The following is an 895,000-nucleotide window of genomic DNA, read 5'->3' as shown; positions in this document are numbered from 1 at the left end:
TTTTGCTGTCCCCAGCCTCCAGACCCTCTCTAGAAGTCTCTGGAGGCTGGTGACAGCAAAAAAGTCACTTCCTGTCCAACTGGAAGTTGGGAAACGGGCCATTTTGGGCCTCTAGAGGTCCTGGGGAAGGCTGTTTTCGCCCTCTCTAGATGCATAGAGAGGATCTGGAGCCAGGTGAGAAAGAAAAACGGGCCTTCCCCACCCCCCTCAGGCCCTCTGGAGGCAGGAAACAGCCTGTTTCCCTACTTCTTGTGGGCCCAGAAGGCCCAAAAATCAGCTGGCTGGTGTGCACATGCACATCGGAGCTGAGCTGGTGTGCCCACTGATATGGCTACACGTGCCACCTGTGGCACACGTGCCATAGGTTCGCCATCACAGGAATAGGACATACTTGGGGAATGTAAGCAGCATGTTCTTGTCATTTTTACATCTTCATATGTGCTAAATTTGAGAGCCAGTATTATGGAGCCAAAGACTGAAGAGGTAAGATTCAAATTCACTTTCAGTCATGGAAGCCTATAGGGTGATTTGGGACCATTTATCCTATATCAGCTGAATTGGTGAGCAAAGATCACTAGAAAAAGTCTTGATCTTTTTTTCTCTATTTCATTTTTGTTACATCCCCTTTATAATGAAATATTTATTAATTTATCAGAGTGTTACACGGCAAAGAACACAAAAGGCACAGATGGATTGTGACAGATAGAAAATCATGTACTTTTACTTGATGACTTTGATTTCATCTTGCTTATGGCAAGTCTAGACCTGATTATGAATTTCAGTTGAAAAGTAAAAATAATCTTACTCATGCATGACTAACACATGTTGTATAAGGCACAGAGAACATGGAACTGAGTCCTTCTGTTCCTTCTTTATATCACAAGCTCCATATATTGAGTGGGAGATTTGAACTCTATAGAGCTATAGTGAAAGCATTTTTTCCATACATTGCATTCCCCATGTCAGGGAAAACATCAGCAGGGCCAATACTCAGAAATGGAAATTGAGGCTACATTTGCCTCAAAGAACTAAGTGATGTTAGTTTACAGTGTAAACACCTGCATGTGATACCATCCATTCAAAATACTTGAAAATGTTTGTTTGTTTGTTTGTTTAATTTATTTGCTGCCTATCTCACGGTAAGGCTACTCCAGGCAGCTTACAATAATAAAAAGGAAGAAAAATGAAAGGCATGTTTAGAACAGAAGTAAAATAACAATAAAATAATGACGAACACAATGAGAATAAATGCATCAATATGATAACTGAGGAATGGTTGGTGAGCTGTAGTTTGCCATCAATCTAGCAGCTACCTGCTGTGTGAAACTCCCATAGCATAAACTAGTTCATATGACTTGGGTCTTACCATTTTGTGAAATTCTTTACTGAACTTAACAGAATCATTCTAATCTTTCCAAATCAGGGAATTGCAAAGTGTATCCAGCATAATCTAATGCTTCACATGTATTCTAGGTTCCTACTTAAAGGTGAAGCGAGGGGAAGAAGTGTGATTAGATTGACCTCAATCCCTAGTGCCTATGAATTCCCATTAATCCAGCTGTAATTACATCCAAAGTTTCATTTCTTTCATCATAGCTACTCTTTCTTACTCATTTTATTTGGAAATGGGATGCCCTTTTATTTGGAAATGGTTTATGCACTAGGATAGACTCAAGTTCATATACTCTCATTCCTTGGTTATTCCCATTTGCTGGAAACAGAAACAAGAACAAGCTTTTATCAACAGGCAGTGATTTCTTATTTTTACATAACAGTTGTCCCTATAAATATTTATTTTAATCTAAGTTTACACATATCTATCTGGTAACCATCGGAAAGCACACAATTATTGAAAGCAAAAATATCAGCGAATACATGCTGAAGCAAAAAGTCTAGAATTTCTTAAAAGTTAATGTGAAGGGAACATTTTGAATTTTTGATTCTTGAAAAAACAAGGGAGGCTCTTTGAAAGGCTACTTCAAAGAAAAAATATTTATTTTAGAAGAAAATGTGATTTCCCTGGTTCTACTGCCATCAATGGAGATGCTGGGCAAGGATTTAGATGACTGACTTGTCTGGAAAGCTTGCATTATATTACTTAATTTTAGTCACCTTAATTTAGTGTAAAATGTTAGTAGTTATATTCTCTTAGTTCAGTACATCATCTTATGGATGTTCAGAATGAATTTGCCTTACTTTGATCATAAATTATTAGCAGTTTAAAATAATACTGGGATGAACCACAATTACCAAGTGACATTTGATTGACAACAGGAGCAAAGAAGGCCATGCAATTTGGCATGTGTGTTTCTGTCAAAGTGTATATTTCATTTTTCAATAATGTTGTTGTGGCTCCAGCCTCCCGGGCCTGGCCCCCTGCCAGAAAGTGACTCAGTGAGGGGGAAGGGCCGTCGGGGCTCCCCTCTTCAGGGCCGGCCTCTCTGGCTCAGCTCCAGGAGCCAGAGGCAGGCCAGGTGGAGGAGGTGATGAGGCCTCTGTCTCCTGTATCTCCCCCCACCCAGGCAACACTTCCAGACCCAGCTGTGGACAATCAGTCCTGGTTAGATCCCAGGTTTCGTAGACAAGAGAGGCGGGAACAACAAAAAAGGGGTGGGGCAGGCCTAGAGAGTGCTGAGTCATGGAGCCACACCCCACAGGGTATAAAAGCAGGAGGGGTTGCTCTACTACGTGACTGACAAAAGAAACTGACTGGAGAAAACTTGAGCTGAACTATTTGACTGAGCATTTGGCCTGGATTGCTTTTTGTTCCTGACTTCCTGGTTGCTCTGGTAACGAGCTTCTGTGACGCCGGCATCAGGGAAGATAAAGAAAACCTTGGCAGACGTTCGCTGGTCTGCTGCCAGAGCTGATAGCTGCCGTGGACTAAATTGCTGGCTAATTGAGTCAGTTCACGTGTCTCCTGGACCGAGGTGGGGGGGGACAGAACAAATGTATTGCTGAAAGTGGATGGACTGAAGACAAAAATTCATTTAACTTTTAAAGTATAAACAACGTATTTCATTAAATTACTCATTATTTAATAATATACTCAACCACATTCAAAATTCCAATTCAGACTTTTTACAGTGTCTGGAAGATTCAGCTATAATGTTCTGTGAAGGTTTGTTCTCTGAATTAAATGGACCTTGGGTGTTTTACGTTATTCTGCACAGTCAATGTTCTGTTCTGTTTTGTTTTGTTTTTAGAAAAATACTGATTAACATTGTTCAATATTGATTGAATATCCCAGTTTTCACATGCACTGGGAGTACCTTCTTTTTCATGTGCCTTTTTATTTAAATTCTATTTTGATTCTTTTGATATGTCAAATTTGGAAACTGTCCATCTTATTCACAGAGTGACTTTGGATTCTATTACTGAATAATGACATTTTATTTTATTTATTTATTTTATTTTGTTTGTTTGTCGAACATGTACAAGGTAGCAAGTATAAGTATGAACATAAGCATGAAAAAAAGGAAGTAAATACAGATAAATGGGGCCAGTAAGACAGGGACAGTAGGCACGCCCCTTTTAGGGACCTCTTAGGAATGGGATGAGGTCCATAGTAGACCGTTTGTGAGGGTTTGAGGATGTAACAACGCATTCAGGTAGAGCATTCCAGGCATTGACCACTCTGTTGCTGAAGTCTGTTTTCTACAATCAAGTTTGAAGAGGTTTACCTTGAGTTTGTATTGATTGTTTGCCCATGTATTATTAAGGTTGAAGCTGAAGAAGTCATTGACAGCTAAGATGTTGTAGCAGACAATTTTGTGTACTATGCTTAGATCGGACTGCAGGCGGCACAGTTCCAGATTGTCCAAGCCCAAAATTTTGAGCCTGGTGGCATAAGGGATTCTATTGTCAATAAAGGAGTAGAGTACTCTTCTCGTGAAATATCTCTGGATCCGGTCAATCGTATTAATGTCCGGTACATAGTGTGGATTTCAGGCAGACAAGCTGTATTCAAAAATTAGTCTGGCAAAGATTAGGTTAACAATTCTTAAAGCTTAATTCTTTCTGACAATGCTGTTACAGTGAGCTCTGGTGTTTAGATCAGTAGTGGGTTGCTACCGGTTCTCCCCAGTTCGCAAGAACCGGTAGTAAACATTTTGAGTAGTTTGGAGAATTGGTAGTAAAAATTCTGCCTGGCCCCGCCCCCAATCTATTGCTGCCTCCCAACTCCCAGCTGATCAGCTAGAAGGAAAAAAGCAAGATTCACTTGTCGAAGAAGAGAAAAAAAACAAGACACCGACCCTTTAAATTGATCAGCTGCTTCTCAGCCGGGAGATCGCTTGGCAAAGAAGAAGGAGGGGGAACGCTGTCGTTTTAAAGTGACAGAGCGGCTAGAAGCTCCGTTCTGAGTCAGCTGAACAACAAATTGGATAAGTGGAGGAATTCTTATATGGTTCAATGTTTTTGAAGTTTTGGGGTTTGTGCAACATGGGCTTTGTGTTTCTAAAAAGGTTTGGGCGATTTCCATTGTGAAGTATCCTGTCTTGAATGAGTTTTCTGCCTGCTTGTAAATGGAGCCGAACTTCCGGTAGCTGTTTTCTGCTTACAAAGTTTCCTTTATGCAGCTGGCAGGAATGTGGAATTCCAGGCAGGTTCCTTGCTAGCAGCTTGATTATTCCTTAAATATCTGGGATATTTTATTTGGGAAATGAAGAGGGGGGAATTTGATTCCTTCCCAGAACAGATTAGTGGGGTGGGGAGGAAATGGGGATTTTGAAGTAACCTTCCCCTGGCGTGGAGAGGGAATGGGGATTTTAGGCTTGCTGTCAAACATCAGCCATAATACTAATGATTGTTTTGAACAATATGCAGGTTGTTACATGAATGGCTATTTTATATGTGAAATTATGACTGAAACCTATATAGGTTCACACTGTCAGGAAGTTTGTCCTTAGTTTTAGGTTGCTTCTCTCTTTGTTGAGTTTCCATCCATTGCTTCTTGTTTTGCCTTCTGGTGCTTTGGAAAATACTTCCTCCCCCCTTCTTTCTAGCAGCGCCTTAAAAGCCTGTTGCCTATCACACTTGGGCAAAGCATGTGAGCCATTTCCTCCTTTCAGTGGTCCATGAAAGTGCACCTATAGCAGAGGTCTCTAACCTTGGCCACTTTAAGACTTTAAGACAGCAAAGCTGGCTGAGGAATTCTGGGAGTTGAAGTGGCCAAGTTTGGAGAGCCCTGATCTATAGTATGTAGATAATAAAGTTGCAAAAAGGTGAACAACATTTTTGCAAACTATAAAATACTTTGAGGAAACAAATGCATGTAAATTGACAAAAGAAGAGAAAGAAATATTAAACTGACCAATCTATGAAACAGAATTCGGAATTGCAATAAAAAGACAAAAAAGCAATAAAACGCCGGGCCCAGATGGAATACCAGTGGAATTATATAGGAGTATCCAAGAACAAATAGGAGAATTAATGTTGGAAATATTTAATGAAGCATTACAGAATACAAACATACACCAAACATGGACAGAAGCTTTAATTACACTTATACCTAAGGAGGATTCAGATCAGCAATCAGTACAAAACTATAGGCCCATCTCTTTATTGAATTCCGACTATAAAATATACATGTCAATTATTGTGGAAAGGTTAAAAACAATTTTAGATAAGTATATACACCCGGATCAAAATGGTTTCCTCCCCGGTCAACAAATTAAAAACAATACTCAGACCATAATCGATTTATTTCACTGGTTTTCCTTGATGCACAAAAAGCTTTCGACAATTTGAATTGGAGATTTATGATACAACAAAATTTAAAAAATGGAATTTGGATCCAAATTTGAAAAAATGATTGAAAAAATATATTCAAAGCAAGCTGCAAGAGTAATTATTAACCAAGACACAACAGATAAATTTGAAATAACAAAAGGTGTAAGACAGGGGTGTCCACGTTCCCCACTTCTTTTTATACTATCATTGGAGCCACTCTTAAAAAAAATTTGGGAAGATCGGGAGATAAAAGGATTGAGAATGAAAAATGAGGAGTACAAATTGCAAGCCTTTGCTGATGATATGGTTTTTATTATTGAGGAACCCTTAAAATCAGGCCCCAAATTGATCAAAAAATTAGAAGAATTTGGCATAGTAGCAGGTTTAAAAATTAATAGGAAGAAATATAAATTATTAACAAAAAATCTTACAAAAAAACAGGAGATAGAATTAGAAAATAACATGAACATTCAGATAACAAAAAAAAAAATACAATATCTAGGGATTTGGTTAACAGCAAGAGGCTCCTCAGTTAAAAAAGATAATTATGATAAATTAATACAGCAAATTGGGAAAGATTTGGAAAATTGGAAAAACTTACAAATTTCATGGATGGGAAGAGTGGCAGCAATAAAAATGAATATCTTGCCCAAAATCCTGTTCCTCTTCCAGGTTATACCGATAAGAATAGAAAAAAGGTTCTTTGATTCATTAAACAGATTGACTTCAAAATTTATATGGCAAGGACGAAAACCTAGGATTAGATTGAAAACGCTACAGGATGCTAAGGATAGAGGAGGAGTAGCCCTACCAGACTGGGAAATTTATTATCAAGCAGCATGCCTGACATGATTAAAAGAATGGATGGAGCTGGGAAACAAAAGAATCCTAACAGTAGAAGGCCATGATCTTCAGGTAGGATAGCATGCATTCCTGTGGGGTGAAAAATACAAAACACATGGGTATTTTAAAAGACATATAATTAGGAATTCATTACTATTAATCTGGAATAAAATAAAAAAACAACACTATATGAATATACCATTTTGGGCCTCCCCCAATGAGATACTAACACATCCAAATTTAATAGATGGGACTAAAATAACTAGATATAAGGATATGCTAAATGAATTGGGAAAATTAAAAACGAAACAAGAATTGGAGCAGGATTTGAATAGACAAGTCGAATGGTGGATGTATCTCCAAATTAAATCAAAATATTTAGAAGACTCTAAGACTAAGCAGATACAAGTGGAACAAAATGAATTGGAAAAAATAATATATGGGAAGGACCAAAAACTAATTAGTAAAACATATAATTTCTTGTTACAGTATAAAATGGAAGAGGAAATTGTGAAAGATACCATGATTAAATGGGCGAGAAATTTTAACCATACAATAGAATTAGAGAAGTGGGAAAAGATGTGGAAAACAAACATGAAATTGACAATATCGACAGCATATAAGGAAAACCATATGAAAATGTTCCATAGATGGCACCTTCCACCAGCTAGAATAGCAAAGATGTTCCCCAACAACTCATCAAAGTGTTGGAAATGTAAGAGCAACTACGGAACATATCATCTCTGGTGAACCTGCCCAGTGGCGAAACAATTCTGGGCCAAAATCAAAAAGTGGTTACAGGAAATAATACAGGAACCAATAAAAGGAAAGCCAGAACAATTCTTATTAGGGATCTCGACAGAAAATCATACAAAAGATACGCAATACTTAATACTCCATATACTTACAGCAGCACGCATAGCTTACGCTCAAAACTGGAAAAAAGAAAACCCACCAACAGAGGAAGAATTAATCAAAAAAATACTAGAATGTGCTGAGATGGACAAACTTACAAAAGAAATTCAGGAGAAAGAAGAAAGAGATTACTATAAGATTTGATGCAAACGGTACGAATGGTTAAAAAATAGGCAAGATAAGAAAACTGAACAACAAAGTAAAATGTAGATGAAATAAAGAACAATAGATGAATAAGAGTAAAATAAGATAGAATTAAAATATGTATAAATAATAGGAATGGACTGCCTTGAAATAGCTGATAAATAGTGATATGTATATGTTAATGTTGTATGTCTTGTCTTTTGTCTTTAATGTGTATAAAATAAAAAAACTTTATTAAAAAAAAAAGAATAGAATAGAATAGGTTTTTTTATTGGCCAAGTTTGATTGGACATACAAGGAAATTGTCTTGGTGCATATGCTCTCAGTGTACGTAAAAGAAAAGATACGTTCATCAAGAATTCTAAGGTACAATACTTAATGATAGTCATAGGGTACAAATAAGCAATCAGGAAACAATATCAATATAAATCATAAGGAAGCAACAAAGTTACAATCATAAGTGGAAGGAGATGGGAATGAGAAGATTAATAGTAGTGCAGATTTAATTTGACAATGTTGAGCGTTCGGGAAGAAACTGTTCTTGTGTCTAGTTGTTCTGGTGTGCAGTGCTCTGTAACGTCGTTTTGATGGTAAGAGTTGAAACAGTTTATGTCCAGGATGCGAGGGGTCTATAAATATTTTCACAGCCCTCTTTTTGACTCGTATAGTATACAGGTCCTCAATGGAAGGCAGATTGATAGCAATTGTTTTTTCTGTAGTTCTAATTATCCCCTGAAGTCTGTGTCTGTCTTGTTGGGTTGCAGAACCAAACCAGACAATTATAGAGGTGCAGATGACAGACTCAATAATTCCTCTGTAGAACTGGATCAGCAGCTCCTTGGGCAGTTTGAGCTTTCTGAGTTGGTGCAGAAAGAACATTCTTTCTTGTGCTTTTTTAATGATGTTTTTGATGTTAGCTATTTATTTTAGATCTTGCGATATGGTAGAACCTAGAAATTTGAAGGTCTCTACTGTTGATACTGTGTTGTTTAGTATTCTAAGAGGTGGAAATATGGAAGGGTTTCTCCTAAAGTCCACCACCATTTCTACTGTTTTGAGTGTGTTCAGTTCCAGATTGTTCCGATCGCACCACGAGGCTAGTTGTTTAACCTCTCGTCTGTATGTGGATTCATCATTGTCTCGAATGAGACCAATCACTGTTGTGTCATTTGCAAACTTCAGTAGTTTAGCAGATGGATCATTAGAGATGCAGTCATCGGTATACAGAAGTGGGAAGAACACACACCTTGGGGGTGGGCTGTGCTAATTGTACAGGTATTTGATGTGATTCTGTTTAGCTTCACCTGCTGCTTCCTGTTTGTTAGGAAGCTTATGATCCACTTACAAGTGTGTTCAGGTACCTGTAGCTGGTTTAGCTTAGTTAGAAGAGTGTTTGGAATGATAGTATTGAATGCTGAACTAAAGTCTACAAAGAGGACCCTTGCGTAGATCTTTGGAGATTAAAGATGTTGTAGGATGTAGTGCAGAGTAACAGCATCATCTGTTGATCTATGCAACTGGTATGCAAATTGCAAGGGGTCTAACAGCGGATCCGTGATGGTTTTTAGCACTAGCCTTTCAAAGGTTTTCATGACTACAGATGTTAGAGCAACTGATCTGTAGTCATTCAGTTCCTTAATGACACTTCTTTGACACTGGGATGATAGTTGAGTATTTGAAGCAAGAAGGAACATAGCACATCTCTAGTGATTTATTGAAGATACAGGTGAATATGGGGGCTAATTGGTCAGCACAGGAGCAAGAAGGAGTTATCTTGTCTGGCCCTGGAGCTTTTCCTGGCTTTTGTCTGTGAAATAGGTCTTGCACTTCCTTTTCTGTGATCACTAGGTGTTGTGAACCCAATGGGATGGGGTCAGTTGTAGGAGGCTTAGCTGTTGTTGGTGTGTCTGAGATGGGGGTTGTGGAGATAGGTAGCTGTAGTTTCCTTTCAAACCTGCAGTAAAATACGTTCAGGTCATCTGCCAGTTGATTATTTCCTTCAGCCTGGGAAGGAGGTTTGCCGTAGCCGGTGATATTTTTAAGAGTTTTCCACAGGTTTGCTGGTTCATTTGTTGAGAACTGATTCTTTAGCTTTTCAGAGTAGCTTCTTTTTGTTGCTCTTATCTCCCTTATTAATACATTTCTGGTCTGATTGTACAGCATTTTATTACCTTTTCTGTAGGCTTCCTCTTTGGAACAATATAGCTGCTTATGTTTAGCTGTGAACCAAAGTTGGTTGTTACTGTATATTCGCAAGTTCCTGGTGAGTACACATAGGTCTTCACAGAAGCTGACATATGATGTTACAGTCTCTGTGAGTTCATCTAAGTCTGCAGAGGTACTTTCAAAAACATTACAAACAGTGCAGTCAAAGCAGGCCTGTAGCTTTAACTTTGCCTCCTCCGTCCAGGTCTTCACTCATTTAATTGTTGGTTTTGTGGTTTTAAGTTTTTGCCCGTAAGCAGGTACAAGGTGAATCATGCAATGATCAGAGTGTCCCACAGCTGCTCGTGGTAAGGACCGATAAGCATTTTTTAGTGTTGTGTAGCAATGGTCTAAAGTATTCTTTCCTCTAGTGGGACAATTGACATGCTAAAAGTATTTTGTTAGCTCTTTCCTTAAGTTTGCCGTGTTTAAATCTCCCAAAATAATGGCCAATGAATCGGGGTATTTGGCTTCAGCCTCCATAAAGCAGAAAGAGTGTGGGTTCTAAGGCACTGCCTTGGGGGACACTATTAACTGGTGCTGGATTTGATAGGGCCCTCCCTATTTTGACCATTTGCTGCCTGTTTGACAGGAACATGGCTATCCACTTGTGCAGGTGTCCAGAGATGTCATAAGAACTAAGTTTCAGCAATAGTTTGTCATACACCACTGAATCAAAGGCTTTGCAGAAGTCTATGTAAATTTCATCTATTGCTTCACCCTGGTCAAGATGTGTGATCCAAGTGTTTCTGCAGTGTAGGAATTGCAGATTACAGGACAGATTTTTTCTGAAACCAAACTGCTTGTTAGAAAGCAGGTTGTTTGTTTCTAAGTGGAGGGTGATGGATTGGTTTATAATCGATTCCATGACTTACAGGTGACGCAACACAGAGAGATTGGTCTGTAATTTTCTACTAGACTAGGGCCTCCCTTTTTAAAAATAGGTAATACTGTGGCTAATGACCATAAGTTAGGCAGGGAGTTGGTTCTGAAAGATGCCTCATAGATTGTGCTTAGAGGTTCAGCTAAGGCAGTGGCAAATGTGTATTTTAGCTAAGGCAGTGGCAAATGTGTATACATTGACAGTGTATTTTAGTTAATTGACCATAATTTTAGAGCTAGACAGATGCATTTTTCCAGCTTATAATAAACAACAAATATGCTTGTTTTAAAATTCATTATCCAGAGAAAAGCTTTGAGGCATCAGATTCTGAAATATTCTCATTTCCAGTTCAACAGCCAAGATGTTCAACCATGGTGCATAAGTATCAGTGTATAGATATGCATCCAGATGCAGTTCCACACTGACATTTTCTTGTTGAAAGTGAGCAGTAGCTTCCTCCACCCCCAGCCCATTCCATTTTATCATACATCCATTCATGGAACGTCTTCAGAACCTGGCCAGTTTGGGGATTATAAAGCCCAGAATCTAAAACAGCATCTTTAGGGAAGTCATTCCATCACAGATGAGCAGATCAAGGTTCCCAATAGAAGTTACATACGGTCAATAGCTACTTAGCATGGCAGATTAATTTCATTTATCTATAAACCATCTTTTCATAGGATAGGTATGTAATAAACTGTTCATTAAATCCTTGCAAAGTACAAAACAAATAACAAAAAATATAAACAAAAATAATATAAAGCAGCTCACCTTTAAAAAGGCCACTTTTCCAGCTACAAGAATTTAATATTCTAGATGATTTTGAATGTCTTTTTTAAAAAATAAACATAGTCAAGCAAAGCAAAATGCCAAGAGAACAAAGTAATAAGATAATTGATAGTAATTCATTTTCAAAATATTCTTTATGTGGTTGCATCCATTTTTGAGTTTTAATTATAGAATGGACAAAAATTTCAACAGACTACAGTAGGTGATAATATTGCTAGTCCGCATCTCTGTTTTAAAGATCATATTGATCAAGTTGTCATTGAGATGTTTCAATATAGGCTGTTGCACTGCATTTATTGCTACATCTTTCTTTAGACTTGATATTTTGAGGGTTATATTTTATCCATAAGTGCTACTTTAATACTAGTAGATTTTTTTTTTAGAAAGATTTGCATTAGAATTTTAAATCTCTCGCCCGTTCCAGATCTTATTAACTTAAGAAATTGCATTTGCACTTCTCCAAGGCTAGAAATCAAGTTTCTTTACTCCTATTGTCTTTTCTTACATTTTCATTGTTTTAAACAAAGGAATTAGATTATAAAATACTGTATACATTGCAATTCTTTAACAGGCTTATCATGCTGAAGAATCCCCCCCCCCCCGACATTGCTAATTGTTTTGTTTTGCAACCTTCAATAATATCATTTATTTTTATTTATTGATATGTTTATTTCAATAATTTCTGCCTTACCGATGAAAAACACAGTTTGGCGAATTGTTTATCAGAAATGAAAACAAAACCAAATTGCTAGAAGTCTTCAGAAGTCTACAGCTGTAGGGTTTTTTCATTAAATTTCAACATATTTTATTTCAAACTTCTTATAATGTCTTCATTTATGCTTCCGAATCAGACTTATTAAAATAGGATAAATACATTTTATAGAAAATTAATTTCTTTTGGGAGTAGATGAAATATATAATATAAATATATAATATAAATATATAATTCAGAGTAATTCTTTAGCAGCACTTCTTGACATTTTCTGCACACGGTGTTCTGTTCTAGATTTCCTCTCACATATGCTGGTCTGCACTTTACAGCCTGCAGCTATTTTAGTCTCTTTTCTCAATAAAACATCCAGTCCCGTACTCTTGAATCTAGGAAGGAAACATTTTCTGGCAATGCTCAGAAAATGGGAATCTGTTGCTTGATATTGGCAAAGCAAACCTTGCATCTTGAAGAAACAATGTCTTGCATTGAAAGAAACCCATGTCTTGCATTACGTATCTAATTAGGAATGGTCATCTTACTTCAAACATAGGTGCAGCCTATATTTGCCTCAAGCAATTTACAATTTGTACATAGAATTATGTACAAATTATTTACATAGAATTAAGGAGCCATGGTTGTGCAGTTATTAGAATGCAGTATTACAGGCTACTTCTGCCTACTGCCAACAGTTCTATCTTGACTGGCTGGAGGTTCACTCAGCCTTCCATCCTTCCAAGGTTGGTAAATGAGGACCCAGATTCTTGGGGGCAATATGCAGATTCTGTAAAGCACTATGAAGCAATATAGTCTAAGTGTTATTGCTATTATTGCTATTTTTCTATAACATAATCAGTTGGGTTCATTTATTCTTTTCAGTTTTTTAATGGTTTGGAAGCTTTTTTTATTTTAATGGAAGCACTACAAATGATAACATAATAGCTGCAAAAAATCACACTTTTGTATAAAATACTATGTTAGGAAAGTATATATTGGGAAATTTTTGAATCGGTGATTAAGGATACATTGATCCAGTCACAAAACATGGGGTGGGGAGCTTGGCAGCCAAATTAAATTCAAATAGTCTTTTACTTATGACCACAATTGAGCCCAAGATTTCTGTTGCTAAGCAAGACATTTGAGTTTTGTTCCATTTTACAACTTTTCTTGCTACAGTTGTTAAATAATCTCTACGGTTATTAAGTGAATCTGGTTTCCCTGTTGACTTTGCTTGTCAGAAGGTTGCAAAAGGTGATTACATGATCCGGGGACATTGCAACCATCATAAATACATGCCAGTTGCCAAGCGTCCTAATTTTGATCCAATGACCATGGGGATGCTACAACAGTTGTTAATGTGAAAAACCATCATTACTCATTTTTTTCAGTGCCATTGTAACTTTAAACAGTCATTAAACAAAGATTGTAAGTTGAGGATTACCTGTATCTGTAAATTTATTCAGTAACTATCAGAATAAAACCATTTGGTTGGAAAAAAATCTGTTTTGTATAAAATACTAAGTTTAGGAAAGTAAATAATGGGAAATTTTTGAATTGGTGATTAAGGTTACATTGTTCCAGTCACAAAACTTGGAGTGAGGGCAGTCTTGGCAGCCAAATTAAGTATCTGTAAATTTAATCAATAACTACCAGAAACATTAATTAAAACTTTTGCTGATTACATATTTATATTTATTCAAAATCCTCACAGGTTTACATCTATTGAGCTTTGATATTCAGACAAGCATGACTGTCCACAATTCAGGCATTTACTTGGAGGTCTGGATCCAGCCCTCAAAGTACCCCGAATAATCTGCATACTGGACAAAATGCATATGGACTCCATTTGTTTAACAGGGCAAAATTAATTCACAAACAAGAAAGGAAGTATCTCCAATTATCCAATAAAATAACTTGTAAAGCATACAAAACTGAACTCAGATATTGTTGTATACTTACAATCTATTGTTTCACTTTCACACAAGTTTACAGTAAAACCAAGCTGAAAAATGCCAACATGCAACATACAAACCAAAACTTCACTGTGAAGCACAATTAATTCAAATGTATTTGTCTGTATATATCCCTGCAATTCACCTTTCCTGGAAATTGGAAGTAGAAAGATTGTGTGTACAGACAGACACACACACACACTTTGTTAGAATATACATTTCTATGTGATAGTCTGCCCCCAAAGGGTAAAATTTCTGGATCAGATTCCTCACTAAAGTACACATAGGATTGCATTTTACCTCTATACTGTATAACAAAGGAAAAAAGGCAATATTTAACAGAAGAGAGATAAAAAATTATCCTTAACACGAAATCAACAGTGTTTGTGCCAGAAAACATCATTTTTGTTAATACTATTGAAAATTTGGTGACAACATATTATGCTTCTTCTTTTCCAGTGTTGTTCTTTTCTCGAATGTTCATGTATTCATACAAAATAAAATCATATCTTTCATTCTTGACCCAGCTTAATAAAACACGACTTCTTACCTACATAACATAATTAAGGCTCCTGATTTTAAGGCTGTAACACTAGCAGCTTTTTTGGATATATGTATTTAAGAATGGAGAGTTTTTGTTACTACTGTACAGTAATGATCTTCTCTCTTACTTATATTTCAGATTATAGCTAAAAATAGATTTTTCAAAAATCATTTCCCGAGCTGGCCAAATCTCCTTGACTAGAAATTGCAGTCTATTTAAATACCTGTGAAATATCATAAAGGTTGAATTTGAATATGATTAAATGACTACAGACCAGTTGCTCTAACCTCTATAGTCATGAAAACCTTTGAAAGGCTAGTGCTATCCCACTTGAAAATCATCACAGATCTGCTGTTAGACCCCTTGCAATTTGCATACTGAGCAAACAGATCAACAGATGATGCTGTTAATATGGCTCTGCACTAGAACTTTCAACATCTTGAATCTCCAAAGACCTATGCAAGGGTCCTCTTTGTAGACTTTAGTTCAGCATTTAACACCATCATTCCAGACATTCTTCTAACTAAGCTAAACCAGCTAGCGGTACCAGAACACACTTGTAAGTAGATTATAAGCTTCCTAACAAACAGGAAGCAGCAGGTGAAGCTAAACAGAATCACATCAGACACCTGTACAATTAGCACAGCCCCCCCCCAAGGTGTGTGCTCTCCCCATTTCTCTCTGTATACCAATGACTGCATCTCTTAACGATCCATCTGTTAAACTACTGAAGTTTGCAGATGAGACAACAGTGATTGGTCTCATTCGAGACAATGATGAATCCACATACAGACAGGAGGTTGAACAACTAGCCTCGTGGTGTGATCAGAACAATCTGGAACACACTCAAAACAGTAGAAATGGTGGTGGACTTTAGGAGAAATCCTTCCATATTTCCACCTCTTACAATACTAGGCAACACAGTATCAAGAGTAGAGACCTTCACATTTCTAGGTTCTACCATATCTCAAGACCTAAAATGGACACCTAACATCAAAAATGTCATCAAAAAAGGACAACAAAGACTGTTCTTTCTGCACCAACTCAGAAAGCTCAAACTGCCCAAGGAGCTTCTGATACAGTTCTACAGAGAAACTATTGAGTCTGTCATCTCAATAATTGAGGTCCATTATGGGATCCATTAATTCCAAAATACTTATTGAATTTCAGGCTTTTACTGATGTTCAGTATGCAACTCAAAATATCCAGGCTGGTGGTAGTGTTGGAAACCTGTGAAGGATGTCAGTGCTGAATGTTGTCATCTCTGGGTATAGCAAAAGATTTAACACTTACGTATCAAGCATCGTAAGAATAGACCAAAAGCCAGATTTGGATTTTCTGATAGACCTTTAGATGATTTGCAGAACATCAGCATGAATTTCCAAAACTACAATAAACTGTATAATAAAAGCAATAGTATAATTTATCTGCTATCTTAAAACTATGGTTCTGAATTATTTTTCTAAAACTTACCACAGTGACTATGAGATCCAATAAATGTTGGCATGGGTGGTGCTCCAAATCGTATCCCTTGCCTTCTTATTCACTGTCTAGTTGCTCCAACTAATTTCCCACCCTTCTTTATTTTTTAATTTACAAATCTCAATCTGAGCCAGGTATTTTTGGTTGGAAAAAGAGGGTGAGAAAAGTACCACTGAGGCAGATGAGCAAAAATTAGTGGGAAAACCAGATAAATATAGAGAGGATGGCCACAGCTTTGATCTCAATCTCTGTCCTCTGCTCCTTGCCCAAAATCATGTCAACTTCCTAATGACAGGCTTAACCCTTTTATTTTATTTTAAAAAATAATTCAAGTAATTTCAGTGGGAATTTTTCTTGTGGTTATAAGGGAAATGTTTGCTCTGTGCTGCTGCTGCTATGACTGGCAGCTATGACATTAATGTCACACAAGGAACTATATAAAAATAAGCACCCTTCATTAGGTAAAGGTAGTCCTCATAACTTTTTGTTTAGCAACATTTGAAACTGTAATGCACTGAATGGTATTTATGATTGGTCTTTGGAATTCCCTTCCCTCTTAAACACTCTTGCTTTATAACTGTATCTCTTAGCAACAGAAATTCTGGTCTCAATTGCCATTGTAAATTGAGGATTGCCTATATTCTAGAATTGTGATGGTGAACCTAAGGCACATGTGCCACAGGTGGCACACAGTGCCCTCTCTCTGGGCACGCGAGCTATCACCTCAGTTCAGCTCCATCGTACATGCATGCATGCCTCCCACCAGCCAGCTGGTCATTGGGTTTCTGCCGTGCATGCGTGGGGGGTGGGATGCATCCGGGGGGGGGGGTTGTACATGCATGGCAGAGACCCAACGACCAGCTGGCTGGTGGGAGGTGTGCGCGCATGCATGACAGAGCTGAACTGGGGCGATGGCTCACGTGCCCCCACAGGGGCACAGGTGGGGTATGTGCAGGGGTGTCGCGTGTGCATGCACAGGGCAAGGCACATACAGGTGGGCCATGTGCGCATTGTATTTTGGGCACTCAGTTCGGAAAAGGTTAGCCATCACTGTTCTAGAAAGTTGGTTTAGTGAAACCCTACTAAACCATAAACCATCTATTGCAAGAAATCACTTCTGTTCAGTTAAGATAATTAAAAGCAGTTAAGATAATTAAAAGCATTCGGTCACAATGAATGGTCAGGGTGGTCCTCATTGTAACTTTCTATGCTATCAATATGGACATGGAACTCAGCTGAGCAGCAAAGGCACATACACCTCTAGGTTCAAAACGAGGATAAATTCAGTGAATTGGTCTATTTAAAAAAATCCTAACCTAATTACGGTGTTAACAATGGAGACATGATTGTTGATTTAAAGCATAGCTATTTGAAAAGGTAATAAAAACTGGAGAGAAGAATTAGAATTACTTTTATTTAAATCTACATTGCTTCTATAGTAAATTATAAAAAAATAAATTTACTGTAATTTTATGGCTAATCCAACATAAAAAAAGAACATCTGCTCAGTAAAATTAGCTTTGTCTTTATTAAATTGAATGATCTTACATTTAAGAGTTCAATAATTATGACTAATAATTATTAATAATCATTTAAATACCTCTGTATATCTATGTAACATTTATTTCACCAAACTCCTGTAGGATAATTTTTGCTTACAATGCCACTCACTGAATTTGTTACATAAACACAAATCTAAATGCATAATTTTAGATTTGTAAATTGGAATGTCTAAAAAAAACTAAAGAAATTAAAAGAAAAATATAGTATTATTGACATTAGCTATATGACATGGTGACTCATATGATACTCACATAATATCTAACTCATTAGCAGCCAGAATATTTATTTATTACTAGAAGAATACCATACTTCTACCAATATTTTATGAAATCTAGGACATTCTAGTCATACATAATTTAATACAAATATGAAAGGAAGTGTAACAGAGTATAAAGATTAAAATGCTTCTAATAAATTATAGTTAATGTTTTCCTATAATCTGATTGAACTTAAATGAATATGCAATACAGAATTGCAGAAAGCCTAGGTCCATATTCTATAGCATTACTTTCAAGGTTGGAAGAGATACAGAAATGTGTATGTGTGTGCGTTCGTACGTGCATGTATGTGTATTTATTGGATTTTCTCTTAAAATTGGTTTTAACAGATTGTTTTGATAAGAAAAATATTCAAAGAAGGAAAATGCAACCTTTAGGAAAAGGTTAACACACGTTAAGGTCTTCACTTGGTTGGTTTATCCAATCATAGAAATAAGATTCTCCAAACAGTATGATTTTTTTTACTGTAGGGACTTCAGGGAAGCATTCCTCCTTGGGCAACAAGTGGCCATATAAGATGAAAGTTTGGAATTTGTAAAATGCACACATTTAAAGATTCCCAGGTTAGATAAAACTACACAGGTAGTCCTCATATAGTGAGTACCTCATTTACCAACCATTCGCAGTTGGAAAAATGATTAAAAAGTAACTTTATGGCCAATCCTCATAGTTACAACCTTTGCAGTCTGTAAAGCAAAGGAAAGCTGAAGCAAAATCGTAAGAGCAGTTTTGGTTCCACTTAATTACTGTTTTGAATAATGATTGAGTTTCCAGTCCCAGTTGTGATCACTAAATCAGGACTACTGGCAGTATAGCACAGCAATAAAATGCTACCCCAGTTCCTCATATAAGAATGGAATGATGATCTACATTGGTCAGTCTCATTTTTGTTCCTCTATATTTGGAAAATTGTAACATAATGGGGAATGTCTTCAGAGAATGCACACTAAAGCTCTGAAGAACGTATATTGTATAATGTCTACCAGAACCTACAAAAGCATTGAGTTGGAAACTTGTAAGAAATCTATATTTCAATTTGTAGAAGCCATTTTTTATGTGACCTGAAATATACGGCTTTCCTTTTACTGAGGGGTAAGATCCTGGATTCAGAAATGTAATACAGGTTCCAATTTATTCCATCTTGATTTATTTTATTAAAATACAGAATTATATTAGCTTCCTGAAGCTGCAGAGAATATAAGTCACAGGAGGTATTGGATAAGGTGTATAATTTTAATAGACACTGAACTCATAGTCAGTGAATTTATTTGTTGCATTAAGATCTTTGTTTTTAAAAAACTGTTTCTTCACAGATGACTCTGAAGTTTAAGCACATTTATTCATGCATTCCAGCAGCTCCATCCTGATAGCAATGCGCACATGCCAGCCAAGGGGTATCAACTTTATGTAACGAGAAACAATGGGTGGGCGCAAAAGGTTCTGCACAGATGATGATCTGTCTGAATTTCCATAGAAAATCTGGAGAAAATGAAGTAGAAGAGCAAGGGAAAAAAAGAGAGCTTAAGACTTAACATTCTTCTTATAAATCCTTACAATTTATATTGATATTGATTGTTTCCTGATTGCTTATTTGTACCCTATGACTATCATTAAGTGTTGTACCTTAGAATTCTTGATGAACATATCTTTTCTTTTATGTACACTGAGAGCATATGCACCAAGACAAATTCCTTGTGTGTCCAATCACACTTGGCCAATAAAAAATTCTATTCTATTCTATTCTATTCTATTCTATTCTATTCTATTCTATTCTATTCTATTCTATTCTAATAATAACAACAGAGGTGGAAGGGACCTTGGAGGTCTTCTAGTCCAACCCCCTGCCCAGGCATTAGAATTCTAATCTAGATAGATAGATTCTAGATAGAATTCTATTCTATTCTATTCTATTCTATTCTATTCTATTCTATTCTATTCTATTCTATTCTTCTAATTTTGCACCCAAAAATTTGGAAACAATTTTACTGCCTTAAATGACTGTGTAGTTGACTTGCCCAGTAAGTTTGCTGATAGTTTGTGCCTAGAAGCAACTAACTTAGAAACAATCACTAAATTCTGCTTGGGGAAAAGAACCTAACTCTCCCTGACTAAAATATGTTTATATACTGTATTAGTACTGTACTCATTATCTTCACTCATCCCGTATACAGCTTGTTAAAGAGTTTAAAAAATGCTAATATAAAGGTCATAAGTGACTGACATTGTGCTTGGCTTAAAATAGTTCACAAATGAAGGCAAATATACATGTCCCAGGATCCAATCTGGGTCGGTCACCGGGACCAGAGTTTTTGTCTTCTGAAGTTTCAGACTTGTGCTGGAGCCCATCTTCAGGGAACTTCTCTCTAGCAGTGTTATGTTCTTTGGGCTATTCTGTGTGTGGTATTTATATGGTGTATGTGGCTTTTTAGATGTTGATTGGGGTGCTGGTGGCTGGCTATTAAGTCGGCTGTTGTTTGCTTCTGCTGCCAAGCTCTTGCCTCCTAAGTAATTGATAAGCTGGTGGTAAATCAGCACTCCTGTTGATTGATGAGGGGCCTGTTTCCCAGGCTTCAATCTCTTTCCTGTCAGTTTTTGTATCTGCTCATCCAACAATCTTAGAAGCTGCAAAATTGAATATATGTCCTTGTTCGTTGCAGTGTGAAGCTACCAATGAGTTCAGGTCTCCTTGTCTGACCACTCACTTGTGTTCTTGCAATCTGGTGATTAGCTTTCCCCCTCCCCCATGTCTTTTTAAACCATGTAAATACCACACACAGAACAACCCAAAGTACACACTCTGCTAGAGAGAAGTTCCCTGAAGAGTCCAAAAGCCAGGAAGATAAAACCTCTGGTCCTGGTGACTGACCCAGATTGGATCCTAAAATATTTCACTTGATTCCATATTATTACATGGCCTCAACCCTAGCACCTGTGAACCTTTATTGAGCTATTTTCAAATACAGGTTAAGTGCTCTTCTAGAAGTGCACTAAACCTGTTTTCAGGCTTCTTTTGAATACCTGCCAGCTGTTGTTAGATTATTTTAAACACAATTTAATAATCTTCTGAAAGAATACTAAATGTGTGTTCAAAAGGAGCCCATGTTGCATAGTATGGTGGGAATTTCTTCATTCTCCAATATGCAGCTACTACCCACCCACCCCACTCTGCGCCTGCCACCTTTTAGTCAAGCTGGTCCTTCTTTCCAAACCAGTTCTCAATAGATACAAGATGGGCATTTTCTTGAAGGACTGGAAAGTGTGGGGCAGGAGGAAATCAAATTTGAATGGCCTGGAAGGGCAATGACCAGAGATTGGAGAGGAGAATGCATATCTGCATCAATTTACGGTGGCCAACAGTTGTAGGTTGAATATTGACTAAATGGTTGATGAAGTATGCCAGATTGTACCCATAATAAAACTTCCATAGTTTCTTGCCTGTTTAAGTAGCAAACTATCTTTAAATACTTAACTACTTTAAGGTTGACTGAAGTATTGGTTGGGGGTGAGATGAAGATAACAACATAAAGACACAGCAAAAAAGAGAGAGCGAGAGAGAGAGACTGCAAAACCATATTCTTACCATAGATAAGTATACTCTGGGAAAGGCCCTAAGTGATTTGGGTTAATGGAAATGCATTAATTAATTAATTAATAATTAATAATTAATAAAATTAAGAGATAGAAAGGAGTGAATATAGGCATAATATATTCAGCTGATAATCTAAGGTGTTCAAAAGAGGTCTGCTTTTATACATTTATATCCCAGATTTGGTAGGTTGTCCAAAATGTAATTATAGTCTCAAATTTAAGTCAATGGAAAGGATTTAATGGCATTCTTTATTCACCTTGAAGCTGAAATATATGCTATTGGAACAGATACAAATATTGGGACTTCTTCAGAAAAGAGGAAGGGATCTTATACTGACCCGATTGTTTCCTGTTTGGTCCTTGTAATAAACCCAGTTCAGATTCTCATCAGTCCTGTATTGCACACTATATTTTGTCATCCATTCATCTGCATCACATCTTCCCTGTGTAATTATTCCTGAAATAACTTTAATTTCCTTCAAGTCAATCTGCAGCCACTGGTTTGTATCTTGGTATTTGGAGAGCCAGGCACACCTAGAAGAGTTATGGAAGGAAGGCATTGATGGTCAAGTATATATCTTTATAAGGCATACATTTTACTCAGCATCCATAAACAACTCATTTTTAGAGGATTAGTCAAGAGATGAATCTGAAGCCAGCAGAATGGCCAGAACCTGGATCAAAATAAGCAGAAAAAAATTTCAGGTCCAATGATCCAGATAATGATCCTGATAAAGACACCTCCAAACCAATAGGGTAGGGTGGAGCTCTTGGAGTCAGCCATTGCATTTTGTTTGATCTCTGGATGTTTGGAAGCCTCATGCTAGCTCTCCTGAATCCTGGAAACAATTATTTCATGTAAACAATTACTTTCCTTCATCCTATGACCACTTGTTGTCCTGTTGAAGCTACAAGTTTCAACTGCCTTGCATATTCAGATTTTTTGTGTGAAATAGGACATATTTAACAGTAAATGAGAAAATTCATCACATGATGCTATGAAAACTGAGTTACTTCTGGAACACATGTCCTTTGAGGACAGTTTTGAGAGTGCAATATGATGGATTTTGCTCCCTATCTCTGTGTTATGCAGTTTTTTGAATGATGAATTTATTTCTAGCAAACTTTGGGAATATCCTTGCCCTCTATGTCTTTTTTTAATCATTTTTTAAAATTTTATATTACATATACATATCAGTACGTGAACAGTGTGACACCTGGGTGCCATACATTTCAGTGGAGATAAAATAATATTATTGATCATAATTATCACAATCATCCAGCTTATATATTTCTAGTAGTAATAAACATTTATATCAAATTATAATCTTTCATTATTTGATATTGTTTAAACTTACATAATACTACCGCTGTTCAGTTTCTAAACCTCCCTCTTATCATTGCACTTGTCTTATTTTATAAAAATGTGTATACTAATATTCCCCCTTTCTCTTATTTCTGTCTTTATTCTAACTTTTATTCATGTCATCACTATATTAAAAGTCGTTCCCTTTGTAGTACAATACTATCCTTCATTATTTCATTGTTCAATATTTAAATATATAATTTTAATACCAATCACAATATTATTTAAACATACAAATTAATTCTATTCATATTCTTTACATTCTTCCAATCTATGATTCCATTATTAATACACCTATTTGTATTAAAACATATTCTTTCATCATTTTATTACTCATTATTTCACTTTTGTATTCATTATTCCACTGCAAATCGTATTAAACAAACTCAATAATACCATTGTTCAATCTCTAATTTTCCCATTTTTAATACTTAGTTTTTATTCATATTTCCCATATTTCCCTCTTCAAATCTATTTATATTAAAATACTATCCTTCATTTTTTCATTATTCAACGTTTTAATATACTATTCTAATGCCAATCACGATATTATTTAAACAGATTAACAGAGTTGAAAGGGACCTTATAGGTTATCTAGTCCAACCCCCTGCTCAAGCAGGAGACCCTACACAATTTCTGACAAATGGCAGTCCAATCTTTTCTTGAAAGTCTCAACTTCTGAAGGCAAGCTGTTCCATTGGTTGATTGTTCTCACTGTCAGAAAGTTGCTCCTCATTTCTAGGTTGAATCTTTCCTTGGTCAATTTCCATCCATTATTCCTTGTCTGGCCTTCAGGTGCTTTGGAAAATAGTTTGATCCCCTCCTCTCTGTGGCATCTCCTCAAATATTGGAACACTGCTATCATGTCTCCCCTGGTTCTTCTCTTCATAGACTAGCCATTCTCAGTTCCTGTAACTGTTTTTCATATGTTTTACTCTCCAGTCCCCTAACCATCCTGGTTGCTCTCCTCTGCACTTTTTCTAGAGTCTCAACATCTTTTTTTATAGTGTGGTGAGCAAAACTGGATGCAGTACTCTAGGTGTGGTCTTATTATGGCTTTATAGAGTGGTATTAGTGCATACAAAATAAAATAAACATACAAAATAACACTTCATATTCTTTACTTTCATCCAATCCATATAATTCTTGTAATGTATTTAAACTTTAGGAGGGAAGTTTGGGCGGGAACAAAGCACGTTGCTGATTGGTTGAAGCCTCAGCCAAAATAGTATTTAAAGAGGGGTTTCTGCCTGTTGTTCTTGCTGGGATCACTATAAACTAAAGAGCTGTTGTCACTCACTGGTCTCCTGCCTCTTCATTGCCCAAATTTAACATTGGCGACGAAGGTGGGATGTTGAGGCAGTGAGATTGGGAAAAGAGCTGAAGGAATTCGCGAACCCAGCCAGTTTCAAAGGGCGGATATTAGCGATGTCAAGCTACACGCCGCCAGCGCCATTTGACCCAGCCAAGGAGAAATGGGGGTCGTACATGGCTTGCTTCGAGTGTTTCCTCGAAGCAAACGAACTGCAGGGCGTCTCGGATAATCGGAAGCGAGCGTACTTCCTGAGCCACTGCGGACCAGAGGTTTTCGATACCGCAGAGTCACTGTCGGAACCAACGCCGGTACAATCGGTACCATGGCAAACACTACAAACAACACTATGAGCACACTACGCACCGGTACCCTCAAAATTCGTCCAACGGTTCGAGTTGAGGCAACGGGTACAGCGAGAGGGCGAATCGATAAGCGTGTACATGGCCGCGCTAAGGAAAGCCGCAAACCACTGTGAGTACAGAGATTTGGAGGACTCCTTACTCGAACAACTCATTTGTGGGGTCAGGGACATCCGACTACAGAGGCGGTTGCTGTCCAAAAGCAACCTGACTCTGGCCATAGCCTTGGACGAGGCCAGGGCTCACGAAATGTCCACCAAAGCGGCGGAGACCTTGCAAAAGCTGAACGCGCAGGGTGCCGGAGCGAAAACAACACCGGTCCACAGCGAGGAAGTCCAGGCCAAATCGGAAGGTGAGGAAGAGGAAGAGGTTTTCCACACCGGGAGTGTTGTGACCCAGGTTCCTGGACCCAGACTCCTGGACTCGGATGATTCAGAAAATGAGGGAGAAGACCTGGCAAGCCCTGCTTCTCTTGAGCCCTCTCCCTCCCTGGCACCCACTCAAAGGGAGGGGCCGGCAAGGCCTGATTCTCCCGGGCCTTCTTCTGATTTGGCAACGCCCCAAGAACAGTTTTGGAGGGACGCAAGATTACGAAGGCTTGATCGGCGTGCGCAGCAGCGGAAGAGTTGGGACAAAGCCAAGTCATAATTGTCATGCAGTGACATCTGCAGAGACTATAAATAGGAGGCGGGACTTCCTGGTTTTTTGTCTTGGACAAAGCAATGAATTTGGCGCGAGCTAATTCATGGAGGGAAGAATCTATTCGTGAGTAATTCTGGCCTTATCTATAATTTCCTCGTTATCTCCAGAAACTTGGCAGGCCCGTGGGTAGACGTGGCCAGGACATGTATCTATGTAAATAAAAGGACGGACTCTTTGCTGGGAGTATTGGGGGAAGGGAAACAGAACAGGGAGGCTGGAGAGAGGTGACCGGGACGAATGCGTGAGTTGCGGGGGCCAACACCAATGACAAAACTGCCGGTTCAAAGACGCGGTTTGTCGACGGTGTGAAAAGAAAGGACATATAGCTCAGGCCTGTCGAGCCCCCCAACCTTCCCGCCAAAAATTCAAACCGACCAATCAGGGCACCGGAGCAGCGAAGCGGCCCGGGATTGGTCCTTTCAAAAAGGGCGCGAAGCTGAATCAAACCACTGTGAGAGTGGGCCACGCATCGACACGACTAGAAAAAAAGATTTTTACCAAAACATACATTGAAGGAGTGCCGTGCAAAATGGAGGTGGACACCAGCTCATCAATCACAATTATGTCTTGGGACACCATCGCGAGGGACCTGCCAGACATCGCAAAATGCCAACTACCAACCCAGAAACTGAGAGTGCAAGACTATCAAGGAAATCGGATCCCTGTTCGAGGAGTCACGTCTGTCAGAGTAAAGTACGGACAGTTCAAGAAGACCCTGCCTATCACCGTCTTAGACGGAGCTCTACCGAGTCTGCTAGGGCTGGACTGGTTCCGGGCCTTGGGCATGGGAGTGACTGGGGTCTACAGAAACGAAGTCAACCTTAAAGATGAACTGCTGAAGGAGTTCGAGGACGTCTTCGAGGATTGCCTGGGCAAGTACGTGGGGACCCCTATTTCGTTCAACCTAGACCCACAAGTTGCCCCCATTAGGTTAAAGGCCAGGAGGGTCCCATTCGCCCTAAAGCCCAAAATTGACAGGGAGTTAGACAAACTAGTAAGCCAGGGGATGCTAGTCCCCGTCGACCATGCCAAATGGGAGACACCCATAGTGACCCCAGTCAAACCGGATGGATCAGTCCGAATTTGCGCTGATTACAAGGCAATGCTTAACAAAGCATTGCAGAAGAGCGCATACCCCGTCCCAGTAGTGCAACATTTGCTGCACTCGTTAGGACAAGGACAGGTTTTCGCCAAACTCGATTTGGCTCAAGCCTACCAACAACTACCCGTAGATAACAGCACAGTCGAGGCACAGACAATTGTCACACATCGAGGCGCTTTCAAATGCACTCGACTCCAGTTTGGAGTCAGTGTGGCTCCAGGGTTATTCCAAAACCTAATGGAACGGCTGTTACAGGGTCTACCCGGGGTGGTCCCATATTTTGACGATGTATTGGTATCAGCAGAGAACTTAGACGAGTTAGGGGTAAAACTGAGGAAAGTATTGGGCATTTTCAGGTCTGCTGGCCTTAAGGTTAAGCTCAACAAATGCCAAATAGGGGTAGAATCTGTAGAGTTCCTGGGATACCGAATAGATAGGGAAGGGATCCACCCCACTGAGAGCAAAGTATGAGCCATTAGAAAGGCTCCAGCTCCAAAAATTAAAACGGAATTACAGGCATTCTTAGGGCTTGTTAACTTCTATGCAGTATTCTTAAGGAATAAGGCAACAGTAGCCGAACCGCTACATAAATTACTAGCGAAAAAAGCTACTTGGGCCTGGGGCAGGGTTGAGGCTAGGGCATTTGAGGGGGTAAAAAACTTCTTGTCCAGCGATAGCCTCCTCATCCAGTACATGTTGTGTCTCGCCCAATCTCACCACAGCCGGGGCCTTCTTATCTGCTTCCGAACACGGAGGAATGGTCTAGTATGCCTCCCGGCCCCAGCCCTGGCTCCATGCCCAGACAGGCTGAAGAGGAGGAAATATCTCCAGCTCCCAGCTCTGGCTCCATGCCCAGGCAAACGGAGCAACTAGACCCCTCCCCCTCCTCCACAGCATGTGAGCCTGAGGGAGGTCAATTGCCAACAGCTGCCGACTGGAGTGACCCTCACATCAGAAGACTTGATAGGCGGAGGCAACAGAAGGAAGGGAGGGGCAGGCCTGGATAAGTGCTGAGTCATGGAGCCACACCCCATGGCCTATATAAAGGATCTGCTTTCTGGCATCCTCTGAGTCAGGCAAAGTCTAAACATATCTTGCTGAAGTCACTTTCTGGTCTCCTGCCTGCCCTGAGGACTTTGCTAGGACTTTGGCAGAGCTGCAGAGGCACGCCTGATTCGGATTTCCCTGACCCGGCCGTCAGCGGAGGAGTGGGACACGACAAGATGGATCAGCAACAGCTGGCGCTGATTGTGCAGCAGCTACAAGCAGATAACCAGCAACTGCAACAGCAAGTCGCCCAGCTGACTGCTCAACTGGCTGCTGGGAATGCCCCAGCAGTCCAACCTCCTCCTCCTCCTCCTCCTCCTCAGCGCCACAGCCCGGTACCGGTGCCGGAGAAGTTCTCAGGACGGATGGAGATGTTTCCGGCCTTCATGGCCCAGTGCCAGACCTACATGGCAATGCGGCCGGGGGACTTTCCAGATGACCGGGCCAGGGTGGCCTTCGTGATGAACCTGTTGTCTGGCCAGGCTGCTCAGTGGGCCACGCCTTTGGTGCTCAGGGACAGCCCCTTGCTGGCGGACTACCAGGGGTTCTGGGGGCAACTGCGCTTAAGGTATGAGGACCCCGTGCGGGCCCAGACGGCCGCTTGGCACCTAGGAGAGATTCAATAAGGGCCCCGCCCCCTCCGGGAGTACATTGCTGAATTCCGGTTGCTGTGCCACGATTCGGACTGGAACGACACGGCAGTGGCGGACGCGTTCAAGAGGGGCCTTTCGGAAGAGCTCCAGGACGAGCTGGCTAGGGTGGAGGCGCCACGGACCCTCGTTGACCTGGTGCCCCTCTGCCTGCGCCTCGACACCCGTCTCCAGCAACGCCCGTCCTGTCACCGCCAGCAACCGTCAAAGACCGTTGCACTCCCTCGACCCGTGCCGCCCCCGTCCCATGCCGCCCCACGCTTCGTGGCCGCCGCTGAGGAGCCCATGGAGTTAGGAGCGGCCAGGCCTCGCCTGACGGCCCAGAAGTGGAGCCAGAGGCGCCAAGGGGGGCTGTGTTTGTACTGTGGGGAGCCCGGCCATTTCACCGCCGCATGACCCAGGAAGCGCGGCGGAGCACGTGCACCCGTCCTCGAATCCCAGCCTGGCCAGTCGGGAAACGGGGCAGGCCCAGCCTTGGGGAAAGCTTAGGCCGGAAATGGATCAAGCCCCCGCCAGACATGGCCGACGTGGACCTCGGGCCCCCTCGGCACCTGATTTTGGACACCCGGGTGTGGGTGGGTGACCGGCTGGAGGGGATCCCGGCGCACGCGCTGGTGGATTCGGGGGCCACCATGAACTTTATGGACCGGGCCTTCGTGGACCATTTTGGGGTCCCCTTGGTACCGGTGGACCCTCCGATGAGCGTCGAAACCATCGACGGGAGGGAGCTGGTGGCCGGACCCATTAACTTCGCCACGCAGCCCTTGCGCCTCGCCATCGGGGACCACGAGGAGGCGATTCGCTTCTACGTGACGGCGGACCTCCACTTCCCGGTGATCCTCGGACTGGCCTGGCTGCGGACTCATGACCCTCAGGTGGCCTGGTCGCGGAACGCCATCTTGTTTCCCAGCCTGCAGTGTGTCGCTCACATCCGCCACACCTGCGCCGGCCAGGACGTTTTCACCCCGGCCGTCGCCGTGCCCCCTGAGCTGCAGGACTTCGCTGACGTCTTCAGCGAAAAGGAGGCGGACCGCTTGCCCCTGCACCGGCCCTACGACTGCCCCGTGGACCTGCAGCCCGGCGCCCCGCTGCCAACGGGATGCCTGTATTCCATGTCCGAGCCCGAGTTGGCCGCCCTCAGGGACTTTCTGGACAAAAATCTGGCCCGAGGGTTCATCCGGCCTTCCAAGTCACCTCTGTCGGCCCCGGTCCTCTTCGAGGAAAAGAAAACGGGGGATTTGCGCTTGTGTTGCGACTACCGCCAGCTGAACGCCATCACGGTGCGGAATCGCTACCCCCTGCCGCTCATCCCAGAGCTGATGGACCGGCTGCGGGAGGCCTCCATCTTTACCAAGCTCGATCTTCGGGGGGCCTACAACCTGGTGCGGATGCGTGAAGGGGACAAGTGGAAGACGGCATTCGCCACCCGGTACGGACACTACAAGTACATGGTCATGCCGTTCGGGCTGACCAACGCCCCTGCCGTCTTCCAACATTTTATGAACGATGTGTTCCGGGACATGTTGGATCAGTTCGTGGTGATCTACCTGTACGACATCCTGGTCTACTCCTGGTCCAGGGAAAGTCACCTCCAGCACCTCTGCCTGGTCCTGCAGCGCCTGCGGGAGCACCAGCTCTACGCCAAGCTGGAGAAGTGCTTTTTCCTCCAGACGTCCATCGAGTTCCTCGGGCACATCCTCTCACCCGAGGGGATCGCCATGGACCTGCGCAAGGTGGAGGCCCTGAGCAGCTGGGAAGCCCCGCGTCGGGTGAAGGATTTCCAGCGGCTGCTGGGCTTTGCCAATTACTATCGGACCTTCATCCCGGGCTTCGCCACGCTGACGGCTCCGCTCACCCAGCTCCTCCAGAAGAAGGTCCCGTTCCAGTGGGGTCCCCTGCAGGAGGAAGCCTTCACAGCTCTCAAAAAGGCTTTTGTCACGGAGCCCATCCTGCGACATCCCGACCCGCACCGACCTTTCGTGATGGAGACGGACGCCTCCAACGTCGCCCTCGGAGCGGTGCTGCTACAGGCCCCGGCAGATGGCGGCACTCTTTTTCCCTGCGTGTACTACTCGTGCAAGCTCAACCCTTCCGAGCGCAACTATACCATCTGGGAAAAGGAGTTGCTGGCTATCAAGGCCGCGTTCGAGGCGTGGCGGCACCACCTGGAGGGGGCCCGGCATCAGGTGGAGGTCTGAACGGACCATCGGAACCTCGAACATCTCACCATGACTCGGAAGTTGAACCAGCGGCAGATCCGGTGGTCGCTGTTCTTTGCCCGGTTCAACTTCCGCGTAACCTATATCCCCAGCGGCCACAACTGGAGGGCGGACGCCCTGTCCCGTAAGCCGGAGTACCTGACCACCCAAGACCCTCTTCCTCCACGGACAGTACTCTCGGCGGAAGCCTTGGCCGCCGCCCGGGAACCGGTGGACTTACGGGCCCGGGTGCGAGAGGCGCAGCGCCAAGACGCCTGGTCTAAGCAGCGGCGAGCGGAGGCGGGCCCCATATCTCCGTGGACATTGGAAGATGACGTACTCAAGTTCCGGGGGTGGTTGTATGTGCCCACGGGACCGCTCCGGTCCCTTGTCCTGGCCCAGTGCCACGACAACCCTGCCGCGGGCCATTTCAGGTTTTTCAAGACTCTCAACCTGGTGACGCGGACCTTCTGGTGGCCCCGGGTGCGGCATGACGTCCATGCCTACGTGACATCCTGCGTGCCGTGCCGGCAAGCCAAGGCCGCCACGGGGGCCCCTCCCGGTCTCCTCCAGCCCTTGCCGACTCCTGACAGACCCTGGGGGGTGATTTCCATGGACTTCCTGACGGACCTGCCGCCGTCCTCGGGGTTCACCACGGTGCTGGTGATGGTGGACATGCTCACCAAGATGGCACACTTCATCCCGTGCCGCGGGCTGCCCACTGCCACCAAGACAGCCCGTCTCTTCTTGCAGCACGTCTTCCGCCTCCACGGTCTGCCGGACAGGGTGGTGTCGGACCGTGGGGCGCAGTTCACAGCTCGCTTTTTGAAGAGCTTGATGGCCGCATTGGAGGTGCAGGTGTGCCTGTCGTCGGCACATCATCCGGAGACTGACGGCGGGACGGAGAAGGTCATCGGCGTCCTGGAGCAGTACCTCCGGTGCTTCGTGAACCAACAGCAGGACAACTGGGCTGATTACCTGTCCCTGGCGGAGTTCGCCTTCAACAACTCCCAACACACCTCCACCCAGACCACCCCGTTCCTGGCCAACTTGGGGTATCATCTGCGGCTCTTCCCTCTGGCGCTCCCGGACTCCCCGGTTCCCGAGACACAGTCCTTTATCTCTGAGTTGCACGCGGTCCAGCAGATGGTGCGTCGGCAGCTGAATCGGGCGAAGGAGGACTACAAGCGGGTCACCAATCGTTCCCGACGGGCAACACCCCCACTGGTGGTCAGAGACTGCGTGTGGCTCTCCACAAAGCATCTTCCGTCCGACCGGCCGGCGAAGAAACTGGACCACCGGTTCATTGGTCCGTTCCCCGTCGAGGCGGTCATCAATCCGGTGGCCTACCGGCTGACCCTGCCGCATTCCATGCGGATCCATCCCATATTCCACCGGTCCTTGCTGGTCCCTGAGGCCCCGCCGTCTCCCCTCTGGCGCCCGGTGCCGCCCGGCGCTGTCAACGAGGACGGGGCAGAGGAGTACGAGGTGCACAGCATACGTGACTCCCGCTGGCTAAAGGGGCGCTTGAAATACTTGGTTGCGTGGCAAGGGTAAGGGACCGAGTTCACCTGGGTCGACGCCTCCGACGTCCATGCCCCGGACCTGGTGCGGGCCTTCCACGAGCAGAACCCGGCCCGACCGCATCCCGATCGTCAGCCACGGGGGAAGGGCTCTGCGGTGAGGGATAGTGTTGTGTCTTGCCCAATCTCACCACAGCCGGGGCCTTCTTATCTGCTTCCGAACACGGAGGAATGGTCTAGTATGCCTCCCCGCCCCAGCCCTGGCTCCATGCCCAGACAGGCTGAAGAGGAGGAAATATCTCCAGCCCCCAGCTCTGGCTCAATGCCCAGGCAAATGGAGCAACTAGACCCCTCCCCCTCCTCCACAGCATGTGAGCCTGAGGGAGGTCAATTGCCAACAGCTGCCGACTGGAGTGACCCTCGCGTCAGAAGACTTGATAGGTGGAGGCAACAGAAGGAAGGGAGGGGCAGGCCTGGATAAGTGCTGAGTCATGGAGCCACACCCCATGGCCTATATAAAGGATCTGCTTTCTGGCATCCTCTGAGTCAGGCAAAGTCTAAACATATCTTGCTGAAGTCACTTTCTGGTCTCCTGCCTGCCCTGAGGACTTTGCTAGGACTTTGGTAGAGCTGCAGAGACACGCCTGATTCGGATTTCCCTGACCCGGCCGTCAGTGGAGGAGTGGGATACGACAGTACAATGGCACGTTGCCCCTAGTACTAGTTTGCGATGCATCACCATATGGGGTGGGGGCTGTGCTCAGCCATAGGTTACCGAACGGAACAGAAGCCCCTATAGCGTATTACTCCCGAACAATGTCCTCAGCAGAAAGGAACTACAGCCAACTAGACAGAGAGGCATTGGCCATAGTCTCCGGGGTTAAGAAATTCCACGAATACTTATTTGGGTGAGATTTCGAGATAGTCACGGACCATAGACCCCTATTGGGACTCCTAGTGGACGACCGCCCAACACCCATCGCACTGTCACCCAGGCTGACCCGATGGACAATTTTCCTAGCAGCATACTCTTACAAATTGCTCCATCGCCCAGGAAAAGACTTAGGGCATGCGGACGCTCTTAGTAGATGCCCTTTACCAGAGACTATCGAAGACCCGACCCCGGGGACACCCGTCTTACTAATTGACTCTTTGGACTCTGGCCCAGTCACATCTAAGGAAGTGGCTAGGGCATCTTACAGGGATATTATCATACGGACTGTAATCGGTTGGGTACAAAGGGGATGGCCCGCTGTGCCAGGCGAGCGTTTCAAAGACTTTGTGAAAAAACGATCGGAACTGTCGGTTCAAGGGGAGTGTCTGTTATGGGGGGATAGGGTGGTTATTCCGGAAAAGTTACGCGGAAATGTGTTGGAATTGTTGCATGTGGGCCACCCGGGGATTGTGAGGATGAAGAGTTTAGCGAGGAGCTATGTGTGGTGGCCCCTAATGGATAACGACATTAGCGACAGGGTAGGGAAATGCCAATCCTGCCAAGAGTCAAGGCCACTACCCCCTACGGCCCCAATTAGAGAGTGGGAGAAACCCCAGGACCCATGGTCCAGGATTCACATAGATTTTGCCGGGCCGTTCCATGGGCAGACCTTTTTAATTGTAGTAGATGCCTACTCAAAATGGTTAGAAATCATAATTATGAAAACTACAACGGCCGAAGCAGTTATCACAGTCCTGAGGCATCTATTCATAACACACGGCCTACCAGACACCCTAGTCTCCGACAACGGCCCACAATTCACAGCAACCCAGTTTGAGGGGTACTTAGCGGAAGAGGGCATCCGACATGTCCTCTCGGCGCCTTTCCACCCGGCGACGAACGGACTTGCAGAACGTTTCGTTCGGAGCGCCAAGGAAGCGCTATCTAGAATAAGTCCAGGCGATTGGCAAACCAAAATTGATACCTTCTTGGCAGTCCAACATAGAACCCCCTGTGTGACAACGGGCCATAGCCCATCAGAGCTATTGACGGGTAGAAAACTCAGGTGCCCGTTAGACCGATTAAACCCAACATACACCCCAGATGGGTACAAGGGTAGCAAAGAAAAAACCAGGGAAATGTCAGTAGGTGACCCAGTATGGGCATACAACTATAGCAAAGGCCCAACATGGTTAAAAGGGACCATTCTAGGCATAACCGGGCCGAAATCATATATAGTGGACATGGAGGATGGCCGGGTATGGAGACGCCACATAGACCAATTAAGAAAAAGAGTGCAAGGCAATCCAGAAACCAAACAGCCAGGCCCTGACTACCAAATGTTTGAATCTACAGCTGACTCAAACCCGAGGCGAGCGGAGGACTTATCTGACTCCGAAGAAGTCCAGCGACGCCAACCGGCTCCTCCTGAAGACAGCAGGGACGACTCTGCCAATAATCCGGGGCCGGACGGCCCAGAGGAGGACCTGGGAGGAACAAACAGTCCCTCCGACCAGCTCGACTCACTCCCAGAGAATGAATTGCGCAGGTCAGAAAGAGTTAGGAGACGCCCTGTCTACCTGCGTGACTACGTGGAAAAATAACTTGCAAATTTTATGTAAATACGGGTACAAAGCGTTCTGGGAGGGAAGGAGTGTAATGTATTTAAACTTTAGGAGGGAAGTTTGGGCGGGAACAAAGCACGTTGCTGATTGGTTGAAGCCTCAGCCAAAATAGTATTTAAAGAGGGGTTTCTGCCTGTTATTCTTGCTGGGATCACTATAAACTAAAGAGCTATTGTCACTCACTGGTCTCCTGCCTCTTCATTGCCCAAACTTAACAATTCTAGTGTTAATACACATGTTTATATTAAAATATGTTCATTTCGTTATTTAATTGCTCACTGTTTATCAATCACAATGTTATTTAAGCTTACTTAATAATACCATCATTCAATCTTTAATTTTCCCATTTTATTACTACTTTTGTTTCCTCATGTAAAGATATATATGCAAGTAATACCTCAATGTCTTATTGAACACATTCCTATCTCTGTTCTAATTTCTCCTGCTGCCTCCATTATAAAAAAAAGCAAGAAAAGGGGGAAAAAATATTTTTTCTTTCTTCTTTTTCCTATCCGCCTTCTATCCATCATCTCTTGTCCACATCAATACTTTAATTCTTATCCTTTTTTTGACTTGACCCCCATATTCTTCTCTTAAATCTTTATTTCTGTCTATATCTGTTTCTAACATTCTGCCTAGTCAATCTAATTGTTTCTCCTATCCCTATCCTCTTCCACTGTTTAGCTTTGAAGTTATCAGCCTGGACCCCTGTCTCCCTTTACCAAGTATCTTCCAGCTCCTCCCGTTCTCTTTTCAGATTTCTTAGAATGTTTTCTCCCTGGTTTGATTCATTAAACATTATTAATTTTAATGATGACTCCTTGTTATCTTCTTTTCATTGACTCCTTAATTCTGTTTTTTCTTCTATTCCTTCTGGTAGCTCCTTCCTTTCCTGGGCATCTTGGTCATTGGTCATTGTCCTTTGTATACCGGTAATATTTTCCAATTTTTGATCTATGCCATCCATTAATTCCATAATCACCTTATGTTCTTCTGTATCATAACCTTTATGCTTGAAACATCCAGTCCATCTCATTCAAAGTTTCCTCCTTATGTTGCATCTTACCTTGTTTTAAAAAGTTTCACTTTTGGCCAATAGCCCAAGAACTATTTGCTCAAACCTGAGGTTGCTCTTCAAAGTATACACTAATCACAGTTCTTTATGTTCCATAAGTAATCAGTCAGTTCCATCTATGTAGTCCAGGGAGTTATCCAAACCTCTTTAAGTCACCTTTATAGATTCGGTCATATATGACTTATAAATCTCGGTGACTAGGTTCAGATAAAATGCCATATAAGAAAATCACATTAAGCTTTATCATGTTTTACAAAATGGTCTCAATTTAAGAGTATTGTATTTATCGGGTGCAAATGCCACTGACCCTGTTAATTTCTTATGAAAAGTTCTTGAGAACTTTTTGCGTGCTGCTTCATAACACTTCATCTGGCCTAACAAAGTTATCATTTCAATATAGATTTTGATTTTAGTTCCTCTTCTTCCTGTTTCATATGCAGCAAAGCTGCTGTTATTTTTTTCATTATTCATGTAAGAGAATAATGTCAGGAAAAGGAGGAATATCTCAGGGATAAAGAAAGAGCTTGAAAAACAGCCATCACAACATGATTCAACACAACACAAAACCTTATTTAATGCAACATTTTGTTCTGACAGTATCTAAATATCTCTCAGAAGCTCACAATGACAGCAACAGTAACCTCCACACGTTTTACCAGCAACTGTTAATGGAAGTAAATATTTATTGTTCTGGGATCATAAATATATATTTTAAAAGTCATTGTTAGTCTCCATATATTATGTAACAAAGATTTAGAGGTTAAAACGTCTTTTGTATAGTTTATTGGTAGAAAACATGTTTTGTAATGCAGTTTACCCAAATCCTTGTCCGTTAAGTCGGGCCTTGTTTGCAGTCCATGAAGCATACCACCCAGTGTACTGCTCTGGATTGGAACAGCTTATCTGATCTGTAGTGACAGCTGTTGATTCAAAACCAAGAGGCTTATGATAGGGGCACTCTGTAAAGGAAGACAAAGAAGACATGGAGAGGAATCAGTGCAGATTGGAGTAAAAAGATTTAATTTTTGCTACAATCATCTCCAGAAAGTGCTACACTTACTTTTATCAACAGGATGAGACATTGAAGAATGATTGAAGGTTTATTTCTTATTTTCTTTTGGATTTGGAGAAGTTTGGGGATTTAATTTTGCACACTTTCAAGCAGGGAAGTAGAAGTTGTATCATTAGAAAATCACCAAGGCCCACAGTACTACAAACCAGTATTTTCAAGTAGGACACTTACAGCTTCACATGAGTACAATTTGCTATTTTGTCTTGAAAAGGATATAGACTGGCAAAGTCTATAAAATCTAGAACTTTATATAAGGAGGTATTTTAGTTATCATTTGACAACTTGGAAGAACAGCCTTCTAAAGTACATTCTAAATCCAAAGTCTTTACAAATGAACCACCGTCAATTTACTTTTCTTGTTTAATTCACAGAATTAATATCAATAGAATTTAAATGAATGTTTCCTCTCATTTCACAAGAGCTCCTGTACTGGATGTAACATTCTGGTTTTCTGTTTTGTCTTTTTTTTTTTAAATGCAGCCCCTGTTTGAATATTGTACCTACAATTGTGGTGGTTTCTGTAATAAAGGCATTTTCTGAAGCCATCTGGATAATAGAGGTTGCACTAAATTTGCAAAAATCGCATGTTATAGAAGTATTAAAACAACAAAGACTAAAATGAGTTAAAACACATCCAGTGTGGCAGGCTGCAATATTTGCAAGTAAAGCAAGTTTAATTTTAGTAACTCTAATCTTTAGATAACTCAGCTGTAATATACTTAAGAGGTAGCCTTCTGTTGTAGAAAATTGCAGTAGACTAAAAGAATTATCAAACAGATGTCTGGGGACTTTCAAATCAAGTACATTAATTATTTAATGCTGCTACTATTTACTTTAAAGTCAATTCAGCATGAGAAGGGTTTTCTCCTCTTATTAAGCTTTTCCCCCCCTATATTACAGCTTTTTTTGTTTTGAGTTATATATAATTGACACTTTAAGAATCCCTACTGCATTTAATGGCGGAAATACCGTATTTTTCAAAGTATAAGATGTACATTCCCTCCCCTAAAAAAGGCTGAAAATTTGGGTGCATCTTATACTCCCAATGTAGCCTTTTTGAAGTTTTTTGAAGTTTTTTTCCAGCCCTAGAAATGCGCTAGTGAGTGAAGCAATCTCCCTGTTTTGCCTGCAACCCTCCGACTCTCAGCTGTGCTTTAGAAGCTTTTTTTTATCCCCAACTAGGGGATAAAAAGCATGTGTGCATGCTCAAAACCTGCAGACTAATATGCTGAAACTGACCAGACTAAGGATGCTAGCCAGATGAATACCAGGTAGGCAGGGTTTTTCCCCCCTATTTTTCTCTCCAAAAATTAAGCTGCCTCTTATACTACGGTGTGTCTTATACTCTGAAAAATATGGTAATATGGTACTTTGCAAATAGTGACATTAAAGAACTGTAATTAGTTTAAGGATATATTTTCATTTGCTACAGGTCTTTGGGAATGTGCAGCTTGACCCAATCTAACCAATGATACAAGTCACATAAAATTTTCAAGAAGATCCTTATTGATAATTATGCGTACTGTATCCCAATATGAACAATATTAAACTGAATAGGCTGATTTTGAGTTATAATAATAAAAAGATGGTACTTACCTGGCATGCAGTCTAGACTGTCTGTTTCAATGGACCACACTGAGTTTGGATTTCTTTGACAATCACATTTACAGGCTTTGCTATGCCAGTGCTCTAGATTGTCATCCTAAAATAGTGCAGAATAGTGTATCAACTTTGCATATACAGAGAATAAGCAGATTCTTTCTTACTTCCTAAATTCCCATTGGACTATATCAACTCTACTCAAATGGCACCTTTCAGATGTATAATCAAAAACATTTTGAGAGTACCAGTTTGCAGAGGGTAGTGTTGCACTCTTCATGTTGATCAATGCCATGTATCACTATATGCAGAGTGAATCATGCTTGAGTACAACAGAGAGAATATGAGGCATTCTAAGTCCTGGTCACACCAAAAGGATGGCTAATTCAACTTAAGAGTATATTTTGTTCTTGTTTCACATCTCATTTGAGTCAAAAACACATTAAACTGTTTTAGTTGAGCCAGTATGGTATACTATATCTTAGTATATAAAAAAGGAAAGGATGATTATAAAAATAGCTGAAATCACAAACATATACACTTGAGAGAAAGAGAGACAGCTTAACAGACAGACAATGGTATGTGGACATGATCTTGGGAGACAGGGTGAAGAGACACAGCCAAGAAATGGAATGGGACAACTTGCCGCAGCCAATTCACCACAGTCAATTCACCACAGCTAACTCACCATGGCCAACTTGCCACAGGACAACTCACTGTGGGACAATTCAACAATTCAATTTAATTATTTAAAATAATTAAAGCATTATTTTATTTTTTGTCATTCACATTTCATTTTGTCCCTCCTTTGGCATCCTTTCTTTAATGATTCTATTCCATTATTTCTTGATATTAGTGTAACTCTTGTCCCATGGTGAGTTGTCATAGACCCACCAAGAAAATGGTCAGATAGCAATAGCAATAGCGCTTAGATTTATATATCACTTTAGTGCTTTACAGCCCTCTCTAAGCAGTTTTACAGAGTCAACATATTGCCCCCAATAATCTGGGTTTCATTTTACTGACCTTGGAAGGATGGAAGGCTGAGTCAACCTTCAGATAAAAGGCAACTAGCCCGCAGCTGGAATGTAATGGGCCAAGAGGCTCAGAAGACACATACACATAGAGTTTCTTAGGCTGTAAAGGAGACTGAGTAAGAGATGAACTTTCAGACTTGCAAAACTAATGTCAGCCTTATGAGGTAAACTAGACAGGAAACAGTGTTGGATGAACTAATTCTACTTTCTTGTAAGGCTACATTAAAAGACTCATGCAAGTCTGAGAGAACATCTCTCCTTTCCATCACCTTTAAGCCAAACTTAGCAAGGGTCTCTTCTGAGCCTCTTGTTCTGCTCAAATTCTAAGCTGCCTTTTATCTGACTGTTCCCATGGCTATGTCTCTTTGCCCTGTTCCCAAGGTTATGCCCATTTATCTTTACAATAGGAATATTACACCTTTCATTAATTCCAACTCTACTAAGCCATTTACATTGCATAGAGGTGATATCAGTATAACAGTGCTGAGGTCTGAGAATAAATTGAAGAGCAGTGGCTAAACAAATGGTACATTATCTGCATTCCCATACCAATTTAGTGAACTCTATATCCAATTATGTATTATATTATGTATGTCTTTGTATGTCTGTTAGTGTATGTGTTCAAGTGTTAAATTATGTATTAAATAATTTAGATTATTAGGATGAGGAATATTCGGGTGTAATAGAAGAAAGGTAATATAGTAGTGCTACAGTTTTGTCCTTCTGGAAAATTTAAATTCAGTCCTTATGCTTAATACCTACCTTCTTCAATTATCTTTGTATCTACTTTACAGTTCAGGGGTTTTGTTTTGTTTTTTGAAATGCAGTTATGCTATGAAGTACAAATAGTGGAAAGAATGAATGCTTGTGTCAATCATCCCACTATGTTAGATAGCCAAAAGGAACTCCTGGCACATTTTTTTTACCAGGTGTATAACTTTACTACCTTTTATTTCCCCAAAAATAAGACCTAGTTTTATTTTCTTTTGGGCCCCAAAATAAGCATTAGGACTTGTTTTCATTGAATCATGATTTCAGGGTGATCAGCCTGGCTGGCTGCCCTGCCCCCTGGTGCACACACAAGAGCTAGCAAGTGCACAGGGACCGACAGTATCCAGCAGCAGCTGCAACCTGCCAGTCACTGAGTCAGCGCACTCGGGGGCTGTGCAGAGCGGAAGACACAGAGCGGAAGGCAGGTAATCCCGATGCACCGTGCGGGCTACAGGCAAGCTGAGAGATGCCAAGATAAGATTCCCATGGCCAGCCACTGCTCCAGATCATCTATCTCCAACTCGGCAGTGGACTAGTCCACGTGGGGCATCTGAATCACCTCCCTCTCTCCCTGCACCTCTGCCTCTTCTGCTGCTGGTGTTGCTGCATGAAGATGAGCCTCTGTAGCCAATCACCATTCTGGCCCACCTCCGGTCAGCTTTCCCGCAGCCCGTATGGCACGTCTAGGTTGCCTGCCTCCCCCCACCATGCCTCTGCCTCTGCCTGCTGGTGGTGTCACTGTGTGAAAATGAGTCCCCCGTGGCTGGCCACTGTTCCAGCCCACTGATGCTCAGCTTTTCCAAGGGGCCGGTCTGGATCACTTGCCTCCCCCCACCTCTGTTTCCGGCTGCTACTTGCACAGGTACTCAACTCTGGTCACTCCCACCCCCCTTCACTAGGGTTTATTTTTGAGGTAGAGCTTATATTAGGCACATGCATAAAAAAATCAGGCTGGGGCTTATTTTCAGGGTAGATCGTATTTTTGGGAAAACATCTCAACCAACAAATGCTCTGTCTTACACATTGGCAAAAAGAATCAGAACACAAAATACAAGCTGAGTGGACACAACCTTGTAGATGACCCTCACTCTGTCAAGGACCTTGAAGTACTCATATCTAATGATCTAAGTGTCAAAGCCTACTGTATCAACATCGCCAAAAAGCATTAAGAGTTATAAACCAATCTTGCATAGCTTCTTCTCTGATAATATTACACTACAAACTAGAGCATACAAAACATTTGCTAGACCAATTCTCGAATACAGCTTATCTGTCTGGAATATCGGACATTAATACAATTGAGCATGTCCAGAAATATTTCACAAGAAGAGTCCTCCACTCCTCTGCTCAAAACAGAATACCTTATGCCACCAGACTTGAAATTCTGAGCTTAGAAAACTTTCACCACTTGATGAACTGCACCATCTTTGGTATGACCTAAGCATTACTCATAAAATTATCTGCTACAATGTCCTACCTGTCAATGACTACTTCAGCTTTAACCACAGCAATCCAGGAGCACACAATAGATACAAACTAAAAGTGAACCACTCCAAACTCAATTGCAGAAAATATGATTGCAGAAAATATGACTTCAGCAACAGAGTGTTCAATGCCTGGAATGCACTCTGACTCTGTGGTTTCATCCCAAAACCCCCAAAATTTTAACCTAAGACTGTCTACTGTTGACCTCGCCCCATTCCTAAGAGGTCTGTAAGGGGCATGCATAAGAACACCAGCGTGCCTACTGTCCCTGTCCTAATGTTCCCTTTATTTGTATTTAATTCATGCTTGTACTGATATATATTATCTAATACGTACTTGACAAAATAAAGAAATTTTAAAAAATTAAAAAATAACAAAGTGGGCTTGTTTAGAGAATAAGTTCTTTCCTTTTTTAACCATAGGTGCATGGAGGCTTCTTAGCCTTTAACTAACTCTGGTGGTTGGTTACTTTCCTTCTCAGCCACCACTTGTCTCTATCCTAATCAATAGATTGCCTCCATTTTTTCCCCCATGCCAGGCCTAAGACTATGGGCACTATTATCCCAGGGACCATAATAAATTGAATAATCTCCATGTGGGTTCAGGCTTTCAGATTCACAGGCTCAGTTAGGCAGGTTAGTGACACCCACCCATTACTGAACCATCTAGCTGGGAAAATGCTATAGGCTTCTTTAGCTTCCTTAGTCTCAGCTTTAGCTTCTCTACCAATTGGGGGCTGACCAGGCATCTGGTGTATCCTGAGTCCAACAGGGCCATAAGAACTTCCTTTACACCCAATTAGGATTCCGAGATCTCCACCCTAGCAGTCATAGGGGTGATGGGCCCACATACCATTGGATCATCTTCTCCTTTGCTGTTGCTCTTGTAGAAGACTGGTCCCATCTCAGCAGGGGTCAGGGTTCCCTCTCCCTTACTGGATGGAAAGGAAAGCTCTACAACTTTTTGCCCTGCACAAGTTTTCTCCCTTGACTTCAGTGGAGTCATTTTCTTCTTCAGCTGGCTCAGAGGCAGCGGAGCAGTGATTGGTTGCAGCGTGAGACACTCAACAGCTCAGTGTCCCTCCTTCCCACAACAAAAGCAGCAACCAAGGTTTTGGTGGGGTCTCCCTCCTCTGGCTGCAGGCGTGCCTTCTCTGCTCCTTCTAGGGGCTGCTCACTTTTCTGTGGGGTGATGAGACTCTCAGTGTGCTCATGGAACTCCAACAGGTAAATCTCTACCTTAGTGGCCACATGGTACTACACTCACAGGTTGTGCAGCACTCCCCTGGAGTAGGCAATTCTGGTACAGTTCCTTATTCAGTCCCTCTCAGAAATGGTAGATCAGCAAGCATTCAGGCCAGTCTCCCAAGTGGCTGGCCAGGTGGCAGAAATCTTGATGATGATGATGATGATGATGATGATTTACTATATTCATTAAAAATGAAACTCAGTCAACTGAACATTCAAAAATACATCATAAATAGCATTGACTGGTGTTAATGGTTGATACGGGTTGCTGCCAGTGTTCTAGGTATCAACCAAGTACCTTCTTAAGATGTACGATGTTCCAAGTAGTGCAGTTTTTTGCAGTTCTGCTGGTGTTATTACAGGAAGCTGCAATTTGTTGATGTATTTTATAAAATTCTTGGACATGGTACCAAGTGCCCCGATGACAATGGGTGTCGTGTCCCACTCCTCCGCTGACGGCTGGGTCGGGGAAGTCCGTATCAGGCGTGCCTCTGCAGCTCTGCCAAAGTCCTAGCAAAGTTCTCAAGGCAGCCAGGAGACCAGGAAGTGACTTCAGCAATCCAAGGTAGACTTTGCCTGACTCAGAGAATGCCAGAAAGCAGATCCTTTATATAGGCCATGGGGTGTGGCTCCATGACTCAGCACTTATCCAGGCCTGCCCCTCCCTTCCTTTTGCTGACGCCGCCTATCAATTCTCCTGAAGCGAGGATCTCTCCAGGCTCCAGCTGTTGGTAATTCACATTCCTCAGGCTCACATGCTGTGGGGGAGGGGAAGGGGTCTAGTTGCTCCATTTGCCTGGGCATGGAGCCAGGGCTGGGGGCTGGAGGCACGTCAGACCCTTCATCTTGCTCTGCCTGTCTGGGCATGGTGCCAGGGCTGGGGCCTGGAGGCATGCCAGGACATTCCTCAGCATTCGGCAGGAGATAAGAGGGGCCCGGCTGCGGGGAAAACGAGCGAGACACAACAATGGGTATCACTGTTACATGTTTCATCCATAGCCGTGTGGCCAGGTCGTGATATTTCATGACTTTTTCCAGTTCTTTTTCTTCGACTCTGGCATCTCCTGGTACCACGATGTCAATAAATTGCACGTTTTGGTTTTCCACAACTGTGGTATCTGGTGTGTTGTGTTTCAAGTGACAATCCGTCTCTATTCTAAAGTCCCACAAGATCTTCACCTTCTCATTTTCTATAACTTTTTCCACTTTATGTTCCCATGACTTTTTAGATTACAGGCAAGTTATATTTTTTACATAATGACCAGTGGATTAATTTAGCAACTCGGTTATGTCTAGCTTTGTAATCAGTTTGTGCGATTTTGCTGCATTCACATATTAAATGTGAAACAGTTTCGTCTTTGTTGTTGCAAAGTCGGCAGTTTGGATTGTCAGTGGATTTTCGTATCTTTGCTTTCATGGCATTAGTTTATTGCTTATTCTTGAGCAGCGATATTAAACCTTCTGTTCAGGGGTGAAATGCTCCCGGTTTGGACCGGCTCGCCCGATCCAGTAGCGATGGTGGCTGGTGGTTTGGAAAACCGGTAGCAAAAATCCCTGCCCCCTGCCCCTGCTGAGCCGCGCCATCATCAGAGGTTTTTTTTTTTTTACTTTTAAAAGCAGTTTTTCTCCAGCCGAAAACATGCCTTTAAAAGTAAAGAAAAAGCCTTTGATGATCCCGCGGCTCGGCTGGGATCATCAGAACCCTTTAAACACTTTTTTTAACAACCTCTTCGGTCAAAGAGGTTGTAAAAAAAAGGTTTTAAAAGGCTCCTCTGGCGATCCCAGCTGAGTTCCTCATCACCAGAATCTTAAAAAACATGTTTTCTACAAGCTCTTTGGCCGAAGAGCTTGTTAAAACAATTATTTTAAGAGGTTCTGGGGTGCGATGAAGGAACTTCAGCTGGGATCGTCTGACAGATAACTGTCTGGTTTGGTTCTGCAACCCAACAAGACAGACACAGACTTCAGAGGATAATTAGAACTGCAGAAAAAATAATTGCTACCAACCTGCCTTCCATTGAGGACCTGTATACTGCACGAATCAAGAAGAGGGCCGTGAAAATATTTGCAGATCCCTCGCATCCTGGACATAAACTGTTTCAACTCCTACCCTCAAAACGACGCTATAGAGCACTGCACACCAGAACAACTAGACGCAAGAACAGTTTTTTCCCGAAGGCCATCACTCTGCTAAACAAATAATTCCCTCAACACTGTCAGACTATTTACTGAATCTGCACTACTATTAATCGTTTCATAGTTCCCATCACCAATCTCTTTCCACTTATGACTGTATGACTATAACTTGTTGCTGGCAATCCTTATGATTTATATTGATATATTGATCATCAATTGTGTTGTAAATGTTGTACCTTGATGAACGTATCTTTTCTTTTATGTACACTGAGAGCATATGCACCAAGACAAATTCCTTGTGTGTGTCCAATCACACTTGGCCAATAAAATTCTATTCTATTCTATTCTATTCTAAAATCTTTTTTTCCTCTGGCAATCCCAGATGAGTTGCCTGATCATCACAGGCTTTTAAAATCATTTTTAACAACCTCTTACAACAGTCCCCAACCATGCCCACCCAATGCCCCATGCCCACTTGCCTTATTGCTGCTCCTTTCGGACTCCCAAAGCCATGCTTTACATCAGTTGCATCAGCTAGCAATGAATCTGTCTGCCTGCAACCCATTTCCTCAGTGAGCAACTCAATCTGCCTGCTTTGCTGGCTGAGGAACTCTTGGAATTGAAGTCCACAAACCTTAAAGTTACTAAGGTTGGAGACCCCTGATCTAAAAAATATAAATAAAATAAAATAATAAAATAAAATATTTTTGCAGTTGAGATTTGGTGTTTCTGTAGTGTTTCACTCTAACTACACAAACACCCAAAATCTCACAAAGCTGTATGTGGCATTTTGTGTGTGTATATGTGTGTGAGTCAGTTGTGTTGTGTTGTGTGTGTGTAAAGTGTCAAAGTTGGTTTTTGAGCTGTATGAGGTTCCTGCATGTTGCAGGGGTCATTTTGGGTGACGTGCAGCTGCTTTTACATTGTGTGTGAGTCAATTGTGTTGTGTTGTGTTGTGTGTGTGTAAAGTTGGTTTTTGAGCTTTTTGTGGCTGTGTGAGGCCATTTTGGGTGAAGTGCAGCTGCTCTTACATTGTGTGTGAGTCGTGTTGTGTTGTGTGTGTGTAAAGTATGAAAGTTGGTTTTTGGTACCTCTTATTGTTTTGTATACTTTATTATTTTTATTATTTATTTTTATTGGCCATGCCCACCCAATCATCTGACCACCAAGCCACACCCACCAATTAAGCCATGCCCACAGAACCGGTAGGGAAAATTTTTAGATTTCACCCCTGCTTCCGTTTCTTTCTTGATGGTCTCCATCTTAAGCCATGCCCATGTCAAGTTGTCATCACATTTTCCTTCAATGTTTTTCAAGTGCTGTCCATGCAAAGCTTTGGTTTTCCATCTGATTAATCTGTCATCCAGCTGTTTTTCCTTATATTCTGCCTTTGTTTCTGTTGTTTTTATAATGTTCTCTGTTTTTACAGCCTGCAGCCATTTTTCTGTACTTTGATTCACATAATCATTCAAACTTCGTTTTTCTTCTTCCACAGTTTGATGGATTTGCAATAGCCCTCTGCCCCCTATTTTTCTTGGCAGGTACAACCTGTCAATCTCACTTCATGGATGTAAAGCGTGGTACATATTCAAAAGTTTGGGTGTTTTCCGGTCCAAGTTTTCTAGTTCAGCCAAAGTTTGTTGATGATTCCAGCTGAGTAACATATCACTGGAACTGCCCATGTATTAATGCCTTTAATTATGTTTCCAGCATTTAGCTTTGATTTTAATATTTTGCGGATCCTCTTGATGTATTCCTTTTGCGTTGACTCTTTGACTTTTCCATACAAGATGTTATCTGCTTTCAATACGCCTAGGTATCTGTAGCCATCATCCTTTGCTAATGCTTTTACTGTTTCCATTTCCCAGTTCTATTCCTTCTGTTTTTTTCATTTTTCCTCGCTGCGTGGATAATATAGCACATTTTTCAAGTCCAAAGTTCATTTTGATGTAGCTGCTGAACAGTTGAATTGTGTTGAGTATTGATTTAAGTTCAGTGGGGCTTTTTGCATACATTTTTAAGTCATCCATGTATAGTAGATGGTTTATCTTGCCATGTTGGCTTGAGGTATGGTATCCCAGTTTTGTGTTTCATTGGATTATTGTCAGTGGAATTAATGCGATGTTGAACAGTAGTGGTGAAAGTGAGTCCCCCTGGAAGATTCCTCGTCTGATGTTGACTTCACCAATGTTCTCCCCATTTGCTGCTAGAACTGATTTCCATTTTTGCATATTTGCTTTCAAAAATGTACAAATATTTTTGCTGATTCCAAAGTTTTCCAGACAGGTGTTAATCCAGCTGTGGGGTAATGAATCAAATGCCTTCTTGTAATCAATCCATGCCATATTTAAATTTGCTTTTCTTCGTTTTGCATTTTTTAATACCATTTTGTCAATGAGCAGCTGATCTTTTGTTCCTCTGGATTTTTTATAATTTCCTTTTTGTTCTACTGGATACAAATTATTTTCCATCAGATGATTGAATACTGAATTTGACAGTATTGTAAAAAGTTTGAATGTTGTTGGCAGACAAGTAATTGGGTGATGCTCTGTGCCCTTTTCTGGATCTTTTATTGTCAAGTATGTTCGACCAGCTGTTAACCATTCTTCGCTTGTTGCATTTTGAAGCATTTGATCAAATTGAGTGGCCATGAGATGATGGAGGCTGGCCAGGTGTTTTAGCCAGTATCCATGCAGTTTGTCCAGGCCAGGTGCACTCCAGTTCTTGACTTTCTTTGCTTGTTTTGCAACCATGTCAGTTGTTATTACAATATTTTCCATTTTGTTTCGTATTATTTGTTGTTGAATATCTTTGATCCAGGAGGCAGTTTTGTTGTGTTCCGCTGGATTTTCCCACAGTTCTTTCCAAAAGTTCAGAGTTTTTTCTTTACATGGGTGAACATTAGTTTGGATTCAATTTTCATCAAGAGACTGGTAGAAGAGGTGTTGGTTTCTTCTGAACTGGACATTTTCACGATATTGTTTAATTTGTCCTTTGTATCTTTCAATTTTCTTTGCTGTTGTTATTACACATTGTTTTAGTTCTTCCATGATTTCCGTTATTGTTTTTTCCTCCAGGTTGTATTTATTGTGTAAACTATTTTTCAGCTTTTTGTTATTTAGTTTTCCTTCTTTCCAGTACTTCAGATTGCTGACATCTCCTCATAATTTTTTTATTTTACTTTCAAGTTGTTGTTGTTTTAAATTTACATTTATATCCCACCCTTCTCCGAAGACTCAGGGCGGCTTACAGTGTATAAGGCAATAGTCTCATTCTATTTGTATATTTACAAAGTCAACTTATTGGCCCCCCAACAATCTGGGTCCTCATTTTACCTACCTTATAAAGGATGGAAGGCTGAGTCAACCTTGGGCTGGGCTTGAACCTGCAGTAATTGCAGGCTGCTGTGTTTTAATAACAGGCTTCTTTACAGCCTGAGCTACCACGGCCCTTGTTGAATTTTCCACTTTGGTGTTCCAGTGGGTTCCTTTTTTGACATTTTATAACCAGTTCTGCAGTTATAATGGCGGCTGTGCTATACATTAGTTGGTTAGTTTCATATGTTGTGCTGGATGGGATGGACGTTAAAATGCTGTTCACGGCAGTTAGTAGATCTTTCACTTGTTTGCTATGTACTTCACGAATGGTAGGTAGTATTTTTCTTTCTGTTTTCTTTGATGTGGTTTTCAATCTTTTCTTTCAGCATTTTTGCTAGACCACTTAGCTCTACACTTTCAAGTTGCTGCACAGGAGGATTTTCATCCTGTATGTTGGTTTCTTCTACATGTTGGTCAATTTGTTCAGGTGTTGGAACAGTTTTTTCAGCCTGTTCTTCATTACCTGTTGTTTTCTTTTTAGCCAATCTTTCTAGATGTTGCATTTCCACATCTGTGAAACTTTATTACAGATGATGAAGCATCTTTGATCCATTAATCTTTGTTCAGTTATGTCACTTTCTGGGTGTTTTTCCTTTCACAGTTGCATCATTCTTTTTTGAAATCGCCTGGCTGTTGGTTTTGCCTGTTCTGCCTATTTGACGATTTCTCGATTTTCTTCAGTTGTCCAAGCTTCGCGCTTTTGTTTTAGTTGCTTTGCAATTGCATGCCCTGGTTCTCTAGCAGTAACAACTGAGCCCTGTAGCCCCTTTTTTGACAGATGTCCAGGAGCCATAGCATCTGACATGGTCCTTATTGACCCGGGCGATGACCGATCCAGTGTGGAATTTCATTGATTCCTTCTCATCATTAGTGATGGTAGGTTCCTAGGTTGGTTCACAATGGCTAAGCCACTACTGATCCAAAAATGATAATCCCATAACAGAAGGAACTGCACTGAATAGCTGTCTAGGCCCAGCCACGGCAGCCTAACTGCTTGTTTAGTGACAGAAAGGCAGGATAAGGAATAGGGGGGAGGAAAATGGCCTAACTGCCTGTTGGATGGCAGAATCAGGAATGTGGGGGGGAGGAAAATTGCCTAACTGCCTGTTTTTTTTTATAATAATAATAATAATAATATTCATCAACAAAAATACATGAACAGTGTGACACCTGGGTATTGTTCATTTTGATACAAATAACAGTAATAACTAATTATATTTATTACATTAGCCAAACTTTTGTAATCTTAGTGTTAATACACGTTTATATTAAAATACAATCCTTCATTATTTAGTTGTTCAGAATTTCAATGTGCCATAATAATGCCAATCACAATATTATTTAAGCATATATAGTAATATCATCTTTCAACCTCTAATCTTTCCATCTGGTTATTGCTTTTGTTCTATTATATAAAAATGTGTATATTAATATTCCCCCTATTTCTTATTTTTACCTTTATTCAAGCTTCTAGCCAGGTCACCATTACTAGTCCTACTATTGATACATGTGTCTATATTGAAATATAGTCCTTCATTGTTTAGTTGTTCAATGTTTCAATAACATTCTAATGCCAGTCACCATATTATTTAAACATACATGATAATACATCTTTCAACCTCTAATCTTTCCATCTAGCTATTGCTTTTATTCTATTCTATTATATAAAAATGTGTGTTCTTATTTCTACCTCTGTTCTAGCTTTTAGTCAAGCCACCATTATATTAAAAGGCATTTCCTTTCTATCCATCATCTCTTGACCATTTTAATACTTCAATTCTTATTCATTTTTTAGCTTGCCTCTTGGATCTTTGTCTCTATCTACATCTACTTCTTTACTATTTAGTCTAAATATTTCTCCCATCCCATCTTATGCTGCCAGGCCTCCAGAGTATCTGCCCAAGCCCTTATCTCCCTTTCAAAAATATCTTCCTGCTTTTCCAATTCTATTTTTACATCTCTTAAAATACTTTTTCCTTGATTTGTTTCATTAGATATTATTTAGTGTCTTCTCCTTGTCTCCTTGTCTTCTTGCTTTATTTGCTGATTTGTCTGTTTTATCTTTTCCTCCATTCTTTCTGTTGTCTCCTCCCTTTCCTAGACATTTTGATCTTTATTCATTGTCCCTTGTAGAATATTTTCCATTTTCCCATCTATGCTATGCATTAGGTTCTTTATCTCCATGTAGTTTTTTGTCACAGTGTCATTGATACTTTGGAACATCAATGCAATTTCTTTTAAAATTCCACTCAATTTCCCCTGGTTGAGCATCTCGGCTTATTTTAGTAAGTCTCACTCTTGCTCAGTAGTCCAAAAACCATATATTCAAGCCTAACATTGCTCCTCAGAGAGTACAATAATCATAGTTCTTTATATCCCAGGATTATTCAATCAGTTCCATTTAGATAGTCCAGGAAACTTTCCAAATATCTCCTTACATCCACTCTAAAGGTTTAGTCATATATCTTAACATTCAGAATGAACTTTACTTAGGTATCTTGCTTGTTCTCATAGTTGAACCTCCAGTTGTCATAAAATAGATAAATATACCATGTTTCCCCGAAAATAAGACAGGGTCTTATTTTTTTTGACCCCCCCCCCCAAATAAGGGCTTGGCCTTATTTTTGGGGAGGTGTAATTATTTTTGAGTTGCAGGATACAGCAAGCCCACTGGCCCCACCCACTCTGTCATACTACCTGCTTGCCTGTGGCCACAATGACCCAAATTCTCTGCACAAACCAGAAATTCAGACCTTCCAACTTCCTGCAAAAAAAAAAAAAAATCTCGCGAAGTTGAAAGTAGTCCCACAGACTACTTTTCTTGCCCTGCATATGGCAGTGGAGAATGGAGCAGGAAAGCAGGTTAGTTTGAGGGCTGTGGCTGCCTTGGGAGGGATGGTGGCGTAGGGATTTCTCTCTCACACACACCGTCTTTTCCTTCAGAAGAGGATGAGAGGCAGGAAAATCCCCTCCTCATTTTCAAGCTGTTCGCAAAAATAGCTTGAAAATGGGGAGGGGTGTTTTTGCCTCTTATTCTGTTCTGTCTGTGCTAAACTTCAGAACAGGGAGAGAGGCAGAAAAATTCCCCCTCCCCATTTTCAAGCTTTTTGCAAAAATGCCCCATTTGGAGCCTTCAATGTTGCAATCCTGGAATATGCTGAAGGCTCAGAATGGGGTGTTTTTTGTGAATGGCTTGAAAATGGGGGGGGGGATTTTCCTGCCTTTCACCTTGTTCTGAAGCTCAGCACAGACTATGAACAGGATAAGAGGCAAAATCCCCCCTCCCCATTTTCAAGCAGTTTGCAAAAACACCCCATTCCAAGCCTTAAATGGGAATATGCAGGTGCGAAGCAACCTCCCATGAAGGAAGGCATGGAAATCCTTATACCTGGGACATCGGAAGAAGCCCTGCAAGGAGACACCACTGCCGATGTGCAGGAAATGTGCAGGAATTTTCCTGCACATTGGCAATGGCATCTCCTTGCAGGGCTTCTTCCAATGTCCCAGGTGTATGGATTTCCATGCCTTTCTTTCCTGTTCCATGGACAGAATTGCCTGCTGTGACTGTCACCATTAGTTAAGGAGTGTGCGAGGCGTGTGGGGTGCATCGCTTGGCCTCCGGCTTCTTTTGCAGCCACAATTGGCAGCAAAAGTGGCCGTGCTTGCTGGAGGCGGGGGCCTGAACAGCACCCATGAATCAGCTGTTTCTTAAATGGTGGCGGGAGCACCTCAGCTGATCCCATTAAGGGGCTGAGAAGCCCTGAGATGATGGGGGAAAGGAAGGGCTGCCTCCTGTGCTGGTCACACCCACCCCTTCACTAGAGCTTATTTTTGGGGGAGGGCGTATATTTACGCCCACCCCAAAAATCAGGCTTGTTCATATTTTTGGGGAAACACCACCGCAGTCCTCCAGATAAAACATGTTTATTTCTCTTATCAGGAATTTTCCCAGATTTGTAGGGGTAAGATATATTTTTCATTCATCAGTAAGTAGTGCCCTCAGTTTAGGTTTCAGCATAGTCTCTGATCTCACAAGTATTTAATCCAATTTTAATTTGATTTATGTTAGCAAAGTAAGTAAGTTATTAAGTAAATAGTTCCAGCACTTTAAAATACCTTTCCAAAAATTATGCCTACCCAGTTTAAAAGTCCAATTTTCTCTGTTTTAAAAGTTTTTTATTTTTCTCCCCTTAATTCCTTTCTTTTGGATCTGGGATTTTTCTCTAAGTAATTATTCACCACTTCAACAAATAGTTATGAGTCTCTTTTCCTGATTTTTTTTTCCTTTTAGGGTTAGGTTCTAGTAAAAGAAGGAATAATCTCACCCAATTCCAATCACTGTCCATCTACACCGCTCCTGAACTTTCTTTATTGCCTAGGCTGTCCCAGCTTCATGCCAGCCATGATGTCTGCCTCTTCTCATCATGGATGAGAGGGAAAAGAGCCCTGTATCAAGTGGGAGAGATGTGACTCTCCGCAACCTACAGGGCGCCCCACTTTTCTTCACCAGGATGATTTTAGCTCCATTTTGGAGCCCTCCAACAGGGAGAACTCAGCGTGGGAGCACAGAGACCCTCTCCTCACATCCAATCTCGCCGTGATGTCAGCCAGAAGTCCAGGTGGTGGAACTCTTGAATGTACTCCGTTACCAGTCTTCCCCTGCTTCAGAGCATTGATGTGGGCTTCTGTGTGCTGGGCCACCATTGGGTCTTCTAATCACTCTTGCAGGACTTGCATGAAGGTGCAATGTTGTTCAGCTCTGGAGCATTTTCATCGTGCAGTGACACCAATCACTCCAAAGTGCTCTCTTCCAGGCTAACCGTGATAACATGGACACAGGACAAATCATCTGGGTACATCACTCCATAATGCTCCATGTAATGTCAGGCTTGAGCCAGGAAATGGGCTAGGCAGTTTGGACGCCCATTGAAACAGAGCACCATGTGGGTGGCTGAAGCTTCTTCCACACCAAGATGAACCTCTGGAGCAGAATAGTGGCCGCCGCCACCACCAGTGCCAGTGCTGGAATTCCAACCCAGCTGATTGTGCTGGAACTCTAACTGTGGATTCAATCCCCAGCATTTGTGGATGCAACAGAGGAGGGAGAGTGGTGAAGCCTGCTGCTGCTATTGCCTATGCTGGGGGCCCAGGTATTGCTGTGGCTGCCGGACAGAAGGGAGAAGAGAGTCTTTGGCCTTTGCTGCCTTCCTCACACTTGTTGCCCATCAGGTCTTTGGCCCCTGATATGGGGTGTCCCTCGCTCGCTCCTTTGTGGCTGCAGCCAGTTGCTCAGATTTCTCAGTCTTTGGTATCGGACATGTGTCAGCTGGCTGTGCTCCTGCTAAACCTGGGGTGGGGCTGGCTCTTCCCAAGCTGGGCCTCTCCCAGCTTCTTCTTCACTTTTGACTCTTTGCTCATAGCCAACATCTTAGGGTTGACCTCCTGGTGGGATCCAGGTAGGCTATTTTTATGAGAACTGGCTTAATGTCAGCCATGGTTAGACAGCAAAAGGAACTCCTGGGATATTTTTTTTACCAAGAATATACTAAAGATTCCAGGTGGTTACAGAATTAGAAAAGCTAGTTCTAACGATTTTGCAGGAAAACAGCATAGGAAAACTATCCCTTTTCTCCATGGATCTCCCATTGTCCGTTGTCCACCAATCATTTGTTTTATTTTTTAAATTTTATTTTATTTGTCATAACAGCATACATAAGCATAAGCATGAAGCAACAGTAGGACAGAAACGGTAGGCACGTTTGTGCTCTTATGCACACCCCTTATAGACCTCTTAGGAAAGGGGTGAGGTCAATAGTAGACAGTTTTTGGTTGAAGCTTTGGGGACTTTGAGAAGAGACCACAGAGTCAGGTAGTGTATTCCAAGCATTAACAAGTCTGTTACTGAAGTCATATTTTCTGCAATCAAGATTGGAGCGGTTAACATTAAGTTTAAATCTATTGTTTGCTCTTGTATTGTTGTGATTGAAGCTGAAGTAGTCTTCAACAGGAAGGACATTGCAATAGATGATTCCATGAGTTAAACACAGGTCCTGTCGAAGGTGGCGGAGTTCTAAGTTTTCTAAACCCAGAATTTCAACTCTGGTGGCATAAGGTATTTTGTTGTATTCAGAGGAGTGGAGAACTCTTTATGTAAAATATTTCTGGACACGTTCAATTGATGTCTGAAATGTGGTATGGGTTCCAGACAGTTGAGCTGTATTCAAGAATTGGTCTAGCAAATGTTTTGTAAGCTCTGGTTAGTAGTATAGTGTTTCTGGAGAAGAAGCTACATAAGATTAGGTTTACAACTCTTAATGCCTTTTTTCGATATAGTTGCAGTGGGCTTTGGCACTTAGGTCATTGGATATGAAGACTCCAAGGACTTTGACAGGGTGGGGGTCATCTGTAAGATAATGTCCGTTGAGTTTGTATTTCGTGTTTAGATTCTTTTTTCCAATGTGTAAGACAGAGCGTTTGCTGGTTGAGATTTGGAGTTGCCAGATTTTAGACCATTCTGACACAAAGTCAAGGTCTTTTTGAAGGGTAGCTGTATTGTTGGTAGTGTTAAATAGTTTAACATCATCAGCAAAGAGAACACAATTACTTTTAATATGGTTGCAGAGATCATAAATGTAAAATATGAAGAGTGTTGGGCTAAGAACACTGCCTTGGGGAACGCCACTATTGACAGGAACAGGATTTGATAGGGCACTGCCTATTTTGACCATTTGTTGTCTGTTTGACAGAAACACTTTTATCCAATTGTGGAGTGGTCCGGAGATGCCGTAGGATTTTAGTTTGAGGAAAAGTTTGTCGTGTACCACTGAATCAAAAACTTTACAGAAGTCTATGTAAATTGCATCTATTGTTTTGCCTTGATCAAGATTAGTAGTCCATATATTTTTGCAGTGAAGAAGTTGTAAGTTACATGATAATTTTTTTCTGAAACCAAATTGTTTATTAGAGAGTAGGTTGTTTGTTTCTAGGTGGAGGGTAATGTATTGGTTGATGATGGATTCCATAACTTTACAGGTAACGCAGCATAGAGAGATTGGTCTGTAATTTTCAACTAAGCTGGGGTCTCCTATTTTGAAGACAGGGATGACCGTGGCTAGTGACCAAAGTTTGGGAAGGGAACCGGTCGTGAAGGCTTTTTCAAAGATTATGCATAGGGGTTCTGCTATATAAGTGGAAAGCTTTTTTAAGAAGTATGCACATAGTCCATCGGGTCCTATAGATAAGGATGGTTTTAAATTGCGAAGAGCTTTTTCAACATTTTCTTCAGTGAAATCTATATGAGTTAGGTCGCTGGTGCGTTGGTGAGGTTGGGAAATTTCGGGTTTGAGCCATTGCTGTTGACAAAGATTGAGCCGAAGAATGTGTTAAAGAGGTTTGCTTTAACTGTTTCGTCATTATTTTCTTTGCCGTTAGATTCTTTTAGTGGTGGGATGGATCTCGAGACATTAAGTTTGTTATTCACAAAATTATAAAAAGCACGATTGAAATTTGTGCGCAGAAGGTCTTCTTCTTACTTGGTGTGGTAATTTGTGCATTCAATTTTTATTTGATTGCATATATCTCTGTAGTGGTTTTTGAAATTTGCACTCTCTTTATTTTGGGAACAATTTGTCTGCTTCGGACTTCCCCAGCTAGCAATCATGAGGTGTTGGGTCTGTCTCAGGCTTCCAGTCAGCACATTTGCATTCCAAATTAACCCCCAAACCTCCCTTACATTCCAGTGCTTTCCCTTCCCACTTCTGTTATAGTTGTCTTGTTGCAAGTGGGGCTGCATAGCGAATCAACCATGAAATGCTGTCTGCTTAACATCTAACTTTGTGCTGCTTTCATTTTGTTCAGAAAGGGTTAATCACAAAGAAACTTGAGGTAGTAAAGTTCAAAGTAGTGCAAAAACAATAGACCTTGCTTAATTTTTTCACTTATTTGTTATCCTACTATTCATCTAATGTGGCCAGTCAGAGTACTGAGAAGCTTATAAAGGTAGTCCCTGTTTAGCAACAGTTTAGTGACTGTTATGATGTTATGATGGCAATAAAGAATTTTATTGTTTCCTTTACTAACTTTACTACCAATTCTTGCATTTACAACCTTCACAGGTCTGTAAAGCAAAGGATAAGAACGCAGGGTCACTTAGCAACTATTATTCTTAAAGACAGAATTGCTGGCCTCAACTGTGGTTGCTAAATGAGAAATATCCAAATTTGAAACGAAAAGTTATCTTAATTACTAAAGCAGTCAGAGGTTGCTGAAATTAGAGATCTCCAAACACTTTTCCCTTACTCTTGGTGTACATAGAGCAGTCTATTTTACCTATTTAATTTTGGACACTAAACTAAGAAGTCTTTCTTACAAAATCCAAAGTAAAAAGGAATCAAAATGTATTCAGTGTTGCCCTATTTCAGTTCAGCTTCATATTGCCAACCACTCAATTAAGGTAGAAAGAATGCAGACTATCTGGCAAAAGAAATGAAAACCTAAGAAAGGACCCCAGAATGACACAACCAGATAAAACTAATCAGCTGGTTTTCCTTGAATGCTGCTGACATTGTCATTTTTATATTTCTTTTCCACATTTTTCCCATTTCTTCAATTCTATATTGTATCCGAAGGTTTTTGCCCATTTGATCATTGTTTCTTTAACCACCTTGTCTTCTATTTTATATCGCAGTAGGTATTCATATATTTTACTGATTAATTTTAGCTCTGTTCCATGTACAATTTTATCCAATTCTTGCTGCTCTCTTTGTATTTCATATGATTTTTTATCCTCTGTGTATCTTGATTGTATTTGTGTGTATGTCCACCAATCTACCTCCTGTCTATTGCTTTTTCCAATTCATGTTTTGTTCTCAAATTTCCTTGTACATTTATTAATTTCTCGTATCTAATTATCTTGTCTACATCTAATAAATTTGGGTATTTCATTATTTCTGTTGGTGATAGCCACATTGGGATTCTTGTATAGCAGCAGTTCTCAACCTGTGGGTCGGGACCCCATTGGGGGTCGAATGACGATTTGCCAGGGGTCGCCTAAGACCATCGGAAATATGGGAAGTATACTTGTGAGTCGAAGAATCGTGTTCCAATGGTTGACTTCACAAGCTAGCTGCAGGCTCTTCAAATCGCTAGCCGAATTCGACTTCAGGCGCGATGAATTAAAAAAGAGAGAAATCTTTGCTCTGATGTCTCCCTCGCAAGCCAGCTGCAATCACTCCCAATCGCTAGCCTTATCTGGCTTCAGGTGCGATAAACTTAATAGGGGAGGAGTCTCTGCTTTAATGCCTCCATCCTCAAGGCAATCGCAAGCAGTTCAGATCGCTAGCCAATACAGCTTCAGGCGCGATAAATTCAAAACGAAAATAATTTTATGGTTGGGGTCGCCACATCGTGGGGAATTGTATTAAAGGGGTCACCACATCATGGGGAATTGTATTAAAGTGGTCGCAGCACTATAAAGGTTGAGAACCACTGTTGTATAGTGTTTTGGTTTTATTCTTTTCCAAATCTGTATCAATGCATTCCTAATTATGTGTGTTTGAAAATATTTATGTGTTTTGTATTTGTCGTCCCAAAGGAAGCATGCCACCCTACTTGCAAATCGTGGCCTTCTATTACTAGAATTCTTTTATTTTCCAATTCCATCCAGTCTTTTAGCCACGTGATAATTGATGCTTTGTAGTATAATTCCCAGTCTGGTAAAGCCAAACCCCCTTTGGTGGTCGTGTCTTGCAATAGTTTTAATTTAATCCTAGCTTTTTTCCCTTGCCATATAAATTTAGTGATCAATTTATTCAACTCTTGAAAGAATGTTTTCCCTACTTTTATTGGAATGATTTGGAACAGAAATAAAATTTTCGGCAAAATATTCATTTTGATCGTAGCAGCTCTGCCCAATAGTGAAATTTGTAGGTTTTTCCAATTATCCAAATCTTCTTTTTATATTATTTAGTATTTTATCATAATTATCCTCCTTAATTGATGAGCACCTCGCTGTGAGCCAAATCCCTAAATATTTTATTTTCTTGGTTATATTCATTTTGATTTTGTCTTCCAATTCATTTTTTTGACTTTGGGTGAGATTTTTTGTTATTAATTTAGATTTATTTTTGTTTATCTTGAGTCTCCCTACTTCACCAAATTCCTCAATTTTTTGAATCAATTTGGGGCCGGTTTCTAGTGGATCTTCCAAAATGAATACCATGTCATCAGTGAAAGCTTGAACCTTATATTCTTCTTTTTTGGTTTTTAAGCCTTTTATCTCCCGATCTTCTCTGATTTTTGTCAAGAATATTTCTAATGCTAAAATAAATAGAAGTGGAGAAAGTGGACATCCTTGTCTAACTACTTTGGTTATCTCAATACTTTCTGTCATTTCATCGTTTATAATTACTCTGTTTGTTTTGTATATATTATATTTACCATTTTTTCAAATTTAGTCCCGAGATCCATATATTTCATTTGTGTTTTGATAAATTTCCAATTCATATCATCAAATGCCTTCTGGGCATCAAGGAAAACCAGTGACGGTTTGTTTTTCTGGGTGGGCTTCATAGTATTCCAGGGTGTTCATTATGATCCTCATGTTGTTTTTTATCTGTCTTCCTGTGAGGAAACCATTCTGGTCTGAGTGTATATATTTATTCAATTTTTTTTAAATCTTTTCTGCTATTATTGTTGCAAATATTTTGTAGTCCGTATTCAATAAAGATATTGGTCTGTAATTTTGAATTTGTTGTAAATCAGTATCTTCCTTGGGGATGAGGGTAATGATTACTTCTGTCCATGTTGTTGATATCTTGGCCTCCTCCAAGGCCTAATTGAAGATCTCCAATAATATCCGTTGTAACAACTCTTTCATATTTTTGTGTAGTTCAATCGGCAGTCCATCCGGTCCTGGTGATTTATTATTTTTTTGTTTCTTCACTCCTGCTTCCAATTCTATTGCAGTTATCGGGCTATTTAGCATTACTTTTGTTCTTTCATGATTTCATCCATTTTTGTTGCCTCTATGTATCGTCTAATGTTATTTTCTGCTATATATTCCTGATTGTATGATTTTGAAAAAAACTTTTGTACTATTTTCTTTTTTTCTTCCCATCTATACTATATTGTTCCATGTTCATCCTGGAGTTGCTGTATTGTTCTTTTTTCTTTTTCTTTTTTTAATTTGTACGCTAACCATCGACCAGTTTTGTTTGCATTTTCAAAATAATTTTGTTTTGCCATCCTAATCTTCCGTGCCAATTCTTTTTGTATTATCAAATTGCAAATATAAATTTATCAAAAAAGACAGCTCAAACCTTCAACAAATTTAAAAAAAATAGACGCGGATGTGATGTATTTACAGGAGGTCCACATTAAAAAGGATTACAGAAAATTGTTAGAAAATGTAAAATTAGGGACATTGTATACAACACTAGCACAGAAAAAGAAAGCAGGAATCAAATATATGTCAAATATAGAATAAAATCAAAGCTAATATATTCAGATGAAGAAGGTAGAATATTAATGCTAGAATTAGAATTGGAACACAAACAAATTTTACTCACAGCAATATATGCCCCAAATAGAAATCAGCATGAATACTTTCAAAAGGTACACAATAAATTAATAGAGTTGGATTATGAAAACATTTGTCTGATTGGAGATTTTAATGCAATTGTGGAAGTCGAGAATGACTATAAAAGTAGCAAAAAATAAAAAATAAAAAAAGAACATATTACCAAAATCATTTTTAAGTATGACGGCAGATTTAAGGCTTCAAGACATTTGGAGACAGACACACAAGCTAGAGAAACAGTATACATTTTATTCATATCCACATCAATCCTGGTCAAGGATTGATATGGCCTAGATGACGCCAGAGCTAGAATATGGCATAGAAGAAATTGAAATTGGAATTAGTGATTGGGCAGACCATAATCCAATAATAATAAAATGGAAAGGGCAAAAACAGAAAAAAAGATGGACAATGAACCAAAAAATATGTAATGACACAGAATATAGAACAATGTTGGAGAAGGAATTGACAGTATTTTTTCACATAAACAAAAAAGAAGACACCTCAACACAAAATTTATGGGATACAACAAAAGCCTATATCCGGGGACTAACGATTGCCTATAATTCTAGGAAAAATAAAGAAAGGAAAATACAACATCAAAAAAATGCAAGAAGAATTGCAGAAAGTAAAATATGAATTACAGAAGGATGCACAAAATGAAAGAACAAAAGAAAAATGGAACATTCACCATTTTGTTTAGAATGTTTAGATCAGTGTTTTTCAAACTTGGCAACTTTAAGATGAGTGGACTTCAACTCCTAGCATGTTGGCTGGAGAATTCTGGAAGTTAAAGTTCACCCATCTTAAAGTGGCCAGGTTTAAAAAGCACTGATTTAGATATAAAGATTTCCTACAGAGAAGGGCCAACCAAATCACTGCTTCCTAGAAAAATATACATTAGAAAATTAAGATTATGTTAGTTGTCCAGACTGATCAATAATGAAAAGAAAATATTGACAAAATTGTGTAGCTAATTTCATGACTCAGAGTAATTCCTTACGTTAATTTCTTAACCTGGGTTGACCTCTGCACCTGGTTGCAATTATCTTTCTGAAACATTCTTGGATATGCTATTCAAATGGATTGATGATTGTTGTTTAACATTTTTTATTAGCTGTGCTGGATAGGAAGTGGTGAAGTTCCCTCAAAGCCTCTCCTTGCTGCATTTTAAGTAGAAAACCACTGAAAGCAGCAGAATACACAGCAATTAGTGTGAGTAGGTGAGCAGATTCGAAACACAAGGAAAAGCTCAAAACATGAAAGCCAAGGATGTCATTTTATAAAAGTTAGCCTTGTGGAGTTAGCGCCTGCACCCTGATGGCATTGTAACAAAGAACAGGGAAAGGCAGAAAGTCACTGTAGCAAAAAAACAGTCCCTAAATTATGGCAGGAATGGAAGGGAATATGAAGAAGTGGCAGCTTGCTATGATTTTTTTGTGGGGGGGAAGCCCCCTGAAAATCACTTTTGTAAATATAGCCTTTCCAAAAAAATAAACTCTTTTTAAAAAAGATATGCTGCTGTAAGGCTGAATTAAATTGAATCAAAATTATAAATCAGAATACAAGGGAATTTTGATTTAAGACTGATTGGGTGAAGGATGGTGTTATATCATGTTTTCAGTTTGCATGATGACATCATTAGACAGATGATACAAATTGATCACTCGGACTATGATGTCACTACATGAATAATATCATCACCCAAAGGATATTGATTAGTTCATTTCCATCATTTCTTTAGAAATAAAATTATGCAAATAACCTCAATCACACTGCAATTTGATCCATCCCATATGAAATTCACTGCATTAAAATCCAGAATACTACATGTTTTTCTGTGGGGTGGAAAAATCCACACAGAATAAAATTCCAAAGATGCTTATATAGCAGGCAAAAAATGCAAAAGACTTACCTCTGCAAGTGACAATGGCAGCATGACTAATAGATGCGATTTTGCCCCAGAAGTGAAAAAACAGCAAAACAAAAAACAAAACACAGTCAAAGCACTGGATAGGAAGGGATGGAAATTGGGAACAAATACAAGGATAAATCATATGGTCACTCATTTGGCACTAAGTATTCTGCCAAATACTTTCTCAAAAAGCTGTTTCCAAAAGGGAACATGAATCAGGCCGTCATTGTTTGTTGACAATGCAACTCATAAGGCACTTAAAAGATAGTTGCTAGAATAATAAAATATAATTAACCCAAACAGCAGGATAAGCTGTTTAAAATAATGGTTAGAGCAGGACCTCTGTTTTATATCATTAAAAGGCTGAGGTATAATCTAAACTTTGAAAAGTTCTATAAAGAGTACATTTTTTCTGCCCTGGCTTGAGTTCTGGCTTGCTCCCCTTCCTTTTCTTCAAATGCTAAGGACAGCAATTCTTAAGAACAATTACAGCTCTAATAAAACACATATAACTTTCCTGTAGCAAAGAAAGACCTGTGTATTTAGGTTAACACCTACAAACAAGGCAACCGAAAGAGGGGAAGGTGTCAAAAAGTCAGAATAGAATAGAATTTTTTATTGGCCAAGTGTGATTGGACACATAAGGAATTTGTCTTGGTGCATATGCTCTCAGTGTACATAAAATAAAAGATACGTTCATCAAGAATCATAATGTACAACACTTAATGATAGTCATAGGGTACAAATAAGCAATAAGGAAACAATCAATATCAATATAAATCGTAAAGATACAAGCAACAAAGTTACAGTCAAGATGATGATAATCACTGCTCTATTGAAAGCCCCACCTTTTTACGAGAAATATTACCAGTAATATCAATTTATGAAGGCTTAGTAAGACCACACCTGGAATACTGCATCCAGTTTTGGTCACCACGCTATAAAAAAGATTTTGAGACTTTAGAAAAAGTGAAAAGAAGAGCAGCTAGGATGATTAAGGGCTTGGAGACAAAATACTACCTTGAAGAATGGTTGCAGGAATTGGGTATGGCCAATCTGGAAAAAAGAAGGACTAGTGGGGACATGATAGCAGTATTCCATTATTTGAGGGGCTACCACAAAGAAGAGAGGGTCAACTTATTTTCCAAAGCACCAGAAGGCAAGACAAGAAACAATGGATAGAAACTAATCAAGGAAGGAGCAACCTGAAATTAAGCAACCTCCTAACAATGAGGACAATTAGCCAGTGAAACAGCTTGCCTTCAGACATTGTAGATGCTTCATTACTGGGGGGTTTTAAGAAGACACCAGACAGCCACTTGTCTGAAATGGTATAGGATATGCTGTTTGAGCAAGGGGCTGGACTAGAAGACCTCCAAGGTCCCTTCCAGCTCTATTCTCTTCTATGTGCATTGTATGTGCAACACATATAAAACTAAACCATTGATTGTGTGGTCACAGTCACCATCATAACATTTTGACACTGCCCTCCAGCAAATGCCCTTACTTGTTGAAGTTCTGTCTATTCCAGACAAAGAACATGTGCTCTTTGTTCTGTGAAGTAAGCAGAAAATGCTGCTACACAGAAACAAGCATGGCAAATACACAGAATTTTAGATCATACATTCTTAGAATGTGTAAGATCAAGAAATACATTTTTGACAGCATTTTATATGCGTATTTCAGCCAGATGCATTAATGCTCCTGGAATGTACATAAACAAACAAGCCACATTAAATAAAGCAAGATGGAGATTTAACTCATGTAGGCCCAGCTTTGTATCTGAAATTAGACCATGGGTTAAACTATGATTAAAGCAGATCACCACAATCTTTCTAAGGCATGCATGGGAATTTCCCTTCTAGTTCTAGTTTCTAGTTCCAAGCTCCCTTCCAGATACATTGTTCTCTGATTTATGAAGATGCTTTATAATTGGTTGTATAAGTCCAAGTAATATTGGTTAATAAATTAACATTATACATTTTCTATACAGATACTATCATTTCTGAATTTTAACAGGTCAGAACTGGTATCCCTAGTTAAACAGCCAAAGAAAGAATTTCTGCTAAACAGTAGTGCCAAATAATAGATGGAAAGGGGAAACCCAATAGGAAAAAACAGTCTTGAAATAAATCACATTGTATGATGATGTAGTCTTCAACGAGCAGATGTGGCAGCTGCAAGTTGCAGAGAAAATAAAAGGATTTGTGATCCACAGTTACAGTATGAATGTTAATTGAAAGGGCAGAGCTTCTGCTTCAAATTTAACCTCTGTAAACTATCAAACCTGGATACATGGGAGCAAGAATCATGTTGTATACTATATTAAGAATTACTGATCTATTTGTAAACCATAGGTAAACTACACTAACTAGAGAATCGTGCAACCAGAATATTAATACCAATATATCATGGTTATTATATGTTGGCTTGTGGGCCTTTTTCTTGGTCTTTCTTTTATGGCAGACTAGACAAGTTGTGATCCTTGCATCATTATTTCAGATATGTTTCCTTGTTAGATTCCTGAATGCCTTCAACAATAGCAGCATTTCCCAGAACCTATGGGATACTATGAAAGCTGTGATACGGGGAGTTATAATATCCTTTGCTGCAAAAAAGATAAAGAAAAATATGCCCAACAAAAAAAACTACTTCAAACAATCAAAAAATTAGAGACTAATCTACAGAATAACCCATTAAACTCCCAATTACAAGAACAACTGATTCTCTATAAACACAAACTCAATTTAGTTGAGCAGGAAGAACCAGTCAGAAACTTGAAAGCAACCAAACAAATACACTTTGAACAAGCAAATAAACCAGGAAGATGGCTCTCTTATAAACTCAAAAAAGAGAGAGAGAAAAGACCCATTTACAAGATGAAAATGGAGAAAACCAACATACAATAGAAAAGAAAAAAGAGATTGCACCGTGTTGCTCCCATATAACACCCATCCTGCGCAGCCTACACTGGCTGCCGGTAGCCTTCCGGGTGCAATTCAAGGTTTTGGTCAACCATCTTTAAAGCACTCCATGGCTTAGGACCGGGATATCTACGAGACCGCCTTCTGCTGCCGATTGCCTTCCAACGACCCGTGCGCTCCCACAGAGTGGGCCTCCTCAGGGTGCCGTCGACCAAACAATGTAGGTTGGCGACCCCCAGGGGGAGGGCCTTCTCTGTGGCGGCACCAGCCCTGTGGAACGAGCTTCCTCCGGGGTTACAACAACTCCCTGACCTCCGGACCTTCAGACGTGAACTGAAGACTATTATTTCAGCGAGCTGGACTAGCCTAAGAATAAAATATTTTAGTTAAATTTTAATCGGTTTTTAATTGGTTTTTACCATTTTAGTGATTTGGCTACTATAATATTTAGTTTTAATTGGGTTTTATATTGCTTATTTATTATATTGTTTATTTTAATATGCCTGTGAACTGCCCTGAGTCCTACGGGAGATGGTGCGGTATAAAAGTATAATAAATAAATAAATAAATATTTTGAAGATCTCTATAAGAAAGAAAAAATAGATGAGGATCAGATTAGGGACTATCTAAGGGAAAAAAGAACTCGAGAAATAAAAGACGAATTGAAAGAAATGCTAAGGATATAACTATGATGGAACTAAATCATGCAATTAGATCCCAGAAAAGTAATAAAACACCAGGCCCCGATGGTTTTCCATCAGAATTCTATAAGGCAATAGAAGAACAAATAGGACCAACAATGGTTGATTTATTTAATGAGATATTAACATCAGCTAAAATGCCGTATACGTGGAGGGAAACACTAATTTCGCTAATCCCGAAGGGGGATACGGATCCCAGACTGATACAAAACTATAGACCAATCTCTCTGTTAAATGTAGATTATAAAATATTTGCTACTATCATTGCCAACAGACTAAAGAAAATTTTGAATGATTATATACACTCAGACCAAAATGGATTCCTCCCAGACAGACAAATTAGAAATAATTTAAGAATAATAATGGATAGTTTAGAATACTATGAAGCTCACCTGGAAAAACAAGTAGCCCTTATTTTCTTGGACGCCCAAAAAGCAATTGACAATCTCAATTGGCAATTTATGATTCAACAAGTGTATGATATGAATTTTGGCACCAAATTTGAGAATATCTTAACTGCAATATATTCAATACATAAAGCAAAAATTATAATCAATGGAGAAAATACCCAAACTTTAAATATAGAGAAAGGAGTTTGACAAGGCTGTCCCCTATCTCAGCTGCTCTTTATACTTTTATTAGCAGTATTATTAGAACGAATTAGACAAAACCCAGAAATAAAAGGATTGAAAACCAGAAGTGAAGAATATAAACTGCAAGCATTTGCAGATGATTTGGCTTTTATCATTGAAGAACCACTAGAGTGAGGACAAGCACTAATTAAGGAATTAGAAAGATATGAAACTGTAGCAGGACTGAAAATTAATAGACAGAAAACGAAACTTCTACCGAAAAATTTAACAGAACCACAAAAAATAGAACTGGAAAGTTCACTTGGACTCCAAACAACAAGAAAAATCAAATACTTAGGGATAAGGTTGACAGCGCATTGCAAAGCGATAAAGGAGAATAATTACAATAAATTATTACAAGAAACAAAAAAAAAATTTAGAATTGTGGATGAAGATGCAGCTGTCACTATTAGGAAGAATAGCAGCCGTAAAGATGTCTATACTACCAAAATTCCTATATTTGTTTCAGACTATCCCAGTCAAATTAGAAAAGACCTTTTTTTAACAACCTTAATAAAACAATTGCAAAATTTATTTGGCAGGGAGAAAAATGTAGAATAAAAATGAAATCTCTACAAGATATGAAGAGCAGAGGAGGATTTGGATTGCCAAATTGGGAACTATATTACAGTGCAGTAACACTAGTTTGGTTAAAAGATTGGATCAATTTAAAGAATAAAAGAATACTAGCCATAGAAGGCCACGACCTACAGAGAGGATGGCATGCCTTCCTGTGGGAAATAGGCCACACGAAACAACCATATTTCCACAGACATCTGATTAGAGATTCCCTAATAAACAATTGGATTAAAGTTAAAAAGAAACACTATATAAAAATCCCAATTTGGCTATTCACAATGGAAGCGATGACCCAAATAATTTAGATTTGAATAAAATGCTAAAATACAAAGATTTATTAGATATTCATGGAAAATTAAAAACATTACAGGACCTCCAAGATCAAGGACTATGAGATGACTGGTGGGCTTACCTTCAATTACAAAATCGATACAAACAAGACATAAAAGAATATGGAATATATCTTAAACTACAAAAATTAGATAAAATTTTACTAGGGCCAGACAAAAAAAATATTACCCAAATTTATAAATATTTGCTGGAAGTAGAATTGGAAGAAGAAGTAGTGAAAGGATGTATGATTGCATGGGGTCAAAATATTGGACATAATATAAATTTATCAGACTGGGAGAACATATGGAACAGAAATTATAAATTAACAAAATCAGCAGCATATAAAGAAAATGCTTATAAAATGGTCTACAGGTGGCACCTACCCCCTTTGAGATTAGTGAAAATGTATCCCAAAATGAGCCCCATATGCTGAAAATGTAAAAATAAAGAGGGAACATATTAGCATATGTGGTGGTCCTGCCCTGAATCCAGTAAATATTGGTTAAAAATTAAAAAGTGGCTACAGGAAATCACGAATGAACAATTGGATCTAGAACCGGAACTCTTTTTACTGGGGATTTTCAAAAAAAATATATGTGAAGAGTATTAAATATTTAATACTACACATATTAACTGCTGCTAGGATGCCCTTCGCTCAATGTTGGAAACAGCCATGTATATCTACAGAGAAACTTGCTATACAAAAGGTCATGAACTGCGCAGAAATAGACAAACTAACGCTGAGTTTAAAAGATAAAGAGACATCAGTATTTCATAATATATGGGAACAGTGGTATAAATGGATAGAAAGAAGATAGACAAGGATAGTTACTAAGTATAAACAATAGATAAAACAAGAACACAAATATATACAATTTAATGTTTGTAATCATTGCATGGATTATTGTTATAAGAAAAACATCACAAATAGCTGTTAAGTGATATAACCTTTTCTTTTTTTCCCAATGTTTTTAATGTACAAAAAGTTTAATAACATATATTTTTTTAAAAAAACAATAGCAGCATTTCCACTGTACTTGAAAAGTTCTTAAAGATTCAAGGAGATATTCAGATGTTAAGATTGAAAGTAGTTCATGTTGAACCGTATAGTACAGTCAAACATCAGAAGATGACCAGAGGAAATATTTTATAACATTTTGTATTATGTCATAAAATGTTTTATAAAACTTGCCAAATTTAAATTCCATGGGAGTTATGGATCCTGGATTTTGGATATATTCTGTAAATTAGCCCATTTGAGGTATCTTACTTCAAAAGATTTTGCCCTATGTTACACTGTTTCATCCAGTTAAAGGTTACAAACACAAGAATTTTAGTATTATATAGATAAACTTCCCTGGAAACATACCCTCAGTCTAAGGAATGGCCATAATTGTCCAAGTAGGTCCTGAACAGAACAAGTTTTAGTTCTACATCATCTGATAGAGATATTGATAGGTATACACCTTTCCTGTATGAGATATTTGTGGATTTTAAACGTTTGACTTAATTTTGAGACCTCTTTTATGGGAAAATATTGAGCAGTGCCTATTTTCCTTATTTAAAACTATACAAAGATTCCAGAATCTTTCAGAATCCAGAAATTCAAATCTGTATATATAGGAGTGTCTGTATTTTAGCTTCTTTCCTGTGCCACCGAAATATGAGCCCCTTTGCAAAGAGATCCTCAAATTTGAACCTCCAGCCTCTCAAAATAGCAGATGCCAAAATTTGCTATATGCAAATGATACAGTTATTATTTTAAAACTCCAGTTGATTTTAGATAAGTCTTCAGAAGCACAGTGCATTATTGTAGAGAAAATTAGCTGCTAATTATTTTCAAAAGTTGAAAGTGATTATTTTTGCCATCCCCAGATATACTAAGCTAGCTTAGATAAAATAGGGACAAGTGATTGAGCAAGAGAGGAATTTTAAATACTTGGAGTGGTTCAAGATTTGGACTTGTGGAAAGCACACATGAACTTTAGCAATTCTAAAATAACTGATAGAAGACAATATTGGTAGCTCAAGTTTGAACTCACAATTCCAAAATTCTTTAACATTAATGACAGGATATATATTTCTGCAACTATTCAGTGCCAGACCAAATGGTCTCAAGTAGACTGATGAAAATTTTCAACAAGCAGTCTCTGTAGATTTTCAACATCTTTTTGGATTCATCGAGGCTAAGAAAATAAAAGACTCTTAGCAGAATTCTACAATGAGACATGTCGGAGACCAAGTGAACAATCCTAGATGGCCACTGGTTAGTTATATTATATCACTTACTTTGCTATTTCAACCTATTTTTAGAGCCATGCTTAATAATTTTCCTTTTATTTAAGAAAATGAATAAAGTCTCTAAAGGTTTCTGGTGTTGATAACGTCATCCTTCAGGTGTTCCTATATTGTTCTCATACAGTCTTTAGATTTATTGATTGCTAATCATAAAGAGGTCTAAAAAACACATTTCTCGAGACTATAATAGAAGGATGAACTGAATTTTTCTTATGAGAAATGAAAGGAAAGATGCTTTCAATCCTCTTTGTATTTACCTCTTGATATTTATTTAATAGCATTATTCTTCAGAGAAGAATGTTCCATTTTACAAAGCCATCTGAAATTATGGAACTTTATTTCAAAATTGGCACTATTCCCCAATCTACCATTCAGGTTTTAACCATAAAAGAAAAAATATTAATATTAATTTAATATTAGTGATAGCACAAATTGAAGTGCACAGCAATATTTGGAATATGTTTTATTCTCAATATTCTGGAAATGAAGGAGAAACATATAAATGAAGATACATCTAGTCAAAACTAAAGCAACAAAAAAATGACCACTTTACAAGTACCATAATTGTTTGTCTAATATTGGAAGCTCTTTGTTGTTTTATAAAATGCTATATGTGTAATTTGATTTTCTCAAACAGGCATTTTTAATGCATAGAATTGAAAAGCAGCATTTATTTTCCTTGAAAACGGAGTTACAAGCTGCCGAATTAGAGTAAATGAAATGTAAAAGGTTTCCTGTTTAGGAGAAATAATTGAGTCAAAAACAGAAGAAATTCCCAATATTGTTGAAAACAGAAGAAATTCCCAATATTGTAACAATACAAAATACATTCTGGACTTTTATTTCAATTATATCAAAAAGATTCCAAAATCACAAGTTTTCAGGGGAAAAAAAACTAGAAAAGGGAAAGAAAAAAAAGGCTCAAAATATATTTTAACACAAAATATTTTTGTTATAATAATTTATATGCCAGCTACTCATAGACTCTTGGTAGCTGAAAGCATTACCATGCTGAAAGCATTAAAACCATGTGACATATAAGATTAACACATGAAAATCTATTTAACTGCATTCTATTTTACATACCTTCTTCTCCAAAAGCCCTGAAAAAGGACTGTCTTCTAAAGAACATCAGTGAGGGCTAATCAGAAGCAAACTACTCCATATTGAGGGAATTAGTATTGAAAAGACCACCTGCTGGGCCCCAACACCCTGATTTTCTAGAAAGTGATACTTCTCCCTAGTTGAATCATGTAAATTCCATCTGGAATAGACCACGCCAAAGACAATGAATACTTGAAAAATGTAAGGTTTCACAAGAAATGAGTCTTTTGATCATGAGTGGATACCTTGAAAAGCAAGAGATGTTGCAGAAATCTGTGTGTCTCACCAATGCATAGAGTGGATTGATTGAATGCAATGAGCCACTATCTAAATCAGGGGTGTCAAACTCAATTTCATTGAGGGCCACATCACCATTATAGTTGCCCTGGGTAGGCATGACTGGGTGGGCATGGCTGGCTCGATGTGGCCGGTTCGACATCACTCACTATGGGGGGCTAGGTAAGGCTGGAGAAGGATCTGGAGATCTCCAGTGGAGGAAGGCGAGACCAGGGTGAGCCAAAAGCCTCATTCACCAGAGGAGCCTCGCTATCCCCAGGATAAGAGGCCAAAAGCGGGGGGGAGGGCATCGATCGGGCAGCAGAAGGGACCTGGCCCGTGGGACGAAGTGTGCAAGTGTGGTAGGGGTGAAATCTAAAAATTTTCCCTATCGGTTCTGTGGGTGTGGCTTGGTGGGTGTGGCTTGGTGGGCATGTGACTGGGTGGGCATGGCCAACTCAATTTTACTCACAACAAGGGGTGCCTCGCCTGGCCCCTCACCTCCCAGCCATTCCTTGTCATATCCAGCCTCAACGTATCTATAGTTCTGTAAAAATGTTGTTCACCTTTTTTCAACTTTATTACCTACATATTATAGATGTACTTTCATGAAACACTGAAAGGAGTAAATGGCTCACATGCTTTTCCCAAGAGTGTGATAGGCAACAGGCTTTTAAGGGCTGCCCAAAAGAAGGGGGGGCAATGTATTTTCCAAAGCACCAGAAGACAAAACAAGAAGCAATGGATGGAAACTGAAGAAACAGAGAAGCAACCTAAAACTAAGAAGAAACTTTCTGAGAGTGAGAACAATTAAACAGTGGAACTGCTTCACTAGAAAAGGCTTTCTTTTGCTCCAGAAGAAAATCAGAATAAAGAACTGAAAAAATCTTCACAGGAAGAGGCTTTTTTGTTCTGCTGTGGAAGAAAAATAGAAGACAGAGAAATCTTCCCTGGAAGAGGCTCTCTGCTTTTCCTCTGGAGGAAGCAAAAGGCAGTTTCTTTTGAGGCAGTTTCTCAATTCAGACAAGATGGTTTGCAGCTTTGCAACATTTTAAGGAGGTGATAATTGCTGCATCTCATTAAAGCTAGTATTCCTTTCCCTGCTTGTGGGGTGGGGGGAGAAAAAAAGCTTCAGAAAGTTTCCCTTTATTATTTTAGTTGAGGGCAAATGAGACTAAGACTCATTTGCTGTTTCTTAGCTCAGCTGAGGCGGCAATCGCTCTGCTGCATGAATCAACTGAGCTAATAATCAATAGAATATAGGAGAGGCGAGAGGAGGGGGAGGGCAGGTGGGTGGGGCCAATAAAAATTTTCCTTATCTCTGAACCAGTCAAAATTTTCCCTACCTGGATGGCAGAAGTGGTCCGAACCGGTAGCATTTCACCCTGAAGTGTGGTGCACATGGGGCGGGGCTGAGAGTGACTTATTGGACATCCTGGCTCACATCCAGCTGGCCATTGCTGGCAGTCAATGAGCAGCCAAGGCGCCAATGAGCTGCAGCTCCTACCAGGCATTGCTAATCCCTGTGCACTCACTGCCTCCTGTGTGCATGCCCAGGAGGCACATCCAGCTGGGCTGGGGTGGGCCAGGGCCAAAGTGGCAGGGCTGGCCCCTCGCCAACTTTAGGGCAGCCCTACAGGCCAGATCTAAACCCATAATAATTATTATTATTTACTTTATTCATTAAGCATGAAACTCAGTCAACTGAACTTTCAAAAATGCATCACAAATATCATTGACTGGTGCTAATAGTTGATACGGGTTGCTGCCAGCATCCTAGGTATCAACCAAGTACCTTCTTAACATACATGATGTTCCAAGTAGCACAGTTTTTTGTAGTTCCGCTGGTGTTATTGCAGGAAGCTGCAATTTCTTGAATTTGATGATTTCTCAATTTTCTTCAGTTGTCCAAGTTTTGCACTTTTGTCCCAGTGGCTTTACAGTTGCACGCCCTGGTTCCCCAGCAGTAGCAACTGAGCCCTGTAGCCCATTTTTCAACAGATGTCCAGGAGCCATAGCATCTGACGCAGTCCTTGTTTACCCGGGCGAAGACCGATCTGGTATGGAATTTTGTTGATTTATTCTCATCATTGGTAATGGTATAATAATAATAATAATAATAATAATAATAATAATAATAATAATAATAATAATAATAATAATAATATAACAATAATAATAATAATAATAATGCATTTGGGATCATCAGCAAATTTTTCTATTCTGGCTTTGATTACATTTGTTCTAATAGCTTGTTCATGGGCTGCAAGAATCAGGCCCTCTGTTTCTTTCTTCAATGTTCTGTTGGTCAGCCATAACCAGGTCTTTTCCTTATCTACTTTTCCTTGGATCTTTTCAAGGAACTGTCCATGCAGTGCTTTGTTACACCAGCTGTCAGCTTGAGCTTGCATCGCTGTTTTCCTATATTGATACTTGATTTGCTGTACTTTTAGCAGCTTCCTCTTGTTGACCTCCATCAAAGCTGGTTCAACACTGTCTTTCACATAATCTACCAGAGCATGTTTCTCTTCTTCGACTGTCTGCTTCACTTGCAAAAGTCCTCTGCTGCTTACCTTTCTGGGCAAATATAGCCTGTCAACGTCACTACGCAGGTGCAGCACATACAGACTGATAAAGTTTTGGAACACAATACCCCGGATATCACGATTGTGGAAAAGAAAAAAGTGCAGATAGTTGACATTGCTATACCTGGTGACAGCAGAATTAATGAGAAACAACTTGAAAAAGTCACCAGATATTAAGATTTGAGAATTGAATTGCAGAGACTCTGGTATAAACCAGTGCAGGTGGTTCCAGTGGTACTCGGCACACTGGGAGCTGTGTCTAAAGACCTAGGCAAGCACTTAAAAACAATTGGCACTAACAAGATCACCATTGGTCAGCTGCAGAAGTCCACCTTACTGGGATCTGCTTGCATAATTCGCCGATACATCACGCAGTCCTAAACACTTGGGAAGTGTTTGACTAGTGATCTGTGATACGAAATAGTTATCTCGTTTGCTGTATATACTGTCATTTTGTGTAAATAATAATAATAATAATAATAATAATAATAATAATAATAATAATAATAATAATAATAATAATAATAATAATATTTTAAAAAATAGTTTGCCTGGAGAAAGCATGAAATGAAATATTTGTATATGGAATTTTTTTAATGCAAGCAGTTTGGATGGAGAATAAATGTGTGAGCATGCTGTTGTGTAAGTGTCTCTGTATGTTGACTCCCAACCCCTAGACTGTGAAAGGGGCTACTTATTTTGATTCCCTTTTTCTTACAAAGAAGCAGCAAGTTGAAGATATTTTATTCTGAAATAAGTGGTAGGGCAATAGCAAGTATTTGCAAGGAAATGGGAGAAAGAAATGAGAAAGGTCCCATGGAAGATGTGGGAGAGGAATTCATGGAACAATGCATGTGATATACTGAAAAGACAGGAAGAAAAAGAGAGACAACTATTTTGTTAAAAGAATGCTGAGTAGAAAAAAGCAGGGGTGTGTGAGAGAGATTTTTGTGTAGTCTTTTAAACATTGTTTTTTCCTGTCTCCTCTTTCACTGATTGTTACTTTTCTATCTTTTACTCAAGGGTTTTTGCCTTGGAAGAGAGAAAAAGAAGCAGGAAAGGGATGTGTGGTTTTTTGTTCCTTTTAACCGTTTTTTTCTGCTTAGTTAAAACATTGAGCTCTTACTTGAAAAAGGTGGGTAAATGTGTCATCTGATATCTACTTCTGCAGTTTAGGTTTGCACTGTTTTTGGTCTGCATACTTCTGTTCTGGTCACTGCAATATCAATTAGAAAATCAGCTGGGATGCTACCTCCCAGTGAATGAAACCTACTTACAAAAAGCTTAAGGAAAGTCAGTTTTGCAATATGGCAGTTGGAAAAAGTAGGCAAGTATTTCAACTTGGAATAGGGGGTGAGGAGGCAGTAGAGATAATGCTTATACTAATATAAGTATTAATAGACAAAAGGAAATAAGAAAGAAATCCAGAAGGCTCACTGAAATGGAATCTTCCTAGCAGATACCCTTAGGCAGGGAAAGGAAGAAGGAAGGGGCTACAATCCAGAAGAGACAGAGGAGTAGTTCAGGGAATCGGAAGTAGTAGAGATCGTGGAAGATGAAAGGTTCCCTTGGGACCCAACCAGTGTGCTATATACAGAAAGAAAGGACATTGGAAGACTGAATGCCCAGTGGCTATAACCATGCGAGCAAAAGAAGAGTGAAAAGGCGAGGGGCAATGAGCTTCCCCAATAATCCCAAATCCCTGGTGGAAGTCCAACTCTAAACACAAGATGTTAATAGATACAGGAACAAGTGGATTAATCCTTAACAGACTACTGATAAGATACCTATTGTTGGGGCCTAAGGCTATAAGGTGTCTGAAACAACAAAAGGCCAAATTGCACAGCAGGTTAAATACTTAGGGTATGGCATCTCTGTGGGACAGCAAGAACTGTTAGCCTCAAGAAGGAAACAATCTGTCAATTAAAGCCCCCTATTAACAGAAAACAATTAAGAGGATTCTTGGGGATGCCTGGTTTTTGTAGAATTGTGAGTCTTAATTTTGGATTAATTTGCCAAGCCCCTTTATAAAGCTGTTAAAGAGGGAGACAGGGAAATATTTGAATGGACTAGAGCTGTGATCACAAACCTATGGCACGTGTTCTGGAAGTGGCACAAAGAGCCATGTCACCTGGCATGTGCAGCATTGCCCATTCCTCTTCCGGGTTTTCAGCGCACACATGCGCACCAGCCAGCTAGTCTTCTGGTTACTAGCATGCATGCACGCACAATGATCAGCTGGCCTTCATGCATGTGGCAGTGCCTGAAACCAGAAGATCAGCCAGCCAGCTGATCATCGCGTACACATCCATGCCAGTAACCAGAAGACTAGCTGGCCAGTGCGCATGTGCGCTGGAAACCAGAAGTTCATTCCCTGGCGTGTGCATGCCCATGGGCAGCTTGACTTAGTGCGTGTATGCACCAGCCACGCTGTTGATGCTCACATGCAGCCCTGGGACATCCTTCCCCTTGCCAACCAGGAGTGCTACTGCCAGTTGCTCCCCTGAGCCTGCCTCATCACTGCCATCAGGAAAGGCCCCAAAGCTGCACTGCCCAGGATCCATGTTGGAGGCCATTTACGCCAGCAAAGTGATGCTGCCGCTTTGCCAGCGCTGCTGCGTCTTTGCAGAGGCGGCTCCTCCAGCTCCTCCTGTCAGCCTCACTGTCAAACCTTGGGGTTTGCTTTACTGGGGGAGGGAGAAAGGTCCTGGTGGGGGGGGGAACATCTGTGGTGCCAGCAGCTGCAGCCACACTCTGGAGAAGCCCCGCTGGAGTGCCAATCAGCTATGTGCATGGCGGCGACCAGCACAAGAGAAGTGGGACACCCAACGCTCAACTGTGCAGCCCCGCAAGCCAGCTGGGTGATTTCCGGCATGGCCTGCACCAGCGGGGCACATGGCTTGCCTATATAACTTTGCCAGCACCACTGCCTCTCTAGCATTCTCTAATCCAGTGATGGCTAACCTTTTCATCACCATGTGCCAAAGTGTGTGCGTGCTGGTACCCATAATGCAATATGCCCCCCTATGCATGCACACATGCCCCCTCATGCCCTGGTGCATGCACCCGCGCACATGCACCCCCTCCACACATGCAAAAAAAAGCCCCAAGTGGCAAACTCTTCCAAGTGCACAAGCCAGGAGTGGCTGATACATTGAGGTTTCCCTTCCCCACATCTAAAGGCAAAAAAAAAGTAGGGCTGAATTTTTCAAACACCTCCTGTGAGCTGCAACTTCCCCTCCTCCCTTCTTTCCCCTTTCCCCCACAACAATCCAGAGGGAGATCACAAACAATGCCCTATGACTTGAAACCCAAGCAATGGAGGACAACAAAGAATGGCTCTAAGCACAGATGCAAAGCCAAAGTTTTTGAAGGCATTCCCATCTTGGGAATGGGTTGGATTCCCAACTTGGGCTCCGCCTCCCTTTTTTGTCTGTCCCCCGCACATACGCCCCAGCCCCTCGCACACACGCCTTCCCTCAGACCCCGTTTTGGGCCTGGAAAGCCTGTTGCACCAACCTGGAACCTAAAACACAGCAGGCAGCTAGTTCCTGCCAGTCACTCCCCTATGCCTGCCTGCCTCGCCATCACCATCAGGAAAGGCCCCGAAGCTGCGCTGCCCAGGATCCACTTTAGAGACTGTTCATGCCAGCAAAGTGATGCTGCCACTTTGCCGGTTAAAGGTTAGCCATCACTGGACTAGAGAATGCCAACATGCCAACATTGGACTAGAGAATGCCAACAATCACACAAATAAAGAGTGAGCTTATCAGGGCATTGGCACTGGGGCTTCCAGACCCCACTAGACCATTTATTCTCTTTGTACATGAGTGGAAAAGTATTGCAGTGGGAGTTCTCACCCAGAAACTAGGCTCATGGCAAAGACCTGTGGCATATTTCTGTAAGCAGATAGATGGGATGGCATTGGAATGGGCTGCGAGCATAGTTGAAGAAGCTCAAATGTTAACACTGGGACAACATATCATATTAAAAGTCCCACATGGGGTTCAAGAGATTATGGTAATAAAGGGAATATTTTGGATGACTGGGTGGCTGCCAAGCAAAATATCAGACCCTTTTGCTTGACTCTGCAGTCATACAATTAGAGATATGCAATATACTCAATTCAGCTATACTCTGCCCCAGGTGGATTCTGAACTGCATCTTGATTGTGTACAGGTGTTGGATTCAGTCTATGCCAGTAGACCCCATCTTAGTGATCAGCTTATCCCAAATGCTGACTGCAAATGGTTTACAAATGGTAGTAGCTTTATGGTAGAAAGCAAGAGAATGGCAAGATATGCAGTGGTCACACCATGGGAAGTTGTAGAAGCCAACCCATTACCAGAAAACATTTCTGCCCAACTGGCTGAACTGGTCACTTTTAACTAGAGCCTTACAGTTGGATGTGGGAGAAACAGTAAATAGTTACACAGATAGCAAATATGTTTTTGGAGTTTTGTATGCCTATGGAGCCTTATGGAAGGAAAGAAGATTATTAAGTGCAAAAGGATCAACTGTTAAGTATGGCCCACAAATATTAGAATTATTGGAGGCAGTTTGGCAAACAAAACAAGTAGCAGTCATACATGTCAAGGGACATTCTAAGAAAGACATCCTTTACACAAAAGGGAACTGGGATGTAGATAGGGCTACTAAGGAAGCCACCCTAAAACACTCAGAATTAACAGCTTCCCTAATTCCAATTTCTCCATACCCACTTCTCCACCCTCTTATACACCCAAAGACATAACATGGCCACATCAATTGGAGGCAGGGAGGGGAATGATGGGTGATGAAAGGTAGAGGACAAACTTATTCTAGTGGTATTAAATACACCCCTAAGGATTCTTTTATTGCAAATACATGCTAGCACATATTGGGGGGCAACAGCCCTGGTAGACTGTGACACACTATGCAGTAGATAAAGGTCTCTATTCCACTGCCTCCCAACTTGTAGCAGCTTCCCTGATCTATGCCAGAACTAATTCAAAAGTAGCCAGGCACCCACCACTAGGAGTCCAACTTAAAGGCAACTACCCAGGGGCCATTTGGGAAATTAACATCACTGAATTAAGTATGTTTTGGTAGTAGTATGTACCTTCACAGGGTGGCCTGAGGCTTTTGCTTGCAGGAACAATAAAGCCTACGAAGTAGCAAAAGTCCTACTGAAAGAAATTATTCCTAGGTTTGGGCTGCCAAATAGTACATCGTCTGATTGTGGCCCATATTTCACAGCTAAGGTTGTGCAACAATTGTGTTAACCTTGAAAGTATACAGGCTTGAGACCCTTTGAGGCCCTTTTTGGGTGACCATATCCCTTCCTAGGAGAGGTCCATCCTACAGGTGGGTGAACTGACCTTATACCAATATGTAAGACAACTCACTGGAGTTATGAATTCTCTTTCCTGTTATCTGCAGGAAAACTGGTACTCCAGATTTGATTATCTGATTATCTGATTTGATTATGTATCCATTTCAGCCTGGAGACTGGGTGCTCGAAAAGATGTAGGGACCAACTACCTCTCTGGATGAGAAGTGGAAGGGACCATTTCAAGTGCTTCTGACTACCCATAAGGCACTAACAGTGGAAGGCCTGGCATCTTGGATTGTCAGGGTAATGATTTAAGCATTTACCAGCTGCTAGAATAATGGGAGGAGGTTTCGTGGTGTCTCAGAGACAAATTACCTCTCCTGCAGTGTAAAGATGGAGATGTACCTCTGAAGGGAGGAGTTGTGAACGATAGTTACTAATCTACCAGCAGTCCTGGAAGATGGGGACCGGAGCAGAAATGAAAAGGCATTAGCCAACATAATTCTGGCTTAAGAGGACAGTCAGCTGATACACATGAGGGGTCTCCAGTCTGTGAAAGAGTGCTGGGAGGTGTTACACAGTGTGTATGTTAGAGAAACTGTGGGCAGTAAAGTGTTATTGACAAGGAGACTGTATAAATCCTGGGGAGAGCTTTTCTACACATCTGCAGGTTATGAGAAAGACATTCCTGGAGTTAGTGGAAAGAGGAATGACATTTACTGAGGCACACAAGGTATATGTGGTGTGTCATTAGACACTTCATGGGACGTTTTCATGACTAGCCTAGAGTCTATGCAAGAGAGGGACTTAACCATGGTGTATTTGACTGGCCAATTGTTGGAGGAAGAACAAAAATGGCTTGAAAGGACGAATAGGCGACTAGGAAAGGAAGGAGATAAAGCTCAGCACAGGCCAACATCTGCAACATCTTAAGATGCAAACAGAGCAGCTGAGACTGTTTACACAGTGAAACATTGTTTCACATGTGGTTCTACAGAGCATCTCCAGAGACACTGCCCTGAGAGAAGTGTTAAGTCTGGGCAGTAACGAGGCAGGAGACCAGGGTAGTGACAACAGCTCTTTAATATATGATGAACCCAGCAACCGGGCTGGGGAAAAACCTCTCCTTAAATACAGTTTAGCCGGCGGCTTCAACCAATCAGCAACGTGCTTGTTTCCCGCCAAAACATTTAAAGATACATTACACTCCTTCCCTCCCAGAAAACACTTTACCAATATTTACATGATATTTACATATTATTTTTCAACGTAATCACGCAAATAGACTGGGCGTCTCCTGACTCTTTCGGACCTGCGCAATTCATTCCCTGGGAGTGGGTCGAGCTGACCGGAGGGGCTGTTTGCTCCTCTCAGCTCCTCCTCTAGGCCATCCGGCCCTGGATTATTTGCCGAGTCGTTCCTGCTGTTTTCTAATGGGACCTGTTGGCGTCGCTGGACCTCCTGGAACTCAGATAAGTCCTGCGATTTTCCCGGGTTTGAGTCAGCTATGGATTCAAACATTGTATAGTCAGGGCCTGTTTCGTCTAATTCGGATTGTTCGGCTATGCGTTTTCTTATTTGGTCTATGTGGCGCCTCCATACCCGGCCGTCTTTTATCTCCACCAAGTATGATTTTGGACCTGTTATGTTTAGGATTTTTCCTGCTACCCAGGTCGGGCCTTCACCATAGTTGTGTGCCCACACTCGGTCGCCTATGTCCATCCCTCTTGTTTTTCGAGTCCCCTTGTAACCCTCCGTGTATAGTTTGGATTTAAGCGGTCTAGTGGGCACCTGAGCTTCGGCCCATTAATAATTCTGCTGGGCTTCTGCGGTTGTGACACAGGGGTTCTGTGTTGGGCCAGGAAGACATCGATTTTTGTTTGCCAGTCGCCTGGCTTGAGTCTGGACAATGCCTCTTTTGCGCTCCGGACGAAACGCTCTGCAAGGCCATTCGTCGCAGGGTGGAAAGGCGCCGAGAGGGCATGCCGGATGCCCTCTTCTGCCAAGTATTCCTCAAACTGGGTTGCCGTGAATTGCGGGCCGTTATCGGATACTAACGTGTCGGGCGACCCATGGGTTACAAATAGGTGTCGTAGGACTGAGATCACGGCCTCGGCTGTCACGGATCTCATGAGAATGATTTCCAGCCATTTGGAGTAGGCATCGACTACTACCAGAAAGGTTTGGCCGTGGAAGGGGCCGGCAAAGTCAATGTGGATTCTAGACCAGGGCCCTTGGGGTCTCTCCCATTCCCGAACCGGGGCCGTTGGGGGTAGCGGTCTGGACTCCTGGCAGGCCTGGCATTTCCCTACCCTTTCAGCAATTTCTGAGTCCATTAAAGGCCACCACACATAGCTTCTCGCTAGACCCTTCATCCTCACGATCCCTGGGTGACCCTCGTGGAGGAGATCCAACACCCTTTTCCTCAATTTCTCTGGGATCACCACTCGATCCCCCCATAGCAGGCACCCCCCTTGAGCCGAAAGTTCCCCACGTTTCTTTACAAACTCTTTAAAACGCTCGCCCGGCGTGGCCACCCTCTTTGTACCCAACCAAGTACAGTTCTCAAAATAATGTCCGGTATGACGCCCGAGCCACCTCCTTAGGCGTGACTGGGCCAGAGTCAGAGAGTCAATTAACAGTATGGGCGTCCCGAGTGGGGTCCTCGATCGCCCTGGGGTGGGCATCTGCTTAACGCGTCCGCATGCCCCAACTCTTTTCCTGGCCGATGCCGCAGTTTATAGGAGTAGGCGGCTAAGAAGATAGTCCATCGGGTCAATCGGGGCGAAAGCGCCACGGGCGTTAGTGTCGCCAGCCAGTAACCCTAACAGTGGTCTGTGGTCTGTAACAATTTCAAAGTCTCTACCAAAAACGTATTCGTGAAACTTTTTGACCCCTGATACTATAGCTAGAGCTTCCTTATCCAACTGACTGTAGTTCCTCTCTGTCAAGGACATCGTTCTGGAGTAGAAGGCTATTGGGGCTTCTGTGCCATTTGGAAGCCTGTGACTGGGCACAGCACCCACCCGTAAGGGAAAAGCATAAACTAATACCAATGGCATTGTGTTATGATACTGAATCAGTAAGCTATCGCTCGAGAGTAGGTTTTTTACTGCTTCGAAAGCCCTAGCTTCCGTCTTTCCCCAAGACCAACCAGTATTCTTTCCCAGTAACTTATGTAGCGGCTCGGCAACGGTTGCCTTATTTTTCAAAAAGACCGCGTAAAAATTCACTAGACCCAGGAATGCCTGTAGCTCTGTTTTGTTTTGGGCGCTGGAGCCTTTCTTATTGCCTTGACCTTGCTCTCAGTGGGGTGGATTCCTTCCTTGTCTATTCTGTAGCCCAAGAACTCTACAGATTCTACCCCTATTTGGCATTTGTTCACTTTAACCTTTAGACCGGCTGACCGGAAAATGCCCAAAACTTTTCTCAAACGCTCCCCCAATTCTTCTAAATTTTCGGCTGATACCAATACATCATCAAAATAGGGGACTACCCCCGGGAGCCCTTGCAGAAGTCGCTCCATTAAATTTTGAAATAGACCAGGTGCCACACTCACCCCAAACTGTAACCGGGTACACTTGAAAGCACCTCTGTGAGTCACAATTGTCTGGGCTTCGGCTGTGTTGGCGTCTACAGGCAGTTGTTGATAGGCTTGGGCCAAATCTAATTTGGCAAAAACGTGTCCTTGCCCCAGCGAGTGCAGCAAGTGTTGCACCACGGGGACCGGGTAAGCGCTTTTTTGCAAGGCTTTGTTTAACGTTGCCTTGTAGTCAGCGCAGATTCTAACTGACCCATCTGGTTTCACTGGGGTGACGATTGGCGTCTCCCACTTTGCGTGATCGACTGGCACTAGTATCCCCTGACTGATGAGTTTGTCTATCTCCCTGTCAATCTTGGGTTTAAGGGCAAAAGGGACCCTCCTTGCTTTTAACCGTATGGGGGCTACCTGGGGGTCTAAATTGAAAGAAATAGGGGTCCCCTTGTACTTGCCCAGGCAGTCCTTGAAAACATCTTCGAATTCGTCCATGAGTGTGTCCTTTGGGTTAAAGTCATTTCTGTAGATGCCAGTCACTCCCATTCCCAATGCTCGGAACCAGTCTAGTCCCAACAAACTTGGCAGGTTCCCTTCGACTATCGTGATGGGCAGGGTTTTCTTGTGTGGTCCGTACTCGACGCGGACGGATGTCGTCCCTCGAACAGGGATACGATTCCCTTGGTAGTCTTGGACTTTTAGCCGCTGTGTTTGCAGTTTGCGTTTGGCGATGTTCGGCAGTGCTTTCGCAAAAGTGTCCCAGTCACAAAATTGTGATCGCTGACCCTGTGTCCATCTCCAGCCGGCACGGTACTTTTTCAATTTTTGGTTTTGTGAATATTTTCTTTTCTAGACGGGTCGCCGCACGACCCACTATTATGGTCGTTCGGTTTGACTTCGCGCCCTTTTTTTCCTCACCAATCGCGGGTCGCCTTGCCGATCCCGCGCTCTGATTGGTTGGTTTGAATTTTCGGCGGGACGGTTGAGGTGCTCGACAAACTTGAGCCAGGTGCCCCCTCTTCTCGCACCGCCGACATGTAGTGTCCTTGAACTTGCATTGATGACGCTGGTGTTGCCCTCCGCAACTTCCGCATTCATCCCGGTCTTCTTTTCTCGGTCTCCCGGTGTGAAAAACTCCTTCCTCATCCTCGCCGTCTGATTCGGTCTGGGCTTCTTCGTAGTGGACCGGAGTTGATTTCGCGCTCGCCGTTGGCGTGAGCGGCTTTTGTAGGGTTTCCGCCGCTTGGGTGGACATCTCATGAGCTCTGGCTTCGTCCAGAGCGTTTGCCAGCGTTAGATTGCTTTTTGATAGCAGCCGCCTCCGCAAACGAATGTCTCTAACCCCACGGATGAGTTGCTCTAACAGTTCCTCATCCAAATCTCGGTACCCACAATCCTTGGAGGCTTTCCTCAGGGCGGCCATGTAATCGCTGATGGATTCGCCCTCTTGCTGTCTGCGCTCTCCAAATTCAAAACGCCGTACATATTTGGACGGTGTTGGCGCGAAATGGTTCTTCAATAGATTCTGCAGCGTTTGCCACGATACCGATTGTACCGGCGTTGGCTCTGCCAGGGCTTCCGCGATGTCGATGACCTCGGGACCGCAGTGGCTCAAGAAATACGCTCTTTTTCGGTTGTCTGGAACTCCTTGCAGTTCGTTCGCCTCGAGGAAACTCTCGAAACGGGTCATGTATGTCCCCCATTTCTCCTTGGACGGGTCAAATGGCGCGGGCGGTGTGTAGCTGGCCATTGCTGTGTTCCGCCCTGAATTTTGCTGGGTTCTGTCCTCGTAGTGCGTTCAGCTCTTTCCTGGTGCTTTTAGCCTCAGGATCCCACCTTCGTCGCCAGTGTTAAGTCTGGGCAGTAACGAGGCAGGAGACCAGGGTAGTGACAACAGCTCTTTAATATATGATGAACCCAGCAACCGGGCTGGGGAAAAATCTCTCCTTAAATACAGTTTAGCCGGCGGCTTCAACCAATCAGCAACGTGCTTGTTTCCCGCCAAAACATTTAAAGATACATTACAAGAAGAAACAAAGGAGCAGTGAGAAAAGGGTATAGGGCTACTCAACACATGAGTAGTGGTTCTTCATCGTCATTTTACATACAGAGCTCACTGTAACAGCATTGCCAAAAAGGCATTAAGAGTTGTTAACCTAATTTTGCAAAGCTTCTTCTCTGGTAACATTGTACTGCAAACGGGGGCATACAAAACCTCGTATACAGCTTGTCTGCCCAGAATGCACACTGTATATCAGACATTAATACAATTGAGCAGGTTCAGAGGTATTTCACAAGAAGAGAACTCCACTCCTCTGCTCACAATAGAATCCTTTATGCCACCAGGCTCGGAATTTTGGGCTTGGACAACCTGGAACTATGCCGCCTATGGTCTGACCTAAGCATAGTATACAAAATTGTCTGCTACAATGTCCTACCTGTCAATGACTACTTCAGCTTCAACCTCAATAATACATGGACAAACAATAAATACAAATTCAAGGTAAACCACTCCAAACTCGATTGCAGAAAATACAACTTCAGCAACAGAGTGGTCAACGTCTGGAATGCTTTACCTGACTTCATTGTTACATCCTCGAACCCCCACAGCTTCAAACTTAAACTGTCGTCCATGGACCTCACACCATTCCTAAGAGGTCTGTAAAGGGGGCGTGCATAAGTGCACCAGGGTGCTTACCGTCTCTGTCCTACTGTCCCCATTTATTTGTACTCATTTCCTATGTTTATGTCTATGTTTATACTTATACCTGTTATCTTATACATGTTTGACAAATAAATAAATAAATAAATAAATAAATAAATAAATAAATAAATATCTCCCCGCTCCCGCCCCCGGCAGCAACAGTGCCTGAAAACACTAGAAACACGTGGTTGTTTGGACAGTGGGGCAAGTCAGCATATTGCAAATGGCTCACAAACGTTTTCTGGCTTGAGATCAGCTAAACAAACATTTGTTAGTTTAGCTAATGGACAACAATATGCTGTTAAAGGAAAAGGTAAAGTCTGTGTACCTGAGATAGGGGAAATATTAGGCAATGTACTGTGTACCTGAATTAGATCATAATCTGTTGAATATTTCCAGTTTAGATAACCATGGGTATGAAATACTGTTTGCTGGAGGACAATACTCCATAAGGAAAGGTGGAAAAATTCAAGCACGAGGGGTTAAGCAGGATGGTTTGTACATACTAGGAAGGCAAGAGAATAGTTGTGCACAAACACTTACAAACAGTCCCACACATGACAATTGTGTACACTTATTGCACAGGAGACTGAGGCATACAAGTTTTAGAGTACTGCAGAAGATGCCAGAACTAGCTGAAGGACTTAAACTAAAGCAATGCAAGATGTACTTATTTACACTATTTATAAAGAGTCAAACTCCAGGGTGTATCCTGTGAGTAAGAAAAGCTCAAGGCAAACAAACAGAGTCTTGCAGTTAGTCTTGCATGCTGACTTGATTGTCCCTATGGCACCCGCTTTAGGAGGAGCTAAGTATACCTTAGTCATAGTGGATGACTACACGAGATATGGGTTTTGTTATCTGCTAAAAAGCAAGACAGAGGTATTGCAACAATTCAAGCAATGGATAAGACTTTTAGAGTGGTTGTAAAGTATGCCAATTGCAAACAGTCAGGGGAACAGAATTCATGTCTGATAATTTCCAAAGATGGTTAAGGAGTTTAGGCATAAGGCATAGACATATGAATCTGTACTCGCCAGCTGAAAACTGAGTGGTTGAAAGACGGAATGGCATATTGGAAATCATGAAAGACTCACTGCTAGCTGATGCAGGAATGAGTAGAGTATACAGGGGCTGGGGGGGGGGGAAGCCATGAACACAGTGAATTATAAACAGGATATGGAGTGTTGCTATGAATGAAACTCCATATTTCCTATTATACAGAAGAAAACCTTCAATGGCTCACCTAAGAACATTTGGTAGTTATGCCTGGGTATATAGTCCCAAAGAGACCAGGAGAAAAGGACTGAAAAAGGCCAGGAAGCTTAGGTTTGTTGGTTATGAACCAGGTTCAAAAGCGTATAGGTTCACAGATGGAATCAGAAAAGTGGTAATTTCATGGTCTAGTTGCAGAACAAAATAATTGGAATAGGTTGCATGCTAATTCTGAGGTGTTCATGCCAATGCATAACATGAGTTGCACAGGAGAAGCATAGCTTCTCCTTGGACTTCATCCAAGTCCAATGAAGGAGAGACAGGAAAGCAGGTCAGAAGTAGACTTAGAAGAGAATAAACCTGAGATAAAAAGTGAAGGCACAGAAATGCAGAAACAGATGATACCAAGGGGATCTGAAAGGAGTAATAAAGGTATACCTCCTGATTGATTCACTGCAAGTGGGGTTAGAATATGTAGTGTTTGTTATGAACCCCGTAATTGCCAAGAGATGGTGAACAGGATGGCAATGGAAAGTAATGCGACAGAGTGTACAGAGTTATTAGAAAATGAAACTAGGAGCACTTCCAGCAGCAGTAGTAGCAATGGTACTAGTAGTGTTTGTAGCAGTGAGAGTAGAAGCCAAAGCAGGAAGTGAGGACATAATAGAGAGAGACAGCATCATGAATATTGCAAAGTATTAACTTTAAAGTTCAGCTTTAAATGGGAGGAGTGTCAGGGTAATGATTTAAGTGCTGACCAGCAGCTACAATGATATAATGCTAGGAATGAGTCAGCAAGGTTTTTAGGCTGATATCACTTTAAGAACCTGTAATAAGAGGGGCATATCTCTCTCTCCATTTGTGCTTCCATGTTGTAACTGCTGATTGCTGTTTGTTTGAGGTCTGACTAAAGTATGTGTATGTATATATTTGTTATATTAAACCACTATTTAAATACAAATCTCTGTTTACTGTATTTGCTTCTGGGTTGTCTTACATAGTCACACTGTGCACACTCTGACATGGATACATCACTCCAGAGTAAAAAAAAATACCCATGATCTGCCACTCCTGATTTTTGGACTGTGTAGCCTGTGACTTCCTCTGAAGATAATTTGGAACTTAAATTATTGTTCTGGAAACAAAAGCCTCCAGAACCATAGTTGCATGGGAGGACAAACACTACCTCCCATAGTTGTTTTCTCAATTAAAAATTTTCCCCAAAAGGTATTATGATAGTATACTAGAATTAGGAGAGTTACCCAATTATTACCACTAGCAGATTCTGAGGTGGAGGCTAAGATATTATGAGAAATAGAGCAACTGTCAGGATAAGACCATATGATTTGTTACGTTGCTATGTTCCTCCCACCCACCTATAATTACACCCACTTTATCTGAAGGGAAGATTAGAAAACATAGGGACCTTGAACAATCCAAAAAGTACCTGAAGGACTACTAACCCTTACCTGGTTTGATGGGCTCCAGTCCCTCAATAATGCCATGTATCGTATACAGGCAGTGATGGATCCTAGCTAGAGACTGGGGAGCTTTTTATTGCTGCAGCAAAAGAACAAGAAGTCATACGACAAATGATAGTTCAGAATAGAATGGCTCTAGACAAGGTATTGTTATCCAAAGGAGGTATTGGTATCCAACGGAGGTGTGTGTGTGTGTGTGTGTGTGTGTGTGTTAATTGGACATATTCCAGACAAATTAGAGAAATTCCAAAACCAAGCTGAACATATAGCAAAGATAGCTGCAAACCCCGCCCCCACCCCCATGAAAGAATGGGAAGGCTGGTGGCATTGGCTGGAAGGATGGTTACCTGATTTCAGCTGGTTAAAAACCGATAATAATGACCCTGGTAGGTATAATCATTATTCTCATAATCACCTTTTGTGGATTACAATGCCTTCTGCTTTGCCTTTCTGCCTGTAAGCAAACTACAGGGTCTCTCTGTACACAGATATTGATGTTGGGTGAATCTTGGAAAATTAAATCATTTTCAGATTCAAGTGGGGGTGGTGGTCTGTCTGCTAAAACAAAACAAGGTTATGGCATACACTCAAAAGGAGACCAGGAAACCTGTAATTGTGGAGTCTGTCTGGCAAGATCAAAGAATGCTTATTCACAGGGAATATGCATGTGTAAAGCTTATAACAATCTGGGTGGTTAAAAAGCTGATAAAAGAAACAAAGAGTTAGGCATCTTGCAGACCTCAGCTAGAAGTTATGAACAGAGATGGCCTGGAGAACTAGAACCATGATGGTGAACCTATGGCACGCGTGCCACAAGTGGCATGTATAGCTATATCAGTGGGCACATGAGCTCTGGCGCTCTCCAGATGATTTTCAGGCCTTCTGGACCCACCAGAAGTAGGGAAACAGGCTGTTTCTTGCCTCTGGAGGGTCTTGAAGTGGTAGTGGTGGGGAAGGCCCATTTTTTGATGTCCCCAGCCTCCAGAGCCTCTCTAGGAGTCTGGAGAGGGCAAAAACGGCCTTCCCCAGCCCCCTGGAGGCCTTCCGGAGGCCAGAAACAGCCCGTTTGCCAACTTCCAGTGGGATTGGAAGGCCCGTTTTTTGCTGTCCCAGCCTCCAGTGCCTCTCTAGGTTTGATGGGTTCTTCCAGACCAGGAGTTGGCAAATGAGCTGTTTTTGGCCTCCGGAGGGCCTCCAGGGGGTGGGGAAGGCCCTCCCCAGACTCCTAGAAAAGTTCTGGAACCAGGTGAGAGAGAAAAATGGGCCTACCGGGCCATCGAGTGCCAGGAGCAGGGGGAGCGGGGGGGGGGGGTTCGTGCGCACATGCGGGGGGCAGGACACATAGAATTATGGGTGTGGGCATGTGCATACGCGACACCCCCTGCCCCCCCTCCTGGCACGTGATGGCAAAATGGTTAGCCATCACTGAACTAGAATGTGTATTAGATAACTCCTGAAGCATTCATTAGCTAAACCTTAGGAATAGGGATGCCTAGAGACTAATAGAATAATTGTTAGATCACTACCAAAATGTTTATTAGATGATATTTCTTATATATCCTGCCTTACCCCACCTGCTGCTTGAGTGAAAATGTATAAAGCTTTTTGAATTCTATTGTTTGAGGTTCCTTGGCATTTTGGCTAGGACCCCTTTTCTTGGAGTTTTTCAATAAAAGGAAATAAAACCTGCTCCTTGTGTCTGGTATTCTTCATTAGCCTTGGCACCAGACTCAGATCCAAATTGGGGACAACAGTATCTTGACTTGGACCTGAAAGCCTATTATCAACCATTTAGATTTCCATTTAGGGATTAATTTCCTAAACCAGTTGATGACTAATTTAGGACTCTCATTTAGAACCTGATCCAGGACCGGAGTGAAATCTAAAAATTTTCCCTACCGGTTCTGTGGGCGTGGCTTAATTGGTGGGCGTGGCTTGGTGGTCAGATGGGTGGGCGTGGCCAATAACAATAAATAATAAAAATAATAAACAAAGTATACAAAACAATAAGAGGTACCAAAACCCAACTTTCACACTTTACATACACACAATAGAACACAACTGACACACAATGTAAAAACAGCTGCACTTCACCCAAAATGGCCCCTGCAACAAGCAGGAACCTCACACAGCCACAAAAAGCTCAAAAATCAACTTTCACACTTTACACACACACAACACAACACAACTGACTCACACACACACACACACACAAAATACCACATACAGCTTTGTGAGATTTTGCGTGTTTGTGTAGTTAGAGTGAAACACTACAGAAACACACCAAATCTCAGCTGCACAAATATTTTATTTTATTATTTTATTTTATTAATATTTTTTAGATCAGGGGTCTCCAACCTTAGTAACTTTAAGGTTTGTGGACTTCAACTCCCAGAGTTCCTCAGCCAGCAAAGCAAAACTGGCTGAGGAACTCTGGGAGTTGAAGTCCAAAAGCCTTAAAGTTACTAAGATTGTAGACCCCTGTTTTAGATAAAAGCGGCTAAGTTTAAAACTTCCTTAACTTTAAATTGCTGTCTAAAAAAAAACTCCTTAAAAAAACCCAATTAACTATTTTTAAAGCTCCCCCTCCCTATTTACTTACTCAATTTTTATTTTTATTTTTTTTATTTGCATTTATATCCCGCCCTTCTCTGAAGACTCAGGGCGGCTTACATTGTGTTAAGCAATAGTCTTCATCCATTTGTATATTATATACAAAGTCAACTTATTGCCCCCAACAATCTGGGTCCTCATTTTACCTACCTTATAAAGGATGGAAGGCTGAGTCAACCTTGGGCCTGGTGGAACTTGAACCTGCAGTAATTGCAAGCAGTTGTGTTAATAACAGACTGTCTTAGCAGTCTGAGCCACCAGAGGCAGGCAGATTGAGTTGCTCACCGAGGAGATGGATTGCAGGCAGGCAGATTCAGTTGCTAACTGATGCAATTGATTGCAGCAGCCGAAGCAAAGCAAGGCTTAGTGAGCCCAAAACAAGCAGCAATTAGGTAAGTGGGGACGGGGCGATTGGGTGGACGTGGGCGAGGGATGTTGTAAGGTTGTTTAAAAATGATTTTAAAAGCTGTGATGATCAGGCAACTCAGCTGGGATCGCCAGAGGAGCCTTTTAAAAACTTTTTTTTAAACAACCTCTTCGGCCGACCGATCCCAGCTGAGCCGCCAATCATCAAAGGCTTTTTTTTACTTTTAAAAGCATTTTTTTGGCTCAGCAGGGGCAGGAGGCGGGGCCAGGGATTTTTGCTACCAGTTCTCCGAATCACCAGCCACCATCGCTACCAGATCAGGCTATTCAGTCTGAACTGGGAGCATTTCACCCCTGTCCAGGACCCTCTGTAGTTGCAGTACTATTACCTTCTCAAGAACCTTACTAATAAACCCAATTATTAAACATCTAGGACTGTGGGGGCACATGATGGTTTTTTGAGGATGGGATCAGAAACATTTCTTCCTCTCTGAAGGATGCATTCACTACCTTCTGTACCCATGATGTCTCTGGCCACACATACAACCAGGAGGCACATAGATTCAGTAGACATTAGCCATTCCAATGTTTGCAGCTTGGTGGCCCAGCTGGGGGGAGAAAGGGGATCCAGGCCATGTGAGCAGCAGGCTGGTGAACATACACACAGCTCCACTTGTATGAGTGACAAGCCAATGTGCATGTTTGTGTTTGCCAGTCCGCTGCTCACACAAGTGGAGCTGTGTGCACACCAGCCCACCTCTCACACAACCTGGTTCTGAATAGGCCACAGCCTGGACCTAGGCTGTGGCCCAGGGGTTGGGGACCCCTGCTTTACATCATCATCATCATACAGAGGACTCTGATTGTCCTCTTGAAAGAAACCAATGTCATCTCATAAAATGTCATCTGTGCCATTGCATTATGCCCTACCCATCAAGCATTGAATTCAGAGTAAATTTCAATGACTTTGTTCTCCAAGGGCGTGGCAAATTACCCGAGGTGGCCAGAAAAATCTTCCAGATCCATAAAAATGGGTCATTTTAAGCATTAAAACATAGCTTTAAAATACTATTAGAGTTCTTTATTTTTTTGTTACACTATTTACAAGTACCTATGAAAACTGCATTCATCTTTCTCTTCCTTTTACATATCAATTTATTTATTGTTTTGATATTATTATTATTATTATTATTATTATTATTATTATTATTATTATTATTATTATTATTATTATTATTATTATTAATTCGATTTTTATACCGCCCTTCTCCCGAAGGACTCAGGGCGGTGTACAGCCAAGGTAAAACAGACAATACAATATACAATTAAAATACAAATTAAAAAACTTATTTTATGATTGGTCTAAAAACTTTAAAATATATAAAACTAAAAACCCCTTAAAATTAATAATGGAAAATTTAAAACCAATAAAATTTAAGCCAGCCCCGCGCGAATGAAAAGATGTGTCTTCAGTTCGCAGTGGAAGGTCCGAAGGTCAGGTATTTGGCGTAAACCCGGGGGAAGTTCGTTCCAGAGTGTGGGAGCCCCCACAGAGAAGGACCTTCCCCTGGGGGCCGCCAGCCGACATTGCTTGGCGTACGGCACCCTGAGAAGTCCCTCTCTGTGAGAGCGTACGGCATGAGGTAACAGCAGGCGGTCCCGTAAGTACCCAGGCCCTAAGCCATGGAGCGCTTTAAAGGTAGTGACCAAAACCTTAAAGTGCACCCGAAAGGCCACAGGTAGCCAGTGCAGTCTGCGCAGGAGCGGTGTTACGTGGAAGCTACACGAAGCTCCCTCTATCACCCGCGCAGCTGCATTCTGGACTAACTGAAGCCTCCGAGTGCACCTCAAGGGGAGCCCCATGTAGAGAGCATTACAATAATCCAAGCGAGAGGTAATGAGCGCATGAGTGACTGTGCACAAGGCATCCCGATCAAGGAAGGGGCGCAACTGCCGAACCAGGCGAACCTGATGGAAGGCCCTCCTGGAGACGGCCGTCAAATGATCTTCAAACGACAGCCGTTCATCCAGGAGGACACCTAAGTTGCGCATCCTATCCTTTGGGGCCAATAACTCACCTCCAACAGTCAGCTGCGGCTGCAGCTGACTGAATCGGGGTGCCGGCATCCACAGCCACTCCATCTTGGAGGGATTAAGCTTGAGCCTGTTTCTCCCCATCCAGACCCGTACGGCTTCCAGACACCGGGACAGCACTTCAACAGCTTCATTGGGGTGGCCCGGGGTGGAAAAGTACAGCTGAGTGTCATCAGCGTACAGCTGGTATCTCGCCCCAAAGCCACTGATGATCTCACCCAACTGCTTCATATAGATGTTGAACAGAAGGGGCAAGAGGATCGACCCCTGCGGCACCCCACAAGTGAGGCACCTCGCGGTCGACCTCTGCCCCCCTGTCAACACTGTCTGCGACCGGTCAGAGAGATAGGAGGAGAACCACCGATACACGGTGCCTCCCACTCCCAATCCCCCCAACCGGCGCAGCAAGATACCATGGTCAATGGTATCAAAAGCCACTGAGAGGTCTAATAGGACCAGGGCAGAGGAGTAACCCCTGTCCCTGGCCCTCCAGAGATCATCCACCAATGCGACCAAAGCTGTCTCCGTGCTGTATCCGGGTCGGAAGCCGGACTGGAACAGGTCTAGATAGATATGAGGGAAGAAGTCTGCCATTTTTATGTTTTTTATGCCTGAGAGGTCCTATGCAAAATATATAGATGTCATAGAAATGTATATTTTGGGTGATGATTTTTAAATACCATTTTAAAAAATCATATAAGGCTACAAGCCAGTATCCACCTTATTTTCCAACTCTGATTAATAAGAAATTTGCACTTAAAAATTATCTGCATGAAAAGAAAAAATACCCACCAATAATAACCAGACTTATTGTCTTTCTTTAGCTTTATTTTAATCTTTCTTGATGTCTTTTCCTAAAGGAACACTGCTATGTATTATGATAAAAAGAAACAACTGAAATGACCATGGTGGAGAAATTATCTGCGTGATTATTACACTGATCAATGGTGAATCCTCAGAAAGTGGTTGTCAGCCCTCTCAAGTAAACCAGACAGGAAAGGCAACACAAAGCACTAATTCTACTTTATTGTAAGGTTACATTAACAGAATCTTGCAAGTCTGAAAGTACAAATTTCCCACTACCACTTTTTTTAAAATTTTCAAAAAATCTTTATTAACATTTAAAATATTAAAATACAAATAAAAGTAAAAATACATCTATAACGCAAATACATCTGTAATAATTCTACAATTCAACGTCAATCGACAATACACAATTCTTTAAATTTGTTCATATGTTCCCAAATATTCCTGTTTAATCAAACATATGTAAATACAATTTATGTCTTATTTTATTCTATACATTTCCTATTTTTAATTTCTATCCATTGATACCAATTTTCCCAAGTTGAGTAGTATTCCGAGTCTTCCTTATTATTTAATTCTATACTAAGTTTGTCCATTTCTGCACATTCAAAAATTTTCCGGATTATTGCACAATCTGCTGGTATAGTGGACATTTTCCAAACTTGTGTGAGTATGATTCTCACTGCTGTAATAATATGAATAATCAGCTATTTAATCCTTTTGGGATATTTTCCTTTAATGATCCCCAGAAGAAACAATTCAGGTTTCAATTCTATTTGACAATGCATAATTTCTTTTAACCATTTTTGTATTTTGATCCAGTGTTTTTTGACTTCTGAACAAAGCCACCATACATGGAAGTAGGTCCCTTGTGCTTGTTTATATTTTCAGCAATTAGGTTTTAGATTGGGATACATCTTTCCAAGTCTTGCTGGGGCTAGATGCCACCTATAGAACATCTTATACTGATTTTCTTTATATGCGGCGGATTTTGTTATATATTAATTTTTCTCCCATTTCCCCCCCCAATCTTCTAACTCAATGTTATGTCCAATATTTTTAGCCCATGCTATCATTGGTCCCTTTATAATTTCTTCTTCCAAATCAAAATTTAATAAAAAATTATATATTTTAGATAGTAATTTCTCTTCCGGGCCTGTTAATAATTTATCTAATTGTGTTAAATTCAGTTCAAATCCAAATTCCTCTAGATCAGTGATTCCCAAACTGTGAGCCGCGGCTCCCCAGGGAGCCGCGCCACCCCCTAGGGAGCAGCGAAGCAGCGTCGCTCCACAGCGCAGGCAGGAAGGCGGCAGGCGCCGGCGGCGGACCAAAGGAGAAGCGAGCTCCGGCCCGCCCGCCCGCCTGAACCACAGCGCCCGCCCAGACCCGCCGCCTGGCGAAACAGCGCACCTCCCTTCCAGTCTGCCCGCGGCGCCACTGGCCTCCCAGACCACCCGACACGCTGCCCAACACGGCCGCGGCCACCACGCTCGGCGGCATCGGGAAAGAGGGCTGCGCGAAAATAACAAAACCACCCGTTAGTTCCTCCCAGGTGAGCCAGGCTGGGCGAGAACAGCCACCTCCTCCACAAGGCGGAGACCCGAGGAACAAGGGGATCGCGAGGCCAAACTCGAGACCGAAGCAGGGACCCCACGCCTGGGAAAGTTCCACAGAGGCGCTCCCATCAAAGGAGGCAGCGTCCATCAACAAAACATGAGTATGCCAAACACTTTGTAGAAACAGACTTTTTGATTAAACTCACATACCTATGTGATATCTTTGAAAAGTTGAATGTGTTGAATCTCTCTTTACAAGGAGGCAATATGCACATTTTAAAGTTAACAGAAAAGATTTCAGCTTTCAGAAAAAAATTCAGAAAAAAAGACAAAAATTTAAAAAAAAATCGGATGTACCTATTAAGGGAGCCGCGGAAAAAATCCGAAGTGTTATGGGAGCCGCAAACCGAAAAAGATTGGGAACCTCTGCTCTAGATCTTTTTTGTATCTTGATTGTAATTGGAGATACGGCCACCAGTCTATAATTATTCCCTGTTCCTTTAGTTCTTGGTTGGATTTTACTCTTCCCCCATTGTTCAGAATTTTGTTGTATTTTACCATTTTACCAATGCCTAATGTGTTGGGGTAGATCAATGCCTCCCTAGTGGATAGCCAGCATGGTATTTTGAGGTAGTGTTTCTTCCTAATTCCCTCCCAAGTCTGTATCAGCAAGTCTTGCAGTGTATGTCTATAGAAATATAGAAGTTTCTTGTTCCTGGCGGTTCCATATGAAGGCATGCCACCCCATCTGGAGATCATGTCCTTCCAATGCTAAAATTCTCCTGTTCTTTAGATTTATCCATTCCCTAACCTTAACCAAACTTGCTGCTTTATAATAAGTTTCCCACGCAGGGAGTCCAAAGCCACCTCTACTTCTTCTATCTTGAAGTGAGACTAATTTTATCCTCACCTTTTCCCCTGCCTATATGAACTTCATAATCATCTTATTTAATTCTTTAAAGAAATTATTATCTAATTTTAAAGGAATCGTTTGGAATAAATGGAACAATTTTGGCAAAGTATTCATTTTAATTGTTGCAATTTTCCCTAATAGTGACAGCTGTAGTTTTCCCCATCTTTCCACATCTTTCCCTATTTGTTGTATTAATTTCATATAGTTGTCCTTTTTTAAGGACTTGCTCTTAGCCAAACATCTAGATATTTCACTTTTTTTACAATTTGAAGTCCCATTCTTTCTTGAAGTTCTCCTTTCTGTTCCTCCATTAAGTTCTTAACTAACATTTTAGTTTTTTTCTTTGTTAATTTTAAGGCCTACAACCTCCCCATATTTCTCTATTTCTTGTAATATTGGTCCTGATACCAATGGGTCTTCTATAACAAATACCATATCATCTGCGAATGCCTGCACTTTAAATTCTTCCTGTTTAATTTTGATTCCTTTTATTTCCGCCTTCTGTCTAATTTTTTGTAATAATGTCTCAAGGGTCAGAATAAAGAGCAGAGGTGACAGAGGACAGCCCTGCCTAACTCCTTTCATTATGTTAAATAAATTTGTAGTCACCCGTTGCTTTTTGCTTGGAATAAATTGACTCAATCATCTTTTCAAATTTATCTCTGAATTTCATGGCTTTAATTTGTTGTATCATAAATTCCCAATTTACAGCATCCAGGAAGACAGGGGCTGTTTGTTTCTCTGGATGTGCCTCATAATATTCCAGTATATTAATTACTATTCTGGTATTATATCTAATTTGTCTCATAGGGAGAAATCCATTTTGATCTGTATTATTCAGTATTTTTTTTAACTGTTCTGCCATAATGTTCATAAATATTTTATAATCTGAATTTAACAGTGAGATTGGTCTATAATTCTTAATTTGTTTATTGTCTACCTTCTTTTAGCGATCCAAGTAATATATGCCTCTTTCCATGATTCTGGTAGTTTTGCTTCCTTCAAGATTTCATTACATATTTCCAATAATAGTAATTATATTGAATCTCCTAAGTATTTATAAATCTGCCCTGGCAACCCATCTGGTCCTGGGGTCTTGTTACTTTTTTGTTTCCAAATTGCTTCTTTAATTTCTAATAATGTTATTTCCTCGTTCAATAATTCCCTTTCTTCTTCTATCAATGCGAGCACAGTTTCTTCCTTCAAATACTCACTTATTTTTCCCTGAACTGTCTCTTCCTGTCTATAAAGCCTCTCAAAAAATTCTTGTGTAATTTCTTTTTTTCCTCCATATTACTTTCCACAGATCCTTTTTCATCCTGTAGTTAGTGTATTGTTCTTTTTTCTCTTTCCTTTTTTAGTTGATAGGCCAGCCACCTCCCTGGCTTATTAGCATGTTCAAAGTAATTTTGTTTTGCAAATTTTAAGTTTCTTGCCAATTGTTTTTGATCCAAAATATTTAATTTATGTTTAACTAAGGCCATTTTATTTTTAGTTTGTTCATCCCTTGGATCTACTTGTAATTGATTTTCTAATTTTTTAATTTCGTCAGACAGCATGTTATAATCTCGCTACTTATCTTTATTTCTTTTTGCAATATATGCTATTGTAATCTCCTTTAAGTATGCTTTTGTAGTGTCCCAGAGATTTTGTAATGAAATATGGTGTTTTTTGTTGTCTTTAAAAAATAATTCCAATTCTTTTAATATCTTTTGAATATATTCTTTCTCTTTTAAAATTTGTGGATTGAGTGTATATCTACATTTCTTCCTTTTTTGTCCTTTTCATATTGAGAGGATTATGATCAGCCAAGGTGTTTGGCATAATCTCTACATTTATCACATCTTTGACTAAGTTTCCATATATCCAGGCCATGTTGATTCTCAGCCAGGATCTATGGGGATTGGAATAGAAAGAGCATTTTGTTTCTTCTGAGTTACGAATTCTCCAGATATCTAATAGGTTTAATTTTTCTACCATTTCAAAAAAAACTTTTGGTAAAGTGTTCTTTTTTATTTTTGTTTTTTGGTTATTTGCATAGTCTTTTTAATGTCCACTATTGCATTATAATCACCAATCAAGCACACACTGTCATTCCCTATTTCTATTATCTTATCATACACGTTTTTGTAAAAGTTGCCTTGATTCTTATTGGGCACATATATAACAACTAGCAAAATATTTTTTTGACTCACTACTATTTCAATTATCAACATTCTACCTCTTATGTTTGTATATATTTGTTTAGCTATTAACCCCTCTTTAATGTATACTGCCACTCCTCCTTTTTTTTCTTCTGCTAATGTTGAATAGAGTTTCCCCAATTTGTTATATTGTAAATATTTTTCATCTTGTTTTTTGATGTGGACCTCCTGGAAGCACACAATATCTACTTTTTGTTTAACTAATTTGGAAAATATCTGTCTTCTTTTGGATGGTGAATTTAAACCATTCACATTTAATGATATTAATTTCAGTTCCTCTTCCATTCTTAATTTTGTGTCACTCGCTGCCTTCTTTGTATCCTTGTTCTTACTCCCTCTTCTCCTTGATGGTCTTTCTCCTCTTTACTTCTATCCTCTTGGTCTTTCTCTTGTGTCTCTTGCCGTTGTTTGTCTTGGCTGGCCAATTCCAATTCCTCCCTGCTGCTATATTCTTCCTCTGAGCCAGCTAGCTGGTCATACAGTTCTTGAGCCTTCCCCATACTATCAACTTTGATCTTTTTGTCGTTCCTGGAGATTAACATTCCCTCCGGAGTAATCCATTGGAACCGTATGTTCCTTTTATTTAATTGGGTCACTAAAAAGCGATAGTCCTTCCGTTGTTCGCAGACCTTCCTAGGGATTTGTTTTAACATGATTTCTTTTCCTTTGTACATCATCAGTTCCTCTCTTGTGATCTTATATATCATGTCTCTCACCTTCTTGAGGGCAAATCTTATATGAACTTCCCTAGGGAACTTGTGGCATCTAGCATAACTTGTATGGACCCTATACACATCATCCAATTCATTTATAATCCCTTTGCATGGCATCTGCAATTAAGCTTGCCATCAGTTTCCCTAGATCCTCTTCTTTTGTCTCTATAACATTTTGAAACCTCAGAAAGAAGGAAGCCCGATCCATTTCTAAATGTATGAACAATTCTTCTAATTTCTTATTCATCCCAATCATTTTCCGATCTACCATTTCTAACTTTTTCTCAGTTTGCTCTGTTCTATTTTCAATAGTTTTTATTCTCTCCTCATTTTTCTGGATCGCTTCTTGAATTGCACCCATTCTATTGTCCAATTTGTGTATCTCGGTCTTCATCTCTCCCATTTCTAATTTTAAATCTAATTTAATTTCTCCATGGTTTTTTGTCATATTTTCCTGAGTTTTGCCATTGTTTCTTGTATTGTCAACAAGGTAGATTGCATTGCCTGCATATTTGGAATGGCGCTCGGATTTTTTGTTGTTAACATTCTTTCGATTGATCTTTGGTTCAATGGAGATGCAGTCGATGTTAGGTCTAATGGTGTAGCCTTCTTTCCAGTTTTTAAGGTTGTAATGGTGGTCATCTCTTTTATAATTTTCTGCTGCTCACCTAGAATTTTATATATACTCTGCCAAATTACCATCCAGTTTTAATCTAGTTTGTATTATATACATTCCTATAAATTAAATTAATTTCTAACAGATGTAATTCTATATAAATGAATATTAATAATACTGCTATGTATCTATGAGTAGTATTAGTAATAGATAATAAAGAACAATAAATATTAGGTATTAGATACGATAAATACAATAGCTAAACTAGATACAATAAATATTTTTTAATCTAATTGAAAAAATCAAATTATTAATTAATCTAATTAATGAGATTAATAAAATTAATAAGAACAATAAATACAATTGGTATTGGGTACAAAGAATATAAATATATATATTTTTTTAAAAAAAGTTTTTTATTTTATAGACAAACATACATTTAAAACATCAGTAATTCCTTTCGTGTGACGTCTCGGTGATTTCTTCCTGGCTCCATCTTTTTTTTTTTTCTGCTAATGTTGAATAGAGTTTCCCCAATTTGTTATATTGTAAATATTTTTCATCTTGTTTTTTGATGTGGACCTCCTGGAAGCACACAATATCTACTTTTTGTTTAACTAATTTGGAAAATATCTGTCTTCTTTTGGATGGTGAATTTAAACCATTCACATTTAATGATATTAATTTCAGTTCCTCTTCCATTCTTAATTTTGTGTCACTCGCTGCCTTCTTTGTATCCTTGTTCTTACTCCCTCTTCTCCTTGATGGTCTTTCTCCTCTTTACTTCTATCCTCTTGGTCTTTCTCTTGTGTCTCTTGCCGTTGTTTGTCTTGGCTGGCCAATTCCAATTCCTCCCTGCTGCTATATTCTTCCTCTGAGCCAGCTAGCTGGTCATACAGTTCTTGAGCCTTCCCCATACTATCAACTTTGATCTTTTTGTCGTTCCTGGAGATTAACATTCCCTCCGGAGTAATCCATTGGAACCGTATGTTCCTTTTATTTAATTGGGTCACTAAAAAGCGATAGTCCTTCCGTTGTTCGCAGACCTTCCTAGGGATTTGTTTTAACATGATTTCTTTTCCTTTGTACATCATCAGTTCCTCTCTTGTGATCTTATATATCATGTCTCTCACCTTCTTGAGGGCAAATCTTATATGAACTTCCCTAGGGAACTTGTGGCATCTAGCATAACTTGTATGGACCCTATACACATCATCCAATTCATTTATAATCCCTTTGCATGGCATCTGCAATTAAGCTTGCCATCAGTTTCCCTAGATCCTCTTCTTTTGTCTCTATAACATTTTGAAACCTCAGAAAGAAGGAAGCCCGATCCATTTCTAAATGTATGAACAATTCTTCTAATTTCTTATTCATCCCAATCATTTTCCGATCTACCATTTCTAACTTTTTCTCAGTTTGCTCTGTTCTATTTTCAATAGTTTTTATTCTCTCCTCATTTTTCTGGATCGCTTCTTGAATTGCACCCATTCTATTGTCCAATTTGTGTATCTCGGTCTTCATCTCTCCCATTTCTAATTTTAAATCTAATTTAATTTCTCCATGGTTTTTTGTCATATTTTCCTGGAGTTTTGCCATTGTTTCTTGTATTGTCAACAAGGTAGATTGCATTGCCTGCATATTTGGAATGGCGCTCGGATTTTTTGTTGTTAACATTCTTTCGATTGATCTTTGGTTCAATGGAGATGCAGTCGATGTTAGGTCTAATGGTGTAGCCTTCTTTCCAGTTTTTAAGGTTGTAATGGTGGTCATCTCTTTTATAATTTTCTGCTGCTCACCTAGAATTTTATATATACTCTGCCAAATTACCATCCAGTTTTAATCTAGTTTGTATTATATACATTCCTATAAATTAAATTAATTTCTAACAGATGTAATTCTATATAAATGAATATTAATAATACTGCTATGTATCTATGAGTAGTATTAGTAATAGATAATAAAGAACAATAAATATTAGGTATTAGATACGATAAATACAATAGCTAAACTAGATACAATAAATATTTTTTAATCTAATTGAAAAAATCAAATTATTAATTAATCTAATTAATGAGATTAATAAAATTAATAAGAACAATAAATACAATTGGTATTGGGTACAAAGAATATAAATATATATATTTTTTTTAAAAAAGTTTTTTATTTTATAGACAAACATACATTTAAAACATCAGTAATTCCTTTCGTGTGACGTCTCGGTGATTTCTTCCTGGCTCCATCTTTTTTTTTTTTTCTTTCTTCACTTCAATTTAAACTATTACCATTTTTCCACTAATACATTATTATTGTTTTCTTACATAATTATCTATTGCTTATCTGTACCTTTCTTCTAACCAATTGTAAAATTTATCCTATATCTTAAAATATTCTGAATCCTCTCTTTCTTTAATCATCAAAGTTAATCTGTTCATTTCTGCACAATCTAAAATTTTTCTAATAATTTCTCCTTCTAGGGGTATTTTCTCTGCTTTTCAATTTTATGCAAAAATAATTCTTGCTGCTCTAATTACCTGTATAATCAAATAAATATTTTATTTACTGATTTTCTCTGGTAGAATCCCCAAAAAGAACAACTCCAGTTTTGGGTCAATGTGTTGTTGGGTCATTTCTTCTAACCAACCCTTTATTTTCTTTCAATAGTTTTTGGCTTCTGGGCATGTCCACCACATATGATAATACGATCCTGGTAACTGATGACATTTCCAAAATTCAGCTGATTTATCTTTAAACATTTTTGCCAGTTTCTCAAGTGGCATATGCCATCTATAAAACATTTTGTATTGATTTTCTTTATATGCAGTGAACATTGTTAATTTATCATTCCTCTCCTATAGCTATTGCCATTTGTTTAGATCTATTGAATATCTAAAATTTTTAGCCCAAGCTATCATAGTTTCCTTAACTTGTTCCTCTTCTAACTCAATCCCCAACAAAAAGTTATATATTTTTTGATTAATTTGTCCTCTGTTCCTGTGAGAATCCTATCCAGCTCAGTCTTTTCTAAATACAAACCATAAAGTTTAACATCTTTCTGATATCTTGTTTGTATTTGCATGTACATATACCAATCTAACTCAATCCCCTGTTCTTCCAAATTTTGTTTCTGCTTCAATTCCCCCATCTGTTAACAAGTCCTTATATCTAACAATATTTCTAAAATTAAAAGTATTTGGATATATTAAAGCCTCCATTGTTGATAACTATGTCGGAATTTTCATATAATATTTATCTCTGACCTTCTCCCATGCCAATAGTAGTGCATATCTTATATAATGTCTATGAAAATATGTATGTATCTTACTTCTTCCATACCATAAAAAGGCATGCCATCCTAGTTGCAAATCATGTCCTTCCAAAGTCAGTAATCTTGTATTCCTTAATTCTACCCATTCCTTCATCCAAGTCAGTGCTGTGCCTGGTAATATGGCAAACCAAATCCTCCCCTTAACCTTGTATCCTGTAACATCTTTTAACTTATTCTAGCTTTTTTCCTTTGCCATATAGATCTTGTTACCTTGTTAAGATGTTGAAAATAAGTTTTTTCAAGTTTTATCAGTACTGTCTGGAATAGATATAGTAGTCTTTGTAATATATTCATCTTTATAATTGCTATTCTGCCCATGAGTGAGAGTTGCAAGTTTTTCCATTTCTCCAAATCTTTCTCAATTTGATCTTTTAGTTTATAATAATTATCTTCTTTTATCATTACACATCTTGATATTAAATATATTCCTAAGTATTTCATTTTTTTCACCATTTGAATATCCAGTCTCTCTTTTATGATATATATTTATTTAACTAACACTACAACTCTATATTGTCTATTTACTAAGTTTCTTATAAAATATAATCTTTATCAGGATGATTAACTACATATTTTTCTTATGTTGGAAGAAAACGTCCATCTGGGTTCAGTTCCAAGTGGGGATAAAGACACTGGAAATATGGAGAGTGCTTGGAAAGATGGTTAATGGTGGTCAGGTTCACATGGCTTGAGTTCCTGAACAGAAAAGGGCGAAGTGCTTTGTGCGCCCTGGCTTTATGCTCTCTCTAAGCTTTGAACTTCCTCGGGCACAGGAAGAGTGTCCTGATTGGTTGTCAGACTCCCAGGGGGTGGGGGTCTTAGCTAGCCTTGCTGGCTGATGTAATCTTCCCAGGTGTCATGTGGTGAGTTTCTGTTGCTAGATGGGTCCTATTGTGTTGCAGATGATGGCCCATTGACAAAGGTGGGGGGAATGAGTGAGCTTGGCTGAGGCCTTAATGGCCCATTGACCATTAAGTACCGGGGGGGGGAGGCAGGAAGCTGCAGGGAGCTGCTTTGTCCTTAAAACATGTTTCGCCATTTCTCATCCAGGGAAATATATTCTGCCTTTTTAATATTTTCTAAAATATTTCATTCTTCTAGGAGGGGGGTGGGTGCTAACTTCCTACAATCCCTACTTTTCCCCCCCCAAAGCATGACTTTTGAAACATGTTTTTGGCAAAAGATTAAAATTGATCAGATCAGGGAGGCTTGAGGCTTTAATTTTTTCTGATGCAAAGGAAGACATTGATAGAGACAACAGAAAAGGATTCCTTCAGTGGCTCCCAAAAGCTTTCAACCATGAAGGTCTAGCAGCCCTGGATTATCTCGAACTATTTCCCATCAGGACAGACTGGTCATGGTCATTTTATCATCTGTTATGACTTTTGTTGCCAACTTGACTAGCCCAGGATGGGCCTTGCCCGGACCGTCTCAGTGATGCGAACATTTACACGGCTGACCTTCTTGCCCTGCGAGATGCCCCTCTCGCTGGGTCTGGCCTCCAGATTATCGAGGCCCACCTTGAGGACGGGCTTTGGAGTCCCAGAGGTGGTATGAAAACAGGAGGCTTAGGGTTTTAATTGGCTGTTTTAATAGATTTTTAAGGGAATTTTAAAGGGATTTTAAGGGGAGGGAAACCGACGGGCTTGGGTCGGGGCTGGGAGGAAAGGGTGGTGTTGGGGTAACCGTCGGGGAGTCCAGTTCCTGCACTTGCTCGTGGCGGGGTGGGTCCGAGGGTCATGGGGAGTCGGTGTTCCATTGGTCGAGGGTGGTGCTATTTCCACGGTAAGGGGAGGGTGATATGGCGGAAGTGGGGCTCATGCATCGTTAGGGGTGCGCCGATGCTTACAGGCGACCGCGCTCGAGCCTCAAACTTCTCCCTGCCTCGGATGGTCAGGATCCTCAGGGCCCTGGCCTTCGGCTGATGCAATGCACGGTCCGTGGCAATAAGGCCCCTAATTCACGATCTCATTCAGGGGTGCCGCGACCTTATGGGCGCGCATGGAGACCTGGTTGGGCCCAGAAAGGCGTGCCCTTGTTCAGATGTGCCCACCGGTTTCCGAGCATTTCATCAGCCGAGGGCCAGGGTAGGGGTGGTGGGGTGGCCAGATTAGAGAGAGTCTAGAGCCGAGGGAGACCACTGTACCTCAGATTGCCGGGTGCGAATCCTCTTTGTGAGATGGGGTCATAGATGTCAGATGGGCTTGCTAGTCGCGTACCTGGCTCCTTGCTACGTGACAGCTGCCCTGCCCGAGCTCCTGGAGGTGCTTGCTGGGTGGTAGTTGAGACCCCAGACTTTTAGTCGTGGGGACTTTAACTTGCCATCGTCCGCTCGCCTCGACGGTAGCTCGGGAGTTCATGGCTTCCATGACGGCCTTGGACCTGACCCAAGTAATTGATGGCCCTACCACGCTAGTGGCACTCTGGACCTGATTTTTGTCTCTGGTCAGTGGTTGAGAGATCTGGACTTAAAGGAAATAGTCATTGAACCTTTGTCATGGTCAGATCACTCTTCTTCGCCTGGACTTTCTGACCGCCATTCACCACCGCGGGAGACGGAGCCGACACGCTGGTTCCGTCCCAGGCGCCTGATGGACCCGGAGGGGTTCCGGACGGAGCTTGGGCCATTTCTGAGGGTCTGGCACACGGCTCGGCTGAGGAACTTGTTGCGCCTGGGAACGGCCGCGGCGGGGCCTTAGACCGGTCGTGCCTTTGCGAGCTGACCCGCACAGGTCCCAACCAGCTCCTTGGTTCTCCGAGGAGCTGAGAGGATGAAGCGCCGAGAAGACGCCCAGAGAGCTCTTGAGAGGTCTAGCCGTTCAGAAGCTGATCGGACACTAGTGAAGTCCCATACTAGGGCTTACCTAGTGGCAATGAGGGAAGCGAGGCGACTCGCCTCCTCCTCATTGCATCGGCAGATAATCGCCCAGCCGCCCCAGCCAGGGTGACCCGCCCCTTCTACACCAAGGGAGCGGGATGACCCGCTGCAGGGACGCTGAGGAGTTTAACGGTTATCTATACGATAAAATCGCTCAGCTCGGGATGGTTTGGACCAAGATTGCGGTGATACGGTGAGACGGCTGAGGTGGTCTTGGTGACATTGTATGGGATGAGTTTGACCCTGTCGCCCCGAGGACATGGACAGGTTGTTGGGGAGGCTGAATGCCACCACATGTTTACTGGACCTGCGTCCCTCCTGGTTGGTGCTGGCCACGCAGGAGGTGACACGAGGCTGGCTCCAGGCGATTACGAGCGCCTCTTTGGTGGAGGTGTCTTTCCGGCCGCCTTGAAAGAGGCGGTGGTGAGGCCCTCCTCAAGAAGCCTTCCTGGACCCGGCTGTTTTAGGTAATTATCGTCGGTCTCCAACCCGCCATGCGAAGGTTGTAGAGAGTATGGTGGCATATCAGTTTCTTGCACCTGGATGAAACTGTCTATCTAGACCTGCTCCAGTCCGGTTTCGCCCGGTTACAGCACGGAGACGGCTTTGGTCACGCAGGATGATCTCTGGAGGCCAGGATAGGGGTTGTTCCTCTGCCCTGGTCCTATTAGACCTCTCAGCGGCTTTCGATACCATCGACTATGGTATCCTGCTGCGGTTGGGGGTTGGGAGTGAGGCACCGCTTATCGGTGGTTCTCCTCTATCTCTCCGACCGGTCGCAGTCGGTGTTGACAGGGGCAGAGGTCGGCCCGAGGCGCCTCACTTGTGGGTGCCGCGAGGTCGATTCTCTCGCCTTCTGTTTAACATCTACATGAAGCCGCTGGGTGAGATCATCAGTGGTTTCGTGTGAAGTACCAGCTGTATGCGGATGACACCCAGCTGTACTTATCTACACCGACCACCCCAACGGCTATCAAGTGCTGTCCCGGTGTCTGGAGGTCAGACGTGGTCTGGATGGGGAGAAACAGGCTCAAGCTCAATCCTCCAAGACAGAGTGGCTGTGGATGCCGGCATCCCGGCACAGTCAGCTAAACTGCGCTGACCATCGGTGGCGAGTCACTGGCCCGATGGAGAGGGTGCGCAACTTAGCGCCCTCCTGGATGAACGGCTGTCTCTAGAAGATCATTTGACGCCGCCTCCAGGAGAGCGTTCACCAGGTTCGCCTGCGCGCCAGTTGCGCCCCTTTCTGGACCGGGAGGCCCTATGCACGGTCACTCACGCCTCGTGACGCCCTCGCCTGGATTACTGCAACGCCTCTACATGGGGCTCCTTGAAGGGCATCCGAGGCTACAGTTAGTCCAGAATGCGGCTGCGCTGGTGATAGATGGAGCCTCGTGGCTCCCATAACACCCATCCCGCAGGCTGCACTGGCTACCTGTGGCCTTCCGGTGCGCTCAAGGTTTTGTGACCACCTTAAAGCGCTCCATGGCATAGGGCCGGGTTATCTACGGGACCGCCTACTGCGCAGATACCTCTCACCGACCCGTGCGCCTCACAGAGAGGGACTCCTCAGGTGCCGCCAGCTAGGCAGTGCCGTCTGGCGGCGCCCAGGAAGGGCCTCTCTGTGGGGCTCCCGCCTCTGGAACGTAGCTCCCCAGGACTCCGTCAACTTCGGACCTTCAACGTTTCGTCGCGAGCTCAAGACACATCTATTCATCTGTGCAGGACTGGCTTAGATTTTAAATTTTATAGGGGTTTTAAATTGATTTTAATATTTATATTTCTATTTTAAATGATAGGGCACTGGAATAAGTTTTTTAAAGATGATTTTAATTTTGTATACTGATGTTTTATATGCCTGTAAACCGCCCTGAGTCCTTTTGGGAGATAGGGCGGTATATAAATTTAAATAATAAATAAATAAATAAATAAAATCTGCGGGGGCCAAATTGTTGGAAGAAAACGTCCATCTGGGTTCAGTTCCAAGTGGGGATAAAGACACTGGAAGCATGGAGAGTGCTTGGAAAGATGGTTTAATGGTGGTCAGGTTCGCATGGCTTGAATTCCTGAACAGAAAAGGGCGAGATGCTGTGCGCACCCTGGCTTTATGCTCTCTCTAAGCTTTGAACTTCCTGGGGCACAGGAAGAGTGTCCTGATGGGTTGTCAGACTCCCAGGGGGTGGGGTCTTAGCTTGCCTTGCTGGCTGATGTAATCTTCCCAGGTGTCATGTGGTGAGTTTCTGTTGCTAAATGGGTCCTATTGTGTTGCAGATGATGGCCCATTGACAAAGGTGGGGGGAATGAGTGAGCTTGGCTGAGGCCTTAATGGCCCATTGACAAAGGTAGGGTGGGGGAAGGAAGCTGCAGGGAGCTGCTTTGTCATAACATAACATAACATAACATAACATAACATAACATAACATAACATAACATAACATAACATAACATAACATAACATAACATAACATAACATAACATAACATAACATAACATAACATAACATAACATAACAACAGAGTTGGAAGGGACCTTGGAGGCCTTCTAGTCCAATCCCCTGCCCAGGCAGAAAACCCTACACCATCTCAGTCAGATGGTTATCCAACATTTTCTTAAAAATTTCCAGTGTTGGAGCATTCACAACTTCTGCAGGCAAGTCGTTCCACTTATTAATTGTTCTAACTGTCAGTAAATTTCTCCTTAGTTCTAAGTTGCTTCTTTCTTTGATCAGTTTCCACCCATTGCTTCTTGTTCTACCCTCAGGTCCTTTGGAGAACAGCCCGACTCCCTCTTCTTTGTGGCAACCCCTGAGATATTGGAACACAGCTATCATGTCTCCCCTAGTCCTTCTTTTTATTAAACTAGACATACCCAGTTCCTGCAACCGTTCTTCATATGTTTTAGCCTCCAGTCCCCTAATCATCTTTGTTGCTCTTCTCTGCACTCTTCTAGAGTCTCAACATCTTTTTACATCGTGGCGACCAAAACTGGATGCAATATTCCAAGTGTGGCCTTACCAAGGCATTATAAAGTGGTACTAACACTTCACGTGATCTTGATTCTATCCTCTGTTTATGCAGCCCAGAACTGTGTTGGCTTTTTAGCAGCTGCTGCACACTGCTGGCTCATATCTAAATGGTTATCCACTAGGACTCCAAGATCCCTCTCACAGGTACTACTATTGAGCAAGGTACCACATATACGGTACCGTGCATTTTGTTTTTTGGCCTAAATGTAGAACCTTACTTTTTCACTGTTGAATTTCATTTTGTTAGATAGCGCCCAATGTTCAAGTCTGTCAAGATCTTTCTGTAACTTGAGCCTATCTTCTGGAGTGTTGGCTATTCCTGCCAGCTTGGTGTCATCTGCAAATTTGTTGAGTTCCCCATCTATCCCCTCGTCCAAGTCATTGATGAAGATGTTGTAGAGTACTGGGCCTAAAACAGAGCCTTGGGGTACTCCACTGCATACTTCCCTCCATGTGGATGTAGTTCCGTTGAGGACTACACGTTGAGTGCGGTTGGTCAGCCAGTTACGAATCCATCTGGTGGTGGTGCTGTCTAACCCACATTTTTCTACTTTATCTAGTAGTAGGTTATGGTCTACTTTATCAAATGCTTTACTGAAGTCCAAGTAAATTATATCGACAGAATTCCTCTGGTCTACTAATTTTGTCATTTTGTCAAAGAATGCGATAAGATTAGTCTGGCATGATCTGTTTTTGACAAACCCATGTTGGCTTTTGGTTATTACTTTGTTTGCTTCTAGGTGTCCTTAAAACATGTTTCTCCATTTCTCATTCAGGGAAATATATTCTGCCTTTTTAATATTTTCTAAAATATTTCATTCTTCTAGGAGGGTGGTGGTGGTGCTAACTTCCTACACTTAATAAATAAATCTATATTCTATAGCCAGTTCTAAAAATACCAAAAAGTATAATGGAAGTATAAATATGGGAGAATGTTAAACTTTAAAAATTATGATAAACTTTAAAAATTAACAGAGGGTATTTGAATATTGGTAGTCCTGTTGTTCTCACTGTTGCTTAAGCTTCTGTCTTCTGCTACAGTCACTCTCTCGCAATCTTTCCTGCCCAACTATCAGCCTTTTGTTTTTCCATTAGAGCTCAAGTTTCTAAGTTTCGAGACATAGTCTTCTTTCACCCTTTCACTGTTTACTGTTCTCTTCTACTCATTATTCTGCTCTCAATGCCAGAATGCTGCCAGTTATTTAAGATTATCCTTCTCTATTTGGAGAATCACTCTGTGTCTTTAGTCCCTCCTCCAGTTGTTTCTTTGCCAGTGTTCTAAACTTGGCTAAATCCACTGCTTGGGTTACAGCTGTTGTACTGTCTTCACTCCTCGCTTCCTTCTTCTTTGGCCGATGCGTCATCCTTCAGTTCTGCCATTAAGGCAGGCTTCTTCCACGTCGGGTTGGAGGTTCTCTTCCTAGCACCGTGGGAAACCACACCTTTCCTTGCTGCCTCTGAGACTTCCACCTTCAATTGTCTGTCCCTCCAGGACAAAACTTCGCCTCTCACGGCCCCCGATTGCTAGAAACCCGGCACAGGGAACAGAGCTCTGTCCCTCTGAACTGCCATGGCACAAGGTCATCACCCAGATTATCCCCACTACCACTTTTAACTGCTTGGTCCATGTAAGAAACTGATGGAGGTAGTGTTGTTTTTGCAAAGAAAGCAATTTTTGAGAGACTTGTGTTTAAAAGTTCAGGAGGACATTGGGACATTAAAGGTAAAAAGGTCACAATTAGAAAACAGGAAGTGTCTGTAATTCTAATAAGCAAGTCAGCCTGGGCAAGCAGAATAGTTAACAATTTTAACCACACAGTTATATAGTGGAAAAATTAACCGCTTGCCTCAGTTTATTATGCATGTGCTGCAAGGATTGTAAGGAAACAAGAAATATAGGTTAAGAAATAAAAAAGGAACAAAAGGTAGCCAGAAAAAGGGGAACTGGGCAAAAGGTGGGGAAATAGATTAAGCATGGGGAAATTCATGGAGAAACAGGCATTCCGGTAGGTTGCAACCTTGTGGTCTTCCTCAAAGGGGCTGCAGGGAGGTGTTGGAAGAAATATCCATCTGGGTTCAGTTCCAAGTGGGGACAAAGACACTGGAAACATGGAGGCTGCTTGGAAAGATGGTTTAATGGTGGTCAGGATCACATGGCTTGAGATCCTGAACAGAAAAAGGCCTGAGATCCTGTGTGCTCCCTGGTTTTATGATTTTTCTGAGCTTTGACCTTTCTGGGGCACAGGAAGAGTATCCTGATTGGTTGTCAGACTCCCAGGGGGTGGGGGTCTTAGCTAGCCTTGCTGGCTGTCTCTCAAGCTTGCTTGAGCCTTGCCATGTGGTGAGTTTCAGTTGTATTGTGTTGCAAATCATGGGGGGATTGAGTGAGCTTGGTTGAAGCCTTAATTGCCCATTGACAAAGGTGGGGAGAATGAGTGAGCTTAGCTTTTAATGGCCCATTGACAAAGGTGGGGGGGGAGTCAGGAAGTTGCAGGGAGCTCCTTTGTCTTTAAAATATGTTTCTCCATTTCTCATCCAGGAAGGTATAATATTCTGCTTTTTAAAATATTTCCTAGAATATTTCATTCTTCTAGGAGGGTGCTAAATTCTACAATCCCTACTTTTTTTTTTTCAAAACATGAGTTTTGAAGCATGCTCTTGGCAAAAATTAAAATTGATCAAATCAGTGGGTGCTTTTAATTTTCCTGATGCAAAGGAAGCCATTGATAGAGACAACAGAAAAAAAGATTCCTTCAGTGGCTCCCAAAAGCTTTCAACCATGAAGGTCTAGCAGCCAGGGGAAAAGTTCTGGTAAGAATTTTACAGTATCCAATTTTCTATGCCAATTAATTTCAGCTGTTAGATATCACTTTCTGAGAGCTTCCAGTCAGGTCAAGCAAGCACACATCCCAAAATTTTCACAGCCATGGTTTTCCTTTAAATTACAGGCTGTCCATTTCCAAGGATTGGTTACTGAACCTGCCCTAGCTCTTACTTAAGTCTATCCAAGATTTTTTTTTCCAGTCCAAATTGAGGTTAATCAGTGTGCAATCCAGGCTTTTTCCTTTCTTAACAAAATAAATTACACAATGAGCCCTGGGACTTCTACTCATGAGACCACCAGTGCAACATATCTTGCTTTACTGGGCAACTGGGCAGCATCATTTGTGAGTCATTCAGGGCTTGGGTTTTGGATATCACTTTTTCTGCAATCTCTTCAAGAGAGGAATTGCCTGAGGGAATGCCCTCCCCATGGAATTAGCAGGGAGATCTGACTCCTTGGGCTTTTAGTGCCACAGAGCAAAATCAACTTAAAAGTCTTGTGTGGAGGTAAGTGAAGGGAATAGACTAATTCTGAATGGTGTGTCTCTCTGTGTGTGCCTGTGTATGCAGCTACTTTTACAATACAGGCAATACAAACAATACAAACATGCTGGAAGAATTTCCTACCATCAGACAGAAATCTAAGGTGTTCAGAACTTGTGATAGCCACTCAAATACAATCCTTACATGAGTACTTTAGACTGATTACAATGTAAATGAGACAAGAAAGAAAACATTACAATGAATTTCCACCTTCCCCATAGTCTTTCCAGTTGTCTTCTGGGAATTGAAAAGAGTCTTTAGTCTTTACTTATACATCTCAGGGTCCTTTCTTTCATGTCTTTTGAGTGGCATGTTGTTGGTCAGTCAGGTTTGGAAAGGTCTGCTCCAATCTGGTTGCTGTGATGACTTTCAGTGGGGCTGGATTCAAACTCAATTCCTGGCTCCAACAAATGGAAGGTCTCCTCTGGGGCAGCATCTGAACCATGTGCTCTGCTTCCACAGTTGCAGAGTCATCTTTTCAGGGCTGAAAGACATTAGAACAGGATCTCCTCCCACTTTTGTGGGTAATCTTCTCAGGAAAGGCATTGTAACAGGATTAAAGGGGGTAGATATCTTGCAGGCAGAGTTTGAAAAGAAACAACACATCAATATTGCAGTTACTAAAAGATAATGCAGTTTCAACAAAATGGAGACACAACTGATGAGAAAGAAAAACTTCACATACTTCAGGAAGAGGATGAACAGGTAAAATCATTTAAATACAGTAAATGCAAGACTGAATTTTTTTTCTCTCTTGTAAGTGAACTTAAAACATTTCCTCATAAACTTATCTTGTAAGTGAACTTAAAATGTTTCCTTATAAACTTGAGTTGTTACTTTAAGATAGAGAGGAGGAAAAAAAACAGAAATAGGATGAAAAGTCCTTTTACTATTTTGTTGGCCACAAAGACAGGAAAAAGGCTCTTTCCTTTTTTTTCTCTCTCTCTTCCCCATTTTCATTGCTTCAACCTTTTGTTTTTCTTTTCCTAACAATTTAAAATTCTTGTCTCTAGAGATCAGATACATTTTACAGTTACAATTACTTCAAGGGCCCACAAAGACAGACATACACACATAAAAACAAGGAGGACAGAGAGGAAAACAAAACTCTGAGATTTACACACACACTGATCATTCCCGCCATAAATCTCAGTTAAATTAGGGAAGGCACAAATCTTAACAGACAGACCACGTGGTTCCATAGAAGACAGAGAAAGAGACAAACAAGCAAACAAAACAAAAACCCAAACATTCCTATTTATATATTTCCCTTTTCTTTTAAGTACCTTTATTTAGCCAAATTTGTTTCCTATTCTCATCTTTATTACACAATTTCCTCAATTTCTTTTTCCATACCAGGTAAAACTGGCAGCCTCCGGGCCCCAGGCCCCAAGCATGTCTCCTAGGGATTTCTCCACCCTCGAGCTACTGCTTCCATGTTTCCCTCTCCGATGTGAGGTTTTATTTTCACTTTGACTTAGCCGGGTGGTCCCTCCTCCTACAGTTTTCAGAAAAAGGTTCTGGGAAGGACTTGACTCCTTCTGTCAAAGTATGGGCCCCTTCCTGTTAAGGGAGCTCTTTTGGATCAAAAGGTGATCCCAGAGGACCTACTGCCCTCCAGCAGGTACGAGCACCTCCTTCACCTAGGCTTTGCTTTCTAGATACACCAATAGTTCCTATATTTTCTTTGTCCCTTCACGCTCATTTTCCTTTTACTTGGCTCCGTTCCTGATAAACACAAAGTTCCACATTTGGCTTCCCCCCCTTGCTTTCTCTAGCCTACCGGTCACGGCTCGGTGGAGCTAGCAGTAGGCAGAGGTGCGGCTAGAGGTTGCTCAAAGAGGTGGAATCAGACTGTTTCCTTAGGTGGAATCCCCACACACACTTCTTCCTTCCCTTACAGAAGGTCCTGTGCTCTGGCAAACCCCATGCTCTCCAGACTTTTGGTCTTTCTGGTTAGGAAATGCACAGAGGATGCAAGATCCAGCTGTGATTGGGAGAAGGGCTCTCTCATTCACACACATGCAGGCATACACATATTTCCCATGCTTTTCCATGCTTAAAATTAAAATTTAGAGGTACTCACCTTCTTTCCAAGCAGTCTTTGAGCTCAACACTCAAAACCCCTTTAAAACCTAGTTCCAAATGGCCAAGGTCCAGGAAAACTTACCCACAGACTCAATGGGTCTGTTGCTAGCAAGGGAGGCTTACCTGGGCCAGGTCCATTGGTTAGGTTAGCTTGGAGTCCCATCTGGGGTGCCAATTGTTGGAAGAAATATCCATCTGGGTTCAGTTCCAAGTGGGGACAAAGACACTGGAAACATGGAGGCTGCTTGGAAAGATGGTTTAATGGTGGCCAGGATCACATGGCTTGAGTTCCTGAACAGAAAAAAAGGGCCGAGATCCTGTGTGCTCCCTGGTTTTATGATTTTTCTGAGCTTTGACCTTTCTGGGGCACAGGAAGAGTATCCTGATTGGTTGTCAGACTCCCAGGGGGTGGGGGTCTTAGCTAGCCTTGCTGGCTGTCTCTCAAGCTTGCTTGAGCCTTGCCATGTGGTGAGTTTCAGTTGTATTGTGTTGCAAATCATGGGGGGATTGAGTGAGCTTGGTTGAAGCCTTAATTGCCCATTGACAAAGGTGGGGAGAATGAGTGAGCTTAGCTGAGGCTTTTAATGGCCCATTGACAAAGGTGGGGGGGGAGTCAGGAAGTTGCAGGGAGCTCCTTTGTCTTTAAAATATGTTTCTCCATTTCTCATCCAGGAAGGTATAATATTCTGCTTTTTAAAATATTTCCTAGAATATTTCATTCTTCTAGGAGGGGGGTGGGTGCTAAATTCCTACAGAGGGATTTGTGGTTTCGGTGGAGGGAATAAAAATTTGAAGAAATGTATTCCTCTGTGTGTCTCCCTACTAGCCACCCATTCTTGCAAGAACGTATTTTACATGCAATAAACTGCTTGCTGCTTCATTTCATGATTCTGTAAAATTTCTGACTGGTGAGTTTGTTTCTCAAAGTCCATTAGAGTAGATCCATTCTAAATTTCCTTCTCTGACAATTAACTACAGGGGCCTCCTGTCTCTCTTGTTTGATTATTTCCTAGGCAGCATTTCTTCTCTATCCCCAAGGTCATTCATATATCAAAAAGCCTCTGACGATCAGGCAACTCAGCTGGGATTGTCAGAGCGTTTTAAAAGCATTTTTTAAACAACCTCTTCAACTGAAGAGGTTGTAGAAAAAATGCTTTTAAAAGTAAAAAAAAAGGCTCTGATGATCACATGGCTCAGCTGTGATCATCAAAACCTTTTTTTACTTTTTAAAAGCATTTTTACAACCTATTTGGCCGAATAGGTTGTAAAAAATGCTTTTAAAAGGTAAAAAAAGGCTCTGATGATCACATGGCTCAGCTGGGCATGGGCGGTGGGGGGCAGGGATTTTTGCTACTGGTTCTCCGAACCACCCACCGCCATCACTACTGGATCAGCCGATCCAGTCCGAACTGGGAGCATTTCACCCCTAGCCTATTCCCTCATTATGTAGGTAATGATAGCAGTTGATCCAACACATTTCAAATGAACAAACATTAGTGTGCAGGCTTGGCATTTGGGCACACAACAGCAACAACACACAATATTGCATTCCATGGTATTGTGACCTTGGTTTTAAATTACTTCAGATCCAAGTTTTTGAGTTGAGTATGTAATATCTACTATTCTTCCATATAGCACAGTAAGATTGTAAGCATGCAAGAATTATATTAAGGGGGATAATTAGGACTCCTCCTCCCTGAATTGCATGCCAAATTGAACTGAAAGTATAATCAGGTAACTACAAAGAATAAGAGAATATAAATGTACTGAAAAACTTCCTGGGACACAAAGTTAATAAAGGAAGTGATGGGAATATAGAAAATTATTGTATTGGTATAATAAAAGAATAGTATGCCAATAAGCTGTCAACAAAAGTGCATATAGTCAAGGCTATGATTTTCCCAGTTGCAATGTTTGGTTGTGATAGTTGGACCATAAGAAAGGCTGAGTGTCAAAGAATTGAGGCCTTTCAAATATGGCGCTGGAGAAGACTCCTGCGAGTCCCTTGGACTGCAAGACGATCAAACTTTCAATTATATGACATCTATTTTTAGAGCCCCTGTATTGGTGCTGCTCAGGACAAGTAGCCTTGGGACAAGATATATAAAATATTTTGGTAAATGTCACTATTGCACAAAAGGGTAAATTAAGGTCAGGAAATGCTTCCAAAATTGAAATGTAACATCTTTCATGAGGATTTTAAAAAATTAAATTCTACTTTCTAATATGTACATGATTTTTTTAAAAAATGTCTGGAAGATGTCTGAAATCAGCCTTAAAAATATAAAACAGAATGCTATTAGTTTAGGGATTCCAGCCAGCCCTCTGTGAATGATAAATGTATAATTTAGTCTGATATCTGAAAATGCAAATGATCTGAAAGCTATCAGAGTAAATTATACATTTATCATTCACAGAGGGCTAGCTGGGAACCCTAAACTAATAGCATTCTGTTTTATATTTTTAAGCCTTATTTCAGACATAATAAAAATCAATGAGCACATTAAAAATGGGACTAAGATTAAATATAAAGTAGAAAGAGCAAAGTAATGTCAATAGCTACAACAACCAACTTTTGAACTTACAATAAAAATACTTAAGTATAGATAGCTTCATCCCTTTAGGATTATCAAAAATAAAGAATCTAGCAAGTAAGAAAATACACCACAAATAAGCACATGGTAGGATACCAATGAAGGGCTTGGAAAAAAAATATTCTGACGCTGTGACTTGTTAATCGCTAGAAAGATCAGAACTGTGATGGCATTTCTTCTTTTCCTGTGACACTCAATGGAAATGAAAGTTGAGCTTTGAAGAATAAGATAGAAAGTATTTTGACATTTTTGAACACTGATTCAAAGTCTTTGGGAAGACTTCCCAAAGTCTTTGGGAAGACGTCTGAGAATACCATTGACAGCTATGAATACATATAAATGGATCATTGAACAAAACAATCCAGAATTCTCATTCAGGCACAGACAACCAGCTCATATTATGGTATTTTGGACATATGATGCAAAGACCTAGATATCCTGGGAAATCTATAATGCTGAAAATGTAGAAAATATGATAATCAGCAGTTAGGTGGATGGGCTTAATTTCAATAATGGATGCATTAGTGGAAGACCTAAAGGGTCAGATTGAGAACCAATTATCCTGCAGAAGGTTTACCTTGGTGGTAACTAACAATCAACACTGACTTGATGACACATAATCTGTCACTAGCCTTTTGATAGATTCTATATATAATCTTAAATCAGTGATATTCTTCAAGAGGTTACATATTGCTTTCAAAGCTAAGCAGTTCTGACGAGATGAAAACATATTACTGTAAAGATACACCTTGAAAATATAAGATTTTTATTCAATCTCAGCAGTTCTTTTAATCATATGTTTTGCCAACATCCTCATCTTTCCATCATTTCCATTTTTAAAAAAACACCTGGTCATATATGGTTACTTTACAAAACACACTTAAAAATTAGAATTCTAAGGTCTAAGAAAAAGTCTTCTGGTCCAGCAATGAAAAATGTAAAACTTTTTGTCTAATCTAGGAACTGAAAAAGATCATGGATTAGAAGCAGTATAAATTACAATCAATGACAAGTAAAAATAACACTATATAATAGAATACATTCTGTACTGCTTACCTTCAAAACAGAAAAGAAACAGAGCCACATTTCTTAGCTGGAAATACATCTTTGCTTGATTTCACCTACCAGCAGTACCTGCTCAGTGAATGGTATAGCTTTCTGAACAGGAGGAAGATTAACTTAAACATAGCCCCATTAAGCACCTTACCCATGTTATCTCTTAGAGATTTAATTGACTATGGTAAGCCAAGTTCATTTTTGAAGGAATCTCCAAGGGCAATGCTCTTTAAAATGATCTAAACATAGACATGCATGTATTGTATTCATCTATTGCAAAAAGAAAAAATACCCACCAATAATAACCAGATTTATTATTTTTCTTTAGCTTTATTTTAATCTTTCTTGATGTCTTTTCCTAAATAAACACTGCTATGTATATGATAAAAAGAAACAACTGAAATGACCACCGTGGAGAAATCCAGTTGATTCATATAAAAATACATGAAAGACTGATACCATCTGGAACAGGTTAGCAGTTAATATACTTTAAGAAAAGATGTGTCTTCAAATGGCAACAGCATCCATTTGATGTGACAATAGCTACACCAAGACAAAGCAACTAGTACTTGAATGGGAAATCACTAGGAAATCTAAGGTTAGAATTTAGAATGGAAGCTAGAGTGGAAGTTGTAAAAAAATTCCAAAAGAAAGCACTACTTTGGTGGTGTTACCAAATCACTATATGGACACTTAAATCAAGTTAAGGGCATTCTTGCCCTAACCTTTTATTCAGACACTATGTATCAGCTCTCCATCAGGCTAAACAAGAGTATATATAAAAATACAACTGCTACTGTATATAGCTAATATTTTCCTACCAATAATTTGTTTCATTAAACTATGATCCATGTTATGCCCAAAGAGCATGGTGTTATTCTGCATATCACTTCAGTCCTTTCAGTCAATTATCCTGTACTGAGCACCTTATTCATGTTAAGGCTGTAACCATATACTTCACACTCACAAGGTGATTCCTACAATCCTCTAGCACTGAACCAGAAATCCAAGAGACAATGGTCTTAGGAATCTTCCATTACAAAATGTAATTACCTCTGGTTTGAACAGAATGGAGCTCCATGTCATTTCTACTGTATGGTGAGTCAACCACCTAATAAGTTTGCCCTTGCTTGAAACAAACTTATTTTGGGCCACCACCACCCCCCAAAAAAACTCCTTGGAATGGTATGAGTCAAGTTGCAAATATTTATTTTTCATAAAAATAGAATAATTTATTTAATACTGTTTTTATTATAAATTGCAATTGACACATATTAAGACATGATTTACAAGTCACAGAGGCTATGTACATCTTAAACCAAGCCAAAAACAAATATTTAAGAAGATTTTAGCATCTGAATATAAATTTATTGGGGTATCCAATTTCATCATTATTTACATACACATTTTTTTGATGTAAATATTTCAGGGAGCAAGAAGTGATTGAAATTAAAGTGAATCAAGGTAACCAAGCAATTGGATCTGCTGATTCAAAAGCTCTGTTTATCACAGTAATGCATGCTTACTAAAGAAACAGCTTCAGGATGCCAAGAAGAATGAGTCAGTCAATTCCCAGGTCCATGATAGTTAATTGCTCCCTTGCAATAATTACCTACAAGGAGAAGCTCGGGCACAGGAGGCAAACAAGAGATGGATTAGGAGAAAAAAATTATAATCCCTGCTTGGCAAATCTGAGAGATGAATAGAGATGAGAGATGAACAAGGGATCAGGTGGATAAAAAGGATCAGAGATCACCAGAATGTCCTTTAGGGAATCGCGAGCTATTGCCAGGGATCAGGAAACCTAGCAACTTTGTCCACTTGGTCAGCACTCGACTGGATGACCCCCAAACTTCTCTACAACAGAGGGCATCTTTCCAATAGAAGAGACTATCTGCAGTTCGGGGTTGAACTGTGGAGTCTTTGGTGTTCTCTGAACCTGGTTGCTTGCTTGCAAACATTTCGTTACCCAACCAGGTAGCATTATCAATGCACTGTTGCATATTTTTATGGCACTGATGATACTACTACCTAAAGCAAGCGACCAGGCTCAGAGAGCGCCAAGGCTTCCACTGGGAGGTCTCTATCCCCTCCTGTAAAGCATAGAACTGTACCCTCTTTCAGCGTCATATAAGCGACTTGCAAAATATAGCGCATATAGCGACTTGCAGAAATCTGTTCCCCGCCTCCACCCCCGCATTTGAAATATTGCATTCCTTGTGGAAAGCCCTATTTTCGTGCCAGCGCACAGGGTCGCCTTCTTTCCACAGAGGAATGAATTGAGAAGCCGCGAAAGCGACGCAGCGCGCACCTTCTCCATCCCGCCCAGCACCGCCTCCTTGCACTTTCTGGAGCCTGAGCGGAGCACGTGGCCGGCTGCGCTTGTGGGTGGGCGCATAAGGAAGCCATCGCAGTCCTCGCTCCCGCGTGGCAAACTGCAGCTTATTTCTCGCACGCTCGTGGGGGTGGGGGGGAGCGCATGCTTATGCCGCACCCAACTGACCCGTTTGTCAGCAGATACTGTCCGGTTCTGCCATGGTTCGCGCAAGCATTAAGCTACCCTCGACACCTCCTTCCATTCTGCAATAAGCATAGAACGATGAGTTGGTGTATTAAAAATTCGCGTGTTAGAATTGCGATACATTTGCATATTCCCAGAGGCAAACCCTGGAAGGAAAGCGGGAATACGACAGCCGTTCAATGCAGGACTTGTTCCGCCATCAGCCCTTCTCAACCCTATTTTCCCCTGCAATCTTTGTAAAAACCCGCCTGAAACGCGACTTGTGATGGAAAGATCTTACATTTTTTATTACCTCGGCTCTTCGTGGGAGCAGAAGCTGAGAATGAGCGCTTTGGCTATAAATCAGCAACCCTCGAACTTCGATGCAACGAGTCAGCCGGAATAAAAAGGCAATAGTACTAGTTAAATTTGTTGGTGAGCATGTGTAGAACTCCTACTACTGCTTTAGTGCTCTGACTGGTTTGTGCATAAATTTTGAGATCGATTATTCGCTGCTTCGATCGCAAATATTTAAGGAAAGGCGCTGCTGGATTACAAGATTTCTATAGGGATAACCCCGTGTTGACTCGTTGCCGTAACCGTTTTACTAATAAGATTTCAGGATCCAGGAAAATTGTCGACGATGCTGAACAACATCTGAAGATTGATAAATATTAAATCCCGATGGGTGGCGCTATGAGCAGACCGTGATCGCTTATGCAGAAAATGTGAGATGGTGCTATGCTTATTTAGAAATGGAATTTGTGTAGATTGTGAACTGCAATATTAGCTTTATTTAGAAGTAAAGTGTACTGTAACTTAAAAAAGTAAGGTGGTTCCACTGGGGCTCGAACCCAGGACCTTCTGCGTGTAAAGCAGACGTGATAACCACTACACTATGGAATCCACATAGAAAATAATCTTAATGTAAGTGCCTTAATGTAAAGGCTTTCAAATTTGATATTGATGCAGTGTACACAGCGTTTTTAACAGTTCCTGAACTTATCTGAGACAATACTATTCTTAAATAGTAGTCGAAAACTACACCAGCAGCCTCTATAGTTTGAGGCTTTCAGAGGTTGTGCAGACCGTACTTTAGTTGTCAATAAATTTATTGGTCCGATTTAAGTTGCCCTTAATTAGAAATCTTTTATTGGCCAAGTGTAATTGGACACACAAGGAATTTGTCTTCAATGCATAAGCTCCCGATCATCATAATAAAATAAAATCATTTTTTTTTTACTGATAAAGCATTTTATGACCTGACAACCACATGATTGCTATTCCAGTCAGTAGGGCCTGACTGGTAAGACCTATCAGGGCTCCTGGTGGCTCATCAGGCTAATGCAGCCTGTTATTAACAGCAACTGCCTGCAATATTGCAGGTTCAAGTCCCACCAGGCCCAAGGTTGACTCAGCCTTCCATCCTTTATAAGGTAGGTAAAATGAGGACCCAGATTGTTGGGGGGCAATAAATTGACTTTGTATATAGTATACAATTGGATGAAGACTATTGCCTGACATAGTGTAAGCCGCCCTGAGTCTTCGGAGAAGGGCGGGATATAAATGCAAATTAAAAAAAAAAAACTACAACAAATCCCACACTTTGGGGAGATTCTGGGGCAGATCTTGATATAGGATCACTCTTTCTATAGCAATGCCAACACAATGGAAAAGACTCCCAGTGTTGAAAAGACTAGTTCTATTGATTTTCAAAAACTTTGAAGAATGAGCTACTGTGGATATCGTTCCTTAATTTGATGTCATTGTATTTATTAATAATAATAATAATAATAATAATATTTTAATTTGTATACCGCCCTTCTCCCGAAGGACTCAGGGCGGTGAACAGGCAGATAAAATATACATACATACAATAATTAAAAACATCCCTTAAAAAACTAATTTAAATGCCCAAAATATTAAAAACGTACTTCCCCATAAAATCACAGAATGTTTAAAACCCATCCAATAAAATAAAATCAGGCTAGTCCAGCCATACGGAATAAATAAGTTTTAAGTTCATGAAAGGTCCTAAGGTCAGGTAATTGTCGAAGTCCGAGGGAAGTTCGTTCCACAGGGTGAGCCCCAAAGAGAAGGCCCTCCCCCTGGGGGCCGCCAGTCGACACTGTTTGGCTGACGGCACCCTGAGGAGTCCCTCTCTGTGGGAACGTACCGGACGATGGGAGATAGAAGCCGGCAGTAGACGGTCCCGTAGATTGTTGTTGTTTGTTGTTGATTGTTATTGTTGTTTGTTGTTGATTGTTATTGTTGTTGTTTGCACTGTAAACTGTTGAATGTTTATTTTTTTAGAACAAATATTTTAAATTGTATTTTCAACAAAAAGCTGGTGAGAATCTTTGATTGTGGCAGCACAGAAATATGTTTAATAAAGTACAAAATACTTTATGTAAAGAATAAAAATCAAAATTGCTTTAGATCTGTATTTGGTAATGTTATACAAGCTGTAGCTTTGCTTTTCTACCCTAATTAGTTGTCTGACTAAAGAGGTTTATACATTCATAAATATAGTAAATAATTAATTTCTCAAGTGCAGAACAGTTGGTTCAAAAGGTGATTTGCTCATTCTAATTTCCTTTGAAGTGAGAGTACATCTATATATATTAGTTGAATTCCATTTGCTTAGCTATCTGATTGAAATAAACAAGCTTTCAGTGAAACTAATACCCTTCTTATCCTCATAGGGGCAAATTGGAATAGTTTGGGGAAAAGAAGTGTGTGCTACATTTTGACTGATCAGTCCTGAGACTGTCATTACACTGTCATCTTATTTTTGTTTTTGTGTCCCCCCCCCATCATGACTTTATAAAATAGTATCTGCTGCTTCTTTGAGTTATATTGGAAGCAAGATAAATTTGGACTATTGCAATATGTTGCACAGGAGGAAGTCCACGAAGATCATTTCAGAAGCTATAGTTGCCCAGAATGCAATAGTCTGATAAAGTAACAGGTAAATTTCATTTTAAAATTTTAGATTTAGGTTTTTAAAAACCCACCTTTGTTACTATATATAACAAGATGGCAAACATACATAATATGCCTTCCTCCCCGTTTTCCCCATAACAACGATCCTGCAAGGTGAGTTGGGCTGAGAGAGTGATTAACCCAAACTCAGCCATTTTGCCCAATTAACACCTTTACTTTGGGAATTGCACTAATGAGTAATTAGATCATATTTATAATTTATGGTGCTGATTGGCATGATTACAACCTACATAGCTGAGGATCTGGATATCGGGGGTTTTCAACATGCCTTCCATCCATCTAATTAGAGAGTTCAGTTTGTGTCCCTATTCTAAAATGGTTCTATTGCTTCCCCTTCCCAGGAACATCATCTCCTTAAAATCAGATGATTGCTAAGGCTTTTTGGGATAGGATTGAGATTTCCTCTCTGCTGTAAGCAAAGTAGCAAATTATTGACTCAAAAATACTTAAATACAAGCTAGTTACTGTTTAAAATCAAACCAATATTGTGGCAAAGATACAGCAAAATGGGGTACTTCATAGCTCTTTCATTACTATACCAAACTGGAGCAATCCTAATTATTTTCATTCTAGAGCTAAAGCTTTACAAAGCTATGGTTCCAAATATATTTTCTCTCTCTGTTAGTCTTTTAAAGGGCTTTGAGATACTTTGCTATTCTTACTTGCGTCAAGGAAAGATAGCATTATCTCTCCCCTAGAAAATACACTTTCTCTGTTCTTTACTTTTGTAAAGTGTTTCTTTCCATAATTAAGTCTCATCTCATACTTCAGTCTACTATGAAGTAGACCTTTCTCTCTTAAGATTCAGGAAGCTTGGTAACAACAGAGGTACATTAGTGGGCCTGGCTGTTTGAACTGTTTTTCCTATCCGTAGTAGAGCCCTTTTTTTCCAGACTGGATGAGAGAGAGGAGTTGTTTACCTATTCACTTCTACTATGCGAAATCTGGATGTGAGATCTATATATATAAATGCAAAAGAGGTAAACTCCTGAGGAGGCAATTGAAGGGTCTATTGATTTCATGCAGTATTCCATGCACTCTGTCTGGAAACAAGAATTGTTTACAAAACCTCTTGATGCATTGAAAGAAAGCAGGTAATTTTTGGGTGATTTGTGGGGGAGGGCAACTATCTGTTAATTTTGCCTGGAGATGGATTAGTTTTATTTGTCAAAACAAATCCGCCTATGTTGAGAAAAGAAATACACAGTCCAACAAACTATGATGCTACACACCAGTTTTAATTCTATTGGTGCAGCTGGAATTTGTCTAAATAAATGTTTCTGAAATATGATTTGGATCAAGAGAAATTGTGATAGAAGATGATATTGGTGGAATGAAAGGTAATTGGGAGCACGTGTTCGATGTCTGAAAGCGATCACGTGCTCCGGCCCCTCAGTCCCTACCCGTTCCTCGGGCGGCTATGATCCTCAGAGCTTGGATCTTCGGCTGATGTTATGTAATGCCCGGTCCGTGGCTAATAAAGCTCCCCTGATTTGCGATCTTATTCAGGGGGAGTCCGCGGACCTTATGGGCATTACGGAGACCTGGTTGGGTCCAGAAGGGGGGGTTCCCCTTGTTGAACTGTGCCCTCCAGGTTTCCGAGCATTTCATCAGCCGAGGGCCCAAGGTAGGGGTGGGGGGGTGGCGGTTGTCATTAAGGAAGATCTAGAGCCGAGGGAGGCCACTGTTCCTCAGATTGCCGGCTGTGAATCCTTTTATGTACGGTGGGGCCATAGGAATCAGTTGGGCTTGTTGATCGCGTACCTGGCTCCTTGCTGCGTGACCACAGCCCTGCCTGAGCTGTTGGAGGTACTTGCCGCTGTGGCGGTTGAGACCCCCAGACTTATAGTCATGGGGGATTTCAACCTACCATCAGCTGGCTTGCTATCGACTGCAGCTCGGGAGTTCCAGGCTTCCATGACGGCCTTGGACTTGATTCGAGTAAATGATGGCCCTACGCACATGGGGGGAGGCACGCTGGATCTGATTTATATCTCTGGACATATGATGATCTGGAATTAGATGCTTTAGTAACAGAACCAATGTCATGGTCCGATCATTTTCTCCTTCGCCTAGACTTCCGAACCGCCACTCACCATCGCAGGGAGATGGAACCTATACGTTGGTTCCGTCCCAGGCGCCTGATGGACCCCGAGAGGTTCCTGATGGAGCTTGGGCCATTCCCTGAGGATCTGGCCCATGGCACGACTGAGGAACTAGTCGTGGCCTGGGAACAGGCCACGGCTGGGGCCTTGGACTGTGTCGCGCCTTTGCGGCCTCTGACCCGGCGCAAATCTCGTCCGGCCCCTTGGTTCTCCGAGGGGCTGAGGGAGATGAAATGTCGGAGAAGACGCCTAGAGAGCACCTGGAGGTCCAGTCGCTCCGAAGCTGATCGGACACTAGTTAGGTCCTATTCTAGGACCTACCTAGTGGCAATGAGGGAGGCGAGGCGTTCTTACGCCTCCACCCTCATTGCGTCGGCAGATAACCGCCCGGCCGCCCTGTTTCGGGTGACCCGCTCCCTCCTTCATCAGGAGGTGCGGGATGACCCTTTGCAGGGACGAGCTGAGGAGTTTAGTGGTTATCTATACGATAAAATCGCTCAGCTGAGGGACGGTCTGGACAGAATTTGGGATGATCCAAGTGAGGGAGAGGAGACACGTCTTGTTGAGCCGGTTTGGGATGAGTTTGACCCTGTGGCTCCCTAGGACGTGGACAGGTTGTTGGGGAGGCTTCACGCCACGACATGTTTACTGGACCCGTGTCCTTCCAGGCTGGTACTGGCCACTCAGGAGGTGACACGAGGCTGGCTCCAGAGGATTATCAACGCTTCTCTGTTGGAAGGGGTTTTCCCTGCCGCCTTGAAAGATGCGGTGGTGAGACCCCTCCTCAAGAAGCCCTCCCTGGACCCAGCTATTTTGGGTAATTTATTTATTTATTATTTATTTATTTATTTATTTTATTTGATTTTTATACCGCCCTTCTCCCGAAGGACTCAGGGTGTTGTACAGGCATAATAAAACCGACAATACAATATACAAGTTTAAAATACGATTTAAAAAACGTATTTAAATTAGCCCAGTGATTAAAATTTACCATACTAAAAAAACCCGTTTAAAATTAATAAATTTAACATTAAAATCCCAATTTAAGCCAGCCCCGCGCGGATAAAAAGATGAGTCTTGAGTTCGCGACGAAATGTCCGAAGGTCAGGTATTTGGCGTAAACCCGGGGGAAGCTCGTTCCAGAGTGTGGGAGCCCCCACAGAAGGCCCTTCCCTGGGGCCGCCAGCCGACATTGTTTGGCGGACGGCACCTGAGAAGTCCCTCTCTATGGGAGCGACGGGTCGGTGGGAGGCATGTGGTAACAGCAGGCGGTCCCGTAAGTACCCAGGTCCTAAGCCATGGGCGCTTTAAAGGTCATAACCAACACCTTAAAGTGCACCCGAAGGCCACAGGCAGCCAGTGCAGTCTGCGCAGGAGCGGTGTTACATGGGAGCTACGCGTAGCTCCTCTATAACCCGCAGCTGCATTCTGGACTAACTGAAGCCTCCGGCGCACTTCAAGGGAGCCCCATGTGAGAGCATTACAGTAATCCAAGCGAGAGGTAGCAGGCGCATGAGTGACTGTGCATAAGGCATCCCGATCAAGGAAGGCGCAACTGCGAACCAGGCGAACCTGGTGGAAGGCCCTCCTGGAGACGGCCGTCAAATGGTCTTCAAACGACAGCCGATCATCCAGGAGGACACCTAAGTTGCGCACCCTATCCTTTGGGGCCAGTAACTCGCCTCCAACAGCCAGCCGCGGCTGCAGCTGACTGAATCGGGGTGCCGGCATCCACAGCCACTCCGTCTTGGAGGGATTAAGCTTGAGCCTGTTTCTCCCCATCCAGACCCGTACGGCTTCCAAACACCGGGACAGCACTTCAACAACTTCATTGGGGTGGTCCGGGGTGGAAAAGTACAGCTGGATGTCGTCAGCGTACTGCTGATATCTCACCCCGAAACCACTGATGATCTCACCCAACGGCTTCATGTAGATGTTGAACAGCAGGGGCGAGAGAATCGACCCCTGTGGGACCCCACAAGTGAGGCACCTCGCGGTCGACCTCTGCCCCCCTGTCAACACCGTCTGTGACCGGTCGGAGAGATAGGAGGAGAACCACCGATATACGGTGCCTCCCACTCCCAATCCCCCCAACCGGCGCAGCAGGATACCATGATCGATGGTATCGAACGCCGCTGAGAGGTCTAATAGGACCAGGGCAGAGGAATATCCCCTGTCCCTGGCCCTCCAGAGATCATCCACCAATGCGACCAAAGCTGTCTCCGTGCTGTATCCGGGTCGGAAGCTGGACTGGAACGGGTCTAGATAGACATCTTCATCCAGGTGTTGGGGCAGCTGTCGCGCCACGGCACTCTCTACAACCTTCGCAACAAAGCGAAGGTTGGAGACTGGACGATAATTACCTAAAATAGCTGGGTCCAAAGAGGGCTTCTTAAGGAGGGGTCTCACCACCGCCTCTTTCAAGGCGGCAGGGAAAACCCCGTCCAACAAAGAAGCGTTGATAATCCTCTGGAGCCAGCCTCGTGTCACCGCCTGAGTGGCCAGTACCAGCCAGGAAGGGCACGGGTCCAGTAAACATGTCGTGCCGTGAAGCCTCCCCAACAACCTGTCCACGTCCTCGGGAGCCACAGGGTCAAACTCATCCCAAACCGGCTCAACAAGACGTGCCTCCTCTCCCTCGCTTGGATCATCCCAAATTCTGTCCAGACCGTCCCTCAGCTGAGCGATTTTATCGTATAGATAACCACTAAACTCCTCGGCTCGTCCCTGCAAAGGGTCATCACCTCCTGATGTAGGAGAGAGCGGGTCACCCGAAACAGGGCGGCCGGGCGGTTATCTGCCGACGCAATGAGGGTGGAGGCGTAGGAGCGCCTCGCTTCCCTCATTGCCACTAGGTAGGTCCTAGAATAGGTCCTAACTAGTGTCCGATCAGCTTCGGAGCGACTGGACCTCCAGGTGCTCTCTAGGCGTCTTCTCCGACATTTCATCTCCCTCAGCCCCTCGGAGAACCAAGGGGCTGGACGAGATCTACGCCGGGTCAGAGGCCGCAAAGGCGCGACACGGTCCAGGGCCCCGGCCGCGGCCTGCTCCCAGGCCACGACCAGTTCCTCAGTCGTGCCGTGGGCCAGATCCTCAGGGAATGGCCCAAGCTCCATCTGGAACCTCTCAGGGTCCGTCAGGCGCCTGGGACAGAACCACCGTATAGGTTCCGTCTCCCTGCGGTGGTGAATGGCGGTTCGGAAGTCTAGGCGAAGGAGAAAATGATCCGACCATGACATTGGTTCTGTTACTAAATCATCTAATACCAGATCATTTAACCACTGTCCAGAGATATAAATCAGATCCAGCATGCCTCCCCCTGTATGCGTAGGGCCATCATTTACTCGAATCAGGTCCAAGGCAGTCATGGAAGCCTGGAACTCCCGAGCTGCCGTCGATAACAAGCCAACTGATGGCAAGTTGAAATCCCCCATGACTATAAGTTTGGGGGTCTCAACCGCCACAGCAGCCAGTACCTCCAACAGCTCGGGCAGGGCTGTGGTCACGTAGCAAGGAGCCAGGTACGCGATCACCAAGCCCAACTGATTCCTATAGCCCCAACGCACACAGAGGGATTCGCAGCCGGCAATCTGAGGAACAGTGGTCTCCCTCGGCTCTAGATCTTCCTTAATAACAACCGCCACCCCCACCCCTACCTTGGACCTCGGCTGATGAAATGCTCGGAAGCCTGGAGGCACATCTCAACAAGGGGACCCCTCAGGGCCCAACTAGGTCTCCGTATGCCCATGAGGTCCATGACCCCCTGAATAAGATCACAAATCAGAGCCTTATTAACCACGGACCGGCATTACATAACATCAGCCAAGATCCAAGCTCTGAGGATCATGGCCACCGAGGAACGGTAGGACTGAGGGCGAGCACGTGATCGCTCTCAGACATCGAACACGTGCTCCCACAACTCGAGCACGGCCCTCCCCGCCATATCTGCCTCTCCCACTTACTACAGATCGAACAGCCCTCTAAACCTGGAACGCCCTCCCCTGCCTTCAGACAAGATGGCGTGATGTCACGAACTAGCACAGGGCTGGATCCTCTCACGGGTCCTCCCCCACCCACCAAATCCCTCCCCTTAAAAACCCTTATTTAAAAACTATAAAAACCCCACAAATTCTTCTTGGCAATGCCACCTCTCTGGGTCCCAAGACCCTTCATGTAAGCCCTCGATAGCTTGAGGGATTCCCGAGGCGGGGAACCTCGCAGTCGTAGTAGTTCGGCAAATGAATATCTCATGGAGAAGTTGTCCATACAATTGCGGAAAAGTGTCCATCCTTAGCCGTCGGAGATGTTATCGTCGTATCCAAAAAAATCGCCGGGACCCACCCTTAGATAGATAACCATGTGGGTCCTAGTCCGTAGGAGTCCGTGGGACCACAAGCTAAAAAGGTCTCCCTCGAATTCCCGGTTACGCATCCTTAATTGAAACGACTCCGCCGGTGCCCTCATGCCATCCATGCCTCCCCCACTAAGCCGGCAGATCAAACCTCCGTGGGGGAAACGCGATGTTCCAGTCCATGCAGGGAGGGGGCGATGTTCCTACCCCCCCATTTCGACAGGCCAAGGAAAAAGTCAGCAATGGGGGAGACGCGGTGTTCCAGTCCAAGCAGGGAGGGAGGGAGGGGGGGGGCGATGTTCCTACCCCTCCAAGTTCTTACCCCTCCAGGTTCCGTCCCAGCAAGCACAATTAGCAGCAATCCGAATCACCCGGTATCCAGCATACCACCTTCAATGCCCTCCGTCGGTGTTCGGAATGCTCCTTTGTTGATATCCTTCCACGGCCCGAACAGCCGAAAAATCAGCTGAATCATGCCAGGCGTCTCTTCAAACCCCCCCCCAACATGGCCGCCGCCATTCGCTGCTCCAAAACCTCTCCGGCTCCGTACTCGGCAGCCGAGAGTTCAATGAGGCCCCGGGACCTCACTCTCGGCAGCCGAGATGATCGTAAATGCGGGACCAGAGCGCAGGCAGCTAGGCAAGCGGCTAAACGGCATCACGGCCCAAGGACTTTCTGACCGCCGTCTCCATGAGTTTCAAAACGCCGCCATAACGCACATGCGCAGAAGACTAAATTATCATCCAGTCTCCAACCTTCGCTTCGTTGCGAAGGTTGTAGAGAGTGCAGTGGCGCGACAGCTACCCCAATACCTGGATGAAGCTGTCTATCTAGACCCGTTCCAGTCCGGCTTCCGACCCGGATACAGCACGGAGACAGCTTTGGTCGCATTGGTGGATGATCTCTGGAGGGCCAGGGACAGGGGTTACTCCTGGTCCTATTAGATCTCTCAGCGGCTTTTGATACCATCGACCATGGTATCTTGCTGCGCCGGTTGGGGGGATTGGGAGTGGGAGGCACCGTGTATCGGTGGTTCTCCTCCTATCTCTCCGACCGGTCGCAGACGGTGTTGACAGGGGGGCAGAGGTCGACCGCGAGATGCCTCACTTGTGGGGTGCCGCAGGGGTTGATTCTCTCGCCCCTTCTGTTCAACATCTATATGAAGCCATTGGGTGAGATCATCAGTGGCTTTGGGGTGAGATACCAGCTGTACGCTGATGACACCCAGCTGTACTTTTCCACCCCGGGCCACCCCAATGAAGTTGTTGAAGTGCTGTCCCGGTGTTTGGAAGCCGTACGGGTCTAGATGGGGAGAAACAGGCTCAAGCTTAATCCCTCCAAGACGGAGTGGCTGTGGATGCCGGCACCCCGATTCAGTCAGCTGCAGCCGCAGCTGATTGTTGGAGGCGAGTTACTGGCCCCAAAGGATAGGGTGCGCAACTTAGGTGTCCTCCTGGATGAACGGCTGTCGTTTGAAGATCATTTGATGGCCGTCTCCAGGAGGGCCTTCCACCAGGTTCGCCTGGTTCGGCAGTTGCGCCCCTTCCTTGATCGGGATGCCTTGTGCACAGTCACTCATGCGCTCGTTACCTCTCGCTTGGATTATTGTAATGCTCTCTACATGGGCTCCCTTGAGGTGCACTCGGAGGCTTCAGTTAGTCCAGAATGCAGCTCCCACGTTACGCGTAGCTCCCACGTAACACCGCTCCTGCGCAGACTGCACTGGCTACCTGTGGCCTTTCGAGTGCACTTTAAGGTTTTGGTTACGACCTTTAAAGCGCTCCATGGCTTAGGGCCTGGGTACTTACGGGACCGCCTGCTGTTACCACATGCCTCCCACCGACCAGACGCTCTCACAGAGGGACTTCTCAGGTGCCGTCTGCCAAGCAATGTCGGCTGGCGGCCCCAGAAGGTCCTTCTGGGGGCTCCCACACTCTGGAACGAGCTTCCCCCGGGTTTACGCCATATACCTGACCTTCGGACCTTCCGTCGCGAACTGAAGACACATCTTTTCATTCGCGCGGGGCTGGCTTAAATTTTATTGATTTTAAATTTTCTATTAATAATTATAAATGGGGTTTTAGTTTATTATATATTTTAAATTTTTAGGCTAATTATAAAATAAGTTTTTTAATTTGCATTTTAAATTGTATATTGTATTGCCTGTTTTTACTTTGCCTGTACACCGCCCTGAGTCCTTCGGGAGAAGGGCGGTATAAAAATCAAATAAATAATAATAATAATAATAATAATTAATTATTGTTGCATTTAATAGGATCTTAAAATGCACTTGTTAATCATCCCAAAATTGAGATTCCTTTGTATTTCTGGGTGCTGTTAGCTTATATATTCAGCTGCATATGCAGGGATTTACCTGCCCACTTGGGCCCACAGAATGCTGTATATTTCATGGCTGTGTTTTGTGGAAGAAGGAATGGTAACAGATCAGGGGTGGGTTCCAAATTTGTTTACTATTGGTTCTGTGCGCATGGCTTGTTTGGTGGGCATGGCTTGGTGGTCATGTGACTGGGTGGGCTTGGCTTGGTGGTCATGTGACTGGGTGGGCGTGGCTAACTTGATGTCACTCATGTCAAGGGTTAGGGTGCCTGGCCTTGTGGACTTCAACTCCCAGAGTTCCTCAGCCAGCGAAGCTCCCAAAGTTCCTCAGCCAGCAAAGCAAAGCTGGCTGAGAAACTCTGGTAGTTGAAGTCCACAAATCTTAAAGTTGCCAAGGTTGGAGACCCCTGCCCTAGGGGAACAATCCATGTTGCTAAAACAAACAAACAAACAACCCATCTATTACATCTGTTTTAGGGGAGGAGGTTCAATTCATCGCCCAGTTAAAGACTGAAATGAAATGCTCCAGGCTGACAGCATTGCTTCTATTGACATTCGGTTCTAGATCAGATCAGGCTTTTTTTTTTTTCTGCATGAAGGAGGAACACGGAGCGAATGAAAATAAAGAGCCTTCAGCCTCTGACTGAAGTGGCCATCTCCGGTGCTGGATGCTGGATATGCCTCTTATTTTCGTCTGACTGCTCCCTCTTTGGAGCAAGGGTTGCTTTTTACAGCATGGTGAGGAACAACAAATAGCATCTGTTGCCTTGGCGGCGGCTGCTGCTGCTACTGCAGAGGTCCAGCAAAGCCTCTTCGAAACGTCATGTTCACTCAGGGATGCTTTCTCTTTCCCCTCCCCAAGCCTGTGGAGGAAAAGGCTGCAAAGCCCTCCAGGCGGCAGCAGGAGGGGCAAAAGAAAAAAAAATGGCTCAGCCTCTGAAGCCTCTCGAGGGAGACATCCGTGTGTGTGGGGGGGCGGGGGGGCGGAGGCGAAGGCGAAGGCGAAGGGAGCCTGGCAGGTAACCATGGCAGCTGCGAAACGAACAGCCCCTTCTACTGCTGTTGCCTCTGTCTCTTCCTTCTCTCTGCTAATAGAAGTTGGAGAGAAAAAGGCAGTTGCTTCGCTGGGCGTTTCTCCATGTTTTCATCCCAAGACAGCAGCAGCTGCCACCCCCCATCTGCCACAAGCATCACCTTCCCAACAGCTCCAGGCAACGGCAGGTGGGGGGGGGGGCAGCCCTCGGTGCCCTGGGAAAGCACAGGCTTTCCAAACGGGACTTAAAGAAGTCTGACTAAAGCGCAGTGCTCTGAAAGACTTTCTCTCCCAGGCAAGAAACAGCAGCTGCTGACCTGGAGAGCACATGATGGCATCCTCTACGTGTTCTCCGGCAACCGGTTTTCTCTCCCCTGCTCTCTTGCTGGGAGAGAGAAAGAGTTTTTTGCAGCACTGTGCTTTGGGGACCCATCCAGAAAGCCTGGCACAAAGAAACAGCCAGGTTGAAGACTGGTACTTTCAGCGCCCACGAGGAACCGCTCCTTAGCCCCAGTCATGCATTTTTAAGCTTGGGCTGCTTGGAATAAAAAGCTATTGCATGAAAACACATGGCTGGGGCTGAGGAACCGTTCCTCATGGGCGCTGACTTGCCTTCCCTTCTACCACCAGTCATGGGAGGAAGAAGGTAAGGTTGTGAGCCCGGTGGGGATGTGGGGGTGCGGCAAGCTAGGCCACAGGCAGCTCAGCCTGGAATGGAGCCGGGCTGAGCTGTGGCAGTTTAGCCAGCCACACGAGCCCAGCGGAGACGGTGGGTGGAGCCACGGCAAGGTAGGCCATAGGCAGCATGGACTGGAATGGAGCCATGCTGGGCCATGGCAGCTTAGCCAGCCACACGAGCCCGGTGGAGACAGGAAGGGCCATGGCAGGCCACGGGGACGGGGGGCTAGTGCAACTGGCATGCTTACCTGAAGGTAGGAGGAGGCAGCTCAGTTGGGGCGCAGGTCAGGCAGACTGTGCGCATGCGCAAGTACCACACAGTGTGCTCTGCCACCCGGAAGGTGAAGAGTGACTGGGCAGGGTGAGTGGGCGGGTCGAGCAGCGATTGGGTGACCGGTTCAGGAGCATGGCCAGCCAGCCATCCTTACTGGTTCGGCAGCCGACGGCAAATTATCGCTACCGGATTGCCCAAACCAGTACGAACCGGTAGGAACCAACCACTGTAACAGATGCTGCAACTAATAGCACAGAGCAGAAAGGAAGTACACCTGTCACAATGCCCTCGTTTGCCATCATAAAAAGACACACCTTTTTCTCTGTTGCATCTGATTGTGCTACTCAGAGGAGATCTGGATTGGAATATAGTAGTGCCTCTTTCATTTTCTTTGTTTGAAATCTGACAGTTTTGATTCACTTTTTAATTTTTTTTTTATTATTTACATATAAGTATATCAAACACAGTGTGACTGTCCTGGCGTTTCATCCGCCATAGAAACCAAAGTGAAAGACAAATAAAATAACATATATAAACTTACACAGTGCTAGTCTTATACAATTATTTTTGACCAACGTTTTCATTCTAATATATATATATAATATCTCATTTCAGGTCTACTTAGCCTAATTTTTCCTTGTTCAGACTCCCACCTCATATTTCCAGTCATAGATAAAATCTATTCCACTTGTCATAATATTCTATCTCTCCTTTGTTTTTTGCTTTGTTGGTGGGTATATTCTTCCCTCCATTGATACAGTTTGGCCGCGCAAATTCATTGCTTTGTCCAAGACAAAAAACCAGGAAGTCCCACCTCCTCTTTATAGTCTCTGCAGATGTCACTGCATGACAATCATTACTTGGCTTTATCCCAATGCTGCTTCTGCTGCGCGCGCCGGTCACGTCTGCGCAGTCTTGCATCACTCCAAAACTGTTCTTGGGGCGTTGCCAAATCAGAAGAAGGCTCAAGAGAATCAGGCCTTGCCGGCCCCTCCTCCTCCCTTTGAGTGGGTGCCAGGGAGGGAGAGGGCCCAAGAGAAGCATGGCTTGCCAGGTCTTCTCCCTCACTTTCTGAATCATCCGAGTCCAGGAGTCCGGGTCCAGGAACCTGGGTCACAACACTATCCCTCACCGCAGGGCCCTTCCCCCGGGGCTGACGATCGGGATGCGGTCGGGCTGGGTTCTGCTCATGGAAGGCCTGCACCAGGTCAGGGGCATGAACGTCGGAGGCATCTACCCAGGAGAAATCAGTCCCGTATCCCTTCCACGCGATCAAATATTGGAAACGACCCTTCAGCCAGCGGGAGTCTCGTACGCTGTCGACTTCTTATTCCTCCGACCCGTCCTCGGCGACAGTGACGGGTGCTGTTGGGCACCGAAGGGGACTCGGTGTGGCCTCAGGAACCAGAACGGACCGGTGAAAGACGGGGTGTATCCGCATGGATCGTGGCAGGGTCAGTCGGTAGGCTACTGGGTTGATGACTGCCTCGACAGGGAACGGGCCAATGAATCGGTGGTCCAACTTCTTTACTGGGCGGTCGGATGAGAGTGTTTGGTGGAGAGCCACACCCGGTCTCCAACCGCTAGCGGGGGCGTTGCCCGTCGGGAGCGGTCGGCGGACCGTTTGTAGTCCTCCTTTGCCCGATCCAGCTGCTGACGTACCAACTGTTGGACCGCATGCAATTCCGTCAGGAAGGTCTGCGTTTCAGGAACAGGAGAGTCCGGTGGTGCCAGAGGGAAGAGCCGCGGATGGTACCCCACATTGGCAAAGAACGGGGTCATCTGAGTAGAGGTGTGCTGAGAGTTGTTAAAAGCAAACTCCGCCAGGGACAGATAATCGGCCCAGTTTTCCTGTTGCTGGTTGATTAAGCAACGGAGATACTGTTCCAGGGTACCGATGACCTTCTCTGTACCCCCGTCGGTCTCCGGATGGTGCGATGACGACAGACACACCTGCACCTCCAACGCGGCCATCAGGCTCTTCCAGAAGCGAGCTGTGAACTGACCTCCGCGGTCCAAAACCACCCTGTCCGGTAGACCATGGAGGCGGAAGATGTGCTGCAGAAAGAGACGGGCCGTTTTTGCGGCTGTGGGCATTCCGTGGCATGGGATGAAGTGTGCCGTCTTGGTGAGCATGTCCACCACCACCAGCACCGTGGTGAACCCAGAGGACGGTGACAGGTCCGTCAGGAAGTCCATGGAGATCACCCCCCAGGGTCTGTCGGGTGTCGGCAAGGGCTGGAGGAGCCTGGGAGGGGCCCCCGTGGCGGCCTTGGCTTGCCGGCACGGTACGCAGGATGTCACGTAGGCATGTACATCATGTCACACTCGAGGCCACCAAAAGGTCCGTGTCACCAGGTGGAGGGTCTTGAAGAACCCAAAATGTCCTGCTGCAGGGTTGTCGTGGCACTGGGTCATGACGAGGGCTCGGAGTAGTCCTGTGGGCACATATAATCGCCCCCCGAAACTTGAGTAAGTCCTCCTCCAAGGTCCAAGGAGACGTGGGGCCCACCTCCGCTCTCCTTTGCTGCGACCAGGCGTCCTGGCGCTGCGCCTCTCACACCTGGGCCCGCAAGTCCACTGGTTTCCATGCTTCGGCCAAGGCTTCTGCCGGCAGCACCGTCCGTGGAGGAAGGGGGTCCTTGGCGCAGAGGTACTCTGGCTTGCGGGACAGGGCATCTGCCCTCCGGTTGTGACTGCTGGGAATGTAGGTCACGCGGAAGTTGAACTGGGCAAAAAACAACGACCACCGGATCTGCCGCTGGTTCAACTTCCAAGCTGTGGTGAGGTGCTCGAGATTCCGATGGTCTGTTCGGATCTCCACCTGATGTCGGGCCCCCTCCAGAAGGTGTCGCCAAGCCTCAAATGCAGCCTTGATAGCCAGCAACTCTTTTTCCCAGATGGTGTAGTTGCGCTCGGAAGGATTGAGTTTCCAGGAGTAGTAAGCGCAGGGAAAAAGTGTGCCACCATTCGTCGGAGCCTGTAGCAGCACCGCTCCCAGAGCCACATTGGACGCGTCCGTTTCCACCACAAAAGGCCGAAGCGGGTCGGGATGCCTCAGGAAGGGTTCCGTGACGAAGGCTTTCTTGAGGGCTGTGAATGCTTCTTGCTGCGGGGGACCCCACCGGAACGCAACCTTCTTCCTGAGGAGCTGGGTAAGTGGAGCCGTCAGTGTGGCGAAGCCCGGGATGAAGGTCCGGTAGTAGTTGGCGAAGCCCAGCAGGTTCTGAACATCCTTCACCCAACGAGGGGCTTCCCAGCTAACAAAGCTTCTATTTTGCATGGGCCCATGGCTATGCCCTCGGGCGAGATGATATGCCCGAGGAATTCTATGGAAGTCCGGAAGAAGATGCATTTCTCCAGCTTCGCATTGAGTTGTTGCTCCCGCAAGCGTTGCAGAACCAGACCGACGTCTCGAAGGTGGCTTTCCCTGGACCGGGAGTAAATCAGGATGTCATACAGGTAGATAACCACGAACCGATCCAACATGTCTCGGAACACGTCGTTTATGAAGTGCTGGAAAACGGCGGGAGCATTGGTCAACCCAAATGGCATGACAGTGTATTCGTAGTGTCTGTATTGGGTGCCGAATGCCGTCTTTCATTCGTCTCCTTCTCGCATCCGCACCAGGTTGTAGGCCCCCCGGAGATCGAGCTTGGTGAAGATCATGGCCTCCCGCAACCTCTCCAGCAGCTCCGGGATGAGCGGCAGGGGGTAGTGATTCCGCACCGTAATGGCGTTTAGCAGGCGGTAATCACAGCACAGGCACAAGTCTCCTGTCTTCTTCTTCACAAAGAGGACCGGGGCCGAGAGAGGGGACTTTGAAGGCCGGATGAACCCTCGGGCCAGATTTCTGTCCAGGAAGTCCCTGAGAGCGGCCAACTCGGGCTCCGACATGGAATACAGGCGTCCCACAGGCAGTGGTGCGTTGGGCAGAAGGTCCACGGGGCAATCGTAGGGCCGATGCGGGGGTAGTCGGTCCGCCTCCTTCTCGCTGAATACGTCGGCGAAGTCCATCAGCTCAGGAGGCAAGGTGATGGCAGTGGTGGGGACGTTCTGGCCGGCACAGGTGTGGCGGATGTGGTCGACGCACTGCAGACTCGGGAAAGAGATGGCGTTCCGTGACCAGGCCACCTGAGGATCGTGGGTCCGAAGCCAGGCCAACCCAAGGACCAAGGGAAAATGAAGGTCCGCCGTGACATAAAACTGAATCGCCTCCTCATGGTCCCCAATAGTCAGGCGCAAAGGCTGGGTGGCGAATTTAATGGGGCCGGACACCAGTTCTCGTCCATCAATTGTCTCTACCTGCATTGGAGGGTCCACCGGAACCACGGGGACCGCAAACTGGGTCAAAAAGGCCTGGTCCATAAAGTTTGTTGTGGCCCCTGAGTCCACCAGTGCATGCGCCTGGAGCCCATCTGACTGGTTCCCCAACCATATCCGTGTGTCCAGAATCAGATGCCGAGGGGGCCCAGAGTCTACTTCCGCAATGTCCAGTGGGGGCTTAGTACGTGCCCGACCTAGGGTTTCCCCGAGGTCAGGCCTGCTCCGTTTCCTAATTGGTCACGCTGTGATTCGGGGACCGGCGTGCGTGCCCCATTTCGCTTTCTGGGGCAAGAAGCGGCGAAGTGGCCGGGCTCCCCACAGTACAGGCACAATCCCCCTTGGCGCCTCCGGTTCCGCTCCTGGGCTGTCAGGCGAGGTCTGGCCGCTCCCAACTCCATGGGCTCTTCTGCAGTGGTTACAAAACGTGGGGCGACCCAGGGTGCTGGTGGTGCAGGAAGTGGGGGTGCAGATGTCGACGGCAGGTCCCGGGGGGGTGCGACGGGACGGTCGCCATTGCAGACAGGCGTCGAGGCAGAAACAAAGGGGCACCAAGTTGTCGAGGGTCCGTGGCGCCTCCACCCGGGCCAGCTCGTCTTGCAATTCCTCTGAGAGTCCTTCCTGGAACGCGTCCACCAGCGCTGCATCATTCCAATCAGAGTCCTGGCACAAAAGACGAAATTCGGATATGTACTCCTGCAGGGGGTGTTTCCCTTGACGGAGTTCCTTAAGGTGCCTGGTTGCTGTCAGCATTCGAACGGGGTCCTCGTACATGATGCGCAGGTGCTGCCAAAAACGCTGTTGGTCTGCCAGCAGGGGGCTGTCCTGGAGCAAGAGGGACGTGGCCCATCGAGCAGCCGAGCTGGAAAGAAGGTTAATCACAAAGGTCACCTTAGCCCGGTCGTCTGGGAAATCCTCTGGCCGCATAGCCATGTAGAGCTGGCACTGTCCCAAGAAGGTCGGGAACATCTCAGGCTGCCCAGAAAACTTATCCGGCACAGTTATCGGGCACTTGCGACGAGGAGGAGGAGTGGGAGGGCGGGAGGGGGCTGCAGGCACATTCCCGGCAGCAAGTTGGCCTGCCAAGTGAGCCACTTGCTGCTGGAGCTGTTGATTAGCCGCTTGTAGCTGCTGTAACTGCTGCTGTACCTGCTGCTGGTCCATCTTTGGTGGAAGATGTTTTAGTCGGGGTCTTGGACAAAATGTTCTGTTTCCCTCCCCCCAATACTCCCAGCAAAGAGTCAGTCACAGGCCTCCTTTTCTCGTTTTATTTACATAGATAAATGTCTACCCACGGGCCTGCCAAGTTTCTGGAGATAACGAGGCAATTATAGATAACGAGGCAATTATAGATAAGGCCAGAATTACTCACGAATATATTCTTCCCTCCATTGATACAGTTTGCCCGCGCAAATTCATTGCTTTGTCCAAGACAAAAAACCAGGAAGTCCCGCCTCCTCTTTATAGTCTCTGCAGATGTCACTGCATGACAATCATTACTTGGCTTTATCCCAACGCTGCTTCTGCTGCGCGCGCCGATCACATCTGCGCAGTCTTGCATCACTCCAAAACTGTTCTTGGGGCATTGCCAAATCAGAAGAAGGCTCCAGAGAATCAGGCCTTGCCGGCCCCTCCTCCTCCCTTTGAGTGGGTGCCAGGGAGGGAGAGAGCCCAAGAGAAGCATGGCTTGCCCGGTCTTCTCCCTCACTTTCTGAATCATCCGAGTCCAGGAGTCCGGGTCCAGGAACCTGGGTCACAACACATATAGAGAAAGATTTTTTTTCCATTTTCCTGTTTCCTGTATTGTCTCAAGTATAAAGATATGTACATCAGAACACCTCGTTGTTCAGTGGGTTATATTTGCACAAAACCACTGATCCTGCGCATGGTGGCTGTACACCGCCCTGAGTCTTCGGAGAAAATATGAATAAATAAATGATTAAACCTTTTCTGTTTGATCCTGGAATTCCTTGTCAATCCTTTGAATTCCATAACACCATGGCAGATGCAGATTAGATGGCAGCAAAGGATATTAAAGCAGCTAAGCTAGTAAAGAGGTTTTGTTCCAGATACCCAAAACGACCAAAGAAAGACATATATTTTTTTAAAAGGAGGAGTTGTTCACACTTACATATGTTTGTATTTATTCCAGATGTATCCTTCTTTTAGGGGGTCAGCATGTCAAGAGTGATTCATTCTTTCACCTAGTTATTTTTTCGTTCTCAGTTTGACAACAATCAGGATAGGGGCGTTTAGCATGTCTGGGGTGGGAATGGAATTCCAAGACTCCGTCTGCAGATCGTGAGACCCTGCTGCTTTCACCCAAGGTCACGCCGTGTAGGTGTTTGAACAATGCATGCAGTTCCCATAACAAAAGGATTCAATTGGACAATGCAATAAACTGAGGGGGTTGGTCAATAGGGGAAACTTAAGTTTAACTATGTGAGCTTTTGCATAGCAAATTCAGAACTGGTTTCACTTCTTCTGTGCCAATGAAGTGTATTCAATAAAGTTTTACTTTTTAGGAGAAACAATGTCCCAGGAGTTCCTTTTTTGGATTCACTAGCTGGACAGTTGACACAAAAGTAACATCATGGCAGTTTTAAAACAGTTGTGCTGGATGAGTTCTATTCCAATTCAGAATCCTAAAGGCTTGGAGGCTGCTCTTCTACATAAGCCCATCTAAACATTTTTAAAGGATCTTCTTCAGGTGCTTCTCCTGAATGTGTATAAGGAGGTAGTCTGTTGAGATGCTCTTTAGAACATTCTACTAGATAAATTTGCATTAATTGACTGATGTTATGGGCAGAGACCAAGACAAATATACTGAAAGTCAGTAACAACAAACATTGTAGATAAATGAATGTTTCTGCTTACATCAGCTGGTTATCAAAGTTACCAAAACCACTAAAACAAGGACAATGGGAATTGTAAGAAATTTAGACTTTTCTGGAGATATCTTTTGTTCTGACCTAGTGTGAGAATGGGTTCAGAAAAGTGTTACTAGATCAACTCACCACAAAGAGATGGAATAATCAGGAGCATAAAATATACTTTTTCATCTGGCAAGGAGGGGTATCAATTGTATCAGGTGAAAGTTAATAGTCCATATTTTAAATCTCCGATGGTGCTAGTCTTTCATGGGACATAAAACTGTCCTACAACACAGGGAGAGGTTCTAAAATTTTTTACCACCAGTTCTGTGGGCGTGGCTTATTTTGTGAGCATGGCTTGATGGTCATGTGACACTGGGCATGGATTGGCGGTCATGTGACTGGGTGGGTGTGGCTAGGTGGTCATGATCCTAGTTCCCCCTATGAGATTTCCTCCATCCGGACCCTTTGCAATCCCCCAAAGGGTCAAAGGAAACCAGATTCCATACAGCTCTGAACCCTTAAGGCAAACCAAATACAAGTGGTCCTCACTTATTGGCTGGTTGCTTAGCAAGTGTTCTAATTTATGACTGACCTCCCCAGAGCTATTTGACCTGCTTTTGGAGTTTCGACAGCCATGCACACACACATACACACACACACACACACACACACACACACACACACACACACACACACTTATGACCAGTTACAACATCCCACACAGTCATGTGACTGAGGTTTTCTATGTTTTTTGCCAGTTTCCAACAATTCCTTCTGGTTTCGGGTTAAAAATGCCCATTGGGGAAAATGGACTTGTTTAACAACCACAGTGTTCACTTAATGACCACAAGGTTCACTTATCGACCATGGTGTTTGCCTAACCCAGGGGTCTGCAACTTTAAACACTCAAAGAACCATTTTTCTATTTTCTTTTAAACAGGTATCTCTCTCTCTGTCTCTCTCTTTCCTCCCTTTCTGTTTGTGTGCGTCTCTTGTCTCTCTATTTCCCTCCGTCCCTCTCTCTCTTTGTGGTGGAGGGGAAAGGAACACTGAACTGGTGCTGGGTGGTGGAAATCTGACATCCAGAGGCCGATGAGCCATGTACTGAAGACCAGATGGGGGCAATCCCGCAAAAATATCACAGCTCTTGTCACTTGAACATACTCCAAAAAGCAAAAGAACCTGGTTTTGCTTAACATTTTGCACAAAATTTTAGTATGAACCACCAAAACTAAATCATTGTTTTAATAAATGGGGAACTTCTATTTTTATGCAATATTCAAGATATTAGAGCAGACAAGGCAAGAAATCCTAGGCATGCTCTGGCTTGGGGAAAGGCAGGGAAAGAGTTCTTTTGCCATGATCTCCCATGCCTTCCCACGCAAGCAATGCTGCTGGCTTGGGGAAAGGCAGGGAAAGAGCTCTTTTGCCACGATCTCCCGTGCGCTTCCCTCCCTCCCCGCGCGAAGCGGTCCACCCGTCGCTGGTATCACCCTTCTGCCAGCTCTCCCTCCCCCGCCTTCCTGCCTGCCTGCTTACCTTCTGTGGCTGATCCAGAGTCCAGAAGGCAAGCTGACTGGAGTTTTCAGTGGCCTCAAGCCAGCCGCTGCTGCTGGAAAGTGGCTGGCAAAGCAGCCTCTGAAAAGGCTTCTTTGCCAACCACTTTCTCCGCAGGCCACTGAAAAATACTGAAAAAGCTGCTGCCATCGTCGCCATATTCTTCCCGCATATGCATCCCACTGGACTTGGAAGGCAATGGAATGCGCGTGCGTGAAGAACATGGCGGTGGTGAACATGGCAGGCAGGGCGAGCGAGCAGCAAACAGGGAACCAGTTTGGGGGCGTGGCCAGCTGGGCATCGTTACCGGTTCTGCAAACTTGGCCAGATTTTTGCTAACAGTTCTCGCGAACTAATCTGAACTGGTAGCAACCCATCACTGCTACAACCATAGAGTAGCTACAAATAATTTAATATTTCAAGTGGTAAAGCTCTGTGGGTCCTGTGGAAACTAGAACAGGTTCTGGTTCTGGTTTCAAAAGGAATTCAGTAGGCAGCAGGGCATTGAAGCTTCCCAATTTAGTTTGGATCACCACTACAAAGCATTTTGAATGTTGGGATGATAATAAATTTGCTCATAGGGTTTTTAAGGTACTAGACAATGATTATCGCAAAATATAATTTGAATTGGTGTTCTTGCTGAGGCTTATTTAATTTTGTTTTGGAGGAGATGAGATTTTTTTTGTCAATACATTTTTAGTCACTTTAGCATTTGAGAACTCATAAGAGCATTGGTCTGGTATTTCTGATATTTTATATATGCTTTATATAACTTACATAATTATTTAAAATAAATTTAAAAGTACTTTGTTTTGTATACCTTGGATTGGCATTGCATTAAATTAAACGGGGCACCTAAATACTTAAAACAAATAAATAATACATGTTTAATTATTATTTACTAGCAGGTTTGCAGACATAAATATAATGATGGACAATATCTGGGAAACAAATACAATCAATTTATTTTATCATTTTACAGTCAAATATCACAAAATGCTAGGTAACATATTGAGTCTTGCTGTGCTAATGACAGGCCAGAGAATAATAAAGCATTGCTTATTAGTCTCCTTCTTTCAGAATTATCTGTTTATATAATTGCAACCTAGGTGGATTTATTTGAAAGCACAGTTGTGTCCATATGAATTCTTGTTGTAGCATTTACAAAGTGTTACTGTCAAAGAAAAGATAATTGATAGGGCCTCAATTATTTCATCTCATCCTCCAGATTCATTGTCTATCTAGGACCAGTTTTCATTGTTCCCACTTATTGCAAACAGTGAGGATAGATAGATAAAATCAACAGTTTTAATTAGGTAGAGTGACCAGTCAAATATCTGAAAGAAGAGTTTCTACCACACTTTTGACTGTGTCAGGGGGTTGCCTCATATAAACATCTAGCCCAGAAACTGCCCCAGTTGGTTAACCCTGAGTAGGCTAATTTAAACAGTCCTAATAACTGTTCTTATTGATTGGTTAAGTCTCTAACCCTTTGGTGTTTCAAGAAAAATATTCTAAAAGGGTCTCACAAAAATGGAGCTGCTCTGGACACTCTCTATTGCCATTTCAGTTTTATTCCTATGGCCATTCAAAACTGGAAATGAAGAATAAGCAGAAATACGTGGTCTATGAGACATCATTCATTGGGGATTGTTCCCAATGGAGAACTTATGGGAAACAACAATGAAGTAATAATATCTCAACTTCCTTTGCAATTTCTAGAACAACAACAAAAAAATCACTAAATGATTGATCCAGTTAATCTACAACAGTAGTCTCCAGCCTTTTTGGCACCAGGGTCTGATTTTGTGGAAGACAATTTTTCCATGGACTGGGGTATGGTTTCAGTTTTGCTCAGTCGCTTGTTGGAAGAAAAATCCAAGTCCAGTTCCAGTCTTGGAATAAAAAGAAGGCTGCTTAAGAAAAGGAAATCTATTTATTGATGAACAGAACCAACACATACACAGCATGCTGTTCTGGGACAGCTGACAAATTGGTTTGCTTTTATATGGGCTTTTGTATAATTTTTTTAACAGCATTTTGTAATCTGGAGGCTTGCTCTGTGTGTTATTGGTTTTTTTTTAGTTTTTATTTTTATAAACATAATAAAAAAAATCATTGTGAACAGATTATCAGTCAGGTACATCCTTAAACATTATTTCAAATTTCACCCCCCCATCATGATCTAATACAATATGTTTTCTTCTCCTTTTTAAAATTTCATTGTTAATTGCACATATCTAATAATTATTTTATTTATTTATTTATTTATTAGATTTTTATACCGCCCTTCTCCCGAAGGACTCAGGGCGGTGCACAGCCAAGTAAAAACAACATACACATAGACAAAATTAAAAAGCATATTAAAAAACTGATTATAAAATGGCCAATTAAAATTAAAACTAAAGTAAAACAATCCTAAAACCCCACTTAAAATTTCCTCAAGCTAGTCCCGCACGGTGGAATAAGAAAGTCTTGAGCTCGCGTTTAAAGGACCGGAGGTCGGGGAGTTAACGCAACCCCGGAGGCAACTCATTCCATAGGGCTGGAGCCCCCACAGAGAAGGCCCTCCCCCTGGGGGCCGCCAGTTGGCATTGTTTGACTGACGGCACCCTGTGGAGGCCCTCCCTATGGGAGCGCATAGGCCGATGAGAGGCTATAGGTGGCAGTAGGTGGTCCCGTAAGTAACCCGGTTGTTCTTTTTCCCTCCCCCAATACTCCCAACAAAGAGTCAGTCAAAGGCCTTCTTTTCTAGTTTATTTACATAGATAAATGTTCTGGCCACGTCTACCCACGGGCCTGCCAAGTCTCTGGAGATAACTAGGAAATTATAGATAAGACCAGAATTATTCACGAATATATTCTTTCCTCCATTGATACAGTTTGCCCGTGCAAATTCACTGCTTTGTCCAAGACAAAAAGCCAGGAAGTTCCGCCTCCTGCTTTTATAGCCTCTGTGAGTGTCACTCCATGACTCATTATTCTTTGACTTTGTCCCAACACCTCCTCTGCTGCGCGCGCCAGTCACGTCTGCGCAGTCTTGCATCAAGCCAAAATTGTTCTTGAGGCGTTGCCAAATCAGAAGAAGGCCCTGGGGAATCAGGCCTTGCCGGCCCCTCCTCCTCCCCTTGGGTGGGTGCCAGGGAGGGAGAGGGCCCAGGAGAAGCAGGCCTTGCCAGGTCTTCTTCCTCACTTTCTGAATCATCTGAGTCCAGGAGTCCGAGTCCAGGAATCTAGGTCACAACAGCCTTGATACACTTGCAAACCACAAATAACAAGTAGCCATTTTAGGTGACAGATACCTTCTTATTCTTAGATGTATTAGATCCTGGAGGTCAATTTTCCAACATGTCTTCTTGAATGCTTCATGAATTCACATTTATAGGTATCTTAAACTTGGAGAAACAATTTCTTTCTTTCATTTTTCCTCTATCTTTAAGTATCTTCTTTTAAATTACTCTTAGTTGGCACAGTGTCCATTTTATTTCTGTAGTAATAAACCACACCTTCCCTTTGTCTCAGCTTGTTTGTCTTCATTCCAAATCTTGTCCTCTTTTAGTAATTTCTTTAAATTTCTTCTAGTCCCAAATTAGAGGATAGAGGGATTTGAAATATTCCATTAAAGTCAATACAGTATTCCCTTTAACTCTTTTTTCTTGCTTCTTTTATATCCTAAATAGTCCATCAGAAACTTCCAGGGATCTCAAAACAATTGCTTAGTTAAAAAATATTAACTTTCCTTCTTGTTAAGGCTCTTAACTTCTATTCCAAGCCCTCACTTTCCACTTTCCAGAATTTGTGTATTCTTTAAATTGATTCCTTCCACTTTCACTTTCCAGTACATTTAGCTGCTAGTTTAGAGCTTTTCAAAGCTTGTGCCACTTTTTTTTTTAAAAAAAGATTTCTTAGTGAGTTGGTGATAACTCACCCGACTTCAATGATCTGTTTCTTTTGTGCTTCAGCCTCCTGCCCAACCTTGTGGCCCCCGCGGCTTTGTTGCAGCTGATGGCAGCTGCTTTCCTCCCCGCTGGGTCGGGGGAAAAGAATCCGGAGCTGCAGGGAGTTTGAAATCTCCCCGTTTGCTCCGGTGGCTCCCCCATTCTTTACTGCCCCTTCGAGGCAGCTATGGTCCGAACCAGAAAGTGGACGGACCCCCATAATGGGGGGGGGATATCGGTGCATACTCTGGAGACACCGGGATGTGCGACCGTCTCGCCCATGACGCTGGCCACACCTCTCTCTGTGTTTTTATTATTTGATTGGTTTTACTTGTTTTGCAAAGACTCATGATGGGTTTTAATTATCACTTCCTTAGTCCTAATCTTGTCAGGCATGTGTAATTGATTTTATCCTGTTATCTATTGCCTCTCCCCTGCCTTTCTTAATGAACAGGTATTGTTTCCACTTTTCTCAATGAATGGGGTTAAGGTCATGTCCTGTCCTGGAGGTGAAGATGTTTTGTTTGTGAATAGGCACATTAAGAAAGACTGGGACTGCTTTCTACCTCTAAGAACATATTTCTCCATTTCTCCTTTGGGGAAATATAATATTCTGCCTCTTTTAATATTCCCCAAAATATTTCATTCTTCTGAGGGGGACTTCCAACATCCTCATTGCTAACCTCCAGCTATGCAGCCTGGTTTCTTACAGGCCCCATACTGGTACCAATCTGTGGTCTAGATCAGGGGTGTCAAACTCAAGGCCTATGGGCAACATCTGGCCCACAGGGTGCTTAAATCTGGCCCATGGGGCCAGCCTGGAAATCACAAAAGACCAGCCTGCAGTGCCTCTGCTGGCCAAAACAGCAGTCTGGCAGGCAAAATTGGGCTGAGGGGGCATTTTTGGCACATTTTTGGTCCACACGGTCTCCTAGAGCAGTCTGGTGGCCAATAATGAGGTGCTTAAATCTGGCCTGTGGAGCTGGGCTGGAAATAGCAAAGGACCATCCTAAGATGCCTGTGTGGCTAAAACGGGCTGTGGAGGCATTTTCAGCTAGTTTTCAGCCCCCACACCCTCCTACAGCAGTCTGGTGGTCAAAAACAGGCTGTGGGGGGCTGTTTTTGGCCTGTTCTCACCCTCACAGCCTCCTACAGCAGTCTGGTGGCCGAAAACGGGCCACAGGGGGGCATTTTTGGCCTGTTTTGGCCCTCATGGCCTCCTACAACAGTCTGGTGTCTAAAACCGGGCTGCTGGGGGAGCATTTTTGGCCCATTTTCAACCCCAATATCTGCCTACAGCAGTCTAGTATCTGAAAATGGGCTGCCGGGGAAGCGTTTTCAGCCCGTTTTTGGCCTGCATGGTCTACAGCAGTCTGGTGGCCAAAAATGGGCTGCAGGGGGCACATTTTATATGTTTCTTTCTCAGCCCCATGCACTCTATCTTCCTTCCTGTTGGCTGTTTTACACATTTTAGATATTAATAGGTTGACGCAAGGAACCAATCAGGAGGCTAGAATAGGAGTGGGAAGAATAAACTTGTGTCACTGACTGAAGCTGCGGACAACTCCCATTTAAAAGGGGCTGCCAGGGCTCGGGTTCTTCCTTGCTGTACTGGAGCTGAATAAAGCTGTTTGACCTGATGGAATCTCTGTGCCTTGTGTCTTCGCCCACGACTCAACACTGGTGACAAAGGTGGGATCTAACCAAGGACAATAGACCAGTGGTGGGATTCAGCCAGTTCGCACCACTTCGGGAGAACCGGTTATTAACTTTCTGAGCAGTTTAGTGAACTGGTTGTTGGAAGAAATCATTAGGGCAGAGAACCGGTTGTTAAATTATTTGAATCCCACCACTGCAATAGACCCTAGGTTCGAACAGAAATGCCACGTGGAAGCAACAGCCATTGAAATCGCAAACAGACAGCCGAGATGTCATCCATCATACCGCCTAGCCCATTCAACCCTGTAGGAGAAGACTGGGACTCCTACATGGAACACTTCCATATGTTTTTGGAAGCCAACGATCTACTAAGCCTGTCCAAGCAAAGGAAATCATTCCTAGGAATCATTGCAGGGGACCAACCAACACCACCTATGCTTTCACCAAGAATGCTATGATGGATGGAATTCCTCGCCACCTACAGCTACCAGCTGAAATACAGACCCAGAAAATCAATTGACCACATAGATGCTCTCAGCAGTTGCCCACTACCAGAGCCAGTAGAGGACCCCGCACCAGCAACAACCACCCTGCTCATAGAGACTCTCGCAAGCACGATAATCATAGCCGCTGACATCGCAAGAGCAACAGCAAAAGACAGAACCTTGGCGCGAGTTTTGAATTGGGTTTTAAAGGGCTGGCCAGAGACTATAGAGAATGAAGAAGTCAAGCCTTTTAAAACCTGGCAGACCGAACTGTCTGGGCTGAGGGGGTGTTTGTTGTGGGGGGACAGGGTCATCATCCCCAAGGTATTACAAAGTGACATTTTGGAGATGTTGCATGAGGGGCACCCAGCGATAGTAAAAATTAAAGCGTTAGCCAGGAGCTATGTGTGGTGGACAGGGATGGACAAAGAAATAGAAACATGGGTAGCCACATGTACATCCTGCTAGGAATCTCGCCCAACACCACACGCCGTACCCAGACTGGGAAAGCCTGAAGACCCCATGGTCCCGCATACATATTGATTTTGCAGGATCCTGCCAGGGGAATACATTCCTGATCACAGTTGACGCCTACTCAAAATGGCTGGAGGTAAACCTCATGCCATCAACTACCACCGAGGCAGTCATAAGAGCCCTGCGGAAACTATTTGCAATGCCCAGGCTGCCCAATGTAGTCATCTCCGACAACGGGCCCCAATTCACAGCAAACCAATTCGAGCTGTTCCTAGCTAACCAAGGGATCAGACAAGCATTGTCCACACCGGGACATCTGGCCGTGAGTGGGCAAGCAGAAAAAATGGTCAGAACGACCAAAGAAACCTTAGCTAGAATGGACCCCAGAGAAATCCAAGCCAAACTAGACAAACTACTAACAATACAACACATACTACAACACAAACTACTAACAATACAACTGAATGCAACCACACACAGAAGCCCCGTGGAACTATTAATGGGAAGAAAGCTGAGATCACAGTTAGATAGACTACACCCACAATATAACCCAGAAACACCAGTAGACTTCACTAGCAAATACAGATCCTTTAAGGTGGGGGACAAGGTATATGCAAAAAACTGTAGTGGAGAACCATTGTGGATACTGGCTCAAATAACACAAATCATGGGCCCATTATCCTACAGAACAGAAACAGAGGATGTGTTCTGTTTCCCTCCCCCCAATATTCCCAGCAAAGAGTCAGTCAGAGGCCTTCTTTTCTCCTTTTATTTACATAGATACATGTCCTGGCCACGTCTACCCACGGGCCTGCCAAGTTTCTGGAGATAACGAGGAAATTATAGATAAGGCCAGAATTACTCACGAATATATTCTTCCCTCCATTGAGACAGTTAGCCCGCACCAATTCATTACTTTGTCCAAGACAAAAAACCAGGAAGTCCCGCCTCCTATTTATAGTCTCTGCAGATGTCACTGCATGACAATTATGACTTGGCTTTCCCCCAACACTCCTTCTGCTGCGCACGCCGATCACGCCTCCGCAGCCTTGCATCACTCCAAAACTGTTCTTGGGGCGTTGCCAAATCAGAAGAAGGCTCCAGGGAATCAGGTCTTGCCGGCCGCTCCTCCTCCCTTTGAGTGGGTGCCAGGGAGGGAAAGGGCTCACGAGAAGCAGGGCTGGCCAGGTCTTCTCCCTCACTTTCTGAATCATCCGAGTCCAGGAGTCCGGGTCCAGGAACCTGGGTCACAACACTATCCCTCACCGCAGGGCCCTTCCCCCAGGGCTGACGATCGGGATGCGGTCGGGCTGGGTTCTGCTCATGGAAGGCCTGCACCAGGTCAGGGGCATGAACATCGGAGGCATCTACCCAGGAAAAATCAGTCCCGTATCCCTTCCACGCGATCAAATATTGGAAACGACCCTTCAGCCAGCGGGAGTCTCGTACGCTGTGGACTTCGTATTCCTCCGACCCGTCCTCGGCGACAGTGACGGGTGCTGTTGGGCACCGAAGGGGACTCAGTGTGGCCTCAGGAACCAGAAGGGACCGGTGAAAGACGGGGTGGATCCGCATGGATCGTGGCAGGGTCAGTCGGTAGGCTACCGGGTTGATGACTGCCTCGACAGGGAACGGGCCGATGAATCGGTGGTCCAACTTCTTTACTGGGAGGTCAGACGGGAGGTGTTTGGTGGAGAGCCACACCCGGTCTCCAACTGCCAGCGGGGGCGTTGCCCGTCGGGAACGGTCGGCGGATCGTTTGTAGTCCTCCTTTGCCCGATCCAGCTGCTGACATACCAACTGTTGGACCGCATGCAATTCCGTCAGGAAGGTCTGCGTTTCGGGAACAGGAGAATCCGGTGGTGCCAGAGGGAAGAGCCGCGGATGGTACCCCACATTGGAAAAGAACGAGGTCATCTGAGTAGAGGTGTGCTGAGAGTTGTTAAAAGCAAACTCCGCCAGGGACAGGTAATCGGCCCAGTTGTCCTGTGGCTGGTTGATGAAGCAACGGAGATACTGTTCCAGGATACCGATGACCTTCTCTGTACCCCCGTCGGTCTCCGGATGGTGCGATGACGACAGACACACCTGCACCTCCAACACGGCCATCAGGCTCTTCCAGAAGCAAGCTGTGAACTGAACTCCACGGTCCGAAACCACCCTGTCCGGTAGACCATGGAGGCGGAAGATGTGCTGCAGAAAGAGATGGGCCGTTTTTGCGGCTGTGGGCAGTCTGCGGCATGGGATGAAGTGTGCCATCTTGGTGAGCATGTCCACCACCACCAGCACCATGGTGAACCCAGAGGACGGCGACAGGTCCGTCAGGAAGTCCATGGAGATCGCCCCCAGGGTCTGTCGGGTGTCGGCAAGGGCTGGAGGAGCCCGGGAGGGGCCCCCGTGGCGGCCTTGGCTTGTCGGCACGGTACGCAGGATGTCACGTAGGCATGTACATCATGCTGCACTCGGGGCCACCAAAAGGTCCGTGTCACCAGGTGGAGGGTCTTGAAGAACCCAAAATGTCCTGCTGCAGGGTTGTCATGGCACTGGGTCATGACGAGGGCTCGGAGTGGTCCTGTGGGCACATATAATCACCCCCGAAACTTGAGTAAGTCCTCCTCCAAGGTCCAAGGAGACGTGGGGCCCACCTCCGCTCTCCTTTGCTGCGACCAGGCGTCCTGGCGCTGCGCCTCTCGCACCTGGGCCCGCAAGTCCACTGGTTCCCGTGCTGCGGCCAAGGCTTCTGCCGGCAGCACTGTCCGTGGAGGAAGGGGGTCCTTGGCGCAGAGGTACTCTGGCTTGCGGGACAGGGCATCCGCCCTCCGGTTGTGACCGCTGGGAATGTAGGTCACGCGGAAGTTGAACCGGGCAAAAAACAACGACCACTGGATCTGCCGCTGGTTCAACTTCCGAGCTGTGGTGAGGTGCTCGAGATTCCGATGGTCCGTTCGGACCTCCACCTGATGTCGGGCCCCCTCCAGATGGTGTCGCCAAGCCTCAAATGCAGCCTTGATAGCCAGCAACTGTTTTTCCCAGATGGTGTAGTTGCGCTCAGAAGGATTGAGTTTCCAGGAGTAGTAAGCGCAGGGAAAAAGTGTGCCGCCATTCGTCGGAGCCTGTAGCAGCACCGCTCCCAGAGCTACATTGGACGCATCCGTTTCCACCACAAAAGGCCGGAGCGGGTCGGAATGCCTCAGGACGGGTTCCGTGACGAAGGCTTTCTTGAGGGCGTTTCCCTTGACGGAGTTCCTTAAGGCGCCTGGTTGCTGTCAGCATTCGAACGGGGTCCTCGTACATGGTGCGCAGGTGCTGCCAAAAACGCTGTTGGTCCGCCAGCAAGGGGCTGTCCTGGAGCAAGAGGGGCGTGGCCCATCGAGCAGCTGAGCCAGAAAGAAGGTTAATCACGAAGGCCACCTTAGCCCGGTCATCTGGGAAATCCTCTGGCCTCATAGCCATGTAGAGCTGGCACTGTCCCAAGAAGGTCGGGAACATCTCAGGCTGCCCAGAAAACTTATCCGGCACGGTTATCGGGCACTTGCGACGAGGAGGAGGAGTGGGAGGATGGGGGGGGGGCTGCAGGCACATTCCCAGCAGCAAGTTGGCCTGCCAAGTGAGCCACTTGCTGCTGGAGCTGTTGATTAGCCGCTTGTAGCTGCTGTAACTGCTGCTGTACCTGCTGCTGGTCCATCTTTGGTGGAAGATGTTTTAGTCAGGTCTTGGACAAAATGTTCTGTTTCCCTCCCCCCAATACTCCCAGCAAAGAGTCAGTCAGAGGCCTTCTTTTCTCCTTTTATTTACATAGATACATGTCCTGGCCACGTCTACCCACGGGCCTGCCAAGTTTCTGGAGATAACGAGGAAATTATAGATAAGGCCAGAATTACTCACGAATATATTCTTCCCTCCATTGAGACAGTTAGCCTGCGCCAATTCATTGCTTTGTCCAAGACAAAAAACCAGGAAGTCCCGCCTCCTATTTATAGTCTCTGCAGATGTCACTGCATGACAATTATGACTTGGCTTTCCCCCAACACTCCTTCTGCTGCGCACGCCGATCACGCCTCCGCAGCCTTGCATCACTCCAAAACTGTTCTTGGGGCGTTGCCAAATCAGAAGAAGGCTCCAAGGAATCAGGTCTTGCCGGCCCCTCCTCCTCCCTTTGAGTGGGTGCCAGGGAGGGAAAGGGCTCAAGAGAAACAGGGCTGGCCAGGTCTTCTCCCTCACTTTCTGAATCATCCGAGTCCAGGAGTCCGGGTCCAGGAACCTGGGTCACAACAGGATGGCCAGGGTGGAAGAGACACATTGACCAACTCTGAGGGCGAATAGTTAGAAAAGAACCCTAGGAGGAAGGAAGGAAACACCAGACAGAAACTGCAGAAATAGATCAGGCCCTACACCACACATAAAAACAACTCTCAAGCCCGGAGGATCTTAGCAGCCACTTAGCTGAAATCCAGCGGTGGGGTCCTGAAGCCAGGGGAAGTCCATTAGATTATCCGGGGAATGAGGCAGATAATATCCAAAAAGAACCAACCAGGCCAGCAACCAGGTTCGAGAGTATTCCACAGGCAGCCAGCGGAGAGACACAGAATCCAACCTCTCCGGCTGATGCTGCTGAAAGTATTGAACTGCACAGGTCAAGTCGCACTCAGAAAAGACCCGCCTACTTGCAGGACTATGTAGCTTAGACACACCAGATTGGTCAGCTTCAGCCTGGAGGGGAGGGGTGTTAGGTATTGATAGGCTGACGCAAGGAACCAATCAGGAGGCTAGAATAGGAGGGAAAAGAATGAACGTGTGTCACGGGCTGAAGCTGCGGACAGCTCCCGTTTAAAAGGGGCTGCCGGGGCTCGGGTTCTTCCTTGTTGTACTGGAGCCGAAATAAAGCTGTTTGAACTGATGGAGTCTCTGTGCCATGTGTCTTTGCCCACGACTCAACACACATGATCCCTGGTTTCATCCAGTTTAAAAATATGGAACAGGCCTAAACCAAAGAGTTTGCTCACTTATCTGTGACTGTAATGTAATTTGCTTGGTTTTGACTTACAACTGGATTGTGTTATCTCCCCCATAATGGTTTGTAAACAATATAGTAAGCCTAAAAACTTAAAATACAGAACATGATTGGATGTAGGATATGGTAGTATGCACAAGCTATAAGATCTTTTTTTAGAATAGAATAGAATAGAATAGAATAGAATAGAATAGAATAGAATAGAATAGAATAGAATTTTTATTGGCCAAGTGTGATTGGACCCACAAGGAATTTGTCTTGGTGCATATGCTCTCAGTGTACATAAAAGAAAAGATACGTTCATCAAGGTACAACATTTACAACACAATTGATGGTCAATATATCAATATAAATCATAAGGATTGCCATATATATATATATAAATATAAATCATAAGGATTTTAATGTAGTATGTCATGTGAAAATGTCTGGTGGTTATTTCTAGATTGTCATTTACTGTGTAAAGCACAAATGATTGAATTTACAAAACACACAGAATCAAAATCAAATTATATTATGATTGGATAGTAAATCTGGCAGACAGAAGACAGCTTTTATCAGGTATGCATAAAACTCAGTGAAGTCAGTGAGATTTAATTGTGTATCCAGTTGTAGTCCAAATGAATCTGGAAATGTTTCCACATAGCATGCATATTTTCTGAATCTTTCTAGACATTTAGCAATATATTATAATGATTTTGTTATGTTGTACAGTTCTTCTTTATAATGGATATCTGAAATAAAATTTTAATGTTTTCAAATAACTCTATTAAAAATGAAAAATGGGAGGGTCAGCTAAAGTATTCTACGTAGACTTAGTTAATATTTCAAAGGACAGATTCAATAGGGAAGAGGAAAACCTGAGCTGATATTGCAATAACAAAGAGTGTACAATTTTATTATTTGGGGATGGGGAAATGCCATAAATAAGGCAGACTGATTAATACATGAAGAAGACAAAAAAGGAGATATGGATCAGGGGTGAAATTCAGCCAGTTCTATCCGGCTCAGGAGAACCTGTAGCGGCACTGTGGGAGGCGCCGCTCACCCGCATGGATGTCATGACATCGCTTTTTTGCAACAATTTTAAGCCATTGCGCATGCACACATTTGCAAACTGGTAGGGAAGGTAAGTGAATTTCACCCCTGATGCGGATGAATTAAAGATAAATGAATTATTTTGTTTAAAATTATTTAAAGGTTCTAAATGTTAATTTATCATTCAACCCAGTAAGTATAAATATAATACCCTGGATGTTGTTTAGGTTGTCTTAACTCACATTAGGCTTTTGAACATCTCTGATCTGACAATATTATGCACATGTTCAGATCTGCTCCTATACAAAAGAGTCAAGCCTCATAGCAACTGGGCACTCTACATGTCTTTAATCTGTACATTATGGAATTGAGACTATGCCAGAAAGTAAATCTCCCTTTGTCTGGAATAGCTGTTTTGAATGCAAAAGGGGGGGGGGGAAAAGCATCTTGAACCTGTTTCAAACGCCCACCATGGCCGTGCCCACCCCTGCCATGCCCACCCCAGCCCTCTGAGGCCAAACACAACCCTGAGGTGGCCCTCAGTGAAATCGAGTTTGACATCCCTGATCTAGATCATGCACCGTATATGCATGGAGGAAAATCAGTTGCCCAAAAGAGTTGACAGAACCAGTCACAGCTAGGGAGCAGCTCCTATTGTCCATAAAGCTCTTCTTAATGCTTCATGTTAAATGTAGAGAATTGGAAGTTTTTATAACCAAAAGGTTGCATGATTTTCATTTAAGGAATAGGTTTTTATAGGTTGAACAATAATAAACTTATTAGCTATATTAGGTCTAATTGATCTAATTGATTAGGTCTAATTCTAATAGTACTGATTTGGTTCTGTCATCAGTGCAGCAAGAATATATTTCACATTAGAATTAAGTGAATTAAAAAAAAACTTATCACAGTCACATTAATTCTAGCAAGATTTGTTTATTGCAGCTTATTGATTATCACAGAAAAGCATCAATTAAGCTTCCCCAGCTTTAGGAGCTGAGGAATTCTGTAGGCCTCTTGAGTTCTGGAGTATACAAACACCACCTTTGATGAAGCTGTAAACATTGTAGTATATGGTGACTGCTTTCCAATCCATTATTAATTCCTTCTTTCTGAATCCATTTGGCCTACTGCTTATTATGTTTGTTAAGTTTTGGTAGCATAGCAAACAAATACGACCTAAACTCTGTTAGGTGAAATCTTTTTTTAAAATTTATTTACATTGTGATGTAATAAATACATATATCTAACATGACAGATAATCATTATGAAGATTTTTGAGGAACATAGAAGCTTTGGGAAGGAAACAGTTGATCTTATGTAATTTTGCGGATTGTGGAAGTTGGAAAAATGTTTTTGTGCTTTAGAAGTGAAAGAAAACAATTGTTGGGAGGAAAATCCATCTGGTTCAGTTCCAAGCTGGGAGAAAGTTTTTATTTCCAGTAAGCCACCTTGAGTCGCCATGTGCAAGTAGGCGGCAATATAAATTCCAAATAAATAAATTAAAATTCAAGGTGAGCAGTAAAACAGAAACTTCCTCCCAATGAAATTACAGACTGTGTAATTTCTTTTTAATGGTTTCCATCTCAAGTGGCTTCTGCATATGGTAGAGTGGAGCTTATAGAGTATATTAGAAGGGAAGTGATTGTAACAACTCAACTGAGAAATGAAATATCTGAGTTGAGCACAGATAAGACAGGAAAGCTTTAGGAAAATATAATATTCTGTCTTTTTAATATTCCCCAAAATATTTCATTCTTCTGGGGGGAGGTGCTGACTTTCTACACAATGTAATTGAGGACTCAAAGAAAATTAAAAAAAAAAATTTTTTTTGACTCGACCTCAAAGCAGCAACTAACTATTTTCAGAATTAGTGTGAAAGCCAATGTGCTTACATTGTGCTATGGTAAAAGTAGCTTTAAAAATACTAGACTTGTTAGATCCGATAATGGAAGAGACGGACACAGCTCTTTCAGTAACTACAGTTCTTTATTAGTAGACCAGTACAACCCAACAGAGGGACGCGGTGGCTCAGGGGCTAGGACGTTGAGCTTGTCGATCGAAAGGTTGGCAGCTCAACGGTTTGAATCCCTAGTGCTGCCGTGTAACAGGGTGAGCTCCCGTTACTTGTCCCAGCTTCTGCCAACCTAGCAGTTTCGAAAGCACATAAAAATGCAAGTAGAAAAAATAGGGACCACCTTGGTGGGAAGATAACAGCATTCCGTGCGCCTTTGGCATTGAGTCATGCTGGCCACATGACCACAGAGATGTCTTCGGACTGTGCTCACTCTTCGGCTTTGAAAGGGAGATGAGCACCACCCCCTAGAGTCGGCAACGACTAGCACATATGTGCGAGGGGAACCTCTACCTTTACCTTTACAACCCAACAGAGTGCTAGTCTGGCAGTGTCCTCTTTTATAGAGGGTTGCCAGATGGCTTAACCAATGAGCTTTAAGTATTTTCTCGCCTTTTTGGAGGACCTGAATGAAAACTATAGCACACTCCTTTTATGGGACATAACACCCCTCCCCTTCTAGAATAAATTTACTGAGATAATATATGTACATATTTACAGATGTAATCATGCAGGTAGGGGGGGCTGGTGCGAGCCCTAGTAGAACTGCACAGTTCAGTTCACTCCTGGGCGTCGACTTGAGCGGGTAGATTAGTTGCACTCTCTGAACCCACCAATGGAATCTCCTGGAACAAGTCACTGGGCGTGGTAGGAGGTGGAAGGCCCAACCCTTCTGGAAGTCTGTGCTGGAGTCTTGGTTCCACAGGTGGGCAATCAAACTGCACAATCGGGTTTGAGTTAGTGTTATACATTGGATTTAACAGTTTTGGATATCAGGGTCTGGCCGCTTTTCGGATTGAGCTTGGTCTGGTGTGGGAAGCAGAGAGTTTGAAATGCGGCCCCGGAGTTGGTCCATATGCCAACGCCACAGTCTCCCATCCTCCAGTTCAACTTTGTAGGATCGAGGACCAGATACTTCCATGACCATGCCAGGAATCCATAGGGTGCCTCCAGCATAATTATGGGCATAGACCCTGTCCCCAATTTCAAATTTCTGAATTTTCCCCGTGGAATTGGGGCAGGGGGTGTCAGCAATATAATTTGGATGCAATATAATTTGGAGGCAGCTTTTCTGAGTGCCACTACATAGTGGTTCACAGATTCGCCTTCCTCTTGCACTCTGTGGTGGAACTCGCATCTCCAGATGAACTTTGACTGCACTGGGGCATAATGTGCCTGAAGTGTGTTTTGTAGTGTGCCCACAGTACCACTTGAACCGTGACTGGTTCAACGAGTGCCTTGACCATATCAAACACATCCATACCGCAATAACTGAGGAACAGTGTTCGCTTGCGGTTGTCGGACAGTCCCAGGAGATCGTTTCCCTCTTGAAGCATTCAAAGTGATTCACGTAGGAGTCCCAGTTGTCAATGGCTGGGTTGAACAGAGCTGGTGGAGCATAAGAGGTCATCATGCTGGCAGATGGTGATTCTGCAGACAGCGAACGATGCCGGTTGCTTCCTACTCCGTTGGGACTCTGATCTACTTGTCCTTAATCTTCTGATCCCACCTTCGTCACCACTGTTAGATCCGATGATGGAAGAGATGGACACAGCTCTTTCAGTAACAACAGCTCTTTATTAGTAGACCAGTACAACCCAACAGAGTGCTAGTCTGGCAGTGTCCTCTTTTATAGAGGGCTGCCAGATGGCTTAACCAACGAGCTTTAAGTATTTTCCTGCCTTTTTGGAGGACCTGAGTGAAAATTATAGCACACTCCTTTTATGGTATATAACAAGACTGTTAAGCAGTGATTTAGTTGAAGGTAGATTCTTACTTTTGCAAAGTAACCAACTAACTCCTCATTGCAGCACTCTTAAATAGACAGGAACTCTCAAGACAACATTATAAGGGAAACTGAGTTTCAGAAGTAGGCCAAAAATGCGCTTTGAAATTGCTTCCATGGTCCATGGGTAATTACTAAATTATGATGTTGTCTGTTCCTGCTACTGGTCTGATCTGGCACTAGGGTAGCCAGGTTATGTCTATAAGCCCTAAATCTGATATTGGGGAAGGGTTTCTTTCCAGCTGTGAGAAAAGCTTAATATTGGGGAGAGGATATGAGGCTTATAAAACAGATGGCAAATAGTATCAGCAAATAGTATGGGCCTATCTGACATTTCTGGAGTTTTTTTAAAAAATTGTGAAATGCCTGCATTACAAAATGATAGGAAACTGCTATCAAATTCTCTGAGGGCAGAAAAATAGGACTCAGAAGCCCATATGACTCTGGGACCACAGGTTGCTCATTCCTGCTTTTATGTGCCTTGGTCACATTTATTCATTAATGATTCTACTAAAAAGCTTCATTTTACAGATAGATGAAAAAAATAATTAAGAAAACAATCCATTGCCCCTCAATAATTACATGACAATTCTCCGCCTGACTCTGATCCTGGGATGTAAAGAGAGTCATCCGCATTAAGCTGACAGGACAATAGCTACAGAAGAGTGAACCTTCCTACTTTCACTGATGTACAGATGACTCAGGTAATTACGTTGTATTGTGTCTTAGCAGCTGACAATAGAAAATCAATGTTCATTGCATTCTTTTTTATTAGGGAAAATAAAGAACTGATTCATTACAGCATATTGTGATTAATATAAAGAGGTGCAGTTGGATCACTACCAGCTAAAGAATTCATCCAGAATAAGGACAATTTAAACCAGCAATCCTGCCTTTACTGAGTCATGAGATGTGGCACTTCTGGTACAAAAAGCCAAGCAAATAAATAAAAAAAAGGTAAAATGTGCTTGTGCAATGCAATTATTCTATGGCAACAAGAAATCCTATTGCACTATTTCTTAATCTATAAATTTGTGGTTGTACGATTTGCATGTGCTTTGTCATTTATTTTATATTCTGTTTGTGCATGTATGGGGGTAAATATATAACTATCTAGGTAGACCAACGTCTCTCTTTTCATACCTTATTGTTTTGAGTGTGATCCAGCATTTTTACAAAGTAATTGGTGAGATGCAAGATATAAAAGGTTGAGAATCATTGGCATGGAAGGCACATTAAGATCAAGAATCAGGAGCTTTTACTTGAAGTTTGTTTAAAACTTCACCCCTATTAGGACGGATTTTAGGACTGAGCTTTTCGCAGAACCACAATCATTTTTTACTACCAGACTGCATCTGCGACTTATACCATCTTGTATCAGCTTTAAGCCAGCCACCATCTGAAGACATTTGGCAGATGGGTATCCACTCGGACTTGGCTTTACACCTTGCCACCCCAGACATTACTTTGCTACTTCACGTCGTCTGCTCTCTCCTGTGTATGCTTTTAACTTATTTATTTATGCGATATTCTGCCTTGGAACTCTTGCGCCTGCGAGGTGCCCCCGCCTCGCAGGAATGGCCCGCCGCATTATCAAGGGCCGGCCTCAATGACGGGTCTTGGGACCCACAGAGGTGGCATGCGAAAAAAAGGAGCCTGTGGGGGTTTTTAGATAGGGCTTTTTTAAGGGGTGGGAGGGTTAAGGCGGGCGTTGGGGGTAGCCCGTCGGGAGGGGAGCCAGTCCTTGCGCCTGCTCGTGACGGTTTTTTAATAGGTTCGGAGGTTAGGGGGGGAGATTGCGTTCCTGTTGGTGAGGGCGGCCTGATTCCCACGGTAAGTGAGAGGCAGATATGGCGGAAGGGAGGATCATATCGTTTTGGGGGCGCGCACCCGATGTTTGCAAGCGTCGCGCCCGATCCCCGCCCTTTCCCGTTCCCAGGATGGTCATGACCTCCAGAGCCTGGGCCTTCGGCTGATGTTATGCAACGCACGGTCCGTAGTTAATAAGGCCCCCCTAGTATACGACCTTATTCAGGGGGGCGCTGCGGACCTTATAGGCGTTACGGAAACCTGGCTGGGCACTGAAGGGGGTGTGCCCCTTGTTGAGATGTGCCCGCCGGGTTTCCGTGCATTCCATCAGCCGAGGCCCAGGGTAGGGGTGGGGGTGGCGGTTGTGATTAGAGAAAGTCTAGAGCCGAGGAGACCACTGTACCTCAGATTGCCGGGTGCGAATCCTCTTGTGAGATGGGGCCATAGGTGCCAGATGGGTTTGCTGATCACGTACCTGGCTCCTTGCTGCGTGACAGCTGCCCTGCCCGAGCTCCTGGAGGTGCTGGCCGGGTGGTAGTTGAGACCCCAGACTTTTAGTCATGGGGACTTTAACTGCCATCGTCCGGCTCGTCATCGACGGCAGCTCGGGAGTTCATGGCTTCCATGACGGCCTTGGACCTGACCCAAGTAATTGATGGCCCTACTCACATTGGGGGTGGCACCCTGGACCTGATTTTTGTCTCTGGTCAGTGGTTGAGAGATCTGGACTTAAAGGAAATAGTCATTGAACCTTTGTCATGGTCAGATCACTCTCTTCTTCGTCTGGACTTTCTGACCGCCATTCACCGCCGCAGGGAGACGGAGCCGACACGTTGGTTCCGTCCCAGGCGCCTGATGGACCCGGAGGGGTTCCGGACGGAGCTTGGGCCATTTCCTGAGGGTCTGGCTCACGGCTCGGCTGAGGAACTTGTTGCGGCCTGGGAACGGGCCGCGGCGAGGGCCTTAGACCGGGTCGTGCCTTGGCGCCCCCTGCCCCGGCCCGGGCCCCAACCGCCCCTTTGGTCCTCTGAGGAGCTGAGAGGGATGAAGCGCCGGAGAAGACGCCTAGAGAGTTCCTGGAGGTCTAGCCGTTCAGAAGCTGATCGGACACTAGTGAAGTCCTATACTAGGGCTTACCTAGTGGCAATGAGGGAGGCGAGGCGTAGCTACGCCTCCTCCCTCATTGCATCGGCAGATAACCGCCCAGCCGCCCTGTTTCGGGTGACCCGCTCCCTCCTACACCAGGGGGAGCGGGATGACCCGTTACAGGGACGTGCTGAGGAGTTTAACGGTTATCTATACGATAAAATCGTTCAGCTTCGGGATGGTTTGGACCAAGATTGCGGTGATACGGGTGAGACGGCTGAGGGTGGTCTTGGTGACATTTTATGGGATGAGTTTGACCCTGTCGCCCCCGAGGACATGGACAGGTTGTTGGGGAGGCTGAATGCCACCACGTGTTTACTGGACCCGTGCCCTCCTGGTTGGTGCTGGCCACGCAGGAGGTGACACGAGGCTGGCTCCAGGCGATTACGAGCGCTTCTTTGGTGGAGGTGTCTTCCGGCCGCCTTGAAAGAGGCGGTGGTGAGGCCCTCCTCAAGAAGCCTTCCTGGACCCGGCTGTTTTAGGTAATTATCGTCGGTCTCCAACCTTCGCCACGGCGAAGGTTGTAGAGAGTATGGTGGCATATCAGTTTCCTTGCACCTGGATGAAACTGTCTATCTAGACCCGTTCCAGTCCGGTTTCCGACCCGGTTACAGCACGGAGACGGCTTTGGTCGCGTTGGTGGATGATCTCTGGAGGGCCAGGGATAGGGGTTGTTCCTCTGCCCTGGTCCTATTAGACCTCTCAGCGGCTTTCGATACCATCGACCATGGTATCCTGCTGCGCGGTTAGAGGGATTGGGAGTGGAGGCACCGTTTATCGGTGGTTCTCCTCCTATCTCTGACCGTCGCAGGCGGTGTTGACAGGGGGGCAGAGGTCGGCCCCGAGGCGCCTCACTTGTGGGGTGCTGCAGGGATCGATCCTCTCGCCCCTTCTGTTCAACATCTATATGAAGCCGCTGGGTGAGATCATCAGTGGGTTCGGTGTGAGGTACCAGCTGTACGCGGATGACACCCAGCTGTACTTTTCCACGGACCACCCCAACGAAGCCATCAAGTGCTGTCCCGGTGTCTGGAGGCCGTACGGGTCTGGATGGGGAGAAACAGGCTCAAGCTCAATCCCTCCAAGACAGAGTGGCTGTGGATGCCGGCGTCCCGGTACAGTCAGCTAAATCCGCAGCTGACCATCGGTGGCGAGTCATTGGCCCCGATGGAGAGGGTGCGCAACTTAGGCGTCCTCCTGGGTGGACGGCTGTCTCTAGAAGATCATTTGGCAGCCGTCTCCAGGGGGGCGGTCTACCAGGTTCGCCTGGTGCGCCAGTTGCGCCCCTTTCTGGACCGGGAGGCCCTATGCACGGTCACTCACGCCCTCGTGACGTCTCGCCTGGATTACTGTAACGCTCTCTACATGGGGCTCCCCTTGAAGGGCATCCGGAGGCTACAGTTAGTCCAGAACGCGGCTGCGCGGGTGATAGATGGAGCCCCTCGTGGCTCCCGTATAACACCTATCCTGCGCGGTCTGCACTGGCTACCTGTGGCTTTCCGGGTGCGCTTCAAGGTTTTGGTGACCACCTTTAAAGCGCTCCATGGCATAGGGCCGGGTTATCTACGGGACCGCCTACTGCGACCAGATACCTCTCACCGACCGTGCGCCTCACAGAGAGGGACTCCTCAGGTGCCGCCAGCTAGGCAGTGTTGCCTGGCGACGCCCAGGAAGGGCCTTCTCTGTGGGGCTCCCGCCTCTGGAACGAACTCCCCCCAGGACTCCGTCAACTTCCGGACCTTCGAACCTTCCGTCGCGAGCTCAAGACACATTTATTCATCTGTGCAGGACTGGCTTAGTTTTTTAGATTTTAAATTTAGAGGGGTTTTAAATTGATTTTAATATCTATATTTTTACTTCTAATTAATTGGGCAGTAGAATAAGTTTTTTAATGATTGTTTTAATTTGTATATTGATGTTTTTATATGCCTGTGAACCGCCCTGAGTCCTTTGGGAGATAGGGCGGTATATAAATTCAAACAATAAATAAATAAATAAATAAAGGTGTTACTATTATATTATATCAATCTTCCTCAACATGGTTCCTTCATACCTGGGAGTAAGTTTTTAGTTATATTATACACACACACACACACACACACACACACACATATATATATATATGTTTTCTGATATATATGTATGTATATATATGTAGGTCTTTGGTTATTCGGGTTTTCTCCCACGTAAAATTGGAAGTGTCAGAAAACATATATATATATATTTGTTTTCTGAGGTTTTCACGGGTGTTTGTATGTAGATCTTTGGTTGTTCGGGTTTTCTCCCGTGTAAAATTGGAAGTGTCTTGGCGACGTTTCGATGAAGTCTCATTCGTCATCTTCAGGCTTCAGCTTCGTGCTTCTGGGAGCAATGTGTGACTGCAGCTGTTTCTTCCTTTTTAACTGCTAGTGGGGGTTTGAACTGATTGGGTGGGAGCTTGGCTGTGCTCTGATTGGATGGGGGGTTTATATATATATAAAAGGAAGAAACAGCTGCAGTCACACATTGCTCCCAGAAGCACGAAGCTGAAGCCTGAAGATGACGAATGAGACTTCGTCGAAACGTCGCCAAGACACTTCCAAATTTACGTGGGAGAAAAACCAATAACTAAAGACCTACATACAACACTGAAAACCTCAGAAAACAAATATATATATATATATATATATATATATATATATGTTTTATGCAGGTTTTGGTATGTTCGGGTCTTTTCCTGTGTAAGATTGAAAATATTTAGGCAACGTTTTGATGAGATCTCACTCATCATCTTCAGGCTGGAGTTTTTTTGGCTTTGTTTTTATGTGAGCAAAGTGTGGATTTTAACTGCTGTTTTCTCTATAAATACTGGTGTGGGGGGGTGTTTTTTGAATTGCTGGCCTAGCTGTTGCAAGCTGATTGGTTGGCTGTGTTGCTAATTGTTTAATGGGGTTAATGTTTGTGTGGGAAGTAGCATTTTGGGCTCTGGTCTGGTTCTGAGTTCGAGGTCCTGTTATGTGTTGATGTTTGTGTGGGAAATAGCATTTTGGGCCCTGGTCTGGTTCTGAGTTCGAGGTCTAGTCATGTGTTGGTGTCAATTTTTGTAGCTGGGATTTGTTTCTTGACTAAGAAATTCCTTAAGTCAATTTAATATGATTTAAATTGCAAGGTCAGAAGTTAACAGCTTGAAACCTGTTATGTCCTGCACCGGCAGTGGCGGCCCCTAGTGGTGGAGATGGTTTCTTGTTCTGTTCTGATTGGCTCCCGCTTTGACAGCCGAGTATAAAAGGGCTGTCAAAGCAGGCGCGCTGTTCTTGTGTTGTTGCTGGTCTCTGTGAATTAAAAATAAACATTATGTGTGAACATCTTGGAGCCTCAATTATTATGGAACCCACAGAATATAATACTGGCGACGAGGACTGAGGAAAGTACGTGAGTTGCTGAGCTGCTGAGCGAGCCAAAGTGTGAATTCTCCTCAGAGCTATTCAGATCCCTGTCCTACAGAGCAAACCATGGCATCGCCTCAGAACTTTGTGCCTTTTAACCCAGCGACCGAATCGTGGGAGGCGTTTGTAGCTCATTTTGAATGCTTTCTTATTGCCAATGAGTATACAAACCTATCTAGTGAAAGGAAGCGTGCTTATTTCCTGGGTTTCTGTGGGGCAGAAATGTTCGAGACAGCCATGACATTGATGGCCCCCCAGTCAATTAATGCAGGGACTTGGGATGACTTCATAGCTAAATTAAAAAGACATTATGCCCCGACACCCTCCAGAATCGCCCGGCGGCAGCTGTTTTACCATAGGGATCAGGCTGTCGTGTCCCACTCCTCCGCTGACGGCCAGATCAGGGAAATCCGAATCAGGCGTGCCTCTGCAGCTCTGCCAAAGTCCTAGCAAAGTCCTCAGGGCAGGCAGGAGACCAGAAAGTGACTTCAGCAAGATATGTTTAGACTTTGCCTGATTCAGAGAATGCCAGAAAGCAGGTCCTTTATATAGGCCATGGGGTGTGGCTCCATGACTCAGCACTTATCCAGGCCTGCCCCTCCCTTCCTTCTGTTGCCTCCGCCTATCAAGTCTTCTGATGCGAGGGTCACTCCAGTCGGCAGCTGTTGGCAATTGACCTCCCTCAGGCTCACATGCTGTGGAGGAGGGGGAGGGGTCTAGTTGCTCCATTTGCCTGGGCATGGAGCCAGAGCTGGGGGCTGGAGATACTTCCTCCTCTTCAGCCTGTCTGGGCATGGAGCCAGGGCTGGGGCCGGGAGGCATACTAGGACATTCCTCCGTGTTCGGAAGCAGATAAGAAGGCCCCGGCTGTGGTGAGATCGGACGAGACACAACACAGGCTGAGGGGGAATCGATAAACCAGTATGTAGCCGCTTTACGGAAAGTGACGCGCCATTGCGAATTTGTTGATCTGGATGATTACCTTTTGGACCGGCTCGTCAGCGGTGTCCGGGATGAACGCCTCAAGCGGCATCTCATCGCTAAGCAGGACCTCACATTTCAGATGGCATTAGATGAGGCATGTGCCTCAGAGCTGGCCACCCTCTCATTAGCTGATATGCCTCGAGGGCAGAGCCCGCAGATAGCAAAAGGAGCAACAATTCATTTCAGCGAAGCTGATCCACTATATGAGGAGGAGAAGGAGGAGGAAGACGCTGTCCATCGCCTTAAAGAGGTTAAGAAACCAAATACTCATGCGGGAGATAGCCTCCCTCTGACTGGCTGTTTTGGGTGTGGGGGAAATCATATGCGAGCTGCCTGTAATTTCAAAGACAGAATTTGCCGCCGTTGCGGCCGACGGGGCCATATTGCCCGGGTTTGCCGATCGGTCCAGCCTGAGAGGGTTCCACAAAAGGGTCCATCAGCCGGCCCTTCTCTTGGAAGATGACCTCACCTGAAATCCAGGAGGCTGCAGGATGACTGCTATGCCATTTTCCGTGATGAGATGGGAGGAACAGGGATCAGGTGGCGATCTGAGGAGTCCCATGTTTTTCTGATTGACAGTTCCTCCTTTCCCGTTACTGCTTGTGACATTGCTAGAATGTCTGGCTTGGACAGAGTCATCTCAAAAGTTCTTGATTGGGTTCTCCGTGGATGGCCCCAGGGTCCTGTCAGCCCTGAATTGCAGCCTTATAAGCGAAGGCAGCACGAGCTCTCTACCCAACAGGGTTGCCTCCTCTGGGGGCATAGGGTTGTAGTTCCGCCCCCCCTCCGACAGTCCATTCTAGGGACACTTCACCGGGGTCACCCGGGCATTGTTAGGATGAAGGCCCTGGGTAGGAGCTACCTGTGGTGGCCAGGACTAGATAAAGACATAGAGGCCTGTGTGTCGGCCGGTGTCAGGAGACAAGACCGCTGCCGCCTGGACTTCCGGTGGCTTCCGTCTTCCCCGGAGGATGTCTAGAATGGCATCCCGAACTGAGATTCTGTAAAAGCTGGTGAAACAGTGGAGAACAGCTGTTAGCCAGCTTCAAAGCTTTTCTCTGGGTGAAAGAGAATAGCGAAGAGTGGCTGGATAGCAGAAGATTGCCCCAGGGGCTCTGCTTTCTTATGCAGAGTCTCGGAGGGGTGCCTGCTTAATCCAGCCCTACTCCAGACTCGGCTCGATCCTGCTAATTAGGCAGGACAAGAGGAAGACGCCACCTCTGCTCAATTGATTCCGTTTTGAATAACTAAAAGCAGATGGGACAAATACAAGTGATCGATTACTGGGGAAGCAAGAAGAGAGCTGACTTCTACTTCTTTTTAAAAAGGGGAAAACCTTTTTCTCTTTAACTTAGTGAAGGAAGAAATGGTGACTGAGAGGAAGTGGATTGGAGGCTGATTGTGAGAGAAAGCGAAGTTCATCTTTGTGGATTTTGGCTGAATAGAAGCTTTCCATAGGAGGCAAGGTGAAAGTTTTTATTTTACAACTTTAATTTGAGACTTTTTGAGACTTTGAGATTGAAAGTGGATGTAGAAACAGTGGATAAAAGTCTTCAAAAGAAACAGAGTGGGGAAGTTGAAACTGCACCTGTGATGTCAGTACCTCAAGAACAATCTCAAGAACAAAGAGTGACAAGGGGAGCTATTAGGCGTAAGGAGATAGAGGAACGACTTCAAGAGTGAGAGTCTTCAGCTAATTGCTCAGAAGCTTCAAGAGGCCAATGATGGCAAATAAATTTTGACATGGAATGTTAATGGTTTAAATTCAGCACAGAAAAGAAGAAAAATATTCCATTATTTGAAACAATTTAAAAATGATGTGATATGTTTGCAACAGACACATATAAAATTATCAGATCAGAAATATTTGATTAATTCGAAATTAGGTAAACGTTTTGTTTCTTCTGCTCCGAATAAGAAAAATGGATATATATTTGAAGAAAAATATATCAGCTAAATTAATTGAAATGGACATTCAAGGAAGATATATTGCTATTGAATTGATTTTAGAAGGAAAAAAGACACTTGTGATTGGCATATATGCACCTAATCAACAAGAAGAAAATTTTTATAAACTGTTACATGAAAAATTGACTCTTTGGGACTATAAAACATTTATTATATTAGGGGATTGGAATGGTGTAATGGATATTAGAAAAGATAAAAGAACTCTTTCTAAGAAAATTCCTATGCATGCAAAACTGCCTAAATCTTTTTTTGATTTGATGGAAGATTTTGAGTTGAAAGATATATGGAGAAGGCAGAATTTTGATGATAGAGACTATACTTATTTTTCGGATAGACATCAATCTTTTTCACGTATTGATTTTATATTAATTACCAATGACTTGCTTTCTAGGGTTAGGAAAACAAAGATATTTCCAAGGTGTTTAACTGATCATAGTCTGGTATGGATGGAGTTGCAATATGAAGGTGGAAGAAGATCATGGAGAATAAATGAAAATTTGTTTAGATATGAGGATAATGTAAATCAATGTAAAAAACAAATGAAATAATTTTTTGATTATAATTTGGGTAAGGGAACTTGGATAGAAATGGTGTGGGACGCTAGCAAGGCCTTTATGAGAGGAAATTTGATATATATTAATAGTAGACAGAGGAGAAAATTACAAAAACAGCGTAGGGATTTAGAAGAGGAAATTCAGAGGAAACAACAATTATTGGTATATAATCCACATGATTAAAAAACTACTGAGGCGATAAAGATATTACAGAGTCAATTTAATATGTTAATGGCAGATCAGGTGGCAACCAATATACAATATGCTAAACATAATACTTTTTGTAATGCCAATAAATCAGGGAGGTGGTTGGCTTATATGTTAAGGAAAAGACAGAAAGCACGTACTATTGAAATAATTGAATACAAGGGTAAAATGAGATTTCAACAGGATAAAATTAAAAAAGCTTTCTTGGAGTATTATACAAATTTATATGCCAGAGATACAATATTGAATATGGATATTGATAAATATTTGAAAGAATATAAGGTTAAAGGTTTAACTAATGAACAAAGGGAAGAGTTGAATCGGCCTATAACTTCTGAGGAAATTACTTTGGTAATAAAGCAATTAAAAATAGGGATATCCCTGGGCACAGATGGACTTACAGCAATATATTATAAAAAGTTACAGGATGAGATAGTTGGTCCACTTATGGAGTTATTTAATCATATACTGATGGGAGGAGGAGTGCCACCATCATGGAGGACTACTTTTATTTCATTGATACCAAAAGAGGATCAGGATTGTACTAAGCCTGGGAATTATAGACCGATTTCACTCTTGAATAATGATTATAAGATTTTTGCGAAAATAATGGCAAATAGGTTAATGGAAATTGTACAACAAAGGATTCACACTGACCAGTCTGGTTTTATAAAAGGGAGACAAATGAGGAATAACGTTAGGCAGATAGTGAATTTATTGGAATATTTGGAAAAGAAAAATCAGATTCCGGCAGCGTTTATATTTTTGGATGCAGAGAAAGCTTTTGATCGTTTGCATTGGGAATTTTTATTTAAATTAACAGACAAAATACAATTTGGAAATGGTTTTATACGAATACTTAGGGCAATTTATGGAGAGCAAACAACTCAGGTAATAATTAATGGTAGTTTGACAGATAGTTTTAAAATTGCGAAAGGAACAAGGCAGGGGTGTCTTTTATCACCTTTATTGTTTATTTTGTCTTTGGAACCTTTATTGGATAAGATAAGAGAGTTAAGGGAGATAGAGGGTATTAGAATTAGAAGACATGAATACAAAGTCAGAGCATTTGCAGATGATTTGTTTGTTATGTTGACTCAGCCTATAAATTTGAGTGTATATTTGTTGGAAGTAATTAATCAATATGGAAGGGTCTCAGGGTTTAAAGTGAATCAAAATAAAACAAAAGTGTTAACCAAAAATATGATTAAGAACCAGAAAGAAAAACTAGAGGAAATAACAGGATTTGAAATTGTAAAAAAGGTTAAATATTTAGGAGTCTTTCTTACTTCATCAAATGTAAAATTGTATAAGAATAATTATGATGTGTTATGGAAAAAAATTCAGAAGGAAATGAATACTTGGAAAAATTACAATTATCTTTGTTGGGAGAATAGCAGCTATAAAAATGAATGTTTTGCCTAAATTCTTGTTCTTGTTTCAGATGATACCAATAATTAAGAAAGACAAAAATTTGGAAGAATGGCAGATTGGAATTAATAAATTTATATGGGAAGGGAAAAAAGCGAGAGTCAAAATGAAAATAATGCAAGATACACGGGAAAGAGGAGGATTAAAAATGCCTAATTTAAAACTATATTATGAAGCAGTTGTTCTTTCGGTAATAAGTGATTGGTTTAATTTGACGGAGGAAAGGATTTTGAATAAAGAAGGTTATGATTTATTATATGGTTGGCGTGCATATTTATTGTATGATAAGAAAGTAGATAAAGCTTTTAAGAATCATGTGTTGAGAATTTCTCTTCTGCATGTCTGGAAAAAATATTATTATAAGTTAAATTATAAAATTCCTATATGGGCAAGTCCTCGGCACGCAGTAGAGAATATAAATATAGAACATGAACAAGAAATGATTACTTATAAAGATCTTTTATACAATGAGAGGGGAAATCTACAACTAAAATCTTTGGATACATTAAAAGAAGAAGGGAGGAATTATACTTGGTTTCAATATGGACAGTTAAAGGCTAGATGGAAAGAAGATCAGAAAATTGGTATTATTCAAAATGAAGAAAATTTGGTTAAACAAATTAGAAATCAAACCCAGGGGCATATAAAGAGATTGTATACTGTGTTGATAGAAATAGATTCTGAAAGAGATTTAATAAAGGAATGTATGATAAAATGGGCACAGAATATTCAAGAACCAATAATGTTGGAAACATGGGAAAAAATTTGGGTTAGAAATGTTAAATTTACGGAAGCGCAGAATTTAAGGGAAAATTTTTATAAGATGTTTTATAGATGGCATTTAGATCCTAAGAAATTATCATGTATGTATCCAGATATGCAAGCGAAATGTTGGAGATGTAATTGTGATGATGCTACATATTTTCATGTATGGTGGACTTGTAAGAAAATTAAGTCTTTCTGGATAAGAATCTGGTGGATTATGCAGAATGTTCTGAAGAAGAAGATAAAGTTCCTACCGCAACTTTTTCTTTTGGGAATAACAACGGACTGTACAGTGATTGAGACTAAGTTGAACTTAATAACAGCAGCAAGACTGTTGATTGGACAATATTGGAAGAAAAAAGAATTACCCACAATAGAAGAATGGATATTGAAAGTTTCCAATTTGGCTGAGATGGCTAAAATCTCAGCCTTCTTGAAAGACAGTACTCAAGAAAAATATTTAAATGAATGGAAGAACTGGATTGATTATATTCAAAATAGATATCAGATTAAGAAATTTCAGATTGCCTTTGAATGAAGGATGTTGTTTTTGATTTTAATAGAAGAAGTCAGGTTATGTGAGAGAGAAGGATTATAATTGTGTTAGATTTTAAAAATTTAATGTATGACTGTTTGCTCCGGGAGGTCGGGGGGGAGGGGGGTTTTGGAGGGAGGGGGGAAGGTGGGGGAGGGGGAAAAATTTAATTGTTGTAAAACTTTTTCAATTAAAAAAAAAAAAGACCGCTGCCGCCTAAGTCTCCCCCTAGAGAGTGGGAGGAGCCTAGGGGTCCTTGGCCCCGCATCCATATAGATTTTGCGGGGCCGTACCAGGGGCAAGTATTCTTAGTGGTCGTTGATGCTTTCTCGAAGTGGGTGGAAATCGCACTAATGCATTCCACCACTTCAGAAGCCGTCATTAGAACTTTGCGACGGTTGTTTGTAACCCATGGGTTGCCCAACCTTGTGGTCTCGGACAACGGGCCACAGCTAACATCCGCCCAGTTTAAGTCGTTCTTAGCGGGCCTAGGAATACGCCATGCTCTCATTTCCCCGTTTCATCCGGCCAGTAATGGCCAGGCAGAACGAGCAGTCCGGTCAGTGAAAGAGGCATTGGCCAGGTCAGGCCCAGGGGGCTGGCAGGAGAGGTTGGATGAGTACCTCCTGGGGCAGCATTCCACGCCGTGCTCACTTACGAATAAGAGCCCAGCAGAGTTACTCATGGGCAGGCGTTTGAGGACCACACTTGATAGATTGCACCCCCAATACTCATCTAGTCAGCCATTGGACTCCATGGGGGCAAACAGAAGATTTGATTTGAGGGAGGCGGTGTATGCCTGGAATTACAGCGGCCACCCCCTATGATTCCCAGGAAAGGTCGTGGGAATCACCGGCCCGTGTTCATACAGGGTCGAGTTGGATGAGGGTAGAGAGTGGCGCAGACATTGTGACCAGCTCAGGGCCCGGCATCAGGTCGGGGACTGGCAGCTGCCAGAGTGGGGCACTCAGGAAGAGCCAGGAGGTAGCCCAACCCAATCATCCTGGGCAGAGGAGCTAAGCTCCAAGGGAATAAGACGCCCAGCCCCTGTACCTGATAACCGAGAGGAAGCCCTGTCTGCTCTGCCGGTGGAGGGGCTAGGGGTCCCTGGGCCGGAGAAGTCCCCCACAGAAGAGGCTGAGGAGTTGGGCCAGCCAGTGACCATGGCTACAACGGAGCCACGAAGGTCCAGCCGAATCAAGCGGCGCCCAGCGTATCTCCAGGATTACGATTGCGCAAGCTAGGGGGAAAGAAGTGTTATGTCCTGCACTGGCAGTGACGACCCCTAGTGGTGGAGATGGTTTCTTGTTCTGTTCTGATTGGCTCCCGCTTTGACAGCCGAGTATAAAAGGGCTGTCAAAGCAGGCACGCTGTTCTTGTGTTGTTGCTGGTCTCTGTGAGTTAAAAATAAACGTTATGTGTGAACATCTGTGGAGCCTCAATTATTACGGAACCCACAGAATATAATAAAACCCAAGTAGTTAATTATCATAAGGAAGGACAGGTGGAAATTGCTCTCCTACTCCAAAAAGGAAACTTCAACTGAAGTGAATTGGTCTGCCTCCTGCTCGCTGAAAACATCCACAAAGTCTTCGAGGTCGGAAGGCAAGGACACCCCAGCTGGACCTCGCAGCAGGCCTGCACAGACTTGGCTAGTGTGGTCCACACATTGCAGGCTCAGAAAAGCGATGAAGTTCTGGGACCAATAGTTCTGCTGGTCATGTGTCTGGAACCAAGCCAAGCCCAAAACCATGGGGAAAATGCAGGCCAGAGGTAATATAAAACTGAATGGCCTACTCACGAGACCCGATGGTCAGGTGCAAGGTTGTGTGGTGGCCATAATAGTCCCAGACAGAAGCATCTGGCCATCTATGGTCTCCACAAGCATGGGAGGATCCACTGGACACTGAGGGACTGAATATTTGGCTGCAAACGCCATGTCCATAAAGTTAGTTGTAGCTCCAGAGTCCACCAAGGCGTGAGCAGGAATCCCCTTCTGACTATTGGACAAGAAGACTTTTGCTGTCAAAATCAGGTTCTGGAGGGGTCTGGGCTCCACATCCAGTGGGCGTTCCTTGGTATTGGTGCACACCCGACCCAGGGTCTCCCCTAGATTGGGCTCAGGGCATTTCCCAAAAAGGTTTTCTGTGGCTTTGGGCAGGCCCAGGAGCTGGCTCCCCTCGTTGCTTCTTTGGGCAAGAGGTGGCCATGTGCCCGGAAATACAAGCACAACCCCCTGATCGTCATCTATTTTTCTCAGCCACTGACAGACAGGGTCTGGCTGCGCCTATTTCCATGGGCTCCTCCCATGGAGCCAGGGTCTCACGCCTGACTGGAACCACATGGGTCTCCTGGCGGGCACGGCGACTTGTCCGAGTCTGAGTCTGAGATGCTACAACCCCCCCCCCAAATCATCCAACAGATGACTAGCCTGGATCAGCAGGGGGATGGTCCAGCAAGCTGCAGAGCATGAGAGCAGACTGAGTACAAACACCACTTTATCCTGGTCAGTGGAGAAGTCCTCCATTCTCAAGCTGATAAAAAGCTGGCATTGTCCCATAAAAGCAGGAAACATGGCTTGAGTACCATCAAACTTGTCTGGCACAGCAATATGACCTCTTCTATGGGGAGGGGGAGAAGCTGGAGCTTGGAGCTGAGCCATCTGTGCAGATAACAAAGCTACTTGCAGCTGAAGCTGCGCGTTCATGGCATGGAGCTCCTCCATTGAGAGGTTTGTTGATAATTATCCTCGTGGGCTGGAAAACAAACTGTTGTGACCCAGGCCCAAGTAGGTAGTAGGAAACTCAGTCAGTGAAAAAACAAACAAACTTTATTCAAACAGCTGAGAATTACTTCATTCCCAGCGTAGTTCAACTAAATTAAAGAAATTCCTCCCAACATAAATTCCTCAGTCCTATCGCAAACCTTGGTCTAATTAGGCAAACTGCCAAATGCCTTTTTTGGCAAACGTTCAGAAGTCACAGATACAAAAATAAATGCAAGACGAAGACAAAGAAGAAGATGAAGCTACCAACATTGTTTTCCGGCAAAGCCCAAATGCCGTTGCTGGTCTGTTTTAAGCTTTATGGGAGGGACCAATCATCTCTTGGCCCTACTCCTGAGTTGTCCTCTTTGCTTGAGCTGCTCTTGCCTTCTGGCAGCTCTTCTTATGCATGTATTAGGAACAGGCTCCTCCTGTTCCTCTGCCTCACTACTATTAGTCTCTGGAGGCTCTGGAGTCTGCACCTCACTTCCCGATGGCCCTGGTCCCACCTCAGCCTCATCGCTGTCCGACTCCATTGCCAGCTCTGCAGGCTGCTGGTGGACCACAACAGTATCCAAACGACCAAAAAAATAAAATATTTAGGAATATGGTTAACAAATAAAGGCTCATCGATTAAAGAAGATAACTATGATAAATATTACAGATAAAGAAGGATTTGGAAATTTGGAAAAAATTACAATTATCGCTCTTAGGAAAAATAGTATCAATTAAAATGAACATATTACCTCGAATATTATTCTTGTTCCAAGTAGTACCCATAAAACTAGGGGGGAAATTCTTTAAAGACCTAAATAAATTAATAGCAAACTTTATTTGGCAGGAAAATAAATCAAGAATTAAAATACAATCATTACAAGATAGTAGGGAAAGTGAGGTTTTGGACTCCCAGGTTGGGAAATTTATTATAAAGCTACAGCACTTATTTGGATTAAAGACTGGATGGAATTAAGAAATAAAAGAATTCTAACCTTAGAGGGGCACGATTTACAGAGAGGGTGGGAAGGAAAGAATAGACAATACAGATGCTTTCAGAGACACCTAATTAGAGATGCATTACTACAAACATGGCAAGGGATAAAAAAGAATCATTATGATAAAATCCCAGAATGGATATCTACAATGGAGGCGCAAATTTATTTGATATTCTGGACATTAGCAAAATTAAAAGATACAAGGATTTATTAAATAGTCAAGGCGAATTGAAATCACAGCAAGAATTAAAAGAACAGGGTACAGACATTGATTAGTGGCCTTACATGCAAATACAATCAAGTCATAAGACAGATTTAACACAATACGGATTCCAAAGAGAAACACACAAATTAGATAAAATTCTTCAAGGCACAGAAGATAAATTGATTTTAAAAAATTATAATTATTTATTAAGATAGAAATTAGAAGAGGAGGTAGTCAAAGAAAATATGATAATCTGGGCAAATTTTTTTGGATATAACATTGAATTAGATAAATGGGAGAAAATATGCAATAAACACTACAAACTGACAATGTCTATACCCTATAAAGAAAATATATATAAAATGTTCTATAGGTGGCATTTGCCACCAGCAAGACTGGCTAAGATGTTTCCCAATACCTCATCAACATGTTGGAAATGCACAGAAATGCAAACAACGAAGGGGAATATACTACCACATGTGGTGGACATGCCCCAAAGCAAAACAGTATTGGAGTAAGATTAAATTACAATTAGAAGAAATAACATATTGAGATAAAACCGGAAACATTTTTATTAGGAATACTCCCAGGGTCTTATGAAAAAAAAATACAATATTTAATCATCCATATTATCACAGTAGCAAGAATAATATACACACAGAAATGGAAAAACAGTAACATAATGACCGAAGATAATTTGATTAGAAAAGTCTTGTAATGTGCAGAAATGGATAAACTTACAAAGGAGATACAAGAAAAAGAGGAAACAGAATATTATATAGTGTGGGAAAAATGGTACAAATGGCTAGAGGAGAGAGGAGAGGCAAGGAAAGATCAAATAAAGAAGATATAGAAGTAGAAATGTAACAACAAATAAGAGGAAGCAGAAAAAATGTAGTTTATAAAAATGAAATTGGGTACGCTGTTATTTATATGTATATATGTACATAAATTAATATTAGACTTGTATGTATAAAGGATACATTGAAATAAGGGAGAAAAAATGGACACATTTTCACTACCGGTTCTGTGAGTGTGGCTTAATTGGTGGACGTGATTTGATAACTGGGTGGGCATGGCTTTGTGGTCAGATGACTGGGTGGGCGTGGCCAAGTCGACGTCACTTCTTTGCCCTTTTTTGACCTACAAAAAGAAGATATACCAATTATTTCATGCAATCAATACTTAAATAATAATACACAAAAGAGTAACAGGTACACAAATACTTACAGAAGAGCAATAAAAGTTTTGTCTTCAATGACACTTTTTGCACCAATGATAATAATGACCTGCAAGGAGATATAACATGATATACAAATTTAACCATTTAATAGGTAAATAAGAATAACAGAGGTACACAAAACAATAAAAAACAATAAAAGAGGTACTTAAATACTTACATAAAACTGTTAGTCGTCTTTAGCTTTGAGATGTTTCCACATAGCTATTTCAGTGGCACTCTCCTCACTTCTACTTTTCTTGCACTTGACGCACGGGTCGTTGGCTGAGCGATGGTGTTCTCTGAATCATTTTTTCACTGCAGGAATAGGGTCCCATTTTGAAAGAGGTAGTCCAGTAACGCTGATGGTCATGAAGTTGGTTAGATTGGAAATGGCTAGGCAACTTTTGCTTTCTGAACATATCAGGTTCATTTTCAAAAAAACCCTTTCCGCTTCTGCAGAACTCACTGCAATTGTTCTGACAATATCTTTTGCTTTTTTGATACTGTCAGGAATTGCATACCTCTTCGAATCTTTCAAGACATTCTCCACAAAATCTCTATAGTTGTTGATGTCAATTTTTTAGTTAAAAATGTCACTAAATGTGCACTGTTGTTCTTCAGCTGCTGCCCATGGAATGACTATTTCCTCAAAATCTCAGTTCTCTGGCACCAAAAACTGTAGAAACTGTAGTCTATTTGTGGTGTCTTGCAGTTGGTTCCCAGTTTTTAAATGCTCACAGTCCATCAGTCGTTTCTGCAAATTTTTGTTGATACTTTGTAAAAGACTTTCTCGATGAAGACCAACAAATCAATCGTTTTCTATGAATTTTATATTCCTGAAGGTTTCTGAGGTAATTAGTCCTTCAACTTTTCTTTCGTATGGGCCCTTTCCCATATGATCAATAAATGCCTTTATTGATCTTCTCACCAGTTTTTTAGCTTTTATTATGTCCCTATTGTTTGCTTGCAGTATATTTGAAAGAAGTGAAATTTATTCCAAAATATCTATCATCAACACCAAATCATTTAAGAAATGTTTATTTTCTAGACGAGCAGCCATACCTGAGTATTTTGCATTCGCATGAAAATATTGATGTAGCACAGGATAAGCACGCCACACAGCTATGGTTGCCCTTAAACTACAGGCAGCCCATCTTGGCCCAAAAACTCGACCAATCCTTATGATGTTAATTTCAAGTTCTTTTTTTTATTGAAAAAGTTTTTGAAAACAAACAAACATTTTTCCCCCTTTTTCCCCCCTCCCCTCCCTCAGAACCCCCATCTCCCCCCCCCCGGCTTCTCGGTCAATCACAAGGTATTATTACACATAAACCAAACATAGACTAAGATTTTCCCTTCCAATCCAATTAGCCTCATCCGTGTCTTTTCATTTCCTAACCTCCCCCATAACATTCTAAAATAATACATCCTAATTATTCAAAGGCAAGCTGATATCTCTTAATCTGATACCTATTTTGTAAATAATCAATCCATTTTTTCCATTCAATTAAATATCTTTCCTGCGTATTGTCTTTCAAAAAGGCTGAGATTTTTGCCACCTCAGCCAAGTTGATAACTTTCAATATCCATTCTTCTATTGTAGGTAATTCTTTTTTCTTCCAATATTGTCCAATCAGCAGCCTTGCTGTTATTAAGTTCAAGATCAATTTAGTCTCAGTTACTGTACAATCCGTTATAATTCCCAAAAGGAAAAATTGCGGCAGGAACTTTATCTTCTTCTTCAAGACATTTTGAATAATTCACCAAATTCTTATCCAAAAGGCCTTAATTTTCTTCCAAGTCCAAATCTACCAAATATGAAAATATGTAGCATCATCACACTCACATCTCCAACATTTTGCTTGGATATCAGGATACATACATGATAATTTTTTGGGATCTAAATGCCATCTATAAAACATCTTATAAAAATTTTCCCTTAGATTCTGTGCTTGTGTAAACTTAACATTTCTAACCCAGATTTTCTCCCATGTTGCCAACATTATTGGTTGCTGAATATTCTGTGCTCATTTTATCATACAGTCCTTTACCAAATTCTTTTCCAAATCTATTTCAAGCAACACATTATACAATCTCTTTATGTGCTCCTGGGTCTGATTTCTAATTTGCTTTATTAAATTTTCCTCCTTTTGCATTATACCAATTTTTTGATCTTCTTTCCATCTAGCGCTTAGTTGCCCATATTGAAACCAAGTATATTTCCTCCCTTCTTCATTTAATACCTGTAAAGATTTTAATTGCAAGCTACCTCTTTCAGCATACAAGAATTCTTTATAAGTAATCATTTCCTGTTTCTGTTCAATATTTATATTCTCTATTGCGTGTCTCGGGCTTGCCCATATAGGAATCTTATAGTCTAGTTTGTAAGAATATTTTTTCCAGACACGTAAAAGAGCACTTCTCAACACATGATTCTTAAAAGCCCTATCCACTTTTTTTTTCATAAAATAAATATGCATGCCATCCATATAATAAGTCATAACCTTCTATATTCAAAATTCTTTCCTCTGTTAAATTAAACCAATCACTTATTACTGAAAGGGCTACTGCTTCATAATATAATTTAAAATTAGGCATTTTTAGGCCTCCTCTTTCCCGTGAGTCCTGAATTATTTTCATTTTAACCCTTGCCTTTTTACCTTGCCATATAAATTTATTAATCCCAATCTGCCATTCTTCCAAATTTCTATCTTTCTTGATTATTGATATCATCTGGAACAGAAACAAAAATCTAGGTAACACATTCATTTTAATAGCTGCTATCCTCCCCAATAATGATAGCTGCAATTTTTTCCAAGCATTCATGTCTTTCTGAACTTTTTGCCATAGCAAGTCATAATTGTTCTTATACAGTTTCCTGTTCGATGAGCTAATATAAACCCCTAAGTATTTAACCTTTTTTACCATCTCAAATCCTGTTATTTTCTCTAGTTTTTGTTTCTGTTGTTTAGACATATTTTTAATTATCACTTTTGTTTTATTCTGATTTATTTTGAATCCTGATACCTTTCCGTATTTATCAATTGTTTCCAACAGAGATATACTTGAATGTATAGGATTTGTTAAAGTAACCACTAAGTCGTCTGTAAAAGCTCTAACTTTATACTCATATTGTCTAATTTTAATTCCCTCTATCTTCTTTAATTCTCATATTTTATCCAATAATGGTTCCAAAGTTAAAACAAACAGTAGTGGTGATAAAGGACATCCCTGTCTCGTTCCTTTCGCAATCTTAATAACTTCTGTCAAACTACCATTTATTATAATCTGAGCTGTTTGCTCTCCATAAATCGCTTTAATTATTCTAACAAAGCAGTCTCCAAATTACATTTTCTCTATTAATTTAAATAAAAAATCCCAATACAATCGATCAAAGGCCTTCTCCGCATCCAAAAAAATAAGTGCTGCTGAACTATTCTTCTTTTCCAAATATTCCAATATATTAATAATCTGTCTAACATTATTCCTCATCTGCCTCCCTTTTATAAATCCAGATTAATCAGTATGAATTCTTTGTTGTAAAACTAACATTAATCTATTCACTATTATTTTAACAAAAATCTTGTAGTCATTATTTAAAAGTGAGATCGGCTTATAATTCCCGGGTTTAGAACAATCTTGTTCCTCTTTTGGTATCAGTGAAATAAAGGATGTTTTCCACGATGGGGATATTCCCCCTCCTAATTGTATCTGATTACATAATTCTTTAAGTGGACCTAGTATTTCATCCTGTAACTTTTTGTAATAACTTGCTGTAAGTCCATCTGTACCGGGGTTTTTACCCATTTTTTTTTTTATTGAAAGAGTTTTAAAAAAACAAAAACATTTTCCCCCCTTTTTTCCCCCTCCCTCCCAAAAAAAAACAAAACACCCCCCTCCCTCCCCCACCCCCCGGCTTCCCGGGTCAATCACAAGGTAAAGTTATACATAAACCAAACATAGAATAAAATTTTCCCTTCCAATCCAAATAACCACATCCAAAGCTTTTCGTCTCCCAACCCCCTCCCCATTACATAAAATAACTTTCTAATTATTCAAAGGCAATCTGATATTTCTTAATCTGATATCTGTTTTGTAGATAATCAATCCATTTCTCCCATTCAATTAAATATCTTTCCTGCGTATTGTCTTTTAAAAACGCTGAGATTTTAGCCATCTCAGCCAAATTAATAACTTTCAATATCCATTCTTCTATTGTAGGTATCTCTTCTTTCTTCCAGTATTGTCCAATCAACAGTCTTGCTGCTGTTATTAAGTTCAAAATCAATTTAGTCTCAATCCCTGTACAATCCATTATAATTCCCAAAAGGAAAAATTGTGGCAGGAACTTTATCTTCTTCTTCAGTACATTTTGAATAATCCACCAAATTCTTATCCAAAAGACCTTAATTTTCTTGCAGGTCCACCAAATATGAAAATATGTAGCATCATCACAATCACACCTCCAACATTTCGCTTGGATATTAGGATACATACATGATAATTTTTTGGGATCTAAATGCCATCTATAAAACATCTTATAAAATTTTCCTTAAATTCTGTGCTTGTGTAAACTTAACATTTCTAACCCAGATTTTCTCCCATGTTTCCAACATTATTGGTTCCTGAATATTCTGTGCCCATTTTATCATACAATCCTTTACCAAATCCTTTTCCGAATCTATTTCAAGCAACACATTATACAATCTCTTTATATGCTCCTGGGTCTGATTTCTAATTTGCTTTATTAAATTTTCCTCCTTTGCATTATACCAATTTTTGATCTTCTTTCCATCTAGCACTTATTTGCCCATATTGAAACCAAGTATAATTCCTCCTTCTTCATTTAATACCTGTAATGATTTTAATTGCAATCTACCTCCTTCAGCATACAAAAGTTCTTTATATGTAATCATTTCCTGTTTCTGTTCTATATTTATATTCTCTATTGCATGTCTAGGGCTCGCCATATAGGAATCTTGTAATCTAATTTATAGGAATATTTATTCCAGACCATAAAGGGCACTTCTCAACACATGATTCTTAAAAGCCCTATCCACTTTTTTCCATAAAATAAATCGCATGCCATCCATATAACAAGTCATAACCTTCTATATTCAAAATTCTTTCCTCTGTTAAGTTAAACCAGTCACTTATTACTGAAAGGGTTACTGCTTCATAATATAGTTTAAAGTTAGGCATTCTTAAACCACCTCTTTCCTTAAATTCTGTGCTTGTGTAAACTTAACATTTCTAACCCAGATTTTCTCCCATGTTTCCAACATTATTGGTTCCTGAATATTCTGTGCCCATTTTATCATACAATCCTTTACCAAATCCTTTTCCGAATCTATTTCAAGCAACACATTATACAATCTCTTTATATGCTCCTGGGTCTGATTTCTAATTTGCTTTATTAAATTTTCCTCCTTTGCATTATACCAATTTTTGATCTTCTTTCCATCTAGCACTTATTTGCCCATATTGAAACCAAGTATAATTCCTCCTTCTTCATTTTAATACCTGTAATGATTTTAATTGCAATCTACCTCCTTCAGCATACAAAAGTTCTTTATATGTAATCATTTCCTGTTTCTGTTCTATATTTATATTCTCTATTGCATGTCTAGGGCTCGCCCATATAGGAATCTTGTAATCTAATTTATAGGAATATTTATTCCAGACCATAAAGGGCACTTCTCAACACATGATTCTTAAAAGCCCTATCCACTTTTTTCCATAAAATAAATCGCATGCCAACCATATAACAAGTCATAACCTTCTATATTCAAAATTCTTTCCTCTGTTAAGTTAAACCAGTCACTTATTACTGAAAGGGTTACTGCTTCATAATATAGTTTAAAGTTAGGCATTCTTAAACCACCTCTTTCCCGTGAATCCTGTATTATTTTCATTTTAACCTCGCCTTTTACCCTGCCATATAAATTTATTAATCCCACTCTGCCAATCTTCCAAATTTTTATCCTTTTAATTATAGGTATCATCTGGAACAGAAACAAAATCTAGGTAACACATTCATTTTAATAGCCGCAATCCTTCCCAATAGGGATAACTGCAATTTCTTCCAGCCACTCATATCATTCTGAACTTTTTGCCATAGCAAGTCATAATTATTCTTATAAAGTTTCTTGTTCGATGAGCTAATATAGACCCCTAAATATTTAACCTTTTACTACCTCAAATCCTGTCATTTCCTCTAGTTTTTGTTTCTGTTGTATAGACATATTTTTAATTATCACTTTTGTTTTATTCTGATTTATTTTAAATCCTGATACCTTTCCATATTTATCAATTACTTCCAACAAAAATCTACTTGAATTTATAGGATTCGTTAACGTAACCATTACATCATCTGCAAAAGCTCTAACTTTGTACTCATATTGTCTAATCTTAATTCCCTCTATTTTCATTAATTCTCGTATTTTATCTAATAATGGTTCCAGAGTCAAAACAAACAATAATGGTGATAAGGGACATCCCTGTCTTGTTCCTTTCGCAATCTTAATAACTTGTCAAACTACCATTTACTATAATCTGTGCTGTTTGCTCTCCATAAATCGCTTTAATTATTCTAATAAAACAGTCTCCAAATTGCATTTTCTCTATTAATTTAAATAAAAAATCCCAATGCAATCGATCAAAGGCTTTCTCTGCATCCAAAAAAATAAGTGCAGCTTGAAGTATTCTTCTTTTCCAAATATTCCAATATATTAATAATCTGTCTAACATTATTCCTCATCTGCCTCCCTTTTATAAAACCAGATTGATCAGTATGAATTCTTTGTTGTAAAACTAACATTAATCTATTTGCTATTATTTTTACAAAAATCTTATAATCATTATTTAAAAGTGAAATCGGCCTATAGTTACCAGGTTTAGAGCAGTCTTGCTCCTCTTTTGGTATCAGTGAAATAAAAGATGTTTTCCATGACGGGGGTATTCCCACTCCTAATTGTATCTGATTAAATAATTCTTTAAGTGGGCCTAATATTTCATCCTGTGTTTTTTTATAATAAGTTGCTGTAAGACCATCTGTACCAGGGGTTTTCCCCATTTTTAATTGTTTAATTGCCTCCACTATTTCTCCAGTAGCTATCGCGGTTCAGCTCCTCCTCTGTTCTAATGTTAGAATATTAACCTTATAATCTTTCAAATAATCATAAATGTCCCTATTCAATATTTTGTCTTTGTATAGTGCAGTATAAAATTCTGAGAATGCCTTTTAATTTTATCCTGTTGGTATATCTCTTTACCTTTATATTCTATTTTTGTATGACACGTGCTTTCTGTTTCTTCCTTAAATTATATGCCAACCATCTCCCAGGTTTATTTTGCATTACAAAAGGTATTATGTTTAGCATATTGTATATTGCCACCTGGTCTGCCATTAACATATTAAATTGACTCTGTATTTTTATAGCCTCTTAAGTTTATGATCTTGTGGGTTTTGAATTAATAACTGTTGCTTCCTTTGAATTTCTTCTTCCAAATATTGCCTTTGTTTATTATTCCTTTGCCTGTTGTCCAAGTAAATCAATATCCTCTAATAAACGCTTTGCTCGCTCACAGTTCCTATAGGTGTCCCTTTGTACATATTAAAATCAAAAATTCTTTTAACTGTTTCTTACAATAAGTTACATTATCCTCATATCTAAACAGATTTTCATTCAACCTCCATGTTCTACCACCTTTTTTCCCTTGTAATAATTCCATCCATACTGGGCTATGGTCAGTTAAACACCTCGGAAATATCTTCGTTTTCTTCACCCTAGAAAGCAAGTCATTAGAAATTAAAATAAAATCAATGCGTGAAAAAGATTGATGCCTATCAGAAAAAAAAGTAAAATCTCTCTCATCTGGATTCCGTAACCTCCATATATCTCTAAACTCAAAGTCTTCCATCATTTCAAAAGGATTTTAATTTTGCATGTATAGGTATCTTCTTGGAGGTTCTCTTATCCCTTCTTGTATCAATTACTCCATTCCAGTCTCCTAATAAAATAAACGAACTATAATCCCAGAGGGTCAACCTCTCATGTAACATTTTGTAAAACTTTTCTTGTTGCTGATTAGGTGCATAAATACCTATCAACAAAGTCTTTTTTGCATCTATCACCAGTTCAATAGCAATAAATCTTCCTTGAATATCTGCCTCAATTAGCTTAGCTGGTATATCCTTCCTGATATATACAATTCCATGCTTCTTTTCCAAAGCTGATGCAACAAAATGGTTACCCAATTTTGAATTAATTAAATATTTTGGTCTGATAATTTTATATGTGTCTTGCAAACAAATCACATCATTTTAATTGTTTCAAGTAGTGAAATATTTTCCTTCTTTTCTGAGCTGAATTCAAGCCATTAACATTCCATGACAAGATTCTATTTGCCATTACTTGGCCTCCTGAAGCTTTGAAGCAGACAACGGAAGCTCCTCCTCTTCCTAGCTCCTCCCACAGCTATAATGGGATCCTGACTTTACTTTGAGACTGTTGCTCTCACGCTTAAGGGCCCTCTCACCCTTTGCTCTTGTGGTTCCTCTAATACTGGCAGCAATAAAGGCTCTTGGATCACCACACCTTCTTGAGTCTCTTGAAGTTTTTCTATCACTTCTATTTCGACTTTCAAAACTGTAGAAAGAAAATCCTTTGCCTTTAAAACAGTGTCAATTCTATATCTCCTTCCTTGATAGAAGGTGTCCAACTGGCACCTCCCATCTGAATTGAATCTGATGTTTTTTAAGTTCTTGTGTAAAAAAAGCAAATTCCTTCCTGTCTCTTAACATCTTTGAAGGAATCTCTTTCAACACCTTCAACTCCTGTTCTCCAATTTTTAAAGTTGTCTGATATGAAACTTGCAGAATCTGATTTCTCATAGTCCTTTTCACAAAATAAACCACAATGTCCCGAGGAAGCTTTCTCTGTCTTGCAATCCAGGAATTAACTCTATATATTTTATCAATTTGGTAAGCTACCTCTTGGGGGTCCACTTCAATAAATTCAGCCAATGCTTCTGATATAATTTTTCTTAAGTCTTCTCCACGCCTTCTGCATACCACAATTCTAAGAGCTCCTTCCATAAGTTTATATTGTAATATCACAACCTGATCTTCATTTTCATCCACTTTTTTCTGAACACCTTTGATTTTGTCTTCTAAATGCTTATTTGACTGAGAGATCTGTTGCATTTCCACTTCCAATCCTTCAATTTTTTTACTCAGTCCTTGAACTGCCATAAGAATATCTTCTCTATTTTTGCATTAAAATTCTCCATCATCTCTTTTGCCTATCTTCAGAAAGTTTTAATTGTTCTTTCAATATTTCCTCAAGACTTGGTTCAGATCCCTTCTTCCAGAAGGCTTTAAAGGTTTAGCTGCCATTCTGTCTTCAAAAGAATCAGGAATTCAAACTTAATAACTCTCCTTCCTCCTTTCAGTATAAAAACTCCGCTTGTAACAATCCACAAGTAACGCTGCTTCATCGTACTAAAAATTTTACTTTCACTTTTAGACGCCATTTTAAAAGTCAATTAATCAAAGACAAAGAAAGGTTTCAAGTTTCAAAAGGAGTCGGTACTTGCTGATTCTGCATCAAAGATCGAACGCTTGTGAAATTCCCGTCTGCTTGGAATATCAATCAATTTAATAAGTCCTCTAGAGCAGAAGCGACATTCCTCTCCTTTTCCCTGATAAAAACAGGGGCGTGCTGAAGTTGGAAGGAGTGGAATTCGGTGGGGTCATAAATCCAGGAAAATTCGCTCTTGAGAGCAAACCCCATGTCAGACCTGCCACTCTTCCACAATTCTGATAACCTCTTTCACCCAGAGATTATGCTAAGCTCAGTGAACAGTGATTTATTTTCTGTTTCACTGACTTTTACAATCTTCTAACACTGAGTGCTCTGTTAGAGCACCCAGCAGGAGGGTGACGTCACTGGAGCCTCCGGGTTTTTACCCATTTTTAATTGTTTAATTGCCTCCACTATTTCTCCAGTAGCTATCGGCTGATTCAACTCTTCCCTTTGTTCTAATGTTAGAGTATTAACCTTATAATCTTTCAAATAATCATAAATGTCCCTATTCAGTATTTTATCTTTAGCATATAAAGTAGTGTAAAATTCTGAGAAGGCCTTTTTAATTTTGTCCTGTTGATATATCTCTTTACCTTTATATTCTATTTTTTCTATGATGCGTGCTTTCTGTTTTTTCCTTAAGTTATATGCCAGCCACCTCCCAGGTTTATTTGCATTACAAAAGGTATTATGTTTAGCATATTGTATATTTGTTGCCACCTGGTCTGCCATTAACATATTAAATTGACTCTGTAATATCCTTATAGCCTCTTTAAGTTTCTGGTCTTGTGGGTTTTGTATTAATAATTGTTATTTCTTTTGAATTTCTTCTTCCAAGTACCTACACTGCCTTTGTTTATTATTCCTCTGCCTATTGTCCAAATATATCAATATACCTCTAATAAAAGCTTTACTCGCATCCCAAACAGTTCCTATCGGTGTCCCCCCTTTATAAAGGTGTCCCCTTTAATTTCAAGTTCTTTATTTCATCAAGTTCAATTCGGTTTTTATTGGATTGCTGGAAAATGGAGCATATCTTATCAATAAAATTTTTTAAATGATTTACTTGCTTTATTTCCTTTATGGCAAAACAAGTTGGAGGCAATGGTTCAAGCAGTGCCATATGATGATATTTGGAATTCTTTTGCTATTCTGGTGCTCACTCCAGATTTTCTCCCAAGCATAATGCTGGCACCATCAGAGCAGAACGCTATTAAATTTTTTGATAGTAATCCCGGATAAATCCAACCTTATGTAAACTTTCAAAAACTGCAGAACCTATCGTCTCTGCATCTTGTTTCTTCAATTCAACCAGCTCAACAAAAATTGGGTCTTCTGAGTCCTCAACTTTTTAGAAAAGTATCAGAACTAGTTTGCAGGATACTGTTGAGGCTTCATCAATGATCAGACATATTTTCAGATTCCGTGCAATGATGCTGGAAAACATTTGGGTTTTAATTTCATTTGCAACGCATTCAACTATTTTGACAACTGTTGGTCTTGAATGCAATCCTACTCCCAGATCTACTCCATTTTCAATTTTCAATTCTATCAATTCCTCTATGTTTGAAATTGGTCTGCATGCTTTTGCCAGGCTGTAAACAGTTTTGAACATTTTAGAAGTGGTGGCAAATTGCCTTTCAGAAATCTTGTCCATTGCTTTTGTTTATGGCTTCCTGCTCAGCTTGTTTCACATTGTCTCTACAAATGGTGTGTGATTTCACTACAAAATGTTCTCTCTTTTTCTTCCGTAGAGACTCCTGGTGCACTTCCTTGTTTTTCCCAGCTGGTTCAATCTTGAAAAGCTTCCACTCTTTGGACACATGAATACCGCTTTCCATTGTGAAGCCATGTTTCGCACAGTATTTACAACCTAGTTTCTTGTTTGAAACTTCCAACCTGACATACTTCTCTTGGAAGTAGCTGTACTGTTGCATGGTCCAGCAGTCTGGAAGAATACTTCCAATTTCAGGTGCGGTGGGTGACTCTTATACTTGATTTGCTGCTTTTCTCAGGTGGTGGCGCTTGTGGCACTGAGGATGGTTTTTGTTCCACTTCTGCTGGTTGTTGTTCAAGTCTGTTGCCTTTTCATCCTTCCTGTTAAATGCAGCAGCTACTGCAAAAAGAAAAAAACAAGCAGGAAACTCACACAGCCACAAAAAGCCCAAAAACTAACTTTCACACTTTACCCACACAAAATGCCACACACAGTTTTGTGAGATTGTGTGTGTTTGTGTAGTTAGAGTGAAATACTAAAGAAACATACCAAATCTCAGAAAGCTGCACAAATATTTTATTTTATTATTTTATTTTTAGATAAAATCAGCTATATTTAAAACCTCCTAAGCTATAAATGAAAAAAAAAAACCTCTAAAAACACCCCCAATTAACTATTTTTTTAAAGCTCCACCCAAAATAAAAAAAACTTACCCAGTTAAAGGGACAGGGCTGACAGATTCAGTTGCTCACCAATGAGATTGATTGCAGGCAGGCAGATTCAGTTACTAGCAGATACAATTGATTGCAGGGATTGCAGCAAGTAAAGGAAGGCAGGCGTTGCAACCAGCAGCTCGGGATTCAGTCCGAAGAATGAAGATAAGCAAGCCGGAGGCTGGGTGGGGGAAGGAAGGTGGGAGGTTAGGTAGGCCAGGCAGGCAAGCACAGGTACCCGGGGTTTGGCGGGGTAGCACGTGGCCTGCAAATGATCCCCGGCGGTTGTGTGAACTACACGAGCCCAATGGATTGGGGGGGGTGGCATGCTAGGCTGCAACCGGTGATGCTTACCTTTTTCAGCGAGTAGCAGTCGGTGAGGCATCCGAGCAAGGCGAGGCAAGGCAAGGTCTGAGCAGCCAGGCGTTGGCGAACGTCTGGGCGAAGTAGCTAGGCCATGTAGAATGGGAAACTTATATAGGCCAGGGGTGGGGTGGGTGGGCCGGAAGCACCAAGTTATGGGAAAAGTGACTGGTGGAAGTCTAAGTGCCGAGTGACAGGAAAAAGCCAGAAAGAAGCAACAAATGGCCAAACAGGCAAGCAGGTAACTGGGTGATTGGGGGAGCATGAGCGGGGGGGTAGGGATTTTTGCTATCGGTTCTCTGAACCACCCACCGCAATCGCTACCGTATTGGCTGATCCAGTCCGAACTGGGAGCATTTCATCCCTGGTTTAAAAGCTCTAACCTATTGCAGGGCTAGCCTGACAACTGGCCATGTTGTGACCCAGGTTCCCGGACTCGGACTCCTGGAGGAGGAGGATTCAGAGAGTGAGGAGGAGGAACTGCTAAGGCCTGCTTCCCCTGGGCCCTCTCCCTCCCTGGCACCCACCCAGGAGGAGGAGGAGGGGCTGGCAAGGCCTGATTCCCCCGGGCCTTCTTCTGATTTGGCAACGCCCAAGAACAATCTTGGCTTGATGCAAGACTGCACAGACGTGACAGGCGCGCGCAGCAGAGGAGGTGTTGGGACAAGGTCAAAGAATGATGAGTCACGGAGTGACACCCACAGGGGCTATAAAGCAGGAGGCGGAACTTCCTGGCTTTTTATCTTGGACAAAGCAGTTAATTTGCGCGGGCAAACTGTTTCAATGGAGGGAAGAATATATTTGTGAGTGACTCTTGCCTTATCTATAATTTCCTAGTTATCTCCAGAGACTTGGCAGGCGTGTGGGTAGACGTGGCCAGAACATCTCTGTGCCCGAAGGAATCCAGCCAAATGTAAATAAACTTGAAAAGAAGGCCTTTGACTGACTTTTTGTTGGGAGTATTGGGAGAGGGAAACAGAACAGGCCATGTGGTTTGTAAATATTTCATCTACTCCTTGAGGGAGGGGATGTTAGGCTTCTGTGTGGGTAGTTCTAGCTTGGAGGTGAATTCTTGCCCTTGAGCCAGCTGGAAAGGGGTGACCCCTGTGCTGCTGTGTACAGAGTTATTGTAAGCTACTTCAGCAAATGATAAGAGGTCAGTCCAATTGTTTTGTTGTTAGTTTATAAAACATCTTAAATATTGTTCTAATACCCCATTCATGTGTTCAACCCCGTCATTCATCTGGGGGTGATGAGGTGCTTAATCACTGGGCGGTGCCTAATAGATTTTAAAAAGCCCACCAAAATTTGGAAGTGAATTCAAAACCCCTGTCAGAAACAATCCTTTGGGGAGCACCATGAAGGCGATAAATGTGCACTAGAAATATTTTGGCTAGTGCTTTAGCTGTTGGGATCTTTTGGCAAGGTATAAAATGGACTTGTTTTGAAAAAAGGTCTGTGACAACCCAAATAACCATGTTTCCCATGCTTTCAGGAAGTTCCACAATAAAATCCATGGAAATCTCTCTCAAGGGTGCTGAAGGTTCTGCTACAGTTTGTAAGAGTCCCCTGGATTTCCACTAGTGTCTCTTAGCAGTTGCACACGTAAGGCAACTAGCAACATAGCTCTCAATGTCTTTTTTAAGAGTTGGCCACCAAAATTGTCTTTTGATGAGATGTAGGGTTTTGACAAATCCAAAATGTCTGGCTAGTTTGGAAACATGGCATTGTTTCATTAGGTCCAGTCTCAGGCTGGCAGGGACATAAAGTTTGTCTCCTACCCAGGCTAAATTTAAGCAAGCAGTTGTTTTTGTGTGCTTGGAACCAGTTCTTAAGGAGTGCCTCCTTAAATCCTTGAGCCATTGTGTTGTCGGCAGGCGGTTTCCCTTTTGCCTGTGCTCAGGTGATTACTTTTGCTGCTAGCTAGGGTGTTTGGAGCAAAGGTTTAACGACCTTAAACTTTTTGCTGTTGTATTGGGGTTTTCTGGATAGGGTGTTGGCTAGGAGGTTCCCCACCCCACCCCCAGGAGATATCTGAATGTAAATCAAAATATTTAAAATATTGTGCCCAACGTACTTGTTTGGGGAAAAGTTTTCTGGTGGAAGTTTTTGAATGGCACTCTGCCGTGTGATGCCCCTCCTTTCCACACTTAAAGCAACTTGGTGCCCTCAGTGCTAAAGTGGATTGGGGCTTGAACAGCTCCCTTTTTTCCTGGGGTGGGGATCTGCTCCAAACTCTGCCTGTGTGGTGCTGGTTTCAGATCATGTTGATTCAGTTTCTCCAGGGCCTCCATCATGAGCCGTTTGACCACTCATGCAGGCAGTTAGGGGCCCACCGGCTGGACAGGCAGTGTATAAATCATCATTTAGTCCATCTTTGAACCAGCACACTAATATGTCTTCTGGCCAGTCCACTCAGCCAGCCAAGTCATGGAATTCCTTGGTGTATTCAGCAACCTTACTTTACAACTGTAATGCTGTCACAGGCTTTGTGGTCAGTGAGGGGTCTCCAAATCAGTGCCACAGGGCTGTCATGAATCGATTGAAGTTTCGTAGCTCTGGGGCATTGGGGTTGTGGAGGGTTACTATCCATCTGGCAGCTGCCCCTTCCAGGGCTAGGGTGACAACTCAAACTCGCGATCCCTGGGTTGGAAAGTTTCGCCCGTACTCCTGCATGTAGGTGAGGACTTGGGCCAGGAAGAAGCCCAACTTCTGGGGGTCTCCATTGAATTTCACCCCTGGGGGGGGTTCCTCTCCAACTGGAGTTCCCTCGGCTGGCCGGGGGTGACTGTCTGGGCTGGGGCAGTGAGTGGCTGGATCCCTGGTGTGGCTATTGCTCCAGTGGCGGTGGCTTCATTGGCTGCAGCTGGGTCCAGGGTGACAGTTCGGGTGCCATCCACAGCTGGTGGTTTGCCCACTCTCCTCCATTGGCAGCCTGGGTCATCTCGGATGTTAAGTTTCTCCAGGGCCTCCATCATGAGCTAATTGACTGTCATCTCAGTCGGTCATCCCCCAGTGGTTCCTCAATCAGCTTGTTCTGTTTGCCTCTCCCAATACTCCCAACAAAGAGTCAGTTAAAGGCCTCCTTTTCAAATTTATTTACATAAATGGCTGGATTAGGCTGGATTCCTCTGGCACAGAGTTGTTCTGCCCACGTATACCCACGCGCCTGCAAAGTCTCTGGAGATAACTATGAAATTATAGATAAGGACAGAGTTACTTACGAATATATTCTTTCCTCCATTGAAACAATTTGCCCACACAAATTCACTACTTTGTCCAAGACAAAAAGCCAGGAAATTCCGCCTCCTGCTTTATAGTCCCTGTGACTCATCCGTGACTCATCATTCTTTGACTTTGTCCCAACGCCTCCTCTGCTGCGCACGCCGGTCACGTCTGCGCAGTCTTGCATCAAGCCAAGATTGTTCTTGGGGCGTTGCCAAATCAGAAGAAGGCCCGGGAAATCAGGCCTTATCGGCCCCTCCTCCTCCTCCTCCTCCTCTTGGGTGGGTGCCAGGGAGGGAGAGAGACAAGGGGAAGCAGGCCTTACCAGTTCCTCCTCACTTTCTGAATCATCGTCCTCCAGGAGTCCGAGTCCGGGAACCTGGGTCACAACAAAGCTCTTTCTGGTCAGATAGGGACTCCAGTTCCATTTTCCATCCTGGTTTCAGCTACCATGGATGAGGGTGATTCCCCTGGTTCTTCCATCCCAGCTGTCCCTTTTCTCCACACCAATCGACCATCGGGGCTTCCTGGAGCTCTCTAGGACAGTTTCGATGTCCTCAATGGGGCATATGGAGCCAGTGTCAGGCTGGGCAGTGATAGTAGTTTCTCCCCAGCATTTGGCCTCCCCCTGCTCACTGCTCTGTTTGGACATGGTTTGCAGGGTCCCCTCGGTAGAGTAGAAAAGTTTTTCCTCTCCAGGTTGACCACATTTGTAGAGCCTGCTTTATGTAAGGTCCAGCCTCTCCCCCTTATTCAAGAAAGTGAAGACTCTTGAAACTTGGCATTTCAAAAGGAACCTTCTATTGAAAAAGGGTAATACCAGGATAGAATCAAAGCAGGCTCTGAGGTTCCTCAGGCCATACAACTAGGATAAAGGAAATTAGGAACCCTTCCCAACAGTCCAATGTGGATTCAGCCAATCCGCAGATGTGGAGATGTTATTGTACTGGCCACTCTGAGAAAGAGATAAGACGACTTTCTCATGGCCATCTTCCAGCATTGCAGTCCACATGGCCCACCCTCCCCTTACATTCCCCAAGAGGTGTGTAATTGCCAGTCACAAGAATGCAAGGCAGGATATAGGATACATAGAAAGGAAAATAGAAAGCAAATGTTTCAAGAACCAAAGTCCCCACTTCCTCTGAAGAATGGCAGATACACGGATCTGACACATGTCTTTGTTCATCCTGAGCCTTTGCTTTCCTGACTTCATCTTTGCAGATTCTGGCTATCTGCTGATATTCTGCCTTAGTTAAGAGAGAAATCTCTGTGGTTCTTTCTTTACTAACAAACTACGGGTAATCCTGAACTTACAACAATGACTGTTTGAAGTTGCAGAGGCACTAAAAAATGTCTTAAAATTGTTCTTCACACTTACAATCATGGGACCAAAGTATGGCAACCAGCATGCATTTATGACAGTTGCAGCATCCCCGGCTCATTGACCACCATTTTCAATCTTTCCAGCTGTTTTCCCCCATGCAAAATCAATGGGGAAAGCCATTTTAACTTAAAAACCAAATGATTCACTTGACAACTGCAACAACTGTGGCAAAAAAAGGTCATTCAATTGGGCATGATTCACTTAACAATCATCTTACTTAACAATGGAAATTCTGGGAAATTTCCTAGTTTAGTAAATGGGCACCTTGTCAGTCAACAAGAGTGCTAGTTTACCACTAGCTTATCAGTATTTAGGAGCTGAGGACTTGGCAGCACAAGGAAACAATAACCAATGGCCATCAACACACCAATCAATCAGTAGGAAGGCACCACGTAAGTAGGCCTCACAGAATCGCCCAAAGCACATATTCTGGTAGACAGAAGTTCCCTGAAGATGGGCTCCGGCATGAGTCCGAAAGTTTGGAAGTGTAAACCTCTGGTCCTGGTGTCTGACCCAAATTGAATCTTGCAATATATTTGCCTTGATTCATAATGGAAATTCTGGTCCCAGTTGTGATTATAAGTTGAGAATTGCATGTATATTAGATAAGTTTTATTTTTTTATTTTTTTTTCATAAAAAAGTTTTATTTTTACAATCATATCAAACAGCTCATCCAATGTACAGTTATATACAATTAGTCGGGCTTGCCCAGTCACCCCCCCCTTTTTAACACTCTTCCCTCTTCTACCTTCTTCTACTTTCCAGACCTTCGTCTCCTTCTCTTATCTACATCCTCTCCTCCCTCCACCCTCCACCTTCCTTCTCCCTCTTCTACCCCTCTTCCTTCCTCTTCTCCTCTTTCCTACCTCCTACTCTCTCCTCTTTTCTCCCTCCCCATTGTTCTAAAATGGTAACTGGGCAGACCCGACCCTACATTAATTATATTTATACATCTTCAATAATCCCTGTACATTAACCATCACTCCATCCTTTACCCTCAACCCCCCAATTCCCCTCTCCCTTACCCCCCACCCCCCACCCCGACTTCCCAGAACAAAATGCAGGGTATCAAAACTAACAATCATAATCCAAAATAATTCCTAAATTATAATCTCTAGTCACCCCACACATAATCACACTCTCAAGGGCCGCACTACAACTGATCAGTGCTGTAGGCAGCGAGTAGACCGGTGCACCAGTGCCTCTATTTTTAAAGAAGGTAGACCGGTGCCTCCCAAGTTTTGTATAATTTATTATTTTTATTATTTATTATTATTGACCATGCCCAGTCACCTGACCACCAAGCCACACCCACCAATTAAGCCACGCCCACAGAACCAGTAGGGAAAATGTTTAGATTTCACCCCTGGACTGGGGGATCAAAAGACAGAAACTCATTAACAATGTCCTGTTGTAGCAGGGTTGGACTAGATGACCTCCAGGTCCCTTCCGGCCCTGGATTATCCTCTGAAGCTGCATCTAGTGCCAGGTTTGTGGTCCTTCCTTCCTCCCCTTTTTCCTCCCTCCCTCCCTTTCTTTCTTTCTTTCTTTCTTTCTTTCTTTTTCTTTCTTTCTCTCTCTCTCTCTCTCTCTCCCTCTCCCGCTCTCCCTCTCCCTCCCTCCCTCCCTCCCTCTCTCTCTCTCTCTCTCTTTCTCTCTCAATTGAACCTCCCACCCACCCCCATTTTTTGCCTAGCAGGCTTCAGCTTTTTTACCTTTTAAAAAATGCTTTTTAAAGTAAAAAAAAAGCCTCTGATGATCAGGCACCTCAGCTGGAATCATCAGAGCCTTGTTTTAACTCTTTAAAAGCATTTTTACAACCTCTTTGGCCAAAGAGGTTGTTTAAAAAATGCTTTTAAAAGTAAAAAAACAAACAAAAAGGCTCTGACGATCGTGTGGCTCAACTGGGCATAGGGTGGGGAGGGATTTTTGCTACCAGTTCTCTGAACCACCTGCCGCCATTACTACCAGATCGGCCAATCCTGTACGAGCTGGGAGCATTTCACCCCTGATCTGCTTCCTTTCCACAAAACTAGCTATTGATCAGCTCTAGCAGTACAAACGTAAAATACGGTTTCTAAGACTAAAACTGAAATGAAGGATAGTAATGCTAAAAACCATCAAACTCAATTTGTACTTAATCCCGTATGGCCATTACTTATTTATGCTTTTTTATCCTTATTGTACTGTGTGTATGTAAATGTGGTAAGCATCTCTCTGTTGGATGTACATACTTTCTACATACTACACTTTGCTTAGATTTCCTCACTTTTTCACCTTTTTTTTAGTTTAAAAACCTAAATTGATGATATAAAACTCTGACTACATGAACTATGAGATTATATTGCTACTCATGTAGTTGTTTTCCTAAATGCAAGTTTTTTTCAATTTTTCTAACTAAATACAGTATGCAGCATTATTCGTTTACCATTATGTTTAAGTATTTTTTTTAGTTCTTCATATAGGAATTTCAGAACTCCTAAAATTCTGTACTCTGACATGGACCTGTAAAGAGATTTTGTTGTTCTAATTGCCTAGTTTAATTATTTTCTTTGTAGAGTGACTGCTATTGAGTTTTCTGCTTTAAAGGGTTTGCGAGAGAAACTTTGTACCCACAAATCAGACCTCATTGCAGCTTTTACCCAGTATGATCCAATTTGCACAGGTAATGTGATTTGAAAAAGTGTTTCGTTTGTCAGGATTGTGTTTTTATGTACAAGTAATTTTCTATGTTGCATATTACAGGAAGAAAATGTGATGAGGAGCTGTAAAAGTAGCAAATTATATACCAGAAGAACAGACGCAATAGATTCTAGATTTGTACGGGACAGATGCTATTATGAATCATTCATAAATGAGCTGAACTGAGTAAAGATGCAATTTATGGGAGATATCAAATTGTTTAGAATAATGGACATTGCTGGCCCAAAAATAGTACATGAGCTTGTAGGCTGATCAAAATGACTCGTAATCTTTTCTAACTCTGTAATTCTTGTTTTTTAAGAATTCCAATGACAATGTTTCTAGTGTGAGACGTTTACCTAGCGGTAAAACTTAGTATCTCATTAGTTGTATTTACATACAGTAAGTATATTTACCAAACCAAGGGAAGTAATTTATTCTGACAGTCCTGAGGAATCACCCTTTAAGAGGGGTGCAGAGACATTGGAACATATTCAAAGAATGATAGCAAGGAAATCAAGGGACTGAAAACCAAGTCCTATGAAAAGGGATTGAAGGATATTTAGTTATGAAAAAGGGTAACTGAATATAATAGTAGTTTTCAAACACTTGAAATACTATCATAGAGAACTTTAAGGCCTGTTCTCTCTTGTCCCAGAGTGCAGAATATGAAATAATGGATGTAAGTTACAGAAAGTCAGATTTCAATTGAACATTAGAAAAAACTCCCTAGCAGTAAGAGCAATTCAATAGCATGAAAGCAGCTCTGGAAAAGCAGTGGTCTTCTATTCATTGAATGTATTTAGGGCAGGACTAGAAAGAGACCTGTCTGCCTGGGCAGCTTTAATTTGGATCCCTGAGTAGAGGGCTCTGTCTAATGGCTTAAATCAGCCGTTCTCAACCTGTGGGTCGGGACCCGGTTGGGGGTCGAATGACGATTTGCCAGGGGTCGCCTAAGACCATCGGAAATATGGGAAGTATACTTGCGAGTCGAAGAATCACGCTCCAGTGGTTGACTCCATAAGCCAGCTGCAGGCTCTTCAAATTGCTAGCCAAATTCGGCTTCAGGCGCGATGAATTAAAAAAGAGAGAAATCTTTGCTCTGATGTCTCCCTCTCAAGCCAGCTGCAATCATTCCTGGCCTTTTACCAAGTTCACTTGGTCCGCCAGTTGCATCCCTTCCTTGACCGGGATGCCTTATGCACGGTCACTCACGCTCTGGTTACATCTAGGTTGGATTACTGCAATGCTCTCTACATGGGGCTGCCCTTGAGGTGCACCCGGAGGCTACAGTTAGTCCAGAATGCGGCTGCGCGAGTGGTAACGGGAGCCGCTCGTGGCTCCCACGTAACACCACTACTCCGTAGCCTGCACTGGCTTAATGTGGTTTTTCGGGTGCGCTTCAAGATTTTGGTTACCACCTTTAAAGCGCTCCATGGCTTAGGACCATGGCTTAGGACCCGGGTACTTACGAGACCGCCTGCTGTTACCTTATGCCTCCCACCGACCCGTACGCTCTCACAGAGAGGGTCTCCTCAGGGTGCCGTCCGCCAAACAGTGTCGGCTGGCGGCCCCCAGGAGTAGGGCCTTCTCTGTGGGGGCACCGACGCTCTGGAACGAACTTCCCCCTGGCTTACGTCAAGTGCCTGATCTTCGGACCTTCCGTCGTGAGCTAAAAACACACCTATTTATTCAAGCGGGACTGGCATAATAGTGTTAAATTTTAATTTGGGGTTTTATTAATATTTCTAAAATTTTAAAACTAAATTTTAATTATCAGCCTTTTTGTAATTTGCTAGGTTTTAAATGTTTTAATTTGTATATATTTTGTGTTTTATCTTGGCTGTACACCGCCCTGAGTCCTTCGGGAGAAGGGCGGTATAAAAATTTATAAAAATTTAATAAAATAAATAAATAAATAAATAAATTCCCAATCGCTAGCCTAATCTGGCTTCAGGCGCGATAAACTTAATAGGGGAGGAGTCTCCGCTTTAATGCCTCCGTCCTCAAGGCAATCACAAGCAGTTCAGATCGCTAGCCAATATGGCTTCATGCGCGATAAATTCAAAACAAAAATAATGTTATGGTTAGGGTCACCACATCATGGGGAATTGTATTAAAGGGGTCGCAGCACTATAAAGGTTGAGAACCACTGGCTTAAATGGTCATTTCCAGCCTTGTGTTTCTATTAACAATCTGTATAAAATCAGATAAGAGATAGAGACTCTCCTTCAAAAGTACTAGAAAATATTTTAGGGCCAAGATATACTGACAAAATAGCTATTGTGGAAGAGTTACCCAATCAAAAGTTGATGCGTTGTAGACAAATACTATTTCTATGGATGAATTTGTCTGGGGAAGGACTGACCTTGCAGGACAGGAAGAAGAGCCATTACAGAGGCAATAGTCAGACAAGAGGGAACTAAGCTTGGACCAAGAAAGAAAATTGAGAAAAACTCTCAGACAAGCCTCTCTTTAGTTTTCATGAAGATAAAGGGGAGGGGAGAAAAGCATATTCAGATTTGCAAGATCCTGTTACAGTAAAAGTAGTACTGACTTACATGACACTGGTACTGATACCTTAGTCTGATTTCCTTGTAGGGAGCAACGCATATCCAGTCCCAAACAGCCATTGAAATAATCCTCCCACCACTAAAAGATTCTAACAACAAAGAATGCAATGACGAAACAGTTAAAGCAAACCTCTTCAACATTTTCTTTGGCTCAGTTTTTGTTAACTCCGATAACACATATCCGACATTCCACAAACGTACAGCAATGATTATGATGACTTAACTCATATAGATTTCACAGAAGATAACATTGGAAAAGCTCTTCATAACCTAAAACCATCACTATCTATTGGCCCCGATGGACTATGTGCATACGTCTTAAAAAAACTTTCCATTAATATAGCAGAACCCCTAAGTATTATCTTTGATAAAGCTTTCACTACCAGTTCCCTTCCCAAACTTTGGTCACTAGCCACAGTCATCCCTATCTTCAAAAAAGGAGACCCCAGTTTAGTCGAAAATTACAGACCGATCTCTCTTTGCTGCGTCACCTGCAAAGTCATGGAATCAATCATCAACCAATCCATTACCTCATACTTAGAAACTAACAACCTACTCTCCAATAAACAATTTGGTTTCAGGAAAAAATTATCATGTAACTTAGAACTTCTCCACTGTAAGAACATATGGACTACAAATCTTGATCAAGGCAAATCAATAGATGCAATCTACATAGACTTCTGCAAAGCTTTTGACTCAGTAGTACACGATAAACTTCTCCTAAAACTATTATCCTACGGCATCTCAGGACCCCTTCACAAATGGATATCTGCGTTTCTGTCTAACAGACAACAAGTGGTCAAAATTGGCAATGCTTTATCAAATCCTGTTCCTGTCAAGAGTGGCGTTCCTCAAGGCAGCGTCCTTGGACCAACACTCTTTTTTTTTTTTTTTTTTAATTCAAAAAGTTTTACAAAATTTTTTTCCCCCTTTCCCCCCCTCCTCCCCCCTCCCTTCGCAACCCCCCTCCCCCCCCCCGACTTCCCGGAACAAGCACAAGGTATAGTTAAAAGTAAAACAAACATATGCTAAAAAAATTTCGTCCCAACTTAATTATACCCCTACAATCATCAATTCCTAACTTCCCCAAAGCAATCAAACATAATACATCATAATCATTCAAAACAGTCTGATAACTCTTAGTCTGATATCTACGTTGAATATAGTCAATCCATTTTTCCATTCCTTTAAGTATCTTTCTTGTATTGTCTTTCAAAAGGCTGATATCTTCGCCATCTCAGCCAAATTGGCAACTTTCAATATCCATTCTTGTATTGTTGGTACTTCTTTTTCTTCCAATATTGTCCTATTAGTAATCTTGCTGCAGTTATTAGATTTAAAATCAATTTAGTCTCAATTACTGTACAATCCGTAATAATTCCCAACAAGAAAAATTGCGGCAGGAACTTTATCTTCTTTTTCAGAACATTTTGTAAAATCCACCAAATTTTTATCCAAAAGGCCTTTATGTCCTTACAAGTCCACCAAATGTGAAAATATGTAGCGTCATCACAATTACATCTCCAACATTTTGCTTGCATTTCTGGATACATACACGATAATTTTTTAGGATCTAGATGCCATCTATAAAACATTTTATAAAAATTTTCCCTCAGATTCTGTGCCTGCGTGAATTTAACATTTCTAACCCAAATTCTTTCCCACGCTCTTATCTTCCCCCTTTCATCCAGGGAAAAAGATTAAAGCCGGCTTTTCCTGGCTTTTACGATATTCAGTGCGGAGCCCCTTTAATTAGGGCTCAGCGAAGAGGTGGAGCCACCCGGAAGTCCGGACCAACACTCTTTATACTATACATTAATGATCTTTGTGACCATATCTCAAGTAATTGTGTTCTCTTTGCTGACGATGTCAAACTATTTAACACCACAGACAATACTTCTATCATTCAAAACGACCTTGATCATCTAACCGCTTGGTCTAAAAATTGGCAGCTCCAAATTTCAACCAGCAAATGCTCAGTCTTACATATAGGAAAAAAGAACCCAAATACTAAGTACATACTAGATGGACATTACCTTACAGACGACCCCCATCCTGTTAAAGACCTTGGAGTTTTCATGTCAAATGATCTAAGTGCCAAAGCCCACTGCAACTACATAGCAAAAAAAGCTCTAAGAGTTGTAAACCTAATCTTGCGTAGCTTCTTTTCCAAAAACACCACACTACAAACCGGAGCATATAAAACATTTGCTAGACCAATTCTAGAATACAGCTCGCCTGTTTGGAACCCTCACCACATCTCTGACATCAATACAATTGAACGTGTCCAGAAATACTTTACAAGAAGAGTTCTCCATTCTTCTGAAAACAATAAAATACCTTATCCCACCAGACTTGAAATCCTAGGCTTGGAAAACTTGAAACTCCATCGCCTTCGACAAGACCTAAGTTTAACTCACAGAATCATCTATTGTAATGTCCTTCCTGTCAAAGACTACTTCAGCTTTAATTGCAATAATACTAGAGCAACTAATAGATTTAAACTTAATGTCAACCGCTTTAATCTAGATTGCAGAAAATATGACTTCTGTAACAGAATCATCAGTGCTTGGAATACTTTACCTGACTCTGTGGTCTCTTCTCATAATCCTAAAAGCTTTAACCAAAAACTTTCTACTATTGACCTCACCCCATTCCTAAGAGGACCATAAGGGGCGTGCATAAGCACACAAACGTGCCTACCGTTCCTGTCCTATTGTTTTTCTTTTCTTCTTCCTATATATATATATGCTTATACCTCCTATATTTACTCATATATGTGTTTATATACTATATAATCTTTTTGTATGATACCTACATATATTGTTGTGACAAAATAAATAAAATAAAAATAAATTGCGCTCTCCCACCCAAGCAAGATCTTTCTGGGGCTTCAAAGTACTGCTGCAAATACCTATGATTTTAGAATCTAGACTTTGCTTTAGAGCCTGCCTGCCTTTTTAAAAAGGAATCAGGAAGCTTAGTAAGTACCATACTAAGAGACTCAAAGTGAACTTGAAATAATAGATTCTCCTAGAAAATTATGAGAAATCAATAAATTACAGGTATTTCCTTCCATCTTCTGTCCGAATTTTGTAGATTGACTTATACCAGTGATGGTTAACCCTTTTGGTGCTGAGTGCCCAAAGCCCACACATGCACATGCAAATGCACATGTGCATACCCGAACCCCCCAAATGCAATGCGAGCACCCCCCATGCATGCACCCCACTCCCACGCATGCATGCTCACTCCCCATATGTGCCCCCCCACATGCACCCCGGCCCTCTGTGCATGCACCCCCCCCCGTGCCCCACTTTGGCTTCCAGGTTGGTGAGGAGGCTTTCCAGGCCAAAAACTGGGTGCAGGGGCTTGCATGCCCTGTTTTGCCCTTTTTTGGCTTCCAGATTGGTGCGGACAGCAGAAATGGAGTAGAAAGGTAGGGCACGCTGGGGGGAACCTGCAGAGATCAGGGAAGGCCCTGCCCCCATGCATGCACAGCAGAAACCCAAAAACCAGCTGGTCAGTGGGAGGCAGGCACACATATGCAGTGAAGGTGGACTGGGCTGACAGCTAGCATGCTGCAGAGAGCATGCCATAGGTTCACCATCACAGACTTATACCATAAAGTAAAAATGACTTGAAATCTTAGGTAATTTAGGTAGGTTGAAGATCCTCAAAACTCAGAAGTGTGGGGCACACTTGAATTAATGATGCTTGTCCCACTAAGGAGAAAGATCTTGCTGCACAAATGAGATACCAGTTTACCTTCCTTCATTTTCACAGTCATGGTGAGGGATATCGTTGGAAGGGAGCACAAAGAATAAGACATTGCCCATGACTGCAAGATTCATGCTGTGCCCATTTTTAACATATAATGATGCATGTAAAAGGGAGACAGAGAGAAAAGGATGGGGCTGCCACCTTGACCTTTCAAATCCTGTTCTTGGCTGCTCCTGGCACGGTACTACCAAAGGAAAGTTGCTTCATCCTACTTTGTGACTGATGGGGGCGGGGGGAGATCAAAGATAAATTCATTATCTCCATATGAACAAAAAAAGAAAAAGCATATGCTGCAGCCTCTTGAGACTGCCAATTGCTACATAGGGGAAAAAACCTCTGATAATTAACAGCTGCAGTTGAAGTCTAATTCTTCTATAAAGAAGGAATGTTGATCGTGCAAAAGAGGCATTCTGGAAGCATGGTATTGCCAAATGTATTTGCAGGAAGAGTTACCATATTTCTATTGAGCATATAGATTCTTCTTTTATGCTGCAATTTTGGTGCCATTCTACCTTCAGATAAGTTTTTGTTCAAACATTTGCTTCTTCCTGGTTTTAAATGAAGATTGCTGTTGTATTAGTATCTAAAAGAATCCACATGTGTCAGTATTGGATAATTAGGAAAGCATGCAGATACCATCATACAGATTGTCCACTAAGTGGGTGATTATTTGCAAAGCCCAATTATGTGAACATACTAATGAATTTAGTAAACTTACTAATGAACTCACAGATGTACAGAACACCAATTGGTATCCAAGAAAAATAGCAATATTTGCAGGGAGCAGGGCTCTCTGCTGGTTTCACAGTCCAAAGCAATAGAGAAGACAATGGTATATGAAATAATATTGCTTTTTCAATGCTTCAGATTATGAAATTATATAGCCACATTTATTTATTTTTAAGTGCTGTTTTCCTGCCATGGTTGCATTTGTTACCTTCAATATATAGAATCCCATCAATTACAAATTATTTACATCTAGAATACATGAGTTGGAATTGATTCTGTTATTATTCCCAGGCTCACATTTCAAAAGCAGAAGAGGTTAAGGCTTTGCCTATGGCAAGGTTTGTTTCCTCTCTTTCTTCTGTAGCCTCCAAAGTTTCCCAATTAGCAGTTGGAGGACCAATAGAGGATGGAGAAAAGCAGACAGACAATAAGCTAAAAATGAACTGATTCTAAGAAGAATAATTGCGAGCTCATAACTAGCAAAGTGTCTAATTTTCCTTCTCATTCCTCATAAAATACCAGGAACAGGTAACATTTGAGAAAAATTGCGGTAGGAACTTTATCTTCTTTTTCAAAACATTTTGTATAATCCACCAGATCCTTATCCAAAAAGCCTTAATCTTCTTACAAGTCCACCAAATATGAAAATATGTAGCATCATTACAATTACATCTCCAACATTTCGCTTGCATATCTGGATACATACATGATAATTTCTTAGGATCTAAGTGCCACCTATAAAACATTTTATAAAAATTTTCCCTCTAGTTCTGTGCTTGCGTAAATTTAACATTTCTAACCCAAATTTTTCCCAAGTTTCCAAAAATATTAGTTCTTGAATATTTTGTGCCCATTTTATCATACAATCCTTTATTAGATCCCTTTCAGAGTCTATTTCTATCAGCACATCATACAATCTCTTTATATGCGCCTGAGTTTGATTTATAATTTGTTTTATCAAGTTTTCTTCATTCTCGATCTGTGCATGCGCAAGATGGCGCCACGTTTCTGCTGAACGGAGAATGGGGCGGCGACCCTCCCCAGCTGGCCTGGGTCAGGGGGACCTTTTTCGACACCTTTTGTCCCCGACCCGTCTGGGGGAATGTCTTTGCAGCCGGGGGGTGTATTGCCGGCTTTGGAAGGCTTTGAACGAGGCCGGTGATGAGCGGCGGCCTCCAGCCGTCTGGCTGGCAGCCTGATCGGCCTGGTCAGCTTAGTTGGCCGGCCGGGCGGCCAGGGGGATGGCGGCGGTGGCCAGGGGGATGGCAGCGGCCTGGTCGGCTGGGTCTGGCGGCCGGGCGGCCAGGCAGCCGGGCGGCTGGGCAGATGGCGGCGGTGGTGACGAAGGCGGCGGTGGCATCGATGAGGAAATGGCGGCGGGGCGGTGTCCTCGGCGGCGGCAACGCTGTGCTCCGTTGCGGTGGTGCTGCATTGTTCTTCATTGTTGGCAGTGCCGCCGCCGGCGGTGGGGGTGCCCTCCTCCTGGATGACTGGCCTGGCTGGGTGAATAACATCGATGGTGGTACCGGCGGTGGTGGCGGCGGGGAGTAGTGGCGGCGGTGGCGGTGGCCATGGGGGGTTGTTATCCCTGGCGGCGGTAGCATTGCCTTCAGCCGCTGCTGGTCCTCGGTTGACGGCGGCGATGATGGCGTTGACGGGACCACCTTTGCTGAGCCCATGGATTTCTCAGGCTCCCCGCGCCACGGACCACCCATGGACCACCCATGGACCTCCCACGGAGCCCCACAGAACCTCAGGTTGTTTCCACCAGCGGCGGGCTGACGTTTGCGGTTTTCTGAGGCAACAGTGGTGGTGCTGGTGATGGCTGTGGCTGTGGTGAACGGCTGGATTGGTTGATGGCTGCTGCGACTGCAGCGACAACGTCTATTGGGCACCGGCATCGTTTATGCAGTGGTGGCAGCAATGGCGACGCCGATGACGTCTTTCCCTCCTTTGGGGCCCTCTCCAGGGCCGAACGGTTGTGGCTCGGCAACTGAGGGGGGGGTGACACTGTTGAGGGATTGACTAGACACCGGCGAACAGTGCTACATTGATAACATCATTTTACATCCAAGACTCTTTTCCATCAAAATGTTCCTAGCCGGAGATCTGGCGATTATCATCTGGACCGGCTGGGATGGGACTATCTGCCACTCTCCGTAATGCACATATACTCGGCGGCGGCTCTTCTTGGTCTGCGAGACTCCCCCCTCTTGCAGATTTGGCCCTTCACGTTATCGAGGGCCTACCTTGATGACGGATTTTGGAATCCCAAGAGGTGGCATGCGGCAAAGAAAGATCGTAGGGGTTTTTTAAAATTGCGTTTTAATAGGCTTTTAAGGGGAGGGAGGGTCAGATTGGGTCTGGGGGAAAAACCACCAGGGGGAGGGATAGGGATTGAGATATGGCCAGATCCTGCGAGGGCTCGCGCCGTTGCCATTATAGGTTCGGGGACGAGGGTGGAGGCGGGTGCTCGGTTCCATGAGGGTCATTCCATTAGCATGGTAATTGGGAGGGGCAGATATGGCGGAAGCGGGGGACCATATCATGTTCGGGGAGTGCGTGAGCGTTATTTACGAACGATCTCACACTGCGGTCCCTCTGACTTTTCCTGTTCCCCGGGTCGTCGGGATCCTCAGAGCTTGGACCTTCGGCTGATGTTGTATAATGCCAGGTCTGTTATGAATAAAGCCCCCCTTATTTACGATCTTATACAAGAGGGAGGCATGGACCTGTTGGGCATCTCAGAGACCTGGTTGGGCACGGAAAGGGGGGTGCCCCTGGTTGAAATGTGCCCACTAGGTTTCCATGCATTTCATCAGCCGAGGGCCCAGGGTAGGGGTGGTGGGGTGGCGGTTATTATTAATGAGGGTCTGCGACCGAGGGAGGTCACTGTACCACAGATAGCCGGATGTGAGTCCCTCTTTGTGAGGTGGGGTCAGGGGATACAGGTGGGTCTGCTGATTACGTACCTGGCTCCCTGCGGCGTGACAGCAGCCCTGCCCAAACTGCTGGAGGTGATAGCCGAGCTGGCGGTTGATACCCCCAGACTTAGGGTTATGGGGGATTTCAACCTGCCATCACTCGGTGAATCATCTGCTGCAGCTCGGGAGTTCATGGCTTCCATGATGGCCTTGGACCTGACCCAGTTAGTTGATGGTCCCACTCACATTGGGGGAAACACTCTGGACTTAATCTTCGTCTCTGGACAGTGGCTGAATGATCTAGAATTAAGGGATTTAGTCACTCTACCCTTGTCATGGTCGGATCATTCGCTCCTTAGGTTGGACGCTCGAACCGCCAACCCTCACCGCAGGGAGACGGAAACGATGCGTTGGTTCTGTCCCAGTCACCTGATGGACCCAGAGAGGTTTCTGACGGAGCTTGGGCCACTTCCTGAGGACCTAGCCCACGACTCGGCCTCTGACCCGGCGCCTTGGTATTCCAAGGAGCTGAGAGAGATGAAGCACCAGAAAAGATGCCTAGAGAGTGGTTGGAGGGCCAGCCGTTCTGAACCTGATTGAACACTAGTAAGGTCTCATATTGAGACCTATTTAGTGGCGATAAGAGCGGCGAAGCGTGAGTATTTCTCCGCTCTTATTGCGTCGGCAGATAACCACCCAGCAGCCTTATTTAGGGTGACCAGCTCCCTTCTTACCCAGGGAGCTAGGGAAGATCCCTTGCAAGGTCGTGCTGAGGATTTTGGACAATATCTGCATGATAAAATCGCTCAGATTCGGGATGGGCTTGACACAGATTGGGTAGTTTCGGATGGGATGATGGGGTGGATCTTGAGGCTGTCATCTGGGAGGAGTTTGACACTGTGGCTCCTGAGGACATGGACAGGATACTGAGGAGGCTGAATGCTACCACATGTTTATTGGACCCGTGTCTTTCCTGGTTGGTACTGGCCACACAGGAGGTTACACGAGGCTGGCTTCAGGGAATTGTTAACACTTCTCTGAGGGAGGGTGTCTTCCCTACTGCCTTGAAAGAGGCTGTGGTGAGATCACTCCTCAAGAAGCCCTGCCTGGATCCAGCTGTTTTATCGAACTATCGTCCGGTCTCCAACCTTTGTTTTGTGGTGAAGGTTGTTGAGAGTGTGGTAGTGCATCAGCTCCCTCAGTACCTGGATGAAACTGTCTATCTGGACCCATTCCAGTCCAGTTTCCGGCCTGGGTACAGCACAGAGATGGCGTTGGTTGCGTTGGTGGATGATCTCTGGAGGGCCCGGGATGATCTCTCTGCCCTAGTCCTATTAGATCTCTCAGCGGCTTTTGATACCATCGACCATGGTATCTTGCTGCGACGGCTGGAGGGGTTAGGAGTGGGGGGCACCGTTTTTCAGTGGTTCTCCTCCTTCCTCTCTGACCAGTCGCAGACAGTGTTGGCAGGGGGGGCAGAGATTGACCGTGAGGCGCCTCTTGTGTGGGGTGCCTCAGGGGTCGGTTCTCTCGCCTCTCCTGTTCAACATCTATATGAAGCCGCTGGGCGAGATCATCCATGGTTTTGGGGTGTGGTGTCATCTGTACGCTGATGATACACAGCTGTACATTTCCACCCCTAACCACCCCAGCGAAGCCGTTGAAGTGATGTCCCGGTGTCTGGAGGCCGTGCGGGTCTGGATGGGGAAAAACAGGCTCCGACTCAACCCTGCCAAGACCGAGTGGCTGTGGATGCCGGCATCCCGATATAATCAGCTGATGCCATCGCTGACTGTGGGGGATGAGTTATTGGCCCCCCCAGAGAGGGTCCACAATCTGGGCGTCCTTCTGGATGCACGGCTGTCGTTGGAAGATCATATGATGGCCGTCGCCAGAGGAGCTTTTTATCAGAAGACCAGGGTTCCTTATGCATAGTCACTCACGACCTCGTCACTTCCCATCTGGACTACTGCAATGCTCTCTACATGGGGCTCCCCTTGAAGAGCACCCGAAGACTCCAACTGGTTCAGAATGCAGCCGCGCGGGTGATAGAGGGAGCGACCCGTTGCTCCCATATAACACCCCTCCTGCGCAGGCTGCACTGGCTTCCGGTGGTCTTTCGGGTGCAATTCAAGGTGTTGGTTACCACCTTTAAAGCGCTCCATGGCATAGGACCGGGTTATTTATGGTACCGCCTGCTGCTACCGGTGGCCTCTCATCGACCAGTGTGCTCCCATAGGGAGGGTTTCCTCAGGGTGCCATCGGCCAGACAATGTCGGCTGGCGACCCCCAGGGGCAGGGCCTTCTCTGTGGGAGCACCAACCCTCTGGAACGAGCTACCACCAGGTATCCGCCAACTCCCTGATCTCCGGACCTTTCGACACGAGCTGAAAACATTTCTGTTCCATCGCACAGGACTGGCCTAATGGTTTTTAAATGGGGTTTTTATTGGTTTTATAGTGTCCAGCCAACTTTGAATTTTCGCTTTTAAATTAAAATTTTCGGTTTTAATTTTTGTATCAATTGTTTTATTCTGGCTGTAAACCGCCCTGAGTCCTTTGGGAGAAGGGCGGTATAGAAATTTAAATAATAAATAAATAAATAATAAATTCTGCATTATACCAATTTTCTGGTCTTCTTTCCACCTAGGTCGTAATTGCCCATATTGGAACCAAGTATAGTTTCTCCCTTCTTCTTTTAATTGTTGCAAGGATTTTAATTGTAAATTACCTCTCTCAAAATATAAAAGTTCTTTATAAGTAATCATTTCCTGTTTCTGTTCTATATTTATATTCTCTATTGCATGCCTGGGGTTTGCCCAAGTAGGAATTTTATAATTCAACTTGTAATAGTATTTCTTCCAGACATGCAGAAGAGCAATTCTTAACACATGATTCTTAAAGGCTCTATCCAGTTTTTTATCATACAATAAATATACATGCCAGCCATATAGTAAATCATAACCTTCTATATTCAAAATCCTTTCCTCCTGTGACTGTGATGACACTACATATTTTCATATTTTGTGGACTTGCAAGAAAATTAAGGCCTTTTGGATAAGAATTTGGTGGATTATTCAAAATGTCTTGAAGAAGAAGATAAAGTTCCTACCGCAATTTTTCCTGTTGGGAATTATAACGGATTGTACAGTGACTGAGATTAAATTGATTTTGAATTTAATAAGCAGCAAGGCTCCTGATTGGACAATATTGGGGGGGAAAAAGAATTACCTACAATAGAAGAATGGATATTGAAAATTACTAACTTGGCTGAGATGGCTAAAATCTCAGCCTTTTTGAAAGGCAATACTCAGGAAAGATATTTAATTGAATGGAAAAAATGGACTGATTATTTACAAAACAGATATCAGATTAAGAGATATCAGACTGCCTTTTAATAATTAGGATGTATCATTTTAGAATGTAATGGAGGAGGTTAGGAAATGAAAAGACTCGGATGAGTTTAATTGGATTAGAAGGGAAAATTTTATTCTATGTATAACAATATGTATATGTTTATGTATAACAATACCTTGTGATTGACCCGGGAAGCTGGGGGAAGGAGGGGAAGGGGTTTTGAGGGGAGGGAAAAGGGGGAAAAATATTTTTGTTTATTAAAACTTTTTCAATTAAAAAAAAAATCCTTTCCTCCGTTAGGTTAAACCAATCACTTATTACTGAAAGAGCAACTGCTTCATAATATAATTTAAAATTGGGCATTTTTAAACCTCTCCTTTCCCATATGTCTTGAATTATTTTCATTTTAACTCTCGCTTTTTTACCTTCCCATATAAATTTATTAATTCCAATCTGCCATTCTTCCAAATTTTTATCTTTCTTAATTATTGGTATCATCTGAAACAAAAATAAAAATCTAGGTAAAACATTCATTTTAATGGCTGCTATTCTCCCCAATAATGATAATTGTAATTTTTTCCAACTGAACATTTCCTTCTGAACTTTTTGCCATAATACCTCAAAGTTATTCTTATACAATTTCACATATATATTTTTTTACAATTTCACATTTGAAGAAATAATATAAACCCCTAGTATTTAACCTTTTTTACAATTTCAAATCCTGTTGTTTCCTCTAATTTTTCTTTCTGTTGTCTAGTCATATTTTTTGTTATCACTTTTGTTTTATTCTGATTTACTTTAAACCCTGAAACTTTTCCATATTGATCAATTATTTCCAACAAGCATACACTTGAGTTTATAGGATTTCACAAAATAATCACCAAATCATCAGCAAATGCTCTCACTTTATACTCATGTTGTCTAATTTTAATTCCCTCTATCTCCTTTACCTCTCTTATTTTATCCAGTAATGGCTCCAGAGTTAGAATAAACAATGGTGATAGGGGGCACCCCTGTCTTGTTCCTTTCGCAATCTTAAAAACTTCTGTCAAACTACCATTAACTATTATCTGTGCTGTTTGCTCTCCATAAATCGTTTTAATTATTCTCATAAAACAATCTCCAAATTGCATTTTATCTATTAATTTGAATAAAAATTCCCAATGCAGGCGATCAAAGGCTTTCTCTGCATCCAAAAAAATAAATGCTGCAGAAATCTGATTGTTCTTTTCTAAATATTCCAATAAATTTACAATCTGTCTAACATTATTCCTCATCTGCCTCCCCTTTATAAATCCAGATTGATCAGTATGAATTCTTTGTTGCAGAACTAACATTAATCTATTCGCTATTATTTTATCAAAAATCTTATAATCATTACTCAAAAGTGAAATCGGCCTATAATTCCCAGATTTTGGGCAATCCTGTTCTTTTGGTGTCAATGAAATGAAAGTAGTTCTCCATGATGAGAGTATTCCCCCTGCTAATTGTATCTGATTAAATAATTCCTTAAGTGGACCTACTATTTCATTCTGTAAATTTTTATAATAAATTGCTGTAAGTCCATCTGTACTGGGGTTTTTTCCCATTTTTAATTGTTTTATTGTCAAAATAATTTCTTCAGAAGTTATATTTAACCTTGTACTCTTTCAAATATTTATCAATATCCATGTTCAAGATTGTATCTTTAGCTTATAAATTTGTATAATATCCTAAAAAAGCTTTTTTAATTTTATCCTGTTGATATCTCTCTTTACCTTTATATTCTATTTTTTCTATAATACGTGCTTTTTGTTTCTTCCTTGATATATGCTAACCACCTACCAGGTCTATTTGCATTACAAAAAGTATTATGTTTAGCATAGTGTATGTTTGTTGCCACCTCGTCTGCCATTATCATATTAAATTGACTCTGTAGTATCTTTATTGCATCTTTAAGTTTTTGATCATGTGGATTATGTATTAATAATTGTTGTTTCCTTTGGATTTCCTCTTCTAAATACCTACACTGTTTTTGTTGTTTACTTCTCTGTTTATTATTCATATATATCAAGACTCCTCTCATAAAGGCCTTACTCGCGTCAAAAACCATTTCTATCGATGTTCCCCTATTCAAATTATCATCAAAAAATTCTTTCATTTGTTTTTTACATTGATTTATATTATCTTCATATCTAAACAAATTTTCATTTATTCTCCAGGATTTTCTACCATCTTTTTCTTGTTGCAATTCCAACCATATTGGACTATGGTCAGATATGGTCAGTACCTTGATGAACGTATCTTTTCTTTTATGTACACTGAGAGCATATGCACCAAGACAAATTCCTTGTGTGTCCAATCACACTTGGCCAATAAAATAAAAAAAATCTATTCTATTCTATAAACACCTTGGAAATATCTTCGTTTTCTTCACCCTAAGAAGCAAATCATTAGTGATTAATATAAAATTAATACATGAAAAAGATTGATGCCTACCAGAAAAAAAAGTAAAATCTCCATACATCTCTCAACTCAAAATCTTCCATCATCTCAAAAAAAGATTTGGGCAGCTTTGCATGTGTAGGAATTTTCTTAGAGAGAATTCTCTTATCTTTTCTGGTATCTATTACACCATTCCAATCCCCTAGTATAATAAACGATTTATAATCCCAAAGAGTCAGTTTATCATGCAACATCCTATAGAATTTTTCTTGTTGCTGATTAGGTGCATATATACCAATCAAGAGTGTCTTTTTTCCTTCTAACACAAGTTCAATAGCGATATATCTCCCTTGGATATCTACTTCAATTAGTTTGGCTGGTATATCTTTTCTCAAATATACCACTATACCATTTTTCTTATTCAAAGCTGAAGCAACAAAGTGTTTACCTAATTTTGAGTTTATTAGGCATTTTTGATCTGATAGTTTAATATGTGTCTCTTGTAAACAAATCACATCATTTTTAAATTGTCTCAAATAATGAAATATTTTTCTTCTTTTCTGCACTGAATTCAAACCATTAAATTTTAAATTAAAATCCTTTAGAATTTGGATTCTGGATGTTGGATTTCCATGGAATAAATTATATTTTAAAATATATATTTTAGAAGATATAAAATAATTTGCAGTACAGGTAATCCTGGGGTTACGAGCTTTCACTTAGCGAATGTTTGAAGTTACATGATCAGCGTGGGTCTAGGACTTTTCGGCACCTACCTTTGACCATGCCTGCTTCTCTCCTTTTTTGATGACGTTTTTGATGTTAGCTGTCCATTTTAGATTTTGCGATATGGTAGAACCTAGAAATTTGAAGGTTTTTACTATTGAAACTGTGTTGTCTAGTATTGTGAGAGGTGGAAGTATGAAAGGGTTTCTCCTAAAGTCTACCACTATTTCTACGGTTTTGAGTGTGTTCAGTTCCAGATTGTTTCGGTCTTATCACAAGGCTAGTCGTTCGACCTCCCATCTGTATGTGGATGCATCATTGTCTCGAATGAGACCGATCACTGTTGTGTCATCTGCGAACTTCAGTAGTTTAACAGATGGATCATTGGAGATGCAGTCATTGGTATACAGAGAGAAGAGAAGTGGAGAGAACACACAGCCTTGGGGTGGGGGCTTTGCTAATTGTACAGGTATCTGATGTGATTCTGCTTAGCTTCACCTGCTGCTTCCTGTTTGTTAGGAAGCTTGTGATCCACGTAAGTATGTTCAGGTACCTGTAGCTGGTTTAGCTTAGTTAGAAGCATATCTGGAATGATGGTATTGAATGCTGAACTGAACTCTACAAAGAGGACTCTTGCATAAGTCTTTGGAGATTCAAGATGTCGTAGGATGTAGTGCAGAGCCATATTAACAGCATCATCTGTTGATCTATTTGCTCGGTATGCAAATTGCAAGGGGTCTAACAGTGGATCCGTGATGGTTTTCAAGTGGGACTGCACTAGCTTTTCAAAGGTTTTCATGACTACAGATGTTAGAGCAACTAATGGTGGGCTTCTTCGGCACTGGGATGATAGTAGAGCGTTTGAAGCAAGAAGGAACATAGCACATCTCTAGTAATTTATTGAAGATATGGGTGAAGATGGGAACCAATTGGTCAGCACAGACTTTTAAGTAAGAAGGAGAAAAGCTAGTGGTTAATGTGCAGCCAAGGGTAGGAGCCGAAATGTCCCATTCCAATCAGAGCCCCCTAAGCATTTCTAAACAAGGCCTAAAATTGCGAAACTTGCAGCACTATGGCAGTTGATCACCCTTATGAACAAATGCAGAGGTTTTTCAACGTTCATCCTGCAGGTTGGATGGAACTTCTGAGGGATGAATCTGCCACTCAAAAGCCCCATTTGGCCATCCAGAGACCTTGCCTGGCATCAAAAGGGATGTCCCATTCAGCATCCGCACCTCAGAAGCCCCATTCAGCCATCCAGAGGTCTTGCCTGGAATCTTGCCAGCCAAAATGGAGCTTCTGAGGGGCAGATCTGCCCCTCAGAAGCTCCATTCAGCCACCCAGAGGCTTCGCTCAGCTGCCAAAGGCCTTGCCCAGCTGTTAAGAGGCCTCACCCAGCCATCTAGAGGCCTTGCCTGGCCCGCAAGCTGAAATGGAGCTTCTGAGAGGCGCATCCATCCCTCAGAAGCCCTGTTTGGCCACCCAGAGGCCTTGCCTGGAACCTTGCCAACCAAAATGGAGCCTCTGAGGGGCACATTTGGCCAGCAAGGTGCTGGGCAAGGTCTCTCAATGGCCCTCAGAAGCTCCATTTCAGCCAGCAAGGGGCACACGAGGCTGGAGAGGAGACTGCTTGCTAGATCTTCACAAGGTAAGTGACCCACCATGGCAGGTTGGGTGGGGAAAGACATTTGAGAGCATGAGGTTTTTCCGTGGGTCAGGGATGCCTTGGGTGGTCTTAGGCAGGTGGCCTGTTTTATCAGTAGCCCCCCTATGGCCTTCCCAACCCTGAAATACTTCATGTGCACTTAACAAACCTCACATTCAATTAGCGAATGCATGGGCAAAAGGAGGGAGTGATTTCATTCAAGGTACGAGATTCACTCCCACAAATCCTTGGGTTATGAATCAAATGGGCAGCTCCATTCCATTCGTAACTCGAGCACTACCTGTATTGTGATTTCAACCACAGACCTAGTATTGTATAATTTCTATTCTGTCTCATTCTCCCACTCTCTCTTAATCTCTATCATATTTTAGGTTCAACCATATTTGGTGGAAACTCTGTGTAGATACAAAGCTGATTTGGAGATTATTTTTAATATGATTGACCAAGACCATTCTGGTATATTAAAACTTTAGCTTCCCAAAAAAATGCCATAGGATCAGAATCAGAATAGAGCTGGAAGGGGCCTTGGAGGTCTTCCAGCCCAGCCCCCTACTCAAGCATATCATTTCAAACAAAGGACTGTCCAGTCCTTTGTCCTCGCTGTTAGGAAGCTTCTCCTTATTCCAGGTTGCTTCTCTCCTTGATTAGTTTCCATCAATTGTTTTGGTCCTGGCCTCTGGTGCTTTGGAAAATAAATTGGACCCCTCGTCTTTGTGGCAGTCTCTCAAATACTAGAATACTGTTATCAACCTCATACTACTATGAGCCTCAGTGGCGCAGTAGTTAGAGTGCAGTACTGCAGGCTAGTTCTGCTGACTGCCGGCTCCCTGCAATTTGGCAATTCAAATCTCACTAGGCTCAAGGTTGACTCAGCCTTCCAGCCTTCCAAGGTGGGTAAAATGAAGACCCAAATTGTTCTGAGTGAGTAACTCTTATGCCTATGATGAAACATACTTCCTCGAAGCGTTAACTACAAACCACCAACCAATCATCCCGCAACATGGACAACAGCAAGACAGAATGGTAAATACATGATCTGACTGATGATAACAGATGCTCACAATCATCTCAACAAATACACAAAATGCCTCGCTGAGCAAAAGCTCTTATGCAATAATACCATTGGACCACAACTTATGCAAAGTTGGAACACAGCAGTCAAGCACAAAACAACAAATGCAAGAGAAAAGAAGCAAGAGAAGTGCAAAGCAAGCTATCCACTTACAACCTTGCAAAAAAAATGTGGACATGCATAAAATACCTAACTAATTCCCAATACCTAAATATTGGGAATTGATTATTCCCAATATTCCATAAATAATGCCATGCAATTCCTGGACAAGCTCGAACACCTCCATATTGATGAAGACAAAACAATGATATCATTTGATGTTACAGCATTTTCACATCTGTAGATCTGAATCTAGCAATCAACCTAATCAAATAATTACTGGACAATCCACAGCCACCTAGAGAACCATTCACAACAGAAAGCATATGCAAACTCCTCCAACAATCCCTAACCACCTACTTCAGATTTGATGGAGAGCTCTATGAGCAACTGAAGGGATCCCCAATGGAATCTTCTATATCTGGCCTAATAACAAAAGTTATCATGCAAAAGATTGAGGAAATTGTACTTCAACAAATAAATCCCAAGCTATGGGTAATCAAGCATAATCAGGTTAATCAAACCTACCAAGTGTTCAACAACATCTTCATGGATATCTGATTTACAATAGAAACTGAGAATGATAACGAACTGCCATTCCTTGACATCCTTGTAACCAGAACCATGAACTTTTGTAACACTGCGGAGGCCAGATCAGCAGAACAGAAACACTTATACAAAGCTTTCAAGAGAAACTGATACCCATAAAACTTCATCCGGAGATGTGTACATACAAAACAATATAAACACTCAAAATAATATAACAACTACAACAAGAACAACCAGGTGAATCACAATCCCCTACGTACAGGATATTTAAGAAATGACAGCAAGATTACTGCATCAACATGATCTCATAGTAGCCTACAAACCAATCTCAATTCTCAGACAGACCCTGTTAAAACCAAAAGGGCAGAAAGAAACTAACCAAAGATCAGGCATCATATATCAGTTCCAGTTCAGCAACTGTGAAAAAGAACTATGTTAGCCAAACAGGAAGAAAGCTATCAACCAGACTGCATGAACACTTCCTGGCTATCAAAAGACATGAGCCACTATCCCTCATGTCCATCCACTAAGACAAAGGACAAATTTGATCACCCCATTCCTAAGAGGTCTATAAGGGGCGTGCATAAGAGCACAAAATGTGCCTACTGTTCCTGTCCTATTGATTCCTTTCATTATATCCAATTAATATAGTTATTACATACTTATGCTCATTTATATGCTTATATATTATATAGTTATTTTCATGCTTATGCTTATATGTGACAAAACAAATAAATAAATAAAAAATAAAAAAAACCAAGGAGAGAAAGAGCCAAAAGCCAAAATACTATATAAATAGGGCTGTTTGCCAGTTGCTTTTGCTGGTTTCTCACAATAAACTTAAGAGGTGTTGTCACCAATGACTGTCTCCTGCCTCCTCATTGCCCAAACTTAACATTGGCGACAAAGGTGGGATGACGTGGGCAGTGAGACCAAGAAAGAGCTGAAGCGGAGAAATAGTTTAGAACCCAGCCAGTTTTAGGGCAGCCACGTAGAAACGATTGGAAATGCTTAACTACATGCCGCCAGCGCCATTTGACCCAGCCAAAGAGAAGTGGGGGTCATACATGGCTCGTTTCGAGTGCTTCCTTGACGCTAACGAATTGCAAGGGGTATCGGACAATCGGAAGCACGCATACTTCCTGAGCCATTGCGGGCCAGAAGTATTTGCTACCGCCGAATCGTTATCGGAACCGACACCCGTTCAGTCAGTACCCTGGCCAGTACTACAGACAACGCTCAGAGCGCACTACGCCCCAGTGCCATCGAAGTTCATGCAGAGATATGAACTCCGACAGAGAGTCCAACACGAGGGCGAATCAATCAGCTTCTATATGGCTGCATTGAAAAAAGCCGCAACCCACTGCGAATATAGGGATTTAGAGGATTCCCTCTTAGAGCAGCTTATCTGTGGAGTTCGGGACATTCGGCTGCAGAGGTGACTACTCGCTAAAAATAATTTGACCCTCACGATCGCCCTAGAGGAAGCTAGGGCACATGAACTTTCCACCAAAGCTGCTGAAACATTGCAAAAGCCAACATCACTGAATTCCTCAGCTAAAGCGACACCAGTCCACAGTGAGGAAATCCAGTCTGAGTGTGAGGGTGAGAGTGAAGAAGAGGTTTTCCAAACGGGGAAACTGGAAAGAAATGACCACAATGAGTGCGTGAGTTGCGGAGGCCAGCACCAGCGACAGAACTGCCGTTTTAAAGAAGCCATCTGCCGCAGGTGTGACAAAAAAGGCCACCTAGTGCGGGTGTGTCGAGCTCTTCAGCCATGCCTCCAAAAATTCCGAACTGAATTTAAACCAGCCTATCAGCAAACCCCCAGCTCTGTGAGACAGCCACCTATTGGCTCAATCAAAAAAGGCGCAAAGTCCAACCACACAACAGTACAAGTGGGCCAAGCCTCAACGAAACCGGAGAAAAAGATTTTTACAAGAGCCTGCATAGAAGGGGTGTTGTGTAAGATGGAAGTCAATACCAGATCATCGATCACAATCATGTCCTGGGATACGATCACCAAGAACTTCCCAAGCATTGCGAAGTCTCAATTGCAGCCTCAGAGACTGAGAGTCCAAGACTACCAGGGAAACCGGATCCCTGTCCGAGGCATCACCACAGTTCGAGTAAAGTATGGACAATATATAAAATCTCTACCGATCACCATCATAGATGGAAGCCTGCCCAGCTTGTTAGGTCTCGATTGGTTCCGAGCCTGAGGAATGGGCATCACCAGAGTCTACAGCGTCAGAGGCAACCTGAGGGAGGAACTGCTACAGGAATTTGAAGACGTGTCCCAGGACAGCCTGGGCAAGTATGTGGGGACTCCCATTTCATTTAATTTAGATCCACAAATAGCCCCGATTTGGCTTAAGGCTAGGAGGGTTCCTTTTGCCCTGAAACCCAAAATTGACAAAGAACTAGACAAACTAGTTAAACAGGGCATCTTAATTCCAGTTAACCACGCTAAGTGGGAGACACCAATAGTGACACCTGTTAAACCAGATGGATCTGTCCGTATTTGCGCCGATTACAAGGCAACACTCAATAAGGCATTGCAGAAAAGTGCATACCCTGTCCCCATAGTGCAACATTTGCTGCATTCGTTAGGACCAGGACAAATCTTTGCCAAACTTGATTTGACTCAGGCATATCAGCAGTTGCCTGTTGATAATGAAACAGCTGAGGCACAAACGATAGTTACGCACAGGGGTGCATTTAAGTGCACCAGACTCCAGTTTGGGGTCAGTGTTGCCCCTGGACTGTTCCAGAATCTCATGGAATGCTTATTGCAGAGTCTACCAGGGGTAGTTCCCTATTTTGACGACGTATTGGTGTCAGCTAGTGACATGAAAGAGCTACGAGACAAATTGCAAAGGGTGTTGCCCATTTTTAGAGCTGCTGGACTTAAGGTCAAGCTCAATAAGTGTCAAATTGGAGTGCCCTCAGTTGAATTTTTGGGATATCGAATAGATAAGGAGAGCCTTCATCCAACCGAGAGCAAGGTACGAGCAATTCGGAAAGTTCCCCCACCAAAAAAACAAAGCAGAGTTACAAGCCTTTTTAGGACTTTTGAACTTTTATGCAGTCTTTTTAAAAGATAAGGCAACCGTGGCTGAACCACTACACAGACTGCTAGCAAAAAACTCCCCGTGGACTTGGGGCAGGACTGAAGCAGCAGCTTTCGAAGCTGTCAAAAAGCTGCTGTCTAGTGACAGTCTGTTGATTCAATATAATGGAACTTTGCCTCTCATCCTGGTTTGTGATGCTTCACCCTATGGAGTAGGAGCTGTTCTCAGCCACAAGTTGCCTAATGGGGCAGAAACCCCAATTGCATATTTCTCCCGCACTTTATCGGGAGCAGAGAGGATTAGACAGAGAAGCGTTAGCAATAGTCTCGGGTGTTAAAAAATTTCATGAATACTTGTTTGGGCAGTAATTTGAAATTGTCATGGACCATCGGCCATTGTTGGGTTTGTTGGCGGGAGACCACCCTACACCTATTGCCCTGTCTCCCAGACTGACCCATTGGACCATATTCCTGGCAGCATATTCATACCACCTGACCCACCGACCAGGCAAAGAATTGGGACATACGGACGCTTTGAGCAGGTGTCCATTACCGGACATGATTCAAGACCCGACTCCGGGAACGTCAAGTCTACTAATTGACTCTTTGGACACAGGCCCTGTCACTTCTGCCAAAGTAGCTAAGGCATCATCTAAGGACATTATTATCCGCACTGTAATTGGCTAGCTGGAGAGAGGATGGCCCGTTGCAACGGACAAGGAATTTAAACAGTTTGCAACCAAACGTTCTGAATTCTCTGTGCAAGGAGGATGTTTATTATGGGGTGATAGAGTGGTTATCAGTTAAGGGAAAATGTCTTGGATTTGTTGCATGTGGGGCATCCGGGCATTGTACGTATGAACAGTCTAGCACGGAGTTATGTGTGGTGGCCCTAGATGGATAAAGACATCAGTGACTGGGTAAGCAGATGCCAAGCTTGCCAGGATTCTAGGCCATTACCCACCACAGCCCCGGTGAGGGAATGGGAGAAACCCCAGGGACCGTGGTCTAGAATTAACATAGACTTCGTGGGCCCTTTTCATGAGCAAACGTTCTTAATTGTAGTAGATGCTTATTCCAAGTGGTTGGAAATAATATTAATGAAAACCACGACAGCTGAAGCAGTTATAAGGGTTTTGCGGCGACTATTTGTAATGCATGGGTTGCCGGACACACTAGTATCGGATAATGGCCTGCAATTCACTGCCACTCAATTCGAAGGGTACTTGGCCGAAATGGGCATCCACCATGCCCTCTTGGCGCCATTCCATCCGGCTAGTAATGGCCTTGCAGAATGTTGTGTAAGAAGTGCCAAGGAGGCACTATCAAGAATTAGCCCGGGGGACTGGCAAGCCAAAATGGACACCTTCCTGGCCATACAGCATGGGACACCTTGCGTGGCCACCGGCCGCATCCCAGTGGACTTATTAATGGGAAGGAGACTCCGATGCCCATTAGATAGACTAAATCCAACTTATTCCCCTGATGGGTATCCAACAACGAGAGATAAAACAAGGGTATTTATAACAGGTGATCCTGTATTCATCAGAAATTACAGTGAAGGTTCCCTTTGGTTGGAAGGGACAATTCTAGAGGTGACAGGTCCCAAATCGTATTTAGTGGATATGGGAGATGGAAGGGTCTGGAAAAGGCACATAGATCAGCTACGAAAAAGACTAGAAGCCAAAACAGATACCGAACAACCAGGCCCTGACTACCAAATGTTTACGCCAACAGCTAGCTCAAGCCCGAGGTGGTCAGAGGACTTATCTGAAAGTGGGGAAGTCCAGTGACGCCCCATGATCCCTCCAGAAACCAGCAGGGATGACTCTGCTACTAATCCAGGGCCGGAGGGCCAATTGGAGGAGCTGGGAGGAACTGAGAGTCCCTCTGACAAGCTCGACTCCCCACCAGGGAATGAATTGCGCAGGTCAGCCAGGATTAGGAGACGCCCCGGCTACCTGCATGATTACGTTTGTAAATAACATGTAAATAGTAGACTAAGTGTTTTCTGGGAGGGGAGGAGTATTATGTATTTGAATTTTTGGAGGGAAATTTGGGTGGGAGAAAGCACGTTTCTGATTGGCTGATGCCTCAGCCAAAATACTATATAAAGAGAGCTGTTGCCAGTTGCTTTCTCTGGGTTCTCACAATAAACTTAAGAGCGGTTGTCACCAATGACTGTCTCCTGCCTCCTCATTGCCCGAACTTAACAAAGAGAATTCCTTGAAGCCTGGTTTTCCACCAATAAGTTAATAAACAGACACATAGACCTCGATCCAGTCTACCAATCGCTGAGAACGAAAGAACTGAATCAACCACAATCCTGAAAATAGCATTTAAAACAAACAAACAGGCATCCCACTGTGCAGCAACAAAATTATAGCCTATCAGTTGCCAAGAAATCAGACTACATTTCAATAACAACAGCCAACCAGTCAAACAGTCTGAAACCAGACCATGACACAGAAGTATCCAAACAAACAACACCCATACTAATTTGCATCAGATAAAAAGGTATTTAAAGGCCAGAGTTCTAACAGATGAGCACAATTCTAAGTGCACTGATGGTGTCTCCTCGAATGTTGATGAAACGTTTGCAACCAAATTGCAAAGCTTGGAGGGTCAAACCAACAGCCAACTACCAACCCGAGTCACTAACATTCAAATACATTTCAATCTTTGGTTTTTCATGCTGAGGTGTAAAAACCTTGCTTTTCTCCATATTAAATTTCTTTTTGTTGGATAGGGCCCAATGTTCAAGTCTGTCAAGATCTTTTTGGATCCTGAACTTATCTTCTGGGGTTTTGGCTATTCCTGCCAGCTTAGTGTCATCTGTAAATTCGATGAGTTCCCCTGTAAATTCGATGAGTTTATGAAGATCTTGAAGTCTACTAGGTCTAAGACAGAACCATTATGGTACCCCACCATTTACTCCCCTCCATGTAGATGTAGCACCATTAAGGACTACTCATTTAGTATGGTTTGTAAGCCATACCATTTGGTGGTGATGCTGTCTATCCCACATTTTTCTAGTTTACCAAGAAATAGGTCTACTTTGTCGAATGCCATGCTGAAATCTAAGTATACCATGTCCACAGCATTTCACTAGTCTACTAATTTAGTCACTTTGTCAAAGAATGAAATAAGATTGGTTTGGCATGATCTGTTTTTAACAAACCCATGCTGACTTCTAGTTATTAGTTTACTTGTTTCTAGATGTTTGCAGATCTGTTTTTTGATTATCTTTTTCCAGTATCTTCCCAAGTATTGATATTAGGCTGATTGGTCTGTAGTGTCCTACATCTGTTTTTTTCTTTTTCTTTTTTGAAGATGGGAACCATCTGATAGATTTTTAAAGATATGATACAATTGTTCTGAGATAACATCTGTCAGCTCATTCAGAACTCTGGGATGTAATAAATAAGGCCCCAGTGATTCATATTCATCAAGGTCAGATAGGTCAGGTAGGTGTTTTCTTACCATTTTCTTGCTTATTTTAATTTTTTTTAGTCTGTCTTTTACAGTTGTTTTTGGTAGGTTGTGTGAGGACTGATGCAAAGAATGAGCTAAGCTGCTCTGCTTTTTCTCTACTGCCTGTTACTTCTTTGCATCTTCTCTCTTCAGTGGACTGACTATTTGCTTGACTTTTTTCTTGCTATTTATCTTTTTAAAATAATCTTTTACTTTTGTTGCAAGTATCTGTTCATTCTGAGCCTTTGCTTTCCTTCATCTTTGCAGATTCAGGCTATCTGAGGGGCGAAATGCTCCCGGTTTGGACTGGATCGCCCAATCCAGTAGCTTTGACTGAAGAGGTTGTAGAAAAAATGCTTTTAAAAGTTAAAAAAAAAAAGTTGGCCACGCCCACCCAGTCACATTACCACCCCACCAAGCCACGACCACAGAACTGGTAGTAACAAATTTTACATTTCACCCTTGGGCTATCTGCTGATATTCTGTTTTAGTTATATGTCCCTCTTTCCATATTGCTAGACCAATTCTAGAATACAGCTCGCCTGTTTGGAACCCTCACCACATCTCTGACATCAATACAATTGAGCGAGTCTAGAAATATTTTACAAGAAGAGTTCTCCATTCCTCTGAAAGCAACAAAATACCTTATCCCACCAGACTTGAAATCCTAGGCCTAGAAAACTTGGAACTCCGTCGCCTTCGACAAGACCCAAGTTTAACTCATAGAATCATCTATTGTAATGTCCTTCCTGTTAAAGACTACTTCAGCTTTAATTGCAACAATACAAGAGCAACCAACAGATTTAAACTTAATGTTAACCGCTTTAATCTAGATTGCAGAAAATATGACTTCTGTAACAGAATCATCAGTGCTTGGAATACTTTACCTGACTCTGTGGTTTCTTCCCACAATCCTAAAAGCTTCAACCAAAAACTTTCTACTATTGACCTCACCCCATTCTTAAGAGGACCATAAGGGGCGTGCATAAGCGCACAAACGTGCCTACCGTTCCTGTCCTATTGTTTTTTCTTTTTTCTTTTTTTCTTTCTTTTGTTTTCTTCTTCCTATATATATATTGATGCTTATACCTCCTAATATTTACTCATATATATGCTTATATACTATATAATCCTTTTTATATGATGTTGTGACAAAATAAATAAATAAATAAATAAATAAATATTTAGTACTGATCCTTTTTCTCTTTCAGTTTATCAGAGAGATCTTTGTGCAACCATGCAGGTTTTTTCTTGGATTTCATGTTTTTCTTTTCAGTGGTATTGTATGAGACTGGGCTTTTAAGATCATATTTTTAAGTGTTTTCCATTCTTCTTGAATTATTTTCCCCTTTAGGATTTTTATCCATGAAATTTTGCTTAGGCTCTCTCTGAGTTTATTAAAATCAACTCTTTTAAAGGTTAAGACACAGGTTGGATTATATTCTATTGCTTATGTTTGCATTATATTATAATAATAACAGAGTTGGAAGGGACCTTGGAGGCCTTCTAGTCCAACCCCCTGCCCAGGTAGGAGACCCTACAGCATTTCAGACAAATGGTTAGCCAACATTTTCTTAAAAATTTCCAGTGTTGGAGCATTCACAACTTCTGCAGGCAAGTTGTTCCACTTATTAATGGTTCTAACTGTCAGGAAATTTTTCCTTAGTTCTAAGTTGCTTCTCTCCTTGATTAGTTTCCATCCATTGCTTCTTGTTCTACCCTCAGATGCTTTGGAGAATAGTTTGACTCCCTCTTCTTTGTGGCAACCCCTGAGATATTGGAACACTGCTAACATATCTCCCCTAGTCCTTCTTTTCATTAAACTAGACATACCGAGTTCCTGCAACTGTTCCTCATATGTTTTAGCCTCCAGTCCCCTAATCATCTTTGTTGTTCTTCTCTGCACTCTTTCTAGAGTCTCAACATCTTTTTTACATCGTGGCGACCAAAACTGGATGCAATATTCCAAGTGTGACCTTACCAAGGCATTATAAAGTGGTATTAACACCACGTGATCTTGATTCTATCCCTCTGTTTATACAGCCCAGAACTGTGTTGGCTTTTTTGGCAGCTGCTGCACACTGCTGGCTCATATCTAAATGGTTATCCACTAGGACTCCGAGATCCCTCTCACAGTTACTACTATTGAGCAAGGTACCACATATACGGTACCTGTGCATTTTGGTTTTTTTGCCTAAATGTAGAATCTTACTTTTTTCACTGTTGAATTTCATTTTGTTAGATAGTGCCCAATATTCAAGTCTATCAAGATCCTTCTGTATCTTGAGCCTATCTTCTGGAGTGTTGGCTATTCCTGCCAGCTTGGTGTCATCTGCAAATTTGATGAGTTCTCCATCTATCCCCTTGTCCAAGTCGTTGATGAAGATGTTGAAGAGTACTGGGCCTAAAACAGAGCCTTGGGATACTCCACTGCATACTTCCCTCCATGCGGATGTAGTTCCATTGAGAAGTACAAATTGAGTGCGGTTGGCCAGACAGTTACAAATCCATCTAGTGGTGGTGCTGTCTAACCCACATTTTTCTACTTTATTTAGTAGTAGGTTATGGTCTACTTTATCAAATGCTTTACTGAAGTCCAAGTAAATTATATCGACAGCATTCCTCTGGTCCACTAATTTTGTCACTTTGTTAAAGAATGCAATAAGATTAGTCTGGCAAACCCATGTTGGCTTTTGGTTATTACTTTGTTTGCTTCTAGGTGTTTGGTGATTCGTTGCTTGATTAACTTTTCCAGAATCTTCCCTGGTATTGAAGTCAAGCTGATAGGTCTGTAGTTTCCTGGATCTGTTTTTTTTCTTTTTTGAAGCTGGGAACTACATCAGGTCTTTTCCAGTCCTCTGGCAGTTCCCCTGTGCTCCAGGATCTTTGAAAGATATAGTTCAATGGTTCTGAGAGCTCGTCTGCCAGTTCCTTCAGAACCTTTGGGCATAATTCATCCGGTCCTGGTGATTTGAACTCATCTAGGGTAGACAGGTGTTCACTTATCATTCTCTTCTCTATTTTAACTTGTGTTCCTAATCTGTTTTTTGTGATGCTGTTTTTGATAGGTTGGATTGTTTTTTCCTTTTGTGTAAAGACAGATGCAAAACATGAGTTGAGTAGAACTGCTTTCACCCTGTTGCTTGTCACCTTCTTGCCACTTTCTCCCAGCAATGGGCCAATTGTTTCCTTGACTTTTTTCTTGTTTTTAACATGTTGGAAGAAGCTTTTTTTGTTATTTTTTACTTTTGTTGCTAGTCTTTGTTCATTGTGAACCTTAGCTTTCCTCACTTCATCTTTACAGGCTCGAGCTATTTGCTGATATTCTGCCTTAGTTATTTGCCCCTCTTTCCACTTTTTATACTTGTCCTTTTTGTCTTTCAATTTGTCAGATAGTTCTTTATGCATCCATGCTGGTTTCTTTTGAGATCTATTATTTTTCTTCTTCATTGGTATTGTGCTAAACTGGGCTTTTATAATCTCACTTTTCAAAATTTCCCAAGCTTCTTGAGTTGTTTTCCCCTTGAGGATTCTCATCCATGGAATCCTTCTCAAGCTCTCTCTAAGTTTATTGAAATTAGCTCTCTTAAAGTCCAAGACTCTAGTTTGACTTTGTTCTACTACTTGTGTTTGCATAATGTTGAATTCCAATATTGCATGATCACTTGCCCCCAAGGTTCCTGTAGCTTCAACACCTTCTATCATTTCATCTCTGTTAGTGAGAATTAAGTTGAATATAGCTGATCCCCTTGTTCCCTTCTCTACTTTTTGGGAAACAAAGTTGTCTGCTAGGTTTGTTAGGAACCTGTTGGATCTTCCACTTGGTGCAGAGTTTGTCTCCCAATTGATGTAAGGGTAGTTAAAATCCCCCATTACTACTGTAATGTGCTTCCTATATACCTTAGTTAGCTAATTAGCAAAAAGTTCATCTACTTCCTCTGTTTGGTTGGGTGGCCTATAGTATAGACCAATGGCAATATCATTTTCCCTCCCTTTAATATTGACCCAAATGCATTCAAGATAATTTTCATCATTGTTGTGCTCTATTTCTGTAGAGATGTAGTTATTTCTTATATATAGTGCAACTCCACCTTCTCTTTTATTTGGTCTATTTATTTAAATAGTTTATATCCCTCTAGCTGTATGTTCCATTTGTGGGTTTCATCCCACCAAGTTTCCGTAATGGCAACAATATCATATCTGCCCTCACTTACTTGAATTTCTAATTCAGCCTGTATAATAATCCTCATACTTTGTGCATTGGTGTATAGACACTTGAGTCCATTTTGATTGACCTTGTGTTTACTGTCTACATATCCTGTGTTGTGCCTGACTGCCCCTACTTTCTTGCCACCTGTTTGATTAGTGCACATGGTATGGCACTCACTATTAATTGCTTGGTTTTGCTTGACAGCAGAGCTGATAATCTTACCCACACAGACATCTATGTTACATGCACTGATAACCCTATTAATTTTGGATTGCTGGGGACAGAAATGTTCTGTATCAATTAATTCTGTCCCCACTGTTCAGTTTAAATGTTTATCCAGAAAATCTGTGAATGTATTGCTAAGTAACTCAGTCCCTTTCTTTGATGAATGCAATCCATCTCTTTTGTACAGTTTTTCATTGGACCAGTTGCAGACATCATGACTAATAAAACCAAAGCCTTCCCTTTTACACCACTCCTTTAGCCACACATTAAACTCCACTACACGCTGGCCTTTACCTTTTTGTTCCTCATATACTGGTAAAACCTCTGAAAAGATAAGCCTACAACCTATACTACTAAGTTCATACCCCAAGCTCTGGAAATCATTCTGCACAGAAAGTACATCCTTTTGGGACTTCCGGGTGGCTCCACCTCTTCGCTGAGCCCCTAATTAAAGGGGCTCCGCACTGAACATCGTAAAAGCCAGGAAAAGCCGGCTTTAATCTTTTTCCCTGGATGAAAGGGGAAAGATAAGAGCAGCAGGAAATGTTGGTAGACCTCCCCAGAGGCTTTGTTTTAATTAAGCAGAGCCTCGAAGGGTCGACGGGTCCCATAAATATTCCTGCCCTCCGACTTCAGTGCGTGCCTGCAAAAGCAGGAAAAGAAGAAAGTGTCCATCTCTGCTAATTGTCTTATCTTTATGGATCTCTTTAAGCAGACGGAATGAGTGCCAGCGGACAATTATTGGATTGCAAGTATTTTTGATTTCCTGACTTCTACCTTTTAAAAAAGAGAATTTTTTTTTCCTTTGTTTTAATTGACTCTTAAAGATGGCGCCTGAACGGGAGTGAAAGTGACGAATGGAATTTCAAACAGTCTGTGCAACTAAGAAGATAAGAAATGTTATGTGGATTTTAATGAAGTGAACTGAGCTCTCCTATATTTAAAGGTAAAAGACAAGTTTCTAGACTTATATTTTGTGAATTTTAAAAACTGAAATGGCTACTAAACCACCTAAGACTGGGGGCAGAAGGGGTTCTGAACCAGCTTTAGAAGATCTGATTAAAGAGCAAGGGAAAGTGTCTGAAGAAAGGTTTAAGGAGATTATGGATAATAATGAGAAAATAAGAGAAGAAATAAAGAGAATAATAAAAAATAAGAGAAGATATCTTGATGGCTTTTCAAGGTTTGGCAAAAGACTGGAGGTGGTGGAGGAGGAGGTGCAAGAAATTGTTCAGTCAAATCAACAAATAGAAAATAGAATGGGGAATGCAAATCAAATTGGATAAAAATGAAGATCAAGTGGTGGTGATGCAGTATAGAATGATGGAAGGAGCTCTGAGAATTAGGGGTTTGAATGAGGAGAAAGGGAAGATTTAAAAAATTTTATCAGAAGCTCTGGCTGAATTTATTGAACTTGATCCACAAGAGGTTGCTTATCAAATTGACAAAATTTATAGAGTTAATTCTTGGATTGCTAGGCAAAAGAAACTTCCTAGAGACATTGTGGTTTATTTTTTGAAAAGAACAGTGAGGAATCAAATTTTGCAAGTTGCTTTTCAGAAAAACTTGAAAATAGGGGAACAGGAGTTGAAGGTTTTGAAAGAGATTCCTCCCAAGATGTTAAGGGATAGAAAGGATTTTACATTTTTCACACAAGAACTTAAGAAATACCAGATTCAATTTAGATGGGAGGTTCCAGTTGGCTTGACAGTGTATTATCAAGGAAGGAGATATCGTATTGACACAGTGCTTAAGGCCAAAGATTTTCTTTCTACAGTGCTGAAATTTGAAATAGAAATAATAGAAAAAAGAATTCAAGAGACTCAAATGGGTGTGGAAGCTGAGGTGATTCCAGTGATGTTACCATCAGAGGAACAACCACAAGAACAAAGACTGACGAGGGGAGCCCTTAAGCGTAAAGAAAAGGAGCAACAAACTCAAAGTAAAGTTCAGGATTCTGCTACAGAAGCGGTGGGAGGAGCACGGCCGAATATACGGGAGGACGATCTTCAGTTGATTGTTCAAAGGCTTCAGCAGCCCAGTAATGGCAAATAAAATCTTGACTTGGAATGTCAATGGTTTGAACTCAGCTCAGAAGAAAAATATTTCATTATTTGAAACAATTTAAAAATGATGTTATTTGCTTACAAGAAACGCATATTAAATTATCAGATCAAAAGTACCTAATAAACTCAAAGTTAGGTAAACATTTTGTTGCTTCAGCTTTGGAGAAAAAACATGGCATAGTGGTTTATTTGAGAAAAGATATACCAGCCAAGTTAATAGAGGCAGATATTCACGGAAGATATATTGCTATTGAACTTACAATAGAAACAAAAAGGACTCTCTTGCTTGGTATATATGCACCCAATCAGCAACAAGAAAAATTTTATAGAATGTTATATGATAAGTTGAATCTATGGGATTATAAATCGTGCATTATATTGGGAGATTGGAATGGAGTAATAGATACACGAAAGGACAAGAGAATTTCTTCCAAGAAGATACCTGCACATGCAAAGCTGCCTAAATCCTTTTTTGATATGATAGAAGATTTTGAGTTAAGAGATGTATGGAGACTGGAATTTGGAGGAAAGAGACTATACTTTTTCTCTGATAGGCATCAATCCTTCTCACGTATTGATTTTATTTTAATTTCTAATGATTTGCTTTTTAGGGTGAAGAAAACTAAGATATTTCCAAGATGTTTGTCTGATCATAGTCCTGTTTGGATGGAATTGCAATATGGAAAAGAGGTAGAAGAACTTGGAGATTAAATGAAAATTTGTTTAGATATCAGAATAATGTAAATCAATGTAAAAAGCAGATGAAAGAATTTTTTGATTATAATTTGAATAATGAAACATCGATAGAAATGGTTTGGGACGCCAGTAAAGCTTTATGAGAGGTGTATTAATATATCTTAATAATAGACAGAGAAATAAGCAACAAAGACAGCGTAGGTATTTAGAAGAGGAAATTTATAAGAAACAACAATTATTAATACATAATCCACATGATCAAAAACTTAAAGATGCAATAAAGTTACTACAGAATCAATTTAATATGATAATGGCTGATCAGGTGGCAACAAATATACAATATGCCAAACATAATACTTTTTGTAACGCAAATAGACCTGGTAGGTGGTTAGCATACACTTTAAGGAAAAGACAAAAACAACGTACTATAGAAAAAATAGAATATAAAGGTAAAGAGAGATATCAACAGGATAAAATTAAAAAAGCTTTTTTAGAATATTATACAAATTTATATCTTAAAGATAATATATTGAATAGGGATATTGATAATTATTTGAAGGAATATAAGGTTAGAAATTTAACTTTAGAACAAACGGATGAACTGAATCGGCCTATAACCTCGGAAGAAATTATTTTGGTAATTAAACAATTAAAAATGGGGAAAACTCCTGGTACGGATGGGCTCACAGTTAGTTATTATAGGAATTTACAGGATGAGATGTTAGGTCCACTTAAGGAATTATTTAATCAGATACAACTAGGAGGGGGAATTCCCCCCTCATGGAGAACCTCTTTTATTTCATTGATACCAAAAGAGGAACAGGATTGTTCTAAACCTGGGAATTATAGGCCAATCTCACTTTTAAATAATGATTATAAGATTTTTGTTAAAATAATAGCTAATAGATTAATGTTGATTCTGCAGCGAAGAATTCATAATGATCAATCTGGATTTATAAAAGGGAGACAGATGAGGAATAATGTTAGGCAGATTGTTAGTTTACTGGAGTACTTAGAAAAGAAAAATTTTATTCCAGCAGCATTTATTTTTCTCGATGCAGAGAAAGCTTTTGATCGATTGCATTGGGATTTTTTATTTAAATTAATAGAAAAGATGCAATTTGGAGATGGTTTTTTAAGAATAATTAGGGCAATTTATGGAGAGCAAACAGCACAGATTATAATCAATGGTAGCTTAACAGAACCTTTTAAGATTGCGAAAGGAACAAGACAGGGATGTCCTTTATCACCATTATTGTTTATTTTAACTCTAGAACCATTATTGGATAAAATAGAAGTAAAGGAGATAGAGGAATTAGAGTTAGACAATATGAATATAAGTTAAGAGCTTTTGCAGATGATTTGGTGATTACTTTAACAAACCCTATAAATTCTAGTAAATCTTTGTTGGAAATAATTGATCAATATGGGAATGTCTCAGGGTTTAAGGTAAATCAGAAAAGACAAAAGTGATAATAAAAATATGGCCAGACAACAGAAAGAAAAACTAGAGGAAGTAACAGGATTTGAAATTGTAAAGAAGGTTAAGTACTTAGGGTTTATATTACGTCATCAAATGTGAAATTGTATAAGAATAACTATGAGGTTTTATGGCAAAAGTTCAGAAGGAGTTGATTGTTTGGAAAAATTGCAATTATCTTTGCTGGGGAGAATTGCTGCTATTAAAATGAATGTTTTACCTAGATTTTTATTCCTCTTTCAGATGATACCAATAATTAAGAAAGATAAGAATCTTGAGGAATGGCAGAAGGAATTAACAAATTTATATGGGAAGGTAAAAAGCTAGGGTTAAAATGAAAATAATTCAAGATTCTCGGAAAGGGAGGTTTAAAAATGCCTAATTTTAAATTATATTATGAAGCAGCTGCTCTCTCTGCAATAAGTGATTGGTTTAATTTAACAGAGGACAGAATTTTGAATATAGAAGGTTATGATTTGCTATATGGATGGCATGCATATTTAATTTATGACAAAAAAGTGGATAAGGCCTTTAAAAATCATGTGCTAAGAAATGCCCTTCTGCATGTTTGGAAAAAATACTCTTATAAATTAAATTATAAGGTTCCTATATGGGCAAGTCCTAGACATACAGTAGAAAATATAAACATAGAACAGAATCAGGAAATGATTACATATAAAGATCTTTTTGTATACTGAAAGAGGTAATTTGCAGTTAAAATCTCTGCAAGTATTAAAAGAGGAAGGGAAAAATTATACTTGGTTTCAATATGAGCAACTACGTGCTAGATGGAAGGGAGATCAGAAAATTGGTATAGAGCAGAATGAGGGAAATTTGGTAAAGCAAATTAGAAATCAGTCTCAGGAGCATATAAAGAGATTGTATAATGTGTTACTTGAAATAGATTCTGAAAGGGACTTGGTAAAGGACTGTATGATAAAGTGGGCACAAAATTTTCAGGAGCCAATATTATTGGAAACGTGGGGAAAAATTTGGGTTAGAAATGTTAAATTCACGCAGGCACAGAATCTGAGGGAAAATTTTTATAAAATGTTTTATAGATGGCATCTAGATCCTAAAAAATTATCGTGTATGTATCCAGAAATGCAAGCAAAATGTTGGAGATGTAATTGTGATGACGCTACATATTTTCACATTTGGTGGACTTGTAAGGACATAAAGGCCTTTTGGATAAAAATTTGGTGGATTTTACAAAATGTTTTGAAAAAGAAGATAAAGTTCCTGCCGCAATTTTTCTTGTTGGGAATTATTAAGGATTGTACAGTAATTGAGACTAAATTGATTTTAAATCTAATAACTGCAGCAAGATTACTAATAGGACAATATTGGAAGAAAAAAGAAGTACCAACAATAGAAGAATGGATATTGAAAGTTGCCAATTTGGCTGAGATGGCGAAGATATCAGCCTTTTGAAAGACAATACAAGAAAGATACTTAAAGGAATGGAAAAATGGATTGACTATATTCAACGAGATATCAGACTAAGAGTTATCAGACTGTTTTGAATGATTATGATGTATTATTTTGATTGCTTTTGGGGAAGTTAGGAATTGATGATTGTAGGGTATAATTAAGTTGGGCGAAAATTTTTAGCATATGTTTGTTTTATTTTAACTATACCTTGTGCTCGTTCCGGGAAGTCGGGGGGAGGGTTGCGAAGGGAGGGGGAGGAGGGGGAAATTTTGTAAAACTTTTTGAATAAAAAAAAAAAAAGTACATCCTTTTGGGACAGATCATTTATGCCAAGATGTATAATAGCATCAACATCAGAATCCTTACTGGCATTCTTGACTATTTTAAGAATACGCCTCTTGTCTCTGCTGGCAGTAGCACCTGGCAGACACCTCACCTCTTTGAAACCCTCCATATCCTATACTAAATTTACATCCCTTACAATTGAATCACCTGTTGTGACACAGGTTCCCGGACTCGGACTCCTGGAGGAGGATGATTCAGAGAGTGAGGAGGAGGAACAGGCAAGGCCTGCTTCCCCGGGCCCTCTCCCTCCCTGCCACCCACCCAGGAGGAGGAGGAGGGGCTGGCAAGACCTGATTCCCCCGGGCCTTCTTCTGATTTGGCAACGCCCCAAGAACAATCTTGGCTTGATGCAAGACTGCGCAGACGTGACCGGCGCGTGCAGCAGAGGAGGCATTGGGACAAAGTCAAAGAATGATGAGTCACGGAGTGACACCCACAGGGGCTATAAAGCAGGAGGCGGAACTTCCTGGCTTTTTGTCTTGGACAAAGCAATGAATTTGCACGGGCAAATTGTGTCATGGATAGAAGAATCTGTTTGTGAGTGAATCGTGCTTTATCTATAATTTTCTGGTTATCTCCAGGGATTTTGGCAGGCGTGTGGGGAGACATCTCTGTGCCAGAAGGAATCCAGCCAATAAACTGGATATAAACTGGGAAAAGGCCTTTGACTGACTTTTTGTGGGGAGTGGTGGGAGGGGGAAACAGAACATTTTGTCCAAGACCCTGACTAAACCATCTTCCACCAAAGAGGGACCAGCAGCAGGTACAGCAGCAGTTACAGCAGCTACAAGCGGCTAATCATCAGCTACAGCAGCAAGTGGCTCACTTGGCAGGCCAACTTGCTGCCGGGAATGTGCCTGCAGCCCCCCCCCCCCCGTCCTCCCATTCCTCCTCCTCATCGCAAGTGCCCAATAACTGTGCCGGATAAGTTTTCTGGGCAGCCTGAGATGTTCCCAACCTTCTTGGGACAGTGCCAGCTCTACATGGCTATGCGGCCATAGGACTTCCCAGATGACCGGGCTAAGGTGGCCTTCGTGATTAACCTTCTTTCCAACTCGGCTGCCCGATGGGCCACACCCCTCTTGCTCCAGGACAGCCCCCTCCTGGCGGACCACCAACATTTTTGGCAGCACCTGTGCATCATGTACAAGGACCTTGTTCGGACGCTGACGGCAACCAGGTGCCTTAAGGAACTCCGTCAAGGGAAGCGCCCCCTGCAGGAGTACATCACCGAATTTTGTCTTTTGTGCCAGGACTCTGACTGGAATGACGCAGCGCTGGTGGACGTGTTCCAGGAGGGACTCTCAGAGGAGCTGCAAGACGAATTGGCCCGGGTGGAGGCGCCGCGGACCCTTGACAACTTGGTGCCCCTTTGTCTCCACCTCGACGCCCATCTGCAACGGCAACTGTCCCGTTGCGCCCCCGGGACCTGCTGTCAATGTCTGCATCCCCTCTTCCTGCGCCACCAACACCCCGGGTTGCCCCACATTTTGTAACCACTGCGGAGAAGCCCATGGAGTTGGGAGTGGCCAGACCTCGCCTGACAGCCCAGGAGCAGAACTGGAGTTGCCAAGAGGGATTGTGCCTGTACTGCGGGGAGCCCAGTCACTTCGCCGCTTCTTGCCCCAAAAAGCAAAGTGGGGCACGCACGCCAGTCCCCGAATCACAACGTGACCAATCGGGAAACAGAGCAGGCTCGACCTCGGGGAAACCCTAGGTCGGGCACATACTAAGCCCCCACTGGACGTTGCGGAAGTAGAGTCTGGGCCCCCTCGGCATCTGATTCTGGACACACGGGTATGGTTGGGGAACCGGTCGGATGGGCTCCAGGCGCATGTGCTGGTGGACTCAGGGGCCACAACAAACTTTATGGACCAGGCCTTTGTGACCCAGTTTGCGTTCCCCATGGTTCCGGTGGACCCTCCGATGTGGGTAGAGACAATTGATGGACGAGAATTGGTGTCTGGCCCCATTAAATTCGCCACCCAGCCTTTGCGCCTGGCTATTGGGGACCATGAGGAGGGGATCCAGTTTTATGTCACGGCGGACCTTCATTTTCCCTTGGTCCTTGGGTTGGCCTGGCTTCAGACCCACGATCCTCAGTGGCCTGGTCGCAGAACGCCATCTCTTTCCCGAGTCTGCAGTGCGTCGACCACATCCACCATACCTGTGCCGGCCAGAACGTCCCCACCCCTGCCATCACCTTGCCTCCTGAGCTGACGGACTTCGCCGATGTGTTCAGCGAGAAGGAGGCAAACCGATTACCCCCGCATCGGCCCTACGATTGCCCCGTGGACCTTCTGCCCAATGCACCGCTGCCTGTGGGACACCTGTATTCCATGTCGGAGCCCGAGTTGGCCGCCCTCAGGGACTTCCTGGACAAAAATCTGGCCCGAGGGTTCATCCGGCCTTCAAAGTCCCCTCTCTCGGCCCCGGTCCTCTTCGTGAAGAAGAAGACAAGGGACTTGTGCCTGTGCTGCAATTACCGCTGGCTAAACACCATTACGGTGCGGAATCGCTACCCCCTGCCGCTCATCCCGGAGCTGCTGGAGAGGTTGCGGGAGACCACGATCTTCACCAAGCTTGATCTCCAGAGGGCCTACAACCTGGTGCGGATGCGAGAGGGAGACGAATGGAAGATGGCATTCGGCACCCGTGTTCTGTTTCCCTCCCCCCAATACTCCCAGCAAAGAGTCAGTCAGAGGCCTCCTTTTCTCTTTTAATTTACATAGATATATGTCCTGGCCACGTCTACCCACGGGCCTGCCAAGTTTCTGGAGATAACGAGGAAATTATAGATAAGGCCAGAATTACTCACGAATATATTCTTCCCTCCATTGATACAGTTTGCCCGCGCAAATTCATTGCTTTGTCCAAGACAAAAAACCAGGAAGTCCCGCCTCCTATTTATAGTCTCTGCAGATGTCACTGCATGACAATTATGACTTGGCTTTATCCCAACGCTGCTTCTGCTGCGCGCGCCGGTCACGCCTGCGCAGCCTTGCATCACTCCAAAACTGTTCTTGGGGCATTGCCAAATCAGAAGAAGGCTCCAGAGAATCAGGTCTTGCCGGCCCCTCCTCCTCTCTTTGAGTGGGTGCCAGGGAGGGAAAGGGCTCAAGAGAAGCAGGCCTTGCCAGGTCTTCTCCCTCACTTTCTGAATCATCTGAGTCCAGGAGTCCGGGTCCAGGAACCTGGGTCACAACAACCCGATAGGGACACTAGGAATACATCGTCATGCCATTCGGGTTGACAAACGCCCCCGCCGTCTTCTAGCACTTCATGAACGATGTGTTCCGAGACATGTTGGATTGGTTCGTTGTGATCTACATCCTGATTTACTCCCGGTCCAGGGAATGCCACCTTCGGCACATCGGTCTTGTTCTGCAACGCTTGCAGGAGCAACAATTCAATGCGAAGCTGGAGAAATGCATCTTCTGGACTTCCATAGAATTCCTCGGGCATATCATCTCACTCGAGGGCATAGCCATGGACCCACACAAAGTAGAGGCTTTGTTTACCTGGGAAGCCCCTCGTCGGGTGAAGGATGTTCAGCGCCTGCTGGGTTTCGCCAACTACTACCGGACCTTCATCCCGGTCTTTGCCACACTGACGGCTCCACTTACTCAGCTCCTCAGGAAGAAGGTCACGTTCCGGTGAGGTCCCCCGCAGCAAGAAGCATTCACAGCCCTCAAGAAAGCTGTCATCACGGAACCCGTCCTGAGGCATCCCGACCTGCTCCGGCCTTTCGTGGTGGAGACGGACGCGTCCAATGTGGCTCTTGGAGAGGTTCCGCTACAGGCTCTGGCAAATGATGGCACACCTTTTCTCTGCGCTTATTACTCCCGGAAACTCAATCCTTCCGAGCGCAACTATACCATCTGGGAAAAAGAGTTGCTGGCTATCAAGGCTGCATTCGAGGCTTGGCAACACCATCTGGAGGGGGCCCGACATCAGGTGGAGGTCCGAACGGACCATCGGAATCTCGAGCACCTCAGCACAGCTTGGAAGTTGAACCAGCAGCAGATCACATAGTCGTTGTTTTTTGCCCAGTTCAACTTCCGTGTGACCTACATTTTTTTTTTGTTTGTTTACATTTATACCCCAATAGTCTCATTCTATTTGTATATTTTTACAAAGTCAACTTATTGCCCCCCCCAACAGTCACAACTGGAGAGCAGACGCCCTGTCCCGCAAGCCGGAGTACCTCTCCACCATGGACACCCTTCCTCCACGGACAGTGCTGCTGGCAGAAACCTTGGCCGCAGCATGGGAACCGGTGGACTTGCGGGCCCAAGTGCGAGAGGCGCAATGCCAGGACACCTGGTTGCAGCAAAGGAGAGCAGAGGTGGGCCCCATGTCTCCTTGGACCTTAGAGGAGGACTTAAATTTCGGGGGCGATTATACGTGCCCACAGGACCACTCCGAGCCCTTGTCATGACCCAGTGCCACGACAACCCTGCAGCAGGACATTTTGAGTACTTCAAGACCCTCCACCTGGTGACACGGACCTTTTGGTGGCCCCAAGTGTGGCATGATGCACATGCATACGTGACGTCCTGCGTACCATGCCAGCAAGCCAAGGCCACCATGGGGGCCCCTCCCAGGCTCCTCCATCCCTTGTCGACACCTGACAGACCCTGGGGGGTGATCTCCATGGACTTCCTGACAGACCTGCCATCATCCTCTGGGTTCACCACGGTGGTGGTGGTGGTGGACATGCTCACCAAGATGGCACACTTCATCCCATGCCGCGGACTGCCCACAGCCGCTAAAACGGCCCGTCTCTTCCTGCAGCACATCTTCCGCCTCCACGGTCTGCCAGACAGGGTGATTTCAGACCAAGGAGTTCAGTTCTCAGCTTGCTTCTGGAAGAGCCTGATGGCCGTGTTGGAGGTGCAGGTGTGTCTGTCATCATCGCACCATCCGGAGACTGACGGGGGTACAGAGAAGGTCATCGGTATCCTGGAACAGTATCTCCATTGCTTCATCAACCAGCAGCAGGACAACTGGGCCGATTACCTGTCCCTGGCGGAGTTTGCTTTTAACAACTCCCAGCACACCTCTACCCCGATGACCCCGTTCTTTGCCAACGTGGGGTACCATCCGCGGCTCTTCCCTCTGGCACCATCGGACTCTCCTGTTCCCGAAACGCAGACCTTCCTGATGGAATTGCATGCGGTCCAACAGTTGGTACATTGACAGCTGGATCAGGAGAAGGAGGACTACAAACGGTCCCCCGACCGCTCCCGATGGGCGACGCCCCCGCTGGTGGTCGGAGACCGGGTGTGGTTCTCCACCAAACACCTCCTGTCCAACCGCCCGGTAAAGAAGTTGGACCACCGATTCATTGGCCCGTTCCCTGTCAAGGTGGTCATCAACCCGATAGCCTACCGACTGACCCTGCCACGATCCATGCGGATCCACCCCGTCTTTCACCGGTCCCTTCTGGTTCCTGAGGCCACACCGAGTCCCCTTCGGTGCCCAACAGCGCCCGTCACCATCGCCAAGGACGGGTCGGAGGAATACAAAGTCCACAGTGTACGAGACTCCCGCTGGCTGAAGAGTTGTTTCCAATATTTGATCGCATGGAAGGGATACAGGACTGATTTCTCCTGGGTAGATTCCTCTGACATTCATGCCCCTGACCTGGTGCAGGCCTTCCATGAGCAGAACCCAGCCTGACCACATCCCAACCATCAGCTCCGGGGAAGGGCCCTGCGGTGAGGGATAGTGTTGTGACCCAGGTTCCCAGACTCGGACTCCTGGAGGAGGATGATTCAGAGAGTGAGGAGGAGGAACAGGCAAGGCCTGCTTCCCCGGGCCCTCTCCCTCCCTGGCACCCACCCAGGAGGAGGAAGAGGGGCTGGCAAGACCTGATTCCCCCCGGCCTTCTTCTGATTTGGCAACGCTCCAAGAACAATCTTGGCTTGATGCAAGACTGCGCAGACGTGACCGGCGCGTGCAGCAGAGGAGGCGTTGGGACAAAGTCAAAGAATGTTGAGTCACGGAGTGACACCCACAGGGGCTATGAAGCAGGAGGCGGAACTTCCTGGCTTTTTGTCTTGGACAAAGCAATGAATTTGCACGGGCAAATTGTGTCATGGATAGAAGAATCTGTTTGTGAGTGAATCGTGCTTTATCTATAATTTTCTGGTTATCTCCAGGGATTTTGGCAGGCGTGTGGGGAGACATCTCTGTGCCAGAAGGAATCCAGCCAAGTGTAAATAAACTGGGAAAAGGCCTTTGACTGACTTTTTGTGGGGAGTGGTGGGAGGGGGAAACAGAACATCACCGATCAGAAGGTGGCTTCTCTTTTTGGATAGCGTGCTCTTCTTGTGTGACCAATGTGTAATAACTGATTCACATTTTCCCCCTTCCAAAGTAAGTTCTTCATCTCGGACCATGATCCCTGCTTGTTTGAGTTATCAGTATCACAACTACCTTGACCTGTCACTTTAGTGTCCCTATTAAGGTCAGCAAGGACACTATATCTGTTATACTGGGACACTGCAAAAGCTTTGTGTTTATGGTTCACAGCTCTCACCCTGCCCTTCTCCTGCAGGATCTTTGTGGTAGAGGGGATTGATGGCACGGCAGCTCAATAGAGTGGAATGGCTGAATTGAGCACCTAATTTCTTCTTGGAGAGCACAGATTTGAGATTCTAGATAAGTAATTTGTCCACATAGACTACTAATTTGTTTACAAAGAGGACAGTACCCAAATTTGAAAAGAGTACTGCGAAAGACAGCTGCAAAACAAGTATTACACTGAACTAAGCCAGTCATTTTGAAATAGAATAAAATCACAATCTCAAGTGGGCTAACCAGTAGTGGGATTCAGCCAGTTCGCACCACTTCGGGAGAACTGGTTGTTGACTTTCTGAACAGTTTGGCAAACTGGTTGTTGAAAGAAATCGTTAGGGCAGAGAACCGGTTGTTAAATTACTTGAATCCCACCACTGGAGCTAACCCTGAATATATTATTGCTATTTTTTCTTATAGTTATATGATTCACACGCCGTTAGGTACGCGGGCCACTTTTTCTCTGTACTCACCCTCACTCCCCCTCACAGCCATCAGCTCCACCCACCAGCCTCAGTGAAGTGAAAATGTAGTGGAGGCAGTTTCAGTCGGCTTTTTCTCTGTACTCCCCCTCACTTCCCCCTCAAAGCCAGCAGTTCCACCCACCAGCCTCAGTGAAGTGAAAATGTAATGGAGGCAGTTTCAGTCGGCTTTTTCTCTGTACTCACCCTCATAGCAGCCCACCATATATTGAATTCCAGTATAACGTGGTGACTCTTTCCCATGGTTCTGGCAACTTCAACTCCCTCTATCACTTCTTCTATATTAGTAGGAATTAGGTCCTACTAGGTATTTTTCCTCTAATTCCCTCCTTTCCCTCCTTTTGAGTGACAAAGTTGTCAGCTGATTAGAAATCTGTTCAATCTCCCACTTGCTGAAAAATTTGTCTCCCAGTTCATATCAGGGTAGTTAAAATCTCCCATTACTACTGTGGTATGTTTCCTACATACATTTGTTAATTAATTAGCAAAGAGTTCATCTATTTCTTCTGCTTGGTTGAGTAGCCTGTAGCATATGCCTATAGCAATGTCATTTTTCCCCTTTTATATTGACCATATGGATTCTGGGAGGTTTTCATCCTTGGTTTTATATATTTCTGTAGAGATGCAGTCAGTGGTGGGCTGCTGAGGGTTCGGACTGGTTCAGGCAAATTGGTAATTCTGACCAGGGTTGGCCACACCCATCTGCCCTGATGCTATCGTGTCCTATATATTCACCGGGTTTTCGATGCTGTGCACATGCATGCTCACATTTACAAACCGGTTGTTACAACTGGCAGCAGCCCACCCCTGGATGTAGTGATCTTTGATATGTATAATGCAACTCCACCTCCTCTTTTGTTAGGTCTGTTTCTTTTTGAATAGTTTGTATCCTTCCATTAGTACATTCCAGTCATGAGTTTCATTCCATCAAGTTTTAGTAATGGCAACTACATCATATCTGCCTTCATGTACTAATGAAGTGTGTAGTGTTTCTAAACCCAGAAAAGAGAGTTACCGATACCATAGTAGGATGAATTAGGGGAAGAGGGGCTTGTATTTATTAAGTTATCTTAAAATACTTTAAGTTGGCTTTTCTTAATTAATTACCTATAGGGAAAGGACCTATAAATTTGGGACCAAATTTTTTGCTAGGCAACCTCAATCTTAGGTATTTAGTTGACAAATACACTCTCTCCTACCCGGAAAGGGGGTTGAAGAGATTGGCGTTTGTCGGCTTGGACTTTATATTTTTCTGCCGATTCAGCAAAAGCTTTCTTAGTGTCCTCCCACCCTTTTATCAATGAATTCATCCATTCCGTCAGGGATATGGAAGTGGGAGGTTCTATAGGGAGCTCAGGCATCGGCACAAAATCCATGCCCGTGGTTATCTGAAACGGAGTTAACCCCGTGCTACTGTGTATTGCATTATTATATGCCACTTTTCCAAACGGTAACAACTCCGCCCAGTTCTCTTGCTGGTAGCTTACATAACACCTAATGTACTGTTCCACCACCGCATTCAATTATTCAGCGGCCTTATTAGTGGCTAGATGGAAGGCAGAGCTAAGTCCTTGGGATGACCCAATGAACCACAGAAACTCCCTCCAGAACTTAGCAGTAAATTGGACTCCGCGATCTGATATTATTCTTTTTGGAACTCCATGTAGTCTGTAACTATGCCTCACGAACAGTTTCGCCAACTTCCTAGCCAAAGGTAACCCACTACAGGCGGTGAAGAGGCCTGTTTGGAATATTAATCAATGACCGTCCAAATCACTCTATTCCCTCCACTGATAGGGAGCTCAATGATGAAATCCATAGCAATCTCCTCCCAGGGCCTCGTGGGTTCAGCCATGGTTTCGAGAAGCCCAGGGGCCTTCCCTGGTCTGGATTTCATGGTGGCGCAGGTGGCGTAGGTGGTGCAGCTTTTTACATAGTCTTCTATATCTGCTTTCATCTTTGGCCACCAGAATTGTGTCCTAGTCAAATGGAGGGTTTTCAATAACCCGAAGTGGCCTCCAAGCCAAGAATCATGACTCCGCTGCAGTACCGTGCGTTGCATACTGGCTGGTACATAAATCTTATTCCCCTTCCAAGACAGTCCTTCTCTTAGGGTCAAGTTCGTTAGGTTCTCTTTGAACCAGGCATCTGCTGTGAGGGCTGATTTTAGTTCTGTCATTAACCTGCCCTCTGGGAGGTTGGAACCATGGCGTGGTTGTGCCCAAGCACGAGTTTGCCTGCTGGTTGGGTTTTGGAGATCATAGCATGAACTATTTCTTCCCGCCAGCTGTCAAATTGGGACTTTCTCAATAGGGCGTCAGCTAGTAGGTTTTCCCCCCCTAGGATGTAGTTGAGGTTGAAGTTAAACCACTTGAAGTACTGAGCCCATCGAACCTGCTTGGGGGAAAGCTTCTGAGGGGTCTTTAGGGCCTTGAGGTTCTTGTGGTTCGTCCACACTTCGAACATTTTTTTCACCCCCTCCAGGAAGTGTCTCCAGGATAGGAGAGCACATCGTACCGCAACAGCTTCTTTTTCCCACACCACCCACCTGCGTTCTGTGTCTGTCAATTTTTTCAAGACGTAAGCACATGGCATTAGTTCATTTTGGGCATTCATTTGCATTAGAACAGCCACTACCGCCATATCACTCTCATCTGCCTGGACCACAAATGGCTTATTTGGGTCTGGTGCTGGAGAATCAGTTCCATTGTGAATAGGCGTTTTAGCGGCTCAAAGGATTTCTGACAGTTCATCGTCCAAGCTAGGGGTTGGCTAGGTTTCGGCTTGCCAGGAGATGGACCAGTCTTTAGCAATTCCGTCAAGGGGAGAGCAACCTCCGTGAAAGAGGGGATGAATTTTCTGTAAAAATTTGCAAATCTCAGGAAACTTTGAAGCTGTTTATGTGTTTGTGGGGGTTGCCAGTTTAGCCTTCACCTTTCCTGGGTCCATTTCAATCCCCTGGTTCAACACCCGGTAGCCCAGGTAGTCCTAGGACTCCTTATGGAACTCGCATTTTGACAGCTTCACATATAGTTTGGCGGCTAGGAGTTTTTTCAGCATTTGTCTGACTAATTTGATATGCTCCGAAGAACCCCATTATATAGGTGGCTATGCAGGGTTTCATTGATTAGCTGCATAAAGACTGCCGGGACCCCCTGGAGTCCAAAGGGCATGATCCAGAACTGGAAACTTCCCAGGGGGGCAGTTAAAAGCAGTTTTCCATTCATCTCCTTCACGTATGTGGAGCCAGTAATAGGCTTCCCTCAAATCCAACTTGGTGAAAACCTTGCCTCTCACCAGGTGGTTTAGTAAGTCCTTCATTAGCGGTAATGGGTAGGTGTTTTCTATGCAAATAGCATTCATATTCCGAAAATCAACACATAATCTCAAAGACCCATCTTTCTTTTCTTTTCTTTTTTTTCCAAAAAGTTTTTTATTTTTTATAAACATAACAGTAAAAAAAATCATTGTGAACAGATTTTAGTCAGGTACATCCTTAAGCGTATTTCAAATTCCATCCCCCATTGTATTCTATACAGTATATTTTCTTCTCCTTCTTAAAATTAATAATTGTTTGCACATATCTAATAAAAAATGTATTCCATCCCATTAATATTTAAGTGAAGTCTAGTCCCCATATTTTAATTCCCCAAAACATCATTAATAATTCTTCTGTTAACTTTTTAAATTTCACAAATTGAAACATATTTCTGTGTTGCTTTTATTCAGAGGTCAGACCATCTAAAAACCCTTTCTTAAAGCTGCCCTGCATCACATAGACATTTCCATCTTAGGAGTAGTCCTGAAATCACAAAGACTATTCCCTCTTATCAACTTCCTCTGCCTCTACATAACATATGCTTAAAAAAATTCCATATCGGCTCCAGTGACGTCACCCTCCTGCTGGGTGCTCTAACAGAGCACTCCATGTTAGAAGATTGTAAAAGTCAGTGAAACAGAAAAAAAATCACTGTTCACTGAGCTTAGCATAACCTCTGGGCGAAAGAGGTTATCAGAGTTGTGGGAAAGTGGCAGGTCTGACAGGGGGTTTGCTCTCAAGAGCGAATTTTCCTGGATTTATGACCCCACCGAATTCCACTCCCTCCAACTTCAACACGCTCCTGTTTTTATCAGGAAAAAGGAGTGGGAATGTCGCTTCTGCTCTAAAGGACTTATTAAATTGATTGATTTTCTAAGCAGACGGGAATTTCACAAGCGTTCGATCTTTGATGTAGAATCAGCACGGCAAGTACCGACTCCCTTTTTGAAACTTGAAACCTTTCTTTGTCTTTGATTAATTGACTTTTAAAATGGCGTCTGAAAGTGAAAGTAAAAATTTTTAGTACGATGAGGCAGCGTTATTTGTGGATTGTTACAAACGGAGTTTTTTTATACTGAAAGGACGGAAGGAGAGTTATTAAGTTTGAATTCCTGATTCTTTTGAAGACAGAATGGCAGCTAAACCTTTAAAGCCTTCTGGAAGAAGGGGATCTGAACCAAGTCTTGAGGAAATATTGAAAGAACAATTAAAACTTTCTGAAGATAGGCAAAAAGAGATGATGGAGAATTTTAATGCAAAAATAAGAGAAGATATTCTTATGGCAGTTCAAGGACTGAGTAAAAAAATTGAAGGATTGGAAGTGGAAATGCAACAGATCTCTCAGTCAAATAAGCATTTAGAAGACAAAATGAAAGGTGTTCAGAAAAAAGTGGATCAAAATGAAGATCAGGTTGTGATATTACAATATAAACTTATGGAAGGAGCTCTTAGAATTCGTGGTATGCAAGAAGAGCGAGGAGAAGACTTAAGAAAAATTATATCAGAAGCATTGGCTGAATTTATTGAAGTGGACCCCCAAGAGGTAGCTTACCAAATTGATAAAATATATAGAGTTAATTCTGGATTGCAAGACAGAGAAAGCTTCCTCGGGACATTGTGGTTTATTTTGTGAAAAGGACTATGAGAAATCAGATTCTGCAAGTTTCATATCAGACAACTTTAAAAATTGGAGAACAGGAGTTGAAGGTGTTGAAAGAGATTCCTTCAAAGATGTTAAGAGACAGGAAGGAATTTGCTTTTTTTACACAAGAACTTAAAAAACATCAGATTCAATTCAGATGGGAGGTGCCAGTTGGACTGACACTATTCTATCAAGGAAGGAGATATAGAATTGACACTGTTTTAAAGGCAAAGGATTTTCTTTCTACAGTTTTGAAAGTCGAAATAGAAGTGATAGAAAAACTTCAAGAGACTCAAGAAGGCGTGGTGATCCAAGAGCCTTTATTGCTGCCAGTATTAGAGGAACCACAAGAGCAAAGGGTGACAAGAGGAGCCCTTAAGCGTAAAGAAGAGCAACAGTCTCAAAGTAAAAGTCAGGATCCCATTATGGAAGCTGTGGGAGGAGCTAGACGGAAGATACCGGAGGAGGAGCTTCGTTGTCTGCCTCAAAGCTCCAGGAGGCCAGTAATGGCAAATAGAATCTTGTCATGGAATGTTAATGGCTTGAATTCAGCTCAGAAAAGAAGGAAAATATTTCACTACTTGAAACAATTTAAAAATGATGTGATTTGTTTGCAAGAGACACATATAAAATTATCAGACCAAAAATATTTAATTAATTCAAAATTGGGTAACCATTTTGTTGCATCAGCTTTGGAAAAGAAGCATGGAATTGTTGTATATATCAGGAAGGATATACCAGCTAAGTTAATTGAGGCAGATATTCAAGGAAGATTTATTGCTATTGAACTGGTGATAGATGCAAAAGACTTTGTTGATAGGTATTTATGCACCTAATCAGCAACAAGAAAAGTTTTACAAAATGTTACATGAGAGGTTGACCCTCTGGGATTATAGTTCGTTTATTTTATTAGGAGACTGGAATGGAGTAATTGATACAAGAAGGATAAGAGAACCTCCTCCAAGAAGATACCTATACATGCAAAATTACCAAAATCCTTTTTGAAATGATGGAAGACTTTGAGTTTAGAGATATATGGAGGTTACGGAATCCAGATGAGAGAGATTTTACTTTTTTTTCTGATAGGCATCAATCTTTTTCACGCATTGATTTTATTTTAATTTCTAATGACTTGCTTTCTAGGGTGAAGAAAACGAAGATATTTCCGAGGTGTTTAACTGACCATAGCCCAGTATGGATGGAATTATTACAAGGGAAAAAAGGTGGTAGAACATGGAGGTTGAATGAAAATCTGTTTAGATATGAGGATAATGTAACTTATTGTAAGAAACAGTTAAAAGAATTTTTTGATTTTAATATGTACAAAGGGACACCTATAGGAACTGTGTGGGAGGCGAGCAAAGCGTTTATTAGAGGGATATTGATTTACTTGGACAACAGGCAAAGGAATAATAAACAAAGGCAGCGTAGATATTTGGAAGAAGAAATTCAAAGGAAGCAACAGTTATTAATTCAAAACCCACAAGATCACAAACTTAAAGAGGCTATAAAAATATTACAGAGTCAATTTAATATGTTAATGGCAGACCAGGTGGCAACGAATATACAATATGCTAAACATAATACCTTTTGTAATGCAAATAAACCTGGGAGATGGTTGGCATATAATTTAAGGAAGAAACAGAAAGCACGTGTCATACAAAAAATAGAATATAAAGGTAAAGAGATATACCAACAGGATAAAATTAAAAGGCATTCTCAGAATTTTATACTGCACTATATGCAAAAGACAAAATATTGAATAGGGACATTTATGATTATTTGAAAGATTATAAGGTTAATATTCTAACATTAGAACAGAGGAGGAGCTGAATCGGCCGATAGCTACTGGAGAAATAGTGGAGGCAATTAAACAATTAAAATGGGAAAACCCTGGTACAGATGGTCTTACAGCAACTTATTATAAAAACACAGGATGAAATATTAGGCCCACTTAAAGAATTATTTAATCAGATACAATTAGGAGTGGAATACCCCGTCATGGAAAACATCTTTTATTTCACTGATACCAAAAGAGGAGCAAGACTGCTCTAAACCTGGTAACTACAGGCCGATTTCACTTTTAAATAATGATTATAAGATTTTGTAAAAATAATAGCAAATAGATTAATGTTAGTTTTACAACAAAGAATTCATACTGATCAATCTCATTTTATAAAAGGGAGGCAGATGAGGAATAATGTTAGACAGATTATTAATATATTGGAATATTTGGAAAAGAAGAATACTTCAGCCACTTATTTTTTTGGATGCAGAGAAAGCCTTTGATCGATTGCATTGGGATTTTTTATTTAAATTAATAGAGAAAATGCAATTTGGAGACTGTTTTATTAGAATAATTAAAGCGATTTATGGAGAGCAAACAGCACAGATTATAGTAAATGGTAGTTTGACAGAAGTTATTAAGATTATGAAAGGAACGAGACAGGGATGTCCCTTATCACCATTATTGTTTGTTTTGACTCTGGAACCATTATTAGATAAAATACGAGAATTAATGAAAATAGAGAGAATTAAGATTAGACAATATGAGTATAAAGTTAGAGCTTTTGCAGATGATGTAGTGGTTACGTTAACGAATCCTATAAATTCAAGTAGATTTTTGTTGGAAGTAATTGATAAATATGGAAAGGTATCAGGATTTAAAATAAATCAGAATAAAACAAAAGTGATAATTAAAAATATGTCTATACAACAGAAACAAAAACTAGAGGAAATGACAGGATTTGAGGTAGTAAAAAAGGTTAAATATTTAGGGGTCTATATTAGCTCATCGAACAAGAAACTTTATAAGAATAATTATGACTTGCTATGGCAAAAAGTTCAGAATGATATGAGTGGCTGGAAGAAATTGCAGTTATCCCTATTGGGAAGGATTGCGGCTATTAAAATGAATGTGTTACCTAGATTTTTGTTTCTGTTCCAGATGATACCAATAATTAAAAAGGATAAAAATTTGGAAGATTGGCAGATTGGGATTAATAAATTTATATGGCAGGGTAAAAAGGCGAGGTTAAAATGAAAATAATACAGGACTCACGGGAAAGAGGTGGTTTATGAATGCCTAACTTTAAACATTATTATGAAGCAGTAGCCCTTTCAGTAATAAGTGACTGGTTTAACTTAACAGAGGAAAGAATTTTGAATATAGAAGGTTATGACTTGTTATATGGATGGCATGCGTACTTATTTTATGAAAAAAGTGGATAGGGCTTTTAAGAATCATGTGTTGAGAAGTGCTCTTTATGGTCTGGAAAAATATTCCTATAAATTAGATTACAAGATTCCTATATGGGCGAGCCCTAGACATGCAATAGAGAATATAAATATAGAACAGAAACAGGAAATGATTACTTACAAAGAACTTTTGTATGCTGAAGGAGGTAGATTGCAATTAAAATCATTACAGGTATTAAATGAAGAAGGAGGAATTATACTTGGTTTCAATATGGGCAAATAAGTGCTAGATGGAAAGAAGATCAAAAATTGGTATAATGCAAAGGGAGGAAAATTTAATAAAGCAAATTAGAAATCAGACCCAGGAGCATATAAAGAGATTGTATAATGTGTTGCTTGAAATAGATTCGAAAAGGATTTGGTAAAGGATTGTATGATAAAATGGGCACAGAATATTCAGGAACCAATAATGTTGGAAACATGGGAGAAAATTTGGGTTAGAAATGTTAAGTTTACACAAGCACAGAATTTAAGGGAAAATTTTTATAAGATGTTTTATAGATGGCACTTAGATCCCAAAAAATTATCATGTATGTATCCTAATATCCAAGCGAAATGTTGGAGGTGTGATTGTGATGATGCTACATATTTTCATATTTGGTGGACTTGCAAGAAAATTAAGGTCTTTTGGATAAGAATTTGGTGGATTATTCAAAATGTACTGAAGAAGAAGATAAAGTTCCTGCCACAATTTTTCCTTTTGGGAATTATAACAGATTGTACAGGGATTGAGACTAAATTGATTCTGAATTTAATAACAGCAGCAAGACTGTTGATTGGACAATACTGGAAGAAAGAAGAGATACCTACAATAGAAGAATGGATATTGAAAGTTATTAATTTGGCTGAGATGGCTAAAATCTCAGCGTTTTTAAAAGACAATACGCAGGAAAGATATTTAATTGAATGGAAAAAATGGATTATCTACAAAACAGATATCAGATTAAGAAATATCAGATTGCCTTTGAATAATTAGAAAGTTATTTTATGTAATGGGGAGGGGGTTGGGAGATGAAAAGCTTTGGATGTGGTTATTTGGATTGGAAGGGAAAATTTTATTCTATGTTTGGTTTATGTATAACAATACCTTGTGATTGACCCGGGAAGCCGGGGGGGGGGGAGGGAGGGGGGAAGGGTTTCTTTTTTTTTTTGGGAGGGAGGGGGAAAAAAGGGGGGAAAATGTTTTTGTTTTTTAAAACTCTTTCAATAAAAAATAAATAAATAAATAAAATTCCATATCATCAATTCTCAATTTAAAAAAAACTTAGAATTAAAAGGGGTAGGTGCTTCTTGTTTCTCCCAATAATTCCCTTATTGTGTTCGACTATTCACTTGGAAGTTTTATTACTAATCATTTTAGATCCCTTACATATTCTTTAAAAAAAAAGAAAAGAATAGCCTATTCCTCGATATAAATTCTTTAACACTCATTTCCCTCTTTCCCCATTTTAATCTATAGTCTTTCCCTCATTCCCCAAAACATCAAAACGCTGGCTAAATTTAATGGAAATTAAATTAAATGGAAATTAAATTAAATTGCATATTTTAAAAGCATTATTTCTCCGTGAGCTGATGACAACTCACCCAACTTCAACATTCTGCTCTGTAAAAGTGCTTCTTCCTTCTGCCTGATTCTTTTTTTTTAATTCAAAAAGTTTTACAAAAACAAATTTCCCCCCCTTTCTCCCCACCCCCCTCCCTTCACAAACCCCCCTCCACCCACCGACTTCCCAGAACAAACACAAGGTATAGTTAAAAATAAAACAAACCTATGCTAAAAAATTTTCCCTCCCAACTCAATTATACTCCTACAATTCTTATCAGTTCCTAACCTCCCCCAAAACAATCAGAAGTAATACATCCTAATCATTCATTCATTCATTCATTCATTCTGCCTGATTCTTGTGGCCGTCTCTGATTTTGTAGCAGCTTATGGAAGCTGCCATTCCTCCCCGATGGGTCGGAAAAGACCAGGGCTGCAGGGAGTTTGCTGCCTCCCTGGTTGCTCCGGTGGCTCTCCCATTCTTCGCTGCCACTACAAGGCAGCTATGGTCTGCAATGGACCCCCATTTTGGGGGGGGATTTCGGCACTCGCCCCAGAGCTATTGGGGTGAGCGACCGTTTCATTGCGATGCTGGCCACACCTCCTCATCTTTCTTTTCTTTAAACAAAACAGAGGCGGCCACCCAGAATTTTGCAGGCTCGACGAACCCTCTGGCTAGGTTGGTGTCAATGTACCTCTTTAGCTCAGTAATTTCAGCAGGTGTCATTGAGTACATTCTGGGTTTTGGTAGTTTAGCTCCAGGCTCTAACTCGATCGCACAGTTAGTGGGCCAATGTGGGGGAAGGATGTTACATTCCTCTTCGCTAAAGGCTTCTGCCAAATCCGCATATGCCTTAGGAATGCACGGAGGTGGGTCTGATCCAGTGGCTGCTGGCTCCCGCTGGTGGCTTTCATGGATCGGTTGTTTCTCGGGAGGGGGGACAGGGGGCAAGGGCCAACATCCAATATGATTTCCCAGAACCCATCTTCCCACTTGAGGGGGGACCATTTGTCCAGCCAGGCCAGGCCTAGTATTATAGATTCTGACATCTTTGATATTACTATGAATCTTATAAGCTCATGATGCTTTCCAATTTCTAGCCCAATTTGTTCTGTAATCTGGGTGGCTGGGACTCCCCCAATTAACGTTCCATTCACTTGGTGGAATTTAATCAGATGTTTTAAGGTTAGTGTTTTGATTCCTAATTGGTTCACAATTGACATCCCAATTAGACATTTGGTACAGCCGGTATCTATAATGGCTGGGAACTCTCTCCGCTCGCCCCTCACTGGAATTACTAAGTTGATTTTGATAGTAAAGGGGGGGGTGCACTCACCATCGGGTCATCCTGTCCGCTAGGGTCATCTGGAGGGGCTTCATCAGACAGAGGTCCCTTGCTCTCTTCAGTGGGCAGGGGAACATCCACGGCTTGTCTGGCAAATCGACTGGGGTCTGGGTTTTTCCTTGGAGGCTTTTTTCCTCAGGCAGCAGTGGCTGGACGCTGTTGTGGGACGGGCGCTGGAGCCAGGCATTCAGAAGCCTGGTGTCCCATCTGGCCGCAACAGTAGCATTTCATCAATCTTGTTGGTTGAGGGGGAAGGTGAGCCATCAAAGGTTGCCCTGAAGCGGGGGGGGGGGTTGGTGGGAGGGGTGCAGTTCTCCTGTAGGCAGCTGGGGAGGAATTTGAGGCACAGCTGCTGCGGGTTGCTGGAGGGGCCCCTGCTGAGGAGGAGGGGCTTGAGATGCCAGAGCTGTTTGCTTGGCTGTAGAGGGGGGTGGAATCCCAGCCGGCTGGTGGATCAAACCCCCTTGTGCTGCTGGGATCGATGGGCCATACAGAGGCCAGGGAGATCCCTGGAAAATGGGAGCAGAGGAAGCTGGCTGCCACTGGCATTGGACCCATCCTTGTCTGGGGTAGAATCCCCAGCCTGGGAGGATGGAATCAGCAGGGGGTAGCGCATCAGCTGGCAGGCAGAAGGGCTCCATAAGGAGGGGTTGCATTCCCCAAGACAGCTGCGTTGGAGGCATCCCAGCTGTGTTACTTTCCTGCTGCGCTTGGGTGCTGATCGGATTGCCTCTGGGCTTGTTGGAAAGGGCTTGAGCCCCCTAATTTCCCCCTTTCTATGAGGGGGAAAGGTGAACATTGGCTGGGCTAAGTTCCATTTTGCTTGAGGGGGATGGGAGGGGGGTACATAGCTTCCCATGTCCAAGCGTTCAAAACTTTCCGGGAGCCCTGTTAGGGACTGGGATCTCCTGGGGGGTGGGAGACTCCATTCCCTTGAATCCCCAGATCCCACAGCTTTTCCTGCTCTCCACTGGGGCTGGAAGGTAGGGGGTGGAGACTTCGCTAGGCTGGGATTGGCACGCTCCTCCGGAGATCTCACCTCTGGTTTCCTTTCAGGAGTTGGGTTAGACTGGCAACTTCTCCAGGAATCTGATCCCTTGGGCCGTGCTCCTAAATCTCGAGCCGGTTCTGCAGCCTCGATGCCACATACCACTTCTTTCAACGGAGAGAAACTGATGTCGATAAGTCCCTGAGCCTCCATGCCCACTGCCCCTTCTGGGACTTCTCCCTTCCTTTCCATCTTCGCTGAGTCTTTGCACTATCAAGGCTTTTGGTGGATGCTGGGGCCCAGCACCCCTGACAGCCCCACTTGGGGAGTGCCACTATGCTCTAAAGGAGATTCGGATTAATGTCAGCATTCCAGAAAACCCCTCCTGCAGAAAAGACTCCGAAGCAAACATCTTTCAAAGTTCTTTTACTAGCATAGGTAAACTGGCACAGTTGGATGAAATCCGAATCTGGGGATCTGGGTTTCTCCCTCAGTAATACAAACTCCAAAATCCCCTCCCTCATGACCCCTCTAATGATCACATGCTCCAATCTCCAACTGTCCCATCTTGAGACATCACTCCAGCCACTCCTTCTCCAGATGTGGGCTCAGCCGGACCTTGACCGGCAGGAAGAATGTTATTATGTTATTATGTACCAACCCCCCTTCTCCTACTTTCCCACACAGGAGAAAGTGGCAGCGTGTGGAAGCCTTCAGCCTAGTATGGCTTCCAAAGCTGACATATAGATTATTTCGATATTTAATTCTGTCGTATCTATCATAACAAATTAGCATAAAAACTTTCAAACATTTTACTCATCAATGGTCCTATATCCCAGCATTTCTCCTCCTTTCCAGCCAATAATAAAATTTGTTCCAGATTTCATAATACTCTGATTCATTCTTATCTTTAAGTTCTAAGGTCAGTCTATCTATTTACATGCAACTTAATATTTTAGCTAACACTTCTTCTCTGGGGGTCTCTTTGTTTTTCCATTTTTGTGCAAAAGCTGCTTGCTGCTGTTAGAATGTGTAACATTAGGTAAATTGTACTCTTCTTGTATTTGCCCTCTATAATACCCAGTAGAAAGAATTCAGGTTTTGCTTCTATATTTTGCATTAGTATCTCCTCTATCCATTGTCTTATCTGGTGCCAAAATTTTGTAGCTTTTGGGCATTCTCACCATTCTGATAAAAGATCCCTGGCACCGCCTCACACTTCGACAGATCGACAAATGTCTTTTGCTTATTTTTGCTAATTTTGTGGGTGGGAGGTGCCACCTATAAAACACCTTGTATAAATTTTCTTTGTATGTAGTAGCTAAGGTAATTTTTATGTTTCTTTTGCAAAGATCCTGCCACTTGTCTAGATCGATACTGTAGCCAAAATATTTGCTCCAAATTAACATAGTTTCTTTTACCTGTTCTTCTAACATATTTTGTTCCAATAGATGATATAGTTTCCTTATTGCCTTCTCCTCTGTTCTTAATAAGATTTTATCTAGTTCTGTTAACTCTGTATTTATGCACCAATCTTTTTTATCCTTCATATATTTTGATTGTACTTGGAGATATACCCATCATTCAAGTTCAATTCCTTCCTCTTTTAAATTTTCTCTAGATTTCAACTCTCCCCTCTCATTTAACAAATCTTTATATGCAATAACTCTTCCTGACTTGATGAAATTTGGGTAAACATCTCCAATGTCGATATCCAATTCAGAATTTCCATATAAGTACATTACTTAATTTTGATCCAAACATCCAAGAGTGCCTGTCTGATGAAGTGCTTCTGGAAGTACTTGTGAACTTTGTACTTCTCTTCCCAGAGAATAGCATGCCACCCTATCTGCATATCGTGGCCTTCCAGTGCTAACAACCTCCTATTTTTTAAATGTATCCAATCACTCATCCATACAAGAGTTGCTGCTTGATAATATTTTTCCCAGTCTGGAAGGCCCAATCCCCCTCTTTCCTTACCATCCTGTAATAATTTTAGTTTAATTCTCAGTTTTTTACCTTGCCAAATGACTTTCGATGTGATTTTATTCAAATTTGTAAAAAAAAATCCTTTTTTAATCTAATTGGGATGCATTGAAATAAAAAAGTAATTTAGGTAGAACGTTCATCTTAACTCTTGCAATTCTTCCCATGAATGAAAGTTGCAAGTTTTTCCACCTAAATAAATCCATTTTAATTTGTTCTATTAATTTGTCATAATTATCCCCTTTGAGTGTACTGCATCTTGCAGACATTTGGATTCCTAGATACCTTATTTTTTTTGTTATCTGAATATTTATTTTCTCAGCCAATTCCTTTTCTTGCAATTTAGTCATTTTTTTGTTAACATTTTCATTTTATCCTTATTTATCTTCAGGCCTGCTACTTCCCCATATTCCCCCAGTACTTCCATTAGCCTTACTCCAGACTGTAGGGGTTCTTCTATGATAGAGACAAGGTCATCTGCGAAAGCCTGTACCTTAAAAATTCATTTAATTTTTAACCCTTTAATTTGTTTGTCTTCTCGAATTATTCTGGTCAACATTTCTAGTGATAGTATAAACAATAAAGGCGACTGTGGACAACCTTGCCTTGTGCCTTTTTGAATTTGGAAGTTTTTAGTTAATTCACCATTAATTAGTACTTTAGCTTCCTGTTTAAAATAAATTTCTCTATGAATGTTTATAAAATTTACACCGAAATCCATATGACATAGCTAATTCAGCATAAACTCCCATTTAACATTATTGAATGCTTTTTATGGCAAATATTAATACCATTTGCTTCTCATTATGTACCTCATAATGCTCTAAAATATCTAAAATGGTCCTGACATTGTTTCTTATTTGGCTTTTAGGCAAAATCCATTCTGGTCAGAATGAATAAATTCTTCCAAAAATTTCTTAAGTCTTTCAGCCATTATTGTCATAAAATTTTTGTAATCTGAATTCAATAGTGATATAGGCCTATAATTTTTAATCAGTGTCAGGTCGGAGTTTTACTTGGGAATCAATGTAATTGTTGCTTCTCTCCATGAAGCTGGGATCTTTGCATCGTGCAATACTTCATTAAATATTTCTAACAATATGGGGCCTAATATCTCTTGATATGTTTTTGTATATTTCTGATGGTAGTCCATCAGGGCCTGGAGCTTTATTAATTTTTTGTTTTCTGATTGCCCCTGTTAGTTCTAAGGGTGTTATGTCCTTATTCCGCAAATCTTTAAAATCTTCCAAAACTTTGGGCAGTCCTGCTTTCTGAGGGTTATATATAACCTTCTTCACCTATATAAGTCTTCACCTATATATTCCTCTTCTTTGTACAATTTTTTAAAGAACTCATATGTCACATTTCTCTTCCCTTCATTCTGGTGTATTATCTTTCCCTCATCATTACATAATTTGCTAATCCTCTCTATCTTTCTGTTTTTTCAGTCTGTATGCCAACCAACGCCCCGGTTTGTTTGCATTTTCAAAAAAAAAATGTTTAGTACTTTTTATTTGCTGTGCCAGACTTTCCTGCTCAATAATATTCAATTTATGTTTAATTACATCTATTTCTTGTTTCAGATCCTGTCTTTGTGTTTCCTTTTGAAAGTCTATCTCAGATTTACTAAATTCTTCTTCTACTAAGCTTTTCAATTGTTGCCCTTTTTGTTTATTATCTTTGGCCATATAGGCTATTGCAATCCCTCTCATAACGGCTTTTGCCATGTCCCATAAGTTCTGGTTGCTTGTATCTTCTTTCTTGTTGTCCTGCAAAAACAGGTGCATTTGTTCTTCCTTCTTTAATTTAAATTCTTTATGATTCAGAATTGAACTTTTTAAAGTCCACCTCTTTGTTTTCTTCTGTCCTTTCCATTTAATTTTGATAGGATTGTGGTCCACCCAAGAGTTTGTATCAACTATAATTTCCTCGACTTCCAAATTTATTGACAACCAGACCATGTCAATTGTAGACCATGATAGATGTTAACCCGAATAGTATGCGTATTGTTCTTTTTTACAGATTTCTATCTTGAATGCTCAGTTCTCTTGCCATTTTAAAGAAGGTATTAGGTAGTATTCTTCTAATTATTTTCCTTTTTTTATCACTTCTGTGGTCTAAATCTCTGTCTACTATTGCATTAAAATCGCCCAATATGCAAATATTATCACTTTCAATTTCTCCAATAATATTGTGTAGCTTCTTATAAAATTGCTTTTGTCCCTCATTTGGAATATATATTCCCACTAGAATTACTTTTAGTAATTAGTTCAGAACTACTTCCATTATTCATATCCTACCCTCCTCATCTCTGTAGATTTGTTTTGCCAAATTTCCTCCTTAATACATATCACAATTCCCCCTCTCTTCTGTTGAACTAGTGATACAAACATATTCCCTAACTTGAGGTAATTTAATAAATCTTGATGCTGCCTCTTTATATGTGTTTCTTGTAGTATTATTATGTCCAAATTCATCTTGTTAAGTTTGTTAAAAAATCTTTTCCTCTTTGCTGGGAAGTTTAAACCTTGATATTTAGAGATAGAATTGCTATTTCTTCCCCTGGGCCTCTATCTATATCTTGTCGCCCTTGCTAGTCTAGCCTCTTTATATTCTTTGAGTCTATCTTCATCATGCTTTCCATTATCTACTTTTTCTCCTCTCTCACCTTCCTTCTCTCTAATTTGGGATTCTTTTGTTTCTATTGCTTGTATTCTTGTTTCACCTTCTTCTCTTATCTCTCTTTCTTCAAACTCATCCTCACTGCCAAAGTTTTGCCTATAGAACTCTTCTGCTTTCTCTATCATGTCCAATCTGATTCTTTTTTCTTGCCATGACACCATAATTCCTTCTGACCTGAAATTAATGTTTTGTCTGGTCAGTTTGGAAGTTAAGTATTAATAGGGTCTTCTTAACTCTCTCACTCTTCTGGGCATGTAGAAGGGTGAGAGAAGGCAAGTATTACCAATTGCCTTCCTCTATATTCTAATAGATTGTCTCTAGTTCTGTGTAGTATCTCATCCCGAATTGATTTCTTGACAAATCTAATGTGAACTTCTTTGGGAAAATTGTGCCTTCTCACGTAGGTAGTGTGAATCCTGTAAATTTCATCCATCTCGTTAATCTTCTTTTCTGATTCCTAAGGCTCTTGCTAGTAGGTCTGCCATCATTTCCGGCAGATACTTGCCTTTATCTTCTCTCACATTTTGAAAGCGTAGATAGTGAGCTGCCTTTTCTGTTTCGAGGAAGATGACCGTCATTTCTAACTCTTAATTTGCTTGTATCAATCTTTTATTCATTTCATCTACTCCCTTTTCCTCTTTTCCCATTCTCTCCTGCATCTCTTGTAGTTTTTGTTCATTCTTCATAATTTGTTGTTGAAAACATTCAGATTTCCCATCCATCGATTTCATCTTCTCTTTAAATTCTCCAGTGTCACTTCTCACTTCTCCTATTTCTTACTTCAGTTCTTCGTGGTTTTTCAACATTACATCCTGCATTAATTGTAACATTAGTTGCAAGTCCTTGAATGAATTTGATCTTTCTCATTGCATCATCTTTTCTATAGACCTTTGCCCTGCTGGGATCAATTCAACTGTTGAGACTTGGGATGCCTGCCTCCTTCCTGTACCAATTATCATCAAATTGGGAATAGTTGTCATCCTGAACACTGTTTGATTCCAAAACGAGCCCCCAAAAATGGTGTTTAATCTTGATGCAAAACAAAATACCTGTGTTTTATGTCCCTATCTTGCACACCAAGTTGGCGCCACCAAAGGCTGCCTTGGTGAAATGCTGTCTAATGGTTTCTTTATTTTTTATTATTCTCTGTGACTCACTATGAATTTCATACTCATGAGACCATCTGCTAAGAATTAAGCAACACTTCTTTAAGGAGCAGCTTTCTGTGATCTCACCCCCCCCCCCAGTCTTTACAAATGCAGAGAAGATTCTAACATAGGAAGAAGCAATTTCCCTGGAGCCACCATAAAAACCAAAGGAAACAGAGGAAACAGAGATGAAGAGGTAAAAGAGTGGGAAGGGGCACAGGCTAAGGAATAGGGGAAATAGAACTGCTCTGCCTTCAATTTTCCTAACCAACATATGTTCACTTGCTAATAAGATGGACAAAATACTCCTTTTAAGCAGATGCAACTCTGATTTTCACAGCGCAGCTATCCTATGCTTTATTGAAACCTGGTTACATGATGATATTGATGACAACAGAATGCAAATTCCAGGGTTTCAGATACATAGAGCAGACAGAATTGCAGAACCATCAGGTAAAAAGAAGGGATGAGGCTTATGCTTATATATCAACAGCTGGTCTCAGAATATAACTATAATATATAAATTCTGTGATGAAAACTTAAGACTCTTTACTTATCAACGATAAACCATTTTACTGTCCACGTGAGTTCTCATTTCTACTAATTGCTGCTTATGTCCCACCACAAACCCGTGTAAACAAGGCATTACAAACTCTAGCTGACTAGATTATGGAGGCTGAAGCCAATACCCCGATTCACTGGCCATTATTTTGTGAGATCTAAACAAAACAAACTTAAGGAAAGAGCTACCAAAATACTTTCAGCATGTCAATTGCTCCACTAGAGGCAAGAATACTTTAGACCATTGCTACACAACACTAAAAGATGCCTATTGGTCTTTATGACAATCAGCTGCAGGACACTATGATCATTGCATGATTCACCTTGTACCTGCTTACAGGCAAAAACTTAAAACCACAAAACCAACAATTAAATCAGTGAGGACCTGGACTGAGGAGGAAAAGTTAAAGCTACAGGCCTGCCTTGACTGAACTGATTGGAATGTTTTTGTAAGTACCTCTGCAGACTTAGATGAACTCACAGATACTGCAACTTCATAGGTCAGCTTCTGTGAAGACTTATGTGTACCTACCAGGAACTTGTGAAAATACAGTAACAACAAACCTTGGTTCATAGCTAAACTTAAACAGATACGTCGTTCCAAAGGGGACGCCTACAGAAAAGGTGATAAAATGCTGTACAATCAGGCCAGAAATGTATTAACAAGGGAGATCAGAGCAGCAAAAAGAAGCTACTCTGAAAAGCTAAAGAATCAGTTCTCAACAAATGAACCAGCAAACATATGGAAAACTCTTAAAAATATCACCGGTTACGGCAAACCTCCTTCCCAGGATGAAGGAAATCAGCAACTGGCAGATGACCTGAATGTGTTTTACTGCAGGTTTGAAAGGAAACAAAAGCCACCTATCTCCACAATTCCCATTTCAGACACACCAACAACAACCAAACCTCCTACAACTGACCCCATTTCATTGGGTTCACAACCCCTAGTGATGACAGAAAAGGAAGTGCAAGACCTATTTCACAGACAAAAGCCAGGAAAAGCTCCAGGCTCAGACAAGATAATTCCTTGCTTAAAAGTCTGTGCTGACCAATTGGCCCCCATCTTCACCTGTATTTTCAAAAAATCACTAGAGATGTGCTATGTTCCTTCTTGCTTCGAACCCTCTACTATCATCCCAGTGCCAAAGAAGCTCACCATCAAGGAACTGAACGACCACAGACCAGTTGCTCTAACATCTGTAGTTATGAAAACCTTTGAAAGCTTAGTGCTGTCCCACTTGAAAACCATCACGGATCTGCTGTTAGACCCCCACAATTTGCATACCGAGCAAATAGATCAACAGATGATGCTATTAATATGGCTCTGCACTACATCCTACAACATCTTGAAACTCCAAAGACCTACGCAAGAGTCCTCTTTTTACACTTTAGTTCAGCATTCAACACCATCATTCCAGACACTCTTCTAACTAAGCTAAACCAGCTAGCGGTACCTGAACACACTTGTAAGTGGATCATAAGCTTCCTAACAAACACGAAGCAGCAGGTGAAGCTAAGCAGAATCACATCAGATACCTATAAAATTAGCACAGGGCCCCCATAAGGCTGTGTGCTCTCTCCACTACTCTTCTGTCTATATACCAATGACTGCATCTCAAACAATCCATCTGTTAAACTATTGAAGTTCGCAGATGACACAACAGTGATCAGTCTCATTCGAGACAATGATGAATCCGCATACAGATGGGAGGTTGAACAACTAGTCTCGTGGTGCGACCAGAACAATCTGTAACTGAACACACTCAAAAGGGTAGAAATGGTGAGGGAGGCGGAGCTGACATTGCGACAGGATGGCGGGCGATCTTGGTGCTCCAGGATCACTGTCGATATCTCCACAGCTGGATGGTCCATTTTGGACCCCACTGTCCTCTAGAGACGGTGATAGAGGAGGGCACATCCTGTTGATCCCAGGGACATCACAAAGTCCCTGGTTGATCCAGGAGAAGCCATTTTTTCCAGCGGTGAAAAAGGCAGCCATTAAAAGCTGCTGAAGTTGGGACAGCTTCCGAACTGCAGAGAGTGAAAGAAAGCATGTAGGTTTGGTGAGAGAAATTTTTCTAAAACAGACTATTAGAGAGAACACCCTGAGATTAAAAGAAAGTTAAATTGAAGACAGAAGAAATTAAGCGGTGGAATTAAGCCTGGATCCAAGATAGTTTTTCCCTGCTTTTTAAATTTATACTTTTATGTAGATGTCTATTGAGGATTTTACTTCTTAACTGGACTGGACTGCAAATTTCTATTTTACTTTTTTAATTTTTTAACTTTAGTATCTTTTTAGAACAATTTTTCTCTAGTCCTACTTTTTGTTTAATTTTCTTTTTTTTCCTATTCTTATTCTTTTGTGTATTGTGTATTGGATTTGAAAAGGAGGGAAAGTGGAGAAAAATTAAGCAACACTGCCACCTAGTGGTCTGGAGATGTTGTTTCTTTTTTCTCCTATTTTGACCTTAAGAAAGAAACATTGTGTACTTCTCAAGGACTCTGAGCTCATTCTAGATAAGATAATGGGGAGAGCATCAAAGATGATCTGCAAGATTGTTGATTCAGGTGCTCTTCTGGGAATTATCAGTGGCGGAGTCTGAAATTGAAGAGGAGAAGACTGTAGTGACTCTTGAAAGACAGCTGTAAATATTATTTGAGAGTTAACAAAAGAAACTTTATCCTTTATCCTTTCCCTCCTTGGGTTTTTTTTTCTTTCTCTTTTTTTTATTGGAAACTGGCAATGCGGTTGACACTTTTCTGATTAACTGGATTAAGACATACAAGAGTCTGAAGATTTCTTTTTCTTTCTCTTCTGGTTTTTTTTTTTATTGTCATTTGGGAGAACTTTTGCTCTACACATAAGTGGATTAAGGTATAGAAGAACCTGAAGATTACATTAAAATGAGTAGAAAGGTAACAACTTTTGGTTCTGCCACAACAACTCCCTTTTTTTCACCATCTGGGAGACAACATTCAATACAGACGATGTTACAACAGAAAAAGGAAAAGGAACGAGAAAAGGAAAAGGAGGTGACACTCCGGATGATTTGGCAAGGAATTCAACAAATTCAAACAAGAGTGGAGAATATTGAACAGAGAACAGAAAAAATTGAACAAAGAACAGAAAAAACAGTGGAAAAGGTGGAAAATATACATCAAATGATGCAAAAATATGAGAACAGACTCCAAAAAATTGAGGAAAAAGAAGAACAAAGAGACAAAAAAAAATAGAGATATTGACAGTAGATTAAATGAGGTTGAATGAGATAAGAGTGGAATGTTGAGATGGGAGATGGATAGATCAGAGTTTTACCTCAGATTCCAAAATATAGAAGAAGAAAAGGAAGAAAACTTGGCAGAAAAAAATGGTAGAAATTTTAGCAGAAGCATTAGAAAGCAGAATATTACAAGACACTATAGGAGTCATTGAGTCTCCTATTGTTAGAAGTCATGAATGAACTCATGTTAAAGATGATTTTAAACCAGAGGTTTTTTATTAGGGCTCATACCTGAAACTTACAATAGAAAAATGAGATATCTGATTGTGAATGTATTAACAGCGGCTAGAATTGTGTTTGGTAAAAATTGGAAAAATGAGAAAATAACAATGTAAGATGAAATGATTAAGAAAATAATGGAATGTGCTGAAATGAGCAAATTGACATTTGAAATTAGGAACAGGAAGTTAAACAATATTACAAGATATGGGACTTATTTTATCAATGGTTACATAAAAATATGTTAACTCAAGTTTGATAGAGGTTTTTCTAATGTAAGAATTGCTGAAATATATAAAATAAAATGTAATATCAGCGGTTTGATTTAAGATGGTGAAACAAATGATGTAATACAATTAATTCAAAATTTAGAACATTTTGTATGAAGTGAGGGAAGAAATACTTATAGTTAAACAAATGAATAATGGACTAAAATAATTCGATATATATTAGATTGGTAAAATGTAAAATTAGATAAATCAAAAGATACGAATTTGGTAAAACTGCACAAAAGATTTGTAATCAACCAACCGACACACTGCTTATATTTGTATTGAAGATGTTTTTATGTATGTTTGTCTAAAAAATAAAAAAAATCAAACAAAAAAACCCCATAGAAATGGTGATGGACTTTAGGAGAAACCCTCCCATACTACCACCTCTTACAATACTAGACAACACAGTATCAAGAGTAGAGACCTTCAAATTTCTAGGTTCTACCATATCTCAAGACCTAAAATGGACACCTAACATCAAATATGTCATCAAAAAAGCACAACAAAGAATGTTATTTCTGCACTAATTCAGAAAGCTCAAATGCCCAAGGAGCTGCTGATACAGTTCTACAAAGGAATTATTGAGTCTGTCATCTGCACCTCTATAAGGGTGTGGTTTGGTTCTGCAACCCAACAAGACAGACACAGACTTCAGAGGATAATTAGAACTGCAGAAAAAGCTATTGCTACCAACTTGCCTTCCACTGAGGACCTGTATACTGCACGAATCAAAAAGAGGACTGTGAAAATATTTACAGACTCCTCGCATCCTGGACATAAACTGTTTCAACTCCTACCCTCAAAACAATGCTATAGAGCACTAGACACAAGAACAGTTTTTCCCCAAATGGCATCACTCTGCTAAACAAATAATTCCCTCAACACTGTCAAACTAGTTATTAAGTCTGCATTACTATTAATTTTCTCATCATTCCTACCACCCATCTCTGCCCACTTATGACTGTATGACTGTAACCTCGTTGCTGGTATTCTTACGGTTTATACTGACTGTTTCCTAATATGATTTGATTGCTTATTTATTCCTTATGACTATCATTGTGTTGTACCTTATGATTCTTGACAAATGTATCTTTTGTTTTATATACACTGAGCGTATGCACCAAGATAAATTCCTTGTGTGTCTAATCAGACTTGGCCAATAAAGTATTCTTTTCTATTTAGTTTTAGTTTAGTTTAGTTTTATTAGATTTTTATACCGCCCTTCTGCCGAAGGACTCAGGGCGGTGTACAGCCGAACTAAAATACAGAGTATATACAATTAAAAGAAATTAAAAGAAACTATTAATAAATGGCCGATAATTTAAAAATTTAAAAAATTTACAAATGTTTAAAATCTCTAAAACCCCAATTTAAAATCACTATTTATGCCAGTCCTGCTTGAATAAATAAGTATGTTTTTAGCTCACGACGGAAGGTTTGATTCAATTTGAAAAAAAGTATTTGATTCAATTCTATTCGATTCGATTCTAATACCCATACATTTCTTTACTAGATGTCTCCCTCCCCACTTTTTCTATACTATGTACCATATTTTTCGGACTATAAGACGACTCCCCAAAGTGGGTGGAAATTTCTGTGCATCTTATAGAGCAAATATTGCAGCCGGGGGAGGGGGGTTGGTGCAGTGCCGATCAGCAGTTCTAGGCAGCGGGAATTGCCGCCACCGCCAATTGCCGCCACCCACTCACAGCGATCAGCAGTGAAGGGCCGCAATGGTGTGGTGAATGGGCCACAGTGATGGTAGCAAATGGGCAGCGCCAAACTGGCCGCAGAACTATTCAGTGAGGAACTGCTTCCATGTCTACATCTGTTTTCTTAATTCAGAAAAAAAGACATACTAAAAATGATAAGATGTACTGTATTTTTTGGACTATAAGACGCTCCGGACTATAAGATGCTCATTAGCTTTAGAGGAGGAAAACAAGGGAAAAAATCTGCCTCTGCCTTCACTGCCCATTTACTGCCACCACAGCCCATTCACCACCACCGTTCGCCACCACTACCACCCATTCGCTGCTGCCCATTTACCACTGCTGTGGCCCATTCACCACAAATATAGACATGGCAGCAGTTCCTCACTGAACAGTTTATCCAACCCTTGCAAGATACTGAGATGAACTCACTAAAGAGAGATCTACACATCCCAATTATCTTGGCACTTTAATTGTACTCAGCAGTAGAATCAATGCATTGTTCAATTTGGCTTCTCTTAAATACTGTTTTTCCTTGGCTGTTTTATGTTTTTAAAAATTACTGTGGTTTTCATACCACAAGTAAAATATATTTTGCTCTTGAACTGTTATAATTCTTCCTGAAAGAAGTAACTTCCAAAATTGCCTAAATGACTGAATGGAGGAAAGTGCTATAGAGAAGGTGGACCCTACTACAAAGAAGAGGGGAGAGGAGGGGAGGAGAGGAGAATAATTTCTGAAGGCATGTGGGTGGGGCAAGGGTCACTTTCAGATCATCAGGGAACAAATCCTGTGAATACTATAGTTACTAGGAATGTAGGGACTATAAGATTCCTACCCTAAAAACATGGATAATTATTTTTCATCTTCAGCTCCGAAGATAGTCAAAGAGCTAATTTTTAAAAAAAGCTAATATATATAGCCTGCAATCCTTTATTTTCTTTTGGCATTTCTCTAACCCCTTTTAAAATAATTCATTTTAAAAACACCATTTGTTGTATGTAGGTGCTGTCAACCCTGAAGCTGAAATATGTGTAGCCATTTTTAATTGTAGTTATTTCTTATGCATATTCTTTCCTACTTCTTTCAATATGCTGTATGGGGATTAACAGTACTTCAAGCTCACCACATCTGATAGCAAGAATGGGGGTAGGAGAGATAAGGGGATTGTTATGGCTAGGTGGCATTCTTTCCCATAAGAACAATGAAAGTGCCTGCAGATGGTGGAAGGTGGAGTTTGGAGTCACCAGACTAATGGACTGTGAACTGATTGGAGAATGTGACTCTGGAGAAGATGTTTCTAACTTTCAATATATATATTGGGTGTAATTCTGGAGGATGGCCAGACCTGGAATTACCCTGAAACCTTGCCAATTTGATATGTTCCTAATAAAAAGACTGTTGGAATATGGCTGCCTTGGACTGTTCTTATTGGGGACATGTTACTTGAAGGCTTGACATTATTCTGGATCTGCTTTAAAAGAAATAATCCATGAACCCTGGATGGGGAATGCTATCCAGGGTCTTAAGCCCTGGCTGCTTACTTGGTCTACTCAACCAGTCAGTAGATGAGACTCAGGAAAACAGAAACAGAAAGCTGAAGAGCCCACCCGTGAGTGCAAGCTTTGTGGAGGGCCTTGCCAGAAGCTACCGATCCCTATGGAAACCCTGAAGTGACTGCTATGGTAGAGGACATCACATGCCAGATGGGTACACGTCCCAAGACCCTGGTCAACTGGGCAACCGGAGGGGTATCCAGCTAATGGAGAGGGACCTGCTTGGGCAAGCAGTGTTCCTGACCTGCTGATTAACTGCTTTTAACCACTTCCCAGGAATCATGAGCAATGATCCTAGAGTGGACATTGACTGGTTCCATTAACCTGAACGAAGCCAGAGTGGCAGTACCAGGGTAATGTGCAGCCAAATATTTGAGGGGCTGCCTAACCAACTGGGACAAATTAACATCAGCTGTGAAGCTTGCAATCAACTAGCATGGCAAATACCACCCAGAAGGGACCGAGCTATTCGAGCTTCTATCCATTAACCTTGACACAACTACTGGGTGAAATAAGTCCCCCAAGGAGGGACCAATCTACTGCTATAGGAGAATGGCTGGTTAGCCATTTGCCACCACCTCCAAACCACAGGGAGACCGGCAGGTGAAGGAGCCTACAGAGGCATGATTGTGGAACAAGTCTTCCTCCCCAACCATGTCTCCTTCAGGTTGATCAGAAACTCCCCAGCTAGGCGTTGAACCCTGCCGCAGCTGGGTTCAGGAGCACATCCAGGTGGCTCCAGCCACAGGTTTGCTGCTGCAGCAGCAGCCAGCCTGAGCCCATGTCCTGACACCATTCAAAACTATGTTTGATGGGACCTCAGGAAAATGTGTTTTCTTCCTGAATTGAGTTTGATCCTACATCGATCAGTATGGGGATGAATTCCATGACGACAGGGACATTGTGTCTGTCCTAGGAGACAACCTGGAAGAAGAGGCATCTGAGTGATTCACCCAACTCCATGATGAGCCCCAGAATTGGAGAACGTCGATGACTTCCTAAGAGAACTCCGGGCCGATTCGAGGATTCCACCCAAACCCAAGAGGTGAAAGTAGAAATCAAATTGATCAGGCAAAAAGATGCCCAGCAAAAGAAGTTGTGCAAGAATTCTGCTGCTAAGCTAGTAAACTGAGAAACTGGACTGAAAGGATCCAAGTGCATTACTTCAAGGAATGCATCAGTGAGAACTACTAAAAATATGCCTTGCCAGATCAAATCCTTGAATGGTATAGAATGGCAATCACAATGGAGTTGAGACAGCATCACAGAGCCACACCAAAGAAACAGCCCCAGAGGCAACTTGAACACTGCACGGTCCCGACAGATCGAGGAATGTCCCAAGGTGACCACAACCAACCCCATCAATCGTCCTTTGTAGGCAACAGGGCCATCAAGCCTCTGACCGCCTCTGACTGCCTCGCGCCAGGCCCGGTTCCTCAAGTGAGAGTGCCTGCCTCAGCCAAGCAGAGGAGAGAATATACATCAAATGATGCAAAAATATGAGAACAGACTCCAAAAAATTGAGGAAAAAGAAGAACAAAGAGACAAAAAAAAATAGAGATATTGACAGTAGATTAAATGAGGTTGAATGAGATAAGAGTGGAATGTTGAGATGGGAGATGGATAGATCAGAGTTTTACCTCAGATTCCAAAATATAGAAGAAGAAAAGGAAGAAAACTTGGCAGAAAAAAATGGTAGAAATTTTAGCAGAAGCATTAGAAAGCAGAATATTACAAGACACTATAGGAGTCATTGAGTCTCCTATTGTTAGAAGTCATGAATGAACTCATGTTAAAGATGATTTTAAACCAGAGGTTTTTTATTAGGGCTCATACCTGAAACTTACAATAGAAAAATGAGATATCTGATTGTGAATGTATTAACAGCGGCTAGAATTGTGTTTGGTAAAAATTGGAAAAATGAGAAAATAACAATGTAAGATGAAATGATTAAGAAAATAATGGAATGTGCTGAAATGAGCAAATTGACATTTGAAATTAGGGAACAGGAAGTTAAACAATATTACAAGATATGGGACTTATTTTATCAATGGTTACATAAAAATATGTTAACTCAAGTTTGATAGAGGTTTTTCTAATGTAAGAATTGCTGAAATATATAAAATAAAATGTAATATCAGCGGTTTGATTTAAGATGGTGAAACAAATGATGTAATACAATTAATTCAAAATTTAGAACATTTTGTATGAAGTGAGGGAAGAAATACTTATAGTTAAACAAATGAATAATGGACTAAAATAATTCGATATATATTAGATTGGTAAAATGTAAAATTAGATAAATCAAAAGATACGAATTTGGTAAAACTGCACAAAAGATTTGTAATCAACCAACCGACACACTGCTTATATTTGTATTGAAGATGTTTTTATGTATGTTTGTCTAAAAAATAAAAAAAATCAAACAAAAAAACCCCATAGAAATGGTGATGGACTTTAGGAGAAACCCTCCCATACTACCACCTCTTACAATACTAGACAACACAGTATCAAGAGTAGAGACCTTCAAATTTCTAGGTTCTACCATATCTCAAGACCTAAAATGGACACCTAACATCAAATATGTCATCAAAAAAGCACAACAAAGAATGTTATTTCTGCACTAATTCAGAAAGCTCAAATGCCCAAGGAGCTGCTGATACAGTTCTACAAAGGAATTATTGAGTCTGTCATCTGCACCTCTATAAGGGTGTGGTTTGGTTCTGCAACCCAACAAGACAGACACAGACTTCAGAGGATAATTAGAACTGCAGAAAAAGCTATTGCTACCAACTTGCCTTCCACTGAGGACCTGTATACTGCACGAATCAAAAAGAGGACTGTGAAAATATTTACAGACTCCTCGCATCCTGGACATAAACTGTTTCAACTCCTACCCTCAAAACAATGCTATAGAGCACTAGACACAAGAACAGTTTTTCCCCAAATGGCATCACTCTGCTAAACAAATAATTCCCTCAACACTGTCAAACTAGTTATTAAGTCTGCATTACTATTAATTTTCTCATCATTCCTACCACCCATCTCTGCCCACTTATGACTGTATGACTGTAACCTCGTTGCTGGTATTCTTACGGTTTATACTGACTGTTTCCTAATATGATTTGATTGCTTATTTATTCCTTATGACTATCATTGTGTTGTACCTTATGATTCTTGACAAATGTATCTTTTGTTTTATATACACTGAGAGCGTATGCACCAAGATAAATTCCTTGTGTGTCTAATCAGACTTGGCCAATAAAGTATTCTTTTCTATTTAGTTTTAGTTTAGTTTAGTTTTATTAGATTTTTATACCGCCCTTCTCCCGAAGGACTCAGGGCGGTGTACAGCCGAACTAAAATACAGAGTATATACAATTAAAAGAAATTAAAAGAAACTATTAATAAATGGCCGATAATTTAAAAATTTAAAAAATTTACAAATGTTTAAAATCTCTAAAACCCCAATTTAAAATCACTATTTATGCCAGTCCTGCTTGAATAAATAAGTATGTTTTTAGCTCACGACGGAAGGTTTGATTCAATTTGAAAAAAAGTATTTGATTCAATTCTATTCGATTCGATTCTAATACCCATACATTTCTTTACTAGATGTCTCCCTCCCCACTTTTTCTATACTATGTACCATATTTTTCGGACTATAAGACGCACTCCCCCCCAAAGTGGGTGGAAATTTCTGTGCATCTTATAGAGCAAATATTGCAGCCGGGGGAGGGGGGTTGGTGCAGTGCCGATCAGCAGTTCTAGGCAGCGGGAATTGCCGCCACCGCCAATTGCCGCCACCCACTCACAGCGATCAGCAGTGAAGGGCCGCAATGGTGTGGTGAATGGGCCACAGTGATGGTAGCAAATGGGCAGCGCCAAACTGGCCGCAGAACTATTCAGTGAGGAACTGCTTCCATGTCTACATCTGTTTTCTTAATTCAGAAAAAAAGACATACTAAAAATGATAAGATGTACTGTATTTTTTGGACTATAAGACGCTCCGGACTATAAGATGCTCATTAGCTTTAGAGGAGGAAAACAAGGGAAAAAATCTGCCTCTGCCTTCACTGCCCATTTACTGCCACCACAGCCCATTCACCACCACCCGTTCGCCACCACTACCACCCATTCGCTGCTGCCCATTTACCACTGCTGTGGCCCATTCACCACAAATATAGACATGGCAGCAGTTCCTCACTGAACAGTTTATCCAACCCTTGCAAGATACTGAGATGAACTCACTAAAGAGAGATCTACACATCCCAATTATCTTGGCACTTTAATTGTACTCAGCAGTAGAATCAATGCATTGTTCAATTTGGCTTCTCTTAAATACTGTTTTTCCTTGGCTGTTTTTATGTTTTTAAAAATTACTGTGGTTTTCATGCACCACAAGTAAAATATATTTTGCTCTTGAACTGTTATAATTCTTCCTGAAAGAAGTAACTTCCAAAAATTGGCTAAATGACTGAATGGAGGAAAGTGCTATAGAGAAGGTGGACCCTACTACAAAGAAGAGGGGAGAGGAGGGGAGGAGAGGAGAATAATTTCTGAAGGCATGTGGGTGGGGCAAGGGTCACTTTCAGATCATCAGGGAACAAATCCTGTGAATACTATAGTTACTAGGAATGTAGGGACTATAAGATTCCTACCCTAAAAACATGGATAATTATTTTTCATCTTCAGCTCCGAAGATAGTCAAAGAGCTAATTTTTAAAAAAAGCTAATATATATAGCCTGCAATCCTTTATTTTCTTTTGGCATTTCTCTAACCCCTTTTAAAATAATTCATTTTAAAAACACCATTTGTTGTATGTAGGTGCTGTCAACCCTGAAGCTGAAATATGTGTAGCCATTTTTAATTGTAGTTATTTCTTATGCATATTCTTTCCTACTTCTTTCAATATGCTGTATGGGGATTAACAGTACTTCAAGCTCACCACATCTGATAGCAAGAATGGGGGTAGGAGAGATAAGGGGATTGTTATGGCTAGGTGGCATTCTTTCCCATAAGAACAATGAAAGTGCCTGCAGATGGTGGAAGGTGGAGTTTGGAGTCACCAGACTAATGGACTGTGAACTGATTGGAGAATGTGACTCTGGAGAAGATGTTTCTAACTTTCAATATATATATTGGGTGTAATTCTGGAGGATGGCCAGACCTGGAATTACCCTGAAACCTTGCCAATTTGATATGTTCCTAATAAAAAGACTGTTGGAATATGGCTGCCTTGGACTGTTCTTATTGGGGACATGTTACTTGAAGGCTTGACATTATTCTGGATCTGCTTTAAAAAGAAATAATCCATGAACCCTGGATGGGGAATGCTATCCAGGGTCTTAAGCCCTGGCTGCTTACTTGGTCTACTCAACCAGTCAGTAGATGAGACTCAGGAAAACAGAAACAGAAAGCTGAAGAGCCCACCCGTGAGTGCAAGCTTTGTGGAGGGCCTTGCCAGAAGCTACCGATCCCTATGGAAACCCTGAAGTGACTGCTATGGTAGAGGACATCACATGCCAGATGGGTACACGTCCCAAGACCCTGGTCAACTGGGCAACCGGAGGGGGTATCCAGCTAATGGAGAGGGACCTGCTTGGGCAAGCAGTGTTCCCTGACCTGCTGATTAACTGCTTTTTAACCACTTCCCAGGAATCATGAGCAATGATCCTAGAGTGGACATTGACTGGTTCCATTAACCTGAACGAAGCCAGAGTGGCAGTACCAGACGGTAATGTGCAGCCAAATATTTGAGGGGCTGCCTAACCAACTGGGACAAATTAACATCAGCTGTGAAGCTTGCAATCAACTAGCATGGCAAATACCACCCAGAAGGGACCGAGCTATTCGAGCTTCTATCCATTAACCTTGACACAACTACTGGGTGAAATAAGTCCCCCAAGGAGGGACCAATCTACTGCTATAGGAGAATGGCTGGTTAGCCATTTGCCACCACCTCCAAACCACAGGGAGACCAGCAGGTGAAGGAGCCTACAGAGGCATGATTGTGGAACAAGTCTTCCTCCCCAACCATGTCTCCTTCAGGTTGATCAGAAACTCCCCAGCTAGGCGTTGAACCCTGCCGCAGCTGGGTTCAGGAGCACATCCAGGTGGCTCCAGCCACAGGTTTGCTGCTGCAGCAGCAGCCAGCCTGAGCCCATGTCCTGACACCATTCAAAACTATGTTTGATGGGACCTCAGGAAAATGTGTTTTCTTCCTGAATTGAGTTTGATCCTACATCGATCAGTATGGGGATGAATTCCATGACGACAGGGACATTGTGTCTGTCCTAGGAGACAACCTGGAAGAAGAGGCATCTGAGTGATTCACCCAACTCCATGATGAGCCCCAGAATTGGAGAACGTCGATGACTTCCTAAGAGAACTCCGGGCCCGATTCGAGGATTCCTCCCAAACCCAAGAGGTGAAAGTAGAAATCAAATTGATCAGGCAAAAAAGATGCCCAGCAAAAGAAGTTGTGCAAGAATTCTGCTGCTAAGCTAGTAAACTGAGAAACTGGACTGAAAGGATCCAAGTGCATTACTTCAAGGAATGCATCAGTGAGGAACTACTAAAAATATGCCTTGCCAGATCAAATCCTTGAATGGTATAGAATGGCAATCACAATGGAGTTGAGACAGCATCACAGAGCCACACCAAAGAAACAGCCCCAGAGGCAACTTGAACACTGCACCGGTCCCCGACAGATCGAGGAATGTCCCAAGGTGACCACAACCAACCCCATCAAGTACGTCCTTTGTAGGCAACAGGGCCATCAAGCCTCTGACCGCCTCTGACTGCCTCGCGCCAGGCCCGGTTCCTCAAGTGAGAGTGCCTGCCTCAGCCAAGCAGAGGAGAGCCCCAGGGAAGCTAGTCAAGAAAGAGAAATTTGTCTGCCAAGCCATGTAGGTCCCCTCCTCCCATCCCATGGGTGAAGACAGACAGCCAATAATAACAAGATGCAGACAGCAGGGATGAGGATCTGATGGTAAGTAAAGCCATCCAACCTTTCCTAATTAAAGCAAAGATAACTATGCCCCAGACAGGGGCCCAGGGGGACATAGAGATTATAATAGACACTGGCTGCACATGCTGCCTCATCAGCCCAGCCATGGTGGACAAGTTAACCATTAAAACTAAACCACTGAGAGTCTCCATTCAGTTCAAGCAAGTTGATCGGTCAATGATAGGGGAACGCCCAGCCTCAAAGGTTACCAAAGAGTTGAAATTTGGGATGGGACAGCATTGGAAGCTAATACATTTTATAGTGGTGCCAAAAATGATTGAACCAGTCCTATTGGGCCTTGTCTGGCTAGACAAGTGGTGTCCCTCAATCACTGAAAAATTAAGCTAGCTCTCAGCCCCAAGCCACTTCCAAACTCACCAAATGAGCCGAGTAATCCACAACAATCAAACGCTAGCAGAGAGGAGGCATAGGCGGCGTTATCCGAACAGCCCCCAGGAACCCCTCTGATCCCCAGGGACTATAGAGACCATGCTAAGATATTCAGTGAGAAGGATTGCAATGTCCTACTGACCCACTGACTGTGCGATAGAAATAGTGGAGGGGGCAAAACTGCCTAAACCAGTGTCATGGTCGGATCATTTTCTCCTTCACCTAGACTTTCAGACCGCCGCTCACCACCGCAGGGAGTCGGAGCCAATGCGTTGGTTCCATCCCAGGCGCCTGATGGACCCTGAGAGGTTCCGGACGGAGCTTGGGCCGTTCCCTGAGGATCTTGCCCACGGCACGACTGAAGAACTAGTTGCGGCCTGGGAACGGGCCACGGCTGGGGCTTTGGACCATGTCGTGCCTTTGCGGCCTCTGACCCGGCGTAGATCTCAATTGGCTCCCTGGTTTTCTGAGGAGCTGAGAGAGATGAAACGCCGGAGAAGATGCCTAGAGAGCTCTTGGAGGTCCAGCCGTTCCGAAGCTGATCGGACACTAGTGAGGTCTTTCACTAAGACCTACCTAGTGGCATTGAGGGAGGTGAAACGTTCTTACGTTTCCACCCTCATTGCATCGGCAGATAACCGCCCGGCCGCCCTGTTTCGGGTGACCCGTTCCCTCCTTCATCAGGAGGGATGGGATGACCCTTTACAGGGACGAGCTGAGGAGTTTAACGGTTATCTATACGATAAAATCGTTCAGCTTCGGGATAGTTTGGACCAAGATTGTTATGATCCGACCGAGATGACTGAGACACGTCTTGTTGAGGTTATTTGGGATGAGTTTGATTCTGTGGCTCCCGAGGACGTGGACAGGCTGCTGGGGAGGTTACATGCAACTACATGTTTACTGGACCCGTGCCCTTCCTGGCTAGTGCTGGCTGCTCAGGAAGTGACATGAGGCTGGCTCCAGGGGATTATAAATGCTTCTTTGGTGGAAGGGGTTTTCCCCGCCGCCTTGAAAGAGGCGGTGGTGAGACCTCTCCTTAAGAAGCCTTCCCTGGACCCAGCTATTTTGGGGAATTACCGTCCAGTCTCCAACCTTCGCTTTGTGGCGAAGGTTGTAGAGAGTGTGGTTGCATGGCAGCTTCCCCGGCACCTGGATGAAGCTGTCTATCTAAACCCGTTCCAGTCCGGCTTCCGACCCGGTTATAGCACAGAGACGGCTTTGGTCGCATTGGTGGATGACCTCTGGAGGGCCAGGGACAGGGGTTGCTTCTCTGCCCTGGTCCTATTAGATCTCTCAGCGGCTTTCGAGACCATCGACCATGGTATCCTGCTGCACCGGTTGGAGGGATTGGAAGTGGGAGGCACTGTTTATAGGTGGTTCTCCTCCTATCTCTCTGACCGGTTGCAGATGGTGTTGACAGGGGGGCAGAGGTCGTCCGTGAGGCGCCTCACTTGTGGGGTGCCGCAGGGGTCAATTCTCTCGCCCCTTCTGTTCAACATGCCGGCACCCCAGTACAGTCAGCTGCAGCCGCAGCTGACTGTTGGGGGCGAGTTAGTGGCCCCAAAGGAGGTGGTTTGCAACTTGGGTGTCCTCCTGGACGGACGGCTGTCCTTTGATGAACATCTGGCAGCTGTCTCCAGGAGGGCTTTCTACCAAGTTCGCTTGGTCCGCCAGTTGCGTCCCTTCCTTGACCGGGATGCCTTATGCACAGTCACTCATGCTCTGGTCACGTCTTGGTTGGATTACTGCAATGTTCTCTACATGGGGCTGCCCTTGTGGTGCACCCGGAGGCTACAGTTAGTCCAGAATGCGGCTGCTGGTAATGGAGCCGCTCATGCTCCCATGTAACATCACTGCTGCATAGTCTGCACTGGCTTCCTGTGGTCTTTCGGGTGCGCTTCAAGATTCTGGTTACTACCTTTAAAGCGCTCCATGGCTTAGGACCCGGGTACTTACGAGACCGCCTGCTGTTACCCTATGCCTCCCACCGACCCGTACGCTCTCACAGAGAAGGTCTACTCAGGGTGCCGTCCGCCAAACAGTGTCGGCTGGCGGCCCCCAGGAGTAGGGCCTTCTCTGTTGGAGCATCGACGCTCTGGAATGAACTTCCCCCTGGCCTACGTCAAGTGCCTGATCTTCGGACCTTCCGTCGTGAGCTAAAAACATATTTATTTATTCAAGCGGGACTGGCATAATGTTTTAATAGTTTTAATCTTAAACTGGGTTTTTATTGGGTTTTTAAAATCTTTTATAATTTTAAATTTAAACTTTTAATTATCAGCCTTTTGTAATTTGCTAGGTTTTAATTGTTGGTTTTAATTGTATTTGTACTGTGTTTTATTTTTGGCTGTACACCGCCCTGAGTCCTTCGGGAGAAGGGCGGTATAAAAATTCAATAAATAATAATAATAATAAACCAAAAATGTATTCCATGACACCCAAAGAAATGAAAGAACTGAGGGAATACATTGACTCTTACCTAGCTAGAGGCTTCATACAAAATCCAGAGTGGCTGCCCCAGTACTCTTCAAAGAAAAGAAAGATGGGGGGGATGAGACTTTGCATGGACTTTAAAGGAATAAATGCAGTGTGCGTACAAAATACCCCACATGAAAGACATGCTGGATCACCTAGCTAAAGGAAAGGTGTTTACAAAACTCGACCCCTGAGAAGTGTACTACCAAGTCCATATCAAAGAGGGAGACAAGTGGAGAACTGCTTTTAACTGGGCAATTAAAATTTAGGCAGCTTCCAATTTAAAGTAATTGTCAGCTCTGGCATGCCACCTGGCCCAGAGCTGCCATTTGGCAGGAAGCCGCCGCCCTGAGACCTCTGGCCAGCCACTACCCTGGGAACAGCCAGGAAGCTGCCTGGACCCTGGAAGCTGCCAGCCTTGCCACCATATTGAAGCCCACCTTTCCAAGCAGTGGAGCTGTAATGGAGGCACCTGGAGAAACTGCCATGCTGGGAGAAAGCTGTATGGCTGCTGGAAAGCTGAGAGGTGGTCGCACAGTGATGATATCATCAAGGACATTGTGGCAACACAGGAAAGCAGCTACCACTCTCCCTGACATCCTGTATCTCTAGGGAGGACTGGCCACTCCAGTGAGGACCAATCCCTAAGGCCAATGATCACCACCCCGTCCAGCCAGCCACATCCCAGCAGCCAGGCCTTCCCCCGCTCAGGTGCCTCCTGTGGCAGCCATGGAGAGGGCTATGTCCACAACACCGGCTATGATGTGCTTTTGTTGTGGGTGACCAGGACACTGCACTGACGACCAGGATGACTGCACCGACTATGGTCCCAAGGCATCCCTAAGTCCTACTAGCATGAAATGGAGGTCCACCTGAAAAACCATCCAAGCCACACCAGAGAGGTCCTGTGGGATGTGCCAGAAGGTCCAGGCCCAGTCAACTCTGGTGGATAAAGTCTCCATTCCCATCGACAGCACTGACACCAGCAAGAGTGACAGGGAGGCTGATCCGATGGTTTGTATGCCCATAAAACCCTTTGTAGTACCAGTGGTATTAGAGGCCAGCTGACACCGGAAATGTAACACCTGGGTGTACCTGGTGCCTCATGAGTGCAGCAGTCACCTCTGACCTGGGGGTGGGACTACATAGGTTAGCTCAGCCAATTCAGTTTGAGCAGATGAACAGGTCATTGTTGGGAGGCCAACCAGCCATGCACGTCACTGAGAAAGTGGTATTGGAGCTAGGCTAGCATAGGGAAGCTTTACGGTTCGCAATGGTCCCTTGGATAACTGAGGAGATTGTCCTGGGGTTAGCCTGGTTGGACAAATGGGGCCTTACTATATGGTGTTACCTAAGGATAGGAATAGGACCCGATCCACCACTCCACAAGAGCCTATCCCATGCTCCGGAGATCGAATGCGACAAGGGGAGCACAAGGGGGGCGGGTGGGTCGCGTGCGTGCATGCCCACACCCATAATTATATGTACCCCGCTCCCACTGAAGAGAACGAGGATCCTCCGTCTGATGAAGCCCTTCCTGAAGAGCCTAGCAGAGAAGATGACCCAATGGTAAGTGCACTCATCCCCCCCTTTTCTATTAAAGTGAAGCTGGTGGTGCCACAGACGGGGAAGCAAAAAGAATTACCAGCCATAATAGATACAGGCTGTACCAGATGTCTAATTGGGATTCCAATTGTGAAACAATTGGGGATCAAAACAAGAGCCTTAAAGCATCCAATTAAATTTCACCAGGTGAATGGGACTTTAATTGGGGGGATCCCAGCCACCCAGATTACAGAACCAATTGGGTTAGAAATTGGGAGACATCATGAATTTATACGATTTATAGTAATTCCAAAGATGTCAGAATCTATCATACTAGGCCTGGCTTGGTTGGACAAATGGGGCCCCACCTTTAAGTGGGAAGATGGGTATTGGAAAATCGTATTGGATATCGGCCCCTTGCCTGCGGTCTCTCCTCCCAAAGAATGGCCCACCCATGAAGGTCAGCAGGCGGAACCAGCAGCTGCTGGATCAGACAGACCTCCAGGCGAACCCCAGATTCCTAAAGCATATACAGACTTGGCAGAAGCGTTTAGCGAGGAGGAATGTAACATCCTCCCCCCTCATTGGCCCAGAGACTGCGCCATCAAGTTAGAGCCAGGACCCAAGTTACCAAAACCCAGGATGTACTCCATGATGCCTGCTGAAATGGCTGAGTTGAGGAAGTACATTGACACCAACCTAGCCAGAGGGTTCATCGAGTCTGCAAAATCCAGGGTGGTCGCCCTGTATTGTTTAAGGAGAAGAAAGATGGGACTAAGATTATGCATTGATTTTTGGAACATTAATGGTGTTTGCATACAAAACACCTACCCTCTACCACTAATGAAGGATTTGCTGAACCACCTAGTGAAAGGCAAGATTTTCACCAAGCTAGATCTAAGGGAAGCCTACTACTGGGTCCACATATGGGAGGGAGAGGAGTGGAAAACTGCTTTTAACTGCCCTCTGGGCAGTTTCCAATTCCGAGTCATGCCATTTATTTATTTATTTATTTATTTATTAAATTTGTATACCGCCCTTCTCCCGAAGGACTCAGGGCGGTTCACAGCCAAGTAAAATAGACAATATATAAATACAATTTAAAATACACTTAAAAAACTTATTAAAATTGGCCATAATTAAAATTTAAAACTAAAACCCATTTAAAAACCCATAAATTTAAAAAACTAACCCAGGCCAGCGCAAATAAATAGGTAAGTTTTAAGCTCGCGGCGAAAGGTTGAGGTCCGGAAGTTGGCGAAGTCCTGGGGAGGTCATTCCAGAGGCGGGAGCCCCACAGAAGGCCCTTCCTGGGCGTGCCAGGCGACACTGTCGCGCCGACGGCACCCTGAGAGTCCCTCTCTGTGAGGCGCGGGTCGGTGAGAGGTATTCGGTAGCAGCAGGCGGTCCCGTAAATAGCCCGGCCCTATGCCATGGGCGCTTTAAAGGCGTTCACCAAAACCTTGAAGCGCACCGGAAAGCCACAGGCAGCCAGTGCAGCCTGCGCGGGATAGGTGTCATTCGGGAGCCCCGAGGCTCCTCTATCACCAGCGCAGCTGCATTCTGGACTAACTGTAGCCTCCGGATGCCCCTCAAGGGAGCCCCATGTAGAGAGCATTGCAGTAATCCAGGCGAGGCGTCACAAGGCGTGGTGACCGTGCATAGGGCATCCCGGTCTAGAAAGGCGCAACTGGCGCACCAAGCGAACCTGGTGGAAAGCTCTCCTGGAGGCGGCCGTCAGGTGTTCATCAAAAGACAGCCGTTCATCCAGGAGAACGCCCAAATTGCGCACCCTCTCCATCGGGGCCAATGACTCGCTCCGACAGTCAGCCGTGGACTCAGCTGACTGTACCGGGATGCCGGCATCCACAGCCACTCTGTCTTGGAGGATTGAGCTTGAGCCTGTTTCTCCCCATCCAGACCCGTCTGGCTTCCAAACACCGGGACAGCACTTGATAGCTTCATTGGGGTGGCCGGTGTGGAAAAGTACAGCTGAGTGTCATCAGCGTACAGCTGGTACCTCACACGAAACCACTGATGATCTCACCCAGCGGCTTCATATAGATGTTGAACAGAAGGCGAGAGGATCGACCCTGCGGCACCCACAAGTGAGGCGCGCGGGGTGACCTCTGCCCCGTCAACACCGTCTGCGACGGTCGGAGAGATAGGAGGAGAACCACCGATGCGGTGCCTCCACTCCCAATCCCCCAACCGGCGCAGCAGGATACCATGGTCGATGGTATCAAAGCCGCTGAGAGGTCTAATAGGACCAGGGCAGAGGAACAACCCCTATCCCTGGCCCTCCAGAGATCATCCTGCGACCAAAGCCGTCTCAGTGCTGTAACCGGGCCGGAAACCGGACTGGAGCAGGTCTAGATAGACAGTTTCCTCCAGGTGCAGGGGAAACTGATATGCCACCATACTCTCTACAACCTTCGCATGAGCGGGTTGGAGACGGGCGATAATTACCTAAAACAGCGGGTCAGGAAGGCTTCTTGAGGAGGGCCTCACCACCGCCTCTTTCAAGGCGGCGGAAGACTCCTCCAACAAGGAAGCACTCGTAATCCCTGGAGCCAGCCTCGTGTCACCTCCCGAGTGGCCAGCACCAGCCAGGAGGGCACGGGTCCAGTAAACACGTGGTGGCATTCAGTCTACCCAGCAACCTGTCCATGTCCTCGGGAGTCACAGGGTCAAACTCATCCCAGACAACATCACCAAGACCGCCCTCGGACGCCCCATCCGAATCGCCACAATTTTGGTCCAGACCGTCCTTAAGCTGAACGATTTTATCGTATAGATAACCGTTAAACTCCTCAGCACGTCCCTGCAACGGGTCATCCCGCTCCCCCTGGTGAAGGAGGGAGCGGGTCACCCGAAACAGGGCAGCTGGGCGGTTATCTGCCGGCGCAATGAGGGGGGGGGCGTAGCAACGCCTCGCTTCCCTCAGTGCCACTAGGTAGGTCCTAGTATAGGATCTAACTAGTGTCCGATCAGCCTCTGAACGGCTGGACCTCCAGGAACTCTCTAGGCGTCTTCTCCGGCGTTTCATCCCCCTCAGCTCCTCGGAGAACCAAGGAGCCGGTTGGGATCTGCGCCGGGTCAGAGGCCGCAAAGGCACGACACGGTCTAAGGCCCCAGCCGCAGCCCGTTCCCAGGCTGCAGCTAGTTCCTCTGCCGTGCCGTGAGCCAGACCCTCAGGAAGTGGCCCAAGCTCCGTCTGAAACCTCTCTGGGTCCATTAGACGCCTGGGGCGGTACCAGCGTAATGGTTCCGTCTCCCTGCGGTGTTGGGTAGCGGTCAGAAAGTCCAGGCGAAGGAGAGTGATCTGACCATGACAAAGGTTCAATGACTATTTCCTTTAAGTCCAGATCTCTCAACCACTGACCAGAGACAAAATCAGGTCCAGTGTGCCTCCCCGATGTGAGTGGGGCCATCCACTACTTGAGTCAGGTCCAAGGCCGTCATGGAAGCCAAGAACTCCCGAGCTACCGTCGATGGCGAGCCAGCAGATGGCAGATTAAAGTCCCCATGACTAAAAGTCTGGGGTCTCCACTGCCACCCGGCAAGCACCTCTAGAAGCTCGGGCAGGGCAGCTGTCACGCAGCAAGGAGCCAGTGCTGCGACCAGCAAGCCCAACTGACATCTCGACCCCACCTCACAAGAGGATTCACACCCGGCAATCTGAGGTACAGTGGTCTCCTCGGCTCTAGACTCTCTTTAATAACAACCGCCACCCTCCACCCCTACCCTGGGCCCTCGGCTGATGGAATGCACGGAAACCCGGTGGGCACATCTCGACCAGGGCACGCCCCTTCAGTACCCAACCAGGTCTCCGTGCGCCTATAATATCCGTGGCACCCCTGAATCAGATCATATATTAGGGGGCCTTATTGGCCACGGACCGTGCGTTGCATAACATCAGGCGAAGGCCCAGGCTCTGAAGTCTTGACCATCCGGAAGCGGGTGAAGTCAGGGGATCGGGCACGCGATCGCCTGCATACATCGAACGCGTGACCCCTTGCATCGTCGATCCCCCTTCCGCCATATCTGCCTCCACTTACCGTGCAAATAGACTCACCCTCACACAAAGGAACACACTCCCCCATAACCTCCGAACCCATTTGACAGTCGCCACGAGCATGCGCTGGAACTGGTTTCCCTCGACGGGCTACCCCATCACCCGCCCTACCCCTCCCACCCCTTAAAATTGCCCTGTCTAAAAACCCCCAAAGGCTCTTTCTTCTCGCATGCCACCTCTGTGGGTCCCAAGACCCGTCATTGAGGCCGGCCCTTGGTAGCGATATGGGCCATTCCTGCGAGGCGGGGGCACCTCGCAGGCGCAGAGTTCATGTACAGTGTGGCGCATAGAAAAAGTGCGAATCGGCGAGGATGCTAAGATGGTAAAATCCCAAAGAGATAAAATGGTAAGTCTTCCAGCGGAGTCCAGTTGGTAAAGGACAGATGGAGCAGGAACCGGATAGCGATGACAGAGCAGGAACAGACAGGCGGCAATCTCCATAGTGTGCCTATGGGGAATAGTTCTACAAGGTCTTAGTCAGGTAGAAATGGCTATCGGTCTGTCCGGGTCCATAGACCAGTCCAAGCTATTCCAATCCAGTCAATCCTCTCCATAACCCGCAGATGGACATGCATGACCGACCAGTTTAGGTGATCCAAAGTCCGGTATGGGAGGGAAGGGAGGTAGAAATACGATGGAGCAAGCCAGGCCTCCAAGGGCCACTTGATGACACGCAAAACAGGCCACAAGAGGACAAACCTCAGCCATGAATCCGGCCTCCTCTCCCACGAGGCCTCGCCACACCCATCCATTGGTGGGACTGCCAAACACAGGCGCCGTTGGGCAGGCGCCTCGCAGTCCACAAGGCCTCGCCGGGCCCAACCAGCACCGAAGAAACTGGCGCCGATGGAGCTGGCGCCAGCGGGCTGGCAGGCCCACTGACAGCCAAAAACGGGTCGGGATTGAATCCACAACCCGAGCTGTCGGAGCCAGGCGGGACCGCCGCCCGGCGATCTCCCGCCGCTGGAAATTGGCCAGGATCGCTGGGTCGCCGCTGGAATCGCCTCTGGGATCGCCGCTGGGGCAGGGCTGAAATCACCGCTGGGGCAGGGCCGGAGCCAAGGCCGGAGCCCGCAACAAGCCGCAGGCCTCCCTCGCCTCTCTCACGTCCTCGCCGCCTCCAAAATGGCCGCCCCTTCCGGACCGCCTCTCCGTCCCTCGGCCCGTTCTCGGCTGCCGTATGTCCCGAGAGGCCACAAACCTCTCCAACGGCAGCCGGATAGATCATACCCCACACCGAGGGACCGGAGAAGCCTGGTGAGTCAGTCGAAGTCTCCATTTCCTGGGAAAGCCCCCATCGCCGAATTCGGACTCTTCTAAACCGCCACCATTCTCGCGCATGCGCAGAGCCTAGGACTCCAAGGGGCCCCAGCAGTCTTCATGCAGCTGATCAATGAAATTCTGCATGACCACCTATATAAGAGTGTTCTTGTCTACTTGAACGATATTCTTATATTCAGTGAAAATATGGAAGACCATATCAAATTAGTCAGGCAAGTGCTGAAAAAACTCCTAGCAGCCAATCTTTACACAAAACTGTCAAAATGCGAGTTCCATAAGGAGTCCTTGGACTACCTGGGCTACAGGGTATTGAATCAAGGAATCAAAATGGACCCAGGGAAGGTGAAGGCCGTGCTAGACTGGCAACCTCCACGAACATGTAAGCAGCTTCAAAGTTTCCTGGGATTTGCAAATTTTTACAGGCAATTCATCCCTTCCTTCGCTGAGGTTGCTCTCCCCTTGACAGAATTGCTAAAAACCAGTCCATCACCCAGCAAGCCAAAACCTAGCCAACCCTTAGCTTGGACAATGGACTGTCAAAAATCCTTTGAGCAACTAAAGTGCCTATTCATAAACTGTTTCAATTCCTACCCTCAAAACAACGCTATAGAGCACTGCACACCAGAACAACTAGACACAAGAACAGTTTTTTCCTGAAGGCTATCACTCTGCTAAACAAATAATTCCCTCAACACTGTCAAACTATTTACTGAATCTGCACTACTATTAATCTTCTCATAGTTCCCATCACCAATCTCTTTCCACTTATGATTGTATGACTGTAACTTTGTTGCTGGCAATCCTTATGATTTATATTGATATATTGACCATCAATTGTGTTGTAAATGTTGTACCTTGATGAACGTATCTTTTCTTTTATGTACACTGAGAGCATATGCACCAAGACAAATTCCTTGTGTGTCCAATCACACTTGGCCAATAAAAAATTCTATTCTATTCTATTCTATTCTATTCTATTCTATTCTATTCTATTCTATTCTATTCTATTCTATTCTATTCTATTCTATTCTATTCTATTCGCAGTAGAACCGATCCTCCAGCACCCAGATCTAAACAAACCATTTGTGGTCCAGGCTGATGCTAGTGATGTGAGGGTAGCGGCTGTTCTAATGCAACAGAATGCCCAAAACGAACTAATGCCATGTGCTTACGAATCGAAAAATTAATGGACACAGAGCGCAGATGGGCGGTATGGGAAAAAGAGGCTTTTGAGGTACGGTGGGCTGTCCTATCCTGGAGACACTTCTTAGAGGTGGTGAAGGAACCTTTAGAAGTGTGGATGGACCACAAAAACCTGAAGACCCCTTGGAAGCTTTCCCCCAAGCAAATTCAATGGGCTCAGTATTTCAAATGTTTTAATTTCAACCTGAAGTACATCCCAGGGGGGAAGAACCTACTAGCTGACGCCTTATCAAGAAAGCCCCAGTTTGACAACCGATGGGAAGAGGTAGTTCACGCCATGATCTCTGAGACCCAACCAGCAGCCCAGGCTCACATTCGAATGCTGTGGTTCCAATTTCCCTGGAGATAAGTTGACAGCAGAGCTAAAGTTTGTTTTTTTTTAATTTGCATTTATATCCCGCCCTTCTCCGAAGACTCAGGGCGGCTTACACTATGTTAGCAATAGTCTTCATCCTATTTGTATATTTATATACAAAGTCAACTTATTGCCCCCAACAATCTGGGTCCTCATTTTACCTACCTTATAAAGGATGGAAGGCTGAGTCAACCTTGGGCCTGGTGGGACTAGAACCTGCAGTAATTGCAAGCAGCTGTGTTAATAACAGACTGTCTTAGCAGTCTGAGCCACAGAGACACTCTCAGCTGATAACTTGTTCAAGGAGAACCTAACGAACCTGATCCTAAGAGAGGGATTAGCTTGGATGGGGAGTAAGATTTATGTGCCCAGCAGTATGCGACTCACAGTGCTACAGCGAAGTCACAATTCCTATCTAGGGGGCCACTTTGGGTTTTTAAAAACCCTCCATTTAGCTAGAAGACAATTCTGGTGGCCAAGAATGAAAGCCGATATAGAGGACTATGTTAAAAGTTGCGCTACCTGCGCCACCATGAAGTCCAGACCAGGGAAGCCCCCAGGGCTTCTCCAGACCGTGGCTGAACCCATGAAGCTCTGGGAGGAGATTGCTATGGACTTCATAGTCGAGCTCTCTGACAGTGGAGGGAATAGGGTGATTTGGACAGTGGTTGATTAATTTTCCAAATAAGCACATTTCACTGCCTGCAGCGGGCTACCCTTGGCCAAGAAGCTGGCAAAACTGTTCGTGAGGCATATCTACAGATTACATGGGGTTCCACGAAGAATAATATCAGATCATGGGGTCCAGTTTACTGCTAAGTTCTGGAAGGAGTTCCTGCGGTCCATTGGGTCATCCCAGGGGCTTAGCTCAGCTTTCCATCCGTTGACTAATGGAAGCGCTGAAGAATTGAACGCCATGGTGGAACAATATATTAGATGTTATGTAAACTACCAACAAGAAAACTGGGCGGAGTTGTTACCATTTGCAGAAGTGACTTATAATAATGCAGTACACAGTAACATTGGGTTGACTCCTTTTCAAATAACTACGGGCATGGATTTTGTACTGATGCGTGAGCTGCCAAGAGAGCCACCCACTTCCATATCCCTTACGGAATGGATGAACTCATTAAAAAGGGGTTGGGAGAACACTAAGGAGGCTTTGGCTGAGTCGGCAGAAACATATAGATCCCAGGCCGGCAAGCACAGGTCTCTCCAACCACTTTTCTGAGTAGGAGATAGAGTGTATTTGTCATTCTAAGTATTGCCAAATACTTAAGATTGATATTACCTAGCAGGAAGTTTGGACCCAAGTTCATAGGTCCCTTTCCTATAGTGAAGATGATTAACCCAGTGACTGTCCAACTTAGCTTCCCGCGAATATTAGGGAAAGTACACCCAGTGTTTCATAGTAGCTTATTGAAACCAGCAAGAGGATCTAATTTAAGGCCCTTACCAGCTGCTCCCCCCCTCCTTTGATAGTTGAAGGAGAGCCTCATTATGAAATTAAGAAGATCCTTGACTCTAGGCTATACAGGGCTTGTTTACAATATTTGGTCCACTGGAAGGGATACCCATTGTCTGACGCTACGTGGGTGAGGAGTTGGAATGTGAATGCTGATACGTTAGTAAAACAATTTCATGATAAATTCCCTGAGAAGCCTAAGGGTCCTCCTGGAGTGGGAAAGGGGGTTAGGAGAGGGTGTACTGGGTGTTAACCAGGGCTGAAATCTAAAAAAAATTGCTACCTGTTTTGTGGGTGTGGCTTGGTGGGTGGGTATGTCCTGTGACTGAGTGGGCGTGGCCAACTCAATGTCCCTCACAGCCATGCCCACTCAGTCACAACCCCCCCACCAAGCCACGCCCACAGAACCCAGAAGGAAATTTTTTAAAATTTCTATTCTGCCTTTTCCCTTTTTGCGAGATGCCTGCAGATGCAGCCTCTCCGCCTGCTTGCCACCCACTCGCCACCTGTTCTCCCTTCACCTTGGGTTAGGGGCCGGGGCCCAGGGATGTGCCATTCCCCGAGGCCCCTGAGCCGCCACCTGCCTCAACAGGGTCGGGGAATGCACCATTCCCCAACTTCGGCCTTTCTCTGGAGCTGCCGCCCACTCATTGCCCGCTCGCCACCTGATCACCCTTCACCTTTGGTCAGGGGCGGGGCCCAGGGATTTCCCATTCCCTGAGGCCCCAGAGTCGCCACCTACTTGCTGCCTGCCTCAACTGGGTCGGGGAATGCACCATTTATCATTTCCTGACACCAGCCTTATCCCTGAGCCACCGCCCGCTCTTCCTTTGCCACGCGGCATATACTTACTTTCCTTCAGCGGCTGGCTGCCAGGAAAGGCAAGCGTCCAAAAGTTACCAAAGTTGCTCTCCTTGAATATGCCACCTTGTTCTATGCGCCGGCTGCGCAAGCACACACCCAACCTGCCGCTGATAAATAAATGAAATAAACAGTATGCGCTTGTGCAGCCAGTGCATGGAACAACCAGCAATGGCGGCATATTCAAGGAGAGTGACTCCAGTAACTTGGATGCTTGCCGTTTCTGGCAGCCAGCCACTGGAGTTTCCTCCAGCGTATACGCCGCGTGGCGAAGGAAGTATACGCCGTATACATAAGTATACGCCGCGTGGCGAAGGAAGAGCAGGCGGCGGCTCCGGGGCAAGACTAGTGTTGGGGAATGGTGCAGGTGGCGAGCAGGTGGTGGCTTCAGGGTCTCAGGGGAATGAGACATCCCTGGGCCCTGGGCGAACGGCGAAGGGCGAACGGTCGGCGAGCGGGCAGCGAGTGGGCAGCAGCTCTGGGGAAAGGCAGGAGTCAGGGAATGGTGCATTCCCTGACCTGTTGGGGCAGGCGGTGGCTCCGGGGCCTTGGGGAATGGGCCCCGGCCCCTGACCGAAGGGCGAGCAGATGGCGAGCTGCCTTCCCGGTGTCCTGGTGTCCAGCTTGCAAAGGCTGGACTGTGGGCCGTGGACTGGTTCGGGGGCGTGGCCAGCCAGCGATTGCTACCGGATCGGCGAACCAGACCCAATCTCCGCTACCTAATCTCCCGATCCGGTCCAATCCGGTAGCATTTCACCCCTGGTGTTAACCCTATCATTTGTATTTTGTCTGTCTTCTTTTTCAGGGTGTGTTTTTTTCTGCAGTGGGGGGACATCTGTCAACTTTGGAAGCCATACTAGGCCGGAAGCTTCCCTGCTGCCACTTTCTCATGTGTGGGAAAGTAGGAGGGGGGATTTAGTAGAGGGGCCCATTAGACACAATAACATTCTTACTGCTGGTCAAGATCTGGCCAGTCCTGCAGTTGGAGAAGGAGTGGTTGGAGTGATGTATCGAGATGGGACGGTTGGCAATTGGAGCATGTGATCGGCAGAGGAATTAGGGGTTGGGTTTGAAGTTTTGTTTACTGAGGGAAAACCCGGATCTCTTCAGATTTGGATTTTCCCAGATATGCCAGTTTACCTATCCTACTAAAAGAACTTTGAAAGATGCCTGCTTTGGAGTTTTTACTTGGGGAGGGGGTTTTCTGGAACACTGACACTCAGACACACTCACTATAGCCATCCCACCGAGCTGCCTCATCATGATTAGCCAAACATGGCTAATGCAGAGGGAGAGCTTTGCATGGAAGGGTTTCAAGCTGTATGTGCCCAGTACTGTGCAGTTAACCATGCTACGGCATTGCCACAACGTCTGTCCAGCCAGTCATTTCGGATTCCTAAAGACTATATTTGATGAACTGACCGTTCTGGTGGCCGCACATGCAGAAGGACATAGAGGAGTATGTGCATAGCTGTGTGGTGTGCAGCACCATGAAAGCCCAGCCTGGGAAACCTCCCTGTCTCTATGGCAGATCCGGCCCAACCATGACAACAGATAGCCATGGACTTCATCGTCAATTTGCTGAACAGTCAGGGGAATACCGTCATATGGACGGTTATCTATCTGTTCTCGAAGCAGGAACACTTCATTGCCTGCTCCGGCCTACTGTCCACTAGGAAGTTAGTAAAGCTATTCATAGTGCACATTGATCGGCTCCATGGTATTCCCCAAAGGATAATCTCAGACAGGGGGGTACAATTCAGCACCAAGTTCTGACAGAAACCTTTTGCTATGGAAAGGATATTTCTTCTCTGAATCCTCGTGGGTATCTGAGAGGCATGTATGAGCCCCATGGTTGATTGCTAGGTTTCACCGGAAACATCCTGGGAAGCCGGAGGTGGAGGGACGAATGCGTCCCAACCATCCTCTACAGACCATGTCCTTTCCATTTCAGAGGACATCTCTGGGGTAGAGGAGGCCACATGTCAGCTCTGGCATGCCGGCCAGCCTGGTGCTGCCATTCGGTAGGGAGCCACCATCCCAGGAACAGCCAGGAAGCTATCTGGACCCTGGGAGCTGCCAGCCCCATCACCATGCCGAAACTCACCTTTCCAGGTGGTGGAGCAGTAATGGAGGCACTTGGAGAAACCACCATGCTGGGAGAAGGCCGCTGAACAGCTGAGAGGCAATCAAACAGCGATGATGTCATCAAGGATGGCGCAGCAACACAGGGAGGCAGTCACCACTCTCCCTGGCCATCCTGGATCTTCAGGGACGACTGGCCACTCTGGTGAGGACCAGTCCTCCCTTAAGGACCACAGAGCTGAGCTAGAGCTGAGGAATAAGCAGGCTGATTATGGACTGGAAGGCAGGCGGATTATGGACTGGAAGGCAGTGGGTGCTGGCTTCATCTCATCTCCAGATCACGTGGGAAGGAGCTGTACACGTGATTGGGTGGGTGCTGCCTAGAGTTTAAAAAGTGGTGGGGAGCATGGGCAATTAGCCCTAGCAAAATATTCCTTTTGTGATTGTCAGCGCGGGCCAGAAGAGAAGCAAAGCAGGCAGTAAGCAAACCAGATTTGTATTTGACTGTGTACCTTTCTTTTTCTTTTCTTTTGGAACTTGACAGTAATGCCATTTGGGGTCTAAGGCACCCTTGGGATGTTCATGCAATTAATAAATGAGTTCCTGCATGAGCATCTATATAAAGGAGTTCTAGTCTACTCAGATGACATTCTCATCTACAATGAAACCATAGAAGAACATGTGAAACTTGTGCGACAAGTGTTAAGGAAATTACTCACAAACAAAGCTATATGTAAAACCATCAAAATGTAAATTCCACAAAAGCGCACCTCGGTTACCACATATCAAACCAGGGAATAGAGATGGATTCAGGAAAAGTGCAAGCGTTCTTAGATTGGCAACCCCCATGCACTCACAAACAATTACAGAGCGTCTTAGGATTTGCAAACTTTTTTTTTTTGAAAGAGTTTTTAAAAAAACAAAGACATTTCCTTTTCCCCCTCCTCCCAAAAACCCTTCCCCTCCTTCCCCCGGCTTCCCGGGTCAATCACAAGGTATTGTTATACATAAACCAAACATAGAATAAAATTTTCCCTTCCAATCCAATTAACCACATCCAAAGCTTTTCATCTCCCAACCCCCTCCCCATTACATAAAATAACTTTCTAATTATTCAAAGGCAATCTGATATTTCTTAATCTGATATCTATTTTGTAGATAATCAATCCATTTTTTCCATTCAATTAAATATCTTTCCTGCGTATTGTCTTTTAAAAAAGCTGAGATTTTAGCCATCTCAGCCAAATTAATGACTTTCAGTATCCATTCTTCTATTGTAGGTACCTCTTCTTTCTTCCAGATTTGCAAACTTTTACTGCCAATTCATTCCTGCATTTGCGGAACTTGCATTGCCTATTACTGAGTTGCTAAAAACAGGGGGAGGGAAAGCTAAATCCCAGCCAGGACAACCCCTAAATTGGACATTGGATTGCCAATGTGCTTTTGAGGCACTAAAAAGGCGCTTTGCCAAGGAACTGGTGTTAAGGCATCCGGATCCCAAGTGATCTTTTGTAGTCCAAGCGGATGCAACTGATTAGCCATGGCAACTGTCTTCTTCCAAAAGAACGACAATGGAGATCTGCAGCCATGCACCTACGCCTCCAAAAAACTCATTGACACCGAGAGGAGGTGGGCAGTATGGGAAAAGGAGGCTTATGCAGTGCATTGGGCACTACTAACTTGGAGGCAGGTTTTAGAAGGGAACCTGCAGCCATTTGAGGTCTGGACTGATCATAAAAATTTAGAAGTACTAAAAACATCAAGGAAGCTCTAGCCTAAACAAGTACACTGGGCACAATATTTCAAAAAAATTAACTTCTCGCTTAAGTATATCCTGGCTGATGCTTTGTCAAGGAAACCACAATTTAACAGCAACCGGGAGGAATTAATTCATGCAACTATTCCCTCCCCATAACCAGTGTCACAAGCCATCACCTGAGCGCAATCCAAATGGTCCAGTCCCACAGACAAAGACAGAATGGTCAAAGAACTGAAAGACGAGCTAGCTACCGACACTTGGTACCTGGCCAATAAAGTGACATTGACCCTGAGAGATGAAATAGCATGGAATGGCTCTAAATTATATGTCACCAGTTCCCTGCAAATCCAAGTGCTACAAAAGAGCCATGACTCTAAGCAGGGGGAACATTTTGGCTACCTAAAAACATTGCATCTAGACAGAAGACAGTTCTGGTAACCAAAAATGAAAAGAGACTTTGGGGTCTATGTAAAAAGCTGTGCTATATGTGCAACTATGAAAACTACCAGAACTCCTCCAAATGGTGGCAGAATCTTCCCAACCCTGAGAAGAAATAGGGATGGACTTTATAGTAGCGCTTCTGGAGAGTGGTGGGAACATGGTCATTTGAATCATGGTTGACTTGTTTTTCAAGCAGGCCCATTTCATTGCTTGCCCTGGACTCCCAAGGCTCAGCCAAGAGGCTGGCTAGACTGTTTGTCAAACATATTTATAGGCTTCATGGAGTGCCCAGTGGGATTATATCTGATCAGGGGGTTCAATTCACTGCAAAATTCTGGAGGCAGTTCATCAAAGCAATTGGGTCATCTCAAGGCTTAAGTTTGGCTTTTCATCTGAGAACAAATGGGGTGGCAGAATGTACAAACGCAATGATTGGCCAATACTTAAGAGGCTATGTAAATTACCAGCAATCCAATTGGACTGATTTATTGCCATTTGCTGAGGTTGCTTACAATAATGTGGTACATAGCAGCATGGGTTTGACTCCATTCCAAATAAACATGGGGATGGAGTTCATTCCTATGCTGAATTACCAAGAGATCCCCCCTCATCCATGTCAGTAAAAAGAATGGATGGATTCCTTGAAAGAATTGTGGGAAAACACCAAGCACACTATAGCTGAAGCTGTGAAAACTTATAAAGTGCAGGCAGACAAACATCGCACCATGCAACCACAATTGAAGTTGTGGGACAAAGTTTACTTGTCTACAAAATACTTAAAACTGCAGTTACCATCAAGGAAGTTGGGTCCCAAGCGTCTAGGTCCTTTTGAAATTATTTTTTTTATTTTGTCATATCAGTATATATAGGCATTAACATGAAATGAAATAGCTATATAATATATAAGCATATATATGCGCATAAGTATGTAATAACTATATTAATTGGATATAATGAAAAGAAACAATAGGACAGGAATGGTAGGCACTTTTTGCTCTTGTTGGCACTGAGGGAAGCGAGACGTGGCTACGTCTCGTCCCTCATTGCGTCGGCAGATAACCGCCCGGCCGCCCTGTTTTGGGTGACTCGTTCCCTCCTTCACCAGGGGGAGCGGGATGACCCGTTGCAGGGACGCGCTGAGGAGTTTAACGGTTATCTATACGATAAAATCGTTCAGCTTCGGGACGGTCTGGACCAAAATCGCGGGGATCCAGATGGGGCGTCCGAGGGCGGTCTTGGTGAGATTTTGTGGGATGAGTTTGACCCTGTGGCTCCCGAGGACATGGACAGGTTGCTGAGTAGGCTGAATGCCACCACGTGTTTACTGGACCCGTGCCCCTCCTGGTTGGTACTGGCCACTCAGGAGGTGACACGAGGCTGGCTCCAGGAGATTACGAATGCTTCCTTGTTGGAGGGAGTCTTTCCGGCCGCCTTGAAAGAGGCGGTGGTGAGACCCCTCCTCAAGAAGCCTTCCCTGGACCCAGCTGTTTTAGGTAATTATCGTCCAGTCTCCAACCTTCGCTTTGCGGCGAAGGTTGTAGAGAGTGTGGTGGCATGTCAGTTCCCTCGGCACCTGGAGGAAACTGTCTATCTGGACCCGTTCCAGTCCGGTTTCCGGCCCGGATACAGCACTGAGACGGCTTTGGTCGCGTTGGTGGATGATCTCTGGAGGGCCAGGGATAGGGGTTGTTCCTCTGCCCTGGTCCTATTAGACCTCTCAGCGGCTTTCGAGACCATCGACCATGGTATCCTGCTGCACCGGTTGGAGGGATTGGAAGTGGGAGGCACTGTTTATCGGTGGTTCTCCTCCTATCTCTCCGATCGGTCGCAGACGGTGTTGACAGGAGGGCAGAGGTCGGCCCCGCGGTGCCTCACTTGTGGGGTGCCGCAGGGGTCGATTCTCTCGCCCCTTCTGTTCAACATCTATATGAAGCCGCTGGGTGAGATCATCAGTGGCTTCGGTGTGAGGTACCAGCTGCACGCTGATGATACTCAGCTGTACTTTTCCACACCGGGCCACCCCAACGAAGCTATCGAGGTGCTGTCCCGGTGTCTGGAAGCCGTATGGGTCTGGATGGGGAGAAACAGGCTCAAGCTCAATCCCTCCAAGACAGAGTGGCTGTGGATGCCGGCATCCCGGTACAGTCAGCTGAGTCCGCGGCTGACTGTTGGAGGCGAGTCACTGGCCCCGGTGGAGAGGGTGCGCAACTTGGGCGTTCTCCTGGATGAACGGCTGTCTTTCGAAGATCATTTGGCGGCCGTCTCCAGGAGAGCTTTTTACCAGGTTCGCCTGGTTCGCCAGTTGCGCCCCTTTCTAGACCGTGATGCCCTATGCATGGTCACTCACGCCCTCGTGACGTCTCGTCTGGATTACTGCAATGCTCTCTACATGGGGCTCCCCTTGAGGGGCACCCGGAGGCTTCAGTTAGTCCAGAATGCGGCTGCGCGGGTGATAGAGGGAGCCCCTCGGGGTGCCCATGTAACACCTCTCCTGCGCAGACTGCACTGGCTGCCTGTGGCCTTCCGGGTGCGCTTCAAGGTTTTGGTAACGATCTTCAAAGCGCTCCATGGCATAGGGCCGGGCTACCTACGGGACCGCCTGCTGCTACCGAATACCTCTCACCGACCCGTGCGCTCTCACAGAGAGGGACTCCTCAGGGTGCCGTCAGCCAGACAGTGCCGTCTGGCGACACCCAGGGGAAGGGCCTTCTCTGTGGGGGCACCCACCCTCTGGAACGAACTCCCCCCAGGACTTCGTCAACTTCCGGACCTCCGAACCTTCCGCCGCGAGCTTAAAACATATTTATTCATCTGCGCAGGACTGGACTAGGTTTTAAATTTATATGGGTTTTAACTGGGTTTTATTGTGTATATTGTTATTTTTAACTATTGGGCTATGTTGAATAAGTTTTTTAATCTGATGTTTTATTTTGTATCCTATATGTATTTTTATTTTGCCTGTGAACCGCCCTGAGTCCTTAGGGAGATAGGGCGGTATATAAATATGAATAAATAAATAAATAAATTATGTACATTATCAAAATTATCAAGTTAATTAACCCAGTCACGGTACAACTTGGACACTTTAACTGACCAAAATATGGAGGCTGAAGCCAAATACTTGCCATTAATTTGGGAGATCTAAACAAGGCAAACTTAAGGAAAGAGCTACCAAAATACTTAGTATTTCCAATACACTGATTGGAATGTTTTCAAAAGTACCTCTGCAGACTTAGATGAACTCAGAGATACTGTAACATCATATGTCAGCTTCTGTGAAGACCTATGTGTACCTACCAGGAACAGTAACAACAAACCTTGGTTCACAGCTAAACTTAAGCAGATACGTCATTCCAAAGAGAAAGCCTACAGAAAAGGTGATAAAATGCTATACTATCAGGCCAGAAATGTATTAACAACGGAGATCAGAGCAGCAAAAAGAAGCTTCTCTGCAAAGCTAAAGAATCATGTCTCAACAAATGAATCAGCAAACATGTGGAAAACTCTTAAAAATATCACCGGCTACGGCAAACCTCCTTCCCAGGCTGAAGGAAATCAACAACTGGCAGATGACCTGAATATGTTTTACTGCAGGTTTGAAAGAAAACTACAGCTACCTGTCTCCCCAACCCCCATCTCAGGCACACCAACAACAGCCAAGCCTCCTACAACTGACCCCATCCCATTGGGTTCACAACTCCTAGTGATCACAGAAAAGGAAGTGCAGGACCTATTTCACAGACAAAAGCCAGGAAAAGCTCCAGGCCCAGACAAGATAACTCCTTCTTGCTTAAAAGTCTGTGCTGACCAGTTGGCCCCCATCTTCACCCATATCTTCAAAAAATTACTAGAGATGTGCTATGTTCCTTCTTGCTTCAAACGCTCTACTATCATCCCAGTGCCGAAGAAGCCCACCATCAAGGAACTGAATGACTACAGATCAGTTGCTCTAACATCTGTAGTCATGAAAACCTTTGAAAGGCTAGTGCTGTCCCACTTGAAAACCATCACAGATCCGCTGTTAGACCCCTTGCAATTTGCATACCGAGCAAATAGATCAACAGATGATGCTGTTAATATGGCTCTGCACTACATCCTACAACATCTTGAATCTCCAAAGACTTATGCAAGAATCCTCTTCATAGACTTTAGTTCAGCATTCAACACCATCATTGCAGACATGCTTCTAAGTAAGCTAAACCAGCTACAGGTACCTGAACAGACTTGTAAGTGGATCACAAGCTTCCTAGCAAACAGGAAGCAGCAGGTGAGGCTAAGCAGAATCACATCAAATAACTGTACAATTAGCACAGGGGGCCCCCACAGCTGTGTGCTCTCTCCACTTCTCTTCTCTCTATATACCAATGACTACATCTTTAACGATCCATCTGTTAAACTACTGAAGTTCGTAGGTGACACAACAATGATCGGTCTCATTCAAGACAATGATGAATCTGCATACAGACGGGAGGTTGAGCGACTGACAGTTGGAACAGAGTTCTTTTCAGGTGGGGAGAGGGAGTAGAATGCCTGGCCCCTTAGCATCAGAGTATGTGAATATAATACTGTATATGAAATACTAATGATCTGATGGTCATTTTGAAAAATACTTTCTTAGTGAGCACCTAGAAGCCAAGAGGAACATATGTGCCAAATTTCAAGTTTGTGAAATATGCATGTGAATTTGAAGTATCACTATCCAGTAGTCCATTGGATCTGAGTATGCAAGCTCAAGGCCAGTAAAATTGAGGTAAAACGGTTTGTTCAATATTCATGCTAGTTTTTCATTCTGGAATTATTATGATAAAGATGTACATCCTTTTACTACAAATCATTATGTTGAAATCGTGAATCTATGTCACCTTTCTCTCAAAATTAATTTACCCCTCCTCCCACAATACCCAATATATGCTTTTTTAAAATTATTTTTTATTTTTTTTTATTTTATAGACAAACATACATTTAAAACATCAGCAATTCCTTCCATGTGACATCTCGGTGTTTTCTTCCTGGCTCCATCATTTTATTGTTTCTTATTTCTTCATTTCAATTTAAACTATTACCATTTTTCCACAAATACATTATTATCATTTTTTACATAATTATCCATTGAAGCATTTATAATCCCCTGGAGCCAGCCTCGTGTTACCTCCTGAGTGGCCAGCACCAACCAGGAGGGGCACGGGTCCAATAAACATGTGGTGGCATTCAACCGCCCCAACAACCTGTCCATGTCCTCGGGAGTCACAGGGTCAAATCCATCCCAAATAATCTCAACAAGACGTGTCTCCAGCCCCTCATCTGGATCTACCCACTGTTGATCCAATCCGTCCCGAAGCTGAACGATTTTATCGTATAGATAACCACTAAACTCCTCGGCACGGCCCTGTAAGGGGTCATCCCGCACCTCCTGATGAAGGAGGGAGCGGGTCACCCGAAACAGGGCCGCCGGGCGGTTATCTGCCGACGCAATGAGGGAGGAAACGTAAGAACGCTTCGCTTCCCTCAGTGCCACTAGGTAAGTCCTACTATAGGACCTAACTAGTGTCCGGTCAGCCTCGGAACGGCTGGATCTCCAGGTACTCTCTAGGCGTCTTCTCCGGCGTTTCATCTCCCTCAGCCCCTCAGAGAACCAAGGGGCTGGTTGAGATCTGCGCCGGGTCAGAGGCCGCAAAGGCGCGACACGGTCTAAAGCGCCAGTCGCGGACCGTTCCCAGGCCACAACTAACTCCTCAGCCGTGCTGTGGGCCAGATCCTCAGGAAGTGGCCCAAGCTCCATCAGGAACCTCTCCGGGTCCATCAGGCGCCTGGGACGGAACCAGCGTATTGGTCCTGGTAATATAGTAATATAGGTTCTGGTAATATAGTTCCCAATTTGGCAGTCCAAATCCCTCCCTTAACCTCATATCCTGTAACATCTTTAGACTAATTCTAGCTTTTTTTCCTTTGCCATATAAATCTTCTTGTTAGCTTGTTAAGATGTTGAAAATAGGTTTTTTCAAGTTTATTGGTACTGTCTGAAATAAATATAATAGTCTTGGTAATATGTTCATCTTTATAATTGCTATTCTCCCCATGAGTGAGAGTTGCAGGTTTTTCCATTTCTCCAAATCCTTCTCAATTTGATTTTTTAGTTTATAATAATTATCTTCTTTTATTGTTACACATCTTGATGTTAAATATATTTCTAAGTATTTCACTTTTTTCACCACTTGAATATCCAACCTAATCTCTTTTCTTTTTTTGTCATATTTTTCACCAGTATTTTAGTTTTTTCCTTATTTTTAAGCCAGACACTTTCCCATAAGCCTCTATTTGTTCTAATAGTTTAGAACCCGATGTAAGTGGTTTTTCCAGAATAAATACTAGATCATCAGCAAAGCTTGCAGTTTATATTCTTCTTTTTAAATTTTCATTCCTTTTATGTTATCATTTCTTCTGATATTCCTGTTCAAAACTTCTAATATCAAAATAAATAGCAGTGGGGATAGTGGGCAACTTTGCCTTGTGCCTTTCCTGATTTTAACATTTCCTGTCATTTCTCCATTTATCATTATCTTAGCTGACTGTTTCTCATAAATTGTTTTTATAGTATTTACGAATCTCTCCCCATAGTCCATTGTCTCCAATTGTTTTATCATAAATTGACAATTCACGTTGTCAAAAGCTTTTTGTGCACCTAAAAATATCATTGCCATTTGTTTCTCTGGATGTGATTCATAGTATTCCAATGTGTTTAATATTATCCTCGTTTATCTCTAATTTGTCTCTTAGGCAAGAAACCATTTTGATCTATATGAATAAATTCATTTAACAGTCTTTTTAAACCAATATATGCTTTTAAAGTAAATTGAGAATGAAACTTATCTTATTTGAATTATTACAATGACAGTCTATGGTTTTGCACTGGCAAATTTATTTATTTATTTATTTATTTATTATTTACATTTGTATACCGCCCTTCTCCCGAAGGACTCAGGGCGGTTCACAGCCAAATAAAAATACAATACTATAAATACAGATTAAAAAATACAATTAAAAAACTTATTAAAATTGGCCAGAATTAAAATTTGGAACTAAAAACCCATTAAAACCCATTAAAACACATTAAAACACTACCCCAGTCCAGCGCAGATGAATAAATAGGTTTTAAGCTCGCGGCGAAAGGTTCGGAGGTCCGGAAGTTGACGAAGTCCTGGGGGGAGTTCGTTCCAGAGGGCGGGAGCCCCCACAGAGAAGGCCCTTCCCCTGGGTGTCGCCAGACGACACTGTCGCGCCGATGGCACCCTGAGGAGCCCCTCTCTGTGAGAGCGCACGGGTCGGTGAGAGGTATTCGGTAGCAGCAGGCGGTCCCGTAAGTATCCCGGCCCTATGCCATGGAGCGCTTTAAAGACATTCACCAACACCTTGAAGCGCACCCGGAAGGCCACAGGTAGCCAGTGCAGCCGGCGCAGGATAGGTGTCACTGGGAGCCACGAGGCTCCTCAATCACCCGCCGCTGCATTCTGACTAACTGTAGCCTCCGGATGCCCCTCAAGGGAGCCCCATGTAGAGAGCATTGCAGTAGTCCAGACGAGACGTCACAAGGGCGTGAGTGACTGTGCACAAGGCATCCCGGTTCAGAAAGGCGCACTGGCGCACCAGGCGAACCTGGTGGAAAGCTCTCCTGGAGACGGCCGTCAAATGGTCTTCAAAAGACAGCCGCTCATCCAGGAGAACGCCCAAATTGCGCACCCTCTCCATCGGGGCCAATGACTCGCTCCCGACAGTCAGCCGCGGACTCAGCTGGCTGTACCGGGATGCCGGCATCCACAGCCACTCCGTCTTGGAGGGATTGAGCCTGAGCCTGTTCCTCCCCATCCAGACCCGTACGGCCTCCAGACACCGGGACAGCACTTCGACGGGTTCATTGGGGTGGCCCGTGTGGAAAAGTACAGCTGGGTGTCATCAGCGTACAGCTGGTACCTCACACGAAGCCATTGATGATCTCACCCAGCGGCTTCATATAGATGTTGAACAGAAGGCGAGAGAATCGACCCCGCGGCACCCCACAAGTGAGGCGCGCGGGTGACCTCTGCCCCCCCGTCAACACCGTCTGCGACCGGTCGGAGAGATAGGAGGAGAACCACCGATAAACGGTGCCTCCCACTCCCAATCCCCCCAACCGGCGCAGCAGGATACCATGGTCGATGGTATCAAAAGCCGCTGAGAGGTCTAATAGGACCAGGGCAGAGGAGTAACCCCTATCCCTGGCCCTCCAGAGATCATCCACCAACGCGACCAAAGCCGCCTCAGTGCTGTAACCGGCCGAAGCCGGACTGAACGGGTCCAGATAGACAGTTTCCTCCAGGTGAAGGGGAACTGATATGCCACCATATTTCTACAACCTTCGCCGCGGCGGGTTGGAGACTGGACGATAATTACCTAAAACAGCCGGGTCCAGGGAAGGCTTCTTGAGGAGGGGCCTCACCACCGCCTCTTTCAAGGCGGCCGGAAAGACTCCCTCCAACAAGGAAGCACTCGTAATCCCCTGGAGCCAGCCTCGTGTCACCTCCTGAGTGGCCAGCACCAGCCAGGAGGGGCACGGGTCCAGTAAACATGTGGTGGCATTCAATCTACCCAGCAACCTGTCCATGTCCTCGGGAGCAAAGACATTTATGGTTAATTTTCACATGCATAGAGAACAAATGACTGATGAATTTTTCATTGTATTTTGTGATAGATGTCAGAAACTGAAGTGATGGTAGAAATGATGGGAAAAACAAATACCATTCAGAGATAATCAAGGAAATTAAACTTAAGTGCCATAAAGTTAAGTATGCTATACTGTACTCAATATAGGCAAGTATGCTATACTGTACTCAATATAGGCAAAATAAAGTATATTTTTCTATTTCTATTTAGGTGAGGCAAGGTTTACATGTAAATTAAAGATGTTTCCACAAAATGATAATTAACATTAACATATTTCATCATATTTCTTTCATTACATATTATCTTTGCTATAAAACCAGGCTTAAATGCTCAATGACAATACATTATTAATCATGACAAGTTTTTCCCCCTCCATTCAAGTTTTAGAATGTTAGAAACTCAAACATGGAAGAATCTGACACGGTTGAGTTTGATAGGATGTTTTATTATAAATACCGAAAAAACATATAACGAAAAGAAAAACATCCAACTGCATTTCCAGCTTTCACTATAATGCTGACCCATTATTTCTATGAATAACCTTTTTCTCAGAGATATATTTTCTGACTTTAAACAAATAAATAATCTTAGCACAAACATATTGATACAGTATTCAGTATTTAACACAAATGCAAAAACATGCCTGAGCTACTATTACAGTTGTAGGTCATTCAAGATACCACTTGCTATGATGCCTTTAGCATTAATTTTTTTGCCCTCAATGCTTAGTGCAATGCTAAAATAGTAGCAAAACAAGTATAACAAAGCACTTATTCAGAGACTAAAATTCTTTGTCAGTCCTATAATAGGATTTTGCATTTCAGACATTTGCTCCAGTGTTTTTTTCTTTTAAAATGTAGGATAAAATAAATATGAATGTGTGTCAATGTTCTGTTACCTCTGGAAACTAAATTCCAGCTGACCCTTAATATGTTGGTGTAGATTTCAGGCGTTTTCTCTTTCATTATGCTCCGAGTAAGTCTATAGCTAATCATTAAGAAAATGTTGGATAACCATCTGACTGAGATGGTGTAGGGTTTCCTGCCTGGGCAGGGGGTTGGACTAGAAGGCCTCCAAGGTCCCTTCCAACTCTGATGTTATGTTATGTTATGTTATGTTATGTTATGTTATGTTATGTTATGTTATGTTATGTTATGTTATGTTATGTTATGTTAATTTCTTGTGGAACAATTTTACTTATTTTTCAGTCTATGCAGGTGTCTGACAACCAGACAAGCCGGTTGCCTAAACCATATTAGAAATAAAAGAATTGACTGACAGCATTTTAAAAATACAAATTCATTATAGACAGATCCTTCCTATGATGATGGTGGAGTAGCTGCATGCTCTCAAATAGCTTGAGGATAGATGTACTCATCTTGAAAATCAGCCTTCACTTCTCCTAAGCATAGTTAGTATTTATCTTTAAAGTTAGACTCCTATATGATGAGGAAAGCAAAATACTGCCTAATTTATTGGCAAGTGCTGTACACTTCATTCCAAACACCAGATCTGACTCTGAAATTGAAATGATGGAGGTCAGAGCTATGGATGAGTATGGTTCTCCTCAACATGTGTAGGAAAATGGCTTAAGCCAGTCCTGCTAAACACTTGCAGACAAATCCTAAATTATGAAAATGATCAAGGTCCATCTAACCTGACCTTGGTCTGGTCAAGGATGTATGCTGTTTCCAAACTCTTTATACAAGAACAAGTGTATTTTCTTTTTCTCATATAAGTGAGGCTATGAAACATTATCAAGGACATTCACAGCCTGGTTTAATGGTATGTGCCACTCTCTTGGCAAGCTACATCCTTATTTGACTTTTCTATTGACCTACCTTTGTTCCATAGGCAGATCTCCTGAAACTTGAAGGCAGCAGTGATTAGTTCTTCTCTTATGTCATTTCAGCCAGTATATTTTAACAAATGTAGTACCATTATTTGATGATACAAAAACATTGACATTAATCAGTTAAACTAAAGAACAAAGATTAGTAAGCCACTGGCTGAAAACAAGTATCTTCATATAAATTGTCCAAGACAAATGATTATTCTGAGATAAGCTTAAAAGTAAAATAAATCAGGATATGTGCTATATTAAATATTTCAATATTCTTGAAAGAGAACATAATTATGAGAAGTATAGCTTTCCGCTTTTAAAAGGAGCAGATTGCAGGACAGCAGGAAAGAACAGTAATTTGGCATTTATTTCATTGTAATTTGAGCCAAGGAGATTGATGTTGCTAATGTCAGGATTATCTCATATTGAGAGGTGGGAGCATGTCAAGATACACAATTTAATTATAAACAATCAAATATTCAAAATATGAAAAGCTTTTGCTACCTCCAAATTGTATAGATATTATTTTACTCATTTAATAAATGTAAGTTTTTTATAGTATGGAATAATAAAATGCTGCTAATTCTTACTTGTGATGCTCTTGTATAGGAAATCTAAGGTAGAAGAGTTCAACTGTAAATGTTCAACACAATCCAATTGGATTACTGTAATGAGCTTTACATGGGACTGCCCTTGAAGAGTATCCAGAAACTTCCACTGGTACAGCATGCAGTACAATACTGTTATGTTTGCTCCCAGAAGAGTACATATTACTTCATAAATGCATTGGTTGCCAGTCTGTTCTGGGTCCAGTTCAAAGTGCTAGTTTTAACTGCCCCTTCATTGCAGAGTGCTGAATTCTGAGGGACCACCTCTTCCCAATTATGTCAGTCTGTCTCATTAGGCATATTGCAGGGACCTACATTTTTTGGATCCCAGGAAGTGGGCCTTCTCTACCATGGTGCTCTCCTTATGGAACTTTCTTCCCTTTCAACCTCAGGTTAGCTCCATCCCTTTTATTTTGCACAACCTCAAGAACTGTTTATGTCACCAGGCACTGGGGTCCCAGGCAGAGTTGGGATTCAGGCAGTTCACACCGGTTCATTAGAACAGATTAACTACTTGCTCAGTTCGGCGAATTAACTGAAGGCTCACCCTTCCTTCCCAGCCTCTCTCCACCAGGTGGTTCATCTCGCTGCCCAGCCACTTGCCTGAGCTTACTAGAGCCACTTTGTGCTGTGACATCACCCGAGGTGAGTGGGAGCAGGGAGGTTCACTCACTCCCTTTCTCTGCCCCTGTACTATTCAGACTTTGCTTTCCATTTTTGGTATCCGAGCCATGTGACTGACACCATGCGCCACCAGCAGCTTTACTGGAGCCACCCCAGGAACTTCAGGCAGGGCTTATTCTCCTGGTAAGTCTCCGACCCTGCCTGTCTTCCTCTTTTCAGCCTCTGCCAAGGCCAGTGATAATGCCATCTGGCGCACACTGGACTCTGCAACTGGGCCTGGCAGTTGGTCCGAGAAGCACCAACCTTGCATTCACCCCTCTCAGCTAGTGGCCGCCCCCTTCTCCCACTCCCTCTTCACTGCCGGGCAATCCCATGTGAAGAAGCCAGCCTTCTCTGCTTCTCTTGCTTCCACTCTCTGACCCTCCCCGACTCCCTCTTTTCGGCCTCTGCCAGGCCCAGTGCCAATGCCGTCTGGCACACACAGCCTCTGCAACGGGCCTGGAAGCAGCAGGGAACACAAGATCACTGGGCAGCTACTCATGGAGCTACAAGAGGAAGAGAGGCTGAGTGAGCTGAACCCGGACACTTCCCAGCTCCTCTTGTCCCAGAAGCACAAATTTCACACTTTCCCATCTCTGCTGGCGGCCACCCCCTTCTCCTGCTACCTCACTGCTGGGCAATCCCATGTGAAGAAACTAGCCCTCTCCACTTCTCTCACCTCCATGGGTTCAGGTGGATGGTTGGAGGCTGGAGTGGGGAAAAGCCTAAGTGCATAGAGAACAAGCGGCTTCCAGCCATTTTCCATGCCTGGCTGCAGTTCACACCACTGCATGTTGCAGTGGAAAGAAAGCCCCTACTGAGTTTTAGCCTGAACCCATGGAGGTGAGAGAAGCTTTTTGGCTAGCTGTCAGGGGGAAAATGGATGGGAGCCTGGGGCACATGGAGAACAAGAGGCTTGTTTCCAGCCACTTTCCTTGCCTGGCTGCAGCTTATGCTGCTGCATGTCGCCACTGAGTTTTAGCCAGTGGGCACTCTGAACTCTTTCCTGAAGAGACTTTGGGATCGGCATGTAGGGTGGGTGGGAAGGTGTTTTGCATTGCTATCCACTGCCCTCCTTGCAGTGAAATCCAAGCTGGAGTGAAGGCAAGAGAACTGCAGTTTTGCAGGTCCTGATGTCTCTTCTCCACTGGCGGGGACCTTCTGCTACCTCCCGCCACGTCCTGCATTTAACTTTGGAGCCATCCGAGTGAGGGCAACCAGCTACATCTAGGCTTGCATTCCCCGAGTGGTGAGCCCAGCCCCGGCCACCATGGCCACCTTGTGAGTCAGGCAGCAGATTTACAAAGAAAGGGCTGGGAACTTTAAGCCAGGTGTGCCCTGCAGCCCCCTCCTCACTCACCCCCACCAGCAGCTCTGGGCTGGGCAGTAGTTTGGCTTTCTCAGCTCGCCGCAACCTGCATCTCATAATTTCACTGACTTTCTGCAGCTGCTGGGCCTCGCTTGCCAAGGCTTCCAGTGGGTGGAGGTGGTCAGGGACTGTGAGGCTGCACCACCCGCATTGCCACAGTCAGGGTGAAATGTGGGAGTGCCTGGCCTCCCTGCCACCTGCTTGCCTTGAGAGGAGGTGCCAGGTTCTGGATTCATAGTAAAGAACTGCAGAGGGGTTGGATGTAAACATTAGACAATAGCAATAGACTTATATACTACTTCATAGTGCTTTTACAACACTCTCTAAGCAGTTTACAGAGTCAGCATATTGCCCCCAACAATCTGGGTCCCGATTTTACCCACCTAGAAAGGATGGGAGTCAACTTGGAGCCAGTGAGATTTGAACTGCTGAACTTCAGATAGCAGTCAGCTGAAGTAGCCTGCAGTACTGCCACCTTGGCTCTAGGGTAAGCAGGGAGAGCTTTGGTACTGGGTTGTTCCGAGCCATCTTTTGTGCACAGTGGCAGGTGGGGCGGCAAAGCACCTCCTAGGTTTTCTAGGCTTCAGCCCCAGCCTTTCTTAAGTTGCTTCTTGTTAAATGGGCAGCCATATAAATATGATGAATAAATATAGATATTGACTACACTCAATATATACTCAATATTGACTATACAATATTGTATTTTGTAAAGCACAAAAATTCATTTTAGTCTTTTTTATTACATAATCCATTAACAAAATAACTTAATATACACTGTCAAATCATACATATTAATAATAAAATAGACATATGGTCCTTTCATAAGCACTATTATGACCTATTGACTGGCTTTTGTTGTTAAAGTAGCTTCCGTTCTTTAAGCAGAATTTCTTCTTGTTTAGACATACTGTATAGCTTCTGGAGATAATTGTTGATTTTTGTTTATTGCTTTTGTCTGGAGTTGCAATATTTAAGTTTGGTTGGTTAATAATTGTTGCTTATGATCATATTAAAAGAACAAGACCATTGCTCCAAATAGCCAAGTCTGGCTGCTGAGGAATCTTCCTCTTCCCCTGTAGTTTCATATATCTTTTGAATGATTATTCAGGAGACCAAAGAGCTTACCTGGACAGGAAGACAAGCACCACAAACAAGGCATGCAGGGGAAAGTAATCATTATGTCCTCTAATGAGAAACCACATGTTCCCTGTGACTTCTATGCTCAGAAACAAAATAGTGTAGCTGTGCTTGTTAAGGGCCAGTTAAGTTCTTGATCTTCTAGCACACTTTATCAGCAGTACATTCTACCCAATTGTCTGTCCTTTAGATCAGCGGTCACCACCGGTGGTCCGCGAGAAAATTTTGGTTGTCCACAGAAAAATTATTTGCTTTTTTTATATTGCACTAAATCAGGGGTCCTCAAACTATGGCCCCTGGGACAGATACGTGCAATGAACGTTTGCGTTGCTGAAATGAGTCTCCTCCTTTGGGGTCTTTTTAAGTGGCTCTGAAGGGAGCAGAAATTCCATCTTGGGGTCTGCTTCAGCCTCCTGGTGCGGGGCTTTGGGCAATGGCTGGAGGGAAGTGCCGCTGGTGGTGAAGAGCCATAGGGCCAGTGGTGGGATTCAAATAATTTAACAACCGGTTCTCTACCCTAATGATTTCTTCCAACAACCAGTTCACCAAACTGCTCAGAAAGTTAACAAGCGGTTCTCCCGAAGTGGTGCGAACTGTCTGAATCCCACCACTGCGTAGGACCTTGTTCCAGTGGGACAGCATCATGGCCTGGAACTGGCTAACCATCTCAGCCCATTGAGCTCCAGGTGCTGGTACCTGGCTTTGCCCTCCTGCAGGTCTTCCCTCTGCTTGAAAAGCCTATGCATGTAGTCCTTAGTAAGGTGCTTCTACTGAGCCTCCTTGGTCAGATCCAATTTGAGCAGAGCTGTTTTGCCAACTCTTTCTCATGGTGGGTGCTTAGCTCCAACAACTGCTTCCTGTTGGGGCCCTAAGAAGCCTGGGCAGGGAGGGGAGGAGTGGCAGTGAGGGGAGGGGCGAGTAGTGAGTGACATCGAGTTGGCCACGCCACTCAGTCACATAACCACCTAGCCACACCCACCCAGCTGGTCATTAGGCAGATCATATTAGTGGTCCGCAGGATTTAAAATTATGAATTTAGTGGTCCCTGAGGTCTGAAAGGTTGATGACCCCTGCTTTAGATAGTAAAATCCATTCCTGAGTGTTATAGATATTAAGAAATGACATCAATTGTTTTTCTTATCTCTTTTCCAATACATTCTGAAGAAGAGATTATTTCACTTGAGAACTTCTAGCATTTGCGGGTACATTATACTGAAACATCAAAAAGAAATAAATCTATTTTGTGAATATCTAAGATGTACAAACAATATTCTTTCTAATAAAAAATATCCTTACAGATTAATTTCTCTTATCCTCCTATGGCAGGATTTATGATAATTCTTTTCCTCTTAATTATTAAATAGCCTTTTTTCAATTTATCTGCGTCATTTTATTTTTGAATTATCACACAATTAAGTTACATGGATATAATTCTACAGCAAATTACACTTGTATATACACAATAATGCATTTGCAAACTCCCTGTATTCTGCCTCTGGATCAAACATCCTTTGGGAAGATACTGGAAAAATAATCAAACAGATCTGTGAACATCTAGAAACAAATACAGTTATAACTAGTAGCCAGCACGGGTTTGTTAAAAACATATCCGGCTCAGGCTGTTACGAAGCCTGTTATTAGAACACAGTAGCCTGCAATTACTGCAGGTTCAAGCCCGGCCCAAGGTTGACTCAGCCTTCCATCCTTTATAAGGTAGGTAAAATGAGGACCCAGATTGTTGGGGGGACAATAAGTTGACTTTGTAAAAAATATACAAATAGAATGAGACTATTGCCTTATACACTGTAAGCCGCCCTGAGTCTTCGGAGAAGGGCGGGATATAAATGTAAACAAACAAAAAAATATATCATGCTAATCAATCTTATTTCATTCTTTGACAAAGTGACTAAATTAGTAGGCCAGCGAAATGCTGTGCACATAATATACTTAGATTTCAGCAACGCATTTGACAATGTAGACCACAACCTACTTCTGGATAAACTAGAAAAATGTGTAATAGACAGTATCACCACCAGATGTTGACCCTGAAGATGGCATATGTGTAGCCATATTTTATTGAAGACTATGTATGTTTTTTTATTAGCTTTTAGGTTTGTAAGTAAATAAATTTAATAATACTTCAAGCTCGCCACTTGCTAACTGTTGGAAGGAGGGTTGTAAAGATAAAGGGGAAATGTTATGTCTAGGTGGCATTCCTTTCCCGCAGAGTTGGAATTACACCAAGCCCTTGCCAATTTAATGTGTACCTAATAAATAGACTTTGAAAGAAGATGGATACCTTGGAATTTATTTTTTGGGATATGTTACTTGGAGGTTTGACACCAGATAGATTTGTAACTGGCTGACAAACTGCATTCAACGAGTAATCCTTAATGGCACTACATCGATATGGAGGGAAGTAGTGGGGTACCACAAGGTTCCATTTTAGGCCCAATACTCTTCTACATCTTCATAAGTGACTTAGATGAGGGAATAGAAGGGGAACTCATCAAATTTGCAGATGACACTAAGCTGGCAGGAATAGCCAAAACCCCAGAAGACAAGCTCAGAATCCAAAAAGATCTTGACAGACTTGAATAATGGAGCCTATCCAACAAAATGGAATTTAATCTGGAGAAAACCAAGGTTTTACACCTGGGCAGGAAAACCCAAAGGTACAAGTACAGATTAGGTAAAACCTGGCTCAAAAACAGTAACTGTGAGAGGGATCCTAGTGGATGATCTGTCAGCTTTGGAAGCCATACTAGACCGAAGGCTTCCACACGCTGCCACTTTCTTCGGTGTGGGAAAGTAGGAGAGGGGGGTGAGGGTACAAGGGGTTATTAGACATAACAACATTTTTCCCATCGGTCAAGGTCAGACTGGGCTCACATCTGGAGAAAGAGTGGCCGGAGTGATTCTTCGACATGGGACGGTTGAGGATTGGAGCATGTGACCAGTAGAGGGGTCATGAGGGTGGAGATTTCAGAGTTTATATTACTGAGGAAGGAACTCGAATCCCCAGTTTCGGTTTTCATCCAACTGTGCCAGTTTACCTATGCTAGTAAAAGAACTTTGAGAGATGTTGGCTTTGGAGTCTTTTCTGCAGGAGGGGTTTTCTGGAATGCTGACATGATCACTTAAATATGAGCCAGCAGTGTGTGGTAGCAGCCAAAAAGCTAATACAATCCTTGGTTGTTTAAACAGAAGCATAGAATCAAAATCACGTGAAGTATTAGTACCATTTTATAAAGCTTTAGTAAAACCACACCTGGAATACTGCCTGGAAAACACCTGGAGTTTTGTCACCATATTACAAAAAAGATGTTGAGACTTTGGAAAAAGTGCAAAGAAGAGCAACTAAGCAACTAAGGGCCAGGAGAAAAAAACATGGAGAATGTTTACAGGAATTGGGTATGGCCAGTCTAGAGAAAGAAAGGACTAGAGTTGACATGATAACAGTATTCCAGTATTTGAGGGGCTGCCACAAAGAAGAGCAAGTCAACTTATTTTCCAAACACCAGAGGGCAGGACAAGAAACAATTGATGGAAATTAATCTAGGAGAGAAGCAATCTGGAATAAGGAGAAACTTCCTAACAGTGAGGACAATTAACTAGTAGAACAATTTGCCTTCAGAAGCTGCAAGTGCTTCATCACTGGATGTCTTTAAGAAAAGACTGGCCAACCACTTATCTGAAATGGTATAACAGGGGGTTGGACTAGAAGACTTCCAAGGTCCCTTCCAGCTGTATTCTGATTGAACTTGAAAACAATTTCAGTGGGTTCCATTCAGTTGGCTTCAGTTTTGTTTACAACTTCAACGTAAATAAAAATAGCAAAACATTTCATTCTGAGTTATGAATAGCACTCTAAATATTGCTTATGCCAGCTTGCTTTAAAGTATAACTTTATTACATGAGACACTATTTAAAAATACACAACTAACAGTGCAGTTATTATAACATGTCCCTAGTACTTTAGCTAATAGTGGTAGTCTTAGGTAATTTCTTATTACTAACGATGAATTGGTGTGTTCAACAGCTGTAACTTATATCATTTGACATTTTTCTTTGCTATTATTATATACATAATTTTAAAAGTCTCACAATGGTGGGAAATGTACAAAGATCCTGAAAAAATGAATGATCCAAATATTGTTTTAGACAGCAGGAACAGGCAAACATATTTGGCAACACTTAATAGTTAAATAAACATTATATATATCAGTAATTTAGTTGCTGGACTTTATTTTCTGTATAAAAGACCTGTCCATGCTTCTAACAATTTCCTGCTGTGACTTTTACATCATATGCTACCTGCCAAGTGGCAAGGACTTTTCTGATGCTTATTCTGAAATCTTCCTACAGATACATGGAAGCTATCTGAGGAACAATTTAAACCATCTTTAAGATCTCCCTCCGTACAAAAATTTGAAAACATCATAGCATTTCTAGTTGTCCTCCCAGTTTACAATATGTGAACAATCAGTAGAATTAGCCAAGCTTAGAATTAGCCAGAAATCTTCTCTCTCTCTCTCTTTTCAAGATTTTCTGAAGTAATTTGCCATTGCCTCCTTTCTAGGGCTGAGAGTGAGCCCCAGGCCACCCAGTCTGGATCATGCCTAAAGCAGGACTAGAACTCATGGTCTGCCAGTAAACTTTAGTAACCAATAGATCTTAAAGCATACATTAGCTGTTCAGCCAGTGATCAGATGTGGGCAGATGTTCTACCCATTGGTTTGCTGGCTAGAAATACTTCCTTTTTGACTACATTATTTTTTAGACTTCACTCTTTAGTACTCTCAAACTGCTAAATATCCTTTATACTACTCCTCTCCATGAAATATTCTCCATTAATTTCAGCTTAGATTCATGCTAGTTTTAATAGTGATCCTACTCTTCATAAATGCAGAATAGGACTCATTTTATTATGACAAATGAAGTGCTGATCACAATTATAATCTAACATTGATATGCTTAAATTTAACTAACAATACAAAATTCAAAACCTGAAGCACGTTTGTATGTGTCTGTGTGTGTGCACATGTAAACGCTAGAAAGCTACTTCTCTCCCTTGAAATTAAACTTAGCTTCCCCACCCCACCCCACCCACACCAATAAGACAATGGTTAATTGCAGGTACCCGAGTCCAAGATGATACAGACAATGCTCTGCAGGAGATCTGCACAGAATTGTAACTTTGATCTTGCTCCTAGGCTGAGACCTTATGTTAATAGTAAAATGATGCAGGTAGTGTTGAGGTAGCATGAGGAGCTACAGGGCAGCCTTTCCCAGCCTCTCCAGATATAGCGGGACTTAACTTCCAGAAGTCCTAGCCACTGAGGCCTCAAAAATTATGATTATAGAAAAAATCCTTTAAGAATGGATGCTTGTGTTTTGGACAGTTTACTGCATCAGGCAGCCTGTGCTTGGAAGAAATTCATGGAGATAACTAGCTACTGCTTTTGTTAGATAAGTCATGGTTCCATAAGCACCACTTGGAGCACTGTCATAGAAAAAGTAGCAGATACCTGTGCCTGCATCTTGTTCCAAGAAGCCATCAGCTGTTCCGAGGGATTTCTGGAGGAAAAAAGTAAAGAGAAAGAGGTATATAAACACAAAACAATCCTCAGTTAAAGAATGGTCAAATAACCTAAAGCATTATTTTTCAGAATAGGAGTTCATCAACTTTAATTTCCAAAAGGGGCTGCTCCTCAATCCTGAATGAGCTGCTGAGACCTGTATGCATGTAGATTTATTGTATGATGGTCAGTCATACTTTCCCTCCAATTCTACAATATGTTGTCAATTGGGAGTGGTGTCAATAAAAGTCAATATGAGTTTGCTCAAGTGCTGGAAGCCACTGCAAGGCAAAAGGTGAGTCATGCACTTTAAAATAGCAAGAGAGAATACAGCAGCAGGGAATTACTCAGCAAACACTAAGGAAATAAAGAGTCCTCTTAACTCCAGGCAAATTATATTAGCCCAGCTGTACCCACAGGCTGTGTCAATTGCAGGCAGGCGAAAATAAAGAGAAGGCTTACAGTTTCTCCATTGCCACTAGCAGCAGTAGTCCTAAATCTCTTGGAGTCTTTCTGCATTTCAGTCATTAAAATATATCCTTTCCACCCATTCCGTGTGATTCAGCCACTAGTGTATACACTCTCCCAAGTGACCAGATCTCTTGAAAGCATTAACAAGGAATAAATAACAAAGGGGCTTTATACCTTTATGCATCCAAGAAGAATCTTTGGGGTTTTTTAAATAAGTTTTTAATTAAGGGTTTTTTAAAGTGGGGGAGGGTAAGGACGGGTGGGGGAGAAACCCGTCGGGGAGGGTGCCAAGTCCAACGTGTGTTCGCGGCTTTAAGGCGTTAAGGTCCAAGGGTGATGGGGGAGGGTTCCGTTCCAGTTCACCAGGGCTGTCCTATTGACACGGTAAGTGGGAGAGGCAGATATGGTGGAAGGGGGGGGCATATCACGTTTTGGGGGTACGCCCTCGCTATTTAAGAGCGATCGCGTGCTCCGGCCCCTCGGATTTTTCCCGTTCCCCGAGTGGCCAGAGTACTCAGGACTTGGGCCTCGGCTGATGTTATGCAATGCAAGGTCCGTGGTGAACAAAGCCCCCTGATTTTAGATCTAATTCAGGAGGGGACCACGGACGTTATGGGCATTACAGAGACCTGGTTAGGCACGGAAGGGGGGGTCTCCCTAGTGGAGATGTGCCCACCAGGTTTCCGAGCATTCCATCAGCCAAGGGCCCAAGGTAGGGGTGGGGGGGGTGGTCATTATCAAGGAAAGCCTGAAACCGAGGGAGACCACTGTGCCTCAGATAGCTGGTTGTGAATCCCTCTATGTGAAGTGGGGTCGTAGGACTCAGGTGGGCTTGTTGATCACGTACCTGGCTCCTTGCTGTGTGACAACAGCCCTGCCCGAGCTGTTGGAGTTGCTGGCTGGGTTGGCAGTTGAAACCCCTAGACTGTTGGTCATGGGGGATTTCAATTTGCCATCAGCTGGCGTGGCATCCTCGACGGCCCGGGAGTTCATGGCTTCCATGACGGCCATGGACCTGACTCAATTAGTGGACGGCCCTACCCACATCGGGGGAGGCACTCTAGACCTGATTTTTGTCTCTGGCCAGTGGTTGAATGATCTGATTTGAAATGATTTAGTTGTCAAGCCTCTGTCATGGTCAGATCATTCTCTTCTTCGTCTGGACTTTCGGACCGCTACTCAACACCGCAGGGAGACGGAACCAATGCGTTGGTTCCGTCCCAGGCGCCTGATGGACCCGGAGAGGTTCCTGACGGAGCTTGGGCCGTTTCCTGAGAATCTGGTCCGCGGCACGGCTGAAGAACTAGTCGCGGCCTGGGAACAGGCCGCGGTTGGGGCTTTGGACCATGTCGTGCCTTTGCGGCCTCTGACCTGGCGTAGGTCTCAACCAGCTCCTTGGTTCTCCGAGGAGCTGAGGGAGATGAAACACTGGAGAAGATGCCTAGAGAGTGCTTGGAGATCCAGCCATTCAGAAGCTGACCGGACACTAGTTAGGTCATATAGTAGGACCTACCTAGTGGCATTGAGGGAAGCGAAGCGTTTCTACGTTTCCTCCCTTATTGCGTCGGCAGATAACTGCCCGGCCGCCCTGTTTCGGGTGACCCGCTCTCTCCTTCAACAGGAGGTGCGGGAGGACCCATTACAAGGACCCATTACAAGGAGTTTAACGGTTATCTATACGATAAAATCATTCAGCTTCGGGATGGGTTGGATCAAAATTGGGTAGATCCAGGCAAGAGGTCGGATACTCATCTTGTTGAGACTGTTTGGGATAGTTTTTTATTGCCCCTCCTGGTTGGTACTGGCCACGCAGGAGGTGACACGAGGCTGGCTCCGGGGGATTATAAATGCTTCTTTGTTGGAGGGTTTTTTTCCTGCTGCCTTGAAAGAGGCGGTGGTGAGACCCCTCCAACAAAGAAGCCTTCCCTGGACCCAGCTGTTTTAGGAAATTATCGTCCGGTCTCCAACCTTCGCTTTATGGCGAAGGTTGTAGAGTGTGGTGGCACGTTAATTACCCCAATACCTGGATGAAACTGTCTATCTAGACCCGTTCCAGTCCGGCTTTCGACCCGGATACAGTACGGAGACGGCTTTGGTCGCGTTGGTTGATAATCTCTGGAGGGCCAGGGACAGGGGTTATTCCTCTGCCCTGGTCCTATTAGACCTCTCAGCGGCTTTCGATACCATCGACCATGGTATCCTGCTGCACTGGCTGGGGAGTTTGGGAGTGGGTGGCACCGTCTATCGGTGGTTCTCCTCCTATCTCTCTGACCGGTCGCAGACGGTGTTGGCAGGGGGGCAGAGATCGACCCCGAGGTGCCTCACGTGTGGGGTGCCGCAGGGGTCGATTCTCTCGCCTCTCCTGTTCAACATCTATATGAAGCTGCTGGATGAGATCATCAGTGGTTTTGAGGTGAGGTACCAACTGTACGCTGATGATACGCAGCTGTACTTTTCCACCCCAGGCCACCCCAACGAAGCTATCGAAGTACTGTCCCGGTGTCTAGAAGCCGTACGGGTCTGGATGGGGAAAAACAGGCTCAAGCTTAATCCCTCCAAGACGGAGTGGCTTTGGATGCCGGCACCCCGGTACAGTCAGCTGCAGCCGCGGCTGACTGTTGGGGGCGAGTCATTGGCCCCGATGGAAAAGGTGTGCAACTTGGGTGTTCTCCTGGATGGGCGATTGTCTTTTGAAGATCACTTGACGACTGTCTCCAGGAGAGCTTTTTATCAGGTCCGCCTGATTCGCCAGTTGCGCCCCTTCCTTGACCGGGATGCCCTATGCACGGTCACTCATGCTCTTGTTACCTCTTGCTTGGATTACTGCAATGCTCTCTACATGGGGCTCCCCTTGAAGAGCACCCGGAGGCTCCAGTTAGTCCAGAATGCAGCTGCGCGGGTGATAGAGAGAGCGGTTCAGAGCTCCCATGTAACACCCATCCTGCGCAGATTGCACTGGCTGTCTGTTGTCTTCTGGGTGCGCTTCAAGGTATTGGTTACCACCTTTAAAGCGCTCCATGGCTTAGGACTGGGATACTTACGGGACCGTCTACTGCCATCTTGTACCTCCCATCGACCTGTGCGTTCTCACAGAGAGGGACTCCTTAGGGTGCCGTCAGCCAAGCAATGTTGACTGGCGGCCCCCAGGGGAAGGGCCTTCTCTGTGGGGGCTCCTACCCTGTGGAACGAACTTCCCCCTGGACTTCGACAACTACCAGACCTTCGGACCTTTTGCCGTGAACATAAGACTTATCTATTCAGTCTCGCAGGACTGGCTTGAATTTTAATTTTTTAGTTGATTTTATGGGTTTTAATTTTTATTAATTTTTAGGGTTTGATTGTATTTTAAAATTGGGCCAAATTTAATAAGTTTTTTAATGTCTGTTTTTAGTATTGTATGTGTTTGCATTGTATTTTATCTTGGCTGTAAACCGCCCTGAGTCCTTCGGGAGAAGGGCGGTATACAAATTAAAATATTATTATTATACCTGCACTACCCAAGATAGCTGGCTTTCTTCCTTAACTATATTTATCCCACTGGTCAGCACTAGGCAGTTACAAGGTTTTTGACTGAAATGGCCACCCCTGCTTTGCCTTTTTTTGCAACGAGTTATGAGTTTGCATGGTGGAGTGCCAATTCCACTGCCCGGTATTTAAGGCAGTGATTTTTAATTTTAATTTTTAAATTAAATTGATAATCTAATGCGGAGCAGAGACCACCAAGTGGTGAAGATGATCGCCTCCCACTTGGAAGGTTGAGAGTTCAATCTTAGGCAGCTGCCAATATTTCTCTTTCAGGGCATAAAGAGAAAGTATCTGCGGCACACTCCACACAGGCATCAGAAAGGGCATCTGGCCACTAAATGCTCAAGCTCCATTCAGTCGCCTGACTCTATCCCAGATTAAAGGATTACAAGGTCATAAAAAGAAAATTAGTATAGAGCAGATGGAATAACAGAGAATAGAATATGATTGATAAGAAATTCATGTATTATTCGATTATTTTATTATAATAAAAGTCAGTGAAACTCAGGCTGAATAATAAATCTGGAATAAAGGAATAAATCTGCATACAGAGGTTTTGTTATTCTTTTTCAGAAATCACATCCATAGAAGGAAAAAAGTCATGAAATTAAGCCACAATCCATAAATTATTACAGAAAGAGAATTCAAACAGGGTTTACAGCAGAGGTGGGTTGCTACCGGTTCTGACCGGTTCGGGAGAACCGTTAGCAGAAATTTGACATTGTTCCTTGAACCAGGAGTGACCTCTGGCTGGCTATGCTCCTGAACCAGTTCCTGGTTCCCGCTCGCTCACCCCACCCACCTGATGCTCGCTCGCTCGCTTGCCTTGCCTGCCTGCCTGGCCCAGCCAGTACTTGCAGAATCTAGCCACGTACTTCTGCTTACCGCTGCTGGCAAAGGTAAGACCAAAGGGCATGGGCCGGCAGGTGGCCCGGGGAGAGAGGGAGAGCTGGTGGAGGGGTGATACCAGCAGCTGCAGCAGGTGGTGGACCAATGTGCATGGGGAGGGAAGGGAGCATGCAGGAGATTGCAGCACTGGCGCTCTTCCCGTGCATTTTCCCCAGCCGACCTGGCCTGCGAGGGAAGCATGCGGGAGATCCTAGCTGCAGTTTACTCATGAGCAACATTGCCCAGAAGAGGCAGGGAGAAAGGCCAATCATGCTCACGAGTAAACTGAGGCTCCTAAGGAGGGTCGAGACTCCCCGCCCACAGCATCTTCACCTGAGGGCATCGCTGGCAGCCACTTCCTGCGCTTCCCATCCCATGCGCTGCCCATTGGTGCTTGACCTCCTCCATGCCTGGAGGCAGGAGGTGGTGGTTTCTTTCGCTGCCTGCAAGCAGCAGAGCGAGTAAGTCAGCAATCTGCTGGCTGCCTCTCTAATGTGCAGTTTACTTGTGAGCAAGTTTACACGTGAGCATGGGGCTCATGAGTAATCTGCAGATTACAGGAAACCAATAGATTGATGGCTTATTTGCTTGCCTGGCAGAGCACAGACTGGCAGCCGTTGTATGCAGGGAAAAAACTTGCAAAGTAAAGAAAAACTTCTCCTGAGTGCAAGAAGTTAATTGCCTTGCACACACGAGAAGTTTTTCTTTTCTTTGCAAGATTTTTTCCTGCCCACAATGGCTGAGAGACGACCTGGATGTGCCACTCTGCTAAAATGCGCATCTTAACTGCGTTATTTTAACTCTGTAGCACCATTCTTCCCAGCTACTGCTTTCTCTGCTCAGCAGGAAGAGGGGTTTTTTTTAGGTTAGTCCCCTTCTTCTTGGGAGAGAGAAGAGCGGGGACGGGGAGAGAAAAAAAACGTGGCTTGGGATGATGTGGGGTGGGAGTGGGGGTCATCTTAGTCCCAGCAGGTTGCTGCTTCCTTGGGTCCCCTCAACCTTTCAATCCCAGAAAGCAGCTAAGCAGCTCATTTTTATTTGGTTTTCCCTCCCACCCTGAAAGGAGTTTCAAAAGGAAGCAAGGGGGGGAGGGGGGGAAGAAGGATTCGGGAGTGGGAAGAATGAGAACGAGATCAAGGGTGTGTGTGTGTGTGTGTGTGTGTTTGCGTGTGTGTGTGTGTGTGTGTGAGAGAGAGAGAGAGAGAGAGAGAAAGAAGAAAGAAAGAAAGAGGAAGGAAGGGGGGAGAGAGAGAGAGGGAGGGAGGGAGGAAGTGTTTGTGTGTGTGTGTGAGATAGAGAGAGAGAAAGAAGAAAGAAAGAAAGAAAGACACAAAGAAAGGGAAAGAAAAAAGAAAGAAAGAGGAAGGGGGGGAGAGAGAAAACACTGAGCTATTATTTTTAATTGTTCCATTATTTATCATGTGTTAATATTTCACACTGTCCCTATACCTAGAGTGATTTTACTGCCTTTCTTTTGCCCAGGGCTACCACATATTTTTCAGGGATTTACATGCATTCAATGTCTATAGTCCAGAGCATAAATATGTGTGTGTTTATTTTGTATATCAGGTTGCATAAGTCCATCTTAATATGCTATTCCTGATATGTGATGTTTTGTATACATACAGAGAAAGCAGCACTCTTGTGATCTTTGATTTTTAGGCTTGCTGTCAAACATCAGCCTTAATACTAATTACCTGTTTTGAACAATATGCAGGTTGTATTACATGAATGGCTATTTTATATGTGAAATTATGACCGAAACATTTCTGCACCTATATTGGTTCACACTGTCAGGAAATTTCTCCTTAGTTTTAGGTTGCTTGTCTCTTTGTTCAGTTTCCATCCATTGCTTCTTATTTTGCTTTCTGGTGCTTTGGAAATACATTCCCCTCCATCTTTCTGGCAGCCCCTTAAAAGTCTGTTGCCTATCACACTCTTGGGCAAAGCATGTGAGCCATTTCCTCCTTTCAGTGGTCCTTGAAAGGACATCTATAGTATGTAGATTATAAAGTTGAAAAAAGGTGAACAACATTTTTAGAGAACTATAGATATGTTGAGGCTGGGTGTGACAAGGAATGGCTGGGAGGGGAGGCACCAGGTGCACCCTTGACATGAGTGACATTGAGTTGGCCATGCCCACCCAGTCACATGGCCACCAAGCCACACCCACTGTCACATGACAATCAAGCCATGCCCACAAAATAAGCCACGCCCACAGAACCGGTAATAAAAAATTTTAGAACCCACCCCTGGTTTACAGATGACAAAAGCAAATTTATTTTGGGAAAGTTTAAACAGAAATTATTACAATGATCTGTTTAAGAGGGGGATGTATTTTTTCAATAATCAATGGTGAATGGACTGTAAATATGGTCACAGAACCAGAATATAAGAATAATTTAACTGAATAAAAGCTAAATGCAAAATTAAATCCAACTTTTTTCTGAATATGAGAAATGGGGAATCTGTGATACTGGGAGCATAAACAGCCCCCCCCTTAATTCTGCAGCCAAAAAAAGCTTATTCAAGATTGAACTTGCCAACAGTTGATGGCAATTTCCTGTCATTTTGAAGTAGGAAACTCCAAAATAAACAAACAAATAAATGGAATTCTAAAATAAGCCAGTCACAAATAAACTAGTCACAGAAGTCAGGGAGGCTTGCTCTATTATCTCTAAAGAATCCAGAAAAAAAATTAAAAATCCCAATCAAACATGCATATCTGATTTGCCTATGATATTTTGTACCATCACCTGTTCTACTTAGGTGATTCCCACAAAACCCATTATATATTATAGTTAAGCAAGAGCAAAGGAACTGTTAAAGCTATAGGGATTTTTGATGTAATGCAGAGGCCAAATGTTGCTCTAAAGAAAGGGCTGATATGAAAGATTACCACAATCAGGTCCTTTCTAAAATATTCAACCTAATAAGGACATTTGGCAATTGTTCTTTTAAATTAAATGCCTTGCTTGAGGGAATGCAATCAAGAAAAGTAGCTGCCAATAAGTCACCTCTCTGTAGATTGCCCTCAAGATTAGGCAAGCAAATGGGTATTAACAGTGAACAAATAGGGTATATAAAAATGGGAACTCTCCTGTGGACCTCCTACCCAAAAATCCTCCCAAATTCTACAGCCCACACATTTAGAAGTCTCTTTAGGTAAGAAGAAATCCTCCGTTACACCTACCTGTTCCTGAAGGAAGAGGTCATTTGCTATGTGCACAATTCGATCCACATGAATTATACCCCCAATGCTGTTCACATCTATTTCTGACAATAGGGTCAGTACAAGGATGGCCTCCACTAATAACTGTCTATATTCAGGCTGCGGTACATGGTTCAGCACTGATTCCACATGGACAGCAAACTTAATTTCACAAGCAGTCATCTATAAGAAAATACGATATTGGTAGGAAAAAGGGAGAAAGAGAATAAGACTGACAAGAATGACATCACTGAAACTTCTAAAATAATGTTTGAATGATGTCAGTGATATTAGAATTGCACTTGAATACCTTAGATTCCAGGAAGCAGACAAGCGATAGATCATCTCCATCCCATATACCCATGATGGTGAACCTATGGCACGTGTGCCACAGGTGGCACGCGTAGCCATATCAGTGGACACGCCGGCTCAGTTCCAGCGTGTATGCAAACGCCAGCCAACTGATTTTCGGACCTTCTGGGCCCACCAGAAGTAGGGAAAGAGGCTGTTTCCTGCCTCCGGAGGGCCTGGGGGGATGGGGAAGGCCCGTTTTTCTTTCTCACCTGGCTCCAGATCCTCTCTATGCATCTAGGGAGGACAAAAACAGCTTTCCCCAGGCCCTCTGGAGGCCCAAAATGGCCCATTTCCCAACTTCCGGTTGGACAGAAAGTGACTTTTTTGCTGTCCCCAGCCTCCAGAGACTCCTAGAGCAGCTCTGGAAGCTGGGAACAGCAAAAAACATCACTTCCTGTCCAACCAGAAGTTGGGAAATGGGCCGTTTCGGGCCTACGGAGGGCCTCCGAGGGGGATGGGGAAGGCTGTTTTCACCCTCCCCAGATGCATAGAAAGGACCTGGAGCCAGGTGAGAAAGAAAAACGGGCCTATCGGGCCACCATGTGCCAGGAGTGGGGGGGAGGGGGGTTGCATGTGTATGCACAGGGCGGGGTAGGGTGCATAGAATTATGGGTGTGGGCACACACGTGCGCGAATCTTCCCCCCACCCCTTCCATCCTGGCACGCGATGGCAAAAAGGTTAGCCATCACTGCCATATACCCTAAGCAAATATTCCATGATAGCAGAAGCCTAAGGATATACAGTATATGGTGCTTTTTATGTTGAATAGGATACATGTGAACAGAAAGAGATACAAACCCTATCTTTCTTGACAGGAAACCTGGGAAATTTTGGCATACATAGAGCACAGATTTATATACAGCTGCAACTTTCACTTACTTTAGGAGGTGTGAGTGCTATGTATAAGTTTCCTGTAGTCTCAGGATAATTGAGAACTGGATTTAATTTAGAATGAGTTCTATAAAAACTTATCCAAGTGACTCTATTGCAACATCTCTTATACAAAAAGATACCAGGGTAAGGGCTATGATAAATCAGTAAAATTTATTTTGGAGCATTTCTGTAAAAAATCAAAAATACTTAAAAAGAGGACTAAAATTAGTTTGTGACTTATATTTATATAGTGAGGAGAAAGGAAAAACAACCTCAAAATCAAATAAATTGAGAGTTTGTCAGAATACTGTCAGAATAGTGACAGCTAACACCTCATCATTGGAAGCAAACCCAAGCAATTTAATTTGTGTCAGAAAAATGATGAAATGTCACATGGAATCATTTAGGCTTATTAGATTTGATTCCTATTGTATAACAAAATTGAATTCTGCCAAATTCTGTTAAGTTGATTCCAGAATTTTCAAATCTTCCCTAATTTATCATCACACAATTATATTACCAAGAAGGAAAGATGCCAAAGCACATCACTTAGTTCTTTTTCTGCAAGTGTACAAATAAACTAGCACCCTGGTAGATAATGGTTGGAAATTACTTTTGCCACTTGATGGATTCCTGCTCCATCTAAAGCATGATTGGTTGGGGAAGAAAAGAAGAAGTATGGAGTGTATCTTGTGTACTCTGTTTGGGAAACAGGCAACAGACATCTGTAGGTGAGGAAAGGTAGACAGATATAACCCTAGCAAGGAGCTGCTCACTCCTTTTTTTTAAAAAAAAGTTAAAATGGAGTTACAGAAGAAAAAATATAGAAATCATTTAAAATTGTAAATAGTGACATTGCACTTGGACATTTCTTCAGCAGAGTCCTGTCTACTGCTTACAAGGCAGAAGTGGTATGCAGATATAATATTATCTAGAAATTCTTGGCACTTCAAAAATATTTTTAAAAGAAGTGGACCAGATTTCTTTCTTTCTTTCTTTCTTTCTTTCTTTCTTTCTTTCTTTCTTTCTTTCTTTCTTTCTTTCTTTCTTTCTTTCTTTCTTTCTTTCTTCTCCTCCTCCTCCTCCTCCTCCTCCTTCGCTAGCATTGTGAGAAATCTGAGAGTTTTTTCACTCGTATGAATTGGTCTTTTCCAGGTATAAGTTAATTTTGGTTTCAAATCATAGACCATATTAAGTTCATTTTGGAAATAAATATAATATTTAAAGATACAAGATAGTAAACTATATTCCTAACATACAGAATTCGTATTTTATGAAAAACTTTGGCTCTGTTAAGCCTAGGCAAAGTGGATAATCTATATATATAAAAGCAAAAATCACTCACGCCATAATCACGAAATCTCCAGAACCATAAAGCCTACAAATTTGAAATTTGCCATGTATGTTCCTTTTGGCTTCTAGGTGCTCACTAAGAAAGGATTTTTCTAAATGACCATCAGAGCACTAGTATTTCCTATATTATTATTAACACGTTTTTATGCTAAGGAGTTCTACTCCCCCTTCCCACCTCAAAAGAAATCTGTTCCAAATGCAAAACACAATCAGATGAGAGGAGTTTCACTTTCAGTTTTACTTTCACAGCAGGAAGCAGTTTTAATACAGAATGCTTGAGCTTAGCCACAGCCAGGCTCCTTCCTGTCTCCTTGCTCAAATACTGTTTTACTTTCCAAACACCCCTCAACTTTCTCACACACTGACAGGATGCTAGCCAGATGAATACTGATGGATGCTGCAGGCTGGAACATTCTACTCTTCCTCCCCCTCTGTTCCAACTGCCAGTTGCATTATATTAACACACTCTGATCCTACGAAGTTACACATTCTACATTAAGTTTCAGGCTGTAAATGTCAATTTATCAAGCCCAAGCACATAGTTTTATAGCGAAGCACGGGCGTCCAGCTAGTTTAATATAAATGGAAGGATACTTATTTTCCTGACACTAAGGAAGTGACTCATGATAACAGACTGTTGTATATTTTTTAAAAAGCCTTTATCTTCTAAAAATGGTTAAAGGAAGCAATGTTTTGAGATAAGCTTAAGCATTGTTAATTCTGAATTGATTCTAAATGAATACTACTGGATCTTCTTTTTTTCTTTAATTAATTTTTTCATTACATATAGTGTATTTTAATCCTCACACTATACATAGGTTCTTCCTAACTGCTATATTTTCCCCTTACCCTTGGTGTTATAATGGTTTGTATTTTACTAGTGTGAAAACTGTTTCTATGGCTCTAGATAACAACCAATTTTCCATTTTTCTTGCTAAAAACTGGACAAATAAATTTCATTGCTAAAATTAGCATTTGCCATGAAGCCATAATTAAGAACCCTTGGCAAGAACTGAGCTGCTCAAAGCAGCCAGCTAGCAATGGATTCTTCTCCCTGTCTTTTTTTTTTCTTCTCCTCAGGAAGTAGCAGGCAAAAGAAAGAAACCTATTTTTTTTCAAGAGCAGAAAACACAGCAGTAGTAAAAATAGGAAATGCCAAAATATTATGGGTGAAATACACTACAAGCTTTTTATATCTTACTAAATAAAATAAAATGTTAATACATTTTAGTTTTATGACACAACTTTAAGAAAAAGAAATTTGGTTCATAACTATGTGTAACAATTGCTGCAACTGCCTCCATTCAAAACCCAAGAAAGAAAACCCCCAATTCCACTGAGATAGAGAAGAGGTACTTTTACTGAGTTTGAAATGATAGCAGCAAAAGCAAGGCAAGAACTGATTCAAAACACACAAAAGTTACAGACTGAAAGTTTCCCCAAATCCCTCTCCCCAGGGTCCAGTGCTGAGAGTCTAATCAATGTCCAGTATGATGTTGTGTAAAGCTCATCTTCAGATATTTCATTCATCTGCAAACCTCCCTTTCAGTTCACATGGGACTTCACCTCACCAGCTTACTTCCCCAACCCAAATGTCATGCCCCCACCTCCCTGTTACTATGGCAGCTGATAGCAAGCATGCAATGAAGTTGAACCCCATCCTGGAGATCCGGCTGATAGCAACTTGTAGGAATAAATCTATTTAAATTATTATGCCTAGGGTTGGATTCTAAGTTTTAATTTATTTATTCACAACTTACTAGTTTCTCATCAAGGTCTATCTGAATACAGTAATTCAAAAAAGAGATGTGGTTCTTTAGGTATATTGAGTGCTAATCTTAAAAAATTACCATGCTAACATTTCAAGAGACGGTTGTTAGCATTCAATGTGCTTGGAACCAATTATTTTTTCACTTGCCCTCCTAATCCAAAATAGGTAAATAATGGACTGAGCAGGATTCAGAGATACACACTTTTCAATATTAGCAAACCACTGATATTACAAGCACCAATACTACACTGTTTCCCCCAAAACAAGATATCCCCTGATAATAAGCCCAATCGGGCTTTTGAGCGCATGTCAATAAGGCCAAGTGCTTATTTCAGGGTTCAAAAAATATAAGACAGGGTCTTATTTTTGGGAAAACATAGTATTTGATATTATCTCATTTTACCTCATGCTATACTAGGCTTCCTTATACCACATTGTCTCTGATAAAATGAAACATTCTCTTACCTCCCTTGTGGTTGAAGATGGAAGGACATACCCATCAATAGACAGTCCGTGACACTAGAAAAACAACACTGCTTTACTATAAAAACAATAAAACAAGCTAATATGTAAATTAATTACAGGAATTTGTTAAGATGAAGGTTGGTTTAAGTTCTTTCTAGTATTAGTTAATGTCACCAATACATTTAACCAGTGGTGGGATTCAGCCAGTTCGCACCACTTCTGGAGAACCGGTTGTTAACTTTCTGAGCAGTTTGGCAAACTGGTTGTTGGAAGAAATCACTAGGGCAGAGAACCGGTTGTTAAATTACTTCGAATCCCACCACTGGTTCTAGTACTTGCTCTGTTCATTTCCTCACCTGGTCTATCTTAAATGGTTGATATAATGGGAGATAAATGTTCTCTCAGATAATTATGACCTATGATCCAGTGGTGGGTTTCAATTTTTTTTACTACCGGTTCTGTGGGTGTGGCTTGGTGGGCATGGCAAGGCTTGGTGGAAATGGCTTGGTGGGCATGGCAGGGGAAGGATACTGCAAAATCCCCATTTCAGCTGGGATTTGGGAGGCAGAAAATAGATGGGGGCGGCCAGTCAGAATTTTTACTACTGGTTCTTTGAACTAGTCAAAATTTCCGCTACTGGTTCTCCAGAACTGGTCAGAACCTGCTAAAACCCGCCACTGCTATGATCCAAAGGTCACTTATTGCTTTCTCTCCCGACTCCCACTTTTTCTTTTTCTTACCCTCCATGTTTTCTTCAATCAAACTCTTTTTCAAAGGTATAGCTTGTCCCAAAGTGGCAAGCGTGATTCATTTAAAGGGAAACAGGGGAGGAGTATGGACATTGCAGTTGCTACACATCCAGTGGTGGGATTCAGCCAGTTCGCACCACTTCGGGAGAACCGGTTGTTAACTTTCTGAGCAGTTTGGAAAACAGGTTGTTGGAAGAAATCATTAGGGCAGAGAACCGGTTGTTAAATTACTTGAATCCCATCGCTGCATTTAACACTGATTTAGTATAACTTTTAAAGAAAACATTTTCATACCAGACCAGAAGGTAATTTACATGGGCATCTCAATTCAGTTTTTTTAAAAAAGAGATTTGCCATAAATTCTTCTGGAATCTTGGATTTCTTAGCTTAGCCTCCAGCTCTTGGGGTTTTTGGTGATCTGTAATCCAAGTGCTAGTGAGGAGGGAAGAGAGTTTTTTGGGGAGGGAAGAGAGTCAATCAAATTTAGCTAAGTGCTACTATCTGATGTAACTAATGAATTGAATCTGGAATACTCCATGAAAAGCATAGTTTTGCAACAAAAAACCAATCTCTCTCTCTCTCTCTCTCTCTCTCTCTCTCCCCCTCCCTCTCTCCCTCCCTCCCCCTCTGTCACACTTCATCTGTAAAACAAATTTTATGGCATTAAAAGTATTAAGAAGTGGATATTTTTGCACGAATAATAAAATCATGATTATTTTAGTGGAATTATTGTTTGTAAAAGATTAGCAAGATTCTAAATATTTTAGAACAGAAAAGGTAACCAGAATAAAAAGCAGTATTTTCAGTTAATTCTGCTAAATATGCAATTTTACCCTGAGAAGTTTGAATGTCAAACAAATAAATGCATATCATTTCATTTGTTTCACTAAGTTCTCATTAAGATATCTGCCATTTTAAGGAGCTTACTGCTGTCAACAAATTATTGCAAACAGGCTGACAATAGTGAAAAAACATAAAGCCTGTGTCAACCCTTCACAATTTCATATGTCACTGTTCCTCCATTTATTGTAAAAAAAATTCTGACTCTTAACTTTTTACATTTAACATTAATTTATATTTTTTGAATGATCAAGATTTTTAAAAAATGTATAAAAGTGCTAACAATCAAAGTAATTCTGGTGTTTGAAATTGTGATTTAATATACCTACAAAAGCTTGGCTTGAATGAGTTCTATCTAGTTCACAGAAAGATGTACCATAAAAAAAAATTTTACAACCCCAAAAGCAGAAAAATATTCTGAAAACATTTTCAGAAAATATATAATATTGAAAATTGAAAATTGAATTTTAAAATAAAGGGTCAACTGATCTTATTTTATTCATAACTATTTGAAAAACACATTTCAAAATATTTCAGTAAGTTTAGCTAAAGATTTCACTGACTGCTTTAGGGTTTTTTAAACCAAGTAGCTAGATTCCAAATATAACAATGCACATTAAACCCACATGGCAATATTATCAAGCAACATTGTTCAGCCTTCTGCCTTTTTCCAATTACCTTCTGAAGGATCTTCCACACTTTCTGATAGAAACCCACAGGGACTCTATTAATGGCACCATCAAGCCGTCTCCTGCGAAGCCACTGCCCTTGCTGGTCACCCCAGCTAATAGAGTGTCCAACTGACCCAGTTAGGGATGACGTACTAGTAGGAGAAGATGGGCTACTGCATCTCTGTAGAAAAGACAAAATTAATCCCATAAGGCAACATAAACACCAATTTCTCAGAAACACCACTCTGATGCCCCGAAGAAGAATGCATGCTTGTAGAAGTCATTCCTGTCCTTGTGTCTTCAGTGCATGCCCAGCCTATTTTCTCGTTAATGCAATCTTTCTTTTCATGTGCCTTTCTTTTTAAAAATCTGTCAAGAATTTCCTGCACAATTTGTCAGCAACTTCAAATGAGGAGCTAAATCCACAGTATAGATCTAATCGTTACATCGTTATCTAATGAGACCGCTGGTTAGATGAAAAGGCATGGACATTCATTAAAACCACCATAACTTCCCCCCACCCCACAGTCTCACTCAGAAACCTGAAAACCAATATGGCTGATGTTTTGTTCATGTAAGGAAAAAGTTCCTCTGAAACATTTCATAGCTAACACAGCTTTATTAACTATATATAAATTAGCAAAATTAAGCTATGCTTTATTTAAAAGTTTTAAACAGCTCATGTACTTCAAATTAATTAGTTATGGGGATATGACATTTAAGAACAAAACATCTATTTTGTTGTATTTCAAAGGTCCATCTATTACCCCATTTATTTATTTATTTTATCACAATAATATATATAAGCATCACATAAAAAGATTATATAGTATATAAACATATATATGAGGTAATATAAGGAAGTATAAGCATATATACATAAGAAGAAAAAACAAGCAAACAATAGGACAGGAACGGTAGGCACGTTTGTGCTCTTATGCATGCCCCTTATAGTTCTCTTAGGAATGGGGTGAGGTCAATAGTAGAAAGTTTTTGGTTAAAGCTTTTAGGATTATGGGAAGACCACAGAGTCAAGTAATGTGTTCCAAGCACTGATAACTCTGTTACAGAAGTCATATTTTCTGCAATTTAGATTAAAGCGGTTAACATTAAGTTTGAATCTATTGGTTGCTCTTGCATTATTATTGCAATTGAAGCTAAAGTAGTCTTTAACAGGAAGGACATTACAATAGATGATTCTATGAGTTAAACTTAGGTCTTGTCGAAGGCGACGGAGTTCTAAGTTTTCTAAGCCTAGGATTTCAAGTCTGGTGCGATAAGGTATTTTGTTGTTTTCAGAGGAATGGAGAACTCTTCTTGTAAAATATTTCTGGACACATTCAATTGTATTGATGTCAGAAATGTGGTGTGGGTTCCAGACAGGCGAGCTGTATTCTAGAATTGGCCTACCAAATGTTTTATATGCTCTGGTTAGTAGTGTAGTGTTTTTTGAAAAGAAGCTACGCAAGATTAGGTTTACAACTCTTAGAGCCTTTTTTGCTATGTAGTTGCAGTGGGCTTTGGCACTTAGGTCATTTGATATGAAAACTCCAAGGTCTTTGACAGGGTGGGGGTCATCTGTAAGGTAATGTCCATGTACTTAGTGTTTGGGTTCTTTTTCCAATATGTAAGACTGAGCATTTGCTGGTTGAGATTTGGAGTTGCCAAGTTTTAGACCAAGCGGTTAGATGATCAAGGTCTTTTTGAATGGTAGATGTATTGTCGGTGATGTTAAATAGTTTGACATCATCAGCAAAGAGAACACAATTACTTGAGATATGGTCACAAAGATCATTTATGTATAGTATGAAGAGTGTTGGTCCAAAAATGCTACCTTGAGGAACGCCACTCTTGACAGGAACAGGATTTGATAGAGCATTACCAATTTTAACCACTTGTTGTCTGTTAGACAGAAAAGCAGATATCCAACTGTGAAGGGGTCCTGAAATGCCATAGGATTTTAGTTTTAGGAGAAGTTTATCATGTACTACTGAGTCAAAAGCTTTGCAGAAGTCTATGTAGATTGCATCTATTGTTTTGTCTTGATCATGATTTGTAGTCCATATGTTTTTACAGTGGAGAAGTTGTAAATTACATGATAATTTTTTTTCTGAAACCAAATTGTTTATTAGAGAGTAGGTTTAACACCAAAAGTCCATCTGTTACCCTATTTAATACTATACATTTATCAAAATGGACAGCCAGCACAAAAATGGAGAATCAGCTAATTATTTAAATGCTTTTTTCCATAAACCATTTTTTGGATTATTGTGCTATTCAGCCATTTATTGCTTTGTATGAGCAGGATAAACTGTCTGCCTCACCAAGGATAATAAAAGGCTGAGGCTTATTTCTTTATTTTTTGCATTTATATCCTGCTTTTACTTTGTTCAACTCAAGACAACATACATAATGCTCCCTTCAACTGTTTTCTCCACAGCAATGTGAGGTAGGTTGGGCAAAAAGTCACCTAGTCAGTTTCTGTGCCTAAGAAAAGATCCATGATCTCTTTAAGTCCAACACCTTAATTGTTAGGTCAGGGATAGGAAATTGATTTCCCCAAGGAGTCACAAGAGGAACTGGGACTGTTGTGGAAGGACAAGGATAAGGGGGGGAGTTCCCCTTATCGAGATGTGCCCACCAGGTTTCCAGGCATTCCATCAACCGAGGGCTCAGGGTAGGGGTGGGGGGGTAGCGGTTGTTATTCACGAGGGTCTAGAACCGAGGGAGGTCACTGTCCCGCAGATAGCCGGTTGTGAAACCCTTTTGGTAAAGTGGGGCCATGGGGTACAAGTGGGCTTGCTGGTTACGTACCTGGCTCCTTGCTGCGTGGCAGCAGCCCTGCCCGAGTTGTCGGAGATGATAGCCGGGATGGCGGTTGAGACCCCCAGACTTATGGTTATGGGGGATTTCAACTTGCCGTCGGTGGGCGAATTGTCGACGGCAGCTCGGGAGTTCATGGCTTCCATGGCGGCCTTGGACCTGACCCAGGTAGTTAATGGTCCCACCCACACTGGGGGTAACACTCTGGACCTGATTTTTGTCTTGGGACAGTGGCTAAATGATCTGGATTTAGGGGAATTAATTGTTAAGCCCTTGTCATGGTCAGATCATTTACTCCTTCAGCTAGACTTTCGAACCGCTGCACCCCGCCGCAGGGAGCCGGAGCCGGTTCGATGGTTCCGTCCCAGGCGCCTGATGGACCCGGAGAGGTTCCTGACGGAGCTTGGGCCGTTTCCTGGGTAATTATCCCACAACTCGATCGAAGAACTGGTGGCTGCCTGGGAAGGGGCGGCTGCCGGGGCTTTGGACCGCGTTGTGCCTTTGCGGCCTCTGACCCAGCGCCGAATTCGCCCAGCTCCTTGGCATAACGAGGAGTTGAGGGAGATGAAGTGCCAGAAAAGACTAGAGAGTGCCTGGAGGTCCAGCCGCACCGAATCCGACCGAACACTAGTTAGGTCTTGTATTCAGACCTATCTAGTGGCGATAAAAGCGGCGAAATATACCTATTTCTCTGCTCTTATCGCATCGGCAGATAACCGCCCAGCCACCCTGTTTAGGGTGACCCGCTCCCTGCTGTCGCAGGAGGCTCGGGAGGACCCCTTGCAGGGGTGTGCTGAGGACTTTGTACAGTATCTGTCCGATAAAATCGCTCGGATTCGGGACGGGCTGGACACTGATTGGATAGATCTGGGCGAGGGGACGGGGACAAGTCTTGTGGATATTACCTGGGCTGAGTTCGATCCTATGACTCCTGACGACATGGACAGGTTGTTGGCTAGGCTGAATCCCACCACGTTTATTGGACCCGTGCCCCTCCTGGTTGGTACTGGCCACACGGGAGGTGACACAAGGCTGGCTCCTGGGAATTATCAACGCCTCCTTGTTGGAGGGCGCCTTTCCCGCCGCCCTGAAAGAGGCGGTGGTGAGGCCCCTCCTCAAGAAGCCTTCCTTGGACCCAGCTGGCGAACTATCGTCCAGTCTCCAACCTTCGCTTTTTGGCGAAGGTTGTTGAGAGTGTGGTGGTGTATCAGCTTCCCCAATACCTGGATGAAACTGTCTTTCTAGACCCGTTCCAGTCCGGCTTCAGACCCGGTTACAGCACCGAGACAGCTTTGGTCATGTTGGTGGATGACCTCTGGAGGGGCTCAGGACAGGGGATGTTCCTCTGTCCTGGTCCTGTTAGATCTCTCAGCGGCTTTTGATACCATCGACCATGGTATCCTTCTGCGGCGGTTGGAGGGATTGGGAGTGGGAGGCACCGTTTATCGGTGGTTCTCGTCCTATCTCTCTGACCGTTCGCAGACGGTGTTGGCAGGGGGGCAGAGATCGACCTCTAGGTCCCTCACTTGTGGGGTGCCTCAGGGGTCGGTTCTCTCGCCTCTCCTGTTCAACATCTATATGAAGCCGCTGGGTGAGGTTATCCGTGGTTTCGGGGTGGATTATCATCTGTACGCTGATGATCAGCTGTATATTTCCACCCTGAACCACCCCAACGAAGCTGTCGAGGTGATGGACCGGTGTCTTGAGGCCGTGCGGGGAGGAATAGGCTCCAACTCAACCCTACCAAGATAGAGTGGCTGTGGGTTCCGGCATCCCGGTACAGTCAGCTTACGCCTTCGCTGACTGTGGGGGATGAAGTTCTGGCCCCCAGGGGAAGGATGCGCAACTTGAGCGTTCTCCTGGACGATCGGCTGTCTTTAGAAGAACATTTGACGGCCGTCGCCAGGGGAGCATTTTATCAGGTTCGCTTGATGCGCCAGTTGCGCCCCTTTCTTGACCGGGACTCCTTACGCACGTTCACTCACACCCTCGTTACCTCTCACCTGGACTATTGCAATGCTCTCTACATGGGGCTCCCCTTGAAGAGCACCGGGAGGCTCCAGCTAGTCCAGAATGCGGCTGCGCGGGTAATTGTGGGAGCATCATGTTGCTCCCATATAACACCTATCCTGCGCGGCCTGCACTGGCTGCCAGTAGCCTTCCAGGTGCAATTCAAGGTGTTAGTGCTCACCTTTAAAGCGCTCCATGGCTTAGGACCGGGCTATTTACGAGACCGCCTTCTGCCACTGATAGCCTCCCAACAACCTGTGCGCTCCCACAGAGCGGGCCTGCTCCGGGTGCCATCAGCCAAACAGTGCCGGCTGGTGACCCCCAGGGGGAGAGCCTTCTCTGTGGCAGCACCGACCCTATGGAATGAGTTACCTCCTGGGTTACGCCAACTTCCTGATCTCCGTACCTTCAAGCGGGAACTGAAGACTCTACTATTCAATCGGGCGGGACTAGCCTAAATATTATTTTAATTTTGATATTTTAGTTTAACTTAGTTTTAATTGATTTTAAATTGTATTAATCTATTTAGGATTTTATAGTTTAGGGTTTTATATCGGTCGTTTGCCCGTTTTTAATTTTAAATTGGCCGGTTAAATATTTCATTTTAAATGTATTTTAAATTTATTGTGTACCTATGTGTTTTAATAAGGCTGTACACCGCCCTGAGTCCTTCGGGAGAAGGGCGGTCTAGAAATCTAATAAATAAATAAATAAATAAATAAATAATAAAATAAATAAATAAACCAATATGTTCTAATTGTGGTTCCCCCCACTTGTCCAAGGCCACACTTCAACCAAGGTGGTTGTGGGTGGCCGAGCCTGGGTCCCATCAATTAATGAACACTGCTGCCTCCACAGGCTGCTCCAGGAAAGAGAGGAGCACTTTGCAGGCGTGGAAAAGCACTTTCTCTCCTCACCCTCCTGAGACTGCCAGCTGACTGAAGGAGTGCACAGTGACTGCACAGAGTTGGACCTGACTTGGCTTCTTCTCTCACCCCCTGCAGCATGCTTATTTATGTTTGATTTCTGATTTCCAATTGACCTCACACTGGACAGGAATAGTTAAAGGGCTGGATGTGCCCCAAGGGCCGTAAAATGCCCAGGGCTCTGCTAGGCTCATACTGGATGCAAAATTGAAATAAAACATTTATTAGTTTCTATAATCTCCCTTTTTGTCTAACCTTTTACTGAATCAGGGGAGATTTTCTCCTGTGAAGTAATTTAGACTTCAGTAGCCTTGCCTGAGTTAAGTTTTGATAAGCTTCCAATAATGAGACAATTATATCATGATAAACATATACCATCATATTATTTACAAAATATTACATTCATTCACTTAGTTAAAACATTGATTATAAATTTATATTTTTATATGCATGCTAAGCTAAATGTCTTCAGGCATTTCATGCAGAACTCTGGCCCTCTATAGACACTTAAACTACAATTTCTAAGGATGCCAGTTAGCTTTGCTTAATGTAGGACGTGTCAAATTTTTCAACTTTCAATTTCCAAATATTAGAGATGCTCAAAAGTTTGATATGCTTGAGGATTCTAAAGATATTTTGGTTATTTTAATATAATTTAGATGTGCTTGGTAAGCATATTTTACCATATTTTACCCCTAAAATATGACCTACTCAGAAAGTAAGTCCTAGCTTGATTTTTACACATGCACTCAGTATAAGACCCATCCCCCAAATAAGCCCTAATGAAGACCCCACCCACTCCAGGGTGCACAGGAAAAAAATTAAGCTAGGGTGGGGATGGGGGGTGGAGCTGCCCTACTACTTACCTTTGAATAGTTGCAGCCAGGCCTTCCACACCTCAGCCCATTTATTTTGCTGCAGCTGGCAAGGCTTTCCTGAAGGCCTCTGTAGCTGATAACAGAGTTCCAGATCAATCCAAAGTTCTGTTATCAGCTACAGAGGCCTTCAAGAAAGCCTTGCTGGACAAAGAAGTTCCTGAAGCTCTGATAGTGAAAAAGAGGCTGTGGGTGACATGTGGAAGTGAGGTGAGTCAGTGGATGACATCCCTCCCAAAAATAAGGCCTGGTGCCTTTTTTGGTTGCAAAAAAATATATAAGACAGGGTCTTGTTTTTAGGGAAATATGCAGTGGTGGGATTCAGCCAGTTCGCACCACTTCAGGAGAACCAGTTGTTAACTTTCTGAGCAGTTTGGTGAACTGGTTGTTGGAAGAAATCATTAGGGCAGAGAACCGGTTGTTAAATTATTTGAATCCCACCACTGGAAATATGGTACATGAATATCATAACTTTTTAATATTTTGTCTCATTTGTGTCTCCCAGCCTCAGCAGTTTTAAGAAGTGTGAACTTCAACTTCCGGAATTCCCCAGCCAGCTCACTGAGGAACAGCAACAATATAAATCAATAATATTTTTCAAAATGTTTTGCAGAATTTGTAATGGCAGAAAGAAAAAAGAACTTTGGTTTCCATTATTAGAACATGCATTATATTTCAAATCTCAGCTAAGGACCTTTTAGTGCCGCCCCATTTGACACAGCATATTTTTCTAGATTTTCTTTAAGATGCCATCCATGCTTCAGGAAGAAACAAAAGAAGCATTTTTGAAAGCTATCTGTTTATAGTTTATAATTCAAACTGTTTATAAACTAGCATTAAATCTCTTCTTGGGGGTGATAAAAGAGTAGTTTGCTTTACTTAAAAATTCTTCACTTCAGTCCCCTCCAAATGTTTTGGATTGCAATCTTTATTATTAGCAGAGAGCATAGCCATTGGCTGTGCTGTGATAGGGGACGATGGGAGAGGTAATCCAATACATCTTGATGGCACTGTGTTGGAGAAGATTAGAATAAAATTAGGATTAAGATAGGTTGATCAGTTTCAGTTCTTTGTTCTGTAATATATGATGATAATTTGTTAAACATTTAGAATGCAAATGAAACAGGTACAAAAGAATAATTTCAATTGATGAAACACTATTCTAGATACAGTAAAATCCTTAAAGTCTCATGACCAATTTTATACTATCCCATACTGTGACTGTTATCATAGTACCTGGGTATGGACCATACCATCAAGTGTTAAATTGCTAACCATAAAGACAATTTCTTGATAGGTTTACTACAATATACAAAATGTCAGAACATGTATGTTAACCATATCATTTAGGAGGAATTAAAAGGATTATGACAGCAAATACTGTATTATCTGACAACTCTAGTAACATTTGAAAACTCTTGCCTTGGAACGTGGAGAAATGCTGCCAATCAATGCATTACACTGGACTAGATGGACCAATGAATAATCTGAAGATGTCATGTTGCAACTATCTCATCTCTGTGCACTTCCTCAGAAATATAAAGACATCCTATGAAAGACCTCATGCTGTGCTGATTTATTATTATGTAAAGCGTTATGCTTTGAGAACTGAATTACTGATCTATGTTAATTCTATTTAAAGCTAGATCAGAGGAAAAGGAAACAAATCCAGCTCCAACTCATTAAAGTCATTTGAATGACATATGCTGTCAGATACAAATAGTCCTTGATGTACAACCATTTGCTTAACAGTGTTTGGAAATAATAGCACATCAGAAAGAGTGCTTTACAACTTGTAAAGTAGTTCCAACCTGGGGTGAAATGCTCCTGGTTCAGACCAGATCATCCGATCCAGTAGCAATGACAGCGGGTGGTTCAGAGAATTGGTAGCAAAAATCCCTGCCTCCCTTCGCCGTTCCCCCCCGCCTTGCCCAGCTGAGCCGTGTGATCATCAGAGGGTTTTTTTACTTTTAAAAGCATTTTTTCTTCACCTGAAAAAATGCTTTTAAAAGTAAAAAAAAAAAGCGTCTGATGATTGCGTAGCTCAGCTGGGAATGTCAGAACCCTTTCAAAGCATTTTTTCTACAAGCTCTTCGTCCGAAGAGGCTGTAAAAAGAAAGCTTTTAAAGGGTTCTGGCGATCAGGCAACTCAGCTGGGATCGTCAGAACCCCTTCAAAGCATTTTTTCTTCAAGCTCTTCAGCTGAAGAGGTTGTAGAAACAATGCTTTTAAAAGTAAAAAAAAAGGTTGGCCACGCCCACCCAGTCACATTACCACCACCACCACAAAGCCACGCCCACAGAACTGGTAGTAACAAATTTTACATTTCACCCATGGTTCCAACCAATGTGAAAACATCACACTAATCCTCTCACCACTCACATAATAGTGCTCTAGGTGCTAGGCAATCTGTTCATACTTACAACTGATTGCCAAGTGCCCTATGATCACAGGATTGCCATTTGCAATCTTCTCTGCTGTCTTCCCCAGAAAGTCAATGGGGAAACCAGTGGAGAATGTGACAAGTTGCTGCCACCTGCTGAAAAGATTCCCTCTTGTGTCTGGGAACTAGCTCAAAGAGCTGCCTGTCCAAGGATTTTAGCTACCCAGGGATCTGTTCCCCAGGCATGGTGGGATAGGGTCCAGGTCCAGGGCTGTGGCAGGTTTCCATATGTTGGTGGACCTATAGCCTGCATTGGGCCTCCCAGGGCCTCTCCCACCCCATGAGGCACCCCTGAACTCTGCTCAACATCTTGTGCGACTGCTTAATGACCACAACTGGTAGTCCTGGGATTGTAGTAATTGAGCAAAGCAGGTTTGTTGAAGACTATGTACATTGAAAAAACTATTCAGCTGTCAACTACTCATCTTCACTTTCTTTGAAGTTTGCTAGCAACTGCCATAATCAGGGAGGAGGGGGCATCAGGGAGAGGAAGTGTGCTGGAGGTGTCAAGGAATGCTGTAGGAAATTGGGGAGTATAGACACTAACAGGAACCAGAAGTGCCAAACTGAGTCATCTGCCGAGCTTCAAGGATGCCCATCTTGAGAAAGGAATTTACACCAGTGCCTGAGGCACTAAGTTCCCAAAACATCAGAACAAGACCTGATTGGACTGCTCTCCCAGGGGGAAGGGTTTTGGACACTGGGTATTGCTTTCAATGTACAATTTTTGTACAGTTTTTCCTCAGAGCTTGTCTCATCCATGCTGCACTCAGCATCTCTAGTAAAAGTTCCTTTTCTCTAAAACCTATGGAGTAAACGGTTGTTCTTTCTTAGGGAGTAGTTAGGGCTAGTCTGAAAGTAGACAAACTCTGCTGTAGCAGTCAGCAGACCAGTCTACCAAGGGGACTGAGCAAAAAATGACAAGCCATGAAAGTGGCCCGGAGGAGGCTGGAACTCACAGAGCCCACCCCCCGCCAAACTGCATTACCCCCAAAGAGAAACTCGGATGGCTGGGGAATGTGAGCATTGGCGAGGAAGCCCCAAAACCCCTTTGCTCATTCAGTAAAGTAAGATGTGGAAGAAAAAGCTCTTGGCATGACATACACCTGGGGAAGCTGCGGAGCCAGGAGCATCATGGAGGTCGGGGCAAAGAGGAGTTCCCAGTGGAGCTGGATGAACAAGAAGACCTGGTGGAACAAGCCCGAACGGTGTTGAAAGATGCCTTTGGGAACTGGCGGGCCAAAGAACTTGCCCAGCTAGCAGAGTCTTGACCCCCATCGGGACTGATGGGAGATGGTGCCACAGTGCAGGTGGACGCAATGGGCAGAGTGGCAGTCTGATCCGGACCTATCCTCTTGCAGGTAGCTCCATCACCAGCTACTCAGGTAGCGTAACCCCTTCCCAAGGGGGGTGCTGTCCTCCAGAGACAAGGGATGATAACACTTCCTGCCCTGAGATTGAAATATGCAGGAGACCCAAAAAAATTGGGGTTTTTCCTTGCGCAGGTGTGAAATTAGATGCAGGAGTACATAGCTGACTTGGTCACTGAAACAGCCTGGGTCTGGTGTGTGACCATGTCCCTGGAAAGCACTGCTGCAGAGTGGATGGTCTCCCACCATAATGATGATGCGCCAGAGTTCCGAAGCTTTGACCGATTCATTATGGGTCTTGCACAAGTGGTTCAAAGACCCACTTGCCCAACACAAGGCCTGAACTGCTGCAAGAAAACCCCAAGGAACACTTTAGCCCTGTGTCTAAATCTCCAAAAAATTAAGACACAGAATAGAAGTGGCCAGTCTGGGAAAATGACAATTCTGGTGACCGTCTCTCAAAAAGGACATAGAAAACTACGTATCCAGTTGCCCAGTGTGTGCGTCAGCCAAAAGACAACCAGGGAAACTCATGGGACTACTGCAACTAGTAGCAAATCCCCATTTCCCTTGGAAAGAGATCTCTATGGACTTTACAGTAGAACTGCTGAGAATTCCACTATTATGAAGCTGGGAACTTCATAATTTCGGTGGTTACTGATTTGTTCTGAAAACAAGTCTACTTTATCCCTTGCTCAAAGATCCCATAATCCCTTATTTTGGCTAAGCTATTTGTGCAGCGTATTTACAAACTTCACGGGGTTCCTGATCAAATTATCTTGGACAGAGAGATACAATTCACCTCACGCTTTTTGCATCAATTTTTGAAATTCATGGAGACTGGCTAAGGCTTAAGCTCTTCCCACCACCGCAAATGAATAGGGGGTGCGAACAGTCCAACTCAGTACTGGAACTGTACCTCAGATGTTATATTAATTATCAACAAGATAATTGGACTAATCTTTTATTGTTTGCAGAAGTGGCATATAATAAATAATTCAGTGTATAGCAGCACTGGATTTACCCACTTCAAGGTAGTTTCAGGTCAGGACTTTGTAGCAATCCCAGAACTACCTTTGCACAAATCCCAGAACCCGTCATTACAAGAATAGATACAACTACTATAAAATAGGTGGCCAGTAGCACACAAAGCCCTTGAGAAAGCATGAGAACCCTACAAACAGCAAACCAAAGGAAAGTGGAAAAACACCCTGAACGAAAGGAATTTTGAAGTTGGAGACAGAGTACACAAAGTACACAAGGTACATACAGTGTACCCAAAAATCCAAAAAACTGTGCCTTAAGTACATTGGTCCATTCCAAATTAACAAAATCATCAACTCAGTCATGATAAAATTGTAATTGGCCAAACATCTGAAAAGAATTCACCCCATATTTCATTGTAGCCTGCTGAAACCAGAAGTAACTCCCTCCCTTCAGCCCCCTCCTCCCACATCACCCCTTCCTTTTTCATAGAAGAACAATTTGAGGTGAAAGAAATTTTGGACTCTCAAAAACACAAGGCCAGGGTCCAATACTTGATTGTGTTCTATGCTGTGAACAATCAAGAGGGTCTGAGGCTTGGTCTTAACAATTGTTTATTTATAACAACGTTCAACAACCTAACTAACGGAGGCAATCCGACAGGAACCAACAACCCCTTCGCTTGACAGCTGCTTAAATAGCTAGCTGTCAAGAAAGGAAACCTTTCTCCCGCTCTTTAAACTAGCCGCGCTTTAACCAATCAGCGGCGGCTAGCAACAGGCATGTTCTCCTCGCGTCGTATCCCTGAGGACATAACAGATTGCATGGAAATATTTTCCTGCTTCCCAGTCAAATGGGTTGACAGACACTATATTCAAGCTGACAAACTCCTTTGTGCTTTTCACAAGAAATATCCCAAAAAACCTAAAATGTTCGGGCTAATGCCTTTGCAAAAGGAGGGGGCAAATGTTAGCTGCTCATCTTCGCTTTCTTCGAAGCTTGCTAGTATAATTGCCCTAACTAGGGGGGAAGGGAGGGGAAGTGTGTTGGAGGTGTCAAAGAATGCAGTGGGAAATTGGGGAGTAAAGACACTAATAGCAACCAGAGGTGCCAAACCAAGCCATCTGCTGAGTTTCAATGATGCCAGTCCTGAGAAAGGAGTTTACACTGGCATCTGAGGCACCGGATTCCCAAAACATCGGAATGAGACCTGATTGGACTGCTCTCCCAAGGGGGAGGGTTTTGGACACTGGGGATTGCTTTCAATGTAGGATTTTCGCACTGTTTTTCCTCAGAGTTTGTCTTATCCACACTGCACTCAGCATCTCTAATAAAAGTACCTTTTCGCTAAAACCTATGGAGTCAAAGGTTGTTCTTTTCTAGGGAATAGCTGGGCCCAATCTGACACTGAGTCACCTTATGGTTCAGGGGAAGTGCCAGCACTGAAGCAATTGTAGCCCTATTTTTTTGTTTGTACCTATAATGCTAAAATTCTTCTACTAATAAATCATTGGAAATCAATGTAAAAGCCTGTTCCAATAAAACATATTTTCTGATGGAAAGGAAGGAATTGGGAAAGAAAAATGAAGTGTCTTCTTCCATATCAGGAGAATTTCAGATTGACCCAGACTGACCATTCACCCTGGATTTACCATTATGCAATTTGGTATTATGAAATGTAATGATAGTTGTATTAAATCATATTTTAAAAGAGATGGATTATATGCATATTTTGATTTTAGACCTCTGAGTCTAAAATCTGACCTCCCTTGTGCTCATGGCGTTCAGTATTATAATAATTTCTAATTGTTTGATTTTAGTATTTAAATAATTGCAACTTTGTAAGTGGACAGAGATTATGTCAATTTATTTCATTTGAATTTTTTTTAAAAAATTAATTAATGGAAACTAATTTTCTAGTGTTTAATTTTATAAGCATAGTTCATGTGGTAAATTATGAGTTCACAATCATTTTAATAAAATAAATCTAGATTATATATTCTGGGATTAATATCTCTGATAGCATTACAACCAATATTATTAATTAAAGAAAACTTGCAGATTAATAAGGAGTTTAAACTGTTACTTTATACAATTTTGTCCCTTTTCTAGTTTTTGTTTGTGGAAAATATATACATGCCCTATGTTTTGAACATATAATTCCAATTACATATATATGATACATCATAAAAGTTTAATTTTTAATTAATAATTTGTTATGTTTTTTTACTGTAAAGGAAAAACATTACAATAGCTTTAATACATGAGAAATTAAGGCCAGTTGATCTTAGCTATGTGCCTATCCACAGTAAAGGAAAAGAGAAGATTTTAAGTTTCTGAATGATGAATTACCATGGACCTGGATGAGTGCATGCTGCTGGATGTGGAATGGCCCCCATAGAAGAACTATAAAACAGAAATACAAAATATATTAAAATAGTCAGTAGGTAAAATCAACAAAACATGGATAAAATAAGTATGCATTAAAAAAGGGTAAAACTCAAAACACTCATTTTTCCCTTTGCTAATGTCTGCTAGATGGTTACATTACTGTACTTTCAGTAGTATTAGAGAAAACTGAGTATTTTCATTGTGCCTGAATGAAAATATATTCTGTTCTGTTTGACACTTCTGGATTTTGTGTCTAATACTGTTACTGAGAATATTGATGTACCAAATAATAAATGAAATCCACAAGCTTTAAAATCTGAAGCAAATTTGCAATAAAGATAAAAATCTTTTTTTTTTTTTTGCAAAATTTTTTTATTTTTCCATAATAATTCCCACAATTTGACCAGTGTACAATACAATCACTTATCCAACAATCAGTCCTATACTCAAATTATACTCAGTCAGGGCTGCTCGACTGCCACTCCCCCCTTTAATCCTTTCTTCCCTTCTCATCCTTCTTAAACTTCCCCCACCACCTTCTCCTCGCTTTCCTACTTCCCTCCTCTTCCCACTTCTCACTACCATCCTTTCTAACCTCTATCTTCTCCTTCTTCTCCTCCTCCTATCCTTTCTTCTCCCTCCCTTCTTTCCTCCCTACCCACCTACCTACCTACTTTCTTCCTTCTTTACTCCTCTTTCCTTACCCTTTCCCTTCGGGAGTGTTTGCCGAGCAGTCCCGACATTACACCATTCCAACTTATTTAATTCTACCATTATTCCTGTACAATGGCAACCAATCAATTTATAGTCTTCCCCTTCCCCGCCTCCTTCCCCGAGACTTCCCAGAACAGAATACAGGGTATTGTAACTAACAAACATAATCTAAAATATAACATAAAACATATTCCATTTCACACCATCACACTATCAATTCCCTTCTTTCTTAAACTAATACATAATAATTCCTAACTTCACTCAAAATCTTGGCCTATACCATATACCATGAAGATGCATCCAAATGCAATGTCAAAGACAGGTTATTGCAAAAATTGAAGCTAATAGATCACTTTGCTAAAAATGCAAGGATTAAATAAAATTATTCATATATGCATGTATTTTATCCATGTCATAAATCCTATGAATCTTCTAGGAGTGCAATGGTATAAAAAAGTAAATCATTTCTGAGAAGCTGCTTTCTCTTTTTTCTCTGCAAATACCAATTTGGTGCATCTTTTTCATAGTTTTTGAATTCACAGAACCACACAGAGGAATTCATCTTCCCCATATTTTAACTCTAGTTTTGCATGTGCTCCTTGCTGAGCTACTTATTGCTAAATGCAGAATAGAAAGACTACATTCCTGGAGTGGGATTTGAGAAAGTCTATGAAACCGAACAGTAGTACTGGGAAGTTATTAAGCTTTATCGAACTACCCTACAAGTTGACTGCAAATCTAAAATACTATTTCTAATTTTTGGAAAAAGGCCAGGACACAAATATAAAAAACCACCAATTTGCCACAAGGAATGGTATCTGCATGTGTGAAATGGGAGGGTCAAACAGATGAAAGCAGAATCACAATGCAAGTGTTGCATCTTTTCTGTATCATTTTGGCAAAGGCAGCACTTGCCTCATATGGTCTGGTTTGGCCTTGGAAGGGCTATGAATAGGTAAGCATGAGTTCCATCCCCAAAAATCCAGTTTTGTGATTTTGGAGCATCCCATGGTAAAGGATGAAAGAAGCACTCTACAGTATTTATTCTTTAAAGACTAAAGTTTGCGGAAATTTATAGCAAAAGATATATTCACTATGTAAGTTTTCACCATCCTTTCCTAAGTCAGTTTCTTCTTCTTATTAAAATTTATATATCACTTGACTCCCAACAGCTCTGGGAAGTAGACATGTAAACGTTCTTTTAAAATGAAGATAAAGCTAAGCAAAACTTCAAAATTCCAAACTTGGATCTGTAGTACTTGTTAAATGTCCTGACTTTCAAAAATTCATTCTTTCACAACCACCCCATCCCTCTAATCAGTTTATACTGTAATGCAATAATACCTGTAATGGAAGACTTGTAATGGAAAATTATTCACAGTTAATATACACACATTGCAGAGAAGTGGAATATAACTTGGGCACATATATTTTGAGATTTTTTTTTAAAAAAAGAGCATTACTTAAACATCTACTAATACAGTGGTGGGTTGCTACCGGTTCGGACCGGTTCTCGAGAACCGTTGGCAAAAATCTGGCCATGTTCGCAGAACCGGTAACGATGGCCAGCTGGCCATGCCCCGAACCAGTTCCCTTGGCCGAAGAGGTTGTAAAAACAAAAGGTTTTAAAAGGCTTCTCTGGCAATCCCAGATGAGTTGCCTGATCACCAGAACCTTTAAAAACATGTTTTCTACAAGCTCTTCAGCCAAAGAGGTTGTTAAAACTATCCTTTTAAAAGGTTCTGGGCTGCGATGAAGCAACTTCAACTGGGATTGTCAGAGGAGCCTTTTAAAATCTTTTTTTCCTCTGGCAATCCCAGATAAGTTTCCTGATCATCACAGGCTTTTAAAATCACCTTTTTAACAACCTTTTACAACAGCCCCCGCCCATGCCCACCCAATCGCCCCCTCCCCCACTTACCTAATTACTGCTCCTTTCAGGCTTGCTGTGCTGCAATCAGTTGCATCAGCTAGCAACTGAATCTGCCTGCCTGCAATCCATTTCCTCAGTGAGCAACTCAATCTGCCTGCCTTCAATTGGTAAGTAAATGGGGGGAGCTTTAAAAAATAGTTAATTGGGGTGGTTTTTTTTCAAGGAGTGGTTTTTTTAGACAGCAATTTAAAGTTAAGGAAGTTTTAAATTTAGCTGTTTTATCTAAAACAGGGATCTCCAACCTTAGTAACTTTAAGACTTGTGGACTTAAAACTCCCAGAGTTCCTCAGCCAACTTTCCTGGCTGAGGAACTCTGGGAGTTGAAGTCCACAAACCTTAAAGTTACTAAGGTTGGAGACTCCTGATCTAAAAAATATAAATAAAATTAAATAAAATAATAAAATAAAATAAAATATTTGTGCAACTTTCTGAGATTTGGTGTGTTTCTGTAGTGTTTCACTCTAACTGCACAAACACACCAAATCTCAGAAAGCTGTATGTGGCATTTTGTGTGTGTGTGTGTGTGTGTGTGTGTGTGTGAGTCAGTTGTGTTGTGTTGTGTGTGTGTAAAGTGTGAAAGTTGGTTTTTGAGCTTTTTGTGGCTGTGTGAGGTTCTTGCTTGTTGCAGGGGCCATTTTAGGTGAAGTGCAGCTGCTTTTACATTGTGTGTGAGTCAGTTGCATTGTGTTGAGTTGTGTGTGTGTAAAATGTGAAAGTTGGTTTTTGAGCTTTTTGTGGCTGTGTGAGGTTCCTGCTTGTTGCAGGGTCCATTTTGGGTGAAGTGCAGCTGCTTTTACATTGTGTGTGTCAGTTGTGCTGTGCTGTGTGTATGTAAAGTGTGAAAGTTGGTTTTTGGTACCTCTTATTGTTTTGTATACTTTGTTTATTATTTTTATTATTTATTGTTATTGGCTATGCCCACCCAGTCACATGACTGCCAAGCCACTCTCACCCAGTCACATTACTGCCAAGCTGAGTGTTACATAACCATCAAGCCACGCCCACAAAATAAGCCACACCCACAGAACCGGTAGTAAAAAAAAATAGAACCCACTCCTGTACTAATAGTGTTATAGGAATAATAATTCTAGATAGGACTGCTTCCTAATCAATTCTAAAAATCACAATTAGTCAGGAAAGAAGTAGTAAAAAATACGCAGCAAACACAGCCTCCAAGAGTTCCAGATGGCTGAATCTTTACTTTTCAGAGAGTCAAAAGACAACAATTCTTGATAATCCTGGCTTGTTAATTGGCCCTAAATCATACACGTCTTTCTAGTCTTCTTTACATGTTTAAATGTGTAAATGTAGTGAAATGGCACTGAGAAAATTGCTACTATAGCATGATGGTGCTGCTATGCTACAGCAGCAAATTACAAAAATATTATACTGTGTTTCCCCCAAAATAAGACCACTATAGTTTTTTGAATCCTGAACTAAGCACTTGGCCTTTTTGCCATGATCTCAAAAGCCTGACTGGGCTTATTATCAGGAGATATTTTATTTTTGTGGGGGAAAGTGTAGATTCAAGAAAATTGAATTAGTGACTCTGAAAACAGCATGGAGCCCATATAAGCAGAGTAAGCATATAAAACCTTCATATTACACATGTGCCTCATAAAAATGTATTAGTAATTTTATTAAAAAAATTTGTTTTGATATTTTATTGCATGCATTTACAAATGTAGCTGAGAGATACCATAGAAAAGCATGCAGATTTAACAGCTTCCTGTGCATAGATAGATGATGGTTCATTTCACCTGTTGATTACTACTTAGTCTCTTATGTCTAGAAAAAGGGGGAAAACATAGTCAATAGTTATATTAATAATGTTATCAATATTAAATAGTCTAGAATTATGAATATGGGCAGTACAATGGGTGCCACCTGCAAGTTACTACTATCATTTCAGAGATATATCACAAGCACTCTTCTTTTACAAAGTATTTGTAAAATAATAGTAAATGATAAATTTCCCTTTTTCAGTTGGTCATGCAATAGTAAGCATTGGTCCAGAAAGCCCATCAGTTTCAAGAGACTGTGATCAACGGTGGCATTCTTATAGCATCATTGTCACTATTTCAATTTTTCACACTCATTTCACAAGTCTTTGGGTAAATAAATTTGATCTAGTGGTTAGGAAAGTGTTGAAAGCTGGCTGGGTGACTCTTGGCCAGTCACTCCCTCTCAGACAAACTCACTACACACAGTTATTGTAGTGGGGGAAATAGGAAGAGGAACGAGCATGCCCTATGTTCATGCCCTTCAGTTATTTATAAAAATGGGATATAATAATAAATTAATATATACCTTATATAAAAAATAAAGACCTATGACAACGTTGGTGTAGTGGGGGTGGATGCCAAAACTAATATACAATCCTGGGAGCCCAGGAAAGATAAACACAAAAAATAAGCAGTGCTCAGGTCGAAGTTACTGATGGGTTGTGACCACAATAAAATAATAGTTTTCTGTCTTAAGGTGTTTAAAGAGAGCTGTGGTGGTGCAGTGGTTTAGAATGCAGTATTGCAGGTTAATGCTGCCCAAAGCCTTGAAGTTTCAATCCCGACTGGCTCAAGGTTGACTCAGCCTTCTAGTTTTTCAAGATGGCTAAAATGAGCATCCAGATTATTGGGCCAATATGCTGACTCTGTAAACCACTTAGAGAGGGCTGTGAAGTTGTATATAAGTAAGCACTATTGCTATTGCTTAAAGCTAAGAAAACAGGAAATATGTCACCTGTTTCATCTCACTCTTCAGTCTCGTAATGCCACTTCTTTCTGTCTTTGTTGCTCCAGTGTGACCAACTTCATGGATAGATATAGCAGGGCTGGATGTAGAAGAATCAAGAGGACGCACTAAGGATGGAGAAGAAAGAAAGGTACCAAAAAACTGTTAAATAAACAACAGCATTTTTTAAAATAAGAAAACAAGAATGCTATGTGTGTGTGCATGCGCGTGCGTGTGCATATGTGCATATATTACTGCTCCTTTCGACTCCAAATTCTTTTCCACTGAGAATATGATGAAGGAGATTTTTCATATCAAAGGGACTCAGATTCATTAAACTTTCAGAGGCTTCTTCACCTGTAGGGGGAAAAAAAATAAGACCCTAAAATTCAAGGGCAAGTAAACTGTTCATTCATTTTGCAGGGATAAAGTTATTATTGCTCAGCTTAGTAAAGGTATGATGAAAATTGCTGTCAGTCCTTTATCATGTAAAAATAAACAGCTAGTGCAATTGTTTTCAGGAAGATAATTTTAACAATTTTTTTCACTGTTATCCTGTCTATAATTTCATCATCAAAAAATATCATGTTATAGCCATGAGGCAAAGTACTAATCTCCCCCCTCTCTTGACTCAAACCCGTATCTCAAGAGTATTTCCCTTTTAAAACTTAGAGCTCATCCTTTCATTTAGCTATATAACAAAAACATTTCCTGTACTGAAGTTTTTCTTGGACTGCTTCTGAAAATGGAATTTGGGGCACATGATAACATCCACATATGTCCTAATGAAAACTATTTAACTTGACTGTTTTGTTACACAAACTGTTGTAGTCTTTATCAACCATGAGAAGCTGTGAAATATAGGGACAAGTAGCCAACCAATGGATTTTTCTTTTTCTTTTTTCATTGTAAAACTATGAAACATAGACATGACATATAGAATAGCTTTTCCTCAAATTGGTTCTCTCTTGTGTATGGATTACAAATTATTTCTAGTTATGCTTTGCTATTTGGGAATTAGAGAAGCTGTAGCTTGTAGAAGAGAATATCTGGTTGCAAAGATTCTGCAGAGGGGAAAAAAAATAATTGAGCTTGTAACCCTGGGCATGGTAATTCCTCTCTAGGGGATATGAGGTTTTATCTCCTTGGAATTTCAACACAATCCATTAATGCATTTAGCTGCAAATTCATCTGAATATTGAAAAAGAAGCCATATTCCTTGGATAGAAGACCTTAAGTTCTATAGCAGTTATTATATAATCACTGAATTGTTTTTATCTATGTAATAATTACACAAAGACCACTGCCTTTATTATAATTCTAGCCATTATATATCTGTGCTCCAGGTTATAATAGGTCATTTATTTATTTGCTCAGAAAAACAACCACTATAAAAGCAAATATAAACCAAGCAATTGAAATGTCAGATTTTATAACTTGCTTGAAATTATATTCTTTGAAGAAGGAACAGAGAAAATTAACCAGGGAAATTGATTCTGAGTATATTCCCCATTGGATCACATGCTCACAAGGCAAGAACAGGCAGTAGCAAGGGATCCCCAAAATATCTTGTCAATTAACAATATTAGTTGACAAAAATAAAAAAGTACCTAATACCTATGAATGTATTACTCCCTTAATATGCTTACTATGACCTTTACCCAGTGGTGGGATTCAAATAATTTAACAACTGGTTCTCTGCCCTAATGACCAGCTGGGTGGGCGTGGCTAGGTGGTCATGTGACTGGGTGGGTGTGGCCAACTCAATATCACTCATGTCGAGGGATGTCTTGCCTTGTCCCACTTGCCTGGTCTCCTGAGCTCTTCTGGTCTTTGTCCAGAAAGTGCCTGTTCTTGTGCTGTTATGATTAGAGATCAGTGCTGCCTTTTACACACACACACACGCACACCAGAGCAAGGGTCTGCAACCTTAACACTCAAAGAGCCATTTGGAACCGTTTCCCACAGAAAAGAAAACACTGGGAGCAACAAAACACTTTTGACATTTAAAATGAAGATAACGTTGAATATATCATTTTTTACCTTTATGCTTATAGTCTGTTTAACTCAGTACTATTTCTTCTAGGCCTTAGATGAAAAAAGAGCTTTCCTATCACTTGCTGGAGATGTCATGGGTTAATCTGGGAAATTCTGTGAGCAAATTCTAATTTACTGGAATTGCATCTTTGGCTTAATTGTAATGATATATTCAATTAAATATGAAGCCTTTTATATAATTGTTTCTTCCATTTCAGGAATACTTATAAAAATGATGATTTCTCACTAATTTCTTTACTAGTAGTAGAAACAAAATAAGTAGCCATAAATGTCACCTAAAGTTGGAACCTATATTTGGATTCTGATGGATATTTATTGCTGTGAATGTCATTTTTTAAAAAGTTTAAACATATTTTGAAGGATATATAAATACAGGTGGAGTAGATAAATTGCCAAAAAACTAGCAAGGCATACATTGGCCCTCTGAGTGGTACGAATGGGGACCCCAGGCCTCAGATAATTGGTAGAGCATATAGTAGTATAGTAATGATCCAGTAGTCATTAAATCACCATTCTCTGTCTACTGCAAATCCATTCTTCTCAGAGGACCCTTCCTGCAAATTCAGAGAGCCTATCAAAATAGTCAAAAAATAGTCAAAAATGAAGTTTGTAGGAAAAGTTATCACATAAGCTTATTTAAATAATTGGAAAATACAGTGCAAAGTAACTGTGTGGAAACAGGGTCCAATATTTTTATTTTCTTAAAGCATTGTTGCCAAAAATAGTTGTTTCCAATTCTAAGGTGCTTCTAAGGTACTGCCATTAAATACCCTTTGCTTTATGTCACCAAAAGTGAATACTTCCAAAAGTTTCCAAAAGTTTAATTCCAACACTCTATAGCATAGGTCCTCAAACTATGGCCCACAGGTCGGATATTGCCCGCTGACCCAATGTATCTAGCCCGTGGAATGGTGGAATACAACTCCACCCCTTGCCCCTCTTCTCCCAGACACTCCCACTGTGGCTAGCTTTTTCCGGCTGATGGGGGCCCTGGGGAGGAGGTCCCACACCTACCACAAGGCTGCGCTGCCCACATTGCCCCTACTCCAGCTGTCATCCTTATCTCCCACTGTCCAGCCACACTTCCCACTTCTGCTCATTTCAATGGTTCAATGCTCACCACACTGCTGCTGCTGCAACGGTAAGGCTGAAGGGTGCAGGTGGGCAGGGGAGGGCCCACAGGTGGAGGGGTGTTGCCACCAGTGTAGCCACATGCTCCTGGGCTGGAGGGTGGGTGGGTGAGCAGCTGCAGCCAGCTCTCCTTATCCCAGAGAAAAACCAACTTCAGGACGTCTCTGCTAGCAGCCGCCATCTTCTTCACAAGGGATTGCCCAGCAGCTTCACATGGGATCGCCTGCTTAGGCCAGGATGACTTCAGGGAAGAGCCAGGGAGGGCTCTGATGCTACCTGCTCCTTTGCCTCTCTAAGGAGGTCCAGTTCTTGGGTTGAGTCCCTTGACTCCCACCCACCCAAAACAAGAAGAGACAATGCCTTCCCTGGTTTATTGTATTTGTGATTATAAGCTCCTTGGGGCTGAGAAGAATTGCTTTAAAACTGAGTTTCCTGAAGTGGACCACTAGACTCCTAAACAACTTAAAAAATGATCTATTAAAAAGAAAAGTCAATCAAAAGAGCAACATGCAAACGAAAGAAATAAAATACCCACAGGAGCAAAGCAGATTAAAGTTTAATTTGTGCATATTGTTTATTGGACTGCTAAATTGGCCACGCCCACCTAGTCACATGATGTAGCCATGCCCCCCAGTCACATGTCCACCTAGCACACCAACCCAGCTGGTCTGGCCCCACAACTGTCTGAGGGACTGTGAATTGGTCCCCTGTTTAAAAAGTTTGAGGACCAACCAGGAAAAACAGAAAGACCCTCCCGAAGTCTTTTTTTTAAATGGTAGAGGAAATGAATTTAAAGGATGTGTGGAGAGAAAGGAAGCAAGAGAATAGGCAATACACTTTCTATTCAAATAGACATTTGTCATGGTCCAGAATAGATATGATATGGATGACAACAGAAATGAGTCTCAATATAGGAAAAAAATGATATAGAAGCTAATACCTGGGCAGATCACAAGCCTATGATGTTGATATTGAAAGGCCAAAGGAAAAGATTCAGATCGATCTTAAATACTATGATTTTAAAAGATAAAGAACTTTTACAAAGAATAGAGAAGGAATTGATCTTTTTCTTTAAAGAAAATAAAAAGGAAGATACCTCAACTCAAAATCGTTGGGACACAATGAAAGCTTATGTAAAAGATTTGATGATAGACTATGTAAAAGGAACCATAAGAAAAAACAAACTTTTAAAATACTAGAAAATGATTATAGGAAATTGGAGCAAGAATTACAAAGATTTCCAGAGAGAAAAGATATTAAAATGAGAATGGACTTAATTAAAAATAAAATGGCTTTGATTGAAAAGGAAGAGCTAGCACAAAAAATCAAAGGGGCAAAACAGAACTATTTTGAAAATGCTAATAAACCAGGTAGATGGCTAGCTTATAAACTCAAAAAAGAGAAAGAAAATCGTAGAATAGTACAATTAGAGGATGATAAAGGCCAGGTTCGATTTATGAATGAAGAGAAGAAAAAAGTTGTCCAGAATTTTTATACGCAATTATATGGAAAAGAGGAAATTGATGAGGAAAACGTGAAACATTATTTGTATAAAGCAAATTTACCCCAGATTCCTAAAGATCTGAAAGAGATGTTGGAGGGAAATATAACAATGATGGAACTAATGTAAGCGCTTAAAAAACAAAAAAGTGGAAAAGCACCAGGCCCAGATGGACTGCCAGTTGAATATTAAGTGACCTTTCAAGAACAATTGGGCCTTCCACTATTAGAGGTTATGAACAAAGTGATGCAAAAGGGGACAATACCTGAGACCTGGACAGAGGCCTATATCACTCTTATCCCCAAAGAGGATTCTGACTTAAAACAAGTAAAAAATTATAAACTATATCCTTGTTAAATTCGGATTATAAAATTTTTGCTTTAATATTAGCAGAATGACTTAAATGATACTTGAATGAGTTTATACACTCTGATCAAAATGGATTTCTGCCTAAAAGACACATTAAAAACAATATGAGAATAGTTTTGGATACCCTAGAATACTAGAATTTAGAATTTTATTTTATTGGCCAAGTGTGATTGGACACACAAGGAATTTGTCTTGGTGCATATGCTCTCAGTGTACATAAAAGAAAAGATACGTTCATCAAGGTACAACATTTACAACACAATTGATGGTCAATATATCAATCTAAATCATAAGGATTGCCAGCAACAAGTTATAGTCATACAGTCATAAGTGGAAAGAGATTGGTGATGGGAACTATGAAACGATTAATAGTAGTGCAGATTCAGTAAATAGTCTGACAGTGTTGAGGGAATTATTTGTTTAGCAAAGTGATGGCCTTCAGGAAAAAACTGTTCTTGTGTCTAGTTGTTCTGGTGTGCAGTGCTCTATAGCGTCGTTTTGAGGGTAGGAGTTGAAACAGTTTATGTCCAGGATGCGAGTGATCTGCAAATATTTTCACGGCCATCTTCTTGATTCGTGCAGTATACAGGTCCTCAATGGAAGGCAGGTTGGTAGCAATTATTTTTTCTGCAGTTCTAATTATCCTCTGAAGTCTGTGTTTTTCTTGTTGGGTTGCAGAACCGAACCAGACAGTTATAGAGGTGCAAATGACAGACTCAATAATTCCTCTGTAGAATGTACTACTTCTGTAGAATGTACTATGTACCTCTGTAGAATGTACTATGAGGCCCATCCAGAAAAACAGATGGCGTTGATCTTTTTGGACGCACAAAAGGCTTTTGATAATGTTAATTGGTGTTTTATCTTCCTACAACTGAAACAAATGGGCTTTGGTGAAATGTTTATTAAAGCAATAGAAACTATATACCATAAACAATCAGCTAAGATTATGATAAATGGTGAACTGACTGAAGCGATTCAAATTGAAAAAGGCACAAGACAAGGCTGCCCACTGTCACCGCTGCTGTTTGTGTTGACTCGGAAAGTATTAAATAGAAACATTAGAGAGGAAAGGGAGATAAAAGGTATGAAAATTCAGAAGGAAGAATATAAACTCCAAGCTTTTGCTGATGATTTGGTCTTTATTATTGAAGACCCATTAGAATCCATAACTTGCTTGATAGAAAGAATAGGTGAATTTGAGAAAGTGGCAGGGTTGAAAATCAATAAGAATAAAATGAAAATTAACAAAAAATATGTTAATGAAGCAAAAAATGGAACTGTTAGAACGCTCAGAGATGCAGGTTACAAATAAAGTTAAATACTTGGGGATATATTTGACTGCAAGGTGTAGCACGTTGAAAGAGAATAATTATGGTAAACTCAAACAGCAGATTGTGACAGATTTGGCTAAATGGGAACATTTACAATTGTCATTGTTTGGAAGAATATCAACAATTAAGATGAATATACTACCTAGAATTTTGTATTTGTTCCAGACTATTCCAGTTAAATTGAGGAGAGGATATTTTGCGGAGCTGAATAAAATGATGTTGAAATATATTTGGCAAGGGAAAAAGCAAGGATAAAATTAAAACTATTACAAGACAAGAGAATGAGAGGCGGCTTTGGGCTACCTAATTGGGAATTGTATTATCGGGCAGCAAACTTGATGTGAATTAAAGAATGGATAACCTTAAGAAATAATAGAATACTGACTTTGGAAGGACATGATTTGTTGTTGGGATGGCATGCTTTTCTATGGTATGGACAAGCTAAAACACAGGGATATTTTAGAAGACATTTAGTTCGAGAAGTGTTGCTGTCAAACTGGGAGAAGATTAAGAAAAGTCACTTCTTAAAAATTCCAATTTGGGTATCATCTATTGAGGCATTCTCATATTCAATAACATTTAGAAAGGAACATATTGTCAGGTACAATGGATTGTTGAATGAAAAGGGTGAGTTAAAATCTAAATTAGAATTAGAGGCAGATGGCATAACAATGAATTGATTTCCTTATTTGCAAATACAATCCAGATATGATAAAGATGCTAAAACGGAAGGCTTTTATAATAATATAACTAGTTTTGATAAGATTTTAACAGGTTCAGATGACAATTTGTTTAGGAAATCGTATGGATATTTATTAGAGGTAAAAATGGGGGAAGAACAAGTAAAAGAGACAATGATTGCTTGGGGGGAAAATTTTGGTTGTGAGATAGATCTAGAGGCCTGGCAAAATTGTGGATGTATAATTATAAAATGACAATGTCTAGAGCATACAAAGAGAATTTGTATAAGATGTTTTACAGGTGGCATCTACCTCCTGACAAGAATTGCCAGAATGTTCAAGGATAAATCTGAAAAATGTTGGAAGTATCATCAGATACCTGGATCATATTATCATATGTGGTGGACATGCATTGAAGCGAAAAGATATAGGACTAAAATACACATGTGGTTGGAGAAAATGATTAAAAAACACATAGATTTCAAGCCAGAAGTCTTTCTGTTGGGAATTATACCTGAGATATATACTAGAGATGTAAATATCTGATTGTGAATATTATTACAGCAGCCAGGATTGTGTTTGCTAAAAATTGGAAAAATGAGAAGTTACCTTTGCAAGATGAAATAATTAGGAAAATGATGGAATGTGCAGAGATGAGTAAATTGACATTTGAAATTAGAGAACAAGAAGATAAGCAATATTATAAAATATGGGATTTATTTTATCACTGCCTAGAAGGAAAGATATGTTAGAAAAGACAATATAAGATATATGTATGAAAGAGATGTTTATTTTGAGATTGCATAAGAAGATATGTAAATACCCCTTCAGCACATTGTAATTGGTTTGATGAGGGTTTTTTTGTTGTGAAAAAAATAAAAACTTTTTTTTAAAAAAAAGTTTGAGAACCCTGGCTCTATAAGGTCACTAGGAGTTGACATATAATCCATTCCAACACCACAAATGTTCAGGGTTTTCTCCCCAAAAGTCCCTCCTATTATTTTCTAATTTATTGGAAAAAAAATTAATCTTCCCTTCCCTGCTCACCATTCTCCCACCCACCCGTTTTTCACCCGTCCTGGGCCCAAAACCCCCCGAAAGTGACTCCCCTTCCTGCCAAGATGTTGTAAGAGTTTGCCAGGCCAGTAGCCCCCGTGAAGGAAGCAGTTGAAGTGGCATCCTTGGAATCTTCCTGGGCCAGCAAGAACTCTTCAGCTCCAGCAACACCCTATGATACTTGCTGATGGCTTCATGGCACTTCTTCTCCTTGTAGCACTGAGCTCTTTGGCTTTTGAAACCCAGTACCCTTGGATCAGCTGCCCAGGCTCATCAGCCAGAGAAGTGGTGCTGGATTTCAAAAGCCCAGGAGCTCAGTTCTACAAGGAGAAGAAGTGCCAGAAAGCCATCGGCATGAGGCCTGGGAGGGGAGGCGATGAGGCACATTCAGCCGGCATCTGGAGGCAAGCGGGAAACGGCAGGAAATGGCGGGAAATGGCACGGGAGAGCAGCCTGCCTCCCAGGGAGAGAGGCAAGTGGGAAATGGCGGGAAATGGCACGGATAAGCAGCCTGCCTCCCAGGGAGAGGCAAGTGGAAAACAGCAGAAAACAATGCGGGCGAGTAGCCTGCCTCCCAGGGAGAGAGGCAAGTGGGAAATGGTGTGGGTGAGCAGCCTGCCTCCTGGACAGCACGGGCAAGTGGCCTTCCAGGGAGAGAGGCAAGTGGGAAACAGCAGGAAATGGTGCGGGCAAGCAGCCTCCCTCCTGGGGAGAGAGGCAAGCAGGAAATGACATGAAACGGCATGGGCAAGTGGCCTGCCTTCCGGAAAGTGCGGGCAAGCAGCCTGTTGTGACCCAGGTTCCTGGACCCGGACTCCTGGACTCGGATGATTCAGAAAGTGAGGGAGAAGACCTGGCAAGCCCTGCTTCTCTTGAGCCCTTTCCTTCCCTGGCACCCACTCAAAGGGAGGAGGAGGGGCCGGCAAGGCCTGATTCTCTGGAGCCTTCTTCTGATTTGGCAACGCCCCAAGAACAGTTTTGGAGTGATGCAAGACTGCGCAGACGTGACCAGCGCGCGCAGCAGAAGCAGCGTTGGGATAAAGCCAAGTCATAATTGTCATGCAGTGACATCTGCAGAGACTATAAATAGGAGGCGGGACTTCCTGGTTTTTTGTCTTGGACAAAGCAATGAATTTGCGCGGGCAAACTGTATCAATGGAGGGAAGAATATATTCGTGAGTAATTCTGGCCTTATCTATAATTTATTTATTTTTATTTATTTATTTATTTATCAAACTTCTATACCGTCCTTCTCCCGAAGGACTCAGGGCGGTGTACAGCCTCCATTTAAAACAATTAATATACATATTAAAATAACAATTAAAAAACTTATTCAATAAAAGGCCAAATTAAAACCGTCGATTGACCATAAAAATACCCAATAAAATTACCATTAAAAGTTTAAAATTTAAATTTAAAATTTAAAAATCAGGCCAGTTTCCTCGTTATCTCCAGAAACTTGGCAGGCCCGTGGGTAGACGTGGCCAGGACATATATCTATGTAAATAAAAGGAGAAAAGGAGGCCTCTGACTGACTCTTTGCTGGGAGTATTGGGGGGAGGGAAACAGAACATTTTGTCCAAGACCCAGTTTGCGGTCCCCGTGGTTCTGGTGGACCCTCCGATGCGGGTAGAGACAATTGATGGACGAGAACTGGTGTCCGGCCCCATTAAATTTGCCACCCAGCCTTTGCGCCTGGCTATTGGGGACCATGAGGAGGCGATCCAGTTTTATGTCACGGCAGACCTTCATTTTCCCTTGGTCCTTGGGTTGGCCTGGCTTTGGACCCACGATCCTCAGGTGGCCTGGTCGCGGAACGCCATCTCTTTCCCGAGTCTGCAGTGCATCGATCACATCCGCCACACCTGTGCCGGCCAGAACGTCCCCACCGCTGCCATCACCTTGCCTCCTGAGCTGACGGACTTCGCTGACGTATTCAGCGAGGAGGCGGACCGACTACCCCCGCATCGGCCCTACGATTGCCCCGTGGACCTTCTGCCCAACGCACCACTGCCTGTGGGACGCCTGTATTCCATGTCGGAGCCCGAGTTGGCCGCCCTCAGGGACTTCCTGGACAAAAATCTGGCCAGAGGGTTCATCCGGCCTTCAAAGTCCCCTCTCTCGGCCCCGGTCCTCTTCGTGAAGAAGAAGACAGGGGACTTGCGCCTGTGCTGTGATTACCGCCGGCTAAACGCCATTACGGTGCGGAATCGCTACCCCCTGCCGCTCATCCCGGAGCTGCTGGAGAGGTTGCGGGAGGCCACGATCTTCACCAAGCTCGATCTCCGGGGGGCCTACAACCTGGTGCGGATGCGAGAAGGAGACGAATGGAAGGCGGCATTCGGCACCCGATAGGGACACTACGAATACACTGTCATGCCATTTGGGTTGACCAATGCTCCCACCGTTTTCCAGCACTTCATGAACGATGTGTTCCGAGACATGTTGGATCGGTTCGTGGTTATCTACCTGTACGACATCCTGATTTACTCCCGGTCCAGGGAAAGCCACCTTCGACACGTCGGTCTGGTTCTGCAACGCTTGCGGGAGCAACAACTCAATGCGAAGCTGGAGAAATGCGTCTTCTTCCGGACTTCCATAGAATTCCTCGGGCATATCATCTCGCCCGAGGGCATAGCCATGGACCCATGCAAAGTAGAAGCTTTGTGTAGCTGGGAAGCCCCTCGTCGGGTGAAGGATGTTCAGCGTCTGCTGGGCTTCGCCAACTACTACCGAACCTTCATCCCGGTCTTTGCCACACTGACGGCTCCACTTACCCAGCTCCTCAGGAAGAAGGTTGCGTTCCGGTGGGGTTCCCCGCAGCAAGAAGCATTCACCGCCCTCAAGAAAGCCTTCGTCATGGAACCCGTCCTGAGGCATCCCGACCCGCTCCGGCCTTTTGTGGTGGAAACGGACGCGTCCAATGTGGCTCTGGGAGCGGTGCTGCTACAGGCTCCGACGAATGGCGGCACTTTTTCCCTGCGCTTACTACTCCTGGAAACTCAATCCTTCCGAGCGCAACTACACCATCTGGGAAAAAGAGTTGCTGGCTATCAAGGCTGCATTCGAGGCTTGGCGACACCATCTGGAGGGGGCCCAACATCAGGTGGAGGTCCGAACGGACCATCGGAATCTCGAGCACCTCACCACAGCTCGGAAGTTGAACCAGCAGCAGATCCGGTGGTCGTTGTTTTTTGCCCGGTTCAACTTCCGCGTGACCTACATTCCCAGCGGTCACAACCGGAGGCCGGATGCCCTGTCCCGCAAGCCAGAGTACCTCTGCGCCAAGGACCCCCTTCCTCCACGGACAGTGCTGCCGGAAGAAGCCTTGGCCGCAGCACGGGAACCAGTGGACTTGCGGGCCCAGGTGCGAGAGGCGCAGTGCCAGGACGCCTGGTCGCAGCAAAGGAGAGCGGAGGTGGGCCCCACGTCTCCTTGGACCTGGAGGAAAACTTACTCAAGTTTCGGGGGCAATTATATGTGCCCACAGGACCACTCCGAGCCCTCGTCATGACCCAGTGCCACGACAACCCTGCAGCAGGACATTTTGGGTTCTTCAAGACCCTCCACCTGGTGACACGGATCTTTTGGTGGCCCCGAGTGCGGCATGATGTACATGCCTACGTGACATCCTGCGTACCGTGCCGGCAAGCCAAGGCCGCCACGGAGGCCCCTCCCGGGCTCCTCCAGCCCTTGCCGACACCCGACAGACCCTGGGGGATGATCTCCATGGACTTCCTGATGGACCTGCCACCGTCCTCTGGGTTCACCACGGCTCCTGGTGGTGGTGGACATGCTCACCAAGATGGCACACTTCATCCCATGCTGCGGACTGCCCACAGCCGCAAAAACGGCCCGTCTCTTGCTGCAGCACATCTTCCGCCTCCATGGTCTACCGGACAGGGTGGTTTCGGACCGCGGAGTTCAGTTCACAGCTCGCTTCTGGAAGAGCCTGATGGCCGCGTTGGAGGTGCAGGTGTGTCTGTCGTCATCGCACCATCCGGAGACCGACGGGGGTACAGAGAAGGTCATCGGTATCCTGGAACAGTATCTCCGTTGCTTCATCAACCAGCAACAGGACAACTGGGCCGATTACCTGTCCCTGGCGGAGTTTGCTTTTAACAACTCTCAGCACACCTCTACTCAGATGACCCCGTTCTTTGCCAATGTGGGGTACCATCCGCGGCTCTTCCCTCTGGCACCACCGGATTCTCCTGTTCCCGAAACGCAGACCTTCCTGACGGAATTGCATGCGGTCCAACAGTTGGTACGTCAGCAGCTGGATCGGGCAAAGGAGGACTACAAACGATCCGCCGACCGCTCCCGACGGGCAACGCCCCCGCTGGCAGTTGGAGACCGGGTGTGGCTCTCCACCAAACACCTCCCGTCCGACCACCCGGTAAAGAAGTTGGACCACTGATTCATCGGCCCGTTCCCTGTCGAGGCAGTCATCAACCCAGTAGCCTACCGACTGACCCTGCCACAATCCATGCGGATCCACCCCGTTTTTCACCAGTCCCTTCTGGTTCCTGAGGCCACACCGAGTCCCCTTCGGTGCCCAACAGCACCCGTCACTGTCGCCGAGGACGGATCGGAGGAATACGAAGTCCACAGCGACAAGACTCCCGCTGGCTGAAGGGTCGCTTTCCAATATTTGATCGCGGAAGGGATACGGGACTGATTTCTCCTGGGTAGATGCCTCCGACGCTCATGCCCCTGACCTGGTGCAGGCCTTCCATGAGCAGAACCCAGCCCGACCGCATCCCGATCGCCAGCCCTGGGGAAGGGCCCTGCGGTGAGGGATAGTGTTGTGACCCAGGTTCCTGGACCCGGACTCCTGGACTCGGATGATTCAGAAAGTGAGGGAGAAGACCTGGCAAGCCCTGCTTCTCTTGAGCCCTTTCCCTCCCTGGCACCCACTCAAAGGGAGGAGGAGGGGCCGGCAAGGCCTGATTCTCCCGAGCCTTCTTCTGATTTGGCAACGCCCCAAGAACAGTTTTGGAGTGATGCAAGACTGCGCAGACGTGACCGGTGCGCGCAGCAGAAGCAGCATTGGGATAAAGCCAAGTCATAATTGTCATGCAGTGACATCTGCAGAGACTATAAATAGGAGGCGGGACTTCCTGGTTTTTTGTCTTGGACAAAGCAATGAATTTGCGCGGGCAAACTGTATCAATGGAGGGAAGAATATATTCGTGAGTAATTCTGGCCTTATCTATAATTTCCTCGTTATCTCCAGAAACTTGGCAGGCCCGTGGGTAGACGTGGCCAGGACATATATCTATGTAAATAAAAGGAGAAAAGGAGGCCTCTGACTGACTCTTTGCAGGGAGTATTGGGGGGAGGGAAACAGAACACAGCCTCCCGGGGAGAGGCAAGCAGGAAAAAGCAGAAAATGGAGCTGGTGAAGGAAAGGCCACACACAGCTGGGCATGCTTGGCGGCAGGAGGAGGCATGGTGCGATGGGGCTGCTTTGTTCGCCACTGACAGAACCACCAACTGCAATGGAGCAGCCAGCATGAGGGGAGGAGGAGGAACAGGGAGAAGAGTAGGAAAGTGGCCTCCTCCTTACCTTGCGCCGGCCGCTCCGTTGCCCATTTCGCCACTGTAGCGCCACGCTATGGAGTTTTACCCACCAACCACCACCACCCAAATGTCCTCACTTCTCCCAAGCATTTCTTTGCCTACCTGATTTCCAGCTCCATTGCATTTCTCACCATCGTGTGCAGGGAAAGGAAAGTTTGTGAGACTAAATTTTTTTTTCACTCAATCAATTCCAACTTCATGAAGTTGGAATTGATTGAACTTTTTTTTTGTCCCACAAACTTTTGTTTTCCTGCACATGACGGCGAGAAACATGATGGAGCTGGAAATCAGGTAGGCAAAGAAATGCTTGGAGAATTTGGGGAAAGTGAGGGCATCTGGGCGGTGATGGGTGGGGAAAACTCTTCTGCCCACAAAAACCTCGTCTTTGATGGTTGATAACAAAAGCAGAGCAAGAGCTGTTTGGAAGAGCCAGTCAGCCCAGGAGCCAGGAATATCCTTTCTCCCCCGCCCCACCTGCCACACTCCCAAATTGCATCGAAAAAGGAGGTGGGTGGCTAAGTGAAGGGCAGAAAGCCCTGTCATGCCCGGCAATGGGGGGGGGGGGCGAAAAGAGATGGCAAGAGGAGCTCCATCTCATTCCATGTGCCACAATGAAAGGCAGCAGCAGCCTGGCCGCTTCCGTTCCCCGTGGGTAAGGCAGACAAGCAGGGTGGGCCGTGTGGACCACATGGGAAGGCAGGCAAGCAGGCTGGGCTGCGGAGGCTGCGGGGAAGACAGGTAAGCTGGCTGGGCTGCGGGTACTGCGTGGGAGGCCTTGAGGAAGGCAACAGTGGTGGGTTGCTACCGGTTCGCACCAGTTTGGGAGGACTGGTAGTGGTAATTTTGGCTAGTTTGGAGAACCATTAGTAATTGCTGGCTGGCCACACCCCTGAACCGGTTCCACTCACTCACCCCAGCTGCCCGACGCTCGCTCGCCCCGCCCTCCTCAACCCAGTCACTCCTCACTTACACTGTGTGGGTCTTCCGCATGCCCAGCTGAGCCACATGATCATCAGAGGTTGTTTTTTTTTACCTTTAAAAGCATTTTTTCTTTGGCTGAAAAAATGCTTTTAAAAGTAAAAAAAACCCTCTGATGGGATCGTCTGAACCCTTAAAAAGCATTTTTTCTATAGCCTCTTCAACCAAAGAGGCTGTAAAAAAGTGCTTTTAAAGGGTTCTGGCGATCAGACAACTCAGCTGGGATCGCCAGAACCCTTTAAAAGCATTTTTTTCTACAGCCTCATAGGCCAAAGAGGCTGTAAAAAAAAGGTGCTTTTAAAGGGTTCTGGTTATCAGGCAACTCAGCTGGGATCGCCAGAACCCTTTAAAAGCATTTTTTCTACAGCCTCTTCAGCCAAATGATGACAATGATGAATCCGCATACAGATGGGAGGTTGAATGACTAGCCTCGTGGTGCGACCAGAACTATCTGGAACTGAACACACTCAAAACCGTAGAAATGGTGGTAGACTTTAGAAGAAACCCCTCCATACCTCCACATCTCACAATACTAGACAACACAGTATCAACAGTAGAAACCTTCAAATTTCTAGGTTCTATCATATCACAAGTTTTAAAATGGACAACTAACATCAAAAAAGGACAACAAAGAATGTTCTTTCTGCACCAACTCAGAAAGCTCAAACTGCCCAAGGAGCTGCTGATCCAGTTCTACAGAGGAATTATTGAGTCTGTCCTGGTTGTAAATTGCTCAAGAAGGCGGTGATGGCGGAGTAAGGATTAAGGAAGGCGGCCTTTTCCGGTTTTGTCCTTACAAGGGGGTCAACTTAATATCTTTGACTCCTGGTTCGGCTGGGGGAATATCCCGTCAGCCTGAAGAGGGGTTTTTCACCCCCCGGGAGAGCATGGCTGGCTGGAACGAGGTTGGAGATGGTTGGCATGAGTGGCTGTTATACTAGCTGCATTAGCTGGTGGTGATGGCAATGGCGGCGTTTTTCCTCCGGGGGGAGCTATATCGGTAGTCTGGCATGGCCCAGGTGTTGGCTTGGTTGCTGTCCTGGGCTGTTCTGGGCTGGTCGGACCCTCCCCCCCCCCCCGTGATCGAAGGATGCCGAGTGGAGTGGAGTTGAAGACGCCGGTGATATCATTCTCCACCTTGAATCTTTTTGTCATCTAAACCCATTTCCCAGCCGGAGGACATGAATAGTGCATGGCTATTGAAGCTGGTTTACTTCTATCATTTCACCAGCAGAGGGGACTAACCATCTGTTCTACCACAGTGAGAGGGTGGTTTAGGCCTCTACCCCCCTCGGGCTGTGTCGGCTTGGCGTCTGTCTTCTACTTAGCAGGGGGCCTGGACCATCAGACCGGCCACAGTGAGAGAGTGGTCTGGATTTTTAATCCCTCGAACTAGTTAAAATGTTGTCAGGCCTGGAAACCATACTAGGCCTTAGGTTTCCAGACGCTGCCACATTTTTCCCCTGAGGGAAAGAAGGGGGGTTGAGGGGTATGGTAACATTCTTCAAGCGGTCAAGGTCGGATTGTGTTCACATCTGCAGAAGGAGTGGCAAGAAGAGGTTTCGAATAAAGTGGACGAACGTTGGACCATGTGACCAGCAAAGGAGTTAAGGGGGGTGGGACTCTTGGGGTTTGTATAACTGGGAAAAGAATCCGGAAGTTCAGTTTTGGAATTTCACTCACCGTGTGCCAGTTTCCTTATGCTAGTAAAGAACTCTGAAAGGCAATGGCTTCTGAGTTTTTTTATGCAGAGGAGGTTTTTCTGGAACCTTGACACTACTCCTAACTTTCTTTGGCTTAATGGTACCCTCTCCTCCGCTAAGGGGGCTCGTTAGGGGGGTGCTGGGCCCCAGCCTCCGCAACCTCCACAGCGGTGCAAAGACCCAGCGAAGATGGAAGGCCAGCAAGCTGAAAGCCTTGAAGGGGCCGAGAGGCTGGAATCTGAGGACTTGGTCGAGATCACCTACTTCCCATCGGAAGATATGACTCAAAAGCCTGAAGTGGAAAAGCCTGCTCGTCAGCTTGGTGAACGGCCTAAAGACTCCGATTCATGGGTAAGCTGTTGCTCCGGCCAAACCCCTCCCCAACAATTGCAAGAAGTGAGATCCCAATCTCACTCAATCTCAATGGAGAGCAATAAAAACTGGAGAATCAGGAGAGTCACTGGATTGGGACCTGAGAAACCCCCTAAAATCCCAATCCCTATTGGACCTCCCGGAAACTTTTGAGCGTTTGGAAGTGAGGCCTCGTATAAGCTCAGCTCACCTGCCTCAAGAGCCTTTGAGAGCCTTTGAGTTTAGCTCAGCCTAAATTCATCTCCCTCCCACCAGAAAGAAAGAAATTACTGAAGCTCGAAGCCATTCCGATGAACGCAGGAACATAGCTCCCATGTCTCCAGTGATCGGATGGAACATCGATCCGAACACCATGAGTGGGTGTTTGGGTTTTCTTTGTCCTGGCTGGACATTTTTTGGGGGGGGTTACTGTTGTGTAAACACAGTAACTCCCTATGGGCCTTAGCATATTTGTGCCTCCTGAACCTGTTATATTATCATCTGGACTTGCCGGGATACCGTCTGGACTTGCCGAGATAAACTGCCTGCCATTCGTTGAGACTGTGATGTATTCGCCAGTGGAACTTCTTGGTCTGTGAGATTCCCCCCTCTCGCAGATATGGCCCTCCACTTTATCGAGGGCCTACCTCGATGACAGAGTTTGGAATCCCGAGAGGTGGCATGCTGCAAAGAAGGGATTGAGGGTTTTTTTTAAATTGTCTTTTGTAACTTTTTTGAATGATCCTAGTGGAGGGCTTTTGGGGGGAGGGAGGGTTCTGGGGAAAACCCATTAGGGTTATGGCTTGACTCTGCGAGGGCTCGCGGTGTAGATATTATAGGTTTGGAGGCGACGGAGGAGGCTGGAGCTCAATTTAAAGAGGGCTATTCCATCTGCACGGTAAATGGGAGGGGCAGATATGGCGGAAGCGGGGGCCCAGGTTATGTTCGGGGAGTGCGTGCTCGCTGTGTGCGAGTGATTGCGCACTCTGGTCCCACTGACTTTTCTCGTTCCCCGGGTGGCTTGAATCCACAGAGCCTGGGCCTTCGGCTGATGTTATGTAATGCCAGGTCCATGGTGAATAAAGCCCCCCTCATTTTCGATCTCATACAAGAGGGGGATGCAGACCTGATGGGCATTTCGGAGACCTGGTTGGGCGCGGAAGGGGGGGTGCCCCTTGTTGAAATGTGCCCACTAGGCTTCCGAGCATTCCATCAGCTGAGGGCCCAGGGTAGGAGTGGGGGGGGGGGTGGCGGTTATTGTTAAAGAAGGTCTTGAGCCGAGGGAGGTCACTATTCCTCAGATAGCCGGATGTGAGTCCCTCTTTGTGAAGTGGGGCCAAGGGATACAGGTGGGCTTGCTGATTACGTACCTGGCTCCTTGCTATGTGACGGCAGTCCTGCCCGAGCTACTGGATGTGATAGCCGGGATGGCGGTTGATACCCCCAGACTTATGGTTATGGGGGATTACAACCTGCCGTCGGTCGGTGAAACATCAGTGGTGGCTCAGGAGTTCATGGCTTCCATGACAGCCTTGGACCTGACCCAGTTAGTTAATGGTCCCACTCACATCGGGGGAAACACTCTAGATCTGATTTTTGGACACTCTGGACAGTGGTTGAATGATCTAGAATTAGGGGAGTTAGTCATCAAACCCCTGTCATGGTCAGATCATTCGCTCCTTCAACTCAACTTTTGAACCGCCAACCCCTACCGCAGGGAGATGGAGCCAACTAGTTGGTTCTGTCCCAGGCGCCAGATGGACCCGGGGAGGTTTCTGATAGAGCTTGGGCCATATCCTGAGAAGTTAGCTCACGGCTCGACTGAAGAACTAGTGGCTGCCTGGGAAAGGGCGGCCACTGAGGCATTGGATCGCGTCGTGCCTTTGCGGCCTCTGACCCGGCGCCGATCTCGATTGGCTCCTTGGTATTCTGAGGAGCTGAGAGGGATGAAGCGCCGGAAAAGACGCCTAGAGAGCGGTTGGAGGGCCAGTCGTTCCGAATCTGACTGGACACTAGTAAGGTCACATATTCAGACCTACTTGGTGGCGATAAGAGCGGCAAAACGTGAGTATTTTCCACTCTTACTGCATCGGCAGAGAATCACCCAGCCGCCCTGTTTAGGGTGACCCGCTCCCTCCTCCATCTGAGAGCACTGGAGGACCCCTTGCAAGGGCATGCTGAGGATTTTGGACAATATCTGCATGATAAAATCGCTCAGATTCGGGATGGTCTGGACTCTGGGTGGATTCGGGTGGGGTGATGGAGATAGGCCTTGAGGATGTTATCTGGGAAGAGTTCGATACTGTTGCTCCCGAAGATATGGACAGGATACTGGGGAGGTTGAATGCGACTACATGTTTATTGGACCCTTGTCCCTCCTGGCTGGTATTGACCACCCGGGAGGTTACACGAGGCTGGCTTCAGGGAATTGTCAATGCTTCCTTGACAGAGGGTGTCTTCCCTGCCGCCTTCAAAGAGGCCGTAGTGAGGCCCCTCCTCAAGAAGCCCTCCCTGGATCCAGCTGTTCTAGCGAACTATCGTCCTGTCTCCAAATTAAACTTTGTGGCAAAGGTTGTAGAGAGTGTGGTGGCACGACAACTCCCACAGTACCTGGATGAAACTGCCTATCTCGACCCGTTTCAATCCGGCTTCCAGCCTGGGTACAGCACGGAGACGGCATTGGTCGCGTTGGTGGATGATCTCTGGAGGGCTCGGGACAGGGGTTGTTCCTCTGTCCTGGTCCTATTAGATCTCTCAGCGGCCTTTGATACCATCAACCATGGTATTTTGCTGCACCGGTTGGAGGGTTTAGGAGTGAGGGGCACCGTTTTGCGGTGGTTCTCCTCCTATCTTTCTGATCAGTCGCAGACGGTGTTGGCAGGAGGGCAAAGATCGGCCGCGAGGCGCCTCATATGTGGGGTGCCACAGGGGTCAGTTCTCTCACCTCTTCTGTTCAACATCTATGTGAAGCCACTAGGGGAGATCATCTGTGGTTTTGGGGTGCAATGTCATCTGTACGCTGACAATACTCAGCTGTACATTTCCACCCCAAACCATCCCAACGATGCCACTGAAGTGATGTCCCGGTGTCTGGAGGCCGTGTGGGTCTGGATGGGGAGAAACAGGCTTCGACTCAACCCTTCCAAGACTGAGTGGCTATGGATGCTAGCGTCCCGATATAGCCAGCTAAAACCATCGCTGGCTGTTGGGGGCAAGTCATTGGCACCCATGGAGAGGGCTCGCAATCTAGGCGTCCTCCTGGATGTACGGCTGTCTTTAGAAGAGCATATGATGGCCGTTGCCAGGGGGGCTTTTTATCAGGTTCGCCTGATGCGCCAGTTGCATCCCTTTCTGGACCGGGATTCTTTATGCATGATCACTCACGCTCTCGTCACTTTCTGCCTGGACTACTGTAATGCTCTCTACATGGGGTTCCCCTTGAAGAGCACCCGGAGGCTCCAACTGGTTCAGAATGCGGCCGCGCGGGTAATAGTGGGAACAACCCGAGGCTCCCATGTAACACCTGTCCTGCGCGAGCTGCACTGGTTTCCGGTGGTCTTCCGGGTGCAATTCAAGGTGTTGGTTATCACCTTTAAAGCGCTCCATGGCATAGGACCGGGTTATTTATGAGACCGCCTGCTGCTACCATAGCCTCCCATCGACCCGTGAGCTCCCATAGAGAGGGTCTCCTCAGATGCCATCGGTCAAACAATGTAGACTGGTGACCCCCAGGGGGAGAGCCTTCTCTGTGGGGGCTCCTGCCCTCTGGAATGAGCTGCCTCTGAGGATACGTCAACTGCCTGATCTCTGGACCTTTCGCCGCAAGCTAAGGACCTTTCTATTTTATCGTGCAGGGCTGGCTTAATGAAGTTTTTGTTGGGGTTTTATTATAGTCTTATATTCCTTCAGTTTTTAATTTAAGTAGTTTTTATATGTTTTTTAACTTTTTTGAGTTGTGTTTTTACCCTGGTTGTAAACCGGCCTGAGTCCTTCGGGAGAAGGGCGGTATATAAATTAAATAAAATAAATAAATAAATAAATAAATAAATAATCTGCACCTCTATAACAGTCTGTTTGGTTCTGCAACCCAACAAGACAGACACAGACTTCAGAGGATAATTAGAACTGCCGAAAAAGCAATTGCTACCAACCTGCCTTCCATTGAGGACCTGTATACTGCACGAATCAAAAAGAGGGCTGTGAAAATATTTACAGACCCCTCACATTCTGGACATAAACTGTTTCAACTCCTACCCTCAAAACGACGCTATAGAGCACTGCACACCAGAACAACTAGACACAAGAACATTTTTTCCCCGAACGCCATCACTCTGCTAAACAAATGATTCTCTCAACACTGTCAAACTATTTACTAAATCTGCACTACTATTAATCTTCTCATCGTTCCCATCACCCATCTCCTTCCACGTATCACTGTAACTTTGTTGCTTGTATTCTTACAATTTATACTGATATTGTTTCCTGATTGCTTAATTGTAGCTTATGACTATCATTAAGTGTTGTATCATTAAGTGTTAAATTTGTATCCTGTGACTATCATTAAGTATTCTAAGTGTTGTACCTTGATGAAGGTATCCTTTCTTTTATGTACACTGAGAGCAAATGCACCAAGACAAATTCCTTGTGTGTCCAATCACATTTGGCCAATAAAAATTCTATTCTATTCTATTCTATTACCCCCACCCCACACCATGCCATGCCCAAAGAACTGGTAGTAACAAATTTTACATTTCACCCCTGTTGGAGATCCCTGATCTAAACTACTTTAGGAGCAAAGTGATGGGTTTTGCTGGCATTTCAGGAGGAAGGGGAGGGAGGGAGGGAGAGAGAGAGAAGTAGAAAAAGACAAAGAAAGAGACAAAGAAAGAAAAAGAAGGAAAGAAGGAGAGAGAGAAAAGAGAGAGAGAAAAAGAGAGAGAAACAAAGAGAAAGAAAATAAAGGAAGGAAGGAAGGAAGGAAGGAAAGAAGGAAGGGAGAGGGAAAGAAAAAGACAAAGAAAGACAAAGAAAGAGGAAGGGAGAGAGAGAGAGAGAAAGAAAGAAGAAAGAAAGAAAGAAAGAAAGAAAGAAAGAAAGAAAGAGGAAGAGAGAGAGAGAAGAAAGAGAAAGAAAGAGGAAGGAAGGGGAGAGAGAGAGAGAGAGAGAGAGAGAGAGAGAGGGAGAGAGAGAAAGATGGAAGAAGAAGAAGAAGAAGGAAGGACCACAAACCCTGGCACTAGACACGGCTTCAGAAGACGCTTTGAAACAGGACAGCAACTAGGGCTGGAAGGGACCTTAGAGGCTATCTAGTCCAACCTCCTGCTCCAACAGGAAACCTTACATCATCTGGATTATCTTGGTGCCTCTAACAGAGAGGAAAATTGTCAGAAAGGAGAAGGAGTTTACTAGGATAAGGCTGCCATGCAGAGGAAGGCAGAGATAGTCCTTGACTTATGATCAGAATTGAGTCCAAAATTTTGGCTGCTAAGCAAGAGCGTTGTTAAGTGAGTTTCACCACATTTTGCTCAATCCATGATCTCTCCTGGCTCTAACAATCATGTGCAAGTTAGGGAAGAACATCTGAAGGTATGTGTAATGTTCTAAATGTACAGAAGTTATAGTTAAACATGTGGCAGAAAGTGGACTCTGGGTGTGTTTTTCCAAATGTAGTAAGTGAGGTTGAATGTGTATAGTTTTAGAAGAAGTGTGTGTGTGTGTGTGTGTGTGTGTATATACAGTATATATAGTAGATAATGTATCTTTTTGTGTGCCTATACACACTATACTATGTAATATGTATGTACACATATGGCATATATACGTAGGATTAAATAGTATATTTTGGATGTTCAGTAGTAATAAATGAATAGACAGGAAAACTGTATCTTGTTGAGACCTTTGAGGCGAGGAGAGGCCAGGCACCCTAACCCAACTTTTGATGTGAGTGACATCAAGTTGGCCACACCCACCCAGTCACATGACCACCAAGCCATGCCCACCAAATAAGCCACGCCCAAAGAACTGGTAATAAAAAAATTTAGAACCCACCCCTGGAAGGCAAGCAAGCAGGCTGGGCTACAGGGACTCTGGGGAAGGCAGGCAAATAGGCTGGGCCGCAAGGGCCACGTGGGAGGCAACTGGGCAATAAGCAAAGAGGGAGAGACCAGCTGGGCCGCATGGTCAAGGCAAATGAGGGAACCAGAAAGCAACAGCCACTATGCCACAGGCATGACTCTAGGCATCAGCCAAAGTGGGCAAGGTGAGATAAGGAGTGAGTGGGAGGGACGGGGCGGGCAGGGAAGGGCCAGCCAGTGGTGCAATTAGCCAGTTCTCTGAACTGCGCAAAATCTTCACAACTGGTTCACCTGAAATGGTCCGAACTGGCTGAATCCCACTTCTGCCTTTACCCACAATCTTCTCCTGCCTTGTCTGAAAGTTCTTTATCTATTTCCTCCATTAAGTTTTACTCCTTTTCACTATACTTATTATATGCAAATCTGCTATTGCCATCCACCTTCTCACCTCTGAAATATACTCAGAATCCCCTCTTTTATTCCAGAGTAATAAGAAAGAGAAAGTAACCTTACCCGAACAATTCAAGCTGCGAGCAAGTTCTGTTGCCATCACTTGAATAATGAGCCCAATGCGGAGTCTGAGCATTTCTGCAAAGAGACTAGGTTGTGACCGGACATACATGGCCAGGTACACTATAATTTCCTGCCAGGGTTGGGGAAGAGAAGAATTGATTTTAGAGATCTCTGTCAAACACGGCACACAATGGCAATAATAAATTAATTTCTTCAAAAAGATTAGCAAGGTTTTTTTTTTCCATATTACCTGCGTAAGGACTGCAATGCTGATATCCTGGCCACTGGCTTCATATATTAGTTTGGTCAGCCTTTCAGGAGGCAGAGGCCTACAGATATTGAATTTAATTACAGGCATAAGCAAAAATCTGTCAGTGACTCTATGGCTATTTTTCAAGAAATCTTTTCAGTAGCTTAGCCTTATAAATTACTCTCCCAAATTATCAGACTGTAATGTTTATTAGACTAGCGGGGCAGGCTGTGTTGTTTAGTTTTAATCTTTTTTGTCCTCTAAAGAAAGCCTACCTTTATGAAGCCTAAGACTGGAGAAAAGTAAACTTGCATCATGAGAATTTTTCCCTATCTCTATCAAATGACTCACTTGTTTTGAATTCATAATTGTTCCTGATTAACAGGACAGTTTAATAAATTTTAAACTGTAGAATGTATTGAAAAAAATCCTCCTTTTCTAGAATTTATTTTGTACTCAGTTACATATAACTGGGGAAAAATGGTTCCAATCATTCAAGCCACAACAGTGGTGTTGCTAATGAAAAGGACCATTTTTGCTATTATATATTTTAACAAACTGGTTAAGATCCTGTATGTTCTCAGACATGACTCATGTTTCCCAATTAACACTTTTACTACTAAAAACACTTTCTAAAAATCTTATCATAAAGCTATCAACAAGTATGAAATGGTTCCATTCATTCAAGCTTTTCCTTGATCATCAAGCCACAACAGTGGTGTTGCTAATGAAAAGGACCATTTTTGCTATTATATATTTTAACAAACTGGTTAAGATCCTGTATGTTCTCAGACATGACTCATGTTTCCCAATTAATATTTTTACTACTAAAAATACTTTCTAAAAATCTTATCATAAAGCTATCAAGAAGTATGAAAAATAAGACATTGGTTTAAAATAGAGAGGTTCACATACGCTGTAATTGTTTTTTCACGTGGCTCAGGTGGGAGGCCAACTGTAAGTTGCTTCTGGTGGGATAAAAGATCTGTACAGGCCTTACACACAACAAAGGAAAGAAGAAAGTTCAAGTTTTCAATATCAATATGTAGCAATTGCATTACACTTAAATTTTGAAAAATTGATTTAGTCATTCCATATCACTAATGTCAATGTGAAGACCAAATCCATGTTCTTCCATATCTGAATCAGATATAGAAAAACACAATAAGATTATCTCTCAATGTTTTGTAGGGAGGTCCAGATAAGTCTTGTATTAATCCTCAAGGGGAAAACAACTCAAGAAGCTTAGGAAATTTTGAAAAGTGAGATTATAACACAATACCAAGAAGAAGAAAAATAACAGCTCTTAAAAGAAATCAGCATGGCTGCATAAAGAACTCTCTGACAAATTGAAAGACAAAAAAGACAAGTATAAAAAATGGAAAGATGGGCATATAACTAAGGTAGAATATCAGCAAATAGCCTGAGCCTGCAAAGACAAATTGAGGAAAGCTGAGGCTCACAATGAACAAAGGCTTGCAACGAAAGTAAAAAATAACAACAACAAAAAAACCTTCTCCCAACATGTTAAAAAAAGAAAAAAAATCAAGGAAACAATTGGTCCATTGCTGGGAGAAAGTGGCAAGAAGATGACAAACAACAGAAAGAAAGCAAAACTATTTAACTCATTTTTTGCATTTATCTTTACACAAAGGGAAAAAACAGTCCAACCTATCAAAACAGCACCACAAAAAAACAGATTAGGAATACAAGTTAAAATAGGGAAGAAAATGGTAAGTGAACATCTGTCTACCCTAGATGAGTTCAAATCACCAGGACCGGATGGATTACACCCCAAGGTTCTGAAAGAACTGGCAGATGAGATCTCAGAACCACTGAACTATATCTTTCAAAGAACCCGGAGCACTGGGGAACTGCCACAGGACTGGAAAAGAGCTGATGTAGTTCCCATCTTCAAAAAAGGGGAAAAAAATAGATCTAGGAAACTGCAGACCTATCAACCTGACCTCAATACCAGGGAAGATTATAGAAAAGATAATCAAGCAATGAATCAGCGAACACCTAGAAGCAAACAAAGTAATAACTGTTGTGATTTGCCAGCAGCCTGTGCAGCTGGCAACGGAGTCAGATAGCGATGAGGCTGAGGTGAGGCCAGGGCCATCGGGGAGTAAGGTGTGGACTCCAGAGCCTCCAGAGACTGATAGTAGTGAGGTAGAGGAACAGGAGGAGCTCGTTCCTAATGCAAGCATGAGAAGAGCTGCTAGAAGGCAAGAGCAGCTCAAGCAAAAAGGACAACTCGGGAGTGGGCCAAGAGATTATTGGCCTCTCCCATAAAGCTTAAAACAGACCAGCAACGGCGTTTGGGCCTTGCCAGAAATCAACGTTGGTAGCTTCGTCTTCTGCTTTGTCTTGCACTTATTTTTGTGACTTCTGAACGTTTGCCAAGAAAGGCCTTTGGCAGTTTGCCTAATTGGATCAAGGTTTGCGATAGGACTGAGGAATTTGTGTTGGAAGGAAATTGTTTTAATTTAGTTGAACTACGCTGGGAATTAAGTAATTCTCAGCTGTTCGAATAAAGTTTTTTTTTTCACCAACTGAGTTTCCTACTACCTACCTGGGCCTGGGTCACAACAATAACCAAAAGCCAACATGGGTTTGTCAAAAACAGATCACACCAGACCAATCTTATTGCATTCTTTAACAAAATGACAAAATTAGTGGACCAGAGGAATGCTGTCGATATAATTTATTCAGACTTCAGTAAGGCATTTGACAAAATAGACCATAACCCACTACTAGATAAAGTAGAAAAATATGGGTTCACCAGCAGATGAATTCGTAACTTGCTGACCAACCACAGTCAACGTGTAGTCCTCAATGGAACTGCATCTACATAGAGGGAAGTATGCAGTGGAGTACCCCAAGGCTCTGTTTTAGGCCCAGTACTCTTCAACATCTTCATCAATGACTTGGACAAGGGGATAGATGGGGAACTCATCAAATTTGCAAATGACACCAAGCTGGCAGGAATAGCCAACACTCCAGAAGATAGGCTTAAGATACAGAAGGATCTTGACAGACTTGAACAACTTATCTAATAAAATGAACTTATCTAATAAAATGAAATTCAATGGTGAAAAAGTAAAGTTCTACATTTAGGCAAGAAAAAAAATGCACAGATATAGTATATATGGTACCTTGCTCAACAGTAGTTAACTGTGAACTTCCGGTTGACATCGTGGTACCTTTCAGACACAGGAGAACTGGGTTCCATCCCCTGTGCTGAATTCTTCCTGCTTGTGGGCTCCAGGAGGGAGCCAAAGCTGCCCTTTAGGGATGGTGAAACAAAGACGGGCACCCTGTGAGGTCGAGGAGATTCGCAGCTCTCCTGTGACTATGGGGCAACGGTGAAATCTGGCTGGATCTAACTGGCTTACGCGAACTGGTAGTGCCGGCGGCGGAAGGCTCCACCCACCCACCCGGACATCATTACATCCCGTTTTTGACTCTCTGTGCATGTGCAGAGCCTTCTGTGCATGCATAGAAGAAGCACATGTGAGCATAGCAAGCGTGCATGCAGGCTTACATTCCCAAACCGGTAGTGAAGGTAAGTGCATTTCATCGCTGCCCCGGGGGGGGGGGGGTTGTTGATCACATACCTGGCTCCTTGCTGCGTGACAACAGCCCTGCCCGAGTTGCTTGAGATGATAGCCGGGATGGCAGTTGATACCCCTAGGCTTATGGTCATGGGGGATTTCAACTTGCCATCGATCGGTGTGTCGTCAACAGCAGCTCGGGAGTTCATGGCCTCCATGACGGCCATGGACCTGACCCAACTAGTTGACGGTCCCACCCACGTTGGGGGAAGCACACTGGATCTGATTTTTGTCTCTGGACAGTGGTTGAGTGATCTGGAAGTACGAGAATTAGCCATTGAACCTTTGTCATGGTCAGATCACTCTCTCCTTCGTCTGGACTTTCGGACCACCGCTCAACACCACAGGGAGACGGGGCCAATGCATTGGTTCCGTCCCAGGCGACTGATGGACCCGGAGAGGTTCCTGATGGAGCTTGGGTCGTTCCCTGGTGATCTGGCCCACGGCTCGGCCGAGGAGCTTGTCGCAAACTGGGAACAGGCCGCAGCGGGTGCTTTGGACCGTGTCGTGCCTTTGCGGCTTCTGACCCGGCGTAGGTCTCAACCAGCTCCCTGGTTTTCCGAGGAGCTGAGGGAGATGAAACGCTGGAAAAGACGCCTAGAGAGTGCTTGAAGGTCCAGCCATTCTGAAGCTGACCGTACACTAGTTAGGTCTCATATTCAGACCTATCTAGTGGCTTTGAGGGAGGCCAAGCGGGCCTCTGTTTCTACCCTCATTGCGTTGGCAGAGAACCGCCCGGCCTCCCTGTTTAGGGTGACTCGCTCTCTCCTTCACCAGGAGGGGCACAATGATCCCTTACAGGGTTGTGCTGAGGATTTCAGCAGGTATCTGTACGACAAAATCGCTCAGCTTCGGGACGGTTTGGACCAAAATTGGGTAGTTTCAGGCGAGGTGACGGAGGCTAGTCTTGTTGAGACCATCTGGGAGGAGTTTGATCCTGTGGCTCCTGAGGACATGGACAGGTTGCTGGGGCAGCTGAATGCCACCACATGTTTATTGGACCCGTGTCCCTCCTGGTTGGTGCTGGCCACCCGGGAGGGACACGAGGCTGGCTCCAGGGAATTGTCAACACTTCCTTGAGGGAGGGTGTTGTTCCCACCGCCTTGAAAGAGGCGGTGGTGAGGCCCCTCCTCAAGAAGCCCTCCCTGGACCCAGCTGTTTTGGGTAACTACAGTCTCCAACCTTTGCTTTGTGGCGAAGGTTGTTGAGAGTGTGGTGGCACATCAGTTACCCCAGTACCTGGATGAATCTGGATGAATCTGTCTATCTAGACCTGTTCCAGTCCAGTTTCCAACCCGGGTACAGCATGGAGACAGCTTTGGTCGCGTTGGTGGATGACCTCTGGAGGGCTCGGGACAGGGGTTATTCCTCTGCCCTGGTCCTCCTAGATCTCTCAGCGGCTTTCAATACCATCGACAATGGTATCTTGCTGCGGCGGTTGGGGGGTTTAGGAGTGGGAGGCACCGTGTTTTGGTGGTTCTCGTCCTATCTCTCCGACTGATCGCAGACGGTGTTGGCAGGGGGGCAGAGATCGACCGCAAGGCGCCTCCTTTGTGGGGTGCCACAGGGGTCGGTTCTCTCACCTCTCCTGTTCAACATCTACATGAAGCCGCTGGGTGAGGTCATCAACTGTACGCGGATGACACCCAGCTGTACATTTCCACCCCTGACCACCCCAATGAAGCTGTCGAAGTGTTGTCTCAGTGTTTGGAGGCTGTGCGGGTCTGGATGGGGAGAAACAGGCTCAAGCTCAACCCCTCCAAGACTGAGTGGCTGTGGATGCCGGCATCCCGGTACAGTCAGCTGCAACCGCTGCTGACTGTTGGGGGCAAATCATTGGCACCAATGGAGAGGGTGCGCAATCTGGGCGTTCTCCTGGATGGATGGTTGTCTTTTGAAGATCATTTGGCGACCGTCTCCAGGAGAGCTTTTTACCAGGTTCGCCAGTTGCGCCCCTTTCTAGACCGGGATGACTTATGCACGGTCACTCATGCCCTTGTCACTTCTCGCCTGGACTACTGCAATGCTCTCTACATGGGGCTCCCCTTGAGGGCACCTGGAGGCTCCAGTTGGTCCAGAAGGCAGCTGCGCGGGTGATAGAGGGAGCCACTCGTGGGTCTCATATAGCACCTATCCTGCGCAGGCTGCACTGGCTGCCTGTGGTCTTCCGGGTGCACTTCAAGGTGCTGGTTACCACCTTTAAAGCGCTCCATGGCTTAGGACCGGGATATCTTCGGGACCGCCTTCTGTTACCACATGCCTCCCACCGACCCGTACGCTCCCATAGAGAGGGTCTCTTCAGGGTGCCGTCAGCCAAACAGTGTTGGCTGGCAACCCCCAGGGGGAGAGCCTTCTCGGTGGGAGCACCTACCCTCTGGAATGAGCTTCCCCCAGGACTTCGACAACTTCCTGACCTCCGGACCTTTCGCTGCGAGCTGAAGACGTAGTTATTCTTCCGAGCAGGACTGGCTTAAAATGGGTTTTTTAGGCTTCTGTTGGCGCCACCTTCTTCGCTGAGTTCCTAATTAAGGGGCTCCGTACTGAACATCGTAAAAGCCAGGAAAAGCCGGCTTTAATCTCTCTCCCTGGATGAAAGGGTGAGATAAGAGCTGCGGGGGAGTGGTAGACCTCCCCAGGGGCTTTGTTTTTTATTAAACAGAGCCCTGAGGGTCGAGTCCCATAAATCATCCTGCCATAAGCTCCGACTTCAGTGCGCTCCTGCAAAAGCAGGAAAAGAAGAAAGTGTCCATCTCTGCTAATTGTCTTATCTTTATGGATCTCTATAAGCAGACGGAATGAGCACAAGTGAACAACTATTGGATTGCAAGTATTTTTGATTTCCTGACTTCTACCCTTTTAAAAAGAGAAACTTTTTTTTTCTTTGTTTCAACTGACTCTTTAAGATGGCGCCTGAAAAGGAGTGAAAGTAAAGAATGGAATTTTAAACAGCCTGTGTAACTAAGAAGATAAGAAACGTTATGTGTGGATTCTAATGAAGTGAAGTGAGCTCTCCTATACTTAAAGGGGAAAAGAGAAGTTTCTAGACTTATATTTTGTGACTCTTAAAAACTGAAATGGCTACTAAACCACCTAAGACTGGGGGTAGAAGGGGTTCTGAACCAGCGTTAGAAGATTTGATTAAAGAGCAAGGGAAAGTGTTTGAAGAAAGGTTTAAGGAGATTATGGATAATAATGAGAAAATAAGAGAAGAAATAAAAGAGAATAATAAAAAAATAAGAGAAGATATTTTGATGGCTTTTCAAGGTTTGGCAAAAAGACTGGAGGTGGTGGAGGAGGAGGTGCAAGAAATTGCTCAGTCAAATCAGCAAATAGAAAATAGAATGGGGGGAATGCAAATCAAATTGGAAAAAAATGAAGATCAAGTGGTGGTGATGCAGTATAGAATGATGGAAGGAGCTCTGAGAATTAGGGGCTTGAATGAGGAGAAAGGGGAAGATTTAAAAAAAAATTTATCAGAAGCTCTGGCTGAACTTATTGAACTTGATCCACAAGAGGTTGCTTATCAAATTGACAAAATTTATAGAGTTAATTCCTGGATTGCTAGGCAGAAGAAACTTCCTAGAGACATTGTGGTTTATTTTTTGAAAAGAACAGTGAGGAATCAAATTTTGCAAGTTGCTGTTCAGAAAAACTTGAAAATAGGAGAACAGGAGCTGAAGGTTTTGAAAGAGATTCCTCCCAAGATGTTAAGGGATAGAAAGGACTTTACATTTTTTACACAAGAACTTAAGAAATACCAGATTCAATTTAGATGGGAGGTTCCAGTTGGTTTGACAGTGTATTATCAAGGAAGGAGATATCGTATTGACACAGTGCTTAAGGCCAAAGATTTTCTTTCTACCGTGCTGAAACTTGAAGTAGAAATAATAGAAAAAAGAATTCAAGAGACTCAAATGGGTGTGGAAGCTGAGGTGATTCCAGTGATGTTACCATCTGAGGAACAACCACAAGAACAAAGACTGACGAGGGGAGCCCTTAAGCGTAAAGAAAAGGAGCAACAAACTCAAAGTAAAGTTCAGGATTCTGCTACAGAAGCGGTGGGAGGAGCACGTCAAGATACGGGAGGACGATCTTCAGCTGATTGCTCAAAAGCTTCAGCAGGCCAGTAATGGCAAATAAAATCTTGACTTGGAATGTCAATGGTTTGAATTCAGCTCAGAAGAGAAGAAAAATATTTCATTATTTGAAACAATTTAGAAATGATGTAATTTGCTTACAAGAAACGCATATTAAACTATCAGATCAAAAGTACTTAATAAACTCAAAGTTAGGTAAACATTTTGTTGCTTCAGCTTTGGAGAAAAAACATGGCATAGTGGTTTATTTGAGAAAAGATATACCAGCCAAGTTAATAGACGCAGATATTCACGGAAGATATATTACTATTGAACTTACAATAGAAACAAAAAGGACCCTCTTGTTTGGTATATATGCACCCAATCAGCAACAAGAAAAATTTTATAGAATGTTGTATGATAAGTTGATTCTATGGGATTATAAATCGTGTATTATATTGGGAGATTGGAATGGAGTAATAGATACACGAAAGGACAAGAGAATTTTTTCTAAGAAGATACCTGCACATGCAAAGCTGCCTAAATCCTTTTTTGACATGATAGAAGATTTCGAGTTGAGAGATGTATGGAGACTGCGGAATTTGGAGGAAAGAGACTATACTTTTTTCTCTGATAGGCATCAATCCTTCTCACGTATTGATTTTATTTTAATTTCTAATGATTTGCTTTTTAGGGTGAAGAAAACTAAGATATTTCCAAGATGTTTGTCTGATCATAGTCCTGTTTGGATGGAATTGCAATATGCAAAAGAAGGTAGAAGAACTTGGAGATTAAATGAAAATTTGTTTAGATATCAGGATAATGTAATTCAATGTAAAAAGCAGATGAAAGAATTTTTTGATTATAATTTGAATAACGAAACATCGATAGAAATGATTTGGGACGCTAGTAAAGCTTTTATGAGAAAAAACTAGAGGAAATAACAGGATTTGAAATTGTAAAGAAGGTTAAATACTTAGGGGTTTATATTACATCGTCAAATGTGAAATTGTATAAGAATAACTATGAGGTTTTATGGCAAAAAGTTCAGAAGGAGTTGATTGTTTGGAAAAAATTGCAATTATCTTTGCTGGGGAGAATTGCTGCTATTAAAATGAATGTTTTACCTAGATTTTTATTCCTCTTTCAGATGATACCAATAATTAAGAAAGATAAGAATCTTGAGGAATGGCAGAAGGGAATTAACAAATTTATATGGGAAGGTAAAAAAGCTAGGGTTAAAATGAAAATAATTCAAGATTCTCGGGAAAGGGGAGGTTTAAAAATGCCCAATTTTAAATTATACTATGAAGCAGCTGCTCTCTCTGCAATAAGTGATTGGTTTAATTTAACGGAGGAAAGAATTTTGAATATAGAAGGTTATGACTTGCTATATGGATGGCATGCATATTTAATTTATGACAAAAAAGTGGATAAGGCCTTTAAAAATCATGTGCTAAGAACTGCTCTTCTGCGTGTTTGGAAAAAATACTCTTATAAACTAAATTATAAGGTTCCTATATGGGCAAGTCCTAGACATACAATAGAGAATATAAATATAGAACAGAATCAGGAAATGATTACATATAAAGATCTTTTGTATACTGAAAGAGGTAATTTGCAATTAAAATCTCTGCACGTATTAAAAGAGGAAGGGAAAAATTATACTTGGTTTCAATATGAGCAACTACGTGCTAGATGGAAGGAAGATCAGAAAATTGGTATAGAGCAGAACGAGGGAAATTTGGTAAAGCAAATTAGAAATCAGTCTCAGGAGCATATAAAGAGATTGTATAATGTGTTACTTGAAATAGATTCTGAAAGGGACTTGGTAAAGGACTGTATGATAAAGTGGGCACAAAATTTTCAGGAGCCAATATTATTGGAAACTTGGGAAAAAGTTTGGGTTAGAAATGTTAAATTCACGCAGGCACAGAATTTGAGGGAAAATTTTTATAAAATGTTTTATAGATGGCACTTAGATCCTAAAAAATTATCGTGTATGTATCCAGATATGCAAGCAAAATGTTGGAGATGTAATCGTGATGACGCTACATATTTTCACATTTGGTGGACTTGTAAGGATATAAAGGCCTTTTGGATAAAAATTTGGTGGATCTTACAAAATGTTTTGAAAAGAAGATAAAGTTCCTGCCGCAATTTTTTTTGTTGGGAATTATTACGGATTGTACAGTAATTGAGACTAAATTGATTTTAAATCTAATAACAGCAGCAAGATTACTAATAGGACAATACTGGAAGAAAAAAGAAGTACCTACAATAGAAGAATGGATATTGAAGGTTGCCAATTTGGCTGAGATGGCGAAGATATCAGCCTTTTTGAAAGACAATACGCAAGAAAGATACTTAAAGGAATGGAAAAAATGGATTGACTATATTCAACGTAGATATCAGACTAAGAGTTATCAGACTGTTTTTGAATGATTATGATGTATTATTTTTGATTGTTTTCGGGGGAAGTTAGGAATTGATTATTGTAGGGGTATAATTAAGTTGGGATGAAAATTTTTTAGCATATGTTTGTTTTATTTTTAACTATACCTTGTGTTTGTTCCGGGAAGTCGGGGGGGGGGGGGTGTGAAGGGAGGGGGAGAGGGGGGGAAGGGGGGAAAAATTTTGTAAAACTTTTTGAATAAAAAAAATAATGGGTTTTTTAATTGGATTTTAAATTTTTATTTATTTATTGATCAAATTTATATATAATGGGGTTTTATATTATATTATGTATTTTATATTTAATTTATAGGCCATATTGAATAAGTTTTTTAAATAATGATTTTATTGTAGTGTATTGTACTGTTTTTTATCTGGCTGTTCACCGCCCTGAGTCCTTCAGGAGAAGGGCGGTATAAAAATTAAAATATTATAAAATATTATTATTATAAGTAGAATCTGTATATAGAGGTTAAATAGGATAAGAGATACAGATGTAAAAAAAAAAAAAAGAAGGACAGTGACAATATCCATTGAATTATTTTTGCTACCCCATGACTCCTGGAGATTCAAACATGGAATTGAGGAAGCAATTTAATTAACAAGACAACTGAGTGCTATACTAGAAGATTGAATCTGTAAAGGAGATAATTTCTGAGACTATTTAAATGGTATTGATTGTTTTCCTAAGGGACATATAGAATTGGGACTAGTAGTGTGCTCCTTGAAGGGTAACTTAAGGACTGAACAAATAGATCTTGGACTGCTGAATAAAAGTTGATTTAAAACAAAAAACAAAAAAATAAGGCACTTAATAAGGACGAAATGAGTGGAATTCTGATGGAGATTGAGTTACTCTTTCAAAATACAAAAGAGATCATGGAGAAAGGATTTAAGGAGACTATGGAACAAATGGAAAATATACAAGGGATGATGGGTAAAGACCAAGACACCCAAGAAAGGGAGGAGCCAACAGAAAAAATGAAGAAGGAGGAAGGAGACAAAGAAGAGACAACAATAAAAATAATAGTGATTGATGAATTAAACCAGGGGGAAAATATACAAAGAGAGTTGAAATATATGTTTGAAAGGGAGATAGGGGCCTGGGTAGAAATAATAGAAACTAGATATTGGAAGAGGGTAGAGGGCAGTAGTTGGTTCCACTTACCTTCGCTACCAGTTCAGAACTGTGAGTGCACGTGTGCGCTCACGCACGGTGCTTCTGCACATGCGCAGAGCGTCTGTGATGACATCTGGGTGGGTAGGCGGAGCCACCCACCACCACTACTGGTTTGCCTGAACTGAGGCGAACCAGCAGAAACCCACCACTGGTAGAGGGGAGAGGAATATCTAGATTGAACATCCAAGAAACAGGCATATACAGAGTTAAAGATTTAAGAGGAATTTTGGAGGTAAGTAAAAAAAAAGCATAGCAATTAAAGAATCGAAGCAGGCAAGAGGCGATGGATAGATGAGTATTTTTTTCTTTTTACTGATGGTTGATTTGTTTTTCCCTTCCCCTTTCTTTTCTTAAAGAGTAGCAATTAAAATATTGAAGCGGACAAGAGCCGATGGATGGATAATTTCTTTTTGTTGTTGTTCTGATTTGCCTTCCCTTTTTTCTCTCGCTCTTCTCTTTCTTTTTAGGTTGGTGACATGATTAGTAGTTTGATAGGAAAGAAAGATAAAGTTGGAGGCATGGCCAATATCGTGAGCAAGACGGTCACACACCCTGGTATCTCTGGGGTGTACGCTGAAATCCCCCTCCCTTGATAGGGGGGTCCATCTCGGACCATAGCTGCCTCAAAGGGGCAGCAAAGAATGGGGGAGCTGCTGGAGCGAACGGGGAGACTGCAAACTCCCTAGAGTTCCAGCTTTCTTTCCCCTCGACCCAATGGGGAGGAATGCAGCCGCCACCTGCTGCAACAAAGTCGGGACGGCCACAAGATCAGGCAGGAGGACGAAGCACAAAAGAAACAGATTATTGAAGTCGGGTGAGTTATCACCAACTCACGAAGAAACCTTATTTTAAAATTGGCACAAGCTTTAAAAGAACTTTAAACTAGCGGCTAAATGCACTGGAAAGTGAAAGTGGAAAGAATCAATTTAAAGAATACCCAAATTCTGGAAAATGAGGCCTTGGAATGGAAGTTAAGAGCCCTAATTAAATAAGAAAGGAAAATAAACACCTTTTAACTAAGCAATTGTTTTGAGATCCCTGGAAGTTTTGATGGACTACTTAGGATATAAAAGAAACAAGAAAAAGGAGTTAAAGGGAATATTGTACTGATCTTAATGGACTATCTCAAATCCCTCTATCCTCCAATTTGGGACTAGAAGAAATTTAAAGAAATTATTAAAAGGGGATAAGATTTTGAATAAAGACAAACGGAAGGCATGGCTTATTATTACAGAAATAAAATGGATACTGTGTTAATTGAGACTGTAACTTAAAAGAAGATACTTAAAGACAGAGGAAAATAAAGAAAGAAATTATCTCTCCGAATTCAAGATAATTATAATATGATTTTACGAGGCATTCAAGAAAAGATTTTGGAAAAATGACCTTCACGATCTAAAACATCTAAGAATAAGAAGAAATTTATCGCTACCTAAAATGGCTACTTAGTTATTTGTGGTTTGTAATTGTACCAAAGAGTGACATCTAGAAGCAGAGGAAGAATGTAAGAGTCAAATAGCTTTTGTTTTATGACTTTTCCCACGTAGATGGATAAGTTGGTGTGATTACACAACAGTTTTAAGAAAGGACCTTGGATGGCTGCCCTTGGATTATAGAATTAAGAGAAAATTTTGTTATCTAAGCAAAAGTGACAATTATGGAACAAAAGATTTGGACAAGAAAGTTGGTTTTTATGATTTAAAATACTTAAGAACAAGAAGAAATTTAATTGTTATTTAAAATGTTTAACTCATTATTTGTGATTTGCAATTGTATTAAAGAATGATTTCTAGAGGCAGAGGAAGAATGTAAGAATGGAATAGTGGACTATTCCCTTGAAGATGATGTTGGTGTGATTGCACGACATTTTCAAGAAAGGATCTAAAATGGCTGCTCTCAGATTTATATTAAGGAATTAAGCAGAGAATTTTAACATTTATACAAGAATACAAGTGACAATTATAGAATAATTATTAATGATGTTTTAGGGAATGGCGGGAAAGATTGTAGAATAAATTGGGGAGAGAGGGAAATGAGTGTTATTATGTAGAGGAAAAAGGTTATTTCTTTTGTTTTTAAGAATATGTAAGGGAACTAAAATGATTAGTGATAAAAACTTCCAAGGGAACAGTAGAATACAATGAAGGAATTATTAGGGAAAATAAGAAGCAATTACCCTTTTTAATTTTAATTTTTTTGTTTTTCTTTATTGAGAATTGATTATATGGAATTTTTTTAAATACATGTTATTTAGAGACAGAGGAAGATGATAAGAGGGAATAGTCTTTGTGAGTTCAGGACTATTCCCTTGAAGATGATGTTGGTGTGATTGCACGACATTTTCAAGAAAGGATCTAAAATGGCTGCTCTCAGATTTATATTAAGGAATTAAGCAGAGAATTTTAACATTTATACAAGAATACAAGTGACAATTATAGAATAATTATTAATGATGTTTTAGGGAATGGCGGGAAAGATTGTAGAATAAATTGGGGAGAGAGGGAAATGAGTGTTATTATGTAGAGGAAAAAGGTTATTTCTTTTGTTTTTAAGAATATGTAAGGGAACTAAAATGATTAGTGATAAAAACTTCCAAGGGAACAGTAGAATACAATGAAGGAATTATTAGGGAAAATAAGAAGCAATTACCCTTTTTAATTTTAATTTTTTTGTTTTTCTTTATTGAGAATTGATTATATGGAATTTTTTTAAATACATGTTATTTAGAGACAGAGGAAGATGATAAAAGGGAATAGACTTTGTGAGTTCAGGACTACTCCTATGCAAGATGGAAATGTTTATGTGATCGCTGAGCAGCTTCAAGAAAGGGTTTTTAGATGGTCTGACCTCTGATTAAAAGTAATATAGAAATACGTTCAGATTTGAGAAATTTAAGAAGTTTATAGAAGAATTATTAATGATATTTTGGGGAATTAAAATACGGGGACTAGACTTCATTTAAATATTGTTTCAGAATGGGATGGAATAGAATTTTTTTTATTAGATATGTGCAAATAATAATTAATTTTAAGAAGGAGAAGAAAATATATTGTATAGAATACAATGGGTGTGTGTGTGAAATTTGAAATATGTTTAAGGATGTATCTGACTGATAATCTGTTCACAATGATTTTTTATTATTATTATGCTTATAAAAAATAACAAACTTTTTGCAAAAAGAAAGGAAAGAAAGATAAAGTTGTTTAACAAAGGGTGACATGATTAAAAGCTAGAATAAGTGATAGAAATAAGAGAAGGGGGAATATTAGTGTATACATTTTTATACAACAAAATGAAAGTAATGACATGAAAAAATGTGGAATGATTGAATAATGATAGATTGTAACCTAATATAAATGTGTATTATTAGAAATACATGTTGATAGAATGTAATAATTATGATTAACTTTATTAGTTTTATTTGCATTAGAATGTATGACACTCTGGCACCACATTGTTCATGCATTGATTTGAGATATTTATAAAAAATAAAAACAATTAAAACTTAAAAAAAAAATAGTAGTAATTGTGAGGGAGCTTGGAGTCCTAGAAGACAACCATTTAAATATGAGCCAGCAGTTTGCAGCAGTTGCCAAAAAAGCCAACACGGTTCTAGGCTGCATAAACAGAGGGATAGAATCAAGATCACGTGACGTGTTAATACCACTTTATAATGCCTTGGTAAGGCCACACTTGGAATATTGCATTCAGTTTTGGTCGCCACGATGTAAAAAAGATGTTGAGACTCTAGAAAGAGTGCAGAGAAGAACAACAAAGATGATTAGGGGACCGGAGGCTAAAACATATGAAGAACGGTTGCAGGAACTGCGTATGTCTAGCTTAATGAAAAGAAGGACTGGGGGAGACATGATAGCAGTGTTTCAATATCTCAGGGGCTGTCACAAAGAAAGAGAGAGAAGCTATTCTCCAAAGTACCTGAGAGCAGGACAAGAAGCAATGGGTGGAAACTAATCAAAGAGAGAAGCAACTTAGAACTAAGGAAAAATTTCCTGACAGTTAGAACAATTAATTAGTGGAACAGCTTGCTCCCAGAAGTTGTGAATGCTCCAACACTGGAAGTTTTTAAGAAGATGTTTGATAACCATTTGTCTGAAGTGGTGTAGGGTTTCCTACCTCAGAGGGGGTTGGACTAGAAGACCTCCAAGATCCCTTCCAACTCTGCTATTCTATTCTATTCTATTCTATTCTATTCTATTCTATTCTATTCTATTCTATTCTATTCTATTCTATTCCTATTCCTATCTCTATTCATAATGCTGATATTATTTCTCTGACTTAATGGGTATGGATGTATACTAATACCCAGATGAGTGAAGAAATAAATAAATATAATGGTTATGAATTTATAAACCAGTCAAAACTAGCGGTGAACAAAAGAATCACTTGCAGCCATCATACAGAATTTCAACATATAATTATGGTAAATGCTATAAAGATTGTAATATTTCTGACACTACAAGCTCTATGGTACTTAAATTTCACATGCCTTCTAGAATAATCAAGTTTCTTAAATTTCTGGAAGGCCAGGAGAATAAGAGCTATTTTTATCTCAGGGACAAGTGTTTCAGAACAAACCAAACCCCAAAGAAAATAAGTACTTCTGGCCATTTGAACAGGGATTCTCTGTAGGACTTGAGTGCATGCTATATGAGAAATCTTTTTTTTAAAAAATTGCTTTTCAAGGTTGAGAGAAACTGAAATGGAAACAATTTGTTTGATCCATACCTCAGCCAGGACTTCAACTTTCTTTTTCAATATGCCAGAAATATAGCGGATGAGCCCCCATTCTTGGTTTACACCGGCTTTGCTGTACAGTTCGTTGAGGAGGCAATGAACTGTGACTCCAGACTGGCCATAGAGCTGTGTTTCCCAATCAAGACCTCTTACAAAACAAAATGTATCATGTTGGTTATATGTCCTTATTTATTTTTTTAAAAGGAAAGTGGGATATTGTAAGTCATGGGGATCCAACATTTTGGTTTGGTTTTTCATTGAATGAAAAAGAATTGGGTCACAAATAAAATATATAATATAGTTAAGGTATATAATACACATATTAAGGTTAAAATTTTATGATCTTGTGAGCCTGCATTACTAACTGTCCAGGGACACATGTAGTTCGTGGGCCATGGGTTGGACATGCCTGCCATGGGCTGTATGTGTATCAGTCCTGATTAAATTTCCAGAAATAAGTAAAAGTTACAGTCTGAAATTCAACTCTCAAAACTATAACTTTTAATACAAATATATACATGAAAATTTGTATAAAATTAGTAATTAATTAGTATTTTTACATTTAAGTTCCCACAGTGTTTTTGAAAGCCCCCCAAAGCAATTCTTGATTTAAGAACTTAAAAATTCAGTGAAGGTAACAGAATTACAGGTAGTCCTTGTTTACTGACTCAATTGGTTCTAATCAATTTGGTTGCTATGTGAAGAGAGGGAGGGAGAGAGGGAGAGGGAGAAAGGGAGAAAGAGAGAGAGAATGGGAGGGAGAGAGATCACTGGTTGTTGCTGTGTTATTCAAATAACGTTCTCTTGTATAGGTAGTCCTCAACTTAGAACAGTTCATTTAGTGATTGTTTGAAGATACAACGGTACTGAAAAAAAATGACTTAGGACCATTTTCATACCTACGACCATTGCAGGTCCTCATGGTCATGTAACCAAACTTCAGATTATTAGTAACTGGCTCATATTTATAATGGTTGCTGTGTCCTGGGACCATGATCACCTTTTGTGACCTTTTGACAAGCAAAGTCAATGGGGAAGTCAAATTCACTTAGCAACTTTGTTACTAACTTCACAACTCCAATGATTCACTTAACAACTGTAGCAAGAAAAGTTGTAAAATGGGGCAAAATTCATTTAACAACTGTCTCACTTAGCAATAGAAATTTTGGTTGAATTGTGGTTAAGGCAAGGGCTACCTGTGCCTGCTCCATTTCTCTTCCCCCTCTTTTTTTTTGCCTCATAGGGTGGAAAGATTACTTAAACAAACTATATCTTCCTGAGGTAATTTTTTTTCTGTATTGCACCATGTCCCTAAAATGTACTAAGAGCAAGTTAACAAGCTCACTCTGTAGCCTTAATTAGTTGATTAAAATCTTCCCACCAGACCATACCATAGTTTCACGCTTCCGGCTTCTAGTACTGGGAATGGCCAAAAAATGATTTTTATTACTATTTATCACCACTGTATCTGCAAACAGTTGCTATCCAAGGCAGTTGCTAAATAAGGACTATCTCTACTGTTTCAAAATTAAACAAAGCATGTATGCATTTTCTTTATTCTTGGTCAAAAGACTTTTGCATGAAGAGTTTTATGCCTTTAAAGGCATAAAACTTAAAGTGGTACTGCCATTTCTGTGGGAAGGGGGGACCTGGGTCCATTTATTATACCCCCTTATATTTACCCATATATGTTTATATACTATATAATCTTTTGTATGATTCCTACATATATTGTTGTGACAAAATAAATAAATAAAATAAATAAATATTCGCTTATTGCCCTCTTCCTGTTTCCTACATATCCTGTAACCCCTTAGTTTATAACCCTTACCCTGACACCTATCTGCCCTGTGCTTTGATTTACCTTTGGGGAATGTGTAAGGGGAGGAGGGCCATCTGTTTTGTCTCCGTTCTGAAGCTTCCTGATGTATCTTGCCTGCGGAGTGGTGGGGTTCAACCCCTCCCCTTGCCCCTCTCCTCCCAGCCATTCCCAGTGTGGCTAGCTTTTCCCAGATGATGGGGGTCCTGGGGAGGAGATCCCTCATCTACCGCAAGGCTGCCCACATCGCCCCTACTCCAGCTGTCACCCTTATCTTCCACTGTCCAGCCACACTTCCCACTTCTGCTCATTTCAATGGTTCAATGTTCACCACACTGCTGCTGCTGCAACGGTAAGGCTTAAGGGCGCAGGTGGGCAGGGGAGGGCCCACAGGTGGAGGGGTATTGCCACCAGTGCAGCCACATGCTCCTGGGATGGAGGATGGGTGGGTCAGCAGCTGCAGCCAGCTCTCCTTATCCCAGAGAAGAACCAACTTCAGGACGTCTCTGCTAGCAGCCCCCACCTTCTTCACATGGAATTGCCCAGCAGCTTCACATGGGATCACCCGCTTATGCCAGGGCGACTTCAGGGAAGAGCCAGGGAGGGCTCTGATGCTATCTGCTCCTTTGCCTCTCTAAGGAGGCCCAGCTCTTGGGTTGAGTCCCTTGACTCCCACCCACCCAAAACAAGAAGAGGCAATGCCTTCCCTGGTTTATTCTATTTGTGATTGTAAGCTCCTTGGGGCTGAGAATAATTGCTTTAAAACTGAGTTTCCTGAAGTCGACCACTAGACTCCTAAACTACTTAAAAATGATCTATTAAAAAGAAAAGTCAGTCAAAAGAGCAACATGCAAACGAAAAAAATAAAATACCCACAGGAGCAAAACAGATTAAAGTTTAATTTGTGCATATTGTTTATTGGACTGCTAAATTGGCCACGCCCACCCAGTCACATGACCACCTAGCAGGCCCACCCAGCTGGTCCGGCCCCACAACTGTTTGAGGGACTGTGAATTGGTCCCCTGTTTAAAAAGTTTGAGGACCCCTGCAAAAGCAGTCAACCCAGAGAAGCAAATTTGCTCTACCGAGGGGACCCTGCAAATAATGTCTGAACAAAGTGGTGAGCAAGGAGAGGCTGAATGCTGGGGGGGGGGATTCTACCTTCTCCCAGCCAGATGCCAGCTCCATCTGCCCCATCAAAGATATCGAAGCCGTGTTGAAAGACTCCACAAAGCCCAGGTGGTCGATCAGAGTGGGGAAGAAAAACAACTTGGATGACAGAACCAGAGGAGTCACCCTCACCCACGGCAGCTGACAACTGGGCTGGAAACATGAGCTGGAAGCCCTGTCAGATCAAGAACTGACTGAGAAATTGGCTGGGAACAATCGACTCAAGAGACATGTCATGAGATTCGGGATGGAAGCATTTGAGAACCTCAAAGTCTGGGGGGAGCTGGATCATTGCCAAAGGGTGGGGGGTGAGGTTGCAGTGGCAGCCGATTGAGCCAGAACCGTTACTCCAGATCCAGTGGCCGCAGGCCCAGCTAACGTCACTGCAGGAGCAGCTGCTGCCCCGCCAAACTTGCCCCGCACAGCACCGGCTCCTGCAAACGTCCTCGGTCAGCCCAGAGCACTGCAATTGTAAAGGAAGATCTTCCCTCTAGAAGTAAAGTATGATAGCAACCTGCAACAACTGAGGTTCTTCCTGGCACATGTCCTCACATACATGCATGAGTATGGCCAGGATTTCCAAATCCAGGGTGCCCGAGTCTGAGTCGTCACCCTGACCCTGAAACGGGCGGTGGCCTGATGGATGGTGAGCCTCCCCAATGCTAATGCCCACAAGCTGAGAAATTTAAACCGTTTTACAATAGCTCGTCATCACCAGTTCAACGACCTCCTGGAGGACCAAAAAGCCCACGATTGCATCAGAACAGTAAAACAGGGTCACCGACTGGTGGTGGAATACATCCAGGAATTCCGAGACCTTGCCTGCAGGGCAGACTGGCTGGAAGACATCCTGGTGAGCTGATTCAAGGATGGCCTGAATGACAACTTCTACCAGGTCTGCCTAGCCAAGGAGCCCCAAACTGTCTGCATGAATGGTACATCCTCGCCAAAGAGGTGGAGCTCAACCTGGCCAGTTTCCCTCGCAAAATCGGGGTAAGGAACTCCGGCACCACCAAGGGAAGGACCAAGTCTGTCCAAAAGTGACCCTGAAGATGACCCGCTGTTAAGCGAACCAATTGATCTGCTCACCCTGCCCCTAAGACTATTCATCCCCAGCTGGCGGAAAAGAGTAAAACTCTCAGCTCTCCTGGACTCAGCGTGCACCCAGTGCTTGATTAGCCCAACTCTGGTGGGGAAACTGGGCATCCCCCTGCAGAAGCTAAAAAACCCCATAGCATTTTGCCAGTTAGAGGGATCAGTCACAAGGGGGAGGGGGAGCCAGCAACTTTTGCCACAGAACTCTCATCATGAGTGTATATTTAATAGTATAAATTACGATGTATATTTAGACCTTTTATTAGCTTTATTTTTATTATTTCTCTTAATCAGTAATTTTAATCAATTAATAAATTTATCTAATTATATACTATATCATATATTGTATCACTTAAGTGATCCTTGGTGGTATTGATACAATATATGATATAGTATATAATTAGATAAATTTATTAATTGATTAAAATTACTGATTAAGAGAAAATATTGTATTGAATCTGAGTGACAAAAGTTAGTTTTAAATAGTTTTTTTTAATTGAAAAAGTTTTTACAAAAATTCCCCCTTTTCCCCCCCTCCCCCCACTCCATCCCTCCTCCTCCTCCAAAACCACCCTCCTCCCCCCCCCCGATTTCCCAGAACAAACACAAGGTATAGTTGAAAAAAACAATCATTCGCTAAAAAACTTCCCAGAACACCCATAAGATATAGTTCAAAAACAAACATAAGCTTGTGGCGGGAGGATTGGATTAATCCATAAATCCATTATTCCTCCTTCCTAATATGATACCTGTACTTTTAACATATCTCTTTATATTCAACTACCTTATATTTTATATCTTATGATTGTCTGCTTTGTAACCTCAATATAAATGAGGAACTGAATGTGCCAGCTGAACAGGAACATTGCTAAATCCTACAAGAGATAGAACATAACAGGAAGCCATATGGGTGATGTATGATACTTGCTCAACCCTTACCGTATTTGGATATTAGGTGCTTTTTGCTGTATGACATGTATTATTAAGATGTGAAACTGTACTTTCTGTACTTTTCCATAGTTACTTCTGCTTTTTGACTTAGGGTTTTTAAAACCACCTGCCTGGGCGTTTCCCGGGCAGTCCAGATTTTAGTGTCTGAACACTCTGGACTCTGATGCATCAATAAAGTCTGTTTCTCTCACCTTCCTGGTCTCGAGTCTTTCTCTTGGCAAAGTGTGGCAGTAACTGGACAACTGGACTTTGCTGCTACAAGCTAAATTATTCCAAAACAATTATACAAATTTTTCCTCTCTGGCTCTGACTTCCCCCTTACATAACCAAAATCCTTCAAGAAATAATAATTAACATTGATAAAATATATAAATCAATACAGCAGATTAATCCTAAAGTATTTAAAACCAGATAATGCATAAAAATCCAAACCAATTCAGAGAATATCTCCCTTGTAGCTTCTATAACCATATAATCAACCCATTTTTCCCCCAAATCTTTCTTACATAAAGTCTTTAGAGATTATTCTATTTACAATTCAGTACAACATATTACATAATTTCAATACAGCAAATTACAATCTCTATTCAACTTTAGTCCTTCCTCCTCTGACCATCACAATTTTTCTTAATATACAAACTTAAGAGAAAAGAGGGGAAAAAAAATCCAATATGAATCCAAATATCTAGTCTTTTGTGATATATGTCAAACATATAATCAACCCATTTCTTCCAGATCTTTCTCGCATATAGGCTTTCAGGAACGCTAATATTTTTATCTGTTAATATTTCAGAAAAAAACTTCTTTCAAGAGTAATACTTTTGTCTCTTGCCGGTTTTTTTGATGCATTAGTCTCTTGTCTTTCCTTCATTACTCCTTTTGAAAAGTCAATCACAATATCTCTTAATAGTTCCTTTTGTCCAACAATCCACAAGTTACTACCATATATTCCATCAATCCGGAAAGAAAGCTCTTGTAAAGCATTAGCCCTGTGTATTTTATCGGTTTGGGAAACAACCTCTTATAACGCAGATTCAGGCATTTCATCCAAAACTTTTAAAGAAAGCCTCTTTACATCATCTTGTTTATTCACGATCATATCTTCATTTTTATCCACTTTTGCTTGTATCTCCTCCACTCTATTTTCCAAGTACTGATTGGGCTGGTTAGTTTCCTCTAAACTCTCATCCAAAACATCCCAATTTTTTATCAATTCATATTTTTGGATAATTACATACATTTTCTCTATATTCCTGTATAAAGTCACAAATCCATTCTTCTGAAAGAACCTTCATGGCAAAATTCTTGCTGAGAGTCCCCTTCTCAAATACCTAAGCAAACTAAAGTAATCCAGCAGTCCACTTAAATCCAGATAAAACAAGAAAAAATTAAAAATAAGTAAAAATCCAGCTTAAAAAAAGCCTCTGCTCTGCTTACAGTCCAGCATGATATGATAGAGTCTCCATTCACTTTCACTTTCTCAGCAACTAACGAGCGCCATTTTGTTTCATTATGTTGATTGTAAGCGAAAAAAAGTTTTTAAAAAATAGAAGTCAGATTTAATACTTGCAGTTTAAATGACTTGTGTTTGTTCCGTTTGCTTATTAAGATCCATAGCAATCATTTGAAGCAGAGATGGTCGCTTTCTTCTCTTTCTGCCGAAGCAGAGACGCGCTGGGTCTTGAGCTGCTGCAGAGGGATTTCCAGGGAACTTTCCCCTTTGAGTTCCCCGCTTTCAAATCGAGAAAGCGGGGCCTCTAGGGAGTTCTTCCTATCTGTCCTCTGCTCTTTCCTTTCCCCTTTACCCGGGGAAAGTACTTTCAGCCGGCGAACAGCTGATATTCGCTGTTTTCACCAACTTTTTACAGAATCCCAGTGCAGGCGCCTTTCTCCGATAGCGTAGCCACCGGAAGTCCTCAATTTTAAATAGTTTTAAATAATTTGTACCTTGATTAAATATTTTCTTTTTTCTTTTTCTTTGAAGTACAGTATTTAAGTCTGTTTAGGTATTGCTAAATAATTCTAGAGTGAATTTGTTAATGGTACAGGGTAGAATTAACTATATTGTTTAATTATCTGATTATCTTACTTAATTAATTGTAACATTAAATTGATGGTAAATTAGGTTAGTAAATTACAAAAGTAAGAGATATCTAATAAGTATAACTATAGGATAAGTAGATAAAAGAGAAGGAATTGTTATTAGAAAGATAACCTCTGGAGGGGAAAGGAACTAGATAGTTTATGGTATTGTGGAAGAAGTTCTTTGGGAAACTGGACAGGACAAGTACAGCGACAACTACAAAAACTGCAAAGAAAATCACGCAAATGACTGCTTCTCCAGCAGGTCAGAAATTGATAGGAGATGTTGGGAAGTGAGAAGGCAGGACCTGCAATGAACTTACAAAGTATGCAGACAACTCTAAATATGATTCAGGACATGATTTTGAAAACCTAAGAATTGATTGGAAACAACCATGAGGAATTAAAGAATGATATGGGGTAAAGTAAAAGAGGACATATGGAAGTTAGATGATAGAATGGGAGAAATATAAGAGACAATTGCTAAGAACGAGCAGAGAATAAAAACAATGGAAATAAGAATGGAACGGACAGTAAAATTTAGAGGAGACAGAAAAGAAATAGATGGCAACGAATAGAGAGCTCAAAGAGGCAATAACATATCTCGAAATGGACAAATCCGCATTCTATCTAAGATTTCAAAATATACCAGAAAATAAAGAAGACCACCTGAATCTTATAATAGAATTGTTGGCAGATAATTTGAAAATAAATAGGACTGAACTGCAAAATGGTATTGATGAGTTGTACTGAGTGCATATGAATTATGCACAGTGAAATAGGTTGCCATGTGAGGTACATGTTCAATTCACAAAAAAAAACCAATTAGAGATGAAATTTATAGGAGAACACAGGACACATCGCTGGTGTACAAAGAGAAAGAGATATTGACTTTCAAACAAATACTTAAGAGAGTAAGAGAGCAAAGGCAAAACTATGAGTTCCTCTCCTCTCAATTAATTAAATACAACATAATGTTCTGGTGGCTAATTCCAGAAGGCTTGCTAATAACTTGGCAAGACAAAAAGATTAGGTTGGATACACCAGATAAGGCCCAGGAATTTTATGATCAATGCATAGCAATGGAGGAGGAGGAGGAGGAGGAGAGTGTTGAGAAAACAGAAGACAAGAGTCAGGAAGAAGGAAAGGAGTTGGAAATTGAATTACAGGAGAGGACTGATAGAGAACAACAGGAAAGAACAGGGGCGAGGTGGAGGATACAAAAAGAAATGAGACTAAGGAAAAGAACCAGGGCCATCAATAAAAGATAAAATGGAAGAAGAAATTAAATTAATCTCGATTAATATCAATGGTTTAAACTCTCCCACCAAAAGTAGGCAAGTCTTATCCAATCTCCAAAAATATAACACGGACATTGAATGCCTGCAAGAAGTCCATATTAGAAGACAACAAGGAAACTTATTAGAAGCCCCCAAGCTAGGAAGACTTTATTCAACTCTTGCATCACAAAAAAAAGAGTAGTAGTATATATTAAAGATTGGCTACAACCTAAACAAATTTATGCTGATGAGGAAAGTAGAATTCTATTAATTGAAATAAGAGTAAGGCAAAAAAAAAGATCTTATTGGCAGCTATCTACGCACCGAATACCGAACAAGGGGAATTTTACTATAATTTACATTAATAAATAGCAGAATTGGAAAGTGAAAGTGTTTACTGGGTGATTTGAATGCAGTCGTAGACTCAAAATAAAATTATATATCTGGGAGAAAAAAAATAAGAAGAAATTACAGGATGAGGAGGGGAATATCTATCATCAAATGGAAGAAAAAAAGAGAATAGTACCGACTACTTTTTTTGACATGATGCAAGAGTTGAACTTAAACGATATCTGGAGAAGGAAATCCACACAAAAAACAAAAACAAAAAACAACAATATACTTTTTATTCTAACCCACATGATTCATGGTCCAGGATAGACATGATTTGGATGGATTTGGAACTAAGCAAAAATATAGAGGAGATAGAAATAGCATCAAATATATGGGGAGATCATAGCTTACTGATATTAAAATGGAAAGGAAGAACAAAAACAAGAGGGAGATGGACCATGAATCAAAGGGTGATAAAAAAAGAAAAGAAAAAGTATATATAATGGATGGAACAAGAACTGGACTTTTTGAAAGAAAACTTAAATGAAGAGACGACCCTACAGAACATTTGGGATACAACTAAAGCTTATATCAGAGGTCTAACTATAGCATATGGGGTGAGAAGAAACAAAGAAAAAAGGAAACAACAATTGGAATTACAAGAGAAACTGGGAGAGTTAGACCTAAGATGCAAGACTCTCCAGATGTGAAAATTAGAGAGGAAAAAGACCTGATTAAACATAAACTAAATTTGCTCTCCCAGGAGGAAATGGCTCAAAAGCTTAGAGAAACGAAACAGGTATACTTAGAACATGCCAATAAGCCGGGGTGATGGCTGGTGTATAAATTGAGAAAGGACAAAAATAAAGGTTAATAACAAAATTACAGGACGAGGAGGGGAATGTCCATCATCGAATGGAAGAAAAAAAAGAGAATAGCCCATAATTATTTTGGAACACTTTATAGTCAGAAGAAAATAGAGGAGGAGGAGATTAAGAAATATTTAAAAGATAGAAATTTTCCTATAATATCAGATGAAATGAAAGAGATATTAAACAATAAAATCCAGGACCTGATGGTATCACCTCTGAGTTCTATAAAAAGATACAGAGACCATGGGAAAAGTTATTGTTGAACATATATAGTGAGGCTTTAGGGCAATCTAAATTACCAAAGGCATGGATGGAGGCGCTGATATCATTTATCCCAAAGGATCTTACAAATACACTGTCAACTTCGGAAGCCATACTAGGCCGGAGGCTTCCGCGCTGCCACTTTCCCATGTGTGGGAAAGTAGGAGGTGGGATTTGATAGAGGGGCCCATTAGACATAATAACATTCTTCCTGCTGGTCAAGGTCAGTGTCGTGTCCCACTCCTCCGCTGACGGCCGGGTTGGGGAAGTCCTTATCAGGCGTGCCTCTGCAGCTCTGCCAAAGTCCTAGCAAAGTTCTCAAGGCAAGCAGGAGACCAGGAAGTGACTTCAGCAATCCAAGGTAGACTTTGCCTGACTCAGAGAATGCCAGAAAGCAGATCCTTTATATAGGCCATGGGGTGTGGCTCCATGACTCAGCACTTATCCAGGCCTGCCCCTCCCTTCCTTTTGCTGACGTTGCCTATCAATTCTCCTGAAGCGAGGATCTCTCCAGGCTCCAGCTGTTGGCAATTCACATTCCTCAGGCTCACATGCTGTGGGGGAGGGGGAGGGGTCTAGTTACTCCGTTTGCCTGGGCATGGAGCCAGGGCTGGGGGCTGGAGGCACGTCAGGCCCTTCGTCTTGCTCGGCCTGTCTGAGCATGGTGCCAGGGCTGGGGCCTGGAGGCATGCCAGGACATTCCTCAGTGTTCGGCAGGAGATTAGAGGGACCCGGCTGCGGGGAAAGCGAGCGAGACACAACAGTCAGGCCGAGCTTGCATCTGGAGAAGGAGTGGCCGGAGTGATGTTTCGAGATGGGACGGTTGGCGATTGGAGCATGTGATCGGCAGAGGGGTCAAGGGGATGGTGATTTTGGAGTTTGTCTTGCTGAGGAAAAACGTGGATCCCCAGATTCAGTTTCCCCAGTTGTGCCAGTTTACCTATGCTAGTAAAAGAACTTTGAAAGATGTTTGCTTTGGAGTCTTTTCTGCAGGAGGGGGTTTTCTGCAACGCTGACATACACAGCAAATCAAAAAATATAGGCCAATCTTGCTACTCAATGCGGATTACAAAATATTTGTAACAATAATGGCTGAAAGAGCCAAAAAAATACTAAACGAAATTATTGATTTAGATGAAAATGGATTTTTGCCAAATAGACATATAAGGAACAATACACGGATGATTATGAATTCATTAGAATATTATGAGGCCCACCCGGATAAGTAGCTGGCATTAATGTTTGTAGATGCTTAAAAAGCATTTGATAAAGAGGAGAAGAGGAAGGAAGAGGGGTAGAAGAGGGAGAAGGAAGGTGTAGGGTGGAGGGAGGAGAGGATGTAGATAAGAGAAGGAGAGGAAGGTCTGGAAAGTAAAAGTAGGTAGAAGAGGGAAGAGTGTTAAAAAGGGGGGTGGTGACTGGGCAGGCCCGACTAATTGTATAAAACTGTACATTGAATGAATTGTTTGACATGATTGTAAAAATAAAACTTTTTTATGGGGAAAAAAAAAAGCATTTGATAATTTAAACTGGAATTCTTATTAACCAATTGGAAATCATGAACTTTCGAGAGAAATTTATGGAGAGGATTAGAGCAATTTATTCAAAACAATCGGCTAAAATAATAATAAATGGGGAAACAAGAAAGAAGATTAGTATAATTAAGGGGGTAAGACAGAGATGTCCCTTGTCACCCCTCTTATTTATACTATCATTGGAAATATTATGTTAGACAAAATCAAACAATAAAAGGATTGAAAATTAAACAGGAGGAATATAAAGTCTAAGCTTTCGCGGATGATCTGGTTTTTATTATAGAAGATCCTTTGGAGACTGGAACCACCTTGATACATGAAGTTGAAGAATTTGGTAAAGTGGCTGGGTTTAAAATAAATAAGCAAAAAACTAAAATAATCACTAAGAATTCTACAAAAAGGTAAGACGGGGAATTGGAAGAGAAATTGGGGATTCAAATTGTTAAAAAGGTAAAATATTTGGAAATTTGGTTAACGGCAAAATGTTCTACTTTAAAAGAGGATAACTATGACAAATTGGTACAACAAATACAAAAAGACTTAGACATTTGGGCAAAATTACAAATATCTTTAATTGGTAGAATTGCCACAATAAAAATGAACATACTACCTAAATCAGGGGTCCCCAACCTTTTGGACCTCAAGGACCACCAAGTTCATAATTTTAAATCCCGCGGACCACTACTATGAATCCAGCACGCCACTTGCTGAAGCGCCTGGACTCCCAGTGACGAGATTGGGTCCTTCATGGACTCTCCCTCCCCCCACCCCACCCCACCCCCACCCTCTCTCTCTCTCTTTCTCCCCCCTCTCTCCCTTCTCTCTCCCACTCTTTCTCTCTCATTGTCTCTCTCTCTCTCTCCCCCACTCTCTCTTTCTCATTCAGATTCTCTCATTCAGATTCTCTCTCTCTTTCTGATTCTCTTTCATTCTGTCTCTCTCTCATTCTCTCTCATTCTGTCTCTCAATCTATCTCATTCTGATTCTCTCTCATTCTGTCTCACTCTCTGATTCTCTCTTTCTTATTCTCTTTCTCTGTCTCTCATTCTGATTCTAATTATCTCTCTCTCTCTCATTCTCTTTCTCATTCTCTCTCATTCTGTCTCTTTTTCTCTATTTCATTTTGCGCGGCATCAGCATTCCTCCTCAGTATATTTGCGCCAGCCAGTGGAGCAAAGCAGTCCCTGCAAGCTCTCGTCTCTCGAGGAGCCCGGCCAAAGTTTTCCACGGTGCTTTACATATATTAACTACAAGTAGAATTGTCATAGCACAAAATTGGAAACAATCAGATATTCCTCCAGACCAAATTATAATAAAAAAAAAAATACAACTGTGCAGAAATGGATAGACTGTCTTTAAAAATGAAAAAGAGGGAAGAGACTGAGTACTATCAAATCTGGAATAGATGGTACTCCTGGTGTCAGTTTTGGAAGCCATACTAGGCTGAAGGCTTCCATGCGCTGCCACAATTCTCCTCTGTGGGAAAGGAGGGGAGGAGGGTGGTAGTGCAAGGGATGATTAGACATAACAACATTTTTTTCCTACCGGTCAAGGTCAGGCTGGGTTCGCATCTGGAGAAGGAGTGGCTGGAGTGATGCTTCGACATGGGACGATTGGGGATTGGAGCATGTGACCAGTAGAGGGGTCATAAGGATGGAGATTTTGGGGCTTGTATTACCGAGGGATGAACCGGAATCCCCAGTTTCGGTTTTCACCGAACGGTGCCAGTTTACCAATGCTAGTAAAAGAACTTTGAAAGATGTTGGTTTCGGAGTCTTTTCTGCAGGAGGGGTTTTCTGGAACGTTGACATTAAACCGAAACTCCTTTTGAGCATGGCGGCACCCCCCTCCCTGGGGGGCCATTAGGGGTGCTGCACCCTAGCATCCGCCAAAACCCTGAGGTGGTGCGAAACACCAGCGAAAAAATGGAAAGGAAAGAAGAAGTCCTAGAGGGGGCAATAGGGCCAGAGGCACAGGAACTCATCGATATCAGATTCTCCCCATCGGAAGAGGTGGTGCGGAGCCTCGAAGCTGCAGAAACTGCTCGAGAGCTAGGAGCACGGCCCAAGGGATCTGATTCCTGGAGAAGTTGCCATTCTGATCTGACTCCTGAAAGGGGACCAGAGGTGAGCGCTCCAGAAGAGCGTGGGTTTCCTGGGTGAGCGAAGTTCTCCCAACCTACTTTCCAATCACAATGGAGAACCAGAAAACCTGGGGGATCTGGAGATTCAATGGAATGGAGTCTGCCCACCCCCCTGAAATCTCAATCGCTTACAGGTCTCCCGGAAAGGTTTGAACGGTTGGAAGTTGGGAGCCACGTAAGTCCCCCCTTCCTCCCTCTAGAAAAATGGAACTTAGCCCAGCCTAGGTTCACCTTTCCTCCTCGCAAAAAGGGGGAAATTAGGGAGACTCAAGTCCATTCCAACAATGCCAGAGGGCATCCCATCACCTCCCACGCGCAGCAGGGAATTTACATGGCTGGAATGCACCCAACACAAATGGCTTGGGGGGCCCAATCTCCCCTAACAGACGCCTTCTGCCCAGAGGTAAAATCTAAAAATTTTCCCTACCGGTTCTGTGGGCATGGCTTAATTGGTGGGCGTGGCTTGGTGGTCAGATGACTGGGTGGGCATGGCCAATAACAATAAATAATAAAAATAATAAACAAAGTATAAAAAACAATAAGAGGTATCAAAAACCAACTTTCACACTTTACACACGCACAACACAACACAACACAACTGACTCACACACAATGTAAAAGCAGCTGCACTTCACACTTCACACAGCCACAAAAAGCTCAAAAACCAACTTTCACACTTTACACACACACACACACACACAAAATGCCACATACAGCTTTCTGAGATTTTGTGTGTTTGTGTAGTTAGAGTGAAACACTATAGAAACACACCAAATCTCAGAAAGCTGCACAAATATTTTATTTTATTATTTTATTTTATTGTGGACTTCAAATCCCAGAGTTCCTCAGCCAGCAAAGCAGGAAGTCAAAACAAGCTTTTTTTTTCTTCTTCAGTAGCTGAAGAAAGCATGACATTGCCAGCCTGAAAGAGCAGTAATTATAGGTAAGTGAGGAGGGGGAATTGGCTGGGCATGGGTGGGGGCTCTTGTAAGTGGGGGCTGTTAAAAAGTGAGTTTAAAAGCCTGTGAGGATCAGAAAACTCCTCTGGGATCCTCAGAGGAGGCTTTTAAAACCTTGTTGTTTTTTTCTTGTTATTTTTCCCCTTCGGCTGAAGGTTTTTTTAAAAAAAAACTTTTAAAGGGTTTTGATGATCTCTGCTCAGCCCCGCGATCATCAGAGGGTTTTTTTTTTTACTTTTAAAGGCATGTTTTGGCTGAAGAAAAACTTTTAAAAGTAAAAAAAAACACCCTCTGCTGATGGTGCGGCTCAGCAGAGGCAGGGGGGCGGGGCCAGGGATTTTTGCTACCGGTCCTCCAAACCAGCAGCTGCCAACACTACCTAATCAGGTGAGCCAGTGCGAACCGGGAGCATTTCACCCCTGCTTCCACCTGCCAGGCCCAGCCCTCCCCCTTCTGCTTCCATCCCCCCAGGCTGGGCATTCTACCCTGGACAAGGATGGGTCCAATGCCAGTGGCAGCCAGCTGGTTCTGCTCCTATTTTCCATGGATCTCCTTGGCTCTCATATGGCCCGTTGGCCAATACCTTACAAGGAACTTTGATCCAGCAGCCGGGGGGAATTCCACTCCCCTCTGCAACTCAGCAACCAACTCCTGTCCCGACAGTTTACCCCCCTCAACAGGGGCCTGTCCAGCAACCCACAGTGGCTGTTCCACAAATTCCTCCCTAAATGCCAGCAGCCCAACCTCCCCCCCTCCCCCCCCAACCAACTCCACCTCTCTTCAGAGCAACTTTTGATGGCACACCACACAAACTAGCTTACTTCCTCAGCAGAATCTGGGCTCACGTAGATCAATTTAGAAACCAATGCCAATCAGAAAGAGACTTAATAAATGCCATTTGTGAGGGAATGAATGAGGGAGAGGCCTCTGAATGGATTGCCCAGGTCCACAATGAAAATGTTCCAGAATTGAATGACATTGCAGGGTTTGTTGCACTGCTCAGAACCAGATTTGATGACAAGGATCATATTGAAGACAGCGAAGCCACCTTAAAAACAATGAAACAAGGCAACAGACCCTTAAAAGATTTTGTATGGGACTTTAGGCGAGTAGCAGGAAACCTTGGCCATTGGCTAGACCGCATTCTTCTCCACTATTTCAAAGAGGCAATCAATCAAGAGGTCAGAAAAGCCTGTAGCATACGGGGAGTGTCGGAACAATTACGAGACTGGTACAACATGTCCATAGCTCTGAACAGAGAAATCAACCCCCACCCCCCACCCCGACTGAAAAACCTCCCCGAAGACCATTATCCAGGCCTCCCCTTTCAAAAACTGCAACCCATCAATCACTGATGGTTATAAAATGCTACTGCTGTGGCAAATTAGGACACCGAGCTTCGGCCTGCCTGGCTCCAGCACCCATCCCACAACAGCATCCAGTGACTGTGACCCGAGGGGAAAAACATCCAAGAGGAAACCCAGATACCAGCCGATTTGCAAGACAAGCCATGGACATTCCCCTCCCCACTGAAGAAACCGACGCACCTCCGTCAGCTGAGACACCTCCTGATGACTCTGCTGGAGAAGATAACCCGATAGTGAGTGCACCCATTCCCCTCTTCGCTATCAAAATAAACTTATTAGTTCCAATAAGGGGGGAAAGGAAAGAGCTGCAAGCCATTATAGATACTGGCTGTACCAGATGTCTAATAGGGATGTCAGTTGTAAACTAACTAGGTATCAGAACATTACCTTTAAAACACCCAATAAAGTTCCACCAAGTTGATGGAACATTAATTGGTGGAGTCCCAGCCACCCAAATAACAGAGTTGATTGGCCTAGAGATTGGAAAACATTGTGAACTTATAAGATTCATAGTAATTCCAAAAATGTCAGAATCTATTATACTAGGCCTAGCCTGACTGGACAAATGGGCACCCACAATCAAGTGGGAAGATGGGTTCAGAAAAAATCATATGTGATGTTGGTCCCTTAAAACCTGCCCACTCTCCCAAGAAACAACCGATCCATGAAAACCACCAGGGGGAGCCAGCAGCCACTGTATCAGACTCACCTCCGGGTGAACCACGCATTCCTAAAGCATATGTAGATTTGGCAGAGGCCTTCAGGGAAGATGAATGTAATCTCCTCCCCCCTCATCAACCCACTGATTGTGCAATTGAGTTACAGCCTGGGGAGAAACTACCAAAACCCAGAATGTACTTAATGACACCCTCTGAAATTACTGAATTAAGGAGGTACATCGACACCAACCTAGCCAGAGGGTTCATCGAGCCGGCAAAATCACCACTGGCCGCACCCATGGTGTTTAAAGAAAAGGACGGATCTCTACAACTATGCATTGACTTCAGAAATCTGAACTACCTTTGCATACAAAACACCTACCCATTACCACTAATGAAGGACTTATTAAACCACCTAGCAAAAGGCAAGGTTTTCACCAAATTGGATTTACAAGAGGCTTATTATCGTGTCTGCATTCAGGAAGGGGACGAATGGAAAACGGCTTTCAACTGCCCCCTGGGCAGTTTCCAGTTCCGGATCATGCCTTTTGGGCTCCAGGGGGCCCCAGCAGTCTTCATGCAGCTCATCAACGAAACCCTGCATAGCCACTTATATAATGGGGTTCTTGTCTACTTGGGCAACATTCTTATATACAGTGAGAATATGAAAGACCATATCAAATTAGTTAGACAGGTCCTGAAAAAACTCCTAGCTGCCAAACTATACGTAAAGCTGTCAAAATGCGAATTCCATAAGGAATCCTTGGACTACCTGGGCTACCGGGTGTCAAATCAGGGGATTGAAATGGACCCAGGAAAAGTAAAGGCAGTATTGGACTGGCAAACCCCGCACATGTGTAAACAGCTTCAAAGGTTCCTGGGATTTGCAAACTTTTACCGCCAATTCATCCCTTCTTTCGCAGAGGTTGCTCTCCCGTTGACAGAATTGATAAACTGGTCCGTCTCCTGGCAAGCCAAAACCTAGCCAGCCCCTAGCTTGGACAATGAACTGTCAGAAATTCTTTGAGCAGCTGAAACACCTATTCGCAATGGAACCCATTCTTCAGCACCCAGACCCAAGTAAACCATTTGTAGTCCAAGCAGATGCAAGTGATGTGGCAGTAGCAGCTGTCTTAATGCAAAGGAATGCCCAAAACGACCTAATCCCCTGCACTTACGTTTCTAAAAAGTTGACGGACACAGAATGCAGGTGGCGGTTTGGGAAAAAGAAGCTTTTGCGGTACGGTGGGCCGTCCTCTCCTGGAGGCACTTCCTGGAAGGGATAAAAGAACCGTGGACAGACCACAAGAACCTCGAGGCCCTAAAAACCCCTCGGAAGCTCTCCCCTATTTATTTATTATTTATTTTATTTTATTTTATTAAATTTCTATACCGCCCTTCTCCCGAAGGACTCAGGGCGGTGTACAGCCAAAATAAAACACAGAATATATACAATTAAAAGAATTTAAAATGAAAAATTTTAAATAAAATTTAAAATAAAGAGGTTCAATGGGCTCAATACTTCAAGCAATTTCATTTCAACCTCAAATACATCCCAGGGGGCCAGAACCTACTAGCTGATGTCCTCTCAAGAAAGCCCCAATTTGACAGCTGACGAGAGGAGATAGCGCATGCTATGATTCCTGAAACCCAACCAGCAGGCCAAGCTCGTGATCGGGCGCAACCACGCCGTGGTACCAACATCCCAGAGGGCAAGTTATTGACGGAGCTAAAATCAGCCCTTAAGACAGATGCCTGGCTCAAAGACAACCTAACAAACTTGACCCTAAGGGAAGGACTAGCTTGGAAAGGGAGCAAGATTTATGTACCATCCAGTATGCGGCTCACGGTACTGCACAAAAGTCATGACTCTTGGCTGGGAGGCCACTTCGGGTTTTTGAAAACCCTCCATTTGACTAGGAGACAATTCTGGTGGACAAAAATGAAAACTGATGTAGAAGACTATTGTCGTGTCCCACTCCTCCGCTGACGGCCGGGTCAGGGAAATCCAAATCAGGCTTGCCTCTGCAGCTCTGCCCAAAGTCCTAGCAAAGTCCTCAGAGCAGGCAGGAGACCAGAAAGTGACTTCAGCAAGATAAGTTCGACTTTGCCTGACTCAGAGACTGCCAGAAAGCAGATCCTTTATATAGGCCATGGGGTGTGGCTCCATGACTCAGCACTCATTAAGGCCTGCCCCTCCCTTCCATCTGTTGCCTCCGCCTATCCAGTCTTCTGATGCGAGGGTCACTCCAATCAGCAGCTGTTGGAAATAAACTTTCCTCAGGCTCACATGCTGTGGAGGAGGGGGAGGGGTCTAGCTGCTCCGTTTGCCTGGGCATGGAGCCAGGGCTGGGGCCGGGGGGTGCTCCCTCCTCTGCAGCCTGCTTGGGCATGGAGCCAGGATTGGGGCCGGGAGGCATACATTCCTCCGTGTTCGGAAGCAGATAAGCAGACCCCGGCTGCGGTGAGAGCGGGCAAGACACAACAACTATGTAAGGAGCTGTGCCACCTATGCCACCATGAAATCCAGACCAGGGAAACCCCCTGGTCTTCTCCAAACTGTAGCTGAGCCCATGACACACTGGGAAGAAATTGCTATGGATTTCATTGTTGAGCTCCCTGCCAGCGGAGGGAATACAGTGATATGGATGGTTGTTGATTTGTTTTCCAAACAAACCCACTTCACCACCTGCAGTGGGTTACCGTCGGCGAGAAAATTAGCGAAGCTCTTCATGAAGCACATTTACAGACTATATGGCGTTCCAAAGAGGATAATATCAGACTGCGGAGTCCAGTTTACGGCTAAGTTCTGGAAGGAGTTCCTACGGTCCATTGGGTCATCCCAGGGACTTAGCTCTGCTTTTCATCCTCAGACTAATGGAGTGGTAAAAAAATTGAACTTGTATATTCGGTGTTATCCCAGTACCAAAGAAGCCCACTATCAAGGAACTGAATGACTACAGACCAGTTCCCTTAAAATCTGTAGTCATGAAAGCCTTTGAAAGGCTAGTGCTTTCCTACTTGAAAACCATCACAGATCCACTGTTAGACCCCTTGCAATTTACATACCGAGCAAATAGATCAACAGATGATGCTGTTACTATGGCTCTGCATTACATCTTACAACGTCTTGAATTTCCAAAGATCTACGCAAGGGTCCTCTTTGTAGACTTTAGTTCAGCATTCAATACCATCATTCCAGACACTCTTCTAACTAAGCTAAACCAGCTACAAGTACCTGAACAGACTTGTAAGTGGATCACAAGCTTCCTAACAGACAGGAAGCAGCAGGTGAAGCTAAGCAGGATCACATCAGATACCTGTACAATTAGCACAGGGGCCCCCCAAGGCTGTGTGCGCTCCCCACTTCTCTTCTCTGTGTATACCAATGACTGCATCTCAATGAGCCATCTGTTAAACTACTGAAGTTTGCAGATGACACAACAGTGATTGGTCTCATTCGAGACAATGACGAATCCGCATATAGATGAGAGGTCAAACAACTAGCCTTGTGGTGCGACCGAAACAATCTGGAACTGAACACACTCAAAACCGTAGAAATGGTGGTAGACTTTAGGAGAAACCCTTCCATACTTCCACCTCTCACAATACTTGACAACACAGTATCAACAGTAGAAACCTTCAAATTTCTAGGTTCTATCATATTGCAAGATCTAAAATGGACAGTTAATATCAAAAACGTCATCAAAAAAGGACAACAAACAATGTTCTTTCTGCGCCAACTCAGAAAGCTCAAACTGCCCAAGGAGCTGTTGATCCAGTTCTACAGAGGAATTATTGTGTCTGTCATTTGCACCTCTATAACTGTCTGGTTTGGTTCTGCAACCCAACAAGAAAGACACAGACTCCAGAGGATAATTAGAACTGCAGAAAAAATAATTGCTACCAACCTGCCTTCCATTGAGGATCTGTATACTGCACGAATCAAGAAGAGGGCCGTGAAAATATTTACAGATCCCTCACATCCAGGACATAAACTGTTTCAACTCCTACCCTCAAAACGACGCTATAGAGCACTGCACACCAGAACAACTAGACACAAGAACAGTTTTTCCCCGAAGGCCATCACTCTGCTAAAAAAATAATTCCCTCAACACTGTTAAACTATTTACTAAATCTACACTACTATTAATCTTCTCATTGTTTCCATCACCAATCTCTTTCCACTTATGACTGTATGACTGTAACTTTTTGTTGCTATCATTAAGAGTTAAAATGTACCCTATGACCATCATTTGTGTTGTAAATATTGTACCTTGATGAAGGTATTTTTTCTTTTATGTACACTGAGAGCATATGCACCAAGACAAATTCCTTGTGTGTCCAATCACACTTGGCCAATAAATTCTATTCTATTCTATTCTATTCTATTCTATTCTATTCTATACTATTCTATTCTATTCTATTCTATTCTATTCTATTCTATGTAAACTTTCTTGACCGGGATGCCTTATGCACGGTCACTCATGCTCTCGTCACTTCTCGACTGGATTATTGCAATGCTCTCTACATGGGGCTACCCCTGAAGTGTACCCGGAGACTTCAGTTAGTCCAGAATGCAGCTGCGCGGGTGATTGAGGGAGCACCACGTTGCTCCCGGGTAACACCACTCCTGCGCAGTCTGCATTGGCTACCTGTGGTCTTCCGGGTGCGCTTCAAGGTTTTGGTTACCACCTTCAAAGCGCTCCATGGCTTAGGGCCCGGGTACTTACGGGACTGCCTGCTGTTTCCACATGCCTCCCACCGACCCGTACGCTCTCACAGAGAGGGTCTTCTCAGGGTGCCGTCCGCCAAGCAGTGTCGGCTGGCGGCCCCCAGGGGAAGGTCCTTCTCTGTGGGGGCACCTACCCTCTGGAACGAACTTCCCCCCGGTTTACGCCAATTGCCTGACCTTCGGACCTTTCGCCGGGAACTGAAAACTTATTTATTTATACAAGCGGGACTGGCCTGATTTTTAAATTCTAAATTTTTAATTTTTAATTTTTAATGGTAATTTTACTGGGTATTTTATATGGTCAATTGGACGGTTTTAAATTCGGCCTTTTATTGAATAAGTTTTTTAATTGTTATTTTAATATGTATTTTAACTGTTTTAAATGAAGGCTGTACACCGCCCTGAGTCCTTCGGGAGAAGGGCAGTATAAAAGTTTAATAAATAAATAAATAAATAAAATAAATAAATAAAACTACCAGCAAGAAAACTGGGCAGACCTGTTACCTTTTGCAGAAGTAGCATATAATAATGCCGTACACAGTAGCATGGGGTTAACTCCTTTTCAGATAACCACCAGCATGGATTTTGTGCCGATGCCTGAGCTCCCTGTATACCCTCCCACTTCTGTGTCCCTGACAGACTGGATGAACTCATTGAAAAAGGGGTGGGAGGACACAAAAAAAGCTTTGGCTGAAGCAGCTGAAAAATATAAAACCCAAGCCGACAAACACCGCTCCCTCCAACCCCCTTTTCAGGTGGGGGATAAAGTATTATTGTCTACTAAATATTTAAGATTAAGATTACCTAGTAAAAAATTTGGTCCTAAGTTTTTAGGTCCTTTCCCCATTGTAAAGGTAATTAATTAACCCAGTAACTATCCAACTTAGCCTCCCTCGAATATTAGAGAAAATACATCCAGTGTTTCACACTAGCTTATTGAAACTGGCTAGGGAATCTAGGTTGAGACCCTTACCAGCTGCTCCCCCCCTTTGATAATCCAGGGGGAGACCCACTATGAAATTAAAAAAATCCTTGACTCTAGACTATACAGAGGTCGCTTACAATACTTGGTCCACTGGAAAGGGTACCCATTGTCTGAAGTTACTTGGGTAAAAAGCTGGGATGTAAATGCTGATGCTCTAGTCAAACAATTTCATGATAAATTCCCTGACAAACTAAAAGGTCCTCCGGGGGGGGGGGGAGAGGGGGTTAGAAGGGGACGTAATGGATATTAACCCTATTTTTGCTTTTGTCTGTTTTGTTTTCTAGGATGTGTTTTCTTCTGCAAGGGGGGGCGTCTGTCAGCTTTGGAAGCCATACTAGGCCGAAGGCTTCCATATACTGCCACAATTCTCCTCTGTGGGAAAGGAGGGGAGGAAGGTGGTAGTGCAAGGGATGATTAGACATAACAACATTTTTTTCCTGCCGGTCAAGGTCAGGCTGGGTTTGCATCTGGAGAAGAAGTGGCTGAAGTGATGTTTCAACATGGGATGGTTGGGGATTGGAGCATGTGTCCGGTAGAGGGGTCATGAGAGTGGAGATTTTGGGGGTTGTATTACAAGATGTTGGTTTTGGAGTCTTTTCTGCAGGAGGGGTTTTCTGGAACGTTGACACATGGCTTGAGAGTAAACTCAAAACCTAAGGGATAATTTGTTAAATATAATATGGAAAATGTAAAACTGGATAGGAACGTAGGATATGAAACAAAATTATAAATAGATATTACTATAATTTAAATAAGGATGTAATTCAAGATAGAGATGTATAGAATTAGAATCTTTGTAAATATGTTCATTATGATAGAGATACTGATATGGAAAAGCTGTCATTAGTGTTAAATTTTTGCTGTGTCTTTTTTCCCCTGTTTTTTCTCTTTTGTTGTTTTTTTTGTATTTTGTATTTTATATGTTGGAAATTTAATAAATATTATTTTTTTTAAAAAAAAAGAAAAGGAAGATGGGACTTTATGCCTATGCATAGACTATATAAATTTAAACACTGTAAGCATAGTGGGCCATCAGACTGAGAGAGATTTCTAACTCCTTTATCCTAACGGAATTGCCTAAAGGGAATTTAGTTCCTGCTTTGCTTTTGTCTTGCAATCACTTTCTTTTCAATAAACGTTTCCTTTTGAAACACTGAAGTTTCAAGAGTTTGTGCTTTCTTGAACGGAGAGGAGATGCAGACCTTAAAGCATAATTTGTAAAAAGAAATAGTTGCTCCACTAGTGAAAACCAGATGATGTATCAGATGAGTTTATTGGCACAGGTACTCCTCGACTTATTCTATAATTGACCCTGGAATTACTGTCATAAATTATTGTGCTGTAAGTCATGGCATCACAAGACTCGATTCGAATTATGTCAGTTTTTTATAATGGTTGTTAAGCAAATGCCACAGTTGTTAAGCTAACCCATTTTTGCTAAGGGCATTTTTAAAATTAAAAACAGGAAGTAAACACTGAAAACATTGCAAATCACAGTCATGTGATTGCAGGATACTGTAAATGAAGGTAAAGGTGAACTGGTTGCCAAGCACCCAACAAGTGTTCATGTGATTATGGGTGTGTATGCAGCCATTGTAACTCGAAAACATATCATAAGTAGCTCTGAAGAAGTCCATTGTAACTTTGTGAGGCAATCAGTCATAAGTCAAGGACATTGTTAACTGGACATTGCATTGTTAACTGATAGTAAAATAATCAATACTAACAGGAATTTCAAGATTAGAATTTCAAGCAGGATAGAAACAAATGGTAACTTCACATAAAAATTAGTACAGCTGAATATTTAGTTTTCTGGAACATCATTTTTAAAAATAAATTAAGACCCACCTACAGAACATAAAAGAAAACTTACTTTATTAGATATAAGATGTATAATATATCAGCCTGGTCATGTAAAGTACGGCATTCTGTTAGCTGCCCCATTAATTTCTCACAATCCAAATCACCATGAGCATCTTTGGGCAAATGAAGAGCAGTCTTAGATTCCTATTAATCGAACAAAGCACAAAACATTTTTTTAGAGTTTGTAATTTACCTTAATTTTCCAAATAAAATAAAAATTTATTCAACCCATCCCCCCCAAAAAAAGCACACAAAATGACAAAAGTCAAAAGAAAACATATAAGGATACATGGTAGAACATTAGTCATGAATGCTTTCAAGGTAGTGCAATATATAATAATAACAACAACAACAACAACAATAATATAAAATAAAATCATCAAATATTATTACCAGGCAGAACCAACAGCCAGGAGATTTCAAAAAAGAATGATGCAACTGTGGAAGGAAAAACACCCAGAAAGTGACGTAACTGAACAAAGATTAATGGATCAAAGATGCTTCATCGTCTGTAATAAAGTTTTCACAGATGTGGAAATGCAACATCTAGAAAGATTGGCTAAAAAGAAAACAACAAGTAATGAAGAACAGGCTGAAGAAACTGTTCCAACACCTGAACAAACTGGCCAACCTGTGGAAGAAACCAACATACAGGATGAAAATCCTCCTGTGCAACAACTCGAAAGTGTAGAGCTAAGTGGTCTAGCAAAAATGCTGAAAGAAAAGATTGAAAACCACATCAAAGAAAACATAGAAAGAAAAAGACTACCTACCATTTGCAAAGTGCATAGCAAACAAGTGAAAGATCTACTAACTGCCGTGAACAGCATTTTAACATCCATCCCACCAGTACAACATATGAAACTAACCAACTAATGTATAACACAGCCGCCATTATAACTGCAGAACTGGGTTATAAAGTGCCAAAAAAGGAACCTACTGGAACACCAAAGTGGAAAATTCGACTTGAAAATAAAATAAAAAAACTACAAGGAGATGTCAGCAATCTGAAGTACTTGAAAGAAGGAAAACTAAATAACAAAAAGCTAAAAAATAGTTTACACAATAAATACAACCTGGAGGAAAAAACAATAATGGAAATCGTGGAAGAACTAAAACAATGTGTAATAGCAACAGCAAAGAAAATTGAAAGATACAAAAAATGAATTAAACAATATCATGAAAATGTGCAGTTTAGAAGAAACCAACACCTCTTCTACCAGTCTCTTGATGAAAATCGAATCCAAACTAATGTTCACCATGTAAAGAAAAAACTTTGAACTTTTGGAAAGAACTGTGGGAAAATCCTGTGGAACACAACAAAACTGCCTCCTGGATCAAAGATATTCAACAACAAACAATATGAAACAAAATGGAAAATATTGTAATAACAACTGACATGGTTGCAAAACAAGCAAAGAAGGTCAAGAACTGGCGTGTACCTGGCCTGGACGAGCTGCATGGATACTGGCTAAAACACCTGACCAGCCTCCATCATCTCATGGCCACTCAATTTGATCAAATGCTTCAAAATGCAACAAGTGAAGAATGGTTAACAGCTGGTTAAACTTACTTGATAATAAGAGATCCAGAAAAGGGCACAGAGCCAAGCAACTATCACCCAATTACTTGTCTGCCAACAACATTCAAACTTTTTACAAGAATACTGGCCAATTCAGTATTCAATCATATGATGGAAAACAATTTGTATCCAGTAGAACAAAAAGGAAATTATAAAAAATCAAGGGAACAAAAGATCAGCTGCTCATTGACAAAACAGTGCAAAATTTATGCAAAAATGGAAAACAGTTCTAGCAGCAAATGGGGAGAACACTGGTGAAGTCAACATCAGACGAGGAATCTTCCAGGGGGACTCACTTTCACCACTACTGTTCAACATTGCATTAATTCCATTGACAATAATCCTACGAAACACAAAACTAGGATACCAAATCTCAAGCCAACATGGCAAGATAAACCATGACTTAAAAATGTATGTGAAAAGCCCCACTGAACTTAAATCAATACTTAACACAGTTCAGCTGTTCAGCAGCAACATCAAAATGAACTTTGGACTTGAAAAATGTGCTATATTATCCATGCAGCAAGGAAAAATGAAAAAAATAGAAGGAATAGAACTGGGAAATGGAAACATAGTAAAAGCATTAGCAAAGGACTATGGCTACAAATACCTAGACATATTGGAAGCAGGTAACATCCTGAATGGAAAAGTCAAAGAGTCAACACAAAAGGAGGGTCTGCAAAATATTAAAATCAAAGCTGAATGCTGGAAACATAATTAAAGGCATTAATACATGGGCAGTTCCAATGATACGCTACTCAGCTGGAATCATCAACTGGACCGGAAAACACACAAACTTTTGAATGTGTTCCATGCTTTACATCCATGAAATGACATCAATAGGTTGTACCTGCCAATAAAAATAGGGGGCAGAGGGCTATTGCAAATCCATTAAACTGTGGAAGAAGAAAAATGAAGTTTAAATGATTATTTGAACCAAAGTACAGAAAAATGGCTGCAGGCTGTAAAAACAGATAACATTATAAAAACAACAGAAACAAGGCAGAATATAAGGAAAAACAGCTGGATGACAGATTAAATAGATGGAAAACCAAAGCTTTGCATGGACAGCACTTGAAAAACATTGACGGAAAATGTGATGACAACTTTAGATGGGCATGGCTTAAAATGGGAACCATCAAGAAAGAAACAGAAGGTTTAGTACTCGGTACTCAAGAACAAGCACTACAAACTAATGCCATGAAAGCAAAGATACAAAAATCCACCGACAATCCAAACTGCCAACTTTGCAACAACAAAGTCGAAACTGTTTCATATTTAATATGTGAATGCAGCAAAATCGCACAAACTGATTACAAAGCTAGACACAACCGAATTGCTAAATTAATCCACTGGTCATTATGTAAAAAATACGACTTGCCTGTATCCAAAAAGTCATGGGAACATAAAGTGGAAAAAGTTATAGAAAATGAGAAGGTGAAGATCTTGTGGGACTTTCGAATACAGACAGATCATCATTTGGAACACAATACACCAGATATCACAGTTGTAGAAAACTGAAACATACAATTTATTGATATTGCGGTACCAGTAGATGCCAGAGTTGAAGAAAAAGAACTGGAAAAAATCATGAAACATCGTGACCTAGCTATCGAAACTACATGGCTATGGATGAAACATATAACAGTGATACCCATTGTCATCAGGGCATTTGGTACCATGTCCAAGAATTTTATAAGATACATCAACAAATTGCAGCTTCCTGCAATAACACCAGCAGAACTGCAAAAAACTGCGCTACTTGGAACATCATATATCTTAAGAAGGTACTTGGTTGATACCTAGGACGCTGGCAACTGTGACCTGGTGCTTTATTTTTTTTTTAAGATAAAATCCCTTGTAAATTATACATATATTTTGACTAATTGAAAAAAAAACAACATGTGTTAGCTGATGAGTATCTGAAAACTTGGTGTATACTTGTTGATGATACGGAAGTAAGACTAGAGTTAGATTTTAGAAAATAAACATTGGCAATTAAGCTGCAGTCAGTTAAGACATAAAAGCACCTAAGTTAAGAAATATAAGCTTCAAAATAGCAGAGATCTACAATTTTTTAAAAGTTTTTTATTTTTTATTTTTCTTATACACATATTATAAATGTACATTTTCTTATTCATAGATAATCATACATATTCTCTCTAAGGAAAGCACAAAAATAAAACTTTTTAATTATCATATAATTAAAAAAAATTTAAAAATGTAATTTAATTACCATGTAATTAAAGGGTAGAAGTTGCTCTTCTACCCTTTCCCTTTGTTTTACAACAAACCACCTTCTTCTCTTCTCCCTCCCTTCTTCTCCTTCCCTTTCTTCCTCCTCCTCTCCTTCCTCATACCTACTTCCCTTTCCTCTCCCTCACTCCTCTTCTCTTTCCCTCCGTTCTCACCTTCTCTCCTACTCTTATCCCCTAACTTATCTCCCTTTCCTTCTCCTTCCTTCCATCCCTCTCTCTCCTTCACCTCCTCTATCTTACCTTCTATTCCTCTCTCTTTTCTTTCTTCCTTGTTGTATATTATTTCCCTTGTTTGGTATCCGAGCAACTCCAATCTTCTGATAATATATACTTTCTTTTCGATTTCTTTTCTATTTTACCCAATCCATTATTTCATGGTTGTACATTTATATCTATAATCTTCTCTTCTTCATCCCCCTCCCCCTTTTCCATCTATTTTGGCGATATCTGGGTTTCTATTTCTTAATTACCATTTTTCTCATTTTTTTCCCATTTATTAACATTGTTTATCTATTTATTGACTTTTATTTCTGTCTCTTTTCTAACCATGCATACAATCTTTCCCATGTCTTGAAATACACCGATTCCTCTTTATCTTTTATTCTTAAAGTTAATCTATTCATTTCCGCACAATCTAAGATCTTTTTTATTACTTCACCTTCTGATGGGATTCTCTCTAACTTCCAATTTTGCACAAATACAAGTCTTGATGTTGTTATTACATGGATAATTAAATACATTTCTTCTTTGCTATATCTTCTGGCAAATTACCCAATAAGAAAATTTCTGGCTTTAATTCTATGGATTTGTGTAGCATTTCCTTTAACCATGTCTGTATTCTAAACCAATATTTTTTTGCTTCTATACACGTCCACCACATATAATAATATCACCCCGGCAAATTCGAGCATTTCCAACATTTAGCTGATTTATCTTCAAACCTTTTTGCTAACCTTTCTGGTGGCATATGCCATCTATAAAACATTTTATATAGGTTTTCCTTATATATCTCTCGCCTCTCCTGTTCAACATCTATATGAAGCCGTTGGGTGAGATCATCAGTGGTTTTGGGGTGAGGTACCAACTGTACACTGATGATACACAGCTGTACTTTTCCACCTCGTGCCACCCCAACGAAGCTGTTGAAGTACTGTCCTGGTGTCTGGAAGCCGTATGGGTCTGGATGGGGAGAAACAGGCTCAAGCTCAATCCCTCCAAGACGGAGTGGCTGTGGATGCCGGCACCCCGGTACAGTCAGCTGCAGCCGCGGCTGACTGTTGGGGGCGAGTCACTGGCCCCGATGGAGAGGGTGCGCAACTTGGGCGTTCTCCTGGATGGGCGGTTGTCTTTTGAAGATCACTTGATGACCGTCTCCAGGAGAGCTTTTTATCAGGTCCGCCTGATTCGCCAGTTGCGCCCCTTCCTTGACCGGGATGCCCTATGCACAGTCACTCATGCTCTTGTTACCTCTCGCTTGGATTACTGCAATGCTCTCTACATGGGGCTCCCCTTGAAGGCTTCAGTTGGTTCAGAATGCAGCTGCGCGGGTGATAGAGGGAGCCGCTCGTGGCTCCCATGTAACACCACTCCTGCGCAGGCTGCACTGGCTACCTGTGGTCTTTCAGGTGCACTTCAAGGTGTTGGTTATTACCTTTAAAGCGCTCCATGGCTTAGGGCTGGGTTACTTACGAGACTGCCTACTGCTACCGATTGCCTCCCACCGACCCATGCGCTCTCACAGAGAGGGACTCCTCAGGGTGCCGTCCGCCAAGCAATGTCGGCTGGCGGCCCCCAGGGGAAGGGCCTTCTCTGTGGGGGCTCCCACCCTCTGTAATGAACTTCCCCCAGGACTCCGTCAATTGCCTGACCTTCGGACCTTCCGCCGCGAGTTGAAGACATACCTATTTATTCGCGCAGGACTGGCATAGAAATTTTTAGTAGTTTTAATACCTGGATGTAAATTTTATGGGGTTTTTATGGTTTCAAATGGGTTTTAATTTTGGCCTTATATTCAATAAGTTTTTTAATTATTGTTTTATTGTGCACATAATTATTGTTTTATTCTGGCTGTGAACCGCCCTGAGTCCTTCGGGAGAAGGGCGGTATAAAAATCTAATAAAATCTAAAATCTGATCTAATATATGCCGTTGCCATTGTCAATTTATAATTCCTTTCCTATAGTTGTTGCCATTTCTCTAGTTCTATTGCATAACCAAAAATTTTCGCCCATGTTATCATTGTTTCTTTTGCTTCTTCATCTTCTATCTAACTTGCAATAAATAATTATACAATTTTTTAATCATTTTTTCATCCTTTCCAGTCAGTATCTGATCCAACTCTGATTCCCCCAAATTAAAACCATATTGTTTCAAGTCTTTATCATATCTTGATTGTATTTGCAATCTTGTGTACCAATCAGTCTCAATCCCTTGTTTTTCTAATTCTTGCTTCTGTTTTAACTGTCCCTTCTCAGTTAGAATGTCTTTATAACATACCATATTGTTCATATTAATCATATTCAGATGTGTCAACCCTTCTATTGTTGAAAGCCACATTGGTATTTCCATGTAGTGTTTTTCTTTCACTCTCTCCCATATTGTTAACAAGCCATTTCTTACACAATGTCTCTGAAAGTATCCATGTATCCTATTTTTGCCATACCATAAGAAAGCATGCCAACCTAGTTGCAAATCATTTCCTTCCAAAGTCAATAGTCTTGTATTTCTCAATAAAATCCATTCTTTAACCCAAGTTAACATCGCTGTTTGGTGACAGAGTTCCCAGTTTGGTAGGCTAAATCCTCCTCTAGTCTTAGAATCTTGAAGCAGTTTAATATTAATTCTTGCTTTTTTTCCTTGCCATATATATTTCCATATCATCTTATTCAAAGTCTCAAAATATTCCTTCTCCAATTTTATCGGAATTGTTTGAAAGAAGAACAAAATTCTCAGTAGTACATTCAATTAATGCTATTCTTCCCATTAATGATAGTTGCAGATTTTTCCATTTTTCCAAATCTATTTCAATTTGATTCCTCAATTTAAAATAATTATCTTCCTTCAATGTAATATATCTTGAAGTTAATTGAATGCCCAGATATCTCACTTTCTTCACTATTTGAATATCTAAGTTCTGTATTAGTTGCTTCTTTTGTTTTTCTCTCATGTTTGTGACTATAATTTTAGTTTTATCTTTATTTATTTTCAATCCTGCTACCTCTCCATATTCCTCTATTTGTTGCATTAACTTTAAACCCGTTTCCATTGGTTCGTCCATAATGAATACTAAATCATCCGCAAATGCTTGTAGCTTGTATTCTTCTTTTTTAATTTTCATTCCTTTTATTTCTTTATCTTGTCTTATTTTTCTATTTAAAACCTCTAACATCAGGATAAATAACAATGGAGATAATGGACATCCTTGTCTAGTTCCTTTTCTGATATCTACATTTTCTGTCATTTCGCCATTTATTATTACCTTTGCCGATTGATCTTTATATATAGTCTTAACCATGTTTACAAAGCTATCCCCAAAATCCATCTTTTGTAATTGTGTAGTCATAAATTCCCAATTCACATTATCAAGTGTTTTCTGTGCATCTAAAAATAACACGCCATTTTATTTTCCTGGATGAGCTTTGTAATATTCCAATGTATCCAATATGATTTTTTTTTTTTATTGAAAGAGTTTTAAAAAACAAAAACATTTTCCCCCTTTTTCCCCCCCTCCCTCCCAAAAAAACCCCCCTTCCCCCCTCCCCCCGGCTTCCCGGGTCAATCACAAGGTATTGTTATACATAAACCAAACATAGAATAAAATTTTCCCTTCCAATCCAAATAACCACATCCAAAGCTTTTCATCTCCCAACCCCCTCCCCATTACATAAAATAACTTTCTAGTTATTCAAAGGCAATCTGATATTTCTTAATCTGATATCTGTTTTGTAGATAATCAGTCCATTTTTTCCATTCAATTAAATATATTTCCTGCGTATTGTCTTTTAAAAACGCTGAGATTTTAGCCATCTCAGCCAAATTAATGACTTTCAGTATCCATTCTTCTATTGTAGGTACCTCTTCTTTCTTCCAGTATTGTCCAATCAACAGTCTTGCTGCTGTTATTAAATTCAGAATCAATTTAGTCTCAATCCCTGTACAATCCGTTATAATTCCCAAAAGGAAAAATTGTGGCAGGAACTTTATCTTCTTCTTCAGTACATTTTGAATAATCCACCAAATTCTTATCCAAAAGACCTTAATTTTCTTGCAAGTCCACCAAATATGAAAATATGTAGCGTCATCACAATCACACCTCCAACATTTCGCTTGGATATTAGGATACATACATGATAATTTTTTGGGATCTAAGTGCCATCTATAAAACATCTTACAAAAATTTCCTTAAATTCTGTGCTTGTGTAAACTTAACATTTCTAACCCAAATTTTCTCCCATGTTTCCAACATTATTGGTTCCTGAATATTCTGTGCCCATTTTATCATACAATCCTTTACCAAATCCTTTTCCGAATCTATTTCAAGCAACACATTATACAATCTCTTTATATGCTCCTGGGTCTGATTTCTAATTTGCTTTATTAAATTTTCCTCCCTTTGCATTATACCAATTTTTTGATCTTCTTTCCATCTAGCACTTATTTGCCCATATTGAAACCAAGTATAATTCCTCCCTTCTTCATTTAATACCTGTAATGATTTTAATTGCAATCTACCTCCTTCAACATACAAAAGTTCTTTATAAGTAATCATTTCCTGTTTCTGTTCTATATTTATATTCTCTATTGCATGTCTAGGGCTCGCCCATATAGGAATCTTGTATTCTAATTTATAGGAATATTTTTTCCAGACCCGCAAAAGAGCACTTCTCAACACATGATTCTTTTTTTTTTTTTTTATAAAAAGTTTTATTTTTACAATCATATCAAATAATTCATCCAATGTACAGTTAAATACAATTAGTCGGGCTTGCCCAGTCACCACCACCCTTTTTAACACTCTTCCCTCTTCTACCTTCTTTTACTTTCCAAACCTTCCTCTCCTTCTCTTATCTACATCCGCTCCTCCCTCCACCCTACACCTTCCTTCTCCCTCTACTATCCCTCTTCCTTCCTCTTCTCCTCTTTCCTACCTCCTACTCTCTCTTTTCTCCCTCCTCACCGTTCTAAAATGGTAACTATGCAGACCCGACCCTACATTAATTATATTTCTTCAATAATCCCTGTACATTAACCATCACTCCTTCTCTACCAAACCCCCAATTCCCTCCCCTTACCCCCACCCCCACCCCGACTTCCCAGAACAAAATGCAGGGTATCAAAACTAACAATCATAATCCAAAATAATTCCTAAATTATAATCTCTAGTCACACCACACTTAGTCACACTCTCAATTCCCCTCTCCTTCAAAAATATATCTAATACAAAATATTTCCTAAATTTACTCATATGCTATTCGATATTTTTTTTATCTGATACTTATTTTAAATATAATCAATCCACATTTTCCATTCTAAAATATATTTTTCTAGTGTATAGTCTTTCAAGTAAGCGGAGATTTTTGTCATCTCTGCCAGATTTGATACTTTGAGTGTCCATTCTTCGATTGTAGGTAATTCTTCTTTCTTCCAATACTGAGCAATCAAAAGTCTTGCGACTGTTATTAAGTTCAAAATCAATTTAGTCTCTATAGCTGTATAGTCCATAATTATTCCTAGTAGTAAGAACTGCGGAGTAAACTTAATCTTCTTTTTCAAAATATTCTGCATGATCCACCATACTTTAATCCAAAATGCTTTAACTTTTTTACAAGTCCACAATATATGGTAATAAGTAGCATCTTCACAATCGCATCTCCAACATTTAGCAAGATCTAATATGTGTTTCTTGTAAACAGGTATTGTCATTTTTAAATTGTTTCAAATAATGAAATACTTTCCTTCTCTTCTGCGGTGAATTCAGGCCATTAACATTCCAAGATAATAGTTTAATTGCCATTATCAGCCGAAGGAAACTTTTGGAACACCAGCCGCAGATCACATTTTACTTTAGGCCTTGCTCCTCCCACTGTTTCCGTTGTAGTAGTTGCCAGTTGTTGTTGTGCCTTCATCTCTTGTTCCTTGCGTTTAGCAGCAGTTCTTGTCAGCCTATGTTCTTTTGAATCTAAACCCGTCGTAGGTATTTCCAACACTTGTAATAAATCTTCTTCCATCACAATCTGTTCTTGTACCTGCTTCACTTCTCTTTCCTTCACTTCAGCCTCCCTTCTTCTAGCTTCCAATGGGGGAAGACTTCCAACTTTTAATACCTCAACATAAAATTCTCTTGCTTTTCCAACCGTATTGAAACGATTTACTTTCCCTGCATAATATACTATTATACCAGTTGGAATATCCCATCTATATTCAATCTGATGTTTTTTAAGTTCATTCACCAGGAAGGCAAATTCCTTCCTAGCCCTTAACATTTTTGGTGGAATTTCCTTTAATATCAAAATATCTTAACCAGCAATCTGAATCTTCTCCCCCTTATATGAAGCTTGCAAAATCTGATTTCTCACTGTTCTGTTTGTAAAATAAATAACAACATCCCTTGGCAACTTTTTTTGCCTTGCTATCCAAGAATTCACACGATATATTTTATCAATTTGATAAGCCACATCTGCTGGACGAGCTGCTAATATCTCAGCAAATACTTCAGAAAAAATTTCCCTTAAATTCTCTTCCTTATTTTCTTTCAAACCTCGAATTCTAAGAGCAAATTCCATATTTCTATATTGTATCAAAACTATTTCATCCTCTGTTTTTCCATTTTACTTTGAAATTCATCCATTTTATTTTCTAATTTTAAATTATGTTGCTTAATTTCTTCAACCTCCTCTTCCAATAAAATCACATTCGTTGCCAAACTTCGTACTGCCATTACAAATCCTTCTTTAACTTCTTTATTTCCCACTTGAATTTCTGATATCTGCTCTTTCATTTCAAACATCTCATCAGTTATTACTTTAAATTTTTCTTCTATAAAGCCTTTTAAGTTCTCTTGTAACGCCTCTAAATTCAATGTTCTAGTCTCTGCTGTATGAGCTGGAGAGGCACCAGCTGATAAAGTTCCAGAGCTCTTTGTTACAGTAGACTTTAATTGTTTGGCTGCCATCTTCTATAAAATTATTTATTTATTTATTTCCAACTTAATATTCACTTTAAATCTTCTTAACCTCTAAGAAACACAGTCTTTTAAAGCAGTATTTAAAAATCTCCCCTAGATTCTATCAGCAGGCAACAAAGAGTTAAAGAGTAAAAGCAGCAAGTAACATGCAAATTACCAACTGCAGACGGCAAACGCTGAAAGTATCGCTTTCGCTTTCCACTCGTTAGCTTGTTAACAATTCGCCTCCATTTTTTTACTGTTTTCAAGCTTGTTACAAAGTATCGGGGAATCGGCTTGGCTACTTGCATAAAGTTCTCCCACTTTCGTTCTGTCCGGTATAATCCTTTATTGTCCAAAATAAATCTCGGCGTTTGGTCGTGGTGATTGGTTCCGCCAAAGCAGAAGAATCCTCGGATCTGAAGCACTTCGGGTTACTGGAGGGAACTTAACCCTTCAAACCCCTTTTTTCTCAGGGGCTTTAGGGAAATTCAACCTCTGCCCTCAGCTCACCACCTTCTCCTTCTCCCGAAGAGGGGGTTTTCCGAACCGCTGGACAGCAGATTTAAGCTGTCCTAGCGATTCCACATAATCCAGAGGTTGGTGATCGTAAAGATCACCGCCATCACCTACGGTGCCAAACCGGAAGTCCTCAACACATGATTCTTAAAAGCCCTATCCACTTTTTTTTCATAAAATAAGTACGCATGCCATCCATATAACAAGTCATAACCTTCTATATTCAAAATTCTTTCCTCTGTTAAGTTAAACCAATCATTTATTACTGAAAGGGCTACTGCTTCATAATATAATTTAAAGTTAGGCATTCTTAAACCACCTCTTTCCCGTATCCAATATGATTTGTATATTATCTCTAATTTGTCTTTTGGGTAGAAAACCATTTTGATCTAAATGTATGAATTCGTTCAACAACCCCTTCAGTCCTTCCGCCATAATTGATGCAAATATTTTATAATCTGCATTTAATAATGAAATTGGTCTATAATTCTTTATTTGTTGCAGGTCTGATTCTTCCTTTGGTATAAGAGTTATATATGCCTCCATCCATGACTTGGGTGCCTTGGCTTCTATTAGTAAATCATTGAATACTTGTAGCATTTTATCATTTAATACATCTTTCAATTCTTTATACAATTCTGCTGGTAATCCATCTGGCCTCGGAGTTTTTCCATTTTTTCTGTCTTTTAATCACCTCTATCAATTTCATCATTGATATTCTTTCTTCTAGTGCTTTTCTGAATTCCTCTGATATTTTAGGAATCTTTGCTTTTTCCAGATATCGTTCTATTTTCCCTTCTGATATCTGCTCTTGTTGGTATAACTTCTTTTAATATTCCTCAATTATTTTTTCTTTTTCTCATTTCGATAACATATCTTTCCATCTTGGTCTAATAGTTGTGTTAATAATTTTTTTTCTTTTCTTTTTTCATTTTGTATGCCAACCACCTTCCTGGTTTAGAGAAAGATTTACAAAAAAATCCACAAGATAAAAAAATTAAATACTTAATGGACTTGAAAAAGCACAAATTGAATCTAATTGAAAATGAAGATTTGGCAAGAAAAATAAAATCAACAAAGCAATTTTTTTTTTAAAACGCAGAGATGTACAATTTAAAGGCTGTATGTTTGTATTTGATTCTTAACAACTTCCAATATTATTGCCAGATTCCAATAGCTGTTATCAAATAGCAGTTCTTAACATATTATTAAATCATGACTGACCAGTAATTGGCATAATAATTTTATTTGGTTTCACTTATATTTTAGTATAATGATAATCCGAATGGATAGTCACCATTTTGACTTATACATTCACAAAATGGCACTCAAATGCCACATAAAGCTACCTAGCAAAAGTGGTTCCTGTTTGAGATCAAAGGCTACCTCACTATTTTTATATTTTTAGGTCCTACATCTGGGTTGGGCCAGGAAAAGAAATATAATCAAAATATAAAGTAGTTTATCAAACAGACATTTTCCCATCCTATCCTTTTTAAAGCCATTAAATTTAAACTAGCAGCTGCTGTGTGAAACTATCTCTGTTCTAATTGTACATCTTTGACTTTGATAAATGAATTATAGTAATTTATATAACTAGTAAGTACAATATTTTCCAAAAGGAAATAATAGAACTGCTTACTTGTGGATGAGGGGAGTCAACTAGGTTCAGAGATTTCCGGTGAGTGTTCAAAACCTTTGTAGGCAAGGACATTGAAACATCTGGAAAAAAAATAATATAAAGCCATTTTACAGATCTGTTACTGTACAAATCCTAATGTTGCTGAAAATCAAAATATAAATGATACTGAGGATCAGTTAGACAATATAAGCAAATTAGTTTAAACAAACTCCAGATACCATTTACAGGAAAAGCGGGCTTGTTATGGAGTAGTTTGTATTATTGAAAGAGAAGAATATATTGTCATTTCTAAAGTAGATTTTCATAAAAAGGAAAGGCTGGATGAATCAAAGTTTGGTTATACATATCTGTAACTTCTATTTAAATTATTATCAATGTTCTGCCTAGAGAAAAAAAATGTGCTAACACTTGTGTTCAAATCAAATTTAGTGTTGAAATTTGATAAAACAAATTTCAACACTAAAAAATGAAAACTCTAATGATCTAAATCTCTTCCAAACTCATCTATCACCACAAAATATACAACTTACAACTCAACCTAGACATCAAATTAATACAACACAACCCAATCAACAAACAACTACTAATCAACTAATCAGAGATGCAATGGAGAGAGGACAAAAAATAAATAATGCAATATTATTTGGACTTGAAAACACAAATGAACCAGATATCAATAAGATTCACAACATCATTGGAAATTATAATTCATCAACCATCTCCCCAAATGAAATAATTGCTGTCTCCAGAGATGGACCAGAATATAAAAACAGCGATGGGACAACAGCACCAAGATTTTGTAGAGTTATATGCACTAATGAGGACAGCAAACGCAAATTCATAAAGACTATAAACTCAATTGCTAAATCCAACCCTACCTACAGTAAACTTAGATCGCGCCCTGACCTATCCTTTCTACAAAGGATACGCCTCGTGAACTTCGCACAGAACTTAAAAGAAGACAAGACAATGGTGAATCCAACCTATACATCGACTACCATGCTGATTGCATAAAAAATAAAACCTGCAATCAAAAAATCACCTCCAAACCCCCCATCACCCATAACAATCAACCAGCCATCCCAGTATTCAACCAAGTACCCATCCCCCTACCTCCCATTCAACCAACCATCTTACCAACTATCCAACCAACAGCCATCCAATCAACAATCCAACCAGCCATCCAACCAACCATCCAACCAACCATCCAAACAGCCATCCAAGCAGCCATCCAAGCAGCCATCCAAACAGCCATCCAACCAGCCATCCAAACAGCCACCCAACAATCCACCCAACCAGCCATCCAAACAACCATCCATCCAAACACCCAAACTACCATCCAACCATCTATACAACCATCTATTGTCCACAACCCCCAACCTACTAACACCCAAAACTAGGTATGCACGCCTTACCTCTTCAACACCAATCATATCAGATCTCAAATGCAAATTGATAAATGCAAGAAGCATAGTCAACAAATTACCTGAATTTATCCTCTTATTAAACAGTGGCACATTTGATATCATTTTGTTTGAAACATGGCTGAATTCATCCTTCCTGACTCCATTATCTCAAACAAAGAATATCAAGTCTATCGATCAGATCGGGAAAACCAAGAGGTGGTGGAGTGGCTATCTTTTACAAAAGACACTGAATCTAAAAATATCCAAGTAGCACATAAACTCTCTTCCTGAAACCATAGTATGCGACCTATCCCTTGACACTACTCTTGATTCTTACTATGCTACAGAGCCCCCGACTATGACATTACCCACGCAAATATGCTAACCTCAATGCTAACATGGACTACCTCTTGCCCATACCCTCTTATCTTCCTTGGTGACTTAAATCTACCTCTCATTAACTGGACAACCAACGAATGTTCAACTGACCCAATCCATACTACACTATACAACGCTGTTACAAACCTAGGTCTTGAACAACTTGTAACTAACAATACAAGACTCAACAACTGCCTTGACCTCATCTTCTGCAACAATCCAAACTCAATTTACGGTATACAAATTAAAGAACCTTTTCAAACAGTGACCACTGCATGATTGATTTTCGTCTCAATATACGTCCATACTTAATTCGTCATAACACCAGAACTCCCAACTACAACTTCAAGAAAGCCAATTACGACCTTATAAACAACGATCTTTCACTTCTGAACTGGCAAAATCTGTTTGCAACCTGCATAACCGCTGATGACCTCTATAGAATCTTCCTACTTGAAATCAATAGAGTCATTAAATTATATGTACCACGAATGACTACCATGTCCAAGAAAAACAAACTACCCATATCAATAAAAAAGCTTCAATCAAAAAAATCCCTCTGGAAAAGAAACAAAAAAGGCTATGTTACAAACTTCAGAAACCGTTACAGAAACATATGCAACCAAATTAAAACTGAATGCACAAATTACCACACCAAGCAAGAAGAAAACCTTTTACGCACAAATTCCAATCGTGCCTTTTATAATTTTGTCAACAGTAAACTTAAAGATTCAAGATCCATCCCACCACTAAAAGATTCTAACAACAAAGAATGCAATGACGAAACAGTCAAAGCAAACCTCTTCAACATTTTCTTTGGCTCAGTTTTTGTTAACTCCGATAACACATATCCAACATTCCACAAACGAACCAGCAATGACTATGATGATCTAACTCATATAGATTTCACAGAAGACAACGTTGGTAAAGCTCTTCACAACTTAAAACCATCGCTTTCTATTGGACCTGATGGTCTATGTGCATATTTCTTAAAAAAACTTTCCATTAGTCATTTTATCATTTAAAGCTAATTTAAATGTGATATTAAAATTAGAAGTGGTGTGTATAAAGAAGATATTTTCTGGAAGACTTGGAAACCATTTGTGGACTTTGCGCTTGGAACATTGGACGCTTCAGTACCTGTACCTCGAGAACGTGGATTTTGGCAATCATGAGGATATATCCGAAGACCCAAATCTTCCTTTTATGTATAGCACAAGGGTGTAATAATGTATTTTCTTTTTGTTTGTTTGTTGCAAAAAAATAATAAAAAAATTAAAAAAAAAAAAAAAAACTTTCCATTAATATAGCTGAACCCCTAAGTATTATCTTTGATAAAGCTTTCACTACCAGTTCTCTTCCCAAACTTTGGTCACTAGCCACAGTCATCCCCATCTTCAAAAAAGGAGACCCCAGCTTAGTCGAAAACTACAGACCGATCTCCCTTTGCTGCGTCACCTGCAAAGTCATGGAATCTATCATCAATCAATCCATTACCTCACACTTAGAAACTAACAACCTACTCTCCAACAAACAATTTGGTTTCAGGAAAAAGTTATCATGTAACTTACAACTTCTCCACTGCAAAAACATATGGACTTCAAATCTAGATCAAGGCAAATCAATAGATGCAATCTACATAGACTTCTGCAAAGCTTTTGACTCAGTAGTACACGATAAACTTCTCCTTAAACTAACATCCTATGGCATCTCAGGACCCCTCCACAAATGGATATCTGCTTTTCTGTCTAACAGACAACAAGTGGTCAAAATTGGCAATGCTTTATCAAATCCTGTTCCTGTCAAGAGTGGCGTTCCTCAAGGCAGCGTCCTTGGACCAACACTCTTTATTCTATACATTAATGATCTTTGTGACCATATCTCAAGTAATTGTGTTCTCTTTGCTGACGATGTCAAACTATTTAACACCACAGACAACACTTCTATCATTCAAAACGACCTTGACCATCTAACCGCTTGGTCTAAAATTGGCAGCTCCAAATTTCAACCAGCAAATGCTCAGTCTTACATATAGGAAAAAGAACTCTAAAACTAAGTACATACTAGATGGACATTACCTTACAGACGACCCCATCCCGTTAAAGACCTTGGAGTTTTCATGTCAAATGATCTAAGTGCCAAAGCCCACTGCAACTACATAGCAAAAAAGCTCTAAGAGTTGTAAACCTAATTTTTAGCTTCTTTTCCAAAACACCACACTACTAACCAGAGCATATAAAACATTTGCTAGACCAATTCTAGAATACAGCTCACCTGTTTGGAACCCTCACCACATCTCTGACATCAATACAATTGAACGTGTCCAGAAATATTTTACAAGAAGAGTTCTCCATTCCTCTGAAAACAACAAAATACCTTATCCCACCAGACTTGAAATCCTAGGCTTAGAAAACTTGGAACTCCGTCGCCTCGACAAGACCTAAGTTTAGCTCACAGAATCATCTATTGTAATGTCCTTCCTGTCAAAGACTACTTCAGCTTTAATTGCAATAATACAAGGGCAACCAATAGATTTAAACTTAATGTAAACCGCTTTAATCTAGATTGCAGAAAATACGACTTCTGCAACAGAATCATCAGTGCTTGGAATACTTTACCTGACTCTGTGGTCTCTTCCCATAATCCTAACAGCTTTAACCAAAAACTTTCTACTATTGACCTCACCCCATTCCTAAGAGGACCATATATATGTATAAGCGCACAAACGTGCCTACCGTTCCTGTCCTATTGTTTTTCTTTTCTTCTTCCTATATATGTTTATATGTGTATATACTATATAATCTTTTTGTATGATGTTGTGACAAAATAAATAAATAAAATAAATAAATAAATAAATCCTGAAAACATGAGAATATTCCCATATCACCATATTTAATATTAGCCAAAATGTTAATTCCTAAATGTATATAATCTTACATATGCCCTCATTATTTCATGTCCATTTGTGATATAAGAATGTACAAGGTTGCACATGCAAATTTGGCTAGGACTTTTATGTGCTTAGCTTACTGTCACAGATTCTAACATAGCATGTTATCCAGGCTAGAAACTGTGATTCATAACAAATTCTAAACCAATATTTGCTTTTTAAATTTTACATGTTGAATTACCCGAATTATATTATAACTCACATTTTCTCCTCAGGGCAAAACAGATTCAAGGAACCTGGAATGAAAAACTGCTAAAGAGAAAAGGAAATGGAAGGAGTGCCAAGTCTAAAGGTTCATTTGTTTTTGGCTTTCTCAAAGTGAAAATCATGGCAGTTTTATGTACTAACAGAACCATATAATTTCCCAAATACTGAACCAGGAATTGTTATAGTTTGCACCCAATTTTGTCCTGATTTTCCCTTTACTTTTAAATTTTAGCAATTCATAAATAAAGAACTTATCTAACCAGGAAATCTTTGTATCTAGTCAAAATAATCAGAGGAAATATTTTTGAATTTTTAATTAGTTGAAACTTTTCTTCTTCCACCTTTATCACAATGTACAGGTGGTCCTCAACTTAGTGACTGTTCAAAGTTACAACAGCATTGAAAAAAGTGACTTATGACTGTTTTTCATAGTTACAACATTTTCAGCATCCCTATGATCATGTGATCAAAAATCAGATGCCTGGCAGCTGGTTCATATTTATTACCATTGCTATATCCCAAGATCATGTGATCATCTTTTGCAACCTTCTGACAAGAAAAGTCAAGGGGGAAGCTAGATTCACTTAACAACCAGATTATCAACTGCACAGATTCACTTAACAAATGAGGCAAGAAAAGGGGCAAAATTTGCTTAACAAATGTCTCACTTAACAACAGAAATGTTGGACTCAATTGTGGTTGTAAGTTGAGAACTACCTGTATTTTGTTGCTTAAAATAACATGATTCACAACCTGTTCTATTCATCAGTGAATACAGAACACACTGTTGGATTCTTATTTCTGTCTGTACTTAACAGTGATACTTTTTTCTAACAATTTGTGACCAACTGGGCAAATTTCCCAATAGGTATTTATCATGATAGTGTCAGTTCTATTAACTATTTCTACAGATACCTGAAAATAAAGCCTCATTTTTTTTGTAAAATGTGCTCTAATCTTACTAAAATAAGTATATTTCATGTGAGATGACAGATTTTTGCAGTAACAAAATGTCAGCATTCACAGGCATTCCATCTGTTAAATAGTATAGATTTAAAGTATAAAAACTTACTTGGAACATCCAGTCCCTTAGCCTTGGCCATGATTGATAGTATTTCTCTAGTAGAATGAGCAGCACTGAACACGTAGGATGAATTTGTGCCTTTTCTCAGTGGAGGCAAGTATGATTTCAGAGCAGTACTCTGTAACATGCTATTTATGTACTGGTCCAGTTCATCCTGGCTTTCTGTCAAGAAACATTAAAAGAAAAGCTGTTTGAAGTAAAGCACTTATGCCTCTGTCCAATTAATCTTATATTTTGTCATATACAGGTAGTCTTTGACTTACAATCAAAATTGAGCCCAAAATAACTATTGCTAAGTGAGACATTTGTTAAGTGTCACAGTTGTTAAATGAATCACAGCAGTTATTAAGTTAGTAACACAATTGTTAAGTGGATCTGGCTTCCCGATTGACTTTACTTATCAAAAGGTAGCAAAAGGTAATCAAATGATCAAAAGGTAATCAAACGTCAGAAGGTCACAAAAGCTAATCACGACACTCCAATCATCGTAAATTTGAATTAGTTGCCAAGTGTCCAAATTTTGATCACATGGTTACAGGGATGTTGCAACAGTCATAAGTGTGAAGAACAGTCATAAGTCACTTTTTTCAGTGCTGTTGTAACTTCAAAAAGTCACTAAATGAACTGTTGTAACTCATGGGCTACCTGTACATGCTTTGAGGAAGACAAGAACTTTTGTTCTATGTAGCATTCTGATTTGAGTCACCTTCTCAAGGAGTTTGATGGCATATAAATTTAATAAATAAATAAATCTTCAGGCTCTATAAATACACACATAAGATGTTAAAATTAGTGATTGTGTATACTCTCAATATTTAGTATTTTTATAGTTTTCTAACTCTTCCAGCCTGGGTTTTTCATAAATAGATAGCCTCTTCAACTATTCTGCTTTCCATTAAGTCCCAAATTCCCTTTTAGAACATCCAACCAGTCCCTCTGAAGTTAAACAACTTTGAACAAACCACACAAATGTACATGCTGAAATATATTTTCTGATATTGTTTTTTCCCTTTTTATTAATACCTATCGAATTATTTCCAAGTTGCTTTCTGGCCTGGCACAGACTTAATTTAAATTTTTAACAAAGCTTGAAAAAAATTAAATAGAAAAAAATGTATTTAAAATAACAAAAAATTGAAGTAATTATAGTATAATTCTTATACACTGTTTGAACTTCTCTTTTAACATTAAATGAAAGAACCTCTATTACAGTGATGGCTAACTTTTTCTGGACTGAGTGCCCAAAGTGCGCACACCCACACATAAATGGGCACATGGCCGAAACTCCAAAATGAAATGTGCATGCGGCCCCTGTGCATGCCCCCCATCCCCCACACATGGGCAGCAGAGACCTGAAGACCAGCTGGCCGGTGGGAGGTATGTGCACATGCACAGTACAGCTAAACTGGGCATGTGCCATCAGAGAGGGTGCTATGTGCCACCTCTGGCATGTAGATTCACCATCATGGCTCTATGATTTCCTCAGGAAGATTTTCCCACTGATATCCTAGAGATCTTTCCATCTTTTCACTAATAAAGCCTTTCTTGATCGTTTCAAGTAGATCTTGGTTACAGATTCATTTGAGAGTTTGGGGGGGGGGGCGGATTTAGGGATATTATCTGTCTTCAAACCATCTGATGATTTATAAATAGGGAACAACTCTCGAATTATAGTCAGAAATAAATTGAGTTTATTAACATAATATAGTCAACAAACTCATATCAGAAATCCAGTGTATGCATTTTGTATTTACTATAGCTCCTGAACATTCATAATCTCAATTTAGAGCATGTTACAATACTCACTAAGGCATGATTACTGTGACTACATATCCAGAAAGGTGTGTTCATCAGATGTGACCAAAATTGCTCTTGGTTACTATTTGCAATTTCTATACATAGATATACTGCTCAAATAAAATGAAAATGCATCATTACCCTTATCACAGAAGTCTGTATAATCTTCTAGTTCATAGCCACTTTCAGGGCTAGAATAGCCTTCACTCTCATCATCAAACAGCTTGCTGTCACAATCAGGATCCAAGAAGCTTAGGTTTGTATAGAATGAAGTGGTCAGAAAGTCCGAAAGTTTGCCCAACTTCACTCTGGAAAAGGAATTGAAGAGGAAGAACACATATTTGTTACACACACACACACACACACACACACACACACACACCCCTCTGTACACACTTACAAACACAGAGACACATGCAGGTACACACATATATACACATATGCATACTGTTGAAAAGGGATTCCTAAGTACCACACTGTTCAACAATTGATAAATAAATGGGATTTTCGCAAGTAATCACATAATATCATGATAGATAAACAATCATTAAGATATACTGTTCCATAGCCAGATGGAAAATAAAGATGCCCATCATCATCGCATCTTCTTTTTGCCCTTTGTAGAGTAATCTAACTTGTGACATTGCATTAACTTATACTTCCAAACTTCATATCAGACCTGAAGCCTAATTTATTCATTAACCTCTTTTATACTGAATTTCTGAAACTTAAAAAGAATTTTAAAATATACTCGGGGTGGGATTCAGCTGGTTTGGACCGATTCAGGTGAACTGGATGCTAATTTTATATCTGGGTTGCCGAACTGGTAGTTACAAGGACTTCCTGGCCCCACCTCTCCTCCCAGGGGTCTCCACATGGCCCGTTTTGGATGCCAGGTAAGTGTAGCGCCTTGTGCGGAGGCTCTGGGAAGGCGAAAAATGGGTTGTTCCAGAAGTCTGGAAACAGGCCCACTTCTTGCCTCCGGAGGACCTCTGGAGCTCAGGGAAGGCCGTTTTCGCCCTCCTGGAGGCTTAAACAGAGGCTCTGGAGCCTGGGAATGGCAAAAAAGGGCCTCCCAGAAGCTCCGAAAGTCCCAAAACAGCCCTGTTTCCGGCCTCTGGAGGGCCTCTGAAGTCCGGGGGAGGCCGCTTTCACATTCCCAGAAGCTCAAGGAAAGCCTCTGGAGCCTGGGGAGGGCGAAAATGACCCCCGCCATGCTACAAGAGGCCGAATAGGCCATGACCACCATGGCCATGAACACCCAGCAACCGGGCAGAGAACCAGTTGCTAAAATTTTTAAATCCCACCCCTGAATATACTGAATACTAAAGTAGCAAATGTAAATACGAACAATCCAACACTTACACAAATTGTATGGTAACATCCAATCAGAAAAAAACATTAGGTGGAAAAGTTTTACCCAATAATCAAAAATAGGAAAAAGGAAATGTCTCAACTATTTGTAATGCACATAATGCTCACCTTGCTCCTCCAAAATATCCATCTCCAAGCTTTCTTATGGTGGCAAGAATTGCAGAATCAATATCAGTCCCATCATCAACTAAAATAAATAAACCAACAAACCAACACAGACTTACACATATTTTGGAGAAATATCTTTCACTTATGATTCACTTAAAAAGAAAATCCAGTATGAAAAATTTTGGTTTAAGGAACATCTAACCTATATTGTCTATTATTTTGAGTCTTCCCTTCACAGATGAAGAAAAGCAGCAATATGCCATTTGTAAGCAATTTTATTCATCATACATATTAGATAGATAGATAGATAGATAGATAGATAGATAGATAGATAGATAGATAGATAGATAGATAGATGTAGATGTAGATGTACATATATAGATATGTTAAGCATGAGGTCTGAAAGGTTGAGTTCATTTGTACTATGAGTTTTCCCAAGAGTGGGAGGAGAAACTGTCATGTATGTCATAAGTCACTGCAAAAATTATTCAAATCCTATACTGCATATTCTCAGTTTATTTTATTTATTTATTTATTTATTTAGTCACAACAATATATATAAGTGTCATACAAAAAAAATTATATAGTATATAAACATATATATGAGTAAATACCGTATATACTCGAGTATAAGCCGAGTTTTTCAGCACGTTTTTTGTGCTGAAAAACATCCCCTCGGCTTATACTCGAGTATATACGGCTTATACTCGAGTTTTTTTTTCTTCTTTTTTTCACATTATACCGGATGGCGCAAACTTGGCGGGCTTTTGCATTAGCGCGGGGAAGCCCTGCCGGTGCAGTGAGAGGGCGGGGCGGGGGAGCCGCCAGCCTTCTCGGCTGAGGGAGGGAGGGTTTCCCCGACCGGTAGCTGCCTCATTTCCCACCCTCGGCTTATACTCGAGTCCCCAGTTTACCCCAGTTTTTTGGGGTAAAATTGGGGACCTCGGCTTATACTCGGATCGGCTTATATTCGAGTATATACGGTATTAGGAGGTATAAGCATGACACCCAGCTATACATTTCCACCTCAGACCACCCCAACGAGTCCATCGAAGTGATGTCCTGGTGTCTGGAAGCCGTACGGGTCTGGATGGGGAGAAACAGGCTTCGGCTCAACCCCTCCAAGAACAAGTGGCTGTGGATGCCGGCTTCCCGGTACAGCCAGTTTACTCCATTGCTGACTGTTGGGGGGGGGCGAGTCGTTGGTCCCCACGGAGAGGGTTCGCAATTTAGGCGTCCCCCTGGATGCATGGCTGTCTCTAGAAGACCATTTGACGGCCGTCGCCAGGGGGGCTTTTTATCAGGTTCGCCTGATTCACCAGTTGCGTCCCTTACTAGACCGGGTTTCCCTTTGCACAGTCACTCATGCCCTCATTACATCCCGCCTGAACTACTGCAATGCTCTCTACATGGGGCTCCCCTTGAAGAGCACCCGGAAGATCAAACTGGTCCAGAATGCGGCCGCGCGGGTCATAGAGGGAGCACCTCGTGGCTCCCATGTAACACTTCTCCTGCGCGGACTGCACTGGCTTACAGTGGTCTTTCGGGTGCAATTCAAGGTGTTGGTTGCCACCTTTAAAGCGCTCCATGGCTTAGGACCAGGCTATTTATGGGACCGCCTACTGCCACCAACAGCCTCCCATCGACCTGTGCGCTCCCACAGGGAGGGCCTCCTCGGGGTACCATCAGTTAAACAATGTCGACTGGCGGCCCCCAGGGGGAGGGCCTTCTCTGTGGGGGCTCCTGCCCTCTGGAATGAGTTGCCTCCGGGGCTTTGCCAACTCCCCGACCTTCGGACCTTCCGCTGTGAGCTGAAGACTCTTTTATTCCATCGAGCAGGGCTAGCCTAAAAATGCAGTTTTTAATGGGGTTTTACTTTTATTATTATTGTTAGTTTTTTAGTATTTTGGCCACAAATTATATTAATTTTATTGTGTTTTTAATTTGTATTTATTGTGTTTTTTAAACTGGCTGTTAACCGCCTTGAGTCCTTCGGGAGAAGGGCAGTATACAAATTCAATTATAAATAAATAAATAAATTTTATATATATATATATATATATATATATATATATATATATATATATATATATGTATATGTATATGTATATGTATATGTATATGTATATGTATATGTATATGTATGTATATATATCTATCTATCTGTAGGTCTTTGGTTATTCGGGTTTTCTCCGTAAAATTGGAAGTGTCTTGGCGACATTTTGACGAAGTCTCATTCGTCATCTTCAGGCTTCAGCTTCGTGCTTCTGGGAGCAATGTGTGATTGCAGCTGTTTCTTCCTTTTTAACTGCTAGTGGGGGTTTGAACTGATTGGGTGGGAGCTTGGCTGTGCTCTGATTGGATGGGGGTTTTTTTGTGCTCTGATTGGCTGGGGGTGTGTCCTGTTTGGGTGGGGGCTTGGTTGTGCTCAAATTAGTCTGAGTTGCAGGGGGATTTGAGCTGGTGAGCTGCACTGCTGCTGTTTGGCTTCGTGTTCGTGGTCATGCTACATCTTCATAGTTGGTGTCAGTCTGCTGAATGTATGGATTGGAGGGGTTTGAAATGGCTAATGTTGCAGCTGCGGTCTGGCTTCTGTTCCTTGGTCGTGCTTCCTGATCAGTGTGGGTTTGGTTCTGCTTTCTGGGTGGATGTGTGGTGGTGACATCAGGTGACATCTGGTGATTGGTGACGTCGCCAAGACACTTCCAATTTTACGTGGGAGAAAACCCGATTAACCAAAGACCTACATACAAACACCCGCGAAAACCTCAGAAAACAAATATATATATGTATGTATGTGTATATATATATATATATATATATATATATATATATATATATATACATACATACATACATACATACATACATATATATATATATATATGAAGAAGAAAAGAAAAACAATATGACAGGAATGGTAGGCACGTTTGTGCTCTTATGCACGCCCCTTACCCCCTTGACCTCACCCCCTCTTAGGAAAGGGGTGAGGTCAATAGTAGAAAGTTTTTGGTTAAAGCTTTTAGGATTATGGGAAGAGACCACAGAGTCAGGTAAAGTATTCCAAGCACTGATGATTCTATTACAGAAGTCCTATTTTCTGCAATCTAGATTAAAGCGGCTAACATTAAGTTTAAATCTATTGGTTGCTCTGGTATTATTGCAATTAAAGCTGAAGTAGTCTTTAACAGGAAGGACATTACAATAGATGATTCTATGAGTTAAACTTAGGTCTTGTCGAAGGCGACGGAGTTCCAAGTTTTCTAAGCCTAGGATTTCAAGTCTGGTGGGATAAGGTATTTTGTTGTTTTCAGAGGAACGGAGAATTCTTCTTGTAAAATATTTCTGGACACATTCAATTGTATCGATGTCAGAGATATGGTGAGGGTTCCAAACAGGCGAGCTGTATTCTAGAATTGGTCTAGCAAATGTTTTATATGCTCTGGTTAGTAGTGTAGTGTTTTTGGAAAAGAAGCTACGTAAGATTAGGTTAACAACTCTTAGAGCCTTTTTTGCTATGTAGTTGCAGTGGGCTTTGGCACTTAGATCATTTGACATGAAAACTCCAAGGTCTTTAACGGGATGGGGGTCATCTGTAAGGTAATGTCCATCAAGTATGTACTTAGTGTTTGGGTTCTTTTTTCCAATATGTAAGACTGAGCATTTGCTGGTTGAGATTTAGAGTTGCCAAGTTTTAGACCAAGCGGTTAGATGATAAAGGTCTTTTTGAATGATAGATTGTCTGTGGTGTTAAATAGTTTGACATCGTCAGCAACGAGAACACAATTACTTGAGATATGGTCACAAAGATCATTAATGTACAGTATGAAGAGTGTTGGTCCAAGGATGCTGCCTTGAGGAACACCACTTTTGACAGGAACAGGATTAGATAGAGCATTACCAATTTTGACCACTTGTTGTCTGTTAGACAGAAAAGCAGATATCCATTTGTGAAGGGGTCCTGAAATGCCATAGGATTTTAATTTTAGGAGAAGTTTATCGTGTACTACTGAGTCAAAAGCTTTGCAGAAGTCTATGTAGATTGCATCTATTGTTTTGCCTTGATCAAGATTTGTAGTCCATATGTTTTTACAGTGGAGAAGTTGTGAGTTGCATGATAATTTTTTCCTGAAACCAAATTGTTTATTGGAGAGTAGGTTGTTAGTTTCTAAATGTGAGGTAATGGATTGGTTGATGATTGATTCCATGACTTTGCAGGTGACACAGCACAGAGAGATTGGTTTGTAATTTTTGACTAAGCTGGGGTCTCCTTTTTTGAAGATTGGGATGACTGTGGCTAGTGACCAAAGTTTGGGAAGGGAACTGGTTATGAAAGCTTTATCAAAGATTATGGTTAGGGGTTCTGCTATATTAGTGGAAAGTTTTTTTAAGAAGTATGCACATAATCCATCAGGTCCAATAGATAGCGATGGTTTCAAGTTATGAAGAGCTTTTCCAACATTATCTTCTGTGAAATCTATATGAGTTAAGTCATCATACTCATTGCTGGTACATTTGTGGAATGTCGGATATGTGTCATCGCTGTTAACAAAAACTGAGACAAAGAAAATGTTGAAGAGGTTTGCTTTTACTGTTTCGTCAATGCATTCTTTGCTGTTAGAATCTTTTAGTGGAGGGATGGATCTTGAGTCTTTAAGTTTATTGTTAACAAAATTATTAAAGGCGCGATTGGAATGTGTGCGCAGAAGGTCCCCTTCTTGCTTGGTGTGGTAATTTGTGCATTCAGTTTTTATTTGATTGCATATATTTCTGTAGCGGTTTTTGAAATTTGCTATATAGCCTTTTTTGTTTCTTTTCCAGAGGGATTTTTTTTTGATTGAAGCTTTTTTATTGATATGGGTAGTTTGCTTTTCCTGATCATGGTGGTCGTTTGTGGTACATATAGTTTAATGACTCTATTGATTTCAAGTAGGAAAACTCTATAGTAGTCTTCAGCGGTTATACAGATTGCGAACAGATTTTGCCAGTCCAGAAATGAAAGATCATTGTTTATAAGGTTGTAGTTGGCTTTTTTGAAGTTGTAGTTGGGAATACTATTGTTATGACGATTTAAGTAAGGATGTATATTGAGACGAAAATCAATCATGCAGTGGTCACTGTTGGAAAAAGGTTCTTTAATTTGTAGTCCATAAATTGAGTTTGAGTTGTTGCAGAAGATGAGGTCAAGGCAATTGTTGAGTCTTGTATTGTTAGTTACAAGTTGTTCAAGACCTAGGTTTGTAACAGCGTTGTATAGTGTAGTATGGATTGGATCAGTTGTACATTCATTAGTTATCCAGTTAATGAGAGGTAGATTTAGGTCACCCAGGAAGATATGGACAAGAGGTAGCCCATGTTAGCAGTGTGGTTAGCATATTTGCATGAGTAATGTCATAGTCAGGGGCTTTGTAGCATAGTAAGAATCGAAGAGTGGTGTTAGGGATAGGTCGCATACAATAGTTTCGGGAAGAGAAAGTTTATGTGCAACTTGGATATTTTTTAGATTCGGTGACTTTTTGTAAAAGATAGCCACTCCACCACCTCTTTGGTTTTCATGATCTGATCGATAAACTTGATAGTCTTTGTTTGAGACAATGGAGCCCACTGAAACTACATAGCAAAAAAAGCTCTAAGAGTTGTAAACCTAATTTTGCATAGCTTCTTTTCCAAAAACACCACACTACTAACCAGAGCATATAAAACATTTGCTAGACCAATTCTAGAATACAGCTCGCCTGTTTGGAACCCTCACCACATCTCTGACATCAATACAATTGAACGTGTCCAGAAATATTTTACAAGAAGAGTTCTCCATTCCTCTGAAAACAATAAAATACCCTATCCCACCAGACTTGAAATCCTAGGCTTAGAAAACTTGGAACTCCGTCGCCTTCGACAAGACCTAAGTTTAACTCATAGAATCATCTATTGTAATTTCCTTCCTGTTAAAGACTACTTCAGCTTTAATTGCAATAATACTAGAGCAACTAATAGATTTAAATTTAATGTCAACCGCTTTAATCTAGATTGCAGAAAATATGATTTCCGTAACAGAATCATCAGTGCTTGGAATACTTTACCTGACTCTGTGGTCTCTTCCCATAATCCTAAAAGTTTTATCCAAAAACTTTCTACTATTGACCTCACCCCATTCCTAAGAGGTCCATAAGGGGCGTGCATAAGCGCACAAACGTGCCTACCGTTCCTGTCCTATTGGTTTTTTTCTTTTCTTCTTCCTATATATATGCTTATACCTCCTTATATTTACTCACATATGTGTTTACATACTATATAATCTTTTTGTATGATACCTACATATATTGTTGTAACAAAATAAAATAAATAAATAAATAAAATAAATAAAATTCAGCCATGTTTCACAAACAAATATGATATCAAATATACCACTGTTTAACAAGAGGATAAATTCAGGTAACTTGTTAACAATGCTTCTTGCATTTATCAGTTTGCATTTGAGATCTGTAGTGATTGGTGTTGAAGTGGTAAGGGCCATGCATACCTAGTTTTGGAGTTAGTTGGTTGGGGGTTGAGTACAACAGGTGGTTGTATAGGTGGTTGGATGGGTGGATGGATGTTTTGTGAGGTGAGTGTTTGGATGTTGGGTACTTGATTGTTTGTTGAGATGTTTATGGTAGATAGTTTGGTCATTCAAAAAGGGATAAAAAACTAACTCAACAGGTATTATAATGACCATATATAAATATCATACCATATATGTTTCTGAAATTATAGGAGGCTAGCCATATTAGTCTATGGTATCAAGATAATCAGGAATCTGGCAACACCTTTCCAACAAATAAATTTTATTAAAAGCCACAACTTTCATGAGCTACAGAAATGACCTATAGTCATAAAAGCTTATAACTTTTAATAAAGTGTGTTAATTGGAAATAGTGCCACCAGACATCTGATAATGTGTTTCTGGTTATCAAAAGGAATATTGTGGAACTGGAAAAGATGCAGAAGGCAACCAAGATAATCAGGGCGCCGATAAATAGTATAAGGACAGGATGCAGCAGCTGGGACTGCTTAGTTTAAAGAAAAGACACTTATCTCCTTTATAATATCTCCTTATATTATAAGAAAATTGTGACATTTTTCTATATCACTCATAATACTGGAACTAGAAGCTGTCCAATGAAAATGACTAGTAGATGATTTAAAAGATAAATATTTCTTCACATAGCATGTATTAAATTATCTTGTGAAATATGCTGTCTTTCCAAAACGCCAAAGATGCTGAACAGGGTCTGCAAACTAAAGCAATATGACAATTTCCCTTTGCTCTTAGGAATAAGGATATGGTGCTGTGAAGGAATATCTTTGTCCTGGTATCTTAGTTAAAACAAAGCATCCTTCAAAGCATTGAGAAGTCTTCTTGGGAAAACCAAGGGAGGTTTTTGCATATGCACATGATCTGTATAAGAGCCTCATCTGGCTTTGATGAGCACTGCTGGAGAACATTAAAGGACATGCTGGGAGATTAGCAATTCTTCTTACATTTTCCTCCAGCACACAACAGAGTTTTAATCTGGCTTCAGTCAGTGCAGCTGAAAAAACCTTCAGCTCTCTCCTCTAGCCTTGTCGAAATCCAAATATGCTTTGTTGTGAAATCAGTAAATGTGCAAATCCTTTTCCAAACTTTTCCAGTACCAGAGATAAGAGAATATTTTAAGGCAACAAAGTCCTTTATTAAAGCAAATCATATTGACTATTTGCTTTGATGAAGAAAATCCTGTTTTCCCAGTCCTTTGTCAAGGAGACAATGTCACTTTACACAGGATTATGCTAAATTATTGGCAATGAGTATTTTATTTCTGTGAATTCTATTATTTTAAACTGTTTCTTCTTAAGAAAGCCAGGCTAATAGCAACCCTTAACAAAACTGAATTTATTTTCAATAGTAAACCAACATTTCCAAAGATAATTTGGAAATGTTCTGTTCCTGTCAATAGCGGCGTTCCCCAAGGCAGCATTCTTGGACCAACACTCTTCATATTATACATTAATGATCTCTGTGACCATATTATAAGTAATTGTGTTCTCTTTGCTGATGATGTTAAACTATTCAACACTACCAACAATACAGCTACCCTTCAAAAAGACCTTGACTTTGTGTCGGAATGGTCAAAAACTTGGGAACTCCAAATCTTAACCAGCAAATGCTCTGTCTTACACATTGGAAAAAAGTATCTGAACACTAAATACAAGCTCGATGGACATTACCTTGTAGATGACCCCCACCCCGTTAAAGACCTTGGAGTTTTCATATCAAATGATCTAAGTGCCAAAGCCCACTGCAACTACATCACAAAAAAGGCTTTAAGAGTTGTAAACTTAATCTTACGTAGCTTCTTCTCCAGAAACACTACACTACTAACCAGAGCATATAAAACATTTGCTATACCAATTCTTGAATACAGCTTGCCTGTCTGGAACCCATACCTCATTTCGGACATTAATACAATTGAGCGAGTCCAGAAATATTTTACAAGAAGAGTTCTCCACTCCTCTGATTACAACAAAATACCTTATGCCATCAGACTTGAAATCCTGGGTTTAGAAAATTTAGAACTCCGCTACCTTCGACACGACCTGAGTTTAACTCATAGAATCATCTGTTACAATATCCTTCCTGTTGAAGACTACTTCAGCTTCAATCACAACAATATACGAGCACACAATAGATTTAAGCTTAATGTGAACTGCTCCAATCTTGATTGCAGAAAATATGACTTCAGAAACAGAGTTGTTAATGCCTGGAATGCACTACCAGACTCTGTGGTCTCTTCCCAAAATCCCCAAAGCTTTAACCAAAAACTATCTACTATTGACCTCACCCCATTCCCAAGAGGGAATGTAAGGGACGTGCATAAGAGCACCAACGTGCCTACCATTCCTGTCCTAATGTTTCCTTTGATTGTATCCAATTTCATATAGTTATTACATACTTATGATTATATTTATGCTTATATATCGTATAGTTATTTCATGCTTATGCTTATATATACTGTTGTGACAAATAAAATAAATAAATAAATAATAATTCATTACTTTGTGTCTTCCTGTGGATATCAAGTAGGGCACTTGAAATCAAAATGCTAATATTAGATATGATATGAGTTTAAATGTTTATAAAAATACCAAATAAGTTTTCTTACTGACCAAGCATTGTACTAGTGATTGGGAAAGTAAGAGTTGGTCTTCCAGTCATTCGCCAACAGGAAGTTAGATAAGCCAACTCGGTTCGTAGCATCTCCACAATCATCCGATTGTCTAAAGCCAAGTAGAAGTGATGCTGATCCGTAAACTACAAGGAAATTCAAATTAAAAGTATTATGCATTTACAGTTGGAATCCCAAATCTGATGTCTTCCAGATGTGTTGGATTACTACTCCAACACTGCCGGACAGAGTATATATTAGCATCAGACTTATATGACTAGTTTAGGAAATCCCTTCTCAACAGTAACTTTGACAGCTATAATATGTATGGCCTCGCAACAGCTTTCATCAATTCAGACTGGAATGCTTTAGTTAAACATCAATGGCCTAATTATAAGCATTTGATGTTTGATAACTTCACAATTGGTCCACTGCCTTTTATATGGAATTCTCCTGAAGATGATTTTGATACTAGTTACCACAACAATAGGATCAGTAATTGGACTAGAAGATCTTCAAGGTCCCTTCCAATTATGTTATTCTGTAAAATCAACATTTGGATTATAGTCTAATAGTAAATCTACAAGGATTAGAATTTGGGACCAAAATCCCTCAAAATCTTCCTACTTCTAAGTAAATCTTAAATGAAGACGGAGAAACGTTTGAGCGATACATATGCACTACTTCTGGTGGGATACTAGAAGCTGGAAGGCATGATTCCAAAACTATCAGTTTAGTTTTGAGGGCCACTCATGTTCATAAGGGTTTAAGAATATCAGTAATGGGGGACTTCCGGTTGGCTCCGCTTCGTTGATGGCGGTCTTTTTCAGACCGCTAACCCTGTGAGTCCGTAGAGCCACCAGGACAGCGTAAATCAGCTGTCTGGCGGCTTGAAAAACTCTCCCTCGGGCAAAGAGGGAAAGATGAGCATTCGGGCTGAAGTTGAGCCCCCCGGAGAAGCCCCAGAAAAATTTCTGGAGGGTTGAGGGGAGTGCTCCTTCCAAAGCCTGAAAGAAGCTCCGGACCCGGTGGACATCTTATTTTTGGCAGAAAAAAACGTAGCGTCCAATCTCCGTGACAGAAATGGATTTGTGATGGATTGTAACGCGGATAGAGCAGAAACTGGAGTTCTAGCATTTGTTTGCAAGAAGACTGTAAGTCCCTAATAGAGGATACATTTGTTGTGAAGATAGGAGAGAAGAAGGCAAATGGCATTTTGTGGAATGCAAGCAAATGGCAATTTGTGTATTGGAAACGAAAGTTAAGGAAATGCTTATTAACAGCCAGTGTGGAACCAGAAGATATACGAGAAGATTCTGATTAAATGGAAGAAATGAGAATGTTATGATTTATATTTTTTCTTCTTTTGTTGGAATTATAGTGATTTAGAAGAAAAGCCTTTTGAATTTTCCCTTTTAAACTCTTTTTTGTCCTCTTCTTTTTTCTTTTTTGCTATTGGGTAGGTTATATATTTTAAAAATGGCTTTTAAGCAAATAATACCAAAAGCTACTAAAAACTTTGAAATTTCTTCAGTTCAGATATGAAAATTAAAAGAAGATATTAAAGAGGAATTAAGGAATTTTTTACAAGCGTTTCTGGAGGCTCATTTTTCAGAAATAAATCAAAAATTTGATGAAATGGAGAAAGAGATGTTGGATTTTAAGGAAATGGTGGAAGAGCAGAAGAGGGAAATGAAAATGGTAATTTTGCAAATATTAAGGTCTTGTATTCAGATGGAGGATAGTTTGGAAGAACTTAATAAAGTTAATTTAGAGTTGCAAAGGAAAATAGAGGAAATTCAAAAGGATCAAAACAACTGGAATCTAGATAATAAGATAGAAGATATACAGGTTAAGGTAGATAGGGCAGATGAAGAAAGAGTAATATTACAATATAGATTAATGGAATATGCTATAAGGGTGAGGGGGTTGAAGGAAGGTAGGAAGGAAAATTTAAAAGAGATTTTTATGCAAGCTTTTGCTCAGATAAAGGATGTGGAACCAGAAGACTTTGAGATTAATATTGAAAGAATTTCAAGATATAAAAATGATGAAGGAAATTCCTCCTAAAATGTTAAGAAAGAGAAGAGAATTTGCTTTTTTAGTGGATGAGTTTAAGAAACATCAAATAGATGGGAAGTTCCAATGGGTTTGTCAGTAAATTTTAAAGGTAGAAAGTATTTTCTTAATATAGTTATGAAAGCAAGAAATTTTTACACTAATGTTTTAAAGATTGGGAATTCTTTGTTGTTAGATGCTAAATTAACTGGTCTGGAGATGATTGAAAATAGAATAGGAGAGGGGAGGAATGTTTAAGATGTGAATATGATGATTATGGTTAATTTTTAGAATTGATTTGTTTAGGATATAAATTATAGGATTTTTGTTATTTGTTTTATGTAAGGTATAAACCTATGGGAAGATATTATTTAATTTTGAAGGATGGAAATAAAAATTTATGAATTTAGATAATGTTGTGGTTATAATGATGTTAATTGTTTATTGTTATATTTTGGATTAATTTAAATGATCATTTGTTTTAATTGATATGCTTTGGATATAAATTTATAGATAGCAAAAGTTATGAAGTTAAGTAAATATTGTATCTGAGAGACTTTATTCGTAATGATATTTGATTGATGGAGTAATATTTGAAGATTGGACAGTAAACTTAATGACAATTGAAGAAATATATGTGATGAATATTTGAGTTCGAGAAGATGGACTATAATTTAAGAAATGGACTTATGAAATTTGAAGAAATATAAGTGGAGAAAATTTGAATTTGAGAAGATGGACTAATTTTAAAAATGGACTATAAGAAGAAGTAATATATGGAGGGAAGACTGCACTTGTATTGTTCTTTTTTGTTGTTGTTATTCTTTCTTATCTTTTCACTTTTATTGTAAGGGGATTTAAAGTTTTAGAGAGGGGTGGGAGTTTAGGTATATTTAGTATATTTTAGCTTGTGATTGTTGGTTATAACACCCGGTATTTGCTCTGGGAAGTCCGGGGGGGGGGAAGGGGGGAGGGAGGGGGAGAGGGGTGGAAATGACATATGGCATAGTTATCAATGTACAGTAACGATTGATGATATGAAATTATAATTTGAAATGAGATTGGGGCTGCTCAACTGCCATTTCAGAAGGGGGAGAGAGGAGTAGAAGAGGGAAGAAAGGTAGGGAAGACGTGAGAAGGAGTTGGGGAATAAGAACGTAGAAAGGGTGGAAGTAGAGAGGAGCTGACAAGGAGGAGAGGAAGTAGTAAAGTGAAGGAGATGAAGGAAGGAAAAAGTAGCAGAAGGTAGTTGAAGAAAGGAAGTGGCAGTCGGGCAGGCCCGATTTAGTAATAAATAAAAATTAATGATCAATGACGGATAACCAATTGTACATTAATATGATGTTGGAAAATGGAAATAAAAAACCTTTTTTAGATTAAAAAAAAAAGAATATCAGGAATGGAACTAGGAGTTACCTATTATACAAACCATTACCTTCTCAATTTAAAATAATCTCTAAAATGGCCTGAAATATAAATATAAATAAATAATTTCAGAACAATGATCTTTAGATACTTAAGAGCCAGAAATAAAGTACAAGATTACATGAAGTATGCCCACATTACCTGAACTTGGTGGGATTATCTGTCTCAGCCTAGTGTATTGATGGTTGTATTAGTTTTAAGTAAACCAATTTATGAAATTTCTAAGATGATCATAAAACTTTAAATAATTGGCAAGGTTGTACTAGAGCAGGGGTAGTCAACCTTTTTATACCTACTGCCCACTTTTGTATCTGTCTTAGTAGTAAAATTTTCTAACTGCCCACTAGTTCCACAGTAATGCACCGTGTATCATCCTCCGTGCATGCCTGTCACGCATCGTGGATTGGGCTGTGGGGGGATGCCGGCTACCAGCTCTGCTTGTCTGTTACAGCTGGGTGGTGTGGGGGGAGATGCGCGAGCTATTCTGGGACGAGGCTGTTTTGTTTGCAGTCACACTGTAGTGCCATTTAGTTTCACTTATGTAACGCGAACTAAACTTATGCGCGGGCGATACAAATAGTATATTTTCAGAAATTTAAATTGTCACAGGGAATGTTATGAAAAGCTAATGAAAATGTTTTTAAATAATGCTATGAAATTTTTTTAAAAAGTCAATTAAATTAAAAAAAAGAAAGTGCTTCAGTATCAGACAAAACCCCTACCACCCACCATGAAAGCTGGAACGCCCACTAGTGGGCAGTAGGGACCAGGTTGACTACCACTGTACTAGAGCATACTAAATAGAAAATCTATAAAGTGTAACATTTATAAATTACAAACAGAAGCCAATATTCTTGATACTTCCCCATATTTATTAGCCAAAATATAGGCACAGGATACATCAAAGTATAAATTATTTATTTCTGTTCATTTTATTACTCTTTACTTTATCTTTACCATAGTTTTGCATTAAAAGTTGGCAAAATAGTAAACGAATTATGGACAGGCATTTTATTCTTTTTGGTTAATGGTGATAACAGCTTGATACCTAATGTACAAACCAGAATCACTTGTCAGTAAAGTAAAATAAATAAAATTGAAGTTATTCATCAAAAGGATTACCTATTTCTAAGCCTTATTCACAAACTTTCCACTAATTTTTAATCTGCAGCACAAGAAGAAACAACAAAATTTAGGTAGTATTAATTTATTATTCCCTTTAGGTTTGTGCCATTGGTAAGACTAGGATTCTATAAAAGGGAAGTTAAAAGTTTCTCAGTAATTCTATTTTGTCCTCCTCTACAGCTTAAACAAAGATTTTTATCAGTTCAACCTTTGTAATATCAGTTCCAAAAGCAACTAGAGTAGAGAAATAGGATAGAGCCAATGTGCTTATTGATATTTACAAAATTACCTGAGGGGTAAAAGTAAATATTTGGTTTCTTATGATATATAATTTGGATGTTCCTAGGACACCAATATGCCGATAAGGCCTCCCACTCAGCTTCATGTTTTTATTTCGCCCTAAATGAAGCAAACAAAAAAAGCTAATATTTAGTGTCTATTTGTATTTATCACATTCACATTTTAGAACTGCCCATCTCTTGTCACACATGGACTCTGTATATTGTATATTGTTATACAATTCAAACTAAGTTTCATCTCTATATTCTGGTACTTTAAGCAAGTTTGGCTGTATCCTTCACCGCTGGGGATATATTAGAAAAAGATGGATGTTAAGCTATAATTTAATTGTGGTTTACTTTAGAAGTCATGTTTCTTAACCTTTGAAACTGTCTGCGCTCCAACGCTCAAACTTTTAGCATGTTGGCTAGGGAACTGAAATCCACACATCTTAAAGTTGCTAAGATTGAGAAACACTGAGTTACAATTTCTCCAATTTGCTCAAAATTATCAACTGAAATCAACACTGCCACGAGAGATTACCTAGTGTTGAATTGTATAGAATAATTGTGAGATTATATAGTAAAGGCACCTGGAGTTCAACTCCTAATGGTTTAACATAATAACAGAGTTGGAAGGGACCTTAGAGGTCTTCTAGTCCAACCTCTGCCCAGGCAGGAAACTTTACACCATTTCAGACAAATGGCTATCCAACATTTTCTTTAAAATTTCCAGTGTTAGAGCATTCACAACTTCTGCAGGCAAGTTGTTCCATTTATTGATTGTTCTGTCAGGAAATTTCTCCTTAGTTCTAAGTTGCTTCTCTCCTTGATTAGGTTCCACCCATTGCTTCTTGTTCTATCCTCAGGTGCTTTGGAGAATAGTTTGACTCCCTCTTCTTTGTGGAAACCCCTGAGATATTAGAACACTGCTATCATGTCTCCCCCAGTCCTTCTTTTCATTAAACTAGACATACCGAGTTCCTGCAACCGTTCTTCATATGTTTTAGCCTCCAGTCCCCTAATCATCTTTGTTGCTCTTCTCTGCACTCTTTCTAGAGTCTCAACAACTTTTTTACATCGCGGCGACCAAAACTGAATGCAATATTCCAAGTGTGGCCTTACCAAGGCATTAAAAAGTGGTATAAACACTTCACGTGATCTTGATTCTATCCCTCTGTTTATGCAGCCCAGAACTGTGTTGGCTTTTTTGGCAGCTGCTGCACACTGCTGGCTCATACCTAAATGGTTGTCCACTAGGACTCCGAGATCCCTCTCACAGTTACTACTATTAAGCAAGGTACCACATATACGGTACCTGTGCATTTTGGGGTTTTTTTGCCTAAATGTAGAACCTTACTTTTTTCACTGTTGAATTTCATTTTGTTAGTTAGCGCCCAATGTTCAAGTCTGTCGAGATCCTTCTGTATCTTGAGCCTATCTTCTGGAGTGTTGGCTATTCCTGCCAGCTTGATGTCATCTGCAAATTTGATGAGTTCCCCATCTATCCCCTCATCCAAGTCATTGATGAAGATGTTGAAGAGTACTGGGCCTAAAACAGAGCCTTGGGGTACTCCACTGCATACTTCCCTCCATGTGGATGTAGTTCCATTGAGGACTACATGTTTTCTCAACAACAGTAGAGAAGTATTTGTCCAGCCCAGCATATATCCCTCAAATTTCCTAGTAGTCTCCTCTGCAGATGTTAATCAATCCAACAGTTCATCATTTTAAATCAACCATGGTGGCATAGATGCTGCCAATGCTGGGGGGGATTAGAAATGGAATTAGTGTATATTTCCTAACTCAAAAGGAACTCTCTCTATATATATAACTGTAAACTATCACTCAGTATGTTTATGGAGATTCTCAGTCAGAACTGAAAAAGCTTCTTGGATGAGAAGTGAAACATCTTCCTCAAGAAAAAAATGAAGTCCACTTGACTTTTGAAAAAGCACATGAGACTTCCAGTCAGTATGGGGCAAAATAGCCAATTTTTTGTCAGAGGTAAAAAATTAAGGCAACCCAATTGTGTCGTAACTACATTCCAATCCTGAAAAGAAACCGGTCTGCCAATGTTGTCCCCATACATTCTAAGATTACATTGGGAACCACAAAAGGGTGCTTGACATCTACCCTACAGGAAGATCATTTTTGTGTTAAACCATGGAATGCTTTAATAGTTTGTTAAATATAAAGCAAAAGCCATAGAAGTTGCTATTTTTGTTAGAATAATAAAGAACATCCAGGTATTGGATCAGAAGAGACATTACATTATATCTAGAAAAGAGATGAGCCTTGCATTGTCATGCCACATTGCCTCCTTTATCATTCTAAACTTGTTTGACTGCCTCTTCCCCACCACCGGTGCCAATCCAAAATCAGACAAACTATAACATAGCTTACCATGATGGGTGAATCCTGCTTTTTTAACAATACAAAAGAAACACATTTATTATCACAGGGAATAGCAATCGCACTTAGGCTTATATACTGCTTCACAGTGCTTCACAGACCCCTCTAAGTGGTTTACAAAGTCAGCATATTGCCCCCAACAATCTGGGTCCTCATTATACCCACCTCGGAAGGATGGAAGGCTGAGTCAACCTTGAGCCAGTGAGAATCAAACTACTGAACTGCAGTCAGCAGAAATAGCCTGCAGTACTGCATTCTAATCACTGCACCACCATATATTAAAGCAATAATTGCTTTAATGAGAGTACAATTGGATTTTAGAATCCTAAAAACACACAATTGTAGTTCTTACATTGAAAACTGCGCTTTATAAACCAATACTGACTGCCAGTATTTTTTAAATACCTTACTGAAAAACACTCATTAAAATTTATTAAAAACGTCTCAGTGGCGCAATGCTGGAAAAGTCCAATAAGAGTACTCAGCTATTTTTTTAATAGCACTTACCTAGCTTAGCATAAAGATTACTCAGAATGCGAGATGGCTGCACTCTGGTGGGATTTAGGTCAACAATGCTTTGTACATTAATTCCATGATGTCGTAAGAGTTTCTTAATTTCATCTGTTTCTGCTAGAACAGTTACTATTCAAAAAACAAAATGAAGAACCACAATCAAGGATGACAATTATTTTTATTTTTCTGTGAATAGAGTATAATCAAAGAGGATCTTCAATGAAAAATAAGACTTTCACTGAATTAGTGTTGGACAAGTTCAAATAAATGGAGATGATTGCCTTTTAGAATACTTTACTAGGTTTGTACTAAGCATGGTCTTATTATAAAGCATGGTAGAATAGGCACAGCGCCTCTTCTCTATTTTTAGCTGCTATAAGGTTGTCTCTGGTTCTTTACACGTGCATGTAAATTTGCATCACAGCCAGTAATGCAAATAGACACCTGCAGGCACAGACAGTCAGGGATAATTTTTGCCAAAGTTGTTTAAGCATCCAAAAATGCAGCTGCTTTAATATTTCAAGGAGAGGGGCTTCACAAACCACAATCCTGTACAACACGTCACTTTTTCCAAAATTTTTCAATACATAGGTTTTAAAAGTATGCAATAGGAACATCTGGAGAAGTGGGCTTAAAAATTCCCCAGAAGGCAGTTCCATTATACAACTGAGTGAAGCCCTGCTCCTTTTGTCTTTGCATTGGCACTGCATCCACATACAAACAGGAAAATCTGTGACTGGGTGGTTGTGACTATGTCTTGGTCCTATAACCCTGACTCTGCTATGTGTCAAAACAGCCTGATTTTTTTCCCCTGACTTTTGGACAAGCTTGAAAATAAGTGGCTGCTGTTACTGTAAGGAATTCATTCATTAAATCTATAATAACTTTTAAAGGAGCAATACCTTCTTTCAATCCCATGTCTAAATCTGAGAGAGCTCAGGCTACTTTAATGAACAGCAGCTTGTACAAGGTCTGAAATGCCTTTTCTGAATTCTTATGAAGCCATTTTATAACCAAATAAGCTACAACTAGTGGCTATTTTTATCAGACTGATACCCATTTTTGTTCTTATTCTCTGCAGCTTCAATCCAGAATTGACTTTACAAAGTCAATAAAGCAAAGACATGGTATAAAAAGACTTCTAAATATTTTCCCCAATATTTGAAAAAAGATCTAAATAATAGGCACTTCTAAACAATTTAGGTTCAACCTGAATTCTAAATATTATTAATGATTATGATTAATTGCTATACATATGGATTTGCTGTCTCAGGGATTTGGGAAGGTACATCCTAACGTGACTGAATTTCATAATTAGTTCTAAGAAACAGCTCTGACCCCAGCTTAATTTAATAAACAGCAAAGCGTTTCAAACTTTATTTCTACTAATGACTTAAACTACCATTTGAGCTACAATGAAGTGATTCTTGGAATTAGGTGACATAAGATTGCTAAAAATACATTTTAAACCATGATCAAAGTAAGTTGACAATGACTCTTTAAGAATATCTTTTTGTATTTGATAAAAATTAATTTCCTTAAAAATATGGTTTAATTCAGTGCTATGGTTTAGGTCCCTATGAAAGAATTCCATATTCCTTTCTATATTTTTCTCAACAGAGTGACAGAAATTGTGATGGCATCCAAAAGTTCTGCTCATCCAGGTTTCATACTTAAGACCATTGCAGCATCCCAGGTTCATGTGATCACCTTTTGCAATCTTCAGATAAGCAAAGTCAATGGGACAGCCAGATTTGCTTAACAATCAGGTTACTAACTTATCAACTGCAGTGATTCACTTAATAACTATGGCAAGAAATTTCATTAAATGGGGCAAAATTCCTTTTAATGTCTCACTTAACAACATAAATTTTGGGTTTAATTGTGGTCGTAAGTCGAGAACTACCTCACAATGTTCTGAAATATCTACTAAAAGGAACAGTTAAGAACCCGACATGTGGATGCCATGAGGAATCAATAAATACAGGGAGGGTGATAATTAGGAAAATATAATTGTCACACATTTTGATAGCTGAACTGCAGTAGCACTTATCTCAGCAACCATCTAAGACTTAGTGACATGTCTTGCTAGTAGCCACTATCTTTCTATACATCTGTTAGAACACTTCAAATGACAGCCTTCTATTATTTATTTCACTTCCCGCTCCAACTTTCTCTACAGAGTTCAAAATGGATATTCACATGGATAATCACCAACCTTGAACAACCACATCAGGCTTAAAAGCAGTTGAAAACCTTCTGTTTAATGGATCAATTTCACCCATAGCCAAAAATCCCTAAAATGAAAGGAAGGAAGAAATTAGATTTCAGTGGTGATAACAAATGGCAGATGCATGAAGAAAAGGGCGGGATATCAATCTGTGGTCATGCCTGCTATTTTGGCTCACTTGCAGATAGGCCTAAAAAGAGGGCAAAAAAAAGGACAAAGAGGGAAGAAAGTTTTTGAAAACAGATAGAATGAAAAGGAGCTTTACAAAAAAACCCAGACAAATTGTATAAAAGAGGACTTACCTCTACTAGGAGGGCAGAAAGTATATATAATGACTGGCCCCAAAGATGAGGAAGTTTCCCTGCTGGAACACGATCCACCGTGTGAGGACTTTCATACTCTTCATTCACCTGGAAAACCAAACAGTGAATGAGCACTGATTCATGTGAATTTATTCACAAATTGAGATGTTCAGTGACTAAAATCTAGAAAGTCTCTTCTCCTTTAGCAAGAGTTCATTTGGCAATTGCAAGCAGGTTTTTGATTGGACACCTGTAAAAAACTAGGTTTACAGCACAACACTCTATTGACAAGTACTTTTAAAATATTCTTCAAGACTATAATCTTTGCTTCAAATAAGTGAACAAAGAAACATGTTATTTGGTATAAGGTGTAAAATATATTAGTCTATCTATGGAAAAGTTAATCTATCCACAGATTCCCCCACCCACCCAATTTTATAGACAGCATATGATATTCAGTCTCATATTCAGCAGGGGGGAAAACAGTTATTTTGAGGGCAAAATTATTCAAAGCCACAAACTGCAGTGGGGCTTTCCTCTGTTACATGCACAAAAGTTCAGATTTATAGAGAGATTATGTATAACCAATCTACAAATCAGGGAAGAGCATTTTATGTCATAAGTGAATTCTCCCAGATTAAGGCAATTTAGTAGGGATACCTTATCTTGAGGAACTGCATACAGTTCTGGCATCAGAAGAATTCCATTCTTTTTTCTAATAAGGATCCCTTCCAATGCGTCTCTGTATTCCTGCACCTGGGAAATACAAAAGACTTTTACAACGCAGGCTCCAATTTCTAGGAGACAAAGGGAAACAAAGTGAACAAAAGGAAAAGAAAATGGTGAGATAATCAGATATATAATCCAATAAATAAAGAACTGTGTTCAAATAAAAGGTGGGGGGGACATAAACAGTGCAGAAACTACCTTATTCTCCTGAGCACAATCTAATAGTGAGAATGTTGACCTGTTGGTTGTCAAAGAAGATTGCTTTGACATTACAAGCCCTCACCAGTGTTGAGCCACAGAGCAGATTTAAGAGAGCAAAGGGTCTGGCTTTGCAACAAAACCAGATAAGAAGCATTTCAGAGTAAGAAGGTGGTGACATTTAGGCTTGCTGCATCTAAAGGCAAGAGTTGAGACTGAGGTTTCTGCTGCCTAATGTGTTAATATTTTTTTACTTGCAGAGGATTTCTCTTGTTTTTTTTTAGACTAGACCACCTAAATCAGGGGTCTCCAACCATGTCAACTTTAAGACTTGCGGACTTCAACTCCCAGAATCCCTCAGCCAGCAAAGCTGGCTAAAGAATTCTGGGAGTTGAAGTCCACAAGTCTTAAAGTTGACACGGTGGGAGACCCCTGACCTAAATCAACTCTTTTCCAGCATAAAGAACAGACCTGGCCTCACTGCAGGTGTGTGGGGTAGAAATGGTGTATGTCTGGTGTGTACGCGTGCACATGCACACACACATATTTAGATCCCATCCTTCTACTATCCCTTCATCCAGAAAAATTCTGGCAACAATACACTAAACCCTAAAGTTGATCCAAAATATTTTATTTTACCCACCTGAATTCTGTCATCATTGAACACTCCATCAATTAGAAAATATGTCCAGAATACAGGCCATTCACATTCTATGTTCTCAAATAACTTGAGCTCAGCAGGATCATAATGTAATCTGTTTGGATCCTAGAAATATATTAATGGCATAGTTTATTGTTACCATTTCACTTTATTGCAGAAAATATTTTGCCACTATTAATATTAACATCCTATTGAACTCTAAATTCCTGATGGAATTTTCCACCCCACATTTATATATAAAGTAATCAAGCCTTTGGAGAACACCAAGAAACTAGGAATTCTGGAGGCCTAGTCATCTATCCCTCTAATCCAAGAAGTCTGGAAAGAGAAAGAACAATGTGCATAAAGACTACTGCAATGCTCTCTACATGGGGCTCCCCTTGAAGAGCACCCGGAAGCTCCAACTGGTCCAGAATGCAGCCGTGCAGGTGATAGAGGGAGCACCTCGTGGCTCCCATATAACACCACCCCTGCGCGGGCTGCACTGGCTTCCGGTGGTCTTTCGGGTGTAATTCAAGGTGTTGGTTACCACCTTTAAAGCGTTCCATGGCTTAGGACCGGGCTATTTACGGGACCGCCTACTACCACAAACAGCCTCCCACTGACCTGTGCGCTCCCACAGGGAGGGCCTCCTTGGGGTGCCGTCGGTGAAACAATGTCGACTGGCGACCCCCAGGGGCAGGGCCTTCTCTGTGGGGGCTCCTGCCCTCTGAAACGAGCTGCCTCTGGGGCTTCGCCAACTCCCCGACCTTCGGAGTTTCCGCCGTGAGTTGAAGACCCTTTTATTCCATCGAGCTGGGCTAGCCTGATTAAGTAATTTTAAATGGGGTTTTAGTTTTTGTATTAGTTACTTTTTTAATATTTTAGCCATTATTTATATAAATTTTTAGTCTGTTTTTAATGTGTATTTATTGTATCTTTTAAATTGGCTGTCAACCGCCCTGAGTCCTTCGGGAGAAATGCAATAAATGCAATAAATAAATAAATAAGTAAATAAATAAACAAACAAACAAACAAACAAACAAATAAATAAAGTGAGAGAAAAATAATCCTGCAAGTGAATTGTTTCAATAGGACAGATTTGATTTCTAGGAACATGGTCTCAACAGTCCAATGAATGTCAGCTGACACAGAATAATAGAATAGAATAGAATAGAATTTTTTATTGGCAAAGTATAATTGGACACACAAGGAATTTGTCTTGGTGCATATGCTTTCAGTGTATATAAAAGAAAAGATACCTTCATCAAGGTACAACACTTACAACATTTAATGATAGTAATACGTTACAAATTTAACACTTAATGATACAACATTTGATGATAGTCATAGGCTACAATTAAGCAATCAGGAAACGATCCGTTACAGTATAAATCATAAGGATATAAGCAGTCATGTGGAAGGAGATGGGTGATGGGAACAATGAGAAGATTAATAGTGCAGATTTAGTAAATAATTTGACAGTGTTGAGGGTATTATTTGTTTATCAGAGTGATGGTGTTTGGGAAAAAACTGTTTGTGTCTAGTTGTTCTGGAATGCAGCGCTCTATAGCGTTGTTTTGTGGGTAGGAGTTGAATCAGTTTATGTCCAGGATATGAGGGATCTGTAAATATTTTCACAGCCCTCTTTTTTGATTCATGCAGTATACAGGTCCTCAATGGAAGGCAGGTTGGTAGCCATTGCTTTTTCTGCAGTTCTACTTATCCTCTGAAGTCTGTGTCTGTCTTATTGGCTTGCAGAACCAAACCAGACAGTTATAGAGGTGCAGATGACAGACTCAATAATTCCTTTGTAGGACTGGATCAGCAGCTCCTTGGGCAGTTGAGCTTGCTGAGTTGGTGCAGAAAGAACGTTCTTTGTTGTCCTTTTTTGATGACGTTTTTGATGTTAGCTGTCCATTTTAGATCTTGTGATATAGTAGAACCTAGAAAATTGAAGGTTTCTACTGTTGATACTGTGTTGTCTAGTGTTGTGAAAGGTGGAAGTATGGAAGGGTTTCTCCTAAAGTCTACCACCATTTCTATGGTTTTGAGTGTGTTCAGTTCCAGATTGTTTCGGGTGCACCACGAAGCTAATTGTTCAACCTCCCATCTGTGTGCGGATTCATCATTGTCTCGAATGAGCCCGATCAGTGTTGTATCATCTGTGAACTTCAATAGTTTAACAGATGGATTGTTAGAGATGCAGTCATTGGTATACAGAGAGAAGAGAAGTGGGGAGAGCACACAGCCGTGGGGGGCCCCCTGTGCTAATTGTATAGGTATCTGATGTGATTCTGCTTAGCTTCACCTGCTGCTTCATGTTTGTTAGGAAGCTTATGATCCACTTACAAGTGTGTTCAGGTACCTGTAGCTGGTTTAGCTTAGTTAGAAGAGTGTCTGGAATGATGGTATTGAATACTGAGCTAAAGTCTACGAAGAGGACCCTTGCATAGGTCTTTGGAGATTCAAGAGGTTGTAGGATGTAGTGCAGAGCTACATCTTATAACGAATAATAAATCTTATTTCAATGCACAGTGAGCCTGAGCAACGGAGCTTTCAATTTAATTCTGTGGGGATTGGAGATAAAAACCCTGCAAAGAATATCTCACTTTAGAAGGAAGTAAGAGTGCTGCTATGTGGAATCTATTCTACAGCACTTTAGAGGCTATATCATAGCACTCTGAGTATAGGAAATAAACAAGATAAACATGATACATTAAAAATAATGGGAAGAGAAAAGAATCAGTATACCTGTTGTTCATGAAGAATATGAATGATCAGAAAGTTAGATACTAGGAAAAAAGATTAAAGGAATGTTTAGCTTTGAACTGGGGTTGAAATGCTCCCAGTTTGGACCGGATTGCCTGATCCGGTAGCGATGGCAGCAGGTGGTTCAGAGAACTGGTAGCAAAAATCCCTGCCCCCCCCTTGCCCAGCTGAGCCGCGTGACCATCAGAGGTTGTTGTAAAAAAAAAAAGAAGCCTCTGATGATCACGTGGCTCAGCTGGGATTGTCGGAACCCTTTAGAAGCATTTTTTCTACAGCCTCTTCGGTAAATTGTTTTTAAAGGGTTCTGGCGATCCCAGCTGAGTTGCCTGATCCCTTTAAAAGCAATTTTTTAAAATTGCTTTTAAAGGTATTTTTTAAAAATTGCTTTTAAAGGGATCAGGCAACTCAGTGGGATTGCCAGAACCCTTCAGAAGCATTCATTCTTCGGCCGAAGAGGCTGTAGAAAAAATGCTTTTAAAAGAAAAAAAAAGTTGGCCACGCCCACCCAGTCACATTACCCCCACCACCACCAAGCCACGTCCACAGAACCAGTAGTAACAAATTTTACATTTCACCCCGGCTTTGAAATGAAAAGGCTGAAGGGAAGATATGACAGTATTCATAAAATAATGGGTCAAAACCTGTTCTCAAAAGAGTGGCAGCTAGCTGTGGCCATCGGAAAATAATAACATGTCCATTGTGACATCATAATGCAATTTTTGCTATGTCACATGCAAATGTGCCAGGAATGAAGTTTCCATCACAACATTGTGATATATTTTGTGTCACTTGCTACTTGTCACTTGTCTGTTCCCTATTGCTCTGAAGTGCAAGATAGAAAATAACAGTAAGTTAGAGGCAGGCAGGTTCTGAATCAATATTAGAAAAAACAGCTACTTTATGTTTATATAGAGCAGGGGTCCCCACCCCAGGTCACGACCCACTATTAGGCTATGACCTATAAGAAATTGGGCCACATGAGTGGCTGGCCAGAGGGGATTGCTGACCTAGAGAGTGGCTTTTCTTCTCCAGATGTGCTCAAGAGGCGGCTAGGCAGTCATTCCTAGTGGTTGCCTCAATTTGAATACTTGAACTGAGTAGGGGAAAGGCCTCAGTAGCCTCAGGAGTCTCCTCTACTCCACCATTTTGATATTATCCCCATCTCTCTCCCATTCCCTTTCCTAAAGCTGCTCTCAGTTCCTGGAAGAATGTTTGGATGGCTAAGGGCAAAGCTCTGGAGAAGCTAGAAAATCATCTTCTGGAATACTGGAGGAATGGAAATGGTAATTCTGTGCTGTTGATTATGATTAAAAATGTAATTATAAATATTTTAAAAACTAGATATGCTAAAAGTCATGATCCAATTCACATCTTTGTCTAGATGCAATTTGGCATCTTTCATTTGGCATCTCTATCCTACTATGAATATAAATTAATCTTAATTAAATTAGTGAGACTGAGTGGCTCAAATATTTCATGGCTAAATTCTCTGTTTTTCTCATATTAAAGTTCTAAATATATTTATTTCTTTAACATTTTCATGCCAACCATTCACATGGCTCGAAGTGGTATATACAACGTAAGATAACTCCATCTCATAAAATTGACTAAAATTATTCATTAGAAATATATAAGATTGCCTCAAAATCATATTATTAAAGTTGCAGAATGCCAGAAATGTAGACACCTCTCAGAGGACAACTATAAAACAACTAGGAAAGATCAACAGCTTAATCAGAAAAATTCAACGCATCCATGATTCAACGAAAATGAAATGAAATCAGAGCACACAGATAAAAAATCACTGGGATTAAAAAAAAATACTCTGCCTGTAGAAATATGGACTTGCTTGATTTCCCAAATTTTGAACATAGCATTTCAGAAGAATGTAAAATAAATTACAATTAGGACCAATCTGATTGTGATTCATATATAATATTGCTTATTTCAGTTCACCATGCAGTATGTTTTACCATTAATTCACAAGGCAGTTGCCAAGCTGTAACTGCCTCTCCCAGAATGTAATTCCACTATCATTCTATTATCAATAAGGAATATTTGGAGGTAGGAAAGAATATTATAAATAAGTGTTCATGTGGGTTCTGGAATAAGCTGAATCAGATATGGGAATGAATCTCAGTTATGCAACAATAATATTTGTTTGTTAAATTTATTTGCCTCCTATACATACATACATATATACATACATACATACATACATACATACATACAGTGGTGGGATTCAAATTTTTTAACAACCAGTTCTGTGGGTGTGGCTTATTTTGGGGCATGGCTTGGTAGTCATGTGACTGGGTGGGTGTGGCTATGTGCATAGGGACTACTCAGACGCCTGAAAAAAGTAATTTCTGACCGGTCCTCACACTTTTGACTGGTCCTTGCATTTATGACGATCCTCACATTTATGCCCATTGCAGCATTCTTAAAAACCATGTCACTCATTTCACAACAGCTTCTCTTCATCACTGTTACAAGATAGGGCGCAAAACATAAAATGTGAGGACAGTCGTAAGTGCGAGGACCGGTCAAAAGTGCAAGGACTAGTCAAAAATAACTTTTTCAGCCCTCTGCGTAGTCCTTATGCACATATGCACATAGGGACTACCCAGAGGGCTGAAAAAGGTGATTTCTGACAGATCCTCATACTTTTGACCGGTCATCATTTATGTCCATTGCATCGTTTTTAACAACTGTGTCATTCATTTCACAACTGCGGTGCTTCATGTGACTGGGTGGGCATGGCCAGGTGGTCATGTGACATCACTTCTTTGCCCTAATGACAGTTTGCTGCAATGGTCGTAAGTGTGAAAAACAGTCATAAGTCACTTTTTTCAGTGTCATTATAACTGTTGTAAGTCAAGGATTACCTGTACAAAAATACAAAAAGCTTTGCTTGCAAAAAGCTGCACTAAATACCAATCATTAGACTAGAAATACCTGCAAACTGGAGTACCAAATCAAGCACGGTGCCAATACCTTGAGGAATTAAAATAGTTAAAATGTAATGATAACTATCAGCAACCAACTCTTGCTCATAAAGTAAAACCCTTTAGTAGAGAGGTCATTTAAGCTCTCCAGAATGAAGCAAAGGAGAAAACAGAGTGTCTGTTGCTTGTTAAACCAATTACCAGAACAAATAGACACAGGAACTAGTCAGATTTCCGAAGCTGGCTTCTTTTCAGGAACAGAGATTAACATTTTCCCTTCCAAACAAAGCTGAACAAAGGGAAAATTAGCTCATCACTAAACACAGGATTAAATATCACCAAGCACAGAATTAAACTTCACCAAAAACCAGTTCTAGACCAAAAGTCAGAAAGGGTATATAGACTCACGTTTGTCAATCTTTCTAGCTAGCCAATAAGCCTTGCTGAATGTCACTCATCTTGGTTCCCTGTCATTAAAAGCTTCTGCTTCATTATTCAATTATTTCTTCAAAGTGCTGATCATTGCATCCTGGCTGGAAGAACTCCAACAGAGGAGTATTTCCTCCCAACAGGGGTGTAAAAAGCTTAAAACAACCTTTCCCCTTTAAGAAAGTCAAGAAAAAAGAACCCTCCAAGAAGCTCCGGAAGCGACAGTAAGTCTTGGCATACTGCCAAGAATGTAATAAGGGTTAACGAAGAGGAGTTTCTGTAAGCAGGGCAATAAAGATTAGGCTAGGAAACAACACCAGAAAGTTGTAATTCCTTACAGGATTAACCCTGTAAAGTGGAAAAAAACAAAAGGAGATTTCTTCTAACAACCGGTTCTCCTAACTACTTAACCAATGCGAACTGGTAGAATCCCACAACTGCATACATACATACATGTACCAAGAGAATTAAAATTTCCTATTTGGGCTTCATCAAAGAAAATTAAGAATTTTTTTATTCAATACATTTCAGTGCAGAGCAATTGAACTCTGTTTTATTGGAATTTCTGGCACAGAGAGTGAACACTACAGAAACACATGAAAAAATATTGGAGATAAATTGTAATCTACTGATTACAGCAGTGATTGTTTAGCATTATGGCATTCTATACAGTACTGGGATTTTTTCTGGCAACAGATTTCTCAGTATTTGTCCTTTGTTGCTTGAGTAAGAAATCAAACTTCTTGAATGAGAAAGGAGCTGTGACCCACTTCTCCTTTCATTCAATCCTAATTTCAACAAGACAAATACCAGCAATGGCATTGAAATTTTAAAATGGGATCTCTTGTCTCTGTTTATTTGACCCTGCTTATTTGTTGCTAAATCTGTACTAACATCTTATAATATTCCAATGTTTAATGTTTATTTGGAAGCTAGGCACAGACAATATAAAACTGAGATAACACTGTTATTTATTATTTAAGTTGTAAAGCTTAGAAAGTTTCAGCAAATCCAACCTCTCTTGGTGTTTTATAGCCATCTCGGAGGAAACGACAGCAGCCATAACGCCCCTGTAAAGATATAAAGTGTTTATGATGCAGGAATGGTTCTATATAAACTACTATTCTTAATCATACCAAATAAACCTTATCCTTTCGTAACAGGTAAGGTTAAATATATTGCTCAAAAAGAAATTAATCAAAGATTTATTTTAAAATTAAAGACATACTTGCAACTTGGTGATAATTTCATTTTTTGTTGCATTAACAATGTTCATATCTTCTATGGCAAAGGCTGGATAAGAAATAATGGACAAAAGGCCAGCATCAATCTCTTTTGATGTGGATGCCCTCGGTAACATGGAGTATAGAATAGACTGAGCAGCATTGAAAAACAAGAAAAACAAAGATAAAACAAAAACCATTAGTTTCATTCCAAAGTATATTATCAGATGTAGAAACAGTGCTAGTTTGGATTCTAAATTGTTATGAACAAGACAGTCTCCAAGAAATTATCCTCCAATACACCCATGCCTGATTCCTCAACTTATCAATCGACTGAAAACCATGATCATCAGGAACTTCATTCAATTACCGATGCAATTTGTAAATGTATGTACACAAACAAAATGTTAAAAAGTTATGATATTTATGTAGTTACTTACTAAGCACATCTCAATTATATTAAAGTAACCAAAATATCTTTACAATCCCTAAGGCATGTCCCAACTTTTGAGCACCCCATTATTTGGAAATTGAAAGTTGAAAAACACGCCCTAACTGTGCATTCCATAGAATAGAATAACAGAGTTGGAAGGGATCTTGTATATCATCTAGTCCAACCACCTGCTAAGCTGGAGACCCTATACCATTTCTGACATGTGGCTGTCCAGTCTCTTGAAAGCCTCCAGTGATGAAGCACCCACAACTTCTGAAGGCAAACTGTTCCATTGGTTGATTGTTCTCAAATTTCTCCTTATTTCTAAGTTAAATCTCTCCTTGATCACTTTCTATCCAATGTTTCTTGTCTGGCCTTCGGGTGCTTTGGAAAATAGATTGTCCCCCTCTTCTCTGTGACAGCCCCTCAAATATTGGAACACTGCTATCATGTCACCCCTGGTCCTTCTCTTCACTAAATTAGCCATGCCCAGTTCTTGTAACCATTCTTCACATGTTTTAGCCTCAAGGCCCCTAATCATCTTTCTTGCTCTTCTCCACACTCTTTCTAGAGTCTCAACATCTTTTTTATTGTTTGGTAACCAAAACTGGAGGCAGTATCCTAGATGTGGTCTTACTAAGGTTTTAGAGAGCAGTACTAGTACCTCATGTGCTCTTGCTTCAATCCCTCTGTTAATACAATTTAGGATTGCATTGGCTTTTTTGGCTGCTGCCGCACACTACATTTTTAATTGGTTGTCTACAAGGATTCCAAGATCCTCTCACAGTTACTGCTATTAAGCCAGGTTTCACCTAATCTGTACATATACTCTCGCCTTCTGTAGGGATTTTTTCCACTTTCCAATTCTGTGCAAATACAATTCTCGCTGCTGTTATTACATGAATAATCAAATATACATTTTCATTACTATATTTCTCAGATAAGATACCCAACAAAAAACAGTTCCAGTTTTAAATCAATATGTTGCTGGGTCATTTTCTCTAACCATCTCTGAATTCTTGCCCAATAGTTTCTTGCTTCTGCACATGTCCACCACATATGATAATACAATCCCGCTGTCTGATGACATTTCCAACATTTCGTTGATTTATCTTTAAACATTTTTGCTAATTTTTCCGGTGACATATGCCATCTATAAAACATTTTATACAAATTCTCTTTATATGCTGTTGCCATTGTTAACTTATAAATTCTTTCCCATAGTAGCTACCATTTATCTAGCTCTATTGTATATACAAATTGTTTTGCCCATGTCTCTTACTTGTTGTTCTTCTAATTTAATAGAAAGTAAATGGGCCTCTGGTGGCTCAGACTGCTAAGATAGTCTGTTATTAACACAGCTGCTTGCAGTTACTGCAAGTTCAAGTCCCACCAGGCCCAAGGTTGACTCAGCCTTCCATCCTTTATAAGGTAGGTAAAATGAGGACCCAGATTGTTGGGGGCAATAAGTTGACTTCGCATATTATTATTATTATTATTATTTATTATATTTGTATACCGCCCATCTCCCGAAGGACTCAGGGCGGTTCACAGCCAAAAAACAACAGAAAACATATAATACATATAAACAGCTAAAAGAATAGACAGTTAAATTCAATTGGTGCCCTAAAACTATAAATATAAATTTTAAAACCTTATTTAAACCCCTTTTTTAAAAATCCCAATTTAAAAACTACGTTCAAGCTAGTTCTGCTCTTCGAAATAGTAACGTCTTCAGCTCGCGGCGGAAGGACCTGAGATCGGGGAGTTGACGAAGCACCAGAGGGAGCTCGTTCCAGAGGGTAGGGGCCCCCACAGAGAAGGCCCTCCCCCTAGAGGTCGCCAGCCGACATTGTTTAGCTGATGGTATCCGGAGGAGGCCCTCTCTGTGAGAGCGCACTGGTCGGTGAGAGGCTAATGGTGGCAGTAGGCGGTCCCGTAAATATCCCGGCCCTAGGCCATGGAGCATTTTAAAGCTGATAACAAGTACCTTGAAGTGAAACCGGAAGACCACCGGGAGCCAGTGCAGACTACGCAGGAGGGGTGTTACACGGGAGCCACAAGGTGCTCCCTCTATCACCCGCGCAGTCGCATTCTGGACCAGTTGGAGTCTCCGGGTACCCTTCAAGGGGAGCCCCATGTAGAGAGCATTACAGTAGTCCAGGCGGGATGTAACAAGGGCATGAGCGACCGTGCATAAGGAAGCCCAATCCAGAAAGGGGCGTAACTGGCGTATCAGGCGAACCTGATGAAAAGCTCCCCTGGTGACGGCTATCATATGATCTTCTAAAGACAGCCGTGCATCCAGGAGGACGCCCAGATTACGAGCCCTTTCCGTGGGGGCCAATAGTTCGCCCCCAATGGTCAGTGATGGAATTAGCTGACTGTACCGGGCCGCCGGCATCCACAGCAACTCGGTCTTGGTGGGATTGAGTCTGAGTCTGTTCCTCCCCATCCAGACCCGTACGGCCCCCAGGCACTGGGACATCACTTCAACAGTCTCGTTGGGGTGGTTAGGGGTGGAAATATAGAGCTGAGTATCATCAGCGTATAGATGACAACTCACCCCAAAACCACGGATGATCTCACCCAGCGGCTTCATATAGATGTTGAACAGAAGGGGCAAGAGAACCGACCCCTGCGGCACCCCACATAAGAGGCGCCTTGGGGTCGATCTCTGTCCCCCCGTCAACACCGTCTGCGACCGGTCGGAGAGGTAGGAGGAGAACCACCGATGAACAGTGCCCCTCACTCCAAGTCCCTCGAGTCGGCGCAGCAGGATACCATGATCGATGGTATCAAAAGCCGCTGAGAGATCTAATAGGACCAAGACAGAGGAACAACCTCTGTCCCGAGCCCTCAAGAGATCATCAACCAGCGCGACCAAGGCTGTTTCCGTGCTGTGACCAGGCCAGAAACCGGACTGGAATGGATCAAGATAGACAGTTTCATCCAGGTACTGGGGCAACTGTCGTGCAACCACACTCTCGACAACCTTTGCCACAAAGCGAAGGTTGGAGACAGGACGATAATTTGCTAAACTAGCTGGGTCAAGGGAAAGCTTCTTGAGGAGGGGCCTCACCACCGCCTCTTTCAAGGCGGCAGGGAAAACACCCTCCATCAAAGAAGCGTTCACAATTTTCTGGAGCCAGCCTCGTGTCACCTCCCGGGTGGCCAATACCAACCAGGAGGGACACGGGTCCAATAAACATGTGGTCGCATTCAATCTCCCCATTAACCTGTCCATGTCCTCAGGAGCCACAGGATCAAACTCATCCCAGATAATAACATCAAGACCCGCCTCCTCCACCCCGTCCGGATCCACCCAGTCTGTGTCCAACCCTTCCCGAATTTGAGCGATTTTATCAAACAGATATTGTCCAAATTCCTCAGCTCGACCCTTTAAGGGATCCTCTACCGCTCCCTGATGGAGGAGCGAGCGGGTCACCCTAAACAGAGCGGCTGGGCGGTTATCTGCTGATGCAATGAGGTTGGAAAAATACTCCCGTTTTGCCAGCCTCATCGCCACTAAATAGGTCTGAATTTGAGACCTAACTAGTATCCGGTCAGATTTGGAGCGGCTGGCCCTCCAGATACTCTCTAGGCGTCTTTTCCGGCGCTTCATTTCCCTCAGCCCCTCAGAGTACCAAGGGGCTAAACGAGATCGGCACCGGGTCAGAGGCCGCAAAGGCACGACTCGATCTATATAATTTGTATATTATATTTGCATATAATATACAAATGGATGAAGACTATTGCTTAACATAGTGTAAGCCGCCCTGAGTCTTTGGAGAAGGGCGGGATATAAATGCAAATAAAAAAAAACCTGTATGATTTTTTAATCATTCTCTCATCTGTTCCTGTGAGTATTTCATCCAACTCTATCATCTCCAAGTAAATCCATATAGCTTTGCATCTTTTTCATATCTCAATTGTATTTGCAATTGTATGTACCACCCAGAGGGGGGTTTCAGCAGGTTCTGACCAGTTTTGGAGAACCAGTAGCGGAAATTTTGACTAGTTCGGAGAACTGGTGGTAAAAATTCTGACTGCCCCTGCCCCCATCTATTCTCTGCTTCCCAAGTTCCATCTGATTGGGAGGAAATGGGGATTTTGCAGTAATCTTCCCCTGGAGTGGGGTGGGAATGGAGATTTTACAATATCCTTCCCCTGCCACGCCCACCAAGCCACGCCCACAGAACCGGTAGTAAAAAAATTTGAAACCTATCACTGGTACCATACCATATCAATCCCTTGTTCTAATTCTTGTTTCATTTTCAATTCCCCCTTTTCTGATAAAATATCTTTATATCTAATAATATTTCCCATATTGATAATATTTGGATGTATTAATGCTTCCATTGTTGAAAGCTATTTTGGTATTTTCAAATAATGTTTTTCTCTAACTTTCTCCCATACTGATCGTAAAGCATTTCTTACATAATGTCTTTGAAAATAGCTATTGTATGTATCTTATTCTTCCCATACTATAAAAAAGTATGCCAACCCAGTTATAGATCATGACCCTCTAATGTCAATAACCTTGTGTTTCTTAATACAATCCATTCTTTCATACATGATAATGTTGCTGCCTGATAATATAATTCCCAGTTTGGTAGTCCAAACCCTCCTCTAAGTCTTGCATCTTGTAACACTTTTATATTAATTCTCACTTTTTTCCCTTGCCATATAAATTTCATTATTATTTTATGGATATTCTCAAAATATTTTTTTCTAATTTTATCGGTATTGTTTGAAATAGAAACAACAATCTTGTTAATATATTCAACTTAAGTGTTGCTATTCTTCCCATTAACGATAATTGTAAACTCTTCCATCTCTCCAAGTCCGTCTCAATTTGTCTTTTCAATTTATAATTATCTTCCTTAATCGTGATGCATCTTGCTGTTAACTGAATTCCTAAAAATCTTACTTTTTTAGTAATCTGAATATCTAGTTTTTCTGTTAACTCCCTTTTCTGCTTCTCTGTGATGTTTTTCACCAATATTTTCATTTATCTTTATTGATTTTCAACCCTGCCACTTATCCGTATTCTTCTATTTGTTTTATTAATTTTGGCCTAACTATTTGCGGCTCCTCTAATATAAAAATACTAGATCATCTGCAAATGCCTGTAATTTATATCTTCTTTCTTAATTCTAATACCTCTTATCTCTTTATTTTGTCTTATATTTCTATTTAATACCTTTAATGTCAACAGAAATAATAACGGGGATAAAGGTCAACCCTGTTTTTTGCCTTTCATGATATTAATCTTTTCTGTCATATCTCCATTTAACCATCACCTTAGCTGATTGCTTATAATAAATTGTTTTGATCATGTTTATAAATCTCCCTCAAAAATCCATAGTCTTTAACTGTTTTATCATAAATTGCCAATTGATATTATCAAATGCTTTCTGTACATCAAGAAACATCAATACCATTTTTTTTCCTGGATGTGCTTCATAATATTCTAAAGTATTTAAAATTATTATCATATTGTCTCTAATCTGTCTCTTAGATAAGAAACCATTTTGGTCTGTGTGTATAAATTTATTGAACAATCTCTTTAGTCTGTCCACCATTATTGAGGCAAATATTTTATAATCTGCATTTAGCAGGGAGATCGGTCTATAGCTCTCTATTTGTTGCAAGTCTGTGTCTTCTTTTGGTATTAGAATAATATATGCCTTCATCCACGAATTTGGTATCTTCACTTCTACATCTTGTAATGTTTTATATAACTCTGCTGGCAATCCATCTGGGGCCGACATTTTCCCATTCTTTTGTTTTTTAATCTCCTCTGTTAGTTCCATCATTGTTATTCTTTCCTCTAATGCCTTTTTGTAATCTTCTGATATTTTGGGTAGTTCAGATTTTTCTAAATATTGTTTTATCTTTTCTTCTGATATTGTCTTTTGTTTATAGTTTCTTGTAATATTTCCGTACTATTTTTTTCTTTTCTTTATTTCGATAACATACAGTTCCCTCCTCATCTGTTAGTTGATTAATTAACTTTTTTTCTCACTCCTTTCTCATTTTGTATGCCAACCATCTTCCTGTCTTGTTTATGTTTTCAAAGAAATTTTGCTTAGAAGTCTTTATTTTGAGTGCCAAATCCTATTTTTCAATTAAATTCATGTTTTTTTTAGGTTCATTTGATTTTTAATTATCTTATTTTGTGTATCTTTCTGAGTTCCATCTCTAATTTCTTATACTCCTCTTCCAATTTTTTTTGAGTTTGTCTTTTCTTTTTGTTCCTTTTTCCCAAAAAAGTCATTGCCAGTCCTCGAATGTATGTTTTCGCTGTATCCCACACATTTTGTAGTGACGTATCTTCCTTTTTATTTTCCTTGACAACGAAAACCAGTTTTTTTCCATAAATTGTTGAAACTCTTTTTCATTTAATACTATTTGATTTAATGTCCATCATGACCTCTTCTTTTGTCCCTTCCATATAATTTTGATTAGATAATGATCTGCCCATGTGGTTGCTTTAATATTTATATCTTGTAGATTGGCTAATAAATCGGTTGATATCCACATCATGTCTATTCTAGACCATGACATATGTCTGTTTGAATAGAAAGTGTATCGTTTTTCCAGGGTTTGAATAGACAAATCAAATGGTGGACGTATCTCCAAATCAGATCAAAATGTTTAGAAGACTCTAAGATTAATCAGATACAATTGGAACAAAATGAATTGGATAAAATAATACACAGGAAGGATCAAAACCTAATTAGTAAAACATACAATTTCTTGTTACGGTATAAAATGGAAGAGGAAATAGTGAAAGATACCATGATTAAATGGGCAAGAAATTTTAACCATACAATAGAATTAGAGAAGTGGGAAAAGATGTGGAGAACAAACATGAAATTGACAATATCGACAGCATATAAGGAAAACCAGATGAAAATGTTCCATAGATGGCACCTTCCACCAGCCAGAATAGCAAAGATGTTCCCCAACAACTCACCAAAGTGTTGGAAATGCAAGAGCAATTACGGAACATATTATCATCTCTGGTGGACCTGCCCAATGGCAAAACAATTCTGGGCCAAAATCAAAAAGTGGTTACAGGAAATAATACAGGAACCAATAAAGGAGAGCCAGAACAATTTTTATTAGGGATTCCAACAGAAAATTATACAAATGATACGCAATATTTAATACTCCATATACGAACAGCAGCATGTATAGCCTACGCCCAAAACTGGAAGAAAGAAAATCCACCAACAGAGGAAGAATTAATTTAAAAAATACTAGAATGTGCAGAGATGGACAAACTTACAAAAGAAATTAAAGAGAAAGAGGACACAGAATACTATAAGGTCTGGTGCAAATGGTACAAATGGTTAGAAAATAGGTAAGATAAGAAAATTGAACAACAAGGTAAAATGTAGATGAAATAAAGAATGGTAGATAAATAAAAGTAGAATAAGATAGAATTAAAATATGTATAAGTAATAGGAAAGGACTGCCTTGAATAACTGATAAACAGTGATATGTATATAAATGTTGTATGTCTTGTCTTCTGTATTTAATGTGTTTAAAATAAAAAAAGTTTATAAAAAAAAGAATGTGTATTGTTTTTCATCGGATATCTTCCTCTCCAAGTGTCTTGAATGTTTAATTCCTCCACCGTTGTAAAGAAGGCTTTTGGAAGAGTTTTCCTGGACTTCTTATTTATCTTTATAGTTTTGTAGTCCAAATCAAGTTGTGTTATTGCATTAAAATCACCCATCATGCATTTATTTTCATATTCAAATTTATTATTTTCCAGTGTAATTTCCATAAAAACCTTCTTGATTGTCATTTGGGGCGTATATCACAATGGGAAGTGTTTGTTTATAGTTCATATTAGAATACCCAAAATTGGGAGAAGTATTTACTGCACTAATAAATCAAAATAAAAGAGGTGTAGTATTATACATTAAAAAGACAGTAGAGCCTAAATAAATATTTGTCAATGAAGAAGGGAGGATTTTGATCTAAGTCATTTATGAAGGTATTGAAGAGTACTGGGCCCAGGTATATCCTTTTGGTTGACATCGCAGCAAGACAGTGTTGGACTAGTGGGGTTCTGTGAAATCCAGACAGTTTTTACCCACCAGAAGGTCCCTCAAGGCCAAAGTCATTCTGGAGGGGTGACGAAGAAAGAAAGAGCTCTTTGTGGATCATGAGGAGATGGAGCCCCCTCAATTGATCTGAGGAAACTTTTCCTGACAGGTGGAGAAAAGACAGCCATTATGGCCAGACTGAGGCTGTGGCAACTGGGATGAAGAAACAAGAAGTAAAGATCCAGTAGCAGTGTATTTAATCTGGTGAGACTTTTTATTTCTAATTTCCACAGGGGCATTAAATCCCCCATGAAGTACTTTTGAAAAGTGGGACTCTGTAGAGTAGGAGGAAGGGAATATTTTCCCACCTCTGAAAGAATAGCATTGAGCAAGATTGGGAGCCATTGGCAGAGAAAGAGAGAGAGAGAGAGAGAGAGAGAGAGAGAGAGAGAGAGAGGAGACTGAGAAGGAATTTAAAAAAAAACAAAGGAAAAAGACTGGACTGGTTATTTTTTAAATGTTAAAATTTGTTTTGGAACCTTTTCCTTTTTGCTTTGTGGTCTTTTGTAACTTTAAATTCGAATTTTTGAAGAATAAGGACTAAATCTTGGGATTCTTTTGAATTCCTTAAAGTTGGTTGTAAAGGCAGAAGAAAGAGTCAGGGTTACACCTACTGGCTGGAAAGGACATTGCATATGAAAGAATTACAGAGAGCAAAATATTTTCAAGGTTATAGATAAGAGAAGACAGAGATACAAAGGCTGTTTCAGTTGAGACAAAATAACAGCTGTTGAAAAACGGTTTTTGTGTGGAGTTTGAAGATAGAGAAGTTTTGGAAACATTGTAGATTATAAACTATTTAACACCACTGATAATACATCTATCATTCAAAAAGACCTTGATCATCTAACCGCTTGGTCTAAAACTTGGCAACTCCAAATCTCAACCAGCAAATGCTCAGTCTCACATATAGGAAAAAAGAACCCAAACACTAAGTACTCGCTTGATGGACATTACCTTACAGATGACCCCCATCCCGTTAAAGACCTTGGAGTTTTCATGTCAAATGATCTAAGTGCCAAAGCCCACTGCAAATACATAGCAAAAAAGGCTCTAAGAGTTGTAAACCTAATCTTGCGTAGCTTCTTTTCCAAAAACACTACACTACTAACCAGAGCATATAAAACATTTGCTAGACCAATTCTAGAATACAGCTACACCTGTTTGGAACCCTTACCATATCTCTGACATCAATACAATTGAACGTGTCCAGAAATATTTTACAAGAAGAGTTCTCCATTCCTCTGTAAACAACAAAATACCTTATCCCACTAGACTTGAAATCCTGGGCTTGGAAAACTTGGAACTCTGTCGCCTTCGACAAGACCTAAGTTTAACTCATAGAAACATCTATTGTAATGTCCTTCCTGTCAAAGACTACTTCAGTTTTAATTGCAATAATACAAGAGCAACCAATAGATTTAAACTTAATGTCAACCGCTTTAATCTAGATTGCAGAAAATATGACTTCTGTAACAGAATCATCAGTGCTTGGAATACTTTACCTGACTCTGTGGTCTCTTCTCATAATCCTAAAAGCTTTAACCAAAAACTTTCTACTATTGACCTCACCCCATTCCTAAGAGGACCATAAGGGGCGTGCATAAGCGCACAAATGTGCCTACCATTCCTGTCCTATTGTTTTTCTTTTCTTATATATATATATATATATATATATATATATATATATATATATATATATATATATGTAGATATATATATATATATATATATATATATATATGCTTATACCTTTATATACTATATAACCTTTCTGTATGATACTTACATATATTGTTGTGACAAAAATAAAAATAAATAAAATAAATAACTTTGAGAGCCTGAAATAGTGGAATAGCTTGGCATTGTTTTAAAACCAAGTGAAGCAATCGTCTGATTTACTAGACATCTGGACTATTGGACTATTGAATTTTTGAGGGTTTGGTGGGTCTTCTGGATTACAAGTACAAACTGTACTAAAGATAAATATATTAAATAAATAAAGATAAAAATATTAAATAATAAAGATATTAAAGATAAATAAATAACTATGTAAACCTGAAACTACAAAATGGATTGACTTTGTGCACTGACTGAGGATTATACATTCAAACATCTGTAAGAAATGATTGGTGACTGAGAGAAATAGGCACTGGTTTTATTTCCAAGCCTATTGGGTACGTGGGATACTGTGGTGACTGTGGATGGTTTGAGATTATCGTGTTCTCTTTATTGTTCTCTGTGTTGGTGTTGTTTTCTTGTCTCTAAATAATTAGATTTAGATCTTTTAATATTGTGCTGAAATGACATGCATTTCAAATTTAACCAGAATAGGAAAAAAAGCATCATCAACACCATCGTCGGTTTCCTCCAGCCTATCAAATCAAAGATCTATAGATACCATGTTACAAGAGAAAATGAATCAGAAAGAAAGAAGGAAAAAAGGTAGATGAAATAAATAAATCAAAGTGACACAAGAAAATAAAGTGCATACAGACTCAATAATAATGCTCAAAATGGAGAAGGCAGTTCATTATTTACAATTCCAAAATATTGAAGAAGAAAAAGGAAAGATCTTCTGGGTATGATGATAAAGCTATTAGCAGAGGCTTTAAATTTAAATAAACAGGAGTTGGATAATGAGGTGGATGAAATATTCAGAATACAGATGAGCAATGCAAAAAGACATAAACTTCCAAGAGAGGTCCATGTGAGATTTGTTAAAAAATCAACAAGAGAAGAAGTACTTAAAAAGGCAAGAAATGAACCATTGCAATAAAAAGGAAAAGAAATTGTAGTTTTGAAACGGGTTCCGAAAAGATTTAGAGGTTTAAGGAAACAATACCAATTTCTGACTGGGAAATTAATTAAGTACAATATAAATTTTAGCTGGTTGATACCTAAGGGGATATTAGTAAATGGGAACAAAAAAAGATACAGATTGGATACCTAAGACAAGGCATTAGAATTTTATGACTACCATTTCAGTACAAATGAGGGACAGGAAACAAGAGAAGAAATAGAACACAAGAAACAAGAGGAACTAACAAGAGAAGAAATAAACATACAAAAAGAAAGTGAGGCTGAGAAAATAGAGCAAGCAGAATGAGAAGGCGCGAGAACAAAAGACCAGAGTGAAATAAGAACAACTAGCAGCAAGACCTATATATAAGTGATGGAGATGGAAGCTGAAACTAAACTGTTCTCAGTTAATATAAATAGATTGAATTCTCCTATGAAAAGGGAAAAAATTAGATGCCTACAAAAATTGAAATTAGATATAATTTGTCTTGAAGAAATTCAGATTAAAAACCCAACGTAGTAAACTACTGAAATACCCCATGATTGGAAAAGTTTATTCTTCATTAGCAAAACAAAAGGAAAGAGGGGTGGTTTATATATATCAAGGAAACAATAAATGCGAAACAAATTTATACAGATGAAGAAGGGAGGATTTTGATGGTGGGAATAGAATAGAATAGAATAGAATAGAATAGAATAGAATAGAATAGAATAGAATAGAATAGAATAGAATAGAATAGAATAGAATAGAAATTTTTTATTGGCCAAGTGTGATTGGACACACAAGGAAATTGTCTTGATGCATATGCTGTCAGTGTACATAACCACCTGCTGCTACCGGCGACCTCCCATTGACCAGTGCGCTCCCATAGGGAGGGCCTCCTCAGGGTGCCATCGGCCAGACAATGTTGGCTGGCGACACCCAGGGGAAGGGCTTTCTCTGTGGGGGCACCAACCCTCTGGAATGAGCTACCACCAGGTATCCGCCAACTCCCTGATCTTCGGACCTTTCGACGCGAGCTGAAAACATTTCTGTTCCACTGCGCAGGATTGGCCTAATGGGGTTTTAATAATGGGGTTTTTTATTGGTTTTAAGTGTTCAGCCAGCTTTAAATTTTCCTTTTTAAATTGGTTTTAATTTTTGTATTAATTGTTTTACTTTGGCTGTAAACCGCCCTGAGTCCTTTGGGAGAAGGGCGGTATAGAAATTTAAATAATAAATAAATAAATAAATGAAAAAATACATTCATCAAGAATTATAAGGTACAACACTTAATGATAGTCATAGGGTACAAATAAGCAATCAGGAAACAATCAATATCAATATAAATTGTAAGGATATAAGCAACAAAGTTACAGTCATACAGTCATAAGTGGAAGGAGATTGGAGATGGGAACAATGAGAAGATAAATAGTACTGCAGATTTAGTAAATAGTTTGACAGTGTTGAGGTAATTATTTGTTTAACAGAGTGATGGCATTTGGGGAAAAACTGTTCTTGTGTCTAGTTGTTCTGATGTGCAGTACTCTATAGCATCGTTTTGAGGGTAGGAATTGAAACAGTTTATGTCCAGGATTGAGGAGTCTGTAAATATTTTCACAGCCCTCTTTTTGACTCATGCAATATACTGGTCCTCAGTGGAAGGCAGGTTGGTAGCAATAGTTTTTTCTGCAGTTCTAATTATCCTCTGAAGTCTGTGTCTGTCTTGTTGGGTTGCAGAACCAAACCAGACCGTTATAGAGGTGCAAATGACAGACTCAATAATTCCTCTGTAGAACTGGATCAACAGCTCCTTGGGCAGTTTGAGCTTTCTGAGTTGGTACAGAAAGAACATTCTTTGTTGTGCTTTTTTGATGATGTTTTTGATGTTAACTGTTCATTTTAGATCTTGCGCTATGGTAGAACCTAGATATTTGAAGGTCTCTACTGTTGATATTGTGTTGTCTAGTATTGTAAAAGGTGGAAATATGGAAGGGTTTCTCCTAAAGTCTACCTCTATTTCTATAATTTTGAGTGTGTTCAGTTCCAGATTATTCCGGTTGCACCATGAGGCTAGTTGTTCAACCTCCCATCTGTATGCGGATTCATCATTGTCTCGAATGAGCCCGATCAGTGTTGTGTCAATACTTCATAAATAAACTTCAATAGTTTAACAGATGGATCTTTAGAGATGCAGTCATTAGTATATAGAGAGAAGTGGGGAGAGCACACAGCCTTGGCGGGCCCCTGTGCAAATTGTACAGATATCTGGTGTGATTCTGCTTAGCTTCACCTGCTGCTTCCTGTTTGTTAGGAAGCTTATGATCCACTTACAAGTGTGTTCAGGTACCTGTAGCTAGTTTAGCTTAGTTAGAAGAGTGTCTGGAATGATGGTATTGAATGCTGAGCTAAAGTCTACAAAGAGGACATAGGTCCTCTTGCATAGGTCTTTGGAGATTCAAGAGGTTGTAGGATGTAGTGCAGAGCCATATGAACAGCATCATCTGTTGATCTATTTGCTCGGTATGCAAATTGCAAGGGGTCTCACAGCGGATCCGTGATGGTTTTCAAGTGACACAGCACTAGCCTTTCAAAGATTTTCATGACTACAGATGTTAGAGAACTGGTCTGTAGTCATTTAGTTCCTTGATGGTGGGCTTCTTTGGCAATGGGATGATAGTAGAGCGTTTGAAGCAAGAAGGAACATAGCACATCTCTAGTAATTTTTTATAAATAAATGTATAAATAAAAAGGCCACTGTAAAAAAAAAGTATTGAGCTTAAGATAGAGCCTTGTGGTACCCCACTGCTTACTTCCCTCCATGTAGTTGTAGTACCATTAAGGACTACTCACTGAGTACAGTTTGTCAGCTAGTTACAAATCCATCTGGTGGTAAGAATATCTATCCCACTTTTTTCTAGCTTATTAAGAAGTAGGTTGTGGCTTACTTTGTTGAATGCCCTACTGAAATCTAAGTATACTATGTCCACAGCATTTCACAGCAAATTTAGTCACTTTGGTCAAAGAATGAAGTAAAATTCATACCCAAAATTCCCCAGTCGTACCAACAATGATTACAACGATCTAACACAAATAGATTTCACAGAAAAATGAAAACGGCCTTTGCAGACTGAAACCATTTCTATTTATTGGACCTGATGGTCTATGTGCATACTTCTTAAAAAAGCCTTTCACTGTTATAGCAAAACCCCTAAGCATAATCTTTGAAAAATCTTTCAGGACCAGCTCCCTTCCCAAACTTTGGTCACTAGCCACGGTCATCCCAGTCTTCAAAAAAGGAGACCCCAGCCTAGTTGAAAATTACAGACCAATTTCTTTATACTGCGTCACCTGCAAAGTAATGGAATCAATCAACCAATCCATCACCCTCCACCTTGAAACAAACAACCTACTCTCTAATAAACAATTTGGTTTCAGGAAAAAATTATCCTGTAATTTACAACTTCTTCACTGCAGAAACATATGGACTACAAATCTTGACCAGGGCAAAGCAATAGATGCAATTTACATAGACTTCTGTAAAGCTTTTGACTCAGTGGTACACAACAAACTTCTAAAATCCTACGGCATCTCCGGACCCATCCATAATTGGATAACAGCGTTCCTGTCAAACAGACAAGTGGTCAAAATAGGCAGTGCCCTATCAAATTCCACTCCTGTCAATAGCGGTGTCCCCCAAGGCAGTGTTCTAGGACCATCACTCTTCATATTATACATTAATGACCTCTGTGACCATATTATAAGTAATTGTGTTCTCTTCGCCGATGATGTTAAACTATTTAAAGCTACCAACAATGCAGCTACCCTTCAAAAAGACCTTGACTTTGTGTCGGAATGGTCAAAAATTTGGCAACACCAAATCTCAACCAGCAAATGCTGTATCTTATACATTGGAAAAAAGAATCAGAACACTAAATACAAGCTTGATGGACATTACCTTGTAGATGACCCTCACCCTGCCAAAGACCTTGAAGTTTTCATATCAAACGATCTAAGTGCCAAAGCCCACTACAACTACATCACCAAAAAGGCTTTAAGAGTTGTTAATGCCTGGAATGCACTACCTGACTCTGTAGTCTCTTCCCAAAATCCCCAAAGCTTTAACCAAAGACTATCTACTATTGACCTCACCCCATTCCTGAGAGGTCTGTAAGGGGCGTGCATAAGAGCACCAGTGTGCCTACCGTTCCTGTCCTAATGTTCCCTTTAATTGTATCCAATTTGTATGGTTATTTCATGCTTATACTTATATATACTGTTGTGTTTGACAAATAAATAAATAAATAAAAAGATTGGTTTGGCATAATCTGTTTTTAACAAACTCGTGCTTCTAGTTAAAACTATTTGTTTCTAGATGTTTGCAGATTTGTTTTTTTATTATCTTTTTCAGTACCTTCCCAGGTGTTGATGATATGCTAAATGGTCTATAGTTTCCTGGATGGTTTCCCCCCCCCTTTTTTGAAGATCGAAACCAATCAGCTCTTTTCCAATCTCCTGGTAGTTCTCTGGTACTCAGGGTTTTTGAAAGATATGGTACAATGGTTCTGATATGACATCTGCCAGCTCCCAGTGATTTATATTCATCAAGATCATTCATAAAGAGAATAGGTTTTGTCAGCCTCTATGATGCTTGCTTGCTATCGGCTGCCATAGTAACTGGGTGTGGGGGAAGGTATAGATATTTGGGTGGGGAAGCAAGCTGGTGGAGATGTTTCGTGATGTGGCCAAAAAGGGAGAAAAAGGGAGGGATGCTCTCATCTTCTGTATAGCTGAATGGACTTGTTGATAGCCAGTCAAGGTCAACCGTTCTGGCATACAAGATGGATGGGGCCATCAGAAGATGCACCTCACATGATAACAATGGAAGGCTGGGGATTTGACATTCAGCCAGGGTCCTTGGGGGGAGGGATTTGGGAATACTTTCAATATGTAATTTTCACGCCTTTAGCCTCAGATGTTGCTTTTCTTTCGTTGCTATCAGTTCATAATCAGTAAAAGTACCTTTCTCTACAAACATGGAGTTGGGGTTTTTCTTTCTTGAGTTTAGAATGGAGGCACACCTGACATTAAGCAAGATCTGCTTTATCAGCCATCCCAGAGAAAACTCTACCGTGGGGGCTGAGTAAAGAATGTTTAACCGAGGCAGTGATCAGGAGGACATAGGAGCTGCTGGATCGATTTCCCCCGCTGGTCCCACCATGGCTGGGAAGAGTCAGAGTGGATGTCTGAACTGCAGATTGAAGAAAAACCGGTCAGAGCCAAATGGTCACTGAGCATAGGGAGGATGGAGGCTTCGGAGGAGATTCCCCCTGGGGTGACAGCTGCCAGATGCCGGCATGGAGAGGCTGCCTGGCAGGAAGCTGACAAAGAAGAGCTCCTGCTGACCCAAGCCCTGCATCTCTTGAAAGAAGCTCTTGAAAGTCGGAGAGCATATGAAAGGTATGCCTTGTCTGCATGGGAGGAAGCTGAGCAACAGGGGTGGGGTGGGGGCAGAAACCCAGATGAGATTCCTAGAGCTCAGCCAGAGCCAGCACAGGCTGCTGGCATTCAAGAGGAGGTGATTGCCCAAGGCCCCCCTGGTGGGCGGGGTAATTCCCTGGTGGCACCAAATTTCAAAGGTTCCTCAGCTATGAGTAAAATACAGAGGAGATCCCAAGGCTTTGGGATTCTTCCTAGCCCAAGGCTGGAATCATATGCAGGAGTATGGGGAGGATTTTGCCTCAGAGGTGGCAAAGGTCCGGTGTGTCACCGTGGCCTTGGAGGGGACTGCAGCTAAGTGGATGGTGGCCCTTCATAATGAGGATTCCCCCATTGCTGAGGGATTACAACTTGTTTATGATGGCTCTCAGAGTGCATTTTGATGATCCCCTGGCTGAACAAAAGGCTAGAACCAGGATGAAAACCCTAACCCAGGGGAAGAGATCGGTGGCTGAATACACCGAGGAATTTCACCAGCTGGTTGTCCACATGTGGGGATGCTCTGCAGAGGCCCTGATGGATTGCTACAAGGATGGCCTCAATGAGGACGTCTACAAAGGCTGTTGTTCCGGAGGGCCCCCCGAGACCTGCAGCGCTGGTATGTGTTGGTGGCAGATGTGGAAATTGACCAGGTCAGAGATCGGTACAGGGGGGCCTACAGCTGGAACAAGCCATCCCTCTCCGCCCTAAAAGAGACCTCTAGAGCGGCCCAAGGAAGCCCAGCATCCAAGCCCAGGTTCACTGCATGCTTCAGATGTGGGAAGGAGGGGCACCGAGCTGATGATTGTTTCTCCAAACCTGGCTCCCAGCCGATCTCAGCTGGAAGAAAAAGAGCTGAGAAGCCACCAGCAAAAAACCACAAAACAGCCCTGAAAGGTGTGGAAGTCATTGAGTTCACTCCTCCAGGCCTGGAGGTGCTGGGAGCTCCGACCAATCCAGGGACAGTGAAACTGACACCGACGATGACCCCCTGGTAAGTCAGCACATGGGCCCCATGACCATTCCGGTGAAGTTAAGGGTGCTATCATCCGGCGCCCAAGGGAAGATGCTAACCCTTTTGGACTTGGCGTACTAGATGTGTGATCAGCCCAGCGGTGGTGGAAAAAATTGGTCTGAGATTGAGGACAATGAAAGTGCCCATAGCATTTTGCCAGTTGGATGCCAGTAGCTGGGTGGGGGGGTAGACCACTTCATTACCAAACCAGTTGAGATGGGGATGGGGACCACTTTATCATAGCCCCTGGAATGGAATGACCCCTCTTGCTCAGACTACCTTGGCTCTGGAAATGGATCCCTCATGTGAATTAGAGGAAGAGTCTGTTGCGCATCCAGTCCACCCCATAGGGGAAGGAAGGGGGGGGAAACCCTTCTGCATGGCCAAAGCCGTGAAGGAGCTGACAGCGGCAGTGAGCGAATGCATTGCTGGGGAGGAGAAAATTCCTAAGGAATATTGGGATCTCAGGGAGGCATTCAGCGAGAGGTTGTCAGATGTGCTCCCACCCATTGGCCCACGGACTGTGGTATAGAAATCATCCCAGAGGTGAAACTCCCTAAACCAAATATCTAGTCCACAACCCCTTGTGAGCTGGATAAACTGCAAAACTTTATTGATAAACACCTGAAATGGGGCTTCATCCAACCAGCTAGGCCACGAGTGGCCACCCTGGTACTGTTCCTGGAGGAAATAAATGGCTTTCTTCACCTGTGTGTCGACTACAAAAACCTTAACACCATCTATGTAGAAAATGTCTACCCACTATCCTTGGCTCTGGAAATGAAGGACGTTAGCTCATCTGGCCAAGGGGAAAATTTTCACTAAGGTGGACTTGAGAGAGGCTTACTATAGAGTTCGAATTAAGGAAAGGGACGAATGGAAAACTGCCTTCAATTGCCCTTTGGGTTGTTTCCAGTTTAGGGTGTGTTGTGACCCAAGTTCCTGGACCCGGACTCCTGGACTCGGATGATTCAGAAAGTGAGGGAGAAGACCTGGCCAGCCCTGCTTCTCGTGAGCCCTTTCCCTCCCTGGCACCCACTCAAAGGGAGGAGGAGGGGCTGGCAAAGCCTGATTCCATGGAGCCTCCTTCTGATTTGGCAACGCCCCAAGAACAGTTTTGGAGTGATGCAAGATTACAAAGACGTGATCGGCGTGCGCAGCAGCGGAAGAGTTGGGACAAAGCCAAGTCATAATTGTCATGCAGTGACATCTGCAGAGACTATAAATAGGAGGTGGGACTTCCTGGTTTTTTGTCTTGGACAAAGTAATGAATTTGCGCGGGCAATCTGTATCAACGGAGGGAAGAATATATTCGTGAGTAATTCTGGCCTTATCTGTAATTTCCTTGTTATCTCCAGAAACTTGGCAGGCCCGTGGGTAGACGTAGCCAGGACATTTATATATATGTAAATAAATCAGAAAAGAGGCCTCTGACTGACTCTTTGCTGGGAGTATTGGGGGAAGGGAAACAGAACATTTTGTCCAAGACCTGACTAAAACATCTTCCACCAAAGATGGACCAGCAGCAGGTACAGCAGCAGTTAGAGCAGCTACAAGCGGCTAATCAACAGCTCCAGCAGCAAGTGGCTCACTTGGCAGGCCAACTTGCTGCCAGGAATGTGCCTGCAGTCCCCGCTATCCTCCCACTCCTCCTCCTCGTCACAAGTGCCCGATAACCGTGCCGGATAAGTTTTCTGGGCAGCCTGAGATGTTCCCGACCTCCTTGGGACAGTGCCAGCTCTACATGGCTATGAGGCCAGAGGATTTCCCAGACGACCGGGCTAAGGTGGCCTTCGTGATTAACCTTCTTTCCGGCTCGGCTGCTCGATGGGCCACGCCCCTCTTGCTTCAGGACAGCCCCCTGCTGGCGGACCAACAGCGTTTTTGGCAGCACCTGCTCACCATGTATGAGGACCCCGTTCGAATGCTGACGGCAACCAGGCGCCTTAAGGAACTCCGTCAAGGGAAACGCCCCCTGCAGGAGTACATCGCCGAATTTCGTCTTTTGTGCCAGGACTCTGACTGGAATGATGCAGCGCTGGTGGACGCGTTCCAGGAGGGAGTCTCAGAGGAATTGCAAGACGAGCTGGCCCGGGTGGAGGCGCCGCAGACCCTCGACAACTCGGTGCCCCTTTGTCTCCGCCTCGATGCCCGTCTGAAACGGCGACCGTGCCGTTGCACCCCCCAGGACCCGCCGTCGACATCTGCACCCCCACTTCCTGCACCACCAGCACCCTGGGTCGCCCCATGTTTTGTAACCACTGCGGAAGAGCCCATGGAGTTGGGAGCGGCCAGACCTCGCCTGACAGCCCAGGAGCGGAACTGGAGGCACCAAGGGGGATTGTGCCTGTACTGTGGGGAGCCCGGCCACTTCGGTGCTTCTTGCCCCAGAAAGCGAAGGGGGGCACGCACGCCGGTCCCCGAATCACAGCGTGACCAATCGGGAAACGGAGCAGGCCCGACCTCGGGGAAACCCTAGGTCGGGCACGTACTAAGCCCCCACTGGACGTTGCGGAAGTAGACTCTGGGCCCCCTCGGCATTTGATTCTGGACAAACGGATATGGTTGGGGAACCAGTCGGACGGGCTCCAGGCGCATGCACTGGTGGACTCAGGGGCCACAACAAACTTTATGGACCAGGCCTTTGTGACCCAGTTTGCGGTCCCCATGGTTCCAGTGGACCCTCCGATGCAGGTAGAGACAATTGATGGACGAGAACTGGTGTCCGGCCCCATTAAATTCGCCACCCAGCCTTTGCGCCTGGCTATTGGGGACCATGAGGAGGCGATCCACTTTTATGTCACGGTGGACCTTCATTTTCCCTTGGTCCTTGGGTTGGCCTGGCTTCGGACCCACGATCCTCAGGTGGCCTGGTCGCGGAACGCCATCTCTTTCCTGAGTGTGCAGTGCGTCGATCACATCCGCCACACCTGTGCCAGCCAGAACGTCCCCACCGCTGCAATCACCTTGCCTCCTGAACTGACGGACTTCGCCCGGCGTGTTCAGCGAGAAGGAGGCGGACCGACTACCCCGCATCGGCCCCACGATTGCCCGTGGACCTTCTGCCCAACGCACCACTGCCTGTGGGACGCCTGTATTCCATGTCGGAGCCCGAGTTGGCCGCCTCAGGGACTTCCTGGACAAAAACCTGGCCCGAGGGTTCATCCGCCTTCAAAGTCCCTCTCGGCCCCGGTCCTCTTCGTGAAGAAGAAGACAGGGACTTGCGCCTGCTGTGATTACCGCGGCTAAACGCCATTACGGTGCGGAATCGCTACCCCCTGCCGTTCATCCCGGAGCTACTGGAGAGGTTGCGGGAGGCCACGATCTTCACCAAGCTCGATCTCCGGGGGGCCTACAACCTGGTGCGGATGCGAGAAGGAGACGAATGGAAGATGGCATTCGGCACCCGATACGGACACTACGAATACACTGTCATGCCATTTGGGTTGACCAACGCTCCCGCCGTTTTTCAGCACTTCATGAACGACGTGTTCCGAGACATGTTGGATCGGTTCGTGGTTATCTACCTGTACGACATCCTGATTTACTCCCGGTCCAGGGAAAGCCACCTTTGACACGTCGGTCTGGTTCTGCAACGCTTGCGGGAGCAACAACTCAATGTGAAGCTGGAGAAATGCGTCTTCTTCCGGACTTCCATAGAATTCCTCGGGCATATCATCTCGCCCGAGGGCATAGCCATAGACCCATGTAAAGTAGAAGCTTTGTGTAGCTGGGAAGCCCCTCGTCGGGTGAAGGATGTTCAGTGCCTGCTGGGCTTCGCCAACTACTACCGGACCTTCATCCCGGGCTTCGCCACACTGACGGCTCCACTTACCCAGCTCCTCAGGAAGAAGGTTGCGTTCCGGTGGGGTCCCCCGCAGCAAGAAGCATTCACAGCCCTCAAGAAAGCCTTCATCATGGAACCCGTCCTGAGGCATCCCGACCCGCTCCGGCCTTTTGTGGTGGAAACGGACGCGTCCAATGTGGCTCTGGGAGCGGTGCTGCTACAGGCTCCGACGAATGGCGGCACACTTTTTCCCTGTGCTTACTACTCCCGGAAACTCAATCCTTCCGAGCGCAACTACACTATCTGGGAAAAAGAGTTGCTGGCTATCAAGGCTGCATTCGAGGCTTGGCGACACCATCTGGAGGGGGCCCGACATCAGGTGGAGGTCCGAACGGACCATCGGAATCTCGAGCACCTCACCACAGCTTGGAAGTTGAACCAGCGGCAGATCCGGTGGTCGTTTTTTGCCCGGTTCAACTTCCGCGTGACCTACATTCCCAGCGGTCACAACCGGAGGGCGGATGCCCTGTCCCGCAAGCCAGAGTACCTCTGCGCCAAGGACCCCCTTCCTCCACGGACAGTGCTGCCGGAAGAAGCCTTGGCCGCAGCACGGGAACCAGTGGACTTGCGGGCCCAGGTGCGAGAGGCGCAGTGCCAGGACGCCTGGTCGCAGCAAAGGAGAGCGGAGGTGGGCCCCATGTCTCCTTGGACCTGGAGGAAAACTTACTCAAGTTTCGGGGGCAATTATATGTGCCCACAGGACCACTCCGAGCCATCGTCATGACCCAGTGCCACGACAACCCTGCAGCAGGACATTTTGGGTTCTTCAAGACCCTCCACCTGGTGACACGGATCTTTTGGTGGCCCCGAGTGCGGCATGATGTACATGCCTACGTGACATCCTGCGTACCGTGCCGGCAAGCCAAGGCTGCTACGGAGGCCCCTCCCGGGCTCCTCCAGCCCTTGCCGACACCCGACAGACCCTGGGGGGCGATCTCCATGGACTTCCTGACGGACCTGCCGCCGTCCTCTGGGTTCACCACGGTGCTGGTGGTGGTGGACATGCTCACCAAGATGGCACACTTCATCCCATGCCGCGGACTGCCCACAGCCGTAAAAACGGCCCGTCTCTTTCTGCAGCACATCTTCCGCCTCCATGGTCTACCAGACAGGGTGGTTTCGGACCACGGAGTTCAGTTCACAGCTCGCTTCTGGAAGAGCCTGATGGCCGCGTTGGAGGTGCAGGTGTGTCTGTCGTCATCACACCATCTGGAGACCGACGGGGGTACAGAGAAGGTCATCGGTATCCTGGAACAGTATCTCCGTTGCTTCATCAACCAGCAACAGGACAACTGGGCCGATTATCTGTCCCTGGCGGAGTTTGCTTTTAACAACTCTCAGCACACCTCTACTCAGATGACCCCGTTCTTTGCCAATGTGGGGTACCATCCGTGGCTCTTCCCTCTGGCACCACCAGACTCTCCTGTTCCCGAAACGCAGACCTTCCTGACGGAATTGCATGCGGTCCAACAGTTGGTACGTCAGCAGCTGAATCGGGCAAAGGAGGACTACAAACGGTCCGCCGACCGCTCCCGACGGGCAACGCCCCCGCTGGCAGTTGGAGACCGGGTGTGGCTCTCCACCAAACACCTCCCGTCCGACCGCCCAGTAAAGAAGTTGGACCACCGATTCATCGGCCCGTTCCCTGTCGAGGCAGTCATCAACCCGGTAGCCTACCGACTGACCCTGCCACGATCCATGCGGATCCACCCCGTTTTTCACCGGTCCCTTCTGGTTCCTGAGGCCACACCGAGTCCCCTTCGATGCCCAACAGCACCCGTCACTGTCGCCGAGGACAGATCGGAGGAATACGAAGTCCACAGCGTACGAGACTCCCACTGGCTGAAGGGTCGTTTCCAATATTTGATCGCGTGGAAGGGATACGGGACTGATTTCTCCTGGGTAGATGCCTCCGACGTTCATGCCCCTGACCTGGTGCAGGCCTTCCATGAGCAGAACCCAGCCCGACCGCATCCCGATCGTCAGCCCCGGGGGAAGGGCCCTGCGGTGAGGGATAGTGTTGTGACCCAAGTTCCTGGACCCGGACTCCTGGACTCGGATGATTCAGAAAGTGAGGGAGAAGACCTGGCCAGCCCTGCTTCTCGTGAGCCCTTTCCCTCCCTGGCACCCACTCAAAGGGAGGAGGAGGGGCCGGCAAAGCCTGATTCCATGGAGCCTCCTTCTGATTTGGCAACGCCCCAAGAACAGTTTTGGAGTGATGCAAGATTACAAAGATGTGATCGGCGTGCACAGCAGCGGAAGCGTTGGGACAAAGCCAAGTCATAATTGTCATGCAGTGACATCTGCAGAGACTATAAATAGGAGGCGGGACTTCCTGGTTTTTGTCTTGGACAAAGTAATGAATTTGCGCGGGCAATCTGTATCAACGGAGGGAAGAATATATTCGTGAGTAATTCTGGCCTTATCTGTAATTTCCTTGTTATCTCCAGAAACTTGGCAGGCCCGTGGGTAGACGTAGCCAGGACATTTATATATATGTAAATAAATCAGAAAAGAGGCCTCTGACTGACTCTTTGCTGGGAGTATTGGGGGAAGGGAAACAGAACAGGGTGCTTCTTAGAGGGGGCACCGGCAGTGTTCATGCAATTGTTTAATGAGGTGCTACATGACTTTTGACTGCTTTGGACTGAAGGCTGGGATTTCTTCTGAGTACCTTAGATCATCCTGCAGACTCCTAGTTGCCCTGGCAACGGTCTGCAAGCACGCTGCTACTTGATAAGGACTTGGCTGGCATGTGAAGGAACGTTGGCAGAACTTTTCATTGCCAGAAGAAACCCGGCCAAGTGTAAATAAATTGCTGGCAGATGGCCTCGGCTGGCGTATTGTTTTGGGGAGGAAGGGAGGGGACAGAACAGAGTGGACCATGCAGTGCCAGGCATCTTTTGCGAAATTGAAACAATTGTTTGCAGCCAAGCCAGTCCTTAACATCCTGACATGGAGGCTCCTTTTGTAGTCCATGCCGATGCCAGCAACGTGGCTGTCGGGGCAGTGCTACTTCAAGCCAGAGCAACTGGAACTTTACAACCCTGTGCCTACACCTCCTGTAAATTAACTGAAAGGAATTGGGCAATCTGGGAGAAGGGAGCTTTTGCTCTCCGATGGGCCCTATTAACCTGGAAGCATTTTCTTGAAGGGGCAAAACACCCTTTTGAGATGTGGACAGACCATAAGAACCTAGAGGCTCTAAAAACACAACAGAAGTTGTCACCCAAACAAGTCCGTTGGGCACAACACTTTAATCAATTTAATTTCCCTCTGCATTACCTGGGGGAAAGAATTTTATGGCAGAGGCTCTCTTGAGATTTCCCCAATATAATAGCACACATCCAGAAGTAATCTGCCCAATTGTTCCCTCTAAGCAGTTGGCTACTCCCGTAGTCACCAGAGCCCAGGGAAAGGGGGACCTGAAACTATCTACCGATTTAAGCAAACAGTTAAAGGAAGTGCTAAAAATTGACGACTGGTTCATATCCCACTCAAATGAGTGTACTGTTCATGATGGTCTCGCATGGGTGGGAGCTAAGTTGTACATCCCCTCCAGCCTGAGGGGAGCAGTGTTACAACAAGCCCATGATGCAAAAGCTGCTGGATATTTTGGGTTCGTAAAGACATTACACTTAGTTAAACGACAGTTCTGGCAGCCCTCGCTGAAGAAGGACATAGACGCATATGTCACTAGCTGTCCTGTGTGTGCTTCTGCCAAGAAGCCACCTGGGAAGCCATCTACGTTACTCCAGAACATTGCCAGACCTAGAGCTCCTTGGAAGGAGATACCCATGGACTTTATTGTTGAACTACACAAAAGTAGTGGAAATACAGTCATTTGGGTGATTACAGACTTGTTCTCCAAGCAGGTACACTTTGTACCATGCCCCAAGATTCCCTCAGCAAAGGTGTTGGCTAAACTGTTTATTCAGCATGTGTATAGGTTACACGGTGTCCCGGAATGAATACTTTCAGACAGAGGGGTCCAGTTCACCTCTCACTTCTGGAGGGAGTTCCTGAGGTTGTTAGGCTCCATTCAATGGTTAAGCTCGTCTCACCATCCTCAGACAAATGGGGCTTGTGAGGACTTCCGGTGGCTCTGCGCGCATTGGAGACGGTCCTCTCGGATCGCCGCCCCCTTGATTCTGTTAAAGCCGCTCAGACAGCGCAAAATCTCGGGCGAAGAGGGAAAGGTGAGCAGCCGGGTGGGGGTAGAGCTCCCCAAGAGCTCCAGGAATAACTCCTGGAGCTCAAAGGGTGAGAGCTCCCTGTTTAAACCTGGCAAATCTCCAGATCCGGGAAGCTTCTGCAACTATGCAGAACAAAGTGCCCGCGACCATCTCTGCTATCAAGATGAAGATATTCTAATTACTTTAAGCAGACGGATTGGAGGCAAGAGGCAGGGTGGATGTATGTTTTAGACCTCATCTCGATCCTTGGAAGGTATTTGAGAAGAAGGAAAATGGCAGATTTGTTTAATGAGGCGTGAAAATGAAACTTAAGGAAGTCCTTGTTAACATCTTTAGCGGCTTGTTAACTCTGCTTAAATTTGAGGGATTTTATACTCTAGTGAAGAAATCTTAAAGATAAAAGCAGAAGGTTTATAGAACTGATTTACCCATTTCAAATAAGTTGCTTGAAAAGATTTGACTTTGTTGTAATCTACAAAGTTAAAGTAAGATGGCTTCTAAACTAACACAGCCTGCTGATTCTAAGGGAGCTGCCTCGCTGGCTCAAATACACAAATTACAAGAGGAGCTCAGAGAATTTTTGAAGGCCCAAATTTCTGCTCGAGACAAAAAACTTAAGGAAATTGAGGAGAAATTATTGGAAATTAAAAATTCTGCTACAGCTGAGAATGAAGATTTACAAGAAGATATGAGGTCAGCCTTTATGACTCTGTTTGAATTTATAAAAAAGCTGGATGGAAAAGTGTATGAGATTGATCAAATTAACTTGAATTTAAAAAGTCAAATAGAGGAGCTTCGGAACAAGGCCGAGAGAACAGATGAAGAACGGGTTTTATTACAATATAAAACAATGGAATTTGCATTGAGGGTGAGAGGTTTAAAAGAAAATAACCGAGAGAATTTACAAAAGATATTTGCAGAAGCCTTTTCCCAGGTGATTGGACTGACATCAGTGGATCTTGAAAATCAAATTGAGAAAATTTACCGTGTTAATTCATGGGTGGCAAGGCAGAGACAACTGCCAAGGGATATAGTGATTTATTTTACATCTAGGAAGGTTAGGAGTGAAATTTCACAAGCCTCCTATAAAAGTAAAATTCAAATATTGGGTCAAGAGCTTTTGGTGTTGAAAGAAATTCCTTCCAAAATATTGAGGGATAGAAAAGAATATGCCTTTTTGGTAAATGAGCTTAGAAACCGCCAGGTATGGTATAGATGGAATGTGCCAGCCGGATTAACAGTAAATTATATGGGAGGGAAGTATTGTCTTAACGCAGTTACTAAAGCAAGAGATTTTTATATTAAGGTATTGAAGGCTGGAAGTTTACCAGTCTTAGAAGCTAAGGTGGGAGGATAAGTGGAAGTGGCTAAAAAAAGGGAGAAGGAAGTAAAGCAAACACAATCTGAAACTGGGGCTGTAACTTTGGGAGAAGAAATACAGAAAATAGAAGGGGAGGAGCAAAGGATGGTAATCACTAAAAAAAGAGCAAGGAGTAAAGAAGCAACATTGTCAGATGAAAAGTGTTTCCTTTTATGGGAAAGGGTAAACTGTAAGTGAAAATTTCTGAACATAAAAGAAATAAAAAGAATAATGTGCATGTGTTTGAGTTTATAAGTTAAATGTGGGTGTATTATATTTATTCTGTTATAATTATAAGTGGTGGGTTTATCTATTTTGGATAAAAATTGAAAGTAAGAAAAGATAATTTAAACTCTTTTTTTATATAAAATGTCTTATAGATGGTATTTGGAAATTAAGTTAGGGTGTATTTGTTTTAATTTGTAAGTAAAATGTGGGAGATATATTTTATTGACATTATTTTATTAATGGTGGATTTAGTTACTTTGGATAAAAATTGATGTTGGGTTTAAAGTGATGGGGGGGGAATTAAATTAAAAATTAAAATAGAAAGGAGTTGCTTAAGGTTAAAATGGTTATAAAATATTTGGTAGTTTATTGTGATGGAAATATGGGGGGGGGGAATTGAGATAATGTCAGTGCAATATTGGAAGATGGATTATATGTTTGTTATCAAAGACTGGAAGTTAAAAATATTGAACTTGTTGGAAACCTCAGTGTACCAGACTGAAAACCACAAGAAAATATACTGGAATGAGGAAGATGGATTGACTATATTCAGAACAATTATTGGATGAAGAAACATCAAATATTTGATGAACGAACATTTCCTTCTTTTTTGTTTCTTTTTATGGAGAAGGAGAGTTGAGGTTTTAGGGGAGGGATGGGAACTTATGGATAATTAGAGTATTCTAGCTTATGATTGTTAGATCTTATACCTTGTATTCTGCTCTGGGAAGTACAGGGGGGAGGGGGTGATGGTGGGTGGGGGGAGGAGTGTGGGATGTAATGGGGAAAATTTTTCTTGTAAAACTTTTTCAATAAAAAAAAACAAAACCAAAACAAATGGGGCTTGTGAAAGAACTAACTCAGTACTAGAACAATACCTCAAGTATTATGTAAATTATCAGCAAGGTAACTGGGCAGACTTACTGCCATTTGCAGAGGTCACTTTTAATAACTCCATACATAGTAGTACTGGTTTTACCCCATTCAAGTATGGTCAGGATTTTGTGCCCATCCCAGAACTACCACAGGAAAAACCTCAAGTCCCTTCCTTGGTGGACTGGATTGAGCAGCTTCAGTTTACTTGGCCTGTCACTCGTAAGGTATTAGACTAGGCTCACCACACTCATAAAAAACAGGCAGACAAGAAAAGAGCTATGCCAAAGGACTACCAAGTGGGGGATAGGATTTTCCTCTCCACTAAGTATCTACAGACTACCCAAAAGTCGAAAAAACTTGGGCCTAAGTATGTGGGCCCTTTTCCTATTGTACGAATTGTAAACCCAGTTAGAGCTACCCAAAACCCTTAGGAGGATCCACCCAGTGTTTCATGTTAGTTTATTGAAACCTGAGCTTACCTTCTCACATCTGGACCAAACCCCCCCTCCAGTTCCCCTCCTCATCAAAGGCGAGCAACATTTAGAGGTCAAAGAGATCCTTGATTCTAGAAAACATAGAGGGAAAGTACAGTATTTGGTGGCCTGGAAAATTTCCCTTCCTCTCAATCTGAATGGGTGAATGAGCGAGATATCAGAGCCCTGAAGCTTTTACAGTTATTCCATTCTAAATACCCTGATAAGCCTTGATTGTTTTATTTTCTATGTATTTTCTATGTTTTGATACTTTCGGGAGGTATCGACCCTGTCCATTTTATTTTGTGTTTTTTCCTAGGACTAATATTTCTTCTGCAGGAGGGCCAAATGTCAGGCTCTATGATGCTTGCTTGCTATTGGTTGCCATAGTAATGGGGGGGAGGTATAGGTATTTGGGTGTGGAAGCAAGTTGATAGAGATGTCTCGTGATGTGACCAAAAAGGGAGGAAAAGGGAGGGATGCTTTCATCATCTTCTGTGCAGCTGAATGGACTTGTTGATAGCCAGTCAAAGTCAAACGTTCTGGCATACTAGATGGATGGGGCCATCTGAAGATGCATCTCAAAGGACACCATGAGGGGCTGGGGATTGGTCATTCAGCCAGGGTCCTTGTGGGGGAGGGATTTGGGAATATTTTTTTAAAATAATTTTTATTAAACAATTTTTTTAAAAAAAAAATATTAATACTTTCTTCTTTTCAACAGTTTCACGTCGGTAATCAATATTTATACACTTTCTCTCTTTTATCCTAGTATATCTTTTATATATATATTTCTATATCTCATATATATATATATACACACACACACACACATAGGTCTTTGGTTATTCGGGTTTTCTCCCGCGTAAAATTGGAAGTGTCTTGGCGACGTTTCGACGAAGTCTCATTCGTCATCTTCAGGCTTCAGCTTCGTGCTTCTGGGAGCAGTGTGTGATTGCAGCTGTTTCTTCCTTTTTAACTGCTAGTGGGGGTTTGAACTGATTGGGTGGGAGCTTGGCTGTGCTCTGATTGGATGGGGTTTTTTTTGTGCTCTGATTGGCTGGGGGTGTGTCCTGTTTGGGTGGGGGCTTGGTTGTGCTCAGATTAGTCTGAGTTGCAGGGGGATTTGAGCTGGTGAGCTGCATTGCTGTTGTTTGGCTTCGTGTTTGTGGTCGTGCTACATCTTCATAGTGGGTGTCTGTCTACTGTATATATGGATTGGAGGGGTTTCAAATGGCTAATGTTGCAGCTGCGGTCTGGCTTCTGGTCCTTGGTCACACATTGCTCCCAGAAGCACGAAGCTGAAGTCTGAAGATGAATTTTACGCGGGAGAAAACCCGAATAACCAAAGATCTACATACAAACACCCGCGAAAACCTCAGAAAACATATATATATGTTTTTGTTATTTTGTTTTTGTTAGGTGTTTGTTATTATTATATCTCACTATAATATATTATTCTGATTATTTTATTTACATATATACTTAGACATAAATATGTACCAATTTCCTTTCCACAATTTTTGTTTCTTCCTATTTGTTCTTATTTCTATTTCTACTCCTAATTTAACCGTTATTTAAACTTTTCTTGTCTTTTTTTTTTCCTTTCCAACCATTTATACCATCTCTCCCAGACTAGGTAATATTCAGTTTCCTTTGTCTCTCCTTCATAAGCTTATCCATTTCCACACATTCCATGATTTTTCTAATTACATTGTCTTCAGATGGTATATTGTTATTTTTCCAGTTCTGTGCATAAACTATTCATGCTGCTGTAATTATGTGAATATTTAAATACCATATTTGTTTTTCATATGATCCTGAAATTATTCCCAGTAAAAATGTTTCTGGCCTCATTTCTATACATTGATTTATAATTCCTTCTATCTGTAATTTATTTTTTTGCCAATATTGTTTTGCTTTATGACAGGACCACCACATATGATAATACATTCCCTTTTGGTGTTTACATTTCCAACATAGTGGTGAAGTATTGGGGAACATTTTTGCCAATCTAGCTGGTGGCAGGTGCCAGCTATAAAACATTTTATACATGTTTTCTTTATAGGGTACAGACATTGTTAATTTATAATTTGTATTCCATAATTTCTCCCACTTATCTAATTCAATAATATAACAGAATTTTTTTGCCCAAATTATCATGTTTTCTTTGACTAACTCTTCTTTCAATTTGTATCTTAATAAATAATTGTAGATTTTTTTTTATCAATCTGTCTTCTGTACCTTGGAGAATTCTGTCTAATTCATATGCTTCCTTTTAGAATCCAAATTGTATCAAATCTGTCTTGTATCTGGGTTTTATTTGCATATAAGGCCACCAATCAATATCTGTGCCCTGTTCTTTTAATTCCTGTCTTGTTTTTAGTTCCCCTTGATTATTTAACAGATCTTTGTATCTTTTCATTTTACCAATGTCTAATGCACTTGGGTAAATTTGTGCCTCCATTGTGGATAACCATTTCAGAATTTTGTCATAATGGTTCTTTTTTAATCCCTTGCCATGTCTGTAGCAGTGCTTCTCTAATTAAATGCCATTGAAAATATCCGTGCTATCTACTTTTTCCCTCCCACAGAAAAGCATGCTAGCTTCTTTGTAGACCATACCCCTCTAATGCTGAAATTCTTTTATTTTTTAATTATATCCAATCCTTGATCCATATCAATGATGTTGCTTTATAATAGATTTCCCAATCAGGGAATCTGAATCCTCCTCTTTCCCTGTATCTTGTAAAGATTTTATTTTGATCCTTGGTTTCTTCCCCTGCCAAATATAATTCGCTATAAGTTTATTGAAGTCTTTAAAAAAAATCCTAATTTTATAGTTTTACTTGTAATAAAAATAGTATTCTTGGTAACGCATTCATTTTAATTGATGCTATTTTCCCTAGCAAAGATAGCTGTAATTTGCTTCAGATTTTTAAATCTTTCTTTATCTGTTGTGTTAATTTATTATAATTGTATTCTCTGATCGATGAACCTTTATTTGTTAGCCAAATTCCTAATTTTTTTTTTGTCGTTTGTATACCCATTTTGTCTTCTAATTCCTTCTGTTGTTTTATAAGATTTTTTGTTAGTGCCTTTGTTTTTAGCCTGTTTATTTTGAGTCCTGCTACCTTCCCATATTGTTCTATTTGTGATAGTAACTTGGGTCCTGTCGATATTGGTTGCTCTAGGATGAAGACCAGGTCGTCAGCAAAAGCGTGAAGTTTGTATTCCTCTTTTTTTTTACTTTCAGTCCTTTTATTTCATTATCACTTCTAATTTTATTTAACATTATCTTTAATGTTAGAATAAACAATAAGGGAGATCCCTTTCTCACTCCTCTTGTTATTGTAAATTGTTCAGTCATATTTCCATTTATTTCTACCTTTGCTATTTGGGTTGAGTATATTTTCTTTATCATATTTACAAATTTATTGCCAAATTTCATATTTTCTAATTGTAGAATAAGGAATCTCCAATTTAAATTATTGAAGGCCTTTTGTGCATCCAAGAATGCCATTTGTTTGTCTGGGTTTGCTTCATAATATTCCAATACATCTATTATTATTCTCATGTTGTTTTTTATTCGCCTTTTTGGCATGAAGCCATTCTGGTTGGGATGTATAGATTCATTTATTACTTTTTTTAATCTTTCTGCAATTGTCAATGTAAATAATTTATAATCCACGTTTAAAATGATATTGGTCTATAATTTTTAATTTGTAGTTGTTCTGTCTTCTTTTTTGGAATAAGCGTGTTAATGGCTTCAGTCCATGAATTGGGTATTTTGGCCTTCAAAAGTGCTTCATTAAAAGTTTCTAATAAAATTTCATCTAATGGTTGTTGACGTATTTTATAAAATTCTGCTGGGAATCCGTCTGGACCTGGAGTTTTGTTGTTTTTCTATTTTTTCCTTGTCTCCATTAATCAGTAAAACTAATTGGCCCATTTAATATTTCCCTCTGTGTCTCTTCTAAGTCAATTAGATCTGATTTGTTTAGGTATCATTTAATATCTTCTTTGAGTATATTTTCTTGTGCATATAGGTTTTGAAATATTTTTGCTATATTTTTCTTATCTTTGTTTCTATAATGTGTCTCTCCTTTCTTGCCTTATAATTGATGTATCATTTTTTTCTCTTTTTCTTTTTTCAGTTTATATGCCAGCCATCATCCCGTTTTGTTTGTGTGCTCAAAGTAGTTAAGCTGACTTAATTTTCCGTGCTATCTCTATTTGTGTAATCAAATTAATTTTATGTCTTATCAAAACTATTTTTCTTCAGTCTTTTTATTTTGGGGTTCCTTCTGTAGATCAGATTCCCATTTTTTAAGTTCTTGTAACAGATTATCTCGTTGTTGTTTTTTATTGTTATTTTTCTTCACTGTGTAGGCAATTGTTAGACCTCTTATGTATGCTTTTGCAGTATCCCATAGGTTTTACAGGGAAGTTTCTTCTTTTGTGTTTAACTTGAAAAATATATTCATCTCCTTTTCAATCATCTGGGCATGCTCTTTATCTTTTAGTATTTCTTTATTCATCATCCACCTTTTTCTTTTCTCTTGGCCTTTCAATGTTACTCTTAATGGATTATGGTCTGCCCACACATTTGTCATTATTTTCACTTCTTCTACATCTTTTCTAAACTCTGTCATCATCCATACCATATCTATCCTAGACCATAATAATAATAATAATAATAATAATATTTTAATTTGTATACCGCTCTTCTCCCGAAGGACTCAGGGCGGTGAACAGGCAGGTAAAATACAAATATACACAATAGTTAAAACAACCCTTAAAAAACTGATTAAATTAGCCCAAGTATTAAAATAACTTACACCCCTATAAAATTACAAAAATTTTAAAAACCCATCGAATTCAATTAAAATCTAAAGATAAAAATCAAGCTAGTCCAGCCATACGAAATAAATAGGTTTTAAGTTCGCGGCAAAAGGTCCTAAGGTCAGGTAGTAGTCGAAGTCCGAGGGGAAGTTCGTTCCACAGGGTCGGAGCCCCCACAGAGAAGGCCCTCCCCCTGGGGGCCGCCAGTCGACACTGTTTGGCTGATGGCACCCTGAGGAGTCCCTCTCTGTGGGAACGCACCGGACGATGGGAGATAAAGGCCGGCAGTAGACGGTCCCGTAGATAGCCCGGTCCTAAGCCATGGAGCGCTTTAAAGGTGGTAACCAATACCTTGAAGCGCACCCGGAAAGCAACAGGTAGCCAGTGCAGTCTGCGCAGGATAGGTGTTACGTGGGAGCTCCGAACCGCTCCCTCAATAACCCGCGCAGGCGCATTCTGAACTAGCTGAAGTCTCCGGGTGCTCTTCAAGGGGAGCCCCATGTAGAGAGCATTGCAGTAGTCCAGGCGAGAGGTCACGAGAGCATGAGTGACCGTGCATAAGGCATCCCGGTCCAGGAAGGGACGCAACTGGCGGATCAGGCGAACCTGATAAAAAGCTCTCCTGGAGACGGTCGCCAAATGATCTTCAAAGGACAACCGACCATCCAGGAGCACGCCCAAGTTGCGTACCTTCTCCATCGGGGCCAATGACTCACCCCCGACAGACAGCCACATCTGCAGCTGACTGTACCGAGGTGCCGGCATCCACAGCCACTCCGTCTTGGAGGGATTAAGTTTGAGCCTGTTCCTCCCCATCCAGACCCGTACGGCTTCCAAACACTGGGACAGTACTTCGACAGCTTCACTGGGGTGGCCCGGGCTGGAAAAGTACAGCTGGGTGTCATCAGCGTACAGTTGATATCTCACCCCAAAGCCACTGATGATCTCACCCAGCGGCTTCATATAGATGTTGAACAGGAGGGGTGAGAGAATCGATCTCTGCCCCCCCGTCAACACCGTCTGCGTCTGGTCAGAGAGGTAGGAGGAGAACCATCGATAAATGGTGCCTCCCACTCCTAACCCCTCCAACCGGCGCAGCAGGATACCATGGTCGATGGTATCAAAAGCCGCTGAGAGGTCTAATAGGACCAGGGCAGAGGAGTAACCCTTGTCCCTGGCCCTCCAGAGATCATCCACCAGTGCGACCAAAGCTGTCTCCGTACTGTATCCGGGCCGGAAGCCAGACTGGAATGGGTCTAGATAGACAGCTTCATCCAGGTACTGAGGTAGCTGACATGCCACCACACTCTCTACAACCTTCGCCGTGAAGCGAAGATTGGAGACTGGCCGGTAATTCCCTAAAACAGCTGGGTCCAGGGAAGGCTTCTTGAGGAGGGGTCTCACCACCGCCTCTTTCAAGGCAGCGGGAAAGACCCCCTCCCGCAAAGAAGCATTTGCAATCCCCTGGAGCCAGCCTCATGTCACCTTCTGAGTAGCCAGTACTAACCAGGAGGGGCACGGATCCAGTAAACATGTGGTGGCATTCAGCCTACCCAGCAACCTGTCCATGTCCTCGGGAGTCACAGGATCAAAATCATCCCAAACCACCTCAACAAGATGGGTCTCGGAACCCTCGCCTGGATCTACCCAATTTTGATCCAATCCGTCCCGAAGCTGAACGATTTTATCGTATAGATAACCGTTAAACTCCTCGGCACGCCCTTGTAGGGGGTCCTCCCACCCCTCCTGTTGAAGGAGAGAGCGGGTCACCCAAAACAGGGCGGCCGGGCGGTTATCTGCCGACACAATGAGGGAGGAAACGTAGAAACGTTTCGCATCCCTCAGTGCCACTAGGTAGGTCCTGCTATAGGACCTAACTAGTGTCCGGTCAGCCTCAGAACGGCTGGATCTCCAGACACTCTCTAGGCGTCTTCTCCGGCGTTTCATCTCCCTCAGCTCCTCGGAGAACCAAGGAGCTGGTTGAGACCGACGCCGGGTCAGAGGCCGCAAAGGCACGACACGGTCCAAAGCTCCAGCTGCGGCCTGTTCCCAGGCCGCAACCAGTTCTTCAGTCGTGTCGTGGGCCAGGTGCTCGGGAAACGGCCCAAGCTCCGTCAGGAACCTCTCCGGGTCCATCAGGCGCCTGGGACGGAACCAACGCATTGGTTCCATCTCCCTGCGGTGGTGGGTAGCGGTCAGAAAGTCTAGGCGAAGGAGAAAATGATCTGACCATGACAAAGGTTCGACAATTAAATCACTTAAAATCAGATCATTCAACCACTGGCCAGAGATGAAAATCAAGTCTAGGGTGCCTCCCCCGACGTGGGTAGGGCCGTCAATTAATTGAATCAGGTCCATGGCCGTCATGGAAGCCATGAACTCCCGAGCTGCCGAGGATGCTACGCCGGCTGATGGCAAATTGAAATCCCCCATGACTAACAGTCTAGGAATTTCAACTGCCAGCCCAGCCAGCAACTCCAACAGCTCGGGCAGGGCTGTTGTCACGCAGCAAGGAGCCAGGTACGTGATCAACAAGCCCACCTGAGTCCTACGACCCCACTTCACGTAGAGGGATTCACACCCAGCTATCTGAGGCACAGTGGTCTCCCTCGGCTCAAGACTCTCCTTAATAATAACCGCCACCCCGCCACCCCTACCCTGGGCCCTCGGCTGATGGAATGCTCGGAAACCTGGTGGGCACATCTCCACTAGGGGGACCCCCCCTTCGGTGCCCAACCAGGTCTCAGTGATGCCCATAACGTCCGCGGTCCCTTCCTGAATAAGATCTGAAATCAGGGGGGCTTTATTAACCGCGGACCTGGCATTGCATAACATCAGCCGAAGGCCTAGGTCCCGAGCACTCTGGCCACTCGGATCACGGGAAAATCCTGGGGGGCCGGAGCGCGCAATCGCTCGGAAACAGCGAGGGCGAGCCCCCGAAACCTGATGTGGCCCCCCCTTCCGTCATATCTGCCTCTCCCACTTACCATGGTAATAGCTCATGATTGATGAGGACTAGAAAAAATGTGTACTGTTTTTTTTCCTTGTTTATCTTCCTCCATGTATCTTGAAGGAATAATTCCTGTATCATCTCCTGAAATGTGTCTGGTAATGTCTTTTTCTTGGTTTTGCTTTTCTTGTTACTTTGATAATCTGTTTTCAAATCTGTAATTGCGTTAAAGTCGCCTATTAGGCAGACATTTTCATATTCTAATTCTTTTACTTTATTGTGTATCTTTTTATAGAATTCATTTTGATTATTGCTTGGTGCGTAAATTGAGATCAGTAATAATGTTTTTTGTTCTGTTTGTATTTCAATCAGTAAGATCCTTTCCTCCTTATCTGTATATACTTGTTTTGTTTTTAGATGCTTTTTTAATGTATACTGCTATTCCTCATTTTTTTGATCTGCCAATGAGGGATCCAGTTCGCCTAGTCTTGAGTATTCTGGTATTTTTCTATGTTATTTCTTAATATGAATTTCCTGCAAATTTATAATATCCATATCTAATCTTTGTAGCTTCGTGAATGTTTGCATTCTTTTGACTGGTGCATTTAAACTGTTTATATTTATTGAGATCATTTTTATTTCTTCCTCCATATTCGTTCTTATTTGTTCATTGCTTTTAGTTTTCTTATGCTTGTTTTTATTTGAATTTTTCCTTTTGCCCCTTTTCTCTCTGTTCGTTCCTTTTCCAGTTTCCTTTTTTCTTCTTGCTCTCCCTTGTTTTCTTCCAGATGGTATTCTTCCTGGCTCTTACTCTCGACTTCTTCCCTGCTCTCTTGTTCTTCCTCTAAGACAAAATGGTGTTCAAAGAACTCTTGGGCCTTGTCTAGTGTATCTATTCTATATTTTTTCTCCTGCCAGGAGATTAAAATACCCTCTGGTATTAGCCATAGGAACATGATCTTATACTTGTTCAGTTGTGATGGTAAGAAGTTATAATTCCTTCTCTGATCTCTCACTCATCTGGGGATTTGTTTAAGAGTTATTATTTATTTTCCTTTATATAGTATTGATTCTTCTCTCATTTTTTTATAGATTTCATCTTTTATCGTTTTTTTGTAAACTTAACATGTACTACTTTTGGTAATTTATGCGTGCATAGTTTGTGTGTACTCTTTATACCTCATTGATATCTCTCTGTATATCTTCCTCATCCCTTTGTATTGCTGCTGCTAGGATTTCCACCATTGTTTCCCCTAGATCTTCCTCTTTATTTTCTATAATGTTTTGAAATCTAAGATAAAATGAGGCTTTCTCCATTTCCAGAAATACTATTGATTCCTCTTGTTCTCTGTTGATTACTATCTATTTTTGTTCTATTGTCTCTATTTTCTTTTCTGTTTGTTCCATTTTTAGCTCCACTGTTTGAATCCTTTGTGTGTTTCTGGAAATGTTCTGTTGGATTTTTTCTATTTTGTTGTCCATTTTTTTAATGTTCTCCTTCATTTCTCCCATATCTGATTTAAGGTCCTCATGGTTCCTTTTTGTCTCCTCGTGATTATTTGCAATGGTTTCTTGTGTTTTTGTCATTGCTTCCTGTATCATTAGTAATGTCACTTGGATGCTTTGTAGGTTAGATGTAGATGTTTTCTGCTCCAAGCATACTTTCTATTGATCTCTGCTGTGCTGGTGAGGATGTAATAGGTATGGGGTTTGGGGTTGTTTTCTTACTTACTTTAGTTATCATTGCTGAACCTGTGGTTGACACTTTTCCTATCTGCAATAAGTTCTTCCAAATTATCATCCAATAACTCAATTCTAAAAATTTCAAAAGTATTAACTATGCAAGTTGTCAGTTCTCCTTTCTTATCTAATTTTTAAATTTGATCTATATAATATCAATATACTTATTTTCTATATATCTGTATTCTATGTAGTTCTATTTGTTTTTACAATTATATATAGTTTGCTTATTTATATATTTATACAAGCAGCAACAAGAAAATATAAAGTTATACACTTATTATTCAATATAATATCTATCTATATATCTTATTGTAGGAATTATGTAAATAAATATCAATATAAATTACACAAAGTGAATTTTCCAATTATCATTAATCAAGTATTATATCAATAGTTAATCACATTTACTAACAGTTGATTTTCTACTATCAATAATCATATATATTTCAATAATTTTTTCAATGATCCAATGGTTACTTAATCATCCAAAGTTCTACAAACTCATTAACTTATGTATTCTACTATTTATCTTATATCTGTCTCTTAATGTGTGTTGTATCCACAGAGTCTCATTATTTTTTACTTCTGCGTATTCTTCTCTCAATCTTGCATCATTCTCAGTCTAGTCACCTCCAGTCTTTCTTCCATTTCAATTTTCTCCACTTATAGGGTTTATTGTCAGTTTCCAGAAATGTCTAAAATGTCCAATTTCAACAACCTTAATTAGGAATTTTCAATTTTTCCATTCAGTTCCTTCTATGCTTCATTCAAAATGCCACATCTCAAATTACCATTCAAGTCTCTCGATCTGTATTTTGTCCCGTAAATTTCACAGTGCTATAAAAACTAGCCTTAATAAAATAAATATATTTAGATTATAGTCACCGCTTTACTCAATTCTCAGGATAAATCCAGCTAGAGTTTCCTTTCCTCTTTTTCATCTGGTCTCGCCTTTTGCGCAGTCACTGCTGTCAAAATGTCCCTTCCGCTCCTCATCCTCCTAATCACCGCATTCATTTGGCAGTGTTTCTGCCTCAAGCTTTGGAGTCTCGATATTTCCACTCCACCGTTTTCAATATAATTGTACTCCTTTTTAAGTTTTTCTCTACCACTTGCAATCCTGTTGTTTTCTTGATCTTTGCTTCCTACTCCTCAGCTGTTAGCACTTTGGGCCAGCCAAAATGGCTGGTTTCTTCCCGGCTGGAATTATGAGGTTTCTCCTAAACCTTCAGGGGAATTGCTTTTTTCCCTGAGGTCCTTGAAGATTCCTCTTTCTCAATCAATCTCTCTGGGATTGATTGTGCCTATTTTAGGCTTCCTGGCTGGGAAAACTTGAGCTTCATGAACGGAGCCCCTGTTCCCTCACTCTGCTCGCGCTGACATCACCACCGGAAGTCAAATACTTATGTAATTTCCGCACCTTTAGCCTCAGATTTTGCTTTTCTTTCATTACTATCAGTTTATACTCAGTAAAAGTACCTTTCTCTACAAACATGGAGTTGGGGTTTTTCTTTCTTGAGTTTTGAATGGAGGCACACCTGACAGCTGTTTTCTTACCATTTTCTTGCTTATTTTAATTTTTATTTCTAGTCTGTCTTTTACAGTTATGTTTTGGGTAGGTTGGGTTATAGTTTCTTTTTGTGTGAAAACTGATGCAAAGAATGAGTTAAGCATCTCTGCTTTCTCGCTACTGCCTGTTATTTCCTTGCTATCTTCTCTCTTTAATGGATCAACTGTTTCCTTGAATTTTTTCTTGTTATTTATATGTTGAAAGAAACTTTTTTGTTATCTTTGACTTTTGTTGCAAATCTTTGTTCATTTTCAGCCTTTACTTTTCTGCTTTCATCTTTGCAGATTTGGGCTATCTGCTGATATTCTGCCTTAGTTATGTGTCCCTCTTTCCACTTTTTGCACTCGTTCTTTTTGTCTTTCAGTTTATCAGAGAGTTCTTTGTGCAACCATGCTGGTTTCTTCTTGGATTTCTTGTTTTTCTTTTTCAGTGGTATTTGCTAGACTGGGCTTTTATGATTATATTTTTCAGAGTTTCCCAAGCTTCTTGAATTGTTTTCCCCTTTAGGATTTTCATCCAAGGAACTTTTCCCAAGCTCTCTCTGGGTTTGTTAAAATCAGCTCTTTTAAAAGAGAAACTGGCAATAAATCTGGGAGACAGATTATGTAAAACTGATTATAATTAATCCTGATGCTGCTTTCAAGTATGGAAGATGAATTGGAGAATATAGACATTTCAGAATTCATGAAAGGAAATTCATCTTTCTCTCCTCAAGCCCCCCCCCCCCCCGCTTCCAATCCCTTGATTTCACATATATTGTTTGGTTAAGAGCTTTAAAAGGACTTTGTTACAGCTTCTTGGATATTCCAATGAAAAAGACTCATATTTACCTGACAATGTTCAACTTCATCTGGGAGCACATGAATTACTGACTTATGTCCTCCTCCAGCTCCAAACAGGTCCAGCTCATCAATTGCTTCCAAAGCAGCCTTCAGAAAAATATTTGTAAATTATTATTACTAGTAAAGGAGATTTAACTCATATGCCTGTATCCCTGAGCCTGCTTGGTGTAGTGGTTAAGGCAATAGGCTAGAAACTGGGAGACTGTGAGTTCTAATCCCACCTTAGGTATGAAGCGAGATAGCCTTGGGTCACTCACTCTCTCTCAGCTCTAGAAAAGAAGCAATGAACATAGAACATAAAATAGAATTAAAAGGGACCTCAGAGGTCTTCTAGTCCAACCCCCTGCTCGAGCAGGAACTCCTATATCATTTCAGACAAATGGTTGTCCAATCTCTTTTTGAAAGCCTTCAGTGATGCAAAGCAAAGCATTTCTGAATGGCAAAGCATTTCTGAAGAACCTTACCAAGAAAACTTTAGAGACTGGTCCAGGTAGTTGTCAGGATTCATGACTGACTCAAAGGTACCCTTCCCTCTAAAAAGAGTATCTCTATATAAATTTATGTAAAGGTAATTTCAATCTGGATGAATTTCTCCCATGTAAGTGAGCATACAGGTACAATCAGATATTAAATAGTTTATGCATAAACTATTAAAAATAATTAAGTATTAAGGCAATACTAAGCATTCCAAAAGTGATGGCAGTGCTAAGCTTGTTCCATTTTTGCAACAAGCAGGCATAAGTTTAAAGCATTTATTTTCAAATGATTAATGCAATCAGAATAATGACCATCAGAACCAAAAGCAGTTGCACAAGTCTTGTGATCAACTCAGCTGTATTAACATAAAAGAAAGACTTCATCCACAATCCTGTGCACTGTGAAACCAGTTTTTGATGCTTTGTCATATTAAGTATTTTCCAATACTTAATTTTAAGTATAGATATTTAAGTATTAATTTTAAAAACCAAATTTTCACAAAAACAGGTAGATCTAGAAATGATCTTGTTTTCTTCAAGGTGACTCAGTTTAGTATCTTTATACCATCCCTGGTTGATAGGTACTAACACAACTGCCATATAGTAAAAATAGCAGCTTTAATAAAAACGAGCCAGTTTATATTGAGCTATATTAGTACAAGATCATCATTAAATTGTGCCTCGTCAAAAATATGAATTATTTTCGGTCAGCTGCAAAAGAATCTATGGTTAGTAATACTTCTATACATCTTGGAACTTTGATCCTGCAGGTAAAGGTGGGCAAAATCTAGTTTGTTGATTTCCCTATCCCCAAAACCTCAGTTCGTCCTTATCCACTGGCTTATTTGCACGTATTATACTTTCACAGCCAGAAAATTTATCAAGATCCTTATCAAATCAGTAATAAATCTATCAGTTATTACAGTTTTTTTTTATTTCAAGATTAGAAATAAACATGTGAATACTCAGAAATAAGCTTTGTTAAGTCTATAGGTATAGGTCTCTAAGTTTCAATTAACTTACAAGTGGCTATAATTATTTCTGATCTCTTTATAAAAAAACCAGAAACATTCCTACTTTTGCCATTCCAACAGAGCTTGCATTCAACTCAGGAATACCCTGATTTGTCTTGTCACCACGTTCCCACATGCCATAATCCTGAAACAAACAAACAAAAAAAGAACAAGGACATTTAAAAAAGACAGATCCAAAAATATCTGTATTAGATTATTGTAAACAATATAGAGCTGCCAACCAAGTCAATCAAGTTGAAAACTGTCACTTTATAGGCTCTAGTTCAAAATTATGTACATGAGTGTTTGCACGAGGAGCAGATGAAAAATATTTCTCCTCAAAGATGTTGGTTCCCCACATTCCATAAACCTCAGGATAAATGCTCTGAGAAAAGAAGAAAAAGAAAAAAGGAAAGGAAAGGAAAGAGAAAAGGAAAAGGAAAAGGAAAAGGAAAAAAAAAAGGAAAGGGAAAGGGAAAGGGAAAGGAAAAAACAGATGGAAGCAGAATCAGGGCTTGGTTATGAACATCCTCAGATTATCTCTTTTCAACCAGGCTCTTCACAATGAACATGGGGAGAGTCAAGAGCTTATTTAGAAAGGCTATAAGGATCGGTTTAGCTAGGCTGACTATATGGATTTTATTTGGAATTCTTTGATTGTTGACTTTTGGTTTGAGAAAAAAATTAACATTTAAAGCCCTTCCTATATGCAAGATTCCATAGTTACATAGTTACCCCTTGTATTCCAGAACTGGAACAAGATTTGTGGCATTCTACATTTCTGGAATTTGGACAGGAGGATCCAAAGCATGTTCCTTTCTATTTTCCTAGAGCTGGGCTAAGGAGATCTCTTAAGTAAAGTAGCTAAGAACTCTCCAACTTTATAGAGATTAAACAGGATAAGGAGATGACTATCATTATTAAGTTTCTGACAGGGAGATTTCAAATTATACAAACTCTGGATTTGGAATGCCCATGAAAATACTTACAGCAACTTTATAGGCAGCCTCGATATAAAATACAAGATTCTGTATAAAGGCCACTTCATCAAGTGTAAAAATAATACGCAATCCTGATTAAGAAAGAACCATTATTAAAACATTTAACATAAATCACATATAATAAAATGAAGTGTTTTTACTCCATTCAGTAGTTTATCATTCTTATAGGAAATTTCTCACATAAACAAATTTTGAAAAAAGCATGGGCATATAAGTGCTTTCCTTAAAATACAATTCTTTGCAGAACAATCTGTTTACAATTCATACTTAAACCCAGTTAAAATATCTCAGAAAACAACACGTAATAGATGACCTTCTTAAGGATGAGGAAGACTAAGAATTTTAGACAGCTACTATAGGTATGAATGCCAACTTATCCACTCCTGCTTATTGAGTATTGCAAAACATTAAGTCAAATATTGAAGTTAATTATTTTTTACAGCTAGCTGATATGACAACACTGAACTTAGAAGATTCCAAAGGTCACTATTATTATGACATAGCTTACCTGATGCTGTCATCTGAGCCAGGAAGAGAAGGTAAAGGGAAGTTGCATCTACTTGTAGATGTCCCCACTTGTCATCTGCAACTACTGTTCCACAAGTGGCCGTGTTATATTTGGCATGCAAGCAATCCTTGGTACTCTGAGTGTGCTTGAACTTTTCAACCTTATCTACCTAAGGAAATCAGGCAACATTCCAAAATCAGTTTTTGAAGCACAAACTTTCATAATTACGATTTTGTCTCAGAACCCAAATTTTGGCATAGTTTAATTTCAGAAGCTTTGATCAACAAAACTTTAATAAAATATTGTGCATGCATGTGTGCACATCTTTGAATCAGTTCTGACTTTTAGCAACTGCCTAGATTAGTTCTTGCAGGGTTTTTGGCTAAATATCAGAAATGATTTGCCACTGCCTTCCTTCTAGGGTTGAGAGAAAGTAACTTGCTCAAAGACAGGTAAATTTAATAAATAACTAAATAAAGTCACCAACTGGCTTTACGCTTAAGGCAAGACTAGAACTTATGATCTCCGCATTTCTAGCCTGGTACCTAACCACTATACCAGACTGACTTTTTCTCATTCTTATTCAAAATATTTATCAAAACCCAAATTTAATTGAGCAGATTACTTCTGAATGGAATCATTCAGTCTAGTGTGGTAGCATATTACTGCAACAGTAATACCTTGGATTTAAAAATAAATAAATGAAAGCTTAACTTTCAGTCACTCTGTAATTAGATATATTTTACATCACATTGGGATAACTACCAAAATACAAAATTTGGAATTAGTAGAATTAGGTAGTATTCTTAATTCTCAGCTGCTAAACAGGGATATAAATTACCGTATATACTCGAGTATAAGCCGAGTTTTTCAGCACGTTTTTTGTGCTGAAAAGCGCCCCCTCGGCTTATACTCGAGCCAAGCCGTTCAGCCCTTCCTCTTGCAGCGAGTCCTTTCTACCGCAGGCAGCTAGCTCTCGTTAGTGCGCGCGCATGCGTACTTATTCCTATGTGGACACACGCCAAGACACCCCTCACGCACAATTACCCGCGTTAGTTATAATTGTTGACAGCGTTGACAGAGAGGGCACGAGGGAGAGGCGAGGCAAGGCAAGGGACCCCAATCAAGAGTTATAATTGTTGACAAATACACACGCAGGGAGCGAAGAGTGAAACCTCCCGGTTTCAAGCGAAGGAAGGAGGCGCCTGGCTACACACCCGCCTTCAAAGAAATAGCTGGCATTCCTCGCGGGTGACGGTATGACACACACACACACACACACACACACACACACACACACACACACGCCGCCTCCTAAATTCATTTCCCCACCCCACCCCACCCCTTTTTCTTGGCTGCTTCTTCTTTTCTCCTCCCCGGCGCCGCAGGCCGCCTAGGGCTCTCCTTACCCAGCCCGTGCAAGTGCGGTCAGCTGCCAAATCGACGCTTCCTCTCCTCCCACTGAGGAGGTTTCAAGCTCTGGATTTAAATACAACCGAAAGGGGACGCTGGGGCTACAAACAAGACAGGGAGGGAGGGAGGGGAAGGGAAAGGGACGGAGGAGGAGGGAGGTCGAGGAAGCGCAAGAAACTTGTCAGGTAAAACTCAACAGGCAAGGCGGAAAAAACAGGAACTGGGAAAACGCCCCAACTAGGGAGAAAAGGGAAGGTGGTGTTTTTTTAAAAACAAAAGTCCCAAACCCAGCGACGGAACCTTTTTCAAAACCGGCTGCCGAGCCGAGAAGTGACGGACGGACGGACGGCCGACTCATGAGGCCAGAAGGTAGCCCAGCCGCCTCGCCAGGCTTTTCTCAGTTACTGCGGCCCCGCCTCCCTCCCTTCCAGAAGCGGTTTAGCAGGGCTGCTTTGGAAGAGCCTTAAACGAGCCCGTCCTCAGCCACCCTCCCTTCCCTTCCTTCGAGCCTCCAGCTCCAGCAGCAGTCTATCCCGTGGACGAACGCCTCCTGCTTTGCCTTCCTGAGCCTAGCCGGCCCCGCCTCCTCCCTCCGTAGCGGTTCAGCAGGGCTGCTTTGAAGAGCCTTAAACGAGCCCGTCCTCAGCCACCCTCCCTTCCCTTCCTTCGAGCCTCCAGCTCCAGCAGCAGTCTATCCCGGTAAGAATCCGCCCGTCTACCTTCCCGGAGACTGGCCGGCCCGATCTCCTCCCTTCTAGCGGGCAGGTGTCTAGGGCTAAAGAACCTTGAGCTCCACCACCCCTCTCCTTCCCTTCCTTCGAGCCTCCAGCTCCAGCAGCAGTCTATCCCGTGGATCCCAGCAGTCTATCCCGTGACGAACGCCCTGCTTTGCCTTCCCGGAGCCTAGCCGGCCCCGCCTCCTCCCTCCGTAGCGGCTCAGCTGGGCTGCAAAATCTAGTTTGTTGATTTCCCTATCCCCAAAACCTCAGTTCGTCCTTATCCACTGGCTTATTTGCACGTATTATACTTTCACAGCCAGAAAATTTATCAAGATCCTTATCAAATCAGTAATAAATCTATCAGTTATTACAGTTTTTTTTTATTTCAAGATTAGAAATAAACATGTGAATACTCAGAAATAAGCTTTGTTAAGTCTATAGGTATAGGTCTCTAAGTTTCAATTAACTTACAAGTGGCTATAATTATTTCTGATCTCTTTATAAAAAAACCAGAAACATTCCTACTTTTGCCATTCCAACAGAGCTTGCATTCAACTCAGGAATACCCTGATTTGTCTTGTCACCACGTTCCCACATGCCATAATCCTGAAACAAACAAACAAAAAAAGAACAAGGACATTTAAAAAAGACAGATCCAAAAATATCTGTATTAGATTATTGTAAACAATATAGAGCTGCCAACCAAGTCAATCAAGTTGAAAACTGTCACTTTATAGGCTCTAGTTCAAAATTATGTACATGAGTGTTTGCACGAGGAGCAGATGAAAAATATTTCTCCTCAAAGATGTTGGTTCCCCACATTCCATAAACCTCAGGATAAATGCTCTGAGAAAAGAAGAAAAAGAAAAAAGGAAAGGAAAGGAAAGAGAAAAGGAAAAGGAAAAGGAAAAGGAAAAAGAAAAGGAAAGGGAAAGGGAAAGGGAAAGGAAAAAACAGATGGAAGCAGAATCAGGGCTTGGTTATGAACATCCTCAGATTATCTCTTTTCAACCAGGCTCTTCACAATGAACATGGGGAGAGTCAAGAGCTTATTTAGAAAGGCTATAAGGATCGGTTTAGCTAGGCTGACTATATGGATTTTATCTGGAATTCTTTGATTGTTGACTTTTGGTTTGAGAAAAAAAATAACATTTAAAGCCCTTCCTATATGCAAGATTCCATAGTTACATAGTTACCCCTTGTATTCCAGAACTGGAACAAGATTTGTGGCATTCTACATTTCTGGAATTTGGACAGGAGGATCCAAAGCATGTTCCTTTCTATTTTCCTAGAGCTGGGCTAAGGAGATCTCTTGAGTAAAGTAGCTAAGAACTCTCCAACTTTATAGAGATTAAACAGGATAAGGAGATGACTATCATTATTAAGTTTCTGACAGGGAGATTTCAAATTATACAAACTCTGGATTTGGAATGCCCATGAAAATACTTACAGCAACTTTATAGGCAGCCTCGATATAAAATACAAGATTCTGTATAAAGGCCACTTCATCAAGTGTAAAAATAATACGCAATCCTGATTAAGAAAGAACTATTATTAAAACATTTAACATAAATCACATATAATAAAATGAAGTGTTTTTACTCCATTCAGTAGTTTATCATTCTTATAGGAAATTTCTCACATAAACAAATTTTGAAAAAAGCATGGGCATATAAGTGCTTTCCTTAAAATACAATTCTTTGCAGAACAATCTGTTTACAATTCATACTTAAACCCAGTTAAAATATCTCAGAAAACAACACGTAATAGATGACCTTCTTAAGGATGAGGAAGACTAAGAATTTTAGACAGCTACTATAGGTATGAATGCCAACTTATCCACTCCTGCTTATTGAGTATTGCAAAACATTAAGTCAAATATTGAAGTTAATTATTTTTTTTTACAGCTAGCTGATATGACAACACTGAACTTAGAAGATTCCAAAGGTCACTATTATTATGACATAGCTTACCTGATGCTGTCATCTGAGCCAGGAAGAGAAGGTAAAGGGAAGTTGCATCTACTTGTAGATGTCCCCACTTGTCATCTGCAACTACTGTTCCACAAGTGGCCGTGTTATATTTGGCATGCAAGCAATCCTTGGTACTCTGAGTGTGCTTGAACTTTTCAACCTTATCTACCTAAGGAAATCAGGCAACATTCCAAAATCAGTTTTTGAAGCACAAACTTTCATAATTACGATTTTGTCTCAGAACCCAAATTTTGGCATAGTTTAATTTCAGAAGCTTTGATCAACAAAACTTTAATAAAATATTGTGCATGCATGTGTGCACATCTTTGAATCAGTTCTGACTTTTAGCAACTGCCTAGATTAGTTCTTGCAGGGTTTTTGGCTAAATATCAGAAATGATTTGCCACTGCCTTCCTTCTAGGGTTGAGAGAAAGTAACTTGCTCAAAGACAGGTAAATTTAATAAATAACTAAATAAAGTCACCAACTGGCTTTACGCTTAAGGCAAGACTAGAACTTATGATCTCCGCATTTCTAGCCTGGTACCTAACCACTATACCAGACTGACTTTTTCTCATTCTTATTCAAAATATTTATCAAAACCCAAATTTAATTGAGCAGATTACTTCTGAATGGAATCATTCAGTCTAGTGTGGTAGCATATTACTGCAACAGTAATACCTTGGATTTAAAAATAAATAAATGAAAGCTTAACTTTCAGTCACTCTGTAATTAGATATATTTTACATCACATTGGGATAACTACCAAAATACAAAATTTGGAATTAGTAGAATTAGGTAGTATTCTTAATTCTCAGCTGCTAAACAGGGATATAAATTACTCTAAATGTGGCCAATACATCATGCCTAAAATATCATGGAAGCAAACTTGAGTTTGATACAATTGCTAAACCAATCCATGATCATGTTCTTATCAAAATAAACAAAATGGAGAACAAGAAAAAAAATGGCTACCTAAACAACTAATTTCAATCTAAAAATAAGCAAGACTTCATTTCCCATTTTTATTTATCTATTTATCTGTCTGTCTATCTAACTATCTAACTATCTATCTTAATTTATAGTCCTTCAATTTGGGGAAAGTTGAGGTGACTGGATGGAACTAAACATTTACTGTAGCTAAGAAAGCGTACTTTGTTATTTACTTATGTGATCTATAAATTGCACGTGTAGTTGACATATACTGACTGGAACTGAACAGTTTTGGTCAGATTTTGGGGCAGGGAGGGGAACCTTGGAACCATTTAAAGTAGTACTATAAATAGATATATAACAGAAACTTAATACATTGATTATAACTTTAAGCTTGCCTCCGATCACTGCTTAAGAAAATAAAAACCCAACTTCATAGGATTATAGATATTGGTAATTTTTACTAAGCATGTCCGATAGCAATGAAAGCTAAGCCAGAACTGAAAGTAATTGCAACTGTACAAAAGTATATCCTCTCATAAACCCTCCTCCCTCCAAAGTTCAAACAGTCATAATCCAATGTCCTTTTCCTCCTTGGCCACGGAGTGCTTTACTTCCGATGTTACTCTTCTGTCACTCATCTGTATGGAATGCCAAGCACGCAGCACTCGTCAGATTTACGCGCCAAGTCCATTTGAACTATTATCTCTCTCTCTCTCCCCGAAATGACAGCCGATGTTTAAAGAACTGCAAACCACCCTTCCCCCCTATAAATCATGCATGACAATCAGTAGCAAGAAAACCTTTAACGAAGTAATAAAACATCTGAACATTCTAGTAAGTAAATATACTCTTAGAATAATAAGCGGAGGCTGACAATAACCCTTTCCTGTCCCATAAAGAGGAGGGGGGAATCACACTGTCAAAAATCAGCTGTTTTCCACAATCTTACAGGGATTCCAGGGCTACTAAAGAGTGTTCTTCTTTACACCAAAACTCACAGTCACTTTAATTTAATTTTATGCCACTACTTATAAATTAAGTTAATAAAGATTCATGTTGATTTTTACCTGTCTCATCATACAATGCAAGAGCCCCCGCATTAGTTTCACAACATTCTATGGAAGTAAAAGAAAAATCATTACTATCCAATTTAATTTTTAGAAGGTATATCTACAGTATAACTAATGATCAGCATTCATGCAAAAATTGAGTATCTAGGTCTATGCATTTATATACAGTGTTTTGGAACTCTTCCGGTATTTAAGAAAACGCTTGTCTTAGATCCCTAATCTTTGCAGCTTGACGATACAGCTGGGGATAAAGGGGAACTGAGCCACATGAGTGGCGGGCCAGCATGAACAGCACATGCAAGCAGCATGTGCTCAAGTGGCTGCCAACCTGCTTCTGGTGCAAGTTGAGCTGCATGTGCACACACACATACTCTAGCCAGTCACTCATGCATCCAATTTTGAATGGGTCACAGAACCTCTGTCTTAGATAACATTTTGACATATTAAAGATGTGCTGTCAATTTATGACAAATTAATCAAGATATCATAGAATTAAAAAATAGATGGCACACCAAAAGCTTTAAAAGAAAGCTGTTATTATTCAAAATCCATGTTTTATCTTTTTTCAATTCTCAAGTTTTAACATTACCTCCAAATTAACAGATTTTGTAATGTATTTAAAACGAAGGACATATTTTTAGAAAAGCATTGGTACCATTTGCCTATGTATATATTTCACATAAAAGGAAATAAGTGTAGTCATAATCTGTACCTGTTCTAATTCATATGCTTTGGCTTTATCTTCATCCCGGTCTGCATTCTTCCTGTAGGCCATCCCTAGGCCCCAGACAGCCAAAATGCTGTATATATTATCTCGCACCCAAGCATCTTTTTGCTCTGTGCTGGCAGAAAGTAGTCCTGTAACTGGATTCTAATTTTTTTAAAAATGAATGGAAGGAAAATAAGAAGCAATTTATTAAATAGAATATAGAGAGTTACGGTTCCATGGTGGTTGAGAAGTAAAGCTGAGAATTAGGAACATTTTTGTTTTTCAAATCTAATCTCTATAATGAAAGCAGATGGCCATGGTGGGCATGCTACTTTTTAATTAACTAACATATACAAAGTCTATTAGGAAACAATACCAGCTACAATATAGGGTTACTTTGTAAAAAAATGTAAATGAAAAACACAACACACTGAGACAATGACCACAAAGTCCCATTTACTTCTCTTTAGTGAACAGGAAGCTTTTACACAGAATTAATACATTCTAAATTGCCATTTGGTAAGACTCACCAGGTTGAAGTATGAGATTGCAGGAAAATGAGCAGAATGCAAATCCATTATGATAAAGGCAAGATAATTAACTCTAACACTGTCATTTTGTCTAAGATTTTCTGTTGACCATATAATATTAGAAGATGCTAGACAACCCATGACCTGTTGAATCATCATTTCAGAGATTTCCTTATCAGACTCCTGAATGACAGAGCTTCTAATGTACTAGAAAAGTTCTTAAAAATTCAGTGAAATATTCAGAGATGTAATGCAGCTCTATAGACGCCACATTGCAATACAGTAGCCCAATTGGGAAGTGATCAAAGCATGACTGACATAAAGGGTTTACCTGTCTTCATATGGCATATGAGATGAATTTGGGCAAAAGACATCCTGATCACAGCAGTTCAAGCAGGAGCTATGAATCAAAAAAAGCCTCCAAATTGACTACCAGTCCTGAAGAGGGAGTGCAATCCCATTCAGGAGGAAAGAAGGAACTACTCCAAACTTAGGGAGTTGAAATATGCTCAGTCTTGTCAGAGTTGAGCCTATGTTTGTTTTTTCGCACCCAGATTCATACAGCCTTTAGATATTGAGACAAGGTCTTTCCAGCATCACCTAGCTGATCATTGGCCAAGACATATAGCTAGTTTCATCAACATAGTGATGATACTGGACCTCACAATAATGTATGGCATCACCAGGTAGTCTTATGAAGATGCTAAACATGTGAGGCAACGACATTGAGCGTTGAGGCACTCAAAACAGAAGAAGCCTCCAGCTCCCCTGCTTCATTAACCCCAAATGGGCCTGAATACAGAGAAAATAGATAAACCCTTAGTACACCCTGCTTCCCACTCCTAATCCCACTCCAGAAGGATACTATGATCAACAGTATCAAAAGCCACCAAGAGATCAAAAACAGGACAGTTTCATTATCTCTGCCTGAACTCTGCTAAAAGGTAATCAACAAGCACAATCAATGCCATCTCAATAGTCACCTCCAGATGAGAAGGGTGGCACACAAATCAAATAAATAAATACAAATCTAATGAATAAATATTGTGCATTAGTTAAAAACCAGACTCAATTCAATAAATATTCCTACTGCTGTTCTCTGCTATACTGATTTTTTGAATATTAGTTGTTTTATAGTTTCTTATTATTACTGTCCTAATTGCAATTTACTCCATTCCCAAGTACCCCATAGGCAACCAAAAACTTCTTGCACAGATGGCAAAATGACAGAGACTGAAAGCCTTGTGTGCTTGCAAAGGGGACGATTTGAAATGGAGTGATTAGCTCCATCCCCTTTGCAAGCAGACAAAGCTTTTGTCTCCCTCTGGGCGAAAAGTGCACAGCAGAGCCAGGTGGAGGCAGAGGCGATCCCAAAGTGCTGCCCACTCCGTCCCACCATCTCTCAGCTTGCTCTCAGCTTGCCTGCGGAGATGGTGGAAACAAACATCCATGCGGGGCATCGGGATCTGCCTCCCCCATCCCCCATGCCTCTGCCTGCTGCCAGTGCCTGTGCCATTGCACAGCCTCCATGCGCTCACTGTCTCTCGTGCTGGCCATGCCCATCCCTCTGGGCTTATTTTCAGGGTAGGGCTTATATCAGGCCACCCAAAAAATTAGGCTAGGGCTTGTTTTTGGGGTGAGTCTTATTTTTGGAAAAATATGGTACAGATTACAGAAAGATCACAAAGCAGACAAGTAGAGACCATATGCCATATTTCTTATTCAGGCACATTGCCTTTTCACTCTAAACCGTTTAAAGCTTTTTCAGATGCCTCAAAATTTGGAATAGATTAGTAGAATTACTCAGAAATCTACAAAGCTTCTGATTTTAACCAAAGATAAGATCAATGTTTCTTGTAGTATGTTGGCACTTAGTCACAAACACCTATTCATACAAAACTAAAGGTTAAGACTTCTTTAAAAATAGGGGAGTTGAACTTTGATCAGCTTGCAGAATCTTTTGCTTAAAAAAAACAACCCCAGAAGCCCTGATTAAGAGCAAAGACATAGAGATAGAGAATTATCTGGGTTCAAGTGAACTCTCCCCCACCACACACATTCTAATAGAATGAAGTTCTCATTCGCTTTGATGCCATGCAATAGGGGAAAAAATTCTAAATAACCTCAAATATTTGACACAGTACATTTATTTAAAGAGCCAACAAATCTAGAGATGTACCAAATCATAACAGGTCATCTACTGTACTCACCTGATGATTCAAAATTGTCTGTTGAACAAGCCGAGCGTAGCCATCTAGGCGGACTCCAGAATTGCTCCTGCTCCTCATTTCCAATATCCTCACAATCCCTTATGAAACATGAAAAGTGTGGCTAGGTACTGTGCGGGTTGGCAGGATGCCTTTCTTTCTCTCTAGCATCCGTTAGTATTTGTGGTTCATTCACTCATTAACATGCAGAACTGCAATTCTTGCTGGCAACAGGCAACAGACAAAAAAACCAGCAGCTATTAACAAGCAAATATAAGTTTCCCATTTAACCTACAAAGCAGGTGCAGTCAAAATGATACCTTGCAACTTATATACATCTATATGAAAGCAAACTTACCTTTCTATATGAATAATTACTATTACTAATTACTATACCACTTATTAAAATACTACAGCTAATAGCTGCACTTGTGTGCATAAATATCCGTCAAATAATTTATCGACATAAGAATTTTACTGTTCCATCTTTATTCTAGGAATCTCAGACAGTTTGCATGGGATTTTTTTTTACATTTATCCTTACAAGGATCTTGGGGGGGAAAGGTGGAAAGACTGTAGCAGATTTACATCTTGAACAGGCAGTTATTTGAATCAGTGCTCCCAATTTGTTTAATATATTACTACCTATAATACAGTTATGAACACAACCATGAGTTTGTTGTTTTTAATATTTTTTTATTTTTTAGAATAATAATTCCATCTTTCATTAAACAGTGTGTCGTCTCGGTACAAATAACTTTGTGCAGCAATAATCAAAGTTTACAACAGTGTTCATTACATCAATATTAATTATCTGATTTTACAATACTAATATTGAACAAAATAAATATATTCACTTCTCCCTCTTAACATATCTTTTAACAAGAATATAATAGTAATATTAAACATAATAATCCTAATAGTCATAATAATAATAGTGTTTATATCTCTCTCTTAACATATTTTCTATATTTCATTAATCTTCTCTCAGCCTCCGCTTTAATTTAGATTACTACTACTAGATTATCTGACTATTTTATTACTATTTTATTACCTTGTTAAAAGTTTGCTCTACTGATTGTCTTACATGCTTTATGGAGAAGGGGGGGAGGTTTTCACTGTTCCCAGCGTCGGCTGACATTGTATGTGGGGGAGAGGGGAAATGCCATTTTCAAAACCAGAGGTTTGAATTGTGTTGGCGCGTGAATGAAACAGCAGCTGCTGATTCCACATTCCATTCAGAAGATTGACAGAGGGAGAATATCGGAAGTGAAACTACACGTGGCTGAGGAGAAAGAAGACATTGGACTATTACTGTATGACCTCTAGTAGGGGGAGGGTTCAGGAGAGAATATGACTCTGGGGTTTTGATTTACTTCCAGTTCCAGCTTTGCTTTCCACTGCATCCAGACTTGTATGATATAAATTACCAAATTCTTCAACATGATGAAGTTGGGTTTTTATTTTCTCAAACACTGATCTGGGGCAGGCTGACATTAAGCTGGAACTCACCCAAAATCAGTCATCCCGGATCACAACCGAGGGGACTGAAAAACTTTTTTTTTTTTCCTTAACGATGTCGGAGCACGAATGCGAACCTAATGAGGAGCAGCTGGCAGACATCTCATCCCAGGACTATCATAGAGGAGTTGATAACGAATCTTTTCTGGGGAGAAAGCCAACCTCAGAAGATGAGCTGGAGGAGACAGGAGCAGCCTTGGCAGCCACAACGGACCCTCCCAAATACTCAGAAATTTCTACAGAGTGGCTGGGGACACTGAAAAAACTACATAAGAAACTCTCTGCTTGGCGACAGGAGGAGCAAATTAAGGATAAATTACAAATTGCAGAAGCCGTCAGACTGTATCGTGAGGCAAAAGAGCGACAGAAAGAGCGTGAAAGGTATGAAGACCCCACCCAAAACCCCTGGGGGGAGAGGGAGGATGTGGAAACAGAAATTTTGATGGCCACCAGGGAAACACCATACAGCAGAAATATTCAGGAAGAACGAGAGCCTGGGCTGCGTTCTCCAGGGGCCACAGATCTGGGTAGGGGTCAGGGGACCCCCACTGCACAAACGTTACCTTGCAGGAAAAAAAACCCTAAAATTCCCCAAATTCCCAGAAAATTTGATGGAGACCCTAAAGAAGTAAGCTTATTCCAGGCTATAGTGGACAGCCACATGCAAGAATGGGGCGAGGATTATTTGTCAGAAGCCTCTAAAGTGAGAAGCGTGACTCAAGTCTTGAGTGGGAGGGCGGCTTCCTGGTACGTGACCTTGTACCAAGAGAATTCCCCTCTCCTGAGGAACTACCACCATTTTATGGCAGCCCTGAGAATGAGATTTGAGGACCCCTTGGCAGAGCAAAAGGCCAAGATTCGCATGATGTCCATCAGACAAGGGAAGAGACCAGTGACTGACTACAACCAAGAGTTCAGCGACCTGGCACCTCTCATGAGAGGGTGGTCGGAAGTGGCTCTTTTGGATTTATACAAAGACGGCCTAAATGGAGATCTATATAAATTGTGTAGAGCCCGAGCATCCCCAACTACCCTGCATGGCTGGTACACCCTGGCAGCAGAAATGGAGATAGACCTAGCCAAGGACCGCCTGCGAAGCGATCGTAGTTGGAGGCAAACCCCAACTCAGTTCCTGAGGAAACCGACCAGAGATTCTATTGCAGTGGAAAGTGGGAAGAAGAAACCCACGGGCTGTTTCAGATGTGGAAAAGAAGGCCACCGAGCCGCTGATTGTCGGGCGAAGCTGCCGCCAAAGGCGACCCCTAGTGGCAAAAAACCAACGGCGCAGGTGGAACCAAAATCACGAGAGGTCGCAAAGAGTGGAACAGATTACGCAAAGAACGCTCCTCCCATCGAGAAGGAATTTGGGACTCCGACCGGGTCAGATGACACCGAGCCATCTTCGGAATCGGATGAGGACCTCTTGGTGAGTTGGAAAGGGGCCCTCACTGCTCCTGTACAACTGCATATCACATCCTGAGGGATGGAAGGGGAAATGCTAGCCCTCTTAGACTCTGGGTGTACCCGATGTATCTTAAGCCCCGAGGTGGTGGAGAGAATGGAACTAAGACTAAAAACATTGAGCAGGCCCATAGCCTTCTGCCAACTAGATGGATCGATAGCGGGGGGAGGCCCAGCCCACTTTGTGACAGAGCCCATAGAGATGACCATAGATGACCATAAAGAAATCATAAACTTCATAGTTGCTCCAGGGATGGACCAACCTCTCGTGCTGGGTCTCTCGTGGCTCCGAAAATAGAACCCTAAAATAAACTGGAGAACAGGGGTGGTGCGACTTCGCACAAAGGCACAAAAGAAGAAGAACATAATTTCAAAAACCCCTGATCCTGATTGCCCTGAGAAACTAGGGGCGATGGTTGAGCGCCTAGAGGGGGAGGAAAAAATTCCTAAAGAGTACTGGGACCTACGAGAGGTTTTTAGTGAAAAGGCCTCTGACGTACTGCCTCCCCATAGGCCCACAGACTGTGCAATAGACATTCTACCAGGAGTGAAACTCCCGAAACCGAAATCTTACCCCATGACCCAAAAAGAATTAGGGGAATTACGGAACTTCATAGATAAAAATTTAGAACGAGGATTCATTCAACTGGCTAGGCCTCGGGTTGCAGCCCCAGTCATGTTCCGGGAAAAGAAAGATGGCACCTTTCGCTTGATAGTTGACTATAGAAATCTGAACTGTATGTGCGTGGAAAATGTATACCCCATGCCTCTTATGAAAGACATGCTCGCCCACTTGGCCAACGGAAAGTTCTTTACTAAATTGGACTTACGAGAAGCGTATTACAGAATACGCATAAAGGAAGGGATGAATGGAAAACGGCATTCAATTGTCCCTTGGTTGCTTTCAATTCGAGTCTTACCATTTGGGTTGCAAGGCCCCAGCAGTTTTCATGCAACTAATAAATGAGGTTCTCCATGAACACTTGTTTAAAGGGGTTCTTGTTTATCTTGATGACATACTTATCTACACTGAAACCATGGAGGAGCATGTGAAGCTAGTAAGAGCAGTACTTAAAAAATTGCTGGCCGCTGAACTTTATGCAAAATTGTCGAAATGTGAATTCCACCAATCAAAATCGACTATCTGGGATACCGTATTTCCTCTGATGGCTTGGAGATGGACCCTGCCAAAGTCCGAGCAGTACTAGAGTGGGCACCTCCTCGCACCCGCAAACAATTACAGAGCTTTCTGGGATTTGCTAATTTTTATCGCCAATTTATTCCTCTTTGCTGACATTGCCCTGCCAATCACCAATCTCCTCAAAACAAGAGGAAATACTAAACCCAAACCATCCTTACCACTGAAGTGGTCAATGGAGTGTCAGGCCGCTTTTGAGAAGTTGAAGCGATTGTTCACGAGCCTGTCCTCAAGCACCCTGACATGGAATCCCCATTCGTGGTTCAAGCTGATGCTAGCGACGTAGCAGTCGGAGCAGTTTTACTCCAAACCAATGCTAAAGGTGAGCTACAACCATGTGCTTACACATCTCGTAAACTCACTGAAACAGAACAGAGATGGGCCATCTGGGAAAAGGAGGCTTTTGCAGTGCACTGGGCTCTCCAAACATGGAGACAATTCTTAGAGGGGGCCAAACACCCTTTTGAAGTATGGACTGATCATAAAAACTTAGAAGCCCTGAAAACTCCCAGAAAGCTATCACCAAAACAAGCTCGATGGACCCAATACTTTAACCGCTTTAATTTTGCCTTGTGCTACATTCCTGGGGGAAAGAACTTCCTCGCGGATGCCCTTTCCCGTTTACCTCAGTACAACAGTACTCGCAAGGAAGTAGCACGACCTATACTCCCAGTGCAACAGTTAGCAGCCCCGGCGATTACTCGTACCCAAGCTCATACCGATCCAATGTTACCAGACGACCTCACCAATTCGCTCAAGGAAGCCTTAAACAAGGATGACTGGTTCTTAGCTCATTCGCACGAGTGCACTCTTCGCGATGGACTAGCTTGGGTGGGAGCAAAGTTCTCGTGCCTGCATCTCTGAGAGAGGTCATACTTCTACGTTGTCATGATGCTAAAATGGCTGGCCATTTTGGATTCATCAAAACCTTACACCTCCTGAAAAGACAGTTTTGGTGGCCAGGTCTTAAAAAAGATATTGAATCCTATATAGCAAGCTGTCCTGTTTGTGCATCAGCTAAAAGACCACCAGGTAAACCTCCTGGGTTGCTGCAAACAGTAGCCCGTCCAGAAGCCCCATGGAAAGAAATTTCCATGGATTTCATAGTGGAATTACCTGAAAGTGGAGGAAATACAGTAATCTGGGTGGTTACTGACCTGTTCTCCAAACAAGTGCACTTTATCCCATGTTCCAAAATTCCTTCTTCAAAAACGTTGGCAAAACTGTTTGTCCAACACATCTACAGACTCCATGGGGTTCCTAAACGAATAATCTCAGACAGAGGGGTGCAATTCACTTCTAAATTTTGGAGAGAATTCTTGTGGTTGATAGGCTCCACCCAAGGTTTAAGCTCCTCCCATCATCCTCAGACTAATGGTGGCTGTGAACGCTCGAACTCAGTACTGGAACAATACTTACGATGTTACATTAACTATCAACAAGATAATTGGGCAGACTTATTACCATTTGCGGAGGTAGCTTACAATAATTCTGTTCATAGCAGCACTGGATTCACCCCATTTAAAATTGCCTCTGGTCAAGAATTTGTCCCCATTCCCGAACTCCCTGAACAAAAACCATTGATTCCGTCCCTGGCTGAATGGATAGAACAATTGCAAAGTACATGGAAGATTACACAAAAAGCAATTGATGATGCTCATCACTCACACAAAAAACAAGCAGATAAAAAGAGAGCTCCTGAGAAAAAGTTCCAAGTAGGAGATAAAGTTTTCTTATCTACTAAATATTTACAAACAACTCAAAAATCTAAAAAACTTGGACCAAAATATGTGGGCCCATTCCCCATCGTGAAAATCATAAATCCGGTAACGGTCCAACTGGAACTACCTAAATCTCTCAAAAGAATTCACCCAGTTTTCCACGTTAGTTTGCTCAAACCTGAGCACACATCCCCCTTTAGACCAAATCCTACTAAGGCCCCTGTACCTATCCTCATCAACGGGGAAGAACATTTTGAAATTAAAGAAATTCTAGACTCTAGAAAACATAGAAATAAAATCCAATATCTAGTAGCATGGAAACACTTCCCTCTATCACAAGCTGAATGGGTTAACAAAGAAGATATTCGGGCCCCCAAAAAACTGGCACTATTTTATAACAAATATCCGGATAAACCCTAACTTTTCTTTTCCTTTTCCAGGACTAACGTCCTTCTTTCGAAGGAGGGCCGAATGTCAGCCTCCGCTTTAATTTAGATTACTACTACTAGATTATCTGACTATTTTATTACTATTTTATTACCTTGTTAAAAGTTTGCTCTACTGATTGTCTTACATGCTTTATGGAGAAGGGGGGGGGGAGGTTTTCACTGTTCCCAGCGTCGGCTGACATTGTATGTGGGGGAGAGGGGAAATGCCATTTTCAAAACCAGAGGTTTGAATTGTGTTGGCGCGTGAATGAAACAGCAGCTGCTGATTCCACATTCCATTCAGAAGATTGACAGAGGGAGAATATCGGAAGTGAAACTACACATGGCTGAGGAGAAAGAAGACATTGGACTATTACTGTATGACCTCTAGTAGGGGGAGGGTTCAGGAGAGAATATGACTCTGGGGTTTTGATTTACTTCCAGTTCCAGCTTTGCTTTCCACTGCATCCAGACTTGTATGATATAAATTACCAAATTCTTCAACATGATGAAGTTGGGTTTTTATTTTCTCAAACACTGATCTGGGGCAGGCTGACATCTTCTTTTTTTACTTCCCTATTTCTAACTTCCGTTTTTATTTTCTAACCATCGATAAAATAATTTCCATGTCATGTAGTATTCAGTTTGTTCTTTCTCCTTAATTGCAAGTGTTAATCTATTCATTTCTGCACATTCTAATATTTTCCTAACCATATTCTCATCTGTAGGGATCTCTTCACTTTTCCAGTTTTGTGCAAATACAATTCTTGCTGCAGTTAATACAAGAATAATTAGATACGCGTTCCCTTTACTATAAGTTTCAGGTAAAATCTCCAACAAAAATATTTCTGGTTTTAAATCAATCTGCTGTTTTATCATTTTTTCCAGCCATATATGTATTTTTGTCCAGTATTTTTTTGCTTCTACGCATGTCCACCACATATGATAATAAGACCCAGGTATCTGGTTGCATTTGCAACATTTAGCTGATTTATCTTTAAATATCTCTGCCAACCTCACCAATGCAAAGTGGAAACTAATCAAGGAGAGAAGCAACTTAGAACTAAGGAGAAATTTCCTGACAGTTAGAACAATCAATAAGTGGAACAACTTGCCTGCAGAAGTTGTGAATGCGCTCCAACACTGGAAATTTTTAAGAAAATGTTGGATAGCCATTTGTCTGAAATGGTGTAGGGTTTCCTGCCTGGGCAGGGGGTTGGACTAGAAGACCTCCAAGGTCCCTTCCAACTCTGTTATTATGTTATGTTATAAAACATCTTATACAAATTTTCTTTATATGCAGTTGACATTGTTAATTTATAGTTCCTGTCCCATTTTTGCCATTTATCTAGTTCAATTGTGTAGCCAGTTTTTTGTCCATGCTATCATTATCATTTGCCCATGCTATCTTTCACTTCTTCGTCTTCCAGTTTGATGCCCAATAGCTGTAGTTTCTTTATCAATCTTTCTTCTGTCCTTGCTAATATCTAATTCTGTTAATTCTTTATAGAAACCATATGATTTAGCATCTTTCTCATATCTGGAATGTATCTGCACTTGTGAATATCATGCTATATTGATCCCTTGATCGCTCAATTCTTCTTTAGTTTTGAGCTCCCCATTTTCATTCAGAATGTCTTTATATCTAACGATATTTCCCATGTTGATAACATTAGGGTGAAACAGTGCTTCCATTGTTGAAAGCCAAACTGGTATCCTCAAGTAGTGTTGTTCTCTGATTTTCTCCCATACTAACAGCATTGCGTTCCTGATATAATATCTTTGGAAGTAACCATGTATCTTACTTTTCCCATACCACAAGAAAGCATGCCAACCCAGTTGCAAATCATGCCCCTCCAAAGTCAATAGTCTTGTATGCCTCAATACAATCAATTCTTTCATCCATGTTAATACCACTGCTTGTATTAAGTACATGTTAGTACAACTTCCAGTTTGGTAGTCCAAAGCCTGCTCTATTTCTTGAGTCCTGCAGCATTTTTAAACTAATTCTTGCTTTTTTCCCTTGCCAGATATATTTTAGTATTATTTTATTAAGTTCCTTGAAATATTTTCCCCCAATTTTATCGGAATTGTTTGAAATAAGTATAATAATCTGGGCAGTATATTCATTTTAATTGTAGCTATTCTTCCTACCAGTAATAGCTGCAAAGTTTTCTATTTTTCCAGGTCAACTTTAATTTGTTGCATCAGTTTATAATAATTATCTTCCTTAATTGTTACACATCTTGCTGTCAGCTGAATCCCTAAATATTTTACTTTCTTAGTAATCTGAATATCTATTCTCTTCATTAACTCTTTTTTCTGTTTATCTGTTAAATTTTTCATTAAAATCTTAATTTTCTCTTTATCTATTTTTCAGTCCTGCCACTTCACCATATTCTTCTATTTTTTTATTAGTTTAGGCCCTGCTTCTTGTGGATCTTCCAAAATGAAGACTAAATCATCTGCAAATGCCTGTAATTTATACTTTTTCTTTTTTTATTTCCATACCTTTTATCTCTATATCTTGTCTAATATTTCTATTTAATACTTCCAGTTCAATATAAATAACAGGGGAGACAAGGGACATCCTTGTCTTGTACCATTTTTAAAGCAAACCTTCTCAGTCATCTCTCCATTTACCATCACCGTTGCACTTTGTTTATAATATATTGCTTTAATCATATTAATAAATCTCTCCCCATGTCTTTTAGTTGTGCTAGCATAAATTGCCAGTTCACATTATCAAATGCTTTATGTGAATCTAGGAAAATCAACGCCGTGTCAGGCCTGGAAGCCATCTTTTGCATTGGGCCTTCAGGCCTGCCACATTTACTGCTGTGGGAAACTGGGGGATTGTATGAAGCAGGGGTGATATATAGTCATAACATTCCTTACTCAGAAAGTCAAGGACATCTTGCCCTGCATCTGGAGGGTTGTGACTGGGAGGCATCTCCAGTTGGGATGGTGCTTTGATTGAACCATGTAATGGACATGTGGGTGCTGGGCAGGGACTTGGTCTTTCTTTTTGGTGGGGAAAACCTGGGAACTTTCAGAGTCAGGATTCTGCAATCTCCTCTCTCTCTTCCATCTTTGCTGAGTCTTTGCACCATCCAAGGTTTAGGTTGGTGCTGGGGCTCAGCACCCCATTAAGCCCCCTTTTAGGAGATTTGGGTTAATGTCAGGGTTCCAAGGAACACCCCCAACAAAATAAAGCTCTGAAGCTTGAGGTTCCTCAAAGTTCCAAATTATTAGAGATGTCATTTATTTATTTTATCTATTTATTTAATTTTGTCATAACAATATACACAAGCATCACACAAAAAGATTATATAATATATAAACATATATATGGGGAGAAACAAGGAAGTATAAGCATATATATATATATATGTCGGTCTTTGGTTATTCGGGTTTTCTCCCGCGTAAAATTGGAAGTGTCTTGGCGACGTTTTGACGAAGTCTCATTCGTCAACTTCAGGCTTCAGCTTCGTGCTTGTGGGAGCAATGTGTGATTGCAGCTGTTTCTTCCTTTTTAACTGCTAGTGGGGGTTTGAACTGATTGGGTGGGAGCTTGGCTGTGCTCTGATTGGATGGGGTTTTTTGTGCTCTGATTGGATGGGGGTGTGTCCTGTTTGGGTGGGGGCTTGGTTGTGCTCAGATTAGTCTGGGTTGCAGGGGGATTTGAGCTGGTGAGCTGCACTGCTGCTGTTTGGCTTCGTGGTCATGATCGTGCTACATCTTCGTAGTGGGTGTCAGTCTGCTGCATGTATGGATTGGAGGGGTTTGAAATGGCTAATGTTGCAGCTGCGGTCTGGCTTCTGGTCCTTGGTCGTGCTTCCTGATCAGTGTGGGTTTGGGTCTGCTTTCTGGGTGGATGTGTGGTGGTGACATCCTGTGTGGACCTCGTGAGTGTGGGTCTGGTGTCATTCCTCGTGTTAAGGACTCGTTTGTCAATAAGGGCAGGTTTCCAAATGGCTGGTAGGCGGGAGGTATCATCTCGTTTGTTCATGCTGTGTGGGCGGTTTTCTATCTCAATGGCTTCTCTGATTATTCTGTTGTTAAAGTGTTCAGTTTTGGCGATAGTTCTGGTCTTTTTAAAGTCAATATCGTGTCCTGTGGCTTTAAGGTGTTGGACCAGGGAAGAAGTTGGTTCCTCTTTTTTGACTGAGTTCTTGTGTTCTTCAATGCGTGCACTTATTCTTCTGTTGGTTTGTCCGATGTATGTGGTGGGGCAGGCGGTGCATGGGATTTCATATACTCCTTGATTTTCTAACTCAATTTTGTCTTTGGGGTTTCTTAGGATGGTGGATATTTTTTGGTTTGTGCAGAATGCTGTCTTGATGTTATGTTTGTGGAGGATCTTGCTGATTCTGTCTGTGGTGCCTTTTATATATGGGAGGAGGGCTGTGCCATTTTCTTGTTCTCTGTCTTGGGTTTTAGTGGGGGGTTCTTTTTGGATTAGTTTGGTAATCTTATTTCTCTGGAATCCATTGGACGTTAGTACGTTTGTGAGAGTGTGTAGTTCGGTTTTTAGGTGTTGTTCGTCAGCTAAGCGTTTTGTTCTAGAGATGAGTGTCTTGGCTACGGATCTGTGCTGGGTGATGGTGTGAGAGTGCGTGCAGATAGCGGTTTGTGTGTGTTTTCTTCTGATAGATGGTGTGTCCTAGGGAGCCATTGGGTTTCTTGTAGACTAAGACATCTAGGAAGGGAAGTTGGTTGTTAACTTCTGTTTCCATGGTGAACTGTATTTTGGGGTGTAGGCTATTGAGGTGTGTGAGGAAGTTGTCAAGTTTTTCTTTCCCATGTGGCCAGATTATGAAGGTGTCGTCTACGTATCTGAGCCAGAGTTTGGGTTTGTGATCAGATTTTTCTAGTGCTTGGGTTTCAAAGTGTTCCATGTAGAGGTTGGCAATGACAGGTGAGAGGGGTGATCCCATGGGTGCGCCTTCTATTTGTTTGTATTTTTGTCCATTATAGATGAAGTATGTGTTGGATAGGCAGTGGTTGGTCAGATCTAGGATGTGCTTGGGGGGGTTATATTTGTTTTGGATAGCTGTCAAGGCTTCTTTGATTGGCACTTGGGTGAAGAGGGATATGATATCAAAGCTCACGAGTAGGTCGCTGGGCTGCAAGTTTTGTTTCTTTATGATATCTATGAACTGGAATGAGTTTTTTACGTGTGAGGCGACGGATTCTGCATAGGGCTGTAGTTGTTTGGCGAGAAATTTGGCTAGGTTTTGTAGAGGTGAGCCTATGGAGCTGACTATGGGTCTGAGTGGGGTTCCTTCTTTGTATATCTTGGGGAGGCGGGAGAAAACCCGAATAACCAAAGACCTACATACAAACACCCGCGAAAACCTTTAGAAACCTTTTTCTTATATATATATAAGAAAAGAACAATAGGACAGGAACGGTAGGCACGTTTGTGCTCTTATGCACGCCCCTTAAAGTCCTCTTAGGAATGGTGTGAGGTCAACAGTAGATAGATTTTGGTTAAAGCTTTTGGGGTTATGAGAAGAGACCACAAAGTCAGGTAATGCATTCCAAGCACAGATAATTCTGTTACAGAAGTCATATTTTCGGCAATCCAAATTGGAGCGGTTGACATTAAGTTTAAATCTATTGGTAGCTCTTGTATTATTGCAGTTGAAACTGAAGTAGTCTTTAACAGGAAGGACGTTACAATAGATGATTCTATGAGCTAAACCCAGGTCCTGTCGGAGGCGACGGAGTTCCAAGTTTTCTAAACCCAGGATTTCAAGTCTGGTGGGATAAGGTATTTTGTTGATTACAGAGGAGTGGAGAACTCTTCGCGTAAAATACCTCTGGACACGCTCAACTGTACTGATGTCAGAAATGTGGTATGGGTTCCAGACAGGCGAGCTGTAATCAAGAATTGACCTAGCAAAAGTTTTATATGCTCTGGTCAGTAGTGTGGTGTTTTTGGAAAAGAAGCTACGTAAGATTAGGTTAACAACTCTTAGAGCCTTTTTTGCTATGTAGTGTCAGTGGGCTTTGGCACTTAGATCATTAGATATTAAAACTCCAAGGTCTTTGACAGGGTGGGGGTCATCTGTAAGGTAATGTCCATCAAGCATGTACTTAGTGATTGGGTTCTTTTTTCCAATATGTAAGACTGAGCATTTGCTGGTTGAGATTTGTAGTTGCCAAATTTTAGACCAAGCGGCTGAGAACAGATTTCACCAGTCCAGAGATGAAAGATCGTTGTTTATAAGGTCATAGTTGGCTTTTTTGAAGTTGTAGTTAGGAATACTATTGATAGGATGATTTATGTAAGGGCGTATATTGAGACGAAAGTCAATCATGCAGTGGTTGCTGTTGGAAAAGGGTTCTTTTATTTGTAGTCCATAAATGGAATCTGTGTTGTTGCAGAAGATGAGGTCAAGGCAGTTGTTGAGCCTTGTGCTGTTAGTTACAAGTTGTTCAAGACCTAGGTTTGTAACAGCGTTGTATAGTGTAGTATGGATTCGATCAGTTGTACATTCATTTGTTATCCAGTTAATGAGAGGTAGATTTAGGTCACCCAGGAAGATGAGAGGATATGGGTAAGAGGTAGCCCATGTTAGCAGTGAGGTTAAAATATTTGCATGAGTAATGTTGTAATCAGGGGCTCTGTAGCATAGTATGAAACGAAGTGTGGTGATAGATGACAGGTCGCATACAATAGTTTCAGGAAGAGGAAGTTTGTGTGCAACTTGAATGTTTTTTAGATTCAGTGACTTTTTGTAAAAGATAGCCACTCCACCACCTCTTCGGTTTTCACGATCTGATCGATGAACTTGATATTCTTTGTTTGAAATGATGGCGTCAGGGAGGGATGAGTTCAGCCATGTTTCACAAACAAATATAATATCAAATGTACCACTGTTTAACAGGAGGATAAATTCAGGTAATTTGTTTACAATACTTCTTGCATTTATCAATTTACATTTAAAATCTGTAGAGAATGGTGTTGAAGAAGTAAGGGGCGTGCATACCTAGTTTTGGATATTAGTTGGTTGAGGGTTATGTACAATTGGTGGTTGTATAGGTGGTTGGATGGGTGGATGGATGTTTTGGGTGGTGAGTGTTTGGATGTTGGGTACTTGAGTATTTGTTGAGATGTTTGGTTGGATGGTTGTTTGGAAGGTTGATTGGATGTCTGTTTGGATGGCTGGCTGGATGGTTTGTTGGATGTCTGTTTGGATGGCTGGTTGAATGGATTGTTGGATGGCTGATTGGATGGCTGTTTGGATGGATGGTTGGATGATGGGTACTTGATTGAACGTTGGGATGGCTGGTTGGATGTTTTGGGTGATGGGGGGTTTGGTGGTGGGTTTTTGGTTATAGGATTTATTTTTTATGCAATTGGCACGGTAGTCAATATATAGGTTTGATTCACCATTGTCTTGTCTTCGTTTAAGTTCTGTGCAGAGTTCACGAGTACGTATCCGCTGCAGGAAAAATAGATCAGGACGAGATCTAAGTTTACTGTAGTCGGGGTTTGTTTTAGGAATTGAGTTGTAAATGACCTTACATTTGCTATTCTCATTTATGTAGATGACTCTGCAAAATCTTGGTGCTATTGATCCATCACTGTTTTTATATTCTGGTCCATCTCTGGAGACTGCAATTATTTCATTAGGGGAGATGGTTGAAGAATTATAATTTCCAATTATGGTGTGAATTTTGGTGATATCTGGTTTGTTTGTGTTTTCTAATCCAAATAATATTGCATTATTTATTTTTTGTCCTTTCTCCATGGCATCTCTAATTAGTTGGTCAGTAGTTATTTGTTGTTTAGGTTTAGTTGAAGGATGTGTATTAGGTAATGTTAGATGAGTTAGGAAGAGATTTAGATCAGTTGAGTATGCATTTTTTTGTGTTGTAAATTTACCAGATTTGTGAAACTTTGTTCAATAACTGTTAGGATTTTTTTCTCTAAGCTTTGTTCAATAGCTAGAAGTTTTTTTTCTAAATTTTGTTCAATAGCTGCTATTCTTGTTTCTAAGTTTTTATCAGCGTCAATGGATGATATGTTGAATTTTTTGGCTGGCATAGTGATTTTTAAAAAAATTTATTTATTTATTTATTTATTTATTTTTAATTTATTATGTAATTAGTATTGAAGAAGTATCTTTCTTATTTCTTTTATTTTATTTCTCACTCTTTTCAATATCCTTCTCTTAATCAATCTTCCTCAACTTCTATCTCTCACTCTTTCACTTTCGCCTGGCAATCCACTTTGTTAACGGTGGAGATTCAGCGGGAAATTTAAAAAGATGAACCTGGGCAGTCGAAGTCCTTTAGGTTTGGGATGATGGAGGCTGGTGGGATGCTGTGGGGGTGGTGCTAAACCTCCTTAGCAACTCACCCGGTCCTGAGTGATTCGGCTGATTGGCAGTGGGCAGCGGCGGCGGCGGTGGTGGCTGTTTAAATTGCGGTTACGCCGTGGATCAGCGCTGGGCGGAGGTGGCAGCCACTTGAAACCTGGCTATGGCGAGGATCAGTGGTGGGCGGCGGTGGCCGCTAGAAACCTGGCAGCGGTGTGGATCAGCAGAGGGCTGCGGCGGTGTCGGTCGCTTGTATCCTGGCAGCGGCGTGTGGGCGGTGGTGGTGGCAGCCGCTTTAATTTGGACCTCTTGAATTTGCTGGGCCACCGGTGGGTCCAAGAGGTTTGAAGTGGTAATTTGACCCTGAACTGGGTCAGGTTTCTGAGAGCAGCCGTTACAAGATGGCAATAGTAACGGCAGTTGAGTGGTAGTTTCCGGTGGTTATGGAGGAGCGGTACGCTGGAATTATCACTCAGGGAATATATCCTCAGGATCCTCAGGACTTCGTCAAAGTGGGGACATCTGTCAGTCCTGATAGCAAGGGATATTTAAGCAATAATTGACATTTGACTATAGGACTCAGAGGAGCTTCTCTCTTTTACTGTTGCTCTCGTGCTCACTGGAACCGGAAAAAAAGTCATGTTGGGATATCTGGGAAAACCCGAATCTGAAAGCTTCTAGCTTTTCCACACCCAGCTGCCAGTTCACAGCCCTGCCTCACATCCACAAGTTCATCACATTGTCCAATCAATTCTTCACATTCAACTGGATACAATCTTCAGGCAGTCTCCATCAGACGCAGGCAAAAGTCCTTGAATACGGAATGTTGTTATGACTAACTTTCTACCGCTCCAACAACAACCCCTCCCAACTTCCTCAGCTAAAATATATGGCAGTTAAGAAGCAAAAAAGAAAATTGTCTTCCAAAACTGACATTCAGTTTTCCCCAGATGTGCCAATATGACATCTCTAATAAAATGGAACGTTGAGGAACTTCAAGCCTCGGAGTCTTCTTTCGTTGGGGGTGTTGCTTGGAACCCTGACACACCATTTGTTTCTCTGGATGCACTTCATAATACTCCAGTATGTTTAAAATTATTTTCATATTGTCTTAGATTTGTCTTTTAGGTAAAAAACAATTTTGATCTGAATGTTTAAATTGATTTCAGAATCTTTTTAGACTTTCTGCAATTATTGAGGTGTATATTTTATAATCAGCATTCAATAAAGATATCAGTCTATAGTTTTTTATCCATTGTAAGTCAGAGTCTTCTTTCGGTATGAGAGTAACATATACTTCTGTGAAAGGAATGAATCAAGATTAAGATTAGGTAGGCCTCAAATTGAATTGCCATATATTAACAGTGCAAACTAGAAAAATTTCGCAAGGATAAAGCAATATTTGTAATCAGCTGCATTGGCATTGGCATAGGTTGGTCATGTGTTTGCTAAGTAGATAGTTTCAGAAGCTATTTTGAACCAAGGAAATCAAGAAACATTCAGAAACAAGGGAAGTAAAAATAGCAAATGGTAAGAGATTTCACATGTTCATGTGAATATGTGTTAAACTGATGGTCAGTATTGGGAACACGGAACTGATTCAGCAAGAAATACATCTGCTGAGGACTGTTAGAAATAAGGTATAAAAGAAGGAGATGAGTTCTAGTTCAATATCACTAGCCTATAGCTGTCTTTACTGGACCAGCTATGACAGTGGACCTCATTGCAATGGGCTGTTAATATAAGTTGTATTCGGTATGATGGCTTCCTCATGTTCAAATCTCTCATGAAAATAAACCTCTGATCTTAGAGTAAGATTTATTGCTTCTGGTTTCCTCTTTGGGTTTTTTATTGGCATATTCTGATGACACTTCCATCCATGAATTTGGAACTTTCACTTCTAGCAATAGTTCATTAAATATTTCCAGCATTGGTATACTTAAAATATTTTGTAAGTCTTTGTAGAGTTCTGCTGGTAGACCATCCGGACCTGGTGTTTTACCATTTTTTGATCTCTGAATTGCTTCTGCTAATTCCATCATTGTTATGAGTTCATCTAACATAGCTTTCACTGTTCCAGGTACTTTAGGTAGTTCCACTTTTTCTAAATATTGTTTTATTTTACTTTTGAAAACGTCTCTTGATCATATAATTTTTCATAGTAATTTTGAATCACTTTCTTTTTATCATCATTTTGATGGTGAAAAATGCCTTCTTCATCCATTAATTAGCACATCATTTTCTTTTCTTTTTTAATTTATTTGCCTACCATTTTCCTGGTTTATTTGCATTTTCAAAGAAATTTTGTTTAGCGCTTTTAACTTTTTGTGCTAATTCTTCTTTATCTATTAGGTTCAGTTTATGTTTTTTTTAAATTCCATTTGATTTTTTAAGTTCTTTCTTTGTGGATCTTTTTGTAGTTCTATCTAGTTTCTTATAGTATCTTTTGATTTTGTCTCTTCTTTTTATTTTTCTTTCCCATATACGTTGTGACTAATCCTCTAATTTATGCCTTAGCTGTGTCCCATACATTTTGTAATGAGATCTGTTCTTTTCTATTCTCTTTAAAGAAAAAGTCCAATTCTCTTTCCGTAAATTGGATAAATTCCTTTTATCAAAATTTCTTTTAATTTTGATTGGTTCAACATCCATCTTGATTTTCTTTTTTGTCACTTCCATATAACTTTTATCGGATTGTGAGCTGCCCAATTACTTGTTTTTATATTTATTTCTTGTACATTAGATTTTAGCTCTGCTGACATCCATATCATATCTATTCTTGACTAAGACATATGTCTATTTGAATAAAATGACTATTGATTTTCCTTAGGATGTATCTCCCACCACACATCTTGAGTACCTAGTTCTTCCACTTTTTTGAAAAAAGCCTTTGGAAGTGTTTTCCTAGCTTTTTTATTTATTTTTCTAGTTTTATAGTCTAATTCCGCATCTACAATTGCATTAAAGTCTCCTACTATGCATATATTTTCATACTCCAGTTCTATTATTTGATTATGAAGTTTACCATAAAAGTCCTCTTGATTGCTATTTGGTGTGTATATTGCTAATAAAAGTATCTGTTTATAATTCATTGTTATCTCCACCATCAAAATCCTGGCTTAGCATTTATTGTTTCTTTTATATAAAGAGCTGTTCCCCTCTTCTTTTGTTGTGATAAAGAAGTATATAACTTCCCAATTTTAGGATATTTCAATATTTTGTTGTGTTTTTTTTAATATGAACTTCTTGCAAGCAAATTATACCTAACTTTAATTTTTCTAATTTACTAAAAGCCATTTTCCCTTTTATTGCAGAGTTCAATCTATTTATGTTAATTGACGGTAATTTTATTTCTTCTTCCATAATTTTACTTATAAATAGGTTTTATTCTAGCCACTCTTATCTCTCTTGGTTCTTTTGCCTTCGCTTCTTCTCTTTTTGCTGTTTCCTCCAGATCTCTTTCATCTTCTTTTTGTTGTATATTTCTCTCTCCTGTTGTTTCCTCCACTTTTCCTTCTCTTATTCTCATTTTCTTTTGTGGTCCAAAATAGTGCTCATAAAATAGTTCTGCTTTTTCTATGACATCCAATCTATGTCTTTGCTCCTTCCAGATCACCAATATTCCCTCCGGTATCAGCCATCTAAAATTCACTCCATTTTTGATTAGTTGTTTTGTCAGAAATCGATATTCCTTATTTCTCTAACTCTTCTCGGGATCTGTTTAACACTACTATTTCTTTCCCTTTGTATTTTATTTTATTTATTTATTTATTTATTTATTTATTTATTTATTTATTTATTTATTTATTTATTTATTTTGCCACAACAATATATATAAGTATTATACAGAAAAGATTATATAGTGTATAAACATATATATGAGTAAATAATAGGAGGAATAAGCATATATATATATATAAGAAGAAGAAAAGAAAAACAATAGGACAGGAACGGTAGGCACGTTTGTGCTCTTATGCACGCCCCTTATGGTCCTCTTAGGAATGGGGTAAGATCAATATTAGAAAGTTTTTGGTTAAAGCTTTTGGGATTATGGGAAGACACCACAGAGTCAGGTAAAGTATTCCAAGCACTGATGATTCTGTTACAGAAGTCATATTTTCTGCAATCTAGCGGCTAACATTAAGTTTAATGTTAACGGTTTAATGTTAATGGTTGCTCTTGTATTATTGCAATTAAAGCTGAGGTAGTCTTTAACAGGAAGGACATTACAGTAGATGATTCTATGAGTTAAATTTAGGTCTTGTCGAAGGCGACGGAGTTCCAAGTTTTCTAAGCCTAGGATTTCAAGTCTGGTGGGATAAGGTATTTTGTTGTTTTCAGAGGAATGAAGAACTCTTCTTGTAAAATATTTCTGGACACGTTCAATTGTACTGATGTCAGAAATGTGGTGAGGATTCCAGACAGGTGAGCTGTATTCTAGAATTGGTCCAGCAAATGTTTTATATGCTCTGGTTAGTAGTATAGTGTTTTTGGAAAAGAAGCTGTGCAAGATTAGGTTTACAACTCTTAGAGCCTTTTTTGCTATGTAGTTGCAGTGGGCTTTGGCACTTAGATCATTTGATATGAAAACTCCAAGGTCTTTAACAGGGTGGGGGTCATCTGCACGATAATGTCCATCAAGTATGTACTTAGTGATTGGGTTCTTTTTTCCAATATGTAAGACTGAGCATTTGCTGGTTGAGATTTGGAGCTGCCAAGTTTTAGACCAAGCGGTTAGATGATCAAGGTCTTTTTGAATGGTAGATGTATTGTCTGTGGTGTTAAATAGTTTGACATCATCAGCAAAGAGAACACAATTACTTGAGATATGGTCACAAAGATCATTTATGTATAGTATGAAGAGTGTTGGTCCAAGAACGCTGCCTTGAGGAACGCCACTTTTGACAGGAACAGGATTTGATAGAGCATTGGCAATTTTGACCACTTGTTGTCTGTTAGACAGAAAAGCAGATATCCATTTGTGAAGGGGTCCTGAAATGCCATAGGATTTTAGTTTTAGGAGAAGTTTATCGTGTACTACTGAGTCAAAAGCTTTGCAGAAGTCTATGTAGATTGCATCTATTGTTTTGCCTTGATCAAGATTTGTAGTCCATATGTTTTTAAAGTGGAGAAGTTGTAAGTTGCATGATAATTTTTTCCTGAAACCAAATTGTTTATTAGAGAGTAGGTTGTTTGTTTCTAAGTGTGAGGTGATGGATTGGTTGATGATTGATTCCATGACTTTGCAGGTGACGCAGCACAGAGAGATTGGTCTATAATTTTCGACTAAGCTGGGGTCACCTTTTTTGAAGATTGGGATAACTGTGGCTAGTGACCAAAGTTTAGGAAGGGAACTGGTAGTGAAAGCTTTATCAAAGATTATGCTTAGGGGTTCTGCTATATTTGTGGAAAGTTTTTTTAAGAAGTATGCACATAGTCCATCAGGTCCAATAGATAGCGATGGTTTCAAGTTATGAAGAGCTTTTCCAACATTATCTTCTGTGAAATCTATATGTGTTAAGTCGTCATACTCGTTGCTGGTACGTTTTGGGAATGTCGGATATGAGTCATCGCTGCTAACAAAAACTGAGCCAAAGAATATGTTGAAGAGGTTTGCTTTTACTGTTTCGTCATTGCATTCTTTGCTGTTAGAATCTTTTAGTGGTGGGATGGATCTTGAGTCTTTAAGTTTATTGTTGATAAAATTATAAAAGGCATGATTGGAATTTGTGCGCAGAAGGTCCTCTCCTTGCTTGGTGTGATAATTTGTGCATTCAGTTTTTATTTGGTTGCATATATTCCTGTAGCGGTTTTTGAAGTTTGCTACATAGCCTTTTTTGTTTCTTCTCCAGAGGGATTTTTTTTTATTGAAGCTTTTTTAATGATATGGGTAGTTTGCTTTTCCTGATCATGGTGGTCGTTTGTGGTACATATAGTTTAATGACTCTATTGATTTCAAGTAGGAAAACTCTATAATGGTCTTCAGCAGTTGTACAGGTTGCGAACAGATTTTGCCAGTCCAGGAATGAGAGATCATTGTTTATAAGGTCATAGTTGGCTTTTTTGAAGTTGTAGTTAGGAATACTATTGTTATGACAATTTAAGTAAGGACGTATATTGAGACGAAAGTCAATCATGCAGTGGTCACTGTTGGAAAAAGGTTCTTTAATTTGTAGTCCATAAATTGAGTCCATAAATTGAGTTTTAAAGGATCATCTCTTGCTCTTTGTAGAATCTCTGCTTTTATTGTTGTTGTTTTTTATGTGACTCTCATGTGTACCTTTTTAGGAAATCTGTTTCTTGTTGCATATATGGTATGAATTCTAAATATTTCCTCAATATCAGCAAGAACTTTTCTTTTGGTCACCTCTAGAGCATCCGGCAGCAGCTCTGCCAATATCTTTGTTAGCTTTTCTCCTTTTTCTTCCTCAATATGCTGGAACCACAAGTAATAGTCAGCCCTATCCATCTCAAGTGATATTATTGTTCTTTCTTTATTTTTACCTGCCAGGGTAAATCTGTAATCAACTTCTTCCACTCTTTTTTCTGTTTGTTCAGCTTTCTCTTCTATTTTCTAAATGCATTGTTCACCGTTCGCCATCATTTGTTGAAAATTATCTATTTTATCCTCTACTTTCCCGGTACTTTCCTTCATATCATTGTGCAGGGCTTGGATCATTTCAACTCTGCCTGCATCATATTCATTTTCTCTTGCTGTAACATGGCATCCAATGATCTCTGACCTGATGGACTGGATGTTGCTGATGATGGCTAAGATGGTTCTTTCCTCATTTTGAAATATATTAATACTTGTAATTCACAAAAAGTAGAGAATGAGGCTATTAGTAGTACTCCAAAGGAAAGACAAAAATATAAATTGTAATCCAAAGGTTATTAGACTTTTAGTCCCATCATTGTTGTTGTTATTCTTCAGGTTCTTCAAACCCTAATACTTTCTTATTGTAAAAAAAATTGATAAATTGGTAAATTGTAATCTGCATAGGCTCACCAAACCACCAATTACTTTATATCCACAGATAGAGAGTTCACAGAACAAAAAATAAAAGGGAAGTATTTTGCTGTTCTCAGCTTCTATTTTACTTTAACTATTTAGTTTCCACATAAATTCAAAGAGCTGCACTGTTTAAAAATAAAAAATCTCAGTGTTTCACTCTCTGTCTCAGCTATTCAGCATAAACAACTTATAGCTCGAGAGTTGTTTCTCTAGCAGTCAATCCTTATCTTCAATTTCTCAAGGTTATATGTTTTTTTCTCTTTCTCGCTTGCACCTCCCGGCTTTCATTTCTGCCCGTAGGTGGCACTGTTTTTCTACTTCTTTCTTTTTCTTCCTTCCTTCTCTTGTATAACATACTCTGCTCCAAATTTTATAGAAAAAAAATCTGTATGTCCATGTTTTGTAGTATCCAAAAACTTCTAAATTAATATTTTGTTTGAGGTCCCCAGTCCAGCTTCCTAATTGCAAAGGTTTTTTTCCCCACTCTTTTAAGAAATTCTTTCACTTTACTTCCTATTCTAAACTTGGCTGTTAGGCTTTACTTGCCATTTTTCTTGGGAGGTAGGAAAAAAACCTGCTCCACCTCCTCCTTTTTAGTCCCACTTGAGCCAAATGTTTTCCAGGGGGCTCTTTCTTCAATGAAAATTAGATATCTCTCACCCAGATCGATCATAATGGTCTTCAGTCTTACACACTTTCTTTTTCCGGTCAGCTGTCATAGCTTTGGTCTGGCACTCAATGGCCATCTTTTCCCTTCCTGTCAGGTTTGAGAGCCTTCTCTGGATCAATCAAGAAGTTTGCGGGCTCCCTGAGATCAGTTGACTGTGCTCTTGTTATTCATCACCCCTCCGAGGTGATTTAGATCCATCCGGACCTCCCAGCAGTTCAGATTTCTTTGCGATCCCACAGAGCCCCATGAGACCTGTCATGTTGCCACATCAGCAGCTACGGACCTCTGCACAACCATAATTTTGATAAAAACAGCATCCCAAACAACAGTAGTCAAGCAGAAATCAAGTCAAAAAAGTCTTTGCTGGCAGACAAGGTTCTATAAATTTGCTCTGGAAAGTTGTGAAGCATCTAAAGAAGCTCAGCATGACTGCTTCAAAGTTGTATTATCTTGTAGTATCTTATGGCAAACTGCATCCTTGCAAGATTTTGCAGACATTCGGGGGAGGCGTGGCCAGTGCTACGGGCGAGATGGTTGCAAACCCCGATGTCTCCGGGGTTTGCGTCGATATCCCCCCCAGCCCAGGGGGTTCGTCCGAACTTTGGATCAGACCATAGCTGCCTTGAAGGGGGAGCCGCTGGAGCGAATGGGGAGATGGCAAACTCCTCATAGCTCAAGATCTTTTCCCCCAACCCAGCGGGGAGGAATGCAGCGCCATAGTCCATCATGGCAGCTGCACAAAAGCCGTGGCAGCTACAAGAGCAGGCAGGAGAAAGAAGCAGCAAGAAACAAATTGTTGAAGTCGGGTGAGTGATGATCTCACGAACAAAAAATAAAAATTTAAAATAGGCACAAGCCTTGGGGAGAACTTGTAGATTGGCAGCTAATTGAATAACAAGTGAAAGTGAAAGTCAATTTGGAGAATACACATTCGGAAAGTGAAACAGAGAAGATAGGGCTTGGAATGGAAGCAGAGCCCCATTTAAATAAAGAAAAGGAAAATAATTTTTTTCCCAACTAAACAATGGTTTGGAGATTCTTGGAAATCTTAACGGATTATTTTTAAAAACTAAAGAAATAGAAGAAAAAAGTAAAAGAAGCTATTGAACTGTTTTTTATGCGAATATCTCAAATCCCTGTTTTAAATTTATGGAATATTAAAGATATCAATAGGGCATAAGAATTTGAAAGATAAATAAATACAATTAAAGGGAAATTTTGGAAAATTGACCTCCACGTACCAATGAATTTGAGAACAAAGGAACTTTATTATCAAAATGGCTACCTATTATTTGTGAGCAGTAACTGTTTCAAAAGGAGACATCTAGAGGCAGAGGAAGACAGCTAGAAGATTGGTGTTGCTGGGACTACACAACAGCTTTAGAAGAGAGTTTTAGATGGCGTGTCTTTGAACTATAGAAATTGAATTCTCTGTTTAAACAAGAACCCAGATGCAAAGAAAGTATGCAAGAATGGAATAGCAGACTATTCCCCATGGAGAAAGTTCTGTGGGTGTGGGCACACGACTTTTTTTTTTTGAAAGGAACTTATGGCTGCCTTTATAATTAGAGGCAGAGGAAAATAGCAAGAGTCAAATAGCTTTCTTGTGACTATTCCCATGAGGATTGATGTCACTGGGACCGCACAACAGTTTTAGAAGAGATTTCTAGATGGTGTGTCTTTGGATTATTGATTTAAGTGGAGAATTCCTTACTTAAGAAGAACTCAGAGGCAAAGAAAGAAAGTAAGAATGGAATAGTGGACTATTCCCACGGAGAAGGCGCTGCTGATGTAGACACACAACATTTTTTTGAAAGGAATTAATGGCTGCTTTTAGAGTTATGTGAAGAAATTTATTTTAGAAAATGTTAATATCTATATTAAAATATGAATGGCAACTATGATAAAAATAATTGAGGTTTTGGGAAATGGAGGGAAAAATACTAGAATAAATTGGGATAAGAGGGAAATGAGTGTTATTATATTGAGGAAAAAATGTTCTTTTTTTGTTCTTACAAATAAGTAAGGTAATGAAAAGATTTGATAGAACTTCTAAGGAAACAGTTAATATTTTGAGGGAATATCTGAGGGAAATAATTAGTGACTACCCTTGCAAATGTTAAATTTTTTGTTTGATATTAAAATGGATTAGATGGAAAACTTTAAATATATGTTAATGATTTGAGGCAGAGGAAGACGAAGGGAAGAATGTGAGATCTATGTGATCTCTGGGCAGTTTTAAGAAAGAGATTTTAGATAGGATGACCTCTGATTAGTAATGTAGATATAAAGCTGAGAGTGGTGCAACTTTAAAACATAAATAGAATTTATTAATGCATGTGGACTAGGCTTCATTTAAATATTTTCCTGAATGGGTTGAATTTGATTTATTTTTATAATCAGATTGTGTGCAAATAAATAACTGAATTCAAAGAAGAAGAAAAATACATTGTATTATACTATAATTTAGGTGAAACTTGATATGTTTAAAGATGTACCTGACCAATAATTTGTTCAATGATTTTTTTTATTATGCTTGTAAAAAATTTTTTAAAAAATTGGCAAAAAAAAAAAAGATTTTGCAGACATTCAAAACATGTACATTTTCCAGCTAAAATGCCTTCTTAGTGGCTTCAACAGACTAAAACAAGTGATCAAATGATTTGCATCACTCTAACGTTAGTGACTGGGTTCACATATCATATTATTAATGCAGTAGTGAGCAACACTAAGGAGATGTTCAGATCAAGTCAATGTCAACCGTCCCAATATGCTAGCCAGCAAAAGAAGCTCCTGAGATATTTTTTTAATAAAGTTTTTTATTTTATATACATTAAAGACAAAAGACAAGACATACAACATTAACTTATACATATCACTATTTATCAGCTATTTCAAGGGAGTCCATTCCTATTATTTATACACATTTTAATTCTATCTTATTTTACTCTTATTCATCTATTGTTCTTTATTTCATCTACATTTTACTTTGTTGTTCAGGTTTTTTATCTTGCCTATTTTCTAACCTATTTTCTAACCAATTGCACCAAATCTTATAGTAATCTCTTTCTTCTTTCTCCTGAATTTCTTTTGTAAGTTTGTCCATCTCAGAACATTCTAGTATTTTTTTGATTAATTCTTCCTCTGTTGGTGGGTTTTCTTTTTTCCAGTTCTGAGCGTAAGCTATGCATGCTGCTGTAAGTATATGGAGTATTAAGTATTGCGTATCTTTTGTATGATTTTCTGTCGAGATCCCTAATAAAAATTGTTCTAGCTTTCCTTTTATTGGTTCCTGTATTATTTCCTGTAACCACTTTTTGATTTTGGCCCAGAATTGTTTCGCCAGTGGATAGGTCCACCAGACATGATAATATGTTCCATAGTTGCTCTTACCTTTCCAACACTTTGGTGAGTTGTCGGGGAACATCTTTGCTATTCTAGCTGGTGGAAGGTGCCATCTATGGAACATTTTCATCTGGTTTTCCTTATATGCTGTCGATATTGTCAATTTCATGTTTGTTTTCCACATCTTTTCCCACTTCTCTAATTCAATTGTATGGTTAAAATTTCTTGCCCATTTAATCATGGTATCTTTCACTATTTCCTCTTCCATTTTATACCGTAACAAGAAATTGTATGTTTTACTAATTAGGTTTTGGTCTTTCCCATATATTATTTTATCCAATTCGTTTTGCTCCAATTGTATCTGCTTAGTCTTAGAGTCTTCTAAATATTTTGATCTAATTTGGAGATACGTTCACCATTCGACTTATCTATTCAAATCCTATTCCAATTCTTGTTTCGTTTTTAATTTTCCCTATTCATATTTAGCATATCCTTATATCTAATTATTTTAGTCCCATCTATTAAATTTGGATGTGTTAGTATCTCATTGGGGGAGGCCCAAAATGGTATATTCATATAGTGTTTTTTTTTATTTTGTTCCAAATTAATAGTAATGAATTCCTAATTATATGTCTTTTAAAATACCCATGTGTTTTGTATTTTTCAACCCACAGGAATGCATGCCATCCTACCTGAAGATAATGGCCTTCTACAGTTAGGATTCTTTTGTTTCCCAGCTCCATCCATTCTTTTAACCATGTCAGGCATGCTGCTTGATAATAAATTTCCCAGTCTGGTAGGGCTACTCCTCCTCTATCCTTAGCATCCTGTAGCATTTTCAATCTAATCCTAGGTTTTCGTCCTTGCCATATAAATTTTGAGGTCAATCTGTTTAATGAATCAAAGAACCTTTTTTCTATTCTTATCGGTATAACCTGGAAGAGGAACAGGATTTTGGGCAAGATATTCATTTTTATTGCTGCCACTCTTCCCATCCATGAAATTTGTAAGTTTTTCCAATTTTCCAAATCTTTCCCAATTTGCTGTATTAATTTATCATAATTTTCTTTCTTAATTGAGGAGCCTCTTGCTGTTAACCAAATCCCTAGATATTTTTTTTTTGTTATCTGAATGTTCATGTTATTTTCTAATTCTATCTCCTGTTTTTTTGTAAGATTTTTTGTTAATAATTTAGATTTCTTCCTATTAATTTTTAAACCTGCTACTATGCCAAATTCTTCTATTTTTTTGATCAATTTGGGGCCTGATTTTAAGGGTTCCTCAATAATAAAAACCATATCATCAGCAAAGGCTTGCAATTTGTACTCCTCATTTTTTATTCTCAATCCTCTTATCTCCCAATCTTCCCTAATTTTTTTTTAGAGTGGCTCCAATGATAGTATAAAAAGTAGTGGGGAGAGTGGACACCCCTGTCTTACACCTTTTGTTATTTCAAATTTATCTGTTGTGTCTTGGTTAATAATTACTCTTGCAGTTTGCTTTGAATATATTTTTTCAATCATTTTTTCAAATTTGGATCCAAATTCCATTTTTTTTATTTGTTGTATCATAAATCTCCAATTCAAATTGTCGAAAGCTTTTTCTGTGTCAAGGAAAACTAGTGAAACTTGTTTCTCTGGGTGTACTTCGTAATACTCCAATATATAGATTATGGTCCGAGTATTGTTTTTAATTTGTCGACCGGGAAGGAAACCATTTTGATCCAGGTGTATATACTTATCTAAAATTGTTTTTAACATTTCCGCAATAATTGACATGTATATTTTATAGTTGGAATTCAATAAAGAGATGGGCCTATAGTTTTGTACTGATTGCTGATCTGAATCCTCCTTAGGTATAAGTGTAATTAAAGCTTCTGTCCATGTTTGGGGTATGTTTGTATTCTGTAATGCTTCATTAAATATTTCCAACATTAATTCTCCTATTTGTTCTTGGATACTCCTATATAATTCCACTGGTATTCCATCTGGGCCTGTGTTTCATTGCTTTTTTGTCTTTTTACTGCAATTCCGAATTCTGTTTCAGATATTGGTCGGTTTAATATTTCTTTCTCTTCTTTTGTCAATTTGCATGCATTTGTTTCCTCAAGGTATTTTTGGATTTCTGCTTCTGTCATTTCTTTCTGTGTGTATAGTTTCGAAAAGAAAGTATGTACTATTAGTTTCTTCCCTTCTCTTTTGCTTTGGATTTTCCCTTCCTCATCTTTTAATTGTTGGATTGTTCTTTTCTCTTTTTCTTTTTTTAATTTATAGGCTAACCATCTGCTCACTTTGTTTGCATGCTCAAAATAATTTTGTTTGGCCATCTTTATTTTTGTTGCCACTTCCTCTTGAGTTATCAGATTTAATTTATGTTTAATTATTCTCCTTTCCTCTTTTATTTTTTTATTTTGAGGGGTTTTTTGCAGGTCTTCTGCTTTTTTAAGCTCTTCTTGTAGTTTATTTTGTTGGGACCTTTTCTCTTTCTTTTTTTTTGGTGATATATGCAATTGTCACCCCTCTAACAAATGCTTTTAATGTGTCCCAGAGATTTTGAATTGACCTATCTTCTTTTTTATTTACACTTGAAAAATCTCTAGCTCTTTTTCCAGGAATTTTTTATATTCTTTCTCTTTACATATACTTTGGTTTAAGGTCCATCTTTTATATCTTTTTTGTCCTTTCCAATACACAGTTATTGGATTATGGTCAGCCCATTCATTTGTTCCTATTTCTATTTTTTCTGTTTCTAATTGTAATTGTGTTGTCATCCAGGCCATAACTATCCTGGACCACGATTGATGGGGATGGGAATAATATGTATATTGCTTTTCTTCCTTGTGTATTTCTCTCCATATGTCTCTTAACCTTAGTTCTGATGCCATATTGAAAAATTCTTTAGGTAATTTTTTTTTATTTTTCTTATTGTTGTGATAATCTCTTTTACTGTCAACTATGGCATTAAGGTCGCCTATTATTTATTTATTTATTTATTTATTTAATCATATTTATATACCGCCCTATCTCCCGAAGAACTCAGGGCGGTTTACAGGCATTTAAAAACATATAAATACAGTATAAAAACAGTTAAAAAACTTATTCAAAAAGCCCGTTAATTAAAACATCCAATTAAAACCCAATTAAAACCAAATTTAAAATCTAGCTCAGTCCTGCACAATTAAATAAGTATGTTTTAAGCCCGCGGCGGAAGGTCCGAAGGTCCGGAAGCTGACGGAGTCCGGGGTAGTTCGTTCCAAAGGGTGGGAGCCCCACAGAGAAGGTTCTCCTCCTGGGCGCCGCCAGACGACATTGCCTCGCTGACGGCACCCTGAGGAGACCCTCTCTATGAGAGCGCACGGGTCGGTGGGAGGTATTCGGTAGCAGTAGGCGGTCCCGTAAATAACCCGGCCCAATGCCATGGAGCGCTTTAAAGGTGGTCACCAAAACCTTGAAGCGCACCCGGAAGGCCAGAGGCAGCCAGTGCAGCCTGCGCAGGATGGGTGTTATGCGGGAGCCACGAGGGGCTCCATCTCTCACCCGCGCAGCCGCATTCTGGACTAACTGTAGCCTCCGGATGCCCTTCAAGGGGAGCCCCATGTAGAGAGCATTGCAGTAATCCAGGCGAGACGTCACGAGTGCGTGAGTGACCGTGCATAGGGCATCCCGGTCCAGAAAGGGGCGCAACTGGCGTACCAGGCGAACCTGGTAGAACGCTCTCCTGGAGACGGCCGTCAAATGATCTTCTAGAGACAGCCGTTCATCCAGGAGAACGCCTAAGTTGCGAACCCTTTCCATCGGGGCCAATGACTCGCCACCGATGGTCAGCCGCGGATTTAGCTGACTGTACCGGGATGCCGGCATCCACAGCCACTCTGTCTTGGCGGGATTGAGCTTGAGCCTGTTTCTCCCCATCCAGACCCGTACGGCCTCCAGACACCGGGACAGCACTTCGATAGCTTCGTTGGGGTGGTCCGGTGTAGAAAAGTACAGCTGGGTGTCATCCGCATACAGCTGGTACTTCACACCGAAACCACTGATGATCTCACCCAGCGGCTTCATGTAGATGTTAAACAGAAGGGGCGAGAGAATCGACCCCTGCGGCACCCCACAAGTGAGGCGCCTCGGAGCCGACCTCTGCCCCCCTGTCAACACCGACTGCGACCGGTCAGAGAGATAGGAGGAGAACCACCGATAAACGGTGCCTCCCACTCCCAATCCCTCCAACCGGCGCAGCAGGATACCATGGTCGATGGTATCGAAAGCCGCTGAGAGATCTAATAGGACCAGGGCAGAGGAACAACCCCTATCCCTGGCCCTCCAGAGATCATCCACCAACGCGACCAAAGCCGTCTCCGTGCTGTAACCGGACCGGAAACCGGACTGGAACGGGTCTAGATAGACAGTTTCATCCAGGTGCAAGGGGAACTGATATGCCACCATACTCTCTACAACCTTCGCCGCGAAGCGAAGGTTGGAGACCGGACGATAATTACCTAAAACAGCCGGGTCCAGGGAAGGCTTCTTAAGGAGGGGCCTCACCACCGCCTCTTTCAAGGCGGCCGGGAAGACACCCTCCACCAAAGAAGCGATCGTAATCGCCTGGAGCCAGCCTCGTGTCACCTCCTGAGTGGCCAGCACCAGCCAGGAGGGGCACGGGTCCAGTAAACATGTGGTGGCATTCAGCCTACCCAGCAACCTGTCCATGTCCTCAGGAGCCACAGGGTCAAACTCATCCCAGACAATATCGCCAAGACCACCCTCGAGCATCTCACCCGCATCACCGCAATCTTGGTCCAAACCATCCCGAAGCTGAACGATTTTATCGTATAGATAACCGTTAAACTCCTCAGCACGTCCCTGCAGCGGGTCATCCCGCTCCCCCTGGTGTAAGAGGGAGCGAGTCACCCGAAACAGGGCGGCTGGGCGGTTATCTGCCGATGCAATGAGGGAGGAGGCGTAGCTACGCCTCGCTTCCCTCAATGCCACTAGGTAAGTCCTAGTATAGGACTTCACTAGTGTCCGATCAGTTTCCGAACGGCATAGATTTTGCATTATGCATAGATTTTCCATTTTTTGATCTATTATTGTATCATGTAGTTTTTTGTAATATTCCTGTTGATTTTTATTTGGAGCATATACCACTACTAGTAATATTTGTTTATATTCCATATCTAATTTTATCATTAAAGTTCTCCCCTCATCATCTGCATACGCTAATTCTGAGTTTATTTTTTCTTTTATGTACACTGCTATTCCTCTTTTTTTCTGTTGTGATAATGATACATATAATCTTCCTAATTTCTTGTTTTCCAATAATTTTTGGAATCCTTTTTTATATGTATCTCTTGCAAACATATCACATCTATTTCTAACTGTTTTAATTTTGTAAATACTTGTGTTCTCTTTTTCTGTGCATTTAAACCATTGATATTTACTGAAAATAGGGATAATGTCTCTTCCATCTCCTACTGTGTTTGTTTCTCGGTGTTTTTTGTTTCCTTTTTTCTTTTTTTCTTGCTCCTTCTCTTTCTTCTCATTCTTTTTCTTGGCTTCTCCTTAGCTCTCTCTCTCTTTCTGATTCCTCTTTTAAGTCACCCTCCTGGCTTCTACTTTCTGATTCGTCCTTACTTTCTTGTTCTTCCTCCAAATAATTTTTATAAAATTCTTGAGCTTTCCTTATTGAGTCTACTAAACTTCTTATCTTGCCATGTGATTAAGATACCTTCAGGGATGAGCCACCTAAACATTACTTTATATTTTGTAAGACGTGATGTTAGGAAATGGTATTGCTGTCTTTGCTCTCGAATTCTACGTGGGATTTGTTTTAATACTATAATTTCTTTTCCTTTATAGGTTACAGTCTCTTCTCTTGATTTTTTTATAAATTTCATCTCTCATTGTTTTTTTTTGTAAATCTTATATGCACTTCTTTTGCTAAATGGTGCCTTCTTATATAATTATTGTGAACGCGATAAGTTTCGTCTATGGTGCCTCTTATTTCTGACTTCTCTCTCTGTACTAACTCTGCTACGATTTCAGCCATTTTTTCCCCCAGGTTCTCCTCTTTTTCTTCTACAACGTTCTGGAAGCGTAAGAAAAATGATGCCTTCTTCATTTCCAGAAAGGCGATTGTATCCATTAGTTCTTTATTTGATTGTAATGTTTTCTGCTCCACCATTTTTACCTTGAGGTCTAGTTGGTCCACCTTAGTTTCTATTTTTATAACTTTTTGCTCATTTTCTGCAGCTGTGTATTGCATATTTTCTATCTTTTCCTTCATATTTTTTAAATCTTCCTTTAGTTCTCCTATCTCATTTTTGATTTCTTGATGGTGTTTCCTAGCCTCTTCCTGGTTGTCTGCCACTTTTTCTTGGAATTTCATCAGTGTCTCTTGAATGATTTGAAGCGTATTTTGCATACTCTGCATTGTCGATTCTGTTTTATCTTTTTCTTTCTCTGACATATTTTCGTTTGACCGATGAGTTGTGGGAGATGCTGTAGATATTAGGTTAGAGGTGAGCTTTTTTCCTGTTCTTGTTACTATTGATGTGGTTGACATTATTAAATTTTTTGTAAATTTTTCCCACAATATCATAAAAGTGTACTCTTCTAATATTTAATATTTACTTTTTACCACTAATTCCTATATATATCAATTTCTTTAAATTATTTAATTATCACCACATAGATCAAGCTTTACCTTTCAGATATTCATTAACAGTCTCTCCCCTCCATTTCCCCCCCAAGTCAGGTTTGCTAATCAATGAACTGATGATCAATTAATTCAAATATTTTCACTGTGATTATTATTGTATGTTATCAAATAATCAAAATATATCTTCCTCTTTAATCCTTTCAAACTTATCCAAACAATTTCTTAACGTTGAGTTTCTATATCTTTTATAACCTCTCCTTTTCCAAATATTATTAACAGACCAAATAGTGTGTTCCCCCCGCCTCAAATAGTGATTTTTATCAATTATCAATATATAATAACTATAATAAATTCCAACCAGATTTTCCTTTTTTTTTTTAAAGTTCTTTTTGGTTTTCTTCTTCTCCTTCTTTCCACTCCCTATTGCATCAGATCGTCCATTCAGGCTTAGTCACGTTCAAGTCCAGTACACAATATTTACGTCCTTCCAGTCTCTCTCTTGTAATTGTTTCTTTTTTATCTTTTTATCTCTCTTATTCCAATCCACTTTTTCTTCTTCTCAGTAGATATTAGTAGCTATTAACCCACAATTGTCCACGTAGTTGTCTATTGATCTCTTCCAAATTACCCCCTTTTCATTCCACTAAGTCCATCAAAACTGCCAAGTCTGCCAATTTAAATATGAGAACTCCTTACATTAAAATTTAAATCCACTGTTTGTTGTGCCTTCACTGTTTTTCCTTCTCGTGGTGCATTTAAAATCCTTAACTCAAGTCCAGTTTTTACAGTTTATTACTTTATATCTTCTTGTTAATTGCTCCTTCCGTACCTTCTGTTACTTTGTTGCCTTTGTTTGGTCGTCTCCTGCTGAGCGCTCTCCTTCCCAACCGCTGCTCTCTTGCCCTCTGCGACTCTCTCGTTTGTGGTTTCTTTGATAAGAATTCTCACTTTTACTTTCACCGGTCCTTCAGGACTGCTGACGCTGAAATCCTTTTCCGCTTCCTCATTGTGCGGCCGCCATTGCTCTCAGTCTGCCCTAAAGACAGATTTTTTCCTGCCGGATTTGCCATAGTAATTTATAAACCATGCTTTGTTTTGCCATAGTAATTTATAAACCATGGTTTATAATTTATCATGCATGAACACAGGCTGCCTAGAACACTTCTTTTCCTAAAATGTCATAAAATATGTTTATCAAGTAACACTAGAGCTACTAGATCCAGGCTACAAAAATCTATCATGACCACCAAATGGGCAGAAAGAGATACAAAATACTAAACAATTGCTGCTATCTTGGGCCATTTTTGAAATACAGATCACATATATATTTTGCTTATATGAATCACTGAAATATTTCTGTCTGGGAAACATTCTGATAAAACCCCTTAAATTCATATGAAAATTTGAACAAAGATAGCAATTGTGCATTTAAAGCAGCTGCAATGTTATATAAACTATATTAAAACTATGGCAGTTTTTCTAGTAAATTTTCCGCTTCTATTAGTCCAGACAGATCTGAAACCTATTTCTGCAAAATGCAGCTCCAAAATTAATCAATTTATGGTGACAAACTAGTCAACTGCCTAGGCTGCTAACATTCAAGATTGTTTTCCTATGTGTGAATCTAGACAGCCATTTCCTGTTTTCTGAAGCATGCCTTACCACATCAAGCACAATAGTGCTTAACTGAAGGGGGAAAAAACTAAATTTCTATTTGGCAGCATTTTAGATAAAAAGCCATGTAACTTTCTGAACGTTTTCACTTTTTTAAACTTTAACATGAGTAATTTACAATGTGGTATGTAAATCTTGCAAGGAATAGCATGAGTTAAATAATAACATGAAAATCAAAGATAAGCCATAGGATCCAGATTTGAAGACTTAATGTCCTCCTTTTCTATCTTGCATAGTCCTTCTGATGCATTTGTCTTGGTTGAGAATTTATGGGGAACGTAACCTAGCATGTCAGAAAAGGACCAAATCATCATAATATCATGAGCATTACAATTTGTATAGAATTTGATTAGGAGAGCAAAAAAGACTAAAGCCTTTGTGACTTAATATTAAAACATATTACTTCATTACACATTATAGACTATATGTCCAGGGCTCTACGATGTCCTCCAATACCGAAGTAAAGGTGATTCCAAAACATAATGACACATAAATATTTAGACAGAAACACAAATATACGCAGCAGGACTAGGAAGAGGTCCCAGGGTCATAGAGTCTGGCTCTCAGTAGATACTTATTTATAGATACTTCATCGCAAACTAACCCCGGCTCTTCCTCATAAGTCCAATGCGCCATAGGCAGAGATGCCTATGCCAAAGACTGACACGGGCTCTCATTTTCCAGCTAGCGGCAATCCGCTTCTCCAAGCTATTCTGTCGGAAGGAAATATTCTTCGTCCCCCACTCCAAAAGTAAAACCAACCTACCAAATACTTGCCTGCCCAATGCTACAGTCGATGTTGTCCTCTAAGAATCCAATGGCTAGTTTGCAAGGTTGCAGCAAGGGAGTCTTCGTAGCAGCAAGGGAGATTTTGTAGCCGGTTTCGGGGGGAGAGAGGGGGGAAGAAGGCTGTTCCCGCGGGAGCCCGCGACCCTAAACATGCTTAGGCAAGGCTAATTGCGTGCACGCGCTACCGAGGCCTGAAAAACGCTCCTTCCTCATTATTAGACTCTTCACAGGACCCGCAAAAGCCCGAACCAAATATCACGTCTTTCTCAAAAGGCTCGCGCTTTTAGACGCGTCCTGAAAGTTCAGTATAGAGCCTTAAAGCTTAATATGTTGACATCGTTCTTCAGATGCAGGCTAGCGACGGGAAGAGATTTTAATCGTCAATGTATAGGCTCAGGGTAGGGGGAGAGGCCCTTCGTTTTATTTTTACCGTTATGTTAGAGATTTCTTTATGAGGCTGTCAGGACTCGAATGGCTGCAGACCGCCTTTATTTTGCGTCAGCAGGATCCCTACGAGCGAGTTGGTGATTCGAAGGTCGAAGTTGTGAGTTATGCAGGACGTGATTCGCTCATATAGAGTTACAAGCTTTAAAGTGGGTTTAAAATTACTGCACTGCTAAAGATAGCTGTGTTAATACTTGTAAAACAACCGCGTAATATAAAGCATTTTGGGCAGATAACTTTAGACTTCGGACTGAATGTCCTTAACTAGCCACTTCTTTGAATGTATATTTATTTAAAAATTTGTCAGCCGTATTTTAACTTTTTACCAATTCTGCTGTGTGATAATACTGTGTGGTATTTCAGACAATAGAAACTGCAGTGATTTGAGAGATTAAAGATTGAAGTCCTTGTAAAGCCAAATCATGGAATGCATTTTGTAGAAGTATCATTTTTTATGGATGAAAATACTTTGAATATAGTGATACAACATCAATGTCATTGTGATATGTTCACCAAAACGCATTATGGTATCTTGGCTACTATTACCTGTAGGAGATACTTTGTAATGCTTAGATATATCCAGTGGTGGGATTAAAGTAATTTAACAACCGGTTCTCTGCCCTAATGATTTCTTCCAACAACCAGCTTGCCAAACTGTTCAGAAAGTTAACAACCAGTTCTCCCGAAGTGGTGCGAACTGGCTGAATCCCACCACTGGATATATCCCTCATTTCATGCACACTCAAGAGTAGTTCAAAAGAAAATGTTAACTTTGTTTATAGGAAACAACTAAATATAAATATATGGGCAATATACTTAGTATGATGACAAAATAGTCTATTGTGTGTGGATGGGCTAAAAAATAGCTCAAAATTAAGTCATTGTAAGAATATAAAAGTAAATTCAAGTATCAGGCATGGAGATAATTGCAGGATGCAGTTAAGACTTCATCTCAGCCGTATTAGTTGCTGAGATGGAAAATAGTACCTGATTTTCTATACATAAAAATATCGATCCAATTTTTTAAGGGACCTTTCTCCTTCAGTTAGATACGCATTTCTTAGAGGAAAACAAGAAAAAAAATCTGTTTATATTAACAAAGCTGGACATATTTCAAATGGTGGCTTTTCCTAGTATCTTGAGATGTATCCCTGGAGAGTAAACTTTTTGAGAGTAGTCCTAATAACACTGGATTTCTTAGATTTTCCCCCATGTCTTGGAAAATACCATATTAGCTGAATAAATATTTTTATAGTACTTAAAACTGGAATATTTATCAATGTCTTACCTAGACTTGCTTTTGTCCAATCCAAAGAGATGACGGGTGGGTAGGTGGTATGGATATAAGGCATTCCTTTAGCCTGAGCTTGGGAACAGGCATAAGTTTCCTCTGAAAATCATATGATTTCTTTTTTCCATACTTTCTGCCATCTCCATCCCCCAAAAGCTCTGGGACATACTCATGGAGTTATCTAAAGCAACTGGTGAAGCTTTGTTTGACATATTTGTAATTAGTTGTCCAATTAAATATAACTTGTGGCAGGTGCCTAGAAGCCTGCACTATTTATGACATTTCTGTCATTTATTTAAGGTTTATGTTACACTTTTATACTAGAAATCAAGACCTTTGGTATTGCAGCAAGATTGCAGGTCATCAATTATATTTACTAGATTAAGCTTGGTAATACTAAATTGGATCCCAGCCAGTTTCCAACTTTTTTTTTTTTACGTGAGGCAGACTAGATCTCTAAAACAATTTTTAGCAATGCATTGTTGAATAAAGGTTCAAACTGTGTGTGTGTTACATAGATACTTCTAACATAAACATTTTAAAAGAATATACTGCATAATTTTCTAAATAGACAAATAAATAACACTTTACAGTATTGTTGAAATCTATTAATAAATCAGAATAAATCTTAATATGTAATTAAAGACATGCTGTTTTCATTATTTTTTATAAATAGAAATTAAAACCATTTCCCCTGGGACAGTGTTTGATATTTATCACACATTTTAATGTTTAAGAAAGATAAGATTTTTCATAGATCTGAATACTTACATCTTTTAACTTTGTATCTTTTATAGTAGATTGTAAATCTGCATGCAAATCTTCTAGGTAGTTTTTAAAAAACAAGGATTCAGGAAGAAATTTAGCAACAGAGGTCAAGGCTGACTTCATGTGAAAATACTATCAATTTCTCAAACTATCTTGTCTCTATTCCTCTTTCCTGTTAAAAAGTATCTCTGGCAGATGGGTTGTAAACCCAACTGTGCTATCCATTAATAGTGAATTGTGTTTGCTGAAGGGTCTGTGTGGATCTGTTTCCACAAACATCTGTTTCCACAACCATCTCTTTGGAAACTATAAATCCCAGCTCAAGGGATCATTAAGAAACCAATTTCTTAATGTTAAAGTTTTCTCCGTTTGGAAAATGTCATGATATACTTATAGCTATTACCTGAAGTATTTGTTTCAACCTTCAAACCAGCTTGATTTCATTTTAATAATGTGATACTATTCTGTACAGAAATACTTTGTACGGTTTCCCTTTCTCTTCTTAAAAACCATAGTTTTCCTCCCGCCCTTCCAGCCCCCCCCATCAAGCTATTCATAAGGAAGTTGTAATACTGAGCAAGCAGTTTCCATTGTTCCATTGTTCATACTGTATTTACAGTTAGATGGTTTATTTAACTTTACCATTTTAAAGTTATTTACAGATACAGATACAAATAGGTTGCATGCCACAATAATAAAGCAATTCATATTTGTACACTAATTACAGTAAAACTTCAAAAATACACACTTATTTTTATACAAAGGAATATTAACAATTAATTAGAAATCAATATAAATTTATTGCATAACCAAAAGATAGTTTTCTCTCTATAAAAATATGTCTGACCACATCCTGATAAAAGGAAGTTATAATGCCATGTATATTATTCAGAAAGTCAGTATTTGCATCTTTTTCAGACTTTAGCTTATTTATATCTGTTTTAACATATATTGCGTTATAGTTTGAGCTATTTGTAACTCAGTCAAGTATATAAAAAACTTTTAAAAGTCAAATTTTGGGTTGGGGAAGGAGCAAATATGCAGTTGTTCATGTTTTGCAGCCACAAAGCTATTTTTAACATATGTTAATATCTATCAATGGTATTTAAAAAGGGAAATATAGAATTTTTGACCCCAAAGTTCCTCCTGTACATTAATGACTTTCTTTTTCTCACATTATGTGTAACAGTTAAAATAAACCTGTATATTACTTGGTAAAATAATGGAAAATATTTTAAAAGTCATAATGGTTCCATAAATTGCAGGCTCTTTTTTTTGGAAGTCCTTCTCAGTGAAAAGCAAGACTTTTTATCGGATATATCATTGTTTTCATGAAAGACATGCTGTTTTACTGAAAACTCAGGAAGCTGCACATCGCTATTCTGTACATGGAAAGAAACACCATTTTTTCCCCGAGATACATTTTCTGAAATATAAAATTAAAAGAAAAAAGTTTATTATGATGTAGCATTGATAAATCACTGGGCCTCAGTACTGTTTTCCTATGATATCATAGGTACACCCAATCAACCCCTGAAGAGGCCTTTCCCATAACACCCTAAGTATTTGTTAGAATGCTAATCTCCCTTTCAGGATTTTAATTTATTATATTTATTAAATTTTTGTCCCTGACTCTCAATGACTCTGAATAGTTATCCGATGGAAAGTCCTGTGTCTACTGATTACTAAAACTAAACAGCCTATGAAAAAAGGCCATGTTTTTCCCTGTAATATAAATGATTAATTAGGGCTGAACAGCGTTTCAGAGTCAAATGTATCAAAGGTACTCCAGAGGACATGGAAGCATACATGTAGTACTTTTTTACAACCCCTTAAGAAATTGACTCTTTCCCACTGCATATTTCTAGGAAACATGCATTTGGATTAAGGGGTTGTAGGCAGGTGTTACACCCCTGCATGCTTCAAGCTTTCAAATTCAAATTCAAATTCAAAATACTGTCCTACCTTATTAACCCTGCTAAGTATGGTGGCAGCACATACTAGTAGCCAAGTAGTAGCCAAGATACCATAATGCAATTTGGTGAACATATCACAATAATATAAATGTTTTATATTAAAAAAAATACCCATAAAATGTAATACACTTATAAAAATGCATTCTACAAAATAAAAATGGTTTGGCCTTACAAGGACTTTAATCTAGTCTTATCACATAACAATTGACCCATTCTTTAATCTATTTTATTTTGTATTGCCTATATTAAACATATTGTTGCTCATAAAGAATGCTTTTACATACATACCATTACCATTTGAGTACACGGAATAATCATTGCTCATTAGCATCGATGTGGAATTAGTAGAGTTACTGTTGAATTGTAAAGTATGTGAAGAATTGGATACACCTTGGTTAATATTCTGCTTCCTTAAGCCATTAGTAACAGTTCTACTCCAGTCTATAGTAAAAGAGATTACAGAACATAGTGTTATATATTAAAGTCCTAGTGCTTTTTTTGTATCATGACACAATTCATCACTTGTCCTGCTTACTTCCCCTGGCATCTGTGTTCATGAAGAATCAGATTAGCTGTGTTTCCCTCCCAGTTTTTGAAGCTAGCTTTTTTTGAGATTGTGATATCTGAAATGCATAAAGTCCCAAACACAATATGTCATTCAAAAAATGGCTAAAGGCTCTAAATTATCTTACTCCATCCTGCCCACAATCCAAATCAAAATGTAAACAAACTACTTGGCTGATCTAACTATTTTTCCTCCCGTAATTTGTAATAAGAAAATAAAATGGCTCTGGAAGACAGCAGAGAGACCCAACTAGTTTTCTATCCTCATTTCTGCCTTGCATTTTGACCTGAGGAGAGAAATGTTTGGTTTTTCTGTAATTCTCCATGCCATCATAAAGCTGAGGGGAAAAATGTATAATGGTTTCTACAATCATAAAAACTAAAAACTGCATTATTTTCTTCAACAGCAAACAATACATTAATTAATTTGACTTCAATTGCCACATTTATTTGAGTAAAATATAAAGTGAGTAGGAGAATAAATAAAAAAACATTCATTTATACAATGCTCCCCACCTCTTGCCTTCCACTACCCTCATTTTTGGCCCAGGCTTCTAGCTGTATGGCTGAAATCCATGTCAGAAAGGGTATTGGGGGGTGCGGGGTGGGAAGACTCTGAAATAGAACCAGATGGGGTCATGGAAGGACATAGAGGGCTGAAGTTTCAACAAAAATAAAACAGTTTTATACTCAAGGAACGGAACTTCAAATCACTATGCCTGTAAACTATAACTAATACAAACAATAGCCTTTTAATATTTACCTGAATTTTCAGCTAGCCCGTATTTGCCACAACACAAATACCTTCTCCACTGTTTTCGAACATTCTCCTTTGCAATACAGTAAAAAACAAAAATGAAAAATCCTGTAAAATAATGTTTAAAGGAAGTTATGACATTTTGCTTTAAGTAAATAGATACAATTACAACCCTATTTTTTCAGAATTTATTTTACCTTTTAAAAATCTGCTGTGTGAGGGCAATTTTGCATAACAAAGCTGCTATAGAAAGTATATGCTTTGTATGCACCGTGCATACATGGTATTACCATGTATGCAATGTTGCAAAAGTCTTGTGGGACCAGTTTACATACCTATATGTACATGCCAAAAAATTAAAATCCAGGTAACATTCATATCCTATGCAGTTCATAGGACAGAAGGAATACACATAGTCTTCATTTAGTGATTGTCTCTAGTGGCTATTCATAGTTATAACAGTGATAAAAAAGTAACTTTGTGACCTATTTCATATACTAGGGGCTTTGCTGTAAAGCAAAAGAAAGCTGAACTAGCATCATAAATACAACTGTTTCATTTAGTGATTGCTTTGCTTAACAACTGAGTTCCAGTCGTAGATCTGGTCACTCACTAATTGAGGACTTTGTGTATGATTTTGCCTATTACTAGAGAAAATGGAAGTCGCCTTTCAATTCCTTTTATAACATTCTTAAGGTCAATGTTTCTTAAAGCTTTTTTTCTCTGGACCCCTTTTCATTTTTAAAAGTATAGAGACCCCAAAAGAGCTTTTTTTTTTGTAGCTTATATTTATTAATATTTAACATATTGAAAGTTAAAACTGATGCATTTGCTGTTGTTACCACTTCTTGCAATTGTTTGATGGGTGTTGAATATGTGTCACTCAGGTCCAGGTTTAGCCAGACATTAGCATACCTGCCACTCATTGGTCCGTTCAATCGGTGGGAAAATTAAAGCATTGTCAGTGGCTAGGCTGCTGGATAGCTCCCTTTAAAAGAGAGCACTCCCTGCTAGCCTAGCAGAAGTTTTTTCAAGCTGCAAATAAAGAGCTGAAGTTACTTGCTGGAATCCTGCCTCTTCTTTCAACTACCATACTTAACCCTGGTGATGAAGGTGGGATTTTGAAGAGAACAAAAGACAACGGAGCTGATCTGAACTGGGCATCCACATAGCATCTGGACATCTGCACTGGCATCCAAGATGACCTCATATGCCCCACCCATTCCATACAATCCAGCTAAGGAGACGTGGAAGAAATACATGCTACGATTCCACTACTTCCTGGAAGCCAACGACCTACTGGGCCTATTGGATAACAAGAAAAGGGTGCTTTTCCTAAGTTATTGTGGACCCAAAGTCCTTGATATGGCTGAAGCAATATCAGAGCCCGCTGATCTACAAACAGTACCGTGGCCGACGCTACAAGAGTTGCTCAGAGCTAGGACTTCCTGTTTGGCACCGTAGGTGATGGCAGTGATCTTTACGATCACCAACCTCTGGATTATGTGGAATCGCTAGGACAGCTTAAATCTGCTGTCCAGCGGTTCGAAAAACCCTCTCTTCGGGGGAAGAACAGATGGTGAGCTGAGGGCAGAGGTAGAATTTCCCTAAAGCCCCTGAGAAAAAAGGGGTTTAAAGGGTTAAGTTCCCTCCAGCAACCCGAAGTGCTCCAGATCCGAGGATTTTTCTGCTTTGGCGGAACCAATCACCACGACCAAACACCGAGATTTATTTTGGACAATAAAGGATTATACCGGACAGAACAAAAGTGGGAGAACTTTATGCAAGTAGCCAAGCCAATTCCCCGTTACTTTGTAACAAGCTTGAAAACAGCAAGAAAATGGAGGCGAATTGTTAACAAGTTAACGAGTGGAAAGCGAAAGTGATACTTTTAGCGTTTGCCGTCTGCTGCTGGTAAATTGCATGTTATTTGCTACTTTAATTCTTTAACTCTTTGCTGCCTGCTGATAGAATCTAGGGGAGATTTTTTAATATTGCTTTAAAAGACTGTGTTTCTCAGAGGTTAAGAAGATTTAAAGTGAATATTAAGTTGGAAATAAATAAATAATTTTATAGAAGATGGCAGCCAAACAATTAAAGTCTACAAAGGGCTCTGGAATTTCATCAGCTGGTGCCTCTCCAGCTCATACAGCAGAGACTAGAACATTGAACTTAGAGGCGGTACAAGAGAACTTAAAAGACTATGCAAGAAAAATTTAAAGTAATAACTGATGAGATGTCTGAAATGAAAGAGCAGATATTAGAAATTCAAGTGGGAAATAAAGAAGTTAAGGAAGGATTTGTAATTGCAGTACAAAGTTTGGCAACAAATGTGATTTTATTAGAAGAGGAAGTTGAAGAAATTAAGCAACATAATTCAAAATTAGAAAATAAAATGGCTGAATTTCAAAGTAAAATGGAAAAAACAGATGATGAAATAGTTTTGATACAATATAGAAATATGGAATTTGCTCTAAGAATCCGTGGTTTGAAAGAGAATAAAGAAGAGAATTTAAGGGAATTTTTTTCTGAAGGATTTGCTGAGATATTAGCAGCTCGTCCAGCAGATGTGGCTTATCAAATTGATAAAATATATCGTGTGAATTCTTGGATAGCAAGGCAAAAAAAGTTGCCAAGGGATGTTGTTATTTATTTTACAAATAGAACAGTGAGAAATCAGATTTTGCAAGCCTCATATAAAGGAGAGAAGATTCAGGTTGCTGGTCAAGATATTTTAATATTAAAGGAAATTCCACCAAAAATGTTAAGGGCTAGGAAGGAATTTGCCTTCCTGGTGAATGAACTTAAAAAACGTCAGATTGAATATAGATGGGATATTCCAACTGGTATAATAGTATATTATGCAGGGAAAGTACATCGTCTCAATACAGTTGGAAAAGCAAGAGAATTTTATGTTGAGGCATTAAAAGTTGGACGTCTTCCTCCATTGGAAGCTAGAAGAAGGGAGACTGAAGTGAAGGAAAGAGAAGTGAAGCAGGTACAAGAACAGATTGTGATGGAAGAAGATTTATTACAAGTGTTGGAAATACCTACGACGGGTTCAGACTCAAAAGAACAAAGGCTGACAAGAGCTGCTGCTAAACGCAAGGAACAAGAGATGAAGGCACAACAACAACTGGCAACTACTACAACGGAAACAGTGGAGGAGCAAGGCCTAAAGCAAAATGTGATCTGCGGCTAGTGTTCCAAAAGTTTCCTTTGGCCGATAATGGCAATTAAACTATTATCTTGGAATGTTAATGGTTTGAATTCACAGAAGAGAAGGAAAGTATTTGCTATTTGAAACAATTTAAAATGACATTACCTGTTTACAAGAACACATATTAGATCTTTAGACCAGAAATATTTGATAAATTCAAAACTGGGAGTACATTTTGTTGCCTCCTCTTTGGAGAAAAAAAATGGTTTAGTTATATATATAAAGAAGGATATATCAGCAAAATTAATTGAGGTGGATAAGCAAGGAAGATACATTGCTATTGAACTTTTGTTGGAGGGAAAGAAGACATTATTAATAGGAGTTTATGCTCTGAATCAACAACAAGAAATTTTTTTCAAGTTTTTACATAAAAGAATAGTATTTTGGGATTATAAATCATATATATTAATGGGTGATTGGAATGGTGTGTTGGATACTCAAAAAGACAAAAAAAGTTTAAGGAAGATATCAAGCCGGGCGAAATTACCAAAGGCTTTTTTTGAAATGATGGAGGACTTGGAATTAAGAGATATTTGGAGAGAACATAATACAGAAGAGAGGGATTTTACCTTCTTTTCTGACAGGCACCAATCATTTTCGAGGATTGATTTTATTTTGATTACTAATGATTTGTATTCTAGAGTGAAGAAGACTAAGATGAAAACCCCTGGTACAGATGGTCTTACAGCAACTTATTATAAAAAAACACAGGATGAAATATTAGGCTCACTTAAAGAATTATTTAATCAGATACAATTAGGAGTGGGAATACCCCCGTCATGGAAAACATCTTTTATTTCACTGATACCGAAAGAGGAGCAAGACTGCTCTAAACCTGGTAACTACAGGCCGATTTCACTTTTAAATAATGATTATAAGATTTTTGTAAAAATAATAGCAAATAGATTAATGTTAGTTTTACAACAAAGAATTCATACTGATCAATCTGGTTTTATAAAAGGGAGGCAGATGAGGAATAATGTTAGACAGATTATTAATATATTGGAATATTTGGAAAAGAAGAATACTTCAGCGGCACTTATTTTTTGGATGCAAAGAAAGCCTTTGATCGATTGCATTGGGATTTTTATTTAATATAATAGAGAAAATGCAATTTGGAGATTGTTTTGTTAGAATAATTAAAGCGATTTATGGAGAGCAAACAGCACAGATTATAATAAATGGTAGCTTGACAGAAGTTATTAAGATTGCGAAAGGAACGAGACAGGGATGTCCCTTATCACCATTATTGTTTGTTTTGACTCTGGAACCATTATTAGATAAAATACGAGAATTAACGAAAATAGAGGGAATTAAGGTTAGACAATATGAGTATAAAGTTAGAGCTTTTGCAGATGATGTAGTGGTTACGTTAACGAATCCTATAAATTCAAGTAGATTTTTGTTGGAAGTAATTGATAAATATGGAAAGGTATCAGGATTTAAAATAAATCAGAATAAAACAAAAGTGATAATTAAAAATATGTCTATACAACAGAAACAAAAACTAGAGGAAATGACAGGATTTGAGGTAGTAAAAAAGGTTAAATACTTAGGGATCTATATTAGCTCATCGAACAAGAAACTTTATAAGAATAATTATGACTTGCTATGGCAAAAAGTTCAAAATGATATGAATGTCTGGAAGAAATTGCAGTTATCCCTATTGGGAAGGATTGCGGCTATTAAAATGAATGTGTTACCTAGATTTTTGTTTCTGTTCCAGATGATACCAATAATTAAAAAGGATAAAAATTTGGAAGATTGGCAGATTGGGATTAACAAATTTATATGGCAGGGTAAAAAGGCGAGGGTTAAAATGAAAATAATACAGGACTCACGGGAAAGAGGTGGTTTAAGAATGCCTAACTTTAAATTATATTATGAAGCAGTAGCCCTTTCAGTAATAAGTGACTGGTTTAACTTAACAGACGAAAGAATTTTGAATATAGAAAGTTATGATTTGTTATATGGATGGCATGCGTACTTATTTTATGAAAAAAAAGTGGATAGGGCTTTTAAGAATCATGTGTTGAGAAGTGCTCTTTTGCGGGTCTGGAAAAATATTCCTATAAATTAGAATACAAGATTCCTATATGGGCGAGCCCTAGACATGCAATAGAGAATATAAATATAGAACAGAAACAGGAAATGATTACTTATAAAGAACTTTTGTATGCTGAAGGAGGTAGATTGCAATTAAAATCATTACAGCTATTAAATGAAGAAGGGAGGAATTATACTTGGTTTCAATATGGGCAAATAAGTGCTAGATGGAAAGAAGATCAAAAAATTGGTATAATGCAAAGGGAGGAAAATTTAATAAAGCAAATTAGAAATCAGACCCAGGAGCATATAAAGAGATTGTATAATGTGTTGCTTGAAATAGATTCAGAAAAGGATTTGGTAAAGGATTGTATGATAAAATGGGCACAGAATATTCAGGAACCAATAATGTTGGAGACATGGGAGAAAATTTGGGTTAGAAATGTTAAGTTTACACAAGCACAGAATTTAAGGGAAAATTTTTATAAGATGTTTTATAGATGGCACTTAGATCCCAAAAAATTATCATGTATGTATCCTAATATCCAAGCGAAATGTTGGAGGTGTGATTGTGATGATGCTACATATTTTCATATTTGGTGGACTTGCAAGAAAATTAAGGTCTTTTGGATAAGAATTTGGTGGATTATTCAAAATGTACTGAAGAAGAAGATAAAGTTCCTGCCACAATTTTTCCTTTTGGGAATTATAACGGATTGTACAGGGATTGAGACTAAATTGATTCTGAACTTAATAACAGCAGCAAGACTGTTGATTGGACAATACTGGAAGAAAGAAGAGATACCTACAATAGAAGAATGGATATTGAAAGTTATTAATTTGGCTGAGATGGCTAAAATCTCAGCGTTTTTAAAAGACAATACGCAGGAAAGATATTTAATTGAATGGAAAAAATGGATTGATTATCTACAAAACAGATATCAGATTAAGAAATATCAGATTGCCTTTGAATAATTAGAAAGTTATTTTATGTAATGGGGAGGGGGTTGGGAGACGAAAAGCTTTGGATGTGGTTATTTGGATTGGAAGGGAAAATTTTATTCTATGTTTGGTTTATGTATAACTTTACCTTGTGATTGACCCGGGAAGCCGGGGGGTGGGGGAGGGAGGGGGGTGTTTTGTTTTTTTTTGGGAGGGAGGGGGAAAAAAGGGGGAAAAATGTTTTTGTTTTTTTAAAACTCTTTCAATAAAAAAAAAAAAAAAAAAAGAAGACTAAGATTTGTTCAAGAACTCTATCTGATCATAGTCCAGTTTGGATTGAATTTGATCGGGAAAAGGAGGCTAGGAGATCATGGAGGTTGAATGAGAATTTGTTTAAATATGAACAAAATGTAAATGAATGTAAAAAGCAAATGAAAGAATTTTTTATTATGAATATGAAAAAAGAGACATCTATAGAGATGATTTGGGACGCCAGCAAGGCTTATATGAGAGGAAATCTTATACAAATGAATATTAAATACAAAAATAAATTGCAGAAAAAGAAAAAGGAACTGGAAGAGGAAATTAAAAAGAAAGAACAATTATTGATAAATAGCCCAGGAAATAGTAAAATAAAAGAATCAATAAATATATTAAGAGGTCAGTTTAATATGTTGATGGCAGATCAAGTAGCAATTAATTTACAATATGTAAAACATAATACGTTTAATAATGCCAATAAGCCAGGAAGATGGCTTGCCTATTTAATAAGGAAAAAACAGAAATCACGACGATTGATAAATAGAATATAGGGGTAAGGAAGTTTATCAAAAGAACTTGATTAAAAAAGCATTTTTAGAGTATTATAGTAAGTTATATACTAGGGATATGATTGATGATACAGAGATAGAAAGATATTTACAACAACAAAATATTTGTGAGCTTACAGAAAACCAAAGAGAAGAACTGAATCAATTAATTACTTCAGAGGAAATTTTGTTAGCAATTAAGCAACTTAAAATCAGTAAAGCACCAGGTACAGATGGTTTAACAGCTGTTTATTATAAAAATTTACAAAATGAGATGGTTGAACCACTTAAAGAGTTATTTAATAAAATTCAAATGGGAGGAGATGTTCCCCCTTCATGGAGGACAGCCTTTATTTCGTTAATACCGAAGGAAGATCGAGATGGTATTAAAGCAGAGAATTATAGGCCTATATCACTTTTAAATACTGATTACAAGATATTTACCAAGATACTTGCTAATAAATTAATGCCAGTGATGAATCAAATAATTCATAATGATCAGTCAGGATTTATTAAGGGTAGGCAGATGAGATATAATGTGAGGCAAATCGTAAATTTACTTGAATATTTGGAATGAAACAACCAAGTATCAGCGGCATTCCTTTTTTTGGATGCTGAAAAAGCTTTTGATAGATTGGACTGGCAGTTTTTGTTTAAAGTAATAAAAAAATGCAATTTGGGGATTATTTTATCCATGCAATTAAAGCAATATATCAGAAGCAAACAGCACAAATAATAGTAAATGGTGTTAACAGAAACTTTTAAAATTGGGAAAGGGATGAGACAGGGATGTCCCCTGTCCCCATTACTTTTTATTTTAACTTTAGAAATTCTTCTGAATAAAATATGTGGTTCCGATCGAATAAAGGGAATTAGAGTTAAACATCAAGATTACAGATTAAGAGCTTTTGCAGATGACTTGGTTGTTACTGTATCTCAACCAATATACTCAGCTACTGGTTTAAAATATATAATTGGTCAGTATGGCAAAGTATCTGGATTTAAGGTGAATCAGCAAAAGACAAAGATGATAACTAAAAATATGAATATCCAACAAAAAGAAGAGTTAGAAAGAACTACAGGTTTTGAAATTGTTAAAAAGGTTAAATATTTAGGAATATATATTACAGCTTCAAATGTTAAATTATACAAAAATAATTATGAGGTATTGTGGCAGAAGGTATGGAAAGAAATGGAGAGTTGGAAGAAGTTACAACTATCTTTGTGGCGAAGAATAGCGGCTATAAAAATGAATGTTTTGCCCAGGTTTTTATTTTTGTTTCAAATGATACCGGTGCTTAAGAATGATATTAAATTACAGGAATGGCAAAAGGGGATTAATAAATTTGTATGGATGGGCAAAAAACCAAGAATAAAATTAAAAATAATGCAGGATACAAGGAAAGGGGGTCTTAAAATGCCTAACTTAAAATTGTATTATGAAGCAGTTGTCTTATCATTATTTACTGATTGGATTAATTTAACTGAGGAGAGTTTTGAATATAGAAGGTTATGGTTTGTTATATGGGTGGCATGCCTATTTATTATATGATAAGAAAGTAGATAAAATATTTAAAATAATATAATTAGAAATGCATTATTGAGGGTTTGGAGGAAATATCAATATAAATTAGATGGAAAGATTCCAATATGGGCAATCCGAGACACATGATAGAAAATATAAATATATATCAAAAGATGGAGGTAGTTACCTATAAAGAACTTCTTTGTATAGAAAAGGGGAATTACAATTAAAATCTAGAGAAAAGATGGGGAAGAAGGAAAAATTATACATGGTTCCAATATGGACAATTACAAGCTAGAGGGAAATTAGATCAAAAAATAGGTGTTAAGCAAATTGAGGATAATTTGTTAAAACAAATGAGAGATCAAGGCCAACAGCATATTAAGAGGTTGTATAATGTATTAGTAGAAATAGATTCAGAGACTGAATTGGTTAAGGATTGTATGATTAAGTGGGCACAAAATTTTCAGCAACCAATAATGTTGGAAACTTGGGAAAGAATTTGGGTGAGGAATGTTAAATTTACACAAGCGCAAAATATGAGAGAAAATTTTTATAAGATGTTTTATAGATGGCATTTAGACCCCAAAAAATTGTCATGTATGTATCCTAATGTACAGGCTAAATGTTGGAGATGCGATTGTGAAGATGCCACTTATTATTGTAAAAAAGTTAAAGCATTTTGGATTAAAGTATGGTGGATCATGCAGAATATTTTGAAAAAGAAGATTAAGTTTACCCCGCAGTTCTTTTTACTAGGAATAATTATGGATTGTACAGCTATAGAGACTAAATTGATTTTGAACTTAATAACAGCCGCAAGACTTTTGATTGCTCAATATTGGAAGAAAGAAGAATTACCTACAATTGAAGAATGGACACTCAAAGTATCAAATCTGGCAGAAATGGCAAAAATCTCTGCTTACTTGAAAGACTATACACAAGAAAAATATATTTTAGAATGGAAAATGTGGATTGATTATATTCAAAATAAGTATCAGATAAAAAAATATCAAATAGCATATGAGTAAATTTAGGAAATATTTTGTATTAGATATATTTCTGAAGAAGTGGGGAATTGAGAGTGTGATTAAGTGTGGAGAGACTAGAGATTATAATTTAGGAATTATTTTAGATTATGATTGTTAGTTTTGATATCCTGCATTTTGTTCTGGGAAGTCGGGGTGGGGGGTGGGGGGTAAGGGGAGGGAATTGGGGGTTGAGGCTAGAGATGGAGTGATGGTTAATGTACAGGGATTATTGAAGATGTATAAATATAATTAATGTAGGGTCGGGTCTGCCCAGTTACCATTTTAGAATGGTGGGGAGGGAGAAAAGAGAGAGTAGGAGGTAGGAAAGAGGAGAAGAGGAAGGAAGAGGGGTAGAAGAGGGTGAAGGAAGGTGTAGGGTGGAGGGAGGAGAGGTGTAGATAAGAGAAGGAGAGGAAGGTCTGGAAAGTAAAAGAAGGTAGAAGAGGGAAGAGTGTTAAAAAGGGGGGTGGTGACTGGGCAAGCCCGACTAATTGTATATAACTGTACATTGAATGAGTTGTTTGACATGATTGTAAAAATAAAACTTCTTTATGAAAGAAAAAGAAAAAAAGAGTTGCTCAGAGCTCACTATGCATCTATGCCCTCCCCGATAGTGTACGACTTCTACCATTGAAATCAAGAGGAAGATGAGACTATCAATCAATATGTATCTGCTTTAAGAAAAACCATGGCTCACTGTGAATTTAGCAATATAGAGGAGGCTATGATGGATAGACTGGTTTTCGGACTGAGACCGCCAATTACAAAAAAGGTTGCTATCCAAACCTAACCTCACTTTTAAGATTGCTTTAGAGGGGACTTCTGGTTGTAACCTCAGTGAGAACAGCTGGAAAATAGCAGGCTCTACTGAGCCCTGTGAAAATCCAGCTGGTAACCCCTGCCAGGAGACCCTTCGGGGTCACAGCATCTTGTAGGGACAGTGAAGGAAGGAGAGGAATCTGCAAATTCCTCATTAGGTCCAAAGCAAGCTCTCCCCGAACAGCAGCAGGCACAGCGGCCATTGCTGGCAGTCACGAAGCCGGGAGAATCAGGAATTAAGATTGTGCAGGAGCGGTGTTTGGACAGAACATTGAAATTGGGTGAAATATTTACCAACTTTAATGACTTGCAATAGCAAAAAGATTATGAAAAGAAAACTAAACTTAAAATAGTGGCGAATTCACACATGGAGAAAAAAAACAAACAGAAACAAAAAGGCAAAAAAAAAAAAGCCCAAGGGAAGCTATAAAACTATAACTATAGCCCAAGAGAAGCTATAAAACGCAGACAGCATGGAAAAAAAGCCCAAATAATCTGAAAGCAACTTTAAGGAGAAATTATTTGTTTATTTGAATTTCTAAACCCCTTGAATTTATCCGACAATCAGCTGTTTTTGACAGATTGCTTACATTGGATCAGGGTATAAGAGAACCATTTACTGGAGAAAGAGAAATACTAACTATAGCAGCAGTATATTTAATGAAAGCTAATCTAATATACACAGTCTAATACACAGAACAGAAGTAATAACATCTAGTGAATGGCTTGACCTTGACTCTGTTGTTAGAAGACGACTGGGAAAATTCGAGAACATTCAATAGTGTTTTTTTTTCTCTTTCCTTTTGAAGAATTACAAAAGGAACTAATTTGTAAATAACTAAATCTTACTAAAATTGACTATTGGTTTATGGATTGGAAAGACTCGAAGAACTTAGTGAATTAACCTGGACAAATTTGGACTTGAACTATTAATGTTATTTAATAGAATATTCTAAGAGGCAAGAGAAGAAAAGGTCAGAAGAAAAGAAAGAAGGAAATAAGACTTTAAAATTTGGACAATTGGGGAATTATAAGGCTGTAAACTATTATGAAATATAATGTGGGGTTTTGGAGGTATAACTATGGGATTGATGTAACTTGATTAAATAGAAGTTTCTTAAATATTGAGATATTGGAATAATAGAAATATACTTTTTATAAGCTGTATTAAATCACCATAAGATGGATCTAGAGATGTATGAAGAAATATTGCACATGTTAAAAAGTCTGTGTGAATCCTTAAGAAATGACAAAGAGAAAAAGGAATTGTTTAAAGATACAGAAATGAATGTAGAAGCTACTCAACAATTGGGGAAAAAAGAGGAACACGATATTCAAGAAGTAGATGAGAAACTAGAAAAAGCAGGGGAAGGGGGAAATAAAAATGAGAAGCAAGAAGTTAGGAACAAAGAGGAGAAGAGACTAATATCATAATTTATATTTAATTTATAACTTTAATTTATAACATAATTCTAACATCATAATTTATAAGGGTACAGACAGGAGAGGAAAAAACCTTTTAAAAAACAAAAACAAAAGGAAAGAGGCAAAAGGCACCCAGAAAGGAAAGTTTAGTAGACACAAAAAAATTAAAAAGAGATACAAAATTCCAAGAGAGAGAGATAAAAGACTGACCAAAAAATCAATGAACGATGAAATTTTGGAAAGACAAAGACAGTGATGGCTAACCTTTTTGCCATTGCGTGCCAAAAGCTGGGGGGCGGGTGTCGTATGAGGGGGTCATCCATGCATGTATCCACACCCATAATTCAATGCTCAGCAACCCACTACTCCGCATCGCAGACCACGCGTTTGGGCTTAGCAGGACTACCTGAAGCCTCCAGAGGGTGAAAATGGCCTCCCCCACCCACCTGGAGGCCCTCCAGAGGCCATTAACAGCCCATTTCCCGACTTCCAGCAGGCCCGGTAGGCCCATTTTTCACCCTCGCCAGGTTCCAGAAGCTTTCCTGGAGGTTGGGGAGGGTGAAAACGGCCTCCCCATTCTCCAGAAGCCAGAAATGGCCCATTTCCCGACTTCCAGTGGGCCCGATAGGCCTGTTTTTTGCCCTCCCCAGGTTCCAGAAGCTTTCCTGAAGCCTCCGGAGGGCAAAAACAGCCTCCCCCACGTGAGCCCTGTACTTACCTGGCATCCAAAATGGGCCACGTGGGAACTCCTGGGAAGAAAAGGGCAGCGTGGGTGGGGTCAGCCGAAAATCAGCTGGTGGAGCTGAGCTAGGGCAATGGCTCATGTGCCCGCAGATATGGCTCCATGTGCCACCTGTGGCACGTGTGCCATAGGTTCACCATCACGGGACTAAGAGATTATAGATAATAAGAAAATATATTAATAAAATGGGAAAATACCAAAACCCCAATAGGTTTTAGGTTAGTAGATAGTAATTTAAGACTAAACAATTTAACGGAAGTACTAATATTAACAGTGTGTTAAAAGGTTTTGTGAATTTAAAATATTAAGGATTAGAAATGGAGAGTGCAAAAGTTGGCTTAAAACTCAATATTAAGAAAACTAAAATCATGGCATCCGGCCCTCTCAATTCCTGGCAGATAGATGGTGAAGAAATGGAGGTAGTGACAGATTTTATTTTCCTGGGCTCCAAGATCACCGCAGATGGGAACTATAGCCAAGAAATTAAAAGATGCTTGCTCCTGGGGAGGAAAGCTATGGCAAATCTAGACAGCGTACTAAAAAGCAGAGACATCACCCTGCCAACAAAAATGCGTATAGTCAAGGCTATGGTTTTCCCAGTTGCAATGTATGGCTGTGAAGGTTGGACCATAAGAAAGGCTGAGCGCCAAAGAATTGAGGCCTTTGAACTCTGGTGCTGGAGAAGACTCCTGTGAGTCCCTTGGACTGCAAGGCGAACAAACAAATCAGTTCTAGAGGAGATCAACCCTGACTGCTCTTTAGAAGGCCAGATCCTGAAGATGAAACTGAAATACTTTGGCCACCTAATGAGAAAGAAGGACTCATTGGAGAAGATCCTAATGCTGGGAAAGATTGAAGGCAAAAGAAAAATGGGACGACAGAGAACGAGGTGGCTGGATGGAATCACTGAAGCAATAGGCATGAGTTTAAATGGACTCCAGAGGATGGTGGAGGACAGGAAGGCCTGGAGGAACGTTGTCCATGGGGTCGCGATGGGTCGGACATGACTTCGCAACTAACAACAACAACAAGAAATGGTGAGGACTTTGAGATATACTCCTGTGATAGATTGAATATTGTTAATAATTTGTGTTATTTGTAATCCTATACATTTGGAATATTGATGTTATGGTAGAATAATGAGTGATTTTTAAAATATTGAATGACAACATTTACTAAGGGATAATAAACACAGGGTGCAAAGAAATGTTATTTATGTTTAAATGAATTAAAGGGAAAATGTAAAAAGTATATGAAATGAGACTAGTATTGTTTGAAGTTGGAAGATTAGAATTCTACATACTATTTGTATTGTTAACGTATAAAAAATACTTGACCCAATCAATTTACTATCCACAAAACATGTATGTTTATATTGAAAAAATAAAAAGCTTAATATAAATTTTAAAAAAGATTGCTTTAGAGCAGGCATCCTCAAACTATGGCCCGCAGGACAAATGTGGCCCGCCAACGCAATCTATCCGGCCCGCGCACAGTGGTGATTAAGCCCTGCCCCCATCCTGCCCTTCCCAGCCCTTGCCTTTATCTTCAGTCTCCCCAACACGTGTGTCCAGTGCACACTCCTCTGTCCCAAAGTAGGATTGAGTGGGTGGAAAAGAGCAGGGGGAAGAGGGAAGGGTAGGAGGGAAGAAGAAGTCCAACTGGTTTTCCTTTGGCGTGGGGTGAAGACCAATATTCCCTCAATGCCTGCCCGCTGCTCTCACAGTGCCTTGCACAGAAGAGATAGAGAGAGGGAGGGGAGAGACGGATTTGGCTCCATTCGGCCCTCACCGACTCTCAGCCAGTCTCCCTCTGTGTGTGTGTGTGTGTATGTGTGTGTCTGTCTTTCTGTCTGTCTGTCTGTCTGTCTCTCGCTTGCCCCGTCTCTGTGTCTTCTCACTCAGAAAGTCTGTGTGCTTTCCTTGGGGCTTTTCGCTACCTCTTTTTCTTTTTTCCTTTTTGAAATCCGGGCTTGCTGTGGAATGAGTGGCAGAGGCTTCTCCCCCCCTCCTCCTCCTCCTCCTCTTGTGTGCACCCTCCCTGCCCCACCACAGTTGGCCAGGGGGTCCTGAGAGGAGGAGGGGAAGGAGGGAAGCCTCTGCCGCTCATTCCTCAGCAAGCCCAGATTTCCAAAAGGAAGAAAGAAAAACGGGTAATGAAAAAACCCAAGGTTTTTTCCTAGAGACACAGAGACGGAGTGAGAGTGAGACACACACACAGAGAGAGAGAGAGAGACACAGGGGTGGGGGGGAAGAAAGAGAGAGAAAGAGAAAGAGAGAAAGATGAGGGAGGGGGGAGAGGAAGAGACAAAAAGAGAAAGAGAGAGATGAAAGAAAGAGAGATAAGATGGAATGTTTAAGGTTGCCGACCCCTGAGCCAGGATAAGGGACAATGAAATCTTTCTCTTCAAGTCTTTAAAGAACAAACAGATTTGCTTCGTGTTTCAGAACCAGTGAGTTCATATTATGAGGAAGGGGTTTATATATAGTGACCAGACGTCCCGCTTTTGGTGGGACAGTCCCGCTTTTTAATAATTTGTCCCGCGTCCCACGGCAATTCCAAAAAGTCCCGATTTTTTTTTGTTTCACTCCCATTCTGAAAATGGGAAGCGGCAACGCAAGAGGAGGAGGCGGAGAAGGGGGAGTGGCAGAGAAGGGGGCGCGAGAGGGAGGAGAGACGCCGCTTGACTTCAGGAGAGCCGAGCCTGCCTGGAAGAGTGGAGAAGCAGCAGCCGCTCCTCCTCCTTCAGGCATATGGCAAGACTCAGCACGCATGCGCAGCCCCCCCTCCCCCCCCCCGTCAATGGTGTCCTACTTTGCCATCGCTGAAATCTGGTCACTTTAGGTTTATATGAGGACTGTGCTAATCACAAAGCCTTTTGGCTTTCAATAAAATAAAAAATGCCACTAAACTCCTTCTGAAATAAGGTGATCCAGTCTATGTCTCATTCAAGATCAGAATTTTTATGGGCTTTGCTGTGGGAGGTTTTATCTCCACTCCCTTCCCAGGTACTTGAATATCTGTAATGATGCAATCTCGCCCAGGTTTTTATATGAATAATTCAGTCCTGCAAATGCTTTTATAGAAGCTGCATTACCTTTTGGGTCCTTCTGAATATTTTTGCCTTAGAGCAAAAAAACTTAGAGCAAAAAACTGCCTGAGAGCAGTTCACCAAAGGTGAATCTGGGTGGCACACAACAGTGAGATAAAACTATATAAAAACTATAGATGTAAAATATAAAAATCCATATCAATAAAATAAATTGGCCATGCCCACCCAGTCACATGACCACCTAATCATGCCCACCCAGCCGGTCCGCCCCCCCAACAGTCTGAGGGACCATGAATTGGCCCCCTGTTTAAAAAGTTTGAGGACCCCTCCTTTAGAGGAAGCCAGAGCCTCAGAAGCAACTGATAAAACAGCAGCAGCAATCCCAACAGACAGGACACATCAATGGACAGCCGAGAGCTATCGCGGTAGATCAGGAGAGCTGGGAGCCGAAGAGTCCACTGATGAAGACGATGACATCCATCACCTGTGATTTCAACGGAGGAAAGGGAAGCCAGAGACATGAGAGAGACCACCATTGTGTGCCAGCTGTGGAGAAATCCATCCCAGAGCAAGCTGCAGGTTCCAGGACACAACTTGCCAAAGAGGTGAGAGGAAGGAGCACATCACAAGGCTTGTCAAGCCAATCAGCCAGCCATGTACCAGCACCAGCAGACCATATGGCAGACCAAAAGCCAAGCAAAAGCCAGGAAAACATAATTCCAAAAGAGTAACCGCTGGGAAGACTGAGCTGGGGATACCAAGGAAGTACATCAAACAACTATAGGGCACTCCAATGTGAACAAATTAAAAAAAAATCCATATCGCAGTACTCATCAAGGGATACCCGTGTGATCTGGAGGTGGACAAGGGGTCATACCTGACCATTGTGTCCTGGAAGACTATCAAAAAAGCAGTCCCAGGGCTAGAGAAGAAACAGTTAAAGCCACAAAAAGTGGTTTTAAAAGACTACCAAGAAACCACATCCCCGTCCTAGGGAGCAGTTCCTTCCAAATCAAGTTTAAAAAATTCACTGGCCAGCTGCATATGATCATTGTGGACAATGACTTGCCAAGCCTGTTTGGACTGGAGTGGTTTGAGTCCCTGGGCTTGGGAGTGACCAGCATCCACACTGTCCAAGATGACAGCATTGAGGTCCTCATAAGGGAGTTTGCGGATGTTTTCGAACTTTGGACAAGTACATGGGGAAACCCATCTCTTTTAATCTAGATCCTAATAAAGGCACCATCAGAATGAAGCCAAGGAGGGTCCCCTTTGCGCTCCGTCCCAAAATAAGACAGTCAATTAGACAAACTAATTGTGCAGGGGATTTTGGAGCCATTTGATCACACTAAATGGGAAATAATCCTGATACTCCAATTAAACCAAATGAGTCAATCCGCATTGTGCGGACTACAAATGTACCCTGAATAAGGTGTTATAACAGAGTGCTTACCCAATTCCGGTTGTTCAGCATCTACTACACTCGCTGGGGCAAAGCAAAATATTCACAAAACTTGATTTGGCAGCAACTGCCAGCAACTGCCGATGGATGATGCCATTGCGGAAGCACAGACTATTGTGACACACCGGTGGCATTTAAATGCCGCCGGCTACAGTTTGGGGTGAGCGTGGCCCCAGGGCTTTTCCAAAGCATAATGGAACACCTCCTACAGGGCATTCCAAGAGTAATGCCTTGTTCTCCTGTATGCTGCTAAGAGAGTCCAAAGCAATGGGTTGTTAACTTCATCTGATTGGGCTGAGACTGAGTTGAATTTGTTTAAACACACCTCCTCTTCCTGTTTAGCCCCAGTTTATTAACTCAGTCGGCCATAGAGAGACTACCTCCTTTAGCTCCATTGCTTTTGACTCTTTTACCAACACACAGGACCTCAATAAATCAGAAAAAATTTTTAAAAAGAGTTTTAAAGTGCCCAATTTTTTTCTCTTGATTGCTGGAAACCGGAGCGGCAGGGAAAGAGGCTCGCGCTTCGCGCGCAGCCCAGTGCCGCACAGCTGAGCCGCCCGAAGTCCGGCGGCCATTTTTTCTTCAATCCAAGACCCTCAAGCCTCGTGGGATCGCCGGATTGAGGAACGGACATCGCTGGACCTCATCAAACTGTAAGTTGAGTCCAGCGGAGCGCAGGAGAAGCCGTGGTGTCGGCTTCGCGCCTGCAGGGGTGGAGGAAAGATCCGTGGTGTCGGATGCTAGTTCCCCCTGCCAACGCTGCAGTAAAAAGGGCGCTATAGAACTCTGAGTTCTGAATATAGAAGGTTATGGTTTGTTATATGGGTGGCATGCCTATTTATTATATGATAAGAAAGTTGATAAAATATTTAAAAATAATATAATTAGAAATGCATTATTGAGGGTTTGGAGGAAATATCAATACAAATTAGATGGAAAGATTCCAATATGGGCAAACCCGAGACACATGATAGAAAATATAAATATATATCAAAAGATGGAGGTAGTTACTTATAAAGAACTTCTTTGTATGGAAAAGGGGGAGTTACAATTAAAATCTAGAGAAAAGATGGGGGAAGAAGGGAAAAATTATACATGGTTCCAATATGGACAACTACAAGCTAGATGGAAATTAGATCAAAAAATAGGTGTTAAGCAAATTGAGGATAATTTGTTAAAACAAATGAGAGATCAAGGTCAACAGCATATTAAGAGGTTGTATAATGTATTAGTAGAAATAGATTCAGAGACTGATTTGGTTAAGGATTGTATGATTAAGTGGGCACAAAATTTTCAGCAACCAATAATGTTGGAAACTTGGGAAAGAATTTGGGTGAGGAATGTTAAATTTACACAAGCGCAAAATATGAGAGAAAATTTTATAAGATGTTTTATAGATGGCATTTAGACACCCAAAAATTGTCATGTATGTATCCTAATGTACAGGCTAAATGCTGGAGATGTGATTGTGAAGATGCTACTTATTATCATATATGGTGGACTTGCAAAAAAGTTAAAGCATTTTGGATTAAAGTATGGTGGATCATGCAGAATATTTTGAAAAAGAAGATTAAGTTTACCCCCCAGTTCTTTTTACTAGGAATAATTATGGATTGTACAGCTATAGAGACTAAATTGATTCTGAACTTAATAACAGCCACAAGACTTTTGATTGCTCAATATTGGAAGAAAGAAGAATTACCTACAATTGAAGAATGGACTCTTAAAGTATCAAATCTGGCAGAAATGGCAAAAATCTCTGCTTACTTGAAAGACTATACACAAGAAAAATATATTTTAGAATGGAAAATGTGGATTGATTATATTCAAAATAAGTATCAGATAAAAAAATATCAAATAGCATATGAGTAAATTTAGGAAATAATTTGTATTAGATATATTTTTGAAGGAGAGGGGAATTGAGAGTGTGAATAAGCGTGGAGAGACTAGAGATTATAATTTAGGAATTATTTTAGATTATGATTGTTAGTTTTGATACCCTGCATTTTGTTCTGGGAAGTCGGGGTGGGGGGTGGGGGGTAAAGGGGAAGGGAAAAAATAAAAGGGCGCTATAGGAGCAGTGGTGCCTGCTTCGCCCCATTTGGGGACCCCCCCCCAAAGCAACCCCCCATGCAGCCTTTGAATGCTTTGATTCCGGCTGTGGTGTCAGCTTGGTGCTAACTGGCCCTCATTTGATCTTATTCCAGGATTCTCAGATCAGGGCCACTATATTATTTGGGCATATATTCCAAGGCCTCTGATAACCACTAGGCCTCATTTCCAAGATGGCGGATCGCAGCAGATCTCCTTCCCGGGCTTCTGCCTCGCCCTCCCAAGGACACCTTACTAGCGTGGCTCCTCCCTCTCACAAGAGCAGATCCAAATCAAGGGCCTCTGCCACCAAATCCAAGTCTTCTACTTCTCTCCAAACCTCTGCTGCTGCAGAGAGAGATGCCTCCAGAAGACAACGGGCCTTGGATAGGCAATTTGATAAAGCAAAACAAAAATTAGCAGAGGAAGGCAGGGAAACTTCTGTTCCACTAACTGAAGATTCTCCTCTATTAAATCAGCCTGGATGGTCTCCCACTATCCCTAGTGGTTCAGGAGAAAACCAGGAAACAATTTGTACAGTTTTTGGAGATTCTTCTAGAGCCATGCCTGAGCCTCCACATCAGGCACCTTCTGCCACCTTCACTCCCACAGCAGCGGGAGTCTCCCATAGTGAAGACAGTAACCCTGCCATTTCTCAGGATATACGTCATCTTATTATGCAAACCATTTCTCAAGGCATTGACAACGCTTTCACTCAGAGAGGTTTCCCAGCTCCATCTCCTTCTGGCAGCTCTGACCAAAGACCCCATTCTGAGAGCCACCCACCCAGACTATGCGCGCTGCGCACACGGTCTCCAACCCCTTCACACCATAGTGAGGACTCCTTTTTGGGGGAGGAAGACATAGCAGAATATAATCTGTCTGAGGACGAAGAGTCTGCCCCAGACAAGCCTGCTCCCACCGGCCTTTTTCGCCATGAGCTTTTCTACACATTGTTACACAAGGCGAAAGTTACGGCCAACATGGGGGTTGCCTTACGCCAATCTGAGGGAGCTTCAGATCCGTCAGACCCCAACAAATTCCTCTTTACTGAACCAGTCTCAGAGCAACGGGTAATCCCTTCACCCAAGCTCTTCTTGGACACCATCCAACGTCAATGGGGTCACCCAGGTGCCATTCCTAATCCCAGTGGCTCAGACAAAAAGATGTACATGACGGATCAAGATCTGGAGGACCTCCTCAAGGTTCCTACCGTAGACACCCCAATTGCCACTTTAGCTTCTTCCTCCAACATTATACCTTCAGATGCAGCAGACGGTCTCCGAACGGAGGACCACAGAGCGGAACTCTCCACCCGCAAAACCCATCAAGCGACTGCCTGGGCTATCAGATCTGCCACAGCAGCCTCATTTTTTGCCAGAACCTCTTTGATATGGCTCAGACAAATGCAGGGGAGGATTCCTCAGGATGACTCCAGATTACATCAGGACATAAACAAATTGATAGCGGCTGCTGAATACACTGCGGATGCCACCCTCAACTCTGCAAAATTTGCATCCCGAGCCCTTGCCTCCAGCATCACCTCCAGGAGGCTGTTATGGCTCAGACAATGGCAAGCCGACATGAAGACCAAATGGCGGTTAGCGGCTGCCCCATTTAAGGGTGGAGCTCTCTTTGGTGAAGCACTAGATCCTATTTTAGTTGAGGGAAAAGACAAACGTAAGATCCTCCCCTACGTCTCCAGACGTTCAGATAGACGTCCTTCTCTACCTTACCGCAGACAGCCTTTTCGCGCCCAGGATCCCGGGTTTCAATCCCCGGCCTATCAACGCTCCTTCCAACCTCCCCCCGACAGGCTTCAGGACAGACAGTCCTTTCGTGATAGGACCAGACAATCCCAGACCAGACGTCCCTACCGTGGATCCGGCTTCCGACCTTATCGCAGGAACAAATGACTATCACGGCCAGGATCCCATCAGTGGTCGTCTCACCAAGTTCGCCCCTACCTGGTCCCACACGACAACCGATGCCTGGATACTGCAAACCATCTCTCTTGGTCTATCCCTCGAATTCAATTCAAGTCCTCCGAGGAGATTCATCCAATGCCAGATTCCCAAAGACCCCACCAAGAGGGCTCAAATGGAAGACGAGATTCAACACCTGTTGTCCATCAGTGCCATAGAACCGGTTCCCATGCCCCACCAGGGGACCGGCTTCTATTCAATTCTTTTCCTAGTGGACAAAAAATCAGGCGGCACCAGAGCCATCTTAGACCTGAAGCAACTGAACCTTCACATCAAATACCGCAGATTCAAGATGCACTCCCTCAATTCAATCCTAGGAAGCATCAGAAAAGGGGACTATCTAACATCCATCGACCTCAAGGAGGCCTATCTACATGTACCCATCAGACCAGCCCACAGACGCTTCCTCAGGTTCAGTTATGCCGGAGCCCATTTTCAATACAGGGCCCTGCCCTTCGGTCTATCTTCCGCTCCTCGTACCTTCACCAAGATTCTGGATGCCGTGGCGGCCCATCTTCGCACAATTCCAGTAAGAATGCAATGTTACCTCGACGATATCTTGATTCAGTCATCTTCCGCCCAGCAGGCGTTACAGGACTTACAGGTAACAATTCAATTCCTACAAGATCACGGCTTTTCGGTCAACAAGGCAAAGAGCCATCTAGTGCCTACGACCGAAATTGTCCATCTGGGAGCAAGAATCAACACCAGATCCTGCCAGGTGTTTCTTTCCCGAGACCGTCTCCTCAACATGAGAGACATGACAAAAAAGGTAAAGGCACTCAAGAGAGTTCCACTTTCACTGCTCTCACAGTTATTGGGAAAGATGGTCTCTTGTCTGTCAATCGTGCCCTGGGCACGTCTTCACTCACGACCCCTACAATGGCTTCTTCTCCCACATCAAAGAACAGGCAACAGCCATACCGAAATCAAAATTCCTCTGCCCCCAAAGGTCAGAAGGTCTCTACAGTGGTGGCTGTCTCCAGCCCTGACAAAGGGCTGCTCATTCCAGGAACATTGCCGTCTCGTCCTCACCACGGATGCAAGCCTCTACGGCTGGGGTGCCCACCTATCAGACCAGGTAACTCAGGGTGGCTGGTCCCCAACGACCTCAAGAACGACATCAACTGGTTGGAAATGAGAGCTGCTCATCTAGCTCTCAGGTACTTCAAGCGCAGCTATCAAACCATCATGTGCTACTGCTGACGGACAACACTACCACAAAGGCCCATGTGAACCGTCAAGGAGGCACCCGATCCCGCATATTGATGAAAGAGGCTGCAGCCATAGGCCTGTGGGCAGAAAAACATCTTCTCTCACTACAGGCAGCCCACATATCCGGAGTCGCCAACACACAAGCGGATTGGCTGAGCAGGACGACCATAGATCAATCAGAGTGGCAACTGCATCCGGACCTGTTTCTCACAATCACGATCAAATTCGGGCAACCCATAGTAGACCTCTTTGCCAGCCCGACCAACAAACAACTTCCAAGGTTCTTCTCCAGGTTCCAAACCCCAGGAGCAGAAGGAACAGATGCCCTACGATGTCAGTGGCCCAGGGGCCTTCTTTATGCCTTCCCTCCGACTCCCCTTCTTCCAAGGGTCATACGAAAGATCTTGGAACAGAGGGCAGAAATTCTCCTCATAGCCCCTTATTGGCCTCGACGGAGTTGGTTTGCGGATCTGGTGAGCCTGTCTGTCAATCCACCTTGGCGAATTCCACCGGATCAGATTTCTCTACGCCAAGGAGCCATTCTCCACCCAGAACCCCAATATTACCAACTAGCCGTCTGGCACTTGACAGGGAGATACTAAGGAAAGAAAAGCATTCCATGGGGGTCATCTCCACCCTTCTGGCTTCTAGACGCCCATCCACAACGCGTATTTACGAGGCCACATGGTCATCATTCCATTGCTGGTGTCTTAGGCAGCGAATAGAACCTACTTCTGCCTCCATCAGACATATCCTGCAATTCCTCCAGGACGGATTGGACAAGGGTTTAGCCACCAACACCATCCGCCGGCAGGTTGCAGCTCTTGCCACTGTTTTATTCTGTGACGGGACCTCCACACTTTCTCAACACCCCCGTATCCGACGTTTTCTGAGGGGAGCTTACAATCTGCGACCGCCTCCGGTACACAGATACCCTACCTGGGACCTAACCCTTGTCCTTCAGAAGCTTACGTCTTCCCCTTTTGAACCCTTGAGCTCCTCCAGTCTCAAGCTCTTAACTTTTAAAGTTGCCTTTCTCATAGCCATAACCTCAGCCCGCAGGATCTCCGAGATCGCTGCCCTTTCGGTTAGGAAGGACTTATGCATTTTTCACTCTAACCGGGTCATTCTCCGATTAGACCCTACCTTTCTCCCTAAAATAAACACAAGTTTTCATAGGTCTCAAGAAGTCATCTTACCGGATTTTTGTCCTCATCCCAAGCATCCATCGGAGCGCCGATGGCACACGCTGGACGTTAGAAGGGTCCTGCGTATTTACCTCAACAGAACAGCTCCTTTCAGGAAGACAGAATCTCTATTTGTCTCCTTTCAACCAAGGGCTCTGGGCACCAAAGTCTCCCCATCCACCATAGGCAGGTGGATAAAGGCATGTATTTCCATGGCCTACGACCAGCAGAGACACCATCTTCCAGGCCGCATCACCGCACACTCCACCCGCAGCGCGGCCACCACAGCTGCCTGGGCCACCCAGGCCTCTATCTTGGACATTTGCAGAGCAGCCATGTGGGCCTCTCCTTCGCCATTTATTAAAAACTACAAGATGGACCAATTTGCCTCAGCCGAGGCCTCATTCGGATGGAGGGTCCTACAGCGAGTTCTTCCTGTTACTGAGTCTTCCTAATTTTTCCTTTCCCGCCCTAGGGATATTTTGCTTGGGTATATCCCATTGCTTTGGACTCTCTTAGCAGCGTACAGGAGAAGGAACATTGGCTTACCTGAAGGTTCCTTCTATGTACGCTGCGTGAGAGTCCAACCCCTCCCTATTTCACTTCTTGTTTTTGTCTCTACAGGAGGCCGGAGGTTATAGTTCCGTTTTTTTCCAGTTTTCAAATTGAGTTCGTCTTCTCCAATACCGCTTCTTCGTTAATAAACTGGAGCTAAACAGGAAGAGGAGGTGTGTTTAAACAAATTCAACTCAGTCTCAGGCCAATCAGATGAAGTTAACAACCCATTGCTTTGGACTCTCACGCAGCGTACATAGAAGGAACCTTCAGGTAAGCCAATGTTCCCTTTGATGATGTCCTTGTGTCACAGGACAACAAAGAAGAACTAATCCATCGATTGAAAGAAACACTGAGGCAGTTCCAGGAAGGCGGACTTAAAGTTAAAAAAGAAAAATGTAACATAGCCATGCCACAAGTCAAATTTTTTGGATATTTAATTGATGGCTCAGGGATACATCCAACCCAAAACAATGTTAAAACCATTAAGAAACCCCCACACCAAAAAATCAAACGGAACTCCAGGCGTTTCTTGGCCTGTTAAACTTTTGCAGTATTTTTCTACTGCAGAAGGCTACGATTGCTGAACCATTACACCGGCTGCAAGATAAGAAGGCCAGTTGGACCTGGGAATGGAAGGAAGCCTCTGCCTTTTCTGCAGTCAAGAACTTGTTGTCATCCAAAAGCTCCTTGTCCAATATAATGAGACATTACCCCTTATATTAACTTGTGATGCATCCCCTTTTGGGATTGGTGCGGTCCTCAGGCATCAGGTGCCAGATAGGACAGAGGCTTCAATTGCCTTTTATTCTAAAATGCTGCCTTCTGCAGAAAGGAAGTACGGCCAGCTGGACAAGGAAGCACTGGCTGCTGTAGCGGGGGTGGTGGTGTCAAGCGTTTCCATGAATACCTATATGGAAAGGACTTTGAACTTCTCACCGATCATAAACCACTACTGGGCATCATTGCAGGGGACCACCCTACCCCGAACACGTTACCACCAAGAATGAATAGATGGACAATTTTCCTAGCCGCATACAACTACACATTACAACTACTACATACAACTACAAATACACTGGCCAGGCAAGGACATTGATCATGCAGACACCCTTAGCTGGTGCCCCCTCCGAGATCTCATAGAAGATCCCGCATCCATTGCACCCCTCCTGCTCATCGAGGATTTCGCAACTATCCTGGTCACAGTGGCTGAGGTTGCAGGACAATCAGCAAAGGGCAGAACTTTGTCAAAAGTTCTGAACTGGGTGTGGAGGGGGTGGCCTGAGGGACCATGGGGGAGGAATTCAAGCCATTCATAACCAAAAATTGGGAATTGTCAGCCCAAAAGGGGTGCCTGTTCTGGGGGATCGAGTGGTTGTACCACACAAGGAAGCAGGTACTAGAAGCATTACATGTGGGGCACCCAGGCATCGTCCAAATGAAGACTTTGGCCAGGAGCTATGTTTGGTGGCCAAACATGGACGGGAATATAACAGAATGGGTTGCAACTTGTAGAACATGCCAGGAATCCAGGCCAGCACCACCAAGGGCGCCTGTTGTGATCTGCCAGCAGTCTGCGGAGTTGGCAGTGGAGTCGGAAAGTGAGGAGGCTGGGGAGGACAATGGGTCAGTCGTAGAGTCAAGAAGGCCCGGAAGAGGTCTCTGCGTTGGAGGCAGAGATGGGGCCAGGGCCATCTGGGAGCAATGTATGGACTCGAGCCTCCAGAGGCGGACAGCAGAGAGGCAGAGGAACAAGAGAAGCCTGTTCCTAGTGCACGCATGCAAAGAACTGCCAGAAGGCAAAAGCAGCTAAAGCAAAAAGGATGACTCAGAAGTAAGGCCAGGAGATGATTTATCCCTCCCATAAGGCTTAAAAGAGCAGCAATGTCTCTTGGGTTCTTTGTAGGAAAGCAACATTGCTACAATTGTTTCTTGTCTCCTGTTTCTGAACTTCGTGGGGTTCTTGCCAAGAAAAGCCTTCATTGTGCCAAAGAAGCCAAAGAAGACAAAGGTTTGTGATAAGGCCGAAGGACTTTGTTTCAGACTTAATTTGGACTAAGCTGAGAATGAAGTAATTCTCAGCTGTTCTAACAAAATATGTTTGTTTAGAACTGATTGTGTCTGGTAATAACTACTTGGGCCTGGGTCACAACAGCAGCCACATGGGAATGTGAGAAGTCAAAGGGGCCATGGTCTAGAGCAGTGGTTCCCAACCTTTTCTTGTTTGAGGCACAACCTTTTCTTGTTTGAGGCACCCTTGGAAAGCCTTTCAAAAGTTCCCGGCACCCTTATAAGGAAATAGATATTTAAAATCTCCGTAGCTCAAAAGTTCCCGGCACCCTCAAAAGATCTCACGGCACCCCTTAGTGCCGCGGCACACTGGTTGGGAACCACTGGTCTAGAGTGCACATTGATTTTGCAGGACTGGTTCAGGGTCAAACCTTCTTAATCATTGTAGACCCATACATGGCTAGAGGTAATACTGATGCTAGAGGTAATACTGATGCTCACAAAATGGCTAGAGGTAATACTGATGCTCACAACGGCCAAAGCCGTAATCAAGGTATTGCGGAAGGTATTGCTACCCACAGGGTTTCTAGATGTCCTAGTATCTGACAATGGAGCACAATTCACCACAAGACAATCTGAATTATTTTTAGCAGAACAGGAAATAAGGCATGTCCTGATCGCACCTTTCCATCCGGCTAATAATCTGATTGCTTATTTGTAGCCTATGACTATCATTAAGTGTTGTAAGTGTTGTACCTTGATGAAGGTATCTTTTCTTTTATGTACACTGAGAGCATATGCACCAAGACAAATGCATTGTGTGTCCAATCACACTTGGCCAATAAAAATTCTATTCCATTCTATTCTAATGGTCAAGCAGAACGAATGGTGCAATCAACCAAAGAAATGTTAGCCAGGATGGGTCGGCCAAGATAGATTCCTGCTAGCAAATCGAAGCCCGGCAGAATTATAAATGGGTTGTAAACTAAGGTCCCAGCTAGACAGACTACACCCAAATTACAGTACTGAAGCACCCATAGATTCGACCAGCAAGCCCCGGTCTTTTAATATAAGGGACCTAGTCTATGCACACAATCCAGGGCTGAATAGGGAACTCTAGCCTAAGACAGTTCGAAAATACTCTGCTCCAAACCGCTTCCAAAACAGCAATAGAAAAAGACAGTACTCCATCCCGAACAGACTCCAAAACAACTGCAGATGCCGGCCTACATTATCATGAACCAAATACCCTACTCTCAAACCCAAACAGGGTACACGCACACACACCTGAAGGGCCACGCATCCAGCAAAGAGTTCACGAAGAGTTGGGCCGGGTGGAGTCAGCCATGCTACTGGAGAACTTCCAGGCAATTCCATTCACTGACGGGAGTGACAACAGGCCTGACCGCCCAGACTGCCGCCACTGGTACAAATGAGCCGCGCAGGTCAGGTTCAACCCACCAACATGCTGCCTACCTGCATGATTACATGCTGTAAGTCTTCACGGATTGGCTAAGTGACATTCCAGAGGGAAGGGGTATTGAATATGTAAATAGAGAGTGAAGCTGGGAGCATAGGCTTCACTGAGGTCCGGGTTTAGCTGGACATTAGCATATCCGCTGCTCATTAGTCCGTTTGAGCAGCAGGAAAATTAAAGCATTGTCAGTAGCTAGGGTGCCAGACAGCTCCCTTTAAAAGAGAGCGCTGCCAGCTAACCTAGCAGAAGTTTTTCCAAGACGCAAATAAAGAGCTAAGTTAACTTGCTGGAGTCCTGCCTCTTCTTTCAACTTCCATACTTAACAATAGGATTTTAAGTCTATATTATTTTTCAACATAGGCTGGCAAATAGCTTTGATTTTGCAGATCCCTGAAAGGATAATGGGGCCCCTCAGGGTTCCTAAGACTTTTAAGAAACATTGCCTTAGGTGCTTCAGAGTCTCTTCTGCATTTTTAACTGAGAGTGTTTTCATTCATTTGCTGATTCTAAATATACATATTTCATAATTGGGGGGTGGGGACTGATGGAGGAAGTGTCAAAAAAAGTAAAAATGGCAGCTAGGTCTGCACAATCAGCCCTTTTATACATGTTTTGACCTCAGACATATGTACAAAGGGATGGGGTTTTGATTTTGCAGTGATTATCACACTGACTTTTTCAACTCTTCCTCAGAAATAGCCATTTTCATATTTATGAACAATGTTTGCAATATAACAAAATAGCATTTGTTTACTATCACAGCTTCTTGCTTTTTAACAATGCCTTAGTTATCACATCAATACTACTAAGCAGTGCTTCGCTTATTTGATTTATGTGTTTCCAAAAGGATTTATTTAACTATAGCAATAATGCCATTTAAAACTTAAACAGAATTGATTGCGTTAATTATTTTATAGTATGATAAAGCAAAACAGTAAAATAGGATGAAATAATTCATTTTTGTTCAGTTAAAGAATATCAGTCTATTGTGAAGTTCTTAAATCACATACCTTGCAAAGTATTAAAAACTGCAAAGAGATACATAAAAATAAGATTTACAGGATCCCATGCAAAAAAAGCAAATCCCCAAGTAATTCCCAATAAGAACGTAAGGCCAGCAACACTCCTGAGATCTTGTATACTAGTTTTCCTCTGGGTACCAAGCTGCTTCTTCTTTTTGATTCTACAAAGCTGAATCAGTACTACTATGAACATACTGATGTTCAGCAAAAATATTGTACAGAAGTATCCCACAACTGTGATGTAAAATACAATGTCATTCTTAATCCAGCAGCTAAAATACAAAAAATAAGGTATACATCAATTACATATACATATTTTGAAAACCAAGAGGCCAAAATTTAGATCCAACAAGTCAGCTAACTAGACCCATTAACTGAAATGAACTGAAATTAGTAAGTAGACAATATGCATTCCTTAAATATATCTAGCTTAATCAGACTGTTACCTGATTTGATGTTCAATTTAATTTATTATTGTAACTCATTAATCTACAATAAAACCTTTTTTTAATATCCAAGGTAAGCCTTATTTAAATTTTATCCTTTTATTTTTATACACATATGTGATAGAGAAGTTGTTACTATATTGCGTTTTTTATTATTGTTAGTAACTAATAACATAGAGGGAGCTTTGTCGCCTTTGGTTTTGTCCTGGATTGGTAACTTAGCAAGAAGCTATAGTTGCTGTTGGACAGCTGATCATTTTTCTCCAGTTCAGTTGAGGTACAATGAAGGGTTTGTGAAGGGCTAACATTTTGTTGTTCATCATGTATGCATTTTGGAATGCGGGTAGCGCTCTTATCTTGGATGGCAAACCTCATTTAAGCAGCGTTCCCAGCATATACAAGAATACAGGATGAAACAAAGTTGTAGCCCTGAAACACTGTTGCATTTGCTTTCTAGCATAAACACGTATTCTCACGAAAAGGTTGTAAAGCTTGGTCTACAAAATACTGACATATGGTAGGAGAATTCAACATACCCTGTGGTAAAACACACCAATGATAGCGTTTTGTTGGTTGACTATTATTTAACACAGGCACAGTAAAAGCAAATTTTTCTTTGTCCTGTGTCTGTAAAGGAATTGTAAAGAAACAATCTTTCAAATCAAAAACCAGTAATTTATGAGACTGTGGGATTAAATTAGGATTTGGAAGACCACATTGTAAAGGACCCATTGGTTGAATGCATAAATTAATTTTTCAAAGGTCGTGCAAGAATGTCCATTTACCACTTTTCTTTTTTATAACAAAAACAGGAGTATTCCATGGACTAGTGGAAGGCTCAATGTGGCCAGCATCCAATTGCTTCTGTACTAAGGAATGAAGAGTAATCAATTTTTCAGATGATAAAGACCATTGCTCAATCCAAATAGGTGTAGAACAAATCCATTTAACAGGAAGTGCCATCGTCTAAAATCAAATGAGCATTGAGAAGAGAAAGAAGATCCCTGCCCCATATATTAGTATGAATATCTAAAATGTAAGGTTGTAAAGAGACAGACTTACCTGCAGAAGTTGTGATGGTAATAGGATGAATGCTTTGCCAGGAAGATGTTGACCCACCAATGCCCCACAAGAAATTAACAGCATATTTGGGCCATTGCACGGGCCACTGCAAAAGTGAGATGACAGTAACATCGGCACCTGTATCTAATAATCCTTGAAAAGGTTGCTTATTAAGGTATAATGTAAGAAGTGGACGAGAAGAATTAATTGAATGAAGAAGTCCTACAGAAAGAGAAGTAGAACCAAATCCAGCATCACCACGATGTCCTGTACTTGAAATAGGAACTTTATAAGGTAGAAAAAGAAGTTGTGCAACAGAAGAACCTTTAGAAAGAAGTTGTGGAATATTAACCCAAATTTGCATCAGAATAACTCCAGTATAATCAGAATCAATAACTCCTGGAACTACAAAGCATCCCAATTTATGAGCAGAAGAACATGGTAAAATAAGACCAACTAGTCCAGAGGGAATAGGACCAGAAAACTGTGAAGGAACAAGTTTAACTTCTAAGGGAAATTTAAAATCCAAATCTTCTTGTGTAATTAAATCAACCCCAGCACTACTGGCTGTGGCTAGGGCTGCACAAGAGAGGGAGGAGGAGGGGGAGAAGGTAGGGTTATGGGAAAGGCACGCTTTGTTTTCTCCATTGGCAAGTTTCCCGAGCGAAAACTTAATGCCTTCTAACAAACCCTTTGTAAAATTTCCACTAACTCCATAATCTGTAACAGTTTTTTTCAACTCCGGTAAAATTTGATATGGCAAACCTTCCCATTCTGCTATCTGTTGTCCAGCTTGCGGTCCTGGATGATATTGCACTGGGCACACAGATAACAATTCAGCTAACTCTTCCCCAGAAATAGCAGCATCTTTCTTACAATTTTCTACCATCTTTTGAAAATAAAGATTGTGGAACAATGTCAGGGGGAGGTTTTTGTCCAGTATCAGGAGGTGCAGAAGGCAGCAAAAGTTTAGTTTCAGATACCGGAGGAAGCACTACAGCAGTAGAATGCTGAGGCAAAGGAGGTGATAAAAGAGAAACTTCCTCATGGCCAAATGTTTCCACAGCACGCCTACACAAATGCCAAACATGCAAAATTTCTATCTCTGCTCTTGGCTCAGAATGCAAAGTTTCACCAATTCTTTCCCACTCTGACAATTTTAAAGAACCGTTTTCAGGATACCATGAACATCTTAAAGCAATTTCTCGTACCAGCCGAAAAAGAGCTTTCTGTGAAACAACTAAACCTGATTTTTTAAGAAGATAAGACAACTCAGTTACATGCTTTCTCTGTCCATGTGAAAGCGAAGACCCCATACTTACAGAAACCTTGAAAGGTTGAGAAGCCCGAAGGCTGAAGGTGCACCTGTCCTCGCTGGACGAAGTAAGGGGTCCCTGTTCCGGGCGCCAAATGTTGCATGGGCCCAGAGGCTGAAGATGATTGATAAGACATTACAACAAACAATGTCCAGAATCAACAGCATAGAAAGTCTAGAATCAACAGCACTTTATTGAGCATCAGACAAAGTTTATATAGTTCCTCAGTTTCTCACTTCTCACCTACCATACGTGTTACTTCATTATTGGTTAATTGGTCTCCAAGGCACAATAATTGGTTAGTAATTACATCATTGGCTTTTCGTGAGAATACATGTTTATGCTAGAAAGCAAATGCAACAGTGTTTTAGGGCTACAACTTTGTTTCATCCTGTATTCTTGTATATGCTGGGAACGCTGCTTAAATGAGGTTTGCCATCCAAGATAAGAGCGCTACCCGCATTCCAAAATGCATACATGATGAACAACAAAAAGTTAGCCCTTCACAAACCCTTCAGTACAATAAAACCCTCGTTTTGCAATTTGTGATACTGAAGCTTTGGTAATCTAGAGAAGGAGCCAATTTTCTACTGATGGAAACTTCCATCAGTCTCTGCTTCCCTGATCTTTTCCTAGTATCACAATGTCCTCACGGTATGCTTCCAAATAGTTTTGTAGCTAATGGCATGTACTATTTTTTCATGTCTTCACTGCAAAAAATAAATACACTGAAAGTCAAGGAAGGGAACCTTAGGAGTTCCGAGGTTGAGTTTGGCCCTCCATTATTGCTCATTGGAAGATTGCTTGTTGTCTCTGTTCATTCTTTTTCCAACAGCTATAGCAACAAAAATAATATGGTGTTCCAGACCAAGTCTGAAAGTTTGGGAAATATTTCTAAAATGACTATGGAGAGTGGCTATATAGCAGCAAGCTTGTTGGGGAATTCTGGCAGTTAAAAGCAATACATTTTAAGTTGCTATATAAAAATGTTCATAATATGCATTGTACATAAATTTAAAAGATTTGTGTTTTATAAAAAAGAGATTTCTTTTAGATATTTTAGATTATTGCCTAAATTTTACTTACAATTCATCAGATGAGCCATTGGGAAATTTTCCATATGATTCAAGCCCATAGTTATATGGAGATACTGCTAGTACAATGGTTACTACTATAGCTGGTAACCCTGAAAGATCAAACAACACCTTGAGAAAAATGTGGCTGTAATAAATTTGAACAAATAAACAGGTATATACTATTTAAGAGTTGGCAGTGGGATTTTTAAGAAACAGAAAAGATTTTTCTCAGTGGATTTCAAAAGTTCAGAGCTTTTCATTTCACTAGCTCAATCTATGCACAGATTGGACTGCCGTTTGTCAGGAATGGTATAGGGCTGTGATGGCGAACCTATGGTCCACATGCCGTGGAGCCATATCTGCGGGCACGCAAGCGGTTGCCCTAGTTCAGCTCTGCCAGCTGATTTTCAGCTGGCCCTGCCCACACCACCCCACTCCTCCTAGGAGTCTCCATGCGGCCCATTTTGGATTCCAGATAAATACAGGCTGTTTTCACCCTTCCCAGCCTCCAGGAAAGCTTCTGGAACCTGGGGAGGGTGAAAAATTGGCGTACCAGACCCACTGGAAGTCAAGAAACGGGCCGTTTCCTGCCTCTTGAGGGGCTCCGGGTATGGGGGGGGCATTTTCGCCCTCCGGAGGCTTCAGGGAGGCCTCTAGGCCCAAAACAAGGTGGCGGGGGTCATGCGCGCGTGCATGGGGAAGCGCAGAAGGGGTCACGCACACATGCGTGGGGACACATTGAATTATGGGTGAGGGTACATGCGCGTGTGACCCCCCCAGCACTCCGCCCCCGCTTTTGGCAAAAAGGTTAGCTATCACTGATGTAAGGTCTCCTGTTTGGGCAGGGGGTTGGACTAGATGACCTACAAGGTCCCTTCCAACTCTGTTAATCTGTAATGTTTTATAGGTAGGATGATATTATTGTACAAGGAGATTATTGTAGCTGTCACTTATATGGGTCTTTTTCCAAGAGTGCATACTAGCTAGCAATATACAAATACCCCTCCATTTGAATCATATTTATGTACTAATTAAAAATTTCCTTCAAGTATTAAAAAAAGAACTTCCTTTTAAGACAAGACTTCCTTTTAAATTGATGTCTAACAACAGTCTTATTTGCTGGACTGTTACCTAGGTTAGAGAACCCTTCCAATAGCTTGGTATATTGTTTGGTCTGTGCTACAAATCTGCCCTATACAGATAATCCTGTATGAATGCAATGGAGTTATGAATGCAATGGAGCCTGCCCATTCCATTTCATACCTCGAGGATTCATGGGAGTGAATCTTGTACCTTGAATGAGGTCACTCCCTACTTTCGCCCATGCATTCTCTAATTTAATACATAGGTGAATGCATGGTTTGTTAAGTGGACATGAGGTATTTCAGAGTGGGGAAGGCCATGGGTGGGGGGGGCTAGTGATGGAACAGGCCCTCAAGGCCTCCCCAATCCACTAAGATACCTCATGCTTTCCACTTCCTGCCGCGCCAGACTATTACCTTGCAAAGATCTGTCTCCTCTCTGCTGCAATTTCTTTTGCTTTGAGGGAGAAAAGAGTCAATGGAAGCTCCTGGGAGTGAAAAGTGATTGCTGAACCTGTCTCCTACTCCTCCCCCACTTCCCCCACTCCTTTCCACCACCACCAGGACACTTTTTGCCCAGTCGAAACCTGACGGAGACTGGATGCTTCATCTGCTTGCAAATGGGGCTTTTGAAAATGGAGGGATTAGCACCATTTTGAAACACCCCATAGACACCTATGAGGCCTTTGAAAATTGAGAGATTTGCTTCATTTGAAATGCCCCATAGATGCCTGAGGCCTTTGAAAATGGAGCAAATCCAGAGTTGGTATTCAGCTGGTTCGCACCAGTTCGGGTGAACCAGTAGGGAAAATTTGACCTGATTTACCAAACCGGTAATGACATCTGGCTGGCCCCACCCCCACCCGCCTGGTCGCTTGCTTGCTCACCTGTCCTGCCTAGTCACTTGCCCCGCCCAGTCACCTCCTGGGTGGCATAGCGCACCGTGTGGCACTGGTTTGTACATGTGCAGTCTCTGCTCTGCGGCTTGCCTGTCTAAGTTACCTTCCCATATGATGCCTGCCCTGCGCCCCAAGTGAACTGCCTCTTCCTGCTAACAGGTAGGCCTGTGAGTCGTGCTATCCCCCCCATCCCTGGAGCTTGCCTTGGCCCCCCAACTGTCCCCACTGTGTTTGCATGGCTGGCTAAGTTGCCATGGCCTAGCGCAGCTCCATTCCAGGGCATGCTGCCTGCAGTCTAGCTTGCCGTGGTCCCCCCACTGTGCTTGCATAGCTGGCTAAGCCTCCATGGCCTGGCCCACCTCACCTCCATTCCAGGCCATGCTATCTGCAGCCTAGCTTGTCACAGCCCCCCCCTGTCCCCACCTTCCTCCCGCAGCTGGTGGCAGAGGGGAAGGCAAGCCAGCGCCCATGAGGAACCAAGGCTTGGAGCAATTTTGGAACTTGTTAAGGAGGACCGCTCCTCATCCCCAGCCATGCATTTTCAAGCCCAGGCTATTGAGGAGCAGTCCTCCTTAACAAGCTCCAAAACTACTCCAAGCCTTGGTTCCTCGTGGGCGCTGGAAGTACCAGCCTCAGATGTTTCCCTCTGCCTGGCTTTCCGGAGACCCATCCAAAGCGCTGTGCTGCGAAAGACTCTGTCAGCTCTCCCAGTCACAGCAGAGGTGGAAAGAAACAGCAGCTGCTGATCACATGGAGCCTCTCCACGTGTTCTCTGGTGACTTGTTTTCTCCCCAGGCTTGCTGAGAGAGTAAGAACGTGTTTTGCAGCACAGTGAAATTTAGCTTTGGTTCTGACTTCACTCCCATCAGGAAAGTGCTGCAGGCAGCAGAGAAAAGCAGCCAGGTGAAATCCTGTTTCTCTCTGCTGTCCACAGCATTTTCCGGATGGGAGTGGGATTTACAGGACCCAAAGCGGCTGCTCCCCGTTGCTAAAGTAAATTTCGCTGTGCTGCACAAGACACTTTCCCAGGCCCTGAGGGCCGCCCTCACGGAGCACTGCCACCACCACGCTCTCCTTCCACCACCACTGCCGCCCCGCTCCTTCCGTCACCACCAACATTGGCACCACTCTGCAGCTCGCCTTCAGGATGGATCAGTAAGTTCTTGCTCTGCTCCCTGGGAATGGCTCCATCATGGAGGGCTGTGTGCCCAGACCAGGCGCTTTTTTTTGGGCATCCCGCCTTGCATGTCTTGGGTGGATATCACTCTCCTAGCCTTTGAAAGAGGAAGGAAAGGAGAAAGGGAAGGGGGGGGGAGAGAGAAGAAAACGAGAAAGAAAGAGAGAGAAAGAAAGAGACAAGAAAGAGACAAAGAAAGAGAAAGGAGAGAGAGAGACAAGAAAGGAAGGAAGAGACAAAGTGGACGACAAAGAAAGAAAAAGAAGACGGGAGAGAGAAAAAGAGAGAGAGAAAGAAAAAAGAGAAAGAAAGAAAAAGGAAGAGAGGGAGGGGGAGAGAGAGACAAGAAAGAAAAAGAGACAAAGAAAGAAAGAAAAAGGAAGAAAAAGGAAGGGAGAGAGAGAGAGACAGAGAGAGAGAGAAAGAAGAGGAAGGAAATGGTCCTTCCTTCAAACCTTGGCACTAGACGTGGCTTCAGAAGATGGCTTTGAAACAGCACAGTAGTCTAGGGCTGGAAGGGATCTCAGAGGTCTTCTAGTCCAACCTCCTGCTCCAGCAGGATATTTTTATATCGTCTGGATTATTTTGGTGCCTCTAACAGAGAGGAAAATTGCCAGAAAGGAGAAGGAGTTTACTGGGACAAGGCTGCCATGCAGAGGAAGGCAAAGATAGTCCTTGACTTATGACTACAATTGAGCCCAAAATTTTGGTTGCTAAGCAAGAATGTTGTTAAGTGAGTTTCACCACATTTTATTCAATCCATGACCTCTCCTGGCTCTAACAGTCATGTGCAAGCTAGGGAAGAACATCTGAAGGCGTGTGTAATGTTGTAATGTACAGACGTTATTGTTAAATGTCTGGCAGAAAGTGGACTCTGGGTGTGTTTTTCCAAATGTAGTAAGTGAGGTTGAATGTGTATAGTTTTAGAACAGCTGTGTGTGTGTGTGTACATACACATACAGTATACCATGTTTTCCCCAAAATAAGACAGACTCTTATTTTCTTTTGACCCCCGAAATAAGTGCTTGGCCTTATTTTCAGGGAGGTCTTGTTTTTTTTGAGGTGCATACCTGTGGCTTGGTGGGGGTGTCTGTCTGAGAGAGAGAGAGAGGGGGGGGGGATGGAGGGAGAGAGATCTGATCCAAACTAACCCTAACCCCCCCCACTCCTCCCAAGGCAGCCACATCCCTCCACTAATCTGCTTTCCAGCTTCGTTCTCCGTCTGGGCGACTATGGTAAAAAAAAATACCAGAAAGAAAGATCTCACACAGCCACTCATCAGCTGTTCGCTCCTGCAGCTATGCACGTGCTTCAAGCCATGCTTCCCAGGACTCTGCATCATGCTGTCAGCCCGGCCACACCGCTGGGTTTGCTAGGATTTGCAGGAGCGGCCTCTGCGAGGCCATTCCATATGGATGGCAGGTCTGTGTGGGGTGCGTGGGGCATTTTCTCCCACTTTCTCCTGAGGAAATGGTGGGGACCAGCTGCGCAGGCATTTCAAAGGCCTTATTTTCAGGGGAGGGCTTATTTTTAGCACATGTTCAAATAATAAATCTGTTTGTATGTGCACTCTATATATGTAATATGTATGTACACATATGGCACATATACATAGGATTAAATAGTATATTTTAGATGTTCAGTAGTAGTAAATAAATAGGAAAATTGTATCTCGTTGAGGCCTTTGAGATGAGGCGAGGCCAGGCACCCCTTGATGTGAGTGACATCAAGTTGGCCACGGCCACCCAGCCACACGCCCATTAAGCCACACCCATCCAATCACATGACCATCAAGCCACGCCCACAATACCAGCAGTAAAAAGCAAATCTCTCTGCTTTGAAATGCCCCACAGGCACCTATGAGACCTTTAAAAATGGAAGGATTCGCTCCCTTTTGAAACACCCCATAGATGCCTATGAAAATGGAGCAAATCCCTCTGTTTTGAAATGCTCCATAGGCACCTATGAGGCTGTTAGGTTTTGTGCAGCTCAAAATCTGAATTAATCCAATGAAACTCTGAACATGAGGCTACTGATATACAGCTTTATTATTGATCAAGATTAAAGTCGGGCATCTTTAATCTTCTACCTCAAACAGCAAGGCAAAGAGAGAAAAAGCAGGCACGCAAAAAAACCCTCATTATAGTTTCACACACAGCTTGCATAGGTCGTCATTGTTTTAGAAACTTATTTTCTTATATGCAAAGCTCATGATTTTCCCAGCATTCTGAAAACAATAGACCCTGGATGGGAAAGGAATACATTTTTTGGCATATAGCCCAGAATTTGTTAGCATTATTATCTCACATTATGTTGTTACAACAGACAGAATTCACATTTTGAATTACACCGAGTTACTTTAGCAAGGCTACTTGGCATGTAGCCTGGAGAGTTTATCTCTTCAGTTGGCACATTAGATTCCCAATGGAGCTTCAGCTCAGCAGCAATAACAAAAGCTGAGTTAGGTTATACTCTGTACATGTACTAATCCTTTCAAGGCCTTTGAAAACAGAGGGATTAGCTCCCTTTTGAAATATCCCATAGATTCCTATGAGGCCTTTGAAAATGGAGCAAAGTCCTCTGTTTTGAAACACTCCATAGGCACCTATGAGACCTTTGAAAATAGAGGGATTTGCTCCCTTTTGAAACACCCCATAGATGCCTATGACGCCTTTGAAAAGGGAGCAGATCCCTCCATTTTCAAATTCTCATAGACGTCTACGGGGCATTTCAAAACAAAGCAAATCCCTCGGTTTTTAAAGGCTTCATAGGTGCCTATGGAGCGTTTCAAAACAGAGGGATTTGCTCAGTTTTCAAAGGCCTCATAGGCGACTATGGGGCATTTCAAAATGAAGCAAATCCCTCTGTTTTCAAAGGGCTATGGGACGTTTCAAAATGGAGCGAATCCCTCGATGAAGTTTCCAGTGTCAGGTCTCCATCTCAGCGAAAAGTGTCCCGGTGGTGTGGAAAGGAATTTGGGGGGCAGGCAGGAAGAGGAGACAGGTTCCGTGAACACTTTTCACGCCAAAAATGAAAGTTTCTGGGGTCTGTGATCTCATGAGAGTTCAGGTAGCCGGTCTCTGCAGAAGAGGATGGGTGCCTGAACTTGCCTGAATATTACGGCATCCAAGAGCTTCCATCATCTCTCCTTTCCCTCAAAAGCAAAGTAACTGCATCAGAGAGGAGACAGATCTTGTAAGGTAAGTGATTCTGGTGTGGCAGGACGGGACAGGGAAGTAGTTGTGGGGAGTGAGGGGGGAGGGGGGAATAGGTGAATGTTGCAGACCTCTGCAGTCGTTCGTAAGGATGAACAACTGCCGTGGTGCTGCAACATTCGTAATTTTGGGACTTTCTCGTAAACATTAGGGGGCACTTATCTCATAACTTTGAACGGGCACTAAATGAATGCTCGTAACCCGGGGATTAGCTGTATAGAAGTAACACTCACAAATATAACAGCAAGCACAAATTGCAGCAAGTAAAATTTGAAAACTCAAAAATGTGATGGGAGGCTAATTTGAATGATCACTCATTTTACCTAAAATAAATGACATAAATTTAGCTTTTTCAAAGTAGGAAGTATAAGAAATACCATAAGAGTTTCTATATAAGGTATTTAATGTGTAATAATGTTAGTATTATAAGCTGTTAAGTATTATTATGATATATATGTATTTTCTTATCCTTGTAGTGGGTGAAAAAATAAACTGGGAGGGATTGTGACTTGCAAAGGTTAATAATGTGTCTCAAAACCAAATGTTTTCATGAATCTGTTCAAACCAATAGTATACAATATAGTGATGCATAAAACAGACTCAATAAAATCCATGAGGCTGAAGCTAACCTTCATGAAACTTAACTGCCCATAACTTCTCCATAATGATAGTCCTTGCCCACTGGAATAAATAAAAGTACACAGTAGTCTTTACAAATATAAATTCAGGAAAAAAGCATATATACTTACCCCAGCCAATAATGCAGAACTTTAGAATATATTTCCTAACATATGTATTGAATACTTTCACAAGGGCAAGATACATGTGAAAGGCTTCAAGGCCCATCCAGGTGAAAGAAACCAAAAGAAAATAATGAAGAAAGGCAGCAACTGAAATGCACAGACCCTGGATTTCATACAGAGCAATCCAGGAATCCAGCAGGAAAATGAGGTTTAGAAGAAGCAGTGCAATGCAGAGCTGGATAAGAATTTTAGATGGGTAATCTCTTCGGATTTTCCTATAAACCAAATGAATTAAATAAGTAAGCTCATACTTTTTTTGATACATTTAATAATATATGTATAATATGATGCAGACAATATTTATATTTGTTTTAATCTCTGAAACAAAAATAGTAGCCTTTTTCAAATGCTGTTGTAAGACTATAGTAGCATGAGAATCCTTGCAATTTCTACCTGAAATTACAACTTAATTAACTTAATTAATTAATTAATTAACTAACTTAATTAAGGGGCGTCCATAAGAGCACAGTAGTGCCTACCTTTCCTGTCCTATTGTTCCCTTCATTATATCAAATTAATATTATTGATGCATATTTTTACTTATATATTTTTTTCAATACATGTTGTTTTATCTATGACAATTGTTTGTGTATACTGTTGTGACAAAATTAAAAAAAAAACTTTCTACATTACAGTTATTTTTTTACTTGCATGACAAACTGTAAATATGTTTTTCTAATAATGCCAAATTACTGAATTATAAAACTTTGAAATAATTATGAAATAAGCACCAAAATTATTACTTGAAAACTGCAGAAACAAAATATAATATTTTGCTAGTGAAATGTAGATAGAAACCAAAGAATAAAAAAACAAGGATGAGGAAAACCTTGACTAGACCCATGTGAAAGAAAAACCTGTGCAAACCACACATTTGAATCACTAACTCTAGAATCAAAACTTCTAGGATATGTTGTTCAGAAGTGCTCTTTTGCGGGTCTGGAAAAAATATACTTATAAATTAGACTACAAGATTCCTATATGGGCGAGCCCCAGACATGCAACAGAGAATATAAATATAGAACAGAAACAGGAAATGATTACTTATAAAGAACTTTTGCATGCTGAAGGAGGTAGATTGCAATTAAAATCATTACAGGTATTAAATGAAGAAGGGAGGAATTATACTTAGTTTCAATATGGGCAAATAAGTGCTAGATGGAAAGAAGATCAAAAAATTGGTATAATGCAAAGGGAGGAAAATTTAATAAAGCAAATTAGAAATCAGACCCAGGAGCATATAAAGAGATTGTATAATGTGTTGCTTGAAATAGATTCGGAAAAGGATTTGGTAAAGGACTGTATGATAAAATGGGCACAGAATATTCAGGAACCAATAATGTTGGAAACATGGGAGAAAATCTGGGTTAGAAATGTTAAATTTACACAAGCACAGAATTTAAGGGAAAATTTTTATAAGATGTTTTATAGATGGCACATAGATCCCAAAAAATTATCATGTATGTATTCTGATATCCAAGTGAAATGTTGGAGGTGTGATTGTGATGACGCTACATATTTTCATATTTGGTGGACTTGCAAGAAAATTAAGGCCTTTTGGATAAAAATTTGGTGGATTATTCAAAATGTACTGAAGAAGAAGATAAAGTTCCTGCCGCAATTTTTCCTTTTGGGAATTATAACGGATTGTACAGGGATTGAGACTAAATTGATTCTGAATTTAATAACAGCAGCAAGACTGTTGATTGGACAATACTGGAAGAAAGAAGAGGTACCTACAATAGAAGAATGGATATTGAAAGTCATTAATTTGGCTGAGATGGCTAAAATCTCAGCTTTTTTGAAAGACAATACGCAGGAAAGATATTTAATTGAATGGAAAAAATGGATTGATTATCTACAAAACAGATATCAGATTAAGAAATATCAGATTGCCTTTGAATAATTAGGAAGTATTATTTTATGTAATGGAGAGGGGGTTGGGAGATGAAAAGATTTGGATGAGGTTAATTGGATTAGAAGGGAAAATTTTACTCTATGTTTGGTTTATGTATAACAATACCTTGTGATTGACCCGGAAGCCGGGGAAGGAGGGGAGGGGGTTTTCTGGGAGGGAGGGGGGAAAAAAGGGGGGGAAAATATTTTTGTTTCTTAAAACTTTTTCAATAAAAAAAAAACTTCTAGGATATGTCGCTATATTTTTAATATGAAATGAATTGTGAAAATCAGTTTGTCTTATTTGACATATAATTTCTCCATTTTTACACTTGACTTCCTAGCTAAATAAAATGGTTGTAATCTAGACATCTTTTACTTTTCAGCTATTATTTATAAAAATTCTTTTCCAGGATAATCAGATGCCATATAATATCATAAAAATGCCATTCTGTTTTCATTATTCAAGCTACAACAAATTGCTACCATATAATTTAGCATAGTCAAGTACTTACTCAAATGCAATGTAGGTAACAAGAGTCACAGAAAGAAAAATAGCTGAAAGTCCACAACCTATGTAGGTGATGAAAGTTAGAATTAGCGCTTGAACTGGAGATATAGTGGGGTTTCTTGATAAATCCTAAAAAGAAACAGAAATATTGTTAACTTTTTTTAAAAAAACACTCTAATTTTTAAAATTTTAGCACAGTTTGCCAATATACACAGCTATGTGTATATTTGTATGTATACGTGTACAGTATATTCATTAATTATTGGGTTGCTTAGAGTCACAAATGACTCTAAGATATATAAAGATATAAATTATATAAACACACATACACACACACATACAAATAAGAATAATAAGATAACTTTATTGTCATTTTTTAAAACTATCCATTTTGGATATGTAGCGGAAATAGGAAACTGAAAATTCACAAAGTTGATGCTATATGGAACAAAACTGGCTGAATCTAGATGTTCTGTTTCAAATACCACAAAGCCTCCTCCCAGAAGATAACAAGGAAAACAAGTTGTGAAGACAATGTGTAGCATCCCAGACAATTCTTCTCAAGTATCGCTTATATGCTGTGTCCTGGATAGAAGGAAGTGAACTTTAATGATCTTTTCTGCCATCCTCACCACACTCTGCACCGCCTTCCTTCTGAAATAGTAATATTTCCAAACCAGATAGTAATGCAATCTGACATCAATCATCTCTCTATAGCAGTGATGGCTAAACTTTTTGGCGCAGAGTCCCGAAAGCGCGCACAAACACCCATAATGCAATATGTGTGTGACCCCCTGCATGCCATTCCTCCGCACATGCGCACATGACCCCCTATGCACCCTGCCCCTCACATATGCGCGCATGACCCCCAGAGTGCGCCCTGACTCCCATGAGCCCCGACCTCCCCTCATGTGCACATGACCCCGTGTCCTCACTCCCCATGCTTGTGTGCCCACCTTGCGCATGCATGTGTGACCCCTGTGCGCATCCTGCCCCCGCGCATGTGTGCGTGACACCCATGCATGTTACCTGCCTCCGTGCATGCGCATGAATCTCCCACATATGCCCCGCCCCTGCGCATGCATGGCAAAGACCTGAAAACCAGCTGACCAGCAGGAGGCACACATGCATGCACAGCAGAGCTGAGCTGGGGCAATGGCTCACATGCCCACAGAGTAGGCTCTGTGTGCTACCTGTGGTATACATGCCATAGGTTCGCCATCACGGCTCTATAGAAAGTGGTAAGGACAGGGGAAGAAAGGTGAACTTTTCTCATGCAACACAGAAAATGCAGGCACTGCTGAGCCCACTTCACCAATGTCTCACTGTTGAGTGACCAGCTAGCCTACCCTGTTAGTGCACACCCAGAAACTTGATGCTGCTAACCACAGAGATGGGTGGCTGTGCCTGCCTTTTCTGAAATCGACAATTATCTCTTTAGGTTTTCCTACGTTTAAAATTAGGCTGTTTTTGTTACACCATTCACTAAACCCTCTACCTCCTTGCAGTAAGCACACTTGTCATCTTGAATAAGACCCACTACTGTTGTATTGTCTGCATATTTCACAATATGGTTGGTGGTAAACCTAGCACAACTGACATGGGGCAACAACACAGACATCTATATGCTACCAAAACACTAATGTCTACCTTTAACTGGGTGAAATGGTGCATCATAGGGCAAAACCTTTTCAACTAAGGTATCTCAAATGAGTTAACTTACAGAATGCATTAACTTACAGAAATCTGGGCCCAATGATTTATGGAATTGAAATTTGGCAAATTTAATTAATTTTATGACATAAAATGATCATAAAGCATTTATAACATAATGCAAAATGACTTAAAACATTTCCCATGTTTTACATTTCATGGTCAACTGCTAATGTTTGACTGTGCTATATGCTGACTCTGCTATATGCTGACTCTGTCAAACCGCTTAGAGAGGGCTGTAAAAGCACTATGAAACAGTATATAAGTGCTATTGCTATTGCTATATTATTAAGCATGGGCTACTTTCAAGACTGATACATCTCTTTATATCTTTCTAAATTTTTAGAAACTTTTCGAGTATATTAGAAGTTCTGCCATTTTGAAGGCACTGAGGAATCTGGTAAGGAAATATATCTGAAATGATGACCCAATGATTTAAAGGTTACATGTAGTCCTTGATTTACAGCAGTTCATTTAGTGACCATTCAAAGTTACAATGATATTGAAAAAAGTGACTTATGACTTTTTCACATTTACAACCATTGCACCATCCCTATGATCATGTGATCAGCATTCAGACCCTTGGCAACTGATTCATATTTAAGATAGTTTCAGTGTCTCGGGGACATGTGATTATCTTTTGTGACATTCTTACAGGCAAAATCAATGGGAAAACCAGATTCACTTAACAATCATGTTACTAACTTAACAACTGCAGTGATTCACTTAACCACTTTGACAAAAAAAATTGTAAAATGGGCAAAATTCACTTAACAAATGTTTCACTTAGCTACAGAAATTTTGGGCTCAATTGTGGTTGTAAATTGACCTGTATTTAGTGTAGGTATAAATTTGAACCATTTCCTCTGCCTGCCCACCTATTCCTGTATCCAGAAGCTTCATATTTTTAACCTGTATATAAGAACGTGGTGAACCTTGAAGTAAGGTGCCTTTTCTCCCTTTCCATCCCATATTACAGCCACTGGAAAAATCTCAAGAAGCACTAAGCGTCTATGCAGCTTTTGCCTTCACAAGCAGTGATGTTTAAATCGCAAGTAAAGCAACCCCTTTTTATAAGAGGGCACTAACAATCTTTTATTCACAGGGGAAAACAAAAAATCAAACGTAATTAGTCCCAACAAACCTGGGTTTATCCCAAAAATCTGAATTGCTTGCTATATACTAAAAAAACCCCTCCTATTTATTTCCCAGCTAGGGAGGGGCTGGCTATTGTCTGCATCTGCCTCTCCCTGAGAGCTGGCTTACTGCTTTTCTTTGCTCTCCTCTCTTTTCCTCTCTGCGCATATGTGCATCTGGGATGGGCCCCATCTGTTACTCCCTCTCACTCAGCTCAAGCCGGAAGACAGCTGCCTCTCCAACCTGGGTGAGGACGGCAGGCCCAGGCTCTGCCTCTGATGCCATTTTCTTATCAGAGCCTTCCAAAGTCTGTGAAGCTGGCCCAGGCTCTCCCTCAACCTCCTCCTTGCCTGACTCTGCTGCCTGCTCTGCTGGCAGCCAACGGGCCACAACAAGCATTACCAGTAATATGCCAAAACTTGTCAGGTGATTGCAGTTACAGATGGTTTCATTCATTGTTCTTTCTTTTACCACACAACCTTCAGAATTCCAACTGCCTTGGCCACCTGCCAAATATTAAAATACTTCTATTACCAAATTGTAAGCAATATAGTTTTTAACTAGTTTAGGTAACATAAATGAAATCACATGATTGTGAAACATACCATTTTTACTGAAATCCCAGAAGGCACATCTTAAAGTAAAATTCTCCTAATTGGAAGAGAAAAAAAGCTTAGCTACATACTACATGATCCATATATTAAAAAGAAGCAGCACTTGTTTGCTTAGATGTAGATACATCTATCACTTCAGACTGTTCCTGTAGGACTACAAGGAATTTTAAAATACCACAGAAACACCTACAGAGTTTGCTCAGGTGAATTCGATGAATCAGAACCCTAATTTATTCCTGTTTTTACAAATAGAAAGTACCAAGAATAAATCATGAGGAACTGAGTGTGTATGTGTGTTCTGGACACTTGTCAAAATATGCAAAGCATCAAGCACCTTTTGAACCTTATACAAGAATGCTTATAAACAATGGTGGGATTCAGCCAGTTATGTCCAGTTTGGGCGAACCGGTAGTGGTGACTGCAGGAGGCTCCACCCACCTGCCCTTACGTAATGCACGAGCACGCACGCACTCACATTTGCGAACTGGTAGGGAAGGTAAGTGAATCCCACCTCTGCTTATAAAATCTCTTAGTAATGCAAAGAAAAAATAGTGGAAATTGACCTTTTTTATTAGTAGTATAAATATGAATATATAGCCTTAGTTCAAAAGGACATATCTGCCTACATTATATCAGAATGACAATATACGGTAATTAGGTGGTAAATTATACACAATATTATTCAGCTACATTAATAAAAAATATCTAAATATTCAGATAGCTAAAATGATTAATTTCTGAAATGAAGCATAAGAAAATAAAATATAATGTGCAAATTGGTACCTGATTAGGCCTGATATTTTGCAGCGTGACAGTCACATTTGTCTTCAAGTTGTTGACTGAAAGGTTAGCAATACTTGATGATATAACATAACTGAACAAAGACAAATCTTTCAGTGTAGAATCCTATGAAATGCAACCATGTATATTCTTATTAATTAAGTATAATAATGCTGATTGCTAGAAACAATAGATTATATTTAAAAATTTCAAGCATGCTTTGAAACTATAAAAATACCTGGAATAGAGTTGTTTTTTTAAAGAAGTTAAATGTAATTCTAGAAGCTATATGCTTATCTTTAGGTGACAATTCTGCCATTGTTGATGGTGGCAGTGTAATGGCTCCAATAATTTTTGATGGCAATTCAATTCCAAGGATAGCCTTTAAAAAAAAAGACATTTTTTTCCAAAATATAGATAATGAATCTTTGTGCTTTGTGCTATATATAATAAATTAACATTAGTGCAATAGAGACAAGCATCCATTCTTGAGTCATGAAAAGCAGGCACATAATTGTACTTATTTTTATCCCATCTTTATTATTCTTCATAAAAAACTCAAGGTGAGGAACATACATAATATTCTTTCTTCCTCATATTTCCCCATTACAAGCCTGCAGGGGAGGGGGTGGCGGCTAAGAGAAAGTGAGAGAAAATCACCTTTCATGCCTGAGGCAGGACTATAACTCATGGTTTCTGGCCTGATGTTTTAACTACTAGACTGAACTGACTCATGAAAATTTGTTTCCTCTTGCAAAGTGATTAACTATGCTTCTCTCTTCACTTCCTTCCTAGCAGCAATTAAAACATACAATATATGTTTTTCAGATTTAAAAGTTTACCTGTTATACTTATTGCTACTTTTCACAGAAGACAAAAAATGCATTACCAACCATTCAAAGTTATAATTAACCTCCAAAAAATGGTACTTAGGACCCGAATTTGAAATTTCAATGACCACGCCCTACCCCACTTAAATAACTGTATTTTTAGCACTCAGCAAGTGGCCTGCATTTACAACTACCTTCAGTGTGTCGTAATCTCATAACTGTGATTTACAATGTTGGGGTTTTTTGCTGAAAACTGGTATTTGTTTTCACTTAATGGCAAAACTTTTGCTGAATGACCATTGTATTTATTTGATGACCATCACATTTGCTTAACCATTGAAAATAAGGTTGTAGTCAGGCATGGTAGTGTGATGACCAGCACGAGTTATAATTGTAATTCTGGGCTCAATTATAGTCATAAGTTGAGGGCTACCTGTATTATATTCTTTGAAAACAAAAACCCAGCTGGGGCTAGTTAAATAGACATACATGATGTATTCACAATAAAGTACACCAATATAACCGCCTGCATCAGGTCATACAATGTGCAGATCCTATACTTTTAATTTTTAATTATTTAAAAGCCAATTTAATTTGAAGTTTATTTTTGAGGCGACTTGCATAAAATGCATGCCTAATTAAAATGAGTTGTATTTATCTGCTCTTCTGATACATCTTTAGCTTAGGAGACTTTGGATTTACTAACAAATTCTATACTCAACCTTATATTTTAAAGAGTTTTACTTAAATCCCAAAAGAAATTTTTAAAATGAAAAAAATATGGCTTACCTTAAGATCTGAGGAATGTTGAACAGCAAAAGAAACTTTGCTAAAAGAGCTGCTGTTGACTTTCAGGACAGCCAGAGCCAAAGTAGGAGTGGTAAGATTAATGGATGTTGTTGAGAATTTCAATTTTAATCCAATCACATCCACTATTTTTATTATTCTAATGAGATAGTAATATAATTACTTTTGTGATTTTTATTGTTATCAATTTTTAAAAGTACAATATTTTCATGAAAACCTTTCTCAGTTGAATTACATTAAAGTACAAACATGTTGATAAATATAATTATAAAAAGTTAAATTTCTTGAGAATAATATAGTTTTTTATCTACTGTAAAGCATCTTAAGAGGATGATGTGAAATATATTTGGAAAACAATGAAAAATGACATTTCAAAAACTTTAAAAAGAATATGTTTCTTACATTATAGACACATACCTATAATGTTATATATAATAATGTTATATATATAAAGTCATGGAATCTATCATCAACCAATCCATTACCTCACACTTAGAAACTAACAACCTACTCTCCAACAAACAATTTGGTTTCAGGAAAAAGTTATCATGTAACTTACAACTTCTCCACTGCAAAAACATATGGACTTCAAATCTAGATCAAGGCAAATCAATAGATGCAATCTACATAGACTTCTGCAAAGCTTTTGACTCAGTAGTACACGATAAACTTCTCCTTAAACTAACATTCTATGGCATCTCAGGACCCCTCCACAAATGGATATTTGCTTTTCTGTCTAACAGACAACAAGTGGTCAAAATTGGCAATGCTTTATCAAATCCTGTTCCTGTCAAGAGTGGCGTTCCTCAAGGCAGCGTCCTTGGACCAACACTCTTTATTCTATACATTAATGATCTTTGTGACCATATCTCAAGTAATTGTGTTCTCTTTGCTGACGATGTCAAACTATTTAACACCACAGACAACACTTCTATTATTCAAAACGACCTTGACCATCTAACCGCTTGGTCTAAAAATTGGCAGCTCAAATTTCAACCAGCAAATGCTCAGTCTTACATATAGGAAAAAAGAACCCTAAAACTAAGTACATACTAGATGGACATTACCTTACAGACAACCCCCATCCCGTTAAAGACCTTGGAGTTTTCATGTCAAATGATCTAAGTGCCAAAGCCCACTGCAACTACATAGCAAAAAAAGCTCTAAGAGTTGTAAACCTAATTTTATGTAGCTTCTTTTCCAAAACACCACACTACTAACCAGAGCATATAAAACATTTGCTAGACCAATTCTAGAATACAGCTCACCTGTTTGGAACCCTCACCACATCTCTGACATCAATACAATTGAACGTGTCCAGAAATATTTTACAAGAAGAGTTCTCCATTCCTCTGAAAACAACAAAATACCTTATCCCACCAGACTTGAAATCCTAGGCTTAGAAAACTTGGAACTCCGTCGCCTTGACAAGACCTAAGTTTAACTCACAGAATCATCTATTGTAATGTCCTTCCTGTCAAAGACTACTTCAGCTTTAATTGCAATAATACAAGGGCAACCAATAGATTTAAACTTAATGTAAACCGCTTTAATCTAGATTGCAGAAAATATGACTTCTGCAACAGAATCATCAGTGCTTGGAATACTTTACCTGACTCTGTGGTCTCTTCCCATAATCCTAAAAGCTTTAACCAAAAACTTTCTACTATTGACCTCACCCCATTCCTAAGAGGACCATAAGGGGCGTGCATAAGCGCACAAACGTGCCTACCGTTCCTGTCCTATTGTTTTTCTTTTCTTCTTCCTATATATGTTTATATGTGTATATACTATATAATCTTTTTGTATGATGTTGTGACAAAATAAATAAATAAATAAATACCTTTTAGACATTGGATATATTTGTGATTGGGGCATGCTTAGAAGAAAGCTAACTCTTTCCAGCATCGACTGTCCAAGAGATGGTGCTATTGTTTCTGCAGTTAAGTAGCCTTCAAGCTCCGAAACAATGCTGTTGACATTGAAGTTAACTATACTATTTGTAATGCTTGAATTATTATGAGAGATTTGTTCTGCAAAATATAGGGGAAGAGAAACAGCACTTTTAAACAAAACTGAAAATCAGGAAAAGGAAGTACTCGATATTTGGGGTTTTTTTGTTTCCTTATTTGAATAAAATGGCATGGACAAAATACCATTAAAAAGCTTCTAAGCGTTATAGAAGTTTTGTTGATTTATGCAGTTCTTTGAATTTATTTCTTCTAATTCACAGTAGAATCTGATGCGCATGTATCTTTTGTGGCATAAATCAACACTGGATGGAGGACAGAAACAGAGGAGAAAAGATAACATCCGTTTTGATTTGGAAGCTTCTTCAAGAAGAAATGAGGATATTCAGTGAAGTACTTTTCCTGCGGAAATCAGCAATTATTTCTTTGTCTAAAGTGAACACATAGCTTAATCACGGCACACTTGGGCAATGCTGCCCCATTTCTTTTGATAGAAATAAAATTAGGAATTCCATCAGACAACAGAGATCAACAATTTTATCAAGTAAATGTCATCATTATGGTAAGTGTTTTGATTTTAGATATTTATGTGGAAGTACCGTGTTTTCCCGATAACAAGGCCTTATTTTTGGGAGTATCTCATTTCCCCCCCCCCATGTACTGGTAGGAGGGGGATGGGGTGACCGGGGTGGGGTGAGGTGGGGGAAGACCTCTGTGTGTGTGTGTCTGGGTCTGCGAGAGTGAGAAAGAGAGCTGATCCAACCTCGGAGAGTTATCCATGGCTGACAGCACTCACTCTCTCTCTCTCTCTCTCTCTCTCTCTCTCTCTCTCTCTCACACACACACACACACACACACACACACACACACACACCATCCTTTCCTTGGGAGGTCTGCACAGATGCACATCCCAGGATTGCAAAGCTGAAGGCTTCGGATAGAGCATTTTGAGGATGTGTCTCTGCGCTGTGATCCCAAGTAAAGAACGATCGCCAGGAAAAGGGCGGGAGGGAATTTTGCCTCTTATCCTGTTCTCAGTCTGTACTGAGCTTCAGAACAGGGTGAGAGGCAGGAAAATTCCCACTCCCCATTTTCAAGCCGTTTGCAAAAACGCCCCATTCCAAGCCTTTAGCATATTCCAGGATTGCAACATTGAAAGCTCAGAATGGGGTGTTTTTGCAAATGGCTTGAAAATGGGGAGGGGGGATTTTCCTGCCTCTCACCCTGTTCTGAAGCTCAGCACAGACTGAGAACAGGATAAGAGACAAAATGCCCACCCCTTTTTCCTGGAGATCGTTCTTTCCTTGGGGATAATTCATGCCAAAACCATGGATTTGCGTGTGTACAAGGCTGGCGGGGCTGATGAGCACGTGTGGGGGAGAATCTGGTTTAGATGAGTAGGATGGGGCAGGGAGGCAGAATTTGGTTGGATGAGCTACCATTTCGGCAGGCAGCAGCTCCTTGGTAGCCCTGCAGCGGGACAGACAAATGAAGGAGGGAGGGAGATCACCCCTTCCTCCTTTGCACTCCAAAAATTGCCCCGCACCAGGCAGGAGCAGACGGATGGAAGAAGGGGTGATCTCTCCCTCCCTCCTTCATCCCACTACAGGGCTCCTGCCACGGAGCTCCTGCCCGCCAAAGCTGTAGGATGGCCAAGAGCAGCACGGCCAGGAGGGCGAAGAACCCTTGCTAGACCAACAGCAGCAGGTGCAGCCAGGCAGAAGCGGTGCAGAGAGCAGGCAATCCCAACACACCATATGGTTTTCTGCCTTGTAGCAGCAGCTTGCACAAGCACACAGCCAGCATGAGAGCTAGCACCAGGGGTGGGTTCCAATTTTTTTTCACTATCGGTTCTGTGGGCATGGCTTATTTGGTGGGCATGGCTTGGTGGTCATGTGACTCAGTGGGTGTGGCCAAGTTGAAGTCACTCAGGGCAAGGTGGGGCGACACCTTGCTGTGAGTGACATCAAGTTGGCCATGCCCACTCAGTCACATGACCAATGCTGCAGAGACAGGGCAATTTCTCCTGGGGGACAGCGAGAGCTTTGCTGCCTCCTCTTTTCTTCAGAGGATCTGCCTCCAAGTCCTTGCAAAGGGACACACACACACACAACACAACACAACAGACTCACACACAATGTAAAAGCAGCTGCACTTCACCCAAAATGGCCCCTGCAACAAGCAGGAACTTCACACAGCCACAAAAAGCTCAAAAACCAACTTTCACACTTACACACGCAACACAACTGACTCACACACACACACACAAAATGCCACATACAGCTTTGTGTGATTCTGTGTGTTTGTGTAGATAGAGTGAAACACTACAGAAACACACCAAATCTCAGAAAGCTGCACAAATATTTTATTTTATTTATATTTTTTAGATTAGGGGTCTCCAACCTTAGTAACTTTCAGGTTTCTGGACTTCAATTCCCAGAGTTCTTCAGCCAGCAAAGCACTTGCTGACTGAGCAGATGGATTCCAAGCAGACAGATTCAATTGCTAGCTGATGCAACTGATGTAAAGCATGGCCTTGCCAGCTTGAAAGAAGCTGTAATAAGGTAAATGAGGAGGGTGGATTGGGTGGGCCAGAGGAAAATTTTTTTTTTAAAAGGCTCCTCTGACAATCCAGCTGAAGTTGCATAATAGCAGCCCAGAAGCTCTTAACTCAGCTGGGATCGCCAGAGGAGCCTTTTAAAACCTTCTACTCAGCCGCATGATCATCAGAGGGTTTTTTTAACTTTTAAAAGCCTTTTTTTGGCTGAAGAAAGATTCTTTTAAAAGTAAAAAAAACCAAACCTCTGATGATCGGGGAACCGGTTTGGGGGCATGGCCAGCCAGCCATTACTACCGGTTCTCTGAATGCCAGCAGATTTTTACTACCGGCTCTACAAAACCGGAGCAAACCAGGGGCAACCCACCACTGGCTAGTACCCGCCAGGGTTTAGGCCCAAAGAGCACCGTTCTGGCATGTTTTGGAAGGAAGATTTTTTTTAAAAATCCTGCAGTCACTCGCTGCCACTGTGTAAACCCCAGCATGGACAACAGCAGCTGCACCTTCACCCTTCCAAAACATGCCGGGATGGCACCAGCAGTAGGCAGAGGCACCAATCTAATCAAAACTCTATGTGTGTGTGTTTGTATGTATGTCTCTCTCTCTGTGTGTGTGTGTGTGAGAGAGAGAGAGAGAGAGAGAGAAAGAGAGAGAGACAGAGAGAGCACACTGCTGCCAGCAGGTAACTGTTCTGTTTCCCCCTCCCACCACTCCCAACAAAAAGTCAGTCATAGGCCTTTCCCCAGTTTATTTACACTTGGCTGGATTCCTTCTGGCACAGAGATATTCTGGACACGTCTCCCCACACGCCTGCCAAAATCCCTGGAGATAACCAGAAAATTATAGATAAAGCACGATTCACTCATGAACAGATTCTTCTATCCATGACACAGTTTGCCCGTGCAAATTCATTGCTTTGTCCAAGACAAAAAGCCAGGAAGCTCCGCCTCCTGCTTTATAGCCCCTGTGGGTGTCACTCCGTGACTCATCATTCTCTGACCCTGTCCCAACGCCTCCTCTGCTGCACGTGCCGGTTACGTCTGTGCAGTCTCACATCAAGCCAAGATTGTTCTTGGGGTGTTGCCAAATCAGAACAAGGCCCGGGGGAATCAGGCCTTGCCAGCCCCTCCTCCTCCTCCTGGGTTGGTGCCAGGGAGGGAGAGGGCCCAGGGGAAGCAGGCCTTGCCAGCTCCTCCTCCTCACTCTCTGAATCATCCTCCTCCAGGAGTCCGAGTCCGGGAACCTGGGTCACAACACTATCCCTCACCGCAGGACCCTTCCCCCGGGGCTGACGGTCGGGATGCGGTCGGGCTGGGTTCTGCTCATGGAAGGCCTGCACCAGGTCAGGGGCATGAATGTCGGAGGCATCTACCCAGGAGAAATCAGTCCCGTATCCCTTCCATGCGATCAAATATTGGAAACGACCCTTAAGCCAGCGGGAGTCTCATACGCTGTGGACTTTGTATTCCTCCGACCCGTCCTCGGCGACGGTGAGGGGCGCGGTTGGGCACCGAAGGGGACTTGGTGTGGCCTCAGGGACCAGAAGGGACTGGTGAAAGACAGGGTGGATCCGCATGGATCGTGGCAGGGTTAGTCGGTAGGCTACCGGGTTGATGACCGCCTCGACGGGAAACGGGTTGATGAATCGGTGGTCCAACTTCTTTACTAGGCGGTCGGACGGGAGGTGTTTGGTGGAGAGCCACACCCGGTCTCCGACCACCAGCGGGGGCGTCGCCCGTCGGGAGCGGTCAGCGGACCATTTGTAGTCCTCCTTCGCCCGATCCAGCTGCTGACGTACCAACTGTTGGATTGCATGCAATTCTGTCAGGAAGGTCTGCGTTTTGGGAACAGGAGAGTCTGGTGGTGCCAGAGGGAAGAGCCGCGGATGGTACCCCACGTTGGCAAAGAACGGGGTCATCTGGGTAGAGGTGTGTTGGGAGTTCTTAAAGGCAAACTCCGCCAGGGACAGGTAATCGGACCAGTTGTCCTGCTGCTGGTTGACGAAGCAATGGAGCTACTGTTCAAGGATACCGATGACCTTCTCTGTACCCATCGGTCTCCGGATGGTGCGATGACGACAGACACACCTGCACCTTCAATGCGGCCATCAGGCTCTTCCAGAAGCAAGCTGTGAACTGAACTCCGTGGTTCGAAACCACCCTGTCCGGCACACCGTGGAGGCGGAAGATGTGCTGCAGGAAGAGATGGGCCATTTTGGTGGCTGTGGACAGAATGAAGTGTGCCATCTTGGTGAGCATGTCCACCACCACCAGCACCTTGGTGAACCCAGAGGACGGTGGCAGGTCCATCAGGAAGTCCATGGAGATCGCCCCCCAGGGTCTGTTGGGTGTTGGCAAGGGCTGGAGGAGCCCGGGAGGGGCCCCCGTGGCGGCCTTGGCTTTCCGGCATGGCATGCAGGATGTCACGTATGCATGTACATCATGCCACACTCGGGGCCACCAAAAGGTCCGTGTCATCAGGTGGAGGGTCTTGAAGAACCCAAAATGTCCTGCTGCAGGGTTGTCGTGGCACTGGGTCATGACGAGGGCTCGAAGTGGTCCTGTGGGCACGTATAATCGCCCCCAAAACTTGAGTAAGTCCTCCTCCAAGGTCCAAGGAGACGCAGGGCCCACCTCTGCTCTCCTTTGATGCGACCAGGCATCCTGGCGCTGCACCTCTCGCACCCGGGCCCGCAATTCCACTGGTTCCCATGCTGCGACCAAGGCTTCTGCCAGCAGCACCGTCCATGGAGGAAGGGGGTCCTTGGTGCAGAGGTACTCCGGCTTGCGGGATAAGGCATCTGCCCTCTGGTTGTGACCGCTGGGAATGTAGGTCACGCGGAAGTTGAACCGGGCAAAAAACAACGACCACCGAATCTGCTGCTGGTTCAACTTCCGAGCTGTGGTGAGGTGCTCGAGATTCTGATGGTCCGTTCGGACCTCCACCTGATGTCGGGCCCACTCCACATGGTGTCGCCAAGCCTCGAATGCGGCCTTGATAGCCAGCAAGTCCTTTTCCCAGATGGTGTAGTCGCGCTCGGAAGGATTGAGTTTCCGGGAGTAGTAAGCGCAGGGAAAAAGAGTGCCGCCATTCGCCAGAGCCTGTAGCAGCACCGCTCCAAGAGCCACATTGGACGCTTCCATCTCCACCATGAAAGGCGGAGCAGGTCGGGATGCCTCAGGACGGGTTCCGTGATGAAGGCTTTCTTGAGGGCTGTGAATGCTTCTTGCTGCGGGGGACCCCACCGGAATGGGACTTTCTTCCTGAGGAGCTGGGTAAGTGAAGCTGTCAGTGTGGCGAAGCCTGGGATGAAGGTCCGGTAGTAGTTGGCAAAACCCAGCAGGCGCTGAATATCCTTCACCTGACGAGGGGCTTCCCAACTACACAAAGCCTCTACTTTGCGCGGGTCCATGGCTATACCCTCAGGTGAGATGATATGCCCGAGGAACTCTATGGAAATCCGGAAGAAGATGCATTTCTCCAGCTTCGCATTGAGTTGTTGCTCCCGCAAGCATTGCAGAACCCGACGGACGTGCCGAAGGTGGCTTTCCCTTGACCGTGATTAAATCAGGATGTCGTACAGATAGATCACCACGAACCGATTCAACATGTCTTGGAACACATCGTTCATGAAGTGTTGGAAGACGGCGGGGGCGTTGGTCAACCCAAATGGCATGACGGTGTATTCGTAGTGTCCGTATCGGGTGCCGAATGCCATCCTCCCTTTGTCTCCTCTCGCATCCGTACCAGGTTGTAGGCCCTCCCGGAGATCGAGCTTGGTGAAGATCGTGGCCTCCAGCAACCTCTCCAGCAGCTCCGGGATGAGCGGCAGGGGGTAGCGATTCTGCACCATAATGGCGTTTAGCCGGCAGTAATCGCAGCACAGGCGCAAGTCCCCCGTCTTCACGAAGAGGACCGGGGCCGAGAGAGGGGACTTCGCAGGTCGGATGAACCCTCGGGCCAGGTTTTTGTCCAGGAAGTCCCTGAGGGCGGCCAACTCGGGTTCCGGCATGGAATACAGGCATCCCACAGGCAGCAGTGCATTGGGCAGAAGGTCCATGGGGCAATCTTAGGGCTGATGCGGGGGTAATTGGTCCGTCTCCTTCTCGCTGAACACGTCGGTGAAGTCTGCCAGCTCAGGAGGCAAGGAGATGGCAGGGATGGGGACGTTCTGGCTGGCACAGGTATGGCAGATGTAGTCGACGCACTGCAGACTCGGGAAAGAGATAGCGTTCCGCGACCAGGCCACCTGAGGACTGTGGGTCCGAAGCCAGGCCAACCCAAAGACCTAGGGAAAATGAAGGTCCGCCGTGACATAAAACTGGATCGCCTCCTCGTGGTCCCCAATAGCCAGGCGCAAAGGCTGGGTGGCAAATTTAATGGGGCCAGCCATCAGTTCTCGTCCATCAATTGTCTCTACCCGCATCGGAGGGTCCACCGGAACCATGGGGACCGCAAACTGGGTCACAAAGGCCTGGTACATAAAGTTTGTTGTGGCCCCTGAGTCCACCAGTGCATGCGCCTGGAGCCTGTCCGACCGGTTCTCCAACCACACCCAAAATCAGATGCCGAGGGGGCCCAGAGTCTACTTCCACAACGTCCAGTGGGGGCTTGGGACGTGCCCGACCTAGGGTTTCCTTGAGGTCGGGCCTGCTCCATTTCCCAATTGGTCACGCTGTGATTCGGGGACCGGCGTGCGTGCCCCACTTCACTTTCTGGGGCAAGAAGCGGCGAAGTGGCCGGGCTCCCCGCAGTACAGGCACAATCCCTCTTGTCGCCTCCGGTTCCGCTCCTGGGCCGTCAGGTGAGGTCTGGCCACTCCCAACTCCATGGGCTCCTCCGCAGCAGTTACAAAATGCGGGGTGACCCGGGGCGCTGGTGGCACAGGAAGCGGGGGTGCAGACATCGACGGCGGATCCTGTGGGGCACAACAGGACGGTCACCGTTGCAGACAGGCATCGAGGTGGAGACAAACGGGCACCAAGTCGTCGAGGGTCCGCGGCGCCTCCACCAGGGCCAGCTCGTCCTGCAGATCCTCTGAGAGGCCCTCCTGGTACGTGTCCACCAGCGCTGCGTCATTCCAGTCAGAGTCCTGGCACAAAAGACGAAATTCGGCGATGTACTCCTGCAGGGAGCACTTCCCATGATGGAGTTCCTTAAGGCGCCTGTTTGCCGTCAGAGTTTGAACGAGGTCCTCGTACATGATGTGCAGATGTTGCCAAAAACGCTGGTGGTCCTCCAGCAAGGGGCTATCCTGGAGCAAGAGGGGTGTGGCCCATCGGGCAGTCGAGCCGGAAAGAAGGTTAATCACGAAGGCCACCTTAGCCCGGTCGTCTGGGAAATCCTCCGGCCGCATAGCCATGTAGAGCTGGCGTTGTCCCAAGGTTGGGAACATCTCAGGCTGCCCAAAAAACTTATCCGGCAAGGTTATCGGGCACTTGCGACGAGGAGGAGGAGTGGGAGGATGGGGGGGGGGCTGCAGGCACATTCCCGGCAGCAAGTTGGCCTGCCAAGTGAGCCACTTGCTGCTATAGCTGTTGATTAGCCGCTTGTAGCTGCTGTAACTACTGCTGTACCCACTGCTGGTCCATGTTTGGTGGAAGATGTTTTAGTTGGGGTCTGGACAAAATGTTCTATTTCCCCCTCCCACCACTCCCAACAAAAAGTCAGTCAAAGGCCTTTTCCCAGTTTATTTACACTTGGCTGGATTCCTTCTGGCACAGAGATATTCTGGACACGTCTCCCCACATGCCTGCCAAAATCCCTGGAGATAACCAGAAAATTATAGATAAAGCATGATTCACTCACGAACAGATTTTTCTTTCCATGACACAGTTTGCCTGCGCAAATTCATTGCTTTGTCCAAGACAAAAAGCCAGGAAGCTCCGCCTCCTGCTTTATAGCCCCTGTGGGTGTCACTCCATGGCTCATCATTATCTGACCCTGTCCCAACGCCTCCTCTGCTGTGTGCGCCGGTCACGTCTGCGCAGTCTCACATCAAGCCAAGATTATTCTTGGGGCGTTGCCAAATCAGAAGAAGGCCCGGGGGAAATCAGGCCTTGCCAGCTCCTCCTCCTCACTCTCTGAATCATCCTCCTCCAGGAGTCCGAGTCCAGGAACCTGGGCCATAACAGTAACTCTCTGAGGTTGGATCGGATCTCTCTCTCACACTCACGCATGCACACACACAAAGAAAGCATGAGCAACAGCAGCTGAGCCTTCTCCCTTCCAAAAAATGCCAGGATAGCACTAGCAGCAGGCAAAGGCAGCAATCTGATCAAGTGCCCTTGCAAGGCCAGCAGCAGTAGATGCAGAAGGGGGAGAGAGGAGCAGGCAATCCCAATGAACTGTGGGCAGGGCTGGGGCTGGCAACACCTCCAGACGCCCAGAGAGACAGAATGAGAGGCAGCTCCCAGGCCCCCTCACTGGCTCAGCTGATCCGCAAGCCATGATTAAGGGGCCCAGCGGCTCCTTAATCGCAGCGTCTGGAAGTGTTAGCAGGAAACACCCCCAGGCACCTAGAGACACAAAATGAGAGGCAGCTCCTAGGCCTCACTGGCTCAGCTGATCCGTGGGCTGCTATTAAGAAGGCGAGTGGCCATGAGGTGACCAGGGAAGGGAAGGGCTGCCTCATGTGCTGGTCATGCCTACCCATTCACTAGGTTTTATTTTCAGGGGAGGTCTTATTTTAGCCCATGCGCTCAAAAGCCCGATTGGGCTTATTATCTGGAGAGGTCTTAATTTCGGGGCAACACAGTAGTCTGCATTTCAGTAAGAGTGGTTCATTCTTTGAAAATAACTTGGAAGAAGTGTTTCTGACTTTACACAAGCAGAGCATCTCTAGCATTCATTAAAATAACTTGACATGAGCCTTAATAAAAAGGTGGCACTATCTAAAGTTTTTCAGGAAGCTTGAAAAAAACTTGGTCTGTTTTTCTAAATAGCAGAGAACTGTGGTTGTGTGAAATCAAAAGCACTTTCAGTTCTGAAGCATGCAGAACCCTAGTACTATTACATATTCATCAAAATACATGCATATATCAGGGTCCCAATAGAAGATTCATTTAAATCAATGTTACCTGTGTTTTTTTTACTTGGTCCTCTAATATCATTAGTGTAGATCATGGAAGAAGATGTGGACATGATGGCTGAAGAAATTGATGTTGTATGCTGAGCATTAGATATTGTAGATGTTGTGGGATATACTTCTGGAAAAGTACTAATAGGCTGGATAGAATGGTTTGTAAAAACTGAATTAATTGTTTCAACCAAGGTTGAAGAAACAAATGTATTGGCTGACTTTGTAGGAAATCCAGAAGAAAGCTCAATGAAAGAATTATGAGTAGCATTTATAGTAGAAATATTTATTGTTGCAGACTCAGTGAAAGGAGGTGGCAAAACAGTTGTTGATTCAAAGGACAATTCAGAGGAAAAGTCTTCATGATGCATTGTAAAAGAGGAATGACCTACAGGCGAAACTGGAGAGTCAGGAGTACTATGACCACTACAGGCAACTGGTTCATGAATATCACTATAAGAAAAACAAAATCAGCATTGATTTAGTTGCAGCTTATACATTTAAAGGGATAAAGACAAAGACAAATCTTTATCTGCCCCATCTCTTCAAAGAATAATGAATTTGATTATTATATTTGTATTTTATGCTTTTATTATTTTAACTATTTTTTATGAATACCACACAGTATTATGGAGTTGGATAGCCTTCTAAAATTAATAATATTTTTATCATTTAAATAATCTAAAAACCTATTTCTGCATGCCTTCAATAGCATTCTTTACTATATTTAATCATCAATTCTTATGTCAAGGGGTTTGTTCAGTAAAAATATATACTAAATGTTTTAGCTTTTCTATCGTCACTTTTGAGTGGCATACACAGGAAACAACAAGACTACAACATTTCCTCGCTGCGCAATCAATACCCAGATAAGCAGGGATTAACAATCAGACAATAAACAATACCCTAATCAAAGAACTACCAATTCAGACAATCAAGTAAGCAGTAGCCAAGAGCCTAATCAAAGAACTACCAAGGAGAAAACAACACTCCCACTAACAATGACAGAGCAAGCTGCTTTATATAAACAAAGAGCAAACCCCACTCCTTTCTAACCCTGAAAATGTTACCTAGTTCTGTAATGAAATGTCTGTATGCAAATAGCAAAGCTCACATAATTTATTTATTTATTTATTTATTACATTTGTATACCGCCCTTCTCCCGAAGGACTCAGGGCGGTTCACAGCCAGTAAAAACCACAATACATATAATACAGATTAAAAACAGTATAAAAAACTAATTCAATATATGGCCTAAAAATTTTAAATACGATTAAAAAACCCATTTAAAAACCCCAGTATAAAACCCCAATTTAAAACTACGTTTAAGCTAGTCCTGCATGTCGAAACAACGTCTTCAGCTCGTGGCGGAAGGTCCGGAGGTTGGGGAGTTGACGAAGCCCCGGAGGCAACTCATTCCAGAGGGCAGGAGCCCCCACAGAGAAGGCCCTCCCCCTGGAGGTCGCCAGCCGACATTGTTTGGCTGACGGTATCCGAAGGAGGCCCTCTCTGTGAGAGCGCACTGGTCGATGGGAGGCTACTGGTGGCAGTAGGCGGTCCCGTAGATACCCCAGTCCTAAGCCATGGAGCGCTTTAAAGGTGATAACAAGCACCTTGAATTGGACCCAGAAGACCACCGGGAGCCAGTGCAGACTGCGCAGGAGAGGTGTCACATGGGAGCCATGAGGTACTCCCTCTATCACCCGCGCAGCCGCATTCTGGACCAGTTGGAGCCTCCGGGTATTCTTCAAGGGGAGCCCCATGTAGAGAGCACTGCAGTAGTCCAGGCAGGATGTAACAAGGGCATGAGTGACCGTGCACAAGGAAGCCCGGTCCAGAAAGGGGCGCAACTGGCGTATCAGGCGAACCTGATAAAAAGCCCCCCTGGCGACAGCCGTCATATGTTCTTCTAAAGACAGCTATACATCCAGGAGGATGCCCAGATTGCGAGCCCTCTCCATGGGGGCCAACGACTCGCCCCCAACAGTCAGTGATGGAGTGAGCTGACTGTACCGGGCTGCCGGCACCCACAGCCACTCGGTCTTGGTGGGATTGAGCCTGAGTCTGTTTTTCCCCAACCAGACCCGTACGGCCTCCAGACACTGGGACATCACTTCAACAGCCTCGTTGGGGTGGTTTGGAGATATACAGCTGTGTGTCATCAGCGTATAGATGACAACTCACCCCAAAACCACGGATGATCTCACCCAGCGGCTTCATATAGATGTTGAACAGAAGAGGCGAGAGAACCGACCCTTGCGGCACCCCACATAAGAGGTGCCTCGGGGCCGATCTCTGCCCTCCTGTCAACACCGTCTGCGACCGGTTGGAGAGATAGGAGGAGAACCAACGATGAACGGTGCCCCCCACTCCAAGTCCCCCGAGCCAGTGCAGCAGGATACCATGGTCGATGGTATCAAAAGCCACTGAGAGATCTAGTAGGACCAGGACAGAGGAACAGCCTCTGTCCCGAGCCCTCCAGAGATCATCAACCAACGCGACCAAGGCCGTTTCCGTGCTGTACCCAGGCCGGAAACCGGACTGAAACGGATCTAGATAGACAGTTTCATCCAGGTACTGGGGTAACTGTCGTGCAACCACACTCTCAACAACCTTCGCCACAAAACGAAGGTTGGAGACAAGATGGTAATTTGCTAAAACAGCTGGATCCAGGGAAGGCTTCTTTAGGAGGGGCCCACCACCTCTTTCAAGGTGGTAGGGAAAACACCCTCCATCAAAGAAGCATTAACAATTCCCTGGAGCCAGCCTCATGTAACCTCCCGGGTGGCCAGTACCAGCCAAGAGGGACACGGGTCCAGTAAACACGTGGTCGCATTCAGTCCCCCCAGTATCCTGTCCATGTCCTCAGGAGCCATTGAATCAAACTCATCCCAGATAGTAATCTCAAGACCTGCCTCTCCCACCCTGCCCGGATCTACCCAATCTGTGTCCAAACCTTCCCGAATCTGAGCGATTTTATCAAATAGATACTGTCCAAACTCCTCAGCACGTCCCTGCAAGGGATCCTCCACCGCTCCCTGGTGAAGGAGCAAGCAGGTCACCCTAAACAGGGCGGCTGGGTGGTTATCTGCTGATGCGATGAGAGTGGAAAAATATTCCTGTTTTGCCACCCTCATCGCCACTAGATAGGTCCAAATTTGAGACCTAACTAGTGTCCGGTCAGATTCGGAGCGGCTGGCCCTCCAGATACTCTCTAGGCATCTTCTTCGGCGCTTCATCTCTCTCAGCCCCTCGGAATACCAAGGGGCTAATCGAGATTGGCACCGGGTCAGAGGCCGCAAAGGCACGACGCGGTCTAGAGCACCAGTAGCCGCCCGATCCCAGGCGGCGACCAGAGCTCCAGCCGAGCCATGGGCTAAATCCTCAGGTAATGGCCCAAGCTCCATTTGGAACCTCTCTGGGTCCATCAGGCACCTGGGATGGAACCAATGAGTCAGTTCCGTCTCCCTGCGGTAGGGGTCAGCGGTTTGAAAGTCCAGCTGAAGGAGCAAATGATCTGACCATGACAGGGGTCTAATAACTAACTCCCCTAACTCCAGATCATTCAACCACTGTCCAGAGACAAAAATCAAGTCCAGAGTGTTTTCCCCAATGTGAGAGGGACCATTCACCAACTGGGTCAGGTCCAAGGCCGTCATGGAAGCCATGAACTCCCGAGCCGACACGGATGCCATCCCCGCCAACGGCAGATTGAAATCCCCCATGACCATAAGCCTGGGGGTCTCCACCACCGTCCTGGCAATCACATCGAACAGCTCGGGCAGGGTTTCTGTCACGCAGCAAGGAGCCAGGTACGTGATCAGTAAACCCACCTGCATCCCCTGGCCTCATTTCACAAGGAGGGACTCACATCCGGCTATCTGTGGCACAGTGATCTCCCTTGGCTCTAGACTCTAGTTAATAATAACCGCCCCCCCCCCACCCTACCCTGGGCCCTCGCCTGATGGAATGCACGGAAACCCGGTGGGCACATTTCTACCAGGGGAACCTCCCCTTCCGTGCCCAACCAGGTCTCCCAAATGCCTATCAGGTCCGCGCCCCCCTCCCGTATAAGATCAGAGATGAGGGGGGCTTTATTTACAACGGACCTGGCATTGCATAACATCAGACGAAGGCCTAGCCTCTGGTGATTTAAGCCACTCGGGGAACGGGAAATGACCGGGGGACTGGAGTCCGCCATCGCTCGTAGATAGCAAGTGCGCACTCCCCGAACCTGATATGGGCCCCCACGTCCGCCATACCTGCCCCTCCCACTTACCATGCAGATGGAACCGCCTTCCTGGCATTGAGCTCTAGCCTCCTCTTCCACCTCCGAACCAACAATGTCTATTCCGCGAGCCTTCACAGGATTTAGCAGTGGCCCTGATAGGTGTCCCCCTAAACCTATCTTCGCCATCCCACCCCTCCCCATAGTTAATTTATTTAAAAATTTACTAAAACGCGAATTTAAAAAGCCCCTAAGCCTCTTCTTAGCTGCATGCCACCTCTCAGGATTCCAAAATCCGTCATCAAGATAGGCCCTTGATAGAGTGGAGGGCCATGTCCGCGAGAGGGGGGAGTCTCGCAGGGCATGAAGTTGCATTGGCAAGTACATCTCGGGAATATATGGAGATGGCGAAAGTCCTGTCCTAAGCCAGTCAAGATGGTAAACCAATGATGTAATAATATGTGGTAGATCTCCACTGGGAAAACGAGAATTTGGTGGTCCAAAGGTGAAGAATAACAATACATGATGAAAATGATGACACAAGGTAACATCCAGTTCAACCACTTGGACTCCAGGCAGAAATTTAAGGAGGGAGAGGCAGCTACCGTTGCCGCCGATGGACATCATCCGCCGCCACTGCCGCAGCCGCCGTCGATACCATCGTCATGGCAACCAGCACTGCACAACATCTCCAGGGGATTCCAAACGGAACATAAAGGGGCATAAAGGGCCATGGGGGGGGGAAGACAACGTTGTCATTGCCGCCGTCGTTGCACCATCTCCATCACAAAAAGCGACTGGGGGGGGTGCCGGCCACCGCCCCCCATGCGCCAGCCGGCTCCGAAGACTCCACAGGGGGGAAGACGTCCATGCCCCCTCCACCACCACCGCCATTAAATACCGTCGCCACCGCCACCGGCGGAATATGGCCGACATGGCGACCGCCACCCCAGTCAAGTCCGTGAGGCCGGTGTCTATGCTCTGGCCTTGCCCCAACTAACCGAGCTCTTTCCAGGCGGCAAAAGCCCTCTCTTCGGGTACTGCCACTGCCACCGTCAAAAGAATGGCCAAAGCACCGCCCGCTGCCCCAATCAGGCTAGCGGAGCCGGCATCCGCAGTCCCATCTTGTCCCAACCGGCCAAAAGCTCCTCCTGGGGACAAAACCCCCCACCGGCTTGTCACGATGTTCTCACGATGTTCTTATGATGTCAAAAAGCCCCCCCTCCTACCTCCGCCGCCAGAATATGGCCAAGATGGCGACCCCCACCCCGGTCAAGTCCGTGGGGCTGGCGTCGATACCTTGACCTCGCCCCAACTAACCGCGCTCTTTCCCGGGGGCAGAGGCCCCCTCCTTGGGTGCTGCCGCCGCCGCCACCACCGAAAAACGGCGAAAAACGCCGGCCACCACCCCAATCAGGCTAGCAGGGCCGGCATCCGTGTTCCCGTTGCGTACCAACCGGCCGAAACTCCTCCCGGGGGCAAGAAACCCCTCGTCGGCCTGGCACGATGTTCTGCCAACTGGGAAGGGGGGCTAAGTTGTCAAAAAGCACCAAGCTCTCCACCGTTCAACCATCAGCTACATGTATTCTATTGGTATTAAAACTTGCAAAATATTCTGTCATCATACTAACTCTTCTCATAGGCATTTTTAAAATTATGTTTAATATGCAATCAACTTTTAAATGCTTAATTTTATCTTAGAAAAGCAGTTCACTGGACTATCTATTGGATAAGAAATTATCTCACCTTTATCCCATCATCAGTTTGTAAGGCTTTATGGTATATTCTGTTTTCTATTTTTCCTCCTTCTCAGTGCTGAGAATTATGGTGCACCAAATAAGAAGCATGATAAGCAAACTTTAAACTTTCTAAATTAAGCAGGCTACACTTACCACTGAAAATGGTGCAATTCTTGGGCATTTGGACAAGAAAAAAGCTGCATGGAACAGCAGCATAATTCTGTAAACAAGAAGAATTATATGCACTTATATATTAATACTAGCTGGATACCCATGCTTTGCTACAGAACTATGTGATCGGGCTTGCTAAATCAACACTTACAGCTTGAAAATTAATGGGTAGTTATGATCGGCCTCTCCTCTCCCCTTCTCTCCTTCAGCCTTTCTCACAGAACCCTATCCTATCCTATCCCCCTTCTCTCCCTCAACCTTGCCCCACAGAAATGTCTCCTATCCTATTACTTCTCCCTCAGCCTTGCCCCACAGAAGCATCCCTTATCTATCCCTGGTTGCTGCTATGAAAGTAAAACTGCAAGTGAAACTCCTCTGCTTGTGTTTTGCATTTGGAAGAGATTTCTTTTCAGGAGGGGAGGGTTAGAGCGTGTTAATCATAATATAGGAAATACTAATGCTCTGATGGTCATTTCGAAAAATCCTTTCTTAGTGAGCATCTAGAAGCCAAGAGGAACATACTTGGCAAATTTCAAGTTTGTAAGCTTTACAGTTCTGGAGATTTCATGATTATGGCATGAGTGGTTTTTGCTTTTATATATGTATGTATGTATGTATGTATGTATGTATGTATGTATGTATGTATGTATATTGTTGTAAAGGCTATTAAATCCTTTGATGGACTAACTTCTGTTTCTCCTATAAAGTATTAGTCTTACATAGAATCATTATGCAATCATTTCATAGAACTTCACAGTGAAATTCCTTGTTTAACTAGTTAGCTGTAATATCTAATAACTACTGATAAGATTAGCCTTCACTGTACATTAGCTTGTGATGTCTGCAGTACACAATTAACATCACTGTTATTTACTGTGTCCACTGTTACATCAGTACTCATAATAAAGTTAGTCTTCATAGATGAATCAAATGATGTTGCCATCATGTAGTGATCCAATCCACATGATTAATGGACAAGTTTCCAAGAGGAACGCCTCAGCAGTCAGTGGGCTGTCTTCCATTTCACTCAGGGCTCTTATATCTTATGTGTACTGCAGTTCGCACCAAGACCTTTATCCTGCTGTCATCTGTACTTAACCTGCTGGAGTCTTCAGAATATAACATTCAAATGGACAATGGGATGATTTCTGTTTCCAGGGGAGTGCAAAACTGCTCTAAAACTCCTTCAAACAGCTGGGTAACTTTGCCCACAGGTGCTGTGCTTTGCTGAGCTATTCACACAGAACTACTAAACAGTACCACCATGTATAATTTGACATACAAGGAAATAATGGCTTTTATATTTTAAAATGATATTCGTAACTAAAAGAATTCAAAAATTATGTCATAGAATATGCAATCTTGAAATAAAAATCCTGACTTGGGAGACTTCTGGCAGTTTTTTTCATCATCTTAGTTTCAAAGATTGGGACAGATAAAACTAGCACATTGTTACCAAGTAGCTCTACAGCAAAATTCTATTCATAATTTTCTTACCGATTAGATTCAGTTCTGCTTTTTCTTCTAATTCTGATACTATGTTGCTTATATTCATTTCTTTCTCCAGTTCTATTATAAAAATACAATTGACTATACTGCAAAGACAAAAAAAAAACTTAGGATTTTTTAAAGCATAGAAATTATTAGTATACTGCTTCAGATTAAAAGTTCCAGTATTCTTAATACAAATAATGCAATAATATTTGAGAAATATAATAATACAAACCTCTGGTTTATTTCATTGCACTGCATGAGAGATGACTATAAAAGAACAAAATACAATGAAAACAAATTTTTTGACCCCACTTAGATAGGCATTCTGTACAGGTATCAACTTACAACAGTTCATTTAGTGACCATTCAAAGGTACAACATCACTGAAAAAAGTGACTCATGAGTGTTTTTCACATGACCATTGCAGCATCCCTGTGGTCACATGATCAAATACTTCGCAACTTACTCCTATTTATGATGGTTGCAGTGACCCAGGATCATGTGATCATCTTTTGAGACCTGACAAGCAAAGTCAACGGGGAAGCCAGATTCACTTAACAACCATGTTACTCACTTAACAACTACAGTGATTCACTTAACTGTGGCAAAAAAGGTCATAACATGGGGCAAAGTTCATTTAACAACTGACTCACTTGGCAACAGAAATTTTGGGGTCAATTGTGATTGTAAGTTGAGTACCTGTAATAAAAAAGATAGGTACATATAATTATAGCATTATGTTACAAATTACTTACCCGACTTAGCCGTTGAAGTGTTTTATTGAAATCTGAAATACTAAAAGACATGTTGGTTACAAGTTTCATTTTCACTAGGAAACAGGGCAGAAGCCAATTAAGTTCCACCAATTGCTCTGAACATGCAGTTATCAAGCTTCGAAGTGTATTCAAACTGCTTTCATTTTCATTGCCTCGCAGCTTGCCAGCTGACCAGGGAGAAGGGAGGAAGAGATTGGAATGTGCATTCCAGATGATAAGAAGAAACAGTCTCATGAGAACCAAAGACATTTCAATCGTGTTCACCAGATCTTTCCACAACAACACCTGGACACCTCATTGGATAATGTGACCTACACTAATGAGGGGAGGGAGGATTCAATACTTTAATTATACTGAATTGCCTGGGAATTCCCCAGAACTGGTTTTGCTTTCATGCTGTGCAGTAATGATGTACTCAATAAAGCTTTGTATTGGGAGACTGGATCATCTACATCAGTCGGAACCTTGACAGCAGTTTTACCATCCCCACATTTCATCCAATCCTAGGAATCTCCCCATTCTCCACAGCCAGGAACTGTATGGGGACTGGGAAAAAAATCACTGGGCAAGTGAAGTTCCACTTGCAGAATGATAATTCCAACTGGCACAATTGTGTATGTATATTGTAACAAAGCAACCTACAAAAATTAATTTGAACTCTATCAATAGTTATAATCATTAAGACATATATGCTTCTATAACATAAGGGCAAAATCGTGTGCCACTGGTGCCACATAAGAAACACCTTATGGATTTCAGGTGGTGACATCACGCTGGTGCGGAGCAAATAGATGGGGCTTGGTCTAGTTTGGCTGAATTTTTGTGTTTTTCAAGGCATGTAGAGCAAAATTGGCTCTCGGAGGGAGCAACTGTACATAGGGGATACCTCAGAATTTGCGGTGAGAGGTGCGATCTCCTGAAAAAATGAGGAAACTCTCTGATCGGATGCGAAAGAAATTTAGGGCAGATCTAGAGATGTGATGACCTCTCAAATGGAGCAGGAAAAAAAAAAGGTAAAACAGCTTGATATATCAGTGAGGAGGGACAAAAAAGAGATTGAAATTGGAAAGACTCTCAGCAAACTTGAGTAAATGTATTACAGCAGCAGCTGAGTGAGCCTCCGAGAAGGTGAAAAAAGCGGCAATTTAGCAGTGGGAGCAGAGATAAGGCAGCAAACGATATCAAAAAGGACTGATTGCATGGAAGGTGTGAAGGAGAAGCGTTGAAGGGGCATCCTCTGTAGACTTTAACAATAGACGACAAGCTTGGGCTAGGACTGGGATAAAATATGAGATTTTGAAAGAGAAAATTGGCTGGAGAAATAACAGTGACTGGGCTAAATAGAAGGGAGACATCTTGGATTTAAAGAGACAGCTACCAAATTTGGCATTAACAGAGGTGGCCACTTTTGGTGGTGACTGTACAGATCTGGAACTCTAGAAGAGACTTGCTTACAAATAAGACATAAATTGAAAATGGACTCTATTTATGAACAGTAAATCTAGAAGGAAAACAAGTGAATAGGGGTTATATACACTTGATATTGATATTTAAATATTTATAGTCATATTTATATCAAAACATATATTAACTGATACAAATTTTATACTATTAGATCCATTTGGACTCTATTGTACTGTTAGATTTATGTATATTCAATAGGATATACAGGATTATAAATTTAGATGAAGACCTTGATTTATTTATAGTTTTATATACGTAATAGATAGAGAATCAATTTAAGGAAATTCTAAATATATCTGATAAATATTTATAACAGATTGTATAGAAATACATGAACTTAGTCAATTAATTAAATGTTTAGAGATTAATAACTTAATTATAGACTAGAGATACCTTTCAGATACATCCAAGTTTTGATTTTTTATGTCATTTAAAATTCTACAATTTCTAAGACTCAAAGTAAATATTTTTATGCTTGTAGAACACTTCTATATTTAAAGTATTGCAAATTGCTCTCTTAAAATAAAGTAGAATAAATAGATTTAGAACAAAAAAGTAGATCAGTGATGGAGAAAAAAGAAATGGAAACAAATCAATAAGTGTAATTAATACATGGTATTGTAGAAACATTTTTTAAAAACATGACGACAACGGTCACAAAAATAGAAAAAAACAACTTCGATGATGGCCTCTCCATCGGGACAACGCTCAGTGGAAAGTATATTGGGCGGTGAGAAATCAGGTTCTTCATTGAACCGACAAAGTGTGCAGTCAATGTTGATGATGATTCAAGAAACAATGATGAAGACGCAAGAAATAATCATGAGAAACCATGAAGAAATACAGAACAAAATGGGAGAGGTAAAAGGAAATATCCGCAAATTGGACAATAAAATTGGCACAATACAGGAGACGATAGCTAGAAATGAACAGAAGACAAAGACAGTGGAACAGGAGTGAAATGTAAAATTTGTTACTACCAGTTCTGTGAGCGTGGCTTGTGGGGGTAATGTGACTGGGTGGGCGTGGCCAACTTTTTTTTTTTACTTTTAAAAGCATTTTTTCTACAACCTCTTCTGCTGAAAAAATGCTTTTAAAAGGCTCCTCTGACAATCCCAGATGAGTTGCCTGATCCCAGATGAGTTGCCTTTTCTTTTCTTTTAAAAGCAGGTTTATTTTTGCCTTTCAAAGAAAAGAAAAGCCTCTGACAATCAGGCAACTCAGCTGCGATCATCAGAGGACCCTTTTAAAAACATTTTTTCTACAACCTCTTCAGCCGAAGAGGCTGTAAAAATATGCTTTTAAAAAGCCTCTGACAATCAGGCAACTCAGCTGGGATCATCAAAGGACCCTTTCTACAACCTCTTCAGCCAAAGAGATTGTAAAAAAACACTTTTAAAAGCCTCTGATGATCCCAGCTGAGCGGTGTGATCATCAGAGGCTTTTTTTTTACTTTTAAAAGCATTTTTTTGGCTGAAGAAAAAGTGCTTTTAAAAGTAAAAAAAACCTCTGATGATCATGCGGATCAGCTGGGCATGGGTGTGGGGCAGGGATTTTTGCTACCAGTTCTCTAAACCACCCGCTGCCATCACTACCAGATCAGGCAATCCAGTCTGAACCGGGAGCAATTTCACCCCTGCAGTGGAAGCTAGAACAGAACAAACGGAGAAGAAATTGGAGTAGGCAGAAATCTGGAGGAGGCTGTAGTACTTTTGGAATTGGAGAAATCAGCATTTTTCCTATGATTCCAAAATATAGTGGAAAGCAAAGAGGAAGATCTCCCAAAACTGATGGCAGAACTACTAGCTGATCCATTGCAGAAAAATGTACAAGAAATGCAAAATGATATAGATGAAGCATACAGGATTCATATCAATTACACCCATTGCCACAAACTGCCTAGGGAAGTTGATATAAGATTTACAAGAAAGACAAGAGATGAACCATTAATCTGTAAGGGGAAAGAAATTCTAACTTTGAAGCAAGTACCAAGAAGAGTAAGGGAACAAAGATGGAGTCATCACTTTTTATCTTCACAACTAGTTAAATACAAAGTACTATTCAGATGGCTCATACTGGAGGGTATGTTAATTATGTGGCAAGACAAGAAATTCCGAATAGACACCTTGGACAAGTAACAAGAGTTCTATGACCATTATATAACTGGAGAAGAAGAACAAGAAGCTAGTAGGGAGGAAATAGAAAATAAAAGTCAAGAAGATCAGGTATTAGAAGAAAAAATATCTGAACAAGACATAAGAGAATAGATGGAAACGGAGCGTTATGAAAGGGAAGGAGCCAGGACAAGAGCACAAAGGGAAATAAGAGCTAAGAAAGGAACAAAATATACCAACAAACAATAAGATAGAAGAAGGAATTCAGATGATATCACTTAACATCAACGGTATGAACTCTCTGGCCAAATGAAAACAAACACTGATAAAACTTCAAAGATTGACTTCCGGTGGCGCCACTTTCCTCGCTGGGTGCCTAATCAAGGCGTTCCATGCTGAAACCTCGTAAAAGCCGACGAAACAGTGAAAATCAGCTGTTCACTGGCTTCAACTTCTCTCCCTGGGAGAAAGGGAGAGGATAGAGCGGTGGGAGAGTGGTAGATCTCCCCAGGAGCTTGGCTTTGTGAAGCAGAGCCCCGGAGGGTTGAGTCCCACTGAAATCCTGCCGAGCTCCGAACTTCAGCGCGCTCCTGCAGAAGCAGGAAAAGAAGAAAGTGTCCATCTCTGCCCAATTGATTTTTTCTGTGGATTTCTACATGCAGATGGAATAAACGCGAGTGAACAATTATTGGATCGCAAGTATTTCTGACTTCCTGACTTCTACCCTTTAAAAAGTGGGGAAAAAAATTTTTTTTCCTTAACTGACTGTTTAAAATGGCGTCTGAGAGGAAGTGAAAGTGAAGTGAAGTGAAAGTGGAAGCTGGCTGTGTAACTAAGAAATGTTATCTGTGGACTGCAACGAATTGAGCTCTCCTATATTTAAAGGGGAAAAGAAAAGTTTTAAAGTTAAATTTTGTGACTTTAAAAATTGAAATGGCTACTAAACCACCTAAGACTGCTGGCAGAAGGGGATCTGAAGTAGCTTTAGAAGATATGCTTAAAGAGCAAGGGAAAATGTTTGAAGAGAGGTTTAAGGAGCTGATGGAAAATAATGAGAAGATAAGAGAAGAAATAAATGAGAATAAGAAAAAAATAAGAAAAGATATTTTGATGGCTTTTCAAGGCTTGGTAAAAAGACTGGAGGGGTTGGAGGAGGAGGTGCAAGAAATTGCCCAGTCAAATCAGCAATTAAAAAATAAAATGGGAGGAATGCAAATAAAATTGGACAAAAATGAAGATCATGTGGTGGTGATGCAGTATAGGATGATGGAAGGAGCACTGAGAATTAGGGGATTACAAGAGGAAAAAGGTGAAGATTAAAAAAAAATTTATCAGAAGCCTTGGCTGAATTTATGGAACTTGATCCACAAGAGGTTGCTTATCAAATTGATAAAATATACAGAGTTAATTCCTGGCAGAAGAAACTCCCTAGAGACATTGTAGTTTATTTTGTGAAAAGAACAATGAGAAATCAGATCCTGCAAATTACATATCAGAAAAAACTGAAAATAGGAGATCAGGAGCTGCAGGTTTTGAAAGAGATTCCTCCCAAGATGCTAAGGGACAGGAAAGACTTTATATTTTTTACGCAAGAACTTGTACCAGATTCAATTTAGATGGGAAGTTCCAGTTGGTTTGACAGTGTATTATCAAGGAAGAAGATATCGTATTGATACTGTGCTGAAGGCCAAGGATTTTTTTTCTACTGTGTTGAAAGTTGAAATAGAAGTAACAGAAAAAAGAATTCAAGAGAGTCAAATGAGTGTGGAAGTTGAGGTGACCCCAGTGATGTTATCATCTGATGAACAACCACAAGAGTGACGAGGGGAGCCCTTAAGCGTAAAGAAAAGGAGCAACAAATTCAAAGCAAAGATCAGGATTCTGCTACAGAAGCGGTGGGAGGAGCAAGGCCGAAGATACGGGAGGAGGATCTTCAGCTGATTGCTCAAAAGCTTCAGGAGGCCAGTAATGGCAAATAAAATTCTGACCTGGAATGTCAATGGTTTGAATTCAGCTCAGAAAAGAAGAAAAATATTTCATTATCTGAAACAATTTAAAAATGATGTGATTTGTTTACAAGAGACACATAATAAATTATCAGATCAAAAATTCCTAATAAACTCAAAATTAGATAAACATTTTGTTGCTTCAGCTTTGGATAAGAAAAATGGCATAGTGGTATATTTAAGAAAGGATATACCAGCTAAGTTAATAGAGGCAGATATTCATGGAAGATATATTGCTATTGAACTTATATTAGAAACAAAAAAGATTCTTCTGCTGGGTATATATGCACCTAATCAGCAACAAGAAAAATACTACAGAATGTTGTATGATAAATTGATTCTATGGGATTATAGATCGTTGATTATATTAGGAGATTGGAATGGAGTAATTGATACACGAAAGGATAAGAGAATTTCTTCTAAAAAGATACCTGCACATGCAAAGTTCCCTAAATCCTTTTTTGAGATGATAGAAGATTTTGAGTTGAGAGATGTATGGAGATTGCGGAACCTGGAGGAAAGAGACTATACTTTTTTCTCTGATAGGCATCAATCTTTTTCACGTATTGATTTTATATTAACCTCTAATAATTTGCTTTCTAGGGTAAAGAAAATTAAGGTATTTTCAAGATGTTTGTCTGATCATAGCCCAGTTTGGATGGAATTGCAGTATGAAAAAAAAGAACATGGAGATTAAATGAAAATTTGTTTAGATATCAGGATAATGTAAATCAATGTAAAAAGCAGATGAAAGTATTTTTTGACTATAATTTGAGTAAGGAAACATCGATAGAAATGGTTTGGGACGCCAGTAAAGCTTTTATGAGAGGTGTATTAATATATATTAACAATAGACAGAGAAATAAGCAACAAAGACAGCATAGGTATCTAGAAGAGGAAATTTATAAGAAACAACAATTATTAATACATCATCCACATGACCAAAAAGTTAAAGATGCAATAAAGTTCTTACAGAGTCAATTTAATATGATAATGGCTGATCAGGTGGCAACAAATATACAATATGCCAAACATAATACCTTTTGTAATGCAAATAGACCTGGTAGGTGGTTAGCATACATTTTAAGGAAAAAACGAAAACGCACTATAGAAAAAATACAATATAAAGGTAAAGAGAGATATCAACAGGATAAAATTAAAAAAGCTTTCTTAGAATGATACACAAATTTATATCTAAAAGATAATATATTGAATATGGATATCGATAATTATTTGAAAGATTATAAGGTTAAAAGCTTAACTTTAGAACAAAGGGAAGAATTAAATCGGCCTATAACTTCTGAAGAAATTATTTTGGTAATAAAACAATTAAAAATGGGGGAAACTCCTGATACGGATGGGCTTACAGTAAGTTATTATAGGAATTTACAGGATGAAATGTTAGGTCCACTTAAGGAATTATTTAATCAGATACAATTAGGAGGGGGATTTCCCCCTTCATGGAGAACTTCTTTTATTTCATTGATACCAAAAGAGGAACGGGATTGTTCTAAACCTGAGAATTATAGGCCAATTTCACTTTTAAATAATGATTATAAGATTTTTGTTAAAATAATAGCAAATAGATTAATGTTAGTTTTACAACAAAGAATTCATACTGATCAATCTGGATTTATAAAAGGGAGACAGATGAGGAATAATGTTAGGCAGATTGTTAACTTATTGGAATATTTAGAAAAGAAAAATTTTATTCGAGCAGCATTTATTTTTTTGGATGCAGAGAAAGCTTTTGATCAATTGCATTGGGATTTTTTATTTAAATTAATAGATAAAATGCAATTTGGAGATGGTTTTGTATGAATAATTAGAGCGATTTATGGAGAGCAAACAGCCCAGATAATAATTAATGGTAATTTAACAGGAGCTTTTAAGATTGCGAAAGGAACAAGATAGGGATGTCCTTTATCACCATTATTGTTTATTTTAACTCTGGAGCCATTATTGGATAAAATACGAGAATCAAAGGAGACAGAGGAATTAAAGTTAGACAATATGAATATAAACTTAGAGCTTTTGCAGATGACTTGGCGATTACTTTAACAAATCCTATAAATTCAAGTGTTTCTCTGTTGGAAATAACTGATCGATATGGAAAGGTTTCAGGGTTTAAGGTAAATCAGAATAAAACAAAAGTGATAATAAAAAATATGGCCAGACAACAGAAAGAAAAATTAGAGGAAATAACAGGATTTGAAATTGTAAAAAAGGTTAAATATTTAGGGGTTTATATTACATCATCAAATGTGAAATTGTGCAAGAATAATTATGAAGTGTTATGGCAAAAAGTTCAGAAGAAGTTGATTGTTTGGAAAAAGTTGCAATTATCACTGCTGGGGAGAATAGGTGCTATCAAAATGAATGTTTTACCTAGATTTTTATTCCTCTTTCAGATGATACCAATAATTAAGAAAGATAAAAATTTGGAGGAATGGCAGACTGGAATTAATAAATTTATATGGGAAGGTAAAAAAGCGAGGGTTAAAATGAAAATAATTCAAGATTCACGGGAAAGGGGAGACTTAAAAATGCCCAATTTTAAATTATACTATGAAGCAGCTGCTCTCTCTGCAATAAGTGATTGGTTTAATCTAACGGAGGAAAGAATCCTGAATATAGAAAGTTATGATTTACTATATGGATGGCATGCATATTTAATTTATGACAAAAAGGTGGATAAGGCTTTTAAAAATCATGTGTTAAGAACTGCTCTCTTGTGTGTTTGGAAAAAATATTCTTACAAACTAAATTATAAGGTTCCTATGTGGGCGAGTCCCAGGCATACAATAGAGAATATAAATATAGAACAGAATCAGGAAATGATTACATATAAAGATCTTTTGTATACTGAAAGAGGTAGTTTGCAATTAAAATCTCTGCATGTATTAAAAGAAGAAGGGAAAAATTATACTTGGTTTCAATATGGACAACTACGTGCTAGATGGAAGGAAGATCAGAAAATTGGTATTGTGCAGAATGAGGAAAATTTGGTAAAGCAAATTAGAAACCAGTCTCAGGAGCATATAAAAAGATTGTATAATGTGTTACTTGAAATAGATTCTGAAAGGATTTGGTAAAGGATTGTATGATAAATTGATTCTATGGGATTATAGATCGTTGATTATATTAGGAGATTGGAATGGAGTAATTGATACACGAAAGGATAAGAGAATTTCTTCTAAAAAGATACCTGCACATGCAAAGCTCCCTAAATCCTTTTTTGAGATGATAGAAGATTTTGAGTTGAGAGATGTATGGAGATTGCGGAACCTGGAGGAAAGAGACTATACTTTTTTCTCTGATAGGCATCAATCTTTTTCACGTATTGATTTTATATTAACCTCTAATAATTTGCTTTCTAGGGTAAAGAAAATTAAGGTATTTTCAAGATGTTTGTCTGATCATAGCCCAGTTTGGATGGAATTGCAGTATGAAAAAAAAGAACATGGAGATTAAATGAAAATTTGTTTAGATATCAGGATAATGTAAATCAATGTAAAAAGCAGATGAAAGTATTTTTTGACTATAATTTGAGTAAGGAAACATCGATAGAAATGGTTTGGGACGCCAGTAAAGCTTTTATGAGAGGTGTATTAATATATATTAACAATAGACAGAGAAATAAGCAACAAAGACAGCATAGGTATCTAGAAGAGGAAATTTATAAGAAACAACAATTATTAATACATAATCCGCATGATCAAAAACTTAAAGATGCAATAAAGTTCTTACAGAGTCAATTTAATATGATAATGGCTGATCAGGTGGCAACAAATATACAATATGCCAAACATAATACCTTTTGTAATGCAAATAGACCTGGTAGGTGGTTAGCATACATTTTAAGGAAAAAACGAAAACGCACTATAGAAAAAATACAATATAAAGGTAAAGAGAGATATCAACAGGATAAAATTAAAAAAGCTTTCTTAGAATGATACACAAATTTATACACTAAAGATAATATATTGAATATGGATATCGATAATTATTTGAAAGATTATAAGGTTGAAAGCTTAACTTTAGAACAAAGGGAAGAATAAATCGGCCTATAACTTCTGAAGAAATTATTTTGGTAATTAAACAATTAAAAATGGGGAAAACTCCTGATAAGGATGGGCTTTCAGCAAGTTATAGGAATTTACAGGATGAAATGTTAGGTCCACTTAAGGAATTATTTAATCAGATACAATTAGGAGGCGGAATTCCCCCTTCATGGAGAACTTCTTTTATATCATTGATACCAAAAGAGGAACAGGATTGTTCTAAACCTGGGAATTATAGGCCAATGTCACTTTTAAATAATGATTATAAGATTTTTGTTAAAATAATAGCAAATAGATTAATGTTAGTTTTACAACGAAGAATTCATACTAATCAATCTGAATTTATAAAAGGGAGACAGATGAGGAATAATGTTAGGCAGATTGTAAACTTATTGGAATATTTAGAAAAGAAAATTTTTATTCCAGCAGCATTTATCTGGATGCAGAGAAAGCTTTTGATCGATTGCATTGAGATTTTTTATTTAAGTTAATAGATAAAATGCAATTTGGAGATGCTTTTGTAAGAATAATTAGAGCGATTTATGGAGAGCAAACAGCCCAGATAATAATTAATGGTAATTTAACAGAAGTTTTAAGATTGCGAAAGGAACAAGACAGGGATGTTCTTTATCACCATTATTTTAACTCTGGAGCCATTACTGGATAAAATACGAGAATCAAAGGAGACAGAGGGAATTAAAGTTAGACAATATGAATATAAACTTAGAGCTTTTGCAGAAGACTTGGTGATTAACGAATCCTATAAATTCAAGTGTTTCTCTGTTGGAAATAATTGATTGATATGGAAAGGTTTCAGGGTTTAAGGTAAATCAGCATAAAACAAAAGTGATAATAAAAAATATGACCAGACAACAGAAAGAAAAATTAGAGGAAATAACAGGATTTGAAATTGTAAAAAAGGTTAAATATTTAAGGGTTTATATTACATCATCAAATGTGAAATTGTACAAGAATAATTATGAGATGTTATGGTAATAATTATGAGGTGTTATGGCAAAAAGTTCAGGAGGAGTTGATTGTTTGGAAAAAATTGCAATTATTGTTGCTGGGGAGAATAGCTGCTATCAAAATGAATGTTTTACCTAGATTTTTATTCCTCTTTCAGATGATACCAATAATTAGGAAAGATAAAAATTTGAAGGAATGGCAGACTGGAATTAATAAATTTATATGGGAAGGTAAAAAAGCGAGGGTTAAAATGAAAATAATTCAAGATTCACGGGAAAGGTGAGGCTTAAAAATGCCCAATTTTAAATTATACTATGAAGCAGCTGCTCTCTCTGCAATAAGTGATTGGTTTAATCTAATGGAGGAAAGAATCCTGAATATAGAAGGTTATGATTTACTATATGGACGGCATGCATTTATGACAAAATTTATGACAAAAAGGTGGATAAGGCTTTTAAAAATCATGTGTTAAGAACTGCTCTCTTGCGTGTCTGGAAAAAATACTCTTATAAACTAAATTATAAGGTTCCTATTTGGGCAAGTCCCAGACATACAATAGAGAATATAAATATAGAACAGAATCAGGAAATGATTACATATAGAGATCTTTTGTATACTGAAAGAGGTAATTTGCAATTAAAATTTCTGCACATATTAAAAGAAGAAGGGAATAATTATACTTGGTTTCAATATGGGCAATTATGTGCTAGATGGAAGGAAGATCAGAAAATTGGTATAGTGCAGAATGAGGAAAATTTGGTAAAGCAAATTAGAAATCAGTTTCAGGAGCATATAAAGAGATTGTGTAATGTGTTACTTGAAATAGATTCTGAAAGGGATTTGGTAAAGGATTGTATGATAAAGTGGGCACAAAATTTTCAGGAGCCAATATTATTGGAAACCTGGGAAAAAATTTCGGTTAGAAATGTTAAATTTATGCAGGCACAGAATTTAAGGGAAAATTTTTATAAAATGTTTTATAGATGGCATTTAGATCCTAAGAAATTATCGTGTATGTACCCAGATATGCAAGCAAAATGTTGGAGATGTAATTGTGATGACGCTACATATTTTCATATTTGGTGGACTTGCAAGAATATTAAGGCTTTTTTGGATAAGAATCTGGTGGATTCTACAAAATGTTTTGAAAAAGAAGATAAAGTTCCTGCCGCAATTTTTTTTACTGGGAATTATCACAGACTGTACAGTAATTGAGACTAAATTGATTTTAAATTTAATAACAGCGGCAAGATTACTGATAGGACAGTATTGGAAGAAAAAAGAATTACCTACAATAGAAGAATGGATATTGAAAGTTGCCAATTTGGCTGAGATGGCAAAAACCTCAGCCTCTTTGAAAGACAATATGCAAGAAAGATACTTAAATGAGTGGAAAAAATGGATTGACTATATTCAAAACAGATATCAGATGAAGAGATATCAGACTGCCTTTGAATGATTAGGATGTATTATTTTTTATTGCATTGGGGGAGGTTAGGATTTGACGAGAAATGCAGGAGTATAACTGAGTTAGGAGGGAAAATTTTTAGCATATGTTTGTTTTATTTTTAACTATACCTTGTGTTTGTTCTGGGAAGTCGGGGGGAGGGGGTTTTTTGAAGGGAGGGGGGAGGGAGGAAAGGGGGGAGGGGGAAAAGGGGGGGAAAGCTTTTTTTTTGTAAAAACAAAAAAAAGGGAAAAAAAGAAAAAACTTCAAAGACCAAATATGGATATTATTTGTTTGCAGCAGGTCCATATTAAGAAAAAATATGGCAGTATTCTAGAATCCCCTAAATTAGGAAAACTTCATCTGGCATTAGCATCCAAGAAGAAAAGAGGAATAGCAGTGTACATAAAGGAATGGTTAAACCCAAAACAAATTTAGGCTGATAAAGATGAAAGAATTTTAGTAATAGAAATAACAACCCAAAACGAATGCTCTTAATGGTAATATACGCACCAAACACAAACCAGAAGAAATTTTATCACAAACTAAATCAGAAAATAATAGAGTTAGAATGGGATAATTCATGCGTAATAGGTGATTTCAATGCAGTGGTAGACAACAAGGGAGACTATATGAACAAAAAAACAAACAAGAAAAAAAGAAGACAATTACCAAATACATTCTCAAAAATGATTCAAGGGCTAAATCTCAGAGACGTATGGAGAGAATTAAATCCAAAGAAGAAACAATATAATTTTTTCTCACTCTTGGTTGAGAATTGTTATGGCATGCATAAATCCGGAACTGATTAGTGCAATTGAAGAAATAGAGAAACTGCCAAATACATGGGCTGATCACAATCCATTGACAATAAAATGGAAAGGACAAAGGAAAAAAATGAGATTGAAATTAAATCAGAGGATACTAAAAGAGAAAACATTGGTACAAATGATGGAAAAAGAGCTTGGATTTTTCTTTACAGAAAACCGGAAAGAACAAACAACACTACAAAATTTATGGGACACAATGAAAGCGCATATTCGAGGTTTTAAAAACAGCCTATACAGCGAGAAGAAATAAGGAAAAGAGAAACAAAAGACACTTCAGGAAAAAGTTAAAGAATTGGAATGTGTATTGCAAAAAGAACCACATAATAATAAAATCAAAGAAGAAAGAGACTTAGTGAAGCACAAACTTAATATAGCACTACAAGAAGAAATGATACGTAACCTTAAAACAACAAAACAAAACTTTTTTGAGTACACAAACAAACCAGGGAGATTGGTGTCATATAAACTTAAGAAGGAGAGAACGAAAAAATTAATACAACAATTACAGGATGAGGACGGAAATCTCCATTACCAATCAGAGGGGTGGGGGAAAGTAGAATAGAATAGAGTAGAGTAGAGTAGAGTAGAGTAGAGTAGAGTAGAGTAGAGTAGAGTAGAGTAGAGTAGAGTAGAGTAGAGTAGAGTAGAATAGAATTTTTATTCTATTATTCAAATTAGTCAAAAAAATTAAATAAATTATATAGTCAGGAATATATCCCAGAAGAAAACATCAAGCAATACTTAGAAATGAGGGATCTACCAAAAATACCGAAGGAAGCTAGGAAAATGCTAAACGATAAGATAACTCTAATGGAGTTGAAGGAGGCTATCAAGAAACCAAAAAATAATAGAACACCAGGACCAGATGGGATTCCGACAGAGATATACAAAACATTTTAGGAGCTATTGGAGGGAATTAATGCTAGAATTGAACAATTACACAAATGGTTTACAGCAAATACAAAAGGATTTGGAAAATTAATAGCTATTATTAATAGTTATCATAAATTGGAAGAATTGAGACAAAAAAGATGAATATTTTACCTAAAATACTACTTTTATTTCAAACAGTACTAATAAAACCTGGGAAAAACTTCTTTGTAGAATTAAATAAAACAATCTTAAAATTTATTTAGTTAGGGAAGAAGGCTAGAATAAAGCTTAAACTCTTACAAGACAGTAGAAGTAAGGGAGGTTTTGGACTTCTAGATTGGGAACTTTACTACCAAGCGGCAGGTGTAACATGGCTCAAGAAATGGATAACTCTTAAAAATAAGAGGATATTAACAATAGAAGGCTACAATTTACAGCTTGGTTGGCATGCGTTCATCTTGGAGGGGAAAAATAAATCTCATACATATTTCCAGAGACATCAGATAAGAGACACATTATTAGACGTCTGCGGAAAGTAAAGAGCAATCAGTATACAAAAATCCCAAGGTGGTTATTAACCATGGAAGCCATGATATACCCCAATGTCTTAGACTGGAATAAGGTGGTTACATATAATGAGCTATTGCATGGACAAGGAATATTAAAACCTAATCAAGAATTAAAATCTCAAGGACTAGAAATAGATTGGTGGCCATATTTACAGATTCAAACAAGATATAAAAAAGATTTATAAAATTATGGCTTCCAAAAAGAACAACAAGAATTAGACAAAATATTAGGGACAGAGGAAAAAATGATAACTAAAACTTACAATTGTCTTTTAAAATTTATAATGGAGGAGGAAACAGTAAAAGAAACAATGATAACTTGGGCCAAAAATTTCGGATAAAATATTGATTTGGAACATTGGGAAAAAATAAGGGAGAAAAACTATAAATTAACGTTGGCATCATACAAGGAAAACATCTATAAAATGTTTTATCGTTGGCATTTACCACCAGCAAGGCTGACCAAAATGTACTCCAATAGATCACCAAACTGTTGGAGATGCAACTATGACCAAGCGACATTTTATCACATGTGGTGGATCTGCCCAAAAGCCCAGAAATATTGGATGAAAATAAAAAAATGGTTAGAAGAAATTACAGAACAAAAACTTGAGATGAAGCGACTTCCGGTTGGCTCCTCTTCGTTGATGGCGGTCTTTTTTAGACAGCTAACCCTGTGAGTCCGTAGGACTGCCAGGACAGCGTAAATCAGCTGTCCGGCGGCTTGAAAATCTCTCCCTCGGGCGAAGAGGGAGAGATGAGCATTCGGGCTGAAGTTGAGCCCCCCGGAGAAGCCCCAGAAAAGTTTCTGGAGGCTTGAGGGGAGCGCTCCTTCTAATGCCTGAAAGAAGCTCCAGACCCGGAGGGCATCTGCCTTTTGGCAGAAAAAAAATGTACTGTCCAATCTCCGCAGCAGAAATGGATTTGTGATGGATTGTAATGCGGATAGAGCAGAAACTGGAGTTCTAGCATTTGTTTGCAAGAAGACTGTAAGCCTCTAATAGAAGATACATTTGTTGTGAAGATAGGAGAGAAGAAAGCAAATGATTATGATAAAACATGTTAAAGGGTAAAAGGAATATGTATGTATATAATGTCAAAATGATGTTAAAGAACAAATGTAAAATATAATAAAAGATATTATGTATTTAAAGATGTACATAAATATATAGAATAGGCCATAAATTGGAAATGTGAAATTTGAATCGATACTGATAATTGAAAGCTGTAAAAATGGAAATGTATTTTTAAAACTAAAAAAAGGTTGAATAAAGTCATTTTTGAAAAAAAAGAAAAAAAGAAAAGAAATATCTTGTCTATTTATTGCATTTTATAGTCAGCAAGTTTGGTGCATATAAACTGGTGACTAAACAGTCATGACACATTATCTTTTCATTCCAGACTTTCCCAATTAACTTTAGCCACACTCTGGCATTCCCCCATCTGCATTGTTAGACTATTCATGACTGGAAAGACACAGTAACAGGGTCAGCCAATTGTGAGCTGAGACAGACTGGAGCCAGGGCGTGTCTTAGACTGCAGCTTCTGATTCTGTGCAGAGAATTGAAACTGAAACTATTCACAGTGAGTGTGTGTTAATGTCTCTCTGCTGTACTCTTGTGTGTGAACATGTCTGCTGATCTGAGCTGAAAAAATCAACTGTTGGTATTGTAAATATACTTTATGTGTTATGAATATAAAGAAGTTAATGAATCCAGCTGATTCAGTTATCTGTGTCTGCTTCTGGATTTGGGTTTTTCAAGAAACTCTGACATGCATGTCAACACAATCTACAAGATATATGAGTCTTGAAATAAAAAATAGGCATGCTTTGTTCTATAAAATATAATAAGATACATATATATGTATGTATGTATGTATGTATATATTTGTTTTCTGATGTATGTATGTATATATGTATGTATATATGTATATATGTATGTATATATGTATATATATATTTTTATTTGGCATTTTCGGGTCTTTTCCCGTGTAAGGTTGAGAGTATCTTGGCAACGTTTCGATGAGCTCTCACTCATCATCTTCAGGCTGGTGTCTTCGGCTTCGTGCGTCTCGAGCAAAGAGTGGTTGGAGCTGCCGTCTCTTTATAAATACTGGTAGGGAGGTGAGATGATGAGTGAGACCTCGTCGAAACGTCGCCAAGATACTCTCAACCTTACACGGGAAAAGACCCAAAAATGCCAAGACCTACATACCCATACCCGTGAAAACCTACGAATATATGTGTGTGTGTGTATGTATGTATATGTATATGTATATGTATATGTATATGTATATGTATATGTATATGTATATGTATATGTATATGTATATGTATATATATTGGGGATTGTGACAGCCATTCATTTGGCATTCTACAATTGTTGTTGTTAGTTGCGAAGTCGTGTTTGACCCATCGCAACCCCATGAACAACGTTCCTCCAGGCCTTCCTGTCCTCTATCATCCTCTGGAGTCCATTTAAGCTCATGCCAACTGCTTCAGTGACTCCATTCAGCCACCTCATTCTCTATCGTCCCATTCTTCTTTTGCCCTCGATCTTTCCCAGCATTAGGCTCTTCTCCAGTGAATCCTTTCTTCTCATTAGGTGGCCAAAGTATTTCAGTTTCATCTTCAGGATCTGGTCTTCTAAAGAGCAATCACGGTTGAGCTCCTCTAGGACTGACCGGTTTGATCGCCTTGCATTCCAAGAGACTCGCAGGAGTCTTCTCCAGCACCAGAGTTCAAAGGCCTCAATTCTTTGACGCTCAGTCTTTCTTATGGTCCAACTTTCACAGCCATACATTGCAACTGGAAAAACCATAGCCTTGACTATATGCACTTTGTTGGCAGGGTGATGTCTCTGCATTTTAGAATGCTATCTAGATTTGCCATAGCTTTCCTCTCCAGGAGCAAGCGTCTTCTAATTTCTTGGCTGCAGTACCCATCTGCAGTGATCTTGGAGCCCAGGAAAATCTGTCACTACCTCCATTTCTTACCCAACTTTTTGCCAGGAATTGAGAGAACCAGATGCCATGATCTTAGTTTTCTTAATGTTGAGTTTCAAGCCAACTTTTGCACTCTCCTTCTTCATCCATGGTACTTTCCATGGGGTTTTCAAGGCAAAGATACTGGACTGGGTTGCCATTTCCTTTTCCAGTGGATCACATTTTGTCAGAGCTCTCTGCCATGACCTGTCCATCTTGGGTGCCCCTGCACAGCATAGCTCATAGCTTCATTGAGCTATGCAAGCCCCTTCGCCACGACAAGGCAGTAATCCATGAAGGGGCACTCTACAGTACTGTAGCCTAAAGCATCTGATAAACTGATTAGATGCTGAGATGCATCAACAGATAGAAATCAGTTTTCATTTTCTTAAGAAGTCTCTGTCAGATCCACCACCTTTGGCTTGATGCCTTGCTGGCATTCTGCCATCAAAGCAATGGGGAAGGGAGGGGGAACACTGGCAATAAATCTGTATGGTTCTATAATGGGAATTAGGGAGGTGGGCACAGTTGAAGAAGAGCAGAGCAGTTTAGAATCTGGTTCGTGCCAACTCCTGAAGTCTTGCCCTTAGTGTGGAATTTCACCAGCCTAAACACCTCAGAGTTTCCCAAAACATCTTGGCAATGTCGCATTGGCTAAAGATGGACTGGTTACCAGGGAAGGGCTAGAGAACCAAGAGAATACTTCTGTATTATTGCACAGGAAACTTTAGATTGCATCTGACTTTACTGCAGCCAGCATCTCTTAATAAAAATACATTTCGCTTCAACCCAAATGAAGTCGAGAGTTTTTATTTCCTAGGGGATCAGACCAGTGGTGAAATCCCCTGGTTCTATCTGGCTTGCTGAACTGGTAGCGGCAGCGATGGGAGGCTCCGCCCACCTGCCGGGACATCATTATGTCCCATTTTTTTACCATCTGCACATGTGCAGAAGGTTCTGTGCACGTGCAGAAGAGCACACACAGCGCGCTCCTGTTCCCAAACCGGTAGCGAGGGTAAATGGATTTCACCGCTGGATCAGACTGGGGCAGAACTGACAGTCTCTTTCTTAAACAGTCATTTGTTGTTCGATAATTCTTGCTTAGGCAAAGCAACAATTTTCCCAGCGAATCTAGCCTTCAAGTATCTCCATTTTCTATGAAGTGAAAGATAGGAGTCAGAAAGAAGAGAAATGGAGGAGATGCTAGTAAGAGGAACAAGAGGAATGATCAGGTTCTGAGTATCTAAAATCTGGAGAGAAAGATCATCTCATTTCCAACTATAATGAACGCTGAACCTGTGCTGAAACTCAAAAACCCATATAAGAAAATAATCAGTAGCTACTTTCATTACTTTAGTACAAATTTATTTGGAAGTTTATGTGTGTAGTTATTGCCTTTCCTCATTTTATGCTATATTTCATTTTTCCAATAAATTCCAATTTAAATGTAGAAATTTTGCTTGTTTTAATATGGGAATTTCTTATTACAGTAAAACATGTGACCCATGGTTGATGCAGCATTTGTTGGGTTTTATAATTCTATGATAGGGGCAATTAAACCCAGATATCATTTTGCTTAGTTTGCCTATTGCTAGGCTAAAGGCATAAATGCAAGTAGAAAAGCTGGAAAGGCTAAGAGGCAACAGGAGGTTTAGTCTAACCAGTGGTACCTTACTGGAATTATCTGTCAGGGAGATTTTAAATTACTGCCCCTCCTGGTTTGAAAAAAGGGAATGTGATTATAGATAAAGGGGATCACTAAAAAAACTAATACGTTATGGAAATGGTTATTTAACTATCCTTACATCTTTCACTTATGAGTGGGGATATTTGCCTATTTAGAAATGAAAACCAAAGCATCTAATTTCTATTGTGGATACTGTGTGAAAAATGACTCCAACTTTGGTTCATGAGAGTAGAAGAAACTGTTCCTTAAGTATTACTTGGAATCTCTTACATTGCTCCATCCCTAAACCAGGCAAGTGTGCTAGTTTCAATGTGAATTCCATTAACCCTTTATTTCTTATTACAAACTTGTAAGAAAAGATGAAAATATCTTCACTTGAAGTCCAGGATTCTCTATCATTGTTTAAAATTAAGATAAGGTTTTAAAAAGTATTTTAGGAAGAACTCATTTATCACTGAAGTGAGGTGAGTGGAGAGGCAAAACGCACCAGCAGAGAACAAGGAGGCGAGCCAGTGAGCGTGTGGGGCCAGCTGTGAAGGAGGAAGGAAAATCATCCTTGGGGCAGAGAGGCAAGCTGACTGAGGGCAAAGCAACAACCAGAGAACAAAAAGGCAAGCTGTTGAGAGAGAGGAGCAGGGGGGAGGAGGAGGAGAACCAGCTGTAGAGGGAAGACAAGTGGTGAGCTTACTGTAAGCCATCCAGGCAGTCCTGTTTGCTGGGAAAAACAGCACACCGTTGCGACGCACCAGCAAAAGGGAGCCAAGTGGCAGAGGAGCAAAGAGCAGCAGCAACAGAAAGGAGAGCCAGCAGCAAGGAGCAGCACAGTGAAGCAGATCTTGAGACCAATATAGAAAGGAATGTAAAAAGTGATGGTAGAGCATTGGTGGAACTGGAGGCCGTCAGTGGTGGTGGAACATTTCAGCACAGTGGATCAGCAAACCGGTGACTGAGAATGGCAACAGAGCAGGGCAGCAGACCAACAGACGGGGGGGAATACCATGAACCGAGAAAAGCAGGGAGAGTTGAATACCCGATAGTGGCAGAGAAAAGAAAATAGGAAGAGAGGATAAAAAGACAATACAGGACACAAGTCAAAAAAAATCAAAAGCTAGCAAGTACGGAACATATAAAAGCAGAGAAGAAAGAGATAAAAGCCCACAAGAAGGCAGGGAGGGAAAGGATCATAAGAAGGATGGGAGGAAAGGACTAATTATACAACATTCTAGTACAGGCCAAGAATGAACCTTGCACTTAAGCCCACTCAACACTGACAATTTTAAAATTGGACAATTTAAATGATCTGCTAGAACTTAAAAATTTTAAACCAGACAATTTCGAACTATAGAACTTTAAATCCACAAACTAGATGTTTTTTAACTGTTAGAACTTTAAATTTTTAGCTAGACTTTCCCCCAAAATTTTAAATTTTAAATGTTGTTAGAATATCAAAATTCTAAATTGAATATTTTTACCTTCTAAAAATCTGTGGTAAAATCTTCTACACTTTCATTTTCACTTTTTTTAAAATTCATTCATGGAAAAAGAAACTGATCACAGACAAAAGCCAGGAAAAGCTCCAGGCCCAGACAAGATAACTCCTTCTTGCTTAATAATAATAATAATAATAATAATATTTTAATTTGTATACCGCCCTTCTCCCGAAGGACTCAGGGCGGTGAACAGGCAGATAAAATATACATACATACAATAATTAAAAACATCCCTTAAAAAACTAATTTAAATGCCCAAAATATTAAAAAACGTACTTCCCCATAAAATCACAGAATTTTAAAAACCCATCCAATAAAAATAAGAATCAGGCTAAAAGTCTGTGCTGACTAATTGGCCCCCATCTTCACCCATATTTTCAATAAATCACTAGAGATGTGCTATGTTCCTTCTTGCTTCAAATGCTCTACCATCATCCCAGTGCCGAAGAAGCCCACCATCAAGGAACTGAATGACTACAGACCAGTTGCTCTAACATCTGTAGTCATGAAAACCTTTGAAAGGCTAGTGCTTTCCTACCTGAAAACCATCACGAATCCGCTCTTAGACCCCTTGCAATTTGCATACCGAGCAAATAGATCAACAGATGATGCTGTTAATATGGCTCTGCACTACATCCTACAACATCTTGAGTCTCCAAAGACCTATGCAAGGGTCCTTTTTGTAGACTTTAGTTCAGCATTCAATACCATCATTCCAGACATTCTTCTAACTAAGCTAAACCAGCTACAGGTACCGGAACAGACTTGTAAGTGGATCACAAGCTTCCTAACAAACAGGAAGCAGCAGGTGAAGCTAAGCAAGATCACATCAAATACCTGTACAATTAGCACAGGGCCCCCAAGGCTGTGTGCTCTCCACTTCTCTTCTCTCTGTATACCAATGACTGCATCTCCAATGATCCATTTGTTAAGCTACTGAAGTTCGCAGATGACACAACAGTGATTGGTCTCATTCGAGACAATGACGAATCCGCATATAGACGAGAGGTCGAACGACTAGCCTTGTGGTGCAACCAAAACAATCTGGAACTGAACACACTCAAAACCGTAGAAATGGTGGTAGACTTTAGGAAAAACCCTTCCATACTTCCACCTCTCACAATACTTGACAACACAGTATCAACAGTAGAAACCTTCAAATTTCTGGGTTCTATCATATCGCAAGATCTCAAATGGACAGCTAACATCAAAAACATCATTAAAAAAGGACAACAAAGAATGTTCTTTCTGCGCCAACTCAGTAAGCTCAAACTGTCCAAGGAGCTGCTGATCCAATTCTACAGAGGAATTATTGAGTCTGTCATTTGCACCTCTATAACTGTCTGGTTCGGTTCTGCAACCCAACAAGAAAAACACAGACTTCAGAGGATAATTAGAACTGCAGAAAAAATAATTGCTACCAACTTGCCTTCCATTGAGGACCTGTATACTGCACGAATCAAGAAGAGGGCCGTGAAAATATTTGCAGATCCCTCGCATCCTGGACATAAACTGTTTCAACTCCTACCCTCAAAACGACGCTATAGAGGACTGCACACCAGAACAACTAGACACAAGAACAGTTTTTTCCCGAAGGCCATCACTCTGCTAAACAAATAATTCCCTCAACACTGTCAGACTATTTACTGAATCTGCACTACTATTAATCGTTTCATAGTTCCCATCACCAATCTCTTTCCACTTATGACTGTATGACTATAACTTGTTGCTGGCAATCCTTATGATTTATATTGATATATTGATCATCAATTGTGTTGTAAATGTTGTACCTTGATGAAGGTATCTTTTCTTTTATGTACACTGAGAGCATATGCACCAAGACAAATTCCTTGTGTGTCCAATCACACTTGGCCAATAAAATTCTATTCTATTCTATTCTACTATTCTGATCTGCAGAACATGTTCCATGTATACACTTATGCAGGGGTGAAATCGACTTACCTTCCTTACCGGCTCAGAAGTCCACACGTCCCGCGTCACATGCGTGCACAGACCTTTTGCGCATGCGCAAAACCTTCTGCATGCCCAAAAATTGGGCGGCGGGTGTCGACGGTGGTTCGGCAATCGCTACCGGATTGACGAACCGCCGGCCCCGATCGCTACCGGTCACGAGATCCAGTCAGAACCAGGAGCATTTCACCCCTGCACTTATGCCCATAGAATACTCAAACTATATATTTACCAAATGTAAACTAATCAAGCTACTAGAAGAAAAAGTAAAGGGTCTAGAGGAAACTCTAAGCACTCTGAAACTCAACCTACAAAATGAGAAACCCCAAACCTTGCAAGAAGAATACGCCCAAATTGAACATAATAATAATCAAACAACTTCTAAAAGAATTGACCCCTTGGAGCAGGGGTGTCAAACTCAAGGTGCTTAGATCTGACCTGCAGGGCCAGCCTGGAAATAGCATAGGACCAGCCCGTGATGCCTCTGCTAGCTGTCCCCTTGCGGCCTGTTTTTTGCTTGGACAGCTTCCTGCAGCACTCTGCCGGTAAAAACAGGCTGCGAGGGCCTCCAGAGGCATCCCCCAGCCTGTTGCTGGCCAAAATGGAGCCTCCATTACAGGCCAAAGTGGATTTTCCATGGGCCGCATCCAGCCCTCCAAGGCTCCATTTGGGTCTCCGGAAGCCTCCCCCGGCCTGTTACAAGCCAAAATGGAGCCTCCATGAGCCGCATCTGGCCATCCCCATCTCATTTCCTATGGCTTTACTATACTTACTTTTCAAAGAGCTCCAGAAGAGGCTGACCCACATGGCAGAGAAGCCAAAGTCTTTTATTTGGAAGCCCAGGAAGCTGTAAAAACGTGAGATGTAAGGAAAACAGTTTTCCCATCTGAATAAAAGACCAGCTTCTCTGCCATGAGGGCCTGCAGGCTTAGTTTGGGCCCACTCTGACTGGCGAAGAGCAATCTCCTGCTTGCTGCCAACTGGCTAGTTCGAATGAGTAGCTTCAGGGATTGGGGCATGACAGCCAATCAACAAGGGACTTGCAGTTCAGACTGATGAGACAAAGGAAGCAAGCTCCTCATTTATTGGCTGCTGCTGCTGCCTCAATCCCTGAAGCAGGAGGCTTTTTCTACTACCAGAGGCCTGTTGGCCACAAGGCCACAGTTCAAGTGTTTCCCTCAGATTTCATATTCTTACAGCTTCGCCATCATCTGAATAAAACACTTTGGCTTCTCTGCCAATGGGTCAGCCTCTTCTGGAGCTCTGGAGCTCTTCAAAAAGTAAGTAATCCATGGTAATGGGGTGGGGAGGAGTAAGTGGAAACTGGGATGCTAGCAGAGCAGGCCCAGTTTGTGGTGGCCTGGCGGGGCATGATGGGAGGAAACAATTGTGGGGACCCCAGGGAGGCATGAAATATCTCAGTGGATTGGGGGAGGCCTTGGATGGCCTGCACTAGAACACTGCATGTTCTTCCCCACTCTGAGATACCTCATGTGCATTTAATGACCTGTGCATTTGATTAACAAATGCAATGGGGAAAGCAGGGAGTGATCATGTTCATTTAATGAGATTCAATCAAATGAATCCTCGGGTTACAAATGTAATTGGCAGACTCTATTACATTTAACTCAATTTAACTCGAGGATTACCTCTATAATGAGACTGAGGGAGGGTCTCAGGGAAGTCCTCCCTTAGTCCACCATGACCACACCCCTGGGCATGCCACGCCCCCAGCCCTCTGAGGTCAAATGCAATCCTGATGCGGACCTCAATTTCATGTCCTGCCTTAGAAGAAGAAAAAGACAGATGGAAACATGTCACTCATAGAAAAAAAATACAAACCTAGTATAAAATTCCTGTCCAACCCAACTCATTTTGATGCAGCCCCACTGATGCTAAGCAATCAATTTCATGGGCTCTCCCTGGAAGAAAACATGCAGACACATAGAAAAGAAGTCTCATTAAATGTCCCTAAAAAAGTAGCACCATCAGGTGCTTCTGTGATAGATAGATAGAAAAATATCACAAACTTCCCTAGGAAAAAAAAGGCAAGTGTTGGTGATAAGGGATTCAATTCTCAAGGGAACAGAACCAGCCATCTGTAGACCAGACAGTAAACCCAGAGAGATATGTTGTCTCCCTGGAGCTAAAATCAAAGATGTGGCTGAGAACCTAACCAAAATAATAAAACCCACAGATTAAAAGAAATCTATTAACAGAAAAAAGGATTTGAAAACAATATTAAGTGTTTACAAGCAGCCAGGCAAGAAAGTCAAGGACTTAGATGAACAAGTAGTTTTTTCATTTGTACTGCCAACAAAAGGACAACATCCGGTAAGAGAACAAAGAATTCTAGAAGTGAACCACTGGATAAAGGGTTGGTGTCACCAAAAAACCTTTGGATTCCTGGACCATGGTCTGTATTATCTCCATGATGGGCTTCTGGCAAGGGATAGGCTGCACTTCACAAAGACTGGGAAGAATGTTTTTGGAAAATGACTAGCTCAATTTATCAAAATTGATGGGGGAGGGTGACCAATCTTTAGGATCTCAAGGACCTAATTCCAAGCAAAAACCGTCAGAAAGCAAGTCAATAATGAAGTAAGGTGGGATGGGAAGGAAGACCAACACAAGCACCAATTAGGAGACGTAGGAAGCATACCCAGAGTCAGACATAAAGATCTCAAGTGCCTATATACAAATGCACAAAGTCTGGGGAACAAACAGGGTGAACCAACAATTAATACATGAAGGTAGATAAGATATAGTTAGAGTAACAGAAAATTGGTGGGATGAAACCCATGACTGGAATATACTGATAGAAGGATACAAACTGTTCAAAAAAACCCAGACCCCATAAAAGAGGAGGTGGAGTTCCTAACCAACCTAGCTGACAACTTTGTTGTCCAAAAGGTAGAGGAGGGAACTAGAGGGACAGCCATACAGGGCTTAATTCTTACAAGAGAAGTGATAGAGGGAGTTGAAACTGCAGAAACCTTGGGTGAGAGTGACCATGTCATACTAGAATTCAACATAATGCAAACACAAGCAATAGAACATAAAGATACCAGAGATTTTAAAAGAGCTAATTTTAATAAATTCAGAGAGAACTTGGGAAAGATTCCTTGGATGAAAATCCTAAAGGGGAAAACAACTCAAGAATCTTGGGAAACTCTGAAAAATATCATAAAAGCCCAATACCAATGAGAAAGAAAAACAAATCCAAGAAGAAACCAGCATGACTACACAAAGATCTCTCTGACAAATTGAAAGATAAAAAGGATAAGTACAAAAAATGGAAAGAGGGACACATAACTAAGGCAGAATATCAGTAGATAGCCAAACTCTCCAAAGATGAAGTCAGGAAAGCAAAGGCTCAGGATGAACAAAGACTTACAACAAAAGTTAAAGATAATAAAAAAAGTTTATTCCAACATATAAATAACAAGAAAAAATCAAGGAAACAGTCAGTCCGCTAAAGAGAGAAGACGGCAAGGAAGTAACAGGCAACAGAGAGAAAGCAGAGCTGCTTATATAATTATTTGCATCCGTCTTCACACAAAAAGAAACTATAGCCCAACCTACCAAAACCATAAGTGTAAAAGAAGCTAGAAATAAAAGTTAAAATAAGCAAAAAAAAAAAAGTAAGAGAACACCTGTCTGATCTTAATGAATACAAATCACCAGGACCTCACAGACTACATCCCAGAGTTCTAAAGGAACTGGCAGATGTCATCTCAGAATCACTGTACCACATCTTTCAAAAATCCTGGAGCACCAGGGAACTACCAGAGGTTTGGAAAAGAGCTGATGTGGTTCCCATCTTCAAAAAAGGAAAAAAAAACAGACTAGAAAACTACAGACCAATCAGCCTAACATCAATATATGGGAAGATACTGGAAAAAATAATAAAAAAACAGATCTGCCAACATCTAGAAACGAATAAAGTAATAACTAGCAGTCAAAATGGGTTTGTAAAAACAGATCATGCCAAATCAATCTAATTTCATTCTTCAACATAGTGGCTAAATTAGTAGACCAGCGAAATACTGTGGACATAATATACTTATATATACTTTAGCAAGGCATTCAACAAAGTAGACCACAACCTACTTATTGGTAAGCTAGAAAAAAAAGGGAGAGATAGCATCACTACCAGATGGATTTGTAACTGGCTGACAAACTGTACTCAATGAGTAATCCTTAATGGGTCTACATCTATATCAAGGGAAGTAAGCAGTGGGGTACCACAAAGTGCCATTTTAGGCCCAATACTCCTCAATATCTTCATAGATGAGGGAATAGAAGGGGAACTTACCAAATTTGCAGATGATACTAAGCTGGCAGGAATAGCTAACACCCTAGAAGATAGACTCAGGATCCAGATCTTGACAGACTTGAACACTGGGCCCTATCTAACAAAATGAAATTTAATGTAGAGAAAAATAAAGTCTTACACTTAGGCAAGAAAAACCAAAAGTACACATATAGACTGGGTGATACCAGGCTTAATACCAGTAACTGTGAGAGAGATCTTGGAGTTTTAGTGGACAACCAGCTAAATATAAGCCAGCAGTGTGCAGCAGCAGCTAAAAAAGCCAATGTTATCCTAAATTGCATTAACAAAGGGATACAATCAAGAACACGTGAGGTACTATTATCACTCTATAAAACCTTAGACCACACCTAGAATACTGCCTCCAGTTTTGGTCACCACACTATAAAAAAGATGTTGAGACTCTAGAAAGAGTGCAGAGAAGAGCAATCAGGATGATTAGGGGACTGAAGACTAAAACATATGAAGAACGGTTATAGGAACTGGGCATAGGTAGTCTAGTGAAGTGACCAGTGACCAGGGGAGACATGATAGCAATGTTCCAATCTTTGAGTGGCTGCCACAGAGAGGAAGGTGCCAAGCTATTTTCCAAGGCACATGAAGGCCATACAAGGAATAATGGATGGAAACTGATCAAGGAGAGATTCAACCTAGAAATAAGGAGAATTTTTCTGACAGTGAGAACAACCAACCAATGGAACAATTTGCCTTCGGGAGATGTGGGAGCTTCATCACTGGAGACTTTCAAGAAGAGATTGGAATGTCATTTGTCAGAAATGGTGTAGGGTCTCCTGCTTTGGGTGGGGTGTTGGACTAGATGATCTATAAGGTCCCTTCCATCTCTGTTAATCTGTTTAATCATTTCAGTAAATCAGTAAATCAGTTGTTTACTGGGCTGTACGGAAGAAGGGAAAATAGCCAAAATTTAGAAAAAGTAATATCCTTCCATGATAAAGAATAGAATAGAATAGAATAGAATAGAATAGAATAGAATAGAATAGAATAGAATAGAATAGAATAGAATAGAATAGAATAGAATAGAATAGAATAGAATAGAAGAGTTAGGCTAGAATACCAGGCTAAATATATACTAGGAATTATATATGCAGACATTGCATAGTAGTTCCAAAACAAATTAGAAAAGAACCATTCAATGAAAAATGTCATAGATAGGAAGACCAACCCCAACACACCAACTAAATGTATATAAATGTATGGTGAATATCTGTACTGAACATTGCATATTAGGGCTGATTTCCCTGCAAGTAAATAGAATAGAATAGAATAGAATTTTATTGGCCAAGTGTGATTGGACACACAAGGAATTTGTCTTGGTGCATATGCTCTCAGTGTACATAAAAGAAAAGATACGTTCATCAAGGTACGACATTTACAACACAACAAACTAGTATACATGGATAATTATCTTATAACAAAGGATTTGTGCTGAAGAGACATGAAAGTGTTCACCATGAAAATTAATTTGGCGGTATATAAATAGATTGTAGCAAACCAGAAGTGATAAATTTAAAAGTTTTTTTCCTTCCAAATGTATTAAAATGCAAAAGTATTTTAAATATGACTTGCATGCAACAGTGGCAAGGAAGAAAGATCTATATTTTTAAAAGTACTCACTTTATTTCTGGTAGTTGGGTTGAATAAACTTTTAACTGGTACAAATTAGTGTTATTGCCAGGATATTTCTAAAAAAAATAAAGAACTCATGAATACCTTATACTTTTTATAAGCAGGGGTGGGATTGAAAAATTTCAGCAACCGGTTCGCTGTCCAGTTGCTGGGTGGGTAAGGCCATTTCCAGACTTCGAGTTGGCCCATTTCCAACTCGATGGCCCATTTCCGGACTTCGAGTTGGCCCATTTTTCACTCTCCCAGAGCCTCTGCGTGCATCCAAAATGGGCCGTGTGGAGACTCATGGGAGGGGTGGTCAAGGTCAGCCAGTCCTTGGAACAACCGGTTCAGCGAACCAGATTAAAATTAACATCTGGTTCGCCCAAACTGGTCCAAATTGGCTGAATCCCAGCCCTGATTGTCTGCCTCCAGAGAATATAATGGGCATGGCAGCATAATATGGCCTGATAGGGCATAGATTATTAATTACTATTCATAGCGAAGAATGTACGGTGACTGAAACCTAACAAAATTTTAATTACAGAATGAGTGAATTATAATACAAAGCAATTATTCCATTCCAGGGGACCAAGCAGAGGTAAATTTACTTTTTCTACCATTTATCATTTACTTTATTCCTAGACAGTTAGTGTCAACTGTGACTCTTTTAATTATGCAACATTAGGATTGTGACAATGGTTAATAACCCTAATAGAAAATGTACGTTTGATCACAAAATAACAACAATAATAAGGACTCTCACCACTGTTAGATTATATGAAGTATCTGAATTGTTTTCACGAATTTGAAATTTCATCCTGCCCATGTAGAAAACTGGAAAAGAAGGGAGGGAAAAAAAGTGTGCATTAGGAATAATTTGGTTTAGAAATTAAAGCATATATTTTTTTAAAATAAGAAAGCATATATTTTCTCTTTTATTCTTTAGCTTCCTTGTGTGATTATACACTGATATTCTGTCATTCACATAGAAAGAAAGTTAGAGAATAAACATGTCTCTGTAATATTTGGCCTGGTTTAGTTATATGACAAACTATTGTCTATTATTATAAGAACCAGCTCACATGGTCTCATATCCTCTTTTCTACATTCTCTGTGCAGGGAAGCACCTTTAAATCTAAAACAGAACTGAATCCAAACAACACAATAAACATATGTGATATCAAGTAAAAAAATTAAGAATCACTAACCTGAGTCTTTACATATGTCCGATAACTTACACACTTTCTTATATAAAATGTTTGCTCCTACAAAATACAAGAAAAAGAGGACTCTGCATTTTAATATAATTGGTACACTTGTCCTACTTGACATAACTTTTTTTTAAAATTCAAAACGTTTTACAAAAAAAAAAAAAAATTTCCCCCCTTTCCCCCCCAACCCCCCTCCCTTCACTAATCCCTCCCCCCTCCCCCCTGACTTCCCGGATGAAGCACAAGGTATAGATAAAATAAAGCAAACATATGTTAAGAAGATTTTCCCCCAAAACTATTATACCAATTTTCCCTCTCTAGCTCTGACTTCCTCCTAACACAACCAAAATCCTTCAAGAAAAAAAAAATAAAAAATAAAAAAATTAACAATTAAGAATAACAAAATATGTAAATCAATAAAACAAATTAATCCTAAAGTATTTAAAACCAACTAAAACATAAAAATCCAATCCAATTCAAAGAATATCTCCCTTATAGCTTCTATAACCATATAATTTTTCCCCCAGGTCTTTCTTACATAAACTCTTTCAAAATTATTCTATTCAAAATACAATACAACTCATTATAAAATTTCAATACCATGAATTACAGTAGCTATTCAAATTTAGTCCATCCTCGTCAAAATCCAGTATAAATCCAAATACCTAGTCTTTTATAATAGATATAAAACATATAATCAACCCATTTCTTCCAGATCTTCCTCACTTGTCTTTTAGGGACAGTAATATTTTTGTCTGTTAATAATTCAAAGGATAGTACTTTTGTCTCTTGCCATTTTTTTTGATGCATTAATCTCTGTCTTTCCTTCATTTCTCCTTTTGAAAAGTCAGTCACAATATTACCTAATAGATCCTTATGTTCAAAAATCCACAAATTACTACCATATATTCCATCAATCCAAAGAAAGAATTCTTGAAAAGCATTAAGCCTATAAATTTTTTCAGTTCGGGAGACAGCCTCCTGTAGCACAAATTCTGACATTTCATCCAAACTATTTAAAGGAAACTTCTTTACATCAACTTGTTTATTCAGGATCATATCTTCATATTTATCCATTTTTATTTGTATCTCATCCATTGCATTTAAGTCCTGTTTGAGTTCGTACTTTTGAATAATTAAATACATTCTTTCTGTGTAATCCTGTATAAAGTCACGAATCCATTCTTCTGAAAAAACCTTCATGGCAAAGTTCTTACTGAAAATCCGCTTATGAAATACTTAAACAACGTAATATAATCCAACAATCCAGAATCCAACACAATATGATGAAGTCTCCATTCAGTTTCGATTTCGCAGCAAGGCTGATCTATTTGCAGTTAGTCTAAAACGCCATTTTAAGAGAAGGAAAAAAAATAATTTTTCTCTCTTTAAAAAAGGAGGAAGTCAGGAAATCAACAATACTTGCAAACCAATAATTGTTCACTCATGCTTCTTCCGCCTGCTTATAGAAATCCACAAAAAGAAATCAATTGTTAGCAGAACTTGGACACCTTCCTCTTTTCCTGCTGTTGCAGGAGACACGCTGGATAATGGAGTGTAGAAGGAATTCAAAGGGATTCGACCGTTCGGGACTTTGAATAATAAAAACAAAGCCCCTAGGGGAATCTACCTCTCTCCCCCCTTGCTCTTTCCCCTGCTCTCTCAACCAGAGAGGGAAAATTAAGTCGGGAACAGCTGTTCGAGGCTATTTACACCGGCTTTTACAATATCCAGTGCGGAGTGCCATAAATTAGCACCCAGGGAGAAAGGTGGCGCCAAGCGGAAGTCCTACTTGACATGACTTGAGTTTAACTCATAGAATCAACTATTACAATGTACTTCCTGTTAAAGACTACTTCAGCTTCAATCGCAACAATACACGAGCACACAATAGATTTAAGCTTAATGTGAACCGCTCCAATCTTGACTGCAGAAAATATGACTTCAGTAACAGAGTTGTTAATACTTGGAATACACTACCAGACTCTGTGGTCTCCTCCCAAAATCCCCAAAACTTTAACCAAAAACTATCTACTATTGACCTCACCCCATTCCTAAGAGGTCTGTAAGGGGCGTGCATAAGAGCACAAGCATGCTTACCGTTCCTGTCCTAATGTTCCCTTTCATTATATCCAATTAATATAGTTATTACATAATTATGCTTATATATATGCTTATATATCGTATAGTTATTTCATGCTTATGCTTATATATATTGCTGTAACTAACAAACAAACAAACAAACAAACAAACAAACAAACAAACAAATAAATAAATAAATAAATAAAAGTCCTAGCATGGAACCAGAATATGAGTATTGCATTTATTATTTTTAAAAATGAGTTCGGTCCAATATTATAAAGCCAGCTACATATATGAATTCCAGTAAGCCTTTAAATTCAAAAGAATGAAATTGCTTATTAAAAAATAAGAGCAACAGAAGTCAGAGGAGGAAATCATGGTATCTTAGCTCACAAAGTTGTCTTTGGATTGATTATTCTTATTTATACAGAATAACAGAAGCATCCTAGGGATAAAACTGGGCTTAACACTTGTAAATTCTGGCCACAATGTGTTAAAATGGAGTCATAGCAGGGAATGCTTCATGTAGCATGAGATAACTGAAACTAATAACCTACCTGAGTTTTTTAAGCATTAGATTCAGTTAGCAGAAGCCTTTATAGGCATAGGAAATCAATATTTATTGGCCCATCTGCTAATATCATATGAAAGATTGCAATTTAGATTGCAAAAGGAACACTTGGTAAACCTAATGAATTAATGACATGAGATAAAAATGAAATAAAAATTAGACAGACACAAGAGGTAGAATATTTTTTCTGAAAGAGATGGAAGACAAATGAAATAGAATTGAATGGCTGTCTTGTTTTTATAGAGCAGAACTGATAACTACATATATGAAAGCAATAAATTGTTGTTTGCTTTGATCATGATTTCAGCTTATTGATGCATCCATATGTAAAGGAATTAATCTAACTTCATGGCTGATTTAACTGTTTACGATGAAAGATCAAAGGGTTTAATAAAGGCTGCAAGAGTGATGACAAGTTCTGAATACAGAACATACTTTTATTTGGTAGCATGAAGACTGGATCTGGGCAGAAAATGGATATGAAATAAAAGTAGAATAATATATAGAATCATTGCAAAAAGAGAAAAGAAAGAAGAATCCTTCAACAGAAAAAAATGAAAATGAAATTAAGGAAAGATTAAATGGAAGTTCCTAAGAAAAAAGTGAAACGACTTGTTTTATAAAAAGCCCACAAGTATATTTATATATTAATGTAAAGTATATTTATATTAAACAAAGTAGAGCAAGCAAATTTATTTGTTTAGCCCAAAGCACATTAAAGGAAAGTATAAAAAAGATGCTTGGTGGAATGATGAAATGAAAGTGGTTGTGAATTAGGAAAATTGTATATAAGAAAATGATTCCTCTGTCATGAGAAGCAATCAACTGAGCATTTGGAGTACTTAAAAATTTTCCTCCTGACTTTTAGTAGCTTTCCTTTATAGCAGATGTCATGGATTTTATTTGTTATGCCATCCTTGTTGCCATGAAATGAGCAAGTAACCTAAACTATCTAGACCCGTTCCAGTCCGGCTTCCGACCCGGTTATAGCACGGAGACGGCTTTGGTCGCGTTGGTGGATGACCTCTGGAGGGACAGGGACAGGGGTTGTTCCTCTGCCTTGGTCCTATTGGATCTCTCAGCGGCTTTTGATACCATCGACCATGGTATCCTGCTGCGCCGGTTGGAGGGATTGGGAGTGGGGGGCACCGTTTATCGGTGGTTCTCCTCCTATCTCTCTGACCGGTCGCAGTCGGTGTTGACAGGGGGGCAGAGGTCGTCCTCAAGGCGCCTCACTTGTGGGGTGCCCCAGGGGTCGATTCTCTCGCCTACCCTGTTCAACATCTATATGAAGCCGCTGGGCGAGGTCATCAGTGGTTTCGGGGTGAGTTATCATCTGTATGCTGACGATACTCAGCTGTACTTTTCCACCCCGGACCACCCCAACGAAGCGGTCGAAGTGCTGTCCCGGTGTTTGGAGGCTGTACGGGTCTGGATGGGGAGAAACAGACTCAAGCTCAATCCCTCCAAGACGGAGTGGCTGTGGATGCCGGCACCCCGGTACAGTCAGCTGCATCCGCAGCTGACTGTTGGGGGCGAGTTAGTGGCCCCAAAGGAGGTGGTTCGCAACTTGGGCGTCCTCCTGGATGGACGGCTGTCCTTTGATGAACATCTGGCGGCCGTCTTCAGGAGGGCCTTTTACCAAGTTCGCTTGGTTCGCCAGCTGCGTCCCTTCCTTGACCGGGATGCCTTATGCACGGTCACTCATGCTCTGGTTACGTCTAGGTTGGATTACTGCAACGCTCTCTACATGGGGCTGCCCTTGAGGTGCACCCGGAGGCTACAGTTAGTCCAGAATGCGGCTGCGCGAGTGGTAACGGGAGCCGCTCGTGGCTCCCACGTAACATCACTACTCCGTAGTCTGCACTGGCTTCCTGTGGTTTTTCGGGTGCGCTTCAAGATTTTGATTACCACCTTTAAAGCGCTCCATGGCTTAGGACCCGGGTACTTACGGGACCGCCTGCTGTTACCCTATGCCTCCCACCGACCTGTACGCTCTCACAGAGAGGGTCTCCTCAGGGTGCCGTCTGCCAAACAGTGTCGGCTGGCGGCCCCCAGGAGTAGGGCCTTCTCTGTGGGAGCAGCGACGCTCTGGAATGAACTTCCCCCTGGCCTACGTCAAGTGCCTGATCTTCGGACCTTCCGTCGTGAGCTTAAAACACACCTATGTATTCAAGCGGGACTGGCATAATAGTGTTGAATTTTAAATTTGGGGTTTATTAATATTTTAAAATTTTAAAATCTAAATTTTTAATTTATCAGCCTTTATAATCTGCTATGTTTTAAATGTTGTTTTAATTGTATATATTTTGTTTTATTGTTGGCTGTACACCGCCCTGAGTCCTTCGGGAGAAGGGCGGTATAAAAATTTAATAAATAAATAAATAAATAAAAATAAACTGATGCATTACCTTTTTTTTTTCTAAACAGGATTTTCAGACATGAAGTACCTTGTGTGAAAGATTTAAATGCCTTTCGGTTTGTAATTAATATGCTTTTAAAGATGGTTTACCTCATTCCAGGGGTGAAATGCTCCCGGATCGGACAGGATCGCGCGATCCGGTAGCAATGGCGGCTGCTGGTTCGGACGACCGGTAGCAAAAATCCCTGACCCCGCCCTCCTGCCTCTGCTGAGCCGCACCATCAGCAGAGGTTTTTTTTTTTTACTTTTAAAAGCTGGTTTTGCTTTAGCCGAAACAGGCCTTTAAAAGTAAAAAACAGCAGAACCTTGCTTGTACTCTTAATTGTAGAAAACATGTTTTCTACAAGTAAGAGTAGAGATTCTAAGGCACTTACCTGATTACTGATGAACGCATGGCTCTCTTTCCAGCCCGAAAGCATTTTCAGTTTCAGCCAGACAGAATCAATCACTCAGCTAATCTATTTCCTCGATGATCAACTGGCTGGCTTTGCTGGCTGAGGAACTCTGGGATTTGAAGTCCACAATAAAATAAAATAAAATAAAATAAATAAAATAAAATAAAATAAAATAAAATAAAATAAAATATAAAATAAAATAAAATAAAATAAAATAAATAAAATAAATAAAATAAAATAAAATAAAATAAAATAATAAAATAATAAAATAAAATAAAATAAAATAAATAATAAAATAAAATAATAAATAAAATAAAATAAAATAAATAAAATATAATAAAATAAAATAAAATAAAATAAAATAAATAAAATAAAATAAAATAATAAAATAAAATAAAATAAATAATAAAATAAAATAAAATAAAATAAAATAAAATAATAAAATAAAATATTTGTGCAGCTTTCTGAGATTTGGTGTGTTTCTGTAGTGTTTCACTCTAAGTACACAAGCACACAAAATCTCAGAAAGCTGTATGTGGCATATTATGTGTGTGTGTGTGTGTGTGTGTGTGTGTGTTAGTTGTGTGTGTGTAAAGTGTGAAAGTTGGTTTTTGAGCTTTTTGTGGCTGTGTGAAGTGTGAAGTGCAGCTGCTTTTACATTGTGTGTGAGTCAGTTGTGTTGTGTTGTATGTGTAAAGTGTGAAAATTGGTTTTTGAGCTTTTTGTGGCTATGTGAAGTGTGAAGTGCAGCTGCTTTTACATTGTGTGTGAGTCAGTTGTATTGTGTTGTGTGTGTGTAAAGTGTGAAAGTTGGTTTTTGGTATCTCATTGTTTTTTTATACTTTGTTTATTATTTTTATTATTTATTGTTATTGGCCACGCCCACCAAGCCATCTGACCACCAAGCCATGCCCACCAATTAAGCCACGCCCACAGAACTGGTAGGGAAAATTTTTAGATTTCACCCCTGCCTCATTCCCTGTTGTGGCATTGCCTCTGCCCTAAGTTGTTGTTGTTAGTTGCGAAGTCATGTTAAATAAAAAATTAATTTAAACTATCAATATTTATAATCATTAAGACATATATGCTTCTATAACATAAGGGCAAAATCTTTTGCCACTAGCGCCACATAAGAAACACCTTGTCTATTTATTGCATTTTATAGTCAGCAAGTTTGGTGCATATAAAGGGTGGCTAAACAGTCATGATACATTATCTTTTCATTCCAGACTTTCCAAATTAGCTTTAGCCACACTCTTCCACTCCCCCATCTGCATTTCAACACAATCTAGAAAATATATGAGTCTTGAAATAAAAAAAATATGCATGCTTTGTTCTATTATATATATATACACACACACACACACACATATATATACACACATACATACATATACATACATACATGTGTGTGTGTGTGTGTGTGTGTTTTCGTAGGTTTTCGTGGGTATAGGTATGTAGGTCTTGGCATTTTCGGGTCTTCTCCCGTGTAAGGTTGAGAGTATCTTGGTGATGTTTCGACGAGGTCTCACTCATCATCTTCAGGCTGGTGTCTTTGGCTTCGTGCTTCTCGAGCAAAGAGTGGTCAGAGCTGCCGTCTCTCTATAAATACTGGTGGGGAGGTGGGGAGTGTTGCTGTGAGCAGGTTGGTTGGCTGTGTAGTTGCATCCTGATTGGTAGATGGAATGGGTGTTTGCAGATTGGTCAGCTGTTTCGTAGCATCCTGTGTGGGTGTGGTCCTGGTCTTTTGTTCCTGAGCTTTGGTGTTGCGGCCTCTGAACTTCTGTGATGTGATGTCTTGAGCAGATGGTTGTGATACAGCATCCCGGGCCCTGGTTTGGCTCTGAGTCCGAGATCCTGTCATGTGTTCCTGGTGTGTGTGGGGATCAGAGGGGGGCGCAGCAGCCAGTGGTGTCAGCATGGTCTGGCTTCTGGATGGTGATTGTTTCATCTGTGGAATGGGTTTGGGTTTGAATCTGGTGAGGATGATTGGTGGTGGGGTTGTGTGTTGTCTGGGGTCCGGGGTCAATTTTCGTGGCTGGGACTCATTTGTTGACCAAGGCTGGTTTCCAGATATCTGGTAGGCTGGAGGTGTCATCCCGTTTGTTCATATTGTGGGAGTGTTTCTCTATTTCAATGGCTTCCATAATTATTCTCTTGTTATAGTGCTCAGTTTTGGAGATTAATTTGGTTCCTTCAAAATCAATTTCATGTCCTGTGGTTTTAAGGTGCTGGAAAAGGGAGGAGGTTTTTTCTTCTTTTCTGACTGCGTTTTTGTGTTCTGTGATACGTGCATTTATTCTCCTATTAGTTTGTCTAATGTACGTGGCTGGGCAGATTTTGCATGGTATTTCATAGACTCATTAGTTTTCTAGCTGGATCTTGTCTTTGGGGTTTCTTAAGATGTTGGCTATTTTTTGGTCTGTGCAGAAGGCTGTCTTGATGTTGTGTTTGTGGAGAATTTTGCTGATTTTATCTGTGGTGCCTTTGATGTATGGGAGGAGGGCGATGCCGTTGTCTTGTTCTGTGTCTTGGTTGTTGGGCGGTGTCTCCCTTTGGATTAGGCTGGTAATTGTGTTTCTTTGGTATCCGTTGGAGATTAATACGTTTGTGAGAGTGTATATGTCAGGCTACCTCCGACTATAATTAGGAAAGAAATCACCTTGACTTCATTTGGAATGAAGAAAAGTACTTTTACTATTTACAGTCTTGATAGCAGCTTAGCTAAGTTGGATCTGAGACAAAATATGGCTAACATATCATATCCCCCCAACTGTCCCTCCTCCTTCAGGAGGTCAGGCTGGTCTGGTCCAATGCCAGCTCCTTCTCGGCCCCTCGTGGTAATCTTCTTCCACAGGTCTCTAGTTGTCAGTCATCTTAGGAATGCAGTGTCTGTTGGAAAAACCCGCGCTGGCAACAATCAGCCATTAATCCCCCCTCCCACACTGTTATGTCAGCCGACACTCTTAATAGGCTCCTTTCCCTTACCCCGTACGGTGGTATGATACATCTCATTCCCTTAATAGTTTTATAATACAGAAATAAACATTTCACATTCTATCTACTGATATAATCATTCAAAAGTATACGAAGATTGGAGTGGAGGCTGACATTCGGCCCTCCTGCAACAAGGACGTCAGTCCTAGAAAGAAAAAAGAGAAGTTAGGGTTTGTCAGGATATTTTTTATAGAATTGTGCTATCTTTTCGGAAGCACGAACATCTTCTTTGTTCACCCATTCAGCTTGGGATAACGGGAAGTGTTTCCAAGCAATAAGATATTGAATTTTATTTCTATGTTTTCTTGAATCTAAAATTTCTTTTATTTCAAAGTGTTGTTCGCCCTCTATGAGAATCGGTATAGGAGGGGGTGTATGGTTAGGACGGAAAGTAGATGTGTGTTCAGGTTTCAGCAAGCTCACATGGAAAACGGGGTGAATTCTCCTAAGTGTTTTTGGTAAATCTAGTTGTACTGTCACGGGGTTGATGATTTTTACTATGGGGAAAGGTCCTACATATTTGGGTCCAAGTTTCTTAGATTTCTGAGTGGTTTGAAGATATTTGGTGGAAAGATAAACCTTATCGCCCACTTGATATTTGTTCTCAGGGGACCTTTTTTTATCTGCTTGTTTTTTATGTGCACGGTGAGCGTCGTCGATCGCCTTGCGAGTCATTTTCCATGTGCTTTGTATTTGATCTATCCATTCAGACAAAGAGGAAACAGTAGTTTCTTCGTTTGGGAGTTCCGAGATAGGAACAAAATCTTGACCTGAAGCTATCTTAAAGGGAGTAAATCCCGTGCTACTATGAATTGAGTTGTTGTAGGCAACTTCAGCAAAAGGTAAGAGGTCCACCCAATTGTCTTGTTGGTAGTTAACATAACATCGTAGATATTGTTCAAGTACAGAGTTCGAACGTTCACAGCTTCCATTAGTTTGGGGATGATGGGAGGAGCTTAATCCTTGGGCGGAGCCAATGAGTCGTAAAAATTCTTTCCAAAATTGAGAAGTGAATTGAACTCCTCGATCTGAAATGATGCGATCAGGAACTTCGTGGAGTCTATAAATGTGTTGTACAAACAACTTTGCTAGAGTCTTTGAGGAGGGTATTTTTGAACATGGAATAAAATGGACTTGTTTGGAGAAAAGGTCAGTCACAACCCATATAACAGTATTGCCTGAACTTTCAGGTAATTCTACTATGAAATCCATGGATATTTCTTTCCATGGGGTTCCTGGCCTGGCTACCGTTTGAAGTAGTCCAGGAGGTTTTCCCGGAGGCCTTTTGGATGATGCGCAAATAGGGCAACTTGCTACATATGCTTGAATGTCTTTTTTAAGACTTGGCCACCAAAATTGTCTTTTAAGAAGATGCAAAGTTTTCACAAATTCAAAATGTCCTGCCATTTTGGCATCATGGCATCGTTGTAGGATGGTTTCTCTGAGTGATAGAGGAACATACAGTTTTGTTCCAATCCAAGCTAGTCCATCACGGAGTGTGCATTCATGGGAATGCGCTAAGTACCAGTCATTGGTGTTTAAAGCTTCTTTAAACGACTTGGTCAGTTCATCTGGGAGTGAGGGTTCAGCTTTGGAGTGGCTTCTAGTTATTGCTGGGGCTGCCAACTGTTGCACGGGAAGTATTGGTCGAACCACCTCGGAGCGAGTGCAATTGTATTGGGGCAAACGTGAGAGAGCATCCGCTAAGAAGTTTTTCCCCCCAGGAATGTAATGTAAAGTGAAATTAAAGTGGTTAAAATATTGAGCCCAGCGGGCTTGTTTAGGTGAAAGTTTTCTAGGAGTCTTTAGGGCTTCTAGATTTTTGTGATCAGTCCAAACTTCAAAAGGATGATTTGAACCCTCTAAGAATTGTCTCCATGTCCGTAGAGCCCAATGAACTGCAAATGCTTCCTTTTCCCAAATAGCCCATCGTCTTTCAGTTTCAGTCAATTTTCGAGAAGTGAAAGCACAGGGTTGTAGTTTACCATCAGCATTGTTTTGTAGCAAAACGGCTCCGACTGCTACATCACTTGCATCAGCTTGTATTACAAAAGGAATATCCATGTCAGGGTGTTTTAAAATAGGTTCGGCGGCAAAGAGTCGTTTCAATTTTTCAAATGCTGCCTGACATTCCATTGTCCATTCGAGAGGTAATGATGGTTTGGGTTTCGTGTCTCCTTTAGTTTTCAAGAGGTTGGTGATTGGTAAAGCAATTTGAGCAAAGGAGGGGATGAATTGACGATAGAAATTTGCGAATCCTAAAAAACTTTGGAGTTGCTTGCGTGTGCGTGGGGGGGCCCATTCCAAGACAGCTTTCACTTTTCCTGGATCCATTTCTAACCCATCAGCTGAAATGCGATACCCTAAGTAGTCTATTTTGGTTTGATGGAAATCACATTTGGATAGCTTGCAATATAGTTCTGCAGATAATAACTTTTTGAGAACAGCTCTTACTAGTTTAATATGTTCTTCCATTGTTTCGGTATAGATAAGTATGTCGTCAAGGTAGACAAGAATTCCTTTGAATAAATGCTGATGGAGTATTTCATTTATTAGTTGCATAAAAACTGCGGGCGCCCCCTGCAGTCCAAAGGGTAGTACTCGAAACTGGAAACATCCTAGTGGACAGTTGAAAGCGGTTTTCCATTCATCCCCCTCCTTTATACGAACTCTGTAGTAGGCTTCTCGCAGGTCCAATTTGGTGAAGAACTTTCCCTTAGCTAAATGTGCTAACATATCTTTCATGAGTGGCATGGGGTATATGTTTTCGGCGCACACTGCGTTTAAGTTTCTATAGTCAACTATAAGACGAAAGGAGCCATCTTTCTTTTCCCGGAACATCACTGGCGCAGCCACGCGTGGTCTAGCCGGTTGGATAAAACCCCGCTCTAGGTTTTTGTCTATGAATTTACGTAGCTCCCCCAATTCCTTTTGGGTCATGGGATAAGCTTTTGGTTTTGGAAGCTTTACCCCCGGAAGGATGTCTATGGCACAGTCAATAGGCCTATGGGGAGGAAGTACATCTGAAGCTTTCTCACTAAAGACTTCTCGCAAGTCCCAGTATTCCTTGGGTATCCTCTCCTCCCCGTCTATCCGTTCGATCATTGCCCCCAACGTATCCTGGTGCATGGCCACGGCAGATCCCTTCTTGGGTTCCCCCTTATTCCCTTTTAATGTTTTGGAACGGAAACGTAGGACTCCCGTTTTACAGTTAATATGGGGGTTCCATTTCCGCAACCATGACAGGCCTAGCAATAGGGGTTGGTCCATTCCTGGGGCTACTATGAAGTTCAGAATTTCGCGGTGGTCTCCTATTATCATTTCTATGGGTTCGGTTACGAAGTGGGCGGGTCCTCCCCCTGCCACAGAGCCATCCAACTGGGCAAACGCTATGGGCCTACTTAGGGTTCTCAATCTTAGTTCCATTTTTTCTACTAGTTCGGGACTGACCATACATCTAGTGCATCCAGAATCTAGTAGTGCTAGCAGTTCCCCCTTATTACCCGAAGAGGGTACATGTAGATTGACTGGAATGTCCAAGGGGCCCCGTGCCCAACTCACCAGAAGGTCTTCATCGGACTCTGATGTGGTTTTGCTGTCGTCAGTATCGGTCGACGCTTCGCCATCCTCCTTGATGGGCGTGCCCTTCTTGGCAACGCCCTCCCCCACTTTTGCCGGTTTACGCGCCTTAGCCGCTGGTTTCACTGGTTCCTTTTCACCACCAGAGGTCGCGCTTGGTATCAACTTAACCCTACAGTCGGCTGCTCGGTGGCCTTCTTTTCCACATCTGTAGCACGCAGACGAACGTGGTCTTCTCCCTCCAACCTAGGGACGTCCCTATAGGTGCCTCCTGGAGAACGGCCAAGGGATGGCCCTCCAGTGCGCTGTCTTCTGCCACGGTCCTTCACTAGTTCGATTTCCATCTCTGCTGCCAGGGTGTACCAGCCATACAGCGTAGTTGGAGAGGCTCGTGCTCGACACAGTTCGTAGAGATCTCCATTCAGACCATCTTTGAAAATGTCCACAAGGGTCACCTCCGACCACCCTCTCATCAAGGGAACTAAATCACTGAACTCTTGGTTATAATCAGCCACCGGTCTCCTCCCTTGCCTGATGGTTTTCATTCGACCTTTGGCCTTTTGCTCTGCCAGGGGGTCCTCAAACCTCCTCCTCAGTGCAGTCATAAAATGCTCGTAGTTTTGCAGTAAGGGGGAGTGGTTGGTATATAATGACACATACCATGCAGCTGCTCTTCCGGTCAAATAGTGGGTCACAGCTCTCACTTGTGCTGCCTGTGACCAATAATCTCCCCCCCAGTCTATCATGTGGTCATTCACTTTCGCCAGGAACAGTCCCAACTCCTTCGCATTTCCATCAAATTTCTCTGATATGGGGGGAATTTTTGGCTTTTTCCTTCCCCTGCGCAGCCTTGCTTGATCAGCAGGCGGCGTGCGACCCCCATCCAATTCAGCTTCCTCTGGGGAGAGGGTTCCCGGCTCTGGCTCTTCAGAAATCTCACCGCCCTGGGAATCACCTCTAGCTGGCCCCTTTGTCTTATCTTCCTCCTCTTCTCCCTCCCACCTGGAGGACCGAATAGGGGATTCATACCTTTGGCGAGCTGCTTGTCTTACTTTCACCTCACGGAAAAGACGAAATGCTTCCTCCAACTGGCATTTGTCTCTTATCTCTCTCTCTTCCTGCCAATCCGAAAGTCTCACCGTCTTTTCTTTCCCCCTTTTTGTTACTCCAGACTGAGGCTCTTCGGTACTTGGTTTCCACCTTTCCTCTTCCAGCTTTAATTGCTCAATCCACCGAGCTCTGCAATCTTCCAGCTCAGGGTTAAAAGTGTCAGCAAAAATTCCTCCGGACGCCTCCCCCAGCTCAGCCGGCAGCTGGCTTTCCATCACATTTGGGTTTTCTCCCCCCCCCCCGGTATTGCGATTGCAATCCTGGTTGGTAGACATGATGAGAGATCCAACTTAATGTCAGGCTACCTCCGACTATAATTAGGAAAGAAATCACCTTGACTTCATTTGGAATGAAGAAAAGTACTTTTACTATTTACAGTCTTGATAGCAGCTTAGCTAAGTTGGATCTGAGACAAAATATGGCTAACATATCATATCCCCCCAACTGTCCCTCCTCCTTCAGGAGGTCAGGCTGGTCTGGTCCAATGCCAGCTCCTTCTCGGCCCCTCGTGGTAATCTTCTTCCACAGGTCTCTAGTTGTCAGTCATCTTAGGAATGCAGTGTCTGTTGGAAAAACCCCGCGCTGGCAACAATCAGCCATTAATTCCCCCTCCCACACTGTTATGTCAGCCGACACTCTTAATAGGCTCCTTTCCCTTACCCCGTACGGTGGTATGATACATCTTATTCCCTTAATAGTTTTATAATACAGAAATAAACATTTCACATTCTATCTACTGATATAATCATTCAAAAGTATACAAAGATTGGAGTGGAGGCTGACAGTATAATTCAGTTTTCAGGTGGTCTTTGTCGGCTAGGCGTTTGGTCCTGGAGTGAAGAGTCTTGGCTACGGAGCTGATCTGTGCAGGGTGGTGATGTGATTGTGTGTGTTAAGTAGCAGTTGGTGTGTGTTTTTTTCTGGTAGATGGTGTGTCCTAGGGAGCCATTGGGTTTTTTGTAGAACACACCATCTACCAGAAAAAAAAACTGCGCCAACTCAGAAAGCTCAAACTGCCCAAGGAGCTGCTGATCCAGTTCTACAGAGGAGGTTGAGGGACGGGTGGAGGCAGAATTTGCAAAAACTTTGTAAAACTTTTTAATAAAAAAAAAGAAAGAAACAGACTTCAGAGGATAATTAGAACTGCAGAAAAAATAATTGCTACCAACCTGCCTTCCATTGAGGACCTGTATACTGCACAACTCAAAAAGAGGGCTGTGAAAATATTTACAGACCCCTCACATCCTGGACACAAACTATTTCAACTCCTACACTCAAAACAACACTACAGAGCATTGCACACCAGAACAACTAGACACAAGAACAGTTTCTTCCCAAACGCCATCACTCCGCTAAACAAATAATTCCCTCAACACTGTCAAACTATTTACTAAATCTGCACTACTATTAATCTTCTCATCGTTCCCATCACCCATCTCCTTCCCCTTATGACTGTATGATTGTAACTTTGTTGCTTGTATCCTAACTATTTACATTATTATTTCCTAATTGCTTATTTGTACCCTATGACTATCATTAAGTGTTGTACCTTATAATTCTTGATGAACGTATCTTTTCTTTTATGTATACTGAGAGCATATGCACCAAGACAAATTCCTTGTGTGTCCAATCACACTTGGCCAATAAAAAATTCTATTCTATTCTATTCTATTCTATTCTAAAATTCACCCATTCCTGTCCATTTTAATTCGCTGATTCCTAAGATGTCAATGTTCAGTCTTGTCATCTCTTGTTTGACCACATCCAGCTTGCCTTGATGCATGGATCTTACATTCCAGATTTTTATGGAAAATAAATCTTTACAGCATCGGACTTTTCTTTCACCACCAGATGCATCTACAGCTGAGTGTCCTTTCAGCTTTGGCCCAGTTGCTTTACTATTTCTGGCGCTACTAGTAGTAGCCTCTGCTCTTTCCCAGTAACATAATGGACACTTTCCGACCTGAGGGGCTCATCTTCCGGCGTCATATCTTTTTTCCTTTTGGTACTGTCCATGGGGTTTTCTTTTTTTCTTTTTTAAAATATTTTTATTTTTCTTACACACATATTATAAATGTACATTTTCTTATTCATAAATAATCATACATATTCTCTCTAAAGGAAGCACAAAAATAAAATCTTTTAATTACCTTTGGAGTTGCTCTTCTACCCTTTCTTTCCCTTGGTTTTACAACAAACCATCTTCTTCTCTTATCCCTCCCTCCTTCTCCTTTCCTACCTTCTTCCTCCTTCTCTCCTTCCTCATATCTACTTCCCTTTCCTCTCCCCCACTCCTCTTCCCTTTCCCTCCTTTCTCACCTTCTCTCCTACTCTTATCCCCTAACATATCTTCCTCTCCTTCTACTTTCTTCCATCCCTCTCGCTCCTTCACCTCCTCTATCTTACCTTCTATTCCTCTTTCTTTCTTCCTTATTGTATATTATTTCCCTTGTTTGGTATCCGAGCAACTCCAATCTTCTGATAATATATACTTTCTTTTTGATTTCTTTTCTATTTTATCTAATCTATCATTTCATGGTTGTACATTTATATCTATAATCTTCTCTTCTTCATCCCCCCTCCCCCTTTTCCATCTATTTTGGCGATATCTGGGTTTCTATTTCTTAATTACCATTTTTCTCATTTTTTTTGCATTTATTAACATTGTTTATCTATTTATTGACTTTTATTTCTGTCTCTTTTCTAACCATACATGAAATTTTTCCCATGTCTTGAAATACACCGATTCCCCTTTATCTTTTATTCTTAAAGTTAATCTATTCATTTCCGCACAATCTAAGATCTTTTTTATTACTTCACCTTCTGATGGGATTCTCTCTAACTTCCAATTTTGCGCAAATACAAGTCTTGCTGCTGTTATTACATGAATAATTAAATACATTTCTTCTTTGCTATATCTTTCTGGCAAAATACCCAATAAGAAAATTTCTGGCTTTAATTCTGTGGCTTTGTGTAGCATTTCCTTTAATCATGCCTGTATTCCAAACTAATATTGTTTTGATTCTATGCATGTCCACCACATATGATAATATGACCCCGGCAAATTTGAGCATTTCCAACATTTAGCGGATTTATCTTTAAACATTTTTGCTAGTCTTTCTGGTGGCATGTGCCATCTATAAAACATTTTATATAGGTTTTCCTTATATGCCGTTGCCATTGTCAATTTATAATTCCTTTCCCATAGTTGTTGCCATTTCTCTAGTTCTATTGCATAACCAAAATTTTTCACCCATGTTATCATTGTTTCTTTTACTTCTTCATCTTCTAGTCTAACTTGCAATAAGTAATTATACAATTTTTTAATCATTTTTTTCATCCTTTCCAGTCAGTATCTGATCCAACCCTGATTCCCCCAAATTAAAACCATATTGTTTCACTTAAAGAGGCTATAAGGATATTACAGAGTCAATTTAATATGTTAATGGCAGACCAGGTGGCAACAAATATACAATATGCTAAACATAATACCTTTTGTAATGCAAATAAACCTGGGAGGTGGCTGGCATATAACTTAAGGAAAAAACAGAAAGCATGTATCATAGAAAAAATAGAATATAAAGTAAAGAGATATATCAACAGGACAAAATTAAAAAGGCCTTCTCAGAATTTTACACTACTTTATATGTGAAAGAAAAAATACTGAATAGGGACATTTATGATTATTTGAAAGATTACAAGGTTAATACTCTAACATTAGAACAAAGGGAAGAGCTGAATCAGCCGATAGCTACTGGAGAAATAGTGGAGGCAATTAAACAATTAAAAATGGGGAAAACCCCCGGTACAGATGGACTTACAGCAAGTTATTATAAAAAGTTACAGGATGAAATACTAGGCCCACTTAAGGAATTATTTAATCAGATACAACTAGGAGGGGGAATACCCTGTCGTGGAAAACATCCTTTATTTTATTGATACCAAAGGAGGAACAAGATTGCTCTAAACCCGGGAATTATAGGCCGATCTCACTTTTAAATAATGATTATAAGATTTTTGTTAAAATAATAGCAAATAGATTAATGTTCGTTTTACAACAAAGAATTCATACTGATCAATCTGGATTTATAAAAGGGAATCAGATGAGGAATAATATTTGGAAAAGAAGAATACTTCAGCAGCACTTATTTTTTTGGATGCGGAGAAGGCCTTTGATCGATTGCATTGGGATTTTTTATTTAAATTAATAGAGAAAATGCAATTTGGAGACTGCTTTGCTAGAATAATTAAAGCAATTTAGGGAGAGCAAACAGCTCAGATTATAATAAATGGTAGTTTGACAGAAGTTATTAAGATTGCGAAAGGAACGAGACAGGGATGTCTTTTATCACCACTATTGTTTGTTTTAACTCTTATTTATTTATTTATTTATTTATTGTCACAACAATATATGTAGGTATCATACAAAAAGATTATATAGTATATAAACATATATATGAGTAAATATAGGAGGTATAAGCATATATATATATATAGGAAGAAGAAAAGAAAAACAATAGGACAGGAATGGTAGGCACGTTTGGCCGCTTATGCACGCCCCTTATGGTCCTCTTAGGAATGGGGTGAGGTCAATATTAGAAAGTTTTTGGTTAAAGCTTTTAGGATTATGAGAAGAGACCACAGAGTCAGGTAAAGTATTCCAAGCACTGATGATTCTGTTACAGAAGTCATATTTTCTGCAATCTAGATTAAAGCGGTTGACATTAAGTTTAAATCTATTAGTTGCTCTAGTATTATTGCAATTAAAGCTGAAGTAGTCTTTGACAGGAAGGACATTACAATAGATGATTCTGTGAGTTAAACTTAGGTCTTGTCAAAGGCGATGGAGTTCTAAGTTTTCTAAGCCAAGGATTTCAAGTCTGGTGGGATAAGGTATTTTGTTGTTTTCAGAGGAGTGAAGAACTCTTCTTGTAAAATATTTCTGGACATGTTCAATTGTATGGATGTCAGAAATATGGTGAGGGTTCCAGACAGGCGAGCTGTATTCTAGAATTGGTCTAGCAAATGTTTTATATGCTCTGGTTAGTAGTGTAGTGTTTTTGGAAAAGAAGCTACGCAAGATTAGGTTTTCAACTCTTAGAGCCTTTTTTGCTATGTAGTTGCAGTGGGCTTTGGCACTTAGATCATTTGACATGAAACTCCAAGGTCTTTAACGGGATGGGGGTCGTCTGTAAGGTAATGTCCATCTAGTATGTACTTAGTGTTTGGGTTCTTTTTTCCTATATGTAAGACTGAGCATTTGCTGGTTGAAATTTGGAGCTGCCAATTTTTAGACCAAGTGGTTAGATGATCAAGGTCGTTTTGAATGATAGAAGTATTGTCTGTGGTGTTAAATAGTTTGATATCATCAGCAAAGAGAACACAATTACTTGAGATATGGTCACAAAGATCATTAATGTATAGTATAAAGAGTGTTGGTCCAAGAACGCTGCCTTGAGGAACGCCACTCTTGACAGGAACAGGATTTGATAAAGCATTGCCAATTTTGACCACTTGTCTGTTAGACAGAAAAGCAGATATCCATTTGTGAAGGGGTCCTGAGATGCCGTAGCATAATAGTTTTAGGAGAAGTTTATCGTGTACTACTGAGTCAAAAGCTTTGCAGAAGTCTATGTAGATTGCATCTATTGATTTGCCTTGATCAAGATTTGTAGTCCATATGTTTTTACAGTGGAGAAGTTGTAAGTTACATGATAATTTTTCCCTGAAACCAAATTGTTTATTGAAGAGTAGGTTGTTAGTTTCTAAGTATGAGGTAATGGATTGGTTGATGATTGATTCCATGACTTTGCAGGTGACGCAGCAAAGAGAGATTGGTCTGTAATTTTCGACTAAACTGGGGTCCCCTTTTTTGAAGATAGGGATGACTCTGGCTAGTGACCAAAGTTTGGGAAGGGAACTGGTAGTGAAAGCTTTATCAAAGATAATACTTAGGGGTTCTGCTATATTAATGGAAAGTTTTTTTAAGAAGTATGCACATAGTCCATCGGGTCCAATAGATAGCAATGGTTTTAGGTTATGAAGAGCTTTTCCAACGTTATCTTCTGTGAAATCTATATGAGTTAAGTCATCATAATCATTGCTGGTACGTTTGTGGAATGTCGGATATGTGTTATCGGAGTTAATAAAAACTGAGCCAAAGAAAATGTTGAAGAGGTTTGCTTTAACTGTTTCATCATTGCATTCTTTGTTGTTAGAATCTTTTAGTGGTGGGATGGATCTTGTGTCTTTAAGTTTATTGTTAACAAAATTATAAAAGGCACGATTGGAATTTGTGCGCAGAAGGTTCTCTTCTTGCTTGGTGTGGTAATTTGTGCATTCAGTTTTTATTTGGTTGCATATATTTCTGTAGCGGTTTTTGAAATTGGCAACATAGCCTTTTTTGTTTCTTTTCCAAAGGGATTTTTTTTTTGATTGAAGCTTTTTTATTGATATGGGTAGTTTGTTTTTCCTGATCATAGTAGTCATTTGTGGAACATATAGTTTAATGACTCTATTGATTTCAAGTAGGAAGACTCTTTAGTGGTCTTCAGCGGTTATGCAGGTTGCAAACAGATTTTGCCAGTCCAAACATGAAAGATCGTTGTTTATAAGGTCGTAATTGGCTTTTTTGAAGTTGTATTTGAGAATACTGTTGTTATGACGATTTAAGTATGGACGTATATTGAGACGAAAATCAATCATGCAGTGGTCACTGTTGGAAAAAGGTTCTTTAATTTGTAGTCCGTAAATTGAGTTTGAATTGTTACAGAAGATGAGATCAAGGCAGTTGTTGAGTTACAAGTTAGTTACAAGTTGTTCAAGACCTAGGTTTGTAACAGCGTTGTATAGAGGAACCATTATTGGATAAAATATGAGAGTTAAAGAAGATAGAGGGAATTAAAATTAGACAATATGAGTATAAAGTTAGAGCTTTTGCAGACGACTTAGTGGTTACTTTAACAAATCCTATAAATTCAAGTATATCTTTGTTGGAAACAATTGATAAATACGGAAAGGTATCAGGATTCAAAATAAATCAGAATAAAACAAAAGTGATAATCAAAAATATGTCTAAACAACAGAAACAAAAATTAGAGGAAATAACAGGATTTGAGGTGGTAAAAAGGTTAAATACTTAGGGGTTTATATTAACTCATCGAACAGGAAATTGTATAAGAACAATTATGACTTGCTGTGGCAAAAAGTTCAGAAAGTCATGCTTCGAAATGCTTGGAAAAAACTATAGTTATTGCTATTGGGGAGGATAGCGGCTAATAAAATGAATGTGTTACCTAGATTTTTGTTTCTGTTCCAGATGATACCAATAATCAAGAAAGATAAAAGTTTGGAGGAATGGCAGATTGGGATTAATAAATTTATATGGCAAGGTAAAAAGGCGAGGGTTAAAATGAAAATAATTCAGAATTCACAGGAAAGAGGAGGCCTAAAAATGCCTAATTTTAAACTATATTATGAAGCAGTAGCCCTGCTCTTTTGCGTGTCTGGAAAAAATATTCCTACAAACTAGACTATAAGATTCCTATATGGGCAAGCCCCAGACATGCAATAGAGAATATAAATATAGAACATAAACAGGAAATGATTACTTATAAAGAACTTTTGTATGCTGAAAGAGGTAGCTTGAAATTAAAATCTTTACAGGTATTGTTAACTAACTGCCGAGAATTTTGTTCTTCTTTCAAACAATTCCGATAAAATTGGAGAAGGAATATTTTGAGACTTTGAACAAGATGATATGGAAATATATATGGCAAGGAAAAAAAGCAAGAATTAAGATTCTAAGACTACAAGCAGCAATGTTAACCTGGGTTAAAGAATAGATTTTATTGAGAAATACAAGACTATTGACTTTGAAAGGACATGATTTGCAACTAGGTTGGCATGCTTTCTTATGGTATGGCAAAAATAGGATACATGGATACTTTCAAAGACATTGTGTAAGAAATGGCTTGTTAACAATATGGGAGAGAGTGAAAGAAAAACACTACATGGAAATACCAATGTGGCTTTCAACAATAGAAGCGTTGACACATCCGAATATGATTAATATGAACAATATGGTATGTTATAAAGACATTCTAACTGAGGACTTCCTGTTTGGCACCGTAGGTGATGGCGGTGATCTTTACGATCACCAACCTCTGGATTATGTGGAATCGCTAGGACAGCTTAAATCTGCTGTCCAGCGGTTCGAAAAACCCTCTCTTCGGGAGAAGAAGAGATGGTGAGCTGAGGGCAGAGGTAGAATTTCCCTAAAGCCCCTGAGAAAAAAGGGGTTTGAAGGGTTAAGTTCCCTCCAGCAACCCGAAGTGCTCCAGATCCGAGGATTTTTCTGCTTTGGCGGAACCAATCACCACGACCAAACACCGAGATTTATTTTGGACAATAAAGGATTATACCGGACAGAACAAAAGTGGGAGAACTTTATGCAAGTAGCCAAGCCAATTCCCCGTTACTTTGTAACAAGCTTGAAAACAGCAAGAAAATGGAGGCGAATTGTTAACAAGTTAACGAGTGGAAAGCGAAAGTGATACTTTTAGTCCTTGCCGTCTGCTGCTGGTAAATTGCATGTTATTTGCTACTTTAACTCTTTAACTCTTTGCTGCCTGCTGATAGAATCTAGCGGAGATTTTTAAATATTGCTTTAAAAGACTGTGTTTCTCAGAGGTTAAGAAGATTTAAAGTGAATATTAAGTTGGAAATAAATAAATAATTTTATAGAAGATGGCAGCCAAACAATTAAAGTCTACTGTAACAAAGGGCTCTGGAATTTCATCAGCTGGTGCTTCTCCAGCTCATACAGCAGAGACTAGAGCATTGAACTTAGAGGCGGTACAAGAGAACTTAAAAGACTTTATGCAAGAAAAATTTAAAGTAATAACTGATGAGATGTCTGAAATGAAAGAGCAGATATTAGAAATTCAAGTGGGAAATAAAGAAGTTAAAGAAGGATTTGTAATTGCAGTACAAAGTTTGGCAACAAATGTGATTTTATTAGAAGAGGAAGTTGAAGAAATTAAGCAACATAATTCAAAATTAGAAAATAAAATGGATGAATTTCAAAGTAAAATGGAAAAAACAGATGATGAAATAGTTTTGATACAATATAGAAATATGGAATTTGCTCTAAGAATCCGTGGTTTGAAAGAAAATAAAGAAGAGAATTTAAGGGAAATTTTTTCTGAAGTATTTGCTGAGATATTAGCAGCTCGTCCAGCAGATGTGGCTTATCAAATTGATAAAATATATCGTGTGAATTCTTGGATAACAAGGCAAAAAAAGTTGCCAAGGGATGTTGTTATTTATTTTACAAATAGAACAGTGAGAAATCAGATTTTGCAAGCCTCATATAAGGGGGAGAAGATTCAGATTGCTGGTCAAGATATTTTAATATTAAAGGAAATTCCACCAAAAATGTTAAGGGCTAGGAAGGAATTTGCCTTCCTGGTGAATGAACTTAAAAAACATCAGATTGAATATAGATGGGATATTCCAACTGGTATAATAGTATATTATGCAGGGAAAGTACATCGTCTCAATACAGTTGGAAAAGCAAGAGAATTTTATGTTGAGGTATTAAAAGTTGGAAGTCTTCCTCCATTGGAAGCTAGAAGAAGGGAGACTGAAGTGAAGGAAAGAGAAGTGAAGCAGCTACAAGAACAGATTGTGATGGAAGAAGATTTATTACAAGTGTTGGAAATACCTACGACGGGTTCAGACTCAAAAGAACAAAGGCTGACAAGAGCTGCTGCTAAACGCGAGGAACAAGAGATGAAGGCACAACAACAACTGGCAACTACTACAACGGAAACAAGGAGGAGCAAGGCCTAAAGCAAAATGTGATCTGCGGCTAGTGTTCCAAAAGTTTCCTTTGGCCGATAGTGGCAATTAAACTATTATCTTGGAATGTTAATGGTTTGAATTCACCGCAGAAGAGAAGGAAAGTATTTCACTATTTGAAACAATTTAAAAATGACATTACCTGTTTACAAGAAACATATATTAGATCTTTAGACCAGAAATCTTTGATAAATTCAAAACTGGGAGTACATTTTGTTGCCTCCTCTTTGGAAAAAAAAAATGGTTTAGTTATATATATAAAGAAGGATATATCAGCAAAATTAATTGAGGTGGATAAGCAAGGAAGATACATTGCTATTGAACTTTTGTTGGAGGGAAAGAAGACATTATTAATAGGAGTTTATGCTCCGAATCAACAACAAGAAAATTTTTTCAAGTTTTTACATAAAAGAATAGTATTTTGGGATTATAAATCATATATATTAATGGGTGACTGGAATGGTGTGTTGGATACTCAAAAAGACAAAAAAAGTTTAAGGAAGATATCAAGCCGGGCGAAATTACCAAAGGCTTTTTTTGAAATGATGGAGGACTTGGAATTAAGAGATATTTGGAGAGAACGTAATACAGAAGAGAGGGATTTTACCTTCTTTTCTGACAGGCACCAATCATTTTCGAGGATTGATTTTATTTTGATTACTAATGATTTGTATTCTAGAGTGAAGAAGACTAAGATTTGTTCAAGAACTCTATCTGATCATAGTCCGGTTTGGATTGAATTTGATCGGAAAAGAAGGCTAGGAGATCATGGAGGTTGAATGAGAATTTGTTTAAATATGAACAAAATGTAAATGAATGTAAAAAGCAAATGAAAGAATTTTTTATTATGAATATGAAAAAAGAGACATCTATAGAGATGATTTGGCACACCAGCAAGGCTTATATGAGAGGAAATCTTATACAAATGAATATTAAATACAAAAATAAATTGCAGAAAAAGAAAAAGGAACTGGAAGAGGAAATTAAAAAGAAAGAACAATTATTGATAAATAGCCCAGGAAATAGTAAAATAAAAGAATCAATAAATATATTAAGAGGTCAGTTTAATATGTTGATGGCAGATCAAGTAGCAATTAATTTACAATATGTAAAACATAATACGTTTAATAATGCCAATAAGCCAGGAAGATGGCTTGCCTATTTAATAAGGAAAAAACAGAAATCGCGAACGATTGATAAAATAGAATATAGGGGTAAGGAAGTTTATCAAAAGAACTTGATTAAAAAAGCATTTTTAGAGTATTATAGTAAGTTATATTCTAGGGATATGATTGATGATACAGAGATAGAAAGATATTTACAACAACAAAATATTTGTGAGCTTACAGAAAACCAAAGAGAAGAACTGAATCAATTAATTACTTCAGAGGAAATTTTGTTAGCAATTAAGCAACTTAAAATCAGTAAAGCACCAGGTACAAATGGTTTAACAGCTGTTTATTATAAAAATTTACAAAATGAGATGGTTGAACCACTTAAAGAGTTATTTAATAAAATTCAAATGGGAGGAGATGTTCCCCCTTCATGGAGGACAGCCTTTATTTCGTTAATACCGAAGGAAGATCGAGATGGTATTAAAGCAGAGAATTATAGGCCTATATCACTTTTAAATACTGATTACAAGATATTTACCAAGATACTTGCTAATAGATTAATGCCAGTGATGAATCAAATAATTCATAATGATCAGTCAGGATTTATTAAGGGTAGGCAGATGAGATATAATGTGAGGCAAATCGTAAATTTACTTGAATATTTGGAACGCAACAACCAAGTCTCAGCGGCATTACTTTTTTTGGATGCTGAAAAAGCTTTTGATAGATTGGACTGGCAGTTTTTGTTTAAAGTAATAGAAAAAATGCAATTTGGGGATTATTTTATCCATGCAATTAAAGCAATATATCAGAAGCAAACAGCACAAATAATAGTAAATGGTGGGTTAACAGAAACTTTTAAAATTGGGAAAGGGACGAGACAGGGATGTCCCTTGTCCCCATTACTTTTTATTTTAACTTTAGAAATTCTTCTGAATAAAATACGTGGTTCCGATCGAATAAAGGGAATTAGAGTTAAACATCAAGATTACAGATTAAGAGCTTTTGCAGATGACCTGGTTGTTACTGTATCTCAACCAATATACTCAGTTACTGGTTTAAAATATATAATTGGTCAGTATGGCAAAGTATCTGGATTTAAGGTGAATCAGCAAAAGACAAAGATGATAACTAAAAATATGAATATACAACAAAAAGAAGAGTTAGAAAGAACTACAGTTTTTGAAATTGTTAAAAAGGTTAAATATTTAGGAATATATATTACAGCTTCAAATGTTAAATTATACAAAAATAATTATGAGGTATTATGGCAGAAGGTATGGAAAGAAATGGAGAGTTGGAAGAAGTTACAACTATCTTTGCTGGGAAGAATAGCGGCTATAAAAATGAATGTTTTGCCCAGGTTTTTATTTTTGTTTCAAATGATACCGGTGCTTAAGAATGATATTAAATTACAGGAATGGCAAAAGGGGATTAATAAATTTGTATGGATGGGCAAAAAACAAAGAATAAAATTAAAAACAATGCAGGATACAAGGGAAAGGGGGGGTCTTAAAATGCCTAACGTAAAATTATATTATGAAGCAGTTGTCTTATCATTAATTACTGATTGGATTAATTTAACTGAGGAAAGAGTTTTGACAGCTATAGAGACTAAATTGATTTTGAACTTAATAACAGCCACAAGACTTTTGATTGCTCAATATTGGAAGAAAGAAGAATTACCTACAATTGAAGAATGGACACTTAAAGTATCAAATCTGGCAGAAATGGCAAAAATCTCTGCTTACTTGAAAGACTATACACAAGAAAAATATATTTTAGAATGGAAAATGTGGATTGATTATATTCAAAATAAGTATCAGATAAAAAAATATCGAATAGCATATGAGTAAATTTAGGAAATATTTTGTATTAGATATATTTCTGAAGGAGAGGGGAATTGAGAGTGTGATTAAGTATGGAGAGACTAGAGATTATAATTTAGGAATTATTTTAGATTATGATTGTTAGTTTTGATACCCTGCATTTTGTTCTGGGAAGTCGGGGTGGGAGGTGGGGGCTAAGGGGGAGGGGAATTGGGGGGTTGAGGCTAGAGATGGAGTGATGGTGAATATACAGGGATTATTGAAGATGTATAAATATAATTAATGTAGGGTCGGGTCTGCCCAGTTACCATTTTAGAACAGTGGGGAGGGAGAAAAGAGAGAGTAGGAAGTAGGAAAGAGGAGAAGAGGAAGGAAGAGGGGTAGAAGAGGGAGAAGGAAGGTGTAGGGTGGAGGGAGGAGAGGATGTAGATAAGAGAAGGAGAGGAAGGCCTGGAAAGTAAAAGAAGGTAGAAGAGGGAAGAGTGTTAAAAAGGGTGGTGGTGACTGGGCAGGTCCGACTAAATGTATATAACTGTACATTGAATGAGTTGCTTGACATGATTGTAAAAATAAAACTTTTTTACTAAAAAAAAAAAAGACATTCTAACTGAGAAGGGAGAGTTAAAACAGAAGCAAGAATTAGAAAAACAAGGGATTGAGACTGATTGGTACACAAGATTGCAAATACAATCAAGATATGATAAAGACTTGAAACAATATTATTTTTTAATTGAAAAAGTTTTAAAAAACAAACAAAAACATTTTTCCCCCCTTCCCCCCCTCCCCCCCTCTCAGCCCCCTTCCCCTCTCCCCCAGCTTCCCGGGTCAATCACAAGGTATTGTTATACATATACAAAACACAGAGTAAGATTTTCCCTTCTAATCCAATTAGCCTCATCCGAGTCTTTTCATTTCCTGACCTCCCCCATTACATTCTAAAATAATACATCCTAATTATTCAAAGGCAATTTGATATCTCTTAATCTGATATCTGTTTTGTAAATAATCAATCCATTTTTTCCAAAAGGAAAAATTGCGGCAGGAACTTTATCTTCTTCTTCAGTACATTTTGAATAATCCACCAAATTCTTATCCAAAAGGCATCATCACACTCACACCTCCAACATTTCGCTTGGATATCAGGATACATACATGATATTTTTTTGGGATCTAAATGCCATCTATAAAACATCTTATAAAAAATTTTTCTTAGATTCTGTGCTTGTGTAAACTTAACATTTCTAACCCAGATTTTCTCCCATGTTGCCAACATTGGTTTCTGAATATCTGTGCCCATTTTATCATACAGTCCTTTACCAAATCCTTTTCCGAATCTATTTCAAGCAACACATTGTACAGTCTCTTTATATGCTCCTGGGTCTGATTTATAATTTGCTTTATTAAATTTTCCTCCCTTTGCATTATACCAATTTTTTGATCTTCTTTCCATCTGGCACTTAGTTGCCTATATTGAAACCAAGTATAATTCCTCCCTTCTTCATTTAATACCTGTAATGATTTTAATTGCAATCTACCTCCTTCAGCATACAAAAGTTCTTTATAAGTAATCATTTCCTGTTTCTGTTCTATATTTATATTCTCTATTGCATGTCTGGGGCTCGCCCATATAGGAATCTTGTAATCTAATTTATAAGAATATTTTTTCCAGACCCGCAAAAGAGCACTTCTCAACACATGATTCTTAAAAGCCCTATCCACTTTTTTTTCATAAAATAAATATGCATGCCATCCATATAACAAGTCATAACCTTCTATGTTCAAAATTCTTTCCTCCGTTAAATTAAACCAGTCACTTATTACTGAAAGGGCTACTGCTTCATAATATAGTTTAAAATTAGGCATTTTTAAGCCACCTCTTTCCCGTGAGTCCTGTATTATTTTCATTTTAACCCTCGCCTTTTTACCCTGCCATATAAATTTATTAATCCCAATCTGCCAATCCTCCAAATTTTTATCTTTCTTAATTATTGGTATCATCTGGAACAGAAACAAAAATCTAGGTAACACATTCATTTTAATAGCCGCAATCCTCCCCAATAGCGACAACTGCAATTTTTTCCAGACACTCATATCATTCTGAACTTTTTGCCATAACAAGTCATAATTATTCTTATAAAGTTTCCTGTTCGATGAGCTAATATAAACCCCTAAGTATTTAACCTTTTTTAGGGGCTTTTTAAAGTCATCTCTTAAAGGGCTTTTAAGGGGAGGGAGGGTGAGGATGGGTTTAGGGAGAGACCCACCAGGGATAGAGATAGGGATAGGGACATGGCCAGACCCTGCGAAGGCTCGCCGCGTAGATATGGTAGGTCCGGAGGTGAAGATGGAGGTGGGTGCTCAACTCCATGAGGGCCATACCATCAGCACGGTAATTGGGAGGGGCAGATATAGCGGAAGTGGGGGACCGTATCATGTTCGGGGAGTGCACGAGCATTATTTGCGAACGATCTCGCACTCCGATCCCTCTGATTTCTCCCGTTCCTCGGGTGGCCGGGATCCTCAGAGCCTGGACCTTTGGCTGATGTTGTGTAATGCCAGGTCCGTTGTGAATAAAGCCCCCCTTATTTTTGATCTTATACAAGAGGGGGGTACCTGGATGAAACTGTCTATCGGGACCTGTTCCAGTCCGGTTTCCAGCCTGGGTACAGCATGGAGATGGCGTTGGTCGCGTTGGTGGATGATCTTTAGAGGGCCAGAGACAGGGGTTGTTCCTCTGCCCTGGTCCTATTAGATCTCTCAGCAGCTTTTGATACCATCGACCATGGTATCCTGCTGTGACGGCTTTTCGGTGGTTCTCCTTCCTTTCCGACCGGTCACAGACGGTGTTGGCAGGAGGGCAGAGATCAGCCGCGAGGCGCCTCTTATGTGGAGTGCCACAGGGGTCGGTTCTCTCGCCTCTCCTGTTCAACATCTATATGAAGCCGCTGGGTGAGATCATTCGTGGTTTTGGGGTGCGGTGTCATCTGTACGCTGATGATACACAGCTGTACATTTCCACCTCTAACCACCCCAACGAAGCCGTTGAAGTGATGTCCCGGTGCCTGGAGGCCGTGCGGGTCTGGATGGTGAAAAACAGGCTCCAACTCAACCCCTACAAGACCGAGTGGCTGTGGATGCCGGCATCCCGGTACAATCAGCTGATTCCATCACTGACTGTAGGGGGTGAGTCATTGGCCCCCAAGGAGAAGGTCCGCAATCTAGGCGTCCTTCTGGATGCACGGCTGTCGTTAGAAGAGCATATGACAGCCGTTGCCAGAGGAGCTTTTTATCAGGTTCGCCTGATACGCCAGTTACGTCCCTTCTTGGACCGGGATTCCCTATGCACAGTCACTCACGCCCTCGTCACTTCCCGCCTGGACTACTGCAATGCTCTCTACATGGGGCTCCCCTTGAAGAGTACCCGGAGGCTCCAACTGGTTCAGAATGCGGCCGCGCAGGTGATAGAGGGAGTGTTGTGACCCAGGTTCCTGGACCCGGAGTCCTGGACTCGGATGATTCAGAAAGTGAGGGAGAAGACCTGGCAAGGCCTACTTCTCTTGGGCCCTCTCCCTCCCTGGCACCCACCCAAAGGGAGGAGGAGGGGCCAGCAAGGCCTGATTCTCCCGAGCCTTCTTCTGATTTGGCAACGCCCCAAGAACAATTTTGGAGTGATGCAAGACTGCGCAGACGTGACCGGCGAGCGCAGCAGAGGAAGCGTTGGGACAAAGCCAAGTCATAATTGTCATGCAGTGACATCTGCAGAGACTATAAATAGGAGGCGGGACTTCCTGGTTTTTTGTCTTGGACAAAGCAGTGAATTTCCGCGGGCAAACTGTATCAATGGAGAGAAGAATATATTCGTGAGTAATTCTAGCCTTATCTATAATTTCCTCATTATCTCAAGACTTGGCAAGCCCGTGGGTAGACGTGGCCAGGACATTTATCTATATAAATAAATCAGAAGAGAAGGCCTTTGACTGACTCTTTGTTGGGAGTATTGGGGGAGGGAAACAGAACATTTTGTCCAAGACCCCGACTAAACCATCTTCCACCAAAAAAGGACCAGCAGCAGTTACAGCAGCTACAAGCGGATAATCAACAGCTACAGCAGCAAGGGAGGTCAACTTGCTGCCGGGAATGTGCCTGCAGCCCCCCCCCATCCTCCCACTCCTCCTCCTTGACGCAAGTGCCCAATAACCGTGCCTGATAAGTTTTCTGGGCAGCCTGAGATGTTCTCGACCTTCTTGGAACAGTGCCTGCTCTACATGGCTATGCGGCCAGAGGATTTCCCAGACGACCGGGCTAAGGTGGCCTTCGTGATTAACCTTCTTTCCGACTCGGTTGCCCGATGGGCCACGCCCCTCTTGCTCCAGGACAGCCCCCTGCTGGCAGACCAACAGCGTTTTTGGCAGCACCTGCGCATCATGTACGAGGACCCCGTTCGGACGCTGACGGCAACCAGGTGCCTTAAGGAACTCCGTCAAGGGAAACGCCCCCTGCAGGAGTACATCGCTGAATTTTGTCTTTTGTGCAAGGACTCTGACTGGAATGATGCAGCGCTGGTGGACGCGTTCCAGGAGGGACTCTCAGAGGAACTGCAAGACGAACTGGCCCGGGTGGAGGCGCCGCAGACCCTCGACAACTTGGTGCCCCTTTGTCTCCGCCTTGACGCCCGTCTGCAACGTCAACCGTCCCGTCGCGCCACCGGGACCCACCGTCAAAATCTGCACCCCCACTTCCTGAGCCACCAGCACTCCGGGTTGCCCCACGTTTTGTAACCGCTGCAGAAAAGCCCATGGAGTTGGGGGCGGCCAGACCTCGCCTGACAGCCCAGGAGCGGAACCGGAGGCGCCAAGGGGGATTGTGCCTGTACTGTGGGGAGCCCGGCCATTTCGCCGCTTCTTCTTCTTATTATTTATTATTATTATTTATTAAATTTTTATACCGCCCTTCTCCCGAAGGACTCAGGGCGGTGTACAGCCAAAGATAAAACACAATACATATACAATTAAAACCAACAATTAAAACCTAGCAAATTACAAAAGGCTGATAATTAAAAGTTTAAATTTAAAATTATAAAAGAATTTAAAAAACCCAATAAAAACCCCAGTTTAAGATTAAAACTATTAAAACCATTATGCCAGTCCCGCTTGAATAAATAAATATGTTTTTAGCTCACGACGGAAGGTCTGAAGATCAGGCACTTGACGTAGGCCAGGGGGAAGTTCATTCCAGAGCGTCGATGCTCCAACCGAGAAGGCCCTACTCCTAGGGGCCGCCAGCCGACACTGTTTGGCGGACGGCACCTGAGGAAACCTTCTCTGTGAGAGCGTACGGGTCGGTGGGAGGCATAGGGTAACAGCAGGTGGTCTCGTAAGTACCCGGGTCCTAAGCCATGGAGTGCTTTAAAGGTGGTAAACAGAATCTTGAAGCACACCCGAAAGACCACAGGAAGCCAGTGCAGACTACGCAGCAGTGATGTTACATGGGAGCCGCGGCTCCCGTTACTACTCGCGCAGCCGCATTCTGGACTAACTGTAGCCTCCGGGCAGCCCCATGTAGAGAGCATTGCAGTAATCCAACCGAGACGTGACCGGAGCATGAGTGACTGTGCATAAAGCATCTCGGTGAAGGAAGGCGAACCAAGCAAACTTGGTAGAAGCCCTCCTGGAGAGGGCCGCCAGATGTTCATCAAAGGACAGCTGTCCATCCAGGAGGACACCCAAGTTGCGAACCACCTCCTTTGGGGCCACTAACTCGCCCCCAACAGTCAGCTGCGGCTGCAGCTGACTGTCCGGGGTGCCGGCATCCACAGCCACTCCGTCTTGGAGGGATTGAGCCTGAGTCTGTTTCTCCCCATCCAGACCCGTACGGCTTCCAGGCACTGGGACAGCACTTCGACCGTTTGTTGGGGTGGTCCGGGATGGAAAAGTACAGCTGAGTATCGTCAGCGTACAGATGATAACTCACCCCACTGATGACCTCGCCCAGCGGCTTCATATAGATGTTGAACAGGGTAGGCGAGAGAATTGACCCCTGAGGCACCCCACAAGTGAGGCGCCTCACGGACGACCTCTGCCCCCCTGTCAACACCGTCTGCGACCGGTCAGAGAGATAGGAGGAGAACCAATCCCAATCCCTCCAACCGGCGCAGCAGGATACCATGGTCGATGGTATCAAAAGCCGCTGAGAGATCTAATAGGACCAGGGCAGAGGAGCAACCTCTATCCCTGGCCCTCCAGAGGTCATCCACCAACGCGACCAAAGCCGTCTCCGTGCTATAACCGGGTCGGAAGCCAGACTGGAACGGGTCTAGATAGACAGCTTCATCCAGGTGCCGGGGAAGCTGCCATGCAACCACACTCTCTACAACCCTCACCACAAAGCGAAGGTTGGAGACTGGACAGTAATTCCCCAAAATAGCTGGGTCCAGGGAAGGCTTCTTAAGGAGAGGTCTCACCACCGCCTCTTTCAAGGCGGCGGGGAAAACCCCTTCCACCAAAGAAGCATTTATAATCCCCTGGAGCCAGCCTCGTGTCACTTCCTGAGCAGCCAGCACTAGCCAGGAAGGACACGGGTCCAGTAAACATGTAGTTGCATGTAACCTCCCCAGCAACCTGTCCACGTCCTTGGGAGCCACAGAATCAAACTCATCCCAAATAACCTCAACAAGACGTGTCTCAGTCATCTCGGTTGGATCATCACAATCTTGGTCCAAGCTATCCCAAAGCTGAACGATTTTATCGTATAGATAACCGTTAAACTCCTCAGCTCGTCCCTGTAAAGGGTCATCCCATCCCTCCTGATGAAGGAGGGAACGGGTCACCCAAAACAGGGTGGCCGGGCGGTTATCTGCCGATGCAATGAGGGTGGAAATATAAGAACGTTTCGCCTCCCTCAATGCCACTAGGTAGGTCTTAGTAAAAGACCTCACTAGTGTCCGATCAGCTTCGGAACGGCTGGACCTCCAAGAGCTCTCTAGGCATCTTCTCCGGCGTTTCATCTCTCTCAGCTCCTCGGAAAACCAGGGAGCCAATTGAGATCTACGCCGGGTCAGAGGCCGCAAAGGCACGACACGGTCCAAAGCCCCAGCCGCGGCCCGTTCCCAGGCCGCAACCAGTTCTTCAGTCGTGCCGTGGGCAAGGTGCTCAGGAAAGGGCCCAAGCTCCGTCAGGAACCTCTCTGGGTCCATCAGGCGCCTGGGACGGAACCAACATATTGGCTCCGCCTCCCTGCGGTGGTGAGCGGCGGTCCGAAAGTCTAGGTGAAGGAGAAAATGATCTGACCATGACACCGATTCCGTCACTATATCTCCTAAATCCAGATCATTAACCCACTGACCAGAGATAAAAATCAAGTCTAGTGCGCCTCCCCCAATGTGTGTAGGGCCATCAGTTACTTGAACCAGGTCCAAGGCTGTCATGGAGGCCTGGAACTCCTGAACCACCGTCGACGACAAGCCGGCCGATGGCAAGTTGAAATCTCCCAAGATCAAAATTCTGGGAATCTCAACCGCCACGCCAGCAAGCACCTCTAGTAGCTCAGGTAGGGCTGTAGTCACGCAGCAAGGAGCCAGCTACGTGATCAACAGCCCCATCTGATTCCGATGGCCCCACTTCACAAGGAGGGATTCACAACCAGCTATCTGAGGAACAGTGGACTCCCTCGGCTCCAGACTTTCTTTAATCACAACCACCACCACCACCACCCCTACCTTGGGCCCTCGGCTGATGGAATGCACGGAAACCCGGAGGGCACAGTTCAACCAGGGGTACACCCCCCTCTGTGCCCAACCAGGTCTCCGTAATGCCCATAATGTCCGCGGACTCCCTCTGAATAAGATCACAAATCAGGGGAGCCTTATTAACAACGGACCGGGCATTGCAAAGCATCAGCCGAAGACCCAAGCTCTGAGGGTCTTGACCATCCGGGGAACGAGTGAGGACTGAGGGGCCGGAGCACGTGATTGCTTTTAAACATCGAACACGTGCTCCCGAAGAATGATGCGGCCCCCTGCCTCCACCATATCTGCCTCTCCCACTTACCGTACAGATGGAATAACACTCTCTGCTCTGCACATTCCCCTCCCCCCCTGTCTTCGGACCGGCTGGAATAATGTCGTGAGCGCGCGCTGGGACTGGACATACCCTCCCCGACGGGTTTCCCGCAACACCCGCCCTTACCCTCCCCCCCCCTTAAAAATTCCCTATTTAAAAATCCCCAAAGACTCTTTCTTGACGCATGCCACCTCTGTGGGTCCCAAGACCCGTCATTGAGGCCGGCCCTAGGTAATGTGGCGGGCCATTCCTGCGAGGCGGGGGCACCTCGTAGGCGCAAGAGTTCATGTGGCGAATAACGCATGGAATCGACCGACAGCTGACTACGTCCCCTTTAGCAGCTGAGATGTTATGCTGAGATGTTTTTCCGGGGTCCGGTATCAGATGGAAAAAGTAGGACAGGCAGTCCTTCCTGGATAGATGTAAAATCCATTGATATCCTGGTGGATTAACAGACAAAATATCGTAAACCGTCTTAACCCAACCAGGGCCAAACATGACTGCTCTGTTCCATAATCCGAATCCCCTCAGGGAAGTAGATGGTGCTACCGTCGCCTCCTTCACTGTCCCTTATTGTCCCCCCTATAAAAGAGGGACTCGTCGAGCAGAGACCACAACGCCTCCAACGTTCCTCTCGTCTCCGGTTCCATCCTCCGCAGGTACCTGGAAATGCCTTCCAAGGGGCCATCTTCCTCACCTCCCATGCCCCTCCTGGCAGAACCAGGCCACACCCCAAAGGATTCGGCCATCGAAAATGCCGCAGTTGGTCTTGCGGCTAGAGGAACAAAAAAGAAAACATCGATCCGGCCGGACCACCATCTCCCTCCTACGGCTCATCCTGTCTTCTGTCCTTCGTCGCTCACCCCTCCTCCAGCACCATGCACGGCACCCGTGGTTATTGAGAGGCCTAAACCTCATACAACGGCCACCGGATAGATGTTCCGCTGGGCCGGAGAATGCCGTCTGCAGGAGAGATGTTCCAGCAATCCAGGGGAAAGTGAAGTGGGGCACGCACGCCAGTCCCCGAATAACAACGTGACCAATTGGGAAACGGAGCAGGCCCGACCTCGGGGAAACCCTAGGTCGGGCACGTACTAAGCCCCCACTGGACGTTGCGGAAGTAGACTCTGGGCCCCCTCGGCATCTGATTCTGGACACACGGGTATGGTTGAGGAACCAGTCGGACGGGCTCCAGGCGCATGCGCTGGTGGACTCAGGGGCCACAACAAACTTTATGGACCAGGCCTTTGTGACCCAGTTTGCGGTCTCCGTGGTTCCGGTGGACCCTCCGATGCGGGTAGAGACAATTGATGGATGAGAACTGGTGTCTGGCCCCATTAAATTCGCCACCCAGCCTTTGCGCCTGGCTATTGGGGACCATGAGGAGGCGATCCAGTTTTATGTCACGGCGGACCTTCATTTTCCCTTGGTCCTTGGGTTGGCCTGGCTTCGGACCCACGATCCTCAGTGGCCTGGTCGCAGAACGCCATCTCTTTCCCGAGTCTGCAGTGCGTCGACCACATCCACCACACCTGTGCCGGCCAGAACGTCCCCACCCCTGCCATCACCTTGCCTCCTGAGCTGACGGACTTCGCCGATGTGTTCAGCGAGAAGGAGGCAAACCGATTACCCCCGCATCGGCCCTACGATTGCCCCGTGGACCTTCTGCCCAATTCACAGCCCTCAAGAAAGAAAGAAAGCCTTCCCGACCCGCTCCGGCCTTTTGTGGTGGAAACAGATGCGTCCAATGTGGCTCTGGGAGCGGTGCTGCTACAGGCTCCGACGAATGGCGGCACACTTTTTCCCTGTGCTTACTACTCCCGGAAACTCAATCCTTCCGAGCGCAACTACACCATCTGGGAAAAAGAGTTGCTGGCTATCAAGGCTGCATTCGAGGCTTGGCGACACCATCTGGAGGGGGCCCGACATCAGGTGAAGGTCCGAATGGACAATCGGAATCTCGAGCACCTCACCACAGCTCGGAAGTTGAACCAGCAGCAGATTCGGTGGTCGTTGTTTTTTGCCCGGTTCAACTTCCGCGTGACCTACATTCCAAGCGGTCACAACTAGAGGGCAGACGCCTTATCCTGCAAGCCCGAGTACCTCTGCTCCAAGGACCCCCTTCCTCCATGGACGGTGCTGCCGGCAGAAGCCTTGGTCGCAGCATGGGAACCGGTGGAATTGCGGGCCCGGGTGCGAGAGGTGCAGCGCCAGGATGCCTGGTCGCATCAAAGGAGAGCGGAGGTGGGCCCTGCGTCTCCTTGGACCTTGGAGGAGGACTTACTCAAGTTTTTGGGGTGATTATACGTGCCCACAGGACCACTTCAAGCCCTCGTCATGACCAGTGCCACGACAACCCTTCAGCAGGACATTTTGGGTTCTTCAAGACCCTCCATATGGTGACACGGACCTTTTGGTGGCCCCGAGTGCGGCATGATGTACATGCATATGTGACATCCTGCATGCCATGTCGGAAAGCCAAGGCCGCCACGGGGGCCCCTCCCGGGCTCCTCCAGCCCTTGCCGACACCCGACAGACCCTGGGGGGCGATCTCCATGGACTTCCTGACAGACCTGCCGCTGTCCTCTGGGTTCACCACGGTGCTGGTGGTGGTGGACATGCTCACCAAGATGGCACACTTCATCCCATGCCGCGGACTGCCCACAGCTGCAAAAACGGCCCGTGTCTTCCTGCAGCACATCTTCCGCCTCCATGTTCTACCAGACAGGGTGGTTTCGGACCGTGGAGTTCAGTTCACAGCTCGCTTCTGGAAGAGCCTGATGGCCGTGTTGGAGGTGCAGGTGTGTCTGTCATCATCGCACCATCCGGAGACCGACGGAGGTACAGAGAAGGTCATTGGTATCCTGGAACAGTATCTCCGTTGCTTCATCAACCAGCAGCAGGACAACTGGGCCGATTACCTGTCCCTGGCGGAATTTGCTTTTAACTCTCAGCACACCTCTACTCAGATGACCCCGTTCTTTGCCAACGTGGGGTACCATCCGCGGCTCTTCCCTCTGGCACCACCGGACTCTCCTGTTCCTGAAACGCAGACCTTCCTGACGGAATTGCATGCGGTCCAACAGTTGGTACATCAGCAGCCGGATCGGGCAAAGAAGGACTACAAACGGTCCGCCGACTGCTCCCGACGGGCGACGCCCCCGCTGGCGGTCGGAGACCGGGTGTGGCTCTCCACCAAACACCTCCCGTCCGACCGACAGGTAAAGAAGTTGGACCACCGATTCATCGGCCCGTTCCCTATTGAGGCAGTCATCAACCCGGTAGCCTACCGACTGACCCTGCCACGATCCATGCGGATCCACCCCATCCTTCACCGGTCCCTTCTGGTTCCTGAGGTCACACCGAGTCCTCTTCAGTGCCCAACAACACCCGTCACTGTCGCCGAGGACGGGTCGGAGGAATACAAAGTCCACAGCGTACGAGACTCCAACTGGCTGAAGGGTCGTTTCCAATATTTGATCGCGTGGAAGGGATACGGGACTGATTTCTCCTGGGTAGATGCCTCCGACGTTCATGCACCTGACCTGGTGCAGGCCTTCCATGAGCAGAACCCAGCCCGACCGCATCCCGATCGTCAGCCCCGGGGGAAGGGCCCTGCAGTGAGGGATAGTGTTGTGACCCAGGTTCCTGGACCCGGAGTCCTGGACTCGGATGATTCAGAAAGTGAGGGAGAAGACCTGGCAAGGCCTACTTCTCTTGGGCCCTCTCCCTCCCTGGCACCCACCCAAAGGGAGGAGGAGGGGCCGGCAAGGCCTGATTCTCCCGAGCCTTCTTCTGATTTGGCAACGCCCCAAGAACAATTTTGGAGTGATGCAAGACTGCGCAGACGTGACCGGCGCGCGCGGCAGAGGAAGCGTTGGGACAAAGCCAAGGAATGATGGTCATGCAGTGACATCTGCAGAGACTATAAATAGGAGGCGGGACTTCCTGGTTTTTTGTCTTGGACAAAGCAGTGAATTTGCGCGGGCAAACTGTATCAATGGAGGTGTTGTGACCCAGGTTCCTGGACCCAGACTCCTGGACTCGGATGATTCAGAAAATGAGGGAGAAGACCTGGCAAGCCCTGCTTCTCTTGAGCCCTCTCCCTCCCTGGCACCCACTCAAAGGGAGGGGCCGGCAAGGCCTGATTCTCCCGGGCCTTCTTCTGATTTGGCAACGCCCCAAGAACAGTTTTGGAGGGACGCAAGATTACGAAGGCTTGATCGACGTGCGCAGCAGCGGAAGAGTTGGGACAAAGCCAAGTCATAATTGTCATGCAGTGACATCTGCAGAGACTATAAATAGGAGGCGGGACTTCCTGGTTTTTTGTCTCGGACAAAGCAATGAATTTGGCGCAAGCTAATTCATGGAGGGAAGAATATATTCGTGAGTAATTCTGACCTTATCTATAATTTCCTTGTTATCTCCAGAAACTTGGCAGGCCCGTGGGTAGACGTGGCCAGGACATGTATCTATGTAAATAAAAGGAAAAAAAAAGGAAGGCCTCTGACGGACTCTTTGCTGGGAGTATTGGGGAAGGAAACAGAACATTTTGTCCGAGACCTGACTAAAACATCTTCCACCAAAGATGGATCAGCAGGTACAGCAGCAGTTAGAGCAGCTACAGCGGCTAATCAACAGCTCCAGCAGCAAGTGGCTCACTTGGCAGGCCAACTTGCTGCCAGGAATGTGCCTGCAGCCCCCATCCTCCCACCTCCTCCTCGTGCAGTGCCCGATAACCGTGCGGATAAGTTTTCTGGGCAGCCTGAGATGTTCCCGACCTTCTTGGGACAGTGCCAGCTCTACATGGCTATGAGGCCAGAGGATTTCCCAGACGACCGGGCTAAGGTGGCCTTCGTGATTAACCTTCTTCCGGCTCGGCTGCTTGATGGGCCACGCCCTCTTGCTCCAGGACAGCCCCTGCTGGCGGACCAACAGCGTTTTGGCAGCACCTCGCACCATGTATGAGGACCCGTTCAATGCTGACGGCAACCAGGCGCCTTAAGGAACTCCGTCAAGGGAAACGCCTGCAGGAGTACATCGCCGAATTTCGTCTTTTGTGCCAGGACTCTGACTGGAATGATGCAGCGCTGGTGGGCGCGTTCAGGAGGGACTCTCAGAGGAATTGCAAGGCGAGCTGGCCCGCGTGGGCGCGCGGACCCTCGACAACTTGGTGCCCTTTGTCTCCGCCTCGATGCCCGTCTGCAGCGGCGACCGTCCCGTCGCACCCCGGGACCCTCCGTCGACATCTGCACCCCACTTCCTGCACCACCAGCACCCAGGGTCGCCCCACGCTTTGTAACCGCTGCGGAAGAGCCCATGGAGTTGGGAGCGGCCAGACCTCGCCTAACAGCCCAGGAGGCGGAACCGGGCGCCAAGGGGATTGTGCCTGTACTGTGGGGAGCCCGCCACGCGCTTCTTGCCCCAGAAAGTGAAGGGGGCCACGCACGCCGGTCCCCGAATCACAGCGTGACCAATCGGGAAACGGAGCAGGCCCGACCTCGGGGAAACCCTAGGTCGGGCACGTACTAAGCCCCCACTGGACGTTGCGGAAGTAGACTCTGGGCCCCCTCGGCATCTGATTCTGGACACACAGATATGGTTGGGGAACCAGTCGGACGGGCTCCAGGCGCATACGCTGGTGGACTCAGGGGCCACAACAAACTTTATGGACCAGGCCTTTGTGACCCAGTTTGCGGTCCCCGTGGTTCCGGTAGACCCTCCGATGCGGGTAGAGACAATTGATGGCGAGAACTGGTGTCCGGCCCCATTAAATTTGCCACCCAGCCTTTGCGCCTGGCTATTGGGGACCATGAGGAGGTGATCCAGTTTTATGTCACGGCGGACCTTCATTTTCCCTTGGTCCTTGGGTTGGCCTGGCTTCGGACCCACGATCCTCAGGTGGCCTGGTCGCGGAACGCCATTTCTTTCCCGAGTCTGCAGTGCGTCGATCACATCCGCCACACCTGTGTCGGCCAGAACGTCCCACCACTGCCATCACCTTGCCTCCTGAGCTGACGGACTTCGCCAACGTGTTCAGCGAGAAGGAGGCGGACCGACTACCCCCGCATCGGCCCTACGATTGCCCCGTGGACCTTCTGCCCAACGCACCACTGCCTGTGGGACGCCTGTATTCCATGTCGGTGCCCGAGTTGGCCACCCTCAGGGACTTCCTGGACAAAAACCTGGCCCGAGGGTTCATCCGCCTTCAAAGTCCCTCTCTCGGCCCCGGTCCTCTTGTGAAGAAGAAGACAGGGACTTGCGCCTATGCTGTGATTACCGCCGGCTAACGCCATTACGGTGCGGAATCGCTACCCCTGCCGCTCATCCCGGAGCTACTGGAAAGGTTGCGGAGGCCACGATCTTCACCAAGCTCGATCTCCGGGGGGCCTACAACCTGGTGCGGATACGAGAAGGAGACGAATGGAAGACGGCATTCGGCACCCGATACGGACACTACGAATACACTGTCATGCCATTTGGGTTGACCAATGCTCCCGCCGTTTTTCAGCACTTCATGAACGACGTGTTCGAGACATGTTGGATCGGTTCGTGGTTATCTACCTCGGCGACATCCTGATTTACTCCCGGTCCAGGAAAGCCACCTTCGACACGTCAGTCTGGTTCTGCAACGCTTGGAGCAACAACTCAATGCGGCTGGAGAAATGCGTCTTCTTCCGGACTTCCATAGAATTCCTCGGGCATATCATCTCGCCCGAGGGCATAGCCATGGACCCATGTAAGTAGAAGCTTTGTGTAGCTGGGAAGCCCTCGTCGGGTGAAGGATGTTCAGCGCCTACTGGGCTTCGCCAACTACTACCGGACCTTCATCCCGGCTTCGCCACACTGACAGCTCCACTTACCCAGCTCCTCAGGAAGAAGGTTGCATTCGGTGGGGTCCCCGCAGCAAGAAGCATTCACAGCCCTCAAGAAAGCCTTCGTCACGGAACCCGTCCTGAGGCATCCCGACCCGCTCCGCCTTTTGTGGTGGAAACGACGCGTCAATGTGGCTCTGGGAGCGGTGCTGCTACAGGCTCCGGCGAATGGTGGCACACTTTTCCCTGCGCTTACTACTCCCGGAAACTCAACCTTCCGAGCGCAACTACACTATCTGGGAAAAGAGTTGCTGGCTATCAAGGCTGCATTCGAGGCTTGGCGACACCATCTGGAGGGCCCGACATCAGGTGGAGGTCCGAACGGACCATCGGAATCTCGAGCACCTCACCACAGCTCGGAAGTTAAACCAGCGGCAGATCCGGTGGTCGTTGTTTTGCCGGTTCAACTTCCGCGTGACCTACATTCCCAGCGGTCACAACCGGAGGGCGGATGCCCTGTCCGCAAGCCAGAGTACCTCTGCGCCAGGACCCCTTCCTCCACGGACAGTGCTGCCGGCAGAAGCCTTGGCCGCAGCACGGAGCCAGTGGACTTGCGGGCCCAGGTGCGAGGCGCAGCGCCAGGACGCCTGGTCGCAGCAAAGGAGAGCGGAGGTGGGCCCCACGTCTCCTTGGACCTTGGAGGAGGACTTACTCAAGTTTCGGGGGCGATTATATGTACCCACAGGACCACTCCGAGCCCTCGTCATGACCCAGTGCCACGACAACCCTGCAGCAGGACATTTTGGGTTCTTCAAGACCCTCCACCTGGTGACACGGACCTTTTGGTGGCCCAGTGCGGCATGATATACATGCCTACGTGACATCCTGCGTACCGTGCCGGCAAGCCAAGACCGCCACGGGGCCCCCGGCTCCTCCAACCCTTGCCGACACCCGACAGACCCTGGGGGGCGATCTCTATGGATTTCCTGACAGACCTGCCGCCGTCCTCTGGGTTCACCACGGTGCTGGTGGTGGTGGACATGCTCACCAAGATGGCACACTTCATCCCATGCCGCGGACTGCCCACAGCCGCAAAACGCCCGCCTCTTTCTGCAGCACATCTTCCGCCTCCATGGTCTACCGGACAGGGTGGTTTCGGACCGCGGAGTTCAGTTCACAGCCCGCTTCTGGAAGAGCCTGATGGCGCGTTGGAGGTGCAGGTATGTCTGTCGCCATCGCACCATCCGGAGACCGACGGGGGTACAGAGAAGGTCATCGGTATACTGGAACAGTATCTCCGTTGCTTCATCAACCAGCAACAGGACAACTGGGCCGACTACCTGTCTCTGGCGGAGTTTGCTTTTAACAACTCTCAGCACACCTCTACTCAGATGACCCCGTTCTTTGCCAATGTGGGTGACCATCCGCGGCTCTTCCCTCTGGCACCACGGACTCTCCTGTTCCCGAAACGCAGACCTTCCTGACGGAATTGCATGCGGTCCAACAGTTGGTACGTCAGCAGCTGAATCGGGCAAAGGAGGACTACACACGGTCCGCTGACCGCTCCCGACGGGCAACGCCCCCGCTGGCAGTTGGAGACCGGGTGTGGCTCTCCACCAAACACCTCCCGTCCGACCGGCCGGTAAAGAAGTTGGACCACCGATTCATCGGCCCGTTCCCTGTCGAGGCAGTCATCAACCCGGTAGCCTACCGACTGACCCTGCCACGATCCATGCGGATCCACCCCGTTTTTCACCGGTCCCTTCTGGTTCCTGAGGCCACACCGAGTCCCCTTGGTGCCCAACAGCACCCGTCACTGTCGCCGAGGGCGGGTCGGAGGAATCTGAAGTCCACAGCGTCACGAGACTCTCGCTGGCTAAAGGGTCGTTTCAATATTTGATCGCGTGGAAGGGATACGGGACTGATTTCTCCTGGGTAGATGCCTCCGGCGTTCATGCCCTGACCTGGTGCAGGCCTTCCATGAGCAGAACCCAGCCCGACCGCATCGATCGTCAGCCCGGGGAAGGGCCCTGCGGTGAGGATAGTGTTGTGACCCAGGTTCCTGGACCCAGACTCCTGGACTCGGATGATTCAGAAAATGAGGGAGAAGACCTGGCAAGCCCTGCTTCTCTTGAGCCCTCTCCTCCCTGGCACCCACTCAAAGGGAGGGGCCGGCAAGGCCTGATTCTCCCGGCCTTCTTCTGATTTGGCAACGCCCCAAGAACAGTTTTGGAGGGACGCAAGATTACGAAGGCTTGATCGACGTGCGCAGCAGCGGAAGAGTTGGGACAAAGCCAAGTCATAATTGTCATGCAGTGACATCTGCAGAGACTATAAATAGGAGGCGGGACTTCCTGGTTTTTTGTCTCGGACAAAGCAATGGATTTGGCGCAAGCTAATTCATGGAGGGAAGAATATATTCGTGAGTAATTCTGGCCTTATCTATAATTTCCTCGTTATCTCCAGAAACTTGGCAGGCCCGTGGGTAGACGTGGCCAGGACATGTATCTATGTAAATAAAAGGAAAAAAAAAGGAAGGCCTCTGACGGACTCTTTGCTGGGAGTATTGGGGGAAGGGAAACAGAACAGGAGGGAAGAATATATTTGTGAGTAATTCTGGCCTTATCTATAATTTCCTCGTTATCTCCAGAGACTTGGCAAGCCCGTGGGTAGACGTGGCCAGGACATTTATCTATGTAAATAAATCAGAAGAGAAGGCCTTTGACTGACTCTTTGTTGGGAGTATTGGGGGAGGGAAACAGAACAGGGAGCAACTTGAGGCTCCCATATAACACCTATCCTGCACAGGCTGCACTGGCTTCCGGTGGTCTTCTGGGTGCAATTTAAGGTGTTAGTTACCACCTTTAAAGCGCTCCATGGCATAGGACCGGGTTATTTACTGGACTGCCTGCTGCTACCGGTGGCCTCACATCGACCAGTGCGCTCCCATAGGGAGGGTCTCCTTAGGGTGCCGTCGGCCAGACAATGTCAACTGGCGACCCCCCAGGGGAAGGCCTTCTCTGTGGGGGCCCCAGCCCTCTGGAATGAGCTACCTCCAGGGATGCGCCAACTCCCTGACGTCCAGATCTTCTGACGCGAGCTGAAGACTCTTTCATTCCATCGCGCAGGACTGGCCTAATAGTTTTTAATGGGGTTTTTATTAGTTTTTGGAATTTTCAGCCAATTTCGAATCAGTCTTTTAAATCTGTTTTTTAATTTTTGTATCTGTTGTTTTTATCAGGCTGTAAGTCCTTTGGGAGAAGGGCGGTATAAAAATTGAAATAATAAATAAATAAATAAATAATAAATTTACTGTGATTAGTTTTTAGTTAGTTTTTATTTCTGGCTTCCGCTTTACTGCCGCTGTTCCGGAAGTGGGGAGGTAGTCTTATTTATCTGCCTTCCCTCTCCTCTTTGCCAACTTTTCAAAAATCTTTTTAAAGTTTGAGAGATGAAAATATAAAAAGAATCTTGTTTTCAAGACTTTTGTTTCTCACCCAGATAATCGCATTGCTCTTTTTCTTTCCTCCTTCAGTGTGGCTGCCCCGGTTTTTGACAGCTCCTAATGGCTGTCTTCCTCAGCTGCTGGATCGAAAGCAAATACCAGCGCTCCAGGAAATTTGCGACTTCCCTGTTCACACCAGCCTGTGCCCCCATTCTTCGCTGTCTCTCCAAGACAGCTATGATTCCCTAGGGAATCCCCTAAACAGCTGGGATATCAGCGTTCTTCAGGAGCCCCTGAATTCATGCTGTGTCACCTTTGCTGGCCACACCCCTCTTCCTGTCCATGAGGTTTTCATGGCAAAGATACTGGAGTGGGTTGCCATTTCCTTCTCCAGTGGATCACATTTTGTTCTGCCCTGAGATACTCATCTGTTAATTCAACAAATTTTCTGAAGGCATGATTCACAGAATAGTTTTGGAAAGTTTATTTAACTTACTGAATATCAAACTGCCCCTATCTTCTGGGGAAGTTGGATGGGTGGAATCAAGGAACAAATGCTAGTTTAGAACAAAAACAGATGCAGATGTAGGATTCCACTCTAATGGTGACCTAGCCAAAGATTGTCTTAACTATATCCTTTGTTCATGGGGATTCACAATTTCTTTCTTTCATTCACTGATTCTTTCTTTCTTTCATTCATTCATTCATTCTAGTGATGATGTGATAGCAGTGTTTCAGTATTTAAGGAGCTGTGACAAAGAAGATGGGGTCAAACTATTCTCCAAGGCACCTGAAGACAGAACAAGAAGCCATGGATGGAAACTAACCAAGGAGAGAAGTAACCTAGAACTAAAGAGAAAATTCCTGACAGTTACAACAATTAATCAGTGGAAAGGTTTCAGTGTGGGTTCCACTTACCTTTACTACCAGTTCAGAACTGTGAGTGTGCACAGGTGCGCTCACTTCGCTTGCAAGCGGCGCTTCTGCACATGCGCAGAGCATCCATGATGATGTCCCGCCTCTGCCACTACCGGTTTGCCTGAACCGGGGCGAACTGGTAGAAACCCACCACTGAAAGGCTTGCCTCTAGGAGTCATGAATGATCTATCAATGGAGGTTTTAAGGAAGTGATTGGACAGCCATTTTTCTGAAATGTTATAGGGTTTCCTGCTTGAGCAAGGGGTTACATTTGAAGACCTGCAAGGTTCCTTCCAACTGTATTATTCTGTTAATTCTTTGATTATTATGGAATTTACTAGATTAGGAAGAGGAGAGAGAGGCAAAAAGAGAATAGAGTGATAAGAGTGGAGACTGGCAAGTGGAAACTGGCTTTTTGAAATAGTCATTACTGAAACATTCAATAATTGTTCAGCTTCACGGTTGCAAAGTGCTATGCCAATTAACTTTTAATTTAGAAAGGCAGGTGGAAGAAACTTTGTGTTTAAATCCATGATGTGTGGGCAATCAATACTTGGGTACAGTACACCTACAACTGCACTATTTTAATATTTTAACTTTTTTAACTACAACTATTTTAATCTACAGTATAATAAAGATTCTGAATTTACTGAGCTGTGACTGTCTATTCTTAGCCAATAAAAGAAATTAAGCTAAACTATGAAGTGTTAGGATTTACTGTGATTTATTGTGGAGTCCTAATCAAGAGTTCCTGACTTCAAGGATGATTTGAAAAGATAAAAAGAAATGAAGGGATATAGTGAATGGTGTTGGTGTAAACTAAATTTAGTTAAACTGCTTTTTCTTTTTCCTGTCTCCAGATATTCCAACGTCCACTATCCAGATTTTTTTTTTGTTTTCTTATTGACAGTTGTTAATGTGTTAAGGAGGGTGGGTGCTTTGGCATATAATACTCCAGATTTAACTGTGGTTGAAAAGAAGAAAATATGGATAGTCGATGTGGCAATACCATGGTCCATAGGAAAAAGCCTTCAATGGCAGTTATTTACAAAATATGTGCATTGGAAAAGATTTCATTTGTCAGTTACAAAAGGCCACACTGCTTCGATCCACACATAGATTACAGTGATACATGAAAGATCCTAAATTCTTGGGAAGAATTTGATGTGAATGAAGGCTAAAACCAGCTAAGCATTTAGCAGTGAATTCACAGTGTTATGTATAATAATAATAATAATAATAATAACAATAACAACAACAACAACAACAATAATAATAATAAAAAACAACATACCATCTATTTTTGAAAAGTCAAGTTCCATTATATTTGTTGTTTCTAAAGAAAAATGAAATGATTTATAATGTTTAATAAATTATAATGTACAGTTCTGGAGTTATATAAAATTATACTTTTTGTTATGCAATATTGATTTTCACTTACAAAGATACACTAATATATCATTAATATACATATTATTTTATATATAATATTAATATATGAAGGGTTTGTGAAGGGCTAACATTTTGTTGTTCATCATGTATGCGTTTTGGAATGCGGGTAGCGCTCTTATCTTGGATGGCAAACCTCATTTAAGCAGCGTTCCCAACATATACAAGAATACAGGATGAAACAAAGTTGTAGCCCTGAAACACTGTTGCATTTGCTTTCTAACATGAACACGTACACACGAAAAGCCAATGATGTAATTACTAACCAATTATTGTGCCTTGGAGACCAATTAACCAATAATGAAGTAACACGTATGTTAGGTGAGAAATGAGAAACTGAGAAACTACATAAACTTTGTCTGATGCTCAATAAAGTGCTGTTGATTCTAGACTTTCTATGCTGTTGATTCTGGACATTGTTTGCTGTAAAGTCTTATCAATCATCTTCAGCCTCTGGGCCCATGCAACAATATATATTAATAATCTATGTAATTATTTTAATAATGTTAACAATAATAAATGTAGGAATTAAGTTATTTAACTGACAAGGCTGACAAGATATTAAGGAATTTTCTATGGAAAGGCCAACCCTTAGATATACAAAAATGTGGAACACAACTATATCAAGAATTATGGATTTAACAAGTGGGACTAATTGTTACGAAATATTACTTTTCAATACTGGGAAGAGAACATGACTCTAAATTTATAGTCTTGAACTATGTGTTCACTTTGTGCTTTTAAACTGGCACTTTATTGAATCTAATCTAATTTATCACTATCCATTACGGTTTAATGGTGTGTTTAAGTTACTGAGCTGAAGGATTGTTTCATATATTTCATTTATTGGGTATTTAAATTTATTGGGTATCATTTATTAACTGGGTAGATCCAGGTGAGAGGTCGGAGAGTCGTCTTGTTGAGACTGTTTGGGATGAGTTTGACCCTGTGGCTCCTGAGGACATGGACAGGTTGTTGGGGAAGTTGAATGCCACCACATGTTTACTGGACCCGTGTCCTTCCTGGCTGGTACTGGCCACGCAGGAGGTCACACGAGGCTGGCTCCAGGGGATTACTAATGCTTCGTTGTTGGACGGGGTTTTTCCTGCTGCCTTGAAAGAGGCGGTGGTGAGACCCCTCCTCAAGAAGCCTTCCCTGGACCCAGCTATTTTAGGAAATTATCGTCCGGTCTCCAACCTTCGCTTTGTGGCAAAGGTAGTAGAGAGTGTGGTGGCACGTCAATTACCCCAATACCTGGAGGAAACTGTCTATCTAGATCTGTTCCAGTCCGGCTTTCGGCCCGGATACAGTACGGAGACGGCTTTGGTCGCGTTGGTTGATGATCTCTGGAGGGCCAGGGATAGGGGTTATTCCTCTGCTCTGGTCCTATTAGACCTCTCAGCAGCTTTCAATACCATCGACCATGGTATCCTGCTGCACCGGCTGGGGAGTTTGGGAGTGGGAGGCACCGTTTATTGGTGGTTCTCCTCCTATCTCTCTGACCGGTTGCAGACAGTGTTGGCAGGGGGGCAGAGATCGACCCCGAGGTGCCTCACTTGTGGGGTGCCGCAGGGGTTGATTCTCTCGCCTCTCCTGTTCAACATCTATATGAAGCCGTTGGGTGAGATCATCAGTGGTTTTGGGGTGAGGTACCAACTGTACGCTGATGATACACAGCTGTACTTTTCCACCCCAGGCCACCCCAACGAAGCTATCGAAGTACTGTCCCGGTGTCTGGAAGCCATACGGGTCTGGATGGGGAGAAACAGACTCAAGCTCAATCCCTCCAAGACGGAGTGGCTGTGGATGCCGGCACCCTGGTACAGCTGACTGTTGGGGGCGAGTCATTGGCCTCGATGGAAAGGGTGCGCAACTTGGGCGTTCTCCTGGACGGGCGGTTGTCTTTTGAAGATCACCTGACGGCCGTCTCCAGGAGAGCTTTTTATCAGGTTCGCCTGATTCGCCAGTTGCACCCCTTCCTTGACCGGGATGCCCTATGCATGGTCACTCATGCTCTGGTTACCTCTCACTTGGATTACTGCAATGCTCTCTACATGGGGCTCCCCTTGAAGAGCACTCGGAGGCTCCAGTTGGTTCAGAATGCAGCTGCGCGGGTGATAGAGGGAGCTGCTCATGGCTACCGACTGCCTCTCACCAACCCATGCGCTCCTACTGCTACCGACTGCCTCTCACCGACCCGTGCGCTCTCACAGAGAGGGACTCCTTAGGGTGCCATCCGCCAAACAATGTCGATTGGCGGCCCCCAGAGGAAGGGCCTTCTCTGTGGGGGCTCCCACCCTCTGGAATGAACTTCCCCCAGGACTTCGCCAACTTCCTGACCTTAGAACCTTTCGCCGCGAGCTGAAGACATATTTATTCATCCGTGCAGGACTGGCATAGGATTTTAGATTTTATTTGGTTTTAATTTTAGTGGGTTTTATTGTTTTAAAGCTATTTTAATTCGGGCCAAATTGAATAAGCTTTTTAAATATTATTTTATTCTGTATTTATTCTGTTGTTTTTTATCTGGCTGTAAACCGCCCTGAGTCCTTCGGGAGAAGGGCGGTATAAAAATTTGATTAAATAAATAAATAAATAAATAAATAAATTTATATATTTTGTTTCCTTTTTCCTTTTTGGATGTAGTGTATGTTTCTGTTTTCCCCTTTTTTCTATTCTTTATATTGAAAGAATAACACATTAAAGAAAAATAACATTCTACCAAGAGACTTGTGGCTTTTTCAAACAATTATGGTGTACCATCCCAATTTTACTGTATATTGGATTGTGATGATTGGCTATCCTGCTAAACACAATAAGCAGAATTTCCTTGCTATTATAGAAATGTTCTATCACCATTTTATATTTTTCTTTGGCTTTGGCTGTTTTGTCTGAAGAATATGCCAAACAGAAATTTAGCCTTATGAAGAAAATATCTCTGTTAGCATTTTAAAGATCTGCAATTTAATTAGTAAGATCTTTCAGACTTTCTTTGTCTTTGCTCAGTTTCCAGAAAACTAAGTGTGATTATACTTTATTTTCTGTCTTTAAATATCACTTTTCTTTCTCTAAATTCCACTGCAATTTTCTTATTTCCTCTTGTTCAAAATATTGCACGACGGTGCCATTAACTTTATAATACCTTTGTTTTTTTCTCTCATTTAAGGAGACCCAAATTTATTGACTGAATTGCTGCTTTACAGTAATAATTCAATCAACCTAATTCCATCTCCTTTGTTCTTTAAGGCAGGAATCCTCTGTTATACTAAACAATGTCAGTTATACTTGTATATAGTTGGGTCTATTTTATTATAGTTAAATACTAGCCTAGCCCTTTGAGGATTGTTAAAATCATATTGATAATGGTTTGTCAAGAAAAAATGTTTGCACTGAATCACCCTGAATATTTCTCTTCCTGAAAGGACAGTTTACAGCATTATTTAGTATTTTGTTTAAATTGGTATTGTTGAAGAAATATCCATCTGGTTCAGTTCCAATCCAGGAGAAAGACACTGGAAGCATGGAGGCTGATTGGAAAGATGGTTTAATGGTGAAGCAGAATCACCAAGCACATGGTTCTCTGTTGCAGCTGACCACATGGAGTTGAGATGGGGGGGGGATGTTATATCTTCTCTTTTTTTTTTTAAATGAAATCTTAATCAAATGTGTTTTATTTTATTTTTTATATTATTTTTATTTTTAAATTTTTTTCAACAAACAAAAAAGAAAATACATTATTACACCCTTGTGCTATACATAAAAGGAAGATTTGGGTCTTCGGATATATCCTCATGATTGCCAAAATCCACGTTCTCGAGGTACAGGTACTGAAGCGTCCAATTTTCCAAGCGCATAGTCCACAAATGGTTTCCAAGTCTTCCAGAAAATATCTTCTTTATACACACCACTTCTAATTTTAATATCACATGTCAATTTATCATTTAAGGCTAATTTCCACATTTCAGAATTCCACTCTTCTATTCTAAAAATCACATCTAATTTCCAATATCTAGCTATTATAATTCTACCTATTATAATCATAATTCTAATCAATTCTTTTTCATATTTTGTTAATTCTATTTCCTTAATTACCAATAATAATATAGTTTCCACTCTCAATGTTATTACTTTCCCCATCATTTCAAATATCATTTTCTCCAATTGTTGCCAAAACTTTTTAACCTTATCACATTTATACCACATATATTCATAAGTCCCTAATTCCATCTCACATCTCCAACATTTTTTACTAATTTTTTTATCCATTTGTGACAATTTTACTGAGTTAAATACCATTTCAAACAACTTTATAATTATGCTCTTTAATCCTTATAGATAAAGTTCTCATAATTCTACTATTCCAATTCACATTCCAATCTGGTATTTCAATATTAAGATCTTTTTCCCAATTTGTCCTCATCACTCTTTGTAATTTTTCATCAGAATTTATAATCTTATAAACCCTACTAACGAGTCCCTTTAGCCCAATTTCATCTTTCATAATCCGAGATACTAAATATTCAAATTCAGTTTCACATCTATTTATCAAATAGTTTTCCCTTAATTTTTTTATCCATTTTTCTATCTGTATTTTTTCAAACCAACTTAACCCTAATTTTTCAATAATTTCTTTATTCCTCCTTTCATTTTCCATAACTTTTATCCAATCTCTAATAATTTCTATATTTTCCTCTTTAATCACTTCATTCGCTTTATATTATTTTTAATCGGCCAATTTCCAATTGTCTCCCCCAAAAAGATTATATCCGGAATTAAAATTTTAACAAATTTATTCCACATTTTACTTAATCCCTTTAACCAATAACTTCTAATTACACATTTTGAATTTGCTTTATCTAAAAACCACCTTGATCCAAATTTCTCTATATCCCTTAACTCTAAGTCTCTCCAATAGTTGTCTTCACCTTTAAATATTTTTACCACTATCCGGATACCATAACAGTAATAATTAAATAATTTGGGGATTCCCAATCCACCTTCCTTTTGATTTTGATACCACATTTTCTTCACTAATCTAGGTCTCTTCCCACCATTACAAAATTTATCCAATTTTTTCTGATATCCTTCAATATCCTTCTCTGTCAAATTTAACGGAAGCATCTCGAATAAAAAGTTAAACTTGGGCAGCAACATCATCTTACACATTGCAATTCTACCGAACCAAGACAACTTTAACATTTTATATTTGTCTATCTTCTTCTCAATTTCATTAATCACCACATCATAATTAAGTTTTTTCAATTCTTTAACCTTGAGTGAAAGCACTATACCCAAATATTTCAATGTATTTTTAATCCTTATCCCAAATTGCTCTTGCATATTCTCGCACTCATTTCCATTACTATCCATCAATAATTCTGACTTTGACCAATTTACTTTCAGACCTGTCATTTCCTCAAATTCTTTCAAATGCTTATATATCTTTTTCAGGTCTTTCTCTACATTTTTCAAAATAATTAAAGTATCATCCGCATACAAATTTATCTTATACCCCTTATATCCTTCTAATTCTTCATCTTTTTCTATCATTTTTGTCAAAATTTCCATAGCCAATAAAAATAATGTTGGGGACAAGGGACATCCTTGTCTCGTACCTGCTTCTAATTTTATCTCTTCAGTTAATATTCCATTCACCACTCTTGCACTGCTTTTTTGATACAATTTTGAAATAACATGTATAAACTTATTACCGAAGCCTAAAGCCTCCACAATTACTTTAATAGTTTCCCATTGTACGGAATCAAAAGCTTTAAAAATATCCAATGATATTATACCAATTTTATCACCATTATGTTCAGCTACATCTATAATATTTAATACTCTTCTAACAATATCACTCATATATCTACCCTTCACGAAACCTACTTGGTTGTAACTTATATATCTATCTATAAATCTATTTAATCTATTACTTATAATAGCAGTAAATATCTTTGCATCCTGATTAATTAAAGAAATGGGCCGATAGGACTCAATCCTTTCTAAATCTTTATCTAGCTTAGGAATTAGGGATATCACCGTTCTATTCCATGACGAAGGTACTTCTCCACCATGTAATATTCCATTAAATAATTTTTGCAATCTTGGTATTATTAATTCTTTAAATTCTTTATAGAACTCAGCAGGTAATCCATCTTCACCTGGAGCTTTCCCTAATTTTATTTTTTGTATAACTCCATTAACCTCATCTTGTGTTATGTCTTCTTCCATCAATTCCTTATATGTTTGATCGATTTTCACCGCATATTTTTCTAAATAGCTTTGCAATTTTCCCCGATTAACTGATTTCTTTGAATATAGATTCTGAAAAAAGTTTCTAACCACTTCACATTTCTCTAATTTTTTATAACATCTTATACCTTTATCATCTAGATTAAAAGAAGAAGATTGGAACTTAAGATTAAAAGAGATTTACCAGATATTTTATTTTTACAAGAAACCCATCAGAAATCTGAAGATTCAAATAGAATGTACCGTATATACTCGAATATAAGCCGATCCGAGTATAAGCCGAGGTCCCCAATTTTACCCCAAAAAACTGGGGTAAACTGGGGACTCGAGTATAAGCCGAGGGTGGGAAATGAGGCAGCTACCGGTCGGGGAAACCCTCCCTCCCTCAGCCGAGAAGGCTGGCGGCTCCCCCGCCCCGCCCTCTCACTGCACCGGCAGGGCTTCCCCGCGCTAATGCAAAAGCCCGCCAAGTTTGCGCCATCCGGTATAATGTGAAAAAAAGAAGAAAAAAAAAACTCGAGTATAAGCCGTATATACTCGAGTATAAGCCGAGGGGACGTTTTTCAGCACAAAAAACGTGCTGAAAAACTCGGCTTATACTCAAGTATATACGGTATATAAAAGGTATGCAAATATATGAAAAAGCATTTGGAACTTCAAAAGCCAGAGGAGTTGCAACACTGATATCAGATAGGGTGTATTTTGAAAAACATCAGGTAATTTTGGATGAGGATGGAAGATATGTAATAATTGTTGGAAATCTTAATGAGGAAAAAGTGACACTTGTTAATTTATATTTACCGAATGAAAAACAAAGAGAATTTCTTGAAAAAATAACAAAAATTTTGGAGAAGGAAAGTGTAGGGAAAGTAATTGTGGCTGGGGATTTTAATTTAATCAGAGATAAAATAGACAGTACTAACCCCAACCGCTGTGGAGGAGCAAATAAAATGGGGATTTTAAATACGTGGATGCTTCGAAACGGCGTGGTGGATGTGTGGAGAGAGGTCAAAGGAATTGAAAGAGTATATACTTTTTTCTCTAAGATATATAATACATATTCTAGAATTGATTATATTTTTCTTTCTAAAGATTTGTTGAATAATGTGGACAAGGTAGATGTGGGAATTTTTAAAGATTCTGATCATGCAGAAGTTATGGTGGATTTAGATTTTAATTTTGAGAAAAAAAGAAGCTATTGGAGATATGAGGAGAAATTGTATAAAAATGAAAAGGATAAAAAATGGATACTTAAAAAAATGGAGGAAAGTTGGAGATTAAATGATAACGGGGAGGTTAAATTTGAAATTGTTTGGGACGCGATGAAAGCGGTGTTTAGAGGGGAGAGTATTAAATTATCAAGTAGGAAATATAAAAATTATAAAATTAAAATGGAAAGAGATAAAAACCAGATTAAAGAATTGGAAAATCAATTTTTGCTTACTAAAGAAAAAAAAATTCTTCAGGAGCTTAATATGTTAAGAAATAAAATGATAGAAGAGGATACAGAGTTGGTAAAAAGAAATTTGAGATATTTAAATAGGAATTTTTTTGAATTTAGTAACAGAAATTCTAAGTTATTGGCAAAGATGGCAAAAAATAAAAGAGAGAAGAGAGAAATTGGAGTTTTGATAGATGACAGATTTTATAAAAAATTAGAGAAATGTGAAGTGGTGTTATATCTTCTCTTGGGCTTTGAACTTGAACTTCCTGTTCCTGTGCAAGAACATGTATTCTATTGGCTGTTGTCAGTCTCCCATGGTGCCATGTACAAATTCTAGGAGTTTTTCTGAGCCAAGCTTGGTTGAAGTTTGGCTGATGCAATGTCCTTAGGAGATGTAGTGAGCTCGGTGCTAGTGGGTTAATCCTATTACATCCTGGAAGGTCATGTCTTAATCCCATCACCCTGGAACTGAAGGTCTTTTGTCTTGTAGATAGGTTGGCCCAGTCCTGCTGGGGCTATTAAGAAAGACTTGGGGGCTTTCTGCCTTTAAAAACATGTTTCTCCTTTAGGGAAATATAATATTCTGACTTTTTTAATATTTCTAAAATATTTCATTCTTCTAGGCGGGTGACTTCCCTCAGTATTCTATGGTACCATACTGCTTTAAGCCAAACAATTTTTAGTCTATTTTTACTTAAATTAAAAGTGGTACAAGATGTTTTCTACATAAATATTATAAGCAACCCACTCTTACCTGCAGTATCCACAATTCCAAATGAAGACAAATCTAAAAATACAAAAACACAAAAGTTAATACAATAGTGAAAAGAGAAGAAAAGTAATAATTACGAAACCTACTCTATGTCAATTTTTTTAAGGAAAATCTTGCCTGTTGCACTGTTAGGAAAGGTGACAAAACTGACAATGGATGAATCTGCTGTAAATAAAGAAACTGGTTTTATTTATTTAAAAAGCATGTGAATAAAAGCAGCCATAATGTTATATTTTTTGTAAGCTGAAATGTGAATTTTCCAAACTTCCTCATATAAACTCAGTCATGGTTTGGGGAACAACTTTGTCAACTGTTTGAGTAGCAAACCTGCAACCAGTGAATGCTATTCAATCCTAAATTGGTATTTTGTGGTCTTCTCTTGTCATGCCCTCGAAACACAGTGCCAATATTCTGCCATATTTAGGCAGGGAATGTATTGAAATTATTTTACAATAAGTTTACAACAGTATTTTAATTTCCAATTCCTGGGGTAATTGGGGGTATTGTCAATCCCAACTTCTTTCTTTTACATCATTTGGCCTAACCCATTTCGCACTATCACTAAGACAGTTAATGTGATGTCTACACTCTTTGCATCATTGCTTTATTTACTCATTTCAGCCTCTGGCACTAAACAAAAACCAAATGTAGGTCTCTGTGAAATATAGCTTGATATAGGGCATCAGGTCTCAAAAGGCCTACTAGCATTATTTATAATTTTAAACTAATGTTTAGAGAAAAATTCTAAAGATTAAAAACATATGAAAAATTCAGTGAGAGATGCAAATCCTGTTTTTATTTTTCTTGATTCTTTAATTTCAATTGGTATTTTCCCTTTCTATTCAAATATTTACTATGGCTAATAGTAACATTCAGAAATCTAGATTGCGCAGGTGGTCCTAATAAAGGAGACTGTGCATTATTGTCATATACTGTGACAGTCGTAAATTGGTTTAATTTAGGTACTTAAAGGGAAAACCCACCTTTGTCAAGTGGTCTATGTCTTTCATAGATAGATCATATAGTACAGCTGTGTCAAACTCGTGTCATCACGGCGGCATCACATGACGTATCGGGATTTTTTCCCTTTCACTAAATCAGGCGTGGGCATGGCCAGCATATGATGCATCTGGCCCGCAAGCCAGGAGTTTGACAGCCCTTATATAGTAGGAGTTATAAACACTGTGTCAGGGTTCCAAGTAACGGACCCAACAGAATCAAAATTCCAAGGCAGGCACATTCCTCAAAGTATAGATTTATTAGGCATATCATATTGGCACAATCCCCGTTCCTCCCCCCTCCCATTCCCACAGCTCGACTTTCTTTGCTGTGCAGCCCTGAAGTGCCAAGGGGAAAATGGTTCCAGGATTGACAGGCTGTCCCCCCTCAGTTGAAGAGGACCTCCTGTAATGAGAAAATCAGAGGGGTTTTAGTAGCAGCAGGGTTAACACCCCCCTTCCTCCCTCAGGGGGTCACTTGGGCTTATTGGGGTGTCTATCATGAAATTGCTTACAAGTCTGTCAACTTTCACATCCCAACTTTTGACCCAGGTAGCCTCAGACAAGGGGTATCCCTTCCAATGGACTAAATATTGCAATTGTCCTTGGTGCAAAGGAGAGTCCAATATATTTTTAACCTCATAATGGGTGTTTCCTTGCACTATAATAGGTTTAGGAATGGCCCGGTCTACCAGTCTCAGCTGGGAGCCGACTGCTGGCTTTAGCAAGCTGCTGTGAAAGACCAGATGCACTTTCCCTAACAGGCATGAGACTCTAAGCTGAACAGTTACCGGGTTGATTACTTTCACTATCGGGAACGGCCCTATGAACTTGGGACCCAGTTTCTTACATGGTAGCTTTCGTTTTAGATACTTTGTTGACAAGTATACTTTGTCTCCGACTCGGAAAGGAGGCTAGGGGGAACGGCATTTGTCAGCTTGCGTCTTATAAGATTTTGCCGCTTCCACTAAGGCTCACCTCACATTCTCCCAGCCCTGTTTCAGTGATTCCATCCGCTCATTCAGGGAAATGGAGGATGGCGGCTCCTGGGGTAATTCTAGCATGGGAACGAATTCCATGCCACTGGTGAAGGAAAAGGGTCTGGCCAGTGTTACTGTTCACTGCGTTATTGTTGGCTATCTCTGCAAAAGGCAGCAAGTCTGCCCAGTTTGATTGCTGGTAGTCCACATAGCACCTCAAATATTGCCCTACCATGGCATTTGCGCATTTGGTCGCCCCTGTAAAGTCTTGCCTCTCCAAATCTTCACAAGAAAGCAGGATTCTTGGAAACTGAAGTTGTTCCAAACGGAGCTTTTATTGAAAGGCTTGTGATAGCAAGAGGTCTAGGCAGGAACTAAATCTTCCCACTTAAAAAACAGCAATTTAAAGCAGTGTAAACAAAACCCTTCCCACAGTACAGTAATGCAGGAAACAGAAACAGAAACTTCATATAGAGATCTCTCCAAGCAGGAAATAGAAACAGAAACTTCATACAGAGATCCCTCCAATCCTTCCCCCTCTCATCAAAATGCCAGTATCCCAATAGAAATATATAGGACTTAACATGCTGCCGCCCTAGAAAAATGGGAAGTCCACCGGAAAGAAAACAAAAAGAGGGAAGGGGAGTCAAAGAAAACATAAAATCAGTGAAGTTTGTCAGGGTACAATTGATGAAATATACATATTAATTTAGGAGCATGCACATATTTTTTGCAAACCCGTTCATTGTGTGAGAAGGGGAGGTGTTTCCAAGCCACCAGGTACTCTGTGGAATTTCCTGGAGCAGTGATGACAAACCTTTTAGACACCAAGTGCCCAAACTGTGTGCATGTGCATGCCCAAACTGAAAGGTGTGCGCGTGTGCAAATATGCATATGCACGGACATGTGTGAACATGCACATGCATGGACATGTGCGCATGCACAGCAGAGACCTGAAGACCAGCTGGCCAGCGGGAGGCAGGGCATCCCAACACCAGCAGCGTGGCATGAGGTAAGATATTTTTCTTTTGTGAGCTTGTTTCATTGTTTGCAGGGAAACAGAAGCTCATGAAAGAAACACCACAGAGATCTGACCTGGGGTGACAGCGCGCGTGCCACCAGAGAGGGCTCTGTGTTCCACCTCTGGCATGCGTACCATAGGTTCGCCATCACGGGTCTATGACAATCCAGTTCACTGTGTTTCCAGAATTCTTGGGCAATTCTACAATGAAATTCATGTAGATCTCTCTCCATGTTGCTGAAGAGTTGGCCACCACCCGCAGGCCAGGGGTTTTCCCTTGCCTGCATTTAGCGGCACGCAAATGGGGTAGCTTGGTATATAGCTTTTTGTCTTTTTTTAAATGAGGGCCACCAGAATTGCTGTTTCAGTAAATGTAACGTTTTTACAAAACCAAAGTGACCAGCTAATTTGGAGTCATGACAAGCTTGCATAGCTTTCAGCCTTTCCTTAGCTGGGACATACAGCTTATTTCCAACCCAAGCTAACCCATCTTTTATTATGTATGTATGTCTATGAGCACTAAACCATTCATCTGTTTCCAAGGCCTTTTTGAACTCTGTAGTGGTGGCATTGTCTAAGATGGAGGGGTCATTCTTTGTCTGAGAGTGTGTGACAACTTTAGCTGCTAAATGCGAGGCTGGGACAATGGGCTTAACTACTTCCACCTTAATACTATTGTATTGTGGTAGTCTGGACAAGGCATCCACCTGCCAAAAAGTTTTTTCCTCCTGGTAAATATTTCAAAGTGAAATTAAAGCATTGGAAGTACTGTGCCCATCAGGCCTGTTCTGGGGACATTTTCTGTGGGGTTTTGGAGTGCTTCCAAGTTCTTGTGGTCAGTCCATACTTGGAAAAGTATTTTGCTTCCTTCTAAGAAATGTCTCCAAGTTAAGAGTGCCCACCTGACTGCAAAAGAGTCTTTTTCCCATATTGCCCATCTCTGTACAGTTTCAGTTAATTTTCTAAATGCACATGGTTGTAATTTGCCTTCTTCATTCTCTTGGAGTAAAACTGCACTGACTGCCACATTACTGGCATCAGCCTGAATTACAAATGGTTTCTCTGGGTCTGAGTGTTTTCTACAGGTTCGGCTGAAAAGGGCCTTTTCGGTTTCTCAAATGCTGCTTGGCAGTCCATAGTCCACTTCAGTGGTTGGCTATGTTTTTTGGTTTATCTAACCTCCTTGGTTTTTAACAGATCTGTAATCAGCAACACTGTTTAGGCAAAAGAGGGGATAAACTGCTGATAAAAGTTAGCGAACTCCAGGAAGCTCTACAATTGCTTCCAAGTGCAGGGTGTTTCCCACTCGAGGACTGCTCTGACTTTTGGGGGTCCATTTCCACTCCCTGGTGAGAGTCGGTACCCTAGGTAATCTATTTTATCTTGGAGAAATTCACATTTGGAGAGTTTGGTAAACAACTTAGCTGCCCTTAATTTCTTCAAGACTACCCATACCAATTTAACATGTTGAGTCTTAGTTTCAGTATAAATCAATATATCATCAAGATAAACTAAAACTCCCTTATACAAGTGCTCATCCAGCACCTGATTAATTAGCTGCATGGAAATGGCAGGAGCCCCTTGGAGCCCAAATGGCAAAACCTTGAACTGAAAACGTCCCAATGGACAATTAAATACTGTTTTGCATTCATCACCCTCCTGGATCCGGATCCAGTAATAAGCCTCCTTTGAGCCTAGTTTGGAAAAAATTCTCCCCTTCGCCAGATGGGCCAGCATATCCTTCATTAGGGGTAGGGTATAGCGATTTTCCTTGCAAACAGCATTTAAATTTCTATAATCCACACACAAGCATAATCAGCAGTCCTTCTTCTCCCGGAAGAGGACTGGGGTGGCCACCTTGGGTCTCACCGGTTCTATAAATTGCCGCAGTTCATCCAGTTCCTAGGGAGTCATAATGTAAAGTTCTGGCTTAGATAGTTTGGCCCCTGGTAAAATCTCAATGGCACAGTCTGTAGACCTGGGGTGGGGAGTACATCTGAGGCCGCTTCGCTGAAAACATTCATCAAATCTTGGTAATCTTTGGGGACACATGGTAAAGGTCCATTCACCTCAGTCACAGCTACCTCCTCATTTTGTGGTATTCCAGTCTGGTGTGGTTCCTCACTCCAGATTAATTCATTATTAGGGAATTGGAGGGTCCCTTCCATCCAGTCCACTCTTGGGTTCTATTTCTTTAACCAGGCCAGTCCCAGAACTAGGAGCCAGTCCATCCCTGGTATCACAATGAAAGTAATGGTAATGGTTTTGGAGTAATTTGCTACCATTATTTCGAGTGGTTCAGCAGCAAACATGGCCAGGACACCCCCCGCAATGGACTCATCAAGTTGGCAGAACAAGACTGGAGTTTTTAGTGGCCTTAGTTGAATGCCCAGTTCCCTGACCAGAGTCGGGCTTATTAGGCTTCTTGTGCACCTCAAATCCAGCAATGCTTTAAGTCTCACTTTTCTCCCTGCTAATGGAATTAACAGTTTTATAGGAGTTGTAAGGGGTTCAACAACCCAACTTACCAAAGGGTCTTCATAGTCGCTCTCTGACTGATTGGGTCCCTCCACCGGAGGGGTCGGACTTCCTCGCACCGTAATTAATTCTGGTGGAAACTCAACAACCGCATGGGTCTTTAGGACGGTGTCTCTGGAACACGGTGGTGGTTTTGAGGGTTTCCCCTCTGACCTGCTTCTCTCCTTTCCAGGTGGGCATCCTTCCACATCACTTGGGTACACAGTGGCCTTCCTTCCTGCAATTGAAGCAGGCAGCTGTGCGTGGTGGGGCAGAGCAAGGTTTAGTTCCCTCCCTACTCCCTTCCAGTGGTGATCTCTTCCAGAAGCGGCTTGCGCAGTACTGGTTTAGAGTTTAGGTGTGTGGGGGTTGCCAGTCCAGCACCGCTTTTACTTTTCCCGGGCTCATCTCAATTCCTTCATTTGACACTCAGTAGCTCAGGTAGTGTAGGGAGGTCTTGTGGAACTCATTTTGACAGCTTCGCGTACAGTTTAGCTTTTAGTTTTTTCAAGACCTGGTGCACTAGTTTTATATGCTCTTCCATCGTCTCGCTGAATATGAAAATGTATTCCAGATAGACTAAGATGCCCTTGTAGAGGTCCTCATGCAGCTTCTCATTGATCAGCTGCATAAAGATGGCAGGGGCTCCCTGCAGTCCAAATGGCATGACTTTCAATTGGAAGCTGCCTAATGAGCAGTTGAAGGCGGTCTTCCACTCATCTCTCACTTTTATTCGCACTCAATAGCATGCCTCCCTAAATTCCAGTTCAGTGAACACCTTACCCTTCGCTAGGTGGCTTAGCATGTCCTTCATCGGGGCAGGGGATATGTGTTTTCCATGCATACTGCGTTAATTCCAAAAAATCCACGCAGAGCCTCCTTGATCCATCTTTCTTCTTTTTAAAGAGCACTGGGGTGCCCCCCCCTGATTTGGCGCGCTGAATGAACCCCCTTGCTAGGTTGGTGTTGATGTATTTCCTCAACTCATCCATTTCCCGGGGTGTCATGGAAGAAATCTTTGGTTTGGGCAATTTGGCCCTTGGCATGAATTCTATCGCACAATCGGTGAGTCGGGTGGGGGTGTAAGGCATTGCATTTATGATTGCTGAATGTGTCCACCAGCTCTCTATACCCTTTGGGTACCTGGGGGCAGCCTGGTGATGGCAGCTACTGTCTCACCCATTCTGGGGTCATTGGGTGGCTTTGGCAATTGAGCCTTGCCCCTGGAGAGGGGTGGCAGCAGCCCCACTTCAATCTTTAGTAGCCGTCCTCCCATTTGATGGCAGGTCCCAACTTGTGCAGCCAAGCGAGGTCCAGGATGACTGATTCCGTCACTTTTGGTACCACCACAAAGTGTATGAGCTCCCAATGGCAGCCCATTTCCAATCTCATTAGTTCGGTGACTAGAGTGGCAGGGGCTCTGCCTATTAATGTTCCATCTACTTGCTCAAAATGTATGGGGTGCACCAGGGGCATTGTGCCTATCCCTAGCTTCTGAATGTGGGAAGGCCAATTAGGCATCTCGTGCACTCAGTGTCTGTGACACTTGTTCCTTGGGTCGGGTGCCCTGCCGGAGTGTCAGGGTTCCAAGTAATGGACCCAATGGAATCAAAATATTGGCACATCTGGGGAAACCCAACTCTGAGCCCCCCTCAGGTTTCCCCCTAATTAAAAGTGAAGTTTTCCTTCCCCTGGCCATGCAGTCCATCACATAGTCCAATCAGGTCACTTTCCAAAGGTCACTCAATTTCAGACCTCACCTCCTTGCAGCTGATGGGAAAACTCTTGTTTCTCAGGAGAAAGACTTTTATTATGGCTACAATCCCCCAGTTATCTCTTCCTCGCCACTCCCGTTCCCACAGCTCGACTTTCTTTGCTGTGGCAGCCCTGATGTGCCAAGGGAGGAAATGGTTCCAGGGCTGACACACTTGTTTACCAGCCAAGTTATGCATTTTTCACTAATTGAAGCATCTGGGAACTTCAGAATACCAAATGTATTGAATAGCCTGATTTCTGCAAATATCTATACATCTGCTGCTTCCTAACTCAGAAGGCTGCACACAATACGAGCTATAATTCTGAAAAGCTTTGCTGGCTTTAAAGAGTTTGAAGGTATTAAAGGTTTTATTTAAAGAAAACTAAGCAAGAGATAAGAGAGCCAGTGTGGCATAAAGGGGAAGGCACCAGATTTAGAAACTGGAGACTGTGAGCTATAGTCTCACCCTGGGCACAAAGCCAGCTGGATGATTTAGTCCAGTCACTTTCTCTAAGCCCTAGGAAGGAGGCAGTAGTAAACTACTTCTGAAAAACCTTACTAAGAAAACTGCAAGGACTGGTCAGGCAGTTTCTAAAATGTGAATACAATACAATTGAATGGAAGAATATTGTATTTAAGTTTCTTACTTGTTGTGCTTACAGAAACGTTTCTAAGGTTTGACGAGATACTTGTATCACTGGCTGTAAAATATAATATATTTTTAGATTAAAATTAAAAACATTGCATTTAAAAATTGTACAACAATGTTTATATTCCCTCACCATAAGAGGGCAATGCAAAGCTATTTAAACTTATTACAGTTGCAAAGAAAAGTGTAATAATTCTGAAGTAATAAATCAGAAAGTTTTTTCCTATCAACTACTCTTTCATGGACAAAATGCATAGAATAAATTGTATAAATCTTGATATAACTAGTTATATTAAAATGTCTGCTTCTTACATCTATTCATGAGCAAAAAACCAAACTCTATGTAACAGCAGAATGACAGTGAATAAACCTTTTAAAGAGCAAAGTACATTAGCTCTGTTCAAACAGAATATTAAATTATAGTTTAGTGTTAGAGAAACAAGGGTAAATTTTGAATTTACGGCCAAGATGGCCACCGGCAAGGCTGCTCCGAGCGACCGCTCTCGATGAGAGCCGCTGCCACTGCGATTCCTGAGGGTGCCGGGCAGAGAGGTCCAACATCAAAACCTGGCGGGGATCTTCCGATTGAACCTGGTGGGGCTTCAGATTTGACCGATTGGACCGGGGAGGACGTCTGTGCCTCGACCGCTGGGGAGGACGCCCATGCCTCATCCGCTGGGGCTCGTCCGTAGTCTGAGGATCGTGCTGCTCCCGGAGCTGCTGCTTCGCCGCTTTGCCGCTGAACTGGGTGGATTGCCAGGATCGGGTAAGTCGCTGGGAAGGTGTGGCACCACCCCCACCGCATCTCCAGTCCCTCACCCACCTCCATCCTCCCACCACTGCCACTGAGGGAGAGAGAGAGAGAGACTCTGCTCAGCTCTATCAGGGCTCCATCAGGGGAAACCCCATAGAGAGCTCCAACAAAGAAACCCAAAAATCTCAAAAAATCTCCAAAAAATCTCCAAAAATCTCCAAAAAAGGAGAACACAAAGAGTGTACCTTGCCATCTATTGATATTAGTCAAATTAATTGTAAAATACAAACAGAACATTAATCATGCCAAGCAAAAATTCCAATAAAACTGCCAAACGCCCTCAAACAAAAGTTGCCACTGCAAATAATGCCCAAAATGAATCAATAATATGCTATAAATGTAATGATTCAATAAAAGAAAGTGAAGAAATCAAGAAATGCAAACTATGCATAAACTATGCCCACTTCTCCTGCCTGAAAATAAACACATCAATAGACAACGTACTACAATCTGATACTACATTTATCCATCTTTGTTCATCTTGTCTTCCTAAATTAAACTACCTAAATTGCATGTCTGATAGAATACAAACCATGGATACAACTATAAAATCACAACAAACTATCATTGACTCCATTCAAACAACCTTAGGAAAAAAAATACTAGCATGTTTAGAACCACATTTCACAAATCTTGAAAAAAAAATTACAGCACAAAAAAATGGAAACACAGCTGATCAAAATCTTTTCCCAATCCAATAAACATTGCCTTTTACACAAACTAAACCACAAACATCTACCAATCAACCAAACAAAGTAGCAATACTAGTAAAAGATGCCACTGAGAGAGAACAAAAACGTCAAAATGCTATATTATTTGGACTAGATAATACAAATGAACCATATATCAATAAAATACGTAACAACATCTTAAATTACAATTCATCCACCTTCCACCCTAGTGAAATAACTGAAGTCTCCAGAGATGGACCTGAATTCAAAAACAGTGATGGCTCAGTGGCGCCTAGATTATGTAGAGTCATCTGCATAAATGAGATCAGCGAATGAAAGTTCATTCATACTATAAACACAATTGCCAGAACCAACCCCAGCCTCAACAAACTTAGAGCAAGACCTGACCTATCATTTCTGCAATGAATTCGCTCCCGTGAACTTCACACAGAACTCAAATGATGGCAAGACAAAGGTGAAACCAACCTTTACTTTGACTACCGTGCTGACTGCATAAAAAGAAAAACCTATAGTCAATTAGCCAACACACAACCCCACTTCAATCAAAGCATCCAACCATCTGTCGCACTAAACTTCAAAACATCCGTCGTACAGAACCCTCAACCAACCAACGTTCAACCAACCAACCTCCAACCACCCGTCGTACAGAACCTCCAACCATCCACTGTTCAACCAACTGTCGAACCAACCGTCATTCAACCAACCAACCTCCAACCACCCGTACAAAACCTCCAACCATTCATTGTTCAACCATCCATTGTTCAACCAACTATTGAACAACCATCCAACCTCCAACCACCCATTGTTCATAACCCCCAACCATCATCCAAAACTAGGTATGCACGCCCCTTACTTCTTCTACACCAAACACTGCAGATCTTAAATGCAAATTGATAAATGCAAGAAGCATTGTAAACAAATTGTCTGAATTTATCCTCTTGTTAAACAATGGTACATTTGATATTATATATGTTTGCGAAACATGGCTGAACTCATCCCTCCCTGACTTCATTATTTCAAACAAAGAGTATCATGTTTTTCGGTCAGATCGTGAAACCCGCAGAGGAGGTGGAGTGGCTATCTTTTACAAAAAGTCACTGAATCTAAAAAATATTCAAGTTGCACATAAACTTGCTCTTCCTGAAACTATTGTATGCGACCTGTCCCTTAACACCACACTTCAATTCTTACTATGCTACAGAGCCCCTGACTATGACATCGCTCATGCGAACATGTTAACCACACTACTAACATGGGCTAGGTCTTGCCCATATCCTCTCATCATTCTGGGTGACCTTAATCTACCTTTTATTAACTGGATAACAAATGAATGTACAACTGAACCCATCCATACTACCCTATACAACGCTTTTACAAACCTAGGTCTTGAACAACTAGTAACTAACAATACAAGACTCAACAACCTCCTTGACCTCATCTTCTGCAACAACAAAAACTCAATTTACGTACTACAAATAAAAGAACCCTTTTCCAACAGCAACCACAACATGATAGACTTTTGTCTCAATACACGCCCGTACAAAAATCGTCATAATAATGGTATTCCAAACTACAATTTCAAAAAAGCCAACTACGACCTTATAAACATCGACCTCTCATCTCTTGACTGGCAAAATCTATTCTCAACCTGTATATCACTACTGAAGACCACTACAGAGTTTTCTTACTTGAAATCAATAGAGTCATTAAACTGTACATACCACAAATCACCACCCAAATCAGAAAAAACAATTTACCCATATCAATAAAAAAGCTCCAATCCAAAAAAAAATCCCTCTGGAGAAGAAACAAAAAGGGCTATGTAACAAATGTCAAAAACCGCTACAGGAATATATGCAACCAAATAAAAATTGAATGCACGAATTACCACACCAAGTAAGAATACCTTCTGCTCACAAATTCCAATCGTGCTTTTTATAATTTTGTAAACAACAAACTTAAAGACTCGAGATCCATCCCACCACTAAAAGAATCTAACAGCAAAGAACATAATGATGAAACAGCTAAAGCAAACATCTTTAACACATTCTTTGGCTCAATCTTTGTTAACAGTAATGGCTCATACCCGACCTTCCCCTATCGTACCAACAATGAGTACAATGACCTAACACAAATAGATTTCACAGAAGATAATGTTGAAAAAGCTCTTCGCAAACTGAAACCCTATCTATTGGACCTGATGGACTATGCGCATACTTCTTAAAAAAGCTTTCCACTAATATAGCAGAACCCCTAAGCATAATCTTTGAAAAACCTTTCATGACCAGTTCCCTTCCCAAACTTTGGTCATTAGCCACGGTCATCCCAGTCTTCAAAAAAGGAGGCCCCAGCCTAGGTGAAAATTAAAGACCAATCTCTCTATGTTGCATCACCTGCAAGTAATGGAATCTATCATCAACCAATCCATTACCCTCCACCTAGAAACAAACAACCTACTCTCTAATAAACAATTTGGTTTCAGAAAAAATTTATCATGTAATTTACAACTTCTTCCCTGCAAAAACATATGGACCACAAATCTTGATCAGGGCAAAGCAATAGATGCAATTTACACAGACTTCTGTAAAGCTTTTGACTCTGTGGTACATGCCAAACTTTTCCTAAAACTAAAATCCTACGGCATCTCAGGACCTCTCCACAACTGGATAACAGCTTTCCTGTCAAACAGCAACAAGTGGTCAAAATTGGCAATGCTCTATCAAATCCTGTTCCTGTCAAAAGTGGCGTTCCCCGAGGCAGCATTCTTGGACCAACACTCTTCATATTATACACTAATGATCTCTGTGACCATATTACTAGTAATTGTGTTCTCTTTGCTGACGATGTCAAACTATTTAACACCACCAACAATACAGCTACCCTTCAAAAAAGACCTTGACTTTGTATCTGAATAGTCTAAAACTTGGCAACTCCAAATCTCAACCAGCAAATGCTCAGTCTTACATATTGGAAAAAAGAACCTAAACACTAAGTACAAGTTTGATGGACATTACCTTACAGATGACCCCCACCCTGTTAAAGACCTTGGAGTTTTCATATCAAATGATCTACGTGCCAAAGCCCACTGCAACTAAATCGCAAAAAAGGCTTTAAGAGTTGTAAACCTAATCTTGCGTAGCTTCTTCTCCAAAAATACTACACTACTAACCAGAGCATATAAAACATTTGCTAGACCAATTCTTGAATACAGCTCAACTGTCTGGAACCCATACCACATTTCTGACATCAATACAATTGAACGTGTCCAGAAATATTTTACAAGAAGAGTTCTCCACTCCTCTGAATACAACAAAATACCTTATGCCACCAGACTTGAAATCCTGAGTTTAGAACATTTAGAGCTACGCCGCCTTCGACATGACCTGAGTTTAACTCACAGAATCATCTATTACAATGTCCTTCCTGTTGAAGACTACTTCAGCTTCAATCGCAACAATACACGAGCACACAATAGATTTAAGCTTAATGTGAACCGCTTCAATCTTGATTGCAGAAAATATGACTTCAGTAACAGAGTTGTTAATACTTGGAACACACTACCTGACTCTGTGGTCTCTTCCCAAAATCCCCAAAGCTTCAACCAAAAACTATTATTGACCTCACCTCATTCCTAAGAGGTGTGTAAGGGGCGTGCATAAGAGCACAAGTGTGCCTACCGTTCCTGTCCTATTGTTTCCTTTCGTTATATCCAATTAATATAGTTATTACATACTCATGCTTATATATATGCTTATAGATTGTATAGTTATTCCATGCTTATGCTTATATATACTGTGTGACAAAATAAATAAATAAATAAATAAATAAGCCAGGAGCTCATATGTATTAATTGCATAAGTGCCTACAGCTGGTCATGGTACTGCCAGTGACAAAACGTATCTTGTGACATCATAAAGCAAGCTCTGCGCTTTCATACTGTACTTGTGAGGCTTCAGGCAGGTATTTCAGGGGCAGAGTTTGTACTTCGATATTGTGACACATGTTTTGTCACTTGCCTACCTTGTCCTTTTTTTTAGATACCCCTAGATCAGTGTTTCTCATTATAGTTGGCTGGAGAATTCTGGAAGTTGAAGTCCACCCATTTTGAAACTGTCAGGAGTTGAAAAACACTGCCCCAGATTGTCAAAAGAGAAGGCCATAAGAAACTGACGAGAAAGAAACGACCAGGTGCCGATCTGCAACCTGGTGGCAGCCATTCGGCCCAGACAGCAGCCAGTGTTAGAGCTGAAGTGCTGCCTCGCCCCTGCCTCCTGAGAGTGTGCATAGGAGAGGATGAGCGTGGGGGGCCTGGTGTCCCTGGGGACTGCGTTCTAAGTGTTTCTCCTTCACCCAGGATGCCAGCCCTTGCACGCTCACCACCTATATGCATGCCCAGATGGCAGGAGGATGGGGCGGCGCCATGATTCTCACGCTGCCCAGAATGGCCACCAACAGGTTGCAGATCAGCACCATGCCTGCACCAATCTCTCCATGTCCTGCTTGCCGGCCTTTCATGTATGTGTGTGTGTGCACGCATGGGTGGGGTGGAGGTGTCTGGCAGAAGGGCCTCCACAGCCCACTGTGACCACTAGGCTGGCCCTCCCAAAAGCAGGCATAGCAGTGGCACCCACAGCAGGCAGAGACGGGAAGGCACGCACCTGCTCCATCCCATGTGGCTGGATGGAGTCAGGCCGAATTGCGTGCCTCTCCCCTGCGGCTGTGCCTCTGGCCACTGCTGCTGCTGCGGGCTGAGACAACGTGAGAAAGGGAGTGGGGTGGCTGCTGCCGGACATTGTTTTGCTTGCAGTTGGAGAGCAGGTGAATGTTGGTCATCTATTTGGCCCCCTTATGGGTCTTGCCCTTGGCTCATGCATGGAGCATGTTTCCCTCATGCACCTGACGTACCTCAGCACCATTGTGGGCAGCTTCCACCACTGAGGCTACCAGCAACTCACACAGGTCCATTAGGCCGCTGCCATCACCTCTTTCAGCACCAGGCACACCCAGCACAAAGGAGGTGAAGCAGCCAGCAAGAAAGCCCAAGTAGAGGTGGTAGAGTATGCCCAGGTCCAGCAGGCAAAAGACAGTCACTGCAAGCAGGGAAAGCCCAATCCCCTTAAGCACCATGGCTGTTCAGGCCCAGCCAGAATCATGTGCTTCCCCCCCATCTCTGCTGAGTGTGGGCAGCTATGGCGCTGATGGGGATCCAGCTTTTCCCACTCAGAGTGGCTGCCTTTTATCTGCTGGGCCTGGGCGTGCTCTACCACCTCTACTCAGCCTTTCTAGCTGGCCACTTTGCCTCCTTTGGGCTGGGCGGGTCTGTCGAGCGGCAGTGGCAGCAGCCCACCACAGGGCCAAGGTACATCGGGTACGTGAAGGAAACACGCTCCATGCGCAGGTCAAGGGCAAGACCTGCGAGTGAACCGATGAGAAGATCACCAGCAGTGACTTGCTTTCCAACTGTAAGCAGAAGCAGACAGTGGGGCAGAGTAAGCGCATTCAGTGGTCCACATCACATGCCTCCCCACTCCGCCTGCTGCTGATGCTGCCACCGTGTCTACTTTTTGGATAGCCAGCCCAGTGGACTAGGCTTCAGAGCTGCAGAGTGTGCTTGCTGAGGGGCCGGCATGCTGTGGCTGTTGCCAGAAACCTTCGGCTCCTGCTCACAAAGGGCGGTGAGTGCGCAGTGGCTGATGGTTTCCAGAAGCAACTGTCCCTCTCCCTGCCTCACCTCATCTCATCCCACGGGATGAGCCTCCTGCCCACCACTCCATTCACCAGAGACCCCTGGAATCCCTCCCCACCTCTGCCCAGCCCCCAAGGTCAAACTGGCAACATCAAACTGGCCACACCCAGTAGCGTGACCACGCCACTACATCCCCCTCCTGCCCCTGGTGCACAACCACAATGCTAATCCTGCCCTCAATTAAATCAAGCTTGACACCTCTGTCCTAAGGCATTTGATATTATGCATTTCTCCCAGTTTTCTAAATTCAGCAGATATTGTCAGTAGACACTATAGAAAAACTATAATGAACTCATCTGGGAAAGTACCAGCAACAAACACCTTGCAGAATCTGTTTCTCTTTTCAAACTGACCATAACCATCAACATTTTTTTAAAGCTAGATCTAGCATTCTTAAAAATAAAAATCAGTAAACATCTGTTCCAAAACTGCACTAAGCTCATGCATATAAGGAATCCCAAGAGAGATGAATCTGTGGCATTCTGATGTCTAGCTTCTTTGGCAGCCCAGGCCATGGGTGGCAGGACCCAATGAATGGTGGGGAGGGGGCACGCCCAATCACTTAAAGCACTAATTAAATCTGGGTAAACTTTGGTACCTGAGCATATCATCATCAATATTGCCAACAAGGTTTTGCAATTATTTCATATTGCAAAATTTGTGATGAAAGAGGATGGAGAGAACACTAAAAGTGTAACAGCTAAAGATGAATTTAGTCTGCTTCCTCAATAGGCTAGAGCTGAGTTGAAATCAATCTCAGGTGGATACATCTTTTAAATACCCCTAGAGAAGTATTTTAATGCTGCAGTTCGTAAAACGTTAATATGTGTTATTAGAGACTTTGATTTTACTATAATTTATCTGAATCAATTTGAAACTAAGGTTTATAATCCTAATTTTAGATAAATCATAATGAAAGTTAATGACGCTTCCAATTTGAATATAGGGTATATTAACAGTTGTTTTAAAGGCACTCCAATAAAGCTTATCATCTTATCTCAATAATGTGAGGAGGAACACAATTCCTCAACCCAATTTATTGAGACCAATTTCACTTTGTCCATCATTGTTTAGCAATATATTAGAACAGGACCACTGACTAATTTACACTAACTGGTTTAAAATTGATTGATTGGTTCTGACACCATTTGGAATTGGAAAAATTCTTAAATGTATGTTTTTTAAGATGTTATCTTGAAAATAAGTCTGCTAACTAGTGGAAATTATCTTGCTGTAAATATACATAAGATTACATTCTAATATCATTTAAGTACATTTTATTGATATTTACATTCCACATTTTTATTATTGATGCTCAGGGAATTAAATACTGACATACCAACAATAATATGCTCAAACATTAAAATAGTAAAATAACAAGGCATCAATAAGCTCAGATTTTCATTTCAAAGCTTTTTATTTGAGTCATAAAAGGTTTTGATACTGCTTTGCAAAATTAGAAAAGCAAGAATCTTTTCGTGGATTTACAAATTGAAATCAAATTAATGATTATTGTAAATATGACATTAAATACTAATTTGAAAGAATATTTAGCTATGCCATTAGCTTTGGACACACAAGTCTTTACTTTTAAGACTTCCATTGCAAGCCTTAATTCAAGTGATCTTCCACTGTTTAAGCATATTCAGTGAAAGTTGAGAAGAATTTGAAGTGAGCACCTTCCTAAAGTTTGGAAATTCTCTTGGCAGGCACAAACATACCATTAAGAGAAAAAGGATCTACCTGAAATTAATATCACTAAATTCTGTACATATTTACAGACTTCACATACAAAGATTGCTATGATCCACAGTATTCAACTCATTTGTTCTTGCATTCAAGGGCGTGCAAAAGAGCGGCGTGCCTATGTCTCTGTCCTAATGTTCCCTTTAATTGTATTCACTTTATGTATTCAATTCAGTTACGTTCCTTTCTGGATTGGGCTGCCTTATGCACGGTTGCTCATGCCCTGGTTACATCCCGCCTGGACTACTGTAATGCTCTCTACATGGGGCTCCCCTTGAAGGGTACCCGGAGACTCCAACTGGTCCAGAATGCGGCTGCGCGGGTGATAGAGGGAGCACCTTTTGGCTCCCATGTGACACCCCTCCTGCGTAATCTGCACTGGCTCCCAGTGGTCTTCCGGGTTCACTTCAAGGTACTTGTTATCACCTTTAAAACGCTCCATGGCCTAGGACCGGGATATTTACGGGACCGCCTACTGCCACCATTAGCCTCTCACCGACCAGTGCGCTCTCACAGAGAAGGCCTCCTCCGGATACCGTCAGCTAAACAATGTCGGCTGGCGACCTCTACGGAGGGCCTTCTGTGGGGGCCCCTACCCTCTGGAACGAGCTTCCTCTGGGGCTTCGTCAACTCCCCGATCTCAAGTCCTTCCGCCGCGAGCTGAAGACGCTGCTGTTTCGAAGAGCAGGACTAGCTTGAACGTAGTTTTAAACTTGGGATTTAAAAAAAAAGGGGGTTTAAATGAGGTTTTAAATTTATATTTAAAAGTTAGAGCATCAATTGAATTTAACTGTCTATTCTTTTAGCTTTTTATGTATTATATGTTTTTCTGTTGTTTTTGACTGTGAACCGCCCTGAGTCCTTCGGGAGATGGGCGGTATACAAATATAATAAATAAATAAATAAATTCATGCTTATAATTACATATATTATCTAATATGTACTCGACAAAATAAATAAATAAAAATGTGGAGACACATTCATGCGATTGAAAAGGGCATCTGACAAAATAGATTTTTGTGTTTTTTGTGATTACAGCTTACAAAACTCACACTATAATAAATTATCTGATAACTTTATAATAAATCATAGGTCACTACAAAACACAGAGAAACACAATGACTCTCATTTCTTCATCCTACAATCTTAATACCAACTCTGTATGAACTTTATTTCAATTTGTACTGTATTTCTGTAACTTTCACCTAGAAGATACTATACCATACTGTAATTAAGACGCATGGCTTAAATACTTGACACATTTATTCTTCCCACCATTTTCTGTGGGTTCTCCTCCCCCAATTTTTCTGATGCAGAGGCCTTGAATTTCAGTAATCTTAGACATTTGTAATCTTGAACTAGCCTAATAAAAATGTTGCTCTAAAAATTTAAGTATTTGATTTCTGTATCACAACATGGATTTTTTAAAACCACACACACACACACACACATACACACACACCTTAGCTTAGCTGTATTCTTTATGGCTTGTTCCAATTCATTTTTAAACGAGGAATCGTGTGACCAAATTTCTAACCTTTTATTTTTCTTATATGGCTTAGGAGGGCAGTATTTTAGAACTGTAATGAGTTCACATACAATAATTCATCCAGGACCTGCTTAGCCACTTACTCTGAGAACATACTCTTCTCATAGCAATATGCTTGCTAGCTATGAATCCATGCAGTGATTATTCTTGTATGATTTAGAAACATCAAATTGTATTCATGGCAGAAAATAATAGTTTGATGATTATTTGTGTCAGTGAAAATGCCGTATCAGAATACAAGGTCAAATATCCTTTCATATCTTAAAATCACCTGTTTATTTTTTTTATTTATTTTTTTATTGAAAAAGTTTTACAAGAAAAAATTTCCCCATTACATCCCCCACCCCTTCCCCCACCCACCATCACCCCTTCCCCCCACCCCCCGGACTTCCCAGAGCAGAATAAAAGGTAAAAGATCTAACAATCATAAGCTAGAATACCCTAATTATCCATAAATTCCCATCCCTCCCCTAAAACCTCAACTCTCTTCCTCCATAAAAAGAAACAAAAAAGAAGGTAATATTCATTCATAAAATATTTGATGTTTTTTCATCCAGTAATTGTTCTAAATATAGTCAGTCCATCTTCCTCATTCCGGTATATTTTCTTGTGGGTTTTCAGTCTGGTACCTTAAAGTTTCCAACAAGATCAATATTTTTAACCTCCAGTCTTTGATAACAAACATATAATCCATCTTCCAATATTACACTGACATTATCTCAATTTTTCCCTCCCCCATATTTCCATCACAATAAATTACAAGTATTTTATGACCATTTTAACATTTTAACCTTAAACTACTCCCTGTTTTAATTTTTAATTTAATTCCCCCCCCCCAACACTTTAAACCCAACATCAATTTTTATCCAAAGTAACTAAATCCACGATTAATAAAATAACATCAATAAAATATATCCCACATTTTACTTACAAATTAAAACAAATACACCCCAACTTAATTTCAAAATACCATCTATAAAACATTTTATGTAAAAAAAAGAATTTAAATTATCCTTTCTTACTTTCAATTTTTATCCAAAATAGATAAATCCACCATATATAATAATAACAGCATAAGTATAATACACCCATATTTAATTTACAGACTCAAACAAATGCACATTATCCTTTCTATTTCTTTTATGTTCAGAAATTTTTGCTTACAGTTTACCCTTTCCCATAAAAGGAAACACTTTTCATCTGACAATGTTGCTTTTTTACTCCTTGCTCTTTTTTAGAGAGTACCATCCTTTGCTCCTCCCCTGCTATTTTCTGTATTTCTTCTCCCAAAGTTGCAGCCCCAATTTCAAATTGTGTTTGCTTTACTTCCTTCTCCCTTTTTTTAGCCACTTCCACTTCTCCTCCCACCTTAACTTCTAAGACTGGTAAACTTCCAGCCTTCAATACCTTAATATAAAAATTTCTTGCTTTAGTAACTGCGTTAAGACAATACTTCCCTCCCATATAATTTACTGTTAATCCGGCTGGCACATTCCATCTATACCATACCTGGCGGTTTCTAAGATCAGTTACCAAAAAGGCATATTCTTTTCTATCCCTCAATATTTTGGAAGGAATTTCTTTCAACACCAAAAGCTCTTGACCCAATATTTGAATTTTACTTTTATAGGAGGCTTGTGAAATTTCACTCCTAACCTTCCTAGATGTAAAATAAATCACTATATCCCTTGGCAGTTGTCTCTGCCTTGCCACCCATGAATTAACACGGTATATTTTCTCAATTTGATTTTCAAGATCCACTGATGTCAGTCCAATCACCTGTGAGAAGACTTCTGCAAATATCTTTTTTAGATTCTCTCGCTTATTTTCTTTTAAATCTCTCATCCTCAATGCAGATTCCATTATTTTATATTGTAATAAAACCCATTCTTCATCTGGTTTCTCCACCTTATTCCGAAGCTTCTCTATTTGACTTTTTAAATTCAAGTTAATTTGATCAATCTCATGCACTTTTCCATCCAGCTTTTTTATAAATTCAAACATAGTCATAAAGGATGACCTCATATCTTCTTGTAAGTCTTCATTCTCAGCTGTAGCAGAATTTTTAATTTCCAGTAATTTCTCCTCAATTTCTCCTCAATTTCAAAGTTTTTTGTCTCGAGCAGAAATTTGAGCCTTCAAAAATTCTTTCAACTCCTGTAATTTGTGTATTTGAACTAGCGAGACAGCTCCCTTAGAATCAGCAGGCTGTATTTATTTAGAAGCCATCTTGCTTTAACTTTGTAAATTGCAACAAAGTCAAATCTTTTCAAGCAATTTATTTGAAATAGGTAAATCAGTTCTATAAACCTTCGGCTTTTCTCTTTAAGATTTCTTCACTTACGTATAAAATCCATCAAATTTAAGCAGAGTTAACAAGGCGCTAACGATGTTAACAAGGACTTCCTTAAGTTTTGTTTTCACGCCTCATTAAACAAATCCACCATTTTCCTTCTTCTCAAATACCTTCCGAAGATCGAGATGAGGTCTAAAACATGCATCCACCCTGCCTCTTGCTTCCACTCCGTCTGCTTAATTAGTAATTAGAATATCTTCATCTTGATAGCAGAGATGGTCGCGAGCGCTTTGTTCTGCATAGATGCAGAAGCTTCCTGGATCTGGAGCATTTGCCAGGTTTAAACAGGGAGCTCTCACCCTTCGAGCTCCAGGAATTATTCCTGGAGCTCTTAGGGAGCTCTACCCCCACCCGGCTACTCACCTTTCCCTCTTCTCCCAAGGGAAAGGTTTTCAAGCCGCCAGACAGCTGATTTGCACTGTCTGAGCGGCTTTAACAGAATCACGGGGGCAGCGGTCTGAAAGGACTGTCTCCAACGCGCGCGGAGCCACTGGAAGTCCCTAAATCACCTGTTTATTATTGCTTTTTCTTAAGAAAAACAAATCAAATGGAGCAATAAGCCTTATCTAACTTACCATATATATTAAACCTTTATTTCACAGCCACTCCCTTAGCTTTCCTATTCTTTCTGTTTTAGATTGTGAAACTATAAAAAATAATCCCCTTTATGATATAACAATAATGCTAAATAAAATAGTAGCAAAGCATTATCAAAATTCATATCAGTTTGCGGAAACTGGTTTCCTTAATCTTCCCCAAGTTATCTGGCTGGAAAGTTACAGAACATCAAGTTTTAGGAAGAAATATCCATCTGTTCCATTCCAAGCTGGGAAAAAGACCCCGGAAACATGGAGGCTGATTGGAAGGAAAGATTTATTGATGAAGCAGAACCACATGTGATTCTGGCCATCTGACAAAATGGAGTTGAGAGTCAGTGGGTTTTTATACCTTCTTTGGGCTTTGTATTTGAGCTTCCTGTTCCTGTGCAAGAACATGTCCTTTAATATTCTATTGGCTGCTGTCAGATTCCTATTGGGGTCATGTAGGGGTTATGTAGGAGTCATAGTTGGCTCTATAAGCAAAAGAGGAAATGCAAATCCAAGGTGCTTGTCTGAGCTAATCTGGTCAGCCTCTAGTTTATTGTTTATCTGAGCTCCCAGGTGAAGTTTGGACTGTTCTGGGATGGTGCAATGAAGGGGGCTTGTGTTCTGAAAGGGTGTTGGGCAATTCCTATTGTGCCTAATGGCTTTTGTCCCATGTTGGATCTTGGATAGGGACTGTTTCTATTCCTACTGTTCTGCCTTTGTTTCAAAATATCCTGTCTTGAAAGGATTACCAAATCTGCATTTCTAAAAACTGGCCTCCTTAGTTTCTGCTTGGGGCAGGGAAACTGGGGCTGATTTCTGCCTCCCTTAAGAATTTTTATTTCTCCTTTAGGGGAAATATTTTATCCTGCCGTTTTAATATTTCCCAAAATATTTCATTTTTCTAGAGTGGGGGGCTTCCCACAAAGTCTAAGACACTGAAGAATGTCTGATGAAAGTTGATACTATTAATGATTTTATATACAATTCCAAATCTTGCGTAGCTTCTTCTCCAGAAACATTACACTACTAACCAGAGCATATAAAACATTTGCTAGACCAGTTCTTGAATACAGCTCGCCTGTCTGAAACCCATACCTTATTTCAGACATTAATACAATTAAACGTGTCCAGAAATATTTTACAAGAAGAGTTCTCCACTCCTCTGATTACAACAAAATACTTATACCACCAGACTTGAAATCCTGGGTTTAGAAAACTTAGAGCTACACCGCCTTCGACATGACCTGAGTTTAACTCATAGAATCATCTATTACAATGTCCTTCCTGTTGAAGACTACTTCAGCTTCAATTGCAACAATACACGAGCACACAATAGATTTAAGCTTAATGTTAACCGCTCCAATCTTGATTGCAGAAAATATGACTTCAGTAACAGAGTTGTTAATACTTGGAATACACTACCAGACTCTGTGGTCTCTTCCCAAAATTCCCAAAGCTTTAACCAAAAACTGTCTACTATTGACCTCACCCCATTCCTAAGAGGTCTGTAAGGGGCGTGCATAAGAGCACAAGCGTGCCTACCGTTCCTATCCTAATGTTCCCTTTCATTATATCCAATTAATATAGTTATTACATACTTATGATTATATATATGCTTATATATTGTATAGTTATTTCATGCTAATGCTTATATATACTGTTGTGACAAATAAATAAATAAAAAGTTATTGTTTTTAGCCTATACAGGGTGTCAAATTCAATTTCATTGAGGGCCGCATCAGGATTGTGTTTGACCTTGGGGGGCTGGGTGGGCATGGCCAGAGTGGGCATGGCCAACTCAACATCACTCGTGTCAGGGACACCTGTGATGGCCCAGGCAGGGGGGATCTACTGTCTCCAGCAGAGGAAGGCGAGACATGGATAGGGCCAAACCCTTGTCCTCCAGAGGAGCCTCACTGTCCCTCTCAGGCCACGTAGAAGACCCCAGATGGCGGCGCAAGCTGTCTAGAGGAACAGGATGGGAGACCAACAGGAGAGGTCAGGAGGAGGATGCAAGCGCATAGCAAAAGGGCAGCAGGGCTGGTGGCTAAATGCTAAGGCAGGACTTTCCTGCCTGCCTGTCTGTTCTTCTTTTTAAAAAAAGAACATATGTAGGTATTTAATAAACAGTGTATTGTCTGGGTCATTTTACATATACATTATAATAGTGATAATAATATTCTTTGCTTATATTCTTCCAACTTCTAATTTCTACTTTTATTATCTATACATTGATAAAACAAATCCCAAGCTGAAAAATATTCTATATCTTCTTTATCGTTTATCTTTAATGTTAACCTATCCATTTCTGCGGTCTAATATTTTTTTGATTATATTTTCATCTTATTTCCTCATTTTTCCAATGTTGTCCAAATACAATTCTCGCAGCCATCAAAACATGCAATATTAAATATACATTCCCTTTATTATATTTTTCTGGCAAAATACCTAACAAGAATATTTCTGGCTTTAAATCTATATATTGCTTTATCATTTTCTCTAGTCATGTATGTATTTTCTTCCAAAAATTTTTTGCTTTTCGGCAGGTCCACCACATATGGTAATATGAACCTGGTATCTGATTGCATTTCCAACATTTGGCAGGCATGTTTTTAAACATCTCTGCTAGCTTTGCAGGTGGCAAATGCCACCTGTAGAACATTTTATACAGATTTTCCTTGTATGTAGTTGTCATTGTCAATTCACAGTTTCTATACCAAAGTTTTTGCCTTTTATCTAATTCTATAGTATACCCAAGATGGCACCGCGCCGCTGAACGGGAGATGCGGCGACGGGCCTTCTCCGGACCTGACCGGGTTTGGGGGGGTCTTTTTAGGAACTTGGACCCCCCGCCCGGGTAGAGGGCAGTGTGCGTCATCAGGGAAGGGGTAGAGTGGGGCTGGGCGGCTCCGGGCTGCTTCAGGAGGAGCCCCGGAGCGCTCTCCCCCCAACGGCGATGGCCCGGCGTTCTCCAGCGCCGGCTGCCGCGGCCGGGATTCTTTGGATTCGCCGGCGGCGGTGGCGGCAGCCGGGCGTCGCATGGCCTCGGGGAAAGCCCCAACGGCGATGGCCCGGCCTTCTCCAGCGGCGGCTGCCGCGGCCGGGCTTTTTCGGGATTCCGGATTTTTCGGCGGCGGTGGCGGCGGTGGCGGCGGCCGGGCTTCACATGGCCTTGGGAGGGCCCGGGCTCTCCCACCAGCGATAGACCATCGTCGGGGATGGCGGCTTGGCCTGGTTCTCCCCGCCAGTGGTGGCGACGGCGGTGGCGGCCGGCTCGGCGATCCCTTGGGAGGAGCCTGGAGCTCTCTTCCTCCCAGCGGTATGATCTTCAGTGGCGGCAATGGCGGTAGCGGCGGCCTGGCCTGGCCTGGCCTGACCGGTCTGGAGATGGCCTGGCCCGACGGTGGACCACTGGGCCCGGCGAACTGGCCTGGGGGTCGGAGCCGGTGGTGTGGCCCAGCGGGCCCAGCGGACGAGTGGCCTATTCCAGCGGCCTATTCCAGCGGCCTATTCCAGCGGCCAGGCCGGCTGGGCGGCCTATTTGGAGAGTGCAGGTGGGCCCGATGGACGCCTTGCTGGTACCATCTGGAGGATGTCCTCGGGCCTAGTGGTCGTCCTCTCTATTATTTTTACCACCTAAAGGACGTCTATGGACCGCCTGCTGGGGGGGGGACCTTTTTAAGACCCTGCTCCCCCCCCCTCGGATTTTGGGAGAGACATGGCTTAGCGGCTGAGCGGCCTTGCCTGGTGGATGTCCCTGGCCTAACAGTGTAACAGCTTCCCCCTTCCTTCCTTAACCACCCCTCGGGACTGTAGAATGAGGGGTTGGTGAAAACGACTGAATTATGGCGGTGTTATTCATCTACCGCCCAAGAACTATTCCTCAACTGTGCCTACCCGGAATTGCCGGAATTATCAATTATCATCTTGACTGGTCCAGGATGGGCTTGTTTGCCGGACTCTTAGTATGCGGACTTTTACAGCGGCCGACCTTCTTGCCCTGCGAGATTCCCCTCGCGGGTTTGGCCCCCTACACTATCGAGGCCCATCTTGAGGACGGGTTTTGGAACCCCAGAGGTGGCATGCCAAAAATAGGAGACTTAGGGATTTTAATTAATTGTTTTAATCGTTTTTAAGGGAGTTTTAATAGAATTTTAATGGGAATTTTAATGCGGGGGTGGATGGGTGGGGGAAAACCCGTCAGGAGGGGCTAGGTCCACCATGTGTTCACGGTAAGTTAATAGGTCCTGGGGTTATGGCGGGTGTCGTTCCAGTTTGTCAGGGTCGAGTTATTACTACGGTAAGTGGGAGAGGCAGATATGACGGAAGGGGGCCACATCAGGTCTCGGGGCTCGCCTCGCTGTTTACGAGCGATTGCGTGCTCCGGCCCCCCAGAAATTTCCCGTGACCCGAGTGGCCAGAGTAATCGGGACCTGGGCCTCCGGCTGATGTTATGTAATGCCAGGTCCGCGGTTAATAAAGCCCCCCTGATTGCAGATCTTATTCAGGAAGGGACCGCGGACGTTATGGGCATTACGGAGACCTGGTTGGGCACCGAGGGGGGGGCCCCCCTAGTGGAGATGTGCCCACCAGGCTTCCGAGCATTCCATCAGCCGAGGGCCCAGGGTAGGGGTGGAGGGGTGGCGGTTATTATTAAGGAGAGTCTCGAGCCGAGGGAAACCACTGTGCCTCAGATAGCTGGGTGTGAATCCCTCTTCGTGAAGTGGGGTCGTAGAACTCAGGTGGGCTTGTTGATCACGTACCTGGCTCCCTGCTGCGTGACTACAGCCCTGCCTGAGCTGTTGAGTTGCTGGCGGGCTGGCAGTTGAAACCCCAGACTGTTGGTCATGGGGATTTCAATTGCCATCAGCCGGCGTAGCATCTTCGGCAGCTCAGGAGTTCATGGCTTCCATGACGCCATGCACCTGATTCAGTTAATTGACGGCCCTACCCACGTCGGGGGAGGTACCCTAGATCTGATTTTTATCTCTGGCCAGTGGTCTAATGATCTGGTTTTAAATGATTTAGTTGTTGAACCTTTGTCATGGTCAGATCATTTTCTCCTTCGTCTAGACTTTCTGACCGCTACCCACCACCGCAGGGAGACGGAACCAATGCGCTGGTTCCGCCCCAGGCGCCTGATGGACCCGGAGAGGTTCCTGACGGAGCTTGGGCCGTTCCCCGAGCACCTGGCCCACGACTCGACTGAAGAGCTAGTTGCGGCCTGGGAACGGGCCGCGGCTGGAGCTTTGGACCGTGTCGTGCCTTTGCGGCCTCTGACCCGGCGTCGGTCTCAACCAGCTCCTTGGTTCTCCGAGGAGCTGAGGGAGATGGAGCGCCGGAGAAGACGCCTAGAGGGTGCCTGGGGGTCCAGCCGCTCTGAGGCTGACGGACACTAGTTAGGTCCTATAGTAGGACCTACCTAGTGGCAATGAGGGGCGGCGTTCCCACGCTTCCTCCTCATTGCGTCGGCAGATAACCGCCCGCCGCCCTGTTTGGGGTGCCCCGCCTCCTCCTTCAGCAGGAGGGGCGGGAGGACCCCCTACAAGGGCGTGCCGAGGAGTTTAACGGTTATCTATACGACAAAATCGTTCAGCTTCGGGACGGATTGGATCAAAATTGGGTAGATCCAGGCGAGGGTTCTGAGGCCCGTCTTGTTGAGGTGGTTTGGGATGACTTTGATCCTGTGACTCCCGAGGACATGGACAGGTTGCTGGGTAGGCTGAACGCCACCACATGTTTACTGGATCCGTGTCCCTCCTGGTTAGTACTGGCTACTCAGGAGGTGACGAGGCTGGCTCAGGGATTACAAATGCTTCTTTGCGGAGGGGTCTTTCCGCGGCCTTGAAAGAGGCAGTGGTGAGACCTCCTCAAGAAGCCTTCCTGGACCCAGCTGTTTTAGGGAACTACCGCCAGTCTCCAATCTTCGCTTCACGGCGAAGGTTGTTGAGAGTGTGGTGGCATGTCAGCTACCCCAGTACCTGGATGCGGCTGTCTGTCGGGGGTGAATCATTGGCCCCGATGGAGAAGGTACGCAACTTGGGCGTGCTCCTGGATGGTCGGTTGTCCTTTGAAGACCATTTGGCAGCCGTCTCCAGGAGAGCATTTTACCAGGTTCGCCTGATCCGCCAGTTGCGTCCCTTCCTGGACCGGGATGCCTTATGCACAGTCACTCATGCTCTCGTTACCTCTCGCCTGGACTACTGCAATGCTCTCTACATGGGGCTCCCCTTGAAGAGCACCCGGAGACTTCAGCTAGTTCAGAATGCGGCTGGGCGGGTTATTGAGGGAGCGTCTCGGAGCTCCCATATAACACCTATCCTGCGCAGACTGCACTGGCTACCTGTTGTTTTCCGGGTGCGCTTCAAGGTATTGGTTACCACCTTTAAAGCGCTCCATGGCTTAGGACCGGGCTATCTACGGGACCGTCTACTGCCGGCTTCTATCTCCCATCGTCCGGTACGTTCCCACAGAGAGGGACTCCTCAGGGTGCCGTCAGCCAAACAGTGTCGACTGGCGGCCCCCAGGGGGAGGGCCTTCTCTGTGGGGGCTCCGACCCTGTGGAACGAACTTCCCCTCGGACTTCGACAATTACCTGACCTTAGGACCTTTCGCCGCGAACTTAAAACTTATTTATTCCGTATGGCTGGACTAGCCTGATTTTTATTTTTATTGGATGGGTTTTTAAACATTCTGTGATTTTATGGGGAAGTACGTTTTTAATATTTTGGGCATTTAAATTAGTTTTTTAAGGGATGTTTTTAATTATTGTATGTATGTATATTTTATCTGCCTGTTCACCGCCCTGAGTCCTTCGGGAGAAGGGCGGTATACAAATTAAAATATTATTATTATTATTATTATTATTACCCATTTTTTTTGCCCATGTTATCATTGTTTCTTTCACTTGTTCATCTTCCATTTTAAGGCTTAAATTGGGTAGAGTCGGGCGGGGTGGAGGCAAATCTTGGGGTCGCTATTTGGGAGGAGTTCAATACTGTGGCTCCTGAGGACATGGGCAGGATACTGGGGAGGCTGAATGCAACCACATGTTTATTGAACCTGTGTCCCTCCTGGCTGTACTGGCCACCCGGGAGGTTACACGAGGCTGGCTCCAGGGAATTGTCAACGCTTATCTGGTGGAGGGTGTCTTCCCTACTGCCTTGAAAGAGGCAGTGGTGAGGCCCCTCCTCAAGAGGCCCTCCCTGGATCCAGCTGTTTTAGCAAATTACCATCCTTTCTCCAACCTTCGTTTTGTGGCAAAGGTTGTTGACAGTGTGGTCGCACGACAGTTCCCCCAGTACCTGGATGAAACTGTCTATCTGGACCCGTTCCAGTCGGGCTTCCGACCTGGTTACAGCACGGAAACGGCCTTCGTCGCGTTGGTAGATGATCTCTGGAGGGCTCGGGACAGAGGTTGCTCCTCTGTCCTAGTCCTATTAGATCTCTCAGCGGCTTTTGATACCATCGACCATGGTATCTTGCTGCGGCGGCTTGGGGGGCTTGGAGAGGGGGGCACTGTTTATCAGTGGTTCTCCTGCTATCTCTCTGACCGGTGGCAGACGGTATTGGCAGGAGGGCAGAGATAGGCCCCGAGGCGTCTTTTGTGCGGGGTGCCGCAAGGGTCGGTCCTCTTGCCTCTTCTGTTCAACATCTATATGAAGCCGCTGGGTGAGATCATCCGTGGTTTTGGGGTTTGTTGTCATCTGTACGCTGATGACACTCAGATGTACATTTTCACTCCTAACCACCCCAACGAGGCCGTCGAAGTGATGGCCCGGTGTCTGGAGGCCGTACGGGTCTGGATGGGGAGAAACAGGCTCCAACTCAACCCCTACAAGATTGAGTTGCTGCCAGCATCCCGGTACAGCCAGCTGACTCCATCGCTGACTGTTGGGGGCAAGTCGTTGGCCCCCACAGAGAGGGACTCCTCAGGGTGCCGTCAGCCAAACAGTGTCGACTGGCGGCCCCAGGGGAGGGCCTTCTCTGTGGGGCTCCGACCCTGTGGAACGAACTTCCCTCGGACTTGACAATTACCTGACCTTAGGACCTTTCGCCGCGAACTTAAAACTTATTTATTCCGTATGGCTGGACTAGCCTGATTTTTATTTTTATTGGATGGGTTTTTAAACATTCTGTGATTTTATGGGGAAGTACGTTTTTAATATTTTGGGCATTTAAATTAGTTTTTTAAGGGATGTTTTTAATTATTGTATGTATGTATATTTTATCTGCCTGTTCACCGCCCTGAGTCCTTCGGGAGAAGGGCGGTATACAAATTAAAATATTATTATTATTATTATTATTATTACCCATTTTTTTTGCCCATGTTATCATTGTTTCTTTCACTTGTTCATCTTCCATTTTAAGGCTTAAATTGGGTAGAGTCGGGCGGGGTGGAGGCAAATCTTGGGGTCGCTATTTGGGAGGAGTTCAATACTGTGGCTCCTGAGGACATGGGCAGGATACTGGGGAGGCTGAATGCAACCACATGTTTATTGAACCTGTGTCCCTCCTGGCTGTACTGGCCACCCGGGAGGTTACACGAGGCTGGCTCCAGGGAATTGTCAACGCTTATCTGGTGGAGGGTGTCTTCCCTACTGCCTTGAAAGAGGCAGTGGTGAGGCCCCTCCTCAAGAGGCCCTCCCTGGATCCAGCTGTTTTAGCAAATTACCATCCTTTCTCCAACCTTCGTTTTGTGGCAAAGGTTGTTGACAGTGTGGTCGCACGACAGTTCCCCCAGTACCTGGATGAAACTGTCTATCTGGACCCGTTCCAGTCGGGCTTCCGACCTGGTTACAGCACGGAAACGGCCTTCGTCGCGTTGGTAGATGATCTCTGGAGGGCTCGGGACAGAGGTTGCTCCTCTGTCCTAGTCCTATTAGATCTCTCAGCGGCTTTTGATACCATCGACCATGGTATCTTGCTGCGGCGGCTTGGGGGGCTTGGAGAGGGGGGCACTGTTTATCAGTGGTTCTCCTGCTATCTCTCTGACCGGTGGCAGACGGTATTGGCAGGAGGGCAGAGATAGGCCCCGAGGCGTCTTTTGTGCGGGGTGCCGCAAGGGTCGGTCCTCTTGCCTCTTCTGTTCAACATCTATATGAAGCCGCTGGGTGAGATCATCCGTGGTTTTGGGGTTTGTTGTCATCTGTACGCTGATGACACTCAGATGTACATTTTCACTCCTAACCACCCCAACGAGGCCGTCGAAGTGATGGCCCGGTGTCTGGAGGCCGTACGGGTCTGGATGGGGAGAAACAGGCTCCAACTCAACCCCTACAAGATTGAGTTGCTGCCAGCATCCCGGTACAGCCAGCTGACTCCATCGCTGACTGTTGGGGGCAAGTCGTTGGCCCCCACAGAGAGGGTCCGTAATCTAGGTGTCCGCCTGGATGCACAGCTGTCTTTAGAAGAGCATATGACAGCCATTGCCAGGAGAGCTTTTTATCAGGTTCACCAGATATACCAGTTGCGTCCCTTTCTAGACCGGGTGTCCCTCTGCATGCTCACTCATGCCCTCGTCACATCCCGCCTGGACTACTACAATGCTCTCTACATGGGGCTCCCCTTGAAGGGCACCCGGAAGCTCCAACTGGTCCAGAATGCGGCTGCGCGGGTGATAGAGGGAGCACCTCGTGGCTCCCATGTGACACCTCTCCTGCGCGGTCTGCACTGGCTCCCGGTGGTCTTTCGGGTGCAATTCAAGGTGTTGGTCACCACCTTTAAAGTGCTTCATGGCATATCTAGACCCGTTCCAGTCCGGTTTCCGGCCCGGTCATAGTACAGAGACAGCTTTGGTCACATTGGTGGATGACCTCTGGAGGGCCAGGGATAGGGGTTGTTCCTCTGCCCTGGTCCTATTAGATCTCTCAGCGGCTTTCGATACCATCGACCATGGTATCTTGCTGCACCGGTTGGAGGGGTTGGGAGTGAGAGGCACCGTTTATCGGTGGTTCTCCTCCTATCTCTCCGACCGGTCGCAGACGGTGTTGACAGGGGGGCAGAGATCGACCGCGAGGCGCCTCACTTGTGGGGTGCCGCAGAGGTCGATTCTCTAACCTCACTTGTTCAACATCTATATGAAGCCGTTGGGTGAGGTCATCAGTGGTTTCGGGGTGAGTTACCATCTGTACGCTGATGATACGCAGCTGTACTTTTCCACCCCGGACCACCCCAACGAAGCTGTCGAAGTGCTGTCCCGGTGTCTGGAGGCTTTACGGGTCTGGATGGGGAGAAACAGACTCAAGCTCAATCCCTCCAAGACGGAGTGGCTGTGGATGCCGGCACCCCGGTACAGCCAGCTGCAGCCGAAACTGGCTGTCGGGGGCGAGTTATTGGCCCCAATGGAAAGGGTGCGCAACTTGGGCGTCCTCCTGGACGGGCGGCTGTCGTTTGACGATCACTTGGCGGCCGTCTCCAGGAGGGCTTTTCACCTAGTACGCTTGGTTCGCCAGTTGCGCCCCTTCCTTGACCGGGATGCCTTATGCACGGTCACTCACGCTCTTGTCACTTCCCGTTTGGATTATTGCAATGCTCTCTACATGGGGCTGCCCTTGAAGTGCACCCGGAGGCTGCAGCTAGTCCAGAATGCAGCTGCGCGGGTAATAGTGGGAGCAACTCATTGCTCCCATGTAACACCGATCCTGCGCGGCTTGCACTGGCTTCCTGTGGTCTTTCGGGTGCGCTTTAAGATTTTAGTTACCACCTTCAAAGCACTCCATGGCTTAGGGCCCGGGTACTTACGGGACCGCCTGCTGTTACCTCATGCCTCCCACCGACCCGCACGCTCACACAGAGAGGGTCTTCTCAGGGTGCCGTCCGCCAAACAATGTCAGCTGGCGGCCCCCAGGGGTAGGGCCTTCTCTGTGGGAGCTCCTACGCTCTGGAACGAACTTCCTCCTGGATTGCGTCAATTGCCTGATCTTCGGACCTTTCGCCGTGAGCTGAAAACGCATTTATTTATTCAAGCGGGACTGACTTAATATTTTTAATATTTTTAAATACTTTTAAATCTTTTAACCGGGGTTTTATCATTTTAGGGTCTGTAATTTTAAATTTTAAATCTTTTAATTGGCCATTTTTCTAATATGCTCGGTTTTAAATTGTTGTTTTAATTGTATATTTTTTATGTTTTTTATCTTTTGGCTGTACACTGCCCTGAGTCCCTTGGGAGAAGGGCGGTATAAAAATTTAATAAATAAAATAATAAAAATAGGACCGGGTTATTTACAGGACTGCCTACTGCTACCAGTAGCCTCCCATCGACCTGTGCGCTCCCACAGGGTGGGCCTCCTCCGGGTGCCGTCGGTCAAACAATGTCGGCTGGCAACCCCCAGGGGGAGGGCCTTCTCTGTGGGGGCTCCTGCCCTCTGGAACGAGCTGCCTCTGGGGCTTCGTCAACTCCCTGACCTCCAGACCTTTCGCCGTGAGCTGAAGACGCTTTTGTTCCATCGCGCAGGGCTAGCTTAAATGCAGTTTTTAAATGGGGTTTTTATTTTTATTTTAGCTTTTTTCAGGCCATAAATTGAATTAGTTTTTTATATTGTTTTTAACTTGTATTATATGTGTGTTGTTGTTTTTTTCATTAAAAAGTTTTATTTTTACAATCATGTCAAACAATTCATCCAATGTACAGTTATATACAATTAGTCGGGCTTGCCCAGTCACCATCTCCCTTTTTAACACTCTTCCCTCTTCTACCTTCTTTTACTTTCCTAACCTTCCTCTCCTTCTCTTATCTACATCCTCTCCTCCCTCCACCCTACACCTTCCTTCTCCCTCTTCTACCCCTCTTCCTTCCTCTTCTCCTCTTCTCCTCTTTCCTACCTCCTACTCTCTCTTTTCTCCCTCCCCACCGTTCTAAAATGGTAACTGGGTAGACCCAACCCTACGTTAATTATATTTATACATCTTCAATAATCCCTGTACATTAACCATCACTCCATCTCTTGCCTCAACCCCCAATTCCTCCCCTTCCCCCACCCCCACCCCGACTTCCCAGAACAAAATGCAGGGTATCCAAACTAACAATCATAATCTAAAATAATTCCTAAATTATAATCTCTAGTCACTCCACACTTAATCACACTCTCAATTCCCCTCTCCTTCAGAAATATATCTGATACAAAATATTTCCTGAATTTACTCATATGATATTCGATATTTTTTTATCTGATACTTATTTTGAATATAATCAATCCACATTTTCCATTCTAAAATATATTTTTCTTGTGTATAGTCTTTCAAGTAAGCAGAGATTTTTGCCATTTCTGCCAGATTTGATACTTTGAGTGTCCATTCTTCAATTGTAGGTAATTCTTCTTTCTTCCAATATTGAGCAATCAAAAGTCTTGCGGCTGTTATTAAGTTCAAAATCAATTTAGTCTCTATAGCTGTACAATCCATAATTATTCCTAGTAGAAAGAACTGCGGGGTAAACTTAATCTTCTTTTTCAAAATATTCTGCATGATCCACCATATTTTAATCCAAAATGCTTTAACTTTTTTACAAGTCCACCATATATGGTAATAAGTGGCATCTTCACAATCGCATCTCCAACATTTAGCCTGTACATTAGGATATATACATGACAACTTTTTGGGATCTAAATGCCATCTATAAAACATAAAAATTTTCTCTCATATTTTGCGCTTGTGTAAATTTAACATTCCTCACCCAAATTCTTTCCCAAGTTTCCAACATTATTGGTTGCTGAAAATTTTGTGCCCACTTAATCATACAATCCTTAACCAATTCAGTCTCTGAGTCTATTTCTACTAATACATTATACAACCTCTTAATATGCTGTTGGCTTTGATCTCTCATTTGTTTTAACAAATTATCCTCAGTTTGCTTAACACCTATTTTTTGATCTAATTTCCATCTAGCTTGTAATTGTCCATATTGGAACCATGTATAATTTTTCCCTTCTTCCCCCATCTTTTCTCTGGATTTTAATTGTAATTCCCCCTTTTCCATACAAAGGAGTTCTTTATAGGTAACTACCTCCATCTTTTGATATATATTTATATTTTCTATCATGTGTCTCGGGATTGCCCATATTGGAATCTTTCCATCTAATTTATATTGATATTTCCTCCAGACCCTCAATAATGCATTTCTAATTATATTATTTTTAAATATTTTATCTACTTTTTTATATAATAAATAGGCATGCCACCCATATAACAAACCATAACCTTCTATATTCAAAACTCTTTCCTCAGTTAAATTAATCCAATCAGTAATTAATGATAAGACAACTGCTTCATAATACAATTTTAAGTTAGGCATTTTAAGACCCCCCCTTTCCCTTGTATCCTGCATTATTTTTAATTTTATTCTTGGTTTTTTGCCCATCCATACAAAGTTATTAACCCCCTTTTGCCATTCCTGTAATTTAATATCATTCTTAAGCACCGATATCATTTGAAACAAAAATAAAAACCTGGGCAAAACATTCATTTTTATAGCCGCTATTCTTCCCAACAAAGATAGTTGTAACTTCTTCCAACTCTCCATTTCTTTCCATACCTTCTGCCACAATACCTCATAATTATTTTTGTATAATTTAACATTTGAAGCTGTAATATATATTCCTAAATATTTAACCTTTTTAACAATTTCAAAACCTGTAGTTCTTTCTAACTCTTCTTTTTGTTGTATATTCATATTTTTAGTTATCATCTTTGTCTTTTGCTGATTCACCTTAAATCCAGATACTTTGCCATACTGACCAATTATATCTTTTAAACCAGTAGCTGAGTATATTGGTTGAGATACAGTAACAACCAAGTCATCTGCAAAAGCTCTTAATCTGTAATCTTGATGTTTAACTCTAATTCCCTTTATTCGATCGGAACCACGTATTTTATTCAGAAGAATTTCTAAAGTTAAAATAAAAAGTAATGGGGACAGGGGACATCCCTGTCTCGTCCCTTTCCCAATTTTAAAAGTTTCTGTTAACCCACCATTTACTATTATTTGTGCTGTTTGCTTCTGATATATTGCTTTAATTGCATGGATAAAATAATCCCCAAATTGCATTTTTTCTATTACTTTAAACAGAAACTGCCAGTCCAATCTATCAAAAGCTTTTTCAGCATCCAAAAAAAGGAATGCCGCTGAGACTTGGTTGTTTCGTTCCAAATATTCAAGTAAATTTACGATTTGCTTCACATTATATCTCATCTGCCTACCCTTAATAAATCCTGACTGATCAATTATGAATTATTTGATTCATCACTGGCATTAATCTATTAGCAAGTATCTTGGTAAATATCTTGTAATCAGTATTTAAAAGTGATATAGGCCTATAATTCTCTGCTTTAATACCATCTCGATCTTCCTTCGGTATTAACGAAATAAAGGCTGTCCTCCATGAAGGGGGAACATCTCCTCCCATTTGAATTTTATTAAATAACTCTTTAAGTGGTTCAACCATCTCATTTTGTAAATTTTTAAACAGCTGTTAAACCATCTGTACCTGGTGCTTTACCGATTTTAAGTTGCTTAATTGCTAACAAAATTTCCTCTGAAGTAATTAATTGATTCAGTTCTTCTCTTTGATTTTCTGTAAGCTCACAAATATTTTGTTGTAAATATCTTTCTATCTCTGTATCATCAATCATATCCCTAGTATATAACATACTATAAAACTCTAAAAATGCTTTTTTAATCAAGTTCTTTTGATAAACTTCCTTACCCCTATATTCTATTTTATCAATCGTTCGTGATTTCTGTTTTTTCCTTATTAAATAGGCAAGCCATCTTCCTGGCTTATTGGCATTATTAAACGTATTATGTTTTACATATTGTAAATTAATTGCTACTTGATCTGCCATCAACATATTAAACTGACCTCTTAATATATTTATTGATTCTTTTATTTTACTATTTCCTGGGCTATTTATCAATAACTGTTCTTTCTTTTTAATTTCCTCTTCCAATTCCTTTTTCTTTTTCTGCAATTTATTTTTGTATTTAATATTCATTTGTATAAGATTTCCTCTCATATAAGCCTTGCTGGCATGCCAAATCATCTCTATAGATGTCTCTTTTTTCATATTCATAATAAAAAATTCTTTCATTTGCTTTTTACATTCATTTACATTTTGTTCATATTTAAACAAATTCTCATTCAACCTCCATGATCTCCTAGCCTCCTTTTCCCGATCAAATTCAATCCAAACCGGACTATGATCAGATAGAGTTCTTGAACAAATCTTAGTCTTCTTCACTCTAGAATACAAATCATTAGTAATCAAAATAAAATCAATCCTCGAAAATGATTGGTGCCTGTCAGAAAAGAAGGTAAAATCCCTCTCTTCTGTATTATGTTCTCTCCAAATATCTCTTAATTCCAAGTCCTCCATCATTTCAAAAAAAGCCTTTGGTAATTTCGCCCGGCTTGATATCTTCCTTAAACTTTTTTTGTCTTTTTAAGTATCCAACACACCATTCCAATCACCCATTAATATATATGATTTATAATCCCAAAATACTATTCTTTTATGTAAAAACTTGAAAAAATTTTCTTGTTGTTGATTCAGAGCATAAACTCCTATTAATAATGTCTTCTTCCCTCCAACAAAAGTTCAATAGCAATGTATCTTCCTTGCTTATCCACCTCAATTAATTTTGCTGATATATCCTTCTTTATATATATAACTAAACCATTTTTTTTTCCAAAGAGGAGGCAACAAAATGTACTCCCAGTTTTGAGTTTATCAAATATTTCTAGTCTAAAGATCTAATATGTGTTTCTTGTAAACAGGTAATGTCATTTTTAAATTGTTTCAAATAATGAACAACATCCCTTGGCAACTTTTTTTGCCTTGCTATCCAAGAATTCACACGATATATTTTATCAATTTGATAAGCCACATCTGCTGGACGAGCTGCTAATATCTCAGCAAATACTTCAGAACAAATTTCCCTTAAATTCTCTTCTTTATTTTCTTTCAAACCACGGATTCTTAGAGCAAATTCCATATTTCTATATTGTATCAAAACTATTTCATCATCTGTTTTTTCCATTTTACTTTGAAATTCATCCATTTTATTTTCTAATTTTGAATTATGTTGCTTAATTTCTTCAACTTCCTCTTCTAATAAAATCACATTTGTTGCCAAACTTTGTACTGCAATTACAAATCCTTCTTTAACTTCTTTATTTCCCACTTGAATTTCTAATATCTGCTCTTTCATTTCAGACATCTCATCAGTTATTACTTTAAATTTTTCTTGCATAAAGTCTTTTAAGTTCTCTTGTAACGCCTCTAAATTCAATATTCTAGTCTCTGCTGTATGAGCTGGAGAGGCACCAGCTGATGAAATTCCAGAGCCCTTTGTTACAGTAGACTTTAATTGTTTGGCTGCCATCTTCTATAAAATTATTTATTTATTTCCAACTTAATATTCACTTTAAATCTTCTTAACCTCTGAGAAACACAGTCTTTTAAAGCAATATTTAAAAATCTCCCCTAGATTCTATCAGCAGGCAGCAAAGAGTTAAAGAGTTAAAGTAGCAAATAACATGCAATTTACCAGCAGCAGACGGCAAGGACTAAAAGTATCACTTTCGCTTTCCACTCGTTAGCTTGTTAACAATTCGCCTCCATTTGCTTGCTATTTTCAAGCTTGTTACAAAGTAACGGGGAATTGGCTTGGCTACTTGCCTAAAGTTCTCCCACTTTCGTTCTGTCCGGTATAATCCTTTATTGTCCAAAATAAATCTCGGCGTTTGGTCGTGGTGATTGGTTCCGCCAAAGCAGAAAAATCCTCGGATCTGGAGCACTTCGGGTTGCTGGAGGGAACTTAACCCTTCAAACCCCTTTTTTTCTCAGGGGCTTTAGGGAAGCTCTATCTCTGCCCTCAGCTCACCATTTCTTCTTCTCCCGAAGAAGGGTTTTTTCGAACTGCTGGACAGCAGATTTAAGCTGTCCTAGCGATTCCACATAATCCAGAGGTTGGTGATCGTAAAGATCACCGCCATCACCTACGGTGCCAAACAGGAAGTCCCGTATTATATGTGTTTTTTATCGGCTGTGAACCGCCCTAAGTCCTTCGGGAGAAGGGCGGTATGCAAATTGAATAAATGAATAAATAAATAAATAAATAAGGCTTAATAAACAGCTATATATTTTCTTTATTAACTTTTCATCCACACCTAATAGTGTCTGATCAAGTATCATTTTCCTACCACACAGATATTTTCATATTCCGTACCCATTATATTCTTGGGGAGTTTCTTATAGAATTCTTCTTGTTTATTATTTACTACATATTTTGCTTTCAACGGTATCTGTCTTTGATTTATCACTACCTCCACCATCAAAATTCTTCATCTGCAGATATCTGTTTAGAATTTATTGTTTTCTTAATATATAAAGATACCCCTTTTTTCTTTTGTTGTGCTAATAAGAATTTCCCTATATTCCGGCATTCCAATAATTTACTGTGCTGTTTTTTTAATACCCTGTTTCCCCCGAAATAAGACATCCCCTGACAATAAGCCCAATCAGGCTTTTGAGCGCATGGCAATAAGGCCAAGCGCTTATTTCAGGGTTCAAAAAAATGTAAGACAGGATCTTATTTTGGGGGAAACACGGTATGTGTTTCTTGTAGACAGATTGTATCTAATTTTAACTTCTGTAATCGTTTATAGATTTTTCTCCTTTTCATGGGAGAATGGTGTATAGATCGTTTATAGATTTTTCTCCTTTTCATGGAAGAATTAAATCCATTTATCTTGATTGAGAACATCTCAATTTCTTCTTCCATCTTCTTTACTTATAAATCGGTTCCTTTTCTTCTTTTTCCTTCCCTCTTTATTCTTCCTCCTTCCCCCCTTTCCTTCTTTTTCTTTCTTTGCTCACTTCCCATCTTCCCATCTTTTTCTTTCCTCTTTCCCTTTCTCCTTTATTTTTATTTTATTTTATTTATTTGTCACAACAGTATATATAAGCATAAGCATGAAATAACTATACTATATAAAGCATATATATAAGCATAAGTATGTAATAACTATATTAATTGGATATAACGAAAGGAAACAATAGGACAGGAACGATAGGCACACTTGTGCTCTTATGCACGCCCCTTACAGACCTCTTAGGAATGAGGTGAGGTCAATAATAGACAGCTTTTGGTTGAAGCTTTGGGGATTTTGGGAAGAGACCACAGAATCAGGTAGTGTGTTCCAAGTATTAATAACTCTGTTTCTGAAGTCATATTTTCTGCAATCAAGATTGGAACAGTTCACATTAAGCTTAAATCTATTGTGTGCTCGTGTATTGTTGTGATTGAAGCTGAAGTAGTCTTCAACTGGAAGAACGTTGTAACAGATGATTCTATGAGTTAAACTCAGGTCATGTCGAAGGCGGCGTAGCTCTAAGTTTTCTAAACCCAGGATTTCAAGTCTGGTGGTATAAGGTATTTTGTTGTAATCAGAGGAGTGGAGAACTCTTCTTGCAAAATATTTCTGGATACGCTCAATTGTGTTAATGTCCGAAATGAGGTATGGGTTCCAGATAGGCGAGCTGTATTCAAGAATTGGTCTAGCAAATGTTTTATATGCTCTGTAATGTAGTAATGTAGTGTTTCTGGAGAAGAAGCTATGCAATATTAAGTTTACAACTCTTAGAGCCTTTTTTGCTATGTAGTTGCAGTGGGCTTTGGCACGTAGATCATTTGATATGAAAACTCCAAGGTCTTTAACAGGGTGGGGGTCATCTGTAAGGTAATGTCCATCAAATATGTATTTAGTGTTTGGGTTCTTTTTTCCAATATGTAAGACTGAGCATTTGCTGGTTGAGATTTGGAGTTGCCAAGTTTTAGACCAAGCGGTTAGATGATCAAGGTCTTTTTGAATGGTAGATGTATTGTCGGTGGTGTTAAATAGTTTGACATCGTCAGCAAAGAGAATACAATTACTTGAGATATGGTCACAAAGATCATTTATGTATAGTATAAAGAGCGTTGGTCCAAGAACGCTGCCTTGAGGAATGCCACTCTTGACAGGAACAAGATTTGATAAAGCATTGCCAATTTTGACCACTTGTTGTCTGTTAGACAGAAAAGCAGATATCCATTTATGAGGTGGTCCTGAAATGCCATAGGATTTTAGTTTTAGGAGAAGTTTATCATGTACTACTGAGTCAAAAGCTTTGCAGAAGTCTATGTAGATTGCATCTATTGTTTTGCCTTGATCAAGATTTGTAGTCCATATGTTTTTACAGTGGAGAATTTGTAAGTTACATGATAATTTTTTCCTGAAACCAAATTGTTTATTAGAAAGTAGGTTGTTTGTTTCTAAGTGGAAGATAATGGATTGGTTGATGGTTGATTCCATTACTTTGCAGGTGACGCAGTATAAAGATATTGGTCTGTAATTTTCAACTAAACTGGAGTCTCCTTTTTTGAAGACAGGAATGACCATGGCTAGTGACCAAAGTTTGGGAAGGGAGCTGGTTGTGAAAGCTTTTTCAAAGATTATGTTTAGGGGTTCTGCTATATTAGTGAAAAGCTTTTTTAAGAAGTATGCACATAGTCCTTCAGGTCCAATGGATAGAGATGGTTTCAATTTGCGAAGGGCCTTTTCAACATTACCTTCTGTGAAATCTATTTGTATTAGGTCATTGTACTCATTGTTGGTACGACTGGGGAATATGTATGAGCCATTATTGTTAACAAAGATTGAGCCAAAGAATGTGTTAAAGATGTTTGCTTTAGCTGTTTCATCATTATATTCTTTGCCGTTAGAACCTTTTAGTGGAGGGATGGATCTCGAGTCTTTAAGTTTGTTGTTCACAAAATTATAAAAAGCGCGATTGGATTTTGTGCGTAGAAGGTCTTCTTCTTGTTTGGTGTGGTAATTGGTGCATTCAATTTTTATTTGGTTGTATATATTTTTGTAGTGGTTTCTTTAATTGGCTACATAGCCAGTTCTGTTTCTTCACCAGAGGGATTTTTTTTTGATTGGAGCTTTTTTATTGATATGGGTAATTTGTTTTTTCTGATTATGGTTTTGGTTTATGTTACATATAGTTTAATGACTCTATTGATTTCAAGTACAAAAACACTGTAGTGGTCTTCAGCAGTGATAAAGGATGAGAATAGATTTTGCCAGTCAAGAGATGAGAGGTTGGTGTTTATAAGGTCATAGCTGGCTTTTTTGAAATTGTAGTTTGGTATATCATTATTATGAAGATTTTTGTAAGGGCGAATGTTGAGACAAAAGTCTATCATGCTGTGGTAATGCTGTTGGAAAAGGGTTCTTTTATTTATAGTCCATAAATTGAGTTTTTGTTGTTGCAGAAGATGAGGTCAAGGCAGTTGTTGAGTCTTGTATTGTTAGTTACTAGTTGATCAAGACCTAGATTTGTAACAGCATTGTACAGGGTAGTATGGATGGGTTCAGTTGTACATTAACTTGTTATCCAGTTAATAAGAGGTAGATTGAGGTCTCCCAGGAAGATGAGAGGAAATGGGCAAGAGGAGGCCCATGTTAGTAATGTGGTTAACATGTTTGCATGTGTGATGTCGTAGTCAGGGGCTCTGTAGCATAGCAAGAAGCGAAGTGTGATGCTAAGGGACAGTTCGCATACAATAGTTTAGGGAATAGAATAGAATAGAATTTTTTATTGGCCAAATGTGATTGGACACACAAGGAATTTGTCTTGGTGCATATGCTCTCAGTGTACATAAAAGAAAAGATACGTTCATCAAGGTATAACATTTACAACACAATGATGGTCAATATATCAATATAAATCATAAGAATTGCCAGCAATAAAGTTACAGTCATACAGTCATAAGTAGAAAGAGATTGGTGATGGGAACGATGAGAAGATTAATAGTAGTGCAGATTTAGTAAATACAGTTTGTAAAGCACGAGATTTCTATACTAATGTATTAAAGATTGGGAACTCTTTATTAATAGATGTTAAGTTGAATGGTGAATAGATATAAAGGAATAGGAAGATGGAATATTGTTTAACTTTGGAGGATAGATAGTAAAATTTAGGAATTTGGATTAAATATTATATTTAAGAGATGGATGTAATGTTGTTATATGGCTAATTAGAATTTAATTGTTATAATAGATATATTTTGGATAAGTTATAGGTGTAATTTTAATAATGTTATTTGATATAAGCAAGGTAGAGTGAAGATTTTAATTATTATAATTGATATATTGGATATTTGTAATATTATTTGATGTATATAAATGTCAAAGATGTGAAAAGATGGACTATTGTTTACCCTTGAAGGTTGGACAGAAAAATTAAAGAAATTAAGTTGGAAATATGAACTATTTTTGAGAGACTGCTTAAGGAAGAAAGACATTTTAGAAGAACCCTTGGTGAATATTGGAAGATGGAACGTTGTTTTGATATTGATTGATGAAGGTTGGATATTAAAAACTATGTACTTTATTCAAGAACAAACACTAACTCAATCTGAAATTTCCGAGAACTCTAGGAGTGGAATGGTCTGATATATAATGGATTGGAAGAAATGTATTTTCTTTGTTTCTGGAAGGGGAGTTGAGGTTTTAAAGAGTGACTATGGATTATGATTTGTGTTATATTTTAATTTTTGTTGTTAGTTTTATACCCTGTATTCGGTTCTGGGAAGTCCCGGGGGGTGGGGGGAGGAAGGGGGGGGGGGGGGGGGATGAGGGTAGAAAATGGATTGATGGTTAATGTACAAAGATGATTGAAGATGTATAATTAATTTAAGATCGGAGCTGCCTGGCTACCACTTCAGAATGACGGGAAAGAAGGAAGTAGAAGAGAGAAGGAGGTAGGAAAGAGAAGAGGAGGAAGAGGAAAGGAAGGAAGAGGGATAGAAGAGGGAAGGAGGGAGGAAGGAGGAGAGGATGTAGATAAGAGAGGGGGAGGATGGTTGTGGAAAGTAGAAGAAGGTAGAGAAGGGAAGAGAGTTAAAGGAAGGGGGTGGTGACCGGGCAGGTCTGATTAATTGTATATGATGGTACATTAAATATGTTATTGGATATGAATGTTAAAATAAAACTTAAAAAAAAAATCCAATTTAAAACCCATATTATGCCAGTCCTGCTCGGAAGAATAAATACGTCTTCAGCTCGCGGCGAAAGGTCCGGAGGTCAGGAAGTTGACGGAGTCCAGGAGGAAGCTCATTCCAGAGGGTAGGTGCCCCCACAGAGAAGGCTCTCCCCCTAGGGGTCGCCAGCCAGGATTGTTTGGCTGACGGCACCCTGAGGAGACCCTCTCTATGGGAGCGCACCGGTCGGTGGGAGGCATATGGTAACAGAAGGCGGTCCCGTAAATATCCGGGTCCTATGCCATGGAGCGCTTTAAAGGTGGTAACCAGCACCTTGAAGTGCACCCGGAAGACCACAGATAGCCAGTGCAGCTTGCGCAGGAGAGGTGTTATATGGGAGCCACGAGAGGCTCCCTCTATCACCCGCGCAGCTGCATTCTGGACCAACTGGAGCCTCCAGGTGCTCTTGAAGGGGAACCCCATGTAGAGAGCATTGCAGTAGTCTAGGTGAGAGGTGACGAGGGCATGAGTGACCGTGCATAGGGAATCCCGGTCTAGAAAGGGGCGCAACTGGCGAACCAGGCGTACCTGGTAGAAGGCTCTCCTGGAGACGGTCGCCAAATGCTCTTCGAAAGACAACCGTCCATCCAGGAGAACACCTAGATTGTGCACCCTCTCCATTGGGGCCAATGATTCACCCCCAACAGTCAGCAGCGGTTGCAGCTGACTGTACCGGGATGCCGGCATCCACAGCCAGTCAGTCTTGGAGGGGTTGAGCTTGAGCCTGTTTCTCCCCATCCAGACCCGCATGGCTTCCAGACACCGAGACAGCACTTCGACAGCTTCATTGGGGTGGTCTGGGGTGGAAATGTACAGCTGGGTGTCCTCAGCGTACAATTGATAACTCACCCCAAAACCACTGATGACCTCACCCAGCGGCTTCATATAGATGTTGAACAGGAGAGGCGAGAGAACCGACCCCTGTGGCACCCCACACAGGACGCGCCTAGAAGTCGATCTCTGCCCCCCTGTCAACACCATCTGCGACCGGTCAGAGAGATAGGAGAACCACCACAAAACGGTGCCTCCCACTCCCAAACCCTCCAACCGGCGCAGCAAGATACCATGGTCGATGGTATCAAAAGCCGCTGAGAGATCTAACAGGACCAGGACAGAGGAATAATCCCTGTCCCGAGCCCTCCAGAGGTCATCCCCCAACGCGACCAAAGCCGTCTCCGTGCTGTACCCGGGCCGGAAACCGGACTGGAACGGGTCTAGATAGACAGATTCATCCAGGTACTGGGGTAACTGATATGCCAACACAATCTCAACAACCTTCGCCACAAAGCAAAGGTTGGAGACTGGACGGTAATTGCCCAAAACAGCTGGGTCCAGGGAGGGCTTCTTGAAGAGGGGCCTCATCACCGCCTCTTTCAAGGCGGTGGGAACAACTCACTCCCTCAAAGAAGTGTTAACAATTCCCTGGAGCCAGCCTCGTGTAACCTCCCGAGTGGCCAGTACCAACCAGGAGGGACACGCGTCCAATAAACATGTGGTGGCATTCAGCCGCCCCAGCAACCTGTCCATATCTCGGGAGCCACAGGATCAAACTCCTCCCAAATGGGCTCAACAAGACTTGCCTCCGTCACTTCGCCTGAGACTACCCAATTTTGGTCCAAACCGTCCCGGAGCTGAGCAATTTTATCGTACAGATACTTACTAAAGTCCTCGGCACAACCCTGTAAGGGATCATCGCGCACTTCCTGATGGAGGAGAGAGCGAGTCACCCTAAACAGGGAGGCCAGGCGGTTATCTGCCGACGCAATGAGGGTAGAGACATAGGCCCGCTTGGCCTCCCTCAGAGCCACTAGGTAGGTCTGAATATGAGACCTAACTAGTGTTCGGTCAGCTTCAGAACGGCTGGCCCTCCAGACACTCTCTAGGCGTCTTTTCCGGTGTTTCATCTCCCTCAGCTCCTCGGAAAACCAGGGAGCCGGTTGAGACCTACGCCGGGTCAGAGGCCGCAAAGGCACGACACGGTCCAAAGTGCCTGCCGCGGCCCGTTCCCAGGTCGCGACAAGCTCCTCGGCCGAGCCGTGGGCCAGATCCCCAGGGAATGGCCCAAGCTCTGTCAGGAACCTCTCCGGGTCCATCAGTCGCCTGGGACAGAACCAACGCATCGGCCCCGTCTCCCTGTGGCAGTCCAAAAGTCCAGACGAAGGAGAGAATGATCTGACCATGACAAAAGTTCAATGACTAGTTCTCCTAGTTCCAGATCATTCAGCCACTGTCCAGAGACAAAAAACAGATCCAGTGTGCTTCCCCCAATGTGGGTGGGGCCGTCAACTAGTTGGGTCAGGTCCATGGCCGTCATGGAGGCCATGAACTCCTGAGCTGCCGTTGATGACACGCCGGTCGATGGCAAGTTGAAGTCCCCCATGACCATAAGCCTAGGGGTATCAACTGCCATCCCGGCTATCACCTCAAGCAGCTCGGGCAGGGCTGTTGTCACACAGCAAGGAGCCAGGTACGTGACCAACAAGCTCACCTGCATCCTAGGCCCCCACTTTACGTAAAGGGATTCACAACCGGCTATCTGAGGTACAGTGGCCTCCTTCGGTTCTAGACTCTCCTTAATAACAACCGCCACCCCTCCACCCCTATCCTGGGCCCTCGGCTGATGGAATGCTTGGAAACCCGGTGGGCACATATCTACAAGGGGCACCCCCCCTTCAGTGCCCAACCAAGTTTCCGAAATGCCCATAAGGTCTGCAGCCCCCCCCCTGTATAAGGTCATAAATCATGGGGGCTTTATTCACTACGGACCTTGCATTGCATAACATCGGCCGAAGGTCCAGGCCCTGGGGATACTGACCACTCGGAGAACGGGAAAAGTCTGAGAGGCCGGAGCGTGCAATTGCTCTTAAATAGCGAGTGCACACCCCCTGAACATGATACGGGCCCCCGCTTCCGCCATATCTGCCTCTCCCACTTACCGTGCTGATGGAACAACCCTCAGGAATTGGAAAATGAGGCTCCCCCTTCACCTCCGAACCTAATAAAGAATCGCCGCGAGCACTCGCAAGGACTGGCTCCCTCCCCGACGGGTTTCCCCTCCCACCCCCCAACCCCAACCCATCAGTTCCCACCCTCCCCTTAAAATTCCCATTAAAACTCCCCTTTAAAAAACACTTAAAACAATTAATTAAAAATCCCCTAAGCCTCCTATTTTTGACATGCCACCTCTCAGGGTTCCAAAACCCGTCCTCAAGGTGGGCCCTCGATAATGTAGAGGGCCAAACCCGCGAGAGAGGGGAATCTCGCAGGGCAAGAAGGTCAGCCGCTGAAAATGTCCGCATAATAGAAATCCGGCAAGCAGACCCATCATGGCCGGTCAAGATGGTAAAATGACGGCACTTCCTGGTTGGCTCCGTTGGCAATGGAGGTGATCTGTTTGATCACCAACCTCTGGATCGTGTTGGACCGCTAAGACAGCGACAATCAGCTGTCCAGCGGTTTGAAATTCCCCCTCTTCGGGCGAAGAAGAGGAGGTGAGTGAAGAAGCAGAGGTAGAGCTTCCCTAGAACTCCTGGAAGACACCAGGGGGCTCGAAGGGTTAAGCCCCCTCAGAACTTCAAAGCGCTCCAGATCTGAGGCTTTTTTCCTGCTTTAGCAGACCTAATTGCCGCGACCAACTGCCGGGACCAATTTTAACTTAAAGAAAAAAATACCGGACTGAACAGAAACAGGACAGCTCTAACTATAAAAGCAAGTAATTAATCAATTCCCTGTTATTTTTTTTTAAGTTTTGGAGTAGACTTTAAAGCGAAAATGGCGGTTTTTCTTTAATGAGCTACGCAGCTGAAAACGAAAGTGTTACAATTCTCACTGTTTGCTGTTTATTGCTGAAGGCCAGCTGGAGATTTTTTAAAACATTGTAATGAGAAGGGAGAAGAGATATTGAGACTGTTTTTTTTTAAAAAAAGACTTAGAAGAGAAATTTTAAGAGAAATTTTAAGAGATGGCAGCAAAACAATTAAAGACAACTGTTACAAAAACCCCAGGAACATCAACACCGGGAGTCTCTCCAGCACATACAGCAGATACAAAATCACTAAATTTGGAAGCACTTCAGGATAATCTGAAAGATTTTATGAAACAATCTCTTAATGATGCTATGAATCGGCAAACTTCTCAGATAGAAGATAAGTTTAAATTAATTACAGAAGAAATATCAGAAATGAAAAAACAGATGCTAGAAATTCAAATTGGAAATAAAGAAGTCAAAGAAGGTTTGTTGTCAGCAGTGCAGGGTCTGGCATCAAATGTGATTTTACTGGAGCAGGAAGTAGAAGAAATAAAGAAAGCTAATTTAAAATTGGAAAATAAGATTGAGGTAGTTCAAAGTAAAATGGATAAAGTTGATGATGAAATTGTTTTGGTACAATATAGAGCTATGGAACTTGCTTTACGAATACGTGGCCTGAAATAATATAGACAAGAGAATTTGAAGCAATTTTTTTCTGAGGCCTTTGCAGAGATTTTGGCAGTTTGGCCAGCAGATGTGGCTTTTCATATTGATAAAATTTATCGTGTGAATTCCTGGATAGCAAGACAAAGAAATCTTCCGAGAGACATTGTTATTTATTTTACTACTAGAACAGTGAGAAATGAGATTTTACAAGCTTCTTTTAAAGGAGACAAGATTCAAGCGGCTGGTCAAGATATTTTAATACTAAAGGAAATTCCCCCAAAATGTTGAGAGGTAGGAAGGAGTTCGCTTTTTTGGTGAACGAACTTAAAAAAACGTCAGATTGAGTATAGATGGGACATCCCAACTGGTATAATAGTTTACTATGAAGGGAAAACACATCGTCTTAATACAGTCAGTAAAGCACAAGAGTTTTATGCTTATGTGCTCAAAGCTGGAAGTCCACCATCTCCGGATGGTAGGAGAAAGGAAGGCGAAATTAAAGAAAAAGAAGTGATAGTAATGGAAGAAGACTTTTTACAAGCGTTGGATGTGTCTAAGATGGGATCAGAGATTCCAAAAGAGCCAAGGATGACAAGAGCGGCTGTTAAACGCAATGAACAAGAAGAAAAGGCTCAACAGGCTCAATCTGCTATTACCAAGACGGAAACAGTGGGAGGAGCAAGGCCCAAAGAAAGATATGATTTGCGGCTGGTGCTTCAAAAGTTTCCGATTGCTGATAATGGCAATTAGACTTTTATCTTGGAATGTTAATGGATTAAACTCACCACAAAAGAGAAGAAAGATATTTCATTATTTGAAGCAATTTAAAAATGACATTGTATGTTTACAAGAAACACATATTAGAACATTAGACCAGAAATATTTGATAAATTCAAAATTGGGAATACATTTTGTTGCATCTGCTACAGAAAAGAAGAACGGACTAGTTGTTTATATAAAGAGTAATTTATCTGCAACATTAATTGAGGCGGATAATCAAGGAAGATATATTGCTATTGAACTTTTATTGGAGGGGAGAAAAATACTTTTAATAGGAGTCTATGTACCAAATCAACAACAAGAAAAATTTTATAAGTTTTTACATAAAAGAATAACATCTTGGGATTATAAAACTTATATATTAATGGGTGATTGGAATGGAGTGATGGATATCCAGAAAGATAAAAGAAGTCTTAGAAATATTTCCAATCGTGTAAAACTGCCAAAGGCCTTCTTTGATTTGATGGAAGATTTAGAATTGAGAGATGTATGGCGAGAACGCAATGAAAAAGAGAGAGATTTTACATTTTTTTCTGACAGACATCAATCTTTTTCTAGGATCGATTTTATTTTAATTACTAATGATTTGTTTTTCAGAGTGAAGAAGACAAAAATTTGTTCTAGAACTTTGTCTGATCATAGCCCGGTTTGGATTGAGCTAGATCGGGAAAAAGAGGCCAGGAGGTCGTGGAGGATGAATGAGAACTTGTTTAAATATGAACAAAATGTAAATGAATGTAAAATTCTAATGAAGGAATTTTTTTCTTTGAACATGGATAAAGGGACACCTATAGAGATAGTTTGGGACACCAGCAAAGCTTATATGAGGGGAATTTTATTAGATATGAATAATAAATACAGAAATAGATTGCACAAAAGGCGAAAAGAATTAGAAGAGGAAATTAAAATGAAGGAGCAGTTATTGGTATGTAATCCAGGAGATAGTAAAATAAAAGAGTCAATAAATATATTAAGAGGTCAATTTAATATGCTAATGGCAGATCAGGTGGCAACTAATTTACAATATGCAAAACACAATTTGTTTAATAATTCTAATAAACCTGGAAGGTGGTTAGCATATTTATTAAGAAAGAAACAGAAACGACGTATAATTGATAAAATAGAATATAGAGGTAAGGAAGTATATCAGCAAAATTTGATTAAAAAAGCTTTTTTAGAATATTATACTAAGTTATATTCTAGAGATGTGATTAATGATAAAGATATAGATAGATATTTACAGGATCACGGTTTCTTAGAAATTACAGTAGATCAAAGGGAAGAGTTGAATCAATTAATTTCTTCAGAGGAAATAGTGTTTGCAATTAAGCAGCTTAAAGCGAATAAAGCACCAGGTACAGATGGTTTGACAACTACTTATTATAAAAATTTACAAAATGAGATGATTGTACCACTTAAGGAGTTATTTAACAGAATACAAAGGGGAGGAGAAGCTCCTCCTTCATGGAGGACAGCTTTTATTTCATTAATACCTAAAGAAGATCGAGATGGTGTTAAACCAGAGAATTATAGGCCAATATCGCTTTTAAATACTGATTATAAGATATTTGCTAAGATATTAGCGAATAGATTGATGCCACTGATGACTCAATTAATTCATAATGATCAAACAGGATTTATTAAGGGGAGACAGATGAGATATAATATGAGACAAATTGTAAATTTACTTGAATATTTGGAAAGAAACAGCCAGGTCTCAGCAACATTCTTCTGTTTGGATGCGGAAAAAGCTTTTGATAGATTGGATTGGCAGTTTTTGTTTAAAGTATTAGAAAAAAATGCAATTTGGGGATTATTTTATTCAAGCAATTAAGGCTATATATCAAAAGCAAACAGCTCAAATAATAGTAAATGGTGGATTAACAGAATCTTTCAAGATTGAGAAAGGGACTAGACAAGGATGTCCCTTGTCACCATTATTATTCATTCTAACTTTGGAAATATTATTGAGTAATATACGTGGTTTAGATCGAATAAAAGGAATTAGAATTAAAAATCAAGATTATAAATTAAGAGCATTTGCAGATGATCTGGTTGTTTCTTTATCTCATTCAGCTGTATATCTGAAGGAGACAATTGATCAGTATAGTAAGGTATCTGGGTTTAAAGTGAATCAACAGAAGACAAAAATGATAATTAAAAATATGAATACACATTAGAGGGAAGAACTAGAAAGAATAACTGGATATGAAGTAGTTAAAAAGGTTAAATACCTAGGAGTATATATTACAGCATCGAATGTAAAATTATATAAAAATAATTATGAGGTATTGTGGGGAAAAGTAATTAAAGAAATGAAGAATTGGAAGAAGCTACAATTATCATTGTTGGGAAGAGTGGCAGCTATAAAAATGAATGTTTTGCCTAGATTTTTATTTTTGTTTCAAATGATTCCAATATTGAAGAAAGATGCAAATTTACAAGAATGGCAAAAAGGGATTAATAATTTTGTATGGAAGGGTAAAAAACCGAGAATAAAGTTAAAAATAATGCAAGACGTTAGGGAAAGAGGGGGTTTAAAAATGCCTAACTTGAAATTGTACTATGATGCAGTTGTTTTAGCTTTAATTTCTGATTGGATTAATTTAACAGAGGAAAGGATTTTGAATATAGAAGGTTATGGTTTGTTATATGGATGGCACGCATATGTAATATATGACAAGAAAATTGATAAGACATTTAAGAATAATTTGGTCAGAAGTGCTTTGTTGAGGGTTTGGAAAAAATATCAATATAAGTTAGATGGAAAGATGGACATCTTTGGACATATGATAGAGAATATAAATATATTACAAAAAATGGAGGTTATCACTTACAAAGAGCTTTTGACTATGGAAAAAGGGGAATTACAGTTAAAATCTAGGGAGAAATTGAGGGATGAAGGGAGAAATTATACATGGTTCCAGTATGGACAATTGCAATCTAAATGGAAAATAGATCAGAAAATTGGTATAAGGCAAAGTGATGATAATTTGGTAAAACAAATAAAAGATCAAGGTCAACAGCACATAAAGAGATTATATAATGTATTGGTTGAAATTGATTCAGAAATGGAGTTGGTTAAAGATTGTATGGTAAAATGGGCACAAAATTTTCAACAACCTATAATGTTAGAAACATGGGAAAAAATTTGGGTGAGGAATGTTAAATTTACGCAAGCACAAAATTTAAGAGAAAATTTTTATAAAATGTTTTATAGATGGCATTTAGATCCTAAAAAACTGTCATGTATGTATCCAAATGTGAAAGCAAAATGTTGGAGATGTGATTGTGAGGATGCTACCTACTATCATATATGGTGGACTTGCAAAAAAGTTAAAGCCTTTTGGATTAAAATATGGTGGATTATGCAGAACATTTTGAAAAAGAAGATCAAGTTTGTTCCACAGTTCTTTTTATTAGGAATAATTCCAGATTGCACTGTTATAGAGACAAAACTGATTTTGAATTTAATAACTGCTGCAAGACTATTGATTGCACAATATTGGAAGAAAGAAGACTTACCTACAATTGGAGAATGGATTAGTAAAGTATCAAATTTAGCAGAAATGGCAAAAATTTCTGACTACTTGAAAGACTGTACACAAGAAAAATATATTTTGGAATGGAAAAAGTGGATTGATTATATTCAAAATAAGTATCAGATTAAAAAATATCAATTAGTTTTTGAGTGAAGTTAGGAATTGCTATGTATTAGAGTTTAAGAAAGAAGGGAATTGATAGTGTGATGGTGTGATGGTGTGAAATGGAATATGTTTTATGTTATATTTTAGATTATGTTTGTTAGTTACAATACCCTGTATTCTATTCTGGGAAGTCTCGGGGGGGGGGGGGAATGGCGGGGGGGAAGGGGAAGATTATAAATTGATTGATTACCATTGTACAGGAATAATGGTAGAATTAAACAAGTTGGAATGGTGTAAAGTCGGGACTGCTCGGTAACCACTCCCGAAGGGAAAGGGTAAGGAAAGAGGAGTAAAGAAGGAAGATAGTAGGTAGGCAGGTAGGTAGGTAGGAAAGAAGGGAGGGAGAAGAAAGGATAGGAGGAGAAGAAGAAGGAGAAGATAGAGGGTTAGAAAGGATGGTAGTGAGAAGTGGGAAAGAGGTGGGGAAGTAGGAAAGCGAGGAGAAGGATGGTGGGGAAAGTCGAAGAAGGATGAGAAGGGTAGAAAGGATTAAGGGAGGGAGTGGCGGTCGAGCAGCCCTGATGGAGTATAATTTGCGTATAGGATCGATTGTTGGATAAGTGATTGTATTGTACACTGGTCAAATTGTGGGAATTATTATGGAAAATAAAAAAAAAATTTGCTCTGGAAGATGGTAAAATGACAACGCCGGCCTTCCGGGTTCACCTTTTCTGTAGGCTTCCTCTTTGGAATGTCGTAGCTGCTTAAGTTTAGGTGTGAACCAAGGTTTGTTGTTACTGTATATTCGCAAGTTCCTTGTAGGTACACACAGGTCTTCACAGAAGCTGACATATGATGTTACAGTATCTGTGTGCAACTTGAATGTTTTTTAGATTCAGTGACCTTTTGCAAAAGATGGCCACTCCACCTCATCTGCGGTTTTTGTGATCTGACTGAAAAACATGATATTCTTTGTCTGAAATAATGGAGTCAGAGAGGGATGAGTTCAGCCATGTTTCACAAACAAATATAATGTCAAATGTACCAGTATTTAACAAGAGGAGAAATTCAGGCAATTTGTTTACAATACTTCTTGCATTAATCAATTTGCATTTAAGATCTGCAGTGTTTGGTGTAGAGGTTATAAGGGGCGTGCATACCTAGTTTTGGATGACTATTGGTTGGAGGTTCTGAACGGCGGGTGGTTGGAGGTTTTGAACGATGGGTGGTTGGAGGTTCTGAACGACTGATGGTTGGAGGCTAATTGGTTGAACTACGGGTGGTTGGAGGTTCTGTATGACAGGTGGTTGGAAGTTATGTACGACGGATGGTTGGAGGTTGGTTTGTTGAACTATGGTTGGTTGAAGGTTCTGTAGTTTTGTAGTTTGGTTGGTAGTTTTGTACGACGGATGGTTTGATGTTTTGAGTAATGGGGGTTGGATGTTTGTCAATTGACTGTAGATTTTCCTTTTTATGCAATCAGCACAGTAGTCGATGTAAAGGTTGGTTTCGCCTTCGTTTTGTCATTTGAGTTCTGTGCAGAGTTCACGAGAGCGAATTCACTGCAGAAATGGTAGATCAGGCCTTGTTCTAAGTTTGTTGAAGTTGGGATTGTTTCTGGCAATTGAGTTAATAGCATGAATGAACTTGCATTTGCTGGTCTCATTAATGCAGATGACTCTACAGAATTTGGGTGCCACTGAGCCATCACTGTTTTTGTATTCAGGTCCATCTCTGAAGACTTCGGTTACTTCTTCAGGGGAGAAGGTGGATGAATTGTAGTTTTTAATGATGTTACAAACTTTAGATATATCTGATTCACTGGTATTTTCTAATCCAAATAATATAGCATTTTGACGTTTTTGTTCTCTTTCGATGGTATCTTTTATTAGTATTGTTTGGTTGATTGGCATATATTTGCGGTTTAGGTTGTGGATTAGGCAATGTTTATTGGGTTGGGAAAAGATTTTGATCTGTTGAGATGCCATTTTTTTGTGTTGTAATTTTGTTTTCAAGATTTGTAAAATGTGGTTCTAAACATGCTAGTGTTCTTTTTTCTAAGCTTGTTTGAATGGAGTCAATGATGGATTGTTTTGACTGTATAGATTGTTGTGACTGTATAGTTGTTTCTATGGTATGAACTCTATCAGACATGGAATTTAGATAGTCTAATTTAGGAAGACAAGCTGGACAAAAATGGACAAATGCAGGATCTGATTGAAGGAAATTGTCTATTGATTTGTTTATTTTCAGGCAGGAATGGTGGACATAATTGGTGCATAGTCGGCATATCTTGGATTCTTCATTTTCTTTTATAGATTCATTACATTTATAGCATATTTTTGAATTGTTTTTGTCATTATTTGTAGTGATAACTTTTGTTTGAGGGCATTTGGCAGGTCTGTTTGAATTTTTGCTTGGCATGGTTAATGTTCTGTTTGTATTTTACAAATTAATTTGTCAGCTATGTTTTAAAACTTTTAAAACGTTTTAAAACATTTCAAAACATTTCAAAAGCCCAAACTTTCTAAAGTTCAAACCTCACAAAGTTTCAAAACGTTCCAAAAGTTTTCCTGTAGAGTTCAAAATGTTTCAAAATGTTTCAAAAGCTCAAACTTTTAAAAGTTTCAAAACGTTCCAACAGTTTTCCTGTAGACTTCCTGTTGGAGGGTTTTTGAAAAAGACTGTCCTGGACCTCTCCCTGGGGTCTCCTCTGCTGGGAGCGGCGGCGGGAGGATGGAGGTGGGTGAAGGGTAAGGAAAGCCGAGTGGTGCCTTTGTTGTCTTTTAAACAGCTGCAGTGGCTTGTCTTTTAAGCGGCTGCAGCGGCGGGAGGATGGATGTGATTGAAGGATGGATGGAGGTGGTTGAAAGGCTGGGGCCAAGGGTGGGGTGGTGACTCATCCGGTTTTGCAAACTGAGGTCCAAAGTCGTCTCCGGGAGTCATGTTTCCTGCCCTGATTTGGCGGTCGTCTCAGGCAAGCTCCGAGGGAGCCCGAGCGGGGCAAAAGGCTCCGGACACTCCCCTGGGGTGTGGATGCTTTCCTTGGAGTTTTTAGAAGCCCCCAGCTAGATTCGTTAAGGGAGCCACGGTGGCAGCGGCAATGGCCCTTCTCGGTGTTTTGGAAGCCCCCAGCTAGGACTCGATGCCGGACCTCTGTGTCCAGTGAAAAGAGGGTTCACTGGGGGACCTGTGGCGGCAGCTGTGATGGCTCTCCTCAAGAGTGGTCTCTCTTTGCCAGAGAGCATTTCAACAATTTCTCCTTTTGTTTTGTTTTGCTTTTAGTTTGTTTTGCTATCCCTCTGCCAGCGAAAACAGAGCACGCAGGCCCCCGGGGCCCCATTTTTGGCCTGAACAGTCTCCTGCAGCCCTCTGCCATTGAAAATGGAGATCAGAGGGGTGCGTGCAGCCTCCCCAAGCTCCATTTTCACTGGCAGAGGACTGCAGGAGGCAGTCCAGGCCAAAAACAGAACCTGGAAGGGCCGCGTGCACTCCTCCCGAGCTCCATGTCTGCTGGCAGAGACATCATGGGCCGGTCCTTCACTGTTTCTAGGGAGGCCCTGTGGGCCAGATCGAACCACCCCATGGGTCGGATTTAGCCTGCAGCCCTTGAGTTTGACACCCCTGGCCTATTAGATACAGATATAAATCTGTAAATCTAAAAATTCAATCTCTGAAGACAAGTTTAAAAAAATAGTTGTCCTCAAGCTGAGCTTGGCTCTTGGTGATTCTTGCTGTTTACTTGTCAACAATACTGTATGGAAGTGATTTGCCATTGTCAGTGGGATGTTTTGTTTTGCTTTTTTAATTTTCCAGGTAGCCTATAGTGTTGGTATTCCTTGATCTTTCATCCAAATACCAACAAATCCAACCCAGTTTAGTTTCTGAGCCCAGAAAAAATCTTTCACATAATTGACACAAAAGCAACAAATGACAAACACTTAGTAAATGCTATATGAAGAAATTCCTGGGCAACTTTTATTTGCTTTGTTAGAGAAATTTAAACTCTCAAATTCACCTTCCCTAAATTAAGTCATGAACAGCTTAATAGCTTCTGATTCTTCTATTCCAGTGATTCCTTATGATATGCAATCATTACACTTTTTCTTCCTTAACTGAGTTTGAAATAAGAACAGAAGCAACAGCAATGAAACATGGAAATGTAATATATGAAAGAAGGCAGCACCCAAGCCCCTATAAAATAATTGCTACCAACTTGCCTTCCATTGAGGACCTGTATACTGCACGAATCAAGAAGAGGGCCGTGAAAATATTTGCAGATCCCTCGCATCCTGGACATAAACTGTTTCAACTCCTTCCCTCAAAACGACGCTATAGAGCACTGCACACCAGAACAACTAGACACAAGAACAGTTTTTTCCCGAAGGCCATCACTCTGCTAAACAAATAATTCCCTCAACACTGTCAGACTATTTACTGAATCTGCACTACTATTAATCGTTTCATAGTTCCCATCACCAATCTCTTTCCACTTATGACTGTATGACTATAACTTGTTGCTGGCAATCCTTATGATTTATATTGATATATTGATCATCAATTGTGTTGTAAATGTTGTACCTTGATGAACGTATCTTTTCTTTTATGTACACTGAGAGCATATGCACCAAGACAAATTCCTTGTGTGTCCAATCACACTTGGCCAATAAAATTCTATTCTATTCTATTCTATAAAATTTCCTTTGCACAATTAAACACTTTCTGAGATTCTCAATAAGCCACTTTTTACTGCAAAAAATAGGACACTATTTCTGTATGTATTGTTTTCATTTTTATATGTATTTTTTCTATATAGTAAGGCATAATAAAATACAGTATATATTACTGTGATATTCACATAATTAAGCATAACTTTTTATGAATAGGAGTTATGGTAAAACTATTTTTGTATGGTCGTAATAAGAAGTTTTCACAGCAAATAGTCATATGAATCAGGATCTCCACATTTATAAACACTACTTTTTAAATGACAGATTCTAATGATTTTAGCAACTGGAAAGCTCATAGAAATCACTGCCTGGGGACAGCAAATGCTTTATATGATGTTGCTGCATACATATTTTTGAAAGCTCACTGAAAGAATACAACTAAGCATCTGAATTCTAACCCTTGAAGTATCTGAAAATTGCTACAGCTCTAAAACATGTTACATCTTGAAATTCCTATTGTTCTCTAACCAGTACTTCACCTTAAACAGAAATTCACTGTCAATCTAATTTTGAAAGAAATATCCATCTGGTTCAGCTCCAATCCGGGAGAAAGACACTGGAGACAAAATGGAGGCTGACTGGAAAGACGGTTCATTTATTAACAGGACCACATGTTTGTAGTTCTGGTGCAGCTGACCAAATGGAGTTGGGCTTTGAGCTCGAGCTTCCTGTTCCTGTGCAAGAACATGTATTCTATTGGCTATTGTCAGACTCCCATGGGGCCATGTACAAATCCTAGGAGTCTGTCTGAAGTTTAGTTGAAGTTTGTCTGATGCAATGAAGGGGCTTGTTGGACAATTCCTACTGTGGCTGAGGGCTAATCTTACCTTTGTTCAGACATTGCTGCAGGGAATTTGCTTATGAATAGAGCTAGCTATTTCTTTATCTTTACTGACGTCCACCGAGGGATATTAAGAAAGGTGAGAGTTGCTTTCCAAGAGCATGTTTCTCCATTTCTCATCTGGAGAAATATAATATTCTGCCTTTTTAATATTTCTCAAAATATTTCATTCTTCTAGGAGAGGGGTGGATGCTAAATTTCTACACTAACAATAGTATGCGCTTTTTTTTTCAATTTGTTTGAAACTACAAAAACAAATTAGAGAGAACATAGGGAACTGCCTAACATCTGGTAGACCATAACTTAATTCCTACAGATCAAACGCTGCAAGGATAGAGCAAATTATAAAGCATGCCAGATTTTGGAACCTCACAATTTTTCTCATTATTATTAACTCTGAGATCTATCATATTTTTAAAATGTCTTTTGTTTTAAAAAGTGCAGAAAAATATATCATATTACCACATCTTGCCACAAAGTTGCTTTGTGGACAAGGTAGTTACAGTATATCTGGGCTATAGAGATTAGGGAGACTACATGGCAGTCAAAAGTTAGAATCTTTATTTCTACCTACTAAGTATCTGGATTTTGGCCGCCTAGACACTCATTGTTGTTCAGTCATTTAGTCACTTCCAACTCTTTGTGATTTGATGGGTAACATTTCCTAGGAACTGCTTATTTAAGTTCTTGTAAGCTTATGCTTGTGTTATCAGTGACAGTACCTAACACGGGTGTTGGCAACCCGCAGCTCTGGAGCTGCTTGCAGCTCTTTGGGCCCTCTGCTGCGGTCCCAGCCCCATCACTGGCTGGCCCCTCCCCATAACTCCTCGCCTGGCCTGAGATGGCAGGGGATAGTGAAGCGGCCATAGCTGATTCTCCGGCACCTCACTCTTGCTGGAGCTTCTTCCGGCCCTTGTTGGTGCTGGGCATGCCTCGGTTGCTTGTGGAGATGTGCAACCTACTCTCCGCCCTGAGACACTGACCCAACCCGGCTGTGACTGACACTGGCCTCACTAACAAGAGGGCTGGCGGGGTGGGAATGGGATCCAGGTAGAGGGGACAACAGAATGGCTGTTGGCCCTACCTGACACGCCCTTTCTCTGAGTACTCCCAGGAGTGGCCAAGAATAGAGCTGATTCGTCTGTTTCCTGTTGAGACCGAGCTGTCAATTTCTTTGGGCCATGCCCCCATCCTCCTCCTCTTTGCCCCAGTTTCGGCGAGGACGTAGCTGTAAAGACAAGCTCAAACATGCAAGCATTAGTTCCTGGACCACTAACCAGGGCCTAGGGCAGGGCCTGGCCACTCCTGGGACTATTCAGAGAAAGGGCATGTCAGGTAGGACCAACGACTATTCTCCTGAAAGATCCCAGGAGTGGCCAAGAATGGGACTTACCAAAGCCTACCCTACTACAGGTGGGAAACCACGTAGCCAGAACCTTCGGCTTCCATATGTACCCATTGTAACACCGGCCACCCAAAGGATGCCTCTGCAGAGGCATAAACATCCACCTTATAATGACATATGAAGGGCGAGGGGGAAGCCCAAGTGAAGATATCCTCAATGGACGCCTGCGTCGCCCAGGCCACAGAGGTGGCAGCACTGCACATGGAATGGGCCATCATCACCCCACTGGGGCCTGAACCTGGTAAGCCAGTGGCCTATGGTTGCTGGTGTCACCTTGGTACCTCTCGAGGCGGAATGGAATGACACGAACAGTGCCTCAGACCTTCTGTAAGGGGATGTCCTCCTGATGTAATTTCAGAGTGACCTCCTTACAGCCAAAGTATGCAATTTCCGTTCCAGGGCATGGGTAGGCCCTGGGCAGAAGTCTGGCAAAACAACCTCCTGGGCCCTGAGTTCACCTTGGGAATGAAGGAGGGGTCCATCAGGAGGACCACCCTGTTAGGGTGGAATATGCATAAATCCCTGCAGACTGAAAGGGCCGCCAGTTCCGAAATGCGTCTGGCAGAGGTAATAGCCACTACAAATGCGACCTTAAAGGTCAGAAAGTGTATGCTCACAGTCTGTAATGGCTCGAAGGGAGCTGATGTCAGGGTATATGTCAGGGAGCTGATGTCAGTATTTGTCTAAAATACTGATGACAAGTGGGGTACTTATGGATCACCTGTGGTCTGAGGTTAACCGCCCTCTTTAGAAACCTTCAAAGTACTGGATGATGGGCCAGGGATGTTTTCTTCCCATACCTCAATACCGTGGACAGTGCAGCTACCTGTCGACATAGGGTGTTGTGACAGGCCCCTGTCCAGACCATCCTATAAAAAGTCCAGGACCTGGGCACCGATGCTGAGGTGGGTCCAATGTGCCTGACTGTACACCAGGTTATAAAGGCTGTCCATGTTGAATCATAAATATGATTCGTAAATGGTCTACGTGAAGCCTGAATGGTCTGAATGACCCTGGAGGAAAAGTTGTCCCTCCTCAGGAGCCTCCTTTCAAGTGCCAGACAGTTAAGCGGAGCCACTGTGGCTCTGGATGGTTCAAGACCCCCTGGCTGAGGGAAATCCTCTCCTAAGGGATGCTGCAAGGCCAAGAAATTGAAAGACTTACCAGGTCCGTGAACCATGGATGTCTGGGCCAGTGGGGGGCCATGAGTAGGATCTCCAACTGTTCCTCTAGTATCTTCCAGATGACCTTCAGAATGAGGGGAAGCAGAGGAAAGGCATAAAGCAGTCCCCTGGGCCAAGGGCTGCAGATGGCATTGGTCCCTTCTGTCCCCCCCCCCCCGGTAATGGAAACCTTGTGAAACACCTTGGAAGTTTAGCATTTAGTGGGGAGGCGAACAGCTCTACCACTGAAAGATCAAATCTCTCGGTCAGTTCCTGGAAGAGATTGGGATACAATCTCCATTCCGCATTGTCTATCGTGGACCTGCTAAGGCTGTTGGCTTGTATGTTCAGCGTCCCCGCTATATGCTCCGCTCTGAGTGAGAGCAGGTGCTTCTCCACCCACCTTTCCAAGCGTTCTGCTTCACTCATGAGGCCCCGTGAGTGCCTCCTTGACCGTTTATGTGAGCCTTGGCTGTGATGTTGTTGGTGAGAATGAAGATGTGCTGTCCCTGAATCATGTCCCTGAAAATGTTGAAAGGCTAGGTGTGCCGCCCAAAGCTCCAGCCAATTTGTTGTAAGTCAGGTCCACTGGAGTCCAGCAGCCCTGAGCCATGTGGGCCTGAAGATGGGCCCCCCAACCAAAGAGACTGACATTCGATGTAATCGTGATGCAGCTGGGCTCCTTGAAAGCACAGCCCTTGTCCAAAGCTGGGAATATCCACTAGTGGGGATATCCACGTCCAGGGGAACTCATACCTTGGAGCTGCTGCCTGTCCGTTGAAATTGGAGCAAGAACCAGTGAAGGGTCCTGGTGTGCAGTCTCGCCTAGGTCACTATTGAAATGCAAGAGGCAAACAACCCCAACAGTCAAGCTAGCAGGGCAATTGGAACCGTACGCTCTGATCTTACCTGTCTGATCAAGGAAATCAGGTTGTTCTTGTGGTCTTGGGATAGGAAGACTTGTCCCAGTCTGGTTTCAATTTCTGTCCCCAGATGTAAGAGTCTCGTGGCTGGAACTAGATGACTCTTTGGGAAATTTATGGAGAATCCGTGAACCTGCAAAACTGTGAGCGTAATTTGCAATGTCTCTGTCGCCTCGTTGAAGAAGGACACCTGCATAAGGATGTCATCTAAGTAGCATTGCAGACAGATTGGTATTGACCGGATGTAAGCTGCCAGCACCACCAGAACCTTGGTGACAGCTTGGGGCGCTGATGCCAGTCCAAAGGGCAAAGCCCTGTATTGACAGTGGGTCTGATTGTAGCAGAAGCGGAGATATTGATGATGTGCCGGGAGGATTGGCACATGGAGGTAGGCTCCATAAGGTCAATTGATGCCAGGAAGTCACCCTCACGAACCCCCTCTAGGATGGATGAGAGGAAGTTCATTTTGAACCTTTCGTAGACCAGATACCAATTTAATTTTTTTAGATTTAAAATTGCTCTCCACCCCACCCCACCCTGAAGACTTTGGAACAACGAAAAGAGTGGAGTAAAATCCCTGTCCTTTTTGGCACTCTGGGACCACCTCGATGGCTTGAATCTCCAGCAGATGCCAGATGGTGGTCTCCATGAGGCCTCTCCTTTCGTTGGTCTTCAAGACAGGGCAATGAAGAAAGTGGTTCGGGGAGTGGAGAGAAATTCCAGGCTGAGGCCGAGCCTCACCATATTGAGGACCCAGAGGTTGCTCGTGATCATCTCCCATTGGGGCGCAAACAGTGCCAAGTGGCCGCCAATGGGAGGATTGGTTGGATAGTCATTGTGGTCTACGAAAGGCACGACCTCCTGCCCCTGGAGGTTGCTCTGGAGGTTTTGCCTGGGCTGATTGAGAAACCCCACCTTGTCTGGTTGTCATTCTACCCTCTGAGGGAAGAAGCACTGTTGGGTTTGGTGAAAAGGGCTTGAGTCAGGCTGAAATGAGGACTTGCAATAGTATGGCGTGGTATGCTGATCACTTTTCTTAAAGGATGATGGAAGGACCTTTCGCTTGTCCTTATTTTCTTTAAGGAGCCTCCCCAAAGAGGGTGCCTGATAAATAAGAGGCTGAGGCAAGTCTCCATTTGGACTTGGCATCGCTTGCCAATTGCAGAGCCAAAGCATCCTCCTCAATGTTATGGAGGAGGCTAGAGAACTAGACACGTACTTGGCTGCGGATAAAGTTGCATCCGTGGAGAATTGTGTTGCTGCAATCAGTTTATTTAGGTCCTGATGGAGCCTAGTCTCACTGGGTAGAACCCTCTGTTGCATCTGCTGCAGCCACAGGAGTGATGTGCGGTTAAAAAAAGAGGCTGCTGAAGCAGCCTTAATTGCCCAGGCTGAAGATTGGTGCACCTTGTGCAAAGTCAATTCGACCTTCTTATTCTTCAGCCCTTCCACTATATCACCTAAGACAAGTGAGGATGAGACCAGCGAGGCCACAGGAGCATCTACTTTGGGCAATTGCAGCTGGTTCTCAAGTTCTGGTTCCAGATTGTAAAAGTCCAGCCCACTTGGAGTCAGGAACGACCCAGGCTGTGCCCATTGCTGCTGTACCATGTCTACAAATAATTGAGGGGCAGGAACATCCTCCCATACCGTGGCCGGTTTAGAAAACAGATGGTCACTAGGACTCATGGGACCCTTTGATTCTAAAGCGGGATCTAATCCCATCCCTGCAGTCACTCGTGCCTTATGTAGAATTGACTTAAAGATGGCAGGAGGGAAAAGGCCGCAGAAAGCCAGCATGTTGGGAGTTAACCACTCATCCTCCAACAATACTGCTTCTCCTTGACTTCCCTCTTGCATCAGTGAGTCCTCTCCATCAGAGGATTCATCGTGTGATTGGGATTGGTCCCTTGTAGATTGTATGCTTTGTGGGAGACTGGTAGAAGACTCCACTGGTGGGTTTACAAGCATAGGGATATTTCAGGGGTGAAATGCTCCCTGTTTGGACTAGATCGCCTGATTCGGTAGTGATGGCGGTGGGTGGTTTGGAGAACCGGTAGCAAAAATCCTTCCCCCCCCCATTGCCCAGCTGAGCTGTGCGATCATTAGAGTTTTGTTTTTTTTTAACTTTTAAAAGCATTTTTTCTTCGGCCAAAAAATACTATTAAAAGTAAAAAAAAATCCTCTGATGATCGTGCAGCTCAGCTGGGTGCTAGCCAAAAAATGGGAGGGGAGTCTATTTTTCCTCCCAGCAGACTCTGCTAGCCAAACCAAAAAACAGGGGTGTGTCTGTTTTTCCTTCCAGCAGGCTCTGCTAGCCAAACCAAAAAAATGGGGGGGGGAGTCCATTTTTCCTCCCAGCAGGCTCTGCTAGCCAAACCAAAAACGGGAGTCCATTTTCCTCCCAGCAGGCTCTACTAGCCAAACCAAAAACGGGAGGAGTCCATTTTTCCTCCCAGCAGGTTTCTCTGAAGCTTCCCTGAAGCCTGCTGGGAGGAAAAATGGGGTGTCTGAGGGGGTTCATTTTTGACAGGGAGAGAGAGAGAGAGAGAGAGAGAGAGGAGGCAGGCAGGCAGGCAGGCAGAAAGGAAGGAAGGAGTACAAACCTGGCACTAGATGCAGCTTCAGAGGATAATCCAGGGCTGGAAGGGACCTGGAGGTCATCTAGTCCAACCCTGCTCCAGCAAGACATTGCTAGTGAGTTTCTGTCTTTTGATCCCGCAGTCACATAGCCATGCCCACCCAGTCACATGACACCCCCACCAAGCCACGCCCACAGAACCGGTAGCAAAAAAAAATTAGATTTCATCCCTGGGATGTTTTGAAATCTACCCTCCATAGCCTGAAAGACTGCCTGCGCTATCAGTAATTTAAGATCAGCAGACAAATCAGAAGTATGGACTTCACCTTGCTTCAAGCCTGCAGTAGTCAGTGTAAATGTTGCAGAAATCTCCTTTCTGGAGGTAGAAGTCTGCGATGCAGCAGCTGTAACTGGGTAGAAAGCAGGATCTGTCACAATGACAAGATCAGTCTGAGGAGACAAGTTAAAGGGATATTCACTTGCTCCCTCTGGTGACCAGACGTGTAATTACAGGCTCTGGAGTTAGCAATGTCTCAATGGAAAAGGGCGGGAACTTTCTCCTGAAGCCCGAACAAAGGTTTGCTCTAACTGCTCCTTCTCAGCCCTACTAATTTGTTTCTCCAGGGCTTTGTGCCTTTTGTTGGCATCTTTCTCAGAAGCCTTAGAATGCTTCTGATCACTTTGGCCTTGAGATTTAGAAGAGGCCTTCTTCTTGGGAGCAGCTTCTCCTTCAATGGGAGAGCTGCTAGAGAGCTGCTTCTTCGATTTATGCCCAGCAGCTCTTCCTGTCATTTTTTCAAATCCTGTGACCATTACTGCCACTGCAGTCTGTTGCCTGCCTGCAATAATAGTATACCTAGTCAAGACTAGGCAGGGACTTTGAGCCTTCTAAGGCTAGCAGGGGCCAAATCTAGGTATGCCTAGCTGCAACTAGACAGAGACTCTGTTCTCCAGAGGCTTTACTGCCCTCGAGTATGCCTAGCTGAAACTAGACAGGGACTCTGTTGGCGCACCAGGCCATTGGAAGCTGTTGGGTCTGTTAAAGCACGCCCCAGCTGCTTTAAAGGAAGGAGCCGATGATCCCACCAGCTCCATGGCAGTCACGCCCACGCATTGCCACCAAGTGGGCCTCAAATGCCAAAGGGAAGCCCCCGATGATCTGCTGGCTCCCTGGCATGCTGCTCTTTGATATACGAAGGGCCGATGATGCCGCCGGCTCTGTGGCAGGCGCGCCCTCACCAAATGCCGCTCCAAGCACCAAATGCCGCTCCAAGCACCAAAATCAAAAGGGCCGACAAGCTCACCAGTCCCCGGCATGCTACAATTGGCCATGGGCAACTGCGAGCCCACAGTTGCCCCGATCTCCAATGGCACTCCTGATCATATGCAGCTCACTGAAACAAGCCGCAGTTGCAATGCTAGCCACCGCTCCAAAATCACACACTCTCTCTCTACTCAAAAACTAACTGAAAAACCCTAGCAATGACCAGGAACGGTTTGATACATCTCGTCAGGTTAAGACCGAGCCGAAACTGGGAAAAGAGGAGGAGGATGGGGGCGTGACCCAAAGAAATTGACAGATCGGTCTCAACAGGAAACAGATGAATCAATCCTCATTCTTGGCCATCCCGGGGAGCTTTCAGGAGAAAGGGAGATAGGCCTGCAGCACCCAGCCGTAGCTTTAAGCTGCTCAGGGCAACAGGAAAAGAGGGTTGGTCCCACCAAACCTTGCACATCCATCCCGGGGGTCAAAAAAGCCGAGGCTGGGCCAAGCTGGCGAGCTCTCCTTGGGGCTCTTTGCTACTCCTTTTCTTTCTTCTTTTTGGAAAATCGGGCTGGCTGAAGAATGAGCACAAAATACAGCAGAGGGGGGCGTGGCCATGACCGTGGTGGGGTAAGGACCTTTCCTTCACTTCACAGGGCTTATTAATGAAGATTTATGAGGATTTATGTGTTTGGAATGCACCGTTACGGATGAAAGTTAATAAATCGTGAAGTGAAAGTGTTAACAGCCCAGCAGACTGAATTTAAAACTGGTAGGTCATCTGAAACTGTTTGAATTATGGAGTTTTTACAGCGTGGGGGTGATCAGCCGGCCGGCAGACACGATTGAGATTGGAATAAATTGCTGTCTTTCGCTTTTGCTATTATAAATATCGTGTTCTGTGCTTTACTGCTGAGGTCAAGGTGTGAATATTAAAGACTGAATTTGTCAATGAGAAGAATTTAATTGAAGATTAAATTGATCTTTTGTGTGGGAAAACTTGACCAGAGCAGCAGGATTTTACTGGGCGTTGTCTTCCGATGGACAATTTTTTTTTTGAGAGGAAATTAACAGCTTGTTTATGTGCTTTTATGATCACAGACAACAAAAGGAGAGAATTTTTGTCCGAAGTTTAAGTTGGAATGAAGCAGTAATTTTTTTTTCTTTTTCCTTTGTTGACGTGGAGAAAAAATGGCGCTGATTATTGTTTGAAAGCTGTGAAGTTATCTGTGCTCTCTGTGGAGTGACTATGAGTCACAAGCTGTTGAGAGATAAACCTTCGAGTGCAAAATAAGCCGCTTCGGCTTCAATTAAAAAATTGCTGTCCCTTGATCTTCATTAAGACCCTCTCCAAAAGTGATTTGAAATACTAGTTTGAAAACTTTTAAAAACTTTTTAAAATGACTCAACAACCTTCAGAAATGCAGCAAGTTGCTGCAACTTTAAACAAAATTGGGGAAAAAATAGCAGGATTATCGGAGCGTATGGATAATATGACATTGGAAATGAAAAAAATGAAACAAGAAATGAATGAAAATTTTGCAAAGCAAACAGTGGAAATGACAATTATTAAAGATGAACTTGAGCAGATTCATGTACATGAGGCAAAAGTGGATCGGCAAATTGGTGAAATATTTTACAAAAATGAGCAGCAAGACAAGACAATTTGTCTCCTGGAAGAAGAGATGAGGAAATATAATTTGGTTATCCGAGGGATTCCAGAAGAAAAGGTAGATAATTTTAAACAGCGGGTTTTAAAATGGATTAATGATCTCGACACGCAAATTACGTTTACAATAGCAGATCTGGCAAGTGTTTTTAGAATTGGATATAGAAGGCAAAATGGCTCCAACAGGAATGTGCTTGTCAGGTTTGCAAATCTTGGTGATAAGCTGGAAGTTATGGCCAAGGTGAGAGAGATGGGAGATGCTTTGAAGTTTGAAGGGAAGACTATTCAAGTCTTCCCGGATATATCAAGAGAAGAAAGGGCATGGAGATTTTTTTTAAAACCAATTACAAAGGTTTTGAGAGATAATGGAATTAAATATAATTGGAGGCCACCACAACAATTGAATTTTTTTTATAAAGGAAGGATGCGTACAATTACCCCGGACATAGATGCAATATTATATTTACAGGAGCTTGGACTGATCAAGGAGGAGGATTTAATGGAGATAAAAGATCAAATGCTTAAGATGGGTGGAATACACGTGGAAACATCAACTCCAGAAGAAGAAAAAGGGGCTATTGGGGGGCAAGACCCTAAAGGGTTAAAGAGGAAAGAAATATCACCTGTGTTGGTTGAACAGAAGAAAAGTCGTGAGGATACAGCAGGAGAAGAAGCAGATAAGAGTCTTGGAAAATACGAAGCCGAATGCGGGAGAGAGCTATCACTTTCTTTTTTCTTGAGTGACGAATTTAAATAGACAGCCCGAAAGAAGTGACCCGGACATTGGCACGTCCCCTCTCCCCCATTCTCTTTATAGAGGCGAAACCGACGAGGATGTGGGGGAAGAAGATTGTTTGTTTTTTATTGTTTGTTTTGTCTTTTGTCTTTTTCTGTTTTTTTTATTGTTTTCTTTATGTTAAATGTTGGTTATATGGGAGTTTAATGTTGGGTTTTGGGCACAGAAAGGAAGAGGCGGGGATAGGATTGAAAAATTTACAGTTTAAATGGGAGTCATAAAAATAATGTCATGGAATGTGAAGGGTACAGGGAATCAGATTAAAAGAAGAAGATTGGAATTTAAGATTAAAAGAGATTTACCAGATATTTTATTTTTACAAGAAACCCATCAGAAATCTGAAGATTCAAATAGAATGTATATAAAAGGTATGCAAATATATGAAAAAGCATTTGGAACTTCAAAAGCCAGAGGAGTTGCAACATTGATATCAGATAGGGTGTATTTTGAAAAATATCAGGTAATTTTGGATGAAGATGGAAGATATGAAATAATTGTGTGAAATCTTAATGAGTAAAAAGTGACACTTGTTAATTTATATTTACCGAATGAAAACAAAGAGAATTTCTTGAAAAATAACAAAATTTTGGAGAATGAAAGTGTAGGAAAGTAATTGTGGCTGGGGATTTTAATTTAATCAGAGATAAAATAGATAGTACTAACCCCACTCGTTGTGGAGGAGCAAATAAAATGGGGATTTTAAATACGTGGATGCTTCAAACGGTGTAGTGGATGTGTGAGAGAGATCAAAGGAATTGAAAGAGTATATACTTTTTTCTCTAAGATATATAATACATATTCTAGAATTGATTATATTTTTCTTTCTAAAGATTTGTTGAATAATGTGGATAAGGTAGATGTGGGAATTTTTAAAGATTCTGATCATGCAGAAGTTATGGTGGACTTAGATTTTAATTGTGAGAAAAAAAGAAGCTATTGGAGATATGAGGAGAAACTGTATAAAATGAAAAGGATAAAAATGGATACTTAAAAATTGGAGGAAAGTTGGAGATTAAATGATAACGGGAGGTTAAATTTGAAATTGTTTGGGATGCGATGAAAGCGGTGTTTAGAGGAGAGTATTAAATTATCAAGTAGGAAATATAAAATTATAAAATTAAAATGGAAAGAGATAAAATCAGATTAAAGAATTGGAAAATCAATTTTGCTTACTAAAGAAAAAAATTCTTCAGGAGCTTAATATGTTAAGAAATAAAATGATAGAAGAAGATACAGAGTTAGTAAAAAGAAATTTGAGATTTTTAAATAGGAATTTTTTTGAATTTAGTAATAGAAATTCTAAATTATTGGCAAAGATGGCGAAAAATAAAAGAGAGAAGAGAGAAATTGGAGTTTTGATAGATGATAGAGGTATAAGATGTTATAAAATTAGAGAAATGTGAAGTGGTTAGAAATTTTTTTCAGAATCTATATTCAAAGAAACCAATTAATCGGGGAAAATTGCAAAGCTATTTAGAAAAGTATGTGGTGAAAATTGATCAAACATATAAGGAATTGATGGAAGAAGATATAACACAAGATGAGATTAATGGAATAATACAAAAATTAAAATTAGGGAAAGCTCCAGGTGAGGATGGATTACCTGTTGAGTTTTATAAAGAATTTAAAGAATTAATAATACCAAGATTGCAAAAATTATTTAATGGAATATTACATGGTGGGGAAGTACCTTCGTCATGGAATAGAACGGTGATATCCCTAATTCCTAAGCCAGATAAAGATTTGAAAGGATTGGGTCCTATCGGCCCATTTCTTTAATTAATCAGGATGCAAAGATATTTACTGCTATTATAAGTAATAGATTAAATAGATTTATAGATAGATATATAAGTTACAACCAAGTAGGTTTCGTGAAGGGCAGATACATGAGTGATATTGTTAGAAGAGTATTAAATATTATAGATGTAGCTGAATATAATGGTGATAAAATTGGTATAGTATCATTGGATATTTTTAAAGCTTTTGATTCCGTACAATGGGAAGCTATTAAAGTAATTGTGGAGGCTTTAGGCTTTGGTAACAAGTTTATACATGTTATTTCAAAATTGTATCAAAAAAGTAGTGCAAGAGTGAAGGTGAATGGAATATTAACTGAAGAGATAAAATTAGAAGCAGGTACGAGACAAGGATGTCCCTTGTCCCCAACATTATTTTTATTGGCTATGGAAATATTGACAAAATGATAGAAAAGATGAAGAATTAGAAGGATATAAGGGTATAAGATAAATTTGTATGGATGATACTTTAATTATTTTGAAAATGTAGAGAAAGACCTGAAAAAGATATATAAGCATTTGATAGAATTTGAGGAAATGACAGGATTGAAAGTAAATTGGTCAAAGTCAGAATTATTGATGGATAGTAATGGTAATGAGTCTGAGAATATGCAAGAGCAATTTGGGATAAGGATTAAAAACACATTGAAATATTTGGGTATAGTGCTCTCACTCAAGGTTAAAGAATTGAAAAAACTTAATTATGATGTGGTGATTAATGAAATTGAGAAGAAGATAGATAAATATAAAATGTTAAAGTTGTCTTGGTTTGGTAGAATTGCAATGTGTAAGATGATGTTGCTGCCCAAGTTCAACTTTTTATTCGAGATGCTACCACTAAATTTGACAGAGAAAGATATTGAAGGATATCAGAAAAATTGGACAAATTTTGCAATGGTGGGAAAAGACCTAGATTAGTGAAGAAAATGTGGTATCAAAATCAAAAGGAAGGTGGATTAGGAATCCCCAAATTATTTAATTATTACTGTGCATATGGTATCCGGATAGTGGTAAAAATACTTAAAGGTGAGGATAACTATTGGAGACTTAGAGTTAAGGGATATAGAAATTTGGACCAAGGTGGTTTTTAGATAAAGCAAATTTAAAATGTGTAATTAGAAGTTATTGGTTAAAGGGATTAAGTAAAATGTGGAATAAATTTGTTAAAATTTTAATTCCGGATATAATCTTTTTGGGGAAGACAATTGGAAATTGGCTGATTAAAAATAATATAAGACGTAATGAAGTGATTAAAGAGGAAAATATAGAAATTATTAGAGATTGGATAAAAGTTATGGAAATGAAAGGAGGAATAAAGAAATTATTGAAAAATTAGGGTTAAGCTGGTTTGAAAAATACAGATAGAAAATGGACAAAAAATTAAGGAAAACTATTCGATAAATAGATGTGAAACTGAATTTGAATATTTAGTATCTCGGATTATGAAAGATGAAATTGGGCTAAAGGGACTCGTTAGTAGGGTTTATAAGATTGTAAACTCTGATGAAAATCTACAAAGAGTGATGAGGACAAATTGGGAAAAAGATCTTAATATTGAAATACCAGAGTCAGATTGGAATGTGAATTGGAATAGTAGAATTATGAGAACTTTATCTATAAGGATTAAAGAGCATAATTATAAAGTTGTTTGGAAATGGTATTTGACTCCAGTAAGATTGTCACAAATGGATAAAAAAATTAGTAAAAAATGTTGGAGATGTGAGATGGAATTGGGGACTTATGAACATATGTGGTATAAATGTGATAAGGTTAAAAAGTTTTGGCAACAATTGGAGAAAATGATATTTGAAATGATGGGGAAAGTAATAACATTGAGAGTGGAAACTATATTATTGTTGGTAATTAAGGAAATAGAATTAACAAAATATGAAAAAGAATTGATTAGAATTATGATTATAATAGGTAGAATTATAATAGCTAGGTATTGGAAACTAGATGTGATTTTTAGAATAGAAGAGTGGAATTCTGAAATGTGGAAATTAGCTTTAAATTATAAAATGACATGTGATATTAAAATTAGAAGTGGTGTGTATAAAGAAGATATTTTCTGGAAGACTTGGAAACCATTCGTGGACTATGCGCTTGGAACATTGGACGCCTCGGTACCTTTACCTCGAGAACGTGGATTTTGGCAATCATGAGGACATATCCGAAGACCCAAATCTTCCTTTTTTTTATGTATAGCACAAGGGTGGAAAATGTATTTTCTTTTTTGTTTGTAATGTTAAAAAAAAAAAGTAATAAAAAAAAAATACAGCAGAGGTTTCCTTTCCAGTGACCCTCTTCCTCCTTCTCCTGTCGCGACTCCCTGGCTGGCTGTGGCAGGGCTGGGAGTGTGTGCACAAGTGGGGAGACCCTCCTCAAGCAAGAGGGTGGGCTCAGCCATAGTGCAGCAAACGTGCGGATTTCCAAAAAGAAGAAAAAAAAGGTGTAGCAAAGAGCCCCAAGGAGAGCTCGTTGGGTTTTCTGAGAGAGTGAGAAGAGACACAGAGACAGAGGCAGAGATACACACAGAGACAGAGACAGAGACAGAGACAGAGAGACATATAGAGACACGCATACACACGCTCACACAAATACAGAGAGAGTGGGGGAGAGAGAGAGAGAGAGAGAGAGATGGAGAGAGAGAGAGAGAGAGAGAGAGAGAGATATAGAGGAGGGAGAGAGAACAGAAAGTGAGGAGGAGACACGAGGGGGGAGACAGAGGGAAAGGGGAGAGAGAAATACAGACGGGGAGAGAGGGGAGGAGAGAAAGACACCCAGAGAAATATGTCAGGGTTCCAAGGAACACCCCCCAACGAAATAAAACTACAGGTTTTCCACACCCAGCTAACAGTTCACAGCCCTGCCCCACACCCGCAAGTTCATCACATAATCCAATCAACTCTACACACTCAACTGGATACAATCTCCAGGCAGTCTCCAGCAGGTGCAGGTAAAAATGTCCTTGAATATGGAATGTTGTTATGACTAACTTTCTAGCGCTCCAACAAAACCCCCCTCCCAATTTCCCAGGCTAAAATATGTGGCAGTTAGGAAGCAAAAAGGAAAACTGTCTTCCAAAACTGACAGGCTTCCCCCCACCCCCAGGAAAGGAACACATCCTGGAACAAGATTGAAGTCAGGGGTTGACACAATCAGCACATTAACCACCTCACACACACCCAGGGGGATCCTTAGGCTTATTAGGCAATTTGTCATGAAATTGCCTAACTAAGGTGTCTGCCTGAACATCAGGGGTGAAATGCTCCCGGTTTGGACCGGATCACCTGATCCAGTAGCGATGGCAGCAGGTGATTCGGAGAACCGATAGCAAAAATTCCCCCCATGCCCAGCTGAGCTGCGCGATCAGAGGTTTTTTTTTTACTTTTAAAAGCATTTTTTCTTTGGCTGAAAAAAATGCTTTTAAAAGTTAAAAAAAGCCTCTGATGATCACACGACTCAGCTGGGATCATCAGAGGCTTATAAAAGCATTTTTAACAACCTTTTTGGCCGAAGAGGTTGTAAAAAAATGCTTTTAAAAGCCTCTGCTGATCAGGCAACTCAGCTGGGATCGCAAGAGGAGCCTTTTAAAAGCATTTTTTTACAACCTCTTTGGCCTAAGAAGTTGTAAAAAAATGCTTTTAAATGCCTCGGTTGATCCCTTTTTACTTTTAAAAGCATTTTTTTTGGCTGAAGAAAAAATGCTTTTAAAAGGCTCCTCTGGCGATCCCAGCTGAGTTACCTGATCATCAGACTTTTAAAAGCATTTTGTACAACCTCTTCAGCCAAAGAAGTTGTAGAAAAAATGCTTTTAAAAGTTAAAAAAAAAAATTTGGCCATGCCCACCCAGTCACATTACACCCCTCCCCACCAAGCCACGCCCACAGAACCAGTAGTAACAAATTTTACATTTCACCCCTGCTCAACATCCCAACTTTTCCCCCATGTGGCTTCAGACAAGGGGTATCCCTTCCAATGAACCAAATATTGCAAACGTCCCCTTTGCAATCTAGAGTCCAAAATCTTCTTCACCTCACAATGGGTCTCACCCTGCACCACAATTGACTTTGAGGAGTATCAGGTTGAGGTCTCAATTTAGATCCCACAGTGGGCTTTAACAGGCTGCAACGGAAAGCAGGATGAATTTTTCCCAGTATGGGGGGGAAATTTAACTGTACAGTCACTGGGCTAATCACTTTCACTATGGGGAAGGGGCCTAAATATTTTGGTCCTAACTTCTTACTCTTCAAACTCAAATGTATGTATTTGGTGGAAAGATACACCCGATCTCCCACCCGAAAGGGGGGTTGGAGAGACCGGTGTTTGTCAGCTTGCTTCTTGTATGCTTCGGCCGCTTCAGTCAGGGCTTTTTTGGTGTTCTCCCAGCCTTTCCGTAATGACTCCATCCATTCAGAGAAGAAGGCTGTTTTCTTGGCAGTTCTGGTATAGGGACAAATTCCATGCTGCTCATAATCTGAAAAGGCTATGCACCGCATTATTGTAAGCCACTTCTGTGAAAGGAAGCAAGTCAGCCCAATTATCTTGCTGGTAATGCACATAACATCTGATATATTGTTCCACCATGGCATTAGTATGTTCTGTTGCTCCGTTCGTACTCGGATGGAAAGCCGATCTAAGCCCCTGAGATGACCTCAGGAACTCCCTCCAGAATTTAGCGGTGAACTAAACTCCTCAATCGAAGATCACCCATTGTGGAACTCCATGCAGCAAGTAGATTTGTTTGACAAACATCTTGGCTAATTTCTTAGCCAAGGGAAGTCCAGAACAAGGAACAAAATGGGCCTGTTTGGAGAACAGGTCTATCACAGTCCTTATTACAGTATTTCCGCCACTTTCCGGGAGCTCTACTATAAAGTCCATAGCTATTTCTTCCCACAGGCGGCTGGGCTCAGCTACTTTTGAAGCAAACTGGGAGACTTCCCTGGTCTTGTCTTATTACTGGCATATGTGGCACAATTTTTTACATAGTCCTCTACATCAGCTTTCATCTTTGGCCACCAAAACTGCTGGCATCTGGGGGCTTTCGTGGAAACCTTCTGCCTTGGGCCACCGTGGCAGGGCATGGTTGTGGAACTGGCACCATGCCAGACACTCAGAAGCTCGATGACCCACTTGTCTGCAATGGTAGCATTTGATCGCCCCTGTAGATCGAGTAGGAGGAGTCTCAGTAAGGTTTGTCGAAGGACATCTAGCCCAAGTTCTCCTTAGAGCCCTCTCAGCCAAGTGGTTGTGGTGTGAGTGAACTTCTCTATCCAGAGCTATTCACATGGTATACCAGTCTTGCAGTCGCTCTCGCACCCCCCGGATTCCACAGGCAATTCTGACTTCTTGATCAATGGCTTCTTTAAAATAATGCAGAAACATTCTGTCAGGCTAACGTCCAAGGTTCCCTGGAACCCCATCTAAAGTCCCATATGAAGTCTTTTATGGGTCGATTTCCTTGCTTCATCAGCTTTATCGTGGCTTCATTCTTGTTGATTTGGTCTCGGTCTTCGGATCTGGCCAGGAGCAGCTCAACAAAACCTTCAGCATTGTTTAATTCAGCAGCCCCCTTCGGGGAGGGGTTTGTTCCAGGACTAGAGGGTGGTTCAATCTGTACGGTAAGTGGGAGAGGCAGATATGGCGGAGGGGGGGGGCCGTATCGAGTTTGGGGAGCACGTGCGCGATGTTTGAAAGCGATCACGTGCTCCGGCCCCCTAGTCCCTACCCGTTCCTCGGGCGGCCGTGATCCTCAGAGCCTGGATCTTCGGTTGATGTTATGTAATGCCCGGTCCGTGGTAAATAAGGCCCCCTTGATCTGCGATCTTATTCAAGGGGAGTCCGCGGACCTTATGGGCATTACGGAGACCTGGTTGGAGCCAGAGGGGGTGCCTCGTTGAACTGTGCCCCAGGTTTCCGAGCATTCCATCAGCCGAGGCCCAGGGTAGGGGTGGAGGGTGGCGGTTGTTGTAATTAAGGAAGATCTAGAGCCGAGGAGGCCACTGTTCCTCAGATTGCCGGCTGTGAATCCCTCTATGTGAGGTGGGGCCATAGGAATCAGTTGGGCTTGTTGATCACGTACCTGGCTCCTTGCTGCGTGACCACAGCCTGCCCGAGCTGCTGGAGTTATTTGCCACTGTGGCAGTTGAGACCCCAGACTTATAGTTATGGGGATTTCAACTTGCCATCAGCTGGCTTATCATCGACTGCAGCTCGGGAGTTCCAGGCTTCCATGACGGCCTTGGACCTGATTCGAGTAAATGATGGCCCCTCGCACATGGGGAGGCACGCTGGATCTGATTTATATCTCTGGTCAGTGGTTAAATGATCTGATACTAGACGATTTAGTAACAGAACCAATGTCATGGTCGATCATTTTCTCCTTCGCCTAGACTTCGAACCGCCACCCACCATCGCGGGAGGCGGAACCTATCGTTGGTTCCGTCCCAGGCGCCTGATGGACCCTGAGAGGTTCCTGGCGGAGCTTGGGCCATTCCTGAGGATCTGGCCCACGGCACGACTGAGGAACTAGTTGCGGCCTGGGAACAGGCGCGGCGGGCCTTGGACCGTGTCGCGCCTTTGTGGCCTCTGACCCAGCGCAGATCTCGTCCGGCCCCTTGGTTCTCCGAGGGGCTGAGGGAGATGAAACGCCGGAGAAGACGCCTAGAGAGCACTTGGAGGTCCAGTCGTTCCGAAGCTGATCGGACACTAGTTAGGTCCTATTCTAGGACCTACCTAGTGGCAATGAGGGAGGCGAGGCGTTCCTACGCCTCCACCCTCATTGCGTCGGCAGATAACCGCCCGGCCGCCCTGCTTTGGGTGACCCGCTCCCTCCTTCCTCACGAGGGGCGGGGTGTCCCTCTACAGCGGCGTGCCGAGGAGTTTAGTGGTTATCTATCGATAAAATCGCTCAGCTCGGGATGGTCTGGACCAAATTGGGATGATCAAGCGAGGAGAGGAGGCACGTCTTGTTGAGTCTGTTTGGGATGAGTTTGACCCTGTGGCTCCGAGGCGTGGACAGGTTGTTGGGGAGGCTCCGCGCCACTACATGTTTATTGGATCCGTGTCCTTCCTGGCTGGTGCTGGCCACTCAGGAGGTGACACGAGGCTGGCTCCAGAGGATTATAAATGCTTCTTTGTTGGAAGGGGTTTTCCCTGCCGCCTTGAAAGAGGCGGTGGTGAGACCCCTCCTTAAGAAGCCCTCTTTGGACCCGGCTATTTTGGGAAATTATCGGCCAGTCTCCAACCTTCGCTTTGTTGCGAAGGTTGTAGAGAGTGCTGTGGCGCGTCAGTTACCCCAATACCTGGAAGAATCCGTCTATCTGGACCCGTTCCAGTCCGGCTTCCGACCGGATACAGCACGGAGACAGCTTTGGTCGCATTGGTGGATGATCTCTGGAGGGCCAGGGACAGGGTTATTCCTCTGCCCTGGTCCTATTAGACCTCTCAGCGGCTTTTGATACCATCGACCATGGTATCTTGCTGCGCCGGCTGGGGATTGGGAGTGGGAGGCACCGTATCGGTGGTTCTCCTCCTATCTCTCCGACCGGTGCATGAGCGGTGTTGACAGGGGGCAGAGGTCGACCGCGAGGGCCCTCACTTGTGGGGTGCCGAGGTCGATTCTCTCGCCTTCTGTTCAACATCTATATGAAGCCGTTGGGTGAGATCATCAGTGGCTTTGGGGTGAAGTACCATCAATGCGCTGATGACACTCAGCTGTACTTCTCCACCCCAGGTCACCCCAATGAAGTTGTTGAAGTGCTGTCCCGGTGTTTGGAAGCCGACGGGTCTGGATGGGGAGAAACAGGCTCAAGCTCAATCCTCCAAGACGGAGTGGCTGTGGATGCCGGCATCTCGATTCAGTCAGCTGCAGTTGCAGCTGACTGTTGGAGGCAGTTATTGGCCCCAAAGGATAGGGTGCGCAACTTAGGTGTCCTCCTGGATGAGCGGCTGGCGTTTGAAGACCATTTGACGGCCGTCCCCAGGGGGGCCTTCCACCAGGTCCGCCTGGTTCGGCAGTTGCGCCCCTTCCTTGATCGGGATGCCTTGTGCACAGTCACTCACGCACTCGTTACCTCTCGCTTGGATTATTGTAATGCTCTCTACATGGGGCTCCCCTTAAGGTGCACTCGAGGCTTCAGTTAGTTCAGAATGCAGCTGCGCGGGTGATAGAGGGAGCTTCACGTAGCTCCCACGTAACACCACTCCTGCGCAGACTGCACTGGCTACCTGTGGTCTCCTGGGTGCACTTTAAGGTTTTGGTTACCACCTTTAAAGCACTCCATGGCTTAGGGCCTGGGTACTTACGGGACCGCCTACTGCTACCAAATACCTCTCACCGACCCGTGCGCTCTCACAGAGAGGGTCTCCTCAGGGTGCCGGCCGCCAAGCAATGTCGGCTGGCGGCCCCAGGAAGGTCCTTCTCTGTGGGGCTCCACACTCTGGAGCGAACTTCCCCGGGTTTCGCCAAATACCTGACCTTCGGACCTTTCGCATGAACTGAAGACGCATCTTTTATTCAGCGGGGCTGGCTTAAATTTTATGGATTTTATAGTTTTATTATTAATTTTAAGCGGGTTTTAATTTCTATATATTTTAAATTTTTAGGCAAATTATAATAAGGTTTTTAATGTTGTATTTTATAGAATATTGTCTTGTCTGTTTTTATTGGCCTGTACACCGCCCTGAGTCCTTCGGGAGAAGGGCGGTATAAAAATCAAATAAATGAATGAAAATGAATGAAAATGAATGCAACTGGGCTATCCAGTCAGCAGCATCTCCCTCAGTCATCCCCTCTGAGATTGCAGATACTAAGTCTCAATCTGTTTCATATTGCTCTCCATATTGATCTACATGAGCCCATACTCAGCTGAGGAAATAGGCCAGTTTGGTAGGCTTACCATCAAACATCACTCTAAACCGTGGTGGTGGGGCCCTTGCTGGAGGAATCACCACAGCAACTGAAGGCGGGGCAGGGACTTGTTGGGGTGCTGCGGTGGGTAGCAGGGCGAATGCCAGAAGCTGAACTGGAACCTGCAGTGGTGCAGCTGCTGGATCAGACCCCATGGCTGTGCTGGAATCTTCGGGCAAATTGGGCCCATGGTGATCCTGTAAGAGATGGAACAGATGGTGCTGGCATTCACTGGCCCTGGACCCACCCCTGGCCAGGACAGAATCCCCAGCCTGGGGGAATATGCTCCAGGAGCCTGGACAATGATTGGCTTCAAGACGGAGGCAACAGGTTCCAGTCTCGGGGAGTTTCAGACCCCAAAGTCACCACATCTTTCCATTCCAGATCTTGGGGGGACTTCACTGGGCTGGATATGGAACGACATCCAGGCGCTCATTTTTTTGGTCCCATCTCTGGAGTTGGATCAGACTGGCAACTTTTCCAGGAATCCATCTCCCTGGGCTGAGCACCTAGACTTTGCATTGTCTCTGCAGCTTCAAGAGCTCATATCACGTCTTCAGAGGAAGAATACTGGGTTGATAAATCTTCCAGTATCTGCTCCCATGGCTACCTCTGCGATCTCTTCTCTCTCTTCCATCTTCGCTGAATCTTTGCATCACCTGAGCTTTAGGCTGGTGCTGGGGCTCAGCATCCCGTTCAGCCCTCTTTCAGGTGCTGCTTAGTTATTTTGGAGATTCAGGTTAATGTCAGGATTCCAAGACGCATCCCCAACAAAATAAAACTCTGATGCCTGAGATGCCTCAATATTCCAATTTATTAGAGATGTCATGTTGGGACATCTGGGAAAGCCCAAATCTGAACGCTTCCAGGTTTTCCACACCCAGCTAACAGTTCACAGCCCTGCCCTATACCCACAAGTTCATCACATAGTCCAATCAACTCTTCACATTGAACTGGATACAATCTCCAGGCAGTCTCCACTAGGTGCAGGCAAAAGTGTCCTTGAATATGGAATGTTGTTATGACTAACTTTCTACCACTCCAACAAAAAACCTCTCCCAATTTCGCAGGCTAAAATATGTGGCAGTTAAGAAGCAAAAAGAAAAACTGTCTTCCAAAACTGACAAGATACAGAGAGAGGGGGAGAGGGAGAGAGAGATACAGAGAGCGAGATACAGAGAGGGGGGAGAGAGGGGGATATAGAGAGGGAGAGAGAGACATAGATGGCGAAGAGGGGAAGATATAGAGGAGGGGAGATAAATACAAAGAGAGAAATACAGAGAGAGGGGAAGAGAGAGACATAGATACGGGAGGAGAGATATACAGAGATGGGGAAAGAGAGAGGGAGAGATATAGAGAGTTAAAGAAAGAGGAGACAGGAGAGGGGAGAGATACAGAGTGAGATAAAGACAGAGAGGTAGTGAGAGACATAGATACGGGGAAGGAGACATAGAAAGGAGAGAGAGAGATACAGAGAGAGGGAGATAAAGAGGGGAAAGAGATACAGAAAGAGCAGGAGAGAGGGGAAGTAGAGAGGGAGAGGGGAGAGAGACATAGAGATATAGAGGGGGAGAGATACAGAGAGGGAGAGGGGAAGAGAGAGAGATACAGAGAGAGGGACGAGAGGAGATGGGGAAAGATACAGAGAGGAGAGAGGGGATATAGAGAGGAGAGAGAAACACAGAGGGGAAGAGGGGAAGATAGAGAGGAGGGGAGATAAATACAAAGAGAAGGATACAGAGGGGGGGAGAGAGATAGGGAGATACAGAGAGGGGGAGAGAGGGGGGAGAAAGGGAGAGGGGGAGAGGGGGACAAACATACAGGTGAAACTCAAAAAATTAGAATATCGTGCAAAAGTTCATTTATTTCAGTAATGCAGCTTAAAAGGTGAAACTAATATATGAGATAGACTCATTACATGCAAAGCGAGATAGTTCAAGCCTTGATTTGTCATAATTTTAATTTATTTATTTTATTATTTATTTTATTATTTAAATTTATATACCGCCCTATCTCCCGAAGGACTCAGGGCGGTTTACAGGCATTTAAAAATAGATAAATACAGTCTAAAAACAATTAAAAAACTTATTCTAAAAGCCTAAATTAAAAATATGAAAATAAAACCCAATTTAAAACCCGTAAATTAAAATCTAGCTCAGTCTTACATGGCTTACAGCTCATGAAAACCCCAAATTCACAATCTCAGAAAATTAGAATATTCTAGGCTCAAAGTGTCCCACACTAATCAGCTAATTAAGCCATAACACCTGCAAAGGGTTCCTGAGCCTTTAAATGGTATCTCAGTCTGGTTCAGTGGGAAAGACTGCTGACCTGACAGTTATGCAGAAAATCATCACTGACACCCTCCATAAGGAGGAAAAGCCTCAAAAGGTAATTGCAAAAGAAGTTGGATGTTCCCAAAGTGCTGTATCAAAGCAGATTAATGGAAAGTTGTGTGGAAGGGGAAAGTGTGGAAGAAAAAGGTGCACAAGCAGCAGGGATGACCGCAGATCCCTGGAGAGGATTGTCGGGAAAAGGCCATTCAAAAGTATTGGGGACTTTCACAAGGAGTGGACTGAGGCTGGAGTCAGTGCTTCAAGAGCCACCACACACAGACGGATCCTGGACATGGGCTTCAAATGTCGTATTCCTCTTGTCAAGCTGCTCCTGAACAACAAACAACATCAGAAGTGTCTTACCTGGGCTAAAGAAAAAAAGAACTGGTCTGTTGCTCAGTGGTCCAAAGTCCTCTTTTCTGATGAGAGCAACTTTTGCATCTCATTTGGAAACCAAGGACCCAAAGTCTGGAGGAAGAATGGAGTGGCACATTTTGCAAGATGCTTGAAGTCCAGTGTAAAGTTTCCACAGCCTGTGTTGATTTGGGGAGCCATATCATCTGCTGGTGTTGGTCCACGGTGCTTCATTAAGTCCAAGGTCAACGCAGCCATCTACTAGGAGATTCTGGAGCACCATCCGTCCTTCCGTAGATGAGCTTTATGGGGATGCTGACTTCATTTTCCAGCAGGACTTGGCACCTGCTACACTGCCAAAAGTACCAAACCTGGTTCAATACCCATGGGATTACTGTGCTTGATTGGCCAGCAAACTCGCCTGACTTGAACCCCATAATCTATGGGGCATTGCCAAGAGACATGAGACCAAACAATGCAGAAGAGCTGAAGGCCGCTACTGAAGCATCCTGGTCTTCCATAACACCTCAGCAGTGCCATAGACTGATAGCATCCATGCCACACCGCATTGAGGCAGTAATTGATGCAAAAGGGGCCCAAACCAATTACTGAGTACATATGCATGCTTATACTTTTCAGAGGTCCGATATTGTTCTACGTACAATCCTTGTTTTATTGATTTTATGTAATATTCTAATTTTCTGAGATTGTGAATTTGGGGTTGTTTTTTTATTTTTTTATTTGCATTTATATCCCGCCCTTCTCCGAAGACTCAGGGCGGCTTACACTGTGTTAAGCAATAAAAAGTTTTCATGAGCTGTAAGCCATAATCATTAAAATTATGACAAATCAAGGCTTGAACTATCTCACTTTACATGTAATGAGTCTATCTCATATATTAGTTTCACCTTTTAAGTTGCATTACTGAAATAAATGAACTTTTGCACGATATTCTAATTTTTCAAGTTTCACCTGTAGAGATACAGAAAAATGGAGAGAGGGAGAGAGATACAGAGTGAGATACAGATAGATAGAGGGGGTGAGAGACATAGATACAGAGAGGGGAAGAGAGATACAGAGAGAGGGAGAAGATAGAGAGGGAGAGGGGGAAAAGAGATACTTACAGAGAGGGAGAGAGCTACAGAGAGAGAGCAGGAGAGGGGGGAAGTAGAGGGGGAGAGAGACATAGAGATAGAGAGAGGGGAGAGAGGAAGAGAGGAGAGAGAGAGAGAAATACAGAGTGGGGAAGAGAGGAAGAGGAGAGACAGAGAGAGGGGCGATAGAGGGGAAGAGGGGAGAGAGGAGGAGACAGAGATACAGGGGAGACATATATAGAGGTGGGAGAGGGAGAGATACAGAGAGAGGGGAGAAAGACAGAGAGAGAGAGACAGAGAGCGGAAAGAGAGGAGAGGGGAGAGACATAGAGGGAGAGAAATAGAGGGAGAGAAATACAGAGTGAGACATACAGAAAGAAAGAGGGGTGAGAGATATTGATACAGAGAGGGGAGAGACATAGAGAGGAGGAGAGAGGAGAGAGATACAGAGAGGGGAGATAGAGAGGGAGAGGGGGAGAGATATACAGACAGAGAGGGAGAGGGGGAGATACAGAGAGAGGGGGAGAGAGAGGGAGGGGGAGAGGGGATGGAGAGAAATACAGACAGAGATACAGACAGAGAGAGGAGAGAGATACATAAATAGGGGGAGGAGAGAGAGAGTGACGCATACAGAGAGATACAGACAGAGGGGAGAGAGATGGAGAGGGGGAGAGAGAGACATAGAGGGATACAGAGAGAGGGGGGATAGAGGGAGAGGGAGAGGGAGAGGGGGAGAAACAGAGAGATACAGACAGAGAGGGAGTGGGGGAGAGATAGAGAGAGGGGGGGAAGAGAGAGAGAGAGAGAAGGATTTTGTGGTTCCTGGTTCTTTTCCCTAATGACCGGCTGGGTAGGTGTGGCGGGGGGGTCATGTGACTGGGTAGGAGTGAGTGATGTTGAGTTGGCCACGCCCACCCAGGTTTTGTGAGTCCCTGTGTTTTTTTTTCTGTGGGAAACGGGTCCAAATGGTTCTTTGAGTGTTTAAGGTTGCAGACCCCTGACCTAGCATCTGGTCTTCTATTAGCACCTTTTTCAATTGGCTTCCATTTTCCAAGCATCAGATTCTTTTCTCTTAACACTATATTATGTCTGCAAATATTTAAGCTTTAGCTTCCTTATTAGTGTGTCCAGAAAGCAGCCTGGTTTACTTCATCTAGTACTAAATGATCTATTCTTGCAGTCTAAGATATTCTCCACTATTTTCTCAAGCACCACAGTTTAAAAGCTCCAATGTTACTTCATTCAGCATGATGATGATTGAGCTTTTATTATAACACGTAAGTCATGCTACAATTAAGAAAAACTGTTTTGACAGTACATACTTCTTTTCTTCACTAACGTTTTGCCCATCTTTGCACAACTCTATTTTTTGATAAAATCCATTTTTTTCTTGTGTCCATAACCAAAGCATCTAAACATAATTCTCTTGATGGTGAAAATCCAAGTTTGTTTTAATTTATAGTTTTACATTAGAACTACATCCCGTAAAAAGTTCCAGGTACACAAGTTGTTTTCTGTAGCTACCAATGAAAGCAAAATCCTTACAAATTCCAGAAGACCTCTGTAGTTCATCCATAACAACTCAACACCTTTCACAATTATGCCTTTATATCAGCGGTTAAATCTAAAATTTTTGCCACCAGTTATGTGGGCGTGACTTGGTGGGTGTGGCTTCATGGTGGTCATGTGACTGGGTGGGCATGGCCAACTTTTTACTTTTTAAAGTATTTTTAACTAGTAAAAAATGCTTTAAAAGTAAAAAAAAAGGTTCTGATGATCAGCACCTGACCAGCCTGACCGCCCCCCCCTCGTCAAAAAAGACCCAATGCCTCCTAAGCCCGAAGATTGCCCGCCTTTCCACCTCGGCCACCCAGTCTGGGGGTGAGAGAGAGAGAAACAAAGCAGTCAGCTGCTCTCCCTTTTCACTCACCTCGATCTTCCTGCTGTGGATTTTCATGTCTTGCTTCACGCGCCCAGGATTGTCACCGTCTTCTTCTTCCTCCCCCTCTCCATCTTCCAAGTGGAAAAACGCCAGGAGCAAGCACAAAAAGAAGCACACGCTTGCTCCTGGCGTTTCTCCATCTGTAGGAAGCTTTCATACCTGTGAAGGCAAGTCTGGCTTCCAGTGCTGCTCACTAAAAACCTCATCAGAACCACAGTCCGCACAGCTTGTGTGTGTGTGTCTTTGCTCCTGGTCTTTTGCAGCGGCCCGTGTCTGACGTCTTGTCCCTGCCCGGCTGAACCGGAGTTGGGGAATTCATTCACCTCTTCTGGCCTTGCCCGGGCTGGGCTGGCTGAAGCCACCCCCATATCACCTTGGGGGTCATGCAGTGTGACTGCCGATTTCCGCTGCTCTTAAAGGCCTCAGAGCGGATCTGGGCACTGCCATTCCAAGCCTGCCAGGAGCAACCACCACCTCACCTGTTGCACATCCCAGGGCAGCCGGAACAGCCAAGGCACTTGCTCCCCTTCCTGGGGTGGTGGGGCGAAACGCTTTTAAGACGAGCGGCCAAGGACGGGATGTCAGGCACGGGCTGCTGAGAAAGACAAGGAGCAAAGACACACATACATAAGTCGCGCACACAGCAGTACTGGTGAGGTTTTTAGCAAGCAGCACAGGAAGCCAGACTTGCCTTCATAGGTATAAAAGCTTCCTACAAATGGAGAAATGCCAGGAGCAAGCACGTGCTTATTTTTGTGCTTGCTTCTGGCGTTTTTCCACTTGGAAGACAGAGAGGACGAGGAAGAAGAAGATGAGGGTGATAATCCCAGGCACATGAAGCAAGGCATGAAAATCCACAGCAGGAAGCTCAGGGTGAGTGAAAAAGGGGAGCTGCCAAGTGCTTTGTTTCTCTGGAACAGGTAGTAAAAAAATGCTTAAAAAGTTAAAAAAAAAAAAAAAAGCTTCCCACGATCCCGCATCGCTCAGCTGATTGTCGGAACTTTTTTTTTTTTAATTCAAAAAGTTTTACAGAAAATTTTCCCCCCCTTTCCCCCCACCTCCCCTCCCCCCTCCTTTCACAACCCTCCTCCCCCCCCCGACTTCCCGGAACGAGCACAAGGTATAGTTAAAGATAAAACAAACATATGCTAAAAAATTTTCGTCCCAACTTAATTATACCCCTACAATCATCAATTCCTAACTTCCCCCGAAAACAATCAAAAATAATACATCATAATCATTCAAAAACAGTCTGATAACTCTTAGTCTGATATCTACATTGAATATAGTCAATCCATTTTTTCCATTCCTTTAATAGAATAGAATAGAATAGAATTTTTATTGGCCAAGTGTGATTGGACACACAAGGAATTTGTCTTGGTGCATATGCTCTCAGTGTACATAAAAGAAAAGATACGTTCATCAAGGTACAACATTTACAACACAATTGATGATCAATATATCAATATAAATCATAAGGATTGCCAGCAACAAGTTATAGTCATACGGTCATAAGTGGAAAGAGATTGGTGATGGGAACTATGAAACGATTAATAGTAGTGCAGATTCAGTAAATAGTCTGACAGTGTTGAGGGAATTATTTGTTTAGCAGAGTGATGGCCTTTGGGAAAAAACTGTTCTTGTGTCTAGTTGTTCTGGTGTGCAGTGCTCTATAGCGTCGTTTTGAGGGTAGGAGTTGAAACAGTTTATGTCCAGGATGCGAGGGATCTGCAAATATTTTCACGGCCCTCTTCTTGATTCGTGCAGTATACAGGTCCTCAATGGAAGGCAAGTTGGTAGCAATTATTTTTTTGCAGTTCTAATTATCCTCTGAAGTCTGTGTTTTTCTTGTTGGGTTGCAGAACTGAACCAGACAGTTATAGAGGTGCAAATGACAGACTCAATAATTCCTCTGTAGAATTGGATCAGCAGCTCCTTGGGCAGTTTGAGCTTACTGAGTTGGCGCAGAAAGAACATTCTTTGTTGTCCTTTTTTAATGATGTTTTTGATGTTAGCTGTCCATTTGAGATCTTGCGATATGATAGAACCCAGAAATTTGAAGGTTTCTACTGTTGATACTGTGTTGTCAAGTATTGTGAGAGGTGGAAGTATGGAAGGGTTTTTCCTAAAGTCTACCACCATTTCTACGGTTTTGAGTGTGTTCAGTTCCAGATTGTTTTGGTTGCACCACAAGGCTAGTCGTTCGACCTCTCGTCTATATGCGGATTCGTCATTGTCTCGAATGAGACCAATCACTGTTGTGTCATCTGCAAACTTCAGTAGCTTAACAGATGGATCGTTGGAGATGCAGTCATTGGTATACAGAGAGAAGAGAAGTGGGGAGAGCACACAGCCTTGGGGGGCCCCTGTGCTAATTGTACAGTATCTTTAAGTATCTTTCTTGCGTATTGTCTTTCAAAAAGGCTGATATCTTCACCATCTCAGCCAAATTGGTAACTTTCAATATCCATTCTTCTATTGTAGGTATTTCTTTTTTCTTCCAGTATTGTCCTATTAGTAATCTTGCTGCTGTTATTAGATTTAAAATCAATTTAGTCTCAATTACTGTACAGTCCGTAATAATTCCCAACAGAAAAAATTGCGGCAGGAACTTTATCTTCTTTTTCAAAACATTTTGTAAAATCCACCAAATTTTTATCCAAAAAGCCTTTATATCCTTACAAGTCCACCAAATGTGAAAATATGTAGCATCATCACAATTACATCTCCAACATTTTGCTTGCATATGTGGATACATACATGATAATTTCTTAGGATCTAAATGCCATCTATAAAACATTTTATAAAAATTTTCCCTCAGATTCTGTGCCTGCGTGAATTTAACATTTCTAACCCAAATTTTTTCCCAAGTTTCCAATAATATTGGCTCCTGAAAATTTTGTGCCCACTTTATCATACAGTCCTTTACCAAGTCCCTTTCAGAATCTATTTCAAGTAATACATTATACAATCTCTTTATATGCTCCTGAGACTGATTTCTAATTTGCTTTACCAAATTTCCCTCGTTCTGCTCTGTACCAATTTTCTGATCTTCCTTCCATCTAGCACGTAATTGCTCATATTGAAACCAAGTATAATTTTTCCCTTCTTCTTTTAGTAGTGCAGAGATTTTAATTGCAAATTACCTCTTTCAGTATACAAAAGATCTTTATATGTAATCATTTGGAACTTTTTAAGCATTTTTTTACTACTGGTTCTCCAAAAGTAAAACCAGGAAGTAATGATGACTGGGCAGGTGGGCATTGCTACTGGTTCTCTGACTCACCAGCTGTCATTGCTACCGGATTAGCTGAACTGGTCTGAACCAGGAGCATTTCACCCCTGCTTTATGTAATGTATCTTTAAGAGTTTTGGAGGGAAATTAGAGCGGGAAATAGCACATTGCTGATTGGCTGAAGCCTCCGACTGAACTGTATATAAAGAGGGGTTTTTCCGTTGTTGGTTGCTGGGTTCACTATAAACTAAAGAGCTGTTGTTATTCATCTGGTCTCCTGCCTCGTTATTGCCCGAATCTAACACTGGCGACGAGGGTGGGATCTCGAGGCAAAAGAGTGCCAGGAAAGAGCTGAGCTAACCAGGAATACACGAACCCAGCAAAATAAGGGCGGATAGCAGCGATGTCCAGCTATACACCGCCAGCGCCATTCGACCCAGCTAAAGAAAAATGGGGGTCATACATGGCTCGTTTCGAGTGCTTCCTCGAAGCGAACGAACTCCAGGGAGTCTCCGACAACAGGAAGAGAGCATACTTCCTAAGCCACTGCGGTTCGGAAGTTTTCGACACCGCAGAGTCGCTTTCGGAGCCAACGCCGGTACAGTCGGTACCGTGACAAACCCTGCAGACCGCCCTTCGGGCTCACTACGCACCGACACCCTCAAAATTCGTTCAAAGGTTTGAATTACGGCAACGGATGCAACGAGAGGGCGAATCGATTCGTGTGTACATGGCAGCGCTGAGAAAAGCCGCTAACCATTGCGAATATCGAGACTTGGAAGACGCATTACTCGACCAACTCATTTGCGGGGTCAGAGACATCCGATTGCGACGGCGGCTGCTGTCCAGAAGCAACCTAACACTGGCAGTCGCCTTGGACGAGGCCAGGGCTCATGAGATGTCCACCCAAGCGGCAGAAACCCTGCAAACACCGATCGCGCCAGGGACTGGGGTGAAAACAACCCCGGTCCACAATGAGGAAGTCCAGGCCGACGAGGAAGAGGAAGAAGTCTTCCACACCGGGAGGCCAGAGAAAGAAGACCGGGGCGACTGCGCGAGTTGCGGGGGAAACACCAACGAAAATACTGCAAGTTTAAGGATGCGACTTGTCGGCGGTGCGAAAGGAAGGGGCACATAGCGCAGGCCTGTCGAGCGCCCCAACCTTCCCGCCAAAAATTCAAACCGACCAATCAGAGCGCGGGAACGGCGAAGCGGCCCGTGATTGGTCGATTCAAAAAAGGCGCGAAGCTTAATCAGACTGCCGTGAGAGTGGGTCAAGCAGCCACGCGCCTTGAAAAAAAGATTTTTACTAAAACACACATTGAAGGGGTGCCGTGCCGAATGGAAGTGGACACCGGTTCATCGATCACGATCATGTCCTGGGACACTCTCGTGAAAGACTTGCCCGCCATCGCGAAGCGCAAGCTGCAACCACAGAAACTAAGGGTACAAGATTACCAAGGAAATTGCATCCCCGTCCGAGGGGTAACGTCTGTCCAAGTCAAGTAGGGACAGCACAAGAAGACCCTGCCCATCACCGTGGTCGACGGAACCTTGCCGAGCTTGTTGGGACTGGACTGGTTCCGGGCATTGGGCATGGGAGTGACCGGAGTCTTCCGAAACGACATCGACCTAAAAGACGAACTAATGAAGGAGTTCGGGACGTCTTCAAAGACGGTTTGGGGCAAGTACGAGGGGACCCCGATCTCCTTTAACCTTGACCCACAGGTTGCCCCTATCCGGTTAAAGGCTAGGAGGTTCCGTCAGCCCTAAAGCCCAAAATTGACCGGGAGCTGGACAAACTAGTAAGCCAGGGAATACTAGTGCCAGTTGACCATGCGAAGTGGGAGACACCCATAGTCACCCCAATCAAACCGGACGGGTCGGTCCGGATTTGTGCTGACTACAAGGCAACGCTTAATAAAGCGTTGCAGAAGAGTGCCTACCCCGTCCCAGTAGTACAACACTTACTGCACTCTTTGGGGCAAGGCCAGGTTTTCGCCAAGCTAGACTTGGCCCAAGCCTATCAGCAGTTACCCGTAGATAGCAGCACGGCCGAAGCACAAACAATCGTAACGCACAGGGGTGCTTTTAAATGCACCCGGTTACAGTTTGGGGTTAGTGTGGCTCCAGGGTTATTTCAGAACCTAATGGAGTGGCTATTGCAGGGACTCCCCGGGGTGGTACCGTACTTTGATGACGTACTGGTATCCGCCGACAATCTAGAAGACTTAGGGGTACGGCTGAGAAAAGTTTTGAGCATTTTCCGGTCCGCCGGTCTCAAAGTCAAACTGAATAAATGCCAGATCGGGGTAGGATCCGTGGAATTCCTGGGCTATCGGATAGACAGGGAAGGAATCCACCCCACTGAGAGCAAGGTTAGGGCAATCAGGAAGGCCCCAGCTCCCCAAAACAAAACGGAGTTACAGGCATTCTTAGGTCTGGTCAACTTTTACGCCGTATTTTTGAAAAATAAGGCGACCATAGACGAACCGCTACATAAATTACTAACAAAGACAGCTGTGTGGTCTTGGGGAAAGGCGGAAGCTAGGGCATTCGAAGCAGTAAAAAACCTTCTGTCTAGCGATAGCCTACTGATTCAATACAATGGCACGCTGCCATTGGTGTTAGTTTGTGATGCATCTCCCTACGGGGTGGGGGCTGTGCTCAGCCACAGGTTACCAAATGGCACAGAAGCCCCTATAGCATTTTACTCCCGAACAATGTCATCAGCTGAAAGAAACTATAGCCAGCTAGATAGAGAAGCCTTGGCCATAGTCTCCGGGGTAAAGAAGTTCCATGAATATGTATTTGGTCGTGACTTCGAAATCGTCACAGACCATAGACCCCTACTAGGTCTGCTGGCAGGCGACCGCCCAACGCCCGTGGCACTTTCGCCTAGACTGACCCGATGGACTATCTTTCTGGCTGCGTATTCTTACAAATTACTGCATCGGCCAGGAAAGGAGTTAGGGCATGCGGACGCTTTGAGCAGATGCCCATTACCAGAGACTATCGAAGACCCCACTCCGGGCACACCGTCCTGCTAATTGACTCTTTGGACTCTGGTCCAGTCACTTCCAAGGAGGTGGCTCGGCTTCTTACAAGGACATTACAATAAGAACTGTAATTGGTTGGGTGCAAGAGGATGGCCGCTACCGGGCGAGCAGTTTAAGGAATATGTAAAGAAACGTGGGGAGTTGTCGGCTCAAGGAGTGTGTTTGCTCTGGGGGCATAGAGTGGTGATCCCGGAGAAATTGCGGAAAAAAGTTTTGGAACTCCTGCACGAGGGCCACCCTGGGATCGTGAGAATGAAGGGTTTAGCAAGGAGCTATGTGTGGTGGCCCTTGATGGACACGGAGATTAGTGGCAGGGTAGGAAAATGCCAAGCCTGCCAGGAGTCCAGACCACTACCACCAACGGCCCCAACTCGAGAGTGGGAGAAACCCCAGGGCCCATGGTCTAGGATCCACATCGATTTTGCCGGCCCCTTCCATGGGCAAACATTCCTAGTGGTAGTCGATGCCTATTCCAAATGGCTGGAAATCATTCTTATGAGATCCATGACAGCCGAGGCCGTAATCTCAGTCCTTCGGCGCCTATTTGTAACCCACGGGTTACCCGACACCCTAGTTTCCGACAACAGTCCGCAATTCACAGCGACCCTATTTGAGGGGTACTTGGCGGAAGAGGGCATCCGGCATGTCCTCTCGGCGCCTTTCCACCCTGCGACGAACGGCCTTGCAGAACGTTTCGTTCAGAGCGCAAAGGAAGTATTGTCCAGAATCAGGCCAGGCGATTGGCAATTAAAAATTGACACCTTCCTAGCAGTACAACACAGAACCCCCTGTGTAGCAACTGGCCGCAGCCCAGCAGAGCTACTGATGGGGAGGAAGCTTAGGTGCCCGTTAGACCGGTTAAACCCAAACTACACCCCAGACGGGTACAAAGGGACAAACGGTAAAACAAGAGAAATGACAGTGGGAAGTCCAGTATGGGCACACAATTACGGAGAAGGCCCAAATTGGGTAAAGGGGACAATCCTTGAAACAACCGGGCCCAAATCGTATCTGGTAGAGATAGAGGATGGCTGGGTTTGGAAGCGCCACATAGACCAATTAAGGAAAAGAACAACCAAAAATCCAGAAACAGACAAAACAGGCCCTGACTATACAATGTTTGAATCCACAGCTAACTCAAACCCGGGGCAAACGCGGGACTTATCTGAGTTCGATGAGGTCCAGCGACACCAACCGGTCCCTCCTGAAGAAAGCAGGGACGACTCTGCAAATAATCCAGGGCCGGATGGCCTAGAGGAGGAGCTGAGAGGAACAAACAGTCCCTCCGGCCAGCTCGACTCACTCCCAGAGAATGAATTGCGCAGGTCCGAAAGAGTTAGGAGACGCCCAGTCTACTTGCGTGACTACGTAGAGAAATAAGATGCTAATTTGATGTAAATAGGGGTAAAATGTTTTCTGGGAGGGAAGGAGTGTAATGTATCTTTAAGAGTTTTGGAGGGAAATTAGAGCGGGAAATAGCACGTTGCTGATTGGCTGAAGCCTCCGACTGAACTGTATATAAAGAGGGGTTTTTCCGTTGTTGGTTGCTGGGTTCACTATAAACTAAAGAACTGTTGTTATTCATCTGGTCTCCTGCCTCGTTATTGCCCGAATCTAACACTTTATATGTAATTAATACAGTATTAGGAATGTCTTCCTGTTTTCTCATAAAACCCCCTGGACATAGGGAGAATTGTATTACAAATCCAAATAAAAACAATCATCAAAAGGAGGATTTCAAGAGAATATATGCAGTGTGTACTGCATTGTCAGAATAATCTAACACTGCTTCACTGTTCCCCCAAATTCCTGGTATATATAAAATATCTTCTTAGGTACTACATAGCAATTTTGTGCTGTCTGAAATCACTGTCATACTAACACGAATATTAACATTCTGAGTGTAACTCCAAGAATTACATTTTATAAACATGAAATTAATTAATAATTTAACTATTCAGCATATTTTACTAAGCTAGATCAGATGTAAAGTTGCTATGAAAACACTAGGGAAAAAATCTCTTGAATTGGAACCAAAAGATGTCAAAATTGAGGCCACATAGATTGCTCTGAGAAGATCATCAAAAGAAGAAAATTTCCTTTCTTTACTACCTATCTCAATTCAGCAGCCAGGAGAATCTAAAGAAGAATTTTGTAGAATATTGAACATCTTGGCTTTAGCTAAAGAAAATTTTCTCTCCCTGTGGAATCTAGTCATATTTTATTCCACAAAGAAAACTATTCAAAAACCTCATCAGAGCTGAAGAAGTTTCTTGGATGAGAAGCAAAATGTCTTCAAAGAAAAAAAACAAAGAAAGAAAATCCATTTGCTTTTTGAAAAAGCATTTTTGTGACAACCATGACCTGAATGACTGAGAAACTCCATAGACACCTATTAAAAACTGTCATTTCTTTTTCTCTTCCATAATTACACATGATTGGGGTTTAAGAAAACAACCCAATTCAAAAATGATCATTTAAAGTTCAGTCTTTTTACTAACTGCAGCTACACATAATCAGAATTTAAGAAAAATAAGGGGTAAAGTTATTGTGCTGCTCCACGCATCTAGGCTGGAGGAAAAGCAGAGAAATCCAAGTTTGTTTTAACTACAGCCCATAAAAAGTTCCAGGTACACAGATTGTTTTCTGTAGCTACCAATGAAAGCAAAATCTTTACAAATTCCAGAAGAATACCAACCTGTTTGTTCTTGTAATACTATATTGTAACCAAAACACATGCTATCACCGTCTTTCTTTCTATTTAAGTTCAAATGCTAAACCATATGGTAAGCCATAATTATTTGACTATAATCTATTGGACAAGCCACAGTACAATACAAAATATTTGTTAACACTGAATCTTACAGTGTGGGTTTTATATATATACATATTCTAACCTAAAATTCTTGATTATACAAGAATAGACTAAGAATTAACTATATGAACAATTTTGGCACCTCCTAGAGTTGTGGCAATTTCTTTCCAGCTCTCACCCTTTTGAAATAAATATATTCTGATTTTAAAAAATAACAAAGCATTTTCATGGTTGCAAGTGCTGAATCTTATACTGCTTGTACTAGATTTATAAATAACCCCAGTCCCTGGAATTGGCATCATGGAAAAGTAGGAAGGGACATCGGTACTTTTCCAGATGAAAAAAATTCACAGAGCATAGGCAATCTTGAATCTCCTGTACAATCTCAGAATAAGATTTTCAGATCAGCGGTGAAATGCTGTCGGTTCACTCTTGTTCAGGCAAACCAGTGGTGATAAAAACTAACTATACCAGTTCAGGCGAACTGGTATAAAAAATTGCTTTAAAAAGTAAAAAAAAAGGTTCCGACAATCACAGCTATGCCGCGCATCATCAGAACACTTTTTTTACTTTTTTAAAGCATTTTTTTACTACCTATTCGCTGAACCAGTAGTAAAAATGCTTTAAAAAGTTAAAAAAAAAGTTGGCCACTCACACCCGGTCACATGACACACACACCCCCGGCAAAGCCATGCCCACCAAGCCACGACACACAACCAGTAGCAAAAAATTTTGCATTTTGCCACTACTTCAGATTGGAAAATATATTTTCCTATTGTTACCACAAGCATAAGGAAAGATTTCCAACAAAAAGGATCCAGCTTCAACCCACTTGCCTTGTTTTATGAAAGCCATTAGAGTTTTGGAAGTTTACTCCTGTCCTAAATATGTTTTCTTAAACACGTGCCCCATGAGATGTCACAACTTTGAATAGAGATAACCTCTTGTAAGCATTTTGTTCAAATCGTTTTGAGCAGGCTTTAATTCTAAATCATCTCCTTTTCTGTAGAACATTTCCATAATGTTCTAATAGTTTTGTAAATAAAAATTACAAAAACATCCTGCATTTCCTGGGTTTTCTCATCCACAAGAAATGGAAAACTTCAGGAAATGTTTAAGTAGAATTTTACTTATAACTTAAAACAGTTCATTTAATTTTTTATTTTTTTATTTTTATTTGCATTTATATCCCGCCCTTCTCTGAAGACTCAGGGAGGCTTACACTATGTTAGCAATAGTCTTCATCCTATTTGTATATTTATATACAAAGTCAACTTATTGCCCCCAACAATCTGGGTCCTCATTTTACCTACCTTATAAAGGATGGAAGGCTGAGTCAACCTTGGGCCTGGTGGGACTAGAACCTGCAGTAATTGCAAGCAGCTGCTGTTAATAACAGACTGCATTAGCAGTCTGAGCCACAGAGGCCCCTTGAGAGGCCCCATTTAATAGCCATTGAAAGTTACAACAGCACTGAAAAAAGTGACTTATGACTGTTTTTCACACTTACAACCATTGCAGCATCTCCATTATCAGGGGATCAAAATTTGGATGCTTGGCAACTGGTTCATATTTATGACGATTACAGTATCCCAGGGTCATGTCATCATCTTTTGCGATCTGCTGACAACCAAAGTCAATGGGAAAGCCACTTAACAGCTGTGTTACTAACTTAACAACTGCATGGATTCACTTAACAATTGTGGCAAAAAAACCCATAAAATGGGGCAAAATTCACTTAGCAACTGTCTTACTTAGCAACAGAAACATTGGAGTCAATTGTGGTTGTAAGCTGAGGACCACCTGTAAATCATGCAATTTTATATGGATTTGGGAGATGGTTTCCAGAATCATTTGAAAACAAACATTGCATGTAATGGAACATACATAAACTTGTATTAGAGTCTAGATGTAAAGATTCCCTGAATTCAACTTTCATTTCTGATGACTTCATAGATCTATCTATTCAATTTTCCTGACAATACAATTACTTTGATGCTACCTTCTTCCGGGGCTTTTTTTCTCTTCCAGACTGGCCTATTGCTCTGGAATATCAACTTGGATGGTCAACTCTCACAGTGGGGAAATCTGAACCGGTTTACTACTGGTTCACTGGCTGCGCATACACGCTGTGTGCACACATGCCCAGTGAGCACCGTGCACCAAATGCAAGGTGTGCGCGTGCATGCAGTGTGTGCCAAAAGGAGGCATGGGGTAAGTAGAACAGCACGCAGGAGTGTGTGATCAGCTGTGGCGTGAGATTTTTTTTTTACTTTTAAAAGCATTTTTAAAAGTTAAAAAAAGGCTCTGATGATCATGCGGCTCAGCTGTGATCGTCAGAGCCTCTTTTTTACCTTTTAAAAGCATTTTTTACAACCTATTTCTACCAGTCAAGTGGGAAAAGTGAGCGAGCCGGAAAGAAGTGGCAAGCGGGCAAGCAGGCAATTGGGTGGGCATGGATTGGGGTGGCAGGGATTTTTGCTACCGGTTCTCCGAACCACCCGCCACCATCGCTACCAGATCAGTTGATCCGGTCCGAACTGGGAGCATTTCACCCCTGAACTTCCATCCAAAAATCAATGAGTCCAACTCTAACTTAGATGGATTGGGGGAATTAAGACAAGCCAAACTAGGTGCTAACTCCCTATTGAAACATATCCAATAGACATGTTAATCAGCCTGGTCTAATCCTCTACGTTGATACTGGAGTAGATCACTATTTCTCCTCAGATATCTGCTTATTGGGATTGGAAAGCTACCTTAGAACCAGCCGAGATAGAATAGGACTCACTGATCCTTGGATGGAGTTTAATTTAAATTTTAACTAAATTTTTCCCCAGTTCCATAAACAGGCACTATTCTAAGTAAGTGTGTTTCTGGATGTTATTGATTTTTATATGACCCTTAACTGTCGATAACTGTATTATTTTGTTGTTGCAACTGCTATAATATTCCCCTGTTATTTTGGTGGATTTATTTTAATTTTATGAATATAAAGAATATGGAAAGGATCAAATGATTCATTTACTAGTGAATAAAAAATCAGTTATATGTCTGTCTACTAAGTGGACTCACTTGTATTCCTTTAAGAATAACTTCAGAAAAATCTCTCAATTCTATAAATGCTGATTACCATGAATTGGAAATCATAAAATTCTATGTCTTCAAACACATATTTTAATTAAACTGAGTTTTAAAATCTAAGATAAATTTGGCTATTTTCCTCATAACATGAACCATGAAGCTCATAATTGAACCATGATCTTAAACAAAATCCAATACTGACTGACTTATTTCATAGAATTGATGAAAGTAAGTATAAATAAGTATTAGACTTTTAGATGTATTATAAAATATATACAAATATACTTGTTATTATCTTCTGTATAGGTCCTATCTCAGCACCCACTTCCCTTTCCATCTGCTATGTTACCTAGCTTATCCACATCCTCTAACCACACATTTAAAGGAACAATGATTAGAAGAACAGAGAAAGAAAAATCTTACCTCTGCCAGAAGCCAAAATCAAATGAAGGAACAGGAGACCAAGAGAAACCTTTAATTTTAGTAAGCATTCCCATACTTTCTCCATGGATATATGGTTCGTTTTACAGGCTGCCATCCTAGAAAGTGAAAGAAAAACAATTAGCTACATGTATAAATGATATTCATTTTATAAATAGGAAATGTTCATACTGGCAATCCTTGACCATTTGTTTAATGACTATTCAATGTTAGAATGGCACTGAAAAAAGTGACTTATGATCATTTTTTACACTTAAGACCACTGCAGTATCTCCATGGTCATATGATCAAAATTTGGATGCTTGGCAAAGGTATGTATTTATGACAGTTGCAATGTTCCAGGGTCATGTGATCTTCTTTTGCGACTTTCTGACAAACCAAGTCAATGGAGAAACTAGATTCATTTAACAACTGTGTTACTAACTTAACAACTACAGTGATTCACTTAACAACTGTGGCAAGAAAAGTCATAACATGGGGCAAAACCAGTGGTGAAATGTAAAATTCGTTACTACCAGTTCTGTGGGTGTGGCTTGGGGGGTAATGTGAATGGGTGGGCATGGCCAACTTTTTTTTTTTTTTACTTTTAAAAGCATTTTTCGACAACCTCTTCGGCCAAAGAGGTTGTAGACAAAATGCTTTTAAAGGGTTCTGACGATCCCAGCTGAGTTGCCTGATCGTCAGAACCTTGTAAAAGCATTTTGTCTACAACCTCTTTGGCCGAAGAGGTTGTAGAAAAAATGCTTTAAAAAAATTCTGACAATCCCAGCTGAGCCGCGCGATCATCAGAGGCTTTTTTTTTTTACTTTTAAAAGCATTTTTTCGGCCGAAGAAAAAATGCTTTTAAAAGTAAAAAAAAAAAACAACCTCTGATCATCGTGCGGCTCAGTTGGGCATGGGCAGGGGCAGGAATTTTTGCTACAGGTTCTCCGAACCACCCGCCACCATTGCTACCGGATCATTTCACCCCTTTGCAAAACTCACTTAACATCTTGCTTAGCATTGGAAATTTTGGACTCCATTGTGGTCATAAGTCAAGGATTACTTCTATCAATGTTTTAGATTATGGATTCCGGCAGCGACTCATCGTGGAGCAGGGTGAAGGAATGGAGCTCTGTCCCTAAACCCTGAAAAATCTTCACGAAGAGCCCGCTTTAGGGCATTACCGATCTCGGAGAGATCGATAAACTAAAGAGGAAGCTCCGTAGATTCTGGGAGTGGAAAGCAACCACACGAGCAGACAGGAGCACCACTCTTAAACTGGTGGAGAGGAAGTCGGTCTTTATGGCTGGCCTAGAGCGATGACAGCTGCAAAAGTGGGAAGCAAAGAGTGAAAAGCAGTAGCAGTGTTTGACAGTGAAAAACCCCAGAAGGAGGTGAGAAGCTGGGCAAAGAAAAAGCGCGGAAGAGAAAAACCAGAGGGAGAGTGACACAGCGTGTCTGGGATAGCGGCTAAAATGGAGTAAGCTGGAGATTGGAGAGATAAAATAGACTGAGAACAGCACACAACAACTTGGAGCCCAAACAGAAATCCACAAATTGCAAGGATTCGTGAGTGAGAGACTTAAAGAAAAACAAGTTGAGATAATAAAAGGAGATGAAGAGAGTTCTGAAAACATAAATAAGGACTGATTAGAACTAAAGATTAAACCAAAGATTAAAATTTGAACTGGAAAATAGAGACTAAAAATACTGGCTAAGGAAATATAATTTGGTAAGATAAAGGACTTGTGAAACTTGAACTCTGATGGACAAATACTGGTGCAAAATGGAATAGCTGATTGACTGGACTTATAGAAAAGGGGGAAAATAAAAGGAGGAGAAGAAGCAGAAGAAGAAGTAAGAGGAGCTGTCTGGTGGACTTGTGGATATACTAAGCTGATATACCAAAAGCTGAGTTTGAAGAGAAATTGGAATAAGTTTAATGTAATATTGTAATATTGTAATATTGTAATAATGTAATATTGGATGCAGTGGCTCAGGGGATAGGATGTTCAGCTTGTTGATCAAAAGGTTGGCAGCTCAGCAGTTTGAATCCCTAGTGCTGCCGTGTAACGGGGTGAGCTCCTGTTACGTGTCCCAGCTTCTGCCAACCTAGCAGTTTCGAAAGCACATAAAAATGCAAGTAGAAAAAATAGGGACCACCTTTGGTGGGAAGGTAACCGCGTTCCGTGCGCCTTTGGTGTTAAGTCATGCCGGCCACATGACCATGGAGACGTCTTCGGACAGCGCTGGCTCTTCGGCTTTGAAACAGAGATGAGCACTGCCCCCTAGAGTCGGCAACGACTAGCATGTAAGTCCGAGGGGAACCTTTACCTTTACCTTTACATTCCGACACATAGGATTTTTTTTTAAAAAAAGGTATAGATGATAAACCAAACGGATCTGAATGAATTATTGAACTGAATTAAGTTATTATTGGATTAACTGGAATAATATTGGACATATTGATAACTCTATATATTTATATTTATCTTTAGTAAAGAAATATAGTTAAGGTTATTTTTAGAAATTGAGTATAAAAAATAATAGTAATAGAGAACGGTATAAATATATGTATTGCCTATGGTGATTAAGAATTATGAATATATAAATATATAAGTATATTGATAAGAAAGAGTTAAGAATAATATATAGTATATTAGACAAGTGTGGGAGAAGAAAAGGGACAATTGTATAAAGAAATAATAGAGATACAAAGACAGTAAAAATTAGATATATTTGTGTACTTAAATATAGAATATTCTGTGTGAAAAATATTTTTAAAAGATTTGTCCAAACGATAAAGATGGCAACTACCACCAAAGTAGGTAAAAAAATAGCGACAATCCCTTCACCTATTACAGCTTCACCTACAAGTCAAAAATCAACAACGACCACACGTGGCAAAGACAAATCAGATCCGGCAACGAGCATGAAAAATATGCAACTAAGGATACAAACGTTACAGGAAACAATGAATAAAACACAAGAAGCAATAGCAAACAATCACGAAGAAACAAAAATGCTGCATGAAGAATTAAAGACTGAAATTGGTGAAATGAAGGAGGAAATTAAGAACATGAAAGATAAAATTGGTGACATTTAACAAGTAATGCTAGAAAATGAACAAAGAATTCAAAAAGTGGAATCTAAAATAGTCCATGTCGATTATAAAATAGAAAAGATGGAGCAAAAGACCCTACAATTAAATAAAGAGTTAAGTGAGTCAATTGCTCATCTGGAAATGGAAAAAGTTTCGCTATTCTTAAGATTTCAAAATATACCAGAAGAAAAAGATGAAGACCTGGGAGAGAAAATGGCAGACATATTAGCAGAAGCTTTAGGAAAAGATAAGCTAGAAATAAGAAGAGAATTGGAAGAAGTTTACCGCATATACACAAACTATTCAAGAACACATAGAAAGGCGAGAGAGGTACATATAAGGTTTATTAAAAGAGCAATGAAAGACGAAATATACAAACAAACAAGAGAGGAACCTATAATATACAAAGGTAAAGAAATTATAGTATTAAAGAAAATACCACGCAGAATAAGAGACCAGAGAAAACAATACCACTTTCTCACAACACAATTAACGAGATACAAGGTCAGGTTTAAGTGGTTAATACCGGAAGGCATACTTATAACATGGCAGGCAAAAAAAAATTAAGGTAGACACAATTGAAAAAGTGCAGGACTGACCAGGATTGATGTGGATGTGAATAAAATGTATACTGTTTCTCTAGCTTATGTGTCTGTCTCCAAACGTCTTGAAGCCTTAATTTTGCCATCATACAAAAAAATGATTTTGGTAATATGTTCTTTTTTTTATTTTTGCTACTTTTATAGTCATTCTCGACTTCCACAATTGCATTAAAATCTCCAATCAGACAAATATTTTCATAATCCAACCTTATTAATTTATTGTGAACCTTTTGAAAATATTCGTGCTGATTTCTGTTTGGGGCATATATTGCTGTGAGTAAAATTTGTTTGTGTTCCAGTTCGAATTCTAACATTAATATTCTACCTTCTTCATCTGAGTATATTAGCTTTGATTTTATTAGAAATTAGAAATTAGAAAGCATTAGAAATATTATTGACAAAAATCAGAGAAGATCAGGAAATAAAAGGCTTAAAAACCAAAAATGAAGAATATAAGGTTCAAGCCTTCGCTGATGACATGGTATTCATTTTAGAAGATCCACTAGAAACCGGCCCCAAATTGATTCAAAAAATTGAGGAATTTGGTGAAGTAGGAGGACTCAAGATAAACAAAAATAAATCTAAATTAATAACAAAAAATCTCACCCAAAGTCAAAAAAATGAATTTGAAGACAAAATCAAAATAAATATAACTAAGAAAATAAAATATTTAGGGATTTGGCTCACAGTGAGGTGTTCATCAATTAAGGAGGATAATTATGATAAAATACTAAATAATATAAAAAAGATTTGGATAATTGGAAAAACCTACAAATTTCACTATTGGGCAGAGCCACTACGATCAAAATGAATATTTTGCCAAAAATTTTATTTCTGTTCCAAGTCATTCCAATAAAAGTAGGGAAAACATTCTTTCAAGAGTTGAATAAATTGATCACTAAATTTATATGGCAAGGGAAAAAAGCTAGGATTAAATTAAAACTATTGCAAGAAACGACCGATAAAGGGGGTTTGGCCTTACCAGACTGGGAATTATACTACAAAGCATCAATTATCACACGGCTAGAAGACTGGATGGAATTGGAAAATAAAAGAATTCTAGCAATAGAAGACCACGATTTGCAAGCGGGGTGGCATGCATTCCTTTGGGATGACAAATACAAAACACATAAATATTTTCATACACACATAATTAGGAATGCGCTGATACAGATTTGGAAAAAAAATAAAACCAAAATACTATACAAAAATCCCAATGTGGCTATCACCAACAGAAATAATGAAACACCCAAATTTATTAGATGTAGACAAGATAATTAGACACGAGAAATTAATAAATGTACAAGAAAATTTGAGAACAAAACACGAATTGGAAAAAGCAATAGGCAGGGAGGTAGATTGGTGGACATACACACAAATACAATCAAGATACACAGAGGATCAGCGGTGAGACTATTGATAGGACAATACTCTGTGGGGGCTCCTACCCTCTGGAACGAACTTCCCCCTGGTTTACGGCAAATATCTGACCTTCGGACCTTTCGCCGCGAATTGAAAACGTATTTATTTACTCACGCGAGGTTGGCTTAAATTTTGTTGTATTTTTAAATTTATATTTTATATTTCTAAATTTTATATGAATTTTAATGGGTTTTTAGAATTTTAAATGTTTTAAAGTTTTCGGCCAATTGTATAATAAGTTTTTTAATTTTGTTTTAATTGTATATTGTATTGTTTGGGTTTTTATTCTGGCTGTACACCGCTCTGAGTCCTTTGGGAGAAGGGCGGTATAGAAATCTAATAAATAATAATAAATAATAATAATAAATAATAATAATACTGGAAGAAAAAAGAGTTACCTACAATAGAAGAATGCATATTGAAAGTTGCTAATTTGGCTGAGATGGCTAAAATCTCAGTCTTTTTGAAAGATGCTACACAAGAAAAATATCTAACAATGGAAAAAATGGATTGAATATACGCAAAATAGATATCAGATTAAGAGATATCAGATTGCCTTTGAATGATTAGGATGTATTTATCTCTGATTTTTTTTTTTTTTTATTAAAAAAGTTTTACAACAATTAAATTTTTCCCCCTCCCCCCCTCCCTCCTAAACCCCCCTCCCCCCCCGGACTTCCCGGAGCAAACACAAGGTATAGTTCCTTAAACAAAACAGTCATACATTAAACTTTTAAAAATCTAACACAATTATAATCTTTCTCATATAACCTGACTTCTTCCATTAAAATCAAAATAACATCCTTCATTCAAAAGCAATCCGAAATTTCTTAATCTGATATCTATTTTGAATATAATCAATCCAGTTCTTCCATTCATTTAAATATTCTCTTGAGTACTGTCTTTCAAGAAGGCTGAGATTTTAGCCATCTCAGCCAAATTGGAAACTTTCAATATCCATTCTTCTATTGTGGGTAATTCTTTTTTCTTCCAATATTGTCCAATCAACAGTCGTGCTGCTGTTATTAAGTTCAAAATCAACTTAGTCTCAATCACTGTACAGTCCGTTGTTATTCCCAAAAGGAAAAATTGCGGTAGAAACTTTATCTTCTTCTTCAGAACATTCTGCATAATCCACCAGATTCTTATCCAGAAAGACTTAATTTTCTTACAAGTCCACCATACATGAAAATATGTAGCATCATCACAATTACATCTCCAACATTTCGCTTGCATATCTGGATACATACATGATAATTTCTTAGGATCTAAATGCCATCTATAAAACATCTTATAAAATTTTCCTTAAATTCTGCGCTTGCGTAAATTTAACATTTCTAACCAAATTTTTCCCATGTTTCCAACATTATTGGTTCTTGAATATTCTGTGCCCATTTTATCATACAATCCTTTATTAAATCTCTTTCAGAATCTATTTCTATCAACACAGTATACAATCTCTTTATATGCCCCTGAGTTTGATTTCTAATTTGTTTAACCAGATTTTCTTCATTTTGAATGATACCAATTTTCTGATCTTCTTTCCATCTAGCCTTTAACTGTCCATATTGAAACCAAGTATAATTCCTCCCTTCTTCTTTTAATGTATCCAAAGATTTTAGTTGTAAATTTCCTCTCATTGTATAAAAGATCTTTATAAGTAATCATTTCTTGTTCCTGTTCTATATTTATATTCTCTACTGCGTGCGAGGACATACCCATATAGGAATTTTATAATTTAACTTATAATAATATTTTTTCCAGACACGCAGAAGAGAAATTCTCAACACATGATTCTTAAAAGCTTTATCTACTTTCTTATCATACAATAAATATGCATGCCAACCATATAATAAATCATAACCTTCTATATTCAAAATCCTTTCCTCCGTCAAATTAAACCAATCACTTATTACCGAAAGAACAACTGCTTCATAATACAGTTTTAAATTAGGCATTTTAATCCTCCTCTTTCACGTGTATCTTGCATTATTTTCATTTTAACTCTCGCTTTTTTCCCTTCCCATATAAATTTATTAATTCCAATCTGCCATTCATCCAAATTTTTATCTTTCTTAATTATTGGTATCATCTGAAACAAGAACAAGAATTTAGGCAGAACATTCATTTTATAGCTGCTATTCTCCTAACAAAGATAATTGTAATTTTTCCAAGTATTCATTTCCTTCTGAATTTTTTCCATAACACATCATAATTATTCTTATACAATTTTCCATTTGATGATGTAAGAAAGACTCTAAATATTTAACCTTTTTTACAATTTCAAATCCTGTTATTTCCTCTAGTTTTTCTTTCTGGTTCTTAATCATATTTTTGGTTAACACTTTTGTTTTATTTTGATTCACTTTAAACCCTGAGACCCTTCCATATTGATTAATTACTTCCAACAAATATACACTCGAATTTATAGGCTGAGTCAACATAACAACCAAATCATCTGCAAATGCTCTAACTTTATATTCATATCTTCTAATTCTAATACCTCTATCTCCCTTAACTCTCTTATCTTATCCAATAAAGGTTCCAAAGATAAAATAAACAATAAAGGTGATAAAGGACACCCTGCCTTGTTCCTTTCGCAATTTTAAAACTATCTGTCAAACTACCATTAATTATTATCTGAGCTGTTTGCTCTCCATAAATTGCCCTAAGTATTCGTATAAAACCATTTCAAAATTGCAATTGATCTGATCATTTAAATAGAAATTCCCAATGCAAACGATCAAAAGCTTTCTCTGCATCCAAGAATATAAACGCTGACGGAATCTGATTTTTCTTTTCCAAATATTCCAATAATTCACTATCTGCCTAACATTATTCCTCATTTGTCTCCCTTTTATGAAACCAGACTGGTCAGTGTGAATCCTTTGTTGTACAATTTCCATTAACCTATTTGCCATTATTTTTGCAAAATCTTATAATCATTATTCAAGAGTGAAATCGGTCTATAATTCCCAGGCTTAGTACAATCCTGATCCTCTTTTGGTATCAATGAAATAAAAGTAGTCCTCCATGATGGTGGTACTCCTCCTCCCATCAATATCTGATTAAATAACTCCATAAGTGGACCAACTATCTCATTCTGTAACTTTTATAATATATTGCTGTAAGTCCATCTGTGCCTGGGGATTTCCTATTTTAATTGCTTTATTACCAAAATAATTTCCTCAGAAGTTATAGGCCGATTCAACTCTTCCCTTTGTTCATTAGTTAAACCTTTAACTTTATATTCTTTCAAATATTTATCAATATCCATATTCAATATTGTATCTCTGGCATATAAATTTGTATAATATTCCAAGAAAGCTTTTTTAATTTTATCCTGTTGAAATCGCACTTTACCCTTGTATTCAATTCCTTCAATAGTACGTGCTTTCTGTCTTTTCCTTAACATATAAGCCAACCACCTCCCTGATTTATTGGCATTACAAAAAGTATTATGTTTAGCATATTGTATATTGGTTGCCACCTGATCTGCCATTAACATATTAAATTGACTCTGTAATATCTTTATCGCTTCAGTAGTTTTTAAATCATGTGGATTATATACCAATAATTGTTGTTTCCTCTGAATTTCTCTTCTAAATCCCTACGCTGTTTTTGTAGTTTTCTCCTCTGTCTACTATTAATATATATCAAATTTCCTCTCATAAAGGCCTTGCTCGCGTCCCACACCATTTCTATCGAGGTTCCTTTCCCAAATTATAATCAAAAATTCTTTCATTTGTTTTTTACATTGATTTACATTATCCTCATATCTAAACAAATTTTCATTTATTCTCCATGATCTTCTTCCACCTTCATATTGCAACTCCATCCATACCGGACTATGATCAGTTAAACACCTTGGAAATATCTTTGTTTTCCTAACCCTAGAAAGCAAGTCATTGGTAATTAATATAAAATCAATACGTGAAAAAGATTGATGCCTATCCGAAAAATAAGTATAATCTCTATCATCAAAATTCTGCCTTCTCCATATATCTTTCAACTCAAAATCTTCCATCAAATCAAAAAAAGATTTAGGCAATTTTGCATGCATAGGAATTTTCTTAGAAAGAGTTCTTTTATCTCTTCTAGTGTCCATTACACCATTCCAATCCCCTAATATAATAAATGTTTTATAGTCCCAAAAAGTCAATTTTTCATGTAACAGTTTATAAAATTTTTCTTGTTGTTGATTAGGTGCATATATGCCAATCACAAGTGTCTTTTTTCCTTCTAAAATCAATTCAATAGCAATATATCTTCCTTGAATATCCGTTTCAATTAATTTACTTGATATATTTTTCTTCAAATATATAACTATACCATTTTTCTTATTCGAGCAGAAGAAACAAAATGTTTACCTAATTTGAATTAATCAAATATTTCTGATCTGATAATTTTATATGTGTCTCTTGCAAACATATCACATCATTTTAAATTGTTTCAAATAATGGAATATTTTTCTTCTTTTCTGTGCTGAATTTAAACCATTAACATTCCATGTCAAAAATTTATTTGCCATCTCTGGCCTCTTGAAGCTTCTGAGCAATTAGCTGAAGACCCTCACTCTTCGGCTTGGCTCCTCCCACAGCTTCAGTAGTAGAATCCCGTTCCTGTCTTTGAAGTCGTTCCTCCATCTCCTTTCCCCTAATAGCTCCCCTTGTCACTCTTTGTTCTTGAGATTGTTCTTGAGGTACTGATATCACAGGTGCAGTTTCAGCTTCCCCACTCTGTTTCTCTTGAAGACTTTTATCCACTGTTTCTACATCCACTTTCAATACATTAAAAAGAAAATCTTTTGCTTTCAATTCAGTATCAATTCGATATCTCCTGCCTTGAAAAAATACTGTTAAACCAATTGGGACCTCCCATCTATATTGAATCTGATGCTTCTTAAGCTCTTGTGTAAAAAACCTAAAATCCCTTCTATCCTTTAACATTTTAGCAGGGATCTCTTTCAAAACCAACACCTCCTGTTCTGCTATTTGCAATTTCTTTTGGTATGTAGCTTGCAAAATCTGATTTCTTATTGTAGAAGTTAAAAAGTAAATTACAATATCTCTTGGGAGCTTTTTCTGCCTCGCTACCCAAGAATTAACCCTATATGCCTTATCAATTTGAAAATCAACTTCTCGAGGGTCCATGCCTAACATTTCAGCTAAGGCTTCTGATATAACTTTTTTAAGATCTTCTTCCTTCCGGTCTTGAAGACCCCTAATTCTCAAAGCCTTCTCCAACGCTCTATATTGCAATACCACCACATGATCCTCATTTTTATCCACTTTATTTTGAAGCTCTCCAACTTTATTATCCAAATACTGATTTGCTTGACTAATTACTTCCACTTTATCCTCCATTACTTCCAAATTTTTTGCCAAACCTTGAAAAACCATCAATAAATCTTCTCTAATTTTTTTATTAGTCTCTTTAATTTCTTCCCTAAGTTGATCCTTCACACCATGAATATTATTCATAATTTCTTTAAATCGCTCTTCAGAAACTCTATTCTGTTCCTTTAATATATCTTCTAAATTAGTTTCAGACCCCCTTCTCGTCATGGGAACTTTTGGTGGCTTAGAAGCCATTTTAATTTAAGTAAAGTCTCTAATTAGAATTATAAAATCTCAAAGTCTCAAAAAGTCTCCAATTAAAGTTGTAAAATAAAAACTTTCACCTTGCCTCCTCTGGAAAGCTTCTATTCAGCTAAAATCCACAAAGACGAACTTCACTTTCTCTCACAAGCAGCCTCCAATCCACTTCCTCTCAGACGCCATTTCTTCCTTCACTAAGTTCAAGTGAGAAAAAGTTTTCCCCTTTTAAAAAGGAGTAGAAGTCAGCTCTCTTCTTGCTTCCCCAGTAATCGATCACTTGTATTTGCCCCGTCTGCTTTAAGTTATTCAAAACGGAATCAATTGAGCAGAGGTGGGCGTTTTCCTCTTGTCCTGCTTAATTAACAGGATCGAGCCGAGTCTGGAGTGGGGCTGGGTTATGCAGGCAGCCCTCCGAGACTCTGCATAAGAAAGCAGAGCCCCTGGGGCAATCTTCTGCTATCCAGCCACTCTTCGCTATTCTCTTTCACCCAGAGAAAAGCTTTGAAGCTGGCTAACAGCCGTTCTCCCGCTGTTTCACCAACTTTTACAGAATCTCAGTTCGGGACGCCATTCCAGGCGTCCTCCTCGGGGAAAACGAAACCACCGGAAGTCTATTTATCTCTGATTTGTATGGGGGAAGTTAGGATTTGAGAAGAAGGGGAGGATTATAATTTGTGTTAGGGAAAATTTAGCGTATGATTGTTTTTTCTTTTGAACTATACCTTGTGTTTGTTCTGGGAAGTCGGGGGGGGGAGGAAGGGGGGGTTTTGGAGGGAGGAGGGAGGGGATGGAGTGTGGGAGGGGAGAAAAAGGGGGGTGAAAAATTTTGTAAAAACTTTTTCAATAAAAAAAAGATACAGAGGATAAAAGTATGAAATAGAGAGAGCAGCAAGAATTGGATAAAATTGTACATGGAACAGAGCTAAAATTAATCAGTAAAATATATGAATACCTACCGCGATATAAAATGAAAGATGAGGTGGTTAAAGAAACAATGATCAAATGGGCAAAAAACTTTGGATACAATATAGAATTGGAGAAATGGGAAAAAATGTGGAAAACAAATATAAAAATGACAATGTCAGCGGCATTCAAAGAAAACCAGCTGGAAATATTTTACAGATGGCACCTTCCACCTGCGCGGCTTGCTAAGATGTACCCGAATAGCTCCGCACTATGTTGGAAGTGTAAAAAGATATACGGAACATATTACTATACATGGTGGACATGCCCAACAACGGAAAAATTCTGGGTTAAAATTAAAAAGTGGCTGGAAGAAATAACTAATCAACATATAGACTGGAGACCAGAGACCTTCCTTTTGGGAATATTCAACACGAAATATAGTAAGGAAATAGGATACTTAATTTTACATGTAACAGCAGCAGCCAGAATAGCTTACGCACAGAAATGGAAAAATGAGAATATACCAATGGAGGAGGAGGTGATAAACAAAATCTTGGAATGTGATGGACAAACTATCAAAGGAGTTAAGAGAAAAAGAAGAGTCGGAATACTACATAATATGGAACAAATTGTATAATTGGCTAGACTAGAAACACTAGATGATGAAAAAAGGTGAAAAGCTTATATATATATATATGTATATAAAATGGCAATCTATGAAAGAAAATAAATAGTTAGAAGGATAGATAGGATAGAAAAAAGAAACGAGAGAATGGGACAAAAAAGAAAAGTACAATTAAAAGAAACGAGAGGGGGAATAAGGATGTATATATATGAGAAGAATAAGGAAACAAAACTGATGTAAAGAAGGAATATATGCTTTATGTCAATGTATGTTATGTATTGTTGTTCTTTTTTGTTTATATATGTAGGTCTTTGGTTAGTCGGGTTTTCTCCCGCGTAAAATTGGAAGTGTCTTGGCGATGTTTCGACGAAGTCTCATTCATCATCTTCAGGCTTCAGCTTCGTGCTTCTGGGAGCAATGTGTGATTGCAGCTGTTTCTTCCTTTTTAACTGCTAGTGGGGGTTTGAACTGATTGGGTGGGAGCTTGGCTGTGCTCTGATTGGATGGGGTTTTTTTGTGCTCTGATTGGCTGGGGGTGTGTCCTGTTTGGGTGGGGGCTTGGTTGTGCTCAGATTAGTCTGAGTTGCAGGGGGATTTCAGCTGGTGAGCTGCATTGCTGTTGTTTGGCTTCGTGGTCGTGGTCGTGCTACATCTACATAGTGGGTGTCAGTCTGCTGTATGTATGGATTGGAGGGGTTTGAAATGGCTAATGTTGCAGCTGCGGTCTGGCTTCTGGTCCTTGGTCGTGCTTCATGATCAGTGTGGGTTTGGGTCTGCTTTCTGGGTGGATGTGCGGTGGTGACATCCTGTGTGGATCTCGTGAGTGTGGGTGTGGTGTCATTACTCGTGTTAGGGACTCGTTTGTCAATAAGGGCAGGTTTCCAAATGGCTGGTAAGCAGGAGGTATTGTTGTGACCCAGGTTCCTGGACCCAGACTCCTGGACTCGGATGATTCAGAAAGTGAGGGAGAAGACCTGGCAAGCCCTGCTTCTCTTGAGCCCTCTCCCTCCCTGGCACCCACTCAAAGGGAGGAGGAGGGGCCGGCAAGGCCTGATTCTCCCGAGCCTTCTTCTGATTTGGCAACGCCCCAAGAACAGTTTTGGAGTGATGCAAGATTACGAAGACGTGATCGACGTGCGCAGCAGCGGAAGGGTTGGGACAAAGCCAAGTCATAATTGTCATGCAGTGACTGCAGAGACTATAAATAGGAGGCGGGACTTCCTGGTTTTTTGTCTTGGACAAAGTAATGAATTTGTGCGGGCAATCTGTATCAACGGAGGGAAGAATATATTCCTGAGTAATTCTGGCCTTATCTGTAATTTCCTTGTTATCTCCAGAAACTTGGCAGGCCCGTGGGTAGACGTAGCCAGGACATTTATATATATGTAAATAAATCAGAAAAGGAGGCCTCTGACTGACTCTTTGCTGGGAGTATTGGGGGAAGGGAAACAGAACATTTTGTCCAAGACCCCGACTAAAATATCTTCTACCAAAGATGGACCAGCAGCAGGTACAGCAGCAGTTACAGCAGCTACAAGCGGCTAATCAGCAGCTCCAGCAGCAAGTGGCTCACTTGGCAGGCCAACTTGCTGCCGGGAATGTGCCTGCAGCCCCCCCCCCATCCTCCCACTCCTCCTACTCGTCGCAAGTGCCTGATAACCGTGCCGGATAAGTTTTCTGGGCAGCCTGAGATGTTCCCGACCTTCTTGGGACAGTGCCAGCTGTACATGGCTATGCGGCCAGAGGATTTCCCAGATGACCGGGCTAAGGTGGCCTTCGTGATTAACCTTCTTTCCAGCTCGGCTGCTCGATGGGCCACGCCCCTCTTGCTCCAGGACAGCCCCCTGCTGGCGGACCAACAGCGTTTTTGGCAGCACCTGCGCACCATGTACGAGGACCCTGTTCGAATGCTGACGGCAACCAGGCGCCTTAAGGAACTCCGTCAAGGGAAACGCCCCCTGCAGGAGTACATCGCCGAATTTCGTCTTTTGTGCCAGGACTCTGACTGGAATGATGCAGCGCTGGTGGACGCGTTCCAGGAGGGACTCTCAGAGGAATTGCAAGACGAGCTGGCCCGGGTGGAGGCGCCGCGGACCCTAGATAACTTGGTGCCCCTTTGTCTCCGCCTCGATGCCCGTCTGCAATGGTGACCGTCCCGTCGCACCCCCCGGGACCCGCCGTTGACATCTGCACCCCCACTCCCTGCACCCCCAGCTCCCCGGGTCGCCCCACGTTTTGTAACCGCTGCGGAAGAGCCCATGGAGTTGGGAGCGGCCAGACCTCGCCTGACAGCCCAGGAGCGGAACCGGAGGCGCCAAGGTGGATTGTGCCTGTACTGTGGGGAGCCCGGCCACTTCGCCGCTTCTTGTCCCAGAAAGCGAAGTAGGGCACGCACGCCGGTCCCCGAATCACAGCGTGACCAATCGGGAAACGGAGCAGGCCCGACCTCGGGGAAACCCTAGGTCGGGCACGTACTAAGCCCCCACTGGATGTTGCGGAAGTAGACTCTGGGCCCCCTCGGCATCTGATTCTGGACACACGGATATGGTTGGGGAACCAGTCGGACGGGCTCCAGGCGCATGCGCTGGTGGACTCAGGGGCCACAACAAACTTTATGGACCAGGCCTTTGTGACCCAGTTTGCGGTCCCCGTGGTTCCGGTGGACCCTCCGATGCGGGTTGAGACAATTGATGGACGAGAACTGGTGTCCGGCCCCATTAAATTTGCCACCCAGCCTTTGCGCCTGGCTATTGGGGACCATGAGGAGGCGATCCAGTTTTATGTCACGGCGGACCTTCATTTTCCCTTGGTCCTTGGGTTGGCCTGGCTTCGGACCCACGATCCTCAGGTGGCCTGGTCGCGGAACGCCATCTCTTTCCCGAGTCTGCAGTGCGTCGACCACATCCGCCACACCTGTGCCGGCCAGAACGTCCCCACCGCTGCCATCACCTTGCCTCCTGAGCTGACGGACTTCGCCGACGTGTTCAGCGAGAAGGAGGCGGACCGACTACCCCCACATCGGCTCTACGATTGCCCCATGGACCTTCTGCCCAACGCACCACTGCCTGTGGGACGCTTGTATTCCATGTCGGAGCCTGAGTTGGCCCCCCTCAGGGACTTCGTGGACAAAAATCTGGCCCGAGAGTTCATCCGGCCTTCAAAGTCCCCTCTCTCGGCCCCGGTCCTCTTCGTGAAGAAGAAGACAGGGGACTTGCGCCTGCGCTGTGATTACCGCTGGCTAAACACCATTACGGTGCGGAATCGCTACCCCCTGCCGCTCATCCCGGAGCTGCTGGAGAGGTTGCGGGAGGCCACGATCTTCACCAAGCTCGATCTCCGGGGGGCCTACAACCTGGTGCGGATGCGAGAAGGAGAATGGAAGACGGCATTCGCACCCGATACGGACACTACGAATACACTGTCATGCCATTTGGGTTGACCAACGCTCCCGCCGTTTTCCAGCACTTCATGAACGATGTGTTCCGAGACATGTTGGATCGGTTCGTGGTTATCTACCTGGGACGATATCCTGATTTACTCCCGGTCCAGGGAAAGCCACCTTCGACACGTCGGTCTGGTTCTGCAACGCTTGCGGGAGCAACAACTCCATGCGAAGCTGGAGAAATGCGTCTTCTTCCAGACTTCCATAGAATTCCTCGGGCATATCATCTCGCCCGAGGGCATAGCCATGGACCCATGCAAAGTAGAAGCTTTGTGTAGCTGGGAAGCCCCTCGTCGGGTGAAGGATGTTCAGCGCCTGCTGGGCTTCGCCAACTACTACCGGACCTTCATCCCGGGCTTCGCCACACTGACGGCTCCACTTACCCAGCTCCTCAGGAAGAAGGTTGCGTTCCGGTGGGGTCCCCCGCAGCAAGAAGCATTCACAGCCCTCAAGAAAGCCTTCCCGACCCGCTCCAGCCTTTTGTGGTAGAAACGGACGCGTCCAATGTGGCTCTGGGAGCGGTGCTGCTACAGGCTCCGACGAATGGCGGCACACTTTTTCCCTGCGCTTACTACTCCCGGAAACTCAATCCTTCCGAGCGCAACTACACCATCTGGGAAAAAGAGTTGCTGGCTATCAAGGCTGCATTCGAGGCTTGGCGACACCATCTGGAGGGGGCCCGACATCAGGTGGAGGTCCGAACGGACCATCGGAATCTCGAGCACCTCACCACAGCTCGGAAGTTGAACCAGCGGCAGATCCGGTGGTCGTTGTTTTTTGCCCGGTTCAACTTCCGCGTGACCTACATTCCCAGCGGTCACAACCGGAGGGCGGATGCCCTATCCCGCAAGCCAGAGTACCTCTGCGCCAAGGACTCCCTCCCTCCACGGACAGTGCTACCGGCAGAAGCCTTGGCCGCAGCACGGGAACCAGTAGTTAATCTATATCCTTTCTGCACATTCCAATATTTTCTTCATCACATTTTCATCTGTAGGAATCTCTTCACCTTTCCAATTCTGTGCAAATACAATTCTAGTTACAGTTATTACATAAATAATCAAGTATACAGTACATTTTCTTTACTATAATTCCCTGGTAAAGTGGATTTAAAATGGCGTTTGCAATATACAAAGGAAAATGAAACTATAAAAGGACAAAGGAAGAGAAGAACATAACAAGCTACTTTTTAAATGGAATGAATAAGAACTGTTAATGATTTTTTTTTTTACCTTTTTCTTTATCACAATGTTCAAGAAGAAAAGTTTATTGAATTTTTTTTTCTCTTTTTGGTAGATTTTACAGTTTAAGAATGGCTCTTAAGCAAACAGAACTAACTACTAAAATCTTGAAAACTTCTTCACTTCAAATATGGAATATTTTTTTAATAGGAACTTTTGGAGGCTTATCTTTTCTTAATAAGTTTTTAAACAAGAGATTTTTACACCAATATATTAAAGATTGGAAATTCTTTATTGTTAGATGTTAAGCTGATTGGTGAGCAGATGGTTGAAAATGTGTAAGATAGAAGACAAGGGGAAGGAGAATGCTTAAGATGTGATTTTGATGGTATTTTTTTTTAATATATATATATATAGGGTTTAATTTAAGACGCCCTTCTGACGTCTCGTCTGGACTACTGCAATGCTCTCTACATGGGGCTCCCCCTGAGGGGCATCCGGAGGCTACAGTTAGTTCAGAATGCAGCTGCGCGGGTGATTGAGGGAGCCCTTCGTGGCTCCCGAGTGACACCTATCCTGCGCAGGCTGCACTGGCTACCTGTGGCCTTCCGGGTGCGCTTCAAGGTGTTGGTGAATGTCTTTAAAGCGCTCCATGGCATAGGGCCGGGTTACTTACGGGACCGCCTGCTGCTACCGAATACCTCTCACCGACCCGTGCGCTTTCACAGAGAGGGGCTCCTCAGGGTGCCATCGGCGCGACAGTGTCGTCTGGCGACACCCAGGGGAAGGGCCTTCTCTGTGGGGGCTCCCGCCCTCTGGAACGAACTCCCCCCAGGACTTCGTCAACTTCCGGACCTCCGAACCTTTCGCCGCGAGCTTAAAACCTACTTATTCATCTGCGCTGGACTGGGTTAGTGTTTTAATGGGTTTTAATGGGTTTTAGTTCTAAATTTTAATTGTGGCCAATTTTAATAAGTTTTTTAACTGTATTTTAATTTGTATTTATTGTATTGTATTTTTACTTGGCTGTGAACCGCCCTGAGTCCTTCGGGAGAAGGGCGGTATACAAATTTAAATAATAAATAAATAAATAAATAAATAAATAATTTTTACAACTGACTTATTCTGGGTATAAGGTGTTACTATTTGATATATGTGAGGTATAAAGGAATGGGAAGATGGAATATTGTTTAACTTTTGGAGGACAGATAGAAAAATTTATGGATGTAATGTTGGTATTTGGTTAAATAGAATTTAATTGTTATAATTGATATATTTTGGATATAAGTTATAATTTTAATAATGTTATTTGACAGATGTAAGGTAAATTGAAGAAATATTAATATTAGCAATGTTATTTGATTTATGTAAGTGATATTAAAGATATGAGAAGATAGAATATTGTTTATTTTTGGAGATTGGATAAAAATTTAAGAATTTAAGCTGGAAATATGAATTATATTTGGGAGACTGTTTAAGGAAGAAAGGTATATTATAAAAGAATTTCTGATGAATACTGGAAGATGGAATATCGTCTTGGTCTTGATCGATGAAGATTGGATATTAAAACTATAAGATTCTGAAGACTTCAGGAGTGGAATGGATTGATATATATTTGGTGTTAATTGATGAAGATTGGATATTAAAACTATGTATTTTATTGATGAACTGGAAATACTAATTTAATTGGAAGATTCTGAAGATTTTAGGAGTGGAATGGACTGATATATAATGGACTGGAAGAAGAATGTACTTTTTGTTTCTGGAAGGGAGTTAAGGTCTTAGAGAGAGGAGTGACTATGGATTATGACTTATGTTGTATTTTAATTTATGATTGTTAATCTTATACCCTGTACTTTGTTCTGGGAAGTCTCGGGGTGGGAGGGGGAGGGGGAAGGGGAGGGGAGATGAAGGATCAATGTAAAGGAATGATTGAAGATATGTAATTAAGAAATAGAAATAATTTGAAATGAAATCGGGCTGCTCAGCTGCCATTTCAGAAGGAATGGAAAGGAGAGGAGAGAGGGAAGGAAGAAAGTAGGTAGGAAAGAGAGAGGTAGAAAAGGGGGAAAGGAGAGGAAGAAGAAAGGGGAAAGAGAGAGGGTTAGAAAGGGTGGAAGAGAAGAGTAGGGAAGGAGGAGAGGATGTAGAAAAGCAAAGGAGAGGAAGGATGAAGAAAGTAGAAGAAAGTAGAGAAGGGAGGAGGAAAGGTTTGTTAAGGAAGGAAGTGGTAGCTGGGCAGGTCCGAATAAGTAACAAATGAAAGTTAATGACTAATGTTGAATAAGAGACTGTATATTGAATAGGTTGTTGGAAAATGGAAATAAAACTTTTTTACTAATAAAAAAAAAATTCCCTGGTAAAATCCCCAATAGGTTTTAAATCAATATTCTGTTGCATCATCATCTCCAACCACATACAAATTCTTGCCCAATATTTTTTTGCTTCTACATACGTCCACCACATATGATCCCAGTGTCTGATGGCATTTTCAACATTTAGTTGATTTATCTTTAAACATTTTTGCCAGTCTTTCAGGTGACAAATGCCATCTATAAAACATCTTGTATAGATTGTCCTTGTATGCAGTTGGTATTGTTAACTTATAATTCATATCCCATAATTGCTGCCATTAATCTAACTCTATCATATATCCAAAAAAATTTGCCCATGCTATCGTTGCTTCTTTAACTTGTTCTTCTTTTAGTTTAATACTCAATAAATAACTATACATTTTTCTTATCACTCCCTCATCTCTTCCTGTGAATATCTTGTCTAAATCTGTCAATTCCATATAAAAACCATATCATTTTGTATCCTTTTCATATCTAGATTGTATTTGCAGTTATGTATACCACACCATATCGATCTCATTTTTCCAAGTCTTGTTTTCTTTTCTCCCTTTTCTGACAAAATATCTAACAATATTTCCCATATTAATAATGTTTGAATGTATTAGTGCTTCCCATTGTCAAAAGCCAAACTGGTATCTTCAAGTAATGTTGTTCTCTAATTTTCTCCGATACTAATAATAAAGCATTTTTTATATTATGTCTTTGAAAGTAACCATGTATCTTACTTTTCCCATACCGTTAAAAGGTGTGCCAACCCAATTGCAAGTCATGTCCCTCCAATATCAATAATCTTGTATTTCTCAATACAATCCATTCTTTCATCTATGTTAACACTGCTGCCTGGTAATATAATTCCCAATTTGGTAGTTTAAACCCTCCTCTAGTTCTCGCATCTTGTAACAATTCTAAACTCATTCTCGCCTTCTTCCACTGCCATACAAATTTCACTATTATTTTGTTCAAATTTTCAAAATATTTTTTCTCCAATTTTATCGGAACTGTTTAGAAAAAAAACAACAGACTTGGTAGCATGTTCATCCTGATTGTTGCTATTCTTCCTATTAATGATAGTTGCAAATTTTTCCATCTCTCCAAATCTGTCTCAATTTGTTTTATCAGTTTATAATAATTATCTTCCTTAATCGTAACACTTCTTGCTGTTAGTTGAATCCCTAAATATTTTACTTTCTTTGTGATCTGAATATCTAACTTCTTTGTTAACTCTCTTTTCTGTTTCTCTGTAACATTTTTCACTAATATCTTAGTTTTCTCTTTATTAATTTTCAATCCTACCACTTCACCATATTCTTCTATTCTTACTAATAGTTTTGGCCCTGTTTCTTGTGGATCTTCTAAAATAAACACCAAATCGTCTATAAATGGCTGTAATTTATATTCCTCCTGTTTAATTTCCATACCTTTTATCTCTTTATCCTGTCTTATATTTCTATTTAATACTTACAGCGTCAACGCAAATAATAGTGGGGAAGGAGGACACCCCTGCCTTGTGCCTTTCATAATATTAACCTTTTCTGTCATAACTCCATTTACCACCACCTTTGCCGATAGTTTATAATATATCATATTAATCATGTAGTAAATCTCTCCCCAAAGTCCATAACTTTTAATTGCATCAACATGAATTGCCAGTTCACATTATCAAATGCCTTCTGTGCATCAAGGAATATCAGGTCCATTTGTTTCTCTGGATGTGCTTCATAATATTCCAATGTATTCAAAATTATTCTCATATTGTCTCTGATCTGTCTCTTAGGTAGGAAACCATTTTGATCTGTATGTATAAATTCATTTAAAAATCTCTTTAATCCTTCTGCCATTATTGAGGTAAATATCTTATAATCCGCATTTAATAGGGAAATTGGTTATAATTTTTAATCCATTGCAGGTCTGAGGTTTTTTTGGGGGGGTCCACAAAGCTGGCATTTTCGCCTCCGTCCACAAAGCTGGCATTTTCACCTCTAACAATAGTTCATTAAATACTTCCCACATTGTATTACTTATTAGCTTCTTGTAACTTTTTATATAACTCTGCTGGTAATCATCTGGGCCCAGTGTTTTACCATTCTTTTCTCTTTTAATTGCTCTGTCAATTCCATTATAATCCTTTCTTCTAGTGCCTTTTTAAATGTTTCTGGTATAATAGGTAATTCAGCTTTTTCTAAATATTGGGGTTTTTTTCTTCTGGCATTGTCTCGTTTATATAATTTTTCATAGTAATTGTGGATCATTTTCTTTCATCGTCTACTAATTGATAGATTAATTTTTTTCCTTCTCTTTTTTTAATCTATATGCCAGCCATCTTCCTAATTTATTTGCATTTTCAAAAGTTTTGTTTAGATCTCTTAAATTTTTGAGGTAAGTCCTCTTTTTCTATTAAATTCAATTTATGTTTTTTCAAATCCATTTGATTTCTAAATTCTTTTTTTGTGGATCTTTTTGAAATTCCATCTCTAACTTCTTATACTCCTCTTAACTTGTCTTTTCTTTTTATTTCTGTTTCCCACATATGTTATTGCCAGTCATCTGATATATGCTTTGGCTGTGTCCCATACATTTTGTAGTGAAGTTTCTTCTTTTCTATTCTCTTTAAAAAAGAAAAACAACTCCTTTTCCATATGCTATAAAAATTCTTTTTCATTTAAAATTGTTTGGTTCAATGTCCATCTTAATTTTTTTTTTGTCCCTTCCATATAATTTTCATTGGATTGTGATCTGCCCATGTGCTTGTTTCAATATTTATTTCTTGTATATTAGATAGTAAATCATCTGACATCCACATCATATCAATTCTGGACCAAGACATATGTCTATTTGAGTAAAATGTATACTGACTTTTCTCCAGAAATCTTCCTCGCCAAGCATCTTGAATGCCTAATTCTTTCACCATCTTGAAAAAAGGTTTTTGGAAGTGTTTTCCTAGCTTTTTTATTTATCTTTTTAGTTTTATAGTCCAAGTCTACATCCACTATTGCACTGAAATCGTCTACTATACATATATTTTCATACTCCAATTCTATTATTTTCCTGTGTAATTTACCATAGAAGTCTTCTTGATTATCATTTGGTGCATATATCACCACTAAAAATATTTGTTTATAGTTCATCCACCATTAATATTCTCCCTTCCTCATCCATGAAAATTTGTTCGGCCTTTATTGCCTCCTTAATATACAATACAATGCCTCTCTTACTTTGATGTGCAAGCAAGACATATAATTTCTCCATTTTAAGATATTCCCCAAAAAACTTACGTTGTTTTTTGATGTGAACTTCCTGTAAACAAATTATATCCTGTTAAAACAATTTTTCCAATTTATTAAAAGTGCTTTTCCTTTATATTGCCGAATTCAGCCCATTTTGTATTAATTGATGTTAATTTTATTTCTTCTTCCATGTTTTACTTATATGTGAATTTTGTTGCTCTAGTCATCCTTGTCTCTCTTGTCTCTCTTGGTTCCTTTGCCCTTGCTCCTTCTCTTATTGCTCTTATTGCCCGATCCTTGATAGCCTCTTTTTGTTGTTTATCTGTCTCTTCCATGAGCTCTTCCTGGTGCCTCTCTCAGTCTCTCCTCCTCTTGCGGTCCCAAGTATTGATCATAAAATTGCCCAGTCACCAACACTCCCTCGGGTATCAGCCATCTAAAATTTATTCCTTTTTTAATTAAACATTTTGTCAAGAACTGATACTCTCTTCTCAAATCTCTAACTCTTCTTGGTATTTGTTTTAACACTACTATTTCTCTACCCTTGTACTTCACAGGGATATTTCTTACTCTCTGTAAAATCTGTTTTTATTGATTTCTTGGTAAATCTAACATGCACCTCTCCGGGTAGATTATTTCTCATTGCGTATCTTGTATGCGCTCTAAATATCTCATCAATCTTACTCAAAATTCTTTAGTTTCCTCCATCCCTTCTGCCAACAAATCTGCCCTTATCTCTGCTAAATCTTCCTCTTTCTCTTCTTCCATATTCTGAAATCTCAAATAATAATATGCTCTATTCATTTCTAAGGAAATAATTGTCTTTTTTTTTATTTCTATCTGCCACTGTTAATCTATAATCCAGCTCTCCCACTCTTTTTTCTGTTAATTCAGCTTTTTCTTCTACTTTTTGCATTCTTTGCTCATTCTTCTCCATGAACCCTTGAACACTTTTTAATTCCCCTTCTACTTTCTCCATTCTCCCACCTAATTTGCCTTTTCTTTCCTTTAAATCTTCATGAAGAGCCTGTATCATATTCTTTAATTCTAATTGCATAGCATTTCTTTTTTCTTGTTGTGCCATAGAATCTAATGTTCTCTGGCCAGCAGGGCTAGAAGTTGTAGAGACACTGAAGACAATGCTGATGTTGTTTTCTTCATCTTGTAATATCTTGATATTTGTAATCCACCAAATATAGGTTGTATTTCCAAGCCAATTTATACCCAAGTATAGGCTCACAAAAAAAAAAAACTGCAAAAAGGAAATGGAAAAAAACAAATAGAAAAATAGAAAACCAGAGTGGTAACAAAAGTAACAAAAAAGAAAAAAAAAGCCAAAAAACTTTGTAATCCAAATCTCAGGGTTTTTCTTACTTCTTTTCTTCAGGTTTTTCTTACCTTAATCCAAATTGCCTCAGAGAGAGGAAAAATAAAATTTACAATCCAAATCGACTCCCAGGCTCCAAAATTACGGTTATTCCAAAAGAAAAATTCACAACGCTACCACAAAGCCAAAAAAAGATATAAATAAAAAAAATAGAAAAACAATAAGAAACACTTAAAAAGAAAAAAGAAAAACCCTTATTTCAAAGTGCCACCAAAAAAAAAGGAAGTTTCCCCTTGGCCTGTTTCTGTTATTTCGCCTTTTAAGTTCCAAGAGCTACACTATTCAAATAAAAATTAAAAAAAAGTTTCCAGTGTTCTGCTCTCTAACAATCCAAACAACTTGTTATCAATTTAATTCACAGGCTCCCAAGGTTACATCTCATCCTTGCTCTAATGTCCTCCAATTTTCACTATTGTCTCTAGATGGCACTGTTGCTTTGCTTTAGTTCAGTTCAATTAATTAAAGAAAGGAGTTCTTATAATCACTTTTATATTCGTTATTATTCCCCTCAGGAACAGATTGTCTCGCTGCGACGCTAGCCACTCACCACCACCCCTCGCTGCGACGCTAGCCACGGTCCCCTCATTGGAGTTAGCAGAAATGGCTAAATTGACTACTTTGATTAAAGAAAGGAACACAATTCAGTTTCTTCTCGGAAACTGCTTCTGGTCCTTGAGGTGAAAAAAATGAAACTTTAATTTTGGGTTTTGCTGATTAGATAGGTTTGTTGTTATAAAAATGGCTAGTATACATTATCCTAAAATAGTAAAAAAAATGACGTTTTATGATACCACCCTATTCTACTGCACTGCAAAGAAGGCCATGGGAAGAACTGCAGTAAATTCTTCAGTAAGCTTGATATCTATATGTAAAAATGATTGCCCAAAGATAATGTCAAACAGCCAAAGGTTCATTATGATCCTGCAACCAGCCAATTAGAAAGTCTGCTGTAGAATAGATCAATTCTCCTAATCCATCTTTCTTACTTTAAAGTACTTTTAACTACTCCTCAGTTACGTTACAATTTTACTGAATCTTCTGCAAAATTTTGCTTGTTTGCCTGACTGCAATCACCCAAAGCATTATCATTATTTATTTATGTTCCAGATTTAGTCCACACTGAGAGGAAAATGCTGCAGAAATTGGTATTTATTAGTTGACAAGGTATTAGACCTTGTCAACTAATGCATACCTGTGGAAACACAAATTCTAAGCTCTTGGCCAGAGAGGTATAGTTAAGCTGCTCAAGTGCATTGTCCAGAGATCCATAAGTGGTGCATATATCTTTCCTATTTTTATAAAATAAACCAAGTTGTTTGTACAATTTCTCTTGGTTAAGATCCCATACATATAGAAAGGGTAAAGACTATTTTGTGTGCTAGCAAATAGGTAAGAATAAATCTGAGAATTTCTCCATGATCCTATCTCTGTGATGAAAATGTCACCCCTAAATTTGTCCTCAAGGGAATAAAATATCTTGACAACTTGTCGTGAAAATTCTTCTTTGGATTCTTCTGAGCATTTTCTTGAATTCAGTAATGAGTCCTTCAGCAATACATTTAACTTCTTTGCAAAGATTTGAAAAGGAATCGTTCAATGTCTTCCAAGAGACTCATTATCTATTTCATTCTTTCCTCCATGGTAAGTTTGGATTCATGGATAAGTTTGTTTTGAACATTAGAATTGCTGGAAGAAATATCCATTTGGTTCAGTTCCAAGTGGGAAGAAAGACACTGGAAACATGGAGGTTGATTGGAAAGATGGTTTAATGGAGCAGAACCATCAAGCACATGGTCCTGGTGCAGCTGACCACATGGAGTGAAGAGTGAGGGTTATTTATACCCTCTCTTGGCCCTTGCCCTTGAGCTTCCTGTTCCTATTGGCTGCTGCAGGGGTCATAGCTAACCTTGTAGGTTTTCTGAGTCAAGCTTGGTTGAAGCTTGCTGGGTGATGCAATGAAGAGGCTTGTGTTCTGAAACGATGTTGGGCAATTCCTATTGTGTCTTAATGGCTTTGCCCTGGTATGGATCTTGAGTGAGGGCCAATCCCATCATCCTGAGGCTGAAGGTCTTTTGCCTTGTAGATAGGCTGGCCCAGTCCTTCTCAATGGGCACCAAACATCTGCTGGGGGACAGATATTCTGTCTCCCTTAAGATTTCTATTTCTCTTTTAGGGGAAATATAATGTTATGCCTTTTCAATATTTCCTAAAATATTTTATTCTTCTAGAAGGGGTGGGTACTAACTTTCTACAGTATACTGCAATATCTTGTAGTACATAGTTGTGATAATGCTGCAGCCATTCAATGGGACTTCAAACATTACTTTCTGCGTCTGTCTTCAAATCGAAATCTTTCTAAATGTTGAAGAGAGAAATTAGTACCCCTTGATCATTTATAACAAGGAGAAGAGCATTAGTTCCAGAATTTATCTACCGGTACTTATTAAAATGGAATGGAAAATGGAATATTTTTGGCATTGTCTTGCTAGTTTGATGGAAATGCCTCAACTTCTATACATTAGCCAAAAACTTTTTGACATCAGGAGTCTTTCCCCAAGGATGAAATTATGCCTGAGGATTCTCTCTCTCTCTCTCTCTCTCTCTCTCTCTCACACACACACACACACACACATATATATCTCGAACTACCCTAAAGATGGGTGGATGGGCCTATCACGCGCACTATGGTCAAATTGATCAATGATGCATAAAAGCAAATATCTCTTCAATGGTAGTTTTTACACTCTGTCGATGTTAGCAGAGGCTAACGAAAGCTAAGTGGATAATATACTGCATTTTTTGGAGTACAAGACGCATCTTTTCCCCCAAAAAAGTGGGTGAAAATCTGGGAGCGTCTTATACTCCAAATGTAGCCCCAGCCAGCTTCTCAAACGGAGGTTTCAGAGGCTGAAAGAAGCTTCAGAAAAGAAGCCCCGAAATAGAGCTTCAGAAAAGAAGCTCCCAAACACAGCTTTAGAGACTTTTTTTCTGAAGTTCTGTTTCGGAGGCTTTTAGAGGCAGAAAAAAGTATTTTCTGAAACAGTTTCAGAGGCAGAAAAAAAAGCAAAAAAAAAGCAAGGCAAAAAGCTCACAACCATGGAACCTGTTGCTAAAATTCACCCCTGGGAACAGCTGATTGAGGGTATTCCAGGAGGCCAATCCACCTGCCAATCAGCTTTTTTCTTATTTTCCTCCCCAAAACCTAAGGTGCGTCTTATACTCCGGTGCGTCTTATACTCCGAAAAATACAGTATTTTAAGTTCCGGAGATCGCGATGTCTGTCTCTTCATATATACATATATGCATATACACATATATAGCAAAGCTGGCTGAGGAACTCTGGAAGTTGAAGTCCACAAGTCTTAAAGGGACCAAGGTTGGAGACCCCTGCTTTATAGCACAGAACATTCCAGAATTTCCTTAACTCCTTAAGTAAACTCAGTGAATTAAGTGAACTTAATTTCCTTAAGTGAACTCAAGTCACTTAAGGCATCAGGGAAAGACTGTTAAATTTCAGCTGCCAGGGCATCATGCAGTACGATCAATAGTGGAGAGTGGGAAAAGAAATAATGGAGGAGTGTGCATTTCATACCACTCTTAAGGGAAACGAACTGAATCCTTTCCACAACCAGTAAGTTAATCCTTTCCATCAGCCATAAGGGATCATCGTTAGGCTGTTGTCTAAAAACACAGGCAGCTTGTTTCATTTATATGTTCTAGTAAGATACTGTTATGGTTATGAGTCAGTTCTGCTGTTTTTCAGCCTGCATCTTTTTTGAACAGAACATGACATTTACACAAAGTATTGATTCTCACTTAATTATTTTAATAAAATTTGCATTATTGATTCCTTACCAAAAAATAATATTTTTACTGAAGAAGCATGCATATATAGATCATTCTTAGGCACTTGTTTTAAACCTTCAATCCATGACAGTCCACCAAGTGGCGCAGTGGTGGAGGTAAGGGTGGTGCATCCATCCTTTCTTTCCATGACTTCTCAGTGGTCTTCAATACCATCAACCATGGTATCCTTGTGGGCTGACTTAGGGAGTTGGGAATGGGCAGCACAGTTTTGTGATGGTTCACCTCATTCCTCCAAGGCCAATCTCAATTGGTGTTAATAGGGAGCAAGAAGTCCAGCTCTCTGCCCTTCTTTGTGAGGTGCCACAGGGTTCAGTACTCTCTCTCTGCTCCTTTTTAATATCTACATGAAACTGCTGGATGACATCATACATCACCATGGGATAAGATGCCACCAATGTGTTGATGATAGCCAGCTATATATCTCCATCCCAAGTGAAGTGAGTGATGTGGTAGATAGCCTTTCATGATGTTTGGAGGCTCTGGAGGTCTGGATGGGAATCAACAGATTTCAACTGAACCCTGATATGATGGAGTGGCTGTGGGTGGGCCCCTCTATATCCAGGAGTTCTTAAGGCTTGAATGGGATTGCAGTACCCCAGATAGTCCCAGTGAATAACTTGGGGGTCATCTTGGACTCATGTCTTCTGCTCAAAAAGCAGGTGGCAACTGTGGCCAGGAGGCTTTTGCCCAACTCGATGTTATAATGTAATTATTTCCCTTTCTGGACAGGGAGGCTCTCTGCTTGGCCACCCATATCTTAATCTTCTCCCAACTGGTCAGTTGCAATAGGGTCTACATGGAACTACCCTTGGAAAGTATACAGAAGCTTTAGCTTCAGAATGCAGTCCACAAGACATATTGGGTGCCCAAAGAAGGACACAAATAATACCCTTGCTCTGCAGACTGCCTCAGGTGCCAGTTTGCTGCACAAACCGTAAGAAATTTAATTCATGGTCCAATGTGTCCATACTACAACGTGCCCACGCCCACGAGCTCTGCTCGGAGTTCCAAAGATAACAGGACCAAGGAAAGATTGACCTGTACATAGACTACCGCGCTGACTGCATCAAACGCAAGACCAGCATCCCGCATCTCAACAACTGCCCCAACAACCATCCCCCCAACAACCAAAACTAGGAATGCACACCCCCAACTTCCTCCAGGTCCACCTCTACTGACCTAAAATGCAAGCTACTTAACACAAGAAGCCACGCAAACAAAATACCCGAATTCCTCCTGCTACTAAATGCGGCTGTATACAACCTTATTTTTGTCTGTGAGATGTGGTTGAATGTATCCTTTCCGGACTCCATTATTACAATAATTAGGGTTATGAGGCAACACCACCTCACCAATGCTCACCCCCCTAGGAGTCACTTCCTCAGTGGCGGGAGAGACATATCTCTGAGGATAAGTGGAGCTACTCCCACTGCATTGGGGAGCCAAACTCTAGATGTCTTGAGGAAAATGTTTGGCCCAGCTGGGTTTAAAGGTCCAAGTTCTGGAGGGGGTTGAGGAAGATCGGTGGCCCCTACCCTGGCAAGTGGTGCACAGCTCCAGGCAGAGGGTTTGATTTGCTTATCAGGAGTTGATGGGGGGAGCAATGCAACCCAGGAGATCAGAAGACACCCAGGAATACCCCTCCACCTCTCAGAGTCCGCCCCGAACACCCTGTTGGCAAGGATAGGGAGATAGGGAGATAGGGCGGTATATAAATTCGAATAATAAATAAATAAATAAATAACCGATCCACTATCCCAACCTGGGCACTGGTGAGAACAGGACAGGGACCAATAGGCAGGTGGGAGCCACTGGCTGTGAGATTTACCTTTGATGGCAACCCAGATAGGGTGGCACTTTTTTAGGACAAGTGATTGACCATCTGGATAAATATGGCCACTTATACTCCTCCCAGTGGTCAACGGTGATGGCAGTGGCTTCAGTTATGGAGGGTGAGGCAGCCAACTGGCTCGCCGACCTATATAGCGACCACGCTGCGGAGCTAGGAGATATAGGCCTATTCCTTTCAGCTATGCAAGAGCAATTTAAAGATAATACAAGGATGCAATGGGCTGAGGGGGAATTGCTAGTGACTAAACAATGAGGTAGGCCGGTAGGCGACTATATCAAGGACTTACGTAGGTTAGCAGGCAAAGTGAGAGGATGGCCACAGAGACTGCTAGTCCATCACTTTAAAGCTGGACTGGACGGATCATTGCGGCAGGCGTGTCACACGTGGCCTGCCACCCAGGATGGAAGTTTGGGTTCAAGCAGCTACCAAACTCGATATGGAATTTCGTAGAAATGAGAGGTTGAAAACAGATTGGTCTGCATGGAGCCAAAGGTCACAAGAATGACCAATCCGCCAGGAAGACCCCGGTGAGGGCAGCACAACAAATCACCCATCCAAGCCCTGCTGAAAACAGCCCAAACCAGGCTGAGGAGGAGGCTAACAGCGGAAGCAATGATGAGGGGAAGGCAGACCCCATGGTGAGCAAATCGATTAGACCACTCCTCATCTTGGTGGTGCTTACTGCCAAATGCCAGCTTAAATGCAAGGTTGATTCAGGTTGTACTCGCTGTCTCGTAAGTAAGGCTACAGCAGAGGGGTTGGGGGTTGGGGTACACAAATTGAAACACCCCATCCGTTTCAAACAAATGGATGGGTCATTATTAGGGGGCCAACCAGCAACACACGTCATAGAGCAACTGACGTTGGAGATAGGGCCCTACAAGGAACATATCCATTTTGTGATAGTCCCCAAAATAATGGAAGGGATAATGCTGGGCCTGGCCTGGCCTGGCTTGATAAATGGGGTCCGACAATCTGGTGGGGGGGGTGATTGTCGACATCTTCAGATTGGTATAGGCCCTGATCCACCCCTACATGAGCAGATGAAACCTCGCCAGGTGGTGGGAAATGCCCACACACAGAACAGTCCCTCCTGGAAGCATACTGGACTCCCTAAAGAATATAGTGATCTGAGTGAAGTTTGTAGTGAACAGGAGTGTGATCAATTACCTCCACACCGCACTACGGATTGCGCTATTGAAATTCTGCCAGGGGCAACCTTACCAAAGCCTAAGATGTATTCAGTGACTCCCCAGGAGCTAACAGAAATGAGAGATTATAAAGAAAAAAATCTGAAGAGACGGTTTATACAGCCGGTTCAGTCTAGGGTAGCTTCTCCTGTTCTTTTCTGTGAAAAAAAGGATGGAGGATTAAGACTATGTGTTGACTTTAGGGGAATCAATGCTGTTTGTGTAGAACATATGTACTTCCTACCGTTAATGAAAGACATGCTGGCCCACTTGGCGGAGGGTAGGGTCTTTATTAAGTTAGATCTCCGTGAGGCATATTACAGGATATGCATAAGACCTGGTGATGAATGGAAGACGGTGTTCAAATGCTCGCTGGGAAGTTATCAGTTTCGGGTGATGCCATTCGGCTTACAGGGAGCATCCGCTGTATTTATGCAACTGATCAATGAGGTTTTGCAGTAACATCTATACAACCGGGTGCTCGTGTATCTGGATTACATGTTAATATATACAAAAACCTTGGAAGAACACGTCACCTTTGTACGCCAGGTCCTAAGCAAGTTGTTGGCCGCCAAGCTATACATCAAAATGTCAAAATGCGAGTTTCACAAGTCGCAATTAGACTATTTGGGATTCCGCATTTCTCCAAAGGATGTGGAGATGGACCCCGCAAAAGTAAAGGCTATGTTGGACTGGCAAGCCCCAAGAACACGAAAACAACTGCAGAGCTTCTTGGGGTTTGCACATTTTTACAGAAAGTTCATCCCGTCCTTTGCTCAAGTGGTGCTTTCATTAACAGATCTCTTGAAAACCAAACAGTCCAAAAGCCACGTCCAGGACAACCAGTCCAGTGGTCACTGGCATGTCAGCAAGCTTTCAAACAGCTAAAGATGTTGTTTGCCAAAGAACTGCTCTTAAAACATCCAGACCCTGGCTGAGCCATTTGTGGTACAGGCAGATGCCAGTGAAGTTGCGGTGGCGGCGATTCTTTTGCAATCAAATAGGGAGGCACGGCTGCAGCCATGTGCATATACTTCACACAAACTAAATGAAACCAAACACAAATGGGCCACATTGGAGAAGGAGGCATTTGTGGTTCAGTGGGCTTTGATGATGTGGCAACAACTTTTGGAGGGCGGCAGCTTACCATTCGAGGTCCAGACGGATCATAAGAACTTAGAAGCCCTCCAAAGCCCACAAAAGCTATCACCCAAACAGATACGGTGGGCGTTATACTTCAGATGTTTTAATTTTCAACTTAAATATATTCCTGCTGGGAAAAACTTCTTGGCAAATGCCTTATCTGGCATGCCACAGTATGCCAGTGACCGGGAGGATGTAGTACAGGCCATAATACTCACGTCATTACACAATGACATTGGTTTAAAACAAGCGGAGGCCACTACTTACTCAAAACCCCAGATATCCTAACCAAGGACATTCAGAAGGTTCTCCTCAAGGATGAGTGGTTCAAAGTACACCAAAACACCCTCAGCCAGAGGGCTGGATTGGCTTGAAAAGAGTCAAAAATATGCATATCAAGTAGTCTCAGGGTGAAGGTCCTTCGATGGTGTCATGACATCCGAGCCACAGGCCACTTTGGTTCCCTTAAAAGGAACGCTGACTTACCTCAAGGTTCCTTCTATGTGCACTGCATGAGAGTCCAAGCAATGGGTGTTAACTTCATTTGATTCGCCAGAGACTGAATTGAATTTGTTTAAACATGCCTCCTCTTCCTGCATAGTTTATTAACGAAGTTTATTAACGAAGGTTCGGATCTTGAGAAGACAAATCAAATTTAATCTGGAATGAAAACTAGGTTAGCCAGGCTCCTGAACCCAAAGGCAACATAGGGAGAGGTTGGACTCTCACACAGCATACATAGAAGGAACCTTCAGGTAAGCCAACGTTCCTTCTCCTGTGCGCTGCTTAGAGAGTCCAAGCAATGGGATACACCCAAGCTAAATATCCCTAGGGTGGGGAACAGAAGAGTCCAATGTGCCTTCAACAGGAAGAACCTGCTGAAGCACTCGTCACCCAAATGAGGCCTTGGCCGAGGAAAACTGGTCCATCTTGTAATTCCGAATGAAGAGCGAAGGAGAGGCCCACATGGCCGCTCTGTAGATGTCTAAAATTGAGGCCCAAGTGGCCCATGCCGCTGTAGTAGCTGCACTTCGTGTTGAATGGGCTGTGATATGGCCAGGTAGGTGCTGTTTCTGCTGCTCATAGGCCAGAGGAATGCAGGCCTTGAGCCACCTGCCAATGGTGGATGGAGTTACTTTAGCACCCAGGGATCTGGGTTGAAAGGAAACAAATAATGATTATGTCTTCCTAAAGGTAGCCGTTCTGTCAATGTATTTTCGCAGAACTCTGCGTATATCCAAAGAGTGGCAGCGACGTTCTCTCAGATGCCTAGGATTAGGACAAAAGTCAGGTAAAATGACTTCCTATGCTCTATGGAGCCATGTGTTTATTTTTGGAAGAAACGTTGGGTCCAGATGAAGGATGACTCTATTGGATTGAAAAATGCAAAAGTCCTTTCTCACTGAAAGCACGGCCAGCTCTGAAATTCTGCAAGCAGAAGTTATTACTATAAGAAAAGCGACCTTGAAGGTCAAGAATTTGAGACTGGCAAAGCCCAATGGTTCGAACAGATCCCAGGAAGAATATCTGTGGACCGGAGGGGGGTGCAAGTTGGAGGCTTCTTTCAGGAAATTACGAACATGGGAGATGTTGTGAAAGGGTGGCATCTCCTTCGCAAGACAGAACGGTTGCTAGTGCAGCAACCTGCCAATGCAGTGTTAGTGGCTAATCCTTTGTCTAACCCTTCCTGGAGGAAGTCCAGAATCTGTGGGACCAATGCAGATGTAGGGGTTATTCGATGTCTAAAACACCAGTGACGGAAGGATGACCATGTGGCATTGTATATGAAGGTTGTCAATGGACGTCGGGAGGCCAGGATGGTAGAGATCACTTTCCTGGAAAGTAGTCCTTTCTCAAGATCTCACATTCAAATGCCAGGCAGCCAATTGGAACCACTGGGGTTCCAGATAGAAAATGGCCCCCTGGCGCAGAAAGATTTGATCCAATAGAATTCTCCAAGGAGGAGTGATGGAGACTCATGAGGTCTGCGAACCAGCTCCATCAGGGCCAGTAAGGGGCTATGAGAAGGACCTCCGCTTCCTGCTCCAAGATCTTTCGGATGACCCTTGGTAGGAGGGGGGTTGGAGGAATGCATAGAGGAAGCCTTGGGGCCACTGGCATCGGAGGGCATCGGTCCGCTTGGCTCCTGGTGTCCGGAACCTGATGAAGAACCGCAGAAGTTGTGTATTGATCGAGCTGGCAATAAATCTATTAATGGTAAGCTGAATTTGGTTGTTATGTGAAGGAACAGGTCTGGGTGCAACTGCCACTCTGACTGATTGATGGTAGTTCTGCTCAGCCAGTCCACTTGTGTGTTGGAGACTCCGGATATGTGGTCCACCTGTAGAGAGAGTAGATGTTTCTCCACCCACAGGCCCATCTCCGCTGCTTCGCACATCAGAAGGCGGGAGCGAGTGCCTCCCTGATAGTTCACATGTGCTTTTGTCATCACATTGTCCGTCAGCAGTAATATGTGGTGGCCTGATAGCTCGTTCTTGAAGTGCCGGAGAGCCAGGTGGGCGGCTCTCAGTTCTAACCAGTTGATGTCGTTCTTTAAGTCCTTTGGCAACCATTGACCCTGGGTCACCTGATCTTGAAGGTGAGCACCCCAGCCATAGAGGCTGGCATCCGTGGTGAGGATCAGACGATGATGTTCCTAGAACGAGCAGCCTCTCTCCACGGCTGGAGACAGCCACCACTGCATAGATTTCATGATCTTCTGGGGAACCTGTATTGATGTTGCTGGTGCCAGCTCTTTGACTTGGCAATAGCAGCCATTGTAGGGGCCGTGAATGAAGTCTTGCCCATGGCACAATTGGCAGGCAGGGGATTGTTTTACCCAGTAATTGGGAAAGCAACGATAGAGGAGCCCTTTTGGGGCTCTGATGCTGGAGAGGCGGTCCTGGGAAAGGAAGACTTGGCAGGTCTGTGTGTTGATCCTTGTGCCCAGATAAACAATGTCGGTTGATGGTGCAAGGTGACTCTTTTCCAGTGAACCTGTAGTGTTGTATTGTTACCTGGAAGTCTCACAGCACCTGTTGGAAGGAAGCAGACTGAATTAATATGTCTTCAAGGCAACACTGTATTCTGATGGGAGTTGCCCGCAAGAGAGCCACCACTGCATCCAGAATCTTGGTGAAAGTGCGGGGGGGCGGAAGAGAGTCCAAAGGACAGGGCCCGGTAATGAAAATGGGCACCCACATAACAGAATCTGAGGAACCACCTGTGAGGTGGCCTGATGGGAACATGCAGGTAGGCTTCCCAGAGATCAATGGATGTTAGGAGATCTCCCTGTCTGATGCATCCCAGGATGGAATGCAGGGTTTGTCTGTATCTTGAATCGTCTGTACTTGATTTGCAAGTTTAGTTATTTTAAGTCCAGTATGGCTCTGCTTCCTCCGGATTTTTTCTCCACCAAGAAGAGAATCGAATAGAAGCCAGACCGCTGGTGAGGTGGTGATACTGGCTCTATGGCCCTGACTGACAGCAGGTGTAGAATCTCAGCTTCCATTAGAGCTCTCTTGGAGGGGTCTCTGGAGAGCATTGAATGAACCACCTTGGGGGTTCAGAGCTGAATTCTAGGGAGAGTCCTAGCGTAATGGTTTGAAGTACCCAGGCATCAGTGGTCGTGCTTTGCCAACGGCTGGTGAATAGAATAGAATAGAATAGAATAGAATAGAATAGAATAGAATAGAATAGAATAGAATAGAATAGAATAGAATAGAATTTTTATTGGCCAAGTGTGATTGGCACACAAGGAATTTGTCTTGGTGCATATGCTCTCAGTGTACATAAAAGAAAAAATACGTTCATCAAGATACAACATTTACAGCACAATTGATGGTCAATATATCAATATAAATCATAAGGATTGCCAGAAACAAAGTTACAGTGATACAGTCATAAGTGGAAAGAGATTGGTGATGGGAACTATGAGAAGATTAATAGTAGTGCAGATTTAGTAAATAGTTTGACAGTGTTGAGGGAATTATTTGTTTAGCAGAGTGATGGCCTTCGGGAAAAAACTGTTCTTGTGTCTAGTTGTTCTGTTGTGCAGTGCTCTATAGTGCACTGAGGGTAGGAGTTGAAACAGTTTATGTCCTGGATGTGAGGGATCTGTAAATATTTTCACGACCCTCTTCTTGATTCGTGCAGTATACAGGTCCTCAATGGAAGGCAGGTTGGTAGCAATTATTTTTTCTGCAGTTCTAATTATCCTCTGAAGTCTGTGTCTTTCTTTCTTTTTTTTTTTATATAAAAAAGTTTTATTTTTACAATCATGTCAAACAACTCATTCAATGTACAGTTTTATACAATTAGTCGGGCCTGCCCAGTCACCACCCCCCTTTTTAACACTCTTCCCTCTTCTACCTTCTTTTACTTTCCAGACCTTCCTCTCCTTCTCTTATCTACATCCTCCTCCTCCACCTACACCTTCCTTCTCCCTCTTCTACCCCTCTTCCTTCCTCTTCTCCCCTTTCCTACCTCCTACTCTGTCTTTTCTCCCTCCCCACCGTTCTAAAATGGTAACTGGGCAGACCCGACCCTACATTAATTATATTTATACATCTTCAATAATCCCTGTACATTAACCATCACTCCATCTCTAGCCTCAACCCCCAATTCCCTCCCCTTACCCCCACCCCCCACCCCGACTTCCCAGAACAAAATGCAGGTTATCAAAACTAGCAATCATAATCTAAAATAATTCCTAAATTATAATCTCTAGTCTCTCCACACTTAATCACACTCTCAATTCCCCTCTCCTTCAGAAATATATCTAATACAAAATATTTCCTAAATTTACTCATATGCTATTCGATATTTTTTTATCTGATACTTATTTTGAATATAATCAATCCACATTTTCCATTCTAAAATATATTTTTCTTGTGTATAGTCTTTCAAGTAAGCAGAGATTTTTGCCATTTCTGCCAGATTTGATACTTTAAGTGTCCATTCTTCAATTGTAGGTAATTCTTCTTTCTTCCAATATTGAGCAATCAAAAGTCTTATGCTGTTATTAAGTTCAAAATCAATTTAGTCTCTATAGCTGTACAATCCATAATTATTCCTAGTAAAAAGAACTGCGGGGTAAACTTAATCTTCTTTTTCAAAATATTCTGCATGATCCACCATACTTTAATCCAAAATGCTTTAACTTTTTTACAAGTCCACCATATATGGTAATAAGTGGCATCGTCACAATCGCATCTCCAACATTTAGCCTGTACATTAGGATACATACATGACAATTTTTTGGGGTCTAAATGCCATCTATAAAACATCTTATAAAAATTTTCTCTCATATTTTGCGTTTGTGTAAATTTAACATTCCTCACCCAAATTCTTTCCCAAGTTTCCAACATTATTGGTTGCTGAAAATTTTGTGCCCACTTAATCATACAATCCTTAACCAATTCAGTCTCTGAGTCTATTTCTACTAATACATTATACAACCTGGAGGCTGTCCTCCATGAAGGTGGGCACAGAGGGGGGTGTTCCCCTGGTTGAGTTGTGCCCACCAGGTTTCTGTGCATTTCATCAGCCGAGGGCCCAAGGTAGGGGTGGGGGAGTGGCGGTTGTGATTAAGGAAAGCCTAGAGCTGAGGGAGTCCACTGTGTCTCAGATAGCTGGTTGTGAATCCCTCCTTGTGAAGTGGGGCCATAGGAATCAGATGGGACTGTTGATCACGTACCTGGCTCCTTGCTGCGTGACTACAGCCCTACCTGAGCTGCTGGAGATGCTTGCCGAGGTGGCAGTTGAGATTCCCAGACTTTTGGTCATGGGAGATTTCAACTTGCCATCGGCCGGCTTGTTGTCGACGGCAGTGCAGGAGTTCCTGGCTTCCATGACGGCCATGGACCTGATTCAAGTAACTGATGGCCCTACACACACGGGGGGAGGCACACTAGACTTGATTTTTATCTCTGGACAGTGGATTAATGATCTGGAATTAGGAGATTTAGTGACGGAACCGGTGTCATGGTCAGATCATTTTCTCCTTCGCCTAGACTTTCGGACCGCCGCTCACCACCGCAGGGAGACGGAGCCAATGCGTTGGTTCCGTCCCAGGTGCCTGATGGACCCGGAGAGGTTCCAGACGAAGCTTGGGCCATTTCCTGAGGATCTTGCCCACGGCACGACTGAAGAACTAGTTGCGGCCTGGGAACGGGCCGCGGCTGGGGCTTTCGACCGTGTCGTGCCTTTGCGGCCTCTGACCCGGCGTAGATCTCACTTGGCTCCTTGGTTCTCTGAGGAGCTAAGGGAGATGAAACGCCGGAGAAGACGCCTAGAGAGCACCTGGAGGTCTAGCCGTTCCGAGGCTGATCGGACACTAGTGAGGTCTTTTACTAAGACCTATCTAGTGGCAATGAGGGAGACGAAACGTTCCTACATTTCCTCCCTCATTGCATCGGCAGATAACCGCCCAGCCGCCCTGTTCCGGGTGACCCGCTCCCTCCTTCGTCAGGCTGTGGAGGCTGGCACCCCGGTTCAGCCAGCTACAGCCGCAGCTGGCTGTGGGAGGCGAGTTATTGGCCCCAACGGAGAGGGTGCGCAACTTGGGTGTCCTCTTGGATGGGCGGCTGTCGTTTGACGATCATTTATTTATTTATTTATTTTATCACATTTATATACCACCCTATCTCCCTAGGGACTCAGGGCGGTTCACAGGCAAATAAAACGTACATATAAATACAGACTAAAATAACAGTTAAAAAACTTATTCTACATGGCCGAATTATTGAAAAGCAATATAAATAATAAAACCCATTAAAACCAGTATGAATTTAAAATCTAATCCAGTCCTGCGCAGATGAATAAATGTGTTTTAAGCTCGCGACGGAAGGTTCGGAGGTCCGGAAGTTGACGAAGTCCTGGGGGGAGTTCGTTCCAGAGGGTGGGAGCCCCCACAGAGAAGGCCCTTCCCCTGGGTGTCGCCAGACGGCACTGCCTAGCTGACGGCACCCTGAGAAGTCCCTCTCTGTGAGAGCGCACGGGTCGGTGAGAGGTATTTGGTAGCAGTAGGCGGTCCCGTAAGTAGCCCGGCCCTATACCATGGAGCGCTTTAAAGATGGTTACCAAAACCTTGAAGCGCACCCGGAAGGCCACAGGTAGCCAGTGCAGTCTGCGCAGGATAGGTGTCACACGGGAGCCGCGAGGGGCTCCCTCTATCACCCGCACAGCTGCATTCTGAACTAACTGAAGCCTCCGGATGCCCCTCAGGGGGAGCCCCATGTAGAGAGCATTGCAGTAATCCAGACGAGATGTCACTAGGGGGTGAGTGACCGTGCATAAGGCATCCTGGTCTAGAAAGGGGCGCAACTGGCACACCAGGCGAACCTGGTAGAAAGCTCTCCTGGAGACGGCCGTCAAATGATCTTCAAAAGACAGCCGTTCATCCAGGAGGACGCCCAAGTTGCGCACCCTCTCCATCGGGGCCAATGACTTGCCCCCAACAGTCAGCCATGGACTCAGCTGACTGTACAGGGATGCCGGCATCCACAGCCACTCTGTCTTGGAGGGATTGAGCTTGAGCCTGTTTCTCCCCATCCAGACACGTACGGCTTCCAAACACCGGGACAGCACTTCGATGGCTTCGTTGGGGTGGCCCAGTGTGGAAAAGTACAGCTGGGTGTCATCAGCGTACAGCTGGTACCTCACACCGAAGCCACTGATGATCTCACCCAGCAGCTTCATATAGATGTTGAACAGAAGGGGCGAGAGAATCGACCCCTGCGGCACCCCACAAGTGAGGCGCCTCAGGGCCGACTTCTGCCCCCCTGTCAACACCGTCTGCGACCGATCGGAGAGATAGGAGGAGAACCACCGATAAACGGTGCCTCCCAATCCCTCCAACCGGCGCAGCAGGATACCATGGTCGATGGTATCAAAAGCCGCTGAGAGGTCTAATAGGACCAGGGCAGAGGAACAGCCCCTATCCCTGGCCCTCCAGAGATCATCCACCAACGCGACCAAAGCCGTCTCAGTGCTGTAACCGGGCCGGAAATCGGACTGGAACGCGTCTAGATAGACAGTTTCATCCAGGTGTAGGGGAAACTGATATGCCACCATACTCTCTACAACCTTCGCCGCAAAGCAAAGGTTGGAGACCGGACGATAATTACCTAAAACAGCCGGATCCAGGGAAGGCTTCTTGAGGAGGGGTCTCACCACCGCCTCTTTCAAGGCGGCCGGAAAGACTCCCTCCAACAAAGAAGCACTCGTAATCGCCTGGAGCCAGCCTCGTGTCAACTCCTGAGTGGCCAGCACCAACCAGGAGGGGCACGGGTCCAGTAAACACGTGGTGGCATTCAACCTACCCAACAACCTGCCCATGTCCTCGGGAGCCAAAGGGTCAAACTCATCCCAAACAATGTCACCAAGACCACCCTCAGACGCCCCATCTGAATCGCCGCAATTATGGTCCAGACCGTCCCGAAGCTGAACGATTTAATCGTATAGATAACCATTAAACTCCTCAGCACGTCCCTGTAACGGGTCATCCCGCTCCCCCTGGTGAAGGAGGGAACGAGTCACCCGAAACAGGGCGGCTGGGCGGTTATCTGCCGACGCAATGAGGGAGATATTAATATTCATTTGTATAAGATTTCCTCTCATATAAGCCTTGCTGGCGTCCCAAATCATCTCTATAGATGTCTCTTTTTTCATATTCATAATAAAAAATTCTTTCATTTGCTTTTTACATTCATTTATATTTTGTTCATATTTAAACAAATTCTCATTCAACCTCCATGATCTCCTAGCCTCCTTTTCCCGATCAAATTCAATCCAAACCGGACTATGATCAGATAGAGTTCTTGAACAAATCTTAGTCTTCTTCACTCTAGAATACAAATCATTAGTAATCAAAATAAAATCAATCCTCGAAAATGATTGATGCCTGTCAGAAAAGAAGGTAAAATCCCTCTCTTCTGTATTACGTTCTCTCCAAATATCTCTTAATTCCAAGTCCTCCATCATTTCAAAAAAAGTCTTTGGTAATTTCGCCCGACTTGATATCTTCCTTAAACTTTTTTTGTCTTTTTGAATATCCAACACACCATTCCAATCACCCATTAATATATATGATTTATAATCCCAAAATACTATTCTTTTATGTAAAAACTTGAAAAAAATTTCTTGTTGTTGATTCGGAGCATAAACTCCTATTAATAATGTCTTCTTTCCCTCCAACAAAAGTTCAATAGCAATGTATCTTCCTTGCTTATCCACCTCAATTAATTTTGCTGATATATCCTTCTTTTTATATATATAACTAAACCATTTTTTTTCCCAAAGAGGAGGCAACAAAATGTACTCCCAGTTTTGAATTTATCAAATATTTCTGGTCTAAAGATCTAATATGTATTTCTTGTAAACAGGTAATGTCATTTTTAAATTGTTTCAAATAGTGAAATACTTTCCTTCTCTTCTGCGGTGAATTCAAACCATTAACATTCCAAGATAATAGTTTAATTGCCATTATCGGCCAAAGGAAACTTTTGGAACACTAGCCGCAGATCACATTTTGCTTTAGGCCTTGCTCCTCCCACTGTTTCCATTGTAGTAGTTGCCAGTTGTTGTTGTGCCTTCATCTCTTGTTCCTTGCGTTTAGCAGCAGCTCTTGTCAGCCTTTGTTCTTTTGAGTCTGAATCCGTCGTAGGTATTTCCAACACTTGTAATAAATCTTCTTCCATCACAATCTGTTCTTGTACCTGCTTCACTTCTCTTTCCTTCACTTCAGTCTCCCTTCTTCTAGCTTCCAATGGGGGAAGACTTCCAACTTTTAATGCCTCAACATAAAATTCTCTTGCTTTTCCAACTGTATTGAGACGATGTACTTTCCCTGCATAATATACTATTATACCAGTTGGAATATCCCATCTATATTCAATCTGACGTTTTTTAAGTTCATTCACCAGAAAGGCAAATTCCTTCCTAGCCCTTAACATTTTTGGTGGAATTTCCTTTAATATTAAAATATCTTGACCAGCAATCTGAATTTTCTCCCCCTTATATGAGGCTTGCAAAATCTGATTTCTCACTGTTCTATTTGTAAAATAAATAACAACATCCCTTGGCAACTTTTTTTGCCTTGCTATCCAAGAATTCACACAATATATTTTATCAATTTGATAAGCCACATCTGCTGGATGAGCTGCTAATATCTCAGCAAATACTTCAGAAAAAATTTCCCTTAAATTCTCTTCTTTATTCTCTTTCAAACCACGGATTCTTAGAGCAAATTCCATATTTTTATATTGTATCAAAACTATTTCATCATCTGTTTTTTCCATTTTACTTTGAAATTCAGCCATTTTATTTTCTAATTTTGAATTATGTTGCTTAATTTCTTCAACTTCCTCTTCTAATAAAATCACATTTGTTGCCAAACTTTGTACTGCAATTACAAATCCTTCCTTAACTTCTTTATTTCCCACTTCAATTTCTAATATCTGCTCTTTCATTTCAGACATCTCATCAGTTATTACTTTAAATTTTTCTTGCATAAAGTCTTTTAAGTTCTCTTGTACCGCCTCTAAGTTCAATGTTCTAGTCTCTGCTGTATGAGCTGGAGAGGCACTAGCTGATGAAATTCCAGAGCCCTTTGTTACAGTAGACTTTAATTGTTTGGCTGCCATCTTCTATAAAATTATTTATTTATTTCCAACTTAATATTCACTTTAAATCTTCTTAACCTCTGAGAAACACAGTCTTTTAAAGCAATATTTAAAAATCTCCCCTAGATTCTATCAGCAGGCAGCAAAGAGTTAAAGAGTTAAAGTAGCAAATAACATGCAATTTACCAGCAGCAGACGGCAAACGCTAAAAGTATCACTTTCGCTTTCCACTCGTTAACTTGTTAACAATTCGCCTCCATTTTCTTGCTGTTTTCAAGCTTGTTACAAAGTAACGGGGAATTGGCTTGGCTACTTGCATAAAGTTCTCCCACTTTCGTTCTGTCCGGTATAATCCTTTATTGTCCAAAATAAATCTCGGTGTTTGGTCGTGGTGATTGGTTCCGCCAAAGCAGAAAAATCCTCGGGTTGCACTTCGGGTTGCTGGAGGGAACTTAACCCTTCAAACCCCTTTTTTCTCAGGGGCTTTAGGGAAATTCAACCTCTGCCCTCAGCTCACCATTTCTTCTTCTCCCGAAGAGAGGGTTTTTCAAACCGCTGGACAGCAGATTTAAGCTGTCCTAGTGATTCCACATAATCCAGAGGTTGGTGATCGTAAAGATCACCGCCATCACCTACGGTGCCAAACAGGAAGTCTCAAGTCTGTGTCTTTCTTGTTGGGTTGCAGAACCAAACCAGACAGTTATAGAGGTGCAAATGACAGACTCAATAATTCCTCTGTAGAACTGAATCAGCAGCTCCTTGGGCAGTTTGAGCTTACTGAGTTGGCGCAGAAAGAACATTCTTTGTTGTCCTTTTTTGATGAAGTTTTTGATGTTACCTGTCCATTTTAGATCTTGCGATATGATAGAACCTAGAAATTTAAAAGTTTCTACTGTTGATACTGTGTTGTCTAGTATTGTGAGAGGTGGAAGTATGGAAGGGTTTCTCCTAAAGTCTACCACCATTTCTATGGTTTTGAGTGTGTTCAGTTCCAGATTGTTTTGGTTGCACCACAAGGCTAGTCATTCGACCTCTCATCTATATGTGGATTCGTCATTGTCTCGAATGAGACCTATCACTGTTGTGTCATCTGTGAACCTCAGTAGCTTAAAAGATGGATTGTTGGAGATGCAGTCATTGGTATACAGAGAGAAGAGAAGTGGGGAGAGCACACAGCCTTGGGGGGCCCCTGTGCTAACTGTACAGGTATTTGATGTGATCTTGCTTAGCTTCACCTGCTGCTTCCTGTTTGTTAGGAACATGGCTAGATGACCGCTGATGGGATCCCAAGTGGAGAAGTCATTTGTTCCTGTGATAAGGCTGGAAGCTGGATCCTCAAAACGGGCATCTGGCCTGAGGTTGTCTGGTTCTGTCCCGAAAGGACTCCTGTCCTGTGCCCTATCTGAAGACAGCTGTAATGGTCTTTGATAAGCCGGGGCCTGGAATCCAGGATCCTGAGATCAAAAGGGCTGTCTGCAATAAGGAAAGGTGGATCTTCTGTCCAATTTCCTGGAAACGTAAGCAAGAACCTTCCTCTTATCCTTTCCTTTGACTAATATTGGATCCAGGGCATCCCTAAAAAGGGAGCTGCCTTTGAAAGGGCCAGCCTCCAACCTCCATTTGGTCTTCATGTACTGTTGTTTCCCTCCCCCCACTACTCCCAGCAAAGAGTCAGTCAGAGGCCTCCTTTTCTCCTTTTATTTACATAGATAGATGTCCTGGCCACGTCTACCCACGGGCCTGCCAAGTTTCTGGAGATAACGAGGAAATTATAGATAAGGCCAGAATTACTCACGAATATATTCTTCCCTCCATTGATACAGTTTGCCCGCGCAAATTCATTGCTTTGTCCAAGACAAAAAACCAGGAAGTCCCGCCTCCTATTTATAGTCTCTGCGGATGTCACTGCATGGCAATTATTACTTGGCTTTATCCCAACGCTGCTTCTGCTGCGCGCGCTGGTCACGTCTGCGCAGTCTTGCATCACTCCAAAACTGTTCTTGGGGCGTTGCCAAATCAGAAGAAGGCTCCAGAGAATCAGGCCTTGCCAGCCCCTCCTCCTCCCTTTGAGTGAGTGCCAGGGAGGGAGAGGGCTCAAGAGAAGCAGGGTTTGCCAGGTCTTCTCCCTCACTTTCTGAATCATCCGAGTCCAGGAGTCCGGGTCCAGGAACCTGGGTCACAACACTATCCCTCACCGCAGGGCCCTTCCCCTGGGGCTGACGATCGGGATGCGGTCGGGCTGGGTTCTGCTCATGGAAGGCCTGCACCAGGTCAGGGGCTTGAACGTCGGAGGCATCTACCCAGGAGAAATCAGTCCTGTATCCCTTCCACGCGATCAAATATTGGAAACGACCCTTCAGCCAGCGGGAGTCTCGTACGCTGTGGACTTCGTATTCCTCCGACCCGTCCTCGGCGACAGTGACGGGTGCTGTTGGGCACCGAAGGGGACTCGGTGTGGCCTCAGGAACCAGAAGGGACCGGTGAAAGACGGGGTGGATCCGCATGGATCGTGGCAGGGTCAGTCGGTAGGCTACCGGGTTCATGACTGCCTCGACAGGGAACGGGCTGATGAATCAGTGGTTCAACTTCTTTACCGGGCGGTCGGACGGGAGGTGTTTGGTGGAGAGCCACACCCGGTCTCCAACTGCCAGCGGGGGCGTTGCCCGTCGGGAGCGGTCGGCGGATCGTTTGTAGTCCTCCTTTGCCCGATCCAGCTGCTAACGTACCAACTGTTCGACCGCATGCAATTCCGTCAGAAAGGTCTGCGTTTCGGGAACAGGAGAATCCGGTGGTGCCAGAGGGAAGAGCCGCGGATCGTACCCCATATTGGCAAAGAACGGGGTCATCTGAGTAGAGGTGTGCTGAGAGTTGTTAAAAGCAAATTCCGCCAGGGACAGGTAATCGGCCCAGTTGTCCTGTTGCTGGTTGATGAAGCAACGGAGATACTGTTCCAGGATACCGATGACCTTCTCTGTACCCCCGTCGGTTTCCGGATGGTGCGATGACGACAGACACACCTGCACCTCCAACGCGGCCACCAGGCTCTTCCAGAAGCGAGCTGTGAACTGAACTCCGTGGTCCGAAACCACCCTGTCTGGTAGACCATGGAGGCGGAAGATGTGCTGCAGAAAGAGACGGGCCGTTTTTGCGGCTGTGGGCAGTCCGCGGCATGGGATGAACTGTGCCATCTTGGTGAGCATGTCCACCACCACCAGCACCGTGGTGAACCCAGACGACGGCAGGTCCGTCAGGAAGTCCATGGAGATCGCCCCCCAGGGTCTGTCGGGTGTCGGCAAGGGCTGGAGGAGCCCGGGAGTGGCCCCCGTGGCTGCCTTGGCTTGCCGGCATGGTACGCAGGATGTCACATAGGCATGTACATCATGCCGCACTCGGGGCCACCAAAAGATCCATGTCACCAGGTGGAGGGTCTTGAAGAACCCAAAATGTCCTGCTGCAGGGTTGTCGTGGAACTGGGTCATGACAAGGGCTCGGAGTGGTCCTGTGGGCACATATAATCGCCCCTGAAACTTGAGTAAGTCCTCCTCCAAGGTCCAAGGAGACGTGGGGCCCACCTCGGCTCTCCTGTGCTGCGACCAGGCGTCCTGGCGCTGCGCCTCTCGCACCTGGGCCCGCAAGTCCACTGGTTCCCGTGCTGTGGCCAAGGCTTCTGCCGGAAGCACTGTCCGTGGAGGAAGGGGGTGCTTGGCGCAGAGGTACTCTGGTTTGCGTGACAGGGCATCCACCCTCTGGTTTTGACCGCTGGGAATGTAGGTCACTCGGAAGTTGAGCCAGGCAAAAAACAACGACCACCGGATCTGCCGCTGGTTCAACTTCCGAGCTGTGGTGAGATTCCAATGGTCCGTTCGGATCTCCACCTGATGTCGGGCCCCGTCCAGATGGTGTCGCCAAGCCTCGAATGCAGCCTTGATAGCCAGCAACTCTTTTTACCAGATGGTGTAGTTGCGCTCGGAAGGATTGAGTTTCCGGGAGTAGTAAGCGCAGGGAAAAAGTGTGCCGCCATTCGTCGGAGCCTGTAGCAGCACCGCTCCCAGAGCCATATTGGACGCGTCCGTTTCCACCACAAAAGGCCAAAGCAGGTCGGGATGCCTCAGGACGGGTTCTGTGATGAAGGCTTTCTTGAGGGCTGTGAATGCTTCTTGCTGCGGGGGACCCCACCGGGGTCACAAAGGCCTGGTCCATAAAGTTTGTTGTGGCCCCTGATTCCACCAGCGCATGCGCCTGGAGCCTGTCCGACTGGTTCCTCAACCATATCCGTGTGTCCAGAATCAGATGCCAAGGGGGCCCAGAGTCTACTTCTGCAATGTCCAGTGGGGGCTTAGTACGTGCCCGACCTAGGGTTTCCCCGAGGTCGGGCCTGCTCTGTTTCCCGATTGGTCACGCTGTGATTCGGGGACCGGCGTGCGTGCCCCACTTCGCTTTCTGGGGCAAGAAGCGGCGAAGTGGCCGGGCTCCCCACAGTACAGGCACAATCCCCCTTGGCGCCTCCGGTTCCGCTCCTGGGCTCTCAGGCGAGGTCTGGCCTCTCCCGACTCCATGGGCTCTTCTGCAGTGGTTACAAAACGTGGGGCGACCCTGGGTGCTGGTGGTGCAGGAAGTGGGGGTGCAGATGTCGACGGCGGGTCCCGGGGGGTGCGACAGTACGGTCGCCATTGCAGATGGGCATCGAGGCGGAGACAAAGGGGCACCAAATTGTCGAGGGTCCGCGCCGCCTCCACCCGGGCCAGCTTGTCTTGCAATTCCTCTGAGAGTCCCTCCTGGAACGCGTCCACCAGCGCTGTATCATTCCAGTCAGAGTCCTGGCACAAAAGACGAAATTCGGCGATGTACTCCTGCAGGGGGCGTTTCCCTTGACAGAGTTCCTTAAGGTGCCTGGTTGCCGTCAGCATTCAAACGGGGTCCTCGTACATGGTGCGCAGCTGCTGCCAAAAACGCTGTTGGTCCGCCAGCAGGGGGCTGTCCTGGAGCAAGAGGGGCGTGGCCCATCGAGCAGCCGAGCCAGAAAGAAGGTTAATCACGAAGGCCACCTTAGCCCGGTCGTCTGGGAAATCCTCTGGCCACATAGCCATGTAGAGCTGGCACTGTCCCAAGAAGGTCGGGAACATCTCAGGCTGCCCAGAAAACTTATCCGGCACGGTTATCGGGCACTTGCGACGAGGAGGAGGAGTGGGAGGACGGGGGGGGCTGCAGGCACATTCCCGGCAGCAAGTTGGCCTGCCAAGTGAGCCACTTGCTGCTGGAGCTGTTGATTAGCCGCTTGTAGCTGCTGTAACTGCTGCTGTACCTGCTGCTGGTCCATCTTTGGTGGAAGATGTTTTAGTCGGGGTCTTGGACAAAATGTTCTGTTTCCCTCCCCCCAATACTCCCAGCAAAGAGTCAGTCAAAGGCCTCCTTTTCTCCTTTTATTTACATAGATAGATGTCCTGGCCACATCTACCCACGGGCCTGCCAAGTTTCTGGAGATAATGAGGAAATTATAGATAAGGCCAGAATTACTCACGAATATATTCTTTCCTCCATTGATACAGTTTGCCCGCGCAAATTCATTGCTTTGTCCAAGACAAAAAACCAGGAAGTCCCGCCTCCTATTTATAGTCTCTATAGATGTCATCATTCCTTGGCCTTATCCCAACGCTGTTTCTGCTGCGCGCGCCGGTCACGTCTGCGCAGTCTTGCATCACTCCAAAACTGTTCTTGGGGCGTTGCTAAATCAGAAGAAGGCTCCAGAGAATCAGGCTTTGCCAGCCCCTCCTCCTCCCTTTGACTGAGTGCCAGGGAGGGAGAGGGCTCAAGGGAAGCAGGGCTTGCCAGGTCTTCTCCCTCACTTTCTGAATCATCCGAGTCCAGGAGTCCGGGTCTAGGAACCTGGGTCACAACATGTACGCTTGCCAATATCTAAGCCATAATAACTGTCTGGAATGATGTTGGATGTAAGGGCTCAGGAAGCAAATTTTGCCGAATTGAGGATTGCATCTGCAGAGAACTCAGCTGCTGCAATCAATTTGTTTATATCCTGGTATAATCAGGAATATCCTGAGTAGCCCTTGCCTGCATTTGTCTGAGCCAGATCAAGGAAGTTCTGGCAAAGAAAGAGGCCGCCATGGCAGACCTAAAAGCCCATGCAGCTGCTTGATGAGTTTTACGGGTGGAAAGTTCCACCCTCCTGTCTTTTGTTTGGAGACCTTCCACTGCATCTGAAGGCAGGATGGTAGAAGAGGCTAAGGTGGCCATGGGAGCATCTACGTTTGGAATTTTAAGGAGGTCTTTGAGGTCCTATTCCGTTGTGTACATTTTTCTATCCAAACCACTGTGAGCAGAGACAGCTCCTGGTTGACCTCACTGATGTTGTATCACATCTATAAAGAGTTTAAGCGATGGTATCACCTCCTGCTCTGTAAAGGGTTCGGTGAAAAGGAATTTGGTGGAATCTGAAGGGTCCGAATCTCTCTCCGAGTGCCCTATGGTGGCCCCTATATTGGCCGTGGTTTTGGCCTTATTTTTTTTTAAATTTGCATTTATATCCCGCCCTTCTCCGAAGACTCAGGGAGGCTTACACTATGTCAAGCAATAGTCTTCATCCATTTGTATATTATATACAAAGTCAACTTATTGCCCCCAACAATCTGGGTCCTCATTTTACCTACCTTATAAAGGATGGAAGGCTGAGTCAACCTTGGGCCTAGTGGGGCTTGAACCTGCAGTAATTGCAGGCAATTGCTGTTAATAACAGACTGTCTTACCAGTCTGAGCCACAGAGGCCCTTTATGTTATAAGGTGTGAAATAACTCATGACGAAATAGTCCTGCAGAGGCAGGTTTGTCAGGGGCAAGTTCTTCATCTTCAGAGAGATTATAGCCTGCCATGTCCTTGTCTCCCATTAACGATTCCTTGCTATGGTGAGAGGGTGAAGGAGAATGAGCTTGCTGTACACATTCCCTGGCCAGTTGGTGCTCAGAACGGAGGTCTCATTGGTCCGGAGTGCCAGATGTAGGCGGAGCCAGGATGCCCCTTTGGGCAAAGGCTGCCTCAATGCTTTGAGAAAGTTTGCATAATAAGATTACATATTTCTTGAGAAATGCCAGGGTTGTTATCCTCCTCCTGGCGGAGTTCCGCCACAGTAGGAGTGAAGGTGGCAGATGGTGGAGTACCAACCAGGTTGATCCAGATGGGGCTGATGAGAAGTCTCAGCCTGCAAGGCTGTGCATGACCCCCTGCTGTTCTCAGAAGGAGCAGCATCTTCCCTGCAGGCCTCTGCCATTTTCTTTGCTTTGTCAAATTGCCTGTCCAGGGCACATTGCCTTCTCAAGGCACCCTTTTCTGCAGCAGCAGAGGTGTGGTGAGGGGCAGAGGATTTAGATCTGGTGGAGGGCCTCCTAGAACTTGATCTGCCCCTTTGAGGGGCTGGGGCCACTGAGGATTGCTGCTCAAGGGAAGAGGACCCAGAAGCGCTGGAAGAAGACTGGCTGCGATTCACCATCTTAGAATAGAGGCCTGGTTGATTAGACTAAGCCTCTGAAGAAACCCATCTGTTAGCTGCCCCACTTCCAGGGATCTTAAAATGAGAAGCAGAAGAAAAGGATTCATCAGCGCCAAGCTGGCACCACGGCTTGTAAGCGCAATAAAAAACTGCAGTGGGGTTGGGGGTGTGATCCAAAATGGCGCAAAGCCGACAACACAGCTTCCAAGCGCCCTGTTCTGTTTCCCTCCCCCAATACTCCCATCAAAGAGTCAGTCAAATGCCTTCTTTTCTAATTTATTTACATAGATAAATGTCCTGGCCACGTCTACCCACGGGCCTGCCAAGTTTCTGGAGATAACGAGGAAATTATAGATAAGGCCAGAATTACTCACGAATATATTCTTCCCTCCATTGATACAGTTTGCCGCTTTGTCCAAGACAAAAAACCAGGAAGTCCCGCCTCCTATTTATAGTCTCTGCAGATGTCACTGCATGACCATCATTCCTTGGCTTTATTCCAATGCTGCTTCTGCTGCGTGCGCCGGTCACGTCTGCGCAGTCTTGCATCATTCCAAAACTGTTCTTGGGGTGTTGCCAAATCAGAAGAAGGCTCGAGAAAATCAGGCCTTGCCGGCCCCTCCTCCTCCCTTTGAGTGGGTGCCAGGGAGGGAGAGGGCCCAAGAGAAGCAGGGCTTGCCAGGTCTTCTCCCTCACTTTCTGAATCATCCGAGTCCAGGAGTCCGGGTCCAGGAACCTGGGTCACAACACGCCCAATCTACCGCAGTGTAGGCCCAGAGAGCTTGCATCTGACATCATTTTATTTATTGATCACATTTGTATACCGCCCTATCTCCCGAGGGACTCAGGGCGGTTAACAGGCATATAAAAAGGACATATAAATACAGATTAAAACACAAATAAAAAACTTATTCTAACCAGCCTGATTACCAAAACCAATTAAAATCAATATAAAATTTAAAATTTCAAAATTTAAAATCTAAAAACCTAGTCAGTCCTGCGCACCTAAATAAGTGTGTTTTAAGCTCACGACGAAGGTTCTAAGGTCCGAGTTGGCGAAGTCCTGGGGAGCTCGTTCCAGAGGCGGGAGCCCCCACAGAAGGCCCTTCCTGGGCGTCGCCAGGCAACACTGCCTAGCTGACGGCACCCTGAGTCCTCTCTGTGAGGCGCAGGGTGAGAGGTATTCGGTAGCAGAAGGCGGTCCGTAAATAGCCGGCCCTATGCCATGGGCGCTTTAAAGGTGGTCACCAACACCTTGAGCGCACCGAAGGCCACAGGTAGCCAGTGCAGTCTGCAGGATAGGTGTCACCGGGAGCCACGAGGGCTCCTTCTATCACCAGCGCAGCCGCATTCTGGACTAACTGCAGTCTCGGATGCCCTTCAAGGAGCCCCATGTAGAGAGCATTGCAGTAATCCAGGCGAGCGTCACGAGGCGTGGTGACCGTGCATAGGGCATCCCGGTCCAGAAAGGCGCAACTGGCGTACCAGGCGAACCTGGTAAAAGCTCTCCTGGAGCCGCCAAATGATCTTCAAAGACAGCCGTTCATCCAGGAGGCAGTTGCACCCTCTCCGTCGGGGCCAATGACTCACCCCAACAGTCAGCTGCGGTTGCAGCTGACTGTACGGGATACCGGCATCCACAGCCACTCTGTCTTGGAGGATTGAGCTTGAGCCTGTTTCTCCCCATCCAGACCCGTCGGCTTCCAGACACGGGACAGCACTTCAATAGCTTCATTGGGGTGGCCGGTGTGGAAAAATACAGCTGGGTGTCATCAGCGTACAGCTGGTACCTCACACGAAGCCACTGATGATCTCACCCAGCGGCTTCATATAGATGTTGAACAAAGGCGAGAGAATCGGCCTGCGGCACCCACAAGTGAGGCGCCTCGGGCCGACCTCTGCCCCCGTCAACACCGTCTGCGACGATCGGAGAGATAGGAGAACCACCGATAACGGTGCCTCCTCCCAATCCCTCCAACCGGCGCAGCAGGATACCATGGTCGATGGTATCAAAAGCCGCTGAGAGGTCTAATAGGACCAGGGCGGAGGAACACCCCCTATCCCTGGCCCTCCAGAGATCATCCACCAACGCGACCAAAGCCGTCTCCGTGCTGTAACCGGGCCGGAAACCGGACTGGAACGGGTCTAGATAGACCATGGATCATTTCTCTTTCCCCACTAGCTTGAAGCTGACACCACAGCTTTTCCTGCACTCCGCCAGCTGCAACTTACAATTAGGATGTCTCTGACGCTATCTCCGATCTTGCGATCCAATGATCCCACAGGGTGTGATGGCCCAAGAATCGGGGAAAAATGCCGCCACTGTGCTAGCAGCTCAGCTGAGTGATGCTGGGCTCGGCGCGAAGCACAAGCCTCTATTGCTGCAGTCAGGTCTTTCCAGCAATAAATTTAGGATTTTTTAGAATTTTCAGAAGAATTTTTCCCCAATTGTAGCTGAATGAAGAGTCCAAGCAATGGAGCTAAAGAGGATAAGTTTCTCTAGGCCGACTAAGTCAATAAACTGGAGCTATGCAGGAAGAGGAGACGTGTTTAAACAATTTCAACTCAGTCTCTGACCAATCAGATGAAGTTAACACCCACTGCTTGGACTCTCTAAGCAGCGCAAAGGAGAACTTTCCATCTGACCAATCATCAGTTTTGGTGGCCTCAGCTCAAGAAGGATGTCGAAGGATACGTCTGTAGTTGCGTGACCTGTGCTACAATGAAGAAACAACCAGGCAAGCCTACTGGACTGTTACAGCCTGTGGCCTCTCCTAGTATACCGTGAGAGGAGATAGCCATGGAATTTATTGTGGACCTGCCACCCAGTCAAGGAAACACAGTAATCTGGACGGTTATCGACCTGTTCTCAAAAGAGGCCCATTTCGTGGTCTGTCCAGGATTACCCACTGCCAGGAAGCTGGCCAAGCTTTTCGTTGCTCATATTTACAGGTTACATGGGGTGCTACCGAGTTATATCTGACCAAGGGGTTCATTTTACTGCCACGTTTTGGTGAAACTTCCTGGTCCCAATAGGATCATCGCAGGGTCTCAGCTCAGCATTTCACCTGGCCATTAATGGCGCAGCAGAGACAGCCAATGCCATGATAGAACAATACATCTGTTGCTACATGAAACACAAAGTGGACTGGGCGGACCTACTTCCCTTCGCAGAAGTGGCATATAACAACGCCATCCATAGTAGCACCGGATACACCCAATTTATTTATTTATTAGATTTTATTTATTATTAGATTTATTAGATTATTATTAATTTATTAGATTTATTAGATTATTAGATCCTGTGGCAAGTAGCCACAGGAATAGAATTTGTACCTATACCAGTGTGTCCCCAACCAGAAGCTGAAGGTGTGTGATTACGGGAATGGATATCAAAATGTGTTAGAGGGGGTCAGGAAAGCCCTACATAAAGCAAGGGAAACATACATATACTACATCGAAAAAAAGAGACAACCACAAGGTCAATTTCATGTGGGCCAGAAAGCACATCTGTCCACTAAATACCTGAATCTGAAGGTGCCCAGCAGAAAACTTGGGCCCAAGTATATAGGACCGTTTCCCATAGTGGAAATAATAAACCCTGTGGCAGTGCGTTTACAATTACCACCTTTATTGGGAAAGACCCATCTTGTATTCCATAGCAGCCTGCTGCATCCATTCAGGATGTCTCTGTTAAGGGGATCTCCTTCTCCTCCCCCTGTTAACATTGGGGAACGCAGTCATTACATGCTGGCATCAAGGTCACTTGCAGTACCTTGCCCTGTGGAAGAGATATCCTCTAGCGGAAGCATCCTGGGTACCTTTGCAGGATGTTAACGCAGCAAGGTTGCTTAACAGATTCCATTGCAAACATCCGAACAAACCAGAAGGGGTGGGTACATGAATGCCAAAACCTTCCTAATGGTGAGTTTTATTTTCCAGATGCCGTCCTCGTGGTGGTGGGGGCGCATGTCAGCCCTGACTCGATGATACTCGAGGCTGTCATTCAGGCAGGGCCAGGTGACTCACATATGGGTCCAACATCGATTGTGGATTTGTCCGGGCCACGCCATCACCGGGGCTGCTACTGAACAGCTGACAGAGCCAAACCACGGAGGATTTGCTAAGTCTCAGCTTGTATAAGGAACTAAGCCAGCCAGCATGAATTAGGGGCAGTGTATTGGCTGTGTTATAGGCTAAAAGTGTGTTGGGGGTGTGGCTGGGGGGTGGTATCATGGGTGGAGCACGAGAGACATTAAAAGGTGGAGGGGAGCACTGCGCAATAGCGCTGATTATTCTTCTTCACTGTGATTGATTGTAGGAACGTGCTGGAGCACCGGATAAAGATTGCTACAACCAGGAACCTGATTTGTCTTTTTTCTAGAGCCTGTCCAGAACCTGACATTGGACCCTAAATGAATGTACAACTGAACCTATACATGCAACCTGTACAATGCTGTTACAGGGACTGGAACAGTTGGTAACAAACAACACTAGGCTCAACAACTGCTTAGGTCTCATCTTCTGCAATAGTTTAAACTCAATTTATGGCTTACAAGTTAAAGAACCTTTTTCCAACAGTGACCGCAGCATGATTGATTTTTGTCTCAATTTATGTCATTATGATTGTGACATAATCATAATCATTATGGGGTTCATTATGATGGGACTCCAAATTATAACTTTTAAAAAGCCAATTATGATCTCATAGCTGCCAACCTCGCACCTCTTGATTGGCACCTTCTGTTCACAGGTGGTAATACTGCAGAAGGTCATTTTAACATTTTTTTGATTGAAGTCAATAGAATCATTAACCTATACGTACCAATAATAACCCCTAAAGCAGCAAAAAAAATTACCCATAACAATAAGAGAACTACAATCCAAGAAAAAATCTATACATAAATGATCTCTGTGACCTCATCTCAAGTTATTGTGTTCTCTTTGCTGACGATGTCAAACTATTTAATACCACTAATAATACTTCTACCCTTCAAGAAGACCTCGACTTAATTTCCGATTGGTCTAAAACTTGGCAACTCCAAATCTCAACCAGCAAATGCTCAGTCTTACATATTGGAAAAAAGTACAAACATCAAGTACAAACTTGATGGACATTACCTAACTGACGACCCCCACCCTGTCAAAGATCTTGGAGTTCTCATATCAAATGACCTTAATGCCAAAGCCCACTGCAACTACATAGCAAAAAAGGCCCTAAGAGTTGTAAACCTAATTTTACGCACCTTCTTTTCTAAAAACTCTACACTACTAACTAGAGCATACAAAACATTTGCCAGACCTATTCTTGAATACAGCTCATCTGTCTGGAACCCATACCACATCTCTGACATAAATACAATAGAACGAGTCCAGAAATATTTTACTAGAAGAATTCTTCACTCCTCCGAAAACAACAAAATACCTTATACCAACAGACTTGAAATCCTGGGATTAGAAAACTTACAACTCCGTCGAATTCGACATGACCTGTGTTTAACACACAAAATCGTCTACTGCAATATCCTTCCTGTAAAAGACTACTTCAGCTTCAATCGCAATATTACAAGAGCAAAAAATAGATTCAAGCTAAATGTCAACCGCTTCAAACTTGATTGCAGAAAATATGACTTCTGTAACAGAGTTGTTAATGCTTGGAACTCATTACCTGACTCCGTAGTCTCTACTCAAAATCCCAAAATCTTCAACCAAAAACTGTCTACTATTGACCTCACCCCATTCCTAAGAGGACTATAAGGGGCGTGCATAAGAGCACAAAAGTGCCTACCGTTCCTGTCCTATTGTTCCCTTCATTATATCAAATTAATATAGTTGATTCATATTTTTTTACTTATATATATATATATATATTTCTTCAAGATATGTTGTTTTATCTATGACAATTGTTTGTGTATACTGTTGTGACAAAAAGAAATTAAAAAAAATCTCTTTGGTGAGAAAACAAAACTGGCTATGTAGCTAACTTTAAAAACTGCTATAAAGCCTTATGCCGCCAGATAAAGGCAGAATGTACCAATCACCATTGCAAGCAGGGGAAAGAGTTGTTACACTTGAAATCCACCCGCGTCTTCTATAATTTTATAAATGCCAAACTTAAAGACTCAAAAACCATCCCACCCCTAAAAGGGCCTAATGGGGAACAATAATAATAATAATAATAATAATTTAATTTTTATACCGCCCTTCTCCCGAAGGACTCAGGGCGGTGAACAGGCAGATAAAATAATACAATACATTTCAATAAAAAACACTATTTAAAAAACTTATTCCAAAAGCCTAAATTTAAAATACAATACAAAATATAAAATAAACCCCAATAATATCCATGTTTAAAAACCCTATTAAGCCAGTCCTGCTCGAAAGAATAGATATGTTTTAAGCTCGCGGCGAAAGGTCCGGAGGTCAGGAAGTTGTCGAAGTCCTGGGGGAAGCTCATTCCAGAGGGTAGGTGCCCCCACAGAGAAGGCTCTCCCCCTAGGGGTCGCCAGCCTACACTGTTTGGCTGACGGCACTCTGAGGAGGCCCTCTCTATGGGAGCGTACCGGCCGGTGGGAGGCATGTGGTAACAAAAGGCGGTCCCGAAGATATCCCAGTCCTACGCCATGGAGCGCTTTAAAGGTGGTAACCAACACCTTGAAGTGCACTCGGAAAACCACAGGTAGCCAGTGCAGCCTGCGCAGGATCGGTGTTATATTCTATCACCCGTGCAGCTGCATTCTGAACTAACTGAAGTCTCTGGGTGCACCTCAAGGGGAGCCCCATGTAGAGAGCGTTACAGTAGTCCAGGCGAGAGGTGACGAGGGCGTGAGTGACCGTGCATAAGGCATCCCGGTCTAGAAAGGGGCGCAACTGGCGGACCAGGTGGACCTGGTAAAAAGCTCTCCTGGAGACGGTCGCCAAGTATTCTTCAAAAGACAACCGTCCATCCAGGAGAACCCCCAGATTGCGCACCCTCTCCATTGGGGCCAATGATTCGCCTCCAACAGTCAGCCGCGGTTGCAGCTGACTGTACCGGGATGCCGGCATCCACAGCCACTCAGTCTTGGAGGGATTGAGCTTGAGCCTGTTTCTCCCCATCCAGACCCGTACGGCCTCCACACACCGAGACAACACTTCAACAGCTACATTGGGATGGTCAGGGGTGGAAATGTACAGCTGGGTGTCATCCGCGTACAGTTGATAACTCACCCCAAAACCACTGATGACCTCGCCCAGCGGCTTCATGTAGATGTTGAACAGGAGAGGCGAGAGAACCGACCCCTGTGGCACCCCACAAAGGAGGCGCCTCGAGGTCGACCTCTGCCCCCCTGCCAACACTGTCTGCGATCGGTCGGAGAGATAGGATGAAGTAACAATGAAGCTGATAAGGCCAACCTCATCAATATGTTCTTCAGTTCAGTCTTTGTCGACAGCAATGGCTATTAGCCCACCTTTTTTAGTTGTACTGTAACTAATTGTAACGATTTACTACATATTGATATTACAATAGATAACGTTGAAAGGGCACTATGAAACCTAAATTCTATCTCTTGGCCCTGATGGATTATGTGCTACTTCTTAAAAAAGCTTGCCACTGCCATAGCTGAGCCTCTATGCACAATCTATGAGGTATCTTTCAGAATCAGCTCCTTGCCCAACCTATGGCCACAATCATACCTATCTTTAAAAAGGAAAACCCTAGTCTAGTAGAAAATTATAGACCAATCTCATTGTGTTGCGTCACCTGTAAAGTCATGGAATCAATTATAAACCAATCCATCACCCTTCACTTAGAGACAAACGATCTGCTTTCTAACAAGCAGTTTGGTTTCAGGAAAAATTTGTCCTGTAATCTGCAACTACTACACTGCAGAAACATTTGGATCTTGATCAGGGTAAAGCAATAGAAGCAATTTACATAGACTTCTACAAAGCCTTTAATTCAGTGGTACACGACAAACTACTGTTAAAACTAAGTTCTTACGGTATTTCTGGATCCTTGCACAAATGGATAGCCGCATTCCTGTCAAAAACGAAACAAGTAGTCAAAATAGGGAGGTCCCTATCGAATCCGGCACCAGTTAACAGTGGTGTCTCCCAAAGCAGCGTTCTAGCACCCACACTCTTTCTGCTTTACATCAACAACCTATGCAATCATATTAAAAGCAACTGCGTCCTCTTTGCTGATGATGTAAAATTCCTCACTAATATCAGACTCTGGAGTCTGCACCTCAGCCTCATTGCTGTCCGATTTGATTGCCAGCTCCGTAGGTTGCTGACAGACCACAACAACCACAGGCGGTGCAGTTCCAGATTGTCCAAGCCCAAAATTTCAAGCCTGGTGGCATAAGGGATTCTGTGAGCAGAGGAGTAGAGTACTCTTCTTGTGAAATACCTCTGGACCCACTCAATCATATTAATGTCTGATATACAGTGTGGATTCCAGGCAGATGAACTGTATTTGAGAATTGGTTTTGCAAAGGTTTTGTATGCCCTAGTTAGCAATACAATATTATTGTAGAAGAAGCTTCGCAAAATTAGGTTAACAATTCTTAATGCCTCTTTGGCAATATTGTTACAGTGAGCTCTGGAGCTTAGATTGTTTGAGATGAGTACTGCTAGGTCCTTGACAGAATGACGGTCTACGAGGTCGTTTCCACCCAACTTGTATTTGGTGTTCTGATTTTTACTGCCAATGTTTAGGACGGAGAAGCAAAGAGTATAAATTGGTAACTACCCATGTTGTACTTTGCAGTCCTAGAGAATTATAGTATTTGCAGAGTCCTTGGGAGAAAGGTTTTTTTTCTGGGGGTGAGGGGGAATAAGCATATTTCTTTATTGGAACCACTCATCAGACAAAGAAAAAAAACAAAAAAAGCTATCTGGTCCCTATACAGTGTATTCAAAGCATCCCTAACCTTGTCTTTTCCTGCAAGGTACAGGTCATGTACCAATAGCTTTGCCCTCCCCACTTTCTTGTTTTGAATTTCCTGTCCAAAGGTAATTGGATTTTTTGGCTTGGAACCAAAGGTATCTAGGGTCAGACTGTCCCTTCTTCTGTCCCAGACAGGACATTTTATGGTGATACAGTTTTCTTCCAGCTAAATAATTGATGGGCATTTAGTTATGAGGAAGGCAATGTCTCTTTCAATAATAGAAATGAAAACTATTTTATTTTAACAAGAAAAGAAGTAAAAATATACAGAGAAAATTGGGATAAGAAAATGAAGAGTAAAACCAAGAAATGATATTACAAAAGTTTTTCTTTTTTATTGTTGCTAAACATAATATTTCAAAAATAAGGGGGGAGGGAAATGAAGGGGCGTAAAAGTTCATTTATCATGGTTTTCTTAGAACAATTAGCCTTGTTTATCATTATTTTAGGTAGTAAAACCTCAGTATTCAGGTTAAATTGCTGTATTGGCACTTTGCGATAAATAAGTGGGTTTTGGGTTACAGTTTGGGCACTCAGTCTCTAAAAGGTTTGCCATCACTGACTTATACCATTTCAGATAAGTGACTATCCAGTCCCTTGAAAACCTCCAGTGATGGAGCGCCCATGATTTCTGAAGGCAAGCTTTTCCACTGGTTAATTGTCTGCACTATTAGGAAGTTTCTCCTTAATTCCAGGTTGCTTCTCTCTTTGATTAGATTTTAGCCATTGTTTCTTGTACTGCCCTTGGTTTTCTAGCTGGATCTTGTCTTGTCACAAATGTATTAATCTCCAACGGATTCCAAAGAAACAACAGCCTAATCCAAAGGGAGACACCGCCCAACAACCAAGACACAGAACAAGACAACGGCATTGCCCTCCTCCCGTACATCAAAGGCACCACAGATAAAATCAGCAAAATTCTCCACAAACACAACATCAAGACAGCCTTCTGCACAGACCAAAAAATAGCCAACATTTTAAGAAACCCCAAAGACAAGATCCAGCTAGAAAACCAAAGAGTCTATGAAATACCACGCAAAATCTGCCCAGCCACATACATTAGACAAACTAATAGGAGAATAAATGCACGCATCACAGAACACAAGAATGCAGTCAGAAAAGAAGAAAAAAAACCTCCTACCTTTTCCAGCACCTTAAAACCACAGGACATGAAATTGATTTTGAAGGAACCAAATTAATCTCCAAAACTGAACACTACAACAAGAGAATAATTATGGAAGTCATCGAAATAGAGAAACACCCCCACAACATGAATAAACGTGACGATACGTCCTGCCTACTAGTCATCTGGAAACTAGCCCTAGTCAAAAAACAAGTCCCAGCCACAAAAATTGACACCGGACCCAGGACGACGCCACCACCAATCATCCTCACCAGATTCAAACCCAAACCCATCCCACAGACGAAATACAACCAGAAGCCAGACTATGCTGGCACCACCAGCTGCTGTGCCCCTCTCCGAACCCCACACAAAGCAAACTGACACACGCCATGAACACATGACAAGACCTCAAACTCAGAGTCAAACCAAAACCTGGGATGCTGCATCACAGCCATCTGCTCAGGACATTACACCACAGAACTCAAGAGGCCACAACACCAAAGCTCAGAACGTTACAACACAACCAACCACCCAGGATGTTACAGCACAAGATTCAGGAGGTCACATTCCCAGAACTCAGGACGTTTCTACATAGCCCATTCCCCAGGTCGTTACAACACAAAAGTCTAATGGGCACAAAACTAGGACCACATTCACACAGGATTTTATTTATTTATTTTATTTATTTATTTGTCAAACACAACAGTATATATAAGCATGAAATAACCATATGAATTGGATACAAACAAAGGGAACATTAGGACAGGAACGGTAGGCACGCTGGTGCTCTTATGCATGCCCGTTACAGACCTCTTAGGAATGGGGTGAGGTCAATAGTAGATAGTCTTTGGTTAAAGCTTTGGGATTATGGGAAGAGACCACAGAGTCAGGTAGTGCATTCCAGGCATTAACAACTCTGTTGCTGAAGTCATATTTTCTGCAATCAAGATTGGAGCGGTTTAAATCTATTGTGTGCTCGTGTATTGTTGCAACAGAAACTGAAGTAGTCTTCAAAAGGAAGGACATTGTAGCAGATGATTTTATGAGTTATACTCAGGTCATGCTGAAGGCGGCGGAGTTCTAAATTTTCTAAACCCAGGATTTCAAGTCTGGTGGCATAAGGCATTTTGTTGTAATCAGAGGAGTGGAGAACTCTTCTTGTAAAATATTTCTGGACACGCTCAATTGTATTAATGTCCGAAATGAGGTGTGGGTTCCAGACAGGTGAGCTGTATTTGAGTATTGGTCTAGCAAAAGTTTTATATGCTCTGGTTAGTAGTGTAGTCTTTCTGGAGAAGAAGCTACGCAAGATTAGTTTACAACTCTTAAAGCCTTTTTGGCGATATAGTTGCAGTGGGCGTTGACACTTAGATCGTTTGATATGAAAACTCCAAGGACTTTGACGGGGTGAGGTTATCTACAAGGTAATGTCCATCAAGCTTGTATTTAGTGTTCTGATTCTTTTTTCCAATGTGTAAGACAGAGCATTTGCTGGTTGAGATTTGGAGTTGCCAAATTTTTGACCATTCCAACACAAAGTCAAGGTCTTTTTGAAGGGTAGCCACATTGTTGGTAGTGTTAAATAGTTTTAACATCATCGGTGAAGAAAACACAATTACTTATAATATGGTCACAGAGGTCGTTAATGTATAATATGAAGAGTGTTGGTCCAAGAACACTGCCTTGGGGGACACCGCTATTGACAGGAGCGGGATTTGATAGGGCATTGCCTAGTTTGACCACTTGTCTGTTTGACAGGAATGCTGTTATCCAATTATGGAGTGGTCCGGAGATGCCGTAGGATTTTAGTTTTAGAAGAAGTTTGTCATGTACCACTGAGTCAAAAGCTTTATAGAAGTCTATGTAAATTGTATCTATTGCCTTGCCCTGATCAAGATTTGTAGTCCATATGTTTTTGCAGTGAAGAAGTTGTAAATTACAGGATAATTTTTTTCTGAAACCAAATTGTTTATTAGAGAGTAGGTTGTTTGTTTCAAGGTGGAGGGTGATGGATTGGTTGATGATTGATTCCATTACTTTGCAGGTGACGCAGCATAAAGATATTGGTCTTTAATTTTCAACTAAGCTGGGGTCTCCTTTTCTGAAGACAGGGATGACCGTGGCTAGTGACCATAGTTTGGGAAGGGAGCTAGTCCTGAAAGATTTTTCAAAGACTATGCTTAGAGGTTTTGCTGTAACAGTGGAAAGCTTTTTTAAGAAGTATGCACATAGACCATCAGGTCCAATAGATAGAGATGGTTTCAGTTTGCAAAGGGCCTTTTCAACATTATTTTCTGAGAAATGTATTTGTGTTAGATTGTTGCATTGTTGGTACGACTGGGGAATGTTGTGTATGAGCCATTACTGTTAACAAAGACTGAGCTGAAGAATGTGTTAAAGAGGTTTGCTTTAACTGTTTCATCATTACATTCTTTACTGTTAGATCCTTTTAGGGGTGGGATGGATCTCGAGTCTTTAAGTTTGTTATTTACAAAATTATAGAAAGCGCGATTGGATTTGTACGCAGAAGGTCTTCTTGTTTGATGTGGTAATTGGTGCATTCAGTCTTTATTTAGTGGCATATATTTTTGTAGCGTTTTTTAAAGTTGGCTACATAGCCAGTTTTGTTTTTTTGCCAGAGGGATGTTTTTTTTGGATTGGAGCTTTTTTATTGAAATGGGTAATTTGTTTTTCCTGATATTGGTGGTGGTTTGTGGTACGTATAGTTTAATGACTCTATTGACTTCAAGTAGGAAAATGCTATAGTGGTCTTCAGCAGTGGTACAGTTAGAGAATAGAATTTGCCAGTCAAGAGATGAGAGGTCGGTGTCTATAAGATCATAGTTGGCTTTTTTGAAATTGTAGTTTGGTATACCATTATTATGGAGATTATTGTAAGGGCGTATAGGATGCTACGAAACAGCCGACTAATCTGCAAACATCCACTCCACCTACCAATCAAGATGCAACCACACAGCCACCCAACCCGCTTACAGCAACAAAGCCAACACTCCCCACCTCCCCACCAGTATTATAAAGAGACAGCAGATCCGACCATGTTTTGCTCGCACAAGCACAAAGCCGTAAACACCAGCCTGAAGATGACGAGTGAGACCTCATCGAAACGTCACCAAGATACTCTCAACCTAGGGCCGTGGTGGCTCAGGATATAAGATAGCCTTTTATTAAAACACAGCAGCCTGCAATTACTGCAGGCTCGAATCCCACCAGGCCCAAGGTTGACTCCATCCTTTATAAGGTAGGTAAAATGAGGACCCAGATTGTTGGGGGGGCAATAAGTTGACTTTGTAAATATACAAATAGAATGAGACTATTGCCTTACACACTGTAAGCCGCCCTGAGTCTTCGGAGAAGGGCGGGATATAAATGTAAATTAAAAAAAAAAAAAAACCTTACATGGGAAAAGACCCGAATATGCCAAGACATACATATATATATATATATATAAACACACACACACACACACACACACACACACACATATATATTTGTTTGTTTTCTGAGGTTTTCGCGGGTGTTTGTATGTAGGTGTTTGGTTATTCGGGTTTTCTCCCGTGTAAAATTGGAGGTGTCTTGGCGATGTTTCGACGAAGTCTCATTCGTCATCTTCAGGCTTCAGCTTCGTGCTTCTGGGAGCAATGTGTGATTGCAGCTGTTTCTTCCTTTTTAACTGCTAGTTGGGGTTTGAACTGATTGGGTGGGAGCTTGGCTGTGATCTGATTGGATGGGGGTTTTTTGTGCTCTGATTGGCTGGGGGTGTGTCCTGTTTGGGTGGGGGCTTGGTTGTGCTCAGATTAATCTGAGTTGCAGGGGGATTTGAGCTGGTGAGCTGCACTGCTTCTGCTTGGCTTCGTGTTCGTGGTCGTGCTACATCTTCGTAGTGGGTGTCAGCCTGCTGCATGTATGGATTGGAGGGGTTTGAAATGGCTAATGTTGCAGCTGCGGTCTGGCTTCTGGTCCTTGGTCGTGCTTCCTGATCAGTGTGGGTTTGGGTCTGCTTTCTGGGTGGATGTGTGGTGGTGACATCCTGTGTGGACCTCGTGAGTGTGGGTCTGGTGTCATTCCTCGTGTTAAGGACTCGTTTGTCAATAAGGGCGGGTTTCCAAATGGCTGGTAGGCGGGAGGTATCATCTCGTTTGTTCATGCTGTGTGGGCTTTATCTCGATGGCTTCTCTGATTATTCTGTTGTTAAAGTGTTCAGTTTTGGCGATAGTTCTGGTCTTTTTAAAGTCAATATCGTGTCCTGTGGCTTTAAGGTGTTGGACCAGGGAAGAAGTTGGTTCCTCTTTTTTGACTGAGTTCTTGTGTTCTTCAATGCGTGCACTTATTCTTCTGTTGGTTTGTCCAATGTATGTGGTGGGGCAGGCGGTGCAAGGGATTTCATATACTCCTTGATTTTCTAACTCAATTTTGTCTTTGGGGTTTCTTAGGATGGTGGATATTTTTTGGTTTGTGCAGAATGCTGTCTTGATGTTATGTTTGTGGAGGATCTTGCTGATTCTGTCTGTGGTGCCTTTTATATATGGGAGGAGGGCTGTGCCGTTTTCTTGTTCTCTGTCTTGGGTTTTATTTATTTTATTTATTTATTATTCGAATTTATATACCGCCCTATCTCCCAAGGGACTCAGGGCGGTTTACAGGCATATAAAACATCAATATCAATATACAAATTAAAATAATCCTTAAAAAACTTATTCTAGCCAATTATTAAAAATAGAGATATAAATATCAAATATAAATATTAAAATCAATTTAAAACCCCTCTAAATTTAAAAATCTAAGCCAGTCCTGCACAGATGAATAAATGTGTCTTGAGCTCACGACGGAAGGTTCGAAGGTCAGGAAGTTGACGGAGTCCTGGGGGGAGTTCGTTCCAGAGGGTGGGAGCCCCCACAGAGAAGGCCCTTCCCCTGGGCGTCGCCAACCGACACTGCCTAGCTGACGGCACCCTGAGGAGTCCCTCTCTGTGAGAGCGCACGGGTCGGTGAGAGGGATCTGGTCAGCAGGCGGTCCCAGATAACCCGGCCCTATGCCATGGAGCGCTTTAAAGGTGGTCACCAGAACCTTGAAGCGCACCCGAAGGCCACAGGTAGCCAGTGCAGCTCGCGCAGGATGGGTGTTATGCGGGAGCCACGAGGGCTCCCTCTATCACCCACGCAGCCGCATTCTGAACTAACTGCAGCCTCCGGATGCCCTTCAAGGGAAGCCCCATGTAGAGAGCGTTGCAGTAATCCAGGCGAGACGTCACAAGGGCGTGAGTGACCGTGCAAAGGGCCTCCCGGTCCAGAAAGGGGCGCAACTGGCGCACCAGGCGAACCTGGTAGAACGCTCTCCTGGAGACGGCCGTCAAGTGATCTTCTAGAGACAGCCGTTCATCCAGGAGGACGCCTAAGTTGCGCACCCTCTCCATCGGGGCCAATGACTCGCCACCGATGGTCAGCCGCGGATTTAGCTGACTGTACCGGGATGCCGGCATCCACAGCCACTCTGTCTTGGAGGGATTGAGCTTGAGCCTGTTTCTCCCCATCCAGACCCGTCGGCCTCCAGGCACCGGGACAGCACTTGATAACCGTTGGGGTGGTCCGGTGTGGAAAAGTACAGCTGGGTGTCATCCGCGACAGCTGGTACCTCACGAACCCACTGATGATCTCACCCAGCGGCTTCATGTAGATGTTGAACAGAAGGCGAGAGGATCGATCCGGCACCCACAAGTGAGGGGCCCGGGCCGACCTCTGCCCCTGTCAACACCGACTGCGACCGGTCGGAGAGATAGGAGGAGAACCACCGATAAACGGTGCCTCCCACTCCCAATCCCTCCAACCGCGCAGCAGGATACCATGGTCGATGGTATCGAAAGCCGCTGAGAGGTCTAATAGGACCAGGGCAGAGGAACAACCCTATCCCTGGCCCTCCAGAGATCATCCACCAACGCGACCAAAGCCGCCTCCGTGCTGTAACCGGGCCGGAAACCGGACTGGAACGGGTCTAGATAGACAGTTTCATCCAGGTGTAAGGAAACTGATATGCCACCATACTCTCAACAACCTTCGCGCGGCGGGTTGGAGACCGGACGATAATTACCTAAAACAGCCGGGTCCAGGAAGGCTTCTTGAGGAGGGCCTCACCACCGCCTCTTTCAAGGCGGCCGGAAAGACACCTCCACCAAAGAAGCGCCAGAATCGCCTGGAGCCAGCCTCGGTCACCTCCTGTGTGGCCAGCACCAACCAGGAGGCACGGGTCCAGTAAACATGTGGTGGCATTCAGCCTCCCAACAACCTGTCCATGTCCTCGGAGCAACAGGGTCAAACTCATCCCATAAAATGTCACCAAGACCACCTCAGCCGTCTCACCCGTATCACCGCAATCTTGGTCCAAACCATCCCGAAGCTGAACGATTTTATCGTATAGATAACGTTAAACTCCTCAGCACGTCCCTGCATCGGGTCATCCCGCTCCCCTGGTGTAGGAGGGAGCGGGTCACCCGAAACAGGGCGGCTGGGCGGTTATCTGCCGATGCAATGAGGGAGGAGGCGTAGCTACGCCTCTTCCCTCAATGCCACTAGGTAAGTCCTAGTATAGGACTTCACTAGTGTCCGATCAGCTTCTGAACGGCTAGACCTCCAGGAGCTCTCTAGGCGTCTTCTCCGGCGCTTCATCCCTCTCAGCTCCTCGGAGGACCAAGGAGCCGGGTGGGACCCGCGCCGGGTCAGAGGCAAAGGCACGACACGGTCTAAGGCCCCGCCGCGGCCCGCTCCCAGGCCGCAACAAGTTCCTCAGCCGAGCCGTGAGCCAGACCCTCAGGAAATGCCCCAAGCTCCGTCCGGAACCCATCCGGGTCCATCAGGCGCCTGGGACGGAACCAACGAATCGGCTCCGCCTCCCTGCGGTGGTGAATGGCGGTCAGAAAGTCTAGGCGAAGAAGAGAGTGATCTGACCATGACAAAGGTTCAATGACTATTTCCTTTAAGTCCAGATCTCTCAACCACTGACCAGAGACAAAATCAGGTCCAGAGTGCCACCCCAATGTGAGTAGGGCCATCAACTACTTGGGTCAGGTCCAAGGTCATGGAAGCCATGAACTCCCGAGCTGCCGCCGATGACGAGCCGGAAGATGGCAAGTTAAAGTCCCCATGACTAAAAGTCTGGGGTCTCAACTGCCACCCCAGCCAGCACCTCCAGGAGCTCGGGCAGGCGGCTGTCACGCAGCAAGGAGCCAGGTACGTGACCAGCAAGCCCATCTGACACCTATGACCCCACCTCACAAAGAGGGATTCACACCCGCAATCTGAGGTACAGTGGTCTCCTCGGCTCTAGACTCTCCTTAATAACAACCGCCACCCCACCACCCCTACCCTGGGCCCTCGGCTGATGGAATGCACGGAAACCCGGTGGGCACATCTCGACCAGGGGCACGCCCCCTTCAGTGCCCAACCAGGTCTCCGTAACGCCTATAATATCCGCGGCACCCCCCTGAATCTGATCATGTATTAGGGGGGCCTTATTGGCCACGGACCGTGCGTTGCATAACATCAGACGAAGGCCCAGGCTCTGAGGGTCTTGACCATCCGGGGGACGGGAGAAGGGAGGGGGATCGGGGCGCGCGATCGCCTGCAGACATCGAGCGCGCCCCCCCCCAAAACGATGCGGTCCCCCCCTTCCGCCATATCTGCCCCTCCCACTTACCGTGCAAGTGGGGGGTTCTTTTTGGATTAGTTTGGTAATCTTATTTCTCTGGAATCCATTGGATGTTAGTACGTTTGTGAGAGTGTGTAGTTCGGTTTTTAGGTGTTGTTCGTCAGCTAAGCGTTTTGTTCTAGAGATGAGTGTCTTGGCTATGGATCTGTGCTGGGTGGTGGTGTGAGAGTGCGTGCAGATAGCGGTTTGTGTGTGTTTTCTTCTGGTAGATGGTGTGTCCTAGGGAGCCATTGGGTTTCTTGTAGACTAAGACATCTAGGAAGGGAAGTTGGTTGTTAACTTCTGTTTCCATGGTGAACTGTATTTTGGGGTGTAGGCTATTGAGGTGTGTGAGGAAGTTGTCAAGTTTTTCTTTCCCGTGTGGCCAGATTATGAAGGTGTCGTCTACGTATCTGAGCCAGAGTTTGGGTTTGTGATCAGATTTTTCTAGTGCTTGGGTTTCAAAGTGTTCCATGTAGAGGTTGGCAATGACAGGTGAGAGGGGTGATCCCATGGGTGCGCCTTCTATTTGTTTGTATTTTTGTTCGTTATAGATGAAGTATGTGTTGGATAGGCAGTGGTTGGTCAGATCTAGGATGTGCTTGGGGGGGGTTATATTTGTTTTGGATAGCTGTCAAGGCTTCTTTGATTGGCACTTGGGTGAAGAGGGATATGACATCGAACCTCACGAGTAGGTCGCTGGGCTGTAAGATTTGTTTCTTTATGATATCTATGAACTGGAATGAGTTTTTTACGTGTGAGGCGATGGATTCTGCATAGGGCTGTAGTTGTTTGGCGAGAAATTTGGCTAGGTTTTGTAGAGGTGAGTCTATGGAGCTGATCAGCCAATCAGAGCACTAAAAAAACCCCATCCAATCAGAGCACAGCCAAGCTCCCACCCAATCAGTTCAAACCCCCACTAGCAGTTAAAAAGGAAGAAACAGCTGCAATCACACATTGCTCCCAGAAGCACGAAGCTGAAGCCTGAAGATGACGAATGAGACTTCGTCGAAACGTTGCCAAGACACTTCCAATTTTATGCGGGAGAAAACCCGAATAACCAAAGACCTACATACAAATACCCGCGAAAACCTCAGAAAACAAATATTGCACCTCTACGGGGAGGAAATCCACCATCTGACCAGGACCTATGAAAAACTAGAAGTCCAAAGAGCTTCCATTTTATGTGACCTTGTATTCCTACGAAACTGCCGAGATCAAAATTTAATCCCCACATGCTTCCAATTGAAATTCCATTCCAACTCTGCAGCCGCCAAACGCATCCTAAAAAGAACAGAATTGGCCCTAATCAGAAATGAACTTCACACAAAAAGATTCCTCCTAGATCAAATCAACAAAGATCTCCTCACACTTCACCTCAAACTCAGCAACAAGATCCACCCTGCACTTTGGGACAAATCCAAACAACTCGCCGTCTGGAGAGCCGAAACACAGACCACCCTCAAGACAGACACACACACCAACAAACTCCGAAGACTACAAGAACGCCAGAATGGGTGTTGGTCTTACCTGATACACCCCTTTTCTGACGAGAAGGAGTGACTCCAGTGCATGGGTATCACTCTGTGTCTTCTGGCTCTATGGACAGGGTTCAAACTTAAGAGACCTCCCACTTTGTAGACCTCCCACTTTCAACGATGTTCGATGAGGGTTCCGAATAATGTACCTGTAACAACACCCCACGGACACCTCCCTGACCAGACCCTTTCATTAGGGTGGGGCTGGAGTCACTCCTTCTCGTCAGAAAAGGGGTGTATCAGGTAAGACCAACACCCATTTTCCTGCCTGAGAAGTCGTGACTCCAGTGCATGGGACTTACCCAAGCTGTCAGTCCTCATGGGTGGGAAGCCGTCTGGTCATCTCCTTCCGGCGTCTCTACCACACGTTGTAGTACTCTCCGACCAAAGGCCGCCTCAGCCGATGTATATGCGTCAATCCGATAATGACGTATAAAAGGTGACGGAGTCGACCAGGTCGCTGCCCTGCAAATCTCCTCCACCGACGCTTGTGTGGCCCATGCAGCCGATGTGGCCGCACTGCTGAATGTGCCGTAATAGCCTTAGGTTTGGTAAAGCCTGAGCCTCGAGGCTCTGGCTATGGTGGCTCTGAGTAACCTGCCCACCGAGCGGAAAGCTTCTGTCCCATGGTGGATGGTTGAATGACACAAAAGTGCCTCTGTCCGGAGCTAGTTCTTTTGATGTAAACCTCAGAGCCCGTCTTACATCCAGAGTGTGCCACACACGTTCCTTCGCGTGTGATGGATTAGGACAAAACTGAAGAACCAACTCCTGGGCCCGTGGAACCAGGAGTTGACCTTCGCACAAAGGTTGGGTCCAAACGCAAAACCACTCTATCGGAGTGGAACACACACAAGTCTTCTCGCACCGAGAGTGCGGCCAGTTCCGAAATCCTGCGGGCCGATGTGATGGCTACCAAAAACAGCGTCTTGTAAGTCAAAAAACTGATGTGAACTGTCCTAATCGGTTCAAAGGGAGCCTTGCAAAGTGCCTGCAAAACCTTCTGAAGGTCCCAGGTGGGATAACGGTGAGCCACTGCCGGTCTCAGGTTGGTCGCCCCCCTCAAAATCCTCTTTACCTCTGGGTCCTTTGTCACCGACCGCCTACCCGCAGAACCTAACACTGACGCTATCGCTGCCACCTGCCTGCATAACGTCCCTGGTGCCAGCCCTTTCTTCAACCCAGCCTGCAAAAACTGCAACAACTGTGGAACCTTTACCTTGGTTGGCTGAATGCTCCTACCAGTGCACCAAATCACAAAGGTTCTCCAAGTGGAATCATAAATTGTAGTAGAGGCGGTGCCAGCCGCCTGCATTGTCGTTATCACATCTGAGGGAAATTTCCGTCTTTCTAGCAGTCTCCGCTCAACAGCCACGCGGTCAAGAGCAACCACTGGGGACCCGGGTGATGAACCGGTCCCTGACTGAGAGACACCCTGTCGGGTGGAATCCTCCATGGTGCGGCGACCGACAGACGTACCAGATCCGCGAACCACGGCCTTCTGGGCCAGTATGGTGCCACCAGAATGACCTGTGCCCTGGTCTGCAGAATCCGACCAATTACCCGAGGAAGGATAGCCATCGGCGGGAAGGCATATAGTAGACCCCTGGGCCAAGGAAGACGGAGGGCGTTTACCCCTTCCGCCCCTGGCGCTGGGGACCTGGAGAAATACCGAGGAAGTTGATGGTTCGCTGGAGATGCGAAGAGATCGATGACCGGCTGTCCGAATCGCCTCACAATCTCCTTGAATAACTCCGGATCCAGTCTCCATTCTGCAGGATCCAGAGGTGCCCTGCTCAACCAATCTGCTCTGACATTGTCTATCCCGGCAATGTGTTCCGCCCTGATGGAAATCACATTGCGCCGCCCAGCGACAAAGGCGATCCGCCTCCGCCATGAGCCCCTGGATCGAGTGCCTCCTGCCTGTTGATGTGGGCCTTCATTGTGATGTTGTCTGTCAGGAGAAGCACATGTCGATCCCTCAAACAGTGCCTGAAATGTCTGAGCGCTAACCTGGCCGCTCTCAGCTCCAGCCAATTTATGCTCCTCTTTGTCTCCCCCCTTGACCAAGAGCCCTGGATCACCTGGTCCTGACAATGAGCCCCCCAGCCTATCAGACTGGCGTCCGTTGTCACCGTGATGCGGTCCTGTTCCAAAAAATGGCAGCCCCTTTCCATGTTCCTGGGCTTCCACCAGCGTAGAGACATTAGAACGTCTCCCGGGGCCCTGCCCTTGAACTGCGTGTCCCTGCCTGACCTCTGAAACGGTAACATGAACCATTGTAGAGGCCTTGCATGAAACCTTGCCCATGGGACCACCTCTATGCAGGAAATCATCTTGCCCAGCAGAGATGAGAGTAATGCCAGTGGAACTCTCCTCTGTGAGTGAATCTGCACTACCAGGTCCTTGATGCTCTGAAGTCTGTCTGGGGACAGGAAAACTTGACCCTTCAGCGTATCTATTACTGCCCCTAAATGTAACAGCCGGTTCGTGGGAATGACGTGATTCTTTCCCATGTTTATGGAGAAACCATGAGTCTGCAGACAAAGTATCGTCTCCCTCAAATCTTCTATTGCCTGTCTGTGAGAGACTGACTGCACCAAAATATCGTCCAGGTATGCCTGAATCCGTATTGGACGAGCCCTGAGAAGCGCTCCTAATGCCGCCAGGATCTTCGTAAAAACCCTGGGGGGCGAGGCAAGGCCGAATGGAAGCGCTCGGTACTGCAAATGCTTGCCGTCATAAAAGAACCTCAGGAACCTCCTGTGCTTCCGATTTATCAGAACATGAAGGTATGCCTCCGTAAGGTCTATGGAGGTCAAGAAGTCCCCCTTCCGGACATTCGTAAGGATTGACCGCAGGGAGTGCATCTTGAACCTCCGATACTTCACATACCTGTTCAATCCTTTCAGGTTGAGAATTGGTCGCAGCCCCCCCGAGGCCTTCTGGATGACGAACAACATTGAGTAATAACCGTTCCATTGTTCATGAACCGGAACGGGCTCCACCGCTCCGATGTTCAGCAAGTGCTGAACCGCAGTGTCCATGATCTCTCTTTTTGTCGCATCTCGAGACCTGGGACATCGAAATAAGACCGTCGGAGGGGGTGCAAGAAATTCTAGTGAGAGACCTGATGAAATGGTCTCCCTTATCCATAGATCGGAGGTGGTTTTCTCCCACTGGTCGGCGAACAGCCCTAGACGGCCACCAATGGGAGCCTGATGCCTGCCGTCAGCGGTGTCTGCGGAAGGAGCGGTTGCCCCTCCCCCGAAAAGGACGCCGCGACTGGCCGCGGGACCTGCCTTTGTCAGAGGACCCCTCCTCTGAGTGATGATAGTGGCCCCACTGACCTCCCTGTGTTTGAAAACCTCTCTGATATCTGCCAAAGGCCAACCCCTATAGGGACGAAAATAAGACTTCCGAAAGGAGGGGGAAAACCTTGTATCCCCTCTCCTTGACAAGGCAGTCAACACCTTCTTCTTCCCCTTAGTTTCCGTCAACACGGGCTCCAAAGCCTCACCAAACAACTTTGCACCTTTAAATGGCACAGAGGCCAATCGCCATCTGCACTTGGTGTCTGCCTGCCAATTTTTTAACCAAAGAAACCTCCGTGCTGTGACCGAGGACGCAATCGACTTTGCCACATATTTCGCGGAGGACATAGTGGCATCCGCTGTGTATTCCACAGCTGCCACTATCTTGTTGAAATCCTGATGAGTCCTCAGATCGGTCACCGGCACTTTCTCCTGCATTTGTTTAAGCCACAGGAGGACGGCCCTGCTGAAGAAGGATGCTGCTGTGGCCGCCCTTATACCCCAGGCTGCCGCCTGATGCGTCTTCGTGAGGGCCTGCTCCAACTTCCGATCCTCTGGCTTCAAAACTTCCTCAGGTTCAACCAAGGTGGCAAGAGGAAGCCAGGGCCAAAACCGGTCATCCACCTCAGGCACTCTCAGGAGTTCCATCAGGTCAGAAGCCGTGTTAAAAACCGCTCTCAAGGGAGGACATGTTCGTAATGCGGCCGGGCTTCCACTGTTTCTTAATCATATCTAGAAATAATTTAGGAGCAGGAACTGTCTCCGTCTCCACCGCTGGTTCAGAAAAAGCATGTCTGCAGGGTCCTGCTCTGGACAGGCGCTTTGTTCCCCTAGGAGTCCCTGTTTAGTAACCGCCTTAGCTTTACTCAACAAGGCCTTAAAGATGAGGCCTGAACAGCCCTTTAAACATGGGCTGCTCCGGTAAAAAACCTTCCTCCTCAGACAATTCCTGGTCCCATTGTTCATCCTCCATGGATGGGGAACTCTCCGCCTCTGAAGGCGAATCAGAGCTGTCAGAACGCGACCCCATGTGTCCGTCTGCTGGTTCTGTTTCTACCTGATCCCTATCCTGTGACTGGGCTTCCGCCCCAAGAACAGATTGCCTGTTACGACTTTTGCCTGCCTCAAGTTCCCGGTGAACCGCCTCTGCGATCCATTTCCGCACTAACTCAGGCATTTCTGTCACCTGGTCTATGGTCTGCCTATCCCCTTGTGATGCTACCAAGTTGATAGGTGTAGAACTGGGCCTCCCTGTATTGGAGCCGCTCCCTGATGGCTGGGGCGACAGGGCCCTGGCCAGAAAACTGGAAGAAGGATCCGGTTCCACCATTGGATCTTTCTCCATAGGCTGTACCTGATCCCTAATAAATGTGGACTTAGTGGCCTTGTTGGTGTTCCTCTGTACCTGTCTTTCCAGTGCCTTCTGGCGGCGTTTTTCCGCCTTCTCCTGCGCTTTAGTGGGCCTTTTAAGCGCCAAGGCTTTTGCTCTAAGTTTTGCAGCTGCTTCCGAACTGCCACTCCTTGTCTTATGACAACGGCTCTTCGAGCCTTCAGTGGCAGCTCTCTGAGGTTGAGAAGCATCAGTGACCTCCATCTGGTCACTAAGTGAGGCATCCGACGCCATATTTCTAGAACACATATAGAAATAAAATTACATATAAGTAAGCACCTTTTATAATTCCATGAAATTAAAAAAATAATATATATATATTTTTAATTATTATTATTATTATTTTTTATTATTATTGTTATCATAACAAATTCTATGTAATACATATACATGTCAATGTACAAGCCTCAATAACCAGTTACCATCTTAAGAACTCAGCAGCATTACAAGGGTTAATTCCCTAAACTGTTGGTCCTTTCCCTCTGCAGGTCAGAACGCCTGCTCAAAACTCCAAAGCCATGCAGCCTGGAAACAGCTGCCTCAGGCTAAATCAGGCCTCTTCACTTCTTTACTCCAAAGGCCTATGCTGTACTGGAGGGCCGATCACCGAAACCCCATGACAGCCTCTTTTCTCTTTCTTCAGTTCAATTTTTATTTTTTATTTTTTTATTTTTTATTTCTTTTATTTTTTTATTTTTATTTTTATTTTTCTGGTATTATTATTATTTAATTTTTATTTATTTATTTTTTCTTTATTATTATTATTATTATTATTATTATTATTATATTATTCCTGTTTATTTTCCATATATATATATATATATATATATATATATATATATATATATATATATATATATATCATTCATGTATTTATTTTCATCATCTTCTCTATACATATAAAGTCAGCCAGCTCCCAAAATGGCCACCGCCCTGGCTAGCCCCATGTGGCTTCCAACATGGTGCTCAAGAGCTTGTTCCTTCCTGTGCCTTCCCCACATATGGTGGGTATTCCAGCAAAGGCACCTGAAATCCGGAGCTTAAAATAGCAGCACAAACAAAAAATAAATAAATTGGAGGCAATGTGTTCTCAAACTTCCCCCGCTGCTCTGATTCTCCCCCAAAGGAGTAACCATGTGGAATCAGCAGCTTGATTTAAATCTCCCGGTACTCACACCATGTGCTCCCGGTACAAACAAGTTAAAATGGAGACAAACAAAATAAACTTTCCTTGCAGCTCCAAATAATAGTTTCCCCCGCTGCTCTCCACACACACACACACACACTTTAACGATCCTCAGCCTTGTAATTAAACTCATCAAACACTTAAATAAGGTTCGCTCATTCCACTCAGCTTCTACATTTTCATAGAGGCTCCAAGAAAACTCCTATTAATAAAAAAAAAAAACCTCAAAGATAGCTCATTTACTTACTCAGTTGATGCCATTTCAAAGAGAAAAGCACAAATTTCCAAACTTCAACTCCTGCTAAATCCAAACACACAGGAGTAAACCCAGAAAATGTCCTCACGAGCTCAGGACAGAGTTGAAAGTGGGAGGTCTACAAAGTGGGAGGTCTCTTAAGTTTGAACCCTGTCCATAGAGCCAGAAGACACAGAGTGATACCCATGCACTGGAGTCACGACTTCTCAGGCAGGAAAAACAAACCCCTCCACCCTCACAGCAACACGTGAAACAAACTGTGCATAACATCTCAGATAGGATCCTCACCAAAGCTGAAACCGATGTCCTTTCCAAAGGATTCAACTTTGCAGTCACTCCCAAATACATCCCCACTGAAAACATTATATGCGGAGTTGAAACCAGCCTGACCAAAATCAACCCCGATGACGCTAACAAAATCAGACTCGAAATCACCAACATCCTCTGCAGCAGCAAGCCACCCAAAAGCAACTTACCCAAAGAGGAAGAGACAGCACTACTTAACCTGAAAGAAGACACCAGCATAATAATCCTACCAGCAGACAAGGGGAATGCCACGGTGGTTATGAACACATCTGACTACCAAACCAAATTAACCAACCTACTCCAAGACCCTGCATACAAGCCCCTAAAAACAGACCCCACCACCTACCTAGAAAAAACCACTAGATTCAAAATAAAAGCTTCCCCCATCAGCGAAGAAAGCCAACAAAGAATCATTCCCAGCGAGAAATCATCCAGATGCCCTAAGCTCTACGGCCTCCCCAAGATACACAAAGAAGGAACCCCACTCAGACCCATAGTCAGCTCCATAGGCTCACCTCTACAAAACCTAGCCAAATTTCTTGCCAAACAACTATAGCCCTATGCAGAATCCATCGCCTCACACGTAAAAAACTCATTCCAGTTCATAGATATCATACAGAAACAAAACTTACAGCCCAGCGACCTACTCGTGAGCTTCGATGTTATATCCCTCTTCACCCAAGTGCCTATCAAAGAAGCCTTGACAGCTATCCAAAACAAATATAACCCCCCCAAGCACATCCTAGATCTGACCAACCACTGCCTATCCAACACATACTTCATCTATAACGAACAAAAATACAAACAAATAGAAGGCGCACCCATGGGATCACTCCTCTCACCTGTCATTGCCAACCTCTACATGGAACACTTTGAAACCCAAGCACTAGAAAAATCTGATCACAAACCCAAACTCTGGCTCAGATACGTAGACGACACCTTCATAATCTGGCCACACGGGAAAGAAAAACTTGACAACTTCCTCACACACCTCAATAGCCTACACCCCAAAATACAGTTCACCATGGAAACAGAAGTTAACAACCAACTTCCCTTCCTAGATGTCTTAGTCTACAAGAAACCCAATGGCTCCCTAGGACACACCATCTACCAGAAGAAAACACACACAAACCGCTATCTGCACGCACTCTCACACCACCACCCAGCACAGATCCATAGCCAAGACACTCATCTCTAGAACAAAACGCTTAGCTGACGAACAACACCTAAAAACCGAACTACACACTCTCACAAACGTACTAACATCCAATGGATTCCAGAGAAATAAGATTACCAAACTAATCCAAAAAGAACCCCCCACTAAAACCCAAGACAGAGAACAAGAAAACGGCACAGCCCTCCTCCCATATATAAAAGGCACCACAGACAGAATCAGCAAGATCCTCCACAAACATAACATCAAAACAGCATTCTGCACAAACCAAAAAATATCCACCATCCTAAGAAACCCCAAAGACAAAATTGAGTTAGAAAATCAAGGAGTATATGAAATCCCTTGCACCGCCTGCCCCACCACATACATCGGACAAACCAACAGAAGAATAAGTGCACGCATTGAAGAACACAAGAACTCAGTCAAAAAAGAGGAACCAACTTCTTCCCTGGTCCAACACCTTAAAGCCACAGGACACGATATTGACTTTAAAAAGACCAGAACTATCGCCAAAACTGAACACTTTAACAACAGAATAATCAGAGAAACCATCGAGATAGAAAAACGCCCACACAGCATGAACAAACGAGATGATACCTCCCGCCTACCAGCCATTTGGAAACCTGCCCTTATTGACAAACGAGTCCTTAACACGAGGAATGACACCAGACCCACACTCACGAGGTCCACACAGGATGTCACCACCACACATCCACCCAGAAAGCAGACCCAAACCCACACTGATCAGGAAGCACGACCAAGGACCAGAAGCCAGACCGCAGCTGCAACATTAGCCATTTCAAACCCCTCCAATCCATACATGCAGCAGACTGACACCCACTACGAAGATGTAGCACGACCACGAACACGAAGCCAAACAGCAGCAGTGCAGCTCACCAGCTCAAATCCCCCTGCAACTCAGACTAATCTGAGCACAACCAAGCCCCCACCCAAACAGGACACACCCCCATCCAATCAGATCACAGCCAAGCTCCCACCCAATCAGTTCAAACCCCCACTAGCAGTTAAAAGGAAGAAACAGCTGCGATCACACATTGCTCCCAGAAGCACGAAGCTGAAGCCTGAAGATGACGAATGAGACTTCGTCGAAACGTCGCCAAGACACTTCCAATTTTACACGGGAGAAAACCCGAACAACCAAAGACCTATATACAAACACCCGTGAAAACCTCAGAAAACAAATATATATATATATCCATATCAGTGAAAACTATGGCAATTCCAACCTTGCCATAAAAGTAATAATAGATATATAGGTGTCAAACTTTCTTCCTAATTGGAAACAGTTAATCCAAAGAGCAAGTCTGAGCAGAGTCCTGGTTAGTAGTCCTTAAGAGTGATGTTACAATTACAGCATAAAAATTCCACCAAAAATATTCTTTCAAATGAGAAACCTATGCACACTATGCACACCTATGACAATATTCTAGTTTGTTTTTTTCATACTTTTTGGTGCAAAGGGCAGCATGCTGTTTATTTTGTGAAAATAGGAGAGTTTATTTATTGTTTTGGTAATTGCAGGCTAAATTTCTTAATAATGTTAGAAATTATTCTCAAAAAGGGATTATAAAAGCTCAGATGCAAGGAAGTATTTTAGACCTCCTTGCAAATGATAATGATGAACACTAATTCCTCTTGGCTTTAACAGGCTGCATGACTTCTAATAAAACCTTCTTGCTCATTGGTAAATATCCTTTAAATAATTAGTATAGTCAATTAGTACGTATACATTAGATAACACATATTCTTAGTGGCAACTAATCTGAAATTAATGGGACTTCAAAATATATTTCATTCATAATTTTTCTATTATTGAAGAATTTTTTTCTCTTTCATAAAGGATTGAAGTTGTCTTACATTTTATTACCAATACATCCTTTTATCTTACCCTTAAACATACTGAAAAACCTGTTTAGCTAGACATGCTATCTATATTAGTCACTACTTATTTGTATTCATTAACCTAAAATGATAGAAGGAAACTGAAAGGTCCGTGTTTCAGGAATGACTCCAAGGCCATACCTCAGTTGCTTCTCCCATTTTGCCCTCTCCTTCAGCTGACTCATGTCAGTACAACAGCAGCCATGACTGGTCATAAAACCTCTATGCCACATGGAGTCATATTCTTCTCTAAACAGCTACAGAATGGACTATATGTCACATCCATTCCAGTTGAGATTAGTTTGGTCTCAATTTCTAACTAAAAGTAGTGACATGAACATGGTTCAGTTTGTTCAGATTACATTTTTAGGATTCATACATGACAAAGCTAAGCACTTGTTGAATATGATCCTGATGTAAAAAGTAGATTCCGCTAATGGATTCCATAAGACTGGTTTTCTAGCAAAGGGTGATTATGATCACAAGTTCAGCATTTTTAATTTTATCCCACTAAAATAGACCCATTGTGGCCATATGTATGGGCAGAATAATGGACACAAAGTGACTTATTAAGTCCACAAAGAAAACACTTCTACAATGCTTCAGTTACACCATGGCACACTTTATATTTACACAATCAAGTTGGCTTCTACAGAGACTTTTTCCCCCAAGCATACCATAGGGCTATTATCAATATTGTTTCATTCAAGTTATAGTTAGTGGACTGCTCAGATTTTCCTGACCACACTGGTCAGCAATGTCCAAACAACAAACAAGTGTTATGAACTCCCTTCTACCTCTAAAGAGCCTGAAACAGGCGAAGGATGAATTTCTATAGTTTTTAAGAGTGGATTCTTTCAAATCGTTCTGCATGTCTGCAGAATTGTGGCTGTGACATTTTTCACCATAGCGCAAAGCAGTCCTTACACCTGTTGTATATTCTGTTTCCTGGGTGTGGGTGGCAGAAGAAATGTATTTACTTCTAATTACTTAAAGCGAGGCAGGGAGAAACCCTAGCGAGAGTTATTGCTGTCGCTTTCAAGTGCAAAGTCAATACTTTCTCCACTCGCCTTTCTCTTCTTCCTTTGCTCGAGATCTACCATCTGATGGATGGAAGAAGCCTGTTAAGAAATCCAGGCGTCTTAGAAAGGCGGAAAGAACCTGCCTTGCTCCAACCCAATCGGAGATCTTTAAAGGCAGTCCCAAGGACTCTTTTTAAGAAACGGCCCATCCCCTACAGCAGCAAAATGGAAGTCAGGAGCAACTTTCTCCCGCTTGCCCGGCATGCTTCGCCTACCCTTTCGCCCCAAAGACGCCAGGCACCGAATATTTCCTGGCTCACCTCGCTCAGGCCGGCAGCGAAGCCCGATGTAGTGCCCAGACTCGCGACCAGGCGCTGGTGGAAACGCGACCTTCCTCTGTCCCCTTCGCTCCCTTCTTCTCGGGAGGCGCCCACGGTCCACTTCCCAGGCCCGATCCCTTGCAGCCTTAGCTACGCACCCGTCCGACCTCTCTGCCTCGAACTGCGACACCCCCGCGCGAGGTCGCTTGCGCAGGAAAGGCAGCCGACCGCTTCGAAGGCGAAGGCGCAGCGACAACCGCCAGCAGGAGGAAGGGAGGAGGAATCTAGAGGTCTGGAAAATCCATTGGTCGTTTCAATTTTCGAATAAAATATCTAATTGCGTGCACTTTCAGAACAAGCCACGTTAGAGCAGCGAGAAATTGGCTTTCGCCAAGCCAGACTTTCCCGCCTGGCAGTTGATCGCCGGGATAATCACTATTGCTTCTCGGTCCTTTTTCCAAACCACAAGACTTCGCCGTATATTTGTTTAAAAAGACCGACCAGTGATGGAGGTGCCTGCCTTAACTTGCTCTGGATTCTGCCCGTGCTAGTTTGTAATGGAAGATCGCTACGCATGAGAAGAAACTCTGGGGTGCTAGAAAGGGCAGAATGTCTCAGTTGGCGCTAGGACAAAAAAAGACCCCCACCCCTAAAGTTTCAATAAGAGAAAAATAGCTGGAAAACAGAGAGATGCCGCTGCCACGTGAGCTTTCTCTTCCTAGAGCTGTTTTCTTCTTTGATTTACACTAGGATCAGCTGCTAGTTGGTGTGAGGAGTCCTTGGTGCTCTCTGAGCTTGCTTGTTTTCTTGCAGACGGTTCACTACCCAAGCTAGGTAAAATCATCAGTGCAGCACACTACCAAGTTCGGGTTGTAGGAATTTAGCACCCACCCCCCTCCTAGAAGAATGAAATATTTTAGAAAATATTTAAAAAAGCAGAATATATTTCCCTGGATGAGAAATGGAGAAACATGTTTTAAAGAAACAGCAACTCCCCCCTTCCTGCCTCCCCCCACACCTTTGTCAAGGGGTCATCTTCTGCAACACAATAGGACCCATCTAGCAACAGAAACTCACCACATATCAATTAGTTTTTGAGTGAAGTTAGGAATTATTATGTATTAGTTTAAGAAAGAAGGGAATTGATAGTGTGATGGTGTGAAATGGAATATGTTTTATGTTATATTTTAGATTATGTTTGTTAGTTACAATACCCTGTATTCTGTTCTGGGAAGTCTCGGGGGGGGGGGGGAAGGAGGTGGGGAAGGGGAAGACTATAAATTGATTGGTTGCCATTGTACAGGAATAATGGTAGAATTAAACAAGTTGGAATGGTGTAATGTCGGGACTGCTCGGCAAACACTCCCGAAGGGAAAGAGTAAGGAAAGAGGAGTAAAGAAGGAAGAAAGTAGGTAGGTAGGTGGGTAGGGAGGAAAGAAGGAAGGGAGAAGAAAGGATAGGAGGAGGAGAAGAAGGAGATAGAGGGTTAGAAAGGATGGTAGTGAGAAGTGGGAAAGAGGAGGGGAAGTAGGAAAGCGAGGAGAAGGTGGTGGGGGAAGTTTAAGAAGGATGAGAAGGGAAGAAAGGATTAAAGGGGGGAGTGGCAGTCGAGCAGCCCTGACTGAGTATAATTTGAGTATAGGACTGATTGTTGGATAAGTGATTGTATTGTACACTGGTCAAATTGTGGGAATTATTATGGAAAAATAAAAAATTTTTGCAAAAAAAAAAAAAAAAAGAAACTCACCACATGACACCTGGGAAGATTACATCAGCCAGCAAGGCTAGCTAAGACCCGCACCCCCTGGGAGTCTGACAACCAATCAGGGTACTCTTCCTGTGGCCCAGGAAGTTCAAACCTCAGAGAAAGCATAAAGCCAGGGCGTGCTCAGCATCTCTGCCCTTTTTCTGCTCAGGAACTCAAACCATGTGATCCTGTCCACCATTAAACCATCTTTCCAAGCAGTCTCCATGTTTCCAGTGTATTTTTCCCACTTGGAACTGAACCCAGATGGACATTTCTTACAACGTGTGTACATGTGTGTTTTTAAGCAAAAGCAACACTTTCTATAATGTGCTTCTGTATATTAAACTAGAATTTTATAACATATATGAGACTCCCTTCCTAGCCATAATTGTGCTTTTTATAATTTTGTGAATAACAAACCTAATGACTCGCGACCCATCCCACCACTAAAAGAACCTAACGGCAAAGAAAATAATGATGAAACAGTTAAAGCAAATCTCTAACACATTCTTTGGCTCAGTCTTTGTCAGTAATGGCTCATACCCGAAATTTCCCAACCGCACTAAAAACGACCTAACACATATAGATTTCACTGAAGAAAATGTTGAAAAGCTCTTCACAAACTGAAACCATCCCTATCTATAGGACCTGATGGACTATGTGCATACTTCTTAAAAAAGCTTTCCACTAATATAGCTGAACCCCTAAGCATAATCTTTGAAAAAGCCTTTACAACCAGTTCCCTTCCCAAACTTTGGTCACTGTGGTTTCGGCGTGAGGTACCAGCTGTATGCGGATGACACCCAGCTGTACCTTTCCACGCCGGACCACCCCAACGAAGCTATCGAAGTGTTGTCCCGGTGTCTGGAGGCCGTACGGGTCTGGATGGGGAGAAACAGGCTCAAACTCAATCCCTCCAAGACAGAGTGGCTGTGGATGCCGGCATCCCGGTACAGTCAGCTAAATCCGCGGCTGACCATCGGTGGCGAGTCATTGGCCCCGATGGAGGGGGTGCGCAACTTAGGCGTCCTCCTGGACGAACGGCTGTCTTTGGAAGATCATCTGACGGCCGTCTCCAGGAGAGCGTTCTACCAGGTTCGCCTGGTGCACCAGTTGCGCCCCTTTCTGGACCGGGATGCCCTGTGCACAGTCACTCACGCACTCATGACGTCTCGCCTGGATTACTGCAATGCTCTCTACATGGGGCTCCCCTTGAAGGGCATCCGGAGGCTGCAGTTAGTCCAGAATGCGGCTGCGCGGGTGATAGAGGGTGCCCCTCGAGGCTCCTGCATAACACCCATCCTGCGCAGACTGCACTGGCTACCTGTGGCCTTCCGGGTGCGCTTCAAGGTTTTGGTGACCACCTTTAAAGCGCTCCATGGCATAGGGCGGGTTATCTGGGACCGCCTACTGCTACGAATACCTCTCACCGACCCGTGCGCTCTCATAGAGAGGGACTCCTCAGGGTGCCGTCAGCGAGGCAATGTCGTCTGGCGACGCCCAGGGGAAGGGCCTTCTCTGTGGGGGCTCCCACCCTCTGGAATGAACTGCCCCCAGGACTTCGTCAGCTTCCGGACCTTCGGACCTTCCGCCGCGAGCTTAAAACATACTTATTTAATTGCGCAGGACTGAGCTAGATTTTAATTTATGGGTTTTAACTTGGGTTTTATTTTTTATATTTTTAATTATTAGGCTTTGAATAAGTTTTTTAATTGTTCTTAGATTGTATTTATTTGCTTTTAAATGCCTGTAAACCGCCCTGAGTCCTTTGGGAGATAGGGCGGTATATAAATATAAACAATAAATAAATAAATAAACTAGCCACAGTCATCCCTGTCTTCAAAAAAAGAGACCCCAGCTTAGTTCAAAATTACAGACCTATCTCTCTATGCTGTGTCACCTGTAAAGTTATAGAATCTATCATCAACCAATCCATTACCCTCCACCTAGAAACAAACAATCTACTCTCTAATAAATAATTTGGTTTCAGAAAAAAATTGTCATGTAATTTACAACTTCTTCACTGCAAAAACATATGGACTACAAATCTTGATCAAGGCAAAACAATAGATGCAATATACATAGACTTCTGTAAAGCTTTTGACTCAGTGGTACACGACAAATGTCTCCTAAAACTAAAATCCTATGGCATCTCCGGACCCCTCCACAACTGAATATCAGCGTTCCTGTCAAACAGACAACAAGTGGTCAAAATAGGCAGTGCCCTATCAAATCCTGTTACTGTCAATAGCGCCGTTCCCCAAGGCAGTGTTCTTGGATCAACACTCTTCATTTTATTTATTTATTTATTTATTTATTTATTTATTTATTTATTTATTTATTTATTTATTTATTTTAATTTAATTTATATACCGCCCTTCTCCCGAAGGACTCAGGGCGGTTTACAACCAGGGTAAAAACACAACTCAGAAAAGATTTAAAAACATATAAAAACTACTTAAATTAAAAACTGAAGGAATATAAGACTATAATAAAACCCCAACAAAAACTTCATTAAGCCAGCCCTGCACGATAAAATAGAAAGGTCTTTAGCGTGCGGCGAAAGGTCCGGAGATCAGGCAGTTGACGTATCCTCGGAGGCAGCTCATTCCAGAGGGCAGGAGCCCCCACAGAGAAGGCTCTCCCTCTGGGAGTCACCAGTCTACATTGTTTTGACTGACGGCACCCTGAGGAGACCCTCTCTATGGGAACGCACGGGTCGATGGGAGGCAATTGGTAGAAGCAAGCGGTCTCATAAATAACCCAGTCCTCTGCCATGGAGCGCTTTAAAGGTGATAACCAACACCTTGAATTGCACCCGGAAGACCACTGGAAGCCAGTGCAGCTCGCGCAGGACAGGTGTTACATGGAAGCCACGGGTTGTTTCCACTATTACCCGTACAGCCGCATTCTGAACCAGTTGGAGCCTCCGGGTGCTCTTCAAGGGGAGCCATGTAGAGAGCGTTACAGTAGTTCAGGTGGGAAGTGACGAGAGCGTGAGTCACCATGCATAAAGAATCCGGGTCCAGAAAGGGACGCAACTGGCGTATCAGGCGAACCTGATAAAAAGCCCCCCTGGCAATGGCCGTCATATGCTCTTCTAAAGACAGCCGTACATCCAGGAGGACGCCTAGATTGCGGACCCTCTCCGTGGGTGCCAATGACTCGCCCCCAAAAGCCAGCGATGGCGTTAGCTGGCTATATCGGGACACTGGCATCCATAGCCACTCAGTCTTGGAAGGGTTGAGTCGAAGCCTGTTTCCCCCATCCAGACCCGCACGGCCTCCAGACACCGGGACATCACTTTAGCGGCATCTTTGGGATGGTTTGGGGTGGAAATGTACAGCTGAGTATCATCAGCGTACAGATGGCATCGCACCCCAAAACCACGGATGATCTCCCCTAGCGGCTTCACATAGATGTTGAACAGAAGAGGCGAGAGAACCGACCCCTGTGGCATCCCACATATGAGGCACCTCACGGCCGATCTTTGCCCTCCTGCCAACACCGTCTGCAACCGATCAGAAAGATAGGAGGAGAACCACCGCAGAACGGTGCCCCCCACTCCTAAACCCTCCAACCGGCGCAGCAAAATACCATGGTTGATGGTATCAAAGGCCGCTGAGAGATCTAATAGGACCAGGACAGAGGAACAACCCCTGTCCCGAGCCCTCCAGAGATCATCCACCAACGCGACCAATACCGTCTGCGTGCTGTACCCAGGCCGGAAGCCGGATTGAAACGGGTCGAGATAGGCAGTTTCATCCAGGTACTGTGGGAGTTGTTGCGCCACCACACTCTCTACAACCTTCGCCACAAAGTGAAAGTTGGAGACAGGACGATAGTTCGCTAGAACAGCTGGATCCAGGGAGGGCTTCTTAAGGAGGGGCCTCACTACAGCCTCTTTCAAGGCGGCAGGGAAGACACCCTCTGTCAAAGAAGTGTTGACAATTCCCTGAAGCCAGCCTCGTGTAACCTCTCGGGTGGTCAATACCAGCCAGGAGGGACACGGGTCCAATAAACATGTGGTCGCATTCAACCTCCCCAGTATCCTGTCCATATCTTCCGGAGCAACAATATTGAACTCTTCCCAGATAACATCCTCAAGGCCTATCTCTGTCACCCCGCCTGAATCCACCCAGTCAGAGTCCAGACCATCCCGAATCTGAGCAATTTTATTGTGCAGATATTGTCCAAAATCCTCAGCACGCCCTTGCAAGGGGTCCTTCTGTGTTCTCAGATGGAGGAGGGAGCGGGTCACCCTAAACAGGGCGTCTGGGTGATTCTCTGCTGATGCAATAAGAGCAGAAAAATACTCACGTTTTGCCGCTCTTATCGCCACTAAGTAGGTCTGAATATGAGACCTTACTAGTGTCCGGTTGGATTCAGAACGACTGGCCCTCCAACCGCTCTCTAGGCATCTTTTCCGGCACTTCATCCCTCTCAGTTCCTCAGAATACCGAGGAGCCAATCGAGATCAGCGCCAGGTCAGAGGCCGCAAAGGCACGACGCGATCCAAAGCCTCAGCAGCCGCCCTTTCCAAGGCAGCCACTAGTTCTTCAGTCGAGCCGTGAGCTAATTCCTCAGGAAATGGCCCAAGCTCTATCAGAAACCTCTCCGGGTCTATCTGGTGCCTGGGACGGAACCAACTAGTCAGCTCCGTCTCCCTGCGGTGGGGGTTGGCGGTTCGAAAGTTGAGTTGAAGGAGCAAATGATCTGACCATGGTAGAGGTTTGATGACTAACTCCCCTAATTCTAGATCATTCAACCACTGTCCAGAGACAAAAATCAGATCCAGAGTGTTTCCCCCAATGTGAGTGGGACCATTAACTAACTGGGTCAGGTCCAAAGCTGTCATGGAAGCCATGAATTCCCGAGCCACCACTGATGTTTCACCAACCGATGGCAGGTTATAATCCCCCATAACCATAAATCTGGGGGTATCAACCGCCATCCCAGCTATCACATCCAGTAGCTCGGGCAGGGCTGCTGTCACGTAGCAAGGAGCCAGGTACATAATCAGAAAGCCCACCTGTATCCCTTGGCCCCACTTCATAAAGAAGGACTCACATCCAGCTATCTGAGGAATAGTGACCTCCCTCAGCTCAAGACCTTCTTTAACAATAACCGCCACCCCCCCAACTCCTACCCTGGGCCCTCGGCTGATGGAATGCTCGGAAGCCTGGTGGGCACATTTCAACAAGGGGCATCCCCCCCTTCTGCGCCCAACCAGGTCTCCGAAATGCCCATCAGGTCCGCATCCCCCTCTTGTATGAGATCGAAAATGAGGGGGCTTTATTCACCACGGACCTGGCATTACATAACATCAGTCGAAGGCCCAGGCTCTGAGGATTCAAGCCACCCGGGGAAAGAGAAAAGTCAGGGGGACCAGAGTGTGCGATCGCTCGTACACAGCGAGCACGCACTCCCTGAACATAACCCGGGCCCCCGCTTCCGCCATATCTGCCCCTCCCATTTACTGTGCAGATGGAATAGCCCTCTTTAAATCGAGCTCCAGCCTCCTCCTCCGTCGCCTCCGAACCTATAATATCTATACCGCGAACCCTCGCAGGGTCAAGCCATAACCCTGATGGGTTTCCCCCAGAACCCATCCTAACCCTCCCTCCCCTTAAAAACCCTTTACTAGGATCATTTAAAAAAGTTATAAAAGACAATTTTAAAAAAACCCTCAATCCCTTCTTTGCAGCATGCCACCTCTCAGGATTCCAAACTCCGTCATTGAGGTAGGGCCTCGATAGAGTGGAGGGCCATATCTGCGAGAGGGGAGAATCTCGCAGACCAAGGAGTTCCACTGGCAAATACATCACAGCCTCAAGGAATGGCAGGCAGTTTATCTCGGCAAATCCAGACGGTTTCCCGGCAAGTCCAGATGATAATATAACAGGTTCAGGAGGCACAAATATGCTAAGGCCCATAGGGAGTTACTGTGTTTACACAACCCCCCCCCCCAAAACGTCCAGCCAGAACAAAGAAAACCCAAACACCCACTCATGGTGTTCGGATCGGTGTTCCGTCCGATCACTGGAGACATGGGAGCTATGTAACATTTTAACTAGCTCGAGGGATTAAAAATCCAGACCACTCTCTCACCGTGGCCAGTCGGATGGTCCAGGACCCCTGCTAAGTAGAAGCCAAACACCAAGCCGACACAGCCCGAGTGGGGTAGAGGCCTAAACCACCCTCTCACTGAGGTAGAACAGATGGTTAGTCCCCTCTGCTAGTGAAATGACAGAAGTAAACCAGCTTCAATAGCCATGCACTATTCATGTCCTCTGGCTGGGAAATGGGATTAGATGACAAAAAACCCAAGGTGGAGAATGATATCACCGGCGTCTTCAACTCCACTCCACTCGGCGTCCTTCAATCACAGGGAGGGAGGGGAGGGTCCGGCCAGCCCAGAACAGCCCAGGACAGCAACCAAGCCAACACCTGGGCCATGCCAGACTATCAAAGACCTCCATGTGCAGAGCCATCGCAATCGCCCTGCTCTGGCTGCTCTAGCCTCTGATATAGCTTCCCCCAGAGGAAAAATGCCACCATCGCCATCACCACCCAGCTAATGCAGTTAGTATAACCACCACTCACGCCAACCATCTCCAATCTCGTTTCAGCCAGCCATGCTCTCCCGGGGGGCGAAAAACCCCTCTTCAGGCTGACGGAATATTCCCCCAGCCGAACCAGGGGTCAAAGATGTTAAGTTGACCCCCATGTAAGGACAAAACTGGAAAAGGCTGCCATTCCTTAATCCTTACTCCGCCATCACCGCCTTCTTGAGCAAATTACAACCAGGATCATCCTATTATACATTAATGATCTCTGTGACTATATTAAAAGTAATTGTGTTCTCTTTGCTGATGATGTTAAACTATTTAACACTACCAATAATATAGCTACTCTTCAAAAAGACCTTGACTTTGTGTCAGAATAGCCTGAAACCTGGCAATTTGCAGATGACACCAAGCTGGCAGGAATAGCCAACACTCCAGAAGATAGGCTCAAGTTACAGAAAGATCTTGACAGACTTGAACATTGGGCGCTATCTAACAAAATGAAATTCAACAGTGAAAAAAGTAAGGTTCTACATTTAGGCCAAAAAAACAAAATGCACCAGTACCGTATATGTGGTACCTTGCTCAATAGTAGTACCTGTGAGAGGGATCTTGGAGTCCTAGTGGATAACCATTTAGATATGAGCCAGCAGTGTGCAGCAGCTGTTAAAAAAGCCAACACAGTTCTGGGCTGCATAAACAGAGGGATAGAATCAAGATCACGTGAAGTGTTAGTGCCACTTTATAATGCCTTGGTAAGGCCACACTTGGAATATTGCATCCAGTTTTGGTCGCCACGATGTAAAAAAGATGTTGAGACTCTAGAAAGAGTGCAGAGAAGAGCAACAAAGATGATTAGGGGACTGGAGGATAAAACATATGAAGAACGGTTGCAGGAACTGGGTATGTCTAGTTTAACAAAAAGAAGGACTAGGGGAGACATGATAGCTGTATTCCAATATCTTAGGGGCTGCCACAAAGAAGAGGGAGTCAGGCTGTTCACCAAAGCACCTGAGGGTAGAACAAGAAGCAATGGGTGGAAACTGGTCAAAGAAAGAAGCAACTTAGAACTAAGGAGAAATTTCCTGACAGTTAGAACAATTAATAAGTGGAACGACTTGCCTTCAGAAGTTGTGAATGCTCCAACACTGGAAATTTTTAAGAAAATGTTGGATAACCATCTGACTGAGATGGTATAGGGTTTCCTGCCTGGGCAGGGGGTTGGACTAGAAGGCCTCCAAGGTCCCTTCCAACTCTGATGTTATGTTAACTCCAAATCTCAACCGGCAAATGCTCTGTCTTACACATTGGAAAAAAGAATCTGAATACAAACTTGACGGACATTACCTTACAGATGACCCCCACCCAGTCAAAGACCTTGGAGTCTTCATATCCAATGACCTAAGTGCCAAAGCCCACTGCAACTACATCGCAAAAAAGGCATTAAGCGTTGTTAACCTAATCTTACATAGATTCTTCTCCAGAAACATTACACTACTAACCAGAGCTTATAAAACATTTGCTAGACCAATACTTGAATACAGCTCGCCTGTCTGGAACCCATACCACATTTCAGACCTCAATACAATTGAGCGTGTCCAGAAATATTTTACAAGAAGAGTTCTCCACTCCTCTGAATATAACAAAATACCTTATACCACCAGACTTGAAATCTTGGGTTTAGAAAACTTAGAACTCCGCCACCTTCGACAGGACCTATGTTTAACTCATAGAATCATCTATTGCAAAGTCCTTCCTGTTGAGGATTACTTCAGCTTCAATCACAACAATACAAGAGCAAACAATAGATTTAAACTTAATGTTAACCGCTTCAAACTTGATTGCAGAAAATATTACTTCAGTAACACAGTTATTAATGCTTGGAACACACTATCAGACTCTGTGGTCTCTTCTCAAAATCCCCAAAGCTTTAACCAAAAACTGTCTACTGTTGACCTCACCCCATTCCTAAGAGGTCTTTAAGGGGTGTGCATAAGAGCACAAACGTGCCTACCATTCCTGTTCTACTGTTTCCTTTCATTATATCCAATTTATATAGTTATTTCATACTTATATATATGCTTATATATTATATAATTACTTCATGCTTATGCTTATATGTACTGTTGTGACAAAATAAATAAATAAAATTAAAAATAAAATAAATAAATTGTTGGAATTGAGGGCCAGCAAACTCAAAGGTACCTGCTTAGAACAGGAACATTAAACATTCACTTTCTACACCCTCTGCATCAGTCAACATTTACTCCCATTGTTATAGCAGATACCTTTTTTCTTGGCTTATGTAGAAAGATTTTGTAGACTTTATTTATGTCATACCATGGCAAGACATCTTTTTATTTTCTCACTATTTTTACTCCATATACTCTGTTTTTAATAAGTGTCTTGGGGTTTTTTTTTGGATATAAAGCATTATCTCTAGTAGTTGTAACAGTTGGATTCTGCAACTCCTACTCTCTAGGGACTGAAATGTGCTGAATTAAACATGGCAAGACAATGTACTTGTTCAGAATTTGTGGTTGCGCTTGTTTTTTATTTAGACAAGATGTACAAATTTAAAAAGAGGTAATAAATTACAATTATTTTGAAAAATTCATTGTAACATGAACAAAAATGAAGTATTGTAGTTGATCAAACTTCATCTTCTATTTAGAGTGTGTAATTAAAAAAAAGTTCAGAGAAAACTAAGGATTTTACTTTAACATACTGTGAGTAACCACAAGTATATGTAGTTGCACGAATTATGTGAACTAAATCAGATGAATAGACTGATGTTCC

At 42.1% G+C, this 895,000-nt stretch overlaps 4 protein-coding genes, 1 long non-coding RNA gene and 1 other non-coding gene across 7 annotated transcripts in view; 1 reads left to right on the top strand and 5 right to left on the bottom strand.

The window, feature by feature from the left end:
• Positions 1-14,335, top strand: part of CDKL5 (cyclin dependent kinase like 5) — a 94,245-nt gene extending 79,910 nt beyond the window's left edge. Inside the window, exon 18 of the mRNA XM_058186565.1 lies at positions 13,933-14,335. Coding sequence (XP_058042548.1) covers positions 13,933-13,947 — 15 coding nt within the window. The 3' untranslated portion in view covers positions 13,948-14,335. The remainder of the gene's footprint in view (positions 1-13,932) is intronic.
• A 4,376-nt stretch (positions 14,336-18,711) lies between these two features.
• Positions 18,712-120,190, bottom strand: RS1 (retinoschisin 1; the record flags this gene model as incomplete). Its single annotated transcript, XM_058186238.1, has 5 exons — positions 18,712-19,519; positions 21,967-22,162; positions 36,342-36,483; positions 38,193-38,298; positions 120,146-120,190. Coding segments are annotated over 5 exons (642 nt in total), but the record flags the coding sequence as incomplete, so codon positions are not given.
• Positions 120,191-120,975: 785 nt separating this feature from the next.
• Positions 120,976-121,049, bottom strand: TRNAV-UAC (transfer RNA valine (anticodon UAC)). The gene has a single exon. It is a non-coding gene; the product is annotated as a tRNA-Val (tRNA).
• Positions 121,050-175,360: 54,311 nt separating this feature from the next.
• LOC131199751 (uncharacterized) lies at positions 175,361-178,350 on the bottom strand. The gene is made up of 3 exons (XR_009155403.1): positions 177,333-178,350; positions 177,163-177,221; positions 175,361-177,075 (listed from the first exon to the last, which is right to left on the bottom strand). It is a non-coding gene; the product is annotated as an uncharacterized LOC131199751 (long non-coding RNA).
• Positions 178,351-186,823: 8,473 nt separating this feature from the next.
• Positions 186,824-548,809, bottom strand: PHKA2 (phosphorylase kinase regulatory subunit alpha 2). 2 transcript variants are annotated; one of them, XM_058186862.1, is made up of 33 exons: positions 548,365-548,809; positions 513,579-513,799; positions 510,842-511,000; positions 510,127-510,174; positions 508,125-508,293; positions 507,602-507,684; positions 506,677-506,757; positions 501,010-501,108; positions 460,260-460,406; positions 460,048-460,101; positions 452,889-453,011; positions 451,979-452,074; positions 451,319-451,426; positions 451,005-451,083; positions 448,781-448,915; positions 445,870-445,979; positions 440,974-441,118; positions 431,788-431,866; positions 430,447-430,613; positions 428,497-428,670; positions 422,484-422,563; positions 409,332-409,465; positions 385,204-385,360; positions 370,046-370,125; positions 369,131-369,209; positions 368,881-369,010; positions 345,802-345,903; positions 345,556-345,674; positions 340,131-340,184; positions 326,355-326,528; positions 324,088-324,141; positions 319,253-319,453; positions 309,485-311,173 (listed from the first exon to the last, which is right to left on the bottom strand). In XM_058186862.1, exons 2-33 carry the CDS (start codon positions 513,654-513,656, stop codon positions 311,000-311,002), a joined length of 3,672 nt encoding a protein of 1,223 aa, XP_058042845.1. In that variant the 5' UTR covers positions 513,657-513,799; positions 548,365-548,809; the 3' UTR covers positions 309,485-310,999. The 2 variants fall into 2 exon arrangements, with proteins under 2 accessions (XP_058042844.1, XP_058042845.1); XM_058186861.1 differs by lacking the exons at positions 506,677-506,757; positions 507,602-507,684; positions 508,125-508,293; ... (2 more) ...; positions 513,579-513,799; positions 548,365-548,809 and adding exons at positions 186,824-188,860; positions 502,521-502,655 and having other exon boundaries at positions 311,125-311,173.
• A 4,364-nt stretch (positions 548,810-553,173) lies between these two features.
• On the bottom strand, positions 553,174-884,191 carry ADGRG2 (adhesion G protein-coupled receptor G2). Its single transcript, XM_058186859.1, has 30 exons — positions 883,886-884,191; positions 877,735-877,957; positions 803,710-803,825; positions 767,426-767,509; positions 765,941-766,084; positions 714,863-714,916; positions 707,061-707,108; positions 706,926-706,958; positions 698,321-698,362; positions 651,825-651,881; positions 651,380-651,450; positions 650,623-650,690; positions 622,162-622,201; positions 621,639-621,673; positions 621,410-621,507; positions 619,895-619,961; positions 613,776-614,227; positions 604,013-604,202; positions 602,152-602,308; positions 600,771-600,914; positions 600,536-600,658; positions 599,744-599,789; positions 599,541-599,644; positions 596,293-596,417; positions 593,828-594,096; positions 586,716-586,815; positions 582,794-583,077; positions 554,194-554,295; positions 553,947-554,045; positions 553,174-553,307 (listed from the first exon to the last, which is right to left on the bottom strand). Exons 2-29 carry the CDS (start codon positions 877,941-877,943, stop codon positions 553,966-553,968), a joined length of 3,342 nt encoding a protein of 1,113 aa, XP_058042842.1. The 5' UTR covers positions 877,944-877,957; positions 883,886-884,191; the 3' UTR covers positions 553,174-553,307; positions 553,947-553,965.
• Between the last annotated feature and the right edge of the window lie 10,809 nt (positions 884,192-895,000).

The sequence above is a fragment of the Ahaetulla prasina genome, chromosome 5 (assembly GCF_028640845.1).
Source record: "Ahaetulla prasina isolate Xishuangbanna chromosome 5, ASM2864084v1, whole genome shotgun sequence".
Taxonomy (NCBI): Eukaryota; Metazoa; Chordata; class Lepidosauria; order Squamata; family Colubridae; genus Ahaetulla; species Ahaetulla prasina.
The sequence above is the reverse complement of the archived record's forward strand: the minus strand, read 5'-3'. Positions and strand labels throughout refer to the sequence as shown.

Coding starts and splice junctions, on each gene's coding strand:
- PHKA2 (XM_058186862.1), bottom strand. CDS start 513,656: ATGAGGAGCAGGAGCAATTCTGGAGTCCGCCTAGATGGCTACGCTCGG. Junction 460,102..460,259: donor AAATTATCACCAAGTTGCAA/GTATGTCTTTAA, acceptor ATATCTTTACAG/GGGCGTTATGGCTGCTGTCG. Junction 448,916..451,004: donor GCCTGATGTGGTTGTTCAAG/GTTGGTGATTAT, acceptor TTTTTTGAATAG/TAACTGTTCTAGCAGAAACA.
- ADGRG2 (XM_058186859.1), bottom strand. CDS start 877,943: ATGCCTCACTTAGTGACCAGATGGAGGTCACTGATGCTTCTCAACCTC. Junction 714,917..765,940: donor TCAGAGAAAGGGCGTGTCAG/GTAGGGCCAACA, acceptor TATATTTTACAG/CCAGTGATACAAGTATCTCG. Junction 621,674..622,161: donor CACTTCAACGGCTAAGTCGG/GTAAGTAATTTG, acceptor GTTCTTTTATAG/TCATCTCTCATGCAGTGCAA.